This window comes from Pongo pygmaeus, chromosome 14, assembly GCF_028885625.2.
Source record: "Pongo pygmaeus isolate AG05252 chromosome 14, NHGRI_mPonPyg2-v2.0_pri, whole genome shotgun sequence".
Taxonomy (NCBI): Eukaryota; Metazoa; Chordata; class Mammalia; order Primates; family Hominidae; genus Pongo; species Pongo pygmaeus.
In genome coordinates, this window is record NC_072387.2 from 109,843,706 (window position 1) to 110,986,746 (window position 1,143,041).

A 1,143,041-nucleotide genomic window follows, 5' to 3' on the forward strand; every position below is an offset into this window, starting at 1 on the left:
GAAAGTAAGATAGTGGTTGCCAGGAGCTGGAGGAAGAATGAATGGGAGTTGCTGTTTAAAGGGAACAGAGCTTCAGTTTGGGATTATAAAAAACTTCTGGAAACAGATAGTGAGGATGGTTGCTCGACAGTGTGAATGTACGCAATGGCAATGAACTGTACTCTTAAAAATGGTTAAACTGGGTTTTGTTTGGGGTTTGTTTGTTTGTTTTGAAACAGAATCTCACTTTGTCACCCAGGCTGAACTGCAGTGGTATGATCTCAGCTCACTGCAGCCTCAACTTCCAGGCTCAGGTGATCCTCCTGCCTCAGCCTCCAAAGTAGCTAGGACTATAGGTACACACTATCATGCCTGGCTAATTTTTCTATTTTTTATAGAGATGGTGTTTCACTATGTTGCTCAGGCTGGTCTCAAACTCCCAGAGTAAAGCAAGTCACCTGCTTCGGCCTCCAAAGTACTGGGATTACAGGTATGAGCCACCACACCTGTCCTAAACTGGTGATTTTTATGTTATGCTTTTTTTTTTGAGTGGCTCACTGCAGCCTTGACCTCCTGGGCTCAGGTGATCCTCCCACCTCGGCCTCCCAAGTAGCTGAGACCACAGGCATGCACCACCATGCTCGGCTAATTTTTTAAATTTATTTTAGAGATAAGGTCTCACTATGTTGCCCAGGCTGATCTCGAACTCCTGGACTCAAGCGATCCTCCCACCTCAGTCTCTCAAAAGGCTAGGGTTACAGGTGTAAACCACCATGCCTGGCCTGTTACAAATATTTTATCACTGTAAAAAAATTTTTAAACATCAATACCCCTTCTTTGCAGCCCTAAACCCAATTTGACTGTCCATGCGCCCTCCCAGAGCAATCATCTGGGGCCTGACACCCCACCCACCCACCCACAGCCTTCCAGGTGCCCTGCCTGCCTCTAGCATGGAGTGGGCCTCTCTGCCCTGTGATTCTGGCCATCCCAGCTGGGGTTGTTGCCCATCTCTGGAGGGTAGAAACCTCAGCCTTCCCCAAGGACCTCGCAGTGGCCTGGGCTTCTGCTTCTGTGGCCTGTGCTCGTGCTCCAACTCCAGCCCCCAAAGCCCAGGAGTAGACCTTATGAGACACTCAAATACAATTTCCATTTTCATCCTCCGATAATGCCCTAGACATGTGTTCAGTGCTTATTATGTGTTAGGCACAGTACTGAACCTCGTTTAATTCTCACAACAATCCAACAAACTAGTTCTTATTGTTACCATCATCCCATTTTACAGATGAAAAACCTGAGGCTTGGGGACTCAGTAATTTGCCCAAGCTCCCAAAGCCAGGAAGGGGCCAGTTCAGGATATGAAACGAGCATTCTATTCATGGTCCATGTTCAGCTAGGGTCCCACACCATGAGAAATCATTCATAAACTTAAATCCTGATGGGATCATCTTGATGCTTGCCCCCACTGATGCTAACATGCATATTTAGGAGAAAAGAGAAAATGTTTGCTATACTCTGGCTAGTGCTCACTCCTGAAAAAGAGATTGCAGAAGACAAGATACAAACTAGAAGTCCCAATCTGTATAGAAAGAACAAGTCCCCACATGACCAGATCATAATAGCCCACTCTAGGAAATTCCAAGGCTACAGACTCAAAGCTGATTATTTCTGAGTTTTCAACAACAGCTTCATTGGCCTGTTAGCCTAAAACCCCAGCATCTAATTTGTGATCTTAGGAAAGCTTGTTAGGAAAGCTAGTTAGAGGAAAGCAGCAAGTACAATCCAACTCCAGTCTTTCCCAAACACAAATGAGTGTGACCCAGCTGCCTCACCAGCGAGCAGGCAGCACACAGGTTTATTTGGAATTTGATAGCTGCCTAAATTTCAAGGTCTCCCGTAGGTGCACAAAGAGTACTCAATGGCCACTGGCAGAAATTCTTAGAAAAACAACCCTCTCTGTTGTTGGAATCACAACCGCCACTTTCACTCCCCGCCTCCCTGTCAGTGAAGAGGCTGTTTCGACTTGAATTACGGGGCCCCGTGGGGACTACCTGAGGTACCAATGTGCCTGTGACAATGGATACCCTTTTGCTGGCCATCCGGTGTTATTTCAGACACTGTTGGACAGATGGGCTCTGTTCCGAGTGGGGAAGAGTGGAAATGTTTTATAGGGCTTGTCAGCTCACTGCACACAAAATGTGTTCTGCCGCGTTTCCAGGGTAGGGGCTGAATTGGGGCAGAAGGCTTCTGGATACTGAAAAATGGTTTCTTCCCTGGCGTCTTCTGTGTGGTCTCTGGGCCTGGGCATCACTGTGGGGGTCTGGTTTTCCGCTGGGTCCCTGCACAGCCCGCGTCTCTGCCGTGTGCAGGGCATGTGTTTGCAGCTTGGCGGCTGTTGGACACAGGACACCCATTCTCGTACTGACACAGCCAAGTGACTCACGCGGGCTGGGCGAGGAAGCACAGAGCATTTGACAAGCAGAAACAACTGAATTCCTTTTGGACCGGTGAGGAAATGATACCCCAATGGGCTTGATCTCACCATTTGGTTTGAACTGGGGAGCCCTCACGAGCTCACCATGGGACGCCACCCGGATATCATCCCAGCCAGCCACTATCATTAATTCTAAGCAGAAGAGAAGCCAGGCAGGTGTTCAGGGAGCGGCAGGAAGAGGTATAAGGAGATGATTGTTTTGAGACAATACTGGATGTGAAAAAAATAAATCATTCAAACCAAAGACTTGAAGGGAGAGGCAGTCTCATTTGCAGTCAGGAGCATGGGCTTTGGATTCAGACAGAACTGTGTTCAGATCCCAGCTCCGCCACTTATGCTATGGCCAAGCTATGTAACTAAGCCTCTGTTTCCATTTCTGCAAAATGGGGGCAAAAACAAGACTCCAAACTGATGAGGCTGTTTCAGGAATGAATGGACGATTGTATATATATATAGCATATGTATGTATAAAGGCTGGCATAAACAATTAATGATAGGTATTAATCATAATAGTATTTTTTTGTAGAGATGGAGTCTCACTCTGTCACCCAGACTGGAGTGCAGTGGCATGATTGTAGTTCACTGCAGCCTCCAACTCTTGAGCTCAAGCAATCCTCCCACCTCATCCTCCCAAAGTGCTGAGATTACAGGCATAAGCCACCATGTCTGGCCAATAATAGTACAGTTTGTTATTTTATTTTATTTTTGATAAAATAAAATAAAATGGGGTCTCAAAAAAAAAAGGGGTCTCACTCTGTCACCCAGGCTGGAGTGCAGTGGCATGACCATGGCTCACTGCAGCCTCAGCCTCCTAGGCTCAAGTGATCCTCCCACCCCAGCTACCCCAGCCTCCCAAGTAGCTGGTACCACAGGTGCATGTCACCATGCCCAGCTAATGTTTTGTATTTTTGGTAGAGATGGAGTTTCACTGTGTTGCCCAGGCTGGTTTTCAACTCCTAGGCTCAAGTAATCCTCCCGCCTCAGCCTCCCAAAGTGCTAGGATTACAGGCGTGAGCCACCACACCCAGCCCAATAAAAGTACATTTTATTAATTAATTTATTTATTTATTTATTTTTGAGACAGGATCTTGCTCTGTCACCCAAGCTGGAGTACAGTGGCGCCATCTCAGCTCACTGCAACCTCCACCTCCCAGATTCTCCTGCCTCAGCCTCCGAAGTAGGTGGGACTACAGGCACATGCGACCACACCCAGCTAATTTTTGTATTTTTAGTCAAGACGGCGTTTTGCCATGTCCTGCCATGCTGGTCTCGAACTCCTGACCTCAAGTGATCCACCCACCTCAGCCTCCCAAAGTGCTGAGATTACAGGTGTGAGCCACCATGCCCAGCCTAATAGTACATTTTAAATAGAAGGAAAAGAATTTTTCCTTTGTCCATTGTGCAGATAGGTAACACAGAATTCACACTGCAATGGCAAACCTAGCTCCTAAAACAGTGTAGAATCAAAACAAAGGACAGGAGGAATAAGTCCAAGTGCTGTGCTGAAGAGCACAGTGTCCATAGTCAACAGCAACCACTGCAGCCCTAAAAATCACTATGAGAGTAGATTTCGAGTGTTCTCACCGCAAAAACTGATGACTATGTATTAGCCGATTTAACCATTCCTCAGTGTATACAATGTATTTCAGAACATTGTGCTGTACGTGGTGAATATATATAATTTTTGTCAAAAATACGTTTTTAAAAAACAAAACTCGATGACACCTACTGCCTCAAAACATACTCTCACCAAGCCCCCCACGACTGTGACCACCTGCATCAGAATACAGGTACCTGTGACACCAGATGAGTTAGAGAACCATCTAGGGCTGCCAGGTGCCAGCACCTCACCAGACTTATTTTATCATTATTATTTTTTTGAGATAGCTCTCACACAGGCTGGAGCTAATTTTTTTTTTTTTTTTTAGAAACAGGGTCTCCCTATGTTGCCAGGCTGATCTCAAACTCCTGACCTCAAGGGATCCTCCTGCCTCAGCTTCCCAAATTGCTGGGATTCGAGGATTGAGCCACCGCACCCAGCCCCCACCAGATTTTGTGTTCTGAATCAGACCTTAGGGAACACTGCCCTACCTAATGCAGAACACTGTGGGGTTTTTTTTGTTTTTTTTTTTTGTTTTTTTTTTTTTGAGACAGAGTCTCACTCTGTCGCCCAGGCTGGAGTGCAGTGACTCAGTCTCAGCTCACTACAACCTCTGCCTCCCAGGTTCAAGCCATTCTTGTGCCTCAGCGTCCCAAGTAGCTGGGACTACAGGCACCCACCACTACAGTCAGTGGATTTTTGTATTTTCAGTAGAGACGGGATTTCACCATGTTGCCCAGGCTGGTCTCGAACTCCTGACCTCAGGTGATCCACCTGCCTCGTCCTCCCAAAGTGCTGGGATTACAGGTGTGAGCCACCACGCCTGGCCTTAATGTGGAACACTAGTAAGCCCATGTCCCCATGTCATTTGCCTGAACTATACAGCATCACCATGCACTATGCGTGCATCTTCAGCCACCATGTTTGGGATATTTCATCCCAAGAACCAACTGGACTGGATGTTGTGAAATATTCACTTGGAACAAATAACAGGTATCATATGCTACATCAAATACGAGGTGCACTCATCCCCCACAACAGTGAGCTCCACTTGTGAACTGCACCCACTGACGAGCTTCAGTTCCATTTGGACATCTAAAGTCTGCCTATCAAACCCCCACCTAGCCTCCTCCTTTCACAGGACAGGGAGAAATGGCTTGTTCACTCCAGCCATGTAAACCAGTACATCAGCCAGTGAGTCATGGATGGGGTACTTTATAAGCAACGTGATAACGAGACCCACTGGGTCTGGCCAGAAGGAGACCACAACTAACTTTTTATTTTATTTTTATTTTTTGAGATAGAGTCTTATTCTGTCGGCCAGGCTGGAGTGCAGTGGCATGATCTCGGCTCACTGCAACCTCCGTCTCCTGGGCTCAAACAATTCTCCTGCCTCAGCCTCCCGAGTAGCTGGGATTACAGCTGTGTGCCACCACGCCCAGCTAATTTTTGTATTTTTAGTAGAGACGAGGTTTCACCATGTTGGTCAGGCTTGTCTCGAACCCCTGACCTCAGGTAATCTGCTCACCTTGGCCTCCCAAAGTGCTGGGATTATAGGCGCGAGCCACCGTGCCCAGCCAACTTTTGTATTTTTTGTAGAGACAAGGTCTCGCTATGTTGCCCAGGCTGGTCTCGAACTCCTGGGCTCAAATGATCTGCCTGCCTCCACTCCTAAAGTGCTGGGATTACAGGCCTGGGCCACCACCCCCAGCCCGCATTTTTTTCTTAATGACAAAAAGAATGCAGACATGCAGCATGGCATTCTCCTTGCCAGAGTGTGCCAGCAAACCTCAGAGCTCGCCTTCTTTCCAGGGCCCTGGTCTGCACCAGCTCAGTCTCCACCGCTGCCACTCCTCACCTGCTCTGGCAGCCCTATACCCAGGGAGATTTCAAATCCTGCACTGCACCGGGGTAACTAGGAGCACACTAAACCCAGAGTCTCCAGCTTGCCCTTCAGCTTCCTCTTCCAATCCCCCCAACCCCATTGACTATTTATAGACACCAGTCAACATCAAGCTGTTTGAAGGCAACAGGCCAGAAGAAATTCTAAGGGCTGCTGTTTCCTCCTACCTTCCCGAGAGCTGCCTTCCAGAACTTCAAGCAAGAGAATTATTGAAACACATCTCACTGATTTATTATTGATTGTCTCTTGGGCGGGCACAGGAAGTACCAAGCAGAGAAGGCAGGCATCACTTTGTGGTCACTGGAAAACTTTCATGCATCTGCCCAGGTCCCAACTTTATGCCACAAACAGAGGAACCAAAATGAGAAAACAAAAGTTCTGAGGCTTAGAGGTGCACTGGAGGGAAAGGGCCCGCTGAGATAGGGGTGCGTGCAGGAGCTGCGGCAGGAATGGGAGCTAAACTGGAAGCTTGCTAGGAAGGCGGTGGCCCAGGGAAGGAGGAGGAGGCCTTCTCGGGAATAAAGCCAAGGTCTGCTGTCTGGGTGTGGGGTCCAGAAAAATCTCACCAGTCCACATGAATAAGAGCCCGCCAGCAGAAAGACGAACATGGCTCCCAGCCCAGGAAACAGTGACCGGGATGACCAAGACAAGCAGACTCTTATCCTTTGGGCAGAGGCCCAGCGACACACCTGGGCAAAAACATGTCACCAGAGAAGGGACCCTGGGCAGCCAGGATGTTGCCACTGCCAGCAAGGCCGTCAGAACTACCCATCCATGGGAGAAAACAAGACATCTTGGGGAAGAAAAATCAGCACACGCATCCACACACACACAGACACACACACACAGAGGCACACACAGACTCATACACATAAAACACAGAGACACACACATATACACACACAAAGACACACATATAAACACACAGATACACACACCTACACAAAGACACACACACAGACACACGCAGACATACACAGACACATACACATAAAACACAGACACAAAGACATACACATAGACACAAAGACACACACACATACACACACAGACACACACACACACCATGAGAAAAGAAAAATGGCAACTTGCCACCTGACAACCCCCAAATAAGGCAGAGACGATGCCTCTTTCAACTAGACCTAGGAGGCCTCTTCCCCAGCACCGTTTGTTGTGGGCTGATTTCTATTTCCTGGCGCAATTTATTTGGGAAAAGAGGCCTTTCATCGTCCCTAGTCTAGGAATTGGCCAGAATCATACAGACAATAATGAGCCATACCAGCCTGATTCTGCAGAATCTGGAAAACGCCCCTAGGCTGTCATTCAGTATTTCCTTCCTGCTCAGCCAGAATCCTCCATCTTTTGTTGATTAGCTTGGATGAGCCGCTTCTTAGGATGAGGAATTCAATCCAGCAGGAGATCCCGCATGCCTCTCATGCCCCGAGAATCGCACAGGTGTGTTTGGGCGGCTTGCTCTCCACGTGTACTGGGGGAGGGGCATTGTTTTTCTCTGTGGCAGACACGGTCCAGGTGCTTGTGTTTTTCTACTAACTCCTACTCTCCCATCCCCAGCAAGGCATCACTCATACTTTGCCTGACCTGTGTATGAAAGGCAGTAACACCCCTTTCAGGGAACTTGTCAAACCCAGGGCACTTTCAGACCACTGGATAGACATGAGATAAATCAAGTATTCAGGAATAAAAAAACATTTGCGGTGTCCATACTAAGTTAGCATCAATAGGGTGACCTCCTGGGAGACGAGGACCACCAGGTTGCCTAAGGAGGGGTGATGAACCGGCCAGGTGGAAATCGGAGCAAGTCCAAAATCCCACTCTGATCAGTAGTGGGATTGTGCTTGTGAATACACACTGCACTCCAGCCTGGACAACACAGTGAGACCCTGTCTCTTTTTTTTTTTTTTTTTTGAGACGGAGTTTCACTCTTGTTGTCCAGGCTGGAGTGCAATGGCGTGATCTCGGCTCACCGCAACCTCCGCCTCCCAGGTTCAAGCGATTCTCCTGCCTCAGCCTCCTGAGTAGCTGGGATTATAGGCATGCACCACCACGCCCGGCTAATTTTGTATTTTTTAGTAGAGACGGGGTTTCTCCATGTGCATCAGGCTGGTCTCAAACTCCCGACCACAGGTGATCCACCTGCCTCGGCCTCCCAAAGTGCTGGGATTACAGGTGTGAGCCACCGCGCCTGGCCTGACCCTGTCTCTTAAATTTAAAAATAATAATAATAAAAATAAAAGATTTGGATGTTCTGTGAGATATATGTCTTTGAGTAGTATTATCAATCTTCATCTCCCTTGAATACTATTTTTTTTTGAGACAGAGTCTCTCTCTGTCGCCCAGACTGGAGTGCAGTGGTGTGATCTCTGCTCACTGCAGCCTCTGCCTCCCGGGTTCAAGCGATTCTCCTGCCCCAGCCTCCTGAGTAGCTGGGATTACAGTCACCCACCACCAAGCCTGGCTAATTTTTGTATTTTTTTGTAGGGACAGGGTTTTGCCATGTTGGCTAGGCTGGTCTCGAACTCCTGACCTCTCAAGTGATCCACCCACCTCAGCCTCCCAAAGTGCTGGGATTGCAGGCGTAAGCCACCAGGCCCAGCCTGAATACTAATTTTTTTAAAAGACACAGAGTTCAGCCATAAAAGATCGTGCCATTTGCAACAACTTGGAGAACATTATGTGAAGTGAAACAAACCAGACACAGACAACGACTGTATGATCTTACTCACATATGGGAGCTAAAGAAGTTGAACTCATGGAAGCAAAGAGCAGAACAGTGGTTGCGAGGGGATAGGCGATGGGGAAATGTTGGTCAAAGGGTACAAACTTTCAGTTACAGAAGTTGCTGAGTAAGTTCTGAGGCTCTAATGTACAGCATGAGTGGCGATGCAAGTGTTCATTCATTTGGTTGTGGTCATCATTACACAATGTATACATATATCAAATTGTTACAATGTAAACCTTGAATATATGCAAACTTTATTTGACAAATAAATATTTTTATTTATTTATTTTGAGACAACAGTCTCACTCTGTCACCCAGGCTAGAGTGCAATGGCGTGATCCTGGCTCACTGGGCAACATGGCAAAACCCCACCTCTACAAAAAATAGAAAAATTAGCTGGACATGGTGGTGTGCACCTGTAGTCCCAGGTACTTGGGAGGCTAAGGTGGGAAGATCGCTTAAGCCCAGGAGGTAAAAGCTGTAGTGAGCTGAGATCATGCCACTACACTCCAGCCTGGGCAATGGAGTGAGACTCTGTCGCTAAAAAAGAAAAAAAAAGTTAATATTTTAAAAAATAATAAGATGGGCCAGGCACAGTGGCTCACACCTATAATCCCAGCAATTTGGAATGTCAAGGCGGGCAGATCACCTGAGCTCAGGAGTTGGAGACCAGCTTGGGCAACATGGCGAAACTCCATATCTACAAAAAAATACGCAAAAATTAACCAGGCGTAGTGGTGCATGCCTGTAGTTCCAGCTACTCAGAGGCTGAGGTAGGAGGATCACTTGAGCCTGGGAGGCAGAGGCTGCAGTAAGCCGCGATCACACCACTGCACTACAGCCTGGGCGACAGAGTGAGATCCTGTCTAAAAAAAAAAAAAAAAGATGACCATATGAGAACAAGCGTGGAAAGATGTAGAAATTGTTGGGGGCTGTATTAGTTTATTTTTATACTGTTATAAAGAAATACTTGAGACTGGGTAATTTATAAAGGAAAGAGGTTTCATTGACTCAGTTCCACATGACTGGGAGGCCTCAGGAAACTTACAATCATGGCAGAAGGTCAAGGGGAAGCAGGCACCTTCTTCACAAGGCAGCGGGAGAGAGAGAAGTGAGAATGCAGTAAAAAAAAATTACCACTTTTAAAACCATCAGATCTCGTGAGAACTCACTCACTATCACGAGAACAGCATGGAGGAAACCACCCCCATGATACATCACCTTTCTCCCTTGAAACCTGGGGATTACAGGTCCCTCTCTCGACATGTGGGAATTACAATTCGAGATGAGATTTGGGTGGGGACACAGAGCCAAACAGTATCAGGGACTATTTTGCTTGTTTGCTTCCATGGACAGTTTTCACAGCAAACTCAGGGGTACTTTAATAAAAAGGGAATTCTAAAGAAAGGGTGTTATCACCAGCAATGTCCTCATAAATAAAGTGGTTTTGCCAATAGATGGCTGTTGCCTGGTTCTCCCAAAACCACTGCCCTCTAGCACAGAATCGCTGATCAGAAATGTTCAGAGATAGAAGGAGGGAAGGAAGGAGAGCAAGAGGATGGCATTTACTGAAGGCTTACAGGTGGCACCAGCTGTTTTCCATGAATGTCTACATTTCATACAGGAGGTGGCTATTTATTATAGCCTTTTTTTTTATTTTTATTTTTTGAGTTTCACTCTGTTGCCCAGGCCGGAGTGCAGTGGTGCAATCTCAGCTCACTGAAACCTCCGCCTTCTGGGTTCAAGTGATTCTCCTGCCTCAGCCTCCCGAGCTGCTGGGATTACAGGTGCGCACCACCACACCCGGCTAATTTTTGTATTTTAGTAGAGATGGGGTTTCTCCATGTTGGCCAGGCTGGTCTCAAACTCCTGATCTCAAGTGATCCGCCTGCCTCAGCCTCCCAAAGTGCTGGGATTAAAAGTGTGAGCCACTGTGCCCGGTTATTAAATGATGAAGAAACTGAGTCTCACAGAGAGCAAATATTTTGTCCAAGGTCCTGTGATGAAGACCTGATTTGTCTGTCTCCAGAGTCCATGCTTTGTGCAAAATCATTTTGTCCCTCGACCTACAAAACCAGCCAATGTTCCAGAACGCTAAAGTAGGCAGAATTTTTCTACCCCCTTTCAAGTATTTGACTGCAATACAACCAGGTTGGAAAAGCGACCTCAAACATATTCCCAGAGCTGAGATCCACCTGCCGCCCTGGAATGCTGTGGAAATGGGCCATGGGTTGCCAAAACCCTGAGCATCCCCCAACCATTGGGGTGGCCAGGGTGCAGCCTGGGACACTGGAGTCTCTGGGCCCATCCATGCCCCTCAGAGCGTGAGCAGCTTTGTCATTTCCCTGTGGTGCCAGAAAGCATCACTTCTGTGGGTGTCTCAGATGACAAACGTTGGGGAGCAGTCTGCCTTGGGCTCCAAAGGCAACTGCCTAGATGAAAACGCCAATGCCAGCACTTCAGAGCCACACAAGCTCACTTTGTGCACCTCAGTTTCCTCATCTATAAAATGGGAAGGAAAATAGAACTTACCTCATGGGGTAGTTGTGAGAATTAAATAAGAAAAAAAATAAGACTGGGGACAATGGCTCACACCTGTCATCCCAGCACTTTGGGAGGCTAAAGCAGGAGGGTTGCTTGAGGCCAGGAATTAGAGGCTGTAGTGAGCTATGATTGTGCCACTGCACTCCAGCCTGGACGAAAGGGTGACGCCTCGTTTCTAAAAATACATAAATAAATTTTTAAGATAAAATTTAAAAATTACCCATACACGGTGGCGTGAACCTGTAGTCACACCTACTCAGGAGTGAGGCGGGAGGATCACTTGAGCCCAGGAGTTCAAGGCTGCAGTGAGTTATGATCACACCACTGCACTCCAGCCTCGGTTACAGAGTGAGACCCTACAGCTAAAAAAGGAAAAAGAAAAGATAAAAAACACAGGGCTCTCAGTATACTTTCCAGTAGCAATCACTCAACAATCATTAGCTGAGCCAATGGGTACGGCCACACAGCTATGCATGCTGCAACTCCAAGGCACCATTCATATATTTGACTATGCTGTGGCACCCCCTGGACCTTGACCATTAGCTTTGTGTTTTCACCAAGTGCCCCTCACAGGTAAGCTCCAATTTACTTATCTTGCCTCATTACCTGCTATTAGCTCCCCAATCCTCAGCCCAGTGAACCTGTCACCCTGCGCTCAAACATAAGGACCCATTCATTGACAAGCCCTTGATCTTCACAAGTGCTCCTTCTGCCTGGAACATTCCTCTGACTCCTGCCTAGTACCACTTTTATTCATCCTTTAAGGCTCCTCCTAAAAGTCACCAGGTCTCAGAAGTTTTCTCACAAGCAGGGCTGCTCTGTCCTCACTGTTCTGGAGCACTTTGTAAATATTAGAAACTGAGCACAGTTTTGTGCGGCTCACACAGTTCATCTACAAGCCTCCTTTGCTGAGCTAACTGTGAGCTCCTTGTGGTGGGATGGAATCTTATTCCTCTCAGCGTGAACTTGGGCTACTTGTGCTTGCTAGAAACACATATGCCAAAGACAGGTCTGAGTAGGACTCAATATCGTCAAAGACAGTTTGGAGCTGGGCATGGTGGCCCACACCTATAATCCCAGCACTTTGGGAGGCTGAGGCAGGAGGATCACTTGAGGCCAGAAGTTTGAGACCAGCTTGGGCAACATAGTGAGGTCCCCATCTCTACTATTTTAAAAAAAAGAAAGTTCAGAATACCAGCACCCAGACCAACTTCAGGATCCAGAAAATATCATTGCTCACATCTGAGTACATCTTAGTGCCCTGAGAATGGCACTAAGCACACCAAAATGTGACAAGGCCTCTGAAAGATTGGGGCGTTAACGTATGTTCCCTGACATAACCAAGACAACAGACTGTACAATTATCTACACTGGGCTTTGATATGTGAGAGTAAAAACCAGGAACTGTAGCCCAGTTTCTCTTTTGAAATTCCTCCCATCATTCAGTTTGAATCTCATGTCTCTATGCTTTGTTTCAAACTAAATATCAGAAGTCTTCCCTTCTGTTATCTCCCTGACAGTTCTTCAATACACTGTATTAAAAACTCTCTGAGGACCAAAAAAAAAATGCACTTTTTTTTTTTGAGATGGAGTCTTGCTGTCTCCCAGGCTGGAGTGCAGTGGCGCGATCTCGGCTCACTGCAAGCTCTGCCTCCCGGGATCGTGCCAGTCTCCTGCCTCAGCCTCCTGAGTAGCTGGGACTACAGGCATGTGCCACAACGGCCGGCTTTATTTATTATTTTTATTTTTATTTTTTTTAGTAGAGACAGGGTTTCACCGTGTTAGCCAGGATGGTCTTGATCTCCTGACCTCATGATACACCTGCCTTGGCCTCCCAAAGTGCTGGGATTACAGGCGTGAGCCACCGTGCCCGGCCAAAAAAAATGCACTTTCAAGTGATGTTTAGGAGCCCACCGCCCCTTGACGTTCTTCATTTCTGAATCTCTTGGATGCTTCATAAGACAAAGAAAAGTGCCGAGATGCGTTGCTTTTGTGCTAAGTACTTAGAATGGATTCCTCTGTCTTATGGAGAAAACAATACAGACCCAGATGTCTGACAATAGTCACATAATTCATACCTAATACCAATGGGCCACTCCATGTATCTGCACAAACTATCACACACAGCACATGTCATTTCCATGCATGGTAATTACAGAAAATTACAGTATTTCCCTTTGCCAAAATACCCTCTCCTTACCTGCCTATCTCACCACATTGGGTAGCGACAGGACACCAATCTAATAGAAACTGTTTCCCTTTGCTCTTCTTTGGGTTATATAAACAAGCTACAACTCAGGAGCAGGATTTCTGGGTTATTCAAATGCTTCTCTTGTAAACTTCATTCATTCATTCATTCACTTAGCTAATATTCATTGAGAATCTACTATGGATCCTACAAAGTCATTGATGAAAGAAATCCCTGCTTAGCCTCTGCATCAGGACTTCTCAACCTCAGCACTGTTGTTTGTTTGTTTGTTTGTTTTGAGATGGAGTTTCGCTCTTGTCGCCCAGGCTAGAGTGCAATGGCTCAATCTCGGCTCACCATAACCTCTGCCTCCCGGATTCAAGCGATTCTTCTGCCTCAGCCTCCTGAGTAGCTGGGATTAAAGGCATGTGCCACCACGCCCGGCTATTTTTGTATTTTTAGTAGAGTTTCTCCATGTTGGTCAGACTGGTCTCAAACTCCCGACCTCAGGTGATCTGCCTGCCTTGGCCTCCCAAAGTGCTGGGATTACAGGCGTGAGCCACGCGCCCGGCCAACCTCAGCAATGTTGATGTTTGGGGTCGGAGGTGCTCTGTAGGATGCTCAACAGCATCTCCGGCCTCTACCTGCTGGAGGTACCTCCACCCACTAGAGATGCCAGTAGCATCTCCACCCAGGTGTGACAATCAAAAATGTCTCCAGAAGACAGTAAAAAGATCAGCGGTTGTCCAGGCTCAGTGGCTTACACCTGTAATCCCAGCACTTTGGGAGGCCAAGGTGGGAGCACTGCCTGAATCCATGAATTCAAGACCAGCCTGGGCAACATGGCAAGACCCTGTCTATACAAAAAATAATTTTTAAGAATTAGCTAGACGTGTTGACATGTGCCTGTACCTACTTAGCTACTCAGGAGGCTGAAGTGGGAGGGTCACTTAAGCCCAGGAGTTCCAGGCTGCAGTGAGCCATGGTTGTGCCACTGCACTCCAGCCTGGGTGACAGAGTGAGACCTTATCTCAAAAAAAAAAAAAAAAAAAAAAAACAAAGATCAGTGGTTGCCAAGGGTTGGGGGGAGGAGGGATGAATAGGCAGAGCACAGAGGATTTCTAGAGCTTTGAAACTATTCTGAATGACGCTATACTGGTGGACATATGGGACATGTATATAACTGCCAAAACCCAGAGAAAGTACAACACCGAGAGTCAGCCTGAATGTAAACCATGCTCTGTGGGTGACAGCGACATGTCGGCGCAGCTTCACCAGTTGTAACAAATGCCCCACTCTGGTGGGGGATGTTGATAGTAGGAGGGGCTTGGGGCCAAGCAGGGAAGTATATGGGAACTCTCTGTACCTTCTGCTGCACTTTGCTGTGAACCTAAAACTGCTCTCCATAAATAAAGACTATTTTTTAAATGATTAATTTTAAGCGAGAGAAAGGTCTCTAGACAGTGCCAAATATCCCTGGGGGAAAGGGAGCAAATTATTTCTTACCCTGGTATAGACGTTATTCTGCTCATGACAACTACATTTTTTAAACTGTGGTAAAAGACACACCACATAAACTTACCATGTTGACCATTTCAGGTGTACATTTCCGTGGCATCAAGCACATTCACAATATTGTAGGGCCATCACCACCATTCATCCCTAGAACTTTTTTGTCACCCCAAACTGAAACTCTGAGTCCATTAAAACTCCCCCCATTCCTCAGACCCTGGCAACTCCATTCTACTTTCTGTTTCCATGAAGTTACCTACTCTAGGTACCTCATATAAGTGGAGTCATACAGGATTTATCTGTTTTATTGTGACTGGCTTATTTCGCTTAGCATGATGTCCTCAGGATTAACCCGTGTTGTAGCATGTGTAAGAACCAGAATCCTTTCTAAGGCTGAATAATAATACTCCGTTGCATGTGGATAGATCTCATTTTGCTTCTCCGTTCATCCACTGACAGACACGTGGGTTGCTTCCGTCCTTGGCTGTTGTGAATAGTGCCGCAACGAACATGAGTATGCAACTATCTGTTGGAGGCTCAGCTTTCTTTTTTTGAGACAGGGTCTCATTCTGTCACCCAGGCTGAAGTCCAGTCGTGCCATGACAGTTCACTGCAGCCTTGACCTCCCAGGTTTAAGCAATCCTCCCACCTCAGTCTCACGTGTAGCTGGGACTACAGATGCACACCACCATGCGCACCATTTTTTTTTTTTTTTGAGATGGAGTCTCACCCTGTCACCCAGGCTGGAGTGCAGTGGCGCAACCTCGGCTCACTGCAAGCTCCGCCTCCCGGGTCACGTCATTCTCCTGCTTCAGCCTCCCTAGTAGCTGGGACTGCAGGCACCCGCCACCATGCCCGGCTAATTTTTTTGTATTTTTAGTAGAGACGGGGTTTCACCGTGTTAGCCAGGATGGTCTTGATCTCCTGACCTTGTGATCTGCCCACCTCGGCCTCCCAAAGTGCTGGGATTCCAGGCGTGAGCCACCGCGCCCGGCCCCCAGCTGATTTTTTTTAAGTAGAGACGGGGTCTCGCCATGTTGCCAGGCTGGTCTTGAACTCCTAGACTCAAGCAATCCTCCCACCTCGGCCTCCCAAAGTGCTGGGATTACAGGCATAAGCCACCGCCCCCAGCTTGGAGTCCTAGCCTTCATGTCTTGTGAGTATGTACCCAGAAGTGGAATTGCTAAATACCTTGAAATGCGATCGTTTTCCCATCACTTTTTACAACAGAACGTGTGAGGTAGGGGTGAATTACTCGCTAGGCTAGCGGCAGACAGAGGGCAGTTGCCCTGTGGCTGCTCAACTCTGGGCCATAGCAGCAGACAACTGAGGGTTTCCATCTGCCCTCTGCCGCGCACTGCCTAGGGCAAATTACCAAATCTCCCGACCGACCATTCAGTTTCCCACTGTACACAAAGAGGACAATGAAAACGGCTGGTTGCTTCAAGGCAGGACATGTGGTGCTCAGAGCACAGCTCCAGCTCACAGTGAATCAGCACCAGCTCTCCTGAGTCCTAAAGCAGCCCTGGAACACTCCCAGGCCTGGCCACCTTCTCCTCAGGACACGTGATGCCACAGCAGACCCCGCGTGAAGCCAGCCCAGTGTCTAATCCTTCCTCCCCAGCTGCCCCATCCTCACCAAGTCTGCCCAGGAGAACACTCACCTCCCACTGTCCTTGCAACTCGGCCTGACCATGCCTCCCAATTCCAGCCAAGGAACCGAGAGAGAAAATGTCTAGGTGAGGCTGCTTTTCTTAAAACAATATTTATTTCAGGGGTTTTTTTTGTTTTGTTCTAGGACTGAATATCACTCTGTCGTCCAGGCTGGTGTGCAGTGGTGTGATCTCGGCTCACTGCAGCCTCTTCCTCCCAGGTTCAAGTCATTCTCCCACCTCAGCCTCCTGAGTAGCTGGGACTACAGGCATGTGTCACTACACCCAGCTGATTTTTTTTTTTTTTTTTTTTTTGTATTTTTAGTACAGATGGGGTTTCACCATGTTGGCCAGGCTGGTCTCAAACTCCTGGCCTTAAGTAATCCGCCCCACCTCCCAAAGTGCTGGGATTACAGGTGTGAGCCACTGCATCCTGACTTTTATTTCAGTTTTGGAATAGGAAAGCATACATTTCAAAGTCCCAAGTATGAAAGGAGGTACGTGCACAGTTGTCTCGTTTCCTATCCCCCATCCCTTCTACCTGTCTCCCTCCTCTTCCAGCTTCACTTAAAGGCAAATGTTTGCTTTTTTGTCTGCTTGTTTCCCTTGCAAATACAACCGAATGTGTGTGTGTCTATTTCCTTCCTTCTTTTCTTACCTATGAGGCTGCCTATCAATACAGCTATATACTCTAGATCTATACATGTTGTTATTGTTCTTTATTACTTAATATTCTTGACTCTTGGAGATCACTCCATACCTGTATGCACAGTGCTCCTCATTTCTTTTTTACTGCACGGTATTTGGGGTTTTTTAGTTTTTAGAGACAGGGTCTCACTCTTCGCCCGTTCCTAGTCCCACTGTGTTCCTCTGGCTGGTCTCGAAGAACTCCTGGGCTCAAGCAATCCTCCAGCCTCAGCCTCCCCAGGCACTGGGATTACAGGCGTGAACCACGCACCTGGCCTCACTACACAGTATCTGATTGTGCAGCTATATTATAGATGATCCAAACAGTCCCTTGTTGATGAATACTTGGGTTACTCCCAGTGTCTTATGATCATAAATAATGCCACAGTGAAGAATTTTGTGCATGAGTCATTTTGTATTTATGCCTATCTGATACCACTGCAGATAGATTTCTAGAAGTGGGATTGCCAGGTTGAAGGGTGATGATAAAATATGACTGGACTATATGTTGCCAAATTCTCTGCCATGAAATTGTACCATTTGCCTTTGGGAAGCCTTTTGTTTTCCCTTTGCTCTTTTTCCATCTCCTTTCTTCCTGCCTTCCTGCCAGAAGTTGATGCTGGAAAGTACAGCAGCCATCTCACAACTATCAGGCTGCAAGCCACTCCCATGAATATCAGAGCTGGAAACCAGAAGAGCTTCCCAAGGCCTCGCCAGGCCACCAGCTCAGCCCTCCACTAACTGCCACTGAGCTTCTCGCCGGGGGAGGAATACAAACCCTTCACCCGTACAGCCCTGGTTATTCAGCTGCCTATTACGTACAGCCAAAGGCAATATAATAATTTAAATATTGAGTAAGTTTAATTGAATTAAACTTTTTTTTTCTTTTTTTTGAGACAGAGTCTCGCTCTGTCGCCCAGGCTGGATGGAGTACAGTGGCACGATCTCAGCTCACTGCAAGCTCTGCCTCCCAGGTTCACGCCATTCTCCTGCCTCAGCCTCCTGAGTAGCTGGGACTACAGGCGCCCGCCACCACACCCGGCTAATTTTTTGTATTTTTAGTAGAGACGGGGTTTCACCGTGTTAATCAGAATGGTCTGAATCTCCTGACCTCGTGATCTGCCGGTCTCGGCCTCCCAAACTGCTGGGATTACAGGCGTGAGCCACCGTGCCCAGCAAATTAAACTTGTTAAACAATGCTAACAATGTTTAAATTAGAGAATATTAATTGGAAAGCCTGTAGCTCATTAGTGAGTTGGTACTTCCTACTGCAAGCTGAGCTGTCCAGTATGGTAGCCACTAGCCACATGTGACCGTTTAAATTCAAGTTAAATAAAATTTAAAATCCAGTGCCTCAGTGGCACTAGCTACATTTCAAGAGTTCAGTGGGCGAGGACTTTTGTGGTTGCCGTATTAGACAGTGCTTTATAGAACATCATCATCACAGCAGAAGGCTCTGCATTGCTGATATACAATTCAAGGTAGCACTGAGGGGTCACTCTAACTATTAATATTTAAGAGGCCAGGCACGGTGGCTCATGCCTATAATCCCAGAAATTTTGGGGGCTGAGGCGGGGGGATCACTTGAGTCCAGGAGAAAAAAGAAAAGAAAAAAAAAAAAACATTAAAAAAATCTCCATCTTGCTGGGCGCGATGGCTCACGCCTGTAATTCCAGCACTTTGGAAGGCCGAGGCGGGCGGATCACAAGGTCAGGAGATCGAGACCATCCTGGCTAACATGGTGAAACCCCGTCTCTACTAAAAATACAAAAAATTAGCCGGGCGCAGTGGTGGGCGCCTGTAGTCCCAGCTACTCAGGAGGCTGAGGCAGGAGAATGGCGTGAACCCAGGAGGCGGAGGTTGCAGTGAGCCGAGATTGTGCCACTGCACTCCAGCCTGGGCCACAGAGCAGGACTCTGTCTCAAAAAACAAACAAACAAAAAAGTCTCCATCTTGATGACCTCCTGTGTCTTCTGAAGTAACTCTTTGTGATATTAGGCTTATCTATCAATTGGTAAATCCAAGATGTGATCCACCTCGGCTTCTTCCTTTTTTTTTTTTTTTTTTTTTTTTTGAGATGGAGTTTCGCTCTTGTTGTCCAGGCTGGAGTACAATGGTGTGATTTCCGCTCACTGCAACCCTGCCTCCCAGGTTCAAGTGATTCTCCAGCCTCAGCCTCCCAAGTAGCTGGGATTACAGGTGCCCACCACCATGCCCAGCTAATTTTTGTATTTTTAGTAGAGACGGGGTTTTGCCATGTTGTCCAGGCTTGACTCTAAGTCCTGACCTCAGGTGATCTGCCCTCCTCGGCTTCCCAAAGTGCTGGAATTACAGGCGTGAGCCACCGCGCCAGGCCAGCTTCTTCCATTATTAAAAAAAAATAAATTCCCTGCAACTTGTTCCATCCTCATCAAGGGTATCTGTGCTGCAAAACCCAGCCCCACCAGCATTCTCTCAAAGGTGTGGCTGTAACACAGTGCGAGTGCATCTTTCAGAAACAGAACTTATAGGCCAAGAATATACATATATGTGTAGACAAAACCAGAAAACACAATCCCCAGAAAGAATAAGCAGTGTACTATAAAGAAGAGATGACTCCATCAATAAGGCAGAAAGCAGCTTGGGACTATGAAAATCACCAGAGGACATTTCAGGGTGGAGAGCTCACAGCAGTTGAGAGAGGGCTTCCCATATCCACTTCAGTTCTGCAGAGAAAGGCAAGAACTAAGATGCAGAAAGCAAGGAGGACGTTAGCAAGTTTCTGAAGCTTTGGGGGTTTTCACACAGTGAGGATGCCCATATTGTGTGATGAGATAAAGTGAAATCATCTGTCAGCCTGTCTGTTCGCATAGTTATGCTATTCATAGAAAACGTACCTCTTTCCCCATATAAAACACCATATGCCTCTTTTCTTACCTAATTAGGTGCAGAGTGTGTGGGTATCCTAGGGACCCATAACGTTTTCCAAGGTCTACGGCATGTAGTAGGAGGAAGTCATGCCGGTGACTCAAGTGGCCGTTTTGGGTCCTTCTGTAGAACATTCTTCAGAGATGTCAGAGCAATTGGAAACCATATTAATGAATAAATACAAAATGAGTTTTAATGCCTGCCATCTACAGCATCGTGAGAAAGGAAAGGAATGAAAATATCAACATTTTTTGGACTCCAAAGACACCATTGCACACCTCTTCCTGCCTCCACCTGCTTACAGAGCCCGAGTTCCATGATCCGCCCTTGTAATCACTACCTCACAACCACCCATAATGCCCTTGCTGCCCCCTCCCTTGACAACCCTGTGTAACTCAGCCGTCACCTACTCCGTGTCTGCACCTGAACACTGGTGGGAAAAACAACCTGTGGCTGCAAGGGGCTGCGGGAGGGAGAATTGATGCTATTGTCTAAGGAAGACAGAGTTTTGGTTTGGGAAGATGGACAAGTTCTGGAGCTGGATGGTGGTGATGGTGGCACAACAATGAGAATGTACTTGATGCCACTGAACTGTATGTTTGAAAATGGTTCAGGGCTGGTCACAGTGGCTCACACCTGTAATCCCAGCACTTTGGGAGGCCGAGGCAGGGGGATCACCTGAGGTCGGGAGTTCGAGACCAGCCTGTCCAACATAGTGAAACCCTGTCTGTACAAAAAAATACAAAAATTAGCCAAGTGTGGTGGCACACCCCTGTTATCTCAGCTACTCAGGAGGCTGAAGCAGGAGAATCTCTTGAAACCAGGAGGCGGAGGTTGCAGTGAGCCAAGATCAAGCCACTGCACTCCAACCTCTGGGTGACAGAGCGAGACTCTATCTCAAGAAAAAAAAAACAAGGTAAATTTTATGTTATGTATATTTCACCACAATTTGTAAACAGTTTTTAAAAAGACACTCGCTGGGCACAGTGGCTCACGCCTGTAATCCCAGCACTTTGGGAGGCCAAGGCAGGCAGATCACAAAGTCAGGAGTTCGATACCAGCCTGGCCAACATGGTGAAACCCCATCTCTACTAAAGATACAAAAACTTAGCTGGGCATGGTGGCGCACACCTGTAATCGCAGCTACTTGGGAGGCTGGGGCAGGAGAATCGCTTGAACCCTGGAGCTGGAGGTTGCAGTGAGCTGAGATCATGCCATTGCACTCCAGCCTGGGCAACAGGGCAAGACTCCGTCTCAAAATAAACAAATAAGATAAAATAAAATAAAATAAAAAATAAAAAGACATTCAACATTGTTGGCTGGTCTCATTTTAAATTCTGGTATATAAATAGGAAGTGGACCATCGACCCTGGCCATCAATACTAACATATTTCCTCAGTTTTTTTCACTTTCCCACTCTCCAGATGACTATTTTACCCTTTCTCCTGTCTCCCTCCTACACCCTTATCTCTTTCTTCCCCCAAGCCTTCAGTGAGAACATTGGAGCAATCCCACAGAAGCCCCCTTATCTTCCCATCCACAAAGCTACAAGCCCACCCTTACCTCCAGCCTTGGTCTATCCCTCCCTCTTGCTATTTGGGATGAAATGTCCTGCTCTTATTAAAAAAACCAGCCCGTCGAGGCCGGCCACAGTGGCTCACACCTATAATCCCAATACTGTGGGAGGCCAAGGTGGAAAGATCACTTGAGCCTAGGAGTCTGAGCTGTAGTGAGCTATGATTGTGCCACTGTGCTCCAGCTTGGGGAACAGAGCAAGACCCTGTCTCAAAAAAACAAAAAACAAAAAAACAAAAAACCCCGGCCTTCAAGGTGGTGGGGTAGGGGGTAGGGGGACAACTGCTTACTGGTTACAGAGTATTTGGGTTTGGGGTGATGAAAAAATGTTGCAACTAGCACAATATGGTCGTACTATATTGTGAATGCAATTAATGCCACTATTGTGTACACTTAAAAAGAGTCGAAATGTAGCCAGGCGGGGTGGCTTATGCCTGTAATCCCAGCACTTTGGGAGGCCGAGGCAGGTGGATCACCTGAGGTCAGGAGTTCGAGACCAGCCTGGCCAACATGGTGAAACCCCATCTCTACTAAAATTACAAAAATTAGCTGGGTGTGGTGGCAGGCGCCTGTAATCCCAGCTACTCGGGAGGCTGAGGCAGGAGAATCGCTTGAACCCCAGAGGTGGAGGCTGTAGTGAGCCGAGATTGAGCCATCACACTCCAGCCTGGGGACAAGAGAGACTTTGTCTCAAAAAAAAAAAAAAAAAAAAAAAGAGTCAAAATGCAAATTTCATGTTATATATATTTTACCACACACACAAAAAAATCTTTAACCCTAGCCCTTGACTTGGGCTCTGATCCCACCGTTCTCAAGGACTTGATTCCTACACGGTTCTCTTTTGTTCCAGCACTGTCAGCCTCTCCGTCTCTCTCTGCCTCCCCCTGCCCCTTCGAGGCCACTCGGACCAGGGCCAGCGTACAAGCACGCCCCGCACCTCTTGCCTGTAAAAAACTCCTGCAACCTGCTTCCCCACAGGCTCCCACTTGGGCTCTGCCCCTTCCCAGCCATCTGGGACAGTGTCCAGGTTTTACTGTCCCTGGCTTCACCCACCCACCCAATCAGCCTTCCACCGTCACCTGTCCACAAACCATGCATAGCAGTGTCATTGGAAAACTCTGTGTCCCCCCATCGAGAAAGCTGTCAGCCTTCCAGATACATTTTTGACTTCCATGGCCTCATCCTTCCCTAGTTTATCTCCTGCCTCACAGACAGCTCCTCTGGATCTTTCTCTGGTCCTTCCACTTCCTGCTAAAATGCCTCCAGGACTCTCTGCTGGGCTTCTTCTCTTGTGGACTCACACAATATCCCTAGGTAATGTGAGTTTAAATACTCATGGTTTTAAATATCAATAAAAACCAATATGCCCTAAAGCTTCCAAACCTCCACCTCCAGCCCTCACCTCTTCCTGGTCTCCAGAATTTTATATCCTCCCATCTAACTGGCACCTCCACATAAATAAATAACTTTCTGTCCCAAATTGGCTCCTGCCCCTACTCATGGCACGGCTCCCGCCACCAGGCGCTGGAGTCGGGTCGGGGTCCTTTCCTTCATCCTTCTCCACCGCACCTCTCCCTGTGTATTCAGCAAGTGCTGCCACCTGCTCATCTAAAACGTGGCCCAGACCTGTGCGCTGTTCTCCGTCCCCATTTCCCCATCATCTGGACCACCGCAATGGCTTGCTCCCAGGACATCCGGCCCCGACTCTCATCCCACACAACAGCCAGACCCCTCCTCCAAATATTAAATAACATTATTTCATGCCTCAGCTTAAACCCCTCCAATGGCTTTCCCTGGCCCTAAAATAACATCTCAACTCACAATATGGTCACAGTCCAGCCTCCATCTCTCGGCCTCATCTGGAACCACACTCTTGTTCCCTGTGGTCTGGCCACACAGGCCATCCCTCTGGCCCCCTTACTCAGTGGTTTTCAATCAGAGGTGATTTTGCCTCACAGAGGGCATCTGGCAATGTCTGGAGAAATGTTTTTTCTTTTCTTTTTTTTTTTTGAGACAGAATCTCATTCTGCCATCCAGGCTAGAGTGTAGTGGTGTGATCACAGCTCACTGCAGCCTCTACCTCCTGAGCTCAAGCCATCCTCCTGCCTCAGCCTCCCAAGTTGCTGAGACTATTTTTTTGTAGAGATGGGGTCTTGCAACGTTGCCCAGGCTGGTCTCAAACTACCAGGCTGAAGCCATCCTCCCACCTCAGCTTCCCAAGGAATTACAGGCATGAGCCACCATGCCCAGCCTGGAGACATTTTTGACTGTCACAGTTTGGAAGGGAGGAAGCTGTTGCTAGCATGTAGTCAGTAGGGGCCAGGGATGCTGCTAAACACCCTATAAGGCAGAGGAAAGCCCCCCCTTAAAGTGTTAGGTCAGTCTAACATCGATGTAACATATTATTATTATTACTATGATCATTTTTCTAAAAATCCCACCCAAGGCTTTACTCAGAAATATGATATTCCTTTTAATATAGATGAAAGGAATTAGAGAAGTTTGAAACTTATTTTTTACCTCCACGTTTCAGAGAAGAGAAGGCAGCAGTGTGGCTCAGCAAGGCTGAGTCCTGGCCCTGGGCAGAGCCAGCCACACATCTGTTTCTGCAGCAGGTCAGGGAAGAACAGACCTTTGCCTAGGCAACATAGTGAGACATCGTCTTTACAAAAACAATTTAAAAAATTAGCCAGACATGGTGGTGTGCACCTGTGGTCCCAGCTAATTGGGAGGCTGAGGCAGGAGGACCACTTGAGCCCGGGAGGTCAAGGCTACAGTGAGCCATGAGCACGCCACTGCACTTCAGCCTGGGCAACAGAGCTGTCTCAAAAACAAAAACAAAAAAAAAGTAAAAAAGGCAGAGCCAGAGGCAGGGTCCATCCCCAAAAGGAAATGCCAACAAAATAGCCTGTCCTCACTTATTGAATGGAAAAAATGATTTCCTTTTACTGTTTAGTCTAATAAGCAGGAATCTGGAAACCTCTGGCTCCATCCTCTGCATTGTGATGTTGGGAAAAATTCTGCAGGATTTTCAAGCCATCAAAAGCCAAGAAAAAAAAAATCCCAGAGAGGCAAAATTGGGGTGAGCTGTCACTAAGAATTTATTTAATTTGTGGCTATTTCAAGGTATGACATTCCATATTTTCTTAGCCTCATCCCAGCTTTCCTTTCTTTCCTCCCTGTTATAAGACTAAGCAGAAGAATGATACTCTCCTAGAAACAACAATTAAAGGGATTCTGAATGAACTGAGCAACTTTCACAGAAAAAGCACTGTCCTAACCATTGTGTGGTCCCCGAGGTGGAAATGAGGTAAGAGGCCCGTGTCCTGCCTGAGAAGTCAGCCCCTCTCACCTCCATGGGCTTTCACGCCCCTTACATGTATTGATTCATTATCCACACAGTGGAATATTACTCAGCCATAACAAGGAATGAAGTTCTGATGCATACGACAGCATGGATGAACCTTGAGGACATTATGCTGAGTGAAATAAGCCAGACACAAAGGAACAAATACTGTATAATCCCACTTAGATGAGATCCCTAGAGTAGTCACATTCAGAGAGACAGAAAGATGAACGGAGATTGCCAGGGGCTAGGGGAGAAGAAATGAGGAACTATCGTTTCATGGGTACAAAGATTCTGTTTGGGAAGAAGAAAACGTTGTGGAGATGGATGATGTGATGACTGCACAGGAATGTGAATGTACTCGATACCAGTGAATTGTACGCTTAAAAGTTTTACTCCTCGCAGGTGTCCCAGGAGAGAGTTCCTGTATAAAGGTCAAGGTCAACAATGGCTGAGCACCAACACCCAAAGCAGCCTTTGGTGTATAAGGAGACCACACTAAGGGGAGGAAGGGCAGAGCTAGAGCTGGGAAGGACTGAATTTGGAACCCAGGGTGGAATCAAGCTGAAGAAGGCCAAAGCTTCTGCTATATTCTGGTCAAGAACACGATTAAGAGCCCAGGAGAAAAAGAAAGAAGGCCCCAGTGTCTCAGCTCTGTGGGGTAAAGAAAGTGGAAGACAGAGTGGGTGAGAACTAGCCTGAGCTAGGGAAAGTGTTGGGAAAAAAGTAGAGTCCAGAGAGGACAAAAGAAAGAAACTGTGGTGCAGTGGTGAGTGGGGGCTGAAAAGCTCCTGCTGGGGAGGGGAGGAGGCTGGGAGAGAAGAAAACAAGGCTGTGGGCTGTAGCAAGCGCTGCTGTTGGCAGGAGGGGAGGAGGCTGGCTGTATGCTTGGCTGGCTACAGGCCAGATAACTTGAACTCAAAGGAGTCGTTTGAGTTTAATACTCCCCCAGGACTGCGGAAGAGGAAAAAAGGAAGGGAAAAAAAGTCAAAAGTCTCCAGAGGCAGGAGCATTTTGTTTTAAAGGACTACCTCTTGGGCCTGTCCCTAATTTTCTGGGTTTTGTTCTTGGTTTAAAAGGAGAAGTTTTATGTCACCCGTGAGAGTCTGCATTTTTGTGGGATTCAAATATTCTTTAATTAGGTGTTGTCTCTTTACAGAAAGAAAAGACGCCTTTTATTTCCTTTTACTTCGCTATTTTAATTTACTCCCTTTTGTGTCTAATAACTAGGTAGGGGAATGTGAAACAGCTGCTGTAAAATATGACAAACCCTGCTCCCTGGGAACATTGAGAAGGAACTATCTCCCATCCCAGGGAAGAGCGCCTGCCTCCCCGCCCAATCCCAGACCCGGCAAACCCTGTACAGCACAGTGGTCCCTCTCTCTGCTCTTATGGTTGGGGGGTGGGGGGATGTTTGAATGAGAAGGACAGTCACTGGGTTGCTGGGAATCATACATCCATCTTCCCCAAGTGGCCTGTCTGTCCCTTTCCTTAGGTGCCACCGTTCCCAGGAGGGTTGAGACTACTTTATCCAAAACTCGGGAATTTGCCCCCGTGAAACTCCAGAAAATCAGGGAAAAAGAAAAAAAATCGGAACAAAAAAAGCAGCAGAAGTGGCCAGGAAATGTTTGACCTTGGTCTTCTGAGTACTGACTGGTGTTCTTATTGTGTTCTCGGTTTGAGAAAAATGACAGAAAAGGGAAAGGGGGTGGATGTCGCTTTTCCACTGCCACAAATGTAAGGGTGGGCATACACCCTATCTAGTTCGGGGTCAACCCTCCAGCAAAGGGTCAGTAGTTGTCTGTGAATTGCAGAAGCTTCCCAAGGGAGTTGGAACACAAATTTGCAGGGCAGCCCAGGGCACCGGTTTCCGTCTCCTGAGCAGTGTATGATGCTTATGCGCTCATTTTGCTGGCAAAAGAGCCTGTCATAAAATGTAATACTGACTATAAAACAAATCAGTGCTTTGAAACAACTTGCTTCAGATGTTTTCATAAATCCCTAATGGCTCAGGCACTGACTGCTATTGATAATATCAATGTGTTAATAGTTCCTCTGAAGCAGGAGCACTGGGTAGGTCTGAACACACACACACACACACACACACACACACACAGATGGGACGGCCACGAAACTGGAAGACAATGGTTTGGCTCTCCCTTGAATTCTAGCTGCACTTTGCTGACCTCGGAAAGCCACAGCCAGGTGAGAAAGCTGATAGTCTAAATCCATGGCTGGAGCTCCCCTTTAAAGTGTTTTAAATTGGTTCATAAAAAGTATATTATATAGGTACACATGTACATATAAAAGCATGTAAGCACATCAGTGTTCACAGCACCATTACTCACAGTAGCCAAAAGGTGGAAACAACCTGTGTCCATCAACAGCAGAAGGAATCTACAAAGTGTGGTCTATCCACACAGTGGACTACTACTCAGCCATAACGAAGAATGAAGTTCTAATGCATGCTACAGCAGGGATGAACCTTGAGGACATTATGCTGAGTGAAATAAGCCAGGCACAGAAAGACAAGTACTGAATGATCCCAGTTAGATGAGATCCCTAGAGTCGTCACACTCAGAGACACAAAAAGTTGAATGGAGATTGCCAGAAGCTAGGGGAGAAGAAATGAGGAACTATTGTTTCATGTACAAAGATTCAGTTTGGGAAGACGGAAACATTCTAGAGACGAATGGTGTGATGACTGCATGGGAATGGGAATGTACTGGATACCACTGAATTGTATGCTTAAAAATAGTTGAAGCCAGGTGTGGTGGCTCACACCTGCAGTCCCAGCTACTCAGGAGGCTGAAGCAGGAGGATCACTTGAGCCCAGGAGTTTGAGGCCAGCCTGGGCAACACAGTGAGACCCCATCTCTTAAAAATGATTGAAATGGTAAATTTTATGTTATATACATTTTACCACATTTTTTTTTCTTTTTTGAGACAGAGTCTCACTCTGTTGCCCAGGCTGGAATGCAGTGGCACAATCTAAGCTCACTGCAACCTCCACCTCCCGGGTTCAAGTGATTCTTGTGCCTCAGCCTCCCGAGTAGCTGGGACTACAGGTGCAGACCACCACGCCCGGCTAATTTTTTGTATTTTTAGTAGAGACTGGTTTTCACCGTGTTGGCCAAGCTGGTCTCAAACTCCTGGCTTCAAGTGATCTGCCTGCCTCGGCCTCTGAATGTGCTGGGATTACAGGTGTAAGCCACCATGCCTGGCCTTATCACAGTTTTTTTTAAATGATGGGGAAAACATGCGAGCAATGGATATTAGGCTTCTCTACAACTTCCTGTGTCCTCTTCTACTGTGCCCCGAAATAGGGCCCACAGCTCTGCCTCTAGGGCCTCAGAGCACCCAGCTCCCAGGGAGGCTGTTACTCATTTGAGCCTAAGAAGTTTTGTGTCTGCCGTTCCGCAGACAGTCATGGGGCAAAGGAAACCTTCCTATTAAAACTTCATTCCAATCTCAAAAGAAACTTAAGGGCCAAGCAGGGTATTATACTTTTCATGATGCAATTTCTCTGCTTCTTTTTTTTTTTTTTTTTTGAAATCAAATCTAGTTCTGTCACCCAGGCTGGAGGGCAGTGGCACAATCTTGGCTCACGGCAGTCTCTGCTTCTTGAGTTCAAATGATTCTCGTGCCTCAGCCTCCCAAGTAGCTGGGACTACAGGCTTGCGCCACCACACCCAGCGAATTTTTGTATTTTTAGCAGAGATGCGGTTTTGCCATGTTGCCCAGGCTGGTCTTGAAATCCTGACAAAAAGCGATTTGCTGGCCTTGGTCTCCCAAAGTGCTGGGATTACAGGCGTGAGCCACCACACCCAGCTTCTGCTTCCTTCTTAACTGGCATCACTCCAATTGGAGGAGTCAGAGAAAAATAAATACTCCAATCTTGCCAGGGGCCAAAGACACTAAAGTTCTTGAAAGACACATTCCTGTCTCTGGACCACTCCAGCCCTCTGCTTTATGGAGTGGATATAAAGGATCTGGGCGTTGAAGGCTAGAAATCGCAGGAGGAGTGGCCAAGGAGGGGTGGCGCTGGCTAATGGGCAGTGGTTTTCCTGGACTTGCCTCTGTGTCTCTAGGTGTTCTTTCTCCCTGAGAAGAGACGCCTGGAATCACTTCATGATTCTGTCCCTCGCGGGTATGAACAGGGAACCAGCAGTGCTGCCGGTTGTGAGAACACAGAGCGGTGGCCCAGCAGCGGCCAGGACTCACCCAGAAGTTTCTGTCAGGAACACAACAGACTCTTGCCCTAGGCCACAGTTTGTTCTAATGCGTGCTCTTTCGGGTCAGTTTACTTAAGAAATGGCCAGAGCAGTCAAACCTTTGCCCTCGCCCCTAAAAGGGGACAAACATTGGCATAGTTCCTCCCATTCCAAGGGTCCCCTGGGCCCTCCCTGAAATGTCCCATACATGTCATTATCTGAAATCAGCCTGCTACAAACTCCAGGCTCCTGCTGCATGGGCTTTGATGTCAGTGCCAAATGTTCTTCTTTGCGCCAGGTCAGGAGGATGAAACTCATGACTGGTGACAAGACAAGCCCTCCCAGAGAGAGGAGGACAGTCTGTGGGCATGATCCTGTTAGTTTTCAGACTGATGAGTCCAGTGGCAAGGACCCTGGAAGGGTCCCATACGCCCTGCATGGGGAGTTCTCCTGAAAGGGCACAAGGAACACAGCACGGGGCTCCCATTGATCCAAGGAGGGCCTCAGGTGGGACTGCCAAGGAGCCTGCAGCCCAATAAAAGCAGAATCAGAACAGAGCCTGGTTAATAAACAGAACCTAGCCAGATAACGGCTTAAAAGCTGTTAGGACTTGGATTGGGAAGAAAGACGCATAATAGGAATATCACTAAGAAAACTTCGCAGTCAGTATCCAGATTTTCTAAATCAACCACTTCAACAAATTCTCTGCCAGCTCATAAAATGTCTCCTGACGTGCCTTCCTTTCTCTAAATGATGCTATTTTATTAAATGGTGTAGGAGGTGGGAGAGAGGGGAGGAGTAGAGAGAGAAGTCATGGGTGAATATTTCAATTTTATTTTCAATGTAGCTTTTCTCAGTCTTGCCTCCTTCAACGCTGTCCTAAATTTGGCTAGGTCTGATAATTTCCAACGTGGGATTTAGACATGCTATAACTGTGTGTGTGTGTGTGCACCTGTCTGATCAATATATATTTAACATGCACAAGTATTCTGTACACTGGAGCAGAAATGTGCACAACAGACTCAAAGGAGTATTTGTGTTTATCATGTTAGGCTCCCAGATATTTTTAAGAAAATCATATTTGGCTTTATGCTTTAAGATTTCCTTTTCCCGGTAATTCTTCCTGAAGCCTGACCATTGTAACTTCTTTAGCACAGACTCACTGGGGATAGGGGAAGAGGAGTATGCAAAGTTACAAACCACTTTTTATATTTTAAAAGGTGCTTCTCCCAGATTGTTGACCGGCTGGTTGATGGTCCTTATCTGGATCTATTTCCTGTTTTTCAGGCTGACCCAGACTCTCAGACCATGGCGGGGTGAGCAGCAGCTGGGCAGCTCAGGGAGCTCTGCCATGCTGGGGAGGGGGGCTGAAGGGAAACCTTTTTTTTTTAGACTGAGTCTTGCCCTATCGCCCAGGCTGGAGTGCAGTGGCACCATCTCCACTCACTGCAACCTCCGCCTCTCTGGCTCAAACGATTCTTCTGCCTCAGCCTCCCAAGTAGCTGGAATTACAGGCGCACACCACCAGGCCCAGCTAATTTTTATATAGTTTGTAGAGATGGGGTTTCACCATGTTGCCCAAGCTGGTGCTGACCTCAAGCGATCCTCCCACCTCAGCTTCCCAAAGTGCTGGGATTTCACAGGCGTGAGCCACCGCGCCAGGCCAAGAAAGCCTATTTTCAAACAGGATCCTAGCTGCACCTGCCTCTCTCATCCTTGTGTCCTGCAAGCAAAGGATACCTAGGACCCTGCGGTAGAGGCCAAATGACCTGGGAGTCAACTTGGCAGAAAAGGAGGCTAGGGAGAGGAACAGAATGGGTGTCTGATGGTGAGACCTGAGGAAAGGTGGAACAAGAAGACTGGGGGAGTGAGACAGCTGCAGCCTTAGGACACCCTCCTGAGAGCCCAAAGCACTGTGGCGGCGTTGGCTCCCCAGACTGGAGGCCTCAGGAGAGCTCGCGACAGGCTCCCCAGCAAGCTAAGCTCGCACTCCCGGGAGTACAACCGCCCTCGCGCACGTGTACGCCCAGACACAGCCATAGCCAGCGGCCTCCAGGTCTGGGGCTGTCCAGAGAGGCCTGGGGGCCACACCCCAGCCCTCTGCCTCCCCATCCCTGCTCCAGGACCGACCCTGTCTCACCACAGGGCCACAGAACCCTCTTCGGTCCCACCAGAGAACAAACACTCCAGACACTGATTCGATCTGTACTGAAACCACTGGTTAGAAAATCCACAAGGCAACCACCGCCTTCAAACATTCCCTGCCTGCAAGTATTAACCCCGATCAGCCAGGCCTGGCCGTCAGAACCAAGGTAGAAATTCAGGACCCGGTCCTCAAAAGCTTACAGCCCCAGGGAGTCTAAGAGACTGACCTCAAGGATCCCCAGAGGCCACTGTTTCTTCTGGAAGCCCTCTGGAGGAACGTTTTCCCCCACGGCCTTTCCTCACCTCACAGTTGTTCACACTCGCCTGCTCCTGGGGGAACCCAGGCCGGGTCATCAATGACCCCTCGCCTCCCCGCCCTCCTCCATTTCCTGAGCTGGGATAGCCCCAGAAGTTGAGCGTTTCCTATGCTGGAAGGACTTCCAGCCTGGAGCGGAAATCGGGGCCGGGGGAAGGACGCAGGGGCGTGTCGCCCACGTTTCTGGCCCGGCTAGCTGCAACTCCTTGGATGTAAACGAGATTTGGCCGGCGCTGCGGCGTGTGGGGAAAGATGATTACACGCGAAAGGAATCACGACTCCTTGCGGAGCCATTACTCGTGCCGCTCCGCACGCGCAGGTTCTGGCCCGGCTTTCAGCAACTCCCCCCTCCTCGCTAACCACTCGCTCGTAATTTGTGGGCCGCAGTGGAGCTGCGCCCGGGGCTGCAGCCCCCCAATTAAAGCACTTTTGCAGCTCGGACACCCAGCGAGCTGCCTCCGCGCACACCAGGCCGGCACCTCCTGCTCCCACTCCCCTCTCTCCGCCCAGCCCTGGGCAGCTGAAATGGATGTGATTTCACGCACTTCCTGCGCGCGCACACACACATGCACACATGGACATACACTTGCACACATGCACAACGCGCATTCCCCCTCCAATGCCGCCCGCACACGTGCGCGAGCCTGGACGTTTCCCTTTTGTGCTCGTTTTGCAGGCCCAGAGCTCCTGCTCCCGGTTTTCTCCTTTCTCTCCTTCATCGCCTCTTCCTTCGCCACTTTCCTTCTGGACCCCCCGGTCTGGCTCCTGCTCCTCTGCCCCGGTGGCGCTCTTGCCTATTCCTCCCGGGAGGAGCGGGGGCCGCAGAGGTGCGCCCTGCACGCCCAGCGAGGGCCGAGTTCTGGGGCGGCTGGGACCAAAGGGCTGGCCTCCGGCCTGCGCCCTGTTTGTTTTCCTTTCGCCCCCTGAATACTAGATTGAGACGTAAAGATTACCCGGGCCGAATAATGCCGGGAGTCAACACTCGAGCAAACAAAAGTGCTTGCACAACTAGTCAACCCCGCTGGGACCCGGGCCGCGGGCTGGGGGAGAGAACGCGCTCCTCGCTGCTAATTACAAATAAATGATGATGTGCTCACTAAGTAATTGATTTAATGAAGTTCCTATGAAACTATTAAACCCGGGTGGAGGTCAGGCTGGAGGCGCCCCAGAGCGCCCATTGTGGACTGTTTAACTCCACCAGGCTCCTCGGAAAGACATCGGGACTAATAGGTGAAGTCACAGCTGCTCGCGCTGACTTCTCGGAGCGCCCGGCTGGCCGCAGGCACCCTCGCGCCCTCTTCTTGTAGCGCCCTTGTGCCCCGCCGCCCGCGCCCCGCGCGGGCCAGCTTACCCACGCCACTCCCAGCCCCGTCGCCAGCTCCCGAGGGCCTCTCCAAAGGGATCCCGGATCTCGTTAAGAGCGGGAAGTTGAGCACTGAACTTGTGCTCACCGCCAGCAGTCGGCGGCGTGCACCGCCGCCCACCCCTCCCTCCTCACTCCACCCCCGCCACTTCGTGCAGGAACTCCAACCAGTGTGCCACGCAGGGTGCTCGCGAGCTCTTGGCAAGGTGCCTGGATCCCGAGCGTGTGCCCAGTGCACTGGCTGGGGCTGGGCTGGAGGGGGTTGAATTGCGCGTGAGTGTGTGTGTGGGGGGGGGGGGGTGGTAGGGAGGTGGGTGTATGCGCACGCGAGAGAGTGCGTTCCGGGCCAAAAGGCCATCTTTCTGCATCCGTTATCCTGGCCTGGGCCCTGTTCATGCAAAAAAGTAGAGGAGGTAGGGAGAGCAGAGAAGAGGAATGAGGAAAGATGTGCAAAACAGATCACTCAGGTAGGCGGTTGGGCCTGGGAACTCCAGTCCTAGGCTGTGCGGGAGTGGGCTGCTCTGGCGCGGCCCTCTCTCGCTGCCCCACCGCCCACCTCCGCCCGCGTCCTGACCCGCCCAGGCGTTCCTTGGCCCCAGAGCGACGCCTCCAGCTGCCAATGGGGCGTAGGGCCCCAGGCCCGCATCTCAGGGCTGTCTGAATGCGAGCTCTCCGGCCACCCATTGCGCTCAGATTCCAGCCTCTGCAGGAAGGGTAGGGACTAGTTCTCCTGCAGCATGGCTCTTGGTGGAAACATGACCCGCCCCTTATCCAAAAGGCCAGAGGGAGCCCTGAATGGACACATTTTAAGATGGAGAATCAGACATTGCAAATGGATCAAAAGCTAAGAGTGCTAACCACACACACACACACACACAGACACACACACACACACGGGGGTGGGGGTGGGGAGGGCATTTTACTGCATCTCCCCCCACCTACAAGGGGTCGTGTGGTAAAAGAGAAGGCCCACATCCAGGTGAAACGCCACATAGGGAGACGGGGGCTCCTGTTGGGCTTCTGGCTGCAGAAATCAATCTGCCGGGATGCCCTGTCCCCTCTGCCCAGCCAAATCTTGTCTCTCTTCATCAAGAACTGATAGTTAACAGAGTTTCTCAGAGCATGCATTTCATTTATGCCACAGTCAGTTGTCAGTAAGCTTCATTCCTTTTTTTATGTTAGGAATTTTCAACTGCTGAAACCAATTTCCATTTGACTTTGAATCAAACACTTGCAATGGGGGGCAGGGGAAAGGGACATTTTGGCGTGGTTGTTGGCGGCTTTAAAGAGAACTCCACTCCCGCCTGGATCTTTGGTCTCAAAGAGGGTCTCAACCTCTGACTTCGGGGAATATTGACAAAAATCAATTTGAGTCTTGCTTGAGGTCTCAGTTTCGCCATCTGTAAAATTGGATCTGGAGATCCTTGGCTGAGGTCCTTTGGGCTTTGTTTGTGATCTGTGAAGGGGACCGTAGGGGGAGGTGGAAGTCAGTCAAGACGCCTGTTTGCACCAAGCTTTTGTCTTTCTTTGTAGAAGCGAGTTCCTTTGTAAAATAACGCCCCGCCAGCCTGCCTAATGGATTTGTGCAGAGCTAGAGTTTTCATTTTCCCCACGCAGGAACGACGAAAGAGAGGGTGTCTTCCAACCCAGCGAGTCCCGCGTGGCCCCGGTTTGCCAGCGGCGCTCTCCAAAATGTGCCAAAAAAGGTGCGCGGGGCACACTCTCGACCCCGCCCCGGGCAGCTGTTCCCATTTTGTTCCCGCCTCCCCTCCCCTCACCCCAGTCCCTCGTATTCCTTTAACGCCTGCTGCTGACTGCATCCCTGCTGCCCTTAATGTAGGATGGGCACTTCTCTTCAGCCTCCAAATGAGAAGTGACATTTGCACTCGGCTCAGCCAACGCGTGAGCAGAGCGCGGGGGCACAGGCCCATTGACCGAGCGCGGCCGAGGGGCCGGCCGGCTCGGCAGCATCCGAAGCTGCCTTAATTAATACCATCTTAAATAGTCCAGCAGCCACCGAAGACAAAGTTGAAGAAAGACTTTAAGGCTGAGTGCCCCTCGACAAGCTCTTTTTCCCGTGTCATTCAATATTTAATGCGCCCGCTTGTAATGCTACTACTGGTGTTCCTTTCTCAGCGAGGACATTATTTTTTCACGGTGCCCATAGCCAGGGAAAGCCCTTTAGGCAAAGAAAATCAAAATGTTTGTTGTTTTGGATGACTTATAACTCTTGTTTAACACAAGCACTTTCAGGAAAGTATAACAGGCGCAGCCTCCAAAGCAAACAACACAATCCTTGTGACAGAGTCGGACACAAAAAGCACATTGTCTTGCGGACTACCCCTTTTCTCTGGTGCTAGATGGGGGCCTGTCTCCGAATGAACACCACGATGCCATTTCACTTTTGAACTATTGTTTTTGAGTTATGCCATGTGGTCAAAAGGAGCGAGAAGGGGGTTGTTTCCAGGCTCATAAGACAAACGAGTTGCTTTTTCAATGAAATCCCCCCGCGATCCTTGAAAACGGAGTTTAAATGTCACCTCCGCCTTTCTAATGGGCACAGGGCTGGAGGCGACCCTTCAAAGCGCCTTGGTGATGAACGACCCTTATTAAATATGGCCCGAGCTGCTGGGAAAGTCCCGCGCCCGGCCCGCGCGCCCTAGAGCGCCCCTCGCCGGTGGGCCCTGGAGGAGCCCAGCCTCCACTGCCACCGAGCGGAGTCCGGGCCCACAGAGCGCCAGCCCGGACTGGCGGGGGGGTGCAGAGGGAAGAAGAAGGAAGCCTGGACGAGGGGGGGCGTTGTAATACAACTTCTTATCTGCCGCCCCCAGCACGCCCGTGCACCCCCAGCCCCAGAGCCTCGGCGTGAAAGGTTGGTGCGTTTCCCCCCTGACTCTTTTTGTCCGCAGCCGAGTGGCGTCTGCGAGTCTGAGCTGCAAAGTTACTGATTTGCAGGCTGCATGTTAAGGCAGCCCATGTAAGTAATTTCTCCGGGAACCCCAGCAAAGGAGAACAAATCGCTGACAAAGGCGAGCGCTTTCGATTCAGCGGCGTCGTTAAGGCAACCCCAAAGTATTCCTCCTATAATAAGTTCCACTTCAAAGGGTTTCTCATTCAGCGGTGACTGCTTCGCACTTTTATTAAGTCCGGGCTTTTTCACTCGGAGGAATCATCTGTTTGGTTATTTTTCATCGTGTTTATTTTTCACCATTCACACAGTACTTGTATTAAATAAACAAAGAACAATCGCTCTGCAAATAAAAGTACTTAGGTGGGGAGGGAAGGAAGGGGAACTGGGGCTCTGGCTCCCCTGCCCTCTTCCCCACCCTTCGAACATCACCCACTCCCCACCCCGACTCTCCTCCGCTCCTATCCTCCTTTCTTCATTCTTTCTCTCCCCTTTCTCTCAAGCTAGGAGGTTCTATGGAAGAATCTTAAACGCTGAATGTATATATATATATATATATATATAAAATTTCTGATGAGGTGCAAGTGGACCGAAGTAACTTGTCATGAAAGTAAAAAGGTCACTGCAGCTGTGTCTCATCGACTGTCTCGAATCACAGTGGCCCCTCTGCCGGCGACTCCCCTGGCCCTGCCCACTGCCATAGCGATCCTGACGCTCCGCGTGGATGGACCATAGAAGCAGTAGTTTGAATTTCAAAAAAAAACCATGCCTTTGAACTTCTCCCTGCCTGATTAGGCACTTGCAGTGTATGTTAATGTGTGCTCGGGGAGTGCGTGGGTGTGGGGCTGAGTTTTTGTCCACAGAGGGGAAGTGTACTGGGGACTCCAGGGCAGTTTCACCTAGGTCTCCTGCCGGCCTGCTTGTGCCTCCAGACCTGGAAGGCTTCCGTGGCTGGGCGTCCTGTTTTGCTACACTGTGGGTGGACTGGCAGGCCAGGAGTGATGTGAGGGGATGAAAGTCCCATTAATAATAAGCGGCTGGGTTGTTTTGTTTGCCTTGTGATCAGCCTTCTTCTCTGCTGGCTTAAGGTGATCACTTGAGAAACCAGATGTCTCCCCTGCCCCCTCCCCAGGAGCTGGATTTCCTAACCCAACTGGGATTTAAAAATACTAGTGGCCAGCACCTCTTGTTTCATAGACAGATAGAGAGATGACAGATGATAGATTACTGGGTGGGTAAAACCACAGTGGTCTCCAAAACCTTCCCCAAAGTGGAAGAGATCACTTATGAGAGTGTAACATGTTTGCAGATAGTTGGGCCTCCTCTTTTCCTGTCCCCAGTGTTATGATGCTTGTGTGGCCATCTCCCACTCCTTAAGAGAATATAACTTCCACCCTCAAACTCTGTGGAGTTTAGATTTTAGGACCATTAGCTTTACCAAGAGCATCCTGAATGGGAAAAATATATATACATAAATTTCAAATAATTGTGCGTTTGAAGATTCTCCTAGCCTGCAAAACAAAGGTAGATGATTTAAACAGTATTTGCAAGGGCCACGTTTTGCCTAGGGAAGATGAAGTCTTTGATGATAGCCAACTTAGTGTCAATAAGTGGCTTTCTTTGAGACATATTCAGATGGGAACGTCTTGCTTGCCAATTGCCATAGAAATCTTAACACACCATGAAGATTGTCCGAGCGCCAAGCCTTCCGTTCTGGACTAAATTACTTTGAAGTGGCGCAGTACGAGCAGTGGTCAATTTTAACTCTATAGACTGGACAGAGAACGCTGGGAGTGGGAGATTGTGCGTTTTAAAGCAGAAAATAAGAAGGGGAAACTTGTTTTATACACTCTATACAAGGTTCTGCTCATTGTCAGATATCTTTTATCTTTTATATTTCCCATGAATGATTCATGTCTTGGTGGCTTTGTGTCACCCTTCTTTTCACAAGAAACTTCATTAGAGAGCTATAAGTTTTCCTATTGATTGGGGCCCTCATTTATGAGTGTTTTTCTCCTTCGTGTGCTGGTTATTGTCATCTGAGTTAAAACAACTCTTTGCAACCTGTTTCACCTTTACTACATTTAACAAACCTGACTTTTAAAAGCCACTATAACCTTTCAGAGAAATGCTTATTGACATTACTAGCAGTTGCTTTTAACTATTTGACTTTTATCAGTTTTGTATCTGCTAACAAAAACACAAGCAAACATCCAGCCTTGTAAATGTGCATAGCCAAATACCTGCATTTAAGCCACTTGAATATTTTGCTGCCATGCAAGAATCTAATTGTTCAACACACCTGCCCCAAAATGCTGAGCTTAAATTACCAATAGCCACTCAACTTCCAGAACAAACTACAGTAAAATTGCATCTTGATCTCCCATGCCATAAGAGGCATTTGATGCCCACTACTCAATTTCATTCAATACCTATCTCAGCCCCTGACCGATTTTGCTTTCACCTTCTTTGTGTCTAGAAGCCTCACTGTCCCTCCCTCCACATTTTCTTCATTCTTTTTTTTCCTTTTGGAGTCTAGGCACCAAAGAAATGCTAAAATTCACTTTTTGGCTTTTCACTGATTAGAATCAATCAGGATATTACTTATTTTAACAAATAAATGCAGTAACCCAAAAGATTTATGCTACTGTAAGTATAACCTGCAAGGCTTAGTCTTCATAAATATCTTGTGTTTCCTAGATAAGCTTGTAAGTTAAACCAGGCTGCAAAAATATTGTACCGCTTGGGGAGAGGCCAAGAAATCAAGAGACCAAGGAAAGACATTCACTCCATTAGCAACCTGTCCTATTTGTATGAGAGATATGCCATTAGGTAAAACATAAGCAATAATAAGAAGAATACCTTTATTAAATTTGTTACTTCATAATCATTCTTGCTTGCTCTCTATTGGAGGTACACATTTTTTTATTTTAGGTGTATCAAGAACCAATAAATCTGTGGCAAAGAGTTAACCTATGCATGGTAAAATACATAAAATACATATTCCTTTGTTTCATAATAAATAAACCTGTAGCATAATAAAGAATAGTGCAAACTACCATTGAAAAAGTTGTATAAATAAAACAACTCATTATACATCAGGAATATTTTGTTCTAATAAGTTTACGATACATAAATTATCCCCCCATACCTTTTCTATTTGAAAGGGCTTTGAAAGTGAATAATATGAAAATCAAATAAACTTTTAAAACGTAAAGTTATCTCATATTCAAGTTTTAAGGTCTTTTTCTTTATAAAGGAGGGTCTGCATGTTTCATATTCATCACAACAATCTGAAGACAACATTGAAAGGCTTTCCAAGTGACAGCACCATGCACTGTACTAGTAATATAATATATGTATAAACTATATATAATCTTATCAACACAATGCAAAAAAGACATGCAGGAAGAGTCTTGGTTTTCACATTACGTTGTTCATTCAAGTAAGCTTAAAAATATATTTTTCCATTTTCTTTCCTTTTTTTCTTAAATAAACCATGGATCATAAATGACAATCTTTCACCAAAATGTATAATATAATTCTTTGGTGTGCTTTGAACTCTTCCAGGAAAGAAAAAAAAAAAAAGGATGATGTCTGAAAATAAATTAATTCAACTGTACAAATAATAGTGTTCACATACAAGTTATTAACAATGACAAGACTACATCAACCACTCACAGCACACAAAACAAATTTCTACAAACCCTGGGGAGGGGGTGTCTTCAGGGTCTCTAAGGATAAATTAGTGCTCTTTAGTATATCTGTATGATGTTTCTGATGGACTACATTTTGCACAGGAGATGTGTTGTACCAACCGAAAATAAATTGACTAAGAGTTATTGTCCTAGGTCCTTGACCTTTTTTATCCTAGCTTGACAGCTCTGGCAAAGGTCACACATTCATCAGTGTTTGGTGGTAACTATAAACCTTTTAAAAATTTTAATATGTATGGCAACTCCCTCCCCTCTTTTAATGTAAATCATACACTTCACACACTGTCATTTTCAAATGGATTCCAGTTTGGTGTGCTCAGTGCTCAGGTGGAAGAAAATGCATTAAAATGCAGTTTCAAGCATTGAAAAATAGACTTTTTAAAAGGCTGATACAACAGTATAAAAGAGGTGTTAGCCTGTTTTAAAAACAACAGCTTTCCAAAAAAATAGGCATGATGCCATCATCACACCTCCTCAAGACTTGACTGTGAATGTTGGCATCCCAAAGAACTTAGGATCGAAAACAGAATCTCTTTATTACACAAGAAGTTTGGACACAGTTAGAAGGCAGTATCTGAGAATTCAGATTTTAAAAAAAACCATATATGAAAAAGAAAGCACTTGAATTTCTTCTATTTTATAAAATATCACAGTTTCACAGTTGTCTTATTGCAGCAGCTTTTCTTCTCTCCACTTTTGCTTGAACAATCACAGTAGCACAAGATATGGAGATATATTAAGGTTGCTGCATCTTTTTTTAAAATCACACAGTAGGATACTGAAGAAATAATCCTGTATAAAAATATTGTATTAAGGTAAGATCAGTAATAAGAGTGGAAATTAAAAATTACAAATATTAAACTCAAAGGGTTTTTACAAATGTTTTTGGACACAGGTACAGAACAGGATCTGTTGGCAATGCAGCAGGTGTGTGGTTTACAATCAAGAGGCCTTGGCAGAATTAGGGTCCAACAAGGAGGCTCAAAAGCAGCCCACGGTATGGTGTCAAAGGCATTTGAGAGGCACTCCGGGAAATGCAGAGGGCCTTGTTGCTGTGTTAAGTTCTGACTTAATGCTCTTTTTCTCCCCCTTTAAAAAAAATAATATATATATATGTGTATATATATATATACACATATATATATATATATTGCATCAGCAGTGTGTATCTCCATTAACTAATCTCTCCATTCATTTTGCTTGGTACAATTTGCCCCCAGCCCCGTCCTCCTGCAATGTACAAGTCCAGCTTGGTTGTTTTTTGTTTGTTTTTTAAGAAAAAAAAAAAAGCCCAAATATCTTAATTAAATTAATTAAATGTACAAACACCATAGGGTTTCATACTGAATAAATAGGGCTAATTAGACCCGGTGGCAAGTCTGAGTCACGGGTTTGTCTCAGGCTCGGCATTGTCTCAGGTTAGGATGTGGTCCAAGGACTCCCACTTATTATTTCACTTATTATTATTAATAATAAATTCTAATGTATCGTCCGCACAACTTTAGGGTTCCCGTAAATTTCCTCATCTTCAGACTCAGAGGTGGTTCCGTTGCTGGAAGGGGTGTGGAGATGGCTGGGGGCCCCACTGGCCTGGCAAACGTACCACTCATTGAGGTTGGTCACCTGAGGGGACAGAGTGCTGGAGTGACTCCTGGCTGGGTCCAGCACAGGGGACAAGGGGGCGCCCACTGGAGTCCCCACTGATGAGTAACCAAGGGGTCCTGGAGAAGGTGGCGGGGACTTGCAATGAATCTTCATGTGCTTCCTCAGGGAGCTTGGGTGAGTGTAGGATTTGTCACAGCCTCGAATCTTGCAGTAGTAGGGCTTGTCACTGGTGTGGACATGGGAATGTTTCTTCCGATCACTGCTATTGGCAAACTTCCTGTCGCAGCCATCAAATTCACATTTGAAAGGCTTTTCCCCTGCAAGGAAACACAGGAAAGGTCAACAATGGCTTTCCAAGACCCCTCACTTGACAGAAATCTTGAAGCAGAACCAAGGTTGTGTTTTTCCTATTCTCCCAAAGACCAACTCCCAGCCTAATTCTTCTTCCTAATTCACCAAAGGGAAGGGATACTTCAAGGATGGGCCTGGATTCTGCTGGCCTGGTGGCTTTGCCTGGACCTGGGCTCCTGAGAGGCTGTCAAGCCCTGCAGTCCCAGAGGGGTCAGGGTGAGATCCCTAGTGCTGAGCTAAGGGCCAGAATGTAACACTGAAACCCACCTGGGACCTGCAGACCCCCTCCCCTGACAGACACACTCCCCTCAGGGTCTGTACACTCAAAAATACAAGCAGGAGATCCTCCTGTCAAAATAAACACAAAATGATACTTCCAAAGCCACAGGCGGAAGTAAGCATATAAGAAAAAGAGAAAAAAGCAAACACATACACTAAATTAAAAGTAAACTGGGGGGTACAGTCAAATTATAATAATGGCATTTCCTTTCAGTGTTCTCCAGGATTTCACTAAAGGAGAGGGGCATCGGGAGAGAATGTGGAGATGGGAAAGGGAAGGAGGTAAAACAAAGCAATGTTTTTCTTTAGAAATAGAGGCACCTGTGAAACACACTCCCACCACTCGATTTTTACAGGGCTCGCTGGGCAGAGAATAGGCTGTTGACCTCTGCATTCTACAGCTTTCCTCACTACTTGCAGGGCGGTTAAGAGCACAGCAGATCGAGCTTTAACATACATTAATAAAGACCACAAGCCTTAGGAGAACCTACCTTTACTTTATGCCATAAGTATACTTACTCTCACAGCTCCCTACATTGCTTACTAGTCAAAAAGACTTTAAAAAAAATTAAAAAAAGCCAGGGTCTTTTGGCTGTCACCTCCTTAAGCTGGCCTAACCACCCCACAAACACGCCTTTAAACACAAGGCCTCTAGTCCAGGAAATGGAAATACTTAATAAGACAACTAGAGAAATTCAGCCACACTACATTTTGGTGTTAAATAGCAAGAAAAGGAAGACAGCAGGTAACAGTCTAACTGAATTTTCCCTCTCCCCTTGGTATCTCTGAACTTGATAGAGTTGAGTCCATAATTAAACAAGTCATTTCATACATATTACTGTATTAATATTTTCCTCTTTTAGGTAAATAATTTAAAAATAAAGTTGAATTTCTCAACATTTCAGCAGCTACTCTGGTGATACACTAGGTATGACATTTTCTTTTGTTTTGGATAACTTATTTTGAAAAACAAACTATTAAGCCTCAGCTTAGTGTACATACATTTCTGTGGTGAATTTTCTTACACCCTCTGCAGATATTTTACTGTAGTGAGTTTTTAAAAAATATTTCGCCAACAATAACTGCTTCAATGGCAGAGTATGCTAGCACATCTGAGAGTATTCAGGCAGATGCCTGGAATTTAACTTTCCCTACCTGGAAATACTGTTTAAAAATAGAATTAGACATTATTCAAATATGCCTCCTACAGTGATGTATAAAGAGAGAAAAAACAACCCCATGATAATCACAACCTCTAAAAATTCTCTGTAGATGAGCTTTAACAAAAACAAAGCTAATCCCTTTTTATCAAAACATCAGTGATTTGTCCTGATTTCTACATTACACTTTAAGTCGTAAATAAGAGCAAGTTAACATCATATTCTTTTTAAGAAATTAAAATCAGCCTTTCTTCAATATGGAGGCGTAATTACATGGGTTTACTCATCCACCCTACGCGAAAGTGCAATGCTGGTTTTGAGCACGGTCATGTTTCTGTTCAACCTACATATCCCGGGTTGTGAAGAAACACTTTGAACACTGCTAACTCCTCCACTGCACATGGAAAAGGGAAACAATTAGACTCAGGAAAGGGAGAGACGTCGCGGAAGGAAACGTAGAATATGAGAGGTAAATAAATAACGAGGTGCACGGAGAAAACAGAAGAAAACAAGGCAAGGGCGATGGAACGGCCTGTGTTGTTCAGGGGGCCTAAGGGGAATAAGCAAATTCTACCTAACTAGAAAGGCTGAGAGACCTCAGTGTTTACATTTAAGATTCTGATAGACGAGTCACGTCAAAATTTAACTATTTACAGAGTTTGAGAGCCTGGAGCCTGTGGGAAAAGTAAGGAACTACTTGCGGACCCCGCCGGCTCCCAGCAGCTCCGTCTCCGGAGAGAGCGAGAGTTGGGCCCGCGGGACGGTTATAAACGGAACTGGGGGCACGTGGGTCAGGAAAGGGGCCTTCGGGAGTGGCCCGGGGATTAGTCCCTTTGATCAATCCGTTCCGGGATCCCGGATAACCCCCAAAAGGGAGAGCGGCGTGGCAGGGAGGGAAGGAAGTCCGGATGGGCCCTCTCAGGACACAATGCCCAATAGCTGAGCGGCCCAGGGACCGCCAGAAACACCAAGCGCGGGTTGGAGTCTGAACCCGAGGCGCCTGCGTCCCTCCCGCAGGGACCCCCACGCTCCACCGGGTGGGGCCCACGCGGCCGCCGGGAGGGGGCAGGAAATGCAACCGTCCGCGAGACGCGGAGCCAAAAACCCAAATGACCGCGGGTCCCCTCGGCGCCGGGGGTCCCCCGCGCCCCCCCCCGACCCCACGCGCGCGCGCGTGCCCCGGGAAGCCACCGGGGACAGGGGGCAGGGAATGAGTGACCTGCCCGCCGGGGGCCCGGATCGGCTTCTGCGCCCGCAGCTCCCGGCAGCCGCGAAGGGAAGGCCGCTCCCCTCGCGAGGCCTGGGCAGGCGGGAAGGGCCCGAGGCCGCGCGAGGCACCACGCTTGGGGGTTCCCTTTGGGGGCCGGGCTGGGGAGCGGCTTCACGGTCCCTGGATCCTGCCCTGCCGAGAAGTGCTGGGCACAGGAGCGAGCAGCCTGCTTAGCGGGCCAGGGCGTTTTTACGAGAGCCTCCTGGGAAGTTTCTTTCTGGAAAAATCATTAAGGCGGACTGATCCCGATTAGAGAGAAACGGGGCTCCTGGGAAAATGTGCTCCCCACCGGCCATCAGGCGGCCCGCAGGAGCCAGGCCAAGGCTCCCGCCTCGGGCCACCCCGACGCTGCTGCCCCCGCAGAGCCCCGAGCGCCCCCGGCCCGAGCATGGGACCCGGCGGCTACCTCCTGGCCGCAGCAGCGCCGATAAATCTGCCAAGTGATTACTGAATGTAAACTTCAGTTACTTAAGTGTCCTCTGAGGGGTAATCGTGTCTGTCCCTATAAATCCCGACTGCGTTCGCGCTCATCAGCGCTTCCGCCCGACGCGCTCGTCCGCTCAAAGGGGGCACACGACCCACAGGAGCCATCCACCGCCCCGCGCCGCAGCCGCCCTCCTCAGCGCTGTGGGATCCCCAGAGGCAGGGCTTGAGGTGGGGTGGGAGGGTCCCCACGACGCCGGTAGCTCCCCACCAATTCCACGACAGGGTTGGCCTCACCGATGGCGGGAGGCTCGGTCCTCCTCCAACTAGAACCTTCTCTAGAAGGACAGATGTCAACTCCAGCACCCTCCAGGACGAGTGTGATACCGCGTGTGAGAGGGCGCGTGGGGCGTGTAAATGATGTGTGAGGACACACAGGTGTCGCAGGAATGGGGTGCACGCGCAGGAGGATATGAGTGTGTAAAGTTGTGGGAGACGCACGCAAACGAAGGTGTGCGTGAAGAGTGTGTCACGGTGGGCGAGTGCGAGTGGTCTCCGGGGTTCCGAAAGCGCATTCCTGTCTTCCCGGAGGGGTCCCTTCCCCTCCCGGAAGGCCTGCCTCGAGCGGCCCAAATCCGGCAGCAAATCCCACGCCCGGTCCTCGGAGCGCGGCGACCGCGCGGGGCCTACGACCCGGTGGGAAGAGAGGCGCTTGCCGGGGCGGCCCCGGCCTCTCTTTCCATCGCCCTCCCCGACTTCCCAGGGCCGGGCGGGTGGGGGCTGCCGACCGTCCTGGGCGCCTTCCTGCTCCAGCTGCTGCTGCGTCTGCTCCGAGGTGGCGGCGGCGGCGGCTGGCGCGCGTTGCGGGTCCCGGCCGACGGGCTGCGGGCGCGCTGGAGACTCCGCCGTGTGGGAACCCAACGCGGGGCCTGTGTGTGCTATCGAATTACTTATTCATAGAAAAAAAAAAGGGGGGGAGAGAAAAAAAAAGAAGTCACATGTCCGGGTTATACGTATGCGAAGAGAAGCAGCAGAAGGAGGAAAAAATTAAGGCGAGCAGGAGGAGAAGGAGAAGCAGCGGCGGAAGCGGCGGCGGCGCAGGAGCTGGTGGCGGCGGCGGCGCGGCCGGGGACAGACACCCACCTGTATGAGTACGCTTGTGGATCTTGAGGTTCTCGGAGCGCGCGAAGACCTTGCCGCAGCCCGGGAAAGGGCAGGGAAAGGGCTTCTCGCCGGTGTGCACGCGGATGTGGTTGATGAGCTTGTATTTGGCCTTGAAGGGCTTGCCCTCGCGCGGACAGTCCTCCCAGAAGCAGACGTGGCTGCTCTGCTCGGGGCCTCCCACGTGCTCCACCGTGACGTGATTCACCAGCTCGTGCATGGTGCCGAAAGTTTTGGAGCAGGGCTTGGCGCCGCCGGCCGGGGGCGGTGGCGGCGGCGGCGGCGGCGGCGGCGGCGGCGGCAGCCCGGCCAGCTCGTCGGGGTCGATCCACTTGCAGATGAGCTCCTGCTTGATTGGCTGCCGCATGTAGCGCAGGAAGGCCCCAGCCGCCCCTGGGAGGTGGGGGTGGTGCTGGTGCGGGTGCTGCGCGGGCGCCGGCGGCGGCGGCGCCGGGGGCGGCGCGTGGTGCTGCAGGTGGGGCCCGGGCCCGGCTGCTGCTGCGGCCGCTGCAGCCGCCAGGTTCAGGTTTAAGTTCACGGCTCCGTAGCCGTGCAAGGCGGCCGCCGCTGCGGCCGCAACCGCCCCGTAGTGCGCGTCCCCAGAGCGCGGCGCAAAGGGCGGTTCGGCGCGGCCGTACAGCTCAGCCGCCGCGGCTGCCGCTGCCGCCGCCAGCCCCAGGCGCATCTGGCCGTTGAGCGGGTGCGGGTGGCCGCCGGGGGCCCCCGGCGTGTCGTGCAGCGCGGGGAAGAGCGCCGGGCCGCCGCTGCCGTCCGGGCCCGCGTAGGTGCCGCTGGCGGAGATGAACATGCCGGCCGAGTGGGGAGGCGGGGCCGGGTGCTGGGGGGAGCCGGTGCCGGACCGCTGCTCCCCTCCGAGCGGGGCCCCGTGCATGGCCGCCGCGGGGGCCGTGGCGGAAAGGTCCCTCTGGAGGACGAAGTCCCTGCTGTGGCCTTTGCCGCTGCTGCCGCCGCCGCCACTGTTGGTGGTGGTGTAGCCCGAGAGGGCAGGAGGAGGAGGAGGCGGGGGAGGGGGAGGGGGTGAAGGGGTGGGAGGAAGAGGAGGGGCTGGGGGCGGGGGCGCGGAGGGCTGCGCGCCACTGCTGCCCCCGCCACAGGGGTAGTTGCCCGCGCCGGGGTGCGCGACCAAGGCTGCAGCACGGGCGGCGGCTGCCGAAGCCTCCGGGTGTGCCGGGAGCGCCTGGGAGGGAGGGCTGAGGCCCAGCGCGCTCGCCTGGGCCATGTGCTCGGGTCCCAGCGGAGTGGTGGCCACGCCGGGGTCAGCGCCCAGGTCCCGCAGGCGGAGGTGCGCGACGGCGGCCGGGAGTTGGGAGTGGGCGGGCGGGCCGGCCAGCGCCGGGAAGCCTGTCATATTCTGAAGCGGCTGGACCTGAGCCGTTGCCAAATCCGCTAATCTCAGCGCTGGCGAGTTCCTCTTGCTCAAAGGGGGCTCCATCAGAACTACACAATCAGGCCCATAGACCCTCACTGGGGGGACTTTATTCCCTCTGCCCGCCTTCAAAAACATGTATATATTAGGCGCTCTTTAACTTCTTTTGTCCTGGCCTCCTAACTCTGCTTATTCCTGTTCCCACTCTATCCTCCAGCGATTGGCAGAGCGAACACCACATTTGAGCTGCACAGTGGGACCGAGATTTTGGAAATGGCACGGGTGGGATTGGAGGGAGCCGCGTGATTGGCAGTAGCCTCGGCTGCCCGATTGGCTCCCGTTCAGGCCCTCGACCCAGCGGGGATCCGCCCCAGTGCTTGCGGCCGCCTGCGCTTTCGCTTCGCTCCCCCTCCTCCGCTGGAGCCCCACGTCCCCGCCTCCCCAGGGATGCCCAAGTTGCACTTGCAGAAAGTTTGAGCCTGGCCTGCGCGCGCAGCGCCCCGCTCTTTCTTGACGCACCTCGCGGAGCGCGCGCCGGCACGCGGGCAGAGGGCGCGGGGTGGTGAGGGGCTGACTACCCTCGAGGGGCAGTCCCAGTTTCAAAAACCTCGGCCTCACTTCTCTCTGTGTGCCTTCTGGCACCCAAGTACTTTCTACCTCCACCTCCCTTGGTGGGTGGAAGAGCCCTGAACTGCTGTTTGCGAGAGAAGGGTGAATAGCCCTCCCTACCTGTAGTGGTGATGCTAGAAACTTCTTGTTTGGACACCCAACCTGCCTAGCGCTCACCTAGGGCGCACAGACAGTAGACGGAGTGAAGAAGATAAAATCTATTGGTTTCAAGACAACTTGAGTGATTTGGCTCCGCGAAACACCAGGTGAAGTCAAAATAAGTCTTTCCCCCAAAGGAACCGTTTTACCTCGACTTTCTAGCTCATGGAGAGTCCTTTTCAACATGGTTCAAAGGAGTTGGATGGAAGCGTAATCTCACTACTCATCGGTTCTAGATCTGCCACTTCCAATTAGATCTACAGTAGGGGCGGGGGAGAGGAGATCGGGCAGCGATTCTAACTTTTGCCTTTCGGAGATACAGTGGCAGGGCAGGCGAAACGGCATCTCTTCAGAGAGAAGCCGCTAAATAAGCACCGTCCTTTAAGCAGAATTTCTCTTTCCGGTCCAGATCCCAGTCCACAGTCCACATGTATGCCTCAGTTTCTTTGACTGGTCCACAATTAGAACTGCTCCAATAAAATATTATTTTGAAATCAAGAAATATCTTTGTTTTTATTTACTGATAGAATAATCTTTCACCTTTTTATCGTTTTATAATAAACCAGTCTACCTCTAAGATGTCTTATTTGAAAACCACAAAAACTGACTTTTAAAAAAGCGAATCCCATCCCTTTCCAGAGGTTTGGTATCAAATCGATTTTTTAAAAATAGAAATTCCCTGCATCACTTTTTGGTGGGTGGAGAAATGTGGGACCCTCCCCCCAAATTAAGGATTTTACTGCCCCAAAGTGCCCTTTTCAGATTTTAAAAGAAAGCATTTTTGAAATTTGTGATGTTCCAAAATGCTCAAATATTAAAGTCAGGGTTTTAAAATTTGTATTTTGCTGTCATCCGTAACATTACTTGTAGAAAAAAAAAAGTGATATTATTAGAACGTGATCTTTTTCTTTGGGGATACAATAAAATATGTTTCCAACTTAATTCGTTTGCAGTCCAAGTAAAAGTAGACTGCACAAAGCCGTTATTGGGGAGATGGCCATGGGAAGAAATCAGAAATATTCTCAAGAGTTTATTCGATAGCGCCATTTACATTGGTTTTAACGATGTTTAACAGGGGGCTTCGGTATGAGACTTAGGAATGTCATTTCTTTTATAAAACTGACAAGCAAACAAAGACAATGCTACCATCAAATTTCAAATGGACTTTTTCTTTAAGCTTCAATGAAGTTCAAATATGGAGAATTAAAGGCATGTGTGGAAACACAACGAAAAAATTTTAATAAACAGCAGTAACAAAATCTTCATCTCACTTTGGAAACGACGAGTCCTTTCACAATTTTTATATCAAAGACTTAAAACATTTCAAGCCAACCAGGCAAAGGTTGATCGAGAGCTGTGCCATCTCTATGGATGGTTTATGAAGAAAGCATCATATTTGGAATTATCACTGTCATTGTTTCCTCTCCGAACATTTCCAATGAGTTTCCTTTATTTGAATTTCTTGGCAATAAGCATTAATTCTTGCAGTAATGGCAGCTTTGGGTTCAATCCTGCAGGTTATAAGTAAAAACAAAACAAAACAAAAAGAATGAAGAAAGAAGAAAATAAACACAAGCTAGCCTTTAATATGGACTGTTGAGCATTTTTATTGTGCAATAAAATGGGTACCTCCACCCACTTCAAAATAGCTTTTCCTCAAAATTATAACTGCTTTATTTTATTGAATTGCTGAAATTTAATGGTTTAATGGGTGAAGGCATGAAGGAAAGGCTGTAAAAATGTGAATAATGGTGTAGCAGAGCCGTGCGGAATCTGGAACCCGCCTCCTTGTACAATTCTTGTTAAACACAGCGTGATATGTATCTGTCATCGATTTAATATGTCTTAATTCAAATATAGCTCCCTGATCAATTTCTTTTTATGGAAGCCTTAAAAAAGAAAAGACTTTCTTAGGAAATAATAGAGATTTGGGTAGCGATAGGAAAGAGGGATATTTACAAAGTGAGTTTAATGAATATTTGCAAATTTATGACCAAACCTAGACCCTAAAAAGATAATTGACTCAGGTAAATCGACTTGAGATGCTAATTCTTAAAAGAAAAGACTGGGAGCAAAATTTCAATCAACACCAATAAGGCGCCAATAAACCGCCTGCCAATTAAACCTGAGAATAGGCCTAGCTAGATGGTCATCAGGAAGGCTTGCGGTGGATTTCCGGGATTGCCTTTCTTTATAAAAGAGCTTTTTATTTTGTAGAAGCGCTTTTTGTTATTGTGATGACCCGCCTGACCCCAGGTGCGCTGTTTCTTTTTCAAGCTATTTGGGAGCCAAATCAAACCCCCTTAACATCCCAAGTTTCTGAAGACCCAATAACTCTGTCACACTTCCTAAATAAACACCAACAATTTCCCGGGCGCTGAAGGGAATAATAATACTAGTTTTAAAAGCAGGGTGCTGTGGAAGGCGTTATGCCAATTCTTCTGGGGGTTTGGCCCGCATATTTCGACGGTGGTGCTGGTCCTCAGGGCCAGTCCTCAAACCCATGCCCCTTTCTGCCTTTTGCAGCAGAGGTGCCTGTGTGGAGGCAGCAAAGTGGCAAGCCATGGAAATGTCGTTTCTGGAGTTAGCAAGGGCTCTTGCAGGGCGTCTATTTCCAGATCTCTAGGTTGCACCCCGAACCCCAACCTCCTTCCAACCCCAGACAAAGGAGCGAGTAGGTTGGGGAGGTGAGAGGCCCAGTAAATGGCCAGCTAACTAGAACCCAGGTTAGCTGAGTTAACCGCGCTCAGCGGCCTGGAGGCCACGGGACCCGATCTCTGGGGATGCTCCAGCTGGCGCTTGCGGCTTCCCGCTGCGCGTAGTGGGCAGGGGGGGACTGAGGCTCCACCGCTCCCCGGTGCCCTCTGTATGTCACCGAACACAGCCAAGTTTCCTGCGATGGGTGTGGGCAATTAATAAACTCTAAGGGAAGTGAATTGGACATTTCCTGGCTTTTGAGCCTTTGTTTGATTGTTTCTGCAGGAGGAGGGAGGGGGGATCTCGGGGACGGTGGGGTGGACAAGAAAGGAGCTGGGGGACCCACCGAACCGCCTTTTATTGCCCCTGCAATTGCTTTACGACTCGCTGGTCCCGCTTGGTTTCTGTGAGAGCAGCCTCCCTGCAGAAGGACTGGGTGTCAGCGGGTTTGGAGCATCTAGTGTCATTTGGGCCGCGCCAGGGGCGGGTTCAAGGGCGAATGGGGCACCCAAATTACTAGAGGAATCGAAGGACCTTTGAACCCCAGCCCAAGGGCGCCAATGGGTGCTTAACAGGAGCGGAAGTGGGGGGTTGCTAGCAGACACTGGGAAGGGCCAGATGGTCCACTGAGATCTTTCCTAAAAGCTAGGGCGGGGTGGGCAAAGGCACCGGCACAGCTGCATTTTAGTAGAGCTTCGCCAGGGCGGTAAGTGATGGTGACTTTGGGTTCAAGGGTTTTCCCAAATCAGGTTGGCCAGGCGCTAGGCAGGGAGTTTCAGGGCAGCCTCTCCTGGCCGCCCGCCCCGTCTGCAGGAGGCAGGGACCGGATCCCCCATCCCCACCGTCCGGCCTTGGCAACTCGCAATCTGACTTGCGTGGGGGCTGCGACTGGCCCAAGGCCCTGGGGTGCTCAGAATCGCTCCGCAACTGGCAGCCCTCCCAGGGGCTCTCCGAGGGTTACCGCCTTCCTGAGGTGGCGCTGAGTCCTGAGGCTCCACGGATATGTGTGGAGCTAAGAGTATCCAGAAAGGTGCTTCTAATAGCCCTATCACACTCATGTAGACTTAATGAGGATGAAAAGGCAGAAGACTGGGGCTGTGTGGCCATGACTGATATGTTGGATTCCGTGGAGATTTGTTTTGTCTTGTTGTTTGTACGGTCATGAAGTGGACCTATCCCATGTCCACCTCACCTTTGTGGTTGAAAGCCATTGAAAAACTATCACTCCCTTTACTTCCTTACTACTAAAGAATAAGTTCAATACAATTTGACTGTTATCAAATACTCTCATTTGGTTTGCAGTCATTTCTACCCTCAGAGATGGAGGTTGTTGGAGAAAGACCTTTGACCTACAGTTGACCATTAGGATTGACAATTTCTTGGGAAATGCATTATTGTTCTAAAATATGTTCCAGAAGGTCAAAACAACCACAGAACTCTCTTACATGTTCACAGTTCATATAACCACCCAATATTTATTTGTGTTGGCCCCTCGATGTGCTTCTCCTCCCCTTCATCTCTTATCCTTTAGGATGTTTTTGGATGGGAAATGAAGGAGAAGTAGAGTTTGTGCAGTTAAAAATAAAATCTCAAATTTCTTGGGTAGTTCCTCCCACTGCACACCCCTTCTAATATCTATACTTCAATATTTGAAGAAGCTGTTGAGATAAATCAAATAGTGACACGTTGATGGATTTACTTGTGTAAGCAATATGGTTGACATATGGCATTGTTATTTATGAATGACAGCATAAATTGTATTACAAAGTCTATTGCAATAATACTGCAGTTTATTGGAAAGCTGCTCGCCTGTCATCTGTATTCAATCTCTCTGGATATAGTTCGCCTGGGAGCCCAAAGGATAGGTCTTCAGAATAATTAAACACATTCACTAAGCTAATGCCTCCTATTTTTTGTTGTTTGGTTTTGTTTGTTTTTCAGCAGTAGAATCACTCCCATCAGGAAAGAGAAGACAAGTAAGGACAATTAATTCTCTTCCTTTTGGAAAACCACAACCACTGACTATCACCATTGCAGGGGTAAAGGCCAGGGTGGTTGATGGCTTCTATTTTTTCTGAGTCCCTTTTGACAAATACACAAATATTTACATCCCTATCACTAAACTGCTGGTGAGCACATATTTTATATGGAGACTTTTTATAAGCCCAGTTACAGAACAGTAAATTTTAACTGTAGGAAGAAAAGACATTCTTTCAGCAAACTAGAGAGGGCCTTATCCTATCACAACCTCATTCAGCACCCCCACTTCTTAAAAATGGTATTTAAAAGTTACAACATTGGCTGAGATTTTCACAATTTCCCCTTCTTTTACATTACACTTCTCTAAAGCACTAACAAAGAACTTTTGTTCTAGGTGGGTTTTATAGGGGGGGCTCCCGCACCACACATGTGGTCCTTCATGGGTCAGGGGTCACCCAGCCCAGGAGTGGCTGAGAAGGCGGAATCAAAGGTGCCCTGCAACTTAATATCCTGTTGATGATCTTGTTGAATTTATGAGTCTGTGATACAGATGATGGTGCTGGAATCCTATGAAATCCACCCCCCCCCCCGCTTTTTTTTTTTTTTTTTTGGTCACTTGTTTCTCTCATTTCTTCTTTCAACTCTTTCCCACTACCCGTTTCCACCTTCTTCCTTAAGAAGAAAAGTAAAAGTTTGAGTGGTGTGGCAACCGAGAGCTTCTGCTTTTCAATGTAAAGGTCAATTCTGTTTGCTTGTTCTTTGACTTCTCCTGTCCAGCAATGTATACCTATTTGTGTGTGAGGGTATAGTGTGTGCATACACGCTATATTTCTGCATAGGTACACAAAACACACCCCATACCACAAAAGAACTCAGTCAACACTGTTCACAGAGGCCCACAAACCGCAACGAGGTGTTTTGGTTGATGGGCGCTCGGTATTTGGCGGGATTTTCTGATTTTTGAAGACAACCCCAATTCTCCATCGCGCTGCCATTCCCTCTACTTGCCGAGAAATGAACACCGGCCCCCGCGGCCTGGAGCCGGATCCGCTCAAGCCCCGGCCTGCCGCCCAGCTGCACGCAGCCTCCGTAAGATTTCGGAAGCATAGTTTTGGGAAACTTACAAAGAGGGGACTTGTTTGCCGGATGGAGACAGTTGTGGGTACCGCGGGCCTGACACTGCCACAGACGGGCCCTTCCAGAAACCTGTTGAAAAACTGAATTCACTCACACTGTGCATAACGCCGCTTGGCCGCTTTTTTCCTTCAGCCAAGGAACCCGAGTCCACTTTTGAGGCAGTAACTCTGAAAGCCTTTGCATGCTTTTTTTTTCCCCCTTGCTCTCTCTAGCTCTCTCTTCACTTTCCTTCCTTAAAAAAAATAAATAAATAAATAAAGTGTCATGAAGTAAAGGGGTTTTGCGGTTTGTAGAGAAATAAAGCACTTCTGAGAAGGGACGGCGACGTGACTTTGAACTTGGCTCAGCTCTTCTGTGCCCTGCAGAGAGAGGAGAACTAGAGCCGGGAAAGAATAGCCAGGAGGGCCCAACCCGCAGGGTCTCCGGCGGGAATTAAGGCGTCCGCCCCACCGCCCGGCCGCGCGCGGCCCCTGGAATCCGGCGCGAGCGAGCGCCCAGCCGCGCGATCCCCAAACGCGGGAGCAGCAAAGGCGAAATCAAAGCGAAAGAGAGAATGGGTCAAAGAGGAGAGGGAGGGAGGACTGGGGAGGGGGTAAGACAGTAGGAAAGGAGGAAGACTTGGAAGTCTGATGGCCTGAAAGAAGGAAGGGAAAGTGAGGTCTCTGCATGTGCAGGTCTGCTATTCTCATAACCAATCTCCAAGAAAACATTTTCCTTCGGAAATACTTTTGGAGTAAGCCTTTCCAAATACTCTCCTCTCGCGCTCGCCTCCCATCCCCATAAAAATTGATGAATAAAGCAAACAAGTGTGCAGTACAAAAATTGCACTAGGCAATTTTTAATGGATTCAACGTAGCAGGGCAGTCTTTCTGCCAAAGATGTTCTCTTTTCTCTCTGCGTCTATGTCTCAGGTCCCTTTAGGTCTAGGGGGCCAGTTTGGCTAGTGCCCTCCGCCCCCTTTTATGCACAGAGAGAGGGGTGTGGAAATGGGAACATTTCCTCCTTTCAGGGAAGGTGAGAATCTCCACTTTCCAGGCAAACTGCCTTGCTTTCAGACAGGATGCCACAGCCTCACTCCTTCTTGCACCCCCACCCCACCCCCAGGACAGGGAAGAGTGGGACGGAGGGAGGGCACAGGGCCCCTTATGCAAGGGGCTGCGGCCAGCGCCAACCTGCAGAGACTCGCTTAAGCCGGGAGAGGCTGCCTGAGCCGGCGCAAGAGAGCCCGGGTTCTGCCAGCCATAGTGAGCTAGAGGATTCTTCCCGCGTTTTTGTTGATTTCATTTCAGAACATAATTCTGAAAATTGATTATTTTTCTCTTCATTTAATTTTATTTCAACTCCTAGAGATTTATAAATAAAAGCAGTTCTCCAGGCCAGCCAGGAGAACACGCCCGAGGCGCTGGCCTCAGGCTGTCCCTTCACACCTCTGCGCCTCTGGGCCCTCCGTTCCCTTTCTGGTTACCTCGGGAGCGCGAGATTTGGGCGGCGGGACAGGAAATGTCCGCAGCGGTCAGCCTGGGGCCGCGGGGCTGGCCAGGCGCGGCGCCGGGAGCGGCCTCGCCGCTGGGCCACCGCCCGGGTGGCACTCCCTGCTCCTGGAGAAGGAGTGGATATATATGCTTTCTAGAAGGTTTAAGCCCTGCCGTGTCTGACGGCTTCTTCTCCCGAGACCCTGAGCCTGACCCGCAGCCAAACTCCGGCTTCATGAAGCCTCGCTTGGTCTCGGGCGTTCCCACACTTCTCAGCCCAAGGATGCGCGGCCCCGCTTCTGGGCATTTACGCTGAGGGTGACACTGTCTTTAAACGACTTCCAAACAACCCCTTCCACATAGGGGCCGCTGCCCAGTGTTTACTGCTGTAATCGGAGCAGGACGCAAGCGGCGGGTGGGAGCTCAGCGCGCCGAGGGGCGGACGGGGACGCCGCGGGGGGCGGGGAAGGCGGTATCTGGGTGGGCGTCCGGAGGGTGGGAAGAAGGGGCATGCCTTGCTTTCTCTGTGCCCACGGTCCTGCACCTGTGGTTTCAATGCCATAGAGCAAGTTTACAAAGGCGGGGTAAGAGTAGGGAGCGTGCCAAGCGGGCAGCAGACCAGCCCCCCGCCGCTCCTTGTGGCGCGCTCCCGGCGAGGCCCAGGGCCTGAAATGTCCCCGCGCGCAGAGCCTCCTGCCGGGCGACCCAGCTGTTAGCCACGTCTCGAGCGGCCAGGAGTGCTCGGGCCAGGCTTCCCCGGGGTTTTCGGTGTCCGCTGGGAGCTGCTCGGATCCCGGGGAAGTCGGTGGCCTACGCAGAAAGATTGGAGCGCTGGGCTGCGTCCCATTCCTGACCCGGCTGAGGGCGCCTTGACCCCGCGGCCCGGGCCCGCGTCCGAGCCACGCTGGATGCCCGGCTCCCGGTAGCGCCGCGGTCGGCCGGGACTAGAAGCCGCGGCGCCGAGGTCTCGGGAGAAGCGCGGCAGGATGGCAGGCCGGACCCGCGGGCACGTTCGGCGGCTGCCTGAGCCGGGAGCAGCTCAGGGAGCGCGGGGACGGAGGGGCGGGCCCGGCCGCGGGGCGGGGGCGCGGGATTGACTAGGCCGCGGCGACCAATAGCGGCGCCGGGAGGGCAAGCGGGGCGGGAGCCGCCGTTAAAGGGGCGGTTTGACCGGGGGGCCCGGCCTCGAGCTGGAGGGAGGGAGGGAGGCCGGGGCGGGAGACTAGGGGGTGAGGGGGGAGGGGAGAGGAAAAGGAGGAGACAAAAAATAAAAAATAAAAGGCTGCTGCTGCTGCGGTGTTGGCGGCGCCCATCGAAATCAGCAGAGGCGGTGGCGAACGCAGCCCACCGCAGCCGAGACCTGGGAGCCCGCCTGGGCCTCACACTCGCTCGGGCCGCGGACTGCGCTGGGTCCACGCGGCGCGGCCACTAGTTCCGGGCCCAGCGCCCAGGCCCGACCGGCGGGAGGGAGGACGCGAGCGAGAGATCACTTTTTTATTGTTGTTATTGTTTTTCAGCCCAGCCTCCCCCTCCTCCCCTCCCCCTGCTCGCCTTCTCCCCTCCCACATCCCCCTCCCCACTACTCCCCCGCCTCCTCCTCCGGCACAACTTAAAGAAAGGGGGAGCGGCGCGGCTGCTGCCTTCATCTGGGGAAATTCGTGGCCACTGCAAGTTTACTACGCGAGGCGCAGCCAATGCCAAGCGCCGAGGCCGAGGAGGGCTAAACACTGCGGCCGCGGCTCCGAACAATACCCGCGGCGCGCGGGGCGGCGCGAGTAGGGCCGCGGGGGAGGGAACTGTCGCCGCAGCGCGCCGCGGAGAGGACGCCTGGACTCCGCCTGCCGCCCCGGCGCCCCCGCCGCGGTCAGGTGGAGCCGCTGGTGCGCTGGCCCCGGGTGCCGAGCGCGGAGCTCGCCTCGGTCCTCTCCTCGCCCGTCTGCCTGGCGTGCGCACGGCCGCCGCGCTCGGGCACCGTGGCCCCGCCGCGGTTGTGACTGCATTCTACCGGCGCTGCTCGGCGCGGCCGGGCTCCGGGTCCGCTGGGCGTGCGAGCGAGTGAGTGTGTGCGTGCGCGCGCGGGTGCGCGCAGGGGTGGGGGCCGCGGCGCGGCGCTCGCCCCCCGGTAGCCCCCCTCTCCTCTCGGCTCCCCACACCTCCCTCCGGCTCCCTCCTCCCGCCCGCCCTCCCCTGCCCTGCCCGCCCGCCCCCGCCGCAGCTCCTTTAATACACTTTGGTTCTCCGCCTGGCTTTGGACTCTTCTCCTCCACCTCCTCCTCCTCCTCCTCCCGCGCCTCCACCGCCGCCGCCTCCTCCTCCTCTTCCTCTCCGCGCCTTCGCTACGCGCCCGGCCGCCCGAGGCAGATCCAGGCGGCGGCGGAGGCGGCGGGCGCAGGAGAGCGGCTCCCAGGGCTGAAGCGGCCGCCACCACCGCCGCCTGCGCCTGAAGCCCGGTGGCCGCCGAAGCACCGCGCGGATCGGGAGCGGGAGTCGAGGCGGCGCGGAGGCGCAGGGCTCGCAGGGGCGGGCGGGCGCGCTGGCCATGCTCCTGGACGCGGGTCCGCAGTTCCCGGCCATCGGGGTGGGCAGCTTCGCGCGCCACCACCACCACTCCGCCGCGGCGGCGGCGGCTGCTGCCGCCGAGATGCAGGACCGTGAACTGAGCCTGGCGGCGGCGCAGAACGGCTTCGTTGACTCCGCCGCCGCGCACATGGGAGCCTTCAAGCTCAACCCGGGCGCGCACGAGCTGTCCCCGGGCCAGAGCTCGGCGTTCACGTCGCAGGGCCCCGGCGCCTACCCCGGCTCCGCTGCGGCTGCCGCTGCGGCCGCAGCGCTCGGGCCCCACGCCGCGCACGTTGGCTCCTATTCCGGGCCGCCCTTCAACTCCACCCGGGACTTCCTGTTCCGCAGCCGCGGCTTCGGGGACTCGGCGCCGGGCGGCGGGCAGCACGGGCTGTTCGGGCCGGGCGCGGGCGGCCTGCACCATGCGCACTCGGACGCGCAGGGCCACCTCCTCTTCCCGGGCCTGCCAGAGCAGCACGGGCCGCACGGCTCGCAGAATGTGCTCAACGGGCAGATGCGCCTCGGGCTGCCGGGCGAGGTGTTCGGGCGCTCGGAGCAATACCGCCAGGTGGCCAGCCCGCGGACCGACCCCTACTCGGCGGCGCAACTCCACAACCAGTACGGCCCCATGAATATGAACATGGGTATGAACATGGCAGCAGCCGCGGCCCACCACCACCACCACCACCACCACCACCCCGGTGCCTTTTTCCGCTACATGCGGCAGCAGTGCATCAAGCAGGAGCTCATCTGCAAGTGGATCGACCCCGAGCAGCTGAGCAATCCCAAGAAGAGCTGCAACAAAACTTTCAGCACCATGCACGAGCTGGTGACACACGTCTCCGTGGAGCACGTCGGCGGCCCTGAGCAGAGCAACCACGTCTGCTTCTGGGAGGAGTGTCCGCGCGAGGGCAAGCCCTTCAAGGCCAAATACAAACTGGTCAACCACATCCGCGTGCACACAGGCGAGAAACCCTTCCCCTGCCCCTTCCCGGGCTGTGGCAAGGTCTTCGCGCGCTCCGAGAACCTCAAGATCCACAAAAGGACCCACACAGGTAACCGCGGGCTGGGACAGGAACCAGGCGCGGAGGGGAGACACGCACAGGCTGAGACTCAGGCTGTGGGTGCCGACTCTGGGCGCAGACCGCCAGCCGGGGACCTGGGATGGGAGGTGTTTTTGCGTGTACGAGAGAGCCAGCAGCTTGTTTCTGTTGGTGGATGACAGAATATTATTGGGCTGGGTTTTTCCATGTGCGGAAATCGAGTTTTAAATGATCAGCCTCACATCAAATGTATGCTTGGGTCATGCAATTGCTTCGTTTGCTCAGCCCCGGTTAATAATTTCCGTTCTAAGTAGAAAGCACAAAATAAAACTGCTCTCTAATTCGGTGCCCGGGAAGCGAGCCTAGAGAGGATTTTGCCAGCTTGTCTGAATGTGCTTTTCTGCTCGGAGTGTATGTCTGTTTGAGTGGTTTGTGTGTTTTCCCACTTCTTTTATTCGGGATCCAAACGCCCTTCCCGGGACTGTTTCCCATTAAATGAGTCTGGTGTGAGCCGAAGCTGTAATGCGTTTCTCATTTTTAAAGTGTTTTTAAAGCCCGTCTCGGGGTGGGTCGCGGGGGCTTTACTGTGGTTTCGCAGCAGTTTGTGAAATTCTCTAATGGGCACCAGAGTTTGCGATTCCCAACTTGGACCCAGGTCAGCTAGAGCCCCAGGTCAGCTAGAGCCCCAGGCAGCGCGGCCCCGCGGGGGGATCGCGTGAGAAGGGAGAGCCGCAAAAGAACGCGCCTCCCGCCTCATAGATTATTCATCTATGACCAGGTCTCAGCCAAAATCGTGCCAGACGATTTCCTAAAAGAAAGCCAAATGTTTTAGCAACTTCCCCCGTCAATATTTACTCCGAAGTGGGGATGCGCCAGCGGCCTATTGTTCTCTTCCGGGAAGGGAGGGAGCCGAGGTGCGAGACAAGCTTTTAACAAGGTTTAAAATTTGAGAAATTTATTTGCATGAAATGCTCGCTTTCGAGTCCTGTGTCTGAGCGGATGTCTTTAAGAAACAATTTAGGTGCTAATGGAATTTAACGTTAAACGGTCCCCTTTCCAAGTGGAACGACGTTTGAGTTCTCGCACCTCTAAATGACTCCAAGCATTTGGAATTCTGGCAACAGGATGCAGAGACCGCCAGAAAATTAAACGGGGAGGTTTTGAAAGGCTTTGCTGACTCCCCCAACCCTCGCCCACCAGCTTGTGTCTCTCCGCAGTCACTAGATGCTGCCTTATCTCTGATATTTACCTTTTCTTCAACTTATTTTTTAAAGACAGGAGATGAGATTAGAATTGTGATTAATTCAATTTGCAGAATTTTGGATGAAAAATACTGGCTCAGTCACTCTCCACAGCCTGGCCCCCAAACAACACGTAGCAACTCCAAATGTAATTGCTTACTGGCCCTGGCGAGAAACCGACAGCAGCCCAGCAGCCTGTGTGATTTTGATAATGCCCCAAATATTTTGTCATAATAACAGCTTCTCCGTGGCGAGAGCAACTTGTTAGAAGCTGCAAATCCAAGAAGCCCTCTAGAAAGGCAGGCAGGGCCAGGAGCTACCCCACATTCCTGAGAAATTTGAGGAGATGGACGTCAGCCTGGAAGAAAGTAAAATATGAAATAAATGAGCAGGACTGTCGGGCGGGAAGGGGGTTAATTTGATCTTAGTTCTGCCGCAGAGGGGATTGGACTGGTTTAAGGGACCCAGCCCCCTCAGGCCCTTCTCCCTCGCCGCGGCCCAACCCCCTCGCAGCCTGAGTGGGGGCTCTGCAGCCTCTGGATGTCTGCAGCCAGCGCCGGTGTTTGCCGTCCACAGGGGAGAAGCCGTTCCAGTGTGAGTTTGAGGGCTGCGACCGGCGCTTCGCCAACAGCAGCGACAGGAAGAAGCACATGCACGTCCACACCTCCGATAAGCCCTATCTCTGCAAGATGTGCGACAAGTCCTACACGCACCCCAGCTCGCTGCGGAAGCACATGAAGGTACCACCGCGGCGGCCGGGAGGAGGGCGAGGCAGGCCGAGGCGCCGGTGCAGCACTGGCCCGGACCACCTCAGCCGGCCTGGGAGGGTCCCCAGGGGCCAGGGCGGCGGGGGGAACATTTCTGGGGGTGCTCTCCCCCAGGGGCCCGGCCCCACAGCAGCTGCACTCACACCCAGTCCCCTCTGGTCCCCCCTCCCGGCTTTTGTCTTGCAGGTCCATGAGTCCTCCCCGCAGGGCTCTGAATCCTCCCCGGCCGCCAGCTCCGGCTATGAGTCGTCCACGCCCCCGGGGCTGGTGTCCCCCAGCGCCGAGCCCCAGAGCAGCTCCAACCTGTCGCCAGCGGCGGCGGCAGCAGCGGCGGCGGCTGCGGCGGCGGCGGCCGCGGTGTCCGCGGTGCACCGGGGTGGAGGCTCGGGCAGTGGCGGCGCGGGAGGCGGCTCAGGCGGCGGCAGTGGCGGGGGCGGCGGCGGGGCGGGCGGCGGGGGCGGCGGCAGCTCTGGCGGGGGCAGCGGGACAGCCGGGGGCCACAGCGGCCTCTCCTCCAACTTCAATGAATGGTACGTGTGACGGGTCGGGGCCTCTCCCTCTCCCTGTCCCCACCCCAGCGCAGCAGCCCTCCCCGCAGCTAGCAGCGAGGGCACCTTGTGATCATGTTGTTAAAATTATGAATCTGATTTTTATGATGATGAAAATTTTACCAGCAGAAGGATTTTTAAAAGTTTTTTTTTTTTTTTTTTAATAATAATCTAGGCATGAAGAACAAAAATATCCCTTCCGGAGTGTTTGAAGCTGAAAATATAAAACAAATAAAAAATAAAAAAATAAAAACCCACAAAAATGTTGAACCAAACCTCCCTGCTAATCTCCATGCCCACGTTCTTTCCCACCCTGTTCCCAGTCTTCTGACAAACTGTGTACATAGCGGACTCCTCCTTTCTCCTCCGAGGTGGTTTTAATGGCTTTTTGGTGTATAGAAGTTTGTCCATTTGTAAAACTCCGGATTGCGTTCCTCCCCGCCTTCTTCCCCTTCCCTTCCCTTCCCTAAAGTGATGGGCTTTCTCTTTTCTCCTTTTTTAGTTTACCCGGTTTCTTTTTAAGTAATGTGGAAGAAAATGGTTTATTTTGTATTGTGGTATTGAATATTGTGTTCCTTTTTATGAGGCAACCTGATTGTAAACTTCATGTAACTATAGACTGGAAAAAATGAGCCGTGCCAAAGTCTCCCTTCTGTTTCTTCAGCACATTGACCCATAGCACACACATACACACCACCACCAACAACGCTTGTGAATGTATTTTTCTGTTAGCTGGGTTTACATGTGATGTTTTAGTGCTTTTGCAAGTTCAATTTGTTAGTTCCTGTATGAAAGATTGTGGGGGAAAAATAAACGTCGTGCCGTTAGCTTTTTCCGTAATAACACCCTTCCTTCTGTAAATACCCGTTACCATATTTATCCATTTGTAATTAAATTATGGTATTAACTTGCTACAGAGGAAACAATATTTATAAAGAATGTTTCTTAACTATAAATATGTACAATTGTGGGCATAAACTGTTTCAGATTTTTTTATTTGAAGGTTTTAAGTGGTTTGATCATTTCTTGTGCTGTTTTGAGAGTAATGCATACAGAAATATAATAAAATGTGTTGAAACTGCATGAACATACTATTTTTTCTAGCAAAGTTATTAAAGAAAATGGGGAAAGAGGCAGCTGAGGATTGACCTGGGTACGCCTCAGCGAGCCTGAGTGGGCGGGAGGCACACGCGTTCTGGGGAGGAAGGTGTGTGTCTGCATAGAAACCAAGCCAAAGTGCCCGTTTGGCAGAAGGTCTCAAAATTATTTTCTTCGTCCTTTGTTTAATAGCTGAGAGTGAATTAAATTTTTGGAAAGCCCCTGTGAGGAATGGCGGCAGGAACCTTCAGAGCTTCTAATGGCTCCATTATCTGGGGGAATGCCTTTCTTTCTTTCAGCTATTTGGGCTGGATTTAAGAACACTAAACATTTCCTTATTCTTTGTTTTCCCGCTTTCCTGCCCCCTTTGCTCTCCCTCCTTCTGAAAAGCTGAGGTACAGTTATTTTTAATTACACATTTAAAACTGGGCAGAGTACTTTCTTTTTGAACTTGGCCTGATGATTATAGTTTTAAGGGCTCGTTTGTACCAAAAGTTGCTTGAAGTTTGAAGCAGAGAAATCCTGCTGAAGCAAAGCAGCTGTGTGCCAACAAGCAGGATGGCCAAGGGAGGGTGATAAATAGGCTATATTTTGATCTGCTAGGGGGAGGAGATTAGATAGGAAAGCGACAAACCGTTGACCCCAAAGGAAAGAGAATCTCTTGAAGAATTCAGTAAAAATAAAATAGAATAAGATATCAAGACTAAAATTGCCAGGTGGAAGTGAGAGATCCAGAGCCCCAGCCGCCAGCTTTTCTCCTACGTTTACAGCCTTCCTACCTCCCCTGCAGGAGCTGATCAGAGTTTTCAAACAAGATACTCTAAGGAAGAAGGTAAAAATAATTGTAATAACGAAAGGGTAGGGATGGGGAAGATTATTTTTAAATTTCTGAGCCATCAAAATATCTCCCTCTCCCAGTAGCTCCAAGAGGCCTTGGGCGGTGCTGGACCTCCCCCCTCCAGCTCCCCCAGCTGGAAAAAGACTTGGGTGGTGGCAGCGACACCTCCAGAGGATCTCCCAGCACCGCGGCGGAGACGCAGAGCGCGGGTGGCTGCGATGGCTGCGGCTGCCCTGCTCTCCTTTCCCTCCAGCCCTGGAATGAGCCTCTGGACCGGGCTGGCCAGGCCTGAGGGGCGCTTGGGGAGAGAGGGGCAGCCCTGACCTCCCGGAGGTCACACTACCTGTTCAGTGAGGAGAAAAGGCGTCCAGCCTTGGGTGGGGGGGGAGTGACCAGAGGGTGACAGAGGCCAGGCTCGCCTTCCTCAGCGGCCCTGCGAACTGCCCAAGCGCCAACTCCTGAAGCAATCAGATCCCCATTAAAATCAAATTTATAACCCCTAATAATATTAGGCGAAATTATTAAAATAATTGGCATATGTTACTGATCCTTGGGAGAGTTCATTGAACACGTTATAAGCTGTGAGGAAAATCGTTTAGAGTTTTCCAAAGCACCCCCACCCCCCATGAGGGGACGAAGGAGTCAAATGAAATATTTGTCATAACTTGTGCAAGAACAAAAAGACCTATTGGAAATGTTTCAACTTTTTAAAAAATTTATTTATTTTTTATTTTTTGGTGGAAATTGGTTTTGAGAGAAGTCCCAAATCTAAGGAGAAGGACAAGATGGGGGTGGGGAAGGCAACGTTACCATGGGGCTTGGGGCTTTTCTTCCCATCTGGGGAAGAAGGAAAACGGCCAGAAGAGGTGGCCGATCTCACAGCCTTGAGTTGGTTCGATTGCTTTCCTCATCTGAAAGTCGGAGAGCCATCCAAGGCCCCTTCAGGTCCGGGGGCGCTGATCCTAGTTTTCAGCAGGAAAATAAAATATGAACGAGGAAGATCACAGCCTGGGAGTGGTCTCCGAGTCCACCCTCAGATGTGCGGAGCGGGTGGGAGCCGCTTTTCCTCGAAAGGGCTCCCAGTCCCTGGTCCCTCGCTTCCCAAGGCTTTGTCCAAACAAGTCACGGACCCGACAAGCTGGTCCAGTCTCTGTCTCTCTGGCCTTTCTCTTCTGCCCTTCGAATCCGAAGGACTGGATGGAGGGGAGGGGAGATGGCAATAGTGTAGAAGTGTCAAGATGTGAAAATTGCTCAACTGAGAACGCACGTGGGGGCTCGCGGCCCAACAGCCTGCACCACACTCAGGTGCCTGGTCCTGGGCCTGGGGGTGGAGGTTGGGGGGGGGACATGCGTTCCACCCCCCCAACCCTCACCCCTATCCCTGCCTGGCTGTCTAAACGGACCTAAATGCTAACCTGCTGTTGCCTTGACTCCAGAGACACGAAACTGAAGCTAGCCCTCTCCCCTCTCTGGGATCCCCGGCTGCGCTGCGGGTAGCTGCCCGCAGGGAGGCCCAACCTGCCACGGCTGGAGCACGGTTTCTGGTCGCCGAACTTGAACTTCAGTGAGCCTAGGCCGGCTTCCTTCGCGCTCACCTCCATCCATCACCTAAGAAGTCCCCTCAGCGCGAGCGTCGCTTTATCCGGAGGCAGCTGGAGCCCCCTCGGGAGGCCCGTCATTATTATTATTAATTATCGTGATCCTCACTGCATTATTAATGCCCACGATGATAACTGGCATCGGTATCAGCTTTCCCCGGTTCAGTGATATCCCACGAAGTTCGGGACGGGGAGGAAGTCACTCCAGGATCAGAGGCCGCGTCGGTTCTGCTCGGGGCATGGGCAAGGGGAGGCTGCTGGGGCCAAGCCACGGCTGGACGCGAGGGAAGAAACTCGTCCCAGGATCCGCACGCCCATACCGAGCTGTCCCGGTGCTCTTCCCTAGGCCGGCACCTTCGCTCTTCCTCTTCCCCACCCCCTAGCCTCTTTGTCTCTTTTTCAGACGGATGTTTTCAGTCTCGAGTGGTTTTATTTTCCGCACAAAACCCTGAGATCAAGGGCAGATCACAGACTGTACCGGAGGATCGGGTTTCCCTGGACTCTGTGCTGTTCTGCATCCCAGGGTTGGCTAGGAAGGAAGGCCTGGGCCGGCGAGGTGACGGGTCTCCTGCCCAGGTCGGCAGGACAGGGGGAGTTGTGTCCCGGTAGGTCCCTGGTGAGCTCACCCGTGGCATCGGGGACCCGCGGGAACCCACCGGGCGCCCACTAGAGACTCGGGTCCTACCCTCCCCCACACTACTCCACCGAAATGATCGGAAGGGCGCGCTAGGCCTGCTTCCAAGGGCTGAGTGATAAAGGCCTCAAAATCACACTCCATCAAGACTTGGTTGAACCTTTGGGTGGGTTTTGTTTTTGTTGTTGTTGTTGTTGTTTTTTAGCAGACACATCCCGGAAAGAGGTCCTCAGAACCCAAAGCAAAGGTTCAATAATGATTTGTGGATGGATTGATTATAGTCTGATATCGCTCTGATTCCGCAGAAACTCGGAGCTCCTTGGCCCACTGTTACCCCCAGCAGACCGAAATGAACCGTTTCTATTTTTCACTGGCAGCTCAGAGCTGGACCGGAAGAAGTTCCCCTCCACTTCCCCCCTCCCGACACCAGATCGTTGCTGGGTTTTTATTTTCGGGGGGGAAAAAAAAAACAACACTAGGTCCTTCCAGACTGGATCAGGTGATCGGGCAAAACCTCTCAGGCTAGTCCGGCTGGGTGCCCGAGCACGAAAAGGCCTCCTTGGCCGTTTGAACAGGGTGTTGCAAATGAGAACTTTTGTAAGCCATAACCAGGGCATCCCGAGGGTCTGAGTTCACGGTCAAGGCTGTGGGCTACTAGGTCCAGCGAGTCCAGGCCTCGCCCCGCCCCCGAGCTGCCACAGCCAAGATCTTCGGCAGGGAATTCGAGTCCAGGGTCCTCCCACTCCTGCCCCGCCCCGACAGTCCGAGAACTCTCGGTGCTGGGGCCACCTCGTCGCCCTCCCACGTTTCTCTTTTGTTCCCAGGGGCCGACGAGCTTTTGAAGAGGTGACACCTCGCTTCGCCTTCTCCTGCTCTAGGCCCTGCCCTCGTCCAGCATCCCTCCTGCCCCAAGAAGCGAGAGGATGCTCAGCGCAGCTGCCAGGCAAAGAGTGTGTGGGGAGGTCCCCTGCCTTTGCGCGCGCGCACACACAGACACACACACACAACACACTCACTCACACCATATGCTCACACATCCTCACCTCATTCGGCTTCCGCACCTTCCAGCCACGGGCTCGCGTGAGTGGGAAGGACCTGAGGCCGCCGAAATGCGGGTGAGCGTGGGCAGCAGGAGATGCTCCCCGCACCCCTCCTCCCGTTCCTACCTCCCCCAGCCCTTTCTTAGCGCCGCTTGGAGGGGACCGGGCCTGCCCTGCGCTCTCAACCTAATTCGGCCTCGGAGGGTCCTCCGCCAGGGCGGCACTCCCCAGGCCCGCACTCGCGCCACTGGCGTGGGACTAGGGCTCCCCGCAGTTGGGTCTCCCAAGCTCACTCCCAGGGGCTGAGAGAGGCCAGGCTGCCTTGCCCGCCCGCGCGCCCTCCAGCCCTCGGGTGTAGGGAGGGGGGCGCCCCCTCACCTCTGAGGAAATCTGGAGTGAGGGAAGAGCTGCCTGGCCCCCGCGTCCCCTGAACCTGGCCTCAACCTCTGCCTTTCCCAGCCTCCCGGGCCAGGTTTATCTCTGTCCTAAAGGCCAAGCCGGTGGCCCTGGGGAGCAGAAAGGAGCTCAGAGCTGCTGGAGAAGGTGGGGGGTAGAAATAATAATAATGTTAGTAATGTCAGAGATAATCATCGCAGTTAACGCTCAGCGACTGGGCTGCTCCGCGGAGGCCGAAGGAGACCTACAGAGGCTCCTGACTGGCAGAACTGGAGGTGTGGATGTGGTTCCCTTTTCACCCGGGCTCTTATGTTGCCAGTCTCCCCCGCCCCCCACACCAGGCAAAGCCCCCCTAAACTTAGGGTCTGGAACAAGGCCGAGTCAGCGAGGGCCTGCCGGGAGCTGCGCTGGAGCCTCTCGCTGCATCCAGAGCTGGTTCTTGTTCTTTTCTCTCTCTTGGCCCACTGGGCCAACAGTGGTTAGGTGGCCGAGTGTGGTTTCCCGAAACTCTTTGGAGTCGGCTGGGTCTGCGTGCCCCTGGCCCCGTCCCCACCCCCGGGCTCGTCCCCCAGCCTCCGTCGGCCCGCCTGTGAATGGTGGATTTAATGAGAGCTTGTGTGGCGTTGGCCGGCGGTTCTGAAGATGCGCTGACCTGGAGGGAGGGCGCGAAAGGTCAGGCGCACGCCGGGCCCAACTTGGGCTCCTCCCAGGCCCACGCTGCTCCGATATTGATCCTGGGAGAAAGATAAACAGAAAAGCTGGACATTCAGTCATGAATACTAATGAGCCAGGGTAGGGGTTTTAATTGCTGTGGACTTCCTTTCTCCAGTTAATCCTTATTGCAAACTTCGCTGGAGTCAGCTTTCTCGGGCCTCCCGCCTCCTTGTATTTTCCTGTGAAATACCCAGGCGAAAGAGACTCGTGACAACTTGACTTTCTCCTCTTCGAGAGGCCCGTGTGAGCTCGACAGCCCACAGCCCGTGTTTCCAGTGTGGCTCTGTTTACTGATCACGGAAATATAGGGATCCTATAAAATAAATTGTTTCAATGTGGCTTTGGCGAGTCTGCTTCTTGACTTCTTCACCCTTATTGTTTCAAAGACTTCGTGTGTCCTTGGCCTTTAAACTTCCTCTTGACAATTTCATCTTTTCTCCCACCACGGAGCTCCTTTCTACTCCAAACGGTGCATTCTTTCCCCAAAGGTTCACGTTTCTCAAGTCTCCAGGACTTGGCACTGGCTTTGCCAACCGCAGTGTCTAAGTATTTCAACCTAGCAGTGAATTCTTAGGCAAGCTAATTTACCACGTTACACAAATTTTGTGGTTTCTTTGGTACCTACAAGCAACATTGTAATAGGAGACAGGAATCTAAAAGAATTGTCAGAAAGATTTCTGCCTCCATTCTTGATATGCATTTGATAACTTATGTATAATCACTTTTATAAAAATAAAGCCATTCTTGAATGAGCTTTTTCTTGAAACTGCGTTAAGTCGACTGTAAATTCTATAAAGCAGTTTTGGCTGTGTGATCAGGAGAGAAATATATAAGCCCATTTTTGTGACAGACTAGGTAGAAATGCGTTGAAACCCAAGCCAGAAAAAAAAAATCAGTTGTGCTAGAGAAATTTCCATTATTCTGATCCTTAAAGTTTTGAACAAAATAAGCCTGTATTTCACTTCATTGTCAATAGGTCCCAGCATTGAAGTCTCCTGAGGATTCTGTTTCACTTACACTTTTCAGTCCAAACTTTTTTTCTTTGCACAATGATTTATTATGTAGGTAATTTTAGGGGATACAGTTTACAGCTTGAATTATTAGACTGAACACCTCTGGCTGACACCACGACGCCTTTTTTTTTCTGCCTGCAGCTGTGAGTCACAACCCCATTTTCATACCCAACTGCTGCACATTCCTTCACAATGTATACTTCCTTCTTGCAAAGATCAAACATGCTTTGGTCAAAGTGTTTATTTTAAAATACAGGAAAATTAAAACTAAACACAGCTCTACTGAAAAATCCCCAAATGTATCATATTTTCCTCCTCCTGTGCCCACAAAAAAAGTAACAAATTGCACCACTTTCTGGGGTAAAAATTTGGATTGAAGGAGAACACACAGGCACATACAGACATAGTGTTCATTTTAGTATTGAAACACACCAGAAAACCTCCCACTTCCATTCATATTTGGAGTCCGTTTGGATGTCTTGTTTTTACTATAAAAATATCACAAACCAAACAACAACAACAACGTATCATTAAAAAGATGCTGACAGTTATCTATTTTATTCACCAACCTACACACTCCTCATTCCTACTTCATTTTTCCCCTCTTAGTGTTTTTCTTGTAATTATATCTTTCAGATTGTAACTTTCAGGGGAGAAGTATATTTTGAAATATTTTCTAAATAGAAAACAAAAGGTCTCAGTAACTCAGAAATAAGTTAAGAATTCCTAAGCATCTCTGTGGGTCTTTGGCACGTGTGTGTGTTTTCTTTTTCGTTTCAAATTAAGGTGAAAAATTATAAGGGAGAATCTCTCCATCTCAGCACCTAAATCCTGTAAAGTGGACTTTAACTGCAGATTTTGGTGGACAAGCTGCCCTTCCGCAGCACACTGTCCAACTGCATATTTCAGCTTCTCGCTGCTCCCACTTGAAAGAGATATAGACCTCAGCCACCTCCTCTCTGAGGCAATTTACTCAGCTTCTCCAATCACACAGTTCTTTAACGGGGCAGAAATTGTTGGGCTGTTTTTAATCAAGTTTGGAAGCTGAATCTCTTTCCCCTGATGACTGTGCCCAGGGGTGGATCCGGCTGAATGTCTGGCGCTGCGGGCAGCGGGCTCGGCCACCCGTTTTTCAGACACAACACCAGAGAATGGCACTGAAATAACCGCGTGGAGCAGAAATGTTTAAAAACATTAACCTCTCTTATTTTCTATACTTGTGAATTAAAAGGCAAAAGAAGCTGAAAGGAAATCTGAAATGATACTCATTTACCTACTGAAGGCAAACCAAGAAACTGTAAAGATGCTTGATGCTTTGAAAATGTACTCTGTAAAATCTTTCAAATTAGATGCTGCTTAAGATCAATGGCAGTAAAAATATTTTTATGATTTGATTGGTTAAAACATTTTTAGATATTCGTGATGATAAATTAACAGATCAGAAGTTTCTAGGAACAATTTGGGAGGTATATAGAAAGTAATCTAGTAATCTAATAATACTCTTCCTATTGTTTAAAGGGAGACAAATTATAGTACATACTTTGTGGACTTTTTTAAACTTTAGATCACTAAAAATATTTGGCTTTCATATACTATTGAAAATTCTTTGCGAAAGTGGAAAATCAAGGATTTTAAAGACCAAGAACAAAACAAAGAATCAGATTACAGTCTTCCTCTAAAATACACTTCTTCCTTTGCTGGGTTTTCAAATGATATCATTGGTGATTCTTTGTTTATTTGAACAATCTCTTGAAATTAAAATGCATTGAATATTTCTCTCTAGGTAGTTCAACTTCAGACACGCAAATATTTCTAAAAGTTCTAAATGTAAATCAAAGAATTTATAAAGCTTCAGCAACAACATTTCATATCATGGCAAAACCAATTTTATTGTGACATTCCTCTCATATCTGGTAGATTATCAGACACATCAAAAATTCTCACCTTGAAAATGCACTCTTCCAAAAATCTCATACATTTGAGAAACTAATTTTTATAATGTGTAATTTGTGGTTTATTATCTCATTTCTGTTTTTAAATTCAAGTGAATTAATTTAAAAAGTAAATTTGGACTAGAGGGGAGACATTAGTGAAAAAGTCTTAAGTATTAATCAAATTCTTCTCAACTACCTCCAGTATGCACACACATCATTCACACACACCCTTCTTGAAAAGAAAAAAAATGTTCCAGCTGAAGAGAACAGTCATATCAGCTATTTGGCTTCAAATGCCTTATACAAAAGTTTAAAATAGCTATTTTGTAATATGGCAAAACTATCGTTTAATGTTTCAGGGTAACATTTTTCTAAATCTTCATGTGATAATTTACTTATTCAAAAATGTAACAAATGATTGACTTTATTGGGCAATATATTGCTCTACCTATTTGTTAAAGTAGATATCTCACATAGGGTGCCATTGTGACTTATGTCTCTTTTTTGTGCAATTGTGTTCACTTGTAGGTAATCTACTACTCTCTTGTGCCCCCAACATTGTTACACTTGAAAGTTGAATGTTGAGGACTCAAGGTTGGAAACCAAATCGAGTGCCTTGTGTGGAAGCAAAAGATGTTTTCCTCTGACAGATGCTACTTTGGGTGTCTTTTCTGCTAAGCAGATCTCCGCGTTAAATTAGCCTAATCATTTGCCTCTCTGTTTTTTCTAAAGGTCTGTGGTCCAAGTGGCAGTCATTCCTGCAATAGACCATAGGTTCTGTTCGGTAGCGGGAATGTCCTGTTTCTTTGCTTCAAGTTTCACTTTGTGATTAAAATGTAATAAAATAAGTTCAGAAAATCATTTTTAAGAGAGCACTTTCAAGAAGCACTTCCCTTCCTAGTGCCAGACAACGGTGCTCCCCAACCTCTTGGCTGGAACGCTTGCTTTCGATTTGTTTGTTTCGCACATTTCCCTAAAGAGCCGGGCTCTTTGCGCTGTTTTAATTCTGCTTTAAAAATGCATCGCTTCTGCCCTGAATCCTTCTCTGAAACAAATTCCTATCGAAAGTGTATCAGATTCGTTCCAAATATGGGATATGGATCAATATTCCCATGCTACAAACATTTTTTAAATTGTTTTTGTCGTAGGAGTCCACACTTTTGCAATATATTTTTAATTGAAGTAGGGTTGCCTGTTATTTCTCATGATACACAAAAAAGTAGCAATTACCGTCTGCTTAGTCCTTCATTTATTATTATTTTTAGCCCGTGTATCATTACCTAACTGGTATGTGTTCTTCTGTCCAGCTCCTGATGATCTAGTTGAATTCTAGACATTGTGCCAAGAAGTGTATTTGAAGCAGATAAGTACGTATAATACAAATGCGTTTTGTTAGACCTGATGGATGCTATTTTTCTTTTAATAGGTTTGTAGCAAACTAACACAATAACACAATGTATTCCTTTTCAAGGTACATTGTTGAAACAGGTCTATTAAGAGCGCGTTGAGCTATTTCTCGCTTCTATTGAACAGTCTGTTGCTCAAACACAACAGCCAACAAACGCCAGCTGCCTCAACAAAAGTAGAAACCTAACCCTTTTATGTAATGTTTTAACAGAAAGGGTAGCTCTGTTTAATTAAAAACATTGATGATTCAGTGAAACAATAGAAACTCAAGTTCAAGTGGTGCTCTATTGATTTAAGATGATTTTTTACTAGCAATGGGTATAATTCATTTTTTTCCAGTTCTCTCTTGTGTAAAGGGGTTCCTTCTTGGGGCATTATTTGGGTGAATAGGAAAAGACAGAGATGGCTATTGCCTTAGAAACCTGATTAACGTATGTTGCTTTGAGGGTGAGGTGTTTAATTTATAAGTGCACCCCATATTTTTTGTCAGTTTATTCGCGGTGGGGAAGCTTTGAAAGTAGCTCCTCTCAGCAGGTTAAAAAGTGAAGTCTGCGTCCTGGCATTTAAATGTCTTTGTTATTGTGTCAGGCAAGTTGTTGAAAACTGCATGCCCGGAATATTAAGGTTGGGCGGCTAGAGAAGGCAAATTGTGTGTGTGTGTATGTGTGTGTGTGCACGCGCGCCCCTGGGCGCCGGGCTGTGTGTGCGAGGACAATTATTTTCATCAGTTGCTTGCTAGCCCGCGCCCGACTGCTCCTCTTTGCAGAACCGACGGGCTTTCAACTCTGGAAGTGAAGCAGGACGAATTCCTCCATGGAGACTCCCTCCTTGGGAACGTCTAACTCTCTCTGCCTTGGGGAGTGGGGCTCGATAAAGGGTACCTAGGTCGCCCCCTGGCAGGGGAGCACTCGAGGGCCGCGAGGTCCCGGGTTTCGCCATCCTGAGACCCCCGCGCGGATGGCCCAGGAGGGGCGCGGCGGCCCTGAGTCAAGGTGGGTGGGGGCAGGTGCTTCCCTCCACCGCGTTGTCCTACGCCGGCGCGGTCCCCGCCGCCCGACCTAGCCCGGCGCCGGCCGAGCACCGCGGCCGCGCTTCGCACTCCTTCCTGCCACCGGGCCCGCAGGGCCGGCTTCTCGATTCCCGGGCCCTCGGGCATGTGAGGGACTAGAGTGAATGCAGCTCCCTCAACTCACTCCCGCAAAATCACTGCCAGGAGAGCCTTAAGTCAGAGAACCCGGCCTAGGAGCCGCTCCTAGAGCCTCGGCGAGGGCCCCTTCCCTTCCCCACATCGGTCAGCCGAGGGAGCCTAGAGCCGGTGGGAGACGGGCAGCGGCCTCTCCTGATCCTTTCCTGCGGCCATACAAGTCCCCAGGGTGGGCCGAGGACAGAGCGCCTCAGGCATCGTCGGCTTCCCAGGGCTGCGGCCCAGGCCCAGCCTGCGGCCTTGGAGCCACTCGCTCCAAGCCCCGACAGGCCGCGACCGCCTAGCGGGCCGCACTTCCGCTTGCTCCCGACTTTCCGCGCACCCAGAGGTCAAAAGGCACGGCCCGCCTCGACCCACTTCCGGGTCCGGCCTCCCCAGGTCCGGCTGGCACCCACCCAGCCCAGGGCCCCTGTGGGTCCCGGAAGCCGGAGGACCGCTGAGACCGAGGCCTGGAGCCCGTCGCTCTCCGGGCCCACCTTGGCGGATGACAGTCGGGGAGGCCGAGGCCAGAAAGGGACCCGCGGGGGAAACGTCCACAGGGGCCCCTTAGGCCCACAGTGAATTATTTAAGCTGTTCCTGGTGTTTAAAGGGGTTTTTCAGTTTTTAAAGAATGTTGTAAAAAAATATCAGCCCTTGTTAACTCCCTCATTACATGCTTTTTTTCCCTCAGCTGAACAAGCCCTATTTCCTGAGTCGCAGGAGCAATGTTAAGTGTTTAAACGTGTGTCAAGTGTCTTATAAATAATACAAATTCATAAAGAAGAGGAAATTTAACTGATACCTGAAGGACTTGGCATAGCCACATTTGCTGTGAGGTTGTTTTTGGACTGGGACGTGTGGTCGGGAAACCGCCCTGACAGCGCCTGGTGGGGCTCTGTCCTCGGCTTAGCCCCGTGAGTCTGTCCCCACCCCTGTCTAGGAAAGCCTAGACCCTGTCTAGGAGTTTGACCAGTTCGTGAGAGACAGTCCAGTGGTCTGCAGTTTCTATACTAGAGCGTCTATACTCAACTCAGTATTTTGGAGTTCCTTTTCTTATTTTTTATTTTTATTTTTTGAGACGGAGGTCTCACTCTGTCGCCCAGGCTGGAGTATATATAGTGGCTCAATCTCGGCTCACTGCAACCTCTGCCTCCCTGGTTTAAATGATTCTCCTGCCTCAGCCTCCCGAGTTGTTGGAACTAAAGGCACCCGACACCACACCTGGCTAACTTTTGTATTTTTAGAAGAGACACGGTTTCACCATGTTGGCCAGGCTGGTCTAGAACTCCTGACCTCAGGTGATCCACCTGCCTCAGCCTCCCAAAATTCTGGGATTACTGGCGTGAGCCACTGTGCCCAGCCCTGGAGTTGTTTTTCTGTCTTTTCCTTTCAGCCTCCTATCCTTTCTCCATTTTTCCTTTCTGGTCTTTCTCCCTCAAAGTGTCTGCTGCTGTGACATTGCTATTATATCCCTCCCTCCTTGTTAGAATGAGGGTTAGTGCTGCTTCTGGCAAAAAAGACAGTAAGAGGGTTGAGGTCTGGGCTTTAATTTGAGATCTGGGCCACAAAACCATTTGTATTCATTCTCGTCCCTAGAAAGCTAAAATAATAATAAGGAGGTTTGGCCGTACACGGCTCACATCTGTAATCCCAGGACTTTGGGGTGCCGAGGCAAGCGGATTGCCTGAGGTTGGGAGTTCGAGACCAGCCTGAGCAACATGGAGAAACTCTGTCCCTAACTAAAAATACGAAATTAGCTGGGCCTGGTGGTGCTTGCCTGTAATCCCAGCTACTCGGGAGGCTGAGTCAGGAAAATCACTTGAACCTGGAAGGTGGAGGTTGCAGTGAGCCGAGATTGCACCATTGCACTCCAGCCTGGGCAATAAGGGCGAAACTCCGTCTCAAAAATAAGAAGAAGAGGAAGGAGGATGTTTTCTTCTGAGGAAGGTAAGTACAAAGTATTATTTTATAGTAAAATGGTGTATACTGTGTGGAAATTAGATTAAACTTCAGCAGTACTCCCCTGCTTTAGTTCATTGGATGATATTTTTCATATTGGTTGTCATTCTGAGAAAGATTTCTCTGGACATTCTATTTCTAGCTGTTTTAAAAGTCTAAACTAGAGGGAAATGTAGGAGTTTTCAATTATTAAAATAACCAAATGCTTTTATAAAGTCAGAGCTATCTTGATTTTAAAACATCATGCTCATAGTGAGTATAATTATCGTCAGTGCAGTAACAGAAATTGACTGGATTGTGGACTTGAGGAACAGGTTACAAATTCACTTCCTAAGTAGTATTCCCCCAGCAATTTTTTTTTTATTTTTTATTTTTTCATTTATTTATTTTGAGAAGGAGTCTCACTCCGTCCCTAAACTGGAGTACAGTGGCACAATCTCGACTCACTGAAACCTGTGACTCCCTCATTTAAGGGATTCTCCTGCCTCGGCCTCCCAAGTAGCTGGGATTACAAGCACGCGCCACCACACCCAGCTAACTTTTGTATTTTTAATAGAGACAGGTTTTCACCATATTGGCCAGAATGGTCTCGATCTCCTGACCTCATGTTCTGCCCGCCTCGGCTTCCCAAAGTGCTGGGATTACAGGTGTGAGCCACCGCACCCGGCCACAACATTCTTAATGTAAGGGTTTGAAGCCTCTCTCAATCCTTGACCAACTGTTAAATTAGGCCTGATTGTTTTGCTGTATGCGTTAGCGATGCTCTTGCCCTATTTCTTAAAATGATACCCCAGCCTTTAGTAAAATCCCATCTGGATATTTCTAAGGTGTTCAAGAGATGTCTTAGGTATTTTTTTTTTTTCTTTTTTGAGATGGAGCCTCACTCTCTTGCCCAGGCTAGAGTGCAGTGGCGCAGTCTCAGCTCACTGCAACCTCCACCTCCCAGGGTCATGCAATTTCCAGCTAATTTTTGTATTTTTAGTAGAGACGGGGTTTCACCGTGTTGGCCAGGCTGGTCTCAAACTCCTGACCTCAATTGATCCCTGCCTCGGCCTCCCAAAGTGCTGGTATTGCAGACGTGAATCACTGCGCCTGGCCATCTTAGGTATTTTCAATAGCAAGTCTGTTAGACTACTAGACTTAGTATATAATAGTATATTGCATTTTAAACCTCTTCTTGGCCCAGGCACGGTGGCTCACGCCTGTCATCCTAGCACTTTGGGAGGCTGAGGTGGGTAGATCATCTGAGGTCAGGAGTTCGGGACCAGCCTGACCAACGTGGTGAAACCCCATCTCTACTAAAAATACAAAATTAGCCGGGCATGGTGGCACATGCCTGTAATCTCAGCTATTTGGGAGGCTGAGGCAGGAGAATTGCTTGAACCCGGGAGGCGGAGGTTGCAGTGAGCCAAGATCGCGCCATTGCACTCCAGCCTGGTCAACAAGAGTGAAACTCTCTCAACAACAACAACAACAAAAACCTAAACCTCTTCTCCAACTATTTACCTTCTGGTGATTTTGCCTCACCCTGTGTTTGCATGCACTGTTGTTGTTGTTGTTTTTTCTTTTTTTTTTCTGGAGATAGATTCTCGCTCTGTCGCCCAGGTTGGAGTGCAGTGGCGCGATCTCAACTCACTGCAACCTCCGCCTCCCAGGCTCAAGCAATTCTCTTGCCTCAGCCTCCCTAGTAGCTGGGATTACAGGTGCACGCCACCACACCCGGCCAATTTTTGTATTTTAGTAGAGACGGGGTTTCACCATGTTGGCCAGGCTGGTCTCAAACTCCTGACCTCAGGTGATCCACTTCGGTCTCCCAAAGTGCCGGGGTTACAGGTGTGAGCCGCTGCGCCTGGCCTGCATGCACTGATGATAGGTCTGCTGGGTGTTGCCCCTCTTGTCAGGCATCTCTTCTGTGTGCATTGTTGCTGCTTTTCCTGGTTACAGCTGGTGTTGACTGTATGGGTAATATAGAGATGCTAAAGCTCTGAGGTATTTATTGTTAATTATCTGTGCTGTACTGTCTCAAAGGGTTTCAAAATGGTTTGTAATGTATTTTGTTACTGGTTTTAATATAAACAGATATTTTCATTTTTACTTATACCTCTCTCTTTTCTTAGAACCTAGATTTGAATCCAAAGTAGTTGTAGTAGAGATAATTTCCAGTATCAGGCACTATGGTACTTTCAAAATTAATTACTCCACTAAGCACCAAAGCTTTGTTTCTTTTTTTTTTTTTTTTTTTTGAGACAGAGTCTCGCTCTGTTGCCTGGGCTGGAGTACAGTGGTGCCATCTCCGCTCACTGCAAGCTCCGCCTCCCGGGTTCACACCATTCTCCTGCCTCAGCCTCCAGAGTAGCTGGGACTACAGGCACCTGCCACCACGCCTGGCTAATTAGTGGAGATGGGGGTTTCACCGTGTTAGCCAGGACGGTCTCAATCTCCTGACCTCGTGATCTGCCCACCTCGACCTCCCAAAGTGCTGTGATTACAGGCGTGAGCCACTGCGCCCGGCCCAAAGCTTTGTTTCTAAATGAAACTACTTGATCTTCTCTTTGCTTAAGATAAGTTTACACCCAGGAGGCTTTTCAGTCTGTCATAGGAATACATTTCAGGTGGTTTTCTTCTTATGCTTTCAGAATTGCTCTTATGTGTATGAACCCTAGTGATGGAAACAACTTAGATTTTATAGTTGGGGAGTAGTTGGGACTATTCCTCTTCCCAGTACACTCACGCAGACACAGATGTGTATACACACTGATAAACTCCTAAATTGGCAGATGAAAACTTTGCTGAGCTTAACAAATACCTTTTTGATATGTAAACAGTTCCTAAGAATGCCAGCCATCTGCTGAAAGCCAGACAATAAATTATGAACAGAATAGTCAATGCATACATAACTTATTTATTTGTTCTTAAACATTAGCCATATCTAGGCAGTCTTTGAGATGAGCCTCTGTTGCTAAACTCAGATTCAGCATTTTGATCTTTTTTCTTTTTTGAGACAGAGTTTTGCCCTTGTTGCCCAGGTTGGAGTGCAATGGCACGATCTCGGCTCACCGCGACCTCTGCCTCCTGGGTTAAAGCCATTCTCCTGCCTCAGCCTCTCAAGTAGCTGGAATTACAGGTACACACCACCATGCCCAGCTAATTTTTGTATTTTTAGTAGAGATGGGAGACGGAGTTTCTTTTCTTTTTTTTTTTTTTTTGAGACGGAGTTTCGCTCTTGTCACCTGGGCTGGAGTGCAATGATGTGATCTCAGCTCACTGCAACCTCCGCCTCCCGGGTTCAAGTGATTCTCCTGCCTCAGCCTCCCGAGTAGCTGGGATTACAGGCATGCACCACCACGCCCAGCTAATTTTTATATTTTTAGTAGAGACGGGGTTTCACCATGTTGGCCAGGATGGTCTCAATCTCTTGACCTCGTGATCTGCCTGCCTGGGCCTCCCAAAGTGCTAGGATTTCAGGCGTGAGCCACTGTGCCTTGCCAGAGATGGGGTTTCTCCATGTTGGTCAGACTGGTCTCAAACTCCCAATGTCAGGTGATCCACCCACCTTGGCCTCCCAAAGTGCTGGGATTACAGGTGTGAGCCACCGCTCCCATCCTTCTTTTTTCTTTATGTGCCACTCCCCAGTCCATGAAAGAAAATGGTGCCTCTTTATAGGAAAAGATGCATAGTGCTTCATATAGTGTCAGGTAGCTTGTTCTCTAATGGTGGGGTTAAGGCAAGTATGGAACACAACGAAATAATAATACAAGGCAAATAATGTTAAAGTATGGAAAGGGGCTAATACAAAATATAGTAAGTGCCTTAAAGAAATATCAGGCCAGGCACGGTAGTTCATGCCTGTAAACTCAACACTTTGAGAGACTGAGGTAGGAGGATTGCTTGAGCCCCGGCGTTTGAGACCAGTCTGGGCAATATCATGAGACCTCATCTCTACAAAAAATCTAAAAATTAGCTAGGCATGGTGGCATGCGCCTGTAGTCCCAGCTACTCAGGAGGTGCTTAAGCCCAGGAGGTCATGGCTGCAGTGAGCTGTGATCACGCCACTGCACTCAAGCCTAGGTGACAGAGAGAGTGAGACCTTATCTCAAAAGAGAGAGAAAAAGAGAAGAAATATCAGAAAATTTGTATTGGATAATTAAAGGTAGACAAGATAACATCAGAAACTATAAAAATATTACATACAAAGAAGCAACATTTAGGCTAGCGGTATACTTCTCAACATTAATAAGACAGGTCTGAAGACAAAGGAATAATATTTTGAAAGAGCTAAGAGAAAATAACTGTAACTTAGATGCCATACCCAGCTAAACTATTATTCAAAAATGAGAGCTAAACAAAAACCAGATTTCAGAAAGTGGGGATTTACCACTTACAGACTTTTAATAATTATTACAGATTTTACAGTAGTAAATTCCCACTTTTCCAGACTTCAAATGTGGGAATTTACCACTTAAAGACCTTTAATAATTATTACAGGAGGTGTAGGATGTATAGGAGGAAAAAGTATATTAAACCCAGCAGGAGAAAGTGGACTACAAGAAGGAATGGTATACAAAGAAGTTGATCACCAACATATGGGAATATTGAAATAATTATTGCATATATAAAATAATATTAATGACTAATTTGAGATATTTAAAACATGGAAGAAATACAATTTACCAAAACAGAAGATGATGTAGAAAGTTAATATGATAGAGAAAATGTATATATATTTGGCAGGGCGCAGTGGCTCACACCTGTAATCTTAGCACTTTGGGAGGCCAAGGCGGGTGGATTGCCTGTGCTCAGGAGTTGGAGACCAGCCTGGGCAATATGGTGAAACCCCATCTCTACTAAAATACAAAAAATTAGCCAGGCGTGGTCATGGGTGCCTATAGTCCCAGCTACTTGGGAGGCTGAGGCAGGAGAATTGCTTGAACCAGGGAGGTGGAAGTTGTAGTGAGCCGAGATCGCACCACTGCACTCCAGCCTGGGTGACTGAGCAAGACTCTGTCTCCAAAAAAAAAGAAAGAAAATCTGTATATATTTGGATGTATATCATATATATTATACATATATAATTAATATAAAATGAATACAACCCACCAAAACTCAACATCATCTCTCAGTTTTGGTATATATATATAAACTTTTTTTTTTTTTTTGAGCTGGAGTTCCACTCTTGTTGCCCAGGCTGGAGTGCAATGGTGTGATCTTGGCTTGGCTCACCGCAACCTCCGCCTCCCAGGTTCAAGTGACTCTCCTGCCTCAGCCTCCTGAGTAGCTGGGATTACAGGCATGCGCCAGCACACCCGGCTAATTTTGTATTTTTTGTAGAGATGAGGCTTCTCCATGTTGGTCAGGCTGGTGTCGAACTCCCGACCTCAGGTGATCTACCTGTCTTGGCCTCCCAAAGTGCTGGGATTCCAGGCGTGAGCCACCGCGCCTGGCCTCTATGTTATATTTTCTAGATCATCTCTCAGTTTTGGTAAGTTCTATTCATTTTGTATAATACATATATGTAATTGTTAACAAGTTATTGAACAATCACTCCTCTTTTGACCAAGCCAAAATAACTGATAACAGAGTGTAAACCACATACAACTGGACAAAATACATAAAACAACTGTTTTCAGATCTTGGACAACAGGCAGTACGGGACTGTATCTGTTGGAGAAGGAAAATGCACAAGTTGAGCCTCACAATTTGCCTTTCTGTGTGGAGGCACTTTGTGATCCATGGTGCAGGGAGGTGGAACCCTTGTAGAATATTGTGGTCTTCATGAGTTGAAGATATAGAGATTGGATTTTTGTGCTGTTGAGTTCTATAATGGCTAGGTCAGGTACCAGAGAGGGAGCTCCACAGAGAAGTAGCACTAAAAGTCTGCATAAGGGCCACTTAAGTCTTTGGCAAAATATAAGCTGTGTATTCACAGGGAGAAACTCTGCAAGACCTGGCAGAGAGTAGCTACAGTGTAGCTGAATGGAGACTCCAGAAATCATACTACACTGGAAGAGATGTTGGACTTTCAGTCAGCCACAAGAGAGACCTCACTAAACACACCAGTTAACAACATAGGAGTATGGCTATTCTGACCCTAAAGTGTCTACTGGACCCATGCAAACAAAATTTTAAAACAATTGAGTTGATATATCATTTTATTTTGTTTTATTTATTTTTTCTTGAGACGGAGTTTCGCTCTTGTTGCCCAGGCTAGAGTGCAATAGCGCGACCTCGGCTCACTGAAACCTCCGCCTCCTGGGTTCAAGGGATTCTCCTCCCTCAGCCTCCCAAGTAGCTGGGATTACAGGCACCCACCACCATGCCCGGCTAATTTTTGTATTTTTAATAGAGATAGGGTTTCACCATGTTGGCCAGGCTGGTCTCGAACTCCTGGCCTCAAGTGATCTGCCCACCTCGGCCTCCCAAAGTGCTGGGATTACAGGCGTGAGCCACCTGGCTGATATATCATTAAAAAAAAAAAAAAAAAAATCCAGCCAGGCACAGTGGCTCATGCCTGTAATCCCAGCACTTTGGGAGGCCAAGGCAGACGGATCATGAGGTCAGGAGTTTGAGACCAGCCTGGCCAACATGGTGAAACCTCATTTCTACTAAAAATACAAAAATTAGCCAGGTGTGGTGGCGGGTGCCTGTAATCCCAGCTACTCAGGAGGCTGAGGCAGGAGAATTGCTTGAACCTGGGAGGCGGAGGTTGCAGTGAGCCGAGATCGTGCCACTGCACTCCAGCCTGGGTGACAGAGCAAGACTCCGTCTCAGAAGGAAAAAAAAATCCATATAAGGCTGGGTGTGGTGACTCATGCCTATAATTCCAGCATTTCAAGATGCTGAAGTGGGAGGATTGCTTGAGACCAGGAGTTCAAGACTAGGCTGGGCAACATAGCAATACCCCATCTCTACAAAAAAATTTAAAAATTAGCTGTTGGGAGCGTGGTGGTGGCACATGCCTATAGTCCACCTACTTCAGAGGCTGAGATGGAAGGATCTTTTGAGCCTGAGAGGTTGAGGCTGCAGTGAGCCTAGATCGTATTCCAGCCTGAGCGACAGAGCGAGACTCCATCTCAAAACAAACAAACAAAAAAAATTAACCTGCCAGAACAAAATTCTTTGAAGAAAGATAAAATCCAGACCCCAAGTAATATTCACAATATTTAGCATAAATGTTAAATATTATTAGAAAAGGCCAGGTGCGGTGGCTCACACCTGTAATCCTAGCACTTTGGAAGACTGAGTTGGGTGAATCACTTGAGGTCAGGAGTTCAAGACCAGCCTGATCAACATGGTGAAGCCCCGTCTTTACCAAAAATACAAAATTAGCTGGGCGTGGTGGCGTGAGCCTGTAGTCTCAGCTACTTGGGAGGCTGAGGCAGGAGAATCGCTTGAACCCTCGAGGCAGATGTTGCAGTGAGCTGAGATTGCACCACTGCACTCAAGTCTGAGCAACAGAGTGAGACTCTGTCTCAAAAAAAAAAGAAAGGCAAAGAAGTAGGAAATTGATATGTGTAACTAGGAGAAAAACAGTCAATAGAGACAGACAAAGACTGAGAGTCGACAGAAGTATAAGAATAAGCAAAAAGGGCTTAATGTGAGTATTTTAAATGTTTAAGAATTAAAGGAGGCCAGGTGTGGTGGCTCATACCAGTAATCTCAGCCCTTTGGGAGGCTAAGGCAGGTGGATCACTTGAGGTCAGGAGTTCTAGACCAGCCTGGCCAACATGGTGAAACCCTGTCTCTATTAAAAAAAAAAAAAAAAAAAAAATTAGCCAGGCATGGTGGCGGGCACCTGTAATCCTAGCTACTTGGAAGGCTGAGGCAGGAGAATTGCTTGAACCTGGGAGGTGGAGGTTGCAGTGAGCCAAGATCATACCACTGCACTCCAGCCTGGGCTACAGAATGAGACTCCGTCTCAAAAAAAAAAAAAAAAAAAAAAAAAAAAATTAAAGGAAAAGAAGGACCTAGTGAATGAAAAGATAGGAAATATTAGTTGAAAAATGGAAACTATTTCAAAAGAACCAAATAGAAATTCAAGAACTGAAAAATATGATATCTAAAGGGAAAATTATACAGGATGGGCTTGACAGTGGATTTGGTGTGGCAGAAGGCAGAATCAGTGAACTTGAAGACAAGGCAAAAAAAAAAAAAAAAAGATCCAAACTGAAGCACACACAGCAAAATGCTAGGGGGGAAATTTTAATGGAAGATCAGTGACCTCTTGGACAAGAATTTTGAAACAGGAACCCCATAAGGATGGAAAAGAATAAGGAAGAAAAAAATTTTGAAGCAATAGTGGCTGAAAAATCTGACATATTGGAGAAAAACTATAAACCTACAGATTCAAGAAGTTTAACAAACCCCAAGTAAGATAAACAAATGAAAACACAACTAGGGGCCCGGGCACAGTGGCTAATACCTTGTAATCCCAGCACTTTGGGAAGCTGAGGCCGGCCAATTGTTTGACTCCGAGAGTTCAAGACCAGCCTGGGCAACATGGTGAAACCCTGTCTCTACCAAAACTACAAAAAAATTAGCTGGGTGTTGTGGCACATGCCTGTAATCCCACCTACTCAGGAGGCTGAGGCAGGAGGACCACTTGAGCCTAGGAGGTCGAGGGTGTAGTGAGCTTTGATCATGCTGCCGCACTCCAGCCTGGGTGACAGATCAAGACCCTGTCTCAAAAAAAAAAAAAAAAAAAAATGGCCAGGCGCAGTGGCTCACACCTGCACGCCTGTAATCCCAGCACTTTGGGAGGCTGAGATGGGTGGATCACCTGAGATCAGGAGTTCGAGACCAGCCTCAACATGGAGAAACCCCATCTCTACTGAAAATACAAAATTAGCCGGGCGTAGTGGTGCATGCCTGTAATCTCAGCTACTGAGGAGGCTGAGGCAGGAGAATCGCTTGAACCTGGGAGGTGGAGGTTGTGGTGAGCCAAGATTGCGCCATTGCACTCCAGCCTGGGCAACAAGAGTGAAACTCCGTCTCAAAAAAAAAAAAAGAAAAAAAAAAGAAAAGACACAACTAGGCACATTATAGTTGAATTTCTAAAAACCGAAGACAAAGATAAATAAAAGACAACTAACTAAATTTAGGAAACATAAAGAAGAATGACTTCTCATCAGAAACAACATAAGCCAAGGGGATAGCATCTTTAAAGTGCAGAAAGAAGAAGATGTCAACCTATATCCAATGAAAATATCCTTCTAAAATGAAGGGGAAATAAAGATATTTTCAGATAGGTTAGAGAATTAGTCACTAACAGGTCTGCACTATGAGAAATGTTAAAGGAAAGCTGAAGGAAAAAGATACCAGGTAGAAAAATCATGTCTACAAGAAGGAATGAAGAACACGTGAGCATTTGTGGGTAAATATAAGAGACTTTTTTCATTTTTAAATTCCTTTAAAACATAATCGACAATTTAAAGCAAAAACAAAATAAAATGGTGATTTATTGTGGGGCTTAAATTATGTAGAAGTGAACTGTAATGGCCATAATAGCACAATACACAGGAAGGGAAAAATGGAAGTCTATCATTTTAAGATTCCTTTGTTATATACAAAATGGTCCAATATGAATTCATGGTGAAGTGCGTAATAAAAATGCATATTATAACCCCTAGAACAACGGGTGAAAAACAAAGGGGTATAATAAAAAGCCAATAGAGGACACAAAGTGGAAAACAAAAATAATCCAAAATAATGCAGAGAAAGAGGGGGAAAAAAAAAACAGCAACAACAAAAACATCTTGTAGTATCTAGTACTAATAGAAAACAAAGAGTCAGATAGTGGCCTGAAACCCAACAATTTTTGAGACAGTTTTACTCTGTCGCTCAGGCTAGAACAGTGGCCCCCAACCTTTTTGGCACAAAGGACCTGTTTTGTGTAAGACAGTTTTCCATGGATGGGGGAGAGGGGATGGTTTCAGGATGATTCAAACACATTACATTTATTGTACACTTTATTTATATTATTACATTGTAATATATAATGAAATAGTTATACAACTCACCATCATGTAGAATCAGTGGGAGCCCTGAGCTTATTTTCCTGCAACTAGATGGTCCCATATGGGGGTGATGGGAGACAGTGACAGATCATCAGGCATTAGATTCTCATAAGGAGAATCTAGATCCCTCATAGATCCCTCACATACCCAAGTAGCTGGGACTTTAGGTGTGTGCCACCATGCCTGGCTAATTTGTGTGTGGATAGAAAAATATTATATACCATGTAAACACTAATCATGAGGAAATGGAGTGGCTTTTAATGTCAGAAAAGTATACTTCAAACAAAGAATATTATCAGAGGCTTGGTGTGGTGGCTCACACCTGTAATCCCAACACTTTGGGAGGTAAAGGCGGGCAGATCACCTGAGGTCAGGAGTTTGAGACCAGCCTGACCAACAAGGAGAAACCCCGTCTCTACTAAAACTACAAAATTAGCTGGGTGTGGTGGCGCATGCCTCTAATCCCAGCTACTCAGGAGGCTGAGGCAGGAGAATCGCTTGAACCCGGGAGGTGGAGGTTGCAGTGAGCCGAGATCTGGTCATTGCACTCCAGCCTGGGTGACAAGAGCAAAACTCCGTCTCAACAACAACAACAAAAAAGAATATTATCAGAGAAAAAAAGGACATTTCAGAACGTTTATAAAGACAGTCTTGTACAGCCTGTTGACCCTTGAACAACTGTGTAAGAGTGTGCTTGGGCCTGGAACATTTTCTTTTTCTTTTTCTTTTTTTTTTAAGACGGAGTCTCACTCTGTTGCCCAGGCTGGAGTGCAGTGGTGCTATCTCGCCTCCCTGCAAGCTCCGCCTCCGGGGTTCACACCATTCTCCTGCCTCAGCCTCCTGAATAGCTGGGACTACAGGCACCCACCACCACGCCTGGCTAATTTTTTGTATTTTTAGTAGAGACGGGGTTTCACCGTGTTAGCCAGGATGGTCTCGATCTCCTGACCTCGTGATCCGCCTGCCTTGGCCTCCCAAAGTGCTGGAATTACAGGCGTGAGCCACCGTGCCTGGCCGGAACATTTTCTTATATGGAGATAAAGAAACTTCACAACTTGTGCTTGGCGTATCACCTTGCTTGGGATTATCTTCCCCTGTTCTGGGCTAGATGTTTATTCCCTTGTTTTACTTAAAGTGTGTGCTTCATGTGTGCCTGCCAACCCCACTATGATATCTGTTCCCAGTAGGGAGCAGATGGTGTCCTTCACCTATAACACAAGATGGGTGCCTGCAGACCATCTCCCTGCATTGGCTATGTGGTCAGACCTGCTGGCCTTGGGGGAACGAGTGCTTGCTGTTGAAGCTGATCTCTTTCTGTGTCTGTTCTCTACATGAGTAAAGTATGGTTCCATCCAGTGCCTGTATGAGTTGTGTCTTTTAAACAATGGAGTGGTTTGACATCCATGGAATGGGCTGGCATCTTGGGACTGTTGCTTCTGATGGTGGCGAACAGGTGTCACTTACTCAAGAAATAATGATAAACTTTCATGGAGAAAATAGAATAGTGTGAAATGGGCAGAACTAAAGGGAAAAATGCAGAAATCTACACTTTTTTTTTTTTTGAGATGGAGCCTTGCTCTGTTGCGAGGCTGAAGTGCAGTGGCACGATCTTCTGCTCACTGCAACCTCTGCCTCCCGGGTTCATGTGATTCTCCTGCCTCAGCCTCCCAAGTAGCTGGGACTACAGGCATATGCCACCACACCTGGCTAATTTTTGTATTTTTAGTAGAGACAGGGTTTCGCCGTGTTAGCCAGGCTGGTCTGGAATTTCTGACTTCAAGTGATCCACCTGCCTCGGCCTCCCAAAGTGCTGGGATTACAAGCATGAGCCACAGTGCCTGGCCCCCAAAGCTACAATTACATTTGATGAGTTTAGTACCCTTCTCTTAGTTATTGATAAAACAGTGAAAAACTCAGTGGTGATAGATACTTTTAACAACTTTATTACCTGAGCCTAACTGAAATATATAAACACTACACCCAAGATTTGGTTTAAACAACATTATCAACCACTTTGAGATAACTGGCATTTATATAACACTACACACAATCATATATGTATTATTTTCTTTTCTTTTTTTTTTTTTTTTGAGACAGAGTCTTGCTCTGTCGCCCAGGCTGGAGTGCAGTGGCACAATCTCGGCTCACTGTAAGCTCCGCCTCCCGAGTTCACGCCATTCTCCTGCCTCAGCCTCCCAAGTAGCTGGGACTACAGGCACCTGCCACCGCGCCCAGCTAATTTTTTGTATTTTTAGTAGAGACGGGGTTTCACCGTGGTCTCGATCTCCTGACCTCATGATCCGCCTGCCTCGGCCTCCCAAAGTGCTGGGATTACAGGCGTGAGCCACCACGCCCAACATACGTATTCTTTTCAGTTGCAATCTGAACATTTGCCAAAATAGACAATACGCCATGTCATAAATCTAGTCTCAAAATTCAAAAGATTAAAATTATACAGATATGTGACCTAAATTAAGTTAAATTAGGAATTGAAAACAAAAAAGATATTTGGAAAATGCTGAAATATTTGGAAATTAAGTCACACAGTCTATGTAACTTATGGATCAAAGAAGAAATCACAAAGGAGGTTAGAAAATATGTTGAGCTGAATGATAATGAAAACACATAAAACCTGGGGACACAACTAAAGCAGTCCTTAGAGGGAAATTTGTAGCTTTAAATGCTCGTGTTAAAAAATAAGAAAGGTGGCCGAGCACTGTGGCTCACACCTGTAATCCTAGCACTTTGGGAGGCTGAGGTGGGTGGATCACCTGAGGTCAGGAGTTCGAGACCAGCCTGGCCAACATGGTAAAATCACGTCTCTATGAAAAATACAAAAAATTAGCCGGGCATGGTGGCACGTGCCTGTAATCCCAGCTACTCAGAGGCTAAGGGAGGAGAATCCCTTGAACCGGGGAGGTGGAGGTTGCAGTGAGCCGAGATCGCTCTGCTACACTGCAGCCTGGGCAACAAGAGCAAAACTCTGTCTCAAAAAAAAAGAGAAAGGTTAAAAATCAATTATTTGGCCGGGCGTGGCGGCTCACGCCTGTAATCCCAGCACTTTGGGAGGCCGAGGTGCGTGGATCACCTGAGGTCAGGAGTTTGAGACCAGCCTGGCCAACATGGTGAAACGCCATCTCTACTAAAGATACAAAAAATTAGCCAGGCATGGTGGCACGCACCTGTGGTCCCAGCTACTCACGAGGCTGAGGCAGGAGAATCGCTTGAACCCAGGAGGCGGAGGTTGCAGTGAGCCGAGATCATACTACTGCACTCCAGCCTGGACAACAGAGTGAGACTCCATTTAAAACAAAACAAAAATCAATTATTTACAATCCCATTGTAAGAAACTAGAGAAAGAGAGCAAATTTAACTCAGAAGGAAATAAATAATAAATAGTAGAAACTAATGCAATAGAAAATGGATAAATAATAGAGAAAAAGGTTTTTTTAGAAGATGTTATCACAAGGCTGGGCTCAGTGGCTCACGCCTGTAATCCCAGCACTTTGGAAGGCCAAGGCGGGCGGATCACCTGAGATCAGAAGTTCGAGACCAGCCTGGCCAACATGGTGAAACCCCATCTCTACTAAAAATACAAAAAAATATTAGCTAGGTGTGGTGGTAGGCCCCTGTAATCCCAGCTACTTGGGAGGCTGAGGCAGGAGAATCGCTTCAACCCACGAGGCAGAGGTTGTGGTGAGGCAAGATCACACCATTGCACTCCAGCCTGGGCAACAAGAGTGAAATTCCCTCGCAAAAAAAAAAAAAAAAAGAAAAAACTCTCTAACTAGAATAATTAAAGGAGAGAGAGTGTGTGTGTGCACACAAATTACCATAAAAGAAATGAAAGATATCAAAAAGATATCAGTTGCAGCCAAGTGTGGTGGTGCACACCTGTAGTACCAGCTATGTGGGAAGCTGAGGTGGGAGGATTGTTTGAGCCCAGAAGTTTGAGACCAGCCTGGGTAACACAGCAAGACCCAATCTCTTAAAAAAAAAACAAAAAAAAGGTAATCGGTTGTCAGTAAATTTGGCAACTTACATGACATGGACAAATTTCTTGAAAGACATAAATACCAAAACTGACAAAACAAGAAATTGAAAATTTAATGGTCATGTAGTATAGTTTGGATATGGTTTGTTTGTCCCCACCAAAGCTTGTGTTGGAATTTGGTCCATGATGTGTGGAGGTGGATGCTAGTGGGAGATGTTTAAAACATGGCATGGTGGATGTCTCATGAATAGCTTGGTGTAGTTCTCCCAGTAGTGCATGCTCACTCTGAGAAGCTGAATTAGTTCCCACGTGGATGAATTACTTCTTATAGAATGGATTGTTATAAAGCCCGGATGCACCTCAGATCTTGCTCTCTTCACTTGTATCTGCTTCTCCCTTGAAATTTCTCTACCATTTTAAAACACAGCCTTCACTAAAAGCCAAACGGATGCCAGTTTTGTGTTTCTTACACTTCCCAGTCTGCAGAACCATGAGCTAAATAAATCTCTTTTCTTTATAAATTACCCAGACACAAATATTCTGTTACAGCAACATGAAACAGACTAAGACACTCTATATCTAGTAAAGAATTTGAATTCATAAATATAAACCTTTTCATCTCAATAGAAACAAAAAAAAAGCATTTGACAAAATTTAACTGTTGTTCATGATAAAAACTCTTAGCAAACTAAGAATAGGGCATCTTCCCTATAAGATAAGGAGCATCTACAAAAAAAAACAAAACAAAAAAAACAAAAAACAAAACAAACAAAAAAAACCCCAGCTAACATAATACTCAATGGTAAAAGACTAAATAGTTTGTAAGATTGGGAATAAGATAAGGATGTCAGTTCTAACCACTTTTATTCAAGATTGTGCTGGAGATCCTAGCCTTGTAGACAGTGCAGTAAGTCAAGAAAAAAAGACAGAAAAAGCATAAGAATTAATAATTGGTAATGAATAAAAACATTTGCAAAGGTTATGACTGTATAGGTGGAAAATCTAAAGGAATCTATGAACTATCCAAAGTAATAAGTATAATTTAGCAAGATAACTAGATACAAGGTAAACATATGAAAACCAACTTTATTTTTGTTAATTTTTTTTAAGAGACAGGATCTCACTATGTTGCCCAGGCTGGATTCAAACTCGTGGGTTCAAGCAACCCTCCCATCCCATGCTCTTGAGTAGCTGGGATTACAGGCATGTTCCACCACACCTGGCTTCAAATGAAGGTTTTAAAATGCCATTAGCAATAACATAGAAAATGGCTTGGAAAAAAAAAAACTAACAAAGATGTGAAGAAGGAAGGAAATAACATTGAGCACAGAAAAGAATGACTAGAAATCAAAGAAACAATTGGAGGCTCAAAAAAACCAAAGGTGGAGGCTAGGCGTGGTGGCTCATGCCTGTAATCTCAGGACTTTGGGGACAAACTTTTGGCAAAAAATTTTAAAAGGCACAAAAGTACAATAGTTGGCATCTTTTAAAGGTGCAAAACTGTAGATATGGTAGGGATTCTTAAAAATTATAAGAGAAGCCGGGGGCAGTGGCTCATGCCTGTAATCCTAGCACTTTGGGAGGCCGAGGCGGGTGCCTGAGCTCAGGAGTTTGAGACCAGCCTGGGCAACGTGGTGAAACCCTGTCTCTACTAAAATACAAAAAATTAGCCGGGCATGGTGGCATGCGCCTGTAATCCCAGCTACTCGGAAGACTGAGACAGGAGAATCGCTTGAACCTGGGAGGCGGAGGTTGCAGTGAGCCGAGATCATGCCAACCTGGGCAACAGAACGAGACTCCATCTCAAAAAAAAAATATATATATATAAGAGAAGTTAGGACTTTAGGTGAAATGGACAATTTCCTGTAAGGATACAACAACCAAAGTGACTACAGCAGATGCAGCCAGTTGACAATTTAAAATCCGACCTTCTTCCTCCTTTACTATCAGAGCTCTGATTTTGTTTGGGGTAATAATGTGCCTAGATAAAAGTACTTTCCCAGATTCCTTTGATGCTAGGTGGGTCACAAAGCATGATTTTGGGTGATTGGATAAAAGCTTTGGCTTCCTCATATAGGTGCTACCTTTTTCTGTTTCATTTTCATTTAATATATATATATATTTTTTTATTTTTATTTTTATTTTTTTGAGACAGTCTGCTCTGTCACCCAGGTTGGAGGGCAGTGGCGTGATCTTGACTCACTGCAACCTCTGCCTCCCAGGTTCAAGCGATTCATTCCCCTACATCAGCCTCCCGAGTAGCTGGGACTCCAGGCGCATGTCACCATGCCCAGCTAATTTTTGTACTTTTAATAGAGACGAGGTTTTCGCCATATTGGCCATGCTGGTCTGGAACTCCTGATCTCAAGTGATCTACCTGCCTTGGCCTCCCAGAGTGTTGGGATTGCAGGTGTGAGCCACCACACCGGGCCCCATAATGCTTTTAAAACTTAAAGGCTTGGCAGAGCACGGTGGCTCACGCCTGTAATCCTGGCACTTTGGGAAGCCGAGGCGGGCGGATCACGAGGTCAGGAGATCGAGACCATCCTGGCTAACACGGTGAAACCCTGTCTCTACTAAAAATACAAAAAATTAGCCAGGCGTGGTGGCATGGGCCTGTAGTCCCAGCTACTCGCGAGGCTGAGGCAGGAGAATCGCTTGAACCCGGGAGGCGAAGGTTGGTTGCAGTGAGCCGAGATGCGGCCACTGCACTCCAGCCCGAGCAAGACTCCGTCACAAAAAACCAAAAACTTAAAGGCTCATAATGACTTTCAGCCTTCAAGGATTAACTATTGATGGCTGTTGTGATATCTCGGTTCTTGTCTTCTTGGTTTAAAAGAATGTAATATTAAACAAGAGACACACAGGAAAGGAGGTATAGCATAGAGAAATTTATTGCAAAAGAAAAAGAATATTTTGAAAGTTAGGTAGTTAGGTACAGAATAAACAGTACCCCCTGAGAAAGAGGATTTAGGACGGGCTGATCATAAGGGCAAGACAGTAAAGACTAGCACTAGGAGACTCCCTTTATGAAGTCTTACATGATTATTCATAAGGAGGTGGAAAGAAGCATTGCTAGTAAGCATGTTCTGGGTGGTTTTCTGGGTGCACATGTGCGGTAACTGTACACGCTTGTTCATACATCGCATGTCTCAGCATCTTAAATGTCCACTCAGAGGTGTGTTTTTTTACTATTAAAATGAGCAAAGGGTCAGTTCAAGGACAGGTAAAATCAAATTGTGCATGCTTGGATGGGCACGGTGGCTCACACCTGTAATCCCAGCACTTTGGGAGGCTGAGGCGGGTGGATCACCTGAAGTCAGGAGTTCAAGACCTGCCTGGCCAACATGGGAAAACCCCGTCTCTATTAAAAATACAAAAATTAGCTGGCTGTGGTGGTGGGTGCCTGTAATCCCAGCTACTGGGGAGGCTGAGGCAGGAGAATCACTTGCACCTGGGAGGCAGAGGTTGCAGTGAGCCGAGATTCTGCTATTGCACTCCAGCTTGGGCGACAAGAGCAAAACTCCGTCTCAGAAAAAAAAAAAAAAAAAAAAAAAAGGTGCATGCTCTCTAGAGGGGAAAGTCCCCACTGAAGATAGCTTTGCTTGAATGAGCTCAATTTCAATGTGAATGTAAAGGCTTGTTGTGTTAATTGTACAGTCACCATGGTTGCTGCGTCCCAAGAACATGGTCCCTTCCTTGACTACCTATCCTGCCTCATAACAGTATAAAACTCCTATTTTACATAAACAGTTCAATAGAATTTTTAAAAAGAAGGAAAGTTTTCCAATTTATTTGATGAGTGTGGTAAAATTTAATGAGGATAGTAAAAGAAAATCAAGAAAGAAATATAGCTTTGTTTTCCTTATTAACATAAATGCAAAATTCCTAAATAAAACATGAGCAAAGAATATGTGGCATGTATAAAAACACAATTTTGGCTAAGGAGGATTTATCCCAGTAATTCAAAGATGGTCTAACAATAGAACACTTACTGAAATAATTTACCACATTTATGGATTAAAGGAAGAAAATGATACAGTCACCTTAGAAGATTCAAAAAAAAAGTTTTCATAAAATTTAACACATATTTGTAGTACAAACTTGTATAGGAGAAATGATAAGATAATCCTTTTAACGTGATAATGGGTATCTCATAAAACTCAGAGTAAGCATCAGTCAGTATCCCCTTTTAAGTGAGGAATAAGATAAGTATGCCAGGCTGGGTGTGGTGGCTCACACCTGTAATCCCAGCACTTTGGGAGGCCAAGGCGGATGGATCACGAGGTCAGGAGATCGAGACCATCCTGGCTAACATGGTGAAACCCCGTCTCTACTAAAAATACAAAAAATTAGCTGGGCGTGGTGGTGGGCGCCTGTAGTCCCAGCTGCTCGGGAGGCTGAGCAAAAGAATGGCATGAACCCAGGAGGTGGAGGTTGCAGTGAGCTGAGATCGCGCCACTGCACTCCAGCCTGGGCGACAGAGCAAGACTCCATCTCAAAAAAAAAAAAAAAAAAAAAAAAAAAAAAAGATAAGTATGCCAGTCTTATGACTGCTGTTCCACATCTTATTAAAGTTCTATCAGGGCATTAAGAAAAGAAGTGAAATGCATAAGAATGAAAAAAGAAAGTCTAACTTTTTATCATTCATCATAATTACTTACATAGAAGATCTAAACCATTAAAATTAATAAAAGAATTCAGCAAAATTTAATTACAGGATCAGTATGCAAAAGACCAACAACATTCCTATATACCAACAACAAACAAGATAAAATACAATATAAAAAAATTATATCATATTCATATGGTTTCACTCTATGTCTGCACCCAAATCTCATGTTCAATTATGATCTTCAGTGTCAGAGGAAGGGCTGGGTGGGAGGTGATTGGATCATAGGGGCAGATTTCCCATTGCTGTTGTCATGATAGTGAGTAAATTCTCAGGAGATCTGGTTGTTTAAAAGTGTATAGCACTTCCCACTTCACTCTCTCTTGCCACCACGTCAAGATGTGCTTTTTTCCCCTTCACCCTTTTGTCATGATTGTACGTTTTCTGAGGCCTCCCCAATTATGCTTCCTATACAGCCTGCAGATCTGTGAGTCAATTAAACTTTTTTTTTCATAAATTACCTAGTCTCAGGTAGTTCTTTATAGCAACGTGAGAATGGGCTAATACAGAAAATACTAGAGAAGTGGGGCATGGCTATAAAGATACCTGAAAATGTGGAAGCGACTTTGGAACTGGGTAATGGGCAGAGGTTGGCTCAGAAGAAGCCAGGTAGATGAGGGAAAGTTTAGAACTTCCTAGAGACTTGTTGAATGGTGCCAAAATGCTGATAGGGATATGGACAGTGAAGTCTAGGCTGAGTTGGTCTCAGATGGAAACGAGGAATTTATTGGGAACTGGAGTAAAGGTCACTCTTGTTATGCTTTAGCAAAGAGACTGACAGCATTATGCCCCTGCTCTGGAGACCTGTGAAACTTTGAACTTGAGAGAGATGATTTAGGATATCTGGCAAAAGAAATTTCTAAGCAGCAAAGTGTTCAAGATTTGGCCTGGGCTGGGCGCAGTAGCTCACGCCTGTAATCCCAGCACTTTGGGCGGCCGAAGCGGGCAGATCCCGTGAGGTCAGGAGTTTGAGACCAGCCTGGCCAACATGGTGAAACCCCATCTCTACTAAAAATACAAAAATTAGCCGGGTGTGGTGGCAGGTGCCGGTAATCCCAGCTACTTGGGAGGCTGAGGCAGGAGAATCGCTTGAACCCAGGAGGCGGAGGTTGCAGTGAGCTGAGATCGCGCCATTGCACTCCAGCCTGGGGGACAAGAAGACTTCATTTCAGAAAAAAAAGAAAAAAAAAAAAATTGGCCTGGCTACTTCTAAAAGCCTATGCTCATAAACAAAGAAATGACCTGAAACTAGAACTTAAAAGGGAAGCAGAGCATAAAAGTTTGGAAAATTTGCAGCCTGACCATGTGGTAGATAAAGAAAACCCATTTTGTGGGGAGGAATTCAAGGCTGTAGAAATTTGCACAAGTAAAGAAGAGCTGAATGTTAGAAGCCAAGACAATGAGACCGCTGAAGGAGCTCATTCCATCACAGGCCTGGAGGCCTAGGAGGGGTAAATTGTTTTGTGGGCTGGCCCAGGGCCCTGCTGCTCTGTGCAGCCTCAGGACATGGCACCCTGCATCGCGCAGTGGCTCTAGCTCCAGCCATGGCTAAAAGGGGCGAAGCCATGGCTAAAAGGGGCCAAGGTACAGCTCGGGCTGTTGCTTCAAAGGGTGCAAGCCCCAAGCCTTGGTGGCTTCCACCAGGTGTTGGGCCTGCAGGTGTGCAGAAGGCAAGAGTTGGTCTGTGAGCCTCCACCTAAATTTCAGAGGATATATGAAAATGCCTGAATGTTCAGGCCAAAGCCTCATGGAGAGCCTCTACTAGGGCAGTGCAGAGGGGAAATGTGGCGTTGGAGTGCCCACATAGAGTCTTCACTGGGGCACTGCTGTGATCAGAGGGCCACCATCCTCCAGACCCCAGAATGGTAGATACACCAACAGCTTGTGTAGTGCACCTGGAAAAGCTGCAGGCACTCAACACCAGCCTGTGAAAGCAGCTGGACGGGCTGTACCCTGCAGAGCGACAGGAGTGGGGCTGCCTAAGGCCTTGGGATCCCACCCCCTTCATCAGCATGCCCTGGATGTGAGATATAGAGTCAAAGGAGATTATTTTGGAGCTTTAAGTTTTAATGACTGCCCTACTGGTTTTCAAACATGCATGGGGCCTGTATCCCCTTTGTTTTGACCAATTTCTCCCTTTTGGAATGGGAGCATTTATCCAATGCCTGTACTTGCATTGTGTTTTGGAAGTAACTAACTTGGTTTTCATTTTACAGGCTCATAGGTGGAAGGGACTTACCTTGCCTCAGATGAGGCTTTGGACTTGGACTTTCAGATAATGCTGAAATGAGTTAAGACTTTGGGGGACTGTTGGGAAGGCATGATTGTGTTTTGCAATGTAAGAAGGACGTGAGATTTGGGAGGGGCCGGGGCGGGATGATATGGTTTGTGGCCCCACCCAAATCTCATATTGAATTATGATCTTCAGTTTTGGAGGAGGGGCCTGGTAGGAGGTGATGGATCATTGGGGCAGATTTCCCCCTTGCTGTTGTTGTGATAGTGAGTGAGTTCTCACGAGATCTGGTTGTTTAATTGTGTAGTACTTCCCTCACCTTCACTCTCTCTCTCTCCTGCTGCCATGTCAAGACGTGCTTGCTTCCCCTTTGCCCTTCTGCCATGATTGTAAAGTTTCTGAGGCCTCTCCAACCATGCTTCCTGTACAGCCTGCAGAACTGTGAGTCAATTAAACCTCTTTTCTTTATGAATTACCCAGTCTCAGGTAGCTCTTTATAGCAATATGACAATAGACAAATACACATGTGAAAAAAAAACTATGAAGAATTTTGAAATATACCAAAAAAAGATGTTGGCTGGGTGCAGTGGCTCTCACCTCACAGCAGTTTGGGAGGCCAAGGTGGACAGATGCTTGAACAGGAGTTCAAGACCAGCCTGGGCAACATGGCACAACCCCATCTCAAAAAACACAAAAATTAGCCAGGTATGGTGATATGTGCCTGGGGACCCAGCTACTTGAGAGGCTGAGGTGGAAGGATGGATTGGGTCAGGGAGGTTGAGGCTGCAGGGAGCCATGATTGGTGACTGCATTTTAGCCTAAGCGACAGACTGAGATCCTGTTTCAAAAAAGAAAAAAATTGAAGATCTTTATGGAGAAAATTACAAAAATTTACTTAAGTACATAATATGGAGGCAACATGCTCATGAATGAGAACTCAGTTTTATAAAGATGTCATTTCTTTTTTTTTTTGAGACAAAGTCTCGCTCTTGTCCCCCAGTTTGGAATGCAATGGTGCGATCTCGGCTCACTGCAACCTCTGCCTCCCGGGTTCAAGTGATTCTCCTGCCTCAGCCTCCCGAGTAGCTGGGATTACAGGTGCCTGCCACCACGCCCAGCTAATTCTTGTATTTTTAGTAGAGACGGGGTTTCACCATGTTGGCCAGGCTGGTCTCGAACTCCTGACCTCAGGTGATCAGCCCGCCTTGGCCTCCCAAAGTGCTGGGATTATAGGTGTGAGCTGCCGTGCCTGGCCTAAAGATGTCATTTCTTCTTGTGTTAATCTATTCATACAGCGTAGTTCCACTATAAATGCTGGCAGGTATGTGTGTGTGTGGTTTGATACGTGAATGTTAAATTTTAAATGGAAAAGTAAATATCAATAATTTTCAAGACACATTTGAAAAATAATGAGAGATTGGTTCTACCAAACATCAGAATTTAGTGTGAGGTTTTAGTAATTATAGCAATGTGACATTGGCACAAGTTTATGAGCATAGGACAATAGAACAGAAGATAGTCATCTATGGTTGTTTGGTATATGACAGAGATGGCATTATAAATCAGTGGGATGGAATATTCAATAAATAGTGCTGAAAGAATTGGTTAACTACATTATAACTGTAAATCCTTACTTCAACTGTACACATACCACATGCCAGGATTAAAGCCTGGATTTGAGAAGCAAAGCTTAAAAGTTTTAGGAAAGAAAAATAGAGTATCTTTTTGATCTTAGGAGGGATTTCTTTTTATCTATTACTATTATTTTTTTTTGCCCCAAGTCTTTCTCTGTTGCCCAGGCTGGAGTGCAGTGGCACCATCTCGGCTCACTGCAACCTCCGCCTCCTGGGTTCAAGCGATTCTCTTGCCTCAGCCTCCCAAGTAGCTGGGACTACAGGGGCCTGCCACCACGCTCAGCTAATTTTTGTATTTTTAGTAGACGGGGTTTTGCCACGTTGGCCAGGCTGGTCTCAAACTTCTGACCTCAGGTGATCCGCCCACCTCGGCCTCCCAAAGTGCTAGAATTACAGGCATGAGCTACCGCGCCTGGCCGGGATTTCTTATATTAGACACAAAGAACAATCACCCTAAATAAAGTACAGTAGTCCTTTCTTATCTGTAGGCAATCCATTCCAAGACCTCTGGTGGATGCCTGAAACCAGAAATAGTACTGACCCTATATATACTATTTTTTTTTTTAATCTGATAACCAAGACAGCTACTAAGTGATTAACAGGTAGGTAGCATATACAGCATAGATCACTGGACAAAGGGATTATTCACTTCCTAGCAGGATGGGGCAAGATGTGAGACTTTAATCACGCTACTCAGAATGGCATGCAATTTACAACTTATGAGTTATTTATTTCTGGAATTTTCCATGTAATATTTTCAGCCTATAGGTAACTGAAACAGATAAAAAACCAAATTACAGATGAGGAGTGACAATTGTAATTACTATTTGTGTGTTATCTAAGAAATTTTTCTTAAGTGTATTTGGCAATATTTGGCCACGTCTCTCTCTCTTTTTTTTTTTTTCTTTTTTTTAAGAGATGGTGCCTCGCTCAGTCGCCCAGGCTGGAGTGCAGTGGCGCGATCTCGGCTCACTGCAAGCTCCACCTCCCGGGTTCATGCCATTCTCCTGCCTCAGCATCCCAAGTAGCTGGGACTACAGGTGCTCGCCATCACACCCGGCTAATTTTTTATATTTTTAGTAGAGACAGGATTTCACCGTGTTAGCCAGGATGGTCTCTATCTCCTGACCTTGTGATCTGCCCACCTCGGCCTCCCAAAGTGCTGGGATTATAGGTGTGAGCCACTGCACCCGGCAGCCATGTGTCTAAAAATTTTTTTTTTTTAGAGACAAGGTCTCACTCTGTCACGCAGGCTGGAGTGCAGTGGCATAATCATAGCCTGCTGCACATCAGCCTGCTGAGTAGTTGGGACTACAGGTGCGAGCAACTGCATCCTGCTAATTTTTAAATTGTTTGTAGAGGCCAGGCACGGTGGCTCATGCCTGTAATCCCACACTTTGAGGGGCCAAGGCGGGTGGATCACTTGAACTCAGGAGTTTGAGACCAGCCTGGCCAACATGGTGAAACCCCGTCTCCACAAAAAAATACAAAAATTAGCTGGGTGTGGTGGTGCATGCCTGTAATCCCAGCTACTCAGGAGGCTAAGGCCCAAGAATCACTTGAACCCAGGAGGCAGAGGTTGCAGTGAGCCAAGATCGTGCAACTGTACTCCAGCCTGGGTCACAAAGTGAGACCCCATCTTAATCAGTAAATAATTAAGTAATTTGTAGAGAACAGGTTTTGTTATATTGCTCAGGCTGGTCTGGAACTCCTGGCCTCAAGCAATCCTCCTGCCTTGGCCTCCCAAAGCGCTGGGATTACAGACATGAGCCACCATGCCCAGCTTACCAAATGTCTTTTTAAAAAGATATTAAAAATTCAGTGGCTAATATGATAGAATTTTGTTTCTCTTTTATGTAATAGTTCAGGGTAAGTAGATGAACTTTGCTCCATGAAGCCATCTTACAGACCCAGCCTGGTTGAGTAACTTTGTTATTCTTAACATATAGCTTGTAAGATTGCTCTCAATTATAACATTTAACATGCCAGTATGAAGGAAGGTGAAGAGACAGTGATGGAACACATGTTCAGTATTTTAAGGCACATACCAGGAAGTGGCACACTTTACCTCCAGGTACTCTCCATTGTTTGCAACTTTGAAACAGAATACTGTGTCTAACTCCAAATATTACTGTGGCAAAAGGGGAGAATAGAGTATAGTAGACAATTAGTAGTGTCTGCAATAATTATTTTAAAATTAAAAATTTCTTTATAATAAAAGATACCATGAAAACATTGAATGCTCAAACCAAAAACTGGGAGAAACTATTTTGAAGGTATATTGATATCAAGAATATATACACAGTTCTACAATCAAATAAACAGACAACCAAATAGAAAAATGATTAGTCATTTCAAAGAAGAGAATCTTGAATGGTTAATGATACTTACACTTGGCATCAAGGAAATGCAAATTAAGAAATCAGGAGATACTATTTCACATCCATCAGATTGGTAAAAATCAATATATTTGATAGCCTATTAGTGAATGTGGGAAAACTGAAACTTCTTTGGTGTTAATGGGAACACAAGTTGGAACAACCTCTAGAATTTTCAAAGAAATGAGGAAATACATAAAGTGGCATCAACTGCTAGCACCAGCATTTAAGGCAGGAAGTGACAGGCTAACTCTACTGCTTTGTGTAAATGTTTTTGTGCAACTGATTTATAATCAGGACTGCCCTTATCTATAAAGCTGCTAACCTCTGAACCTTAAAGGGAAAAGATAAACACCAGCTGCCAGTCTTTTGGTTGTACAATAAGAAGGCTTGGACAGTGAGAACCCTTTTTCTGGGTTGGTTTCATTGATGTTTTGCCCCTGAAGTCAGGAAGTAACTTGCCAGTAAGGGACTGCCTTTTATTTTTATTTTTATTTATTTATTTATTTTTTTGAGACAGAGTCTCACTCTGTCGCCCAGGCTGGAGTGCAGTGGTGCGATCTCGGCTCACTGCAAGCTCCGCCTCCTGGGTTCATGCCATTCTCCTGGCCTCAGCCTCCCGAGTAGCTGGGACTACAAGCGCTCACCACCACGCCCGACTAATTTTTTGTATTTTTAGTAGAGATGGGGTTTCACCGTGTTAGCCAGGATGGTCTCGATCTCCTGACCTCGTGATCCACCCACCTAAGCCTCCCAAAGTGCTGGGATTACAGGTGTGGGCCACCGCGCCCGGTCGGGATTGCCTTTTAAAGTTATTTTGATATTGGCCAATGGCCCTGGCCCTCAGAACACATCATCTCTAAGTTAGCCTCTAGATCAGAATCATAGGCTCATTACACACAGTACTCTATGGAAAGGATTGTCAATGCTGTGGAAGAGAATTGTGATAGAATATCATGAAAGTCTGAAAGGGCTGGCCACAGTGGCTCATGCCTATAATCCCAGGACTTTGGGAGGCCGAGGTGGGCAGATCACCTTGGGTCGGGAGTTCGACACCAGCCTGACCAACATGGAGAAACCCCGTCTCTACTAAAAATACAAAATTAGCTGGGCGTGGTGGCACATGCCTGTAATCCCAGCTACTCAGGAGGCTGAGGCAGGAGAATCACTTGAACCCCAGAGGTAGAGGTTGCGGTGAGCCAAGATCGCACCATTGCACTCCAGCCTGGGCAACAAGAGCGAAACTCCATCTCAAAAAAAAAAGAAAGAAAAGAAAAAGTCTGAAAGGTTTACACCATTGAAGATATCATCATTGTTATAGAAAAAGCTGTAAAAGCCATCAAACCCAAAACAAAAAATTCCTGCTGGAGAAAACTGTGTCCAGATGTTGTGCATGACTTCACAGGATTTACGACAGAGCCAATCAAGGAAATAATGAAAGAGATTGTGGATATGGCCAAAAAAGGTGGAGTGGGGGACGAAGGGTTTTAAGATATGGATCTTGGAGGAATTCAAGAGCTAATAGACACCACACCAGAGGAATTAACAGAAGACGACTTGATGCAGACGAGTGCTTCCGAACTGGTGCCATATGATGAGGTAGACGACATAGAAAAAGGTTCCAATTATTCAAGACTACTTTTGACTGATTTTACAATGTGGACTTTTCTATGATTTGGGTACCTAAAGGAAGCCAAATGGTGGAAGGAGGATTGGTGCCATATAGAAGCATTTTTAGAGAAATGAGAAAGCAAACAAGTCAGACAAAAATGGATGTATTTCTGTAAAGTTACACCAGGTGTGCATGCCCCTCCTGCTTCCCCTTCTAACTCCTCCACGTCTTCTGCCTCTGCCACCCCGAGAGAGCAATATCAACCCCTCCTCTTCCTCCTCCTAGGCCTACTCAATGTGATAACTATGGGGGTGAACACATTTATAATGATCCACTTCCACTTAATGAATAGTAAACATGTTTTCTCTTACTTATAATTGTCTTAACATTTTTTCTAGCTTACTTTATTGTAAGAATATAGTGTATAATACATATAACCTATGAAATATGTGTTTATGTTATCAGTAAGGCTTCTGATCAACGGTAGGGTATTAGAGTTTTTGGGGAGTCAAAAATTAGACTTTGATTTTTGACTGCATGGAGAGTTGATGCCATGCAAGTCCTGCATTGTTCAAGGGTCAACTGTATTTGTAAATAATTTATACTTAAAAGATTTCAAAGTATTATAGAAATACAATAAGCTGTTCAGCTCTTGAAATGCATTTCATAGGAAGGCTTATAAATTAATGCTTAACAGCTAACTTTTTTTATTAAAAAATTTTTTAATCATATGATTTTAATCAACTTATAATAACCAGTAAAAGTGTAATTACAGATGAGCGTGGTGGCTCATGCCTCTAATCCCAACACTTAGGGAAGCCGAGCTGGGTGTATCACCTGAGGTCAGGAACTCTAGCACAGCCTGACCAACATGGTGAAACCCCAGCTCTACTGAAAATACAAAAATTAGCCGGGCATGGTGGTGCACACCTGTAATCCTATCTACTCGGGAGGCTGAGGCAGGAGAATCACTTGAACCCAGGAGACGGAGGTTGCAGTGAGCTGAGGGTGTGCCACTGCACTCCAGCCTGGGCAACAGAGTGAGACTCCATCTCAAAAAAAAAAAAAAAAAAGTGTAATTACGTGAAAAGGCCCATATTTTACATGTTTAAATTGTTAATTAATGTTTTTATTTGTAAAGTGCTGAAGGTGGGACTCAGTTCTGTATCTTCTTTCTAGTAGTAGAATAAGGTAATACTGTTCTGGATTTTGAATTTATGGTTTGTCCAAATGAATTTAAGAGGAGTGTGTCATTTTGTTTTTGGAGAATCAGCGGTCATACAGTGAAACCACCTGTGCCATTTGGGAGGTACTGTGCTCTCATTCACATCCCAGATTGTGTTTTGCCATTAATTTCAGCAGCATCTATAAATCATTGGTGATAGCCAAAAAATTGATTGTTGTCTTCATGGTATTTATTTCCATATTTTTCTTTCCCCACCAGTGTACCAACCCTCATATAATTTGCCCTGAAGAAAATTCACAGATAGACATGTAGGCCACCATAGCCACTAACCTGCTGCAGCTCATACTTCAGGACTCCGTCTTTACTTGGTGCTCATCAGCTTATCTACCTTTTTTTGCAGTGCAGTGGTGCGATCTCAGCTCACTGCAAGCTCCACCTCCTGGGTTCACACCATTCTCCTGCCTCAGCCTCCTGAGTAGCTGGGACTACAGGCACCCGCCACCATGCCTGGCTAATTTTTTGTATTTTTAGTAGAGATGGGGTTTCACCGTGTTAGCCAGGATGGTCTTGATCTCCTAACCTCATGATCCGCCCGCCTCGGCCTCCCAGAGTGCTGGGATTACAGGTGTGAGCCACCGCGTCCAGCCTTTTTTTTTTTTTTTTTTTAAAGAGACAAAGTCTTACTACATTGCTCAGGCTGGAGTTCAGTGGCTATTCACAAGCGCGATCAACTCCTGAGCCCCAGCGATTCTCCTGCCTCAGCCTCCTGAGTAGTAATTTACCTTTATAGTATGAGTAAGTAGGACAAGGCAAGATGAAATTGATAAGACAAAAGATGAAAGGATGATCACTAATTGAAATAGAGAATTCAGAAGGAGCTGTGGATTTTGGAGGAGAAGATGCATTCAACTTTGAGTGTATTAAAATTCATATTGTAGTTCCTTTGGAATATCCTAATGGAGATATCAGGAAGGCAACTGGAAGTATAGCTCTGTTAAGGGGGCAGATCACAGCTAGAGAAAGAGACTTGAAAATCACCTATATGACCATTGACATCATAAAAGTGGATGGGATGCTTCCCATCTTACTGTGTTCTGGATCATGCTCCTCTTTTTTTTTTTGAGACAGAGTTTCGCTCTTGTTGCCCAGGCTGGAGTGCAATGGTGCGATCTCGGCTCACCGCAACCTCCGCCTCCCAGGTTCAAGCGATTCTCTTGCCTCATCCTCCCTAGTAGCTGGGATTACAGGCATGTGCCACCATGCCCAGGTAATTTTGTATTTTTAGTAGAGATGGGGTTTCTCCATGTTGGTCAGGCTGGTCTCAAACTCCCAACCTAAGGTAATCTTTCCATCTCGGCCTCCCAAAAGTGCTGGGATTACAGGCGTGAGCCACTCCGCCCGGCCCATGCTCCTCTTTTCTGGACTTAATGCCTGGTGGCCAACACTCAGTAGAATCTAAGTAGTAAAAATAGGCCCAATGCAAAGTCTAAGGTAGGTTAACTCCCAAGAACAATAAGAAGAACTTTTTTTTCCTTTCTTTGATATATAACTTTATCACCAAATAGCTTTAAAAAAATTTTTAAAGTCCCCACAACTATAGAAACATTCTTTGGAAAACGTAAAAGCAACGTAGTATAAAGTATAAACACAATATTTTCCCACTACCAATAATTTGTAAATTATAAGAAAACTTAAAATATTTTTGTAATTAATTTTAGCAAAATCCTGTTTTGCAACTTCCTTATTTTTATTTGCTTACATTTCTTTCTTAATTAGTTGTAACTCAGTTATATGTTATTGCCTCATTGTGATCCAGAAATGGTTCCTAATTCATATTAATTAGGAGGAACAATGTTTTTTCTATAGATCTAGGGATGGATTTCTCAAAAACACAATTTAAAGGAACACAAGTGGGGTTTAAAAAAACAACTGGCCAGGTGCAGTGGCTCATGCATATAATCCCAGTGCTTTGGGAAGCTGAGACAGGAGGATCCCTTGAGGCCAGGAGTTTGAGACCAGCCTGGGCAACATAGTGAGGCCCCGTCTATACAAAATTTTTTTAAAAAAATTAGCTGGGCTTGGTGGCATGCACCTGTGGTCCCAGCTACTCAAGAGGCTGAGGTAGAAGGATCACTAGAGCCCAGGAGTTTGAGGTTGCAGTGAGCTATCATCAAGCCACTGTACTCCAGGCTTGACAGAGTGAGACCTTGTCTCTAAACAACAAAACAAAACCATACTCTAATAGTAGTATTTTATGATGACCCAGCAAATTTTTGGATTATTTTTATAACATTTAATGAATTTAAGTAAAGCAGTAATTGCATGTTAAAAATTGTGTTAGCTTACTTGGAATATTTTTTGCCATCTTCTGACTATTTCTTACATGGTAATTTTCCTCCTTTTGAAGTATTTTTGCAGAAATAAAAAAGGAAAACAGGCCCAGTGCAGTGACTCATGCCTGTAATCCCAGCACTTTGGAAGGTCGAGGCAGGTGGATCACTTGAGGTCAGGAGTTTGAAACCAGCCTGACCAACATGGTAAAACCCCATCTCTACAAAAATACAAAAATTAGCCGGGCATAGTGGTGGGCGCCTGTAATCCCAGCTACTCAGGAGGCTGAGGCAGGAGAATTGCTTGAACCCAGGAGGCAGAGGTTGCAGTGAGCTGAGATCGCACCACGGAACTCCAGCCTGGGCAACAGAGCAGGACTGTCTCAAAAAAAAAAAAAAAAAAAGAAAAGAAAGAAAGAAAGAAAAAAAGAAGGGAAAACAAATCAGCCACTACACTTCACCTCAAAGATATTGCTTGAGATTAGGGAGCAGACTTATTGAATTATTGATCTACTAAAAAAGACTATACTAAAATCTTTTGAATGTGCTAAACCTGTATGAGGAAAATTTTTAAATTTAAGTTAAAAATAATAAAAACTTACTGCAATAAGTACCACAAGTAATATGAAGAGGCTAATGATTAAGTAGGAAAATATTTGCAACTCATATTACAAACAGGTAAGGTTCCTAAAATATAGAGAACCTTTATAAATAAGTCAAGAAGGCCAGGCGTGGTGGCTCACACCTGTAATCCCAACATTTTGGGAGGCAGAGGCAGATGGATAACCTGAAGCCAGGAGTTCAGGAACAGCCTAGCCAACATGGTGAAACCCTGTCTCTACTAAAAATACAAAAATTAATCGGCCTGGTGGTAGGCACCTGTAATCCCAGCTACTCAGGAGACTGAGGCAGGAGAATCACTTGAACCCGGGAGGCGGAGGTTGCAGTGAGCTGAGATCACGCCAGTACACTCCAGCCTGGGCAACAGAGTGAGACTCCATCTCAAAAAAAATAAAAAGAAAAAGAAATAAATCAAGAAGAAACAGAGTTAACAACTCAGTAGAAAAATGTAGAAAGTATTTTAACAGTTTCAGAAAAAGAAATCTTAAGTACGTGAAATGATGTTCAACCTCACTCATGAATTAAAACCCTTTTGAGATGAATCATTTATCACCTATCTTATGGGCAAAAATTCTAGAGTTTAATAACACACTTTGTTGGAGAGGTGAGAAAAGGGAAAACAGGTATATTGCTGGTTTAAGAACAAAAAGGTACAAACTTTATTAAGGAAATTTGGTTATATATATAGAAACTTTACAGTTACATTTACCTTTTATCTTAGTTGCCTACTGCCTAACAAATTGACACAGACTTAGTGGCTTAAAATAACACAAATCTATTATTTTACAGTTCTGGAGATCAGAAGTCTAAAATGGGTCTTCACAGATGTGTTCCTTCTGGAGACTGTAGGGAAGCATCTATTTTCTTGTCATTTCCAGTTGCTGGAGGCTGCCTGCGTTCCTTGGTTCACGGACCCTTCGTTCATTTTCAAAGGCAGTACTGTAGCATCTTCTCTCCTCTCTGACCTGCCTCCCTTTCTTTTTTTTTTTAAGGTTTGTTTTTTTTTTTTTAAATCAATGTTGACCAGGTTGGCCTCGAACATGTAGCCTCGCCTTCCCAAGTGCCAGGGCAACCAGCCTGAGCCACGGTGGCTCCCCTGCCTCCCTTTCATTAGCACCCTTGTGATTACACTCATATTCAGGGTGGAAGTAAGGAGGTCTTTAAATCAATCACTTCTTCAGAATTCCTTTTGAATACAAGGTAACATATTCACACTTTGTTGGGATTAGGACATGGACATCTTTTTGGGGAGCATTATTCTGTCTACCACATCCTTTGACTTAGCATATCCACTTCTAGGGCTCTATCATGCAGATATATCTGCATATACGAGGATATCTTAGTGGCATTACTTATAATAACAAAAGATTGGAAACAATTCAAGTGTCCAGCAATAGGGGACTTGTTAAATAAGCAGCGGTATATCCACAAAATACAGTGCTAAGCAGCTGTAAAAGAGAATGAGGATGATCTCAAGGTACTAATATATAGAGAGATCTCTGGGATGTACTGAAAGTGAACAAAGCATGGAGGTGACCAGTTTATATATTAAGCTATCTTTTGTATAAGAGGAAAATACCATTTGCTTGTGTTATATAAAGAAATACTGAGTTGGCCAGGTGCGTTGGCTCACGCCTGTAATCCCAGCACTTTGGGAGGCCGAGGCAGTCGGATCACCTGAGGTCAGGAGTTTGAGACCAGCCTGACCAACATAGTGAAATCTCGTCTCTACTAAAAATACAAAAATTAGCTGGGTGCAGTGGCATGTGCCTATAATCCCAGCTACTCAGGAGGCTGAGGCAGGAGAATCGCTTGAACCCAGCGGCAGAGGTTGCAGTGAGCTGAGATTGTGCCACTACACTCCAGTCTGGGCGACAAGAGCAAAACTCTGTCTCAAAAAAAAAAAAAAGAAAAGAAATACTGAATTTACAAAAAAATGAATAAAAATGCTTATCCCTACAGCTCAAGAGGCAGCTAAGGCTTGTTGGTGAATATCTTTTTATGTGATGTTATGTTATGTTATTTATTTATTTATTTATTTTGAGATGGAGTCTCACTCTGTCCCCCAGGCTGGAGTACAGTGGTGCGATCTTGGCTCACTGCAACCTCCACCTCCCAGGTTCAAGGGATTCTCGTGCCTCAGCCTCCCAAGTAGCTGGGATTATGGGCATGCACCACCACACCTGGCCAATATTTTGTATTTTTAGTAGAGACAGGGTTTCACCACGTTGGCCAGGCTGGTCTCGAACTCCCAACCTCAAGTGATCTGCCCACCTCGGCCTCCAAAAGTGCTGGAATTATGGGTGTGAGCCACCACGCCCTGCCTATGTTATTTAATTTTTTAATCATGAAAATATATTACACAGTAAAAATAAGACCTCATAGATAAATGCAAATTCTTGTTTAAAAAAAAAAAAAAGACTTCATGAAGCAGACAATTTTTTTTTTCTGTTTTTCAGACAGCTTTTTATAATTTGAAGGGAGCTCTGAGCCACTGACCTCCCACCAAAGTGCCTGGATTTTCTAATTTGTGTCCTTGACTTGAATTCAGGTGCTGTGTTCAGTGGGTCCCAGTTAAAATACAAATGTGTAACATGCTAACCTAGATCTTCATTCATAATTTGATGTGCTTTAGAATCTTAAGTTTAGATAATCAGTTTCATGGAATACTCAGGAAAGTTCTGATGGAAGGCAAGAGGTTGGGAAATATTACAATAATGGGCCACCATATGTTGTAGGGCTGGGCCTTTGACACCAAGAGGCTGCACAAAGGCACTTGAGTGCTGGGAGCTTTGTGGTAGGGGGAGGAGTCCCAAAGGTAACCCTCATCTAAGAGAAATTTAAACTTTTTTTTTTTTTTGAGACGGAGTCTTGCTCTGTCGCCCAGGCTAGAGTGCAGTGGTGTGATCTCGGCTCACTGCAACCTCTGCCTGCTGTGTTCAAGCGATACTTCTGCCTCAGCCTCCTGAGTAGCTGGGGCTACAGGCGAGTGCCACCACGCCTGGCTAATTTTTGTATTTTTAGTAGAGACGGGGTTTCACCATGTTGGTCAGGCTGGTCTTGAACTCCTAACCTCGTGATACACCCGCCTCAGCCTCCCAAAGTGCTGGCATTACAGGCGTGAGCCACTGCGCTCGGCTGAGAAGTTTAAACTTTTAACTATAATTGCTATGTAAACTTATCTTTAATTTAGTTTTTAATTTAGCCCTGTCTGGAAAACCATGCTTCCTGTCCCATGAAACATAGATTTCATTTCACCTTCTTAGGTTATATGTTTCAACAGAACTACTTGGATTTGAGTCCTAGTCCTGATGTTCACTAGCCAGGTAAAATTGCAAAAGTTACTAAAACTCTCTGTGCTTCAATTTTCTTATTTATGACATGGGTCCAAAAATACCAGGGTAGGTGTGAGTTAACTACCAAATTAAAATAAAATACAAGACCAGGTACGGTGGCTCACACCTGTAATCCTAGCAGTTTGGGAGGCTGAGTGGGCAGATCACGAGGTCAGGAGATCGAGACCATCCTGGCCAGCATGGTGAAACTAAAAATACAAAAATTAGCTGGATGTGGTGTGCCCCTGCATTCCAGCCTGGTGACAGAGCGAGACTCCATCTCAAAAAAAAGAAAGAAAGAACGAGAATTGACTCAGGATGAATTTTGAGAGCTCATGGCCCAGTCTAGTGGGCTATGGTTAGGCTGATGCAACATCCATACCGGACAGACATAAAAAGTTGTTGGCCGGGTGCGGTGGCTCACGCCTGTAGTCCCCCCAGCACTTTGGGAGGCTGAGGAGGGCAGATCACCTGAGGTCAGGAGTTTGAGACCAGCCTGGCCAACATGGTGAAATTCTGTCTCTACTAAAAAGGCAAAAATTGGCTGGTTGTGGTGGTGAGCACCTGCAATCCCAGCTACTCGGGAGGCTAAGGCAGGAGAATCGCTTGAACCCAGGAGGCAGAGGTTGCAGTCAGCCAAGATTGCACCACTGCACTCCAGCCTGGGCAACAGAGCAAGACTCCATCTCAAAAAAAAAAAAAAGGTGTTAAGATTTTTCTCAAGAATTGATATTTGGCCGGCCGCAATGGCTCACGCCTGTAATCCCAACACTTTGGGAGGCCAAGGCGGACAGATCACCTGAGGTCGGGAATTCAAGACCAGCCTGACCAACATGGAGAAATGCCATCTCTACTAAAAAGAAAGTATTAGCTGGGCATGGTGGTGCATGCCTGTAATCCCAGCTACTCGGGAGGCTGAGGGAGCAGAATCGCTTGAACCCAGGTGGCGGAGATTGCAGTGAGCCGAGATCATACCATTGCACTTCAGCCTGGGCAACAAAAGTGAATCTCCATCCCCCCCCCAAAAAAAAAAAAAGAATGATATTTATTCAGATCCAGTTCTAAGCTATGCAGTTGTTATGCTGTATTTTTCAGAGCTTTCTTTTCTTAGTTTTGATAGAAGAATTAAATTTTTTTTCTTCATGGGCAAGAATTGTGTACGATATATATTTTGAATTGCTCACAGTACTTTACATTCAATACACAATTATTATTGGCAATGATATAAATGCTAGTGATCCTTTCCATTAGATTATGCATTAAATAATTTTCTTTTTTATTATTCCCTAATTTTTTTATTTTGTAAATTTTCAAACATACTAAAAGCTTTAAAAAGTAGTAAAATGAACACCTCCAGCTAAATTCAACAGTTGTTAACATTTTGCCACGTTTGCTTTGTACTTCTCTTTCTCTCTCTCTCTCTCTATATATAGACCTCAGCACTATATATATATACACACACACACACACACACATACACACACACACACACAATTCATATATGTAACAAGTTTTTGAGACAGGCTGTCACTCTGTTGCCAAGCCTGAAGTGCAGTGGCATGATCATAGCTCACTGTAGCCTCAAACTCCTGGGCTCAAGTGATCCTCCTGCCTCAGCCTCCTGAGTAGCTGGAACTACAGGTATATGCTACCACGCCTACCTAGTTTAGTTTTATTTTTTGTAGAGACAGGGTCTCACTATGTTGCCCAGGCTGATCTTGAACTCCTGGTCTCAAGCAATCTTTCCACCTTGGCCTCTCAAAGTGTTGGGATTGCAGGCATGAGCCACTGCTCCTGGCCTATATAGCAATTTATAGATACACACACATACAGTAACTATGTGTTTGTATGTTTGTATACATGTATATATACAGCATATATATATGCATAGTCATGCATCATTTGACAGGGATGTGTTCTGAGGAATGTGTCATTAGGCAATTTCATTGTACAAACGTGGGAGAGTATACCTATAGAAACTGAGATGGTATAGCCTGATATACACCTAGTCTACAAACCTATACAGCATGTTAGTGTACTGAATACCTTAGGCAATTGTAACACAATAGTATTTGTGTATCTAAACATAGTTAAACATAGAAAAGGAGATGCGTTGCACTATGATGTTATGATGGCTAGAACATCACTAGGCAACATAAAATTTTCAGTTCCTTTATAATCTTATGGGACCACTATCATATATGTGGTCCATAATTGACTGAAACATCATTATGTAGAGGCTAATTAGTGTGTGTGTGTGTTTGTGTATGTGTGTGTATGATTGTGTGTGCATAAAAAAGCTTTTTGGGCTGGGCGTGGTGGCTCATTCCTGTAATTTTAGCATTTTGGGAGGTCGAGGCAGGTGAATCTAATTGTGTGTGTGTGTGTGTGTGTGTGTGTGTGTGTGTGTTTGCTCATAAAAAAGCTTTTTTGGGCTTGGCATGGTGGCTCATTCCTGTAATTTTAGCATTTTGGGAGGCCAAGGCAGGTGGATCTCCTGAGCTCAGGAGTTCGAGACCAGCCTGGGCAACATGGTAGACCCTGTTGCCCAGGCTGGAGTTTAGTGGCACGCTCTCAGCTCACTGCAACCTCTGCCTCCCAGGTTCAAGCAGTTTCCTGCCTCAGCCTCCTGAGTAGCTGGAACTACAGGCATGCGCCTCTCACCCAGCTAATTTTTTGTATTTTTAGTAAAGACAGGGTTTCGCCATGTTGGCCAGGCTGTTCTTGAACTCCCGACCTTGTGATCTGCTGGCCTTCCAGAGTGCTGGGATTACAGGTGTGAGCCACTGCGCCCAGCCAAAAAAGCTTTTTGATACCATAACAACACCTAAACTTTGAGCATGTACCTGCTAAAAATACATTCTCCAATATAACTATATCACCATTATGACAATTTTTTTTTTTTTTTTTGAGATGGACTTTCGATCTTGTTGCCCAGGGTGGAATGCAATGGCGATCTCAGCTCACCACAACCTCTGCCTCCCGGGTTAAAGCAATTCTTCTGCCTCAGGCTCCTGAGTAGCTGAGATTACAGGCATGCGCCACCACACCCAGCTAATTTTTTGTGTGTGTTTTTAGTAGAGACGGGGTTTCTCCATGTTGGTCAGGCTGGTCTTGAACTCCTGACCTCAGGTGATCCGCCCGTCTTGGCCTCCCAAAGGGCTGGGATTAGAGGCATGAGCCACCGGACCCAGCCCACAACTTCTAATATACAGTTAATATTCAAATTTCTCCAGTTTTTTTTTTTTTTTTTTGAGATGGAGTCTCGAGGCTGGGCACGGTGGCTCACGCCTATAATCCCAGCACTTTGAGAGGCTGAGACGGGCGGATCATGAGGTCAGGAGTTCAAGACCAGCCTGGACAACATGGTGAAACCCCATCTCTACTAAAGATACAAAAAATTAGCCAGGCGTGGTAGCACATACCTGTAATCCCAGCTACTTGGGAGGCTGAGGCAGGAGAATTGCCTGAACCTGGGAGGCGCAGGTTGCAGTGAGCCAAGATCGCACCATTGCACTCCAGCCTGGGCGACAGGGCGAGACTCCGTTTCAAAAAAAAAGGAGAGAGAGATAAAATCTCCCTCTGTCACCCAGGCTGGAGTGCAGTGGTACAATCTTGGCTCATTGCAACCTCTGCCTCACAGGTTCAAGCAATTATCCTGCCTCAGCCTCCCAAGTAGCTGGGATTACAGGCATCTGCCACCACATCTGGCTAATTTGTGTATTTTTAGTAGAGAAAGGTTTCACCATGTTGGCCAGGCTGGTCTCGAACTCCTGACCTCAAGTGATCTGCCCGCCTGGGCCTCCTAAAGTGCAGGATGACAGGCATGAGCCACCGTGCCCAGCCCAGTTGTTTCAACAAGTATCTTTTATAGCTTTTTAAAAAAAGATTGAAAGATCACTTGAGCCCAGGAGTTCAAGACGAGCCTGGGCAACATGGTGAGACCTCATCTCTAAAATAAAAATTAAAATAAATAAATAAAATAATAAGATATAATAAAAGTTTCCACATTGTTATATCTCTTTAATAATTTTTGATCCAGAATAGTCTCTCACCTTTTATTTTCTTTTTATTATATTAACTCTTTTTTTTTTAGATGGAGTCTTGCTCTGTCGCCCAGGCTGGAGTGCAGTGGTGCGATCTTGGCTCACTGCAACCTCCGCCTGCTGGGTATAAGTGATTCTCCTGCCTCAGCCTCCTGAGTAGCTGGGATTACAGATGCATGCCACCATGCCCAGCTAATTTTTGTATTTTTAGTAGAGACAGGGTTTCACTATGTTGGCCAGACTGGTCTTGAACTCTTGACCTTGTGATCTGCCCGCCTCGGCCTCCCAAAGTGCTGGGATTACAGGCATGAGCCACTGCGCCCGGCCCTACATTAACTCTTTTTTGAAGAGTTTAGACTGCTTTTCTTATAGTATGTCCTACATTCTGGGTTTGTCTGTTTCATTATGAAGTTATTTAACTTGCTCTATCCCTTCTCTTCTATAAATTCATTGTGAGTCTAGAGACTTGATTAAACACAGGTTAAATATATAAAGTCATTTTTTCCCATTATTAGTGATGCTATGTTTGGTCACTTAAGTGGTCGCCTGCAGTAAGGTAGTAATTGCAAATTCTATCAGAAAGGTACATTTTCCCTTTGTACTTACAGGTAAGCTATGGAGTGATACTTTGGCATTGCACAAATATTCCTTCACCCAATGATTAAACATGCATTTATTTATTTATTTATTTTTTTAATAGAGAAGGAGTCTTGCTATGTTGCCCAGGCTGGCCTTGAACTCTGGGTTCAAGTGATCCTCCTGCCTTAACCTCCCGAGTAGCTGGGACTAGAGGTGCATGCTGCTGCACCTGGCTCCTAAACATGCATTTAACTGTCTTATTTGGCTTGTCCTGGTGTGGAGTTGATTCATATTTATAGGCTCAAAATCAGAAGACACCTCCATTTAGATTAGTGCTTCTCAACTGGGGGAGGTTTTGCCCCTCAGTGATAATATTTCTCAACTGGGGGCAGTTTTGCCCCTCAGTGAACATTTGGCAATGTCTGGAGATATTTTTGGTTGTCACAACTTGGAGGTAGGGGTGCTACTGGCATCTAGTGGGTAGAGGCCAGGGATGCTACAACACATCCTCCAGTACACAGGGCAGCCCCCTACAGCAAAGAATTATCCTGCCCAGAATGTCAGTAGTTCCACTAGTGAGAAATCTTAATCTAGACATTGGATTAAGCTTCTTTCTCACACACAGTTCATTGGCCTTTTTGGATATGCTAGTAAAGTTTTAGAGATTATCTTCAGAAATAGGAACCAAGCAGATGTTAGAGTCCATCAAAATTTCCCCATGATTCAAACCAGGCAGATTTTTACTACCCACCTGTTCTGTCTTTCCATTTCCTTTATATATGTCCTCTCAATGTAAGGATTTAAATTGCTTTTCTCTACTGTCAATAAATAAAATACATCACAAAAGGATTAAAAAACAGAATTAACACATCTAAGCATTTTGGTCTGATTTTGTGTTTCCTAGAAGATTTTGGAATGTCATCTTAATAGCCCCAGAGCCAGAGAAGAGAAAATGGGGAAAAAGAAATACCAAGTTAAGAATTTACCGTTACAAAAATGGCCCAGAGAGAGTGACCAGAGTTCAGGAAGGGGCAGGAGAGTGCAGAGGGCATTTCCACTCTCACACCTGTAAGTTATTAATGACCTTTGAAGTGATTGTTGATGGAAGCACTTGTACATTTGAGCTGCTTCATATGTATACATAGTGTATTCAGAGAACTGCCTAGCTTCTGGAGCCCTGAAATATCTTTGAGCTGAATCAGAGATCAAACAGCAAAACCCATGACTTGGGAATATCATATAGCCATGTGACATGTGGAAGGACCAAGAGTGTGAGAACCAATGCCTAAATAATTACACTGCATATCTTTAAGAGACTTAGCATTGCTTTGATAACTTTTAAAATAGCAATCTCAGAAAATAATGTCCTAGAGTTTCAAGAAAATATAGTAAGAGATAACACTTTATACATTTATTTTGCATTTAAATGCCTAAGATTAGAAGATTAGAACCTAATTACCTTATTTTCATTCAAATTGTCACTAGATAGCTTGTACAGCACTTGCTCCTTTTATGTTTTGAATTCCCAGGACAAGGACATTGCCTTTCCTGTTGAGAGCTGAGTCAACAATTTTGTTTGCATTTAACAAAGACGGAATCACTTCAAGTCTAATTTTCTCTGTATACTAGGGAGTTAGCACATGAATGCATTCATCAACTACAGTTTAATTTTTAGAGGAAGCAGCAAAATACCCAGGTCTGTGACTTCAATTTTTATTTTTCTCTATTAATATTTTAAGAGTTATTTTTCATTTTTCACTAACATATCTTTCTAACTTGAAACAGCTGTTGACATGACATGGTATGAAGAGACCATTCCATTCAGTGGGAAATTATAGAACATGATTTATTTCCAAAGTATAATTTTTTTTTTTTTTAACATGGAATCTCGCTCTGTCACCCGGGCTAGAGTACAGTGGCACAATCTCAGCTCACTGCAACCTCTGCCTCCCGGGTTCAAGTGATTCTTGTGCCTGAGCCTTCTAAGTAGCTGGGATTACAGGCACCCACCACCACAGCCAGCCCAAAGTATAATTTTAGGAATTATAACTCAATAATTCTATTGATCATCATTTACATTATTTCCTGTATTGGCTCAATTTCTATAAAATATAAAAAATTGAAAAAAGAGATGTGGCATGGTATATATCATTTAAAAATATTATTCTCTATAAATGAGATGAGAGAATAAGGAAAGGAGAATCAGAAGACAGAATAATTATTCTAATATCTAGGGTCCTTTGTATTGTCACTGTCAGCAACTTTTCTTTATCTTTGAAATTCTCATTCTTTATGAACGAGACTCATTTAGAGCAACACCAAAAGCTAACGAAGATAGTAAAAGAAATGTATAGGGTCATCTCACTCATAAATCCTAAGTAAAATCTAAGCAAATTGAATCTAGTGATTAATAAGAATGATAAATACATCATTACCAAATTGGATTCAACCCACGAATGTAAGGTAAAGTGTAATATTCAAAAATAAATTCTATTGTCATTATTAATAATATATACCATTTACTAGATTAAGAGGATAAGGTATTGAAAACCATATGATCATCTTAATAAGTACAAAAAAAAAGCCCAATCTAAATAAGCTAGGAATATGAAGAAACTTCCATAACCTAGAGAAGGCTCATTCTCCTCAAGAGACAAGTGCAAGAATGTTAATACTATCATTGTTTAATAAGGACAGAAACACAGAAGCAACACAAATGTTCATCAATAGTAAGCTAGATAAATAAATTACAGTATAATCAGACCAAGCGCAGTGGCTCATGCCTGTAATCCCAGCACTTTGGGAGGCCGAGGCGGGCGGATCACCTGAGGTTGGGAGTTCGAGACCAGCCTGACCAACATGGAGAAATCCCATCTCTACTAAAAATATAAAACTAGCCGGGTGTGGTGGCACATGACTGTAATCCCAGCTACTTGGGAGACTGAGGCAGAAGAATCGCTTGAACCCGGGAGGCAAAGGTTGCCATGAGCTGAGATCGCACCATTGCACTCCAGCCTGGGCAACAAGAGTGAAACTCCGTCTCAAAAAAATAAATAAATAAAAATAAATAAATAAATAAATAACAGTATAGTCATACATTGATCTGTTTTATAGCAATGAAAATAAATGTGCCTTAGCTATTCTCATCAGTAAGAATGATCTAAAAAATGTAATATTGAGTGAAAAAAGTAAGTCACAGAAGAGTAAATAATATTTTGTTTGTATCAAATGTAAAACAGGCACATTTAAATTATACATTGTTAAGCTCAACATGTATATGTCATAAATCCCTGAAGAAAATGATTGAACAATTATTATAAAATTCAGGATCGTAATTACCTGGGATGGAATGATGAGGATGTGACTGGGAAAAAGCATGATGTGGGGGAAGGGTGTCAAAGTATTGATAATGTTCTCTCTATAAGCTACATCCTGGGTACACAGGTGTTCGTTATTTTCTAAGCTGTGTGTTCCTAATATACACTTTTTTATTTGTGTATAATTTTTTTCACATTGAAATGGTTAAATAGAAGACATTACATGACTCTTGGTCCCTTTACCTTTATCAGGGATACATATGAATCATATTCTTGAATAAGAGAGAGAGAGTAGACTTTTTTTTTAAATAAAAAACTTTTTATTTGGAAATGATTTCAAACTTACAGAAAAGTTGTAAGAATGATATCAGAAATACCTATTTACCTTTTTTGTTTGTTTGTTTTTTGTTTTTTGAGACAGAGTCTCGCTATGTGGCCCAGGCTAGAGTACAGTGGCACGATCTCAGCTCACTGTAAGCTCCACCTCCTGGGTTCACACCATTCTTCTGCCTCAGCCTCCTGAGTAGCTGGGACTAAAGGTGCTCGCCACCACACCCTGCTAATTTTTTGTATTTTTAGTAGAAGTGGGGTTTCACCGTGTTAGCCAGGATGGTCTCGATTTCCTGACCTCATGATCCGCTCGCCTTGGCCTCCCAAAGTGCTGGGATTACAGGCATGAGCCACCACACCCAGCCTTACCTATTTACCTTTTATCCAGATTTACTTACTGTTAACATTTTATTTTATTTGCTTATTATTGGGGATTTATTCTTTCTCTCTCAACATATACATATTTTTTTCTAAACTATTAGAATAAACTGCATACATCATGCCCCTTTGCCTCCAGATACTTCCTTGTATATTTCCTAAGAAAAAGGACATTCTGTTAGAAAGTCACAGTACAGTTATCAATGTCAGGAAATTTCCCATTGAAACGATATTTTTAAAAATAATCTACCATCCACATTCCAATTTGTCAACTGCCTAAATAATGTTCTTTATAGCATTTGTTTTGTCCTCCACTAGAGGTTGCAGTATCCATATCACATTTAGTTGTTATGTTTCTTTTTTCTTTTTCTTTTTTTTTTTTTTGAGATGGAGTTTCACTCTTGTTGCTCAGGCTGGAGTGCAATGGCGCGATCTTGGCTCATGGCAACCTCTGCCTCCCAGGTTCAAGCTATTCTCCTGCCTCAGCCTCCCAAGTAGCTGGGATTACAGACATGTGCCACCATGCCCGGCTAATTTTGTATTTTTAGTAGAGACGGGGTTTCTCCATGTTGGTCAGGCTGGTCTCCAACTCCTGACCTCAGGTGATCCGCCCACCTCGGCCTGCCAAAGTGCTGGGATTATAGGCCTGAGCCACTGTGCCTGGCCTAGTTGTTATGTTTCTTTAGTCTCTTGTCTGGAACAGTTCCTGAGCTTTTCTTTGTCCTTTATGACAATGATATCTGATTCTTTTTTAACAAGAATGATTCTCATTTTTAGTTTTCTCGTGATAATATTCAGGTTATGTGTTCTTAATTAAAATGCTACATAAATGATATATTCTCAGAGTATCACATTTTTAGGTGCACCAATATTTCTGTTTCTCATCGTTGATATTCATTTTGATAATCTGGCTAAGGTGTTATGCAATTTCTTCACTCTTAAGAGAGAGGAATTTTTTAAAAGGCTTTCTTTGGCACGAGCTGCTGATGGGCTTTGAAGCCTACTCTCCTCTAATGTAGAGAAGTAGACACTTTATTTCCCACTCATCTGAAGTTAAAAGACAGAGGCTTCAATGAGACCAATTGGAAAGCTTAATATGTGTTCTCTTAATTTATTTATCAGGTCACAGTTCACTAATGTCCGATTCCTCTTCAGGAATTTTTTTTTTTTTTTTTTTTTTTTGAGACAGAGTGTTGCTCTGTCGCCCAGGCTGGAGTGCAGTGGCGCGATTTCGGCTCACTACAACCTCTGCCTCCTGGGTTCACGCCATTCTCCTGCCTCAGCCTCTCCGAGTAGCTGGGACTACAGGCGCCCACCACCACGCCCAGCTAATTTTTTTTGTATTTGTAGTAGAGACGGGGTTTCACCGTGTTAGCCAGGATGGTCTTGATCTCCTGACCTTGTGATCCGCCCACCTCAGCCTCCCAAAGTGCTGGGATTACAAGCATGAGCCACCGCGCCCGGCCAGGAAATCTTTTTTTTTTTTTTTTTTTTTTTTTTTCCAGACGGAGTCTGGCTCTGTTTCCCAGGCTGGCGTGCAGTGGTGTGATCTCGGCTCACTGCAAGCTCCGCTTCCCAGGTTCATGCCATTCTGCTGCCTCAGCCTCCGAGTAGCTGGGACTACAGGCGCCCGCCACCATGCCTGGCTAATTTTTTGTATTTTTTTAGTAGAGACGGGGTTTCACCATGTTAGCCAGGATGGAGGAAATCTTGACATTAAGAGAAGGGCTGTAATCCCAGCACTTTGGGAGGCCAAGGTGGGTGGATCATGAGGTCAGGAGTTTGAGACCAGCCTGGCCAACATGGTGAAACCTCGTCTCTACTAAAAATACAAAAGTTAGCCAGGCATGGTAGCGGTTGCTTGTAATCCCAGCTACTCAGGAGGCTGAGGCAGGATAATGACTTGAACCCAGGAGGCAGAGGTTGCAGTGAGCTGAGGTCACTCCAGCCTGGGCAACAGAGCAAGACTCTGTCTTAAAAAAAGGAGAGAGAAGGGCTGCCTTGCAGCTTGGAGTGGAACACAGAAGAGTTACTAGTAGATTGGAATTAGCCTGTTATTCTAGAGTTTGTTAGGCAACGAGTGCTTAAGTGTTTCCCGTGAACCAGATGTCATGGGAATTCTTACTTAATTAAAAGTCTCATAGTTGGTTTGAATCACAAACATAGTCTCAATTTCATTTTAAATAAAAATGTCACCTAGGCTGGAGTGCAACATCTGTCCCATGAAAAGACAGCCTGTTTGGGGCCATTTCATAATCTGACTCAAAGGCCACTGAAAGGGTGAACAGGCCTAGCAGGGGAGAAGCTGGCAGAAACTCACTGAATTCCTAGTGGTTAGGAATGAATAAGGTCCTTGAAATAGAGTGCATTTTTTTCTGTTCAAGGGAACTGCAGGTGAGAATCTGACAATGATTTGTGGGAGACATCTCCTAAGAACCTATAAAGCAGTGGTCCCCAGCCTTTTTGGAGACGATTTTTCCATGGATGGGGTGGGTGAGGGGTGGGGGGATGATTTCAGGATGAAACTGTTCCACCTCAGATCATCAGGCATTAGATTCTCGTAGGTAGCACACAACCTAGATCACTCACATGCGCAGGTCACAATAGTGTTTGCGCTCCTATGAGAATCTAATGCTGCTGCTGATCTGACAGGAAGTGAAGCTCAGGAGGTAATGCTCTCCTGCTTTCTGCTCACCTCCTGCTGTGTGGCCCGGTTCCTAACGGGCCACTGACAGAGAGCAGTCTGCCACCCGGGGGTTGGGGACCTCTGCTATAAAGGACTCCAAAAGAGAAAGAGTCAGCTTTCAATTTCTGCAAGCCCAGAAAGCATGAAACCATCTCATGACCTTATGGGTAGAATAAGAACATTGCTGTCCTCCTCTGTGTGGAGAAGGCCAGGTCAGAAAGAGAGGTTAGTAAATTCACAGTAGGCAGGGTAGCAGCTTGAGGGGAGAAAGGACCATGTTCCCTTCTGGCACTAATGGGCTTACCCCACTGCAGACCCCATCCGTGGGAGAGGACAAGATCTACCTTCAATTAACTTTGCAGCGCATTATTTTATGGGATCAAAGATTTTTATTTAAAATGAAATTGAGACTACTTTTGTGAATCAAACTAACTATGAGACTTTTAATCAAGTAAGAATGATCTGAAAAGTCATGTCACTCCTTGAGTATTCATTGAGGGACAGAGTAAAAACACATATCTGGATGAATTGTATTTATTTACTTGTTTGAAAAATTTATTCATAGTGCATTACATGACCCAAAATAAAAATGATATGAACAGTAAGCATTGCAAGAAACCTTCTCATATCTGTGTCCATCCACCCAATTGTACTTCTCCTCTTACAGGTAAACCTTACATGTTTATTGTTTGTTGTTCTAATATTTCTTTAGGCAAATATAAGGAAATATGAATATATAGTTTTTTTGTTTTTAGACAGTTTCACTCTTGTTGTCCAGGCTGGAGTGCAGTGGTGTGATCTTGGCATACTGCAACCTCTGCCTTCCAGGTTCAAATGATTCTCCTGCCTCAGCCTCACAAAAAGCTGGGATTACAGGCATGTGCCACTACACTTGACTAATTTTGTATTTTTAGTAGAGACAGGGTTTCACCATGTTAGCCAGGCTGGTCTTGAACTCCTGACCTCAGGTGATCTACCCGCCTTGGCCTCCCAAAGTTCTGGGATTACAGGCGTGAGCCACTAAGCCCGGCCTGTAGTCTTATGTATCTGTTTCTAACACAAGAGGTAGAATACTGTTTAGAACTTTGCTTTTTTTTTTTGGCCGGGTGCAGTGGCTCACATTTATAATCCCAGCACTTTGGGAGGTGGAGGTGGGTGGATCACCTGAGGTGAAGAGTTTGAGACCAGTCTGGCCAGCATGGTGAAACCCTGTCTCTACTAAAAGATATGAGAATTAGCCAGGCATGGTGGTACATGCCTGTAATCCCAGCTACTCGGGAGGCTGAGGCAAGAGAATCACTTGAACCTGAGAGACGGAGGTCGCAGTAAGCAGAGATCGTGCCCACCGCACTCCAGCCTGGGTGACAGAGTGAGATTCTGTCTCAAAAAAAAAGAAAAAGAAATTTGCTTTTTTAAATTGTGGCAAAATATATATAACATTAAATTTACCATTTTATCCTAGATGTGGAATTTCTGGATGGTATGGTAATTATATTCTATTTACCTTTTTGAGGAACTTCTAAGCTCTTTTCTTACAGTGGCTGCACCATTTTACACTCCTACCAACAATGCATGAGGGTTCCAGTTTCTTCATATTCTTGCCAAAACTTCTTTTTTTTTTTTTTTTTTTTAGATAGGATTTTGCTCTGTCACTTAGGCTGGAGTGCAATGGCTTGATCTTGGCTGACTGCAACCTCTGCCCCCTGGGCTCAAATGACCCTCCCGCGCGTCTCCTAAGTGGCTGGGACTATAGGTGTGACCCACTGCGCCCAGCTAATTTTTGTAATTTTTGTAGAGACAGGGTTTTGCCATGTTGCCAAGGCTGGTCTCAAACTCCTAGACTCAAGCATTGCTCCCACCTCGGCCTCCCAAAGTGCTGGGATTACAGACACGAGCCACCATGCGCAGCCTGGCATTGTTTTTCCGTTCACCCCCGCGTGTAATTTGATTACCACAAATACACTGTGTATCTGTTTTTTTGTTTTTGTTTTTTGTTTTGAGACAGAGTTTTGCTGTTGTTGTCCAGGCTGGAGTGCAATGGTGGGATCTTGGCTCACCACAACCTCCGCCTCTCGGGTTTAAGCGATTCTCCTGCTTCAGCCTCCTGAGTAGCTGGGATTACAGGCATGCGCCACCACAGCCAGCTAATTTTGTATTTTTTATTAGAGATGGGGTTTCTCCATGTTGGTCAGGCTGGTCTCGAACTCCCGACCTCAGGTGATCCTCCTGCCTCAGCCTCCCAAAGTGCTGGGATTACAGGCATGAGCCACCCTGCCCGGCCTACTGTTTATCTGTTTATGTATTATATTTTTATTTGTGGTTTATACATAAAAAGAGTAAATGCTTTTTATACGTAAAAAAACTTAGGCCAGGCACAGTGGCTCATGCCTATAATCCCAACACTTTGGGAGGCTGAAGTGAGTGGATCACCTGAGGTCAGGAGTTTGAGACTAGCCTGGCCAACATGGTAAAACCCCGTCTCTACTAAAAATACAAAAAATTAACTGGGCCTAGTGTTGCACGCCTGTAATCCCAGCTACTCCACAGGCTGAGGCAGGAGAATCGCTTGAACTCGGGAAGCAGAGGTTGCAGTGAACCAAGATCGTGCCACTGCGTTCCTGGTTCCTGTCTGGGCGACGCAGCAAAACTCGGTCTCAAAAAAAAAAAAAAAAAACTTTATACACTTTTTGCTCCCCAAGGATCAATTATTGCCCCTGTTGAGAATGCATACTCTAAAGATTGAAAGTGTAAATTATTAGCAACAAAGTATTTGCTATAGTTGCTGACAAGTGAGTACATGGGACTGGGAAAAGGGACCCAAGGACATCTAAGTGGGGCACCAACAGTTTGGCCACACAATCAATTTAAGTATGATATGTAGTTCTTTTTTTTTTTTTTCTTTGAGACAGATTCTCACTCTGTTGCCCAGGCTGGAGTGCAGTGACATGATCTCAGCTCACTGCAACCTCTACCTGCTGGGTTATAGCAGTTCTCCTGCCTCAGCCTCCTGAGTAGCTGGGATTATAGGCACACACCACTACACCTGACTAATTTTTGTATTTTTTTAGTAGAGGCGGGGTTTCGCCATGTTGACTAGGCTGGTCTCAAACTCCTGACCGCAGTTGATCCGCCCACCTTGGCCTCCCAAGGTGCTGGGATTACAGGCATGAGCCACCGCGCCCGGCCTTTTGGGTAGTCTTTACAATTGTTCTGTGGGAGGTTAGTCCAATCCAAGCTATTTGATCATGGTCAGAAACAGAAGACCCCCATTTCCCTTTATTTCTAATAGTAGAATGAAAGATACTTGTGTTAGGTCATTCTTTCATTGCTGTGAAGAAATGCCTGGAACTGGGTAATTTATAAAGAAAAGGGGTTTAATTGGCTCATGGTCTGCAGGCTGTACAGGAACCACGGTGCCAGCCTTTGCCTGGCTTCTGGGGAGGTCTCAGGAAACTTTCACTCATGGAGGAAGGTGAAGTGGGAGCAGACATGTCACATGACCAGAGCAGAAGCAAGGGGAGGCAGGGAGGTGCCACACACTTTTAAATGACCAGATCTTGCAGTAACTCACTCACTATCACAAAGACAGCACCAAGCCACGAGGAATCCTCTGTCATGATCCAAACACCTCCCACCAGGCCCCACCTCCAGCACTGGGGGTTACAATTCAACATGAGATCCGGGTGGGGATGAATATCCAAACTATTTCAGTATCTCGTAAGTATTAATAAGCAGTTGAGGGAGATATGATATTTCCTTTAACCCTGAACTCTTATAATATCTCAAATTATCATGGATAATAAGCTTCTTTTAATCTCTTAAGGGAACCTGAGTTATAAGAGAAAATATCCATTTATTTGCTTATTCTAAGGGGAACATCAGATGAAATATTAGAAGAGTAAAGTGTGGGCCTGAGGGATGAGTGGAAAGTGTCTTAACATCACTGCCTTTCTAAAGCTTTATCACTGAGACCTGTAATTATAATGGTTAATGGTTCTAATTCCAGCCAGGCACGGTGGTTCACACCTGTAATCCCAGCACTTTGGGAGGTGGGCAGATCACCTGAGGTCAGGAATTCGAGACCAGCCTGGCCAACGTGGCGAAACCCCATCTCTACTAAAAATACAAAAATTAGCTGGGCATGGTGGCATGTGCCTCGAATCCCAGCTACTTGGGAGGCTAAGGCAGGAGATTCACTTGAATCTGGGAAGTGGAGGTTGCAGTGAGCCAGGATCACGCCATTGCACTCCAGCCTGGGCAAGAACAGTGAAACTCCATCTCAAAAAAAAAAAGTTATAATTCCACTCTTTACCGGATGTGTGATGCGGACAAGGTAATGAATTTGAGGTAGAGTCAAGGAAGGTCACACAATGGATTTTGTTTTTATATTAAATAGAGGACTGCATCCCATTAGAAAGTGGTTCAGATTGGTGTGTCTTATCCAGCTTTTATATTGTATTGGTGACAGAGTATGTATATCGTTAACGAAAAAAACCCAAACTCTGTAAAATATTCAAAGAGGATTATTCTGAGCCAAGACAAATGACCATGGCCTGGGGAATGGTCTCAAGAAGTCCTGTTGATAGAGGCAGGAGGCAGCCAAAGGCCTGGGCAGATAAGGAAGGGACCCAGAAAATCTCTGACGTGCCCCACAAGTGTTTTTTTGTTTGTTTTTTTGTTTTGTTTTGTTTTTTTGAGACAGGGTCTCTCTCTATCACCCAGGCTGGAGTGCAGTGGCATGATGTCGGCTCACTGCAACCTCCGCCTCCCAGGTTCACGCAATCCTCCTGCCTCAGCCTCCCCAGCAGCTGAGACAACAGGCGCATGCACCACAACCGGCTAATTTTTGTATTTTTTGATAGAGATGGGTTTTCGCCATGTTGCCCAGGGTGGTCTCAAACTCCTGGCCTCAAGTGATCCGCCCACCTCAGCCTCCCAAAATGCTGGGATTACAGGTGTGAACCATTGTGCCCGGCACCCCCCCCCCCGCAAGTGTTTACACCATATGTTTCGTGTAAATAAGGGAACCTGCACAGGGCGCTTGCTTGGGCATGCCCGCAGCCTACTGGAGGCCCACATGCACTGGGGGAATGGGGTGGAGCCACCAGGAATTCACACCTTATGCAGGGGAGGAGCCTGGCCTCTTCAGCTTGTGTGTGGTAGTCATGGTATTCAATTTGTGAGGTGGAAACCTGCTTGCAAGACCCCCTCTCTTTGCTGAGAGTTTTCCTTTCATTTAATAAATTCCACCCTCCTCACCCTTCCATGTGTCTGTGTACCTAATTCTCCCTGATCATAAGACAAGAACCTGGATTAGCTGAGCTAAGGAGCAAAAAATCCTGCATCACTGAGAAAGTGCACCCAAAGTGGTTGGGTTACAATTTAGTTTTATACATTTTAGGGAGAAAGAAGTTACAGGCAAAGACATAAATCAATATATGTAAGGGTATACATTAATTTGGCCCAGAATGGCAGGACATCTCAAAGTGGGGGGTTGGGGATGATGGGGGTTGGGAGAAAGGGTTCAGGGGACCTTAGAAGTCATAGGTGGATTCAAAGATTATCTAACTGGCAGTTGGTAGAAAGAATTAAGCTTTGTCTAAAGGCTTGAAGTCAGTAGAAAGAAATGCTTGAGTTAAGATAAAGTGGCTTGTTTTTATTTAGATGAAGCCTCCAGGCTCTTCCTTTGGCGAGAGTAAATGGTAAATGTTTCTTTTCACACCTTAAAAGGTGTCAGACTCTAATCTGTCTTAGATCTGGGAAAGGCCTGGCTGCATTAACGGAGATTCTCTACAGATGCAAATTTCCCCGATGAAAGATGGCTTTGCAGGGCCATTTCAAAATATGTCAAATAAATCTATTTTGAGGTAAAATATTTTGATTTTCTTCAGGATCTGCTATCTGTCATGTGATGCTATACCAGAGTCAGGTTGAAATTTGGTATCTTATTGCCACAAAGAGTCTGTTCTGTCTTATGATCTCTGTTTCAATGTTAATGCTGGTCAGTTGTACCTCACCTCCAAAAGGGAGAGGGGATAATGAGGTGTTTTGGACCCCCCTTCCCGTCATGGCCAGAAATTCAGTTTTTCAGGTTTCTTTGGGGTCCCATTGGCCCATAGGAGCTCCATTCAGTAGGTTGGGGAAGGTTAGGGTTTTCTTTTTGGTTTATAGTTTCTTTTACAACAGGGCAAAGCAGAGTGTGTTTATCAGAGATTTGAAGTGATTTCAAATCAGAGATTTGAAGCTGAGATTGCTCCTTGATGCCTTGAAAAACAAGATTACATATGTTGTATGATATGTGTATGTATGTATTATTTAGTCAAACTAAGAATTTAGTCATATATAGTAAGTCAAACTGCCATATTGTTACTTACATATAAGAGTAGGCCTTGTGGACTTACTATTGCTTGGGGCATTTCAATGTTTATTAGCCTCTCTGTGTGTATATATGTGTATATATCAATGCGTTTTACTACCTGTCAGATACTTTGGTGAAATACTGATCCATTCAAAAGAGGTAGGGCCAGGCGCAGTGGCTCACGCCTGTAATCCTAGCACTTTGGGAGGCTGAGGCGGGTGGATCACGAGGTCAGGAGAGGTCAGGAGATCGAGACCATCCTGACCAACATGGAGAAACCCCGTCTCTATTAAAAATACAAAAAAAATTAGCCAGGCGTGGTGGCGCATGCCTGTAATCCCAGCTACTCGGGAGGCTGAGGCACGATAATTGCTTGAACCTGGGAGGCGGAGGTTGCAGTGAGCCGAGATCGCGCCATGGCACTCCAGCCTGGGCAACAAGAGCAAAACTCCATCTCAACAAAACAAAACAAAACAAAAACACACACAAAAGGCTGAGGTAGACCAGGCACAGTGGCTCATGCCCATAATCCTAGCAATTTAGAAGGCTGAGGCGGGTGGATTGCTGGAGCCCAGGAGTTTGAGACCAGCCTGGGCAACAAAGTGAGACTTCATCTTTACAAATACACAAAAATTAGCTGGGTTTGGTGGCACACGCCTGTAGTTCCAGCTACTAGGGAGGCTGAGGCAGGAGGATTGTTAGAACCCAGGAGGTGGAGGTTGCAGTGAGCCGAAATTATGCTACTGCACTCCAGCCTGAGCGACACAGTGAGACCCTGTCTCAAAAAAAAAAAAAGAGAGAGAGTTAGGTACTGACTGAGTTTGCTTTCTGGGTTTTGGGTATTTGTTTCCTTGTTTCTATTAACAGAGTTGAGCATATTATTATTAGTAGAGCTGTCTTCCTAAAATATCCACTTACATTTGGTGTAGGAATAGCTATCATAGGATATGCAACCGTTTTTACTGTTTATTTACTTTTACTTTTTATTTTGCAAATCAAAACATCTTTAAAGTACAGGTTTTATATAAAAAAGGACTTAAATCATAAGTGTACAGTTTGATGAATTTTTACAAAGTAAAGATACTTACGTAACCAATACCTAGACCATAAAGAGTATTTCCCACGCAGCAGAAACCCCTTGACTCCTCTCAGTTGTTATTTCCCAAGGGTAACCCTTATTCTGATTTCTTTTTTTTTTGAAAAGGAGTTTCACCCTTGTTGCCCAGGCTGGAGTGTGATGGCATGATTTCAGCTCACTGCAACCTCCACCTCCTGGGTTCAAGTGATCCTCCTGCTTCAGCCTCCCAAGTAGCTGGGATTACAGGCACCTGCCACCATCCGCAGCTAATTTTTGTATCTTTAGTCAAGACAGGGTTTAACCATGTTGGCCAGGCTGGTCTCGAACTGCTGACCTCAGGTGATCCGCCCACCATGGCCTCCCAAGGTGGGAGGCCTTGCTGGGATTACAGGCATGAGCCACCACACCCAGCCACCATTATTCTGATTTCTAACATCATGGATTTGTTTTGCCTGTTTTAAACTTTGTATAAATGGAATCATACTGTATGCTTGCTTTTTTGGTCCAGCTTCTTTTGTTCGGCTTAATATTTGTGAGATTCATTCCCTGTTGTGTATAGTTCATTCATACTCCATGAAAAACTTCAAACATACACAAAAGCATACAGAACAGAATAGTGAACATTCATTTCCTATCATCCAGCATCAACAATTGTCAACTCATGGTCAATCTTGGTCCAGTTAGCCTCCACCCACTGTCCTCAACTCCAGATTTTATGAAGCAAGCCCCAGTCACGAAATAATGGTATCTATAAACATTTCAGTATATAACTGGAAGAGAAAGCCTTTATTTTTATTCTATTTTATTTTTTGTCTTCTGTACCATCTTTTATTAACATCATAGTCTTTGCATCAGGATACATAACAATGCTAGCAGGTTTTGTTTTAAAGCTTAGTATTAAATATTAAATATCTTTCCCAATTTTAATTTAAGAAATTAAAACTCAAGTTATTTGAAGCCTGGACACACTTCCATGATTCGCGGGGCTATGTAAAAGTTGGTGGCTTTATTTTTACTCCTGCATAGGCAGATCCAGGCGGCCCTAGAAAGATGGGACCAGATTATATAATTGTATTTTTGTTTTTTGTTTTTGAGATGGAGTTTCAAGTTGCCCAGGCTGGAGTGCAATGGCGTGGTCCCAGCTCACTGCAACCTCTGCCACCTGGGTTCAGCGATTCTCCTGCCTCAGCCCTACCCCCCAACAACAGGCATGCACCACCATGCCCATATAATTGTTTTAAAGTGTGCTACAAGGCTGGGTGTGGAGTGGCCTGGTGGCTCACGCCTGTAATCTCAGCACTGTGGGAGGCCAAAGTGGGTGGATCACTTGAGGTCAGGAGTTCAAGATCAGCCTGGCCAACATGGCGAAACCCTGTCTCTACTAAAAATACAAAAATTAGCCAGGTGTTGTGGCACGCGCCTCTATGAGGCAGGAGGATTGCTTGAGCACAGGAGGCAGAGGTTGCAGTGAGCTGAGGTTGTGCCAGTGCACTCTAGCCTGGGAAACAGAGTGAGAATCCATCTCAAAAAAAAAGTGCTACAAAAATGGATGGCCTGGCCAGGCATGGTGGCTCAGGCTGGGTGCAGTGCCTCACGCCTGTAATCCCAGCCCTTTGGGAGGCCGAGACGGGTGGATCACTTGAGGTCAGGAGTTCGAGACCAGCCTGGCCAACATGGTGAAACACTGTCTCTACTAAAAATACAAAAATTAGCCTGGTGTGGTAGCAGCAGGTGCCTGTAATCCCAGCTACTCGGGTGGCAGAGGCAGGAAAGTCACTTGAACCCTGGAAATGGAGGTTGCAGTGAGTCAAGATCATCCCACTGCACTCTAGCCTGGACGACAGAGCGAGATCCCATCTCAAAAAAAAAAAAAACAAACAAAACTGATGGCCTGTTATAAGCCAGGATACAAAGTAAGGATGTGGGTAAGGGAGGGATCGTTTTCTTCCAGTAAAAAGACAGAATTTTGAGCCTGGCATGATGGCTCATGCCTGAAATCCCAGCACTTTGGGAGGCAGAGGCGGGCAGATCGCGAGGTCAGGAGTTCAAGACCAGCCTGACCAACATGGTGAAACCCCGTCTCTACTAATAATACAAAAATTAGACCGGATGTGGTGGCTCACACCTGTAATCCCAGCCCTTTGGGAGGCCGAGACAGGTGGATCACCTAAGGTCAGGAGTTCAACACCAGCCTAGCCAACATGATGAAACCCCATCTCTACTAAAAATACAAAAAGTTAACCGGGCATGATGACAGGTGCCTGTAATCTCAGCTACTCAGGAGGCTGAGGCAGGAGAATCACCTGAACCCAGGAGGCAGAGGTTGCAGTGAGCTGAGATCATGCCATTGCACGCCAGCCTGGGCAACAAGAGCAAAACTCTGTCTCAAAAAAAAAAGAGGCCGGGAGCGGTGGCTTACACCTGTAATCCCAGCATTTTGGGAGGCCAAGGCGGGCGGATCACAAGGTCAGGAGATCGAGACCATCCTGGCTAACACAGTGAAACCCCGTCTCTACTAAAAATACAAAAAATTAGCCAGGCGTGGTGGCGGGCGCCTGTAGTCCCAGCTACTCTGGAGGCTGAGGCAGGAGAATGGCATGAATCCTGGAGGCGGAGCTTGCAGTGAGCCGAGATTGCACCACTGCACTCCAACCTGGGCGACAGAGCAAGACTCCGGCTCCAAAAAAAGACAGAATTGAAAACGTTGTAATCCATAACTTTTTCCAAAAATGGTTGGAGAAGAGGGCAAAATCTCAACATGAGTTTCAAAGTACTGTCTCTGTGAGGGGCCCATAGTTGCCTTGTTGAGGAGGAAGACTGTTGAGGAAAGAAATGGCTAGGTTTGACCATTCCCCCTCCCCAGCTAGGGAAGTGGAAATGGAAAGTTCAGGGCCTAGTGAATGTAGAAGTGAGCTGAAACTTGGTTGATGTTGAATTCTCTAAGAGGTTTCCTCCAGGCGACTTAGACTCTTTCCCTCACTTCAGCGAAGAAGAAATTTTAATTTTGAATTTTAATTTTTTATAAAGACAGGGTCTCTGTTGTTCAAGCTGGAATGCGGTGACATGATCATAGCTCGCTGTAGCCTCAAACTCCTGTGCTCAAGCACCCTCCCACTTTGGCCTCCCAAAGAACTGGGATTACAGGCGTGAGTCACTGTGCCTGCCAGAAGTTATTTTTAAAAGCACTTGAGAAATTCCTCCTCCACCCTTCAAGTGGGAAGGCTCAGAGAAGGAAGTCATCAGTATAGCTGCCTTCTAGGCCATAATGGAATTCCTGAAGGTTGGAGACCCCAGAGAAGTGGACAAAGGCTGCTGCCACCACCAGGACATGGGGAATCTGATGAGACTGGAAATGTGTCAAATTTTCCAGGAAAGAAGCATTCAGGAATTCGAGCAGCATAAAGGCCAGCTCCTGTGATGTGCAACACAGCTGTGAGGAAGGACCAGCCCATCCAGCCCATGGCGCTGGCCCTGACAAAGCTTCAGTGATAGGAAAATGCATGACAGGCACAGTAACACTCAAGCTAAGTCCCAGCAATGCTCCTGCTGTGTCTGCTGGTGCTTAGGAGTGGAAATTGGTCCCACTGTGCCACCATGATGGCAGAAATGCCCAGAACACAGACAAAGAAGAGGCAGATGAGCTGTGGTTGTGGGGAACAGTGGGAGTAACAGAGCAGGGGACAAAGCTCCCTGTAATCAGTAGAGCAATTGCTGTATAGTCTAGTTTGGAAAAAGCCTGAGAGACTTTCTCTGAATGACAATAGACAGTGTGGAATAGCCAGGAGGAGCTGAGGCAGAGCACTATAACCACAAAAGACGTCCCCAGACCACTTTCTCCTGTAGAGGGGCATGAAGTACATATTTAGTCTGAGCATGGTCAAGATCCCCAAAAGAGAAACAGCATGAAACCAAGCCGATGGGTCCAGATGTTGCCTGTTTCCACATGGGTGTGGAAGATGCTCTTGAAGCAAGCCCAAAAGGAAGGCATGGGTGGTCTATGGCCATGTAGCAGGTAGTCATTGTCCTTCAGCCAGTCAGGGACCACATCATATGGGATGACCCTCCAATGTCCCTCCCAGACCTTATACACAAACTCCTCCATCTTCTCCGTGGCATGGTGGAAGTGCAGTGCATTAGTAGCTTCGCCTTCTCCTCCTTTTCCTGGGGCATTGGACATGTTTGCACTTCTTCAGCTTTGGTTGGGTTGGTGATAAACCATCTCTCCTTCTCTTGTAGTAGGGGTCCAAGTTCAGCTAGTTCCACCATGTCAGTTTCCCTGTTACTGGCAGGAGCCCCACTGCCCCATGCCACCACAGATCCTTTGTGGGAAGACATCTGGCCAGTATCAATACCCTGCAGCTTTAGCATGGGGAAAGGTTGGGGTCTCTCAGCCCCATGGGCAGAGATGTCCCTGTAATGGTAGATGAGCCGGACAGGCAGGCTCTGCTGGGGCACTGGTCTCCTGCTACTTCCTGCTGCACAGGGAGCAGCCTGTGGCCCCAGATCTTCATTGTCCTTCCTGCAAAGCCTTTATTTTATATAATCACCTCAATACATTTATCATAGCTAAAATAATGGTAACTCCTTAATGTTATCAAATTCCAATCACTGTTCAAATTTCCAATTGTCTCATAAATGTGATAAATTTAAAAAATCAGAATGTTTCAATTAGGATCCAGGGAAGGTCTACACAGTATGATTGTCTTCTTAGTCTCTTTTCTAACGTGTGTGTGTGTGTGTGTGTGTGCATGCACGCACATGTGGGAACACCATTTAAATGACTGAGATGGCCGGGCACGGTGGCTCACACCTGTAATCCCAGCACTTTGGGAGGCCGAGGCGGGCGGATCACCAGAGGTCAGGAGTTCGATATCAGCCTGACTAACATGGTGAAACCCCATCTCTACTAAATACACAAAATTAGCTGGGTGTGGTGGCGCACACCTGTAATCCCAGCTACTGGGGAGGCTGAGGCAGGAGAATCGCTTGAACCCGGAGGTGGAGGTTTCAGTGAGCCAGAATCGAGCCACTGCACTCCAGCCTGGGTAACAGAGTGAAACTCCGTCTCCAAAAAAAAAAAAAAAAAGACTGAGATATATTTAACATGGACTGAAATGCTCAAATCTCGAGTACACCATTCCACCATTCCATCAGGTGGTGGTTTTGTTTTTGCTCTTTTATCACTCAGTCAGTCTTGATGAATACATTTCCAGATACAGGACATTTCTATCAGGCCACAAAGTTCCCTCATGCCTCTTCCCAGTCAGTCCTTCCACAAGCAACCACTGATGTGATTTCCATAGCTGGGTTTTCCCAGTTTTTAAAATACAGATGCCTAGAACATTCTTGTTTTTATTTCTGTTGGATAAACACCTAGAGGTGGATTTGCTGGGTCATAGGGTACATGTATACATGTATAGTCAACTTTTTTTTTTTTTTTTTTTTTTTAGAGATGGAGTCTTGCTCTGTTGCCCAGGGTGAAGTGCTGTGGTGTGATCGTAGCTCACTGCAGCCTGGAATTCTTGGGCTCAAGTGATCCTTCACCCTCAGCCTCTCAAGTAGGTGGGATTATAGGTGCAAGTGAGCCACCATGCCTAATTTATTTATTTATTTTTAAATTTATTTTTATTTTTATTTTTTGAGACATTCTGACTCTGTTGCCCAGGTGCAATCTCAGAGGTGCAATCTCAGGTCATTGCAACCTCCGCCTCCCAGGTTCAAGCGATTCTCCTACCTCTGCCTCCTGAGTAGCTGGGATTACAGGCACATGCCACCACACCCAGCTAATTTCTGTATTTCTAGTAGAGGCGGGTTTCCCCATGTTGGCCAGGCTGGTCTCGAACTCCTGACCTCAAGTGATTTGCGTGCCTTGGCCTCCCAAAGTGCTGGGGTTACAAGCATGAGGAAATGGCTGAATCCAGGTCTGGGTCAGAAAATGTACAAAATGAATTTGGAAAATTTTATCCCACCAGATAGCAAGTAGCCGTGCTTGGCCTCCTTGCCTGATTTATATTCAACTTTTTAAGAAGCTACCAAAGAGCTTTCAAAATAGTTGTATTATTTTACACTCTCATCAGCAGTGTATGAGTGTTCTCATTGCTCCACATCCTCTCCAACATTTGTATTGTCAGTTCTTTTTCTTTTTTTTCTTGAGACGGAGTTTCACTCTGTCCCCCAAGATGGAGTGCAATGGCTCAATCTCGGCTCACTGCAACCTCTGCCTCCCAGGTTCAAGCAATTCTCCTGCCTCAGCCTCCTGAGGAGCTGGGATTACAGGCAAGCACCACCATGCCAGGCTAATTTTTGTATTTTTAGTACAGACAGGATTTCACCATGCTGGTCAGGCTGGTCTTGAACTCCTGACCTTGTGATCTGCCCACCTTGGCCTCTCAAAGTGCTGGGATTACAGGCATGAGCCACTGCGCCCGGCCTCCATCTTTGTTTTATTCTTGCAATTTATGTATTGAAGAAAATGAGTTGTTCCTCCTGTAGTTTTCCATAATCTGGATTTTGCTATTGACTTCATGTGATGTCATTTAATGTTTCTCTCCTCCATATTTCTGGCATATTGGATCTAGAGGCTTGATGAGATTCAGGTTCAAATTTTTGGGGGGTTCAGGGGACGACTGCTTCATAGGCAGTGTTGTATTCTTCTATCAGGAGGCCCATGATATTTGGTTATCCCTCTCTTTGTGATGTTAGGAGTCATAAATGATATTTAATTCATTACCATTTGAAAAATAATTATATCAAATTCAGTTATTCCGTTTTCATGTGTTAGTTGGAATATATATAAAGAGAAACGTCCTATTCTCTAATATTTGTTTACTAATGATAGAGTACATACGGGAAAGACAGGATATATGCTTATTTCCCTTTATTTACCAGTTTTCAAAAGGATGAGTTGGTTCCCTAGCATCCTCCAACAATCACCAATATTTAAAGTCTCATTATTATTTCATGTATTTAAATATCATTAATATGCTTCAATCCATTGCAGTTATTATTCTTTTTGTTTGTTCGAGATGGAGTTGCACTCTTGTTGCCCAGGCTGGAGTGTAATGGTGCAGTGTCAGCTCACCACAACCTCCGCCTCCCAGGTTCAAGCGCTTCTCCCACCTCAGCCTCCCCAGTAGCTGGGATTACAGGCATGAGCCACCACACCTGGCTAATTTTTATTTTTAGTAGAGATGGAGTTTCTCCATGTTGGCCAGGCTGGTCTCGAACTCCCGACCTCAGGTGATCCGCCCACCTCAGCCTCCCAAAGTGTTGGGATTACAGGTGTGAGCCACCGTTCCTGGCCACAGTTACTATTCTTATTGATATTCCAATTGTTCCATATTTGGCCAGTGAGTGCCTCCTCAGTTTGGCTCCTAAATCCGTTTGACACATCCCTAGTAATCTCTGATAGCTTACTTGCTATCTGGTGGGATAAAATTTTCCAAATTCATTTTGTACATTTTCTGCCCCAGACCTGGATTCAGCCATTTCCTCAAAGCTCTCTGATTCTTTTTAATCGGAAATGATATTTAGAGACAACAATGGGTGCGTAGGGGAGGTAAAACATTACCTCTACTCTTTTGGGGTCTCTGGTTGGGCCTGATAATTAATTTGGCATTAGGTAGACTAACAAAATAGAAACATACAAATTTATTTAATGTAAGTTTTCTGTGACAGAGGAGCCCTCATAAGGATATTAAACCAAAAGAACTGGCAAAACCTCAATGCTTTAATACTACATTAAACCCTTGTGGAAAAGTAATGAAAATGTAGGCTGGGAGCAGTGGCTCACGCCTGTAATCCCAGCACTCTGGGAGGCCGAGACGGGCAGATCACGAGGTCAGGAGATCGAGACCATCCTGGCTAACACGGTGAAACCCTGTCTCTACCAAAAATACAAAAAATTAGCCAGGCATGGTGGGGGGCGCCTGTAGTCCCAGCTACTCGGGAGGCTGAGGCAGGAGAATGGTGTGAACCCGGGAGGCGGAGCTTGCAGTGAGCCGAGATCATGCCACTGCACTCCAGCCTGGGCGACAGAGTGAGACTCCATCTCAAAAAAAAAAAAAAAAAAAAAGGAAACATATGTGGAGGCTAAAGGAAGATAACAATTTTTTTTTTAATAAGGTCTGTTTGTACAGGATTCTCTCAGTCTCAACCTCCCAGATGATAAGAATGTTTCTTTTCTCCTGTTACAGGGAGAGCAGCTCTTACACGGTAATTTCATCTCTTGTTTTTAAGAAAAAGAAGGGAGATCAGGCCAGGCATGGTGGCTCATGCCTGTAATCCCAGCACTTTGGGAGACCAAGGCAGGTGGATCACTTGAGGTCAGGAGTTCGAGACCAGCCTGGCCAACATTGTGAAACTCTGTCTGTACTAAAAATACAAAAAATGAGCCGGGTGTGGTGGTGCACACCTGTAATCTTAGCTACTTGGGAGACTGAGGAAGGAGAATTGCTTGAGCCTGGGAGGTGGAGGTTGCAGTGAGCCAAGATTGTGACACTGCACTCCATCCTGTGTGACAGAGCGAGACTCCAACTCAAAAAAAAAAAAAAAAAAAAAGGAGATCAGAATGTCCTTGTATCTGCTGTTTATTGAGTGTTTTTAACTTAAAACAGTCAACATGCCAGCATGGCATATTTTGCAGTGGCATAATCTGAACTCCTTCAGGTGCCAGGAGTACTTATAGCTACTGAGGTATTTTTGTTTCTAGACACTTTAGGTGGACAGAGAAAAGAAATTTTTTTTTGTTTTAATAAAATATACTACAAGTTCATATTGGTATTATGGTAGTTTTGTTTTGTTTTGTTTTGTTTTTTAAGAAAATTCTGGCACGGTGGCTCATGCCTGTAATCCCAACACTTTGGGAGGCCAAGGCAGGCGGATCACGTGAGGTCGGGAGTTAGAGACCAACCTGACCAACATGGAGGAACCCTGCCTCTACTAAAAATATAAAAAATTAGCCAGGCGTGGTGTCACATGCCTGTAATCCCACCTACTCGGGAGGCTGAGGCAAGAGAATCTCTTGAACCCGGGAGGGGGAGGTTGCAGTGAGCCAAGATTGAGCCATTGCACTCCAGCCCAGGGAACAAGAGCGAAACTCTGTCTCGAAAAAAAAGAAAAAAAAAAAGAAAATAATTCTCTGTCCCCATTACCTCACTGAAAAAAGTATACCATCCCTTCCTATTGACATTAGGCTTTGCCATGAGACTTCTTCATCTCATTTATGACAACCATTGACTTGGGGCTTGAACATGTGACTTGCTTTGGCCAATGGTATATTAGCACATATGACTGAAAAGGTTGGTAATGTGCTCGTGCGTATGGGCTTGCCCTCTTCTACCTCTGCCATTGCCATGAGAAGAACATGCCACAAGTAGCCTATTGCTTTCAGAATAATGAAAGATACATCTTGTAGACCTGAACCAAACCTGCAATCTGGAGCTAAGCCCAGCTGAGCCCAGTCTAAATTGTTCAAATGCCAGTCAACCTGTAGAATGTAGCTTAAAGCAGAGGCACAGATATGTGAATGAGAAATAAATGCTTAGGGTTGTGAGTCATTGATGTTTAGAGTGGTTTGTTATGCAGCATAATTAGGTATATAGCGGACTAATACAAATATTTACAAGCTAAATTCAAGATCATAGGAATAATAGAATTGATATCTCACAAAATTATTCATTTGCATTCCAAAATGTGCACACAGCAGTCTCAGAATAATACCAATACTGCTGCTAATAATATGATTATTGAAATCAGCTTAAGCTTTTATTTTTTGCAATTTTTAATCTTTAGGATATTTCCCTTTATTGATGTACAGTGAAAATTTTCTGTTACGAAGTCATTTGGAATGGTTTTTATGTGTGGTTATGCCACAACTGGATATGCATTAAGTACTATTTGTTTGATTTTATTTTGGGGAATTTCCCCTTAAAATTCAATTTTACTTAATGATTATATAAAATGTGTACTTGCTTCCAAAGTCAAATCTCTGAAACAAGTTATTTCAGTGAAGTCTACCTTCTATTCTAGCCACCCTCACCTTATTCTTTCCCTCTCCCATAATTAACTACTTAAAAATATTTTATGATTTATTATTTGTTTTAATTGTACCTGGGTTTTAATTTATAGAGGTGACTGAGTGATGATACAGAAGGACAATGCCATTGAAAGAAGCCTTTTTTTTTTTTTTTTGAAACAGAGTCTCAAACTCCAGCCTAGAGTGCAGTGGCAGAGTCTCGGCTCACTGCAACCTGTGCCTCCCAGGTTCAAGCGATTCTCTTGCCTCAGCCTGCCGAATAGCTGGGACCAAGGCACGCGCCACCAGGCCCAGCTAATTTTTGTGTTTTTAGCAGAGACGGGGCTTCACCATGTTGGCCAGGATGGTCTCGATCTCCTGACCTTTTTTTTTTTTTTTTTTTTTTTGAGATGGAGGCTCGCTCTGCAGCCCAGGCTGGAGTGCAGTGGCATGATCTTGGCTCACTGCAACCTCCAGCTTCCGGGTTCAAGAGATTCTCCTGCCTTAGCTTCCCAAGTAGCTAGGACTACGGGCGTGTGCTACCACTCCTGGCTAATTTTTTGTATTTTTAGTAGAGACAGGGTTTCACCATGTTAGCTAAGATGGTCTTGATCTCCTGACCTCGTGATCCCCCTACCTTGGCCTCCCAAAGTGCTGGGATTACAGGCGTGAGCCACCGTGCCCTGCAAGAAGTCTTATTACTTAACAGTTCCTGAAAAGAAGGGGCCACATCATGACACATAGGGCCATATAGTGAAGTACCAGGATTGGTCAGGAGGCAGAAGGAGCAAAGGAGAGAAGTGTGGCCCAGAGCCTTTATTGTCATTTCTATGGAAAGGAAGGGATGAGGCAGGACATAGGCAAATTTGAGCAAATTTAGGATTATATAGCTTAAAATCATTTCAGTTGGCTCAGGGTCATAGAGGTGGCCTCTGATCGTCTGGCACCTGGCCCTGGGGTGATTTAGAGCAGGGGAAATGTTCACTTGGTGTCCGAGAGTAAGCTAAAGTGGTTGCAAATATGTGCTTTGGTTGGTTGGTTTGCATAAGAAAGGTGAGTCTACAGGGCGGGTGGTTGTAGCCGGTAATCCCAGCAATTTGGGAGGCCGAGGTGGATGGATCACCTGAGGTCAGGGGTTTGAGCCCAGCCTGACCAACGTAGTGAAACCCCATCTCTACTAAAAATACAAAATTAACCGGCCTGTAATCCCAGCTACTTAGGATGCTCAGGCAGGAGAAATCGCTTGAATCTAGGAGGCGGAAGTTGCAATGAGCTAATGTCGTGCCACTGCACTCTTAGGCAACAAGGGTGAACTCTGTCAGAAAGAGAGAAAGATAGAGAGGGAGAGAGAAAAGAGAAAGAGAGTGAGAGAGAGAGAAAGGAAAGAAAAAGGAAGGAAAAAGGAAGGGAGGGAGGAAGGAAGAGAGGAAGGGAGGAAGGAAGGGAGGAAGGAAGGGAGGAAGGAAGGAAGGGAGGAAGGAAGGAAGGGAGGAAGGAGGAGAAGAAGGAAAGAAGGAAGGGAGGAAGGAAGGGAGGGAGTTTACAGGGGAGCCATTTGCTACCTCTAGGAATTAACTAGCCCTGGGAGAGGTAGTCTCTCCCTGGCCAGCAAGGCCCTCAGGATGTCAAGGCATCACAAAATAAAGAAAATTAAAAATATGATTCAGGAGTTTCCAGACAGCTGAGCACAGGGAAGTTCCTGGAAGGTGGTGCATCCTGGAGAGGGCATGGAAGCCCCACGTCCCTTCCCACCTACCTTGCTCTATACGTCTCTTCATCTGTATCCTTTGTAATATCCTTCAAGATAAACTTCTAAATACAAACACTGACAAAAATGCTCTCCGATCACAAATGGAATATAAAAGGCCAGGTGCGGTGGCTCACACCTGTAATCCCAGCACTTTGGGAGGCCGAGGCAGGCAGATCACCTGAGGTCAGGAGTTTGAGACCAGCCTGGCCAACATGGTAAAACCCCGTCTCTACTAAAAATACAAAAAGTATCTGAGTGTGGTGGCAGACGCCTGTAATCCCAGCTACTCGGGAGGCTGAGGCAGGAGAATCGCTTGAATCCAGGAGGCGGAGGTTGCAGTGAGCCATTGCATTCCAGCCTGGGGACAAGAGAGAGACTTCGTCTCAAAAAAAAAAAAAAATTGGAATATGAAAATTTAAGCTATAAATATGGTCTTCACTCCTTATTCCAGGAATCTACTTGTTCTGAAAGCTGGACTGGCTTGAATAAGGCTTTATGGCAATTTCTTGGAGGACCTATCAAGATTCCTATAAAAATTCACTCAATAAAACTGACCAAAACAAGATGTTCAATAAAAGGATCTCACGGTTAAAAAAGTAAAATTAAACCAAACCAAAACAACAACAATAAAACATGATGCATTCATCCTTCTATAGAGATTACTTCATGATAATAGTGATAGTTGTAATTTCTTTCTTTTTCTCTCTTTCTCTCTTTTCCTTTCTTTTCTTTCTCCTTCCTTTCTTCCTTTCTCTCTTTCTCTCTTCCTTTCTCTTTCTGTCTTTTTTGACATGGGGTTGGTCTGGCTGTGTTGTCCAGGATGGAGTGCATTGTCTTTTCACAGGCACGATCATGGCACAGCAGAGTCTCCAATTCCTGGCTGGGTCTACAGGCCCACACCACCATCCCTGGCTTAATTTCTGCTTACAGTGGCACAGTACACCAACATGTGGCTTTATAATTATACAACCAGTTCCTTACTAAAGGACATTTGTATTGTTTCTGTGTATTTCCATACTTTTCTGATACAAACATCCTACAATAAATAACTGTGAGAATGTCTTTCTTTTTTAGGTGGGCTAATTTATTTATTTATTTTTGCCTTTAATCAATGCTTTATTTAAAAAAAAATTTTTTTTTTTTTATAGGTTTTTGGGGAGCAGTTGGTGTTTGGTTACATGAGTACGTTCTTTAGTGGTGATTTGTGAGATTTTGGTGCACCCATTACCCGAGCAGTATCTACAGAACCCAATTTGTAGTCTTTTATCCCTCATCCCCTCCCCATACTTTCCCCGAGTCTTCAAAGTTTATTGTATAATTCTTCTGCCTTTGCATCCTCATAGCTTAGCTCCCACTTATGAGTGAGAACATACGATGTTTGGTTTTCCAATCCTGAGTTACTTTACTTAGAATCATAGTCTCCAATCCCAACCAGGTTGCTGCAAATGCCATTAATTCATTCTTTTTTATGGCTGAATAGTATTCCATCATATATACATATGATGTGATATATATATCACAGTTTCTTTTCTTTCTTGAGACAGAGTTTCTGTCTTGTTGCCCAGGCTGGAGTGCAATGGCGTAATCTCGGCTCACTGCAACCTCCGCCTCCCGGGTTAAAGCGATTCTCCTGCCTCAGCCTCCTGAGTAGTTGGGATTACAGGCATGCACCACCATGCCTGGCTAATTTTTTGTATTTTTAGTAGAGATGGGGTTTCTTAATGTTGGTCAGTCTGGTCTCGAACTCCCATCCTCAGGTGATCCACCCGCCTTGGCCTCCCAAAGTGTTGGCATTACAGGTGTGAGCCACTGCACCCAGCCACATATCACAGTTTCTTTATCCACTTGTTGATTGATGGGTATTTGTTCTGGTTCCACATTTTTGCAATTGTGAATTGTGCTGCTATAAACATGTGTGTGCAAGTATCTTTTTTGTGTAATGACTTCTTTTCCTCAGTAATGGGATTGCTGGATCAAATGATAATTCTACTTTCAGTTCTTTAAGGAATCTCTACACTGTTTTTCATAGTGGTCGTACTAGTTTACATTCCCACCAGCAGTGTAGAAGTGTTCCCTTTTCACCACATCCATGCCAACATCTATTATTTTATGATTTTTTGATCATGGCCATTCTTGTGGGAATAAGGTGGTATCGCATTGTGGTGTTGATTTGCATTTCCCTGATCATTAGTGATGTTGAGCATTTTTTCATGTTTGTTGGCCATTTGTATATCCTCTTTTGAGAATTGTCTATTCATGTCCTTAGCCCACTTTTTGATGGGATTGTTTGTCTTTTTCTTGCTAATTTGTTTGAGTTCGTGTGGATTCTGGATATTATTCCTTTGTCGGATATATAGATTGTGAAGATTTTCTCCCACTCTATGGGTTGTCTGTTTACTTTGCAGACGGTTCCTTTTGCCGTGCAAAAGGTCTTTAGTTTAATTAAGTCCCACCTATTTTTCTTTGTTTTTACTGTATTTGCTTTTGGGTTATTGGTTATGAACTCCTTGCCCAAGCCAATGTCTAGAAGGGTTTTTCTGATGTTATCTTGTAGAATTTTTATAGTTTCAGGTCTTAGATTTAAGTCCTTGATCCATCTTGAGTTGATTTTTGTATGAAGTGAGAGATGAGAAACCAGTTTCATTCTCCTATGTATGGCTTGCCAATTCTCCCAGCACCATTTGTTGAATAGGGTGTCCCTTCTCCGCTTTATGTTTTTGTTTGCTTTGTCGAAGGTGAGTTGGCTCTAAGTATTTGGGTTTATTTCTGGATTCTCTATTCTGTTCCATTGGTCTATGTGCCTATATTTATACCAATACCATGCTGTTTTGGTGACTGTGGCATTATAGTATAGTTTGAAATCAGGTAATGTGATGCCTCCAGATTTGTTCTTTTTGCTTAGTCTTGCTTTAGCTATGCGAGCTCTTTTTTGGTTCCACATGAATTTTAGGGTTGTTTTTTCCTAGTTCTATGAAGAATGATAGTGGTATTTTGATGGGAATTGCATTGAATTTGTAGATTGCTGTAATAGCCTTATTTAGTTTTAAGAATACTGAAGGAAAATTTTTGTGTTGCAGTTGCCATCATTATATCATCAACCTGATGTTCAGTACGTTCCTGTAAAACCCTAAAACATAAATTCTTAACTAAGTTATCCCATCACTGAAGGCTTCTTTTGGCCAGAGAATTTCTTTAGGTATCAGGTATAGTACTCAAATATCTTTATCAGGAGATGTTTTCCTATCCCAGTCTTCAGAATTCTTATTTCTGGTGCCAGAGGCAATAAGAAGAAAACAGATGATCCAGGAATTAGACTCTCAGTTCAAGGTCACAGGCAGCAGCAGTTCAATCTGCACACTCTACACCAAACAAAGAGTCCTTCAGAAGCCCCTGACTCTGCTCCTTGGCTTTTTCCTGAGGAGGAGTCTTGTAAAAATATATGTAACCCTGTGTAATTTCATCCAAACCTTCTCTAGAGAAGATCACTATGATATCTGTGTTCTTCCAAATATACTGGGAAATTAAATACCTACCTACTGAAGTGTGAACTATTGTTATGTCTTAAATTTCCAAGGAAAATATTATTTCATCCAGGACCTGAATGCCTTCCTCAGAGTGGTGTTCACTTTCAATATGATTTTCCACCTTTCTAGCATCCAGTACATTGGGACTGTTTTCCATGCCAATCGCAAATGTCTAGAGAGTGTCTTACACTTGGGCCTCTTTCAGCTGCATCAACAGAGTGGCAGCAACGAAGCTGGAATCCAAGCCTTTTCTCTGTCGTCAGTCGTTTCTTAATAGCACTGTCAAAAGGAATCCAGAGGTTGCTCTTCACAGTTTCTATCTCAAAACTGTTTCTCCACACTGTTATAGAGGGCATGCAGAGGTTGATCTCTACAGTGACGACTCTCTAGGTAGGTGTCTCTGCCCAGGAATACTTTCTTATTGACAGTATTTAATACAATAAATGCAAACACTCAACCCAACATACACATTTTCTGCTCAGTCCCTCCTTTGTCATAAAGATGAAGGATTATCTCACCATCCACTCTGGCCTTGTAATCAAATTCAAAATGGTATTATACCTTCTTGTGGTTGTAAATTTCACCACTGCAACAGAGCCACAAATAAAGATATTTCCTCACTTGAATTGGCTGGATTCCAAACAGCTGGTCAACTATGACCAACTGGTGAAATCCAAAGCAGCAGCTGATGTATCCATTGACATTCTCAGGACGAAATGCATCTGGACCCCTGTGTGTGATCTTCCTAGCACTCGGATGCTGCCCAGAGAGGCTATCATTGCTGCCAAAGAGGGCCCAAATGCCACACATGGTACAGTGGAGCTGCGGGCTCTGTGGGTATGTGAGCAGAGGTCAGGGCTGTGGACTGTTTCCATTGTTTACTTTCAGTACAATTGTCTCTGTATATATCTCTATTCTTTTTTTCTTAGATAAATAGTAGCAACTGTACACATTTTTCTTTACCACAATTTTTTTTTCTCTGAACAATATATCCTGGAAATCACTGCATAGTTATATGCAGAGATTTTCTGCATTCGTTTTTACAGGTATTACAGTACCCTGTTGTGTGGACGTTCTGGTACATTTCAAGAGGGAACAACTGTACTAGGAAGTACAGATTCAAAGCATGAGAAACCTGCAAGAAGAAGTCTTTTATTTTAGCCAAGCTGTGGGTAACTTGAGGGTTGCAGAATAGGCTGAGGAGTCAACAGAGAAGATGGCTGAACAATTACACAAGATTGCTGCTGGCCCTATTTAATAAGCCTCATTGTTATCTAAGGTGAAGCGAAGCTGAAAGGATTTGAGGAAATAAATAGGCTGTTTCCTTTCGCCCATTCTTCCTTGTTTTTCCTACTATTATTCTAGTAGGTTTTAAAGTAAAGCCTGGAGTAAGCCTGAGCGCAGCTGTCTCATATGGGAAAGTGCTCTGATGGGTATCAGGGAAATCCTGCATTTGCCTTTGTGAGACTCTTCGCCTGATGGTCATTGTTTCTCCTCTGACTCCTAGAATCACCTCACTGGGGAGATGAGGGGTGCCCATCAGAAGTCTCTGAATTGAGTCAAAAAACAATTTAACTCCAGAATCCTATTGTACACTTTATCCCCAAATTCAGCCTCCAAGCTATTTCCCATTCTGCATTATGCTTCACCATATTGTACAATAAAGCTTCCTAAAGAGTGTTTCAATGAGTAGTACATAATATCATAGCCAGTAATATAAACATATGCAAAATCCTCAGTGAAGAGAACAAGAATCAGGGCAAATAGAATGTAGATGTTTGTGCTGGGCATGGTGGCTCACGCCTATAATCCCCAGTACTTTGGGAGGCTGAGGCGTGATCAGCCCCCTTCCTCACCTCTCCTCAAAGAGAAGAGTAGCTATGACTGGTGATATTCAGTTGACCTAGTTTCACAGAGGATAGGATCACTCACTGTAGTTTAAAAGACTACACATGAAGACTGTACGAGAAACATTTTGAAATAGTCCTGAAAAATCACATAAGTAGGATTGAACAAAAATAGAAACACATTCCTTGTTTTGAATAGAACCAATCAATGTAATAAAGTCTCTCCAGGTTCATGTATAAATTTAATGTAATCCCAATAAAAATGCCAGCAAATTTTTTTCCTGGCACGGGATCCTACACTTCATATGGAAAAATAAATAAGCAAGAATACTTATGAACATCTTCAAAAGCAAGAGCAATAAAAGGGGACTGGTCTTACCACATATTAAAACTTATTATAAAGATTTGATAATTAAAACAGTGTGGTGTTGGTTCCTGCCTAGACATTCAAACCAGTAGGAATAGTTATGAAGTACATAGGGAAATTTAGCATATGATAAAGGTGGGATCTTAAATTATTGGGGAAAAGATTAACTTTTTTATTTTTAAATTTTTTGAGACGGAGTCTCGCTCTGTTGCCCGGGCTGGAGTGCAATAGCACAATCTCGGCTCACTGCAACCTCCGCCTCCCGGGTTCAAGTGGTTCTCCCACCTCAGCCTCCCAAGCAGCTGGGAATACAGGTGCGTGCCACCATGCCTGGCAAATTTTTTGTATTTTTAGTAGAGACGGGTTTCACCATATTGGCCAGGCTGGTCTTGAACTTCTGACCTCAAGTGATTTGCCCGCCTTGGCTTCCCAGAGTGCTGAGATTACAGGCATGAGCCACCATGCCAGGCCAGAAAAGATTCACTTTTAAATAATGACATTAGCACAACTGGAGTGTTTATGTCCCTAATTTACATTAGGACCAGGCATGGGGGCTCATGCCTGTAATCCCAGCTACTTGGGAGGCTGAGGCAGGAGAATCACTTGAAGCCAGGAGGTGGAGGTTGCAGTGAGCCTAGCTCGCGCCATTGCACTCCAGCCGGGGCGACAATAGTGAAATTCTGTCTAAAAAAAAAATTTACATCAGAATGTACTTGAAACAGATCCCTTGTTTCAATGCACAAAAAAATGAAAACATAACAGGTTCAAGAAGAAAACATATATGAATTTCTTTGTAATCTGGACAAAGGAAAGCCTTCCTAATTATAACTAAAATTCCAGAAGCCATGGAGAAAGATTGATAAATTCAAATCTATCCATTTATATCTACAGCTGTATCTATCTATATATGCACAAACATATATATATATGCATAGACTTTTTTTTGAGATGGAGGCTGGAGTGCAGTGGTGCAATCTTGGCTCACTGCAACCTCTTCCTTCCAGGTTCAAGCGATTCTCCTGCCTCAACCTCTTGAATAGCTGGGATTACAGGTGCCCACCACCGTGCCAGCTAATTTTTGTATTTTTAGTAGAGACAGGGTTTCGTCATGTTGTCCAGGCTGGTCTTGAACTCCTGACCTCAGGTGATCTGTCCGCCTTGGCCTCCCAAAATGCTGGGATTACAGGCGTGAGCCACCGCACCCGGCTGATACGTGGATAGACTTTTGCTTGGCAAAAACATCATAAACAAAATCAAAAGAGATGAAAAACTGGGAGAAAATATTTGTAGTTTAAATTATACAAAATAGCTAATTTCCATCATAGATAAATAAGTAAAAGCAAAAAGAAGAGTATTGATGCATGATACATGGAAGAACCTCCAAAATATTATGCTAAGTGAAAGAGTCAGTCACAAAAGTCTACATATTGTATGATACCATTTATATGAAATGTCCAGAATAGACAAGTCTATAGAGATAGAGTAGACTGGTGTCACATAGGGCTGGGTAGGGTAGGGGCGAGGGGCAGGAATGGAGATGACTACTGAGAGGTAAGGGGTTTCTTTTTGGAATGTTGAAAATGTTCCAAAATTATACTATAGCAATGGTTGCATAGCTCCATAAATATACTAAAAACCATTGAATTGTATACTTTAAACGGATGAACTTAATGGTATGTATATCTCAATAAGCCGGGCACGGTGACTCACACCTGTAATCCCAGCACTTTGGGAGGCCGAGGCGGGCGGATCACGAGATCAGGAGTTCAAGACCAGCCTGACCAACATGGTGAAATCCTGTCTCTACTAAAAATACAAAAATTAGCCAGCCATGGTGGCGTGTGCCTGTAGTCCCACCTACTCAGGAGGCTGAGGCAGGATAACTGCTTGAACCCGGGAGGCAGAGGTTGCAGTGAGCTGAGATCATGCCACTGCACTCCAGCCTGGGCTACAGACTGAGACTCCATCTAAAAAAAAAAATCTATATCTGTATCTATATATATTTGTATGTATGTGTGTGTGTGTGTGTGTGTGTGTGTGTGTGTATATATATATATATATATATAATATATCTCAATAAAGCTGTTTAGGTATAAAAGATTTTACTGTTCAAGAAGCCGGGTGTGGTGGCTCACGCCTGTAATCCCTTCACTTTTGTAGGTCGAGGCAGGAGGTCAAGAGTTTGAGACCAGCCTGGCCAAAACAGTGAAACCCTGTCTCTACTAAAAATACAAAAATTATCTGGGCGTGGTGGTGGGTGCCTGTAGTCCCAGCTACTTGGGAGGCTGAGGCAGGAGAATCGCTTAAACCTCAGAGGCAGAGGTTGCAGTGAATGGAGATCACACCACTGCACTCCAGCCTGGGCAACAGAGACAGTCTCAAAAAAGAAAAAAAAAAAAAGGTTTTTGAAGTAAAATCCTAGTAGGAAAATGGCCCAAAGTGTTAAGAGACAGTTCACAGACGATTAAAGGCAAATGTCTGTGAAGTACTTGGAAAAATACTCAGCATCACTTCTTATAAAAGAAATGCAAATTAAAATATGGTCAGCCCTTGGCATCCATTGATTCCACATTTGTAAATTCAATCAACCATGGATAGAAATGACAGCCATGTATTGCTTAATGATGGGGATACATTCTCCAAAATGTGTTGTTAGGCGGCCAGGTGCAGTGGTTCATGCCTATAATCCCAGCACTTTGGGAGCCCAAGGCAGGCGGATCACCTGAGGTCAGGAGTTCTAGAACAGCCTGGCCAACATGGTGAAACACCATCTCTATTAAAAATACAAAAAAAATTAGCCAGGCGTAGTCGCAAACTCCTGTAATCCCAGCTATTCGGGAGGCTGAGGCAGGAGAATCGCTTGAACCCGGGAGGCGAAGGTTGCAGTGAGCTGAGATCACACCATTGCACTCCAGCCTGGGGGACAAGAGCAAGACTTCATCTCAAAAAAAAAAAAAAAAAGTGTTGTTAGGCGATTTCACCATTGTGCGAACATCATAGAGTGTACTTACACAAACCTAGATGGTATAGCTTACTACACACATTCGCTATATGGTATAGCCACCATTGTATATGTAGTCAGCTGTTGACTAAAACTTCCTTATGGGCGCAAGACTGTGTCTGAAAAAAAATTGTTTGTATTGAATATGTACAGACTTATTTTTCTTACCAGTAATCCCTAAATAATAGAGTATATAAATCATTTGCATAGCATTTATATTGTATTAGGTATTATAAGTAATCTAGAGATTATTTAAAGTATACTGGAGTATATGCATAGGTTATATGCAAATATTACCACATTTTACATAAAGGACCTGAGCATTCATGGATTTTGGTATTCACAGGAGGTACTGGACAGCGTATATTCAAATACTGTTTTTCCCTTATCAGATTGGCAGTGTTGGGAGACAATCCTTCATGGTGTTTCTCTACATCTTGTGACAGCTTCTGTTCTCAATGTCTTTTGTGCTGCAAACATTCTGTAAGGACAGAGGATAGATTCCTCTCCTGACCAAGACAATAAAAACAACATTTTCCTCCAGGTCAAAGGTTAGGTAGGTTTTTTAGCAGCTCCTTATAAGACTGAGGGTTTCCTAATTTCAGTGTTCTTTAGCTCTGACACAAGCCCACCAGGGCAAGGCATCCACCTTGCAAGGAGGGCAAAAATCTCAGACCCCTCACAGTTCTTAGGCAGAAGTACAAAAGCTTGACAACATACGCTGTTGGTAAGCCTGGGGAGAAACAGGTATTTCCACACATTGCTGTTGGGATTGCAAAATGGCACAATTCCCCTGGAAGGAAATCTGGCAATATTTAACAAAATTGCATGTTCATCTACCCTTTGATTCAGTGACTCTTCTAGAAATCTAGCTGATACACCTCCACAAATGCAAACTATGATGTACAGATATGATATGCAAATGGAAAATAAGATATGCTATACAGATATGCTATTTGCAATAGGAATGGCTTGAAAACCAGTACAACTACCCATGAATAGGAGACTGATTGAATAAACTAGGGCACATCTACACAAACACACATATTTATGCATATGTATTTATTTTTTTCAAAGAAATAATAAACAAGAAATTGTTGAAAATGGAAATGGCTACTTCTGAACGATGGGTGAGATGGGAATAGGGAACAGGGTGACAGCAAGAACTCTCTGAGTATCTTTCTTTATACAGTTTTTACTTTTCAATCATGTAAATGACTCACATATTCAAAAACCAAAATTAAGTCAAATGGGAAAAAATCAAATTAAACACAAACAGAAACAATTGAACACAAACAGAAACAAACGAACAGACCTGAATATAAAACCTAATCACACAGGGGAAATGATTACTTCAAATAACTTTGGAACATAGAACACTGGCAGTAACATTTTCCAGACACACATTGTAAGGACAAATAAAACTGTGTTTTCTGATTTCCATTGTGTGCGTGTTCCTGTAGACTGATTTCAAGTCACCAGTGGTTTCACAACCATCTGGCAAGATTCCTGACAATTTTAGCAATTGATTCTCATAAGCCGGTTCTATCTGGCTCTAAGAAATCATTGCTTATAGGTACTCTAGTCAAGGTAACAAGCTGTCAACAAAGCAAACCATAAACCAAAAAAGATGAAAGAAAATATCTAGAAAAATTATGAAAAGGCTCCATGCAGATTGAAGTGTGACAAACACATAGCTCCAGCTCCTTATCTTCCATGGTCCTCAGGTCTTGGGCTGTCTTCATGCAGTCATTAGCTTGTTCCTATGGTCTTCAGTGGAAGGTGTCCCCTTCCTGCAGTTTTCTGCTTCTGGATGATTCCTCAGTATTCTCCAGTTGAGGTCTCTGATAGCAATGTCTTCCTGATTCAAGAATGGCTTTCTCCTTCGTCAAGAAACAGGGATATAGCTGGGCACAGTGGCTCAGGACTGTAATCTCAGCACTTTGGGATGCTGAGGTGGGAGGATATCTTGAGGGCTTGAGGGCAGGTGTTTGAGACCAGCCTGGGCAACACGGCAAGACCCCATCTCTTAAAAAAAAAAAAAAATTAGCTGGGTGTGGTGGCGCATGCCTGTAGTCCCAGCTACTTGGAGGCTGAGGTGGATCATTTGAACCAGGGCGTTTGAGTTTACAGTGAGCTATGATTGCATCGCTGCACTCCAACCTGGGTGACAAAGACCCTGTCTTAAAAAAAGGAAGAAAGAAAGAAGGATGCAAGGATCAATACCCTAGAGTTCAATTGCTGTGTTATTTGTTAATTAGTGCCTACAAGGTCCTTTCCACTGAGGTAAAGGGCAGTGTTTTTCTGATGTGTCCTTCAGCAGATGAAGCCTCTACATTTTAAATTGTCAATGGTTTTTGTTTTTGTTTTTTTAGATGCAGTTTTGCTATGTTGCCCAGCCTGGAGTGCAGAGTGCAGTAGTAGGATCATAGCACTCTAGCAAGATCCAGTAGCAGGATTATAGCACACAAACTTCCAGCCTCAAGCGATCCTCCCATCTCAGCCTCCCGAGTTGCTGGGACTACAGGTGTGTGCCACCATGCCCTACTAATTTTTTGTTTTTTAAAAATTTTTTGTACACACCATGTCTTGCTATGTTGCCCAGGTTTGTCTCAAACTTCTGGCCTCAAGTGGTTCTCCTGCTTCAGTCTTCCAAAGTGTGGGGATTATAGGTGTGAGCTACTGTTTCTGGCCTGGGATTGTTTTGAGGGATGTTTTTGAAAAGGTATTCATATTTCTTGATAAAACAAATACTTGTTGATATGAGTGTATCAATTCCACTTATGTGAAGTACCTAGAGTAGCCAAATTCATAGTGAGAGAAAGTAGATGGTGGTTGCAAGAGGCTGGGAGAAGGAGGAAAATGAGGGGTTAATGTTTAATGGATAGAGTTTCAGTTTTGCAAGATGGAAAAAGTGTGGGATGGAGAGTGGTGATAATGGCACAACAGTGTGAATGTACTTAATGCCACTGGACCATACACTGAAAGATGGTTAAAATGCTAAATTTTGTTATGCCTGTTTTACCTCAGTTTTTACAAAACCAAGTGTATCACCCCAGTCATATGCAATATTGGCTATATCAGCTTGTAATAAGACAGTCTATAATGGGAGCAACATTCCCAGGCAGATAAGATGCCTAAGTATCAGTTAATAGGTTAAGAGTCAATGGGCTAGGCCAGGCACTGTGGCTCACACTTGTAATCCCAACACTTTGGAAGGCCAAGAGAGGAGGATCGCTTGAGGCCAGAATTTTGAGAGTTAATGGGCTACCTATGGAGTTGACTTCACTGTCATTAAGAGAAAAGGCAATAGTTTGGGTCAAGGAAGTTCAAGCGTTTCTGAAAGTTTAACTAGAGTTTGAGAATTCTATTTGTCCTTTCTATATTACTTGAGATTTGGGAAATTTTGAATAGTACAAAGAATGATTGCAACTCATTGAGCAAATAAAAAGCCAAGGCCACAGTGGGGTGTGTGTGTGTGTGTGTGTGTGTGTGTGTGTGTGTGTGTGTGTGTGTGTGTGTGTGTGTGTGACAGAGAGAGACAGATGGGAGAGTAAAAAAGAAAATTTCTTCTTTACAGGATGTTAGCTAACGAATATAGAAGAAATGACAGATTTAGGGCCAGCTGTGGTGGCTCATGCCTGTAATCCCAGCACTTTGGGAGGCCGAGGCGGATGGAGTTCAAGACCTGCCTGGCCAAAATGGCAAAACCCCGTCGACTAAAAATATAAAAATTAGCCAGGCATGGTGGCATGCATTGTAATCCTAGCTACTTGGGAGGCTGAGGCAGTAAAATTGCTTGAACCTGGAAGGCAGAGGTTGCAGTGAGCTGGGATCACGCCACTGCACTCCAGCCTGGGTGGCAAGAGTGAAACTCTGTCTCAAAAAATACAAAAAACAAAAAACAAAAAGAATGAACAGGGATAAAAAATACAAGTGTTGGCTGGCATGGTGGCTCACGCCTGTAATCCCAGCACTTTGGGAGGCCGAGAAGGGCAGATCACCTGAGGTCAGGAGTTCGAGACCAGCCTGGCCAACATGGTGAAACCCCATCTGTACTAAAAATACAAAAATTAGCTGGGCATGGTGGCATGTGCCTGTAATCCCAGCTACTTGAGAGGCTGAGGCAGGAGAATCACTTGAACCTGGGAGGCAGAGGTTGCAATGAGCCGCGATCGCGCCATTGCACTCCAGCCTGGGTGACAGAGAGAGACTCAGTCTCAAAAAACAAAACAAAACAAAACCAAAAACCAAAAAAAAAAAAAAAAAAAACCACAAATGTCTACATCAGAGTAAAGTACGGGACGTGGCAAAGTGAGCTGCCCTTACACAGTGTAAATGCTATCTAAATAGTTATTATACTGTATCCCTGTATTGTTGAGCATCCCTGTATTGTTAAATCTTTTGATTTCTCATGAGAAGTAGAAAACTTAAAATTTTATGTGAAAGCTGCCATATTTTGGATATATATGTAGTTAACTAATTCAAATTGCACACACATGTCCACACACACACACACACACACTGAACATAGCCTTATGCCACATGTGGCCCCCCTTTTGCCTCAGTGTGATCTCTGGCCTCTTAGATAAAAACTCCAAACTCTTTAGAACAGTATTCACTTTCTTTAGGACCTGGCCCTCGCCTATTCCTAGAGATTTGTCTCTGATATTTTGTCCACTCGCGTGGTACCATTTGTAACTTGGGAATGCATGTGGCTAGCTTCACGCCTTGCTATGTGGCATGTGGTATTCTCTTTTCACCCAGAATGTCCATTTACCTATGTTTGTTTTTTTTTGTTTGTTTGTTTGCTTGCTTTGAAACAAGGTCTTGCTCTGTTGCCTGGGCAGGAGTGCAGTGGTGTGATCATAGTTCACTGCAGCCCCTATCTACTGGGCTCAAGTGATCTTCCCATCTCAGCCTCTCAAGTCGCTGTGTACTTGGTACAGGTGCGTACCATCATGCTTGGCTACATTTTTTATTTTTTATTTGTAGAGACAAGGGGTCTCCTTTTGTTACCAAGTCTGGTCTTTGGGCTCACGAGATCCTCTCACCTCGTCCTCCCAAAGTACTGGGATTGCAGGTGTGAGCCACCTCACCTGGCCTATCTATCTTTTGACTACTTTTTAAGATCCAGCACAAGTGTCTCCTATTCTGTAAAAGTCTTCCCTGACTCACATGTACATACTGATTACTTTATTTTGCTGCTGCTAAACAGCATAATTTTTATTTTTACTTAAATTGTGTTAATATTGTGATTGAAATATACAAAGAAACATAGAATAATGTAATAACTGTGTACATACCAATGAGCTCCATTAATTCCTGACACTTTTCCATTCTAACCTCAAGTCTTTTTTTTTTTTTTGAGAAAAAAATACTGAAAGCTGCAATTGCAGCCACCTGAAGAGAGACGGTTTAGCATAGTGGAGTATATGTGCTCTGAACGCCCACTGCCTAGGTTCATCATCCCTGCCCTGTCACTTACTAGCTGTTCACCTTCAGAAAATTGTTTAACCAGCTCATCTGTAAGAGGGGATAATAATAGTATCCATCTTACAGAATTGTGAGGATTAAGAATACATTCAGGTCACTTAGAACGGCCAGTTTCTGGAATAGAGTAAGCATTCAATAAACATTAATAATTAGTATTTTGTCTACTCCTCCTTTATTTATTTATTTATTTATTTATTTATTTATTTATTTATTTATTTTTGAGACTGAGTCTCGCTCAGCCACCCAGGCTGGAGTGCAGTGGCGTGATCTCAGCTCACTGCAACCACCGTCTCCCGGGTTCAAGAGATTCTCCTGTCTCAGCCTCCTGAGTAGCTGGGATTACAGGCACCCGACATCATGCCTGGCTAATTTTTGTATTTTAGTAGAGACGGGGTTTCACCATGTTGGCCAGGCTGGTCTTGAACTCCTGACCTCAGGTGATCCACCTGCCATGGCCTCCCAAAGTGCTGGGATTACAGGCATAAGCCACCGAGACTGGCTTTTTTTTTTTTTTTTGAGACAAAAGTCTCACTCTGTCACCCAGGCTGGAGTACAGTGGCGTGATCTAGGCTCACTGCAACCTCTGCCTCCCAGGCTCCCAGGTTCAAGTGATTCTTGTGCCTCAGACTCCTGAGTAGCTGGGATTACAGGCATGTGCCACTACACCTGGCTAATTTTTGTATTTTTAGTAGAGATGGGTTTTCACCATGTTGGCCAGGCTGCTCTCAAACTCCTAACCTCAGGTGATCTGCCCACCTTGGACTTCCAAAGTGCTGGGATTTCAGGTGTTAGCCACCATGCCCAGCCTACTCCTCCTTTTCATCTGAGCCAGAAATAGACTATTTGTAGCTCTTTTAATCTTTCAGGATACAAACAATCAAGTTTATCCTTTTGCTTGCTTACTCTTTCTAATAAGTGTAAATTAAGGATAAACTTTCCTAAATAACAGTTTTTACAAATGTTACTTGTTCTTTCAATGCAGATATGAGTTAGGGGAATCTTGGCGTATTTTCTCAAGATCAGTGTTCATAAACTACTACCTGAATTGTTTCTGTGAGAAGAAATGTTACACAGAGATGCCAGGGGACTCAACCATATTCAAGAATTTCCCCAAGATCTTCCATGATTGTTGGGTTCAAATTCTTGGGCCAATAAATTGTTGCCAGGATGGGAAGGTTACTTGACACAAAGAATGGCTACTTAAAGCTTACGGAATCTCCTGTGGCTGCTATACTGAGAAAAAGTTATGGGCATTGCAGGCGTTCCATAGGCTGTTTAGAAGCGGGCTTACGTAGAGTGGTGCACAACTTGATGCTTAAAATTTGTTTTCAGGATGCTACTTCGGACTCTTAGGATAAATTTTAAACTCTTTGAGAAAAGGGACCACACCTTTGTATTTCTATTACACTAACTGCAACAAAAGAACTCAATAAATTCTGTTTTTTTTTTTTTTTTTTTGAGATAGAGTCTCGCTCTGTCGCCCAGGCTGGAGTGCAGTGGCGTGGTCTTGGCTCACTGCAAGGCACGCCTCCTGGGTTCACGCCATTCTCCTGCCTCAGCCTCCCGAGTAGCTGGGACTACAGGCGCCAGCTACCATGCCTGGCTAATTTTTTTGTATTCTTAGTAGAGATGGGGTTTCACTGTGTTAGCCAGGTTGGTCTCAATCTCCTGACCTCGTGATCCAACTGCCTCGGCCTCCCAAAGTGCTGGGATTACAGGCGTGAGCCACCGTGCCCGGTCTTTTTTTTTTTGAGATGGAGTTTCGCTTTTGTTGCCCAGGCTGGAGTGGTGCAATGGCGTGATCTTGGGTCACCACAACTTTTGCCTCCTGGGTTCAAGTGATTCTCCTGCTTCACCCTCCCGAGTAGCTGGGATTACAGGCATATGCCACCATGCCCTGCTAATTTTGTATTTTTAGTAGAGATGGGGTTTCACCATGTTGGTCAGGCTGGTCTTGAACTCCTGACCTCAGGTGATCCACCCACCTCGGCCTCCCAAGTGCTGGGATTATAGGTGTGAGCCACCGCGCCTGGCCTAATAAATTCTTATTGAATGAAGAGAGCTCTCTGGTAATTAGTAATAATAAATGTCTACCATTTATAATTTAGGGTAGCAAGCTAATATCATTCATTTGTAGGCATCTGTATCAGCAAACAAGAGGAATCTAGCTAGTTTAAATACGAATGGAATTTATTAAAGAACATTGACTCAGCTGGGTGTAGTGGCTCGTGCCTGTAATGCCAGTACTTTGGGAGGCTGAGGCCAGTGGATTGCTTGAGTCCAGGAGTTGGAGACCAGCCTGGCCAATATGGCAAAACCTGTCTCTACAAAAATTACAAAAATTAGTCAGGCGTGTTGGTGCACGCCTGTAGTCCCAGCTACTTGGGGGGCTGAGTTGGGAGGATCACTTGAGTCCGGGAGGCTGAGGGTGCGGTGAGCTGAGATCGTGCCACTGCACTCCAGCATGGGTGACAGAGCAAGACCCTGTCTCAAAAATAAATAAATTAAGAACATTAACGCACAAGATCTTCAAAGGGCCTAAGAATCAATCTGTAAGTTACACAGCCAGGAAAAAATACCCCACTGCTCCTCCAAGCCCAGAGCAAAGACCTCACTGTCATCAGGGCTTGGCATGGGCACTGCAGTGGGTACTTGATGCCAGAACCTCTGTCATTGGTGCTCCTAACATCTGGAAGCCTCTACTGCTACCCTCACCAGGAAATGGATTCTGTGTTGCAACTGCTTCACCACATTGCTCTCTTAAATCAAGGTCTCTTTCAGACACAGCTACGAGTGCAGCTAGGTCATCTGCCTGCACCCAAACTCCAAGTAAAGAGGACAAAGCAAATTTCTGGCCCTGTCTTTGGAAGAACTCATCACATGGGAGATTTCCCAACATGAGAAAGGTTTTCAGATGATGGTGGATGCCCATAAAACATGACACACGTCTTTGACGGCAGCATGATGCAAGTGTTTCTGCAGGCCAGTATCAGACCTCAAAGTGCTGGTTATGGGTCCTTGCTGGAATAACTACAGAAACTGAGGGTAGCATTTCTCTTATTATAGCCCTAAGAAATACTCAGAAGATAGACGTTCTTATTTAGTCACAGAATTATCACAGAGAGTTGGCAGATTGGCACTGTTTCCGGGATTACACTTAGCATAGTGTTACTCCAGAGCAGAGTAACCCTTGGCCAAATCTGGCCAGTCCTCTGTTTTTATAAGGCCTGCAAAACTACAGTTTTTTTTTTTTTTACATGATTAAAGAGTTGCTAAAGAACAAACAAAGGGCCGGGCGCAGTGGCTCACCCCTGTAATCCCAGCACTATGGGAGGCCGAGGTGGGTGGATCACAAGGTCAGGAGATCGAGACCATCCTGGCTAACACAGTGGAACCCCGTCTCTACTAAAAATACAAAAAATTAGCCAGGCGTGGTGGTGGGCACCTGTAGTCCCAGCTACTCGGGAGGCTGAGGCAGGAGAATGGTGTGAACCCGGGAGGCGGAGCTAGCAGTGAACCGAGATCGCGCCACTGTACTCCAGCCTGGGAGACAGCGAGACTCCGTCTCAAAAAAAAAAAAAAAAAGAACAAAACAAACATGCAACAGATGTCTGTGGTGCTCCAAGCCTGAAAATCTGTCCCTTTGGAGAAAGTTTGCCAGTCACTGCCCTGGTTGTCCTCCACTGCTAAATTCTTTGAGAAGGAATGCTTGCCACATACTATATGCCTAGGTTGTTATTCACTGGATAAATACTATTCTTTTTTTTTTTGAGACAGAGTCTCACTCTGTCATCCAGGCTGGGGTGCAGTGGCGTGATCTCAGCTTACTGCAACCTCTGCCTCCTGGGTTCAAGCTGTTAGAAATGCTTGTTCCTCAGTGCCATAAATATATAGCACTTGAACATAAATTTAATTTCCTCAGCAAGGCCATTTTTACTTTCTGCAGAAAGGGTACACTCGCCAGCAGTTTTGCCATGAGAGTACACCAAACAAAGGAGACAGGGTCATTCATAACCTGAGGCGTCCACCCTACTGCTGTGTCCGGTTTCCATTGGCTGGAATGGGACCTGACATTCTGTATTTGTCCTGATTGGCTAGCAACTTAGAACTTTTAAAAGAGGCAAAGGCAGAGGAGAACAAAGGAAGGAGGAAGTAACTTGTGGAATGCTGAGAAAAGTAAAAATGAGAGGTGACAGCGTGCTGACAGTCCTCATAGCCCTCACTCACTCTCGGCGCCTCCTCTGCCTGGGCTCCCACTTTGGCGGCACTTGAAGAGCCCTTCAGCCCACCGCTGCACTGTGGGAGCCCCTTTCTGGGCTGGCCAAGGCGGGAGCTGGCTCCCTCAGCTTGCAGGGAGGTGTGGAGGGAGAGCTGCAAGTGGCTGTGCACCATGCTTGCCGGCCAGCTGGAGTTCTGGGTGGGCGTGGGCTTGGCGGGCCCCGCACTCGGTGCAGACGGCTGGCCCTGCTGGCCCCAGGCAATGAGGGGCTTAGCACCCGGGCCAGCGGCTGCGGAGGGTGTACTGGGTCCCCCAGCAATGCCGGCCCACTGGTGCTGTGCTTGATTTCTCACCGGGCCTTAGCTGCCTTCCCGTGGGGCAGGGCTCGGGACCTGCAGCCCGCCATGCCTGAGCCTCTCACTCCCTCCATGGGCTCCTGTGCGGCCTGAGCCTCCCTGACGAGTGCCGCCCCCTGCTCCATGGCGCCCAGTCCCATCAACCACCCAAGGGCTGAGGAGTGCAGGCACATGGCGCAGGACTGGCAGGCAGCTCCACCTGCAGCCCTGGTGCAGGATCCACTGGGTGAAGCCAGGTGGGCTCCTGAGTCTGGTGGCGACATGGAGAACCTTTATGTCTAGCTCAGGGATTGTAAATACACCAGTCGGCACTCTGTATCTAGCTCAAGGTTTGTAAACACACCAATCAGCACCATGTGTCTAGCTCAGGGTTTGTGAATGCACCAATTGACACTCTGTAACTAGCTACTCTGGTGGGGACTTGGAGAACCTTTATGTCGACACTCTGTGTCTAGCTAATCTGGTGGGGAGGTGGAGAACCTTTGTGTCTAGCTCAGGGATTGTAAACGCACCAATCAGCACCCTGTCAAAACAGACCACTTGGCTCTACCAAACAGCAGGATGTGGGTGGGGCCAGATAAGAGAATAAAAGCAGGCTGCCCGAGCCAGCAGTGGCAACCCGCTCGGGTCCCCTTCCACACTGTGGAAGCTTTGTTCTTTCGCTCTTTGCAATAATTCTTGCTACTGCTCACTCTTTGGGTCCACACTGCCTTTATGAGCTATAACACTCACTGCGAATGTCTGCAGCTTCACTCCTGAAGCCAGCGAGACCATGAGCCCACTGGGAGGAACGAACAACTCCAGACGTGCCACCTTAAGAGCTGTAACACTCACTGCGAAGGTCCGCAGCTTCACTCCTGAGCCAGCGAGAACACGAACCCACCAGAAGGAAGAAACTCCGAACACATCTGAACATCAGAAGGAAAAAACTCTGGACATGCTGCCTTTAAGAACTGTAACACTCACCACGAGGTCTGTGGCTTCATTCTTGAAGTCAGTGAGACCAGAACCCACCAATTCTGGACACATTTTGGCGACCACGAAGGGACCTTCACCTATTGCCAAGTGGTGAGACAGTCACTGAGCGGTGAGACCTTCGCCTATCGCCGAGCGGTGAGACAATCGCCGAGTGGTGAGACCATCGCCTATCGCCGAATGGTGAGACCTTCGCCTATCACTGAGCGGTGAGACAACTGCTGACCGGTGAGACCATCGCCTATCGCCGAATGGTGAGACCGTCACCTATCGCCAAGCGGTGAGACCATCGGACCCCTTTTGCTTGCTATTCTGTCCTATCTTTCCTTAGAACTCGGGGGCTAAATACCGGGCACCTGTCAGCCAGTTAAAAGCGACTAGCGTGGCCGCCGGACTAAAGACACGGGTGTCAGTCTTTCTGGGAAAGGGCTAACAACCCCCGACTCTTTGGAGTTGGGACCGTTGGTTTGCCTAGAACCAGCTTCCACTTTTCCTGTACTTCTGGGCTGAGCCGAGGGTCGACAGAGAGGAAAGCCATGCAGCTCCAGGGGCCCGACCACATGTTAGTTGACCCTGCGGCCATGAGCGGAACTCTCAAAAGCATGTCGCCCAAGTGAGACTTGCCCATCTATCCTATCTATCCTGAACCTTGCCCCCGGGTCCTAATGCCTGCCAGACAAACTTCCTCTCACCTCTCTTCTCTGAGGTTAGACCCACCTCTAAAAATTGCTACCTGTCTCTGGTGCTTTTCTAGTTTCTCCTATAAGAATGATTTCTAGTATAAACTCCAGGACTCTGTTACCTTCTTTAGGCACTCGGGCTCACCAATCAGAAAGACATAATTTTTGCCCAAAGCCCCATCATAGTGGGGACTACTTGGAATTTTAAGATCCCGCCTCAGACTAATAGGCCTAACAAAAGCTATTCCTGAAGCTAGGATATGGGGAGCCTCAGAAATTGTATCCTTCCTATTCATATAAGTGAGGACAAAAGGTGTCACTCTTCCAACCCTGGAGATCCCTTTCCTCCCTCAGGCTATGGCCCTCCACTTCATTTTTGGGGCATAACATCTTTACAGGACAGGGATAAAGTCCCAATACTAACAGGAGAATGCTTAGGACTCTAACAGGTTTTTGAGAATGCGTTGGTAAGGGCCACTAAATCTGATTTTTCTCGGTCAGTCCTCCTTGTGGTCTAGGAGGACAGGCAAGGGTGCAGGTTTTTGAGAATGCGTCAGTAAGGACCATTAAATCCGACCTTCCTTGATCCTCCATGTGGTCTGTGAGGAAAACTAGTGTTTCTACTGCTGCGTTGGTGAGCGCAACTATTCCGATCAGCAGAGTCCAGGGACTCTTGCGGGTTCTTGGGCAGGGGTTGTTTCTGCTGCTGCATCGGTGGGCACAACTATTCCGATCACAGGGTCCAGGGACCGTTGTGGGTTCTTGGGCAGGGGGAGAAACAAAACAAACCAAATCCGCGGGCTGTTTTGTCTTTCAGATGGGAAACACTCAGGCATCAACAGGCTCACCCTTGAAATGCATCTTAAGCCATTGGGACCAATTTGACCCACAAACCCTGAAAAAGAGGCGGCTCATTTTTTCTGCACTATGGCTTGGCCCCAGTATTCTCTCTCTGATGGGGAAAAATGGCCACCTGAGGAAAGTACAAATTACAATACTATCCTGCAGCTTGACCTTTTCTGTAAGAGGGAAGGCAAATGGAGTGAAATACCTTATGTCCAAACTTTCTTTTCATTGAGGGAGAATACACAACTATGCAAAGCTTGCAATTTACATCCCATAGGAGGACCTCTCAGCTTACCCCCATATCCTAGCCTCCCTATAGCTCCCCTTCCTATTAATGATAATCCTCCTCTAATCTCCCCTGCCCAGAAGGGAATAAGCAAAGAAATCTCCAAAAGACCACAAAAACCCCCGGGGCTATCAGTTATGTCCCCTTCAAGCTGTAGGGGGAGGGGAATTTGGCTCAACCCAGGTACATGTCCCCTTCTTCCTCTCTGATTTAAAGCAGATCAAGGCACACCTGGGGAAGTTTTCAGATGATCCTGATAGGTACATAGATGTCCTACAGGGTCTAGGGCAAACCTTCGACCTCGCTTGGAGAGATGTCATGCTACTGTTAGATCAAACCCTGGCCTTTAATGAAAAGAATGCGGCTTTAGCTGCAGCCCGAGACTTTGGAGATACCTGGTATCTTAGTCAAGTAAATGACAGAATGACAGCCGAAGAAAGGGACAAATTCCCTACCAGTCAGCAAGCCATCCCCAGTATGGATCCCCATTGGGACCTTGACTCAGATCATGGGGACTGGAGTCATAAACATCTGTTGACCTGTGTTCTAGAAGGACTAAGGAGAATTAGAAAAAAGCCCGTGAATTATTCAATGATGTCCACCATAACTCAGGGAAAGGAAGAAAATCCTTCTGCCTTCCTCGAGTGGCTACAGGAGGCCTTAAGAAAATATATTCTCCTGTCACCCGAATCACTCGAGGGTCAATTGATTCTAAAAGATAAGTTTATTACCCAATCAGCCACAGATATCAGGAGAAAGCTCGAAAAGCTTTCTTCCCCAGGTCTGCCTTGATCTGCTTTAAATCAGGGCCCTGAACAAAATCTAGAGGCATTATTAAACCTGGCAACCTCGGTGTTCTATAATAGGGACCAAGAGGAACAGGCCCAAAAGGAAAAGCGAGATCAGAGAAAGGCTGCAGCCTTAGTCATGGGCCTCAGACAAACAAATCTTGGTGGTTCAGAGAGGACAGGAAATGGAGCAGGCCAATCACCTGGTAGGGCTTGTTATCAGTGTGGTTTACTAGGACACTTTAAAAAAGATTGTCCAATGAGAAACAAGCTTTCCCCTCGTCCATGTCCACTATGCCGAGGCAATCACTGGAAGGTGCACTGCCCCAGAGGACGAAGGTTCCCTGGGTCAGAAGCCCCCAACCAGATGATCCAACAACAGGACTGAGGGTGCCCAGGGCAAGTGCCAGCTCATGTCATCACCCTCACTGAGCCCCGGGTATGTTTAACTATTGAAGGCCAGGAAATTGACTTCCTCCTGGACACTGGCACGGCCTTCTCAGTGTTAATCTCCTGTCCTGGATGACTGTCCTCAACGTCCATTACCATCTGAGGAATCCTGGGATAGCCTGTAACCAGGAATTTCTCCCACCTTCTCAGTTGTAATTGGGAGACTTTGCTCTTTTCACATGCCTTTCTTGTTATGCCTGAAAGTCCCACACCCTTATTAGGGAGGGATATATTAGCCAAGGCTGGAGCTATTATCTACATGAATATGGGGAATAAGTTACCCATTTGTTGTTCCCTACTTGAGGAGGGAATCAACCCTGAAGTCTGGGCATTGGAAGGACAATTTGGAAGGGCAAAAAATGCCCTCCCAGTCTAAATCAGGTTAAAAGATCCCACCACTTTTCCTTATCAAAGGCAATATCCCTTAAGGCCTGAAGCTCATAAAGGATTACAGAATATTGTTAAACATTTGAAAGCTCAAGGCTTAGTGAGGAAATGGAAGAGTCCCTGCAACACCCCAATTCTAGGAGTACAAAAACCGAACGGTCAGTGGAGACTAGTGCAAGATCTTAGGCTCATTAATGAGGCAGTATTTCCACTATATCCAGTTGTACCCAACCCCTATACCCTGCTCTCTCAAATATCAGAGGAAGCAGAATGGTTCACGGTTCTGGACCTCAAGGATGCCTTCTTCTGTATTCCACTGCACTCTGATTCCCAGTTCCTCTTTGCCTTTGAGGATCCCACAGACCACACGTCCCAACTTATGCGGACGGTCTTGCCCCAAGGGTTTAGGGATAGCCCTCATCTGTTTGGTCAGGCCCTAGCCCAAGATCTAGGCCACTTATCAAGTCCAGGCACTCTGGTCCTTCAATATGTGGATGATTTACTTTTGGCTACCAGTTCGGAAGCCTCATGCCAGCAGGCTACTCTAGATCTCTTGAACTTTCTAGCTGATCAAGGGTACAAGGTGTCTAGGTCGAAGGCCCAGCTTTGCCTATAGCAGGTTAAATATCTAGGCCTAATCTTAGCCAAAGGGACGAGGGCCCTCATCAAGGAACGAATACAGCCTATACTGGCTTATCCTTGCCCTAAGACATTAAAAGAGTTGCGGGGGTTCCTTGGAATTACCGGCTTTTGCTGACTATGGATCCCTGGATATAGCGAGATAGCCAGGCCCCTCTATACTCTAATCAACGACACCCAGAGGGCAAATACTCATCTAGTAGAATGGGAATCAGAGGTAGAAACAGCCTTCAAAACCTTAAAGCAGGCCCTAGTATAAGCTCCAGGTTTAAGCCTTCCCACAGAACAAAACTTCTCTTTATACGTCACAGAGAGAGCCGGGATAGCTCTTGGAGTCCTTACTCAGACTCGTGGGACAACCCCACAACCAGTGGCATACCTAAGTAAGGAAATTGATGTAGTAGCAAAAGGCTGGCCTCACTGTTTAAGGGTAATTGCAACAGTGGCCGTCTTAGTGTCAGAGGCTATCAAAATAATACAAGGAAAGGATCTCACTGTCTGGACTACTCATGATGTAAACGGCATACTAGGGTCCAAAGGAAGTTTATGGCTATCAGACAACCGCCTACTTAGATACCAGGCACTCCTCCTTGAGGGACTGGTGCTTCAAATATGCACGTGTGTGGCCCTCAACCCTGCCACTTTTCTCCCAGAGGATGGGGAACCAATTGAGCATGACTGCCAACAAATTATAGTCCAGACTTATGCCGCCCGAGATGATCTCTTAGAAGTCCCCGTAACTAATCCTGACCTTAACGTATATACTGATGGAAGTTCATTTGTGGAGAATGGGATATGAAGGGCAGGTTATGCCATAGTTAGTGATGTAACCATACTTGAAAGCAAGCCTCTTCCCCCAGGGACCAGTGCCCAGTTAGCGGAACTAGTGGCACTTACCTGAGCCTTAGAACTAGGAAAGGGAAAAAGAATAAATGTGTATACAGATAGCAAGTATGCTTATCTAATCCTACATGCCCATGCTGCAATATGGAAAGACAGGGAGTTCCTAACCTCTTGGGGAACCCCCATCAAATACCACGAGGAAATACAGAGTTATTGCACACAGTGCAAAAACCCAAGGAGGTGGCATTCTTACACTGCCAAAGCCATCAAAATGAGAAGGAGAGGGGAGAACAGCAGCATAAGCGGCTGGCAGAGGTAAGGAAAGACCAGCAAGAAGGAAAGAGAGAAAGAGAAAGTCAGAAAGAGAGACAGAGAGACAGAAACAGAGACAAAGAGAAGGAGTCAGAAAGAAAGAGGGACAGACACAGAAAGAGTCAGAAAGACAGGAAGAGACAAAGAAGAAGTCAAAGAGAAAGAGAGATGGAAGTAGTAAAGAAAAAACAGTGTATCCCATTCCTTTAAAAGCCAGGGTAAAGTTCTGTCTACCCAGACAAGGCATATTCTTCTTACGTGGAACATCGACCTATATCTGCCTCCCCACTAACTGGACAGGCACCTGCACCTTACTCTTTCTAAGTCCCAACATTAATGTTGCCCCAGGAAATCAGACCTTTTCAGTACTCCTGAAAGCTCAAGTCCGTCAGCGCAGAGCCATACAACTAATACCCCTATTTATAGGGTTACGAATGGCTACTGCTACAGGAACTGGAATAGCCGGTTTATCTACTTCATTATCCTACTACCACACACTCTCAAAGGATTTCTCAGATAGTCTGCAAGAAATAACGAAATCTATTCTTACTTTACAATCCCAAATAGACTCTTTGGCAGCAGTGTCTCTCCAAAACTGCCAAGGCCTAGTCCTCCTCACTGCTGAAAAACGAGGACTCTGCACCTTCTTAGGGGAATAGTGTTGTTTTTACACTAACCAGTCGGGGATAGTACGAGATGCCGCCTGGCGTTACAGGAAAAGGCTTCTGAAATCAGATGCCTTTCAAATTCTTATACCAACCTCTGGAGTTGGGCAACATGGCTTCTCCCTTTTCTAGGTCCCATGGCAGCCATCTTGCTGTTACTCGCCTTGGGCCCTGTATTTTTAAACTTGTCAAATTTGTTTCCTCTAGAATCAAGGCCATCAAGCTACAGATGGTCTTATAAACGGAACCCCAAATGAGTTCAACTAACAACTTCTACCGAGGACCCCTGGAATGACCCATTGGCACTCTCCCTGGCCTAGAGACCTCCCCCCTGGAGGACACTACAACTGCAGGGCCCCTTCATTGACCCTATCCAGCAGGAAGTAGCTAGAGCAGTCATCGGCCAAATTCCCGACAGCAGTTAGGGTGTCCTGTTTAGAGAGGGGATTGAGAGGTGACAGCGTGCTGGCAGTCCTCACAGCCCTCGCTCGCTCTCAGTGCCTCCTCTGCCTGGGCTCCCACTTTGGCGGCACTTGAGGAGCCCTTCAGCCCACTGCTGAAACACCTTCAAATAAGGAAGAGGAACAGGCTATGACCTAATGCTTGCTTGGACAAGTATAAGCATGCCAGGGCAAATATTTACGCTAAATTGTGGGAGCTACGAACATAAAGTACATTGATTTTTTAAAGCTAGCAGATATTTAAGAATGTTAGCACGTCTTTGAATAAATTTTGCTTCTAAGATAAGTTACTATTTATTCCTAATTAGATGGGGAAGAAAGTCTTTGAAGAGGAAACTCTACTTTACTTTTTTTTTTTTGAGACGGAGTCTCCCTCAGTCGCCCAGGCTGGAGTGCAGCAGCGCCATCTTGGCTCACTGCAAGCTCCACCTCCCGGGTTCACGCCATTCTCCTGCCTCAGCCTCCTGAGTAGCTGGGATTACAGGTGCCCGCCATCGTGCCTGGCTAATTTTTTTTGTATTTTTAGTAGAGACGGGTTTCACCATGTTAGCCAGGACGGCCTCGATCTCCTGACCTTGTGATCCGCCCATTTCGGCCACCCAAAGTGCTGGGATTACAGGTGTGAGCCACCGCGCCTGGCCTCTACTTTACTTTTTACAAAGTGATTCTGTTGCCTCAGCCTCCTGAGTAACTGGGATTACAGACATGCACCACCACGCCCAGCTAATTTTTTTTTTTTTTGAGACAACGTCACCCAGCTCTGTCACCCAGGCTGAAGTGCAGTGGCACCATCTCAGCTCATTGCAACCTCCGCCACCCAGGTTCAAGCGATTCTCCTGCCTCAGCCTCCCGAGTAGCTGGGATAACAGGCGCCCGCCATGACGCCCAGCTAATTTTTGTATTTTTAGTAGAGACGGGGTTTCACCATGTTGGCCAGGCTGGTCTTGAACTCCTGACCTCAGGTGATCCACCCGCCTTGGCCTCCCAAAGTGCTGGGATTACAGGCGTAAGCCACTGCGCCCAGACTAATTTTTGTATTTTTAGTAGAGACAGGGTTTCCCCATGTTGGCCAGGCTGGTCTCAAACTCCTGCCCTAAGGTGATCCGCCCATCTGGGCCTCCCAAAGTGCTGGGGTTAGAGGTGTGAGCCACCATGCCCGGCCATTCTTGATATTGTTAACGTACGTTTTTATTCTGAAAAAGGTTTTTTGTTGTTTATTTATTTATTTTTGAGACAGAGTCTCACTCTGTCGCCCAGGCTGGAGTGCAGTGGTACAATCTTGGTTTACTGCAACCTCCGCCTCCTGGGTTGAAGATTTTCCTGCCTCAGCTTCCTGAGCAGCTGGGATTACAGGCATGTGCCACCATGTTTGGCTAATTTTTGTATTTTTTGTAGAGCTGGGGTTTCACCATGTTGGCCAGGCTGGTCTTGAACTCCTGACATCAGGTGATCTGCCCACCTCGGCCTTACAAAGTGCTGTGATTATAGGCATGAGCCACTGTGTCTGGCCTAATTGTCCTCTACTAATACTGTATTAGGCTGGGAAGACTAACTGCTCTAGCAATCCTCAAATCTCAATGGTGTAAGAAAATAAAAACTTTATTTTTTGCTCATGTCACAGTTCGGTGCAGGATAGTGAGAAGGATCTGCTCTCCTTCGCTACTGGAGACCCAGGCTGCTTCTGTGTAGTGCCTAGAAAAGTCTCAGCAGTTGAGAGGTGAAAAGGTGTGGAGGATCGCATGGAAGGTTTTATGAGCCAAGCCCAGGGGCTGTTGAATTTCATGTCCTCTCATATTTTATTGGCCAGAAATCAGGTATATTACCACATGGAACTGGAAACGAGGCCAGGATATGCTGCCCAATAGGATGCTCCGAGCAGTGCGCTCAGAAGAATGAACAGGTTTGGAGACAGTCCAACTCTGCTGTGTCCTCAACTTCCTTGGGGGTATTTTCCTTACAATCTATAACTTTTTTTTTTTTTTTTTTTTTTTTTGAGACGGAGTCTTGCTCTGTCGCCCAGGCTGGAGTGCAATGGTGCGGTCTCAGATCACTGACACCTCCGCCTCCTGGGTTCAAGCGATTCTCCTGCCTCAGCCTACGGAGTAGCTGGGATTACAGGGGCCCGCCACCATGAGTGGCTAATGTTTGTATTTTTAGTAGAGATGGGGCTTCACCATGTTGGACATGCTGGTCTGGAACTGCTGACCTCGTGATCCATCCGCCTCGGCCTCTCAAAGTGCTGGGATTACAGGCGTGAGCCACTGCGCCCGGCCACAATCTATAACTTTAAATGGAAAAGGCAAAGATAAATATTAGTCCTCTATCAGTGAGGACACACATGTAGCTGCTGTAACAAAGGCAAAACAAAAAAACACAATGCAATAACTTAAACAAGATACAGTATTTTTCTTGCTTGCATAAAAATCTGAACAAAGTGTTCCAGGGTTGACATGGCAGCTCCACAGAATCAGGCACCTAAAGGCTCCTGGTATATTGTTTTGCCTCCCCGATCACCTAACTTCCTTCTTATCATCTGAGATGACAACTTTACCTCCACTGTAGTGTCCACATTCTGGCAAACTGGAAACAGGAGAAGGGCAAGTGGAAGGCATGCCTTTCCCTTTAAAGGCATAACCGAAAAGTTGTCTATGTCACTTGTGCTTATGTCCCATTGGCCAAAACTTAGTAACCAAATCTTGGTAAGCACCCTTGCTGCAGTGGGAGTTGGGAAATGTAGATCTTTATTTAGGTAAGAAAGAAGAGGGCATGGAGGGCACAGTCCTTACATTCCAGACCTTAGTCATGGTGCTACACCTCGTTGTAAGGGAGGCTGGCTATTGCAGCCTTTTGCTGGGTGGCCATGTACCCAGCTAGATCTCAGGGGCACTCTTACTAAAGTAATGCATGGAGAATGGATAGCATGAGAAGCAGTTTCTGCTACAAGTGCCTTTCATAAAAAGAACTATAAGAAAAACAAATAGGGCCTAAGGAAAACTAATCCAAAGGGTAAAACATGGGGAAAAGACAAAAAACAAAAAAAGGAAAAAGCAAAGCAAGTTTCCCAGGTAGAAAATGAAGACAGAGGTACATAAGTGAGAAGTCCTGTGAAATTGATAATCCTTTTCATTTTGTCACAAAAGTCCCTACTTACATTCTAAAATTCCATTAAATGTCACCTTTCTGATATCCCCATTTTATTTATCTCTCTTTGGGCATTTACCATGCTGTAGCGTACTCTAGGCCATTCCTAGCTTTGAAACTCTCTCAAGGTGACTGCAGGAGATGCAAAGTAGTTAAGAGGAGAACCCCTAACACTGATGTGTTTATAGGTGAGGTGGCCTGATGCCTTAGATTTGCTTTAAAATATTCCTGCAAAAAATAAAAAGGGGAAGAGATGAAACAAGTTTGACAAAATGTTGATTCGTTGATGCGGTGTAATGGGTATCTGGGTGATCATAGTACTATTTTATCTGTTTTGTATATATTTTAAAATTTCCATAATATAGCAAAACATGAGCCCAGTCCAAGGCAGCCAGATTTGGGTTCAAACCCTAGTTTGACCTTTTACTCGCTGAGTGACTTTACCCTGCTACAGCTTCAGTTTCTCCAAATGGAAATAATATATACTCCATTAAGGTTCTTGCAAAGTCTAAAGCAAGAGGGAATCTGAGGCTCTAGCACACGGCCCGGCCCTTAATAGTTGTACTAATTTTTATTTTATTTTTCAAAACGGAGTTTGCTCTGTCACCCAGGCTGGAGTGTAGTGGCATGATCCGGCTCACTCCAACCTCCACCTCCCGGGTTCAAGCAATTCTGCTGCCTCAGCCTCCTCCCGAGTAACTGGGATTACAGGAATGCGCCACCACGCCCAGCTAATTTTTGTATTTTTAGTAGAGACGGAGTTTCGGCATGTTGTCCAGGCTGGTCTCCAACTCCTGACCTCAGGTTATCCTCCCGCCTCGGCCTCCCAGAGTGCTGGGATTACAGGCGTGAGCCACTGCGCCTGGCCAGTAGTTGTACTAACAAGGATTTCTGCTTGCAAGCAATAAAGACTGACTCTAGTTGTGGCTAATTTCTTTCACACGCACATATTAAGTGGCAGAGGTAGGACTTGAGCTCGGATCTCTGATTTCCAGACCTAGAACTTTTTATGTGTTATTACAGTCGTTCAAAACCTTACCTGGATTTGTGCTTTGCAATTTATGCTTTCGAACATGCAGGAATGCAGTTTGGGCATTTGTCTGGAACTTCGGATTCTCGGGACTCCACGGTGGCCAAGGCGCGGAGGTGACTCACTGACATTAACCGGCCTGTATGCACGTGGGTTGCTGAGCCGATGCTGGGAAGGTAAGGGGTTTGCCCGGTGCAGGCCGCCGGAACTCACGCGCGTCCCTGCCTCTCTCACTCCTGGGGTCGGCTCTGGAGAGCCGGTGGCCTGCAGCTCCGCTAGCGGCCGGACGCGCAGCCCGCCGACTAGCCCTCCTGGTCCTAGCGCGTCTCCCGGATCCCGGATCCGGCGGATCTGGCGGACCACTCACCCTCCCCTTTCCGCAAGTTAGGGGGCGGGGCATCGGGTTTCTGGCTCGTGATTTGCCGGAGCCCATGCGCTCCCCTTCTCCGCCCCCTGCGGCTGTGTGAGAGGTCAGCAGAGGGGCGGTCTGCGGGGACAACAATGGCGGGGCTCTGGGTCGGGACAGCATCGCTGGTCGCTGCCGGACGGCGTGGGCGGTGGCCGCCGCAGCAGCTGATGCTGAGCGCGGCGCTGCGGACCCTGAAGGTGAGGAGCAACGGGGCCTCGCGGGTCCGGGCTTCACTGGGCTTCCAGCCGTGCCTCCTCTGGGCGGCTGGCGCCGGGAGAGCGCTGGCTGGGTCCGGCTGCCCCCGCGCCCCGGTTGCACCTTAGCTACACCGCTTACTCTCCTCCCTCCCGGAGGTCGCGTGGCAGCGGTCTCAGGAGGCATCCCTCGTTGCAGCTGTTTCTCGCGGGGATCCTGCGGAGCAGAGAGGCCTAGGGCGGAGGCAGTTGGGTGCCCGCACGCCCTCCGAGGCGGCTGACGGCTTTGGGCGGGCATATTGCCCGAGGTCTGCTTCCAGGGCCCCGCGGCATTGGCTTTGTCTTAAGCTTTCCAGGGTGTGTTTTTAGGTGTCCTTATAGTTTCCGTGTTCTGTTGCCTCTTTCCAGCATTTTTGAAGGGACACTGTGAACTGTTGCTCAAGTAGAGTTAGGGTTGTGAGTTTGTCTTATCTTTTAAAGTATTATACCATGTCAGGACTGCTAATAGATTTTACGTTTCATTTGAAAGCCTGTTTTAATTGTATGACACCCCAGTCTACTGTGTACCAAATGCATCCCGTGAACTTACTTTCCTTTTCGGTGTAGTGGTGAGCCTGATTTTGGCACTGTTCTAAACACATTTCATGACTGTTCTGTATACCTACGCTGTCATGATGGCAGATTGACAAACAGGTTGGAGTGCTTGTGTGTGCTTCTGAGCTCTGTCTCCCGTCAACATCGAGTCTGTCCTTAATTCTGGGGCACAGACCACCTAACCTACTTTATAAGGTTTGTTGAGGCACTTGAACACATTCTTTAAAATGAAGGTCCCCTGAAAACCATCTGTCAGCTGGTTCAGTGTGCTTGTTAAACTTCCTTTTAAAAAATAATTATTAAAACATTGCCACATAACTTGTTTTATAGTCATTGAATTTTAGACGTTGAAGACACTTTAGAGACGACCTGCCCCATCCTACCTCCTCTTTAAAGAGGAGGGAACCGAGCCCCCGGGTGGGCAGTATGAGAGCTGGAGCTTATCGACATGGAAGTGAGTGGCACCTATGTTTGTTTTGTGTCCAGTTCAGCGTGCGGACTTTCACTGTTTTCTGTGTTCCCATTCAGTTTAGTGTTCTTTAATCTTTATCATTCTGTTCATCTTTGTTGGCCACTTCAATTGCAGCTGTAAGACTTATGCATTTACATAGGAGGCAACTTGGTATGGTGGAAAGTGTGGGCTTTGGGGTCAGGCACATGAGGCTTTGTATATTGGCTTTGTCTCTTCCTTGGGCGTCAGCTTCGTCCTTGTAGCTATTTTTTTCAACAAATATTTACTGAATATCTCCTGTCTTCCACTTCTGGGGAATGAATATGGTTTCTGCTTTCTTAGAAATTTTACTCTAGTAGGGAGAGTGTAATAAGTGTAAAATGGTATTAGGGGAGATGCCCGGGTGCTATAAGAAAATAAAATAGAGGGATGTGACCAAGCCAAGATTTTGAGTTCTGTGTCCTAGATACTGTTCTGTTGCTTTGCTTGAACTAATTTATTCAATCTCACAACAGTCGTATGTCCCCCATTTACAGAAGATGAAAGTGAGGCACTAAGTGTTAATGTGACTTGCTAGAAGCTATAGTGCCAATAAGTGGCAAACAGGATTTAGAACTCCAGAACCTGTGCTCTTAATCATACTGTACTACCTACGGTAGGGGAGTGTTTTCTTTTGGAACTGAAAATTGAGACAAGTTTTGAAGGATGAAGTGACCTTCTCTAATAAACAGAGGAGATGAATGTTATATGTGAGAGAGCAGTGTGTGCAAAGGTCCTGTGGCCAGAGGGAATGACAGGTTAGAAGAACTGAAAAAAGCCTACAGATTCCTCTCTAATGCAGAGAGTAGATGGTGTTGGAGAAGCTGGCAGGAGTCAGACCATGCTGGCTCTTATAGATCATATTATGAGGTTTGGTGTTTGTCTTAGAGCAGTGGGAAGACATTGATGTTGGAGGTGGGAGGGATGACACTGACATTTTAGATTGGAGAGGCTGAGAGGAAGGCTGTTACTGTACTTACTGTTGTACACTTGTTATACACTTACTGTGTAATACATAAGCTTTGATGATTCTTACCTGGTTTTTTCCTTTTAATGTGTTGGCAGAGACTGCATCTTGTCTATTTCTGTGTTCTTAGTACAATGTTTGACACAATAGGTGCTGAATGTGTAACAATAGAGTAGCATTATGTTTGTACCGGTAAAGAATTCCTCCTTGGGGTGGGAAGCATCTCTGAAGTTCACTATCACTCTAGGGGAACTTGAGCTGCTGCTTAGCTTCTCTCTGCGCTTCTCTTCTATGAACTTGAAATATGCTCTACTGAGTCTGTTTGAAGCTGAATCTTTTGAAGATTTTAACCCCTCCCATCCCTCCCTCCACCTCTGCAAACCTTTTGGTTGGTTGGAAAGCAGCCAGCTAACTCTAAGGTCTAGTCTAGAGAATTCTGACCATTCTTTTAGCCAGTCAACAGAGTTTATTTATTTTTGGGGTATATGTAGAGTTCACCTTTTAGTCTTATTTGTTTTGTGTATCAGCTTTTTAAACACATTCTGTTTTAATGCCTAGTTTTTTCTTCTGCGTAAATGTTTTCAGTGGCTCTAGGATGTTGGTTTTATGGTAATTGCTATAGTTTTTATTGAACTCTTATATGCCTTGCATGATGTTTCTTTGCTTTTCTTTTTTTTGAGATGGAGTCTCGCTCTGTTGCCAGGCTGGAGTGCAGTGGCACGATCTCAGCTCACTGCAACCTCCACCTCCTGGGTTCAAGCGATTCCCTTGCCTCAGCCTCCCAAGTGGCTGGGACTACAGGTGCATGCCACCACCCCCGGCTAATTTTTTTTTGTATTTTAGTAGAGATGGGGTTTCACCATGTTGGCCACCTCCATCTTCTGACCTCTTGATCCACCGCCTTGGCCTGCCAAAGTGCTTGGAATTACAGGCATGAGCCACCGAGCCTGACTGTGTGATTTTTCATATATCTTTTATCCTTATAACAACTAGGTAAAAAATCCCAATTTTACAGTAGAGGAAACAAAGCTCAGGGCAGTTAAGTAATTGCTTAAAAGCACAATTGGCTGAAGTAGTATTTGAACCTTAGATAATATGATTCTGAAGGCTTTCTTTTCTTTCTTCCTTTTTTTTTTTGAGATGGGGTCTGGCTCTGTTGACCAGGCTGGAGTGCGGTGGCATGATCTTGGCCTACTGCAGCCTCTGCCTCCTGGGCTCAAGCCATCCTCCCATCTCAGCCTCCCAAGTAGGTGGGACCACAGGCACGTACGACCACACCTGGCTATTTTTTAATTTTAATTTTAATTTTTTGTAGAGATGGGGTTTTGCTACGTTGCCCAGGCTGGTCTCAAACTCCTGAACTCAAGCAATCCACCCACCTCGGCTTGCTTTTCTAATTACAAATTGTCTCATTTGAATCATGGTCTCATTGTGTGATGCATTCATGAAATTTGAATGTTTAAGCCCTGTGTTACTTGAAAACCATTATTTTCTTTTGTAATCAGTAAATATGGAAAAGAATGTTTAGGCTTATCTGAATGCTTTAGAATTGCCTGGAGGTTAATCTTTCCAACATGCTGATAAATTTCTGACAAACCATTTGGGAAAAAAAATTTCTGAGGTTATTACAGAAACTAGTTTCTGGTGTAAAAAAATGTTTATAGACATTTATATATTTATACATCTACCATTTGGATTTTATTCTGTTCCTGAGAGGTTCAGAACAGGTAAAAACTGCCCTAGTCCTTTTCTAAGTAAAAGGAAAAGATGATGACATTTTTGATGAAGAGTGAGGGAAGAGGATTTGTTTAAATTATTCCAAACTTTAAAAAATGTAGGTGGGAGAACAAGGATGAAAAAGGAATTTGGGAAGAAACATTTTTTCGGTGGGGCTGGAAACATAGTGTTTCATTGTAGGTATCTGGAGTTAGATGCCCACAGGAGCCATGCTGAGGTGCTGGGAAGACAGAGGGTATCAGTGGGTGGCTTTTGGGCCAGGGATACAAGGCTAGAGTTAGAGTTAGAATCTGTGAACCCTGAAGGATATAGTGAGTCAGTTAATATTTAATTGAATAAATGCTTCGTCTTATAACCCTAAATTAGGATTTGGTAGAAGAGACAAGAGGAGTTAGAGGTATGGTTTGAGAGGAGCCAATGTAGTGTAGTGTTACCAAACCTAGGAAAGAAATTTCAAGAAGTAGTTAGCATTCATTCATTCATTTGTCTAGAGATCTAGCTCTTTACTCATAAAGTGTTTGTGGAGCATTTTCTAAGTTCCAGGTACTATGGCACGTACAGAGGAGAGAAAAAGAAATTAAAACATATTCCCTAACTATGTCCCAGGTGCAGAGAGGCTAAGGAATAAAAGATTGATGAGGCCAGGTGTGGTAGCTCGCGCCTGCAATCCCAACCCTTTGGGAGGCCAAAGTGGGAGGATTTCTTGAGCTCAGGAGTTTGAGACCAGCCTAGGCAACATAGTGATACCACCCCCTACCCCTGGCTATCTCTACAAAATAAAATAAAATAAAAATTAGCTGGGTGTGGTGGCACGTGCCTGTGGTTCTATGTACTTGGGAGGCTGAGGAGGGAGGATCACTTGAGCCCAGGAGGTCAAGGCTGCGGTGAGCTGTGATCACACCAATGTACTACAGCCTGGGTGACACAGCAAGACCCTGTCTCAAAAAAAAGTCTGGGCATGGTGGCTCATGCCTGTAATCCCAGCACTTTGGGAGGCCGAGGCAGGCAGATCACCTGAGGTCGGGAGTTCAAGACCAGCTTGACCAACATGGAGAAATCCCGTCTCTACTAAAAATACAAAATTAGCCAGGCATGGTGGCACATGCCTATAATCTCAGCTACTCGGGAGGCTGAGGCAGGAGAATCACTTGAACCCGGGAGGTGGAGGTTGCAGTGAGCCGAGACTGCGCCACTGCACTCCAGCCTGGGCAACAAGAACGAACTCTGTCTCAAAAAAAAAAAAGATTGGTGAAAGAATTTGATAAGATCTTTGATCTTTAATGAGAATAATTTTAGTAGCATGGTAAAGTGTTATATACAAAAAATACTACTATTGTTTTGACAACACTCTTAAACAGTTGAAGCAAAATTATATTTTTTGAAAGATAAGCATATTGCATAACTTTCAAAAATTAGTTTATTTTAAATGCCTACTGACATTTTCGTTAGAAAAAACCCCACAAATTGATGGGATCAACCTAATAAGATCAAAATAAAAGTGAATTTAAAGAATGTTGGAAGATACAGTTTTGTGATTTCATTCACAAAACCTAATACAGCATCCATGTGGCATACTCTCTTTGGTATTCTTTGTTTGTTTTTGAGATGGAGTCTCATGTTGCCCAGGCTGGAGTTCAGTGGTGTGATCTCGGCTCACGGCAACCTCTGCCTCCCGGGTTCAAGTGATTCTCCTGCCTCAGCCTCCTGAGTAGCTGGGATTACAGGCATGTGCCACCATGCCCAGCTAATTTTTGTATTTTTAGTAGAGATGGGGTTTCACCATGTCGGCCTGGCTGGTCTCGAACTCTTGACCTCAATTGATCCGCCTGCCTCGGCCTCCCAAAGTGCTGGGATTACAGATGTGAGCCACCGTGCCTGCCCTCTCTTTGGTATTATTTATTCAAGAAACCTTTGGTTTCCTAGAGCTGCTGTACAAATGACCATGAACCTGGTGGCTTAAAACAACAAATTCATTCTCCCACGATACTAAAGGCCTGAAGTCTGAAATCAAGGCATGAGCAGGGCCATGCTTCCTCTGACGGCTCTAGCGGAGAATCCTTTCTTGCCTCTTTGAGCTTCTGGTGGCTGCATCACTCCAGTCTCTGCCTCTGTCTCCACGTGGCTGCCTTCTCCTCCTCCTCCTTGTGCGTCTTTCCCTCTCATTCTTTTATAAAGACACTTTTCATTGGATTTAGGGCCATGACAAGATCTAGGATGATTTCATCTCGAGATCCTTCACTTTGTTGTATTAGCAAAGACCCTTTATCACAGGTTCCAGGACATGGACACATCATTTTAGGGGCTACCGTTCAATTCACCTACACGTAGTATGTGTCAGACGCTACTTAGAGCTGGGAATATAATCGTGAATGTTTCTGCTCCCATTGTGGTTACATTCGAGTAAGGAGACTGTGCTCGTATAAATAGAAAAGTTCAGAGAGTGAGAAGGGCTCTTGAAGGAAAAAGATAGGTTAATGGGATAGAGAGTGGTAGTGGTGCTGAGTTGGGGATGTTACCTAATGAGACCATGGGGGACATTTCTGAGCGTGTGGCATTTGGACAGGAAACTGAGCCAGCCAGCCATGTGACTGTATGGGGGCCTAGCACTGCACACCAAGGAGTGCCAGGGCAAAAGCTCTAAGGGGAGATTGCATTTGGCATAATTAAGGGATGAATGTGGCTGCTGTGGTTGGAGTGAACTGAATGAGGGGGTGATCTCAGGAGATGAGGGAGGAGGAGTGGGTAGGCGGGACAGAGTCATCAGGGGCTTTTATTTGGAATTTACTAATGAGAGTCCGGTTGGAGGCATTTAAGCACACTGAATTTATGTTTGGAAAAGGTGTTTGTGACTAGTATGTAGCGAATGTCTTAGTAGGGGTGGGAGTAGGACTGGGGACTGGGGTGGGAAGAGTGAAAACAGAGAGACCCATCAGGAAGCTGTTGTAGAAGACCAAGCTAGAGATGATGGTAACTTGCGCTAGGGCACTGGAGTTGGTGAACTGGTCAGACTTGGAATACATTTTGGAGCTAGAGCCAGTATCTTGCTGTGGGGTTTGAAGGCAGATACAGACATACCTCATATCTTGGCTTTATTGGCCCTGCAGATACTGCTTTTTTTTGTTGTTTTTACAGATTGAGGGTTTGTGGCAACCCTGCTTTGAGCAACTGTATTGGTGTCATCTTTCCAATAGTACATACTTACTTTGTGTCTCTGTGAAACATTTTGATAATTTTTTCATTATTACTATGTCTGTTATGGTGATCTGTGATCAGTGATCTTCGATATTCTTATTGTAAATATTTTGGGGTGCTGTGAACCACGCCCATATAAGTTGGAGAAACATAATTGATAAATGCTGTGTGTGTTTTGACTTCTCCAACCAGTTATTCCCCCATATCTCTCCCTCTCCTCAGGCCTCCCCCTATTCTCTGAGATACAACAATATTGAAATTAGGCCAATTAATAACCCTCTAAGAGTTCTAGTGAAAGGAAGAGTCACACATCTCTCACTTTGAATCAAAAACTAGAAATCATTAAGCTTAGTGAGGAAGGCCTGTCAAAAGCCAAGATAGACTGAAAGCTGGGCCTCTTGTGCCAAATTGTGAATGCAAAGGAAAAGTTCTGGAAGGAAATTAAAAGTGCTACTCCAGTGAGCACACAACTGATTTAAAAAAGTGAAACAGCTTTATTGCTGATATGGCAAAAGCTTTAGTGGTTTGGATAGAAGATCAAACCAGCCACAACATTTCCTTAAGCCATAGCCTAATCCAGCGCAAGGCCCTCTCTCCAGTTCTACGAAGGCTGAGAGAGGTGAGGATGCTGCAGAAGAAAACTTGGAAGCAGAGGTTGGTTCATGGGGTTTAAGAAAAGAAGTGAGGCTGGGCGCAGTGGCTCACACCTGTAATCCCAGTACTTTGGGAGGCCAAGGCGAGCGGATCCCAAGGTCAAGAGATTGAGACCATTCTGGCTAACATGGTGAAGGATCAGATGATTGTTAGCATTTTTGAGCAATAATTGTTTTGAACAATAATTAATTGGAGCTGAACCTACAGTATCTGTAAGGTATGTACAAACAGGGAAAGGAAGGAATTAAGAGTGACTTTTGAAGGGTAGACACACAAGGTCGCTATTGTATGATTGTGTTTATATGCAGTCTCCAGAATAGACTGATCCATGAAGACAGAAAGTAGATTAGTGGTTGCCCAGGGCCTGGAGGAGAGGGGATGGGAGTGACTGTGCATAGTTAAGGGGTGTCTTTTTGGGGTGATAAAAAATGTCCTGGAATCAGTGGCCATCATGGTTCCATGCCTTGTGAATATACTAAAAACCACTGAGTTGTATACTTTTTTAAAAGGGTAAATTTTATGGTATGTGAATTACATCTTAATTAAAAAATAAAAGAATGGTCCGGGCGCGGTGGCTCATACCTATAATCCCAGCACTTTGGGAGGCCGAGGCAGGTGGATCACCTGAGGTCGGGAGTTCGAGACCAGCCTGACCAACATGAAGAAACCCCATCTCTACTAAAAATACAAAATTAGCCGGGCATGGTGGCACATGCCTGTAATCCCAGCTACTCAGGAGTCTGAGACAGGAGAATTGCTTGAACCTGGGAGGCAGAGGTTGCAGTGAGCCGAGATGGCACCATTGCACTCCAGCCTGGCGACAGAGTGAGACTCCGTCTCAAAAAACAAACAAACAAAAATCTTCTAATACTTATGTTAACAAAGTAAAGCAAAGAGGCCAAGGTGGGAGGATCGCTTGAGGCCAGGAGTTCAAGACCAGCCTGGGGAAAATAGTGAGAACCGCGCCCCCCCCCCCCCCCCCCGCCCAGTCTCTACAAAAAATAAAAAAATTAGTGGGGCATGGTGGCATGCATCCATAGTCCCAGCTTTTCAGGAGGCTGAGGTGGGAGGATTGCTTGAATGCAGGAGTTCAAGGCTGCGGTGAGCTATGATCCTATCACTATACTTCAGTCTGGGCAACATAGTGAGATCCTGTCTCAAAAACAAAAAAGTAAAACGAAGCTAGGTGTGGTGGCAGGGACGTGTAGTCTCAGCTACTTAGGAGGCTGAGGTGGGAAGATCATTTGAGCCTAGGAGTTAGAGGCTGCCATGGGCTATAATTGTGCCTGTAAGTAGTCACTGCAGTCCAGCCTGGGCAAACATAGTGAGACCCCCATCTCTTAAAAAAAACAAAAAAAGTAAAATAAGGTGAAATTAATATATTTTACTTAATATATTCAAATATTCAAAGTATTATTTGAATATGTAAATGTAAAAATTCACTAATGAGGTCTTTTACATTTTCTGGGTACTAAGTTTTCAAAATCCAGTGTGTAGTTTACTCTTAGAGCACATCTGAATGTGGCTCGTGGCTGCCATATTGGATGGAACAGCTCTAGGGCACGGATTGTGCTCCTAATCAAACCCCACCGTGAGGTGCTGGGACTGGCCTTTTGAATGCAGTGTTAGTCAGCCCTTGGCCAGGCAGGGTGGGGGGAGCTCTCAGGCTTGATGGAGAACTGTATAGTTCAGGAACATGGTCGAGATGAGGGGGCAGGTGTGAGCCGTTAATTGTCAACACAGCAGTTAGAGAGGATCTGAGTGGCCACTGACAACATCTGCTACAGCGGGATGGGGAAGAATGGCCTGGCTGAAGAGTCAAGGGTGGGATGATGGAGCTCTAGAGTTGACATGTATAGTTTCTTGGTGCTTGAGCTTAGTACAGAGGCAGAGCCCGGAGAATCTTGAGTCTTGAACATCTCTCTGAAATATTAGGTGTTCAGCTTGGCTTTTGGCAGACACCGAAGATTGGAATAGTCTCTAAGATCCTGAAGACAAAATAGTCTATTTGAAAGAAAAGCTGTGCTTCCAGGAAAAAGCCAGACTTAATTAAGTGTCTTCAGAGAAGGGCATGGGCTCTGTTACAATGCACGATGAAATACTGTGTCGTAATACATGGATAAGACCTTCACCTGGAATTTTAGAGATGAAGCAAGATGAAGTAAACTAATGTTTACTTTGACCTTGGTGAGGTCGTTTTATAGCTCCATTAACCCAGTTTTGAGGATAGTTTCTTCTTCGAAGCAGAATGCATTCTGATAATGAATTTATCTGATAATGAGTTATTTAGTATTATTCACCTGAATGCTACTGTGGGTATGTTAACAACAGTAGTTTTGGTTTTGGCAGAAATAGTGTTCAGATTGTTCTTTAAGATGTTTGCTAGTGGATTTACCAGTTTTAACTGCCACGTGAGGCCACATCTTGCTTATGAAAGTAGGTGCTATCTAATTTTTTTTTTTTTTTTGAGGTGGAGTCTTGCTCTGTCACCCAGACTGGAGTGCAGTGGCGTGATCTCAGCTCACTACAACCTCTGCCTCCCGGGTTCACACCATTCTCCCGAGTAGCTGGGACTACAGGCGCCCGCCACCATGCCTGGCTAATTTTTTGTATTTTTAGTAGAGACAAGGTTTCACTGTGTTAACCAGGATGGTCTCAATCTCCTGACCTTGTGATCCACCTGCCTCGGCCTCTCAAAGTGCTGGGATTACAGGCGTGAGCCACTGTGCCCGGCTGGTGCTATCTAATCTTAAGAAAGGATTTTTTTCCAGCCACTGCAAACAGGATTTGTTTCCCTTTTTGCAGTGGCTGGAAGGCATGCATCCAGTTTGTCTAAAAGCCTACCATTTCCCCCACTTTTTGTTTAAGTTATTGTGTGCTGATGATAATATATGCAGGACTGTGCTAGCCATGTTAGACATTCTCATTTAATCCTCATAGCAGCATTGTGACCTAGATAAGTACTATTATTATCCCCAGTGTACAAATGAAGAAACTTTCTACATATCTAGGAAATGTCAGAGCCAAGATTCGAATCCAGGTCAGAATCTGAGTCTAGACCAGAACACTTATTGACTATATTATTCTCTAATGGTAATTCCCAAGTGGTTCTGGTATAATTTTAAGAAAGAAGGTGACAGTTTCGTATTTGGATTTAGTTTTCATGTAAAACCTTACATTTTTTGGCACTTTACTGTTTATAAAAACTCATTTGATCCTTTTAACAACTCCCTAGGAAATCAGGGAGGTGTCATCACCTACATTTGGTAAATGGAAACGGGGGCCCAGAGAAATGATTAGCTCAATGACTCACAGCTGAGAGTTGACCCAAGTCTTGTGACTCTGAGGGTCAATGACACTTCCTATGTGCCAAGCCATTTGCAGGCATTTCTTTTCTATGTGTGGAAAATATAGGAAATCATTATTCCTGTGGGAGAGAACCAATGGCAGTATGTTATTGGGGAGTCATTTTGCACACCCTGACCTTTCTCCTTTTGGCTGTGATTGGCTAGTCTTTATAAACAGAATTGATTAAAGTTCTTTCTCAGAATCTTTGTTGCTAGGAAATACCTTACAAAGAATTTTGGACTGGGCGTGTAGCCAGTTTGTTACATGCTTAACAAAACCAACAAACGTTAAAATTCTGTGTAGAGGTCCAAATTAGCAGACTTCTACAAAGGTTTTCCTGCACTTAGAAAATAAACTTTATGTTGTGGCTTTACACAAATGGTCTGAGTGTTGACCTGATTCTTCATTTTTGACCTTCCATGAATGTCTCCCAGGAGGAAACAGGAACAGAGCCTGTATTGGGCTGACTCCAAACCAGTTCACACTTGTTGTGGGAATGGTTCACATTGGTAGTTGTTCTGTTATAGTTGTGTTTGCTTGTACGAGTTCTACTTCTTCTTCTTTTTTTTTTTTTTTTTGTTGAGACAGTGTTTCGCTCTTTTTGCCCAGGCTGGAGTGTAACGGTACAATCTCGGCTCACCGCAACCTCCACCTCCCGGGTTCAAGCGATTCTCCTGCCTCAGCCATCTGAGTAGCTGGGATTATGGGCATGCACCACCACGTCCAGCTAATTTTGTATTTTTAGTAGAGATGGGGTTTCTCCATGTTGGTCAGGCTGGTCTCGAACTCCCGACCTCAAGTGATCTGCCCGCTTCGGCCTCCCAAAGTGTTGGGATTACAGGCATGAGTCACCGTGCCCGGCCCGAGTTCTACTTCTGGTTACTGGCTAACCGGGAGGCATCTATGCTTTTTACAGCTTTAGGCCACATTATTACAAGTTCACATGTGTGCAAGCTCTGTGGAACAACATCATATCTTTGAGTAGATATTAGTGTTTATGTGGGAATTGCCACTGTTTTTCTTATCTAGAAATAAAAAACTTCAGAAAGCTCTTGACCAATCTGTGCTTAAATCTTATAACCATTACAGCCTCAGCCTGTGACCTTTGAAAAGTTAAAGTCCTTGGGACTCAACTTTATCATAAAATTGGGGATAATACTCTTTTTAACTCACAGTTATGCTTGAAGGAATATATGGAATATATGAGAGATGGTCTTGATCTTTAATAGGGACACAGTAATAATTTCCCGTTCACAGTTCCTTCTTGTTCTTGGTCTTTTACTTGATAAAGGTTTTATTTTATAAACTATATCTTTTTGTATCTTTTGTCTCCACTTTTGTACAGAGATTACATTTTTAAATTAATTAATTAATTAATTAATTTTTTCTGAGGAGTTTCGCTCTTGTTGCCCAGGCTGGAGTGCAATGGCACGATCTAGGCTCACAGCAACCTCTGCCTCCTGGGTTCAAGCAATTCGTCTACCTCAGGCTCCTGAGTAGCTGGGACTACAGGTGTGTGCCACCATGCCTTGCTAATTTCTTTTTGTGTGTGTGTTTTTAGTAGAGACGGGGTTTCGACGTTTTGGCCAGTCTGGTTGCAAACTCCTGACCTCAGGTGATCCGCCTGCCTCGGCCTCCCAAAGTGCTAGAATTACAGGCGTGAGCCATGGTGCCCGACTCTTTAAAAAATAGTTGTACAAATTTTTCAGTTCATTTAAAAATGTTGCTATAAAAACATTTTGTTTCTTATTTGAGTCGCTATCATCTTAGAAAGTTCTAAGAGGTGGTACCTGTTGGTTGCCTTTTGCTGATTTTTTCCTCCATTTTTTCCATCTAGCTTTAACAGTGACTACTGGGAAGTTCTCTCTCTCTCTGTCTCTCTCTCTGTGTCTCTCTATCTCTTTTCTTTTTCTCCTTTCTTTTCGTTCTTTTCAGTGGGGTCTTGCTCTGTTGCCCAGGCTGGAGTACAGTGGTGTGATCTTGGCTCACTGCTGCCTCAAACTCTTGGGCTCAAGTAATATTCCCACCTCTGCCTCCTGAGTAGCTGGGATTCCAGGCTGTACCACTGTGCCTGGCTTAGTCACTTTTCTTAATGTTTTTAAGCATTAAGATATGCTTTCTTCACAAACAGTTCAATGAATGAGAAATATCCTTGATTACTGGTATTGCTTTTTCATATTTATCAGCCAAACCACTTTTGTACCAGAAAATGTGAAATAAGAAATCATGCTGAAGACATCAGCAAATATAAAAATAATATTTTATTATGTTCTGGCCACTGTTAAATTTGAAGCTCCTTGAGACCAAGACTCTCGTTTTGTGTTTTTAAAAGTTCTGTGTGGTCTGTGACATTTCTGACCCTGCTCTATCCTTTTGCATGATCAGAAAGGCTTTCTTCAGATTTGCTTGGCCCCTAGACAATTCTTGTTTTGCTTTTCTGGAGATTGTTTTGATGCTTTTGGTTTCTCTTACATGCCAACGGGCTGTGTCTGTAGATACGATTTCCCTTCTGTAATTATAATTATGGTATATTGCCTAGAACTACATTTATTGATCAAACACGTTCGCTAGAACCTAACTGGAAGAAATATCCTGAAAAAATGTTCTAAAGCCCATGAAGTATTTGCAACTTATTTTGCTTTCCTTTTTTTGTAGCATGTTCCATACTATTCAAGACAGTGCTTAATGGTGTCCCGTAATCTTGGTTCAGTGGGATATGATCCTAATGAAAAAGTAAGTATTTAAAAGATACTCTCAACAACTAACTTATCATGGTTTTACTTTCTTGTCTCCACACTGTGTTCAGTGGACAGATGAGATTTTGTTAAGGCTGTGCGGTCATTGATCACTCTAGCATTATATGTTTCTATAGGTGCTCAGTCTTTAGGTATTCTGTTTTTCATTGTGGGCCACAGTCTGAATCTTTTTAATTTTGTATTTATATCTTTAGCAAAAATTGAATGCATTTACAATATGTTTCCTTTGTTTTCAGCAGAATAACTGAGAAAACACTTGTTCTTAAAGACTGGGCAGTTGAGAGATTTAATTAAACTATTGAGTTTTTCTTTCATTTACTTAATACTTTTTTTTTTGAGATAGAGTCACGCTCTGTCACCCAGGCTGGAGTGCAGTGGTGTGATCTAGGCTCACTGCAACGTACGCCTCTGAGGTTCAAACAATTATCCCACCTCAGCCTCCTGAGTAGCTGGGATTACAGGCGCCCACCACTGCACCCGGCTAACATTTGTATTTTTAGTAGAGATGGGATTTTGCCATGTTGGCCAGGATGGTCTCGAACTCCTGACCTCAGGTGATCCACCTGCCTCAGCTTCCCAAAGTGCTGAGATTTCAGGCATGAGCCACAGTACACCTGGCCTCATTTACTTAATATTTATATTATTTATTTATTTATTTGTGAGACGGAGTCTTGCTCTTTTGCCCAGGCTGGAGTACAGTGGTGTGATCTTAGCTCACTGCAACCTCCACCTCCCGGCTTCAAGAGATTCTCCTGTCTCAGCCTCCTGAGTAGCTGGGATTACAGGTGTGCCCCACCACACCCGTCTAATTTTTGTGTTTGTTAGTAGAGACAGGGTTTCACCATGTTGGCCAGGCTGGTCTCAAACTCCTGACGTCAGGTCATCTGCCTGCCTCGGGCTCCCAAAGTGCTGGGATTACAGGCGTGAGCCACTGTGCCCGGCCTATATGATTGATTTAGATTGAAGGTAATTTTGTATATTATAAATTTCAGGACAAGGGGTTTCTAATTAAAATGCTATTACGATAATGTTTGAGCCTTGTAGGGACTAGGAGAAGTGATTGGAAATAAAATATGGTTTCATGCCTTCATGGCAATGAAGGCATCGAAGTGGGTGGGAGTTTTGGTTAAGAAGGGATTGTTCAAGGTGAATGTCATCAAAATACAACTGACAGGAATGATTATTTGAGAATGACATGTCTGAGGTATCTTCTGAATCATGTGCTGAAGTGCACAATACTGCTTTCCAGATTCTTTTGAATCTGGAGGCCTGGAGGAAGAAAGAGTCTACATATCTTCAGTTCAGTAGAAATACAATGTGAAACACAGTTGCAGGATGATATGCTTTGGCTCTGTCCCCATCCAAATCTCATCTCGACCTGTAATCCCCATGTGTTGAGGGAGGGAGGTGACTGGATCATGGGGGCAGTTTCTTCCATGTTTTTCTCATGATAGTGAGTTGGTTCTCACAGGATCTTAAGATCTTACAAGTGTTTGGAAGTTCCTCCTTTGCACTACTCTCCCCTGCTGCCTTGTGAAGAAGGTGCCTGCTTTCCTTCTGCCATGATTGTAAGTTTCCTGAAGACTCCCCAGCCGTGCGGAACTGGGAGTCAATTAAACCTTTGTTTATAAATTACCTAGTCTTGGGTAGTATCTTCATAGCAATGTAAAAACCAATTAATACACAGGGCAAATGTAATTTTCAATTTTCTTTTTTTTTTTTATTTTTGAGATGGAGTCTTGCTCTGTCACCCAGGCTGGAGTGCAGTGGCGTGATCTTGGCTCACTGCAACCTCCGCCTCCCAGGTTCAAGCAATTCTCCTGCCTCAGCCTCCCGAGTAGCTGGGATTACAGGTGTGCGTCACCATGCCCAGCTAATTTTTGTATTTTTAGTAGAGACAGGGTTTCACCATGTTGGGCAGGCTGGTCTCGAACTCCTGACCTCAAATGTCTTCCTGCCTCAGCCTCCCAAAGTGTTGGGATTACAGGCATGAGCCGCTGCGCTTGGCCAATTTTCAATTTTCTAATAGCCACATTAAAAAAAAGTAAACAGGTGAAATTAATAATATTTCAATATCTAAAATGTTATTTAAGTACATAATCAGTATAAAAAGTATTAACAAGACACCTTAGATTCTTTTTTTTGGGCCCTAAGTCTTCTAAATCCAGTGTATATTTTACACCTCTGGCATATCTCAGTTTGATTAGCCACATTTGAAGAGCCCAATAATCTCATGTGGCCAGTGGCTACTATATTGGATAGTGCAGGTCTGTTGAATTAGTTATGATAAACTCCCTGTTATGAAAGCTGTAGTTTAATTTAAAATCTTCATCATAGGTGATATGCTTTGGGGTTCATGTATCCATGTGTTGCATTCCAATCTCGAAGTAATCAGCTATCCTAAGTGGCTACACTCTTAAGAGTGGTTAACTAACATTTGTTGAAGAGGCCACATTCTAGAGGGGTGGAATACTACAAACGGTTCAGCCATCTTTCTCCTTATAAACACTGGTAGCCTTCCTCATTAGTGTAATAACTATTAGAAGTGGGCTATCAGCCAGGTGTGATGGCCCACGCCTGTAATCCCAGCACTTTGGGAGTTCGAGGCCAGTGGATTGCTTGAGACCAGCCTGGCGAAACCCTGTCTCTACCAAAAAAAAAAAAAAAAAAAACCCACAAAAATTAGCTGGATGTGGTGGCGTGCACCTGTAGTTCCAGCTACACAGGAAGCTAAGGTGGGAGGATCACTTGAGCCCAGGAAGTCAGGACTTCGGTGAGCCATGATTACACCACTGTACTCCAGACTGCTAGGCTACAGGGCGAGATCCTGTCTCAAAAAAAAAAAAAAGAAAGAAAAGAAAAAAAGAAATGGGCTGTCATTGAGGAAGTTTGTGATATTCGTCAATATATGTTATTGGCTATTTAGGGAAATTCTGTGCCTTTGTACTATTAGAATATAATAATGTAGTTGGCCTTTAATTCTTTACCTTTAAGGATAATACTCGGGCCCGATCCCTAAATGAATTGTTCTGTGTTCAGCCACTTGTCTGGTGGATTCTTGGTGGCTTAGTCTGACAGTATGGTTAGCCAAATCAGAATATTGTTTTTTTTTGCCTATGGTGAGCCTTTCTTGCGGTCTTTTGGAGCCTTACAAAGTACAGGAAGTTAGGATTTCACTGAACTTATCAAGCAGGTTTTATGATTCTTTTTATGTGTTAATAAATGTTTGTATGTGTGGACAGAGTTTGGTCTGGTACTTGCTTTCATTATAACCTCATAGTGAAGTTACAGAAATAGCTAACTGATCTCCCACATTGGTGACCACTGGTAATTACTAAAAATAAATAAATGTGTGTGACCGTCTGGGTTTAGCACATTTATTTATTTATTTTTGAGACAGAGTCTCGCTCTGTCACCCAGGCTGGAGTGCAGTGGCATGATCTTGGCTCACTGCAACCTCCACCTTCCGAGTTCAAGCGATTCTCCTGCCTCAGCCTCACGAGTAGCTGGGATTACAGGCACACACCACCACATCCGGCTAATTTTTTTTTTGTATTTTTAGTAGGGATGGAGTTTCACCATGTTGGCCAGGCTGGTCTTGAACTCCTGACCTCAGGTGATCCACCTGCCTCCACCTCCCAAAGTGCTGGCATTGTAGGTGTGAGCTACCGTGCCTGGCCCAGGTTTAGCACATTTAAAGAGATACGAGGGATAAAGGGTGTAGAAGTGGAATCTCCTTGGAATTCACTAAGCATGTTTCGTCATAAATTCTGAAATCAATTCTGCTCCCTGCTATCTTTGCCGTCTCCTTTGCTGTGCCCTTGCCTAAGGTGACTGTGGAGAAACTGTTTCCCTCAGTGAGTGATGAATATTCTTTGGCACCTATTCATAGTACAGGTACATGTTCAGACTAAGTTGGTCGCTTCACCCTTCACTTGAGGGCTGCACTTAATCAGACCTTTCTCCTTCCTGGATTCCTGCTGTCCTTGTAACCATTCATTAAATACTGACCTGGTTTGTTTATACCTACTGTCCCAAGTGCAAGTAGACTTGGTCTTTGGTGTAATACATATTTGTTAAATAAATTGATTCTCGTTTGAATCTGTTATTAACTCATTTCTTATTGCACATTTTATCAGTGACTTATATCATGTGCAAATTATCCAGGTGAAATTGAATCATTACTGAAAACGTTATTTTTTTAAACTTGAGTTTTAACAAGCTAACTTGTTGTCTTATGTATGTTCATGAGAATAAGGAAGATTTAACTTATGGTAGCTTGCTTGGATCAAGAACATTAAGTTTCAGTTGGCCTTAAGTTAGTGTGAGCCAGTGCAGTACTATGTTGTTCCTTTCACACTAATGTGAACTGGCTGGGCTCAGTGGCTTACGCCTACAGTCCCTGTGCTTTGGGAGGCCGAGACACGGGATTCCTTGAGACCAAGAGCTCCATATCAACCTGGGTAACAGAGCAAAACCCCGTCTCTTAAGAAAAAAAAAAGTGATCTTAGGTGTTATTAATAACATAGTGTTTAGAGCTTGCATTGTTATACTCTGATCACATTATATCATGATATTTCTGACATGAATACCTGGATGTGAACTCTCTGACTTTACCACTAGTGAACTTTGTAAGTGATTTAAGGCAAGTGATTTGGCCTCATCAAGCCTTAGTTTTCTTATTTGTAAAACGGAGATATTATCAGAACTGACTTCGTGGGATTATTATGCTAAATATTGTTGTCATAGCCATTACCTGATAGATGAGATAATGCACAGAAGGGATTCATCACAGTGCCTGCTGTATACAAAACATGTCCTAAATGTCGGCTGCTTAATGTCCTTAACTGAGTTTTGCACATTTGGAAAGCAAGACTCAAAGCCCATGGATAGTGAGTAGCTGGGTGTAAACTCATGCCTGTCCTTTTCCAGAGCTGGTGGACTTACCCATTGTGCTGTATCCTTTCTCAGAAGAGTTGGGCAAGTGACCCAGTGTCCAGAGTTCTGCCGTCATTTCAACAAGTACCCAGTGCAGGGCCAGCTCCGTCCTCTTGGTCTCTGAATGGAGTGTGGTGCTAGCTATGGAGTTAGAGCCTGGGAGAGAGCATCTAAACCTAGGGAAGGGAAAGGAAGAAGGAGGGGTAGAGAGAGAATGGGTTAAGAGAAAAATAACAACAACAAAAAAGATCCTTAGGAAATCTTTTACTTCAGATGACATTATTATTACAGTCATAGAGCAGCTACTGCCAAAGTTCTTCATTATCTCTTCTGGTACCTGAAATCTCATCTATCTTCAAGGATCCAGGATCCTAATTTATAGTTGTTTTTTCTTGAGTGTCTTCAGGGTGCCTTATGAGTGACTCTCCACATATAGGATCAAGTCCCGGTTCTTTGAATGGCATATGAGTCCTTCCATCATCTGGACTTTTTTTTATCCTAGCTTTATTTGCTACAACTCTCCTAAGCATACCATGCGCTTCAGTCATATTGAGAATTCCTTGTAGTTCTTTAGTGCTACCCTCTTCTTCCAGTGTCACGGCCTTTACACATGCTGTTCATGTGCTCCCTTCTCTGTGTGTAGCATCCTGCACAAAGCCTTATTAGAGCACTTAACACAATTTGTTGTGTTTGTGCCATATTTTACTTTGAAGTTGCCAAATGCACTTGATATTTACCTGTAATTGTTGATGCAGAGGGGCGGTTTTAAGGTTGGGTTTAATTGATTTGTATGCATATTCTTTTATAGGCATAGCCTACCTGGAAGAATATATAGGAGACCAGTAACAGTGGTTGCCTTTTGGGCAGGGACTTGGGTGTCTCTTCAGTGTATCCCCTTTTGTACTTTAAAAATTCTGAATTGTATGCATCTATGATTTATTTAAAAGAAAATTTTATGTATGGAAGATTAATTGATATGATTAGTTTTATTGGGTTTTATGCACTAATTGGTAATACATTAATAGCCCTTAACAGAGAAGATGTGTCAGGTGCAGGTATTTGTTTTGTTATAGCTTTTCCCCAGTTAGACAGATAGGGGCACACTCCTAAATTCGTAACAGTCTGGCATGTAGCCCAAAGGGGTGAAGAACAGTAGCCATAGCTAATGCTGAATGAGTATATATTACATGCTAGACATTATTCTAAACACTTTAAGAGTGTTAATTCAAATCATTCTCATAATCTCTTGTGGCAGGTGCTGTTTTTACCCTTATTTTACATACTAGGAAATGAGAGGCAAGAAGGGTGACTTGTTCATAGCAGGACACACAGGAGGAGAACATAGAATGTTGGGAGTTCAGCCTGGGTGGCTTGGCTGCAGACTGACTCCTAATGACCATTCTGCTGCTTGAACAGAAATTAGAATGGGGATTCTTACTTAATTCTTCCAGTGTTATCATGATTTGTTGTATTCGCTGTAACAATTGCTTAATATATAATTTCTAGGAGTGGTGTTTGTGGTGATTATCAGATGTGGTCTGTTTCACAGTTAATATTAACATCACATTTTAAAACCCATTTAAGAAAGTGTAAACATTATGTTCTCAGGATATGCTTACTGCTTAAGAGGGGTTTACTATAACCATTTAAATACAGAAAAGTAGATGATTTTGCATTCTCAGACCTGAGGTGTGAGCAAGGCTCTGAGTGGCTTCGAGTTTTATCACATTAGAAGTTTACCTATTTTTAAGGCAGGGGCTTGCCTTGGGTTGGTGGAGTTAAGACATATATGATGTAAAGGTTAAACCAAGACCTAGCAAGCTTTTTTCACTTCTGAGATTCTGAACTTTTTCCTGTATGTTAAAATACTGCTCTAGGCCGGGCGTGGTGGCTCAGGCTTGTAATCCCAGCACTTTGGGAGGCCGAGGCAGGCGTATCACCTGAAGTCAGGAGTTCGAGGCCAGCCATGACCAACATGGGGAAACCCCATCTCTATTAAAAATACAAAGAAATTAGCTGGGCTTGGTGGTGCGCACTTGTAATCCCAGCTATCAGGAGGCTGAGGCAGGAGAATATATTGAACCTGGGAGACGGAGGTTACAGTGAGCTGAGATCGTACCACTGCACTCCAGCCTGGGCGACAGAGTGAGACTCCATCTCAAAAAACAAACCAGCAAACAAACTGCTCTAGGTTATATAAGAGTACTTTTTAAAAGATCATATATAACTCTAACTCTTCTTTTAGAAATATAACTAACACTTTTTTTCTGTAGTTCCATTGAACTTAAAAATAATTCACAAATACAGAAATTACCGTGTGCTAATGTGTGTTACATCCAAATTACTTGGAATGGTGTGTTTTTAAAAACGATTAGCTTGTACAATTTTAGAGTAGGAAGAAAACCTTACTAAATAACTTTCCATTTGAGTGCTACCAGTTTATGTGGAAATCAAGGCCTACAGAGATTGATTTACTTAAATAGGTCATTAGTGGCAAAGCTGGACTTGGGTTTAGGTCTCTAGATAAACACAGGATATACAACTTCTCTACCGTTTGGTCTCAGCTGCTTCAAAATTTGGTGTTTATTCAAACTTAACATTGTATTCAAATGGTGTAATCTGCTTAGTCTGGGCATTTTTGGATATATGCACAATTGGTACCTATTCTGAGTTACTGAAAATATGCCCTGTCCCAACAGAGATGGCAGATAAATTATACTTACTTAGTATCAGACTTTCCTTTGAAAACAACTCATGACACTTAGAATTTCCCAGAATTTAGAAAATAAATTGTCAAGTAATTTTGGCCAAAGTGTTTTTTTTTTGTTTTGTAATTAAAAAAATTTTTTTTTGAGACGGAGTCTTGCTCTGTCACCCGGGCTGGAGTGCAGTAGCACGATTTTAGCTCACTGCATCCTCCGCCTCCCAGGTTCAAGTGATTCCTGCCTCAGCCTCCCAAGTAGCTAAGATTACTTGGGGTTACCAGCACTTGGGATTACAGGCATGCACCACCACCCCGGCTAATTTTTGTATTTTACTTATTTATTTATTTATTTATTTATTTAGAGATGGAGACTCGCTTTGTCGCCAGGCAGGAGTGCAGTGGCGCAATCTCAGCTCACTGCAGTCTCCGTCTCCCGAGTTCAAGCCATTCGCCTGCCTCAGCCTCCCGAGTAGCTGAGATTACAGGCACGTACCACTAGACCCAGCTCCTTTTTTTTTTTTTTTGTATTTTTAGTAGAGACAGGGTTTCACCATATTGGTCAGGATGGTCTCGATCTCCTGACCTCGTGATCCACCCACCTTGGCCTCCCAAAGTGCTGGGATTACAGGCGTGAGCCACCGTGCCCAGCCTTTTTGTATTTTTAGTAGAGATGGGGTTTTACCGTGTTGGTCAGGCTGGTCTCGAGCTCCTGACCTCGTGATCCACCTGCCTCGGCCTCCCAAAGTGCTGGGATTACAGGCATGAACCACTGCGCCCGGGCTTGACCAAAGTCTTTTAGTGTCTGAAATATCATTTGAAGATTTTCTTTTGGCTACAGAATATGTAAATACCCCCATTGTGAATACATTAACCTACTATGCTTTAACAAAGTAATTATAGAAGCCGATCATATCAGATGAATTTTGTAGTTCCCTGGTTGTAAACGATTATACTATTTAATAACCTACTTTAATATTACCCTAAGTATTTATAGTACATTTAATATTACTCTAAGTAATATAGTATTTAATGTTACTCTAGGAAGTAATGTTTATTAGGATTATATTCAGTGTTAATGTTGGAAAATCTTGATGTTTTTTGGTCTTAAACCATTGGTTTAAGAGTAAATTTCAAATGAATGTGTTTTTTCTCTCTTCAGACTTTTGATAAAATTCTTATTGCTAATAGAGGAGAAATTGCGTGTCGGGTGAGTAGAATTTTTGTCTTATTTTCCATTTTACTCTATGAAATTGTTTATTATTAAACCCTTTTAAGTGTGAATCACTATTAATAGACATTAATATATTTTAAAATAGGTTATTAGAACTTGCAAGAAGATGGGCATTAAGACAGTTGCCATCCACAGTGATGTTGATGCTAGTTCTGTAAGTATGTTTTTGCTTTGTTTAAATCAGGACTTAATTTTGGGTCAGGCAGAAAAAGTGAGACATACAGGCTTTTTTTCTTGGCCTGCACAAGATACATTCAAGTTTAAAAACTGTTTACTTGTTCACTGTTGTGTTAAGCAAAATGACAGTATCACAGTATCTTCTATATGTCTCTTAAGTATTTTCTTTTCATAGCTTTAAAAACTTAGACAGAAAAATTGCCAGGCTGATTGCTGGTCACCAAGTAGATTTAAGCAAAGCATGAGAAAGTTTGAGTCAAAGATTAATGAAATGTTTACACAATGCTCCCTTATGAGAGCACTTTCCCGCAGCGTAACTTCAGTATCACTAAGGGAATGCTACAATTGTTTAACCTTTCCTAAATGCTTCAACGTGTTCAGCTGAAAGTTTGACAAAAATGAAAGATAGGCTAATGCTAATTGGATACAAACAAAAGAAGGTTTAGCATAAAGCAGATATACTTTTATTTGGCACTTTTAACAACAGCAGGCCTTTTTTTTTTTTTTGAGACAGAGTCTTGCTTTGTTGTCCAGGCTGGAGTGCAGTGGCGTGATCTCACCTCACTACAACCTCTGCCTCCTGGGTTCAAGCGATTCTGCCGCCTCAGCCTCCTGAGTAGCTGGGATTACAGGCACCTGCCATCATGCCTGGCTGATTTTTGTATTTTTGTAGAGATGGGGTTTCACCATGTTGGCCAGGCTGGTGTTGAACTCCTGACCTTAGGTGATCTGTCTGCCCCGGCCTCCCAAAGTGCTGGGATTACAGGCGTGAGCCACCACGCCTGGCCCACAGCAGGGATTTTTTTAGTAGTAATGTTATGAATGAGTAGAAAAAAATCCCATGGGGAAAGAATGTAAATTATTAAATCTTTATGGCATGAAATATAAGTAGTTGAATACTAATGCAAGCATTGTTTCTCATTGTCTCATATTACTTTTGATAATGGGACCCTTTGGTAGGGTCCATCGATTAATGACAGGGATATGTTCTGAGAAATGCATCGTTAGGTGAGTTCAATATTGTGTGACCATCACAGAATGTACTTACACAAACCTTGATGATACAGCCTAGTACACACCTATATGGTATAGCCTATTCCTCCTGTGCTACAAACCTGTACAGCATGTGACTGTACTAAATACTGTAGGCAATTGTAACACAATGGTAAGTATTTGTGTATAAAAGTATATCTAAACACAGAAAAGGTACAGTAAAAATATAGTATAAAAGATAAAAAATGAATGGAGCTTGCAGGACTGGAAGCTGGTCTGGGTGAGTCAGGGAGTGATCGAAGGCCTAGGACATTACTGTCACTACTGTAGACTTCATAAACACTGTACACTTAGGCTACACTACATTTATAGAAAAATAGTTTTCTTTCTTCAATAATAAATTAACCTTAGCATATCATAACTTTTTTAAATTATAAACTTTTAAATTTTGTCTTTACTCTTTGACTCTTTCTTTTTTTTTTGAGACAGAGTCTTGCTCTGTTGGCCAAGCTAGAGTGCAGTGGCGCAATCTTGGCTCACTGCAACCTCTGTCTCCCAGGTTCCAGCCATTCTCCTGCCTCATCCTCTCCAGTAGCTAGGATTACAGGCATGTGTCACCATGCTCGGCTAATTTTTGTATTTTTAGTAGAGATGGGGTTTCACCGTGTTGGCTAGGCTGGTCTTGAACTCCTGACCTCAGGTAATCCACCTGCTTCGGCCTCCCAAAGTGCTGGGATCACAAGCGTGAGCCACCACGCCCGGGTTTACTCTTTGACTCTTTAATAATAAAACAGCATAAAATGCAAACACTGTATAACTGTACAAAAATGTTTTCTTTATATCCTTATTTTATAAGCTTTTTTCTGTTTTTAAAGTTTTTTATTTTTCATTTATTTTTGACTTTTTGAACTTTTTTGGTAAAAACAAAGACTCAAATGCACACATTAGCCTAGACCTGCAGACGATCAGGCACATCAAGACATCAATAGGCACGGGATCACATCAAGTTAGAAAGCTTCTACACAGCCAAGGAAACAACAAAATGAAGAGACAACCCACAGAATGGGAGAAAATATTTGCAAACTACCCATCTGATGAGGGATTAGTAACCAGAATGTATAAGGAGCTCAAACAACTCTATAGGAAAAGATCTAGTAATTTGATTAAAAAATGGGCAAAATGGCCAGGTGCTGTGGTTCACGCCTATAATCCCAGCACTTTGGGAGGCCAAGCAGGCAGATCACTTGAGGTCATGAGTTTGAGACCTAGAATAAATAAATGCATGTTTAACCAGCCTGGCCAAGATGGTGAAACCCTGTCTCTACTAAAAATACAAAAATTAGCCACGTGTGGTGGCACACATCTGTAGTCCCAGCTACTTGGAGACTGGGGCAGGAAGCTTGAACCTGGGAGGTGGAGGTTGCTGTGAGCCAAGATCGTGCCACTGCACTCTAGCCTGGGCGACCAGGCGAGACGATGTCCAAAGGCAAATAAAAAGGGGCAAAAGATCTGAATAGACATTTCTCAAAAGAAGACATACAAATCACAAACAGGTATATGTAAAGGTGCTCGACATTATTGATCATTACGGAAATGCAAATCAAAAGTACAATGAGATAAAATCTTACCCCGGTTAAAATGGCTTTTATCCAAAAGACATAACAACTACTGTCAAGGATGTACAGAAAGAACCCTCATACGCTGTTGGTGGGAATGTAAATTAATACAACCACTATAAAGAACAGTATGGAGGTTTCTCAAAAAACTAAAACTATCATATGATCCGGCTGCTAGATGTACATCTGCTGCTAGGTGTACACCTAGCACCTGGGAAATTGGTATATGGAGGAGATATCTGCACTCCCATGTCTATTGTAGCATTTTTCACAATAGCCAAGATTTAGAGGCAACTTAAGTGTCCATCAACAGATGAATGGATAAAGAAGATGTACATATGTACAGTACCATTCAGCCATAGAAAAGAATGAGATCTTGTCATTTGCAATAGCATGGATGGAACTGGTGGAGGACATGTTAAGTGAAATAAGCCAGGCACAGAAAGACAAGTTTTGCATGTACTCACTCATTTGTGGGAGCTAAAAATGAAAACAATTGGACGCATAGAGATAGAGAGTAGAAGGATGGTTACCAGAGGCTTGGCAGGGTGTATGGAGCGGAGGGGTGGGGATGATTAATGGGTACAAGAATATAGTTAGATGGAATAAATAAGATCTTGTATTTGATAGCACCACAGGGTGACTGCAGTCTGCAGTAATTTGTGGTACATTTTAGAATAATTTAGGGAATAGAATTGGGATGCTTGTAACACAAATAAATGAATGATTTAGATGATGGCTACCCCATTTATCCTGATGTGATTATTATATATTGTATGGTTGTATCAAAATATTTCGTGTACTCCATAAACATATACACCTCCTGTATACCCACAAAAATAAAAAAAGACATCACTAGGCAAATAGGAATTTTTCAGCTCCATTATTGGAGCTGAAATGTAGTTGCAGTACATTACTGACCAAGATGTCATATGGTGCACGATTGTATTCAGATCTACAGGTAGACTTTTCAGACTTTGCAAAAGTGGTTTCAAAAGAATTGTTGTTATGTTTTTCTCATTTGTACCTTCCCTGAAGCAGATGTGGTAGTTTTACGTTTTAGAGACTTTTCACCACTTCTGGCTGAAAGCAGTAGGGAATATACCAGAGATTATGATACATAATTTATAATAAAATTTACCAGACCCCGCAATGGAAGCAATTGCACACTCAGTCAAAACTTTCTCTTACTATGACCTACTTTAAGTCAATTTCTAGAAAGATACTATAAGTAAAAGCAGGATAATGATGGTGGGAATGTCAAAAGTTTCATTTAAACCTCAACAGTAGGGTCAAATCTGCTATGTGGTTTCTGTTTCAGTCTCAAGGAGGCTGAAAAGGTGAATTCCTATAACAGCATTTTTTGCTTCCTCAGCACGTGATCACAGAGGTTACTATCATAGCTAATCAGCTTTATAATATCAGTAATATGAAAAAGCCATGCTATTCAGATGTATTAATTTTTGTATGTTTGTTTTCAAGAGGTGAGCATTTTAAATGTAACTTGTAGTAAAAAACTGTATAGGCTTTGTATGTTAATTTCACATGTGGAAATGTAAATACTATTCCAGTAGGAAAATACTGCAACAATTGATTGCGAAAGCTATTCATTGTCTATTATAAACAATTAATTTTTAAGATAATTATGCAAGGAAAAAGATGAATGGATACTGCACATATTAACTGATAAGTCACACAAGGAAGGAAAGCCAGCTAACTTGCGAACAATTAATGTTTGATAGAAAAATGTTGGCTTTTAGAGATGATTATGCAGTTTACCTCTGTTGGTCCCTTCCCTCCAACATGTTCTTCAAAATTATCTTCAGTATTCTTGGTCCTTTGCTCTTCCATGTGAATTTTAGGATGAGCTGGTCAAATTACCCCCCTTCCCCAATTTTTAGCTACCATGAACAAGATTTTTGTAAGTATAACTTTTGCATGTCTTTTTGTGAACATAATTTTGATTTTTTTGCGGTAAATATCTAGGAGTGGAGTAGCTGGGTCTTAGGGTAGATAAGGAGTTGGCAACCTTTTTTTGTTGGAAAGTAAATACATTTTTGTCTGGATAGCAAATATATTTTAGATTTTGCAGGCCCCTGTGGTCTCTGTTACATATGCTTCTTTTTGTTTTGTTTTAACAACACTTTAAAAATGTGAAAACTATTGTTAGCTTGAGAGCTGTGCAGAAACAGCCCTTGGATCAGATTTGGCCAGTGGGTAGGCAGTATTTTGCTGATGCCTAGAATAAATACATGCATGTTTAAATTTAGAAGAAGCTGCTAAACAGTTCTCCTTCATGGTTGTATCATGTTTTACTCCCTCCAGAAATGTTTGAGGTCAGGGTGCTTTTGTGTCCTTGCCAACACTTGGTGTTTTCAGTCCATTTGATTTTGTGTTTTATTTTTAAGTGGTTGTGAAGCAGTATGTCATTGTGTTTTTAATTTTAGATTTTCCTGATGAATACTGATGTTGAGTACTTTTTTGTGTTATTGGTCATTCATTTATATTTTTTTCTGAAGCATTTGTTCAAACATAATGAAAAAAATTAGAAAAGTAGTACCAGTATATTGGTATCAGTTTACTGTTATATACCAGTATAAGGGTCTCTGTATACCCTTCACCTAGATTCACCAATTGTTAACATTTTGGCTTGTTTGCTTTATATCTGTATCCATATGTACATTGTGTGTGCACATTTTTTTTTTTTTTGGCTAAACAATTTGAAAGTAAGTTACAGGACAGGGATGAAGCTGGAAACCATCATTCTCAGCAAACTATCACAGGGACAGAAAACCAAACACCACATGTTCTCACTCATAGGTGGGAATTGAGCAATGAAGACACTTGGACACAGGGCAGGGAACATCACACACTGGGGCCTGTCGTGAGGTGGGGGGATGGGGGAGGGATAGCATTAGGAGAAATACCTAATGTAAATGACGAGTTGATGGGTGCAGCAAAACAACATGAGACATGTATACCTATGTAACAAACCTGCACATTGTGCACATGTACCCTAGAACTTAAAGTATAAAAAAAAAAAAAGCAGCATTAAAAAGAATCCCTTGGACAGGAAAAAATAAAAAAAAGAGGCCAGGCGCAGTGGCTCATGCCTGTAATCCCAGCACTTTGGGAGGCTGAGGCGGGCAGATCATGAGGGCAGGAGATCGATCCTGGCTAATACGGTGAAACCCCGTCTCTACTAAAAATACAAAAAATTAGCCAGGCGTGGTGGTGGGTGCCTGTGGTCCCAGCTACTTGGGAGGCTGAGGCAGGAGAATGGCGTGAACCCGGGAGGCAGAGCTTGCAGTGAGCCGAGGTCGTGCCTCTGCACTCCAGCCTGGGCGACAGAGCAAGACTCCATCTCAAAAAAAAAAAAAAGAAAAAAAGAAAATAAGTTACAGACATTGTGGCATTTTACCTGTAAATACTATTCATCTCGCAGTAATAAGTATGGTTTTCTACCTATCTATAATACCTTATGAAACCTAAGAAAATAACTCATTATTCTATAATATCATATAATATGCATACCACGTTCAGGTTTCTCCAGTTGACCCCAGTTGTCCTTTTTTAATATTTTTCTTTGATCCACAGTTCAATCAAGGTTCATGAGTTACATTTGGTTATTATACCTCTTTAGTCTCTTAATCTAAAATAGTGCCCCTATCCTCCCCCTTTATTGTTTGATTTTTATTATGTTGGCTTTTAGATGTTTTGGCTTTGTATGATTATTTTCTCATGAATAGATTCAAATTAAATATTTGACAAGACTACTTCATAAGTGATGTTCTTTCTTTTTTTTTTTTGAGACAGGGTCTCTCGGTTGCCCAGGCTGGTGTGCAGTGATGACATTATAACTCACTGCAGCCTGACTTCCTGGGCACAAGCGATCCTCCCACCTTAGTTTCCCAAGTAGTTGTGACTACAGGTGCATGCCACCACGCCTGGCTAATTTTTGTATTTTTTGTAGAGATGGGGGTTTCACCATCTTGCCCAGGCTGGTCTTGAACTCCTGGGCTCAAGAGATCCTCCTGCCTTGGCCTCTCAAAGTGCTAGGATTACAGGCGTGAGCCACGGTACTCCAGCCAGTAATGTTATTTTTTTTTAATAGTAATATCATAACAAGAGGTTCTTAATGTTGAATTGTTCTGTTGTTATGCTAAGTATGATTATTTGGTTTCACCAGGTCTTCCGATTATAATGGTACGTTTTCTTTTTTTTTATTAAATAATTTTTGGGGTGAGTTTTTGAATCCTTGTGAATATTTTGTCCCTCAACCACCTCTCATCTAATGTTTTTGCATCGATAATGAAAATTGCCTGAGCCTGATTACTTTGGTTGCATTTGTCTTTTTTGCTGTCTGTGGAGTAAGCTGTTGATTTTCTGCTCCTTTTTGAATCTGCCTGTTTTTATGTATTATCTTTTTTCTTATGTATTTGAGACCTTTAGTATATTTATTTTTAGCATATTTAATTTAAAGAATCTATCATATTGTTGTATTATTTCAAGTTTGTGGGTGTTTATTTCTATTACTGACTCTTCCTCATAACATATTGTTTCCTCGCATGTTTAAATTTTGGCGTGTGATTTTATGTTTGGTGCTTTTGTTGTTGAATTTCAAGATGGTTTGGGTTATGGATTTGGCCAGGTAGGATAGGTGTTATATTTGTTTCCATCACACCCTCCAGGGTATCACTCATCTGGGACTAATTTTTATATTAAATTTTTGGCATAAAGATTGTCAAATTTTGAAGATAATGGGAAGAACAAAATGAGATTGCACACACACAGATACACACCTGTTGAATAGGCTCATGGTTTCTAATATCTAGAGACATTTTCCTTTACTTTGAACCACAGAGATACGAACATAGGGTTTATCCTCTCTATTTAGTAGGTTCATTCCTCCCCCACAACCTTTCACTGAGAATGTAATCTTTGAGCCTCCTGGCTTTAGACAGAAGGGTTTCCTTCAAACCTCCAACTCACACGGGATCTGTTTTCTTTCTCTGATCGTTAAAACCCAATCTTTTAGATTATTGAGATTCCCACCTTCACTCTCCAAGACTGGCTCTTGTGGATACAGACTGATTTTCATTTTTATATTATTTATTTATTTATTTATTTATTTGAGCCGGAGTTTTGCTCTTGTTGTCCAGGCTGGAATGCAATGGCGCAATCTCAGCTCACTGCAACCTCCGTCTCTTGGGTTCAAGCGATTCTCCTGCCTCAGCCTCCCAAGTAGTGGGCTTACCCGCATGCATCACCAAACTACTGAATTTTCAGTAGAGACAGGGTTTCACCATGTTGGCCAGGCTGGTCTCGAACTCCTGACCTCAGGTGATCCACCCGCCTCAGCCTCCCAAAGTGCTGGGATTACAGGTTTGAGCCACTGTGCCCAGCCAGATTTTCAGATGACTTTTTTTTTTTTTTTTTTTTTGAGACAGAGCCTTGCTCTGTTGCCCAGGCTGGAGTGCAGTGGTGTGATCATATCAAACTATAGCCATGAACTCCTGGGTTCAAGTGATCGTCCTGCTTCAGCCTCCTGAGTAGCTGGGACTACATGCACATGCCGTTGTGCCCTGCTTCCTTTTTCTTTGTTTTTCATCCCTTGTAGTTTTTTTGTGAGCCAAGCTCTTCATTTGAAGGATGTTTGTTATATTTAATCTAGGTCTTTAGATGTTTCTAAGGAGGATTTGCAGGTTATTTAGTTGGCTTATTGTTGGTTTGTCTTAAAACAATCTGACATCCTATTCTCTGTTGAGGAAATTCGCTTAATTTCTTTGAGAAATAAAGACTGATCTAGAGCAGTCTTAAAGTCAGGCTTTCCCTAGGAAAACAGTTCATTTATAACGATGAGATTAATGTGCCTGAATCCAGGGGATGAGGCTACAGGGAAGCAGTATAAAATACTCCAATGGGAATTGGTCAGGGCGGGAGAAAGCAAAATGGGAGTTAAGCGTCTTATTAAGTCATGAATTTTTTTTTATGTTTCATTTTCCAGGCCCTAGGAAAGCACACTTATTATTCTCTGGGAAGATTTGTGGAGAATAGTTTATGAAGAGAAGACAATTCTAGTGCAAGAATGTAACCAGTTGGGATTTTGATTCATATTGCATTGTGTCTGTAGATCATTTTGGAGTGTATAGCTATCTCAACATTTTTAAGGCTTCCTATCCATGAACATGTGATATTCTTCCATATTTAGGTCACTTGGATTTCTTTCAGCAATGTTTTGTAGTTTCGTACTACTATAAGTGTAATTAGTTTTTTAATTTCAATTTTTTAAATTAGTTGCAAGTCTATAGAAATACAAATGATTTTCATATAATGATTTTGATTCCTGTAAACTTGCTGAACTCTTTTATTAGTTCTAATAGTTTTTTAGTGGATTTCTTAGGATTCTTTTTTTTTTTTTAGATGGAGTCTCTGTCACCCAGGCTGGAGTGTCGTGGCATGATCTTGGCCCGCTGCAACCTCCACCTCCCGGGGTCAAGTGATTCTCTTGCCTCAGCCTCCCGCGTAGCTGGGGTTACAGGCATGCGCCACCACGCCCAGCTAATTTTTTTGTATTTTTAGTAGAGATGGGGTTTCACCATGTTGGCCAGGCTGATCTCAAACTCCTGACCTCAAGTGATCCTCCCACCTTGGTCTCCCAAAGTGCTGGGATTACAGGTGTGAGCCACTGCGTCTGGGCCTTAGGATTCTTTTTTTTTTTTTTTTCCTCGAGACTGAGTCTCGTTCTGTTGCCCAGGCTGGAGTGCAATGGTATGATCTTGGCTCACTGTAACCTCCGCCTCCCAGGTTCAAGCAATTCTCCTGCTTCAGCCTCCTGAATAGCTGGGACTACAGGCACCTGCCACCACACCCGGCTAATTTTTTGTATTTTTAGTAGAGATGGAGTTTCACCATGTTGACCAGGCTGGGCTCAAACTCCTGACCTTGTGATCTGCCCACCTCAGCCTCCCAAAGTGCTGGGATTACAGGCATGAGCCACTGTGCCCAGCCAGGATTCTTTATATAAGATCATGTCATGTGTGAATAGAGATAGTTTTACTTCTTTTCATCTGGATGCTTTTTATTTCATATTCTTGCCTAATTTCTCTGGCTTTAACTTCCAGAACAATGTTGAAGAGGTGAGAGGAGGCATCCTTGTCTTGTTCTTCATCTTAGGGGGAAAGCATTCAGCATTTCACCCTTAAATTTGATTTAGGCTCTGGTATTTTCATAGACTTTCATTATCAGGTGGAAGAAGTTAATTGCTATTCCTAGTTTACTGAGGGATTTTTATCATGAACAGGTGTTGCATTTTTTCAAATGCTTTTTCTGTGTTTACTGAGATGATCAGGTGGTTTTTGTCCTTTATTGATATGGTGTATTGTTACATTAATTGATTTTTTTGGATGTTAAACCAACCTTGCATTCCTGCGATTAATCCCGCTTGGTCATGCTGTGTAATCCTTTGTATATATTGCTGGATTCAGTTTGTTAGTATTTTATTAATTTTGTGTTCATATTTACAAGAGATATTGTCTGTAGTTTTCTTATGATGTCTTTGCTTGGTTTTGGTGTTAGTGTGATCCTGGCCTCATGAATTGGAAAGCTTTCTCTCATCTTGTAGTTTTTTGGAAGAATTGGTATTAACTTTTCTTTAAATGTTTGGTAGAAATCACCAGTGAAGCCATCTGAATCTGGGCTTCTCTTTGGTTAGTTTTTGATTGTTAAATCCACCTTTTTACTTATTGTAGGTTTTTTCAGATATTCTATTTCTTTAATCAGTGTCTGTAGTTTATGTCTTTCTAAGAATGTGTCCATTTCATCAAAGTTTCTAGCTTATTGGTATAGTATTTTCTTATTTTTATTTTATAAGGTCAGTAGTAATGTCTCCTCTTTCATTCCTGAATTTAGACATTTGAGCCTTCCCTTTTTTCTTGGTCACTGGCCTAGTCTGTTCAGGCTTGTTACGGATTGTCATAGTCTGGGTGGCTTATAAACAACAGGAATTTATTTCTCATAGTTCTGGAGGCTGGTAAGTCAAGATCGAGGCACTGTTAAATGTTGTCCCTGGTGAGGGCTCCCTTCTTAGTTTTTTGATGGAGCCTTCTTGCTGTGTCCTCACATGGTGGAAGGAGCAAGGGAAGGATCTCATTCATGAGGTCTCTGCCACAAGTGTTCTAAAATAGCATTCCAGAAGTACAAGGTGATACAGTTAGTCAAGAGCTATAAATTGGTGGATAGGAAAGGCAAAAATAAGAAGATTGTATTGAGTTTCTAGTTATACAATGAACTGAATAACTCCTTTTTTTTTTTTGAGACAAATTCTCACTCTGTTGCCCAGGCTGGAGTGCAATGGCGCCATCTTTGTTCATTGCAACCTCCGCTTCACAGGTTCAAGCAATTCTCATGCCTCAGCCTCCCGAGTAGCTAGGATTACAGGTGCCTGCCACCACGCCTGGGTAGGTTTTGTATTTTAGTAGAGATGGGGTTTCACCATATTGGCCAGGCTGGTCTCAAACTACTGACCTCAGGTGATCCACCCTCCTCGGCTTCCCAAAGTGCTGGGATTACAGGCGTGAGCCACTGCACCTGGCCCTGAATAACTCTTTAGAAACAGAAAAAATCTCTGGTGGTTGGTTAAATAGTAAATATAAATAAATCTATAAACTTCATATATATCAATAAGGTAGAAAATACAACAAGAAATGTAACCTCGTAGAAGCAATGGAAATGATAAAACACTGTATGATGTGAATTTAAAATGAAATTTTTAGGACTTACATGAGGACTTCTTGTTTTTGTATAGGGAAACCGATTTTTAAAAATGCTCTTTTCTGTACATTTTCTATTAAATCCTAATATAACAACATAATTGGGGGGGAGATTGACAAAGAGTAAATATGCAAGAATAGTCTAGATAATTCTGAGGAAAATTGACGGGGAGTAGCCTAACATATTAAAATACATTTTAATACATTGTAAGTCAGCAAGAAGAGGTAGGTCTATGGAATAAATTTGTTAGATTTTAGGCAGTGGGATGATGTGGGAGGATTTTTGAGTTGTTAAAGAAGGTCTTATGAATATTACGTGGATTTAGAAGACGAGGTAATTCTAGGATTGCTTCCCTCTAATTTACTGAGATTTTTAGGTATCTCAGAGAAGATAAGAAATGTAAGGAATGAGAAATGTTTAATGGCTTTAGTGACTAGGAGTTTCTAAATGGGCACATGGGCCCATTTCATTAGTTTGGTGAATAGTGGGAGCAAAGAATTTGGGAATTTAAGATTGTTGTACTTCTCCAAATGAGTGTTTTAAGTATAAAGACTAGTATGTCTTTCCACAAAAATAGTAAAATATATTGTCACATTTATATCAAACCGCTAAAATTAGTTTTGATATTTTTTAAAAAATGAGATCTCATCAGGTTAAATGGAAAGAGTTGAGAATCTTCATTCCCAAAGAGGAAAATGATTCTGCACATCAACAGAATCATTCAACCTTTGACTGTATTTTCTATCTACGTTCCTGAATTGAACCTATCTATACATATTTTGTTGCTTTGTCTGTGTACAGTCATGTTGGATTTAAATGAGAAATACCTGATTTTACCACGTTGAAACAAGAACCTAAAATTAGGGAAGTATTCACTGTGACTCACATCTTACCCAGGCAGCCTGCTGTTGAAAGGATGATCCCTGGTGCGCACTGTAGTCTCAGCCTCAGGATTCTATAATGAGATTGAGTGGGGTTTCCTGTGAGCACTCTGGGGTGATTGACAGTAAGGTGAGGGCAATCATCACTTTTTATGCCTACCCTTGATAACGTGTCCCTGCTGTCTGGGGAGGGTCCGAGGACAAATAGGACTTGGTGATGTCTAAGTAATTAGTGTATGTTGGTTCCAGCTGAACAAACTGGAGGGTAATGATCAGGTAAATGGAAATGGAACACATTAATGCAGACTAAGGTATAAAGGACCTTAGGGTTAAACTTTTCAACATTTTATGGGATTATTGGAATATCTTTTTTCATTTTTTATATTTACATATGTCTCTGTATATACATACACTTATTTATATTTTTGTCAGTATATCTTCAGTTTTACCTTAGATGTATATAGAGATGAAAGCAACTTAAATGTGAAAACCTCAAACATTTTTTTTCTCCTTTACATGATTTCAGGATATTTTCAAACTTTTTCTGTTTGGAAAGGAGTTAAGGTTCTTAATTAAACATTTTTTTTTAATTTCACAAAAATTGTTAATGGACTTGTTTGGAGCTGATGCCTATCACTGATCCTCAAATAGGAACAAATGACTAAAGTCAGGCTTGGAAAACTTTTTTGGGGTGTTAACTGAAAAGTATCAGGTGACCTTTTATTTGTGTGTGTGTGTGTGTGTAGTTGAGAATGTTATATTTAAGTAACATTTTCTTAAACTGTGTTTTCTTAGTAAAGGATATTTTAAGATGATGGCTGTCCTGGTCCATGTTTCACAGTTGGTCTTAATTAGATCAGAAACATTTCCAAACATTTAGGTTGCAATAGGAAATCTATAGGATTCTTAATTTATTCTTACAAAAGGCATTTATAGTTGCCATTCTTCAATATTAACTTTCCTTATCAACAGCAAAAAGTCTTGCAGCAAAGCCTCTGAAGAGTGACTGCAGTACTGCATTTAATGGGAAGGGAGGAATCGTTTGCCTTAGTATATGGTTTTGAATCTGGGAGTCTGGTAATTAGGTAATCAAAGGGTTTAAAAAATGGCATAATGGCTTTAAAACTTGCTATTGCTCACTTTTCTTATAAAACTTAGCCTTCAGATCTTTTTAGATTAAGAATACAATGTATCTACTATGCAAATTTAAAACAATAGACTTTTCATTAAAGAGCTAACTGGGAGAAGAAAGCATTTAAGATGTGTAGACATTTCTTTTCCTTTTCTTTTTTGCTTTTATTGTCTTTGGAAAAATTATTTTGCAGAAACAGTATACTGTATCAATTTTAAATGTTTTGATTATCTTTGGCTTGGCTAAATTATTTTCTCTGCATTTTTGGGTAAAATGGAATAGGATGGGATTCCTGGTAGGTATTTGTTCACATTAATAGTATATTTAATTGGAGATCCTGCCGAATAGTAGCAGGAGGCTGAAGAGAATTATTTAGCATTAGCAATGGCTCGTCTGGGAGTTGTGGACTAATCAAGGCGCTGTAGTGTTAGTGGTGGGGATGATGGGAATTATGACGATTATGACATGTAAGCATGTCTGTGTACGAATTGGACAGGCAATGAGTTAATCAAGAAGTATGTTAAATGGCTCCCATGCTGATTCATTATTATCTACCATAGTGCCTGTCAGGTTGTGTATTTAAAAAACACAATCATTGCCAAATTCAATATGTATATGAGCTGAATTCAGCCATTGTTTGCTTTTCCATAAAATAACCTCAGATTAAATAGAAAATTGTGTCAACTGTGCTGTGATTTGTGTTTTAAAGTACAGTATCTTTTTTTTTAACAGAGTCATTTAAACCTGTGTTTGCTTTGCCCTTTCATATATTCGTGTAAATATTCTCTGGCTTGTTTTCTATGCATAAAGTGTTTGGGTTTGAAAGTGAAATTTATGTGTCTATACTTTTCAAGATGAAAAAATAATTCCAGTATTTCAGAGACAAATTAATATTTAACACATTAACTATGGACAAATCAAAGCATGAATCTTTTCCACCATCAAAATGCTCCAATTTAAATTGGGGGTGGGGGTGGAAACCTCCTTTCCTCTAGCGGGGGGTCTCTTTGTGCCAGGTAGACAGACCTATTCTGTACCCAGCATGGTTGGAGTTACCTGTCAGGAAACTATCTATTAGAAATGCTAGAAATGTGCGTATTTTGGGGGAATGGAACTAATAAATTGAATTCCTTTTAGAAAATAAATAGAAATGCAGCATAAATCCATGAGCAAACTGGATTATATCTCTAGGCAAATTTAAAGAGTTATTGTACAGATGAACACCATTTTTTTTATTATTGTGAGCACAGCCAAATTTAATAAAACTTTCTACTAAACTGTGACCTTCATGTATTAACTTAATTAAAGCAGTGTTATGGGTAATACTTAGTGTTAACCTGTGGATGACTGTTATTGAAATCCATTATCAATGGAGTCAGTATTAGTGGTCAGCAGCATCAGAAGTAAAACTTGCAACCAAGACCCTCCCATGGGTGCTGTGAGCTCAGCAGGTTCAATTGTCAAAAACCAGTAAAGCTTCTTAAAGGACTGATAGTTTAAGCCACCTGGAGTTAAAGGTAAACTAGTCATTCTAGTCAAGATGGACTATGACTTTATTTAGCAGTCAGGCAAAAATTATATTTGGGCAGGATTTATATCAGTATCTTCATGTATGACTTATTCATTTGTATGTTCATGTACCTTGCTATTTAAATTCAATAAAACCTTCCAGCTTTTTTTAATCTATGGGAAGTGACTTGTGGATATTTTATTTTATAAAACGTTAAGGAGATGTCTTAAGACTTTCTGAATTTTTTGCTAATAACTTATACTGAAGTTACTTTTTACTTATACTAAAATTTTAAATTAAGAAAAAAACAGTGAAATATTGTATTAATATATCTTTTTGGTTTTGTTTATTTTATAATTTCTGGTAAACTTAAACAACATGGTTTTAAAGGGAACTTATGTATTTCAATGTAATTAGTACCTGCTGGTATGAAAAAGTACCTAATCATGGATTTATTTTTCTCTAAGCAGCTATTTGGGAAGGATCAGAAGTCCTATCTTACTGAAAAAGCATACATTTAATAAAAGATCTGAGGGCTGGGCGCGGTGGCTCACGCCTGTAATCCCAGCACTTTGGGAGGCTGAGGCAGGCGGATCACGAGGTCAGGAGATCGAGACCATCCTGGCTAACACGGTGAAACCCCGTCTCTACTAAAAATAGAAAAAATTAGCCGGGCGTGGTGGCGGGTGCCTGTAGTCCCAGCTACTCGGGAGGCTGAGGCAGGAGAATGGCGTGAACCTGGGAAGCAGAGCTTGCAGTGAGCCGAGATCGTGCCACTGCACTCCAGCCTGGGCGACAGAGCTAGACTCCGTCTCAAAAAACAAAAAAACAAAGAAAAAGATTTTATATACAGTTTAACTTATTCTGATGTTCCAGTGTTTCTAAGGCCATGACTTAACTCATTTTTACAGCCTCACTCATTCAGACTCCTGAGTGGAGGGAAAGGACATGATTATTCCAAATAATGCCTCTCACTCATTCAAAATCTATGGTGTACTAGAAAAGCACATAATTACATAAGGATTGAATTATTGTTACCGTTTTAAATTGAGAAAATTGGGGCTTCAAGTATAAAGCCAATCTTCGGGTTGCCAAAGATCATTGGGCTAGTAAGTAGTGGAGCTGAGATTCGAATTATGTGTAACTTCTAAGTTGTACTCTTTCCACTGCGCATGTTGCTTCTCATACTAAGTATGAGGAAAAGTCCCCTCCCCCCACACAACGAAGTGAAGTTTATTACTTTGAAGGCAGAGTTTTTGTTAGTGCCTGTTGGAGGCTGGGTACTATGATAGGTACTGGAACTAGAAGAGTGACTGGAAGTGATAGGATTGCTGCTTTAGAGATGGGTATATAGAAATAAAACATACATAATTACAAATTGTGGTAAGTGTTATGAGGGAAACAAGTTGTTGAAGAGAATCATGGTTCCCTTCACTAATAGGGTGCTCAGGGAAAGTCTCGCTGAGGGGTAAAATGTAAGCTGAGACTGATGGATGAGCAGGAGTCAGCCAGCTAGGCAGACAAGACTGCGTGCGCAAAGGCCCTGAGCCGCTCCAGTCTGCTTCTGTCCTCAGTACTCTACTAAGAGTTCTTGCTAGTGTGACCACCAGTTTTCTCATGTTAAGTCAAGTGGACATTTTTCAGTCCTCTTCTGTTTGACTTCCCGGAAGCTTTTAACACTATTACCCTATTTCAGACACTCTCATTCTCTGGCTTTGGTGCCATTTTAATCTCCTGGTTTTCTTTCTACTTCTGTGTCCCTCCTCTGTGTCCGCTCTACAGGAATCACTCAAGGTTTGATTGGTGGGCTCTTCTTAAAATTGTTTTATTTTTTTACTTTCTCTACCCTTACCCTGAAAGATCGCATTCTCTTCCACTTCTATTTCTGGGGTTTTAATCAACCTTAGACTCCAACTCTGTTTTCTCTCTCTCTGTGACGTCTCTAGTTGAATGTTTTACAACTACCTCAAACCCAGCATTACCCAAACTGAACTTTGAACCTTCGGGCTTCTTGTATCTGAATCCTACTGCAGAAGCACAAGATGTAGGAATTTATGTTCACCATCATTCTTTCTTTCATTTCTCATTTCCAATTTATGAGCAAGTCCTTTTCATAAATAATTTTGGAATCTAGTCACCTCTCTTCACTTCGTTATTGCTTCTTAGGAAGATCTTTTAAAATCTTCTAGTGAATCTTTTAATCTTTTAGACTGATAAAATTAATTTCATCTGGGGCAGTTTATCTGATGTGAACTGTTTCAGTTTCTGAAGTTTTGTTTGATAGCGAATGCTTTCTTACTCTGTTTTGGAATTTTAGTTCATAGGCTCTTTTTTCTGGTGAAAGTTAAAAATGTTTGTTGCTCTTCATCCTTCGTCTTCTCCCTTCCCTTTTCTTCCTTGACCTTCCTCTTCCTCTCTCTTTCCTAGTTTCTCTCTCACCCCGGCCATTGCTGCCTCCCACCTTCTCCCGGACCAGTAGTTCTGTAGGTGCCCACCCCCTGGCATTTTGGATTCCTAATCTACATCCAGGTCTTATGGTGATAGTCTGGACACATGGCAGATTAGTCCCAGCAGCTCGTTCAGATTTTGACCCTGAAGCTGTGGTTCTGTCTCCCTAGGTCCACAGTCTCCAGGAGTTGTAGTGGGCTGTAGTTGCAGACAATACTTGGTGGCCTCCTCTTCAGGCCAAGGGCAGTTCCTCTTTGGCCTGGTTTTCACCGGTGGCTCTGGCTCTCTTCTTAGTCTTCTCAGAACATTTCTCGCCATCTGTACTTTGCATTTGGCACTTCCTGCTTCTGAGGAACCAGCCAGTGGTTAGCATTCTTATGCGTTTTTCTCCTGTTTTGAGTTTGTGAAATGTTTACCATTTATTTCTGCTTACCTGTTTTCTTAGTTTTCTTTTCTGGGTTTTATTGTCATTGTTGTACATTTGAAGTAGAGAGAGCTTTTGAAATATGAACTCACTGTGCCATCCTTTTTTTGTGCTAAATTTATTGAAGTCCACAAAAACCAGAGAAAAATGTCAGATCTCAAAATTGTGTTTTTGCTCAATTTCAAGCATCAATTTATCCAAGTTACCCACTTGATGCCTGACTTGCCCTACTTAGCAACTTGAGGCATTGTTTTGCTGGCTCTGGCACTCTGGCTATAGCCAGTCACTGACCCTACTTGGGATTGCTTCCTTTGCTGCTTGTTCCTGCTGCTGCTCAGTGGCAGCTGCCAAGTTGGAGTAGCAAAGGGAAAAGTTTAGTAGGCATCTTTTAGGAAGATAGAATGCTGTCTGGAGATGGCAATGGTGGATTTATATCTGAGTTATTCATCTGAATTGGAACGTGTACAAAGGAAAAGAGGTTCTAGCTCAGATAAATAGATATAAATTCATTGTTGCTATCTTCAGGCATTCATTTATTTAATTAGATGCACTGAAAAGCACTCTCGAGGTGTGGGGACAGGGTGTGGTGTATCCAATGGAGAGTTTGTAGAAAGTGTTAAGTTGAGGTACAACTGCTTATAAATAGTATTTGAAAATGTCTTATTTTGTAAACAACTGAGTGTTTAGTTGATTGCAAGTCTTCCTGTAAATCAATGATAGATTAGTTTAGTTTCCAGGTCTATAGTGTATTCCTCAAATGGATATTAGGTATTTTTGTAAAGGGGACTTTATAATTACATATAGCAAAGTGTCTTCCGTGGACTGTATTAATTAAATGTTATAGATCCCCAGACTGCACTGATGAAACTCAGCTGGGATGCTCTACATGTGATAGGGAAATTTGGTTTCAAAATTACACAACCTATTTGTGAAGGTTTCGTGTAATTTTTCTTTTCAGTAAGAGGTGTTTCCATGTACCAGTTTTTTTACATTTAAAAAAGTAATTTATTTTCAATTGTGGTAAAGTATACATAACATAAAAGTTTACCATTTTAACCATTTGTTAACAAAAGATGATGAGATCTGTGGAGGAAAAAATGGAGAGCTTTATTTTCTATAGAAAAAACCTGCAGATGGGGGGGCACAGTTTTCACTAGTGAAAATGTTGCTCTAAAGAGCAAAAAAAAGGGCTTGGCTTAAGTAGGGAAAGTTCTTGCCCTCATTCTCTGTGAGGTCTGTGCAAACGAAGGATTCAAGCTTGTTCGGTTCAGATTGAACCCTAATCTGGTGCCAGAAGTGTCTCTGTCAGATGTTCCTTCCAAAGGCTGGTGCAGGGGAGGTTTCTGCTGCATTTCTTCTTGGCCCCAGTCACAGGAACTGTTCTGGCTTAAGAACAGTTCTTAATCAAGAGCCGTGATTTCCAAGAACGAAGGGTAGTGACCATTCTTCTCTCACTCTGCTATGGCCGCTTGGACCCATTATCTAGATGTGGGTATATTAGCCACAGGGAGTGCATCTCATCTGGAGAGCTTGCAGTTTTACTTACAATTTTATTTCACACATTTTTAAGCACGCAGTTCAGTAACATTAAGCACATTCACATTGTTTTGCAGGATGAAAAGTTCTGGAAACGGGTGGTGGCGATGGTTTCGCATTATCAATTTTTACCTAGTATGCTTTTTTTATACAGTGTTTTAAAGTGTTGGAAACAACTTATGCCTTTACAGTATTTTATTATATTAGCTTATGTTCATTGTATGGGGTTGTAGGCAGTGACAGATACTCAACCTTTAACAAATACCGGTTGAGCACTTGTTATGTGAAGATGCTCCACATCTTTTGAACTAGGCAACTGTGGTTCCTCCACTCTTCTGGCTTCCAGTTCAGTTGAAGAAGCAGACATTTTATAATTACGCACATTTATGACATTAGCGTAATGAAAAATTTAGGGTGTTTTGTAAGTGTGGAACAGGAGGATCTGAACCAGCCTGGGGAGTCAGGAAAAGCTTTTTTGAGGAATTCACATTTTGGCAGAGACCTGAAGGGGGTGACAAGAGTTAGGTGAAGCTGGGAGAGGACAGTACTAGGGAAGAATAGAGCTTGGTAATTTCCAGAAAGTTAGATAGGGCTAATGTACTCTTAAACAGGAGGCCTGCATTGTTGTTCACAATGTTCACCTATATCTAGTTGTGTTTGTTTTTTAAATTTTTAAAAATTAACCTATAGTAATAGGATACCCATCTTTCATACCCTTCTGTGGATATCAGCACATGTGTAGATTATGTCACTATTAGCACAATCAGAATGCAGAGTAGTTCCATTACCCCTCAGACTCCCTTGTGTATCCCATTAGTGTCACATCCTTTTCCACCCTGACACTGGCAACCACTGATGTGTTTCCCATCACTATAGCATTGTCATTTCCACACTGCGTGTAACCTTTTGAGACTGGCTACTTTCACTCAGAATATGTTTTTGTGATTCATCCCAACTGTTGTGTGTATCAATAGATGGTTCCTTTTTTATTACCGAGTAGTATTGCATTGTGTGGATGCACAGGTTTTTGTAAATCCATTTACCTGTTGAAGGACATTTGGGTTGTTTCCAGCTTTTGACAATTATGAATAGAACTGTTTTAAACATTTGTGTACAGATTCTGTTTCTCTAGTATAAATATCTAGGAGTGGGACTGCTGGTCATATGGTAAGTATAAGAAACTGCTAGACCTTTCCGGAGTTGCTATACCAGAATACAATGAGAGTTGTAGTGGTTCTTCATCCTCTTCAGCAGTCTTGTCAATATTTTTTTTTTTTTTTTTTTTTTTGAGACAGAATCTCACTCTGTCACCTGGGCTAGAGTGTAGTGGCACGATCTCGGCTCACTGCAAACTCCACCTCCCGGGTTCAAGCGATTCTCCTGCCTCAGCGTCCTGAGCAGCTGTAGCTGGGATTACAGGCACCTGTCACTATGCCCAGCTAATTTTTTGTATTTTTAGTGGAGACAGGGTTTCACCATGTTGGCCAGGCTGTTCTTGAACTCCTGACCTCGTGATTCACCTGCCTCAGCCTCCCAAAGAGCTGGGATTATAGGCATGAGCCACCATGCCCGGCCTCATTTTAACCACTCTAATATGGTATGGAAGTAGTATCTCATTGTGGTTTTAATTTGCATTTACCTAGTGGTTAATGATGATGACCTTCTTCTCATGTGCTTATTTGCCATCCATGTATCCTTTTCAGTGAATAAGCTTTGCCTGTTTTTTAATTCATTTGTTTGTTTGTTTTCCTGTTGTTGAGTTTAGAGTGTTCTTTATGTATTCTGAATACAGGTCCTTTGTTGGATGTATGATTGGCAAATAGTTTCTTTCAGTTGGTAGGTTGTCTTTTTTTGTCCTCTTGACAGTGTCTACTGCAGATCACTTGTTTTTAATTTTGATAAAGTCAGCTGGTCACTTTTTTCATCTATAGGTTGTGTTTTACTGTCATGTCTAAGAACTCTTTACCTAACTTCAGGCCACGAAGATTTTCTTCAAGATTTTTGTAGTTTTGCCCTTTATCGTTAGATATGTGATCTATCTTGAGTTAATTCTCTGTAAGATTTGCAGTCGGTTTTTTGGTTTTTTGTTTTTTTTGCATATAGGTGTTGAATTATTTCAACACCATTCATTGAAAATAGTATTTCTCTATTGTGGTGGTTAATATTGAGTGTCAACTTGATTGGATTGAAGGATGCCAAGTATTGTGTGTCTGCAAGGGTGTTACCAAAGGAGGTTAACATTTGAGTCAGTGGACTGAGAGAGGCAGACCCACCCCCCAATCTGGGTGGGCACCATCTAATCAGCTGCCACCGTGGCTAGAATGAAGCAGGCAGAAGAGTGTGGAAGGACTTGATTTGTTGAGTCTTCCGGCCTTCATCTTTATCTTGTGTTGGATGCTTCCTGCCCTCGAACATCAGACTCCAAGTTCTTCAGCCTTTGGACTCTTGGACTTAAGTGGTTTGCCAGGGGCTCTGAGGCCTTCAGCCACAGACTGTAGGCTGTACTGTCGGCTTTCCTACTTTTGAGGTTTTGGGACTCAGACTGGCTTCCCTGCTCTTAGCTTGCAGATGGCCTATTGTGGTACTTCACCTTGTGATCATGTGAGTCAATACTCTTTAATAAACTCCCCTTCATATGTACATCCGTACTGTTAGTTCTGTCCGTTTAGAGAACCCTGACTAATACAATTACTTTTGCACTTCTGTCAAAAATCAAATGGGGTGATATTTGGATGGGTTTCTTGACTCTGTTCTTTTTCATTCATCTGTGTCTGTTCCCTTGTCAGTACTACATAGTGTTAAAATTGGATTCCTCCACACTTCTTTTTTTCCCCCCATTTTTCCAAAACTGCTTCAGCTATTCTGGTTCATTTGCCTTTTCATATACATTTTAGAGTCAGCTTATGTTTATGTACACACACAAAAAGAATCCTGCTGAGATTTTGATTAGAATTTTGTTGAATCTACATCAGTTTGGGAAGAATTGACATTTTTCACTGTGTTGAGTCTTCCAGTCCATGAACATGGCATGTCTCTTAATTTATTTAGGTTTTCTTTGTTGTTGGTGGTATTCTTAGACAGGGTCTTACTCTGTTGCCCAGGCTGGAGTGCAGTTGTGTGATCATAGCTCACTGCAGGCTTGACCACCTGGGCTCAAACCTCCCGCCTCAGCCTCCTGAGTAGCTGGGATTACAGGCATGTGCCACCATGCCCAGCTAGGTTTTTAATTTTTTTGTAGAGACAGGGTCTCTCTATATTGTCAAGGCTGGTCCTGAACTCCTGTGCTCAAGCAGTTCTCTTGCTTTGGGATTACAGGTGTGACCCACCATGCCTAGCCTGTTTAGGTCTGTTTTGATTTCTTTCATTAGTATTTCATACTTTTCAATATGCAGATCCTGCACATGCTTTGTTTTGTTTGTTTTTGTAGACAGGGTCTTACTGTGTTGCCCAGGCTGGCCTCAAACTCCTGGGCTCAAGTGATCCTCCCACCACAGCCTCCCAAATAGCTCCCAACTGTAGGTACATGCCACCATGCCCAGCTTGTACATATTTTGTTAGATTTTTAACCTAAGTATAATTTTTTTTTGGAGACTCTTAAAATTGTATTGTTTGCCCAGGCGTGGTGGCTCGCATCTGTAATCCTAGCACTTTGGGAGGCTGAGGTGGGAGGGTCATTTGAGCCAGGAGTTTGAGACCATCCTGGGCAACATAGCCAGACCCTGTCTCTACAAACAAACAAAAATATAGTAGGGTGTAGGGGCACATACCTGTAGTCCTAGCTACTCTGGAGGCTGAGGGGGAGAATTGCTTGAGCCCAGGAGTTTAAGGCTGCAATGAGTTAATGATCACAACACTACATTCCAGCCTGGGCGACAGAGTGAGACTCTGTCTCTTTAAAAAAATTATTGTTTAGGCCGGTGACAGAGTGAGACTCCGTTATTGTTTAAAAAATTTTGGTTTCCAGTTGTACATTGCTAGTAGTAGAAGTATGATTAATGTTTGAGTGTTGACCTTGCATCCTGTGATCTTGCTAAACTCATTAGTTCTAGGAGTATTTTCGTAGGTTCCTTGGGGTTGTCTATGTAGATAATCATGTTGTCTGTGAACAGAGACAGTTCGATTTTTTTTTCTTTATAATCTGTATGTCTTTTATTTTATTTTTTTCTGTTGCTCTAGTTAGGAATTCCAGTATGAAGTGGAAGAGGAGTAGTAATGGTGCACATTCTTGCCTTATTCCCAATCTTAGTGGAAAAGTGTTGAGTCATTCAGAATTAAGTATGTTATTAGCTGTGGGTTTTTTGTGCTTGCTTTTTATCAGGTTGAGGAAGATCCTGTCTACTCCTAATTTGCCAATGAATGTTGAATTTTGTCTTACGCTTTTCCTGAATCAATTGGTATGATCATGTGGGTTTGTTTTCCTTTTGATTGTAATATGCTATTTTACACTGAGCGATTGATTTTTTTTAGTATGAAGCTAGTTTTGCATTTTGGTTGTGGTGTATTCTTTTTTATGTGTTGCTGGATTGGACTTCTTAATTTTTTGTTAAGGATTTTTTACATCATTATTATGAGGGACATTGGTCTGCAGTTTTCTTTTTGTGTACTGTCTTTGGTATTAGCATAATGTTGTCCTTATAAAATGAATTGGGAAATGTTTCTTCTCTGAATGAGAGTGTATAAAATTTTTTTTTTTTTTGAGACAGAGTTTCACTCTTGTTGCCCATGCTGGAGTGCAGTGGTGTGATCTCGGCTCACTGCAACCTCCACCTCCTGGATTCAAGCGATTCTCCTGCCTCAGCCTCTCGAGTAGCTGGGGTTACAGACATGCACCACCATGCCCGGCTAATTTTTGTATTTTTAGTAGAGATGGGGTTTCTCTCTGTTGGTCAGGCTGGTCTCAAACTCCCAACCTCAGGTGATCCACCCGCCTCGGCCTCCCAAAGTGCTGGGATTACAGGTGTGAGCCACTGCGCCTGGCCTATAAAATTGTTTAGAATTCTCCAGTGAAACCAACTGGGCCTGGAGATTTCTTCTTCAGAAGGTTTTAAATGACGTATTCAAGTTCTTTAATAGTTATTGGAGTATTCAGATTATCTATCTTATTTTGAGTGTGTTTTGTTAGCTTTGTGTTTTGCCATTTTTGAGGAATTGGTTCATTTCATCTAAATTGTCCAATTTATGTGCATAGAATTATTCTTAGAAACCTTTTATTATCCTTTTAATATCTTCATAGTTCGTAGTGATAACCTCTTTCCTTTCTTATTTTGGATGTCATTTTTTTCTTCTTTTCTTAGTCTTTTTAGAGATTTATCAGTTTCATTGATGCTTTAGAATAACTAGCTTAGGTTGGACTGATGTCTTTTTTTCTCTATTTTCTCTTTTAAAAATTATTGATATCTCCTCTGTTGTGTTCTTCCTTCTACTTTAGGTTTATTTTGCTTTTCTTTTTCTGGTTTGTAAGGTAGGAGCTTAGATTATTGATTTGAGATATATCTGCTTATATAATATTTAATACTATAATTTTCTCTCTAGGCACTCTAAGTGCATCTAATAATTTTTTTTATATATCGTGTTTTCATTTTTGTTAAGAATGTTTTCTGAGACTTCCTTTTTTTGCCCATAGGTTATTTAAAATTGTTTAATTTCCAAGCATTTGGAGATTTTTCTACTGTCTTTCTGTTAATTTATTTCTAATACTAATTCTCTTTGTTCAGAGATCATATTTTGTATTATTATAGTTCTTTTCAGTGTGTTAAGTTCATTTTCTGATCCAGGTATGACCTGTTTTGGTGCATGTTTCATGTGCACTTGTAAAGATTGTGTCTTCTGTTGTTAGACTTCAGTACTGTATAAATGTCAATGAGATACAACTGGTTTGTGGTATTGTCCAGTTCCTCTATATCCATGCCGATTTTCTACTACTTATCTTTCTTTTGAGAGTCTTGATGTTTCCAACAATGACTGGGTTATTGTCTGTTTCTCCTCTCAGTTCTGCCAGTTTTTGCTTTATGAAGCACTGTTGTTAGGAACATACACATTAAGGATTATTGTATCTTTTTGGTGAATTGACCCTGTTACTATTAGGTAATGTTCTTCTCTATCCCTTGTAAATTTCTTTGCTCTGAGGCCTACTTTTTCTGATACTAACCTAGGCATTCCAGCCTTTATTTGCTTGATGTTTGCATCGTATTTTTTCCCATCATTTTACCTTTAAACTACATATATCATTATATTTGACGTGAATCTCTTGTACACAGCATATACTTGGGTCATATTTTGACAATCTCTTTTAATTTGTATGTTTAAGCCTTTTTTTTTTTAAATTTTTTTCGAGACAGGGTCTCACTCTGTCATCCAGGCTGGGGTGCAGTGGTGCGATTATGGCCCACTGCAGCCTCAGCCTCCTGGGCCCAAGTGATCCTTTCACCTCAGCCTCCTGAGTAACTGGGAACACCTCTAGCTAATTTTCTTTCATGGAGTCGTGGTCTGCCTATGTTGTCCAGGCTGGTCTTGAACTCCTGGGCTCAAGCATTCCTCTCATTTCGGCCTCCCAGAGTGTTGGGATTAAGGCGTGAACCAACACACCTGGCCACTTTTATGTTTAATGTAGTTATTGAAATGTTTGGGTTTTGGGCTACTATTTTATTATTTTGTTTTTCTATCTAGTTTTTTTCACTGTTTCACTCTTTGTGTCTTCTTTTGTGTTATTTGAACTTTTTAAAAGTATTCCTTTGAAATTTATTGTGTTTATGACTATCTCGTGTAGTTTTTCTTCAAATTAATACTTTATTGATTATAATATACATACTTGACTTCCTATAGTCTACTGAAAATTCGTATTTTACCACCTTAATTGGAATATGTCAGTCTTACCATCATGCGGGTATCTACATCCTCTTCTTATGTGATGGTTTGCTTACATGTTACATCTGCATGCATTGAAAACCCCAGCAGACAATGTGAAAATTTTTGCTTTCAAAGTTAAACATATTTCAAAGACAATGTTATCATTTCTGTTGCTCTTCCTTCATTCCTTATATTCCAAATTTCCTTCTAATGTTATTTTCCTTCTGTCTGAAGAACCTCCTTAAGTAGTTTTAGAGCTGATCTGCTAGCAACTAATGCTCTTAATTTTCCTTTATTTGAAAATGTCTTGGCTGGGCGCAGTGGCTCACGCCTGTAATCGCAGCACTTTGGGAGGCCGAAGCGGGTGGATCACGAGGTCAGGAGTTCAAGACCAGCCTGGCCAAGATGGTGAAACTCTGTCTCTACTAAAACTACAAAAAAATTAGCCAAGCGCAGTGGTAGGCACCTGTAATCCCAGCTACTTGGGAGGCTGAGGCAGGAGAATCGCTTGAACCGGGGCAGTAGAGGTTGCAGTGAGCCAAGATCACACCACTGCACTCCAGCCTGGGAGACAGAGCAAAACTCCATCTCAAAAAAAAAAAAAGAAAGAAAATGTCTTTATTTCACCTTCATTCTTAGAGGATATTTGCACTGAATATAGAGTATTGAGTTGACAGTTCTTTCTTTCCAGCACTTGAAAAACATTATGTCACTTCCTTCTGGTCTTTGTTGCTTCTGATGTGAAATCCATAGTTGTTTGAGTATCATTCCTTTATAGTTAATGTGTTGTTTTTCTTTGTTTACTTTCAGGAATTTTGTCTTTAATTTTCAGTGGTTTGATTATGTTTTCTGATTTCTTTTTGTTACCTTGTTTGAGATTCACTGACCTTGAATATATAGGTTTATGTCTTTTACCAAACTTGGGAAGTTTTCAGTCCTTATTAAAAAAAATATTTTCTCAGCATGGTGCTGAGAAAATTTTTTTTCTTCTTTTCTCTGATGGACATGTATGTTAGACCTTTAAGTATTGTTCCATAGTCTCTTGTTAATTTTTTCTAGTCTTTTTTTTCTCTCTTGTTTCAGATTGTATAATTTCTGTTGATCAGTCTTCAGATTTATTGACTCTTTCCTTTGTCATCTGTAGTCTACTCTTGAGCCCATCCAGTATGTTTTTTTAAATTTGATTATTGCATATTTTAGTTTAAAAATTTCCATTGGTTTCTTTTTATAAATTCTGTTTCTTTTCTGATACTTCAAATTTTCCATTTGTTTCAAGAATGTTCATAATTGCTTGTTGGAAAACTTTGATAATAACTTCCTTAAAATCTTTGTGAGATAATTTCAGCGTTTTTGTTACTTTGGTCTTGGTATTTGATTTTTCCTTCCCTGTAAGAGATTTACCTGGTTCTTGGGTTCATTTTAGATATTTTGAGTATGATGTTATGAGACATAATCCTCTGAATTTAGTTCATATCTTTTTAGGATGTTAATATTTTTGTTTCAGCAGCAATTAACTTGGTTAGCTTCAGAGTGTACATTCCAGTTTTCTTTTTTTTTTGGCTGTGGGCTGTGGGTCTTTTTACTGCTATACAGATCCGCCCCACATATGTGTCAACAACTCATCAGTCTGGGATCTGTGGTTAGTTCAGTGTTTAAATTCTTTGGTATACTTATTAGGATTACATCTATACATGCCCAACCTAGGGATGAGCTCAGAAGTTCATAAACAACTTTATTGTGTCACTTCTCCATGCTAGCTTCTCCCATTCTGGTTCTTTAGGCCTTCACTGTTCAGTCTTCTTACTTAGAAATCTGAGGTTTTAGTCACCTTGCTCTGCTGTTCAAATTTTGTGTTTGGTGTCCAGGACGTGTAAAGAGCACAGACAGAGTAGAAAAAACCTTGGGGTTTTACCTGCCCTCTTGAGACTGCAGTTTCACTGACTGGAGAAGAATGTTTCTTCTCTCGTTGTTTTGGCTCTTGCTGGCACCTGTGTCTGCCACTGGTACCACAGCCACAAAATTACTTGGGGGTTGGGGCAAAAAAGAATAGAGCAAAATAAAAAAAAAATATGGGAATTGAGATTTCCATAATGTTGTAAGTATCAGGAGCTCCCTTTTCTGCCTTTTGAGTGAGACGAATAGGGGCTCTCCTGGAGTTCTCTCCATCAGTGTCCCCATGCCTACTTTGCACTTCAGGCTCTTCCAAGGTCGGGCAGGGGGATCATGGGAGGAAAAGAAAATGATAAAACTCACCACTTGTTTATAGTAATTCGAATTCTTTTCTCCGTGATCTGCCTGCTACTGTCTGCTTTTCCAAGTCTGTAAATACTTGATTCATGCATTCTATTGAGGTTTCATAGTTGCATTCAGTGGGATAGTTGGGGTGGAGCATGCTTAGTCCATCTTACCTGCAGTTAGAATGGCCAGGGGTGTTTCTTGAAAGCTACTTAAAAAACAAATGTGGGAAGGAATTAGCAGAATGCATGTTTGCATCCTGTATACTATGTTGTGTATCCCATATTATGGTAAAAGTTTGGTTAGATAACAGAGGAAAATAAAGAGGTTTTCATTGTTGATAGCACTGTGTCCTAACCTTCATCTGAGGTTGCTGGGAGAGAAAGGAAAGTGTTACAGCTAATTGTTTGAATGACTCAACTGCAGTAATATATAGTAAGCTGCTATTAATGATGCAGTATAGCTTGCCTCCTGTGGATGTTATTTTCTTTCCATAGGAGATAAACATTGAGAATCACAGACTTCCCAAAATCCAAACACTTTACCGTGACATTCAAGATCCATTCAAGTTCCTACTGATTTTTCTTCTACCATCCTTTCCCATCAGTCCCTTTTCATACACTTTATTTTCAAGCCATCTCACAGGTTTCTAAATAGACTGGCACCTTTCACATTTCCATCATTTCGAATGTACTCTTTTAGTTCTCTCTCATTTTTTTTCATTTATTAGAAATCCAGTTTTATTGTTCAGTAGCCAATTCTTTGTGAAATCATTTGTACATATTATTTTTTATTACATTTATTTATTTATTTATGAGACGGAGTCTCACTCTGTCATCCAGGCTGGAGTGCAGTGGCGTGATCTCGGCTCACTGCAACCTCCGCCTCCCAGGTTCAAGTGATTATTATGCCTCAGCCTCCCGAGTAGCTGGGATTACAGGCATGCGCCACCATGTCCAGCTGATTTTTTTGTATTTTTAGTAGAGACAGTGTTTCACCATGTTGGCCAGGCTGGTTTCAAACTGCTGACCTCAAGTGATCCGCCCGCCTTGGCCTCCCAAAGTGCTAAGTTTACAGGCGTGAACCACCACACCCAACCTTTATTACTCTTAATTGCAGTTGGTGTATAAGTCTGTCTTTCATACCAGACCAAACTTCTGGAGGGGTAGAGGACTGTGATTTATCATCTTTTTATACCTTGCTGTAATAAAGTATACCTGCAATAAATTTTTGAGTGGATCAGGGAAAAGAAAGGAAGTGTTCATGATTTAGTTAATGTTAAAGGGATATGATGGGTGGAACATCAAATAGTTGAATTACAGAAGAGAGTGGAAAACAGAGGCAAGTACTGTTTAAATGGAAATAGGAGCTAATGTTTTGGGAAATATATTTTGATGACTTTGAGTGTTGGCAGTAATACTTAGAAATTCATTTTTTCTGATCTTTTTATTATATACAGTTTTTCTTCCAGTAGGGCGGATTTTTTTTTTCTCTAGTCTTTTCTCTTCAGAGAGCCAGCTGCCACCTCCTATAAGGTAGTGTTTTTCTACCTTGTGCTGTCCAGTTGTTTCTTTTTATTTGAATTTATTTATTTACTCTTTTACACAAAAGAGGCATGCCAACAGCTGCACTAAGTGTTCTTTCCTAAGCCAGCCAGATGTTTGGACTTGGAGAAAAGTTAGATTTTGAAATAAAAGACAGGTGGAATATAGCCCTTCATTCAACCATTCATTTTTTCCTTGCCTATTGCTGCTGCCAGGTAGGGTGTCTTTAACCCGTCTTTATAGTACCTCTTGTCACAAATTTATTTCCAAAAATTAAAGGACTAATTCTTCCTGAAATCTCTATGAGATGAAATGAGCCTTCTTTTTTCTTTTTTTTTTGAGATGGAGTCTTGCTCTGTCTCCCAGGCTGGAGTGCAGTGGCATGATCTCGGCTCATGCAACCTCTGCCTCCTGGGTTCAAGTGATTCTCCTACCTCAGCCTTCCGAGTAGCTAGGATTACAAGCGTGTGCTACCACACCCAGCTAATTTTTATATTTTTAGTAGAGATGGGGTTTTGCCATGTTGGCCAGGCTGTTCTCAAACTGCTGACCTCAGGTGATCCACCCGCCTCGGCCTCTCAAAGTGCTGGGATTACAGGCATGAGCCACCACACCCAGCTGAAATGAGCCTTCTTACATACTAGAGTCTATGTGGTTGTCCTAGTATGAGGCTGGTAAGCTTGCTGACATCATGCTTGGGCTTTCATCTGATATGGTTCAGCTGGTGGCCCAGCATAGCATATCAGGCTCCCTGTGTATGACAGTGCCGCTGGAGGTGGGTCATTCTTCGACTAGTAGGTAATTTGATCTCCCCGATACATTTATGTTTTTTCACATTTTGGGCTCTGATTCTCCCCCTTACATGGGCTTCAATTCCAAGGAAGGTAGGAGTTGAGATACAGGTACCCTTCTTTTTTTCAATCCTGCTACTCTTGCTGTGTTTATCTGAGTGTAGTTCTCTTATGCTCTGTAAACTAAGTCCCTAAAGAGGAACTTCTGTTCCTGGTAGCTGGGCCTACTTAAGGAGTTGCAGGTAAATTTAGTGAATGGCACAATCACTTTGGGTCTTTAACTATTGAGTTAAAATATTTTTGGCCAGGTGTGGTGGCTTATGCCTGTAATCCCAGCATTTTGGGATGCTGAGGTGGGTGGATCATTTGAGGGTCAGGAGTTTGAGACCAGCCTGACCAACATGGTGAAACCCCGTCTCTACTAAAAATACAAAAAAAGTTAGCTAGCTGTGGTAGTGCACACCTGTAGTCCCAGCCACTTGGGAGGCTGAGGCATGAGAATCGTTTGCACCTGGGAGGCAGAGATTGCAGTGAGCTGAGATTGTGCCACTGTACTCCAGCCTGGGTGACAGAGCGAGATGAGACTCTGCATCCACAAAAAAAAAAAAAATCTTTATTAATTATTAGTCTTGGATGAATAGGAAGAAATAATTGTTTCTTGAGCTCCTTCAAAGTACTCATTCTGTCTTCGGGTATAGAAGAATTTTCTTTTTTGGGAAATGGGGAGAAAGATATTTATTTTTGAATAGAAAATAAAGCACTTCTAGACATTTTTGTTTTCTTTTTGTTGTTGTTGTTTATTTGGTTTTGAGTCAGGGTCTTGCTCTGTCACCCAGGCTAAAGTGTAGTGGCACGACCATAGCTCACTGCAACTTCCAACTCATGGGCTCATGCAATCATTCTGTCTCAGCCTCCCAAGTAGCTGGGATTACAGGTGCCAGCCACCATGTCTGGCTAATTAAAAGAAATTTTTTTTTTGTAGAGATGGGGCCTCTGTGTTGCCCAAGCTGGTCTGGAACTCCTGGGCTCAAATGATCCTCCCATCTTGGCCTCCGAAAGTGTTGGGTTTACAGGCATGAGCCACCATGCCCGGCCCCAGATATTTCTGATGTCTTTAAATTTCATCTCACTGCTCAGTGAAAAATGACGTGCTAAGGAAAACTTCTTGAGCTCTGTAACTGCTTTTCATGATTACCTTCAATGTCTGGGAGCTAACTATACCAGGAAGCTTTTGAGTGGTTGATTTTGCTGCTATTTGTAATACTCATCTGAAAGTTTTTGGTGAGAAACTAAACAGCCATATACCATAAATCAAGAGTTGTCCTGTCTTTTGGGATCCCAGCAAAAATATTGGGTAATGTGGGAAATGGAATCTGAGCCCAGAAAGCCAGCTTTTAGAGTTTCTAGGAATGCCACGATGTCTGAATAGATACTGTGAGAAAGATACTCACCATTAAGGTACATAAATAGAGGAATGGCTGTAATAATTTAGGACTGGTATGATCACTTTCATCTACTCATTTTTATATCATAGTGGATGCTCACTAGATTAGTTGATGCTTTTCATGACAGTCTTAAAAATAAGTTTTAACTGATTAATTGTAGAAAACTATGTTCTTGTTTATAATCTTTGATTTTTAAATTAAAAATACATACACTATATATTTCCTGTGTTAAGAAATTAAAAAATTTAAAAGTCCTGACTTATAATTAAGGCTGTTGGGATGAGCTAGACTTCATCTTCCTGTCCCAAATTCCCAGGGATGAGAAAAAGTTGAAGAGAAAAGACCTAAAGGTAAACAACAAACCAGAATTTAGGTGGAAAATGGTAAAGAGTACTCGTGGGATCCTGGAAACGCTGGTCCTGGAAACAGTGAGGAATTTTGAAAGAGAGATGGCTGATGGGATCATGCAGCAGGAAACCGCAGTCTGAAACGCAGATAGGAGAGGATGGATGCAAAGATGGGAGCAGCTCCAGAGGAGACTGCCTTGAGCACAAGAAGTGACATCCAGCCAGGTGATTCTTCCACACTCAGTGTCCGTGAAGGAGCAGATAATTCATAAACAGGTAGAGCCATATCTTGGAATTCTTTAGTAGTTAAAAAGACTGAGGTGGATCTCTATATATCAACAGAGAACATCTCTAAGACATTAAAAATGGAAAGAGAACTTGTGTAAGGACAATATGGTCTTTTACCATTAATGGTAAAAGAATCCCAACCTGAAATATTTTTATAGTTACCTATGTAAAAGCATAGAGCATAGGTTCTCAACAGTGGCATTATTCATATTATGTATTAGAGAACTCTATCATGGGTGACTGTCCTGCACATTATAGGATTTTTAGCAGCATCCCTGGCATCTTACCCACTAGATACTAGTAGTGTCCCCCCAGGCCCCAGTAGTGACAGCCAAAACTATCTACAGACATTGCCAACTGTGTCCTGGGGGATAAAATTGCTCCAATTTGGGATCCCTTGGCATATATTGAAGTCTAATAATGCATATTCACCTGTTAAGTGATTACCGGAGAGAGACATTGTAATGAGGACAGGTGTGGTCAGTGGAGTTTTTAGCTTTATTTTGAATAAGAATGTTTAGGTATTATGATCGGGCGCGGTGGCTCACGCCTGTAATCCCAGCACTTTGGGAGGCCAGGACAGGCAGATCATGAGGTTAGGAGATGGAGACCATCCTGGCTAACATGGTGAAACCCCATCTCTACTAAAAATACAAAAAAATAGCTGGGCGTGGTGACATACACCTGTAGTCCCAGCAACTCAGGAGGCTGAGGCAGGAGAATCGCTTGAACCCAGGAGGTGGAGGTTGCAGTGAGCCGAGATTGCGCCACTGCACTCCAGCCTGAGCAGCAGAGTGAGGCTCCATCTCAAAAAAAAAAAAAAAAAAAGAGTTTAGATATTACATATATTTACATATATTACATACATGTATACATATATAAAAGATATTTTATCTTATATATATTTTATATATATTATTTTATATATATTTTATATATATTATTTTATATATATAAAAGATTACATATATAAAAGATAGTTTTGCTTTTTTTTTTTTTTGGGACAGAGTCTCACTCTGTCGCCCAGGCTGGAGTGCGCTGGTGCAATCTCGGCACCTCACTGCAATCTCTGCCTCCTGTGTTCAAGTGATTCTTGTGCCTCAGCCTCCCAAGCAGCTGGGACCATAGATGTGCGCCACCACACCCGGCTAATTTTTTTTATTTTTAGCAAATATGGGGTTTCGCCATGCTGGCCAGGCTGATCTCAAACTCCTGGCCTCAAGCGATCTGCCGGCCTCTACCTCCCAAAGTGCTGGGATTACAGGTGTGAGCCACCGCACCAGCCAGCTTTGCTTTTTTATAAGATATCTGTTGTATTAAATTTAAAAATGGTTAATGGTGGCTGGGCGCGGTGGCTCATGCCTATAATCCCAGCACTTTGGGAGGCTGAGGCAGATGGATCATGAGGTCAGGAGTTTGAGACCAGCCTGACCAACATGGTGAAACCCCGTCTCCACTAAAACTACAAAAATTAGTCGAGTGTTGTGGCACATGCCTGTAATCCCAGCTACTCAGGAGGCTGAGGCAGGAGAATCACTTGAACCCAGGAGGCAGAGGTTGCAGTGAGCCGAGATTGTGCCACTGCACTCCAGCCTAGGCGACAGAGTGAGACTCCATCTCAAAAAAAAAAAAAGGTTAATAGTTAGAAGAAATACAGATAGCTCACAAACATGCAAATATGCCCAAACTCACTAATAACCAGGAAAATGCAAATTAAAAAAATGAGGAATCATTTTTCTCCATTACATTAATAAAATTAGAAAGATAAATCATGTTCAATGATGGTGTAGTGTGGCGAAATTAATCTCTAATAGTAGTGTAAGTTGACCTAAGATTTTAAATGTGTAGTTTGTGGTATTTGTACTTTTAAATATTTTTCTTATAGAAATATACATATGTATGCAGATTGGCATGTTTAGGGAAGCTTATTGCGGCGCACTATACCTGCAAATTGAAACCATGTCCAATACTAGGAGAATGGTTAAATAAGTTATGGTTCATCTGGATTACTAGAAATACTGGGTAGCAGTTAAAAATTATGAGGTAGAATTCTAAAAAAAAAAAAACTGAGTGATAAAATTAGTTGTAGAATAAAATGTAGTGTGATTCAGTTTATACCAAGAAAAATCTTAAACATGAAATAAAACTCTGCACTTTTATGTCTGCATATCCATATGAAAATGCTTAGGTAAGTTTGGAAGGACACGTGCAAAACTGATCATGGCTGGATAATAGGAAATGGGACTAGGAGCCTTTAAAACGGGGCAGGGAATAATGGTTATCTGGTATCTATACTGTTTAAGCTTTTTTTCTTTTTAACCAAAGGAGTAACTCATACATTACTTGGGTAATTACAATAAAATTGAAAAATGTAAGAACATCTAAATGACTTGCTTTATATGCATATTGTCATCATTTAGTGGCCTGTGTTGAGCAGTGATAGCTGCTGCTGGGGCTCTGGTAGGGCTTTAAGATCCCATGACTTTTGGTGGCTCTCCATATTTTGTGGGATTGGCATTAGCTGTTCATATGGTTTGGAAACACTTTTTTAAAAGTACTGATTTCAGTGGAGATTATTTCCCAATCCTATTCCTAGAATTTCACTCTGTTATTGCTTCAGAAAGATGTATTCAGAAATATATGTCTGTGTATTTATGTCTTCATCACTAGACTTTGAATGCATGTGTGATAGCTTTCTCTTTAGTAAATGGAAAATAATCTTAAAGATTGCAAGCTAGAGCTGAGCCCACACTCTTACTGGTGTTTTCTTTTTTCCTCCCCTAACCTTACCTTGTCATAGTTTTTCTTAGGTAGTATTATTTATTTCTTTTTTACTATGTAGTGACATTCTTCAAATGTATACTTTCACTCTGGCTTGTCAGTAATTGGCTGGAAATTGTGATGGATCTATATAGTTTTTTTTGTGTTTTTTATAAAATTCTGTATAACATAAAGTTTACCATTTTGCTCATTTTATTTCATTTATTTAATTATTATTTTATATTTTTACAGATGGGGTCACACTATGTTGCCCAGGTTGGACTTGAACTCCTGGGCTTGAGTGATCCTCCTGCCTCAGCCTCCTAAGCCGCGGGGACTACAGGAGCTGTGCCACTGCACACGGCAGTTTTAGTCTTTTTATTTTTTGTTTTTTGAGACAGGATCTCACTCTGTTACCCAGGATGGAGTGCAGTGGTAGAATCACAGCTCACTGCCACCTTAGCCTCCACTTGTGAAGCCTCTTGGGTCTGCCACTGCTTGTCAGAAACTTTTTACTCTGAATTATTTCATATCTCAGGTGTTTTTACCTAGTTATTTTGCACATTACCCTTCTCAAAGGCATTTGTTCAAGTTTTTCCTAAGCTAATAAAGGAAAACAAACCTGAGTCATCTCTCGGCTGTCACTCTGCCTCTCCTGCTCTTTACATCCAACCATATGTACAGTCTTCACCCCACCCACCCCACCCCTACTCTACTTTTTCCTCTGCTTTATTCCACAGTCCTTTCCTTTGTGGTCTAGTACCCAGCAGCTACACTGACATGACTCTTGCTAAGGTTTTGCTTGAATACTTGATGTCTCCTTTCTCTCTGTCATTCTTCCCCTTCTCCCTTGATGCTTCTACTAAGGGGTCAGTGGTGTGAGAAGATAGTTCTCCTCTTGCTGGTTTTCATTATTTTGTTGTTTACTGTATCGTCAGGAATGCATGCTTGCAAGACAAAGACTAAAACAAAAAACAAAAAACCCAAACAACAAAAAAACCCCAGAACACCTTTGTTTTGGTTCCAAGATTGATTCAGTATTAGTTCCCTTTTGTGAAATGAAAACAGGATTGTAGAAAATGGTCTGGGAATTTTGCAACTGGCAAAAACGTATTCTCTTTTTTCCCTGTAGTTTAAAATTTTACCACTTTGAAAATCATGTAAGTCATCTTAGAAGAAAAATAGTAGTCACTAATTCTACCATCCAAAATAACCATGAATAAATATGTTTTGGTGCTACACATGTAGTTTTTCAAAATGGAATCAAAGCGAATCTTTAAAAAAAATCGTTTTGTTTTCTATGATCAAATTGCCTTTCTGGGAAAGGACATGCCAGAATGTTAGTTTTTTAAAAACTTGTATAAAGTATCTTTAGATACTTTGAATGAAATAGACAGAGTTCTATTCTTTTTTTTTGGAAATAGGATTTTATCTGGTTGTTTGATTTTTTTTTTTTTCAGTTATTCAAATGAAGATCGATGCAGTTGGCTTTCCTTTAACCTTTTAGTCTTTCAGGGTAATTTTCTCTTTTTTTTTGAGACTCTCAATAAGTTTATTATTTTTAAAATTGTGGTAAAATGCTTATAAGGAAATTTACCATCTTAACTATTTTTAAGTATACAGTTCAGTGGCATTAAGTACACTCACGTTGTTGTGCAGCCATCACTATAATCCATTTCCAGAACTCTTTTCATATTGCAAAACTGAAACTCTGTACCCATTAAATAGTAACTCCCCATTCCAGGCTCCCCACAGTCTCTGGCAACCACCATTCTACTTTCAGGATAATTTTCATTGGTTAGTAATGTTTGGACAATTTGATTAGATTTGGTGGATACTGAAGACTGGCCGGGTTATGTAACCTGTTGCTGCTTTCAGCCAAGAAGTGCATCTAGTCTGTATTACGTCATCCTTGGAGTGTTCTACCCAGTGTCTCGCATTGAAGGACATCACAAGGAAAACTGTATTCTCAGTGGTGGTAAATAGTGTCCACTTCATTACAGATCTCCTTGAGTGATAGGTTTCAAAATATGTCTAGGCATGAAGAAACATTTCCAAAGCTGCTTGTCTTCTCTACCTTTCTCAGTATATACTAGTTTAGAAGGTATTGAAAAGCTTTCACTGAGACCATTGAGTTTTATACTAAATATAACATCTGGCCTAGCACTGTTTATCACTCATATGCAATCTGTTTGATAAGGACAGGGACCAAATAGAATGTCTTTTTCAATGTATTTTAGGCATCTAATTGACTAATATGAAATTTTCTATTAATCCAAAGTTTTTAAATGCAGGCATAATTCCACCCCCCGCCCGCAAAGATTCAGTCTTGCTCTGTTGCACAGGCTGGAGTGCAGTGGCCTGATCGGCTCACTGCAACCTCTGCCTCCCAGGTTCAACAATTCTCCTGCCTCAGGCTCCTGAGTAGCTGGGATTATAGGCGTGCACCATTACGCCTAGGTAATTTTTTTTTTTGTATTTTTTGGTGGAGACAGGGTTTCACCATGTTGGTCAGGCTGGTCTTGAACCCCTGACCTTGTGATCCACCTGCCTCGGCCTTCCAAAGTGCTGGGATTGCAGGCATGAGCTACTGCACCTGGCCGCAGGCATAATTTTTAACCTATTTATATCCAAACATTTAAATTTATTTATTTATTATTTTTATTATTTTTTATATTATTTTTATTATTGTATATTTTTATTTATATTATTATTTCAAATTGTTGATTAGGTATGAATTTTACAAACTTTACTTATATTAACGGTAACGGTGGAGCTGGAGAGTATTGTGCCTTCTCCAAGCTGCCCGGCGAGAACCACCAATAGTGTGGTGGAACTTATGGCTGTTTCCAAGGGCCACGGCTCTTTTGGCCTGCAGATGTCAGCCCACGCATCTCCCTGTGCTGTGGACTGGTTTGGTGATCCATTAGGTGTCAGGATTTCTTCTGATAGCTTTATGGAATGGATCAATGAGGATAACCTCAAAAAATTTGTATGTGGAATCTTCACCAACCCAGTAAGAATTCAGGACTCTCAAAGCCCCACAGTGGCGTCCAGCTCATTCCTCTGCAACGGACTGAAGGCTTGGAGCAAACTTTAGCTGGTTGACACCATGATGGACAGGCTTGCCTTAAGTTGCACCCTTAGGAACTGGGCATTTTCGGCCACCACGGCGAACACGAATCCTATATATAACATAACCTTGCTTGGCCTCGTAGCCCAGTTGGTGCGCTTTATCAGGCTGGGTGGGGTGGGGAGCCCTGTGGAGAGCAGAGAGCTGGCGGTACTGCCAGCAATGGACCCTCAAAAGAAAGTGCATGACATCAGACTGCTGCTTTCTCCATAGCTCCTGGATGTACTCGTATGCACCCATCTTGGCTTACCTGATGGCTGCTGCCAGACGGAAGAAAAGAAGTTTAATTTATTTTTTAAAAGTTAATAAAGAAGATGATTTTTCTCAGTCCTGTAAGATGAAAAACGTATCTGTTGTTCTTCTACTTTGTTATTTGGAAATTAGGCTCATACGGGTAATAGCTGATACAAGTAATTTTTCTCTGAAGAATAAAATAATTCAAAATATAAAACTAAATGCTTGGCCGGGCGCGGTGGCTCACACCTGTAATCCCAGCACTTTGGGAGGCCGAGGTAGGCGGATCACTTGAGGTCGGGAGTTCGAGACCAGCCTGACCCACATGGAGAAACCCTATCTCTACTAAAAATACAAAATTAGCCGGGGTTGGTGGCGCATGCCCGTAATCCCCGCTACTTGGGAAGGCTGAGGCAGGAGAATCGCTTGAGCCTGGGAGGTGGAGGTTGCGGTGAGCCGAGATCGCGCCATTGCACTCCAGCCTGGGCAAGAGCAAAAACTCTGTCTCAAAAAAAAAAACAACAACAAAAAAACTAAATGCTTGATGGGAAAACTAATAATCTGCTTTAAAAATCTCTATTGGTTTTCTGAGAACGGAGAAGTTTATGAAGACAAACTATACTTAGTACTTAAAATGCTTTACTTTTCTTTTTGAAACATAGCCAGCAAATCCTGCTTAATTGATTAGTCTACCTCAGTTTAAACTTTCCATGGTTGTTATATATTTCCTTTGCCATTAAAATATATAAAAAGGAATTTATATTTTTCAAGATGTTGAAATTTTTGAAACATATATCTACTCAGCCTATGCAATATTAAGTCATTCTGCAGAATAGCATCTGCATTGTTTAAATATTGTTTGTTTTGTATTATTAAGCCAAGAAAACAACTCACACATTTCATACAACAATGACAACAAAATTGAAATAGAGTTTCAAAAGTTTGTTAGATTGTTCTTTCCAGGTTGACTCTTCAGTGTCTCTTTAACTAAGGCAGTAGAGAATTCTAATGTTTTCTTTTGCATGGCTTTTTGCTACTAGTGACCCTGGGCTAGACTGTGGGCTTGTTGAGATGTGAATGTACCCTGCCCCCTGAAGTAAGATTTGTTCCTGCAAATGGAAGAAAAGAAGCCAAGTAATCCTTTATAAACAACTTGTGTTCAGTCCTTCTTTGTAAAGTCCATAGCAGTTTTGACCTGCTTTTAATGCATGATTTATTCAATTGTTTATTGGAGCACTCTTTTTTTTTTTTTTAAACTGGAACAATCTTAATCACCCAGTAAAATATATTAGGCTCTGAGCTAGTTCTTGGTATGTTTATTTTATTTATTTATTTATTTATTTGAGACAAAGTCTCACTCTGTTGCCCAGGCTGGAGTGCAGTGGTGTGATCTCGGCTCACTGCAAGCTCCGCCTCCCGGGTTCACGCCATTCTCCTGCCTCAGCCTCCCAAGTAGCTGGGACTACAGGCGCCTGCCACCACGCCCGGCTAATTTTTTGTATTTTTAGTAGAGACGGGGTTTCACCATGTTAGCCAGGATGGTCTCAATCTCCTGACCTCGTGATCCGCCCACCTCGGCCTCCCAAAGTGCTGGGATTACAGGTGTGAGCCACTGCGCCCTGCCTAGTTCTTGGTATGTTTATAAAACGTTTGTGATAACATAGGAAAAATGTCTATTATGCTAGTTAAAAAACAAAAGGGTGTAAATTATATATGCAGTATCATTATGAAAGTGTATTTAGAGAAAAGACTAAGTAAAAATGTCAATACTATTAGGATGATCTCTCTCTCCTTTTTCCTTTTGAATGCATGTTCATTATAGAAATTTTGGACACATAAACACATGTGCTTATGTGTATCTTTTAATTTCTTTTCCTTGATAAACCACCAGTTGCCATACGTATTGCCAAGATTAAGAAGACTTTATGTAGGTGTAGATTTTTACCTCAAACATAATGAAAAAAAGATAATAAAAGTTGCAACTTTTTTGTACCTCGAAGACAATGGCTTTTAACATTTGATAATGAAAGTTACTAAGCAAGCTGCTATCCAAGTGTATCTATGAGTAAATAGCTTTAATCACATAACGTTGGGCTAGGGGAGATTAAAAAAAGAATTTAAGGCATAACCTTATGATCTGGTGGAGGAGAAATTGTAACAGTGTGCAAAGCAGTTAAAATGAGATTGTTGGGTAGATGAAATTATATGCTAAAATTTGCACTAACTACTCTCAGAGTTTAGATTAAAGGAGATTCATCCTAAATTGAAGTACTTGGGAAAGATCCAACGGTAGATGTGAAACTTGAAGTACATCTTCTATAATAGGTAGTATCTGAGGACAATAAAACAAGTGTGGATTTAAGTTTAAACAAAGACTTAAATGTATTCTTTTTAAAGGATTGTGAAGTACTTAATTTCTTTCTTACAGAAAAAAACTACAATCACAATTACAACAATAAAATTGACAGTAACAGGATCTGAAGTGGACAGAGGGCAATAGGGCAATAGAGGAGGGGGCATCCTGGTCTGAGGGCAGAAGAGCAACTTGAGGTTGGGGGCATACCAGGCAACGATAACCACGAGGAAGGCCTTACTTTGAACACAGGGATCTTTAGAAGCCCTTTGCAAGCAGGGCTGCTTTTCCCTACAATTGGTATTATTAAATAATTACCGAACGTATATATTTGGATATTTTATAGTAAGATATTGACCTGAAAATCCCTTGGGCATTTACCTGATCTTTTACCTTTCAATACTCAATATAATTTTTTACTAAAGTGGAAAATATGTATTGAATTGACAAAGAGAATTCTTAGCTTTCTAAAAGACTACTTTTTTAGTTTTTTAAGATCTCATTTAAAACAAAGTATTTAAAAATTATTTCATAACTGAAGACTAACAGAAATACTCAGGTATTTGCCACCTTTGACTTTTTTTTTTTTTTTTTTTGGTAGATTGTGGGTCATAAATGTTTAGGTATATGTTTGTGTTCCAGTTTTTATATCTGCCTTGCAAAATAATCGTAATCTGGAAGTTTCTGAAACTGGAAAACCATTAGGAAATTAGGAAAAGTCATTTAAAAAGATGGTAATCCTTTCATCAGTTAAAAAGAATAGACTCCTTTTAGAACTAAACTGTTTACTCTTTTTCATATTGAATGCTTAGCTTCTATTATGCAAAATAAATAGATTTAAACATTATAGAATGAGTAGTCTTAAAAATGGAGCATACATTCCTGAATTTTGAGTAGCTTTAGAACTTAATACACATATTTCTTTTAGGAATAAATGTAAAATGGATGAAGATTGAATGTGAGAGTATTTAAATGATTCTCAAGATTTTCTGGTTCATGTGTTGTGATATTGAACTCTTTCTTTCGTCTTAGGCTTTAATTTGTGCCTGGTGCTGACCTGATGCTGTGCAGGGACACTCACTGCATCCCTCCATTCAGTCCCTCTAATTATCCCAACTTCCTGGGGAGCTTGCTTAGAACTGGGCATGAGTGCTCGTTATTAAAATATTGGGCTACCCTGGCTACATGTAACAAGGTAGTTTTTGATATCAAATTTATGTATTGATGAACGGAATAGGAAGCTAAAATTGTTTGCTGTGATTTTACATAAAGAGGTAGGGGATACTATGGAAATTATTTGGTTAGACAATGAATTAGGCTGTAATAAATGAAATCATGGGTAATAGAGTTCCTGAGTTTATTTGTTGCATTGTTGCTTTTTAGTGCATACTCAAAAAGAAATATGACTCTATAAATGATATGCAGAAGAATCAGATTTGCAATTTTGTGTGTATTTGCAGATGATGGTAATTCTTTTTGCTGGGTGCATCTGTTAATGCAGAAATTTGTCTCCTCAGGTTCATGTGAAAATGGCGGATGAGGCCGTCTGTGTTGGCCCAGCTCCCACCAGTAAAAGCTACCTCAACATGGATGCCATCATGGAAGCCATTAAGAAAACCAGGGCCCAAGCTGTGAGTCTGAATGAATCTATCTACTGCAGCTGTTTCATATGTAGTGAGCAGAAAGCTAGAGTTTGTATTTAAAGAAAAAATAGGAAAGAATGATTGAAAATGCTGTTGCAGTTAGTTCATGTCACATGAGTTAAATGTGGTCGAATTTGCTACTGGAAATCAAAGGCTTTGTAGCATCTGGCAGTGTTGGTCGCTGATCCTGCAGGTGGCTGCTGGATTCAGCTTTCACACCAGGGAGCAGTTTCAGTTCATTTCCAAATTTGCTAGGAAAAAAGAAATCCCAATTAGTTTTGAGTATTAACCCTTTCAGTGTAATAAGAGCATTTAAAAAAATTCTATGTTATAAACAGGATCCAAAGACTCTGTTCAAATTCCATTTCAATGATTTAAAAATTACTTACACCTAGTACACTTCCAGAAATAAAAACAGCACATTTGGTAATTATTTTAGTTTGTTAATGTCAGTAGAATGCTCATAATTTACAAGGATAAATCATTCTCTCCAACCCCAGTTCTGTTTGAATAGAGTGGAATCCAAGGAAAAAAATGATTTCTGACATCAGAAACAGTGTTTTTTCTTTTATTTTCTTTTTTTAATTATCAGAACTAATTATATACAGTGTTAAAAACTATGCAAAGTTATCTCTAAAATTGGATGGAAACATCCAACACCAGCAATTAAGCCTGGAGCGCTTCAATTAGTGCTCACATTTCTTTTGAAAGAAATGTTTTAGTAAGATGCATGTTTAAATAAAAAACCTAGTTCGTGAACCTATATTATAGATGTTTACAGTTTATTAGCACAGTTAGTGAAGGTAAAACACTTTAACCTTTTAACTATAGCTTGCCAAAATAAATATGTAGTTGAGTGTTGATAAAATAAAGTTGGTGGAATGAAAACTCTTCTTCTCTGATACAGTAGTTTAAATTCTTCTGTACGATGTTCATAAAGCTTAGTTCAGCTTTTTTTTTTTTTTTTTTTGCTTTTTGAGATGGAGTTTCGCTCTTGTTGCCCAGGCCAGAGTGCGATGGTGTGATCTCGGCTCACTGTAACCTCTGTCCCTCCAGGTTCAGGTGATTCTCTTGCCTCAGCCTCCCAAGTAGCTGGGATTACAGGTGCCTGCCACCATGCCCGGCTAATTTTGTATTTTTAGTAGAGAAGGGGTTTCACCATGTTGGTCAGGCTAGTCTTGAACTCCTGACCTCGGATGATCTGCCTGCCTCAGCCTCCTAAACTGCTGGGATTACAGGCATGAGCCACTGTGTCCATCCCGAGTTCAGCATTTAAAAGTCGCTGATACATAGCTATTTCTGGATTATGATACTGGTTCCTTCAGAAATTTGATGTTCATTTTAGCAGAATTATTTTACTAGAAGTATGTTCAACACTGGCTGATACTGAAGTGGCTAAATTTATGTTTGGCCAGTGTGGGAGAGCCAAAAATTACTTGATTGGATCAGGCTGGTAGATTGTAGCAATGTGGCTTGTGGGTGAGGATAGTATAAAGTAGTTGTGAATGGCAAAGTTTGGGGTGAGGAAGGAAAGAAGAGTAGACATTAGAAGAAGAAAATTCAGAGCACAAAATAAAAGTAAAACCACACCTCCATTTTAGTTCAGTTTGATAGAAAGGGCTTGTTGGTAGTTGCGGAGTATTATTAATGCCATCAGGAATAAAATGTGTTAGCTGTCCTAGTAGTCTGGGTTTTGGAAATTACCAGTTTGTGAGTGCTGTAAAGAAAGGAGAATTTAGAGTTTTTCATCCATTTTGCCAGGGTTCCTTTTACATAATTCTTTGACGCACCAGCCATTGTGAAATTCTCCAGAATTGTGGACAAAGTTAGCCTCAGGAAAAGAAGAGAGAGTTTTGTTGAATATTGTAGAGAAATGCCAGTGGGCAGGAAGCTGTGTGGGCATATACTCCCCATTATGGTTAGGACAAAGGTAGTGTGTGGAAAATGAATCAATTAGGACAAAGGGAGTGTGGAGAAATTAAGTATGAGAGGCAGTTTCTTGGAATTTGATTCTGATCCTAGTAATGTGAGTTAGAACTGATCATTGTGTAAGAGAAGTGTACTTATTCAAGGGCTCTTGAACAGTAAATATTAATACATAAATGCACTGTACATTTTGCTTATAAAGCTTTTGCAATATGATAAAATTGAAAGTGCTTTTTGCTTTCATTTCTAAGGTACATCCAGGTTATGGATTCCTTTCAGAAAACAAAGAATTTGCCAGATGTTTGGTAAGTTGGTAATGAACCAGAAACTGTTCATTTCTATTTCAGAAAGCAGTGTGGTAGCATGGCTTTTGTAAATGTGAGTAGTGATGGATTATAGAATTTTAATTAACCCAGCAATTCTTTGAAAATTGTTTGTGAAAAGTGAAATGGCTTTATTCTGAAACTCAACTGTTTATTTGAAGAGTAATTATAAAAATAGAAAAGTTTAGAAAATCACCATTACACCGAATGAATGGTACCTGGTTTATTATATACTGCATGGTATTTGAATTAAAGTTAAAAACTTCAGATTTTTAACTGTAAATATGTTAGGGGGTTTAGTGAGTTATCACAGTGATTTAATTATTTTGTGGCATTTAATATCAAATCTTACCAGTGCCTCTATTTTGGGTGAAGTTGTTTTTAATGATCTAAATGTCCCCTTCCAGCTAGGTGAATTAATGTATGTTTGTTATTAAATTGATTTTTCCAGGTATATTTATAACTTCATTCAAGATGGTACTGAAACCTTATTTTTTAGGTACTAGAATATGATTTTGATTAATGTTTGTACATATGTTTGTTATTAGATCAATTATGCCAGGTACTATCTTAATTTATTCTAATATGTTATACTTGTTTCTGTGGCATACAGTCGTGTGTTGCTTAACAACGTGAATACATTCTGAGAAATGCATCATTAGGCAAGTTCATCCTTGTGCGAACATCACAGAGTCTACTTACACAAATCTACATGGTAGAGTCTCCTACACACTTAGGCTAAGTGTGTTATAGCCTATTGCTCCTAGGCTACCAACCTATACGTGTTGCTGTACTGGATCCTGTAGGCTGTTGTAATATAGTGGTAGATAATTTGTGTATCTAAACATGTAAACAGAGAAAATACAGTTAAAAATACAGTATTAGAATCTATGGAACCACTGTCATACATGTGGTGCCTCATTGAAATATTCTGTGGAGCATAACTGTACTTGTATTCTGTTCTTCCACGGATTGGAAATTATTTGTGAATATTATTCTTTTCTAGATGGAATTTCCACTTAAAATCTACAACTTTAACTTGAAACAATTATTAAGATCACAGAATTGTCTATTTTAACCACCTTGCTTTATGGGTCCAAAACTAAGGCCTAAAGAGATATCCCGAGAGGGCAAATTACATGGATGCATCCAGAGGTTCCAGTTTCCCAGGTTTTATGCAGCGTATCTACATTTTTTTGTTTATATCCCTTTTTATTTTTTATCTTCCTTGGAATTTTGACCAAGATTCTGTTATTATAAAAACTATTTGAATATAATACTTAAATTTAGATGTGTATGTGTGTATATATATAATGTAATGTATTACATTTAAGGCTGTATAGATGAGAGGTCGGCACACTACAGTCTACAGGACAAATGCAGCCTGCTGCCTGTTTTTGTAAATAAAATTTTATTGAAACACAGCCATGCTCTTTCATTTATGCATTGTCTATGCTGCTTTTGTTCTGTGACAGCAGAGTTGAGTGGTTGTGACAGAGACCATTTGGCCTATCAAGCCTAAAATACTTTTTCTATGGTCCTTTATAGAAAAAGTTTGGGAACTCCTGCTATAGATGAATATCCAAATCCAAATTATATGAGTAGGATAAGTGATGTGGTGCCAGTGTTATACATTTATTCCTATACAGTTAATACATTTATTTATTTTATATATTGTGTATAATATTATATACAGTTTATGCATTTTTTCAGTTATTAAAAAAATGCTGCTTTTTTTTTTTTTTTGGAGACATAGCCTTGCTCTGTCACCCAGGCTGGAGTGCAGTGACGTGATCTCGGCTCACTGCAACCTCTGTCTCCCGGGTTCAAGCTATTCTGCCTCAGCCTCCTGAGTAGCTGGGATTACAGGCACACACCACCACGCCTGGCTAATTTTTGTATTTTTAGTAGAGACAGGGTTTCACCATTTTAGTCAGGTTGGTCTCGAACTCCTGACCTCGTGATCCGCCCACCTCGGCTTCCCAAAGTGCTGGGATTACAGGCATGAGCCACTGTGCCTGGCCAAAAAATGCTTCTTCAGAGTCTGTTTAAGGCCTTTGAGAAGGATATATTAATAAAAATGGATCCAATCTGGTTCCTGCACACGGGGTGCTCATAGTCATGTTACGGAAAATAAGTTGATACACAGATCACTTCAGGGAAGAAAATACTGTGAGATAAGATCAATATCTTTGTAAATGAAAGTAAGAAGGATGATTTCCATCTGGGGTTCTACATTAGAGAAAAACCTGTAGAATATACAACCTCCTCCTTTCTTTCACACGAATTTTCTTTCCAAACCTGTTTCCCCATTTCCGTTTTATCAGTGCTGTGCCTCCACCCAGCCTGACTGTGCGCTGCTCCCGTGCGTGGCTGGCTCTGCCCTCAGTGCTTTCCTCACTCTCTCTGGGTGAGTGTGCCTGGCCTCCCACCCACCATGTCTAACTGCTGCCTGCCCTTGAAGGCACAGTTCACATGCAGCCACTGCGGGGAAAGGGTTCTAGATCCTTCTGTTGAGAAGTAATTTCTTTCCTTGGACTTTTTGTTTCAGTTTGATTGGAATGTTTTTGTTTTTGGAAAAATGATTTGTGCTTTATCTGATACGTTGTTTTTACTTAATATGCAAGACTAAAATGATTTTTTGATTTTTTTTTTGCATAACTGCGGTGTATTTGCTTTAGAAAGTGTACAATAGGCCAAATTCCCCCAATGTAAAAACACACCAAACTTTATAAGACTGATAATTTTTTTATGCTGAGTTTATGCGAAGCAGGATTGGATTTTATACAGTCCCTGCTGTCCATGACTTGAAAAAGATCATGTGGGCCGGGCGCGGTGGCTCATGCCTCTAATCCCTGCACTTTGGGAGGCTGAGGTGGGCAGATCACTTGAGGTCAGGAGTTCGAGACCAGCCTGGACAACATGGCGAAACCCCGTGTCTACTAAAAATACAAAAATTGGCCAGGTATGATGGCACGAGCCTGTGATCCCAGCTACTTGGGTGGCTGAGGCAGGAGAATCGTTTGAGCCCGGGAGGTGGAGGTTGCAGTGAGCTGAGATCACGTTACTGCACTCCAGCCTAGCCAACAGAGGGAGACTGTCTAAAAAAAAAAAAAAAAAAAAAGATCATGTCTTTTTGTTATTGCTTAAATAGTTCATAGAAAAAACAAAGCTACACATAATCCTCATAAAAATAGCGATTTTCAATAATTTTAATGTGCTGAGCCAACAGATTTTATTTCCAAGGTGTTTTCTATTCTGTATTTTCCGTGCAGACTTCTTTTATTATGAGCATTAAAGGACCATCCATGGGAGACTATGAGGATTGTTAGGATGAGGCAAAGACATCTTAACAGAGTTTACAAAGAGCTTTGAAACGTGAAACTACCTTCTCTGGAAAAATGGGATGTTGGCTTGAAGATATTTCCTAGTATTCTGTGTTTTCTTTCTGGTTTTTCCTATGTTGTTTTAATCATATTATCATACCTTGTCATTTCAGGTAACATAGCATTATAAGTTATAGTAATTAGTTTCAAGAGAAACATATGTTAGAATTTGTGTTTTGTGTTTGGATCCTATCTGTATACTTGAAAGATATACGTATATGTAGATGGATAGTGAGTTCCATCAGGATGCTCAGCGTTGAAAGCATAGGAGGGAACTGTGCTGAGCATGTGAGGTTTGGCGATTGTGCTCTTTTATCTTCTTTCTTTCTTGAGGTTTTAGCAAGATAAGAAATGTAACTACTGTAAAATGAGAGGTAGTTTTTAAAATAGCCACTGGGTTAACCAAAACCCTTTTAAATAGCCGTGGCATCCATTGTGGCCAAGGGTCACATAGTTTTGCTCCTGGAAGTGTAAATTTTTTCAGACCTCCCCCGGCCCCCAGAAATTTGCTAGTATTTATCAAAATTTAAAACATCTATATGTTCTTTAATTTAGCAGTTCCACCCTTAAGAATCTCACATACAAAGATATACTTGAGAAAATGTTCATGGTAAGGTGTTTCATAATAGCAAAATTTAGAAAGTGTTCAAAAGTAAAATGTGGAGAATGGTGGCTTCCCTGCAGGGTCATTGGTCCTCAGTTATAAGGCTGCAGTCTGTGGTGTGTTATAGTTTAAAGTGTGTTATAAGCACTTTGTAACTAATACTAAAATTCTAAAGTTAGCAAGTTTGCCAGTGACTTTGTTTAACAATTTTTTTGTTTATAAAATAGTTTAAAGTGGATTAAAAATGATCCATATGATACTCTACTCATTCATGTTTAAACTTTTTTTTTTATTTGAGTAGGAAAAAATAGGAGAGACTTAGACCTTGCAAGCCCAGAGTTGTTTATAACTCTTATTTTCACTATATGGGCTATAATCTGCATAGCTCATGGAAATGCATTACATATTGCAGCTTAAGAAGGGTTGAGAATTGTTACTGTAGTGTATTTTGTGTAGACATCATTTTAATGACATAAATTTTCTTATTAACATTATTATATTTTTCATTTTGGACACAGACCTTTGATTTTAGTATATTAAAATTTTTAATTTTTGAGAATGTAAAATCCTAAGAAATTTAAGCACATGGTAACATTGAAAATTAGGATTTCTTTCCATCTTTGAACCTTCGAAACAAGACCCCAATTTAAGTCTTTAGAGGTCACCATTGTTACCTTCTGGAGCATGTGTGTTTGTGTGTGTGTGTGTGTGTGTCTGTCTGTCTGCGTGTGCTAGAATTTTGCTATCGATTTGTTATGTAAGATAACTCTTAGTTGCTTAAGTAGGACTTACTTTTTTTATATGAAAAGAAGTGGCATAGAACTTTTCTTATATAAGAAAACAGTGGTCCCTAGGCTTTTAAAAATAAGTATGGAATACCTACTTGCAGATAAGTTATTTAATCTTTATGACAACCTATGATGTATTTTTATTTTTATTCTTGGTTTTATGGAAAAGAGAACAATCTCTGAAAGGTTAAATAAATGCCTTGCCCAGTGTCACATAGCTGGTAAATGAGAGTATGGATCCCTTGTTTAGTGTATGTTCCAGACTGACTCTCAGATGCATTGGAACTGGGCTGGGCTGTTAGTGGTATTTGTTTTTAATCGATAGCTTTGGCTGGCATCTGTTCCTGCTGTTGGTGGAGGCTTCTCTCTTTCTGCTCCCTTCCCCTCTTCCCCATTGGTGTATCATCATAGAGATCTAAAAAGTAGAGTTGTTTCTTTTGTTTTTCTCATCTTGTAACTTGGATGCCAGTGAAGGCAAATCCTCACTTGTATTTGCTAACTTACTAAGTAAGGTAACTGAGTGAGCTTTGCTCAGTTAACTGAGTGCCAGAGCTGCAGCATAGAGATATTGATGCCTTTTACCACTCGTTGATGTTCTTAAGTGGAACTAATGAAGTCTCCCTGGATTTGGAGGAGAAAGTTCTGTGACTCCTTTTTCCTTTTCACAATAATTTTATAATATTTTTCTAATTGTGACTTTTGTACATATGTGATGTTCAAAAGAATTGATAAGAACTAATGAATGCAACTTCATAAAACCCTTATTATGACAGAATATCTTTTGAAATGTTTGAGAACATTTCCTTTCCTATATGTTGGCTTAAGTTCAGCTTTTGGAATATTTGAAGATTTTGAATGCAGTGTGGAATACTAAATGCTCTAAAGTGAATGCCTGAAAAAGGAAAACTCTCCCTTTACAGTTAGGGAGTCTTCTAAGGATGTAGATAGGTCAGATACTTTTAGGGCTTGTGGGATTTGGGGAGTGGTTTCAATAGGAAAAGTCTGGGATTTGATGAGGCTGGGATTTTTTCCCCTTTGCTTGAGGTTAAAACAGGTTGAAACGTTACATTCTAGTTTTCCTATTACGCTCTCTCCTTACTGCCCTATGCATCTATTAGCTCATTCTGGAGTCAGAATGACAGGTAAATTCTTTCTCTGCCACTTAGTAGCTGTGTGATCTTGGACAGGTTGTTTAATGTCGACCTCTGAAGATTGTGTTTTATTCTTACTATTTGCATGGTATGTATTTCTCCATCTGTGATTTTATGTTGAAAATACTGTGTGTTTCTTGTAGCCAGGATATAGTTGTGTCATGCTTTTGAAATAATTCTGATGGTCTCTATTTTTAAATTGTAATATTTAGACTATTAAGTTTTTTCTTCTTTAGTTTGCCTTAGTGTATTTTCTTAATAGCAGCTTTATTGAGATTTAATTCATGTGTCATCATGCTCACCCTTTAAAAGTACACAATTGAGTGATTTTTAGTATAGTCACAGAGTTATGTAACCATCACTACTATGCAATGTCAGTAAAATCCATTAACATTTAATAAATGATCAAAGTGGTTGGATTTATGTCTAGCATTTTATTATTTGTTTTCTCTCAGTCTCCCCTTTTTTTCTTCTGTTTTCCTTTTCTGACTTGGATTATTTTAATAATTTTTGAAATTCCATTAAAATTTATCTGTTGGATCTATCTATTTTTCAGTGTTTTTTCTAGGATTGCAATATCCATCCTAACATTTCATAGTCTAGTTAGAGCTAATATGATACCATTTCAAGTAAAATGTAGAAATTTTGCAATCATATAGTCCATCCTCCTTCTCTTCCCATCACTATCCTCTGTGTTATAGTTGTCATATGTATTTCATCTGCATGTATTATAAATTCTATGGGAAAATAGAATTAATTTTGTTATAAACATGTTGAGGTGAGTTAGGACATTTCTTTAAAATGATCTGTCAAATATAAAATATAGAGACAAATCTCTAGATTAAATATTTTATTTGAGAATCACAGAATTGGAATTTGAGACATACACATGGGGTCTTCAGTATGTCCAAGGAACAAAGAAAAGGTTGAAGGTTTTATTAGATAGAAAAAAAATGTTACTGATTATTTTGAAAGAAAGTTCATTGGTACTTGAAAAGCGTTGGGAGCTGGCAGGCTCGGATAGGAGAGTGACAGTGGTAGGTTAAAAACTAGTCTTAGAGTGATAGCAGGTTGTTTCAGCAGTTACTAGGTAAAGTTGGTCTTAGGGTTACAGCAGGCTGTTTCAGCAGCTGGGCTTCTGGACAGTTCAGTTCTTGGAGCCTGTGCTATGTGCCCTGAGTGCTTTTTTCTCCTGACTCCTTGCCTCTTATGTAGTTGGGTATACAAGAATGACACAATTCATATAATCAACTTTCACAGATCCAAATATCATTCAGTTGAAATTAAGACTCATTTTATTTTGGTCCATTTAAAAAATGTTGTATTTTAAAATTACATATGTATTTTTATTGTGGTAAAGCAGACATAACATAAAATTTACCCTTTCACCAATTTTAAGAGTGTGGCTCAGTGGCTTTAATTTTATTCACAATGTTTTGCAATCATCAGCTCCAGAACTTTATAATCACCCCAAACTGAAACTGTACATATTAAACACTAATTCCCCATTTCCCACCTACTCCTAGCCCCTGTTAACCTTCCTTTTACTTGCTGTCTCTGTGAGTTTACCTATTCTAGGTACCTCACATAAGTGGAATTGTATAAGATTTGTTCTTTTATGTCTGGCTTATTTCACTCAGCATAATATTTTCAAGGTTCATCCAGTTCCTTCCTCTTTAAGACTGAATAATAGTCTACTCTGTGGATATACCACAGTTTGTTTCTTCATCACCTGTTGATGGGCATTTGGGTTGTTTGTACCTTTTGGCTGTTGTGAATAATGCTGCTATGAACACTGGTATATAAGTATCTGTTTGGGTCCCTGCTTTTGCTTCTTTTTAGCTTATAGCTAGGAGAGGAATTGCTGGGTCCTATGGTAATTCTATATTTAACTTTTTGATGATCTGCCATACTGTTTTCCATAGTGGCTGTACCATTTCTTATTCCCATTGTTTTATTGTTTTTAATAACCACCAAATCATGCCTTTCCTTAATGCAAGCTCTGAGTAATTAGTTGACTCATTAGATATTTGTAATGTAGCTTTACATAAGTTTAAGAGGTTTAATTTGACAGTATCTTCCTAACCAATATGTTTGTGCTTGTTAGTCTAGTGTTACTGCCAGAGACCTATTGCACAGACTTGTGGGAGTATTGGGACTATGGGCCATGGACATTTATTAATGTTTTTTCCCCTAACATTTCTTTAATGAAAAATTTAAGAAATACAGAAAAGTTTGAAGAATTGTACTACAAATGCCAGTAGATTCTATAATTAACATTTTATTTGTTTTTAACATATTTATTCATTTGTGTTTTCCTCTACTCATCTATCAGTCGACCTCATTTTCATTTTGCACGTCAACTTAAGTTGTAGATAATAGTACAATTCACTCCTATACACTTCAGCTTGCAATTTTTAAAGCAGAGTTCAGGCCGGGTGTGGTATCTTACACCTATAATCCCATCACTTTGGGAGGCTGAGATAGGAGGATCACTTGAGGCCAGAAGTTTGAGGCTGTGGCGAGCTATGAATCCAGCCTGGGTGACAGAGCAAGACCCTGTCTCAAAAAAATAAATAAGTAAATAAGTACAATAAAAAAATAAACCAGAGTTCATTATTCATTTATAGCTTTTCCAAGAAAGCCTTACTGAAATATAATTGCTATTCAATAAAGTGCACATATATAAGAAATTAACTGTACACTTATATGTGTACACTCATGAAATCATAATCACAATCAGAATAAAGAATGTATCCTTCAACTCCAAAGACTTGCCGGTGCTCCTTCGCTGGCTCTTTTGGCCACTTCCTAGCCTTCCTCCTCCCCTTTAGGCAACTACTGATCTGTTTTCTTATCATAGATTATTTTGCATTTACTAGAATTTTATATAGGTGGAATAACACAGGTTATGCTGTTTTTTGGATTTTTTTTCACCCAGCAAAATTATTTTGAAATTGATCCATGTAATTGTATCAGTACTTCATTCCCTGTTTTTTTTGTTTTGTTTTGTTTTGGAGGCAGAGTTTCCCCTCTGTTGCCCAGGCTGGAGTGCAGTGGCACAACCTCCGCCTCCTGGGCTTAAGTGATTCTCGTGCCTCAGCTTCCCAAGTAGCTGGAATTACAGGTGTGCACCACCATGCCCAGCTAATTTTTGTATTTTTAGTAGAGATGGGGTTTTGTCATGTTGGCCAGGCTAGTTACGAACTCCTGGCCTCAGGTGAGCCACCTGCCTCAGCCTCCCAAAGTGCTGGGATTACAGGTGTAAGCCACCGTGCCTAGCCTGCATTCCTTTTTATTGCTGAGTTAATTCCTTCTTATTCCATTGTATGGGTTTACCACCATATTTTTAGTAGCCATTCTTCTGTTGGTGGACATGTGAGTTGTTTCCAGTTTTTAACTACAACTAAAGGTGCTATGAACAAGTAGTTATGTGGGCATATGCTTTCCTTTTTTTTTTGGTAAATGCCTAGGAGTGGAATGGCTGGATCATTTGTATGTTTTATCTTCTTAGAATCTGCAAACTTGTTGGTACAATTTTACATTTCTGCCAACAGTGTATGAGTGTACTAGTTGCTCCACATTCTTACCACCCTTTAAATTTAACTGTTATACTATGTAGTGATGTCTTATTGTGGTTTTGATTTGCATTTGTCTGATGATTAATAATGTTGAGCTCATTTCCTTTATATCTTTGTCGATGTGTTTGTGAAGTCTTTTGTCCATTTTTAAATTGAGTTGCTTTTCTTATTTAGAAATATTAGGGTTCTTTATTCTAGGAAAAATCTTTTGTCTGGTACATATGATTGCAAATATTTTCTCCCATGATGTGGTTCTGTTTTCATTTACTCAGCAGTATCTTTTGAAGAGCAACAGCTTTTAGTCTTGTTAAAGTCCAGGTTATTGATTTTTTTTTCCTTTTGTAGTTTGAACCTTTTGAGTCTTAAAAATATGGGCCAGGTGCGGTGGCTCACACCTGTAATTCCAGCACTTTGGGAGACTGAGGTAGGTGGATCTCTTGAGTCCAGGAGTTCTAGACCAGCCTGGGCAACATGGTGAAACCCCATCTCTACAAAAAGTAACAAAAATTAGATGGGCTTGGTGGCATGCAGCTGTAGTCCTAGCTGCTTGGGAGGCTGAGGTGGGAGGATCACTTGAGCCTTGGGGTTTGAGGCTGCAGTGAGCTATGGAGTGTTACTGCAGTCCAGCCTGGGCGACAAAAGAAGAATGTGTCTCAAAATAATAAATTATTTAAAAAAATAGATATATGTAATTTCTTGCCAAACTCAAGGTCACTGAGACTTTCTTGTTTTTTGTTTTGTATTTTTAATGTTTTATAGTTTTAGATCTCTGATCAATTTTGAGTTAATTTTTATATGTGGTGTGAAGTAGGGTCTAAATTAATCTTTTTTGTATGTGGCTATTCAGTTTGCTATACAATCTCTTGAAGAGGTTGTCCCTTCGTCTTTGAATTGCCTTGGCACCCTTGTAGAAAAAGTAATGGGACATGCATGTGCAAGTATTTTTTCCAGACCGTCTATTCTGTTCTATTGAGCTAGTTTGTCTTTATCTCATTACCACACTGTCTTGATATTGTCTTGATTAACTTTCTAAGTTTAGATATCTAGAGTGTTAATTTCTCCAGCTTTGTTGCTCCCTTTTTTTTCTTTTTCTTTTTTTTTATTATACTTTAAGTTCTAGGGTACACGTACACAACGTGCAGGTTTGTTACCTATGCCATGTTGGTGTGCTGTACCCAGTAACTCGTCATTTACATTAGGTATATCTCCTAATGCTATCCTTCCCCCATCCCCCCACCGCATGACAGGCCCCGGTGTGTGCTGTTCCCCATCCTGTGTCCAAGTGTTCTCATTGTTCAGTTTCCACCTGTGAGTGAGAACATGCCATGTTTGGTTTTCTGTCCTTGCGATAGTTTGCTCTGAATGATGGTTTCCAGCTTCATCCATGTCCCTGCAAAGGACATGAACTCATCCTTTTTTATGGCTGCATAGTATTCCATGGTATATATGTGCCACATTTTCTTAATCCAGTCTATCACTGATGGACATTTGGGTTGGTTCCAAGTCTTTGCTATTGTGAATAGTGCTGCAATCAACATACGTGTGCATATGTCTTTATAGCAGCATGATTTATAATCCTTTGGGTATATACCCAGTAATGGGATGGCTGGGTCAAATGGTATTTCTAGTTCTAGATCCTTGAGGAATCACCACACTGTCTTCCACAATGGTTGAACTAGTTTACAGTCCCACCAACAGTGTAAAAGTGTTCCTATTTCTCCACATCCTCTCCAGCACCTGTTGTTTCCTGACTTTTTAATGATCACCGTTCTAACTGGTGTGAGATGGTATCTCATTGTGGTTTTGATTTGCATTTCTCTGATGGCCAGTGATGATGTGTTGCTGACTTTCAACATTGCTTTAGCTATTTCATGTTACATATAGATTTCATACACTTGCATACACTTCATGTACATATAGATTTTAGAATCAGCTTGTTAATTTCTCCAAAAGCCTGTTGGGATTTTGATTGTGATTGCGCTGAATATGTAGATCAGTTAGGAGAGTCTGGATGAGTTAATTGCCTCCCAAAGCAAACGAAAAACAAAAACACTCTTTTTTTTTTTTTTTTAAAGACAGATTTTTGCTCTGTGACCCTGGCTGGAGTGCAGTGGCACAATGTTGGCTCACTGCAACCTCCGTCTCCCTGGTTCAAGCGAAACAAATACTCTTGAGAGGAACATAACAGAATTTAGGTCTCTAACTGTAGGACCTCATTCATAATATATGACACATACTCAAGACAAAAGACAACAGGGATGGATGGTAACATGAATACCCAAATGAGCAAAGATTTTTTTCCCCCTTGGGATTTTCTTTTTTTCCAAGGGGGAAAAATATTACAGAGTATAAGATCCAGGCTGTCTGTTTATTAATAGCTTAGTCCATTAAATGTATTATACCTAGCCACCACTAATAAAACACAGCTGTAGATAACGAACTCTTTTTTTTTTTTTTTGAGATGGAATCTCAATCTGTTGCCCAGGCTGGAGTGCAGTGGTGCGATCTCGGCTCTCTGCAAGCTCTGCCTCCCAGGTTCACGCCATTCTCCTGCCTCAGCCTCCTGAGTAGCTGGGATTATGGGCGCCCGCCACCACAAACTGGCTAGATAATGAACTCTTAAAAATGCTTTGTCCACACCACCTTTCATTTACTTCCATGTATTACTAATCCTGCTGAGGCCATCTTGGTGTGACCTCCTCCCTCACCACTGACTCCCTCTTTTCTCTCTCAGAACTTCCTTACTTTAACAATCCAGTTGAACACATATGCCACCTTATTCAGCAGTTGAATCTCAACCTGAGAGATTCTAATGTTCATTTTTCAGTTCCACACATAACCATCGTGAGTAAGAGAGGCTCATTCCCATAGAAGGATGAGGTTTAAGATTGCTCCAGTCATTAACAGTATGCAAGATGTCAGATAGAGTTTTACTGGGTCTAAGATAAATTAGGCTGTAACCAAGAATATTTATCTATCAAACCAGCCTCTCCACACATCCCAATGATAAATTCTGGACAAAATAGGAAAAGCTACATAATACCTATGGGTACCAGAGAGCAGCCACAATTAGACGGAAATAGGAGGGCGACTACCTTTGGAAGGAGGAAATGGCATGGGGGCAATTTCCTTTTTTGGCCTTTTTTGAACAGCTCGTGGAGTGAATTCTGGAGTGTTCCATGTAGGCATGGGTCCGATTCCAAGCACTCCAGCTGAGGCTAAAAGAACCAAAGAGAATTATTAGCTGTTTCTTATGCTAGTATTGGGGGAAAATATTCAAGTTCTACCTAGGTGACTCTTGAACCCCCTTTTGAAATGTGACGATGTAGCAGATGCTGTTGATGCTGCTGTCCACCCTTTCTGCCCAGTTGTTAGCGTCACCTTAGGTGACCATCCCTTCCCTGTGAGTCTCAGTGGTAAATCCTGACTAGTGAGATCCTGACCAGGATTCATTCTCTTCCTTATCAATGACCAGTTTACGAGAGGCTCGTGGTCCAGTTTGATTCCTGGCAAGTGAGGGGACCTTTCAAGAAAAGATTTATTTTCATTGTGTGAAATAAGCCTTTTTAAAATTATTTTAAGTCATTGTAAACTGAGGGTTTTTATTGTTGTTGGGATTTTTGTTTTGTTATTTTAATTTTGGCCAAAACCAGCAGGTTGAAAGACCAGTGTTTTACAGGCTGACATTCTATTGAATCTTAAAATAGAATATAGCTTCTGATTCTTGTGTTAAGCTTTCTGAAGTAATTTAGAAACAAAACCCTTTATGGATTACATGGCAAAAAAGGCATGTTTCAACCATAAAGTAAATTGTTTTAAAAATTTCCCTTAATTTGGCCAGGCACAGTGGCTCATGCTTGTAATCTCAGCACTTTTGGAGGCCGAGGTGGGCGGATCACCTGAGGTTAGCAGTTTGAGACCAGCCTGGCCAACATGGTGAAACCCCGTCTCTACTAATAATACAAAAATTAGCCAGGTTGGTGGCGGGTGCCTGTAATCCCAGCTACTCAGGAGGCTGAGGTAGGAGAATCGCTTGAACCCAGGATGCAGAGGTTGCAGTGAGCTGAGATCGTGCCACTACACTCCAGCCTGGGCGACAGAGCGAGACTGTCTCAAAAAAAAAAAAAAAAAAAATCCCTTGATTTATGTAAGGATTAGTCTCTTTTGTATGCAAGTAGAAGGCTGAACTCATGCTTTTTATTTTTTATTTTATCATTATTTTTTGAGAAGGAGTCTTGCTCTGTTGCCCAGGCTAGGGTGCAGTGGCACGATCTTGGCTCACTGCAACCTCCGTCTCCCAGGTTCAGGTGATTCTCCTGCCTCAGCCTCCTGAGTAGCTGGAACTACAGGTGAATGCCACCATGCCTGGCTAATTTCTGTATTTTTTTTTTTTTTTTTTTTTTAGATGGAGTTTCGCTCTTGTTGCCCAGATGGAGTACAGTGGTGCGATTTCAGTTCACTACAGACTCTGCCTCCCAGGTTCAAGCGATTCTCCTGCCTCAGCCTCCTGAGTAGCTGGGATTACAGACGCCTACCACTTTGCCTGGCTAATTTTTGTATTTTTAGTAGAGGGAGTTTCACCTTGTTGGCCAGGCTGGTCTCAAACTGCTGACCTCAGGTGGTCCTCCCACCTCAGCCTCCCAAAGTGCTGGGATTATAGGCGTGAGCCACCACACCCAGCCTGAACTCATGCTTTTTGATTCTTTTGTATCACTCAGCCTTCTGGAGGTGCTTATTAACTCTTTGCTAGATTAGAGAAGTTGCTAAATTCAAATTTAGAATTCTGGAAATAAATGTAGAAGGGACGCTTTGAGAAGCATCCTTGTGCTTTCATTGTGTAATGCTGTTTTTAACTTATAGTAACTTCGTGATGTCTTAAAATTTATTTTCATTGATTTATTTGTATGTGACTCCTAAGCTTAGAATTCAGTTGGAAAGATTTTTGTTTTTGTTCTAGTGAAGGACATACATTGCTTGAGGATTTTGTTGGGTTAAATGAAGTAATGCTAGTTGTCTCTGTTACATATAGTTAATGATTCTTGTTGCCCCCAGATTTGTTCTGAAATTAAACTTTTAAATGCATGTTTTCTCAAACAGGCAAAGAAGCAGAAATAATGAAATGATCACTGGGGCTTTGTTTCTGTACTGGTCCTTATTTAAGGATATTACAAGGTTCCTAAGTTACCATTTTGACTCATAATATGTGATATGCTAATGTTCCAAGCACAGAGTATTCTTTTCTGTATGTTTCCACTTCCCAACCTACCTATGGTGTAGCGCCTGTCTGCACCACTACGTGTGTGCATGTGTACATGTTCCTAGCTTTTTATTCAGTCCTTTATGTGCTAGTTGATTGTTGAGTGCAGATAAAAATAACGTGTTGCATTTCTTAACCACAATATTTGATTTATAAGGAAATATTTTGATAACAGCATTTATAGTAATATATGCTCTTACTGATTAGAATGCCACAATTGATAGAAAATATATTGGATATAAAATTAGTTATATATTTACATAATCTATACACAAGTAACAACATATTTTACCAGCATAGTGTACAGTAGCCATAAAATAAGAGTGGGTGATACAATAGAGCATTGGTTCCCAGTATGTTCTGGGGTACCTGCGGACTCTTGAGACCCTTTCAGACACTCTGAAGTAAACAATTTTCCATAATAGTTTTTCCTGCTCTCATTCTCTGAGGATTGTGCAGTAGGGTTTTCCATGTAACAGCAGAGTTATATGATATATGTTATCACAACAGGTTGAATGCAGGAACCAGATTTGAGAATCCAGCTGTCTTAAGCCACATGTTAAAGAGATTTGTGAAGATGTAAAACATTTCTACTCTAATGAATTTGTTTTAAAAATGTTACTTTTAATTCTTAATGTTAAATTGGCTATTCTTTTGAAATACATTTTTAAAAATTTCTTAATTTTAACATGGTAAATATTGATATATACAACACGTATAAGCCAAAGCTCCTTGAGATTGTCAATATTTAAAACTATAAAGCCCAGAAAATTTGATAGGCACAGTCCTGAAAGGTGACTGGGTGGCCTCTTGAGATAGGGTGATGACAGTCTTCTTTGAGAGTGTGGCCTTTAAGCTGAGATTCTAGACAGAATGAGCATGCTTCCTCTGACTACTAGGCCCTACTCCACTTCCACATTCTTTTTTAGCCTTAGTATAATTACTTCCACGTCAAGTCAAGGACTTTTACTCATTCATTTCTGAATTCCTGTTGCTTACCACTTTACTTACTAGTCATTAATAATTCTTTATGGCCAGACGCAGTGGCTCACGCCTGTAATCTTAGCGGTTCGGGAGGCTGAAGCCAGAGGATCACTTGAGTCCAGGAGTTCAAGACCAGCCTGGGAACACAGGAAAACTCCATCTCTACAAATAATTTAAAAATTAGCTGAGTGTGGCCGGGCGCGATGGCTCACGCCTGTAATCCCAGCACTTTGGGAAGCCAAGGCGGGCAGATCACAAGGTCAGGAGATCGAGACCATCCTGGCTAACATGGTGAAACCCTGTCTCTACTACAAGTACAAAAAATTAGCCGGACGTGGTGGCGGGCACCTGTAGTCCCAGCTACTCGGGAGGCTGAGGCAGGAGAATGGCATGAACACGGGAGGCAGAGCTTGCAGTGAGTGGAGTTCTCGCCACTGCATTCCAGCTTCAGTGACAGAGCGAGACTCTGTCTCAAAAAAAAAAAAAAAAAAAAAAAAAAAAAATTAGCTGGGTGTGTTGGCATGCACCTCTGGTCCCAGCTGCTTGGGAAGCTGAGGTGGGAGGATTGCTTGAGCCCCGGAGATGGAGGCTGCAGTGAGCTGAGATTGCACCACTACACTCCAGCCTGGGTGACAGAGCAAAACCCTGTCTCAAAAAAAAAAAAAAAAAAAAAAAAAATTTACCTTTCAGTGGAATTATTTATATACATTTCTACACATGAGACAAACTTTTGAAGGAAGTTTAATGTCTTTGGTATTCACACCAAACTAATTTGAAATATATTTTTATTTAGTTTTTTTTTAAAAAACTGAAATATTTTTTAGGATCTGTTATTTCCTATTAAATTCCTTTTATATGAAAAATCATAAATTGATTTTTAAAAATGACTTAATGTTAATAGGGCTTTGTCTTTTAGACATATTTGTTAATGATAAATTTGTTTCTGTAATTTTTATGCTTTGTAGCTTTAATTTGGGCCCATACTTAAAGACTATGTAGTTTTATTATCATTCCTGCCGTCATCATCCTTGATCATACCATTTAAAAGCAATAGAAGTTTTAAATGGAGCAGTAGAGAAAGGCAATCAGGAATCAATGAGTTTAGATAAAATAAGAGTACAAGCAAACAAGGTTGATTGTGGCCATGTTATGAATGCGTGAGATTTCAACTTTTAGCAAATTAGTAACTTATTTTGGACACTTAGTGTGTGCCGGGCACTATTCCCACCCCTCTGCATGTACTAACTCATTTGCTCTTCCCAACAGCCCTATAGGCAGGTACTATTATTTCTGCTTTTCAGGTGAAGAAGCAGAAGTTGCTCAGGATCACGCAGCTGTTAGTGCCAGGGCAAGGATTTGAACCCTGTCATTACCATGCTCATAACTACTGGACTATGCTACCTCTGAAGAAGAGATTATACAGCTTGTTGTGGCGCAACACAAAACCTTAAAATGTTTTCAGCTCTTTTTTTTTACCCATCCTTATTTTTTCCCCATACGACTGTTATTTATTCAGCCTTTTGGTATCTAGCTTGCAGAATATTTCAGGGTCCCAAAGGGACTATATAAAGAGCTGTCTGTAAAAGTTCTGCTTTCCTCTCAAAAGCTAGCAGTGGGAAAAACAGGCAGGAGAGATAAGGTGCAAAGCACAGGGAGGAAGAAAGAGAATAGTGGAAGCAGCAGTGGTGATCTGTAGTGGTGTCTACAGTGTGCTGGTTCTGGTTGAGTCGGTACGGGCAGCCATGTCAGCAACCAAGTCTTCACTTGTTGGAGGACTCGCTTTTTACATGCTCTGGCTAGGATGGTTTTAGTTACTAGGATGTAGGGGACAGGAATAATGGCATTTGGTAGAGATTCAAAACAGCAACCAGGGATGACGAGCTGCAGACATTGATTGATATCAAGTAAATAATAAGAGATAGAAGATAAAACAGTTCTAAGGTGCCAGAAAGCAACTTGGTAATGGAGAAATACATATCCTAGAGAAAGGTAGACAAGTGTTTTTATCCTCTCGGGAAATTACCTGGATAAGTATACATTTCTGCAAAGCAAAATAGAGTCAAGCTCCTGAACTCCTGCTGCATAGGCTGGTAGGTGTTAATGGGTGTCTGATTAGAGAAGGATGAGGACTTCAGGTTTCTAGTAAACTTAAATGTGTTATGGTTTGGCTGTGTCCCCACCCAAATCTCATCTTGAATTGTAGCTCCTCTAATCCCCATGTGTTGTGGGAGGGACCTGGTGGGAGGTAATTGAATCACAGGGGCAGGTTTTTCCTGTGTTGTTCTTGTGATAGTGAATGAGTCTCATGAAATCTGATGGTTTTATAAACGGCAGTTCCCCTGCACACGCTCTCTTGCCTGCTGCCATGTAAGACATGCCTTTATTCCTCCTTCACTTGCCACCATGATTGTGGGGCCTCCCCAGCCATGTGGAGCTGTAAGTCAATTAAACCTTTTTCTTTATAAATTACCCAGTCATGGGTATTTCTTCATAGCAGTATGAAAATGGACTAACACATAATGATTCCCTTGTTTGGAGGATTGTCAGATACTATATGAAAAGTGGTTTCACATGTGCTTTAAAAAAACCTGTATATGTGCCTTATGGTGTCATTATTTCTAATTTATAGACGTAGAAATAATAATATTTAGAGAAATAAAATGCTTTTTCTAATCACATGCCAGTAGGAGATCAGCAAGCTGGGACTAGAACTCAGGTTATTTTGATTGAAATTGTTTTTACAAAGCCCTGAGGGTTCTAAAAAGCTCGAGTTTCACTGTGCACCATTATATGGAAAACTTAAATGTAGCCAGAAACCACATAGAGAAAATAACCAGGTTTTAAATGTTTTATAGTATAATATTTGTTGTGGTACTCTTTTATGGGCTTTAAGAATCTAGTATGCTGGCCGGCTGGGGTGGCTCACGCCTGTAATCCCAGCACTTTGGGAGGCCAAATCAGGCAGATCACTTGAGGTCAGGAGTTCAAGACCAGCCTGGCCAACATGGCGAAACCCCGTCTCTACTAAAAACACAAAAATTAGCCAGGCATGGTGGTGCATGCCTATAGTCTTAGCTACTCAGGAGGCTGAGGCAGGGGAATTGCTTGGACCTGGGAGGTGGAGGTTGCAGTGAGCCAAGATTGCACCATTGCACTCCAGCCTGGGCAACAAAGCAAGACCCCATCTCAAAAAAAAAAAAAAACAAGAAAAGAAAAGAAAAAGAGAGAATTTAGCATGCATTTAGGTAACCAGAGAGATAAAATCATATTCAAATGTGCTTATATTATGAGTATTACTCTTCTTTATGAGTATTCTTTGGAAAAACTATTGTCACACAATAACATATTAATTATATCTTTATTCATTTACCATATTTGAAATTCTCATTAAAGTTTTAAAATGTATTTTAATTATAAAAATAATAATTTACTTAAAAAGTTAATAAATACTAGATGTCTGTTCACACTTCATTTTTCCACTGTAAGTTGCAGATTAGATTATGATGAATAGACTATAATCTTCTAATATTCTCTGCCCTAGTAAATGAGTCCTTGCTTATGTAAGTCAGATATTTTGTTATTTTGATATCTAAGTAATTGGTTATTATGATTTATTTTTTTCTTGACAAGCTTCTGAGCTTTGTTCAGTCTTGTCAAGTGCCTGGTGAGTTTTAGATCTCTAAGTCTAGAGTTTGTTGACTGAATTAATGAATAAACCAATAGATTAGTACATTGTTGATTTTTTTCCCCCCCAAACCTTAGATCCTATTTGCTCTCTTAGGAAACTGTTTGAAAGTATTGCAACTTTTAGAGAAGTTTCGCAAATCTTAGCCACATGTCTACTAATATTTTGCACACTATTTTTAGTTGATGAAATGTAAGCAATTTATATTTGTCTTAACTTTCCATCTATAAGGTGGTGAGAGTGGTGACAGGCTGCTCTGTTTTGCAGCTAGCATCTTTAATTGATGTTGAATTGTGGCTTTCTGTGCACACAGGGTTAAGTGAAAAGGTTGCAGTCATCTAGTGAGCATTTTCCTTTAATGTGCTCATTAGTGGTGGCAAGTCCAGGTTTCAGCACATGTCAGTAATTTACATTTCATTGTGGAGAGGCTGCCCTTGTTCAAGAGTTGTTTCTAAGCCTGATGAATATATATTGGGAATAAACAGAATAGAAGAATTGAAAGCCAAATACCCTGCCAGGCCTTTCAGTTGGTTCTGAAGCTTCCAGTGGATCTCTGATTAGCAATGCATAAAGCAGGATGAAAATGCAAAGATGAGGCCTACAAAAGTTGTCTCAGGTAGCTTCTCCCCTTAAATCCTCTTTTTGTGACTGCTTTTCCATTTCATCTTCTCCAAATTCTTTTTTCATGGCAGACTTCGTTAAAGTGAAAATACTCTGTGTTAGACGTAAGATGTGAATACTACAGGATCAACCTGGTTCCTGTACCCCTTCTAACTATGAAGCCAAGTCTGATTGTTATGCAGTGAGTTTTCAGAAGCAAAGGGCTTGATAGGTCTCAGTTCTTAGGGATCAGATGATTGTGATTGGAATCTTTGTGATGATTCCTTCTGGGACTCATTTTTTCTGTCTTTGCCTGATTGGTAGGTACCAGCTTGTTCTGGCTTTTGAAAGCTTGCATGGATCAGTAAAGAATAACTGTGGAAGTGTTGTTGGGGATAGAGACAGGACTCTGAAATTGTGGTGTTTGGGAAAATCCAGAAGTTTTCTTTTTGTAGAAAAACTTCATATATTAAAATGAAGCATTTTTGGAACTTGGGATTTGATTACAAGTTACTGCATGCATAGATGGAGTAGCATTAGAAAACTCAGGCCTAGCTGTTTTTAGAAGAAAATGTTATAATTCTTTATACATTTTAAGTTTAATTATTTACATGTGTATAAAAATTTGGGTTTACTGCAAGATGGTAGGTTTTGATATTGCTGTTTCTGTGTGTTTGTATGATACATCTACCCATGTATCTGTCTGCTTATTTATCTTTGTGGTGCTAGTCAAAACTTGCAGCTTAAGAGGGTTTGTTCAGAATTTGTGGTTAGAATCAAAAGTGAGTGAATTTATGACATACATTATTGAAAAACATTGACAAATGTCAGGACTCAAGTCAGATTTTTATTATTTTACTGTAAATCCAGTTAGATGTGATTTAGCACTTGGATCATTTAAATATAAAGGCATGTTAGTCACAGTTTAAGTCTTTATATTAGTTTTTTAAATTAGGTAGAGTTTTAACAGAGGAGCAACATGGAAAATTTTTATGTGTATGAAGATAAAAATGCAAGTCTCGAGAATATTAGTTTAGTAATGTTCTGATTAGTGTTTGTAGCCTTTGTAAAAAATGTAAATTTACCTTCTAGATGACTCCTTGAAACTGTTGTTTTTGGATGCTTGCCAGATAAAAGCCCTGTGGGATTAAGTTCTGGTAAATCGCTTGCAAATTTGTGAGGGATATCAGTGACTTTGAATATTTAACTGTCCAAACTGTCATCTACATGCTTCCTATCACTGCATTGGGTGAAAAAATTAAGTTTCTCAGCCAGTTAGAATTAAAGGTGACATCTGCTTTTAATTGGTGTTTTATTTTCTTCCAAGTCAGTAAAAATTCAGTAAGACATGAATTATCAAATTTTGCAGTGCTAAGCAACTTGTCAAGTGACAGTAAGCACTACCTTGAGTGGTTGTACAGATGGGAAGTGTTAAAATGTTGATTAATCTTCCAGAGTTCTGATTATGAGAAGCCTAAAGCTTATATCACCATTGCCAGCTTTCTTGTGTCAGAGTAGTATTTATTTGCTAATTTTGTAGACCTTTTTCAATTACTGACAAATTGCCTCTTGCATAATGAAAATTTTACTAGTTTTAGTAAGACTTGGTCTATCAGACTAAGGGTCATAGATGGTAATGTAGAATTCATGTTTCTGTTGTCTATTATTCAGTAAACAGATTCTTTTTAGTAAAAAACAAAAAAATCTAAACGCGAGCTTTAAGTTTTATTCTGTTACACACATTCATCCTGTGTTGAAAAGGGAGTATCTGTTTGAATCTTGCCAAAGGAAGTCTTGCCTGGGCCCCCTGTTGAAAAAGAAAATGGATTATTTCTGTTTTTACCATTTATAAAACATTTTAAGATGTAAAACATAAGGACGAAAAAAACATCACCTTCAAGTAGTCCATGTAAAAATAACTCAAGTCTTCAAACATTCTCAGAACTAAAAAAGACCAAAGAAAATATTCCCATCATACTGATAATGTTTCAATTTTCTAGTTACTAAAAATTAGAACATGGCACTAAGTAGACTATATAAAGTATGTCTTTAAAAATTCAACTGTGAAAGAGATCTTTTTTTTGATAATCATTAATATGAAAGTGAAGTTTCTCTTTTCCCTGTTTTAACAGTTCTGTATAGTAGTAGAGGTAGAGTTCTGAATTGAAGGTGGTTAGGACTTGTAGCAACGTTTCTGGGATGAGTTTTTCAGTATTCCCAGACTTCAATTTAATTCAGGGTTTCCTTTTTGCTCTCCACTTATGAATACCTGATAAATATTTTATGTAGTCATGTACTTTTGCTACCAGAAAATCAGTGGATTATTTAATTTGATTCAGGAAATCTACCCTGTATGGTTATTTCGATGTTGGGTAGATTTTATTTCAACTTAAAAAGTAGAAAAGATGCTTAGGCAAATGGTTTAATAGTTTTAGATACATTTGGTAACTTGTATCTTAAACCCCAGGGCCAAGTTTAGCAGTCTTACACATTTTTAGAAAATAGTTGAAAAGCAGAAAATTTAGGTCTTTTTAGCTAAACTATACGAAACACTTTTATAGTCATTTTGATGCCTGATAACTTTAGGGTTCATTGCCCCTGTACATTTTTCAAATTATTTGCTTCTCAATACATAAGGCTTTAATTTACCCCCTACTGACAAATCCCAAATGGGTTTTTAAGAATTTTGAGAGTGGTCTGCTGTAGTTGCGCTTCAGCACTGGCTTCAATTGCTGACCCAGAATCTCTTAAGATGCACCAAATTTAGAAGGATAGGAGGTTCAGGCAGCATTTTCTCTGGCAAATACTAAGGTTTTTTTTGCGGAGGGAGGGGGTGGAGATACAGAATTACTGTTTTCTATAATATTTTTCTTTCTTTGATCCTGTTTTAATGCCTGTTTATTTAAAAAAATAATTTAGACACAAGACTTAGCCACATTTTTTAAATTAATTAAAATGTGTGGGCCAGGTGCGGTGGCTCATGCCTGTAATCCCAGCACTTGGGGAGGCTGAGGTGGGCGGATCACAAGGTCAGGAGATCAGGACCATCTTGGCTAACACCGTGAAACCCCATCTCTACTAAAAACATAAAATATTAGCTGGGCGTGGTGGCAGGCGCCTGTAGTCCCAGCTATTTGGGAGGCTGAGGCAGGAGAATGGCATGAACCCGGGAGGCGGAGCTTGCAGTGAGCCGAGATTGCGCCACTGCACTCCAGCCTAGGCGACAGAGTGAGACTCCTTCTCAAAAAAAAAAAAAAAAAAAAAAATTGTGCTTTTTTGGATGGGTTTTTTAAATCTGGAATTTTATAGAATAATAATAAAGTTAAGTATTTGTACCTTGACATACCGTAACACAATTAAGTATTGCTTCCATAAATAATTTTGATCTTATAATAAACATACCTTATATACTGATGAATAATATTAACACAAATGCATACTCTCTTAGAGGTGCTCAAAATGACTTTCATGCCACCCTTCATGCCTGCTGGGTTTTAAGGCATAAGATAAACAGACGATTTCTGCATTTTACTGGATAAAAAAGACTAAAACGTACAGCTAGTATTGAATTGGGGTAATAATCTGCCACTTTTTTGCCCTTCAATGCTGTCGTGATCTTTTAGGGAAGTGAGGTCATGGTAGACCCGCTTGTTAATCATTTCTGCGTTTTCAGCTCAGTTTGGTCATGAATACTTGACTTGCTACCTATAGTCTTGCTTCTATTTGCCTCTTTGCATGCAGTTCCTTAAATTGTTTAAATTACCAAGCTTTCTTTATCATGTGATCCTGTCACTCTATTGACAATTGATTGGATCAAGGATTAGTGCCTGACCCAAGGCAGACATCTATAGAAGGGTCATCAGCGTGTATGTGTGTGTGTGTGTTTGTGTGTGTGTGGTGGTCATGAATGGTGGTGGTGGTGCCAAGAAGGTTGTGACATTTGAACTAATAACTGATGATGAGAGAAGCAGCCAGCACTTGGAGATCTAGAGTAAGAGCTCTCCAGGCAGAGGGAATAGCAGGTTTAAATGTTCTGAGGCTGGAATGAGATTTGAGATATAGAATATAGACATTGGATATAGAGAAAGGAACTGGTGTGGCAGGAGAATCATGAATGAGAAAACACATGGTACGAGATGAGGTTGAAAGGATAGGTGGCTCAGGGTAGATCAGTTAGGGTCATTCTAAGAAGCTGGAATTTAGGTCTGAGTGCACTGGGGAGCTGCTAGAGGAGTTTTAAGCATGTGGTGCACTTCTGTATCACTTCTGGCCTAATGTGATGCACTTCTGTATCACTGTAACAATAGTGCATATCAGACTGAAGAATTATGTGATTAAGAGCACTTTGCTACATAGGAGCAGAAAAATTTAAAGAAGAAACAGTGCCCTAGAAGAAGTTAAATTCTCTTGGGCATCCACCTGTAGATGTCCTCACTCCTTAATTTGTCCTGCTGTTCTTAGCATCATAGCTCTCCTTGAAAACAAAGCTATCTTCTAATTTATACTTGGCAAATCATTTGCTTTTCCATAAACCCCATTCTTGCCTATTGGGGTTAATCTAATACCAAGATCCAAGATTCCTCTCCTACAATGGTTTATTTTCCTCAGGCTGGATTATTCAGTATTGAAAAACAGCCCCATAAGACAACCCATGGGAACCATTGACCATTCAGGTCCTATGAACAGTTAGAGTTAGGGGGTAGGTATGGATACAGAGGTTGTATGTATGTGGTATTCCAGTTTAAGGTGGCCACTCTCTTCTGATTTCTTTCTCCTCTGATTTTGTCTCCTCTGATTTCTTTCCCCTGGTATTAATTACTAATATGCTTCTTTGACTTTCTGCCTGGCTAGTAGGTGAGGTTACGTTGCACAAGTGCTTCAATGAATGCATGTATATTGGCATCCTTGTATATGGGCTTATGTTTGTACACAAATACTCAAATTCCAGTGAAGTTTGCTTTGCTAGCATCCTTTCCACCACAGGTGATTTGTGGAAGCCAGTCAGGATCATTTTATCTTCCCTGACAATTATTGATTCAGGGATTAATCAAGGCTTAAGCCATTGTGGGCCACTGAAACATGATGAAAGGCTTGCCTGGGATTCCTGGAAAAGGAGCCTCCTCATTCTTAAGAGAAAGACGTTAGAAGCCAGGTTCTCTTGCGTTCTCCCCCACCCACCACCTTGTGAATGAGAGGGCTTAGTTGCTGCTGGCAGCCATATTGTGGCCATGAGGGTAGCTAGCCTGAGGGTAAAGCTGCCTTACAGGATAAGGCAGATCTGAGAGAATGGCAGAGAAATCCAGAATTGGGAGATATATTTTTGAGAGAATTTCTGTCTAAAAATGTTGGTGGGGTTTGTGTTATGGCAAGAAGAGAGCTGGGATGTTTAATGGGTTAACAGCATTTTGTTCTTTATCATATATTTATTGAAAAATTTTCCAATCCCATTGTGCTAGGCACTGAGGAAATTACTTAAAAAATAAAGTAGGGCACAGAACTTGCCTTTCCAGGAAACTCATTTACAGGTATTGGGTTTTGATTCTTTCTTTCTTTCTTCTTTGGAGACAGGGTGTTGCTCTGCCGCCTAGCCGGCCAGGCTAGAGTGCGGTAGGGTGCTCATGGCTCACTGCAACTTCTGCCTCCTGGGCTCAAGCAATCCTCCCACCGTAGCCTCCTGAGTAACTGGGACTACAGGCGTGCACCACCATGCCTGGCTAATTTTTGTATTTTTTATAGAGATGGGGTCTTGCCATGTTGCTCAGGCTGGTCTCAAACTCCTGGGCTCAAGTGATCTGCTTATCTTGATTCCTTCTATAACTGCCCCTTGTATTGGATTTGGGGACTGAAAGAACACTTAGTTACTAATATTCTTGTTTTTCTTTTTCTTTCTCTTTTTTCTTTTCTTTTTTTTGAGATGGAGTCTCGCTCTGTTGCCCAGGCTGGAGTGCAGTAGCGCCATCTTGGCTTACTGCAACCTCCGCCTCCGTGTTCAAGTGATTCTCCTGCCTCAGCCTCCTGAATAGCTGGAATTACAGGCATGCACCACCACACCTGGCTAATTTTTGTATTTTTTGTAGAGATGGGGTCTTGCCATGTTTCTCAGGCTGGTCTTGAACTCTGGGGCTCAAGTGATCTGCTTGTCTTGATTCCTTCTATAACTGCCCCTTGTATTGGATTTGGGGACTACTTAGTTACTAATATTGTTTTTTTTCTTTTTCTTTTTTTTTTTTGAGATGGAGTCTTGCTCTGTTGCCCAGGCTGGAGTGCAGTTGCTTGATCTTGGCTTACTGCAACCTCCACCTCCCTGTTCAAGCGATTCTCCTGCGTCAGCCTCCTGAGTAGCTGGGATTACAGGCGTGCGCCACCACACCTGGCTCATTTATGTATTTTTAGTAGAGATGGGGTTTCACCATGTTGGCCAGGCTGGTCTCAAACTCCTGACCTCAGGTGATCCTCCTCGGCCTCCCAAAGTGCTGGGATTACAGCACTGTGCCTGGCCAGTTACTAATATTCAGTTTTGAATTTTAGAAACCTAGTACTTAAAGCACATTAACCTTTGCTTACTGTGGAACCAATGTCAGGGTTTTGAGTTGCCTTCAGTGATGTTGCTGGGTAGCCAGACTTATCTGTCCGTTATATATGGGTGCTTTGAGGAATCCAACAATGAGAAGATAGCTAGCCTTGAAGACAGCACTAGAAGCAGAGAGTAGCCAGCAGTCAGTCTTACTTCTCTCTGAGTTTAGGCTCCATTCTTTGAGCTGTTTCTGCAAGCCTCTCTGCTTTCCACCTCCGCTTGTCTGGCTTGTGGCCCTGTTGGAACATGCTGACTTCATCGCTCCTAAGCCTACATGATATAGGCCAGGGATCCTGAAAAGAGGAAAGCCTCTTTTTCTCTCTGTCCCCATGCCCCATTCCTAGGAAAGGGACCCTGGTAGGTCTAGTTTGGGCCAGCTGCCTTTTGCCACTCCCGTCTGTTCAGGGAGCAAGATTATGCCATTCACAAGGTCTACAAATGAAGAGGTCTTTTGCTGTGTTTGGGAAAAGGGCAGTTCAGGAAAATCAGACTAACTCTGCCACCAAATGTCTCTTAAACCACATAATTATGGGACAGTATGATAATTGCAGCAATCAAAGGCTGTTGAGTGTTGTGTGCAGGAAGGTAGTGGTTAACTCTGGTAGGTTGGGGGTTGGGTACAGCTGAAGAGAAGATTGTCAAACTTCACATAAAGGGTCTGTGTGTGTGCGTGTGGGTGTGTGCATGCGTGTGTACGAAGGATTCATGAGGGGGAGTATTTTATATTGGTATAGGTGTTGGTTTCCTCCCTAAGAATTTATTCCTATCATAAATACTCTCTGTGCCCCTATGACGCTAAGTTTCATAACTGTGGTATCATTAGAGTTACAAAGTACAGAAAATAGAAGAAAATCATGGACTTTTTGAGCTGGAAAGACCTTGGAACTTATCTAATTTGTTTGACATACATCTTTTGATGTGGCAGATTCTGGTAAATATAAAGACGAAGCAGGTTCCCTACCCTGAAGAAGTTTATAGGGGGACTACCGCAGGGAGGAGATACTGGGAGGAGTTTCTCTGATTCCCAGGAGAGGACAGCTGGCCATCGGGGGAAGTCAGATGATGAAGTCATCCATTTTGATGGAGGAGAGGTGCCCAGAAAGGCTTCATGAAGAAGGTGGCATTTGAAGTAGGCCTTGAAGATAGGTAGTATTTAGTTAGGGGAGATGATAGAGGAGAAGAATGGGGACACATAGGTGGAGGGGACATGATAGGTAGTATTTAGGCAGGGGAGATGATAGAGGAGAAGAATGGGGACACACAGGTGGAGGGGACATTCCAGGAAGGGGCTGTAGTATGGGGATGGCAGAAAAAGGGGTGCTGCATTGAGTCATGAGCTGTGACAGACCTTTGAGTGTAAGAGTAAGCCCAGAAGGCGAAGGGCCCTGGGTACTGGGCTTGAATTTGTTTATACCATTTAAGCTTTCCAGAAAACCCCTGTGAGCATTGAAATGCTTCAGGGGAGCATTCTATGTGAGGCTGGCTTTTTCTGCCCTTTTCCTCAATTCAGCAAATGGCAAGAAATTTGGTATCATCTTTGCCCGCCTTTGCTGTTAGGCCGTGTGTTAGTCTGTTCTTGCATTGCTATAAAGAAATGCCTGAGACTGGGTAATTTATAAGAAAAGAGGTTTAATTGGCTTACGATTCTACAGGCTGTACAAGAAGCATGGTGTCATCTGCTTCTGAGGAGGCCTCAGGAAATTTACAGTCATGGTGGAGGGCAAAGAGGAAGCAGGCACGTCTTACATGAACAGAGCAGGACTAAGAGAGAGAGGGGGAAGGTTATAACTATAGTAGTTATTGCTTCCTGATAGATATTTTTTTTTTGTTTCTCTTTCTCCTCTGCTGAAATACAGCCTACATAACCATAGGAATTCTTGTCTCTTGATTGTTGCTATTTCCTCAGTACCTAGGACAGTGTCTGGCTCATATATATTTGCTTAATGAACAAATGAATAAAAGATGGATTATTTAGCTTTAGGCCATTCATGGAAAGTTTAATACCATAAATTCTCTGTTAAGTAGGCAGATATTTATAAATACAGAAATGGCTTTTAAGGTGTCTCCGTAAGATAGCTATTCAACTGTTGCATGAGCTTATGATGACTGGAATCTTAAGCCCTATCATCATATAGACCAGCATTTGGCAGGCTTTTTTTCTGTAAAGGGCCAGATAATAAGTGTTTTAGGCTTTGTGGGCCATACTGTCACAACCATTCAACTCCATTCTAAATACTCAGCTCTGCTGTTGTAGTGTGAAAGCAGCCCTAGACTATAGGTAAATGAATGGGTATGGCTGTGTTTCAATACAACTTTCATTATGAATACTTAAATGGGAATTTCGTGTAATTTTAACATGTCACGAAATATTACTCTGCTTTTGATTTTTTTCAACTATTTAAAAACATAAAAAACCTTTCTTAGCTCTTAGACTACAAACATGTGGTGGGCTGGATTTGGCCTGTAGGCTGTAATTGGCCAGTACTTGTTAGGGAGCTTTCTGTCTTCCTCAGCTTTAATGGTTAGAAAATCCTTCATTGTATTAACTGAAATCTATCTGTTTAGAATATTTACCTATGTTTTCTGTGGTGAAATAGGACATATATGCTGAAAAATACACATAATATAAATGTAGAGCTTTACAAATTATTGTGAGCACCCACATAATATTACCTAGGTCAAAAAATAAGACAAATGTCTGCACCCTAGAAGCCCTTTGCATGTTCCCTTCAAATGATGCTCCTTCCTCCCATCCCAGGAACACTGTCCTAACTATTATGGGAATCATTTTCTTGCTTCTCTTTATACTTTCACCTCCTTAATATGCATCCTATGACTCTGGAGTTTAGTTTTGCCAACTTTTTTTTTTTTGAACTTTCTATAGATAGAATCATATAGTTAAAAAAATGTGCTTTCTGTCTTTGTTTCTTTCTCTCTTTTTATCTTTTCTTTCTTTCTAATATTTTCTTTTTTTCTTTCTTTCTTTTCTTTTCTTTCAACAGTTTTGCTCTGTCTCCCAGGCTGGAGTGCAGTGGTATGATCATGGCTCACTGCAGCCTCACCCTCTTGGGCTCAGGTGATTCTCCCACCTTGGCCTCCCGAGTAGCTGGGACCACAGGCACAAGGCACCATGCCTGGCTAATTTTGTTTATGTTTTGCAGAGACAAGGTCTCACCATGTTGCCCAGGCTGGTCTTGAACTCCTGGGCTCGAGTAATATGCCTGTCTTGGCCTCCCAAAGTGTTGGGATTACAGGTTTTCTTAAATTTCTTTTTCTTTTCTTTTTTTTTTTTTATGAGACGGAGTTTTGCTCTTGTTGCCCACGCTAGAGTGCAATGGTGCGATCTCGGCTCACCGCAGCCTCCACCTCCCAGGTTCAAGCGGTTCTCCTGCCTCAGCCTCTTGAGTAGCTGGGATTAAAGACATGTGCCACCACACCTAATTTTGTATTTTTAGTAGAGACGGGGTTTCTCCATGTTGGTGAGGCTCGTCTCGAACTCGCGACCTCGGGTGATCCACCTGCCTCGGCCTCCCAAAGTGCTGGAATTACAGGCGTGAGCCACTGTGCCTGGCTAAATTTCTTTCAATAACTTTTATTAGTTTCCTGCTTAGAAGTATTGTGCATTTTCACTGTATTTATTATTAGAAGTTTGAGTCTTAAAAGTTATTTATTTTTCTCTTTTATTTCAGTCTTATCATTCCATCTAGTTAAAATAGCTTTGAATTAATATTTTGTAATTCTTTTTCAGCATTGGTGCATCATTGAATTAGGCAGTCAGTGTCTTTGTGTGGCGTTATACAAGTATTTAGTAAAAATATCCGTTAGAGAAGGGCCAAAAGTAGAGTAGGGCTTTTTAGTTAGACAAAAATGGACTATTCAATGGTCTGGATATGACGTTTGAAACAGTTGTGTATCTGTACAAATATATTTAGTTTAATACACACTTGTCTGTGTTGTCCATAAGCACACATTTAGATATGGCCATGAGAAAGATTTTGGGTAACCATGTGGATAAAAAAATTATTTGGTACAGTTATTTCTGCTAATGGATGGGGAAGGTATAGTAATATGGAAAGTACAAAATAGGGGCCGGGCGTGGTGGCTCATGCCTGTAATCCCAGCACTCTCGGAGGCCGAGGTGGGTGGATCACTTGAGGCCAGGAGTTTGAGACCACCCTGGGCAAAATGGCGAAACTCTGTCTCTACTAAAAATACAAAAATGATTCAGGTGTGGTGGCACGTGCCTGTAATCCCAGTTACTCAGGAGGCTGAGGCAGGAGAATCACTTGAACAGGGAGGTGAGGTTGCAGTGAGCCAAGATCGCATCACTGCACTCCAGCCTGGGTGAGAGTGAGATTCCATCTCAAAAAAAAAAAAAAAAAACAAACAACAAAAAAAGAAAATACAAAATAGGGATAGTATAGAAGAAATCTGAGAATGTTTTCTACAATTTAATGTATATCGCCTAGTAACTATATTTAATAATACTAGATTTATATTCTCTTAAGTATATGCCAATTGAGAATTGTGCAGTGAGTTCAGGGATGCTGTGAAGGAATTATTTTCAGAATTCAAAATTTTCAATGGATAATTGAGAATTAATTGCAATGATGAAACATATGTAACATGTAGTAGCTTATGTAAACATTAGTGTTAGATTAGATTTGTAAAATTCCTAGTTTTCCCAAAATATTTGAATTATGCTCTAGAAAAGTCCAGGGACTCACTCCTGCAACCCTAAATGTAGCTATACTGATACAGGATTGGGCAGCCTATTAGACGTAGGGTTGGAGCACAAAGAAGTTTAAAAATACTCCATTCCATGGGTGTTTAATAGATTTATACCTGTTGATTATTAATTTTTGAGTTTGTGGATTAGGTATTATCCTCCATGATTAAAAAAATTGGAGAAAGAGGATAATCACTGTAAGAAAGAATCAAGATTATGACTTTGTATGTTCTGACCAACATGGGAAGAAGAAATTCTTGGTAATACGTCAATTGGGATCTGCGATAGGCTAGAGAGGTTTTTGGGCAGATATGGGAAATAATGCTATTTTTAGTCTGTTCACTTTCATCAAGCTGACCACAAGGTGGGGAATAATATATTATATGAGGTCTGGATGACCTGTGATATCATCCAGAGTTGTAATAGAGAATTATATTACTTTAAAGAATGTATTTTTAAAATTTGGATGTTTACACATGAGTTAGAGTCAAACAATGTTTTTACAGCTATATCCTGACTATTTAGTTATGCCAACAATAATTATTTTTTAAAATTGTTTCTCAGTACTGTAAGGTTCTTATTTTATTGTTGAAAAAAACTTATTTTAAGTTCAGGGGTACGTGTGCAGGTTCGTTACATAGGTAAATGTGTGTCATGGGGGTGGCACTGTTTTTATTTCAGTAAATTTTTGGGAAACAGGTGGTATTTGATTACATGAATAAGTTCTTTAGTGGTGATTTCTGAGATTTTGGTGCACCCATCACCCAAGCAGTGTACACTGTACCCAAGGTGTAGTCTTTTATCCCCCGCCCCCTTCCCACCCTTTCCCCCAAGTCCCCAAAGTCCATTGTATCATTCCTATACCTTTGCCTCCTCATAGCTTAGCTCCTACTTATGGGTGAGAACATACGATGTTTGGTTTTCCATTCCTGAGTTACTTCACTTAGAATAATGGTCACTTTGGGAGGCGGATCACAAGGTCAAGAGATCGAGACCACCCTGGCCAACATGGTGAAACCCCGTCTCTACTAAAAATACAAAAAGTAGCTGGATGTGGTGGCATGTGCCTGTAATCCCAGCTACTTGGGATGCTGAGGCAGCAGAATCGCTTGAAGCCGGGAGGTGGAGGTTGCAGTGAGCTGAGATAGTGCCTCTGCACTCCAGCCTGGTGACAGAGTGAGACTCTGTCTCAAAAAAAAAAAAAAAAGAAAGAAAGAAAGAATAATGAATTCCATCTGGGTTGCTGCAAATGCCATTTTTTCATTCCTTTTTATGGCTGAGTAGTAGTATTCCATGGTGTATATATACCACTATTTATCTACACGTCAATTGATGGGTATTTGGTCTGGTTCCATATTTTTGCAATTGCAAATTGTGCTGCTATAAACTTGCATATGCAAGTATCTTTTTTGTATAATGATTTATTTTCCTCTGGGTAGACACCCAGTAATGGGATTGCTGGATCACGTGGTAGTTCTACTTTTAGTTCTTTAAGGAATCTTCACACTATTTTCCATAGTGATTGTACTAGCTTACATTCCCAATAGCAGTGTAAAAGTGTTCCCTTTTCACCACATCCACACCAACATCTAATATTTTTTTATTTTTTGATTATGGCCATTCTTGCAGGAGTAAGATGGTATCTCTTGTATTGTGGTTTTGAATTGCATTTCCCTGATCTTTAGTGATGTTGAGCATATATTCAAGTTTGTTGGCCATCTGTATATCTTCTTTTGAGAATTGTCTGTACATGTCCTTAGCCCACTTTCTTTTTTTTTTTTTTTTTAATTATACTTTAAGTTCTGGGTTACATGTGCTGAATGTCCAGTTTTGTTACATAGGTATACATGTGCCATGGTGGTTTGCTGCACCCATCAACCCGTCACCTACATTAGGTATTTCTCGTAATCTTATCCATCTCCTAGCCCCCCACCCCCTGACAGGCCCCAGTGTGTGATGTTCCCCTCCCTGTGTCCATGTCTTCTCATTGTTCAGCTCCCACTTATGAGTGAAAACATGCGGTGTTTGGTTTTCTGATCTTGTGATAGTTTGCTGAGAATGATGGTTTCCAGCTTCATCCATGTCCCTGCAAAGGACATGAACTCGGCCGGGGGTGGTGGCTCACGCCTGTAATCCCAGCACTTTGGGAGGCCGAGGCGGGCAGATCACAAGGTCAGGAGATCGAGACCATCCTGGCTAACATGGTGAAACCCCGTCTCTACTAAACATACAAAAAAGTAGCCGGGCGTAGTGGCGGGTGCCTGTAGTCCCAGCTACTCGGGAGGCTGAGGCAGGAGAATGGCGTGAACCCGGGAGGCGGAGCTTGCAGTGAGCCGAGATTGTGCCACTGCACTCCAGCCTGGGTGACAGAGCCAGACTCCGTCTAAAAAAAAAATAAAAAAAAAAAGGACATGAACTCATCTTTCTTATGGTTGCATAGTATTCCATGGTATATGTATGAGCCACATTTTCTTAATCCATTCTATCATTGAGGGACATTTGGGTTGGTTCCATGTCTTTGCTAATGTGAATAGTGCCGTAGTAAACATACGTGTGCATGTGTGTTTATCGTAGAATGATTTATAATCCTTTGGGTATATGCCCAGTAATGGAATTGCTGCTTAGCCTACTTTTCGATGGGATTGTTCATATTTTTATTGCTGATTTGTTTGAGTTCATTGTACATTCTGGATATTAGTCCTTTGTTGGATGTTTAGATTGCGAAGATTCTCTCCCACTCTGTGGGTTGTCTGTTTACTCTGCTGATTGTTTATTTTGCTGTACAGAAGCTTTTTAGTTTAATTAAGTCCCATCTTTTATCTTTGTTTTTGTTGCATTTTCTTTTGGGTTCTTGGTCTTGAAGTCTTTGCTTAAGCTCTTTGCCTAAGACTTTGTCTCTGTATTTAAAAAAATATGTGTTGCCCAGGCTGCTCTCGAACTCCTGAACTCAAGCATTCCCCTCGCTTTGGCCTCCCAAAGTGCTGGGATTACAGGCATGAGGCACTGTGCCCGGCTGCATTATTATTTTAAATCCATAAAATCACACCTTTTTCAGCTTAAGATCATTTCTAGACTGTCCTCTCACTAAAAATACCCTGGAATCAATATACATGTTGTTAATTTGAAAATTCTTTGCTAGGTTGAACAGCCATATTGGAAAAGTAACAAATCCCTTTAGGGTTTTGTTATTGGTAATATAAAGAGGACAGAGAATGTATTTCAAATTAGTTGTCATTTCATGAAGTGTTGCCCTTCATTTCTTGGCAGATCTTAACTAGAATCTAGCCTCCTCTTATAATAGTTGAAAATGTCTCATGACTAATATGATACAATGAGAGCACTGTTTTCTGATTAATAAGGTGGGTGGACCTTATGAAATGTTATCTGAAGATCATGCACGTAATCTTTGATGGCTGTTATTGCATTATATTGACTGTGATTCCTGTGTGTTCAACTTCTAGTGTGAATAGTAAGGCCAAAAATTCAAAAGGGCTTTTGAAGTTGATTTGTAATTAAATAGCATTATTAAAATAAAGAGTCAAAGCATTGTCAAGTGTGATAAATTCAGTGTCAAAACTGAGCCTTTAAAACCAAAAAGCGTGGCCAGGCGTGGTGGCTCACCCATGTAATCCCAGCATTTTGGGAGGCCTGGGCAGGTGGATCATTTGAGGTCAGGAGTTCAAGACCAGCCTGGCCAACATGGTGAAACCCTGTCTCTACTAAAAATTAGCCAGATGTGGTGGCATATACCTGTAGTCCCAGCTACTTGGGAGGCTGAGGCGGGAGAACTGCTTGAACCTGGAAGGTGGAGGCTGCAGTGAGCCGAGATTGTGCCATTGCACTCCAGCCTGGGTGACAGAGTGAGACCCTGTCTCCAAAACAAGACTCCAAAAAGCTCATGCCTGTTATCCTAGCACTTTGGGAGGCCAAGGCATGAGGATTGCTTGAGCCTAGGAGTTTGGGACCAGCCTGGACAAAATAAGGAGACCCCATCACTACAAAAAGTAAAAAAAAAGAGGCTGGGCGTGGTGGCTCATGCCTGTAATCCCAGCACTTTGGGAAGCTGAGGCAGGTGGATCATGAGGTCAGGAATTCGAGAACAGTCTGGTTGCATGGTGAAACCCTGTCTCTACTAAAAATACAAAAAAATTAGCCAGGCATGGTGGTGCACGCCTGTAGTCCCAGCTATTTTGGAGGCTGATGTGGGAGGATGGTTTGAGCCCTTGTCAAGGCTGCAGTGATCACACTACTGTATTCTAGCCTGGGCAACAGAGAGAGAGATCCTACTTCCAATAAAACAAAACAAAACAAAACAAAACACCCTCCCCAAATCAGAAAGCATTCTCAACCGTAGTACTTCCAGGCAACCTATTTGTGTTAGAAGTGTTTAAGGCAATGATAAAGTCAGTAAACTATTTCAAAGCTGTCGGAAGTGCATCTCAGCACACGACAGTTGTGATTTCATAAGCTTCTTAAGGTTTCAAGTGCACAGCATTTTACTGCAGCGCTATTACTGTCTCAGGAATGAGGCCCGTGGAACACAGGAAAAGTCTCCACCCAGGGAGGAAGGCTGGGAGGCCTCGGCAGCCAATAGTGGTGTGACTGAGACTCTGGAGTCCCTTCACACTTGTGTAGCAGCTTCCTACGGGTCACCTCCGTCCTAAGTGTCTTACATTTATTAATTCATATATCCTCACAGATAGGGAAACTGAGGCACACAGCAGCCAAGGAACTCGTCCAAGGCCAACCAGGTAGTATATGGTGGAACTGGAGTGAAGGCAGGCTCTACAGTCCCTGTTCTTAACCTTTACACTCCACTACTTCTAATTCCTTACTTTCTTTTATACAAGAATATAATTTAAAATCCTGTCCAACACTTGTTTTGTAAGATTCTAGTGGCATGGGAAGTGAGGGGTTACAGTTGGTGTCAGTCATATTTCAAACGGCTGGGGATAGGGGTGATAACGTACACCTAAGGAAGTCACGCTGGCTGCTACAACATTGTGAGAATATCATTCTGCTGAGATTTTACGCTTGCTGGTAGTTGACATAAAAAGAAGCTTAGTCCATTATATACAATGCCAGCTTTTTCCTTCATCACTTACAAGGCTTGACTTTAATGAAAGGAGAAGATTGCATTTTCAAGTCTGATCTAGACGGCTATGAAGGCCGTGGTTGGAATTATTGAGAAAGACAAATCTCAGGTGATCTGAACATGTTAAATTGTAAGAGTACTTAATATGAATTGGAGGAAGAAATTCTCTGAAGCAAAGGGGGAGGAATTTGTATCTTGGAAAGAATTTCCTTTGTCTTTTATTATTTATGCAGTTGATAATTGCAATATTGACACTTCACGTATGAAAATATCATTGTAGTAAATTTATGTAGAGTTGGCTAACAAAGTTCCCATCCATCTTTGCTTTAGTTCAATTGCCATTAGTTTCCTGGAGTACTTTCTAATTCCTCTACCACAGTACTCATGCTTTATTTTGATTTTAATTGTGTTATATTTTCTCTTCTAGTTAGTCAAATAAGCGAGGTCCTGGTGCACCTCTGTCTTGTCCATCATTGAATTCCTAGGCTTAGCACAGTGCCTGACGTAGAGTTGGTGTTGGCAGCTATTTGTAGGATGAATGAATACATGACTGTGTTAAGCAGACATCAGAGACGTATAAAATTGAAATCTAGTTGTTGTAGGACTTAAGAGAGGAGATCCTTATAGATGAGCACTGGTTGTTTGCAGGATCATTATTATTCTCTGATGATCAAAAAACTATTTATGCATGTACCAGTCCCAGCTACTCAGGAGGCTGAGGCGGGAGGATCCCTTGAGCTTGGGAGGCAGAGGTTGCAGTGAGCTGAGATCACGCCACTGCACTCCAGTCCGGGCGACAGAGCCAGATCCTGTCTTAAAAAGAAAAGAACGGTTTACAGATCAGTGAGAGAGGTGTTTTCCTAAATATTTAAATGTTTGTTTGCCCATGCTACTTTTCCAAATCCTAATTGTCCTTTTCCCCCTCAAAGGCTCCTTCCTTTGTGAAGCCGTCCTTGATTCGCTTGTTGGACACTGTTCACCGTGTCTGATTTTTACCTCTTCTAGTGCACTGACTATTCTTACCGTGTATTGTTTTTCTTTTTTGGTACATGTGTTATTGTTTGTTCTACTAGACTATGAACTCTTGAGTGTGAAAACCATGTCTACTTAAACCAGCCTGCTTCTGAGAGTGAAAAGGGACACTAATCAGATAGCACACTGAGTAATAGATATGTTCAAGGTGGTGCAAGGCAAACCTGACGTCTGGTTACTTTCCAGTAATCTTTAGCTTATTGAGAAAGCACAGGCCACTTGCACCTGTTTACAAGCAGGTGAGATGGGCCTGAGAAGGTGATCGAGTTGCAGATTCAAAACGCTGGTTTGTGTCTTAGTCTTATCTCTGTCACTTCACTAGTCTAATGACTGTGGGTAATTTATTTCGTCTTGAAGATCCTCATTTTACTGACATGTTAAGTATTGATGACCATTTATTTCCTGCTGTTTCTTAGGCCACCTCCTTTTTGTGTTTTGAGGAGGAGAAGATATAAAAAAACGCCCTTGAGAGCTGTGAAATGTCATAGATACTACAATATCGTTTTAGAATCAATTGAAGACTTTCTAACTTTGTAAACAAATTTGAATCTGATGACTGAAATGCTAATCTATAAAATGGTTTTTAGTAATAAAGTGAGACTTAATACAGTGCTTTTAAATAGTATGAAATAAACAAGTAGATAAATATTGTAGTTTTTGTTAGTATTATTATATTCCTTGTTCTTTTAATTCATTTTTAAACTTAGAATTGTTTCCCACCTACAGATAAACAAATGTCAGCTTGGGTCCATCTACTACATCTTATTGTCACTTTTACTTCATTGCATCATTGCTCTTAATCAGAATAAAGGGTGAATTTAGCAGGTTGTAGGGTTTGAGTAGTGCTAAGTATTGTGAGGAATTGTGCTCAAGGTAATTAATTAGAAATCATAGGCCGGGTACGGTGGCTAACGCTTGTAATCCCAGCACTTTGGGAGGCCGAGGCAGGCAGATCATGAGGTCAGGAGATAGAGACCATCCTGGCTAATACGGTGAAACCCCGTCTCTACAAAAAAATTATCCGGGCGTGGTAGCGGGCTCATGTACTCCCAGCTACTCGGGAGGCTGAGGCAGGAAAACGGCGTGAACCTGGGAAGTGGAGCATGCAGTGAGCCGAGATTGTGCCACTGCACTCCAGCCTGGGCGACAGAGCAAGCCTCCGTCTCAAAAAAAAGAAAGAAATCATGATCTCTGCTATTTTAATATTCTGCTCAGTATTTGAAATAAGCTTTATAATGTAGGCTATAGTAAAACACAGCAATTAAGTGCTTAAAACAAGAATATCCCAGCTGTAGGTACAGCATACTTTACCTAAACTATATGACTCTTATTTCTATCCAGCAATGGGATCAAAAACTTGATGTGTTTCAGAAAACATGAAGTTAAGCAAGACATGTGGGAGGATTTTGACTTGTGGTAAATTTTGAAAGAAATTGTAAATATTTTCAAAGAAAATAGAAAAAGCACACAATTCAGAGAATATACAAAGCCAATTAAAAAGTTGTAAAATATTATTATTATTATTATTATTATTTTTGAGATGGAGTCTCCCTCTGTCACCCAGGCTGGAGTGCAGTGGCGCAATTTCAGCTCACTGCAACCTCCGCCTCCCGGGTTCAAGCAATTCTCCTGCCTCAGCCTCTCGAGTAGCTGGAATTACAGGCGTGTGCCACCATGCCCAGCCAATTTTTTTTGTATTTTTATTAGAGACGGGTTTCACCATATTGGCCAGGCTGGTCTTGAACTCCTGAGTTTGTGATCTGCCCGCCTTGGCCTCCCAAAGTGCTGGGATTACAGGCGTGAGCCACTGTGCCCGGCCGTAAAATTAAATTTAATATCTGATCTGATGGACTAAACAAAAGATCTCTTGCCTTTCACCAGTTTACCAGCTTTCTGTTCTTTTTCGCTTAGTTCACTAAGTGTGAGTGGACTGTGAGGCATGAGCAGGAAGCGGTGGCCGTGGCCATTTACAGCAAGAGACCCTCATGCTAAGTGAAGTGTTATCAAATCTTCATTTTTTTGCTTATACTGTAAAATTGCTAATTATATTCATAGTTATTGTAAGTTATATTCCAAAGTTTAACTGGAAAAATATTATTTTGCAACCAAAAAGGTACCAATTAATTTTCCTGTTCATGAAACAATAAAAAGAATTGAATCAGGGAGAAATGAAAACAGCTTATTTTAAATATTCAAATTGTAGGGATATAAAATAAAAGCATTTTATATGAGGTATAGAGAAAAGAAATTACAACTTCAAAACAAATTCCTCCTCATGGAAATGAGGAGGACCTTAGCAATGTATACCAAATTTAAATGTGAAGCTTCTTACCTTCTTCTTACCTCGTCTTCTTAAAAGATACATCTAAAAGAAAAACTAAAATTTGTATCGATATGTTTAATTAAAGCATTATTGCTATTATTATGTAAAGCAAAAATAAACTTCTGAAAAATAGCTGAGTGATACATTTAAGTATTTCACCTAAAGAAATTTAGTGTTATTTAAACTGATTAACAGTATTTGGCAATGTATTTTCATTAGCGTTCTAATATTAAAGCTAGCATTTCTTTAAAGGAGGGAGGCTAAAATTCATCCCAAAGCTTGTTTTTGTTAACTCGAATTTTCTCAGTGTTATTGCTAAACAAGTTATTGAATTTTCTCTGGGTATCTTCTATATTGCCTTTCTTTGATTCTTGTCAGTGCAACCAGTCTAAGGTTTTACATGATAAAGGAAATCTGTGGAGCTAATCCTAGAAACCTCTTTCTATTTTCTTACCTAACACCTCCAGGCACAGAGAAGACAAAATACTTCATTTGCATTCTTAAACATTAGGAACTCAGAATAAGTCTTTCAGCTGGAAATGTTATTGCATCTACATTTCCCGAAAAGGTTAACAGTCCACTCAGGTTTATGTTAACTCATCTCTTTTTAGTATCCTGATCTGCACAAAGAGTGAAGAATGTGAGGCTTACCCACCCAGGCTCTTTCTTCTTTACAATCAACAAGACTCTGGAAGTGGTATCGTGCTGATTACAGGGAAATAAAAAGAAGAAATGAAATATGCACAAAAGAAATGGAGAACACTAACATACTTTAATCTTAGTCTTCTAGGAATAGAAAGAACATTTCCAAAATTAATAACGAATATAGTAATTCAAATTTTTTAAAATAAAAAATTTCTTCCATAAATTTGAAAAGCTTACCAGGAAAGTACAAAGATATTGAGATTTATAGTTTGTTTGTTCAAATGGTTTTTATTAAAGTAATCAATAAAAAACTCTTGTTTGTTCTAAGTACCTTGGTCAGAAACCCGAAACATTTAATAAAAGAAATTGAACAATTTTTTGACTTAATGTTAGCTAAAAAGTAGAAATGGAAATCATTTAATTGCCAGATATTAAAAATAGAAAGTTTTCTATTGCTGTAATGCTCACTCCCCATCAGTGTAGGAGAAACAAGGTTTTATATTTAACTATAATATATTCCTTAAAATATACTTAAGTAGGAAACTTAACTTCTGCCAACAGTTACAGTGGGGAAAGTTACCACTGTTCTCTTTCCCTAACTAAATACCGTACGTAGCTATCATCTGGAAGTAATAGTATTACTTCAGTTAATTGTGCCAGTAGACACTTAATACAGAATATACTTTAGACTAAATGAAATCCAGATCCCAGTAATACTGAAACAGAAAGACACAGGTTCCTTTGGTTAAACTAAGTCACAGCATACAGTGTACCATAAATTAAATACAGTTTGTGAATATGTCATTAGATTTTAATTGAATTTGCAATTAGCATCCCAAACATTTAAAAATCGTGTGGGTTTATAAGTTTTTATTTTTGAATTTTAAAATAACAGAACCTTTACCCCCTTCCACTACCCATCTCCCATAGCAATCACATTCCTTTATGTTCTTATCCTAATGAATCAGCTAAATTGGGTTTTAATTTACAATAAGCTGATAAGAGTTAAAGAAAATGACTCCTATAAATGTAGTAGGTGAGAGGCTGAGGGCATCCTCTTCTAGGTTATTCTGCTCCTTCCTCCCTTTGTTGATGCCCCACAGTCAATGTTGGGGAAAATTAATTAGGATTTATATTCCAGTCTTCTCTAATGTGTTGTCACCATCGCACGGACTCAGGACTTCCAGTGCGTTGTTGACTAGTACCAGTGCACATCCTTACCCAGGGGACTGGAACTTACTCAGGATCACAAAAATGATACTAGGAATGTTTCTCCCCTCTCAGCATTCAAATGGTCTCCTTATCTTTCATTTGTATATATTTATTTTTGAGACAGGATTTTGCTCTGTTGCCCAGGCTGGAGTGCAGTGGTGTGAACACGGCTCACTGCAGCCTTGACTTCCTGGGCTCAAGCAGTCCTCCTGCCTTGGCCTCCTGTGTAGCTGGGACCATGCCTGGTTAATTTTTAAATTTTTTTTTTTGTAGAAACGGGGCCCCACTGTGTTGTCCAGGCTGATCTTGAACTCCTGGGCTTTACCTTTTATTATTTTAGTTTTAATTTAATTTTATTTTTTGAGACACAGTGTCACTTTGTCGCCCAGGGTGGAGCACAGTGGTGTGATCTTGGCTCACTACAACGTCTGTCTCCCAGGTTCAATAGATTCTCCTGCCTCAGCTCCTGAGTTGCTGGGATTACAGGAGCATGCCACCATGCCTAGCTAATTTTTGTAGTTTTAGTAGAGATGGTTTCACCATGTTGGTCAGGCTGGTCTCGAACTCTGGACCTCAAGTGATCCAGGCACGTTGGCCTCCCAAAGTGCTGAGATTACAGGCATGAGCCACTGTGCCCAGCCCTTATCTTTTATTTTTAATGATTATTGTTTAAAGTACACTGAGTTCAGGTTAAAAACCAACTGCCAAAGTAAATTTTAACACCTAAAAGCCGGGAGAAGGGGCCATTCTTCTTTTATGCAGTAACTCTTTGGAGTCCAGTTACTAACATGCCCCAGATTTCATCCTGGTGCTAAACTGACTTGTTTTCCAATAAAAAAAATAAAAGTCTGAGTAATATTGCGTAGGAGTACCAGAAATGGCCTTGTTGGAAATCAAAACTATTTACATTCGTTAAGAAATCTGTTTGCAGGTGTGTCTGCCACATTTACAGCACAGTGTACAGCTCCTGGCACTCAATACACAGTGTTGCACAGCTTGCCACAGGAGTATAAAGTGGAGGTAGTAAAAAGGTAAGGAAGAAAGAGGGAGGAGGATGAGTTGTTCTCTATTCATTTGCTTCTCATTTCATCACTGATTTGGTGGTACCCAGACCTTTACAGAGCCGGTCTCCATAATACTGGTGCAGGTGGCCTAATGCCTAGTTTCTGTTGCTCAGATAATGCAGTCTCATCTCATCTGTGATTTCAGCAGCACTCATGGCAATGGGAACATTCTTTTTCTTTGCAACCCAGGAGTAAGATTGAATCTCTGATTAAAGAGCACAGCTTGAGTGTTTTGGACATGGTAATGCTGCAGAGGTGAGTTCCTGTTCTGGCTGTCCATGTCCAAACAAGTGAAACAAATGTTTTCGTACTTTGCAGTTGCCACATTCATTCATTCATTCATTCATTCATTCATTCATTTATTTTTGAGATGAGTTTCACTCTTGTTGCCCAGGCTGGATATGCAATGGCATGATCTTGGCTCACTGCAACCTCTGCCTCCCGGCTCAAGTGATTCTCCTGCCTCAGCCTTCCGAGTAGCTGGGATAACAGGTGCACACCACCATGCCTGGCTATTTTTTATATTTTTAGTAGAGATGGGGTTTCACCATGTTGACCAGGCTGGTCTCAAACTCCTGACCTCAGGTGATCTGCCCGCCTCGGCCTCCCAAAGTGCTGGGATTACAGGCGTGAGCCACCACACCCAGCCTGCAGTTGCCACATTTAACCTTTAGTGCTAGTAAACATTTCACCATGGTTCACTTTGTACAAAATGAGAATCTTTACTGAAGCATCCCAGCCAGACATTTACAATTTTTTTTTTTTTTTTTTAAAAGCCTAAAGTCCCTGGAAGAGGCTGGCAAACTGGCTTGAGAAACACTTCACTGGGCATAGAGCTGCTGAAGCTGCTTCTAGTCCGTGTGTTGATTTCACTCCTGTAAGTTGGTGGCTACTCTGAAATAGTTTTCAAAATTTTTATTGTAAAATAAAAGGCAGTTACAGGAGAACTATACAAAAGAAACGTATGGCTTAATGAACTATTACAAGGCGAACAATTTTGAAATCATGAAATAGGTCCAGACGCAGATGTTTACCCTGAATCCTGGAAGGCCGTGTGACCCATCTCAGTGCTAACCTCCGGCCTCTCTCTAAACATGCCCATTCCTTTGGCTTTTATGGTAATCATTTTTTTTTTGCATTTAAAAATAATTTTATTGTCCAAATGTGCCACCTTGGACACAATATTTAAGTCTTGTCCATTTATTTTTAAATTTGGTAAGTCTTTAAAATCTTAGTCTGTAGGCTCCTCTTGCTTCCTTTTCTTCATGACTTATCTGTTGAAGAACTTGGGTGTTTGACTTACAGAGTTGACTTAGCTCACTGCACGGCGATGGTGTAGCTCAGTGGTTTCCCCCATTCTTGGTGTTTCCTACAAATTGGCACTTGAATTCAGAGATGGGATCAGACTTGGATTTGATGCCTTTGATGAAGACTATAGGAGGCACATAATGTCTTTTTAGCTCTTTTTAAGATATAAGCAGACTTTGATGCTTACTGCCCATATCTAGTAATTTATTGGATTATAAAATTTTGGTAGTTTAATGCTAACATTTTTTTCATTAGTTAATTGGAATATATTTAGAAAGAAACCCTTCTTCTCATTTACTGTTTTATTACCACTGGTACAATCCATATATGAAAAGCAAGATAAATGCTTAATTCTTTACCTTTATTTACCATTTCTGAAGTAATGATTGGTTCCTTATCATCCCTCGAAGTTAACCAATTCTTTTAAAAAAATCACTATGAAGTCATAGTGTTGAAATTGCTAGTGAAGTCAAGTTGTTCCTCTTTGGTCCGTGGGGCCTAAGTTGACTCACGGGTCTTTTCGACTTGACCTCAAAATCTTCTCTAGCTTCCTTGCTATCTGATCTGACAGGACATTCCAGGCTCATGTTTTACATTTTCTGTTCCAACTCTTTATTTTTATTTATTAATTTATTTTTGAGACAGAATCTCACTGTCACCCAGGCTGGAGTGCAGTGGTGCGATCTCGGCTCACTGCAAGCTCTGCCTCGTGGGTTCACACCATTCTCCCACCTCAGCCTCCTGAGTAGGACTACTGGAGCCTGCCACCATGCCTGGCTAATTTTGTTTTTGTATTTTTGATATAGACGGGGTTTCACCGTGTTAGCTAGAATGGTATCGATTTCCTGACCTCGTGATCCACCCGCCTGCGCCTCCCAAAGTGCTGGGATTACAGGCGTGAGCCACAGTGCCTGGCCTTCTGTTCAACTCTAATCAGCCATCTTTTCAAAATGCCTTGGCTTCTTCTAATGGTATTTGGAGATCACAGTTGGGGTACTAGGCATGGTCATTGCTACTGATTGGTCATTTTAAGCCTTTTTAGTTGCAGGCTAGGAAATAAAATATACATATATATTAACAGGTTTTTAACATATGTGTTTTATGTTATATATGTATATTGCTTATAATACAATATGTTATCTTAACTATATTATATTAATAAAATATATACCATATGGCAATATATTTACTATATAAATGTGTTTAAATATAATGCCAACCCTAACCCAAAATAGGGTATGTGTATAAAACAAATTTATATTATAATAATCATACTGTATTAATAAAATACGCATAACATTTTCTCATATATAATGTATATAACAATATAAAAGTATAATTAAATAAAGTCTACATTTTATGTGAGACAAAACAACTCCTGTGTTTGTAGCAATATTTTCCATTACAATTCAAAATTGCAGAACTTTAATCTCTTCTTTGTTGCCTCTGTGTATCTTCATTCTTCCGGATTCAGAATTCTGACTCTCAAGGATAGGGGAAATGACAGAATTAGAATATCTCACAATTGCTTATTTGTCTTGTCCGGTGCTATACACAGAGCAATCTCAGGATAACAATGTTAATACCACTACCAATATGTTTACTAAAGACATTAAAAATGTATTTGTACATAATCTTCCTTTAATATTAAAAAAAAAAAGTTGTACTATATCTATATTGCCAGAAACTGTGGCTGTTATCTATAAGGTTTTATATATATATCTCCTTAGCTTTCATTTAGTTTTAGCTCTACAAGTAACTCCCGGCTCTTTATGTTGATATCTCTTTTGTCATTTTAGTTTCCTGAAGCTCATTCTCTAGTACAGGAGTGGGCAAACTTTTTCCGTAAGGAGCCAGAGGGTAAATATTTTTGGCTTTGTAGGCCCTATGATCTCTGCTAGTACTCATTCTTATTCTTGTAGTGAGAAATCAATCACAGACAGTGTAAACTATGAGCATGGCTACGTTTCAGTTTCATATAATTTTCACATGTAATGATACAGTATTTAAAAAAAATTTTTGCCTGCCGCCCCACCCCCAATAATTAGTAAAATCTCTTCTTAGATCATGGACTGTACAAAAACAGGCAGTGAGGCTAGGTGCGGTGGCTGTCACCTGTAATCCCTGCATTTTGAGAGGCTGAGGTGGGCGGATCATCTGAAGTCAGGAGTTTGAGACCAGCCTGACCAACATGGCGAAACCCTGTCCCTACTAAAAATACAAAATTAGCTGGGTGTGGTGGTGCATGCCTGTAATCGCAGCTACTTGGGAGGCTGAGGCAGAGAATCGCTTGAACCTGGGAGCTGGAGGTTGCAGTGAGCTGAGATTGCACCATTGCATTCCAGCCTGGGCGACAAGAGCGAAACTGCGTCTCAAAAAAAAAAAAAAAAAACACAGACAACAACAACAACAAAACACCAAAAGCAGGCAGTGAATGGGCCAGATTTGGCCTACACACCAGTTTGCAAACCTCTGCTATATTGAACTTCTCAGAGGTTATGAGTTCTTGCATGTTGTTAAATTTTCTCTGCCTTTTATAGTTGCACTGACTTCTATGGATTTAAAATTCTTAGCTTGACTCAGCCTGGTGGCTCATGCCTGCAGTCCCAACACTTTGGGAGGCTGAGGCAGGAGGATCACTTGAGGCCAGGAGTTTGAGACCATCATAGGCAACATAGCAAGACTCCATCTCTACCCCCCACCAAAAAAAAAAAAAAAACAAAAAAACAAAAAAACCTGGGCACGGCAGTACACACCTGTAGTCCTAGCTACTTAGGAGGTCAAGATGGGAGGATCACTTGAGCCCAGGAGTTTGAGGCTGCAGTGAACTATAATGGCACTCCTGCACTCCAGGCTGGGTAACAGAGCAAGACCCTGTTCCCCAAAAAGAAAATAACATTATTAGCTCATACTTTCTTTCCTTGAGTTTCTTACTCAAAAGAGTTTATTATTCCATTTTCTTTTGGTATAAAACGTTGCTGTCAAACTCTGATGATTATTTAAATTTCTCTTTTGTATAAGTTACCTATTCCTGGTTTTTTTTTTCATTTTCTTTTACTTAAGTAATATTGCTAGAATTTTTCTTGGTATGTTGGTCATCCTGGAATGAATTTCTCCTGTAGTGTGGTCTTTTAATATGTATTTTTAGTTCAAGTAAATTTTCTTGAGTTGTATTTTTAATATTTGCTCTTTTTTTTTGCTTTGGTTCTCTTCAAGGATTCCTATTATTCATATGTTGGATGTTCTTTTTTATCTTCAATATTTGTCATCTTCCTCTGTATTGTTTATTCATTTTTTATATTTAAATTAAATATTTTTATTTTCACTTTGTCTTTCTCATAAGGCATTGTCTGTTTTCCTTATTCACTCTTACATTCTTTGTAGCTGTTTTCATTTCTGAAATGATTTTCTTTTTCATTTCTAATTGTATCCTGAGTTCTGTCATCTCATTTCTGAGCTTTTCTAAATCTGATTTATACTATTTTATGTTATGTGTTATTTAAAAATGTCTTTTAACTTGTTTTGAAATATTAGATGATGGGCCGGGTGCGGTGGCTCACGCTTGTAATCCCAGCACTTTGGGAGGCCAAGGTAGGCGGATCACGAGATCAGGAGTTCGATACCAGCTTGGCCAACATAATGAAACTCCATCTCTACTAAAAATACAAAAAAAATTAGACAGGCATGGTGGTGCGCGTCTGTAGTCCCAGCTACTTGGGAGGCTGAGGCAGGAGAATTGCTTGAACCCGGGAGATGGAGGTTGCAGTGAGCTGAGGTTGCGCCACTGCACTCCAGCCTGGGTGACAGAGTGAGACTCCGTCTCAAAAAAAAAAAAAAAGAAATTAGATGATAGTTTTGATCTGTTGTATTGGTATGTTTTTCTCCTGTGCTTTCCTGCCTTACATGTATGTTATTCTGGTCCCTTTTTTTTTGCCTTATAAAAACATTGTATTGGGGCCAGGCATGGTGGCTCACACCCGTAATGCCAGAATTTTGGCAGGCCGAGGTGGGTGGATCACTTGAGGTCAGGATTTCGAGACCAGCTTGGCCAACATGGTGAAACCCTGTCTCTACTAAAAATATAAAACCATATTAGCCAGGCATGGTGGGGGGCGCCTGTAGTCCCAACTACTTGGAGGCTGAGGCAGGAGAATTGCTTGAACCCCAGAGGCGGAGGTTGCAATGAGCCAGGATTGCGCTGCTGCACTCCGGAGTGAGACTTCGTATCAAGACAAAAAACAAAAAGAATTATGTTGGATTTTACCTTGATACTTTTATTTTGCTTAGTTTAATGTGTAAAATTAGTTTTTCTCTACATTTCTTTTTAAAGAGCCATGTATTTTAAAATCAGTGACTCATGTCCAAGAAGTTCAAACACTTGAATAGAGATAGCCGGAAGTGGTTTATTCTGAGGTCTTGAAAAGAATGAATTAACCCTGTAATCTCCCCAGTATTCTTTTTGATGTTCCTGTTGACGTCACTGTATTCAGTGAGTGCTCCTTTCTATCTGCTACATTAGTTTTTGAAAGCTTTCTTTCTGACTCAGTTTATCTCATGTGCTAACTTCCTGAACCAATCCTGGAACTGGCCCTTTCTACCAGAGACACTTTTTTCTTTTAGCATGGAATAGTATTAAAAACCACAATCTGGATCTTTTGGACAGTTCAGCTGTTTTTCCGTGGCTTTTTTTTTTTTTTTGAGACAGGGTCTTACTCTGTCATCCAGGCTAGAGTGGAGTGATGCAGTCTCGGCTCACTGCAGCCTCTACCTCCTAGGCTCAAGCAATCCTCCTACCTCAGCTTCCCGAGTAGCTGGGACCACATGGGACCACAGGTATATACCACCATGCCTGGCTAATTTTTATATTTTTTGTAGAGAAAAGTTTTTGCCATGTTGCTCAGCCTGGTTTCAAACTCCTGAGCTCGTGCAGCTCACCTGCCTCGCCCTCCCAAAGTGCTGAGATTACAGGTGTGACCCACTGCGCCCAGCCCCATGGCTGTCTTTTTCTTCTGACCCTGGTTTTGTAGTTATCCAAGTAGCAACTCTTGGTGAGCCTAAAATCTATACACTTTAAAATCTGAATTCATGATATAGCAATTTACTAACTTGTGGTATTTCTAAGAATGAAATAGGTATCATACATTTTAATTTTTACAATGATTCTTTCTGTCCTTCATTCCTGACATAAAGCCTGTGGTAAATTAAATCTCATTTCCTTAACATACTGCTCAAACCCAACCCTTTCCCCCATTCTTCTATTAAAATTTGTCCAGAACCATAAAATCACAGAATTTAGGAAATGAGTAGAATTTTGGAGCAGCGATTTCAGCTTTTCATAATTTCTTTCTCTTCTTTTGTCTTGCTGTGTTGCCCATGCTGAAGTGTAGTGGCTCGTCATAGATGCCATCATAGCGCACAACAGCTTTGAACAGTATCTGGGCTCAAGAGATACTCCTGGCTCAGCCTTCCAAGTACCTGGGACTACAGGCACACTTGGCTCATAATTTTTTTTTTAAATGAATCACTTTAATGATGAAAAATGCCCACTTTTTGTGATCATAAGACATTTATTTGCATTCAGATATTATATGTATCATGCAAGGTAAATTTAAAAGGACCTTAAAAAGCATATTTTTGGAAACAAATATGGTTGCTATTGCATAACAAAAAACTTACAGTGATTAAGGGAAACTGATAATTAGATGGATAACAAAAAATACCAGGTTAACAGAAGAGTATCGAAGGTTACTGGTGGATAAAATCTGGCCTTTTATTGTAAACCACACTGCTGCCTAGTCAAGAACTGAAAACGTTTGAAACATGCTCCATCACATTGCAGTTACCACACTCTCTTATCCTGACCTCATCCTTTTTGGTTACAGATTTATGGGAACCAAGAGCCTCTAATGTTGCTTTCTCATTTTGCTTTAATTACTTTTAAAGGCCAACCTAGGGAGCACTTCCAAAACACATTGATAAAAAGGAAGTTAAGTCATTGAAACATTTGTAGGTATCCAGCATACTACTGGCTATTTTTCTTTTGTATTGGGTGGGACAAAAAATAGTCACTAAATACTTGATGTGAGCTTTTTTTTTTTGACAATTTTACATTTTTGGTTGAGTAATTTTCCTCAAATTAGAATGCACAAGAAAAATCTGGTTAATCAGTGTTTCAGGTCATTGGGCTCCTGTTAATCAGAAGTTTTACTGTATAATCATAATGTATTTTGGATGCTCTCATTTATGTTATTTCTTCAGTTCTTTGTGTGGGTACTCTGATTGCTTGATTACATCTGCCTGGCATAGTCGTTTTTAAAGCAGCATTTATAATAAAATTTTCCATCTTTGCAAGTAAAATGAGAATACGGAAAGACAATTGATGGTTGAAGCCTGATTGTTTCCTCTTGTCTTTACTTAGTGTTTAGTGGGTTTCAGGTTTTGGGTAAAGAGAAATGAATATGATTATTGTCCTGGTCCGAAATGATTCATGTATCCACCTGGAGACGTAGAGTTGATAGAAGTGTAGGCTTACCACTATTATCTCCTCATACAGAGCAGCGCTACTTCCTACGTACGTGCTTTACATTTTTGGGGATTTGCATAAGATTTTTTTTTTTCCACGAAAATAAGGTTCTACTAAAACCAAATACAAAAACATTTGATAGAGAGATACTTTATAAGCACCTCTTATGGCTGAAGGGGTTTCTTATCTAGCATCCTGCCACTTGTAACACCAGCAAATTCTAGGCATTTGGGTTCCTATAATATTATTTTAGAGTCCTGTGGACCTAGCTGTCTTATTATTCTAGTGTCCTCTTTTTTTTCTGGAGACAGAGTCTCACTCTGTTGCCCAGGCTGGAGTGCAGTGGTGCAATCTTGGCTCACTGCAAACTCCACCTCCCAGGTTCAAGCAATTCTTCTGCCTCAACCTCCAGAGTAGTTGGGATTACAGGCGCGCACCACCATGCCCAGCTGATTTTTGTATTTTTAGTAGAGACAGGGTTTCACCATGTTGGCCAGGCTGGTCTCAAACTCCTGACCTCAGGTGATCCGCCCGCCTTGGCCTCCCAAAGTGCTGGGATTACAGATGTGAGCCACTGTGCCCGGCCATTCTAATGTCTTCTTTTTATCAAGACTTCTGGAAAGTGGACAAAAACTAACAGTTGTGGCACTCAACTTGGTGTTTTGTATTATTATTGATGGGGTTTAGGACATGCTACTCCCAAATTTGGCACCTTGGCATATAAGCTGAAGGATTTGGAGAAAACAGCAGAAGCACGAAGGTCTCTGACCTTCCCCTTCCTCTCTTCCCTGAAGCAGGTCCTAAGACCTAGGAGGGACTTTCTGACCTTCCCTGAACCAGGTCCTAAGACCTTCATGTGAGAGATGCCCTTCCTGTATCTGGAAGAGAGGAGCATCCTCATCCCCATAGAGAAAAGGACGCAGAGTAATCTGAGTAGTTTTCCCCAGTTTATGACACTTACCTCTTGCTCTCCATGCTATCATCTCTCCATAACTCACCAGTCCTCATCAACCCTGTATAAAAACACTGAAGTTTAACTGTTTCTTTGGATTTTCATTTCCTTATGCAGGTGCCAGTGTCATGTACAACTTACATTAAGTAAATGTGTATGCTTGTTTTTTTGGTTAATCTGTCTTTCGTAATAGGTGCCCTAGACATAAACTTAGAAGGGTAGAAGGAAAATAATAGTTTTCCTCCTGTACATTATTTTATTTAATTCTTTAATCAAACTTAAAAGTCAGATATTATCCACATTGTCACTCAAAGAAATGGGTGCTTTAGACTCAGGGTCTAAAATTTCCCTTTTCTTTTGTTTTGCTTTTGGATAGGAGAGAAGCATATCTCTTGAATTTAAAGACATTGGCTTTTCTACTTATTTTCTCTGAATAATTTCATTCACAACTTTTATTTTTATATTTTTTTTTTGTGATGCAGTCTTGCTCTGTCGCCAGGCTGGAGTGTAGTGGCTCCATCTCGGCTCACTGCAACCTCTGACTCCCGGGTTCAAGCAATTCTCCTGCCTCAGCCTCCCGAGTAGCTGGGATTACAGGCGCGTGCCACCACGCCCAGCTAATTTTTTGTAGTTTAAGTAGAGACAGGCCTTCACCATGTTGGTCAGGATGGTCTCGATCTCCCGACCTCAAGATCTGCCCTCCTCGGCCTCCCAAAGTGCTGGGAGTACAGGTGTGAGCCACTGCACCTGGACTGCCGTTCACAACTTTTCATTCTGTTGTGTATTTGATGCGTTTAAAAATCTGTATTTTGGCCAGGCGCGGTGGCTCATGCCTGTAATCCCAGCACTTTGGGAGGTGGAGGCCGGTGGATCATGAGGTCAAGAGGTCGAGATCATCCTGGCCAATATGGTGAAACCCCATCTCTACTAAAAATACAAAAATTAGCTGGGCGTGGTGGCGCACTCCTGTAGTCCCAGCTACTCGGGAGGCTGAGGCAGGAGAATCGCTTGAACCCAGGAGACGGAGGTTGCAGTGAGCCAAGATTGTGCCATTGCACTCTAGCCTGGTGACAGAGTGAGACTCTGTCTCAAAAAAGAAAAAATCTGTATTTCAGCCTGGACTTGTCTAATAACCTCTATACCTCTATATCTGCCTCCTGAACATGAATACTTGACTATTGCAGAGGCCTGTCAGCTCAGCGTGTGCAAAGTTGGAGTCATCATCTCGCCTCTTAAATATTTATCTCCTTTTATATTCCTTGTGTTTATTCCTTGTTCTACTTCTACTTCCTGCTCAGGGTGGGTTTAATCCTCCTGGTCATGATGGCCAGGAGAGCAGTCCAAGCAACAGGCTACTCAGCTGCCCTGGTCACCAGGAGAATGAACCTTTTTTCCCAAGTCAAGATTCTTTGCAGGCAGCAATGCTAACATGGAATGAACAGGTGATGTAAAAGTGATATACAAATATGCAGTTTATTGTTTATACCAACTCTCACAAGGTCGTAGGACAATCAGCAGTTAGGTGGCTTCCTCGAGGAAGGCCTGCATATAGGTCTAGTTTTTCCCATTTTATATTTACCTTCAGTTCTTTATGTAATGACTTCATCCTTTATCTCAGCAAATACCCCCATTACTTTTCTAGACTATGCCCTGTGGTGGAGCTAATGGCATCATATTTTGTTCTGTCTCTAGATCTATTTAAGTCATTAGCTTTTTTTTTTTTATTAGAGTGGCATAAACAGAGAGGTAGATCCATTGTCAGGGTATTCAGTGTGGTTTGCGCAGTGGTTTTGATTGCAACGGAACCCTACCCAGTTAAATTCCCACTGGATTTTTGACTCATCTTTTGTAGTCACAGGATGCAAACATGTACTTTCTTTTGTCTGTTTCTCTGAGGTGTCAGTGATCTGTTCACGTTTCCTGGAAATTGTTGATATCCTGTTGTCTTCATCCATGTTATCTCCTGTGTTTAGCTCAGAGCCTGGCACAGAATCGGTGTTCAGGAAATATGGATATTTGTGTTATACTAGGCACTATGCTGCAGGCTATTGGGAACACAGAGATTTATAAGGTGTTTACGAGTGACCTTACTGGCTAGATTAGGTGGCGTAGGACGTTATATACAAGTACAGTGTCATAGAGTGGCTTTTCCGAGGCACACTGTTTACCTAGCAGGAGTTCTTCAGTGCTTTCGGTAGTTCTCATTTGACTTTGTTGCGTGCATCTATCCACACATGTACTATATGCAGTATAGTATTTTAATGTGTTGGCTCAAAAACTGTTGTTTCTGCAATAAAAATAATTAGAAAACACACATATGGGCTTTTCTTTTATAAAATTGTGACTCCACATCATGCTCCATAATGTTCTTGTTATAAATTTTGACTTGTTTTTCTCCACAGGCAGCAGAAGATGTCATTTTCATTGGACCTGACACACATGCTATTCAAGCCATGGGCGACAAGATTGAAAGCAAATTATTAGCTAAGAAAGCGGAGGTTAATACAATCCCTGGCTTTGATGGAGTAGTCAAGGTAAGAAGCTACTTTAACTTTTATTGTATGTGTCTTCAAGTTAAACATTTTGTCAAAAGTATAAGATAAAATGTAACTATTGCTTTTTTGGGATATATATATATGTATATATGTACACATATATATGTACATATATAGACATATATGTGTATATATATATACACACACATATATACACGCACATACATACATGTATATATGTTTAAAAAATCAGTGTTTTTACATTTATTTATTTATTTATTTGAGATGGAGTCTTGCTCTTGTCGCCCAGGCTGGAGTGCAATGATGCAATCTCGGTTCACTGCAACCTCTGCCTCCTGGGTTCAAGCGATTCTCCTGCCTCAGCCTCCCGAGTAGCTGGGATTGCAGGCGCCTGCCACCATGCCCAGCTAATTTTTGTATTTTTAGCAGAGACAGGGTTTCACCATGTTGGTCAGGCTGGTCTCGAACTCCTGACCCCAGGTGATCTGCCTGCCTCGTCCTCCCAAGGTGCTGGGGTTACAGGCGTTAGCCACCGCATCCGGCCAGAAATCAGTGTTTTTGACTGGATTATTTTATTATTTTTAGAGATGGGGGTCTCACTCTGTTGCCCAGGCTGGAGTGCAGTGGTGCAATCATAGCTCACTGTAACCTTGAGCTCCTAGGCTCAAATGATCCTCTCGCCACGACTCAAGAATCCCTCCTTCTTTAGCCTCCCAAGTAGCTAGGACTACAGACACACACCACCACACCTGACTAATTATTTTTATTTTGTAGAGATGAGGGTCTCACCGTGTTGCCCAGGCTGGTCTCAAACTCCTGGGCTGAAGTGATTCTCCTGCCTTGGCCTTCCCAAGTGTTGGGATTACAGGTGTGAACCATTGCGCCTGGCCAACTTGGATTATATTAAATAGCATAAGTTAAAAAGAGTGAGAAATTGTTTGAGCATTGTATTTAATGAATCAGCAGTGACTCAGACTTTCATAGAAAAAATTTGGTTATTAAAAAATGTACTGTCAGATCTCTGGACTGCATTTAATAGTGGTATGTGTTTCATGTGTTAAACGTTATGAGTTTCTCTGTATATCTTTATCTTGAGCTTCTCTCCATGTGCGTAATATGTAAGTTAGGATCATGTTTCTCGTGAAAGTGGTATAGCTATAGGTAACTGTATATTGCAAACATTTAGCAAGGGCCTTCTGCAGCTGAAGGCTTCTGAGGGAGAAATGCAGAAATTGAAGTATGCAATTTCTCCTTTTCCCATGAAAAATTATTCTATTTTTTTCTAGTTAGAAGAGAGTCCTCAAGTAGAGTTTTAACCCTGTGATTTGAGTTAGCCTGCAGGAACTCTTCATTTCAGCATTTCTTATTGTTACTTTTGGCATTCTGTGTTGGGCTGTTCTTCATTATGCAAGATCATTTCATGCATTAGAGGACGATTAGAAAACTTGCCCCCTGGTTAATAAATATCCTCAGCTTCTTGCCCATATTTACCTGCATTTACTTTTATCTATGTGTATCCATGTTGTTTCTTCCCCCTTGTTACAAGGAAGAGGTGTTCCACATCCTCTGGAAAGCCAGTTCCTCCTCCTGTGCTCCAAATGTATTCTTTATAGCCTTCACAGGCTATGGTTTTACTGATTATCTTTTCTCTCTTCTGTATCTTAAAATTCTCCTCATCTTTTAGCTCCTTTCTGTTATCATTGCTGTTAAAAATGCTCAGTGAACAAATGTATTGGTCACTCAGTTATGTGAGAAGGATGTGGTGATGAGATACACATGATCTGCATATCATAGTACTCACAGTTTAGTGGGAAAGAAACAAACATTTCTTCCATTCATAAAGCACCTTCACCCCTATCACTCTGCAGCTAGTTGCCACCTTCTTTCTCTCATCCCCTTTCAGTGCCAAAGCTCTTAGAATTGTCCTTCCTCACTTTCATTTCTGTATCTTTCACTTAATCTTTTCTTGCCGTCTAGCTTCTTTCCTCATTCCTACTGAATTTCTCTTGCAAAGCTACCAGCAACCTCTTCCCTTTGTTAAATCCAATATATAATTTTGAATTCTGATCTTATTTCAATCTCTGAGCAGCATTTGAGTCTCTTGGTCAGTCCATACTTCTCTCATGAGATACTCACTTTTGGCACATTACTCAGTTCTAGTTTTTGTGTTTTTTGGCTTGTTTGAATGCCCTTCTTAGATTCCTTCCCCATTGTTCTTCCTATCTTTGTTCCTTAAATGGGGGTTTTATTCTGGGTCTTGAGTAGGACATTTCCTCTTTTTATTGTGCTAACTTGCCCTGGGCAATCTTACTTTTTTTTCATGGCATCAATTGCCACCTTTTCTTTTTTCTTTTACTATTATTATTCTTTCTTGAGACAAGGTCTTGTTCTGTCACCCAGGCTAGAGTGCAGTGGCACAATCATGGCTCACTGCAACCTCAACCTCCTGGGCTCAAGTGCTCCTCCCACGTCAGCTTCTTGAATAGGTGAGACTATAGGTGTGTGCCACCGCACCTGCCTACTTTTTTATATTTTGTAGAGACGGGGGGTCTCACTATTTTGCCCAGACTGGTCTCAAACTCCTGGGCTCAAGCAGTCCTTCCTCTTGGCCTCCCAAAGTGCTGGGATTACAGGCATGAGCCACCGCACTTGGCCTATTGCCACTTTTCTGACCAATCTCAAATGTATCTATCTGTTCTGAACTTCAGGATTACATATCCAGTTGCTTCTTATATAGCTCTTACTACTTGATGCCTCTGAGGCACCTTGAAACTAACAAGTTAAAAGCTGAACTCATCTTTCTCCTGAAACTAGAGATTGGTACTATAGCCCATGCACACCTATTTTTATAAATAAAGGTTTATTGGAGGGCAACCATGTTCATTCCTTTACATATTGTCTATGGTTGCTTTTCCACTACAGTGGTAGAGCTGAGTAGTAGACTCAACTACATGGGACACATAGTAGACTGTGTGACCCACAAAGCCTAAAATATTTACTTCCTGATCCATTAAGAAGAAGTTTTCCTATCCCTGCTCAAAAATTCTTGTCCCTCATTCTTTTCTGCCTAGGAAGGTGATGGCTAGAAACATAGAGTAATTCTTAACAAATGCGACTGTGGAGAATTCACTCAGATAGCTTTCTAATCCATTTACTTCTTTCTTTGCCCGTGCTAACCAACCCCAAATTCCAGCTACTATCATCTAGTCTGGATTACTTCATCTGCCTTCTAATTAGTCTCCTTGTAGTCATTCTTGCTTCCATCCAATTAATTTTTTAAAAATTCTTCACCTCAAGTATTTATAATGTCTTTGTGTTACAGTCTAATTATACTTTTAGTTATTTAAAAATGTACAATAAATTATTGTTGACTGTAATCACTTTGTTGTGCTGTCAAATACTGGATCTTACCCATTGTATCTAACTGGACCCATTTTTGTACCCATTACCCATCCCCACATCCCCCACCCCCACTCCTCCCCACTACCCTTCCCAGCCTCTGGCAATCATCATTCTACTCTCTATCACTGTGAGTTCAACTATTTTAATTTTTCGCTCCCACAGATGAGTGAGAGCATGTCAAGTTTGTCTTTCTATGTCTGACTTAGTTCATTTAACATAATGTCCTCCAGTTCCATCTATGTTGTTGCAAGTGACAGGACCTCATTCTTTTTGGTGGCTGAATAGTACTCCATTGTATATATGTACCACATTTTAAAAATCCATTCGTCTGTTGATGGACATTGAGGTTGCTTCCAAATGTTGGCTATTGTGAATAGTGTTGCAGTAAACATGGTAGTGTAGATATCTCTTTGATAGACTGCTTTCCTTTCTTTTGGGTATATACCTAGCAGTGGGATTGCTGGATCATATGGCAGCTCTATTTTTAGTGTTTTGAGGAACCTCTATACTGTTCTCCACAGTGGCTTTACTAATTTGCATTCCCCCCAACACTAAACAAGACTTCCCTTTTCTCTGTATCCTCGCCAGCATTTGTTATTGCCTGTCTTTTGGATAAAAGCCAATTTAACTGGGGTGAGATGATCTCTCATTGTATTGCATTTCTCTGATGATCAGTGATGTTGAGCACCTTTTCATATGCCTGTTTAACATTTGTATGTCTTCTTTTGAGAAATGTCTATTCAGATCTTTTGCCCATTTAAAAAATTGGATTATTAGATTTTTTTTTTCTTGTTGAGTTGTTTGAGCTCCTTATATATTCTGGTTATTAATCTCTTGTCAGATGGATAGTTTGCAAATATTTTGCTCCCATTCTGTGAGTTTCTCTTGACTGTTGATTGTTTTCCTTGACTGTGCAGAAGCTTTTTAACTTGATGTGACCCCATTTGTTTATTTTTGCTTTGCTTGCCTGGGCTTATGGGGAATTACTCAAGAAATCTTTGCCCAGACCAACATCTTAGAGAGTTTTTGCAATGTTTTCTTTTGGTAGTTTCATAATTTGAGGTTTTAGGTTTAAATTTTCAATCCATTTTGATTTGATTTTTGTATATGGCGAGAGATAAGCACCTAGTTTTGTTCTTCTGCATCTGGTTATCCAGTTCTCTGAGCACCATTTATTGAAGAGACTGTCCTTTCCCTAAGGTATATTCTTGGCACCTTTGTCAAGTGAATTCACTATAGATGTATGGATTTATTTCTGGGTTCTCTATTCTGTTCTATTGGTCTATGCCAGTACTATGCTGTTTTGATTACTATAGCTCTGTAGTGTAATTTTAAGTTAAGTAATGTGATTCCTCCAGTTTTGTTCTTTTTCCTCAGGAGAGCTTTGCCTATTCTGGGTCTTTTGTGGTTCTATATAAATTTTAGGATTTTTTTTTTCTATTTCTGTGAAGATTGTCATTGGTATTTTGATAAGGATTATATTGAATCGGTAGATTGCTTTAGGTAGTATGGACATGTTAACAATATTGATTCTTCCAACCCATGAACATAGAATCTCTTTCCATCTTTTGTGTCCTTTTCAATTTCTTGCATCAACATTTTATAGTTTTTTTTTTTTTTTTTTTTTTTTTGAGATGGAGTCTCGCTCTGTTGCCAGGCTGGAGTGCAGTGGTGCAATCTCGGCTCACTGCAACCTCTGCCTCCCGGGTTCAAGCAATTCTCCTGCCTCCAGCTCCTGGGTAGCTGGGACTATAGGCATGCACCACCAAGCCCAGCTAATTTTTTGCTTTGTTTTTAGTAGAGACGGGATTTTACCATGTTGGCCATGATGGTCTTGATCTCCTGACCTTGTGATCCACCCACCTCTGCCTCCCAAAGTGCTGGGATTACAGGCATGAGCCACTGAACCCGGCCTGTAGTTTTCATTGTAGAGACCTTTCACTTCTTTGGTTAAGTTTATTCCTAGGTATTTTATTTTATTTTATTCATAGCTATTGTAAATGGGATTATTTTCCTGATATCGTCTTCAGTTTGTTTACTGTTGGCGTATAGGAATTCTCATCCATTAATTCATGATACTTCAGTTTGAGTGACCAAAAATCCAGATTTGATCATATGCCTATCTATAATAACTTTTGAATGACTACTCATATAAATGTTTTAAATGGTTGGATTTTGCGTAGCTCTCCAAACTGATACTGTGCCAGTCTATCCTTTGCGTTGTATGTATCCGCCATACTTCACATCGTTCAGATTCTTGAAACTTATGTACTTAGTCATATCTGCTTCTGTCTTCATTCCTGATTGTCTCTTAGTCATTGTTTAGGTCTTGGTTTAAATGTAAATTACTCACATAGGCATTCCTTAACTGTCTTCATTAGATTAGGCTCTCTGCTGTATTTTTCCTTAGGACCCTACACTTAACTCATCACGTTTTAAATCATTTATTCATTCATCTATTCAGTAGATATTTACCAAGTGCACGCAATTTGTCTGACACTGTTTGAAGTGCTATTGATATGGCAGTGAACAGAAGAGACTGAACATATTTTTATGCCCTCAAGGAGCTTACACTATAGAAGGAAATAGATGATAAATAATAAAACATGTAATATGTTCTGTGTTGAAACATAAGAGAAAAAGACTGCTGGAAGGTGGGGCTATATTCACAATTTTATATACAGACATCTCTTGATATCTACAAGGGATTGATTCCAAGACCTACCCCCTCAGATACCAAAATTTGTTGATGCTTAAGTGCCTTATATGAAATGGGGTAGTGTTTGCATATATCCTACGCTCATCCTTCTGTATACTTTTTTTTTTAAATTTTTATATATTTATTTTTTTGAGGTGGAGTCTCACTTTATCGCCCAGGCTGGAGTGCAGTGTCATGATCTCGGCTCACTGTAACCTCTGTCCGCCCCGGGTTCAAGCAATTCTCCCACCTCAGCCTCTCAAGTAGCTGGGATTACAGGCATGCACCACCATGCCCAGCTGTTTTTTGTATTTTTAGTAGAGATGAAGTTTCACCATGTTGGCCAGGCTGGTCTTGAACTCCTGACCTCAAGTGATTCACCTGCCTTGGCCTCCCAAGTGCTGGGATTACCGGTGTGAGCCACTGTGCGCAGCCCTGCCGTATACTTTAAATCATCTCTAGATTACTTATAATACCCTAAAACAATGTAAATGCTATGTAAATAGTTGTCCCACTGTGTTTTAAAATTTGCAGTATTTTTATTTTCCTCCCTTCCCCTTCCCCTTCCCCTCCCCTTCCCCTTTCCCTTCCCCTTCCCTTGTTTTGGTTTAATCCATGGATACAGAACCCAAGGATATAGAGGGCCAAGTGCATGTTTAGCAGACCGTCTAAGGAAGTGGCAGGACAAGTCATGTTGCTATCCTGGAGAAGAGCAAAGCATATTAGGCAGAAAGAATAACAAGTGCAAGATTGTTGGTTGAGGTTGAAGTGTACCTGATACTGAATAAACACCGAGGAAGCATGTGATTGGAATCATCAAGAGACAATTTAGAGATAAGGTAAAAAAAGATAATGATGCAGTAGGGAGCTTAGGTTTTTAGGGCCTTACAGGCCATTTCAGTATTAGGTAAATGCCTCCTTCCTACACGGAGTATAAGCGTCTGATGGCAGGGATGCTGCTCTCTTTATTACTATATCACATGCACATGGTACCTAGTATATTGTCAGTGCTTAGTCAGTGCTCACTAGGTATTTGTTGAATGAATAATATTCTAGGAGATAAATTTTATACATATACCTATTTTATATACATTGTCTGCCATTTAGTACATATTGTTTAGTCACATTTATTAGAGACACCAAAAGAAACCAAAAACCAAGAGAAAAAATTAAAAGACAGTAGAAACAGATCCACATGTGCTTTAGATATTGGAATTGGCTGAGATAACTACGATTTATATGCTAAAGAAATCCAAGGAAAATATGGAGAAAATAGATAAGTATATAAAGAATTTCATCCGGGTATGGTGGCTCATGCCTCCCAATCCCAGCACTTTGGGAGGCCAAGGTGGGCGGATCACCTGAGGTCAGGAGTTCAAGATCAGTCTGATCAACAGGGTGAAACCCCATCTCTACTGAAAATAACAAAAAATATTTGAGTGTTGTGGCAGGTGCCTGTAATCCCAGCTACTTGGGAGGCTGAGGCCTGAGAATCCCTTGAACCTGGGAGGTGGAGGTTGCAGTGAGCCAAGATCACGCCATTGCACTCCAGCCTGGGCAACAAGAGCGGAACTCTGTCTAAAAAAAAAAAAAAAAAAAATTTCACAAGAGAATTTGAATCTATTTTAAAAATTAAATACAAGACCGGGCGCAGTGGCTTACGCTTGTAATCCCAGCAGTTTGGGAGGCCGAGATGGGTGGATCATGAGGTCAGGAGTTCGAGACCAGCCTGGCCAGCATGATGAAACCCCGTCTCTACTAAAAATAGAAAAATTAGCTGGGTGTGGTGGTGCGCACCTGTAATCCCAGCCACTTGGGAGGCTGGGTAGAATTGCTGGACCGCAGGAGGTGGAGGTTGCATGGAGCCGAGATCGTGCCACTGCACTCCAGCCTGGGTGACAGAGCGAGACTCCATCTTAAAAAAAAAAAAAAAAAAAATTAAATAGAAATTCTGTAACTGCAAATATATGAAAATAAGGACTTTAGATAGACTTAACATTGGACTCAATCAAGCAAAATATAGTATCCATGTTATAGCATCTATCAGTTTTTGTGTGTGTGTGTGTGTGGCTGAGTGATATTCAGTTGTATGAATATACCTCTTAAAAAAATCCACCTGAGGTCAGGAGTTCAAGACCAGCCTGGCCAACATGGTGAAACCCCGTCTCTACTAAAAATACAAAAAAATTAGTTGGGTGTGGTGGCAGGCACCTGTAATGTCAGCTACTTGGGAGGCTGAGGCAGGAGAATTGCTAGAACCCTGGGGACGGAGGTTTTTTTTGTGTGTGTGGCTCAGTAATATTCAATTGTATGAATATACCACTTAAAAAAATCCATCTGAGGTCAGGAGTTCAAGACCAGCCTGGCCAACATGGTGAAATCCCGACTCTACTAAAAACAGAAAAAAATAAGCTGGGCGTGGTGGCAGGCACCTGTGATGTCAGCTACTCGGGAGGCTGAGGCAGGAGAATCGCTAGAACCCTGGGGGCAGAGGTTGCAGTGAGCTGAGATGGCACCACTGCACTCCAGCCTGGGTGACAGAGTAAGACTCTGTCTAAAAAAAAAAAAAAAAAATCCATTCATTAGTTGAAAGACATTTGGGTTACATTTTGACCATTGCAATTAGTATTGCTACAAACATTTGTATGTAAGTATTTGCTTATATATTTGTTTGTTTATTTGTTTTGTTTGTTTTGAGATGGTGTTTCACTCTTGTTGCCCAGGCTGGAGTGCAGTGGCGTGATCTTGACTCACTGCAACCTCTGCCGAGTTCAAGTGATTCTCCTGCCTCAGTCTCCCAAGTAGCTGGGATTACAGGCACCCACCACCACGTCTGGCTAATGTTTGGTTTTTTTTTTTGTATTTAGTAGAGACGGGGTTTCACCATGTTAGACTGGTCTCGAACTCCTGACCTCAGGTTATCCACCCGCCTTGGCCTCCCAAAGTGCTGGGATTACAGGCGCGTGCCACTGCGCCCAGCCATATGTCTGTTTTTTAAGTTATTTGGGGGTATGTACCCAGGAGTGGAATTCCTGGGTCATGTGGTAATTCTTTGTTTAGCTTTTTGAGGAACTGTCAGGCATCCAAACCTTTATGTACTCCCTTCCTCTTGTATAATCCACTCCTCTTCAATTTGGGTAGAATCTGTGAATTGCTTCTCTAACTAATAGAATAAATATGGCAAAGGTGATGTCATATTACTCCCTTAATTAGGTTGCATTATATGGCAAAAGTGATGGGATGTCACTGCATTCAATTACATTATGTGGCAAAGTGGTTGGATGTCACTCTTGTGATTATGTTTCATTATATAGTACTCAATCTTAACAGACTAGAGAACAAGATTCTTTTTGCTGGCTGGATAAAGTAAGCAGCCATATTGAGGAAGCCTGCTTGGCAGTGAATGGTGGGCGGGCAGATTCTAAGGATCTATGTAAGGACAGTCTCTACCCAAGAGCCAGCAAAAGGCTGGGGTCCTTCATCATGCGGCTACAAGAACATAATTCTGCCAAATACCTGAATGAGCTTGGCAGCAAATTTCTCCCCATTTGAGTCTCCAGTGACAATGCAGCCTGGTTCACTCCCTGATTGCAGCCTTGCAAACCTCTGAGCAGTGTATGATGAAATTATTATTATTATTTCCTTATGAGGTCTTGTCCTCTTTACCTTTTTGTTTTAGACATTTGTGTGAATTTGGGTAGGGGTTTGGATGTGTCATTATGAACCTTGATCTGCTCAGCCTGAATATTTCTACCAGTATAATTATATATTTTTTTGATGAGGAATGTTGCCTTTTTGATATCTTCAATTTGGTCTTGATTTATTCACAAGAATACTGATGCGTCACTGTCCAAATTATTTCTGGCTTGATGATGAATGGTGGAGTCCTCAAGGGTTCAAGGAAGAGACCATCAGGAGAGCGTTTGATCTGGAAATTCTGTTTACACGGGAGATTTTTCCTTATGAAATTAATGAATGTAGTGTCTCATAGGAAGGGAATGTTTCTTGGCTAAAGGTCCAAAGGTGACCGTTGTGTGCTGGGACATGGGAAATGCGACGGGTATTATCCGTATCTGTCAACTGAGTAGTTTGTTGATTCCGAGGGAGAGCTTGTGGAACAATGGCAGGAATTAAGGTAAATATACTGCCACCCATATCAATAAAATTTTTACTTGTTTCTCCACTAATAATTAGTGAAAATTCTTCTTGTGAGGTGAAGAGTAAAAGGAGAAATGGGTACTTGATTTGCTGTTAGAACATTGCCTACTATCATTTTTTCCCAATTCTCTTGAATAAAACAGAACAATTATTTTTCCATTGTAATTTCTTCTTACAATCTCTGCAGGTTTCTTTATCAAAAGACTGGTGTTTAATTTTTGGAGTGGGAGCATCTAATTTTATCTTCAAGGGTATCAACTTATTCTGGGTCTTACACTGCCTTTGTTTTCAGGCTCTTTTGAAATGTGTAATATAGAGTTATGTTGTTTGACAATGTGGTGCCTTCCCAGCCAGTTTTTGCTTGTTTATAACATTTTCTTTTTCTGGCTTAAGGCTGTTCACAAGAAGTGAGGAAGGAGCTGGGGTCACAACTACTTGAGGGCTTACTCCTGAATGCTAACTGAAGGTAGTAAGAGCTCACCCTGGAAGTCTCCAAGGGGCTTATCCTTCGTCTGCTGGCACAACTGGATTAGAGTTACCTGTTTTCACAGGAAAGATTTTGGTAATAGCCTTCAAAAGACCTTGTCCAATATTTACAATTTCTTTTTTTGTTTTTTTTTTTGGTTTTTTTTTTTTGAGACAGAGTCTCTTTCTGTCACCCAGGCTGGAGTGCAGTGGCGCAATCTTGGCTAACTGCAACCTCCACTTCCTGGGATGAAGCGGTTCTCCTGACTCAGCCTCCCAAGTAGCTGGGACCACATGCCTGAGCCACCATGCCTGACTAATTTTTTTTTTTTTTTGTATTTCTAGTAGGGACTGGGTTTCACCATGTTGGCCAGGTCTTGAACTCCTGACCTCAAGTGATCCACCTGCCTCGGCCTCCCAAAGTGTTGGGATTACAGGCGTGAGCCACTGCGCCCAGTCATTCACAGTTTTTCTAAACCCCACTGGCTTTCTGTGCATTTGGGGTCTGAAGTCACTCTCAGGATATTTCTGTTTCCCCTTTCTAATAGGTCTTCCTATTTCCCTCTCCTTGTTCCCCACTTTGTAACTATCCTTGGTGAAATGATGCCATTTATAAAGAGAAGACCATGAATTTGCATTACATATTTAATGCATGTAAAGAAACAGAAGTCTGACTCTGAGAGACCACAGACTTAGTCTGAGACAAACTCATGGGAGTCTCCTAATGGCATATTGAATATGTTGTTTGTGCACCTCATGTCTTGGGCTCACAACCTAATAATGGTTGGCCATCTCTAACTGCAAACCTGACAGTGCCTTGTTGGTTTAAGATTTGGAGAGACTATCTTTCCTAGGCCTAGTCTTCCGTGGACAAAGCAAGTCAAGACAGAGGAAAATACTCAAGGTTCCCAGGTAAATTGTGTTCTATTTGGATGATGATCTGATGAAACCTTCTGAACTCACTGGCTTCTAGAGTCAGCATGAAGATGGGCTTATGAAACCTATGCCTGTCTTCTTTCAGGTGAACTTTGACTTATGGACTTAGAATAAAAAATGTTGAGGACATTATATTAGTAATATGGGAGGTTTCTTCCAATATTAAACATTTTCAAATGTGATAAGAAATTCAACGGGTCTTTATTCCTACAGTTCTTGAAAAGGAAATTGTACCTCTACCCAGTGTGACTCATCTCACCATTGTGGCTGGGGAGACCCCCAAGGGGGTCGCTCAGTGGGCCTCAGAGAAGCATGCAGATGCCAAATCTAGGATCTTGAACTGTGGCTTTTAGTGGGCCTCAAACATGTCTCTTTGGGTAATACACTTGGTTTTGCTTGTTCAACAGGTTATTTTGGTTATCTTCTTAGGAGGCTGCATTTTAGTAAATTTGGAAAATATGGAAAGGTAGAAAGGAGAAAAGAAATCTCATCTTTTCAGTTTTTTTCCTTGTATGCATTGGATGATTTGTAACATCCTATTACACTCTCAAATAATGATTGATTCTCATTATCTGCACTAATGACTTTCTGAATTTGTGACGCCACAACTGAACCTGCAGGTTATAGTTTTCAGATAAGCATTTAAAAATAATTTTTAAGGAATGTCCTTTTGTTTCCCTGGGAAATAATTTTTTTTTTTTTTTTGAGACGGAGTCTCACCCTGGAGTGCAGTGGTGCAATCTCAGCTCACTGCAACCTCTGCATCCCGGGTTCAAGCAATTCTCCTGCCTCAGCCTCCCGAGTAATTGGGATTACAGGCATGAACCACCATGTCCAGCTAATTTTGCATTTTTAGTAGAGACAGGGTTTCACCATATTGGCCAGGCTGGTCTCAAACTCCTGACCTCAAGTGATCCACCTGCCTTGGCTCCCCAAAGTGCTAGGATTATAGGTGTCCAGGTGTGAGCCACTGTGCCTGGTGGAAATAATTTTTTTTTGAGACAGAGTCTCACTCTGTTGCCCAGGCTGGAGTACAGTGACACAATCTGGACTCACTCCATCCCTGCCCCTGGGTTCAAGCAATTCTCCTGCCTCAGCCTCTGGAGTAGCTGGGATTACAGACATGTGCCACCATGCCCGGCTAATTTTTGTATTTTTAGTAATTAGTAATTTTTTAGTAATTTTTGTATTTTTAGTAGAGATGAGGTTTCACCATGTTGGCCAGGCTGGTTTTGAACTCCTGAGCTTGGGTGACCCGCCTTCCTCAGCCTCCCAAAGTGTTGGGATTAGAGGTGTGAACCACTGTGCCTGATTGGAAATAATTTTTAATACTAGTTTTAGTTTTAGTTTGTTTTTATTTCTGATACAAGAGGCTGTACATATTTTTCTTTTAAATTTGGCTATTCATTTAGGTTTCTGGTATAGTGACTCCACATTCACTTGGAGCTACACCATTCACATTTACTAGTTTAGATATATTGAGTATAAGATTACTTTTGAGGCTATCTATGCAGATAGAAGTTTGCTGATGGAAATTAATAGTACCGAATTTTGGAATATCTTGGGTTTTTAGCAACAGTTTTTCATTGGCAGAGTGCATATGCCAATTACAGGTAATTCTGTCTTTTAAAAAATGTTTAGTGTTCTTTAAAATTAGTCTACAGTATTTCTAAGACTAAATTCTTTTCCTTGGTAACTATATTCTACTTTTTTTCCCCAAGTAGTTTCCACCAGTTATGATGCAATTTTAGTTTGTTACATTTCTCTTTCAAACATTTGTTCCTTTCTTATTTGAATATTTAGGATGTTACATGGAGACAGTTTACCCATACTCCTTTAAAGCATTGTGTGCAGTACTTCAGTGGTCTTCTGTAACTCTTTTTTTATGGCTTATTAATCTGTCCTTGAATCATCCTTTTTCTTAGAAACTAATGTTTTAAAATGTAATTATCAAGTAACATTTGGTATCAAGTATTTGCCTTTAACAAATTTAATTTTATTCCACATTTCATTACCTTGATCTCAGGAACTGGAGAGCAGAGTGAAAGGCATGCACATTAAGATATTGGAGACAGGAATTGGGATCACAGCTTTTTTTTTTTTTTTTTTAAATCAATGAATAACATGCCACAGATCCTGATTTCAAAGAGCTTAAAGCCTTCTGTGTCCAGAATTGGTGGGTTCTTGGTCTCACTGACTTCAAGAATGAAGCCGCGGACCCTCGCAGTGAGTGTTATAGCTCTTAAGGTGGCAAGTCTGGAGTTTGTTCCTTCTGACGTTCGGATGTGTTCGGAGTTTGTTCCTTCTGGTGGGTTCGTGGTCTCGCTGGCTCAGGAGTGAAGCTGCAAACCTTCGCAGTGAGTGTTACAGCTCTTAAGGCGGTGCATCTGGGGTTGTTCGTTCCTTCCGGTGGGCTCATGGTCTCGCTGGCTTCAGGAGTGAAGCTGCAGACCTTCGCGGTGAGTGTTACAACTCATAAAGGCAGTGTGGACCCAAAGAGTGAGCAGTAGCAGGATTTATTGCAAAGAGCGAAAGAACAAAGCTTCCACAGTGTGGAAGGGGACCCGAGCAGGTTGCCACTGCGGGCTGGGCAGCCTGCTTTTATTCTCTTATCTGGCCCCACCCACATCCTGCTGATTGGTAGAGCCAAGTGGTCTGTTTTGACAGGGTGCTGATTGGTGCGTTTACAATCCCTGAGCTAGACACAAAGGTTCTCCACCTCCCCACCAGATTAGCTAGATACAGAGTGTCAACACAAAGGTTCTCCAAGGCCCCACCAGAGCAGCTAGATACAGAGTGTCGATTGGTGCATTCACAAACCCTGAGCTAGACACATGGTGCTGATTGGTGTGTTTATAAACCTTGAGCTAGATACAGAGTGCTGATTGGTGTATTTACAATCCCTGAGCTAGACATAAAGGTTCTCCAAGGCCCCACCAGAGTAGCTAGATACAGTGTCGATTGGTGTATTCACAAACCCTGAGCTAGACACGGTGCTGATTGGTGTATTTACAATCCCCGAGCTAGACATGAAGGTTCTTCACCTCCCTACCAGACTCAGGAGCCCAGCTGGCTTCACCCAGTGGATCCCAAACCGGGGCTGCAGGTGGAGCTGCCTGCCAGTCCCGCCCCCTATGCCCGCACTCCTCAGCCCTTGGGTGGTCGATGGGACTGGGCGACGTGGAGCAGGGGGCGGCGCTCATCGGGGAGCCTCGGTTGCACAGGAGCCCATGGAGGGGGTGGGAGGCTCAGGCATGGCAGGCTGCAGGTCCCCAGCTGTGCCCAGCGGGAAGGTCGCTAAGGCCCGGGGAGAAATCGAGCGCAGCCCCGGTGGGCCGGCACTGCTGGGGGACCCAGTATACCCTCTGCAGCCACTGGCCTGGATGCTAAGCCCCTCACTGCCAGGGGCCAGCAGGGCCGGCCGGCTGCTCCGAGTGTGGGCCCGCCAAGCCCACGCCCACCCGGAACTCCAGCTGGCCCGCAAGCCCGGCGCGCAGCCCTGGTTACCGCTCGCGCCTCTCCCTCCACATCTCCCTGGAAGCTGAGGGAGCCGGCTCTGGCCTTGGCCAGCCCAGAAAGGGGCTCCCACAGTGCAGCGGTGGGCTGAAGGGCTCCTCAAGTGCCGCCAAAGTGGGAGCCCAGGCAGAGGAGGCGCCGAGAGCGAGCGAGGGCTGTGAGGACTGCCAGCACGCTGTCACCTCTCACTTCTTCAGGAGGACTGCAAGTATTCAGACAATTGACTACATTTTGAAAATGCTAAGCTCAAGGCGCAGGGGCCTATGTATATAGGATGGGCATGTAACCTAGTTTTAGGGTATCATTGCAGATTTTCCAATGGAAATGATGGCTAAGTGAAACCTGAAGTCTGAGTGGTTAGTGAGTTAGCTGAAAAGTGAGATTGATGGTGGACACAGCTTTAATGTCAGTGAAAACGTCTTATTGCAAAATCCTGGAGGTGAGAGACAGTGAGAACTATGGAAAACTGCAGATTTGTAGTATTAGGGGCTGCGGTTAGAAAGGGAGCTAGAGAGAAAATTAGGATCCAGATATGTATGGGCTTGAATGTGATGTAACTTATTTTGAAGGCTATTCTTGTGGTTTTGGGAGCCTCTGAATAATTTCATGCAGAAGAGTTAACATGACAGAATTGTGGCATTAGAAAACTCATTTTGGTTTGTTGTGTGGAAGATAAATTGGAGCATGGCAAAACTTGAAGTTGGTAGACAAATTAGGATCCTCTTCTAATCCAGGATAGAAACGGCAGGCCCCTAAAATAAAGTATCGTATGCAACAAAGTAGATGGTGTTGAGAAAGATAGTGGAACTGGAATCCATGGGATTATGTGATCTGTTCAATGTCAGGTGTGAAGTGGAGGGAAGGATCATTGATGATTATTTTACTGCATTTGGTTGTAATACCTATTAGCACACCAGTTTCAGAAGAAATTCATTTAATGTCTTTTAGTTCTAATTGTTCGTTAAGAGGAAATAGTAATACCCGTTTACACCACAGAACAGAGTATGGCCGTGTATTTGAATGAGTTCTGTAAATTAGGCAGTATAGATTTAAAGTAGTAATTGTTTTTTATCACCTAATTAGCCAGATTTTAAAAACTGTACTTTTGCTTTAGCAGAAGGAGGCAAATAACTAAAAAAGGTAGTGTGAAGGAAATCATTTAAAAAAGACCCTAAAAACAAAAACTAAAATATTGGAGACAAGCTGTGTCTCAGCAGTTAGAAAGTATAACATTAAACATTAGTATATTTGTCCCTGCTAAACCAAGAATAATCAGTTTTCCTGATGAAGCCTCAAAGGTTTTATATTTTGGAAAAAAAGACTCAATTATTTTAACTATGCTGTTTTTACAATGATAGAAAAGTGTACTAAATTTTAGAAAGCTTTTTTTTTTTCTTTGAGACGAAGAGTGTCGTTCAGTCACCCAGGCTGGAGTGCAGTGGCGCGATCTTGGCTCACCGAAAAGCACCACCTTCCGGTTTCAAGTGATTCTTGTGCCTCAGCCTCTCAAGTAGCTGGGTTTACAGGTGTGGGCTGCCACACCTGGCTAATTTTTGTGTTTTTAGTAGTGATAGGGTTTTGCCATGTTGCCCAGGCTTGTCTGGAACTCCTGGCCTCAAGTGATCCTCCCCCACGGCCTCCCAAAGTGCTGGAATTGCAGGCATGAGCCACTGTGTCCGGCCGAAAGATTTGAAAGTATATTAAAACAGAAAGAATCTTCTGCCTGACTTTGAGTTAACTGGATTATGTGGAAGCTAGAAAGCCATTCCTGAGCCCAGGATTGTTTAAAAGTTTCTGCTTTACTTTATATATGAATGCAGAATAGTTTGAGGACAGCTTTTAGGGTACAGATATAGCTCTTACCTGTAGTGTCTTCAAACACATGATTTTTTTTTAAATAAACAGTCACTGATTCCCTTCTAGAACCAGCTGAGGAAAGTAAACTCCTAAGTGGCTTTCATATGAATGGATAGCAGGATTCTCATCCACAGAGTAGAAAATTAAGGATTGGTAAGTAGGCAGTAGCAAGTGAGAAAGATGTCTGAATCATGAATGGTGGTCGGTGTTGACACTAATACCGCTATAAAAATGTATGGGTGTTTAGCAACTGGGAAGAATGATTCGAATGTGCCTGTCTTTGTTGTAGTGTTTTCTGCGCTTCCCTGTGTTTTGCCCTGTTCACCAGCAGTACCGAGTTCGTACATTGTCTGATCCAGTGCATTATGAGAGAGGAAGTACATGTTTTTTCCAGTATTGTAGTGCCAGGGTTAGTTCTATGTTATCTGGGTTCAGAAGATGAGTAATGACACAGGATATAACAAGTAAGGCCAGGCAGGGAAGGTACCAACATGGTAGTTTGGGGTGGCGAGCTGCCCATTTTCTCACAATTACTAACCTTAATTGAATACCTGTTGTGGGCCAGGTACTGTTCTAATGTGTTTCAGCCTTGACTAATTTCATCTTCTTAATAACCCTATGTGATAGATACTGTTATTATGTCCATTTTACAGGTGAGGAAACCGAATACCAGAGAGGCACTCTAGTAACTCAGTCACAGTCACAGAAGCAGTATTGGAGCCCAAGCCTTCTGGCATAGTGCCTGTGTTCTTTTCTTCTTTGAGACGAAGTCTTGCTCTGTCGCCCATACTGGAGTGCAGTGGCACTGTCTTGGCTCACTACAACCTCCGCCTCCTGAGTAGCTGGGATTACAGGCATGCGCCACCACGCCCGGCTAATTTTTTTTTTTTTTTTTGGTAGAGACAGGGTTTCACCATATCGGCCAGGCTGGTCTTGAATTCCTGACCTCAGGTGATCCGCCTGCCTCTGCCTCCCAAAGTGCTGGGATTACAGGCAGGAGCCGTTGTGCCCGGCCCACACCTGAGCTCTTAACTGCAAGGCTTGGTTACCCAGCAGGCCATGTTCTAGGTATTAACAAATAAATGACACTTGCAGAAAAGGCACCAGATTTTTGTTAACCCTTTTCACGTTTTTTCTAGTTGGTTTTTACTACCCTTTAGTTAGTTTTTGTAGCATCATCCACCACTCCCATCATATTCACAGTTAAATGGTACTTTTTACTGTTATTATTCTTGGGTTGGATGATAGAGCCCACTTAATATGAGTTGTTTTGTAATAGAGGAATAAGAGGAATAAAAGAAATGGGTACTGGTTCGCTTGGTTTCTTTCCCTTGTCTCCTTTTCTTAAGCTGCTCTTTTGGCATTGTATTCTTAGTACTTTCCTGTAACTCTTCCCCATCGGTGCTCAAAAGAGTTAAATAGCTTCAGAACCTGAGTGTGCCTTCCCTCAGGACAAGCTAGGATTACAGAAAGAATGGACCATGGGGATGTTTATCACTTAGAAGAATAGAATAAAATTATATCATCGGACTCTTCTTTTTTCCTACCTCCTGATTGGAAACCATCAGGAATACGATCATCTGAGCATTTTTGCTGACACATTTTTAATTTTTTTGTGTACTTTTTGTTTTCTCAATTGTATTACTTGTGATATGAAAATAAAACTATTCTAAACACTTCAAATGAAAAATTTTTAAGGGAAAATGAATAGCATCAAATTTGTTTTATCAATTCTGCTGAAATTTTTATATTTGACTTTTTCTTTTTTTTTTTTTCCAGACAGCATCTTGCTCTGTCACCCAGGCTGGAGTGCAGTGGTGCCATCTCGTCTCACTGCAACTTCTGCCTCCCAGGTTCAATCAATTCCCCTGCCTTAGCCCCCAGAGTAGCTGGGATTAAAGGCGCGTGCCACCACGCCTGGGTAATTTTTGTATTTTTAGTAAATACGGGATTTCACCATGTTGGCCAGGCTGGTCTCAAACTCCTGACCTCAGATGATCCGCCTGCCTCAGCCTCCCAAAGTGCTGGGATTACAGGCATGAGCCACCACGCCTGGCATATTTGACTTTTCTTCCACTTTGGGGAGGATTATTGTGTAATGTGTCAGAAATTTTCTTTTAATAAATTATAGGATATTATTGAACATTATGTTAACAGAATCTATTGTTCTAAGCCGTTTCATATTTTCATGTTTTATGTGTCATGTAATCATAGATGTGAGAGCTGTCTTAAGAATATTTTAAAGAGTGTTAAGAATAATCAGCTCCACCTTTTCTTCAAATATTGCCAAGCTGTATTTGTGAAGAGATAATGTTGTTTTGTTTAAAATATATTTATTTTATATAAGTAAAGAACAAAGGCCGGGCATGGTGGCTCACTCCTGTAATCCTAGCACTTTGGGAGGCTGAGGTGGGAGGATCACTTGAGGTCAGGAGTTCGAAACTAGCCTGCCAAGATGGTGAAACCCCATCTCTACTAAAAATACAAAAAAAATTAGTCATACGTGGTGGTGTGTGCCTATAATTCCAGCTACTTGGGAGGCTTAGGCAGGAGAATCGTTTGAAACTGGGAGGTGGAGGTTGCAATGAGCGGGGATCGCTCCATTGCACTCCAGCCTGGGCAACACAGTGAGACTCTTTCTCAAAAAAAAAAAAAAAAAAAGCACAAAGTATATTTAGTAAAATAAAGTTTAACCTTTTACATTTTTATGAAATAAAGTTTGGTATCTATACATTGAAATGAGCTGCTTTCTATTGTTTTGTATTATAACTTAAACTTGTGGCTTTTCAATTTGAAAACTTACTGCCATGTAGAATTTGATTTTTTTTTCCTAATGCGACACTTTACTTAAAAATTATGGAGTAGAACTATATTTTTTAGAAGAGCAGGTTTTACAAAACCTAAAATTCAAACTCTGGAAGTTGCAAGATGTGGTGGAAGAAGTGCTGGACTGAGAATCCCGAAAATATCGAGCTTGGTTTTGCCCAATGCCAACAGTATTTCATTGAGTGCACCATGTTTTAAACTGAAGCAAAACTGAAGTGTAAAAAGTAAAGTAGAGGTTCCTCTTCAAAGACTTTCCTCCCCATCTAATTAGGAATAAATAGTAACTTCTCTTAGAAGCAAAATTTATTCTAAGACCTGTGCTAACATTCTTAAATATCTGCTAGCTGTAATAAAGAAATCAATGTACTTTGTGTTCTTAGCTCCCACAATTTAGCCTAAATATTTGCCCTGGCGTGCTTATACTGGTCCAAGCAAGCATTAAGTCATAGCCTGTTCCTCTTCCTTATTTGAAGGTGTTTTTACCTTTCTCAGTATTCCACAAGTTACTCCCTCCTTCCTTTGTGCTCCTCTGCCGTTGCCTCTTTTAAAAAGTTCTGCGTTGCTAGCCACTTGGGGCAAATACAAAATGTGAGGTCCTGTTCCAGCCAGTGGAAACCTGACACAGCAGTAGGGGGGGTGCCTCAGGTTATAAATGACCCTGTCTCCTTTGTTCGGTGTACTCTCATGGCAAAACTGCTGGCGAGTGTACCCTTTCTGCAGAAAGTAAACATGGCCTTGCTGAGGAAATTAAATTTATGTTCCAGTGCTATTTCTTTACGGCACTGGGGAACAAGCATTGCTAACAGAAGCCTGTCTGGTTCTTGAGTCCCTGCCCTGAACCCCTGCCTTTGGATGTCAGTTAGCTCACTTATAAAACTGCTGTTCTGGAGATGAATAGTTCTGTTGGCATTTGTGAGATTGTGTCTTATCCTAACAGACTTAATTTTTATGGAAGCTGATGCAGATAGTTGTTTATTCATGGAAGAAATAATGTGTTGATTGCATTAATTTGCTAAGCTCTGGGGATTTAGTAGAGAGTAAGACAGTTGTTGCCCTCATGAAGATTAAGTGTGAAAAGGGCTGCATAATTGCAGGGCGTGGTGTATGTGTTCATGTGGCAATGATACCTAGCCAGGTGTGGGAGGACTGGAAAGGCACTCTAAAGAAAGTGGCAGGCTGGGCGCGGTGGCTCATGCCTGTAATCCTAGCACTTTGGGAAGCCGAGGTGGGCGGATCACCTGAGGTCAGGAGTTAGAGATCAGCCTGGCCAAAAATGGTGAAACCCTGTCTCCACTTAAAATACAAAAATTAGCGGGGTGTGGTGGTGTTTGCCTGTAGTCCCAGCTACTCAGGAGGCTAAGGCAAGAGAATTACTTGAACCCAGGAGGCAAAGATTGCAGTGAGCCGAGATCGTGCCACTGCACTCCAGCCTGAGTGACAGAGACTCCATCTCAAAAAAAGAGAAAGAACATGGCATTAGCTGAAACTGGAAGCATGCCACCCTGGACTCTGGGAGGAAATGGTCATTTTCCTGTTACCCAGACTACTGCCTCCCAGCCTGACTCTTCAGATCCCTCTTGCCTCTCAAAGTGTTCATTTGTTTGTTCATTCATTCATTTATTCTTCGAACAACTGTTGATTGAATAACGACTGTGCCAGGCATGTGCTCGGGATTTGAAATACCTAACTTGAACCAGCTGGACAAGGGTTTCTGTCCTTAGGGAGCTTACATTTTAATGGGCTAGGGAGGTGCAGAGGGTGGACAGTGCACATGATAAGTAAGCAGATGCTATGCCAGAATTCTCGAGCCTGCAACCAGAGCGAGCCCTTCATTTCCTTGCTCTGAGGCTGCAGTTCAGTTTCTCTCATGTGGCTGTGAGGCCCAGCCTTCCCCTAGCCTCTCTCTTCAGGTCCCAGACACTGTTTTTCACTACGCTTCTATTTCTTAGGTGTCTTTTCAGTTACCACGCCTGAGAAAGTTTTCAGGAATCTATTTTTGGATTAGAGATCCCCTGTTGTCCCATGCCCTCTTTAAAACTTGTACATAACACGCACCACATAATCATTCCTTAGCTGCTGTGTGGCTGTATTTAAGGTTTGTCTTTTCCACCAGCCTGTAAATTACCTGTTGGCCAAGATGATGTCTTTCTTGTTCCGTCCTGTGTCTTCAGGGCCCAGAATTGGGCCTATTGTAATAAAGCTGGTTTGGTAAAAGGGGAGAGAGTTCCTGGCTGAGGCTGGCTGAACTGAGAAGGCTGCGCAAGGCTGGGGACTTGGGCTGCAGGGTGCAAGATGAACAGGGCTGGGGCTGAGACTCACGCTTAGGCAGACAGGATCAAGTATTGAAACCAGCCTAGGGAGTTCGAACTTGGTTTTGAGGCAGTGGGATGTCATGAAAAGCTTAAGTGGATTTTGGGGACTCCTAGTTTGTTTTGATAACATTTCATATTCTCAAAATCATTAATAATTTGATCAACAACTTCAGGCATGGCTGATTTAATTTTTAAACTATGAAAATATGAAGTATGGAATTATGATTCTTATGGTAAAAAAGTTCAATGTGTACCTAAGAGCATACAATTTTAATTTCCCTTTTCCTACAACTTTGAATCCTACCTTTTAAATTTATTTATTTATTTATTTTTAAATATAGACAAGGTCTTGCGACATTGCTTAAGTCGGTACAGAACTCCTGGGCTCAAGTGATCTTCCTGCCTGGGCCTCCTGAGTAGCTGGGATTATAGGCCTGAGTTACCATGCCCGGCTGTCTATCCTACTTTTGAGCAGTAAATTGGTTTCTGTAGCTGTCTAATGCGTAAACTTTGCTGTGCATTCAAATGTGTATTTCTGTCTTAATGTAGGTAAGGTCATACTCTATGTACTCCAACTTGCTACCCCCGCCCCCAGTATATACTTTATTTTGCTTATTTTTACAGCGTAAGAGTTACTCTCTTAAAGCTTAATTGTCATTCATCATTGCCTTGTATAGAACCAAGGCATCTTGGACCGTGTACCAAATCCCATAAGACCTGGCCAGAACAGGGCCACGCCGTCCATGCCTCCTTATCTTGTGCTTTGCTGCCACTTCCTTACTGTGTTTCAGCTTTAGCTGCCTGATAATCTTTCCCTATTAAATTGCTTCCTCATCTAGGATTTTTATATATGTGGTTCCCTCTGTCTAGTGTCCTTTCTCCCTGATCTTTCCATGGTAGCTAGCTGTTTATGTTTATGTGTGTGTGCATGTGTGTGTGTGTGTATGTGTGTGGTTTTAGAGACAGAGTCTCACTTTATTTCCCAGGCAGGAGTGCAGTGGCGCCATCATGGCTCACTGCAGCTCTGACCTGCTGGGCTCATGCGATCCTCCTGCCTCAGCCTCCCAAGTAGCTGGGACTACAGGTCCCACCGCCACACTCAGTAATTTTTGTATTTTTTGTAGAGATAGAGATCTTGCCATGTTGCCCAGGCTAGTGTCAAACTCCTACCCTCAAGTGATCCTCACATCTTGGCCTCCCAAAGTGCTGGGATTACCAGTGTGAGCCACTGTGCTTGGCCTGGCTAGATGTCTTTATCCTTAGGTTTAAAATTTTACTCCAGAAGGACCCTTTCTGAGCAGCCTGTCGGAAGCAAGTTCTCCCTAGTATTCTTGCCTGAGTACTCTGTTTCTATGTAACATTTATTTTAGTTATCAATTGATTTGTTTATTTTCTGTTTCTCTCACTAGTTTGTAATAAGCTCCATGAAGGCAGAAAATGTATTTCATGTAGTGTTGCTGGGCAGATAGTTACTGAATTAATGTATAAGTGGTTGAATAAGAACATATAGATCAACTGCATTCTTTTTAAAGGCTAATATTTCATTTTATGGATGTACCAGTCCTTTATTGAAGGCTTATTAAATTGTTTTTCAGAATTTTTTTCTTATTAAAACACCACCAACAAGTTCAAAATAATGAATTTCTTTGTATGTCTCTCTGTGTCCACTCATGTGGGTATATCTGTAGGATGACTTCCCAGGAGTAAAATTTCAGAACAAACGATAACGTGTCCTCAAACTTTTGATAGATACTGACAATTTCTTTTAAAAAAGTTTATACCATTTTCTGTGACACCAGTAATATGAGAAGTATTTAACTTTGTCATCCTGGCCATTATCAGATTTTAATTTGCTAGAGGAAAAGTGAGATCTCATTGTTTTAATTTGTATATCTGTAATTAGGAGCAAGGCTGAGCATAGATAGTATCCTTCTGGAACTGTTTTTCTGTGAGCTTTTAATTTAATCTTTTGTGATGATTGTTGGTCCTTTTTTTAGTTGATTCAGAGTTTGATTAAAATTTTAAACTTATGATGTTATAGACAACCTTTACAGTGTGATGTCACTTAGTGCCATTGAATTTGGAGCTATATAGGGCTTTTTATCTCTTCAAAAGTAATTTTGTAGAGCCTGATAATAAAACTTCATGTTCTCAAAGACCATATTGGAGCTGAGTGTATAATATTTAGTAGTTCATTATTGAAACAGTAATAAGAGCTTTTAATGTCCAGTGCATAATAGGTCCTCAGTAAAGTATTTTTGGATGAATGAGTGACAAGTGAAAAGTTAATTTTTAAGGCAGCTTGATTTTATTTGAAAGTTCATTTAGAAGAATTTGATTTTCGTAGTAAGAAAACGTAGCATGCTGTTAAGTTGAAAGATAAGCTTGCTTTGTGGCATGCTATAGAAGTGTTGGATTTGTGGCAGTGGAATTTTTAGTTTGCTGTGTCAGATATAGATGTGGTTTTATATATCCACACACACACAGCTATAACATGTATATACAAATAAGTGACAAAATATGTCTAATGAATTTTTGAATTACCTTTTAAAACTTGCCTGTTAGTTCTCTGAAGTGATGAACTTTTTAGATAGCAGTTTATTTTCTCTCATCACGTTGGAAAGAAATGTTAAAAGTTTTCTTCTAGGTTTATTATAATCCAGTCTTCATCAGCCATCACTCTTCCTGTATTTTGTTCAAGAGGCACTAATTGTTCGCATTTGGCAGGTTTAACACTTCCTGACAGAGAGGCTATTAAGGGGAAGTATTCTCCAATAACTGTCACTGGCTGGAACAAAGAACCTTCCAACTCAATGTGTGGAAACCACTAACATTCTTAAATGACCCTTTTCATGGATTTTCATCCCTTTAAGCTAAAATTTGGAGAATGTAGGGTCAGCAAAAACAGCAAGGTGTAATAAAGCAGTAAACCTTGATTTTGGAAGGCATAGAGGGGGAGATATAGATTTATCTCTGACTTGAAAACAATTGTTATTTGGAAAATCTCATTAGCAGATGTGACTGCTTGGAGTTAAAAAAAAAAAAAACAACTTAAAACTGATGTCGCTTTCAGGACCCCTTTGAACTTAACAAGCACCTATTTGTGGAGCAGACTGGCTAATGAAAGGAAATTAAATTTTTCTGACAACTTCCCCTGCCAACCTCCTTATTCAGGGGATGTTATTAGGTACTGAAGAACTTTAAGGAAGATTTTTTTTATTAGACATAAGTGAACCAGTTATAAACATCCCCCCTCTCCCCCCTTTCTCGGAGGATTCTGACATGGTTGCTCTACATTTTAAATGTATTAGCTTAAAAGCTTAAAAACACTGGGCTTCACTTCAGTATTTTAGTCGTTTTCTAAAAATTCAGTCACACTTACCAGCTGTGGTTTCAAAACAATATTGTCAGTCTTTGTGGTAGTTTAGTTTGTGTCACTGAATTACACACACACACACACACACACACACACACGAAGGAGGCTTAGATTTCAACATCATCTTTATTGTTATTTGGGGAAATGATTCAGCAGTGTCCTGTGTTGGATGTGTTAGGTGAGGGTTAATGATCAGTGAAATTACTTAGATTCAAGGGAAGTTTTTGTCTTTTCATCTTCTTAGAGGTAGAAGTGGCATTGGTTAATATTTAGCAATAACTAATCCTTAAATGGATAAACTTTTACCCCTTACTGTTTAGGAAGGCGTTTTCTTTCTTTTGCTTTTTGGAGTTTTTTTCTCCAGTAATTGGTTCATTGAAATTAAAGTTTTAATTATGTAACAAGATACAGTTGTAGAGATAAAATATGTACCTGAAAAAAAAAAAAAGAAAGAAACAGTAGAAAAGAAAAGGTAATGCAGATTACCAAAGGGATTTTTTGGAACAATTCGTAATTCCTGTAGGTACTGGAAATTAACTTTTATATTTCTGGAAAATCGATCAACTACTCCCAAACAATAGAGAATCAACTCCCCCTGCTGACAGAATCTAGGAAAACATGACACATAATATTGGACAGAAACAGGCTGGCTGCGGACAAGCTTTAATGACCTGATTTATGATTCAGTATTGATTGTAAACATCTAAATTCTGCCATTAAATTCCGGCAACGGCACCAAATCATTGGCAATTCTGGTGGTGCTTCCTGCCAGCTCATTTCAACTGCTTTGAGTTTCTTAATATAATAATGATGAGGTAGAATTTACATTCCACTTATGGTATTAATTTTACATTTCTCTGAATGAAAAGGGTTAGAAGGTAGTAAAATTGAACATTAAATGAATCGGAGGAGACAGTAGTGCAATATATGACTGCCCTAAAGACATTGTGCAATGCCTCATGGGATTAATGTTGAGTCTCATTTCCTGCTTTTACAGGATGCAGAAGAAGCTGTCAGAATTGCAAGGGAAATTGGTAAGTCCTTAAATTAACTTTGGTAGGATTTCTGTGTCTTTCAGCAGATACGGTTGAGTCAACAGGTAATAAGTAATTCCCATAGAGCAAATAATACTTTAATAGTTTTAGATTTTGATTACTTGTTGCTCTGGAAGAATGTATCAGTTGAATTACCAAATTCTATTATTAAAGGAGACTTTAAAGAGTAATTTGACCTTAACTATACATAGCTCTTTTGTAAGACAAAATCACAGGCTAATTCGAAGAAGGAATTGTCTTAAGAATTCTAGAGATTGGATATAAGTTTAATGTCAATTTATATGTACATAGTTGAATGTGGTTTGTTAAAATTAAGAACATTTGGATTAAAATGAAGTTACCATATGTGACATAGTTCTTTAAGTTTTTGCCTTTTTCTAAGATGTTAGGTATCAACTTAATCTTGTTAGATGGGAAAGATAAAATAGATGTGGGAAATTAGAACTGAATGATCTAAATTGGAATAAAAGGTAGACTGGAGGAGTTTTTAATGGCTGTTTTACATGTACTTGTATTTGGGCAGTGTTTCCCAACTTTTTAATTTCTTTTCTTTTTCTTTTTTTTTTTTTTTTTTAAGGTGGAGTTTTGCTCTCATTGCCCAGGCTGGAGTGCAATGGCACGATCTCGGCTCACTGCAACCTCCGCCTCCCGGGTTCAAGCAATTCTCCTGCCTCAGCCTCCCTAGTAGCTGGGATTACAGGTGCCTGCCATCACGCCCAGCTAATTTTTTGTATTTTTAATAGAGATGGAGTTTCACTGTGTTGACCAGGCTGGTCTCGAACTCCTGACCTCAGGTGATCCACCCGCCTCAGCCTCCCAAAGTGCTGGGATTACAGGCGTGAGCCACCGCCCACGGCTCGCAACTTTTTAATTTTAAAAATATTCTTGGCGGTCATGAGAACTATTTTTGGTATCTGCTAATTGAGAAAATGTGTAAGGGCATGCTATTATCATGGATTAACAATATTGTTAAATAACTTCGCAGGTTTAATAATCAAATCAGTAATTGTATACATTTGACAGAAATTTGTACAGAGATGAGAGAAATTAGGCAATGCTTGTAGTCAGGGATCCCAGCATTTTCTCAGCATTCCTGCACGCCTCAGTCCAAGCATCTCATCGTGCCACACGAACATTTCTGTAGGCCTGTTTTCTCATTAAGATTATTTAGATCAATTTTCTGCCTCTAGAGAGCATTTGATTTGGCAAAGTTCATATGGTTGTGATATGTAGAAATATCTTATTGGTCTGGAAGTGATCGCTTGTACTAGTAAGCGTGTTCTTTGGAAGTGGGACAGTCTAACTTAGCAGGTCTTTAGTGACCTGAAAAGCAGTTTGGCTTGTTGCATCCTTGTTTGTAGTTGGTTCTGTCTAAATTATTTGGGCTTTGCTCATCATTAAGTGTGTTTTGTTGTTCGCTTTGCAAAAATCTGTCTTATTGATATAGGTCCTGGATTTAAGACCAGACCATAGAAAATCTTATTTTATCTGACTACTTCATCTCTTCATTATTTTTTTTCAGAATCATTAACATTTCAAAAAGCATTTCAGTACTTCATAGGAACATTTGCTCAACAGCTAAATAAATTGGACTATATAGAACTGATTCTGTGGTTTCTTTATGGAGAAAAATCAAAAGTTTCTGTTCATGGTTTGAAATCACTGGTGTTCCTCATTGCCTAAGAGGCATGTAATATACCTACTGGCTTTTGAGGATAGTTTTCTAAAATAGTTTAATTCCATCCTGTCAGACATCTTTACATTTAAAAAGCTTTTTCTAGTTCTAGGTTAGATATTATCAACCTCACTGGATATAATAATACTACTATTATTATTATAGTATCTACATAAAAAAGGACAGTATTTAGAGAAATTTACGGAAATAAAGGGATTAGAAGAAAATTTACAGTTACACTGCAGTGCCACATTTTGAATGGTGAATTTTGGACTTGCGAGCATTCCCTTTGTGTAATGGCAGGCTGTGGATTGCTTTGCTTGCTTTCATGCCTTTTCTTCTTTCTTTTTTTTTTTTTTTTTTTTTTTTTTTGAGACAGAGTTTTCACTCTTGTTGCCCAGGTTGGAGTGCAGTGGCGCGATCTCTGCTCACTGCAACTTCTGCCTCCCGGGTTCAGGTGATTCCGCTGCCTTCGCCTCCTGAGTAGCTGGGATTGCAGGCACACACCACAATGCCAGCTAATTTTTTTGTATTTTTAGTAGAGACGGGGTTTCACCATACTGGCCAGGCTGGTCTCGAACTCCTGACCTTAGGTGATCTGCCCACCTCAGCCTCCCAAAGTGCCGGGATTACAGGCATAAGCCAATGCACCTGGCCATTTTCCACTTTTGTTATAACCTGTCACCTTTAAGATAACCAGTTCATCATGATGGGCCTCTGTCTAACTAGTTCTCATCACTTTGCTTTCCTCCCTCAATATTTTAATGCTGTGCTTTACCTCCTTTTCATTTTTTATTTTTTCCTACTGAGGTTACCTAATCTAATCTAAGTCTTTTTTCTTTGTACTTGGGCACATCCTTTATGACTCCTTTCTCTTTCCTATCTTTCTTCTAATTCTTCCCCAATTACTCTCTCTTGCTTGTGAAATAAATAATAGCAATCATGGCTATTAAGTATAAGAGTACTGGTGTTTTGCTTATACTGAAAGAAAGGGAAACCATAAAATCTGAGGTAAAATAGCCATAAAGAACTAGGGTCATCAGCTCTTACAAAGCTTTTAGAATGTCTCTGAAAATCTCTTCTGAATCACCTCAGAAGCCTTGCATAAAATCTTTTCCTTGAAGTGCTACTTTCTAAAATAAATTAAATTATGTTTTATTAAAGTCTGTTGTCTTTCTATGTTGTTTGATATTTTGTAAGTTTTTTTACTACTGATTTTATTGAGATATATCACATTTTAACTATGATTATGATTCCATGTGAAAATGTGTTCCTAGTTCTAAACAGCTGATTTATAATCAAACCTTTGAACCTATCCATTTGTAAGTTGTTGATTGTCCATGTGTTATACCTATTCATGGAGTTCTCTCTTAATTCTTTCTGTGTTATGTGATGAAAATGAAATTTATCCTGTTTTATGTGATTTCCTCCTCTCTCATGTCTTTGCTTTTCTTCTGGAAACATTAATCTATGCTGCCAAAGTAGGAAACTCACTGTATTGAGCATTGATGAATTAAGTGCCTTTTACATAATGGTAACTCCAGTTTATGGAGCATTTCTTCCCTAGGCCAGGCACTTTGGAAATGTTGTTTCTAATGCTAATTCTTGGGTTTAATTATTTTTGTTTACATTTAAGGAAACTGATGATTAGGAATGGTAAGTAATTTGCTCAAGGTCACAGAACTATTGAGTGGTGGACCCTGGTTTAAATTTAGGTTTATTTGGCTCCAAAGACCACAGACTTTTTATTATACTGTGTCTAAACTAATGGGATTAGAGGGTGGCAGCTAAAATTTGAGTGACTACTTTGTGTAAAATACTGTAAGGTACTCAAATGTGTTATACATGGAATTAAAGAAGCAGACAGTCTCCTATCCTTGATGAGGTGAGAGACAGTTAAGATTTAATATGTTACTTGTATGTATTTGTTTTTTGGACTACCTGGTTTCTCTCATTCTTGTTCCTGATTTTTTCCTTTGATCTATCTAAGTTGAGAGATACAGAGCTATTGATCCTCAGTTTGTCTTTAACCTCAATGATAGACAACAGTAATCAGTGGGCTTGATTTCCATTGAAGTTTGATCTTTTTACTGGGCCAAAGGTCCTTAATACAATCAAGTCAAAATTGATTCTTGAAAGGAAAATAAATTGTGAATCTAAAACCTGTCCTTTAACAACTTCCAGATTATTCAGATTCTTTTCCTTTGCTTGTCTTTCTTACAATCCCAAATCATGCCCAATTTAAATAAAAACTTTTTTTTTGATCCTCAGGTCTACCATACTACAAACCTACTTCTCCCAGAATTTCCAAATCTCAATAAATGTCACCCCTTTCAGTCAGGCCAAAACTGAGTCTCTCCTGGATGCCTCTTTTCCTCATCGTCCTGTTGTAAATACATCAGTAGGCATTGTCAGTTCATCTCATATACACTGTCTTCATTACTACCACTCTCCTCCAAACTACTTTTGTGTTTTGCAGGGACTGTGGCAATAGTTTCTTTACCTCATTTCTTAAACATTTCACATAGCTGACAGTGAGATATTTAAAATCTTTAAAGAACGAGGACATATTTCATCTCATCCCAGCCCATTTCTGCTTTAAATTCTGTAATGACTCCATTGAATTTAGATAAAAATCACAATTCTTTACTCTGACTACTATCCCTATGTAATTTGACACCTGCTTTTCTCTCCAGTCTTATTGTATACTATTCCCTTCTTTGCCTACCATACTTCAGTCACATTAGTTTACTTGAACACAGCAAATTTCAGGGCCTTAGGATAAGTTTTTTTTTTTTTTAAATCTTTTGCAGGGTGAAGGGGGATGGCAGGACCTAGCAGACTCTTGCTGATATCTTCACAAAAATAACTCCTTGCAGTCTTTCATATCTTAGCCTAAGTATCATGTCTTCAAGAGAAGATGCTCTAATACTGCCACCCAGTCATTCTCTGTCTTATAACTATTTTCTAAATTTCTGCATAGTATTCATGACTTGCAGATTTTTTTTATTCATTAACTTTTCCCCAAATATTTTATTTTGAAAAATTTCAATCATACAGCATTTTGAAATAATTGTTACAGTTTATACTCATATACCCAACACTGAGATCCCACTATTAACCTTTTTCTAGATTTGCTTTACCACTTATCTGTTCATATACTAATCCATTTTATTTTTGTTGCATTTCAGAGTAAATTGCACAACCAGTATATGTCCCATTAAATACTTCAACATGTGTTATTAATTGAATTCAGTATTTGTATAGTTTTGTTATTTTGATGACAAATTTGCACACAATATAATGTGAACAAATCTTAAGTCTGTATTTGTTGATTTTGACATATGCATATATATATAACTTAGAATCCCACCAAGGTGCTGAACATACTGTTTCCCTGGAGATTTCCCTCATGATCCTTCCAAGTCAGTTCTCCCCTACCCTCTGGCCTGGAGGTAACTTGTTCAGATTTTTATACTAAAGATTAGATTTTTAAAAATTAAGATAAATTTTTAATACTATACAATTCAGCCTTCTAAAGTGCGCAATTCGGTGATTTTTGATATATTTACAAGGTTGTGTAACTGTAATCACTATCTAATTTCAGAACATCTTCATTACTCCCCAAAGAAACTCTGTACTTATTAGTATCTACTTCTTATTTTCTTTCCATCTAGTCCCTGACAACCATTAATTTACATTGTGTCTCTGTGGATTTACTTATTCTGGGGATATTTCATATAAATAAATGGAATCACAACATATGAACTTTTGTGTCTGGTTTCTTTCACACAGAATAGTGTTTTTAAGGTTCATCCATGTTCTACCGTTAATCCCTTTTTATGGTTGGATAATTTTCTATTGTATGTACATGCCACATTTTGTCTATTTTTTATTTTTTTCCCGCTCTTTTACCCAGGGTAGAGTGCAGTGGTGTGATCCCAGCTCACTGCAGCTTTAATCTCCTGGGCTCTACTAATCCTCCTGCCTTACCCTCCTGAGTAGCTAGGACTACAGGTGTCTGCCACCATGCCTGACTAATTTTTGTATTTTTTTGTAGTGGGTTTTCACCATGTTGCCTCGGTTGATCTTGAATTCCTGGGCTCAAGTGATTCACCCACACTGGCCTCCCAGAGTGCTGGGATTATAGACATGAGCAACTGCACTTGGCCTTATCTATTTATTTATCTGTTGATGGACATTTGGGTTGTTTTTACCTCTTGCCTATTGTAAATGGTACTGCTATGAACATTTATGTCCATGTATTTATTTGTATACCTGTTTTCAATTATTTTGGGTATATTCTTAGAAGTGAAATTGCTGGGTTATATGGTACTTCTATGTGTAACTTTTGGAGATACTAGCAAATTATTTTCCATGCTGGCTGTCCCATTTTACATTTCTACCAAGAATGTATAAGGGTTTCAATCTCTTCATATCCTTGCCAACCCTTGTTATTTTCTTTCTTTTATAAGGAAAACTATTGCCATCCTAGTGTGTGTGTAGAGTAATATCTTATTGTGGCAGAGGGAAGAATAGATTTAAAAAAGTGACCCAACTATATGCTGTCTGTAAGAAACTCACTTTAGATGCAGAGACACAAATAGGTTGAAAGTGAAAGGATGGAAAAAGATATCCCATGCAAATAGTAATCAAAAGAGAGCCGGGGTGGCATACTAATGTCAGACAAGATAAAATTTAAGTCCAAAACTATTATAAGAGACAAAGAAGGACATTTTATATTGATTAACAATTATAAATATATATGTACCAGAAAACATGGCCCTAAAATACTTAAGATAAACATTGACGGAATTGAAGGGAGAAACAGACTAATTCTACAATAATAGTTGGAGACTTTAATAGCACACTATTAGTAATGGATGCAACATCTAGAGAGATCAGTAAGGGAGGGAATAGAGGACTTGAACAGCACTATATACTAATTAGACCTTGTGGATATATAATGACCATTCTACCCAATAACAATATAAGGCACATTTTTCTCAAGTAACTATTAAAAGAGGAAAGGAGTGATGATTGAGTTAAAATAGTTGTTAAAGAAAAAGAAAATATAATAACAAACAGGAGCAATATCTCATAAAGTGTTGCCCATGACTCGCAGTGTTCCCAAGACTTAGTTTGATATAGAAATATTTTTCCCCACATGTACTGATTTGTATTGATGGATTGCTCTTTTCTTAAAATAGTATAGGATTCTCTGCAATATATAAATTTTATTTTTCTTTGCAAATGATTGCTTTATATTAATTTGGTTACTATTTTATAGTAAAATTTTTGTTGTTGTGGTGGTTTTTTTTTGTGACAGAGTCTCATTCTGTTGCCCAGGCTGGAGGGCAGTGGCGTGATCTCAGCTCACTGCAACCTCTGCCTCCCGGGTTCAAGTAATTCATCTGCCTTAGCCCCCACTTAGCTGGGACTATAGGCATGCACCACCACGCCTGGCTAATTTTTGTGTTTTTAATAGATATGAGGTTTCACCATGTTGGCCAGACTAGTCTGAAACTCCTGACCTCAAGTGATCCCCCTGCCTTGGCCTCCCAAAGTGCTCTGATTACAGGTGTGAGCCACCACATCTGGCTGGTTACTGTTTTGTAGTAAAATTGACCATGAGTTAGTTTTCTTTGTATTTCTAATACTTAATGCTTGTTACAGAGTATATATTCAGCAAGTGGTTATTTGGTGAATGAATCAAAATGAAATATGTATATATATGTATAGAAATGAATTAAGCAATCACATATTTTAAAGTTCTTTTGTAATATTTATAGACCAGAATTTGACTATAATTTTCTCCCTTTTCCCCCTTAATCTTCAATTTTATAATAGAGATACCTGGGGAAAAAAAGGAATATTAAGCAAAACATGATAAACTTTCAGCAAATAGATAATTGAAACAAAATGATCTAGGATTATTCAAATAAATTCAGTATATACTTGTTAATGACTACGAGTCATCAATTCTTGTAGGCTGTCCTTGTGTTCATTAGGCTGGACTAATAGAAATTTATAGGAATCTAAGATTCAAATGCATGAAAGTCTTTTACTGAACCTTATTGCCTTTACACCAGCCTGTTCCCATGACATCTTATGTTCTTTGAAAGTCTGGCTCTCCCATTTGACTTATTTTACTATTAGTCTTCTGACGTAGTGTGTCTGCCCTGTCTCTGCGTAGTGTGTGGGGGCTATGGTAGTCCTTTCTTTTCTGCCCTGGCTGTTTGCCTTTGCCTATTCTTCTCATCTTCCTTTTGGCATAATACAACATTTTTTTAAAAAGTTACTTTTGTTGTTTATATACAACCAATAATTCATACTTAAGAGGGATAAAAATATGTGGCTAAGTCAGAAATCTTTTTATTTTGTCTATTTCATGCAGCTTAGAAAAATTTTCACATGTTATATATGACTCTGGGGTTAAGGTTATATGGAAGAAACCTTTGCAAAAACATTACAATTTATACCTTCTTCACAATCTTACATCTTGTTAATTTATTTGCCAATTTCGTCTTCAGGAAAAGACATTTAATATTTAAGGAGATTGAATAACGCCTAAGGAAAAGTTATGTTAAAGAAAATGGCATTAAAATAATGTATGTGAAATCCATTAAATAATGAGATGTTTATTTTGCTGTTTTCCTATTATTGAAGTGATGTGGTCATTTGAGATTAGAATGATATTCCCTGGGAGACAGGAACTTGTGTTCTGTGGCTTTTTATCTTCTTTCTTTTCCAGTGGGTGCTTACATTTTCTTTTATTATTCCAACATGCACATTTGGGTTTAAGCATAATTTCACAAGTTCTTTTTCTGTCTTTTACTGTTAAATTTGCTGTTTCTGTCTCCTTTTATTTCTCTCAGTCCTTCATCTTCTTTCTCTTGTTTTATTGTTAGTCATTCGTGTATACCATTTTTTTCCTTTTTCTATTACTCTGTTGGAAAAGGCTGTGCATAACATTCAGGCAGGAATGTGGAAACACATTGTAATGTGAAAAAAACGTTGCTTTTTTTGTTTGGAAACTTCCTGTGTGTGAAGCGTTTTGCTCTAATCTGTGCACTGAAATGCACTGATTTCCAATCCCTGGAGCAGAGTTAGGGATCTAGTATTTTTATTTGCCTAAGTAGAGAGAAATAATAGGCAGGCAAAATCAGTTTTGCCTTTCTCTGCCAAAGAAATAGTGTCATAAAATAGTGTCATGTATTGGTTTGTTTAGTGTATAATACATCTTGATTATATTTTTGTAGGTACTGAATATTGATTCAGTCTTATTTAAATATGTTTATATAGTTATTTGTATATATGTGTATGACACACCGAGGAAAGGGTGTGTGTGTGTGTGTGTGTGTGTGTGTGTGTGTGCAGTAGTAGTAGAGAAGTGGATAAATCATAGACTCCAACATATATATGTTTACTAGTTACTGGATAATTACAGACCCCAAATACTGTTGATGCAAATGTGCATCACCTCAGTCTGAGGTCTGCCAACTCGAATGATACTCCAAAACTAAACTGATAATGATGAAACTAAATATAACTATTTTGTGATTTAAAGAGAGCAATAAAATCAGTGGAAAATTATGATCAAATAAAAAATGAGTAATGCATTGATAGTAGAGTGTATTTCCCCAATTTGTTTGAATTTAAACTGTTTCCTTGTTTGTATCTACAGCAGAATTTTTCAGTGTAGTCACATGGTGCATGGCAGCCAAATTTCCCAGTAGATTCTGAACTAGATCCTTGGAAAACTCTAGTAATATGCTAAATTTAATTAGAATTTGTGAAGTTATCATTAGTTCACCAGACCTCAACTATACCACATTTTTACTGTCCCTTTCCTGTCACTTTAAACAACACAGATTTAGTTTTTCTTCATTCTGTGTGTTCAATTCTCATTCGTCAGGTTGTAGGGTGAGAAGGAGGCGTTTTGTTCTGTGCTATCCTTATTCAGTGGCTAAGGCTGATGGAGTTTCCACCATCTGCAGTGTCGTAGATTACAGAGGCAGGACATAGAAAAGCCTCAATTTTGATAATCATCAAGAAGACGTTCTTCATGACAAGGTGTTTACTATTATATCTCATTGTGTGGTTTTGAAATTTGCAGACTATCACCACCATCTCCTAAATATTTCTTGAATTTATCTACTTCTCTGCATTTCTGTTGCTATTCTCTTTGTTTAAGGTAGAGTCATCCCTTGCCTACATCACTGTAACAGCTTTCCAAATGTACTCCTCTTATCATAGCTTGTAATCCCTTGGAGGTAGACTCTGGAAGCTTATTGGGGGAAATACTTTTGGGACCAATACTTGAGGGGGAATGAAGGAAACTGAGCCAAGGGAAAAGTTGAGTTGATTCTCTCTCAACAAAGGCATTAGCTAATAATTTAGAGAGCTATGAATATTTGTTGGTCTTTTTTAGTTGTTCCAAGTTCGGGCAAGAGGATTCAGCCTTTGTACACCTGTATCAACTATCTAGTGGGTGTGGGCTGCCCCTAGGAAGGGGCATGACCTTAGGCAGAAAGCTGAGGACAAGTCAGCTTTTGGTTGACAATACTTACAACAGTTGGGACAATGTCCTGAACTAGGGTTCTGGGCAGAAAACTGTACTTAATAACTTTGAGATATATTTTTCATGATTGTTCATTTCTAAGTATTTTCAGATTTCTGCTATGATTTTGACTCATATGTTATTTGGTGATGTATTTTAATTCTTTAATTTTTTGAGATAGAGTCTTGCTCTATCATTGAGGCTGGAGTGCAGTGGTGTGATCACGGCTCACTGCAGCCTCGACCTCCTAGGCTCAAGTGATCCTCCCACCTCAGCCACTGGAGTAGCTGGGACTACAGGCACATGCCACCACTTCTGGCTAATTTTTGTTGTTGTTGTTGTTTTTGTATTTTTTGTAGAGACAGGTTTTGCCATGTTGCCCAGGCTGGTCTCAAATTCCTGGGCTCTAGTGATCCTCCTGCTTTGTCCTCCCAAAGTGCTAGAATTACAAGTGTGAGCCACCATGCCAAGCCTAGTGATATATTTCTAAATAACTGAAAAAAAAATAGTTTTTTTTATTATTATTGATTTCTAACTTAATTGCTTTGTGGTCAGAGAGTATCATCTTTTTCATTTAAAAATCTTTGAGATTTGATGAAAATTGCTTTATGGCTAAGGAATAAGTCACTCTGATATATATTCTGTATGTTCCTGAAAAGAATGTATATTCTCAAATTATTATATGCAATGTCTTATAGATAACTCAAGAGGTCAAACCTACCTGTTAGGATATTCAAAACTTCTAGTGAGTTTTTTTTTTGTTTTTTTTTTTTTAATTAAGACAATGGAGTCTCACTCTGTCACCCAGGCTAGAGTGCAATGGTGTGATCTCGGCTCAATGCAACCTCCGCCTCCCGGGTTCAAGTGATTCTCCTGTCTCAGCCTCCTGAGTAGCTGGGATTACAGGCACCCACCACCATGCCTGGCCAATTTTTATAGTTTAGTAGAGATGGGGTTTCACCATGTTGGCCAGGCTGGTCTTGAACTCCTGACCTCGGGTGATCTGCCCACCTTGGCCTCCCAAAGTGCTGAGATTACAGGCATAAGCCACTGCGCCCAGCCTGTGTTTTTTTTTTTTTTGAGACAGAGTCTCGCTCTGTCACCCAGACTGGAGTGCAGTGGCATGATCTCGGCTCACTGCAAGCTCCCGTCCCAGGTTCATGCCATTCTCTTGCCTCAGCCTCCCAAGTAGTTGGGACTACAGGTGCCTGCCTCCATGCCCGGCTAATTTTTTGTATTTTCAGTAGAGACGAGGTTTCACCATGTTAGCCAGGATGGTCTTGATCTCCTGACCTCGTGATCTGCCCACCTCTGCCTCCCAAAGTGCTGGGATTACAGGCGTGAGCCACCGTGCCCGGCTTTTTTTTTTTTTTTTTTTTTTGAGACAAAGTCTCGCTCTGTCACCTAGGCTGGAGTGCATTGGCACAATCTGGGCTCACTGCAACCTCTGCCTCCCGGGTTCAAGCAATTCTCCTGCCTCAGCCTCCCGAGTAGCTATGACTACAGGTGCCTGCCACCACAGCTGGCTAATTTTTTTGTATTTTTATTAGAGATGAGGTTTCACCATGTTGGCCAGGCTGGTCTCGAACTCCTAACCTTAAGTAATCTGCCCACCTCGGCCTCCCAAAGTGCTGGGATTATAGGCATGAGTCACCACATCCAGCCTTCTTGTGATGTTTTTGGATATTTGATGGACCTATATTTGAAAAAGTGATTTTCCAATTTTTCCTTGCTTGTTAGGTTTTGTCCCTGTTTAGATAATAGGTATATTACAGTGTATCATGTTTCCTTGGCTATCAAAACATAATGACCAATGTTTGTTTTCAAGTCTAATTATGATATTAATATTCCTAAACAAGCTTATTTTTGTTTTATCCTTGTATCATTCTTTGTCTTTTTCATCTGCCAGTGAACTGTTGTTTTAGGTGTGTCTCTTGAAGTGCACATCTAAATTTGGACTGGATTTTTATTTTATTGTTTTTCTATTCAGCCTGCTGGAGCTTGTCTTTTAGTTGGAGAGTTTAGTCCATTTATATTTATTGTATTTAAAATTATATTTTGATTTATTTATATAATCTACTTTTTGGGGGTTTTGTTTGTTCCATTGTTTGGATTCTGTTTTCTTTCTTGGCTTCTTTTTGATGATGACTTTAAAAAAAAGTCTCTTGTTCTTATTTTATGTACCCTTCCCATTCCTCCCTCCACTATGTTGGAAATTTTGTACTCTATTTCTGTTGTTTCAGTGTTTGCTATAGAAATTTCAGCTTGGAGACATTCCTTCAGGTGTCCTTCATCTTTGGCAACATTTATTGTTGTCAGTGTTTTGGATTTTAGCCATTCTAATAGGCGCATAGTAGTATCTCATAGTTTCAGTTTGCAATTCCCTCATGACATAATATTGAGCATCTTTTCATGCTATTATTTGCCATCTGTGTTTCTTTTTTATTGAGATGTCTCTTCAGATCTTTTGAACATTTTTCAATTGGGTGGTTTGTTTTCTTACTGAGTTTTAAGAGCTCTGTGTATTTTGGATACAAGTTCTTTCTTAGGTATGGGTTTTGTAAATATTTTCTCCCAGTCTATAACTTATGTCTTTATTCTTTTTTTTTGAGATGGAGTCTCACTCTTGTTGTCCAGGCTGGAGTGCAGTGGTGTGAGCTTGGCTCACTGCAACCTCTGCCTCTCGGGTTCAAGTGATCCTCCTGCCTCAGCCTCCTGAGGAGCTGGGATTATAGGCACCCGCCACGACGCCCTGCTAATTTTTTTTTTTTTTGTACTTGTAGTAGAGATGGGGTTTTGTCATGTTGGCCAGGCTAGTCTCGAACCCCTGACCTCAGGTGATCTGCCCACCTCGGCCTCCCAAAGTGCTGGGATTACAGGCATCAGCCGCCGTGCCCGGCTGTGTCTTTATTCTTTTAAGAATGTTATTTGGGCTGCAGAAATTTTCATTTTAATGAAGTTAAATGTGCCAGTTTTTAATGGTTTGTGCTTTTGGTGTTATATGTAAAAACTCATTGCTAAACCAAAGTCACCTAGATGTTCTATTTTTTCTCTAGAAATTTTATAGTTCTGCAATGTATATTTAGGTCTGAGATCCATTTTGAGTTAATTTTTGTGAAAGGTATAAGGATTGTGGCAAGATTAATTTTCTTACGTAATGAATATCCAGTTATTCCAGTACCCTTTGTTTGGAAAGACTATCTCCATTTAATTGCCATTGCTTCTTTGTCATAGTTCAGTTGACTGTATTTGTGTGGGTCTATTTCTGGGCTCTTGAGTAATTTGTCTGTCTTAGACAATACCATACTGTCTTGATGTCTGTAGCTTTATGGTAAGTCTTGAAGTTGGGTATTGTTAGTCTTTTGAATTTGTTCTTTTTCTTCAATATTGTGATGCCTATTCTGGGTCTTTTCCTTTCCATGTAAACTTTAGAATCAGTTTGTTGATATCTACAAAATAAATTGTTAGGACTTTGATTTTAATTGTGTTCAACCTATAGATCATGTTGAGGAGGATTGATATCTTAACAATATTGAATCTTCCTATGCATGTACATTGGTTATCTCTACATTTAGATTTTCATCCATTTCTTTCATCAGAGTTTTGTAGTTTTCCTCATAGATACGCTGTATGTGTTTTAAGATTCATGCCTATGTTATTTCTTTAGTACTAATGTAAATGGCATTATTTTAATGTCAAATTCCAGTTGTTCACTGCTGGTATATAGGAATGTGATAATCTTTTGTATATTAATTTGTATTCTGTAACCTTACTATAATTGCTTATTAGTTCCAAAAATTTTGTTGTTGTTGCTGATTTTTTTGGAATTCCTTCATAGACAGTGATCTTATTCACTAGTGAAGACAGTTCTATTTATTCCTTCCCAGTCTGTTTACTCTTTATTTCCTTTTCTTGACATACTTCATAAGCTGGAATCTGTAGTCAAATGTTGAATAAGAGTTGTAAGAGGGGACATTCTTGTATTGTTACTGATTTTCAGGAGAAGGCATCCAGTTTCTTGTCATTAAGTGTAATGTTAGCTGTAGGCTTTTTGTGTATATTCTTTATCAAGTACAAGAAATTTCTCTTTATTCCTAGTTTGCTGAACTCAGTGATTGTTGATTTTTGTTAAATGCTTTTTCTACATCTATTTATATGATTATAGGATTTTTCTTCTTTAGCCTGTTAATGTGATGGATTACATTAATTGATTTTTGGATGTTGAATCAGCTTTGCATACCAGGACTAAATCCCATTTGGTCATGGTATATAATTCTTTTTATATATTATTGGACTTTTTAGTCATTTTAATATCTAAAAACTTAAAATGTTTGTTTTTTTCTTGTTTATCTCATCATGTTTATTTTTTTCTCTAAATCACATTACCTGTTTGTAATAGCTGTAACTTATAATAGTATTTGTAACAACTGTTTTAAGAGTCTTCATTTCTGGGTTTATTTCTGTCAGCTATTTTCCTTCTGATATGAATCACGTTTTGCGTCTTTACCTATCTCTTAATTGTTGATTGGATTCTAGACATTGTAAATGTTACATTGTGTGTTTGGATTTTGTTACCTTTATTTAAAAGGTATAGATGTTTAGTCTGGCAGATACATTAATTTTGTTTAGGTTAAGGCCTTTTAGGCTTTAAAAAAGTTTTCTTAGGGCGAGTCTAGCATAGCCCTTTCTCGTGTTCTGATTAAACAAGCTTATATTATGCTGTCTCTCTACCCGTCACACCTCCTATCCTTTGGTTCATAATTTCTATTTCATTATATGTCTATGGTTTTTTCGTAGTATAATGTAAACCCATGAGAGATGTAGGCAGGAGAGAGATACAATAGTATATATACCTTAAGAAAATTTCACTGACCACTATGTGGCTTGGATGGGGGCAACTGTAGTAGTGGGGAGTTCTGCTAGTAGGCCAGTACAAGAGTCCTGGACTGCTGGTAGTTTGTGTAAGTATTATGATTAAGTATTATGATAACTGAGATAAAGAAAAGTGAATAGATTTGATCTTTTTAAATAAAGAATTTATAAGAGTTTCATACTATCCAGCAGTTGTGCTCTTACACATAGATCCAGGAAGCTCATATACAAAGTTCCAGACAACAAGTACAAAAATATTCAAAGGACCATTGTTATATAAATAGAACAGGATACAGTCTGAATGTCCATTCACAGTGGAATGGATAATGCTGCAGTATGTTTGTAGGTGACATAGATTACAGCAGTAAAAATAATGACTTACAGCTGCTCAGATTAACTAATACATTTACTTAGTAACTCTTACTTTGCATGTTATTCTTTAGGCAGTTTCAGCCACTGCAGAAACAACAAAGAAGACAGGCAAAGATCTTTGTCTGTATGTTTTTTTAATCATTGTGCAGTGAACAATGTAGATATTGATTAAAGCAAGAATCATTAATGTTCATTTTTAATAATGGGTGAAAATTGTTTGGATATAAGATCATCACAGTTTCAAAGTATCAATCTACAGATTATTTGCTAAGAAAAAAATGGCATACTTTCTGTGAGGAAATTTAATGGATGCCATCTTAAGTAATCAAGCTTTATCAGTTTGGGATAAATTGACTTTTTATTTTACTTTTGATGTGATGGAAGAACTCGAGGATACAATATCAACTATGTTGTATTTAAGATTTCTTAAAAATCTTGAATTTAATGAGTGAATAATCAGGTATATTCAAATTGTGGAATATTCTATCAAACAACCACCCCGGATTCTTAAAAAATATCATGATCATGAAGAACTCCCCCCGCCATCAGCACAAAACAACAAACACAAACCCACACTTTCCCTTCTGGGGAGGCTGAGGGGGTCCAAAAGGCAAGTGAACTACTTTACATTAGAGGAGCACAAAGAAATGAAACAAAGCAATGCGTACTATTTGATTTCTATGTAATTCTCATGAGCAACTTTCATCTGGGGATTTCCTTCCTTTCTGTCCTAGTTCTTTCTTGGAGTGGGGGATCTTTTCTCTTCTAAGGTCCTATTACCCATATCAGGGCCTATTCTTTCCATCTAGAGGACTGTTCAACTTCCTGAAATATCTTTTGTTTTCTTTTTACCTTGGACCTTTCCTTGAGGAAACAAAGGCCTTGCAGTTAATTATAGGTGTTTTGCAATTGGTTTTAAAAAAGACCCCCACTCCCCATCACATCTCCTTGATCCATGAGAGATTTCTGATTAGTACCACTGTATTAGGAATAAGACATTTCCTAAGAAATACTTTTCTTTTCCCTTCTTTTTATTTTTCCTTTCCCTTTAGTATATTCTATGAAATTTTAATTCAAGAAATTGTAGGTGAGAAAACCACATAAGATTCTTTATTATACAGCTTACCACTGTTGCATCAATAGGGTGTCATTTTATCAGCTTTTAAGTTACTAGGTTGTGCTACTATGTGTGGCATGGGTTTTGCTTGAAAAGTGAGGTTATTTATTGTGTCTTGAGTAGGTAAATGTGACATTATCAGTTGGTCAAAAAAGATAATTCTTTTTAACTTGGAATCCATAACTAAATGGAAAATCTCCTAAGCTCCTAGAATCTTCCTTCATTCATCCCCTTATCTTCCACATCCAAACTGTCGCTAACTCTAGTCTTTGTCTTTCTCTCTATCTCTGTTGCTAGCTGGACTGCTGCAAAGGCTTCCTCATCAGCTCCTTGTTTCTACCTTTGCCCTTTCACAATTCATTCATTGCACAGCAGCCGAAGTGATCTTTTAAAATGCTGTATTAGGTACTTCCCTTTCGTGTATCACACCTTCCAACTTGTTCCTTCTGTCTGGACTTACCCCCCCTCATTGATTTTCAGAGTGCTTGCTCTATCTTGTCATTAGGTTCTCAGTTTAAATACCAGTTTTCTCAGAGAAGCATTTTCAAGGAGTGTAACCCTATCACTCTCGGTTACATTTATTCCCTCCGTGTTGTTTTATTATAGCAGTCATCACTATCTTACATTGTATATAAGACATACATGCACTTATTTATTTATATTAATATATGTATATACATAAAGAAATACTGCAGCCTTGACCTCCTGGGCCCAAGCGGTCCCCCCAGCTCAGCCTCCCAAGTAGCCGGGATTAGAGGTGTGAGCCACTCCACCCGACTCACACATATATTTAGATGCATGTATGTTTGTATATCATTGTCTGATAGATAGCAGGGAGTTTTCTGAATCATTGGCCTTTGTAGCCTACAGAGAGCCAGATAAGGCTTATAGTGTATACTCAGTAAACATTTTTTAAACTGATGAATACAAATTTGATAGTAGAGTTAGAAAGAAGACTGCTTGCTTTGTGGTAGAAAGTAAGACGCACTGGTAGCTGGGAGGTGAGGGACCCAGAGAAGATGTCTTGTCCTGTACTTAAACCTGCCCTTGAAAACTGAGTCCAGAAAAGTAGCAGTGGAAACTTTGTAGTACTTTGCTAACCTAAGTTTCTGTATTTTCTTCGTATATTTTCTCATATGGTAGTACTTAGTAGATTTCTTTTCGGAAGCATTAGTGCCTCTTTTATTGTGCAGAAGAGAATAAGGAGTGGAGACTGTCTCTGTGTTGGAGCTGCAGTGTCAGTAGGGGAGTCACTTCTGCGTCTGGGGTGAGGTAAGGTAGTAGCAGTAAGCATCCAATGAGAGGGCCTGGAAGGTGAGGAAAAACTTGGGAAGAGCACTAGAGCCTGATTTTTATTTTTATTTTTTTAAGCAGTCTTTTCTACTAGGACATTCACCTCCTTTTACGAGTAGAATTTGTATTTTATTATGCTCTGTGTATTAGTCCATTCTCACACACTGCTAATAAATACATACCTGAGACTGGGTAGTGTATAAAGAAAAAGAGGTTTAATGGGCTCACAGTTCCACATGGCTGGGGAGGCCTCACAATCATGGTGGATGGTGAATTAAGAGCAAAGTCATGTCTTAACATGGCACCAGGCAAGAAGAGAATGAGTGCCAGCAGGGGAAATACCAGACACTTAAGAAACCATCAGATCTCATGAGAACTCACTCACTATCACGAGAACAGTATGGGGAAAACTGCCCTCATGATTCAGTCACCTCCCACCAGGTCCCTCCCACAGCACATGGGGATTATTACATTTCAAGATGAGATTTGGGTGGGGACACAGAGCCAACCCTTATCATTCTGTTTCAAACATATGTCAGCTGAAGAATACAAAATTAAACAAATGCAGTATAGACAAGAGCCAAGCACAGAAGTAAGTGCTCCAGTGGATGAGAAAATGTGAGAGAACATTAGTGGAAATTTCATGTCCAGATGAGGTAAGTGAGGGGTAACAAGCACCATCGACTTGATCATTTCTGATTTTTCCAGGAATGCCAACTTTTGACTAAATCTTTTTTTCCTTCCACTTCCCGTTTGCTTATCTTAATTAGAGTGGCAGGGACACAAGAAAGTAGGGATGAGGGACTGAACTGTTGGATATTATTTAACATTATCTGTGTGGATTATTCTTTTCCCTCCTCTTCAGATTGTAAGTATTGTTTCTCCATGGTGTGGTGACAGCATATGTACTGCCTGAAATCTATTTGGCATAAGAAGTTGAGTAGAAAACCTTACTGTTACATTATTTCAGAATATAGCTCAATGGTTAAATTAAGAGTTAGTATCAGCCAGGTTCAGTGGCTTATGCCTGTAATCCCAGCACTTTGGGAGGCCAAACAGGAGGATTTCTTAAGGCCAGGAGTTCCAGACCAATGTGGGCGATATAATGAGACCTCCATCTTTAAAAAAAAAAAGAAAGAAAATTAGCTGGGTGTGTTGGGGTGTACCTGTTGTCCCAGTTACTGAGGAGGCTGAGGTGGGAGGATTGCTTGAGTCTAAGAGGTCAAGGCTACAGTGAGCCAAGATCACACTCTGCACTCTAGCCTGGGTGACAGAGCGAGACCAAAAAAAAAAAAAGCTAGTCTAACTTGCATCAGTTTCTTCCTCCCTCCCAATCTTTTTCTGTTTGGCTTGTGAGATTTTGGTCAGGGAATCTTGCCTTCCTGGGTTACATGTATTCACAGGTCTAATGCTGTGATGCCAGCAGCACTGGGAGACCACAGTGCCTTATTATATATTGTCCTATTCTCTAATGACTTCCTGCCTTTTCTGAGCATCTGATAATTTTTTGTTGATAAATTGTTTTATGTATCTTGTTTCCCCAGCTTGTTCCTTGTGAGCAAGAATGATTTCCATGTCATATTTTGAAATTCACAAATCACTGTATAGTCCAGGGTCCTTAGTAAATGACTAAAATGAGATTAGTACTGGAACCAGAAAAACTGTAAATTTCCTAATCCTCAGAGGGATCTGAATGTAGTGGAGATGTGGGCTGTCTCTCAGCTCTTGTGGTTTCCAGTTACATGGATAAATGGTTTGTGATGATGCATTGATAAAATTTTTTTTTTGAGAGGATGGGGGTAAGGATCTATTAAGTTGTTGTAAACAGGGTTTTGCAGGTATACCAGTTTCAAATTTTTAGATTGGGCTTTTTCACTCCCCTAAAACAGGCTAATTCTTCTCTACTGATTTCATTCTGATTATTTTATGCTTGTTATTGTGAATGAGACAAATACCATTCTTGCCATTCTCATGCAGGATTAAAACTCGTGCATAATCTCTTGCAGAATCAAGAATCAAAGCGTGCACAATCTTCCATGCTTTGTCCCCATCTATGTTTTCTGTTGTGTTTTCCCCTACCATCCTGCAGATAACTCTGTACTTCAACTGAATTGTCTCAGTCATTCCTTAAACTTGTCCTATAATCTCCACCTCTGTTTTCCCCACTATTCCTGCCTGAAATGTTCAAGTCCTGCTCATTCTTCATAGCATCATTTAAATAGCCCTTTCTTTTTTTTCTTTTTTGGAAACGGAGTCTTGCTCTGTCGCCAGGCTGGAGTGCAGTGGCATAATCTTGGCTCACTGCAATCTCCGCCTCCCAGGTTCAAGCGATTCTCTTGCCTCAACCTCTGAGTGGCTGGGACTACAGACGCACACCACCACACCCAGCTAAGTTTTGTATTTTTAGTAGAGACGGGGTTTCACCATGTTGGCCAGGATGGTCTTAATCTCCTGACCTCGTGATTGGCCCACCTCAGCCTCCCAAAGTGCTGGGATTACAGACATGAGCCACTGTGACCAGCGTAAATGGCCCTTCTGATAATACACTTTTCTTAATTATTTTTCTCTCTACCTCCCTATGATCCTTTCTGTTTTGAATTGCCAGTGATAGAACTATTTGGGTCCTTTGCTTTTCTATTCTTGGATTTGAAGGCTCCCAGTGTAAGAGCATGTTCTTTATCTGTCTTCTCAGTGCACTGAGCATTGTTTCAAAAATACCAGCCCATATAAACATCATGAACAGAAAAAAAATTTAAATTGAATTAATTATAAAACACTTAGGAAGCAGGTGCCATTTTAACTAAGTTGAAGTTAAAGAGTGATGTTTTGTGGTTCGGGGTTCAAAAGGTCTGTGACATTTGGCCTTCTCCTCCCTTTTCCTCTAAGGATCCTATAGCTGAGTTGAGTGCCAGTAGAGTATCACAGGCCAGGAAGGATCCTGTAAGGGCTCGCTGAGCTCTTTTTTCTTCAGAAAAGATCATAAACAAATGGTCCCAAACATAGGAGTATCTCTACCTTGTTTTTAGAAAACATCTAAAGAAGGGGACTTGTACACTTTTCTTGATAAATCATTGTAAATGACTCTTGCTGTCAGAAATTTTACTGTATAATAACTACTTAATCATGTAACTGATGACAATTTTATGAGTTTAAAACTTTAGCTGGAAGTGTCCTTTGTTTTGACCTTACTTTGTATTTTCATAACACCCTGTTAATGGACGGAACAGTGGAATAGCTTCTCCGTTGATATCAGTGAGCCCTGGAGCTTCTGCTCCAGCCCATAGTATTGTAGCCGTGTTTGGATTTTCCCCAATACCATCATGTCAGTTCTTGCTAATAAAAGCTGTAGGGGTTCTCTGTGACTCTTCAGATGAAAATACCTTAAGTACCTGAAAATCACCATTTTTGAAAAAAGGGAATTTGTTATGCATGCAAACCTCAGTTTTGGAGATGTTTCTTGGTGCTGTTATAAGTTGTTTCTTATATCTTTGGTTACTTAATACTGGACTTCTGTTTTTGGAATCCACTGTTAATTTATGTATGTTTTCTTAGCTTTTATTACTGGGGAAAATGTTATTTTTATTGGTACAAGTGCCCTTTTTTCTTTTAAAATGGTCACACACTCATTTTTTAAATACATCATTACACTAGTGTTACTTTCCTGGTGTTATTTTCCTGACTCTAAAGAAAGGAACTTTTAAATAAATTAATTATTGTCTTCTGCGTTATTGAACATGTGGTCAGTTGTCATGTTCATACATCCCAATGATCAAAGTCTGAGCTTCTGTCTAATTCTTCCCTGCTGTTAGGCTACCCTGTCATGATCAAGGCCTCAGCAGGTGGTGGTGGGAAAGGCATGCGCATCGCTTGGGATGATGAAGAGACCAGGTGAGAGGCTGTCCAAAATATACTTTTGATGAAAATTGCAGTTACCAGAGTTTTATTAAACTGACAGGTAAACAGATACCAAAAGCATAATGGAGTAATTACAGTAACCATCTAATTTTTACACTTTTGAATGGGAAAAAGATTGAAATTATGTGGAAACCTTCCTTATTTATATTTTGATGATGATTATCTTGTTATAGAAAGGGTTTTACTATTTTAAACATTAACAAAGGATTTTCTTTTTGTTTTTACCGTATATTTTTAAAAATTACAGTCAGGATTCTATTTTCTGGGCACAAATTACTAACATTTGGCTATATAATTCTAAATGTCATCTAAAGATTTAAATCAACTATATTTAAAAGCAGTTATAATTTCATTGAGACTTAATGTATTACCTCAGTATGTAGTTGCTTTCCTTTGCTAGTGCATAAAAGTAGTGAATTACTTTGATAATTTTAGAGTGTGAAATATATTCTTTTTCCTTGAGTTTGAAATTACTGTGTCCTTTATATGGAATGCACTCTTATTATAATTTAGAATACTTTTTATGGCCCAATCTCAGAAGTTACACAGGTTTCCCTCCAGTGAACACAGCTTCTGCTCAAATTCAAGGGGAGGGGACTGAGTCTTCACTTCTTCATGAGAGAGTGGGCAAGATTCTTAGAAGAGCACGTGGAATGGGAGATACTGTTGCGGCCATCTTTGGAAAAGACAATCTGCCACAGCCCGTTTTGTGGGAAAGAATGGTATCATAAAGAAGTCGAGTACAACTTAATGGTTTTGCAAGAGATGTGTATTTTGTGGACTTCAATTTTTTTCTCATTCTTTTTCTGTTTTGCACAGTACTTACATAGCAATTTCACCGAACGCTTAGTGCTTATTTTTCATTATTCATCTTAGGATCTCAGGTTTCTTATCAGTCATTTCTCCAGGGCTACTGTTGGTAACTTACTCTTTTATGGTGCGGATTACTCTTTATAGTTTCTTGGAAGTGAGGTTTGCTGTACTGCTGTTGATTTATAAATTTTAATTTAGAGCTTAATATTTTGAGAAATCACTATATCCATTCATATATTAGGCATCATTTTGTAAATAATTTAGCCCTTTCTTGGCAAGTAAATAGCACATTGATTCAAAATATATTTATAAAATTAATAAAAATACATGAATAATTTTCTACTTAAAATATTACTCTCTTCAACTTGATAAATAAACCATCTCAGAAAACTTGTTGAGATCAACACAGGCGTGACTATTAGATTTAATAGTACAAGCTTCTCATTTTAAAAAGTTGCTCTATATCCCTTATTTATTTGGGAAAGTCAAAACTACCTAAAAAGGGAAAGAACAGTACTGCAAACATACCTATGCTTGTCTTTTGGAGCCACTAACCATGAACACCATGCCACAACTTATCCACCCCTTCTTTTCCTCTCTCCCTCTCGAGGAAGTAATTGGTTTTTACATAATCCACAAAGATTTCATTTTTCAGGTACAAAGGAAAATTTAGTAGCTTAATTGCTTTATTCCTTTATCATAAGGGGTGTCTTTTTCTTGTAACATCTTTCCTATGTTTTTTGGGGGGAAGTAGCATCTATGACTTGTCTTGGAATCTGTAGGACATCTGAAAGATTTTTTTAAAAAATGTAATTTTTTTTCTTTTTTTTTTGAGACAGAGTCTCGCTCTGTCGCCCAGGCTGGAGTGAAGCAGCATGATCTTGGCTCACTGCAATATCTGCCTCCTGGGTTCAAGCGATTCTCCTGCCTCAGCCTCCCGAGTAGCTGGGACTACAGGTGCACGCCACTACACCCAGCTAATTTTTGTATTTTTAGTAGAGACGGGGTTTCACCATGTTGGCCAGGATGGTCTCGATCTCTTGACCTCATGATCCGCCTGCCTCGGCCTCCCAAAGTGCTGGGATTACAGGCGTGCACCACTGTGCCCAACCTGTAATTATTATATAGTAAATTTGGGTGAGAATTATGAAGATTGTTGAAGGTTCACTTAGATATTTTCATAGTAATCTCTGGCTTTCTTTTCCCTATTCAAGTTTAAATGAAGCGTATGGCATGATTGGGAAACTGATTGTGTCTATATTTTTGAATATCCCCACTAAGACTTTTGGCATTGTGAGTGCAATTTCTGTTTTATTTTTGTATTCCTAGCATCTAAAATATATCCAGGCACAAAGTTCAGTAAATACTTATTGAATGAATGTATAATTGAATGTCACCAATGATATTCATAATAGAGTTTCCCATGAGTTCTAAAATAGGTTGTTGGCGATGCTTTCAAACTTGCTGCTTATTTTATTTTGGTGACTTTGACTTTTTACTTGTGGTGTTCTGGGTTTAAATGCAAAATGAAAGCTCTAAATCATTATAGTGGAGGCAAACTGTAAAGTGCTACATTTTTTCTTTCTGTTATTATATCCAATCTAATAAAAAGTTGATTATATGGTATTGAAAACTAATTCATTTTGCTTCCAGTTTCTTTGAAGTTTGCACCCTCCTGAGATCTAAACTTTATTCCCCTAAATCAACAATGTAATGGAGGACTGAGAAAACCTAATACCTTTTCTCTGAGACCTCTGAGAAATAAGTTTTTTTGCAATGTTTTGAAATTTGTCTTCTAGTCAGTTTTACCTGCAGTGTTGTACAAAAACAAGCAAATTAGTTGTGTGTGTGTGTGTGTTTTTTGAGATGGAGTCTCGCTCTGTTGCCCAGGCTGGAGTACAGTGGTGCGATCTCGGCTCACAGCAACCTCCTCCTTTTGGGTTCAAGCGATTCTCCTGCCTCAGCCTCCCAAGTAGCTGGGACTACAGGCGCACGCTGCCACGCCTGGCTGATTTTTTGTATTTTAGTCGAGACGGGGTTTCACCGTGTTGCCCAGTCTGCTCTCTAACTCCTGAGCTCAGGCAATCCACCCACCTCAGCCTCCCAAAGTGCTTGGATTACAGGTGTGAGCCACTGCACTTGGCCGCAAATTAGTTGTTTCCAATATTACTAGGTGGACTGTAGGATTAAATGATATTATTTTAAAGTTGTAATAATTAAAACGCATCTTAAATGTACCAACCTGGATTACTATATGACGAGGATTATCATTAAATTTTTCTATTAGTAGTCTGTCATCGCCAAAACTAGAAGCAGCTTTTGAGATGAAAAACCATCCTTTAAAAAAAAAAAAGGAAGAACAGTCAGACTAACAAAACAAATAGAGCAATAGAGCTGACATTATTAAAGAAAACACAAAACAAGCAAATCAGATAGTTGTTTCTTATATTACTAGACGGACCATTTGCAACTTAAAGGACTGGAAGAATTTGGTTTCAGTATTGTACATTAAATACAGACATTTAGTCTTCAGATTAAGAAACTTTATTAAATATAAAAGGAATTAAAGCACAAAAATAAGCAAATTGGATAGTTATTTCTAATATTACTAGAGGGACCATTTGCCACTTAAAGGATTGGAAGAATTGGCTTTAATGTTGTACATTAAATATAGGTATTTAATCTTTAGATTGAGAAACTTTATTAAATGTAAAGGAATTAAATTTTATATGCTGATTATATCAATGGATAGAAGGCAATATATGCTCAATTACTTTTAGGCAAGCAAGTTTGGTTTTTTTTTTAATTGTTTTTTCTTTTCTTTTCTTTTTTTTTTTGAGATGGAGTCTCACTCTCGCCCAGGCTGGAGTGCAGTGACATAATTTCTGCCCACTGTAGCCTCTGCTTTCCAGGTTCAAGCGGTTCTCCTGCTTCAGTCTCCTGAGTAGCTGGGACTACAGGCATGGGCCACCACACCCAGCTAATTTTTGTATTTTTAGTACAGATGGGATTTCATCATGTTGGCCAGGCTGGTCTCAAACTTCTGACCTCAGGGAAGCCACTGTGCCTGCCCAAGTTTGGGTTTTTATTGGATTGGTCAAATGAGCCCTAAATATTTGAATAATAGGCATATTTTATAGTAATGATTTAAATTATAGTTTGTGAACAAAATATATAAAGCAAGAATTATTTCCATATTTTTATTTTAAAAAACTGTACTTTTATAATTACTATTTTTGATCAATTTTATAGAAGATAAAATTGTAATGATCTGTGTGGGTGTATGTGGGAGGCAATTGCATTTCAAGATGTGGATTTAAAGTATTAAGCAGTGTTCTCATTGTTCAATTCCCATCTATGAGTGAGAACATGCGGTGTTTGGTTTTTTGTCCTTGCGATAGTTTACTGAGAATGATGATTTCCAATTTCATCCATGTCCCTACAAAGGACATGAACTCATCATTTTTTATGGCTGCATAATATTCCATGGTATATATGTGCCACATTTTCTTAATCCAGTCTATCATTGTTGGACATTTGGGTTGGTTCCAAGTCTTCGCTATTGTGAATAGTGCCGCAATAAACATACGTGTGCATATGTCTTTATAGCAGCATGATTTATAGTCCTTTGGGTATATACCCAGTAATGGGATGGCTGGGTCAAATGGTATTTCTAGTTCTAGATCCCTGGGGAATCACCACACTGACTTCCACAATGGTTGAATTAGTTTACAGTCCCACCAACAGTGTAAAAGTGTTCCTATTTCTCCACATCCTCTCCAGCACCTGTTGTTTCCTGACTTTTTAACGATTGCCATTCTAACTGGTGTGAGATGTTATCTCATTGTGGTTTTGATTTGCACTTCTCTGATGGCCAGTGATGATGAGCATTTTTTCATGTGTCTGTTGCCTGCATAAATGTCTTCTTTTGAGAAGTGTCTGTTTATATCCTTCGCCCACTTTTTGATGGGTTGTTTGATTTTTTCTTGTAAATTTGTTTGAGTTCTTTGTAGATTCTGGATATTAGCCCTTTGTCAGATGAGTAGATTGCAGAAATTTTCTCCCATTCTGTAGGTTGCCTGTTCACTCTGATGGTAGTTTCTTTTGCTGTGCAGAAGCTCTTTAGCTTAATTAGATCCCATTTGTCAATTTTGGCTTTTGTTGCCATTGCTTTTGGTGTTTTAGACATGAAGTCCTTGCCCATGCCTATGTCCTGAATGGTAATGCCTAACATCACACTCTGGGGACTGTTGTGGGGTGGGGGGAGGGGGGAGGGATAGCATTAGGAGATATACCTAATGCTAAATGGTGAGTTAATGGGTGCAGCACACCAGCATGGCACATGTATACATATGTAACTAACCTGCACATTGTGCACATGTACCCTAAAACTTAAAGTATAATAAAAAAAACTTAAAAAAAATATTAAGCAGTGTTCTTAAGAATCTTCCTATTGGGTGTTCAATCTCAATGAGTGTATTTGCTGTAGTTCCACTCCAGTCATGCAGGTGACTAGACCCTTTACATTTTTCTTTGCATCTTCTGACTTCTGAATCAAACAGATGTATTTTTATATTTTTGCTAGTGGAATTAAGGTATATTATGGTTGAAGAAATGGAATTAATTTTACTTGCTCTGTATGGTTGATTAAAATATATTTAGGCTGGGCACAGTAGCTCACACCTGTAATCCCAGCACTTTGGGAGGCTGAGGCAGGTGGATCACCTGAGGTGAAACCCTGTCTCTACCAAAAATATAAAAATTAGCTGGGCGTGGTGGCACTCACCTGTATTCCCAGCTACTCGGGAGGCTGAGGTGGGAGATTCACTTGAACCCGGCAGGCAGAGGTTGCAGTGAGCCGAGATCCCGCCACTGCACTCCAGCCTGAGACAGAGTGAGACTCTGCCTCAAAAAAAAAAAAAAAAAAAAAAAATTGATATTTAGCAGTTGGTAAAGTATCGGCATTCCTATTTCAATAGAAAATCTAGGATCTGAGAAGTTAAATAACTCATCCATGGTCACAGAGTTATTGAGTGGAAAAGTTGTAGGTCAACCAAAATTAAATTAGTTATTTGTATATTGAGTAAAGGTTTTTGCTTTTTTCAGAATAAGCCAAAATAAATATTTAATTGATTGTGTTTCCTTTTATAATGATAGCTCTATTTGTTTTGTTAGTCTGACTCTTCTTCTCCTTCTCCTTCCCCTTCCCCTTCCCCCTCCCCCTTCTTCTTCCTTCTTTTTTTCCACAGGGATGGTTTTAGATTGTCATCTCAAGAAGCTGCTTCTAGTTTTGGCGATGACAGACTACTAATAGAAAAATTTATTGATAATCCTCGTCATATAGAAATCCAGGTTGGTACATTTAAGGTGCTTTTTCATTATTATGACTTTAAAATAATATCATTTAATCCTATTGGAATTATCTTTTCTTCCATTTAGAATGATTGTGAGTTGTGCCTTTAGAATCTGTTGTACTTTCTGTTAAAGTGCTAGGATGTTGGTTGGAATTGGGAATGATACAAAAATCTACCTCCAAAAAAAGCATTCCCAAGATAGCCGACCAGGCTAATCTCCTTCCAAGACTGGACCATTATAGGGCATTTTTTAAGAAAGAAAAGTGCCTGACCTGGACTCCTGTGCTACTTCAGTTTACCAAATGTCCGTGTAGCTTGCCGTGACAGGTGTTCTGCTAGGAGCTTGTTGTATAGAGATTGGTAAATCATTTCTTCTATTCAGTTTAAGATATTAATCCTTAAAGTGGTTATGTAGGGGCATAGATTTTGGCCAAACAAAATGGGTTTTCTAAAATAAAACAGGGAAGAAGACAAGTCTGTTGAAGTTTTCATTTGCCTGTTGAAAATGCCTTCATGCTAATTTTATACATTATGACTATGAATTGATATGTAATAGCTAAAATTGATAAAAACAAATGTCAAATTAGAAATAATGAATTTTAAGTATTTTTTTAAATCTTAATTTGGTGTGGAGAGAGAACCAGATAAATAAAAGATTATTTGCTGACCTTATATTTTCTGACGGGGGCATGATATAAAAAGTCCTAGATTCTGTCAGTTTATTCTTTAAGTTTAATGGTCACTTTCATAGATATTATTTATGAGTGGAAAATCATCATTTAGATCCTCAAATTTTCTGAAGTAAGAAAAAATATCCAAACTTATATAATCAGTTGGATGTTTTACAACATTGATCACAGTTTCTGAGGCTAGCAGGCTTTGTTTTTTGCCTTTTTAAAAAGATTTTCTAAATTGAGATATTATATATATGATACCTGTATATCGTATATATGATACCTGTATATCATATATATGATACCTGTATATCATATATATATCTGTATATCATATATATATGATATCTGTATATCATATATATATACACACACACAGTGAAATCCATAAATCTTAAGTGTACAATTCAAGACAATTTCTATACACACACATCTAATTGTGTAACAACCATCCAGGTCTAGATAGAGAATGTCCCATCACACCTCTTCCTAGTCAGTCCCTACCTGTGGCTGCCAAAAGTAACTGCTGTTCGTATCTGATGTCAGAGATTAGTTCTTAAATTGCATAAATGAAATCCAGTGATGTACTCTGTCACGTCTTCTTTTTCATACATCATCATATCTTTGAGATTCTTCCCTGAGGCTCTGTTGTCCTTTACTTCTAAGAATTGCTCTGTGCTCTCCCATTGTTTGACTCACCTGCAGTTTATCCATTTTGTTATTGATGGATCTTTGGGTTTTTAGTTTCTTTATATTAGAAATAAATTGCTGTGTCTTTTTATGAACATATATACATCTCTAGGATAGACTGAAGAGAGGTATTGTTGGATTACGTAGTAAGGTTATTTTTAGTTTTAGTGGGTACTCTGGTTGTACTAATATATACTCCCATCAGAAATACATGAGAGTTTCCATTGATGCCACCCCTGCCAACATGTGATATTTTCAATTTTTGAAAACATTTAACCATATTAGTGGACTTACGATGGTCTGTCTGTTTAATTTGCATTTCCCGGATGAGTAATGATGTTAAGCATCTGTTTATAAGTTTATTGACCATTTGAATGGCTTATTTTGTGAAGTGACTTCTCAAACTTTCATCCTTGCCTTCCTTTTTCAAATTAGATTTTTTAAAATTACTAGAGTGTCTGAGTTCTGTATCTATTTTGTTTATGAGTCCTTTGTCAGATGTATGTATAGTGTATCCTTCTCCCTTCATGCGGCTTGCCTGTTCTGTTTGATAATAATGTCTTTCAAAGAACAGAAGTTCTGAATTATAGTGAAGTCAAGTTTAAGTCTACTTTGTGTACCCTAGTTAGGAGTTTTTTTTGTTTTAGGTGTGATATTTAAGTCTGTTACTCTCCTTTACTTATTATTATTTTGTTTGTTTGGTGTGAGGCAGGGTCAGAGTAATTTTTAAAATTCTGATATCCACTTTTTCCAGCATCATTTATTGCAGTGACCTTTTGTTGCAAATTAAGTGAGATTTAGTCATTTTCTTAACTATTTTGCTTTTATAATAAATCTAGAAACCTGATTCTGTAAGTGGTCTAAATGTATTGTTTTTCTGCGGATAGTTTTTATTCTCTTTAGGTTCTTTGAATTTCCGTGAAAAGTTTAGACTTCACCTGTCAACCTGTTCCCCCTACAGACACCTATGCCTACACCCACCCACTCCCACCTCCACCTCCACTCCCACACACCCCATCTGATGGGAGATTTGTATTTGGGTCATATTGAATCTAGAGATTATTCTGGGGAGAACTGACATCTTAACAATGTTGAATTTTCCTTCTTCCCTCCCTCCCTCCTCCTTTCTGACAGAATTTTACTCTCTCTCCCAGGCTAGGATTCTGGATATTTTGTGAAGGTAGACCAGATTTTCTAATAGATGGATGTTATGTACAAGAAAAAAAATAAGGTGATTTGAGGGTTTTGGCCTAAGAAATGAGAAGAATGGAATGGGCTTTTACTGAGATAGGAAAGACTGTGAGATGTGCTTGTTTTTGAGGGAGGAAATCAGGTTGTAAAGTTGGACAAATCAAGGTTGAAATGCCCATTAGATATCTAAGTGTAGATGTTGAGTAGACAGTTGGCTATTTAAATCTGTAATTTAAGGGAGATATTTAGATTGTCCTTCTTGTAAGATCCTAGGGGCAGAATTAATTTTGTCCTTCACTGTATTCCCCATCTAGCACTTGTTCACACTACTGGAAGACCACTTAGGTAGGCTGTTTTATCTTTAACTAGTTGAATTTCATAATAGGCCATGAGGTCCTTAAGGGTAGAGAGTAGGTCTTACTCATTTGCAGTCCCCAGCAACCAGACCATTGTCTTTCACATTACTAATACTCAATAAATGTTTGTTATTTTGTGTTAAATAATTACATACCTGGATCAGCTTTTTAGTTTATTTTATTTAGCCATGGCATACAGCCTGGGTGATATTTTTAAACATAAGTGAAAATGCCTCCCAGTTAATAGGCCACACAGATATTCTCATATCTGATCTATACTTAGAAGGGTTTTTAGTTTACTTTTCTTTAGTTTTCACTTATTTGTTTATATTAAGTAATTTCTGCACATGATAAAGGGTAATTAATAAAAAGTAAGCATCCCTTTTACTCTATTCTAAGTCCTCTAGTTTCTGTCCCTAAATGCAGGCACCGTTACTGTTTCTTGGCTATTCCTCCATACATAGTCTATGAAGTATATGTGTGTATGTCACCTATTATTTTTCATGTGAGCCATTATATACTATGTCCTTTCCACAATGAAACTGTACTGGTAGTGTGAATGGCACCTCTCTTTGTGGCATAAACCAGTATTTCTCAACCAGGGCACTACTGGCATTTCCTGGGTTGGGTCTAGGGATACCAACAGGCTTGCATTATGTGACATTGTCTATTATAATAAAGCTTTTTCAGGAAGCAGTATAGCTTAGAGATTTTTCTACATTCAGTACATGTAAACCTATAAACTTTTTAAAAAACTCATGATGCATTTAAGGATTAACTTCCCTTAAAAGCAGTATTTATTTATAATGTTTTCTGATTACATGGCTTTCTCATGTATTTAATGGAATAAATAATCAGCAAATCATTTCTGTTGAATGCCTAAGTGCACAGACTTTTAAAAAAATGAACTGGGAGACTATACAGAATTTAGAGAAGAACAAACTCTTGATTCTGTATATGAATCTGATATTTTATAGTTGGAAATATTTCTGAGAATTCTTGGTTATTTTGGCTTTATTTCTTGGAGACTGTCTACTTTTACTTTCTTGTTAACTAGAATTTAAAAAGAGGTTGAGAGTTATTTTAATGATTTCAAATATTTTTAGATTTACTTCATGCAGCCACCTTTGAGTCTTAGAAAATTCCAACTTATTGGCATTTTATTGCTGTTACGTTTTCCTTCATTGCTTGGACTCATTCTTGAGTTTCAGAAAGGGTTTGTTCCTAAAAATTAGCTTTACAGTCATATATTAACTATTTATTTTACATTTTACCAATTATAACCATGATCTTTATTTGATTTTTTTCAGAAGCCATATAAAATATTAAGATTGATATTATCTGCTATTTATAATGCACGAAGAAACAGAATGACTTGTCCAGAGAAGTTGCATAGCTGTTTGGAACTAAAATTAGTGCCTGGTCTTTTGGCTTCTAAAACAGATCTTACCTCTGTAAACCTAATATATGTATTCAGAAATATACATCAACTCCTTAAATCTGAAAATAGATTGATCCATTTCTGAAAATCAGATGTTCTAGGCAAAAACTTTAATGAAGACCTGCTTTTGAGTTTCCAGATTTAGCTGAAAAAGATACATGTTAAATCTGAATTTCAGATTAACAATGATTTTTTAAAATCATTGTTCCGTGTAGTACTTGGGACATAGCTAGAAAAAAATTATTCATTGTTTATCTGAAATTTAAATGTAGCTGGATATCTTGTATTTTATCTGGCAATCTCAGCTTATTTTCCATTACAGGTTGAATGTATCTCTTAACTGAAATGCTTGGGACCAGAAGTGTTTCAGATTTCAGATTTTTTTGGGTTTTGGAATATTTGTATTTATACCTGCTGGTTGGGTATCCCTAATCTGAAAATTCAAAATGCTCCAGTGACCATTGCCTTTGAGCGTCATGTCAAAAAATTTCAGCTTTTGGAGCATTTTGGATTTCAGATTTTCAGGTTAGAGATGTTCAATGAGTATCGCAAATGGGAAAAACTATTATGTTTGTATATTAACTCCAGACCTTTAGCAGTTTCCTAGAACAAAAATAAACCACAGTACAGACATCCATAGATAAATAACAGATTACATATTGGATGGAAATGCATACAATGTCATTTCCCAATCAACAGACATTTAATAATGTTAACATCGAGCAGATGTTTGTAATAAAGCTGCGGTGGCACTCCTCAGCAACATTGACATCCAGTGTTTATCCCCTTCACTAACACTCAGTGTCCTTCACAAAATTTGTACAACTGATTCTGGTGTTTTACTCATTGTATTTGAAAGGTGATATGAACACTTTTTCCTCAAATCTTTTTGATAAAAATGGTTTATTGAGCTTTGGAGTAATAAATATAGTTTTCCTTTGTTAACATGAATCAAAATAATGTTTTGAGAGGTATGTGTATACTATGAGGTTTGAGTATTAAAAACCAAGAGATGTTGCATGGGGAAAATATTAACCATCATCTACTTTGTGGGTGTGGTTATATGGTTTTTCAAATGGTATTGCTCTTTCAGGTTCTAGGTGATAAACATGGGAATGCTTTATGGCTTAATGAAAGAGAGTGCTCAATTCAGAGAAGAAATCAGAAGGTGGTGGAGGAAGCACCAAGGTAAGTCCCTCCTAAGAAACATTTATAAAGCGGCTGCTTTTATGCATTTCATTCATTCATTCATCATTCACTGACTCATGCATTCAGAGACAGGGTCTCACTCTGTTGCCCAGGCTGGAGTGCAGTGGTGCAATCACAGCTCACTGCAGCCTCCACTTCCCAAGCTCAAGTGATCCTCCAAATTCAGCCTCCCACGTAGCCGGGACTACAGGTGAGTGCCACCATGCCCAGCTAATTTTTGTATTTTGTAGAGATGGAGTTTTGCCATGTTGCTCAGGCTGGCCTTGAACTCCTGGCATCAAGAGATTAGCCCACCTCAGCCTCCCGAAGTGCTGGGATTATAGGTGTGGGCCACTGCACCCAGCCACATTTCTTTTTTTATTTGTTTGCTTTATTGGCTACAATTGCACTAATGTTCATGTAGACTCTATTACTGCATATTTTTATAATTAAGAATTTGTTACTTGATTTCCTCAGTGCTTTAATGTGTAAAAGGGAGAGAATACTTGAAAAAGAAGTGGGTTTTTATTAGAGGAGAAAGTTGGGTAGACAGCCAACTGTGACTTCTGCAGGCTTCTAGGAAGTATGGAACCTGATGGTACTTCACGGGATTTCTGAGATATATGCCTTCTAGACTTTCATGTTGGTGAAGGGCTCATAAAGTTGGTCCTGAATTTATCCTACCATGAAAGGCTTCCGGAGTGTGGTTCTTGGAAATTCCTTGAATTATCAGAGCCACTTTGGGTACTTCTCCAGGGCACCTTTCATGAGTTTGGTGTATGGGGCCTCATTTCTCATTTGATGCTAGGTTGCTGTTTGTATATACTCTGGTATTCTCTTTGTTCTTAAAAATCCTCAGGTGAGTGTTCCTAGTAATTTTTAATTACCAGACACTAAGAAGTATAGCTTATTGTAGCTTTAATCAGCAGAGCTAGCATATCTTGATATAATGCCTATATAGTTTCTGAAAATAGTAAGTGAGAATGTGAGTATATTTTTAATCCTAGAGTAATGGTAAAAATTAAACTGTATTTTAGTTACATTGGTTTTTAAAAATATGGCATGGTGTATTAGTTTTAAAACATGGACCCCAAATCCTTTGCCATTTTTCTCTTTGAGCAGTGAGGGGAAGGATCCCTTTTCTTGATTCTGTGCTCTGTGAATGCTTGACCTGTAGACTACTTAGAAGTGATGCTGTGCCAGTTTCCAGCCCAGGCCTTGGGAAACTGCCAGCTTCCGCTTCCTGTTCTCTTGGGATGCTTGTGCTTACACACCAGCCAGTATGCTGTGAAGAACTGTGTAGCTTACATAAGATGTGGCCATCTAGTTCTCAAGGCCCAGGAACAGGATGTAAGAAGGGAGGAGGAAGAAAAGCCAAAGGGAATCCTCTTCCTGTGTCTTTAGGAAGATCCTGGAAGGTGCTGAAGCTAATTACTTCGTGTTGATCTGAAGTTAGACACTTAGCTAGGGAGACTTGTTAATCTTTTTCTTAAGAAACCATGTGCTGAGCTAGAACTAGTACTGTAGTTCTATAGTATGGAGGAAGGGGAAAAAGGATACCTGTGGAACAGTAAGAGTCTTCAACACACATGTCTTGCAATTTTCTGTTTCCTTGACTGATTATCAATTCCAATTCAATTAACACTCTGTTTTCAGTAAAAACCTACTCAAGTCTTACCTGGGATAGAAATCTTTTCCAGACTGGGAACCTTGAATCATAAAATGTGTTTGTTTTTTCTCTTTGTCTAGAAATATAAACTTTTCATAATGAATACCTTATCTACTTATTTAGAGGAAAAAAGGAAAATATACAGCAGTAGGAATCAAAATGAAAAAGCTAGAACTCATCATTAATACTGACCTGATATGTATTTGTACACTGTGAAATGTTAAAATAAATGGAATGTGTAGTTTTCAGTTCCTGGAGTAAGAATCGGCTGGGCATGGTGGCTCACACCTGTAATCTTAGCACTTTGGGAGGCTGAGGTGGGAGGACTGCTTGAGCCTAAGAGTTTGAGACCAGCCTGGACAACATAGTGGGACCTCATCTTCACAAAAAAGTAAAAAATCAGCTGACTGGTGGCATATGCCTATAGTTCCAGCTACTTGGGAGGCTGAAGTGGGAGGATTGCTTAACCCCAGAGGCCAAGGTTGCAGTGAGCCAACATCATGCCACCAGATTCCAGCCTGGGTGACAGAGCAAGACCCTGTTCTCCCCACCCCCCCAAAAAAAAAGAATGTACTAATGTGCTTTGAGGGCAGTGCTAGCTAGGGTCACTCATATCTCTGGATATCTAGCAGGGCTTTTGAAAAGGGCAAGGGCAAGATCAAATAGGAGAAAGATAGTTTCACAGAGCTGCACTGAGATTCTCCAAATGTTATGCTATTAATTGTTAGTTGGGTTTTTTTTTTTTAGTTGCATTAATTTTGTCAGCCAGTTATTGTTGAAATGTCATCTATGTCTATACATTAGGTTAATGCAAACTATATTATAGATAATTCATAACACTTGAACCCATTGATTTATTCTAACTTCACCAAAAGGGAGACAGTAGGAAGTACACTTCCCACCTGTGAACTCTTCCCCCTCCCCCACCCCAATCCAACTTGAATATATTCAAGGCTCTGAGTCTAACTAGCAATCTATATGAAATAGAAATGTAATATGAATGTTAAAAGACACCGTGGGGTTGCATGCAGTTGAACCAAAAATGTGAGGAATAAGACAGTAAAATGACCAGATGCTTGGCCAGAAAATGGGGAAGAGGCATTACAGATTAAAAGAGTCTTAAGATACAAAAACCAATCAAATGCAGTTTTGGACCTTATTTGGATCTTGATTCAAAGAAATCAGCTGTATAAAGATATTTATGAGATAGAGAAATTTGAATACCAAGTGGATATTAAATGCTTTTAAGGAGTTCTTGTTTTTTATGTAGTTGTGTTACAAAAGGGTACTTTATCTCATAGAAACAGATATGTATGTTTTTACAAGTGAAGTGATACCTAATTTGGGATTTACTTTAAAAACAATAAAGGGTGAGTCCAGTAGAGAAGTGGGCAAGTAGCATAGATAAAGCCAGAGTGGCTATGTATTAATAATTGCTATATATTGGAGGCAGCTTCGTGCAAGTTTTTTATACTATTCCATAATAAAGCTTTTATAGCATGTCATGTCAATCCTGCTCATTTGAGAATAATTTTAATCCACAAATAGAAAAGTAGTTAATGTTTTGTTTCTCAGAGCCTTTCTTTCATAGAAGCAAAATCTGTGAAAATGCAAAGTGGTTTGATGATATTTTTTTCAGGGTTTGTTGAAGTCATTTTAGCTTAACTTGCATGCTGGAAGGTGGGTTTGGTATCTTGAAACCAAACGTGCAGGATTTAGTGGATGTATTGCTGATTCTTGTTATTTGTGGCAGTTATGTTCTCTAAAGTCACCTTGATTACTGAATTAGTGAACACTGAATAATTGCCCCTAGGGGAAATGCAGGGTTAGGTTCCTGCGAGTCTTTGCTTATAACATTTTCGTCAGTGGATTAATACATAATTTTGTTTTATGTGTATTTCTCATTTAATATCTGTGGTTGATTCATTAACAGTGAACTCACAATCCTGGCCAACGAGACTATAACACATGCCTGAGTAAAGCTTATCCCACACACATTTTCTCCAGACGGTACTTCATGGCCTTCTTGCACATGGGAACCCCAGACAGCACCTAAGGACCATGCTTGGTGGGCCGTTTCACACCGTGAAATGACACACACACACACACACACACACACACACAAATGCAAAAAAAGTGACACTAAATAGACCTTGAAAAGGATGCTTGTTATAGTATGAGCATTGAAACAAGAAGGGAGAGCATCACCTTGTTCAGCCTTAGCATGCTGGAGTCTCAAATTTTTCACCTCTCTGCACTTGTTCACAAACGACCATGAAAGCGCCTTAAGTATTGATTTTGGGGTTACAAATAAATTTCAGCAAGTAGGCAAATTTGTAAATATGGACTACATGAGCAATGAGGATTGATTGTGTATGTTAGATACTAAGAAGTTATTTTTCTCCCAGTTTTTGGCTCGAAACAATTCTGAATATATATGTTAAATATTAGAAGTTGAAGAGTAGTTATATATTTTGTAAATGGATTGAAGTTGCAGAGTAATATGAAAGATTCAAATGTTTTATACAGATCTAAAGTTGACTTATTTAAGCATGTTATGCTTAATAATATAGTCAACATATATTATAAAACATATAAAGCATAATATTTTGAATTCTTAAATTGGTATACATGATCTATATCTGAGTAAACTTTAAGAAAATGTTTATGTAATGCACATGAAAGATAACTTGATTTTTGTCCAAAATGTAGACAAACACTTTTTCTGTATATGTAGCATTTTTTTGGATGTGGAGACTCGAAGAGCAATGGGAGAACAAGCTGTAGCTCTTGCCAGAGCAGTAAAATATTCCTCTGCTGGGACTGTGGAGTTCCTTGTGGACTCTAAGAAGAATTTTTATTTCTTGGAAATGAATACAAGACTCCAGGTAACAACAACTGTTTTTTATTCCTCTCCATGCCTCTGTACTTTACCCTTCCTTCTCCACCTGTTTTTGTTGTATAAATGTTAAAAAATTAACTCCATAAAGTGTTAAATAAAGATTTAGTTTTTATGCTTGTGCTAAGACTTATCTGTTAGGAATGACGGATAAGTGTCCCTCTAAAGTTCAATATCTAGACCTCTGCTTTGTCACTGTTAATACTTTATGTTGGAAATACCACTTTGTTTTTTTCTTGAACCTTTCTAGATGAACTGTATTTGTCAGTGTGTATGTGCTGTTAAGAAAAATTACTCTAGATATGACAAATAGGAAGTGATTCAGTGATTGCAAAATCTTTGGAAGGATGGAGGAAGGAAGGGTACCCAGAATGAACTTCGGTAGTGACTCCCACTGCTGTACCACTCAGCCAGGCTCCCAGAAGAACCGGCACCTCTGCCACAGTGAGGAGGTTGGTAATCAAGTGGCTGCCCTTGGAACTGTTGGCTTTGGGGGACATACTTCCTTAGTTCTAACCAAATCTCAGGAAGCTACTGGCGTTATAACCGGTGGCTTTATTTCCTTCCTTCTTCTCTTTTTTCTTTTGTTTAAATTGTGAACTATACAGAAACATACATAGAACACAGGTGAATAATTGAGTGTATTATTATAAAGCAAAAATCGATGTAAACATCAACTGGGTCTAGAAGTATTTACAAAACAGCCAGCTCTTTTTACACCAGCCTCATTTTCTTCTCCTTCTCAGTGATTCTGATTCCCCCTCCATCTTCCCTAGAGCTGTCTCCTATCTGACTGACTTCTCAGAACCTTCAGTTTTCATATCATTCTTCCTTTGAATTACGCATACCTAAGCAGCATTATTACTTTTGTTTGTTTTTTAAAACTATATTAATGGGATCGTATAGTATTTGTTCTTTTGTGCCTGGCTTCTTTTTTCAGCGTGGCATTTTGTGAGATTTGTGCTATTTCGTGGAACTCCTGTATGATACATTTTCTAAGAAAATGCCACTATTTCTTTATCTGTTAGATTTCTGTAGATAGTTTATTTCCAGTTTTATGGAATTTGTGTTAGTTTGCTAGGACTACCGTAACAAATGATCATTAACTGTAGCTTAACACAACAGAAATTTGTTCTCTTACACTTCAGGAGGCCAGAGACTATCATGTAGGTTCCAGCCAAGTGGGTTCCTTCCTAGGGTGTTGGAGGGAGAATCCACTCCATGCCTCTTTCCTGGTTCTGGTGTTGCCGACAGTCCTTGGTGTTCCTTGGCTTTGGCAGCATAACTCTAATCCCTGCCTCAGTTGTCACGTTGCCTTCTCTCTGTGCATCTCTGTGTCCAGGGTTCCCGTTCTCTATGGGGACACTAGTCACGTTGGATTCAGGACCCTTCCCATTTAGTACGGCCTCATCATACGTGATTTCCTCTGCCAAGATCCTGTTTTCAAGTAAGGTCACGGTCACAGGTTGTGGGTGGATGTGAATTTTGACACGACACTCTTCAGTCCAGTACACCATTCAAAAAACACATATGGCCTACAGAGATAAATAGATTAGTACTTGCCTAGGACTGGGGTGGGTGAGTGGGGGGATTATGGGCTGATGGCTAAGGGGTGGAATAGGACAGGAAAGAGAGGAAGGCATACTTATGCCTGAAAACAGTGTCAACTCTTCTTCCATTAGGCCCTTGGGGGAGGGGGTGGATGGGAGGGGGTGCTGAGTCACTGCAGGCATGAGCTGGGTCGAGCTTAAGCCTTCCTGCAGTGGTTTTCTCACGTGCACCAAGGGGCTGCTTGTGGGATTTCTGCATGCCTGCTTCATCCTGAGCTTGAGGGTTTGCCTCTGACCCTGTGCTTCATGGGAGCCGTGTCTTCATGCCTGTGCCTCTTTCCCAGAGGGAGACTTCTGTGGGCCCTGGTTAGCCCTACCATGGGTGCAGGAGGGCTGTTTTCTGTTCGCTGTGCCTTGGCGGTAGACTGTCCTTGTGTCCTTGAACTTTGAGATGAGTTCAGTAGTGGCCCTGCCGCTCCCCAGCCATCGGGAAGCTGATGTTCTGGGCTCCAGGTGGATCTCTCCCTCTTTCCTGATGGTTATCTTCTGTGTGCTATGGCTTTCTTCGTGCTTTTACTCTCGACCTACCTGTTTGAAGACAGTTCACGTGTGCCTCTGTAAGCAGTGTATAATTTTTCAGCCCAGTTTGACATGTTTGTCTTGTATCTTGACCGTTTGCTCCTTAGAAAGTTAACAGAAATGCTGGTATATTTGAGTTTAAATTTCTAATTTTTAAAAATGTTTTCTTCTTATCCAATCTCTGGCCTTTTTCCTTTTTTTTCTTTCTTTTGCAGTATTTGTCATTTAATTTTTTTCCTGTACAAGTTTGGGGGTTATAAATACTACTGATCTTTTGGTAGAACCTCTACATTACAACATATATCCTTAATTTATCAAAAACTGATAACAGTGTCTTTTCACCTGAGCTGCCAGCCTGACAAGGGAGCTTAGAACATTTAAAGTCCGTTTACTGTCTCCTGACTTGGGTACAATTATCCCCCAAGGCCATTTCTCTTATTATTTTAGTCATCATTCATTCCATTCCTCCCACATATTTGCCTTTTCTTTGTCTTTGTTTCTGGTAGTTTCTTTTAGAGGTTTACTTGGGACAAACTCTTTTTGTTGACAGCCAATGACTTTATGTTGCCTTGTTCATGAAATGCGTTTTTACTTTTCTTAGATGTCTTGGCTGTGGGCCGTGGCTCACCCCTGTAATCCCAGTGCTTTGGGAGGCTGAGGTGGGAGGATCCCTTGAGCCTAGGAGTTCAAGATCAGTCTGGGTAACATAGTGAGAACCTGTCTGTACCAAAAAAAAAAAAAAAAAAAAAAAAAAAATTAGAAATCTTAGTTTTGCCAGTATTTTTTTCAATTGATTGAAAATATTATTTCACTGTTTCTGGTGAGACTTCCCCACTCATTCTGCATTCTGCTTGTTTGGACATAATTACTTTTTTCTTTTGGTAGCATTTATTCTGTTTTTGTTAGATTTCCTTTAACTTTTCGTGGATTCGCGTACATATATACATGGAATTCATTGAATATTTTGTCTGTAGATTAATGTCTTTTAATTTTTTTTGGAAATTCTCAACCATTATTACTTCTGGAACAATCTCACACACACAGATGAATAAACCTATAACTTTCATTTTAGACCTCCTTAATATATCTCTTACGTTTCTTATGCTTTCTTTGATATTTTTCATCTTTTTTGGATAATTTCTTCTTTCTTTCTTACCTTCCCTTATGCTGTAGTTAATTAATTAATCACCCATTGAGTTCCTGATTTCAATTGTTTATATTTCAGTTCTGAAATTTCTATTTGGTTCTTTTAAAAGTATGATTCATTGGTTTTTATCTTTTCTTGTCTCCTATTTGAATTTTCAATTTTGGCTTTTATTTTTTGAACATAATTAGCTTATTTGTTTTGTACTACATGTCTGATAATGTTGACATGTGAAGTCTTATGACTACTTGTATTAACTGCTTTTTATGCTGTTTCTTGGTTGTGCTGTTGAGTTCCTGTTGGGCCTTGTTATTATACTGTCATATACAGTTATTTTAAAAATTATTATTTTATTAATCAAAACCTAGGATGATGGATTCTTTCTCATAGAGATTTTTCAATTTTTTTTCTGCCACATGCCTGTGGACACTAGTATTTGTGACTACCGCAATCTAAGCTCAAAGTGGAAGGCTCCTTGAACTCCTGAGGGGATACACAGCCCGGTTGCAGTTCTAGAGAATGGTTGGTTTTATTCCAGTTCAGTCTTATCTTGAGGTTGCATTCCTTTATGGTGCCCACTAAAAGTGGGGGTAGTTTTTCAGGGTTCTTTGATAAACTGATACTTTGGTGGCCTCTTGTCTTCGTGGTTATGCTTTTGATTTCTTGATGCCACCAAAAGTATAGCTTATATTCATAGTCCTTTTTTCCTGGAATGGCAAATGACTTTAGGGCAAAAATGGTGTTGAGTGTTGGGTTTGCAAATCTGTGTTTTCATCTTGGTTTTGGCTGATCCCTTCCTATATTCTTACCCTGTGATGTTTTTAAGAAGACCTCCCCCATCTCCCATTCCCCACCAGTTGTTTTCTAGTCCCCAATAAGCCCAAGTTCCAAGCTGAGTGGCTTTAGAAGTACATTATGCCTATAGATTAAGTAAGTTTGTGTCCTGACTCTCAACACCCCCCAAAAGCAGTGAGCGGGCAGTGGAATGACAGTCTGTGCCTCACTGCTACCTCACTTTTCCTTTCCAAATCTCATGCATTTGCACATCCAGAACCTCATGCAGTCACATGGAAACCTCAGCTGTAAGGGAGTCTGGGAATAGGGTTTTTAACCATCTGTATTCTGCAGTGTAAGAGTATATCCTAGAAGGAGTTTGGAGGGAAAGTTCAGTGCCAGCCCACCATTTTCACATGAATATAATCACCAAAATTTTAATCTATAAGTTATATGTAAAAAGTTAAAAACATTGCTGTATTTTCATTGTAAAGTATAACTATCAAATAATAGGGCTGATTTTCCTTAAGTGTGGCAAAAGTGATCTATCTAGATGCATTTTGAGACCAATATTGTAAATACTTGTAGCATTTTATAGGTAGTAGCTCAGTAGTTGTTGCTTAAAACTCATACTTCCTTTGAAATCACCTTTGTAGCCTATATTTTATTTTGTGACTATCTTTAGAAGTGACAGAATTTTGCCTTTTGAAGGTTAATTTGATTCTGATTAAAATGTATCTTTATAACTTAGTATGTCTAATTAGATAATTAGCTGGGAAATCATGTTTTTGGTTAAAGTGGAGACTTTATTTTGTCATAATGAGAATAACAGCTTGTAATTTGATTCTGAAGACAATTTGAGACGACTGCAAAATATTTGTATTCTATTCCAGACCAAAGAGATATGAGATTTTTAAATTGAGGTACTTATTAGTATTTATGGAATGGACAAATGGGCAGTTTGTTACTCTGTTCTTGTGTTATCTTTTTTTCCATTTGTTTCTGGCTCATTTATCTCAGGTTATAAGTTTGTTCAAGTTTGTACCATGGTCGTTTCTGGTATAAGACCCGATAGTTGATTTTTTTTTTTTTTTTAAACGGAGTCTCACTCTGTCACCAGGCTGGGGTGCAGTGGCGTGATCTCGGTCTGCAAACCTCCGCCTCCCGGGTTCAGGCATTTCTCCTGCCTCAGCCTCCCGAGTAGTTGGGACTACAGGCGCGTGCCACCACGCCCAGCTAATTTTTGTATTTTTAGTAGAGACAGGGTTTCACCATGTTGACCAGGATGGTCTCAGTCTCTTGACCTTGTGATCCACCTGCCTGGGCCTCTCAAAGTGTTGGTATTACAGGCGTGAGCCTCCGTGCCCATCCTGTAGTTGATATTTTTATCAAATAATTCTGTGCAGTTGGTCAAGACTATCTAAGTACCTATGTTTTGTGTATTGGATAGCTTGCTAGGAAATTATGTTCTATACCCTCAAAAAATTATAAAAATATTTCAGGAAATAAATCAAATTCACAAAGATTTTGTCATATTACCAAATCTAATATGACAAAAATTGTGAATCATTGACTCATAATGATATGAATCAATGCTATAGAATGTCATGTCCATGTTCGGACTGAAATTGCCCCACTTCTCACAAGTGGGCTGGGCCCCACACTGTGGGAAAATATTTCACTAATGCCTGCACTTAGCAAACGTCCCAAGGTCTCTGATTGATTAGAGCTCTTGTTCACGAACAGAGCTCTGATAGTACCTAATGCTGTTAAGCATGCTATTTAAATAGCATTCTATGATATTTAACATCATACTTTGAGATATTTGTCTCCCATTTAGGGTTTAATCATATTTTTCTCTCTTGCGGTTTACTTCCAGTGACTGTAATCCTGTCAGTTACCAGAATAAATTAATTTTAATTTTTTAGAATGTATCTGTGTGATAGGGGGTATTTGATGTGGAGATACTATTGAATGGGAGCATGAACAAAGAATTTTGGACTTCATATGTGTTCAGAAAACTATTCTTACATATTCCAAAGATTTCTTTCTGATATTGTTTAAACAATCCAATTTGTTTTTTTTTTTTTGAGATGGAGTCTTGCTCTGTCACAAGGCTGGAGTGTAGTGGCACGATCTTGGCTCACTGCAACCTCCACCTCCCAGATTCAAACAGTTCTCCTGCCTCAGCCTCTGGAATAGCTGGGACTACAGGCACACACCACCACGCCCAGCTAATTTTTGTTTTTTTAGTAGAGACGGGGTTTTACCATGTTGGCCAGGATGGTCTCGATCTCTTGACCTCGTGATCCACCTGCCTCGACCTCCCAAAGTGCTAGGATTACAGGCGTGAGCCACCGCGCCTGGCCCAAGTGTTCTTTTAATAGTAGATATTTTCTTTCAAATTTCTTTACTAACCTTAAATTATAATACTTAAGGCACATTCACCAAATTCTTTATCTCCCAAGATATATGTTATCTCTAATTAGTGTTTCAGTTTGAGCTAGAGGGCTATAATTTTCTTTGTTCTTTTTTAATTTTCTTTGAAATTTCCTGATTGAACTTTCACTTTTTCCAGCTTCAGAACTGTGGTTTTTTTTGTTTGTTTGTTTTTTGGTAACAGAAATGCATCTTCACTTTCTAAATTTCCTTAAGAGTGAAATTTGAAATAACAATACAGTTTCTCCATAAAGAGATGCAACACTAAGAAAGTCACCACGTTTGGTGCATTAATAGTTGGTTCAGTTGACTGGTTTTGTTCTCAATCTGGTCACAGTTTATGTAACTGAATTACCTATGCTATCTTCACATATCTTTGCTTTATTTTTTTTAAGTCACTGGTTTTCCGTTGCTTAAAGATAAAGTTTAAATGCTTTTGTATCACAACACAAGCTTTTTTTTGTAGCCCTGATTTTTCACCCACAGTCCTGTTTCTTGCCAGTGCTGGTCTCTGTGTATGAATTATGAGAGACTACTTTCATTTCCCTGAAGGTGCCTTTCAGTTTGACTTCTTTGTGCCTTGTATCATGCCATTCCCATTGCTTGGAATGTTCTCTGTTCACCTCTCACAGTGAACACTGAGCTATGTATCTACCTGCACACCCACACAGACCTGTCTCCCCTCTCTGACCATACTTCTCCCTCATCTCACCTCTCTCCACATTTGAAAGATGGACAGCTAGATGGAGAAATACTCTACGGAAACTAGGATTTTGTTAAAATGCTATTTTATTGAAGTGTATTCTAGTAGTCCCCCTTATCCATAGTTTTCCTTTCCAGAGTTTCAGCTACACACAGGGTCTGCTTCATTCCAAATATATTAAATGGAAAACTTTAGAAATAAACAATTCATAAGTCTTAGATTGTGCACTATCTGAGTAGTGTGATGAAATCTCACACCCTCCTGCTCCATCCTGCCTGGGATGTGGATCCTCTCTTTGTCTGGCATCTCCATGCTGTAGACACTCCCTCTCCATGAGTCACTTAAAAGCCACCTCACTGCAGTGAGACATGATGGTGCCACTGCACTCCAGCCTGGACAGAGCGAGACCCTGTCTCTGAAAAACAAACAAACAAACCCCCCCCCCAAAAAAAAGGAAAAAAAAAAGCCGCCTCGGTGATCACATCAACTGTATGATACCTCAGTGCTTATGTTCAAGTCACCTCTACTTTATTTCATAATGGCCCCAGCACGCAAGAATAGTGTTGCTGGCTATTCACATATGCCAGAGAGAAGCCATAAAGTGCTTCCTTTAAGTGAAAAGGTGAAAGTTCTAGACTTAATAAGGAACGAAAAGAGTCGTGCTGAGGTTGCTAAGCTCTGCGGTAAGGATGAAGCTTCCGTCGGTGGCATTGTGAAGAAGGAAAAGAAATTTGTGCTACTTTTGCTGTCAAAAGTCAAACTTCAAAAGTTATGGCCACAGTGCATGATAAGTGCTTAAGATGGAAAAGACATTAAATGTGTGTGTATAAGACATGAATAGAAAAGTGTTCTAATTGACAGCAATCATGTTCTATACTATCCACAGTTTCAGGCATTTGCTGGGGACGTAGGAACATGTCCCCCGAGGATAAGGGGGGACTACTATATATGCAATTTGCTGGGATAATTTTAGTTTCTTATTTTATTGAGTGGTAATACTCAGAATTTATAATACTTCATTTAAAAAAATCTAGTGGTTCATAAGAGTCTACAATGGAAAAGTTACTCTCCATACCACACTTTTATCACAGCCATTTATTTTTCCTCTGTCGAAGCAACCTTTGTTTTTTTAACATACTAATTTGGGAGTATTCCATGCCTAATTTAAAGCATTATCTTTTTCATTTTGATGACTTTTAATAACCTGTCATAGGGATGTAACAGTCATATAATTTCACCAGATCTCTATTGATAATTTTTCCAGTATTTTGCTATCCCAAATAATGAAATTATGAGTGACCCTTTATATCCACTTTGCACGTGCAGAAGTAGAATTGCTGGGAATATATGTGCTTTGATAAATTAGTTAAGTATTATCAGTTTACCTCTTAAAGGAGAGCTTGTTTCTTCTCTCCCTGGCCAAAAGTGTGTTTTGCCTTTTGATCTTTGTGTGATAGTGAAAAATGGTATATTGTTTTCATTGTTTATCATGAGTAAGGTTGAATTTTTCTTTATAGATTCATTTATATTTCTGTGAATTGACTATTAGATCCTTTGCCCTTTGGGTTTTCTTATTGATGTGTAAGTATTTGCTTATTTTGGGGGGAAATTAGCCCTTCGTGATATTGTCAGAAAGGAGTGGCTTTGTGAATATTTTCATAGGGCTACAGGGCAGGTGCTTTCTGAGCAAAGACTCTGGCAGTTGTGAGAGGTAACAGCGTGCTGGCAGTCCTCAGAGCCCTTGCTCGCTCTCGGCACCTCCTCTGCCTGGGCTCCCACTTTGGCAGCACTTGAGGAGCCCTTCAGCCCACCGCTGCACAGTGGGAGCCCCTTTCTGGGCTGGCCAAGGCTGGAGCCGGCTCCTTCAGCTTACAGGGAGGTGTGGAGGGAGAGGCGCGAGCAGGAACCGGGGCTGTGCTCATTGCTTGCGGGCCAGCTGGAGTTCCGGGCGGGTGTGGGCTTGGCGGGCCCCACACTGTCCCCGGGCAATGAGGGGCTTAGCACCCAGGCCAGCAGCTGCGGAGGGTGTACTGGGTCCCCCAGCAGTGCCAACCCACTGGCACTGCACTCAATTTCTCACCGGGCCTTAGCTGCCTTCCCCTGGGGCAGGGCTCGGGACTTGCAGCCTTCCATGCCTGAGCCTCCCACCCCCTCCGTGGGCTCCTGTGCGGCCGAGGCTCCCCGATGAGCACCACCCCCTGCTCCACGGTGTCCCATCAACCACCCAAGGGCTGAGGAGTGCGGATGCAGGGCACAGGACTGGCAGGCAGCTCCACCTGCAGCCCCAGTGTGGGATCCACTGGGTGAAGCCAGCTGGGCTCCTGAGTCTGGTGGGGACGTGGAGAACCTTTATGTCTGGCTCAGGGATTGTAAATACGCCAATCGGCACTCTGTATCTAGCTCAAGGTTTGTAAACACACCAATCAGCACCCTGTGCCTAGCTCAGGGTTTGTGAATGCACCAATGGACACTCTGTATCTAGCTACTCTGGTGGGGACTTGGAGAACCTCTGTGTCCACACTCTGTATCTAGCTAATCTGTTGGGGAGGTGGAGAACCTTTGTGTCTAGCTCAGGGATTATAAACGCACCAATCAGCGCCCTGTCAAAACAGACCACTGGGCTCTACCAATCAGCAGGATGTGGGTGGGGCCAGATAAGAGAATAAAAGCAGGCTGCCCGAGCCAGCAGTGGCAATCCGCTCGGGTCCGCTTCCACACTGTGGAAGGTTTGTTCTTTCACTCTTCGCAAGAAACTGCTGCTCACTCTTTGGGTCCACACTGCCTTTATGAGCTGTAACACTCACTGCGAAGGTCTACAGCTTCACTCCTGAAGCCAGCGAGACCACAAGCCCACCGTGAGGAACGAACAACTCCAGACGCACCACCTTAAGAGCTGTAACACTCACCGCGAAGGTCCGCAGCTTCAATCCCGAGCCAGTGAGACCACGAACCCACCAGAAGAAAGAAACTCCAAACACATCCAAACGTCAGAAGGAACAAACTCCAGACGTGCCACCTTAAGAGCTGTAACACTCACTGCAAGGGCCCGCGGCTTCATTCTTGAAGTCAGTGAGACCAAGAACCCACCAATTCTGGACACGTTTTGGCGACCATGAAGGGACTTCCGCCTATCGCCAAGCAGTGAGTACCATTGGACCCATTTCACTTGCTATTCTGTCCTATCTTTCCTTAGAATTCGAGGGCTAAATACCGGGCATCTGTCGGCCAGTTAAAAGCAACTAGCGCAGCCGCCGGACTAAAGACACGGGTGTCAGGCTTTCTGGGAAAGGGCTCTCTAACAACCCCCGACTCTTCGGAGTTGGGACCGTTGGTTTGCCTAGAACCAACTTCCGCTTTTCCTGTACTTCTGGGCTGAGCCGAGGGTTGACAGAGAGGAAAGCCATGCAGCTCCGGGGTCCCGACAACAAGTTGGTTGACCCTGCGGCCATGAGCGGAACTCTCAAAGGCATGTCGCCCAAGCGAGACTCGCCCATCTATCCTATCTATCCTGACCCTTGCCCCCGGGGTCCTAATGCCTGCCAGACAAACTTCCTCTAGCCTCTGTTCTCTGAGGTAAGTCCCGCTTCTAAAAATTGCTACCTGTCTCTGGTGCTTTTCTAGTTTCTCCTATAAGAATGATTTCTAGTATAAACTCCAGGACTCTGTTACCTTCTTTAGGCACCCAGGCTCACCAATCAGAAAGACATAATTTTTGCCCAAAGCCCCGTTGTAGTGGGGACTACCTGGAATTTTAGGATCCTGCCTCAGACTAATAGGCCTAACAAAAGCTATTCCTGAAGCTAGGATACGGGGAGCCTCAGAAATTGTATCCTTCCTATTCATATAAGTGAGGACAAATGGTGTCACTCCTCCAAACCTGGAGATCCCTTCCCTCCCTCAGGGTATGGCCCTCCACTTCATTTTTGGGGCATAACATCTTTCTAGGACAGGGGTAAAGTCCCCATACTAACAGGTGAATGCTTAGGACTCTTAACAGTTTTCGAGAATGTGTCGGTAAGGGCCACTAAATCCAATTTTCGTCAGTCAGTCCTCCTTGTGGTCTAGGAGGACAGGCAAGGGTGCAGGTTTTCGAGAATGCTTCGGTAAGGGCCACTAAATCCGACCTTCCTCGGTCCTCCATGTGGTCTGTGAGGAAAACTAGTGTTTCTGCTGCTGCTTTGGTGAGCACAACTATTCTGATCAGCAGGGTCCAGGGACCATTGTGAGTTCTTGGGCAGGGGTTGTTTCTGCTGCTGCGTCGGTGAGCGCAACTATTCCGATCAGCAGGGTCCAGGGACTGTTGCGGGTTCTTGGGCAGGGGGAGAAACAAACCAAAACCGCGGGCGGTTTTGTCTTTCAAATGGGAAACACTCAGGCATCAACAGGCTCATCCTTGAAATGCATCCTAAGCCATTGGGACCAATTTGACCCACAAACCCTGAAAAAGAGGCAGCTCATTTTTTTCTGCACTATGGCTTGACCCGAATATTCTCCCTCTGATGGGGAAAAATGGCCACCTGAGGGAAGTACAAATTACAATACTATCCTGCAGCTTGACTTTTTCTGTAAGAGGGAAGGCAAATGGAGTGAAATACTTTATGTCCAAGCTTTCTTTTCATTGAGGGAGAATACACAAATATGCAAAGCTTGCAATTTATATCCCACAGGAGGACCTCTCAGCTTACCCCCATATCCTAGCCTCCCTATAGCTCCCCTTCCTATTAATGATAATCCTCCTCTAATCTCCCCTGCCCAGAAGGACATAAGCAAAGAAATCTCCAAAGGACCGCAAAAACCCCCGGGCTATCAGTTATGTCACCTTCAAGCTGTAGGGGGAGGGGAATTTGGCTCAACCCAGGTACATGTCCCCTTCTCCCTCTCTGATTTAAAGCAGATCAAGGCAGACCTGGGGAAGTTTTCAGATGATCCTGATAGGTACATAGATGTCCTACAGGGTCTAGGGCAAACCTTTGACCTCGCTTGGAGAGATGTCATGCTACTGTTAGATCAAACCCTAGCCTTTAATGAAAAGAACGGCTTTAGCTGCAGCCCAAGAGTTTGCAGATACCTGGTATCTTAGTCAAGTAAATGACAGAATGACAGCTGAAGAAAGGGACAAATTCCCTACCGGTCAGCAAGCCATCCCCAGTATGGATCCCCACTGGGACCTTGACTCGGATCATGGGGACTGGAGTCGTAAACATCTGTTGACCTGTGTTCTAGAAGAACTAAGAAGAATTAGCAAAAACCCCATGAATTATTCAATGATGTCCACCATAACTCAGGGAAAGGAAGAAAATCCTTCTGCCTTCCTCGAGCGGCTATGGGAGGCCTTAAGAAAATATACTCCCCTGTCACCCGAATCACTCAAGGGTCAATTGATTCTAAAAGATAAGTTTATTACCCAATCAGCCACAGATATCAGGAGAAAGCGCGAAAAGCAAGCCAGGGCCCTGAACAAAATCTAGAGGCATTATTAAACCTGGCAACCTCAGGGACCAAGAGGAACAGGCCCAAAAAGAAAAGCGAGATCAGAGAAAGGCCACAGCCTTAGTCATGGCCCTCAGACAAACAAACCTTGGTGGTTCAGAGAGGATAGGAGATGGAGCAGGCCAATCACCTGGTAGGGCTTGTTATGAGTGTGGTTTACTAGGACACTTTAAAAAAGATTGTCCAATAAGAAACAAGCTCCACCTCATCCATGTCCACTATGCCGAGGCAATCACTGGAAGGTGCACTGCCCCAGAGGACGAAGGTTCCCTGGGTGATAAGCCCCCAACCAGATGATCCAACAACAGGACTGAGGGTGCCCAGGGCAAGCGCCAGCTCATGTCATCACCCTCACTGAGCCTCGGGTATGTTTAACTATTGAAGGCTAGGAAATTGTCTTCCTTCTGGACACTGGTGTGGCCTTCTCAGTGTTAATCTCCTGTCCTGGGCGACTGTCCTCAAGGTCCATTACCGTCCGAGGAATCCTGGGACAGCCTGTAACCAGGTATTTCTCCCACCTTCTCAGTTGTAATTGGGAGACTTTGCTCTTTTCACATGCCTTTCTTGTTGTGCCTGAAAGTCCCACATCTTTATTAGGGAGGGATATGTTAGCCAAGGCTGGAGCTATTATCTACATGAATAAGGGGAAGAAGTTACCCATTTGTTGTCCCCTACTTGAGGAGGGAATCAACCCTGAAGTCTGGGCATTGGAAGGACAATTTGGAAGGGCAAAAAATGCCCTCCCAGTCTAAATCAGGTTAAAAGATCCCACCACTTTTCCTTATCAAAGGCAATATCCCTTAAGGCCTGAAGCTCATAAAGGATTACAGAATATTGTTAAACATTTGAAAGCTCAAGGCTTAGTGAGGAAATGGAAGAGTCCCTGCAACACCCCAATTCTAGGAGTACAAAAACCGAACGGTCAGTGGAGACTAGTGCAAGATCTTAGGCTCATTAATGAGGCAGTAATTCCACTATATCCAGTTGTACCCAACCCCTATACCCTGCTCTCTCAAATGTCAGAGGAAGCAAAATGGTTCACGGTTCTGGACCTCAAGGATGCCTTCTTCTGTATTCCCCTGCACCCTGATTCCCAGTTCCTCTTTGCCTTTGAGGATCCCACAGACCACACGTCCCAACTTACGTGGACGGTCTTGCCCCAAGGGTTTAGGGATAGCCCTCATCTGTTTGGTCAGGCCCTAGCCCAAGATCTAGGCCACTTATCAAGTCCAGGCACTCTTGTCCTTCAATATGTGGATGATTTACTTTTGGCTGCCAGTTCGGAAGCCTCATGCCAGCAGGCTACTCTAGATCTCTTGAACTTTCTAGTTAATCAAGGGTACAAGGTGTCTAGGTCAAATGCCCAGCTTTGCCTATAGCAGGTTAAATATCTAGGCCTAATCTTAGCCAAAGGGACGAGGGCCCTCATCAAGGAACGAATACAGCCTATACTGGCTTATCCTTGCCCTAAGACATTAAAAGAGTTGCGGGGGGTCCTTGGAATTACCGGCTTTTGCTGACTATGGATCCCTGGATACAGCGAGATAGCCAGGCCCCTCTATACTCTAATCAAGGACACCCAGAGGGCAGATACTCATCTAGTAGAATGGGAATCAGGCATAAACAGCCTTCAAAACCTTAAAGCAGGCCCTAGTACAGGCTCCAGGTTTAAGCCTTCCCACAGGACAAAACTTCTCTTTATACATCACAGAGATAGCCGGGATAGCTCTTGGAGTCCTTACTCAGACTTGTGGGACAACCTCACAACCAGTGGCATACCTAAGTAAGGAAATTGATGTAGTAGCAAAAGGCTGGCCTCACTGTTTAAGGGTAGTTGCAACAGTGGCCGTCTTAGTGTCAGAGGCTATCAAAATAATACAAGGAACGGATCTCACTGTCTGGACTACTCATGATATAAATGGCATACTAGGTACCAAAGGAAGTTTATGGCTATCAGACAACTGCCTACTTAGATACCATGTGCTCCTCCTTGAAGGACCGGTGTTTCAAATATGCACGTGTGTGGCCCTCAACCCTGCCACTTTTCTCCCAGAGGATGGAGAACCAATCGAGCATGACTGCCAACAAATTATAGTCCAGACTTATGCCACCTGAGATGGTCTCTTAGAAGTCCCCTTAACTAATCCTGGTGTTAACTTATATACTGATGGAAGTTCATTTGTGGAGAATGGGGTACGAAGGGCAGGGTACACCATAGTTAGTGATGTAACCATACTTGAAAGCAAGCCTCTTTCCCCACGGAGCAGTGCCCAGTTAGTGGAAATAGTGGCACTTACCCGAGCCTTAGAACTGGGAAAGGGAAAAAGAATAAATGTGTATACAGATAGCAAGTATGCTTATCTAATTCTACATGCCCATGCTGCAATATGGAAAGAGAGGGAGTTCCTAACCTCTGGGGGAACCCCCATCAAATACCACGAGGAAATATAGAGTTATTGCACGCAGTGCAAAAACCCAAGGAGATGGCAGTCTTACACTGCCAAAGCCATCAAAATGAGAAGGAGAGGGGAGAACAGCAGCATAAGCGGCTGGCAGAGGTAGGGAAATACCATCAAGAAGGAAAGAGAGAAAGAGAAAGTCAGAAAGAGAGACAGAGAGACAGAAACAGAGACAAAGAGACGGAGTCAGAGAGAAAGAGGGACAGACACAGAGTCAGAAAGAGAGGAAGAGACAAAGAAGAAGTCAAAGAGAAAGAGAGATGGAAGTAGTAAAGAAAAAACAGTGTATCCCATTCCTTTAAAAGCCAGGGTAAAGTTCTGTCTACCCAGACAAGGCATATTCTTCTTACATGGAACATCGACCTATATCTGCCTCCCCACTAACTGGACAGGCACCTGCACCTTACTCTTTCTAAGTCCCAACGTTAACGTTGCCCCAGGAAATCAGACCTTTTCAGTACCCCTCAAATCTCAAGTCTGTCAGCGCAGAGCCATACAACTAATACCCCTACTTATAGGGTTAGGAATGGCTACTGCTACAGGAACTGGAATAGCCGGTTTATCTACTTCATTATCCTACTACCACACACTCTCAAAGGATTTCTCAGATAGTCTGCAAGAAATAACAAAATCTATTCTTACTTTACAATCCCAAATAGAGTCTTTGGCAGCAGTGTCTCTCCAAAACTGCCGAGGCCTAGTCCTCCTCACTGCTGAAAAAAGAGGACTCTGCACCTTCTTAGGGGAAGAGTGTTGTTTTTACACTAACCAGTTGGACATAGTACGAGATGCTGCCTGGCGTTTACAGGAAGAGGCTTCTGAAATCAGACGCCTTTCAAATTCTTATACCAACCTCTGGAGTTGGGCAACATGGCTTCTGCCCTTTCTAGGTCCCATGGCAGCCATCTTGCTGTTACTCGCCTTGGGCCCTGTATTTTTAACCTTCTTGTCAAATTTGTTTCCTCTAGAATCGAGGCCATCAAGCTACAGAGGGTCTTACAAATGGAACCCCAAATGAGCTCAACTAACAACTTCTACCGAGGACCCCTGGACTGACCCATTGGCACTTTCCCTGGCCTAGAGTCCTCCCCTCTGGAGGACACTACAACTGCAGGGCCCCTTCATCGCTCCCTATCCAGCAGGAAGTAGCTAGAGCAGTCATCGGCCAAATTCCCAACAGCAGTTGGGGTGTCCTGTTTAGAGGGGAATTGAGAGGTGACAGCGTGCTGGCAGTCCTCACAGCCCTCGCTTGCTCTCGGTGCCTCCTTTGCCTGGGCTCCCACTTTGGCGGCACTTGAGGAGCCCTTCAGCCCACGGCTGCACTGTGGGAGCCCCTTTCTGGGCTGGCCAAGGCCGGAGCCGGCTCCCTCAGCTTGCAGGGAGGTGTGGAGGGAGAGGTGCAAGCAGGAACCGAGGCTGCACAGGGCACTTGCGGGCCAGCTGGAGTTCCGGGTGGGTGTGGGCTTGGCCGGCCCCACACTCGGAGCAGCTGGCCGGCCCTGCCGGCCCTGGGCAATGAGGGGCTTAGCACCCGGGCCAGCAGCTGCGGAGGGTGTACTGGGTCCCCCAGCAGTGCCGGCTCACCGACGCTGCGCTCGATTTCTCACCGGGCCTTAGCTGCCTTCCCACAGGGCAGGGCTCGGGACCTGCAGCCCGCCATGCCTGCGCCTCCTAACACCTCCATGGGCTCCTGTGCGGCCCGAGCCTCCCTGTCGAGCGCTGCCCCCTGCTCCACGGCGCCCAGTCCCATCAACCACCTAAGGGCTGAGGAGTGCGGTTGCATGGTGCGGGACTGGCAGGGAGCTCCACCTGCAGCCCCAGTGCGGGATCCACTGGGTGAAGCCAGCTGGGCTCCTGAGTCTGGTGGGGACATGGAGAACCTTTATGTCTGGCTCAGGGATTGTAAATACACCAATCGGCACTCTGTATCTAGCTCAAGGTTTGTAAACACACCAATCAGCACCCTGTGCCTAGCTCAGGGTTTGTGAATGCACCAATGGACACTCTGTATCTAGCTACTCTGGTGGGGACTTGGAGAACCTTTGTGTCCGATACTCTGTATCTAGCTAATCTGTTGGGGAGGTGGAGAACCTTTGTGTCTAGCTCAGGGATTGTAAACGCACCAATCAGCGCCCTGTCAAAACAGACCACTTGGCTCTACCAATCAGCAGGATGTGGGGGGTGGAGCCAGATAAGAGAATAAAAGCAGGCTGCCCGAGCCAGCAGTGGCAATCCGCTCGGGTCCCCTTCCACACTGTGGAAGGTTTGTTCTTTCGCTCTTTGCAATAAATCCTGCTACTGCTCACTCTTTGGGTCCACACTGCCTTTATGAGCTGTAACATTCACTGGGAAGGTCTGCAGCTTCACTCCTGAAGCCAGAGAGACCACGAGCCCACCGTGAGGAACGAACAACTCCAGACGCGCCACCTTAAGAGCTGTAACACTCACCGCGAAGGTCCGCAGCTTCACTCCTGAGCCAGCGAGACCACGAACCCACCAGAAGGAAGAAACTCCGAACACATACGAACATCAGAAGGAACAAACTCCAGACTTGCCACCTTAAGAGCTGCAACACTCACTGCGAGGGTCCGCGGCTTCATTCTTGAAGTCAGTGAGACCAAGAACCCACCAATTCCGGACACAGTTAGATTAAGCTGTAGCAACCCTAAAGGCAGAGCTGTTGAAGCCATTTGTTGACAGCCAAGGCTGGTAAAATAGAGACCTTCCCTGCTCCTCCCCAGCGAGCTGTGCTGCCTCTCTGCATCACCCTCTCACCCTCCCTCTCCCCACCACCGAAAGTTGAGAAGGGGCAGATATGCCAGCAACTCTTCTACAAGCTCTAAGTTTAATAGTCTGAGCTTTCCTTTCCAGATGTGCATACCCCTCGGCATGTGTGGGGGAAGCAGGCCATTAACTATGCTGCCCCATGGGGAAGTGGGCTATGAGGAAGGGGGCTAAGATGTTCTGTGAGTAAGCAATTGCACTGATCTATGATTCAGAAACCTTTTTATTTTTAATAAAATTTTCTTTTTAATTCTTAGCAAGGCAAGTTACTTCTATAGAAGGGTGTGCCCTTACAGATGGAGGAGTGTCGAGCGCACAGTTGTACAAGGGAGGGGAAGGGGTTCTTATCCCTGATGCACGTGGCCCCTGCTGCTGTGTCGTTCCCCTGTTGGCTAGGTTCAGGGCAGAACAGATAGCAGGTGATCGGAATGAGTTAGGGTGGAGCAGGTAACCGAAAAAGGTTGCTTTACGAGGAAGTTAAGTTTAAAAGTAGAAGGCAACGAATTGAATATATTGACATATTAATTCTTTGAAAAGAAATTTAGAACTCATATCTAACAACTCCTCCCCTTGTATTTCCTTACAGCTTTCTTTTCAAACTTTTTTTTAACGTGTCTTGGCTTAGTTGTTTTGCTTGATTTTCCAAAGAAGCTTCTGTGGATAAGGTGGAGGATAGTTAAGGGAGGAGAAACCTTTTTTTTTTTTTTTTTAAATGTCTCGGCGGGATTAACAAATACACGTATGAAAACATAACAGATATGATTTGTAGGTATTTTTCCTTATCTATTGCCTTTTAAACTTTGTATATATTTTTTCTTCTTATATAGAAAGTTTTTATTTGTATGCAGTTTAATTTTTAAATCTTTATGATTTCAGGTGTGACATACTTAGGCTTTCTGTGCTCTATGAGCAATCAAACTTTTCTTTCATGTTTTCGTCAAATATTTCATCTTTCTTGGTGAAATCTTCACTTCATTTGGAATTCATTTTATTTTATTTATTTTCCAATGGCTACCTGATTGTTCCAACAATTATTGAATAATCAGTCTTTTCTGTAATAATTCGAAGTGCTATCTACATTACATACTGAAATTGCAGATGTATGCAGACCTGTTACTTCACTCTTCTTTTTTTAATTTTTCTGCTTATTCATCTCCTGGCACCACACTGGTTTAGGTATTATAGCTATATATTATAGTACAGTATCTAGTAGAACTATTCCTTTCTCATTACTTTTATTTTTCCAAATGAAAAATTAGCCTATAGATTAACTTATTATATTTATATTTAACAGAAGAAAAATTAGAATGACAGAATCTCTGGACTATTAGATAAATGTTCATAACTTTCCATAGATATATTAATTCCTAAAATATGTTCTGTTTTTCCCTTCCAGTGACATGGAACTAAAATATGTTCTTAATAAGAAAAATGGTTATGAAAAACATTTATATTTTGTCATCATTTTCTTTCATATTTCAATCTGAAAGAGTATATTGTTTCTCTTTTATAAAAGTAATGGAAATTGGCATACTTATATTTAATCCTGCTGTCTTTACTTCCTAACTCTTCATGTTTGCTAGTTTTATTATTAGTTCTATGTGATTGTAGCATTTCCTTTCTTTTCTGTAGGCATGGCTCTCCTGGAGGTTTCATCTTACTTGTGTATTTTGTCACTTTATAGTCACTGTCAGCATCTTACCATAGCTTCATGATTAGTGAGTTCTTTATTTTGATTTGTTTTATATGAAGTTAGGGTTTTTTTTAATCAAGAATTTATTTTTTAGAGATACTTGTGGGTAGTGTATTTGAATTCTTAGATGGATAATAAGGTTATCCTTATATTTGAAATTTTAACTGAGATGCAAACCATTTGATACCTTCAGAATTGTAGGACTTTAAACATCTGTCTGTGGTAGACCTTCAGAATTTTATGAGAGAGTATCAAAATTTAAGATTATCGATTGTTTTATTCAATTCCTCTATATATCTTTTCTTCTTTTTCCATTTAAAAATTGAATCTGTTTGATTCAGAAAGAGATAGATGGAGTTTTTCATCATAATTTTAAAAACTAACTTTATTTGTTAGAGCAGTTTTGGGTTTATAGAAAATTTAAGTACACAGAATTCCCATATGCCCCTTCCTCATGCCACACCATTTCTCTGCTTAACATCTCATATTAGTTTGGTGCGTTTGTTACAACTGATTAGCCAATATCGATGCTTTGTGGGTTTTTTGTTTGTTTGTTTATTTTTAGAGAGAGGGGTCTTACTCCACCACCCAGGCTGGAGTGCAGTGGTGAGATCCTAGCTCATTGCAGCCTTGAACTCCTGGGCTCAGGCGATCCTGCCACCCTAGCCGCCCAGGTAGCTGGGACTACAGGCATGCGTCACCACGCCTGGCTAATTTTTGTATTTTTTGTAGAGATGAGGTTTCACCATGTTGCCCAGGCTAGTCTCTAACTCTTGGGGCCTCTGTCTCCTAAAGTGCTGGGATTATAGCCCCGTGCCAGGGCACCCGGCGATACATTGTTTTTAACTAAAGTCTGTAGTTTAGGGTTGCTCTTTGTGTTACACAGTCTATGAGTTTGGACAAGTGTATCTACCGTTATGATATCATAAGAATAGGTTCATTGCCCGAAAATTCTTTGTATCCAAGACACCTTTGCATTTCTTTCCTTCTTTCCTTGTTTGGTTCTTTCTGTCTCTCTTCTTTCCTTTCCTTTTTCCCTTCTTTTCTTTCCCTTCCTCCTTCCTTCTTTTCCTTTCTGCCTCTGTGTGTCTGTCTCACTTTCATTTCCTTATTGTAATTTTCACACATACAGAAGTACTTTAGAATAGCAACAGTAGTAGAGTAGAGCCCTAGGAATCTGCAACCAGCTTCTTATTTACTTCCTAGTGTTGTTTCACGTATGCCTTCTTTTCTTCAGTTGTTCCTCTCTTGGCTGTAGTATCAGACATTATATAAATTCACGTTATACTGAAGTATACGTCTTTAAGTTTTCCCTGCATTCCTAATAATGCATTTTAAAAAATATTTATATACAGTATAATTTGATGTATATGGGTTTATGACTCTTGTACATGAGTTATGTGCCTTTTTTCTTGCCTGAGTGTTTATCTTGTTTAAATGTTTAATCTCAAATCCTACTTTGACTCATGTCATACTGTATCGCCTCCTTTTAAAGACTTCTTTATTAGTTGTTTTGTTTTTTTAGTTTAGAAAAAATTATGTGTGTATGTGTATTTGTATAGATGGGGTCTCAACATATTGCCCAGGCTTGTCTAGAACTCTTGGGCTCAAGGGATCCTCCTCTCTTGGCCTCTGAAAGTGCTGGGATTACAGGAGCGAGCCGCTGGCACCTAGCCTGGAAAAATTTTCTAAGAACCTAATCCAACATTTTCTTTTAGTGTGAAAATTTAATTCTTCCCATTTTAAATACTTGATTTTATTTATTTTATCTTATATTTAAAAAAATTTTTTCTTGTTTTCCATTTGTTTTTCCTTTTCTGTTTGTTGCTTGAAATAATGGTTAATTATCCCTTTTGTTTCTCATTGATAATTTGGAAATTCTCTTGTCCTTTAAAATTTTATTTATGTTTATTTTTCTATTCAGACAGACGTTTTCTCTGTCATTTGTAAAGATGATGTAACTAGTCCCTTGACTTTCCAACACTGAAGATTTGCTAAGATAATTTAATACTTCTAAGCTATTTTTGACTTTCTTTTGTAGTTTATCTCTTCTTTTTTAGCTTTTTTTTAGCTCCTATGTATACAGCCCAGACACATCTTTCGTTATTTGCTATATCTTCATCTTTCTTTTTTGAGATTTGTGCCCTAGTTCATTTGTTTGTGTAGCACATTTTTTCATGAAATTTCTTCAGTAGAATGTGTGGAATATATGCTCTGAAATGTCACATCCTCAACTATGTTTCTTTAGCCCTGAACGGGGAATACTGTTTTGATTGAGTACAGGATTCTTGATTAGGATTGGGTTTCGGTTCTTGTCTTTCAGGAGCATATGAATTTCAGCTATGTTCTAGTTTCTAGTATTATGTCTGGTGTCATTCTGATTTCTTTCTCATTGTAGATAATGTAGTCTTGCTGTCTGAAAGTTTGCCCATTTTTTTTATTTCTCTCTCTCTCTTTTTTTTTTCTTGAGACAGGGCCTCATCCTGTCACCCAGGCTGAAGTGCAGTGGCATGAACCTGGTTCACTGCAGCCTCTACCTCCTGTGCTCAAGCAGTCCTCCTGCCTCGGCCTCCCAAGTAGCTGGGACCATAGGTGCATGCTGCCACACCTGGCTAATTTTTAAATTTTTTTGTAGAGACGAGGTCTCACTTTGTTGCCCAGCCTGGTCTCAAACTCCAGGTCTTAAGTGATCCTCCAGCTTGGCCTCCCAAAGTGCTGGGATTACAGGCATGAGCCATTGTGTCTGGCTCTAATTTTCTTTTGATCATTGGAATTCAGGGACTTTTTTTTTCCAACCAGGATATGCCTTGGTGTGTGTGTGTATACATTAACCCTGCCTTTTAGTCCATGCCCTTTTTCAGTGTTCAGGTTTAAGTATTGCTTCATTTCAGAGGAAGTTTCTTCTGTTATTTAACTGTTTCCTTCCATCAGCAATTTTCTCCTCCTTGTGGAACTTCTAGTTTTTGCAATTTAGGTCTACTGGATATGTTTCTCTTATGATAACTGTCATTTTATATTTATGCTGTGTCACTTGACATTATTTCTTTATTGATCTTCCAGGTTACTAATTCAGGTTGCAACAGTGGTTATCCTCTCCTTTAAGTAACTGACTAAATTGTGCAATTGTGAAATCACATTATTGTAGCTCAGAAATTCTAATTGTGCGTTATGGTTAGCCCTCCTTACCTACTAGTTCTGCATCTGTGGATTCAATTAACTGTGGCTTAAAAATTTAAAAATAAAATGAAAATATCAATTCAACAATTAAAAAATACCAATAAAAGCACAATATAGTATAACAACAGTTTACATAGCATTTACATTGTATTACTATAAGTAATCTAGAGATGATTTAAAGTATACTGGAAGGGCTGGGTGCTGTGTCTCATGCCTGTAATCCCAGCACTTTTGGAGGCTGAGGCAGGAGGATTGTTTGAGCCCAGGAGATCAGTGCTGTGATGAGCCATGATCATGCCACTGCACTGAAGCTGGGGTGACAGAGCAAAACCCATTTCTTAAAAAAAAGAAAAGTGTACGAGATGATATGCATAGGTTAGATGCAAATACCATGTTACTTTATATCAGGGACCTGAGCATCTGTAGAGTTTGGTATTCACAGGGGTCCTGGGACCAATCCCCTGGGGAGATGGAAGGAGGACTCGGGATGTGTGTGCACATGCACATATGTGCATTGCTACTTCTTAAGTTTTTAAGTGCCTTTACTGCTTTTTGGGCAAAGTTGTATTTTTCCCCTGTCCTTCAGCAGCTCTATTTCACTTGGTCTATGTAATCATTATTCTGAATGTTTTTTCTTTCTTGTGCTAGTAATCCCCCTGCTGTGGTTTTGCTGTGGTTGTTTGGGGGTTATCAGTACTAAGTTCTGCTTCTTGAAATAGAAATTCTAAGTGACAGCAGCCCTTCAAATGGTTGAAGACACAACCATATCTACTCCAGAGGCCTGGAAGAGCATATGTCTCCTAGCATTCTCATCTCAAGGACAGAATTGAGCTAATTTTTATTGACTACTTGGATTCCTGGGCAAAGAGACCACGGACCCATCTGGAGCCTTTATTGACTTCTTCCCTGAGGTCCATGGCTCTTTGCAGGCCAATCTGTCTCCATGATGTGTTCCTTTCACATTCTTCCCTAGAGTTCTCTGAAGCTAGTCTCCAGTTTTCGTTCAGCCACAGAGGGAGAAGAGCCTGTTCCCAGTTTTTGGCTCTCATCTTCTCCCTAGATCTTGGTGCTTCCCGTGTCCTCAGCTGCTTAGTAACTCTGAGGGAGATAGACAGCATGGAGTTTGGAGTGGAGAAGTGGGAGCCAGGCTGGTTCCAGGCTGGTTTTGACAGCTTCTCAGAGCAGGAATAGCTAACCTGGGTTATCTGGATCTCTCATGAGCTTTAGGGAAGTCTGTGAACCCTCTGAAGTCAGATACATAGTTTTTTAGTGAGAAATTCAGTGAGATTCAAAATTGTAAAATGTTTCAGAACAACTGCAGCTGACTAATGGAGGACTCATTTAATCATTGTTTTTGTTAATTGCAAACAGCTACTGTTTTCACTCAGAGCAAGTAAATTCTAGTTCTCTTCCTTCTTAGCTGTGTGACCATAAGCAAGTTCCTTAACTTCTATATGTTTTGATTTCCTCATTAGTAAAATGACATTAATTATAGCATTTGCTGTACAGGATTGTCAGCATTAAATGAGTTAATATAGTTTACAAATTCAAAATAGTACCTGGTTTATACTGAGCATACATTCTTTCTGCTAATTGTGAGTATCTTACCCATAACATTTGCATGCTGTTTATTATATATTGGTTGACATTTTTACTCTTACTGTTGTCATTATTATTAACATTATTGCTATTACTGTTGTCATTAATATAAAGCCTGTCTGACATCTGAAAAGATGGCAAGCCACATATTAAATAATAACTTTCTCTGATTCTTTTGTCAGTTAACTGCAAAATTATTGTTACATGTGAACAAACATATTTGAAATATTAACCACTTTTAAAGAGATCTCTTTTCTGTTATAAGGGTGTTTGTGTAAGAAGAGTCTGGGAGGAAGAATGGAAACTGAAATCTTCCAAAAATGAAGCTGATAGAGAAAAGTATTTACTACATGGCTTAGGCCTTTGTGTTAAGATTAACATTAGGACCCTGAATACACCTTTCCAAATTCGTGCGCGCGCGCGCGTGTGTGTGTGTGTGTGTCTGTTTGTGTGTGTAATTAATAATTTGCAGATGCTAGGGTTTTTTTAGATTTAAGTGTTTTGGAAAAGCATCCTCTGTATAGTCTACAAAGTCTATAGGAGTTAGAAAATTCCCAAATAGAGAGGAATAAAATCTTAATAAGTAAGTAATTAAAACCGCAAACATGGTCAGTCGGCTGTCCATATCTTTGAGAACAGACAGGTAAACTGTCCCACTTTTGTTAGACTTAGTCAGTTGCTTATATTGATTGGTACAGTGCAGGAGGAGTCTACTTTTACCATGGAAGGAAAGGTACAGTACAATTGCTGAAATTCTATGAAGGCTATACACTCTAATCTCGGGAGAATTCTGCGTCACAGGGAACCTTTATATTCCAGAAGGATTTTAGAAATTTTTTTGCAACTTGATTTTGCCCTTTGCCATTTGTTTAAAAATTAAGAATTATTACAACCTAAATTCTGGTTTATAACAATTGACTATAACTGAACAAATACCATATTCTAATTTCAGACTAGTCTTGGATTAAAAAAAAATTTCTAGACTTGCCAGATGTAAAGATTTTGGTCTTTTATGGAATTAGAGTGTTTGATAGAAAGAATGAGGAGAAATTATTGGGAAAAGGATTTCTAACTAATTGTAAAATTTCATTCTTGTCAGAAGGGGCATTTTGGATGTGAGCAAATGTTGACCTTTTTGATTGTATTTAAAATGATAGAGGCCAGGGCTCTCAGGCTGTTTAGAGTGAGCCAGAATTGGGATGTTTTGGCATATTTTGTGCTGGGAAACTGAGGATAGAAGGTAGGATGTGTTATACCCTCCCTTATTATTTGCTGAACCTTAGTAGAAAGTTGAAGGAAAGAAGTTTTTGGTATACAGATATGTATAGATAAGTTTTCAGGAACTTAGATTTGGGGTTTCGTCTTAAAGCATATTGTAAATGATCTTGCTGTCTGAGTTCTGGACTCTTTTTATCTATGTTTAACTTTTTAAAACTGGTCTTTGTATTAGTTTGCTAGGGCTGCCATAACAAAGTATCATACACTGGGGTGGCTGAAACAACAAAAATGTGTTTTCTCACAGTTCTGGAGGCTGGAAGTCCAAAATCCAGGGGCCAACAGGGTCGGTTTCTTTTGGAGGCCTTTCTCATTGCTTGTGGGTGGCCATCCTCTCCCTGTGTCTTCCTGTGGCCTCTCCTGTGTGCCTTGTGTTGTCTGGGTCCTGGTCTTCTCTTATGAGGATGCCAGTCATGCTGGATTAGGGCCCACTCTGATGATGTCATTTTAACCTGATCACTTCTTTAAAGACCATGTCTCCAAATACAGTCACATTCTGAGGTGGTGGGGCTAGGACTTCAACATAGGAATTTTGGGGGGTACACAATTCAGCCCAAACAGTTTCCTTATCATTTCTTCATGTGATTATTATTCTTGGGGTCACCAGGGGAACCCTATAATAGAATCTGTTCCATTTTCATGCTCACTCTTTTTTTTTTCCCATGTATACATAGCATATAAAAATTTTAAACAACTTACTAGAGTATGACTGGTTCTAAAAATCCTATCTCCCATCCGCCCAAAATGAAGACTTGACACCAGTTAGTCTATTCTAAACATTCTGATTTCAGCTTCAAAGTGAATTTTTAAGGACAAGTTCCAGAAATGAATTGGCAGTGGTGATACTCAATGCATATTTAGTTTTCCAAGACGAGCACTTTTTAGTGCTGCTGGACTATTTAGGAATAGCCAGTGCTCACTTTGATGTATAGTTCTGATGTTATTGGCAAAAATAAACAAATCAAAAGCACAAAACAAGCAACTGACAATGTCATGTCTCTGAAGAGCACATCTGTATATAATCCTACACAGGTATACACACCTTCATCCATCTATTCTAAACATGAAGAATGTATCAGAGAAAAGGGGAGAAAAATTGGTTTCTAAGCCTTGCAGTCCAACTCTTTTTTTTTTTTTTTTTTTTTTTTTGGTCTGAGGTAGAGTCTCACTCTGTCACCCAGGCTGTCACTTTTAAATATAACCATTATTTCCAAGGTGAGTTTATAGGAGTGATGTGTTGGGGCTTATTTCCCAACATGCTTTTCATCCTTGAGTGCTGTGGATCAAAATCTAATAACCTTAGATCTTTATTTTGAAATCCTGTATTCTCAGGAGGGTAGAGCTTCAGAATTTTAGTAGGTACATGCTAGATTCCGTTCCGTGAACAGAAAGAGCAGAATCTTTCTGAACAGACAGAGCAGAACCAAAAATAATGGCATTGACCATCCTTTCAGGCTGGAATAGCAACAAACTACAAAGACAGAGGCCTATTATGCCAAACACTTATGAAACTGAATTTTATGTAATGGGACAGTTTCCTCATGTTTCAGTGGGTAATCATACTAAACTACTTTGCTAAGTTGAATCCAACAAGTTCTGCTTACAAAAGATAGCTTTCAAAAAAACAAGTCTTTGTAATATCTGTCAGTTTAGACGGGATATATTGAATAAAAATGTCACTTAAAATTTTGTTAATTTAAAAGAACATATTTTGATAACAAAAAATTTCACCATTCTCTCACCACACCGTATTGTGAGAGCAATCTCCTATGCCTTCTCTATTAAATGACAGTGATGTATTGAAGAAGTTTGTGCATGTGTGGAAGGATTTTGTAAATTTCAAAGTGCCACACCGATGTTGGTTATACTTTTGTATGGTTGGCCTTACACTTTTAGGGGCAGTTTCTGCTTTGACTAAGCAACTGGGCCACCATTTACCAGCTGCCAAACAATTAGAGCTGCAGATATCCCACCGTTGAAGGAATTTTTAATACTTCTCATCAGCCTCCTCCTCATAATGGCCAAGTTAACACACACTGCTTCTTTCTGACTTCTTTTTACATGTTGTGACTTTTCCCCTTTTCCCTTAAAACTGATTTTCCTCAGTTTTAATTTTCATTTCAAGTCAACTCAGGTATATAATTAAAATTGCCTTGAATCTTGCTCCCCTTCAGGATGACTCGCCTGTTATTCAGTTACTGATCCTGAAAGTTTCAGGAATTATTAGGTAAATATCACAGTAAAATATTTAAAAGTTTAGGTCAGAGGAAACATTGCACAAACTATCTGCTATTGTATAACTATTTTTATTTAACATAGTGGGAGGATTCTGACAAGAATGTTGGTCAAGTCACATGTCTTTATTTTTAATAATGTTTTATAATATGAAAAACAAGTCTTTCTAGGGACACCATTTTTATTTTTATTAACTTTTTTATTTTTTATTTTTTTGAGGCAAGATCTCACTCCCATCTCCCAGACTGGAGTGCAGTGGCTCCATCTTGCCTCACTGCAGCCTCGACTTCCTGGGTTCAGGTGATTCTCCCACCTCAGCCTCCCAATTAGCAGGACTACAGGCATGCGTCACCATGCATGGCTGATTTTTTTGTATTATTATTATTATTTTTTAAATAGAGACAAGGTTTTGCCATGTTGCCCAGTCTGCTCTCAAACTCCTGGGCTCAAGATATCCATCTGAGTTTTCCTCCCAGAGTTCTGGGATTATAGGGGTGAGCCACCGTACCCTGACATATTTTTCTTAACTTTAAATTTTGAAATGATTTCAGACTCACAGAAAAGTTGTAAAAGTATTACAGGTAGTTTCTGAATACACTTCACTCATATTTACCACATTTACTTTATCTTTCTATCTATATCTGTATTTACTGGAAGCATTTCAGAGTAAGTTGCAGGCCTGGTGCCCCTTTACTCCTAAATATGTCTGTACTTCCTAAAAACAAGTAAATTTCCTTATGTAACTATAGCACCATAATCAAAATCAGGATTTGAACGTTAACGTATTACTGTCTTCCAATTTAGGGGCTATATTCAAATTTCCCCAGTTGCCTTGTTAATGCCTTTTGTGGTAAAAGAAAAAAAAAAATCTGGTTCAGCATCCTGCCTTGCATTTAGTTGTTATGTCTCTTTATTCTCTCTCAATCTGGAATAATCCTTAGTTTTGTGGTCAGTTGTGATCTTAACATTTTTTAAGAGCATAAACCATTTATTTTATAAACTGCCACTCATTTTAGGTTTGCCTCTTTTGTCATGTACTAGATTCAGTCTTTGCATTCTGGGCAGGAATAGAAATGACACTGTCCGTCTATAAGCACCATGTTGGTAGCACGAAGTACCTCTTTATCCCATTGTTGGTGGTGTTGGCTTTGTTAAGGAGGTGTCTCTGGCATTTCTACACTGTAGACTTTCTATTTTCCTTTTGTCCTTAATAAAGTATCTTATAGGGAGATACTTTGAGACTCTATAAATAGCCAGCATACTTTCACTCACTAGCTTTAGCTTACTTCCTAGTTTGTATTTAGTGAGGAATAGGCTAAAGATGACAATGACAGTGTCAGTTTATTATTATAATTTTTAGAATCATGAGGTAGGTAACAACACAGTGCCAAGGAGATTTAGTTTTCCTAAGCTTATTCTGCTACCAAAATGAGATACATTAAGCACTCAGAGATGAAGCACAGCCTAATTTACCTCACAGTTGCATTTGACAAGCTTAGTTATATTTTGGGAAATAAATTTGAAGCAACAGATGAGTAAGAGGGAGTGGTAAGAGGTATTAGACACAATGCTAATAGTGACAGCTTGGTGGTGATTAAGAAGACAAAACTAAATTAAAATAGCAAGTAGATCTATAAAAAGCTAGCCGATTGTTACCATCTAGCGTAGGTGTATGGAGCTAAACATATTCTAGTCCATGAGGATGATTATGGCATGAGATATTATAAGGCATGATTATGTCCTATAATATGGCATTTGATAATTTTTTGTATCTGTTTGAACAAAAGATTCATGGTGAGCTAGGGATATAACCAATACAAATAAATTTATCAACAACTGTTAGACTCTGCAGTGTGGCACTCCCTTGAGAAATTTGTTTTTGAGGATTCAGGTATTATAACTTGATAGGGCTTACTCCTTTTTTGTGAGTGTGAATTTTTTTTTTTTTTTTTGGGGTTCGGGCTTACTCTTGCTCACTAAATCCCGAGATTTATATATTCACATGCTAATATGTTAACAATGCAAAACAGTGCTCTCTGGTGGATCCCTGATTTGTGTGCTTTTTAGAAAGAGCACATTGCTGTTGGCTAGGAAAAACATATGAAGCCAGGTTCTCAAATATTTGTGTGGTAAGGATGGAGTAACAATAAGGGAATTCCATTTTGTATTTTGACTGTTTTTAAGGCATTGTTTCAAAAAGTGTGTTCCATGGACTTGGCAACTCATAAAGGTACTTTGCAAAAGGAGGAGGAAGTGCTGCACAAGGCCCTTCTCTAGGAGAGTCACAGGACATATGGGCATGCTAATGACAAGAGTCTTTCCTAAACAGTCTGTTGAACTGAGATTAACCCGGTGTTTCCCAAATAGAAGTGACACAGAAACCTTTTCCCCCCACATAATAGCCCTCACAACAGATGCTTATTAGCATCAGACTTCTGTAGTTACATTTTCTTCTAAGTGGGACAAGATGAACTTGTTGGTTTACCAGACACCAATTTTTGACTTTTTTGTTTTTTTGTTTTTATAACCTTTTGGTCAAGTTAACCATCTTTTCCCTGCCTGCCTGCCTCCCTCCCTCTCTCCCTCTCTCCCTCCCTCCCTCTCTCCCTTCCTTCCTCCCTTCCTCCCTTCCTCCCTTCCTCCCTTCCTTCCTTCCTTCCTTCCTTCCTTCCTTCCTTCCTTCCTTCCTTCCGTCCCTTTGTATAACCCTGTTCTATCACTTAAGTATTGAGCTTAGCTTGCAGAGAGAAACCATTGCTAAGCATTTGGGAATAGGGGGATATTTGTGATTATTTAAGCAATGTTGTGCTTATAAGATTTCTGGTAATAACACAGTCTAAAGGAAATGCTTCATATCCTGTGGAGTAGCTTTGGAATCCTATGTATTTAGAAGGATTTCTTTCGAAAATGTTTAAAATTATAAGTTTTACTTTAAAGAAGTTAATTTCTTTTACCTGGAAAATTGAAGCAAGTTAGACTATTTTGTGGACTTATGCAGTACTTGTCAAAAGGTAAATGTTTTTTAAAATTTCTGTTAGTAAGGATTTTACCTTTAGCAGCTTGTTATTTTAGTTATCTGCTTAGTTGCTTCTAATTTGAATTATTTGTAGCTCCCTAATTTAGATTGTAAAATGTTATGGCTCTGTTATAGGGCTAAGTTTAGAACACGGTGGGTCCACTTTTGGATCCCATTCAAAGTGGATCTGATGTACTTATTTTCCTACACAGTTAAAGATCCATCTTCAGAGGTGAAGCGGAGACTCAATAAATTTGGATCTTGAAACCTTCATAGTAATATGCTTTTTAAAAGACATGTATACATAATTGTGTAGCTATTGCATATACTTTTATACATACATTTCTTTCATATACATTTCTGTCAGGAAGATCAGGAAGATAATGTCATCTCTTCAGTGAGATAAATTCCAACTCCATCTCGACCACTTACTATAGATGTGACTCTGTATTTGCTGTTCATTCATTCAATATATATTTATTTGCCTTGTATATAGTATGTACTTATACGGGCACTGGTCATAGAAAGAGGAAACTGAATGGTTCACTTAACTTTTAAAATTGTCTTTTCACCTATCAGGGATGTGTGAATAGTATTGATGTAAAGCACTTGGCACATAGTAGGTTCACCTCTTTGTTTTTTTGTTTTTTTGTTTTTTGAGATGGAGTATTGCTGTCGCCCAGACTGGAGTACAGTGGTGCAATTTCGGCTCACTGCAACCTCCTCCTGGGTTCCAGCAATTCTCATGCCTCAGCCTCCTGAGTAGCTGGGACTACAGGCGTGTGCCACCACACCCGGCTAATTGTTTTTATTTTTAGTAGAGACAGGTTTTCATCATGTTGACCAGGCTGGTCTCAAACTCCTGACCTCAAGTGATTCGCCCATCTTGGCCTCCCAAAGTGCTGGGATTACAGGCGTGAAGCACCACACCCATCCAGGTTCACCACTTGAGTAGAGTACTGAGATGCTTTCTCACATGAAATTGGTTTCTAGTAATAATAGAGGGTTTTTTTGCTAGTTACTTTCTTATTATATTTATCTTTTAGAGTCTTGGTTCTTACAAAATCATAATTTGTTTTCAAAAATATATATTTTAAACTACTTAATAAGATCTTTATTTAGTGTGACATTTATTTTACGAAGGGTAGATGCTTATTTTAGTGATGATTTGTCATTAAAATTATGTCAAAATGTCTTAAAATGTTGATGAAACTGTAAACAAACTCATAACACACACAAAGCTAATTATGGGTGCCATCTGTTTATTTTTACAAAGCTTTTTTTTAAGACTATGGCATTGTCTGCTTATGATAAGCTTCAAGATTATTATAATGACTAAGTCCTGTCCTTCAATTAGTGTAGTTGAAGATGGGAAGATAATTCGTTTGTTCACTGACCTTTTCCTGTGTCAGTGTATGAAATATGACATGTCATGATAAAGAAACTGTTGTGAAGTGCATTTAGAAGATACTTAATTTTTATGAGAAAAAAATGACATCAAAGCAGCAGATGTGGCCAACGTTTTGTTTAAATTCTTAGAATGTATTCAAGGTTTTAGATGAACGGTAGATAATTCACTCTTTTCCGGTGACTTAAGTGGCTTCATTTTAACTCAAGGTTAAGAATTTCTAAGTGATTGACAGGTTTATGTTGACATGTATCCCTCTTTGTGTACCTGTATGTCAGCACATGTTTTTGTACATACATATCTCATGTGTTAGTGCAGAAGGCCAGGTACTTGCATGACAGCATCAGCCCAAGTAGTTATCAGCAATCTGCTGAGAGAGCAGAGCGATTGCACTGGCTCCGTTTTGCAATTGTGCGTGCTAAGCATTACCCAAGTCAGTGTGGAGGGAAAGCAACCTGAAGGATCCGTCTGCTCCCTTCTGCTACACTGCCTCGATGCAAGATTACGCTAATCTGGCTGCTTGTCAGGACAGGTTAGTGAAAGCATGCAAGTGGGTGAGACTTAGGGTGGACTAGTGCTTTGGAAAATCATAAGCTGCCCCTGTAGATGCCACATTAAGTGCAGCAGAATAGGTTGATTATCAGCCACATCGAAGATTGCAGTGAAATAAATATATAGTTTTTTGGTTAAGAATTAGTTTCAAAATTAAAATTCTTAAATATTGTCAGACCACAAATAAATCAAAATTGAGAAAAATAATACAGATAGTTTACAAATACTTTTAGGCATTAGTTTTTCTTATGATTTGTGTATTGTGTTTATTCTTTCATTTTATTCCCCTAGCTCAAGAGTTTTTTAGTCAAATATATTTAAATGTTACATTCGATTAACTTCATTTTACCTAAAAACTTTTGTGATTTGTCTTGTTTGTTTCTATTTATTTACCCTTTTCTACACCTACTGACTGGCAGACCTTGGCCTTGCAGGTTGAGCATCCTGTCACAGAATGCATTACTGGCCTGGACCTAGTCCAAGAAATGATCCGTGTTGCTAAGGGCTACCCTCTCAGGCACAAACAAGCTGATATTCGCATCAACGGCTGGGCAGTTGAATGTCGGGTTTATGCTGAGGTAAAATGAATGGTGTTGGGAGGAAGGATGGTGGTTGTGTCCAGAGTCATGAGACCTGGTATAGCCAAACAATGAGGTAAAGTTAGGGTTTTATAACGTTGTCAACTATTGGATTATGTAATCCATAATTAAATCAGAAAAAAATTAGATAATTTTGACCAATTCCAAATAATTTTAAAGAATTGGGCTTAGTTAATTGTCATGTATTTGTAGATGGGGAAATAGCTACCAATCCTTTAAGAGGCAACAAAGCATTGGTTAAATATTCTTGAGCTTGAATGGACCATGGTTTTTGTTTTGTTTGCATTTTCTTTGTTTATTTTCAAACAACACTAACAAGAAGTAGCATTTATTTCCATGGGTTTTTTAAAAAAATGCCCACCTTGGGTACACATTAGTTGTTGATCAGATATTTACTTAAAATTTTTCCCAACATTTTTTTCTGTATAATTTTCTCCTTTATTATTACATAAAAATAACAATCAAAATTTAAATTGTAAAGCTTTTAGTAAAACATGTACTCTTAATTTATAATTTTAATTTTGGGTTTTACTCATAAACTCTCAGTTCAGTACTTCTAAATGCTTTTTTCAAATGACTAAAACAAGAATGCAAGGTAACATTTGTACTATTTTTACTTTTCGACATCAAAAATGCCTGTCAAGATTAAAAATAAATCAGTGTCTGTGTTTAAGAATACTGAAAGCTGGTTTGAAATATTTTTCAAGGAGTTCAAAAATATGTTTTGGCATGACTGTGTTGCTCTTGCTTTTTTCATATTTTAAGTAGTATTACTTTAATTCTTATGACACTGAACCTGTTTATTCTGATGATCTAAGATATTTACAAATGAAGTACATATCTAGTAGCATGTGCAAAGTTTTTTTTTTTTCAGGTCTTTATTTGAAGAACCCAAATTCTCAAGTTTTACCATATGTGAGCTGTTTTGAGAAGTAAGAAAAACAAATATCTTTAGTGTACCACATTTGTTGTTCTAAACTTGAGTATGTTTTGATGTAGGGCCTAGGTTATTTTATTTTTTGCCCAAGGCATTCTAAGAAGTTTTATAAAATGTTGGAATTTTACCAATTTCAATAAAGTATGAACAAGGTCAGGCTAAATTCTGCTTACAGTTCTGTTTGATTTTTAAGTACATTCTAAGTTGTCTAGAGTAAAAGACAATAATATTCTGAAATCTGTGATTTGGTAAATACCATATGTTGAAAATAGACCTATAAATGGTTCTTCATTGTGTAAATATTTAACCTTACTTGTGCTGATTTATATTTCAAAGACTGTGCTTCCTTTTCTTTGAACTTTCAGGACCCCTACAAGTCTTTTGGTTTACCATCTATTGGGAGATTGTCTCAGTACCAAGAACCATTACATCTACCTGGTGTAAGTCATTAAGCTGTAATACCAGCTGAAGGGTTAAAATCATGATTTATGTCATACTTTTATGTTAAAGCGTGTCAACACCAAAGGGTGTAAATTGAAGGACAAGTGAAATTCATGGGAATCATGGTTTTTGTGTTGAAAACAAATTTTTTTCAGTATTTTGTGGTGTTCAAGAAAGTCAGGATCCACTGGACAGGGGAAGCCTGGGGACATCTGATGATATAAATGATAGCTTACAGTGTTCCCAATTCTTTCGAAAATTATAATAAAAAAGACTGTGAATCCTAAGAATGAGAAATGATGTTTTGTGTTACAATTTAATCTTTTCAATAAATCGAATCCAACCCTGCTATATAGTCACTTGTCAAGAAATTCAAGCACAAAATCAGCTCCTTAATTGAAATTTAAGGAGATTGAATTAAGGCAAACAAAGTGTGCCTCAGTCTATTAAACCTCATGGACTTGAAGGAGTACATAATATTTGTATCAGTTAAAGAAAAGTGACCACTGTCCATTTTATTCCATAGCTCTTCTATATTTAATAGCTATTTTAAAAATAGTTTTTGTTGCAAAAAAAGAGCAAGGACATACCCTTTTTCTTAAGGTAATAAGTGCATATATATATGACATTATGTTAGCTGGTAGATGACAAGGCTGTACCATCTGTGAATATTCAAATTATTCATTTTGATTACTGGCATGAAGATGGTGAAAAATTACAGGAAGAATTCTAAATCTGAAGATGTTATTGGATATATGATTTATTTCACTTTTTAAATTGTTTTTGCCCATGTGCTTTCTAAAGGGACTTGACCCTTTCTGGGCTTGGAGACTCCATGCTGTGTTCAAAGCCAAAAGACAGAAAAAAAATTGTAAAGATTTAACAGGCATTATGTGACGTTCAATAGCACGTGAGAAAACAAGTATCATAGGGACATATCTAAACACTTTTTTAATCAAACGAAAGAAGTATTAAATAAGAATTCATAATGATTACTCTAGTTGTTAGAAGTTTTCACCATGTTGTAATAGCTAACAGGATGTCAAACATTTTGCCCTCGCAAGTTTTTGCAATTTGCAATTTTCAAACGTGAGACCTGTTGAAAGTACAAGTGATAATGGACAAACTATACCCCCTACAGTCTTCGTCCCACCAAATCTTTCTTCAATTAATGCTGCAGCAGGAGTTTTATGTAATAACATTTGCAGTTGTGAGCCATCCATAGAAAGAAAAAACAATTAAAATGCCTTAAATGTTCTGCTTACTGCTGTTATTTGCTTGTGTGAGTGTTGCATGTCAGCTAAATGGACCAAGGAATAGATAAAGTGATTGGGTGGAGGAGAGTGCACACTAAGCTTTGTCTATCATTATTGCTGGGAGCAATCAAATTGATGTCAGCAGGACAGTAGATGCGTTGACAGCTGTAATTATGTATCTCCATGGTGATCACTTTTGGCCTGTCATGGAGGCCCATGAGTCCCCTCCCTTGGAAGCATTTAATCAGATTGGGCTGTCACTTGTCAGGTAGACATGGCAGGCTGGGAGTTGTGCTTAGGGGGAGAGGTGAATTGAGAATGAAGGATGGGAGACGTCTGATAGTTTCACAGGGTCCACTGTGGTACTGAAGACAGAAATTTTAATTATGCTAGAGGTTTCTGAGCAATGGTTTGAGAATCTCGTACAGAGGTGCTTGGGTGTTTTGTTGTGGTTGTTATTGTTTGTTTTTTTTCCTTGCCTTATTAAAACTAGAGCAGTCGGTTTACCTTAGAAAACAATTTTTGGCTCTTACCTTTTTTGGTCACAAGAATGCATACTTAGGAGTTAACGTATGGTTTGTACTTTTCACATGCTTCATTAAGCCTGAAATTTATTAATATGGCAGAGGTGAAGATTTCCTTTTTTATTTTTGATCATGTTTTGTAAATTTGTTATTTTCAGACCACAATTTTGTTCTGCTCAGAAATTTGGTTCTGATTTCATGTGAATTTTTTCTTAAAGCTTTTGGTGCAAATTTGTATAGCCTTTCATGAAGGAATGGAGACTTGATCTGACTTCAAATTGGTTGTTAAGAAATAAAAATATAGCTGATTATTACTTGGAAAAAGCAGCATAAATAGTAAATTATAAAGTAGAGTTTTCATACTGTGGTACAGTTTTTAATTGGGAATACTGATTTGCTTATACAAAGATACATGTTGATTATATATATCTTGATTTTATCGTATGTATTTTAAAGTTAAGATGACATAACTTCTGTGATCATAATATTAGTAAATAACAAAGACAGTTATATTTAATTAAGATCTGTAGGTAACACCTTATAGGATGATGTTATTCAAGGCAACTGAAGTTTTAAGTAAGGAACTGTAGAAGAATGTAATAAATATTCTTTATTGTCTATGTTATTTTATTTGTGGGTTGAACATCTGAGTTCTTCCTAGCTTTGTAGCAGTTTATGTAGCAAATGATAGGATGTAGTTAAAGTCAGAAGTTTTAGAACTTGTATCAGTCTTGTTTTTAAACACAGCATTAGCAAGCATGCTGTGGTTTTAAAGATGACATAGTGGTCAAATTAGCTCTTTCACTTTTTGGTACTAAAATTAAGAAAATGAAAACTCACAGATATATTTTCTGTTATGTAACCCGATTACTAGTTGCCATTTTGGGGCTTTTTAATGTGGGGAAAAGGTAGATTGTGATTTTATTGCTTTTAAAGCTGCTCCATTAATTTTTTTCTAGTTTTTGTCAACACTGTGAATTTCATAGAACATCAGTTTATGTCCTGAAATATGTTTTCAGAAAATAGAAAGCCAAGTATATTTCGTAAGTGTGCTGAATGATTTTTGTTTAAAATTAAGATTTTTGTATATGAATGTGAATACGGATACAGATACCTATATTTTTGTTTGTGCTTGCAAATACAGAAATAAAAGCCCCCCAGGTATGTTATAGTGTTCCTTTTACAACCTTACAAAGAGAATAATAGTAGTGTGAATTTTAAGAAAATGAAACTATAGCTTGTCTTCTGATGTCACCGTATAATAAAGCCATCATTATACCCTCATGTGGATATCCTAGACAAGAGGTTCTACATGTGGTCCCTTGATAATTGCCTAAATTAAAATATTAAAGGCCTAACAGCCGCTGTGTTGACCTTTTTCTGCCTTGCTGCAGACAGATGAGCTGCTGTTTATTACGAAGGCTTCTTCCCACAGGTGGAAGGCTATGTGAGCTTCCGCTCTTCTCTTCCCACCCCTTTACAATGTTGGGCATCAAAGTCCTGCTGTTCCAGCAGCTTTGATTCAGTTCCTCCATCCTCAAGACCCCTAGGATGTGCCTGACAGTCTGAAGTATTTTGATTAGCTTTTAAATACTTCAGATTCCAAAACTTCTTTCTAATAATTTAATAAATATTCTGTCCTCAGTAACTGCTCATTTTTAAAGTTTTGCATGGCTAACCTCCGTGCCTTGCTGCTGGTATCAAACTGGGAAATGAAAACAAGAATCAGTGATGTACTAACTCACTCGTTGGCTGGTTAACAGCAATCAGCCTCTTCAAAAGAATATTTTGAACTTGTGCTATCCCCCTACCCCCCACCCCATGAAAATCACAAAATCAGAACTCTAATTGGGGCTTTACAAAGCAAAGCCATAGGAAAAGCTGTGTAAACATTAAAGCCTCAGGGGACCAACAGTAACAGAAAAATAGTGTTTTACAGTTGAGAGAGTGAGGCAAAAAAGAAAGTGTTACAGACATGAAAGGCCCAGGCCCATGTTCCTATGGAGCTGAGGAGCAGGCTTGACTAGGGGCCTCACTGGTGGGCTCAGAAGGGTCTGGCAGGGAGTGCAGTTAGCAAGGGCATCGTCCATGCCATGCTTCAGCTGGAAGACATCATCAGAGAGCCACAGCATCCTGGCATAGTGATGTGGGAAGTCTTCATTTTTTATTTTTTATTTTTGCTGTGTCTTAGTTTCTTCATTCAGTGGCAGAACAAAAAATGTGTTGCATTGCATATTAGATCAAGATTTTAGGTTGTTTTCCTATTTTCCAGAAGTTGAAATGTTATTCGAGATTGAAATTCTCTATCCATTTTCTCCATGGAAATGAAATTTGTGGTTACAAAAAATATCTACACAATATGAATTACTTTTATGTTTTTCTTTTTTTCCTCCCAGGTCCGAGTTGACAGTGGCATCCAACCAGGAAGTGATATTAGCATTTATTATGATCCTATGATTTCAAAAGTTAGTTTAATTTCTTAATGGATTATTTGATTTCTTCTGAAAAATCAATGATATTTAAAGAGTCTGAAACTGGGCCTTTATCTGAATCATAAGCTATAATTAAACAACTAATTATGCACTGATGTAAATGTGAAAGCAGAGCAGGTTTTTTCTCTTGAGAGAAAATTCAGCGTTATGTTAGTTTGCAGTACTCCTCCTCCCCAACTAAATCATGCCACCGCCATCACACATGCATGAACAATAATAATAATAAACATCTAACCAGCGGTGTCAACCTAACTCATTGCCATGAGAAGGAATTAAGTTTGTTTTTGGCCATTGGCAGAAATTACCTGAGATGAAAGTATGAATGAATGGCAAGAGTTGGGCTGATAGGCAGTGTTTGTTAGGGTAACTTTTTGATCTTTTCTCTTCAATTTTTTACAAATTATCAATTATTTAAGTAGATTTGATGTAAGAGTACAAGATTTGTTTTGCCCACCTGTCTTTTTGAAGTTTGACTTTCCAGAATAAATGAATTGAATTTTGGATCTTTAACCTTGAATTTTTGGATCTTTAAACCCTTAAAACCTTATAAAGTGTAAAATGCTGTAATAATTAAGATTGTGGATTTTATTTTTATTTTATTATTTTTTTTTTGAGATGGAGTCTCACTTTGTCCCCCAGGGTGGAGTGCAGTGGCGCGATCTTGGCTCACTGCAACCTCCACCTCCCATGTTCAAGTGATTCTCCTGCCTCAGCCTTCCGAGTAGCTGGGACTACAGGCTCGTGCCACCAAGCCCAGCCAATTTTTTTTGTTTTTAGTAGAGGTGGGGTTTCACCTTGTTAGCCAGGATGGTCTCCATCTCCTGACCTCATGATCTGCCCGCCTTGGCCTCCCAAAGTTCTGGGATTACAGGCGTGAGCCACCGTGCCTGGCCAGATTGTGGATTTTATTTTGAAACTTCTGTGTTCTCTGAAATGATACATCTGTATTGAGGAATGATTTGTTTTTTAAGCCTTATTTCTTTTCCCCAAGTGTCCTTTTTAATGTTATAGTTGCAGTAAACAAACCGTTTTTTATCTCTCTTTCTTCAGTTAAGGTTTTAGTGCTTTTTTTTTTTTGGATAGGGTCTCCCTTTTTCACCCAGGCTGGAGTGCAGTATCACGATCTCGGCTCAGTGCAGCCTCAACCTCCCAGGCTCAAGCGATCCACCTGCCTTAGCCACCCAAGTAGTTGGGACTACAGGCGTTTACTACCATGCAGGGTTATTTTTTTATATCTTTTGTAGAAATGGGGTTTCCTCATGTTACCCAGGCTGATCTTGAATACCTGAGTTCAAGCAATCCACCCGCCTCGGCCTCTCAAAGTGCTGGGATTACAAACGTGAGCCACCGTGGTTGGTCTAAGTTAGTAGTAGTATTAAAATAAAATTTAGGTCTTTTGTTTATTAGAGAACCACCATTTAATTTAAAAATAAAACTATGTAAAAATATTATACATTGATTTTTAAATATTCCATTTTTAGATGCATGTTTTTCTCTTCAGAAAAATGGCCTACAAATTAATTTTCAAATTTGCTTGATATTGAAGAGCTAGTAAAACCTACTAAAATAATCACAATCTATAGATTGGCTAATATAACTGCCAGAAAAATCTTTAATGAATAGTTAAGGTCTTATTTCATTGCCAAATTATAGAGATACATATAAGTAGGCACTAAATCATGTAGAATAGTAAGACTTTTCTGTTTTTTTGATTTCTGAAAAAGTACCATTTGCTTCTGTGTATATTATGTGTTAAACTGCAAATGATTTCTAAGATAGTCATCTTCTTTCTTTATACTTTTATTTTTGAAACTTTACTTTTTTTGTTAGTTATGAAAGTGTTACGGGCTGGATGCAGTGGCTCATACCTGTAATCCCAGCACTTTGGGAGGCTGAGGCAGGTGGATCACCTAAGGTCAGGAGTGTGAGACCAGCCAGGCCAACATGGCAAAACCCTGTCTCTACTAAAAATACAAAAAAATTAGCTGGGCATGGTGACACAGGCCTGATCCCAGCTTCTCAAGAGGCTGAGGTGAGAGGATCACTTGAACCTGGGAGGCGGGGGTTGCAGTGAGCCGAGATTGCACCACTGCCCTCCAACCTGGGCAACAGAGCGAGACTCCATCTCAAAAATAAGAAATAAAAAGAAAAGAAAGAAAGTGTTAGCTATTCAGGGTATCAAACTTGGAAACCACAGAAAAATAGGGAAAAATGTCTTATCTAATCCTCACCACTACCCTAGATGTTCAAATCCTATCTAAATATTCAAATATTTAGCTGTATCTCCTTTTAAATTTTTTCTGTACTTACTTTTGTTACATTTTTGTTTTAGTAAAATCACTCTTTACTATGATAATGAAATGTAGGAGAAAAGTCTGAAATAGCTTGATTCTAATATCTGTATACTTAAAAAATCATAATTGACATGTATTGAAAACTGAACTATCATAAAATTTCAAGATACATTTAGAAATCTGTTATGAAATATTTTAATTTTTACTAAAATGAATAATTTAACATAGTTCTAAATATATATATATTGGGTTTTTTGTTTGCTCGTTTTTAGCTAATCACATATGGCTCTGATAGAACTGAGGCACTGAAGAGGATGGCAGATGCACTGGATAACTATGTTATTCGAGGTAAAAACAAAGGTTTGCACTCGTTGGTTATTGTATACGGTGTCCAGTTCCAGAGAACAGCCTGGGGGTTTACCAATGAGAATATGGCACAGCACATTTGCTCACTATGTGCTTAAAGAGAAATAAGAAAGCTCAAATCCATCAAACCACCATGCTAAGTATAGCTGTTTCCACTGTTTTAAGCAAATGCATATTTTCTCTATATACCTAACATATATATTACTCTATATAACCAGTACACGTTGGTTACATAGGCCCTGAGGAGGGTGTCTTTTTTCTTACAGAAGTAATATTGCTGTGGAGAGGTCTTTAGTGCGTATTTGGGACACATGTTCAGTTTATGTGAGTTTATCTATGTTTATCTATATATGTGAGTTTAGATAGACATAAATAAGTTACTTGGGAAGATTATTCCTGGAAGACATTAAAGTATTTGTAAGCACATTCTATGGGGATTTTCTCCCTTTTTATCTCTGCATTTTTATTGTGGTAATTGAAATATTAGATTTTGGTTAATTTAAGTTTTACTCTAATGTGCTTGAGCAGTAAATCCATGAATTTGAGAGTCTGAATAAGAATATTTTGTCAAAACTCATCTCTGTTAAACTGTGATATAATACGACATAGGGGCATGGCATCTGGGCAGTTTGTCAAAATATTATATTAGTTTTGGTCCCAACTAGAAGTTATTTATCTACTCCATCTGGCTTCTGAAAGGAGTAGTCTTTCGTATTTACATGAATACCGTTTCGTGTTTTATACTTAAATGAACATTTTCCCACTAATTTGCTTACTCTATATATGTATATATAGGTTCACCAGTTACTGCAGTTTTTAAGTGACTAAAATACAAAGTAGGCTTGCCATTATTCTCCTAACTTTATATGTGTTACATGTAAAAAATATATTTTGTTGTGTAGGTAGATTTTTCCAGGCTTAGTCTGAAATTTTGCCTTTGAATTACTGTGATGTAGTAGACAGAAACCAGACAAAGCTGGGTTCATAGCCCCTGTCCTGACGCCATTTAATAATTATGTGATTTTTGGCCAAGCGCGGTGGCCCACACCCGTAATCCTAGCACTTTGGGAGGCTGAGGCGGGTGGATGCTGAGGTCAGGAGTTCAAGACCAGCTGGGCAAAGATGGTGAAACCCAGTCTCTACTAAAAATACAAAAATTAGTCAGGCGTGGTGGTGAGCGTCTATAATCCCAGCTACTTGGGAGGCTGAGGCAGAAAATTGTTTGAACCTGGGAGGCGGAGGTTGCAGTGAGCTGAGATCATGCCACTGCACGCCAGCCTAGGCGACAGAGCGAGAGTCTGTCTCAACGAAAAAAAATAAATTTTTTTTAAAATAAATAATTACGTGATTTTTGTCAAATGACTTTGTCTCTCTGAATCTCATACTCCACGTTTGAAAAATGGAGTGATAGTCTCTGCCTTATAAATTACTGGTGAGGATTAACTGAGGTTAAGTATATAAAGGGCTTGGCACCACACTGGCTTATGTTGTTCAATAACTTTAGTTCTCATCCTTTCTTCCTCTCTCCTCACACTTATAAAACCATATATTTAAAAATCAAGGCCAGGCGTGGTGGCTCATGCCTGTAATCCCAGCACTTTGGGAGGCTGAGGAGGGCAGATCACTTGAGGTCAGGAGCTCAAGACCAGCCTGGCCAACTTGGCAGAACCCCGTCTCTAGTAAAAATATAAAAATTAGCCAGGCGTGGTGATGGGTGCCCATAGTCCCAGCTACTGAGGAGGCTGAGGCAGGAGAATCGCTTGAACCCAGGAGGTAGAGGTTGCAGTGAGCTGAGATCGCGCCATCGCACTCCAGCCTGGTTGACAGTGTAAGACTCTGTCTCCAAAAAAATAAAAATAAACATCATGTGTTATAAATCACATTATCAATCCATTAGTCATATGAAATTTACTAAACCATAGATAAACAATATTGAAAGACCGTTTTAGGTAATTTCTAATACTGTGTGCTGAGGTTATATGCTTTCATTGCACCCTGTTCAAATACTTCTCCAGAGAATTTACCATCACTGTAAAATTAAAGTATTAATTGTGTAATTAACTGTGAAATGTTGGGTTATCCTATAAGAATATTAGGCACATGAGGACACTGATGATCTTTATCTTGTTTGTATGCATATTACTGGTGCTTAGCAGTGTCTGACACATGCTAGATGATTAATAAATGTTTGTTGGATGAATGAGTGAGTGAGTGATACTATCCCTGATTTCAAGGAGTTACTAATATACTTGGTGTGAAAAACATATGAAAAGATAAGTATAATATTAATATAGCTTCATAGGTGCCACAATAGGGGATTGAAAAAGTGTAGTGGGAGTTTAAGGAAGAGGCTAGCATATCTTTCTTTTCTCGCCTCTCTTGGTCCTTTGAGAGTAACTAGTACTGCTTTAGGACTCATGGTGTCTCTGTGTCTCTGTCGAGAGTACCTCACTTTGTTCTGCTTTCAAATGATCCTCAGAGTGGCAGGATTTTTAAAAAGACTGGTAATGTCCCGTGTAGGTGAACTAAAGGGGATGGGCACACTCAAGCATCTTTGCAGTGTCACTTGTTATAGTATTTTGGGAAAATAATCTGGTGTTAGATGTTAAAATAAAAGTGCATACCCTCTGACCCAGCTGTTCATCTTTTGTGAATCTTTCCCATAGAGTTAAAAAACTGAATTATGAGCATGTTCACCATGACATTTATAACAGCATTGTTTGTAGTAGCCAAAATGCTGACCAACCACAGTGTCCACTAAATGGATGAATGACTGAATGAATTACAATGCATTATTACTATAAAATACTATGCAGCTGTGACTTAAAGACCTGTTTGTATGGATTGTTAAAGTAGAAAAGCAATTTGTAGTCATGTGTAGTATATTCTCATATCACTTGAACCATCTTCTCATCCTAAAATATTTTAAATTGTGTTGGATGAGCACAGAGAAAGGTGTGGACATCTACATATCACAATGATTTTTTTTAAGCTCAAAGGATTTGTTAGAGAGGGGTTTTTCTTGACATATTTCTCTTAGACTTTTTAATTTTAGGTATTTTCAAATCTATTGAAAAGTTGAATGAATAGTACTGTGCATGCCTGTATACTCTTCACCTAGATTAATTATTATTTAATAAACTTTTTTTTGATATTTGCTTTCTCTATTTCTCCCTTTCTTTGCCTTTTCCTCCTCCTTTCTCACCCTTCCTCTTTCCTTTCCTCCCTCCATTCTCTCCTCTGTTTTTCTCCTGATCCATTTGAAAGAAGGTTGCAAACATCATGGCACGTCACTCCTGAATACTTCACCAGGCTTCTTAAGGGGAAGACCATGTTCCTGTAACTGGATTTTTCTTGCCTGCTGCACAGATAGAGTCAATTTATTGAGACAGCGTTATTGCAATAGAGAAAGAGTTTAATAAACACAGGGCTGGCTAAATGGGAGACTGAAGTTTTATTACTCAAATAAATTTCTCCCAAAATTTGGAGGCTAGGGTTTTTAAAAAACAATTTGGTGGGCAGGGGGCCAGGGAGTGGGGAATGCTGACTGGTTGGTTTGGGGATGAAATTATAGGTGCTTGAGGCAGGGTCTTCTTGCTACCTTCAGTTACTGGGTAAGATCACAGAACTAGTTGAGCCAGTTTGCTGGTCTGGCTGTATGACTCCTGAGCCGTAATTTCTAATGTTAGTTTTACAAATGCAGTCTGTTCCTCAGACAAGGAGGGGGTTTGTTTTGGGAAGGGGCTGTTTTCATTGTTTTACAGTTAAAGTATAAGTTAAATTCCTCTTATAGTTAGCATGGCCTATACCCAGGAATGAACAGGGGCAGCTTGGAGGTTAAAAGCAAGATAAAGTTGGTTAGGTAAGATTTTTCTCAGTGTCATAATTTTTGGAATGGCCATTTCATTCCTGCAAAAAAGCACAATACCATCATTACACCCCAAGGAAAATTGACAGCAACCTAACAGTTTCATCTCATGTATTGTCCATATTTAAGCTTGTCCTTCAGAGTCTTTTTTTATTGTTTTTTAATCCCATCTGTGGCCCAAAGTTACACAGTGTCTTTGATTATGTCTCTTTGTTATCTTGCCATCTTTCATATTTCATTTCATTAATTTTCAGGAGAGTCCACGGCCGTTGATTTGTAGAATGTGGCACATTCTAGATAGAAAGTGTTAACGTTGGTTCAGTAAAGGCACTTGTGAAGTGATTCCAAGAATGAGGGTTGTAGGTGATAATTTGCAGTATCACTCACAGAACTTGCGGAAACTCTTTGCTTACTATTATCAGTTTATTATAAAGGATACAGCTTGAGAGTAACCCAGTGGAGGAGATGCACAGGGCAAGGTGTTAGGAAGGGGTGCAGAGCTTCCATGCCCTCTCCAGGTGCACCACCCTCCATCACTTCCATGTGTTCAGCAACCCACAAGTCCTCTGATCGTTGTCCTTGGGTTTTTATGAAGGCCTGACTAGGTAGGCATGATTGATCCTATCAATCTGCCATTAGTGATTAAGTCATTCTTCAGTCCCTCTCCCCTTTGGAGGGTGGGGGTGGGGCTGAAAGTTCCAACCCCTTAATCACATGGTTGGATCCTCTGGCCACCTGCTCCCATCCTCTAAGAGTCATCTCATTAGCATAAACTCAGGTATGATTGAAAGGAGCTTGTTATGAATAACAAAAGACGTTCCTCTCGCAAAAGTCATTTCTATGATATTCTTGCCAAAAGTGTACAACCTGAATATAATCATGAGGAAACATCAGACAAACCAAATTGAAAGACAGTCTACAAAATAAATGGCTTCTTCTTTTCAAACATGTCAAGGTCAGGAAACACAAAGAAGAGTTGAGCAACTTATGTAGATCAAAGGAAACTAAAGACACATGACAACTAAATGCAATGTGTGATCCTGGTTTAGATCCTGGACCAGAAGAAAAATGTTTTTCTTTTGTAGTAAGGGTCATAAGTGGGACAATTGGTGAGATTTGAATAAGGTCTGGAGATTAGGTGATAGCAATGTTAGCAGTGTTAGGCTTGTCTGATTTTGATCCTTGTACTGTGATTATAGAAGAGATATACCTTGCTTTTAGGAGATGTTCACTGACATATTTAGAAGTAAAATGACATCTTGTCTGCAACTTACCTTCATAAGTTTAAGAAAGAAAATTATGTATCTGTGTATAAATAGAAAAAATTAGTGACAAAGCAAATAAATGTGATAAGATGTTATCATTTGTAGAACCTCCATATATAGTAATTCTGTTTACTATTTTTTTAAATTTTGAATTTTGAAATTATTTCAAAATAATTTTGAATTTTTTAATTTTGAAATAATTTCAAAATTTAAAAAATTTAAAATTTAATTTCAAAATAAAAAGTTAAAAAAATAGGGAAGAGCAAGTACCCCCACTCTCCACTAATATTTAAAGAATAAAAGCAGAGATGCATTTGGGATTTTGAACTTACATATTACTTATCTGGCTAGTTCTGAAGGATAGGCAGGTTTAAAAACTTGCCTTATGAAAGGCAGAAAAGGGAAGACAATCTACTGTCTTGTTTGGTAACTGCTTAATTATTCAAATATGAATATTTTTTTCCTGTGCTCATTGTGAACTTTTGTTAAGATAGAGAAACTTTGAAGCAAAAATGTAATTCGGTTAAAGTGAATTTCAAAATCCTCATGAAATAAGAGTGCTTTTGGCCTCTGTTTGATCCTGGCAGCATGTCTAGCTGATGTCTGGGCAGTGTTTTGGAACCAGCAGGCAGTCAGGGGAAGGCCACTCCTAGGGGCCTCTTCTCTGTGTCCTGGTGGTGATTTCCCATACAGATGGGACCTGGTGAACTCTGCCAGAGGTCATCCTTGACTCCCAGTCCACACCTCCCAGTCATAATTTTTATGAGTATGTGATTAATAATATCCTCGAAGTTGTAAACTAACTCTCAAAGAATACCTCTACTGTCCCCATACCATTTAAACAAGGATCTGTTCAAATAGTGTTGTCTTTCCTGGGATGTGAAAAGAAAGAAACTAAATGCAAAATGGTAACTTTCAAATCTGTATGATACCGTTTAGTGCTTCAATGATTCTTCCCATCTATCTGATCTTTTGAGCTCTTAGGTATAAAATAATTTTCTGATTATTACCCTCTTTTGGCTTTAGGATTAATGAATGGACAGTAGTTTTGGGAACAGTTAGTTGAGGCATAGATGTTTGTTGTCTGCCATGAGCCATTATCTCACCATATTGGCCTTAAGAAAGAAAAAAAGATAACGATTTAGTTTCGCATAGTCATATATAATATTTTATTTAGAAAACATTAAAGAGAAAATGGTTTTGTGTTTTAATTTTATTTTTAAAACATCATTTAGTGAGATAAAAGTCTGTATTTTTATGCTGTATTTACTATTCAAGTAGAAAGATTTTTAAAATTCCATGCTTCATTTATGTGCTTGATGGCTCTGTTCTTTGATATCCAAAATGTAAATTAATATTTGCTTTCAATTCCTTTGAGTTACATTTTTCTAAAATCAACACCTATTTTTCAGCTTTGGATATAGAGGACAAATACAACATATCATTTATCCTGTGAAACTGCAAGCATATTAACTTTCTGAATATTATCAGTCACAAATTTTGGGCATCAGAAAATAATCTCTTTTTTTGTTCAAATTATCATTAAGTATTTTTGAAAGTTATATTGTATTTTACTGATGACAGAGTTTGGTTCCAACTATTTTAACATTGGCCAGATAGGGAGTTAAAAAATTTATACTAGCAATAGCCTGTAACACGAAAGCCAGTAAAGTTAAATATGAAATATTAAATACATATGTTAATAGTATTGTCTTTTTTTTTTTTTTTTTGGAGATAGTCTCACTCTGTCACCCAGGCTGGAGTGAAGTGGCATGATCTCGGCTCACTGCAGCCTCTGCCTCCCAGGTTTAAGCAATTCTTCTGCCTCAGCCTCCCAAGTAGCTGGGACTACAGGGGTGCGCCACCACACCTAGCTACTTTTTGTATTTTTAGTAGAGACACGGGGTTTCACCATGTTGGTCAGGCTGGTCTCAACTCCTGACCTCAGGTGACCCGCCTGCCTTGGCTTCCCAAAATGAACAATACTATTTCTATTTAACCAGGGGAGGGAAGTTCAAAAATCCTGAGACTGCCTGCTAACTTACCTACTGTTTTGCAAAAACACTTGTAAATTGAAATATTCTGAATTATTAATTTGTACATAAGATCAATTTTTTTTGTAAATTAAATTGTTGATGTACCTTGGTCTAATAACTTTCATCTCTTCCAGTCCCTCCCTTAGAGTCTTATTTTTTCTAGAACTTTATTTATTGTAATATGTGAGTGATTTGCATATTGCTGGTTTTATTTCACATTTCTCTGTCTCACCCTGTTTTGGATTCCTTCACATGTGGGGGATGTTCCCCCCATAAGTAGGAACGTCTGTTTTCTGATGTATACCATCGAATCTGCCTGCTTTTCTGAACCTTAATCATTCAGACATCATCTCACAGGCATCTCAAATTTAACTTGTCCATGAATCTGCTATTTTCCTCTCAACCTGTTTCTTCTCTGCAAATGGCAACTTCTCGCACGTTGCAGAGCCAGAACTTTGGGTGTTGTGCTCATCTCCCCATTCTTTGTAATTATGGTTGTTGTTTTGAGACAGGGTCTCACTCTGTCACTCAGGCTGGAGTGCAGTGGTGGGCCCAGGGCTCACTGCAGCCTTGACCTCCAGGGTTCAGCTGATCCTCTGACCTCAACCTCCCTGGTAGCTGGGACTATAGGCACAAGCCAGCACACCCAGCTAATTTTTTGTATTTATTGTAGAGATGGGATTTTGCCATGTTGCCTAGGCTGGTCTTGAACTCCTGACCTCAAGTGACCCACCCGCATCGGTTTCCCAAAATGTTGCAATAACAGGCATGAGCCACTTCACCTGGCCCTCATCTCCCCATTCTTGACATCAGTCCCTGCCTGCCTCCTGAATATCCCTCAAGTCCAGCTACTTCTCCCGTCTGTATTGTCAGTGTCCTAGCCGTGGACCCCAGCCTTGCCATTTTTCAGCACATCTCCGCAATTGTCCTCTAAGGAATTTTTCCGTCTTCCCTCTTGCCCTTCCTCCGTCCATTTTCTGTATAGCAGCCTAGGTGATTCTGGATTGCATAAATCTAGTCATGCCTGCCCTGCCTCCCATTCTAGTTGCTCTCGTGGGAATGTGCAATCTGTGCATGGCCGATCACACCCTGAATGCCTATTGGCCTTTTCACTGCACCCAGCACCATTCTCTCCTTTGCTCATATCAGACCATGGTGTTTTCCTTTCATTCCTCTCCATAGGAATACCTGCTGGTAATCATTTGCTTTTTACAACAGTGAAATCTCTGTCTGTCTCTCTTTCCTTTTTTAATTATACTTTAAGTTCTAGGGTACATATGTACAATGTGCAGGTTTGTTACATAGGTATACATGTGCCATGCTGGTGTGCTGCACCCATGAACTCGTCATTTACATTAGGTATATCTCCTAATGCTATCCCTCCTCCCTCCCCCCACCCCACGACAGGCCCTGGTGTGTGATGTTCCCCTTCCTGTGTCCATGTGTTCTCATTGTTCAATTCCCACCTATGAGTGGAACATGCGGTGTTTGGTTTTTTGTCCTTTCGATAGTTTGCTGAGAAAGATGGTTTCCAGCTTCATCCATGTCCCTACAAAGGACATGAACTCATCCTTTTTTATGGCTGCATAGTATTCCATGGTGTATATGTGCCACATTTTCTTAATCCAGTCTATCATTGATGGACATTTGGGTTGATTCCAACTCTTTGCTATTGTGAATAGTGCCGCAATAAACATAGGTGTGCATGTGTCTTTATAGCAGCATGATTTATAATCCTTTGGGTATATATACCCAGTAATGAGATGGCTGAGTCAAATGGTATTTCTAGTTCTAGATCCTTGAGGAATCGCCACACTGTCTTCCACAATGGTTGAATTAGTTTACAGTCCCACCAACAGTGTAAAAGTGTTCCTATTTCTCCACATCCTCTCCAGCACCTGTTGTTTCCTGACTTTTTAACGATTGCCATTCTAACTGGTGTGAGATGTTATCTCACTGTGGTTTTGATTTGCACTTCTCTGATGGCCAGTGATGATGAGCATTTTTTCATGTGTCTGTTGCCTGCATAAATGTCTTCTTTTGAGAAGTGTCTGTTTATATCCTTCGCCCACTTTTTGATGGGTTGTTTGATTTTTTCTTGTAAATTTGTTTGAGTTCTTTGTAGATTCTGGATATTAGCCCTTTGTCAGATGAGTAGATTGCAGAAATTTTCTCCCATTCTGTAGGTTGCCTGTTCACTCTGATGGTAGTTTCTTTTGCTGTGCAGAAGCTCTTTAGCTTAATTAGATCCCATTTGTCAATTTTGGCTTTTGTTGTCCTTGCTTTTGGTGTTTTAGACATGAAGTCCTTGCCCATGCCTATGTCCTGAATGATATTGCCTAGGTTTTCTTCTAGGGTTTTTATGGCTTTAGGCCTAACATTTAAGTCTTTAATCCATCTTGAATTAATTTTTGTATAAGGCGTAAGGAAGGGATCCATATGCTTTCTGCATATGGCTAGCCAGTTTTCCCAGCACCATTTATTAAATAGGGAATCCTTTCCCCATTTCTTGTTTTTTTCAGGTTTGTCAAAGATCAGATGGTTGTAGATGTGTGGTATTATTTCTGAGGGCTCTGTTCTGTTCCCTTGGTCTATGTCTCTGTTTTGGTACCAGTACCATGCTGTTTTGGTTACTGTAGCCTTGTAGTAGAGTTTGAAGTCAGGTAGCGTGATGCCTCCAGCTTTGTTCTTTTGGCTTAGGATTGACTTGGCAATGCAGGTTCTTTTTTGGTTCCATATGAACTTTAAGGTAGTTCTTTCCAATTCTGTGAAGAAAGTCATTGGTAGCTTGATGGGGATGGCATTGAATCTATAAATTACCTTGGGCAGTATGGCCATTTTCATGATGTTGATTCTTCCTATCTATGAGCATGGAATGTTCTTCCATTTGTTTGTGTTTTCTTTTATTTTGTTGAGCAGTGTTTTGTAGTTCTCTTTGAAGAGATGCTTCACATCTCTTGTAAGTTGGATTCCTAGGTATTTTATTCTCTTTGAAACAATTGTGAATGGGAGTTCACTCATGATTCGGCTTTCTGTTTGTCTGTTATTGGTGTATAAGAATGCTTGTGACTTTTGCACATTGATTTTGTATCCTGAGACTTTGCTGAAGTTGCTTATCAGCTTAAGGAGATTTTGAGCTGAAACGATGGGGTTTTCTAAATATACAATCATGTCATCTGCAAACAGGGACAATTTGACTTCCTCTTTTCCTGATTGAATACCCTTTATTTCTTTCTCCTGCCTGATTGCCCTGGCCAGTACTTTCAATACCATGTTGAATACGAGTGGTGAGAGAGGGCATCCCTGTCTCGTGCCAGTTTTCAAAGGAAAGCTTCCAGTTTTTGCCCATTCAGTATGATATTGGCTGTGGGTTTGTCATAAATAGCTCTTATTATTTTGAGATACATCCCATCAATACTGAATTTATTGAGAGTTTTTAGTATGAAGGGCTGTTGAATTTTGTCAAAGGCCTTTTCTGCATCTATTGAGATAATCATGTGGTTTTTGTCTTTGGTTCTGTTTATATGCTGGATTTCGTTTATTGATTTGCGTGTGTTGAACCAGCCTTGCATCCCAGGGATGAAGCCCACTTGATCATGGTGGATAAGCTTTTTGATGTGCTGCTGGATTTGGTTTGCCAGTATTTTATTGAGGACTTTTGCATCGATGTTCATCAGGAATATTTTAGGGCCTCTGTGTGTTGCCTAGGCTGGAGTGCAGTGGCACGATAATAGCTTACTGCAGCCTCGAATTCCTGGATTCAAGTGATCCCCCTGCCTCTGGCTCCTGAGTAGCTGGGACTACAGATATGCCACCCTACCCAGCTAATTTTTAAATTTTTTGTAGAGATAGGGTCTATGTTTTCCAGGCTGGTCACAAACTCCTGGCCTCAAGCAGTCCTCCTGCCTCAGCCTCCCAAAGGGCTGGGATTACAGGTGTGAGCTAAATTCCTCCCTAATGTTACCATAGCCTTAGCTACTTATCTTTGGGTCCTTCTCATCTTTCTGTTTTCCTTCCCAGCCAGGAAAATCTGTGTAAGTCTCAAATACTTTCCTCTTCCTGGAACACCAAAGCTGTCATTTCCTATGCAGGTGAACGTTTCTGGCAAGTGATACCTCTTTTCTTTTTCAAAAGCACTCTAGTTTGTCTCTTTGTGAAACATGATCAAGGGATTAATTTCCCATGTTTTATTTAGCCTGATCTCTTTCAAGGAGCTTTTTACATTTTTGCCTATCTAATTGATCTTTCTAAGCATCCTAGCATATTGCCTTCAATTGCTGTTCATTTTCATCTAAACAAAAGCAACACCACATTTTTTCAATGATTTCTTAGGTATATTGATGTCATTAGAAATTTCATATGCCTTCTACTATGTTTCTCATTTAAAAAAACTTACTAAAGCCCTCCGAAACATAGTTATTGTATATGGGCCAAGTAAATCATTACCCACAGAACAAGCATGAAATAGCTCTGTATATCTCATGGGCATGTGCTATAGAAGATCTGCGTGTGTGTGTGTGTGTGTGTGTGTGTACATAAAGCGATCTATAAGATATATATATGTATATAGTGAACAATATGATCGATTCTGATATATAGAACTTTTTCCATGGAATTTTTGTGTAGCTAAAGGAATAGCATTAATTTGAATTTGTGAACGTTTTCTAAATGTTTTGAGGCAGTTTTGATAAATTGAGAATTGGCCTTTATAAAATTTAGATACATAGCATCTGTTGAGTCAGGAACAGAAATGCTCAGGATTTTCCATATGGTTGTGGATATGGTCTAGTATAAAAGAGATGCATAGGAAAATGCCTGGGAGGGTATATATGTTAAGCTGTTAACATTGGCTAGCTTACAGATGGAAAGTCATATTGAAAAGGTGTGCCCTGCTCGCTTAGACACATGCACTAGGGTACAGGGTAACCTGCTGTAACAAAGATTTCTAAATTCAGTGGGATAAATAAGAGAGACGTTTATTTACCTCTCATGTAACTGTCTGGTCCATGCTGCTAGGAGTGCAAGTCAGCCTCATGAGGTCATTCAAAGATACACACACCCATCCTGATGCGGCACTCCATTTGAATTGCCAAAGCTGAGTTTCTGCCATATCAGGAAACCCATAGTAAGACAAGAAGAAAGGAAGCCCAAGCAAGCAATGAGAGAGTCGGAAGTTGCGTACATCACTTTAGCTTACCTTCTTTTGTCTAGGAATTAGTTTGTCATGCCTAGCTACAAGCTAGATGGGAAAGTGGAGTCTGTGTCTGGGTGTCTTTTGCTCAGCCAAAATTCTATTACTGTGGAAAAATGAAAAGCAGGTTTTAGGAGAAACTATCAGTCTGTCATAATAAACTGCATCTTAAAAATTGTTTATATATAATTATATATGTAACTATTGTGATATATAATGTACTAATCATTAGGTAAACTATTCAGTCTCTCTGGATTGCAATTTTCTTCTTTTTCTGTTTTTTTTTTTTAAATTTTTTTTTTCTTTTAGAGATAGGGTCTCTCTCTGTCACCAAGATTTGGGTACAGTGATGCAGTCATAGCTCACTACAACCTCGAACTCCTGGGCTCAAGTGATCTTCCTGCCTCAGCCTCCCAAGTACCTGGGACTATAGGCACATGCCACCATTCCCAGCTAATTTTCTGTTTTTATTTTTTGTAGATACAGGGTCTTGCTACATTGCCCAGGCTGGTCTTGAACTCCTGGCCTCAAGTCATCTCCCACCTTGACTTCCCAAAGTGCTGAAATTAAAGGTGTGAGCCACTGCACCCAGCACAATTTTCTCATTTTTAAAGTCCCATTTTTCTTTGTAGTTTACTTATTGTATAACTAGTTGCGCAGTTTCCCAAGAGCAGGTACCATATTGTGTGCTCTCATTTTCCTTCCCATGATATCTAATGGCTGCATGAGTAATAGTGTAGAATACATGTTGATGGATATAGATAGGTTTGCTCAGATTAAAGGGCTAGATAGTAAATGTTTTAGACTTTGTGGGACACAAGGTTTCTGTTACAACTGCTTGACTCTGCTGTTACAACATGAAAACAGTCACATGTAAACAAACCAGGCTGGCTGTGTTCTAATAAAACTTTATTTACAAAATAGGTAGGAGGGTAGATTTGGCCTTCAGGCCATAGTTTGCCAACCATTGTCTTATAGGAAAGTTACACTTTCCAAATAGATATAGGTGTAAACTTAGATTTCAGGAGCTCCATTCTCTTTTTTTTTTTTTTTGAGACAGAGTCTCACTCTGTCACCCAGGCTGGCGTACAATGGTGCGGTCTCGGCTCACTACAACCTTCGCCTCCCGGGTTCAAGCGGGAGGCCTCAGCCTCACGAGTAGCTGGGATTACAGGTGCTTGCCACCACGCCTGGCTAATTATTGTATTTTTAGTAGAGACAGGGTTTCACCGTGTTGGCCAGGCTGGTCTCAAATTGCTGACCTTGTGATCCTCCTGCCTCAGCCTCCCAAAGTGCTGGGATTATAGGTGTGAGCCACTGTGCCTGGCCAGGAGCTCCATTCTTAACAGAAAACAAAACTGGAAGTTAGGTAGGTCAGTGCTGAAGCTTAGGATGCAGGAAAACTTCTGTCTGATGTTTTATTAATTACATTTTGTCTCATGCTCTTTGTTTATTCCCATATAACAGGATAGTAATGTTCTTTTTTGAGAGCCCAGCATTGCATTAAGCATTATATCATTTATACCTGATAACAATCATGCATAATAGGTTCTATTATTGTTAGTTTATAAATGAGGAAACTAAAGCTTTGAGAGGTTAACTAACTTACCTAAGGTAAGAGGCAGACCTGGTATTTGAACTTGACTATCTGATTCTTTGCTTACTTTATGGTTATTTTGCAAAAGTGGGGATTCTGTGAGACTTGAATAGTAAAATCAGAATCATACTTTGTAGGTTTCTTATGCAGCATAATGGTACAGATTAGAACCATACAAAAGTGGACTAAAGTAATAGGAAGGAATGAACAAACCTCTGTTTACTTTGACTTCAGCTGTCATGCTGTAGTCACCTGCTCTTCTTGTGGAAGCTTGATGTAATTTCTGCCTTCCCTGGATGTGACATGCTTCTTCCCATTTCCTTTCATTCCTGTGTAACATCTTTGTAATCTGGATGACCAAGATTAGATACTTCATTCTTCACAAAACCTTCCTGCATCCTAGAACTCTCCCAACACTATTAGTATCCTCTTGTGGCAGTTACCTATTTTGATATTACAGTTGAACTTTGAACAACACTGGTTTGAACTGTGCACAACACTGGTTTGAACTGTGCAGGTCCATTTATCTTGGATTTTTTTTCAATAAATATATCCTAAAATTATTTGAAGATTTGTGACAATTTGAAAAAGCTTTCAGGCAAACTCTATAGCCTCGAAGTACCAAAGAAAGAAAAAGGTATGTCATGAATACATAAAATATATAGAGATACTAGTCTGTTTCATCATTTGCTATTCTAAAATATACACAAATATATTATAAAAGTTAACATTTATCAAAACTTACACAAACAGAGACCATACCTGATGCCATTCAAAGCAGAGAGAAATGTACACAAACAGTAAAGACGCAGCATGAAATCATAACCACATTAAGATTCACTGTAGTACATACTGTACTACTGTATAGTTTCATAGCCACCTTCTGTTGGTATTGGAGTGAGCTCAAGTGTTGCAAGTATCTGCTTAAAACACCATGTGATGCTGATCACCGCTGTGTGATCAGTTCTCTCTCCAATAAATTGCATATGGCAGTAAAAAGTCATCATTTATGGTTCTGGCATATTTTTCATCATGTTTAGTGCAAACCATAAACTTTGAATAACAAGACAGAATCCATACAAAGTGCTACTAGTAATGCTGGAGGTCCTCCCAAGAAGCAGAGAAAAGTCATGACATTACGAGAAAAAGTTAAATTACTTGATAATGTATGGTAGATTGAGGTCTGCAGATGTAGTTTCCTGTCATTTCAAGATAAATGAATCCCATGTAAGGACCATTGTAAAAGAAAATAAAATGAAATTCATGAAGCAGTTGCTGCAGCTACACCAGCAGGTGTGAAAATCTTGCACTTTTTGTGAAACGCCTTTCATTTCCTATTGAAGATGCAGCTTTTATGTGGGTACAGGATTGCTATAAGAAAGGCATTCCCATAGACTCGAATATGACTGTTTATGGGAAAAGTGAAGTTGTTATATGGCAACTTAAAGCAAAAGGAAGGTGGAAGGATATAAAGCTGGAGAATGTATTGCCAACCAAGGGTGGTTTGATAATTTTAGAAAGAGATTTGACTTTAAAATGTGAAGACAAAATATGAAGGGGAAGCTGTTTCTGCCAACCAAGAGGCAGCATTAAGACACCATTAAGAAAATCATTGAAGAGAAAGGTTATCTGCTGATCAGGTTTTTAATGCAGACACAAGTGCCTTATTCTGAGGGGAAAAACAAAAGCCACAAGGAACATTTCTTAGTAAGGAGAAGAAGCAAGCATGAGGAGTTAAGACAGGGAGGAATAGGCTAACTCTGTTGTTCTGTGCAAATGCAGTCAGGTTTATGATCTGCACTTATCTGTGAAGCTACTCATCTCCTAACCTTGAAGAAAAATGATAAGCACCGGCTGCCAGTCTCTTGGTTGTACAACAAGAAAGCTTGGACAATGAGAACCCTTTTTGTGGATTGATTCCATTGATGCTTTGTCCCTAAAGTCTGGAAGTACTTTGCCAGTAAGGGGCTGTCTTCTCAAGTTCTTTTGATATGGACAGAGCCCCAGCCACCCAGAACATATGTGTTTAACATCGAAGGTGTCGAAGTGGCCTGCTTCTCCCCAAACCCAACAAGTCTAATTCAGTCTCTAGCTCAGAGTATTGTAAGGACCTTTCAGGCTCATTATACACAGAGCTGTATGGAAACAATCGTTGACACTGTGGAAGAGAAAAAGTCTGGAAAGATTACACCACTGAAGATGCATTGTTGTCATATAAAAAGCTGTGACAGCCATCAAGCCCAAAATTTTTGCTGGAGAAAACTTTGTCTGGATGTTGTGCATGACTTCACAGGATTTATGAAAGAGGCAACCAAGGAAATCATGAAAGAGATTGTGGATTTGACATAAAAGGTGGAGTGGGGGTTGAAGGGTTTTAAGGTATGGATCTTAGAGGAATCCAAGAGTGGATAGACACCACACACGAGGAATTAACAGAGGATGACTTGATGCAGATAAATGCTTCTGAATTGGTGCCAGAGGATGAGGGAGAAGACATAGAAGAAGCAGTGCCAGAAAACAGGATCACATCAGACAATGTGGCAGAAGGATTCTGATTATTCAAGACTGCTATTGACTTATTTTATGACATGGACCCTTCTGTGATACTGGCAGTAAAACTAAAACAGTGGAAGAAGGATTGAACTCATATAGAAACATTTTTAGAGAAATGAAAAAGCAAAAAAGGCAGACAAAAAATTACAAAGCATATTCATAGTTATACAGAGTGTGCCACCTCTCCTGCCTCCGCTTCCACCTCCTCCACCTCTCCTGCCTCTGCAACCCCTGAGACAACAAGACCAGCCCCTCCTCTTCCTCCTTTTCCTCAGTCTACTCAACCTGAAGAGGAGGAGGAAGACTGTTATGATGATCCACTTCCACTTGATGAATAGTAAATGTATTTTCTCTTATGATTTGCTTCACAACATTTTCTTTAGCTTTATTGCAAGACTGCAGTATTTAATATATATAATATATAAAACGTGTAATTGACTATGTTTTCAGCAAGGGTTTCAGTCAACAGTATGTTATTAGTATTTACTTTTTTGGAGCATCAAAAGTTATATATGGATTTTTGTCTGTGCAGGAGGCACCCCTAACTCTCCTGTTATTCAGTCATCACCTGTACTTTGAAATTGTCATTGTGTACTAGGCTCAATTTTTTTCTACTAGATTACATGCGTCTTTAAAAAATGACTTATTGAGGTATACTTGACATAATAAATTTCTGATATTTAAAGTATTCAATTTTATGAGTTTTGACATACATATACACCTGTGAAACCATTACCACAGCCATGGTGTTGAACACTTCTTTCACCTCCAGAAATTTCCTTATGGTCTTTGCCATTTACCCTCCCTCTACCCCTTTCCCAGTGTAACCGCATGATCTGCTTTCTGTCACTGTAGGCTCGTTTGCGTGTCCTAAAATTTTATATTAATGGAACTATACATTATTATGCATTATTTTTGGTCTTGCCTTTTTAACTCAGCATAATTATTTTTAGATTCATCCTTGTTATTTCATGTGTTATTGACTCTTTTTGTGTGTATGTGGAATAGAATTCCATTGTATGGACAAGCCCAGTTTTTTTCATTCATTTGCCTGTTGATGGAGATTTAAATTGTTTCCAGGTTTTGATTATAGTCAATAAAGCTGCTATTAACCTTTGTATATAATTCCTTGTATAGACATATGTTTTTATTTAACTTAACTTAATACGTAGGAGTGAGTTGTCTGAATCAGTGAGTATATGTTTAACTTTTCCAGAAACTGCCAAACTGTTCCAAAGTGTGTGTATCATTTTATATTGCCACCACAGTGTGACAATTCTCCTTGTTCCATATCCTGACTAGCACTATTATCTGTCTTTTCACTTTGGCCATGTAAATTGGTACATTGGTGGCATCTCATCGTATTTCTTTAACAATAATGATGTTGAACAATTTTTCTTATGCTTAGTGGACATTTTGACTGTGTTTTTTTTACTTGGTTTGTTTTTTGTCTTATAATTGTGTTGTAAGTGTTCCTTATATATTTGTAGATGCAACTCCCTTGTTCAATATATGTATTGTGGGCCAGACACGGTGGCTTATGCCTATAATCCTAGTACTTTGAGAGGCCAAGGTGGGCGGATCACTTGAGCCCAGGAGTTCAAGACCAGCCTGGGCAACATAGCAAAAATGTGTCTCTACAAAAAATATAAAAATTAGCTGGGCAGCCAGGTGCAGTGGCTCACGCCTGTAATCCTAGCACTTCGGGAGGCTGAGGCGGGTGGATCACGAGGTCAGGAGATCGAGACCAACCTGGCCAACATGGTGAAACCCCGCGTCTAGTAAAAATACAAAAATTAACTGGGTGTGGTGGCATGTTCCTGTAATCCCAGCTACTTAGGAGGCTGAGGCAGGATAATCGCTTGAACCTAGGAGGCAGAGGTTGCAGTGAGCCGAGATTGTGCCATTGCACTCTAGCCTGGCAACAGAGCGAGACTCCGTCTCAAAGAAAAAAAAAAAATTAGCCGGGCATGGTGGCATGCACCTGTGGTCCCAGCTATTTGGGAGGCTGAGACAGGAGGATCCCTGAGCCTGGGAGGTTGAAGCTTCAGTGAGCCGAGATTGCACCACTGCACTCTGACCTGGGCGACAGAGTGAGACCCTGTCTCAAAAAATATAATAATAATAATAATAATAATATATTTAATGTGAATATTTTCTCTCAGGCTGTAGTTTGCTATTTTATTTTCTTAGTTGCCTCTTTTGAGGAGCAGACTTAAATTTTGATGAAGTACAATTTGTCAATATTTTTATAGTGCATGGTTTCTGTGTACTAAGAATCTGTTGCCTACCTTAAGGTAACAGATTTTTTCCTCCATATTTTCTACTATAGTTATGAAAATAGGTTTGTGATTCATTTGGAGTTAATTTTTTGTCTATGTTGTTAGGTGTTAGGGTTGAGGTTAATTTTTTTTTTTTTTTTTGAGATGGTGTCTAGCTCCGTCGCTGAGGCGGGAGTGCAGTGGTGCGATCTCGGCTCACTGCAACCTCCACCTCCCAGGTTCAAGCAATTTTCTTGCCTCAGCCTCCCAAGTAGCAGGGATTACAGGCGCCTGCCACCACCACGCCCAGCTAGTTTTTGTATTTTTAGTAGAGATGGGGTTTCACAGTGTTGGCCAGGCTGGTCTCGAACTCCTTACCTCATGATCTGCCTGCCTCGGCCTCCCAAAGTGCTGGAATTACACGTGTGAGCCACCGTGCCTGGACTTTTTTTTTTTTTTTTGGTCCAAATGGTTAGCTGGTTGTTCTAGTACCATTTATTGAAACAACATTTATTAGGTTGGTGTAAACATAACTGCGGTTTTTGCATTGCTGAAATTTGCTGTTTGATATTGGAATATGTTCTTAAATAAATGTGGTTATCTTATACATCATTTTAATGTACATTTCTTGCTTTTTTTTTTGCTAATGACTTACTACTTGCTGTTTATTTTATATTTAGAGTATGGAAATGATGTTAGACAAAAAGCAAATCTGAGCAATTTTCTTATTTGAGTTTAAAATGGGACGTAAAGCAGCAGAGACAACTTGCAACATCAGCAACGCATTTGGCCTAGGAACTGCTGATGAATGTACAGTGCAGTGATGGTTCAAGAAGTTTTGCAAAGGAGATGAGAACCTTGAAGATGAGGAGCTTAGTGGCCGGCCTTTGGAAGTTGATAACAACCAATTGAGAGCAGTCATCGAAGCTCATCCTTTTAAAGCTACATGAGAAGTTGCTGAAGAACTCAGTGTCAACCATTCTACGGTCGTTTGGCATTTGAAACAAATTGGAAAGATGAAAAAGCTCCATGAGTGGGTGCCTCATGAGCTGACTGAAAATAAAAAATATTGTCATTTTGAAGTGTTGTCTTTTCCTGTTCTACAAGACAATGAACCATTTCTTGGATTGTGATGTGTGATGAAAAGTGGATTTTATATGACAACCAGCGATGATCAGCTCAATGGCTGGACCAAGAAGAAGCTCCAAAGCACTTCCCAAAGCCAAACTTGCACCAAAAAAAGGTCATGGTCACTGTTTAGTGGTCTGTTGCTTGTCTGATCCACTCCAGCTTTCTGAATCCTGGTGAAACCATTACATCTGAGAAGTATGCTCAGCAAATGGATGGGTTACACCAAAAACTGCAATGCTTGTAGCTGGCGTTGGTCGACGAGAAGGGTCCAATTTTTCTCCATGACAACACCCAACTGCATGTCACACAACCAATGCTTAAAATTTGAATGAGTTGGGCTATGAAGTTTTTTCTCATCCAGCATATTCACCTGACCTCTCACCAACCAACCACCACTTCAAGCATCTCAACCTTTTGCAGGGAAAACGCTTCCACAACCAGCAGGATGCAAAAAATGCTCTCCAAGAGTTCGTCAAATCCCAAAGCATGGATTTTTATGCTACAGGAATAAACAAACTTATTTCTCATTGAGAAAAAGGAGCTGATGTAATGGTTCCTATTTTGATGAATAAAGATATGTTTGAGCCTAGTTTTAATGATTTAAACTTCACGGCCCAAAACCACAATTACTTTTGCACCACCCTAATACGGCCAGTTGACTTCACTTGGCAATACCAAGCTTCTTAAGTTTATATTTAGTGTTTTATTGATACCACAAGTTCAGATATTTATTGTTGTTAATAGAATTCAAGGAAATAAGTAATCTTGAATGGTTTCTGCTAGGTCATAAAACAATGATGATAAATTTCTCCAGATTATCAGAATTCAATTTTTCACTGATTCATTGTTCTTCAATTTGATGTCATTTTACTTTTAGGTGTTACACATAATATTGCATTACTTCGAGAGGTGATAATCAACTCACACTTTGTAAAAGGAGACATCAGCACTAAATTTCTCTCTGATGTGTATCCTGATGGCTTCAAAGGTTTGTATGTATTAAAATATTTTAGTGTTTTAAAGTTGTTGTTTTTATACTTTATTGTAATACATAATTTCATTCTATTTTGAAATTAAGGCCTTTTGGCTTATATTATACTTAATTAGCATTTTTAGAACATGCAAGACTGTTTACATTCATGATTTTGAGTATTTATGGGTGACTCATGAGTGTGATAATCTGCAGTCTGTGGAGTGCAGAGTTCAACCATGTGAATTGTTCTGAGTCCAGTGTTTTGGAGCAAAACATGTAGATAGATCATTAGCCTACCTGACTTTCTGGTTTCTGAAAATCAAATCAGATTTGTATTTTCTACTGAGGTGAGTATATAAGGAACTCTTCTAAAGTGATTTTTAAGAGACATGTTAATGAAAATAGCACTGAAAATTTCAGAAAACCAGATTCTAGTCCTATTAATGAAAATCTAGGAAGATGATGATTTTATTCTGAAAAATGAAGTTTTCAATAAAGTAATGAGTGGAATGTGAAATTTAACACTGCAAAGTTATCAGCGAGCATTTCCAGGTAGTAGAAAAATTACTCATCAAGAGGGAGATAGAGAAAACCCTTTAGTGAACATTCAAAACATAGTTAACATAAGATATTGAGAGATAAGATTTAGATGAGACTTAATAGAAATGTTATTCAGGTGAAAGCCTCTACCTACATTTTTAATGAGCTAGTGAGGTATGAAGGTTAGATAGTCTGTCCCATATTTCAAGTGTTCTTTATATTCATTAAAGTGTTTTAATGTAAAATGACTCACATTCATATTAGGAGCTATATATAGATTCAAGTCAAGTTGATGTCATTGAGTTGTTGGGTGCATTTATAAAGCAGTTTTCAATTCAGAATTTACAATACAGAGTTTTCATAAGACTCAACAGACTCAACAGAGATAACTGATTTGAATATTGTTTTAAAACTTTAGTGTTATAGAGTTTTATCATTAGTATTAAGGCAAATGAAGAATGGCTCTAATTTGGGATCTTAAAACCAAAACTAATGATTTATTAGGTTGTTTTTCCTAAACTTTTGAATTTTTAAAAATACAAAATAAAATACAACCAGGATAGTAGTTTTATACTTTTGTGACTGTTCTTTTAATGTTTGTTGGTTTAATGAGGCTAAGAACCCCTTACATCATTGCTTTTCATTTTATCCCTAGCACAAAACATAGTAGATACTAAGTATTTGTTGAATTAATGAAAAAAAAAATCTTACCCATAGTACTGATGAGAAAGGATTACTTTGGATTTTTTTTTTTTTTTTTTTTTTTTGAGACGGTGTTTTGCTCTTTCGCCCAGGCTGGAGTGTAGTGGCACGATCTTGGCTTACTGCAACTCCGCCTTCCGGTTTCAAGAGATTCTCCTGCGGCAGCCTTCCAAGTAGTTGGGATTACAGGCATGTGCCACTACACCTGGCTAATTTTTATATTTTTAGTAGAGATGGGGTTTCACCATGTTGGCCAGGCTTGAACTCGAACTCTTGACCTCGTGATCCGCCCACCTCGGCCTCCCAAAGCGCTGGGATTACAGGTGTGAGCTACTGTACCTGGCCGCTACTTTGGATATTTTTAATCATTTATACATGTATCCAGATAACAAGTTCATTCTATTTTGATCCTAACATTTGGTTTCTTGTCCTTCCTAAAATTTTAATTAAAAGTTGTAGTACGTTTTGAAGTGGACTTAGGACTTCCATGTTTTTATGTCTCCCTGGCAATTCAGTGATGGTGATAAGATAAGAAACAGTGGGCAGAAGGAGAAAACGGAAAAACTACAGAGAACCTTTAAAACAAACATTATATACATGTATGGATATTTTTATATATATATATACACACACATACACACATTTATATATAAGTCTGTCTATATGTATGTATGGTAAAGTATCCCAGAGAAGAAGAAAATGGGGTATTTAAATTTTCTAATCAGAGTTGATTAGTATGTGCTGGACGTTTTGCAACAATAGAGAATATCCCAAATTCTCTAGAGAAGGGATCCCCTTCAAACTCAGAAATGTACTTAAACCTAAATATTGCAGTTTTCTGTGATGCATATAATATATTACATTTATTTTTTGGTAAGGAATTAACAGCTTGGACACCACAATTTTTTTTTTATGCTTAGACCAATTTTTAAAATTGGCATACATTGCTTTTAGCAATTATTTAATTGCAGCCTTCATTTTACATGTGAGGAAACTAGAGCTCAGAGATATCAGTAAAGCTAAATGACCAGTAAGATAATAATGCCAGGAATTGAACATAGGCTTATTCAACTCCTATTTGAGTAGTCTTTGAGTTATGCTGGGGTTCAAATTCATAAATCACAAATGTTTTCAATCAGGGTACGCTACATGTTGTTATATTGCCTCTAAATACTTTAGAAACACACTCCTATATTTGCCATTCTTAATGTCTCCCTCTTGTTTTATTTTCTTGTTATTTTCATGTCAGTTCGTTCTTCTTTGAATGGTTACTGTCTCTCATTCTTCTTCAGATTGATGTATTTCTCATTCTCCATTTTCCCCCCAAATCAGGTCTTAGATATTTTAAACTGTATCGTCTTTGACTGTTTGATATATGTGCCCAAGAGACCGCAGGAAGTGGTAACTACAGTTAATCCAGGATCCTCTCCATATGTTTGGGGCCAGGTCATTTTGCCCCTTTGGGGTTCCCCATCTGCTTCCCATCTGTCCAGCTATCCTAGGCACTATTCACAGGCAAGCACCTATTTTTATGACTGCATTAAAATTTTCTATTGTATATGTTTATTATCCCACATTTATTTGTATGTAGACTAAGCCAGTTTTACTAGAGATTCTTAGAGTTAAACTTTGAAATGACTGCTTCTAAAATTAAATAATAGGTTACACGAGAAATTATTCTTGTCATCTCTTTAGATGTGGATGTTGAAAAGCGGTTTCCCTTGATTCTGAAAAATAAATGGAACATGAGTAAGAAGATATTTTAAGAACTATAATTTCATTTGGCCTATAATGAACATTTTGGGCTTATTTCTCTGATACCTTCCTATACTTCAACCCCAAGCCCCATTGAAAGAAATTGTCAGAATTATCTCTTTCTTTTAAGAAGTTACAGATCTTCTGGTAAAAATTTCACTCAACACAAAAAGTATATAATTAATTATACTTCTCTTTTTTCCACTGAATTTAGTCAAGTATATCTATAGTTTTAAAAATACTACTATGATATTTGGACTGAATTCAATCATTAAAGTCATTCAACAAATAATTGGTATAGGCTCTAGAAGAAAATCAAAGATGTGTATATTTTACCTGCTCTTAGTGAGCTGACATCATGAGAGAAATAATAATGTAAAGTACCCACTATACTACAGGACAGGATAAAGTAAGTGCCTGTTAAAGGTGTAAGCAAAGTATCTTGATAGAAGAGAAAAAAACAAAACAACAACAACAACAACAAAGAAACACCGGAAACCCAGTTCCATTTGAGGGAATAAAGAATGGCTTTAAGGATGAGGTAGCATTTAGACTATTGGAATACCTCTCCGGGGACTCTCTCCATGGGAGCTGGGCTGCGCTTGTGAGAGCCATGTGTGCACATCTTCATAAGCCATCCTCTTTGAAGTTGGTAGTTTGAAATCAGCCATGAAGAAAGTTTTTACTATAAGGAAATTCGTTGTACCCTGTGGCTTTTCTCCTTCCCCCACACCCCAGTTGTTTGTTAAGCATTTACCAGCAAACCACTGCCTAACTCTTTGGCCTGCATATTGAGCAGAGTCCCTGATGTAAAAAGGAAAAGAATTACTCATCTAGGGAGGAAGACCTAGAAGACTTACTAAGGACAGGTGGTGCTCAGTTTTAGAGCTGCTGTTGTAGGAGGCAGATGACTGTGCTTACTGAAAAATAGGAAGAACACTTAAAAATACTGAATTAGAGAAGAAAGACTTAATGAACTAAAAAACTGTGATTTTTCTAAATAAAACAATTCAGCAGTCAATGTGGAAGGTAGGATGGTCACTACTAAGATCCAAATTAGTGACTCAAAGGAATAAATGGAAGTATCTCAAAATACGTAGCAAAAAGGTAAAGAGAATGAAATCATAAGAGATATGGAGGGAAGATCCAAAAGATTTTAGACATAAATGCATACTAGGAGTTTCATGAAAAGAAAAATGGAAATGAAGGATAATTTTTAAAAAGATTATAGAGATTTTTTTCTCACTGTTCTTAAGAAAGCCTTAGGTATTCTTGGAAACACTCACTGAGATTCAGACAGGATTAATTTAAAAAGTACCTCCACTAGGCATATAAAAAACAAATACTTTTTTAAAGCTTCTAGAAGAAAAGAAAGAAGATGCAAGGAATGTACAGTGAGATTATGTTCATGCTCTATAAACTGGAAGTTAGAAATCTTAGAATAGTGTCTGCTACATAGGAAAGAATTTGACTCAAGAGTACTATACCCAGCTAAGATATCATCATCAATATAAACAAATTTGTTTTCAGTTAAATAAGGATTCAGAACTATTTTACCATATATACTCCTTTTGAGGAAATTGCTAAAGAAAGTACTTTAACCAGCTTTGAGGTAGGATGATAGCTTAAAATATACACATTTTCTTTCCCCTACCCCCAAATCCACTAACGAGTTTTTTAAAGACACAAGCCCACTAGGAAGAAGAAAGGAAATAGCATTTGGTAAAATGAACAGCTGAAAGATGATTCTTAACTGACTTAGTAACCTAAGAAAGTTGAATCCTAAGCTGACAATGTGAGAAACTGAGAAGTAGCTCATTACCACTGCAGAACCCTTCAGAAGTCTCAATAATTATTAGCTCCAGGTACCCTGGGAAATTCCTAAAGATAGCACTATTGGCCTAAAATCTCTGTAAAATTTTTTCCATATCACTTCCCTCACTCTTCAGAGTAAGGCGACTCTCTTTCCCTCATCCTGGTGAAAGCTTTCAGATTCTTCTCTGCAGAGGATAAAAACCAGGGGACACCAGGCACAGTTGGACAAAGGATCGAGGGAACATGGACATACTAAACGTGGTGACACTCCCTGCCCCAGCTTTGTCCCTCAGTTGGTTCCCAGGGTACTGGCAGGCAGACAGGTACTCACAGACATGAAAGTAGAAGATCCTTGAAAAATCTAACCCCCTGGTGAGATTACCTAAAGATTCCCCAACAAAATAGTCCAGCCAGATGACCCTACAGACAAAGCTGCAAGTGGTCAACAAAGCCATAGCCCACAAAGAGACAATGGGCCTGGCTTAGAATCAAGACCTCTATCTGCATTATTTAATACAACACTATGGCCGGGCGTGGTGGCTCATGCCTGTAATCCCAGCACTTTGGGAGGCCGAGTGGGGCGGATCACCTGAAGTCAGGAGTTTGAGACTAGCTTGACTAATGTGGAGAAACCCCGTCTCTACTAAAAATACAAAATTAGCTGGGCGTGGTGGCATGTGCATGTAATCCCAGCTATTTGGGAGGCTGAGGCAGGAGAATCACTTGAACCCAGGAGGTAAAGGTTGTGGTGAGCCGAGATCGCGCCACTGCCCTCCAGCCTGGGCAGCAAGAACAAAACTCAAAAAACAAAAAAACAAAAAAACAGCTCCCCTCATGGCAGCCAGGCAGGGTTTACACATTAGAAGCTGCTCAGAAAAGGGAATGAGGTACATTCACCTTAGCTTACTAGCCCAGAATGCAGTGTCAGTGTGTCTGACTCAACACCAAGCTGGTCTACCGCCCCCAGAGGGCAAACAGTGGAGACCATTCAAAGGGAGCTCAAGGTCAGAGCCAGGGAAGACATGCCTTACTTAGTATCAGGCCGCAGGGGAACTTGCAGAAGTCAAGGCCACTCTGGCCCATGATCAGGAGTAGCATTATGCTAGAATCGTTACAAGAATAGGTCAGTTATGATCAGACTTCTTATACAGAGCCTGTTGGAACTGAGTGCCCCCCTTTTGAAGTGGAATATCAGTAAAATGCTTGAAGTTGATATGCATCATATCAGTTTGCCTGGGAGATGTGATGAATGATGGTCCATTTTATTTGGGAGACCTCTCTCAATATTGCCTGAGTCCGTGCACTAATAGTTGGTTAGACCAGATGAAATACTGATTGAGCATCTTGCAGTGAATGAGTTCCCCTAATGCACTGCCTCTTCCCTTGCTGATGGTATATACTGTGCATAGGTGTCTAAAGAACTGACTTGTAAAGGACTTTGATTGTGAACCACCATGAGAAATGCATTTTACATCCTGACATAGTATGCACACATATAAACACACACAACATTTTCATGTAAAATACTGTGTTGAAAGTGCTCTGATAATTTGTCTTCCTGGACATGACACATTAAACTGGCTTCATGAACTACTAAACAGTTTCTTTACACAGTTTGATAAATATCAGTCCAGAACAGTTGTATTCAAAGTGAGATCTGCTGACTGGCAGCATCAGCATCACCCTGGAGCTTGTTAGAAATGCAGATTATTACCCCTTTCCCTCATACTTTCTACTAGTCAGTCGGCTGGTGAAGCACACACAGCATCGTTAATCCAGGTGATTCTGATGTTTGGTGAAGTTTGAGAAGCACTGGTTCTTTTTACACTCCAGAGAGCTTTTGTGATTATATCTGTTGATATTTGCCACATTATAAATTAAAAGGAACTTGAAAATATTTATTCATTCATTCTGAAAGTAATGGTAATAAATCCATTATGTGTTGACATGAGAGCAATGATGTCATCACACAATATGTGTCCTTTGGATCTGGGAACCTCTGCAGTATACTCTTGAGAAAATGAAAGTTAAAAAAGCAAATACATTTTAGTAGTATTATGAAAATCATTTGACCTTGCAAGGACTCCTGGGGACTCCCAGTTGTTGGCAGGTCATGCTATGAGAACTGTTCTTCTCAACTGTATGTTATGACAAGACTGAGACCAAATTTTTGTAATACTTCTTATATAGAGTAATTAATTATGTAATCATATGGGATGTTTTCATCACTGCTTAGGTGTCAGGGGAAAATGAGGAACTTTCCAATGCCCATAAGAGTATGGTTTATTAGGCCATCGTGAGGATCTAGTATGGAATTCCCAGAACCAGTTGGTAGATCCTGTACTTGTATTATGTTTTATGTAATGTCTAGGTTTGTCTCAAAGAGGGTGGATTACTTGTGCTCTCCCTGCCCTTCAGGGAGAAGATAGATTACTTCCTTGTGGAAAATTGTGCTGTAGATATTGAAAGTATTTGTATCTTAATTTTGAATATTTTTAGTCTTATTTGTATTTTGAGTGATTTTTTAGACATAATGTTTAAGTTACTTCATTTCTTCCAAGTAAGTTTAGGCAACTAGTTTTTTTTCTTTTTTTGAATTTGACATTTGTTTCTTGGTATCTGTGGGTGATTGGTTCTAGGGCCCTTTCAGATACAAAAATCCACAGAAGCTCAAGTCCCCGGTGTTGTATTTACAGATAACCTAGACATATCCTCCCTGTACTTTAAATCCTCTCTAGATTACTTATAATGCTTAGTACAATGTAAATGCTATATAAATCATTGTTATACTGCATTGCTTTGGAGAAAATGACAAGAAAAAAAAGCCTGTACCTGTTCAGTACAGACAACAATACATTTTTTTTTCTCAAATATTTTCAACCTGCAGTTGTTTGAATCCACGGAGGGTCAACTGTAAAAGTAGCACTTTATGGCTGATGAGCCAGCATTCAAGTTGCTCATACTGTCCCATTTAATACTCTACTATCTGTATGTAGTACTCTGGTAAATAAATAGTTTTAGATTTGTGGTGAAGTTACAGAGCTGTCAAGGGATGTGTTAACCTATAGACCCTGGAGTATTTGAATCCTACCTTGACTCACAACCTTCTTGAAGAATTATGCAAATTCTTCAATCACTCACTCACCCCAGGCCTTCGCGGCCAGCCGACTATCCCAGGTCCAGCTGTGTAATGGTAGGAAGATAGTGTGAGCGAGAGGAGGAGAGAGATTGGTTGGTTGATTGGGATTCATGCAGAGAGGCAGAAGAATCACGGTGTGATATTCTTTGGATCTTTGCACTAGAAAGCATGGCCTCATCTGTGTCCTTGACCAGCCGCTCTCCTTTTCTCCAGGGACGGGGGCTTCTTGCACGTTATCCTCACTTCCCTCAGCAGGGAAGCTGGGCTGGGAAAGGACAGAGAGAAGCAGATGTGAGGAGCTTATGCTTTTCCTGGAGATCTCTGTGTGGATGGTTTTTTCTTTTTAATTGTTTTGTTCTGTGCATCTGTTGAATATCTTCTTTCCCAAATTAAACTTCTTTCCCAATATAAACTTCCCGTGAGCAGGATTTTGTTGTCTTATTTGAATGGTCTTGTTTCCTCAATGTCTGCCTAGTACAATCTGCCCTATAAAATACTTGTTTGAATGACTAGTAATTCTATAGGAGAGAAGCACAGATGTTAACATAAATGATTGATTGATTGATTGATTGATTTCCCTCAGGACACATGCTAACCAAGAGTGAGAAGAACCAGTTATTGGCAATAGCATCATCGTTGTTTGTGGCATTCCAGTTAAGAGCACAACATTTTCAAGAAAATTCAAGGTATGGTAGATCATTTAAAACAGAATAAATGAGCAGAACAATATTGATAATCCAGTCTACATAGGAAATAACTAATAAAAGATGTGGCTGATTGCAGTTCTAGAGATCTTACGGGTCTTTGGAGAAGTATAATAAAGTCACACTGTATAAATATGATATTGCTTGCATTTTGTTTAAACAAGTTTCTTAAGTTCAGAAAGGATGAAAGAATCTTGGCCCTTTTAATTTGGACATAAGAAGATATTCTGAAATCCGATGGGAAATCCATTCAAGTAGTTTGTGTTTATGATTTCCGTTTTATTTATTTATCTTGAAAAACGTTTGGAGAAGTATATTAAAATGTAGGAATGAATCTGGGCAGTTAAGAAATACATATCAGAAACTAGTGAACACACAAGAAGGAATTAACACCAGGTTGAGTTAGTCATTTGTGAGGCACAAGTGTGCCTTTTAGCTTCCTAGTGACCCAGGTAAAAGGGGAACATGCTTTATATCAGGATAAGTAGAAACAAAACCTCAATGCCATTGGTGCTTCTAGAGAGAGGATTGTTTATTATGAATGTGTGTTTCCTTGCTGGAGCAATCCCTTTAAAGGAATCATGCTGTTGATAAATTGTTACTTCAGTTTCTTTTCCTTTTTACTTTTTCACAAAAGGAAGAACAAAGATTAAAAAAAAGAAAAAAAAAGATGGAAGGTGATGAACTAGCTTTGAAAAGCACAAATCAGAAACTGAAATTACTTCTGAAGAATTAGGTAGAGGAGAAACTAAATTGGATTTAGGCTGTATCTTAGTGGCTAATGCGGTTTTATTCAGAAAATCTCAGTGTAGTTGGTACTCTTCACTTGTTCTCTTTACCTAGAAAGAATGGGAAGCTTACAGTGCATCCTTTTAAAAGTTATGATTTGGTAGCTACCAGGGAGAGATGAGAGGATATAGAATATCAGTAAATGACTGAATGACTGGACGGAGGAGGAAAATGGCCAGTACAACCATGAATCTGCTTGTGCATCTGTTGAATATCTTCTTTCACAAATTAAACTTCTTCCCCAATATAAACTTCCTGCGAGCAGGATTTTGTTGTCTTATTTGAATGGTCTTTGCTCCCCTGATGTCCGTACACCTCAGTGCTTGTTGTTTGGTTGTTTCCGCCCCCCATAGTTGTGCTGTCTAGTATGGGAGGCACTAGCCATGTATGGCAATTAAGATTAAAGTGAATAGAAGAACCCTTTTCAAAGTTACCTGAAACGTGGCTACATTTCAACTGTTCCATAGCCACACGTGGTTAGCAGCTCCTGCATTGGGCAACTCAAAGAGCCTTTCCACCATGGCAGGTGTATTTCCATCAAGTTCTGTTGGACAGCATTTGTCTGGAGGGATATGTGTGTAGGGGAGAATGTTGCTTTTGTTTTAAAACCTGAATTTCATATTTTTTACTATTCTTTTGATAAATGCAGTATTCATATCCTAATTCCTTTACCTTCAGATGTTATTTGGACCTTGATTATTTCAAAAGTTCTGAGTGTAGCTAAATATGACTGGTTTGATTTTTAAGAAATGTATGCAAGTTATTTTCAGAGAGTGCTGCCTTACTGTGTGGAAGAATCTGAAAAGGGCTTAAAAAGATGGAGAATAAAAATTACCTGTAATCCCATAATTATTCAATAATTACTTTTAATGTTTTGGTAGAGTCCCTTCAAAGTATATATATATATATGTATATATGTGTGTGCATATATATGTATTTTTATATATATACATGTAGCATTTATACTTTGCATAATTAGAGTCATAAACCTGGGAATATGGTTTGAATTACTTGTGCAAGATAAACAGCAGTATATTGAACACCCATACACACATTATCTAGCTTTAACAACCGTAAAAAATCTGCCTTCCTTGTTTCATTTTTACCTCTACCCACTCCACACTTTCCCCATTTGTTAATTTTTTAAGATAAAATGTACACACACACATATACACTTCTTACCTGTACAGTTTTTGTTTTTGCTTTTTGAGACAGAGTCTTGCTCTGTCCCTCAGGCTGGAGTGCAGTGGTGCGATCTCGGCTCACTGCAGCCTTCATCTCCTGGGTTCAAGTGATTCTCCTGCCTCAGCCTCCCGAGTAGTTGGGACTACAGGCATACACTACCACACCTGGCTAATTTTTTTTTGTATTCTTAGTAGAGATGGGGTTTCACCATGTTGGCTAGGCTGGTCTTGAACTCCTGAACTCAGGTGATCCACCCACCTGGGCCTCCCAAAGTGCTGGGATTATAGGCATGAGCCACTGCACCCAGCCTTACCTGTACAGTTTTAACAAAGGGATGCTTATGTGTAACTCAGACGACTCTTATCTTTACATTGTCTCTTCCAGTGCACTCCCTGCCGCCTTTTGCTTGTGGTGCTACCTGTGGTGCGATTTCTTCGATTGCTTTTTTGGTTTTTGGTAAACTTTTTTTTTTCTTTTCTTTTTTTTTCTTTTTTTTTTTTTTTGGAGAGATGAAGTCTTGCTTTTGTCGCCCAGGCTGAAGTGCGGTGGCACAGTCATAACTCACTGCAGCCTTGAATTCCTGGGCTACAGTGATCCTCCTGCCTCAGTGTCCCTGGTAGCCAGGATTACAGGCACATACCACCACGCCTGGCTAATTTCTGTATTTTTTGTAAAGATGGGGTTTCACCATGTTGTCCAGGCTAGTCTCGAACTCCTGGGCTCAAGTGATCCAGTCCACCAGCCTTGACCTCCCAAAGTGCTGGAATTATAGACTTGAGCGAGGCGAAACCTCATCTGTACTAAGTACAAAAATTAGCGGGGGCGTGGTGGTGGGAGCCTGTAATCCCAGCTACTCGGGAGGCTGAGGCAGGAGAATTGCTTGAACCCAGGAGATGGAGGTTGTAGTGAGCCAAGAATGCGCCACTGCACTCCAGCCTAGGCGAGAAGAGCATGACTCCATCTCAAACAAACAAACAAACAAAAAAATAAGCTAAACAATTTAATAAAAAACGAGCAGTAGGTTTGATGTAGACTTTTTATCAGAGAACATAAATGAATGGCACATAAGCTCATGATAAGATGCTCAGCATCATCGGTCAGTGGAGAAACAAAATCACAAATCTATACCACTACACACCCACTAGAATACTATGCATCAAGTAATGAGTGGATAAATAAAAAGGGGCATATCCATACTATGAGCTTATTCAGCAGTAACAGAGAATAAACAGCTACATTCACTAATGTGTGTAAATCTCAGAAATAACATGTGAAGAGACAAACCAGATAAAGAAGACTATGTAATGTATGACTTCATTTATTTGAAATTTCTAGGAAAGGCAAAAAGTATAAAGAACAAAAGAAAGATCAGTGGTTGTCTGGGTCTGGGTATGGGAGCAAGATTGACTGCACATGAGTTTTATTGTCCTAAAACTGGATTGTGGTGATGGATGTACAGCTATATAAATGTATTACAATATCACTTGATCTTAGCCAAAAGGCCGAGAAGTGATATAAATGTATTACAATCTCATCAGACTATACAATTAAAATGTATAGATGTTATTGGCCAGGTGCAGTGGCTCACGCCTGTAGTCCCACACTTTGGGACTACAGTCCGCCAAGGCAGACTGATCACAAGAGGCCAGGAGTTCGAGACCAACCTGGCCAACATGGCGAAACCCTGTCTGTACTAAAAATACAAAAATTAGCCAGGCTTGGTGGCGCATGCCTGTAGTCCCAGCTACTCGGGAGGCTGAGGCACGAGAATTGCTTGAGCCTGGGAGGTATAGGTTGCAGTGAGCCAAGATCACGCCACTGCACTCCAGCCGGGTAACAGAGCGAGACCCTGTCTCAAAGTAATAAAATAAAAAGTAAAATGTATAGATGTTATACATGTAAATTATATCTTAATGCAACTTAAAAAAACTGTAAATGTGGTACCAACAAAGGGCTTGAAAGAGGTGGGAAGTATTATGAGAAGTGTTAAGATGATGGAAGATACATGTAAAAATAAATTGTATTTGAAACTTGAGTAGAAGCAGATATTAAGGAGTCAGGTTACTGACTTGGAAGACCTGGTGGATGGTGGTAATAACAAAAGTGCAAGAGCAGCTTTGAAAGGAATATATGAGAAGTTCCATTTAGGCAGTTGAGTTTGAGATCCTTGACAGCCATAATTGTAGCTCCTAAAGACTTAGCAATATGATATATTCCTATCCCTTTGACTGTTTCTTCTTTAATACTAATATATATGCCCCTTTGAGCCCATTAGGAAATACTTGGGGCATGCTTTTGTACTCATTAATTCCATGATTTTTTTGTAATAATCAAATGCACACAGTTTTAGACTTCAACAGTGTTCATTAATGTGTGCTCCATAGAGTGCTAGTTTGGGGGAGTATTAAAATGCATTACTTAAGAAAATGTTTCTGTGTTTAAATAAATGTGGAAAATCCCTTGTTAAGTTAGAAACCTCTTAGAGACTGTCATACAGGCACGCTTCATTTCATTGTCCTTTGCTTTATTGCACTTCTCAGATATTGCATTTTTTACAGATTGAAGGCTTACGGCAACCCTGCATTGAGCAAGTCTTTTTGTGCTGCTTTTCCAACAGCATGTGTTCACTGTCTCTGTGTCACATTTTGTTAATTCTCATTACATTTCAGACTTCATCCTTATTATCATATCTGTTTTGGTGATCTGGGATTAGTGACCTTTGATGTTCCTATTGTAATTGTTTTGGGGTGCCACAAACCATGCACACGTGTAAGATGGTGAACTTAATTGACAAATATGTGTGTTCTGATTCACTGACCTGGCCATTCCCAGTGTCTCTCAGTCTTCTTGGGTCTCCCTATTCCCTGAGATGCAGTAATATTGAAGTTAGACTAATTAATAACAAAGCAGTGGCCTCTAAGTGTTCAAGTGAAAGGAATAAGTAGCACATCTTTCACTTTAAATCAAAAGGTAGAAATGATTAAGCTTAGTGAAGAAGGCATGTTGAAAGCCGAGGCAGGCTAGGCTTCTTGTGCCAAATGGTTAGCCAAGTTGTGAATGCAAAGGAAAAGTTCTTGAAGGAAATTAAAAGTGCTATTCCAGTGAAATGATAAGAAAGTGAAACAGCCTTATTGCTGATATGGGGAAAGTTTTATAGGTCTGGATAGAAGATCAAACCAGCCACAACATTCACTTAAGTGAAAGCCTAATCTAGAGCAAGGCCCTAACTCTCTTCAATTCTGTGAAGGCTGAGAGAGGTGAGGAAGCTGCAGAAGAAAAGCTTAAAGCTATCAGAGCTTGGTTCATGAGATTTAAGGAAAGAAGCTGTCTCCATAACATAAAAGTGGAGGGGAAGCTGCAAGTGCTGATGTAGAAGCTGCAGCAAGTTATCCAGAAGATCTCACTAGCATCATCAATGAAGGTGGCTACACTGAACAGCAGATTTTCAATGTAGATAAGACAGCCTTCTATTGAAAGAAGATGCCATCTTGGACTTTCATAGCTAGAGGGGAAAAGTCAGTTCCTGGCTTCAGAGCTTCAAAGGACCGGCTGACTCTCTTGGTAGGGGCTGATGCAACTGATGACTTGAAGTAGAAGCCAGTGCTCATTTACCATTCCATAAACCCTAGGGTCTTTAAGAATTATACTAAATCTGTTCTCCCTGTGCTCTAGAAATGGAACAACAAAGCCTGGATGACAAAATGTACATTTACAGCATTATTACTGATTATTTTGACCCCACTGTTGAGACCTACTTCTCAAAACAAAAAATATTTTTTTTCAAGTGATTGCTGCTCATTGACAGTGCACCTGATCACCCAAGAGTTCTGATGGAGAAGCACAAGGAGATTAATGTTGTTTTCACGCCTGCTAACACAGCGTTCATTCTGTAGCTCATGGATCAGAGAGTCATTTTGATTTTCAAGTCTTATTATTTAAGAAATACATTTCACAAGGCGATAGCTGCCATAAATAGTGATTCCTGTGATGGATCTGGACAAAGCAAATTGAAAACTTTCTGGGAAGGATTCACCATTCTAGATCCCCTTAAGAACATTTGTGCTTCAATGGGCAAAATAAAAGATCAACATTAACAGGAGTTTGGAAGAACTGGCTTTGAGGTGTTCAAGATGTCATTGAAGGAAATAGCTACAGATGGGGTGGAAATAGCAAGAAAACTAGAAGTGGAACCTGAAGATGTGACTCAATTGCTGCAATCTTGTGACAGAACTTGAATGGATGAGAGTTGCTTCTTATGGATGAGCAAAGAAATGTTGCTTAAAAAGCAAAGTTTTTAAGATGGACTCTACTTTTGGTGAAGATGCTGTGAACATTGTTGAAAAGGATTTTAGAATATTACATTAACTTAGTTGATAAAGCAGTGGCAAGTTTTGAGAGGACTGACTAATTTTGAAAGAAGTTCTACTGTGGGAAAAATGGTATCAAACAGCATCACATGCTACAGGGAAACCTTTCATGAGAGGAACAATCAATTGGTTTAGCAAACTTTATTGTTGTCTTATTTTAAGAAACTGATGTAGCCTCCCCAGCCTTCAGCATCCATCAGCCTGATCAGTCAGCAGCCACCCTCTACCAGCAAAAAGATTATGACTCACTAAAGGCTCAGATAATGGTTAGCGTTTTTTAGTAATAAAGTTTTTTTATTTCTTTGGAGACGGAGTCTCTCGCTCTGTCGCCCAGGCTGGAGGGCAGTGGTGCGATCTTGGTTCACTGCAACCTCTGCCTCCTGGGTTCAAGCAATTCTCCTGCCTCAGCCTCCCAAGTAGCTGGGACTACAGGCGTGTGCCACCACGTCAGGCTAATTTTTTTGTATTTTTTAGTAGAGACGGGGTTTCACCATGTTAGCCAGGATGGTCTTGATCTCCTGACCTTGTGATCCACCTGCTTCGGCCATCCAAAGTGCTGGGTTTACAGGTGTGAGCCACCAAGCCCAGACTAAACTACTTTTTAATTAAGGTTTGTACATTGTTTTTAAGAGCTATCGCACACTTAATAGACTACAATACAGTGTAAACATAACTTTAATACACATTGGAAAAATAACAGATTCATGTGACTTGCTTTATTGAAATACTTGCTTCATTGCAGTGGTCTGGAACTGATCTCACAGTATCTCCAAGGTATTCGTATATACTAAAATGCATTCTGAAACTCTAAGAGCAAGATATAGTTGGACTCTTACCTGTACTCTTTTTTTCTTGTGAAAACCTTTTTCCTAAAAGCTCTTTGAAAAATTAATATTCCAATGAATGCTTTTGGGAAACACAGAGTACGTTATATTGTGATTTATAGTGTTTTAGATAGTTCAAACACTAACATTCCTTAGAGATTGTTGAAATATTTAGGGCGATTGCTTTATAAAGTGGAGGTTAAGAAGCAGTCTTACTTTATAGTCTTCTGCTAATTTCTAACTAAAATTGTACATGTGATCATTGCTACATTAAAAAATTTAAGTATCTTATTTTTGAACTCATTATCTCTTAGAAATTAGAAACAAAATATGTATTTATGAAATATGTAGACTGCAAGTTCACTTATCCAGATAATTGCACATTTATTTTCTATACAACAAGCAATTGTTCATTTTTGGTGAGTTTATTTTCTGTTGAAAAAAAGGTACTGTCACTTATTTAGTATTATCAGTTTATTATAAAATTGCTACAACCTATAACAGTGGAGAGCTGTAACATTTAGCAAATATACTGTTCTTCTTCCCAAAGCATAATCTTGTTTAGCTAAGTGAAGCTATGTTTCTAGCTTGCTTACTGAGGAGGTCCCTGACACCTACATCATGAAAGCTGATGTAGGGTGTTTGAACCTTCACATTTTGGCTTTAGAGTCATGTTTTCACAATCGGCTTGGGAATGGAGTCTAAGAGTCACCCTCCAGGTGTGGCTCTGTATTGCTTTGTCATGGGTGTGTTCGTGAAATGTTTTTCCTTCCAAACCAGTAGCCCACAGCCCTTCCTTTGTGTTGCTTGTTTTGGCTGCTGATCTTATTTTCCCAATTTCTCTATGGGCTTCACTCTTTCATCATTTATGACTTGGAAAAACACATTAATAATACATATCTCTAGTATTTGGATAGTAAAACGATAGTGGTACATTTTAGAAAAAAAGAAAAGTTAATGTCAGAAACAATAGCCATTTTTTGGGGGATGACTATAAAATAAATTTAATGAACTCAATCTTTTACTGACTTACCATGAAGATTTCTTTTTAATAATTATTCTTAAACACTTATATTGACAGAAATGAATCATTAAAAGCTAGTTATATTAAACAGTCACTTTTTTAAAAAGCTAAAATGATTTTGTTGACATTGTAGTTTGATATAATAATTTGTTTCACTAACTGGTAATGATTGGAAGAAAAAATAGTAAAGGTAACATTTTAATCATTTTTAGTAATCTTTATTTTTGCTCAAAATGTCTGTTTTCCTTAGATCCAAATGTTGTTTTTGGATCTGGATTCAGCTTTCTTGAGAATCAGGATAACTTACCCTGGCTCGAGTACCGCCCGTCATCCCAGGCATTTCAGACAGTAGTGAAGATACTGTTCTGCCCTCTCTCAATTTCTTTACTTCCTCCTTTCTCCAGTGTTATTTCTTCATCCATTCCTTTCTTTTGTTAGGTTTTTGTAGCTGGACAGATTGTCCTTTATGCTTCCTTCTATCATTCAGTCTTCCTAACTTCATAGTTATTATCTTTCTGCTGAGTTGCCTTATCATTGTAATGATCACCATTTCCAGGGCTGAGCCAGCCAACTTTCTTGGTAGTAGAATGTCTGGTGACTAAATTGTCCTTCCCTAGTAGAGGGCTGCTTTGCATTCCTGTTACTTTGCAGGTTTGAAGAATCAGGCAGGGGTTGTGGCTTAGAGTAAGCCTTGACTCCCTTTTAGAGGTCAGTTCTCAGGATTGAGCCCTGCTGAGGTGAGTGTGGACAGCATTATCTCTTTTCATAGTTAAATATAGTTTAAGATGTTTGAAAAGAAATATTGACCCTATGGGTCTTATAAAATCATCTTTTGTTGCAGATATACAGTAAATTCATTACATTTTGTTGACTTGTTTTTGTTTTCTTCTTTCTTCCTTCACCCATTTTGCCATTCCATAGAGGTTATGGAGGATATGTTTAGAATCCTCATCACTTATTTTTAAGCAAACAATTAGACAAAGACCTACAATGATGATCTCTTTAATCCACTTGGAATTCACTTATATGGACATTATGACGTGGGTTTCTTCTTTGTGATTTGGAAAGTTGCTGTGTTTATAAAACATTCTAGCCTACTCCCCCAAAATTAGTATTTGTTTATAATTCCAAGGTTGGCAAGACAGAAATACACACAAATTATATATATTCTCTCTCCCTCTCCCCACTGCCTTCCTCATTCACATGGGTGCGCTTGCACACATGAACACGCACCCCTGCATCTATGTATAGGTATGTTGTATTAGTCCATTCTTACATACCTATAAAGGCATACCTGAGACCGGGTAGTTTATAAAGAAAAGAGGTTTAATTGACTCATGGTCCTGCATGGCTGGGGAGGCCTCAGGAAACTTAGAATCTTGACAGAAGGTGAAGGAAAAGCAGGCACATCTTCACATGGGTGGCAGGAGAGAGAGAGCACAAAGTGGGAGGTGCTACCCACTTTCAAACAACTAGATCTTTTTGTGAGAACTCACTCACCATCACGAGAACAGCAAGTGGGAAATCTGCTCCCATGATCCAATCACTTCCCACCAGTTTCCTCCCCCAACACTGGGACTTACAATTCAGCATGAGATTTGGGCGGGGACATAGAACCAAACCATATAATATGTATAAACATGTAAATACATTTTGTGATATGGTGGCAAAACTAGAATTAGAGTTATAAATCTAGATTTTAGTCATAACTCTACCACTTATTAGTAATGTGACTTTAGGTATGTATTTTACTTTAAGCTTACCTATAAAATGAGAGTAATCTATATTCTGTCTTTTTCATATGAGAATCATTGTTATTGTATAATTATGTTGCAACACCCAGATTCTTTACCTCATTTGTTATAAAGAAATAAAAAAGAATCTATAATATATTGTAGTACACAACTAAGTAAATGTATTATGAATAAACCAAAAGGAAACCATCAAGAATAAGAAGTCGTATTTTTTACTTCTTTATACCAATAGCTATACATAAATATGACAAGAAAGAAAAAATGGGGGTCTAGTTATTTTCAGTGAAGTAAATAATGAGATGTTTTATGTTATATTCCAGCAAATAGGACACCATTACAGTTTGTTTTAATGTTATTTAATAAATTTATTTCTTTGTGGGTTTTTATTTTGCTTTTATGCTTATAAAGCAATATTTTCTACCTAAGATTTTGTAAAATATTTAGTTATATTTTTATTTCTGGTCTTTTAGAAGTTTCCTTTATTACACTGGTATTTCATATTTCAAATTTATTATGTGTGATGATATGAGATTGAGGTCTGATTTTATTTTTTCGTATGGGTAACCAGTAGAATCAGTTCCATTTATTGACTTGCATATCCCTGCTTTTTTTTTTTTTTTTTTTTAATTAGAGACAGAGTCTTATTATGTTGCCCAGGCGTGAACATAGCTGATTGCAGCCCCAAACTCCTGGGCTCAAGCAATCCTCCCACCTCAGCCTTCTGAGTAGCTGGGACTATAGGCATGCCCCATTATAGTAACTTTTCTCTTGTTTCTAGAGTGGCAGTTGTATTACCTCCTGAGTCACTTGGGATGTTTGGGTATGGGTAACAGAAACCCTGATTGAAACCGATACAGTTTTCATCTCATATAGAATTAAGAGGTTCAGAAGATATGAAGGATGAGGCTCAGTATGTTAGTCTGCTGAATGCAGTTGGAGAGGAGTAAGCAAGCTGTAGAATAGTAGGAAATGGAGTTGTGTCAGATGGGCTACTGTCAGGATTCCTGCTTTTACTGTGAGTGAAGTGGGGAGCCATTGCAAGGTTTTGAGCAATGAAGAGCTTGAGCAACATGTGTATTCACAAGATCTTCCTAGCTGCAGTGTTGCAGTTGACTATAAGGGAGTAAAAGGGGAAGCTGATGCCAGAGAGGGTGGGGCCCTAGGCCTGAGCCCTGAGACTCTTCAATATGAGAAAGCTGGAAAGATGAGGAGGATTCGACAAAGGAGGCTTGAGAAGGAGATAGGTGGAAAACTAGGCCTGGGTGGAGTTCAGGGAGCCAAATGAAGAAAGGGTAGCAGGGAGAAAGGAGTGTTCCACTGCAGTGTGTCAAATGGGATGGAGAATGACCACTGACCTTTGAACAATGTGGATGTCACAGGAGACCTGACTAGAGCAGTTTTAGGGGATGCACATGGAAAGTGGGGCTTAAATTCGGATTGGTGGGGGTTCAAGAAAGAATGGAAGGGAGAAACTGGAGATTACAAATCCCAGCATCCCTTTTGAGGACTGACCTTTTTCTGTGCATACACATAATCTACTCTTACTTTGATTTTACCAGAAAATGGACCATTCTACTTAAAAGGATGTCTTTTTAAAAAATGCATTATTACGCTGTCATCAGTTTCCCCTATTAAATATTCTTTGAAAAAGTGGTTTTCAAAGACTATACAATGTTAATATCTTTTAATAATTTAACATATGATAGAAAATTTTCTCTGATAGAACCGACAAATCCAGACAATGAATTTACATTAGGTCATGTTATACTAGTGGTCACTGGCATTGCAGGGTAAGATGTGTACTCCACATCCCTTAAATATTGAAAATGCATACGCTGAATTCTATATGGCCTTTATGGCATTTCCTCTTTTCAGTGATTCAGGTTGGGAAAATTAGAGTCACCTTTGGTTCTTTTGGCTCCCTCATATGGCATTGAATTGTCAGAGCAGTTGGCGCAGTGGATGGGACAAGCGCTGAGCGAGGTGTCAGGAGTCAGAATCTGGACCCAGCCGCACTGCCGTGTTTCCAGGTTCTACAGGCCTTTGTGCAAAGTGATTCAGCTTTTAACTCAGTTTTCTCTTCTGAAAAATGGCAGTGTCGAGTTGGATGATTACTGAAGCCTTTTTCAGCTCTGATGCTGTTTGAATTGCATGAAGTCACAGCTTTTACTTTCTGGTTTTTTCTTTCTTTTCTTTTTTTTTTTTTTGATAGTCTTGCTCTGTCATCCAGGCTGGAGTACAGTGGTATGATCTTGGCTCACTACAGCCTCTGCCCGCTGGGCTCAAGCAATTCTCCTGCCTCAGCCTCCCAAGTAGCTGGCATTACAGGCATACACCACCAGGCCCGGCTAATTTTTGTTTTTTTTTTTTTGTTTTTTTTTTTTTTGAGACGGAGTTTTGCTCTTGTTGCCCAGGCTGGAGTGCAATGGCGCAATCTCAGCTCACTGCAACCTCCACCTCCCAAGTTCAAGCAATTCTCCTGCCTCAGCCTCCCAAGTAGCTGGGATTACAGGCATGCACCACCATGCCTGGCTAAATTTTTTTGTAGTTTTAGCAGAGACTGGGTTTCTCCATGTTGGTCAGGCTGGTCTCGAGCTCCTGACCTCAGATGATCCGCCCACCTCGGCCTCCCAAAGTGCTGGGATTGCAGGCGTGAGCCACCGTGCCCGGCCTAATTTTTGTATTTTTAGTAGAGACCGGGTTTTGCGCTGTTGGCCAGGCTGGTCTCAAAATCCCAACCTCAGGTCATCCACCTGCTTTGGCCTCCGAAAGTGCTGGGATTACAGGCATGAGCCACCACGCCTGGCCACTTTCTGGTTTCTACTTTATCCTCATAATTTCTCTCTTGGTATTTGAGCAGGGGTTAAAGACTCAGAAAAAGAAACAACTTCACTATGGCCTATAATATTAATGGAAATACTTCAGCCTGAAAGGTTAAAATAAAGCACTCCCTTTGGTGGAGGATGACTTTGGCTGCATGGAATCAGTGTACTTTGTGCTCAGGCTTAGGAGAACATATCAAGTATCGCGGCTGGCTACGCAGCCTGGTGTCAGTTTAACTCTTTCAGCCACAGTAGCATAACGGGAAATTACTTTCTCTTGGGTTCTCTGTATGTGCATTCATTGTGTCTGCATTTGTATTGTATTATCTTTCCTCATCTGGCTTCCTGATAAAATGGAGAATCGATTTTTTAGTGATTTCTGCCTAGCAGAGACAATTATCTGTTTATTTTTCTTTGCCTTTCCTGATTTCAGATATAGAATTTATTCACCTGTTATTAAATTTTCAATTAGATGGTAAAAGTTTAAGGTTTTTGAAATATGATCTTAACCACTGAAAGATGAGTGGGGTGAGAAACATAGAAAAAAGGTAACAATGTGAAAATAATTCCCAAGGAAAAGCCAGTATTGTTGAACGGGTACATACTGGCTCTTTTACTAAGATGTCTTCTGAATTAAAAGAGCGTGTGAAATTATAACACATTTATACGTCAATGAAAATAAAGCAACTTATCATAACTCGTTTCATACTCTCAGATAAGCCACTTCACTGTGACAATGAAGGTGATGTGATACCTGACTATACAATAAAAAAACAGCACTTTAAGTATATGTTTACAAACGTATGTATATACTCTTTGTCTTTGGAAATATTTACCTTCATTTGAGCAAATAAATCCCCTGAAAGCAACAAGATGGGAGAAAACATTAACTCAATCATTACCACTTAAGCTTGCCTCACTTTTTACTGTCTCTGTTATGATATTTTCAGTTACTTAATATGACGGTGTTTAAGATGGCTTAGAAATCTATGTGAGATTAAGTACAAGATACTAAGTGGATAAGAAAGCATATTTACATATTTTTGCTTACTATTACATTGTAAAATATTTTTATTTTGATCCTACTATAAGAGCTGAGTGGAAGACAGAATAGCCTGATTATTGCTGGAGAATTTCTCTGTTCCCTACCATGATTCCAGAAGCTCTTGCACACTTCATCAGTATTATTGTAATTCTTTGGCTGCAGGATATTTGGCAGCTGTTGCACCCCACTGGCAAACCCTATTCATACTTCTTTCCCATTCACCATTGCCATTGGAGAATTGATTTCTCTCTCCTCTACTCTAACCTTTCCCAATTCATTTTGGATTGTTCAATGTGAAACATTTTAATTTCATATCATACAGCTATTCAGCTTACAATCCCTTTTTTAACCTGTCACCAGGGTAACAGCATAGCATGCTTTCTTTAGGCAATCAAGTTTTTATTTCACATGCTTAATGTTGCATTAAATGTTTGCATTTTGTTTAACCCCCCTTAAATAGTTTGAACTCTGGATATGTTTTATAGGGTAATGAAATGCTTGATTTTTGAATTGAAACTAAATCAACACCATCAGTGCATTTATAATAAAATGTCAAAAGATTAATTTCCATAATACAAAGATTATTATTAAAAACCCAAGTTAGCTGATCTGTGTAAGGCAATTTTCTGTAGGTAATGGAGGAATATTTGTATATATTATATTTGTGTTCAGCCTTGTTCCAAAAAAAGATTTAAAAGTGGTTTAGAGATTGTCAGTGGGATAAGTAAAAAACTTAAAAGAGGAATAGGTTTGGTGCAAATGGGAAAATATATCTTTTGAACCCATTATTTGATTTTTCAGTATAATGCTTTTTTCTCTGTTCATATATATGAAGATTTGATTACTTGATTTTTCGGTATAATGCTTTTTTCTCTGTTTGTATATATGAAGATTTGATTACTTGATTTTTCAGTATAATGCTTTTTTCTATATTTGTATATATGAAGACCATAATGATTTATGCATGTGGAGATGGGTGAAGTAACGAGATGTACTAGAATGAGATTAGACATCTTTTCTAGGAGACCAGTGTGGGCATTGTGTGCTTTAACATCTCTTCATCAGTTTACTTTAGAACTACTTTTTCCTTAAAATAAGTAATTTAATAATAATAGATTAGTGAAGATAAAAATGCATATGTTTAGATATTGATTATTTGACTTGAATTGGATAGACCTCAGTTTCCCTTTACAGAGCTACCCACTCATCTTTTCAGCCTTATCCCCAATAATATGTTCAATGAAATTTGTTCTGTGAATAAATCCTGTGATATTTGGAAAATACTAAGAAATGTGTAAGACAAGGTAGAGCAGAGACTAGCAAACCATGTTGCTTGGAAGCATTGTTCAAATTGTAATGCCCGGGGTAACCACTAAGAAAATAACTTTTAAAAATAGTAATATTAGTGAAAGAAAAGTCAAGGGAATTAAAATAAGACAATAGAAAACGTTGATTTAAAACAAGGCAATAATAAAGGAATAGAGGGAGAAAAAGGGTATGACATATAGAAAGTAAAAAGCAAAATGGTAGATGTAAATCCTACCTGACCCTGACGGATAATTAATTATATTAAATGCAAATGGCTTAAGCCTATCAAGAGCAGATACTGACAGAATAGATTTAAAAATATGATCAAACCATATGCTTTACAAGAGACACACTTTAGAGTCAAAGGCATAAATAGGTCAATTGTAAAAGGATGGAAAAAAGTATCAGACAGACATTGTATTCATAATATTATTATCAGTATTTTATTACTAATAATGCTGATGGCAGACAAAATAGCCTTCTTTTTTTTTTTTGAGATAGGGTCTTGCTCTGTCACCCAGTCTGGAGTGCAGTGGCATCATAGGTCACTGCAAGTTTGAACTCCTGGGCTCAGGTGATTCTCCTGCCTCAGCCTCCTGAGTAGCTGGTACTAGAGTGTATGCCCTAACATTTGGCTATTTTTTTTTTTTAAATAGAGATGAGGTCTTGATATGAGGCTAGTCTCGAACTCCTGGGCTCAAGTGATCCTCCCACCTCAGCCTCCTGAAGTGCTTGGATTATAGGCATGAGTCAACACACCCAGCCTTTTTTTGTATTTTTTTTTTCTTCAAGAGACAGGGTCTTGCTCTGTCACTCAGGCTAGAATGCAGTGGTGTGATTATAGCTCATTGCTGCCTCTCATTCCTGAGCTCATGTGATCCTCCTTCCTTAGCCTCCCAAGGAACTAGGACTACAGATGTACCCCACCATGCCCAGCTAATTTTAAAAAATCTTTTTAGAGGTAGGTTTTTCCTATATTGCCCAGGCTGTTCTTGAACACCTGACCTCAAATGCCTGGACTCAAGTAATCCTTCCGCCTCAGCCTTCCGAGTAGCTGGTATTACAGGCATGAGCTGCCAAGACAAAATATTGTTCAAGACAAAATTATTGCTAGAGACAGAGGGATATTTTATAATGATAAAAGGGTCAATCCATCAGAAAGCTATAACAAGTACAAATACATATGTACCTAATAACACAGTTCCCAAGTATGTGAAGCAAAACTGAGACAAAGAGAGAAATAGGCAATTCCACAATATATCACTTTGAAAAATGGATAGAACAACTAGACAGAATATCAGCAAGGAAGTAAAAGTGTCGGACAGCCCTATAGATCAAATAGACCTAACAGACATCTCTAGAATAATCTCTCCAACAACAGCAGAATATACCAGTCTCAAGTGCATGTATAACATTCTCCAGGCTAGACCATATTTACCATACCATAGCATAACCATATACTAGGCCATAAAACAAGCCTCAATAAATTTACTAGAATTGAAATCATCCAAAGTATGTTTCTGACAAATTAAATGAAATTAGAAAGCAACAAGGAAAATTTGGGAAGTTCATACATATGTGGAATTAAGCAGTGTACTACCAAATAGCCAATAGATTTAAAAAATTACAGAGGAAACTAGGAAATATTTTGTGGTTAATATAAACAACACAACATCTAAAAACGTGTGGGCTGCACATAAGCAGTGCTTAGAGGGAAATGAGAGCTGTAAGCACGTGTATTAAAAAAAGAGGCCAGGCAAAGTGGTGGCTCACATTTGTAATCCTAGCACTTTGGGAGGCTGAGGCGAGCAGATTGTTTGAGCCCACTAGTTCGAGACCAGCCTGGGCAACATGGTGAAACCCTATCTCTACAAAAAATACAAGAATATGCTGGGCATGGTGGCACGTGCCTATAGTCCTTGTTACTTGGGAGGCTGAAGTTGGGGAATTGTTTGAGCCCGGGAGGCGGAAGTTGCAGTGAGCCAAGATCGTACTACTGTACTCCTGCCTGGGTGGCAGAGTGAGACCCTATCTCAAAATAAAAGAAGAAATAAAGCTGGGTGTGGGTTTGGTGGCTAACACCTGTAATCCCAATTCTTTGGGAGATTGAGACTGGAGGATCACTTCAGCCCAGAAGTTTGAGATCCCATCTCTACAAATAATAAGAATGATAATAATAATAATAATAATAATAATAATAAAATTCGCTGGGTGTGGTGGCACACACCTGTAATCCCAGCTACTCAGAAGGCTGAGGTGGGAGGATCTGTTGAGCCCAGGAAATCAGGGCTGTAGCAGTGAGCCAATATCATGCCACTGCACTCCAGCCTGGCTGACGGAGTGAGACCCTGTGGAAAGAAAGAAAGAGAGAGAGAGGAAGAAAGGGAGAAAGAAAGAAAGAGAGGGGATGGTGGGAGGAGGGAGGGAGGGAGGGAAGGAAGGCAGTCAGGCAGGCAAGGAAGGGAGGGAGGGAGGGAGAGAAGGAAAGGAAGGATCAATTACCTTATCTTCCACTTCAGGAAACATGGAAAAATAGAGTAAACAAAAGCAGAGGGACTAAAATACTGAAAACTAGAGTACAAATAAATGAAATAGATACTAGAAAGCAATAGAGGAAATCAATAAAAGCAAAATGTGTTTGTTGGAAAGATCACAGAAATGACAAACCTATAGACAGGCTGACCAAAAGAAAAAAAACTCAAATTGTAAAATCAGGAATAATGGGGTATGCCTACTGACCTTACAGAAATTAAAATGATCATAAGGGAATATTGTGAACAATTGTTTACCAATAAACAAGATAACCTAGATAAAATGGAGAAATTCATAGAAAGATACAGACTGCCAACACTTTCTCAAGAGAAAGTAGGAAATCCAGATAGACTTATCATAAGTAAAGAGATGGGACTAATTGTTGCAAAACTTCTTAGAAAGAACTCAGGACCAGATGACTTCATTGGTTAAAACAGTTAAAGGAAAATTACTTAATACTAATCCTCACAAACTCTTCCAAAATCCCAGTTTACAAGACCAGTATTATCATGATTCCAAAACCAGATAAAGTCATTGCAAGATAAAAACTAAAGGCTGATATCCTTCTTAAGTATTAATGCAAAAATTCCCAACCAAATGGTGGCAAACTGAATCCAAGAATATATACAGTGATATACATCATAACCAAATGAGGTTTCTCCTAGGGATACAAGGTTGGTTTAACATACGAAAGTCAATCAATGCGATACATCGTATTAATAGAATAAGAGACAAAACCCACAGGATTATCTCAAATGCAAAAAAAAATCTGACAAAATCCAACAGCTTTTCATTATGAAAAACACTCAGCCTACTCGGAATAGAAGGCAACTTCCTCAGACTGATGAGGAGCATCTATAATAAACCCACACCTGAAAATAAGGGCATCTAGATTGGAGAGAAGTCAACTTACCTCTTTTTGCAGATGACATGATTTTAGATGTAGAAAATCTTGAGGAATTCACAAACAAATCTGCTAGAACTAATGAGTCCTGGAAAGATACAGGATACAAGAATGATATGCAAATATCAATTTTTGTTTTTATACAGTGGCATTGTACAAGCCAAAAATGAAATTAACAAAACAACTCTATATAGCACCAAAAAGTATACAATACTTAAATATAAATTTTAAACAAGAAATGTAATACTTGAACACTGAAAACTATAAAATGTTGTTGAAATAAAGATGACCTAAATGAAAAACACCCTATGTTTTGAATCAGAAGACCTAATATTGATCACCAAACTGATCTACAGATTCAGCACAATCCTTACTAGAATCCCAGCTGCATTATTTTTGGAAAAATAGACATCTGATTCCAAAATTCATATGAAAATGCCTTTGCACTGTAAAAGAGGAATAAGAGGAATAAAGTTCGGAGGCTTCTACTTCCCGATTTCAAAACACTACAAAGCTACAATAATCAAGACAAAGTGGTACTGGCATAAGCATAGACATGTTGATCAATGGAATAGAATCGAGACTCCAGAAATAAATTGTTATGGTCAGTTGAGTTCAGTAAGGGTAGGACGAAAATTCAATGAGTTAAGATTAATCTTTTTAGTAAATTCTGCTTGGGCAATTGGATATGCACATGTAAAAGAATGAAGTTGGTCTCCTTCCTCACACCATACATAAAAATGAACTTTAAGAATCACAGACCTAAATGTAACAGCTCATACAACAAAATTCTTAGAGAAAAACATAGGAGTTAATCTTTGTTACGTTTGGTTGGGTAATGATTTCTTACATAAGATGTCAAAAGTACACGCAACAAAAGAAAAATTAGATAATTGGACTTCAGAATTTAAAACTTGTGCTTCAAAGGAAATGATGAAGAAAGTGAAAGGACATCCCTCAAAATGGGAGACAATATTTGCAAATCATATATATTTAATAGGGTCTTTTGTCTAGTATAGGGAATTCTTACAACTTAATAATAGGACAAATGATCCAGTTAAAAGGCAAAGGACATGAATAAAAAATTTTTCAAAAAAGATATAGAAATGGCCAATAAACCCATAAAAGATGCTCTGTATCATTAGTTGATAGGAAAATGTAAGTCATAACCACAATGAGATACCACTTCACACCCATGAAGTGGTGAAGATGTGAAAACATGGGAACCATTACATGTTCCTGGTGGGAATTTATGACTACAGTGATATGAACTTGGGAATAATTTGACAGATTCTTAAAATATTAGACGATTACCACATGACCTAGCTATTCCACTTCTTGGTATATAACCAAGGGAAATGAAACCATGTGTCCACAGAAATGTTGTACACAAATGTTTATAGTGGCATTTTTCATAATAGCCAGTGGAAACAACCCTAATGTCCTTCAAATGATGAATGAGTGTATAATAGTAAATAAAATGTGATACGTTCATAGAATGGATTATTTTTCAGCAATAAAAATAAATGAGGTATTGATATTTTCTGCAACATGGATGAATTTTGCAAAAATGCTAAATGAAATAATTCAGTCAAAGTAGATCACAAAGTTTCCCAGAATAAGCAAAGCTATAGAAATCGAAAGTACGTAACAGTTGCTTAGGGCTGAGGAGGGGAATGTAGAGTAACTGCTCTCGTATCTAATGTTTCCCTTATGAGGCAATGAAAACGTTTTAAAGTTGCTTGTGGGGATGGTTGCATAACTCTGTGAATATACTAAAAACCTTGTACACTTCAGATGGGTTAAATGTATGATATGTGAATTTCATCTCAAACTGTTTAAAATGTTTATAGTCTGTTACGCATTTTATATTTAAGAATTTGTTTTCCTATTGGTATAATAGATGTTCAAATTTTAGGAATTAAATGAGGCATTTCTTCCTTCTAGTTTGATGGAGCCTTTAAGAATATTTCTTTTCAAATTGTCAAATATGTTTCTATGTCTGCTCTCAATTTAGTGCAAGAGTAGCTTTTGGGGGTAGCAATGTCAAGTGTTCCTGGGCTACCACCTGGAAGGCGGAAGTAGTAAATGTATGTGAACCCGCGTTCTTCCATCTTTTCTTTCCTCTTCTGCCTTGAAATGCAAGTGACATAAAATTAAAACAACACGGAAAAGTTTCAGTTCCTACAATGGCAGTGTAGTGTATTTTCAATGAATTCCTTTCCAGATAAATAATTATAAACTCTGGACAAAATATAAAGCACAACTATTTGAAGGCTGTCGATGTACAACCAAATACGACCCCTAAAAGAAGAAAACTACACCAGTGAGATGCACGTTTATGTGGCTTTTCCTCTGAAAGCAGTCACTATTGCATGCATTAAGGCATGGCTGTAACTCAGTTATTGGTTTTAGGTCTCAGAGAATGATGTTCAGTGTTGTCAGAACTGCTGGAAATTCAGCAGGGTTATCATGGCAAAAAGGGAGCAACAGAGTGAAGAGTTCCATATGTGAATTCAGATTCTCTCAAATTGTTGGTTGACCCTAGAAATGTGCGTAACAAAGACCCCAGGGATCCCAGAAGATCCCAGAACTGCTGGAATGCTGAATGAACTGAGCTAAAATTTCAGTTGCCTACCATGGTTATGATAATGTTGGAATCTGAATCTCATCAATTTGAGGTACTTGTAAACACCTTGAGCTTTCCATTAAAACCCTGGAAGGACCATGCCTTGGGAGAAAAGACTGTTTCTGGAATAAATGGTTTGGACTTTTTATTTATTGAGAGCAAAACCAAATAGTTCCTAGCACAACATAAAAGTGAGCCTCCACAACTTCAGGACTGGTAACTAGTAATTTAACTGCCTGCTGTAATAAAAATCAGTACTTTTCAGAGGGAGATAACATGATGAGTGAAGTCTGACAACATCCCCACAATACAATTTACAATAAACATTTACTTGGCATGCAATCTAAGAATAAAGACAACTATAATCAAGAGGAAAAGCAGTCAACAGAAATCAACCGTGAGATTACTAAAATGTTTGTTTCATGGGTAAGAACTTTAAAGTAGCTATTAAAATCATTTTCAAGTATTAAAGATGAAAATGAGGGAAAAATGGGAAATATCAGCATAGAAATGGAAATTAAAACACATTACTAAGTGGAAATTCCAGATCTAAAATGTCCTATATCTGCAATGGATAATTTGCTGGATAGGCTGAAAAGCATACTGGTGATGGCAGAAGAAGGAATAGGTAACCTTGAAGATAGAAGAATAGAGATTATGCAATCTGAAAAAAGAGAAAGAAAAATGCGTTTTAAAAAATTGAAGAGACACAAAAGGACAAAGGAAACTTTTGGAGGTAAAACATGTTTATTATCTTGATTGTGGTGATAGTGTAATGACCGTATGCATATGTCCAAACTAATCAATTTGTGTGCATTAAACATGCTGTTTTTTAAAATGTCAAATACACCTCACTAAAGCTGTTTAGCCGAGGTGGGCGGATCACCTGAGGTCAGGAGTTTGAGACCAGCCTGGCCAACATGGTGAAACCCTGTCTCTACTAAAAATACAAAAAATTAGCCAGGTGTGGTGGTGCACGCCTGTAATCCCAGCTACTAGGGAGGCTGAGGCAGGAGAATCACTTGAACCTGGGAGCTGGAGGAGCTTGCAGTGAGCTGAGATCGTGCCATTGCACTCCAGCCTGGGCAACAGAGCAAGACTCCTCAAAAAAAAAAAAAAAAAAAAAGAAAAGAAAAAAGCTGTTTAAAAAAAAAAGGAAGACAACCTCAGTGACTTGTGGGCACTGTAAGTTATCAGGAAGCATGTATTAGGAAGGACAAAAGGAAAGGCAAGACAGTGAAGAAATTTCAGAAAAAATATTTAATGTTGTCTTCTTAAGATTGGGAACAAGATAAAGTTGTCTGTTTTTATCATGTTTATACAGTATTATCCTGGAGATCCTATCCAGTGCAGTTGGAAAGAAAAGAATAAAAGGCATAGAAATCAGAAAGGAAGAAGTAAAGTCATTTCTATTTACAGAGGACATAATTGTTTGCATAGAAAGCCTTATAGGAATCTATAAAACAATTGCTGGAACTAACAAATTTAGCAAGATTACAGGATAAAAAGGCAATCAAATGCAAGTTGTATTTGAATAAACTAGCAACAATGGGAAAATGAAAATTAAAGTTCCACTTAATATAGCATAAAAATAGGCAAAGCAAACACCGTCACTAGTTAGAGTATGAAGGCATGCAAGAAATAACGGAGCCTAATGATTACAAAGGAAGCTTTACACACCTTAATTGGTTACCTGAGAAAACTCTAAGGAGTCTGCCATACAATGAATGAAACTAAGACAAAAATAGGGATAAAGTTAACAAAAGAGATTCATGACTACCACATTTTATGAAATAAATTAAAAATCAGAAGTAAGAGTTTTATCCTGCTCATGGACTGGGAAAGAAAATATTAAGATGTCACTTCTCTCTACAGTAATATAGATTCAATGCAGGCCCAATAGTAATTCTATTGGGATTGTATCTCAGGGAGGATGTGGAAGAAATTGGCACATTGATTTTGAAATTTCTATGGAAATGCGAAGGGACTTGTATTAGTCCATTTTCACCCTGCTGATAAAGACGTACCTGAGACTGGACAGTTTACAAAAGAAAGAGGTTTAATTGAACTTACAGTTCCATATGGCTGAGGAGGCCTCAGAATCATGGACGAGGAGGGGCAAGTCACATCTGAAGTGGATGGCGGCAGCAGGCAAAAAGAGTTTTGTGCAGGGAAACCCCCGTTTTTTTTGTTTTTTTTTTTCTTCTTTAACCATCAGATCTCGTGAGACTCCTTCACTATCATGAGAACAGCATAGGAAAGACCTGCCCCCATAATTCAGTCACCTCCCACTGCGTCCCTCCCACAGCACGTGGGAATTCAAGATGAGATTTAGGTGGGGACACAGCCAAACCATATCAGACCTAGAATAGCTAACAGGAACAAAGTTGCAGTACTTGGTCTACAAATTTTCCTGAAATGGCCTCACCCCGTCTCCTACCACACAGGAAAGTTAGAGATGCATCATAGATAGATCTACATGTAAAACATCTAAAACATGTGAGTATATCTTCTGAAACTTTGTATATAGGCAAAAAACTTCTTAGCAAGGACACAAAGCACTAAACATAAAAGGAAAAATTAGTGAGTTAGATTTTGTTAATATTAAAAACTTCCATTAAAACTGCAAAAAGATACCACTACATACGTATTAGAATGTCTAAAATCCAGAACAACGAACACCACGTGCTGCTGAGGATGTGGAGCAACAGGAGCTCTCATGCATTGCTAGTGGGAGTGCAAAATGGTAAGCCACTTTAGAAGACAGTTTGGCAGTTTCTTACACAACATAATCTTACCATGTAATCAAGGAGTTGTGCTCCTTGGTATTTACCAAAATGAGCTGGAAACAGGCACACACTAAAACCTGCACGTGAATGCTTATAGCAGCTTTATTCATAATTGCCAAAACTGAGAAGCAATGTCCTTCAGTAGGCGAGTGGATAAACTGGTACGTCCGTACAATGGAATATTATTTAGCAATAAAAAGAAATGAGCTACTAAGGCATGAAAAGACAGAGTGGAAACAAATACATATTGGTACGGGGAAAAAGCTAATCTGAAAAGGCAGCATTCTATATGATTCCAGCGCTAAGTGACATTCTGGAAAAGGCAAACCTATGGAGATGGTAGAGATCAGTGATTGCCAAGCATTCGGGGGAGGGAGGGGGGAATAAATAGGTGGAACAGGGGACTTGCAGGCAGTGAAACTACTCTGTATGATACTGTAATTCTGGACACATTTCATTAGATGTTTGTCACAACCCACAGAATGTATAACACAGAGTGAACCTTAATGTATGGACTTTAGTTAACAGTAACGTATTGATATTTGCTTATCAATTGTAACAAATACAACACACAAATGCAAGATGTTCATAATAGAGGAATTCATGTGGGGGAGGATGTGTGGGAAATTGAAATTCTGTTGAGTTTTTGTCAACCTAACACTGCTTTAAAAAATAATGTCTTTTTTTTTTTAATCTGCTGAAGGAAGGACATTGTTAAGAAAATTCATAAGCAAACCACAGAAGAGAATACTTGCAACACATAAATCTGACAAAGGCCTTGTATCCAAAATAAAGAACTTTCACAAATCAATAAAAATAAGGCCAATGACTTAATAAAAATGGGCAAAAACTTGAATATAAATGGCCACTGAGCACCATGAGGTCCTCAGCATTACTAGTCATGGGGGAAATATACATGAAACTATGATAAGATGCAGTTTCCCAGCCTCTAGCCTGGCTAGAATTAGAAAGACTGACAATGCCAAATGGTGGCAAGGATGTAGAGTAACTCATTGCAGTGGGAACATAGAAATGTTGTAATCTTTTGGAAAACAATTTAGCAACTCATATAAAATTAAACCTACATTTAGCCTACGACTTCTACTCCCGAGATTTTTTACCCCACAAGAAATGAAGACATACCTCTTTAAGTGGGAAAAAAAACAACCATGTACAAAGAACATCTACAGTGGCTTTGTTTATAACAGCCCCAAACTGGAAACCACCAAAATGTCTATCCACAGAAGGATGAACCCATTTTGGTGTGTTGGTGCAATAAAATACTTCTCAGCAAGAAAAAAAGGATGAACTATTCAACAACATGGATGCACCTCAAAAACATTATTTTGGTCAAAAAAGCCACAGTTTTTTTGGAGTCTGTTCATGTGAAGTTCAGAACAGGCAAGAATAATCTCTGGTTGTTAGTGGCAGGCAGAGCCAAGTGACTGGAAGGGTGAATGACGAACTTAAGAGCTTGGAATTTGACTGTATGTTAGTTGTATAAGAGTAAAATTAAAAAAAAAAAAAACAGTTGCTGAAACAAAAGAGAGGGATTTCAGATATTTCTGCACCAAATTATGATAACAATAATAACTAATTGAGCATTTATGTGCCAAACACTACTCTAAGCATTTTATACCTTTTATCTCATGTAAGCATCATATGGGTTAGGCATTCTTATTATCTTTGTCTTGCTGATGAGGAAACTGAGGCACAAGGAGGCTAAGTGAGTTGTGGATGGAGGTCACACAGCTTTTGTAGGTCTGCACTTTGTCAGTGAGACATGGGGTCTGCTGGAGTGACAGCTGTGCCACAGTGCCTTTCCTGGCTAATCATGCCCAATGTCTAAATTGAGAACCTTAAGCCCTTATCGGTGGAAGAAGGAAAGGGAGTGTGCATAATATTTAAATATATGAGATTATGAGTAACATTACGTATTCTATCCTAGATTCAGATGTCATTTGTGTAATTATTTGTAATGCTAATAACACCAAACTTGGGGGTGTTCCCTGTTTCTCAGCATGATTATGTGATACAGACTCTTCCACACAGTCTCATGTATTTGAACATACACATTTTCAATTGCATGTAGGCAGAATTCTAATCCTCCTCTATGCCAGTTCCTAGCTTTGAAGAGGTCCTCTGAAAATGCTGCTTTTATCTTTCTTCTGCAGTGATGAACTTTAATGTTGGAGTGTTGTAAGTTCTCACATAATAATAGATTTTGTTTGGTTTGGCAGTAGACTTCTGTTTAAAATTCCTTTAATCTGTTCATTCTATGCTTTTTATATTCATTTTAATAACTGATGGCTCTGAAGAATTTTTTTTGAATTTATTGCACTAGTAAAAAAACTACTAAAACTTGTACTTAACTCTTCCTCCATCTCAACGTGCTAAAAGTGAGTTTTCCAGTGAATTGCTGAATTTTTATCTTCCCTGGGAGTTGTTCCTCCCATTCCCCAACCCTGGGGAAATAAGAAACAATTCATATACTAGATCTAAAGTTTCATTAAAATTGCTTATGCCCTGTCTCAGGCATTTTAAGTGGGCCATCTGTCTAAACATCTCTCTCTCCTTTTTTTTTTCTGATCATTTCCTCGACTTATTCATGAGCCATGGGAGGGCTCCTTTGTAGTCTCCATGTAGCTGGTTCTGTCTGCCCCCACTGAATACATCTATGTGCTTGCATAACATATCTTTTCACCGTGCTGGAAATTCTCTGAACTTGGTTCAGATGAATGGCCCACTTTCTGAAGGCCTTTTTCTTCCTGCAAAGATTTGTATGCAGAAACTGACCTCAGTGGCCTTGGAATGCAGCATATTATTCTCGATCATTTTACAGCCCACCCACTGTGAAAGTTATGATGAAGCATTTCTTAATGATTCCTTGACCATTAGCATTGTTTTAACTGAGTATTTTACTTCTAAAGACGTGATGGCACAATCAAAAACCAGCTTTTTTGAGTGTCTGATAATTATGGTTTAAAATGCTTATAATCCTAACTGAAGATGCTGAGAGTTTTTATGTTTATACAGTCTTCTTTTAGCAAATGACTTGTAATAGCAAAGTATTTACTCAAAAGCACCCTTTTGAGTAAAATATTCTAGTAAGTTAAATGTATTAGTATTAATAGTGACTATCAGCTGACAGTTTTTCACCATCAAATATAAAAAATTTATTTTTGTTGAGCATATTCATCCTGGCTGGCTGATGATAAAGTGGACAGACCTGGGTTAGAGCTATTATTTTATTTGCTTTGTGAGTCACTGTTTATGTGAATTCTTTTTTACTGGGGTTTTTGGTTTTTTGTTTGTTGAAGAAATAACTTAATTGGTATCAGCTTTGCAGGTGACTAATAAGTTGCACAGATTAAATTTTTGGTCAGATGACAGCATCTTTCACTAGAAATGTACTTCGTTAAGGGAAACTGTATCATTACTATGGTGAGTTGAATGAAGTTCTAAGATCTTTTCCCTATTGTCAGAGAGTTGTTCATAAAAATCTTCTTTGAGACTATTTTGAATTTAATGAATCTGTATAATTCTTTTCTAAACATTTAACACATAATTATAGGTAATTGTTACTATCATAAATCTGTCTGTGCTGGTTAAATTAATAAGAATGTTTCAAAGTAAGTATTATAAATGTATTTTCAATGATTTTTCAGAAATAGAGCATGCATTCTTTCAGGTTTGTATTTTTTTAAATTTATAGTTTATTTCTATTGCAGAGCATATTTATATCTGCCAGTTACTGGCATATATGCCCAACCCATCCATTTTATTTAAAAACCCGAACAAAACTAGTTTCAAACTTATGTCAAGCCAGAAGGAATCTTTGCAAATTTTGTTTGTAGAAGAGTGAACTTACAAATAGATTCCGCAGTTTTGACTCTTTTTTGGTATTTAGAGGTCTTTCACAGTGAAGCCTTTTTCCTATATTCTGTTAACATATCACCCTGAAAGAAATTGTTAGAAAAAGGCTGGGTACTGTGACTCACACCTGTAATCCCAGTACTTTGGGAGGACAAAGCAGGAGGATCCCTTGAGGCCAGGAATTCAAGACCAGTCTGGGCATCATAGAGAGACCCACCCCATCTCTTAAAAAAAAAAAAGCCAGATCTGGTGGTGGCACACACCTGTAATCCCAGCCACTCAGGAGGCTGATGCAGAAGGATCATTTGAGCCCAGGAGTTCCAGACTGCAGTGAGCTATGATTGGGCCACTGCACTCCAGCCATTGTGACAGAGTGAGATCATGTTTCTTAAAAGAAAAACAAAAAATTGTTAGAAAAGTGCCACTGCAGGAGTTAAGTTTGTAGAAGAAGCAGTAGCTTCCTATCACTTGCCTAGCTCTGATCCACTTTTACAGGTGTAGAAATGTTGGTTCAAACAGATTGAATAAGTTCTCAGGTACATTGCTAGTAGAACAGGCTGAGATTTAGACCTGGATGTTTTAACTCAAAACCCTGTACTCTTTCCATAAGGCCCCTCCTGGGACAAATTATAATATATATGAAACAGATGTGAATCAAAATAAAACAATGGAAAAATAAATAGTACTTAGGTTTTGGAGAGTGGCAACTATCTCATCACCATCTATAAGGTCCCTTTCTGTGGGAAAGTGGGTTCTGGGTTGGAACAGGATGTCAGGATCAACAATGTTCCAATGCCTCTGGAAGCAGAGACTTGTTATATAACAGAAGGAATTCTCAATCCCTACTCCATCAGGCTGCTACAGTTTGAAAAATATTACAGCATATGACATAGATTAAATGGAAGAAAGATCTCTTGAGTTTATGCTATAATTAAGGAACAATTCGTGAAGGAGGCAATATTTTCCTTGAAAGATCTGTTAGTGTGAGAAGCAGAGAGATGAGATGAGGATCCAAAGTTTCTATAAAGAAAGAGGTTTCAGTTAAAGGGGAAAGTAAGGATATAGGCCGAGAGCCGGGACTACTACTCATAGTAAAAGCTGTAGCATGTATACACCTAATTTAATCAACACTTCCCTATCAATGCAGATATTATTACAATCTTTTATACATAAGGAAACTGAGACAGACAGTTTGCTCCGGGTTTTGTGCCAGCTTCTGTGACTCATCAAGGCCTGAGTTCAAAACCACTGTCTTGCTCTGTGCCTCATGGTAGCTTGGTTTAAGAGTCTGTCCTAACCAGATAGACGAATCAGAGAATAAGCAGAAATAAAATTGAATGCAAAAGGTGGATTCTTACTTTTAAGGCATTGAATGGTAGTTAGGTTAATAAAGATTTAACTTGGTGTGAGGTAGAAAACCATTAAATGAACATAAGCAAGGTAGTGACATAATTCTTGAGGAAAGCACAGACTTAAGAAAGCTAAGTTGCATGGTCATCTAGATGTGAGGCTGTTTCTGCAATCACAACACCCCTGTGAAATTGGAGTATTGATCCCATTCGAAGTGAGCAAAATGAAGTCTTAGCGAGATGATAGGTGTAGTCCAGGGACACCCAGGGAGTATCCAGGAGCTTGGGGCATACGCTCCTCCTGTCACACCTGTGCTCTGTCCCCTGGGCAAGTCAGCCTCCTCTTCTACACATGGTTGGTGCATAGTAGACACTCCTCACAGTCTTTTCTACTTATCCCTCATCTCTTTGTCTCCATCCTGTGCTAGGAGCTGGGGATACAAAAATAAGGAATGATTTTGGTCTTTTAGGAGCCCCCAGGACACTGGGAGACAAACATATAAACAAATAAATGCCCTGTAGAATAAAGGTGCTAAGAAAAAAAAGAGGCAATACTGGCACAGAAGCCCTCTCTTCCCTTCTTCCTTTCTGCTCAGACCTCCTTTTCTTTCCCTCTCCTCCTCCCCTCCCCACTGTGTGTTGTCTCCCTCAACTCCCCTGCACCCCCATTCATTCATACTCTTCTGTGTGAGGCTCTATCCCCTGAAACAGTTCTTTTCACACTGCCAGAAAGAATCGTCAAGGCCTGTCTGTACAGTGTGCATTATTGTTGATGCATTTTTTTACTTTTATTTTTACTTCCATGGTATTTAAAACATATCCTTATCTTCAGAATAATGCAGATCAAGAAGTGGTAGGTCAAATACAAATATGTACTTAAATTAATAATATTAATGATCAGATATTGAATCTAGAGGTGATTTGATTAGAAGCATAGTTTTTGTGACTCTGACTTTTTTAATGCTGAATACACAGAGACTTCTTTTGAAATTTGGTGGGTTTAAATGAAAACATAACTTGGAACATTTTTTCAGAACTGTGGTTTAAGCTGGAGCCCAGATACTACAAAATGCTGATGTTTAGTACTTGGTAAATATTACTTCACAAGTGTAAATATGCAATACTTAAATTAGGTTAATTCTGAAATCATTAAATTTTGTTACTTTAAAAAGTCGTGGGAAACATTTATATTCTAAAAACATTTTTGTCTTTGGCTGCTTGATACAGATTTTCTGAACCATGTAATACTGATAATATGCAAGAAAAGACCCGTATGATAAGACTAACATTGTTCATAGATATGGAGTCCTTTCTGGGGGGTTTTAGGTGATGGGGAAAACCAGGGCTAGAAAAGAAATAGTGTGTAAGTTTCCAAGATGAGGACTGTGTTTTATTTCTCTGTGGTGCCCCAAAACTTAGAGCCAAGTACTTAGTGTTTGTTGAACTCATAAGTCATTTAGGGTTTTGTGTGTGTGTGTGTGTGTGTGTGTGGCTGTGCTTTATTTTAGCAAAATTTTGATGTTGTCCTATTATATAATAACATAATAAGTGGGTATCTGAGTAATGTTTAAATTCGTTTTTTAAATTTCGTGAATTTTTAGTAATATTATAAAATAAGTATAGTTTTTTTTTTTTTTGCAAAAAATAATTATATTGGCCGGGTGCAGTGGCTCATGCCTATAATCCCAGCACTTTGGGAAGCCGAGGCGGGTGGATCATGAGGTCAGGAGTTCCAGATCAGTCTGACCAAAATAGTGAAACCCCATCTCTACTAAAAATACAAAAAATTAGCCGGGCGTGGTGGTGGGCGCCTGTAATCCCAGCCACTCGGGAGGCTGAGGCAGAAGAATCACTTGAACCTGGGAGGCGGCAGAGGTTGCAGTGAGCGGAAATCGCACCATTGCACTCCAGCCTGGGCGACAGTGCGAGATTCCGTCTCTAAAAAATAATAATAATTAAAAAAATTGTATCCTAGCTAATGTACTAAGATATTTCTCTTCTAATTGACATCATGAAGAAACATTCTGTATTATCTTATAAGTAGAATAATGTAGAGAGGTTCATTGTTTAATACATTTTTAGTCTCATCACCTATAAAGAACAAAATGATTCTCCAGGCCCCATCATGCTAACTCAGTAATTCATTTTATGTCTCTGAAGTTTAAGGCATGGCATACTTATTTATTTCATTGTAATTTTTTTTTAAAAAAACCATTTTGAATAGTAACCAAATATTGAAAAAAACTAATACTGCTTCAGGCAGATGAATTTGTGAATGACTGTAACAATTAAGCAATTCAGATTCATAGACTACATGATGATTCTTAGAATAGGTGTTTAAAATGTTCGCAAATACATTCAATGGCAGTTTTAGCCTGCGCATTTTATATCAAAGGGAAATTAGTTTATTGAGAAATAATAATATAAAATTATTAACTCTTTTTCTTTTCATTCTACTTCAGAATGCCTGTTATTAAACCAGACATAGCCAACTGGGAGCTCTCAATAAAATTGCATGATAAAGTTCATACTGTAGTAGCATCAAACAATGGGTCAGTGTTCTCGGTGAGTTTTCTTTCTTTATTTTCTTGGTAATCATGATATTATCTATGAATATTTAAAGCCATTTTTAAGCTGTTCAGTGACTCTCATCTTTTGAATTTATAGCACCTCTATGTATTTTTCATCTTCTTTAGGAAGCTGAATGGAAATGGAAATTTTTGTTCTCTTATGTTTATTAGGAAATACATTTCTAGATTTAGCCACATCCTAAACTCACTTTCTGATACTTGATTCATTTTTCTTTTATGCTATGAGAAGTAATACTTTCGCCTTTGTTACAGAGAAGAGCATTTTGAATTACAATTCCAAATGTATGATAGTGGTGGTAGGTAACCATCTTTTTAAAACAAATAATCTGAAGCCTCACATAACATTATCTTTAAATCTCATGCTGCAAGACATTCTTGAGGCTAAACTTACCTTGTGGTGACATTCTTTTTGTTTTAAAGAACTTAAACCCCTTGGATATAGGGTCCAAGATAGAACTGCCATAGTTGGAATTGTAGTCTATAGTGAACAATATTACAGTAAGATTTCAGTGTTTATACTGTAGTATGAGTGATATGTTTAAAACTGTGATCGGAGTGTGCCAGAAAAATACCATTGAGAGTTGCTGTTTTAAGTCGTATGCCTTTGTATTTTCAGCCTGGACTCAACGAGGTTGCTATTAATATATAGTTAGTATAATGAATATTCTGTTTATCTACATTTCTCTTCTTATGGCTAAGTTGCATTGAAATGTCATTTTGTTTTGGGGGAAACAAGTGAATTTTTATCAGAATATTGAAATAGGATATGAACATCAAAACAATATAATTTCACACAAATAAGACCTGGTGTGGCTTGAGAGGGGTACGGCAGTTTCTTGATCTCAGTGAGAAAATATCACAAGTTGAAGATTCATGAGAATTCATTCATTCCGCAAATAATTGTTGCATGCCTACTGTGCGCCAGATCAGTTCCAAGCTGTTGCCCTGGAGAAGCTGACATTCTTGTGTGGTGTCAGACTCACAAATCAATGATGTCAGTCCATGAACTAAGAGTAGTCTCCTTGGTTTTCTTTAAATGTTGTGATTCACTGTATACGCCAAAATTGCTAAAATGTTAGATACTGAAAGATACTTCACTCAGCTCTCTTAAAATGAAAGCTATGATGGAGTTAAACAGCTGTCTCATGAGATCTTGTGTGACTCTCTGCATTCCACCTATTGACATGGTCATTTCAGAAAAACAGCTTTTTAAGTGGACATTTAACCAGAGATCAGGTTGAGTAGCAAATTATAGGAAGTGAATAGTAAAGAGTATCAATATTACAATGTAGCATTTTTTTTTTCTGGGGGAAGATTAACTTTACAAAAATGTAGACTTTAGCATAATTTTCAGTTCTGTATTGAGTCACCACTGAAGCCTTACTGTAATCTGATATTCTGATACGATGTTCTTTTAAGTAATGCCTTACCTTAATAGAGAAAAGTGTCTAGATTACTTTTTAGAGCGGTTACTTCTTTTCTTTTTTTTTTTTTGAGATGGAGTCTTGCTCTGTTGCCCAGGTGGAGTGCAGTGGTGTGATCTCGGCTCACTGTAGCCTCTGCCTCCCAGGTTCAAGTGATTTATCCTGCCTCAGCCTCCTGAGTAGCTGGGACTACAGGTGCACGCCACCACACCCAACTAATTTTTGTATTTTTAGTAGAGATGGGGTTTCACCATGTTGGCCAGGCTGGTCTCGAACACCTGAGCTCAAGTGAACCTCCTGTCTCAGCCTCCCAAAGTGCTGGGATCACAGGCGAGCGTTGCTTCTTTATGCTTGTTTTAGATTCCATGTTGAAAACTAGAGACCTCTGGCCTGACTGCCTACGTGGTATCTTTTAAATTTTTTTCTGTAGAATTATCTCCAGCTTCACTTTTTAGCTTATGAGGAAAACAGGGCTGTTTTTAAAACACATCAAAATTAGTGCATTAAAAATTTCCCTGGAAAATATCCACCTTAGTATATAATATCAGAAATGATTTCCTATATTTATTGGCTCAGCTACTGTCAGAGCATCAGTAGCCCAATGAAAGGCATATGCACATGATAGTGTAGCCCCTTTTTTCCTAGGCATATTTAAATTGAGCTACTTTCATTTGACATCAGTATTATGAAAGGAGGCAGGTTGAACAGCATGGTGAAGTAAAGGCTCATTGGTAGAAAGATTTCAGTAGTATGGCTCTATTGTCTGCTTTTAGGGTCATAGACGGGAGAGCTGTGATTGTTAACTTAGTTTCCCAGATCACCCACTGTCACATCAAGAAAAAAATTAGCCTACAGGTGACAAGCTGGTCTGGGTTAATGACTCTGGAGATAGTGCAGGCAAAGGCTTTATTGAGCACACAGTAAAGCTTTAGGCGCCCTACATTTCCGGAGTTCTTCTGTTTAATTTTTAGAAGTTTAAATTATAAGATATTTCTCATAAGGAAAGTACAGCAGATGTTGCAGATTTTCCATACAGGTCTCCTACTTAAAAAGAAAAATACATAGATTAAACGAAGTCCTTTCTTTACATCATCCTGTTCTACTTTCTCCCAAGTGGTGGCAGCTAACCTGATAATGCTGTGTGTCCTTCCTGTACGTGTTGTTAAGACTTTTGGTACAGATGTATATACCACAATAATGGTAAAAAGGAAAGTTGCAACAATATACATAATGGCACCATTTATGTAAATTCCAGGCAAAACAATTTCATTTACAATAGAATCAAAAAGACTAAAATACTTAGAAATATATTTAACCAAGGAGGCCAAAGGCTTGCACACTGAAAACTATAAAATGTTGCTGAAAGAGCTTAAAAAAGACACAAATATATGGAAGGATATCTTGTGTCAGGGACTAGAAGACCTAATATGGTTAAAATATCAGTACCTCTCAGCTACTTGGGAGGCTGAGACAGTAGGTTCACTTGAGCCCAGGAGTTTGTGCCCAGCCTGTGCAACACAGCAAGACTCCATCTCTGGTGAACAAAAGAAAAATGAAAGAAGGAAATGTCAGTACTACCTGAAGTGATCTACAGATACAATGCCATCCCTATCAAAATCCCCAAATACATTTTGTTGCAGATATAGATAAATTTATTCTAAAATTCATGCAATTTCAAGGGGGTCCCAAATAGTCAAAACAATCCTGAAATAGAAGAAGAAAGTTGAAAGCCTTATACCTCCTCATCTCAAAACTTATTACAAAACCACAGTTTTCAAAACAGTGTGGTACTGCACATATATAGACCAATGGACTAGGATAGAGAGCCCATAAATAAACCCTTGTATTTATGGTCAAATGGCTTTTGACAAGAGTTTCTAAAATATTCAGTGGAGAAAAGACAGCCTTTTCAACATGAATGAATTTGGGTCCTTTTCTTACTCTATATACAAAACTAACTCAAAATGGATCAAAGACCTAAATGTAAGAGCTAATGCTATAAAATTCTTAGAAGAAAACACAGGGGAAGGCTGGGCACAGTGGCTCACGCCTGTAATCTCAGCACTTTGGGAGGCCAAGGTGGGTGGATCACTTGAGCTCAGGAGTTCAAGAACAGCCTGGGCAATATGGTGAAACCCCATCTCTACTAAAAATACAAACATTAGCTGGGCTTGGTGGTGTGTGGCACACACCTGTAATCCCAGCTACTCAGGATGCTGAGGCAGGAGAATCTCTTCAACTCAGTAGGCAAAGGTTGCAGTAAGCTGAGATCGTGCCACTGCACTCCATTCTAGGTGACAGAGTGAGACCCTGTCTCAAAAACAAAACAAAACAAAAAAACCAGAAGAAAACATAGGGGAAAACCTTCATGGTATTGGATTTGGCAATGGTTTCTTAGACATGACACTAAAAGCACAGGCAACAAAAGATAAATTGGACTATGTGAGAGTTAAACACTTCTATACATGAAACGAGAATATTTTCTCAGAATTTTCATCCCTCCTTTAAAATTTTTCATTATAAACACTATAAATATATAAATGTTTCATGCAAATGTTTTCCCCCATTCTGTGGGTTGCCTTCTTACTCCATTGATTGTCTGTACTTTGACAATCAACAGAGTAAGATGCAAATATTTTCTCCCATTCTGTGGGTTGCCTTCTTACTCTGTTTTTTTCCAAAGTAACCACTCTGTCAGAGTACAATCAACAGAGTGAGAAGGCAACCCACAGAATGGGAGAAAATATTTACAAATCACATAGATGATAAGAGGTTTTTTTTTTTTTTTTTTTTTTGAGAGAGAGAGAGTCTCGCTCTGTCACCCAGGCTGGAGTGCAGTGGCACAATCTTGGCTCTCTGTAGCCTCTGCCTCCCAGGTTCAAGTGATTCTTCTGCCTCAGCCTCCCAAGTAGCTAGGATTACAGGCACATGCCACCACACTTGGCTAATTTTTTTTGTATTTTTAGTAGAGATAGTGTTTCACCATGTTGGCCAGGCTGGTCTCGAACTCCTGACCTCAGGTGATCCGCCCACTTCGGCCTCCCAAAGTGCTGGGATTACGGGTGTGAGTCACCACGCCCAGCCCTGATAAGAGTTTACTATCTGGAATATATAAAGAAATTTTTCAACTCAATAGCAAAAAACAATTAAAAATGGGCAAAGGACTTTCATAGACACTTCTCCAAAGAAGATATATGCATGGCCAAGTAAGCACATGACAAGATGCTCAATATCACTAATCATTAAACCTACAATGACATACTACCTCCCACCCGTTAGAATGGCTACTATCAAATAAACAGAAAATAAATACCAGTGAGGGTGTGGAGAAGCTGGACCCCTTGTGCACAGTTGGTAGGAATATAAAATGATGTGGTTACTTTCGAAAAAAAAGTATAATGGTTCCTCAAAAACTTAAAAGTAGAATTATATAGTAACCTTAGAAAGCTGGTAATTCTGACATGTGCTATATAACACAGATGAATCTTGAGGACATTATGCTAGGTTATAAGCCAGGCACAAAAGGACAAATACTGTACGATTCCACTTATATGAGGTACCTGGAGTAGTCAGACTGATAGAGACAGAAACTAGAATGGTGGTTGCCAGGGGCAGAGAGGAAGGGGAATGAGGAGTTATTGCTTAAAGAATACAAAGTTTCACTTTTTAAGATGAAAGGTTTTCTGGAGGTAGATGGTGGTGATGGTAGCAGGAAAATGCAAATGTATTTAATACCACTGAACTGTACACTTAAAAATGGTTAAGATGGTAAATTTTATATGTATTTTACCACAAGTAAAACATACACAAAACAATTCAAATCAGTATTTATAATGAAAAACTTAAAAGGAGGGTTGTGGCCAGGTGCAGTGGCTCACACCTGTAATCCCAGCACTTTGGGATGCTGAGGTGGGTGGATCACCTGAGGTCAGGAGTTCGAGACCAGCCTGGCCAACATAGTCAAACCCTGTCTCTACTAAAAATACAAAAATTAGCCAAGTGTGGTAGCACGCGCCTGTAATCCCAGCTACTTGAGAGGCTGAGGCAGGAGAATCACTTGAACACAGGAGGTGGAGGTTGCAGTGAGCTGAGATCACGCCACTGCACTCTAGCCTGCATGACAGAGTGAGACTGTCTCTCAAAAAAAAAAGAAAAGAAAAGAAAAGAAAAAAGGAGGTATGAAAATTCTTGGAAATGAATGCATGGTAGAAATGAAAGTTAAGTGAAGTGTTAATCGTAGGAGAAGTGAAGTATTTTATGTGTTTTAGGTCTTTATTCTGATTTCTGAATACAGCTGTCTGAATGAATGACAGAATTAATTAATAGTATAAAACCTGCTAGACACAAAGTAGAAATATTATTCAGCTTGTCATGGTGATAAGCCCAAATAACAAACTGATTTTTATTATAATTATTTTCATGATTCCCTTCTGGATTCCCAGGATGTTTTCCATTTCTCTCTTGCTCAGTATAACACAAAACTGGTCAAAATAGTTTTTGGCCAGGTGCAGTGGTGCGCACCTATGGTCCATCCACTCAGGAGAAAGAAAATAAGTTCATGATGAATTAAAATATTAACACAGTTAATATCTTAAAGATGGTGAAAAACTAAATTCACATTGAATGTGATTCACTTGAAAGAGTTGAAAGAAGAATGTCAGAGTAGTCCTGATGTTTAAGAAAATTAGTTAGAAATTTGGGCTTCCTAGCGATGGAAAAATGAGCACTATACATGCACTTTTTGAAAAATTTTGCCTGATGTTTCATGTTTACTACTAATAAACTAGAAAGCAATTATAGATGATCCTGTATACTGAATTGTTACAGTGGGCCAATGATAAAAATTTTTGTAAGGACCTAAGGGTTTTTCGTGTCTCTATCTCCTTCAGTTCTGCTCTGATCTTAGTTATTTCTTGTCTTCTGCTAGCTTTTGAATTTGTTTGCTCTTGCTTCTCTGGTTCTTTTAATTGTGATGTTAGGGTGTCGATTTTAGATCTTTCCTGCTTTCTCCTGTGGGCATTTAGTGCTATAAATTTCCCTCTAAACACTACTTTAGCTGTATCCCAGAGATTCTGGTACATTGTGTCTTTGTTCTCATTGGTTTCAAAGAACTTATTTATTTGTGCCTTAATTTTGATATTTACCCAGCAGTCATTCAGGAGCAGGTTGTTCAGTTTCCATGTAGTTGTGTGGTTTTGAGTGAGTTTCTTAATCCTGAGTTCTAATTTGATTGCATTGTGGTCTGAGAGACTGTTTGTTATGATTTCCATTCTTTTGCATTTGCTGAGGAGTGTTTTACTTCCAATTATGTGGTTGATTTTTGAATAAGTGCGATGTGGTGCTGAGAAGAATGTATATTCTGTTGATTTGGGGTGTAGAGTTCTGTAGATGTCTATTAGGTCCGCTTGGTCCAGAGCTGAGTTCAAGTCCTGAATATCCTTGTTAATTTTCTGTCTCATTGATCTAATATTGACAGTGGGGTTGTTAAAATCTCCCACTATTATTGTATGGGAGTCTAAGTCTCTTTTTAGTCTCTAAGAACTTGCTTTATGAATCTGTGTGCTCCTGTATTGGGTTCATATATATTTAGGATAGTTAGCCCTTCTTGTTGCATTGATCCTTTTACCACCAGGCCTGCCTTACAAGAGCTCCTGAAGGAAGCACTAAATATGGAAAGGAAAAACCGGTACCAGCCACTGCAAAAACATACCAAATTGTAAAGTCCATTGACACTATGAAGAAACTGCATCAACTAATGGGCAAAATAACCAGCTAGCATTATAATGACAGGATCAAATTCACACATTACAATATTAACCTTAAATGTAAACGGGCTAAATGCCCCAATTAAAAGACACAGACTGGCAAATTGGATAGAGTCAAGAGCCAACAGTGTGCTGTATTCAGGAGACCCATCTCACATGCAAAGACACACATAGGCTAAAAATAAAGGGATAGAGGAAGATGCACTGGTTTTTCCTCATCTTTGTGGATTTATCTACCTTTTGTCTTTGATGTTGTTGACCTTCAGATGGGGTTTTTGTGTGGACCTCCTTTTTGTTGATGTTGATGCTGATGCTGTTCCTTTCTGTTTGTTAGTTTTCCTTCCAACAGGCCCGTCTGCTGTAGGTCTGCTGGAGTCTGGTGGAGGTCCACTCCAGACCCTGTTTGCCTGGGTATCACTAGCAGAGGCTGCAGAACAGCAAAGATTGCTGCCTGTTCCTTCCTCTGAAAGCTTCATCCCAGAGGGGCACCTGCCAGATGCCAGCTGGAGCTCTCCTGTGTGAGGTGTCTGTCAACCCCTGCGGGGAGGTGTCTCCCAGTCAGGAGGCATTGGGGTAAGGGACCCACTTGAGGAGGCAGTCTATCCCTTAACAGAGCTGGAGTGCTGTGCTAGGAGATCTGCTGCTCTCTTCAGAGCCGGCAGGCAGGAACGCTTAAGTCTGCTGAAGCTGCGCCCACAGCCGCCCCTTCCCCTAGGTGCTCTCTCCCAGGGAGATAGGAGTTTTATCTATAAGCCCCTGACTGGGGCTGCCTTTCTTTCAGAGATGCCCTGCCTAGAGAGGAGGAATCTAGAGAGACAGTCTGGTGACAGCAGCTTTGCCAAGCTGCCATGGCTTTGTTTATTCTCTGAGGGGAAAACCACCTACTCAAGCCTCAATAATGGTGGATGACCCTCCCTGCCAGGTTGACTTCAGACTGCTGTGCTGGCAGTGAGAATTTCAAGCCAGTGGATCTTAGCTTGCTGGGCTCCATGGGGGTGGGATCTGCTGAGCAAGACCACTTGGCTCCTTGGCTTCAGCCCCGTTTCCAGGGGAGTGAATGGTTCTGTTTCGCTGGTTGTTCCAGGCACCACTGGGGTATGAAAAAAAACTCCTACGGCTAGCTTGCACAAACAGCCGCCCAGTTTTGTGATTGAAACCCAGGGCCCTGGTGGTGTAGGCATCAGAGGGAATCTCCTGGTCTGCGGGGTTGTGAAGACCGTGGGAAAAGCATAGTATCTGGGCTGAATAGCACCGCCCGTCCCTCATGGCACAGTCCCTCACGGCTTCCCTTGACTAGGGGAGGGAGTTCCCCGACCCCTTGTGCTGCCTGGGTGAGGCAATGCCCCACCACGCTTCAGCTTGCCCTTTGTGGGCTGCACCCACTGTCTAACCAGTCCCAGTGAGATGAGCTGGGTACCTCAGTTGGAAATGCAGAAATCACCCGCCTTCTGTGTTGATCTCGTGGGGAGCCGCAGACCGGAGCTGTTCCTGTTCAGCCATCTTGCCAGCCACTTGATAAAAATGTCTTTTTACTGTTTTTGACTTAAAGCTGTTTTATGTGATAACAGTATAGCTATTCCTGCTTGTTTTTGGTTTCCATTTGGATGGAACAATTTTTTCCATCCCTTTACTTTCAGACTATTTGTGTCTTTAAGGGTGAAGTGTGTTTCTTGCAGGCATCATATATTTGGGTCATATGTTTATTCAGTCAGCCAGCCTCCATCTTTTTTTTTTTTTTTTTTTTGAGACAGGGTCTCGCTCTGTCACCCAGGCTGGAGTGCAGTGGCATGATCTCAGCTCACTGCAAGCTCTACCTCCCAGGTTCATGCCATTCTCCTGCCTCAGCCTCCCGAGTATCTGGGACTACAGGCACCTGCTACCACCCCCGGCTAATTTTTTGTATTTTTAGTAGAGACAGGGTTTCACCGTGTTAGCCAGGATGGTCTTGATCTCCTGACCTCGTGATCCACCCGCCTCGGCCTCCCAAAGTGTTGGGATTACAGGCGTGAGCCACTGTGCCTGGCCGCCAGCCTCCATCTTTTAAGTGGAGCATTTAATCCATCTACATTCAGGGTTATTATTGATATATGAGGTTTTGTTCCTGTCATATCATTAATTGCTTTCTGGTTGTTTTATATGTTCCTTGTTCCTTCCTATTTTATATTGTTTATCTTTGTAGTTGGTGTTTTCCTTCAGTGGCAACATTTGAGTCTTTTCTGTTCCTCATTTGTGTGTTTGCCTTATCAGTAGGTTTTATACTTGCACATGTTTTCATGATGGTGTATGTTGTCCTTTTGCTTCCAGGTTTAGGACTCCCTTGAACATTTCTTATAGGGCGGATATAGTGGTAATGCATTCCACTGGTCAATTTCAGCATTTGCTTGTCTGGGAAAGACTTTATTTCTCCTTCATTAATGAAGGATATTATTACTGGGTATAGTACCACTGAGTGGCAGTGTTTTTCTTTCAGCCCTTTGAAAATACGATTCCATTCTCCCCTGGTATGTGAGGTTTCTGCTAAGATGTCCACTGTTAGTCTGATGGGACTTCCTTTATAGATGACTAGATACTTTTCTCTTACAGTTTTTAAAACTCTGTATTTGGCTTTAGATAGTTTGACTATAATGTATCATGGAAGAGATACTGTTTTGCATTGAATCTGGTTGAGGATTTCTGGACCTTCTGTATCTGGATATCTGTATCTCTCACTAGACTTGGGGAGTTTTCAGTTATTATTTCATTAAATAGAGTTTCAAATCCTTTCATTATTTCTTTGCCTTTTGGGATACTGATAATCTTGATATTTGGTTACTTTATTGTGTCCCATATATCATGAAAGCTTTCTCTATGTTTTAAAATTACTTAAAAAATTTTTTGTCTGACTGCATTATTTCAAAAGACTTCTCTTCATGCTTTGAGATCCTTTTTTCTGCTTGATCTAGTCTGTTGAAGCTTTTGAATGCATTTTGCATTTCATTCAGTGAATTCTTCATTCCAGAATATGTCTGATTCTTTTTTATGATACCCATCTTTTTGGTAAATTTCTCATTTATATCCTTAATTGTCTTTCTGATTTTTTTGTGTTGTTTTTCACATTACTCTTGTGTCTCACTGAGTATTTTTAATATCAAAATTTTTAATTATTTTTCTGAAATGTTGTGAATTTCTTTTGGATGGGATCTGTTGCTGCAGAATTATTGTATTCCTTTGGAGGTATCATATTCCCTTGCTTTTTCATGTTTCCTGTGTCCTTACGTTGATATCTGAACATCTAGGGTAATATTCGCTTCTTCCAATTTTAGAATTTGCTTTCATAGGGGAAGACTTTTTCCTGAAGATGTATCCATGCTGTTGGCTGAGTAGGACCCTTTGGCTTTGATTCTGGGTGCATGTGATAGTGTAGTGGTCACTGTATGATTTCTTTGGCTGTAAACAGTATTGGTGGTATCTGTGATTTCTTTAGTGGCTTAGGGTACTGTTATTGGTAGAGGCTGTAATGAGGTTTTCTGGGGACAAGGATGCCACATGGGCCAGTCTTTGGGCCCTAATGGTGGCAGTGGTGGGCTGAGTATGTCTGTCCTTGGGCCCTGGGGTTGCGTGTGCTGACACTGATGTTAGTAAATTTAACAAAAGAAGTATAAAACTTGTATTGTGAAACAAACCACTGAAAAAAGAAATTAAGGAAAATCCAGATAAATGGAAAGTTTCTTATATTTGTGAATTGAAAAACTTAAGATGGCACTGCTTCCCTGTATTAGTCTGTTCTCACACTGCTAATGAAGACATATCCAAGACTGAGTAGTTTATAAATGAAAGAGCTTTAATGAACTCACAGTTCCATATGGCTGGGGAGGCCTCATAATCATGGCAGAAGATGAAGGAAGAGCAGAGGGACATCTTACATGGCAGCAGGCAAGAGAGAGCTCTTGCAGGGGAACTCCCCTTTATAAAACCATCAGACCTCCTGAGACTTATTCACTATCACAGGAACCACATGGGAAAGACCCGCCCCCATGATTCAGTTTCCTCCCACTGGGTCCCTCCCACACACGTGGGAATTATGGGAGCTACAATTCAACATGCAATTTGGGTGGGGACACACCCAAATCATGTAATTCCCAAATTAGTCTAAAGATGCAACACAATTCCTGCCGAAGTCCAAGCTGTATTTTTATCAGAAATTGACAAGCTGATCCTAAAATTTGGAAAATATGGAAACTTAAGGGACCCAGAATAGCCAAAGTAATCTAAACACACAGACACATCCCCACCCCCACACACACACACGAAAAAAACAAACAAAAAAAACACACCAGTCACATTGGCTCAGACCTGTAATCCCAACACTTTGGGAGGCCAAGGCAGGAGGATGACTTGAGCCCAAGAGTTCAAGACCAGCCTGAGAAATATAGTGAGGCCCCCATCTCTACAAAAAAGTTTTTTTTAGCTGATGGTAGCATGTGCCTCTAGTCCCAGGTACCTAGAAGGCTGGGGTTAGAGGATAGCTTGAGCCCAGGAGGTGGAGGTTGCAGTGAGCTCTGATCACACCACTGCACTCCAGCCTGGGATACAGAGCAAAACTCTGTCTCAAAACCAACCAACCAAACAAACCCACAAAAATCCAGAATTGGATCTCATATTTCCATCTTTCAGAACTTATTACAAACAGACTTGTAATCAAATACAGTGTAGTACTTGCAAAACAATTGTCATATAAATCAACAGAATAGAATTGAGAATCCGGAAATAAGCCCAAAAATGTATGGTCAATTGATCTTTGACAAAGGTGCCAAAATAATTCAATGGTAGAAAGAATAATCTCTTCAACAAATGGTGTCGAAACACCGGGGTTCACATGTAAAGGAATGAAGTAGAACCCCTACCTCATATTGAGTTAGTATACAAAAATTAATCCAAAATGGATTGAAGACCTAAATATAAGAGGCAAAACATCTTTAAAAATAGATGAATTGTTCAACATCAAGATTAAAACGTTTGCTTCAAAGGACACTAACAGGAAATTGAAGACAAACCACAGAATGGGAAAAAATATTTGCAAATGAAATTTTCAGTAAAGCACTTGTGTTTAAAATACATAAAGAACACTTACAACTTAACAATAAAAACAGCCCACTCTAAAAATAGGCAAAAGATCTGAATAGACGTTTCTCCAAAGAATATATGCAATTGCCAGGAAGCACATATAGAGATGTTCTGCATCATAAGGCATGGAGGGATCCAGATGCAAATCAAAACCACAGTGAGATTGTCCTTTGCACCCACTACATAGCTCTACTTTTAAAAGTCAGGTAATAACAAGTGTTGGCAGGCCAGGTGCAGTGGCTCATGCCTGTAATCCCAGCACTTTGGGAGGCTGAGGCAGGTGGATCACGAGGTCAGGAGTTGGAGACCTTCTTGGCTAACACAGTGAAACCCCGTCTCTACTAAAAATACAAAAACAAAATTAGCCAGGTGTGGTGTCGGGCGGCTGTAGTCCCAGCGCCTTGGGAGGCTAAGGCAGGAGAATGGCATGAACCCGGGAGGTGGAGCTTGCAGTGAGCCGAGATCGCACTCCAGCCTGGGTGACAGAGCAGGACTCCGTCTCAAAAAAAAAAAAAAAAAAACACAAAAGTGTTGGCAAAAAGGTGGAGAAATTGAAACCTTCAAATGCTATTGGTGGGAATGTAAGAGGGTACAGCTGCTTTGGAAAACAGTATGGCATTTCCTCAAATGGTTAAATACCTGGGTTATTCAGAACCTTGGCTCTGTTGTATCAGAAGTATTTAGTCTTGAATATTTATATAAGTATTTAGGTATTTCTTTATTACTATGGTGAATATATCTTACCTTTCAAATGATATTGAAGCAAGATATTTCCCTGACCCCTTTGCAGGACCCCTTTGCGACGAGCTGCCTTGTTTAATCAGCCTATAGCTCTCAACTCCTTGTGGGAGGGAGCACACGAGCGAAGGAGGTGGGAACTGTAGTGCAGGAGCACTGGAACTGACCAGCCGTTATGGCGCCAGTGGGATCAAACTCCACTCATTTGGGCCTGTTGCCTTCCACACCTCGTAGGAGGGCGTGCACAGGTGAATGGGTGCAGGAGCCAGAGCAAGTGCTTTTGGGCGCCAGCAGGAACGAACTCTGTGCAGGCCCCATGGCAGCATCCAGGAGGGGTGCCTGTGACTCCCAAAGCCCCAGAGGGCATGTTACAGTGCTCTTTTAGCTCTGCTCTCCACAGGCGGCTTAAGTGTTAACAGCTCAGTGGGCCTGCGGCTGCCCTCCACCAGCGAGGGCAAAGGGCCAGTGTAACAGCCTTTTGTATCCACACACATGGCTCCTGAGCTTTTGTCTGGTGTCCAGGAAAAATGAGGTCACATGAACTAATTGAAGGATAGTAAATGCAGGGATGATTTTATTGCCGATGAAAGTGGCTCTCAGTGGGAAGAGAGGAGAGCTGAAAAGGGGACAGAGGAGGGGTAGATGATCTTCCCCTGAAGTCGGGCTGGATTTTCTCCGAAGTTACTCCATCAAGCTGTCCCTCTGAAGTCAAGTCACTTCTCTCTAACATTCAGCTGCTTCTCCTCTCTGCTGATTGAGTCTGGGGTCTTTATAGGCACAGGATGAGGCGGGGTGGGGCCATGGGTAGTTTAGGAAAAGGCAACATCTGAGCTGGAAAACAGGCAGAGAAGTTCTCACTTTGGGCCACGGTCTCAGGCTTTTCAGCTTGAGGGTGGAACTTCACCAGGGACCCACACCTGTCTGCCTAGAATTTCTCTGCCTCCTGTCTCTATCGTTGTATCAATATCAAACAGTAGTTGTTGGCCTAAATGTCAGTAATTTAAAGATGAATTAAATGGGTATATATGATAACATTTATCAGAGACCTTTAGAAACATTCATATTCTTTGGTCTACTATTTTTACTTCTAGAACATATTCCAAGCAAGCAATGAAAAATAGCTAATTCTACATATAATATTTTGTCAGGGAAAAAAATAAAGGCAGCTGGCCTTGGAGATATCCATGTAAACAATCTGTACTTATAAAGGAAGGGAGAGTTGGAAGTAATTAAAATAATGTAATAAATGCATTAATAGAGGTGCCATCAACCAGTTAAATCTATGAGAAAGAAAGAAAGGCATTCAACTGCTTGGGGGAAGGGAAGGATCTGGGGGAAGATGAAAGAAGTTCCTCTTGGGGGAGATGACTGATGAGTCACAGCTTAGAACATATATTTTACTATATATAAGCCAGAACTTGCCTCAAAATTATTGTATAAATAAATGAGGAAAAACATTAGAATGTGGTAACATGGGGGAGAGCACCTCAGCCCCCCAAGTAGTTGAGACTGTAGGGGCATGCTACCATGTCTGGCTAATTTTTATATTTTTTGTAGTGACAGGGTTTTCGCCATGTTGCCTAGGCTGGTCTTGAACTCCTGGGTTCAAGCCATCAGCCCATCTTGGCCTCTCAAAGTGCTGGGATTACAGGCATGAGCCACCGTGCCCAGCCTATGATTTCAAGTTTTATCCAAGCAATATTTTTTGAGAGCAATATAAGATTTGAGACTGGGTGCGGTGGCTCACACCTGTAATCCCAGCACATTGAGAGGCTAAGGCGGGAGGATAACTTGAGCCTAGGAGGTCTAGACCAGCCCTGGCAACAAAAAAAATTTTATATGATTAGCCGGTCGTGGTGATACATGCCTGTAGTCTCAGCTACTCAGGAGGCCCAAGGGGGAAGATGCTTTGAGCCTGGGAGATTGAGGCTGCAGTGAGCCATGATTGCACCACTGCACTCTAGCCTGGGTGAGAGTGAAATCCTGGACCCCGTGTCAAAAAAGAAAGAATAAAGTTTTGAGATAGGTAAGCTTTTGTGTACAAGAGAGTTTGTGCTTTCATTTTGTTTTCTTTATAATGTTTGTTTTGGTTTATGCAAAATTGTTTCATCTTAGATGCCTGAGGTGGAGGGAGGGAATTGTTTTGTAGTATTCATATCATTGAAATTACCACCCTATATTTTTCTCCTCAAAGAAAGAATATGGTGATGAACTAGGAATAAAAAATAATAACTACATATGGATGCGTAATAAGAAATAATTATATATGCATTGTTTGACATTTTCCTTCTCTGCTATAACTCACCCTTTTTCCTTTGTTCTACCACCATATGTTTTGTTCTGGATTTCTTGACTAAGAAAACATTCCACCATAGTTTATTTTAATATTTAAAGAGCACTTTGAAATTTTGATTTTTTTTTTTTTTTTTTTTTTTTTTTTGAGAGAGAGAGAGCTCACTCTGTTGCCCAGGAAGGAGTGCAGAGGCACAATCTTGGCTCACTGCAACCTCCACCTCCCAAGTTCAAGTTATTCTCATGGCTCAGCTTCCCGAGTAGCTGGGATTACAGGCACGTGCCACCACGCCTGGTTAATTTTTGTAGTTTAAGTAGAGACGGGGTTTCACCCCGTTGGCCAGGCTTATCTCAAACTCCTCACCTCAGGTCATCTGCCCGCTTCAGCCTCCCAAAGTTTTGGGATTACAGGTGTGAGCCACTGTGCCTGGCCGAAAAGTCAATTTTAAGTAAATCTGTTTAAATGTTTTTGTGTAACGTTTTCATAAAAATGAAAAATTTGATGAACTTAGAATATACCAAGAATCTTCTGCACAAAATAATAACTTTGTGTTCTCAAATAGTAATATAAAGAATCTGTAATGTGTCTTCATTAAGAATTTATACATGCATTTTACATCAAAATCTCTTTTACTTTTATTCTATGAATAGAGCATAATACTAAATTATGAAGTTACTGGAATTTTTATAGGAACATGATAAGAATCATGTGGTTCTTTTAAAGAATTAATTTTGGAACATCCTTTGTTCAAAAAATAGAATATTATTATATCTATTCTTTTGCTTCTATTGTCAGTTTTTTAGGATAGGCTTTTAATCTTGAACATGAAAAGGACATCAGTAAACAAGGTCAGTTAACTATTACATTTATACCTATTATAGGCTTTTAGTTTAAAAATTACCTATGGCTTAAATACAGAGAAGGCAGACAGAAAAAGAACCTTTTTTCCCTGAGCATTTTAAAGAGAATACTACAGTACCATTAGGGGTTTATAATAAAGGACTATAATTCTATTTAGAAAACTGACTTACAGTACATGACAAATGATAGAAAATTGAGCTAAGTTTTTTGAAGTCATATTTTATATTTTTTATTTTTTATTTTTCATTAATTTGTCTGTTGCCAGAATTAAATGTTATGATCATTAAACTACTTCTCTTCTTAGGTAATTTTTTCACTTAGTCTTTCTACCCCTCAACCTTTAAAAAGTATACTGAACAAAGCAGCAAAAGATATTCTATTTGAGGAAAATACCTTATTTTCTGTCAATAGTTTTTTAAAATTAAAACAATGCATAAACATGGAAATTCTTTTACATTGGCAATAACTTTTTCCTTGATAAAATTATTTTTCCATTTGAAAAATTATTAGGATAATAAGTCAAGATAGTGCTTAAAAATGTAAAAATTTTCTGCAAAGAATGTAAAACTGTCATAAGTGAAGCCAACAGGTAAGCCAAAAAACCAGAGAGAAAATTTGCAATTCATTTTAGTCACAAAATAAGGGATGCCCTTCATATATACAGAACTCTTACAAATCAATATGAAAATGAACAAAAGCCCTGGTAAAAAAATATTCAGAGACAGTTTACAGCAAAGGACATATGGCTCCTGCACATATGATAAAAAGTGCTAAAAGCCACACACAAATTCAAGCTAAAATTACAATGAGATACCATTTTCCATGTACATTTTGGCAAAAATGAAAAATTTGTTGATTCCATTTTGTTTTGATTTTATTTATTTATTTATTTTTGAGACCAGGTCTTGCTCTGTTGCCCAGGCTGGAGTGCAGTGGCATGATCATGGCTGACTGCAACGTCAGCCTCCTAGGCTCCAGTGATCCTCCCACCTCAGGCTCCTGAATAGCTGAATAGCCTGAATAGTCAGCATGCCCAGCTCCTTTTTGTATTTTTTGTAGAGACAGGGTTTCACTAGGTTGCCCAGGCTGGTCTTGAACTCCTGGGCTGAAACAATCCACCTGCCTTGGCCTTCCAAAGTGCTGCAATTATAGGCATGAGCCACTGCACCTGGCCTCTTCCTAAGACTGTAGAAACGTAAGCTCTCAAACACTGGTGGGAGTATAAATTGATATAACAACTTCCATGGAGAGCAGTTTGACAAAATGAATTTATACTGTGTGTTATGTCCACATGTAGGAGATGTGCAAGAATAGTCATGTTAGTAGCAAAAGGTAGTGAAAAGGTAGCTCACTCCAAAAGTTTTGCTTAGGGTTCCAGAGTTCGTAGTAATTTCATTTGTCCTAAAACATCACAGGACTATTTTAGAGAATAGTATGTTTCTCCCTACTATTGGTTTAAGGAAGAATGTCCAAAAGTAACTTACTGTACCAGTGTAACATGGTATCAAACTGTCTGTCAGACTGGAATAGTTAAATAAATAAGATACATTCATGACATTGAAATACTGTGCAGCCTTTTAAAAGTTGAGAGTGTCTTCTATGTGCTGCTTTCTTTTTTTTTTTAAGGCGGAATCTCGCTCTGTAGCCCAGGTTGGGGTGCTGGGGTGCAGTGGCGCGATCTCAGCTCACTGCAAGCTCCACCTCCCAGGTTCACACCATTCTCCTGCCTCAGCCTCCTGAGTAGCTGGGACTACAGACGCCCGCCACCACGCCCAGCTAATTTTTTCTATTTTTAGTACAGATGTGGTTTCACTGTGTTAGCCAGGATGGTCTCAATCTCCTGACCTCGTGATCCACCCGCCTCGGCCTCCCAAGGTGCTGGGATTACAGGTGTGAGCCACTGCGCGCAGCCCTATGTGCTGCTTTATCAAGTGACAGAGGCAAATGACATTCATTGGCATAAAAAAGAATGTGTGTGTTTGTGCTTGTGATATGCACAGAATATCTTTGGAAGGAGCCACAGGAAACTGGACCCATGGTTGGTTGCCTTTGAGTTGGGGCGTTGGAGGGCTGACTCCATAACAAGTGAGAAGGATACATCTCTTAGATCATATCTTTTTAGTATTTTTTGAATTTTGAACCCTACATGTATTACCTATTTTTTAAAAAACAAATTTCAAAATTGTGCAGTGGAAGGGTCTGTAAGATGGAGAAGTGTTGAAATAATGAAGGCTTAATTACCTTTCAAGAAACTTCTGCAGTGACTTGGCCATCCAGGGAAGCAATCAGACAAGCAGCTGGCTCATTAAATAGAGAGCGCTGGTCCCACAGGTGTAAGTACACAAAACGCAATCACTGAAATTCTTTGGCTAGCACTTCCAACTTGGAGACAGTTGCTGGAGATCACTTAATAGGCTCCGGTTACAGGTTGATCTAATCTGAATTAAGAAATTGGAAAAAGCAAAGAAAGAGCAGTAACATAGGTCAGAGTAAGGAAGCTGAGTCAGAGCAGTTCCTCCACAGCCTCCTATTTCCCCTTCTGTAGGTGTATGAACTACCCAGAGAGATTACTGTGAATGTAGAATAGTTGGAGAGATGTGTGTTTCCTAATAGCAAAAGGCAGTGTAAAGGTAGTTCACTCCAAAAGTTTTGCTTAGGGTTCCAGAGCTCGTAGTAATTTCACTCGTCCTAAGACATCACAAGGCTATTTTAGAGAACAGTATGTTTTTCCTTACTCTTGGTTTAAGCAAGAACATCCAAAAGTAACCTGATGTACCAATGTGACTCCTTATCCCAAGCTAAAGAATATCCTTTCAAGGCAAAGTCATCCAAATCAGCTTGACATCTGATGGGAGGGGGTTGGATAAACAAGGTTGTAGAGAAATCAAGTCTGAAGAGTAACCTTGCACAGCTTGATCTGTTTACTTTTTAAATGCAGGCTTTTTCAGTGGGTATCGCAGTCTACTTTTGAAACATAGGACTAAATTTTCACAAAAATGTGAAGATCCTGCCCATGTACTCTGGAAAATTGCTTGTCTAATTGGGTGCATAGCTGCACCTGTACCCTCTTGAATGACTCAGTCATGTTGTGCTCAAGGGCCAAGTAACTTGTTATGGTGCTAAGTGAACAACAAAAATATATAAAATTCACTTACTTTGGCAATGAAAAACAATGAATGGTATTGGTTGTTATATTACAGTCGGCAAATACTGTAATTAAGACTTCAAGTGATTTTTAGTATTAGCCCTGGATTCACTTTCTGAAGAATTTTATTTAGAATAAAACTTTCAGCGTTGATACCAGATATTTACCTTTAGTTCAGTTCAGTTTTATAAATCTTTATAAAATATTTATAGTAGTCAAGGAGCCTGTTACGGGTGCTGGTCAGTTTTATGCAACAACAAAAAGTAAGTTAAAGTTGGCTGGGTGCAGTGGCTCACGCCTATAAGCCCAACAGTTTAAGAGGCTGAGGCAGGAGGATCACTTGAGCTCGGGAGTTGGAGACCAGCCTGGGAAACATAGTGAGACCCTGTCTCTACAAAAAAAAAAATTAGCCAGGCATGGTGGCACATGTCTGTGGTCCCAGCTACTCAGGAGGCTAAGGTGGGAGGATCAAGTGAGCCTAGGAGGTCAAAGCTGCAGTGAGCTGTAATCGTGCCACCGCACTTTAGCCTGGGCAACACAGTGAGACCCCATCTCAAAACAAACAAAAAATGTAAAACTCACAAATTTAAAAAAGTTTTAAGGCCAGGCGCAATGGCTCACGCCTGTAATCCCAGCACTTTGGGAGGTCGAGGTGGGTGGATCACCTGAGATCAGGAGTTGGAGGCCAACCTGGCCAACATGGTGAAACCCCGTCTCTACTAAAGATACAAAAATTAACCAGGTGTGGTGGTGGTCACCTGTAGTCCCAGCTACTTGGGAGTTTGGGAGGCTGAGGCAGAGAATCACTTGAACCTGGGAGGTGGAGGTTGCAGTGAGCCGAGATTGCAACATTGGACTCCAGCCTGGGTGACAAGAGTGAAACTCCACCTCAAAAATAAAAAATAAAAATAAAAAGTTTTAAAATTCACTTTGGTATGATATTTTGACCCCTGAAACTTGTTTATAAATAGAATGAACAGTGGAGCCATCTGTTAAAATGCCTTGGCTGAGTGACTCAGCTAGTAGATGAATTTTGACATATTTATAGTACCATGCATTGATCATTTTAGTTGTAATATAACAGCTGTTTATTGAGTACCTTTTATGACATAGGTCCTGGAGAACCAGTGGTAATCAAAAGAGATGATACATCTGACTTCTCACAGTGTCATCTGTTGAGGGGGACAAGGACGAAGGCTGTGTCAGTGAAGGAGGAAAACTGAGTGGTAACGGGGAGGGCGGGTGCTGTGGTGAGCATATAGGGGAGGCCCCTAACTGAACATGGAGGTGGTTAGGGGAGGCTTAGGAAGGAAATACTGGCCAGGCTGAGACCTACAGAGGAGGTCTGGGGGAGGGTAGGGGAAGAAGTCAGAGTTTGAAGGCCTACATAAAAAGTAGATACAGCTATAAAGAACGAGATCATATCCTTTGTAGGGACATGGATGGAGCTGGAAGTCATTATCCTTAGGAAACTAATGCAGGAACAGAAAACCAAATGCCGCATGTTCACACTTATAAGTGGGTGCTAAATAACAAGAACACATGGACACAAGGGAAAAACACACTGGTGCCTACCAAACGGTGGAGGGAGAGCATCAGGAAAAATAATGGATACTAGGCTTAATACCTGGGTGATGAAATAATCTGTACAAGAAACCCTCATGACACAAGTGTACCTATGTAACAAACCTGCACATGTATCCCTGAATGTAAAATAGAAGTTAAAGAAAAGAAAAACACACACACACCAAAAAAAAGTAGAAAGAGAACTAAGAAAGTTATTTGTGTCTGAAGCAAGAAAGAAGTTGTGTATGACTGCAGCACAGAAAGCTTGAAGTGTGGGACCTGGTGGCAGGCAGGGAGGGGGAGATGAGTGGTGAGATGGGAGGGGCAGGCCCCAGGGGAAGCATTCAGGACCTGGCCATGTGGAAGTGCCAGCCCTGAAGCTGGTCTGGATGTGTCTGGAGTGCAGTGGAGAGCCACAGAAGGCCTGCCTGCAGGGAGTCGGACAGAGTTGCCTGTTTGGGAAATCACTCTGCCTTCATGATGGAGAATAGGTTTGGAGAGGCAAGACTGGAGGAAGAGGGCCTGCTAGAAGCAGTCATGCAGGTGGGCGCTGTGAGCCTCAGCTGCAAGTATTTTGGAGAAAAATGGATCAACATGGAAGAGATTTAAGATGTAGAATTAACCATGCATTTATTGAGCAGTAATAATATTAGCTAATGTATATTGCATATTTAATATGTGTCAAGCACTGTTTTAAGCGATCCATGTGCAATATGTTATTTAACAACAATTGTCAACATGTACAATCTACTTTCATTTCTATTCCAGTCCTATAAGGCATAAGTACTATTATTAGTCCTATTTTTAAGTATAAGGAAATTGAAGTATAGAGAGGTTAAGTCTAGAGAAATAGGAAGACAATTTCAGACATAATTTTGAAGGGATCTGTGAGATACACAAGTGGAGATGTTTCCTGGGTCACTGCATATGAGGTTCTGTGGCCCAGGAGAGTTTGGGGGAGATTTGGTTTCCAGTAGTATAAATGGCAGTTGAACACGGGGTTGAATTGAGGAGAAAGTAGGAAAGGGGAGAGGGCCAAGAAAGATGAAACCTTGAGGTACACTAAAGATTTAAAGGATGGGCAGAGGAAGAAGAATCAGCAAAGGATACTGAAGAGGAGCAATGAAAGAGACTGTGTCAAAAAACCCAAGAAGTTGTGTTGTTTCAGAATTTAAAGGAAGAGGCTGTTTTAAGAAGATGAGGTCAATGATGCCAGTGAATATAAGAAGTCATGTTAAAACAAAAAAACAACTAAGGCTGAGATTTATCCATTGGATTTAGTGAAAATAATTGAGAACAATTTCAGTGTTGTAATGGGGTCAGAAATGAAATTGTGGGGAGTTCAGACATTGAGATATGCGGACAAGGGGAGGGAATGACTCTTCTTCGAAAGGCATGGTCGTTGGAGTGGGCCATAGTGTTGAGGGGATTGACTTTTTAAAGGTTTAATAAATTCTTAAGTGTTGATAACAGGTGCCAGAAGAAGGGAATTTTTGATGATTAAAGAATAAGGAGAAAAAGAAGAACTAGGAGAAGGGCCTCTGTTTTTTTGTTGTTGTTGTTGTTTTTTGAGATGGAGTCTTGCCTCTGTTGCCCAGGCTGGAGTGCAGTGGCATGATCTTGGCTCACTGCAACCTCCACCTCCTGAGTTCAAGTGATTCTCCTGCCTCAGCCTCCCAAGTAGCTGGGACTACAGGCGTACGCCACCACGCCCAACTACTTTCTGTATTTTTAGTAGAGACGGAGTTTCACCATGTTGGCCAGGATAGTCTCGATCTCTTGACCTTATGAGCCACCACGCCCTGCCTCTGTTCCATTTTTATATGAAAGGACAAAGGAACAGATGGAGATGAAGGGAGAGTTGGTGACTTACCCACCTGTGATGGCTGCTGTGGGGGAAGAGGTAAGGTGAGACTGGGAGGAGTTGATTATGGCATTAGAAATTGGAAGTACATGGAATGTTGTTGAGGCTGGGAGCAAGAATTGACTTAAACACAGCAGAAGGGCTAGGCTAACCAAGCTTCCATTTGAAGTCATGGAGCAGGAATTGATGGGGTATGAATCCATGTGGTCAGATAGTGCAAGGCAGCTCTGCATGCCTAGGAGGCCAGGATACAGGGAGGCCAGGCGGAGAGGTGCCAGTGAGGGAGGTGGAGATGGGCAGATCCTGAAGGGCCTTTAAACTATGGGTTTTGATTTTATTGTGAGGTTATTCATTATCTAGCCAGCTTTTATAGAAGCAGTTTAGAAAGTATGTTCTAGGGAATACTATTGATCAACAGGTTTTTCAAAAGTCTAAATTGTGTTCAAATTGGTATCTTGTGAGAATTAATAGAATACATATTTAGATCACTTTCATAAATAAGTACATTAACATCATATTTTCAATAAACTCATGTTTGATATCTAATCAAATTCTTTTAGTCATGAATTAGAATGAGAGGTTTTTTGGGTTATTGTTACTGTTTGTTTTGTCTTCTGTGTTTTTATATTTGGAAGCAGAATTAGCTTTTGGTGTCTTAAGTGACCCCTTAGTCACTTGCTGTTGTATCATGGTGTTCATTTCCATCATTGTGCTTATCATGCGCTTGAGTTCTCGTGTTTATTTCTTTGTCCACTTGTTTAATTTCAGCCTCTTCACACTAAAATAGGAGCTTTGTAAAGGCAAGGACCTAGTCTTATTCACTGTCACGCTTCTTGTACTTCTCAGGAAATATTCGTTGGGGGCAGGGTAGAGGAGTTGGGGAAGGAAGGAAGAGAGAGAACAGTGAAGTGGGGAGGAAGGAGTTCAAAAAACTGCTTCCCTAGTGGTTGTGGAAAGTCTTTAATAAATTAGAATGTTGTCTCCAAAAAATACAGGCAAGTATGCGTTGACAATTGCCTTTCATACACCTTAGCAAACTAGTTACATAATGGGATATCAAAATTCAGTCAATGTATTTGCTAGTTTAATTTGTTGTGATTAAAGAAAACAATGATTTTACTTATAAATTTAGCACCTAGGAAATGTGATTTCAAATATCAAAGCATAGGCATTTTTTACTCTTTTTAAAATTAAAGGGTCAACAAAATCTGCCTTATTCTTCACCACAGTTTTTTTCTCTGTCAGTAATGTGGCAGTGTGTTAATTTCCAGAAATTATTATCTTCTATAAAATTTCCTGTGACCTGAAAACTTTTGAATTGGAGTTAATTTACCAAACTGTCATGGAATGCCTGAAATTTCCTTGGGGCAGAGGAGGTAGCAGAGAGGTGGTAAGTTACCATGTTTCCATTGTGTGTATAACTGATAAGAGTGGGATTCCAAACAGAATCCATGTAGTGTTTTAATGAATTCACATTTGGAGAAAAAAGTCACAGACTTTCAAAACTTACAAGAATTTGGCTGTCCTAGGGCAACTCCTCACTTAACAGCAAGAGGGGACGAGAAGGTTAAGTGACTCACCCAGGGAAGAGTGACTCACCCAGGGAAGGTCGAGTGACTCACCCAAGGTTACTTGGTAAGTAAAGAGAGAAGCCAGAAGCCTGGGGCCTCCTGACGGCTCCTGCTTCTCTTTTTACTAAGGTCTTCTGCCATGGGAAGAAACTCTGAATGTTAGCAACCATCTGGATGGTGTTAGTTGTACGTCTCTCTATGTATGTTGAAAACAAAATGTTGAAGAATTGAATTTCTCCTGCTTATGGATTGTGTCACATTTAATAGTGTTCTTTAAGAAAAAAACACGATTGCTCATATGATTATATGAGCTCACCATAACCAATGACAGGCAGAAAATCCTGGGAGGATAGACACTAAAACCACATTATCCTGTTGGGATAATATCCCAAATTCTGAATATAACTTTCTTCTACCACTTTAAAGGCCAAAAAATGGCTGTTAAATGGAGTATTTTTGTCAAACCAAGTTTTTAAAGTTTTCAGCAGCTTCTTCTGCTGGCTTTTATTAACTACTGAAGAGTCTTTTTTTTTTTTTTTTGAGATGGAGTCACGCTCTGTCACCCAGGCTGGATTGCAATGGCGCGATCTCAGCTCACTGCAACCTCTGCCTCCTGGGTTCAAGCGATTCTCCTGCCTCAGCCTCCCTAGTAGCTGGGATTACAGGCGCCCGCCACCATGCCTGGCTAATTTTTGTATTTTTAGAAGAGACAAGACCATGTTGATCAGGCTGGTCTTGAACTCTTGATCTCATAATCTGTACACCTCGGGCTCCCAAAGTGCTGGGATTACAGGCATGAGTCACCGCACCCTGCCTACTCAAGAGTCTTAATTGAACATCAAAATCCTGGTTTTGTTTGTAAGGAAAAAAAGTTAATGGTGCAACTAGGACTAATTCTTTGATTAATTTTTTAACCATTTCTACTTAGCAAGTATATGAAACACATTAAAGACTGATGCATCTGTTTTGTTTTTGTTTTGAGATCAGGTAGAAGATCTACAAAGCTAGTTAGAGGCTGGAAAGAAATTTCAGATAGTGATGCGTAGAAATGTTCTGCCTTAACTCTGAATTTTTAGTCATGAAATAGTGCAAACTCTTAACATTACTTTTGTGGAGCTTTGTAGGCCATAAAAATAACATTGTTGTAGAGCCTGTATGTGCGTCAGCTGTGACTGAGTGTTTTGATGTCTTAGCAAAAGGCAGAGGAGTGCTTTCCTTTGAAATGTGTGAGGCAGTTTGAGATGCAGCTTCTCAGATGGATTTAATTAGTCCTTCGTAGAACTGGATGTCCGTTTGTTGCAACTGAATTCTCATTTCATTCACCCATAACTAGAAACACCTCGCTTCAAACGGGTTTCTTCAAAGAAAGAGGGGTTTAGGGTTCTATGTTGTACTCCTTTTTGATGTTGGTTTCCCTTTAACTGAGAAGACCTTATGTTTATACAACTGTTATTATTAAGAAAACACAGCTTTCTTCACCGAGGTTCCTTTTGTATCAGCACTGGTTCTTGGTGGCAGTCAGAGGTCTGTGGAATAGATCTCTGTCAGACTATCACAGCAGCTGTGTGTTTGCAGATTTTGCTTACGAGAGGCATGAACTGAAAATAGGCATAAACTTGAGTAATTCCCTAAACCCAAAAGTATAAGATAAAAACCAGTAACTGAATCTGGTAACAGGGTAGTTGTTTGTTTCAGAAGCTTATATTAACCACTAAAACAAAGTGAATCAACTAACAAGGGTTACCATGACCCAAATACTAATTGTATTTTGATTCACTTTGCCTACAGTGCACAGGTCAGGTCTGCTTCTCAATAAATATGTTGAAAGATGAAATATATCGTTCATAGTAAAATTATGTTTTTAAAAAATATGTCCTACTACTAATATTTTTTAAATTATCCCTAAACCTTCACATTTCATTAGAATAGCTACTTCAATTTACTCTGAAAATACTGCTTTCTTCTCTTTCCAGTTTGTGTGTCCAGGGTCTGGCATGCTCCATCATCAAGGCAGCTTTTATCTTCTGTGTCCGTGACTCTAATTACATTTCAGGGGGTTGTGATCTCTCCCAGAATTCCGTTCATGCATTGTGTTTAGGATGAAATGCTTGAGGGGTTTTGGGGGCTGTCCACTCATGGGCACAGGTTTGCATATCTAAAACTTTCTTTGCTCTAACATCCTGATTTGTATAAAAATCCTAAAAGCAAATTTCAGACTTCTAATTATCCTTTGCCTTTAAGGAAAGACAAAATTAATTTAGACTATTCAAGCTTAAAATTATCCCAAAGCCACAGATCACACTGAAAACACATAGTAATATAGGCCACAAATTATTTTGGTGTCTTGTTTCCATATTCCATCCAAGAGTCTGTAGAATCTGTAGGCTTATATTTCTGTCTTGTTTCTTAGCCATAACTGATCTTTTCCATCTTATTCACCAGACTCAGCACTGCATAACTGTGGCAATTTCTGAAACTCAGTGGCCAGGGATATACCACCATTGAAGAGATTAAAAATAATCAACAAAGGCTTAAAAAGTTTAAAAAATGTATTTGGAGCAATAATAGCAATAGGTCAGAAAAAGATTTCACGGAAAGGGCCAATATACAATTAGGTTTCCATCGCTGTATTCTTGATTGTGTGTTTTATGTCTTGTGAATATCTTGTGGAGTTCCTGATTTTAAAAGAATTATGGGTGTGGCTCAGGAATATTTTATTATATTTGTGTAAATTAAATAATTTTTTAAAATTATGGATGTGATTTAAATATTCTTTTAGTGGTTCTGCCTTTGGTACAGTGTTCCATGATTTTGTAATGTTTTTATTTGTTGAAAAAGCTCTAAAAATCTTGGTAGAAATATAGAATCTCAGAAGGCAGAACATTTGGTAATTATCTTTTATATCAATTTGCAAGATAACTTGTTAGGGAGCCCTATTTCTAGTAGTTGAAGTTAATAAGTAACAAATCACAGTGATCACGTTTTTTATCATGCAGAGTGGGCAGTCTTATAAAAAAGAAACATCAGTCTTTTTGGATATAGGGACACAAGCAATCATATTTTTCCTCTATTATCTTTAGTTTGTAAAAATCAACCTATCTACTATCAGCATTTACCCACAAGGTTTAGTTTGGAGTTACCTAAGGGGATGGTAGAGAAGCAATAATGTAACATTACGCTGAAAACAATAGTCTCTGAAGATAGAGAAACCTCTGTCACTTACCAGTTGTGTAAAGTTGGAAAAGTTGCTTAGCCTCCCTGAACCACTGCAGCAGTGGTGTTTATCTGAATGTTGGCATAGAGGAAAACCCAAGGGTCACGAGGCAGGTAGACTTGAGTTTAAATACCAATCGTGAACCTGCTGGCTGTGGAATCCAGTAGAAGTTAGTTATCTTTTCTTAGCCTTAGTTTTCCTTATCTGTAGAATAGGGATAGTATTCTCCAGGGTTTTTGTAAAAATTAAATGAGATTTTATATAAAGGCTCTAGTACAATGGCTGATGTAATAAGCACCCCAGAAATGATTTCTCTTCACTCTAAAACATGGATATTTTGCTTTTTAAAAGAAGCTAAAGTAGCTTTTACTTTGCAAGCAGTTCTTTCCCATTGTATGAAAAATTCTTGGAAAGTTTTAAAAATAAGACAAAAGGGAGCCACAGTGGCTCAGGCCTGTGGTCCTGGCACATAAGGAGCCGAGGCTAGGCGTTCAAGGCCAGCCTGGGCAATATAGAAACCTCTCATCTATATAATAAAAATAAGACAAAAAATAAAATGTGCCAAATATATTAGCAAGATTTGTCAGTACTGATTAATATTTTTACATTCTAATATTTGTTAGAATTGTATTTATTTTATGAAGCCCCTTTTGAATCTACAGCAGACTACCTGGGAAGTAGTTATAGAGGTCATCATCGTGTCTTGGTGATTCACTTTGGGAAATTTCGTTGAGTGAGGCTGATGAACCTAGAAAGCTGCTCCTTCTGCCTCCCCATTTCTGTCCCCAAGGCCCTGCTGTGGTTCAAAAGTCCATATAAACCTGCAGTTTCCCTTTCTTCCACGATAGGGCGCACCTACACTGTTAGGGTATGGGGCTGACTGGCTCTTGCCCTGTGGGAGGTTTGACCCTTGTCCATTTAGAGGCCCTTCCTTATTCATGGACACTCTACTGAGTGTCTGTTGCAAACTCTCTGGTATAAACCCCAGATGTCATGGATTTACCACACTAATTATTAGAGTGGCCATTATTTGCAATAAAATAGTGACCGTTGCCATTGTGTTTTCCTTCCAAATAAACTTACTGACAAGTATCTGCATTAGCTGGGTTGAGGTGTCATCAAATCAGCCTAGGTTTGGATGTGCTGTTTTGCTAGCTGTAGACCCTTGAGCAATTATTTAACTTCTCTGAGTGTCAGATTTGTCATCTATAAAATGTGGTTAGTAACGTCTCCATTGTAGGATCGTTCCTAGGATTCTATGAGTGTATTGTATATTAAAATACCTGATTGATATTAGGGCCTCAGTCATGTTCCTTTCTTTGCTTTAGACTCATTTCTCTGAAAAAGTAATACGATGTTTATAGTTGGGGAAAAAAAACCCAAAGAGCATTCATAATCTGGATATTACCACTATTGAAATTTCTATTTTGATTCAGTGTTTTTTTTTTAAGGTATTCTTATTTTTAAGAGAGGAAATTATAAAATATGCCATTTTCTAACTCAGTGTTTAAACCTTAAAAAAAGAGACATTTCTTGAAATGTTAAAATAAACCTATGGCTTTGAGCATGGCTATGTGTGGCTGTATTTGCTCTTGGCCATATTTATTGTGGCAGCGTGGTAATGGGTTTATGCTTGTTTTATCGCTTGTGGTTTTTATAAAATAAAAACTGTGTTTGACTGTGTGACTATTGTTCAGAACAAGATTAAGGAAACTAGATGGAGATTAAACATAGCACAATCCTCTGTTGTAAATAACCATAGACAAACTTGTGAGCAGCTACCAAATTCCCCAGTTGGACAAAAAGTGCTTCTGTTTAGCTTTGAAAACCTAGTGATGATGATTTGAGAACTGGCTTAAGTCTCTTTAATCATTCAGGTTCAGCATGATTAGAAGAAGAGTTGTTTTAAATGTTTTTGTGATTAGATTTGAAACAAGGCTTAGAAGGATTTATGATTTTGTTTACAACCAGCTACTAAAACCAACAAGGAAATGTGAAAGCTGGTAGTAATTGGTGAGCTTGCTGGGAGTGGATGTTGTTTCCAGTAGTGTAACTTAACAAAGATTGAAGGAATCTCTGTGCCGTTTTATTTCATGCCACTGGTTTAGGTGCATTAATTGATATTTTAACCAAAATTTTAATCTAAATCAAGTCTTTTAGGTTCAACCTATTCCACTGGGTTTTAAATGATCATATATGCATACCACAGCACATCTCACATTGAGAACGTTACCTCAGTGGGAAGGTTGTTTCATTCTTGGTTGAGTATAGCATTCCAGCTTGTAATTAAGCTGCAAAACAAAAAATATACGCACTTACTAGAAGGTTATTCTTGCTAGCATTCTGTATGTATCATTTGCTTATTCAAGCATGTAAAACTTCAACAAGAGGAGGTAATTTTGCTTAGATTTCTTGATTTGAATTGTTCCGCTATTTGGCACTGGGTGGAAAAGGGAAAAAAATCATATTGAAAGCATTGTTCTGTTAATGAAGTTGCTTGTCCTTTTTTGTGCCAAATTTGGCAGGTAAAATTACCATTTATTCTACTTGCTAGAGCTGGAGAATAGACTGTTGAGGAAAAGTAGCAATTTAAGTAATGACACTAGATAGAATGTGCTACGTTATATACATCTCCCATACTTTTAGATATTGACATGCAATTTTTATTTCTCTTTAGTAATGCACTTTGTCTTTAACCACTATAATACTTAACAGTAAGCTTCATCAACTACATGCAATTTGCTTCAATTGTGAAATTTAAAAATATACTCTTACTATTAATTATAATAAATCAAAGTGGAGCATTTTGATTCAAGAAGAAATTAAAGATTGCTGTATTTTGTCCTGGATATTTCAGAAGTATTGTATTCTTTTTAATCCTGAATATTTAACATAAAAAAGATGAAATAGACACATTAGTTAATTTGAAGAAATACAATCAAATTTGAGATATTCATGGTTTTTTCCATGTTAAATATGCTTTGCCTATTTATATTTGCCTTAGTTTTTGTTTTGTAGAGTATAAAAGAGAAACTTTAAACTCTTATACAAAAATGGGAAAATATGTAAAAATATGAATAGGTAGTTTTAAAAATTACTCACGTATTTAAATGAAATGCATAAATTTAGCATTTGCTAAATTTGAGATATTTTATTTCAAATTATTTGTAAATATATTTTTGACGTGAATTTCTAATTCACTAAGTTTCTTATAGATTAAATTTTCCTTAGTTGTAAAACTTCAGGCTTAAAAAAAGTATTATTATTGTTACAATTTACACTATAATGGCTAAACTTGCCCCTCCTCCTTAAAAGAAAGAGAAACTAATTTGCAAAAATATATTTTTTGAAAAGCCAATTGGTGAATTTGTAGACTTGAAAATGTTAATTCAGGAACAGAGTTGAATATTGCTGGACCTTCTACCATCATTCATTTCTTTCTGCCCACTAAACTAACTGGTAGACAGGTGCAGATGTTACAAAATCTAACATCGCAATTGACACTAATTGGCATAGTTGTTGGCAGTCTTATCAGAAAGCAAAGGGCTGAATGGTTGAATGGGTTTAGAGAACTTGAATGGTAATAAGCATTTTTATATGCATCTTGAATTACTTTTGTGACCCAGACTAACAGGAACACTTTATTCTGACCTCATTCTTCAATGAATAGAAATTGTAGAATGCATAATATGCAGTGTATGTGATGACTGATTGTTTTTCAGGTAACCTTTTATAGCTATCTGCTCTGTTGCCTACTTCCTCCCCCCACTACCTCCCTTCCCAGTGCTCAGAGAAACCAAAGTACTGTAAATGTGTGGAATAAAAAGGAAATAACAATCACTAATGAATATTAAATTAATTTATTTGAGTGGTTTGTTGCCAAAAGCTTGAGGATGTCATAAGAGTTTAGGCTAAACTTAAGAAAAAGTATTCATTGAATTTATGGATGAAACAAAAGGAAGACTGGGACTTGCTTCTTAATAGTCTTGGAGCAGTTGGGTGAATCAGTGGGGATATGGATGAAACAGGATTGGCTTTGAGTGGATAAGTTTTGAACTTGGGTGATGGATATATAGAGGTTTATTAAACCATTCTTTCTGTTTCTATATATGTTTGCAATTTTCCAGAACAGAAAGGTTGTTTGTTTAGTATGCAGGGTGACTTCACCCTCTGCTGTTGTCAGGTTTTTTCAATACCTGCCAGTTCCTTTCCAGGATCTGCCTTTTCTCCCCCAGTCCCTTTTATCAAAAAGTACCCATCTAAAGTGAGAACTACATCACCTGACAAGCTATTCTGTGCGCTTATGTATAAATGAGTTATTTTCTAGGCAGTGTGGATTTTAATAGGAGCTTTCTAAAGACACTGCCTTAATTAAAGGAATGGCTCTTGGGTTGGGAATTATAGTGTTGGGGTGGGTCTTTGTGTCTATATGTGACTATATGTAGACCACTCTTCACACTTACAGAAGTGTTAGGTGATAATTTTAGGTGTAATATGATGATTGATCTTAGTTCTTTTTTTTTTTTTTTTTGAGAGTTTCGCTCTTTTGCCCAGTCTGGAGTGAAGTGGCGTAATCTCAGCTCACTGCAACCTCCACCTCCTGGGTTCAAGCGATTCTCCTTCCTTAGCCCCCTGAGTAGCTGGGATTATAGGTGCCCGCCACCATGCTTGGCTAATTTGTGTATTTTTAGTAGAGACGGGGTTTCACCATGTTGGCCAGGATGGTTTCGAACTCCTGATCTCAGGTGATCCACCTGCCTTGGACTCCCAAAGTGCTAGGATTACAGGCGTGAGCCATCGGCATGGCCTGATCTTAGTTCTCCATGTTAGAGGTAATGATGTCTTTTTCTTCTGTAGAAAGACTTTCCAAAAAGAAAGTGTTTTTCTTTAGGACTTTTTAGAATACGTTCAAAATACTGATCTTTGACTAAGGAGAGGAAGAGAAACCAAGATCATATTTCAGAACATTGTTTCTTTTCCCATGGTTTTGGCTTATCCCGAGAATTGACTTGACTTGTTCCCTTTTTATTTCAAAGTAGCATTGCTTGAAATATTTTAGATTTTTTTATAGCCTTCTAAGGAATTAAACTCTAAAAACACTTTAACTGTTTTTTTTGTTGTTGTTGTTGTTGCTTGTTTGTTTGTTTGTTTTGATACAGAGTCTCACTCTGTTGCCCAGGCTAGAGTGAAGTGGCATGATCTTGACTCACCACAACCTCTGCCTCCTGGGTTCAAGCGATTCTCCTGCTTCAGCCTCCCGAGTAGCTGGGACTACAGGCATGCACCACCATGCCTGGCTAATTTTTGTATTTTTAGTAGAGATGGGGTTTCACTATGTTGGCCAGGCTGGTTTCGAACTCGTGACCTCGTGATCCACCCGCCTTGGCCTCCCAAAGTGCTGGGATTACAGGCGTGAGCCACCGTGCCCGGCCAACTGTTTTTTTTTTTTTTTTTTTTTTTTTTTTAAATTGTATCTTGGGAGGCCTTCAGGAGTGAATGTAGCTTGCTCATTATTTTTTGTACCATTCCCAGTCATTTTCTACTCATTCCTTTCCTTATTAGTTTTCAGTTTGGCCATGTTCTGTGTACAATTTCTGGTAAGTGCTACCAAAACTGATATATATTAGACATGCTGTTTTTCAAGACTCCTGGAAAAGTGCCAGTCTTATTCTCCTTTCAGTTTGGGAGCACAGTTTCACAAAAAATAGAATAGTCTTACTTTGTTTGCAGAATTAGAAGGATTTATCTAACAACTTGAATAGATAATTTTATTTTTGTAGATGTGAAAGTGAAACCTTAGTATTGGGATAGAATTTTAAGTAGCATTTTAAATTTGTTTCAAAATTCTTTCTTATTGCCTGCCTTTCATTAAATGAGCTATGGTAAGTATGCTTGGGTGTATACGTGTGGGTGGTGATGAGATATTTACCTCTGTGTGGCTCCCTTGTAGATTTTGTATTGTAAAAGTGCATAATAGAGTCCTTTATATAGCTGGAATAACTGTAATCTGCTATTGTAAGCATATACGGATTTTTAAATACAACCATTATAATACTTTATAGGACTTTACAACTGAAAATATTTTGACTTAAAAGTTGCTTTATTAGTCTTACAAAAGCTATGTTGAAGAGTTTGTTTTTTTTTTTTAAAAAAAACGGACCATGTTGTCAGTGGTCAACAATCAAATGTAAAAAACACTTAGCTGGAAAACATCCATTAAGAGAATGAAAGTGAGCCACAATGCTTGTGTCAGTTTTGATATTTTTGTTTAAAACATAGTTTTTCAGCAATCCTATAATTATAAATATAAGTTAGATTTTCCCTCTAATTTAATTAGATAATTTTTATTTTAATACAATAGATACTTATCAGGGATCTGTCGTTCTTCAAGATCAGGGCACTGTGCTGAGTTCTTCATGAGGGCCACGAAGGAATACTGCCCACCCTCATGAACTTTCAGCCTAGTTTGGAGGTGTCGAGATGAATACAGTAATGATTGTAATATAAGGCTTACTCTGATAAGTACATTGAGATATAAAGTGTTACAGAAATTCAGAGCAAGGAAAGACCCAGCCCTATTTAGCAGTGGGCAAGGGGTGGTATGGGTGGGTGGTATTGTTAGGGGCAGGGGGGATGAGGCAGAAAATCAAGAGGAAACTGAACAAAATGAATAGAATAGGTGCCAGGTCATGGAAGATGGACGGTAGAATTCTGTTAGGCTGAATTGGCTAGTCCAAGTTTAAAAAATAGTAGGACTAAAGTTTAGGAAATAGTGCCTGTGCACATTTGCTGAATGTAAGAGAAAGTGGGAAGAAAAATGGAAATGATAGTTAGATTGTGACCATTAGTACAGAAGACCCAGAGGACCATGTGGAGAACTTAATTTTTTTTTTTTTTTTTTTTTTTTTTTTTTAAATTAAGCAACCAGAAGCCAAGAAGGATTTTGAACTGAGAAAACTTGTAAGACACAGTAAAGCCACATTTGTAACTGGTCTATGGCAGTGAATACAACTGTAGCAGGTTGGAGATAGGGCTTTGGGAAGGTTTTCTTGTTTGATGGGATTGTCAGTAGTAAAAGAAATGGGAGGGAGAAGAGTTCACATTCAGCTTAGAAGTTGAGAACAAAATTTGGGGATATAGATGAGAGAGATGTCAGGTAATAGTCGGGGGTTGGGAAGGGCCAAACAAACAACACTCAGTTATTGGCATGTGTGTTAGGCCATTTCTGACACTGCTGTAAAGACATACCTGAGACTGGGTAATTTATAAGAAAGGAGGTTTTAGTTGGCACATGGTTCTGCAGGCTGTGTAGGAAGCATAGCAGCATCTGCTTCTGGGGAGGTCTCAGGGAGCTTCCAATCATGGTGGAAGGCCAAAGAGGAGCAGGCACATCACATGGTGAGAACCACAGCGAGCGGGGATGGGGTTGTGCCACACACTTTTAAATGACCAGATTTCACAGGAACTCAGAACAGGAGCTCACTAAGGAGATGGCCCAAGTCATTCATGAGGAATCCACCCCCTTTTTGTTGGCTTAGGTAAGGATGGGACTTTTTCTTGGTTTAGCTAAGGATGGGGTTCTTTGTCCCATGGCCATGAAAATTCAGGCCCACAGACAATTTGAATGGTGAGTAAGACAAGGTTTTATTGGGTGAAAAGGAAAAAAAAGGGGGAACAGGGACTCTTCAAGGCCAGAGTCCTGCTAGAGTGCTTCCTGCCTGCAGCTTGAATGTTTGGTTCCACACAGGAAGAGGAGGGGCCAGGTTCCTCCCTGCTGCAAACACTGCGAACTTCCTGAGGCCCCACCCCGGGGCGCAGGCTGGTCGGAATTTTTCCAAGAACCCCCTCCCTCCCACCTGGCTGTCTGATTCTCCCCTCTAAAGAAGTACATCTAACTGCCGTTAGAATCAGGATAAGGACAAAGACCCATCTTAACTGCTTCCTGCTGACAGGGGATGCCGTTTTCTAGAAACAGCAGTCAGAGATCCCTCAAAGGCCTATCTAAGGGTTCCCGGCAGAAGGGGGCCATCGTCAGAGTCTCCGGTTGCATGACCATTTGGAGTTTGATGGCCTGAAGACAAGAACAGACAAACCGGGTTGTTAGAAAACATGTATCAAAACAAAACAAGAGGAAGGGTAAAGATAACTTAAAAATTAGGCCTTTTACCAGTTTGCACAGGGAGAAGGAGGCCAAAAGCCCGACTGGTCAAGAAAACTTCACCCTTCTGCTGGCATGTTGAGCTTCTGGGTTCCCTTCCCCTGAGCCTAGTCCTAAGCCAACTCGTTTCAGGTTTGGGAAATTAACTCTTTCCAGCTTGGAGGCTGCATCTGAGGTGAGTGTATCGTAGTATAGAGACACAATTACCTATTTGTGAAGAGAGAACTGAGGAGGAGAAAGAAGAAAAGAAGGTGTTTTTTTTTCAAAGGAGTCCTGGGGGTTCTGGATGCATTCAAAAGGGGTACAAACTGAAGATGAATGGCTACCTATCTAGAAAGAGGGGAGCAGGTGTCCCTGGTTCCCTTCTCTTCCTAGCAGATACTCAGGGTTAGTGAGGGAGAGAAGGGAGAGCATCCTCTTTCCCTTCTTCTTTCCTTGCATCCCTGAATCCCAGCAACCTTGACAGGTGCTGCCATGGCTGTCAAATCAACTTGCACCCGTGAAGCAGGGGGCCTAGGGGGGCGAGAATCATCCACTCTTACCCACATACACCCTATCTCCCTTGCTGTCAGTAGCTTTGGATTCTCTATGCCATGGATACTAACGTGGCCTTTATCCATGAGACAGGAAGCTTTGGGTTGGCTTAATCAGCAGGAATCAGCCACTCTCACCTGTGCTGTGCCTTTTAACCTCAGTGTTGTCATCTGCCTCTGGATCCCTTACGTCCAGTTTTCTTTCTAGGGCTTTGACCCGAAGCTTGGAATTGAGTCTGGAACACAAATGTGTTTCGAGGGGAGTTGCGTGGACTCCTTATCATAAGCTGAATACTAAGGTGAAACTGCGGAACTGAGTCCTCCTCCAACAAGGGAGAGGAAAGCATGTCTTGTGACACACCCGGATAACTGGTGACTGTAGTTATGTTTGCTAGGATTTGGGTGCATGGTGCTTGGCTTTGGTTCACTCCCTTGGTCTTACTTTACCTAAAGGAAACCTCGGAGTGATGGGCATCCTATTTATTCCCATCCCCTGGCAGGATTTACAGGATAATTGCTCAGAACTAGAATATTGATCCAGACTTTTACATTACCCATCCCTCTTGTTCTTTCTGAGCTGCAGCCAGAGATTGCTGGTTGGTTCACAGGAGCAAGCAGGGTTAGTCTAAAATGTAGGTGAAAACTTAAAAACAACTAGTGAGTTTAGAATTTAATGACAAATGTATGATAAGTTTTGGAGCATAATTTCTCTCCAGTCCTCATTTTTGTTAAACAAAATAAAATTATCATAGGACTGAGTGGTTTGCAAAGTAGACTTTAGTCTTATACTTGGCCTGAATATTTGCATAAAGTGCAACAAGAATAATTATTTCTACATAGGCCTTTTTGGATTGGCTTTGATGGAAGTCTATTCCACAAGGAATCTCAGATAAGACCTTTTAAGCCGAGCCCAGCCATGGGTTTCTATCCTCAAATACTTGCGAGTTGGGTGGTCTTCTCCTTTTAAGATCCCAAGATAAGCTTGGAGCTCCTGGACCTGTTAGGAAGTGACATTCTTTTTTTTTTTTTTTTTTTTTGGAGATAGAGTCTTGCTCTGTTGCCAGGCAGGAGTGCAGTAAATCTTGGCTCACTGCAACCTCCGACTCCCGGGTTCAAGTGATTCTCCTGCCTCAGCCTCCTGAGTAGCTGGAATTAAAGGTGTGCACCACCACGCCCAGCTAATTTTTGTACTTTTAGTAGAGACGAGATTTCACCATGTTGGCCAGGATGGTCTCGATCTCTTGACCTCGTGATCCACCCGCCTCAGCCTCCCAAAGTGCTGGGATTACAGGCGTGAGCCACTGCGCCCCACCAGAAAGTGACATTTACTGACCACAGGTCAGTAACCCTTTACAGGGACTGCATAGACAGGGGTATGAGGCCATTTTCCCCACTGGGCTCTTATTGGCTCTGCAAGTCAAGATTCACTCCTTTCACAGTGAAAGCCTTGGTAAAATAACCACTTTCTCCAGTTGTGTCCTGTTGCAAAAGAAAAATGGATTCTTACTGCACTGATGCAGACAACTATATTGTCATAAGTTAAGAACACTCACAGATAGTTTCCAAATTCTAGAGGAAGCAGGAAGAGAGAAACAAACATGCTCCAAACCTTCATCACAGTAGTGTATACCTTACTTAATTATTAAAGTCCATAAACAGTTCAAAATTGGCCGGGTGCGGCAGCTCATGCCTGTAATCCCAGCACTTTGGGAGGCCAAGGTGGGTAGATCATCTGAGGTCAGGAGTTCGAGACCAGCCTGACCAACATGGAGAAACCCCATCTCTACTAAAAATACAAAATTAGCTGGGTGTGGTGGCACATGCCTATAATCCCAGCTACTCAGGAGACTGAGGCAGGAGAATTGCTTGAACCGGGAAGGTGGAGGTTGCAGTGAGCCGAGATCATGCCATTGCACTCCAGCCTGGCTGGGCAACAAGAGTGAAACTCTTGTCTCCCCACCCAAAAAAAAAAAGAAAAATAGTTCAAAATAAGTTTCCTTGACTCTGAAAAACTAAACAAGGATCAGCAATATTCCAAGCAAAAGTCAAAAAGGTTTCTTCAGGTTTCTGAGTTCACTCCATTAAGTTCTCTTGTTTTGTTTGATATTTGTGAACACTTCAGCTCTTTGTAAGTCCTGTACTTTTTCCTTTGTTTTAATGTTACAATCTCCAAAGTTATCAGAAGCCTGTATTTGAGAGGACCTGTTAAAATTCTATAGCTTATTATAAACCATCTTTTGAAAAGGATTAAAACAAGACAACAATTGTCTGTGAATAGCTAAATATCCAGGGTAGTTACAGTTAGAAACACAACTGACAAAGAAGTTTGGTTATCTTCATGGTTTACAATAACTTAACAAAACAACCTTAATTATGATTGATAGTATATACTTGGACATTAGAATTTTAGAAATCCCATACAATTTGGGAACACATATTAGCATTATTCACAAAAATATAACCTAAAGAAGATTGAACATCATTTTGGCAATCCATTGTAACTAAACTTGTTAAATAATCCTGTTTACCTCTCTTTTCTGGACATTCTGGGGGCTCTCTGGACTATCCGAAAAGCCAGGTGTCAGGAAAGACAATTTTGAAACTGACGTTTGATTTTGAGAAGGCTGTTAAACGTTCAAGGTTTAAAATACTTTGTGTTATAAAATAGAATTCCAGATTACCATAAATTATTTACTTTGCCAAAGTAATAACTCAGAAATTTTAAATAAGTAAAAACCTTTTATAACCCTTTACTAATTTTGCCAAAGAGCAGATTAGCACCTTACAAAAACCTTGTTGTGTTTTTATTTCAATGTTCAATCTACAGAAAAACCATATAATACCTTTTGGAATTTAGTCAGTATGTTCACATAGAGAACCTCTTCTGCAAGACTCATTTCCAAAATTCTTCCACCACTTGTTTGAACCTTCAGCTTTTTCCTAATTTAAAACTGTCCTTTAACCTAGACAAAAATTTATATTTCCATGCTTCCTTATAACCTTTTGCTAAAAAACACATTTTACCGTTCTTACATACCTTGCATGTAAATCTATTTCCAGTAGTCTTAATTACATGTTATAATGGTAACTCCTAGCAATTTTTAACTTTAATTTAAAACTTGAGGCTGGGCACGGTGGTTCATGCCTGTAATTCCAGCACTTTGGGAGGCCGAGGTGGGTGGATTACCTGCGGTCAGTATTCGAGACCATCCTGACCCACATGGTGAAACCCTGTCTGTACTAAAAATACAAAAAATTAGCTGGGCATGGTGGCAGGTGCCTGTTATCCCAGCTACTCTGGAGGCTGAGGCAGGAGAATTGCTTGAACCCAGGAGATGGAGCTTGCAGTGAGCCAAGATTGCACAACTGCACTCCAGCCTGGGTGACAGAGTGACACTCCGTCTCAAAAAAAACAAACAAGCAAACTTGGTAAATTGTTTTAATTGTTTAATTGTGTGCTAAGTGCTGCCAAGGTTTGCCTTCTTAATTAAAAGCATGGTTATACGTCCCCAGGCCTTACCAGTTGTGAAACCAGCAAGTCAAATGGTTCTCAAAACTCAAAAAGCAGCTTGTAACCCCAAAGCACTTACCAAACTTTATATCTGATCTGCATTGTTTAGTCCACCTATTTACATTTTGACAACATCTGCTCTTTACCAATAATCCTTAAGGCTGTTTTTGTTTCTCAATGATTAAAGTCACATGAACTGAAAGGTACCACAGTTTTTATCTTCCCTTTAAAAAATATTAGATCCAAGTGCTTGTCTTCCTTTAGGCCAAATTAATTAGAGCTCTTTTTACAGATACCACACACAGTATATATACAGACAGGCAAAAGAAAACCCAGTCGCTGGGTGGGGCCCTTTAAGAGACAGGGCTAGGAAAACATGCAGATATGGAACCAGAGAGGGCTCATCCCCTAAGGCAGGATTGCTAAACAAAGCCTTGCCACTGGAGTTAGAAGCCATGCCCTCAGGATGTAAAACAAGATGGAGGCCTGATTTCACAACCAACACCTTGCAGAGAATACAAACAATGATAGTTCCAGGGTGGGGGTCTGGCCTAGTAAAGTGTTTTCTAAAAGAGAAAAAACTTTAAAGTTAACTGCTGACAGGGTAGAGTAGGAAAAAAAAAAAAACAAAAACAGTTTAAAAATGCCTGGGAAAGAACCTCTTATTCTCATGCAAGTGGTTCTTCCACCGAGGAGAGAAGCTTAAGCTTAATTACTGTCCGATGGAGTTGAAACCCTTGGCTGGGGAAGGGGAAGGCTCCAGTGGCTCGTGGCAGAAAACACCAGCCAGCCACCCCGGGTGCCCTTGGACCATGTGTCCAAGCCTCAGCAGTGAAGGAGGGAGGTAGGGAGCTACTGCTCGCTGGTCCCTCCCGAAAAAGGAAGAAAAGGGCTATGGAAAGGTTGGGTTGGTTCTCAACTCCTGGGAGCAGCAGGCGGTGGGGGCACAGTTTCCTCCACCCTCAGAAATCTCAGGATGAAAAGGCTTAGGAGCCACAGTGAGAGGTTTTGAGTCCCCGTTTCACTCACTGCTTCTTGAGCCCCACATTGGGCGCCAAAAATGGTTCCTAGACTTTTCCTTAGTTCAGCTAAAGTTGGGGTTCTCTGTCCCATGGCCAGAAAAATTCAGGCTCGCAGTTTGAATGGGAGTAAGGCAGGGTTTTATAGGGTGAAAGGGAAAAAAAGGGGGAACAGGGACTCGGCGAGGCCAGAGTTCCTGCTAGAGTGCTTCTCGCCCACAGCTTAAATTCCTAGTTCCACATAGGAAGAGGAGGGGCCAAACGGTGCAGATGGTGAGGACTTCCTGAGGCTCCACCCCAGTGCACAGGCCAGTTGGAGTTTTTCCAGGGACCCCCTCCCGCCTGGCTGTCTCACCATGATCCAAACACCTCCCACTGGTCCCTACCTCCAGCAGTGGAGATTACAGTTCAACATGAGATTTGAACAGGGACAACTATCCAAACTATATCAGTGTGTCTTTTAGAGTTGGCCATTTTTGTCACCCCCACTCGTTTATATATTTTTTTGAGGTGAAGTCTCATTCTGTCTCCCAGGGTGGAGTGCAATGACATGATCTCAGCTCACTGCAACCTCTGCCTCCTAGGTTCAAGCAACTAAACCTATTGAGTAGCTGTTGGGATTACAGGCATGCCACCATGCCCAGCTAATTTTTGTATTTATAGTAGATACGGGGTTTCACCATGTTGGCCAGGCTGGTCTTGAACTCCTGACCTCAAGTGATCCACCCACCTCAGCCTCCCAAAGTGCTGGGATTACAGGCATGAGCAACCATGCCTGGCCTGTCACCCCTACTTGTGATATGATGCAACAAACCCATTTCTATGGCCAAATTGATTTGCTAATTAATGTACTATATGGACTGGAATTCTTTGGTACAAAACATGACTGTCCAAATAGCCTGACCTAATTATCTATTTTCCTTAACTTTTTGACAGGGAAATTTTTTGTTTTTGTTTTGAGACGGAATCTTGCTCTGTCCCCAGGCTGGAGTGCATTGGCATGATCTGAGCTCACTGCAACCTCCACCTCCTGGGTTCAAGCGATTCTCCTGCCTTAGCCCTCTGAGTAGCTGCGACTACAGGTGCATGCCATGATGCCCAGCTAATTTCTGTATTTTTATTAGAGACAGGGTGTCACTGTGTTGGCCAGGATAGTCTTGATCTCTTGACCTCGTGATCCACCTGCCTTGGCCTCCCAAAGTGCTGGGATTACAGGCATGAGCCACCATGCCCAGCCTGCCAGGGAAATTGTAAAGTCTACACACAATGGAGCTACTAGTGTAGTGAGCACCATGTGCAGTTCTTGCGGACCTCTCCTTGCACACCACTGTTTTTATTCTGAAGTATTTTATAGCACATATTGCAGTCCTATAAATTGATGCTCTTTTTTTTAAAGTTTGTTGAATTGCAGTATCCTAAATTCCCAAACCCATGTCCACCAACCACCTAGCACACTTTTTTTTCCCCAAGAGAAACCTCTTTCTTATTAAATTTTGCATTAGTGTCAAATCGGTTGACTGTTTTTTTGTTAAAGCACTGTCATATTTTTTCTATAATATATACTCTTTGACTTACTGTGAAATATATTTAAAGTAGAAGATTTATGTATATGTCAGCCAAACTGAGAAAGAAAATAGTAGCAAACTTGTTAGTTAGCCAGATAATGTGAGGCAGTTTCTCACTGTCTTTGAAGGGAGTTGCAAATATAGAACAGGGGAAAGTTAAAATAAATCCTACATTGTTGAAATGTTTGGAATCAGAGGTATCAATGTGAAGTCATTTTTTTTTTTTTTTAAATCAGTAGACACAGAAACAGATTTAGATGTATTTGCTTAGGGCTTAACTTTACAAACTTGGCAGAAACCATCTTAACCAGTAATAAAGTAACCTTACTGGTAATGGGCCAGGTGTGCCTCTTGATTTTTTTTCTTTTTTTTTTTTTTGAGACATGGTATTGCTCTGTTGCCCAGGCTGGAGTGCAGTGGCACGATCTTGACTCACTGTTACCTCCGCCTCCCAGGTTCAAGTGATTCTCATGCCTCAGCCTCCCAAGTAGCTGGGATTACAGGTGTGCAAACCATGCTAATTTTTTGTATTTTTAATAGAGACAGGGTTTTGCTATGTTGACCAGGCTGTGCCTCCTGATTTGATGCTGAAAAAAGCACAACATTACTTCTGTGGTATTCCTAATACAAATACATTAATCAAGAGGAAACATTTTCCCAAATTAACTGGTCTATGCCCTGCAAGTCTGGAAAGTGTCTTAGTCAATTTGGACTGCTATAATAAATATACCATAGAATGGGTGGCTTAAACAACAGTCATTTATTTCTCCAGTTCTGTAGGCTGACAAGTCCAAAATCAAGGTGCTGGCAGATCCAGTGTTTGGTGAGGACCCACTTCCAGGTTTTCAGATGGCCGTCTTTCTTGGTGTGTTCATTCATGGCTGAGAGCAGAGGGAGAGGAAGCAGCTCTTGTGTCTCTTCTTATAAGGGCACTGATGCCATCAGGAGGGCTCCACCCCCACCACCTCATTACCTCCCAAAGGTCCTGTCTCCTCATACTGTCATATTAAGAGTTAGCCTCTTATCATATGAATTTTGAGGGGACACAACCATTCAGTCCATAGCACAAAGAAAATCATGAAGGACAAGCAAAGTTAAGGAACTATTCAGGTTGAGAGAGACACCAAAGAGACATGAAAACTAAATGTATGAGCCTAAATTAGATCTTAGACATACCATAAAGGACATTATTGGGGCTATTAGAATTTGAATAGAGTTTGTGGATTAGATGGTAATGTTGGGTTAATAGTAAATTCCTGTTTTGTTGACTGCACTGTGCTGTTGACAAAATGTTAGTGACATCAAAATGTTGTTGATAGCACAGTGCAGTCAACAAAATCAGGAAGTTACTATTACTCCAGTGTGGCCATCCAGTTCACAAGACTCTGTTCACATTCACTAAGGAGAGGGTCCTTGTACTTGGGAATAAATGCTGAAGTATTAAAGGGTAATGGGACATCATAAAATGTTAGCATCAGAAATGTTAGCAGCTAGGGAATCTGGGTGAAGGGTATAAGGGAACTCCATGTACTATTGCTATAACTTTTATGTATATCTGAAATTGTTTTACAAGAAACAAACAAGATACAAAGAAATACCTCCCCAGGATGTTTATTAGAATAGAGGCTAACTGTACCATTTTTCTATTTCTTATTAGGTGCAATAAAAGGACACTGGTAACTATAAATTTAACAGTTAAAAGTAAAGTCATGGCAGTGGCTTACAGCTGATAAGTGCCCTGTATACTCTCTACAAGTGCATGCTTTATTGTGATTAACCTAATGGATAGTTAGTTTTGTTTTTTTTTTTAAACCAGGGTCTTCCTTGAGATGTAATGGGCACAGAGTAAATGGCTGATTGTTAGCTTATTCCCTGGATGGATGTGATGAGTGGGTCTGGGGCATCAGTTTCTATATCTCACCTTTACCTATCAAAGAAATTGGGACAAACCATGATAGCAAACAAATGAAAAGAAAAAGGAGTTTTATTGTTTATGCTTACAAAAGAATCCTGTTAATCAATTTGTAATCCACCAATTATTTTGGGAATAAAATTGTAGTGGCAAATAAATTTAAGATACAAACATAAAACTATTAAATATGTTATTTGTATTATAATGTAAAATATAATTAATATTTTAATATGTACATATTAGGAATAATGTCACTGGTGGCCACAGAGGCTAAAAAACAGAATGCAAACCTGCTGGAAAATCCTTGGTAGATAGGAGCATAGAAAACAGAATATCAAATACATTTATTGTTGGCCAGGAGAAATGGACTACTAGGGGAAATTCTAAGTGTCTAAGGATAGTACTAGAATGCTAAACAGTCACAGATAATAATATAAAGTAGGTAGGATTAACAAGAAACAGCTCATCACAGTCACAATCTATGGGAATTAGGCAAAGGAAATACGTAGACATTTTTATGGACGTCTTATAGTCCACTTAGATAATAGATGTGTTCTGTGGTGGTAAACCACCAGCTTAGGTAATGGGATTTATTGGAGGACATCAGTGGTAGCAAAATACATATGAAAAGCAAAAGCAATACTAATAGGAATCTGATGAAATTAGGAGAATAAATAATGGAGGAGATATTAGTGAAGAACAAGAAAAATTGAAGAACAGTAAAAGTAGGCATGCTTGGAAAAGGAGAAAAATAGATCTCTAATAATCATTTTTGGGGAGGAGTATAGAGCGTCACTAAGTTGAACTACCACCAACAGCCAGCATTCATTGAGGGCTTATTATGTACTAGGTGCTGTTCTAAGGGCTTGACTTCATTCCTCACAACCACTCCTTGAGTATGCATTTTACATATGAGAAAATGGAGACACGAACAATTAGGTAACTTATGGAACTGAGGTTCAAACACAAGCATTGTGACCATTGACGGCAATACTGCACAGAAACACAGGATTCCACCATAATCAGGTAGGGAAGCGAAAGGCAGTTTCAGTTGTTCTTTATGTAAGGAACTCATCTACCTGGAGTTATTCATTAAGCTGATATAATTTACAGTGTGATCTGCAGAGAATGACCTTATCACACCAATCCAAAAGAAACTACTACTATAATTAAACTGTGGGCAAAATAATGTAGGATATTTTTGTAGACCGTAAAACTGAAATTAAAGTTGTTACTGATCAATTAATGAGGTGATAATTAAACAGAAACTAGCCAACCTGACTGATTGTAGGCCAATACCTAAAATTTGTTTTTGCAATTCACATCCTTTGAGATATATTTAATTACATTTATAACACATGCATATTTAATATAATCTTTTGTGACAGATTGAGAGATCTTCACTATCATTATGTGTAATTTCTCTTGATGTTTTTGTCATTATTACATATATATTTGGGAGAGAAATAAAAGGCTGTTTCCAAGGTGATGGTGATAAAGAGCAAACTTATAAAAATGGTTGCCTCCTTTTGTTTGTATGAAACAACCATCTCATTTCCCTCTGGGAGGTCACTAGAGGTATGACAGCTCTATTTTGAAATAATATTTTAGTAAATAGGAAAGCAGGGTAAAGAAAGCCTCCCCTTTTTGTGTTATGTTAAGGTTTAAAACTGTTACAGTTTATACGAAAACATTAAGAATCAATTATTATAACAGCATCAAATTGTTTGAGTTTTGTCATGCTTTGCCTAGAAATAAGCACTGAAGCGAGTGACTTAGCAATGTTATTAGATCTGTTAAATAATTGGAAATTTATTGCTTATTGTCAGCATCTTGGCTTTTTAGAATTTTAAAGTGTGTTTGTGCTTCACATCTCTAGTTGCAGTTTATGTAGAATTTAGTGAACTATAATAACGTTGGATGGTGGTAATATCACAATTTAATTAACTGCATAGCATACAAAGTTCTTTGTTAATGGGGAATGGGATATACCTCATCTATTTGATATATAATTTAATAATCATACTTTTTGTTAGCAGTAGTTAAGTGATAAGAACTAAAAAGAAGCAATAAACATCTCCATCTCTAAAACAGTCTTACAAATATGCAGTGAGCATCTACTATATACAAGCACTATATCTTCATATTTAGATTACATTTGCTATTTTACTTTTCACATGTGAACTTAAGTGAAATACTCTAAGGAGTATTGCAAGGTAATTGCCCCTATAAATTACATAATTTATATGGCTCTTTAATTTTTTTAGATGTAAAATGGGAGGAGGAGAGCGTTGAGTTGGAGTGTATTATTTCTAGGATTCTTTCTAGCCCACAAGTCGAATCAGAAAACAGTGGCTCATGCCTGTAATCTCAGCACTTTGGAAGGCTCAAGTGAGAGGATTGCTTGAGGCCCGGAGATCGAGACCAGCCTGGGCACATAGTGGGAACACACCTCTACAAAAAAAAAAAAAAAAAAATTAGCCAGGCGTGGTGGCAAACATCTGTAATCCCAGCTACTCAACCCGCTGATGTGGGCAAACTGCTTGAGCCCAGGGGGTTGAGGCTGCAGTGAGCTGGATCCCACCACTGCTTTCCAGCCTGGGTGACAGAGTGAGACCCTGTCTCCAAAACAAAACAAAGCAATCAGAAATGTACAGATCTTTTTCCACAGTTTGTGCAGAAGAGTCACTTTTAAGATATACTATGAAAGCCTATTAAAGGAGCAGGAACTAGTTATTCATTTCTGAGAATTAGTTATAACTTGACCAACAAATTGGTTTTTTATCCTTCATATCATCTTCAGAAGTAGAAGCAATATATATGATCAAAGTCTTTTTAAAAATAGCGGAATACCTGGGCTTTTATATTTTCACTCTGCACAATGCTAATCTCCTTAACATTTGATGACAAAGAAAAAACTTGGAATTTGTGTATGACAAAAAGAATGACTTATGAGGTGAATCAGAAACACTTTTTACAGCCTCTGTCTTCCTAAAGTTTATTATTTTTGGAAATGGTTTTTTGGCAAATATTTTGTTTTGTAAGTTTTACATTTCTAAAGTTGAATAAAATTAAATGTTTAGCAGGTGCTTGTTGTAATAGAAGCTATAATATTTTAACTATGTCATGAGGTATCTCTGAGGAAATGTTTCTTTTTTGTTTTTTAATGGTAAGGGATGTCAGTAATATCTCTCAAATGTCAAATTAATTTAGGGTGTGTACTTTCTTTTTCCCTATGATGACGTAGATGGGAAAATTGAATGTTCCAAACAACTCATGGAAAATGTTCCACTTCAGCGTTATTTGTACCACAAATGCAGTGAAATGCTTTTAATGGAATCCAGAGTGATAGGTGGATTATGACATGTGAGGAGATGCCTTCTTGAAATAGGACATAAGTCATGTTTTTTTTTTTTTTTCCTTTTTCTGAGACAGAGTCTCGCTCTGTCGCCCAGGCTGGAGTGCAGTGGCATGATCTCAGCTCACTACAACCTCCACCTCCCGGGTTCAAGCAGTTCTCAACCTCTTGAGTAGCTGGGATTACAGGTGCCCGCCACCATGCCCAGCTAATTTTTATATTTTTAGTAGAGACAAAGTTTCACCATGTTGGCCAGGCTAGTCTCGAACTCTTGACCTCAAGTACTCCGCCCGCCTCGGCCTCCCAAAGTTCTGGGATTAGAGGCATGAGCCACCGTGCCCAGCCAAATCATGTTTTTGAACTTGTTTTAAATATCTGTGTGGGTGTGTGTGTGTGTGTGTGTGTGTGTGTGTGTGTGTGTATATATATTTTATGGAGTCTTGCTCTGTTGCCCAGGCTACAGTACAATGGCATGATCTCAGCTCACTGCAACCTCCACCTCCCGGGTTCCAGTGACACCAGCCTCCTGAGTAGCTGGGATTACAGACATCTGCCACCACGCCCAACTAATTTTTGTATTTTTAGTAGAGATGGGGTTTCACCATCTTGGCCAGGCTGGTCTCGAACTCCTGGCCCCATAATCTACCCACCTTGGCCTTCCAAAGTGCTAGGATTACAGGTATGTGAGCCACCGCGCCCGACCAGTATTATGTATATACTTTTTGTTTGTTTGGTTTTTTTTTTTTGAGATGGAGTTTTGCTCTTGTTGTCCAGGCTGGAGTGCAATGGTGCGATCTTGGCTTACTGCAACCTCTGCCTCCCAGGTTCAAGCAATTCTCCTGCCTCAGCCTCCCGAGTAGCTGGGATTACAGGCATGTGCCACCACGCACGGCTAATTTTGTATTTTTACTAGAGACGGGGTTTCTCCATTTTGGGCAGGCTAGTCTCGAACTCCTAACCTCAGGTGATCCTCCTGCCTTGGCATCCCAAAGTGCTGGGATTACAGGCGTGAGCCACCATGGCCAGCCTGTCATGTATATTCTCATTATAAATAATTTTCAACCAAACTGATCTGTTTGGTTAAGCTGGGGAAAGTTTTCAGAAAATAGAGTACACTGAGATGAATTTCATGAACTGTACCCACCAAAGTCTTGTCCTGGTTGATTCACATTTATAATGCCAATAGTTTAAATTAGCATTTAGCCTTTAAGTGATGGTGGAATGGTGAGACATACGATGTTTTTATACCAAACACTGCTTGCTCCGTGTCTTTTTTGGAGTTTACACTTTTCAAAAACAGGCGGCACTTCCATGCATTTATTTCCCCTTTATCTCTGTTTAGTGAATGATTGGTTTCATCTTTACAAAGATTATTCTGGCTGTAGTGGGGAGAAGCAGTTGGAGATATGGAAGATGTATGTGGGGAGGCCAGAGTATCACGGCAATCTGCCTGAGAGATGCAGTGGCCGGGGTTTGGGCTAAGGTGTTATTGGTGGAGATGGAGAGAATTCGTGGTATTTGAGAGCCACTCCAGCCTCCATTATTTCTAATTCTATGTCCTCTACCCTTCTCTGTCATCTCTCCACTGCCTCCCAGCCCCTTCCACTGTGTCCCCTGTATTGCCCACTTTCAGACCAACAGCCTTTTCCGGAATGTTCCACTAATTACTTACCCTAACTAAAACCTCAGGGTAGTTTTGTTCTCATACCACACGCACCTCCAAGACAGGAGGTGGGATTACTTTCCTCCTCATGTCATTCAGGACGACTGTTCCACTCTTTCTTGTAAGCCCTTTCTTTTTTGAAATCACATCATCAGTCTTCACTACCTCATCTTCCTCTTGGCAACCTTCAGCTCCCCTTCCCTGTATCCCTCTCCCTGCACGTGAAGACCAGCGGCCAGTTCCTGGTCTATCTGTCTGTCTCCATACAATCATTATTCCCTGTATTTTCTCTCCATCCACAGACACCACTCCTGTTTTTACATCCTTTATCCAATCCCTGGCCTGGCATTTATAGTCACTCACTCATGAATACCCTTAACTGCTCACTCCTTCATTCTTCCATCAGTCTCAAACTTAGAGGAACTCTGCCTCCACTTTCTCTATGCCTGCGCATGAGCACCTTACCGTTGCTGGTGAACATCACATACCAAGGGCACAGTCCCATCGTTACATGCGTCTGCTGGCCAGGGCCAGCTGAGCATCCTACACTGAGCAGCAGGGTTGCTGTTTCTCTGATAACTTCTCCTCCCTTATCCTCAGTGACTCCTTCCTGTCTTCACCACTGTATCCACATGTCCCACGTTCCTGCTGCAGCTGACACTACTTCTGAATGTCCCTCTTCTCTATACCACCAGGGCTCTAGATCTGATCACCATGACTTTTAGTTTTATTTCCTCTAATTCATTGTCCAAGCTATAACCTGAATGATCTTTCAGAAATGGACAGTGTGGCTCACACCTGTAATCCCAGCACTTTGGGAGGCTGAGGTGGGCGGAGGTCAGGAGTTCGAGACCAGCCTGGCCAACATGGTGAAACCCCGTCTATACTAAAAATACAAAATATTAGCCGGGCCTGGTGGTGTAGACCTGTAATCCTAGCTACTCAGGAGGCTGAGGTGGGAGAATCGTTGGAACCCACACAGTGGAGGTTGTGGTGAGCCAAGATCATGCCATTGTACTCCAGCCTGGGCAAGAGAGTGAGACTCCACCTCCAAAAACAAAACAAAAAAAAGGACAGCAGACAATGGCACTCTGCAGGTGGAACCCATTCATGTTTCCCACTCCTGTCCCTATTCTTCAAGAGCCAGCCTCCCCTTCTCTCTGCTCCATCCACACGAGTTTCAAACCAGCTCAGCTCTTTCTCACCTCAGGGTTTTGTTTTTTTTTTTTAAATATGACATTCCTTCTAGAATATTCCCATACACCCATCACTAGCATACATAACTAATTCCTACTCACCCTTCCAGTCTTTGCTCAAGATCACCTCCTCAGAGAGGTCCTTCTTCCTGCTGACAAGTAAAGAATAATGAAAATTCAGAAGAGGCTGTAGAAATTGGCTGGGCGTGATGGCTCACGCCTGTAATCCCAGCACTTTGGGAGGCCGAGGTAGGCGGATCACTTGAGGTCAGAAGTTTGAGACCAGCCTGGCCAACATGGTGAAACCCTATCTCTACTAAAAATACAAAAATTAGCCAGGTGTGGTGGTGGGCGCCTGTAATCCCAGCTACTCGGGAGGCTGAGGTAGAAGAACTGTGTGAACCTGGGAGGCGGAGGCTGCAGTGGGCCAAGATTGTACCACTGTACTCTAGCCTGGGCAACAGAGCGAGACTTTGTCTCAAAAAAAAAAAAAAAAAAAGAAAAGAAATTGCTGAAGATTTGTGACTTTTCACAATACAGTTTTAGTAGTCAGATTATAGAAGGTTATGGGGAAAGGTCTACGGTAAGAAAATAGCTACAGAGAACTTGTTCTAGAACCTGTCAGAGAAAGGAAGAGACACGATTAGGGAGCTATGGAGTTGTGCATGCGTTTGAAAGCAGAGGCGAGATGCCAGTGTAGACTGAACGCTGGAGAACAGTGAAGTTAAAAGGATTAACTAAGAAGCAGAGAGGGCATGAGATGTGACTACAGGAAAGAGCATGGCTGGTGAGGCAAGAAAATAAGGACTTGGGCCTATGGCTTCGATTCGGTAAAGAGAAGAAGTCATCTGCTGAGAGTAGGGGGCAGGGTTGTAATTAATGTAAGTTTGGTGCACTTGAGTCCTTGGTCAATTTCAGGGCAAATTATAAAATCTTTGTTTACATTAGCATTGCTGCTAAACACCTCTAGCATTGTGTCTTTGAATAGTTTATGAAATACAGAGTTTTTTGCATAATTTAAAATACTCCAGTGTTTTCACAGTGCTAAGACATTTTGATAATATTGTCTGCTTTGAAAGGAGCAGATTTTACTTGTGCCCCAGGATATTATGTGATTTATCGCTTCACTTTTGGCCTATTTTTCTTTTTATCCTCACACTGAATTTGATTTAATTTGTTAGCTTTTATTGTCAATTAAAGGAAAAATGTTAAAAAGTTCTAACCTCAAACAGAGGTATGTGAGCAAAACACTCACTTTATAATATTGGAAATAGCCGTATTAGAAATTAAATGTCTAAATGTGGTGGCTCACGCCTGTAATCTCAGCACTTTGGGAGGCCAAGGTGGGAGGATTGCTTGAGCCCAGGAATTCGGAACCAGCCCTGGCAACATAGTGAGAACCTGTCTCTCCAAAATCAATCAATCAATCAATCAATCAATCAATCAATCTAGAGGTGGTAGCTTGTGCCTGTAGTCCCAGCTACACGGGAGGCTGAGGTGGGAGGATCACTTGAGCCTGGGAGGTCAAGGCTTAGTGAGCCATGATCATGCCACTGCACTCCAGCCTGGGTGACAGTGAGGCCCTGTCTCAAAAAAACAAAGACATTAACCATCTAAATACATCTGAAATAAAAGGGCTTTGTAACCACAGAATTATAGATGTAGCATAGATATTTGATCTTGTTAGTTCAGGTCTCTTCTTTTTCAGATGAGGAAGAGAGATTATCTGAAACACATTGTAAAATTTGGTGTCGTAGTTGAAGTCTGTAAATCTACAACCAGAGAAATAGAAATTAGTATCCACCTGTTAACTCAAATGCAGTTAAAAAAAAAACAGCTACTATTTATTGTGTGCCTACTAGTGAAAGGTCTGAAGTGGTTGTTGATTGCATATTGTAATGACAGAGAAAATGAGCACACTTCACTTGAAAAAAAAACTTTAGAGCAGATGTAGTGGCTCATGCCTGTAATCCCAGTACTTTGGGAGGCCGTGGCGGGCCAATCATCTGAAGTCAGGAGTTTGTGACCAGCCTGGCCAACATAGTGAAACACCGTCTCTACTAACAATGCAAAAATCAGCTGTGCCTGGTGGCAGGCGCCTGTAATTCCAGCTACTCAGGAGGCTGACACACGAGAATCGCTTGAACCCAGGAGGTGGACAGAGGTTGCAGTGAGCTGAGATCGCGACACTGTGCTCCAGCGTGGTCCACAGAGTGAGGCTCAGTCTCTAAACAAACAAACAAACAAACAAAAAAATTAATGTACTGTATGTATATACGGTACAAAATTCAAAAAGTCCAAATGGATTTGTGGTGAAAAACAAGCCTCCCTTTCATCCCTGTTCCTCAGCTATTCTGTTCCTCTTAAGCATTTGTCCAGAGATACTCTTTGCATTTAAAAACACACATGTATAGTTATTTTTTTCTTAAAAAATGATAGCACACTGTATATACTATTCTGTATTTTCTTGAAAATGGTTTCAAATCAGTATGTATAGAGATGACTCATTTTTTTAAAGAAGGGGCACTAAGTTTTTACATTCTACAGAATATATATTTATTTGATATACTTTAAGGAAACCTTTGCTGGGTGTAAAATTGGGGGACAACATTTCCTTTTTTTAGTACTTAGACCATATTGCTGTGTGGTCTTCTGTATCTGTGTTGCTTTTGAGAAATTAGGCTGACCAGAGTTTTTTTTCCTTTCTCATACATGATTTCTTATTTCTTTTTTTTTTTTTTTTTTTTTTTGAGATGGAGTCGCACTCTGTCGTGCAGGCTGGAGTGTGATGGCGTGATCTCAGCTCACGCAACCTCCGCCTCCCAGGTTCAAGCGATTCTCCTGCCTCAGTCTCCCAAGTAGCTGGGACTACAGGCACCTGCCACCATGCCCAGCTAATTTTTGTATTTTTAGTTGAGACGGTTTCACCATGTTGGTCAGGCTGGTCTCAATCTCCTGACCTTAGGTGATCCGCCCGCCTTGGCCTCCCAAAGTGCTGGAATTATAGGCATGAGCCACCGCACCTGGCCCGTGATTTTTTATTTCTAACTTAATACCTCCGTACTTCCTTTTTGTTCTTTTCTTTTCTTTTCTTTTTTCTTTTTCTTTTTCCTTTCCTTTTCTCTTCTCTTCTCTTTCTTTCTTTTCTTTTCTTTTTTTTTTTTTTGACAGCATTTTGCTCTGTCGTCCAGCCTGGAGTGCAGTGGCAAAATCATGGTTCAGTGTAGCTTGGAAGGCCTGGGCTCAAGCAATCTCCTCTGCCTCAGACTCCTGAGTAGCTGAGACTATGGGCACTGGCCATCATGCCCGGCTAATTAAAACAATTTTTTTTGTGGAGATGGGGTCTCACTTTGTTGCCCAGGCTGGTTTCAAACTCCTGGCTTCAAGCAGTCTTCCTGCCTGGACCTCCCAAAGTGCTGGGCTTACGGGCGTGAGCCATCATGCCTGGCCATAATTCTTCCTCTAGCCTTAAAGTTCTATAAACATAATCAATCCACAAATTCCAGGTTTTATTTATTTTGACAAGTTTTATCCTATTATATATCTTTGAATGTACATTTGTTCTTTTTGCTTTGTGAGCCTCTTTGGACAGTTACATATTCTTTCTGCCCCCCTCCCTCCTCCATATCTGTTGTCTTCTCAGTAAATTGGTTTTATGTTGTTAGCCTTATCTATTTCATTGTATGTGATTTCTCCAGTCCTTATCTTTCTTTTTAGTCACATTTATTCTATTTTTGGTTGCTTCTTAATGTGGCTTTTATCTCAATAATGTTATTTTTCTCTCCATTTTTTTCTGAGTTCTATCAGCTTGACTTTCATTTCCTTCTGTTGTTGTATAATCTCTTCTTTGAACCTTTGTTTTTCTTCTTTGAGCTCTTTTTTTATTTTATTTTTTTTAAGAGGGGTCACGTTTCCTATGGTTTGCCTTTGAGACTTTGGAGAACTATTTATCTGAACTCTTCCTGTGTTTCTTTGAGTAGTTCTTGTGTTATATGCTACTAATTTACCTTTTTCTCTTTCTGAGTTTTTTTTTTTTCCCCAAATTGTATGCAGACATCCAGTATTGGTTGTTTTCTGAGTGTTGTTTATGTTGAAATAGGGCGGGAGGGTAGGTGAAGCAGGCTACAGCCTTTTTTCTGGACATGTTACTTAGTCATTTCTCACCAAATCTGTTATTTAGTTTGAAAGGGTAGGCTGGTTCTTCGTGTCAGAGTCTATCACGAAATGCCACCTCCACTCTACATCTGCCCCTTCAGTCACCCTTGACTGAAGAGTTGCATGTACGCAGTGGATCTGGCATAGTAACAAGGATTCTTTGGTTCAGCCAGCCCACCTTTCTCTGGTATTAACCCGTGGTTCAAAGAGACGTTCTCTACTTCTCGTATGGCCTATACTTCCTTCTAGATTCCCTCCTTGGATGCTAGCATCAGTAGAATCACTGTCTCTCTTATTCAGCATTATGTATCTGTGTATTGCTGGAAGCCTGAGAAGGCCTGTGATGGCTTTCCACACATCCCTTTCCCCACTTAGTTCTGGCAGATAGGTTTCAGTTTATGATTTGGAGTCATGATAGCTTCCCTGTTTCAGTTGTGTAGTGAAGTTGCAAATTTCTACTCATGACTCATTGTGTAGATGATGAAATGTAGTGTATTTGCTATCACCTGTCATCTTCGTCAGAGGCCTTCTACCTTTAGTAGTGGATGGTGGGAAGAAAAATTTGTGAGTAAACAGGATCTTGGCCTCTGTTGGTTTAAACAGTCTCTTTGGGGTAATGTGTTTCAGTTTTCTTCTGTCCCCAGCTTCTGCTGAGGTGAGGTCTGGGAGCAGTGAGAGGGGCCTTTGGGAATGATGGTGAGATCTGCCTCGCGGCACTGGCATGGGGAGAACGTATACTCACACGTAGTCCTCCTGAGGCTTTGCTACAAGGGCCTGGGTTGGTAACCACTGAGTAACGACTCTCGCTGTTTAGGCTTTGAAAGCCTTGAGGAGGCTTCTGCTGTCCTTAGACCCACTACAGTCGGCCCTCTGTATCCATGGGCTCCGCATCTGTGGATCCAACCAACTGCAGATATTTGGGGGGGTGGGGAGGAAAAGATTTGGATCTGTACTGAATGGATACAGCCTTTTTTCCCCCCGTCTTTATTCCCTAAACAATAGAGGATAACAACTATTTAGATAGCATTTACATTGTATTAGGTATTATAATTCAACGGTATTATAGGTAATCTAGAGATGATTCAAAGTATATGGAAGAATGTGCATGGGTTAAATGCAAATACTACACCATTTTATATCAGGGACTTGAGCATCCCCGGATTTTGGTATCTGCAGGGCAGAGCGGGGGTGGTGCTCCTGGAACCCATCTCCCATGGATTCCAAGGATCAACTGTATTTGCCTGCAGTCATCATGGAGTTCCCCATACTGTGTTGTCTTCATCCTGACCCAGACCTTCACTGGTCAGAACTTCTGGATTCCTATCACAATGTTCTTGGGTTATTTGCCCAGCCCCTCCCTCCAGCCATGCTATGCTGTTGCTGCCATGCCATATTCAGAATGCCACAAAACTGAGCCCTGGGCTTCACTGCAAGCCTGCAGCCTCCCCTACGCTGTGTCGCAGAAGCAGACCTCTCGCCTGGATATTTTTAGGGCACCTGATACTTGTCAGAATATTTTCAGCAATCTTTGTCCACTGCCACCCCCTGCCCTGTCCCCAAGGGTCCAGCAGAAGAGGAAATAGTGAGGTCTCTGATAATCTGATTTTAATGAGTATCTTTTAAGAGAAATAAGTGATAGTGGGGGAATTGTTAGGGATCATATGTCATAGTTCTGCTGCAGGTTTATTTGGAAACTTGAGCAATCTTAAGTATCACCTTGTTAGGTTGTCTACCATATAATAATAATGTCATCTGTAAGCCTCTCATATTAAAGAGTTAGGGAATAAGCATCAGTGAGTGAAAGGAAGAAAACCAATGTACTTTCATTTTAAATTAGCTATGATTTTTAAATTTCCATTACTTTTATATTTATTTGGAATTTTTTTTTTCTTTTATGAGTATCCCTGTTTTGAAAGATTATGGGTCTTTTTTTGCATATTCATGAAGGATGACTGGATGAAATCAGTCATTTGTGATTGACAGAAATATGACAGAACTTTGCAAAGTTTGAATGGACTTTTGATATTCAACACCAAATAATTTTGTCTAATTAAAGCTTCTGTTTAATTAAGATAACAATGCATAGTCCTTCATTAAAATTAACACAGAAAAAGTTCTTCCTTGGTCCTTGGAGAGGATATTATATGCAAGCCCTGTTGTGTGGGTTGCAAGATGTCACTGGAATTTATATGCATTACTTGTCTAATTGCAGTAAATGTAGCATGTCCAGATAGGTTTCGAGTTAGAAGGCTGTTTGTTACTTACGGAAATCACTTGAAGCCTCAGTACCCAGAGGCAGCTGTTCACAGGTCTTTCACCTCTCCCCAGAGATGACTGGGAAGACGCTGTTGTTGGACCCTGTCTTTCATGGCTGGAGCAGTAAACATGACAGGTTGTTTGGGAGCCATCTGTTTAAAATGGCTGCTGCTTTGTATGCAGCAATGAACTTGAGATCAGTTTTCTGTCTTTCTTCATGGTAATCGTCTTATTTGATGTCACAACAGGTGGAAGTTGATGGGTCGAAACTAAATGTGACCAGCACGTGGAACCTGGCTTCGCCCTTATTGACTGTCAGCATTGATGGCACTCAGAGGACTGTCCAGGTGAGTGTTGTAAGGATTTCCTTAGAAGGCCTCCTCAAGTCCAGAATCCTTGTCAGCACCTGTGTGGCTAATACTTAGAGCTATAGCAGGGAAAAGCTGTATTTTATTCACCTTATACTTTTTACAGTCGAAAACTTTTTCTTTTCTTATTTTAGAGGATCTTAAGTGTTAACCTGAGCAATTAATGTTTTCTTTTTTCAGACAATCCAAGAAGGTTCATGTATTGTACTTTGTTGTAAACAAGGAGTTCTGCAAGCTTTTCTAAAAATACTAGATTACCTGTTTTTTTTTTTTTCCCTCTGTGTGTTTTTAGTTGTAAAATACAACTTACTTTGTTACCTTTCTTTTCTGTGCAGTTGAAATTACGTAGTGTTAGGCTAGCAAAACTTGTGTTATTCAGGTTGACTTTCCACGGCTCACTGATGTCCTTTAAAAATTTAGTAATCTTAACTTATTAATCTTTCTTTTCCCCTCAATATAAAATGTCCTGCCTTGAGGAGATGCCTTGGAACCCAGAGTCGATAGAATGTTTTTTGTAACCTGTGACTTCCATTTTAAAGTAGAAAGTTATGAAGAGAGATTCTGCCAAAATTCTTCACCTTGCCTCATATTTGAGGTTTAGCGTTTTAGGAAAAAAAAAAAAAAAAAAAAAAATCATGGAACATGTGGCTATCACAGGCTAATAAAAATCTAGCCCCACGCATAGCATTAAATGCTCATTCTTTGTTCTTTTTTATGAAAATCATCTTAACTTGATTTTACATAGGAAACTGGTTTTAAAAACCTTGAGAAATCAGGATAATCACAGATTAAAACTACCTACTCCATACCTGATTCTTATCTACCTCTATGAGAGACTGGGGCAGTGGACTTCAGAATGCACAAAAAATATTTGATGACTGAACTGATTTCTAAGTCAGTTTCAATTGATATATTATCTCTATGGTTCCAAGTAACCTTGAACTCTTGGTAACGAGCCCTATATTTTGACTTTAGTTTTGTGACTTGTCCCGGTATATTTTTTCTCATTTTTTTTATTTTCTAACTCCTGTCTTTTCTCATATTTTATAATTTAACTCATATTATTTAACTTTATATAATATTATGTCAGTATAAATTATGAGGTGAAATATTTTAAGACTCTTGAAAAAAATATCACTACATAATTTCACATTACTTAGATCCATGTATTATTATATCTTTAAAAACTGTGGTGCCCGGGTGCGGTGGCTCACGCCTGTAATCCCAGCACTTTGGGAGGCCAAGGCAGGCAGATCACCTGAGGTGAAGAGTTCCAGACCAGCCTGGCCAAAGACGGTGAAACCCTGTCTCCACTACAAATACAAAAATTAGCCGGGTGTGGTGGCGGGCGCCTGTATTCCTAGCTACTCGGGAGGCTAGGGCAGGAGAATCGCTTGAATCTGGGAGGCGGAGGTTGCAATGAGTCAGGATCACGCCATTGCACTGCAGCTTGGGCAACAGAACAAGATTCTGTCTCCAAAACAAACAAAACAAAACAAAAACAAACAAACAAAAAACTGTGGTTTTGTTATACTGGTTTATGTTCGATAGACTATAAAGTGCATTGAATATGTTATGGCTCAGGTATTTGTCAGAGGGACATAGTGTTAACTCTCAGTAGTCAGAAGAAAGGTACAAACTCCTCTTATGCAGATTTTTTGTATTGTGTTACTTTCATCATCCTTTTCAGTGAGTGTGCAGATAGTTGTCTTGATGGCACTTTTACATGTAGAGTTTATAGCTAGATTAATATGGATATATATGTAGAATAATAAAAAATATTTTCCCTAGTGTAGGGATCGTGTTCGGTAAATCCCTTTTTAATCCCGTGAGTACTTTGTTACTAAAAGAATTAATGTGTCTGAAATAAGTGACCCCTTAAAGGCAGATCCCTTGACTCTTAGAAGAGGTCGTTGCATCAAGTTAAGTACTCTCTAATTGGAAGGAAATAAACTCAGAGAGGTAAATGGTGTACTAGGAAAAACAGTCGTTTACCTAAAAAAAAAAAAGTAAGGAGAGTTTTTCCTTGTGAAAGGGGATGGATTTTATTTACTTTCTGTAGGCATTAGCATTATATCGACTCTTTCCAAAAATGTAATGTGGCCCCTATGAAAATAATAACAATTTTAGTAATAATAAATAACACACAGTGCTTACTGTGTGTCAGGTGTAGTTTTAAGCATAGTACAGATATGAACTTCTTTGATCTTCACAATTGTATGAAGTAGGTGCTATTTATAATTTTATAAATGAGACAACTGAGGCTCAGAGAAAAGTAAGTGACTCACTCAAGGTCATCAGCTAATAAGAGGTAAAGCCATGATTTTTTTTTTTCTTTTTAAATGAGACAGGATCTCGCTCTGTCACCCAGGCTAGAGTGCAGTGGCACAATCTGGGCTCACCGCAGCTTTGACCTCCCAGGCTCCAGTGATCCTCCCACCTCAGCCCCCCAGGTAGCTGGGACTACCGGTGTGCCTGCCACCACACCCAGCTAATTTTGTTTATTTTGTAGAGATGAGGCCTCACTATGTTGCCCAGGCTGGTTTGGAACTCCTGGGCTCAAGCAACCGTCCCCCCAACCCCTGACCTCAGCCTAGAGCCATGATTTAAATCCGAGCAGTCTTGCTGTAGGTAGGATCTTTGCAATCAAGCATTGCAGAATGCTGAGGCAAGCTATGTAACTTCCTGGGCATCACAAAGCTAGGAAGAAGCAGAGCAGAAACTTGGTCCGTGGCAGTCATGTGTGCTTTCCCCCACTATGCTATAGTACTTTGCGATTTTTCCTATCACATTCTTCTTCAAATTATAATTACCTGTCATTCATGCTTCAAACCAGAGATGCTTAAACTTTAATGTGCTTCAGAATCAACTAGAAGCCTTGTGGAAACTCAAGTTGTTGGACCCACCCGTAGCTTACTCTGATTTAGCAGGTCTGGGCTAGGTCTGCATTTCTGGCAAGCCCCCAGGCAATGCTAATGCTGCTGGTCTGGGCCATAGTTGGACACCCTCTGCTTTAAACCTTTGCAGTCGGAGAATGAGCTGAGGAGTGGTGTGCCCCAGCAAGGTGGGTAGGAGCCGAGTCACACGAGCCTTATTAAGGACCTAGGACAGGCTCTACTTTATCCCTAGGTCAGTAGGGACCCGTGGAAGAGCTTTCAGTAAGGAAGTGATGATTGAACAGAATTGTAGCTTACAAGGTTTTTTTTGGTTTTTGGCTGCTTTGTGGAGAGTGGTTTGAAGAAGCATGAGGTGAAGATTGGAGGCAGAGAGAGAAGTCAGCAGGTGTTAGGGATTTGGAGGTGAGAAGGCTCAGCAGCTGTGGGGATGAGGGCACTGTGTGCAGAAGGGATCTGCAAGCGTGACAGGGGAAAGAAGAGGTGGCTTTACAGTCATCTGCTGATTTCTCTTCTGGCCACCGTTAGCATGGGCAAATCTCCACATTCTATTCCTGACTCCCCCTTTTCTCTCTCTGCTTGCTTCCTGGGCTGCATTGCTCCAAGAGTTCCAGCTTAACATCTCCAAGCGGATAGCTATGAAATGCAATTATGAGTGTTTGTGTATCTCTTTGCAATTGTTTATGGTAAATTCTGAGAAATAAGGGATGAATATTACCAAAGGTATTTTTCAAGTGATTTTACAGTAATCACTTGAAATTGATTACTGTAGTAATTGATTACTATAGTAATTGTAGCTATTTTAAAGTAATAACTACAATTCTTTTTTCTCTGGATTTTTGAGCATATGTATAAACTTTATATTCTTAAATATTATTAAATATTACTGTTTATCATTAACTTGTATCATTAAATTTTATTATTAAACTTCATTCAATATAAAATAATATGTATTATTTTTATTTTTATTTTCTTTTGAGACATAGCCTCCCTCTGTTGTCCAGGCTGGAGTGCAATGGTGCGATCTTAGCTCACTGCAACCTCTGCCTTTCGGGTTCAAGCGATTCTCTTGCCTCAGCCTCTGGAGTAGCTGGGATTACAGACATGCACTACCACGCCTCGCTAATTTTTGTATTTTTAGTAGAGACGGGGTTTCACCATGTTGGCCAGGCTGGTCTCGAGCTCCTGACCTCAGGTGATCCACCTGCCTCAGCCTCCTAAAGTGCTGGGATTACAGGTGTGAGCTATCGCGCCCAGCCAAAAATATGTATTATGTGTATATAAAAGCTAAAGAATGACCCAATGAAAACCTGTTTACCCACTCTCTAGATTTAAAAAAAGAAAACAGGCTGGGCACAGTGGCTAACGCCTGTATTCCCAGCCTTTGGGAGGCCGAAGCAGGCAGATCACGTGAGGTTCAGAGTTCAAGACCAGTCTGACCCACGTGGAGAAATGCCGTCTCTACTAAAAATGCAAAATTAGCCAGGCATGGTGGCACATGCCTGTAGTCCCAGCTACTCAAGAGGCTGAGGCAGGAGAATCCCTTGAACCTGGGTTGTGGTGAGCCGAGATCGCGCCATTGTACTCCAGCCTGGGCAACAAGAGCGAAACTCCGTCTCAAAACAAACAAACAAACAAAAAAACCCAAAACATTATCAGTGCTATTTGTATCATTCTTCCTTGATTAAATCCTCCTTTCCAGTGCCCCTGAAGAACACCATTATGAGTTTTAAATTGATCACTACGTTGCTTTTCTTTAGAGATATTTATGAATACAACAACACTGTGAGCAGTATCTTGTTGAGCTGCTCTTGTTTTTGAACTTTGTAATTGCCCCCATCCTCTCTGTGTTCCTCCAGGAGTTGCCTTCTCCCCACCAGTATGATGTTTGCAAGCCTGGCCCATGTTGCTGCCTATAGCTGCAGTTTATCTACTTCCATACATCATATTAATATACCACAAATTATTTATTCTCCTCTAAATAGACATCTGTGTTATTTTCCTTATTTTGTTGTCACAGTGATGCTTATATGAACATTCTACTTCCTGTTTCCTCTTGACATAGGAGGTTCTCCAGGTCATGTGCCGGTAGAACAGCCACGCTGTGGGGCCTGTGCTTTCTCATTCCTGCATGGCAAGGCCAGATGGGTTTCCCTGTGTGGCTGTACCAGCTTATGTGCCCACCAGTAGTGAAGATGATAGTCATAATGAGAACAGTGAGCTAACCTTATTCTGTACTTACTATGCCTGGCACTGACTGTTCTAAGCACTTTGTATGTATGAACTTGCCCAATGCCCACAAAAACCCAATAAAGTACGTACCAGTGTTATCACATACCAGTGTTATCACGTACCAGTGTTATCCCTCATTTTGTATTTGGGAAAACAGACGCTTGTAGAGGCTGAATTGCTTTCCCATCTGGTAGTAAATGGAAATGCCAGAATTTGAACCAAGGAATCTGTGCCCTTAACATTTTTTTTCACATCCTGGTGAACCCTTGGCATTCCCAGACTACTTAGGTTTTTCCTGACTGGTGGGTTTAGATGGCATCTCATTATGGTTTTAGTGTGTACTTCCCTGATTAGTATGACAATGAACATTGAAAATATATATTTATTTGCTGTCTTGTTTTCTCTTCTGTAAAATACCTGCTCATGACTTTTGCCCACTTTTTAAATTGGATTGTCTTTTTCTTATTGACTCATAAAAGTTCTTCCTGTGTTATGGCTCCTTTTTGTCATATGTGTTGATAAAGTAGCTTGTGTTTTTATTGTTTTAAGTTATCCAACTGAAGTTTTAAGGCGAGATTTAATGTCAGAATTTTCAATATTTTCCTTTATGGTTTGTGTGTTTTGCATTTGTGTGGATAATCCTCTTCTACTCCTAAGCTCACAAAGATACCTATATTTTCTTTTAAACCTTTTTAAATTGTGCTTTTCAAAGTTAACTCCTTAATCCTCATGGGATTGATTTTTGTACATAGTGTGAGTGGCTCCTGCCTGTAATCCCAGCACTTTGGGAGGCCGAGGTGGGTGGATCACGAGGTCAGGAGATTGAGACCATCCTGGCTAACATGGTGAAACCCTGTCTCTACTAAAAATACAAAAAATTAGCTGGGTGTGGTGGCAGGCACCTGTAGTCTCAGCTACTCGGGAGGCTGAGGCAGGAGAATGGTGTGAACCCGGAAGGCAGAGCTTGCAGTGAGCCAAGATTGCGCCACTGTACTCCAGCCTGGGTGACAGAGTAAGACTCCGTCTCAAAAAAATAATAATAATAAATAAAATAAAATAAAATACAGATACCAGGCCGGGTGTGGTGGCTTAAGCCTGTAATCCCAGCACTTTGGGAGGCCAAGGCAGGTGGATCACCTGAGGTCAGGAGTTTGATACCAGACCAGTCTGGCCAACATGGTGAAACCCTGTCTCTACTGAAAATACAGAATGTTAACCAGGGATGGTGGTGCACACCTGCAGTCCCAGCTGGTCAAGAGGCTCGGCCCCTGCACTCCAGCCTGGGCGACAAAGCAAGACTCCATCTCAAAAATAAATAAATAAATAGAAATACAGATAACTCGTTATGCCAGCACAATTTAATCACAGTCCTGCTTCTCTTCCCTTACTACCTTGCCACCACCTCACCTTTCCAACCCCGAAATTCTTTAAAAGCTTACTGTTTCTGTGATTCTCAATTAATTGTAAATAAAAAGATGATTTTTCGCTTAATACGATCCTCAGTAGATTTGCTTCTGTGAGCTCTCAGTCAGTTGCACTCTTTCATTTTTTGTTAATCTTTCGGAAACCCTTAGCCAAGGGCATCAGATGATATTCGAGATACACCTTAGAAAAACATGTTTGTGAATCAAGAGGCAAATTGGGAAGTATTCATTTAGGGAAGTAATGAGAGCTAAATATGGAAAAATAGGTTGGAGGAGCCAGATAGTGAATGAGAGCCTAAAGAATCTATGCTTTTCAGTCAGCAGTGGAGATATTAAAACTTTTTGCAGAGTAAAGTAACGCCCATCAAAATGCCGTTATAGAATATTAATGTGTCCTCATCATAGAGGAGGGGTTAAGGGATTGAAGGGTGAAGTGGAGATGGAGTTCATTTAGAAGACAATCCTATTACTGCCTTCATCCTCCACTAGGGTGCAAGCAGTGTAGAGAAAAAGGGGGTTGAGTTTGAGAGAAACCTACGTTTCCATGCATAGAAACCACTTTCTGTTTCTATGAATTTGACTACTGTGGGTATGGGTACCGCCTATAAATGAAATCATATAGTATTTGTCTTTTGTGACTGGCTTATTTCACTTAGCATACCGTCTTCAAGGTTCATCCAGGTTATAGCATGTGACAGGATGTCTTTCCTTTTTATGGCTGAATAATATTCCATTGTGTGAATATACTACATGTTGTTTATCCATTCCTCTGTCAATGGACATTTGAGTTGTTTCTACCTTTTGGCTGCTGTGAATTATGCTTCCATGAGCATGGGTGTACAAATATCTGTTTGAATACCCCATTCTTTTGGGTATATGCCCAGAAGTGGAATTGCTGGATCACGTGGTAATTGTATGTTTAATTTTTTGAGGAACCTCCATAGTTGCTGCACCATGTTACATTCCCATTAGCAGTGCACAGTAATTTCAGTTTCGTGCCATCTTTGTTAACACTTGTTATTTTCTGTTTTGTTTTGTTTTTTAATAATAGCCACCCTATTGGGGGTGAAGTGGTATCTCATTGTGGAGCAGGACTTATCTAGATAGTAATTGAAGAAAAAGCATTCTGAATATTTCTAGGATGTGTCCTTCCTATATTGGTGTTACTCTGTAACCAGTTCACTGCACAAGTGGCACTTTTTTCAGTCCAAGTAGAAGCAAGTTTCTTAGAGCTGTTTTTTTTTTTTAAACCCTTTATCTCAACTTCTTTCCTTCCCATATATAAAACCAGTCTGTAATGTTCCTTCCCATATATAAAACCAGTCTAACAGTCTGTAATGTTGCTACCAGGTAATAAACAAGCCATACTGTATTTGGGAGAGGAGGGTGTGTTTCAAAGTCTAGTTCATTGTAATATCAAAACTGGTAAAACCTCTCCTCTCTAAACTCAGTTTGACCTCACACTGAGAAACCTTTACTAGTGCAGAGGAGAATGTTGCTTTCTTCTTACTTGCTTTATATTGGAGGGGCAAAAGGGTGTGATCCTGCTCCTCCCCATCATAAGGGTGTCAATGGCAGACACTCCTATAACAAAAGACAGGTTAACAAGAGAAAAGTATAAATGATTTATTTAATCAAAGTTTTATGTGACATGAGAGTCTTCAGAACAGAGATCCAAAGATACAAGGAAAGCTGTCCATTTTAATGCTTAGGTTTAATGAAGAATGGGCAGCCGTGTAAAACTGATGGGAAAAAGAATGTAAGTGAATGCTAGTAGGCTGAGAGGAACCCAGCAAGGCCTCTGTTCAGATCTTCCTGGCCTCTCTTGCACCATTTCTTCCTCCCAGGTATGGGGCAAGGCCCATCTGGGATGACGGTCTTCGGACCTGCTACTGTTGTAGAGAAGGGTAGGCCAGAGAATTTCTTTATGGGCAGCTCTTAGAAAGGCAGCGAGGGTTAGAGTCCTGTTTCTAGTTTCATAGTTGTCTTTGCGGGAGAGGAATTCTGATGTCTGTGACTTGTCTCAGGAGAGAATGAGGGGTGAGAGACAGGAGGGCAGAAGGTCAGAGAGACCTTAGTTCTGAGGTTACTTCTGAGGCCTTCACTTTGGGGTATCATTTTCTGAGCCTCAACAATACCCTTTTCTACTTCAGAGCTGCTATATTGGGTCTCTCAGAATTTGCAGTATGGGGTAAAGATGAGAAGAGCATGGCAGGAAGAACCAGGTTTTCTGGGGCAGAGGCAACCTGGCATTCAATCTCTTGGGGCATGGCAGATGTCCAAGGCTGGCAGGTAGCCCTGGGATACTTTAATGTGGATTTGGGGGAACTTCTCACCTGCAGAACACTTAATGCCTCCTGTCTTTTCCAGTTGCCTTTGGTCTCCTGAGCAACTACTGTGTTGACTCTGAATGTTCTCATTGGGCATGATCCCTCATAATGACCCCGCCTGCTTTTCTCCCGCACAATCCAACGTCTGGCCGCAAGAAATAGTAACAAGTCCTTGCCTCACCAAACCAACAAAGTACAAGCTTGTCTTCTTGGTCTGTCTCTAAGAATTCGCATGAATAAGTGATTCTCATGAAGTTGCTTTCACATAGCTTAAGGAGTTCAGCCTTAAATTCTAAGCTTAAGAATTCGACCTCCTCAAATTAATTTTCCTCTTTTATTCTTTTGAGGTGGGAGATGGACAGTCACTGGTCCCACAGCTTCCTAGCACGTTCTACCAGGTAGCCTTGGCTAGCATCTGACTTAAAGATGTATGGGTACTTGGCATCTACTTCATTTTGTTGCTGAACCCTTGTGATTCCACGAAAAGTAGTGCGTTCATCTGTTCTTATATTGCTATAAAGAAAAACCTGAGACTGCATAATTTATAAAGAAAACGGGTTTAAATGGCTCACGGTTCTGCCAGCTGTACGGAAAGTGTGGTGCCAGCATCTACTCGGCTTCTGGGGAGGGCGGCCTCAGGGAGCTTTCAATCATGGTGGAGGCAAAGCAGGAGGAGGAGCATCACATGGCAAGAGCAGGAATGAGGGAGAGAGAGAACGGGGAGGTGCCCCACTCTTTTAAACAACCAAGATTACCTTCATGACCCAAACACCTCCCACCAGGCCCTACCTGCCATGTTGAGAATCACATTTCAGCAAGAGATTTGGAGGGGACACACATCCAAACCATATTAAGGAGCATTTAACTTCTTTATCTGATTAGATGAGTAAGTAGTTGGGAAGGCAACTTACCTTTGCCTCAGGAATTAGCTCCCGATTCATCCAGTCCAATCACGTGTATTCATGTTTCTGGTTTTCATTGGTAAACTTCATAAGCTTAATATTACCCATTAAATTCCTTTAAAAGTAAGTTGTATTTTGGTGTATACTGTCACTGGTAGAGGGTCGTGACTGCAAGTTATCCAGGTTCTTGGCGTTTTGAACAAAGAATTGGACACATGTCCAGCAAAGCAAACAATGAAGCAACAACAGAACAAAAATGGGGATTTATTGAAAACAAAAGTACAGGCGGCCAGGTGTGGTGGCTCATGCCTGTAATCCCAGCACTTTGGGAGGCCGAGGTGGGTGGATCACCTGAGGTCAGGAGTTTGAAACCAGCTTGGTCAACATCGTGAAACCCCGTCTCTACTAAAAATACAAAATTAGCCTGGTGTGGTGGTGGATGCCTGTAATCCCAGCTGCTCGGGAGGCAGAGACAGGAGAATTGCTTGAACCCAGGAGGTGGAGGTCGCAGTGAGCCAAGATTGAGCCATTGCACTCCAGCTTGGGCAACAAGAGTGAAACTCTGTCTCAAATACAAAAAAAAAAAGAGAGAGAGAGAAAGAAAATGAAACTACACTCCACAGTGTGGGAGCGGGCCTGAGCAGCGGCTCAAGGGCCCGGATACAGAATCTTCTTGGTTCCAAATACTCGCTAGAAGTTTTCCATTGATTACTTTATACTCACCTCATGTAAATGAAGTGGTAGCCCGTATTCAGTCTGATTGGTTGCAGAAAGCAGCCAACCAGAGGCTGAAGTGAAGTTACAAACGTCACACTCCTATGCAAACATGTTGCAAGTTATACTCTTATGCAAATGAAGACTTGGCTGGCAATCAGTCTGATTGGTTGTGGACAGCAACCATTCAGAGACTGGAGTGAGGTTACAAAGTTGCAAAGACTGGACCCACAGTCAATCTGATTTTCTGATTTGTTATTGGATGGGAAATTGACTGTCCAGTTTCCCATCTGCCACACACAAAAGGTGGGGGGTTCGCAAAGGGAGTAGCCTCTGGTCCTTTTATTACTTAGGTGTGGAAAGCTAGGATTTTCCTTTCAATTTAGTTCTATGAAGTCTGGGTGAAACAGCCTTAGGTTCCCTGCCTCCAGACCCTATTCTCCTGCCTCAATACTATCATTGGAATAAAAAATTTCATAGGTTATTAACCTCTTTTAATTGATCTAAATCACCTGTTTCCTTTTGGATTTGACTTTTAATTCCCACTGCCCTGCTGACTTCTCGGCGCTTATAAATGCACAATAATTGGATGAATAGGTGTGGGTGGGTGAATGGGTAAGTGGACAGTCATTTTACATTATAGAATGTTTTACTGATTCTTTTCAGTTCCTGACCTCCCAACATTTGCGAAATCCATACTCCATTAGTGTGGCCGGTGGACCTCTCTTGATACAAAATAACCATGGTTTCTGTGAGAGCAAAAAGAAACAAGAGGGCTCCCAAGGACTTGCCCATAAAGGCACCTTGCTTACCAAGCATGGTTCTTTCCTGTTGGCCTCTGTTTGCTCTGGGTAGCACCTCGGCTGTTTTAGGCCCACAGTATCACCTACTGACAGGTGTAATAGCTATTGATAGTATCCATAGGTGTAGGAAAGGGTCTGCCTCCCACTATTCCTGGTTTTCTCTTTCTCAAAGGCTTGTGCATGCCCTGGGCTTTCTCACTGTCCGTTGCTGGGTGAGGTCATATCAGCTCTTACTCCCATAGAACCACCCACCTGCTTTAAGTACGCTGCCTTTCTGACTTCAAGAAAATCACACTCTCGGAAAAAGTCTAATCATTGTGGATAACTTTGAAGATGGAGCTAGTGATGTATTACCTGAGGGAGGAGGAAATCACATATTTTGAAATGATAAAGAACCAGGGGCATAAACATTGAAAACTCTTGAAAATAATTAAAAGTTCTCTTCAGAATTTTAAAGTCTTTTTCTATTAATTTCTCTAATAATTTAGCCAACTTTTCTTCAAATATCATCATTTAAGGAAAATGAAATAACTATTTTATATTTATTTGTTTGTTTTTTACCAGTGTTTCTATTTTCATTGTGTATTTTCACTGCAGAAGTAGTCAGTTGGTAATGACGTTTATTAAATAGCCTTATCTAATAGAAGCCTAACACAAGCCATATTTAAAATTTCTTTGTTTTAATTAATTAGCTTTTTGTTTTGTTTTGTGTTTGAGACGGAGTCTGTTGCCCAGGCTGGAGTTCAGTGGCACAATCTCAGTTCACTGCAACCTCCGCCTCCCAGGCTCAAGCAATTCTTCTGCCGCAGCCTCCCAAGTAGCTGCGACTACAGGCACCTGCCACCATGCCCAGTTAATTTTTTGTATTTTTAATAGAGAGGAGGTTTTACCATGTTCGCCAGGCTGGTATTGAACTCCTGACTTCAAGTTATCTGCCCGCCTCAGCCTCCCAAAGTGCTGCGATTACAGGCGTGAACCATTGTTCCCAACTGTCATTTAAAATTTCTTAGTAGTCATAGTAAAAAAGATGAAACAAGTGGAATTAATTTTACTAATACATTTTATTTAACCCAGTGTACCTGTGGAGACAAAAGTGATTCCATCTTAATTGCTAATCCACCATGTTGGTTTTTTTTCTCTTGAAGGCAAACCTTGTTGTTTTAATTTAATTTATTTTTTATTTTACTTTTTTTTTTTTTTTTAATGATAGGGTCTTGTTCTGTTGCCCAGGCTAGAGTGCAGTGGTGCAGTCATGGCTCACTGCAGCCTCAACCTCACATACTCAACTGATCCTCCTGCCTCTGCCTTCCGAGTAGGTGGGACTGCAGGCCTGTGCCACCACATGCAATTAATTTTGTTGATTTTTTGTAGAGATGAGGGCACACTATGTTGCCCAGAACTCCTGGACTCCAGTGATCATCCCGCCTCTGCCTCCCAAAGTGCTGGGATTATAGGCCTGAGCCACCACTCCCAGCAAAGCCATGTTGATTTCTCATTAGCCTCAGTCTCCTGAATGCCTCCTGATTCCGATTTTATTTACTGTTTTTAGTGTAAGAACAAAGCAGCCTTGATCTTACCACACAAATTATAGGCAGTGATGCACATAGCATTCTCACCTGTTCTGGAGGATGCCTTTAATTGCCTCTATAGAGCACGTACACCCTTTCCCTGTGGCATATAAGCTCTGGGTCTGGCCAGTAACAGTGCGGGATATACCTGTCTTGCAGCCGTCCGAGACCACGCTTCTGTCTGTAAGTTCCCCCAAGAAAACACCCTTTACCAACAAATTGGGTTTCTTTGCCTTATTCTTTGGTTTCTTGGCTCCTTCCGCATTTGGGGGCTGCTTTGCATTTATGGCCCTTTCACAGAATAATACCCAAAATGTTGTCATTTCAACATGAAAGACTTTTAAAAATTACTAATGTGATACCAGAAACAACATACACGTTGGCATTAATACAACAGTATCTCAAACAATGGAGCGGTCAGAGTGGAATGTAGTCCTACTGAAACAATGGAGTAGGGTTTAACAGAAAATTACACTGCTTCAGTTTTAAAATTAACATTAAATACAATTGAAAATTTAACTCCTCAGTCACACCAGTCATATTTCAAGTTCTCAGTAGCTACGTGTAGCTAGTGGTTACTGGGTTAGACCACTCACAGGCAAAAATTTTTGTAAACCAGAGTGTTTACAGATAGAGAAAACTCTACATAATGGTTTTTAAGGTATTCCCCCTTAATAACCACAGTTTTGGTTTTTATCTCTTAAAATTCGGAATAGATGAGTTGAATTTATTTTTAAACAGAAGTTGAATTTATCATCTAGCTGACAAACTTTTTAAATTTCCCATTAGAGGATTAAAAAAATTACAACTATTTTTAAAACGTGGAATGATTTCCTGCCTGTGGCATATAATTAAAGTGATGAAACAAACAGAAGATTCGCTGTGTCCTGGCCATGGTGAGCTCACTCTGTTTTCCTCACAAACCCCAGAACCTTTGTAGTGTGGAACCTGCTGGATGAATAGAAGTTTTTTATTTTATTTTATTTTTTTACTATGTCTGTATTCCTGTGAAGTAATTTTTTTGACCTTGAAAGAAGTTCTTCAATTTTGCTGTTCTCTATTTCTTACAGTGTAATTTGTGTACCGGGATTTAATGTATTGTTTGTCGTTAGCGTTTTACATACTAGATTTTCATTTTGCATAGTCACGTTGTTTGAACATTTGCAAGCAGAGCCGACTAACTGCTGTTGGCCTGTTTCTTTGTATGGCGTGATTTCTTCTATCCACCTGCTCACAGCAGGTTGCCTTCAGGCCTGAGGAGTAGCTAAATACTTTTGAAAATATCTTGAGATCCTGCTAAGGTCTAACAATTTCTGCATTTGTGTGATGTGAAGCTATTCATGCTGTACCTTTGAAGACTTTTTTCTTTCTATTTCTCATATTCTTGCTCAAATATTTTCAAGAGAAGATAAATTTATTATAAATAACAGTGCAGAGCTGATTGTAGCACCACTGCATTCTGTATTGAATAGGTCTTTGATATTCAGCTAAGTGGAACTAATTTTCTATGTTAAAGCAGACAAATTTGGAATAGTGTCACATGAATCTCATGTTATTTACTGAAGAATACCAGATTAAATGGATTACTTGTGAAATGACTAGAGTATTAAATTTTATATATATATATATATGAAAAACATGATAACTTAAAATGCCCAGTGGGCCTATGTAATATAAAATATTACACAAGCACATGAATATGATGAACGAGATGTTATTCTGTTTGCAGATTGTGAAACTATCTGTAGTATATATACAAATGCTTGTCCACACAGAATTTGAATCAATTTTAAAATTGTAACCTTAAATTTTGGTTTTGAAGAAAATAAATTGTTGATTTTCATATCTACTTGAGAGGAAGTTAAAATGTTATTTTCTTTTCAGTTTTTTTTTAGATTAAAATAGCTCCCACACCCTCCAAGAATAAACTTTAGTTTTAATCCTAATAACTGTTTATAGATAGTAAAATTAATATTTTAATTAGAAAAATAAAGCGGCAAACATTTTTGCCTGTACTTTGCTGGTACACAAATGAATTGGGAAGTAATTGTCTTATGTTTTTAGGCCTAAAATGTTTTACAGGTTTTAAAAATGTTCCCCCCACCCCCATCTCTTTGAAGTCATTATTACTTTGTACTTTACACATGTGATTTCTCTAGAATCATTGCATGTGACATGAAACTCTCAGGATATATAGGATATATAAATATATAACTTAGAATAAGTAGAGGTTGATACTTAGAATAAGTAGAGTAGGAAATGAAAGAGTAATTATTAACCATATCCTTTTTACATTCCTGACATATCAATACAGCTACACATCTTAGAAACAAGCTCACCAGTAGAACAGAAATAACTCTGTTGACGCTGCTTTAAAATATTTCAAGGCAGTTTAACAGCTGGGATGTATTTACAGCTATGGTATAAAATATTAATTTTGATGCAAGGCTACCTGCTTTTGTAATGTAGTCCTAGAAGCTTAGCAGTTTTCTTGGTTTTATAATTTGGAGTTGCTTTGAAAATTTAACCGAATGGGAAAATGTCTTTCTGAACTTCCCCTTCCCACACCCCCACACATACAAGCTTTTCTCCTCTTCTGTTAACTAGAAAATTATATTTTCGTTGCTGCCTGAGGAAGAGAATTTTGAATAGTATAAACACTGATTGTAGTAAATGTGGAAAATAATACAAACAGCTGCACTGGAGACCGATAAGACAAATCCCACAGTAATGGCCTTTAAAACATATTATCAAGTTGGAAATCAGTGAGGGGAAAAAGAAAACTATTACTATTTCTTCCTCTTACTGTTCAGTGACATTATTTTTAAAGGTGAAATTGCCTCTGATTTTATTATCCTAGGAAGGTATTTTTGGAACATTTGATTTATTGTTTTGCAAATGTTTTTGCCTTTGTGTGAATAACTTTGCTAATTTTGTATGAATTTGATTCTAACAAATGTTGAAATCATTTTGTTAACAAAATCTTCTGAAGTATTTTTTAAAGAAATAAAAAGGAATATATTTTGTAAACGTTGGAGCAGACTATCAAAATAAGAAAAGGAGAACATTTTTATCTGGCTTTGGAGTGCCATTTAAAATAGGAAAAGGGATGAAATATTTGGAGAAAATATTTTAATAAGCATCGATATGTTTCATCAAATAAAAGTCTTAATTTTTATGAAGAATTTTGCTATTAGCTTATCAAGTGGTCAGTTCATATTTGTTTTGGCATGCATTAGACTCATGATAGGCATTGAATACTTTTTTTGTGGATTCTAAAACTGAATTATCTTAATCCTAGGCTCTAGGAACAGTGTATCTTCCTCTTAGGGAAGATTGAAATAAATTCCAGTTTTGAGTGAAATTTTATTTCTGTTTTTCTTTACATCAATCTTTTTCTTTTTTTTTTGAGACGGAGTCTTTGCTCTGTCACTCAGGCTGTAGTGCAATGGCACTATCTTGGCTCACTGCCACCTCCGCCTCCCAGGTTCAAGCGATTCTCCTGCCTTAGCCTCCTGAGTGGCTGGGATTACAGGCACATGCCACCATGCCCGGCCAATTTTTGTATTTTTAGTAGAGGCAGGATTTCACCATGTTGGCCAGGCTGGTCTCAAACTCCTGGGCTCAAGTGATCTGCCTTCCTTGACCTCCCAAAGTGTTGGGATTACAGGCGTGAGCCACCACGCCCAGCCTGTCCTTCCTTCCTTCCTTCCTTCCTTTACAGACTGTGGGAGTGTGGTGAAAAAAAGGTGACAGTCATTATATATGTAATTGTGACCTGCTTTAAACTGAATGCAATGTTAAAGACAGCTTATTGGTACTTACACCTATGGTCACACATTCATTGATACAATTTGTTTTTAATGTGAAAATTTGTTTCCATTTTACATATTGCAAAATTACTTCTATTGGCCTGGGAATGAATCTAACCTTTGTAGTGTCAGCCAAAGGAATGATGATATTGTTTTGTTGTCTCCTACATAGAAGGGAACGCCCAGTATGGCCTAGGCAGTGTTCTAGACACTGCAGATAGAACAAGGAACAAGACTTATATTCCAGCAGGGGGAAGTAGATACTAAACATGTAAATACCTAAATAAGGTGATTTTAGTACTAAGAAGTTGGATGAAGACTATAAAATTGATAGAAAGTGACTAGAGAAGGCAGCTTTAGCAAGGACGGCTAGGAAGTCCTCTCCGAATAGCTAACACTGAGCCGAGACCTACGAAGAGGAGGGGGCAAACGTGCAGAAGTCTGGGGGAAGGAAGTCCCAGGTAGCAGAAGGGGCAAAGCAGAGGCTCTGAAACGGGACAAGCTTGTTTTGCGTGAAGGCCAGTTGGGGAGAGTGGAACGAGGAAGACAGAACCAGATCATCTAGGGGCCAAAGAACTGTTTTGTTTTGTGTTGTTTCTTTCTGTTCACGTTGTGGAGCGTTTGGAGGGTTTGGGTAGGAGAGTGATGTGATGTGATTTTTAAAATCACTGCAGACCCTGGGGTAGAGACAGAGAAATCATTGATTTGACCATTGCAGACCTCAGGTGAGAGGTACTGGTGGCTTAGACCAGGAGGCACTGCCTGTTTTTATGGGGCTCACAGCCTGAGTGGTTATTACATTTTTAAATAGTTGGGGGAAAAATTTAAGAATGTTTCATCCAGCCTGGGCAACATAATGAGACCTTGTCTCTACAAATAATTTTTTTAAAAATTGGCCGGGTACGTTGGCATGTGCCTGTGGGTCCAGCTGCTTGGGAGGTTGAGGTGGGAGAATCGCTGGCGTCCAGGTAGTTGCTGTGGAGAGCTGTGACCGTACCACTGCACTCCAGCCTGGGTGACAGCATGAGACACTGTCAAAAAAAAAAAAAAAAAAATCAGTAATGTTTCATGACCCATGAGAAGTATGATGTCACATTCAGATCTTATTGATGATAAGCAGTTAACTAGAACATAGCCACATTCATTCATTTTTGTCTACCGTCTATAGCTGCTTTTGCAGTTTTTGTCATATGAAGCTGAATGCACAGACTTTCTTGCCACGCAGCAGTTCAATGGATTATTGTGATTTTTTTTTTTTTTTAAATCTCAGGACCAAGAGTAAAATTTTTCATGCACAGTTGCAGGTAGCCAAAATACTTTTTATATTCCTGTGCCTTAGATTCCTCATCTGTAGAGCAAAATTGAGATCGTCTTTCAGGTCTGTTTGCTCTCTCCATCCTAAGGTCCTAGGTCTGAATCAGACTTAGTTCTTCTGTTGTGGCTGCTTAGCACATCAGGCTCCTACCTGGATGATTGTAGCGGTGTTTTACTCGGCCTCCTAGCTTCGTCCTTCCCCATTCTGTGTATCTTCAGCATGACCCAGACCACCGTCTTTCTAAAACATGAGCATGTCACACTCCAGTTCTTAAGTGTAAGAACTTTGTCAGGTATGAGCTCTCTCTGTACAAGATCTGACCTGGGTTTATAATTCCTTTCTGGTTTCCTTTCTTGCCACTTCCACCTTCATCCAACCCTATCTGGCCACACTGAACTGCTTAACATTCCCTAAACTTGCCATGCCATCATGCCATCTCTTAATCTGAAATTTTTGTTAACTGTCTCATCAGCCCACAATTTTTTTTTTTTTTTTTTTTTTTGAGACGGAGTCTCACTCTGTCTCCCAGGCTGGAGTGCAGTGGTGCAATCTTGGCTTACTGCAACCTCCGCCTCCCGGGTTCAAGCGATTCTCCTGCCTCAGCCTCTTGAGTAGCTCGGATTACAGGTTCCACCACCACGCCCAGCTAATTTTTGTATTTTTAGAAGAGACAGGATTTCACCATGTTGGCCAGGTTTTGAACAACTTTTTTTTTTTTTTTTTTTGAGACGGAGTCTCGCCCTATCACCCAGGCTGGAGTGCAGTGATGCAATCTTGGCTCACTGCAAGTTCCGCCTCCCGGGTACACGCCATTCTCCTGCCTCAGCCTCCCGAGTAGCTGGGACTACAGGCGCCCGCCACCATGCCCAGCTAATTTTTGTATTTTTAGTAGAAATGGGGTTTCACCATGTTAGCCAGGATGGTGTCCATCTCCTGATCTGGTGATCCACCCACCTTGGCCTCCCAAAGTGCTGGGATTACAGGCATGAGCCACTGCACCCGGTGGTTTTGAACTTCTGACCTCAAGCAATCTGCCCACCTCGGTCTCCCAAAGTGCTGGGATTATAGGTGTGAGCCACTGTTCCCAGCTGTTTCTCAGTTTTCTTTTGGAGAATTCCTGCTCATTTTTAAAATTTGTAATTTGGTTTTTAATTGATAAATTAAAGTTGCATATATTTGTCATGCTGTCTTAGTAGTGTCTTTTGTGTTGCTACAAAGGAATACCCGAGACGGGATAATTTATAAAGAGAAAAAGTTTATTTGGCTCGTGATTCTGATGTCTGGAAAAGTTCAGGATTAGGCATCTGATGAGGACCTCAGGCTGCTTTTATTCATGGTAGAAGGCAAAGGGGAGCTGATGTGTGTGGAGCTCACAGAGTGAGAGAGAAGGGAGGGAGGTGCCAGGCTCTTTTTAACAACCAACTTTGTCAGGAACTAAGAGCGAGAACTCGCCCTCAAAGAGGGCATTAATCTATTCATGAGGGATCCTTCGCAATGATCCACACACCCCCATTAGGCCCCACCTCCAACACTGGGAATCACATTTCAACATGAGGTTTGGAGGAGACAAACTTTCAAACTTTAGCACATGTACAACATGTTTTGAAGTACACACTTCAAACAGTGAATACACTGTGGAATGGCTAAATTGAGCTAATTAACATATATGTATTACCTCACATACTTATTCTATATGTGAGGTACACTTAAATATACTCAGAAAATTTCAGGAATATATTAATAATACGTCATCATTAACTGTAGTTACTATATTGTATAATAGCTTTCTTGTACCTATTTCTCCTTTATAACTGAAATTTTGTGGGTTTTGATTAATATTTCCCCAACTCCCCCTCCCCAACCCCCATTCTGTTTTCTACTCTATGAGTTTGATGTTTTTAGACTCTTCATGTAAGTGAGGTCATATGATATGTCTTTCTGTATGTACCTGGCTTATTTTACTTAACATAATGTCTTCCGGGTTCACCCATGTTGTTGCAAATGGCAGGATTTTCTTTTTTAAGTCTAAATAATATTCCATTGTGCATATGTATCACATTCTCTGTATCTGTTGGTCCATGGATGGACACTTAGGTTGATTCCCTATCTTGGCCATCATGAATAGTGCTGCAATAAACATGGGGATGCTGATATCTCCTTGACGTAACTGATTTCTTTCCTTTGGATATATATATGCAGTAGTGGGATTGTTGGATCATATGGTAGTTCTATTTTTAATGTTTTGAGAAACCTCCATACTGTTTTCCATAATGGCTGACTCTTGTTCGTGTTTTGTTTTTTTTTCTTTTCTTTTCCTTGTTTTTTTGAAACAGAGTTGCGCCGTGGCACCCAGGCTGGAGTGCGTTGGCACGGTCGGCTCACTGCAACCTCCAACTCCCAGGTTCAAGTGATTCTCCTGCCTTGGGCTCCCAAGTAGCTGGAACTACAGGCACCCGCCACCATGCCCTGCTAATTTTTATATTTTTAGTAGAGCCACCGTGTTGGTCAGGCTGGTCTCAAACTCCTGACCTCAAATGATCCACCCACCTTAGTGTCCCGAAGTGCTGGGATTACAGGCATGAGCCACCGCACCCTGCCCCTGTTTGTTTTTAAATATCCAGCTTTAATGTCTGTCTTAACCTATCTAATGTCTTCCTTATTAACCTTTCTGCTCATTTAGTCGGTCCATCCTCTTATCCCATAATACTTTGTACATTTTGTACTATGCGTTTATCGTATTGAATTATACTTATTTTTCCAATAATTCTGCTGTCTTTTCCTTAGTCTCCTGGAAGGTAGGTCTTAATTCAGCCAGCAGTGCCCAACACAGTTGAGAGATAGATGGATGACCAACGTAGAAGTGCCCGTGTCAAAACCTAGGAATCAACCCTCCGTTCTTAATTGAGTCTCCCTAAGACACAGGAAAGGAGTCTATTTTATTCCATTTTGTTTTCTGTCTTTTTTTGCCTTTTTTAAGTTCAACATGTGCATATAAAAGAATAGGAAAAACCGATAAGTGAAAACGAGAGTCAACTAATATTTTTGCCTAGAAATAAGTTTTATGTGCACTAATTCTAGAATTTTTCTATAATATAATTTTTACAAGGCTTATTCTGAACATATTGTTTTGTTCTTGCCCTTAGAAATGTCTTTAAACTTTTTAAATGGCAGGCTGGATATATACCACAATTTACTTAGCCGGTGTCTTTCCCAGTCATTTACATTGCTTGCCATTGTTCAGTGCTATAAACTACACTGTGATATTTGTTCAGCTTTATTTTTCTGCCTATCCTTATATTTTTTCCTCAGGATAAATTCTTAGAAGTAAAATGGGTTGACTGGGCGCGGTGGCTCACACCTGTAATCCCAGCGCTTTGGGAGGCTGAGGGGGGTGGGTTACGAGGTCAGGAGTTCGAGACCAGCCTGGCCAACATGGCAAAACCCCATCTCTACTAAAAATACAAAAAATTAGCCTGGCATGGTGGGAGATGCCTATAGTCCCAGCTACTTGGGAGGCTGAGACCGGAGAAACGCTTGAACCCAGGAGGCAGAGGTTGCAGTGAGCCGAGATCGTGCCACTGCACTCCAGCCTGGGCAACAGACTGAGACATTGTCTCAAAAAAAAAAAAAAAAAAAAAAGATGTGAAATGGGTTGGTTGGGCATGGTGGCTCATACCTGTAATCCCAGCAGTTTTGGGAGCTGAGGCCAGGAGTTCGAGACCAGCCTGGACAAAATGGTGAAACCCCGTCTCTACTAAAAATACAAAAATCAGGCAGATGTGGTGGCAGGTGCCTGTAATCCCAGCTACTCAGGAAGCTGAGGCAGGAGAAACACTTGAACCTTGGAGGCAGAGGTTGCTGTGAGCCGACATTGTGCCATTGCACTCCAGCCTGGGTGACAAGAACGAAACTCTGTCTCCAAAAAAAAAAAAAAAAAAAAAAAAAGTGACATGGGTCAAAATGCTCCCATACTGATTTCTTTTCTACTCTATACCACACTGCCTTGAGTATGCTATCTAGATGACCGTTGTGTCAATTCACTTGGCAATATTTGCAGGTAGGGGAAAACATTTTGCATTAAACCACTGTCTTTCTTATTGATCTAACCTCCCTCCGTCAAGGAACTGAGGACTCAGCTTGATTTCTAGAGGTTCACTCTGGGTTCTGTTACTTCTGTGATCATAGAGATCAGAGTTGGTAAACCTCCAGTTGTGTAAAAAGGAATGAAATTAGGATACATCTGTATCCTAATGCTCATGGCATGTAGTTGAGTGAAAGCCACTAATACTGTACATCTGGGAACTTAAAAAAATGGTGTTGGCTTAGTTAGAAGTGCTTTATTTGTGTGTGTAGTCTTTGAAGTCACTGAGCCCTCTCTGATTAGCCAGAAGAGGAAGAATTCTGAGGAATACGTTAGGATCAAATAGAGCAAGTTTTTTTGTTTTTGTTTTTGTTTTTGTTTTTTGAGATGGAGTCTCGCTGTGTCACCCAGGCTGGAGTGCAGTGGCACGATCTTGGCTCACCACAACCTCATCTCCGCCCCCTGGGTCCAAGCAATTCTTCTGCCTCGGCCTCCCGAGTAGCTGGGACTACAGGCATGCACCACCACGCCTGGCTAATTTTCATGTTTTTAGTAAAGACGGGGTTTCACCATATTGGCCAGGCTGGTCTCGAGTTCCTGACCTCGTGATCCGCCTGCCTCAGCCTCCTAGAGTGCTGGAATTACAGGCATGAGCCACCGTGCCTGGCCCAATAGACCAGTTTTGTAGGTGAGAATTATCTCACAGTGTAGTCAGCTTTCAGTGTACTAGTCACCCATTTTTAGTAACAGTAGTATTTACTTTTAACTAAAATTTTAACAGTCATAGTATTTACTTTTAATTAAAATTCAAACAAGATATATGCAAGTGATATATTTGCTGTAAACAAATTTTATTTATAAATAAATGAATGATAAAGAGGTTCTTTCTTTCACTACTCTCTGGACATAGAATTGCATTGTTTTAAACAAATGCTAATTCATTTTCTGTAACTATTTTATTGAGATATAATTCACACACCATACAATTCACCCATTTAAAGTTACCGTTTAGTGGTTTGTAGTCAATTCACAGGGTTGTTCCACCATCACCACAGTCAATTTTAGACCATGTTTATACCCTTGAGAAACCCCACACCAATTAGCAGTCATCTCCATGTCCTCCCAGCCTTCCTCTTGGAGGCATCTACCAATCTACCTTCCATCTCCATGGATTTTACTATTCTGGACATCTCTTATTAAGTGGAATCATATAATGCATGATCCTTTGTGACCGACTTCTATTGTAGCGTGTATCAATACTTCATTCCTTTTTATGGCCAAATAATATTCCACTGTATGGCTATACTATATTTTGTTTACCCATCCATCAGTTGATGGACATTTGGGTTTTTTGGCTATCGTGAACATTACGTACAAGCTGTGTGGATATGAGTTCATTTTATATCTCTTGTTTGTTTTTTAGTGTCTTTCTCGAGAAGCAGGTGGAAACATGAGCATTCAGTTTCTCGGTACAGTGGTAAGTATGAAATCATTCTTTACTCTGTTAATTTACAGAGAAAAAACGTGTTCAACTAGTTGTAGCTCATGTGTTTGAACTTGGCTTCATTACTGCTGGATATTTAAATTACCTCTACTTTTTTGCCTTTACAAATGATATTCTAGGGAACAACTTCATATATTTCACTTTATTTTAGTGTTTGGAATTATTATCTTTTTTGAGACAGAGTCTCACTGTGTTGCCCAGGCTGGAGTATAGTGGCGCAATCTCAGCTCACTGCAACCTCCGCCTCCCGGGTTCAAGCGATTGTCGTGCCTCAGCCACCCAAAGAGCTGGGATGACAGGTGCCTGCCACCATGCTCGGCTAATTTTTGTGTGTTTTTTTCTAAAGATGAGGTTTCACCGTGTTGGCCAGGCTGGCCTTGAACTCCTGGCCTCAAGTGATCCATCCACCTCGGCCTGCCAAAGTGTGGGATTATAGGTGTGAGCCACCATGCCCGGCCTGGAATTATTTTCAAATGGGGATAAGATATTTTTAAACATGTATGATACATTTCCTCCCAAATAGAATCAAAGTCATAGATAGTTTTATGGCTTATTACACATGTTGCCAATTACTTTATGTCTCTTTAGAACACCACCCATCATATATTAGAACACAACTTCGTACTGTCACCTAGTGTGAGTTATAATTTTCAAGATTAGTAAACTTGATCTGCTGAAGAGGTTCAATTTATTATTACTATTTTACTTATAAGTTTATAATTAGTATTAGTTACTATTATTTTCAAACTAATTTGTTTAAAAAGGTACCTTATTTGCCTTATTTGGCCTGGCGCGGTGGCTCACGCCTGTAATCCCAGCACTTTGGGAGGCTGAGGCAGGTGGATTACAAGGTCAGGAGTTTGAGACCAGTCTGACCAACATGGTGAAACCCCGTCTCTACTAAAAATACAAAAATTAGCCAGGCGTGATGGTGGGCGCCTATAATCCCAGCTAATCAGGAGGCTGAGGCAGGAGAATTGCCTGAACTGAGGAGGCAGAGGTTGCAGTGAGCCAAGATCGTACCACTGCACTCCAGCCTGTGTGACAGAGTGAGACCCCATCTCAAAAAAAAAAAAAGTACCTTTTTTAAATTTTCATTTTTCTGTTTATTGCTATTGTATTTGAATATTTCTCCATGTATTCATTCACCAGATATCATTTCTAATCTGTGAAATGTCTGTTCATGTCCTTTGGATACCTCGTTCAGGATATGGATTCATATTGGCATTTCAGATAACTCTGGAGTTTATTGAGAATATCAGAGGTATTCTGCAGGAATATCAAGAGGTATTTCATGCAAGAGAGCTTGCGTGGAAAAGGGTTTTGCAGCCATTGAGATAGGAAGGATGTTAATAAAATGTGTGTTTACTGAATGCTTTATTGTTTATAGAGATGTATATATAATTTATGTATATAAAGTATATGTATAGGTACTTGGTCAATGTAACCTAAATTTTAAGTATTGGAACGAAGTTTTGTGATTATTCTTGTTTTTCTGATTAGTAAGGTAATACATGCTTATTGTAAAAAATTTTAAATGCAATTCAAATGTATGTCATAAGATGTTGCATTAGTCAAGATTCCCCAGAGAAACGGAATCAACAAGGTGTGTGCGTATGTGTAGGGAGAAAGAGAAAGATAGATCTAAGGAATTGGCTCAAGCAATTGTGGAGGCTTGACAAGACTAAAATCTGCAAGGTAGATGAGATGAGCAGGCTGGAGACCCAGGGGAGCGTTGCAGTTCAAGTCCAAAGACAGTCCACTGGCTGAAGCCCTCCTTGCTTGGGGAGGTCTGTCTTTTTCTCTTAAGGCCTTTGATGGGTTGGATGAGGCCCACCCACTATGGAGGGTGATCTGCTAAACTCTAAGTCTACTGATTTCAGTGTTCATCTCATCTAAAAATATCTTCAATGGTTCATCTCAGTGTTTGACCTAACATCTGGGTACCATGGCCTCATCAGGCTGACATAAAATTAACCATCACAGAAGTATATATCCTGTCCCTAGAGGTTTTTTAAGTTATTAGCAATAGATAATTCTTCCAGAAAGTTATGCATCTTTTTATGCAATAATAGATCTTGGACACCTTTCTGTGTCAGTCCATAAGATCGACCTCAGTCCTCTTAAGGGCCACACAGAGCTGCATTACGTGGATGGAGAGGACTGCTTTCACTCCTCGGTGCTTGTGCTGGGAAGTCCACTCATGCTGTCTCTCCTACTTAGCATCTCTACTGGGTTTCTAATCATTTTCTCAAACTTCACATATCGAAAACTGAGCTCGAAAAGTTTCTCCCTCAGTTTTTCCTCTCTCAGAAAATGGCAACTTGAACTAATCCTTAATTACTTTCTCTCCTCTTCCTCTCTCTCCTCTTCCTCTCCTCTCTCTCTCCTCTTCCTCTCCTCTCTCTCTCCTCTTCCTCTCCTCTCTCTCTCCTCTTCCTCTCCTCTCTCTCTCCTCTTCCTCTCCTCTCTCTCTCCTCTTCCTCTCCTCTCTCTCCCCCCTCTTCCTCTCCCCCCTCTTCCTCTCCCCCCTCTTCCTCTCCCCCCTCTTCCTCTCCCCCCCCTTCCTCTCCCCCCCTTCCTCTCCCCCCCCTTCCTCTCCCCCCCTTCCTCTCCCCCCCTTCCTCTCCCCCCCCTTCCTCTCCCCCCCCTTCCTCTCCCCCCCCTCTTCCTCTCCCCCCCCTCTTCCTCTCCCCCCCCTCTTCCTCTCCCCCCCCTCTTCCTCTCCCCCCCTCTTCCTCTCCCCCCCTCTTCCTCTCCCCCCCTCTTCCTCTCCCCCCCTCTTCCTCTCCCCCCCTCTTCCTCTCCCCCCCTCTTCCTCTCCCCCCCCTTCCTCTCCCCCCCCTTCCTCTCCCCCCCTTCCTCTCCCCCCCCTTCCTCTCCCCCCCTTCCTCTCCCCCCCTTCCTCTCCCCCCCCTTCCTCTCCCCCCCCTTCCTCTCCCCCCCCTTCCTCTCCCCCCTCTCTTCCTCTCCCCCCTCTCTTCCTCTCCCCCCTCTCTTCCTCTCCCCCCTCTCTTCCTCTCCCCCCTCTCTTCCTCTCCCCCCTCTCTTCCTCTCCCCCCTCTCTTCCTCTCCCCCCTCTCTTCCTCTCCCCCCCCTCTTCCTCTCCCCCCCCTCTTCCTCTCCCCCCCCTCTTCCTCTCCCCCCCTCTTCCTCTCCCCCCCCTCTTCCTCTCCCCCCCCTCTTCCTCTCCCCCCCTCTTCCTCTCCCCCCCCTCTTCCTCTCCCCCCCCCTTCCTCTCCCCCCCCTTCCTCTCCCCCCCCTTCCTCTCCCCCCCCTTCCTCTCCCCCCCCTTCCTCTCCCCCCCCTTCCTCTCCCCCCCCCTTCCTCTCCCCCCCTTCCTCTCCCCCCCTTCCTCTCCCCCCCCCTTCCTCTCCCCCCCCTTCCTCTCCCCCCCCTTCCTCTCCCCCCCCTTCCTCTCCCCCCCTCTTCCTCTCCCCCCCTCTTCCTCTCCCCCCCTCTTCCTCTCCCCCCCTCTTCCTCTCCCCCCCCTTCCTCTCCCCCCCCTTCCTCTCCCCCCCCTTCCTCTCCCCCCCCTTCCTCTCCCCTCTCTCTCTCCTCTCCCCTCTCTCTCTCCTCTCCCCTCTCTCTCTCCTCTTCCCCTCTCTCTCTCCTCTTCCCCTCTCTCTCTCCTCTTCCCCTCTCTCTCTCCTCTTCCCCTCTCTCTCACTTCCCCCCTCTCTCTCTCACTTCCCCCCTCTCTCTCCCACTTCCCCCCTCTCTCTCCCACTTCCCCCCTCTCTCTCCCACTTCCCCCCTCTCTCTCCCACTTCCCCCCTCTCTCTCCCACTTCCCCCCTCTCTCTCCCACTTCCCCCCTCTCTCTCCCCCTTCCCCCCTCTCTCTCCCCCTTCCCCCCTCTCTCTCCCCCTTCCCCCCTCTCTCTCCCCCTTCCCCCCTCTCTCTCCCCCTTCCCCCCTCTCTCTCCCCCTTCCCCCCTCTCTCTCCCCCTTCCCCCCTCTCTCTCCCCCTTCCCCCCTCTCTCTCCCCCTTCCCCCCTCTCTCTCCCCCTTCCCCCCTCTCTCTCCCCCTTCCCCCCTCTCTCTCCCCCTTCCCCCCTCTCTCTCCCCCTTCCCCCCTCTCTCTCCCCCTTCCCCCCTCTCTCTCCCCCTTCCCCCCTCTCTCTCCCCCTTCCCCCCTCTCTCTCCCCCTTCCCCCCTCTCTCTCCCCCTTCCCCCCTCTCTCTCCCCCTTCCCCCCTCTCTCTCCCCCTTCCCCTCTCTCTCTCCCCCTTCCCCTCTCTCTCTCCCCCTTCCCCTCTCTCTCTCCCCCTTCCCCTCTCTCTCTCCCCCTTCCCCTCTCTCTCTCCCCCTTTCCCTCTCTCTCTCCCCCTTCCTCTCTCTCCTCTTTTCCTCTCTCTCTCCCCTCTCTCTCTCTCTCTCCTCTTCCCCTCTTTCTCTCCTCTTCCCCTCCCTCCTCTTCCTCTCTCTCTCTCCTCTTCCTCTCTCTGTCCTCTTCCTGTCTCTCTCTCTCCTCTTCATCTCTCTCTCTCCTCTTCTCTCTGTCTCCTCTTCCTCTCTGTCTCCTCTTCCTCTCTGTCTCCTCTTCCTCTCTCTCTCACTTCCCCTCTCTCTCTCACTTCCCCTCTCTCTCTCACTTCCCCTCTCTCTCTCACTTCCCCTCTCTCTCTCACTTCCCCTCTCTCTCTCACTTCCCCTCTCTCTCTCACTTCCCCTCTCTCTCTCACTTCCCCTCTCTCTCTCACTTCCCCTCTCTCTCTCACTTCCCCTCTCTCTCCCTTCCCCTCTCTCTCTCCCTTCCCCTCTCTCTCTCCCTTCCCCTCTCTCTCTCCCTTCCCCTCTCTCTCTCCCTTCCCCTCTCTCTCTCCCTTCCCCTCTCTCTCTCCCTTCCCCTCTCTCTCCCTTCCCCTCTCTCTCCCTTCCCCTCTCTCTCTCCCTTCCCCTCTCTCTCTCCCTTCCCCTCTCTCTCCCTTCCCCTCTCTCTCCCTTCCCCTCTCTCTCCTCTGCCTCCCTCTCTCTCCTCTGCCTCCCTCTCTCTCCTCTGCCTCCCTCTCTCTCCTCTGCCTCCCTCTCTCTCCTCTGCCTCCCTCTCTCTCCTCTGCCTCCCTCTCTCTCCTCTGCCTCCCTCTCTCTCCTCTGCCTCCCTCTCTCTCCTCTGCCTCCCTCTCTCTCCTCTGCCTCCCTCTCTCTCCTCTGCCTCCCTCTCTCTCCTCTGCCTCCCTCTCTCTCCTCTGCCTCCCTCTCTCTCCTCTGCCTCCCTCTCTCTCCTCTGCCTCCCTCTCTCTCCTCTGCCTCCCTCTCTCTCCTCTGCCTCCCTCTCTCTCCTCTGCCTCCCTCTCTCTCCTCTGCCTCCCTCTCTCTCCTCTGCCTCCCTCTCTCTCCCCTCTTCCTGTCTGTCTCTCCCCTCTTCCTGTCTGTCTCTCTCCTCTTCCTGTCTGTCTCTCTCCTCTTCCTGTCTGTCTCTCTCCTCTTCCTGTCTGTCTCTCTCCTCTTCCTGTCTGTCTCTCTCCTCTTCCTGTCTGTCTCTCTCCTCTTCCTGTCTGTCTCTCTCCTCTTCCTCTCTCTCTCTCCTCTTCCTCTCTCTCTCCTCTTCCTCTCTCTCTCTCCTCTTCCTCTCTCTCTCCTCTTCCTCTCTCTCTCTCCTCCTCCTGCCCCTCTCTCCTCCTCTCTCTCTGTCTTCTTCCTCTCTCTCTCCTCTCCCTCTCTTTCCTCTCCCTCTCTCCTCTTCCTCCTCTTCCTCTCACTCTCTCCTCTTCCTCTTCTTCCTCTCCCTCTCCTCCTCCTCTTCTTCCTCTGCATTTCTCCCCTTTCTTCCTCTCTCTCCTTCTCTTTTTTCTTTCTCCGCTTTTTCTTTTCTCTCTCTCTCTCTCTCCTTTTCTCTTTTCCCCATCTGTCTCTCCCTGTCTCCCTCTCCCCTGTCTCTGTCTGTGTGTCCCCACACCCCCCACTCCTGGCCCTGTCTTTTGCCATCTCTTGTCTGGAGGATGGCAGTAGCTGGCGTCCACCTCATTCCCATGCTACTCCCTAGTCCATCACTAATAGAAGCAGGAAAAGGAGTCCTTTGAAAACATCCCTCGGTTGGCCTTGTTTCTCTTCTTCAGACCTGCTGGGCACATGCCTTAGGGTCTCTGCCCTTGTTTTTCTTCTGCTAAGAACATCTGCCCCTAGATGTCTGCTCAGGGGTTTCCTCACTTTCTTCTGGTCTATACTCAGTAGACTCCTTCTCAAGGAAGCCTTCCCTGGTCACACCACTTAAAATTTTGGTCACTGTTTCCAACATTTTATTCCCCCTTGCCTACTTTTTTTTTCTTTTTTTCATTAGCAGTTACCACTGCTTGACATACTGCAATTTTCCTTTTTTGATGTATTTGTTGTCTGTCTTCCTCACCTGAAAGTAATAAGCTCCTTGAGTGCAGGGTGATTTGTCTGTTCTGCTCAGCGTGCTCTGCCCAGTGCCCTGAACAAGGCCTGGCTTCGAGGAGGTATTCAGTCAGGGTTGGGCAAATGAATGACCAAAATTGGCCAGTGTAGGACCTGAGTGTTAGATTTGAGAAGAAAGCTAAAGAAAGGAAATACAAGCCTGGCTCGGTGGCTCATGCCTATAAACTCAGCCCTTTGGGAGGCTGAGGTGGGAGGATCACTTGAGCCCAGGAGTTCAAGACCAGCCAGGGAAACAAAGGGAGGACCCCATCCTTACAAAAAATTAGCTGGGTGTGGTGGTGCATGTCTGTGGTCCCAGCTACTCAGGAACATCACTTGAGCCCAGGGAGGTTGAGGCTACAGCGAGCCATGATCACACCACTGCACTCCAGCCTGGGTGAGAGTGAGACCCTGTACCCTGTCTCAAAGAAAAAAGCAAATATGAAAACAAATGGAGGCCAGGCATGGTGGCTCACACCTGTAATCCCAGTGCTTTGGGAGGCTGAGGTGGGAGGATCACCTGGGTCAGGAGTTCAAGACTAGCCTGGCCAACATGGTGAAACCCTGTCTACTAAAAATACAAAAATTAGCCAGGCATGGTGGCAGGAGCCTGCGATCCCAGCTACTCCAGGAGGCTGAGGCAGGAGAATCGCTTGAATCTGGGAGGTGGAGGTTGTAGTGAGCTGACGTTGCAACCACTGCACTCTAGTTTTTTTTTTTTTTTTTTTTTAAAAGAAGAAACAAATGGAGAAAAAGAAAGTGCAGGGAGCTTTTTGGGACTGTGGAGCTGAACTAAGCTGTCTTCCATGGATAAGGAAACTGTATCTTAGAAAAGGTCACTTGACTTCCCCAAGGTTTCACGTCTGGCTGGTGTGTAGAGCACTGAAGGGTATACAGATTTCCTGGCTGTCAGTTCAGGGCCTGTTCCATCAGCAGGTGCCCTTCAATTTCACTCCCTTTCATCCACTTCAGGCACCCAAAACATGCTAGCATAAAAAAACACAAGAAACAAAAACACACCACATGTACGCACCGCTACCTAAATGGACAACAAAAGTCACCGGAAAAAAGGAAAAAAAGAATGTCTTTTTGTTTTGTTTTGTTTTGTTTTTGTTTTTGGAGACAGAGTCTCACTCAGTCGCCCAGGCTGGAGTGCAGTGGCGTGATCTCAATCTTGGTTCACTGCAAGCTCCGCCTCCTGGGTTCACGCCATTCTCCTGCCTCAGCCTCCTGCGTAGCTGGGACCACAGGTGCCAGCCACTACACCCGGCTAATTTTTTTGTATTTTTAGTAGGGACGGGGTTTCACTGTGTTAGCCGGGATGGTCTCGATCTCCTGACCTCATGATCCACCAGCCTCAGCTTCCCAAAGTGCTGGGATTACAGGCGTGAGCCACCGCACTCAGCCAAAAAAAAGAATTTCATGTAGCTGACACTTTCCTCTGCCCCTAATAAATCATAGATTCCTTGCCAGTGAGTTCTAAAGAGGCTGTGTCCACTCTGTTTATACAGTTTATACCTAGGAGGAATGTCAGTTTCAGGTACAATTTCTAGAGTAATTTCTAATTACTGTAAAATTCACAGTACAGCACAGCAGTTTGGATGGCCAATGTGTTTTGTTTTAGTGAATTTTTCTGTGTGTGTTATTAGCAATAGTAGATCAGTCTGAAAGAGGGAAAGAAATAGTTTGAAGATAGTAGTGGTCCTGTTACAACAAATACAGATTGATTCCTAGCTAGCATATGTTGCTTCAGTCAAAGATGTCTAAAGCAAATATAGTTTCCAAGTCACACAGGTCAGGAATAGCAGCATGTCCCATGGCAAAGGTGATGCTTTCCAGGTATAGATTTGTCTTTGTGAGAATCCTTGTAGAATTTTCTATATAAGTTTGTTTTTGTCAATATTGATAAACATGATCTTCAATGTTCAAAGGAGAGTTCAATTTTAGACTAAGAGAAGTACTTCTATTGTGTAAATAAGGTTCAAAAATAAGGTTACTGTTTCAACTTAGAGAAAATACAAACTTAAAAATAATTCATTTCATTTTTTACTCACTCTGAACTTTAAAAAAAAAAGCCAGTTTGTGATTTTCATTTTCAATAAAACAAATCTCATTACTTAAAAAAAAAAGCTTGTATTAGATATTATATATATGAAATATACTTTACGTTCTTATACAAGTATGTAAAATAACATTTATAAAACATTTATAAAGAATGATGATACAGCAGATTTGCATACCTAAATGTTAGACTTGAAAAGAAAACTAAAGACAGGAAATATAGGCCTGGCTTGGTGACTCATGCCTATAAACCCAGCACTTTGGGAGGCTGAGGTGGGAGGATCAAATACATCAAATACATCAAAAAAGTAAAATATGCAGTATGTCAAGCAGTGGTAACTGCTAATGAAAAAAAGTAAATAAAGTGGGGAAGGGGTGGAATAAAATGTTGGAAAGAGTGACCAAAATTGTAAGTGGTGTGACCAGGGAAGCCTTCTTTGAGAAGGAGGCTACTAGCCTGAAGAGTTTTTAAAAACGTAACCATTAGTTTGGAAGGTCTCTGTGTTACTCCCATTCTGTCACTCATTCTCTCCCTGCACAAGGAACTAACATCTTCCCGACTTGTATTTATCATTCTTTGCTTTTCTTTATAATTTTCCCACATTTATATCCCTAAGTGATATACATTTTTGTTTTACATGTTTTTAAACTTGATATACATAGAATTATATTCTGGAATCATCTGTGACTTGGTTATTTTGCTCTGTGTTTGTGAGACTCGTGTGTTGCGTGGAGGTGTAATTCATTTATGCTCAGCAATGTAGGATGCTGTGGTGTTGATAAACTAGCCTGCTACTCATGGATAATTGGGTAGTTTCCAGTGTTTTGTGCTGTAATTCTCACTGCTACCCGAAGCAGTTTGGTACATGGGTATATGTGTACTGATGGCACATATGCAATCGTTTATTTCTTTTTTTTTTTTTTTTTTTTTGAGACAGAGTCTCCCTCCGTCACCCAGGCTGGTGTGCAGTAGTGCAATCTTGGCTCACTCCAACCTCCACCTCCTGGGTTCAAGCAAGTCTCCTGTCTCAGCCTCCCAAGTAGCTGGGACTACAGGTGCATACCACCACACTCAGCTAGTTTTTCTATTTTTAGTAGAGATGGGGTTTCACTGTGTTGGCCAGGCTGGTCTCGAACTCCTGACCTCAGATGATCCACCCACCTCAGCCTCCCAAAGTGCTGGGATTACAGATGTGAGCCACCATGCCCGGCCATATGCAATAGTTTCTTTAGGGTTTTGTGCATTGAGTATGCAGTGAATGAGTTCACTTTGTTCCACATCTTCACTAGGATCTTCTTAATTTTTGCCAGTGTGAATAGTGCCCTCGTTGTTTTAATTTGCTTTATCCTGATATTAATGAAGTAGAACATCTTTTCTTATTTATTGGCTATTTCTCTTCGTCAGCCATTTAGTTTCCACTTCTGAGAAGTACCTCTTATAGCTTTTTGTGTGTTTCTCTATGACATGGGACTGCAAAAATACATGAATTTAGTATGTGAATGATACAAATTAAGTATATGTCATTTGGCTTTTCAATAAGGCAAGGAGGGTTAGGTGTGGACTTTTATGACTCGTTCTTGTAGGGCCTAGGCCTTTGGGACTTAGCAGGTGTTCTCCCGGTGTGCAGAGACCAGAGATTGTAATAAATAAAGACACAAGACAAAGAGATAAAGAGAAAGCAGCTGGGCCCGGGGGACCACTACCATCAAGATGCGGAGACCGGTAGTGGCCCCCGAATGGCTGGGCGCGCTGATATTTATTGCATACAAGACCAGGGGGGCAGGGTAAGGAGGGTGAATCTTCCAAGTGATTGACAAGGTCAAGCAAGTCACGTGATCATAGAACAGGGGGCCCTTCCTCTTAGGTAGCCGAAGCGGAGAGAGAAGGCAGCATACGTCAGCATTTTCTTCTATGCACTTATAAGAAAGATCAAAGACTTTCAGACTTACTATTTCTTCTACCGCTATCTACTACAAGCTTCAAAGAGGAACCAGGAGTACGGGAGGAACATGAAAGTGGACAAGGAGCGTGACCGTTGAAGCACAGCATCACAGGGAGGGGTTTAGGACTCCAGATGACTGCGGGCAGGCCTGGATAATATCCAGCCTCCCACAAGAAGCTGGTGGAGCAGAGTGTTCCCTGACTCCTCCAAGGAAAAGAGACTCCCTTTCGCGGTCTGCTAAGTAATGGGTGTCTTCGCAGACACTGGCATTACCGCTTGATCAAGGAGCCCTCAAGTGGCCCTTATGCGGGCGTGACAGAGGGCTCACCTCTTGCCTTCTAGGTCACTTCTCACAATGTCCCTTCAGCACCTGACCCTATGCCCGCCGGTTATTCCTAGGTTATATTAGTAATGCAACAAAGAGTAATATTAAAACCTAATGATTCATAATGTTTATAATGATTGATAATGTCCATGATCATCTCTATATCTAATTTGTATTATGACTATTCTTATTCTAACTATTTATTATACTGAAACAGTTTGTGCCTTCAGTCTCTTGCCTCAGCACCTGGGTAATCTTTTGCCCACACGTTCTGACTATGAGCTATGAATGGAAGTGACTGTCAACGACTCTGAAGGTTCTGAGATTTATGCTACTTGCTGGCTGACAAATCAGCCTGTGACATTTCATAGATGCTGATAGAAAACATGAGACTCCAGGATCAGAGATGAAGGACAGTTTATTACAGCAGCACCAGTGGTCAGGGTACCATTGTCTTTGTACCATTTCCCTGAACCCAGATTCCCCTAGGGCAATGCAAAGAGACATGATACCTGCACACATAATGGGTTGCATTATAGGAGAGGAGCTCTGAGTTTAGAGAACCTGAGTCTTTTTATACTTTGCAGTAATCGCACCTGCCCTTTGATCTGGAGGGAGACACTCTACCAAGGCCATTTACTGTACAAGCATCTTTGAAAAGGTAGTTCAGAGCAAAGAACAATCAGTGTCTTGCTCACAAGAGGTGGAAAAATGCAAGAGACCTGGGGGTGAATTGTCTTCTGGTAGTGATGTGTGTCACTTTTGGTCAGAGATAGCTAAGAGCAAGTGTGAGCCCTCTAGTCCCTGCCATGCCCCGCTTGGAGGTTGTGTGTGACGCTGATGCTCCTGTCAGCATGAGTTCCTGCTGAAGAGTGGCAGTGAGCACTGCTACCTGCAAGCTGTAGTAGACTGAGATCTCAGTGTTGACTTATTCCTGATGCATAGCCCAGCTTATCCTGATACGTAGTCTGTGAACATGAAGGACCACCTTCTGTTCATAGAACCCCATGTCCACTTATATAGATTTCAGATTTTATAGAGATTCATTAGGTTTATTCTGTCTACTTTCAGTCCTTTTGCTCATGAACTTTCAATCCAAGCATAAGGTCTTTTTCCTGTTAGTCTGTTTGAACTTTATTTAAAAATTGTGGCCAAGCATGGTGGCTCATGCCTGTAATCCCAGCTACTCAGGAGGATTGCTGGAGCCCAAGAATTCAAGACCAGCCTGGGCAACAGTGGGACCCCATCTCTACACACACACACACACACACACACACACACACACACCAGCCTGGGCAACAGTGGGACCCCATCTCTACACACACACACACACACACACACACACACACACACACACACACACACACACCAGCCTGGGCAACAGTGGGACCCCATCTCTACACACACACACACACACACACACACACACACACACACACACACACACACACACACACACGGAGTATGGTGACGCCCACCTATAGACCCAGGTACTCAGAAGGCTAAGGAGTAAAGATGGCTTGAGCCCAAGAGTTCAAGGCTATAGTGAGGTATGATTACCCCACTTCACTCCAGCCTGGGCAACAGAGTGAGGCCCCACCTCAAAAAAATCAGAAAAGCGAAGATTTAAAAATTAAAATAAAATTGTTAGCCAGTTTTTTGTTTAATGAAGGGAAAGTTTTCTAAATTAACAGAATGGGACATTCAGATAAAATTTGTGCCTTTATGACCCAGGAGGGCACATTTGGCCTGGGTGTACATACATGTACTCAGGACACCACATTTTCACCTTTGGTATCTATCTGTTTCATTACTCTGCCACTCCCAAACTGTAACACATAGGATTCCGTGTTAGTTTCCTAGGGCTGATGCAACAAATTAGCACAAACCGGGTGGCTTAAAATAACAGAAATGTATTCCCTCACAGTTCTGCGAGCCAGGAATCTAAAATCAAGGTATGGGCAGGGTTGGCGCCTCTCTAGAGGCTCTTAGGGAGGGTCTGTTCTGTGCCTCTCTCCTGGCTTCTAGTAGCTCCTGGCAGTCCTCGCCTTCCTTGGCTTGTAGCTATGTAATTCCAGGCTCTTCTGCTGCTGTCACATGGCCTTCTTCCCTATGACTGTGTATGTTCATTCACATAAATCCAGCACCACCAGTCATCAGATTTAGGGCTCACCCTAATCCAGTGAAACCTCATTTAACTCATTATGTCTGCAAAGACCCTATTTCCAAATAAGGTCACATTCTGAGGTTCTGAGTAGATATGAATTTTGGGATGACACTGTTCAACCCAGTATGCTATATAGATCTGAAAGCATACTTGACACATATGTAAAGCTAAAAAGTGACTGAGGCGACTTACCTGAAAATATATTTTACAAACAGAGCATTACTTCTTAGGTCTCATTTGAGTACTACCATTTATTTCCCTAGTATTTTCATACATCACCTGTATGACTGCAGTTCGTGCCCCATACCCAAAAATGCAGGAACACAGATGATGGGTATGCTTAATTTTCAGAAGACAAAAGTGAGCATAGAAAGGTTAAATAACTATCCTATGGTAATAATTGGTAGAAACAGGATGCAAAACCAGCCCTCGCTGACTTTAAAGTCAGGCTGTTGAACATCAGAGTACCTTAAGAACAAATTGCTTGACTGTGGAATCCAGGGAGCTCTCTGCAGTAACTGCTAAGTACAACTGCTCAGGCTGCCATAATGAAACACCATTGACCGGGTGGCTTAAACAACAGATATTTATTTCTCACAGTTCTAGAGCCTGGGAAGTCTAAGGTGCCAGCAGATTCAGTTCCTGGTGAGGGCCCTCTTCCTAGGTTGCAGGCAGATGCCTATTCTCCCATAGCAGAGAGAGAGTGCAAACTCTGATCTTCCTTCCTCTTAAGGGTGCTAATCCCATCATGGGGCCCCACCCTCATGACCTGCTCTAATGAACTCTGAAGGCTGCATCTCCAAATACTGTCACATTGAGGGTTAGGCATTCAGCATATGAATTTGGACGTTGAGTCCCTAACATACATTTAGTTGGTAAGCTGCAGATCCCAGAATTTTTCTAGGATATCTGTGCCCATTTCAAATTGCAAATTGTCTGGGTTTTGTTTGTTTTGTCTGCATGTTTTTGGTGAAGCTGTGAGTCTGTGTACATCAGATAGTATAAGCTCACAAAGAAATCGAAGAGAGCTGGTGTTTTACTTAACCAGAATTCCTTACTTGAACTGTGCTTCACAATAAGAATACATATTTTGTTATTAAAGAATGCAGAAATTACCATTTTATTGCAAATTTTTATTATAATTATGTTTTAAAGTACTATAATAAGGCAAACATATCTCAGTGAGATTGACTTTTTTCCCCTTATAAAAACAATGTATGAAAGGGAAAATAAGCTTAGACTCCATTGAACAGCTTCTTTGTGGCTGCAGTATTGGCATTCACCCAAGGACTCTTGAGAAACGATCAAATTTTCAGTATCTTTGAAGCTTAGCCAGAGATCTAATGAAACCAAATGATGCTAAAGTTCTTAAAGCTAATTTAAATCTCAAATTATACATTTTAAATTAAGTTTTTATTGATAATAAATATACTTTATTTCATATTACCCCTGAAAGCTTGAGTGATAATATTAGTAGAATAAACATGTTTTACAAAGATTTACCATTAAGAATGCTATTAATATGACCCTTGATACACCAGCACAATTAGATTTCAAAGTAAGCACTTATGAAGTAACAGCGATTAATGACAACCATCGAAAACAATTTTGAACTCCATCAGTTTAACTCAGGAGGGTAAACTTAATATGATAATTCATCTAGTTGAATTGTATCAGCTTAGCAGGAAGGTATGTAAATATGTGACCCTTACCTAGCTTCTAAATGGATGCTGTGCTGATAGATTTATCAGTTCCATTAAAGAACTTTGGGGAACTTTGGAGTTTCAGCAATTGTTCCCTTGGAGGCTGAAAACCCAACCTGATCTCATACTGGGACCATTCTGGTCTGCATATTTCCATAATTTGCCTTTGCTACTAATATGACAGCAAGACACAAATAACTGTTTCTAATAATATCAGATGGAGTTGTGGAGGACAGCATTTTAATGTAGTAAAAGACCTCCCCGTGGGGTTGTTATTGCTACTATAGAACAGCAGCTACACAGTTGCAACTGTAGTCTCTTAATTGATTCGTTTAATTAGCAAGAGCTGAAGCTTGGGCTGTATCTTGTCATCTGATATCATAGGACTTGAAATTTGCATCATTCATATTTATAGATATGTAAACGTCATCAAAAAGGTCTTCTGCTTCTGAAAATTCACTTACAGATATCAAAATTTAATAAAGCAGACTCCCATTTGTTTGAAATTTAATTGGAAAATGAAAAGAATTAAGTTTGTTACTGTTTTTCTTTATCTATACTCTTGAGAAATAAGTGATGTCAGGCATTTTTGGTTGTGTATCATCTCCTAAACATAAACTTCCAGAGAACTTCTTCAGTCTTCTGTATCTCATAATTCCATAAGCAGTCCCTCAACTGACATGTCTGACTTAAGTTGATCTCTCCTCTCTGTCCCATCCCTTTCTCTGTGTCAGTGTGGTTTCAGGAACGACATGATGGCTTACTGGGGTTTCTTTGCACACGTGTGCTGTAACTTTCCACCTGTCCCTGCCTGCCTTTGCAGCTGCTCCAAGTCCTGCTAGGGTAGGCTCTCTGCTTGTGCTCTGGTTTGGTGGGTCATCTGGCTGAGTTGCCCCTTGGATCTTACCTGCCTACCCAAGCTGCATTGGTCCCCACTTTCTCTGGATGGGGAAAAGAGAAAGGGATAGAAAGTATCCGGCATAGAAACCAGAGCCTTTATAGTCTGTTTACCCTCAACTCCACAGGGCTTCCTTCCCGCTAGGTCACACTCTGTATTCCTGACCCTTTTCTAGTCCAACGATAGGAAGCAGGTGGTGGTCACAGGGCGGACACTTTGTGGAGGGGTGATGAAGTTTTCTGATGTTCAGATATATTTTACAGTGCTAAGAAAATCTATAGCATTCCTTCCTGCATTTGCCCCTAAATATACAAAGTTTCAGGCAAAATATGGGTAGAATAAGATTTTATGAAATGAAATATAAATGTAGTCTTAATCTTGAACATTGTTTTTGTGGTAATGTGTGTTCTGTGTGCCGTGTAACCAATCTAAGAATGAACTTTTGGAATATAACTAAGTTTTTATTCTTTTGAAATTGGCATGCTCTATATAATATAAAAGTTTGGTTATTAGTATTGCAGTGTGATGCATTCTGAACAAAAATTTAAAAGAAATCATTGCCTGCCTGCTATACTATGTGCTAGGAAGTGGGTTACATGAACATGACTTGGTCCCTACCCTTAAGTAGCACACTGGCTGGTGAAGACAGACAAACTGATACCATGCAAACATGGTAAGTGCTGAGATGGGTAATGCATAGGCTCATATAGTAGCATAGAGAATTGTAGATCTGTTAGCTTTATTATTTGTTTCTTTTATTGATAAATAGTACAGTCCATAGGGTGTAGGTCTCTGGTTAAGAATTTGCATTTCATTCGTCAAGTACACCTCAATAAACACAGGGAAAAGAAGAACTGTATTTCATATCTTATTAGACATTATTTTTTGAAAATGAGCATAAAACCTAGCATTTAATGGTAGTCATGAGAGTCCGTCAGTCATCTTACACTGGTGACAGACACTGAATTCTAGCAATTCAAAGGAAACAAATATCCCTGCAGTCATTGAGCCCATTGTCACCTAAGGTTGGAGAAATGTAAATGACTGATTACAGTGATAAGAACGCTAACAAAGGTTTATATGAAGTAGAGGGATTCTGGGGCTGAGGTGAAGAAAGTGGAGAAATTGTGAACAGTTTTTCAGTGTTTATAGCTCGTGCTGTGACTTTAAGGATGAATTGAGTTTGCACGCAGGAGAAGGCATTTCAGATAGAGGGGAACAGTGGGCCTAGAGACAGCAGGTTGTAGAAACTGTACTCTGTACTGGTGATGGAGAAAGAGGATGGAATGAAATTAATAAAGGCACAGAGGTGTGAAGATGTCCCAAGTGTTTAGGGAAGAGCAGATTGGCTTGTGAGGATGATGGGCAGGGCAACCAAGGTCCCTTTGGAAGATGAAGTTAGTCTGTTGGGGGCAAGATGACACAAGACCATTCCAAGGAGGTTGGGTGGCATTCCCTAGATTCTGAGATTCATTGAAGGAGTTGAAAGAAGAATCAGAATCTCATCAGAGGTGGTTGGTTTTATTGGTGTTTTTTTTTTTTTGACAACTTATGGGAGTAGGCAAAGAAAGAAGAGGGTACATTTGAGAGCCACTTCTTTAGAATCCAGTGTACAATTCTATGTATTGGGCAGAATTGAAGATAATTCTGAGATTTCTAGAGGTGATAACTGATGCAGTTAACTGAGGGAGGAAAAACAGGAAGAAGAGAAGAATTGTACCAGAGAAAAGGTGGACTCGATTAAAAAGATGGATTTAACCAATTTAAGTTTGAAATGCCAAGAGACACCTATGATATAAGGGAAATTTCTGGTCTGGAGAGCAAGAATAAGATTAAGAGTGAGCATGTAAGTTGATGCCCCAGCAGAGGTGAGGTCCTAAGCTGTGCAGTAGATGAACCTGCCAAAGGGACAATGGCAAAGCAGAGGCCAGGCCCAGAATGGAGCTCCAGGAAATGCCCACAGCTAAGGGGGAGGCCTGTCCTCTCTAATGGAGTCACTTACAAGATGATGACATGTTTATTATTGAAATCATTTATATATACTATTAGAAGCCAGTTCAGTGTCACCTCAGTTATGATTTCACAGTATCCTAGGGTATCACTAAGTTATTTCAAAGTATCTCAGAATCTGTTGCCACCTGCCAAATATCCTCAAAGTAAAATTAATATTTATAAATAATGCCTTACGTGTGTATGATGCTTTAGGGCCTTAGAATGCTTCTACATATGTCAGCTTACTTGATTCCATTCAATTGCTAAGATGAATAAGCCATAGCACACCTTAGAGTGAGTCGTAAAAATCAGACATGGAATACTCCTTGCAGTGTTTTCCATTTAAAATATTTGAGATTACAAGTTACGTGTTCACAGGAAATTACCATGAACCACTACTAGGTTGTTAGTGAACAGGAGCGGGCAGGGGTGGGGGAGGAATAAGTAGAGTTTGTCTTCCTGCATTTGAATCTCAGATCACCTATCTCTTAGCTTTGTGAATTTGAACAGGTTGCCTAACCTCCCTGGTCCTCAATTTTTTCATCAGCAGAATAGATATTACCTGCTTTTATGGAGATGGCAAGGGCTGAAAAAGAAAATGTTTGTAAAATGCCTGAAAATAGCAGGCACTTGGCAAAGAATAGCTCGGTTTTTATTGTAGCTCCCTGCTATCCCTTTGCTTCATTTTCCCTTTCATTTGTCTTGCTTGGAGACTTCCTGTCATCTGAAGTGATAGTCTCCACCGAGTCTTCAATTTGGTGCTTGGCCTACAGAAAAATCCAGAAGGAAAATATTCTTCCCTTTTATTTGAAAAACCCAATTTGTGTTAATCCCCTGGTTATGACCCCTTAACGTAGTTAATGTTTTGTAAGTGAATATGGAATAGAAAGCACATATTTAAATGTGTACCTTGTGGTGGCAGGGTGCTTAAAAACATCTATTTCCTTGAAGAATCTTGCGAATCACCAACACCAAACTTGACCAGGGAAGAATTTGGTGCCTTGTGTTTAAACAGTGCTGCTTAAAATATATTCAAATGGAAAGAATGGCAAAGCCATTCTGATACAGGACATTTTCTGACAGCGCCTATGAGATGTTCTTTCTTCTACTGGCCTCACTTTTAAAGGGATATCATTTTAGGTAGGCTGTTTCAGGGCACTGTCATATGTTACTGTGGACTATTGATCTCTTGTACCTATGAATTAATTTGATTGTCACTCTTTAATTTATAGTGAGAAGGAAGTGGGAATGGCAGCTCTTTCCTTATAGAAGCAAAGTCTGAGTCAGTGGTTCTCAAGTTTTATCATGTTTGAGGATGACCAGGAAATCTTGGTGAAAATACAGATTCCCAGATCTGTTCCTAGAAAAGCTGACCCCCATGTCTGATGTCGAAATCGGCTTAAAATGCACCAGGACTAGAATTTGCAATATATTTTGAACATTAATGTAGAATTACTATCTAGTTTGGAAAGTCAATACCAAAAGACACATGATATTCCTGGCCCCATGAGCCAAGCTTAGGAGCAGTGTTCTGGATCCTTTTCAGAATGAGAAGATAGGACAAACGTTTGATTATTTGTGCTAATTAACATGTACTTTCATAATACATACTTTTTTAAAATCAGGGAGTGACATGATAGGACCTAAAGTATAATTAGGTCCATAGTGTCATCAACTGTATCTTTTAAGTTTACTTATCACCTGTATAATTCTTTAGATTCAGTCAGTTATTTCAAGTCTTATGGACAGTGATAATTTTTATTTTTGCCCTAGAGCAGGGCAGTGTTATCTGTTTGGGCAGTATTAACATTTTGGACAATTCTCTGTTGTAGGAGACTACCCTATGTGTAATAGGATGTTTAGCAGCATCCTTGGCATCCACCAACTAGATGTCAGAACATGTCTCCAGATATAACAACCAAAATTGTCTCCAAACATTGCCAAATGGCTGCAGACAGCTTGATTGGGGAGAGACTTCAGAACAGATGTGCAACTTAGTGGCTGGAAGCTTACCAAGTACACACGTCATGACCTACTTGAGTAGCTTATGCAAAGAAAGTAAACTTTACCCGTCCTGATACTGGATTTGCTTTAGGAACATGTTTAGCGAATAGCTGTTTGGAAGTGTGTAAGGGGTACTTTTTCTTTATCTTCCTCATATTGGATCATGAACCAGGTCTACCATGGACAGCCATTCATGGAATTTAGGGCAAAGTCTAGTTTGTGTGATTGCATTGTGTTCATTTGGGTTCTTTTTACCATGTGAGTAGATGTACTGTTACTGCTTACCAAAGACACATTTTGGGTATACAGTGAGTGTGCAGCTCAATACCTTATTCTAGAAGCTGTTGCTCTTCATTTGGTCTTCAGTTTTGTAAAAGCCCCGTAATCCTGCTGGTGAGACATATTAGAGTGTGTTATAAGCATCACCTCACAGTGACATCATTGCTTGGCTATTTAATATTTTGTGGCACTCCCCCCCTTGTGCGGGGAAGTATATGGCAGGCTGCCTGACAAGACACATAGGAAGCCACACAGTAGTCAGCATCTCAAGTGTGTGTTCCTGGGAAATAGCCTTCCCAAGCCGGCATATGTTTTGTATGGTGTAAATTATCAAGATTGTGGGAGGAACAGCTAAGGTAATTCCTAAGGTAGCCGTGTTAATTACCTAAGGTAATTACCAAGCATCAGGGAACACAGCAACACTGCAAAGTCAAAATACCCTCATTTGAAATAGAATCCCTACCTGATTTACGGGTTAGGGAAAGAATTAGTGGATAGGTTCTAACAATTACCCTTCTGAGGTCAAGAGTTTGAGACCAGCCTGGCCAACATGGTGAAACACCATCTCTACTAAAAATACAAAAATTAGCTGGGTGTGGTGGTTCGTGCCTTTAGTTCCAGCTACTTGGGAGGCTGAGGCAGGAGAATTGCTTAAATCCAGGAGACGGGGGTTGCAGTGAGCCGAGATTGCGCCACTGTACTCCAGCCAGGGCGATAGAGGGAGAGTCTGTCTCAAAAAAACAAAACAAAACAAAAAAACACAGTTACCTTTACAGTTCACCATGGCCAAAAGATTGTACCACTCCTTTCCTGTCTCAGCCACTTATTGAGTGGCTTTAAAGTAGATTGGCGGGGGGACGATCGTTGCTTGCTGAGTGCCTGTAGGTACCTAGCACCGTATGTTTGTCATTCTCATTGAAGTCTCCCCTTTGAGATCACCAGTAGAACCCCCATGTTTCAGATGCAGTAACACGGACAGTAAGTAAGGGATTTGCTCAGGGTGGTTTATATCAGAAGAGCAGCTGTAGGACCAAACCCAGATCTAGTAACAAAACGTGGCTTCCTTCACATGAGCATCTGGGTGGTTGGGAGTTAGTTATTCCTGACTGTCGGGTGGAGAGCAATTTGAGGGGACAAAACCAGTTCTTCTGTGTTGAAGCTTAGACACCAGCCACTTAACAGGCCAGAGGGCTGAGGTCCGGATTTCTCTGCTTCCTGAGCCAGTTACTCTTGTATGTGGGGGAGGAGTGGCCACATTCTTTTTTTGAGATGGAGTCTCGCTCTGTTGCCCAGGCTGGAGTGCAGTGGCACAATCTCCCCTCACTGCAAGCTCCGCCTCCCGGGTTCAAGCTATTCTCGTGCCTCAGCCTCTTGAGTAGCTGGGACTACAGGTGCCCGCCACCATTCCAAACTAATTTTTTGTATTTTTAGTAGACACGGGGTTTCACCCTGTTAGCCAGGATGGTCTCGATCTCCTGACCTTGCGATCCACCCGCCTCGACCTCCCAAAGTGCTGGGATTACAGGCCTGAGCCACCATGCCTGGCATCAAGTTTGATTGTGAGAGTGAAGCAATTTAGTCACATGTCCAGGCTCCACTCCTAGTTCTTTTGCTGTTTTCCCTACATCTGCAGTTACTTCTTGAACCCCTCAAAGTCACCCATGAGGGTTAGAATCCAGTTCTTCAAACTCCTGTTCATGTTGATAATTTGGCCTCTTCCCATGTGAATTCAACACAAATGTTCTTAACAGCATCTAGAATGAAGACGGTTTTCAATTTACATTGCCCAGATCCATCAGAGGAAACACTATGGCAGCTGTAGTCTTCCAAATGTATTTCTGAAATAATAAGACTTAAAAGCTGAAATGACTGCTTGATCCATGGGCTGCAGAATGGATGTCGTGTTAGCAGACACAAAAACCACATTCATCTCCTTGTATATCTCTGTCAGAGCTCCCAGGTAACAAGGTGCATTGTCAATGAGTAATAATATTTTTAAGGAAATGTTTTTTTCTGAGCAGTAGGTCTCCACAGCAGGTTTTAAATATTCAGTAAACCATGCCCCAAACAGATGTGCTGTAATCCAGGCTTTGTTGTTGCGTTCTAGAGTACAGGTAGGGTAGACTTAGCATCATTCCTAAGGGCCCTGGCATTTTCAGAATGGTAAATGAGCATTGGCTTCAACTAAAAGTCAGCAGTTGCATTAGCCCTTAGCAAGAGAGTTGGCCTGTCCTTTGAAGCCAGAGGTTTACTTCTCCTCTCTAGTTGTGAAAGTTAGATGACATCTTCTTCCAACAGAAGGCTGTTTTGTCTACACTGAAAATCTGTAGTTTAGTGTGGTCACCTTCATCAGTGATCTTAACTAGACCTTCTGCGTGACTTGCTGCAGCTTCTTCATCAGCACTTGCTACTTTGCCTTGCACTTTTATGTTATGGAGATAGTTTCTTTCTTTAAACTTCATGAACCAACTTCTGCTAGCTTCACACTTTTCTTTTGCAGCTTCCTCGCCTCTCTCATCCTGTGTAGAATTGAAGAGAGCTAGGGCCTTGCTCTGGATTAGGCTTTGGCTTAAGGGAATGTTGTAGCTGGTTTGATTGTCTATGGAGACCACTAAAATTTAGGCTGAGCACAGTGGTTCACACCTATAATCCCAGCACTTTGGGAGGCCGAGAGGGGTGGATCACTTGAGGTCAGGAGTTCGAGACCAGCCTGGCCAACCTGGTGAAACTCCATCTCTACTAAAAATACAAAAATTGAGCTGCAACACTAGAAAGATGGCGGAGCAAGAACAAAGAAATTATCCCTTACAGGCAGTGGCTCATGTCTGTAATCCCAGCACTTTGGGAGGCTGAGGCGGGGTGGATCACCTGAGGTCGGGAGTTCGAGACCAGCCTGACCAACATGGAGAAACCCTGTCTCTACTAAAAATAGAAAACTAGCCGGGCGTGGTGGCACATGCCTGTAATCCCAGCTACTAGGGAGGCTGAGGCAGGAGAATCGCTTGAACCCGGGAGGCGGAGGTTGCAGTGAGCGAAGATTGCGCCATTGCACTCCAGCCTGGGCAACAAGAGTGAAACTCCGTCTCAAAAAAAAAAAAAAAAGAATCCCTTTGGTTCCAGAAAATCTCCTGGAAAAAGAGGAAGGCTTATTAAGCCCTCAAAGCTACCCAGGCAAAGCAGCCACTTTTGGCAATGAGGAGCAAAGGAAAGGAAAAGGGCTCAGGTTTAAGGGACTGGAATCCTACATGATTCCTGGTGGCAGAAACATGACAAGGTGCATCTCAGACGACTAGAAGTGAAACCTCATGCTTTGGAATTGCCAGATAAACATTCCTTGGCCTTTTTTGTACGTATTGAAAGGATTGATGGTGTGGCCGGGCACGGTGGCTCATGCTTCTAATATCAGCATTGTGGGAGGCTGAGGCGGGCGGATCACAAGGTGAAGAGTTCAAGACCAGCCTGGCCAACACAGTGAAACCCATCTCTACTAAAAATACAATATTAGCTGGGCGTGGTGTGGCAGGCGCCTGTAGTCTCAGCTACTCGGGAGGTTGAGGCAGGAGAATCGCTTGAACCCGGGAGGCGGAGGTTGCAGTGAGCCGAGATCGCGCCACTGTACTCCAGCCTGGGCAACAGAGTTGGCTCTGTCTCAAAAAAAAAAAAAAAAAAAAAAAAGTTTGATGGCATGTGAGTTTACTGGTGCAGAAAACCATTGCAATATTTTGCCTAAAGAAAATTTTTAGTGGTGTCTTTGTAAAAGTCACCCCCTGCTGCATGTAGTGGAACCTTATGTGACCTGGGGATTTCCAAATCTGAATTTTCTCTGGGAACTCATTTTGAAACATGGTCAAGGTCAAGAATAAGACCATCCCTCTGACAGACAACACAGTGATTGCGGAGCACCTGGGGAAGCATTTCCAGGAGATTTCATGATTCTTGCATCCTTTCCACCTCTCAGTGGCCCATCATGCTACCAAAAATAGAGTGGGCTTCCTCGAGATGGGCACACCTTGCTATCGGGGTGAACACATCCATCAGCTCATCCGCCCGCTGAACTAGACCCAGGTGTCAAACTGCAGTTAATTTTTATCAGTGAAGTGGAAGCGTGTGTTTTGGGTTTTTTTGGGGAATTTTTATCAAGTATCTTCAGAGAAGATTATTTCCTGCTAAATCTTCAAAAACTGGAAAGGAAGGGTCAAAGAAAAGACAGTAGCTTATGTTCATGGCAGACACCTCTCATCACAGTCAGTCCCAAGGAAAAATTCCAGCGTTTTCTACATTGGCTGCTGCCTCCTCTGAAATCAACACATTCCATGTGCATCTTCTATCCTTGGGTTTAATGTTGCTAAATGAGTAACTCTAGCATTTGTACAAGGCTCCCTAAGACTCTGGCAGCAGTCGACCAAGCCCAGGGACATAATTGAATCTGGAGATTCCTGGGGCCTTGTTTTGAAAAAGACTTGAAATACACATAGGAAGAAAGGCCCAAAAATAAATGTTCACTTGTCTCTGCAAAAAAATAAAAATAAAAAATAAAATAAAATTAAAAAATAAAAATACGAAAACTAGCTGGGCATGGTGGTTACGCTTGTAGTCCCAGCTACTCTACTTGGAAGGCTGAGGTGGGAGAATCGCTTGAACCCGGGAGGCGGAGGTTGCAGTGAGCCAAGATCGCACCACTGCACTCCAGCCTGGGCGACAGAGTGAGACTCTGTCTCAAAAAATAAAAAAAACTTTTCCTATCAGCAACAAGGCTATTTCACTTTCCTGTCATCCATGTGTTCACTGGAGTAGCACTTTTAATTTTCTTCAAGACATTTTCCTTTGCATTTACAACTTGAGTAACTGACACAAGAGACCTAGCTTTTGGCCTGTTTCAGCTTTCCACATGGTTTCTCAGTAAGCTTAATCATTTCTAGCTTTTTGATTTAAAGTGAGAGACATGTGACTCTTCCTTTCACTTGAACAGTTAGAGGCCACTGTAGGGTTATTAATTGGCCTAATTTCAATATTGTTGTGTCTTGGGGAATAGGGAGGCCCAAGGAGAGGGAGAGAGATGGGGGAATGGCCAGATGGTGGAGCACTCGGGACACACACAACGTTTATTATAGTTTACCTTCTTACATGGGCACAGTTTGTGGTTCCCCAAAACAATTTCAATGGTAACATCAAAGATCACCAATGACAGATCACCACAACAGATAATGATGAAAATGGGTTTCCTAATAATGCAGAGGTTTGAAATACTGCAAGAATTACCAAAATGTGACACACAGATGTGAAGTAAGCACATGCTGTTGGAAAAATGGTGGCAATAGATAAAGGGTTGCCACAAACCTTTAAATTGTAAAAAGTGCATTGTCCTTGAAACACAGTAGGGTGAAGCCCAATAAAATGAGGTAGGCCTGTATTTTTTGGATACTTGATAGTATCTAAGTTTCTTCTCAAACAGAGCAAATGTTTTACAGTTCAAATTTGCCCATCAGTAGAGTTTTCTCTGTGGATCTTCTCTGTTAATGCTACATCCTGTCTAGAGTAAAAGTTCAATTCAATATTGTGCTATCAACTTATCAACTTGTTGAAGATGAACTAACATAAGTACATGCTGTGTTTGTGTTCTGTGTGCAGACACAACACAGGTGAGCTTTCCGTAAGCCTGGATCTTCCCAATGGCGGTGCTTCTCGTGTGCAGGCCAGCTAGGGACAAGGGGACACTGGGGCCCACCCGGAGCTCTGTGGGCCTTGTCTCTTGTGACAAGGATATTTTGTTCCTTAGCTCAGCAAAGTCCAGGTTCTTGTCTCATGACCGGGAAGAAGTAGGCAGGCGGACACTTGGAGAGTGAGTGGAGTAGAATGCACTAAGCAAAAGGAAAACTTAAAGGAAGGGTCCTGAAAGCAGATTGCAGTTCTCCCTTCACAGTTGAATACAAGGACTTTTATATACCTGCTGATGGGGCTGGGTTCCCTATTTCTATAAGCGTGAATTCCTGGCGGCTCCACCCCGTCCTTCCAGTGCAGACGCGGGCCCTTAGTCTGAGCCACTCTACATTGATTTATTTCCCTTACTGCGCGTGTGTTAAGGGACAGAACTTTTCCACCACAGGCATGATTGGGCGAGCCCCCTGGGCACAACGACCTTGGCGGGTCAGAGGTTCTTGGGGACCCTCCCCTGTCTGCCGGGGAGAGTTCTCCGCCTCCTGCCTCCATCTACTCCCCAGTCTGCAGTCTGGCCCTCGGTGGTCCTGCAGATCTGGTGTTGATTTTGCAGGGTGTTTGGAAAGGTACCTGCGGATTTTCATTTATGGAAGTGACTGAGTGCCGACGAGAAGAGGTTAATGCCCTCGAAAGGAGAATTTATTACTTACATCACCTATGAGAAGGGGTTACACCCCGCCATGCAGGGCACAGAGGAACCACCAGTGTGGGTCAGGAGGCAGAAAGGAGTCAGAGAAAATTGTGGGCGGGAACCTTATTGGGGCTTCCTCAGGAAGCGCAGTGCGTGGCTGGTTTGAATAATGATGGTGGGCTTTGGGGTGGTCTCTATTTGCCTGGTACCTGGCCCTGGGATGTTTTAAGGCAGGGAAAATATTGGCTTGGTGTGTGTTAGATAAAATGGGCAGCTGGCTTACTTCCAAGTTCTTTACTAAATTGAGGAATTAGCTGGTCTTGGGAGGGGCAGTGTCTTTCTGGGTCTGTAAGTCCCTGGAAAATGTTAAAGTATCATAAGATACAAAAAACAAAAATTTTAAACATGATTAATACACTGTGAACCTAGAAGTAACCAGATTTTAGGAAACTGACCTATATTAAGTAAACTCACAGGGATTGATAGCTAAGTCAGAATATGCATTTATTAGCTTGAGGGGAGGAATGTTTCTTCCAGTGACCAAATCTTTAAGTCTGCCCTCCAAAATATTGACTAAATATTCTGCCTTCTAGAATGGAATAATTAGGAAACTCATTAGTCACCTTAATTTCAAACTAGTTTGGTTTATGTGGTAATCAGAGCAAACGGTGACGTGGTGTACCTGTGCTACACAGGAACTTGGTGAATTAATCTCTTCTCCCAGAACACCCCCCAAGGGCCACCTCCGTGCCTTCCCTTTTCTTTGCCTCTGCGCTGCTGTTATCTTCCCACAGCAAGGCCCCCTGCAGGCGATTAGGCTTCAGCTACCTAAACAATAGGCACAGACCCAAACGAAGTCAAACTACAGTTCTCCTGCCCTTAGGGTGGCACTCAGGCCACTTTGATTGGAATTTTGAGTGTCCCCAAACTCTGGTTGTACACTTTCACGGATGGTCATTTACAGTACTGCTCTGTGGAGTTTTACCAGTGTAGCTCTCAGAAATTCCTAAGAATTTTCTATTTCTTAGGTTACACTCTCTATAGTACATATACTCAGACAGAAAAATATATTTCACAAAGAGAGCCCTGAAAAATCTCATCTCTAGTCCCAGTGATGCCTTAAACTGGTTGTGTGACCTTTGTAAACCTCAGTTTTCTTTGTTGTGAAATGAAAGGTTGGGGTCAGTGACCTCTAGAGTCTATCCCACCCCAGCCTGCTCTGAGAGTGATTGCATTTGGCACAATATGCAGTTTGCTTCGTAACAGTAGCAAAATCACACATGCAACTTATTATCATCATTGTCTATCTTTTGATTTCCTTGAGTTTTCCAGTCTCATTAGGGGAGACATCTCTGGCTTATCGCATAATGACATCGTGTCTCGTAACTTAATTTCTGGGGACAACACATTGTGCTGCTACAGGCACAATGCTAATAATCAAGATTGTATGTTCTGCTTACTGTGACTTTTTTGTGGTTTCTGGGGAAAAAATGCAGATGCTTTTCAATTATTCTAAGGGAATTTTGATTAACCCCCTGGGTAGAGTTCTCTGTGCCACCTGCCATGAGAAGTGAGTTTTATTGAACAGAAGGTAGGGAATTGAATTGCTCATATTTGTTTTCTTTCTGGTACCTATAGTATTATTTCATGCTCAAGCATTTTAATAAATATTTAATAAATACCTGTCTAAAATAGGCCAAAACTGTCTTCTTCAATTTTAAATGCAAATGAGTTAATTTGACTTTTAGTGGAATTTCCAAGATAAAGGCTCATGTTTTCCTTTATGTATCTGAAAGTTATTTTTGATGGTATAGTGAATGTCCTGCTTACTACACATTTTAAGTATTAGCCTTTGGAAGCAAATTCCTTAAATTTATCACAACGTTGCTGCTTTTGTTGCCTATTCTTATAATTTTACATATTTACTGTTTCTCTCTCTCTCTGTCTCTCTGTCTCTTTCTCTGTCTCTCTCTTTCTCTCTGTCTCTGTCTCTCTCATATTGAGACAGGATCTCACTCTGTGGCCCAGGCTGGAGTGCAGTGGTATAGTCATGGCTCCCTGCAGCCTCAACCTCCTGGGCTCAAGTGATCCTCCCACCTCAGCTTCCCAGGTAGCTGGGACTGCAGGAATGCGCCACCATGCCTGGTTAATTTTTTAGGTATTTTTTATAGAGAAGGGATTTTACCACGTTGCCCAGGCTGGTCTCGAACTCCCAGTCTCAAGCGATGCTCCCACCTTGGCCACCCAAAGTGCTAGGTGTGAGCCACTGTGCCTGGCCATATGTGTCCATTTTGCAGACCAGAATTCTTTGACTGTTTGATTTACAGAGAATTTTCAAATATCTGCCTCTAAGGACTTTTGTAGCAATTTTATTGAGATACAGTTAACGTATAATTCACCCACTTAAAATGTAGGATCCAGTGGGTTTTGTTTCTTGTTTTTGTTGTTTCTTTTGTCAAGAGATAAGCAACAAATACATTTTTAGTATAATTATGTTTCATTCAATATTTGGGACATACACTAACACTTGTTATTATTATCATTATTATTAACATTATTATTCGAGCTGAGGTCTCATTCTGTTGCCCAGGCTGGAGTGCAGTGGCTTGGTCACAGCTCACTGCAGCCTTGAACTCTTGGGCTCAAGTGGTCCTCCTGCTTCAGCCTCCCAAGTAAGTGGGATTACAGGTGCAAGCCACAGCACCCAGCGATTCACTGGTTTTTACACTGTTCACAGAGCTGTGCTGCCATCACTATAATATTTTAGAACATTTTCATCACCCCAAAAAGAAGCCCCCTACCCATTAGCATTCACTCCTCACCCCTTCCACCCCTCCAGCCTGTGGTAGCCACTGATCTACTTTCTGTCTGTGTGTAGCTTATTCTGGACATTTCTTAGAAAAGGAATCATACAATATGTCGTCTTTTGTGGCTTTCACTTAGCATACTGGTATCCACGTTGTAGCATGTGCCAGTACGTCATTCCTGTGTATGGCCAAATAACATCCCATTGTATGGATATACCACATTTTATTTACCTGTCAGTTGGTGGGTATTTGTTCCTGTCTTTTCGGCTACTATGAATAATGCTGTTATGAACATTCATGTACGAGTTTTTGGGGCGACAAGGTTTTAATTTTTCTTGGGTGTATACCTAGAAGTGGAATTTCCAGGTGGTGTGGGAACTCTATGTTTAACTTTATGAGGAATTCTCACACTGTTCTCCAAGGTGGCTGCACCATTTTACCCTCCCACCAGCAATGGGAGCGATCCAGTTCTTCCCACATCCTCACTGACACTCGCTATTGTCTTTTTTATTAGGGTCATCATAGTGGCTATGAAGACAGGCTTTTTTTTTTTAAATATTCTCTATGTAGTATTCTGCTTTCTTCCCTAGAAATTATAATGAATGGAGAAGTAGCCCAAATTGTGTATGTTAATTTGTTTTATTTTTTTAAAACAAACTTGACCCCCCAAAAGCAACAAAGCACATACATTTCAGTTAATATATATTTTCTAGGACGTTATTGTCTCATCTCAAATGAGATGATTTTGATATTAAGCACAGAGTTCCTTTCATTTTCCTATGCTCCTTCTCTCTCTCTCTTTTTAATGGTATCTATCACATACTGTGTAGGAAGATCATTATATAAAGAGAGGAAAAAAGAGTAATCAGCATACAAGAGAAAATTAACGCTGTTTGTGTAATTTTTAATAGGAATGTGTAAAATTTTGAGATTTAAACCAACTAATATTTTTTGTACATTACTGGGCAGTTTCCTCTTGTTGCCTGTGAACTGATACTTTGCCTTGGAAACTCAGATAGTAAAAATATTTGTCAAAGCTTCAAATACCAGTGTTTTAATTCCTTAGTCATTTAGATATTAATCCTGTTCTGGAGACCACCTACATGTGTTTGTAAGGGATGTAATAACTGACAGTCTATTTAATTAGCACTAATATTGTGAAAAAAGAAAAACATATTAAGTATCTTTCCAAGTCACTAGTTTGAAATTAGCAGAAGTAGGGAAGAGAAAGTCCTGTCTACCCCCCACCCTTAGTTTGCATACCCATGGAAGTTTGTAATCCATTTACCCATTCATTTATCCAAGTATTTGATAGGTACATATTTTGTGGTGGACAATGTTCTAGGTATTGTGGAAATGGACCAATTTCAATAGGACAGAAATCTGAATCACAAATAAGCATCCTGTGGCAACAGCTGGTGTACACACTGCACCTAAATACAAATTCATATGTATCAAAATCACCTTCATGTGTCACACAGTCACCTTTCTTAGTTCTTCATAGCAAAACTGGGGGACTCTGAGGTCAGTCCCCAGAGTACCTGGTTGAGGGGTGGGGCAGGGCAGTTGAATAAGGGAGTAGAATGAATGAAGACTTTAGACTCTGAAGCTCGTCACTTTATTCTGCCATAGTTTAGTTTTGTGGTATTAAATCTCTACAGAAATTAATTATCTTGCTTCCTTTCTTGAATTCCTTTTCAAATGTTATAGTTACTACTTCAATAATTCTATCCCATCTGTTTATATACAAAAGGTAATTTACCGGGTAATGACCGAGGGCACCTGCTTTAAAGTCAAGTGCATACTAATTTACTGGCTATTTGCTTGGCCTCATTTACTCTCTCTCGGCACAGTTTCTGGGTCTGTAAAATGAGAGTGATTGTACCATCTACCTCATTGGTGATAGTGAGAATTAAATGAGTTGGTGCATGCATAACACTTAGTATAGTTCCTGGCACAATGTTATCACTCAATAACTAGCAGTGTGGAAATATTTCACACCCAAGAGTAAAGTTTTATTTACCTTTAGGAGACAAGATCCTGGGAACTTTCTGGTTGCCATAGCTGCTTCCTAAAGGCAACTAAGTTAGATGTGGAGTTCCTAATTCCTGTTGGAAATTCAGTGAATAAGAAAATACTACTGAAAGTTATACTATTTTCTGCATGTTAATGATTTGATATTATACAGCTTTAAGTTCTCAGTGCTCATTCGGGTGGTGCAGGTGAGAGACGGCGGCTTTGGGGGCAAGGCAGTGACCCTGCTGATGACGGGAAGAGAGTTGTTAAGCAAATAATTGTTTAAATCATCCAGAGAGTACTGTGGCAAGGATTGTTCCTAAAAAGAACTGTGGTATTCCTTGTTGAATAGCAAGTTTGGACAGTATACAGTAGGGAAGTCTCAGGAATACTATAAACAAAAGAAAATGATTGGGCGAGCCCTATGAAGTGTGTGTTCTCCTGTAGGCAGTCACAGAGTTGCCTGTCACCCCTGAGTCCTGATTTCTCAGCCTCTTCATGTGACTGTCTCCTTGGTTCCTGGGAAAGAAAGAAGCCTCTGCCTTCCTTGGATTGAATGCAGCCCTTCTTGTACCGTCCGCAGAACATGAGGAACAGCTGGCCACCTGCACCTGACAAGGCCTGTGGCCGTGGGTGGTACCCAGCCCTGCGCTGACGGCCGTTCCAGGTTGTTGCTGGACGTGGCGAGCTCGAGCTAATCGGGCCTTTTAGGCTTTTGCTTCTTAGCAGATGATCAGCTGTGAACTGCCCTTGGCCTAACTTGGCCTTGTTAGCTCAGAAGCCCTCAATTCATTGCATTTTACCCTGAAGAGGAAGGGGAGGTCTGAGGACGTATTTATTTTTTCTGTGGATTTTTTTTTTTCCCCTTGAGCCAGGAAATTGTCTTCAACAACCTAGTCTTGTCTCCTCCAGAGAAAAGTTTTGAATCCTCCGAGGAGCGGTCTGTCACCACTGTGGCCTGCAGTCAGTGGGTCAGACCAGAGCCTTGACAACTGTCTCCCTTCCTGGGCCCAAGCGGACACCAGAGGAGTTTGGAGCTCTGGGATCGGCCTGCTCTGGCGAGGGTCCTTTCCCTCCCACTCTGGAACTGTAGCTTCTCAGCCCTCTTCTTGATGCTGGGCAGGTGCCTGGGAGGTCCCACCCCTTCCCTGGGGGCCCTGAGGAGGTCCCCGACTGAGAGGTGGGAAGACCTGCGTCCCTTCCCCCAGCAAACTCTCAGCCTCTGACTTAGTTCTCACAGGAGGAGGGAACAGCTTCCAGGAGCTGCTGCTGTTACCCTCGACGCCTTGATGAGGAGGAAATTGCCTGGTCAGGAGGGCTTGCCTGCCTCTTCACAGCCAGGCGCACTGTGGCGGCCTCATGAGCGGTCACCCTGGGAGTGACTCCTCACCTCCTAAGCAGCCCTGGGGCATGAACACTCGTCCTGGAAATCCTGCTAGGCTGGCTTAAGGGAGTGGCTTCTAGAATGCCTTTCTGGATAAACCTAGTCGAGTTGCTTTTTCTACTATAAAAAGGAAAGAATGGGGCTCCTCATATTATAGTAGCAGAATTCTTGGTACTAGAACTGGTAAGCCAAGAGAAATGGAAGCTGACCAACTTTTCTCTTTGCACAGGGTTCAGAGGGATAGAAACACACATACAATTTGACTCTGCATGCACCAGAACCTTCTCACTCAGGGTAAGGGACAGCCACAGTTTCTGGGACGTTACCTGAAAACACAGTAATCGTACTTGCTCTCTGACAGATAATCATCAGTCATAGCCCCACTACTCACTTTTATTAAAGAAATAGCTGGGCCCTTTTAGGTAAAGCTCTTTATATACTGGGAAAAAAGGCCATGTTATCCATTCCTCAAATCCCAGGTAAACTGCTGGTTACTCAAAAATAAAAACCAAAATGAAAGCCCATTCATCACAGGGATGCCTAATGTTGTAATGAAGGAATCACTGAGTATGGCACAGGGAAGACTCCTGAGAGATTCTGATGGGATACAAGTGTGCTGAGCAATGTCCTAGATACAATGGGCCCTTGAACAATATGGGGGCTAGGGATACCAAGCTTGTGCAGTCAGAAATCTACGGATACCTTCTGACTCTCCCACAATGTAACTCCTAGTAGCCTACTGCTGACCAGAAGTCCTACCAATAACATAAAGAGTCACTTAGCACGTATTTGGTATGTTACATGATTATATACTGTATTCCTGCAATAAAGTAAGCTAGAGAAAGTGTTAGGAAAATCATAAAGAAGACAAAATATATTTATTATTCATTAAGTGGAAGTGGATCATCATAAAGGTCTTAATCTTCATTGTCTTCATGTTGAGTTGGCTGAGGAGGAGGGGGGTTGATCTTGCTGTCTCAAGGGCAGCAGAGTCATAAGAAAATCCACATTTAAGTGACCCCATGCAGTTCAAATCCATGTTGCTCAAGGCACAACTGTACACCAAACTGAAAAATGATTCCATTTTAGTAAGAAATCGCCACTCTAAGCCCTACTGCTTCCCTTTGCACTTTGATGGCAAGGGTCTTTAACTGTGTCAGTGGAAGCTGGTTTGGCTCCACTGATAGAGGCTCCCTGACCATCTGATAGGCCACTTTTGTTAGAGGAGAAGGTACCCCCTCGCCTACCTGTTCTTTTCTTACTTCATGGGTCTTGATTCCTGACTCAGGAGCACCTGTTACAGAAAAGCCCTTGGACTAGATCTAATTTTATTTAATGAAAAACCTATGGAGCATTTACTCTTGCGTCTAATAAATTAACAAGTCAGGGCTTTCTTCTGAATAGAAGGGTCTCTTGACTCTTTGATATTTGACTTTTGAACCAGACTAGATGAGGCAGAGCTTCAGCACATATTATTTTTTCCAGTGTCTTCAGCAAATGCCTTTCTCTTTGCAAAGCTCCATATTACTACCAAAAATTAACCCAACTAAATTGTAATTTCTACTCACCCACATTCATTGAGTACTGTGTTTCCTTGAAAGATCTCAAACAAGGCACCTTCTTGCAAGATCTTCACCACCAGACCTTCATGATAGTCACCTCCTCATTAGGGTGAGACGCATACACTGATTACGTTCAGACACGGAGACTCCTGTGTCTTAAGACCTTGTGTGACCCTTGTAATTAAAACATTACACTTTGCAGAGGCTGACAGTGGTATAGGGGCTGTCTGAAACTATTCAGCCATAGCCTGGTCTCTGCTTTCTTTTTACAAATGGGAGGTTGGCTAAGGCAGACACAGGGATGGCTAAGAGGGATAAAGGACGTGACTTCCATAGAACCTTTTGTTCCTAGAGGAACCTCTCCATGAAACACACAGTGAAACTAGATTAAACCAAAAAACACCCTCAGCTCCAGCAGATCCTGAGATACAAAGCACCTGTTCCCTACCGAGGCTTCTCACCCATGCGGACTGAGTTTCTGAGTATCAGAAAGTCAGGTTTCTGAATCCCTAGAGAAAGTAGAAATTTCCTTGGACACAATGGGTTTTCTTTGCTACCTGCATGACAGTCACGAAGGGGAATCTGAAATAAAGAACTTGAATATGCGGCTTGCTGAAGGGAAGTACTGTACAGTAGCCCCCCTTCTCCATGGGGGATCCATGTCAAAATCCCCAGGGGATGCCTGAGACTGCGGATGGGACTGAACCCTGTATACGCTTGCCTTTAATGCCTTTTCCATTTCAGCTCGGCGCTTAGCCCACACTGCGGCTGTAACTTTTGTAGTTTTAGGTACAGCAGCAAAACTAGCACAAATTTCATTGTCCTTTTTCATAATTTCGTGGATAGAAGATTCATTCTTACTGTAGATCTTAGCAATCTCAGCATACTTTCTTTTTTTCTTGAGAACTTTCACCTTTTCACTAAAGGAAGGACTTCATGGCTGGTTTTTGGCATATCCAGATTGCCAGCATCATACTCTTGGCACTTTGAGCCCATTGTGAAGTCAAATAATAGTTCCTGCCAGGCACAGTGGCTCACGCCTGTAATCCCAGCAGTTTGGGAGTCCGAGGCAGGTGGATCACTTGAGCTCGGGAGTTTGAGACCAGCCTGGGCAACATGGTAAAACTCTGCCTCTACGAAAAACACAAAAATTCGCCGGTCATGGCGGCACATACCTGTAGTCCCAGCTACTCTGCAGGCTGAGGTGGGAGCATGGCTTAAGCCCAGGAGGTGGAGGTTACAGCGAGCCAAGATCATGCCACTGCACTCCAGCCTGGGTGACAGAGCCAGCCTCTGTCTCAAAAATAAAAAATAAAAAAGGAACCTAAGCATTGAGACCCCCTGACAGTAGATCTGGTAACCGAGATGGCTACTAAGTGACTGGCTGGTGGTGGGGGTGTCTACAGCGTGGAGATGCTGGACCCTGAGAGAGAGGGTTTATGACCCAGGCAGGATGGAGCAGGACAGCACAAGATCTCACACTACTCAGAATGACTCACAATTTAAAACTTATACATTGTTTATTTCTGGAATTTTCCATATAATGTTTTTGGACCGTGGTTGACCACAGGTGACTGAAACCTTGGAAAGCTAAAACCTTGGATAATGGGGGACTACTGTAATATAAATTTTACAATTCCTGGGGTGAAAGCTCAGGCAGACCCTATCTGTGCATTATTACAACGTACCATCAATTCAAAACCATAAATTTGTAGAAACATAGTTGCTTTAATTCGTAAAATATTGAATATGAGTAATAAAAATGATTTATGCTTTGTCTTAGAAGTACCTTTTTAATATGATTGATGTGTATTGATCTGTTTCTTCTTTCTAATGTGAACATTTCTGTAACAGTCATTTCCCCTGAAATATCTAACCTGTGGGTACCTGAGACAGCTTGTCAGTTAGGAAGAACAGTGGTGGTGATAGCCACTTGGGGCTGGTTTGGTCGTGAGTGCAAGTGTGATTGCAGCAGCTAGAACAGAGGACTGTGTGGAGAACACGGGTTGGGTCAGAAGGCAGCAACCACGAGGGATGCAGAGTCGAGAGAGAATTTGTTGATTGGAATGACTCAGGTTGACTTTCAGGATGAAGAGGAGGGGCCAATAGAGAGGGAAGAGACGACAGTTGATGAGGCAGGCTCCCCGGGAGGAGGGCAAAGCAAGATCAGGGGCTCAAGTGAAATGCCTGAGTGTGATGAGAAGAGCGCTGTCTTGTGAGGCTGGAGAGGGAACCAAGGATGGGTGGGCCTGGGAAGGCTGGAGAGGTAGCCTGTCAGGGAGCTGCTAACCCACTTAGAAATACTCTATTGACATAACAAGGTTTTTTGTTTTGATTTTTTGTTTGTTTTTTTTGAGACGGCGTTCGCTTGTTGCCCAAGCTGAAATGCAATGGCGCAGTCTCAGCTCACTGCAACCTCCACCTCCTGGGTTCAAGCGATTCTCCTGCCTCAGCCTCCCGAGTTGCTGGGATTACAGGTGCATGCCACGGGTGCAGTGGCTCACGCCTGTAATCCCAGCACTTTTGGGAGGCCGGGGCGGGCGGATCATTTCAGGTCAGGAGTTCGAGACCAGCCTGGCTAACATGGATATAACAAAATTTTCTGTTTCAAAAGTTCAGTCCTGGGCACAAGTTGATTTTGCCTTACAGTCTTGATAGTGAAGGTGCATACTATTTTTAAAGCTGTATTCCTTAGATACTACCATATTATCTAATGTTTCTAATAATGGAATTAGCAAAAAATGACTACATCATCCAAATTTGACTTTGTACTAACATACTTGGCGTACTCCATATCCCTGAAGGTTAACAAGAGATAAATTTGGCCTAGACTGGTCTTTTCCTGAATTCATCACTTAAAAAAGGAAAAAAAGAATGGGGAGGAAAAGCCACGTTTTACTTTTATAATTTTTATTCCATCATTAAAAGTACAACTTGCTTTATGATCTGAAGAAATACCATCTAAGTCTTTCTATTAGGAACAAAAGTGAGCCTTTCAGGGGGGAAAAAAAAAGGAGCTGGGCTTAATCTGCATTAGCCCTTTGATGTATTCCCAGATTTTAAAAAGCTTCCTACTGTTCTCAGCCACGTTGAAACAGACCCAGCCATGTGTCCGGCGCTGTCCTTTTCTCCTCTCAGCACACACTTAGCCGGAGACACCTTTTGGCCAATGGGCCAGGATTCTTCCATTGCATCTTCAGCGTGTGACCATTTGTGCTGGCTCATTGGGAGTTCCGCTGCTCAGTACTCCTTCCCCAGGCAAAGACTCTTAAGTTAATAATTGGTTCAGAAGAATAAACTATACCGCCCTCTTGGTCTTCTTTTGGACATTTCTTTAAGATGAAGGTCTTATTGGTATATCTAGGGTACTTGATTGAGAAATAGAAAATGCTAGCTGCAACAAGGCATATCAGTCTAGAGTTAGGAAATGAGAAATGCAATCGGTAAATTTTGCTTTTAAATAAAAATGGAAGCCCCATTTTAATTGTTGCCATTTTTAGTCATTTTGTCATTTTTTAATAGCTTAGTTTTCTATTTTAGAGAAGTTGCTGACCAATATTTAGAGAGCACCTCCTTAATCTACACATCCTCTTGTGTGTGGTGGTGAAGTGGTGGGTTGGAATTGTTTTTAATGCTGTTTCCATTGATGGGACATTATTACCAGAAGGAGTGCTTTGTGCCAGCTGGTTTCATGGATGGAGGAAAACAATCTGGGTTTCAGTTTCACAAATAGAAAAACAAAACCTAAGAGGAAAAGGAAGTAATTCGTTAGCAGTGGCCACTGTGCAGAGTAGGATAACCTGCCTTCAAAGATTTTTGTTTCATGCACTATAATATAATGTTTAATAAATACTTTACTTCAAAGAACCTCACTACAAGAAAACTGGCCGCTTTCCTGCTATTCTTGTTCACCGGCTCAGTATGACTATAAGTAGCTCATATCCGGTCCTCTGTGGTCTCAGGTGGTCATTTGTGTTTATGATCCTTAAGCTGAAACTGTAAGGACTGTGTCCCTATTTTAAGTCTTTAGCAGATCCCAGTGTTCTGCAGGAATTGACCGAGACTCTCGTGAAACCCTTGACACTTTGACCCATCTTGAGGAAAATGCTTAGATGCTAAAAGCAGTGTGCATAGGGATTACATCCTCCAAAAATAGAAAACTCTAAATTTACTAAGCAGGGAGTAGAGAAACTCATCAGACTGCACCTCAAGTTTTTGATGTGTTGTGGTCGCCTCTGCACTCCCATTCTAGACTTCTAAACAACACGTTCAGGATCTCTGAGATAAAAGCTGGACTGAAGTTACAGAAAGAGCATTAGTGATGTTTGAATTTTTCTTCCTCCCTCCCCGTAGATATATTTGGCATATGTAGAATTTGAGAGCCCACTATTGATACCAGTTTCTTCCAGATATTAACACATATCAAATAGACAGCTAGAACTCAGAAGAAACTAATGGAATGCTGAAAGAAACTATTGTTTTTTCACTATAAATCTTAACTCAACAGCATATTGGGTCTGGGTGGAGCCAGTCACCCGGGCAGCTGCTTCACACCCATTTTGAATTAGCTGCCCAGTGATTCCGGTGAGCACCTTGGTAGGAGCCACTGCTGTGAACTCTTTTGCGAGGTCCAGTGGTGACTGGTTTGGTTTCTGTTGCTCCGTATTTGATGCACTGATAGGACCTAGGGCTGTTCTTAGAAATATAGGCCTGAGACGACTTAAATTTCACACTGGTTTTCTGTCTTCTGTTTCCACATTCCTCTCACTCACTCTCTCTCCCTTCCTCCCCTCTGTCTGTCTCTCATATGAAATGAGTTTAAAATCAAAGGGAAAGTATTGCTTTAATATTTAGCAGTCTAAACAGAGGGGGACAGGGCTGAAGAGGAAGAAGGGAGTGAATGGGTGTAGAAGAGAAAAGCTGTTCCCACCCCATTGCTTTTAATGACAGTGGAAGGATGCGTGGATTGGGCGTGTGTTTCTCTATCAGCTACTTTGCTCTTTAAAGCACTGGCTAGCTAAGCCATCTCTTTCTCTCCCATATTTTGCCTCCTTGAGTGTTTGCCTAGAACCACTTAGCTGTGGCAGCCCTGCTGATGGGGCAAGGTGCCCTGCAAGTTTCTAGGCAAGGTTTCTGGATCCGTGTTGAACTTGAATGCAGATAGCACAACCATATTATAACAGCTACTTACAAACCAGTCAGCACATGTGTGGTGAGCATTTCTAGAGTTGAGTTATTGCTCAGGTCAATTGTAAGAGGAGTTTCTCTGAAAGAGTTCTGCTCTTCGAACTGGCAACCCCAACTCTAGAACTTAAAGAATTGTTTTTGTTAATTTTGCTGGCAAGAGATTCATCCAAGTTTCCTAAACTTACTACAAGGATATATATATACAGAGGCCTTAAGGAATGGCCAGCCATGGAAACCCTAGGGAACATCTTATCTGACAGTTCTTGGGATCCACAGTGGCTTGGGTCACGATGATAACACTGTAACTGGGAGAGCTGATGTATGTGGAGCACTCAGTATGTGTGAGGCACCGTAGATTCTCTCTTCATTTAATCTTCTCATAAGATAAATACAGATGTTAAATAATTTTCCCAGGGTCACATAAGCTGGCACTAGGAACGAGGCTTAAACCAGGGCTCTCTAAGAACAAAAGCTGTGGTGCCTTAGTGTCATCGACAGCAGCTCCCAGGTCTTACTCATCCTAGTGCAGTCCCGTTAGCCTACCTGGGCTCCCCCTAACACAGGAGTCGGCCTCTGCCCACCGGGGCTTTCATTCCCACTACCATCCACAGTTTCTGCATATGGCAGGTCGGAGCCCATCGTAGTGTCATGAGCCATTCTCTAAACCACCGTCTGCCTGAAAGCTGCCTCATTCTCTGTCATTCCTGAAGGAAGGACTCTGGCTGGCCCATCTCGTCTTTTCTCACCTAGGTGTTCAATGGATCACTGGGTAATCTGAGGGTTGATGTTCTTTAGTCTATCAGCCAATCCCAGAGATGGGAGGCAGGGCTTATATGGCACTGTAAATACTGCCACCTGGGATGACTTCTGCAAGAGGAGTACTGAGAGCCAAGTCCACCATGGGAACTAACTGGATAAGTTTCCAAAGATTCATGTCAGTGACATTCACCACCATGTCCTTTGTATTCACAAAATAATTAGAAACTACCTGACTGTCCATCAATAGGAGTTTGGTTAAAGAAGTTTTGTTGTTCCGTATGGCAGAATATTCATATGCAGCCATTAAAATAGTGATCAGGTAAATGTTTACAAACATGGAAAGATGCAATCTGAACTATATTGTAACATGAAAAAATAAAATGGCCCGTGTAGGATATTGTTTTATTTTACAAACACAAAGTTGAGGCTGGGTGCAGTGGCTTATGCCTATAATCCCAGCACTTTGGGAGGCCGAGGCAGGAGGATCACTTGAGCCCAGGAGTTTGAGACTAGACTGGGCAACCTAGTGAGACCTCATCTCTGCAAAAAATTCAAAAAATACACTAAGCCAGGTGTGATGATACATGTCCATGACCCCAGCTACTCAAGAGGCCGTGGCGGCAGGATCGCTTGAGCCTGGGAAGTCAAGGCTGCAGTGAGCTGTGATCGTGCTACTGCATTCCAGCTTGGGTGACAGAGCAGAGAGACTCTGTTTCAAAAACAAAAAGCCCCCACAAACATAAAAGGCTTAATCCAGGACTATTAATAGTTGCTGAACTTGAGCGGAATTGTCTTCATGCTCTTCTGTTAGCATCTGATATTTTATAATGAGCATATCCCTTATATATTCAGCAATATATCTGAAAAATACATCAATGTAAAGGAGTTGTGCTAATTAAAAGTAGCTGAAATGAAAAATATTGATTATTGAGGAAGAAAAACAATGAAAGTAAGACATAGAGGCCTCAGCAGTATTACTAATAACTCAATCAACTCAATCATTGTTACCTGTATAATAGAACAAATTAAGGGCAGAGGTTCTGAACTTAAGCAGTGTTATTACTAAGGTGCTTGAAGGGGGGAACCCACATTTCTTTAATAGCAACACTCCAGGTTTCTAACATCTGGAAGTATCACACCATGAATTTTTTTTTAACCCAGAAAAACTGGGAAAAACTTCAAATCACTGAATGATGTGTTAACCAAGTTTCTGACTTTAAGACTTTAAGATTATTGACTCTGAATTTACATAGAATTCTAAGAATTTCAGTTAGTTGATTGTGTGTGTGGTGTGATGTTTAAAATAAGTTAGGGAAATGCTGGGTTAAATTAATGTTTTTTATTTCAGGACGTCTCAAAGTCTTTACTAAGTGGATGTCTGTTTTGAATCTCCAAGATGGAATATAGAATGCAGCATTTCTCAAATGGAATTTGACCACTGAGTCCTTGTTTTCTTTGGGCATGTACTAAGTAGCCTTTCACAGAGCTCATTTTGTGGGATACCATAGGAAATGCTGCTTTGGGACCTTTTAATTAATTTATTTTTTGAGATAGGATCTCCCTCTGTCACCCAGGCTGGAGTGCAGTGGCAGGATCATAGCTCACTATAGCCTCAGAACTCCTGGGCTCAAGCAGTCCTCCTATCTCAGCTCACAAAGCAGCTGGGACTACTGATGCACACCACCACACCCTGCTAATTAAAATTTTTTAAAAATGTAGAAACAAGGTGCCACTATGTTGCCTGGGCTGGTCTTGAACTCCTAGGCTCAAGTGATCCTCCTGTCTCTGTCTCCCAAAGTGCTGGGATTACAGTTATGAGCCACTGTGCCCAGCCATATCTCTATCTATCTATCTATCTATCTATCTGTCGGTCTGTCTGTCTGTCTGGTCTGTCTGTCTGGTCTGTCTATCTATCTATCTATCTTTTAATGAAGCCACAAGCATTCTGCCTCTGTGCTTTTTATTTATTTATTTATTTTTGAGACGGAGTTTCACTCTGGTTGCCCAGGCAGGAGTGCAATGGTGCGATCTCAGCTCACCGCAACCTCTGCCCCCCAGGTTCAAGCGATTCTCATGTCTCAGCCTCCCGAGTAGCTGGGATTACAGGCATGCGCCACCATGTGTGGCTAATTTTGCATTTTTAGTAGAGACAGGGTTTCTCCATGTTGGTCGGGCTGGTCTCGAAGTCCCGAGCTCAGGTGATCCACCCGCCTTGGCTTCCCAAAGTGCTGGGATTTACAAAGTGCTTTTAAGAAACACAGTAATCTGTGAGTTGAGATTTTGAAAAAAAATGCAAAAATATTACACATTAGCATTTTAAAGTTAGTGGAGGCTGGGCACAGTGGCTCACGCCTGTAATCCCAATACCTTGGAGGCTGAGGCTGGAGGATTGCATGAGCTCAGGAGTTTGAGACCAGCCTGGGCAACATAGTGGGATGTCGTATCTACAAGTTTTTTTTTTTGTTGTTTTGTTTTTTAAATTAGCTGGTGTGGTGGTGCATACCTATAATCCAGCTACTCGGGAGGCTAAGGCAGGAGGATCACTTGAGCCCAGGAGTTTGAGCCTGCAGTGAGCTAGGATCGCATCACTGCACTTCAATCTGGGCAGCAGAGTGAGACCCTGCCTCACAAATAAAGTTAGTGGAAAGTGCTATAGTAAACTTTTCCCAATTTTCCCCTAATCTGTTTTACCATGGGCCACTCCCTTACCCCCACTTTTATTTTTTTTCACACTAGCTATTAACATGCCCTGAAAGTAATGTTCCTTAGAATTCCCTCAGGAAACACTACTCTAGATCAGATCTGCAAACTACACCTCACCAACTGTTTTTGAAAATAAAGTTTCAGCCAGGCGTGGTGGCTCACGCCTGTAATCCCAGCACTTTGGGAGGCCGAGGTGGGCGGATCACCAGTTCAGGAGATCGAGACCATCCTGGCTAACACAGTGAAACCCCATCTCTACTAAAAATACAAAAAAGAATTTGTCGGGCATGGTGGCGAGCACCTGTAGTCCCAGCTACTTGGGAGGCTGAGGCAGGAGTATGGCGTGAACCCAGGAGGCGGAGCTTGCAGTGAGCCGAGATCGCACCACTGCACTCCAGCCTGGGCGACAGAGCGAGACTCTGTCTCAAAAAAAAAAAAAAAAAAAAAAAAGTTTTATTGGAACACAGCCATGCTCATTCCTGTATGTACTGTCAGTGGCTGCAGTCATGTGACTGAAGCGAACCTGACAGTGTAACATGCAAAACAGGTAAGAAAAGATTGACCACCTAGCCCATTGCAGAAGAAAGTTTGCCCACCTCTGACCTAGATGATTCGTCATAGGTAGTTGCATGTGCAAATTGACTTTAATTTTCTTTTTATACTCCAGCATGAATACATGCAATTGAACAGCTAATATAGGTGTGTGTATGTGTGTGCACATAGGTATATTAAAGTATTGTAAAATGTCAAGTGTTGCAAATAACATTGTTAACTGAAAGTGATGGAATGGCCGGCCAAACTTATATTTATTGTGTCAAAAACAAAATGTACCAGACAATTAAGATAATTTTACCCAGGCTACTGCAGTAGGGTAATGTTTATTAATGAGATATGTCTCAGAGAAGAGGAAGAACTAGGGTTTTTAAATGCAGGTGAACGAGGGAGGGGTCCAAGAATTACGGGGTTCATGAAGAAGAGTGGAAGTCTATGGGGAAGGTGGCTTTGCCTCCAGCCATTTCCTGGGTTAAGAAAGAGGAGGAAGATTCTGTAACTGTTTCTGTGTTCTAGGAGCACAGGGCTCAGGGAAAGTTCAGCATTGTCAGTTGTCAACAAAATCAGTAAGTGTCATTAAATACCCCATGGTGTGTGGTTCTGGCACTGAAATGGGGCTGTTTCCTAAGGCTCTGTCCATGGCCACCTCTGTGTGTTTCCGCATTCTGTCTTCCGTTGCTTCTGTTGCCTATATCCTGTGGTCAGCACAGTTTATGGTGAATCATTGCTTATTGAAATAGAGATGGCAATCATGAAGCCAGCTATTATAAATTAGAGCAAATATACACATCCAATATGTTTTAAACACATGTGATCTCTGGAGTAGTATCACCGGGTAGATTCTATTTCAGTTCGCCTTTGGTATATTACTGTACTCCAGAGAATATCATTTTTCTCTCTGTAAAATCTTCCTCATGAAACTGGTCACCATAGGTCTGATTTACTTTTTGGATCAGTAACAGGTCACAGCATAAATCCCATTCCTACATCAAGGTGGAACAAGACCCTCACACTTTGGAGGGAGATTAGTTCCTTTTTAGAAGAACATGCACAATTAGATAAATCTGTTCAAACGGCTTAGATGATCAGAGCCAACATCTGATTACTATGAGCAAGGCACTTTTCTAAACATTTTTAGTATTTTGTGAACAGTTTTGTTGAGGTATACTTTACAGATAACATTCACCTCTTGAGCTACAGTTCAATGAGTTCTCACAAACTGAGTTGTGCAGCCATCACCACATTCCAGTTTTAGCGCATTTCCATCACCCCAAAAGCTCCTTTCGGCCTGTTTGCAGCCAATCCCTGCTCCCTGGCAAGCCACAGGCAAGCACTGTCAATGTTTGGACAGTGTTGGATTACCTAATGGACTCTTCAAGACAGTCCTATGGAGTGTTACTGTCATTCTCTGTTTTACACGGTGAAGAAGTGAGGCACTGAGGGCACTCAGGGTGGTTTCAAATGACCGAGGCCAGGTGCTCAGGGCCCAGAACCCTCTTACCCGCTCCAACTTCAGTGAGCTTCAGAATCACCTGCTGAGGTTGTTTGACCACAGACTTCTGGGCTCCACCCTTGAATTGCTGACGCCCTAGGTCTGGGATGGGGCCTGACAATTTGCATTTGTAAAAAGTTCCTGAATGCTGCTGCTGCTGCTGGTCAGGGAACCCTGCTTTAAGACCTCCTGGTCTATGCAATTTCAAACATTGTAAGAAATAGTCACTCATGTGATTGGTTTGGGTGGTTGGTGCAGACCGTACGAGGATTTTTTAAAAGTAAGTATTGTTCATTCTAAAGGAAGGAAATGTATGTTATGAGATGGAATTATATAATAAACAGAACTATTAAATGCCATCTGAAAAGTGGTGTTTTCGGTGGCGGGAAGTACCATTGCTGTGTATTTTGTGTGTGTGCGCGCCTCAGCTTTGTGTCATTGTGTAACCTTAATTTGAAAGAACATCACGTGACTGCTGTTTTCATTTCTGCCTTTTAAAAAGCAGACAGCTATTCAGAACAGCAAGAAGCAGACCCAAACTTTGTTTCTATGCCCCAGTCACAGGCAAAAATGGAAAGGGTAATTTACCAAAAAAGAAAAAAATAGATAAAAAGGAAAAGAATGGAAAGAAAGTACTGACTCACTGCAAACAGCTGCAAAATGTTGCCCTTGGGATAGAGGTTAACTCGGTTGTGAAATAATAGCCAAAGTGGTGCACTCTTAATAACTTTTTCGTAGCCCTGGAGAAAGCTTCTGGATTGACTGTGAGAAGCTTGGCAGAAGGTGCTGCAGCCCGGTGGCTGGCTCAGCAGGAGGCCTGGGATTTAAAGCTCTCGGTTTGTACAAGCTCTTTTGGATTTGTAACGCTTATATTTTAAATCTCCAATAAATGTAAATATTTTGGTCCCTTTTTTTTCTCTATTTTTAAAAATAAAAATATTTTAGTGAATATGAGTTAAATGAGAATCAAGTGGCTTCTGGGCCTCCCTGAAAGATCAAGTGGAAGCACTGGATGACTCTAATGATGCCTAATTATAATCCATAAAGCACCTGGGCAAAATTCAATCAGAGGTCCCATTTCAGAAGTTTTTTGGAATGTAGGGAAAGAATTACTTAGAAAAGGTTCATCTACTTGGAGAGGAGATGGTTCAATATGACTTTTAGAAGAAGCCGCAGCCCCTGCCCCACAGGGGCTGCTTAGATTGCTTAGATGGACTGTCATCTCTCTCTCTTTTTTTTTTTTTTTTTTGAGACGGAGTCTCACTTTGTCGCCCAGGCTGGAGTGCAGTGGCGCGATCTCGGCTCACTGCAAGCTCCGCCTCCCGGGTTCATGCCGTTCTCCTGCCCCTGCCTCCCAAGTAGCTGGGACTACAGGCGCCCGCCACCATGCCTGGCTAATTTTTTGTATTTTTAGTAGAGACAGGGTTTCACTGTGTTAGCCAGGATGGTTTCAATCTCCTGACCTTGTGATCCACCTGCCTCAGCCTCCCAAAGTGCTGGGATTTTAGGCGTGAGCCACCGAGCCCGGCAGACTGTCATCTCTCTAAGCAGCAAGAGACAGTGGGAACTGCAGAAGGGTGTTTGCAGCCTCATGCAGTTGACTGAATGAATTGGCCCCAGAGTCACCCCTGGCACCTTCTTGATATGGACAGGAGGCAGGGAAATACTGGGTAGAAGAGGGTGGTTCCCCAGCAAAGGCCCCACCCTCAAGCCTGGAAACCCGTAGCCCTAAATGGGAATAGGCATTCCCGTTTTTGTGCCCAAATGTTGCCTTTTGGGCCACCATGCCCCCCTCTCCTGTATCCATATAAACCCCAAACCCCAGGCTCCACAAGCAGAAGAGTGGCAGAGCAGTGCAGCAGAGAAGGAGAAAAGAAAAGGTGCTTCTGAACATTGAGAGAAGTTCGGCTGGGGAAGGTAGGAGAGATCAGCTGTGGGATGGCCAAACTCCAGGGGAAAGATCATCTTCCCACTCCATCCCCTTTCCAGCTCCCCATCTGTCTCACTGAGAGCCATCTCCATCACTCAGTAAAATCCTCACATTCACCATCCTTCAAGTCTGGGTGACCTGATTCTTCCTGAATGCTGGACAAAGACTTGGGTACCAAGAGGGCAGGGCTTACAAGGCTGTCACCCTTATTCTCCGCTGAGCTGGTTTAACATGTAGCCATCCGCGGATGGCAGCTTCTAAAAGAGCATTAATTGTAACACACCCCCAGACACTACCATGGGGCCAGAGCCCAAAAGTGCTAACCCCAGCTCCTATACCTCCCCCTGCCCATCTATGTGCTCTCCCTCCCATAAGGGGTTTGAGCATGTGTTGGCCAAGCAAATGAGCTTCACCCCTGTCACAAGTCCTGTGAGGAGTTCAGGGAACTCTCCCATTTCATTCTGATGCAGGTGGGACTCAGCATTCTCAGACCTTCAAAGGCCTGTTGGGTGGATGTGGGGGTGTGAGTTGCCCCACCAAGCTGATGCCTGATCAGGGGAGGCCACTAGAAGAGTCTCTTGTACAGCAACAGAGCCTCTTACTACAGTGAGCTTCTCCTGGGGCTTTCAGAGTACGTCCGAGCCCCACACCAAGAAGAGAGCCAACTCACATGGACGCAGCTCAGTTCTTAGGGCTGACTTGAAACTTGATAAGACTGCCTCAAGCGTGTGCCGCAACCCCAGTTCTTGCAAACCCCCCAGAGTCTTGAGAAGTCCCTCTTGTGGTCCAAATTGGGAAAATATAGAATTAGTCAAAAGAAAGACTGAAGTCTTGGTCATCTACACACTTGCAAATTCCAGCCTTCCTGGCCTGTGAGTGTTGCATGAATATAGCAGGAAGTCAGCACTCTACCATCTTTCACAAAACGTGATGTGTTTTAGTCCATGCCCGGTGAACACTATTCTCCACCTCCCTCCCTCCCAACTTGCTTGCTTTCAGCTTCTCTTTAAAGTACACCTTAAAATTCGATCTGTATCATTCAGACATAGAGAGCAGTGGCATATGAGAAGCAAACATTTGGCCAGGCACGGTGGCTCACGCCTGTAATCTCAGCACTTTGGGAGGCCGAGGTGGGCAGATTATGAGGTCAGGAGATGGTGACCATCCTGGCCAACATGGTGAAACCCCATCTCTACTAAAAATACAAAAATCAGCTGGGTGTGGTGGTGCATGCCTGTGATCCCAGCTACTCGGGAGGCTGAGGCGGGAGAAGGGCTTGAAACCAGGAGGTGGAGATTGCGGTGAGCCAAGATCAGGCCACTGTACTCCAGCCTGGTGACAGAGTGAGACTCTGTCTCAAAAAATACATACATAAATAAATAAATAAATAAAGGGCAAACATTTACCAAGTTCTCATCTCTTAAGCCATTGTTTGTTTGATGGAGTAGTAGATGATGTGGGTTGTTGTCTAACAAGAACATTGTCCCTTGTGGGACTGCACTTAGCATTCACCTTTGGATGCCATGGCTAGGTCAGGATGCCAGCCTAAGCAGTCTTGGCTTTAGATTTGAAATTCCGGCCGGGTACGTTGGCTAACGCCTGTAATCCCAGCACTTTGGGAGGCTGAGGCAGGCGGATCACCTGAGGTCGGGAGTTCGAGACCAGCCTGACCAACATGGAGAAACCCCGCCTCTACTAAAAATATAAAATTAGGCCGGGGGTGGCTCATGCCTGTAATCCCAGCACTTTGGGAGGCCAAGGCGGGTGGATCACGAGGTCAGGAGATCTAGACCATCCTGCCTAACACGGTGAAACCCTGTCTCTACTAAAAAATACAAAACATTAGCCGGGCGTGGTGGCATGCACTTGTAGTCCCAGCTACTCGGGAGGCTGAGGCAGGAGAATGGCGTGAACCCGGGAGGCGGAGCTTGCAGTGAGCCGAGATCGTGCCACTGCACTCCAGCCTGGGCGACAGAGTGAGACTCTGTCTCAAAAAAAAATTAAAAAAATAAAAATAAAAAATTAGCCGGGCATGGTGGTGCATGCCTGTAAGCCCAGCTACTTGGGAGGCCGAGGCAGGAGAATGGGTTGAACTCGGGAGGCGGAGGTTGCGGTGAGCCGAGATCACGCCATTACACTCCAGCCTGGGCGACAAGAGCAAAACTCCTCAAAAAAAAAAAAAAAATTGTAATTCCTTCAACACATTACAACATGACAAGTGCTTCTCGCCTTACCTACGAGTGAAGACTGCCCGGCCTGCTGGCTTCCTAACAGTCCTGTGGCGGTCTGTTCTTTCCTATGTACACTCCTTAAATTGTGACATCCCTACTTCTGGAAAGCTCACCATTTCCTCTACCCCTATTTGACTTATTTTATCCCAAGACTGATCTCAAATCCTCCCTGCTCCCAAAATCCTCCTCTGACTGCCTTAGTTCTCCCTCTGAAATTCCATAACATTTCATTGTCTCAACACAGTCTCAGAGAAATTTGCTGCTAGGAGGGACCTTAGAGCTGCGATTCTCAACCGGGGCAGTTTTGCGCCCCAGGGGATATTCGGCAATGTCTGGAAACATACTTGGTTGTCACAGCTGGGAGGGAGTGCTATGGCATCTAGTGTGTGGAAGCCCGAGACCCCGCTAACCATCCCACCCAACACAGGACAACTCCAAAACAAAGATTAATCCAGGCTTTCGGCTGCTGTTGGGAAACTTGTCCACATAACCACCACATACCTGGTTCCACGATTTACCTCTACATGTGCATGTTCCCGAGTAATTGCACACTTTGTCATGTCTCGTAGCCCCTATAGCTAGTCTAGTTAATTTCTGGTCATCATGGAAAATGCCACCTCTGAAATGGCCAGCACTGGAGAGATGCTACTGCTGCTGATGGTGAATGTCGGGGGACTACTGAGTGTCCCTTCTATTTTTGTTAACTTGTAGTTATTTGTAGGATGATTGCCTTTAGTGCAGAAAATTTTTTTTAAGTTTATAAAGCTTGTGAGAAAAATCCTTATTTGTAAAGAAGCTCAGCATTATTTGGAATGTTCTTGCTTCTCATTTATGACTACCCAATAAAGAAAATACCTTTTCCTGCTCTGCTGTCCAGTTTGTTGGGTTAATTTGGGAGATAGTGTCAGCACCCTGGAATTGTGCCAACTTCCAATTAGCACTCTGTGTAACCACTGACTTCACTTTCAAAGTAATTACTGCAGATTTTTCTCACTACCCTGAACATAGCTACATGCTTTTAATCCTACACTTATTTTTTTTCTCATCTAAAAGGAAAACTTATTTTAGATTTTGATACTTTTTAATTTTTTAAAACTTATTTTGAAATAACTTCAGACTTGGGGAAAAGTTGCAAAACAATAATACAAAGAATGTCCAGATAATTTCACCCAGAGTCCCCAAATGTTAACATTTTATCAAGGCTGATTTATTGTGTATTCCCCTCTCTCTCTCTCTCTCTCTCTCTCTCTCTCCCCACCTCCACCTTCTATATATGTAAATAATTGGTATCTTCTGAACCATTTCAGCAAATCGCTAACAATACTTAAGTGTGTATTTCATCGACACAGGACAACATTCCCTTATGGAACTGCAATGCAGTACTGTTACCACAATTAGGAAACCGACATTGAAACAGCACCATTGTCTAATCTACAAACCTTTCAAATTTTGCCAGTTTTCCTACTCTTTAAAATGCTTTCAAACTGTTGCCAGTTTACTCACTATAAAAAATACTGGCTTTAAAGCAAAAGCAAAAGAAGCGTTATTTTCTGGCCCAGGATCCGCTCAGAGTCACACCTCGCGTTGACTTTTCCTGTCCTGTTGGTCTCCTGAATCTCGAATCGTTCCTCCGTCATTCTTTGGCTTCCGTGATCTTGACATTTTTGAAGACAGGCCATTTATTTTGTCAAATGGCTCTCAATTTGGATTCATTTGGTGTTTCCTCACAGTCAGGTTGTTACTCATTTTTGGCAGGAACGTAACGGTGGTGCTGCTGCGTTGTCCTCGTTGTCTCCTCTCGGGAGGCGCATGTTCACGTTTCTCTTTTTCCCACTGTTAATGGCATCACTTTGTTCATTTGGTTCAGGTGGTGTTTGTCCCTTTCTCCACTCTAAAGTTACTACTTTCCTTTTTCCATTTATCTGGTAAAGGAAATAGTTAAGCTGATAATTTCAACATAATATGGTGAGTGTTAAACAGACAGCCAGGGTGCCTTGGGAGCCAGTAAGTAGATGTCACCCAACCAGAAGCTCAGGGAAGGCTTCTGGAGTTGATGACACCTCAACTGTGACTTAAGGAATGATTATGAGTCAGCCAAGCCAAGGAAAATGGGGAGGATATTGTAGAAGGACGTGATACCATGAACACGGCCATGGAGCCACGAAACTGCACGGCGTGTTCAGGTCGCTGTAGTGGCTGGCAGCTTGAGTTCTAGGATGGAGTTCGGAAGATGTCACGGAATCCCAGTATGGCAGTACAAGTGCACTTGTTCTCACAGGACGCTGGAAGCAAAGGCTGTGCTCCTTGTTCCTCAAAAGCTCTAGGGTCTCTTTTGTCTCTTAATTCCATAGTTCTCTCTCCCCTAATTAACACACAGCTAAAAATAGCAGAGAAATGGGGAGCTGGGGGGAAGATTATAGTCAAAGGAGTTTCATCACAGGACGCACAGTTAATCTGGTTGCACTGGAAATTGGTTTCCTTCTCTTAGAAAATAAAAATCATCTTTGCAAAAAATTGTCACTTCTTTTTCTCTCACTTTTTTGAGGGTGAAAATTAGTGAAAAATGAAAATATGAACAAGTTGTGCAAATAAAACTAAAAAGTCACCGAATTTGGCTTTGAAGTATACATCTGAGAAGCCTACTATTCTTTGGCTTGAATGAGAAGTGTAAATTGTGGAATGGTAAAGCAGTGTAGCCTCTTTGACACCCAGCCAATTTGATTTTTTTTTTTTTTTTTGTTAATTTTAGTGGCAGTAAGTACTGACTTACCAAGGCTTGGGGTAGCAGATACTATCAGAGCTGCCAGAACTTTTCCAGGCTCCTGTCAAGAAACTGCTGCAATTCTGCAAGAGTTTTCAAATTAAATTCATGCCAAGTCATTTCCTCTGTTCTTCTACCAGTGAGGTCATCTTTGCAGCTGACCATTAGTGATGCTGTCAGCAAGAAAAGGATTATGAACTGAGGTCTAAATTTCAGTGATGTCTAGGCAAAAATAAATGTTCAAAAGAATTTAGTGAGGTTTCTAAGACCTGGTAAATTTCTCCCTAAGAGAAATTGCCAGATTTGTGGGCTCTTGATTTTAGCCTGAAGAATCACATTCTTCAGCATTGGAAGTTTTTCCTTCTTTTTTTACTTTTCTTTTTTTTAGATACAGGGTCTCACTCTGTCACCCAGGCTGGAGTGCAGTGGCAGGATCATAACTCACTGTAAACTTCGAACTAGCGGGCTCAATTGATCCTCCTGCCTCAGCCTCATGAGTAGCTAGGATTGTAGATATGTGTCACTACACCTGGCTAACCGTTTTTTTTGGTAGAGACAAGGTCTTGCTATATTGCCCAGGCTGGTCTCGAACTTCTGGCCTCAAAGTAATCCTCTCACCTCAGCCTCCCAAAGTGCTGAGATTATAGGCGTGAGCCACCACACCCAGCCCAACATTGGAAGTTGTCATAGTTATCACCAGTTGCCTCTCTTTTTGTCTGGAGATGTGTAGGTTAGCCAAAAAAAAAAAAAAAAAAATTATCGATTTTTTTTCTTTTTTCATTCACAAATATTGAATGTCTTCTCTATGTACCAGATACTATTACGCTGTCTCATGGAGGTTAGTACTGTCTACTGGAGAAGACATACCAAAAACAGAGAGAAAGAGGAAAGCCACAAATCAGTTGGAAACACACCCATGTTAGTGAGTGAAGAGCCTGTAAATGAAAGCTTTACAAATTCATATGGCCAAATAGATTTCCTTGTTCCTCGAGTTAAAATTCACATAACACAATTAACCATTAGCTAGGTTAAAACATACAATTCAGTGCATTTATTAACATTCACGCTGTACAACCATCATCTCTCTCCAGTTCCAAGACGATTCATCACCCCAAAAGGAAACCCCATTTCCATTAAGTGATCACTCCCTATTCCCCCACCTTCCCCTGGCAACCCCTAGCCTACTGTTTGTGTGTGACTTCTTCCATCAGTGTAACACTTCTGAGGTTCATCCACACTGGAGCATGTGTCTGGTCTTCGTAGGTTTATTCCACTACCAACCATGTTCTTTATGCTTAAAATAACTCCTCCCTATTGAACTGTTTGGAGTGATATTTCCTGGGGTGGGGGTAGTTTAATGATTCATCTCTGTCATGTTAGCATACTTGTTTATAGTAGAGAGAAATTTTGTATTCTGCCGCCATACCTTGTCAAAACCTTTTAACGAGGCATTGATTCAGTTCTCTGGTTCTGAGAACTTGGCAGTGGAAGACAAGACTTCCACCAGCATTGCAAGCAAAATCATTGATGTCAATTCATGTTATTGTAGAAAACCGTGAATTGTGACAAGTGAAAGCTTTTCACCAAGCCACAGAACTGTGGGCGTGCAGTCAATACACGGAACACGAGGAGTTTGCTTCCATTGCTCAGCATAGCACTCTCTCACTATTCATAGCCTTTGCTGTTCCCAAAAGACGCTTGAAAAATAAGATTTCTCCTTTGTCAGCATCCGTGTTCACAAAACTGGTGAAACCAGGAGATAGTTTTGTATTCCGGAAGATAATCATTGTTTCATTCAGGTGTTTGGCAGAGAGAAATGGCTTATCTGCACATTTGCGGGATGTAACAGATTAGTGAAATATTTGTGATTCTGATGTTGATGACTTTCAATGTTTGACAGAGAAACTCTTGCAATTATTTTCTTCTGGTCCAGGCCTCACTCCTTCTAGCCTACATGGCTCTAGTCAACCTCCTTTAATCAGCAGAGTAATAGGCAAGACTGTGGTAGGGTGCCTCAAGACAGACTTTTATGTTGGGACAAGTAATATCTTATTAAGGCGGTTGCAGCCTTTCATATCCTGCCTCCTTGGGATAAAGAGTGTTTGTTTCCAGAGCTTCTAGGATAGACTGCTGCATGCTGCATCCGTACCTCTGTTGCAGAAGCACATCTGTCCCGTTATGTCTGGTGACAAAAATAAGACCAACGCCTCAGTGAACTTTTTCATACATCTGAATGTAAACAAGACAAGTATATTTGACATTTTAAAAAGGTTTTTTCTTTCAAAGTTTTCAAAATAACAGAGGAGAAGCAAAGGAAAAAATATTTATTGTGTTTCTAATTCACAGGTTGCTTGAGACTTTTTTGAGGTGTTAGTATTTTATTGGCAATGGAGAGTTTTGAAGGAAAATGCAGTTAAATCATGCTTCTGTCATTTGGGGAGAAGGAATAACAGATTCTTTTTTTTTTTTAAAGATGACAGAGATAGTATTTGGAATCTATCTTTAGATTATTCTACCTCTGAATCTAATTGAAGTAAGAAATTGGGCAAGAATGGAATCTCACCACCCAGGAAAAAAGCTAAACAATTCTGGCTCAGTCCATTTTCTCCTGAGACTATCTTCAGGCTGAGGCGATCAGTGTTAAAATGGATGGAGTCACCAGGCTCTCCACGTTCTAGTAGGATTGTAGTACAGTTGAAAGTCAAATGAAAGTCCAGCTCTTCAGTGTGTTATTTCCTCTTGCAGACACCAGACCAAGGGCACAGTAGTGATCTGGCGCTTATATTTTGTTATTATTTGTTGAGACCAGAACTCTCCTTAAGGATATATTTATATATGTTTTAATACTAAAGTTTCTTTTCAAGGAATTTATACTTAATTAGTTCATGTAATAACATGTGCATTCCATTTAAAGTTACCTTGCTAAATTTTCTCAGACTTTTTAGTTTCCCCATAGTTTTTAATAAACCAAAAGATCAAAGGAACAGTCCCCAGTTGCCCAAATATTGAGCAGTTAAGGCTGGTTTCAGCTCATCTGAAATCTGTAAACATTTAAAGAGAACCTCTCTCCCAAAAGATAGAGGTATTCTCCAGTCTCAGAATATTAAGGTTACTTACAGACTAGAGAGGCCTTCAGTCTATATTAACGAGTTCCTTTCCTAATCTCACCCTTCTAAGAATATATTCGATCCAATTTAGGGACAGCAACATTGAGGCCAGAAAAAAATTAATGGGGTAGTAACTGTAGACACCAAAACACTCCCCAAACCTTGAGACATCAAATAAGACTGAATATATGCAAAAGATACTTTAAAGATGTATCTTTAGCTGGTCACAGTGGCTAACGCCTATATTCCCAGCACTTTGGCAGGCTGAGGCAGGTGGATCACAAGGTCAGGAGTTTGAGACCAGCCTGGCCAATATGGTGAAACCCCATTTCTACTAAAAATACAAAAATTAGCGCGTGTGGTGGTGGGTGCCTGTAGTCCCAGCTACTTGGGAGGCTGAGGCAGGACAATTGCTTGAACCTGGGAGGCGGAGGTTGCAGTGAGCCAAGATCGCCAAGATCGTGCCACTGCATTCCAACCTGAGCAACAGAGTGAGACTCTTAAAAAAAAAAAAATGTGTCACTCAGAGATTTTTCTACCTAGAACAAGAGTCAAACATACTTTTTGAAATTATTTTATCTATATAAACTTACGAGGTACAAGTGTAAATTTGTGACATGCATAGATTGAATAGAGAGGAAGTCAAGGCTTTTAGATATTCATCACCTGACTAATGTACATGGTACCCATTAAGTAATTTCTCATCATCCACCCTCCTCCCACCCCCTCACCCTTCTGAGTCTCCATTGTCCACTCTCAGGAAAGGCTTCTCTAGCAGTGCATTGTCAGCTGAGTCTAGGAGAAGAAAGGCTTCTCATGGACATGAGCTAAATTCCCTGGGAAAGGCCATTCCATAGTGGAGAAGGCCTTCTGCTCACCCACAATGTGGTCCTCAGACCAGCAGCTGCAGCGTCTCCTGGGAACTCAGAAATGCAGACCCCAGGCCCGGTGTGGCAGCTCACTCCTGTAATCCCAGCACTTTGGGAGGCCAAGGCGGGTGGATCACGAGGTCAGGAGTTTGAGGCCAGCCTGGCCAACATAGTGAAACCCCATCTGTACTAAAAATACAAAAAAATTAGCTGGGCATGGTGGCGCACACCTGTAATCCCAGCTACTTGGGAGGCTGAGGCAGGAGAATCACTTGAACCGGGTGGCGGAGGTTGTGCTGAGCTGAGATCGTGCCACTTCACTCCAGCCTGGGCAACAGAGGGAGACTCCTTCTCAAAAAATGAATAAATAAATAAATAAAATGCAGACCCCACCCCAAACCTGAATTGGAAACTCAAGTGGGGGGCCCAGCAGTCTGTGTTTTTACTAGCCCTCCAGGCAAATTTTGATGCTTCGGTGGTTGAGAACTGCTGCTTATGCTGTCTTGGTGGAGAGTACTTCAGCCAGTGCTTCTTCTGCTGATTCTGTATTTATCAAAGAACCATTGACTATAATTTAGTACTCACACTACAGTTAGGAGGTGTGTGAGTTCCCTTTACAAACCTATTTCGGATTGTAAATTCCTAAGATGGTTTACACGTCAATATCTTGTGAGCTTGATAAAAGTGAATCCATCTCGTTCAGAATGATGCATTATGAGTGTATAGTGGAAGTCTAGCTTCTAAGCCTATGAAACAGAGGCCCAGCCCCTGATCCAGGCAGATTTCACTAAGGTAGAAGCCAGGGTAGATGTCCCTGCTGAACAGGGACCCTCTCATCCCACCTCGCCCTGGCTGTGTGTACTGTGTATTTTCAACCAAGAGGACAGCAGAGCGGCACAGAACGGCTGGTACTCAGTATTCCTGGTTTCTGGATTATACAGATGCAAGGGAAATGTCTCCTAGTCTTACTTCATGGGCTACTGTGTAGCATTATTGAATTGCAATGGTAAGAGGGTTAGGGAGGCATTTTTCATTTTGATTAGCTATCATTTATAAATTAGACCACAGGGAATCGACCTTAACTTCTGTGACTCAAGCTTTTGGCAGTTACTTTTGGCATTTCTGGCCCTCTAGACTTGAAAATGACTGAGTGGTTACAATTTACAAGGTTAAGAGAGCTTTCTGTTGATTGGTGTGAATGGTAGGATATGAGATAGACTCTTAGGAGTAAAGGACAGGGATTTAGGGAAAATCCTAGTGGAGTTACTGCAGCTAGGCAGAGTTGTCTGTTACATGCAGATAACGAGTCACACTGTTGGGGATAATTAGAAAAAGAGGAAACGAAGTTGAGAAAAGAAGAGGGAGGGAGGCAGAGCAGATGGCAGAGGACAGGAATTTTCAGTGCAGCATTGGGAAAGGTTGTAGAAGCTGAGGCCGACGCAGACCTAGGGCGTTAAAGCTGTATTTACAGCTGGACCTTCTGATTCCTGGGGAGGAGGGGAGGTTGTATCGTGGGTAAGAGAGACTGGCAGGGCCAGTGGAGGATACTCTGCCACATTCTGGAGTTGTCCTGGGCAGAGGCTGCCTGTTGACAGAGGCTCAGAACAGCCATGCTTAAGACAAGCTAGCTAAGCAGGTACGAGGAAAAATAATTTACCTGAAGTTCTTTCTGGCTGGGCACAGTGGCTCATGCCTGTAATCCCAACACTTTCGGAGGCCGAGGCGGGCGGATCACCTGAGGTCGGGAGTTTGAGACCAGCCTGACCAACATGGAGAAACCCTGTCTCTACTGAAAATACAAAATTAGCTGGGTGTGGTGGCGCATGCCTATAATCCCAGCTACTTGGGAGGCTGAGGCAGGAGAATCACTTGAACCCAGGAGGTGGAAGTTGCAGTGAGCCGAGGTCGCGCCATTGCACTCCAGCCTAGGCAACAAGAGCGAAACTCCATCCCCCCGAAAAAAAGAAATAATAATAAAATAGTTTTTTCTGTATTAAACATCTTGTGTTTAAAAGTCTACAGTGAGTCAAGGATGTTGAATGGCAAAAGATCATAAATCTCTTCCTCTTTAAATGAGCTGTGGGCTGGGCCCAGTGGCTCATGCCTGTAATCCCAACACTTTGGGAGGCCGAGGTGGGTGGATCACTTGAGCCTAGTAGTTCGAGACCAGCCTGGGCAACATGGCAAAACTCTGTCTCTACAAAAAATTTTTTAAAAAATTAGCCTGGCATGGTGGCATGTGCCTATGGTCTCAGCTACTTGGGAGGCTGAGGTGGGAGGATCACTTGGGCCCAGGAGGTTGAGGCTGCAGTGAGCTGGGATCACACTACTGCACTCCAGCCTGAGCAACAGAGTGAGATCCTCAAAAATAATAAGCAGTCTTCCGTGTTTCATTTTACCCAGGCTAAATGTATTTGTAGTTTATATATATGTTTATATTTTGATAGATTCATGTGAGTAAAAGATATACAATAAAAATTGACATTACTGAAGGGGAGTGGGATTAGATGTGAGAGGGTGGATTAGTAAGTTGTTTCATACACCTCTTTACCACTGGACCTGTTATAATAAGCCTATAACTATTTTAAACTCCATAAAATACGTTGTTTTATAACAGCTGTCAAATTTCACTTACTCAGTCCCCTGATTTTCATTTTCTTATAAAATCTCAGGTTCCTCAAATATGAATTCTTCTGCCATGAGAAATTAGAAACATAGTCTTAAAGTCTGGGGAAGATTATAGTCAGATCCACATAGATAGGACAAAGTTCCAAGTCGGGAGAATGTTCATACGAGAATTGAATAGAAGGCCAAATTTTTAGGCTAAGAATATGATCAGAGGACACTTCCAGTGAAGAGACTCAGCATGAAGAGTTGAGGTACTTGGCTGTTGTGCACCTGCGAGCATGTACGCGGGCATGAGAGCGATTTGTGTTGAATTCTAGGCCCACCCAGGCAGCCTCCAGTGTCTTCTTAGTGACTGTGCCCAAGATTTCTGTCCATCTGTGGACATGTTTTAATGACAGCAATTAGTAGTAATGGTGGCTATTAAATACTTAATGACATTTCTGTGAGGCTTCTTCATACAAGAATTCACTTACTGGCCGGGTGCGGTGGCTCACGCCTGTAATCCCAGCACCTTGGGAGGCTGAGGCGGGCAGATCAAGAGGTCAAGAGATCGAGACCATCCTGGCCAACATGGTGAAACCCCATCTCTACTAAAAATACAAAAAATAGCTGGGCGTGGTGGCACGCGCCTGTAGTCCCAACTACTCGGGAGGCTGAGGCAGGAGAATCACTTGAACCCGGGAGGCAGAGGCTGCAGTGAGCCAAGATCATGCCACTGCACTCCAGCCTGGGTGGCAGAGAGAGACTCTGTCTCAAAAAAAAAAAAAAAAAAAAAAAAAAAAAAAAAAAAAAAAGGAATTCACTTACTTTCCACAGAAGTAGGCATTATTATGATCCACAGTTCATAAAGAAGGAATCTGAGACATGGAAAGTCGAACTTTCCCAAGCTTCTAAGTGGAAGAGTATTCTGACTCCAGATCCTAAACAGTAAACCACTACTCTCTACTGCCTTGCAGCCTGGAGATTTTCTGTAAGAGAGGGGCTAAAATAAAAAAGCCCACCTCATATTGATCGCATTCTTAGTAATCCTTGAATACGTTTATATTGTGTCATTCATGAATGTCTTTCCCCTCTGGCCAGATTATGGTATTTAGGTCAGGAGCCATTTTTTCTTGTTTGTTTTGTATTCTTAAATTGCCCAGGTATGTTTGATAAATGGTTTTTGAAGGAATGAACCAAACTGTTTCTCTAATTCGCTATGCTTCTAACTGTCTGAGGAAAAGACAACCGTGGGGTCTCTCGCTGCGTGCCCGGGAACCTCTCTGAACACGGAATCAACTTCCTTTCTTTGATTTTAGAGCCAGATGTGAGGTTTGAAGAACGTAATCTATTTGCTCTCAAACGTGGAGAGCATAGAGCTAGAACTCTAACAATTAGAAGTTAATCTGAGATGTCCTACAATACATGATTTTAAAATAAAATCCACCAGTGTCAGTCTGGTGCAGTGGCTCATGCCTGTAATCCCAGCACTCTGGGAACCTGGGGCTGGCAGATCCCTTGAGCTCAGGAGTTCAAGACCAGCCTGGGCAATGTGGCAAAACCCCATCTCTACAAAACATACTCAAGCACTAAGCAGGCCTGGTGGCGTCTGCCTGTAGTCCTAGGTACTTGGGAGGCTGAGGTGGGAGGATCACTTGTGCCCAGGAGGTCGAGGCTGCAGTAAGCCATGGTCACACCACTGTACTCCAACCTGGGTGCCAGAGCGGTACCCTGTTCTCTGCCCACCCACCCTCCCCCACCCCCCCCCCCCAAAAAAAAAAGCCATCAGTCTTTCATTCTAGACAACCAGAGATGTTTGAAAAGGAGACAGGAAATCATACCTGGTAAATAGTTACTGTCGAGCACTTGCTAGGTGCACTGCAGATCTTCGTAAATTTAATCCTCAAAACAGTTATTCAAGACCTGTATTAGCTTGATTTTAGAGATGACATTTGTCTGAGAAGGAGGTAACTTGGTCAAAAGGTGCCATCTTGTTGGGATGTCACACTCAGGCCAGTTGGCTTCAGAGACTTGGGCTTTCATGCTCTGCTGCTGCCAGGACGGGGGCTACATTGCCCTGTCTCCCAATTTCTCCCATCTTGGCTACCTTCAGCATCGTGTGTTCTGTATACAGCACAGCATGAGGGTGCCAGCAGTCCTCCTTGGCTCAGCGTCTAGGATATGTCAGAACTGTAAACCCCAAGATTCTTAGGCAACCCCCCTACCAGCACTCATTTCTGCTACTTCAGACCAGAACCCTTTGTGGGCGGAGGTTGGGGGCTGGGGCAGCGGGGGTTTCAGTTGCTTTCTGCTTCAATTTTCTTGGCCGACAGTCTACCTCACAGCATCATAGTCATCTCTACTTTTGTTTACTCTGCCTTTCTGTGTTTTAGTTTCTGAATTTCTGTCCCATAAAGCCAGGATTTAGGCATTTTGAATTTTGAGTTTCTTCAGTGAATTCATAATAGTAAAAATATTTAAGAAAACCTGTAAAGGCAAGATTGTTGTTGAAGCTCCCCATCTCTTTTCCCCAAAGATCATTCATTCTGACAGCTTGACTTCAACTTGATATGAGCAAAGAACATTCCAGATAGGAGGAGGAGAAAGAAGAGGGTTGGGCACCACCGTGAAGTGGCACATACACTTCCTCACCTCGGTGCTTATTTACATACTTGTGTTTTTATAACATTTCCTGTACTTTTCTGTAAGCTGATGCTGCCCTAATTATAGATTTTTAAGAGAACACTTCATTGTACCCCAAATTATACAGTGCTTTAAAAAGGTACTTTCTTACCGGTTTACCAAATACCTTATAAACTCGTAATTACATAAAACAATTCGAGATACAGAATAGAAACAGCCTGTACTGTTAACAGATGTTGGTATTGTTATATAATTGAGTACATGGCTTTCAAAGATCTATAATATTTTTCTTGAGTAAAAAGAAAAAAATGACTCATTATAGTTGTCATGTGTCATGGAGACTCCTGATCAAACAGAATGCACATGTTCTATTTTGTGCATTCTGTACAGTTCATTGTCAATGGACTTGCCTTTGTGGATGTGAAAGTGCCACTTATTCCAGCAAATTGCCTTTGTGGCATATGTACCTACTTGTTAGACAGCTTGGGGGCACTTGGGCCAGGCAGAGGCTGGGCCCCCTTTATCATCAGCACACCTGCACACATGGCACTATGGCGCCACGCTCCAGGGAGGCTGCTGTCGTTAACAGATTGCTCCTTGGGAAACCCACTGAGGACTTCTCAGTGCCCTCCTGCCCATCAGAGACCACCTCGGAATTCTTAGAAGACTAGGAATGGGGCAGCCTCCCAGACGCTAGCTCTTTTCCCGCCACATCAGTTTTAGGCCTCTCTTATGATACAAGTGATTCAGATTACAAGGTAACCTCAGTGCAACACAAGGGAAGAAATAAATCCTCTCCGTTATTGAGTGCTGGGTCTAGTGTTTAATTTTCTTTTCTTCTTCCTTTTTTTTTTTTTTTTTTTGTTTTGAGACAGAGTCTCACTGTGGCCTGGGCTGGAGTGCAGTGGCGCAATCTCGGCTCCCTGCAACCTCCACCTCCCAGGTTCAAGCGATTCTTCTGCCTTAGCCTCCTGAGTGGCTAGGATTACAAGTGCCCGCCACCACGCCCGGCTAATTTCTTGGATTTTTAGTGGAGACGGGGTTTCACTGTGTAGGCCAGGCTGTTCTTGAACTCCTGACCTCATGATCCTCCAGCCTTGGCCTCCCAAAGTGCTGGGATTATAGGTGTGAGCCACTGCACCCAGCCTAGTGTTTAATTTTCAATTTAATTTTCAGCACTATTTTTTTTTTAAGTTGCTCATCTTAGGACAGTATAACTGGAATGAGCCTTGTGTTTCCAATTACAAAAACAAGACGGAACAAAGGATGAGGCTAGATTTTTGTATTATTGACAACCCCATATTCTTCCCTCCAGGGGAGATCGTCTTTCAGAAGCAAGCCCGAGATACACACAGACTTACCCATTCCTTCAATGCTGTTGATGATTAGCCTTAAGATGGTTTTCTCTAAGGAAACTCTCCCCAGTTTTGCAGGATGTTCGAAAAATGAGTTGCTGAATGGGCGTCAGATATTTTTATTCTTCAGTTTTGTTGGGATTTTCTTCCCACTCCTATTTGTGTTAATTTTTCCCTCGAAAAATGAGATTGCTGTTCACTGCCGTTAGCCTTCTTGTGGCACATTCATTGGTCCGGTAAAAGACTTAACTCCAAAAACCACCTACCAGTAACACAATAAAACCTTGAGTACAGATTGATTCATAAATAGCAGCAGATGAGTGTTGAAAGTGACGCATTATGTCGCTGCAATGTATTGACATTATCAATTGTGTGTCACTAAACAGCCAGGCTAACTGGATGATTTACTTTGTGTTTAACTGCCTTTTTCAGTTGGAGCAAATGTTGAGGAACTGGGACGTAATATCAGAAACCATATATTTTCTTCTGTTAACACCAGCTTCACTGAGGCATGTTGGTTTTGGCTGCAGGCTGTAAGGCTCTAGTTTAAATGGTCTAAACAAGTGATTAATGACCAGGACTCAGGGCTTTACACTGTTTCCACATCTTCTCTCCTTTCTATTTATGTTGCCTTGATGCTTGGGGGGTGGGGGTTGTTGCAGAGTAGTTCACGCTATTTATTGTGCTGACGTTGGTTTCCATCCTGAGAGTCCTTGATGTTTCTTTGTGGATTTTGTTTGTTTTTAATATTATTTAGCATAATAACCTAAACCATAAACGCTTGCAGTTGCGATCCAGGTGTCCTTAGTTCAGCAGTCAGATGTATAATAAGAGCCACTCTGTACAGTGAAAGGTGACAGCTGTGGCCCCCAAAAAAGCAGCTCTGGACTTTCCCCTCCCAAGTTTCAGTCCTGGTAACTTGAACTAGACTTTCTAGTTTCTTGAAACATTGTTTTATTTTCTTGCAAGTTAGTGTGGTGTTCATATTTCACAATGCTGAATGATAACAGTGTTTCTCAAATGTACACTTGCCAGTAGATGGATATGTTAACTGTTACCGTGAGGCTGAGAACTGGAGCTGCTAACTGACCCTATGAGTTTGTTCTCTGCATAAAATGTTGTAACAGTGCTAATTACTAAGCAGCTGAATTTGTGAGAAGGTCCACAGCACTAATCTGCACCTCAGTGTTGCCTTGCTAGTAAAAAAACGTGAGCATGTACTCAGGACACATGCACTTGATTTATGAACTTCCCAGGGGCACGTTTATCTGTGGATCACGGACGGTTTGACTTGTGGGATGAAACATTTGATTTCTATATGTGCGCTTTTGAGACACTCGTTTTTACCCTATTAAGAGTTGTTGAGTGCAGAACAAGACATTTTAAAAGGGAAGAGTAACATTCAGAGATTTTAAAACGGAAGCTTTTAAATTACTACTTGCTTCTGTTTATTTTTTTGCTAGTTTTAGAAAAACAAGGAAGAATACCTCAAGTTGGAATAGTCAGATTTCAGTGTTTGGTGATGGTGTTAAAATCGTTGTTTTAATGGTAGATAAAAATGATTCTGTTCTGTTGGATTCACATCCTGAATAAATGTTTCTACACAATTAGAGTCTATAACAGACTAAGCCAGCATAGTGGTGGTGTGGGTTTTTTGTTTTGTGGGTTTTTTTTTTTTTTGTCTAAAAGAACAACTTCAAGCCTTGGGAAAGAATTTGTTTTTGCCCTGTGGATGGGTCAGAAACATCTGCTTCAGGTATAGTTTACAAGTGTTACTTATTAACCCATGAGCCAAAAACCCAGATGAGGAGCTCTGACTATTGAAAACTATACATTCCATGTTTTTATAAATGTATATTAAGATGAATTCCACATACCTATTATTTGGATTTCTGGCAGCCAGAACTTCTACAAGGAATTTGTGTTTTTAAAAAGGAATGTAAAATTAATTTTTCTTGTACCAGAGTTTTGCTGTATATGATGAAATCCTGCTCATGGGCAGAAAGCAAAGGTTTCAAAGGAACCTCATCTCCATATGGTTTTACTCGATAATCCTTTATCCACCATCTTCAGCTCTCATTCCTTTGCTTTCTCGCCTGTGGCTACATTTCTATCTCTGCATCAATTAGCACAGTGATTTATACAACAAGCAAGCAGTTTAGAGGTAATGGTACACAATTAACATCTCATTCCACCATAAAGGGTATGCTAAATACCCCAGTCATTGCTTTCTCTGCCTGGAATTGAAATAAGTGTTTGTCCTAATTCATATGCTATCTGATGTGAAGTGGGCCTGCTTTGTACCGCACTACACCATTAATCTAATTATAGATAGCTGCAAATGAAGTGCTGTCTGAGCTGGGAGATTGAAGAAAATAGCCTTTTGTCATTTAGCATGACTCTGTGAAGCAAGATCACACTTTACAGGGCAATACTACAAAATGGAAATCTCAATAATATTGCTGCCTGTTGCATCTTTTCTAATTACAACAACACTGTAAACACAACTGGGCGCTGATATAAATAGAGCTGTAGATATGCTGTCATGTGGGTTGTAGGAGAAAGTCCTCCGAGTGCTGTTGGATTAAATGATGCATCCTGATTGACAGCTACCTTGAGACTGCACTGATGGAGTTGTCACAGCATTATGCTAACAGGCTGCTCCAGTGACTGCAGCTGTAGGAGGCTGTGGTTTGCCCTGCGCCTTAGCTGCTGCCTGTTCACGTCCGCTCCTTTGCCTGGGCTGCACCTCCAAAGGAAGGACAGCCGTAGGCTTCAATTCTGTGTATTGTCACTGTTGTGTCTTGGAGATTTGTGGTGGTGGTGTAGCTCAGATATCAGGCGATTGGGCCCTGTGCAGAACTAGAGGGAAATTATTTTGTATGGCTCCGAACCTTGCTATGTTTTTCCTCAAGTGATAATTGTGTACCCTACAAAGAATTTAGGAGAATAGAATGTGGTTGAATTATAAGTCTCATTCCACTGAACTGTTTCAATTTATATCTAGTTTTTCTCTGCTTTTCCGACAGCCAGTGTTTTTAAAGATGCATCATTTTTGCATTTCGCCCTTTCCATCACTTTAAAAACACTGACACTATTTCCCCAGCTCTGAGTTAGGACAGTAGACCTTTAGGGGAATATTTGAGTGTTGCTCTCACTGCCACGCTGCGGAAATGAAGACAGAGCTTAATGTTGAAGACCTTTGGGGCCAGAAGGTGTAAAACCTTGACTAGGAAGAGAGCCTAATCTTTGAAGAAGTGTCTGTCCCCTTACTTAGTGAGGGGTGCATGGACAGTATTTGGCCAGTGCTTCAAGATTTCTGATGCACAGTGATTTACAGTCAAAGATAGCACCTGCCCTTGAGTTGGTATTGACTGAGATGGCCAACAGTTGAGGACATGAAAGAACATTAACAGTCAGTCAACTGTACGTGTCCTAATTGTTACTGGAAGAATGACTCATAAATGGAAACTGGAAGTGAGCCCACTTGAAGAGGAATGGAGGTTGACAGTGGCACTGGAGGCTCTGAAATCACAGCTGAAAACTGTACAGCAAACTGCAAGTGCTCACCTCGGGAGCAGTCACAGACCTCGGATCATTGCAACATTTAGCACATGGGGTCTGCAGAATTAAATTACTGGTACTTCTACAGGCTGTGGAAACAGGTGGGTGGATTTAACGCTGTAAGGAGGTGCATGTACTGTACAAATACAGAAGCCTCCAGGGTGGTATTCTGTGTATCCGTCAAAGTGGAGTGTGTCTCAAAGTGGGTGATTCTTTGCTGTCTTTGGGGTGCTGAGTTCTGGGGTGCTGGGGTGCAGGCACACATGCCCAGTTGCAGGATGCTTTTCTTAATGAGGTCCAGTGATAACATCCCTCTCTCACCCAGACTGTGACTAGCCTCCTCCTCCTGCTGCAGCAACCACTCTCAGCCCCCAGCCTTTAATCAGGTCCATGGAAGAGCTGCGTGTCAGTTTTAAAAACAATCCCACTGGCGTTTCTTGTCATTGTCCAGCTCTTGTGGCTTTCCTCCTGACCCTTTCATGTCAGCTGCGATTCCTTTTCTTTCTTTCTTTTAAACTTTTGGGAGAAATTTTCTTGTTAGACATGGTTTCACACTGCAGAGGCCATAAAATTAATTTGCTTAGAGATCCGGGCTGGGGCCGCTTCTCTGTCATTGGGTCATTAGATAACACCTCATTCCCTCCCATTACTCTCGTGTGTGGGTTGAGGAGTCCCACCAGGTCAAGCCCAGAGAGCAACTGTTCTGTTCTCACTTACGTGGTGAGCTGTTTTTCGAGAACATTTTTTTTTCATTTGGCTATGTGGTCTGGAGAACACCTTCCTAAGCCAGCGGAGTGAAGTTCCACACACTGACCAGCCCCGAGCTCACTGGAGCGAATCATCTTCTGGCTCCCTGGCAGCCCAGCCCCACCCACAGGCAGCTGCCTGTCACCCATGCTGGCATGTTCCCTCATCCTACCCAGGCAGCGGGAAAACCTGGCTGCTTCTGGGATCCTGCTACTCTGTCCTGTCCACAAGCCTTCAGAGTCTTGGATTCCTACCCTCAAACATCAACCTTGTGATTTATCTTCTTAAAAACAACCACAAAAACTTAAAATCAAAACTCTAAGGGAGTTTCGCACAACCCATGAGGAATAGTTAAATGCCCACGGTGAAACTGAGCTTGTACCCCACGGTCCAGGTAGGGGCACATTCCTGAAGTCTCACAAAGCATTGGCTGGCTGTGCCCCCAAAGAATCCAGAGATGCCAGTAAATAGCAGTTTTGATCAGAAGCTTGGAAAGCCCTGGTGTACATTCTTAAATGACTTCTTTTCTGGGGCATCAAAAAGCTTTTACGGTTCTCACCAGGCAGTTCATTCTGATGGGCCCATATGCTGCACCCCGCTTGGGCCCCATCCCGGCACGCGCCCTGTGCAGCACAGCACAGGCCAGCTGAGAGGTTGTTTTAAGAAGGCGTGTTTGTGTGGTACACTCACGGGGTCAGGACAACATCAAAGGTAATCTTAAAAAGAGAATCTCTCTCTGCCTTCTCTTTTTATATTCAGAAAGGTCATTTCTAAACCAACTATTTGCACCAAGGCCTCTCTGGAGGAGTTTACCCTGTTGTTATTTTTTACTTGCTATTACAATAAGTCACTTATCCCCCAAACAGATTTAAGAACAATAAACAAATACAAAAGGAAAAGGAACATCTCATCAGTAACAAAGACTGCATCTAAAGGCATTGAGTTTGTGACTCTTTTACATCTCTTTCCAAGCAAAGCAGGAGTCCTACAGAGACAGGAATCTGAAAGATGAAAATTATAAAAATAGTAAAAGGATCCAGTGTTCGTCAGAATCTTGTAATTTCTGGGGAGAAATGAAGCTTTGTTCTTAGCACTTTGTTCATATGCAGGCTGATCTGTGATATAACTAAACTTAGTTTTGGAGTATATCCACTGTGGTGAAATGTGGTAAATCATATTCTCAACGTATGAAGATACTTTTCCTGAATTTAGGCTTCACATTTTGAAGTCGAATTCTGCAAAACAAGAAAAAAATAGATCTGTGTGCTACACTGAAAACTGAACAAGGCACATCGTAAGTCAGTCACACAGAAGGCGCAGCTCAGGGCGATACCAACTAGAAAAGTAACTTTTTTTTTGACTCTGATGCCTCTAGTGATGTTGGATTTTTCCCCCATGGCAGACAGCACAGATATGAAAACTGTGCAATTTGGTCCAATTATAGTCCTCTCTGTCCCTCCACACCCTCCCCCATTGATTTAATGAAGGACTTGGAGGTACAATTCATCACTGATAAATAGTCCCCCTGCCCAGAATGTTTATTAGACTGACAGCAGCGCGCACTCTCCTCGCTTTTTCCCTCACCACTTATGACTCAGATGAATTTTAATAGGAGCAAAAAGCTTTTATTTGCACTGTAATTTCACTTAAGGATCATATCCTTCAGAAACTGGCAGACGCTTCTATGTCTTGATTGCAAAACACACGCTCAGGAGTAAAGAAACATGCAAAAGATGTTATTATTCAACCTGTCACAGTGTCGCAAATCCACTTGGAACTTAGGCCATCAAAGCTCTCCCCCCACCCTTTTCAGTAGGCCCTGTGAAGAGGCACTTAGAGATTCCTGCCGTCCCCATGCAGAATTAAAGGGGGAATTATATTTTGTTTTTGCATCCCTGCCATCATGATGCCCACAGGAGGCTTTGAGTTACAGCAGGGTTTTTTTGAACAAAATGGAGCTGTCTCACTGCTGCTGCTTTCTTACCCAAGAGAAATCAGACCTGGTAGGGATCCAGAACCTTTGGGTGGTGGTTCCAATTTCACCGAGAGACACTTTCTCAAACCATTTTATCTTTTTTCTGTTTGGATAGACCAAATTGTGGCTCATAGATTTATTCACGGAGAGGATAGGAATTCTCTTTTTTGAAATGTTCTGCTTCACTGAACTGCCCTGAATATGCCCGATTGTTTGAGAGCCACCTACAGAAGGTGCCATGAATATACTTGTCTGTGCGTATTTTCCATCCGTGTTTATAACATCTTGATGTTATTGTCTCTCAGTGCAGAAGGCATTCTCATTATCGTGCATCTTTTCCTAACCATCTTGTTACATCAGAAAGACTATGTAGTGCCTTTAAGAAAAGCCAACTTTTTCAGTCATGAATATAACATTTTCTGTCACTGAAAATATGGAATTTTAAATAGTATTTTGCCCAAAATGAACACTGAACCCCATTGTCTTAACTTACTGATACGTAGTACAGCCGCTCTTGGAGGGCTGTGGGAAGCTGCGACAGCCATCTGCTGCCATCTACTGGCGCCTGTCCACATGTCACCTCCTCCATCCCCTGGGCCTGCCCAGCTCACGGGATTTTCCTTGATAGGGGTAAGTTTGTAGGTGGTGAAGGGAATACAAGTAAAATTCTCAGTTTTCTTTATAACGTTTTGAGATGTTTTTCTTAAAGATATAGGATGATATTTATCAATGATTAATTTTAATAACTGGAATAGCCCTTATTTCAAGAAATTTCTGAAATAGCTCAATATATGACAGAAACAAATATATTTTGATGTGTGCAGCAATTGAGAACCATTTGAATTTAAGGCTGTTACTGTAATTTGAATTTAAAAGCTAAAAACTGATTTAGAATGAATGCTACTTTTGAGGAAAAGTTCATTTAAACTCATTTATGGTTTTGTTTTGTTTTTCCCTTAAGTACAAGGTGAATATCTTAACCAAACTTGCCGCAGAATTGAACAAATTTATGCTGGAAAAAGCGACTGAGGACACAAGCAGTGTTCTGCGTTCCCCGATGCCCGGCGTGGTGGTGGCCGTCTCTGTCAAGCCTGGAGACGCGGTAAGGGCTGTGTGTGTCTCTGCAGGACATGCTGGTCTCAGACTTCTCCTTCCAAAATGATGGCTAATGGCACAGCACGATTCGGCTCTTTGCAGTTCTTTCTTAACTGACCCCCACCAAACAGCAAAATCGATTTCGTGTGTTGTTGACCTGTTTCACGTTTGCATTAGGTTGGTGCCAAGACCCTCAGCACTTCTCCCAAATGATCTGGGAGTGGAGCAGAAAGAAGGCCAGATTCATTCCATCATTTTGCAAATGCAGTGTTTTGGGAAGTACTTTCCTTAAAAGCGTTGCTTACTCTCTAGTATGCTGTGCACAAAGCATCCATGAAGTCATGCCAGGGAATAAGACTCCGATGAGGAACTTTTTGCATGATTCCTGGAACAAATGTCTAATTGGGAAGAAGAGTTGAGGAAAGGTTAATTCTGCAATCTGTACAGTACCAGAGCGCTTCCATTACTTGGTAAATAAAATGTAGCATCACAGTTTGAAGTTTTTCATCTTGATCTTGTGACATTCAAGCACAAATCAAAGCTATATTATTTCCTCGAGATAATTTACTATGGATGAATTGGTAGGATGCACACATTTTCTTGGAACATGGATAGAAATCTCTACTGATGAGCGGCAAAAGTGAAAAGAAAACAATTTAAGAGGCAACCAGATTTCCGGGTACACTTAAATACTTGCATTTTTATTCACATGCAGGAAAATAGCATCCAGACATGACTGTCTCTCATGGATGAGGTGGTGATTCCATTTTGTATCTCAGGTCACTGGGACTTACATTTTAGTGCCTCCTGATTTCTCAATTAGTATAGATAAAATATCCACTTAACATTGAGGAAAAAATCAGGTAGTTGGCATTGGCTTCTAGAAAAGTATTTGCAATAAATGTGAATATTAAGAAAACATGATCAGTTTTAGTTGTTTGAATGACCAGCCCTGAAACTAATATGCGAAGTTAGAAAACCGACTTAACAGTTGCTTTGCCTGGTGATACAGTAATAGAACCATCCACTGTTTCAGAAAGGCGTAAAAGAGGCTACATGGCTGTGAATTGTTGTTTGCTTTGAAAGCATTGATACATCTGGAAGAAAGCCCTCTTTAAGACTGTCTAATGCGCACGTGTTAAGGATTTGGGAGAGGCCATAAGAAAAATTACGTGTGTGTGTGTGTGTTTAAAATTCAGGGGAGGACATCTTCCTTCTCCAGAATTAGGGTCGTAAGAGGATAGTCTCTTGGCCTTGACATTAAGAGTCGTTCACTTGCACATGACATTATCAGAGCTGTCAGTGGAATCTTCTAGTGACTAGATATGTAGGTTGGTAAATAATGTAAGGGTTTTGTTTTGTTTTGTTTTTTTCATTTTTCTTAAGTTTTTTTTCTGGAAGGCATCTAGTCTGTATACTGCCAGCTTGAGCTTGTCACTCCTAATTGTGTGGCTTTAATTATAAAATCGTGTGTGTGTGTGTGTGTGTGTGTGTGTGTGTGTGTGTGTGTGTATGTTTCAAGTAAGTGTTTTCCTTAAATCCTTTTCTAACCCCTGAATCCAAACCAGAGTGGAGGGAGGGATGGCAGGGAGGAGGGAGACCACTCCTGCCTCAAGCCTGGAGGGCAAGAGGGTGAGACTGCAGCCTTGGCCCCTCACACGGCCCTCAAGGAGGCTGCTCAGAGGCAGTAAACGGGGCGCTCCCAAGGCCAGATCAGCGCAGCCTTCTGGTTTCTTAACAGCTGCTGGCTCCTGATCTGACTTTCCCACATACCGAAAGGGTTTGGCCTTTGTACGTTCCATTTCCTGGTTAATAATTGAATGTAGAAAGCAAGGCATTTTGTAAATGGGAACAATGTGATATCAGTCCTCGGTTCATTGATGTAGCTCAGATATTAAAAACACCCACCAATAATTAAATGTGTGTACTCATTAAGAATGGTTTGAGAACTGTTAAAAATATGTTACGGCAGAGCAATGGGGCCTATATTTTATGCATTCCTTTAAAGTCAGAGTACCGGGGGGCATGCCTAGTGAACAGGCTCAGGACCTCGGGATCTGTCAGCCCACTCCTAAGTTCTTTTTGCGGGAGCTGCTCAGGTGGGGCGTATACTTGCTTTTATTTGTCTTTTTTGGTACTTGCAGAACTTCCTTTCATATTCTGTGCCATTGTGTTTTGATGAAATAGTCTTTTCTCTTGAATTACTGCTTGTGAAAAATGTCCTAAACCACTAATACCAAAACCCAATGCAGCCTGAGAAGTTTCATCGTCGGCTGTTAGAGCAACTTCTATAGTTAAATTCTGCTTAGTGTAATTAAAACACAGGAAGCTTCCTTGGGCCAGAGGCACAGTCACTTACTTGAGGCCATTGTGAGGAAACACTACTTGTCACGTTGAAGTTTTGCGGTTTTAAGTGATTTTAACACCGAGGGGCGTGTTGTGTTTTCCTCCGCACTAACAATAGCCAAGCGAGGTCCCCCTTTTATGGGTGGGAAGATAATGGAGTCAGTCTCCTTGGTGTATTTTCAAGGAAAATAAGGACCCCAGAACAACTAAGGGCCTTACAAGTATTCTTTCTTTGAAATGTTACTTTTTATCGTTTAAATTCCAGTAATCTATCATGTTTCTATTTAGCTGAAGTACAACTTGACCAGTCTTAGAATGGTGGGCCTGGCAATAAGTTCTAAAAAAGTGTCACATAAATCGTAATGAACAAATGTGTTTTGTGAAGTAAACAATTTGAACACAGTTTAAAAACCTCAGGAAGAAGAGATGTGGGGTGGCCGTTGAGAAGTAATGAATCCACTCGGGGCGCTTGGTGTGCCAAGGCCTCTGAACTGATTCATTTGAAACACTCAGCCTGCCCTAAACACAGAAGCTGTGTTTTATTTGAAGGGCTTCTGTAGGGTTCACAGAGCAAAAGTTCCTAATAACTTTTTTGGTGTCTATTATATACTATTTAACATTAAATGTGGCAGGTCACATTTTAAATGATTGTGTAATAGTTTTTCTGAACACGTGGAGAGAGGATGTTAATACACAGTTAAAATGCAGGTAAGCAAAGAATAAGAAAGTACAGTGGATTATTAAGGTCCAGAATCACTAATATAATTTAGGAAACAACTGATAGAATAAATTTTATGTGCCTTTTTATATGCCTTCTGAAAATGTTTCTGCAGTAACTCATTTCAGTTTGAAAACAAACCCGTTTTCTTAGACACGTAACACTATTGTAAACTGGGAACACTATTGTAAACTGGGAGCACTATTGTAAACTGGGAGCACTATTGTAAACTGGGAGCACTTCTGTAATCAAAGTTAGCGTGACTCAACTGTTTCAAACTTCTACCTTTATGAACTCTTGAACAGAAATGTTAAAAATATATATATTTTCAGAATAACGGTAGAATACGTTTTTCCACATGTTAAATTAGACTTATAGCTGCTGAATTTATTGCATAATTTTCACTTTGACTTTGAAGTCAAATAAAGTCCTGATGAGCACGTTCGCTTTGTTAGCCTTTTGATATCAGAAACAAAACAACCCCATAAGATAGTCACCCAAGGAGGCATTTTAATGTTGCATTTAGTTAAGATTCTTTCAAGTAATGTTTGTATTCTGCAGTCATCGCAGATTTGCATCAGAAATACTCATTTAATATACCAAACAATTAAATGAGAAACGAACCATAAGCTGGCTATATACTCATCTGCATTTCTTTCTTTCTTAACGATTAGTGAAACCAGGTGAAAGAATAGATTGAAATTAAGTACCTGTTGCTGCTTTTTCTTGTGAATTAGCCCATTTAATATTAGATAGACTTCGGGATATTTTGGTGGGGCTAAGATGAAAAGATCCACCTTGTGATGGAATTGACCTTTAGCAGGGGACAGTGAGGTGTTTGTGGTTGTTCCTCTTGTGAACAACGCCTTAAAGGCAAGAAACAGCCTACTGTATAGTGTGCCAGTGAAAGCATCACATTGGTGAGCGTCGGTAGCAACACCTCTTACACTTCACCCTGATTTTGTTTCCTCCTTGCACCTGCTCCTTTGACAGGGCAGGCTCCGAAGTAGGTGCGCAGTCAGGGCCACAAGACACAGGCACCCCATCCCATCTCAGAGTATGACATCCCCACCTCCCCTTTGTCTCTAAGCCTCATGTAACTGAGCTTATAGCTGACCATAGAGAACTGGCAAACTTGGTGAGATACCTTTTTTTTTTATTTCTTAAACAAGATTTTAAAATTTCATAAGCTCTCAAGTATCCTAACGAGGAGGCAGGGCTGGGCCCTCCCGACAGGTGTTTACCTGGCATCGCGCTTGTGTGCCTCATGCAGCCCAGGCTTGCTCACTGCATCTTTCCCTGGCAGAGGGGCTAGCCTGGCTGCTTCACAGACTTTCCAGTTTCTGGATACCTTGATTTACAATCACAAAATAATTGCAATAATTAAATTTATACGTTTTATAGCAATAGTTATTCAAGCAGTTTATTTGACAAGATGCCAGTTTTCACCCAAACCTCAGATTGTATCTCACAGCATGTACATAGAGATCCATGCATTTGTTAACATTTTAAAACTTTAAAATTATGAAATACTACAAACATGCAGAAAGTTAGAGAAGAATCCAACAAGCACTCCTGTGCCCTCTGTTCACCATTTCCATATGTGTTTCAAATTTTATTTAACCATGAAACATTACATATAACATGAACTTCCCCTGTGGCAAGCTCCTCCATCTCATTCCTGTCCTGTCTTCTTCAGAGGTAACGACTCCCCCTGGATTTGGCCTTTTAATCTTTTCCAGATAACATTTATTTTTAAATGTTAAGAGTTGGTTTTTGTTGGAGGTAACAATCTGGGAATTTTTACAGTTCAATATACTCAATGATAATTATCAACATAAAATAAAAAATATTTATGTGGATCAGTATATTAAATATTATAGGAGAGTCTTCTCCAAGCTTGGCGTTTGATTTGATTTTTCAGGAGTGATCTGCTTGGGAGCAGGTGTTTTCTTTGTTTTCAACATTTTTGTAAGTGACCATTCTCAGCCTTACCAAGATGTAAACTATCTTTTTCTCTTTTAATAAAAATAAAAGTTTACAAAAAATCATCCTTTCACAGAGCGCTTTCAAGCAGCATGCTTTACAAAGGTAGAGGGTCCAGGCTAATTTCCAAAGGTATTGTGAGTGACATCAGTTTTCACTAGTTCTCTTTGTAACTGTAGGCTTTGGCTCTGATTTTGAGCTAACTTAGAGGGCAGTAGGGAGTCATATTTTTCTTCATTTTAAGGAATTTTAAAAGAAACTGGATTTGTTTTATATTGGCCACAAGTCTGTACTCTTGCCCTTAGCCGCTTGAGTGCTGCCCAGTTCTGGGGAGCCCCACTCGAGAGACAAGGGGAGCACCAGGCAGACGGCATGTGTGCCTGAAGTCCTGAGCCAGCAGCGGGGCTGGATGGGTGGCCCCTGGGTTCCCGCGCCCTCCAGAGTGAGGCCGCTCGTGCATGGGCCATTAAAGGCGCCTTCAGCCGGAGAAAGGGCTGGGCGGCGTCTCCTGCCCGCCTGGTCTTTCTTTGTAATTTGATGATGGTTCCATCCTTGTTCAAATACTGCAGTCTCCCGTGGCCCCCTCCCCGTCTCGCTTTACATGAAGATGTTGGGATGTGAATACACGTTTCTTCTTCAGGAAATATCAGGGGATATTTACCAGCCTATCTTATCGGCTCAGAGGAAGTTGCTATTAATATAATCAGATGCGAGCAGTGCCTTTTCACTCAATCTGAGATGCCTTTTTTTGTGACTGTCAACTGAACCTTTCTTCAGATCTAAGGGCCTTAAAATGTGTGGCATTCAGGCACCTGTGTTCCAAGCAGACCAGCCTTTAACAATGAAATGGAGGGATTTTCACTTTTGTGGCGCAGTCAGCAGGGCTGATACTGGTCCGTTTCCGGTGGCCCGGCGTTGCAGAAGTGGGAACTGCAGCGGGCTGGTGAGCCCTCCGAGCCTTCTGTCTAATTTGGCAGAAAAGCACAGAATGTAGGACAACAAAAGCCGCCTCCTTTTTCCATAAAAATTCTTCCTCCCACCCAACCCTTCTTCCCCAAAAAGGGGACTTAATTTTTCAGCTGCACACAGTGATTTGGTGCTCACTCTCGCATCGAAACAGTTGCTGTCTGAAGAGGCAGGAAACAGTTTTCTTTTAATTGCCGAAATCATTCGGAAGTGCTTCGTGCCCTGCTTCTGTACAGCAGATGCTGTGCATTAATTGGCCTGCGTAGAAGTGACCCAGGGTTCCTTGCAGCGGGCCCAATTTTAGGCAGAGGGTTTAAATAGCTTATTTATTATTTTGTATAATCTGGCGTACATTGTGTGCTCCTGCACGTGTCGTATTTCATGGTCTGCAGTTTCTAATGTCATGTGGGTTTCAAAACCTGTGTTTCTCTGGTAATGTACTAGCAGCAGGTAAGCTCAAAATACCATCCATCAGGAGCTAATTTTTTATCCAGATACTCCAATGACTGATGAACCTGTCTTTTGTATGAATGTTTAGCACAGTGGAAAGCCATATGCCACTGGCACCGTTTCCTCTGCATTCCTTACAGTTGCTAGAGAGTGGGCTTCCTGGGGGGCGGGGGGATCGATGCTGTGAACGTCCCGTGGCCTCTATTTCAACGATAACACCTTTAAAACAGCCCTGGGTTTGGGTAACAAAAAGACGATGGGGCTGTCTTAAAGGAGACCTGACTCCCTCATCATTTTCTTTATCAGAAATACGACTGCACGCTCTTAATAGGGAACCTTGTTTTGTTACTCCCCGTCTGTTCCACACAGACCTCAGCCCATTAGAAGGGCCTCCCTTGTGTGGGAGACCACAGCTGTTACTGTAAATCTCATCCACTCACGGTGTCACCCCCATTTTGTGGCTCTGAAGGATGAAATTGAGAAATGGAATACTGTGCAGTCATCCTTTACATCTCCAATGTTAGGCCTTTGCCATCATTTTCATGCTTTTATTCCAAATCAAATAACATTAGTGAGCTACACCACCTTCTGATGAATATCTGGTATTGAGCACCGCTTTCAAGTCTGTGCTTGTGGGGGCTTCCTTTTATGTTTGGTGGTCTTTTTTCCCCCGTTCTCTTCTCTTTTTCTTCCTGCACTTTCTTTGAGCGTTCTTCGTGGTCATGGCAGTTTGCAGTTTGAATGATCGGCATTGCCAAATGTGTCCCTGTCTTAGCATGTTTTCTGAGAGGGGGCATGTGCGGGAGAAGGTTCTCTGTCTTTTAATCTTTGTGGAAGGAGTGAAGAGAACTTGGTAGAAGGATATTGGGGGCTTTAATCAGAAATAAGAAGTGGTTTAAATCATTAGCACAACAAAGCATACTATAAGCTTGAAGATAAAAGTCTCTGGGGAAAGAGTCCTCTGAAAATAAATGGAACTTGATAGATTTCCATATCATTTATAACTTCCCTTAATTACACTTGGAAGACTTGCCAGTAAAACTGGAAAATTGGCAGCCTATATCCATTAGAGTCATTTTGCCGACCATGGCAAGCAGCTGGCTTTACGGGATTTGATTCCCATCACTCACAATTCATCATCAGCTGGAGGTGTCTGCAGCTCTTCAGCACAGAGCAATGCTGGGTGACACTCGGGCCCCCACGACATGCAAAAATCTGCTGAGTAAATGGGCCGAGGTTTTTCTCAAGCCTTGTTTGGGGCAAGGCCGACTCCCGCTTAATGAGTGCCGCTCTGATAATCGGATGCGAATGTGAACCTTGACCTCGTGTCAAAGGAGAGGACGCAATAAGCTGGATGAAAGATACAGGATTCAGGCCTCCAAACTTTACACCAATTAGACAGGGAGCGGGGAAATACATCAGGCCCACTAGGTTCATCAAAAAGACTTGCGAGGCTTGTGACCATTTTGTAAGCCCAACATTGGAGACATCCTGTCACAATCATTAAGTCTTTATCAGATGATTCACAAAAGTGTTGGAGAAGCGTGCGCGCACATCCTGCAGGAACGGGCCCCGCACATGGGGGCGTCTGATGGAGACGGAATGTTGGAGGGCCCTCTCTGTGCACCCAATTAATGCTTGGCTTCCCAGCTACCCTGGGCAATCCAGAAGGTGTTGCTTCTATTGGGCCCACTGCCCAGCTCCCTGGTGTACCCTACGTGTACCTCTACGGTGTGCGACACATTCTGCAAGAGTCAGCGCTGCTGGGAGCAAGGCTCCAAAGTCCTAAGGTGAGAGCCCCTGCTTCCAAGGGCCGAGTGCTGGCATTTTGCTATTGTTGGAAAGAGCCCAGCTCAATGCCCACCCATCCCTGGAGCACGCCCTCGAGTGTCAGCCTTTTCCCACAGACTGGGGCAGGTGTAGTTTGTGTTTCCATTGCATTGTTTGACATTTGGTTTGTACATTTGGTTCTCCAGCTCAATTTTTTCCAAAAGATGAAACAAGTTGAAATTCAATTAAGCTCGTGTGTGTGTGTGTGTGTGTGTGTGTGTATGTGTGTGTGTTGGGGTAGAACATGTTTCTGTTGAACAAGATGTATCTCACTATTTTGTAAGGCATCAACGAAGTTTTTAAACACCATCTCTTAGGGATGAATTAGGGAAAATGGTCTACAAAACAGATGGTGCAAAATTAATAGAGAAGTGTGTTACTTAGTTTTTCATTTACAGCTAAATAATCTAGGCTGGGCACAGTGGTGCACATCTGTAACCCCAGCACTTTGGGAGGCCAAGGTGGGTGGATCACTTGAGGTCAGGAGTTTGAGACCAGCCTGGCCAATGTGGTGATACCCTATCTGTACTAAAAATACAAAAATTAGCTGGGCGTGGTGGGGCACGCCTGTATTCCCAGCTACTCAGGAGGCTGAGGCAGAAGAATTGCTTGAACCTGGGAGGTAGAGGTTGCAGTGAGCTGAGATTGTGCCGCTGCACTCCAGCCTGGACAACAGACCGAGATTCTGTCTCTAAGATAGATAGATTAGATAGACAGACAGACAGACAGACAGATAGATTGATTAGATAGGATAGATAGATAGATAGACCGAGATTCTGTCTCTAAGGTAGATTGATTAGATAGATTAGATAGATAGACAGACAGATAGATTGATTAGATAGGATAGATAGATAGATAGACCGAGATTCTGTCTCTAAGGTAGATTGATTAGATAGATTAGATAGATAGACAGACAGATAGATTGATTAGATAGGATAGATAGATAGACAGACAGACAGATAGATTGATTAGATAGGATAGATAGACAGACAGACAGACAGATAGATTGATTAGATAGGATAGATAGACAGACAGACAGATAGATTGATTAGATAGGATAGATAGATAGATAGACAGATAGACAGATAAGATAGATAGGATAGAGCTAAATAAGTAGACTAGTAGACACCACGAGAGGAACTAGGGAGGGGAAATAGGAGTGAAAGGCAGATGGAGCAGGGAGGATCTAATTCTATGATTCAGTGCTGTGCCTGGATGGGGCAGAAGATGGGATCGCTTCAGTGGGGACACGCCTGCTTTAAAGTCCTTTGAATTGAATTGCCGGACTCTCACAATCAGACGGAAGGACTATTTGAATTTCAGGCCGCCCCACTTTTCCTGATTGTCTTGGGCTAAATCTGAGGTTTTGTTCTGATGAACAACTGGGGACCCAGCACTTGCAGTTACCTGTGCAAATCGCCCACATTAGAAGCACAGAGCCAGCCAGAAAGATGGTCAGTGGCAGCCACAGCAGAGCCCCTTAAGCTCCTGTCCACCACTCGCTTGCTCCCAGGCCCTGACGGGGCCCAGAGTAGAGCTGTAGCCAGGTCAGGCTGGCCTTTGCCCCTGGCGTGACCTTGGGAAATCCCCAGGCCGCATTTCTTCATATTTGCAGTTTAGTTGCTAACGCGCTCACTTGAAGATCCTGTAAAACAGAAGCAAGAGCTGTCTGCCTGTCTGGCCCGCAGGTTCTGAGCAAGGGGATGGGAGGGGACATGTGGTGGAAGGGCACACCTACTGGCAGAGAGGGCAGGGGCTGTGCCACCCATGTGAAGCCAATGTGCATGGCGGGGGGACGGGGCTCTGGCCAGTCCTGGGCCCTCAGATGCCTGCAGAGGAAGAGCTGGGTGGGTGTGTGGGAGGCCGGCATGCAGTCCCCAGGAAGCTCCACCACCTGGAGAGAGAACAGTGCCCAGAGCGGGAGGGTGGATTCCTCATTTTTGGACGGCATTTCTACTATGTTGAGTCTCGGATCCATTTCCCAGAGAGTCCCCGGTCCTGTTTGCCTGAGTGCTCAGTCCTAGGTCAGAGTCGGTCACAGTGAGTCCAGCTTCTAAGAGGACACGGCCAGGCTTCCAGGGTCCCCTGTGTGGAGCTGGCTGGCAGGTGTGCTGCAGTGAACTGGACCTGCTCCTGGCTTCCCTGGTCTCTGCCTGCCTTTGAAGAGAGAAAAAAGGCTCTAAAATGCCAACTGGAGGGAGTGACTGTTCTGACACCGCTGATGGGGGCCTCTGCATTGTCTATGGGCTGCCCCTCCCATCCCCCTGCAAACAGCCCTCGAGGCCAATTCTTCGCTCTCCCTGGAATGCAGATGCCAGGTGAAAATGAATCAAAAAGGGCAGCGCGGGCAGCGCTTCCAGGCCCAGCTCCTCAGCGCGGTGTCTCTCCTCCATGCCAGCGCCGAAGCCTTGGCATCGTCTCTCTTCCTATATTTCTGTGCCAGGAAAAAGCAGCCCACCACCTGAACAGCAGAGGAAAAGAGTACATCGGCTCAGGCGCTCCAGAGTGCCAGCAAGACAGCTTGCGCCACACGGGGGGCCCAGAGGGGGACTTGGAGATCATCTGGGGATTTCAGGAAAGAACATTCTCTAGGCACTTCTGCGGCATTGAACGAATATGGCCACAATGGTGTGAAGGACCAGGAGCCCCACGCTAGGACACCCACCCACACGACATAGCCATTGCCCTAGGAACCTGGACTTGCCCGTTTCAGACTGGGAGGCAAAAGAAAAACTTGGCCGGCTCAGGATGCTGACCCATCGAGGCAGAGCGATGTGAGTGCGCAGCATGGTTTTCAGCTGCAGCTAACTCCTGCAGGGAAGCCTCGGGCTTAACCCCAGTGGGCTTACACCCAGCTCAGCCTGGCTTCCCCTCAGAATGAAAGGCAAGTTCTGAACGCAGTCTGAGCAAAGGCCCGTGGGCGTTCCCAGTTTCCTAGCATGGAATGCATGTAGCTCTGGAAGTCATTCCTGCGTCTGGACGGGTTTTCCGGAAGCTGCCTTGTGCCTCGTTGTGGGTACTTGCTGTATCCTGCAGAGGATGGGACAGTGGTCCTTGTGGCGCCAGGGCCGAGCCGTTCCCAGCTCCCCGGGACTATAGACAGAAATATGTATATTTGGTGGTGGGTTGTTTTTTTTTTTTTTTAACAGCTATACTGGGATGTAATTCACATACAATTTAGCCCTTTAAAGTGTACGATTCAGTGGTTTCAGTCCATTCAGAGTTGTGTAGTTGTCACCACAATCAATTTTGGAACATTTTTATCACTCTCAAAAGAAACCCTGTACCCTTCAGCAGTGACTCCCCTTCCCTCTTCAACCCCAGGCAACCTCGAGTCTGTCTGTAGAGATTTGCCTATTCTGGACATTTCAGGTAAGTGGAAAACATTCCAATTTCCCAACACCTCTGTTAGTGGCAGAGGCAGACTCAGAGATCCCCAGGGTAGGCCCTGCCGCCAGGGTCCCCAGTTCTCCAGGGTCAGGGATTTTTTTTTTTTCCAACGAGGACTTTATGAGAGAGAGAATGGCTTTTTTCTACTGTTCCTAAAGATGAGCTTGGAATAGGAAACTTTAGGGATTGTTGCTGCTGTTCATAGACACATATTTTGGGGCATTTGACAAAGAATTTCTTAATGGCTTCATTCCTAAGTGTTATTGCAAAATTTGAATGCTTTTAAAACTTCTGCCCGTGTTTGTTTTCCAGGTAGCAGAAGGTCAAGAAATTTGTGTGATTGAAGCCATGAAAATGCAGAATAGTATGACAGCTGGGAAAACTGGCACGGTGAGTCCCTAAGGCTCCATCAGCCCAGGCTGGCCGTGGGATGGAGGAACGCCCACCTTTGAATCGTGGGTGGTTTGGCTGGAAAGGGCCACAGAGGCGCCCTCTCCCCCTCGCTTCTACAGAGGAGGACGTTAGGATTGGGAGCTTTTGCCATTCTGCTCTGATGTGTCCCTGTCGCGTAGAGAGCATGCCTTCCAGAAAGTCTGTGCTCTATGTTCAGGTAGTCAAAGAACAATTGTTCTTCACCTTAATGTCTCAAATTAAGGGGTCTTTAATTTTTAATGTTTACATCTGTCTTGAAGGCAGTTAGTTATCTGAGACTTAGGTGACACAGCAGGAAATGGTTTTACAGATTGCAAAAATTAATGTAACTCTTCAAGACAATTTCTCTACAAAGAGAACAATTCAGTTGCAGATCAAGAGGAGCCGAAACCCCATGTATATGTGGGACTTAATTATTTAGGCAGAAAAAAATATCTATTAGTACTGAAATTCATTAGTAGTGAAACTTAAGTGTATTTTTTTCTTGAAGAAGATAGGAAAGTCCTTTTAAGCAGTAACTTCATTATTCTTCCTGTGACTAAAAAGACTAAAAAGATGCCATTAGTAGGTAAATGATCCTTTTCTGAGGGCCGTTTTGGTTTGGAAGTGTCTGCATGGGAGAGCATGATTGGAAGCGCAAGGCTGGCCGGGTTCTGCATGTGGCCATGCCTTGGGGACATCAGGTGCAAAGAGAGATCCATCAGTTCATACCCAGGTTTGCATCGGAGAGACACACAACCTCTGTCTCATGCTCTGTCACTGCAGAAGGCAATGAAATGGATTCTTAGACAAGGGGCAGCAGGGATGTCATGCCTGGTCCCGGCTGGGAGAACAGAGGCCCAGGTGTATGCCAGGGACTCCTGAGCCCGGCCAGCTGGTCTGGAGGGGTGTGGACAGTTGCACTGTGGTGTTGGGGTATGGAGAGTAGAATGGCATGATTTGCGGTGTTTTTAAGGAATTCTTTCTAAATTACTTTTTTTAAAAAGTGAACAAGAAAATGTTGGTTTCTGTTCATGTAAATATTTGTATCTGTTCTTTGGGATTTAACATTTGTGCTGCCCTAGTGTCACGACATCCATCCATGATGAGAACTTGGCCTAAGTTGTGGGGGACCGAGAACGTGTGTCCGCCGCATGCCAAGGGCCCTGTGCTGCAGTTCTGAGGTGCTAATGCAGAAATGAACTTGGCCTCAGTTCCCTGAAGGGGCATGGTGCCATGTGGTAGTGGGTTTCCTGTCCTCGTGGCCTGGGTCTCCCTCGGCCCTCCCGGTTGGAGTCTTCCTGTGCATTCTGTTCACCTCTCCCCATCCCCAGGCCTCTCAGTTCCAACCCAACCAGGAAAAGCAGAAGTGGCCCGAAGCCCCCGTGCAGAGTAGCAGGCCCTGGTTCCTACCTGTGAGACCACAGAGAAAAAAAGTTCACAAAGGAAACAGATCCTCTACTCTGGTCATCGCTGCATCACTAACACTGCGTCCCCTAGTAGGGCTGCTAAATGGAGGCAGGAGCATTGTGGAAAGCAGCCTCTTCAGTCCAAGCAGCATCTGCAGTGGCTGATTAGTTCTAACCCATTTTTCATTTTCAGGCCCAAGCAAGAGCCTCTAAGAAGTCAAATGACTGTCTCTTCCCAACCTCAACCCCCTCCTTGCTAATTTTAAGTCAGAACACAAATTTGGGAAAGCAAAACTTGATAAAGATTGACTGAAACGGGCAGGACAAAAAGGCACAGTTCCATACACCCATGGTGCTGGAAAGGGCGACCGCACAGCCCCACCTGCCAAGGACTCCATTTCCCTTCAGAAGGAAGGTGCCGCCCAGGCTAGGGAGGTCCTCCTCTTACTCAGCAGCTGATCTGACTGTTGTGTGTTTTGTTCCTTTTTTTCTTTTACACTAAGTATTCCATTAATTCTCGGAGAACATTTCCACAACCTAAAAACCACAGAGAAGGAGGCTAGGGGTTAGAACTCACCTGGCAGTGAAGAGCCCGCCTAGACCTGAGGGTGCCAGAGCGCAGGCCACAGCGCAAGTGCTCCGGAGAGCAGCCCTCAGGCCAGCCACTGTGAGGGTGCCGAGGACAGAGGGGAGGGGTGAGCCACGGCCACCATGGCGCCTCCCTGTTCACCAGGGTCCCTTCGATGGGCTCCGGTGGGGTGGCTTGTCCCTGTGCTGCTGAGCCTGCAGGACTGTGCATTTCTAGAAATGGATTAGGAGCCTGCCGCCTCTTGGTTCTGGTTACTAATTCTTACTCTCCCCTCCCCCTGCATTTCTGAAAATTCAAGGTGAAATCTGTGCACTGTCGAGCTGGAGACACAGTTGGAGAAGGGGATCTGCTCGTGGAGCTGGAATGAAGGATTTATAACCTTTCAGTCATCACCCAATTTAATTAGCCATTTGGATGATGCTTTCACACACAATTGATTCAAGCATTTTACAGGAACACCCCTGTGCAGCTACATTTACGTCGTCATTTATTCCAGAGTCAAGACCAATATTCTGCCAAAAAATCACCAATGGAAATTTTCACTGATATAAATACTTGTACATATGATTTGTACTTCTGCTGTGAGATTTCCTAGTGTCAAAATTAAATCAATAAAACTGAGCATTTGTCTAAATATTAGTTTGCCCTTTGTTTGAATGAAGACAATGTACACATAGGTGACAGGCTCTGCCAGTAGACTACCAGCATTTCTTTGTGATCCTTTTAAGAGATTGATACAAATGTCAGTTCTCTGCCTTGCTTTATTAAATTAGCACTTGCCATTTTTTCATCTGATTGCCTTACTACTTCTGGAAGTGAGGCCCTCACTCCTGGTGCTGATTTTCATAACTTCCTAAGGACCAGAGACTGCAAATGCAGATTTTGGCAATCCCTTTCCTGCTGTGTCTCTATGTGGGTGTAGTGTTGGTGGCTGACCCCCCTGGAGGTCATCTTGAAGCCTCCTGGTTGGCCGGGGGTGCTGTCTCCACTGTTTTGAGGATGAGCGCGTTGCCTGGTCCCTTCCCCATTGCACAAGCTGGGGCAGTCACAAGGAGCTTGGGCTGCCTCACCCACCCCATCAAGCACAGGGCCACCAGGAGCTCATCAGCTGAGACCCATCCTAGCCTTTTTGTGTTTTTTGTGAAGCAAGTTTCCAATTAAGCAAAAGAAGCTAAAAATAATGATCATGTTTTTGTGCCAGATGCAGTTAGCGATCACAGTCTGCTATTAAGTTGAAGAGTAAGTGAGCTCTCCCAACAGAGAACGAGGTTACTAAGGATCACAGCAGCTGCATTTTCATTTGGTTCTGAAATTCTTGGAATACATTTTAGACTTTCCTGGGAAGCAGAAGCAAAGAGCCGTGCACCGAATTGAATCGATGCTGACAATTATCAGATGGAGGTGGGTAGTAATTGGTACTTTGTGCCTTGCTAAAATTATTTTAAGTGCTGTTTGTATTTGGAAGCTAAGCTTCTGTCAGGCCTGAAGAACAAATTACTAATGCGTTGGCTCTTCTTTGAAAGGACCCACCCCCAAATGCTCTCCCTTCAGGGGGCAGGGACGGGGTCTGGCTACTGAGATCTGGGCTCAGATAAACTTCCACTTGAAGTCCGGGCACTCAGCTGTGTCTACCAGCAAGTGGGTGTTCATTATTTTGCTAGATCAGAATGTAAAGAACCTTCTACCAAATAAGTATACCAAAAAACGTGGGGGTCAAACACAGTACCAACACTTTTATATCTGATTTCCCAAAACATCGACTTCAAATTTAAATAACCTTTAATATTTGCTGTGAAGTTTGATCTAAAAATTAGGAAGAATGGTGCTATACGCACTCTGATATACAGCATGCTTGCCCTGTGGATTTTTTTTACAAATTCTACTCAGCTGTGTAAAATCGGCCTTCTCAGGGGCTACAGGCCAGAATCAGTATAGTAGGGCTGCTAAAATCTAGCAGCAACACCAAGTCTTTACACTGATCTTAAATATTATCTTGAGCTCAAAGCAGAGCCAACAGCAGAAACAACAGGAGGAGGAAGAGGAGCAGAAGAAGAATTAGGCATAACACGAGTTCTCTAAATGTCATTTAGGGGAATTAAAATCCTAAATTTTTCTTACCAGGTAGAAAGATGGGAGGGAAGCACCTTGCTATTCGTATCTCAACATTATTTGTAAAATCAGCTGCCACTGAAAGATTGGTTCCTTTTCCCGCAGATTAGTTGGAAAGGGCCCTGTTCTGCTTCCGCCTTCACCCAGCATGGGCTGGGCGCATCTTGGAGCCCCAAGGCTCTCAAACCTAGGCCCACCCTGCCCGTCCCCCTTATCTGTTTTCCCGGGGGTTGTAGCGCAGCCCGTGCGGCCCCTCGGAGTCGTAGCTGTCATAGTGCGGAAGCTGGGCCCACTCGGGCGGGAAGGTGGCCCTGCTGTACACGAAGCACTGCACCGCGGAGGGCGCCGGCGGCTCCTCTGCGTCCGGGGCCCGGTCCTCCAGCAGCTGTACCCGCAGCGCCGTGCGCTGGTACAGGGCCGGGCAACTCTCGAAGTCGTCCAGAAAGCGCAGCATCCGCTCGTCTACCGCGTAGACCTCGCCCTCCACGCGGCGCCCCGAGCCGGGCAGGTGCAGCAGCCACGGGATGTTGTGCTCCCCCGCGATCACCAGCGGGTAGGGTTCCAGCGTGCGGCCGCGCGCCCGAAAGGCTGCGGAGCCGTGGGCGCCGTCCCGCAGGACCCTGTGGTTGGGCTGACCCCGCTTCAGGGTGCCGTACACGAAGACGAGGGCCATCCGGGCAGAGCTGCGGGGAGAGGGGAAGCCACAGGTCAGCCCGCGGTGGGAGCTCTGTGTCTGCACCTGGGACCCGGCTCCCGGCCCACAGAGCCTCCACTGGGGCCGCACCACCTGAATGCGCCTGGCTGTGCTCAGATAAGGCGTTACTTACTGACGCAGATGAGAATGGCCTACAGTTTTCACACATCATGTGATATTTTGACTTGCAGCCATTTAAACATGTGAAAGCCATTCCTAGCTTGTGAGCCGTTCACAAACGGGCACCAGGTCGGCTGTAACCTGTGGGCATGGTGTTTTTGGGTTTGCCAATCCCTAGGCTAGAGAAAGGGGCACACACTGGTGACTTCCTTGATGTGTCTGTAGCAGACAGGACACCTGCGTTCTGGGCAGGAGGACCGTGCCCTCAGCCTCCCCACACCACGTGGATGGACTAATGCTCCTCAGCCCTGCAGGGGCAGCCCTGCCTCGCCTGCACAGGCCACCCTTCTCTGAGGAACACAGTCCTGACCTGCTGACTGCGCAGCCTCCCCGACTCCCTGAGGGTACCAGCCTTCCACCCTTCCCAACTCCTACCCCCATCGTAGCAGCTCAAGGCCAGAAGACGCCCTGTCCAGGCCCTAGTACGGCCCTCCCAGACATACCCTGTCCAGGTGAGCAACTACTCCTGCTCCTGAGCCCAGCACAGCCCACACCTCACTGTTCTCAGCCCTTGTGTGGTGGGCACGGAGGTTGCGGAGGTTCCAGGCAAGGCCACCACCCTCTAGAGCTGCTGATCTGGGAAGAGGCGCTGCTTGTATTAGGACAGTCTGTCAAACCTGTCCCAACAGCCTGCCCTGCTACCTGAGCCCTGCAGAACTGCCATTTTCTTGAGCAGTTTTCAATGTTTCTTAAAGGACTTTGAAAATTGCCAATAACTATTACAGAAAAATTAGAAATAACCCTAAAAATACATATAATTTTGTAACCACCTGCTATCCAGCTGCAGTGAGAACCCAGATTTCAGCACTGAGTTCCACTCGGGTCCTGGCAGTCTGACATAGTGGAGCTCAGCACCCACACCTTCTAGTGTTTCCCTTTCCAAGGTCTTAGAGGGCAGTGATGCTTCACGGGACTCCCCACAGCGATCTTGGCTCCAGCGTGAAGGTAAATATTTACCACTTGCTTGGGTCTGGGCCACAGACTGTTACGTACATGAGGACAGAAGTGATTTGCGTGAAAGTGACTCAAACAAAAATGGAAACGAACATTAAAGGGGTGGGGGCCGCTCTCCCCGGCCCCTCGCTCCGCTGCCCTGTGTGCCCCTGCCACAAGGTGACAGCCTGTGGGGCGACTCCTTGAGATGGGCTTTGCAGACGGGACTGCAGGTGCAGGAAAACAAATGCGGCTATCCGGGTACCAGCAGCAGCTCGTGACCCGCCAGAAATGGCCCCGGACACCGGCACTTGCCACCAATCATGTGGACAGTGGACCCTGAAGAAACTGAAGTCACACTGAACTCATGGGACTTCTGTTTTCTTCTCAGCAAACAAGAGCTGCTCTGGGGGGCTCTAGGCCTCATTTTGCTCAAGAGGCACGTCTGCTGCCTCTTGGTTCTGTCACCAGCCTGTGCAACATCAGTATTTCCCAGATTTCAGGCACATTTCCCTAGGAAAGGTGTGGCCGTGGGAAAAACACAAGGCTAGCCAGATATGTGAGCCCTGTGGGCCTGGCCATGTGATAGCCCTGGGACGCCCTAGCCAGTGTGGGGACACAGATTAGACCTGGGGGGCATGCTGGGATAGGAAAGTTGAGATGTGAATTAAGGAGAACCTGGGGTAGGACGGTACTGAGGGAAGAGAAGAGGCAAGTGCTCAGGCCTAAAATTGCCAGGACTAGGCTGCTGGGGAAAACGAGCGGGGGTGTACGAGAAAATGACAAAAGGCACCGGCTGAGAGCAGCGCTGGTGTCTGGAGAGGGCACTGGATGGAAGCGGCTGTCTACAACGGCGGGCAAGGAGCCATCCCAAAAGACGAGCACCCGGGGGGCGATGATGGTCTGGATCCTGCTGTGTAGCTGCCTTGGGGACTTAGCATTTGGAAGGACTCATGTCCCTCCCCACACCTGCATTCCAGCCCCCAGCGAGACCCATCAGCGCTTCCCCTGCCACGTCTCCCACCCTGCTCTCCTCCTCCAATGCCTGCCTGCATCCCCGTCATCTTTGTTCCCCTGGAGCCTGTCCCCAGTGCACCACCCAGAGGGTCCTTGTCAATCTCCTGCTGCAGACTCAACTCTCCCACCTCATCTCCTGCACCCTCTCCCCCCTCATCCAGGTGGCTCCTGCCCCCGCCAGCTCCTGACCTGGAGGGGGCAGGAGTAGCAGGCAGGGCCTACTCAGTCTGTCACATCACTCTGTCTAGCTGTCGTTATAGCACACGTGCTCTCTAAATCACTGGTCTTGTTTGTTGCTGGAACATGAAGAGCCAGAAGAGAACTTGGAAACCGTTTGGTCCAGCACCTGCAGGTGAGGAAGCCGAGTCCCAGGCTGGTGGCGATCTAGGACCAGCCAGCCGGGAAGGGCCGTAGTCACACTGCAGACCAGCTCTCCACAGCCAGGTGCCTGCCTGGCTTTCCCTGATGCAGTTTTTTAAAATGACATGTGTCCATAATGTCAATAGATTGCTTTATAAGAAAAATGAAGTTTCCTACCCCTTTCCACTCCCTGGAGACAACACTTTTAAGGCCTTTAACTGTTGTGTTCGGCATTTATCTCCATATTGTTACTTACACTGCTACTTCTTGATGTCTTCAATCATATCTTGCCCTTCTGCTCAAAAAGTGGGTGAGCACAGTGGTTCTAAAGCACAGACTTTAACTGTGTGACTTTAGGCAGATCATATAACCTCTGTGCCTCAGCTTCCTCAACTGTAAACTGAAGTCACAGTAGCAGCCTGCCTCGGAGACCGCGGTGGGTACCAACACACGTGGTCCCGTGTGATCTGTTGACATGTAGCATGTGCCACTGCTGTCATCACTGTAGAAGCCTGACCCTTGGCTCTCCTACCACATCCCGCCATCCTCCCAACAGACTCATCATAGTTTTGGGTGAGACCCTGATCTGTTTCGGCATTAGAACCATGCAAACACGGCTCTTGGCTAAGACACTGAGCATACTATGATTACATTTCCTTTCTTGGACAACTTTATGTTTTTCTTGAAATTAAAAATTGCTTCAAGTTTGTTTTTTTTTGTTTTGCATTTTGCTTAGTTTCTAGGATTGTAATTCAGCCTCACATTTTCTGAGAGCATGGCCAGAACCCGGGTCCTGACCATCCGCTGGGAAGTCCTCCCTGCCAGCTCTAGTCTGGGCTCTCTGTGTCGCTGCCATCCAGGCCACCCTCATTCCTGTCCCGTCCTCTGGCTGGGATGTCGGCCACATTTTGCTGAAGTGTATTCTCTCCCACTTTTGGTTAATAACGTGGCTGGTTAGAGGATTCTAGAAATCATTTCCCTCAGAACTTTAAAGACATTTCTTCATTGTCTTCTAACTTTCGGAGTTCTTGTGGAGAAGTCAGTGTGCTGTGATCCAGGTCCCCTGTGTGTGACTCGAGGTCTTCCCTGGAGGCTCTTAAGGGCTTCCTTTTATCCCTCAGATTCTAGAATTTTCTGATGATGTAGACTCTGTTTTCATTGATTGTGCTGGAATTTTCATCTGAATGCTCCTTATCCTGGATCACAGGGGCATTTTCTTCCCCCTCCTTCCTCTTTGTTCTTTCTGGCTCTCCCAGTATTCTGGCAATGGAGGTTCTGACTTCAGCCTCCAATGCTCTTATATTTTCTCCTTTCCTCCACGTCTATATTATATTCTGCTTTATCTTGCATTTCTTCTATTAAAAATTTTTTTGCCATGATATTTATTTCCAATATATTTTTCTTGTTGTGTGTGTTTTTTTCAACTTCTTGTTCATTCACAGGCTCAATACTTTTTTTTTTTTAAGTTTTCTTCATTCCCTTCATTGCCTCCATTTCTCCTAACTCCCTCTTTTCTCCGTTTTGGTATCTGTGTTTCAAGAGATTTTCTTCACATGTGATCTCGGCTGGAAAAGCTGAGCCACTCTTTGGAAGTGAGGCTGAGCTCTGCCAGGTGGCAGGCCTCACACGGGGCTCTGGGGAGAGGCGCTGGGAGCTCTGCAGACTTTCCCCCAATGCTTGTTTTCAGGGTGCCACCTCACCACCACTCAGCTAGGCCTGTGTCCCCAGCACGGAGGTGTTCTTGTCAAGCTCTCCAGAAAGGAACCTGCCGTCCTCTGCCAGGTGTGAGGGGAGGCAGTGGGGTCTCCCTGCACCTTGTGCACACTCCCAGCCTTTCCATGTCTTGGCCCGTCCTTGCCTCTGTGGCCTGCGGTTCTGGAGTCCTCCAGCGTTGCAGACACTGCTCAGCTGACTACTTGTCAGCCTCTCACTGTGCAGGAGCTTAAGTTTTGGGTGTCTCTAGCTTAAGTCAGCTGTCACTCACTTCTGTTTTCCATCTTCCAGAAGCATGTCGCCCGCTTTCCTCCACTGTCCTTGTGGGTCGTTTGAGTAGCATTTAGGAGGAAGCTGGACACAGGGCCTGTCCTCCCTGTCTTCTCCCTTGCTGCACCCGCCAGCCCTAGCCCCCTCCTCTGAGAGACTTGATGTGAGCCAGAAAGGAAGCGACAAGACAGAAACTGCTTGCTTAGAAGGATGGCAAGGAGGTTTTCTTCAGGTACAGGAGACTCAAGGGTATGTCAGGTCCCCGTGAAGATGCCAGGAAAGTAGCAACTGTGGCACCAGAGTGAGGGCTGGGTAGAGGGGATGGCTGGTGACAGCTGAAGGAGCCAGGCAGCGGGGAGGCAGAGAAAGGACTTGCTCTTCCTGCTGCTGAGACGAGGCAGCACTTGCAGGAAAAGGAAAGCCTAACGCAGCCATGCAGAGAACAACACAGCCATGCAGGGACGCCCTGTGCTAAGTGCTGGGCATGCAATGAGACTCCATGAAGCCAGTGTCATTGACGGGAGACAGAAGACAGACTTGTCAAAGGGCGCCTCGCGGGAGACAGCTGCACAGCACAGGCGCTCTCCCTCAGAAACCGCTCCTTCAGTAAGAGGTGGTGGCACTATCCACTTGGGCAGGGAGACTGCTGCCAGGCTGAGAACTTGCAAAATGGAAAGAAGTGGAAGCAGCACAGACTTTGGAATAGAGTTGTAAGATGCCAGGACAGAGCAGGTACTCGACACACAATGGTCATTGTTTTCACTATTCCGGGGATTCAACTGCAAAGGAAGAAAAATATTTCATCCAGGAGTGGACAAGCAGGCTTAGGACAGAGGTAGGAGGAGAAGAGAGTTGGAAGAAGGTGTTTCGGAAGAAGGCTAATTCCCAGCGAGGACTTCTGGGACCTTGCTTTCCGACGACCGAGGTTCACTGGGTGTGCTGGGCCCCGCACTAAGTAGCCTGTGTCATCTCAGTTTATTGAATGCTGTCAACTCTGTAAAGCAGGTGGTATTATCTTCATGTAACAAATGAAGAAACTAAGATGAGGACTCTGGCCCAAAGCTGGTGAGAGGCAGCAGCAGGAACTGAACCTGGGCCTGCTGGACTCCAAAAGCCTCTCTGGCTCTGTCACTTGCACTGACCCCAAGGCCCAAGGGAGGTGACCCTGTCAAGTATGGTGTAGGACTCAGGCTCTGCAATGGCAGAGATGGTTTGCAAAGCACCCTACACTTCCCTATGCTTTTTGTTCCTTACTTGTTTTAAATTTTATCTGATAAACCAAATCCTTCTCTGTATTTCCTGTTTTTTAATTTGTGGAGTTTTAAAAATTGTGATAAAATACACATAAAATTTATCATAACTATTTTTAAGTGTTCAGTTCAGTAGTGTTAAGTATATTTGAGTTGTGAAAAAGGTCTCCAGAACCTTTTCATCTTGCAAAACTGAAACTTTGTATCCATTAAACAATAACCATGGAAAGCAAAACCACAGATAAGGAGGAATTCCTGTTCTATGCTATTTTGATTACTGTAACTTTATGGTAAGTTTTGAAGTCAGGAAGTATGAGACCTCCAACATTGTTCTTTTCCAAGATGACATTGTCTATTTAAGGTCCTTTGATATGTCCATATAAATTTTTGGATTGGGTTTTCCTCTTTCTGCATTAAAGGATTGCATTAATCTGTAGATCACTTTAGGAAGTATTGACATGTGAACAATATTGTCTTCTAGTCCATGAACATGGGATGTCTTTCCATTTATTTGTGTCCTCTTTAATTGCTTTCAGCAATGTGTTGTACTTTTCAGTGTACACATCTTGCCTGCTTGGTTAAGTTTATTCCCAAGTATTTTATTCTTTTTGATGCTATCATAAATGGAATAGTTTAATTGTCTTTTCAGATTGCTTATTGTTAGTGTATAAAAATGCAATAATTATTTGTGTGAATTTTGTCTCCTGCAACTTCACTGAATTTGCTTATTAGTTCTAAAAGTTTTAAGGTGGAATTTTTACATTTTCTATACAGGACCATATTGTTTACAAATAGAGTTAGTTTTACTTCTTACCTCTGACTTGGATGCCTTTTAAATTTCTTTTTCTTGCCTGATTGCTCCAGCTAGGACTCCCAGAACTATGTTCAATAGAACTGATGAAAGCAGCATCCTTTTCTTGTTCCTGATCTTAGAAGAAAAGCTTTCATTCTGGCATCACTGAGTATCATGTTAGCTGTGGGCTTTTCATATACTGCCTTTATGATGTTGAGGTAATTTCCTTCTGTTCCTTTGTTGAGTGTTTTTAAATCATGAAGTTGTGTTGAATCTTGTCCAATGCTTTTTCTGTATCAATTGAAGTGATTGTGTGTTTTTTCCTTCATTCTGTTAATGTAGTGTATTACATTGATTGATTTTCTTATATTGAAACATTCTTGCATTCCAGGAATAAATCCCACTTGGCCATTGCATAATCCTTTTAATGTGTTGTTGAATTCTGTTTGCTAGTGTGTTGTTTAGGATTTTGGCATCAATCTTCATCAAGAATATTAGTCTGTAGTTTTCTTTCTTGGAGTGTCTTTGGCCTTAGTATCAGGGTGATGCTCAACACTGAAATGTTCCTTTTTCTTCATTCTTTAGAAGAATTTCAGGAGGACTGGTGTGAATTCTGTAAATGTTTGGTAGAATTTACCAGTGAAGCCATCTGGTCCTGGGCTTTTCTTTTGGGGGAGATTTTTGACTGCTGCTTCAGTCTCTTTACTAGTTGTAGGTCTGTTCAGTCTTGGTAGGTTGTGTCTTTCTAGGAATTTGTCCATTTCATCTAGGTTAGACAACTTGTTGGCATAATTGTTCATAATATTCTCTTGGCCTTTTTATTTCTGCAAGATGTGTTGTTTTGTAGGACATAATGTTTTCTCATCCATTTCTGGTTTTAGTTATTTAGATCTTTTCTTTTTATTTAATTAAAGGTCTGTCAATTTTGTTAGTCTTTTCAAACAGCCAACTCTCGGTTTGACTGATTTTCTCTGTTTAAAATTCTCTATTTTGTTTATCTCTGCTCTAATCGTTACTGTTCCTTTCCTTCTGCTAGCTTTGGGTTTTGTTTGTTGTTTTTTCAGCTTCTATCTCCTTGTACTCTTGTTCCTTGTCTCTCATGTTCAGCCCATCTCCAAGGGCTGCTGTGAGGATCACAACCAATAGGACACATGAAAAGTCTATGACACTGGCCAGATGCCTCTCAGAACTGCAGCAGAACGTGCCTGTGATTCATTCTGGCTGGGAGAATGTCAGCCTCCTCTTTGGGTGCACCAGGCCCCTGGGCCGGGCTGGGAGGGGTGACACTGCCACTGCAGAAGGGGATGCCACCTTCTGAGAGCCACATGTTACTGTGTCTTCAACCCTGCCCCATCTCACCATGCTAGTTTTTGTTTGTTTGTTTTTCCATGGCACAGGGTTAGAGTCAGAGTCTTAGATAAAATGTAAGGGCTTGGTTTAATGAGTAATGGTTAAGAAACGGCTGTAGGCAAGCCATCTGAGTTTTCCAGATTAAAACAAGTATTTCTCTTGGTCTCTACCTAATGTGAAGTAATTGCCCCCAAGTAAGCCCTGCTGCATCAGACACAGTGTGAGCCCAGCCCTTGCAGGGCCAGCATCAGGAAAGGCAACCTCAGAATTCCGTAGATGGGCATTTAGGGACAGAGTGCATGGCAAGTATCAAACAATCCACTGTGCCATAACAGGCCTGACTTGAGTTCCTGCCTCCACCCCTGAGCACCTGTGGGACTTTGGGGAAGTGATTTCAAGTCCTTGAGCTGCTATTTCCTCCTATTTACCCCAAAGGGTTACCCTCCACTGACTGCCGACTGTGCAGGCATGAGCACCTGATGAACGTGAATTCCCTCTTTCCCTTGGCCCTTCCTTATCCCTGCTCCCTCCTCAGGTCTCCACCTAACTCCATCCTTTATCAAGATCTTCTAGAAATATCTACTAGCTATAGTCTTCTCAATGAAGCCCCGTAAAAAATAAAAATGAACACATTGTAAGTGGGAGAGGGCATCAGGCATATCGAGTAGTGGTTGTGGCCTTAATGATTTTCCAAAACCAAGAAAAATGCTTGGGAGGGTGATATTCCACAGGAATGAAGGTGATTAGGCCACAGAAGGTTAATTCCAACTCTGGAAAATCAGTTCAGTAACTGTCTTCTGCAGAAGATAATAGCTTATTTCTGTAAAATAAAACCAGGCAATACAAGTTAACCTTCATTTCTAGGAAATAATCCAGCCTGCTAGAATGACCAACTAAAATTTTCTACATTTTATGTATTGAGTTCAATAGCATACTTCATAACATAAAGTTTGAGAACACTACTTATGCAATAGAAAAGAAAATAGCCTGCATTTCTGGCTTCTGTCATAAGAAAAACTTCATTACCTTTCTGATTGTGTTTTGAACAACACACACAGATCCTAACAGGAAGAAACTTGTCCCCATGGGGACTGAGCCAGGATCAGAGTTAAGCACTGAAACAAGCAATTAATTCCCCTTAGAGGATTAAGGCACTCAGGTTCACTTTGAATCAGAAAAGTGAATCAAGAATAAAATGGCATACAACCAAGAGGCTGCCAGTCCAACTTACTAAGTTAGAGAACTGAAGAGCAAGCCTGGGTGCACAGGAGAAGCAGAGCAGCCGCTGACCCCCCAGCAAGAAGACGGGTAGGGTTTGTTTCATGGGACAAAAGCGTCCTTCATGACGCTGCGGAAACGTTGGGGAGAGCATGGTTTGCGCCCTAGGTTGCTGGCCTTACTCTTAACAGATCCAGTCCACGAAAGTAAATCTAAAAAGCGTGTTCCAGCCTGCCACGCCATCATCCCTCGTGCATGGATTTCCTCAGAGCATCTTACTGTTAATACACAGAATCAAAGAAAGACATGCATGAGACCTTAACATCAGTTTGGAGAATTTTACTTTGGGTTCCTAGAGCCAATTCTGAGGGCACTGAACATCTCTGCAGATGTCGTTCCCTGATGCTGATGTGTTAAGGATAAGGGCGGCCTGCTGCTGTGGTCAGGATTCAGGCATCCTCCACTCTGGAAATCCAAGAGGCCAAAGCTGAACCTCTGTCCCAAATCTAACTGGTCCAGACAATAACGACATCCAGGGGACAGCACGGAGGTGGAACAGGCTGAGAGAGTCTCCAAAAGCTTTAGATCAGTAAAATCTGGTTTCTCATTGCCAATATTTGAGAAAATAAGAACACTCATGAGCTGTCCATCTGGCCAGGCGCTGCCTGAAATGCCTGTCACTTATTCAGCAGTTCTCCTTGAAACGCAGTCCGTCTATAGTTTCATATTTCAGTGCTTTCACCACTGAAGCAGAACTTGAAAGTGATTACGAGTCCTTTGCATAACTGTTAGATTTTTTTCTTGATTTCTTTTTTCTTAGCCACCTGGTGGCAAGAGTGTAAAAGGCACGATTTAAAGAGTTTATGATGATAGTTTACAAATCACAACCACTTCATATGCCTGGTACACATTTAAAAGCATGCATACACAGACCAGGTGAACTGAACAAGGAAAGGGCTAGTGTTTAACTCTTCTTAAACTAATTTACAAAAGGATTTTTAAAAGACACCAGCTTTTTTTTCTTTTTTTTTTTTTTTTTTGAGACAGAGTCTTGCTCTGTCACCCAGGCTGGAGTGCAGTGGTGCGATCTCGGCTCACTGCAACCTCCGCCTCCCGGGTTCAAGCGGTTCTCCTGCCTTAGCCTCCTGAGTAGCTGGGACTATAGGTGCCTGCCACCACGCCTGGCTAATTTTTGTATTTTTAGTAGAGATGGGGTTTCACCATATTGGCCAGGCTGGTCTCGAACTCTTGACCTTGTGATCCGCCCGCCTCGGCCTCCCAAAGTGCTGGGATTGCAGGCATGAGCCACCATGCCTGGCCAACACCAGCTTCTAACATAAAAACCACCTTTATAAATGGTGCCTCAAGAAAATATTCATCTTTATATGAAAATTTCATGATAGGAGGAAATGTTAGTAAAATCTGTATGTCATCATGTCAAAGCATCTGTTTTCTCCACATGATAAATCAAGCCAGTAACAATGCATACTGCCAGTTGGCAAGTTAAGACTTTGTTAGAAAAAAGTAAAATGATTTGGACTTGGGTAGCATGAAGCTCAGGCCCCTGCCAGAGGGGCTCTGCCACTGGCCAGGGAGAAATAGTTTCAGAATCATAAACTCCTGGTCCAGAAGATGGCCTGGCAAAGAGCTTATCTCTGTCTTTACATTTGCTGCATTAATTTGCTTTTGTCATTCAACACCTCATGTCAAAATTGGCCCCAGCAGATCCTGGGCCCACCAGACTCACGAAGGGCATGGCGATCACGGCTGTACACTGGTTTCAAGGACACCAACTGCTGCTCTAGTCCTTCTGTGACCACCAGCAGCCCCACACTGTGCCAGCCCTGAGCAAACTCAGCCATTCTACATGGTGGAGACGAAGTAAGAGGCACATGCGATGTTGTGCACGTTTCCCCTAGAGAGGGTTTTTCTTACTTTATGGAAACCTTCTTGTGTCTCATCAAGTAGCCACTTCCCCTCCCTCCCTCACTGTAACATTTTTTTCCCTGGAGAAAACGCCGAGTGTCTGATATAGTTACACATTAATTCTTCAGAAGTTTCTTAGAACTGTAGGAAACAGGTGAAAAAACAAAATGCCTTGAACTTTCAACCTGTGCCTGGACTGTGTGTGCGAGGCGGGCCCTAAGGTCACTCTTCCCCGCGCGGCTCGCGGCGACGTGCCAGGGAGGGCTCGGGCCGCATCCTGTTGGCTCTTTGATGCTTTCATTTTGTCACTTGCTAGTTTCTTTACAGCAAAGGCAAGGGCTTCCTGCTAAGGCAGACCCCTCACCAGCCCCACTGCATACCCCGGAAAAGTCCCTGGCAAAACACCTTTCTTCCATTATCTGCACAGGCCCCGGTAAAACGCTAGCGCCTTTGAAATCAGAGGCCAGGGTCTCCTCTTCACAGTTCGCTCAAGACACTGAACACTCACAGGTCTGTGAAATCAAACGGACACTTGGTCCCTGATGCCACCCCAGGCCTCCTGAACACTCCTCAGCAACCATCCCTTGAGTTTTTACTCTTTGGCCATGCCAAATATAAATAACGATTTTTTTCATGCCATATCACTTTAAAGGGCAGTGAACATTTAAAAATGCTCAGTGACCAACCACACAGACATGACCATGCCCTGCATCCCATGTCTGCTTCAGGGATGGAAAGGAATCACTGGAAAATCCCAAGATGCCAGGCCAGGGAACGAGCTCTATGCAAACAGGCAGGATGGAGAACCGGCCAGGGCCATGGCCCCAAATTCCAGGCGGCAGCAGGAGCGGAGGTGCTGCCAGCCCCTGCTGCCTCCTGGTGTGACACTCAGAAGGCGCAGCGGAGGCGGCAGCGGGAGCCAGAGCCAGGAACACATGCTGGGCAGGCAGCCAGCGGCCTAACACCGGAGATGCTGTCAGCCTCGTCACACAGGGCCCTCAACCTGCGGGCACGGCCTCAGGAACTTGGCTCCACTTGCTGGACCTACCTGTGGCTCACGGGGGATCAACGCCACCCCCAAGGGAGAGCCCTGACTCCATGCCCACCCCATGCCAAGTGCTTTACTTACATTCTTCACCTGGTGCTCCAAACCACATGGTGAGGCCGCTTCACTCCCAGCTTCTCCCCCCTTTTGCAGATGGGGAAGCTGGGGCAGAGATGAAGTGACTCACACACAAGGCGACCCAGGCAAGGGCAGCAGAGCCTTCACACCTCCTTCCTGACCTCCACGTCCCAGGGCCCCTGGAGGAGGGCACCCCCTCACTGCCCCCAACCACTCCAGGACCCCAGGCAGCCAGTGGTCTGGGCTGCCCTCATACCAGGCTCCAGTCACATCTGCCGTGGCCTCCTGAATCTAGAAGGTACCCTCAGGGTTTATTAAGCACGCCCCGGGCTGCCTGCCTGCCTGCCTGGCATGTGCCATGGAACTGGCACTCAGAAGCTGCCACTATCCTGAAATTCCCGATTTTGTCTTTGTATTTTGTAAGCGAAGCGAAGTGAAGCTTGCTGGAATAACACAGCACTCCTGTGAGTGGAGAGCCCAGGAGTGTGGGATCGTGGTGGACCCAGGGTGAGGCCTGGGTGAGCCGCTGCACTTCCCACTGCAAGCAGAACCTCTTCCCCTGCAGAAGGAAGTAAGGGTTCGGAGAATTCAGACACCAAAGGCCCCATCCTGTCCCTTCCTACACACGCGTCAGCCAACCACATACTCAGAAAATGACACAGAAAGCCAGGGCAACCTGCTGGGCCACCCAGAGTGCCTTTCCCCCTCTTTTCCTCCATCATCAGTAGGTGAAGGCCGACAGTGTTGATAGAATATGTGTACCTCAAGAGGTGAAAAACAGCTCAGTTAACTTTCTGTTAAGAATGAAATAGATGGCCGGGCACGGTGGCTCACGCCTGTAATCCCAGCACTTTGGGAGGCCAAGGCGGGTGGATCACGAGGACAGGAGATCGGGACCATCCTAGCTAACACGGTGAAACCGCATCTCTACTAAAAATACAAAAAAAAATTGGCTGGGCGTGGTGGCGGGCGCCTATAGTCCCAGCTACTTGGGAGGCTGAGACAGGAGAATGGCGTGAACCCAGGAGGCGGAGCTTGCAGTGAGCCAAGATGGCGCCACTGCACTCCAGCCTGGGCGACAGGGCAAGACTCTGTCTCAAAAAAAAAAAAAAAAGAAATATGCATGTGTAAGTTGTGAAAACTGTCATTTCTGTGATTCCACGAGTTAAATGCACTGAAACTCAATAAAGATGAATGAAAAACTGCTTGCTGAGAATTTTGTAATAAGGAAATAGACTGGGTGCGGTGGCTCATACCTGTAATCTCAGCATTTTGGGAGGCTGAGGTGGGGGGATCGCTTGAGCCCAGGAAGTCAAGGCCACAGTAAGCCATGATCTCACCACTGCAGCATGGGCCTCAGAGTGAGACCCTGTCTCTGAATAAATAATAACAAATATGGAATATGTAATAAAATAATGTTTAGTTTTTAACAACTAAAACCCTCCATGCCAAGTTGCGAGGCTGAGCTGCAAGTCAGCAGAGGAAAGGGCTGCCGCCTCTTCCAGGTCTCTTGACTGCACCTTTTCTTGCTTTTCGAGCAAGGGCGTTGCATGGCCCATCCTCATGCCTCTAAACCACAGCTCCTCGAGGGTGAGGTCTCGCCTTCTCTTCCTTTCACCCCCCTACATCATCTGGCACGGCCCAGTGCATGCAGTAGGCACTATCATAAATACTGCAGGAAGCCAAGGGGCCATCCCACTCAGCCCAGATTCCCAAAGAGGCACCATGGGCCTTCGGTCTGTTGGGAATCCTTCAAGTTCTCCTTGTCTCTCAAACCCCACAGGTTCAAACATAGCCCTGGGGGCACATTCATAGGCCCTGGATTCAGTGCTGGCTCTGCCACCTCTTCCTTCCCACAACAGAACCAGGTCTCCAGACCCTCAGACCAGGCCCAGGAGCAGGGCAGAAGCGGGACATGCAGAGTAGCCAGGCGGGATGTAATCAGCCCCCATTACAGCCACTGACAATGAACCTGCAAAACTCACCTCCAGGGACAGCACCCAGACCAGAGGGGGTGGGGTACTCGCTGCCGCAGACACAGGGCCCTCTGGGGAGATGGAAATGCTCTTTATACTGATTGGGCAGTGGTTCCATGGGGGATACATTTGTCAAAATCATTGCCCTATCTATGCACTTAATCTGTGGATTTTGTTGTATGTAAATTATACCTCAAAAAAGGTGATCTAAAAACAAGACAGAATGAGCTCACGGGAGGCAGGCAGGCCCCGCGCAGGCCTGGTCTGTGCTTACTGTCACTCGTGTGCGTTCTTGTCGGAGCTCAGCAGGCTTCATAGCCCCGAATCAGAAGCTGAAGCTCCTCATCTTTTCTTTAGGGTTTCCACAAGTACCCAAGTCTGTCCAAAGCATTTCTACAGATTTGTGCTGGCTTCCCTTACACTCACTTGCTTTCTGGAGACATTCAATAAAACAGGACAAGAACGAGACGTCTCTGGCAGCAGGGTCAAGGTCGAGCAGGCCCGGAGGCATGAGGTGGCCGTAATCCCTGCAGGCCTGGGCACTGGGGTGGAGACCAGGGCTTTCTCTGCCCACCCAGGGCCCCATGCACACCAGCTGCTGACTAAGCAGTCAGTTCCCACGAAGAAACACAGCAAACGGTTTGCCTTTTAGAGTATTTTTCCAGGCCTGCTGGAAGACGGTGCAGCAATCACATGCTGGCAGTTGCTCAAAATATGTTTATTCTGCCTGGGGCAGCAAAACCCCGGGCAGCCGGGAAAAGCCAAGAATCTGTGGCTTGTCCCAGCCCGCTTTCCACTTGTTAAATAGGACACCCAGGTCTGGCTGATGGCAGGCAACTTCTCGTCTACCTTGTGTGCTCCCAAAGGTCTGGATTGTTTCAACTCCGGCAGAAGGCAAGGGAGGCCTGGGAATGCCACCTGTGCCTTTCTGCTGTTCATTTTTCTAGAGCATGGCTGCTTTTCATTTGGAACCTTTAGGCTAGAAATACTTTGAGTTTGAAACAGGAATAAAATATATATTAGTGTTTTGTTTTTTAGAAACATCTTAAGGTTGTATTGATGAACATAGTTTTATATTACTGTTTTGCCTTCTTAAATGAGAAATAGAGAATCCAACTTTAAGTTAGAAGCAGCACAAAACAATTACAAAATATCACAGTCATTCTCTTCTCTAGGTGGTTTGCTGACAGAATATTCTAGAAGGATAAGAATATGTAAGAATAAGAAGTTAAACCTACTTAAAAGTGAAGAAATACAAATTAAAGATACAGGTGAGGCCCCTGGCGAGGCTTGGGCCAGTGCACCCTGTATTTAGCAGCTTAGCCATCTGGTTGCTTTGGGAGGATCAAGTCCCCTGGAGAGGGACTGGACACAGTGGGTACAAAAATAGTGAGATCCCCATAAACAGGAACAATTATCTTGTGCCCTTAAAATTTTAAATTAAAAAAATTTAAGAACCGAGAGCTGATAAACAGAGGTCAAAGCCACACTCCTGTCAAACATCTGGGAAGAGGCCTGCCTGACCCAGGCCAAGCAAGGCAAAGCCACAACAGGGTGGGATAGACTGCAGGCACATCCAGGGGACACAGGGTCCACAGGAGAGCCAACCAGGGAGGCCACCACCCAACATCGTGGAGCAGAATAAATGCATCAGCATGAATTAGTCAAAGTATTTCAGAGAATACTTTCAAAGATAACCACCAAATACAACTGCAAGACGTCAAATTTAAAATCCCTAGGAATGCCACCTCCACTATGCGTGGAGCCTGAGCACAGCTTAGAAACCACCACCCATGGACTAGGAGCAAGGGCTCGCGGCTGTAATCCCAGCACTTTGGCAGGCTGAGGCGGGTGGATCACCTGAGGTCAGGAGTTCGAGATCAGCCAAACATGGTGAAGCCCCATCTCTACTAAAAACAAAATTAGCCAGATGTGGTTGGTGCCTGTAATCCTAGTTACACCAGGAGGCTGAGGCAGGAGAATCACTTGAACCTGGGAGGCAGAGGTTGCAGTGAGCCGAGATTGTGCCATTGCACTCCAGCCTGGGCAAGAAGAGTGAAACTCCATCTCAATAAATAAATAAATAAATAAATAAACAAACAAACAGCCACCCATGTGGCCCTCATGTGGCCCTACCTGCTCATCTGTCCACTTCAAACCAGCACAGCGTCATTCTAATCCAGGGCTTGCTGCTGGTTGGCACTGCCAGCCAGGGTCCCACATCCCACTGCCCAGAAACATGAAGTCAGGAGCTAAAAGGAACCCAACTGGCCACTGAAAACTGGGCAACAAGTTGTATCATAGCTACCTGGTCTCCTGTGCCAGTGGCAGGGAGCTGGGTCAGGGCCCAGCCAGACTCTGCCTCCAGTGGGCTCTGTAAGGCAGGACTCCTTTTGGTAGTAATAACAGGTTTGCTTTCAGCATCACCTTTCGCTAAGAATATTATTAAAACCAGTTTAAACCCTCCAAAAAGATGCTAACTACCTGGAGATCATATAGCCAGAGGTGGCAGATAAAAGAAAGGAAAGCAACTCTAGAAAAGTCCATTGCTTACGTCAGTGCACCCAAGGAGATGAGACCTCATCCCCAACACACATGAGCACACATACACGATGCCATTTTCACACATTTGAAAAAAATAAACATTTTTAAAGATAAAAGCATAGAATTCAAAATTAAGCCTGATTAAGTTTTTTTGTATGAATTATCTTGTTCCCAAAGCATTCAAATCCTTTTAGTGCTTGTATAATTACCCCAAGTTAAATTCAATTAAAATGGCTGAGAGCGAAGTTAAGACTGAACCACAAGGAAGAAGGAAGCGGGAGAGGCAATTCAGCACGTGTCCCTGAGCGAGCTTCTACACCCCCTGCACAGAGTGGGTCCATCTGCCACATTCCAGTGAGTCCTAAACGCACGGCCGGCCACTGTGTGCTGGCCGGACAGCCTGAATTCTGAGGCCAAAACTTCCAGAAAAAGGCATTGAGCTGGAGGGACTGGCCCTGCTAAGGAAACTGGATGCGCTGAATGAATTAACTCTGAGCCGATTTTCACACACACACACACACACACACACACACGACTGGCCCTGCTAAGGAAACTGGATGCGCTGAATGAATTAAATCTGAGCCGATTATAACACACACACACACACACACACACACACACACACACACACACACACACACACACACACACACACACACACACGCCCCACTTTTAAAAGCTCCATTATAGCCAGAAACCGCTGACGAAAGCTAGGCCAGGCTGCAGCCAAACACGCCAGTCTTTGGATTTACAACTCCTTGGCCTCCTCAGTGTTGGGGGTGGATCCCAGGACCCTAGATATTATTTAAAAGCACATTTGGGTATATACTTGGCTTCTGAAAAAGCACTTAAAGGCCCACGCACAGGCCACTCCCGAGACACTGTTGCTGTGTGGTTATCAGGGAGAGAGGCGGTTCCTCCGACTGAGGCGCTTTCTCCAATTCACTTGCTTCAGAAACAGAACAGCTGCTTTGTTTTTCATTATGGAGTTTTTTCTTCTCCCCAAATTTAGTGTTCTCTTTCAGTCATGAAGTTAAAATCATGTTTACTCAGCCATTTTCTGAATTGAACAGCTCACACATGTGAGGCATTTAACTTTTTTGGGAGGAGTATATAAAAGTTTTATCATTTCTCTCATCCAAACTACTTTCTTAATTAAAAAACAACAAGGCCAGGCGCAGTGGCTCACACCTGTAATCCCAATCCCAGCACTTTGGGAGGCCAAGGCCGGTGGATCATGAGGTCAGGAGTTTGAGACCATCCTGGCTAACATGGTGAAACCCCGTCTCTACTAAAAATAGAAAAAATTAGCCGGGTGTGGTGGCGGACGCCTGTGGTCCCAGCTACTCGGGAGGCTGAGGCAGGAGAATGGTGTGAACCCGGGAGGCGGAGCTTGCAGTGAGCCAAGATGGCGCCACTGGACTCCAGCCTGGGCAACAGAGCGAGACTCCATCTCAAAAAAAAAACAAAAACCCATAATGTATATATAAACAGGATAAAACCAAGGACGCTCTCCTCTCTGCCCCTAAGCTGTCCAAGCCAAGAAAACCTTTTCCCCAGGGAGGGACCAGCGCCCGTGGCAAGGTGAGGAGGCCACTAGCCTCTTCCCACCTGCCAGAACTGGTATTAACAGACTTCCCCTCGGCTCCCAGGAACTTCCCAGAAAAGAAGGAAAAAGGGATTTCTCCTGGGGGCCATGCTTCAGTAACCACAAAATAGCTAAGGGGTAACTAAATTCCTAGTTGAAGCAGCTTAAAAATGTTCAACTCTTTACTGGCCCTTTGAATGTGTCCCCTAAAATCCAGGACCCCGAGGCTATGCTGTCCCGAGGCTGTGCTGTCCAGGGAGCACCTGTGCCCAGGCAGAGGAGAGCTGAGGAGCGGGCCACAGTTGCCCAAAGAAGGTGCTCCCATCCCTTGGATGTTCAGGGTTTTTCTTTAAAATTCATGCAAACTTGGCGTTGTTTTAATATAACAATGATTATACTTATTTTCAGGTTAAGGAATTTCTCTCCCTTCCATTTGCCCCCATCTAAAGGCAATTCCCTAGGGAGCAGGTCTCTGTCTCTCAGAGGGGGCAAGACCAGTACAGAGAGGTAGGCTATACCGCCTCCCCTGGCCTAGCACTCCGGAAGGAAAGGAGGGGCTTCCTGGCCAGGGTAGCTCCCTGTGGGCACACTCCCTCCAGACCATGCTGCCTCTACAGCCACCCGCACCTGAGGGCCCTTGACCCTTCTCCCAGCCACGTGCAGGGCAAGCTTCGAGTGTGGTCCAGGCCAGATGTCTCAGGAAGGCAAAGCCTGGTGGAAACTTGCCCTATGAATTTCTAATTTCCCCAGGAGAGAAGAAGAAAATTCATTGGATGGGGGCTGTCAGGGGCTCTCCAGGAACTGATTTTGTTCTCTCCTGGGGAAATGAGGAATTCATAAACTGGGCCTCCAACAGCCCCGTGACGAGGCAGGTGTTACTGTCCCATCCCACACATGGGAAACTGAGGCTCAGAAGAGTTATTTAACTGACACAGCAAAGCTGTTATGGGCTGGATTTAAGCCAGGGCTTGATCCAAAATCCACACGCCATCCCCCAACATACTCTGTGGTCAACTAGGAGAAACAGACGGGGAAGTTCTCTGTTGAAGAAGAGACTGAAGCTCTAGTTGGTTCTCCCAGCAAACACTACCATTCTGAGATGTAAAGACGGTGACCTGTCATGAGTCTTGTTATCAATCCCCACCTATTGTTCCTGTGCAAGGGGCTGTGTTTTGAGTCCTTTTCTTTCCAACTTTAAAAACCAAAGCTAGATGTAAAGGCTTTCTAAGGCAAGGAGTGCCTGCCAGCCACTTAACGTTTCTGTTAAGATCATCTGCCCAGTGCTCAGGACGTCCATTCGTTCATTCACTCATTCAGGAGGCACTGAGCATCTACGACGGGCCAGGCATCCAAAGACAGAAAAAGCAACAGTCCTTGTTTGTAAAAAGCTGCAGCCTGGTGGGGTGGCAGAGATGCTGAGTGCCGATGAGAGGACACTCCAGAATGGGGACAATGAGTCCCGCATCAGGACCAGGTATCAAGTGTCCTGCAGGAGAGGGAGACCCAGGCAAGCAGTAGAGCCTCTGGGGATACCCAGGAGCAGGCAGGCCAGGTGGCGGGTGGCTGGGGAGGGGAGGGGGACCTGAGCAGAGGGGATGGTGGGCTGTTGGGGGAACAGAAAGCATGCCAGCAGGCAGGGCGAGGCAGGGCCCGGGCCTCCAAGGGCCTTCCATGGTATCTTATGGAGCCAGATTTCGGCGTCTGTGTGATGAGAACCATGCGAGGGTATTAAGCCTCGGAGGTGTATGGTAAGATCTGGGTTTTAAAATATTGTGCAGTGAATCCCCGGGGAAAACTGTGTGGCAGTTCTAGGAAAGCTGAGCCTGTGTGTCCCCAAGGACCAGCAATTCCACTCCCAGGCAGATGCACAGCAAAAATGTGAACGCAGGTACACCAAAATGGCACGAATGGGAATGTGCTGGTCAGCACCAGGTGTCATATCCCCAAACCAGACACAACTGAAATGTCCACCAACAGTCAAATGGGCCAGTCAACTGTGGTATACCTGGGATACTCTATGGCAACAAGAATGAATAGGGGCAGCAACACGATGGCATTCACCACGAGCAGCACCACCTGAGAGCGGCCAGACAAGGGCACACACTGCAGGACAAGTTTACCTGAAGGTAAAGAAGTAGCAGGCCGGGCGTGGTGGCTCACGCCTGTAATCCCGGCACTTTGGGAGGCTGAGCCAGCCGGATCACGAGGTCAGGAGTTCGAGACCAGCCTGGCCAATAATGTGAAACCTCATCTCTACTAAAAATACAAAAATTAGCCGGGCGTGGTGGTGTGCACCTGTAGTCCCAGCTATTCGGGAAGTTGAGGCAGAAGAATCGCTTGCACCCGTGAGGCGGAGGTTGCAGTGAGCCAAGATCGCCCCACTGCACTCCAGCGGGGGTGACAGAGCAAGACTCCATCTCAAAAAAAAAAAAAAAAAAAGTAGTAACAGCAAAAACGAACCTCTGTGCCAGGGGCCAGGTACACAGTGTGTCCACAGGAATCCTGCACTCTTCTAATGTATGGTATACTTTCATAAAATGTACACTAAGCCTTAAAAACACAGAGTAACAGTAGAGGACGGATTTTTCAAGGGCCAGAGCTACACAAAGGAAACACAATGAACAAAGATACATAATTAATTACTACATATAGTTAGTACTACACATAATTAAGTGGAATTCAGAGGTGATGGAGATCAAAGGCTTCATGGACATTGCCTGGCCTGAACTGGACACAGAAACCAGATATTTCCCAGGTCTTGAGATGGACAGTTGCCCTCCCTTCCTTTATGTTCCCCCAGGCGATGAAAGCCAAGGTACATTTCTCAGGGGTTCAGAAAGTTCCAAGTCATCATTTAGTTCTCTCAGACTGAAGAAACTCCTATTGCAGAAAAGTTAAATGATACCAACTAGAAGCAGACAGATCCAGAATGTGAGGCATTTTAGGGGAGAAATGATTATAAGACAGTTTATTGCATTAGAAAAGGTGAGGGTGATTTCCCTTACATTAACGATTTCAGGTACAGCCATGGGTAAATGTACAGACCTTGTTTGGATTCTGATTTGAAGATATGACCTATACACAATGACATTTTTGAGACACTTAGGAAAATCTTATAGGTAAATCTAGGTAATAAAAGAGTCTACCAAGGAATCACGATTAATGTTTTAAGGTATGATAATGGCATTGTGGTCTTGTAAGAAAACATCCTTATTTTTTTAAGAGATGCATATGGAAGTATCTAGCATTTGAGAAATATCATGTCTGGAACATACTTCAAAATACGTTAGCATATCGAAGAAAAGAGGGAATTGATAAGGCATGTGTGCAAAGGCTTGATAGTTATTGAAACTGGGTGATGGATATATGAGAATCATTGTACTGCTCTATTACTTTTATAGGTAAATGAGAGAGAGAGAAAAGAAATCATCAGTATAAGAAATCAAGGAGGGAATATCACTATAAAACAAACGTTAAAAGGATAATAAGGGAACATAATGAAAAATATTATACCAATAAATTCTACAACTTAACTGAAATGGAAAAATTCCTCAAAAGGTCTAAAGTATCAAAGCTCACTCAAGAAGAAGTAGATAACCTGCAAAGCCTTGTATCTACTCACAGTTAAAAACCCTTGCCCAGAGGCAGATGGCTTCATTGGTGAAATCTATTGAACACTTAAGGAAGAAATAATACCAATGTTTTCCAATAAATACCAAACAATTTTCCAGGAAATCAAAGAGGAAGGAGCACTTCTCAACTCCTTTTATGAAGCCAGTAGTACCTGATACCAAATCAAAGACATAGGTAGAAAAGAAAATTATGGCCAGGCATGGTAACTCATGCCTGTAATCCCAGGACTTTGGGAGGCCAAAGCCGGTGGACTGCTGGAGTCCAGGAGTTTCAGACCAGCCTGGGCAACATGGCAAAACCCTGTCTGTACAAAAAATACAAAAAATTAGGTGGACATGGTGGTGTGTGCCTGTAGTCAGTCCCAGCTTTGGGAGGCTGAGGTGGGAGGATCACCTGAGCCCAGGAGGTCGAGGCTGAAGTGAGCTGTGATTGTGCCATTGTACTCCAGCCTGCATGACAAAGTGAGACCCCCATCTCAGATTTTTTTTAAAAAGAAAAAAATCTGGGTATGGTGGCTCACACCTGTAATCCTAGCACTTTGGGAGACAGAGGCAGGAGGATCATCTGCCAGCAGTTAAAGACCAGCCTGGGCAACAGAGAGAGACCCTGTCTCAAAAAATAAAAAAAAAAAAGAAAAGAAAAAATTACAGGCCACTGTTCATCATTAACATAAATGTAAGAGTCTTGAACAAATACTAACAAAATTCAATAATATGTTAAAAGGATAATACATCATTACTAATGTTTCATCCTAGGAATGCAATGTAGTTTAATATTTAAAAATCAGTCAATGAATTGCCGTGCCATAGAAACAGATTAAAATGGAAAAACCACATGATGATCTCAATAAATACAGGATAAGCACTTGACAAAATTCAGCAAATTTGAGATAAAAATTCTTAGCAAACTGGAAATCAAAGAGACATCCTCGATCTACTAAAAAGGCTAAGTCTCTGAAAAACCTACAGCTAACATCCTTCTCTTTGTAGTGAATAATCAAGTACTTTCCCTTGAGACTGGATGCAAGGCAAGGACGTCCACTCTTCCTACTTCTAAATCCTGGAGGTTCTAGCCAGGCTAATAAAGGAAGAAAAAGAAATAAAAGGCATACACTTCAGAAAGAAAGAAAACTATCTTTTTTGCAGTTAATATAACTGTCAGTATAGAAAATCCTAAGAAAATCTACCAAAAGGTTACTAGAACTAATGAGGTTAGCAAGGTTTTAGGATATAAGGCCAATATAAAAAAATCAATTGTATTTGTATATTCTAGCAGGGGAAAACTGGAACTTGAAATTTAAAAATCCAGTATCATTTATAGTATCACCAAAAAATCTGAAATACTTAGGGTCCAACTGAACAAAATATGTGCAAGACCTGTGCACTGAAAATTCCAAACACTGATGAGAGAATCTTAGTATCTAAATAAATGGAGAGATATACCATGTTTTGATGGATAATTTTCACAGTAAAAATGTTAATTCTCCCCAAACTGAGTTAGTCATTCAACATAATCTTAATGAAAATCCCAGGGGTTTTTTTTGTAGAAATTGATGAGCTAATTCTAAAATTTATATAAAAGATAACTTAAAGAGTGTAACTGGATTGTTTATAACTCAAAGGATAAATGCTTGAGGGGATGGATACCCCATTCTTCATGATGTGCATATTTCATATTGCATGCTTGTATCATAACATCTCATGTAACCCATAAATATACACACCTAATATGTACCCACAAAAATTAAAAATAAAACTTATATAAACATTTGAAGGATCTAGAATAGCCAAAACAACACTGAAAAAGCTAAACAAAGTTTCTCTTTTTTTTTTTGAGGTGGAGTCTTGCTCTGTTGCCCAGGCTGGAGTGCAGTGGTGCAATCTTGGCTCACTGCAACCTCCACCTCCCAGGTTCAAGCGATTCTCATGCCTCAGCCTCCCAAGCAGTTGGGACTACAGGCATACACCACCATGCCTGGTAATGTTTTCTATTTTTAGTAGAGATGGGGTTTTGCCATGTTGGCCAGACTGGTCTCAAACTCCTAGCCTTAAGTCATCTGCCAGCCTTGGCCTCCTAAAGTGCTGGGATTACAGGCTTTAGCCACCATGCCCAGCCCGAAGTTTCTATTTCAATACTTACTACAAAGTTACAATAAACAAGACAGAGTGGAATTAGAGAAAAGATATGCACTAAGGTTGATGGAACATTCTTTTTGAGATAACGTGATATGGAATTAGTGGTGCAGGCTGCACAACTTTGTGAATATACTAAGACCCACTTACTTGTATACTTTAAAGTGGTGACTTTTATGTTGTGTGAATTACTTCAATTAAAAAACAAAAACTAGTTAAAAAAATCAATGGTACAGAACAGAGTCCAGAAGTCGACCCCTACTTGTAGGGTCAACTGTTTTCAATAAAGATGCCAAAGTAATTCAATGGGGAATCTATAGACTTTTAAACGAATGGTGCTGGAACAACTGCATATCCATATGCAAAAAAAATAGATTTTTAAAAACCTCTTATCTCATTCCCTACACACTAATTAACTCAAAATGTATCCAAATATAAGAGTTAAACTTTCTAGAAATCTTTTGATAGGACATAAAAAGCACAAATAATAAAAAGAAAACATGAATAAGTTTTGACTTCAGAATTTAAAACACCTACTCTCAAAAGACTCAGGTGAGTAAATGAAAAGGCAAATGTAGACAGAGAAAATATCTACAAAATAGCTATCTGATAAAGGACTGTGTCTGTTATCCAGAATATACAAAGAACTCTCACACCTCAAGAAGAAAAACAATCCAATTAAAAGTGGGCAAAACAAAGGCTGGGCGCAGTGACTCACACCTGTAATCCCAGCACTTTGGGAGGCCGAGGCGGGCGGATCACCTGTCGGGAGTTTGAGATCAGCCTGACCAACATGGAGAAACCTAGTCTCTACTAAAAATACAAAATTAGCCAGATGTGGTGGCACATGCCTGTAATCCCAGCTACTCTCGAGGCTGAGGCAGGAGAATCGCTTGAACCCAGGAGGCGGAGGTTGCAGTGAGCCGAGATCGTGCCATTGCGCTCCAGCCTGGGCAAGAGGAGTGAAAAACTCCATCTCAAGAAAAAAAAAAAAGGTGGGCAAAACAGCCAGGTGCTGTAGTCCTAGCTATTTGGGAGGCTGAGGCAGGAGGACTGCTTGAGCCCAGGAGTTAGAGACCAGCCTGGGAAACACAGCAAGACTACCTCTCCAAAAAAAACAAAACCAAACAAACAAAATGTGCAAAAGATTTAAACTGGCACTTTACCAAAGACCTATGAATCTCATGTAAGCACATGAACAGATGGATGCTCACTATCATTAGTTATTAGGGAAATGCAAATAAAAACCACAAAGAGATACCATTAGAGTGGCTAACACTGAAAAGACTATTAATACCAAGTGTTGGCAAGATGTAGAGTAACTGAAATTCTCATACATTGCTTCTGGGAATTCAAAATGGTACAGCAACTCTGGAAAGCAGTTTGACAGTGTCTTTAAAGTTAAACATACATTTACCATACAACCCACAATTTTACTTTGGGGAACAGACCCAAGATAAATGAACTCATATATCCACATAAAGACCTATACATGACTGGAGGATGCTATGTGAAGTGAAATAAGCCAGGCGTAGAAAGAGTGATACTGCATGTTCCTGCTCACATGTGGAATCTGAAAAACCTGACCTCCTAGGAGCAGAATGGTGGTTACCAGAGGCTGAGGTAGCTAGGGGGAGAGGAGATGGAGAGAGGTTGGTCAGAGAGCACACATTCACAGTTAGATGAGAGGAGTTAAAAAAATAAAAGAAAAATGTCCAGAATAGGCAAACATACAGAAACAAAAACAAGTAATTGCCTGGAGTTGGGGTGTAGGGGTAGTGGGTGTGGAGGATGGAAGAGGAGAGAAATAGGGAATGACCACTAATGGTTATGGAGTTTCTTTAATGGATGATGAAAGTGTTCTAAACCCATCATGGTGATCCATTTTATGAGTCAGAGCACAGCTCTGATGATGGTAAATGCAGCTCTGCACAACATCCCAAAAAACCATTGGACTGTACATTTTATTTTACTTTTTATTTATTTATTCATTCATTAATTCATTTTTGAGACGGAGTCTCACTCTGTTGCCCAGGCTGGAGCACAATGACACAACCTTGGCTCACTGCAACCTCCGCCTCCCTGGCTCAAGCGATTCTCCTGCCTCAGCCTCTCGAGTAGCTGGGATTACAGGCATGTGCCACCGTGCCCAGCTAATTTTTGTATTTTTAGTAGAATGGGGTTTCACCATGTTGCCCAGGCTGGTCTTGATCTCCTGACCTTAGGTGATCTACCCCCCGCGGCCTCCCAATGTGCTGGGATTACAGGCGTGAGCCACCATGCCCGACCTGTACATTTTATTTTTATTTATTTTTGAGATGGAGTCTTGCTCTGTCGCCGAGGATGGAGTGCAGTGGCAACATCTCGGCTCACTGCAACCTCTGCCTCCCGGATTTAAGCAATTCTCCTGCCTCAGCCTCCTGAGTAGCTGGAATTACAGGTGTGTGCCACCACACCTGGCTAATTTTTGTATTTTTAGTAGAGATGGGGTTTCACCATGTTGGCCAGGCTGGTTTCCAACTCCTGACTTCAAGTGATCCACCTGCCTTGGCCTCCCAAACTGCTGGGATTACAGGCATGAGCCACCACAGCCGGCCGATATGAAAGTCTTAAAAAAAGAAATCTAGCTGTTAAAAAGATTTTGTGTTACATGTAATTCAGTTATGTATACCAGTTTAACAGCCAATAACTAGAAAGAACCCAAATGTCCATCAACTTGAGAATGCTTAAACAAACCGAGGTGTACAGATACAATAACATGCATAAATCTAAAACACATGAGCTGAGTCAAAGAAGCCAGACACCAAAGACTATATCCCATATGATTCCATTAGATTCGGGAAAAGCCAAGCCATGGGGGCAGAGCAGAGGCTGCAAGGGGCTATTGCTGGGGAAGGAGACTGACTGCAAGAAGGTCTCAGGAAGCTTTTGGGGAGATGGACAGGGCCTGTATCTTGAATGTGGTGGTGATTACATGAGTATATGTATTTATCAAGATTCGTTGACCCTTTAAAAAAATGCACTGAACTTTAAACAGTGAGTAAATTTTGTCTGTAAATCAAAAAAGTGGAATTATTTTGGGGAGAAGCCCTTCCTAAACAGCAGCATCTGAACAAAGTCCTTTGATCCCCCAGGATCTGACTCGCTTTTCGGCAGCGTGTTGCTGCTCCATAAACATTAAGCCTTTTCTTCTTTGCCACACAGGCCCGTCTGTTCCTCTCTCCTATTTGAGTGAATATGGCTAGAAGTCTTTTCATATTCTCCTTTCTTAGCTCTTTACCCAGGAGCTTAACTCAAGTCTACTTCCAGGGCCAACAGGGAATGGACAGGGAGTGAGTAGCCGTGGGAGCTGTGTGGCTCTCCCAGGCCCTGAGGGCTGCGCTGGGAACGTGCCCTGTGGGTTTGTATCCATTGCTTTCACTGGGGCCGCTCCTGGCTGAGGAGGGTTGCAGCTTTGCAGCTCTGCTGTCACTGAGCTCCATGTGATCCGTTTAGTCTCCCCAGGTTTTATTCTGGACATTTCCATTCCCTCACATAATCTAGCTTTGTTTTTCTGACTCTTGGCCAAGGTTTTTGGTGTCAGTGTGTTCCTAGGACATGGTGTCCTAAAGTACAATGGAGTGATTTTCTAAAGAACCAGGACACGTGCTCTAGCAAGACGGATGTGTGGGGGAAAATATGGGTCAGAATCTTTGCAATTGCGAACATCTCTGACAGCCCAGGCTGCGCACCCCGCATCTCCTCCAGGGCCTGGGATAGTGGGTTGGTGGGCTGTCATTTCATCACAAGCACGCCTCCTAGACCACTCATCCACACAGCCCAGGAACACGTGCCTCTTCCCCTGGCTCCTGACTGCATTCATGGTGAAGCTTGTGGCTATGCCCTCCTAAGTCTCATCAAGCAGCAATACCCCCCGGGCATTTTAACTTCTCTATTTCAGTATTTCCAGCTCCATTGCTATTATTTTACCAATGATTATCTACAAGCTTTCCTTGAAGGTTGTGTTGTATTTCATTTTGGTTATCATTTTCTGGTATAAGCAACATTTCCATATTAGGAACAGCCCCAGAGAGCTGCTTACATCTGACTTGGTAATGGTGGTGAACTGTACGGTATGTGAATTATTTCTCAATAAAGCATTAAAATAATGCAATTCTGTATAGATCCATAGCAAATATAAAAATAACACTGAAATGGTTTCTATCATAAAGGTAATAGTTGATAAGCTCTGCCTCCTGCCTCCTCACCCGGATTTTGAGCTATCTTAATGCTGTGTCTTCCCACAGAAGGCTTTCCTGTACACGTGGCCTTGTCTTACCTGGGGCTATTAACACCAGGATGAGATTCTGAAATGTGCAGCGCAGGCTAAACACCCAGCAAGTGGTACAGGTTCCCTTCTCAGATCAAGAGAATGCTGTCTTCAGAAGATGTGTGCAGCAGAGATTCCTGTACCTAGAAGAACCCAGCAGTGGGAGGGCCTGGGATGCCCTTCACACCTCCAACCCAGGACCCTGGAGGGGCAAAGGTGCTGCTCAGTGGGGGGCTGGGGCTCACGACCTTGGCAAATGACTGAACCTCTCATCCTGGATCTCCTTCTCGGTCCAGTGAGATCCTGGCACTGGGGGAGTGGGATCCCCTGGGAGTACACAAGTGCCCAGCATGGGTGGGTTCAAGCAATGACAGTTGTTTTGAATGAAATAAAACAAATAGGAAATCATTAACTCTGCTCAAAGGTCATGCTGCAGAGTCTGCATGCCCCGGAGGAGGCTGTGTCCAACAGTGGGTTCGAAAGGACCAGATTCCAGGCAGCTCCTGGGTGACTCACTTTGCCTCACTGGGGTTTACGTACCTCTAAATGGTGACAGAAGCTCTTACCTTGCCTACCTCGCAAGCTTCACCCTAAAGCTCAAATTACTGGAAGTACACAGAAGTTGTGAAATTTCATTCTTCTATAAAACGGCAAGCCCCTGTCTGCTGCCTGTGCGGACCCTGACAGAAACTACCCTAGATATTCTCTACCACTAAGCTCGGTGGAGGGCTAAGACTTGATTTCCATTTTCATAAATACACCTTAGTTTTGCACAGAAAAAAAAATTTTTCCTTGCACAAACACCATTTTCTCCAAACCTGGCACCAGCAAGGATCATGCCTGGCCCCTCACGCAGTACCTGTGATTCACCAAATATACTTCACCCACCTTCACAGCACTCAGAGGACGCTGGGACAGACAGCACACGCAACTCACCCAAAGTCACACCACTGGTAAGAGAGGCAAAGGAGGCCAGGTGTGGTGGCTCATGCCTGTAATCCCAACACTTTGGGAGGACAAGGCAGGCAGATCACCTGAGGTCCCGAGTTTGAGACCAGCCCAGCCAACATAGTGAAACCCCATCTCTACTAAAAATACAAAAATTAGCCAGGCATGGTGGTGCGTGCCTGTAATCCCAGCTACCTGGGAGGCTGAGGCACGAGAATCACTTGAATCCAGGAGGCGGAGGTTGCAGTGAGCTGAGATCGCGCCACTGCACTCCAGCCTGGGCAACAGAGCGAAACTCTGTCTCAAGAAAAAAAAAAAAAAAAAAGCACAGCCTTAAACTTGGGTGGTTTCTTGACTCCAGAGTTCAAGCTCCTAACAACTCCAAAAAAAGAGCTCCCGTTCCCCTGCCTGGGCCCCCACTGCCATGTGCTGAAAAAGAAAGCAAGTCAAAGCATTACTTGCCTCGAATTGCAAACAGACTCCACACAATCTTACTTATATAAATCAAGCCAAGCAGAGGCTTCCAGAGAAACCAACCCTGCCAGCCCCTGATCTTGGACTTCTGAACCTCTAGAACTGTGAGAAAGTTCTGTTGTTGAAGCCACCCGGTCTGTGGCACTTGGTTGTGGCAACCCTAGTGAATGAATGCACTGATGGACACTGCCCCACGATGAATCTGCAAATATTATCCTCACTCAGAGGGGCCAGACACATGGGGCACATGTGACATACGTCCACTGATCCAGAACACCCAGCACGGGTAAAGCCACAGTGACAGGAAGGGGGATGGGGGCTGCCAGGGGCTCTGGATGGAAGAATGGGAGGGATGCTTAGTGTGGATGAGGTTTCTTTCTTTTGGGGTGAGGAAAATGTTCTGGAACTAGACAGAAGTTGTAATCGCATAACATTATGTACTAAATAATCATGGAATCCTTCACTTTTAAATGGTTTTCTGTTCTGTGAATTTTATCTCAATAAAAAAACCTCTAAATTAAAAGTAAATAAATCTTTTAAAATGGTCCAAGCTGGGCATGGTGGCACATGCCTGTAGTCCTGGCTACTCGGGAGGCCAAGGTAGGAGGATCACTTGAGCCTAGGAGTTTGAGTCCAGCCTGAGCAACACAGTAAGACCCTGTCTTTACATTAATTAATTAAACTTTAAAAGATGATACAGATAAAATCTACTATTAGAATATGATGTGTGGAATGCCACAGTGAGGGGTTTGTTCAGCATGTCATAAGGAACAGGAAAGAGAAGAATGAATTTTGCTGTGGGTGACTTGGATGCAGCCCCCAACAGGGTGGGGCACTGCCCCTGCTGGGGAGGAGGGTAAAAACCATGCTGGAAAGAGGGGAAAGGAGGAGGTGGGTGCCTTCCAGGCAACGAGCGTGAGCCCAGGCGTGTATAGGGAACACGGATTTGGACCCCCTGAGGACCTGTGGGCTACTGGGAACCAAAAGACAGGGACTGGGTGGAGGGAAGCCTGGGGCAGTCTGGGTGCCTGTGGCCACCCTGGGCTGGACCTGCGGCTGGGGCTCCCCACGCCTGTTGAGTTCCCAAAATGCATGTGAAGCTTCAACGCTGATGTTCTAGGTCCCTTGCAAGAGAGTTGGATTTAGTAATTTAGGAGCTGGGAGCAGGAATCTACATTTCAAATAAAATACAGTATTTTTCAAAGCTCTCCAGGTGATTCTGGTGATTACCCTTTGGGAAAATCATTGATTGTGGGAAGGGTCTTTCCGTTTTACAGTGATGCTCTCCAACTACTAACTTTTAGATTAAAGAGGATTCATGATGCTCTGTATACTGTAAAAACAGAGAAGGGGCACTCCTTCATTTTCACAGGTTTTCCTAAAAAAGACTTATATTCAACCTTCACCTACATGGCAAGTTCAAAGAACCAGAAAAGCTAATTTTCCAATTATTAAAGATTGAAGATTTGTATAAACATATCTTTTTTTAAAAAATTATCCAAGTTATACAAAAAGGAAAACAAAATATGTAAAAATGAAGATAATACAAAAAGCCTTAGAATAACTAACAGGTGGCTACTTCCAAGTTTAGTACACATTCACCCTTTAAATTTCCTATCATTCTATGTAACTATGAGACTGTTGCCTAAATAATGCTGAGTACACATTTTCTAAGAGCATTATGTTTTCACTCTCATGATTCAAGGTCGACCGAAGTACAAATATTAAGCCACAGGAATGGCCATTTGAAAAGTGTGGAAATAAATTACATTTTTTACTTTCAACACCTGGTGTCACCAGCATCATGCAGTACCCGGCTCTGAGTGCTCTATGCCCGGGGCAGGGGGTGGGGGGCTGGGCCTGAACCCAGCAGAAGCCAGGCCTTTATGGGGGAGGGAAGCCCGAGGCCCAGGTCACCCTTCCAGAAGCAGCATTTTAACCACACTCCAGACCGCTACTATTCCCAGGGAACATACAGGTTTAAAGGGAGGTTGTGATGTTTGTTTTTAACTTCAAGCACAATGATGCAAGGAAAAGCCTGTTGTGATACAGACCTGGTATGCTCTCTCTGTAGTATTTCACAGGGAATGGCCGCCTCCTCCTTCCCAATCTTTGACCTTGTTCCCACTGCATATGTAGCTCTACCCCAAGAGCTCACAGTTCATCTTGTTTAGACTGGCTTGGTGAAATTAAAAATCTAAAATCTCAGGGAAAACTTCATTCTTTAAAATAATTTGTGCTCAGATCAGACTTTAAAAAACTGGGAGATTTCAAAAGGAAAGACACAATCCTTTAACCATCATGCTGAAAGATCAGAGTGTCAAAAGGGATTAGTTGCTATTTTAAAGCCTGGTCCAGTCAACCTACCTGACAATGTTAACAGCTTTCATTTGCACATCTGACTCCTGACAGTCAAGGCAAAGTAGTGCTTACGAAACATAACTGAAAAAATAACAGCCCTGATATTTCACAACTTTAAAACATGGTGCTGGTGACACCAGGTGTTTGAAACGAGGTCGCTGCCTTGTAGCTTTCACAGCAAAGGGATCCTGCAAAAGCATCTCTGCAGAAGCTGGTTTCTAATCACTCAGGTTAACCCCCCTTCCCTCCCCAACTGCTTGAGCAGTGTTTTACATTGATGATGATGCCCCTTTCTTCTTCCCCACTCAATTCTATCCTCTGTGAGCCTCTCCCAAATAGTTTCACTGCTGCTCCCCCTCAAAGCTAGAGTGATACCTCCAACATGCATGCCTGGTTGTGCCCCTGCCTGTCCAGCTGTGGGGACTTCTATGTGGCAAGCAGACTCTCACATGGCACCCACCAAGCCCATGCCTGGCATCCCTGTCCCTGTGTGATTCCTGCCCCCCTGAGCATGGGTTTAGTGACTGACTGCCAAGAAACACAATCCAGAGGAAGTGATGGGATTCAGTTATAAAAAGACTGCGGCTTCTGTCCTGGGGGCTCTCCTCCGCTCTCAGATGCCCCACTGTGAAGGAAGCCAGCTGCCATGCTATGAGCATTTCCATGGAGATGCCACGTAGAGAAGAAGTGAGGTCTCCACCAACAGCCAGAAAGGACCAAGGCATGCCAGCTGTCAGGTAAGCGAGCTCCAGGTCTCCCCAAGGATCAAGCCTGGAGAAGGCCACAGTACAGCCAGCACCTGAGTGCAGCCTGTGACAGACCCAAGTCAGAATCACACAGCTAAGCCACTCTTAGATCATGAGCCACAGAAACTGTGGGATAATTTTTGTTGTTTTCAGTCACTAATTTTGGGGGTGATTTGTTCCTCTGCAGTGGATAAGTCCAGAGGGCCAATCCAAATGTCTTCACGTGCTCACAAAGGCCAGTTGCCACTCAGCCATGACTCACACTGCCTGTGGTACTTTCTTTGCTTTCTAGGTTGCTACTGCCTTTCAGGCCCTTCACTCTTCACTCTTCAGCACTCTGCCTGGCAAAATCTTCCTTATGCTTCCAGGTTACTTCAAACACCATCATTCTGGTACCATGCCTCTGACCCTGAGCCCTAGAGGCAGAGCTGACACTGGGACACTGCAGCCCTTTGCCCCTCCTTGCCAGATTGCTGGGGGCCCGGGCACCAGCAACTCATGCTCCTCAGCTCTCAGCCCTGGTAACTGGGTGTGGTAGGTATTTAAGACATGTCTGCTCAGGGAGTAAACCACTGGTTAGTTGCCAACCTGATGCCCTTCATCCCTGAACATGGTCATGTCTGTTTCCCACAAGGACATCTGATCTCACTACACTACAACCTGTGACATCAGGGCATCAGCATTCGTGACTCAGTTTAGCACCTTCTCGCAGACAGTTTGAACTTTTTCCAACTGTCCTGATAACGTGCTTTACAGCAAAAGGGCCCAGTGCACAATCCCAATTGCATGTAGCTATGTCCTTTAGCCTCCTTCCATCTGGAACAATTCCTGCCCGTCTTTGGCATTCACGATCTTTTAAAGATTGCAGGCCATTGATTTGGTTGAATGTCCCTGAATTTGGTTTTGTCTGATGCTGTCTCCTGATTAGATTTGGATGGTATATCTTGAGCAGGAATCTTTCAGAAATGATGCTATGTTCTTCTCACTGCCTCCTATCAGACACATGATTTCAACTTGCTCCATTATTGATGACATTCACTCTGTTCACTTCAGATAGTGACTGCCAGGGTTCTCCACAGAGAAGTTACTCTTTTGCCCTTTATAGTTAAGTATTTTATGAAGAGCGATTTTGAAACCATGCAACATCTCATTCACCATCAAACCTGCCACTTGTTCATTTATTTATTTGTATCTACATGGACTTATGGTTTCCTATTATATCCAATGCTATCATTATTTCTTTTGATGCTTACATTGTCCCCTTTTGGACAGATGGGGTGAATTCCAGCAAGCTTCTCTGTCCCCTTGGCCCATCTTCCTCATTATTCCATTGCTTTCTGGTTCAAGATGTTCCAGGCTCATCTTAGACTTTCCCAGTCCCAGCCCTGGCATCAGCCCTCTCTCCAAAGAACTCTTGTTCTCTTGTAGCAAATGGTATTTAGATGCCAAGATCTGGGTGCAGGGTGTGCTGTCTTTGGGCTGCATCTGTCCACAACCCCAGTGCCAGCAGAATATATGCCTGTATCCACATATAAACATACATACATGCACACTTACATTCACTTCTTTACACCTTTACATCTATGTTCACTTCTATATCTGTCTACACTTATTGAAAACCATGAATTCACACAAACACACTCAACCCAAAGCATATCACAGGATTCATTCCAGTTTTCTGCATTTCTGTATTAATAACTCTCTTCTTTGACACTGGGAAACCTGGCTCCCACTAGCCTGAATGCAGTTATGTATCTGACTGATCCTTCTATGTGTTAACTAATTTCTAATCTCAGGTACCACCATCTCCCCTCAACAAGAGAAAAAAGGCTGGTGGAGCTCTAGCCATAATGTCACATTCAAAGGAGGTGGCATGAGGCAGGGCAGGTAAAGAACCAGGGCCCTACTTCCAATTGAATCGGGTTCCTTTTCAAAACCTCCCTGGAAGCCCCACACATTTCTGCTTACCTCTCATTCACCATAACTAGGCACATGGGTCACTGAATAAAACAGGACCAGTAATTAAGAAAGAAGAGAATGGATATTTGGTTGCAATCAGCAATTTCTACCAATCCCACTTTTTATATTTATTGGCCAACATCCTGCTGTGAGGGGTTACTGAAGACCTTGTATTAGTCTGTGCTCATGCTGCTAATAAAGACACCCAAGACTGCGTAATTTATAAAAGAAAGGTTTAATTGACTTACGTTCAGCATAGCTGAGGAGGCCTCAGGAAACTTACAATCATGGCAAAAGGGGAAGCAAACATGTCCTTCTTCACAAGGCAGTGGCATCAAGGAGAAGAATGAGTGCCCAGTGAAGGGGCAAGCCCCTTATAAAACCATCAGATTTCTTGAGAACTAACTCACTGTCATGAGACCAGGATAGGAGAAACCGTCCCCCATGATTCAATTAACTCCACCAGGTGCCTCCTGTGACACGTCAGGATTATGGGAACTACAATTCAAGATGAGATTTGGAACTACAATTTAAGATGAGGCAAACCATAACATCCCACTGCTGGCCCCTCCCAAATCATATGTCTTCACAATTCAAAACACAATCATGCCCTCCCAACAGTCCCTCAGTCTTAACTCATTCCAGCTTTAACTCAAAAGTGAAGTCCAAAGTCTCATCTGACACAAAGCAAGTCCCCTCTGCCCATGAGCCCACACAATCAAAATCAAGTTAGTTACTTCTTACATACAATGAAGGTACAGCCATTGGATAAATAAACCCATTCCAAATGGGATAAATTGGCCAAAACAAAGGGGCTACAGGCCCCATGGCAAGTCTGAAATCCAATAGGGCAATCATTAAATTTTAAAATTCCAAAATTATCTCCTTTGACTCCACGTTTCACATCCAGGGCATGCTGATTCAAGAGGTGGGCTCTCATGGCCTTGGGCAGCTCCACCCCTGTGGCTTTGCAGGGTACAGCCTCCCTCCCAGCTGCCTTCACAGACTGGCATTGAGTGTCTGCTGCTTTTCCAGGTGCACGGTGCAAGCCATTGGTGGTTCCACCACTCTGGAGTCTGAAGGACCCTTTTCCCAGAGCTCTACTAGGCAGTGCCCCAGTGGGGACTCTGTGTGGGGGCTCCAACCCCAAATTTCCCTTCTGCACTGCTCTAGCAGAGGTTCTCCATGAGGGCTCTGCCCCTGCAGCAAAGTTCTGCCTGGACATCCAGGTGCCTCTGTACATCCTCTGAAATCTAGGCAGAGGTTCCCAAACCTCAATTCTTGACTGCTATGTACCCACAGGCCCAACACCACGTGTAAGCTGCCAAGGCTTGGGGCTTGTACTCTCTGAAGCAATGGCCTGACCTTTACATTGGCCCCTTTTAGCCACAGGTGGAGCTGAAGCAACTGGGAGGCAGGGGAGCACCATGTCCCGAAGCTGCATAGCGCATGTGGGCCCTGGGCCCAGCCCACAGAAGCATTTTTCCCTCGTAGGCCTCCAGGCCTGTGATGGGAGGGGCTGCTGAGAATGTCTCTGATACGCCCTGGAGACATTTTCGCCACTGTCTTGGTGATTAACATTTGGCTTCTTGTTACTTATGCAAATTTCTGCAGTGGGCTTGAATTTCTCCCCAGAAAATAGGTTTTTCTTTTCCATCACATTGTCAGGCTGCACATTTTCCAAACTTTTATGGTCTGCTTCCTGTTGAATGCTTTGCTGCTTAGAAACTTCTACCACCAGATGCCCTAAATCACCTCTCTCAAGTTCAAAGTTCCATAGATCTCTAGGGCAGGGGCAAAATGCCACCAGTCTCTTTGATAAAGCATAACAAGAGTCACTTGTGCTCCAGTTCCCAACAAGTTCCTCATTTCCATCTGAGACCACCTCAGCCTGGACTTTATTGTCCATGTTGCTATCAGCATTTTGGACAGAGTCATTCAACAAGTCCCTAGGAAGTTCCACACTTTCCCACACCTTCCTGTCTTCTGAGCCCTCCAAGTCTCTAGGAAGTTCCAAACTTTCCCACATTTTCCTGTCTTCTTCTGAGCCCTCCAAATTGCTCCAATCTCTGCCTGTTACCCAGTTCCAAAGTGGTTTCCACATTTTTGGGTATCCTTATAGCAGCACCCCACTCTCTATGGTACAAATTTACTGTATTAGTCCATTCTCATACTGCTAATAAAGACATACCTGAGACTGGGTAATTTATAAAAGGAAGAGTTTTAATCGACTCATGTTCAGCATGGCTGAGGAGGCCTCAGGAGACTTACAATCATGGCAGAAGGGGAAGCAAACATGTCCTTCTTCACATGGTGGCATCAAGGGAAATGAGTGTCCCATGAAGGGGGAGGCCCCTTATAAAACCATCAGATCTCACGAGAACTAACTCACTATCACAAGAACAGGACTGGGGGAGCCGCTGCCATGATTCAGTTATCTCCACCTGCCCTCCCACGGCATGTGGGGATTATGGGAACTACAATTCAAGATGAGATTTGGGTGGAGACACAGCCAAATTATATCAGACCTCAAATTAATCTCTGGAAGCGGTCTGGGTCCTTTACCCATCCTCTAGGTTTATAAAACCCCAAGGAATGTCCCCTTCCGCCATGATTATAAGCTTCCTGAGGTCTCATCATCCATGCTGAACATGAGTCAATTAAACCTCTTTCCTTTATAAATTACCCAGTCTCAGGTATGTCTTTTTTAGCAGTATGAGAATAGACATACAGTAAATTTGTACCGCAGAGACTGGGGTGCTGCTATAAGGATACCCAAAAATGTGGAATCTTAGGCTTAAATGCCTGCTCAGATGATGTATTGCTACTTATTTGTTCATCTAATAATTCCATATGTAAGAAAATGTTGCAATTGGCCTCCCCGAGAGATTGCTGAGTCTCCAAGAAAACGACTCCCTATGAGGACAATTTATAGCCCTTGAGCTGCGTGAAAACACGGTGCCAGAACGGATCAAAGCTCCAGCCCAAAACACCATGGTATTAAAGAGATGGGGAAGCAGAGAGCAGTGACAACAGTCCTAGCTCTCTGCCAACCCAAAGCAAAGAAGGGAAAAAAGGGAAGATAACAGTGTCAAGGAGGATAACCTCAGATACATGGGAACTGGCACGTGAGAAGCACCCTTTTGTAAATAGGGAGATTTATTTTGCAAAATCCCCCAGCAGGCAAGCCTTGGCAATACATTTCAGATGAACTCATCCAAACTGATGCTGTGTCTTTGCAAGGAAAATTGAAAAGACTGTATTTAATGCAAAGATATTACAGTTTTTCTAGTGATCATATAGAAGTGCCATTCTTTGACATCGCTCTAATATCCTTCAGAACACAGATGTATATGCTGTGCAGCAGAAGAAAGTGTGGTGTGGACAGAGAACATACTTTCTTTTTTTAGTTTTAATTTTTGTAGAGATGGGGTCTCATTTGGCCAGGCTGGTTTCAAACTTCTAGCCTCAAGCAATCCTGCCACTTCAGCCTCCCAAAGTGCTAGGATTATAGGCACAAGCCACCGCACCCAGCCCAGAGGACACACTTTAGAACTAGATGTACTTCATTTCAAAGTCATGTAAAACCCTGCCATCTTTTAGCTGTGTGACCTTGTTCAGGGTGTTTCATCTCTCTGAACCTCAGTTCCAATTCCCAACAAATGGGGATAATAATGCCCACTTCAAACATTGATGTATGGAGATAATGTATGTATATATACATTCTGGCCCACACATGATTTCAATAACTCTTAGTCCCTCTGAGAGAAGGATAAATCACAGAACTACAAGGACTAAATAGAATATATCACAGATATAATAATGCATGGCATATATCTTGTATCCAATAAGTCTTATCCTTTTTTAACTTACTCGAACATACAAAAAGCCACACACTAGTTATCTGGTATGGTTGACTGGTGTTCTTTATTATGAAATTTAACCTTTTATGTACAGGAAAAACCTGTATAAGCCCTTCTCTGCATTAGTCTGCACAGTATACTAAAAATGACAAAGCTCATGCACGTTCCCAGCATCACCCAAGGGGTGGACGCAACCCAAGTGTCCACTGACAGAGGAAGCAATCAACAAAATGTGGCGTATACACACAATGGAATATTACGGAGCCTTGAAAAGACTAAAAGGAAGGAAATTCTGACCCATCCTACAACAAGGATAAGCCTTGAGAACACTATGTGAAGCAAAATAAGCCAGTCCACAAAAAGACAAATACTATAAGATTCCACTTTTATGACATACCTAGAGTAGTCAAATTCATACAGACAGGAAACAGAATGGTGATTAGCAGGAGCCGGGGGACGGGGAAAATGGGGAGTTGTTTAATGGATATAGAATTTTAGTTTTAAAAGATGAAAATGTTCTCAAGGTTGGTTGCACAACAATGTGAATATACCTAATACTACTGAACTGTACACTTAAAAATGGTTAAGATGGTAAAATTTATGTGTTAATGTTTAAAACATTTATTTTTGTAGACAGGGTCTTGCTATGTTGCCCAGGCTGGGGTGCAGTGGCTATTCACAGGTGTGATCATAGTGCACTGCGGCCTCAAACTCCTTGCCTCAAGGCATCCTCCTGCCTCAGCCTCCAGAGTAGCTGGGACTACAGGTGTGCACCACACCAGGATAAAAAACACTTTTCAGATGATGTAAGCTTTTCATAAGAACGCAGAGTACTCATACTGATTAACGATGAACTGTGCTGCAGGTACATTTACGCATTTTGCTGCCCAGAGCTGAATCTGTATCCAGCTTCAGGGTGTACTCTAGAACTTGCTTTCCTGAACAAATATCTGGGGTTTCTTAGGATATAGCTGCTAAAGGAAAAAAACAGAACTTGACATCTTTTGCTATATAATGGCATCTTTTATTAATACCCTTGGAGAAGCATAGGGTATTAAGGCTGGAAAAAGTTTAGAAAGTACATTTTAAAGTTGAATATGAAATCTACACTTCAATCCAACTAAAAGATTTTTCTAAGACCATATAAGTAGCAATCACAAGAAGAGTGGGAGAGAAGCGGCATCTTCCCAGTTTCCTCTACAATCCTCTTGACACCCACAGTCCACTGGACTTAGCTCTCCACAAGTCCTTACCTTTGAACTTCACTGTTTACTACGCTGCCACCAGGGGGCAGCAGCTATATTAGTCTGGTATTCTAAACACCCTGGACTAAGGCCCAATACTCTTCCATTACCCCTTCCCCCATCCCATGAAATATGTGCATATATGTGACTTCACTGAAACAATCTCAATGAGCCAGAAGTTTAAAAGAGACCCATACATAACTTTTTAATCAAAACAAAGACTTGAGTCCAATGGATGTAACATCCTTACTAATCCTTTACTATTTCTGATTTATTCCAATCCCAACAGATGTAATGGTAAATTAATATGTTAGGTTTTTTATTTGTTTGTTTTGAGAGACGGAGTCTCACTATGTTTCCCAGGCTGGTCTCAAACTCCTGGGCTCAAGCAATCCACATGCCTTAGCCTCCTAAAATGCTAGGATTACAGGTGAGGGCCACTGTGCTTGGCCTAATGTGTTAGTTTTAAAACAAAAACTACTCGACCACAGGATCAACAAGCAAAAAAACAAATAAACCCATTAAAAATGGGCAAAGGACATGAACAGACACTTCTGAAAAGAAGACACACAAGTGGCCAACAAACATACCCAAAAAAGCTTATCTTCACTAATCAGAGAAATGAAAATCAAAACCACAATGAGATACCATCTCACACCTGTCAAGATGGCATTATCAAAAAGTCAAAAAAAACAAAAAACAAAAAACAAACATGCTGGCGAGGCTGTGGAGAAAAGGGAATGATTGTACACTGTGGAAATGTCAATTAGTTCAGCTACTGTGGAAAGCAGTTTGGAGTTTTCAGAGAACTTAAAACAGACCTACCTAGCAATCCCATTACTGGGTACATATCCAAAGGAAAATAGATCATTCTACCAAAAAGACACATGCACTCTTATGTTCATTGCTGTACTATTCACAACAGCAAACACATGGAACCAACATAGGTGCCCATCAACAGTGGATTAGACAAAAAATGTGGCACATATACACCATGGACTACTACACAGCCGTAAAACAGAAAGAAATCATGTCCTTTGCAGCAACATGGATGCAGCCGGAGGCCATAAGCTTAACTGAATTAACACGGGAGCAGAAAACCTGGCCGGGCGTGGTGGCTCGTGCCTGTAATCCCAGCACTTTTTGGGAGGCTGAGGCGGGTGGAATCACTTGAGGTCAGGAGTTTGAGACCAGCCTGGCCAACATGGCAAAACCCCATCTCTACTAAAAATACAAAAATTAGCTGGGCGTGGTGGTGTGCACCTGTAGTTCTAGCTACTCAAGAGGCTGAGGCAGGAGAATCGATTGAACCTGGGAGGCAGAGGTTGAAGTGAGCTGAGATCGCACCACTGCACTCCAGCATGGGTGACAGAGCGAGACCCCATCTCAAAAAAGAAAGAAAACCAAATACCATGTTCTCACTTATAAGTGGGAGCTAAACACTGAGCACACATGGACATAAACCTGGGAGCAAGAGCCAATGAAGATACTAGAGCAGAGAAGGAAGGGAGGCAGGGGTTGAAAATGACCCACTGAGTACTATGTTCACTACCTGGGTACAATATGCTCTGTAAAAAACCTGCACAGGTACCTCCTGTATCTAAAATAAAAGCTGAAATAATAAAAAGAAATTAACAAAACTGCTTTCTCCAGAGTATCATATAATATATAAATCATACTTATGTATATTAAAAAAAGAGAAAGAAATCTATCCCATTTCTTTAACACTTGAAACCAAATCTTCCCTACACTTGGCCTCTGAGGTTTCAGCCACAGCAACCTCAAGAGCCCATCTGATGTCTGTCCTCAGTCTTCCTTTGTCAGCTCAGTTTTTCCTTTGTGATGTCCCTATATTAGAAAGGAAGGTCTGCCAATAGGTCGAACCCTCCAGCAACTTTTCAGAAGGAAAAACAGGGAGATTCAAGTCACGAAGTAAAACCTATATGCTACCGTTCTTCCAAGTAGACCACAGGAATCTCCATTCTGTGTCTTTTAAATACTACCACCAACTGAGAGCCTAAACCATAGCAGTTAACGGGTGAGGTCTGAATTTACAAAAGGACCTCCATTAGCAATGACCTGTGTACCCACAGACTTTCCCAGTTTCATCGCAGGGGAGGAGTGAGAGATGACAAACATTAACAGTGGCATTTTAGTAACTAATCTAGGAGTCAACTCCAGACTTTCAACCAATAGTGACCAGAAACTACTGTTCCTAAATCAGACAAACAGATAGAGGCATGATTTTTGTTTCACAAATTTCGAATCATTTTCTTCTTTGAGCTCACCATGTTTTAATAAGGAAAAAGGTATTCAAATGCAAGCTTTGACTACTGCTTCAGACACACTGGAGCAGCCCATTAAAAAAAACTATGATGGGATCAGCCCAGGCAACATAGCAAGGCTCCATCTCTACAAAAAATTTAAGTTAGCAGGATGTAGGTGGTGCACACCTGTGGTCCCAGCTACTTGGGAGGCTGAGACAAGAGGATCACTTGAGCCCAGGAGGTCGAGGCTGCAGTGAGCTGTGATTGTGCCATTGCACTCCAGCCTGGGTGACATAGTGAGACCCTGTCTAAAAAACAAACAAACAAACACTACAATGGTGTTTGCTACAGTTAAAGGGCATTCAAACAAATTACTCTCTGCTGACATCCAGTTTGTTCTCATGTAATCAACTATTCATCGACCAATCCAATCTAGCATAAAACTGATGGCAAAAGCAAACATGGCACTACTGTAACTAATGGTCAAATAGGAATGAGATGCTCAGGAATGAAATGCATATAATGAATGGATGTTGCATTGCAAAGTGCATTGTGAATTCAGATATTATTTTATAATACTTTGCCAAATATAATCTCTCAATTAGTGAGATTTAAGAATGACTCTCATCTATATAATATCCTGGCTTTATTTTTCAGTATACTTACCATATTTCAATGTAAAAAATCAGAAAACCAATATTTATTTTGAAAACAGGTATATAAATTTAACCCAATAACTTAGAATTATTAAAAACAAATTTTTATAATCTCAAAAACCTAATAAAAATAAAAATAACACATCTATTAGGATGGCTCAAATAAAGAAACACCAAATTGATAACATGAGATGCTGAGAAGGATGTGAAAGAATTGGAACTCTACCATTGCGGGTGGGAATGCAAAGCAGTACAGGCATGGTGGAAAGTTTCTTATAAAATTAAATCTAGAACTTTCTTACAAAATTATGACCCAGCAATTGCACTCCTAGGAATCTACCCTAGAAAGATGAAAACTTTTCTTCAGCTAAAAACCTGTATATAAGTGCTTACAGCAGCTGTATTCAAAATCACCAAAACTGTAAATAATCCAAAGGGCCCTCCACTGTGAACGGATACACACACTGCAATACGTCCAGATGATGGCGATAAGAAAGGACATACACACAGACAAATCTCAAAGGCGTTGTCGAAGTGAAAAGTCAGCCTCAAAGGTTGCATATTATATCATTTCATTTATATGACATTCTGGAAAAGGCAAAACATACGAAGATGAACAAATCAAAGCTGTCAGGGTTTGAGGAGTGGGTGGGTTGGACTACAAAGGGGCAGAAGGAGGGAGGGTTTGTTTTGTTTCCTGGCTTTTTGGCGATGGGACTGCTCTGTATACCGTTGGTGATGGCCAGTACAAGAATCCACACATTTTAAAGCTATTCACGTTGTACAAACAAGTTGGTTTTACTGTAAACTTAATAATAGTGAATGAAAGCATGAGAGCATACAACTACTCTAAAACAGTTTAAAAATGAAAGGTAAAAGAATAAGAACACTCTGAATGAAATTAATGCCTGGCATACAAAATTATTTTTAAAAGAGACAAGAGATACATAAACCAAATAAAATAGATGGGATTTAAAAATTGACTCGAATAAACCAACCGTACAGACTTTGTTTTAGAAAAATAGGCTGGGCAGTGGCTCACACCTGTAATCCCAGCACTTTGGGAGGCCGAGGACGGCGGATCACTTGAGACCAGGAGTTCAAGGCCAGCCTGGCCAACATGGTGAAACCCCATCTCTACTATAGATACAAAAATTAGCAGGGCGTGGTGGTGGGTGCCTGTAATCCCATCTACTCAGGAAGCTAAGGCAGGAGAATCATTTGAACCCAAGAGGCAGAGGTTGCAGTGAGCTGGGATCACGCCATTGCATCCCAGCCTGGGCGACAAGAGCGAGACTCCATCTCAAAAAAAAAATAAATAAATAAATAAAAAGAAAAAGAAAGGAAATTGGGATACAATATTAAAAGATATTAAGGAATATTTTTTCATTGTTGGATAGAATTATATTTATGTAAAAAACCCTCAAAATTCATAATAAAATATTTGGGGGTGAAATGACATGATTTCTGGCATTTGCTTCAAAACTCTAGAAACAAGCCAATAAAACTCCAAAACACAAAGGGAGGAGGGCACGTACAACAAGCATGGCAAAGCCAGTATGGTGCAGTGATCTCTGATCCCGGGTGGGTGGCACATGAGGGTTACTATACTCTGCTTTTGAGTATGTCTGGAAATGTTCACAGTAAAATGCTGAAAAGGGAAAAAAAAGAGAAGGGGAGAAGGAAAGTAGGGAGGGATGAAGGGGAGAAGGAAAGGAGGGAGGGTGGCAGGGAGGGAAGAAGGGTTCATCAACTGGGATGTCTCTATCGCTGCAGGAACCAAATTCAAGGCCAATTTGTACCTAATTGTTATGAATAAAGGGTGGGAATGATATTTTCACTTGCCTTTCTTCACCAGGGGTTCGTTATTTACTCAGGCACAACTAAAATATCAGAAGGGAAGGATAGGAAAGGGAAATGGATGTTTTCTAAGAGAACCCTGATCACAAAGTTGACTCTGAAAACCATTCATTTGATAAGGAGATACTGGCATCTGCGCGTCCACAGGGAAATGTCCCAACACCAAGTGCACTCCTCTTTTCCTCGCACGGTAGCGACTACCTTCACCTCTACAGCTCTAATCCCAAACACTGCCAATGGAGAGAGCGCCTCCCTGGACACAAGTTTGTTCGAGATGTCTTTGTTATAGATATTGTTTTTATTCTGCATAATGAAAACATCCACTTATGCCACCACTACACCGAAACCTGAGAGTCCAGAATGTGTCGCATTTGCGAAAGATATCTGCCAGTTAGCCCAGATGGAAAGTGACACAGAGGCTCGAGAAACCCAGTGAGAGGCAGGTAACCGAGCTTCTGGCAAGCTCCCATAGTCAGTACATTCATTTATATCCCAGCTGATCTTAAGCCCCGGAACCCTGGTTCTGCTGGCTTACCTGTGAGTCTACTTGACTTCTGTTGTAAAAGATCTTGCTGTTCACAATTCTTCCTAAAATTACCATGTTAACCAGGACTTAGACTTCGTAAATGTTCCCTGCAATGCCGTCAAACCATTTCTTTGTTCATTTATGAGATATACTAATCTCCTCTTATAAGTTTTTATTAGGCTTTTATAATCTGGATCTAACTTTGCAGAAAACCAAATCAAGGGAGGAAGAGTAATTCAAAGCAGGCAGTTATGATTATTTTCAATAATGGCTCAAAGAGCACTTTTCAAACCTCATTTCATGCTGGTAAGTTAATAAAACCATCATGAGATGTAAAAATATTAATTTTCTTTAACTTGCCTACTTCATACTCCCAAGTACACATGACAACAGCAGGAAGAGGTAATTAACACTCAAAAGCTTGAAAAGTAAATGTGGTCGTTTGAAAAACGGACAGGAACACAGCATAATATGGGGAGTATTCCCGCATATATTCTTCCTTACTCTAATTTACTCTGGCCTGACTCAGAACATCAGTTCTGTAAAAACACTCTCGACTAACTGGAAGTGAGTTCTTTCTTACTGGGTGCCCACTATGTGGAAGGCATGATGGTGGACTCCGAATGAGGAAGGCATGGTTCTCACCCAATCAGAGCTCACAGCCCTGCAGTGTTTAGGCTAGTATGCAAAAACAATTATGCAAGACAAAATAACATGAAATTCAAATAAAAGAGCAACTGCAGCAAAACCACCCCCAGGGTGCGGAGGCAGGAGTGCCCGCAGCTGTGGGGATAGGAGGGCCTAGGAGTTGTGAGGCTCAGCAGCTCAGTCTCTCCGACTTTCTCTTGCGTGTGTCTTGCCCCTCTCATCCTCCCCCAAGGCAAACCATAGGATCCAGAATTTCTCTTCCCCAGTGCGGGTGACAGGAACCAGAACCCCTTTCCCCAAAGCCAGCCATAAAACCTAAAAATACTACTCTAGCCTTCCCCATGCCTTTCTGTGTAACAGCTGGCCATAAAGACCTTGAACAATGAGACCTCATCCCAGAGGGTCTTGCCCCATTCCTGGAAGGAAGAAATGCTAAAACAGAGAGGCCAACAAGAACATGAGGAGACAGGCCTTGCTGGGCTTCCCCATTCGGTCTATTTCCATCAGCTCACACCCTTTTTTCCAATTGTATTTCCATATGGCGGTCTGTGCTTCTTCAAATCTAAGCAAAATCTGGAGAGTACACCCTGGGTCTCTGGGTCTTCATTCTGAAAGCTCCTATGTCATGTAAAACTATGACTGAACACGTGTTTTGCTTTTCTATTGTTAATCTTTGTCATAGGGGTATCAGCCATGACCCTTATGACGGGGTGGAGAGGGATCACCCCCTTTCCACCCCTACAGAGTGAATCAAAGAAGGTTCTGAGCACCGTTCTGCTGATGGAATTCACGTGTGGAACCTATGTCTCCTGTCAGCCCAAAGCCCCCTCCCTCCCTTCAGCGCTGAGGAAAGAGGGGCCTGCTGGGTCTAGACCTGATGGGTCTGCCTCGGTGTATAAGAGCAGCAGAAACACACCTCGGGGATTGGCACCTGGTCTTACTCTGCCAAAAATGCCTGGGGATCTGCTCTGATCCTGCGATGGCTGCTGCATCACAAAGTGAGGCTGACAGAACAAAGGTCCCCGGCAAACATGTCCATGCCCTAATCCCTGGAACCTTTGACTATGGCACCTCACACGGCAAAGGGACTTTGCACATGTGATTATTAGGGAAGCTGAGATGAGATCATCTTGGGCAATCTACATGGGCCCTGAATCCAATGGCAAATATCCTTATGAGAGACAGAAGAGAAGACAGACACCGAGGAGGGGGCCATGTGAAGACAGAGCAGAGCCGGGAGGTGTGCGGCCACTTGCTGAGGAATGCCTGGAGCCGCCAGAAGCTGAAAAAGGTAGGGAAGGACTTTCCATACAGCCTTTTGAGGGAGGGCAGCCCTGACAGCACCTTGATTTCTGGTTTTGGATTCTGTGAGCAGAGAATAAATTTTTGTTGCCTTAAGCTTCGGAGTTTGTGGTAATTTGCTATAGAAGCCCTAGCAAATGAACACAGTTACTAAGAACTCTTTTGTGTCAAGTCTGATAGCAAAGGTTGCCTTGGCTTAGGCAGAATAAAACAGCCAGGGCTCACAAGTGACGGAAGAACTGCCAGGGAGAAGCTATGAAATCTGCACCCTGTAGATCTGACTGGTAAGACGTTCTCAAGGTAGTAGGATCTCATTTCAGCCTGCCCAAAGAAACTGTTTCACCTGTTGGCCCAGTCCACAGTTACAAGACTAAAGGCAAAAGGAACTGTGTATATTAATAAAAACTGGGCTCTCGTTGATTCAGTGGTTCCCATAGGGCGAGACGGCAATTCCAACACTGTGATACACACGTATGTACTGAACAAGTAGGCAGATGAGCCACAGGCAACGGGAGCCACGTTTCTCACTGTTGGAGTGGGAGGTGAGAGACAGTAGGGAAAAGGCGAGAGTGATCCATGGGGTAAAGGATTAGGGCTGGAGACACCAGTGTGGACCCACAGAAACAAATGGTTCCATACAGAAGTATTTAGTGATATGTGTATATACACAGGTCAGTACACACAGACATTTCCTTGCTCCATCAGCTGAGAGGACCTAAAAGCAATGCCACCGCAGTCGAAATGAGCACACCAGCATCCAGCTTGTGGTTTCTAACACCATCTCCAACAGAGGGGACCAGGGTTCCCTAGAGAAACGGCCGAACCTAAGACTGGAGCAGGAAATACACAAGATGAATCTAGGGCATCTAGCAATATTGGAAAGCAGGAAGTGCTCAAAAATAAACAAACCCGCCAGCCCACAATGATGGGACAAGTTGAAGGGACACAAGAGACAATGGAACAGGCTCCCAATAGCCAAAGCAGGAACAATTGGAGAACAAAATATGGAGTACTGGATTAGAACCTAAAGTATAAAATAAGTATCTGTGAGTCCATAATGATATAAATGGCTGAGTAAATAAATGCAAGAAAACAGATAAACCTCTTGCACGGAAGAATTCCAAATAACATATGTAGACGCTTTCCCCTTAAGGAGATGAAGCCTAAATAACTCCTCCCTTCAGAAGTGCAGGCTGCTCACTGTGACTTCCTTTCAGAGCACAGTATGAAGGGAGGGGGAAAGTGTGACTTTACAGTGGAGAAACCTGCCAATCACTATTTCAGTCAGGTAATCAAGGTCAACAGCAAAAGAGAGAAGTCATGTAGATGGTATGTACACTTGATACAATGTAACAAAAATGACACTTTACCTCCATGGTCTTCCTCCCAATCCCCACACCCCTGTGTCAGTGACTCTGCGGGGTGAGGGCTAAAGCAAATAATAAATTATGCTGGGTTGTTGTGAACTGAGATTTCCGGAGTGGAAGAAAGGGGTATGGAGATAAGTTCTATGACATTAAGCAAAAACTTTGTAGTCCAGAAAAGACTTGGATGTTACCAGTATGCGCTCATGAAATATTTTATCTTGAACAATGGTTTTCCCTGTCTCTGTCCGTTGAAATGGCTTAAAAACAACTGCCACTCCAACAGCAACGAGCACCCTATTAGGGCCAGATTATGGTCTTTAAGTACCATTTTTCACTTAAAACAGCTAACCAGGGCTCCCTGAAGAAACAGCTGATTCCAGATTTGGGGCAATAAATCTGACCATAACTCCCTCTTACTGTTGGGAGGAACTTCAAAACTTGTGATGACCTACAGAATCCTCTCTGCCTGGCTCCCTCTCCAGTCCCATCTCCTCCCTGCCAAGGACTCAGCCACATTCACCTTCTTTTGTCTCCTCAAATCTGTGGTTGGCAGAATAACGGCTACCCAAAGATGTTTACATCCTAATCCCTGGAACCTATGAATATGTTACCTCCTATGCCAAAAGGGACTTTACAGATGTGAGGACCTTGAGGTGCAGAGATTAATCTGGATTATCCAAGTGGGCCCAATCTAATCAAATGAGGAATCCTTACAACTAGAAAACCTGTCCTGGATCAGATCAGACAGATGTGATGACAAAAGCAGGGTCAGAGAAGGGTAATTTGTTAGCTTTGAATATGGAGGAAAGGGCCAATAAGCCAAGGAATGCAGATGGCCTCTAGCAGCTGCAAAAAGGAAGAAAACAGATTCTCCCTAGAGCCTCCAGACAGCTGTTATTACACACATCTTTTTAATTAAAAAGTGCAAAATCACCCAGCTAGTAAGTGGCAGTGCCAGGATGAGAAGCCAGGCGGTCTGACACAGAAGTTGGTGCCCTTAACCATGATGCTAATATTTGTCTCCCACATAATAGAAATTCCAACACCTTTTTCATTTATTAACATGATACCCTCCAGTGTTCAGAATAGCTTAATAAATAGCTGCTGAACATGAATGAATGGGACAAAGATATAATTTCCCCCTGCTATTTTTTTTCTTAGTAAAAAAAACTGTTATGGAAAGTAAAATATGTACAAACTAGGGTAATGATAGAAGGAACTCTCAAATACTCATCTCCCAACTTCAACACTTAGCAACGTATGGCCAATCTTAATGCCAACATTAGTTTGGTATTATATTGTCTGGAAATACGCCCCCTTCAATAGTCTTTTTCAGAATCACATGTTCCCAGCTCTCATTACATTTTCATTTATCTGTGTTAACATGAATTTTAAAAAGAAACCTTAAAATGGGCAGGTCTTTCTAAGCAAAACACAAAACAAAGACACTGTAAAGGGGACATCGATATTTTTAACTACGTAAAATTAAAATTTTTTGCAAAGCCTAGAGATTGTATTACACAAAGTACAAAAAATAGGGTGGAAATAGTTATAGTATGTATGACAAAAGATTAGTATTCTCAATGTATAAATAATTCTTATAAATCAAAAGACAACCCCAGAGAAAAACAGATGCAGAAATGAACATACAGTTTCTCTACTATTCTTTCCTTCCCTTTCCCTCCTCCTTTAATTTTTTGAGACAGGGTCTCACTCTGTTGCCCAGGCTGGAGCACAGTGGCATAATCAGTGTAATCACAGCTCAATGCAGCCTCAATCTCCTGGGATCAAACAATCCTCCTGCCTCAGCCTCCTAAAGTGCTGGAATTATAGTACAAGCCACTGTACCTGGCCCCCCACCCTACTATTCTTAAATGACAGAGACAAGGGCTTCCAACTGGCACTATTTGTCAGCATACTTCTTGTGGTGCTCTAGAATTTGAGCAATGAACACTCTAGAACAGAGGCTAACAGTTCTCACCTGTAAGCTTGTTTCTTCAAGGAAGTGTTGCCTTAGAATCCAGATCCACAGTAAGCCTGAGAGTCTTAAAAACTTCTGACTTCAGAGTCTTCCACATGACTCAAGAAAAAGTAAGTCCACCTCACAAGGTGACCAGAAAGTCCATGGGGACCAAATATCCAGTTTTCAGTCCTGTTGGGAGGCGAGATAAGAGGAAGTCAACTGAAGAAAGTTAAACATTTAAGCAATAAGGGGCTTAAAAACAAACATAAATGACCTAACTCCCATTAGAAGGCAATCTCAGACCCTGGGCACATACCCAAGGAAGGAATATATTTATATTCAGTGCAAAAATGCAGTCCATATGCTTGAGGGGCCAAAGAATACCTTGAATAGAGGAACCTTCCCAGTGACCTAGAGAAAGGGTTCAAAGTTGTCAAGACCTCCTTGACAAAATGTGGTACATATACATAATGGAGTACTATTCAGCCATTAAAAAGGAGATCCTGTCATTTGCAACAATATGGTGGAGCTGGAGGTCATTATGTGACGTGAAATAACCCAGGCACAGAAAGACAAACTTTGCCTGTTCTTACTCATTTGTGGGAGACAAAAATTAAAACAACTGAACTCACTGAGATAGAGATCAGAATGATGGTTAACAGAGGCTAGGAAGGGTAGTAGGGGGGTTGGGGGAAAGCAGAGATGGATAATGGGTACAAAAACACAGAAAGCAGGAATAAGATCTAGTATTTGTAGCACAACAGGATGACTATAGTCAGTAATAATGTAACTGTACATTTAAAAATAACTAAGAGTATCATTAGATTGTAACACAAAAGATAAATGCTTGAGGTGATGGATACCCCATTTACCCTGATGTGATTATGACACATTGTATCTCATATACCCTGTAATGAGGGTTTATTATTATGCACTGTATCTCATATACACCTACTACTAGGTACCCACAAAAATTAACTATCAAAAAAGAACTATTTGAGAAATAACAGCTCTATATACTCTCCTACAAATAAGAAAAGTAAAAAGAAAAAGAAAAAAATGTCTTCTCAGCCATCAGGCAAAGCCGATTTTAGTAATGCTGAGCTCCTATTTTAGTAATGTTGAGCTTCTTTGATGAGGGTTTCCAAGTCTTTAAAGTCAGATAAATTTAGATTTAAAAAAAGTCAAACCACTTCTGAAGTAGACTTGCCAAAAATGGCGAGCATGAACCTAATTAAGCCTCTAGATCTAACTTCTAGTTTACAGGAAATACAGGGGATAGAGAAGCAAGCCAAACCATACTCCACGAAAAGCAGCCCAACAGATCCAGAATGTCAGGCACCCTACAGACAATCAACCAAGTAACATCGACAGTCATTGGTATTGAGGAAACCTGCCAAGGCTGCTCTAGACCTGGGTCAGCAAACCACAGCCTGCAGGTAAGTTCAGCCTGTGGGTGGATTTTAGAACACAAAAGCTTTGGAAATTAAGTATTATTGGAACACAGCCATGCTTATCCATTTACTATCACCCCTGGCTACTTCTGCATGACGATGGCAGAGCTGAGCAGTTGTGGCAGAGACCATAGGACCTGCAAAGCCTGAAAGAGCTGGTATCTGGCCCTTCACAGAGAAATTTGCCACCCCTGCCCTAGATTGAAAGAGCCAACAGCTGAGCACGGTGGCTCACGGCTGTAATCGCAGCACTTTGGGAGGCAGAGACAGGTGGATCACTTGAGTTCAGGAGTTCGAGACCAGTGTGACCAACATGGTGAAACCCCGTCTCTACTAAAAATACTAAAAACTTAGCTGGGCGTGGTGGCGTGCACCTGTAATCCCAGCTACTTGGGAGGCTGAGGCATGAGAATCACTTGAACCCAGGAGGCGGAGGTTACAGTGAGCCAAGATTGTGCCACTGCACTCCAGCCTGGGTGACAAGAGTGAGTGAGACTCTGTCTCGGGAAGAAAAAAAAAAAAAAAGACCAGCCTGGGCAACACCTGTCTCTACCAAAGGAAAAAAAAAAAAAAATACCTGGGCGTTGTGGCACATGCCTGTAATCCCAACTACTCAGGAGGCTGAGGTGGGAGGATGGCTTGAATCCAGGAGTTTGAGGTTACAATGAGCCATGATCTCAACAGAGCTGGATCCTGCCTCAAAAAATAAAATAAAAAGATAACAGATAGTCAACAAATTCTTGTTGGGATTTGGATTCAAACAAACCAACAGTAAAAATAAGTTCATTTTTGAGGTGATCAGGGAAATCTGATCATGGACTAGGTTTTAGAAAATGTTAAGGAATTATTGTCAATTTCATCAGGAGGTGATAATTGTATCATGATTACACAAGCAAATGCCCTTTCTCTGGAGAAGCATACCGGACAATTTAGGGGTGAAATGTTATGTTGTCTGGAATAAACTGCTTTAAACTGCTTCAGCCACAACCAAAAAAAAAGAAAAAAAAAAGATGAAGTGGATATGGCCAAATGAGACTTGTGAAGTCCATTTAATGGATATATGGAAATTCATTCTACTACTTTGCTGTGCTTTTATGTTTGCTTACAATTTTCCCAATAAGCAAAAAAAAAAAAAAAAAAAAAAATCAGAACCTTGATCAAAAAGTAGAGGTTATCACTGGAGAGCCTTGCTTTCCAGGCACCCCTACCCCCAACCCCACCCCTCCTCACACGGAGTCCAGCCTCAGCATGCCAGTTGTTCACCTTTCTCTGAACACACTGTCATTTTCAGCTTCTTATTTTTGCTCGTGGTGTCGGCCACCCTTTCCATTCCTCTGCCTATAAAAATCTGTTCTCTGCTTAAGGTCTCCCCTTCTCCGGGCCTTTTCCGGGCCCTCCAGTGAGTACTCGTCTCTCAGTTCCAACAGCACACTGCCTCTGGTTTCATTCTTCTCTACGTTCTAGCTATTTACCAGGTCTGTTACCTCATGATGCCATACAATCCCAAAGATTTCCAATAGCTGAGTCTTTTCTGTAAATCCATTTGAGGGGGTATCACGACGCCTTTTACGGAGCAAGCTCCGCAGTCCAGGGGCAGGTCCTCATGGCCTAAACACGGCTGCCTTATCCTGAGTAGTTTTACTGACAATAGAGCTTCAACTGAAGAATGAATTCCTGTTCAGCAGGACACTGGGCACTCATGTTTAATTGAGGCCTCTTAAAATTCCTAATAGATTTTGCCTAGATGGAGGATGTTCTAAAGAGGGCTGCGAATATTTCGTGTTTTTGTCCTCTTACTGTCACCTTTCCTTGGGTCCTGTCCTCTCTTCAAGCATGGCTGCACTACACTTCCACACCAGCCTGCCGGTGCCCTAATCCCTGGTAAGGGCCCTGGCTCGAGGTGGATACAAAGCCTCCCAATGACTTCACTTCAAGAATGGACACAGATTGGAAATCTTACTAGCAAAGAGAAAAATGAACAGATCATTTTAAAATCCCTCTTCTATTCTGCTTACTGCTACCTACTATCCAGATCACCACAAACAACCACCCTTTCCTAACTAGTAGTAGTTAGGGCCTGGTTAGTAAAGTCAACTAGCCCAAAGTATTTCCATACAAAAATCCACCAATTAGAAATTAATTTAACTTTGCAAACTCAGCTTTTACAATACGAATCTCTGCTAGAGCACAGTGGTCTGCTTATTCAGGAAGTCTGGCTTCTAAAAATAGTTTCAGGAAAACAAGGCATTTTGGGAATATATGGGCAAACTGCAGGTGCTCCTCATCTGAGCATTTCAATAAATTGAATGAGGCCAGGGAAAAGTCTTCATTTACAGGTAAATGTACATAAGGACACCTACATGTGTGTAAGACCTACACTTTAAATAGGTTACCTTTAGTTTTTCATTAATCATTTCTCCTGGGACATTTAGCAAAATGAATAATAACTTGCTATTAAAAAAGGCCACAAATCCCGGGTGCAGTGGCTCACGCCTGTAATCCCAACATTTTGGGAGGCCAAGGCAGGCGGATCACGGGGTCAGGAGTTCGAGACCAGCCTGGCCAACATGGTGAAACCCCATCTCTACTAAAAACACAAAAATAAGCTGGGCGTGATAGCAGGCGCCTGTAATCCCAGCTACTCGGGAGACTGAGGCAGAAAAATCGCTTGAACCCGGGAGGCAGAGGTTGCAGTGAGCAGAGATCGCACCACTGCACTCCAGCCTGGGCAACAGGGCAAGACTCCATCCCAAACAATAAAAAGGGCCAGAAATCGACTGCATTTTCTTATCACTTAAATATTAAATCAGCTAAGCGTGGAGTTAAGAAGCTGTGTTCAAAAAACACTTAAGTCTGCTTTTGAGCTTGTGGCGTTGTCCTTGACCCACACAGTAAAATAGCAATGACAACCATAATTAATAATCAAGGCAGCAAATTTCTTCAAAATTTCAGAAGTTTCACTAATGGCTCCAAAGAAACCTTAGATCAGAAATTCACAAGTGCCAGGAGACGTTTTTAGATTTCTTTTGCAGCTTCTAGTCTCCTTACAAACAGGCAATCTTTAAAATTAAAAACAATTTCTGAGAAGTGTTAGCCTGGTTCGGCTGAGGTCGTCTGAAAGCCAGCGTGTGGGCTGTCACGTTTCCTTTACAGGGAAGCAGCACCCGTGCGTGAGGCGGTTCCTGGCTTTTGCCGCCCTCTGCCCGTTCTGGCAATCGCGCCCGTGGCCCCCAAGCGGGGCAATGGAAGACGCGTTTCGGGGTCCACCGTCCCCTCCCTCCGGCTGGCCTCGCCGGCGGCGCCCCAGGCCTCCTCCCTCGCCCGCGGGGACAGCGGGTGCTGCGGCCTCGACCCGGACGCCGCGCAGGGAGCGACGCCCCGACTTCCCGCGGGCGCCAGGACACCCCGCATGGGCGGAGCAGATGCAGCCCCGACCCCGGCCCGCGCTCAGCGCCTCACCTGCCGGCACCCGGGGCCGTCGGGGAGGGCCGAGCCGGGGCGGAAATGCAGGGCCGGGCCAGCGCCTCTGCTCCCAGGCCGCCCCCGGCGGCGCCCCCTGCAGGCGGAACGCGAGGCCCGGCCGCCCGCCCCTGCGGCGCCCTCACACACACCTGGCCGCTCGCACAACGGGCTGCCTAACAGCCAGACCCACCCACGACGATGCCCGCCGGAGACGCCCCGCCGCAGACACAGCGCAACCAGCTTCACACACTTGGGGACGCCCCACAGAAGTCACATCCACCCTAACGCACCTGGGCACTCAGGCTCAAGCCCCGACTGCATGGTGGACCCAGACACACCTGGGCCACACCCCACGAAACACAGACTCACAGACGACTCCACAAGCTTGGGGACACGTCACATCAAATGGACACACAAGCACACACAAATGAACCCAAGCTCAGACACACCTGGGGATGCCAACCATGTGTGTATCTATCACATCACGCACCACCAAGGCCCCCCCAGCTGAACATGCACACAGCCCTGATACCGAGTCCAGACCGTCATCTAGTCACACTGCTCTCTTATTTACCAATAGTCTTAAAATGAAACTGGTCAGAGACATTGGAAGGATGACATCACCTCTTCCCTAGCTCCAGGACTAATTTAAGCCCCAGAAATTATAGGACTGAGAACCAAAATCGGAAGAGAAAATTTTCCCTAGAGACATTGGGTTGAAGCAATGCCACTTGGTAGGAATGGTACAGATATGGAGAGAGTGACACTTCTGTCTCTCCAAAAGACACAAATCTGTGTTTATCAGATTAGCAATAATTCCCCTTAATCATTTCCTGCCCCTTCTACTTTCTCATGGATGTGGACTGATTGAAACCTTTATATAAACTGGTTTTTATCCAAACATTTCCAACAATGCAGATGTGATTGTATTTTGGACAGATGTACAATTCCAAAAGAAATCTAAACCATCAGGTACATAAGTCTTTGGCTTTCACAGAGTTTTTTCTTGTCTTGGACACTTCATGATTAAATTGAAATGTATTAAAAAAAACTTGTCTAGCTCATATTAATATTTTTAAAGAGAGCAGTAATCATAACTTTTTGAAGCGAAAGAATGATTCTACTTTCATTTCTTTTTTGAGGGAGGAAAATCATGTCAGCAAAGGAAAATGAGGCAAACAGATAAATAATTCTTCTGATAAAGGAAAATTAAAGATGACAGACAACACACATTTTTTGTTTGTTTTGAGATGGGTTCTCACTCTGTCACCTAGGCTGGAATACAGTAGCATGTTATCGGCTTATTGCAACCTCTGTTTCCCAGGCTTGAGTGATCCTCCCACCTCAGCCTCCTGAGTAGCTGGGACCTCAGGCACCCACCACCACGCCCGGCTAGTTTCTTGTATTTTTGGTAGAGACAGGATTTCACCACGTTGCCCAGGCTGGTCTTGAACTCCTGAGCTCAGTCAATCCACCCGCCTTGGCCTCCCAAAGCAATGGAATTACAGGTATGAGCCACAGCGCCCGGTCAAGACAAGTATTAAGTTGCATCCCAGGTAAGGCTGGGATAGCCCAATCTAACATAGAATAGGCTCTGTGGGATGAAGCCTTCAGTTTAACTTCTTGGAAAACAACTCACAGTTTGAAGAGCAGTTTTTGAAATGCGGTCCCAGTCCAACAGCATCGGCAGCACCTGGCTATTTAGGAATGCACAATCTCCAGCCACACCGGAGGTGTCCTGACTCTGGGGGTCAACTCAGTGTCAGCGAGTCTGGGGGTGGGGCCCAGAGATGGACATTTTAATGAGTGATGCCAGTTCAAGTTTGAGAACCATCGTCTTTTGAGGATGTACCTCGGTGCTTCTCAAACTTTAACGTGCATGTGAATCAACCCAGGATCTTGTTTAAAAATGTAGATTCTGGTTCAGCTAGCCAGGATTAGGGTCTAAGATTCTGCAGGTGGACAGAGGGTGCTAAGTGAGGATTTTCTTGTGCATGGACACACTCCAGGGTGCTGTCACTGTGAAGACAGCTCCACAGCAAAGCGAGGGTCTCATAGAGATAAAACTCACAAAGTGTCTCAAGGAAACAGACTGGTCAGTCTAGGCAGGTCCTGGGCTTGTCAGTTTAGGGTTGGTCAGTTACTCAGGATCCCTTGGCAAGCCAACTGCCCTGGTGGCTTTTAGGAACTGGGTTGACTCACCAAGTCTGTTTGGTTGCGTCCAAATGGTACAATTGAGTCTTTCACTGCAAAAGGTTCAGCTCTGTTCATTCTGGCCCCTTTGCTCTGCCTTTTTACAAACTCCCACATCCTCTAGGCTTAGGGTCATGCAGTCAGCAAGTCACTATGTACCTGTATTAGTCTGTTCTTGCATTGCTATAAAGAGCTACCTGAGACTTGGTAATTTTTAAAGAAAAGAGGTTTAATTGACTCACAGTTCCACAGGCTGTACAGGAAGCATGGCTGGGGAAGCCTCAGGAAACTTAGGATTATGGCAGAAGGTGAAGAAGAACGAGTCACATCTTAAATTCTTAAACGGCCAGAGAAGGAGAAAGAGAGAGTAAAGGAGGAAGTGCCACACAGTTTTAAACAGCCAGATCTTGTGAGAACTCACTCACTATCAGGAGAACAGCCGGGGGAAATCCGCCCCCATGATTCAATCACTTCCCACCAGGCCCTTCCCTGACACCCGGGATTACAATTCAGCATGAGATTCAGGTGGGGACACAGACCCAAATCATATCAGCACCTGTTCAAAGCTCAGCAAACATTTTCCTTATCAACTCCAAGGATTTAAACCAGCAAATTGTCTTGAACCAGAATTAACCAGTTTGGCATTTGTATTGCCTAAATCGGAGCAGGTAATTGCTGAGCTCTGTTTTCCAGACCCGGGTGTAATAGATGTCTAATTTATATTCCTATTTAACTAAATACATTGCTACTTAATATTATGCAAACGAGGCCAGCCTCCTCTGGGTGTTTTGTCCTGCATGCCTCCAGCATTGCAAGTACCGTCCAATAGAGGGGAAGATATCCCCTGCGTCTCTTGAAACTCTAGTTATAACGTGAAGTAAACAACCGAAAGGAGAGCTGTATAAGGAGCTCGAAGTCCAACTGAATAACACCACAAAAGCTACTGAAATATTACCAAATTATTCCAGTAAACCATTCAATAATCAGCTTTGGGTCTAAATAGCCTGCAGACTAAATCCAACCCGGTTGTCTATGGCCTTCAAACTAATAATGAGTTTTACATTTTTAAATACTTGGAAAAAAGAAGAATCATAATAGTTCATGAGATTTAAGTTTCAGTGTCTGTATATAAAATTTTGTTTGTTGACACTGTCTGTGACTGCTTTCACAGGACAGCGGCAGCATTGAGTAGCTGCCACTGAGACCATATGGCCTGTAAAAACCTAAAATACTTAACATCTTCTCTTTTACAAAAAGTTCGCCCACCCTGCAAACTGTGTTTCTTGCTCTTGCCTCTGTTTCAACACCTTCCTCTCCTTTCTGTAACTGTCTCCCTACTGAACCCAGTTTCATGAGCACAGACCTTCATGCTTTGTGTGTATGTTTCAAGCACCTCATGCCGTGAGGTTTACTTTCTGATCATTTCCCTATGTAAATCAGTATGAACTTAACAAGAAGACTTTCAAATTTCAGCATAGGATTGTTAGGGTAATTTAGAAAATGTGTGTGCGAGCCATAAAAAATGATGAGTTCATGTCCTTTGTAGGGACATGGATGAAATTGGAAATCATCATTCTCAGTAAACTATTGCAAGGACAAAAAACCAAACACCGCGTGTTCTCACTCATAGGTGGGAATTGAACAATGAGAACACATGGACACAGGAAGGGGAACATCACACTTTGGGGACTGTTGTGGGGTGGGGGGAGGGGGAGGGATAGCATTAGGAGATATACCTAATGCTAAATGACGAGTTAATGGGTGCAGCACACCAGCATGGCACATGTATACATATGTAACTAACCTGAACATTGTGCACATGTACCCTAAAACTTAAAGTATAATAATAAAATTAAAAAATTAAAAAAAGAAAAGAAAATGTGTGTGCAAAAGACAGCAAATAGTGTATATTCTGCAAACCATTGGATTCCTTACTTCCACTTCTAAACCCGGCTCTAAAAAGTTGTTAAATTTGAAAACAGCAGGATTATTATTTCTTTCTGTGTGATTATTTTACTTGTTACAACAGGTCTCACTGCTAAACAATTTCCATGACAAATTAACGAGCAGAGAAGACCAACCTCATGAAGCTAAGTTCGCTCACTTTAAATTCAATCCCAGTATTTCTAGAATTAATGTTTTAAAGATGATGTGGGTTGCTGGCAGGTTTTTGTGAATAAGGCATTGACCTTTTCTCCACAAAAGATATGCAGCATCTTTTTAAAAAAGTGTATGAAATTTTCCAAGCAATTGCAGTTGAGATAGTTTATGCTATTCTTGCCATCTTCTGTAATTTCAGGAACAACAAGCAAAGACCGGAACAAAGCACTATATGAGATTATTTCCTTAGCTTTGTTGAATAAATCCCCAATCATGAATAGGAGAATAAGAATTCTCAGAAATAATCTGACCAGCCAAATATACTATCCACCATGCTCAAAGCTAATGACATTGAAAGAGCTGTAGGCAGGCCACAGCCATCTCTAACCCTATCACCTTGCTGCCAATCAAGTCACTGGGCCCTGCTATTCAAACAGTAACTTTTAAAAGGAAATAATGCTAATCTGGTGTCTAGAAATGTAGACATTACAAAATGAAATGTAGCTTGGTTCCCTTTGAGTGGTCAATGTGGGGAATGAATGCATGTTGAGTGGGCCTCATATGCCAGGCACAACATGACTCTTCTCTTGTCATCCTTTGAACAATAGTATGAACCAGATATTAGTATCCCCGTTCTACCTGTGAAAGGGCTCCGAGAGGTAAAATAACTCATTCAAAGGTACACTGTAAATAACCGTGCAACGGCTTGAACTCACACGCAGCTGAGCCGAAAACCCATGCTCTTACCATGAGGTTTAAACAGGGAAGCTGGGTAATATACCCTGAAATGTATATTATCAGGACTTATCATTTGTATTTGAAACTCTTTGTTAAAATTATTAGTTCCAGTAAATAATCCTATACATGTGGTTCTCTCAATGAAGTACTTTCACACACATGATCCATTTGATCCTTATTCTTGCATGAAATAGTAAAGACCAGGGAGAATTTCTTCTGCTTTGATTGGCACGTGGCCTGTCTGAGCCCAGTCAAAGACCGCCAGGTGCAAAACTGTAGTCGGATAAACTCAGATTTATTGGCTCGTTGCAAGGAGAGAAGACTGAGGCCAGAGGAATCCTGGGATGCCTCAGCAAAGGTAAAGTTTGAAGACTTAGGGGAGGGGTGGCGTGTAGGTGAAATTTAAAGGAAAGAGTGTTTTGACAGGTTCCAGGCAGACAGAGCTGTGAGTACAGGTCAACATCAGGTCTGGAGTCTGGGGGTCTATGTCCTTGGAAACTACAGAGTTAATATAGATGCAGACTGGCACACCCAGAAACCCTTTAAGGGAAGTTCTGCACCCAGGTTGGAAATAGAGGTTGCTTGTTTGTTTCAAGGAGACTTGGATCCCCCAAGCAAGTTGAGATGGTTCCGTCCTGATGATTTCAAACAGCAAAGCTTCTGATAGTCAATGCTTTTCCAGAAGGAGGCCTCTCAGTGAGTAAGAAAGCAGCAAGCACTCAAGGACGGGGGTGATTTGACCTGATATGACATCCGTGTGTCCTTGGAGGACGTGTTTCCCGCTCCCTCTGCTGCTGTCTTTATCTGTACTATCTCAGCCTGATGGATGGCAGGGGGCAGAAGTTTCCTTTTTCAGTCTGAGATACTTTTTTTCACTTATCAGGCCATATCAGGACTGGAAACCTTCAAAATACTTTATTTCCATGCGGGTGTTGGCATTTCAAACATTATGACGTTTCACAATAGATTTTGATGAGGATTTGCATAAGCATGCAAAGCAGCTCATCTTTATAACTTCTTCCAGTGGACTTCTCTATAAGAGTTCATGTTTTTTTAAAAAAGGATTAAGCATCTAGGTATTTTTGAAGGCTCCTGGGTTAGTCCAATCTTATTTCATAGAGGAGAAATTAACCAAAGCAAGGACAACTACAGATAGTGACAGGAGGCAGCCAAATGCCTAGGCAGATAGGGCAGGTCCCCAGTGAAACGCCACCTTCAGGCCAAAAACAGCCTGAAAGCTGAAAGACCGGATTGCTGGTCCGGGATGAAGTCTGCAACCCAGAGTGAGAACTTCTGTTCCTGTTTGCCCACCCTTTCCCAATTGATTCTTTCTGAATTATGCCTTTTAACTAATCAAATGTTGCCTTTTCCAATACTACCTACAGCCTGCCCCTTCTCCATTCTGAGCCCATAAAAAGCCCCAGACTCAGCCATATTAGGGGAACTTTCCCACCTTTGGGTAGGGGGACCACCCCGGTGTCCCCACTCCGTGAAAGCTGTTTCATCACTCAGTAACCCCGCCTTGCTCACGCTTTGTCAGTGCATCCTCATTCTTCTTGGGTGTAAGACAAGAACTGGGGAATCAGTGCGTAAGCTTGACTGGGCCTGGGCAGGCTGAGTGGGCCGGCTGTGTCCTGCAGCAGGTAGTGTGGTTGAGTGAGGCCTGGGTGGGGTGTTGCATCTTGCAAAATGACTGAGAAGAAAATCCCGTGTCGCTACCGTTATTTTTATCAGAAGCAACTGACGCATGGAGTGATTAACAGATTCATCCCAGGTTCCAAGTAACTAACGGAAGGATTGGAGTTATTTGTATCTAATTGGATTGCTGGAACTTAAAAATAAAAGACACATGCCAGTGAAGTTAACCCTAGCACAGCTCTCACACACCTCTTCCCATGCTTTTTCTACCCTGTCACCTTGTTTGCCGAGGTCTGCAGTTTCCTAGGCCAGTACTGTGAAAGCTATCATCTGTATGTTTTATCAGAAAGTTCTAGAAATGAGCAGTTTTGATATTCTTTGAGACAAATCTCAAGTCTAGCCATCATAATTAATGCTATCAAAATTTAACTGCTGAGACAAAATTGTTTTTACAAGATGGATAAAAGTAGAATTTAAATCAAGAGAGAAAACATTTTCTCAAACACATCACAAGTGGGAAGAAGAAAGCTTTATCGGTCTTTGGGAAATGCCACATATTTAAAAATAAATGATTAGAAATGTAGGACACTCAGGCAGTTGTGATAAACAATGTAACTGATTAAAAGTACTTGAACTAGTCAGAAAATAAGTGATTGCCCAGGTGTGGTGATTCACGCCTATAATCGCAGCACTTTGAGAGGAGGCTGAAGCAGGAGTTCAAGACCAGCCTGGGCAACATAGGGAGAACTTGTCTCTACTAAAAAAAAAAAAAAAAAAATTAACCCAGCATGGTGGCACATGCCTGTGGTCCCAGCTACTCAGGAGGCTGAGGCAAGAAGATTGCTTGAACCCAGGAGTTTGAGGCTGTAGTGGGCTGAGATCGCACCACTGCACTCCAGCCTGAGTGACAGAGCGAGATCCTGTCTACCACCCCCCCCCCAAAAAAATCAACATATAAATCTGAAATTATTTCTGGGTCATTTAATTATAGGAAAAGTGAAGGGTTTTCCCCCCTTCAGTTATTTATCAAATATTTTGATATACCAAGCTCAGGTCCAGGACTCTATATGTCTTTTTCTCATGTAAACATCTCAATAATTGTGAAAAAGTTATGTTCCCCATTTTACAGACAAGGAAGCCAAGGTGCTGAAAGATTAAGTGACTTGCTCTATTAGTTCCCTAGGGTTGTCATAACAGGGCCCCACAGACTGGGTGGCTTCAAACAACAGAAATGCATTCTCTTGCAGTTCTGGAGGCTGGACATCTGAGATCAAGGTATTGGCAGGGGCCACGCTACCCTGGAAGCCTCTAAGGGAGAATTCTTCCTTGTCTCTTCCAGCTTTTGTGGCCCCTGGTGTTCTTGGCTTGTAGAAGCATCACGCTAATCTCTGCCTCTGGTGTCATCAACCCAGAACGTGGTAGGATGTGAGTCGGGATGGACTTTGGCTTCGAAAAGCTATACCCTGTTTTAAAGAGACTGCTGAGGGAGGGAGGCTCACTAATCCAAAAGATAGGCACCTGTGTGGAAGTGTATGACCCTAAAGGTGGAAGCCAACTAGAAGAGGATGAAGAGAGAAATGGAGATCTGTGATACTGCAGGAGGTCAGTAGTGTCTGCGTGGTTGAGTGGGGGAAATGAGTGATGTGTCTCAAAATACAAATCCCCAAATTGGCACCAGTGCAACATAGAGTGCCTGGAGGGATGCTCCAGTGATGTGAATACCTGCTGGATGTCGTCTTTGGCAGAACCTCTGTTAAGACTCTGACTCGCCATGCTGATGTTTTAATTTCCCAAGAATAGTCTAGAAGAGGAAGGTAAACGCTATGTAGGTCTATGGGGGAAATTGGGTTTCTAAGATGCCATCACAAAATTTCCCATTCCATGTGCTCTTTTTACAACATGATGTTGACATGCCTCCCATGGAGAAGTGAGGTCTGCGTTCCCTCCTCTTGAATCTGAATGGACCTATGATGATGGCAGGAGACACTTTGTGACTGCCAAAGCTAGGTCAGAAAAGGTGACATAGCTTCTGCTTGACTCTCTTGGAACTCAGCCACCATGCTGTGAGGAAGCCTAAGCAGCCACATGGAGAGGCCACGTGCTGGCATTCCAGGTCTCGGCTCCAGATGAGCTCACAGCCAATAGCACAAACTGCCAGACATGGGTGACCAAGACCACAGGTGATTCCAGGCCCCAGTCTTTGTGCCACCCCAGCTCATGTGGCATGGAGCAAGAGAGGACCTATTGGGGATGAATCCAGCCCAACTTGCAGATGCATGAGTGTATTAATCAGGATAATGACGGTTGACCAAATATCTGGGCACCCCACGACCTACCTAGTCAAGTTGACATATAAAATGAACCATCACAGGCCAGGTGAAGTGGCTCATGCCTGTACTCCCAGCACTTTGGGAGGCCAAGGTGGGTGGATCACCTGAGGTCAGGAGTTTGAGACCAGCCTGGTCAATGTGGCAAAACCCCACCTGTACTAAAAATACAAAAATTAGCTAGGCGTGGTGGCATGCTCCTGTAATCCCAGCTACTTGGGAGGCTGAGGCAGGAGAATCGCTTGAACTCGGGAGGCAGAGGTTGCAGTGAGCCAAGATCACGCCACTGCATTCCAGCCTCGGCCAAAAAGTGAGACTCTGTCTCAAAAAACAAAACAAAACCATCACAATAAGCAAATTAAACTGTTATTTTAAGCTACTAAGTTTTGGGGGTAATAACTGGAACAAACTTTTTTTTTTGAGACGGAGTCTCACTCTGTGGTCCAGGCTGGAATGGAGTGGCATGAACTCCGCTCACTGCAACCTCTGCCTCCCGGGTTCAAGCAATTCTCCTGCCTCAGCCTCCCGAGTAGCTGGGATTACAGGCTTGAGCCACCAGGACCGGCTAATTTTTGTATTTTTAGTAGAGACGGGCTTTTGCCATGTAGGCCAGGCTGGTCTCTATCTCCTGACCTCAGGTTATCCACCTGCCTCGGCCTCCCAAAGTGCTGGGATTACAGGTGTGAGCCACTGCACAAACTATTTCTAATCAACAATTGGAAGTGTGTTGGTAAAGTGAAAATAATAGCAATTGTGGGAGAAAGTGGCTATACAGTCAATTTGTGAAAGCCGAAGCAGAAACGGCTGTGCAGGTGCAATTAACTTGAATCAAAAGCTTCAGGAAGGCACGTTTCCAGAAGACGTTCACCATTAAACAAAGATATTTAAAAGATTTACCCAAAAGACAAAAATATGACTTGCCCCAGGACAATATGAAAGGGACCATTTGCAAGAATGGTGTCAGGAAAGATAAGCAGAGATCCATCCATTCTTCCTTCTTTCCCTCCCTCCTTTCCCTTCCTTTTTCCTTTAATTATTGCAAATCCCAGACCTCCTATCATTTTACCTCTACAGACTTAGTGTGTATTTCTATCTTAAAAATACACATATTCTATGTAATCATAATAGCATTATCATGACAAATTTACTACTTATGGTCTCAAAAATGTCATTTTGCAGTTTTTTTTTTCTTAACATTAGGAATCAAAAAAGGCAGATTTTGGTTAGATTCAGGTGGAACTGCCTTTTTTGTTTTTGTTTTTGGCAAGGATACATCCTGGGAGGCTCAATGTACTGTATGCAGCATCACAGTGGGAGACACATATCTGGGTGTCCCACTCTTAATGATTGTGAAATTGGTCAGTGGGGCTGGGCACAGTGGCTCACACCTGTAATCCCAGCGCTTTGGGAACCGAGGTGGTCAGATCACTTGAGGTCAGGAGTTCAAGATCAGCCTGGCCAACATGGTGAAACCCTGTCTCTACTAAAAATACAAAAATTAGCCGGGCATGGTGGTGTGTGCCTGTAATCCTAGCTATTTAGGAGGCTGAGGCAGGAGAATCGTTTGAACCCAGGAGGCAGAGGTTGCAGTGAGCAGAGATTGCGTCATTGCACTCCAGCCTGTGGGACAGAGCAAGACTCTGTCATAAAATAAAAAAAAAAAAAGAAAAAAGAAATTGGTCAGTGGGTTCGGCTGGTGACAGCCTGGTCCCTCCAGTGCAGTTTCCCATCAATGATTTTATTTATTGCTGATCTCTGTTTGAATCAATCGGTTCCTTGGGGACCAGAAAAAAAAGGATGATTTCCTAATTCCCATTCTTTCAACATGTATTAGCTATTATTAGTCTATAAGGAAGAGTCTCCCTCATCAGCTATGGCTGTTTGCTAATCACATAATCACGATAGGCCTGCAGAATCCAGTCTTCCAAAGGGCATCGGACTGGTCCACTTAGGAAAGCTTTAGGGACAAAGATGAGAAATATACACCTTGTAGGAATCCAAGAATGAAAACATTAATTAGATTGCAATAATTAGATGCAATAAATATTCTTTTTATTAGATCAGTTAGATTGTATACCCAGCTCCTATTATACTCTAGGTCAGTGCTACCCATTGGAAATATCAAGTGGGCTCCAAAGCAAGCCACAGATGTAATTTTAAATTTGGTAGCCATATTAAAAAGTTAAAAAAGGGAAAATATTTAACCCAATATATCTAAATATTTCAACATGTAATCAATATAAACATTATTGAGATCTCACATTAATCTTTCATGCCAGGTCTTCAAAATCCAGCATGTATTTTACATTTATAGTACATCTTGACGTGAACTGGCCATGTTTGTAGTGCTCACTAGCCACGTGTGGTGAGTGGCTACCTTACTGGACAGGACAGCTGTAGACATTTTATTATATTAACTTGAACCTTCACAACAACCTTGCAAATTAGACATTACCTACTTTTTTTTTTTTAATTTTTTTTTTTTTGAGACAGAGTCTTTCTCTGTCACCCAGACTGGAGTGCAGTGGCGCGATCTCGGCTCACTGCAACCTCCGCCTCCTGGGTTCAAGCAGTTCTCCCGTCTGAGCCTCTCGAGTAACGAACTACAAGCGCACGCCACACCAGGCCTGGCTAATTTTTGTATTTTTATCATATTGGTCAGGCTGGTCTGGAACTCCTGACTTCAGGTTATCCACCCGCTTTGGCCTCACAACGTGTTGGGATTACAGGCATGAGCTACTGCACCGGCCTTTTTTTTTTAATATGAAGAAGTTGAGTCAGGTGGAACTTCTTGTAATATGACCACTGAATGCTGCAACTGGGGCTTAGCCAACTGTATGAATGTGCAGAGGTGCCTACATCTGTTTCCATCTGGACCTCTTAACATGCATACAGGAGCCTTATTTCCTCTTTTGTAGGGCCACACTGCACCTGATTTGGGGCCCTATCTCATTTCTTCTCAAGAACCTTCTCTCTCCAGTTTAAGGCCAGCTTCTCCCTCAGTGGCTTCTGCGCCGAATTGTATTGAGCACCTCTCATTCCCCCACCACCCACCTCCTGCCCATGACTAGTTGATTGACTCCTTATTACTCTCAACTGTCCACATTTCCCCAGCCCCACTGCCACCTGGCTGCACAGAGCCACCTTCGTTTTGACGCTGACACCTGGGATGGTCTCTTGGCTTCTCTCCTCATGTCCTTAGCCTCTCTCCAATTCTCTTCTCACCAGCAGCCAAGTGACCTTGTCAAAACCTCACTAACTTGGATCATGTCACTGACCTGCTTTGGATTCTCCCCCAGTTTAAGGTAAGCACCACGTGGTCTGTGAACCCTGTATGAGCTGGCTCATCACCAAGGCCAGCCTTCTCAAGCACCCTCCCCTGGCCTCCTCGGACTTCAGCTTTCCCACAGCAGCGCCTTTGCAGATGCTGTCGCTTCTTTGTGGTCCACGTTTTCTCAGCCATGGGACTACTGATGTTTTAGGCCAGGTGATTTGTGTGGGGGGTTGTCCTGTGCATACTGCATGTACAGCAGCAGCCTCTCTCTCCCCTATCACTTTCCCATCAGTTTTAACAATCAAAAATATCCCCAGGCCTTGCCAAATGCCCCCCAAGGGCGAGATCTCCCCTGGTTGAGAACAGCCAGCCTGGAGTGACCTTCCTCCCCTCTGCCTATCAATCTCCATCTGGAAGCCACCTTCCCAGGGAGCCCTTTCTTGACTCTCCAGGTTAGAGCAGGTCTCTCTCCTCAGCTACTATTCATGCGACTCTTTGATCGTTTTCTCACTGGACTGTCCACTGCTGAAGGCAAGAGACTGTGCCCTCTTCCACCCACCTTAGTATTCAGACAGCCTAAGAAAGTATCTGGTACATAGCACTTAGTATGTGTTGAGTGAATGGGGAATAAAGGTATCTAAGGCCAGATCTGTGTACTCCCAACACAGCCCCCCTCTTTTTTTTTTTTTTTTTTTTGAGACAGAGTCTCGCTCTGTCACCCAGACTGGAGTGCAGTGGCGCCATCTCGGCTCACTGCAAGCTCCACCTCCCAGGTTCCCGCCATTCTCCTGCCTCAGCCTCCCGAGTAGCTGGGACTACAAGCGCCCGCCACCACGCCTGGCTAACTTTTTGTATTTTTAGTACAGACGGGGTTTCACCGTGCTAGCCAGGATGGTCTCAATCTCCTGACCTCGTGATCTGCCTGCCTCAGCCTCCCAAAGTGCTGGGATTACAGGCGTGAGCCACCGCGCCCGGCCCAGAGCCCCCCTCTTTCAAAAGTCCAAGCTATCACCTATGGAGGGTCTACTGGGCTGTCTACTTTATGGCTATGAGGGATCTTCTTATCACCACCATATAGATGGGAAACTGGTGCCTCAGCAATGCTCAATGCCTTACCTATGATACTGCAGTGGGAGAGCCCCAGGTCCAAGTCTGGGTTTTCTCACCCCAAAGTCCAGGCTGGTTGGGTGTGAATATGGACATAGATGTTCAGTGCTTTGGTGGAGGGCTCAGTCTTCTGTTCCAATATTTTGTCAATAATTTCAAATAAAATGTGAAGAATGGCCTGGCACAGTGGCTCACACCTGTAATCCCAGCACTTTGTGAGACCAGGGCAGGTGGGTCAGTTGAGCCCAGGAGTTCCAGACCAGCCTGAGCAATGTGGCAAAACCCTGTCTCTACAAAAAATATAAAAATTATCCAGGCATGGTGGTGCGTGCCTGTAGTCCCAGCTACTCAGGAGGCTGAGTTGGGAGAATCAGTTGAACCCGGGAGGCAGAGGTTGCAGTGAGCCAAGATCACACCACTGCACTCCAGCCTGGGTGACAGAGTGAGGCCCTGTCTCAAAAAGAAAAAAAAAAAAAGAAAAAAAAAAAAAGGAGAAAGAACATCTGTAAGCAATGTGACAGAATGAGAACCTCAAGGGGTCCTGTCAAGGCCTGTAGGCTACGTCTGACAGGATGAACTTGGAGAGAAACAAATGTAAGCCTGCATTGAAATTTGTAAAAATCCAAACAAGAACAGGGAAGAAGTGCTGCATTTTCACATGTGCTACATATGTTAAACCACCCAACAAACCAACACCCAGCTCCAAGCCTCTTTCCAGATTTGTTGATGTTCGCTATCAAGGAAGAGAAGGATGATGAGATTTCTCAAACTTGTGACTTCCCTATGTTTGTTTTGACACCTGCCTCCCAACTGTCATTAGCAATAAAAACATTAAAATAGCAAAAGACTCCAAAAAAGAGAAGAACTGCCAGGCGGCCTTCTACTTCAGTCTTGTTTGAAAGGAAACCGAAGAAACAAAGAGGGTGGCTGCCTTAAGACGGAAAAAGAAGAAAAGGGAGCCAGTGTGGTATGCTTCCAAAATCTGCAGATCAAAGCCTTCCTGAAATATCAATCAAATTAATCACTGTGTTCTCTGGAAAGAAAACAGCTACGATGGAAATGCTGGAAGATGAAGCAGTGAAGGCTAAGGGAATTTGTCGGTAGGCGGGGGTCCAGATTTGCACAACTTGATTTGGCACTAGTTTTAGAATCGGTAGGAAAAAAAAGGATCCTGAAGGGGCTTTAGTAAGAAACATCATTTTTTCATTACTCTCAATAGACAAGTACTGTTTCAAAAAAAGAAGTTTGCTTTAAAAAAAATCAACAAAGCATATAATGCATCTATTGTATGACAAGTGAAGCACTATAGGAACATAAATAAGAGGAAGACAGTCTTAGCCACTAAAGAGAGCTATAAATTATTACTGTTGTTTTGGGACCATTTAAGAAATATTTGAAGGCTGGGTATGGTGGCTTATACCTGTAATCCCAGCACTTTAGGAAGACGAGGTGGGTGAATCACTTGAGGTCAGGAGTTCGAGACCAGCCTGGCCAACATGGTCAAACCCCATCTCTACTAAAAATACAAAAATTAGCCAGGCATGTTGGTGCACGCCTGTAATCCCAGCTACTCGGGAGGCTGAGGCAGGAGGATCGCTTGAACCTGGGAAGCGGAGGTTGCAGTGAGCTGAGATGGTGCCATTGCACTCCAGCCTGGGAGGCAGAGCAAGACTCCATCTCAAAAAAAAAAAAAAAAATATATATATATATATATTTTAAACACAGCATTTTATTTCTTGATATACTTCAAACACCAGAAGTTACAATTACTGACTTAAACACTACACAGATCTACCCCCAAAAAGTGAGTCCAGAGAATCAAATTCCTCTCAGTGTGGATCTATTCACTCTGTTCTCTGAACTTGGAAAACACTGTAGTGCAATTCCATGAAATGGTCCCTAAGTCAAATAGAAGCCACGTAAAAGATGATTTGGTCACTTTGATTTCATTTTAAGGTAAAGGAGGATACAAAGTTCACTACTTGAAAATAATCGATTAAGAAGGCAATATGACATTTTCATGCTAGTTTGTGTAATAATTTTACTGCATAAGAAATTACAGAGATTGCATAAATCATTAGGTCAACAGCATACAGAGAACAAAACAAAACATTGTTTGGATCAAATAAAAAACAGCAGGAACAACTCAATTCTTAAAAATAGCACAAATTCCCCGAATGTGGCTCCAATTGAGAGAAAATTTTACATTTTCTGGATAATGTCTGTAGTTCCATTAAGCAAAATGGAAAACGGCTTTTCAGTTAAAAACACTAAAAAGCAACTTACACAGACGTGTTGCCCTCTTCACCTTGGATGTAACAAAAATAAAGATGTGAGGCTGCCTGCTCTTGCCTAAAGCATGGCTTGAACTTTCAATTGATAGTAACCGTTTATGTAAAATATTACATTACATAATCTCCTATGTATTGAAATTGCACAAGTCGGAGCATCCAAAAACTGCAAGAGTCAATTTCTTCCTATGGGGAAAAGCATGTAGATATACTACGTTAAAACTTCCATTCCTCATTCGATTATTTGCCCTATTCAAAACATAAAAATACAAATAAATATTTCCTTACAAAGTTCACAGTATATTGTTTTAAAAAAAGAGATAAAAAACTTAATTTGCTTTGTCATTAAATAAAAATGCTAATATATAGACACATTCAATATTTTTACAAATTGTAGGGGTCAGTCTATCCTTTCTTGGTCATAATTGAAGTTTAATAGTGCTAGTCCAAACACGACAAGGCTCAGATCCCAAATGTAAGTTCAATTCTACTAAAAGTTGCTCAAGATAATTTTTTATCTTTTTCTGTTTAATTAAAAAAGACAATTTTGGAATTTTAGAATTACATTTGAGTTGTCTGAAAAAATACAATTTCAATGAAAAATCATATCAAGCATTCAAGAGTATATTGCTGGTGCTATAATCTTTTTGCATGTCTTTGTTTTCATAGAAAAAAATCAGTAACATAACATGTCTAAGACTTTTAAATGGTTAAATGTAACCACATACTATTAATGATATGCCTCATGCACACACACACTCAAACTCAAAACAGGAAGGAAAAAGGATCAGACGTCTTTCTTTTGCATTAGTTCTAGCTTTCTTCTTAGCAGACCATAATTCTCCTTAGTTCCTGATGCCATGGGGTCAAGCTGCAAGGAGATTTCATAGTGTTTCTTGGCCAAGTCTAGATGTCCCCAGCGATGATAAAGCACAGCTGAAATAGCAGGAGATAAATTTCACTGGGAATGCTTCTGAGTAACGTGCTGTCTTCCTACCCTCTTGGACAAAGAAATATTACAGATCCTATGCAAACAGTTTTCAAAAGTCAATTGTATGAAACAATATTGTTTGTACTGAAAACTCTATTTATTGTAATCACACTCCCTGATGATTATCCATTTACTGCCAGTTACTCCTAGGGCTCTTCATAGCACTAGATAAGATACATCTGCCTATAGTAACATTATTACATAAAGAAGTAAAAAGAAGAGTACATGCAATGTCTTAGTGCTGCCATGAAATTTCCAGGAAGCAAGGCTGGGTATGGGAGGTGGGGGTGATGGATGCTAGGCACTGCCTAGAGCCCTGACTATGCAGAAGTTCAGCTGTTTATTTTAAATAGATATTTCCTTACACCATTTGGGGAAATAACAGCTTGTTTGGGGCCATTTGGAAATAAGGCCTCTAATATCAAGAGCTGACCCTAAAATGATAGTTACAGTAAACCTAATCATTAGGATGATTAGCCTCTGATCATGACAGTGATTTTGTTAGTAAAATTAACTTTCTATATGGGTAGAAGAGCACCTGTGGATGCTTTTTGGCTTTTGTGAAGAGAAGCTTCAGAGTTGGTAGAGAACAGCTTTGGTGAAAAAACATTTCTGTGAGCATTCTAAACATCAACATGCTATGCTCTAAACATCTTAACTATGGAGACATACAAATGCAAGAAATGAATTCTAGGGAATAAATGATTATAAATGCATTTTAGCCAAGGCATAAGCGGATATAAAGCAGAAGACCAGGCTGGAAGAGGAAGGTCTACTCTGTAAGAAGGAAGGACAAGGAGGTAAGTTCAATGGCAAGCTTCTGAAGTACCTACGATTAATTTACTAGGAGAACTCTTTGCAACCATAGCCTCATTCTCTTGATCCGATATCACCCTTCTCAGCTTAACACAAAGGACAATCTGAGTTTCACCATGAGAAGGTGATAAACAGAGTGGGCAAACTTTGGGGCTGTTCTGGTCATGCAATTAAGATTTGTAAGTGTAGCTATCACTTTGCTATCTTTTTAATGTAATAAAAGAACCATATTTTAAAGCCAGGCTAGCTTTGAAAAAACTACTCTCCCAACATTAATTTTTATAGACATGCACCCACTTCATTAAAGTAATGGAATTTCAACACGATTCAAGTTGAACATTTTTCTTACCCAAATTACCATGGTAACTTGCAGCATTTGGATTTGCTTTAATTGCCTTGAGGAATAAAGCTTCAGATTCCTAAAAAATGAGAAACATAAAAAGGAAGATATTTATTGTACACGAAGCAAAAGCAGTTCCCAGTTTTATCACCTACGGTTTTCAAACTTTTAACCTCCTCCTTTTGTATCACTGCATTCGTCCAGAAACACTCAGAAGGCCCAGCGGGGCCACGCTCTGCCAAGGAGAGGCTGACAAGGGGCAGCGGGAGGGAGTGATGGCCGCAGAGAGGGGATGAACATGTTCGTGAGTGCCACCACCTGCCTCCCTGCAGTGGTTGGACTTCTGCAATGTTATGCAAGTTGCCCAGGTCAGGGTGTGTGATGACAACAGGAGGCCCAGGGAAAAGGAGAGGGCTGAGCCGTGGAGCACACCCATGCCAATGCCATTTCCAGAGCTCTCAGGGTAGGAGTTGAGGCCCATTTCCTCTCCCCCAAGAAACTACAACACTCTGGGCAGCCCAGAAGCAGCCCCATCCATCTGGAAAGAATGAGCAGAAAAGAGGAAGGAATGGCCACCTGTCAACTACATTGTCACAGTACTGGACATGACCATCACCAAATGCCCCGATGGGTGTGAACTGATTCTTGTACAGCCTTGCATTTCTTCCAAGTCATACTCACTTCCAACCTGGCCACTAAGAGGCAGGGCAAAGTGTCTTCCTACCCTGATCACTGCTAAAAACTGATGGCTGGCTGGTCCCTTCTACCACAATGCTGAGAAATAAAGACGCCTAACCTGTTTTTATTGACATGTGCCCTGGGGGCGCTGTTCACTCCATCCACCTTCACATTCCTTAAGGCATGCTTTCATCAGTATCACATGCTGGGCATGGTGGCTCATGCCTGTAATCTCAACATTTTGGGAAGCCAAGGTGGGCAGATCACTTGAAGTCAGGAGTTCGAGACCAGCCTGGCCAACATGGTGAAAACCTGTCTCTACTAAAAATACAAAAATTAGCCGGGTGTGGTGGTACGTGCCTGTAATCCCACCTACTCAGGAGGCTGAGGCAGAAGAATTGCTCCAATCCAAGAGGTGGAGGTTGTGGTGAGCCCAGACTGTGCCACTGCACTCCAGCCTGGGCAAGAGAGCAAGACTCTGTCTCAAAAAAAAAAAAAAAAAAAAAAAAATCGGTATCACACATTGAGCTTAACCAAACAAATTTGTTGGTGTGGGGATAGTTTTTGTGCCTTCTACCTGGGTCATACATGAATTTTTTCCAGGTGGGCTTCCCACATCTGGGACTGTGCATCTTATAATGTGCAAGACCACCAGTTCCTTTGCCCTGTATGGCCTGTGGTACCCCTGAGAAATTGGCTGAGAATGTGGGGGACCATCTCCAAAACCATGACCTTTCGGACAGAGCTGGCAAAGAAACATTTATATTTTAGAAATGTCATCCAAGAAGGACTTAAGGAAGACATCAGGACAACATATGGGATGTCAGTTCAAAGTCAGTGTAGTGTCTACATTCCAAGTTTCAGGGGCTGAAACTCCTTCCAAGAGGGTCAAGACTCCGGCTGTATCAGGAAGGCTGCAGAAGAGAAGTCAAATGTGTTGTGTAGTTTTGTAGTGGTTTCTGAGTCTCTGGGCTGTTTCTGATGATTTTCAAACATTTCCATTTAAAACCTAAAACTTGAGATATAGGAAGGCCAGGGAACCACATCGACTTAAAAATGCTTCCCAACCTGTAAATGAAGTAGTGTTAACTAGAGAGAAATGGCTTAGGGATAAACAGGTAGGAGTTTTCTAGTGTTGCTAAATTCATTTATTCATTCAGCTAAGTTCTCAGATGCCTGTGAGGACGAACATCATTCAGGACATTGAGGAGTCAGCAATTTGGGGGACACAGTGGTGCTGAAGACAGGGAAGGGCTCAGATCTGACACCTTGTTAGAGGGCCACTGCTCTCAGCAGGGCTGGACCCAAACTCTGCAGGGTGAGGAGGAGGCCGGTGTGAAGGAACAGGGATGAGGAATAACAGGCAGAGAGCACTGGGCCAGGGCGACAAGGGAGGAAAAATGAATCAAGATTTCCAAGCCAGGGCAACAAAAACATGACAGCATGTGGACAAAAGAAGGGGTATCAGGAGGAAGAGATGGTTTGAGAGGAGGTGCGGGTGGGTCGGCCTGGCTCTATCCAAGTCATGGGGGTGGCCCCCGGGCCTGTACCTGGGCCTGGGAGTGGGGTTGGAGGGGCCTCTTTAGAACGCAGCATCTGTGAGTATTCAAAGCCCATGGAATGTTCATCTATTAAATCAGCCTTCTAATGGCCTCATTCAGGAAAGCCGTGAACTGTTTATAAATTTATCTTCTGTGGAGATGTCTGGATGACTAAAGACCCAGGCAATGAGCTGATTTAATGCCAATGAACCAATAAACTCACATTTAGAGTTGGGGATATTTTTTTTCTCAAGAGAAAGGGGAAAAATAAGGTATTATGTTCTGAAGCATATTGGACAAAATGTATTTAACAAAGGTGTAGGACTAAGAAAGCCTTGCAAATTATGTCTCTAGGCAGGAACAAGCGCTAGTCTCTATGTCTAGGCAAGGAAGCCTGGGTGGGCGGAGGTCATTTCAGCCACAGCAGCCACCCAAGAGTGCTCTGGGGCACAGGGGCCACTGTGCCTCCGCTAGAATAGGAAGGACAACATGGGTGATCTGATGTGAAGTTGAAACCGTGCATCACACAGGAAGAGAGTTATTCTCTATTCTCCCTCCTTCCTTCTGATTGCATTGGGGCTGAAGTCTGCACTTGGTGGTGGTGTGTGGGCCCCACCCTCTAACACACCGGCCAGTCTCTCCTTGAAGCTAAGAGAGCTCAGAGCCTTGGCCAGCAATAGTATCTAGCTGGGATTTAGTATGATTATTTCACTTTCAGTTACCCTGCATTTATAGTAATGATGCGTTGTTTCTCCTTTAAATATATTCGTGTTAAAAATCTATTTAAATAAAAATGTCAAGTAAATAAGGTAATATCTAGATGTGGCAAAAAAAAATATCATAAAGGTGTGACATAAATGTCTGGAGCTTAGGAAACTGACTCTATCAACACAACCTGCACTTAAGCTACAGGGCCATTGGAATTAGCACTATAGAAAAAGAAATCAGCACGGGAAGCAACGATTTAAGCACTGAAAAACATTACTTTTGTATTTTTACTTTACCACATTAGCTTGAAACTGGAAATTAAATGGCAAGAAGTAATATAAATTTTAATACATTTTAATTATCCCTAGAGATTCACTGAATGATTGAATGCTCACTAAAACATATATATATACACACACACATATATATACATATACACATTAGCCATTTGATACTTGCAGATTCTGTTGTTGTGCATTTTTTTTGTGTCACCTTGTCAAGAGGTTGGGCAGATCATTATCTCCATTTTATAGATGAACAAACTGAGGCCCAGAGAGGCTAAGTGACTGCTGTTAGGTTTTAAGAAGGGCTGCTCAGATAGGATAAAAAGGTGCTTAGAGCCATGCAGATATAACGAGAACACTCACTCTGCACATCAACATCTCAAAATAGGTTCTGGAAGCCTGAACGTTTCAGGGCCAAATAAGAGATGCATTTGATCATTTTACAACTACTTAACTGGGTGCTTCGTAACTGCCCGACAGCAATGGAGATACAAAACGGGGACCAAAGGCTCGGCTCCAACCTCAAGAAGCCTCCAGGCTCTCTGAGGAGATTTACCAAGTGCATGATAAATAAAACAGCAAGCGCTTGGGTAAAAAGTGAGTTGTCAGGCAGCAGACACCTGCCCTGCCATCAAGATAGCTGGGCTGGAGGGTCTGTTCACCCAGCCCTGCAACTCACCACATCCCCTCTTCTCTGGAACATCCTGCCCAGTGCTCTGCGAGGAAATAGGCCCTTTCACTACATCCTGAAACAAGCAGTGCCAGGGATGCAGCTGACCATTAGCAACTGGTATCATTTTTGCATTAGAAGAGGAAAACCTAAACAGTTGCTTAAAATTCAAACCCTTAACTAAAAAAATACATGGAATGCTTGCTCGGTGGCTGATGCCATGGCGCAGGAAGTCACATCATGTCCCCCCACTTGGTAGCTTCTGAAGGTCTCATCGTGAGTTCTGTGTTTCAGATTTCACCTTCTGTTTCCTTATGTTAGGCCCAGCGCTTTGGCCTTGATAATTAAAATGCAAAATGTGTAGAGAAAGAGGAAGCTGATTTCTCCATTCTGCTTTACAGAGTATTTTCTACTTTATTTGGGGGTGGTGGGGGAGGAAGAACAATGTGAACTGGAAGCCAAACGAACTCTGGGTTCTGTCCCCTTAATAGAAATTCCAGCAGTTTACAGACTGTGGGATGATAGAACCCAGTGCTTTGGCCTTGATAATTAAAATGCAAAATGTGTAGAGAAAGAGGAAGCTGATTTCTCCATTCTGCTTTACAGAGTATTTTCTACTTTATTTGGGGGTGGGGGAGGAAGAACAATGTGAACTGGAAGCCAAACGAACTCTGGGTTCTGTCCCCTTAATAGAAATTCCAGCAGTTTATAGACTGTGGGATGATAGAAAAATCAATACAACGATTATATAAGCCAAGTCTTCAAGAAGACTCGCTGTAGCTGGGTCACTGGAGGAGAACTGAGACTTGGGACCTGTCCCAGGCGGACAGATGGCTGGAAAGGTCATTAGAAGGGAAACCTGTAAACCTCACCTCCTTCCCCTGCTACACAAGCAGAGTCACAAAAAATAAAACTAAACCCTCTTCAAAAAGCTATTTCTGGAGTAAAATCTAGAAATTTAAAAAATGTATAGTGAAGCTATTCAACTCCCCAACATTATAAAACTAGAGATATGCATGAAATTATCTTACCATTGTTATTGAAAATTATACTGATAATGACATGTAATAAACAGAAAAAGAGAAGTGAATAACACTGGACAGATATTAGCTAGTTGCTGCCTTTAGGTCTTATACATAGGCTGAGTGATTGAAATAAGATATAGCCCCTGATTCTGAAATAAAGGTATTTCTCTTAAGAAACGACTAAGGCACTGCTTCTGTGATATCTGTGTTTAACACCCAGGATGCCAGCTAAAAATGCATATTCCAGCTGGGCGCGGTGGCTCACGCCTGTAATCTCAGCACTTTGGGAGGCCGAGGTGGGTGGATCACAAGGTCAGAGATCAAGACCATCCTGGCTAACACGGTGAAACCCCGTCTCTACTAAAAATACAAAACATTTGCCGGGCATGGTGGCGGGCGCCTATAGTCCCAGCTACTCGGGAGGCTGAGGCAGGAGAATGGCGTGAACCTGGGAGGCGGAGCTTGCAGTGAGCCGAGATGGCGCCACTGCACTCCAGCCTGGGCGAAAGGGCGAGACTCTGTCTCAAAAAAAACCAAAAAAACCCCCCCAAAAAAAACAACAAAAAAATGCATATTCCCTGACCTGACCTAACCCATGAAGCCAATCCCTTCTGGGGAGAATCTGGGCATCTCTGCTTTAACAAGCTCCCTCAGTGATTCTGATAGACAAAATTAAAGTTTACAACCAGTCCCCTTCAACACACAGGGAGTTATGCATAGCCTATTCCTGCTCCACCCTGGCTGCCAACTGGAGCAAAGATTTGGTATCTTGTGGTTTTTGTTGGTCAGAAAACTCTGGGCCTTGCTGGTGGCCTACATAACTCAGATAAAGAAAAACCTGGAAGCAGCAAGAACCAGTCATGCATCCTCCATGGGCTGGTTATTCTTTTGTGCAGAAGATGGAACCTGCAGATAAAACCTAGCGCTCCGGCCCATGTGCAAGTGACAGAGTCAAACCCTGTTGTGCCAGGGCGGGGCCAGGGCAGGGGTACCTCTGGGGATGCACTGTGGCTGTTCCGAGTCCTCCTCCTGCACCAGCCTGCCCGGCCTCTGAGGCCAACCATTCCACAACTCCCTGCCTGCTCCCATCCCTTCCTTGGGCTTCTCTTCCTCTCTCCACGTGTGAACAACGGTGGTTAATTCTGATGAGAAAGGACACTGGGTTTGGCCCCCCACCGCTGTCTTTGAAGCAACTTTTCCAGGAAACAAACTGGCCAAGCCACATTGCTGCACCACTGCCACTGTTTTGGCCTGATTCCTAATTTAACTGGGCAGAAGTAACATTTACGTCTTCTGTCAGATGCTGGCATTAACTACAAGAACTCACAGCCTGCGGTTTACGCACCTTGTATTTCTGGGATTTCCCCAGCACGTTTGCCAACGAGAACATGAGAGAGTGATCATTAGGTATTAATTCCAGCGCCTCTCTTCCAACTGCTTCAGCTTGGGCTAAATTACCTGGGAGTGAAAAATGGAAAAATAAAAGACATGTTAATGTTGTACTCGCATTTTAGCTTCTCTCTAAAACTAACAGGGTTTATGTGCACAGCACATGACAACTATGAATAAACTACTTAAGAAAATCTGTGTAGATCATGTAATACACACACACACACACACACACACACATACACGACGTTATCAGTGGCAAAGCCACTGCAATTCAGCACATTTCTGACATAACACATAAACAGCTTTTGATTAACTTCTGTAAAACCATCTAAAACCTAGTTTTAATTTTTCCCCAGATACGTTATACCCAAACAAATCTGCAAAATAAGAGGATGACAGTAACACTTTCATCACTGAGAATTTATCACATTGAAGTATACATTCCTTATTTTCCTAGAAACAAGCATATATCTCTGCTCTACACCATGATCAAATTAACACCATCATTAACATATTTTTACTGATACATAACTGTACATATTGATGGGGTGCATGTGATATTTTGATACATGCATACAATGTGTAGTGATCAAATTAGGGTATTTAAGACAACCATCACCTCAAATATTGATCATTTCTTTATGTTAGGAACATTTCAAATCTTCTAGTTCTTGTGAAATATATCATAAAGTGTTAACTACAGTCACCTTACTGTGCAACAGAACACTAGAACTGACTCCTTCTCTCTGTGTTTGTACCCATTAACCAACCTATGTTTATCCCCGCCCCCTTCCCAGCCCCTAGTAACTACTGTTCTGCTCTCTAGCTCCACGAGGTCCATTTTTTCAGATCCCCCATGAGCGAGAGAGCATGTGATATTTGCCCTTCTGTGCCTAACACCATCATTTCTTAAAAGACGTTTGGATTTTTAAAGTGAAGGAGGCAGAGTAACTCCTAATTGATTCAATCTGGTCTGCTCAGGGATAGGAAACCAGATCTTCAAGTCGATTAGCATCATATAAAAAGTAAGAATCCATGGCTCTAAGTGTAGACTGAGGGGACTCCTTTGAGTGAAGTCCCTGAACTTGGGGCATGGACCTAGCACTATCCATGTTATTAGCCCCAAGGCCATTCTTGCTCACTTCTGAGTGCTCCCAACACCCTAGAGGATGGCCAATGGTGGATAACAGGCTTCAGAAGAAACAAGATACTGTCACACCTCTCCCCCATTACTCAACACCAGTTCTAGGTGAAGTGTGATTTTCCCAGATGTTCACATTCCAGTATGTCTAAAGAAATTCCTTCCTTCCTTCCTTCTTTCCTTCTTTCCCTCCCTCCCTCCCTCTCTTTTTTTTTTTTTTTTTTTTTCAGACGGAGTTTCGCTCTTGTTGCCCAGGCTGGAGTGCAATGGCGCGATCTTGGCTCACTGCAACCTCCACCTCCTGGGTTCAAGCGATTCTCCTGCCTCAGCCTCCTGAGTAGCTGGGATTACAGGCATGCGCCACCACACCCGGCTAATTTTGTATTTTTAGTAGAGACAGGGTTTCTCCATGTTGGTCAGGCTGGTCTTGAACTCCTGACCTCAGATGATCTGCCCACCTCGGCCTCCCAAAGCGCTGGGATTACAGGTGTGAGCAACCGCGCCCGGCCTAGAAATTCCATTTTCTAGAAGAATAGACATTTTTGTAATAGAAAATAATTAACTTCATATTAATTTTTTTTTAAACTCAGTAGGAAAAAAGCACAATAATCTCTATTTCCTAAATCTTCGGTGGCACTTTACTGTAGAGCCGTTTCTGTGATTTGTTCCAACCACCTTTCTGTACCTGTATTGTCAAGGAGTATAATCATGTTGTTCCAGGCCAGGCTGTGCTCTGGTTTCAGCACGGTGGCATTTCTCCACGCATTCAAGGCATCCACGTGGCGATTGAGATCTGCATACTGAAAATAAAACCCACCAAAAAATCAGTATTCCAAGTTTCCTGCTTCCTCTTTCCAAGGCATTATTAAAAAAAGAGAAAGAAAGAAAAAGCCCAACAAACAACAATAAAAAACCAAAACCTAACTTTAATTATGGAGCTTGTAGTTTTTCATATCAACTCATTTAATCCTCAAAACAATACCAATGAAGTAAATACTATTGTTATCCCCATTTTACAGAGGAAGTAACTAAGGCACGAGGAAATGAACTTGCCCGAAGTTATAGACTAGAAATGGTAAAGCAGGAATAAGAACAAGGTCCGAACCTGTAATGTCCTATTTCCTGTTATTTAGTGATTTTAGGAATCAAATCATATTTCAGACTGCTGAAATACTGAAGAAAGCCTCATCATTAGTCTTTTTCACTAAAGACTTTATAAGTTCATTGTTGATAAAGTATTACTTAGAATAGTAAACAAAGTATTTCTCATGATCAAAAGCTATGTGTCCAATTCACCTTGTGAAGGGTGGTCTCGGGGCCTCTTCCTGCCTGTGTCTAAAGTAAATATAAAAACAGGAGCATATCAGACATACTTTGTAAACTCCCTGGAAAAGTCTCCTATGGTAAGGTAAAACCTCTTGGCAATTTCAAGTTTGTTTGCTTCATTTAGGAAGGAGAAAAATACCTGTTGCTTTCTTATTTTTTGCAATTTCAACTTTTATTATTATTATTATTTTTATTTTTGAGAGAGTCTCGCACTGTTGCCCGGGCTGGAGTGATGGCACGATCTCGGCTCACTGCAACCTCCACCTCCCAGGTACATGTGATTCTCCTGCCTCAGCCTTCTGAGTAGCTGGGATTACAGGTGCCCACCACCACGCCCGGCAAATTTTTTCTATTTTGAGTAGGGACGGGGTTTCACTATATTGGCCAGACTGGTCTTGAACTCCTGACCTTGTGATCTGCCTGCCTCAGCCTCCCAAAGTGCTGGGATTACAGGCGGGAGCCACCGCGCCAGGCGTATGTATGTATTTAGAAACAGTCTCGCTCTGTTGCCCAGGCTGGAGTGCAGTGGCATGATCTTGGCTCACTGCAACCTCTGCTCACTGCAACGTCTGCCTCCCAAGTTCAAACAATTCTCGTGCCTCAGCCTCCTGAGCAGCTGGGATCACAGACGTGTGTCACCACGCCTGGCTGATTTTTGTATTTTCAGTAGAGATGGGGTTTCACGATGTTGCCCAGGCTGGTCTCAAATTCCTGGCCTCAACTGATCCGCCCACCTTGGCCTCCTACAGTGCTGGGATTACAGGTGTGGGCCACCACACTTGGCCTTCAACTTTTATTTTAGATTCAGAATATACATGTGCAGGTTTGTTACATGGGTAAATTGTGTGATGCTGAGGTTTGTGATATGAATGATCCTGTCATCCAGGTAGTGAGCATAGTACCCAATAGTTAGTGTTTCAACCCTTGTTTGCCTCCCTGCCTCCCCGCCTCCCCAGTCTAGTAGTCTCAAGTGTCTATGGTTGCCATCTTTATGTATTAGCGCTCACTTATGAGAATATGCGGCATTTGGTTTTCTGTTCCTGGATTTATTTCCTTAGGATAGTGGCCTCCAGTGGCACCCATGTTGCTGCAAAGGACATGATTTTTTTTTTCGTATGGTTGTGTGGTATTCCATGGGTATATGTACCACATTTTCTTTTTCCAGTCTACAGCGGATGGGCACCTAGGTTGATTCCATGTCTTTGCTATTGTGAATAGTGCTCGATGAACATATGAATGCATGTTTTTGGGTTTTTTTTTGAGACGCAGTCTTGCTCTGTCACCCAGGCTGGAGTGCAGTGGCATGATCTCGGCTCACTGCAACCTCCACCTCCGAGGTTCAAGCAATTCTCTGCCTCAGCCTCCCAAGTAGCTGGGATTACAGGCGCCTGCCACCATGCCTGGCTAATTTTTTTATTTTTAGTAGAGATGGGCTTTCACCATCTTGGCCAGGCTGGTCTTGAACTCCTGACCTCATGATCCACCTGCCTCGGGCTCCCAAAGTGCTGGGATTACAGGTGTGAGCCACTGTGCCCGGCCGCATGTGTCTTTTTGGTGGAATGATTTCTTTTGGGTATATAACCAGTCATGAGATTGCTGGGTCAAATGGCAGTTCTAAGTTCTTTGAGAAATCTCTCTAAACTGCTTTTCACAGTGGATGAACTAATTTATATACAGTGTCTAAGCATTCCTTTTTCTCCCACAGCCTTGCCAGTGACTGTTGTTTTTTCACTTTTTGATAATAGCCACTCTGACTGGTGTGAGATGGTATCTCAATTGTGGTTTTGCTTTGCATTTCTCTAATGATTAGTGATGATGAACATTTTCTCATATCTTTGTTAGCTGCTTGTATGTCTTCTTTTGAGAAGTGTCTGGTCATGCCTTTTGCCCACTTTTTAATGGGGCTGTTTTTTTGCTTGTTGATTTGTTACTTATAGCTCTCAATATTAGACCTTTGTTGGATGCATAGTTTATGAATATTTTCTCCCATTCTGTAGGTCGTCTGTTTACTCTCTTGATAGTTTCTACTGCTGTGCAGAAACCCTTTAGTTTAATTAGGTCCCACTTGCCAATTTTTGTTTTTGTTGCAATTGCTTTTGAGGACTTTGTCATCAATTCTTTCCCAGGGCTGATGTCTAGAATAGTGTTTCCTAGGTTTTCTTCTTTTTTTTTTTTTTTTTTTTTTTTAAAGACAGGGTCTTACTCTGTCGTCCAGGCGGGAGCGCAGTGGTGTGATGTGTGACCAGTGGCTCACTACAGCCTTGACCTCCTGGGATCAAGCGATCCTCCCACCTTGGTCTCCCAGGTAGCTGGGACTACAGGCACATACCACCATGCCCAGCTAATTTTTTTGGATTTTTTGTAGAGATGAAGTTTTGCCATGTTGCCCAGGCTGGTTTCAAACTCCTGGGCTCAAGCCATTTGCCTGCCTTGGCTCCCAAAGTGCTGGGAATACAGGTGTGAGCCACTGAGCTCAGCCTCTTCTAGGATTCTTGTAGTTTGAGGTCTTGCATTTAAATTTGTAATCTATCAAGTTAATTTTTGTGTTTTGTGAAAGGTAGGGGTCCAGTTTCACTCTTTTGTGTATGGCTAGCCAGCTATCCCAGCATGATTTATTGCCTAGGGAGCCCTTTCCCCATTGCTTTAAAAAAAAATTTTTGTTAAATTGGTTGAAGACCACATGGCTGCAGGTGTGTGGCTTTATTTCTGGGTTCTCTATTCTGTTCCACTCATCTGTGTTTCTGTTTTTGCACCAGTACCATACTGTTTTGGTTACTGTAGCCTTATAGTATAGTTTGAAGTCAGGTAATGTGATGCCTCTGGCTTTGTTCTTTATGCTTAGGATTGCTTTGGCTATTCAGGTTCTTTTTTAGTTCAATATGAAGTTAAGAATAGCTTTTTCTAATTCTGTGAAAAATGACATTGGCAGTTTGATAGGAAAAGTGTTGAATCTGTAGATTGCTTTGGGCAGTATGGCTATTTTAACAATATTGATTCTTCCAATCCATGGTCAGGAAATGTTTTTCCACTCGTTTGTGTCACCTCTGATTTCTTTCAGCAGTGTTTTGTAGTTCTCCTTGCAGAGATCCTTCACCTCCTTGATTAGCTGAATTCCCAGGTATTTTATCCTTTTTATGGCTCTTGTAAATGGGACTGCATTCTTGATTTGGCTCTCAGCTTGAATGTTATTGGAATACAGACATGTTTCTTACTTTTGTACACTGACTTTGTATCCTGAAACTTTACTGAAGTTGTTTATGAGTTCCAGGAGCCTTCTGGTAAAGTCTGCAGGGTTTTCTAGGTGTAGAATCACACCGTCCATGAAGAGAGATAGCTTGACTTCTTCTTTTCCTATTTACATGCCTTTTATTTATTTTTCTTGCCCGATTGCTCTGGCTAGGACTTCCAGTACCACGTTGAATAAGAGTGGTGAGAGTGGGCATCCTTGCCCGGTTCCATTTCTCAAGGGGAATGCTTCCAGATTTTTGTTGCTTCTTTTGAGAGGGAAAGTTAACATTGGTAACAGAATATAAAATGGCTAGCTCTCAATTTGCAAAGTTAATAAAAGCACACACACACACACAGACAGAGAGAGAGTGATGGATTTTTTTAGCAGGTGACCCTGTTGCCCTCTTATCTCAGTTCAAATGCACATTTTATTTGAGTGTACTTGATCCCTTTAACTCTGCAAAAAGTACAAATGATCACAATTTATCAGAGTTTAAGGCTGTTTCCTTACTTACTGGCAAGTCTGTCTTTTCTTTAGACAACAAAAACATTTTGACTTGTCCTATGCTACACAGCAAACAGATAGCATATTATGCAAGAAAAAGAAAGCTTTAATGAATTATGGAAACATTTATGAACATCCATTTGCTAAAGATGTTGTGGGAATTTCTCATGAGACTCAGAAACTCAAGTTACAATATTTTTACCCTTTAATGAGGAAATGATAGGAAAAGTTCAGAAAATTAAAATAATGGGATGCTTAATTATTCTAACACTTAATTATCTCTATTGGATGTTCCAGTGATTCCTCAGATCAATTCACTCCACCAAGTGATATGCATTTGAGTCACATGGACAAAATCCATGGTGACATTTGAACACACCCAGAACAACCCAGAACAACCAACATAACTTCCTTTATCCAACATGACAAAATTCTTTACTACTTTACTGTTACTACTACAATTATTATTACTATTTATCGAAGACTAGACTGAATCAGATAAAATCAGATAAACTGAATCAGATAAAATTCAGTTTCATTTTGTCTCAAATTCTACTCACCTTATAGCATCTACACGAAGGGAACAAACTTTCAGGGAAGCAGAAAAAGTGGTGATTTAACCAGAACTGCTCATCCAGGAAGCAGATGGGTAACATTAGTCACCCAGCAGTCCTACGCTCACCCTTCTGTACTCTGCTCTGAGAAGCAGGGGCTGGGAGTCTGCAACTACATTTCCCAGGCTTCTTCACCCTTTTGTTCCGTTCTGTCAACAGGCACTGGATGGTGGGCAGAGGGGAGCAGTCCTTTCCTCTCACTCTCACTCTCTCCTTCCTTCCCCTGGCAGTGTCTCTGAAGTGACTATGTCCCCTCCTCCACCGTCCCAGGGTGGCGTCCCAGGGTGGAAGCAGTGGTCCATCTCCCATGATTACCGCTCTTGAGGCTGTGGTAGCTCCAGAGATTATAACCTCTTGTGAGTTTTTAAATTCTGGTAGTGCCACTTCCTCCTGTCTGTTCCCCCAAAACCTATAGGATTCCCTTTAACCTCTGAGTTCATGTTACCATCCCATTTTTGCTCATCCAGCCTTCCAATGACAGTCTAACCAATTCCTTATATTAAGTCTTCTCTATCTAAAACACTTAGAATGGTTTCTGATTTCCTGGACACATCCAGCCCTTCCATCATGCATTGTCTTCGGCAATCCCTCTAGCCATTATTACTTAGAATATAACTTTCTAAGATTAGTAATATGTCCCAGTAATTGCGCTCTTCCTGATTTCCTATTCCACAAGAGAACTGCCTTATATTCTCTCCATATTGGCGTCTAGAAATCAAAACAAATCTCTGTCTCCTGTTACTAGAGAGTGATTTCTTAAAACAAACAAACAAACAAACAAACAAAACTCTCTTAAGCAATTAAGTTCTTATTTGCCAATATATAAATGGGTTGGTTGAGTTGTTAAAGATTAAGCTCTTAATGCTTTTAAGCTGTCAAACAGGAAAAAGCTGGATAATTAAACCACAAGGGAGAGCAAAAGCCTTAAATAAGCAGGAACAGTTGGCGGAAAGGAATACAGGAAGACCATTTCACGGTAGCGTAATTAGTAAACAATACAAACAAAAAGCAGTACAAGGTCTCAATCTGTTCAATGCTACAGATGATCTTCCAAGTGAAAGTGTAATGAATCCCAAGGACTACAGCACATGATAAAAGCTGGTACTTTATATTCTACGTTCCTCCCTTTGGACATCACTCTTACAGAAGGAGCATTTATTATAAATCCTCTATTTTCCAAATCCCAAGGAACTGCAGTGATGGGCAGCTACTAGGAGAGGGGAGAAGACTAAGCTGTAGAGCTTAGAGGATAACCTGGGAGGCTGTGGGCAGACCCACTCACTTTGTGAGCAATAAAGCAACAGAAGAGCAATCTCCAGAAAAGGAAAAAAAGGGATGAAAGAATAATTTTTTTTTTTTTTTTTGAGACGGAGTCTTGCTCTGTTGCCCAGGCTGGAGTGCAGTGGCGCCATCTCGGCTCACTGCAAGCTCCGCCTCCCAGGTTCACGCCATTCTCCTGCCTCAGCCTCCTGAGTAGCTGGGACTACAGGCGCCTGCCACCATACCTGGCCAATTTTTTGTATTTTTAGTAGAGATGGGGTTTCACCGTGTTAGCCAGGATGGTCTCGATCTCCTGACCTTGTGATCCACCCACCTCAGCCTTCCAAATTGCTGGGATTACAGGCGTTTGCCACCGCGCCTGACCGAAAGAAGAATTCTTATGAATACGAAGTCTCATATTTGGTCACTGAGTACTAGTTTAACAGATACAGTGAACAGAAATGGTAATCCCTACACCCATATATTCATAACCACCCAAATGCATGAATTCAGGTAAGACCTCATGTGCTCCCATCCTCCGCCCCACCCCTATTCTCACTTCAGTAACTTTGTGAGGATCGCCCCTGCTTTGTATGTGATTGAATTTTGAAGTTACCACTTGTAACATTATGTTAAGGTTTCACAGCCTCCCTTTCCCCCTGGGAACAGCCAATCATTATAATAATTTCAGCTCTCCTGGAATCTTCAGGTCTCACAGAGAAAGTGGTTTCAACATCAAAGCAGGTAACTAGGTCATAAAGCACAGAATTTTAAAATGTAAAAGAACAAAAATGCATGCAAGGTCAGTGGTTCTGGAGAAAGTTAATGTGAGACAAAGGAATATCTTGCCATTAATCTTCCTTGTTCAAGCATCATGCCATTTCATGGGTTCAGCCACATTCCTGCCACCCTTGCCTCTGTGCCCAGGAAGAAATAATTCCTCCTTTCCACACTGGAGTCAGCACATAGAGGTGGTATCTTCCTGTGGCATATCATAACTGAAACATGTTTTGCATTTTTGAGTAATAAAAATGCAATGATATGGTTTGGCTGTGTCCCCACCCAAATCTCATCTTGAATTGTAGCTCCCATCATTCCCATGTGTTGTGGGAGGGACCTGGTGAAAAATAACTGAATCATGGGGGTGGTTTCCTCCATACTGTTCTCGTGGTAGTGACTAAGTCTCATGAGATCTGATGGTTTTATAAGGGGAAACCTCTTTTGCTTGGCTCTTATTCTCTCTTGTCTGCTGCCACGTAAGATGTACCTTTCACCTTCCACCCTGATTGTGAGGCCTCCCTAGCCACATGGAACTGTGAGTCCATTAAACCTCTTTTTCTTTATAAATCACCCAGTGTTGGGTATATCTTTATCAGCATTATGAAAATGGACTAATACATGCAACCACTTCACTTTAATATTTCTAACACAAGCATTACTCATCCACGTAAAGGGACTTCTGCAGAGGGGGAAGGTCACATTTTACCATCAGTTAGCCAGACGTTCCTGCTATCTTGTTTTCTCATTCATAAGATTCTATCTCCACAACTCACAAAATCATGGCTACCCACTCCAGAAACAAAGACAGTTTATGGTAAAAACCAAAGCCTGGTTTTCCAATAAATGTAAAGCAGTCAGTGTTTTCTAGGATCGTTCCCCACAAACCATGGCTTCTGCTCTGACGTGATTACCCTGTCATCCAAGTTCAGACAGAGCTGCTTCCTAGGTGCAGGGCCAATGACAGGGTACTGGAATCACCTGGGTGATTCATTATTGTTATTTTACTTACTTAACTTTTTTGAGGCAGAATCTCGCTCTGTTGCCCAGGCTGGAGTACAGTGTCGCAATCTCAGCTCACTGCAACCTCTGCTTCCCAGGTTCAAGTGATTCTCCTGCCTCAGCCTCCCAAGTAGCTGGGATTACAGGCACGCAACACCATGTCTGGCTATTTTTTGTATTTTTAGTAGAGACGCGGTTTCGCCATGTTGGCCAGGCTGGTCTTGAACTCCTGACCTCAAGTGATCCGCCTGCCTTGGCCTCCCAAAGTGCCAGGATTACAAGTGTAAGCCACTGTGCCCAGTTTATTATTGTTATTTTAAAACAGATTCTCTATAGAACCTCTGACTCCCTAAATGTGAGATGGGGTGGGACCGTCTGGATGCATATCAGTTTTGGAAACTACTAGTTGGGTGTTCTGTTTTTTTTTTTTTTTTTTTGCAGAGGGAGAAGGAGCCAATGCAATGGCTGGTCTTTATCGGAAAGATGAAACTTTATAGCACATTTTGAGTAACTTGGTGCAGGTGCTCGATGCACCAGCTGATGGGCACCAGCTTGTAATGGGTTCCACAGCTGGGGCATTGCTGGGTCTTGCCTTTGTGCAGCCAAAACCAGATGGCAGCACTGTTTTCCTCTTCACAGATGCACCCACTATTCTCTTGTTGGTGATGGAAGGGACTAAATTAGGGTCTTCCTTGGTGCTAAAGCTGTCTTTGGGGGTAGTACATTGTATGGGTCCAGTCTCTTCCTTGCAGTCATCATGACCTCCATCTCTAGGCCAGTCATCTACTTGTTATCAGTAGTAACACCACCTCCAGGCTGGGCGTGGTGGCTCACGCCTGTAACCCCAGCACTTTGGGAGGCCGAGGCGGGCGGATCACAAGGTCAGGAGATCTAGACCATCCTGGCTAACATGGTGAAACCCAGTCTCTACCAGAAATACAAAACATTAGCCGGGTGTGGTGGCAGGCGCCTGTAGTTCCAGCTACTCGGGAGGCTGAGGCAGGAGAATGGCGTGAACCCGGGGGGCGGAGCTTGCAGTGAGCCGAGATCCCGCTGAGCCGAGATCCCGCCACTGCACTCCAGCCTGGGTGACAGAGTGAGACTCTGTCTCAAAAATAAAAATAAAATAAAAAATAAAAAAAGAAAGAAACACCACCTCCAGAAGCCATGGCACGCACCGTGGCCATGCCATTGGGACCGCCAGCCCTCAGGGCCTGCGCAGCCAAGCGCTCCAGCTCCATGAAGTAACCTTGAAAGCAATCACGCCTGCGACAAGCAGCTACGGGAACTACCAGTTTTGACAACGTAAGAACTCTTTAAAGCGAAACTCTGTCTCCAAAAACAAAACAAAACAAAACAAACAAACAAAAAACAAAACCAAGAAGCTTCAGGCCTTTAAAACGAGGGTAAGCAGGCATCTCTTTAGAACATGAGGATGCTTTCCTACCTGTAAGGCTAAGCTGGATAAAATCTGGAAATCTACATATAAACTTCTGTTAAAGTCACATCACTATGGATGTATTCCAGTTTGGTTAGAATGAACAAAAATTTTTTTAATTAACAATGTTTATTGAATACATCTAAATATATTAGGAACATATGTATTTGTCTTCTTGAAACCAAATTAAATGGTTGATTATAGGGAGAATACAACCATTCATGTTTAAAGAATTTTTCTATGTGTGTGTCTCATTTTATTTTTGTCAAGAAAATCAAGAGCAATCAGATCTTCACAAACATCCTGTCAATAACCAACAATACAAAGCTACTACAGAACACATTATTTTCTATTTCCATCAAATAATGTCAAAGCCCTTTCAAATAAATCCCGTGCCCACCAAAGCTGCCTTTTTTGGGGGAAATGCTCCCTGCAGATGAAGAGCTCTGCTCCCTTGAAGAAGGAGAACAAGGGAGCTCAGAAATCATACTATGGATTTGTTTCTTTAATCTCTGTTCTTATTCAATTCTTGTTTTAAAAACAGAGAAACTGATGTTTATCAGGAAGTTACCCGTTGGAGCACTGTTTTACAGGGTGGACAGGATTTTAACATGTTAATTTATTCCTTGGTTTAACCTTTTGCGTGGGTGACCTCTTAAACTTGACTGATTCACACTGTACTGCTCTCTAATGAGAGTTTTAAAAAATTACTCAAAAGGAAATCAAATAGCTACCTTCAAATGAGATAGAAACATGTGAAAGAACTTTATAAAATGTATGGGCTAGGTGGGTGTCACTATGTCATTTTATTATAAATAAGAAAAATAACCCATCTTTCCTTCCACAGGCACAGGGCACCCCGAGCTTACCAGACGCCCAAGGTTGTAGTAACAATCTGGGTATTTCCTTCTGTGTTTAATTGCCATCCGGTAACTTTGCTCTGCCGCTTCAAACCGTTTCAGGCTGTTCTGCACTATGCCTAGATTCATCCACGCAGCAGCAAAGTCTGGCCTAGAGGAACAGTTTTAACAAAGATAAACAAGAAGATGAAAGGCTTAGATGCCGGAATGCAGGAGCTCCTTTCTTTGTCACTAGCCTAATTATAAAAACAATGCTTACTGTATTTGAACAGCCAAAGACAGCAGCTCCTCAGCTTCCTGTAGCTCATTCCTTTCTTTTAAGATATTCCCAAGATTATTCATGGCATGAACATACTTGGGATTTAATCTGGAAGTTGAGAAAAAACCAAGCTGACCATTAAATGCTCAGTAGTAAGTTTTTACTAAACTCTCAGGAATCGACAAAGATATTGTAAAGTTGGGGTCTTTAAAGGAACAGGTGTTTCATACTAGAAAGTGAAAACAATCTGTGTACATAATTCTTCTGTAAGACATACTCGCCATACCTTACAGCTTCCCGGTAGTATCTGATGGCGGCTGTCTGGTTGCCTTTATCAGCCAAGTTTTTGCCAATGTTGTAGTGAACCTGCAGACAGAGAATAATTGGGCCATCAGCAGACAGACTTCTTATTCAGAGCCTGGACCCCATCATATCTTCTAACTGAAGACAAAAAGTAAAGGGATGAGGAAAAAAATCACCCACCAGAACTTTCGCTAAAACCCTACAGGGGTTAGAAGTTGCTTGTACTTTAATCTCCAACCCTGTAAGAGGATCAGAAGAAAGGGGGTACAGGCATGGTACATCTCTAAAGCACCACAGAAGGGAAATAACTAAAGACCTCACCAGAGAAAACCAGAAAACTACAAAGCTGGGCTTTTTAAAATTTTACTTTTGATTTTTAGAGATGGCGTCTCGCTATGTTGCCCAGGCTGGAGTGCAGTAGCTATTCACAGGTGCCATTATAGCGTACTGCAGCCTTGAACTCCTGGGATTCAGTGATTCTCTTGCCTCAGCCTCTCAAGTAGCTGGGACTACAGGTATACACCACCACACCTGGCTTGTTTTTATCATCAAAACCTCAAATTCCCCTCACCTACACACTCCACTACAGTTGAGATAACAAAGTCCAGTCACATGTGGACATGAGTAGAAGACAGCATGATTCTGTCCACCCATTTAAGCAAATATGGCCCTTTCTTGGATGGCACCTTTCTTCTATAGCTAGTATCACAAGCATTTTACTGTGTAGCTGTAATAAGCAGAATGTTTATGGACTCCCAAAATTCAGATGTCGAAATCCTGACTCCTAATGTGATGGTATTGGGAAGTAGGGCCTCTGGGAAGTGATTGGGTCATGAGGGTGGAGGCCCAAGAATGGATCAGTGCCTTCATCAAAGAGGCCCTGGAGAGCTCCCATGCCCCTTTCTGCCACGTGAGGACACAGTGAGAAGACGACCGTCTGTGAAGAAGGAGGCAGGCCCTCACCACACAACCAACCTGCCTGCACCTTCATGGTGGGCTTTCCAGCTTCTGGCACTGTGAGAAGTGAGTGTCTGCCACCCTGTCTCTGGTATTATTCTCACAGGGTCTGAGCAAGGGCCTCAGTGTGGCCGGAGCACAGAGAGCAGGGATGCAGGTTGGAGAGCCCAGGAGGAGCAGCTGCGCTCGCAGGGAACCCTGAGCAAGGGCAAGCTAGGATCAGTCGTTGTCCTCAGAGCCACGAGGCTGGCACGGGGCAGGGTCTGTAAGTGTGTGAGTGCCCCAGGGTTGCAGCAATAAAGCACCACAAACTGAGGGGCTTAACACAACACACTTCTCTCACAGTCCTGGAGGCTGAGATCACGGTGTGGGCAGGGCTGGTCCCATCACCGGCTGAGGGAAGAGACTGCTCCCTGCCTCTCTCCTGTCTCACGGTGCTGGCCCATAATCTCCAGCTTGCAGATGCCTTGCTCCCACCTCTGTCCCTGTCTTCATGATCATCTCACCTCTTGTCTGTCTCCCTGTCTCTTCTGTCTTAAAAGGACACCGGTCACACTGGATTAAGGGCCCACCATCCTCCTGTATGACCTCATCTTAACTGACATGTTAATTACATCTGCAACAACCCTATTCCCGAAAAAGGTTATACATTATACTCCCAGGTCCCAGGGGTTACGATTTGAGCGTAGCTTTTGGGAGGCAGAATTCAACCCATAGCAGGAAGCCAGGGGCGGCAGGGTGGCAGAGATCATCACCATGTTTATGTTCATATGAAACAAATCCCGTGGTGGGAAAGAGATGTGAGTGGGGGAGAAGCAGATGTCAGGGGCTCCAGGGAGGCTGTGGCTGCAGTCCTAGGAGGGAGGTCAGCAGACTCTCTGCTGGCGGTGGTGAATCTGCGGAGGGGTTTGAAGAACAGTGAGGAAGCAAAAAGCATAGGAATTGGTGGCCAGCTGATAGGAGAGAGGGAAGAGCGTCAAGAACAAATGGTAGGTTCCCCACATTCAGGACAGAATGGGTGTGATGACTTTCAAGAGACGTGATGGGTGATCACGCTTGTTCAGGGGGACAGCAGAGGGTGATGTGGAAGTCCATGGTCACCATCCATCTCCAGCGTTCTTTTCATTTTGCAAATCTGAAACTCTGTACCCATTCTCACATTCTCACCTCCACCGGACCCTGGCAAAGCATCATTCATTTTCCGTCTCTATGCATCTGACGCCCACATACCTCGTGTAAGTGGAATTGTACAGGATTTGTCCATTTGTGTCACATGTGTCAGAATTTCCTTTTGTGGCTGAATAATATTCCCTTGCATGAGTATACCACATTCTGTTTGTCCATTTGTCCCTGGATGGACACCTGGGTAGCTTCTACTTTTCAGCTATTGTGAATAACGCTGCTGTGAACACGGGTGTACAAATATCTCTCTGACTCTCTGCTTTCAGTCCTTTTGGATATTTGCCTGGAAATGGAATTGCTGGATAAGAGAATTCTGTTTTTAATTTTTTGAGGTACTAACATGGATAGTTTTATGTTATAGGAATTGTACCTCCATTTAAAAAAAAGAGAGAGAATGAGGAAAGGATTTTCAATGACTGAAGAGGGGGTGAAGTAGGCTGGATAGAATGGGGCTCCCAGCTGCCAATCTACTAGGAATTCTCAGGTCACCTTGGAACGAGGGCATCAGGGAAGCCAACGTCTGGTAGTTTCTCAACTATACATGGGCTTAGAATAAATGACAAAGAAAAAAGTGGGGACCTGAACCAAGCCTAAGGCAGCAAGACTACACAAGCTCATGAAGACTACAATGAAAAGAATTTGTTGGCCAGGCGCAATGCCTCATGCCTGTAATCCTAGTACTGCAGGAGGCCAAGATGGGTAGATCACCTGAGGTCAGGAGTTCGAGACCAGCGTGTCCAACATGGTGAAACCCCATCTCTACTAAAAATACAAAAATTAGCTGGGCATGGTGGTGCACGCCTGTAGTCTCAGCTACTCAGGAGGGTGAGACAGGAGAATCGCTTGAACCCAGGAGGTGGAGGTTGCAGTGAGGCGAGCACGCCACTGCACTTCAGCCAGGGCGACAGAGCAAGACTCTGTCTCACAAAAAGAAAAAGAAAAAGAAAAAGAAAAAGAAAAAGTGAAAGAAAAAGAGAAGTATTTGTTGATGACCAAAAGCTGCTTTTGGGACTTTACAATACAAAGTGAGTAGCAAGCCCAGAGGAGACGATGCTACAGAAACTCACTCAATCAGAAGCATGAAGTGTGGGTGCTGCTAACAACAGTCATGGTGAATGGTAAGATGGTGTGTAGCTGGCATGCCTCGAGTGGCACCCACCAGCTGGGCGCAGTGTTGCGTGCCGTGTGATCGCAGTCTCTCCTCACGGTGGCTCGAGGCCGTGGCTGCTGTGACCCTCTCTTCTGAGTTGATAAACTGCTTCGGGGCCATTCAGCATCTCATCTAGGGCTGTGAAGTTGGATTAGAACTAGGCTCTGAAGCCTGTGTTTCTTCCCACTAGATAATACACATTGATTACAGTGCTGGGGGAAGATGAGGGTGACTGCTCGAGGCACTTTCTAGATCCACTCATTCATACCACTGGCCTTTTTCCTAAGTAAAATCACATTTCTTTTTATATGTTATTGTCCCCCAAAGTTCACATTAAACCCTCAGCACCCCAGAATGAAAATGTATTTGGAGATGGGGTCTTTAAAGAGGTAAGTAAGGTCAAATGAGGTCATATGGTTGGGCACCCATCCATATGACCCCAATCCAGTCTGAATGGCGTCCTTACAGAAAGAGGAACTATGGACACAGACACTAGAGATGTGTGTGCACAGAAGACAGACCACGTGAGGACACAGGGGGAAGGTGCCGTCTGCAAGCCAAGGAGAGAGGCCTCACAAGAAACCAACCCTGCTGACACCTTGATCTGACAATTCCAGCATTTACAACAGTGAGAAAATAAACTGTGGTTTAAGCCACCCAATCTGTGTGTGTGTGTGTGTGTGTGTGTGTGTATGTGTGTGTGTGTGTGTGTGTTTATAGCAGCCTCAGAAGACTAATAAAATCTCGAAATACAGAAGTGGTTTAAACACATTCAAATAACATTATGTCTGAACACTGCTTCCAAATGACCCCTGAAAACACAACCACATCCTGCCTTATCCATCTTAACCTACAGTTACAGCACTTCATTAAACATATGATTTCTGGAAGAGTATGCAGCAGTGCATATTAACAGGTTTTCTTAACTGCCAATTTAAAAGCATATAGATTTATGTTTACCCACTCTGATGAAAGGACTCGCAAGCAGAGAAATCACAGGTAATAAAATTGTGTGTACTACTGTGCACACACTACAGTAGAATTTAAGCTTTCTGCATCAAATTATTGTCCATTCATAGGTATTTTTGTCCTCAAATTGTAGCTTGGAGGAGGCTCAGTTAATGCTATCGCTGAAGTGTGTGTTGAGAAAAGTGCTCTAAATGATTAGAATTTGAGCTTCCCCCAACCCAGCTTGGACATGACTTCACCTCCTCTCGTATGCACAAAACAACCTAGGGCCGGAGAATCCAATCTGCCAGTGATGTCCTTGTGGTCCTCAGAATACAAATACAGCTTCTACTCAGACATCAACACGACGCCCGCCTCTTCTGCCCCAAGCTCCTGCTGTTTTCCTTTGTTCCAGGCAAATTCTGTTTTCTCAATAAAAAGCCCAGACAAAGAGTTCAACCGCTCTCTGCAGCATAGACAGTGTTCTGTTAGACACTCAGAATGCCAGAGACCAGAAGATCAAAGGAGAAGGACGTGGGACTCTGGAACAGGAACTAGTTAAAAATCTGATACAGCCTTAGAAGGCAGGCCATCATTAAGAATTGGTAAACAGGTTTACCTAGAGGCCAGCTTTATCCTGTGGGTTAGGTGGAGGGAATTCTTTGAATAAAAAATAGCTGCCTAGATTGCAAAACAAAACAAAACAGAACAAAAATCTCACAACCAGGTCACTTAAAATAGTGTTTAGAGAATGAGTGACTTTTGTTTCCCTGAAATATAAATGACTGAAAAAGCTTGTTTATTCTTCAACTTTCCCCCTAGCATTTGTGATGCACATGCTGAGGCAATGAACTAGCACAGAAGTCAAAGATAAAACAACCATTACAACCCAGTAACATGTAAATGCAAGAAAGTAAGAGTATCGGTTATGAAAGGCACCTTTAATACCAGGGCTAAACTAATTTGTTATAAATATTCTGGCAACATCTAATGTTAAACTTAAAATGTTTTGAAAACATAAAAATCCTATAGCATCCTGGGTCACTTACTCCTTAAGAAAATACCTCATTGTGGCATATGATCTGTTTCGTTGTTAAAAGAATTTATCATAGAATTGTATCACAGAGTTGATGGTGTGACATACTTTTAAGCCTTAAAAACTAAAAGTGATTATAAGTATACTTGGTATCTCATCCACAGTAGTCTCAGTGAATTCAATTTCCATTTGGCTGAATTCAATAATTAATACTGAGTGTCTACCATATGCAAGGCACTGCGCCTCGACATGCAGACCAGGCACCAGCACCACCTACACTGACATTGCAATCTCTCAAAAAAGATGAGTCTTAGCTCACACATCTGGCCCTAAACTAGAGCCAGTTGCCAATTTCTTACTTTATATTCAATAGATATCAAATGAAACCAGTATAGAAAATGTGTCCCCTGAAATAATGGGACTGAAGGAAACCAGTGTCTTCCTAAGTGAGATTACTTTCCTAAAATTAACTTACATTTTTTCAAAAAAAAAAAAAGAAAAAAGGAAGTAAAGATAATTTTATGACACTTCAATTTAAAAAGAAACTCCCCAAAATCTCGATCTTGCTTATATTGAATAGAATCATTGAAAAATGTTCTTGAGAAAGGACTATTACTGCTGGGTCCATTTTGAAGATGAGGTCTTATATGTATTCCTTAAATTAAGAAGAGGAAACCACACACACACACACACACACACACACACACACACACACACTCTCTCTCTCTCTCTCTCTCTCTCACTGTCTTTCTCCTAATACTTACGTGCATTCCCACAAGCGCACACCCTGTGTTTTCCAGCCTGTAAAATATGAAATCACTTCCTGGGCAGATTTTTGGGTTCAGACATCACCTATGTTCCATCCCCCTTATTTACTAGAGGCACCTGGACACATCACCATACCAGGTCTCTCTGTAGCCACCTACATTACTAACCTAGATAATGTCAGTTTAACCTTGCTATGCTTCAGTTTCTCCCATCTGGAAAAATAGAGAAAATAATACACTGTCTCTCTAAAAAGCTGAGTGAGAGGATAATAGAGATGAATTATAGAGCCTCTATAAAGAAATCTGAACTCCTTGTGGTGAGGAACTCCACAAATAGAAGGGGCAATTACTGCGATTCAAACAGTAAAGGAAAAATAAAGCAGATCTATTAACGTTTATGAAATTAAATCACAGGCAATTTATTTTTGGTAGCATAAAATAAATTGTTAAGTCAGCAAATCAAACTAAAGATAAAAGCTGAAAGTAATTCACTATTTTAAGTCTCTTAACTAAAATATGAACGAGAGGTTTTAATCCAAGAAAAAGATCAGTAGCCAGCATCTCTTATATATTATTCTTTACTTAAGGTTCATAATAAGATGTCAACTATTCATTAGTTTTGTTTACATAATTTTGTCTGAAATCATTGCTTTCCCTTAAATATGGAACGTAGACATGAAACAGATCCAGAGAGCTCCCCGTCTCCACCCAGGAGGATTACATTTAAGCAATCTAGGCAGCTCTTATGCTGAGGACCTAAGAGAGAATGAATCATTATTTAATGATAATAATCTATACTAAAAGAAAATTCTTCTAACCTAACCCTTTGACCCCCATTTTGAGCAAACAGCATTCTCTTCCCAACATAATGCAAAACCCAAACTGAAATGAACCTACAAAAGCTAACACTTGGCTGGGCGCGGTGGCTCATGCCTGTAATCCCAGCACTTTGGGAGGCCGAGGCTGGGCGAATCACAAGATCAGGAGTTTGAGACCAGCCTGGCTAACACAGTGAAACCCCGTCTCTACTAAAAATACAAAAATTAGCCGGGCATGGTGGCGCATGCCTGTAGTCCTAGCTACTCGGGAAGCTGAGGCAGGAGAATCGCTTGAACCTGGGAGGCGGAGGTTGCAGTGAGCCGAGATCAGGCCACTGCACTCCAGCCTGGGCAACAGAGCAAGACTCCGTCTCGGGGAAAAAAAAAAAAAAAAAAAAGCTAACACTTTCTGAGCACCTACTATGTGCTGGCCACCGTGTGAGGGCATTTTAGTTCATTTAGCCCTAACAACAAATCCAGCAGACGGGTATTATCCACTTCTGATAGAAAAGGGCACTGCAAGTTTTAAAAAGTGTAGTTTTGCCCAAAGAGGCACAGCTAATCAAGTGAAGAGCTTGGATTCATCAAGAATACAAGTGAAAAAATTCCTACCAATTGCTTCAACCAAAAACACTGCCAATTTTAGAGTACAGTCATGCATTACTTAATGACAACAAGGATACATTCTGAGAAATGCATTGTTAGCTGATTTTGTCATTGTTTGAACATCATAGAGTGTACTTACACAATCCTAGATGGTAGAGCCTACTATACACCTAGGCTATGTGTGGTCTAGCCCGCAGCTCCTAGGCCAGAAACCTGTGTAGCGTGTGACTGTACTGAATGCTGGAGGCAATGGTAACGCAATGGTAAGGATTTGTGTATCTAAACATAGAAAAGAGGCAGTAAAAATATTGGTCGGGTGCAGTGGCTCACACCTGTAATCCCAGCATCTGGGAGGCTGAAGCAGGCGGATCACTTGAGGTCAGGAGTTCAAGACCAGCTTGGCCAACATGGTGAATCTCTGTCTCTACTAAAAATACAAAAATTAGCTGGGCGTGGTAGCAGGCGCCTGTAATCTAGCTACTCAGGAGGCTGAGGCAGGAGAATCCCTTGAACCCAGGAGGTGGAGGCTGCAGTGAGCCGAGGTCACACCACTGCACTCCAGCCTGGGTGACAAGAGTAAGACCCAGTCTCAAAAAAAAGGTACAATTTTATGGGACCACGGTCATATATATGCTATATGTGGTTTACTGACTGAAACATTGTTACATGGCACATGACTGTACGTACCTTTATGTTTACCTAATCTGACCCCCAAAAAATCACTAGCAAGGGACCCAAAGGTGACATAAGTGTGTACTATTGTGCAGCACATAGCATAAACTTCCTGAACTACATTATTGCCAATTTGTAGGTATTACTACCCCTTTAAATTCCAGCTTGGAGGAGGCTAGTTAATGCTATCACTAGAGAGTGGGTTTTGAAAAGTATGCTCTAGACGTCAGAATCTGTGCCGTGCCCACCCTCAGTCTGAATACGCAATGTCACCTCCCCTGAAGCTACTTCAAAGGGTGAGGAGATCATCTGGAAGATGATTAAGACCTCATTAGAGTCGTCTGTTTCATTGATATTGTCTGCTTTTAAATGATTTCTTTTCAATTTTGGCTGAGTGGAATTTTAATGAATCTTATCAAAATCATTAAAAAAAACACACACAACAAAGAAAAACCCAAGTACTCGGTCATGGTCTTACACTAAATACTGCATGACAGGAAATGCTCTTATTCAGCCCAAGAACTTAACAGATATCCTAGTAAGGTCTCTTTAAAAGAAATCTGGCAGCTAGGTACCTTAGCATTGAGGGGACACACAGACAGAGCACTTCTGAAAAGCTGTTCCTCACTTCGCCACTCGCCGCTGCGCACCACACATCTCAGCATGTTGATGAATAAGATCCCCAACACAACAGCGGCAATGAGTTTCTTAAGAACAGAAAGACATGGTAAATGTCACCGGTGAGATGCGTCCGGTCATTTTGTTCATCAACTGGCACCACTCTCGGTTGATACCTTTTTCTTGGTATGTTTGCTCAGGGCTCCGAATCCAAAAGTCAGCAGCACACAGTACCCAACGCTGGGGAGGTAGAGGACACGCTCCGCGACCACGAAGCCCACTCGGAAGAACAGGTTACTTGCGGGGAGAAATGGGATAACGAGAAATCCCAGGCCCAGAGTAAGGATCCTGGACGATGAAAAGTATTTAAATAAATGGCTATTTCCAGACTTCTCAAGAAAAACATCCTACTCCACACTAAATTAATGCTAAAGACCTTTTCTTTTCCATGGCATCAACTGAGAAAAGATATTGTTGTCAGCCAAAGGATATCATCAGTAGAGAGAGTTTAGCTTGGTAGCATTTGGATAAGGCATAAAAATATTCCTCCGGCACTTCACAGCGAGTCTAAGGGTAAAACTTAAAAGCCATACAATTCGTATGGAGAAAGTTAGAATGATCACATTTCTGAGGCCTTATTAATTCACCTAGTCCTTACAATGCCTCAAACCATTTAGGTACTGAACAGTTCAGTGGATATTGTTGGTCTCAATTAATTCAAAAACCGTCCCAATCAGTTTTCATGGGGAAAAAAAAATTCCTCCAAAATGTAATGAGAATAATAACACTTAAGTAAGTTTAAAGTTTATGAAATTTGAAATAAACAAATACCATTTTTCGGTTGCTACATCACCACCATAAATTTCAGTCAGGGAGATACGAAGCTGAGCATTGAAACACTTCTAGAACCACTCGATCATTCCCAATGTCCCCTATGATGCAAGAGGATGAATTAAGACTCTAGCTCAATTTTGGTGGCTCCTTCTTGGGCCCTGTGGCTACAGAATTTCTTTAAAAATCCCATTTTCTGTGGATAAGGGAACTGGGACTAAAGTTTGTGGCTCTTTAGAATTACCAACCAATTTAAGACACAGGTAAACTTAAAACTTAATTTATTTTGAGACATTACTAATCTAATTTCATAAACACTTAGGTTTAAAGGAAATCACCTTAAACAGTTTTCTTTTTCATGAAACACATTTGTTTTCCCCAATTATTTTCTCAATAACTTTTTTTTTTTTCCATCAAGAAAGAACAGTCTCTTTGGGGCAATGGCTTATTTTGTACCCAGCTACAACAGAAGAAATCATGGCAGCGTTCACCAGGGTGTTTTGAGGAAGAATTGTGCAATAATGGGCACAACACACATCAATTACACTCTCTGTTCTGACCGTAAATTACTCTTTACCACCTATGGTGAAAAGGATCGCAAAATGCTACTTCCTAGGGAAAGGGGGAGGGAGGGATGAAGCAGTCATCCGTAGCCCCTCTTCCAGCCTCGCTCCCCACCCGCGGAAGCCAGCCATGGATTCCAAATGGATGGAACTCATCCTAGCCATAAATATGCATTTGAGACAAATGTCCTTAGACGTGACTTCCACAAAATCGTTAAAATGATCAGCGCAGGATTTCACAAAACGCTTCTGACTCAACCACCGTGGAACTTAAGATTCAGTGCTGCCTCTTACCTTCTCTTGTGGCTGTCTTCAGAGCACAGGGCTTGGCATATTAGGCCAATTAGGCAGAACCAGAGTGCTGCAAGTGCAATTACCCTCCAGTCGCTGACGGACTTAATGAGGGGGATGCAGCCCATTGACCAATCAAAACACAGCCACCAGGGACACAGCAGCAGCCAGGCATTCAGTGAATAGTAGTAATTGTAGTTTATGGCCTGTCAGTCAAAAGGAAAACAAACATCTATTTGATACTGAACTTAAAAAACACATATATATGCACTAACTTCACTTTGGAGGCACTCATATGCTTCTGTTCAATGAAAGCAGTTGTATCAAATAAAATGTTGCCAACTTGTATTGGGTATCTGACTGTAGTCTGTAATGTATTAAATGTATTCAGATTTTGGTATATAAAAATATGGCAAAGCCACCAGACTCTGCAATACATTAGTTATATTTCTGGCCAAGTTATGACCTATTTGCTGCCTGAAGCCGGTGACCTCTAAATCTGAGGCCCCAGGGTGGGTCACCCATGTACCCAATAACATAACAGGCTTCGATGGCTGTTCTCTTGATTTTGGTGTCTATGAAATGCACAGCTAAGAATCTGTGGCTTGATACCCTTGCCTTTAGAAAAAAGGCAAATCTAAAAGAATAGTCTTGACACCGCTAGTCTTCTAAAGATACCATCAAGTAGGTTACATTTAGCCTTAACCCAGCCACAGGGTTAGGGAGCCCTTTCACGGGACTGGCAAGGACCCTGATGTGAGAAGGAACCACCCTCTTTACTCCTTGTTAGAACGGAAATGCCAAGAGCTTCCACATGCCCTTTCAACCCCCTCAGGAAGACCTGCTTTCATCCCAGAACATCTTTAGTGATCGCAAACAAACATGGAGGCGGCCCATGTATTGGGGATTTCGTTGGCATGGAGAGGAGTGAGACGAGGAGGAGGGGTGAAGGATCTGGGAATCTGGTGGGGGAAGAAAACGGTCCAGGGGGCAGCAGGCTCAGAACTCACCCTCACCAGCATGCTGTCAGCAAAGGAGGCCGGGTTGTCCACCTCGGTGAAGGCCGGCGGGCCCGTGCCCATGATCCTCCAGCGCACGTAGAGCATCCCGGCCCCTCCAGAGGTGAGCAGGGTCATCCTGAAGAGGAGGCCCCCGTTCCTGAGCATGCCGAGATTCTGCAAGGACACCGCAAAGCCCCAGAGGTGGCTGATTTTCAAATAAAAGTGTGGCTGAGCCAGGTACAGATGTGCAGCAATTCTGCCTGAACTACTTCAATACTGTGCTTTAAAAGGCTGGTTATTGTAGAATTCAAAATCACAAGGAATATTTGAGAATGGCATTTTAAATCGGCTAGTACTTGACATTTTCCATGTCTGGGCTGGAGATAAAAGTACAGACTCACCTCTAATGACTTGTCCTTATGTAGTACCTTCTGGACAATTTCCAGAACATTGAATTTGCCTATCACCAAGATGTCAAATACCGCATTTAAACCCTAAGAAAGCAAAGCAAGACAATCAGCCACGGGAGAGCTTGGCTGTGTTAGGCAGCAATTACACTTCACAATTTCATTACTCAATCTAGACAAGGAACACATGGACTAGAGAATCACAGAAGACCTCTGCAGCTCTTTACAAAAACACAAAACAGCCCCACGTTTCTATGAAATTAGCTCAAGGTAATAGATCATATTTATTATTTAGTAAGCCCCTGATAGTAATGATTTCACAGTCTGCGTGTAGGAGTTCTACAAGATTCAGGATAGCTAGAAATTTGGGATTCCTTGGAAAAGCCCTCAAGAGATCCCCCCCTCCCGACTTTTTTTGGTCACTATAAAACAGTCCTTTAGTTCATGCAATAGAGTGTTTTCCTGGGCAGTAATCATACTGGAAGATAAAGGCAGCCCTCAACCTCAAAAACCCAGCCATGTAAGTGAACCTTAAGTGCCAGTGGACTTTGGCATCTTTAGAAATGGGATGAACACACATGATAATCTCTAATGGAGCTCTGGAGATCTCTTGTGCAGAAATCTAGTTGTCCGGTAGTTTTCTCGCTGCGTTACAGCTAGATGACATCTCCCAGCTTCCCCTGCAGTTAAGCTAGGTCGCAGGGCAGAGTTCTAGCCTTACGGAATGTGGGAGAAGTGTCACGTACCACTTTGGATGTGTGATTGTAAAACTTGGGCACACATTCCCACTTGGTTTCCCCTTCCAGCTGGCTGGAATGGAGATGCCCAGGGTGACTCTGGAAACCACACATTGGTGAGCAGGCCTTTGCCAGGTGGGGCCGTGGTGTGGAGGGCGGCCACCTCTATCAATTTACAGCTCTGCCCATGACCCATGAGGGGAACAACAAATAACTTCAATTAGCAGTCCACCTATGTTAACAGTTTCCAATAGCACCATGATCGTTACTTTCTAGCAGGTAAAATTAAACCTGTAGTTACAGGCAAAAGGAGAGATGGGCCATGGATTATATTCTCTCTCCTGCCATGGACTTTCTATAAATGTCACTGCTGTAGGCAGTGTCATCGACAGAACTCCCTGCCCAATCTGGATAAAGTGGTCTGCACATACTCAGTGGATACTGTTAAAGCTGCCCCTGAATGACTTGGGTCTCTTTAATATGATCTTCTTTGCAGTAAAGGAGATCACACATCATAAGTCAGTGGTAATTTGTGGTTTTCAGAGCAAGGATGACATCCCTACTTAACCCTCTCCCAGAAATGCTGGGAGCCACTAATTATCCAATACATGGGCCAGTGCTGGGTTAATCAGTTCAAAGAATTCTGATTTTATTCACCCATGTGAGACATGATCTTAGTGGGTCACAGAAGACCGTTTCCGCCTGGTTGAAAACCACTTTCTAGAAGGCAGATGCTCCCTGCGTAGCAGCCATTGTCTTCTCACAGTTTTCCTGCGAGCTGCAGGACAGTCACCAAGGGGTGGCAGGGTCATGTGGCGAAGAGGCCTGAGCCAAACACAAGACCGCCCCCTTCCCTCTTAAATGCATCATCAAAATGGCCCCATTGTAATCCAGTTTTTGAGAATAGCTACCTTTCACTGTATCTTTATTCATGTAAATTCAACTGAACTCTCTCCTGCTCCTGAAAAACGGCACAGAGGAGGCCTGGTGCGGTGGCTCACGCCTGTAATCTCAGCACTTTGGGAGGCTGAGCTAGGTGGATCACCTGAGGTCAAGAGTTCGAGACCAGCCTGGCCAACATGGTAAAACCCTGTCTCTACTAAAAATACAAAAATTAGCTGGACGTGGTGGCATATGCCTGTAATCCCAGCTACTCGGGAGGCTGAGACAGAAGAATTGCTTGAACCTGGGAGGCGGAGGTTGTAGTGAGCTGAGATTGCACCATTGCACTCCAGCCAGAGTGACAAGAGAGAAACCATCTCGAATGAAAATAAAAATAAAATAAAATAAAATAAATAAAGTACTGCACAGAGGAGCCTCCTGAGGACCTTGTGGACGGAAATTCCGGCTCAGCAGGCCTGGGGAGTGGGTGGGGCCTGGGATCCTGAATTCCTAACACTCTCCCAGATATTGCTGATGCTCCTGGTCCTCAAACCACATTTCATATTAGGGAAAGGTTCTAAAACCAGCGGTTCTCAGGGACAATTTTGCCCCCCAGGGGGTGTTTGGCACTGTCTGGAGACATTTTAGGTTGTCACAACTGAGAGGTCCCATTGGCATCTAGTAGGTAGAGGCCAGGGATGCCGCTAAACATCCCACAAACCCAGAACAGCCCCCACAAGAAAGAACTGTCTGCTGTAAAACATTGATAGTGCCAAGGTTGAGAAACACTGTTTTAGAGCAAATTAAAAAAAAATTAACTCATGAAATTCAAGTATCTTTCCATGGTAATTCTCCCTATACCATCTCCTTGCTAGCTTAATCTTAATAGATACAACCTAATAAAACCACTAATTTTTGCCTTGACTTGTATCAAGCCCCAAACAGCTTTAATTGTTCTTTCCTTTCCAAGCTATTTCTATATGATCATTCTAATCCCACAACTTGGCCAGGCGTGATGGCTCATGCCTGTAATCCCAAGGCTAGGAGTTTGAGACCAGCCTGGCCAACACAGGGAGACCCCATCTCCACAAAAAATTGTAGAAAATTAGCCGGAGTGGTGGCACACACCTACAGTATGCCAGCTACTTGGGAGGCTGAGGTGGGAGGATCGTTGAGGCTGCAGTGAGCTATAAACATGCCACTGCCCTCCAGCCAGGGTGACAGAGCAAGACTCTGTCTCAAAAAAAAACAAAAAAAGGAAAAAAATTCCACATCTTTCCATTTCTCTACCTCTGTTCACAACCTTAATTTCTATATTTTCTTCTAATAATATAAAGCAGCAAACTGGTTAGGATGGAGAAAAAGAAAAATGGATTTCAACACCTCTCCTTTCCTTTCCTGGGTCTTTAATCCTAGCATCTACTCAGATCAGACTGAAAAGGTAGATGTCTTTCAGCTTCAGACAGCCCTCCCCCCACCCCCCTGACACTGCCGGTGGAAGCCGAGGTATAGGTTCTTTCCAGGAAAACAATGTATCCCAAGAGAATACAGTGTATGCACCATATTACACACACAGAGACTTCAAGGGCTGGAAGTTAAAACACGTGATTACCCGGCACATCTGGCATAAAAAGAGTCCTCTGAGAACAAAGTCCCACTAGAAACATTAGTACCATTCCAGATTCTCCTTTAAATACTAGACTAGTTAGTAATCTTGTAATTTCAGGTCAAACATTTGTGACCGTGGAACACTTTGGTTCCAGCATTGCTTGAAGTTGCACTTGCGTTGTGATTAACTATAACCATAGGTAACTGCTGGGGGTGGGGGAATGACGAGAAGAGGGACAGAATGTGTGTGTGAATGAGGCTTTGAGTGGCTGCAGAACTCCTGTTCCTTCATCTTTTCTTTCTTTCTTTCTTTTTTCTTTTTTTGAGATGTAGTTTCGCTGTTGTTGTCTAGGCTAGAGTGCAATGGCGCGATCTCAGGTTACTGCCACCTCCGCCTCCTGGGTTCAAGCGATTCTCCTGCCTCAACCTCCTGAGTAGCTGGGATTATAGGCATGCGCCACCGTGCCTGGCTAATTTCATATTTGTAGTAGAGAAGGGGTTTCTCCATGTTGGTCAGGCTGGTCTCGAACTCCCGACCTCAGGTGATTTGCCCGCCTTGGCCTCCCAAAGTGCTGGGATTACAAGTGTGACCCATGGCGCCCAGCCCTGTTCCTTCATTTCTAAACTATCCACCAGCCTTTCTAGATCCAGGATCAAAACCATTGATGGGGTCAGTCCTAGGTGATCTAGGACTGCTGAAATATATACAAGCATCCCAGAAAACTCTAACCATTCTTTTATCTTTTTCTACAGGGCCTCTCAAGAGCACTCATCACGGCTCCCTAAGAACTTCTCATTCATCATTTCTCCCCAGATGCACATGACTGTCAAGGAAGTCAGTCAACTCTCCATCTGCAATGCCAGAATTGTGACAGCAAAAGTCATTTGTCCAGAAAGGTCTATCACCTCAGGCCAGCAATGGGAGGCAGGGGTGGAGAACGCCACAGAGGCAGGGCCAGCCCCAGATGTCTTTATAGGAGGGAAAAGGACACACAGAAAAAGCAGGCCCCGGCCATGTTGCGGCTCTCACCAGCACGGTGATCCCTTGCTCTTTGCACAGCATGGCCACTGCTCCCAGAAAGATACTCAGCAGCACCCAGAAGGTGGAAGAATGCGCTCCCTCCTTGTTACCTGCCAATTAAGAGAAATGATCAGTGCAAAAGTCATGGAATGCAGCTCAGTTTTTTAGCATCAGGAACTAAAATTTTAAGCAAATACCTTAAACAACCATAACTTAAAAACAGAGTTTGGGCTTCAGACAGCACTTCTCTGTGGGCAAGTGTGCATTAGACAATACCTTTTAAATGGTACATATGTCTCCTCTCAAGGCTCTCCTGAGAAAGTGCCCAGGGCCTTTGGGAGACACTGTCATGAAGCCCTGGCCACAAAGATGCCTCATGCCAGAGTCCCCACGCAGCAGGTACCTTCTTCCCAACCTACCAATCACCTGCTAGACCATTCTGATGAGTCTTTTTGAGAACTCCCACTGAGACTGCAAACAGTCCATCTAGTTTCAAGATGACCCCAATGGTCACTGCTGCTGCCATGATGGAGCTGCTGGGAATGCCTCTGAGAATCTCCACTACTCCTGGAATAGCAGTTTGGGCCCTCTGGACACCAGGTGGCTTAGGATGGGTCTGCTCTGCTCCCTGTGTAGAACAGCTCCAACCCCTACCAAAGGATACACGGCTACTGACAGAGCAGGCACCTACCTAGCACCTGGGGCAGGTAAAGACATGGACCAGGCTGGGCTGCCAATCTGCACGGGGGCTTGAGCACCAACAAGAAGCCAAAACATCCCCAGATGTGTGAACACTGTAAGAAGCTCGGGTGGGCAGCAGCTCCAGTAACCACCACTGGTCCCTAAGTGGCCTTCTGCGAGTAGGGTCTGGCTGTACACTATCTCGTCGGTGGTGTGTGCAATTTGGGGGCCAGAACTAAACTGCTAGGGAGGAGAGGGAAGCTGCATGGATACTCCTCTCCATTGTGAAGTCCTCACTCTTCATCTAAATGGATAAGCCAACATATAAAAAAGAGGTCAGTATCAAGTGGGACAAAAGCGAACCTTCTTGGAGAATCCAATTGTTAGCTCGCCTGGCATTACTCGGTTCAATTCCACTCACAACTGGAACTCCCGGTCTGAGTGCCTACAGCTCTATGTAAGCATCTGAATGCCAGCTCTGCCACTCACTGAGTGACACTGAGCAAGTGACTTTCACAGTCTCAAGGAACTCACCTATAACGTGGGGGCAACGTTACCGACCTCAGGATATATTCGAAAGGAAAAAATTACATAGGAACACCTGGCCATTTGTGTTAAAAACTCATAAAGAATGCTTGCAAATGCAAAATATATCTCTATGACAACACGTAAGAAATTGACTAGTTTCTGAGAAGTTCTAAAATGAAGAATTGGGGTAGGGGAGGGAGGAAGTCTTACTTTTAGTCTTACTTTTCATTATATAACCTTCAGCACTCTTTACATTATTTTAACCATGTGCGTGTATTAAAAAACTACGTTAAAAACTAAGCATGTTAAAAATCACTTGGTATAATGCTGGGACTACAGAAATCATTTAATTAATGTTTGTGGCACTTGGGTCAGCCAAACCTGGTCAGCTTAGAGAGAGATGGAATTTCCAATGGGGCTTTGATGCAGTAGTCAAGGGGGTGGCTGATCAGCCACTGTGCCACAAAATGTGCCAGACAACTGGATAGTGTAACAAATACACCGTGACTCTCATTAAACTGCCTGCTGGGGAAATTAACAAGTGTTTGTGTGTGTCCTACAGACCCTGCACGGAGGGACAGAAAAACACTTGTGAATACTTGAGATAGAACCAGCAACACCCCAGGATGGAAGGCCTTCCTATCCTGAAAACAGCCAGTGCGTTCTGGCCTGGGGGTGGGAAGTGCCCTTTTTTTTTTTTTTTTTGAGACGGAGGCTTGCTCTGTCGCCCAGGCTGGAGTGCAGTGGCACGATCTCGGGTCACTGCAAGCTCCGCCTCCTGGGTTCACCATTCTCCTGCCTCAGGCTCCCGAGTAGCTGGTGCTACAGGCGCCCGCCACCATGCCCAGCTAATTTTTTGTATTTTTAGTAGAGATGGGGTTTCACCGTGTTAGCCAGGATGGTCTCAATCTCCTGACCTCGTGATCCGCCTACCTTGGCCTCCCAAAGTGCTGGGATTACAGGTGTTAGTTATCGCGCCCGGCCAGGAGGCGCTCTTAACCTCAAATGCTCTACACTGGGGTTGAGACCCTGTCAAGATGAGAAGGCCTGTCCCCAGCTGGGCCCCCGGCTCTCAATGAACCATGAGCAGGACTAACTCCTGATGTGCCCAACACTCGCAGCTTGCAGGACCAGCTATACAGCTGGGCTGCTAGGACAGCCTCCTCACTCCCACACAGGCTCCAGCGGCAGCAGAAAGTCTGGCCCTTTCAGCTTTTTGGGGAGAGAATCTCTGTGTATCAAATTTCTATATTTAAAATACAAACAAATGGAATAGCTATCATACAAAAAGTTGACTTGGCTATTATAGCTGAGGCACTTTAAAGCTTTTCACAAGGCCAACTGATGGACAGGAAAGCCTCGTTAACTGAGATCCCATTGTCTCATAAAACACAACGAACATACTTTTTTTTTTTGAGATGGAATATTGCTCTGTCACCCAGGCTAGAGTGCAATGGTGCGATCTCGGCTCACTGCAACCTCCGCCTCCTGGATTCAAGAAACTTTCCTGCCTCAGTCTCCTGAGTAGCTGGGACTACAGGTGTATGCTACCATGCCCAGCTAATTTTTGTATTTTTAGTAGAGATGGGGTTTCACCATGTTGGCCAGTCTAGTCCTGAACTCCTGACCTTGTGATCCACCCGCCTCGGCCTCCCAAAGTGCTGGGATTACAGGTGTGAGCCACTGCGCCAGGCCTGAACATTCTTGTTTTACGCCTTCCAATTATCTCTTTTGCCTTCAGGATAATGGTTCCTCTTCTGACCGTGGCTTTAAAGGCCTTGCTGAAGTGGCTACCGCGGGCCCTCTCCAGCCCCTCCCAGCATACACACTCACTCCAGGCCCATTGCCCACTTGCAGGTTCTCACCTGGGTGTGCTTACTGAGTTCCGTTGGGGCAGAACAGTCCTGGCAGAGTCCTACCCAATCAATAAAGCTGTTAAATATCACTTATGCTGTGAAAAGCCAAACCCCGCCCTCTCAGGCAGGTCTCTCTGCAATTCACTTGTTTCCTTCCACAGTTAAAAGAGCAAACACCCCTGCTGTATGCACACCTGACTGCCCCTGTGAGCAGGTGAGCCCCCTGTGAGCAGGTAAGCCCGGTTCACCTCTCCATGTCCCTGACTGCCCCTGTGAGCAGGTGAGCCCCCTGTGAGCAGGTAAGCCCGGTTCACCTCTCCAAGTCCCTGACTGCCCCTGTGAGCAGGTAAGCCCCCTTCACCTCTCCAAGTCCCTGACTGCCCCAGTGAGGTGAGCCCCGTTCACCTCTCCATGTCCCTGACTGCCCCTGTAGATTTCAGGTTAGGCCCAGCTGTAGTGCTCTAAACTGCCCTGATCACAGTCTATCACAACATTCCTCACAGAGTTTATCACAAGCACTTGATTTTCTGTCATTCCCAAGTTGAGGGTCTGTCCACCTAGGCACTAATCACATGTGGACTGCTTACTTTTTTTGGATGGGGGTTGCCCTGTGAATCACAGGATGTTTAGCAGTACCCTCAGCTTCTACTCATCAGAGGCCAGTAGCACCACCCCCCACCGCTCCCCTCAGTGGTGACAATAAAAAATGTCACAGATATTGCCAGATGTCAGTAGGGGCGTGGGGAGGGTAGGAAATCACTCCCAGTTAAGAACCATTGCCCTAAACCAGTGCTACTCACAGGTGTGTGGTCCATGAACCTGCACCTAGATCTTACTAGACTCAGGCCCCACTGAGATCTGATGAATCAGAAATTGAGGATGGGAACCAGTAATCGGCCTTTAACAAGCTTTCCAGGTGGCTCTGATGCTCCCTAAAAGCAGGGTACACCCCCCTGAGAGTAAGCCTGCTCACAGCTGGACGGCTGGCACCATGCCTGGCTCGTAGGAGCAACTAAAAATTGTTTTGACTGAATCAGCAGGCACAACTGACGCTGGAAGGGCAGTACATGTTCAGTGAGTGAAGTGACTATCTACTGTCTATCAAAAGGGATGCAATAAGCTTTGTGCTCCCGACAAATCATGGAACCACAGGTGTCAACACTGCTTCTTAAAGGCTGTGCATCATCTCTCCTGCAAGGATGGAAATGCTGGAATCCCTTCCAAGATGCTTCCAGCAGGGGGCCACCTGGCCTTGACTTGAGTAACTTCACTGGTGGGGATTAATTTTCAAACCACAACCCGTTTCATTTTTAAACTCTGGGTTGTTAGATTATTCTAAATGCTGAGCCCAAGCCTGTCTCCCTAAACTTCAGGTCTTAGCTATGCCCTTGGGCAGCGCTCCTCCAAGTTGTTCAGGAGGCATGGAGCCCAGAAGTCAGGCTCCCTCTACTGAAAACCATTACACATCAGTATACTTAGACCCATCAAGCAAACTAAGGATCATTTTACTTGCAGAAATTAATTACTTTCTATGTATCTAATACCAAAAGATCACAATAAGGAGCCACCACCACAACAAAACCCTGTCAAATTACACGTAATTCCAATTTGAGCACTTAACGTATTTATTGTTTCATGTGGGCATTTGCTAGCACTCATCAGCAGGTAAGTACTGGCAGGCACTAAAGCTTTAAAAAAAATTACGGCTGAAATAACCCGAAAACTAACAGATTGATGAATTCTTTTAGGCTATGATTTGGGGAAAGGGCCACAAGCTTTAGGGAGAGAGCAGAGCGTCCAGCTTACAAGTCCATGCCAGAGCCTCGGAGAAGTCCGGGCCTTCCGCCACGTCATGAGAGATGGGTGGCTTTGTACACTCAGTCTCAGGGTACAGCCTCTCTTCCCATGACAACATTTTCCTGAGTCTGGGTCAAACTACCTTTAGGATTTTCTCCTATTAGCAGTTTATTTGTAAACAAAACCTTTAATTATAAACGACCTGATTAATTGATCTCATCCAGAGATAAACAGAGCAAGAGATCTCTGGCCCCTGCCAGCCACTCTAGACCCAGCATGAGGAGATGGTGCCATGGCCGGGCTCCATCCATTGTTTTCAAGTTGACTAGGTGCTCAGCTCCATAGCTCACTAGAAACCAAATGGACACCCTCCACCCCACCCCATCCCACCAAACTGTTAACTGAATTTGGTTTTTGTAGGCTTCTTTCACTCTCAGAATTTGTGTTGGTACTTCTCAACTAAACATAATACACTCCCCAATGTAATAGTCTCTGTTCTTAATTTCAAAAGCAAGCTCCTTGATTTTACATTTCTGCCTAGAAAAAAGGAATTATCTTGTATTTTACTTGACTGTAACATAGATTAATTTTTCCCCATGGACTTTGAAAAGAAAAATATTCCCAGTTCCTTCATTAAAAATGCCCAAAAGACAGCTCTTCAAAGCACTCTATTAACACAAAGCTAAATTATGACACATACACGAAAGTGATGGGCTCCTCTAGAATTCCTCCAGATAAGAATTCTAGGTAGTCCTCTTACCTAGAATTTAAAATGGCTTTCTCCTTACAAGGTTAAACCAGAGACTTAGTTGAAAACAGAAAAATAACAACTAGAAAACACAGCCTTCAGGTTTACTGATAACCTTCTCCCTAATTTCACCTCATAATTTCACCACATTCTCAAACTCTAAACTCCACTTCTCCCATCCTCTATCGCAATTCTGACAGAAGAGTCCTACTCTTTTTCCTTAGACTTCCGATTTTGCTTCAAACACACCCAGCATGAAAAGATATGAAAGATGAAGGCAATGTTTCTTTGCTGAAGAAGTGTCTTCAGTCTCAGCAATTATTAAATATTAAGTATCACTTCTCAAAACTGTGGCAATTTCAGATCAAAGGCAAAAGCTCAATGGTCAGAGATAAACCTAGTGAGCACTATATTCTAGACCCACCACTATCCAAGAAAGTAATCATTATAGCTAACGAGTGCTTGAAATGTATCTAGCCCCAGGTGGGATGTATTGTTAGTGTGGAATACACACCCGATTTTGGAAGCTTAGCATGAAAAAAAAATGTGAACATTTTCATATTTTTATATTGATTACATATTGGAATTATAATTTTGATATATCAAGGCAAATAAAATATATTATTAAAATCCATCTCACCTGTTTCTTTTTATAACGTGGCTACCTCAAAGTTTTCAATGCCATATATGGCTCCTGTTGTATTTCGATTGCATGGCAGTGTCTAGACCATGTGATCAAAGATCCAGCTCACAGATGACATAATGTGCACATTGCTATGTTTGTATCCAGCTCTGTCCTTGAAAACTCAGAAAATAGGAAATGAGTTTGCCTATTTAAAGCCAACTCTTTCTCCAATCCCTACCAGATTAGTCACTCAACAATTTTTGGTATATTTTTGTTTTGAGACAAGGTCTCATTCTTTTGCCCAGGCTGGAGTACAGCAGCGTGATCACGACTTACTGGAGCCTTGACCTCCCAGGCTCAAGCAATCCTCCGGCCTCTGCCTCCTGAGTAGCTGGGACCACAGGCACATGCCACCAGGCCTGGCTGATTTTTAAAAATTTTTATTTTTGTCGAGAAAGGGGGTCTCACTATATTGCCCAAGCTGGTCTCAAACTCTTGTGCTCAAGTGATCCTCCCGCCTTGACCTCCCAAGTGCTGGGATTACAGGTATGAGCCACTGTGCCCGGCTGCCACTCAATATTTTATCCAGAGTCATAAGACTAAGCATGCACACACACTTTGAGTTTCCCAGAATCTAAATTGGAAAGCTTAATTTAATATTTTAAAACCATTTCATATAAATGAAAGGGGTCCTCTTTATATATATGCACTATATATGTGCAGGAATGATAAACCAAGGCCAGCCCATACAGCGTTGACAAAATGTTTCCAGTTCTGGAGGTGAACAAAAAAGGCCTTACAAAAATTCAAGTGAAAAACTAGCTCTAAGTGTTTAGATGGCCCAGACTAGTGGACTTCTGGAAATATGACCTGCTCCATCAAACTTTTGCCCACATAATTCCCCAAATTAAGATTTATTTCAAGCCTTAGTTTGTGAAGGTGACTAATGCTAATAATTATCAACATACATTCTAGAGGAATTTAGACTCTGCTTTTGTGGCTATGTTCTTACACAGTAACAAATGCAAACCATTATTTTATTTCCAAGTGTGAGCATTTTAATAAGACAATTGAGACAGGTAATAGTAGGCCACCTTGCATATAGTGGGCACTTGATAAACATCTGTTGAATCAATAAATAGTTTCATTTATTTCTATGTCTATCAGAGTCTTACTATATTACATTTTTCTTGCAATTATGAGATGTAATTTAATACCCAAGAGTTAATCATTTGCTCAGTGTGGACAAATACTGCCAGAATTCAGGTCTTTTTCACTTTTAATTTAGTCTTTCAACCCCTTCACACTGGAAGAATCGCCATCATTAAGATATTCTTCTTCAAAATAAATAAATAAATAAATAAATAAATAAACAAATAAATAAAATTACTTGAGAAATATTTAAAAACCATGGAGAAAAGCAATTATTTTCATTTTAAATTTAGAAGTAACTGTTAAAAACAGTACAAATAAATTCTGAGTGGCAGATGTCACCTCCAGCACAGCTGCACTTATAAATATTTTTATTCAGAAAAATCTTCCCCAGATTTAAAATTCTAACTTGTGCATGGCTCTATGTAAGCATCTGAGGACATCACCCTTCCCCAGCATTCTCCGTCTCCTCTCCATCAAGACTGTTACATTTTAAACACCAATGACCCAGGAGAGGATGGGAAAAAAAACACAAAAACCATTTGGACACCACGCTGCCTCTCTCATCTTTTAAGAAGACAACTTGCTCTAGGATAATTATGCAACATTAGCAAACATCAATAGTTTATGATCCAGAATTGACTAGAGACGTGCCTAGGCAATGTTCTTCTCGTTTCAGTATATTGTCTCTAGCATCTAAGAGAATTCATTCACTTAGGTAAATGGAGGCAAAGGCTAATGGAGTGAAGGGAGCACAGGGAAAAAAATGCAATGACAGAAAGACACTTGTCAGTGCTAACACCCACAAGTGCCAGCAGATGTGATCCATTTAATGAAGCATGTGCCTCGGATTTGGCACTCCTTTCCAGTGGGAAGATCTCCTTTCAGAAAAAGCATCACATTATACAAGTTACCCCTCTTCACCACTCTATGCCTGGCATCTCCACTGCTCGAAACTGGCACGTCATGTTGTGTGTGGGAACCACGCCACCCCGACAGGTGGCCGCGACTCTCTCTCTGCCAGAGCAACACAATGAGCATCAGATTCGCGTTCCAAAAGCTGGAACGACCAGGCCGTGCTTCTATGCACAGAATGAAAGAAGTCAGGCTTGCTGCTCTAAAACACGGGTCCATTTGGGGGAAAATCAAGCAATGAAGCAACCAAAGAAATGGGGAAAAGAGAATCTGCATGACTCCCACAGTCAGAATGCAGTCAGCAATGGCCCCAAATTGAAAACCAAGCGTCCTATCGGACATGAGTTAGCCAACTGCCCTATTTTATAAGCAGTGTGATTCTAAGTCAAAGAAAAACAGGTGTCTTTAATCAGAATGAAAATACGAGGCAATGATATCCCAAGAATAAGAGTTATCCCATTTTAGTGCCTGAACTATACAGCTTAAGGTGAACTATACAGCTATAGAACTACACAGCTTAAGGGGAGCTATACAGCTTAAGAACAATGGAGATTTGAGATCCTGCCTTTGATACTATGAATAAGAATTTAGAACTTAAAATGGTTGTTCTAGGTATATAGAAAATCCATCCCCCTCTGGAAAAGACTCTCTTCTCCCCACGATAAATGAGACTAAATTTCTTCTTTTGGTCTTAACTCCCATGAGACAAGTATTTTAAGGTATCAGTTTAGAAACGAAATTGTTTTGGCTATTCTGGCGAGTTTAATGTGCAGAGATGATCTGTTTCCAATCTGAAATACCAGGCTTTAAGAGAGATGTAAATACAAGATGCCTCATTTTAAGAATAACACTTTTTGTTTTGGGCATTCAGAAGTAATACCCAGTGTGCCATTGATTTCATCTCACTAGTGTTTTTCGTTTGTTTGTTTTTTTAAAGAAAATGTATGCTTCCTTTATAAGGACATCTACTTTTAAAAAATTCTGTTGCAAAGATCTTGCTAGACATTCTATTTATGCACCAAAAAAAAAAAAAAAAAAAAAAGGCAGAGCCCCAGAAATGTTATGTGAATACGTTTTTCATTTTCTGAAAATACTAGGATTCCAGAGGTTAGAACAGAATAAACTCAAGCAGTTAAAAATCGTCCAGAGCTTTATAATAAAGACGTCTCATCCATAAAAAAAGTTAATGATGTTACCAAAAAAAGTATTCTCTGAAAGAACTTATTAACTAGTTGAATCATTAATTTCAGAGTACTTAATTTTTTGTTCCCTTATAATATTAAATTGGTTCCTCTGATATTAGGCCTTTCTTTGAATTTATGTTCAGATCCCAAAAGTACAAAGACCAGGGTTACTTTAAACCTGAAATTTAAACATTAAATAGCATTATTATTTGTATCTCAATAAAAAATGACTTGTCTACCACCAAAGAGTTAGTTTTTATTCTCTGCTGAACATTTATAGACATGGGCACTTGGAACAAGAAATCACCACTGCAATGACAATAAATACATGTGTTTACCACTCGGCTTTTTGTACAATTTGTACTGACTAGATAGGGTAAAATAAAAACATGGCTGGAGGCTGAGACAGGAGAATTGCTTGAACCTGGGAGGTGGAGGTTGCAGTGAGCCAAGATCGTGCCACCGCATTCCAGTCTGGGTGACAAGAGCAAAACTCCATCTCAAACAACAACAACAACAACAAAAACAAACAAACAAAAAAACCAGTGCTGGGCACGGTGGCTCAGCCTGTAATCCCAGCACTTTGGGAGGCCGAGGTGGAGGGATCACTTGAGGTCAGGAGTTCAAGACCAGCCTGGCCAATGTGGCGAAACCCTGTCTCTACTAAAAACACAAAAATTAGCTGGGCGTGGTGGCGGGTGACTGTAGTCCCAGCTACTTGGGAGGCTGAGGCAGGAGAATCACTTGAACCTGGGAGGCAGAGGTTGCAGTGACCTGAGATTGTACCACTGCACTCCAGCCTGGGCAACAAAGCGAGACTTGGTCTCGAAATAAATAAATAAATAAACATGCGACTGTTTAAGATATCTCAAACTCCAAGTGAACAGAGCTCTTGATCCAAATGAAAATATATATACACCTGAATTTTCATTAGGATCAAGAGCTCTGCTTTGCTGTATTGAAGGAAATTTAATAGAAGATGAAGGAAGTAAGTAGAACAAAGGCCACGGCCTCCCATTCTGCATAAACACACATGAGAAGAAAGGATCCTTACTGAGTGCCTGCTATGAGGGGTACAGGAAGGAAAAAGTCAACAGGAAAGGAAGGAGAACCAGAATATTCTGCTCTGTAGGCATTCTGAATCGTGGAAGCTTTATTTTAATCAAAAGAAACTGGAGTTACGGTAAGCCCCTCAGGGGCATGAACTTTGTTGTTCTAGTCTTTGTATCCCCAGCACCGGAAACCTGACCTGGTACAAGAAATGCCCTTAAAATTTGATTAACTATTGGTGATGGAATGAATGACTAAAATCAATAAACCTTTATACTATTTTAGAACAGAATCAGAAACCCATGGCTTTTCATGAACACCTTAACCAGAATTATTTTTGCATATGGGGCTCTTACTGCTTCTTCTCTGTAAAGGTATTATTAATTTGCAGCAAGTTTTCTCCTCCTAAAAAAGACTCTTAAGCACCCTACGAACTGAACTGATCATTAACATGATATTCAAGGATTATTCCAAAGAGTTGTAATCTATCAACAAAGAAGCACATTCTATTCTTTGCATGTTTAAAAAGGAGTATGGAAAATCAGAAACAGAAAAGTTGCTAAAAACAGTGCTTCTGCTAAGAGACTAGGAGAGGCTCCACCAGACTTCATTAGCCCCGGTTCTGGGGTTGCTCAGACAAAGGGAATTTTGGGAGTTGTGAGGAGGAGGGGAGAGATGGGCGGGCAGCGTGAGGGGCTGTTCTGATGTCGCCGGGCCAGGGAACGAGGTGGACGGGGATAGGCATCCAGTCCTGAGGTCCTGAAGTGACAGAGGGTAGGTCTCAGGGCACAGCACCTTGTTGGGGAGGGGTCAGAGACCTGTTCACATGTGGGACACAGGGGACTCCCCCAGGTAAGCTGGTCACAGTGTGTCTAAGGCCCTCTCTCAAGAATCCACGTGGCTCTGCGCCTCCAGGCCTGCGATGGAATTGAGGCAGAATCCAATCATTCTGTCGGAAATCTGGAAGCGATGAGTGGGAATGGAAAATAGCAGTGAAAGCCAATTCCAAATGATGGGAACTGCAGCTCGAGGATGGGTGTTTTAAACCCTCCACTTTACACTGCCGAGAAAAACTGTGATGATCCGTAACTCAAAGCCTGCCAGGGCAGGTGGACACCATGAGGGGACAGGAAGGACACAAAAGCCATGACCAACAATCAGTTTCAGGGTCAAGACACCAAAGTCTGGATGAGCATAAGATGCAAACTACTGTAGTTGTGTACTTTCCAAAGACTAAAGAAGCTGTTGGTGCCTGCAAAGGCCCAGAGACCGCTCTGGAGGTGACTCCATCGGCTCCATTTAAATTAACGCTTTCCTTTTCCTCAAGAGAATTCATGTTAACAAGAGAACAGATCCCATGAAGACGGGGCAGCTTGTAGAAAAGAGGTCAACAGAAAGCATTCTTCAAAGGCTTCCCAGTCCACCTATCTGTCTTTTAACTGCCCCAAGTAACTTCAACCAAGTCAAAATCTAGTCATCTTAAAAAGGTTTCTATGGAAGCCACATCTACCACTGCTATTGGTTTGCAAATGCAAAAATGCCCAGGTTAACATTCTCAAAAACATCTACAAACTTAACATTAAAGACCTCATAATTTCTTTCCAATTTTAAAATAAACATTATAAATGCTAAAAGAATGTTACTGGACAAAAAAGAAAGGTCACACTGGTACTTACAGTTAATATATTTATGTCAGTATTGAAATATACTTTGCCTATTTCTCATAAGTCAAAGTGTTAACTAATGGAACACCCATCACACATTTAAGTACCTTTAACTTCGGTGTTGGTTTCTTGCCAAAAGCTTTATTAAAAAAGTATCTTTTGTATGGATATTTGGAAATAATTTTATAATTTACAAATGTATCAAAAATATATATGTAATATATATTAATATACAAATTTGTGAATTAAAACAGAGAAAAGGTTAGTAAAAGGTTCCAGAAAAAGAATATAAAATGTCTAGCCTTTTCACTTTTCTGTGAGAATACGCCATTAAAGGAGGCCAATACATGTACCTGTTCATCTGATGGAAGAGTGTTTAATATCATAATAGCTTTTTCATTATTTCACAAGAGCAATCTTTAGAAGTAGTGACAGGTTCTATCATATCTCCTAAATGATGTCCCCCACACGTTAAATCTATCACGGTTTAGTACTTTCCTCAAAAATCACTCTGATGTCTTTGAAATCCATTCAGAACAGGGAGTAGTGACTTTAAGGGAGGATATGTTAAAATTATGTTAAAATCAATAAAATGGCACTTTCAGAAACTTTAGAGTTGTCTTTGAGAAAAGCCACAACTCCTTTTTTTTTTTTTGAGACGGAGTCTCACTCTGTCACCCAGGCTGGAGTGCAGTGGCGCAATCTCAGCTCACTGCAACCTCTGTCTCCCGGGTTCAAGCGATTCTCCTGCCTCAGCCTCCCGAGTAGCTGGAACTACAGGCACACGCCACCATGCCTGGCTAATTTTTGTACTTTTAGTAGAGATGGGGTTTCACTACGTTGGCTATGCTGGTCTCAAACTCCTGACCTCAAGTGATCTGCTCACCTTGGCCTCCCAAAGTGCTGGGATTACAGGTGTGAGCTACCGCACTGGGCCCACAACTCCTAATTTTAAATTTTCTTCAGGAAAAATATGATTTCTGATAAACTGTTATCTGTATCTGTAAATTCAGATTTAATTGCCAACTTTTGGAAAGGAAGAACCATTATCTGTAGTGAACGTTAACAGTGAGGTAGTGAAGGGACCCCTCCCTCCCAGTCCCGTTACTGATTCACTGTCTCATGAAGAGTCACACGATGGTGCTGAATTCATTATGGGGCCGGCTGATGCAACCTCGCCAGGTCTCTGGCGGCTGTGTGTCTCTTGGGAGATTTATAATCATCATAGGTGGGGAGACCCCTACCCCAGGAAGAGACTGAAGTGCATTATTGCTAAGTTACAGGAAGAAAAGTTACCACCACTATTCTCAATACTTGAAGGTGTTCTGCTCAGCTGTCCCCAAACTCTCTAATGTATCAGAAAACCGATGAGCGATGGGAAGAAGTGGTGGTTTTATCCAGGCATAATAAGGTAATAATAATAAAAGGGGGTGGGCGTGGTTGGGTGTAATCATGCCCCGAGTGGGCACTGGCACAGGCTAGGGCCACTGGGGTCATCTTTCTGCTGTGCCTTAGGGCAGTCGCAGGTGCTCCAAGACAGGGCCTGAGCCTGGGTTCAGTCTGGACAGGATGGGATGAAGGAGGGACAGTGTATGAAAAATCTCTCTGGCTCTTTCCAAGCCACCTTTGGAAGCTATGAAAGGATAGCTGGGCAATAAATACCTAGAACATCAAAACACGGCAGCGTGTCCTGGAATCGTTCGCAATCCTATAATTTTGCAGGAAATAAAATAGCAAAACTCAATCCTGCTGCTGCTTCTGCTCTTGGTCTCAATACCTAACAGGATACGCCACAGTGTGAACACCAATGTCAGAGCTTTGCATTATAGAAAAAGCAATGGCGCAAATAGACATACATATCTAAAGAGAGTTTATACATCCTCTGGCCCACATCCCCTCAGAGTGACACACTCACATAGATGGATTCTTTCCCATGTGTTACGACACTGCTCAACAGGACAAAAACATGAAGAAGGTGGAAAATTAAGAAGGCAAACTGAATGCTTACTTTCTCTAAATGCTTTACAGTAGCCAAGGAAAGATAACAAGAAGAACAGGGCACACAGGAGGTCTGCACGGCCGACAACACCAGCAACCTTAAAAAAGGGGGAAGAAAACAAAGAATTACATAAAACACATTTAAGGAAATCCTAAACTTAGGAGACGTAACTTTTTTTTTTTTTTTTTTTGTGACAGGGTCTCACTCTGCCACCCAGGCTGGAGTGCAGCAGTGTGATCTTGGCTCACTGTAGCCTCAACCCCCCTGGGCTCAAGCAATTCTCCCATCTCAGCCTCCTGAGTAGCTGGGAGCAGAGGCGCACACCACCACAGCTGGTTAATGTTTGTATTTTTGGTAGAGACGGGGTTTCACCATGTTGCCCAGGCTGGTCTTGAACTCCTGGGCTCAAGTGATCCACCCACCTCTGCTTCTCAAAGTGGTGGGATTACAGGTGTGAGCCACCGTGCCTAGCCAAAACCAAATTCTTTAGACATATAAAACAAGAAACGTCCTAGACTCTGCCACCTATTAAAATAAATACATGATGTAGCTGTGCAATAGCGCTTGGTGTTGTCTTACAATCAGCTCTCTCCTCCCTTTTGGATGTAGGACTTGACTTAACTGCTTCAAGAGAACACTGGATTGGTTTGAACCTGCTGCTAGCTATTCTGCTGGACACAGACGGTGATATGCACGTGCCGTAAAAGCTGTGTTCTTTAACACACGATATCCAAGAGCTCCAAAGACTTAGTCTTCTGAGGTCACAAAGTGGGTTTTCAATTGGGAAATGTTATCAGCCCAAAGGACATGATATTTAAAAAATAAAATGTGATTGGAAACATGAAGGACAGAAAGGTGTGAGAGAAGTGTGAAAAGCCATCCTTCCGATAGAAAAAGACACAGGAGTAATCCTTCAAAGCTGCCTCTGCTCCTTTTTCTTCCCTTCAGATCAAACTGATTAAGTGGGTTAACCTGGAAAGCCGAATGCTTCAAGAGTGATTAACAATTAGGATGAGAACAGAATACAATTTCTGCCATTTATTTCCCACATTTTCCACATGGTGACTCTGCCCTTCCTTTCCTCAGTGAGAATGAAGCAATATCAACTATGTGTTTCTTTCTTCAGGCTGATTATTCCAGTAATTGTTCTCCCAATGTTGTACGGGGATGAAAGACACAGAATTTCCCCCAAGGGTACTGGACTAGTTTAGGTGGGATTCTTTACTAACTGGCACCTGAATGTGACATGAACCAAAGCTTCTGCTGTGATTGTCCAGGTATCACTTTAAAGGCTGGTAGGTTAATCCCTTCCCAGAGGATGGGAATGTGATATATGAGCTGAAGAATAAAGGACTCTTCTATAAATCAAGATAAGAAAATATACACTGACTATGAAATTACCATATTTACATATGATTCTCAAGTTCATGTGCAGTCAATAGCTGAAACAGGATGTCTTTTAGGAGCAGATTCCCCTACACCGGTTATACATGAAATACCGAGGACCATTCGTCACTGCAACTGTGACCTCCTGATGGTGGGTACGTGGCAGCCTGTGGTGTCAGGTGATGGATGGGAAAATTGAATAAGCTGATAAATCCACCCAACGAACACCACACACACACAAACACTACCGAGAAGGAAGCCAGGGACAAAACAAAGGCTTAACAGATCTGGAACAAGTATGCCAGTATGCTGGAGGGGAACAATCCAATTGCTTTATGAATGAAATGAATATGCAATGAGCGCTCTGGAATACTCAGGGCTGGAAACTCACTCCATCAGGGACACAGTAAAATAGTCAGAGATGCAGCCACACAGAACAGAGCCTGGTACAGGGTGGGTGCAGCTCACTGTGAGTTCCCCAGTGGGTCCTATGGGGTGTGTCTATGAACAGGAGTAGCAGAAAGGCAAAGGACAAAGGACGCAGAAGCTCAGGTATCATCTCTGCAGCCCTGGGTGAGTGAGGAGGCAGCTGGTGCATCCTGGCTCTGTGGTCCTCACGCCAGGAGGACATGAGAGGAGATGAGCGTCTCAGACCTGTGACTATCTACAGCACCTCAGGATGGACTGGAATCCCAACCCTTTAGAGAAGAGAAAGCGATAAACGCCAATCCAGACAAGCCTGTCCGAAGGGGACCACAGAGAACAGGGTCATAGGAAACAGGGGGAGCAGGTGTCAGAGACCAAGGGGAAGTGAGGTGAGTGAGGGGGAAGCAAGTGGTTTGGAAAAATACTAGGGCTAGGGGCCAGGAGGGCCAGGCTGCCTAAACCACTTGCTATCTGGGTGGCTAGGGTAGATTTGAAGAATCACCAAAAATGAAATTTAAACATCAAAAGCTTATTTTTACAGAAATGTTTCTTTCTGCTAATTGTTGAAGACCATCCCACGACTTTAAGCAATGTACATTATTTTCCTTGACATAAAGAAAAACAAAATTTTTAAAGTATGGGAAGTGTTTTAAAGCAAGAGAGCATTTAGTATTTACAATGAATTTTTTGGCATAGTAATTAAGAGAGATTTCACTAAAAGAATGTTAAAAAACTACCCAAGGAGGGACTGTATCCAATCACTGTTTGAGAATGTACATAAACAAGAAAACATTTTCTTTTCCTTTTCTGATATTTGCATAATATGTATTTTTATGCAAACTTTTCCACAAAGGCTATTTTTTTTCTCACAAATACTGTGAAACACTCAGAGTCTTCTGGAGAAATCACTGCAATCCCTCTGAATCCAAAAAGCAGGCGGCACCATTGTTTCTCCAGTAGGTACAATTTGTATGGGGGCCATGAAAAGGAATTAGGGGGATGGGGAAGGTTTCCCCTCCTGATTCCTTCTGGATTAAAGTCTGGGGTCATTAGACAGACAGAACTCTTTTTAAACATTTTGCTTAATTTTTTACTTCTAGAGACAGGGTCTCACTCTGTTTTCCAGGCTGGAGAGCACTGGCGTGATCATAGCTCACTGTGGCCTCAAACTCCTGGGCTTGAGCAGTCCTCCTGCCTCAGCTTCCCAAGTAGCTGGGACTCCAGGCGCACACCACCACACCTGGCCACAGGCAGAACTCTTAAGGGGGCCCGAGCTTCTCTCCTTGATGTTGGAATTCAGACAAAGTGAAATCTTCCCCAACACTTTGAGGAAAACAAAAAGCAAAGCCCACACAAGCCACTTCTGTCCTCAGGGAAGCGCTGGGGTCCTCCTGCTAATGGCCACACAGAGCTGAAGAGCCACCAGCAGACCACAGGCTGTGCGGCCCTCCCAGGCTCACCTCCCTGCAGTGGTGACTGGCCTGTCAGAGGGTTTGGGTGTCTACAAACCACTTGGAGCAATGTGCGGTGGCTCATTAGAAAAAGAGAGACATTCCCATAAGTTGAGGAGCACAAAACACCGACTGCAATTACAGCATCACCAAGCAGAGGCCAGGAGCGGGCAAGACTGTGGGGTGCCCAAGTCATTCCCATTTGCCTGGCTGTCATTGCTTTAAAATGGAAAGTCCCCAGTCCCAGAACCCTCTCAATCTCAGGCACACTAGATGTTGATCACCCTAGAAGACTGGAAAATTCAGGTGCTTATTTGCAGTGGGCAAAATCATTTTCAGTGTGAAATGCTGGAGAGTGGTAAAGACCTAAAACATATTAATATAAATGTCAATATAAAGAAATTCATGTTAGGCCAGGGGCAGTGGCTCACACCTGTAATCCCGGCACTTTGGGAGGCTGAGGCAGGTGGATCACTTGGGGCCAAGAGTTCGACACCAGCCTGTCCATCATGGTGAAACCCATCTCTACTAAAAATACAAAAATTAACCGGGTGTGGTGGTGCACGCCCATAGTCCTAGCTACTTGGGAGGCAGAGGTAGGAGAATCACTTGAACCTGGGAGGTGGGGGTTGCAGTGAGCCAAGATTGTACCACCGCACTCCAGCCCAGGTGACAGAGTGAGACTGTGTATCAAAAAAAAAAAAAAAAAAAAGGAATTCATGGCACTAAAAACTGCAGGGGCCTATACTGCTATTGCTGTCTCTTCATAAATGTACACTGAGACAAATGGGGTAAACTGAGGCAGTTTACTAACCAAATCCCCATTGTCCTCATCCCACAGGGATCAATGTGGCTGGGGCTGCTGTGCCCAAGGCCATCATTCAGGCTGCTGGCCCAGCCAGCTAGAAAGTGGGGCTGGCTCCTCGGTGTTGGTCAACACCTGGGAGGAGCTCGCCTGCCACCCGTTTCCTTGGGTGTTCCACTCTTTGCATGTTTTTAAAGCTGGATTTTGTTTTTTTTTTTAGACAGAGTCTTGCTCTGTCGCTCAGGCTGGAGTGCAGTGGCATGGTCTTGGTTCACTGCAGCCTCTGCCTCCTGGTTTCGAGTGATTCTCCTGCCTCACCCTCCCGAGTAGCTGGGACTACAGGTGTGTACCACCATGCCTGGCTCATCTTTGTATTTTTAGTAAAGACGGGGTTTCACCATGTTGGCCAGGCTGGTTTGGAACTCCTGACCTCAAGTGATCCACCTGCTTCGGCCTCCCAAAGTGCTGGGATTACGGGTGTGAGCCACCGCGCCCGGCCTAAAGCTGGAATTTTCAACTGCACGGTAGGAGATAACAGGGGAACGCAGACAGAAGGAAACTGAATACTATCTGCGGAAACGCTGAAAGGTAAACATAATACAAAATATCCGTCTTACAATGCTAACTCGTAATTATCTACAAGTATTTCTTGAAATCAGAGTTTGAATGGATGTCATGGTGGGGAGGGGAAGAGATAAAGAGGTTTTTCAAATGCTCCCTTTTCTCCTAGAGCTAGTCTGCCTCAGTTTCCTTTTAACCATCTGGAATGTGGACTTTCAAGATTACCATGTTCCCAGGTTGCATTTACCTGGAGTGTGAGTGTGTGTGAGAGAGAATGTGTGTGTGTGAGTGTGTACGTGTGTAAGCACATTCAGTTAGACTTGTTGGCACTTGAAACCTTTTTATAAATCAACTTCTGAGTATTTAAAATGAGAATTTTAGAAAACTTTCCTTGGCTAATAATTCAAGTATTTCATTTTGCTTTTAAGATCACGCTAAATTAGACGAGAAGGAAGACAGAATCAGTACTTCTCCAGTGAATCCCTCTCTTCCAGCCCCTTATTCAGGATCAATGGCTGCACTATATCTGGGTCCCAGAGAGAACTCAGATTGAAACAAAGTCTAATTCAGTCACAGTTATGTATAAACAGCTTATAACTAAATTTTTACACAGCAGTCCCCAGCCTATCCACCCCTTAACGTTCTCTGAATTTGCTGCGGTAAAAAATAAAGATTTAAAAAGATATCAGGAGGAGGGTGAGATAACAACTCCACAACACTCTTGATACTGAAGAATAGACAATTTAATAAAGTCAGATGCTAAAAACAGGACTTCTGCTCAGCATCTTGAAACTTCAAGCAACATGCAATTGGTTAAATGTAGATATTTCAATCCCTAAGAAACGAGAAGTCTACTGTGAGGGAAGTAATAAAATGTATGTGATTATTTTAGGCACTTTGTGCTCACAGAATGAATGACTTGAGTCAAATCTTGTCCCTCAGCAAACATGCTGCCTTTTGCATTTTTAAAGGGTCCACATGGTGGTGCAGGGGGCGGTTCCTGAAAACTTCACAAATGTCTAGTGAAATCCCAGCACAGCCTATTCCAAATACAGAGGCAGCTCGATGGGATGGAGACGCAGCCTCCAGGCCTCCACTGAGGAGATGCTGATGTACTTGGTGTTGAACTGGAAAGCGGTGCCTGCACCCTGCTGCGGAGCTGCTGGGGAAGTCTCTCCACCCTCCTCCACCTCACCCTGTGTGATCCTCTCCCCCAGGTGATCAGGGTGAGGTGGAGGAGGGTGGAGAGACTTCACGAGCAGCTCCCCAGCAGGGTGCAGGCACCGCTTTCCAGTTCAATACCAAGTACGTCAGCATCTCCTCAGTGGAGGCCTGGGAAGCCCAGAATTTAAGTCCTGCCCGACATCCACTTGCTTCTCGCCCTGGACAAATTTTATCCTGCCAGGCCGTTCCCTTATCCCCAAAGTGGAAACTGTTGTACTAGCCCAGCTGATGTCACAGCGTTTTCATAACAATCATGTTAAGTCTAAGAAAGGATTTTATAAATCATAAAGCTGTCAGCGAACACAGAAACACTGCATCAGACCCTCCACTGAAGAACAGTTCTTAGCCTCTGAACCTCAGACCCCAAAGTCCAGCAATATTTAACATCCGTGCCTTCACAGCTGGTGTTATCCTAGAAGCTAAACAGAAAGTATCACCAGAGATCACACCATACCTTATTACACAGTCTCCACCAATATGGTGCTTTGCATTTTTTTTCACAAGAGAGATGTCTCTGCCCCAGACAGAATTGTTTCAAATGTCAGGCAGGGTATTTATGTAGTGTCCTTTCTATTTCTAGAGTATATTGTGGAGTAGACGTTCTCCAGCTCTGGAACCAAGATGGGTACATAAAGGGAACCTGTTTTAGGAAACCAGGCGACATGGGAGTGTCATATCGCTTCTCACGTGCATACAGATGCCTCCGGCAGACGACACTTACACACTCGGTGTGCACAGGATGGACAGCAAACAGCAGCGCGGCCAGCAGGGATGACCTGGGGGCGAGGTGCAGCCTCCGGCCTTTACTGGTGTACTGCAGGCCGCCAAACAGAACCGAGAAGACGTCCACCATGAGGACAGAGATGCCACTGTGCAGGAGGATGTTGACCACGTGAAAGCCCATGGGGTGGAAGCCTCCCGAGAGGTAGTAGTTAATCCTGCAGAAACACAGGGTGTTCAGGGTACACGCACAGCGGCATGCAGCAAGAAATGGCAAAGCTCTGGAGGAGAAGGCTTGTGTGTGGAAATATTAAAAGGAGAAGCGGAAGACTTTGTGCCAGCTTGATAAAAATAGCATCAAGATAAATAATGCCTGTCGAGCTAAAAAGGTTGTGGAAAAGGTGGGAATGTAATTAACTACAGGGAAAAAGGGATGAAACAGATGTGTCCAAGGGGAGTGGCGCTGAAGCAACTTGCAGAAGAAAATCAAAAGGAAAGCTAGACAATGTTTTAAGTGCAGAAGGGGCAAGGCTGCATTCCAAGAAGATATAATATTCCACACACTACTCATGGTTACCCGCTAGGGACCTGGATTTAAGATGGTCTTATAACTTGCTTATCCTCCAAAAAAGGGCTCCTTATCAGTATGCCCACCAGCCTTCCCCCAACGAAACACCCTCCGCTGGCAGAGATTCCTATTCTGACTGCTTCTCAGCTGCTGGTGGTTCCAATTCCTCACTCCCATGCTCCTGTGGGACGTCTACACACAAGTGTTTAAATGCACCCGAGAAGCAGGTATGGACGAGAACCTTTGTGAGGTGAATACATCTATTCAGTGCAAGCGGCTCCCTGATTAACGGAGGGAGGATTGTTTTTAAGCAGCATATTGCTTTTGTATATTGACTTGGTAACAGTAGGAAGATTTATACCTTATTTATTTCTGTAGTGAAAAAAATCAGTTTCATCAGAGGCCCCATGTTGCTTTCACTCATAGTATTCCATTGGTGTTAACCAGCGAAGGGTCAAACCTCCAAGAACTGAGAAAAATATGACATACCACCAATGTGCACGTCATCCTTCACAGGGGCCACGCTGGTCTTCTCTGCACCTAGAGACCCATGTATATGAGCAGCTCAGACCCCACCTGGAGCCAATGACTAGACTCCTGAATGCTGAGAACCTGGTGACACACACCTGTATCCAATGTCACACACAAGCTGGGAGTGACCTTCCCAGGCCCTTCGATGTCACGGCTTACCTGAAAGTCAGGACGGTGAGAGGCCGGTAGGACTTGTGGCTGGTGTTGCTGCTCAGTCTACTGCCCCAGAAGTCATGGTGCCACAGGTCCCCAAGAGGCGTTTCTGCTTGGAGGTCCTGCAGGGTCACAAAGGGGATGTTCTGGACAAGGGTCTTCCATCAGCCCTAAGCCAAGCTCCTCCATCTCTCACCCGGGATACAGTCAGGCCTCCTAGTGGGGCTGCTGTGCCCAACATGTTCTCTATGTTGATATCTCAAAATATACATGGGCTCACCCCACTAGGCTTCAAACACCAATAAGCTTTCACCCTCCTGGGACATGGCTGATATGCTGAAGGGGCTGTTGCAGACCCTGGCTTCCCCCGAACTCTGCAGGCCCATGGCTCTGGCGCTGTGCTTCTGCCAGCTCCCAACCCAGAGGCTCTGCACGTGCGGGTCACCCCGGACAGTCACCCTCAACTCTTCACGGCTCAACTCCTCCCGCCATTCATCTCCCAGCTGCCTGGCTCTGCCCTTCCTGAGCTGATCCCATCCCTCTTCCGTGGGCCTCTGGGCATCTCACCCTGTCAAGCAATGCCTGGCACCCTGGCGACTTACAGTCACATGACTATTTGTCTGTGCCACTAGACTGGGCTCCATGAGGACTGGGCCACATCTGGGTTTGCTGGCTGTATACAGAAGGTGCTTAATACTTGTCAAATAAGTGGACCACACAGCTAAATAAGATCACTATTAACCTCTCATATCTATTAAATAAGGTAACTTACCAAAACGTCCCAGTTAAAACATAAGTATGGATAAACATATTTTTTTAAGTTTCCATTTTTGATCATGAGCTAAGCAGACTATGAAATCAGAAAAAAACCTTAATTTTTCCAGATAAAAATCACTAAATATTAAAAAAATACTGTACCGCTCTTATTGCTGAGATAATTTAATTTAGTAATATACTACAGATGCTTAAAAATGCATTTTTTAACATTTAACAGATGAAAGTAGATGGCTTAAATTGTGTCTAATGAGAAGAGAGGCAAACAAGGCGCTGTGGTGGAATAAGTAAGAAAAATGACAGATTAACTTTCTCTTTAAAGCATAATTAAACAGGAATGTTTTAGGGACTAGAAATTACAACATGCTGATCATTTCCCTGGGTTGTCAGTCAAGATTCTTCACCGCAATAACCAAACTCTGATTAATTTAAACAAAAAGGGAATTCTTCAAAGGGGAGTGTGCAGCTCACAGACCCTCCTGTGGCCTGGAAAGCCAGGGCAGGGCCACGTGGCAGGAGCAAAACCACAAATCATGCTCCGGGCACCTCGCAGAGACTGCCTGGCTGCCTCTGGGCCCCCACCTTGCGTGACCAGTTCCTGACTCCAACAGGTGGGCGCACCTGACGGGACAGCCTGTCTGTACCAGCTCCCTAATCAAATCATCTTCTGAGCCCCTAAGAATGCCCCAAACAGAAATGGGTCAAATGATGGGTGGCCCCAAAGAGCAACAAAGGTCCACACCCACCGTGCGACTCAGCACTTGCGACTTAAGTGCTTGCTGACTCAAAGGGAAAGGCTTGAAAAGAGGTGACAGATGCAAAGCTGGTCACTGATGACCACTGTTAAGGGTGACATTTGCTTCCATGGGGATCGGCTTCAGACGCCGGGAGCACACTGACCACTCCCCAAGAGCAGGTTAGAGATTCTGTGAAGACCATGTGAGGCACCTGCTCCCTTCGTTGACTCAGTGACAAGCCTGGACGCCTACCTTCTTCTACACTCTTACAGAAGTAGCCGGTCAGCTGTGAAGGGCTTCGGCAGAGGATCTTTTCCTCCCTTTGAACAGGAAATGAACACCAACGAGGCTCTAAATATTTGATTAAGTGGAGCCTCCACAGCAGGGTGTGCTACAGAAAGAAAGGTCAATTCTTCCTCATAATGATTTATGGAAAAGATGTATTGTGTCTAAAATTCCCCCTAACTCCACTGTCTCAAAGAAGATCATCATCTCAAGGAACAAAAAAGGCAACTCCACACTGCAAGGAAGCATCTGGAAAACAGTCTCTAACATCACTAAAATCCAGTAACAGCCTGTTTCACATTACTGTAGGCACAGTGCCAATGAACGGAGGAGTGCCTTTCATTAACCAGGAAAAGAAAAAGGGAGGGCTAGCAAGTTAACAAAAGGGGCACAGTGTGATGCTCCCGAAAACACTGCCAAGACCATGCTCAGCAGAACCACGAAATGGCTTCATCTGCCTCACCTCACAGAAGGAACGAGAATTACACCCAGACACCAGGGCCTCCACATACAACACGGCTCGTGTTTTTCTTCTTCCTGGCTGACCAACATTTTTCAACATGGTTTCTGAATTAACACTTTATATGTCTTCTGCTTTACACAAGTGGAAGAGTCAAGATATTCTCACCAAAACGAATAATGGAATTTAAATAATAAAACTGTATCTTTGTGAGAAAAGCAGTTCTGTGGCCATTAAGCCACCAATCTGTGCTGGGCACGGTGGCTTGCGCTTGTTATCCCAGCACTTTGGGAGGCCAAGGCGGGAGCATCGCTTCAGGCCAGGTGAGATCAACCAGGCAACACAGTGGGACTCTGTCTCTACAAAAAAATTTTAAAAATCAGCTGGGCGTGGTGGCGCATGACTGTAATCTTAGCCACTCGGGAGGCTAAGATGGGAGGATGGCTTGAACCCAGGCATTGGAGGCTGCAGTGAACTATGACTGCACCACTGCACTCCAGCCTGGGCAACAGAGTAAGACCTTGTCCCCACCTCATGAAAAAGCCACCAGTTTGACACAGTTGTGTACAGTTACTTAGTTCTTTTAAGCATGGTTTAAAAAAGAACTGAAACAGAATCATCTACAGTAACTGCTGAGTGAATTTGAGGAAAATTACAAATGAAGAACTTGAATTAAAAATAAATATTGGCCGGGTGTGGTGGCTCACACTTGTAATCCAGTACTTTGGGAGGCCAAAGTAGGCAGATCATCTGAGGTCAGGAGTTCGAGACCAGCCTGGCCAACATGGTGAAACCCCATCTCTACTAAAAAATACAAAAATTAGCCAGGCGTGGGATGCCTGTAGTCCCAGCTACTTAGGAGGCTGAGGCAGGAGAATTGCTTGAACCCCGGAGGTGGAGGTTGTAGTGAGCCAAGATCGTGACACTGCACTCCAGCCTGGGCAACAGAATGAGACTCTGTCTCAACAACAACAGCAACAACAAAAACCCATTAAAACATTAAAAATGATCTAGCGTGTGCCCTCAAAATGGAGATCAATTGCAATATTATGTCACAAATAAAATACATGCAAATCAGTCATGTTCCCCCCATACAATACACGCTTGTCATATAGAGAGTTCTTCTCAAAATTTTCAGCATGAAAATGACTTTATACTTATTTGGTAGAATCCATAACTTCAAATTTTTAAGAGCATTCAACAGTGTTACAAAGAGTTGCTCTAACTATATCTAGTAGGGAGCTAAATGTGTATATTCCTCTAAGTCTTCTTCACTGGCTAAGGAACACACATAAAATATCTTCTGAATAATAGATTGTCGAGAGGCTCTAACTTGTGCCATTTCCGAGTTCTTTCTCCTCTGGACCTTGCCTGCCTCTGCATTTCTTGCTCTGGTTTTTAGCCTGCTTGAATCTTTTTCATCTTTTCCCACAAACCTCTTTCTTCTGCCCTAACTCCGGGTAGGGAATGGAAAAAGATTACCATTTTTCCTGCACTGATACATAGCAACCACTGGTAAGCAAAATTGACTGGGATTCTGCAAGTTCAGCAACACTGAATCTCCAAACACGAAACAAGCAGGAACTGCAGCGCCCATGGGCAGCACATTCCTCCTGCCCCAGCAGCTGTCAGCAGGCTGTCCCGACAGTCTCGGAGAAGGACAAAGCGGCAGCCAGCTCCCTGCCTCCTGCTGAAGATGCACCTTTTGGCAGGTGATCACACCCGTCCATCACTGCAGCAAATGCGTGATGGGGTTTTTTTTTTTTTTTGAACAACTGTGGAAATGTTTCACAAAATCTGGAATACTAAGTCTGCAACGCCCTGCAATACCCTTGCCTTGTAATCTCAGAATAACGGCCTCTTTGATCCATATGTGGACTGGAGTTCTTGAGGGGAGTGCCTGAGCTGAGGCAGGGGTTCGGAACCTTGGTGCCAGCAATAAGAAAGGCACTAAATCAAGAAGGCGATGTTGAAAAGAGAGAAAAATCGAGAGCACCACCGGGGCCCAGGCCAATGCTTAACCTACATTCCACAGAGAACAATGCAACACAAACTTAGATGATTACTGAGACACAGGTGGGCAGTTAAGTTTACCAGAAAAGAGTTGAGTTACAAACCTTATTGTTAACAATAGCTTCTGAGTCATCAAAGACAAAGTCTCCATCATAGCTGCGTGCAAAACACACAATGGCAACCAATCCCACTACTAACTTAGCCCAGAATGGAGGAAGAACAGAAGATGGAAGAATGTGATCCAAATCAGTGTCCAACACGGCCATTCTGAAAACTGCAGGCTGGTGGCTCCCGGCTCCAGCATTATGCTGGTTAGGAATCTGCAGGAAAAACAACACCGTATAAATATTCATCAACACTGGTAGGACCGTTTCTGCAGCGGGCACCGTGAGTAAGAGCTAGATAGTCATTTATGCTATGTTTTTATAGGATGTGATCATTAACAATTTGAAGCTATGCTTCCCAAACTTTAGTGGGCAGAAAAGTCACATGGGACACATGCAGATTCCTGGGCCCGACCACAGGATCTATCAAATCAGATGCCCTTTGGTTTCTGATGCTGGAATATCGTTTACAAACAGGAATGTAATGGTATCCTCATCAACCCCACAAGGCAAATCATTTTTAATTGTCCTTGAACCAGTTTACAAAGCTTAAAAAAAAAGTTACCATCTTACCTCATCCAATCAAGAAAAATCAATAAATAGTCATTGTTGGGTTTTAGCACACTGTGTGTGTGGCAGGGGAGAGGGTCGTGTGTTAAAACACAATCCTGCTTCTGAAAGAGCTTATGGTCTATTTGTAGCATTCAGGCACACAGGCCAGGGAGCTGAGACTCTGACACAGAGACAGGGGAGTCGAACAGAGAAATCCTAAGGCGGGGCACAGGATGGAATGCTGGGTTCCTAGGCTACTGGCTCAACACAGAGGACAGATAGAGGAAATGACTGGTGGGGACAATATCTTGTCCCAGAAAAGGCTGAGCCATACAAAGGAAAGGAAGGGAGGCTATTCTATGTGAGGACATGACCTTCAATCCTGGTGAAAGAGTCAAGATAAAAATATATACTATTTTGAACTTTTCTTTCAAATGGGCATAATGTTTCTCGCCGGGGATGCCTGTGCCTCATCCTTGCCATGTGTTAGTTGTGCGGTCCTGTGCACAGCCCCTTTCCTCTCTGCGCCCACCCCCTGCAGCCCTCTGCAAAGCATCTTAACGCCCAGTGGTGAGCGGTGCCTAACAGCTTCCCGCCTTGGAATTCGCCAAAACAAATCTCAACCTACCCCCAAACTCACACTTTTATCTGTCCCCATTCCCACCACATCCTGGACAGGTGCTTTCTTTGGATTTACCAGGATCAGGTTTGGGTAAGACTGCTCAGTTCTGACCTGGGGTACCTCTGGGCAACTTACTTGACCTCTCTGGGCCTGTTTCCTCAACACTAAAATGGGGATGGTAAGAGTGCCTACCTTCTAGAGTTGTCATGAGGGTTAAATAGGATTCCCAGCACTGCCTGGCTGTAATGAAGGCTCAGGGGAGGCCAGCTATTATTACTAATACTTTCTTCCAGAAGGCTGAAAGCAGAGGCACAGAATGATTTTCTGTGGGAAATCCCTTTTAGTATCCGGTTGATTGGTACCGAGGCTCCTGTCTTTACTGAGGGACCTGGACCCTGTTCTTTTCCTGCTGAGATGAAAGAGAATCCCAGCCCCGTGATTGGGAAGGCACTTTGGATGTATTTGTTTCTGGATCTCTAAGTGGATACCCCAGATTATGGAATCAATAAGAAGCCAGCCAAATAGGCCACCTGAAGTCACAGGCATCTTTCTATAGCCTTCTGTCTGAGTGAAGATGGAGACAGATCCAACAGGCAACGGGACACACTATTCCATGGTGATGCTGTCCCCTTCCAGGGGCCAGAAGGAGGCTCAGATTTACAATGCAGAGATGAAACAGGCCGCAACTCTTCCACTGCTTGTCTCTCGAGCCTCACAGCCTGGCATAAGGCATGCTCTCAGCAAGTGCTGGGGGAATACTGCAGCTACTTTTCTTTTCCAGTCAAAGGATAAACCACTTCTCAAATCTAAATTACAACTGCAAACACAACACAGGTTAGCACACAGGTCCCAACCTCTATGCTTACATTTCAGCTAAAGAAATTACTCCTGCTACTTAAAAAACAATAAATCAAGGCTGGTTGCAATGGCTCACGCCTATAATCCCAGCACTTTGGGAGGCCGAGGCCGGTGGATGGCTTGAGCCCAGAGGTTCGAGACCAGCCTGGGCAACAAGGTGAAACCCCGTGTCTACAAAAAAAATACAAAAATTAGCTGAGTGTGGAGGCGCATGCCTGCAGTCCCAGCTACTCAGGAGACTGAGAGGTGGGAGTACTGCTTGAGCCCAGGAGTTCCAGGCTGCAGTGAGCTGAGATCACACCTCGGCTCTACAGCATGGGCAACAGAGTGAGACCCTCTCTCAAACAACAACAAACCCCAACAAAGCCAAATACTGAATAGTTAGGAAGATACTATGATTTAACATGGGGAGAATAAGAAAATTTAGAAAATTAAATGTGAAGGAAAACGAATAATTTATAGCAATTTTAAATGCACAATAGAGTCATGAGCTGACAAAAGGTCATGTAACTGGGATTGACGTTATCTGTTTTATTGTTTCAATAGTGAATTTATTGGCTCATGCAATATATTTTTGGAGATGGTGTCTTGCTATGTTGCCCAGACTAGATTCAACTTTTGGGCACAAGTAATCCTCCTGCCTCAGTCTCCCAAGTAGCTGGGACTATAGGAGTGTGCCACTGAGCCTGGATATTATCTGCTTCAGTCCCAAATATTTGAAAATTATTTCACAAACGTTTGCCAAGGTTCAAATGGCCTTCTAAGTAGAATACTAAATCAGGAAATACTTTGTGCTCCTAAATTAGCGACCGTACCTCAGATTGCTTAGAACATAAACGTGTTCTAAGCAATATGTTCTAAGCATAATCATATTCCAAGCCACAGCCCCAGGATATATAAGGCAGATTGTGGACCACACCATCAACGAGGTGCCCTGGTAGGAGGCCAGGTCCAGACTCTTGGGAAGTCAACTGGATGGGTGACTCACTGGATCTCAGATGATCTCCTCCTCTGCTCTTGCAGGGACAGCAGGAAACCAGGCCTACCTCCAATGCCCCTGCCCCCACATCATTTCCCAGTTCTGGCTGGCTGCCCCCTCCTTGCTGTGACTCCCCTGCTTCTCTATCTCATGGGGCTCCTTCTCCTTTCTCCGAGGCCTCCCACTTCTTTGCTGCCACTGAAAACACTCACAAATGCTCTTTTCTTTGAAGGGATTTACTGTTAATTTACATAGTGGAATAGTTCGGAACATGCCTTTCACTAGCAAACGCAAAAAAAAAAAAAAAAAAAAAGCTACAATTTGTTAGAAAGCCAGGCAAAGTGATCAGTCTAGTCCAGTGGTTGAGACCAAAGGCTCTGGTGACGGACAAACCTGGACTTGCCGGCTGCACGACCTTGAACTGCTTAGTCTTTCTAAGAATCAGTTTCCTCACTGGCACAACATAGTACCACCACTACTTTCTTCAGAGGGTGGTGGTAAGGATTAAAGGAGAAAATGTATGCAAACAACTAGTTCTCATTACTGTTAGATTTTGGAGAAATCAGCCGCTGCTTCCTAGTCCCTGACCGCCTGTGTCGGGCACACCCATGTTGCCAGTGTTTATTCCTGCAGATGGGCTGAGCACTAGGACCAGCAGTAGCCCATCGGGTGACCTGGTGCGATTGAGAAAGGTGGATCCTTCTTTTGGGCAGACCCAGGGCACACGGCTTCCTTGGTCAGGTGTCTGGCACAAACTGTACAACCATACACACTGACCCTGTTCCCAACTCTCCTTCCTCCAACACTAAATGACTTCTGTTCCTCAACGACCTGAGCCAGGCTTGGCACTCAGGTAGAAGAAGCCCTGTCTGAGTAAGGTGGTAGAGACAGGGGACCACCCGCTCTACATCCCTTCCCCCTTTTTTTTTGAGACAGGGTTTCACTCTGCCACCCAGGCTGGAGTGCAGTGGTATGATCATAGCTCACCACAGCCTCATCTTACTGGGCTCAAGGGACCCTTCCACCTCAGCCTCCCAAGTAGCTGGGACTATAGGCATATGCCACCATGCCTGGCTATTTTAAATATTTTTTTGTAGAGACAGGGTCTCACTATGTTGCCCAGGCTGGAATCAAACTCCTGGCTTCAAGCAATCCTCCTGCCTCGGCCTTCCAAAGCACGGGGATTACAGGTGTGAACCACCGTGCCCGGCCTCCACCGTTTTTTACAGTCAGGCCATGAAACAGGAAGGGATGCTCTGTTTTCTTCCAGATGGGCCCTAGGTTGAACTTTCTGGTCCCTCTTCTCCACATGATGTCCTGCCAGGGCTCCCTGGCTCCTCTGCCATAGCTGGATCGTTAGTTCACCTTATGAAGCAACAAGAAGAGAGACCCACTGTGGCCTCAGCTACAGGCCAAGCAGACGGCACAACCCAGGAGGAATGAAGTCAGTGTTCTGCTCGCTACCTGACTCCTGAAACAGAATCCACTGGCCCCTCAACAGGGGCTGAACCTGAAACAAAGCAGAGGTCCCTTTATCCTACAATTTCTCAAACTTCTCACATCGAGCCTCTGTTTTCAGGAGGTTAAAACAAATTAATCATCAGTGAGAAGGTCAAAAAGACCCCACACAGGGACCCCAGAAAAACAAATGTCATCCAGCTGTGAACCATGAGGACCCAACGACAGCTGACACGGCAGCCTGGACTGCAGTAAACAGAATGGCGAGACCAAACCAAAATGTTTCCCCTTGGAAAAATTAGCAGCAGCCACCTACAGAAGAATATTCCCCTCCATGCATCCAGGGGCCTGCTGACCTCTGCCCAGCCTTTCCACCTCATCTGTAACATTCAATCACATAGCCAGCCATCCTCTGCCACGCTGAGAGGTGACAGAGCCTCTGGGAATCAGATTAGAGAACACAATCGTTTGTGACCCTGCATCCCCGGGCCTGGCAGTTTCCTGACTGATGCGATCCTGGGCCCCTCAAGGCAGGGGCGCGAGCCACCACCACCGCCGCCCTCCTCCGTGCAGTGCTGAATACATGCTACTGAAGGCTAAGGTATCGTCTTGCTGTGACGGCCTTCCCATTTTATAATTCAGTAGCGCACGAGGGCCATGGCTGCCTATAGCAAGGATGTGTGTGGTTTGATATTCACAGTTCCACTGTCCCAGAAAGTTTCCAGTTTGCTAGCTTGTAGCCATTTCCCCTATCTAGGTGCGCTGGCGGTCATTTTACTCCACCTCCAGCTGGGACGCGCCCGGCGCAGACAGGACTGCAGAGAAAGGGGTCAGGGAGGGGACCTAGTCAGTCCCTACTATAACTGTTTCTCAAGACATTCTCCCCATGCATTTGCTCTCCCGGGGAAAGAGCGAAGTGTGGGATGACTCATAGTGGCTCGATCGTTTCTCTAACTCCTCCCTTCTTTTGTGTGTGGTTTTTAAAAAAAAGAAAAACACACACGCAGCCCATAGCCACAACATCAACAAGACCAGAAGCCCCGCAGAGTTAGCAGGAGGTGGGCAGTGGCTGCGCCACCTGCTCGGCTTCCCCAAACTCCGAGCCCACGCCGGGAAGTGGCGGCTCGGTGGCCCCTGGCGCCCGGGCCGGTGGCCCCGCGCTCGCGCCGCTCCGCTCCGCAGCCGTGCGTGGAATAGCAGGCGCTCGCGGCGCGGCGGGGGAGCCGCCGCGGAACCCAGGGCAGGCGGCCAAGCGGCCCGGCTGTGTCCAGCCATCGCCTGCGCCGCGGCCAGCTGGCGGCCAGGCGCGGGGCCCCGCGGCCAGATGGCCGCTCCGGGGACGCGCCGCAGGCGCCGGGTCCGCCCGGGCCGAGGGAGCGCCAGCGCGGCTGTGCAGGCAGGGGCTGGGAGCGGCGACCTCTGCCCGGGCGGAGGAGCGCAGGGGCCCGAGCGCGGCGCGGGCAGGCGGGGCGCGCAGCCTCCACGCCGCGCCCTTTGTCCCATGTGCGGCTCACACAGGGGCCCGCGTCCCCCGTGACCCCGGCCCGGGCCGCAGCTCAGGTCCCGGAACCAACTCCTCCAGCAGCGCCGCTCCGGCCCGAGCCGCCGTGCGGGGCTCCGGACACGGCGGCAGCGGGGGAACCTGCGCCCGCTCCGCGTCCAACTCCGCTCGCCCCACGGCGCGCTCGGCCCTGCAGGGGCCGCCCCGCGCGTTACCTGCAAGGAGCCTGAGCCCCGGCCGCATCTCCCTCCCGGGTGCGGAAACTCCGGCGGCTCCAGGCGCCCGCCCGGACCTGGCAGGGGGAGGGGCCGCCCGCGCACCGCCCCGCCGACCCCTCCCGCCGCGCACCCGACCCCCCCGCGCCGCGCCGCGCCGCCAGCAGCTCCCCACGCGCGCGGGCGCCCCCCCGCAGCATCGGCCTCGGCCCGCCCCCTCCGCCCGACCATTGGCTGCTGCTCCCGTCACTTTCAGGCCGCAGCCAAGTCCCTCCTCAGCTCATTGGTGGACGCGCCGGTGACGTCAGGCCAGGGGGCGCTAGTCGGCGGCGAAGGAGGTGCAGGGACAGACGGACCCGGCGGGAGAGGAGGAAGCCGGTTGTGGGCGCGGAGCTGAGGCGGGGCCGGGGCGGGAAGGGGCGGCCCCAGCTGGGTCGGGCAAGGCTGGCTGCGGGAAACCGAGCAAGCCCTCGCTCTTCCTCCGGGGTACGCGCGCGGGACCCTATTTCTGGCCTGTCTCGCGCTTCGCCTGCGCGGTGGTCTCCGCGCTGGGACTGCGGCGTCCTCGCAGAACAGCCAGAACTCCACTTCTTCCTGTCCGGGAGAAGTTGTTTAAAACGTGCGTGTCTCCACCTTCTGCTTCTCAGAACAGAACTGACTGAAGCCGTGTTCTTCCTGCCGAGACCATGCTGCCCCATCGACCCTGCTGCGGCCAAAGCCACCCAGGGCGGGCCCACTCACCGCAGGCTCGGGCCACTTGGTTCCAAACCTCCACTCCCATCCGGGGGCCCGGCACACCCCCCACACTCCCACTCTCAGAGGTCTTTGCCGCCTGCTTCAGGAAAAAAGAGAAACTTCTTCCACTTTCCACTGGCAAAACTGCACACCTGCTCCCTCCATCACCAAGCCCCCCCACCTTCTGTTTTTCCAGTATCGCAGAATCCGATCCGTTGCTTCCTCTGGACTGGAATCCGTATCCTCGGCATTTCATCATTCCAAGATTCTCTACTCCACGTACCCTTGCTGCCACCCTCTTCTACTTTCCATCGCTGAAGTTGGTGAAAGAGGCGCCTGCCCCCAGTTTTGTGGTCTCTCAACTCCACGTGTTCGTTTTCACACTCGGTGAAATTGCCTTTTTAATTGTCGCAAGTAGCATCCACATCACTAAAGTCAAAGGACACTCTCCTTTCTCGTGTTACCTGATCTGAGCAAAATTCCTTCTTTCTCCTTAAAACACGTCTTCCTGTGGCGGGGGTGCTCCACTTTCCTGTCTGTCCGCAGTCTTGGCGTGCTTGTCTACTCTGGGTGACCACCAAATAACAGAGTTTTCGAGGTCTCAGACCTTTCCTCTTACTCCACAATTTTTCCCTGAATGATTTAACCTGCTGTCAACATTTAAATCAATATATCCCAAATTTACAACTCTAATCTTTGCTCCTCTGAGCTCCAAATCCGTTTATCTAGCTTCCTATTCAGCTACTCCTGGTAACAAGCACCTCAAATGGAGCCCATCCAAAGCTGAATGCGTCCTTTCCCTGTTTGCTTTCAACTCCCTGTCTCCCTGTGATAGTGAAGACACCACCATCCAGTGTTTCCCAAACTCTGCCTTCACCTCGGTATCTAACAAATCGCCAAGATTCTACTTCTTAAATATCTCTGAAGTCTATCCACTTCCTACCATTTCCAGTATTACATATCATAATGTGCCTACTGCACATGCGTTTTCCTGGCCCATACTCAGTGATGTCTCGTTGGTAGACTGTAATGGGCCATGGTCGAAGTATTTACACCATGGAAATTAGCCAACATTGTGAATCATGAATCAGGGATCGATTTGTTTTGCTGATTGTCTCTAGACTTAAGAAAGTGATGGGGAAAATGCTAATAATGTAGATTAAACTTAAAAATGTGTTTAGTGCTGAAACAAAAAGATTGCAGTTTAATGAGTTTATACAAGGGTAAGAAGTAGTTTAACAGATCACATATATATCAGATTTAAGGACAATAAATTTGTTGGCAAAAAGTGGATCGGTATGTAATTTCACTAGTCACATCATGGTTGAGTTACAAGCATTGGATGGATTCAGATACAAGCCTTTGGCAAAAAAGAACCAAAGCTTTCTGTGAGAATCAGTCAAGTAGATAGAACTGACAATAAAGAGTGTCTGCCTTTTACTTGTGTATTGTTTATTACACATCCTTTATATCAGAAACATTTATAACACACATGGTTGTATATATAGGCACACATTTCTGTTTTCCCCAGAGAGTCAGTTATTGAACATTTACCAGCACACTGCTGACTGGCATAGAATCACCAGTGCCTGGTGGAAATAAAAAGCAGATGAGATTTTAGTCAGTTTTTTTTTTTTTATACTTTAAGTTCTAGGGTACATGTACAGAATGTGCAGGTTTGTTACATAGGTGTGCATGTGCCATGTTGGTTTGCTGCACCCATCAACTTGTCATTTACGTTAGGTATTTCTCCTAATGCTATCCCTCCCCCAGCATCCCACCCTGTGACAGGCCCTGGGGTGTGTGAGGTTCCCCACCCTGTGTCCATGTGTTCTCATTGTTCAACTCCCACCTATGAGTGAGAACATGCAGTGTTTGGTTTTCCGTCCTTGTGATGCTTTGCTCAGAATGATGGTTTGCAGCTTCATCCATGTCCCTGCAAAGGACATGAACTTATCCTTTTTGATGGCTGCATAGTATTCCATGGTGTATATGTGCCACAGTTTCTTAATCCAATCTGTCACCGATGGACATTTGGGTTGGTTCCAAGTCTTTGCTATTTTAAATAGTGCTGCAGTAAACATACCTGTGCATGTGCCTTTATAGTAGTGTGCGTTATAATCCTTTGGGTATATACCCAGTAATGGGATCGCTGGGTCAAATGGTATTTCTAGTTCTAGATGCTTGAGGAGTAGCCACACTGTCTTCCACAATGGTGGAAAACAGTATAAAAGCGTTCCTGTTTCTCCACATCCTCTCCACATCCTCTCCAGCATCTGTTGTTTCCTGAATTTTTAATGATCGCCATTCTAACTGGCATGAGATGGTATCTTGTTGTGGTTTTGATTTGCATTTCTCTGATGGCCAGTGATGATGAGCGTTTTTTCATGTGTCTGTTGGCTGCATAAATGTCTTCTTTTGAGAAGTGTCTGTTTGTATCCTTTGCCCACTTTTGGATGGGGTTGTTTTTTTCTTGTAAATTTGTTTAAGTTCTTTGAAGATTCTGGATATTAGCCCTTTGTCAGATGGGTAGATTACAAACATTTTCTCCCATTCTGTAGGTTGCCTGTTCACTCTGATGATAGGTTCTTTTGCTGTGCAGAAGCTCTTTAGTTTAATTAGATCCAATTTGTCAATTTTGGCTTTTGTTGCCATTGCCTTTGGTGTTTTAGTCATGAAGTCTTTGCCCATGCCTATGTCCTGAATGGTATTGCTAGATTTTCTTCTAGGGTTTTTATGGTTTTAGGTGTAACGTTTAAGTCTTTAATCCATCTTGAGTTAATTTTTGTATAAGGTGTAAGGAAGGGATCCAGTTTCAGCTTTCTGCATGTGGCTAGCCAGTTTTCCCAGTACCATTTATTAAATAGGGAATCCTTTCCACATTGCTTGTTTTTGTCAGGTTTGTTAAAGAGATGGAGACTCGCTCTGTTGCCCAGGCTGGAGTGCAATGGTGCAATCTCAGCTCACTGCAACCTCCACCTCCTGGGTTCAAGTGATTCTCCTGCCTCAGCCTCCTGAGTAGTTGGGATTACAGGCATCCGCCACCACGCCCAGCTAATTTTTGTATTTTTAGTAGAGACGGGGTTTCACCAGGTTGGCGAGGCTGGTCTCGAACTCCTGACCTCAGGTGATCCACCCGCCTCGACCTCGTAAAATGGCGGGATTACAGGTGCAAGCCACCACGCCTGGCCTAGTCAGTTTTATTATTGTCAACTCTCTATAGACAATGCACCCCTTATTTCCTGCCTTCAGGATGGCTTGCCCCCACACGGCCCTTCTTGGTGGGCCCCTGCTTCCCAGTACTCTTAGATTGAAGGCCTCAATCTTTCATGAACTGCAATGCCACAGCATGATCAGGCTGCTTGCCTGCTGCTCCTGAGGCATGCCTCTCTCTCCTGCATTCCCTAGGCCCCAGCCATGTTGGCCTTCTTGCATCTTCTGGTGTGTTCTGAGCTCATTTCTGTCCTGGGCTGTGCACGTGCACCTGCAGCGCTCCCTCCTATCCTCCTCCATCACACCTGGCTACCTCCAATTTAGAGGTCTCCAACTCCCCAGGGCCGCGGATGGGTAGCTGTCTATGGCTTGTTAGGAACCCGGGCAGCACAGCAGGAAGTGAGCCTGCCAAGCGAGCAGTACCATCTGAGCTCCACCTCCTATCAGATCAGCAATGGCGTTAGATTTTTATAGGAGTGGGAACCCTACTGTTAACTGTGCATGTGAAGGATCTGGGTTGCAAGCTCCTTCTGAGAATCTAACTAATGCCTGATGATCTGAGGTGAAACAGTTTCATCCCGAAACCATCGCCCCAACTCCGTCCATGGAAAAATTGTCTTCCATGAAACTGGTCCCTAGTGCCAAAAAGGTTGGGGAGCAACCTTTTGCTTCCCTAATTCATTCTTCAGGTCACTACTCAAGTGTCACCCCCTCTGAAAACCCTTCCCTGAATTATCTCCCCAAACACATGTAGGTCCATCTGTATATACTCTCATAGCTTTTATTAAAACTGTGATTAACTGACAGTGTGGCCATTTGTATAAAGTCTATCTCCAATTATCTCACTAGACTGTAAGTGCCATGAAGGCAAGAACCATGTCTGTGTAGTTAACTCCTGCACCCCTGCAGCTACCGTGCCTACCACACAGCGGGCATTTAACAAGGTATCTTCCAGAGAAGCACAACTCTTAAAGTTGCATTACATGTTATTGGCAATACTGGAGTTAGAATCAGAGTCTCCTGACTTTATCCAATGTTCTTTTGTTCTGTAAATTGCGAAGCCAGCCATGACCAAAATGATATAACACTATGTGCCAAGCACAGGGGCAGGCTCTGTGGAGAAGATAAAGGTAAGCATGACACTGATTCCACCTCTTACAATCTTATGGTTTAGTAAGAAGGATAAGACGCAGAGAAAATTTCCCTGTTCCTGTTCCCCTATACTGACCACAATCCCTTGCCCCGATCATGCCTTCTGCATGTGACAGCAACCCCCAGCCCCTTGGACAGGAGCTCTGGGGTTGCTGTCATACATGGAAGGCATGACGGTGGTGGACCACTCAATGTGCTCCAGGCACTGTGCTTGTGTTATTTAATTCTCACAAAAGTTCTGGCCAGGCACGGTGGCTCACGCCTGTAATCCCAGCACTTTGGGAGGCCGAGGTGGGCAGATCACTTGAGGTCAGGAGTTCAAGACCAGCCTGGCCAACATGGTGAAACCCCATCTCTACTAAAAATCCAAAAAAAAAAAAAAAAAAAAATTAGCTGGGCGTGGTGGCGGGCACATGTTATCCCAGCTACTTGGGAGGCTGAGGCAGGAGAATCGTTCAAACGTGGGAGGCAGAGGTTGAAGTTAGCCAAGATCACACCACTGCACTCCAGCCTAGGTGACACAGCAAGACTCTGTCTCAAAAAACCTGAAACCAAAACAAAACATAACTTCTGCCAAGTGCATATCATTATCCTCATCCTACAGATGAGGAAGGAAGCACAGAGGTCCGGGGTTAAGCAGTCACTACTTTACTCAATGAAGCCAAGAGTGGGCACACAACCAAGGGATGTAGTCAGAGAGTTAAAGAACCCCCACCTGCCTAATAAGATTATGTTGGACTGGAAAGAACTGGAACAAATAAGAGAGTACATATTGTCTTGTCTCCCCATACCTTCTCCCTTGTGAAGAGCAGATGTCAAAAGTGACATGTCAAAAGGGAGATGAGCCATTTGAGCCTTTGGGGATAACTACTTTCAGTTAGTTTGGTTGTAGATTTGGAGGTGGTTGAAATGTTTTGGTGTCTAGGAAGTCTTTGGGCTCTGAAATGTGCACACAGGTGCACTGTAATTTGCATGAATAGAGCCCTCTGGAGTTGGGCAGGGCACAGCTCTCCCAGGTGTACACAGCTTCCCTGGACTTGGAGGACTCCTTTCATGAGATCCCCTCAGCCCTAGGAGAATGTAAGGGGACTCTCAAGTTTCCTTCTTGCTTGCCACCCCTGTTCACCAGATAGAAATTCCATCAAGAAACAGCATGTGCACTGACAGCAGCAACAACCCACACCGTATACTAGCAGGGACTAAAATGTGGTTGCTGGGCAAGGAACACCTCAACACTTGTCCTCAAAAAATGTACAATCTAGAGAGAAAGAGAGAACACATAAACAACCTTAATGACATAAGGCTAAATGATAAATACTGTAAACGGAGCACTAGAGAAAAATGCTCAGATGACAGAGTGGTCATTTTCTACAGGAGTGACATAAGAAGGTATAAAATTTGAGCAAAGTCTCGAGGTATGATGTGCCATCAGAGTAGTTCAACTGCTATTATGAACAATGCTAACTCTCCGTGACTTAGCCTGATCAAGTTTTCTCATGTCCTAGCCATGCACAGTCTGCTCCATACAGTCATTCTGGGACCCAGACTCCACCCATGTTGTGGCTCCAGGCTTTCATCTTTAACTGGCTTCACAGTTGCTTGGCATTATTCCTTGGGAGGAGGGGAGAAAGGAGTGAATAGATTGAAAAGACACATGTGCTATTAACTGCCTTGGCCTGGAAGTTACACACATTACTTCCACTCTCTTTCTATTGGCGAAAAGCAGTCATGCTGTCTAGATGCAAGAGGGCTGGGCAATGTAGTTTAATTATAGGCCCAGAAAGAGCAAATCAGCTTGGTTTCACTTGTGTATGATTTTAATAGGAGAGGATTGGTGAGGGACAGCATTCCAGCCACGAACGGGCATGAGATTTTGGAAAGCTATGGCTATATTTATAGAAATCCAGACCACCTAGACATGGAATCTATGTGGAGGAATCAGGCTGGAAAGGGTTGAACTTTCCAGATTGAAGAGGGTATGCAATGTCATGATAAGAAACTTGGACTTTTTTCTATAAGCAGTAGGAGATCTCTGAAGTTTCTCATGAGAGAATGAATTAACCAAGCCATGTTAAAGGAGATTAATCAGCAGAGATTGTACATAGTGAGATGGGATAAGGCTAGGGCTGGAGCAACCCTGTTTTTCTCCAGCAGCAGGGGGTTTGCTGGAAAAAACAAGGATGAATCAGATGTTTAGAGAGACATGGTGCCCAGAGACCATGCAGCGCTGGAGGCCAAGAGAGGTGCCTTAGGTCCAAAGTCTCTTGTTTGTGAGGCCTCCTAGATCTTCTTGCCCCATAATTCTGGGAGATGCTTTTGTTTCCTTCCAGTGTATTCCATCTTTTTTTCATAAGATATCTTGAGTAGCTTTTCTTCCTTTTAGATGAAGGAACCTTGATTAAGATGAAGGTTGTTGGTAAGAAGATTTGAGAATTTATCTGCATCAGACAAGGAACCAAATCTTGAACAAGGTGAATTTAACCTCCATCCACCATCCCTTGCCCTGTCTGCTTTCAATCTTAGCTGTCTGAGCAGAATTAGAGAGAACGAGTGGTCCGCATGAGCCAGGCGTGAGAATGGACACCTTGGTCTCTGCCGTGACTTGTGGGTCATGGGGTTGATAGCCCAGGAGAGCAGGGAGGATCCCAAGGCCTAGAAGGTCATGTAGAGGCAAAATGTGCACATGAAGTAAAAGATTCTAAGAGCTTGATTGTAAGAGCCCCTCCCTGGGTCTTGTTCTCTTCCAAATGCAGCTTCCTCACTTTAAATTGCTATTTTAAATAAATGAGAAAATAATAATAAGATTTATTCTGCACTGATAACTTAGCATGTGCCAGGCATATGATACACACTTTCATTATGTGTATGAACCTGATTATGTTATAGGAACCTAATAATCCCTTGAAGTTTGCTATAATGACCTTTTTTTTTTTTTTGAGATGGAGTCTCCCTCTGTTGCTCAGGCTGGAGTGCAGTGGTGTGATCTTGGCTCACTGCAAGCTCTGCCTCCTGGGTTCACACCGTTCTCCTGCCTCAGCTTCCAGAGTAGCTGGGACTACAGGCGCCCGCCACCACGCCCGGCTATTTTTTTGTATTTTTAGTAGTGACAGGGTTTCACCATGTTAGCCAGGATGGTCTTTATCTCCTGACTTTGTGATCTGCCTGCCTTGGCCTCCCAAAGTGCTGGGATTACAGGCATGAGCCACCGTGCCCAGCCTATCATGACCCATTTTACAGATAGGGAAGTTGAATCTTGGTAATAATAAGTAGCTTGCTCCAGGTCATGTGGAGAGCAAGAATCAGAGCTGGGATGTGCACTAGGCAAACTGACACCAGATCCCGTTGTAAAATCGGCACACAAAATTTCCTCCTATTTGATTACTCTTTCTTCAAATTTTTGCTTTTCTCCTCCAAATTGATAAATCTTCCCAATATGCTCCCTTTTCCTTGGATTGGGATGAGTGAACATTGACAGATCTCGCTCTTTAGCTCAAGTTCTATGGTCTTTGTTCAGACCACCACCCTCATGCCTACATTTTTAGGGACAGGCTTTATTTCCATAATTATTATTTTCCCCACTAATCACATTTATATCTTTGTAGCTCTCATGGAACTTGGGGGGTGCTCTAATGCCTTGTGATTATTTTTTTTTTTTTTTTTTTTTTTGGTCATACGTTCATACGTCTTTCTACCTTTGCCTGGGATGTCCTTCACACCTGGATACTTCCCACCCACCTTCAGGACTTAGTGCAAGGAGAACTTTCTTTGTAAACCAGCCTTGCTTAAATCCTCAGGTAGAATTAATCATGCCCTCCCTTGGGTCCTCAGTGGATCCCATAAAGCTACTGAGTCTTTCCAATCTGTTAATTGCTCTTGCAAAGATTGCTTTATAAGTGTAGTGTTTTCTCATCTGATTCCTTTTCTACTACTGAGTAGAGTACTGAACACAGTAGAAGCTCAAACAAAAGAAGGGGGGTTGATGAATTTAATTCAGTTCCCAAATTCAATAGGATGATAAAATATGTAAGGAACACTCTAGTGCCCACAGGTATCTAAGGATACTTAGCCTGGAGGAGAAAAAACCAAGAAGAGTATAATATCAAATATCCTAAGGGCTGTCAGATTCTGTGCTGCTCTCGAAAGCATAATTCAAACTAGTGGGTAGAAGTTGGAAGGAGATTTTGCCTTAGTTTGAGAAATAATTTTCTAATTATAAATGTCTAGCAATAGAACAGCTTACCATAAAAACAACCATGAATTCCCCAAACAAATCAGCAAGAACAAAACAAATAATCCCACCAAAAAGTGGGCTAAGGACATGAATTGACAGTTCTCAAAAGAAGATATACGAATGGCCAACAAACATATGAAAAAATGCTCAATGTCACTAATGATTAGGGAAATGCAAATCAAAACCACAGTGCAACCACCTTACTCCTGCAAGAATGGCCATAATAAAAAAAATCAGATGTTGGTGTGGGTGTGGTGAAAAGGGAACACTTTTACACTGTTGGCGGGAATGTAAACTAGTTAAACCACTATGGAAAACAGTGTGGAGATTCCTTAAAGAACTAAAAGTAGATCTACCATTTGATCCAGCCATCCCACTCCTGGGTATCTGTCCAGACAAAAGAAGTCATTATATGAAAAAGATACTTGCACATGCATGTTTATAGCAGCAGAATTTGCAGTTGCAAAAATATGGAACCAGCCCTAATAACCATCCATCAAGGAGTAGACAAAGAAAAATGTGGTATATATATACCATGGAATACTACTCAGCCATAAAAAGCAATGAAATAATGGCATTCGGCTGGGCATGGTGGCTCATGCCTATAATCCCAGCACTTTGGGAGACCCAGGCGAGCGAATCACCTGAGGTCGGGAGTTTGAGATCAGCCTGAGCAACATGGTGAAACCCCATCTCTACTAAAAATACAAAATTAGTCGGGCATGGCTGTGTGTGCCTGTAATCCCAGATACTCAGGAGGCCGAGGCAGGAGAATCGCTTGAACCCAGGAGCCAGAGGTTGCGGTGAGCCAAGATCGCACCATTGCAACCCAGCCTGGGCAAAAAGAGCAAAACTCCATCTCAAAAAGAAGAAAAAGAAAAAAAGAAAAAGAAATAATGGCATTCGCAGCAACCTGGATGGAATTGGAGACCATTATTCTAAGTGAAGTAACTCAGGAATGGAAAACCAAACATGATATGTTCTCACTCATAAATGGGAGCTAAGCTATGAGGATACAAAGACATAAGAATGATACAATGGGCCGGGCATGGTGGCTCATGGCAGTAATCTCATCACTTTGGGAGGCCGAGGCAGGTGGATCACTTGAGGTCAGGAGTTTGAGACCAGCCTGACCAACATGGTGAAACCCCATCTCTGCCAAAAATACAAAAAATTAGCAGGGTTTGGTGGTGGGTGCCTGTAATCCCAGCTACTTGGGAGGCTGAGGCTGGAGAATCGCTTGAACCCGGGAGGTGGAGGTTGCCGTGAGCCGAGATTGTACCACTGCACTCCAGCCTGGGTGACAGAGTGAAACTCTGTCTCAAATAAAATAAAATAAAATAAGAGGTACAATGGACTTTGTGTAATTTGGGGAAAGGCTGGGAGGGGGGCATGAGGGATAAAAGACTGCACTTTGGGTGTACACTACAGCGTACACTGCTCAGGTGATGGATGCACCAAAATCTCAAAATCTCCGCTGAAGAACTTATTCATGTAACCAAACACCACTTGTTCCCCAAAAACCTATTGAAAAAAAAAAAAAAAAAAAAAACCGAATCACAAGTTCCCCATCAAGTAGACTCTTCAAGCACAGACTGACCAAGTCTACTGATAAATGCACTGAGGAAAGAATGCATTCCTCCATTCAGAGGGACATTGAACCAGATCGTCTCAGAAAGATGTCTGGTCCGTGAAGATTCTGGGTTGTCAAAGTATAATTTCAAAAAAGTTAAAAACATGACTAATCTGTATGTAGAATGAAGAAGCATCAAGAATTTTATTTCACTTTCTAATGAGGGAACAGGTGGTAAAACCAATTCAAATGAAAATTAGAAGGATCAGAACTGTCTCCACCAGAAAACACATTCTGGTACGTCTGCTGAGTTTGAAGCAAAACTGGTTAACGCTCTACAGGATATTAAAATAATAACCTTTAGGGTTATCTTTTTCACTAGACAAAAATTATTTGCATCTCCACTGGACAAGGTCTACAAATTAACATGTAACTTTACAGAGACTGTACCCTTACCTACTGTAATAAGTAGAAAAAACAAAGTCACAGTCCCCTAAAAATTTTAATAATACTTGGGTGAGCCTGTTAAACAATAGCCCAGGGTATTAGTTTCCTAGAGCTGTTACAACAAATTATAACTGACTGAGTAGCTTAAAACAACAGAAATTTATTCTCTCAAGAGGCCAGAAATCTGAAATCAAGGTGCAGGCAGGGTTGGATCCTTCTGGAGTTTCTGAGGGACAATCTGTCCCAAGCCCTTCTCCCAGCTTCTGGTAGTTGCTGGCCATCTGATATGGTTTGGATCTGTGTCTCTGGCCAAATCTCATGTCGAATTGTAATCCCCAATGTTGGAAGAGGGGCCTTGTGGGAGGTGATTGGATCATGAGGGTGGATTTCCCCCTTGCTGTTCTCATAATAATGAGTGAGTTCTCATGAGACCTGATTGTCTATAATAGTGTGTGGCACCTCCCCCTTCGCTCTCTTCCTCCTGCCCCAGCCATGTAGGATATGCCTGCTTCTCCTTCACCTTCTGCCATGATTGTAAGTTTCCTGAGGCCTCCCCAGCCATGTTTCCTATACAGCCTGTGGAACTGTGAGCCAATTAAACCTCTTTTCTTTGTAAATTACCCAGTCTCAGGTAATTCTTTATAGCAATGCGAGAACAGACTAACACATCATCCTTGGCATTCTTTGCCCTGTAGACATGTCACCCTCTACCTCTGTCATCACACGGTGTTCTTCAGGACACCAGTCATATTGGATTTAGGGCCCAACCTACTCCAGTATGACTTAGTCTTACCTAATTACATCTGCAAAACCGTACTTCCAAATAAGGTCACATTCTGAGGTTCTGGGAGGAACATGAATTTTTTTTTTTTTGAGGGAGTGATTATTCAACTCAGTATACTCCATAAGACAGAGAAAGGGACATCCTACCTACTCTTTTGCCTTATTTTCAAGTTTTAAGTACTTTTCTTACCACGGGTAGTTGCTTACTTTCCCAGTCTCTCCACTGTCATCTCACACGTCATTAGCCATTCAGCTGGAGCTAGCTCTACATTTAATGATGCCACACAAAGGAAAGCTATCACATACGTTTCTAATAAAAAACGTAGAAACGGATCAAATAAAAATGTTTGAATGTAAAGATACAAAAGACTTAATTTCCAGGGCGGGTGTCTAGCTGTTCAGTTACTATTTTGGGAAAAATCATTTTCATGAGCTGTTTTGGTGTGTGACATGTCCCTGTAATTATTAAGGCAGACTCAGGAGAGTCAGTCTTGGCACATATTAAGAACAGGGGAGGGAATTTTAAGTTATATAGGCAGCTCTCCACCTCCTCCCATTTTATGTTTAAATAAAAGCTTTTTCGTAGGAAGTCCAGTTGGGCGGAATTCAGGGTTTTTTTTTTTGTTTTTTTTTCAGAGAAGTTACCAGCATTTATCAAGGTTAGCTTCTGCAGCAAGTCTCTGCAGAATTTTTTGGGGGAAGTGGGGTCCCTTCTTTTCTTTTTTTTTTTTTCTGAGGCAGAGTCTTTCTCTGTTGCCCAGGCTGGAGTGCAATGGTGTGATCCCGGCCCACTGCCATCTCCGCCTCCTGGGTTCAAGCAATTCTGCCTCTGCCTACTGAGTAGCTGGGATTACAGGCATGCACTACCATGCCCAGCTAATTTGTGTATTTTTAGTAGAGATGGGGTTTCACTATGTTGGCCAGGCTGGTCTTGGACTCCTGACCTCATGATCTGCCTGCCTTTGCCTCCTAAAGTGCTGGGATTACAGGCGTGAGCCACCGCACCCAGCTGGGGTCCTTCTTAAAACTACAAATGTTAGGTGAGTAGGGATTCATTACACTGCTCCATTTCCCTACCACAGGGAAGATTCTATATTAATTTAATAGGAACTTTTTTGGCTAGACTTTCTTCCAAAAATCCTGGTTGGCAGAGATGATTACTAAATTAGGAGAGGGGTAAATTGGAGAGGAAGAAGATGGAGACTCATCTCCTACCTTTCACTGATGAGATATTACCTTATCAAGATCTTTCTGATGAATTAAGATGGCCCCAACCCAGATGAAGTCTGCTGATGGTAAAGGCCATTCAGAACCCAAATGGGAGAAAGATTGATTTGGAATCTCTTCATTCATCCTTCCATCCATCCATCCATCCATTTATCCATCCATCCATCTATCCATCCATCCATCTGATGCAGGACAGGTGAGCCCCCAAACTGGGGCTTAGCTCAGGAAAGTTCTTGGCTTTGCCCAGGAAATAATTCAAGGGTGAGCTGGTGGTGTTAGCTAATCTTTTATTGAAGGGTACTGCTCCTTGCAGAGCAGGGCTAACTCACAGGCAGTTTGCCCAGAGTCAGCAACATATGGATTCTTAGCAGCTGTGTTTATTCTCACTTTTGCCCACTTTCAAGCACATGCAAATTTAGGGGCAGATTAATGCACATTGGGGTGGGTTATTTAGAATTTTTAAGGAAAGGGGGAGCAACTTCCCGGTTCTTGCCATGGAAAAAGATGGTAACTTCTGGGTCATTGTCATGGCATTTGTAAGCTGTCATGGAGCTGGTGGGAGTATCTTATGCTAATGAGCAATGAGGGCAGGTAGGGATCACTTTCTTTGCCATCTGCTGGTTTCTGCTAGTTTCTTCATTTCACCCCATCTGGACCAGGTCTTGTTGTGGTCGGCAGGGTTGTGACCAGAAAGCAAGTCTTGCCAGTATCCTACTGCATTCCCTATTCAGAGATTAGATACCCCTTCTTAATCTTAAGGGGGGCACAGAAAGGTGGAGGTCCATCTTCTGTAGCTGCTTCTTGCTGAGTTTCTGGGTATAGGCCCTGCCCGGCATTGGAAGAGTAAAAATTTCTGGATACCTAATCTAAGGGACCCAACGGCCGATTGTTTTCATTCTCTGCATCAGAAAACAGGACGGATTGGAAGCATTGTGCAAGCATCATCTTCAGGTGGAATTGTTGTAGTCTAGAAGACATAAGCTTAATTAAGAGAATAAACAAGCAAGGGGCAAAAATTAGTAACAATAAAATAGCTATCATAGGTCTTAGGAAAGGTAAAAACTAGGTAAGAATATTAAGTGTGGTGTATTATGGCACATACTCCTACTTGTCATGTTATTTATTTGTGCATTTGTGAAACAACAGCTTTAAGTCTTCTACAGGTTGACCAGTGTAGGTCATGCAGTCCTCTTATGCCTGCAAGGACTCATAAGAAACAGGTTTAATATTAGACAGGTGTGCCCAGCTACTGATTCTCTGAAGTTTAACAGCAATGGGGGTACTCAATAATACCTGATAAAGGTCCTTTTATTTTGGTTATGCTTGATCCTTAAATTGTTACCAGAAGTGGGGTGCTACTGTAAAGATACATGAAAATGGGGAAGTGACTTTGGAGTTGGGTAACAGGCAGAGGTTGGAACAATTTGGAGGGCTCAGAAAAAGGCAGGAAGATGTAGGAAAGTTTGGAACTTCCCAGAGATTTGTTGAATGGCTTTGACCAAAATGCTGATAGTGAGTGACACGGACAATGAAGTTCAGGCTGAGGTCGTCTCAGATGGAGATGAGGAACTTCTTGGGAACTGGAAAAAAGTCACAGTTGTTATGTTTTAGCAAAGAGACTGCCGGCATTTTGTCCTTGGGCTAGAGCTCTGTGGAACTTTGAACTTGAGAGAGATGATTTAGGGTATCTGGTGGAAGAAAATACTAAGCAGCAAAGTGTTTAAGAGGTGACTTGGGTGCTATTAAAGAGCATTTGGTTTTATGTAGTCACAAAGATATGGTTTAGAATTGGAACATATGTTTAAAAGAAAAGCAGAGCATGAAAGTTTGGAAAATTTGCAGGCTAACAATGTAATAGAAAAGAAAAACTCTTTTTTATAGTCCTTTACAAAATTATACTTTAAGTTCTGGGATACATGTGTAGAATGTGCATGTTTGTTACAGAGGTATACATGTGCTATAGTGCTTTGCTGCACCCATCAACCCATCATCTACATTAGGTATTTCTCCTAATGCTATCTCTTATTTTCTGAGAAAAAGTTCAAGCCAGCTGCAGAAATTTGCATATGTAACAAGAAGCCAAATGTTAATCACTAAGACAGTGGGAAAAATGTCCTCAGTGCATGTCAGAGACCTTCCTGGCAGCCCTCTCATCACAGACCCAGAGGCCTAGGAGGAAAAAATGGTTTCATGGGCCAGGCCCAGGGCCTTCCTGCTTTGTGCAGTCTCAGGTCTTGATGCCCTATGTCCCAGCCATGGCTAAAAGGGGCCAAGGTACAGCTCAGGCCATTGCTTCAAGGGTGCAAGCCCCAAGCCTTGATGGCTTACACGTGGTGTTGGGCCTGTGGGTACACAAAAGTCAAGAATAGAGGTTCGGGAACCTCCACCTAGATTTCAGAGGATGTATGGAAATGCCTGAATGTCCAGGCAGAAGTTTGGTGCAGGGATTGAGCCCTCATAGAGAACTGCTAGGGCAGTGTAGAAGGGAAATGTGGGGTGGGAGCCCCCATACAGAATCCCCACTGGGGGTACTGCCTAGTGAAGCTGTGAGAAGAGGGCCACCATCCTCTGGACCTCAGAATGGTATATCTGCTGACAGCTTGCACCATGCGCCTGGAAAACACACAGACACTCAATGCCAGCCTGTGAAAACAGCTGGGAAGGCGGCTGCACTCTGTAAAGCCACAGGGGCAGAGCTGCCCAAGGCAATGGGAGCCCACCTCTTACATCAGTGTGACCTGGGTCAAAGTGAGACATGGAGTCAAAGGAGATTATTTCAGGGCTTTAAGATTTGACTGCCCTGCTGGATTTCAGACTTGCTTGGGGCCTCTAGCCCCTTCATTTTGGCCAATTTTTCCCATTTGCAAATAGTTTATTTACCCAATGCCTATACCCACATTGTATCTAGGAAATAACTAACTTGCTTTTGATTTTACAGACTCATGGGAGGAAGGGACTTGCCTTGTCTCAGATGAGAGTTTCGACTTGGACTTTTGGGTCAGTGCTGGAATGAGTTAAGACTTCAGGGGACTGTTGGGAGGACATGATTGTATTTTGAAATATGAGGACATGAGATCTGGGAGGGGCCAGGGGCAGAAGGATATGGTTTGGCTCTGTGTCCCCACCCAATTCTCACTTTGGGTTGTAATAATCCCCATGTGTCAAGGGTGGAACCAGGTAGAGAGAATTTAATCACGGGGGCAGTTTCCCCCATCATGACAGTTTCCCCCATGCTGTTGAGTGAGTTCTTACAAGCTCAAGTGGTTTTTATAAGGGTCTTTACCCTTTGTTTGACACTCATTCTCTCTCCTGCTGCCCTCTGAAAAGGCACCTTCCACCATGATTGAAAGTTCCTGAGGCCTCCCCAGCCATGTGAAACTGTTAGTCAATGGGCATTTCTTCATAGCAGTGTGAGAATAAACTAATACAATCCTTGAAGGATTAATTTTTTTTGTCCTTATGAGACTAAGTCTTCTGGTTGAACAGAGAAGCTGTTCTTTTTTGTGGGTGGGGGAGAAGGGCAATACTTTATTTTGTAATTTTGAAAGGCCTTTTGAACCTGGCCTAAAATTTAAGAAAGGGCATAGTGAGGCATGTCTGATACTCTATTTTCAATCATGGCCTGAATTCATTTTTCAGGTTTGTTTTTTCCCCCCCTTTGGTTAAGGGACTTACAGTCAAAAGACTTACAACCAATTAAATATTTCAGGTGAGATGTGAATGAAAGTGGGCACTCATTAGCCCTTGAAATTTTTTTAAGCAATATAAGAGTCAAAAACAAAAAGCCACAAATAAGGTTATATATCAAGAAAAACCAAGTACTATAGTTTGGCTGTGTCCCCACCCAAATTTCATCTTGAACTGCAGCTCCCATATTCCCCTCATGTCATGGGAAGGGCCAGGCGGAGATAAATGAATCATGGGGGTGGGTCTCTTTCCCATGCTGCTCTCATGATAGTGAATAAGTCTCATGAGATCTGATTTTTTTTTTTTTTTTTTTGAGATGGAGTCTTGCTCTGTCACCAGGCTGGAATGCAGTGGCACAATCTCAGGTCACTGCAACCTCCTCCTTCCAGGTTCAAGTGATTCTCCTGCCTCAGCCTCCTGAGTAGCTGGGACTACAGGCACATGCCAACGCGCCCAGCTAATTTTTTGCATTTTTAGTAGAGATGGGGTTTCACCATATTAGCCAGGATGGTCTCGATCTCCTGACCTGGTACTCCACCTGCCTTGGCCTCCCAAAGTGCTGGGATTACGGGCGTGAGATCTGATGTTTTCAGAAAAGGAAAGTTCTCCTGCACATGCTCTCTTGCCTGCCACCGTGTAAGACATGACTTTGCTCCTCCTTTGCCTCCTACCATGATTGTGAAGTGTCTCCAGCCATGTGGAACTGTGAGTCCCTTAAACCTCTTTCCTTTATAAATTACCCAGTCTTGGATATGTCTTTATTAGCAGCATGAGAACAGACTAAGACACCAAGAGCATAGAATCAAGCTATATTGGGGGAAAACACTGCTCCCCCAGACCTCTAAGTCACAACAATAGTCAGAAACAGAGGAGAAAAAGTCACAGGAGCCGATGGAAAAGCTAAAGGAAAGAGTTATTTCAGGCCTTCTAACAGGGAGAAAAAGCTGAAAGCAGCAAGACACAATAACAACTGAATGTTCAAGACACAAATTTGAAAAGCTATTAAAAGAAATCTATCACGGAATTGAAAAGCAACATTTCTGATAATTTGGCAAATTAACATTTTAAGGAAACCCAGGTCCAACACATAGACCATTTTTCTAGAAAGTCTACCACAAACAATCTCCCTTTAATCACAGCCAGCTTAATCACACACAAAATTCCTGTGGCAAATTCCCTTTCACAAACCCTATTATCACCCACAAAGACCATTCAATGACATGACATGGCTGGACCCTCCAACCTGTCCCGTACCACCTACCTCCCAAACAACCAGTCACTTTATTTTAAAACAAGAATCTACCACACAAGATCTGTCTTCATATAAAATCATGTTTTTCCTCATCTCTCCCTGCAAAAAATATATCTTCCACCTATAACTTTCCTCACATCTCTCTTTTCTACTGACTGCTTTTCTCCTATTTTGATCCTTCCTTTTAGTAACTTCTGAATTAGACAAAAATTATTTTTTCCAACAAAAATTTTTTCACCATAAAAAATACACCTTCCCTAGCATATTCTATATAAACCTAGGAAGCAAGAAATCCTGAAATGCCTATTGGTATTTTATAGAGGAGAACCATTCAACAATTTTAAGATTTTAAGCCACACAAAGAACTTTCTACTCAGAGCCATTTTAACCATTCTAAAGCCTATGAATCCTCAGTGGTTTACCTAGGTAAAATTCTTAAATTCTAGAAGACACATATTTTTCAAACTAATAAGCTTAGACTAGTTTTATTTGTTTAGTTTATGAGCACTCTTCTATTTATAAGCCAATTGGATAGCATGCTGGACACAACACACATCACACAAATGAGGTGACCTATACAAGACTGGATCTAAGTTATTTATAAAATTGGGACTTGTCTGCTGGCCAAATTTTGTTTGCCCCAGTAGACATAGAAGACAGGATAACACAGGGAAGGGAATCCTGTAGCATCAAATAAGGAATGGAAGGGGTGAACTGCATTGCTCAAGGAAGACCTCAGAGTCCCTGAGCTGCTGGAGAACTCACTCAGTGGAGACACCAAAGAAAAATGTTTGGGGCCGGGTATGGTGGCTCATGACTGTAATCCCAGCACTTTGGGGGCTGAGGCAGGCAAATCACCTGAGGTCAGGAGTTTGAGACCAGCCTGGCCCACGTGGTGAAACCCCATCTCTACTAAAAATACAAAAATTAGCTGGGCATGGTGGCGGGCACCTGTAATCCCAGCTACTCGGGAGGCTGAGGCAGGAGAATTGCTTGAACCCGGGAGGTGAAGGTTGCAAAGAGCTGAGATTGCGCCACTGCACTCCAGCCTGGGAGACAAGAGCAAAAGTCTGTCTCAAAAACCAAAAAAGGAGAAAAGCAAAATGTTTGGGAGGCGAGTCAGGGGATCTCATCCGGGGATTCCAGACACTGACCTCAGGACACTTTCTTGGCATAGGTAACCATGAAGTGGCAGGGAGCTTAAAGCAGCCACAAATAATTGTGTTTTTTGATTATTTTTGGTTGGTTTTTTCACTTCTTTTGCCCTGTCTTTGATGTTGTAAACTTTAAAGGCCATATTTAAGAGTTGGCTCATGGCCGGGTGCAGTCGCTCATGCCTGTAATCCCAGCACTTTGGGAAGTTGAGGTGGACGGATCACGAGGTCAGGCGATCAAGACCACCGTGGCCAACATGGTGAAACCCCATCTCTACTAAAAATACAAAAATTAGCTGGGTGTGGTAGCGCACACCTGTAGTCCCAGCTACTTGGGAGGCCGAGGCAGAAGAATGCTTGAACCCGGGAGGCGGAGGTTGCAGTGAGCCGAGATCATGCCACTGCACTCTAGCCTGGCGACAGAGTGAGACTCCATCTCAAAAAAAAAAAAAAAAAAAAAAGAGTTGGCTCATAGGGGTTCGAGGTCCCACTCCTGCATCTTGTAGTTTTCTCCTAATGTCAGGGGCAGATTGAGTAATAAAATGCATACCCAGAGCTTGCCCTGCTGGGGAGTCTGGGTCTGTATTAGCATATTTCCTGAGTGCCTCAACCAAACGACCCTGAAACAGAGCAGGACTTTCGTCTTTTCCCTGAGTTACTTCTCTAACTTTGTCATAATTGACTGGCTTAACCACACACCATTCCCTCTGCTTCTTCTCTGTGGCACAGCAAGCAGATGATAACATTTGCAAGTCATGCCAAGTTAAAGGATGTGGTCAAATGAACAAACTCCTCTATCAACCTCCTTGAATTTTCTGAAAACTAGCCAAATTTCTCCTTGTATAAAGCCAAATTCGAGATAGAAAATGGCGCATGTACTCTGGGTGTTTCCTCATTTCCTTCAGCTACTTCCCACAATGGACACAGTTTTGATTTTAGGGGCTGAGATAAGGCCCCACTCCTGGGGTACTGGTTGGACTTACTCTCTTGGGCAGCAGGAGACATAGGCTGGGGCTAGTCGGATAAAGGAGAGGAGTGCCTGATGACCTTGGAGTGGAATCCTGTGTTAGAGAAGAGGCGGGATCGACTCAGAATTGCCGGGCAGAGGAGGCTCTGAGGACGGCGTAGGCTTCTAGGGGGAGCCGCTAGGAGGGGATCCCTTAGACATTGCGTCCTGGTGCCTGGAAGTAACATGAGCCAGGAAAGGGCCACAAAAGCCTGTACATAATAAGGGACCTCCTCCCATATTCCTTCTTTTTTTACAGAATCAGACCAATTGTAAAATAGCATTATAATGTATAGAACCATATTTAGGCCAAATATCTTGGTTTTCTAATTTGTATTGGACTCAAACGGTGTTGCAAAAGAAAATGAGTTTCTTTTGCTTTAAGCTGGATTTGAATTTGCTCTAATAGCCTAAAAGACACCCTAGTGGCGAGTCCTCTGAGATGCTCATCATTGTCCCATGTCTAACAAGAATTTCTACTAGACACAGAAATTTTTCTAAGTCTAGTGAGAGGGAAAGCAACTGGGCTCGTTAGGGTTCCCTTTTAGATTCCTGGTTCCTGCAGAGAAAGTGTAAATATAGGTAGCAAGACATTACAAAAGTGGATTATAAGTGTTTGCCGGTGAACAAAATATGACAAAAGAAGTATATTTATTAATAAAAGTATAGAAGGAAAAGTAAATAAAGTGACAATAAGAAAAGAAAATGCTTTTATGGAAAATGATAACTTTAGGACAGAAAACAAGAAAGGTAGACCAAGATTCCCTTGGATGGGTCTCCAACCCACAATCCTAGAGGAAATGCCAACACCAAACACCCTAGAGAATCCTGGGGGTGGCCAACAATACCAAACGCTGAAAACCCAGATTACCCAAGTATTAGCCAATGAGGGTCCCCACACCAAATGCTGAAAACCCTGGAACATCCAGAGGTGGCCAATAGTGAACACCAAAGGCCTCACTGGGGTGACAGAACAATATGACTCTGTCATCCCAGGGTGAACACAACAGGGGACCTCTTACAGCCAAGTGTCCTGCCTTAAACAATTGCTCAAGTATAGTTAACAGGGAGTGACAGCAAAAACTGCAAATGAAACATACATTTCAGAGTAGAAACAAAGAAAATGGCCAGTGAAGCAAATTATAATGGCATGACAGGACAAACAACCGAGAGAAGTTGCAACAAGGATTTAGTTGATCAGGCCTGCTCTAGGGGACTTTGAATCGACTATTTAGCTAGAAGCCGTATTTTCTGGCTCACCTGATATTGAGGCGGGTGGTAGAGGGGACATCCTTTCAGCAGAGCCAAAATGGAGCTGACCAGTCTCCAACATGGGACCTAGGTAAAGGTCTCTTCAGGTTTTCCCAGTTGGATGGGTTCAGTTGATGCGAGGGGACCAGTGCTGCCACTTGTCAGGAAAGATAACGGCCCTTAAAAGAGTCTATGGTTAGTACTGTAGCTCTGCTGGTTTGATTGCTATAGCGCTGATCGGTGCGTCTTGCCATCTCTTGCCAATTGCTGTCTCTTGCTGTCTCACCAATCACTGATTGCTGCTTGCTGATCGCCACCAGCCACCTTTCTCTGATTGCCACCTCTTGGTGTCTTCTTGCCCTGCTGAGCACCACCTCTCACCATCTTTCTGGTTGACGTCTTACCATCTCATCATCTCTCACTGTCTCTTGTCATCTGGCCTCTCTGCCAATCACCACCATCTCTGCTGTCTCACTGCCTGTCCACTGATTGCCAATTGCCACCATCTTTGTCTCTTCATGATCGCCAGATGATGCAGGACAGGTGAGCCCCAAAATTGGGGCTTTGCCCAGGAAAGAATTCAAGGGTGAGCTGGTGGTGTTAAACAGCAATCTTTTATTGAATGGCACTGCTCCTTGCAGAGCAGGGTTAACTCGTAGGCAGTGATCACAGAGTCAGCAACATATGGACTCTGAGCAACTGTGTTTATACTCACATATACCCACTTTCAATTACATGCAAATTAAGAAGTGGGTTAATGCAAATTTGGGGAGTTATTTAGCACGTTTTAAGGGGTGGTAACTTCTGGGTTGTTATCATGGAAAGGGGCAGTAACTTCCAAGTAGTTGCCATGGCATTTGTGAACTGTCATGGTGCTGGTGGGAGTGTCTTATACTAATGAGCAATGAGAGTAGCTAGGGATCACTTTTTTCACCATCTGCTAGTTGCTGGTTCCTTCACTTCATCCCATGTGGACTAGATTCTGTTTAGGTCAGCAGGGTTGTGACCAGAAATCAAGTCCCACTTCACATTTATGTATCTGTGTGGGTGGAGGAGGTGTCTGGGCTGGTGAACCAGGCTCAGCACAAGCCATAGCTGTTTGTGGCCTTTCTAAATCCAGCTGTTCTGGCAGAGTATCATGCAGGGGAAAGCAGCTGTGCAAATGGCTGCACTAAATGTGATATTGCCTCAAGGTCCTGCTAAGGGGCACTGCTGTGTCTGAGACCAGAAAGCTCTGGGCATCTACTGGGCATGGTGGCCTCCAATCAATGGTGCTGGGTTCTGTCTGCCCAGCTGAGCTTTTCCTCTGCCTGCTCCTTTGGGGCTGAGCAATTGAACTTTGAATTCTTGGCACAGAGATGGCAGGTATAACGAAGCTTTCAAGGGGAAGATAATGAAATTTTTGATAAATAGCACAGGCAGGGGCTCAAACAAGAAGTTAGAAAAATGATCTGACCTTGGTTGTTTCCCAGGCTGATACAATGGCTCAACCGGTTATAATGTTCAGTAATATTTTCTTTTGCCTGTTTTTCTCTCACTATAAGTCACCCCCGAGGTAAGTGACTCTTTCTTTTTCTTTTCTTGATGTGACAACTCTGGCTTTCTGCCTAGAATGGTGTTGTTCTTATTTCTGCAAAACCATTTAAGAAAATTGGGTAGAATGACCTCATTCAGAAGAGAGGAGGCCACAATTTCTGTTTGTTTGGTTTGTTTTGTTTTTGACAATTGCCAGAGTACGCTTTGTATTATTCTTTATGGTCTTTGTTTTATAAAATACAGAGATATTTTCATCTTTTCTGAGTAGTTGATATACAAAAAGCCTAGGTTTAATCTCGAGTTGTTGCAAATACTGTTTTTGTTGTTTTCGTAGCTATGTTTAAACTTAGCTTTATATTTGAAAATGCTACCTATTGGAAAATACTTAAATAAAGCAGAAAATAAAGAAAGAAAACACTAGAAATTCTACTTCACACTGATAACTATGTTGGTGCATTCAGGCACATTGAGTATATGTGCACAGTTTTCTCTAAATGTATACTATACATGTTCTGTAATCAGCATCATTACTCAATCTATCATGGACATCTTTTCATTTTGATAAATCTAAATCTAAAAATCACTTATGATGTTTGGAGACTATCACATTGTCCGTAACATAATTTACTTAATTAGCTCTCTATCAAGGGGCATTTAGGCTCCTTCTGATTTTTCATCATTATAAACAGTGCTGAACATTTTTATGCTCATATTTTCCAGTTTTTAAAATTATCATCTTAAGGTAAATTGATGATGTAGGATTGCTAAGAATATACAAACATTTTACAAAACATTTCTAGAAAGGTTATACCCATTTATATTTCCTTCAATAATACATAAAATCTCATTTCTCAATGTTTTGCCCAAACAGGTTTTATCACCATATATGATTTTTCTAATAGGCAAGAAAAGCTTAATTTTGTTTTCAAAAATATTTCAAATAAAACATTGAAAATTTTTAAATTCATATGTCATCTGTACCAGCCTGATATCCAGTTCCACTCCCTAGGATCCCCTATTTTAAATACTTCTACTTATATTATTTATAATGACTTTCTGTAAGTTAAGAAAATACTATTTTATTTATATTTATTTATCAATGTTAGAGAACAGATTGACTTCCACTGAATTATCAGGGATACATGATCTTACAGCCGTCTTTTTCTGCATCTAATGTTTTTATTTTATCCCACATTAATCCAGAAGAGAAGGTCAATATTTGGATTAAAAAAATCCTTTATGCAAAGCTTCTATAAACAATGTGTACTCCCGAAGAAGGCTGGAGAGGTTTATTTTGAAACAAAGCAAACAATTTTAATGGTCACAGAAGACATTCTCATTTTTAAAAGCTCCATCAGCTGCTTGCTGTTAAAGATGGCAAACAATTTTTTTGTCATTATCCTCATTAGAAGATAGAGTTTATTTCCCCTTCTTTTGAGTCTGGGCTGGCCTCACACTGCTTAGCCAATACAATGTACAATTGATCGATATCAGTTTATTTGAGGACTGGCGGCTTCTGCTTCCTCTTTCTCAGAATGCTGTCCTGGGGGTGCTCCCTCTTGAAATCCAGCCACCAAGATTGAGGCGCTCAAGACAACACATATCCACTCGAGCTCCCAGCCAACTGCCAGCATCCACCGCCAACCCTGTGAGTGAGCCTTCTTGGACATTCTAGTCTAGCTGAGTACCCAGATGTCACAACTCCAGCTGCTTATGATAATATGGGAAATAGGAAATGTAGCCAATGAATTTGTGGATTTGGCTAAGGAGAGTTCAACTGAGCTCCTAGATGTCTTCAGACCTAGCTCACATCCTGTGGGGCAAAAGAAACACCCAGGTGACTCCAGATTTAGGGTGGATTGTCTTATAGACAATAGTACATAACTGAAGTAGCTGTTCCACCACTGAGTTTAACCTTCATCTCTCCCCGCATCTCCCACTTTTGCTAGGTCCCCACCCATCCTCTCCGCATCTCCACCCCTGCTCCTGTCAACACGATCACTTCTCTTCAAGAGTCAAACTGGCCAAATTTCTCCTCTGTCCTCACTTAAAATGTCTTTCCCCACCCTGAGGACTTTATGCCTGCTGACCCAGGTTCTCAGTGGGCAGAAACTTAGGAAGGCATCCTGCCGAACAAAGTCTCTTCTTTAAGAGAATTGTGATGAGTGACATTTTCTCTACCCATGAATGACACGTGAGCTGCACTCACCACTTCTCCTACATTCAGAGCGAAAACAACTTCCCTTCCTTCTTTTCTTTCCTTTCCCCTTCTCTTTCTTCTTCTCTTTCTGCTTCCTTGTCCTTCCCCTCATTCCTTTGCAAACCATGAAGAGATAAAACTGTCCATGATGAGATGCTCAGTTTTTTCAAGAAGAATTGCTGTTCCACCTCTTAGAAAAAGATCTCACTGCAGAACTGTGCACCCGTGTTTATAAATGTTAGATAATGGAAATGATTATGGAAATGATTTAATCAGTTCATCAACACATTTGTTAAGCACCTGTTTTCTGTAAGGCACTGAGCAGCCAATGAGGGAAAAAGACATATGATATGACATCGGTTTGCACTTTATTTCCTCTCTCACGTCTGTCATCAGAGCCTTATGTACGAGTCACCTAGTCTATTAATCCACACTTCCTTACTGAGTACCACCGTGTTCCAGGCAGCATGAGAAGCACACAGCCTTCGGGAAGCTTCCCTCTTCTCCACGCATTCTCTCCTTGTTAGTTTGCTCAGGCTCCATAAACAAGTACCATAGACTGGGAGTCGTAAAACCACAGAAACTTACTGTCTCTAGTCCTGGAGGCTAGAGTCTGAAATCAAGGCGTTGGCAGGGCTGCTGTCCTTCCAAGCTCTAGGGGAGGGTCCTTCTTTGCCTCTTCCAGCTTGTGGTGGCCCCCAGCACTCCCCGGCTTGTAGCAGTGTCACTCCAACCTCTGCCTCCGTCTTTACATGAACTTCCCTCTGTGTGTGTCTGTGTCCAAATTTTTCTCTTCTTAGAAGGACAGCAGTCGTGTTGGATGAGGGCCTGCCCTCATCCAGTATAGCCTCATTTTAACTTGATTCCATCTGCAAAGACCCTATCTCCAAATGAGGGCGCATTCACAGGTTCTGGGGGTTAAGACTTCAACATGTCTTCAATCCACCCACAGAGCTCTTCTTTCCTCCTCTTACCCTCTGATGAAACCTTCTCTTCTACTCCATTCTTTACCGTTCCCTTTTCTCTTTACACAGCTGTATCTTACTGTCTCATTCACCTTCACCCCAGACCAGCCTCTCCTTCATTTCCAGCTTCATGTGAGTCCCCATGTCTCTCCCAGTGGTGATGCTGTCTCCCTTGGGGGTGGGGCACAGTAGCCCAGAGGGGTATGAAGGCGAGTGAGAGTGCAGGTGAATGTCTTTAATGACACTCATCTCAGCAATTGCTCCCTCTCCCATTCACTCAGTGTCCTGCAATCTTGAATATACCACCCATAGGGAAACATGCGGGAAGGAAAGAGCTGAGAAAGGAGAACGAAGGTAAGGATGAAATTCTCTAGATCATCACAGCAAGCAATTAATCTAATTAAGCTAATATTATTCAACTACTTTTATAATACCTGCCAGAATGTTATCAGATTTCACTGAAGTGCAGCAGCATATTTCAAAATAAGTAGAAAGGGATTACAGATCCTAACTTTGGCAATAAGACTTTGAATCCATGGACTCTGTCTCACAGTGGGGTTATTGGCTAGTATATCATTGGTGCCTGCAGAATACTTGAGGGATTCCAGTTAGATCCATCAGTTGTATAAGCTGCCACATGTAACTGCTGATGAAGAGGCTTTATTGAGCTGAGCCAGCTTCTGATAGCTGAGCCTCAAAACCTCAGGTGTCTCTCTCTTCCATCATTCACGCAAGAGTGAGAGGTTAGGTCAGACCCTCATTGGCACAATTGTTTTTGCTCAGTGGTTGATGAGCTGATCTCCAGTTTCTCTCTCCCACAAACCTGCGACTCACCCACAAAGGAACATTAGTGGGCTTTGCGGCCCTGATTTCTGGCATCCTAGGTGGGAAAATGAAGAGAGTTATATCAAGATGACACATTGCACACCAGCTCCGCAGGCTGTGAGCCAACTGTGAGGCAGGCACGGAGAGCTGGTGATATGGTTGGGGTCTGTGTCCCCACCCAAATCTCTGTCAAATTGTAATCCCCAGTGTTGGAGGAGTGGCCTGGTGGGAGGGGATGGAATCATGGAGGCGGACTTCCTCCTGGCTGTTCCTGTGATTTTGAGTGAGTTCTCGCAAGACCTGGTTGTTTAAAAGTGGGCGGCACCTTACCCTTCGCTCTTCCTCCTGCTTCTGCCCTGGTAAGAACTGCTGCTTCCCCTTTGCTTTCTGCCATGATTGTACCTTTCCTGAGGCCTTCCCAGCCATGCTTCCTGTGTGTCCTGTGGAACGGTGAGTCAATTAAACCTCTTTTTGTTATAAATTACCCAGTCTCAGGTAGTTCTTTATAGCAGTGTGAGAACTGACTCGTTTCAGCTGGTGTATTAGTTTTCTATGGCTGCTGTAGCAAAATTCCACAGACAGGGGAGCGTAAACAACGGAAACGTATTCTTTCAAGGTGTCAGCAGGTCTGGTTTCTTCTGAGGCCTCTCTGCTTGGCTTGCAGATGGCCGCCTTCTCACGGTGTCCTCATGTGGTCTTTCCTCTGTGTGCACACATCCCTGGTATCTCTCTTTGTGTCCAAATTTCCTTTTCTTATAAGGACACCAGTCAGACTGTGTTAGGGCTCACTCTCATGGTTTCATTTTAAGTTAATCACCTCTTTAAAGGCCCTGTCTCCAAATACAGTCGCATTCTGAGGTACTGGGCGTAAGGGCTTCAATATAGGAATTTGGGGGCTGGGGAAGACACAGTTCAGCCCATAACAACTGGTTAGCCAAGAGGAACTGGTTTTGGAAGGAGCATATGACTTTCTTTTCTTCCTTTTTCTTCACCCCCACCATCCAGAGCCTCGATTGGGCACTTCTAGCTAGTACCTCTGGAGATTGTATTAAAAATAAAGTATCTCTAAGATAAGGTTTTCCAAATAGTTTCATATTTCCTAGAGTACTTGCTAAAATGCAGATTCTTGGGCTACCTGAAATGCTATAAATAGGAAGCTCTTAGGGTTGTAGCCTAGGAGTCTGTACGTTCCCAAGAATTACTTCTCCAGGTAATTCTAAAGAACACTAAACTTAGGAGTTGTGTCACTATCAGTTGGAGACAATTGACTTGACAAAACTAATGATTGGTCACTACTTTTTTAATATGCTGACATGCTTTTTGAATAAAAGTTGCAGAGAAAGAGCAGGCTGCTGTGGGTGAACTGTGCGTAACTCTATTTTATTGATGTTTCAACCAGTAAGGACAGACTATTACTGAAGCATTAACAAATAGCTGTGGTGATTATAAATTATTGTCATCTAAATGCAGGGAATCTCACAAGTGTGTGTTGAACATGAGCATTCTATGCATCATGCAATTCTCCAGAGGAAAATCAAAGAGCAAAATTGCCTTAGACATTCTTTCTAAAACCAGTAAGATTGTATATAGAGAGATGTTGCTTGACTTTGGTGGAGTTGCATCCCAATAAACCACCATAATTTGAAGATATTGTAAGTTGAAAATGCATTTAATACACCTAAACTACCAAACATTATAGCTTAGCCTAGCCTACCTTAAATGTGCTCAAAACACTTACATTAGCCTATAGGTGGGCAAAAATCATGTAACACAAAGCCTATTTTATAATAAAGTACTTAATATGTCATGTAATTTATTGAAAAACAGAATGGTTGTATGAGTACTCAAAGTACAGTTTCTACTGAATGCATTTCACTTTTGCACCGCTGTAAAGTCAAAAAATCCTAAGTCAAACCATCATAAGTTGGGGACCATGTGCATATACAATCTTTTATATATATATATATATATATATATATAGTATATAGTCATGTGTTGCTTACTGATGGGGATATGTTGAGAAATGCATCGTTAGGCAATTTCTTCATGTGCAAACATCATACACTTACACAAACCTAGGTGGTATAGCCTATTACACACCTAGGCTCTATGGTATAGCCTATATATACCTATATATGGTATAGCCTATGCTCCTAGGCCACAAAGCTCTAGAGCATGTGACTGTATTGAATCCTGGAGGCAATTATAACACAATGGTAAGTATTTATGTATCGAGACATAGAAAAAGTACAGCAAAAATACCATATAAAAGATTAAACATGGTCCATCTGCACAGTGCACTTGCCATGAATGGAGCTTGCAGGATGGGCAGTTGTTGTGGGTGAGTCAGTGAGTCAGTAGAGCGTGAATGTGAAGGCCTAGGACATTACTGTCACTACTTAGACTTTATAAACACTCGACACCTAGGCTACACTTAGGAAAAATATTTCTTGTTCAATAATACATTAACCCCACCTTACTGTAATGTTTTTACTTTATGAACTTTACATTTTTAAAACATTTTGACTCTTTTGTAATAACACTTAGCTTAAAGCACAAACACATTACACAGTTGTATAATAACTTTATATTCTTATACATTTTTCTATTTTTTAATTTTTTTTTACCTTTTAAACATTTTTGTTAAAAACTAAGATACACACATACACATTAGCCTAGGCCTACACAGGTCAGGATCATCAATATCACTGTCTTGTCCCATGACAGGGTCTTCAGGGGCAATAACTTGCATGGAGCTGTCGTCTTCGATGGTAACAATGTCCCTTTTTGGGACACCTCCTGAGGAACCTGCCTGAGGCTCTTTTACAGTTACCTTTTTTTAAATAAGTAGAAGGAGCATATTCTAAAGATAAAAAGTGTAGTATAGTAAACGCATTAACTAGTAATATAGTCATTTATTATCAAGTATTATGTACCATGAATAATTGTATGTGCTATACTTTTATGTGACTGTCAGCACAGAGGGTTTGTTTATACCAGCATCACCATGAACATGTGAGTAATATGTTGTGCTATGACGTTAGGACAGCTATGATTTCACTAGGGGACAGAAATTTTTCAGCTCTAATATAATCTTATTAGACCACTGTGTATATGCGGTTTGTTGTTGACCAAAATGTTATTTGATGCATGACTGTATATATCTGTGTGTATATATACACACACACACACACACATACACATATATTAGTATAGATATCCATATGTGTATATGCACGTGTGTATATATAGAGAGAGTCAGGGTCTTTCTCTGTTGCCCAGGCTGGAGTGCAGTGGTGCAATCATGGCTCACCACAACCTCAATCTCCTGGGCTCGAGTGATCCTCCTGCCTCAGCCTCCCAAGTAGCTGGTATCACAGGTGTGAGCCACTTCACTTCGCATCCTTTGGTATTCTGGATGTTTCCAGGTCCTACAGACTCCTGGGGCCACCTTTTCCTCTAACACAAAAGCAACATGGCACGTGTCCCACTGTGCATAGAATAGGGCATTGAGCATCTTTCCTACATGCTTCTGGGAATTTCCTTGGAGTTTATAATCCCATGCTCATCCCAGCTCCATATTCTAAACATCTCCATCTGGAAACTCTGTGGCCAATCTGAGCACAAGAATTCTTCACCTGCCAGCCCACGTTCTTCCTAAATTTAGCTTTCCACATGATTCCTGTTATGTGTGCTTTCTTGTTCTCTCTCTCTCTCCCTCTTCCTCCTCCTCTTTCTCAAATCACCTCCCATACTTCCTTCCTCCATTCTAACATCCACCCCCAAACTTTTTTTCTCCAACTACCAATGCAAGACTTAAAAAAAAGTTACTGAATTATAAAAAGCAATTTAGCTCTCCATCGTCATCTCTAACTGGACTCTGGGCCTTCTTTTTGAGTTAAAAACAAATCATTTGGGCTGGGCGCGGTGGCTCATGCCTGTAATCCCAGCACTTTGGGAGGCCGAGGCGGGCTGATTACAAGGTCAAGAGATCGAGACCAGCCTGGCTAACACGGTGAAACCCTGTCTCTACTAAAAATACAAAAAATTAGTCAGGTGTGGTGGTGCATGCCTGTAGTCCCAGTTACTTGAGAGGCTGAGGCAAGAGAATCACATGAACCCGGGAGGCGGAGTTTGCAGTGAGCCGAGATCACACCACTGCACTCTAGCCTGGGCGACAGAGTGAGACTCCATCTCAAAACAAAAAAATAACCCAAGTCATTCAACGCTGATTTCCTGAACACCTGCCAGGAGATAGGCCCTGTTTTAGTGACCTGAGGTGCCCTCTAAGGTGTTCTGCTTAAGGGACCATTCCACCTTCAGAACAAAGAACAGGTTGAAAGTTTGTATTTGAGACTTTCTTATACTTGGGTGAGATCAAATTCTTAGGCAGAACCCTCTCCCCCAAATACGTATTAGAAGTTTTTTTTTTTTTTTTTTTTTTTTGAGACAGGGTCTCGCTCCATTGCCCAGGCTGGAGTGCAGTGGTGCGATCTCGGCTCACTGCAGCCTCTGCCTCCTGGGTTCACACAATCCTCCCACCTCAGCCTCCTGAGTAGCTGGGATCACAGGGGTGTGCCACCACACCCAGCTAATTTTTGCATTTTCGGTAGTGACAGGATTTCACCATGTTGGCCAGGCTGGTCTTGAACTCCTGACCTCAGGTGATCCATGTGCCTCAGCCTCCCAAAGTGCTGGGATTACAGGCGTGAGCAGCTGGGCCCTGCCAGAAGCATTTTTTTTTTTTTTTTGAGACAGAGTCTCGCTCTGTCACCCAGGCTGGAGTGCAGTGGCGCAATCTCGGCTCACTGCAAGCTCCGCATCCCGGGTTCCCGCCATTCTCCTGCCTCAGCCTCCCGAGTAGCTGGGACTACAGGCACCCGCCACCATGCCCGGCTAATTTTTTGTATTTTTTTAGTAGAGACAGGGTTTCACTGTGTTAGCTAGGATGGTCTCAATCTCCTGACCTCGTGATCCGCCCGCCTCGGCCTCCCAAAATGCTGAGATTACAGGCATGAGCCACCACGCCTGGCCAGCCAGAAGTATTTTTTTAAAGTTCTTGTTATAGTTCCTTTTTTGTGTGTGGCAAAATATATATAGTATAAAATTGGCCATTTAAACCATATTTTGAGCGAACAATTCAGTGGTATTAGGTATAATTGTGATGTTGTACAACCATCTGCACTATCCATTTCTGGAACTTTTTCATCATCCTAAACAGAAACTCTGTTCTTGTTAAACTGCTCCTAACTAAGCTACTAACTCCCATTCCCCCTCCTCTCAGCTCCTGGTACCCTCTATTCTGCTGTCTGTCTCTGTGTGTTTGCCTTCTGGCTATCTCAAATAAATGGAATCTGACATTTGTCCTTTTGGGTCTTGCTTATTTCACTTGACATGTTTTCAGGTTCATATGTGTTGTAGCAGGTATCAGAAATGCCTTCCTTTTGAGGGTGGAATAGTATTCCACTGTAGGTATATACCACAGTTTGCTTCTCCATTCATCAGTTGAGGGACATTTGGATGGTTTCTGCTTTTTGGCTACTGTGAATAAGGCTGCTATGTACATGGGTATACAGGTAATTGTTTGAGTCTTTATTTTCAGTTATTTTGGGTATGTAGCCAAAAGATGCTGGATCATAACCACTGTTGCATTTCTTTTTATCAAACATGATATATGGTGGGTGTCAGGACCAGTCTGGGTTTCAATTCTGGCTGAGTCACTTATAATTTGAGCAAGTAACCTCACCCTCTCACCTCCTTTCTTCCTCTTAAACAGGGGCCTGGACTAAGATCCCTTCCAGTCCTAAGATTTATGAAATGAATATTGAATCATATTTCACATTATACCTTATTTCAAAAATGCTTAAATTACCAAAAGTGAAATCTTCAGTTTTACATGTCTCCAAAGTTATTATGTCTTTGTGTAGAAAATTGTAGCTGCTAATGTCTGACATTGTAGCAGTCACTCTGACAGTCTTATCCATCTATCCATTATCCATTTTTAAGTTTTACGTGTTGGAAATAAAAACATGAGTCACACAAATTCTGTTCTTAATCCATTGGCAGAAGCAGAGGTAGATCAATTCTTTTCCTCTTTTCCTTTATTCCCCCTCTCCCAATTTGAGCAGGGGGAGCATTTTGGCCCAGGCCTCACATCCATGAAAAACTTCAAACATTAGACTTCACTTCTCTTGTTGAAGTTAAACACACAGTGACAGAAATCATTGACAGGATAGGAAAAAATGATGCCATATAAATTGAACCTTGTGTCTTATTACTAACCACACCTCTGTAGCATTACAAATTAATATTTTCAGTACATGCTATAATTATCTTGTGATTAACAATCTTGCATTCGTTGTAGGAATGTTAAAAGGATTAATTTTATGCATGTAAATATTTGAACTGTACCACGATGTCTGTTATCCTGGGTTTATACTTGGCTGAGAATAGCAAACAATATCTTAAAGAAGATATATATCTTCCTTCCAGCCTTCTGCCACTAGAAGGCAAGAGGGAGGCAGTCTGGGGTTTGTGTGGCCACAGGAGAGTGTTATGACAGATGCCAAATTATTTTCCCTTCCTCCTGGGCTGGACTATGTTTCCTAGACTTCTTTGCAGTTGGTGTGGCAGGATGACTGAATTCTGGCCAAAGGAAAGCAGTTGGAAGTGATAATATGCTGCTTTTGGTTCTGGTTCATAAAACTTTACTGCAGGATTGGTTCATTCCCTCTTTTCCTCTCTGCTGGCTGGATGTTCACACCCAGGGTGATCTGAGAAAGCACGTGTTGAAGATGGAAGCACCTCCATCAGCCTGGGTCCCTGAATCATGACATGGAGCAGAGCAATTCTTTCCATCCCCTGCTAGTTGAACTTTACATACGTCATAAATGATTGTTGTGTGAGAATTCAGAGTTTGCTTGTTGCTGCAGTTACTGTTAACTTTCAAAGACTACATCAGGAGACTAGTCTCTTTATATGTTGTCTACCTTGGACATGTAGCTTTCATCCTTATGGTCATAAGATGACTGCCACATCACCAGCCACCAATAGCTGCATCCCAGCCAGAAAAGAAAGGAGACCAGGAAAGAGCAGAGAGGAACCCTTTCTGAGGACTTTTACCTATTTTTTAGTGGCCAGGCTTGTGTCATGTGACTACCTCCAGCTGCAAAGGAGGCAGGGAATTTGAATATTTTGTTTGCCAGTCTCTACTGTAGATAGAGGGACATAGTATTGAAAATGAGCAAGTAGGCACTAGTCTCTTTTTTGGCATTTCATCTCAAGAACTTTAAAAGCAGCCTCTTTGATCCCTGAGAGGGCATTTCAGCAGCTTCGTCCTCCTGCCTTTGAGTTTCAGCAGCTTCGTCCTCCTGCCTGTGGGTGGAGGTCAATATCTGGCCCCGTGCTCAGCCAGGCTGACCTGGGCTGTGGTACCTCGGTTGGGCCTGGTCACCTCCCAAGTTACAGCTTTCTTTCTCTTGTCCTTCTGTCTCCACGGTTGGTTCCAGTTCATATAATTTTACTTCTGTTTTTGGCTTCTGTTTCTGATTTTATTCCTGCCTCCCACAGCTACACCGCCCTCCAGGAAGACTGGTAGGAATTGCTCCCCGCTTGGTACAGGAGCTGGAATCCCACCACCCACGAAGAGGCCTGGCCCTGTTCTTCTAATCACCTGGACTCCCAGGTGCTACCCACCCTTGGTGACCCAGGGTCGCTGGGCTCAGTGCCCTGCTGGGGTGCCCACTCTCCCTTCTTCCTCCCATGCCCCCATCTCTCAGGGCCAGGCCTGAGAATACTCTGTTCATCAGGACCTTGTCCATTTGGTAGCTGGGCAGTGTTGACTGGGCCTAATTCTGTGTGTGTATATGTGTGTGTGCACGCGTGTGTGTCTGGTGGTTAGGGAAGGCTTGTGGATGCTGGGCTATGAAAGATGGTCTAGATCTGGGCAAGTGGAGATGAGGGTATGGCCTCCTCTATGGTCACCCATAAAACACCAGGTAGGAAGCAGGTGTGACCGACATGTGACTCTACCCAAAGTCCTTAGGCCCCTTTTCCATTCTTCTTGTTCTACCCCCACCCACTCATCCCCCTACACAAACTTCTGTGTGTTTTGCTTCCCACAGCTCTGTACCTGGGACTCAGCTACTGTTGCCTCCTCTTACGGAGTCCCAGGAGTGCCTGGGTTTACAGCCCAGCTTCCCTCCCACCCCCGCCTGGCCCTTCTCCAGTGTCAGGCAGGGCCTGGGGGGTGTAGGGAGTCTGAAGGCCCAGTGCCCTCGCCCTGGATAAAGACAAACTCCAGAGCTCCCCTCTGTTCCCTCCAAGGTCTGTGTCTGAAGTCACCACCGCCCCCCGCCCCCCAGGCTTTTCCCTGTCATCTGTCCAGCTTCCTCGGTAAGTCACCTGCACATGAATCCTCATCTCAGGGCCTCTGCAGAACCCTGCCTGAGACAGCAGGAAAGTGTCTGGGGAGCAGAAATAGCTCATTTGAACTGTGGTACAGAAAGAGCAGTCGGCTTCAAGTGCCAGGCAAGGTTGGGTCGCACTCTGTTCTGTAGGAAGGGGATGTTAGCAGCAGCTCCTGAACTGCGAATCAGCCTACAGGAGGGGGGTTAATCTATACATTAGCATGGGGGAAACTTGGAGGCAATAAGGTGGCTGGAAGGCTATTTTAATAATCCTGAGTTCTCAAGAGCTTAAAATCAGTTTTTAGGGTGTTGCAGCAGGAGGGTGAGGAATGGGGTGCACAGGAGGGGGACTTCGGAGGCTGTATTGGCCAGGGAGCATGAGAGAAGGCACCCACACTGATGCCCTGGAGTGGGGAGAGAGGGGGTGGCATCTGAAACAGAGAGAAGGGCTGGTCTAGGAGAGGGGGCATTCCATCTCTCATCCCTGTCTGCCACTCTGAAATCACACCCTTTCACTCTGCATTAATATTTCTTTCCCTCGCATTCTTCTTGATTTATCTTCCAGGAGCAGACCCTCCTTTCCAAGTTATCATCTGGCATAATTCTTAGATCACTATGGCTTAATTGGTGTTTGATCATTTTTAGTCTCGGCTCTTCAACATCAAGGGAGAATTTACAGGGGAACGAAAAAGATCTCATTGCGATGACACCCAGTGTCACAGAGCTGGGTGTGTTAAGTCTTCTTTTACAGCTTTTTGAATGCCATGGCCTTGCATTTAGATAACACCTAATGCCAACAAAGCAGTGAGCTGTGAGGATTGAGCTGGGTAATGGTAGCATTTAACAGTAGGGCTGAGTTTATTGTACATTTTTAAAATTAACTCTGTCCTTCATGATCCTAAGATGTACTGGTGCTTCTATAGAAGCAGAATGGGTGAACTCTCAGTCCTAGAAATTCTGAATGATGAAGACACAATATAACCTGTGAATCACTTAGATCATTTTTCTTACAGACACGATACTTAGCTTTATTTGACAGTGTTTTTGGAGATTGTATTTTGCTGTAGATAATGAGCCATTGTACTAAGAATGGAGAAATGCTCCAAGGCGCTCACTTTTAATTTAAACACAAGTTCAATGTACCATCCCAGAGTGGAGATTACTATCATTGTTAGCGCATCTCAGGCTTTATTGCTTTCCAAATTTACATGTTCTTTGTGTTAGATGATGATGCTGTACCCTTTCAGCTCTCAGTGGGTATCCCAAGGAAAAGTATGTTCTTATTAAACAAGGACCAAACCACTAAGGGAATGCTGCCTTAATTAGTTCATTTACAAATTGATTGAGACCTCACCCACAGTTTTGAATGCCTACTATGTGCTAGGCACAGTGCTAACTGCTAAACACTGGGGACACACAGAGGCACCTATAAAATGTGTCCCCTGCTGCAGAGGGACTTGTAGGTTAGTTGGCATTACAGATGTAGGAAACGGATTATTACGGTGCAGTCTTGTATGGTACACAGGGCTCAGCAGGCTTCAGGGAGGGGGTGAACATCCCTGGAGCATCTGCAGAGCCATTCCAGTTCTCCCTAGCTCCCCTGCATGTTTCAATTGGATTCAGCACTCCTTACATCTGCTGCTTTAAAACAAGAGAAGATTCCTCAAAAAGTTGAATGCAAAATTACTACGTGACCCTGCCATTCCACTTCCAGGTATATACCCAAGAGAACTGAAAACATATGTCTACACAAAAGCATTTATACCCACGTACATAATAGCAGAATTCACAACAGACAAAGGGTGGAAACCAACAAAATGTCCCTCTGTTACAGGAAAGAGTCCTGATCCAGACCACTAGAGAAGGTTCGTGGATCTTGTGCAAGAAATAATTCAGGGCGAGTCCATAGAGTAAAGTGAAAGCAAGTTTATTAAGAAAGAAGAATGAAAGAATAGCTACTCCATAGACAGAACAGCCCTGAGGGCTGCTGGTTGCCCATTTTTATGGTTATTTCTTGATGATATGCTAAACAAGGGGTGGATTATTCATGCCTCCCCTTTTTAGACCATATAGGGTAACTTCCTGATGCTGCCGTGGCATTTATAAACTGTCATGGCGCTGATGGGAGTGTAGCAGTGAGGACGACCAGAGGTCACTCTCATGGCCATCTCAGTTTTGGTGGGTTTTGGCCGGCTTCTTTATTGCAGCCTGTTTTATCAGCAAGGTCTTTATGACCTGTATCTTGTGCTGACCTCCTATCTCACCTGGAGACTTAGAATGCCTTAACCATCTGGGAATGCAGCCCGGTAGGTTTCAGCGTTATTTTACCCAGCTCCTATTCAAGATGAGGTTGCTCTGTTGCCTCTGACACATCAACAGATAACATAAACAAAATACTGATACATGCTACAACATGGATGAACTTTGACACCATTATGTCAAGTGAAATTAGCCAAATACAAAAGGTCACATACTGTATAATCCATTTACATAAAAAATCCAGAATAGGTAAATACATAGAGACAGCAGATTAGTTTTGTCAGGGGCTAGTGGGAAGAGGGAATGGAGATTAACTGCTTAATGGGTATGGCATTTCCTTCTGGGATGATGGCAAATGCATTGGAATTAGATAGAAGTGACCATTGGATAACATTGTGTATGTACTAAATGCCACTGAATTGTATACTTCCAAATGGTGAATGTTACATATGAGAATTTTACCTCAATTAGAGAGGAGAGGACTACTTATCTGGGTGTTCGGACCAAAGCTGAAGGGATACCAATGATAATATATTCTTAATTCTCTTACCTGGGAGAGAAGGCCCTCTTCAAATCTCTTCGGTCTGTAGTATGTCTTAAGCCAAAATATACTAGGAAAATATTGGTTCGATACAAATGCATCTTGTTTTTAAGCCAACTTGGGAAAGGTAGACACAGCTCAATTTCATAACAACAATAAAAAATACAGATTGACAAACCCCATCAGGTGGTATTCAACAGCTCATGGGCTGTTGCCTTAATTTAGACAGAAGGCAGGCAAGGGAAGTTGCAGGAAAATAACAAAATTAAGGACAAATTATTCATACATGGATGATATGGTTTGGCTCTGTGTCCCCACCCAAATCTCATCTTGAATTGTAATCCCCACATGTCCAGAGAAGGACCTGGTGGGAGGTGATTGGGTCATGGGGCCAGTTTCCCCTATACTGTTCTTGTGATAGTGAGTTCTCACGAGATCTGATGGTTTAAAAGTGTCAGTTTCCCCTTTTTCTCTGTCTCTCTCCTGCTGCCATGTAAGACGTGCCTTGCTTCCCCTTCACCTTCTGTCATGATCGTAAGTTTCCTGAGGCCTCCCCAGCCATGTAGAACTGTGAGTCAATGAAATCTCTTTCTTTCTAAATTACCCAGTCTCAGGTTATAGTAATGTGAGAGTGGACTAATACAGTGGAGTTAGCAGTATTGTTAGCAGTGGGGGCAAGCCTTGCTCAAAATGGAAGACAGTACAGTGCTACCTGTTAGTATTTTGTGCTAAAGGGAAAAACAAGCCTAGTGACTGTACTAGGGAAAATGAAACGTATTCAGTTTACCTCCACAAACATGTATGTGAAATTGATTCAGCTCAATTTTCAAAATATGTTTGTCTTAGACCCTGTACGTTGGCAATACAAATACAAAGATCTGGCTCCTGTCCTCAAGGATCTTACAGCCTTCAGTATAAATAGCCAACTGTAGTAGATGAGAGACTGAATATACACATAGACAGTGGCCAGACCATATATAAAAATACAACTCTGACCCCAAATCTGCAGCAACTACCTCAGAAAATCAACCCATTATATACAGTAACCAGCCCAGGAAGCCATCTGCTGCCTTTAAAAGCCAGACTTACAGGAAGTCAGGCTACTATCTCTAGCAACTGGTCTAAGAAGCCAAACAATAACCCTTCTAGTAGTCAGCCCCAAATGAACAGGACTTGATTAATAACTGACAGCTTCCCTAATTTTTGTGCCTGCTTCCAATTTAAGACCAACCAGAGAAAGCCAACTATGGCCCTAACCAATCAGATAGGCTTCAATGCTCCTAGCTGGCCACCCTGGGCTTCCCCAGGCCAACAGCCGCTGATCAGGGCACACCTGAAGCCGTCCCTTGTGTGCTCTGTAAAGTTCTCCCACTCCCCTGCCTGCCTTTGAGTCCCTGCCAAACAAAAGTGATGGTGGCCAACTCCCTTGATGGAGCAAGCTCTGAATAAATAGCCTTTGCCTTTCTTGTGTGGGTGGTGTTCATTTATTTCTACATAGAGAAGGCAGAATAAAAGAAGTGCTAAAAATACCTACAAATTTCATACTGTGTGGGAACAAAGGAAAGAGTAATTTCTTCTGTCCTAGGAGGCTGGGAAGTCAACCTTGCAGCAAGTTGCTGAAAAACACCATGGTGCATTCCTAAAGAGCCTCCTTTTAAATTCTGATACAGTAGTGCTAAAATAACTTGTGGACTGTTTTTGAGAAGGGAAACATGTTGTCCCACCTCCAAAGGGAGAAATTAGTCCTCTGAGGCCGCCGATGCTAAGGCTGCTGGTGGCTAAGGTGAGCCTCCCGCCAGCTCAGGGTTCTAAGAAAGACTTGCATCACTGACGCTGGCAGGGCTCACGTATACTTCAGGATTTCTCTGGTGGACGTGAGCATAATTGTCCATAAATGCATGAGAAAGGCTATGTATTTTCATTGCTATTGGCTAAATAGGCTGTTGAGATATTTATGGGCTTTCAGCCCAATTTTCTCCCTTTATCCACCTCCTTCAAGCAGATAGACCCTGAGATTCTTTGTGCCCGGGAAGGCTTGAGGCTGCCTGACTTGATTCTAAACCCACTGAGGAGATACAGCTGTAGGTCCCTGAGAGGCACTTCAATGATGAGGTGTCCTGCTTGGAGATCTGATACCACAGAGGGGCAGGAGGGAGAGGTACGTGAATCAAGAGCAAGAAGTCTGAGGGTTTTGGAGGAGAGAGAGTCTTGGTCATGACTTCCTGGAAGCACATGGAGATGCTGACGGACCCAGGGGAGAATCCAAGAACCCAAAGGCCGTCCAGCTCATTTAGGGAGATGGAGTCTCATGGCAGCAATGGGGCCCAGCTGGGGCCATGCAGGGGCAAGAGGATGTCGCAGCAATTAGCAAACTGACGCTAGTCCAGGGGGCCTGTCACAGACCTGCAGCAGTGCACACAGACCTCCATAACCGTGCAATAGCTTCAGGGAGCCATCTGGAAACTCTGAAAGTCATTGAGGTTAAATTTTTTACCAGCCTGGTATTATTAGCATTGGGATCAGAAATCAAATTAATTTATATAAATAAAGAGATGCGCTGTTTCCTGAGTTTGTGAACTATGATTCATGTATGAACTTGATGCTTATGAAGTTAACAAAAAAGGGTCATAGAATAAGTTAATACAAATGATCTCACGTGTGTATGCATAATTGCAGGGTGGGCTGTATGTACGGAAACACTCATGGTGTAGGGGGGCTGGAAGACCAAGTAGGGGAGATAGATGAATTATCTGGCCGCCCACTAGATGGCGTCAAGGAGCATGTTGTTTTACCTCTGTGGGCAGATTTCTTTGCCCTTCCTCTCTTTTCCTTACTACAGATTTTGCAGCGATTCTTTATGTCGGTATTCTATGTTTGTGAATTAGGTAACAACTTAGACTCCCTTAGGAAAATGCATTGAGTAGGAGTTGAAAGCTGAGTAGAAATGATGAGGAGGTTGGGAAATATTAAATCTTTCTTATATAAATTCTTGGTGCTGTTTATATTTCTGGCTTTACAGAAAAGAGGGCTAGAACATATTTCTTTTCAGGGAGAAACGTTTTTAAACAAGCAATATTTGGGAGAACACATCACCAACATCTACAAATTACAAAAATGTGACTTGATCAGAAATATTTACAGGATTTCCAACAGAAAAACTAACTGGTCTTGATTTGTGGCTTAAAGAGGCAGCCTGCAGCTTCATAGCCTCCTATGGAGGCTTCCTGCTCTCCTGCCGCTAGCTTTGTCAAAGAGAGTCTCTTTGGTGGCAGCAGTCGGGGGAGAATGGAGGAGGGGGGATGATTCTGGCCATTGTTGGTACTGGATTCTGGGAGCAGGGCATGGCAGAGGCCAGTACTCTTGGATGGAGGATATTGACGGATGGCAGTCAGTTCCTAGAGCGCTGTGCAATTACAGTGTAACACCAGCCTGTGGCAGGCTCCTGGAGAGGAAGCCAACTGCCTCCCTTCTGGCCAAAAACCAGCTTCTGAGATATGGGTGCTCAGGTGGGAAGGAGACCTGGGCCCTTGGCAGAACGATGCTTCACAGTAAGGAACGAAGGCTGGAGGCTGATTCCGTGGTTTAGTTCCGGCATAAGGTGTACCTAGGTGCAGAGGGCTTGCCCCAGCCCAGGCACCAGAGATGACAGATCTGCTTGGCAACAAGGGAATCCTGGGAGGGAGGCGGAGTAGACAGAATTGTCCCCCAAAGATGTCCGCATTCTAATTCCTGGAGCCTGTGGATATGTTTCATTACATGGCAAAAGGGATTTTACAGATGCGATTGACATTACTGTTAATAGTCAGGTGACATGAAGATAGTGAGATTGTCCTGGGTCGTGGGGGGTTGGAGGATACCAGTGTGGTCACATGAGCCCTTCAAGCAGAGAATCCTAGGAGAGGGCAATAGGATACTCAAGTGTGAGGCGGATACCACGTGCCAGTGCTGGTTTAAAGACAGAGGGGGTAATGTGCCCAGGAATGCAGGTGACCTTAGGCAGCTGAGAGAAGCTCCTGGAAATGGGCACCTCAGTCCTACAGTTGGGAGACACTGAATTCTGCCAACAACCTCAATAAGCTTAGAAGCAGGTTCTCCCAGAGTCTCCAGAGAAGAGCCCATGCAGGCCAACACTTTAATTTTGGCCTTGCGAGACCCAGAGCAGAGAAATAGCTGAGCCCACCCAGAATTCTGACCTACAGAGCTGAGAACTAATATCTTTCTGTTATTTTAAGCCACTGAGATTGTTGTTGTTTGTTCTAGCAGCAGTAGGAGAGGAATACAGGACTAGAGGCTGGGGATGGGAAGGGACTGGGGCCAGGGCCTGAGGTCATACCTAATTCCTGGTTGTTCTTCATGGTGGGGGAGAGGGTGAGGGTGACATTGAGAGGGGGAGGGTAGAGACATCAGTAGGCTCAGTGCCAGAGGGGAGACACCAGAAAAGAGCAGGAGAGGACAGTAACTCAAGATGGTGGAACTCTTTGCTGGCTTAGAACTTCCTGTAGCTCACTGCCCCGATCCTGGTAGGTGGCAGGATCATAATGGTAGCATTTTATGGAAATAGCATTTGCTATAGTTTGGATGTTTGGATCAAACCTCATGTTGAAGTTTGATCCCCAGTGTTGGAGGTGGGGCCTTGTGAGACGTGTCTGGTCATGGAGGTGGATCCCTTATGAATCAATGAATGCCTTCCTTTAAGGGTGAGTGAGCGTTCCCTTTTAGGCCCATGATAATCAGTTTTTAAAATGGGCCTGACACCTCCCTCTGCTGTGCTTGCTTCCTCTCTCACCCTGTGATTTCTGCACACTTGGCCTCCCCTTCACCTTCCATTATAAGTGGAAGCAGCCTGAGGCCCTTGCCGGAAGCAGACGCTGGTGCCATGCTTCCTGTACAGCCTGCAGAGCCATGAGCCAAACCTCTTTTCTTTGTAAGTTACTTAGCCTCAGATATTACTTTATAACAACACAGACTAAGACAGCATTTGTCCTTGATGGCAAAGCAATCAGCTCCACTTTTGGTTTTTCTTCATTCTTCGGCTTAATTGTTCCAGGTGTAAATCTCTTAAAATTAGCTAACACTCTTCCAGGAAACCACATTGTGAAACAGACATCAGGTTGAGAAGAAGGGTTCATTTGGCCAACGTATACTTTCTTTGATATAGCATTTTGGAAAATGAGAGATGTCTCTTCTACATTGCTTGCAAAAACCGTGCTGGGAAACCATCAGAAAAATAAATTTTCCCAAGAACAGAGCATTAAGGTTTATATTGTTTTTTACCTGAAAGCCTAAAACCAACTTCCACTTATTTCTTGTGAAATTTCTTGTGAATATGTCACTTTGAAATATTTAAGATCGAAAGGTTGGGCGTGTTTTTGTAGTGGCTGCTTGATGGAAAACCAACTAAAGCATGTTAAGAATGACTGGGGATGCAATGCGCCAAATTGCAAATACAGCTATCTCCACCTTCTGAGTGACTGTTTATAATACAAGTGGAATTGCAGCTTCTTCTACCTCAAAGGTTAAATAAATGACTGTATTCCCCAAGCAACTCTTGTGTCTTTTTTTCAGCCATTTCTGCACGGAATGACGGTTGTGACCTCCCAAGAGCTAACATATTAATTGCTACAGGAAATTGCTGTGGGGTCCCCAACAGGGTTGTCTGTAGAATATTAAACTCTCAGTTTTCCAGAAGAGGCGTTTCTTCCTTTGCAGTTTTGAACCATCTTCAAGACAGGAGATAACCGTGTTCAAGGTTTTCTCAGTGTTCAATCTGTATTGTTTCTGAATGGAGGAAATTTCTTGTACAGAGTGGTCGGGGAGATGGTCACTTTACAATACATCAAGAGCTTAACTGCCAAAAAATATCACCTTTGACGATCTCCAGCCTATCCTGAAAATTTCACCCTTTAAGTTTTATTTGTTTGTATGTGTATGTTTTATATTTATACTGTATCTATTTCCAAAGATGATTTGAGGAGCTACATACCATCAAGCCAGTTAAACAAGAGCCAAAAGCCAAAGCCTTACAATAGAACAAAAAAGAGATTTTTTCATCAGAAAATTTAGGCTGACGAAAATTATGAAGTCCAAGAACAAAATGAACTAAGATCTTTCTGGAGGCAACTAAAAAGGAGTTCAAAACCAAAAGAAAGGAGGGGTTACAGACATCGAGTGTGTAACAATAAGACAGCACTAATTCGTCATAGAAGGACAGGAATTTCCACCAGCAGAGCCCCTTAAGAAGGTTATCTGGGAACGTGCTGAGTGCCCAAGCAATTTGCTGCAGCCCTGCCTCTTGGGTGCCTTTGCCTGCTAGTTACACTGGCTGGGGGAGGTGGGGAGAGCCCTGGCCACAGGGAGGTGCTCTCAGTGGAGGGGGTATGGCAAGCGTGGCAGCTGGGTGTCAACACGGGGAGACCCAGGGGAACCCCACAGGCACATGAGAAGTGTAAGAAATGTTAGTTTCTTTTTTTCTCTCTATGTTGATGTCCTCTTTAAATCAAGGCTATGTAGATGTGTGTTTAAACATTTCCAGGCAAAAATATGTTGGGTCTAAAACAATTATTTTGTGGGGAGTGATTGGGACAGTATGATATCAATTTTTTGAACTATTTTGAGCTTTGTGTGGCCTGTAATAGGGCTATTTTTTCAAAATATGCAGTGGGTATTTGAAAAAAATGCATATCCTCTGCTTTGGGAAACAGAAAGCATTAGTTGCTTAGTCTTGTTAATTGTGTAAATAAAATCCTATGGGTTTTTGCTTGCTTATTTTTGGTCTGCTTGAAGAATATATTTCAAAAGAGGCATGTTAAGACTGCTTTCTTCAAAAGTTTTTGCTCTAAAAGATTTTTTCAAAAATTTACACCCCCTCCCCATTGTACATTTTTAAGTTGGCATTTAAAAATATTCACTGTAAGGCTGAGCGCAGTGGCCCAAGCCTATAATCCCAGCACTTTGGGAGGCCAAGGTAGGCGCATCACCTGAGGTCAGGAGTTTGAGACCAGCCTGGTGAACATGGTGAAACCCCACCTCTATTAAAAACACAAAAAATTAGCCAGGTGTGGTGGCAGGTGCCTGTAGTCCCAGCTACTCAAGAGGCTGATGCAGGAGAATCGCTTGAACCCAGGAGGCTGCAGTGAGCTTAGATTGCACCTCTGCACTCCAGCCTGGGTGGCAGAGTGAAACTTCATCTCAAAAAAAAAAAAAATTGACTGTAAGTTTAAATGGTTCAAAAGAATATAATGTTTGAATAATATTAATAGTAAATATAATATATTTCAATTTCTAAATTTTGGATGCTGTGTAGTGAGAGTTCAGATAGTGAGGGATTTACCCAAACTCTGAGTCTATTTGGTTGCTGAATTCACAAAGTATGAATTTGGATGGAGGTGGGGGTATCTATATTGAGATTAAAAAAATTATTAGGGTTTATTTTCTTCTCTAGAGATTTGCAGATAGATGGTTGGTTACCTAAATTCAGCTGCTCAAGAATGTCAGAAGGCTCCCAAGCTGCCTGATATGGTTTGGCTGTGTCTCCACCCAAATCTCATCTTGAATTGTAGTTCCCATAATTCTCTTGTGTTGTGGGAGGGACCTGGTGGGAGATAATTGAATCATGGGAGTGGTTTCCCTCTACTGTTCTCATGGTAGTGAATAAGTCTCATGAGATCTGATGGTTTTATAAGGGGAAGCCCCTTTTGCTTGGCTCTGATTCTCTTCTCTTGTCTGCTGTCGTGTGAGATGCGCCTTTTGCCTTCAGCCATGATTGTGAGGCCTCCCCAGCCACGTGGAACTCCATTAAACAGCTTTTTCCTTATAAATTACCCAGTCTCAGGTATGTCTTTATCATCAGCATGAAAATGGACTAATACCCTGCCTTTCAGCAATTCTGTACTATTTTATACCCCGACCAAAATCATATGCATGCCTCTTTCCCTATTCTCATTGTCAACAGTGTATGTTACAAACCTTCAGAAAGTTTTCCAATTTGAGTGAAAGAGTTATATGTTGTATTCATTTGCATTTCCCTGGTTAGCAGTGAAACTGCATGTCGTTTCATGTTTGTTTGACTGTTTAATGTATGGCACCCTCTTTGAATTGCCTCCTTGTCAATTTTGTCCAGTTTTCTATAAAGCAGTTAAAGTACAACTGTCAGAGCGAGAAAAATATCTGAAAGATAAATAACAGTGTACAAATATCCATAATGCATAAAAGCTATATTGACATCTTAAATAATGATGTTATTTTACAACTCACATACAGAAAAGTGAATAAAACATATGGTTCATGAATTTCTACAAAGTGAGCACACCTGTATAACCAGCACCCGGATTAAGGAACAAAGCATTACCAGACTCCCAGAAGCCTCCTGTCCCCTTTCCAGTCATTCCCTGCTCCGTTCCAAGGATAACCACCATCCTGACCCTTTTTTTTTTTTTTTTTTTTTGAGACACAGTCTCATTCTGTTGCCCAGGCAGGAGTGCAGTGGTGAAATCTCGGCTCATTGCAACTTCCACCTCATGAGTTCAAGCGATTCTTGTACATCAGCCTTCCAAGTAGCTGGGACGACAGGCATACACCACCATGCCAGGCTAATCTTTATAGTTTTAGCAGAGACAGGGTTTTGCCTTGTTCACCAGGCTGGTCTTGAACTCCTGGCCTTAGGTGATCCACCCGCCTTAGCCTCCCAGAGTGCTGGGATTACAAGTATGAACCACCATGCCTGGCCCATCCTGACTTCTAATACTATTGACTAGTTTGCTTATTTTTGAATTTTATCTTGTGAAATAAGTTCACAGTGCCCTAGTTACCAACTTTTCTGAGTCTGGTGAGACAGAACACCCCGACACACAACAAATTACATAGAGCAGGTTCATTACTCACAGATAGGCAGCAAGGGACGACAGAAGCCTAGGATCCACCATAAGCCATTCCCCCCAAGCTCTGGAAAGCTGCCTAGGACAGATGGAATCTTGACTGTGCATGACCTATTTCTATTACAGCTGAGGGACCCTGAAAAAGCAGCCTGCCCTGGGCTTTGTGTCTAGGGTTTTATGCCCTGGGGAAATGTGAATTGCTGGGCTAAAGTGTTGAAGGACATCTTGTTTCTAGGGTAGGGGCTAGAATAGAGTCTGGGCTGTTCTGGCCAGCTCCCCCATCCCAGCACATTCTACAGTTATTCTTGAGAACTACAAGTGAGAATGGGGTTAGGGGTGAGGGGTAGGGGAGAACTGGGTCGATCCAAGATCACAGGGAGGACTGTCCTGAGTATATAAATGAATCATATCATTTGACTTCTTTTGCTCAGCAATAGTTGGTGAGATTTGATGGTATCAACATTTTAAAGCAAATCTGTCAATTATACTTTTAAATATATCCAATGGAACCTAAATGCCATAGTGATTTGTTATACACTGTCATCTTTTACAAATGTATACACAAAAAACCTTTCCTAAACATTGGGAAAATGTATATTTCATCCTTCTCCTTGGCTTGAATTTCTATTCTACTTCTCCCATAGAATTTTATCCAATAAATATAATGGAATTTTTTGCTTGAAAGTCTTTAGTACTCACTCCATTAAATTTGTTTGCAGTAAAATTATGTCTATCGATTAAAAATCTTGCTTTATTTCTTATGAATATCAGGCTTTTCGTGACAAGAAGTTTATTTTATATTTAGTTATAACTTAAATTAGAATATAATTGATCAAAATAATATATTAATGTATTAGTATGGAATAATATATTACAAACTTTGATAAATAATAAACCTAAAACTACATTTTGTTAGAATTGTTTCTTAATAGTTGTGATAGGCAAAATGCCAGCTACCCAGTGATGTTTGTATCTTAGTATCTGGGACCTGTGAATATGTTCAGTTATATGGCACAGGGGAATTAGGTTTTAGAAGGAATCAAAGTTGCCAGTCAAGTGACCTTGAGATGAGTCTGGGTTGTCTGGGTGGGCCCAGTGTAATGACAAGGATCCTGATAAGTGGAAGAGGAAGAAAGAAGAGAGAGAACCAGAAAGACGGCAGCATGAGAAGGACAGCCTCACGTTGCAGGCTTTGAAGGTGGAGGAATTAGGCCATGAGTCAAGGAACATGGGCAGCGCCTACGCACAGGAAAAGGCAAGAAAAGGGAGTCTCCCCTAGAATCTCCAGAAGGAAGGCAGCTCTGCAGACACTGACATTGTGGCCTTCTGAAACTCATTTCAGACTGGCCCCCAGAAATGCAAGATGATCAATTTGCATTGTTTTAAGGCACTTAGTTTGTAATAATTTGTTATTACAGCAATAGGAAGTGAATCTGATAGTTCAATATGGTCTGTTACTAAAATGAGATAGGGCACAGCATCCATTTTATTTTTAATTCCTTTCATAGGAATTAATAAAATATTTTATGCGATAAACTGGCATGAGAAGAGACTATAGTTGGAAAAATTTTATTATTTAAGTGTCTTGTTGATCTACAAGAAATCATATTAATGGTTTATCAGTGAGTTTTGTAAGGAATATGTCAAAAATTTATTCCCAGAAAAATTCTGTTTATATTATTTTATTTATTTTTATAGACAGGGTCTTGCTTCATTGCCCAGGTTGGTCTGCAGTGCTGTGATCACGGCTCACTGCAGCCTCGAGCTCCTGGGCTCAAGCAATCCTCCCACCTCAGCCTTCCAAGTAGTTGGGACTACAGTCATGTGCCACCATGCCTGGCTAATCTTCAAAAAAAAATTTGTAGAGATGAGATCTTACATTACCCAGGCTGGTCTCAAACTCATGGCCTCAAGCAATCCTCCTATCACAGCCTCCCAAATTGCTGGGATTACAGGCGTGTGCTCCTGCAACTAGCCTTTGGTCACACTAAAAACAATAACAACCAAAACCAAAACCAAAACCAAATCAAAACAAAAACATCACTGACTCTTACTGCTTTTGCTATTTGAATGTTTTTTCTTTCTGGCTGTTAAAATATCCTAGGCATGAGTATTGAGAGCAGCTGAAAATAATTGCTTATGTTTAAAAATATTATAATGAAAAAAGATACTTCTTGCATTCAATGTTTCTTGTAAATGCTCTCTTCACTTTGCTCTTCTGAGGACTATTCTTCGAGATTGGAATATCCTTTCACAATGGTTCAGAATGATGTGGCAATGGAGATAAAAGTTTTTACTTCACCATTTCACTCCACTCTAAACTGAAATCAGGACATCCCAACAGGGCTCAACATTTCTACTTTCTTACAAGATAATAGTTAATAGAAATGTGTGTAATGCAGGAAAGAAATTGGATCCTATCAGGGTGTCCTATGACATGATTAATCATTAAAGACAGCTCCTCTTTTGCCACCTGGAGGGCTTTTGGTTGGGTAACCACCCTGGTGGGGCAGCTGCAGTCAGCAGTTCTCTAGAGAAGGCGGGCAGCCCATGAGACTTAAAGAACCAATAGCCACAGCAGCTGGGGGTGGCTTCACTGGCTGAAAAGGGGTCCGGGTGGAGTCCCAATTGTCTACTATAGTCTGTGTCTTATAAACTGGATATAAGTAGTTGATTTTGTATTTGTGTGTGTATGTGTTTTAATATGAAATTGAATATTCCTTTTAATATGCTGTAGGGAAGGAAAAACTTTTCCTCTACCCTCTTAAGTTTAGTGATGGGGACCCGTGAATTAAAGAAACAAAAGACACAATTTGTATTAATATTTATGTGTGGGAGTTGAGAGAAGAGAAGTAAAACTCAAAGAAGGGGTTAGACACTAGATCTGAATATCATTTTGATAAAAGAAAGGGGCTTTGGGCTTAAAGGGATAACAAATTGTGGGGAAATGACAAGGAAATATATGGGGGGAAACAAATGGAAGAAAAGGGTTATTTTAATAAGTTGTGTTTATGCGACTCATCTTGGTGCCACCTCTCCATCTCAGGGGAGAAGAGTCACTCTCCTCTTCCTGGGACAGGAGAGAGGGACACCTTTACAAAGGGAAACATGCCACCTTCACAAAGGCAAATGTATGCCCTATTTTTAGGTGGATGGGGGACGACAGAGAACTCCCTGCACCTGTTCATTCTCAATTGCTTTCAGCTCAAAATAATTTTTATGCCAAAATGGCATGTTTTGGGGTGGCAAGTCCTGATCCCCTTCACCAATTTAACCTAACTTCCCCCCAACCTCTCATAGATTCCATCAGCAAATCCTGTCATCTTTTTCAAAATATCTTGCCAGTTCTGTAAGTTGTCACTGCTTCTACAAATACCACCCTAATCCAAGTCCCCATCACATATTGCCTGGACTAAGACAATAGCCTCCAAGTTGACCAATCTATATTGCTCTCCAGCCCCTAACTGCCTTTTCTCTCTCTAAAATAGCACCTATATTCGAGATTATATAACATACCTATTGGTTGATGGTCTGTTTCCTTACTAAAGTGTAAGCTTCATGACAGCCATCAATAGTGGTGTCTCTAGTGCCTATAATAATGCCAGCCACAAAGTATACACATCATCAACACAAGGTTGAACTGATATAGTTTGGCTGTGTCCCCACCCAAATCTCATCTTGAATTTAACTCCCACCATTCCCACATGTTGCGGGAGGAACCTGGTGGGAAGTAATTGAATCATGGGGGCGGGTCTTTCCCTTGCTATTCTTTTGATAGTAAGTCTCACGAGATCTGATGGTTTTAAAAATGAGAGTTTCCCTGCACAAGTTCTCTTCCCTTGCCGCCATGTGAGACATGCCTTTCACCTTCCACCATGATTGTGAGGCCTCCCCAGCCACATGGAACTGTAAGTCCATTATACCTCTTTCTTTTATAAATTGCCCAGTCTTGGGTATGTGTGAAAATGGACTAACACATGAACTAAGTCCCTTAGTTATATTTATGGAATTCACTGGTATGTTTGGATTTATTCTTATTTTCTTAATTTGTGTTCTCCTACTGGGCTTTCTAGTTGCCTTTAATTAGTGGTTCATTTTTCTACTTTTACCTTCTGTAAGTTGGAAATGTACATATTTTATATCAAATACTTAAATACTTAACATGGTCTAGAATTAATAATTACCTAGAAATTATCTAGAATTAATAAGTTTTGTCTGCAATTATCTTTTTCCTCTGCTTTCCTCAGTCCCACTGAGAAGAAAATCTTTACTGACCTTTTAGTTTTCCCTACTTAAAATCTCACCTACTTCCATTGCATTTAACATTGCATGGGATGTTAAAACATAAAGCTTAAACATTTACTACTTATTTTAATGTAAAAATAAATTTTACTATTGTGTTTATAACTCATTGCATTATACCTCTCATCTCTTCCTTCTGGAACCTTCCCCCCGACTCTCCCATAATTTTCAGTAATTCTTCCAAGGAGGATCATTGGATAGTAAATTTTATGAGATTTTACATATCTGAAAATGTCTTTATCTTAATTTTAGAAAATTTTATAATTTCAACCTTTATTTTAGATAAAGGAGTACATGTGCAGGTTTGTTACATGAGTAAATTTAGTGATGCTGAAGTTTTGGGGACAAATGATCCTGTTACCCAAGTAGTGAACATCGTACCTAATAGGTAGTTTTTCAGCCCTTGGCCCCCTTCATCTCTCCCTCCTCTAGTAGTCCCCAGTGTTTATTGTTCCCATCTTTATGTCTGTGTACCCAATGCTTAGCTCCCACTTATAAATGAGAACACACGGTATTTGGTTTTCTGTTCCTGCGTTTACTTAGGATAATGAAAGTTGCTGCAAAAGACACGATTTCATTCTTTTTTATGGCTGCAAGGTATTCCATGGTGTATATGTACCACATTTTCTTTATCCAGTCCACCGTTGATGAGCATCCAGGTTGATTCCATGTCTTTGCTATTGTGAATAGTGCTGCAATGAACGTAGGTGCGCATGTGTCTTTTTGGTAAAACAAGTTATTTTTCCTTTGGGCATATACCCAGTAGTGGGATTGCTGAGTATAACCGTAGCTCTGTTTTAAGTTATTTGAGAAATCTCCAAACTGCTTTCTACAGTGGCTGAACTAATTTACATTCCCACCATTGGTGTATAAGCATTCCCTTTTCTCCGCAGCCTCGCCAGCATCTGTTAGTTTTTGAATGTCTTTATTTTAAATCAGGTGTCAGCAAGCCCTTTTAAATGGTCCAAATAGTAAGTATTTTAGACTTGTGGCCATATGGTCTCAGTTGCAATTATTCAGCTCTGCCAAGGTAGTGCAAAAGCAGCCACAAATGATACCTACATAAATGAATGGGTGTGGCTGTATTCCAAAAAAATTTGTAAAAATGGGGCTGGTCCATTGGCTATAGTTTGCTGACTTCAGTTTTAAAGGATAGCTTGTCTGGCTAGAAAATTTTAGGTTCAAAATTATTTTCCTTTAGATATTGAAGATAATCGCTGCAAGGTCTCCCTGTGCCCATGGTTATTGTCAAGAAGGCTGAGGTCAATCAGATTTTTTAGTTTTTTTTTTGAGATGGAGTCTCACTCTTGTCACCCAAGCTGCGGTGTAATGGCTCACTGCACCTCTACCTTCTGGGTTTAAGTGATTCTCATACCTCAGCCTCTCAAGTAGCTGGGATTACAGGTGCCCGCCACCACATCCGGCTAATTTTTGTATTTTTAGTAGAGACAGGGTTTCACCATGTTGGCCAGGCTGTTCTCGAACTCCTGATCTCAGGTGATCCACCTATCTCAGCCTCCCAAAGTGCTGGGATTACAGGCATGAACCACGCCGCCTGGCCATATTATTTTTCTTTTGTTGATAACCAGTTTATTCTTCCCCAGAAGATTTTAAGGATTTTCTTTTTATTTTAATGATGAAGTTTCTTCATGGATTTTCAACTATCAACTCCCCAAAATATCTATCAAAATAACCTTTTGATAAAGCAAAGCTAAGTTTATTAAACTTACTGTAGTAAGGGAGACCATCACTTTGAGATCTTAGCAATGGCTCAAAGGGAGAAGTCAGGAGAGGATATTTATAGCGTTTTGGGGTCTGAACTCATGAGATTTGAGGCAGTTCTTTCAAGCTGGAGAATTGATCAGGATGAGCAAAGTTTGTAACTAATAGTTTAGGATTGTGGCCACAGTGAAGCTAGGGGCTCAAAGCAAATATTGATAAGTAAACTGTTTGATAAAAGAGCTCTTTGCCCAGATGAAAACATGGTTGTCCTGTGAGGAAAACTGGCCAGATGCACAAACTATTTGCCTAGACAAAGTGGTTTTCAGGAATTTCCTAAAGTAAATAGCAATTATTTATTGGTTTACAGCTTTATCTTTCTGGGCAAGGATTTCCTGGAGCAAATAATTAAGTCATGTTGAAACAGGTGGTCTTTGTCCTTGGCCCTAATATTTAAGCCATGTGGATGCAAATGTTCTCTCTTCTCAACTGTGTCTGGATAATTTTAAAAATGTTTATCCTGCTGGGTATTGATGGCTTCTTTCAGAGACCTCATGTCTTACTTCAATTCTGTACATTTCTAATCAATTATTTCTTAAAATTTTATTTACTTTTAATTTCTCTAGGCTCTTCTTTTGTAACTCCTATTACATGGATGCTGGAACTAGATTTATTCTACAAATCTCTTAATTTTTGTGTCATTTTGAGCAAATTTCATGGTTCCATTTTCCAATATATTTTCCTCTCAGCTGTGCTTATTTTGTTTTTCACCCACGTACTAGGTTTTTAAATTTCAACAGTTAAAATGTTCACCCAATAATTTTGATTGGTTCTTTTTTCTTTGAGATGGAGTCTTGCTCTGTTGCCCATACTGGTCTCGAACTCCTGGGTTCAAATGATCCTCCCGCCTTGGCCTACCAAAGTGCTGAGATTACAGGCATGAGCCACCATGCCTAGCCTCTTTCTATTCTTGTGATCGCACACATTATGTCCTTAAATATTTAAAGATTTTTATATGTGCACTTGCACACACACACACACAAACACACACACACACTGCTTTTATTCACCAACCTGCTTCTTTAATGAAAGTTTTTCCTTTTTCACTTATTTCTATCTTCTGATGCTGGATCTGCTGGAATATTTGATTCTGCTTATGTAAATCAATGCCAAGGTTCCCTGTTAGAAGATCTGCTATAATAATTCATGCAGATGCTTGAGATGGGGTGGGAACTGCCATTGTCGCTGCTGCTTTACACTGACTTTAGTGAGCCTGGCGGAGGCTCCTGTGGTGTGTAAGGAGATGACATCTCACGGTGGGTCTTTAAGGCATACCCGGGGCATTCCGCTGCGTCTCTTGCTCCCAGAGTTCCTGTACCTACTGCTCTGGGGAAGGCACGCATTTGCATCCATGGGCATGGGTGCCCTGCCCAGAGGCTGCCCTACCATGCTGCTCTCACCTTCGCCACTCTGAGTTCCTCCTCCTCTTTCTGGATCCCCTCTTCTTGGTCGGGTGCACCCCTTGAGGCTCATAGCAGAATTCTCCCACTCCCAGCTGGGCTGCAGTTTTTGCTCTTTATGCCTGCCTACTTTCCAATTTCAAGAGATTCTGGGCTGGGCGCAGTGGCTCACGCCTGTAATCTCAGTACTTTGGGAGGCCGACATGGGCGGATCACAGGGTTAGGAGTTTGAGACCAGTCTGGACAACATAGTGAAACCCCGTCTCTACTAAAAATACAAAATGTAGCAGCCAGGCATGGTAGCATGTGCCTGTAGTCCCAGCTACTCGCGAGGTGGAGGCAGGAGAATTGCTTGAACCTGGGAGGTGGAGGTTTCAGTGAGCCGAGATGGTGCCACTGCACTCTAGCTTGGGCAACAAAGCTAGACTTCATCTCAAAAAGAAAAAAAGAGGTTCTGTATGGTTCTGGTTCATCCAGGGTTTCTGTTCTTCTTTCCAATCATGACTATGCCCTTACGTGTTTACTTTTTTATATCTTTTTAATGATTTCTATGAATGTCATGTAGGAGGGATTGGTAATCTGTTTTGGAACATTTTTTAAAAATGTCAAATGAAAGTAAACCCCAAGCCACCATCTTACATCACTGGCAAAAAATTCAGTCATTTGGGGGCACCCCATTATATAGAAAGGTCCTGGGGTATCATAAGCAGGAATAGTTATCCTGGAAGCTGACCTCTAGTCTGACCTGGTTACCTGCGAGAAACCCATCACCGAGGCCCATTGCTACTTTTGCGGCTTCTTCACCATCATGGATCCAGAAATCTCTACCAAAGCAGTGCCCTGGGCTGGGAGTCCAGTCTCTGTCTATACAACAAGCAGTCATTTCCCCTGAGGTCTGGCCACCATCTTTGGCCATTTTGAGGGACTTGGTGGGTTGGAAGTTCCTGTACTTATCCCTGTTCTAGTTTTCTAGTATAGGGGACTCTCCCTTATATATGGTCATTCCTTTTATGCCCCCTCTCCCTTTTCCAAACACCAATTGTTCTCCTTTCTGTCCTCAGGATGTAATCTCCAAAAGAGTGATAGGATTCGAGAACTGCCTACTTCTGATTCTATTCATGGGGGAAGAAAACACAAAGGCTTTCTTGGAGTGGGCAAGGAAAAATCCAGAGAATAAACCACAAGTGGCTTTCATTATCAGCTGAGTTATCAGCCTAAACACCTAGAGGTGTCCTTTCCGTGGGCCATCTCCACATGGGCTGGATTGGGCTTCCTCACTGTGGCTGGGTTCCAAGCACTGGCTTCCCAAGATAGCAAGGCAGGAGTGTGTGGCATTTTTAAGAACTAGCCTTGGAAGTTCATAGTCGCTTCACTTATTATATTGGTGACAGCAGCCCAAGTTTTGTCCAGATTTGAGAAGAGAGGACTGAGACTACCACAAGAAAAGTGTCAAGGTGATGTTGCCAGAAGGGCAAGTGGGATGGGGCAGGTTGTGGTGGTGATGTTTGGAAGACACAATGTGACACAATCTGCCCTTTGGCCACCACAGTTCACATTCTTCTACATGGAAAATATATTCTCTCCCTTCCCCAAGAACCCTCATATTAGTTCTTTTACAGCATTTTCAAGGGGTGCCTTGAGCAGGGGAGCTTTCATCTGCCACATAAATCATCACCTTCTTCCTGAACCTTACCAAAATAAACGAGCAGGCCTCTCTGCACGTGGCAGCTTCAAGATAAAGCCTTTTGTCTCCATTGGCAGCTCCAGATAGGTCCCCAAATAAACACGCAATCCAATTAAAACCAGTGTGCCTGCTCTGTAAGTGTGATGTCAGGACTCACGTCTAGTCCTTTCTTTCAGCCGCTTTGTTCCTTCTGTAGACATTCTGGAGCTGCCATTGCACAGCGGTGAAAACAGGCCCAACTTCATATGTCAATATCATCTTGCAACACGTTATACACTGGAAACAGAAATGTTAACTTGGGTATCTGTGGGTGATGAGATTGTTGGTAATTTTTTTATTTTCTTTTTTCTAATGTCCTAAACATTCTTCGAATTTTCTTTTCTTTCTTACCTTCTTTTTCTTTCCTTTTGGTTTTTTCTGTTTTTTTTTTTTTGTTGTTGTTTGTTTTTTGAGACAGGGTCTTGCTCTTTCACTCAGGCTGAAGTGCAGTGGTGCGATCACAGCTCACTGCAGCCTCAACTCCCCATGCTCAGGCAATCCTCCCATCTCAGCCTCCTGATTAACTGGGACCACAGGCATGTGCCATCACACCCAGCTAATTTTTGTATTTTTTGTAGAGACACGAGTCTCACCATGTTAGCCAGGCTGGTCTTGAACTCCTGGGCTCAAACTATCTGCCAGCCTCAGCTTCCCACAATGCTGGGAGTACAGGCATGAGCCACCATGCCTGGCCCTAAACGTTCTAAATTTTTAGTTTTCTTTGACAAACACTGAGTGTAGAAAACCACCTACAGACACTCTCTGCGTCAGACACCCCGGGTTGTCCATCCAACACCATCCTGCCTCCTTTCTCTTTCCTCTTCACCTATTTCTGCTCTCTTCTGGGACCCAGGGACTTAACCGTCTATGCTGTCTGTTCCCCTGCCCTCTGTCTTTGGGTTGGTTTAGCCAGGCAGGAGATCAATGGCCGGAAGGAGAGAGCAATCGGGGTATTTCTTTACCTACTTCTTCTGTGCTGTGGCTCTGGTGGCGACCACATCCTCCAAGGACAGCTCCTGCTGAGCAACCCACCCTCAAGGCGCTAGGTTTCCTTGGGTTCAATTATGCCGTTTTCTCTCTTTTCCTCTTTAGGCCAAAGGGTGGTAAGTGTTTCTCACTGTTGCTCTTCCTGAGTATCTTTATATCCCTAATTGGCACCCTGCAGTGCTGCCCATCCTCTGTAAGCAATTCTGATATTAAATTCTCTCCATAACTGTAGCTGAGTGGTCTGTTTCCTGGCAAGCCCCTGGCTGACTCACCACTGAGGAGCTGTGGGATATTGCACAAGTCCCTCCCCTCTTGAGCTTCTACTTCTCCATTTTAAAAGGGTGGATTTGGACTAGACTGGTGTTTATTAAGTTTTATGTTAATTAAAGTGTCCTTTAAAAAAGGAGTTCCCAAGGATCTAGAACTAGAAATACTATTTGACTCAGCCATCTCATTACTGGGTCTATACCCAAAGGATTATAAATCATGCTGCTATAAAGACACATGCACACGTATGTTTATTGTGGCACTACTCACTATAGCAAAGACATGGAACCAACCCAAATGTCCAACAATGATAGACTGGATTAAGAAAATGTGGCACATATACACCATGGAATACTATGCAGCCATAAAAAAGGATGAGTTCATGTCCTTTGTAGGGACATGGATGAAGCTGGAAACCATCAGTCTGAGCAAACTATCGCAAGGACAGAAAACCAAACACTGCATGTTCTCACTTATAGGTGGGGATTGAACAATGAGAACACTTGGACACAGGAAGGGGAACATCACACACCGGGGCCTGTTGTGGGGTGGGGAAGAGGGGAGGGATAGCATTAGGAGATATACGTAATGTAAATGACGAGTTAATGGGTGCAGCACACCAACATGGCACATGTATACATATGTAACAAACCTGCACGTTATGCACATGTACCCTAGAACTTAAAGTATAATAAAAAAATACATAAAAAATAAAAAAGGAGTTCCTCTCTTGTGCACTGTTGGTGGGGATGTAAAATGGTGCAGCTATGGAAAAAAATGTGGTTGTTCCTCAAAAATTAAACATAGCATTACCATAGGATCCAGAATTTCCACTTCTGAGTATATATCCAAAAGAATCGAGAGCAAGATCTCGCAGAGATATTTGTGCACCTGTGTTTGTAGCAGCATTATTCATAATAGCCAAGAGGTGGCAGCAAGTCAAATGTCCATCAGTGAATGAATGGATAAAAAAAATGTAGTATATTCATACAATGGAATATTACTCAGCCTTAAAAAGGAAGGAAATTCTGACAAACGCTATAACATGAATGAAACTTGAGGACGTTATGCTAAATAAAATAAACCAGTCACAAAAAGATAAATACTCTATGATTCCATGTGTACGAGGTACCTAGTAGAATTCATAGAAACAAAGTAGAATGGTAGTTGCCGGGGGTAGGGGAAGAAATGGGGAGTTTTTGTTTAACAGATATAGAGTTTAAGTTTTGCAAGATGAAAAATTTCTGGAGATTGGTTGCACAACAATATAAATATGCTTATCACAACTATACACTTAAAAATGGTTAAGATGGTAAATTTCATGTTATACATATTTTCCCACAAAAACAAAAAAATTAAAGTATTCCAGTCAAAAAAAGGTTCTATAGTTACATCAGGTTTGGAAAAGGTAGTTGTACACATACATTTTAAAGACTCATAGTATACAAGCCCCCTGAGAAGTGGTTGGTTGGTTTTTTTTGTTTGTTTGTTTTTTTTTTTGAGACAGAGTCTCATTCTGCTGCCCAGACTGGAGTACAGTGGCATGATCTCAGCTCACTTCAACCTCCACCTCCCGGGTTCAAGTGATTTCCAGCTATTTTTGTATCTTTAGTAGAGACAGGGTTTCACCATGTTGGCCAGGCTGGTCTTGAACTCCTGACCTCAAGCGATCTGCCTACCTCGGCCTCCCAAAGTGCTAGTGCTAGAATTACAGGTGTGAGCCACCACGCCCGGCCCCCTGAGAAGTTTTGAGTTAAAAAAAAAAAAAAATCTGATATCTTCTGTATAAAGTCATTTCCCAGAAAGAACTGACAATGGAGAACACAGTTTTGGATAAAAGTGAGGAAAACCATCTCTAGAATCCCTTGTGGTTCTAAGTCCTATGCCTCTTTTCTTATTTGAAAAGAGCATCAATCCTGGTCGCTGTGATTTCTGGCGTGTTTTTGCTGCCTTTTCCTGAACTCAGGGATTCTCTCTGCCACAGATGTGTCTGGATGGTGACAGATGGGAATCTTCTCCAGTGACCAGAATCCATGCCAAAGGGAGCCCAAGGTAAGCTGCATTTATTTCCTTGGGCGCTTTCTGAGTATTGGGTAGAAAGGGGCTTTTTGAAATATTTGAAGGTTACTTGTGTATAAACGTTTCATGTTTGGATGGCTTTCAATTGCTCTCTTTGTTAATCACAACATATATGGTACTCAAAACCCAGGAAAATATACTCCTAAAGATGTTCAAATTCCTTTATTGTAACTCATCTAAATGTTTTATGGACTTGGAAATTTTTATAAGGGATTTAAAGAATACAATTATATTTATTAAGAATTTGACTGCAATAATTTGTAATCTGATATAGACCACATTCAGTCAAGTTGTACATAAACACTTAAGAGGTAATTAAGGTAGAAAGAAGATTTGTTTCTAAGGGTAATTACTTGGTAATTAGAAAGAGTCATTGCAGATTTTATTTTCAAAATACTTCAAGGAGAATGGAAAGTTCCAGAATAATGATGATGCATTAGTCAGAAAAAGATATTTGAACCGAAATAAATATTTGTATTACTTGATTCCTTGCATTGAATTGGCCTAGTAGGAAACCAGGGAAATTATTTGACTGTCATAGGAACACCAACCTTCTTTTTTTTGCCCATCTCCCATCAGAGGGTCTAGAAAAGAGTTGCTGGGGATTCTGTTCTAGTTACTTGAGAAAACAGGAAAATGGCAAGGAGACATCAGTCATCAATCTGGTTGTTCCCTGTTTCCTTTCTTAGAAATTTTGCTGTGAGAATTTGGTGTTTAGGGCTATGGTGGCCACCTTTCAGCTAAAGTGAAAAGGCCAAGAACCTCACAGAGTGGTTGACCCAGAGTCCTGGAGGGATCAGCTCTAGAATCACCTGTGCCTAGACTTCTCACAATGTGTGATTACTAAATGCCTCTATTTTAATAAACTTAATTCAACAGATATTTATTGACATCTATTATCTGTTAGTCACTGTTCTAAGTACTTTACAAATATGAACAAAAATCACTGGGTTCCATAAGACGATATTCTAGACACTTTAGTCATATACCCTGTTACAGCTTAGAGCATTCCCAAAAGTCCATGGTATAACCTAACCTATTATGGGTTGGATGGCATAGCATGCTGGAGCTGACTTCTAATAGCTTGCAAGAACTGATTGTTAAATTTTCCAGAGTTTTTAGCACTTGTTAAACACAGCAGGTTTATTAAATTGTCTAAACTTGTAATTAAATTGTATTAAAAATATAGTACTCAAACCCTCAGTACTTTCTACTTATTTTAATATCATCTGACCTTTTGAATTACTTACATTTATTGCACTTATATCATGCAAATAGTATGTCATGGGGCACTACTGGGCATCTCTTCCCAAATCCATGTTCAAGGACATCACCTTGGTAGCTTAAAGTCAGCCATAGTGGGGATATTTGTGCCATGGAAATTGACAGCTGCTATAAATCGAAGCTTGATTTATTGTTCTGATGACTCTTAATGTTATCCATATTAAATTTAAAGATCGTCATGTCTGTAGCCATTACATTGTCAATAGCACAAAAATTTGAGGAAATATTCTTTTAGCATTAGAAAACTGTTACCTGAATCAGCAAAGAAGTTGCTCTAATCATTGATGATCAAGTAGTGTTTCTGTGTATATCTTCATTATTTCACCTTCACCATACTTATTAATGCAAGCAAAAATGTCAACATTCTAATCAAAACTGCACTCATATATCAGCTGCAACCATAGGTTGGCTATGAAAACAAGAGCTTGGCAAAAATCAAGAAAAGCATTGAGAATCAATGAGAATCAATTGGCTATATGGAATTTACAATGAATTGTAGACTTTATTATCATATGTAAATTGTGTGATACACATTCTATATATCAGTAAAATCAGTAATCACCTCATGTATGTACATATTTCCACGCATTATTTGGAGAGCCGGTTGTTGAACATTTACTAGCACACCACTGGTTGGGTGGGATCAAAGAGGAAACAGGATAAGAAAGTGAGTAACAGCAATGGACATTGCCGGACTGTTCAACCCAAATCATTTTGCAGGATTGCTCTGGAATCCCTATTCTTAGAGGCCCACACATGTTGCCAGGCTTTGAATCTAGCACTGGAAACAAGTGTCCAAGCTGGTCAGAGACATTCATCTAATCCTACTAGTTACTGAGCCCACCCAAATAGTCACCTACCGGAAGAACTATATAAAGTACACACCAGATGACTTTGATACAGTGCATGTGATTTGGGCTATAAAACTGTCCACAGAGCCTGTGACACCAATCATTCAGGCCCTCAAAGTGTAACGTGTCTTCATAACACACACCACCATGTACTGTATTAGGCCATACCTGTGGGGCAATGAGTATGTTGAGAACAAAAAGTAAAACACACACACAAAAACACATATAGATATAAAAAGGTGTTCTGGGACACCCTTAGTCAGATTGCCCCTTATGAAACAAGGACTTCACTGACAGTTTCTATGCATGTGATTATTTTTCCTTCCTGGGGAAAAAGATGCAATATACGAATGCTGATTATTAAACAAGTTACCACATGGCTGTGTATGTCCTTCCTCAAAAAACAAATATCTCAGCGTGAGAAGAATGTGTAATGTTTGCAAAATTCCTTAGAATTTTTAGAATTTCCTCTTTGTTTAATAGTGTTGATGACTGATGGTTGATGTAGCCACTGGAGAAAGACTGCCCGTTAGGCTTTATTAAATAGGTATGATTGGATTCATCATGGAACAGGCTTCTACTGTGGGAGAAACAGAGAGACATCTTCCATTTGGGAAGCAGCTGTCTGATAGAGTCTGTGGAGTTGGGCTGTGACTTACTGCAGAAGCTTCTTGTCCATTACAAGAAAAGCCCAGGTCTATCTGAATGTCTACACAAAGAGAAATTTATCTCAGAGGCCGAGGGCTGAAACCAGTGTGTATAATTTGTGAATCACTTGTTTTGGATTAAGAATTAACAAAAGAGGAGAACAACTGTTGACTGTTTTCCATTTCTTGGTGTATTGAAACTTACATCTCATTTCCCTTTGCCTACCCGCCCCCAATCCTCATGCTTTTTTTCTTTTGAATTCCATGTCTTTATTACAATTACTATGAACAGAACATAACTTCCTGGGCTTGAGTTCTTGTCTATTAACAAAAAAATCTATCTAATTCATATGTAAGGTCTAAAATGGAGTGGAGAAAGGCAGAAACATATTTTATGGAGACAGATAGTGAATGATACCTTCTGAATGGTAAACATGTACTTGTTGGAGATGAGCTCAGCTCACTCAGAGATCTCATGGGAATGAATGCTTCTCCTGATTTAAGAGCATGCGTATCTTATTTCCACATTGAGGGAGAAAAGAATCATAGTATAGTGGAAAGAAGAATTGGACAGATTCAGGACCCCACATTTTCCTTCTGCTGCTTGCTGCATCAGCTTGGGCAAGCTACTTGACCCCTGTGAGCCCTGTTTCCCCATCTGTGGAATGGGGATTATTATACTTACCACATGGGATATTGTGTTTATTACATGAGAAAATGTTTTTATGGCCTGAGCCATACTGCAACTCAAAGCTGGGTAAGCAATGACAGCTGGGTGTGGTGGCTCATGCCTGTAATCCCAGCACTTTGGGAGACCAAGGTGGGCGGATCACAAGGTCAAGAGATCGAAACCATCCTGGCCAACATGGTGAAACCTCGTCTCTACAAAAAATACAAAAATTAGCTGGGTGTGGTGGCATGTGACCTGTATTCACAGCTACTCGGGAGGCTGAGGCAGGAGAATTGCTTGAATCCGGGAGGCAGAGGTTGCAGTGAGCTGAGATTGTGCCACTACAGTCCAGTCTGGCGACAGAGTGACTCCGTCTCAAAAAAAAAAAAAAAAAAAAAAAAGAAAAAAAAGAAATGACACTTACCTTCAAGAAATCTACAGTCTAGCAGACATTTGAAAATGAACTTTGGCTTAATCATAATATAGTGATTTCTTGTTTACCTCTGATGACTATTACTGCACTACCTATTGGAAGATAGATAGTACGGTTGGGTTTCTGTGGGGAAAAGATGGAGATATTTCCTTTGGGACAGTGACTGTGCTTAGAACTGATTACATGAAACATTCCAAGACTAAAATCCCAATAACCTTTACCTTTCTTGTTCTATTGACACCTTCACCACCCCCAAAATGAATAATAAAACACACATTCAACATCAAAACTTATGATTACAACCCAATTTTTAAAATGGGCAAAGCTGGCATGGTGGCTCATGCCTGTAATCCCAGCACTTTGAGAGGCTGAGGCAGGCAGAATCACTTGAGCTGAGGAGTTTGAGAACAGCCTGGGCAACGTGGCAAAATCCCATCTCTACAAAAAAATACAAAAATTAGCGGGGTGTGTTGCTGCATGCCTGTAGTCCCAGCTACTCAGGGGGCTGAGGTGGGAGGATCACTTGAGTTGTGAGGTCAGAGCTGCAGTGAGCTGAAATCATGCCACTATACTCTGAGCCTGAGCAACAGACTGAGACTTTGTCTCAAAAAAGAGGGGGTGGGAGGCAAAAAGAACTTGAACTGACCTTTGTTATGGGCTGAATGTGTCCCCAAAAATTTATATGTTGAAGTCCTAGCCCCTGTACTCAGAATGTGACTGTATTTGGATACACGGTCTCTGAAGAGGTAATTAAGGTTAAATGAGATCACTGGGGTGAGCCCTAGTCCTCATAAGAAAAGGAGATTAGAGCATAAACATAGAAGAAAGCACATAAACAATCACAGAAGAGAGACTATGTGAAGATACAGGAGAGGACTGCCATTTATAAGCCAAGGGAGAGGCCTTAGCAGAAATTAGTCCTGTTGACACCTTGGTCTGGGGCTTTTAGCCTCCAGAACTGAGAGAAAATAAACTTCTGTTGTTTAACCCAGCTTGTGGTACTTTGTTATGGCAGCCCTACCAAACTAATACAACTTTCCCCAAGAAGACATACAGATGTCCAATAAGCACATGAAAAGATGCTCAACATCATTAGTCATCGGGGAAGTGCAAACCAAAATCACAAGGAGATACCACTTCATACCTACTAGGGTGACTATAAACACACACACACAAAACAAAACAAAAAATGGAAAATATAAGAGGTATTGGTGAGGATGTAGAGAAATTGGAACCCTCCTACAAAATGGTACAACTACTATGGAAAATGGTTTGACAGTTCCTCAAAAGCCAAACAGAATTGGCATATGATCCAGCAATTCCACTCCTGTGTATATATCCAAAAGAACTAAACAGAGGACCTCAAGCAGATGCTTATAGGCCAATTGATGTGGTTTGGCTGTGTCCCCACCCAAATCTCGAATTGTAGCTCCCATAATTCCCACGTGTCATGGGAGGGACCTTGTGGAAGGTAATTAAATCATGGGGTGGGTCTTTCCTGTGCTGTTCTTGTGATAGTGAATAAGTCACATGAGATCCAATGGTTTAATAAATGGGAGTTCCCCTGCACAAGTTCTCTTTCCTGCTGCCATGTAAGACGTGACTTTGCTTCTCCTTTGCTTTCCACCATGATTATGAGGCCTCCTCAGCCATGTGGAACTGTGAGTTCAATAAACCCCTTTCCTTTATAAATTACAGTCTTGGGTATGTCTTTAATAGCAGTGTGAGAACAGACTAATACCAACATTTATAGCATTATTCACAATAGCCAAAAGGTAGAAACAACTCCAGTGTCCATCAACGGATGGAATGGATAAAATGTGGAATATGTATATAGTGGAATATTATTCGGCCATAAAAAGGAATGAAATTCTAATATGTGCTACAACATGGATGAACTTTGAAGATTTTATGCTAAGTGAAATAAACCACACAAAAGACAACTATATAATTCCCTGATATGAAATATCTAGAATGGACACATTCATAGAGGCAAAGTAGATTAGATGTTACCAGAAGCTGGGAGGAGGAGAGAATGGACAGTTATTGTTTAATGAGTAGGGAGTTTGTTTGGGGTGATGAAAACGTTCTAGAGATGGATGGTGGTGATGGCTGCACAACAGTGTGACTGTATGTAATGCACAGAACTGTATACTTAAACATGGTGAAAATGGTATATTTTGTTATGTATATTTCACCATAATTTTGCAAATAATGTAATAGATGCCAAACCATTTAATTAATGGGTGAATTGTATGGTAGCTGAATCATATCTCAATATTGCTGTTGGAAAAAAACCCTGCAATAGATTGTAGTGGGTGAGAAAAGGCAGGTGATGGAGATCAAAAGGCTTACATTGAGGAGTCTGCCAGAATTTTCCCCACTTTTCCTTGTTCTAACCCAATGATGAGGCCCTATTATCAGGAGATGAGCTGAAACCATTAAACGGGCTTGGCTTCTCCAGCAGCTTGTCTTTCCTGAGTCTGAGCAATTTTGAGTATAGAAGGTGGTGCGTCCATGATGCTTCCAGGCTGACCGTCCTCTGCCCAGCCAGAACTCAGCTGTCTGTTCTCAGCTTGAGCTCATCTCCCGTGTCTCAATCAGCTTCCCATATGGTCAGGTGGCACCTGCTTTCTGTTACCACCTGCACTCCTTCTAGACTCTATAAATATGGACAGAACATAAATAAAAAGCCCAGCTTTGGGGCCTCTGAGCAGGATTCTTATTTACTGTTATGTAGTGTGATTCTGCACCCCCAGGGCTGTAGGCTAGTATTTGCTTTGGGGGCCTGATTGAAAGGTAGTTCTTCATGATCATAAAAAGTCAAAATCATCTCCTGTGATCCAGCCTGCTGCTACCAGCTGCAATCTATGCTTTTACATTATGCATGATTCTTGACTGCTCATGGTGCGGGAAAAAGATACACAATTCCATTAGCGACTCCCAGTGTTATGCTAACCACTTCCAGGCTATTGCTGCTAATTAATGTTAATATAGAACTGCTTACATATTTATGTCTTAGTCCATGCATCACGAAGATGGCATGGTGATCCTCTTGTTTAGGTTTGATTAAGCCAATCTAAAACTGATTGAGAGCCACAAGTGATGGCTTTGGAGTGGATGGCTTTGGCAATGCAGCCTCACATTATTAAATGGAGGGGACCTGTGGAGGTGCCTGCTCTGCCGGGGCTGCTGCTCACACACGCGTGCCCAGGCGAGTTTGGACTCTCCGTCTTTCCTGTCCTTCCTGCTGTATTTATAGTGTTTGATAACCAGCATGGGTCTGGTACCTGCACTGATTTGTCCTGTAGACTGTGACCCTTTTAGCGTACAAGCCCCACCGTGAACCACCCAGCTGGCTGCAGCAAGCGGCCTCTCTCATCCTTTTCTCTTTCTAGGCTCCTTGCTTCTTTGTCTCTCTTCTGCTTTTCTTTATGCTTAGAATGTTGCTTTCTTCTCTCTGTCCACCTAAATGTACTTATTTTTCAGAGCCTAAATAGTACATGTGAGGGGACAGGGAGAGAGAGAGATGGAAGGAGGAAAACTCAGTATAAGGGATGGTTACAGGACGGGCCACTGTTGTCAGCAAGGGGACTCCATCCTGCCCAACCCTTCTGTCCACCCGAGAGTGGTCTTGCAGAGGTGTCTCTCCTCTGTTGCTCCAGGAGCTGTGGCTTCTCCCAGAACTCTCAAGCAACACGTGGAGATGTATGGAGTGGGCTCTTTCCCAGGTCTCCCACTGCAGGATCAGAGCAGTGTGGGTGAAGGCAGATTTACTGGGCAGAGCCTAGAGCAAGAGAAAGCGACACACAACTGCTGTCCACAGCTGCAGCAGGGGCCACCAGAGGTGCCTGCTAAGCCAGCTGACACACTATCTGGAAGAAGGCTCCATCACAGCCCTCCCATGGAGGCCACACTGCCCCATGACATCTAGGTGGCTACAGGTGGACTTGTGCCTGCTCTCCTTCTATACCTTTTTGCATTTCCACCATCAGCCTCCCCAGGAGGTTCTCCCATTCAGTGCTGAATGCCAGTTCCAACATGGCTCTTCATTTATTCACTCCAGCATTCATTGAGTCCATACAGTGGATCAGGCTCCTTGCAGGTTCTGGAGATAAAAAGAAAAAAGTGCCTGTAATCCCAGCACTTTGGGAGGCTGAGGTGGGTGGATCACAAGGTCAGGAAATCGAGACCATCCTGGCTAACATGGGGAAACCCCGTCTCTACTAAAAAATACAAAAAAATTTAGCCAGACGTGGTGGCGGGTGCCTGTAGTCCCAGCTACTCGGGAGGCTGAGGCAGGAGAATGGCGTGAACCCAGGAGGCGGAGCTTGCAGTGAGCCGAGATCTCGCCACTGCACTCCAGCCTGGGTGACAGAGCGAGACTCCATCTCAAAAAAAAAAAAAAAAAGGAACAGTCTGTGTCTATCTTAGAATCAAGGCATGAAGACGCAGTCCTTGAAACAGACCGCAAGAGGAGGCAGGGACTGTAAGGTAACGATGACTCGTGGGGCTCACTCATTCCCCTACTTCACAGATAGTTACCAAGCACTCACTCTGGGCCAGGTCATCTTTCAGACCCTAGGCACTCAGTGCTGTGCAGAACCCACACAGTGCTTGCCTCTCTGGGCTTGGAATAGGGGATGCCAATGGTCAGGATCACAAGTGCAGCAGTAATTTATAGCAGAGGAAGATCACGTAGGCGGAATGATTCAGAGGATTTCCTCCTTCTGCCTCTCACTCTCGCTGTTCCCTCATATATACTCTTTAGGCTTTGGAAAATAAGTATATTTATGTAGACAGAAGAGAGCAGCATTCCAAGCATCAAGAAGAGCAGAGGAGGAGGCAAAGCGGGAAGGGGCCTAGGAAGACAAAAGGAAGTGAGAGGGTCTTGTCTGCTAAGGCTGAACAAAGCTAACCAGGGCAGCAAGGGCAGAGGTGAACTCCCCTCCCTCCTCATCCTTTCTTGGCTTCTGATACTGGGTGTGTAGGGCTTATATGTCACTTACCCATGCCTGCTAAAATGGTTCAACATCCTTCCCAAAGTCTCATCTCTACCCAGGAGCCTGGAGAGGTTGTAGAGATGCACTATGCTTTGTTCACGGGAGAAAATCCATGAGTCCCGGGAAGCCAGAGATAAACTTGTGTCCTGAACTGAATAACGAAAGGATTTTGACTCATGGTAAGAACATGGCATGTCCGACTTCAAAGAAAAAGGACAACCTCTGTTTTGATCTCTCTGACACCTAGATTTCACAGGGCGGTGACATGCCAGGCACTTTTTTGATTGGGCATTTTGCATGGGCGATAGTATATTCTTAGTTGGAATGGGATAAGGAGCCCTGAATGCTTTCTAAAATTCCGTGCTAAAACTGTGAATTGGGCCTAATGGAAGCCCCTAGAATGTTACTCTCAAGGATCAGAGTTTTATGTCAGTTGGGACTTTGCAGAGACTCTTCTGTGCAAGCCCCTCACTGTCAGATGAGGAGACTGAGGCCAAGGGAAGGGAAATGACTCGCCCAGTTTTCCAAGGCTGGTAAGCAGTAGGTCGGCAGCAGCAGAGCCTGGTCATGGTGAGGCCATGACCAAACATAGCCAAGTGAGCAAGACCAGGTACTGGGCAGGGCAGGGCAGCCCACTCCACGGGTGGCCTGTTCTGCTCATATGGGAAGGAAGGCAGGAATTAGAGTTCTCCAACCCAGGGCCATTAGGCACAAGCCCTGGATTATGTGCCATTAGGCACAGCTGAATCACCTGGGAGAGTTGTTAATGCAAATGACAGACGCCCGGACTCCACCTACAGACTGGGTGTCCCCTTCCCCCTTTATATGTTGAAGCCCTAACCCCCCTGTGTTTGGAGATAGGGCCTATGGGGAGGTGTGATATTGTGATGGAATAAGCATCTTTTACAGAAGTATAAATTAGGCTAGGTTGTTTCCTAAGCCTTTTTATATGTGTTGCTCAGAATAGTGTTGGGGACTGGAGAGATTGGGGTGGGAGCCCAGGAGAGGCAGCATCCCTCCTAGGTCATGTCAGATGAGGTATAGTCAAATGTGTGGGGTCTGGGTAGCACACTGCCGGTATTCCACAAGTATGAAAGCGAGAAAACCACCCAAATATGAAACAAAGATTCTCTCCTACTCCCGTGACGAATATGTGAAAATCATCTTATTTAACACAAATACTATCTTGTTCCCCACTTACCTCCAGTCTCCTGCCAGCAGACATCTGCACACAGGCAACCACAACCACATACACGTACACACATAAGCACACACACTGTTGCACTCAGCTGCTGCAGTCAGCCATCACAGTGGCTCGCTTAGACAGCAATGTGTTCCTAATTCCCTGCCTCAGGCTTTTTGCTTTAACCAGAGGTTTAAAAAAGTTTTTTTTTTTTGTTTTGCTTTTAAAAAAAGGAAATTTCTTTCTTCTGCTAGCTTTTCAGCTATGAACTGAAATGTCCCTCCTGGGTTTTGAGGTGGAGGAACAAGTCTGTAGCTTTCTGTGAGCCTCTTGGCTGCTACCAGGTGGAACTTGGACAAAATAAATGACAGTAATCATATTTTCTCGTTCTCCTTTAGTTTCCCATAATCCTGCATGTCCCCGACACCTCACACATGGAAAGAAATTTGTTTGTGGCCTGGGTGAAGGTCTAGAATGGTGAGTGTTCCGTCTGGGCCGCCTGACTGCCATCCCTGTGTTCTCCTGTCCCTCCCTGGCAGTTCATCCATCACCCTCCAACCTCCCTGTACCCCCACCCCTCTGTGCCCCCCTCCTGCTCCATGGGGCCTGGGGGCTTTGAGGAGAGAAAGACTTTGATGAACTTCTGAAACATGCAGAGCACGTTTGGGTTCTGCCAGAGCTTCCTCTGGAGCCTGAAATCTTGGAACTTCTCTAAGACAATGGACAAGGGCTGGGCTAAGCTCAGGGAAACATTGTTTCTCATTTTCCTTGGCGGGGCTCTCCATCAGTGCTGTGCCCTGTGTCTGCAGGCTGGCTGTTCATCTCTCAGCTGCTTCTGCTGGTGGTCTCAAGCTCAAGAGGTCTCCAAACCTTTCATGGGGGCCAGGGGGGCATTGAGATCTGCTGCCCACTGCTACTCTGGGTTGCCAGGGCATCTGGGCTGTCCTGTGATTGGACGGCAGCTGTTTAGAAAGCCAGGCAAAGCCACGTAAGGTGAGAATACATGTGTTCCTCCGCCCTGGAGACTTAGGGAACCCCAGAGGTCGTCTGGTTTCTTCATTTAGCAGGATGATGTGCCCCGAAGTGAAAGATGCGAGTGTGCAGAATCCCATCATCCAAAACCCTGCCGCAAGGACAGCACTAGCAAAGACCCCTCCACAGACACATCCACGTGCCAGCCGGTACTGGGGTGAACGGCAAGTCCCCAAAGCTAGGGGCATGGGGGACGTGCATTACACAGAGAAGCAGAAGCTGTTGGAGCATCCGTGACAGCTGCTGGCTGTTTTCCAGTACTGCAGGGCTCCCTGAAGCAGCAGACGAGACCGTAATGCAGAATTTGCAGTTGATTTTACATTGCCAATATACTTGAAGCTCTCATTAATTCACACATTGCTAACTGGATGGCATCGACAGGGTCCAAATGTGTAGAGAATTGAGGAAATTACCTACATTATTTAACTCACAGGAAACACTGTTGCTCAACCAGCAGGATATTTCTTTCTGGTTGAAATAATTGGGAACCTTGAATTATATGGTGCTATGAACTAAACTATGTCCTCCCGGAATTCATATGTTGAAGCCTTAACCCGCAGTGTGACTGTATTTGTTTTTTGTTTTTTTGAGACAGAGTCTCACTTAATCACCCAGGTTGGAGTGCAGTGGCATGATCATGGCTCAGTGTAGCCTTGACCTCTTGGGCTCAAGTGGTCCTCTTCCTTCAGCCTCCCAAGTAGCTGGGAGCGCACCACCACACCTGGCTAATATTTGCATTTTTTTGAAGAGATGAGATCTCACTATGTTGTCCAGGATGGTCTCAAACTCTTGGGCTCAAGTGATCCTCCAGCCTTGACCTCCCAAAGTGCTGGGATTACAGGTGTAAGCCACCACACCCCCAATGTATTAGAAATAAGGAAGGAATTAAGGGTAAATGAGGTCATTTAGGGTGGAGCCCCAATCCAGTAGGATTTGTGTCTTTATAAGGAGAGATACCAGAGAGCTCATGCACTCTCTCTGTGCCAAATGAGGACCTAGGCAAGGAAGGCATCTGCAAGCCAGGAACAGAGCCCTCACCAGAAACTGAGTCAGCTGGCACCTTGGTCTTGGGCTTCCCCAACTCCAAAACAAAGAGAAATAAATTTCTGTTGTTTAACTTACCCAGTCTATGGCATTTTGTTATGGCAGCCTGAGCTGACTAAGATACATGACTATTTAACTCACTTTAGTTGGCATTTGGAGACAGGGCCCATGTTTCCAGAAGAAAACAGTTTCCAGAGGCATTTCCCCAGAAAGATATGGCTTTAGCTTGTCTCTTACTCTATCCACTTTATTTCCACTCTATCATGTGCTAGAAATCTGGAAGCATGCAAGGTGTTTGTATTCTATCAAAAACTAAATTGTGCTTTACATGTGTTCTCGCAGCATTTGGGAACTGGGAAAGTGGGATTTATAAAGCCTTGTTGCTGGCCTCTGGTATTGGATAGTAGACAATGTAAATATCATCTTTAGAAGATAAAACATTTTATCTAAACAGAGCCTTGTGATTGTGTCATTGGGTTGGAAACAGTTGCTTTCAATCTGCAGTCACACACAAGAGGGAGAGAGGCAGAATTCTTGCCTGATTCCCCCAATTCCCCAGGGATGAGAGCAGCAATCACAGATTTTCTCTCCATCCCTCTGGCAGCCCTTAGGACGTCCCTAGACCACCACGCAGGTCCTCAAGCTGCCTGCCTTCTGTGTGCATGTGTTTCACAATTTCACATCTGCTGTTAGCACCAGAAATATGATTTTGTGGCTAGCGTGAATGTAAGCGCTTCTGGGAGTGTGGCAGCAGGACAGTTTTCTCTGTGGTGATGTGCCAGGAACACCGTAAACCCTCAATAGATGTGTTGCATTGGCTTGAACACAAATATACACCCTGGATGCTTACATTTGCACAAAACGTTTATTTTCCAAGGATGTTCTCATTTACAGCACCTTTGACTGGTATGATTTGGGCCTGTTCTTTTGAGAATGAAAGAACGCATCTAACAGAACCGACGGATTTTATCGTGAGAACCACTAACCATGGGAATTAATGGAAGAGGGGAAAATTCCCTTTACACAGGGAGACAGCTATTGTGCTCATCTCTCAAAAGGACAAAGGATGAGTTTAATAATTACAGAGCAGCTCGCTTTACCTGATGTAGCTGGAAGTGACTAGAATGCCTCACCCCAAAATCAGTTTGTAATCACCCAGAAAAGCAAAAGAGGGTGTAGAACAATTAGAGCTGGCTTTGTGTGAAGTAGCACATATCAGAGCAGATGAATTTATTTCTGTGAGGGAGAGAGGGACTGAGTAACACAAGGCATGTATAAAGGATATATGGGCTTCTGGAGCCTTTCTACGTGATGTTTTCATCATCAGGCTGGGAAGCTTTGGGCTGAGCCATGCTACTGTTAAGTACAGAGTGAATTTTTGATAATTCTGCACCAGGCTGGGCACAGTGTCTCACGCCTGTAATCCCAGCACTTTGGGAGGCTGAGGCGCGCAGATCACCTGAGGTCAGGAGTTCCAGACCACCCTGGGCAAGATGGTGAAATGCCGTCTCTATTAAAAATACAAAAATTAGCTGGGCTTGGTGGCACGCACCTGTAATCCCAGCTACTCAGTAGGCTGAGGCAGGATAATTTCTTGAACCCAGGAAGTGGAGGTTGCAGTGAGCCGCGATCATGCCACTGCATTCCAGCCTGAGCGACAGAACAAAACTCAGACTCAAAAACCAAACCGAAACAAACAAACAAAAACAACAACAATAATTCTGCACCAGTCTAGAGAGGAATACATTTGAATATTTGATTCAGACCTCACAGAGGCCTGCCCTACCCAGGTTAATTTTGCACTGCATCACAATCATTCCTGGAAGACAAGTTGACAACTCTCCTCTCAAGACACACATAGTCTCCTCACTGCTGTGCTGGGTTACTCTTGGAATCAGCAAATCAGTGGTCCTGGTAGCCAGGACTTCTACCCCTGTCTCTAAAAACAGTGGAAAGGGGCAGGTAACCAGATTTTTCTCTTCGCAGGCATAGGGGTGACTCTTGGAGTTTGTATTCCTGGAAACAGACGTATTCTGTCTGATGGCAACCCTCCTTCATCAATCGCTTTTAAAACTGTGGAAAAATCCCAAATTTTGTCTTCAGATCTTTGTGACATAGTTTGGAAATTTGCAAGTTACTAGAACCATCCAGGACACTTTAGAAAGCCTTCAAGCCACGTGAAATGTGCATAATATGAACTCCAGGATAGCAGCTCACATTTAGAAAACTGAGCCAGGGTGACACACAGACATTCAGTTTTTATTGCTACAAAAAGTACATTGGGAGATGAAGGAAATCCTAGTTCTGTGTGTATATATATAAATATATACACAAATATATAATATATATTATATAATCATCACAATAGTTATATGATTATATGTTATGTATATGCACACATACAGAATTATAGTCATATAACAACATGTATATATGATCATATATTATATATTATGTATTATATGTATAATATGCACATATATAATATAACATATTGTATATATAATAAATCATATATATATAAAATCTTTTTTTAGGAATAATTCCAAATGGGTTATGAAGAAAATGTATTCATTGAATTTGATGTTTTCCGAAAACTCTTAAGATATGTTCACCCAATAAACAATAAACAATAAAACATCAGCAGAACTATCATATACTGAGCAAAAATCAGGCTGATACCACAAGCAACATGCAACATAAAAAAGATACAATATAAAGGAAGACAATCGGTTGAGTTGTAAAAACCATCCGAATATGGCCAGGCATGGTGGCTCAGGCATGTAATCCCAGCACTTTGGGAGGCCAAGGCGGGTGGATCACCTGAGGTCAGGAGCTTGAGACCAGCCTGACCAATATGGTGAAACCCCCCCGTCTCTATTGAATATGCAAAAATTAGCTGGGTGTGGTGGCGTGCGCCCATAGTCCCAGCTACTCAGGAGGCTGAGGCAGGAGAATTGCTTGAATCTGGGAGGCGGAAGTTGCAGTAAGCTGAGATCGCACCACTCTATTCCATCCTGGGCGACAGAGTGAGACTCTGTCTCAACAAACAAACAAAAAAACCCTTCTGAATGAATGAACTCTTTGCCACCAGTACAGAACTAATTAGCTATCAAATCTAAACCACACCAAGGTAAGTTTGTCTGATATAGGCCAGGAGTCAATATTGGGAAGAAAATAAGTTCCTCAGTGCAAGAGAGCTGAATAGTGTTTTGGAGCATTTCCCTGGCTGCTGCAGCAGTATTAGAAAATCTTTTTGGCAAGGGAAGGAAATAAATACAAATGGAATGCTACATTTAAAAATCAGCAAACGTCTCAGGAATAAGTGTATCAGTAAAGTAGGAAGGGGATGACTTTAAAACATTATTTGTTTTGGGCTCAACAAACATTCAAAATGGATTTATTTAAAGGTTTTGCTATAGCTATGTCTGGGCATTTAGGCTTATGGGAAGTAAAATTAAAAAAGGACTCTTTTTTTCCCCAAGGAGCATTTCTTTAAAACCAAGCACATTGTTAAATAGCAACATTATACTTGGTAAACAATAATTGGCAATAAAATAAGTTTAATGTTCTTAACCAGTCCCAGATATTGTTTAATAACCAGGATACAAACTAATTTTATTGTAAGTCCAAGATCAAGCCTAGATCAATTTTATCAAAATGCCCTTGGTTAGATATCTAGTTTCATTTAACATTTTGAAAGCTCCTTTGACAGCTGGCCAAGTCTCTCATACAGACCAGTTCCTTGTGTTATGCATGTGGCTTGAACAGATCATGTCCTGTTAGGAAGAGATCGAAGAGCATTTGGCAAATCCTGTGATTCTCAAAAAGCAGCAGCCCTGCCTCTCTCAACTCATCTACCAGAAGCAATTTCTGCAGCTTACCTGCTACCTCCTTAATTCTTTCACAAGTATTGCTATCTACCACAAATCTAAGATGTTGGGTATTTGGGAAGTGATACTTCCGGAGAGGCCTAATTCTATATTGACCATCAGCATCCCATACTGTGAAACGAATGTTTTTACAGTCTACTGCTTCCACGTTGCAGCCAATGGTAGGAATGGTGGTGACTGTCTCCCCTAACTTCAGTTCATACGGAATGGTCGTCTTGCCAGTGGCATCCAATCCAACCATCAAAATGTGCATCTGCTTCTTGTCAAAGAGGTGGGAGAAGAAAGAGGAGATGGTGAGGCCCATGGCGGTAGTGGTACTGGCATGGCAGAAGCAGAAGGGGCTTGGAGTGTCTCTGTGATTTCTCCTTTCATACCCCCAGGTGAACTGAATGAGAGGGAAGAGAAAGCTCATTCTTTAAACTTCAATTCTCTCAATTGTCATCCTCTTGAAATAAACAACATTAATGACCTGGTTTACAACCTTCCACAGTTCTCTCAATGCTTGAACAACATATATACACATATGTAGAGTTTACAGGTTTTGTCCACTCTGAAATAACACCTGCGTACTTATCTGAAACTCAAGATTATATTAAAAAAATTTTCCATCTTTTTCTAAGGTCTAGAGGAGGCTAAAAATAAGTTTCTCATATTCAAAAGTTTGAGAGGGGAAATAAAACCAAATGAGCCAAGCGTCTTTTAAAATAGTAGCTCTTGGGCTGGGTGCAGTGGTTTGTGCCTGTAATCCCAGCACTTTGGGAGGCCGAGGTGGGCGGATCACTTGAGGTCAGGAGTTTGAGACCAGCTTGGCCAACATGGTGAAAGAAACAACAAAAATATAGCTGAGCTTGGTGGCAGGTGCCTATAATCCCAGCTACTTTGGAGGCTGAGGCAGGAGAATTGCTTGAACTTGGGCGGCAGAGGTTGCACTGAGATCACACCACTGCACTCCAGCCTGGGTGACAGAGTGAGACTCTGTCTAAAAAATAATAATAAAAAAGGTCTTTAATGGTTTTTTCTCACATATTCTTCTTAGATTGATTTTTTGTAATCCTAATTTGCTTTTAGTTACTCCAATTTACTATTAGAAAGTGCCCCTAACATTTTCTGATATTTTAGTCTATTTCATACCTGTAGTAAAATCTACTCATTCATTCCTAAGGATTATATATTAGCTTCTTTCTTATACTTTTTAGGAATTTTCTATTGTAGAAGTCTTTAACAGGTTTTAGTTTTTTATCATTCCTTTCATAATTTCTTTTTTATTTAGCCAGCTTTAGCTTTTACCTTTTCAAATCAATCGTCCTACTTTATTTTGCATGATTTTTATTCTCATTTCTTAATTTGAAAAACTTAGGGACAAGCTAATGCAGTGATTATGTTCATAGACGGTGAACACGAACTGCTTTGGCTCAAAGCCTTGTTTTGTCATTTACAAGCTATGTGACTTTGGGCAAGTTGCCTACACTCTCTGTGTCTAAGTTTCCTCACCTGTAAAATGGGTTGTGAAGATTAAATGAGTAAACATATGTAAGCCCTTAGAGCAATGCCTGGCACATAGTATCTACTAGATAAATAGTTTTAGAAAGAAAACAAATGAACTCCTTTAAACAGTAAGCTCTAAGGATAGAACAATTTTGAATACATTTTTAGCTATGGTTTTGGTATGAAACCTTCCTTTCAATAGCTTGTAGATGTTTGTTTATTTCAGTTTTTGATATATTTCTTCCAATATTTTATTATAAAAAGTTTTCAAACCTGTAAAAACATTGAAAGAATCATACAGGGAACACCACCACTAAATTCTACAAGGAACATTTTGCTGTACTTATCGAATCACCTATGCATCTAACTATCCAGCTCTCTCATCCCGCACTCCAGCTTGGTTTTTGGATGCATTTCCAGGTAAATTACGAACAAGTTTGGACGTATTTTAAATAAGGGGGCCAACCAAGGGAGTGTTTCTTAATTCTAATAATGTAATTTATTGTTCTAATAATGAAATGTTCTGTTCATTTCCCTTTATTAGAGTATGAACCAAGAACATGGCTTCTAAAATTTCTGCTTTGGGGAAGTTTTCTTTATGGCCAAGCACATGTTACAATTTTTGTAACATGGATACAAAAGATGTATTTTCTGCTTGTGGGAAACAGCTCTCTCTCCATGCGTATTGTTCTTGTCAACTACATAATTCAAATCTTCTATATAATTATTGATTTTTCTCTGCTTGGTTTGTCAATATCTGAAAGATGCATATTGAAATTTCCTTTTATAATGTTAAAAAAGTTTTTCTTGCAATTCCATAAGTATATGTCTTCTATTTGAAGTATTCTTCTCCACTATTCCATTATAGATCCCCTGACACACTGCTGTGGTCCATCTGGTGTAGCTATAGATTGAAAGATTCATTGTTCACCCCCATTTGCTTTCCCCTGATCTTTTCCTGTCTTCAGGTGTCTGATCTGAGTCAATTGACATTTGGTTAACTGTTTTCTATTTTCATTGGCTAGGAACACTGATATTAAGATATCCTGAATCCCTGCATATAGGCAGCGAGTAAGAGATATCATGGCCTGATAGCACGGATAAACTTCCTTTAAACCTCTGATCTTTTCCCTTAGGATTTTCATCTTACTGTGTTTTTGCTTTTGGTTGTCAGCTCTTGGTCTTTTGGGTCATTAACTTGGTTCTCAGCCATGATCACCTTGTTTTTCAACTCACAACAAATTTTAAAATAAAGATATTGAATATCTTAGTCATATGAGCTGCCATATCAAAATACCAGAGACTGCATGGCTTAAACAACAGAAATTTGTTTTCTCACAGCTCTGAAGGCTGGAAGTCCAAGATCAAGGTGGCAGCGTAGCCATTTATGGTGATGACCCTCTTTTCTGGAAAGACACAGAGAGAGAGACAGATGGGGGAGGAGGGAGAGAAAGACAGCAAGATCTCTGATGTCTCTTCTTCTAAGGGGGTTAATTCCATTATGAGGACTTTATCTTAATCTAATGATCTCCCAAGACCCCATTTCCAAACACTATCACATTGGGGATTAGGGCTTCAACACATGAATTTTGAGGGGACACAATTCAGTCCCTAGCATCAAGTTTTTTGTTTTTGTTTCTCCTAAACTTCCAGAACATATCTTGGGTGCTCTACTTAAATCTCCTTGGGGCTTCTCATTAGTTCTCTATTACAAGTTATCATCTGGGTCTTTCCTGATTTGTCCCTCAAAGGGAGCCTCCTTATTCAACTGTTCCATATCCTGCTCTTCCTCCTTGTCTCTCTCTCTCTCTCTTTCTCAGGGCACTGAGTCCTCTTAAACAGTTACAAGTGTGTATTTTTTTAAACTGCTCACTTGCTTGTGCCTTTAGTCCCCACACTGGCCAGGATGTTGAGGCCTCCTGAGCAGTAGCAAGTTGGTGAGCCCACAGTGAGAAAACTGGAATGCTGTTAATTCCCCTTGAGTGTAGTGGGGATGATGGTCCTCCGCTGCCACAGACCTGCACAATTTAACTCAGTCCTCCTGGGATCGACAGGAATGGGCAGGCCGGTCCAGAGCCACTGGGTCACAGGTACGCAGAGGAAGAGTTTTCCTGAAAACAATCACAGGCTCTGACGCCTGAGGTCCTCAGCAATCCAGGTATGCCCAGGGCCTTAAGTTGCTGCACACCCTTGATTGTAGCCACAGGCTCCTTAGCTTTCCCCAGATGCCAACCAGAAGAGAGTCTACATCTGCCCTCTCCTCCAGGGATGCTGTGAGACCTGTGGCCTCAAATGAACCCTCCAGACCCTTCCAGCTTGATTGGCGTTGGGTTTTAAGTCAGAGAGGGGATCTGAGACATGGTCTCACCATCTTCTCCCAATTTTCTCAAGCCCATGCTCTTAGCACAAGGGGCATTCTGTGGCAAATAGGCTAAGTCCATGCTGAGTGTGTTTTGCGTTACTCTTCTGTCATGTTTGGGGATGGGATGCTCTACCTTCTATCAATAGAGTTGGGAGAAGTATAGGATTGGGGTGAGGGAGATATCAAGCTGCATAAAGAATCAAGGTCATTGACATTCTTTTTCTTTTTGAGACAGCATCTCACTCTGTTGCCCAGGCTGGAGTGCAGTGGTATGATCCCAGCTCACTGCAACCTCCGCCTCCTGGGTTCAAGCGATTCTCCTGCCTTAGCCTCCCGAGTAGCTGGGATTACAGGTGCTCACCACTACGCCCGGCTAATTTTTGTATTTTTAGTAGAGACAGGGTTTCACCATGTTGGTCAGTCTGGTCTCGAATTCCTGACCTCGTGATCCACCTCCCTTAGCCTCCCAAAGTGCTGGGATTAGAGGCGTGAGCCAACACGCCCAGCCTGGCATTCTTAAAACTCAAGGCATTTTGGGGATCCAGAGGTTCTCTGAACTAGGAATAGAAGAATAGTGAAGAGAACACTTGAGAATAATTGTAAGAATCAACCAAGATGCTTTTTAGAAAATACCTGGGGTGCCAGGAATATTTCTGGACCAAGGAAGAAAGGGATGTGGCAGCCACAGGCAGTCCAGTGATTGGCTCAGCCAATGTGGGTGTGAATAGGCCAGTCAGGATAGTACCAGTTCCCAGAGACATGGGTGATGCAGGAAATGACTTCTTCCAGGGGAGGTGGCCCAGGCCTGGGACAGTAGGTGACACTGGGAGGGATCAGCATTCCTCCCTGGGTGGTGTGCAGACAGCACATGCTCAAAGGCAACTGGTGGAGGGGGCAGGTGGGGCTAAAATCCTGAGAATGGGATGGCTTTTCTAATTTGTTCACTCAGAGAGTACCATTTAGTAATTGTCACAAATGTGGCATAATGCTGGCAGTGACCCACTTCAGCAGTCTTGGATAAAATGAGATAATAAAACTAAAATTTATTTTGTGGCATCAAAAATAAGTACATGGGAGGTAGGAGGTGGGACTCGACTCCCGACCAAATTGAAGACTGGCTGACATGCTCACCAGTGTCATGACAGTTTACCCTGGTAACAACATGAAGGTTATCACCCTTTTTCTAGAAATTTCTGAATAACCTTCCCATTAATTTGCATGTAATTATAAGTGGGTATGGATGTGACCGCAGACCTGCCCCTGAGCTGCTACTCTCGATGCACGGCCTATGGGGTAGCCCTGCTCTGCAGGAGCAGTCATGGAGCTGTGACACTGCCGCCCCAGCAAAGCTGTTTTCCTCTACCACTGGCTCACCCTCGAATTCCTTACTGGGGGAAACCAAGAACCTTCTAGGGTGGAGCTCCAATTCTGGGGGGTCCCTTGCCCTGTGACACTCAGGCAGAATTATATAATGAGATTTATTACCTGTTGTGTGGTCTTGGACAAAGAATGGTGAAAGATTTAAGAAAGTGCCTCATAAATCACTTTAGTGTCTTAGAAAAAGAAAGAAAGTACCTCCCACTTTACGCCATGCACGTAAGACTTCAGTGACACAGGCAGTTCTGGTCCATGTACAGATGACAATGACAGTAGGTGCTCAACAAATACTTACTGAACAAACTCATGCAGGAAGACATAAACCGTGAGCTCTTTTTTTTTTTTTTTTGGTCAGGCAGAGTCTTTGTCTGTCAACCAGGCTAGAATGCAGTAGCTCGACTGTGGCTCACTGTAACCTCTGCCTCCCGCATTCAAGCAATTCTCCTGCCTCAGCCTCCTGAGTAGCTGGGATTACAGGCATGTGCCACCATACCCAGCAAATTTTTGTATTTTTAGTAGAGACAGGGTTTCACCATGTTGGCCAGGCTGGTCTCAAACTCCTGACCTCAGGCGATCCGCCTGCCTTGGCCTCCCAAAGTGCTGGGATTACCGGTGTGAGCCAATGTGCCCGGCCCCTGAGCTCTTTCTGTTTGGATTGTTCAGTGTGCTGGTGCCTCTGTCACTTCTGCTCACCTAATCTCCGTGCCAAAGTACAATTCTAGTCTCACTGTTCCCACTGTGGAAGAAGGATCCTCATGGTAGGTGTCTGAGTAGCTTCAAAGGCAAAAGCTTTGGCAAGGGAGCTATGTTACAGCAATGGGCCATGTGGTGTTCAAGGCTGGGGGCATTTTATTAATGGGAAGGGAAACGTAAAATGTTCACTTTTTGTTAGCAATGTATACCCTAAATAGCTAAAAAAAAAAAAAAAAAAAAGATAAATTGTGATTCAAATATTGCCTTGCATATCTCTGCAGTTTCCAAATGTGTTATAATTGAATTGGAGGAATTACTGAGAACAGATGCTAACAGAGACACTGCACATACCCTACAGTGAGAAAAATGACACACTTCACTCTACTTGCCCAAAATCCATTTAAATTTTAACTTGTTTTAATTGCTGCATATTTCTAGTGCAGTATAATGGAGGTTTACAGAAAGATCCGATGGAAAACAGTAGGTTTTGTAAAGGGCTTCAGGGTTTTTGCATGTGATCAACAGTAGCCACGCCCACTGCCAGTGACTATCCAACAGGGATGTGCTTTTCATTGCGTTTCTTTTAATAGAAAAATGTTATCGCCTACATATCTCATCATTATTTACATTCTAATCACCCTCCAGTGATGAATTCAGAATGCAAGCGTTTTTCATCAGTCGGTTTGCCATGGCAACTCGAGTTGGGGAAGGCACTTCTGCCGGCGCCGCCACTGGGCCTGGAGCGGGCCTCTTTCTTCCTCTGTCATTGATCTCCTGCTAGGAGACTCATCTTCTGATGTGCACTTGGCGGCAAATGGGACCAGAAAACCCCTACAAATTCTCATTTGGAAAGAAGAAAAGATAGTTTGTCTCCAATCGTTGGAAGTACAATTAGATGTTGATAGACACAGACAAGTCTAGAAAAGCAGGGCGTTAGTAAAAAGCCGTAAAATCTTGTTTCATCCAGTCCAAGAAGGCTAAGTGGAGTCTATCACTGTTGACCCCGACTGAGCTTCCATTAGCATGGCAGTTCTTAAGTTGCCACATCTTTTGATCTTTTAAAAAGGGTCCTGGGTTTTTAACCAGTTGTCAGGAATGACTGAAATTATTGGTAAAAAAAAAAAAAAAAAAAAAAAAATCTGGCTTTCATAACTTTGTTGGTAGCTGCAGATAAAGAAAAGGTTTTCAGGAATTCATGGGGGCAGTATAACTTAATACATTTTATATACGTTTTGGATACGTTTTGGAGAAAATATACAACTACTGAAGAACAAGTGAGTAGTAAAGCAGATTTTACGACAGTCCAACGGCTAATGTGACTCATTCATGACTAGATTCGCTCTTAGTTATTCAATGAAGAGTGTTTACTGGTTGTGGACAGTCATGTCTAATATCTGATGTAAAACTTACCTTAAGGAGATTTTTAATATGAGGGAGGAGAGAGGGCCATACAAATGGCAAAAAAATGAGAAACATCTATAACATATGCAGATACATATATGCGCACATAGAAATTGTAGTAAAAATATCCAGCTGTTACAAGCATTATACAAGGAATGGGAGTGAGTGGAGTTTGAAAGGAGTAATCTGATAAAATGTCATAGAGAAGGTAGTCCTAGAATAATTGCTCATTATTTTAATGATGACAGATATACACATAAATACAAAGTTTAAATATCATAAACATATGAAAGATAAAATGACAGTCTTCCATATTACCATCCTCTAAAATAGTGATGTGCAGAGAGCCCCACCTTTTTAATACATATCTAATTATGTTACCAGAAAGGGGTCCTGATCCAGACCCTAAGAGAAGGTTCTTGGATCTCATGCAAGAAAGAATTCGAGGTGAATCTATAAAGTGAGAGCAAGCTTATTAAGAAAGTAAAGGAATAAAAGAACGGCTACTTCATAGGCAGAGCAGTGGCTGCTCAACTGAGTATACTTAAAGTTATTTCTCGATTATATGCTAAACAAGGGGTGGATTATTTGTGAGTTTTCTTGGAAAGGGGTGGACAATTCCTGGAACTGAGGGTTCTTCCCTCTTTTAGACCATATAGGATAACTTCCTGATGTTGCCACGGCATTTGTAAACTGTCATGGCACTAGTGGGAGTGTCTTTTAGCATGCTAATACATTATAATTAGCATATAATGAGCAGTGAGGATGACCAGAGGTCACTTCGTCACCATCTTGGTTTTGGTGGGTTTTGGCCAGCTTCTTTACTGCATCCTGTTTTATCAGCAAGGTCTTTGACCTGTATCTTGTGCTGACCTCCTATCTCATCCTGTGTCTAAGAACGCCTAACTTCCTGGGAACGCAGCTTAGTAGGTCTCAGCCTTATTGTACCCAGCCCCTATTCAAGATGGAATAACACTAATTCAAATGCCTCTGACAATTATATACTTCTTCCAATTTTTAAAAATGAAAATGGGATTGGTTGGATGCGGTGGCTCATGCCTGTCATCCCAGCACTTTGGGAGGCTGAGGCAGGAGGATTGCATGAGCCCAGGAGTTCGAGACCAGTGTGGGCAACATAGGGAGACTTTATCTCTACAAAAGCAAGAGAAAACGAGAAAAATAATTAACGGGGCGTGGTATCACATACCTGTAGTCCCAGCTACTCCAGAGGCTGAAGCAGGAGGATCGCTTGAGCCCAGACTGAGTTGAGGCTGCAGTGAGCTGTGATCACACCACTGCCCTCTAGCCTGGGTGACAGAGAAAGACCCTGTCGAAAAGAAAGAAAGAGAGAGAGAGAGAAAGAAAATAAGATCAGAAAGAAGGAAAGAAAGAAAGAAAATGGGATCATATTATACATATTGTTCTGCATCCTGCTTTTCAGTTAAAAAAAAAATATTGTTAAGTCATAGGTGGATGTCATCAGTCATTCTGAAGGGGGAGATATGAGCAAATGGGTATGAGGTGAAGGCAGGTGAGGGAAACCAAGCTTAAGGGCAAACCAAGTCTTGTCCGGATTATAGTTCTTTCTCCTGGCAAACCAAGTCCTGAACCTGTCACCAGGCTGTTGTTTAGGCTCAGGGCTTGGATGGCCAGTAGAAAGAACTGTAACCTGGGCAAGACTTCACATTCATTAATATGATCATATGTATTAAGAGGAAATCTAAATTGATTTACATTTCAATTTCATTCAGAAGGCCAGTGGGAAGTAGTGTAGTCTAGGAGATAAGCAGTTCTTGGTGAAGTTGATTCTGTTTATAAACTGAATTACAGGAGAAAGAAGCAGAGGGCAGGGCAGCTAGGAGGATACACAGGATTCACCACACCACCCCAATGTGAACATGAAAAAGGAATAAGTACCTTGTGTAAGGGAATTCAAATCCAGTCACCTTCTTTTTTTAAAAAAATAAAACTAGTTACCCTCTGCTGCTGCTTTTTCTTTTTGTAAGTCTAATTGGTGTGTCCTTCCAAATTCAGCTAAGATGACTCCTCACCCAGAGAAATGGTTCATCTCCTCTGGCTTTTTCTGTTCCCTCTATTTTCACACCAGTTTTGGAAAAGGCAGGGCCCTCATTTGGAGGTAGTAGAAAAAACAGCAGTGCAGGTTTGTGCATTCTTTCAAAAATTCTTGATTTTTGGCTGGGTGCTGTGGCTCATGCCTGTAATCCTAGCACTTTGGGGGGCCAAGGCGGGTGGATCACCTGAGATCAGGGGTTCGAGACTGCCCAACATGGTGAAACCACGTCTCTACCAACAATACAAAAATTAGTCAGGCATGGTGGCGTGTGCCTGTAATCCTAGCTACTTGGGAGATTGGGGCAGGAGAACCACTTGAACCCGGGGGCTGGAGGTTGCAGTGAGCCGAAATCACACCACTTCACTCCAGCCTGGGCGAAAGAGCGAAACTCCATCTCAAAAAAAAAAAAAAAAAAAAAAAATTCTTGATTTTCCTTTGAATGTGTCCTGTTGGCTTTGTGGTACGGAAATGGCGTGAGAAAATGGCTCCACCATGCTGCTCATGGGAACAGCATGTGTAGAAACCTTCCTGTTTTATGCTTAGAGCCTGATTCCAGAGTCTGTTTCTCTATTTGTCCTGATTGCAGCAAAAACATGCAGTCTACATATAATCGGAGGATCCTGCTAAACAGTTGTCAGAAAAACAACAGAAATCCTGGTTGCTTGTGATTTCGTTACACTGGCCTTGTAGTTGAGTTAGTGAAAGATGCATTTATTGAGCACATCTAGAACAGAGGAGGCACTTGCGGTGGCCTAAGGACAGGTGATGTAGAGTACACTTCGTACCAGTCATTTGTGGGACATGCGATTGAGTATTTGCTGTTGCAGATATTCTGTTTATCGTATTTCACACAGGATTAATTCACGGTTTTATTATACTTTCAAAGCAAAAGCTATATAATACAAAATGTACGTACTAGATTTCCATGTCATAAGTAAAGAAACTTTTTTTTACAATTATAATTTTCAAAAACCTAATGAACCTATAATAAAATATTGAGAAAAATAATCTTCAGTCCTATTAGGCATGGGAGAACCTGGGGGAAATTTTATTTTTCCTTCTGTCAGATTTGTTTGATTATACTGTAACTCAGTAACAGAATGGTTCCTGTGTGTCAGCTGCTGAGCTAAGTGGTCACTGCACATCATTTTTCGTCTTCACATCAAACTTTTTGGGATGGGTACTATTATCCCAACTTTACAGTCTGTGTTATGTGAACCAATGGACTCCACTAAAGAAAAATAGAACATGAAGAATTGAAAAGTTTTACCGTCAGTTCAGTTTTTCATGGAGCCTCTGTTTTCTCCCTGAACAACTCTGTCCCTTGACCACAGTTTCTTTGAAAACTGGCTGGGTGTGGTGGCTCACGCCTGTAATCCCAGCACTTTGGGAGGCCAAGGCAGGCAGATCACCCGAGGTCAGGAGTTCAAGACCAGCCTGGCCAACATGGTGAAACCCTGTCTCTATTAAAAATACAAAAATTAGCTGGGTGTGGTGGTGCATGCCTGTAATCCCAGCTACCTGGCAGGCTGAGGCAGGAGAAACACCGGAACCCTGGAGGCAGAGGCTGCGGTGGACTGAGATCGCACCACTGCACTCCAGCCTGGGCGACAGGGTGAGACTCTGTCTCAAAAACAACAACAACAACAACAAAAAACAGGGGTTTTGTGCTGTGACCTCTGCTAGTTTCACCCTAGCTCACTTCCCAAGCATGTGGTTTCAGTTATGGCCTAGGTAGATTATTTTGCTCATTCACAGCTAGCTCATACCTTTCTTCTGAGCTCCAAACACACATAGCTAGTAGCTCCTCAGTTTCTCCATAGATGTCTAATGGCACCGCCAACCAACTGAACATTCTTTAAACTGAATTGATGGTAGCCCCTCTGGAATCTGCCTTTCTAGGACTCCCAGCATCAACAAACACATTGCATTCCGCCAAATTCCACAAGCAGAAACCTGGTTAGTCGTAACTCCTTCATCTTTGTTACTTTCCATTTTCAATCAATTACCAATTTCTATCAATTTTCCCTCTAAAGATAGTTAAGAATCTTACAGCTTCTCTCTATGCGTACTGCTATCACCCCTGACCAGGCCTCCATCATCTTGTCTGTGATTCCTGCCATAATCTTATCTCAAAATCTTTGAGGTTATGAGTTATATGTATTTCAGTCTTCTGTTTGCTCCATTAACTATGCTTCTTTGGAATTATGCTCTTCAGTAAGTTTAGCTCCACTTTCTCACAGGTTTTGTTTTCCCCACATGTCTGCTGCTTCTTGGATTTCCACTACTCTTTTTTTGAGATTCTCTGTTCTGCTGCCTGCTTGGTTCACTTCAGCTCAGCCCAGGTGGTGATGGTGCATTATTTGGAGGGTCTGTTATTTGCTTTTGGGGGCTCCCTCTTCCTTCTGGGAGTCCTGCCTGCCTCTCTGCTCTCATGCACATACTCATTCATTCCTACTCAGCAAGCAACAACTCTTTGCCAGACACTCTTCTAGGCTGGGGGATCCAGCAAGGTATTGGATGACTGCGATAGCCACCCAAGGTTGAGCATAGAGATGAGAGTGGCCACAGATCTGTCAATATTTCCCTGAAGCTGGCCCAGACCCTTGGACTGTTTGGATCCTTGTCTCCAGCTTTGAAGTTTCTTCAGTTTCTTTTGTACTCTGATTTTCCCTATAAAATTTATCCTACTTACATCCATCTTTCAGGAATTTATTGTCAGTATTATTTTAACATTTCTTCTTTAGGGCTTGGCTAATGGGTACAAAAATACAGTTAGATGGAAGGAATAAAATCTAGTGTTCAGTAGCACAATGGTGTGACTATAGTTAACAATAATTTATCATATATATTTCACAATAGCTAGAAGATTTGTAATGTCCCCAACACAAAGGAATGACAAATATTTGGGGTGATGGATTTCCCAGTTACCCAGATTTGATCATTGCACATTGTATGCATATATTAAAATATCACATGTACCCTATAAATATGTACAGCTATTATATATCCATTACATATGAAAAACAAAACAAAAATAAATTCCTTTATTTAAAAAATAAAATTTCTTCTTAAAGTAGGTGCTCAGTCATCCTTTTTGAGCTAACCCTCTGAAATAGCCTTCAAGAATCCATTCCTGTCCCTCTACCAGGTATCGTTCTATCAAGACCACTCATCATCCTCAAGTTGATTCTATCATTTGCCTGCTTTAAACCCTTCAGAAATATGCTAGTTCCCTTAGAACTAGGTCCAAAGTTCTTAACATGGGTCTACAAAAACCCAGATGACTATGGCCTCTGCATACCTCATCTAGTACTATTTTCCACCACATCTAGCATTCACCTATCCTGAGTTTTCTTAATTTCTGAAATATGCTACTGTTTCAGCCACTACGTGTTGACAATGTTTCAACTCCCTGGAAAAGTCTTCCTTCCTTCCTTTTTTTTTTTTTTTTTTTTTTGTGTACACATTTAGTTTTATTGTAACAAAGCAACTTGTACACTTTCAACGTTTAAAACTGAGCATCATCTTTCCTTTCCAGTGAAACAAAAAGAAAATTTAAAAATAAACAGGAACAAAATTACAATAAAGAATGTCAATTCCAAATAAGATCCTACAGGTTCTGCTGATTCTCCCATTGAGTGGCAGGGCTCAAGTCATCATTAGGAGAGAATTTATTTTAAAAGTGTCATCTTAAACTGCAAGGATGTCTGTCAAATATCACAATTAAACATGCCAAAGGAGAAGCCATGTTGTCAAAATGCCCACTTAACCCACCCAAACATCTCAAACCCACCCTTTGCTGACCTTCTATAACCCCATTTTTTTAAGTTTTTTTTTTCTTTTTTTAAACAAGAGAAAGTAGACAGATACATGTTGGTAAATGCTAACTGTCCATATTCACATAGAGACACAGTGTACTCTCTGAGCCCAATATACAGAGAAAGGAGGAAAAAAGCTAGAATTCTATGCACTACTACACAGGTGCCTGGCACCCTCCAGCTTCCAGCAGAGCGAAGGGAGCAGGTTTTTCTTTTTTCCCACAGAGCTCGGTGGTGTTGATTCCATACAGTTTTTGTTCAGACAGGAAGGGATAAAAATGAACTTCGAACAGAAAAGGGTAGAGACTCTTTTCCCATTGGATTCTGCTCAAGGTATTTCCCCCCAAAGAAGTTGAGAACCATGGAGTAGAGAAAAGAGACTTCAAGAACTGGGTGACTGAGCACAAGAGTTAAAAAAAAAAAAAAAGACAAAAAAAAAAAAAAAAAGACTGCAATTTGCTCCCAGGGACTGGAGAAAATTTAAAAAAAGGAAGGTTGGAATCCATCAGTGTTCTATTTAGTCATCTTCTCCTTCATCCTCCTCTCCTTCCTCCCCTTCATCATCATCTTCATCTTCTTCACCTTCATCCTCATCCCCTTCTTCATCAATATCTTCTAATCCTTCCTCCTCTTCATCATCATCATCATCTTCTTCTCCTTCTCCTTCATCATCCATATCGGGAACCAAGTAGTACTGTAATGGGTTTGGCCAAATATCACCTTTGATGACCTCTCCTAACTCATCAGCACCTGCATCAGAATGGTCAGTAAACCAGGTAAAGAAGCTCTCTGGTTCCTCATGCCGCCTCTTCCTGCTGGCTTTATTCTGTGTTTGACTTGAACGTTTCGTCAAATCCTTTCCAGATTTCCATTTGATTTCGGTGGACTTTGAAGATGGATCACCACTCTCATTCAGATGAAATTCTTTGGTGAGAACTTTATTTTCAAAGTAAGGATTTTCATCAAAATAAAAATCTATTCTGTAACCTGATTTAATATCTTCAAATTCTGTCACTTCAACTCTGGTCAAATAATGCAGTTCCTCTTCGTCTTCCTCCCCAAGCAGTGCAGACACTTGTGGATGGTTGACAAATGTTGTTACCCCAAAATTTGGGATTTTGGCGATCAATTCTGACCTCTTCTGAGAAAATGGTTGGCGGAGTTTGTTATATTTCTGTTTTACTTTCAAAATCTCCTCACTGGCTTCTTCATTAAGTCTGTCTATTTCATTTTGTACTTCATCAATGTGTTCAATCGCTTCTTGCTGTTCTTTTTCTCCCTTCTTCGGCAAGCCTGCAGAGGCCGATGTCTCCTCCGGTCCCAGAGCAGGAGGTGGTCTTGGTTTCTTCTTTTGAGGCGGGAGTGGAGACTGGCGTTAGGGGCCATACTGTTAGGGAAGTCCCAGAACCAGACCACTAGTCTCCTCGCTCGTCCAGAAGCAGGCTGAACACCCTTCCTTCCTTTATATATTTTTTTAACCTAACTAAAGTCTGAGCTTAAATATCTCTTATTCCAGGAAACTTATTCCAGATCTTCCATACTAAGTCCGGTCTCCTTTAATTGCAATAACTTGTTTAACTATTGTATTTATTTATTATTTTAATAAGCTCTGTCTTCCTTGCTTTACTGTAGACTTTAAGACTATAGGGAACAAAGTCAATATAACATTTTTTCCCCTGGCATATGGAAGAATTAAATAAACATGGTTGGATAACCGAATTGTGTCTATATTTCCATTTTTGTGGCTGACTGACTGAATTATATTTAGGGCTATCCAGAATAACTTTTTGTGATGGTAGAAATGTTCCATATCTGTGCTGTCCAATGTGGTATCCAATAACCACATGTGGCTACTGGGTACTTGAAATATGGCTAATGCAATGGAAACATCTTAAATGTTTCTAATTTTAATTAATTTACATTTAATTGGCTAGAGGCTACCATATTAAAGTGCACAGGAAAGATATTTCCACCTTCTAAGTCATATTTCCTTTTTTCTTTTTTCTTTTTTTTTGAGCCAGAGTTTTGCTCTGTCACCCAGGCTGGAGTGCAGTGGTGTGATCTCAGCTTACTGTAACCTCTGCCTCCCGGGTTCAAGAGATTCTCCTGCCTCAGCCTCTCAAGTAGCTGGGATTACAGGCACCTACTACCATGCCCAGATAATTTTTGTATTTTTAGTAGAGACGGGGTTTCATCACGTTGGCGAGGCTGGTCTTGAACTCCTGACCTCAGGTGATCCGCCCACCTCAGCCTCCCAAAGTGCTGGGATTACAGGCGTGAGCCACCGCGCCTGGCCTGCTCTTTGTTTCTGATTATCTTTTTCAAGGATGTTTGTATGGTGAACAGTCTTGGAAAAGAGAGATGGTGTCTCCCTGTGGAACAGAGGGAAGGCATGCTTATTGCCCATTCGGATTCCCTAAACTCAGCATTCTTCTCAAGAAACATAACCCACTACATGTGCAAGTGGCATCTGGCCCTCTTCACATCACCCTGTGGGATTTGGAGCTTGGGGAGCTGACTTAAAATGCCAATATTCCAATTCCTGCTCCTGCTTTGAGTAAAAACTCTCCTTTGTTGCTGACCCGGAGATTTTGTGTCTTCTACCAGCCTCCATGAAATGGTGGCAGACTAACTTGTTAGCTTTCAAACAGGGTCAAATCTCATACCCTTCACAGTTCTTGACACACAGACAAAACTTAAGCTCTTAAGTATTTTGCTTAGGATGGTTTTCAAGTTTATTTGTTTCCTCAGTATTCTTTTTCTCCTCTTTCTTAAACTACCGAGGAACATTTTGCTTCTGTTAATGTTGTAAACTCAACTTTTTTGATTTATAAATAGCAAATGACAAGAGAATTCCATTCTAAAGCAACAGAATGACTTTAAAATGTGTCTAATGCGTGGGAGATGTTATTTTTCACACTATCTCCAATTCTCACATAGTTAGGCATCTGAATAGAGAACCACTGGAAGTCCTGTTGAAAAGTCATGTTTTGCCTTTTTATCTTTACCAACACAAATAAAGTTCTTGGGATTTATTTGTTTTTATGATATGTATAATGTTACCTGGTAAATCACAGTGGTTATGATATTTTCCCAGACAACAAAGGGAGATTTTCCTTTTTAATATTTCATAATGCCTGAAAGAAATGTTTTCCCCAAACACAAGATTTTCAATTCAAATGAATTCAGCAAATATTTATCAAGGCCATTACTCTAGTGATCATTGCTTTGTAATAGAACATCTAAGGAAATGATGACTTTTTAAAAACAATATAGTCAGTAAAAAAAATTTTTTTTTTTTTTTGAGACAGAGTCTCGCTCTGTTGCCCAGGCTGGAGTGCAGTGGTGCGATCTCGGCTCACTGCAAGCTCCACCTCCCGGGTTCCCGCCATTCTCCTGCCTCAGCCTCGGACTAGCTGGGACTACAGGCGCCTGCCACCGCGCCCGGCTGATTTTTTATATTTTTAGTAGAGATGGGGTTTCACCGTGTTAGCCATGATGGTCTCGATCTCCTGACCTTGTGATCCGCCCGCCTTGGCCTCCCAAAGTGCTGGGATTACAGGCATGAGCCACTGCGCCCGTCCTATAAGTCAGTAAAAATTTTACTAAGACAAGGCTGTGGAAAATTCTAAGATTTTGTGGATATTTGTCTTGACATGTTGCTCTTTTGGATCCTGGAATCAATTTAGCTATTGTACTTGTCAAACAAGTCAGATTCCTTAGAGTTGCTTTATTGCAAGGTGTGGCAGATTGTATTCTCCAAAAGTAGCCACAGTAATATTTTTGGGGCGCATTGACAGCTGCAGCCTTTTTCCCTTCCCCTTGAAGCTGGGCAGGATTTTGTGACCTCCACAAATAGAATATGGGAGAAAAGACACCGGACAGGACAGGACTAGGGTAAGATGAGTGAAACATTCTCTCTCCTTGGATGCCATACATAGGGGAGACTAAAAAACTCAGTCATAGAAATTGTGAACCCAGAGCATCTGAGACAGGTCTATTTAGAAAGTTTATTTTGCCAAGGTTGAGGCATGCTGTGACACAGCCTCAGGAAGACACGTGCCCAAGGTGGTCAGGGCACAGTTTGGTTTTATACATTTTAGGGAGGACACGGACATCAGTCAATATACATAAGAAGCACATTAGTTCTGTCTGGAAAGGTGGGATGTGTTGAAGCAAGGGCAGGAAGCTGGGAGGGAGCCTGTAAGTCACAGACAGGTGAGACACAAAAGGTTGCATTCTTTTGTTTCTGATGAGCCTTTCCAAAGGAGGCAATCAGATATGCATCTATCTCAGTGAGCAGAGAAATAACTTTGAATAGCATGGGAGGCAGGTTTGCCCTAAGCAGTTTCCAGCTTGAGTTTTCCTTAGTGACTTTGGGGGCCCAAGAGATTTTCCTTTCACAAAAGAAATAATATTTTAACATAATATTAAAAAAATCAAAGTTAATGCAAAAACTCCATGATAAACAAAATATCAAAATGTTAAATACAGACAGACTCTATCACTGCATGGCTTCTGAGTTTAGGTTATAAAAGGGCAATATGACATTACATAGTCGCTCTCTTGTTTGTCTGTCTCTCTCTCTCACTTTCTCAGCATGCTCATCCCTGGAGCCCAGGCACCATTTATAAGGGAGTGTAGGTCATGTGGAGGAGCAATGTATTGTTCCTGCTGACAGTCTGAGCATCAGCTACAAGACCTGTGAGTGAATAAGCCTTCAGGTGATTCATTCCCAACCTCTTAGTCTTTCAGCTGAAGCCCCAAGCATAGTGAGCAAAGATAAACTGTCCCCAATGTGACTGTCCAAATTAATGACCATAGAATGTGTAGCATAATTGTAGTATTTTCTAGCATGAAGTTTTGGGATCATCTGTTATATAGCCATGTGTAGGCGTATACAATATGCAATGTACAGCCTTGTATATTGCAGCCATGGCAACTGCAACACAAGAATACACAAAATTGGGTTGGCTTGTGAGTTGCCTTGTCTACCTCTTGGATGCACTGGGTCCTGGCTCTTTGGATACTAAAATGTACTCTAGGTTAGAGACACCTGGACATGCAGTTCAGCGTGACTCAGGGAGTAAACTCTGGGTTCATGTACCACTTACACTGCTCCTAGAAGAAGGTTTGGCTATTGGTTTGTTGCAACCTGGTATGTACCCTGGTTATGGGCTGAATTTTGTCTCATCGGCAAAAGATGTATTGAAGTCTTAGCCCCCAGTGCTTCAGAATGTGACCTTATTTGAAAATAGGGCAGTTGCAGATGTAATTTAAGATGGGGTTCTACTGGAGTAGAGTGGGTCCTAATCCAATGTGACTCGTGTCATATTGGAAGATGGCTGTGTGAAGACACACAGGGAGAAGATGGTGTGAACCCAGAACATCTGAGACAGATCTCAGTTAACTTAGAGAGTTTATTTCGCCAAGCTTGAGGACGCGCCTGTGACACAGCCTCAGAAAGTCCTGATGACATGTGCCCAAGGTTTTATGCATTTTATGGACACATGAGACATCCATCAATATATGTAAGAACTATATTGGTTTGGCCTGGAAAGGTGGGACAACTTGAAGCAAAGGCAGGAGGCTGGGAGGGAGCTTCCAGGTCACAGGTAAGTGAGACACAAACACTTGCGTTCTTCGGAGTTTCTGATGAGCCTTTCTTAGGAGGCAATCAGATAGGCATCTATCTCAGTGAGCAGAGGAATAACTTTTAATAGCATGAAAGGTAGGTTTGTCCTAAATGGTTTCCAGCTTGAGTTTTACTTAGCGATTTTGGGGGCCCAAGAGATTTTCCTTTCACAACGGCCATGTGCTTGGAGTGGCATCTACAAGCCAAAGAATGTCAGACATTGTGGGCAAACAGCAGAAGCTGCAGCAGGCACGGCCAGCTCCCTCCTAGCACCACCAGAGAGAGAGTGGCCCTGCTGACACCTGATTCCAGAATGGTGAGACAATACATTTCTGTTGTTTTAAGTCCCCCAGTGTGTCGTACTTTGTTATAGCAGCCTGAGCAAATGAATCTAACCCTTACGAGAGGAGTCTGCCCCAAGCTACTTCAGAGGCAGCTGGTCCCTTGTGTACATCTTATAGACAAGATGGTTTTTGCTGTATTTATGGTAACAAGTTTGACTCAGCTTGACACCCTAGCTGTGTAGATGATGAACACTTGAGGCTTCATAGATTCGGTCTGCAGCCTGATCATTTTGGAAAAGCAAAACTGCTCTTCTCTTCTGCTTTCTTTTTCCTTTTTCACTTGAAGTTCTCTAATAACAGTGTCTGACATAGAGTAAGCCCTCAATAAATGACGATTCCTTTATCCAGCCACCTACTCCTAATTTCCTTCATCAGCGGGTTGGGACCTCCATCTTCTTGGTTTCCAGATACATTTGGTTTTTATCTTTAAAAACCAACTTTGCTTGAGCCTTTGGCTTAATTTCCTCTCTTCAGTCATTACTACTTCCTGTATTTCATTTCCTTTCTCTCTTTTGCTTTCTTCACTTTTTTTTTTTTTTTTTTTTTTGAGATGGAGACTCGCTCTGTCGCCCAGGCTGGAGTGCAGTGCACCATCTCAGCTCACTGCAACCTCTGTCTCCTGGTTCAAGTGATTCTCGTGCCTCAGCCTCCCAAGTAGCTGGGATTACATGCACACACCACCACACCTCCCTAATCTTTGTATTTTTAGTAGAGACAGTGTTTCACTATGTTGGGCAGACTGGTCTCAAACTCCCAACCTCAGGTGATCCACCCGCCTCGGCCTCCCAAAGTGCTGAGATTCCAGGCGTGAACCACTGTGCCGGCCTCTTCCTTTACTTTCTAATGTTGGCTCTTGACTTCATTCTCCAAGTCACACTGATTCCCGGTGGCCTTGCCTCTGTCCTTATCTCTCTCTTCGTCTTTGTTTGTCCCCCACTCACTTCCTGTTTATAATGTGTGTCTACTTATGCCATAGCTATTTGCTTTTTTTTTTTTTTTTTGAGATGGAGTCTCACTCTGTTGCCCAGGCTTGAGTGCGGTGACACAATCTCGGCTCACTGCAAGCTCCGCCTCCCGGATTCATGCCATTCTCCTGCCTCAGCCTCCCAAGTAGCTGGGACTACAGGCGCCCACCACCATGCCCGGCTAATTTTTTGTGTTTTTTTTTGTGTTTTTAGTACAGACGGGGTTTCTCCATGTTGGTCAGGCTGTTCTCGAACTCCTGACCTCAGGTGATCCACCCGCCTCGGCCTCCTAAAGTGCTGGGATTACAGGCGTGAGCCACTGTGCCCAGTCTTCTTTTTGTTTTTAATAAACCTTCTCCTGAAGAATAACATAGCTATCAAAAAGTGCTCAAATTATTAGTGTATAGCTTGGAGAAGTGTCACAAATTTAAAATTTCACCTGTTTCAGGAAAAAACTCTCACAACATGTTTTTCCTCTGTTTCTCACACTATCAAAATCAACACACAAGACTTCTGTGACCAAATGTGTGGGGGTTGCCCCATCACCATGCAGTGAACAGGAGGTGGGTGTCCTCCAATTCAATTCCAACACTGTTTACCTGGAGGTTGCATCAGATCCCACACGTTGATCCCACAGGCCCCCAAGACTCCCTCTGACCACCCCTTCAGACACCAGCTGCAAATCTAGGCCTCTGGAACTTCTGACTGACAGGCTTCAAGTTGAGGTTCCCATGACCCCTTCTTTGGATTTGCCGAATTTGCAAGAATGGCTCACAGGACACTGAGAAACACTTACTTAGGTTTACCAGTTTATTATAAAGGATGTTACAAAAGATACAGATGAAGAGATGTGCAGGGCGAGGTATGGGCAAAGGGGCATGGAGCTTCCATGCCCTCCCTGGATGCACCACCCTCCAGATGAAACCACCTTTGCAAAATTGTGACTGAGACAGTGAAAGAGATCTAACCAACTCCATTTTGCTTCTAACCTTTAAGTTGTCCTTGTTCATTCCTGGGCATAGGCTGAACTAACTTGGGGAGGAACTTTATAGTTTATAGTTTAAAATAAAGATGATAATAGCCCTTTCCTAAAACAGACCTCCTTGCCTGGGGACTAGATTGCCTTTGTATGACTAACAAATTAGCCACAAGATTAGAAATTATGGCTTAGGAGTCATGCAGCTGGAGACCACAAGATTCTGACCCTCCCTAACTGCTCCTAAGATCAGTGCTTGAGATATTTTGCAGACCCTGCACTTGATGGATTAGCTGGCACCACCCAGATTGATTAACTGGCTCATCTGCCCCCCATCCAGGAACTGACTCAGCACAAGAAGACAGCTTCAATTCCCTATGATTTCATCTCCTACTTAACCCATCAGCACTCCTGGCTCACTGGCTTCCCCCCACCCACCAAGTTGTCCTTAAAAACTCTGATCCCCAAATGCCCGGGGAGGCTGATTTGAGTAATAAAACTCCGGTCTGCCACACAGCCGGCTCTGTGTGTATTACTCTTTCTCTATTGCAATTCTCCTGTCTTGATAAATCAGTTCTGTCTAGGCAACAGGCAAGGTGAATCCAGTAGGCAGTTACACAGGAACCTGCAAGTATTCAGCTACCCAGAAGCTGTCTGAACCCAGTCCTCTTGGGTTTTTAAGGAAGCTTCTAGGCGTCAGCTTTCCTTTTCCCATGGTATTGGGTGGGACCCTCTCTAGGCTGGGTCTCATGACTCACAATCAGATAGTAAAGGAAGATTAGAGTCCTGATTGGGCCAGGTGAAAGAAGAGCAGGAGAAGGTTGGAGAGATTGTTTCCTGAGGCCTGACACACCCAACATTATAACAAAAGACTGCTAACAAGGGCTATATGAGTTATGAGCCAGGAACTGGATGAAAACTAATATATATATGTGTATAGATCATAACACCACCTTACCCAAATCAAGAAACAGAAACTTCCTAGTACCCTAGAAGCCCTCTCCTAGTCTACCTTCATCTTCTTCTCTAAAAGTAACCAAAATCCTGGTTTCAATGCCACAAATTTTTTTTTTCTGGCTTGTTTTTGAACTTTGCATGAATAAAATGATATACTATTAAATTATATTATTGGTTTTTGTTCAAGATTGTTTATGAGCTTGTTATGTTGTATGTAGTTCATTCATTTTCATAGCTGTATAATAGTCCATTGAACTAATATACCAAAATTTACTTCCAAATTCTACTGTTGGCAGACACTTGGGTGGTTTCCAGTTTTGGCTCTGAGTATTCAAATCTGAGTGTTTTGAGTGTATGTACCTAACATTCTTGTATATGTCTTTTGTAGTTCTTTAGTATTTCTATGGGACAGATCTTAGAAGTGGAATTGTTGTGTCATATGCAAAGGTTCACCATTGCTAGACATTAACATTTTCTTTATATATATATATATATATATATATATATATATATATATATCTTTATTATACTTTAAGTTCTAGGGTACATGTGCATAACGTGCAGGTTTGTTACATATGTATACATGTGCCATGTTGGTGTGCTGCACCCATTAACTCGTCATTTACATTACGTATATCTCCTAATGCTATCCCTCCCCCCTTCCCCACCCCACAACAGGCCCCGGTGTGTGATGTTCCCCTTCCTGTGTCCAAGTGTTCTCATTGTTCAATCCCCACCTATAAGTGAGAATATGCAGTGTTTTGTTTTCTGTCCTTGTGATAGTTTGCTCAGAATGATGGTTTCCAGTTTCATACATGTCCCTACAAAGGACATGAACTCATCCTTTTTTATGGCTGCATAGTATTCCATGGTATACATGTGCCACATTTTCTTAATCCAGTCTATCATTGTTGGACATTTGGGTTGGTTCCAAGTCTTTGCTATAGCGAGTAGTGCCGCAATAAACATACATGTGCATGTGTCTTTATAGCAGCATGATTTATAGTCCTTTGGGTATATACCCAGTAATGGGATGGCTGGGTCAAATGGTATTTCTAGTTCTAGATCCCTGAGGAATCGCCACACTGACTTCCACGATGGTTGAACTAGTTTACAGTCCCACCAACAGTGTAGAAGTGTTCCTATTCCTCCACATCCTCTCCAGCACCTGTTGTTTCCTGACTTTTTAATGATTGCCATTCTAACTGTGTGAGATGGTATCTCATTGTGGTTTTGATTTGCATTTCTCTGATGGCCAGTGATGATGAGCATTTTTTCATGTGTCTTTTGGCTGCATAAATGTCTTCTTTTGAGAAGTGTCTGTTCATATCCTTCACCCACTTTTTGATGGGGTTGTTTGTTTTTTTCTTGTAAATTTGTTTGAGTTCTTTGTAGATTCTGGATATTAGCCCTTTGTCAGATGAGTAGATTGCAAAAATTTTCTCCCATTCTGTAGGTTGCCTGTTCACTCTGTTGGTGGTTTCTTTTGCTGTGCAGAAGCTCTTTAGTTTAATTAGATCCCATTTGTCAATTTTGGCTTTTGTTGCCATTGCTTTTGGCGTTTTAGACATGAAGTCTTTGCCCATGCCTTTGTCCTAAATGGTATTGCCTAGGTTTACTTCTAGGGTTTTTATGGTTTTAGGTGTAACGTTTAAGTCTTTAATCCATCTTGAATTAATTTTTGTATAAGGTGTAAGGAAGGGATCCAGTTTCAGCTTTCTGCATATGGCTAGCCAGTTTTCCCTGCACCATTTGTTAAATAGGGAATCCTTTCCCTATTTCTTGTTTTTGTCAGGTTTGTCAAAGATCAGATAGTTGTAGATGTGAGGTATTATTTCTGAGGGCTCTGTTCTGTTCCATTGGTCTATATCTCTGTTTTGGTACCAGTACCATGCTGTTTTGGTTACTATAGCCTTGTAGTATAGTTTGAAGTCAGGTAGCATGATGCCTCCAACTTTGTTCTTTTGGCTTAGGATTGACTTGGCAATGTGGGCTCTTTTTGGTTCCATATGAACTTTAAAGTAGTTTTTTCCAATTCTGTGAAGAAAGTCATTGGTAGCTTGATGGGGATGGCATTGAATCTATAAATTACCTTGGGCACTATGGCCATTTTCACAATATTGATTCTTCCTATCCATGAGCATGGAATGTTCTTCCATTTGTTTGTGTCCTCTTTTATTTCCTTGAGCAGTGGTTTGTAGTTCTCCTTGAAGAGGTCCTTCACATCCCTTGTAAGTTGGATTCCTAGGTATTTTATTCTCTTTGAAGCAATTGTGAATGGGAGTTCACTCTTGATTTGGCGCTCTGTCTGTTATTGGTGTGTAAGAATGCTTGTGATTTTTGCACATTGATTTTGTATCCTGAGACTTTGCTGAAGTTGCTTATTAGCTTAAGGAGATTTTGGGCTGAGACAACGGGGTTTTCTAGATATACAATCATGTCATCTGCAAACAGGGACAATTTGATGTCCTGTTGTCCTAATTGAATACCCTTTATTTCTTTCTCCTGCCTAATTGCCCTGGCCAGAACTTCCAACATTATGTTGAATAGGAGTGGTGAGGGAGGGCATCCCTGTCTTGTGCCAGTTTTCAAAGGGAATGCTTCCAGTTTTTGCCCATTCAGTATGATATTAGCTGTGGGTTTGTCATAGATAGCTCTTATTATTTTGAGATACATCCCATCAATACCTAATTTATTGAGAGTTTTTAGCATGAAGTGTTGTTGAATTTTGTCAAAGGCCTTTTCTGCATCTATTGAGATAATCATGTGGTTTTTGTCTTTGGTTCTGTTTATATGCTGGATTATGTTTATTGATTTGTGTATATTGAACCGGCCTTGCATCCCAGGGATGAAGCCCACTTGATCATGGTGGATAAGCTTTTTGATGTGCTGCTGGATTTGGTTTGCCAGTATTTTATTTATTTATGCTACGATTAAGAAATTTAAACTTCGTTTGATATATTTATTGACCACTTAAATATCCTGTTGTGAAAAGCCTATTCAACTCATTTAAGAATTTGTGTTTTGCAATGTCTTATTAATTCTTATTAATTGATTAATAAAAATGGGTCAGAATTAATTGAGATTTATTAATTCTCTTAATCAAATACAATTCTTTTATTTTAGTTAGAACATTTTGTGTCCTGTTTAAAAAAAAGTTTTCCTACCTCAAAGCAATAAGTATACTCTTCTATGTTATCTTTTACAAATGTAATGTTTTGCTTTTCACATTTAGATCCACATGTGAAGGTTTTTTCTATATGAGGCGAGGTAGAAGAACAGATTCACTTTTCCCCATCTGGCTGTGCAACTGACCTGCCACCATTTATTGCCCCACTATTGTTGCTGCTCAGTGGTGCTTTGTCATAAAGTAAATTTCATTCTATGTTAGATCCCCCAAGTTTTGAATGGCTGTATTATAGATGTGTCACCAATTAAATATCCTAAAAATTATATATCCTAAACAATCAAACATACACAAGAAGCCAATAAGCCTCACCTGGTTTGGCTAGGTGGTATTCTAACCATAAAACTTCCAAACAAAAGGGATATGGAGGAAAAAGTATGGATTTAGGCCACTTATCCCAATCTTAGCTCATGCTCTTACTCATCAATATTAGTTATTTATCCCCAGTTTTCTCCTCTATAAAATAAGAATGATAATAACTATCTCAGCCAGTTGTTAGGAGGATTAGAAATATCATAGCTTAGAAGGCTTGGCACAGAGCCGGCACCCCAAAAGTCATAGTGGTTATTAATACAGCCAAAGGTTCAGGAAGACCTCATCTCAGTTTCAGAAAGATCCTTGTTAACTTTGGAATAAGGAAAATGCTTTCATGTGTCCACTTTGGAGAGTTGGAGGTGGCTGAGCACAGGTGGGGACTATGAGTTTTGGCTCCCAATGGCCTTTGGCTTAAAGAACCTAATAGGACCCAAAGATAGCATCAGTTTGAGAAAACACATGAGAATCTTCATTGCTGCCCTCATGGACTTTCATGCCAATACCAAAAACCTAGTGTTTTGTGTTTCATAGTCCTTTTTTTTTTTTTTTTCTGGAGAGACACAAAGAATATTTAGATAATGTTTCTGTAATTATTTACCTAGTCTTGGTTTCTAATTTTCCTCAGAGAAAGGAAAGCATTATTTGAAAATAAAACTAAAGTAGCATTTAAAAATCCCTAGGTGAGGACTTTTTTCCAGTGGAAGTTTAGCCTCCAGATTCCCATGTCACTATTTTTATATTTTTCAATAGCTTTGGCCCTTCCCAGCAGACTGGGAAGGCCTGGAACATACCATAATGCTCATATTTAAGCAACAAATAAAAAAAAAACCCTATTGCTGTCAAGATTGTTGGTATTATATTAATCTTTATGTTAGAAATCTTGGAAACCTAGAGGGGAATAAAGGTTCTTTACAATGGGATAGGAAACTTTAGATCTATGATGTTTCACCAAACCATCTTTGCTTTGGGCTTTTTCACTGAGTAAATATCAAAGTTAGTAGTAAGGGCAGAAACTTGGTCCTTTTTGGACTCATTATATTGGAAATTGAATAAAATTACTGAAACAGAGACAGTTAAAAGGTGTCAGTTGGATTTCTTTTTCTTTTTCTTTTTTTTTTTTTTGTAGACAGAGTCTCACTGTCACGCAGGCCGGAGTGCAATGGCATGATCTCGGCTCACTGCAGCCTCCGCCTCCTGGGTTCAAGCGATTTCCTGCCTCAGCCTCCCGAGTAGCCAGAATTACAGGCGTGTGCCATCATGCCCAGCTGATTTTTGTATTTTGAGTAGAGACGAGGTTTCACCATGTTGGCTGGGCTGGTCTTGAACTCCTGACCTCAGGTGATCCACCTGCCTCGGCATCAGTTGAGTTTCTAATCTTCATCTTTATTAATTTTATCCTGAATACAACGGCATTATGGATCAGAGACAAGATTTCTTATTACAGCTCAGTAAATAATAAACATGTCACCCCCTTGCCCCAGTGCTTACCCCTGGGTGACACATAAGTGACAATGGGAATTTTCCCCACGGAAGTAGTGGACATTCCCTAGGTGAGGGGGTAGGAAAAACTATTTGCTCTGCTTACAAAGGGAAGGAGGCAGCCACTCCTCTTGCCTTCTGAAAGGCTCTCTTTGGAAACATAAAGGGCAGAAATCCTAACTCCAGCCTTTGCCATGTAAATAAAATCTCCTCAGGTGCCTGGTAGCCCCAACTGACTTGGCTTTTACACCTTACATCTAAGAAGATAAATCTCCAGTATCCCAGGCAACTTTGGAGTTAACCTAGGTGTCTATACCAGGATTTAATCTTTTGGCCTTTGGAGAGACAAGAGATGTTTTATTTTCCTTTCAGTTCAGAGCACTTAAGTAGACAAATGGCTGTAGAGCTAACTGTCATGGTGTTTGGAGAATCCCAAGAGGCCAGGGATTTTACCAAAGCATAGAGTGTTCCTTCCATCTGAGACATCTGCTTGCAGAAAAGGAAACAGTCAGGTGACAAGGGGCTGTTTTCTCAAGTGGCCACAGGATTGCTACAACTAGGATGAGGGAGGAATATGATGTCTCTTGGTGGGGTGTGGTGGGGGAGATTCCCCTCCCCTCTATAACATCTTTTTATGTGCAATTTACCAACTGTCAATATGACACAGATTGTCAATAGCTAATGACTATTACATATACCTATCTCCCGGTAGTCCTTTTATCCCATCTGTTTAGGTGAGTTGATACAATTTTTCACTTTGGAAATATGAGTGGCATCAACTTTATCTGTAGCAGAGGGAATTTGGGTTGCACCTTTATTCTATGACACTCTAGTTTAGGGGTTGACAGTCTTCCTCTGTAAAGAGCCAGATAGCAGATATTGTAGGCTTGGCTGTCCCTAGACCGTCTCTGTGGTATATTATTTGTTCATTTATGATGGTTAAACATGTCAAAACCTGTACAGAAGCAGGCTGTGGGCAGGCTTTGGCTGTCCGAGTTGTGCTTTGTTGATCTCTGTTCTAGTTACCTTCTCCTATTCTGTCCGTATTTCCCATGTTCCAAAGCTCCAACTCGGGGAAGGTGAAACAATCTTTATACTCATGATATTCCCTGGTTTTCAGATCAGAAAAGACAGGCAAACTACGAGGTCTGATACTTGGACTTTGTCATGGTTCTACATCAATATCAAGTTACCTAGTCTATGCAGCTTGATACAAAGCTGAATTGTTTGTACTTCATGGCAGTCAGGTGGAATTTGGAAAGATATAAATATTCATAAAGATGCCATCGCATTGGTGATCCAAAGACAAAGAATGAATATAGTATCTGCTTTCTATCTTCTGAGAATTACATCATTGTAAGTTAGGATGGAGTGACATAAAATATGCATTAAAATTATATGCTCCAAAAACATTTCATTGTAACATTTCCTTTCAATATGACCATTTAGCCATAGTGAGAAGAGATTTTAGGCCAACTTATTAACCAGCATACAATTAAGAGTTCCCCAAAGATTACATTTCCAAAGCACTTATTTTTGGTTCTGTATTTGCTTTGAGGCTGGCCAGCAACTTTGAGAGACTCTCACCTGAAAGTCCAGGGCTAACGTCCATGGTGAAGCCTCCTGGGTAGCTGAGATTACAGGCATGCACCACCATGCCACGCCTGGCTAATTTTTGTATTTTTAGTAGAGATGGAGTTTCACCATGTTGTCCAGGATGGTCTTGAACTCCTGACCTCAAGCAATCTGCATGCTCGGCTTCCCAAAGTGCTGGGGTTACAGGCGTGAGTCACCTCACCTGGGCTTACGTGGTGTTTTGTGTCTTTGATTTTGAGGTTCACCCATGTTGTAGCCTGTATCAGTACTTCATTCTTTTCATGGCTGGGTAATATTCCATTGTACAGATCTACCCATTTGATTTATCCGTTCATCAGGTAATGGACATTTGGCTTGTTTCTGCTTACTGTGATGGTGCTCTGGACATTTGCACACTGCTTTTGTGTGGACGTACATTCTCCATTCTCTTGGGTACATACCTACATACCTAGGAGTGGTATTCCTGGGCCATATGGTAACTCTGTGCTTATCTATCTGAAGAACTGCTAATTTTCCAAGCAGCCACACAAATTCTTCAATTTCCCCACATCCTTTCTAACACTTTGGTATTGTCCATCTTTTTTATTATAACCTTCCCAGTGACTGTGAAGTGGTTTCTCAATGTGTTTTGTTTTGTTTTGAGATGGGGTCTTGCTCTGTCACCCATGTTGGAGTACAGTGGTGTGATCTCAGCTCACTGCAACCTCTGCTTCTTGGGGCTCAAGTGGTCCTCCCACCTCAGCCTCCCAAGTAGCTAGGACCACAGGTGCACGCCACCATGTCTGGCTAAATTTTTGTATTTTTGGTAGAGATGAGGTTTCACCATGATGCCCAGGCTGGTCTCAAACTCCTGGGCTCAGGCGATCTGTCTACCTCAATCTCTCAAAGTGCTGGGATTACAGGCGTGAGCCACTGTGCCTGGCTTCTCAGTGTGGTTTTGATTTTCATTTTTATTATGGCGAATGATGTTGAGCATCTCTTCATGTACTTACTGGCCATTTATTATCTTTTTTGGAAAAATGTCTAATCAAATTATTTGTTGTTTTAAAATTAGGTTATTTTTCTTTTTATTGATGAGTTATTTATAAGAGTGCTTTATGTTTTTGGAATACAAATTCCTTATCTGATACATGATTTTCAAATATTTTCTTTTCTTTTCTTTAAGACAGGTTCTCACTCTGTCACCCAGGCTGGAGTTCATTGGTGTGATCATGGTTCACTGTAGCCTCAGTCTCCCTGGGCTTGGGTGATCCTCCCACCTCAGCCTCCTGAGTAGCTGGGACTACAGGCCTGCACTACCACACCTGGCTAATTTTTGCATTAATTTTGTTTGCTCAAGCAATCTGCCTACCTAGACTTCCCAAAGTGCTGGGATTATAGCTGTAAGCCACCATGCCCAGCTTGCCGATATTTTCTCCTACTCTGTGGGTTGAATTTTCACTTTCTTGGTGGTGTCTTTTGAAGCATAAAAGTTTTACATTTTGATCAACTCCAATGTACTCTTTTTTTCTTTTGTCACTTGTGCTTTTGGTGTCATATCTAAGAAACCATTGTCTAATCTAAGTTCATGAAGATTTCTTCTAAGGGTTTTATAGTTTTAGCTTACATTTAGATCTGCGATACATAGGACATCCTCATAACCATTGTAAGTTTATCAATTTGAGGAAATTTAACATTGACATGATACTTGTATGTAATCCCCCATTCATATTTTGATTTTCTCAGTTGACCTAATAAATTCTATAGAATTTTCTTATTTATTTCAGTACCTGTCAGTCCAGAATTATATATACATTTAGTTATCTTGTCATTAATCTCCTTTAATGTGAAGCTGTTCTCTTTCATGATATTGATATTTTTAAAGACACCCCCTCACTTTTTTTCATTAGAATGTTCCTCATTTTGTGTCTGTCTGATGTTTCCTCATGATTAGATTCACGTTATGCCTCCCAGATCAGCCTGAAAGTGATGTTGCATTATTTTGTACTTGTGTTTAAAGCAAAGAATTCTTTTACAGAGTGAATAACTAGATCCCTACATTGTTTATGTTAAATACAGTTCAGATACCTGGTTTGGGACCAGGTGCAGTGGCTCATGTCTGTAATCCCAGCACTTTGAGAGGCTGAGGCAGGTGAATCGCTTGAATCTAGGAGTTCGAGACCAACCTGGGCAATGTAGTGAGACCCTGTCTCTATTAAAAAAATTTAAATTTTAAAAACAAAAACAAAGAAAATCCACATACCTGGTTTGGTTACAGCCAGGGATAATTCTAATTTGATTCTGAGCACCTACAGTTATTGAGCATAGAAATAAATGGGAAGTTGAGGGTCTTATGATGGCTGTTCTGGTCTCTTGGCTGAATCCTCATGCCTGGGCCTAGCACAGAAGTCTCTTTTCTGCCCTTTGTGCTGTTCTCTGTGGACTAGCTGTGTTCTTTTCTTCCTAGGTAGTAGTATTCTCTCGTCTGCATCTGATTTGATGTTTTGGTGATTGAACAATATGAAATTAAGTGACTCTATAACATGACTTGGACTATTCAGGTTTCCTTAAAACTTTTTCCATCCATTGGGAAGAGTATATAAATATATATTCAGTATATATATTCAATGTGTGTGTGTATATATATATATTCAGTATGTATATGTATTTTTTCAGTATATATATTCAAATGAAACACTCAGCAGACTCCAATAATCCAGGCAGATAAAAACATAACTGCTTAGTTGAATCAGACCTGACCCTACCTTCTAAAGAGGAACCTGCACTTATCTCCTGCTTAAAACTGTGAATATTTCCTGCTTGTCTCTGGGATTTTCTGAGTCTCTTTTGGCCTTTCCATCTTTAGAGGAAGTTTTATTCTTGTGGTTCAGCCTTCAGAGACAGAAATCTGGTAGAAATGAGGGGAACATTCAAAGACAATTGTTAAGAGAGAAAATTTCTTGTTGCATGTTGGCTGAAATACATCGAGAAATATGTCAATAATGTTAAAGCAAAAAGTTGAAACTGTATCTAATTTTGGGTTTGCACTTATCTTTCCAGGAAGGAGATGAGTCTTAAAAAACAACAACCTCTACATTAACAAAAACAACAACAACAACAAGTAGCATTAAGCAACAGCTGTTTAGGGTGAGGTATGAATGTAGGACTTAAACTGCGTGATGTCTGAACTCCGTTCCATGGCCATGAGCCTATGATGCCTGCGTTGTCTATAACCTGTCAATATTTTTCTCTCAACAATTTCCAGCTCAATAAGTGGGCGAGACAAGGTTATCAATAACAAGTTGGGTATTAAAGGTTACCATCTATACACGTGATAGCTCTCCATTTCCATCATTGAATTAAGGTCTCAGTTTTTATTTAGTTTTTTAGTTTTGATTGAAAGGGGTTTGTGTTTATGTGACTTATTTGGTTAGTGGGTTATTTTGGGGGAAAAGAGGACCTCATTCTCTTGCTGACTTAGATAAAAAATTCTTGCCTTATGAAGGCTCTGGCTGCGCTGTTGGACTTGCTAACCTGTGTGGAGAGCTTGGCTATTTAATTGTAAAAAGTTGTCCTGAGGAAAAGCCTGTATTCTCCTCACCCAGTGACTAGAAAGGATGCTGTACCATCAGTAGGCTGCAGAGAGAAAACCACTCTTTTGTGTTTTCCTTTCTTTCTACCAGGTGTGAATGTGTCAGGAAGTCCAGGATAGGGCTCCTAGGTTCAGCATTATTATGGGTTGAAGTGTGTCTCTTCTAAATTCATGTGCTAAAGTCTGCTATAGTTTGAGTGTATCCTTCAGAATTCATGTGTTGTAAATTTGGCCCCTGGTGTGGTGTTGGGAGATGGGGCCTTTTCGGGGTGATTAGGTTGAAAGATGGATTAATACCACTCTTGTGGGACTGGGTTAATGCTTGTGGGAGTGAGTGTGTTCTTGCTCTTGAAGGACAGGATTAGTTACTGTGAGAGTGGGTTGTTATAAAGTGAAGCTGCCCCTCATGTTTTGCCCTTTTGGGTGTGTGCCTGATTCCTGTTCTGCTTCTGTGCCACATTTCTGGTGAACACAAGGCCCTCACCAGAAGCCAACCAGAGGCAGCTGCCTGATCTTGGACTTACCAGCCTCCAGGGCCTTTAGCCAAAATAAACCTCTTTTCTTTTTAAATGACACAGTTTCAGGTATTCTGTTACAGCAATGGAGAACGGGCTAAGACAAAGTCTTAACCCTCTTTCAGAATGTGACTGTCTCTGGAGATAGAGCCTTTACAGAGATAATTAAGTTAAAACGAGGTCATTAGAGTAGACCCTAACCTAATATGACTGGTGTCTTTATAAAAAGAGGAAATTTGGATGCAGACATGTACAGAGGGAAGATGATGTCAAAACACAGGGAGAAGATGGCATCTACAAGCCAAGACCTGGAACAGATTCTTTTCTCATGGTTTTCAGAAGGAACCACCCCTGATGATATCTTGATCTCAGATTTCCAGTCTCCAAAACTATGAAACAAACATTTCAATTTTCAAGCCACTCAGTCTGTGGTACTTTTTTATTCGAGCCCTAACAAACTAATAAGCATCATGGGCAGATACACACCCGGCAGGGGAGGGGAATATCTAGGGGAGCCCAAAGCTGTTCACTTCATGGCTATTCTGGTGAAAGCTTACTTAGTAGGTAGACTAGAAAAGGACTTGCTAGACCTAGGGGAGATTAAATGTGGTAGAATCAGAAACCTGCACTTGGTAAACTGGGCAGGTCCCATATCATCTGTGTTCTCTTTGAATGATCTAGCTCATCTCAGCTTGTAGAAGGTAACCATGGCAAGCTAACCCAGCAAGTAGTGGGGAAACATCCCTCTAGGGAGCAATCTGCTCCTGCCAGTGGCTAAGGTCATGGAGGAAGAGCACTCAGAAATTAGGATCAATCCCATAGGTCAGTTACCCCTCTCCATTTTGAGTTTTAATTTTTTTCCTAAATGCTAACTTTGAAGGTTTGGATTTTGTTTTAATAAGGCTTCTTCCCTTAGGAGCATAGAGAGGAAAAGATGCTGTTTCTCTAGGAATCCCTGTAAGACAGAAAGAAGGACTTAAAACTTTTCTCTCTTCAAGGGTTTGCACGTACACAGGTGCCATCTCTTCTGTCCTGTCTTGCTTCAAGTTCTGCTAATACCACTGCAGGAATCTGGGCACTCCATTGTTGAGTGGTTGCTCATTTTTCTGGTGACAGGAAGTCCTGTGTCTCTCAAGACAGAGTCCTTCCTCTGTTGGACACCTCTGAAGTTACAAGGTGCTTCTGTCTCATTTACCTTTACTTATTGGTCTAAATTAAATTCCTATGAGGAATTTCAAATAACTTATTCCCAAAGTTTGAGAACTCAATCCATGTAAGTTGGGGATTGCCTACACCTTGAAAATGCCTACTGCTATGGTTTAAAGAATATATGCCAGAAATTAGAAATTATTGTAATTAAAGGAAAATGCCTCTTAAATAATTGTCTAGCAGAGAGAAATCTACATTTGCTGTGAATAGAGGCTGTCCTCAGCCTGAAATCTCAGCAAGGCTGGGCTGCCAAGGGAGGAGGCAGAATAGAGTGTTTGTCAGAGCTCTGGCAAGTGGTTAGAAGTGGGGAGACCACACACAACCTCCCACTTCTGAGCACACAACAACCAACCCCTTTGATCTGGGAACAATTCCAGATCTTAGTCCTAGACCAGCAGGATGAACGTGGAGAGGAGACATTCTCCTTCCGGAAGGTAAAGGAAAGAGGCATGAATTGCTCTTGAGTGTCTGGCTGTATGTCAACAAGTGGCCTCTCTGTTCCTTGGTTTCCAGGCACTGGGCATGTGGTTTGTCCAGGAAGGAGAGTGTGAATGTGATAATATTGCCTGCTACACAAGAAGCATCAGCCCTAGGAAAAAACCCTTCATCATAGGAAGGAAGAAAGATCTAGGGAACTCTCCCAGTATCAAGGAACCTGGGGAAGGAAATTAGCCACAAGAGAGTCACTTGCTGAGCATGGAATCAGTGCATGTTTTGGTGGAGGATTCTGTTGGCTGCCTGAGGTTTTTTTTCTCTACATTATGGTAGCACCACCTACCTAATGACCATCAGGCACAAAGTTTTCCTTTCTGAAACTGTGCAGCTTAATGCTGGCAAATTCTAAGCCCCAACTCTCCTTTTTGTGATAACATTTCTTACAACTTAGAGAAACCTTTGCTTTCTATGTGTCATAGTAAAGGGTCCTTTACTTCCTATGTGTCATAGTTATGATGACAGCTAAATTTACTTTAGTTACATTTCACATTGGCTACTTCTGGACACCCCAAGTCATCAGTCAAGTTTCTCTGCATCACACTGTAGAATGGCTTGTTTCTGGGGAGATTCCTGGACATGGCTAATTCCCCTCCTTTTTTTTCCCTAATAACCCGTTTGCACTCCTAAAAGATGGCTAATTGTAGCCATTATTTGCTGCTTCTAGTAATCTCTCGCTCCATTCTGAAAGAACAATTTAGCTTCCCAGCTCGTAGCATCTAACAATGGCTTGCAGAATTTCTTATTTTGACTTGTGTATGGGGTGTGTTTATGTATGTGTTTGTTTAGGAGAGAAGAATTATGGCTAGTTTTTTATTCATGACATTTATCATCTTTATTTCTCCATACTGATTCTAAAGATTGAAAATGCTTTTAATTTTAATGTTAACTTTTTTGTACATAGTATTTATGTCTTTAATATAACACGTGTTTATTTATTACTGTATGCAAGTGACTTAAATATTGAACCTTTCAAAATAAGAAATTTCTTCAATTTTTATCATTTGAGAAAAATATACTCTTTCTGGGGAATGATTTCTATTATAGATATGGTTTATTTTAATTGTGGTGATAAACCATGCGTTCAGTAGAGACCTCTGAGAGTAACAATAACAGCTAATTTATTTTTAGCTGTTATTTGCAGAGAAGTGAAGTTTATAAGTTATACATGATCTTATTTGATATTCACAGAAGCCTAATAAGGCAGGATGCATTCATTCCTTCATTATTTTATTTATTTAACAAATTCCTACTAATTGCTAGTGGTGTGCTGGGCACATCCAGAGGTGCTGTTGACACAGTGGTGAGCAAGGTGGACCTGGTCTTATTCTCAGGGACTTTACAGTTTAGTAGGAGCTGGTATAATTAACATTCCTGGGCTGGGTGCGGTGGCTCATGCCTGTAATCCCAGCACTTTGGGAGGCCAAGGCGGGTGGATCGCTGAAGGTCGGGAGTTCGAGGCCAGCCTGGTAAACATGGTAAAACCCCGTTTCTATTAAAAATAAAAAAAAAAGTTAGCTGGGCGTGGTAGTGGGTGCCTGTGATCTCAGCTACTTGGGAGGCAAGGCAGGAGAATCACTTGAATCCAGCAGTTGGAGGTTGCAGTGAGCTGAGATGGCACCACTGCACTCCACCCTGGGCAACAGAGTGAGACTCCATGTCAAAATAAATTAAAATATATATATAATTAACATTCCTATTTATCAGTCCAACCAGAGTTCAGATTGATTTGTATCTATCTGTGGTTCAGGGTCTCTGAGACCTCATTTATATTTAGCTGCCTGATCTTGCTGAGGAAAGGCACCCTGTGAGGAGGTCTAACTCCAGGAAGCTTCCACGGGGCATTTGTGCAGACAGAAACTTGGAAGGTGCTAGACATTGTGTAAAGGCAGCTGGTGAACAATGCCCTTCCGAATGTGAGATTATTTTTGGGAGGGCCTAAGGGATAAGACTTTATCATTCTGATTTTCTTGCTTGAGGATATTGTCCTTCTCTGGGCTGGAGACTTTCAAGAACCAGAGTTGGAGTTTTGTGTCTGTATCAGCCCTGGATCTAATTTCCTTCTAACTGGCACCTGCACAGAGGTTTGTACTTACCACACCTTGACAAGGAGAGGTGTGCTCAGTTTCACTGTCATAAACCAAGTGGTTATTGAAAGAATTGAGAGACTGCTAGGGTCTTGATATCGTTTGGCTGTGTCCCCACCTGGATTAGTTTGTTTTCACAATGCTGATATAGACATACCTGAAACTGGGAAGAAAAAGAGGTTTAATTGGAATTACAGTTCCACATGGCTGAGGAGGCCTCAGAATCATAGCAGGAGGTGAAAGGCACTTCTTACATGGCAGAGGCAAGAGAAAATGAAGAAGATGCAAAAGTAGAAACCCCTGATAAAACCATCAGATTTTGTGAGACTTATTCACTGCCATGAGAACAGTATGGGAAACCACCCCCACAATTAAATTCTCTCCCGCTGGGTCCCTCCCACAACATGTGGGAATTATGGGCGTACAATTCAAGATGAGATTTGGATGGGAACATAGCCAAGCCATGTCACCACCCAAATCTCACCTTGAATTGTTGCTCCCACAATTCCCATGTGTTGTGGGAGGGACCCAGTGAGAGGTAATTGAATCATAGGGGGCAGGTCTTTCCTGTGCTATTCTCATGATAGTGAATAAATCTCATGTGATCTGATGGTTTTATAAAGGAGAGTTTTCCTGCACAAGCTCTCTTCTCTTGTCTGCCACCACAAGAGATGTGCCTTTCACCTTCCACCGTGATTGTGAGGCCTCCCCAGCCACATGGCACTGTGAGTCCATTAAACCTTTTTCTTTTGTAAATTGCTCAGTCTCAGGTATGTCTTTATCAGCAGCATAAAAATGGACTAATACAGGTCTACTGGGATAGAGGTCAGCCTACCCCCCAGGACAAGGAAGGATGCAGATGCCTCTCTGAGGAGCTCCCAGTGGTGTTGGCAGTGAAACAGGTGGCTGGCCATGAAGATAAGCACATCTAGATTTTAAAGTGCCCCATCAAGCTACCAATGACTTTCTTCACAGAATTGGAAAAAACTACTTTAAAGTTCATATGGAACCAAAAAAGAGCCCGCATCGCCAAGTCAATCCTAAGCCAAAAGAACAAAGCTGGAGGCATCACGCTACCTGACTTCAAACTATACTACAAGGCTACAGTAACCAAAACAGCATGGTACTGGTACCAAATCAGAGATATAGATCAATGGAACAGAATAGAGCCCTCAGAAATAACGCCGCATATCTACAACTATCTGATCTTTGACAAACCTGAGAAAAACAAGCAATGGGGAAAGGATTCCCTATTTAATAAATGGTGCTGGAAAAACTGTCTAGCCATATGTAGAAAGCTTCTTTACACCTTATACAAAAATTAATTCAAGATGGATTAAAGACTTAAACGTTACACCTAAAACCATAAAAACCCTAGAAGAAAACCTAGGCATTACCATTCAGGACATAGGCATGGGCAAGGACTTAATGTCTAAAACACCAAAAGCAATGGCAACAAAAGCCAAAATTGACAAATGGGATCTAATTAAACTAAAGAGTTTCTGCACAGCAAAAGAAACTACCATCAGAGTGAATAGGCAACCTACAGAATGGGAGAAAATTTTCGCAACCTACTCATCTGATGAAGGGCTAATATCCAGAATCTACAATGAACTCCAACAAATTTACAAGAAAAAAACAAACAACCCCATCAAAAAGTGGGTGAAGGACGTGAACAGACACTTCTTAAAAGAAGACATTTATGCAGCCAAAAGACACATGAAAAAATGCTCATCATCACTGGCCATCAGAGAAATGCAAATCAAAACCACAATGAGATACCATCTCACACCAGTTAGAATGGCAATCATTAAAAAGTCAGGAAACAACAGGTGCTGGAGAGGATGTGGAGAAATAGGAACACTTTTACACTGTTGGTGGGACTGTAAACTAGTTCAACCATTGTGGAAGTCAGTGTGGCGATTCCTCAGGGATCTAGAACTAGAAATACTATTTGACCCAGCCATCCCATTACTGGGTATATACCCAAAGGACTATAAATCATGCTGCTATAAAGACACATGCACACGTATGTTTATTGCGGCACTATTCACAATAGCAAAGACTTGGAACCAACCCAAATGTCCAACAATGATAGACTGGATTAAGAAAATGTGGCACATATACACCATGGAATACTATGCAGCCATAAAAAAGGATGAGTTCATGTCCTTTGTAGGGACATGGATGAAATTGGAAATCATCATTCTCAGTAAACTATTGCAAGGACAAAAAACCAAACACCGCATGTTCTCAGTCATAGATAGGAATTGAACAATGAGAACATATGGACACAGGAAGGGGGACCATCACACTCTGGGGACTGTTGTGGGGTGGGGGGGAGGGGGGAAGGATAGCATTAGGAGATATACCTAATGCTAAATGGTGAGTTAATGGGTGCAGCACACCAACATGGCACATGTATGCATATGTAACTAACCTGCACATAGTGCACATGTACCCTAAAACTTAAAGTATAATAATAATAATAAAAAGAAAAAAAATAATGCTGAAATGAATGTTCATAAGTCATTTTCTATTTTTTGTCAATTTAACTTTGAATAGATTCCCAGGATTCTGAAATAGGTTTGCTGGTTCAAAGGATAAAGGAATGTACAATTTTGATAAACACTGCCAAATCTCCCCTAAAGAGTGATATGCCAGTTTGCATTTCCATAGTAATATATAAATGTCCTTGTGATCTACAACTTCGACCTTTAGATTTGTAAAAGCTTGAGAGATAATGAATGATATTTAAATGAAGTTTTATTTGCTTTTCTCTTATTATTATTGAAGTTGAACATATTGTCATATGTGTAAGAGCCACTGACATTTCTTTTTCTGGCATTTAATATTCATATTATTTGCTCTTTTATTATGATACATTGTTGTTTTTTCCTGATTAATTTTAGAAGCCTTTATAAATTTGACAGTCATTTTGTTTTAAAGAAGTTGCAATTTTATTTTTCAGTTTGTCATTTGTCATTCTTATCTATGGTGTTTTTGAGATGAAATGTTTAGTATAATCAAATTTATGTTTTCCATTATTGTGCTGAATTTTGAATACTTATTAAATTTTACTACTTGTGCATTTCTAAAAAAAATAAAATAAAATAAAATGCCATCAAGAGTATAGAAGTCAGCAGCTGACACCACATGGTTGGGACATTCACTGGCTGGGTACACAGTCCTTTACAGGGTGGACTTGGCAGGGAAGGGTTGTTTAGCCCCCTCCTACCTCCCTGGAGAAGCTCACGAGAAAGGCATATAGATTTAAAATGACATATAGATTTAAAAGGCATATAGATTTAAAAGGACAGCAAAAATATTATTTGCATGACACCAGTTATCAAAGGACTCAGTGAGATTAAGTGAGGTGGGAGATGGATTTATAGATTACAGCCCTCCCAACACCTATTCACAAATTTATCCCCCAAACATGTGTTGAACATTACACAGAGAATGGGGTTAAAGAAAAGGTCCAGCTCCCCCACATTACATTAAAATATATTTCTGATTATTTCTGTTTTGGGTAATAAGAGTCTACATGAATTTTACCACCTGTGTGACTCTGAAAAAATTGCTTGTGTCAGTCTTAAATAATCAGATTCAGAAAATAGGATTAAGTAGAGAGCTTATTTGAGAGCAAAGCTTGAGCATAGCTACCCGTGTAACATAGACTGCAAAAGAATGGAATCAGTGCAGGAAAGTTAACTTCCCAAAGCAAAGAAGTTAAGTTTTAACTTACACAGCCAGAAGCAGAGAAACTTAAGAGTTGAAACATATTTCTGCCCAAGGCCAATACATATGTTACAGTAATTTGATTGGTTACAGTTTGCTGCATCCCAAGAAAGATTGCTTTAACATTCCCTACTGAGGAGGAAAGGACTTCAGGGGGTCTTATCTCTGGTGTCTTTCAGTCTTTCCTAATCATCTACAGCAGGGGTCCCCAACCCCCACCCCCAGGCCACAGACCTTTACCAGTTTTTGGCCTGTTAGGAACTGGGCTGCACAGTAGAAGGTGAGCCAGAGAAGCTTCATCTGTATTTGTAGCCACTCCCCATCACTTGCATTACCACCTGAGCTCCGCCTCCTGCCAGATCAGTGATGGCATTAGATTCTCATAGGAGTACAAACCCTATTGTGAACTGTACATGCCAGGGATCTAGGTTGCATGCTCCTTCTGATAACCTAAGGCCTGATGATCTGTCACTGTCACCTAAAAACCCCAGGTGGGACTGTATAGTTGCAAGAAAACAAGCCCAGGGCTTGCACTGATTCTGCATTATGGTGAGTTGTATTAGTATAATTTTTCATTATATATTACAATCTAATAATAGAAATAAAGTACACACTAAATGTAATGTGGTTGAATCATCCTGAAACCACCCTCCCACACTGGCCCCATCTGTGGAAAGATTGTCTTCCATGAAACCGGTCCCTGGTCCCAAAAATGCTGGGGACCACTGATCTACAAGAATAAGAAAGAGAGTTAATCTGTAACTGGGGAAGCAGAGGTTGTGGCTGCATGCTGCATGACCCAGGCTATATAGCCACATTCCTCTCAAGGCTCAAAATAATTCAAAGCAGTTTTAAGTTTGAATTATTTAATGTCACACTTAACGATTCAGTCTTTTTTTCCTCTGCAAAGATGGGGAAAATGATAGCACCTTCTTCATGGGAATTTTAACCCATGCTTGCCACTTAGTAAACCCTGGCAAGGCACTCACAGTTGCTCATTTCTTGCCCTCTGCTTTGTCTTGACCCTGTTGTGTTCCCAGTCAGTTTCTCCTGGGAATCAGCTGAGTACAGTGAGCCCAACGTTTCCAGTCAAACTCCATGGATCATTTCCCCTGTCTTGTCCAGTTTTCCCTAAAGATTCTGCTAATCTGTACTTACCACCTCCTTCATCCTATTAAACAAAACCTTTTCAGCTTGATTTTGAGACACTTCCAAACCTTATGATGAAGGCATTCTTTCTATTGCAATAGTCCCATTCCCTCCCTTGCAAGAATCCTTTTGAATAAAAGTCTCTCATTACTAAGTCCTGATCTGTTTCTTTGATAGCACTTAATAAATATTAGCTGGTAACTACCAATACTCAGTTTTAACCAATATCCAGATTCAGCAGGAAAGCCAGGCAGCCTGGGGCTGACCAACTTCTACTTGAGAGTATCCACTGCACTCAGAAATTGCTAAAGGTTACATCTGTAGGTCTGTGTATCTTTCCAAAATGCCTTGCCTTTGGTTGCTAGCTTTTGTTTTCCAAACAACAGAAGATGGTGTATTGATACGGTTTGGCTGTGTCCCCACCCAAATCTTATCTTGAATTCCCATGTATTGTGGGAGGGACCCAGTGGGAGGTGATTGAATCCTGGGGGCAGGTCTTTCCTATGCTGTTCTTGTGATAGTGAATAAGTATCATGAGATTTAATTGTTTTAAAAAGGGGAGTGTTCCCGCATAAGCTCTTTTCTCTTGTCTGCCACCACATAAGACGTGCCTTTCACCTTCCACCATGATTGTGAGGCCTTCCCAGCCATGTAGAACTGTAACTCCATTAAACTTCTTTCTTTTGTAAATTGCCTAGTCTCAGGTATGTCTTTATAAGCAGTGTGAAATTTGGCTAATACATCTATATTGCTTCATTCTTTCATATCTGAACATTCAGGTCCCCACTTGGTTCAAGAAGAAAATTATTTCTCTTAAGAGTTCTCATTTAGGAGTGTGTGTGGCACCTGCTGTCCAGGCTGGATTCATTGGGTTTCTGCAGAGCAGAGAGGGTCAGTTGCCTCAGGGCAGAGGTGGGGACAAGCTACACCAAAAGTCTACCCCTTGAGAGCTGTCAAAACTCAGAGGAGTGGGTAGGCAGGGTGTTAGTCTGTGTTTTCAGCCTCCTGGGATGTTCCTCCCCCTGGAATTGTTTTGCTGAGTTAGGAGGAGAGGGGAATTCTGCTTTGAAAGCTGCCCTGCAGAAGGCAGTTTTTCAGGTTTGAGGGTCCCCTGGGATCAGTTTTCATAACAGAGAAGGTGACTGAGTTGTCAACACCCAACAGGCTCCTGTTGTTCCTGCTGACAGCTTAGTGTTCTGCTTGCGGGTCCTCCCAGCTCTCCCTCCTGGTTCCTTTTCTTTCTATCCTGTTCTTGGTTCTCCCTGACTGGAAAATGTCACCTCTTGACTGAGTCTACCTGTCTACACTGCAGAACCACAGGGAGATGGGAACAATCATACATCTCTATATGACCTTTTCCATTCCAGATGGCAGAAATTCCCAAGTGTGGGAGATTTTGTTGTTGGATTAACTGGTATTGGCTGTCCATGCCTTGAGGGCAATCACCAACTCTGCTGGGTGCCTACTGACAGAGACCCTGATTGGCCAAACTCTGGACGTGGTCCTCTGAGCCCTTCATTGATGAAGCCCCATCCTCAGGTCTTGTCCTCAAGAATCTGGTTGTAACAAGAAACCTAGGCGCAGCACAGTGGCTCATACCTGTATTCCCAGCACTTCCGGAGGCCAAGGTGGGAGGATGGCTTCAGTCCAGGAGTTTGAGACCAGCCTGGGCAACATAGTGAGACCTCATCTCTACAAAAAATAAAATGTACCTGAGTGTGGTGGTTCATGCCTGTGGTCCCCACTACCCAAGAGCTGAGGTGGGAGGACTGCTTGAGCCTGGGAGGTTGAGGCTGTAGTGAGCCAGGATCATGCCACCGCAGTCCAGGCTGGGTGACAGAGCAAGATTTTTTTTTTTTTAAAGAGTCCTGCTAAGTTAGGAGATGGCTGTCTAATCACTCTTGATATCTGATTGTGTTCCTTATCCCACACCATTGCCCAGGGGATGTCTTGTCATCCTGGCCTGCCTTCAGCAAGAATCCTGTTAGGTCTGTTTAACCAGAATCTTCCCAACCCCCAATACCCCCATGTTTCCTCTTATTAATTTTCCATCCACTGACCCTGACTCTACTCTTTGGCTGTAAAGCTCCGCCTGCCCATGCTGAATCTGGAATGGAGCCCATTTCTGCACTGATATCATTGCCCCCTCTTGTAGTAGTTCCTGAATAAAATCTGTCTTTACTGCTTTAATGCTGGTGCAGCTCTGGTTTTCTTTACACTATAATAAAAGCTCTATGAGTTTTTATTAGTTGTTGATGATGATGGCTGGGCCGTTCCCTTTCTTTTAATTGTTTTTACTCCTCCTAACTCAATTTTTATTGTTTCTTTTTAAAAGAAATCTATCCTCTTCTCCCCAGTAAAAATCCCACTCAGACAATTTGTGATCTAGTTGAAGTTTGCTTGCTTAAAGCAAGCTTTCAGAACAACTGGGCTCCCAGAATAATGAGAGAAGGTTGTATTTATAGTTCAAGTTATTATATAGCAGTTGACAGTTTCATTTTGATTTAAAGTCCTGTCTCTGATAATAGGAAAAAGGATCACAGCTTATCTCTGGCTGTAAGGCTTTAGAATGGCCTGTAATTCAAGGCTTATCTCTGGGAATGCATGGCTTTTAAAAATGTAAATCTTTCCTGGGCTCTGGTAGTTGCTATCTTCTTGTATCAGACAGGGCTAAGCTAAGGATGAGAATGTCAGTTTTATTTTTTCAGGTTGTCTTATGAGCAAATTCTACCTTGAAGGCATGAATTTGACCAAATATGCCTGTTCTAGATTTTCTGATCTAGTATAATTAACTTGATGTTCTTTTTTATTTGGTTGGTTTTACTTACATAGGCACAGAAAGAAGTAGTGGTTATTACATAAAGACCTCCTTGTATGCTTGGTCATAAGATATTAAGATTAAGGAGTGAATTTGTGTCTGCGACTCCATTACAAAGCCCCTGGATTCATATTTTTGATCATTTTTATTATGCCAGAAATATTCTCTGTTGCCTTTAGTAGTTCATCTGTTTCCATTTCAGGAACATGTATTCAGTTTCCCCTTGGAGTGCCTTTAACTGTAAGGTTTATCTTCTTTCTCTGAAATCTTCATATTTACTTGTCCTGGCTGGCCAAGAAGTACAAGTCTTGACATCCTGTAAGGCCGGGACTCTGTAAGCCCCAGGGAAGGCTGTAGAGCAGCCTTCCAGGAGGATTCTGTAGGCATCATTTCCACATGAAGTATATAGTCCTTGTTCCTTAATGTCACAGTCTTACCAATGCCCCAAAATTCAGCAGTGTCTTGTTGTGAGGTATGACCTGGAGTTCTTTGTCTCATGACCAAGAGAATTAAGGAGCATGGACACAAAGGGAGCGGTTGGAACAAAAGTTTAATAAGTAAGAGAAGAAAGCTCTCTGCTGTGGAGAGAGGCCAATTTTTACAATTGAATGCAAAGGCTTTGGTAGGAAATCAATGAGGGCTGGGCATCTCATTTGCATAAGGTGCGAATTTCTGGTATTTCCACTCTGTCCTAGTAATCATGTGAGCCCTTAGCTTCAGTTACTTCATATTGCTTTGTTCCCCTTACTGTGCATGTGTCAGGGCATGGAATTTTCCATTGCGGGCATGTCTGGACAAGTCACCTGTGTAGCCTTTATTTTAATTTTATTTTTTGAGACAGAGTCTTGCTCTGTCACCCAGGCTGGAGTGCAGTGGTACTATCTCTGCTCACTGCAACCTCCGCCTTCCAGGTTCAAGTGATTCTCCTGCCTCAGCCTCCCGAGTAGCTGGAATTATAGGCACATGCCACCATGCTCAGCTAATTTGTGTATTCTTAGTAGAGATGGGGTTTCACCATGTTGGCCAGGCTAGTTTCGAACTCCTGACCTCAGGTGATCCATCCACCTAGGCCTCCCAAAGTGCTGGGATTACAGGCATGAGCCACCACTCCTGGCCCCTGTGTAGCCTTTTTTATCTGTGCGGCTGTGGGCATGCCTTAGGTAAGCCCCTCTGTGTAAATCCCCTTATCTGTGCCTGGAGGCTGTTCTTTTGTTTGAAAGAAATCAACTGAGGACCCACCCTAACTGCCTGTCGGACTGTGTTCTTTCCCTTCTCCTCTCTCATTAATAATGGGCTGGTCAAACTCAATTAAATGAGATTTAAATGAGACGTTTCTGGAATGGTTACAAGTTTGGTTTATCTAATTATATCATTAAAAAGACAGATTTTTTTTTCTTTTAAATTTAACTTAAAAAGTTTTTTTTTTTTTTTTTTTTTTTTTAATAGTGATGGAGTCTCATTATGTTGCCCAGGGTGGTCTTGAACTCCTGGCCTCAAGTGATCCTCCCACCTCAGCTTCCCAAAGTGCAGGGATTACAGGTGTGAGCCACTGTGCCTGGCCCAAAGGCAGAATCTTATTGAACCCATGCAAATAACTACATTGCCGTGAAAAGTAAAAGGGTTTAATGAAGGCACTTTGATTGTTTGGATCAGTTTTGCAGACAAAGGCAATCAATACCAGTGTTTTCTATACACCCATCATCCTTAAGTTCTTGCTGATTCATTAGCTTATAATTTATATCCAGATATTCTACAGGGTATCTCCCCTGAATTCTGAAGTAAGATTTGGAGCAACATACCATCCAATGAGTGTGTTCTTGCAATTTGCATAGGATTAGTCTGCTAAATTATAGAAAGAAGAGATAGATCAACATGTAAGAAAAATTGTTTCCTCTGCCTCCTGTAAGGAAAAGGACACTAACCACAGTTAAATTACCCTTTTCAGTTCACTTTAGTCCTACACAATTAATTCCTGTTCTGCAGGAGCTTGGGTCAGCAGGTGGCTGTAAAGAGTCACCTGCTTCTGGGCCATAGGGTCCCTGGGAGTCCTGCCTCAGTCCTCCGGCACAGGCTGACGGGGTGTGATGTTACTTCACAGTATTCAAGAGTTGTGAATACTGTGGGAGCCAAGGGAAAACATCCCTGTGCCCTCTGAAGGTTTGCTGAAAAATCAATGTACAAAGGGCAGACTAACTGGAGAAAAAGCATGCAAACTTATTAATGTGTACACAGGGGAGAATCACAGAGTAATCACCCCAATGCCCCAAGGCAGTGCAGAAGCTTATATACCATCTCGAGGTTACAGAAAGAATGGAGGTTCAAAGCCTTAAAAGAAAAACATCAGCCGAATTAAAATGTAAAGGAGTTCAGCTGAGCAATGAGCGATTCGCAAATCGGGCAGCCCCCAGAATCACAGCAGAAGTGAGAGTCTTCAGGTATGTGTTGTGATCAGAACAAATTTATAGACAAAAAAAGGGAAGAGATGTACAGACATTGGAAGTGAGGTACAGAAACAGCTCGATTGGTTACAGCTCAGCGTTTGCCTTTTCTGAACGTGGTTTGAATGCTTAGCAGTCTATGAGTGGTTGAAGTATGGCCACTGGGATTGACCAAGACTCAGCTATTGTTACAGGTGCATAACCCTAACTTAGCTTTTTAATCTTGTCTGCCTATTAAGCTATGTTACAGTTTGTCCACAAGGACTCAAATATAGAAGTACGGAGTCCTCTTCAGGCCATATTTAGCTTCTCAGGCTATGTTTAGTTTGCTTTAACAAGAGCATGGCCCAAACCATGCCGTGGTTTTGTTATGGTGGTAACCATATTATGGTGGTAAATCAGGTTATAGTGGCAAGACAGGTCATGGGAGGGGGAGACGAAGAGGCCTGGCCAGCAAAGGTGGTCTTGTTGTATAGATGAAACCTCACAGGTAGCAGCCCTCAGAGAGAATAGATGGTAAATATTTCTTTCAGTTGTTTCAAGGTATCAGACTCTGAGTTAATCTTTCCTAGACGCGGACAAGGGAAGACCTGGCTGCATTAATGCAGATTCTCTGCAGATGCAAGTCTCTCCTGCAAAACACAGCTCTGCAAGATGACTTCTGCCTGCTGCCTCTCTGAACAGCCATCTCACAATATGTCAAAGAAATATATTTTGGGGTAAAACATTCTGATTTCCTTCCGTATCTAAAACTGTACTCTACTGAGGCTAACGTTCTTTTGATATTTCTTCCAGAAGGCTAAATTCCTGATCTGTAGCTTGTAGCAAGGGTCTTTAGGCAAGAATAAGGGAAAAAGGGAAGATGCCTTTTGGTGTTAAGACTGAATGGTTTTGGTTAATTTACTATAGTAATGTCAAAGAAAAATAGCACGGGACACTTGTGACAGGGGGCAAGGCAGATTTTACTCAGACTACTGCAGTAGGGGAGACAGACTCCAGGAGCAGCTGAGTTGAGCTGCAGCTAAAATAAAGGTGACTGAGATTTTTAAAGGGAGAACAGAAAGGGAACGAAAGGGGGCTCTAGAGAAATTAAGGGCAGAACAAAAAAGAGACCTGGGGGCGCTATGAGGAAATGGAAAATTTCAGAAAGGGTAAGTGGAGAATTATTGAAAGTGGTTTGGCAATGTGGATTGGGATTACGTGCATTTTATGGTTTGGCAGCATTTTGTTTGCTTGAGCAAAAAATTCAGCATAGAAGGCTGGGGTCAGCTTTAGGGACACAACTTGGTACAGGTGGAGGCCAGCCTAAAATGTAGTCAGGTCTCTTAGCACGGTGTTCTGGTAAGTTCTTCGGGCCACATGGGAGGTCACACTAACCAGTGGTAAGGGAGTGGAGGAGAGTGGAGCTCCCTGTAGGAGTACAGGAACAGTGTTTGAGGTTTTTGAAATGACTGATTATCCTGAGGGTAAAAACATTCATCTCCTGTCCATGTCAAGGATATGGACTATTATCCAGGGCTTTCTAATCCAACCAATAAAAATATTTTAAATACAAAGGTATTTAAAATTGAGGAACAAGCTGGGCGCGGTGGCTCCTGCCTATAACCCCAGAATTTTGAGAGTCCAGGGCAGGTGGATCGCTTGAGGTTAGGAGTTCGAGACCAACCTGACCAACATGGTGAAACCCCGTCTCTACAAAAAAATATAAAAATTAGCTGGGCATGGTGGCATGCATCTGTAATCCCAGCTACTCGGGAGGCTGAGGCACAAGAATTGATTGAACCCTGGAGGTGGAGGCTTCAGTTAGCCAAGATCGTGCCACTGCACTCTAGCTTAGACAGTAGAGTGAAACTCTGTCTCAATAAATAAATAATAAAAAATAAAATTGAGGAACCAGCAGGGTGTGGTGGCTTACACCTGTAACCCCAGCACTTTAGGAGGCAGAGGCAGGAGGATCATTTGAGCCCAGGAGTTTGAGACCAGCCTATGTAACATAGTGAGACCCTGCTTCTACAAGGAAATTTAAAAATTAGTTGGGCATGGTGGCACAGGCCTGTGATCCCAGCCACTCAGGAGGCTGAGGTGGAAGGATCATTAGTGCCCAGGCAGTCGAGGCTGGAGTGAGCCCAGATCATGCCACTGCACTCCAGCCTGAGTGACGGAGACTTTGTCTCACAAAAGAAAAATAAGTAAAACTGAGGAAGCAAAGTCTTTAAAAACCAACTTCTTAATCATTAATGAACCAATCTTTACATTTCATTATGTGATTGCTCTCATCCGTCCCGGAGGGCCTACGATGGTGAAAATGTTCATATTAATACCATTTTACTTGTACTGAGTGATATGGGGGATGCAGCTTCTCTTTTGACTTGAGAGTTCTCAGATGGTTGCCTTGGTAATCAGGTCACCCCTCAGCATAGTGCTGAGTCATTTAACAAATTGGAGGGTGTCAACCCTGATTGTTTCCCAGGCTTCCCTATTCCCAAGGGCACTGGGATGGGTTCTGTCACCCAGACCCAGATTCCCACAAGATTTCCTGCCCTGCCCTGCACACCTTTGCTCCTACACAGGCTCTGCTCTTCCCCATCCCCGGAGTGTTTTCAGGATGAGGTTGAGGGATCCAGCTTCCAAAGACTCAGGGCCTTCTACCTTTCCTGACTGGCTTCTCACTGCTCCCCTTGGGGCCTCCCACTTTGTTTTCGGGTTGGCCAAGTGGTTGATGCCTGAGGGCCCATCAGGAAGTCTAGATGGTTATATTAACCGTGCCTTTTTCTTTTATGTATTCTTGAAGTTTTGACATCTTGGGGGCCTTGCTAACCTTAGAGATGTCAGAGGCTTGTAAACCAGAGCAACTCCATCTTGAGTAGGGGCTGGGTAAAATGCGGCTGAGACCTACTGGGCTGCATTCTGAAAAGGTTAAGGCATTCTAAGTCACAGGATGAGATAGGAGGTCGTCACAAGATACAGGTCATAAAGACCTTGCTGATAAAACAGCTTGCAGTGAAGAAGCCGGCCAAAACCAAAACCAAGATGGCAACAAGAGTGACCTCTGGTTGCGCGACCCGTATTGTTACACTCCCACCAGTGCCATGACAGTTTACAAAAGCCGGCAACGTCAGGAAGTTACCCTGTATGGTCTATAAAATGAGAGGCATGAATAAGCCACCCCTTGTTTAGCTTATCAGCAAGAAATAACCATAAAGATGGGCAACCAGTAGCCCTCGGGGCTGCTCTGTCTAAGGAGCAGCCATTCTTCTATTCCTTTACTTTCTTTCTTCTCCCCCCTCCCTCAGACGGAGTCTTGTTCTGTCGCCCAGGCTGGAGTGCAGTGGCGTGATCTCTGCTTACTGCAACCTGGGTTCAAGCAATTCTCCTGCCTCAGCCTCCTGAGTAGCTGGGATTACAGGCATACGCCACCAGCCTGGCTACTTTTTGTATTTTTAATAGAGACAGGTTTAACCATGTTGGCCAGGCTGGTCTTGAACTGACCTCGTGATCCCCCCACCTCGGCCTCCCAAAGTGCTGGGATTATAGGCATAAGCCACCGCGTCTGGCCTTATTCCTTTACTTTCTTAATAAACTTGCTTTCACTTCACTCTACAGACTGGCTGTGAATTCTTTCTTGCGTGAGATTCAAGAACCCTCTCTTGGGGTCTGTATCGGGACCCCTTTCCTATAACAGACACTGACACTGCCTCTCCTAGGGTGAGCCAATTCCTAGAGATGGTAAATGACTCACCTGTGAATGTACCTTCCATAGGCCAACCAACCAATCCAGAGCCCACACCCCCACACCTGAGCTCTCACACTGCAGGTCACTGTGCCCTCATCACCCAGGGCCAGGTAGTGGACTAACCCCTGGGACCCACAGCCTGCTGAAAACAATTCAAACTAGTCAACCCTATGGCAGCTTACTCTGCCTTGCATGGTCCTTCCCTCAGGAAACACAATAAAGGCTCTTGCTCACGTTTTCCTCTCGCTCCCTCCATCTCCTAACCCAGGAGCTTTCTCATGGGATCCCACATGGCACGATGAGTCCCCAGCTCTTGGAAACTGGGAGAATAACAATCTTTTCAATGATAATCTCCTAGTCTGTTGATTTCACCATATCTGAATAATAAAGATTAAACTAAAATATACACATACACACATTAGAAACACAAGGTGTTACTACTTCCCCTGAAAATATGGTGAGACTCACTCCCCTATTCCAAAGGAAACAAAATACTTCTCACTTCTTCCTCCTGAGTTGTTTCACCTCCATCCCTCCAGGGATCCAGGGAGAGTGAGGAAGGACTTCTTATTAAAGGGACTTCTTGTTAGAGCAAGGAAATTCTGTAAGTTTTGTCCCACCCTGAGATAAAGCCTAGTGGTCTACCCTCATGCATTTCTATTTTCAAATCCTCTTTTTGTTTATTAAGAATAGCGTTGAACTTGGAGTTGGAGGCTGACCTGCCCTGTGTCCATCTGGCTTGGTGAATTTTTTGAGACCCAACTCCTCAGGGTCTTATTCTATGTCACTATTATATGTAAGACTTTTAGATAGAATTTCCTAATCCCTGTGATTCTATTTCTTTTGGTTTTAAAATTTTATCAGAATCTCATGCGTTGAGGGACATGATTATGTTTCCTTCGGGAACAGCAGCTAAGCAAATGCAGTATGTATTTATCTTTGCAGATAGAGAGCAGTTGACAGAGGCTCTCCAGTCTGAATTCCAGGGGATTCTTAACTCAAGTGCTTGCTCCTGTCAGTTTCTATTAAAGATGAGATTTTCCTTAATGATTTAATGGGAAGAAATCCTCTTAGTCAACAGGTCATCTGCTTTCACTGCCCACAACCACCCTGGCCCAGAGCTGGGGGCCTCTTAGTCTGGAACTACCAAAGACAAAAGCCTGTAAACCAATTTATCTGCCTCCAACCTCTCTGGGTCACCCTGTGTGTTGGTTTCTAGCAGTTGCTGGAGCACAGTACCACAAACTTGATGGCTTAAAACCACAGACATTTCTTTGTCACAGTTCTGGGGGATGGAAGTGTGAAGTCAGTGCTGGCGGGGTCTTGCTCCCTTTGAAACCTGCAGAGGAGGGTCCCTCCTTGCCTCTTCCAGTTCCTGGTGGCTCCAGGTGTTCCTCAGCTGGTGGCTGCATAACTTCAGCCTCTGCCTCTCTCTTCCCTCGGTCATCCTCTCCCGTTGTGTCTCTGAGGTCTTCCCACGGCATTTTCCTCTTCTTATAAGGACACAGTCATTTTGGATTGTGGACCCACCCTGTTCCAGTATGACCTCAGCTTAACGAATTATATCTGCAATGACCCTGTTTCCAAATAAGCTCACATTCACACTTGCGGGGGGTGAGGACATCAACATATCTTTTTGAGGGACACAGTTCAATCTGTAGTAGCTTGCTTATAGTAATCTTTCTGCTTACTGTTGTTTTTCTCTGTGTCATTACTATAGAGAACACAAGGAAAGGACCTCGAGGTATTTATAGCAAGAACTTACAAATAGAGGGGAGGGAAGTGTCCTCTGACCACTAAACTATACCTAATGGCTTAGTGCCGGGCAGTGTGAAGTCCACCAGAGAGCCGAGGCAGATCCTAATCTAAGACTCACCCGATGCAACCTGCTGCACATGGTGTCTGTGGAAGTGCTGTGGTGGGTTAGTCAGCCAAGGAAGCTGAGAAAAGGGAGAGCAGAGAGGACAGCAAAGGGGCACATCTTTTAGGCATCCGCAGGTCCGCAGACTGGGTCCTGGGAAGCTGGGTAGCCGAATAGTGAAGGGCTGGATGATCCTGGGTTTATATCCTTACTCCCTTCATAAGTTGTATAACTTTGAACAACTTACTTAACCTCTTTAAGCCTCAGATTCCTCGTGGGAATGGTTAGACCTCTCTCCCTCCCTCTCTCCCTCCCTCTCTCCCTCTCTCTCTCTCCCTCCCTCCCTCTCTCTCCCTCTCTCTCTCTTTCTCTCTTTCTTTCTTTTTTGAGACAGGATCTTACTATATTGCCCAGGCTGGAGTGTAGTGGTGCAATCTTGGCTCACTGCAACCTCTGCCTCCTGGGCTCAAGTGATCCTCCCACCTCAGCTTCTGGAGTAGCTGGATCTACAGGCACATGCCACCACACCCAACTAATTTTTATATTTTTTTGTAGAGAGGGGGTTTTGTCATGATGCCCAGGCTGGGCTCAAACTCCTGTGCTCAAGAAGTCTGCCTGCCTTGGCCTTCCAAAATGCTGGGATGACAGGTGTGAGCCACCACGCCTGGCCTAGACCTCCCTTTGATTGGTTGTGTATGTAAAGCACTTAGTAGAGTGCCTGGTACCTACTAAGTGCTAGTAGATGGTGGTCATTATAATAATGATCATGCAGCAAGTATGCGTTAGGACTCTTGGGCATGCATAAGTGGTAGAATGAGTTTATCCAAAAGGTGGAATGTAATGGAGGAGAAATACACATATATCTAGTGTATATGTTATTGCTAAACCCAGCAATAGAGTTTATGTGACCATAATCTGGACAGGGGACCAGCTAGAATCAGAGTCTCCAACGTCACCAGGACTTTGCACTTCTGTAGGTTATTTGGCATCTTATTTATAAAATTTTGTTGCCTGATTGGGTAAAACTAGGTACTTTCCAAATCTTGAGAAAGATCAAAGAATTTTATCCTTTTCTCTGCAAGTAACTACTTATTCCTTCAGCAAAAGGAGAGAGGAGAAAATGAATATTACTGTCATCACTAAAATGGCTACAGTAACAAGAAGTTTAATGATTGAGAAGAAGTTAAAGTAAAATGGTCTCAAGGAGTGCCTGTTTTCTCAGCATCACACAAGAAAAGTTTCTTTACTTAGATATTTGATTCTCATTTACTGTTGCCTTGTTGTGCTCTCTGTGGCCAATTTGTCACTAGATGCTGAAGCTCTCAGTCATGTCTCCTTTGCTATTCTCATGGGTCCTGAAAATGGAACCCAGTGTTTTTTTCCCTTTGTTTCTTTGACCACACAGGATTTTGTTTGGGTTATTAAACTGGGATATGTGGTAGAACATTTCCACTGGAAAGATGAGAAAAGATAAACTACACCAAGACTTCTCTGTTTTCAATTTTGCTGTGACTTATTTCATCTTTGCTCAATATCATTTCTTGCTCTTGGTGAGAAATGGAGCTCGTAATAAATATAGTTTTGTGGGAAAATGATATAACATTACCAAGCCCAAACCAGGGGGCACAGTCATCATCCAAGTCACTGTATGAAAAGCATTCTTAGCTTTGGTTTTCATTCCCTTTAGGCTGTTTCTGGAGGAGATAGACTATTCCATTCTAGAATTATGTGCCTAATACTGTCATTTTATTTCTTGAGAAGATTTTTATGTATATTTGTATAATATGTAAAAATACAATATAATAAACACAAACATAATGTATAAATGTAATAGGCATGAATGCAGACATGAATGCAAGTTTAGTAACTCACACTTTAATAGGAAGACCTAGGACCCTAAAGAAATGATAGCTTTTGTCAACATCATTGTTCCCCCAGCTGCTTTGGGGCTTTGTCATATTTTTATACAAAGCCCTATTGTGCCTACTGCCCTTCTGACCGTTCAAGATTCATTGTTACCCTGACAGGAGCTGTGGAGGGGACGGGCGCATTCATTCCTTTCTTTGTTTGGACCAGACCCTGTCCAATTGTGAGTGGAGACTGAATGGCTCAGGTGCAATTAGTTGGCTTCTGTGTTTGCTGACCAAGAAAATGCTAAGCTTTTAGCTCTGATGGTACCCAAAGAAAATCCTGTTGTTGGTACCAATTTCTAGTAGCCTCACTTCTGGGGTTGAGTTCTCTTAATTCATATGGGATATAATAAGATGTCTTTGCATAGATTTTGATAGTGCTTGGAGCTGCAGCACTTAGACACCACCGGCTGTCGACGGTGTCAAATGAAAAAACAAATCCATATTTCAAAAGGATTACTGCAAAGTGGGAAGAAGAAAGGATAATTGCAATCGGGAGAAAGCTATGACCATAAGGTTGGCAGGCGGCTCAAGAGAGAGGCAGAACGGGCTTTCTTTTACAGAGAGGAGTAAACAAGGCTGGAAGGAACTGGGTGTGGGAAGTGGTAGGCTAGTGGATGAGAGAACGTTCTACTCTGAGGTCAGCCTGTTCTTAGGGGTGGCTCTGTGCTGCTCAGGCTGAGGGTGGGTCAAAGTTGCTGTGGAAGGCGAGCAGCTTGACCCAAGCTTGGTTAAAAAGCATTTTGTTCCACTTGATTCATGAGGACAAGCAGTTCAGCTAATCTTTTGTGAGGCCAAGAATGGGACCTGGTGTGTCTGTGTCATCTCATCCTAGGTAAAACAAAGGGAACATTCATGAGTCTTCTTTAAGTCCTGTGGGGACAGGGAGTTCTTTGCAGGTAGCTGTTTTCTGGAACACAAGAGAGTGAGGGGATTTCTTAACCATCCCTGTTTTGCAGGATCAGTGGGCTCAGGTAAAATTCAACATTGTCAATGGTTATGCTTAGAAGTTGTCAAACTAAATAACAGAGCGTGGTTCTCCAAAAGAAAAGATGTTTATTTGGGAAGAGAGCATTGCAATGGGAATATGAATGCCATAATACACTATGTGTGTATTCAGGGAGGTAGAAGAAGAAAAAGGCTTTGAAAGGAAAAAATGAAGAGGGTTACATCATCGTTTTGAAATAATTATTCTTGGCTATAAGGATCAACAGGGGTGACGCCAGTGCGGGGTTAGACAAGCAGCTACTGGGCAGATGTCCTTCCAGTAGTATTTTTGTGGGTATGGTTGTGATGGTCTTTGTGTAAGGTTGTGGTTTTTGTAGTCTTTCTTTTTTTTAAATTTCAACTTTAAAATTTTAGATTCAGGGGGTACACACACCGGTTTGTTTCATGGGTATATTGCGTGATGCCGAGGATTGGAGTGTGACTGATCCTGTCATCCAGGTAGTAAGCATAATACCCAGGTCTTTTTCATTATCAGGCCTGCTAGCAGGAGAACCCTTTCTTTATGGCCTTGCCTGGCTCTATTTGTCAGGATTTATTTTAGCATTAGTGGCTCCATCTTGATTCAGGCACCTTTCACAAAGTGAACTGGTGTCTTTATACATGGCAGAGTGCCAAGTCATGCTCCAGTTTCCCTGGGAGAAGGTGGGTTCCCATCAGCAGTGGCAGACTGATGATGCATAGCACAGAGACACCAAGAGAGAGAATCTGTTTCCAAAGGAGGAACCACAGTTTATTTAGGGAGAAAAATTGCTTTGGAAAGAGAAAAACTCTCTCTCCTGAAACCCAAGAAAGGAACATACCAAAACCTTCTGTTCTTTGCTAAATAAGAGCAAAGTTGTGTGTAGTAAGACAATTTTAATAGAGAATTATCAGCAGGACATAAATGGGCAGTGAGTGGGGTTTCCAATGGGTATCATGGAAGACAGATTTTCTTTGCATTAAAATTTGGTCTTGTTTTGTATTGTTTAATTATGATCATTTCAGATCCACATTCACTTGAGTTCTTGTAAATAAATCCAGGCTCTTTTGTGTATACTCTAACAGTGGTGGTTCGTTGCTCTATCCTGCGCTGCCGTGGCTTTGTTATATCACAAAACCCAGCAAGAATTTATCTTGCTGCTAATAAAATCAGAAGATGGCCCAGAAGAAGAAGACAAGGATTTCATCTTTTTTGAGGTTGCCCCATCTCTAACCAGTGACAGAAATGGCAGACCCAATTTAGGTCAGCTTCTACCATGTCTCTTAGGATTTGTGCCTGCAGCATCATAAACAAAAGTGGCATATGGAAATGACAAAGACAGCCTGACACAGTTCTTTGATATACTTGTATTGTTTGGGCTCTATGTTCATGCAATTACATAAGATATTTATTTCATAAGGAGGACTTTTGAAACTCTAGTGTAGATGTTTATTACTAAGCCTTGACTATCTGTACTTGAAAATAAACTTAATATAAATTTTAATCTATCTTTTGTGTTTACATGCATCATAGAGTGATTTTTACATGCAAGATTTTGGTAAAATTGGATGGGATCTTTATTCTGGAGTCTCTGTGTGGCTATAAAAGACATTTTCTCTTTTCCTTTTTTATTTTTTTGCCTGGTATGTTGAATCTTTCATATCCCTAAGCTTCAGTATACATGAATTGATGATTGAATAAATTAAGGATAAGCACACTGTTCTGTTCTTCTAAAACCTTTATTTATTGCTGTGATTTATCTGACAATTTACATAAAGTGCTAGTTAGTACAGCTGAAATTATTAATTCTTCAGAGAATGAGATGTTCAACTGTTTCCACAGCTCCAGGCAATTTTTCCACATTGATATGCAGGAATTACACAGACCACAACTTGTTTTTTGAATTAAAATGCATCATTGATGCTAATTTTAAGGAAGTCTCTATATTGTACTCCTATTTAACCAAACATCACATTTCCTCATTAAAATATCAGCATCCATAATGAAGCACTTTGCATTATAATTTAAAATGTCCCACTATGTTGAATGCACATTTGAACATTTAAATGTAATTCTGCTAATGTACTGATTAATTTATGTTATTCTCTTCCACTCACGTGGCAGATTTTAATTGCAATTAGTTAGCTGCTGTCAGGTCTCAGCATGCCGAAGGCTGGGGGAAGTCCTGATCGGGGTGGAACAATTACCAGGACTTTTGAGCAGGGCTGGTATTAGAGGGAGCGAGCGAGAGGACCCATCAAAGTTGTGAATCTTAATTCTCCTGGTAATAGCTATGCTTGGGGGGCCAGCATTTGCTCTGAGGAAAAAGCCAAATAAATGGGAATTATCCGAGCACTATAATACAATTAAGCTGTCACAACAACTTTGGGGACTGATCTTTTGTACTCTTTCCACGTTCGTCCCGGCGGCTTGGGGGCTGATGTAGCCGGGAACGTGCTCTCTCCGGCATCCTGGGCTTTTGATGTGTGTGATGTACAGCTGTAACAAGGCATGGGGTACAACACCCGCCTTTCACTCAATGTTGTTGAGCTACAAATTCATGTAATTAATTTTAAAAAGCCATTACTTTGATCTTCATAAATATGCCCAGGATTCAAATGGAAAACCTCAAGGGGAATTTTCTCAGGAGGATGATATGGCCAAAATGCAATTTCATTAGGGTCTACTACTTGTCCCTAAATGAGGCTGCCCCCACCGGCCCCAGCTTTTATTTCAGTGGCTGCTATTACCAGCTGCACTGCTATATTATGCAGAAAATCTGCTTGCTTACTCTGCAAACAAACTGCCTTGGTTCAATGAGCTATTCGTAATGTTATGCTAAGCTTTGTGATATATTGCTATAATTTGGTGTAAAGCACTTTTAGTTCTTACACTGGTTTTATTATGTTAAGTATAGGGCACTGGTGTTTAGAAATGAGATGAAAACATAATCCTTGAGGTATTCACTATTAGTGAGGCACAGAGGAGGGGGCTCTGGGCCCCTTGAACTTGGGTTCTAGTCCTACTTCTATCACTTCATGGTCTCTCTGAACCGCTGTGCTCTTAGCTCTCAGATGAGGACAGAATGAACAATTCCTACCTCAGGTTTATTTTGTGGGTCACATTACAAACATGGGGAAAAGAGGTCTGTAAACATTACAGCAGAATGTGCACTTAAGGCTTGATATTATAGTAGCACCTTACTTTTGTTTTTTATTGTCATGACTTAAAATTCTGACAAAAATACTGTTGAGAGAGATGGAGCTCCAAACTGCCAGCCTCCTTCTTAAGTAAGTAATTTCTAAAAACCCTGGTAAGTAGTAGAATTAAGCAGTGACAGTATTAACTGTGGTTAAATAGTAGAATTTTTGGAAGAGATTACGAAAGCTGACTCTACCCTCATTCAATAAAATGCATCAAGATTGCAGACAATCCCCAAATTTCAGTGGCTTAACACAGTAGAAGGATACTTCTAGCTCATGCTGCATGTTCCAGGGTCCACAGGGACCCAGGCAAATGGAGACCTAATTTTTTTTTTTAATTGTAGTAACACATGTGTGTTTCTGAGGCCTCCAAGGTGGGGGTAAAAAGGGATTCCAGGGGGCTGGAAGGTGTCGCCAAACACCAGCAGGGCCTCAACCCCAGCTGGTGTCCAGGCTCTTGACAGCATCTTGAGAAGGAATTCAAGGATGAGTTGTAAAGTAGTGAAAGTATGGAGATTTATTGCAAAGTGAAAAGTATACACTCAAGAAAGGGGAGTGCAGGAGTATTCAAGAGAGAGCCATGCTCAAGGGGGTTTGGGGCTGCTGCCTTTATGTGTTTGTTTAAACAAAGGAATATTCAGGACAATTCCTGGAAAAAGGTGGAGACTTCTCGGAACTGTGGTGCCACCCATTTTTACACCAAATACCGGTTTTCCCAGAATGGTCACAACGCTGGCTGTGTTTAATATATTAATATATTTAGTATATTAATGAGTGTATCACAAACTCCTAGGAGAAACCTAGGTCAAATCCAGTGCCATGTTGGGTCTGGTTGGTCTTAGTCTTAGCTTGGCCCACACCCTGGTTGTTCAGAGTATTATCAGCCCCAAACTTCTGCAGCTATTTCAACAGTTTTCCTTTTGCTAATCAGGTTAAACTGCTGCTGGGAATTTTCCATTCTCCTGCAACCACCCTGAATGACCCCTGTCTCAGGGGGACACAGGCACAGGCCCTTACATGCTTACTCCTGGACAGGATGCAAGAAACCTCTGCTCACATCTCATAGCCCAAGGGACATGCAAGGTATGTAACATGTTAGCAGACCCATCATCGTCTCACGTGCCACCTGCTCTGAGTTGCTGACAGAGCCTGAGGTTAGTTGCTGGAAGCCCAGTCTCCTGTATTTGGATGTTGGGGTGACAGAGGAGTGGTCTTGAGGGGACAGGCTCTTCCCTTAGAGGCATTTCCTAGTGGCCTGATGCATTCGCAGAATTTCCTAGGAAGTTGCACAGACAAAATCAAGTGATGCTCCTAGAGCTTTGCAGATATCATCCGTAGTCCCTGCCCTGAAATGGCTTATAGTGTATCCTAGTATACTTCTGAAGAAGCATGACTCTGGCACGCAGGACAACTAACAGCATAGCATCCTTAACTCCTCCAGACTGTGTTAATTTCTTATGGCTGCTGGGAAAATTACCAAAAACGTGGTGGCTTAAACAATACAAATGTATTATCTTGTAGTTCTGCAGGTCGGCAGTCTGACATGGCTTAGAATTAGTGATGGCAGCCTCCTTGCTGGAGGCTCTAGGGAATCCGTTGTCTTTCCTTTTCCAGCGTCCAGAGACTCCCTGCCTTCCTTTGCTCATGGCTGCCTCTTCCATCTTCAAAGCCAGCAGCATGGTCTCTGTCATCTCTCACTTACCTTTTTTTTTCTTTTTTCATTTTTATATCTTTCTCTCTAATTCTCTTCTTTTTCCTCCTCCTTCTACTTTTTGTTTGTTTCTTTTGTTTTGAGACAGGGCCTCACTGTTGCCCAGACTGGAGTGCAGTGGTGCAGTCCTAACTCACTGCATCCTCGACCTCCTGGGCTCAAGGGATCCTCCTGCCTCAGCCTCCTGAGTAGCTGGGCTTTTTTTTTTTTTTTTTTTTTTTGAGACAGAGTCGTGCTCTGTTGCCCAGGTTTCAGTGCAGTGACATGATCTTGGCACACTGCAACCTCTTCCCGGGTTCAAGCAATTCTTCTGCCTTAGCCGCCTGAGTAGCTGGGACTACATGTATGCACCAGCATACCTGCTAATTTTTGTATTTTTAGTAGATGCAGTTTCACCATGTTGGCTGGGCTGGTCTTGAACTCCTGGGCCCAAGTGGTCTGACAGCCTTGGCCTCCCAAAATGCTAGGATTACAGGCATGAGCCACGGTTCCTGGCCTCCTCCTTCTACTTTTAAGAACTCCTGTGATCCTCTTGGGCCTACCCAGATAATCCAGGCTCCTCCAGATCTGTCACAAGATCTACAATGTAGAACACATCTGCCAAGTTCCTTTTGCCATACAACCTAACATATCCGCAGGTTCTGGGGATTAGGATGTGGGGCCCTTGGGGGCCATCACTCTGCCCACCATGCAGACAAACAGTAGTGAGGACACCTGCTCTGTGCCAGAGGCTGCACCCCACTCTCTGCATGCATCTCCTCACTCAGCTTGCACAGCAGCCCTGTTAGTGAGGCCTTGTGGTGTCCTTGTTGAGTAGATGAGGAAATTGAGACTGAGAATATGACCACTAAGAAGCCAAGGCAAGCTTTGAATCCGCCTTTCATGGTGGAAAGAACACAGTTTTAGAGCATGACAGGCGGTGTGGTGAATTCAGCTTCACATCCTGATTAGCCGTGTAATACCTGGCACCTCTGTGGTTCAATCTCCTTGTACACATACCACGTCCGTCACATGGCATGAGGCATGTGGCCCTCATGAAGAGAGCTGTGCTGTTGGAACAAAGCTGAGACACATTCTCAGTGAAAAAAACCAAACGGAAAAAAAAAACTACCCCAAGTTCCCCTAGCGCCTTGGATGTCATGGTGGAAAGAACATAGGATTTGGAACAAGACTAATTTGGGCTTGAATCCTAACTCTTACTATGCAGCAGGCTCACTTTGCCAGACTGATACGTTTTCATTTGCTAATATATGTGTATATGTTTAAAGGTTTCTTTTCTTCTGTTCATTCATTAAACACGTATTCAGCCACAAGCTGGGACCTGTCAGATGAGAAGACAGGGCATGGTTTTTGTCTTCATTGTCTAGAGGAGTGGAATCCTTTATTTCCTGCTAAGTCTCTGCTCCCTTACTTTTAAAGCTTGCCTCTCTGAACTAGAAAAGGCTGCATCCCAGTTAACTTAATTTTTTTCTCCGCTACACTCCTCAGGAAGTTTCCCTGCTGCTTCTCATGCATACTCCCTTTATTCTCATTTGCAAGATCATTACTCTCCTCCTGCTCCTGGCATCTGGCCTATTTTACTATACCCTGGCCAGTCTACCTCCTAAATGTCTCTCCTCCCCTCCTTTCCATCCTCACTGTCTTAGGTCATTGTCATTTCCTAACTAGGCATGGATCCTCTTAACAGAGTTTCCTGCTTCCAGTCTCCTCCCCTGTGGTCCCTGGCCCACACTATATTTGAGGACCCCTGGGTTCTCTTAATAACATGACATCCCAGTCTACCTAAAAGATGGTGGAGAAGATGCTTTGGGGGTGGGAGGGTCAGCTGGACCGCATGTTCCCTGCTCCCGTCCTTGAGATAGAGCCTGTCTTTGGGGATGCCATTACTCATGGCTGCTGCCTCTGCCGACATTTATAGCTCTATTTTCCCATGGCTACTTCAGGACATAGACCCTTTTCTTTAATTTCCTACCTCACAGCAGACACCAGATCTGGCATGTAAGCACTTAAAAAAGGCTTTTTCTCTCCATGAGAAAAACAGCGAATGACAATACAAGGAGCTGTTTTGTACTTGTTACCAGAGATGCTCAGAGATGCTGGGGGAGGTGTTTGTGCTCCCTGCTCAGTTTTTTCTCTGCTGCACCATGGCAGAGACCATGTGTCCTCTTCATGCAGGGAGCTCCTCTAGGCATTTGTAGAGATCTCCCTGCCCTTTGGCAAAAAACCTCTAAGCCCTCCATTTCTGTCCTAGAATCTCCAGTCTTCCCAAGGGGACTGATAGTGGTACTCTATTTTCTTCAGGGGCAACCACACTCCTTACCTAGAAGGGTGTGGCCTAGCCCTGTGGTCTCCATGCACATCCAAAAGCCACACTTGAAAATGATAGTCCAGCCTCTTTATGACAGCAACATGAACAGTAGTGGGGTTGTTGTTTCCTTACCTGTTACTAAAATGCAAATCTAACCAAGTAATTAGTGTTTATGATCCATCAATACCCCTTCATTGCCTTCTGAAAAAAGTCTGAGCTCCTGGCTCAGGCTTTTCCTATCTTTCTAAGAGGCTTTTGACACTGCCTGTTCTCTAGCTGTATTGAAATGCCTGAGGCATTCCACTCTCTTGTGCCTGTGTGCCTTGCCTCTGCTGTTCCGTCTGCCTGGAATTATTCCCACCTGGCAAATTCTTATTTTTTATTTTAAAAATTATTTTTAGAGACAGGGTATCACCCTGTCACCCAGGGTGGAGTATGCCTTGGCCTCCTGTATAGCTGGGACTACAGATGTATGCCATCATGCTTGGCTAATTATTTATTTATTTATATACATATATACATATACATATATATATATACACGTTATATGTATATACACATTATATATATACACATTATATATACACATTATATATATACACATTATATGTATATACACATTATATATATACACATTATATATATACACATATACACATTATATGTACACACATTATATATATACACATTATATATACACATTATATATATATACACATTATATGTATATATACACATTATATATATATACACATTATATATATACACACATTATATATATATATGTATATATACACACATTATATATATATATAGAGAGAGAGAGAATAGAGGCAGGTCTGGCTTTGTTGCCCACATGGGTCTCAAACTTCTGGCCTCAAGTGATCCTCCCACCTTAGCCTCTCAAAGTTTTGGGATTATAGGCATGAGCCACTGCATTTAACACAAATTTCTATTTAATCTTCAACACAGCACAGGCATCCCCTCCCTTTTCTGTGAATTTGTCCCTGAAATTCTGCCCCCCAGCCCCCAACTCTTCATAGCGATAAGGATGTGATGGTGAATTCACCACACCACATGTCCTGCTCCAAAACTGTGTTCTCTCTGCTCCTAATACATACACACATATCTGGGGTGAGGCAGAAAGGTGTTTCCTCTACTCAGACTCAGTAACTGGGGACTGTGAATTAACTGGCAAAAGACAGGTTAACGGGAGAAAAGGTATGTTTCCTTATTGATGTTAATTTTTTTTGTGCACAGGAGCTTCACAAGAAAGAGAAAACCCCAAGAAGCAGTTAGATTGGAAGCTTATATACCATTTTAACAAAGGGTAATACATTGTGGAGAAGTGACTAGACAAAGAAAAGGGAGGTTTAGGCTTCTGGGATGGTGGTAAATTGTGGGAAGGTGAACGTGTGTGCAGAAACTCATGGAAGATAAGGGTTATTTTAGCAAGGTTTCCCTCTGCAGACTCATCTTGGTGACTTTTCATCTTCTTCATGGCTATAAAACTGCTGGAGAGAGGATTTATGGCAGTCTTCATTTCTCAGAAGTTTCTGCTTTTAGTCAGATAAGAAAATCTCTGAGAAGTCTTCTTTCTGTATCTGTTGATACTCAGTTGCCTTCAGCTCATAATAATACATATGCCAAAGTGGCGTATCTTGGGGTGGTGTATTCTGATCCACTTCAGCTCTTTAATGTGGCCTGTGTCACATTGTTTTGATAGTCTGCTTATCTGTTTCCTCCTGTGTCTGTGAGCTTATCCAGGACAGAGATCACGAATTATTTATCTTTGCATCCCTATACTGATGCTTGGGTTCCACACCCACAGATTCTGATATATTGATCTTGGGTGCTGCCTGGATACTGGGATATTTAAAAACTCCTCAAGTGATTCTAATCTGCAGGCTGGGATGAGAACAAACTGCCTATTACCAACGTTTTAGATCCTAGCATTCTCCTAGCATTCTCCAAAGCTCTTGGGGAACTTTCTCTCAAAGCATGTCAGTGATGGAGGGGAGAATACTGAAACTAACCTCTGGCTTGAGCAGTAAGCTAGCAGGAGGAAAAGAGTTATCTTGGGAGCAGATGCCAACAGCAGCATCTTGATGTGGAAGTTGGTACTAAACTGAGATGTGGCATCAACTCATGGAGATGAGATAGTGTTTATTGGATAAAATGCACTGAGTTAGGCTGGTACAGAGGCAGACATCAGAGTCCACAGGAGGACCCTAACCTTGGGCTGTGGGGCTTTTAGATTGCATTGGTTGGGAAGAGATACAATAGCAATACGATATGGCAGAACTTTGGCTCCAGCGCTGGTCTGCCAACTCAGTGTTCATCGATGAGGAAGTGCAGCATATCCCCAGGCATGGCCAGAGGGCTGCAGGCCAACCTTTGAGGTTGACTAGGATTGATTGCCTTAAGCACAGAGCTGTGGCTGGTTTCCATGGAGCTTTGCAAGAGGCCAAGTTCTTTTCGGGGAGGCCAACCTTCGGGGTGTCTATCTTAGAAAGTTAACCCTTACCACTCATAGGGGATGAACTCCCAGACATGAGCCAGCAACAGGAGACAGGATGATCCAAAACAATTCAGAAAAGAACAAAAGAGAGCTTCTGAAAATAAAAACTATAATTGTTGAAAAAAATCCTTGGTGGGATAATGAGACAGTGAATTAGACACATCTAAAAAGAGAATTACAAGAAGACATATTTGAAGAAACTATCTAGAGTACATGCAGAGAAGAGAGATGAGAAATACAAAATTTAAGAGGGAGCACAGAATGAAAAGGTATACCAAAAATCTAAGAGTTTCTAGAAAGAGAAAATAGGGTGAATCAAGCCAGACAACACTTGAAGAAATCACTGCTGGGAAATTGCAAGACTGTTGAAAGAGGTGAATATATTGATCCCATACCAAGACACAGCTTAGTGAAACTTTACAATACTGAAGCCAAAGAGAAGACTTTTAAGTTGTCAGAGAAAATGATCGCCTATGAAGGATATCAATTAGTCAGTGGACTTCTCAATAGTCACATGGAAGACAGAAAATAGTGGAATAATATATTCATGAGAGAAAAGAAATGTTATCTTAGAATTCCATATCTAGAAAAATTGTCTTTTAAAAGTGAGAGAGAAATAGAGACCTTTTGTTTTTAGATAAAGGTGTGTAGGATTTACCACTTCCAAATCAGCATAAAACAATCATCTGAAGGGTGTATTTCAGAAAGAAAAAACAATGATCACAGATGGAAAGTCTCAGAGGCAAAAAGGAATGCAGAGCCAATAAAATGGCAAATACATACATTGAAGCAAAGAGTTTGTAGATTAGAGAATAATGATTCATTTTTGTCTTTAAAAAAGTCCCAGAATGGAAGCACTTGTCAACTGTGTTTGTCAGTTGTATCAGGGAAAGAATAGTGGTTATATAAAAGTTCTTTGAAGTCCTTGTCTCCTTGGAAAAGAGATATAATCTATTACTAAACTTTAAGTTAAAGATGCATAGCACAATTTCAAAGGCAGTAAAATATCAGATTTAGGGTGCTTTAATTTCCAAGCCAGTAAAGGGAATACATGAAAAATATGATAAAACAAGTAAAAATTTTCAGTCCATCCCAAAAGACCAAGAAAAAAGAAAAAAGAAGCATTAAAATTTGAGAAAGGGAAATAAAAGAGGCATAGAAAAGGAGAGACAAATACAAATTTAACAATAAGATATTAGAAACAAATTTTGGTATATTATTTATCTCAAAAATAGTAAATAAGCTGAATTTACATACCTTAAAAGAGATTGTCAGAAAAACAGATTTTGGGGGAAAACACAAAGAGATCTAGTGAAATGACATTTCTAAGAAATATTTCTTATAAGAACAGAAAGGTTGAAAGAGGATGGAAAAATGTATACCTGTCAAATACAATTAAAAAGAAAGTTGTGACAGTCATATTACTGTCAAACAAAAGTAGATATTAAGGCAAGAAGCATTATTGAGGAATGAGAGGATCACTTTTTAATAATAAAGATTCAATTTACTGGGAAGATTTAATATTTCAAATGTGTATGCCCCTAATAAAATATCTTCAAAATATATAAAACAAAAATTGATAGATCTAAATTGAAGAAATATCTGACAAACCCACCACCAGTGTGGGACATTCCAACACATCTCTGTCAGTTATTGATATGTCAAACAGACTGAAAAATGGTAAAGAAAATTTGCATAACACAATTACCATCCTTTATTTATTGAACATATGTAGAATTCTGCCCCAATGTGCATTCTTCACAGACACACATGGAACATTTACTGAAATTGACCATATAGTAGGCCATAAGCAACTATCAATTACTTTCAAAGAACTGGTAATATTCAGACCACATTCTCTTGCCACAACGCAATTAGGTTAGAAATCAATAGCAAGAAGATTAAATTGAAAAACTCCCCATATATTTAGAAATTAAACCACATGTCTAAATAGCCCAATGGATCAAAGACGAAATCATAATGCAAATGAAAAAGATGATCCATAGTTGGAAATCATCCAATCCAGTGTTGTATGCCCTTGACCCAGAGGGCCAGGTGGGAGGGGCCATGGTGAGGGCCTGACAAGGGCTCTGGGAAGATTCGTAGAAAGATTGATCCTCAAGCAATTAAGACAAAAGCATCCAAATCCCTGACCTGTGGAGATTTCATTTTTCTTTATTGATCTGTCAAATGGTCTTAATTCTCTCACTCAGGTTGCTTCTTGTATAATTAAGGATAAAAATATTCTTGTGTTGCATTGCAGAGTGTCAGGAAAATAGTCCCTCGAGCAGACCTTGCAAATGTTGGCTGGACGCCCTCACCTGCCTTTAGGGATGCCTCCGGGGGTATATAATTCCCAAGTAGACACCCATGGTTTCGTATATGGCTACTAACATGTAGGCAGGGCCTCTGGATACCCCAGGGGAAGGCCTTTGATGCCTGAAGGCAGCTGGCTGCAGTTTAATCGCCAGGTAGTTCGTCTCGGCCATACACTGAACTGTGGGCTTACACCTGGGATGTCTTTGAATTGGAGAGCTACAGGAAGTGACTGTGCCCTGGGCTTCTCTTATTCCCTTTCCGAGCTTCCATTCATCCACTTTCAACCCACATTCATTTTCCTGCCTTAACGGCAAGTTGCAAGGAATGAGAGGCATATCTGTGCCAAGCACCATGCAAACCTGCAAGTCCAGTGTGCACCTGTCATTTTTCACCCTCATTTTTTAGCACATCAACCTGGAGAAACTCAATGCGGCTTTCTGCATTCTAAGGCCCATAATGCCAAGGTAGGACCCATCACTCCAAATTATTTTTTAACTTATTAAAATTAGAACCTAAGTCTAGGTGATAATCTAATTCCTTCCTCCTAATTAATATCATTAATTGAACTGATTAATCCTAAATGATTAATCCTGAAATGATAATGGAAACAAAGTCAAACCTCCTATTTCCTAAATACAAATGACTAAATGCAGCACAATGCTGTGTGAGCCAAAATTCGGATTATTTCAGTCTCTTCTGGAGAATGTCTCATTACAAACTCTTAAACTTAGAGTTGGACCTGCTCATGTTGTCACAACTAAAAAGCCCTGCCTGGCTTTCTCATTTGAAGTTTGAAGTACAACTTAATTTCCTAGAAACTTACACAGCATCGTGTGCCTGTGACAAGCAGTTACTAGCCGGTATTTACTCCTCAATAGGGAATAAATTTAACAGCAAACAAATTACATCTAAAACCAAATCTTTTAACTGAATAAAGGTAAATATGCTCTTTCTATTCAACTAATATAAAGTTTAAATAGGCAGAGAAAAGCGGCATCTTTACTTCTTAAAAGGCAATTTTCAAAAATGAATTGAAGAGTAATACATCTGAATAATAATATCAAGAAAAAGAACAACTATCCCAGCACTTTGGGAGTCCAAGGCTGGTGGATCAAATGAGCCAGGAGTTCGAGAGCAGCCTGGCCACAAAGGTAAAACCCTGTCTCTACTAAAAATACAAAAATTAGCTGAATGTGGTAGCTCATGCCTGTAATCTCAGCTACTTGGAAGGCTGAGGCATGATAATAGCTTGAACCTGGGAGGCGGAGGTTGTAGTGAGCCAAAATCACGCCGCTGCACTCCAGCCTGAGTGACAGAGCTAGACTGTGTCTCAAAAAAAAAAAAAAAACAAAAAAAAACAGCTATAGCACCCTCCATGAGCAAATGGAGACGTAACGTTGCTGTGTCTCATCCAAGCAATATCTAGGTTCTAGAACAGGGAGGAGGAAGAACAGAGATACATTACTTGAGGCAAGAAAATTATCCAAATGGTGACTCTTCTTTCCTACCCAGACAAAACTGGTATTATTTCCCTATCTATTTTTCCACTTGCTACCGGCCAATACTATAATTAAAAGACCTCCCTCCAAGGATTTCAAAGTACTTTAGAGACATGGTCTAATTAATCCTCAGTATATCCTGGTAATGTCCGCAAGCTCCAGGCCCTGCCTCTGCCCGACAGAACCCATCGAGGTGTGTGTGGCCACTCTTCTTGAGTGGCTTATGGGAAGTGACAGCAGCTGTCTTACCCAGCCTCTCTTTCCAGAAGCCGTGAAAATAACCTCTTTTTCCAGAAGCTGTGAAATGGCCTCTCTTGGGTGCCAGGGTCAGCGTTTGCCAGCTGAAGGGCCAAAAAGCCATCAATCAGCTCTGATATGCATAATCTGCATATTCATTCTTCTGAATATTCATTCTTCTGCATAATGCTCTGTTGCCTCAATTAGGGCTGGAGCCTGCAGATAGGTAGAGGCATGTTTTGGAGTCTTTCAGCCAATTTATCTTTTTAAATGAATCTTTTTTGGCCTTAGATGTTGATCCGTTCCTATGATCACTTAGTTGCCCTTCTTGGCCTCTTTTCTGGGTTTATTTTTTTGTGAGGTGGTACACAGCCTTTCTGCACTGGCTGTATTGTTGATTACACGCCCTTTTCCAGGGTTCCATTTTCTATGCAACCCTGATCCAGAGAGCGTAAAATGTCTCTTTTAGTCATTTCAACCCCAACAACACGTTGAGTTAATGGCTTTCAGCAGCACTGTTTACTACAACTCTAGATTTGCTTTCTATATAGAAAAGCTGGAGTTCACCCTAGAACCTCCAGAGTGCTGTCTGCTTGTAATTTCTCCTAAATACTCTTTATTTTCCCATCTGCCACTTTTTCCTCCCCCATATGATTGTGTGAGGTTTGTGAAGGTGATAAAACACTGGGATATTCCTGAAGCATTGCAGAGCCAGGGCTTCTCAAAACCCTAAAGAATATTTTAAAATGTATTATTTATTATACCATCTGAGAGTCATACAGCACTTTGATATACTCAATATGATCTTAAAATAATGTTGTGAAGAAGGAAGCTCAGAGCGCCTCAATATTGTTTCAAGATCACAGAGGACAAATGCAGATTTTCTTTGTACCTTATCAATTTTCTTTTCACTCTTTTTTGTCAATATCCATTCTCTTTCCATCACCACTTGTGATTCATTTGACGATTATTTACTGTATGTCTTTTTTTTTTTGGTGCCAGACACTGTGCCAGGGCCTAGTATTTGCAGAAAAATATGTATTTTTGGCCCCCACCACAGAAAATATTTTTGTATGGGAAAGGGTCATCATGCAAAGGATTAATGCAATACTGTGTGATGGAGACCTGAATTAGATGTTATATACGGGTTGAGGGAATTCTTGGATTGGAAATAGAATGATAAAGAGAGAAAGAAAGAGTGTATGCAAACACGTAGAAATATGAATGTAGATGCAGAGTCTGAGGAATTCTAAGTTGTTCAGTTTTCCAGGGCTGGATTGGAAAGCAGCAGAGACAAAGGTGGGGAGACCACTGGGGTTGACATCCTAGAAAGTCTTGTGCATCATCCCAGGGAGTTTGGACTTTGGTCCTCAAGGCAGCAGGATGTCATTGAAATCCTGTATACAGCAAAGTCACATGATCAGATCCGTTGATTTTTATCAAGCTCCCTCTGGGTCTTCTTTGAACCTCTCAAATTGGCACAGATGAAGGGAGATGAATATGCTTCATGTTGGGAAAGAGTGCACCGATGTGGAAATTCTCACAGAATGGTAGCAGAAAAATAAAGTGAAAAATCCTTGCTGGAAAGAAATTTGGCAATGTGTGTTAAGAGACTTGAAAGTATTTATTCTATTTAACTCAATAGTTCTGTTACTGCAAATATATTTTAAGAAAATGATCTTAAATAAAAAGAATATTCCAGGGCAAAGTTATTGTTTGGGCAACTACTTTTTAATAATAAGCCACTAGAAACAATCTAAAATGTCCAACAATGAAGTAATAGTTAAGAATATAATGCACTCATAAGTTTATAATGAAGCTGGTGAAAAGTTTTAAATACAGTGATGTCCAGCAATTGCACAATATTTTTGCTACCCAAGATCCGTTCACACTTATCTTGGTGAAAGAGCTGTGCTTTCTGTCTGGATCCAGGATTGGAACATGATGCCCAGGTTAAGCCATCTACCCTGCTCTCAGGTACTGGTTCAGGGGGGATCGTGCAACTGGAGCCAATTTAATCATAATGAATCTCAATAATTATTCTGGAAAGGCTGGGACAATGATGCACCCATTTTCCTGCTGGATGTGGACAAGTTTGTGGTAATTTGTGATATTGACAACAGAAACCTCATATAAATAGAAATGTTAAAGTGGTATTTAACCAGACCTTGGGAAGAGCAACACTTGATTATTGCCAAAGAACATTTTGGGAAATGTGAAGAGACGGCTGCCCCCTTCACATTATTTATCTTTGGAAGAAATGTCAACTCAGCACCTGATTTATGAATTGAATGAGTAAGTAGAAAAGATATTATTTATTTTGGAAAATCCTCTTCCTATCTTGAATAATACCTGTGCTATGTAATGTACAACAATGAGATGCTGGAGCAAAATATTAAGAAAGTCCCCAAAGATTCAGAGTTAATCCTCCTGTCACACTCCAGAGTAACCTTTGTTAACTGAAATGGAAAAAGTCATTTTCCCTCTAGACCTGCTGAACTTCTGTGATCAAAGCTCCAGGATTGTAGAATATGAAATTTAGGCAGCAAAAAGCGACCTCAGAGTATGAATTTGCTGATTTGACTCATGTGACTTCAAGCCAAGTCTCTTAAAGTTACTTCTAAAAGTGCAGGCTGATTTCCAAACCTGAGTCACTTTAGGCTTCCAGTAAGATGAAGATCAGACAGATCTGACACAATATGGAAATGAATGTGGTAGAACAATTTTTATCCTGGGTGTGCATTTTAGCCTGTATTTGTCTCAGGAATATTTCAAGATGCCTTTGGCTTTTTGGGGGTATTAGGGTTGTAGGTGACCGGCGTTCCTCGAGGTCAATGATATTCTCTGCAAAACACAATGAAAGCTTGCAGGAGGTCGAGGGCTGTATGAGAAAATTAAGTATTGATTGAGGAGTAGATATGATGTTGTGAAATGTAGTTATTAGACTCAATTCAGTGCTGTTAATTTGAGGTCTTGCACTTTCTCAGAAGATTACGCCAGTTAACAATACATTATTGAAGTCTGAGGAGTGCTCTTACCCCGCCTCATGCTCACTGCATCCTATCTCTCAGCTTTGGAAGACTGCTTTGCCCAATCGATATGCTTTTATTGAACACAGGTTTATACAACCACTCAGCTCAAATATGATCACTTTCAGGAGTCTGCGACGCGTGGCAAAGTCAACTTTCCTTCCAAATAATCTTCTATCAAGAAATCAGAAATCCTGAATTTAATCATCCCCCTTTTCACGTCCCATGAATTATAATAGGACCTCGGAAATGAAGAAGAAAAGAAATTCATTCTTTTGCTTTCAGTAGTCCTCTCTGCCCTGCTGCTTCCAGTGGAGTTGAAATAAACAAGATCCCTGAACACGGGAAGGGATCGGAAGTATCTGTAACTAAGAACAACAGATGGAAAAAAAAAAGTCCTTCATAAAATCTTAGAACTGGAAAGGGCATTAGAAACACCTAGTCCAGTTCTTTCATTTTCTAGATGACTCAATTCATATCTAAAGTGGCTGTGACGTACTCAGACTTCATAGCTAGTCAGTGGCAGAGCTGGGAAAGTAATTCAGGTGTCCTGACTATGTATTCTGCCTGCACAACTGCCTCGACTGTGTACAGGGCAAGAATCTGAGTGAACAGTCTCTTTATGAACAGTTGCATTAAAAAAAAATTAAATTTACATTAGATAATTTTCTTCCAACCCTTAAATGTCATACAAAGCTAATATGCAGACTTCTAAGAACCTTGCACATGGTTTCACAGCATTTTTTTCTAACTTTGTTTTGTGGAGAGGAAAGTTTTAAATTATCTTCACTTTACTGATGACAAAATTAAGACCCAGAAAATCCAAATGGCTTATTTCAAGTGGTATAGCCATTTTGGATAGACAGGTAGATACTCAAACCTAGGTCCTTGTACTCTTAGTTCCGTGTTCCCTTTAATGTTCTCTGCAGCTTCCATTGCTTACTCTAAAATTTGTCTTCTGGCTGGTGTGGTGGCCACAACTGTAACTCCAGTGCTCAATCTGGAGATCGAGGCAGGAGAATTGCTTGAAGGCATGCACTTAAGACCAGCCTATGCAACATAGTGAGACCCTGTCTCTACAAAATATAGGTTTTTAAAAATTTGCCAACTTTGGTGGTATGTGTTTGTAGTCCCAACTACTCTGGAGACTGGGGAGGGAGGATCACTTGAGCCCAGGAGGCCAAGGCTGCAGTGAGCTATGATGGCACCACTGCACTGCAGCCTGGGCGACAGGTTGTTTCTAAAATTTTTTTTTGAAAGATTGTCTTCCTATAAGACTGAAGCACTTAACACTTCTTTAGTTTTGCTACTCTCTTACCTAAGCCATATGCCCTGGAATGGGGCAAATGTGTGCTTAATATTTTAGCCTGTACTCTTAACACCCGAGCTTAAAATCAAAGAGAGAACTCTAATAGTATTTCTGGCTTCTCTGGGCATGGCAAATATTGTGTCAATCACTTTACCTGGTGTTTGCAATCTGTTTCATTGTTGCTAATATGAACATGACATACAATATATGAGTCATTTATTAGTCTTGTTAAATTCACATTTGGCAATGTTCCTTCCAGCCTGTGCAAGTGAGCACGTACAGCCTCACTTGTGATCAGAACCATGATACCTTAGAAACTGTTTCTTCCTCTGCTGTCTTCTGTGACCAGCTCTTTATTCTCCAACTAAAATCACTCTGGTTGACAAGAGCTTCCAGTGTTAAGCTTCCTTCCGAAGTGATTGCAATTTATCTTTTCCAATCAAAATGGGAACAATTTGTGCTTTCTTATGATTCCAGAGCTGCCGTAAATCGGGGTAATAGATTTTTCAGTGCCTAGTAAGATAATTGTGCTGGGGAGAAGATTAAAGTGCATGCTGGGAGCCGTGAATGCTGTGTGCCTCCATCCTTCTGTTCTTGTTGCTTCCAGGACGACCTAGAAAACAAGGCTGGAGAAAGACAGCTTTAAATTCCTCATGCTAAATTAGTTCTGAGATGCTTCTGGGCAAAGACTGCCAACTGAACTCTGTTTTGACAGTAGAAATATTTATAATGAAACATAATGAAGTAAAATTTAAGTCCCAGATTGCCTCAACACAGAAGCACTAAAATTGCAATTCTGGTTATAGTGACACCTCCAATTACCAAAATGCGAAATAATTCTCTTTAGAAAATGACTTCATTTTGAGGAAATGAATCCTAGCTAAGGATCATGGCACACACACCAGGGGCTTCAAATCCTGTGTTACTGCTGACCCTAGAGAAGCAGATGAGATTCACCATGTCTGTTTCCCCCTCTAGAGGCAACAGTCGATACCAACAAGCCATGTCTAAGGCTTATGGGATGCCCGTGAAGCCTTGTCGAACAGCTCTAGAAATGAAAGCACTGAGTACAGACTGGGGATTTTTGCAGCAGTAGTTATAATTGGTAGGATATAATTAAAAACCCCCAGGGTTATCACCCTTATGCAGTGATGCTCATGCTTTTTAGAAAGACTCTCATTGCCATTGACTCTCAAGAGCAAAGAGAATTTCTGACCCAGGCTGCTGGTTGTTTTGATTCTTAATGAGTGAATTCCTTTGTTTATTCCTCTGTTCAACAAATATTTATTGCATACTTACTGTGTACCAGGTGCTATGTTTGACACTGAAGATACAGCACCGAATATGATTGATGGGGTCATTCCCCAACAAGATATTAAAGTATTATATAGTCGATTCTTGGTGTTCAAGGTAGTTCTGTTTGATGAAGTCACCAAAAACACTGAATTAGCAAATACTAAGCCATTGCTCCTAGGGGAAATACAAGGTTATGTTCCTATAAGCCTCTGGTCATAATAGTTTCATCAATTGATCAATCCATAACTTTGCTTTATGTGTGTTTCTGTTTAAAGGCACCTTTTTAATAGACATTTTTGATTCATTAACATTGAACTCACGGCTAACAGGACTGTAACTCATGCTTGAATGAAGCTTATCTGACATGCATCTTTTCTCCATAAGACACATCATGGCCCTCCCGTGATTAGGAACACTAGCTAGCACTTTAGCACTATGTTTGGGGAGCATTTTAAACAGTGAAATCACCAAGAAAAAGCACAAAATAAGAAAAAGGTGGCACTGGATAGACTGTGAAAAGGACACATTTACAGTATGAGAACTGAAGCAAGAAGGCAAAGAGTTGAACTTGTTCACCTTGTTGGGAACATGCACATTGGGTGACTCAAATTTTCTGTGCACTTCTGCAAATGACCGAGGAAAGAGCCACAGGTATTGATCCTGTGGTTACAAATACATTTTAGTAAGTAGGCAAATTTGCAAATACAGAATCTGTGAATCATGTGGATCAACTGTACCTCCTTGACTTGCAATTTCTTAAGCTCTTTGACCTTGAAGTTAGGGCCACTCAGCCTTCACTGGATGTTACCCCACCCTGACCCTAGACACATCTTGCACATCATAAAAAGGTAGGAGGAGTTCTTGGTCGGAAGGTCCCTGGCACTAGGTTCTACAGTTTTTCTTTTTCTTTTTTTTTTGAGACAGGGTCTCATTCTGTCTCTCAGGCTGAAGTGCAGTGGTGCTATCTCAGCTCACTGCAGCCTCGACCTCCTGGGCTCAGTTGATCTTTCCTCCCACCCACCAGAGGCGCATACCACCACACCCAGCTAATTTTTGTATTTTTTGTAGAGGCGAGGTTTCACCATGTTGCCCAGGCTGGTCTCAGACTCCTGGGCTTGAACCATCTGCCGTCCTCAGCCTCCCAAAGTGCTAGTATTACAAGTGTGAGCCACCATGCTTGGCCTAGGTTCTGCAGTTTTAACTGGGGATTTGGGTTGTAAGAAACAGATTCCCTTGAGTTACCTTATGAAAAGGGATGTTTATTATAAGGACATATTTGAAACTGAAGGCAGCTTGCAGGACCAACTGTGCTATGACTCTCACAGACCACACAGCTTCTCTTTCTCCAGGCATTTCTGCTCCCTTGTCTGTACCTTTCATTCTTCTTTTCACCATGTGGCTTTTTGCCATTTAGATATAACTCTTGTTTTCTCTTAATTCCAGCTTGAGTGTTGCCCTTTGTGGTTGCCCTGGCCCCTCTCTTGCTCCCGTAGCTTTAGCTCCCTCTGAACTGGCCCCAGTTCTCCATGTTTCCTAAGATACACTGAGGGAGAATTCGAGGGGGTCAGCTCATTATTTCACTTTAGACCGTGTTGTTGGTCCTTGCCCAGTCTCTGGACTGCCTGCCCTTAGGTCAGGTGCTTACTTACGTCTGAGTCAATCAACACAGCTGGGGCAAGTGAAATCACGTGGTACAAAACATGGTGACCAAGATCTAGCCTTGCTTCAGTGTGACTGATGCCTGCTTTGTACTTCAGATCTCTCATAACTGTTTCTTCTGCCCCTTTTCTTAAATAAGGGAATTGCTTTTGTATAGAACTCAGCCCCACCCAGTGGTTAGACATCCTGGCGTCTAAATGCCAGCTGACTGGGCCTCCACTGGTTGCTTGCCATGTGGGCCTCTCCAACTGCCTACTATCTCTGCACTGGTTTAGAGTTTTGCATCCCATTTCTTTTTCTTTTCTTCCTTCTTTTCTTTCTTTCTTTCTTTTTTTTTTTTGAGACAGAGTCTCGCTCTGTTGCCCAGGCTGGAGTGCAATGACCTGATCTTGGCTCACTGCAACCTCTGCCTCCTGGGTTAGAGCGATTGTCCTGCCTCAGCCTCCTGAGTAGCCTGGGATTACAGGTGTCTGCCACCATGCCCAGCAAATTTTTGTATTTTTAGTAGAGACAGGGTTTCACCATGTTGACCAGGCTGGTCTTGAACCCCTGACCTCAGGTGATCCTCCCACCTCAGCCTCCCAAACTGCTGGGATTACAGGGGTGAGCCACCGCACCTGGCAAATTTTGCATTCCATTTCTCCTTGCCTCATGGACTGATCCTCAGTGTCGGACCTGCATTTGAATCTTATTCTTGTCTACTTATCCTTAAAAGGAACCAATCATGGTCACGTTTCATGCTCATTTTTTCTAACTCCTTGACCACCAACATTCCTTTTTTTTTGAGATGGAGTCTCACTCTGTCTCCCAGGCCGGAGTGCAGTGGCACGATCTCGGCTCACTGTAAGCTCTGCCTCCCGGGTTCACACCATTCTCCTGCCTCAGTCCCTGAGTAGCTGAGACTACAGGCACCCGCCACCACACCTGGCTAATTTTTTTTGTTTGTATTTTTAGTAGAGACAGGGTTTCACCATGTTAGCCAGGATGGCTTGACCACCAACATTCTATCAAAGTCCACAGATCTATCTAGACTCTTGCACTGTGTGCTGTGTTTTTTGACATTGTCTCATGCCTCTTGAGTCTCATGTTGAGTCCTAAAGCCTGTGAGGTCACTATCCCTATCAATATCAGTGCTCCCAAGGATATTTAAGCCATACTTCCCAGGGGGTCATGTTCCTGGCACCTTATCAGGCATTCCACGCCTAGCCTCTTCTCTGGAAGCTCTTCTATGTGTGTTGGGCTAAAGCCCTCTACCAGAACATTCTCATGCTTGTTCTCATACCAGAACTGAAACTTGATATTTTTTTACCACATGTCATCCTCATCCTGAAAAGTCTTTCAAGCTCCAGTACTTCTGTCTGGAGTCACTAGCAAGTCAAGGGCACCATGTACGTGCTTCCACATCCTTGGCTCTGCTACATCCCTTCCTGAGATGCCATCTCTAGGTTCTCGTTGGACTTGAAGTCTCCAGAGCAGTAGTTCTCGTGGCAGTGGCTTAATTCTAACATTCATCTACAATCAAACAATCTTGTGCTTGCAGTTTCCTCTGGTGCTTAGAGCCTCTTCCCATCTCAGCAGCCTGAGAACCTGGCTCTCTTCCTTGGTAATGAGCTCAGGAAGACCTGTTTCTGTACTGAACCTCAGCCTACTGTCCCTGGCTTGTCATATTCCAACTACAGAAGGGTAGTCACCCTGAGGAAATGGAGTGTTTGACTGTGTGCAGTCAACACCAATGACCTCAAAGAAGGCATACCTTCTGTATTAGTCCATTTTCATACTGCTGTGAAGAAATACCCAAGACTGGGTAATTTATACAGAAAAAGAGGTTTAATGGACTCACAGTTCAACGTGGCTGGGGAGGCCTCACAATCATGGTAGAAGGCGAAGGAAGAGCAAAGGCACATCTTACATGGTGGCAGGCAAGACAGTGTGTGCAGGGGAACTGCCCTTTATAAAACCATCAGATCTCATGAGACTTATTCACTATCATGAGAACAGCATGGGAAAACCCACCCCCATGATTGAATTATCTCCCCCTGGGTCCCTCCTACAACAAGTGAGGACTATGGGAGCTACAGTTCAAGATGAGATCTGGGTGGGGACATAGCCAAATGATATCACCTCCTAATTGGAAAAGAGATCCTTTATATTTTTATATACCCCACTTAGACTGGTTAATGTTCCCTATAAAAAATACCAGAACATCCAGCATTTTCAGAAATGTCTTTTTCTAGAGTGTAGGGCTATAAGAGAACTTCATGATGTAGATTTTATCATCTTATTCTATTGAGGAAACAACTGAGCTACCAAGAAATGAGGTCATTCTTTCAATGCTCCACAGTGTTGGTGCTGGGAGTAAGACTAAAATAAGCTTGGTATAGGGGAGGGACTTAATGAATCAGATGAATGAAGAAATTAATAAATGAGGGCATGAGTAAATGACTCTGATTCCCACCATACCAGGGTCCTGCCTCCTGGTCTTAAGTTTGGACATTTACCTAGGGTGGTGAGTTCAGTTCTTAGATTTCAAAGTCAGATGGTCAGCCCTCCCATCTAGCATAAGCCGGAAGTACTGATGAGAAAGTATTTCAGAAAGTAAACATCACTATAACAATTCAAGGTGGTATTTTGCTTTGAAAGCTCAGATGGATCTGTTAATTGGGACAGTGTAATGTACATTCATTCTTCTTTCAGCTATATAGCAATTGAATCCTTTTTTATGTTTAAGGAATCTCCTACAGGTCAAATTTTGTTGGTAGGCAAGGCCCATGTCTCTCTATAAAATCAAAAAATTGTGTGAGGTCATCAGGGTGGGCCCTGATCCCATACAACTGGGGATTTGGAGGCACACATGCACACAGGGACAGCCACGTGAAGATGAAGGCAGAGATTGGGGTGATGCTTCTATACCAACGAGTGCCAAAAGATTGCTGGCAAACTACCAGAAGCCAGGGGAGAGGCATGGGACAGATTCTCCTTCCCAAACCTCAGAAGGAACCAGACCCAGTGATACCTCGATCTCAGACTTCCAGCCTCCAGAACTGTGAAACAATAGATTTCTGTTGTTTAAGCCACCCTGTATGTGGTACTTTGATCTGGCAGCCCTCAGGAAACCAATACATAGTGGACTCCCAAGAGCTGGGAGGCTAAAGGACCTGCTTTGTGTCTAGCAGGCAGCCTCTTTCCGCAGCAACTCTGGTGCTTGGTCAAAATACTCATGACAAAATGCCCTTGATGGAAAAGGTGAGTCATGACTTGGCTACCCCTATTGCCAAGTGTCCACTTTGCTAATAGCAGTGTCCAGCCCTGAGTCTCTGATGTATCCTGGGGGCTGAGAAGTGGGGTGGGGGACCAGCGTCTTTGTGGATGGTTGCCTACATTGTGGAGATGGCAGTGATTTGTCTTCAGTGGAATGGATTCTTATTCTATATTTGGGTTTGCTCTGCAACTAAGCTGCCTGAGTGCAAATCCTGGCTCTGCCACTTACCTTGACAGGTTCCATCATCTTTCCTTCCATGCTTTAGTTTCCCCAGTGCAAAATTAGGACAGAAATATTATCTACCTGTATTCGTTTCTTGGGGCTGCTAAAATAAATTACCATAATTTAGTGGCTTAAAGCAATAGGAAGTGATTCTCTCACAGTTGTGAAGACCTGAAATCTGAAATTACAGTGTTGGCAGGGCCATGCCCCCTCCAGAGGCCCAAGGGAAGAGTCCTCCATTGTCTCTCCAGCTTCTGGTGCTGCTGGCATGCCTGGGTGTGCATCCACATCACTCGAATCTCTGCCTTGTCTTCTTCTGTGGATTTCAAATCTCCCTCTCCCTCTCTCTTATGAAGACATTTTTGATTAGATTTAGTTTGATCCTTGATGACCTTCCCCAGCCAAAGTTCTTAATCACATCTGCAAAGACATTTTTTCCTCATAAGGTGACATTTACAGGTTCTGGGGATTAGGAGTAATATTCTTGAGTGGAATATTTTGCGTGGCCTTTATTCAGCCTACTATATTGCCTCATAGGATTGTTGTGAGAATTACATTAATTAGTTCTTGTAAACCTTTTAGAACAATATGACACATGATAAGCCTCAACAAATGTCGTAAGTGAAGAAGAGTATGACAATGGTCTTAGACAACTGTAAGTGTGACTAATTCTGCAGCCTTCTGGTAATTTTGTGAGATGCTCAATATTCTTTCAGAAATGCTGTTGTTACTTAAATGAGACAGAGATCATTCTGCAACAGATATTTGATGCAACAAATAATCCTGACTGATACCAACAATATGGGCATTATCAGCAAATGTTACTACAACTTCCCTTTGGGGTAGGAGTCTCCTTCTTTAGAGAATGTGGCCAGTGTACTCTCAGAGTTGAAATCACAGTGGGGTGCCCACTCCTGAGAAAGGGTCAAATTGTTTCAAGATTGATCTTGCTCCAGGGACCTGAATATACATATCTGAATTGGGAAAAAAAATGCTCTCAATAAACTCAGATTAAGGTAAGCTATTCATTGATTAGCAAAAGGCTGCCGTGTCTATGCCATTTAGCATTGCAGTAAAGTGTTTTGAATTAATTACTTGGAAAATCTATGATACTTTGAAAACATTTTATAATCAGTTTAATTAATCACTTTTTATATCCTTCTTCCTGACATTTAATAAAGTTAACCCTAATAGGACAATATTTTAACACATATTGCAAATAAGAAAATGATGTTAAGCATGGTGATAAAATTAAAACTAAAGGAGAGAATATACAACGTTGTGGATTCCTGAAAAGACAGCATATACCAGTATGTCCTGCTTTTATCTTTAATAATCTTAATAGCCTTTTTTTTTTTTTTTTTTTTTTTTTCCGGAGAAAGAGTCTCGCTCTGTCACCCAGGCTGGAGTGCTGGAGTGCAGTGGTGCGATCTCGGCTCACTGCAAGCTCCGCTTCCCGGGTTCACGCCGTTCTTCCGCCTCAGCCTCCTGAGTAGCTGGGACTACAGGCACCCGCCACCACGCCTGGCTAATTTTTTTGTATTTTTAGTAGAGATGGGGTTTCACTGTGTTAGCCAGGATAGTCTCGATCTCCTGACCTCGTGATCCACCTGCCTTGACCTCCCAAAGTGCTGGGATTACAGGCGTGAACCACCGTGCCTGGCCTAATAATCTTTTTTTTTTTTTTTTTTTTTTTTAAATCACTGAGGCCCAGTGATTTGTCTTATACAACTATCCAATATCTTCAGGACATTAATCTTGCTTTGCAAGAAATTCAGTACTGAGTAGAATTTTTATTTTTTTATAGTATTTTAAGCATGATTTCAGTTATACTTTTTCTTGATAGCTTGCTCGAAAATTTTTTAAAAGAATGAAATCTAAGTTTGTCTTACCATTTGCAAGTATCGTTTTCACATATATTGAGAATTGAGTCCTGTGTTGTGATGACTCACAGCATGAGCCCATATTTTACATATAAGGTACAAAGGAATATAGTGTTCTCTTGTACAGGAAATTCCTTTATCATGGTTCAATACACTTTGGAAATAGAACTCAAACTGAAATTTAAAAGCCATATGGAATTTTACTTCCAGTTTTCACCAGGAAGCTACACGTGCATGTTTATTGTTGTACATGGGTTTTTGCCAATAAAATATAAGATGGAACAATTTAGAAATATGTATATCACCAACACTTCTCTTTATATAATATTGTGTATATATATTACATGACAATATACATTATATACATGCATTACATTATATACATTATATTTAATATCTACAATATTGTATATAATATAGTGGTATTGTTGATATACATATATCTAAATTGTTTCATCTGGCCAGGTGCAGTGGCTCACGCCTGTAATCCCAGCACTTTGGGAGGCAGAGGGGCGTGGATCACCTGAGGTCAGGAGTTCAAGACCAGCCTGATCAACATGGTGAAACCCCGTCTCTACTAAAAATACAAAAAATTAGCTGGGTGTGGTGGCGGGTGCCTGTAATCCCAGCTACTCGGGAGGCTGAGGCAGGAGAATCGTTTGAACCCAGGAGGCGGAGGTTGCAGTGAGCTGAGATAGCGCCATTGCACTCCAGCCTGGGTGACCAGAGCAAAAAACTCCATCTCAAAAAAAATAAAAAATAAAATAAATTGTTTCATCTTAGATTTTATTGGCAAAGAACATGTACAGCAATATGTGTGTGCATATATATTATATAAATATGTAAAAATAAATAAATAAAAATCCTGATGATGATGGCAAGGGTTTGGTGGGGGGTGTGGTCACTGCAAATATTACTGAGAGCTGAATTCTAGCATCTTAGTGATGGTCCTTGTTGCTAAATTAGGTGTGAAGGGAGTGCATATTCTAGGAAAAAACAGCCAAGCTACACACCCTCCAGCAAGCTCCACCCTCCAGCAAGCTCCACCCTCCAGCAAGCTCCACCTTCCAGCAAGCTCCACCCTTCAGCAGATTTCCCTGGGGGGCACGACTAACTCCACCAGACTCCCGCCACATCTCAGGAAATCTCCTCCCTCCAACCAACCCCCTCACAAAATGATTAAGCCTGGATTTTCATCCAACTGTAGCAGGTTGCGATTGAGTCATTTCTATTTTGTTTGCCAAGCAAAAGAAAGATATCCTCTCCTATATTTTGAATGTTGCAAAGCAAATTCATATGGCTTCCTAGTGAATTAAATAGCCATCTTAGTTTTATTTCTTTAGATGATTTTTTTTTGCTAATTGTGGCATGTATAGTGTTTATTGTATTTTATTATTTTTTTTTAGCAAGGAAATTATCAGATTTTAATTGTCCTTAGAAGCTTATTAGTTACCTTAAGAGGAAATTTCAGTTTGGTGAAAAAAATTGTGGTAAAAATACATAACATAAAATTTACCATTTTAACCATTTATAAGTGTATAATTCAGTTGCATTAAGTACACTCACGATATTGTACAGTCATTACCACTATCCATTTCCAGAACTTTAAAAACTCTTCCTAAATGGAAATTCTGTGCCCCTGAAATAATAACCTCCCATTCTCCTTCCCCCAGGCCCTGGTAACTTCTACTTTCTGGCTTTATGAATTTGCTTATTCTAGGTACCTTATAGAAGAGGAATCACACAATATTTGCCCTTTTGTGTCTGGTTAATTTCCCTTAGCATTTCCCTTAGCATAAAGTTTTAAAGGTTCATTCTTGTTATATCATGTTCCTGAGTTTCATTCCTTTTTAAAACTGAGTAATATTCCGTTGTAGATATATACCACATTTTGTTTATCCATTCACATTACATTGTATTTTTGTTCAATTCCCTTCAACACTGTGAGTTTCCGGAGCACAGAGATAATGTGTAGTATATCTCTGTATTCCCAGCACCTACCACAGTTGAAAGAAAGAAACGACAAATGGTGTCTATTGATCATTCAATGGTAGGCATGGAGTTATAGTTCATTCATCACTCAGAGGCACTTTAACTTGACAGTAGGCCTGGATCTATAGTCCTGAAAGATGAAGCTGTCATTTTCAGCTGTGACCTAACAGGACAACCCTCAGAAGACCCATTGCTTAACCCTATCCCTGCCTCTTGAGGAAAGACCACAGCACAGTGACCATTCCTTAGTCTGGGGCCTTTACTCATGCACAGAGAGAAGAGGCTGAGCTAGGCAGAACTCAGGCAGGGCAGCCTCTGACTCTGCTTCGCAGTGTTAGACAAAATGTAAGTGCAGAAATATATGCTGAGGGCAAATTTAATTTTTTGCCTTATCTTGCGTTTTCCAATACCCTCCTTTAGTTTGGATAATCAAATCCGAAGCTTTGGAGCAGATCTAATATCAAATGGAATTAAATAAAAGTTGGCCCTGTCAATTTAGTCAAAGGTGGCCTAGTAAACGATATGCCTCAGACTTTAAAAACAACTTAGGAAATCTCTGTAAATACAGAAATAGCTAAGCTCCTGTGCCGCGTGACAGCAGAAAATATTCCCTTCTGTCCTACAGATTGGTTGTGCATTTCATCTTTTCCTGCTTGAGCTCACAGGTACATTTATTTCAAGTTTCAAATATGACTTTATTAATGCCAGAGAAAGAGAACTGTGGCACCGAGAATGCAAATGTGTGGACAGCGAAACCACGGAAACTTTGTGAAGGGGCAGAGGCCTGGTTCCCTGTGTGAGAGCCCTGGACCCCATGGACATGGCTGGGAGTGGAGTGGGGGAGGGGGATGACTTTGGCATCTGCTGGCAGACAGACCTAGATTTGCATTTTCAGTCTGCATTTCAGTGGCTAGGTGACCACAGGCAAGTTACTCTCTGAGACTGAGTTTCTTCCTTGCAGGGCTATTCGGAGGATTATAATATATATAAGTGGAAATAACACATGAAAAGTGATGGCTTTACAGTGGCTTTAAAAATTACTGGTAACAATTATTAGGGTTTGCAGATCTCTATGAAGTGTTCTCTGCCAGGCTAGGGAACAGTGGACCTTGGAAAGATGTCTGGCCTTTGGACGGGAGAAATACAGAGCTGCTTGTATAGTGTAATTTGAGTGGGTTCAGGTAGATAGGGGTGTCAGATTTATCTAATAACAATACACCCAGTAAATATCAATTTCAGATGAGCAACAAATAAATTTTTAGTATAAGTATATTTCATTCAGTATTTGGGACTAAAAAATTATTATTATTATTTTGAGTTGCAGTCTTGCACTGTCAACCAGGCTGGAGTGCAGTGGTGTGATCATAGCTCACTGTAGCCTCGAACTAATGGGCTCAAGTAATCCTCCCACCTCAGCCTCTTGAGTAGCTGGGACTACAGGTGCACACCACTGCACCCGGCTAACTTTGTGTAGATGGGGTCTCATTATGTTGCCCAGGCTGGTCTCAAACTCCTGGGCACAAGTGATCCTCTCACCTCAGCCCCCTAAAGTGCTGGGATTACAGGTGTGGGCCACTGTGCCTGGCCTAGAAAATTATTTCTTTTTTTGTCCAAGATTCAAATTTGACTGGACATCCTATATTTTATGTTGCAACCATACACACAGGGAACTTTATCCTTTATCTAAAATATCTACTTTAAATTCATTCCTGTGGTTCTTCAGGGATTTTTTTAGTTTTTTAGATCAGTTATTAACATACTGTTTTAAGCTTCCATTATGTATAGGGAAATAGTAGCTTTGATGGGTCCTAGTTTAGAGCAAGGCATTGTGGGAATGAGGCCTCAACACTGTATTGGGGGCTGTTCAGCATATTCTGGAAAAGGAGAAGCACAAGAATGGGCCATCTGAACTGTATCACTTCCAGTTCCCATACCGAGTCTTCTTCTTAAAGCATTGTGAACCTTTCATTTTCTCCCATCACGGGGCGCAGGCAAACCTCGGGGACAGGTCGTGAGGAAGGTGGCAGCTTAACTGCAATATACAAATGTACAAGTAATTTTTTAGTGTAAATATGTCCCAAATATTAAATGGGACATGCTTATACTAAAACAATTATGTGTTGCTCATGTGAAATTGATATTTAACTGGGTAGGACTGGTCTGGCAGCAGCTATTTCCACAGCTAATCTTGTGCTGTCCAAACCACTTGGTGAAAGTGGCACAGAGACTGTATTTGAAGGATGCAGGGGACTGTGGGGGCAGCCATGGCCCTCCCTTCATCCTCCCTGGAACCTGCTACATGCCAAATTCAAGTTGCAGGTGGAATTAAGTTTGCTAATCAGCTGACCTTAAAATAGAGAGGCCAGGCATGGTGGCCCACATCTGTATTCACAGCACTTTGGGGAGGCAGGGGGACCACTTGAAGCCTAGGAGTTTGAGACCAGCCTGGGCAACGTAGTGAGACCCCATCCCTACAAAAAATAAATACAAATATTAGCCAGGTGTGGTGACACACACCTGTAGTCCCAGCTACTTGGGAGGCTGAGGCAGGAGGATCACTTGGGCTTAGGAGTTTGAGACTGCAGTGAGCTATAATCATAGCACTGCATTCCAGCCTGAGTGATGGAGTGAGACCCTGACTCTAAAAAAAAAAAAAGGGAGATGATTCTGGATGATTCAGGTGGTGGTCAGTGTAATCCAAGGAGGCTACACAAGGAGAAGAGGGAGGCAGAGGACAACCAGGGCGATGGCAGTGAGGAAAACTTGACCTGCTGTTGCTGCTTTGAAGACAGAGGAGGAAGGCCAGGAACCAAGGCATGTGAGCACCTTCTAGAAGCTGGAAAAGGCAAGGGCATGGATTCCCTTCTAGAGCCTGCAGAGAGGAAGACAGCTCTGTAGACAGCTTAGTGTTAGTCCAGTGAGACCATTTCAATATTTGACCACAGTACTGTGGATGATGATGCATGGTGTTTGTAGCCCTCAGGGATTGTGGTAATTCATTACGGCAGCAGTGGGAAACCTACCGAGGAACCAAAGTGAGAAAAGATGAAATAGCCAATGAAATGGCTCATAGAGTAACTGCAGAGGGAGTGTGCCCAGGTGTCTTAGGAGGAAAGCTAGTGAAGAGAATTGTCCGGACTCAGAGGCCTAGTAGACTCAACGCACATCCTGACCACAGAGAACCACGAGTTAGAGGCCAGACAATGTCAGAGCTGGGAGGAATCCTATGACCATCTAGTCCAGCCTCTCATTTCTTGGGTGAGGCATCCAATGCCCAAAGATGTAATGGAATTGCTAGAATTCACAGAGCTAATCAGGGAATGGTCTAGGACAAGAATCCTGTTCTCCTGACCCTTTGGCCAGCCCTCTGGGTACCACATCACGCTCACAAAAACAATACTTTACCGATGGAGGGATTGTCTATTTAAACTTCAAAGAAACTCTTTTGGAATGTTTTTGAGCCCTCCAATGCTAATTAGTGAATTGACTCAGAGTAAGACAGTGGCTCTGCCTCCCGACTCCCCAGGGCTGTGTCTCTGCCATGGGGTCCCCCACCCTGTATTATTTGGACCCACAGCTGTGCTTGCCCAGAGTCACCTGCTCGAGGAAGTAGAGTATGGCATGAAGACAGCATGGGTGGGCCCTGGGTCTAGACAGGCCTGAGTTCTAGCTTTGGTGTTGTCCCTGGTGTGGTCTGGTGTGTCCCGTGGAGTGACTTAGGTAATCTCTTGAAGGCTCAGGGTCCTGGTCTATAAAATGAAGATAAGAATATAATTTAATAGGATTCAATAAGATAATCCATATAAAGCATTCAGCACGGGGTCTGGAGGCAGTCAGCGTTCAGTAAAATAGCAGCTATTGTACTTGTTTTTAGAGAGACCTTCTTTGGCCCTGCCTATGGCTTCCATATCTGTCTGCCTTGGGCACGTTGCTGTGCACTCCCATCAGCCCTGTGCCTGCCTCTGTTGTTCCATTTATCACATGGGGCTGCCGTATGTAATTTACTTGAATATCTCCCTGCTCTAGACTTTAAGCGACTTGGAGTCAGGAATCAGGGCTTTTTTGTGTTGGTATTTCCCAGCATCATAGATTGTACCTGACTCAAAATTTGACCAGAGGAGTGGGAGTGTGCATAGGTGTCTTAGTAGGAAACCTAGAGAAGAGAATTATCCCGACTCAGAGGCGTAGTGGCATGGGACATCCGAGATGTAAAAAGTAATAGTCCCATTTTATAGGTGGGGAAACTGAGAGTCTCATTTCTCCAGCCTTTTCATTGATTTCCCCCCTCTACATTTCAACCCCTTGGCAAGTTGTCTTTCGCTCTTGGACAGATCATTTTCTTCTGCTATGGAGGTTCTCTGGAGAAACATGGGGAGGCGACTGCTGAGGCTGGAAGAGCCAATGACAAATGACCAGGGGCTTATATCCAGGTGGACAGCGGATTTTCTTCATTGCCTGGTGATTCAAAAAATGTCTGTTGAATGAATTAATAAATGAACAGCTTATATGCTGGATGAAAGCAAAACAATCAAGAAGCAAATGAAAACAATGAATAAAGGAAGCTACTGTAGCTTCCTCTAACACTCTGAAAATAGCTCAATCTTTAATGGGGCCTCATTTGAAAATAAAGTACCAGTGTATGAAATCTCCTGGTGTTTATTGTCTAAATTCTGGTTGGTTTTTCAAGCATGGCAGACAGGTAATGACTACTAATTCCTTAGCTATTGGTTTTTTTGGGCTTTGCTTTCCCAGGGTAGGTAAATGAACCCCTCAGTGAGGATGGGAAGAGGAGATGCTCTGATTTCCTTAAGCTCTTTGACAGCATCTTTCAGGAGTCAACCTTTTTATATTATAGGTAGGTGTAATTGGAAATTTGCTTTCTTGCTACTACTTCGGTTCTAGCCAAGATTAGATATTTAGGGTGCAAACATTCCTGCGAAACATGACACCCGAGGGCTGTAACTGACAGTTCCCAGTAGAGTCTGGGAATTGTTATTGCTGCTGAATTCCCTATCAGACATGCACCATAGTCATTCAAGTAGGCTAGAGAGTCACATACTGTAATTTGATGTGGAAATTTGTTTTCAAATGAACTCTGAGATTTGGAGAATGCACTGATCCTTCACTAGGCAGAGAGAATAAAATCTTCATACTTTTAGACATTGCAGAAGATTCTGGAAAGAGTCACCCTCATTCCCGAGGGTAAAAATTAGCTGATAGTAATGAGACTTCTTTGAGTTTTCTTGTGGCTAAAATTTCTAAGGGGAATGGCACTTCATCTTCATAGTAGGAGAAGTGGTTTGTTGAAGTTGCTGGAGCTGCTTTCAGATGGGAAATGCAGTGAAGTAGCCTCACCCTGCTCTTGCTGCATGGTTTTATGCCTCTAGTTCCACAAACTGAGCCCAGGCAGTGCGTCCAGCCATGGGCCCGCATTGAGCATGGGAGGAGAGGCCTGACCTGCCTGAGAAAGTCCGCCATGAGGAGGAATACTTAACATGATGGAAATGGTTTTTAAAACATCTGTCTATAGACCTATGGATGGAGAAAGAGTGCTGGAAAGGATTCAGATAACAATCACAAAGTGATTAAAATCTTGGAAAGGAGGGTTTATGAGTAAAGGTCTGTAATTATTCACAAGGCAAGGTCAAGGAGATGAATTAACACCCTAAAGTAGAGAGAAAGGTGTTTTGCACACCACGGAAGACAAATGCACCAGGGATGAGCACAGGTTTTTCTCCAAAGAACTAATGGTTGCTCTACCTGATTAAAAGATGGTCAATGTCAGGAATCGGGAAAAATGAAAATTAAAGGGAAAATGTGAAATAGTTTTTCATGTATAACATTGGCAAAGACTAGAAAGATCTGCTATTACCCTGTAGGCTAATGGGAGGGGGAAGGGAATACCCTCACTCCAGATACTGCAGAGGCTGATGAGAGCCTACATTGGCCAACTTTTTGGAGAATGATGAGGTAGTTATGTTTCCAAACCTTAACAAAGAGGCTACTTTGCTCCAGCAATTCCAGTAATAGGACTTTATCCTAAGGGAAACTTTGGTCCAGCGATAAAAGCCATACATAGGTTGTTCACTGCATTGGTGTTTATCCCAGATAAATCTTATAAATGCCAACGTTTCCATCAATGTGGGATGAATTAAGCAAATTATGATACATCTATAACAGGGGTCAGCCCTTTTTCTTAAAGGACGAGATCAAAATATTTGGGGTCAGGAGGCAAAATTGAAGATATATGTAGGCACGAATATAACAATTTAAAAGTAAGGATTTAAACATGTGAAAACCATGTTTAGCTTGTGGGTTATACAAAAACAGGCAGTGGGCTGGATTTGGCCCCTGGGACTAGTTTGCCAAGTAGTTTGTCAATCTCTGGTCTCTACCATGGAATACTATAAAGCTGTTGAAAATGATGACATAGATCTATATTTATTGGCATGAAAGATATCTACAGTAAGTTACTAAGGGTAGAAAAGCAGGTTACAAAACAGCATGCAGTTGTGACTCTATTTTTGTAAAAATCAATTTTTGTATATGAAGGTTACAGACTGAAATATCGACTGCAGTTAATACTCTAGGTTGTGGATTGGGGTGATCTTTATTCCTTCTTTAAATATTTCTGTATTTTGGGAAGGTAATAAGTGTGTGTTACTTACAAAATTTTAAAATAACATGAAGTAATTAAAAACTGCAATGCCTCCAAAAAAGAAACACAAATAAATTAGAAAACAAAGCACTATTATACAGAATGTTGCTAACTTCTCAATATTGTACCTCAATTTGGTGGTAGGAAATAAAGTGAACTTAAATTATTTTTCAGATAATAGATTAGGATAATACCTGACACTGAAGGGGTTAGCAGGATTCCCCCCACAACTTCTCCACATCTTAAGAAGTTGTAAGTATAGGTTGGGTGTGGTGGCTCATGCCTGTAATCCCAGCACTTTGGGAGGCTGAGGTGGGAGGATCATTTGAGCCCAGGAGGTTAAGAGCAGCCTGGGCAACATGATAAGACTTCGTCTCCACAAAAAAATTTAAAAAATTAGCTGGGCATGGTGGCATGCACCTGTAGTCCCAGCACGCAGGAGGCTGAGATGGGAGGATTGCTTGAGCCCAAGGTCAGTGCTGCAGTGAGCCATGTTCATGATATTGCACACCATCCTAGGTGACAGAGAAAGACCTTGTCTCTAAAAAAAAAAGAGAAAAAAAAGAAGGAGGAGAGAAAAGTCATAAGCACAAATTTGAAGGTAGGGAACAGTTGACTAAACCCTTATTACTCTTTCCAAACATTCAATTATTGCCATTACCTGTGTTAAATACAAGTTTTAGATTCACACTGTTATAAAGTCTTGTTAGACAACCTTGGTGGGAGTGGAAGGTGTGCTGATATTGTCTGCCATAAAGGAAATGGAAAAATTTAAATTTAATCCCAGCATTCGGTTTTAACATAAGAACATTGCAAGCCAGGGAGATACCGTCGTGCAGCCTGAATCAGACTGTGAACAGGGAACCAACAACTCAGAAATAAAAAGACAAAGCTATCTAGCTAAAGTCAATAAACAACTCATTTTAAATTTCAAATGAATTAATTACCCAATACTTCTAAAATGTCCCTCTTGGATGCATTCCATAAAATTAGCTTTTTCATTAGCAAAGTTTTCACTGCTACCATCAGAAGAAATTCTCTCTGTGAGTGAGTTGTCTGCATAATTGGTTATCTCCAGTGATGATAGCAGCTTGTTTTCTGTGGACAGTGCAGGAGTGTGAGTGTGTCCAGTAAAAATTCTCTCACCAATAAAAATGTACTGAATGAGTAATAATCCCTAACATTGAGGAGGTTTTAGTTTGGTAGGAAAATGGACATTAAATGTATTGAGCTAAGTAATTCTGTTTATGTAGCAAGCCAAATAATGATAGCAGTGATAATAACAAAACCTTCGATTTATTAAGTGCCTACTAAGCCCCAAGTACAATACCAGATAACATGACTGCTAGGACATGGGCATTACTATGCTCATTTAAGATGTGGAATTAAATCTCAGAGAGGTGAAATAACTTTTTTGAGGTCACACAGCTAGTAAGTGATAGGAGACCTGTTTTAATTTTGTATACTTTCCACTATGCCAAACTGCCTGCCAACTATAAACTATAAACTACTATTGTATTATCTATTAGTCTGTTCTCTTCGATCATCAGCACACATAATTGTGAGTTCATTACTGCTACAAAACCATTTCCAGGAGGATTACTATGGAGCTTATGAAACCATTTTGAGACTATTGAACTAAGAGGGACTCAGTCTTGATTTTTTTTTTTTTTTTTTTTGAGACTCGGTCTCATTCTGTCTCCCAGGCTGGAGTGCAGTGGCACAGTCTCAGCTCACTGCAACCTCCAGCTCCCGGGTTCAAGTGATTCTTGTGCCTCAGCCTCCTGAATAGTTGGGACTACAGGCATGTGCCACCATGCCTGGCTAATTTTTGTATTTTTAGTAGAGACAGGGTTTTGCCATGTTGGCTAGCCTGGTCTTGAACTCCTAAGATCAGGTGATCTGCCCGTCTGGGCCTCCCAAAGTGTTGGGATTACAGGCGTGAGGCACTGCGCCCAGCCAGTCTTGATTTTTAAAAGACAACAGTCATATGCATGGCCTCAGTGAACATTCACTGTCATCAATTCATTTTCCCTTCTCACAGAAATACGCTCTTGACATCCTGTAGCGCCTGGTTGATGGAGAGTGCCTTAGACTCCTTTATGATGTGTGCTACAGACCAAGGTCTCAGGGGGGTCATGAGCTTGCATTTCATGGACTTTTGCTCCTGTTGCTGCCTGATAAATGGTTAATTGCTCCTTAGGTAGTATTGGACTAAAGAAAAACAGATTTGGACGTGCAATTTCATGGTAAGAGAGGGGAAAACCCAAAAAACAAACAACCCCCCCCATTATTCTTTGCACATAGACAGTAAAACATATTCCAAGTTTTACCCTTGAATTTCCTTCAAAACCATTCATCTGTCATGTTTCCTCCATTTTTTTCAAGGCTAGGAGCAGCATCCATTTACTTGTGTACACCCTTAGTCCTCACTCATTCGTTCATTCCACCATCATTCACTGAGTACCTGGTCTGTGATAGGCATCATTCCAGACAAAGGGGCACAAAGCCAAATGAAAGATGGTCCTTGCCTTCCAGGAACTTTTGGCTTTGTGTTGTATAAACAAAACATTTGTATTGTAACTACAAGGACCATAATGTGGATGAAGAGTGGAAATTCATGTAATGGTTAGCTGTCGCCACAATGAAACTGGGTAACATACCATTCCAAAACTCAATGGCTGCAACAATAATCATCTACACTTTTTCATTACACTGTGGTTGGATGGTGTACTCGTTTGGTAGGGCTGTCAAGACAAAATACCAAGACTGGGCAGCTTAAATAAAAAAATTATTTTCTCATCGTTCTGGAAGTTAGAAGCCCAAGATCAAGGTGTCGGAGGCTTGGTTTCTTTTGAGGCCTTCCTCCTTGGCTTGCAGATGGTGGCCCCTTGATGTGTCTTCAGATAGTCTGTGCACAGACATGTCTGTGTCCTAATTTCCTCTTCTTGTGAGGACACCAGTCCCATTGCACCAAGGTCCACACATATGACATTGTTTTATTTTAATTGCCCCTTTAAAGGTTCTGTCTCCAAATAGTCACGTTCTGAGGTACTGGGGCTTAAGGCTTCAACATATAAATTTTGGTAGGGGAAATAATTCATCCCATAACAGATGGGGTTTGGTTGATTTAAACTGGGTTCTGGTGGGCTTGGCAGGTCTCACATTTCTCAGTCTCCTGGAGAAGTGGGCTAGCTGGGGCATGTTCCTTTCATGGCAGAAGTTGGAAGCTTCCAGAAGAGTTAGTGGAAGCATGCAATGTCTCTCAAGGCCTTGGCTCAGAACTTACACATCATCACTGTCACCCACATTCCACTGGCCAACATGAATCCTATGGTCAAACTTGAGTTTCATGGGACAGGGAATAAACTCCCCCTCCAGTAGAAGGAGGTGCAGAGTCACAAGACAAAGCTTGTGGCCACAGGGAGGCGTGAAGAATTGGGAACAGTAACGCCGTCTATCCCAAGAGTGGGGTGCATGAATTCAGGCTGGAGTTTCTTCGACATGAAGTGAACTGAATATTTATTTTGCCTCTGAGTATTTAGCATTGAGTAGTTTTGTTCAGGTGCTGAAATGCGCAACAGTATACTTGTCCAAGAGGCCAAAAAGTTATTTTCTGAAACAACTGCATGAGCAGTCACATTCGTTGCGTGCAAATGATCACAATCTAGTACGAGTTGTACCCAGTATTGGGAGACAGAACTTACTGCACTGAGGCTGAGGCCCCAGGTCCACTGCACCCGTTGCTGCTGCTTTATGGCTATAGATTCTCTCAGGAGATATTCCAGGTTATGCAGCAGGTAAGGAAAGACCAGCAGATGTTCACTGACATGAGAGTGACATGAGAACATGTCAAAGTAGATGTCCCTCGACAAGGAGTCAGTATATTTAGATCAACATAATTAGGCAATAATGTGGTGCAAGTCATTCAAAGGCCCTGGAAGCAATGGAAATGGAGTGGAGGTAGCACCGTGAAAAAAGGAAATAGCATCAGTGCTTTTGCTGAGCGAGAAAATGAGAATGGCACCTCCCGGAGGCAGCTCTTGGCTTATTAAACGCATCCACTCATCCCGGTGGCCTGGGCTCCACTAGAGAAAAGGAGGAAAGGATTCCTAGATGGGAGATTAGCAGCTGTGGGATTTGCTATCAGACAAGAGAGAGGGAAGTAAAACAGATCGGACCACCTTAGGGAAGAAAAGGAAATTTATGGAAACAAATTAATTATAGTGACTGAAGTAGAGGAAAAAAAGGGTAGAGAAATCAGCAAAGGCTAGACTCAAATTTCCCAGATTGGCTTTTCTTGTCTCTCTGGGCTATGGTTAAATTCTCTAGGGCCCATGAGTTTTATGAGACTTCACCATTTTCATCTGATGGCAAGCTAAAGAAAAATTTGCTGAAGAATATGCTGGGTGACAGATGAATATCTCTTAACTGTGTGCTGCTGGGCAATTTCAGGTCTGCATTTGCGCTTCTATTTACTTTCATATTTGTGATAACTGGAAGCAAAAAAAAAAAACATTCTAGGACACTGGATGAAAAAGTAATTCATAGCAGTTGAATTGTGGAGAAAGTGGAGGCCGAATGAAGTAACATATGGGATGTGGCTGCTCAACACAGAAGAACCAACACATGAAAGTATTGATTGATATTATTCTGAACCTGAATGTGTACATAAGTTTTTGTAATTATTAGTAGCAATTGTAGTGTTAAATATGAAATTATGATTTTTTTCTTTAAACGAACACGTGGAAGATATTTTGTTCTGGGATATACTATTACATTGCATGGCCTATCGATAAAATGGTTCAGGGCTCAATTTTAGTTTAGTGTTAGAAAGGAAAAATAGCAGAGATAACAGTGAGAGCTTCAGTGATAATCTGTCTTGCTTAAAGTCACAAGAAGCAAGTCAATAATCAGCAAAATCAAAAGGGATGTATATATATATCTTTCTTCTATGAACCACAGTGTTAGTGATTTGCTCTCAGTAAATACCATCCATCACAGTAATGATTTTTGAAAAATTGTATTGGGGCTGTAGTTTTATTTGCATTTATGTTGTGACGTTATTTTGGTGGTAGAGCTGTGTAAGAGCTATATGCACAGGAATTTTTACTCGTTCAATGTTTGTACATGCTTTAAAAATTATAACAAAAACTTACTTAAAAAGATGTTTGAGAATTCCTTTTCCCTATAGAAGTAATTTGTTCATGAGGTTGATGAAAGAAGGAGGTGAGAGGAGGTAGGTGATGAAGAAAAGGTTTTCTAGGAAAAAGGTAATGCATAGTCAAAGGGTTTCCTATTGCTGCTGTAACAATCACTACAAAACTAGTGTTGTAAAACAACACAGATTTATCCTTATACAGTTTTGGAGGCCAGAAGTCTAAGCCCAGATCACTGGGCTAAAGTCAAGGTGTCAGTCAGCTGGTTCCCTCTGGAGGCTTTAGAAGAACATCTGTTTCCTTGCTTTTTCCCACTTCTGGATGCCACCTACATTTCTTGGCTTGTGGCCCCTTCCTCAAATCACTCTGACCTCATGTTCTGCTGTCATATCTCTGATGTCTCCTTTGACCTAGCTCCCTTTTACATTTAGGGCTCACTTGGCTAATTCAGGATAATCTCCTCACCCAAGGTCCTTAACTTAATCATGCCTGCAAAGTCTCTTTTGTCATATAAGGTAATATTCAAAGGTTTCAGGAATTGGGATGTGAGCACTTTTGGGGACTGTTTTTCAGCTTACCTCAGGGGGACAGAGTTACATTAAGACCCAGGTTAGAAGAAGGATAGGAAAAAGGACTGTGGCAAGGCAGGGGCCCTGCATGGAATTATAGATCCAGTTCGAGTCTGAATCGCTTGATAAATGAAGCAATACTTGCAAGTAGACTCTTTAGAAAGAAACATTGAACACAGGGAAAAACTTGGAAAATAAAGTCTTAGAATAAGAAAATATAAGGGTATTGTAATTTTTCTGAAATGTAGAAAGACCTATAAATGTTGATAATTAGCCATTCTTCTTATAACAACTGCTGGATGTCAGTAACCACCTATTGTTCACATAATCCCAACAACATTGATTTATATTTTAGAGAAAGCTCCTCTGGTTTATTTATTCTTCTTTTTATGTTTTATTTTTCAGTTGTTTTTAGAGATGAGGTCTCACTATGTTGCCCAGCCTGGTCTCAAAATACCTGGGCTCAAGCGTTCCTTCTGCCTCAGTCTTCCAAATAGCTGGGACTACAAGTGTGTGCCACGGTACTGGTCCCCTCTGATTTCTTGACTGAATGGAAGTTATTAGCAATTATAGGAAAATTGCTATAGACTGAATGTTTGAGTCCCATTAAAATTCGTACTGAAATCTTAATCCCCACGGTTATGGAGTAGGAAGTGGAGTACTTAGATCATGAAGGTGGAGCCCCCATGAATGGCATTAGTGGCCTCATAAGGGATGAAAGAGTTGTCCCCTGCCATCATGTGAGGTTACAGTGAGAAAATGGGCTCCCATCAGACACCGAATCTGCCAGTGTTTTGATCTAGGACTTTTCAGCCTTCAGAACTGTGAGAAATAAATTTTTGTTGTTTATAAACTACCCAGTCTATGGGAGTTTGTTGTAGCAGCCTGAACAGACTGAAACAAATAGATTTCTAAAACTATTTTGGAACCTTCTGGAAAATTTTAGGACTCACAACACTGTACCATTGAAAGTAGTAGGAGACTGTCAGGAGAGGCATAGTTCAGGGTGACTTTAGAAGTTTTCAAATGCCATTAAGTCAGAGGTGGCCTTTTTTTTTTTTTGTAGTTCTCATCTCCCCACCTCCCGATGAGTTTGTTCTTAGCCTTTCTGGTTGTTCAGCTGACTTGGAAGAACTTTCTGCCCAACAATGAGTGGGTATGTGTTCTAGGAGGCCAAGTTACAGGATTCTGCCAAGAGCCAGTTGAGGCTTGGATAGTCACGTCCACATTCACATTAACATAATGGGCTCAGTGGCTCATGCCTGTAATCTCAGCACTTTGGGAGGCCAAGGCGGGTGGATCACCTGAGGTCAGGAGTTCAAGACCAGTGTGGCCAATGTGGTGAAACCCCATCTCTACTAAAAGTACAAAAATTAGCCAGGTGTGGTGGCACATGCCTGTAATCCCAGCTGCTTGGGAGGCTGAGGTAGGAGGATTGCTTGAACCCAGGAGGCGGAGGTTGCAGTGAGCCGAGGTCATGTCATTGCATTCCAGCCTGGGTGATAGAGTGAGACTCCGTTTCAATAATAGTAGTAATAATAATAATAATAATAATAATAGGGTAGAATCACTGAGCTCCTCCTTCACTGTGGATAGCAGCCTCCCAGAGTAAGAAGCCCATCAGAGCTGCTGCATTCCCCAGAGCTGACTGCATACAGCTTCTACACAGGGCCAGCTTCATGCATGTGTGACCTGTGCAATCCCACAGGGCCCCTGTGCTTAGGTTTCATGCTGTGCTGGTGATGTCTTGAAAATCTTAATAACTTTGAACAAGAAGACCTGCATCTTCATTCTGCACTGGGCCCTGCAAATTCTGTAACTGGTCCTGCCTGCACAATCTCACTCAGCATCCCTGCTAGTGGCCTCTGTAGGGTCAAGTCTCTCCAAATTGAAATAGAATGAATCCACCTGCAAATCATATAACGCTGGTAGCAGAAGCAGCAATGACAACCATCAGTATGTGCTCAATCACAATCGTCACCTTGTGCTAAATTATTACATCAAGAGCTACTAGGCAATAGTTTCCTTTTTCCCTCACAGCAACCCAGCAAAGTCCATGTTACTACTATTTTGTAGAACAGAAAATAGCTCTGACTACAAGAAAACTTGCCCAATCTGTTACAGAGCAGGTACACGGGAGAGCCAAAAATCAGGCAGAAATATGTGGCTCCAAATTTCATGTTTCACCAAAATTAACTATCTTCTCTGACATTTCCCTGACAGGCACTGTATTTTAGGAAGGGCAATTGCCTTGGCAATTTTCATCAGAGGACTCACTTTACTTTGGGACATATCCAACTGCCAGAAAGTTCTTACTCATTCTGAAATATAGAGAAAGCTTTGCACAGTGATACTCATCACAGCAGTTTAAATATTTAAAACATTTGGAAGCAGCATAAATAGTCAACAATACATTGTCAGCTAAGGGAACCAAGTTACATAGACAAAGTCAACTGTTACATAGTTATATAAATTTCATTTATAAAGATTTTAATAGTATAGAAAATAATTTTTTATAATGTAAATATATTCACCGTGTGAAAAGTGCATAGAGAAAAGACTTGGAAATATGCTAAGATATTAATGTAGACCATTTCAGGATTAAGGGTAACTGCTTTTCTGCACTTTCCAAATTTCTACAATCCATGCAAATTTCGTTTATAACTAAAAAAGTTGGATGGAAAATATGTTCTGCTATTGATACAATAAATATTCCTTGAGTGCCTAGGATGTATTAGGTACTGTGGTTGGCACCAGCAGCAAATAAGACAAAATCCTTGCCTTCATTTTGCTTATATTCTAGAATTGTTATTTTGATGAAACCTGTTATCATCAGGTAGGCATCCATATCAAGCTAATGGGCAGTATTGGACTCACAGGCAACTAAAACTTACTTCTAAAAATAAACTGTTAAGTTGATCCTGTCCTTGGAAAGTGGATTTTTTTTCATCAGATAGGCTCAGTATCTTGAGATGTCTGTATTTCAGGAGTTTTAATTCTGACAAAAAGTATACTAGTTGTCCTTTCTAGCTTTCAGAACCTTGTGAATTATTCAAGCATATTTTCTCTGGCTTTATTCAGGCTAACACTAGAGGTATTGACAGAATAGCACCAAGTTTGGGGCTCTAGAGAATACCTCAAAGTCCCACATTCAAGTCCTGATGCTTGAATACACTGCAGGTGTGTCTGCTCCAAAAGTGGATTCATCTACTGTATACATCTACTAGGGAGTTGTGAAAGATTTTTCCAAAAGCTTTACTTATAGTAGGAGAAGTTGTACTTATGGGATCCTCCTATGAACCAGTTTAGCAACTCTATCAAAGAAGGAAATGAGGTCTGATCAGCCGATCTCATTCTTTCCCATACTGTTTCTTAGAGTCCACTGCCTGTGTGCAAAATGTTTTCTAAATACCCAGAAACCATCTGTTAAGTAATTCGTTATAGCATTTCCCTGGTGAATAATATTAAGTACATCTGTCTACGATTGGGAATTTGCTTTTTTGTAAATCAGAACAATATTTTCCCATAACAAAGTCCTTGATGGGCTGAGTGGAGAATCACAAATACCTTGATAGGTGGTCCTTGAGATGGAAAATCGTCTCTAATCCTGACTAGCCCGAAGACCATAGAAGTGTCTTGGCCTCTCTGTTGTCCTGAAGGCCCTCAGAGAGAGGTGAACTCTGTTAATTAAACACTCTTCATCTAAAACAAAGCATGCCAGCACAGGGAGATTACAGAAGGACCATAAATGTGAATTTTATTTTGCATTTAAAAAGCCATGCTTTATCCAATTGACATGTTGGAAAAAAGATTGATAGGGGGAACTTCTTAAGAACACGAGAGGGGCTGGTAATTTGCATATTAATTTATGTACCCAAAATGAATGCAGACGGCCATAAAATGCACTTGTAATAATTATACTACCATTGAACTGTGGGCTTTTAATTAAATGGAATGTTTTTATCTTGTGTTTTTCACGTTAACCATGTTGCTATGGATGTCAAGCTGTTCTTGCAAATCAAAGCGGTGGAGATGCCTGATCCTGGGCTTTCATCACTCCCAGCCGAAGTGGCTTGCATTCCAGGGCTGTGGTAGCTGGGTCTGGTGCTCAGGGACAGCTCTGGGCACTTCTGCTTTATGCATACTTTAAAGGAGGGCAGTGGAGACCCAACTCGGTCACACTGGCCCTGAACAGGCATGACAAACCTAGGCTTTGTAAATGAGAAAGGAACGATGTTTGCAACCTGTGAGCCTTTTAAGTAAGTCAGAAAATGAAACCCTGGGTGTGCTTCTTGAGACACGTTTACACTGTTTGTCGGTGCCGTTATTTTGATCTCCACTTTCATTGTGGGCGTATTAGTGTTTAAGACAGAAGCTACGTTATCCAAATGATCATTTTCATGCTTTTCAATACGGTAGCAAGAATGCTTTCCCTACTTCCCTCCATTTTTTTTTCTCCAACAAAGCTGTTAAGTGGAGCCGCTTGTGACTGATATAAATAAGTGCCATTGTGTTTTGATGATCTGGGCTGGACACACTTAACCTCTTGTTTTCTAATCTGAGTTGCATGGTACCGGTCCATTATTTTCATGGCTATTGCAGAGATTGGGCACATCCAAGCATTGTCAACCAGCTCTGTCTCCCAGAAGGGGTTCAGGGCTCTAGATTAGGGGTTGGAGAATGTCTTTGTTGACAGAAAATGAGTAGTGTACAGGCACTATTCATATGTCCAAGGGAATTAACAAGGGAGAGTGACATCAGATATATGCAAGGCGTTATTGTTCACTGTGACTTTTGCTACAACTTGGGCACCCAGCGACTTTTTACAGTGGCTGTGCATCATATCCACCTCTTTTGGTTATAAGTAACAAAAATAAGTTAATTATCAGGGACACAGGTAGGTGTGTTTCATGCAACTTAAGGGCAGGGATGGCACTGGGATTCAGAAATGATCACTAAAGAAACTGGGAATTTGATAAAAACCCAAAGAATATTCTGCTCGTCTCTTGGCTCCTCTTTCCCTCTGTGGTGAGTGCTTTGTTCTTTTCTATTGGCAGAATGGCTTTCCCCACTGCTCTGCCCTCAGGGCAGGCAGAGCAGAGATGACCAAGGCCTCCCAAGTGCTGATCCAGCCTCACAGTGTGTCACTGTCCCAGTCACTCTTTCACTTCCTCAATTCCAAGTTCTAGAGAAGGGACCCTGGCCCAGCCTCGATCTATTGCCTAGCCTCTGGTTCAGTCAACTGCGGTCTTAGGGGGCCAGGGTGGCAGAGTAGTCTTTGTGTATGTGCCTATGTGTGTTGTGTGTGCGCGCGTGCATGTGTGCATGCATCTGCGTGTGGAGCAGGGTGGGCTGGCAAATATGACTGTGAATAGGTGAGGATGGTTAATGACACACCAGGTGTCCTTGTCTGCATGTCTCTACTGCTTTTTAATTCGACACATTCAACTGACTTCATCAAGGAATTTTCCTAATACTTTAGATGATCATGAAAACCAGGATCATCATGGTGAGGTCTTGGCAATTCATATTTTTTTAGAGCTAAGAGAGCGCTAAGTACATTCATATGTTCTTCAAATGAGTCACTTGGAAGAGCATTAATGTGACCACAGTCTGGTACCCAGAGTTGACAAGTGAGGAGGGAACACAAAGGGGTAGTGACCTCTCAGGCAGAGTCCAAGATGCTTCCGAGAGCTAGATCAATGCCAACACACCATTTCTCCCAATGTAAAAGAGATTTGGTCAGAGAGCACTCTGAAATTATACCCATCATATACTGAGCAGTCCGCTAAAGAGTTTGATTATAGCTATAGTAAAAACATTGGAAGCAGGGTCACAGATTTTATCTGTGATTCTGCAATCTCCTAAATTTTAGTTTCTGCTTTGCTCTACTGTTTCAACCTCTCCTCTCCCTCTTTTTCAGCATCCCAAATTGTTGTGAGATGAGGACCATATTTTATGGTTTTTGTACCATATTTGCCTGAAATCCCCATAAGATGCAAACTTTTTTTAAGCTGTGAAATTAAAAGCTGAAGAAGGGAATAGCTGTAACTGTGAAGTTTTAATTATTGCTATTATGGAATGAATTATCAGGGAATAATCAAAACATAAATTTCTATCTAACCCAAGACACAAGATAAATAAGAAGCTACAATGGTGCCAGGATTCATCAAAGAACTTAGAGTTATTCTTTCACTTTCATCATTATAAATCCTGAGTGACATTATCATGGAAGGTGCAGAGGCCTTGCCAGGGGAGCTCACACCCAATGGGTGGATGGGGGAATGGGAGAGGGGCGGGGCAGATGGTCTTCTCTATTCAGACTGTGTGCGTACATGCACATGTTGGGAGATACCAACATCCTCTTCTCCATGTGTTTTTGATTGGCTGGAAAATAAGATAAAAAGAGGCACCAGTGAGAAAATGGAAGGATCACCCTTGTCACTGGTGATCATTAAAAAAAGCTGGGAATTTGGTAAAAACCCAAGAACTGTTCTGCCTATCTCTTGGCTTCTTTTTCCCTCTGTGGTGAGTGCTTCATTCTTTTCTCTTGGCAGAATGGCTTTCCCTGCTGCTCTGCCCTCAAGGCAGGCAGAGTGGAGACCACCAAGACCTCTCAAGTGCTGATCCAGCCTCACAGTGTGTCTCTGTCCCAGTCACTCTTTCACTGCCTGTGGGCAGGGGGACTGGAAGGTATTGGACATGTGTGAGCCCACATGGGTAGGGTGCCTTTTTCCTCGTCAGTACACTTTGGAAGAGGCTTCTGGGAGCAGGCGGAGTCTGCAGGTGCCCATACTTAGGTAGATGTCTGTTTCCATGAGTCCAGTGGAGAAGAAGAGAAAGGGGGCAGATCCTGCCCTCCTCTAATGAGAATCTTTTTTGTTACCCAGGCTGGAGTGTAATGGCACAATCTCGACTCACTGTAGCCTCCGCCTCCCCAGTTCAAGTGATTCTTCTGCCTCAGCCTCCCAAGTAGCTGGGACTACAGGCATGCACCACCATGCCTGGCTAATTTTTGTATTTTTAATAGAGATGGAGTTTTGCCATATTGGCCAGGCTGGTCTCGAACTCCTGACCTCAGGTGATCCACCCACCTCAGCCTCCCAAAGTGCTGGGATTACAGGCGTGAGCTACTGTGCTTGGCTTGATGACAATCTTTAATAGCTTAGCTTCACACGGTGGAGAATTTGAACCAAATCAATCAGGTAAGTCATTCTGACTGCATGAGGAGAAGCTAGTGGTGGGCTGGAGGCCAGGAGTGTTTGGGTATTTTCCTCACAAAAATCAGTAGCAGGAAAAGAGTACAACAGCCGTGGCTTTGATCCTCCACTTTATGCCCGGTGCAGATCACAGTGCCTGGCACTCAGAAAGGATGAATGGAGAAACTTACAAGTGCCTGTCCCTGAAAAATAACAGGCACCCCATAAACACTCATTGAGTCCATAAATGCTTAAATGCGTTATGCAACAAATTGACCCTGGAAATAATTGTAAAATATTATAGTAATAATTTGATTCTGACCACATGCTACGTCCTTTTGGGACTCTCAAGAAAGGCAACGCACAGAGCCCTGCCTCAGTACCAGGGACATGGATTTTGGTCTCTTGAGATTCTGATTTTTGGGACTATGGCAGGCAAGCACCAGCTAGTTGTCTATGCAGGTCCTGAGACTGACCCATCTGCATCAGAGGGGCCAAGTGCTGCTGGAACGGGGTTGTGCGTGAGGCAGTCACCATTCAACCACTGGGTGGATGCAACTGTTCTTTTCTCTATTCCCTAAATCCTAACTAACCACATGTAGAGTCACCATCCAATGGCCAATACCATGGCTGCTGATGTTTGGGCTCCAAGCACCCAAAGTGGATTCTGTAGTTATCTTGAATAGAAGGGGGATTGGATACAAATAATTGGCATTAATTTGGTGACTGAAGGTGTGATTAAATATCATTCTAGTTTTTAATGCAGCTTATTGCAAAGACAAAGACTTCTCTTTCATGCATTTCAGTATATGAGTTTAGGTTTCCTCGTTTCTTAAAACTCTTTAAGCGTATATATAGGAACAGTATTTCTAGGAGTGTAAATTTTGGCAGATCACACCATTTTCCTTCCTCAGCCTCTGGGCAAAAATTTCTGATAGTTAAATGAGACATACATTTAGCAATTATAATTATTTAGTGCAGATCACTTATAAAACCACCTTTTGAAGTGGGTCTAGTTAGCTTTTTGTTTCAACGCAGGTACTTTGCATTAGATGGGCAGTGCCAACTGCTCTCCTGGCCATGCTGGGCCATGTGGCCCAGTCACTCCTGAAGTGGAGCCACTTCCTTTGCCCAAGAGAGTCACTCCAAACTCAGGGTGAAGTGAAATTACCCTGGTTATAGTCTCATCATGGAAGGCAAATGGAGAGCAACTCAATGCGACATGGGTTCCAAGTCTGTGAAGCCTCAGGGGACGCTGAAGCATTTTCTCATTTGCCTGTGACTTCTGTCGTGTCTTTGAGAGTCAGGAAAACTCGGGCCTAAGGTGACTGTCCTGCTGATGGGGCAGTTTCTCTTTCTACCTCAGCTCACTGGGTATGTTTACAATAAGCTGATATGGGTTGAATTGTGTCCCCCTAAAAGATATGCTAAAGCCCTAACCCCAGTACCTCAGAATGTGACTTCATCTGGAAATAGGGGAGATGCAGATATAATGAGTTATGATGAAGTCATACTCATCGTAGGGTGGACCCTGATTTAATACAACTAGTGTCCTTATAAGAAGATAGCCCCATAAAGACAGAGACACACAGGGAGAAGGCAAGGGGATGACGAAGGTAGGGATTGGAGTGATGCAGCTGCAAGCCAAGGATTGCTAAGAGTTGCCGGCCATCCTCAGAAGCTGGGAGAGTCAAGAATGCATCCTATTCAGTCTCAGAGGAGGCATCGCCCTGGCGACACCTGGATCTTTGACTTCCAGCACCCTGAGTAAGAGAATGAGTTTCCATTGCTGTAAGCCACCTAATTTGTGGTGCTTTGTTATAGTGCCAGAGCAAAGGAATGCAGAAACGTTCAGTCCTATAAAGTGACTTCTGCAGCCTCTTCCTTGAGATCTGCAGAGGTCACTTCACAGGACTGAGTGCATCTGTATCAGTTTGCTAAGTATGTTATAACAAAGTACCTGAAACTGGGGGGCTTCAACAATAGAAATTTATTTTCTCATAATTCTGGAGGCCAGAAGTCCAAGATCCAGGTATTAGCAGGGTTGGTTTCTTCTTGGCTTGTGGATGGCCATCTTCTCCTGTGTGTTCACGTGGTCTTCCCGCTGTGTGTTTCTGTGTCGTAATCTCTTCTTAGAAGGATATCAGTCCTGTTGGATTAGGATCTACCCCAGTGACCTCATTTTACCTCAGTTCTCTCTCTAAGGACCCTGTCTCCAAACATAGTGATGTTCTGAGTTACTGTAATTAAGGACTTCAACATGCAAATTTTGGGGGTGACACATTTCAGCTCTAGCAGTCCTCTGACTAGTATGTATTCATTGAGGGAATGAACTGTGTTTCATGCACTTGGGTACCTGCAGAACCTCAGTAGAACCAAAGTCAGTGCTTAAAACCTTTGATTCTTAAGGGAAAAACAAAAAGAAGGGCAGATCTGGTTTCTGCTTCTGTGCTCACTGTACATAGGCCCTCAGTCCCACAGTGAAATCTAGGGTCCGTGGTGAAAATGTGCATATGGGAAGATGAGGATAACGGGGGGACAAGACAGACACACCAGACAGGAATAGGTATGCTGGCGCATAGCAATAATAGTCATGACATATGGCTTTTTGTTGTTGTTTGTGTAATGCTCATAACTATTAGAGTTGTGAAATGGAAATTTGTCCACATATGTATTATGTTTTGTAATCAAGACCACGATGTGATAGAAAGCAAAGGGAGAAGAGATGGCATCCTCCTGGGAGTTCCTGTCTTTCTCTGCTGTTTCCAAACAGCCCCAGCTGCCCGTGCTGTGCTGAGCTGGGCTTCAGCTTATCTCTGTTGCTTTCTTCTGCCCCTCCTGTTGCTGGATGTCCCCGTCCAGCCAGATGCACAGAGGTGCTGGGCCAGCCTGTGGCTATTTTACTCTTAGAATTTGTAAGTAACTACTTACAAATATGAATTCATTTTCCCCAAAATAGATAAGTAGGAGCAGATGTAGTTGACCTGTGAAAATATGTTGGTGCCGACATGAAAGAAGTGGATCTTTTATTCTTTTTCTTTTATTTAAAAAAATAAATTTCATCATGTATATTTAAGGTCTACAGCATACTGTAGGATACATATAGATAGTAAAACAGTTACTATCATGAAGCAAATTAGTATTCCATCCTCTTACATAGTTACCCTATGTTTTTTGTGTGGCAAAAACAGCTAAAATCCACTCATTTAGCATGAGTCCCATCTCCAACACAATTTTGTTACCTAAAGTCCTTGTGTTGTACGTTGGATCCTTAGACTTGCTCGTCTGACATATCTGCTGTTTTGAATCCTCTGATGTAACATCTCCCCATTTCCTCCCCTGCCCCTGCTAGCCACTATTTTGTCCTCTATCTCTGAATATTTGAATTTTTTTTTTTTTTTACTCTAAGTGATATCATACAATATTTTCTTTCTCAGTCTGGCTTATTTCACTTAGAGTAATGTTCTTCAGCCTCATCCATGTGTGGCAAATGGCAAGACCTTGTTCTTTTTTAGGGATGAATAACATTCCATCGTATGTAGGTAGCACAGGTTCTTCATCCATTTTCCATTGCTGGATGCTTATGTTGTTTCCGTATCTTGGCTGTTGTGAAGAACGCTACAGTAAAGGTGGGAGTGCACATGATGTCTTTATGAGGTGGCGATTTCGTTTCCCTTGGGTATATTCCCAGAAGAGGAATCTCTGGGCCATATGGTAGTTTTATTTTTAATTTGTTTAGAAACCCTCATATTGTTTTCCATAATAACTATACCAACCTGCATTCCCACCAGTAGTGTACAAGAGCTCTCTTTTGCCCACACCTTTGCCAACACTTGTTTTTTTTTTGTCTTTTTGAAAATAGCCATCCAGCGTTGTATCTCATAGAGGTTTTGATTTGCATTTTCTTGATGATTAATAATAGTGAGGGCCGGGTGTGGTGGCTCATGCCTGTAATCCCAGCACTTTGGGAGGCTGAGGCAGGTGGATAACCTGAGGTCAGGAGTTCAAGACCAGCCTGGCCAACATGGTGAAACACCATTTCTCTTAAAAATACAAAATTAGCCGGGCGTGGTGGTGGGCGCCTGTAATCCCAGCTACTCAGGAGGCTGAGGCAGGAGAATCACTTGAACCTGGGAGGCGGAGGTTGCAGTGAGCCAAGATCATGCCATAGCGCTTAGCCTGGGCAACAAGAGCAAAACTCCATCTCAAAATAAATACATACAAAATAATAGTGAGGACCATTTCATATACCTATTGATAATTTTTCTGTCTTCTTCGAAGAAATGTCCATTCTGGTCTGTTGCCTATTTTTTAATTCAGTTATTTGTTTTCCCATTATTGAGTTGTATGAGTTCTTTATGAATTTTGGATATTAACTTCTTGTACATATCTTTTACACATATTTTTACCCCAATTTGTAGGCTGCTGTTTAATTTTGTTGATTATTTCCTTTGCTGTGTGGAAGCTTGTTAGTTTGATGTAGTCCCATTGATTGATTGATTGATTGATTGATTGATTGATTTTTGCTTGTGTGGCCTAAGCTTTTGGTGCGATATCCAAAAAATCACTGTCAAGGCCAATATCTAGAAAACTTTCTCCTATTTCTCTTCCATAATTTCTGGTTTTATATTTAGGTCTTTTATCTATTTCAGCTTGATTTATGTGTATGATATAAGGGTTCAGTTTCATTCTTTTGCATTTGGAAATCCAGTTTTCCCGGCACCATTTATCGAAGAGATTATTCTTTCCTCATTGTGTCCTCTTGGTGTCTTTGCCATAAATTGATTGACTGTATATATTTCAATGTATTTCTGCACTCTCTATTCTATTCTATTCTAGTAGACTGTGTGTCAGTACTATACTATTTTGATAACTATAGCTTTGCTATATTATTTTATTTTATTTTATTTTTGAGACAGGGTCTCACACTGTCACCCAGACTGGAGTGCAGTGGCATAATCTTGGCTTGCTACAGCCTTGACCTCCTGGTCTCAAGTGATCCTCCCACCTCAGTCTCCTGAGTAGTTGGGACTACAGACATGCACCGCCATGCCCAACTAGTTTTTTTTAAAATTTATTTTTATTTTATTTTATTTTTCTTTTTGAGATGGAGTCTTGTTCTGTCGCCAGGCTGGAGTGCAGTGGTGTGATCTTGGCTCACTGCAACCTCTGACTCCCTGGTTCAAGCAATTCTCCTGCCTCAGCCTCCGAGTTGCTGGAATTTCAGGCACGCGCCCCCACACCCAGCTAATTTTTGTATTTTTGGTAGAGATGGTGTTTCACCATGTTGGCCTGGATGGTCTCGATCTCCTGACCTCGTGATCCACCTGCCTCAGCCTCCCAAAGTGCTGGAATTACAGGTGTGAGCCACTGAGGCCAGCCTTTTTGTTTTAATTTTTGTAGAGACAAGTTCTCATTATGGTGGAAATATTTTTCCTATTTCTATGAAGAATGCCATTGGTATATTGATAGGGATTGTGTTGAATCTGTGTATTGCTTTGGGTGGTATGGACATTTTAACAATATTAACTCTTCCAATTCATGAACATGAGCTGTCTCTCTATTTATTTGTATCTTTTTCAATTTCTTTCATTAATGTTTCATAGTTTTCAATGTACAGATTTTTTGCCTCCTTGGCAAGATCTATTTCTAGATTTTTAAAAATGCTATCATAAATGTGATTGTTTTCTTGATTTATTTTTCAGTTAGATTGTTATTTGTATATAAAAATGCTACTGATTTTTGTATGTTGTCTTTGTAACCTGAAACTTTACTGAATTCATTTATTATTTCTAACCTTTTTTTGTGTGTGGATACTTCGTTTTTTTCTTACAGGTAGGATCATGTCATCTGCAAATAGAGATCATTTTACTTTTATTTCTTTTTCCTGTTTGATTGATCTTGCTAGTACTTCTAGTACTATGTTGAATGGAAGTGACGAGAATGGGCATCCTTGTCTTGTCCTGTATCACAGTGAAAAAGCCTTCAGTTTTCTCCTATTGCTTATAATGTTAGCTATGGGTTTTTCATAAATGGCCTTTGTTATGTTGAGGAACTTTCCTTCTATACCTAAAGTGTTGAGAGCTTTTATCAAGAAAGACTGCTGGGCTTTGTCAAATGTATTTTCAACATCATACCATTTTGTTGCCATGTATTTGTTCATAACAGTCCCTTATTATCTTTTTTAATTTGTGAGGTGTCTGTTGAAATTTCTTCACTTTTATCTTTGATTTTATTTATTTGAGTTGATAATCAGTTGAGATGATCATGTGGTTTTAACTTTCATTCTGTTAATGTAATGTATTGTGTTGATTGCTTTGTGTATGTTAAACCAGTCTTGCATACCAAGGATAAATCTCATTTTATGCTGTATAATCTTTTTGATCTGTTGTTGGATTGGTTTGCTGGTATTTTATTGAGGATTTTTGCATCAATGGCCCTCAGAGAAATTGGCCTGTAGTTTTCTTTTCTTGTGATATCTTTGTGTGGCTTAGATATCAGGTGATGCTGGCAGTATTCCCTTTAGCTCTATTTTGTAGAAGAGTATAAGAATTATTGTTATTTTTTTTTTGAATATTTAGTAGAGTTCAGCTGTGAAGCCATCTGGGCCTGGGATATTTTTTGTTAGGAGTTTTTTTTTTATTATTACTTATTCAATCTTATTATTTGTTATTGACCTATTCAGGCTTTTTGTTTCTTCCTGACTGAATCTTGGTAGGTTGTATTTTTCTATGAATTTATCTGTTTCCTCTCGGTTATCTAATTCATTGGCATATATTTGTTCATGACAGTCCCTTATTATCTTTTTTAAAATTTCTGGGATGTCTTGAAATTTCTTCATTTTGGATTTTTGATTTACTTATTTGAGTCTTTTCTCTTTTTTACTTAGACTAGCTAAGGGTTTGTCAATTTTGTTTATTTTTTCCAAAAATTATCTCTTAGTTTTTTTATGTTCTCTATTGATTTACTGATTTACTTCTGTTATTTTATTTATTTTTTTTTTTTTGAAACGGGGTCTCCTCTCTTTTTTGTCCTCCAGGCTGGAGTGCAGTAGTGTAATCTCGGGTCACTGCAACCTTCGCCTCCTGGGTTCAAGTGATTCTCCCACCTCAGCCTCTCAGGTGGCTTGTTCTGATTTTTATTATTTTCTTTCTCCTGCTAATTTTGGGTTTAGTGTGTTCTTTTTCTAGTTCCTTGAGGCATAATATTAGATATTTTTCTTGGGATCTCTCTTCTTTTTTTTCTTTCTTCTTTTTTAATGTACACATTTATTGCTATAAACTTTCTTCTTGGAACTGCTTTTGTTGCATCCCATAGGTTTTGGTATTTTGTATTTCCATTTTTATTTGTCTCAAGATGTTTGTAAATTTCCCTTTTAATATTTTCATTGACCCATTACATACTTGTGAATTTTCCAAGATTCCTTCTATTACTGATTTCTAGTTTCAAACCACCGTGGTTTGAAATGATACTTGAGATGATTTCAGTCTTCTTCAATTTGTTAAGACTTGTTTTGTGGCTTAACATATAGTCTGTCCTGTAGAATGTTCCCACACACACTGAAGAAAAATGTGTATTCTGCTGCCGTTGAATGGAATGTTCTATATGTGTCTGTTACACCAGTTGGTCAAAAGTGAAATTCTAAGTCCAGTATTTCCTTATTAATTTTCTGTCTGATTGATTGATACATTGTTGAAAGTGGGTTTTATTGATTATTTCTATGGTTTTTATATTCTTTATTTGATTTATTTCTGTTTTGATTTTTATTATTTCCTTTCTTTTGCTAATTTTGGGTTTAGCATGTTCTTCTTTTTCTAGTTCCTTGAGGCACAAAACGTTAGACTTTTTACTTGGAATCTTTCTTCTTTTTTTTTTTTTTTTTGGGACGGAGTCTCCCTCTGTCGCCCAGGCTGGAGTGCAGTGGCGCCATTTCGGCTCACTGCAAGCTCCGCCTCCCGGGTTCATGCCATTCTCCTGCCTCAGCCTCCGGAGTAGCTGGAACTACAGGTGCCCGCCACCACGCCCAGCTAATTTTTTTGTATTTTTAGTAGAGATGGGGTTTCACCATGTTAGCCAGGATGGTCTCAATCTCCTGACCTCGTGATCCACCCGCCTTGGCCTCCCAAAGTGCTGGGATTACAGGCGTGAGCCACCGCGCCTGGCCTCTTATTTTTAATGTAGGCATTTATTGCTATCCTGGGTTATTGAAGCCCCCAATAACAATTGCTGTATTGCTATCTATTTCTCCCTTCATGTCCATTAATATATGTATTTTTTAAGACAGTGTCTTGCTCTGTCACCCAGGCTGGAGTGCAGTGGCACGATCTCAGCTCACTACAATCTCTGGCTCCCAGGTTCAAGCAATTCTCCCTGCCTCAGCCTCCCGAGTAGCTGGGATTACAGGTGCCCGCCACCACGCCCAGCTAATTTTTGTATTTTTAATAGAGGCTAGGTTTTGCCATGTTGGCCAGGCTGGTCTCAAACTCCTGACCTCAGGTGAACTGCCCACCTCGGCCTCCCAAAGTGCTGGGGTTACAGGGATGAGGCACTACACCCAGTCTCCGTTAACATTTGCTTTATGTTTTAGGTGCTCCAGTTTTGGATACGTATATTTCCAATGGTTATGTCCTCTAATGAATTGACCCCTTTATCATCGAATAATGATTTTCTTTGTCTCTTGCAACATTTTTTCACTTGAAGTCGATTTTATCAGGTATAAGTATAGCTACCCCTACTGTCTTTTAATTACTATTTGCATGGAATATCTTCTTCCACTGTTTCACTTTCAGCCTATGTATGTCCTTAAAGCTTAAGTGTATCTCTTATAAGGAGGTAGCATATAGTTAGGCCTTGTTTTTAATTTTTAAAATCCATTCAGCCACTCTATGTCTTTTGATTAAAGATTTTAATTTATTTACATTCAAGGTTATTATTGATATGTAGGGACTTACTGCTGCCATTTTGTTATTTGTTTTCTGGTTGTTTTGTAGCTCCTTTGTTCCTTTCTTTCTCTCTTCTCTATTTTTGTGATGTGATAATTTTCTGTAAGCTTTGATTTCTTTCTTTTTATCATTTATATATCTACTGTAGCTTTTTGTTTTGTGGTTACCATTAGACTTTCATAAAACATCTTAGAGTTGTAATCTACTATTTTAAGCTGATAACAACTTACATCATGTAAAAAACTCTATATTTTACCCTGCCCTCCCACAATTTACGTTTTTGATGTCACAATTTACATCTTTTATATTGTGTATTGCTTAACAACTTATTATAGTTTTAGTTATTTTTGACCATTTTTTTATCCTTCATACTAGAGATATGTGTAATTTATATACAACCATTATAGTATTGGAGTTTTCTGGATTTGATTATGTACTTACTTCTAACAGTAGTTTTATACTTTCATATGTATTCATGATAGTAAATATTCTCCTTTTTTTTGTTTTTGCTTGAAGAGCTTCATTAAGCATTTGTTTTAAAGCAGGCCTATGGTAATGAATTCCTTTGTATTTTGCTTGTCTGTGAAAGACTTTATTTGTCTTTCATTTCTGAAGGATAGCTTTGCTTGGTATAGTATTCTTGGCTAAGAGTATTTTTTTCCTTTCAGAATTTTGAGTATATTATCCTATTCTCCTTTGGCCTGCAAGGCGTCTGCTGAGAAATCCACTGATAGTCTGACAGATATTTCCTTATATTTGATTTGGCACTTTTCTCTTGCTGCTTTAAAAGTTTTCTCATTTCTTTGACTATTGACAGTTTGATTATAATGTATCTCAGAGAAGATCTCTTTGGGTCGAATCTATTTAGGAACCTTTGAGCTTCAAGGATCTGGATGTCCATATCTCTTCCAAGACTTGGGAGCTTTTCAGGAATTATTTCATTACATAAGCTTTCTATTGCTTTCTCTATTTCCTCTCCTTCTGAAAATTCTATAATGTGAATATTTGTTCACTTAATGGTGTCCCATATGTTCTGTAGTCTGTCTCCACTCTTTCTCATTCTTTTTTTTTTGTTTTTCCTCTGACTGAGTCATTTCAAAAGACCTATCTTCCAGTTCACAAATTCTTTCTTCTACTTGATCCAGTCTGCTGTTGAAGCTATCAAATGAATTTTTTATTTCATTGATTGAATTCTTCACATCCAAGATTTCTGTTTGGTTCTTTTTTGATATCTATCTCTTTTTTGAATTTCTCATTCAGATTATTAATTGTTTTCCTAATTTCATTGAGTTGTCTATTTGCATTCTCTTATATCTCAGTGAGTTTTCTTAAGATTATTATTTTCAATTATTTTTTAGGTAACTCATAAATTTCCAATTCTTTGGGGTCAGTTACCAAATAATTATTATGTTCCTTTGTGGTGTCATGTTTTCTTGCTTTTTCATATTTCTTGTATTTCTGCATTTATGTCTGTGCACCTGGTGGTGTACCTCTTCCAAACTTTACAGAGTGGCTTTTGTAGGGGAAGACTTTCACCTGCAGATGGGCCTGAGAGTACTGGTCGAGCAGAATGTTCACTGTTCACTAGTTCACTGTGAGTGTAATGCTATAGTCTCCATGCAGATTCTTCAGCTGTGATCAATGTTAGCAATGACAGCAGGTGCCTTGGTGGCCTAGGCTGCAGGAGTTTGTGGCAATAATGGTGGCTGCATAGGTTATCAGGGCAAGGGCTTTAGGGAATCCTTTGTTATTGCCTTTCTCAAAGACAATATCAATATCCTCTGTTACTGTCTTACTCAAAGTGGGGAGGCTTAGCTGAGGGTATCTCTCTTAGTATTGGGTCTGACACAGCTCACAGGCAGCCACAGTGGCCCTGGGATCCAAGACACAGGTGCTCAGGGGGGCTGTGGAGCTGGGTTCTTGGGCTGAGGGTCTTGAAAAACTATTATAGCACCTGGGATGTGAGGCACAGATTCACTCTTCAAGGCACAAGTGAATGCAGTTCTTTCACTAAGCCAGGATCTGTTGCTCTGAGGCACACCCCAGCATCTCAGGCCCGGGGGGATAGAATTGTGCTTCTAACCCTTAAGAGCAGGGTATATATAGTACTGACATGGCTCCAGGAAATAAGGGATTCTCTGAAGGCTTGGGCCCTGAGGAACAGGGCACAGCTGCAATTCACGACCCACAGCCAACAGACATGACAATTTGTGTTCTGGGGTATAAGATATCATGCGCTGATACCTCTGGACCCTGACACAGCAGTATCCCAGGCTCTGTGAGGCCAGGTATAGCAGAAGGAATGAACTAGCAATGGCAAGATGCCACCGTGGCTTGAGTCCTAGGAGGCAGGGAACAGCACAGTGATGGCTCCACTCCTCAGAGAGGCAGAGAGCCTCAGCAACTTGGACTACAGGGGGGTAGTCCTGTTCTAGGTAGGTGGAGCTCTGTGGGTATTTGGAGGATAGGGTGGCACAACTCAGCCAAGGCTCTGATTCCCTGGGACATGAGGCATTGTGTCTACTTGGCCTTAAAAAGTGCAGCTCCATGGGTCAGTGGAGCCTCTGGGATCCCTGTGGGTAGGTGCGGCATCAGCTGTGGTTCTATGAGGTGCAGCTGCTCTGGTGTGCTGGAGACTTAGAACCCCTGGAGGTAGAATGCCACTTCACCTGTGGCATAGGGTGGGGGTGCAAGACAGCTCCAGTGTGTGGAAGGCCTGAGGTCCCTCGGGGGTGGGGTGCTGCCTCAACTGTGGTGCCAGGGCATATGACTGCTCTGGTAGTTCGAGGCTCCGAGTCCCCAGTGGTGGAACACCACTTCCACTTAGCCCTAAGGGGAGGGTGCACCACTGACTAGGATGTGGAGGATGTAGCAGTTCAATAGCTTGATTTTAGGGAATAAAGTGTAGCAGCAGCTCTGCTTGGGATGGCAACAAGTGGGTATGGCACACTGGTGGCTGAGCCTGAGGGATGCAAGAATTCAGTGGCTATCCACCCCCAGAGCAGGGCGCACTGTAGCGTGTCTCCAGTTCCAAGGTGGCACAGTGTAGTAGCAGCATGGGCCATGGTGGAAAGGCAGGGAAGAGTGTCAGCTCCTTCTCTGTGGGTAGCTCAGTGTGTGGACTCCAGAGAGCTTTCTCAGTGGGGCTCTGAGCCTGTGAGGACTGCAGGAGTCTCCAGTAGTGAAAATTGCAGGTGTCTGCATTGGTGATGGGGGCTGCTGGGGTCCTCTTGCTGACCTTTCCCCTGCAGGAAGGGGTCCCTCTTGGTTTCAGGCTGATCCCCACTTGTGGGCTGGGGTGGTGGAGGAGAGGTGCCTCCTTTCTTTTGCTATGTGGCCACCATGTGATTCTGTGCTCTGCAGGATTTTTGCTGCTGCTTTGCTCTTCTCTTGTGCTCTTCTTTAGTTATTTGTTGAAATGGAGTTGTTCATTTATTGTTTTGGATTTTTTTTTGGCTGGAGGGGCTGGTGGTGGAGAGTAATAGGAGCTAGTCAGCTATCTTGGTGACATTCTATCCTGAATCCTTTATTCTTTTGAAGTTTTTCATTCATGCATCTAGTATTCAACATATTGAGACCCCACTATGTGCCAGATCCACAGTCAGGCACCATATATCTAGATGGTTTTTCCTTTTTATAATGTAGTACCAACTCTTCCCTTTACTTGTTTTTACAGGTCTTTGTAAACTCTAAGTGAATGCTTCTCAAACTTCTCTGTGAATGTGATTTCTCCAGGTTGCTTATTAAAGATGTAGATTGCTTGTTCTTTATTCCTAGAGATTCTGAGTCAATGAGTCTTGTGTGGAGCCTAGGAATTTAAATTTTTAGCAAATACTCCAGGAGATCCACATACAAGTGGTCCATGGACAAATACCCTTCGAGAATACTACTGTGGGGTTGGAAGTACAGGTGAGGCAGTGGTCCTTACCTTAGCCATATTAGCACATTGCTCTTAACACTGAAGTTGAGCAGCCCATAGAAAATAAGTGTGTTTGGGGCAGGACCTATAGGGTATGTCCATAGGAATGGAGTATGTGTGCATGGGTTGGAGAGAGGGGGCTGTGGGGAAAATGAAAGGGACGTCTTTCAGCTGGGATCTGCCTTCCCTGCCTCTCTTTTCCCTGAGGAGTCCTGGGTTCCAATGGCTAGGCTTCACATTCTTCCTTTCCTGGCTTTGCTCGATGCAGCTCACCAGAGATCAGAATTAAGTGGTTTCCTTTCTTAATGGACTTTGATTTTCAGCTTGTGAAAATATAATCAAGTGGGCTGGCCCGTTGACTTTGGACTACAGCAGCTTCTTACCTGTTTAGACGACCTTGTCAGTGATATGATTCGAGCTGTACTTGGAATTCCCAGGAAGAGTTTTTCTTCGCTTTTCTCAGAAGCAATAGTTTTCACACCCATTATTTCCAGCTTAATTTAAAATGTTTGTTGCTGGGGGAAATGGCCTGTGCTTGTGCTGGGAGGTCTTTTGCTGAGATCTGAGACTTCTGTGTTTACAGAATGAATATTGTAGCTTGGATGGACAGTGATTTGTATCCCACTCGTATGTTGAAAACCAAATGGGAAATAAACCCATGAAGACTAATAGGGGACCACGCCACCTATGGCAGCTCATTTCAGCACATAAATTTGTTTTCTTTTACCTTCAACATAAAAATCCTTTGTAAATCTCCCTTGGTAGTATCCAAAATTGCATGTCTGATCTTTTATGTACCAATCACTCCTGAAAATATCCCTGCAATTTCAGCGCTATCTGGAGCAGTTACTGTCCATATTCTACGTAAAGGACTAATGGAGGAAGAGGAATAAATATTATGGCAATTATTACTATGAGCTTTTATTTTAAGCTGCAAAGCCCAAGATTTCTATGGCGATATAAGTACATCAAACTGTATTTTTTATGGTCACATCTAAAGTGGGCAATAATAGCATATCAATAAACTTCAATTACACTCAAGAAAATACTAAAAGTGAATCTCTAGTGATGCCCAATAAAGTCTACAGGCGCATTAGAGTTATATAGAGCAGTGACATCCATCTGGTATTTTTCAGTGACTTCTAGTCAATTACTACATTTCATCCTGTGTAATCCTCTTTTATCTTCAGTTCCTGCTGGTGCGGTAATTCTCACTCTGCTACATCTGTAGCTTTATTGTGAATTTTTATCGCCTAGGAGTCAGTGCGTCCCTTCCTGCCCCAGGATGTTGTTGAACTGTATCTGTTGAAGATTTAATTGCAATGTAGAGACACATAGGAAATATATAAAGTGACTGGCAACATCATTAAAAAATGGGCATGCTTTGAAATAAAATGTTGCCGTTCAGTCAAGTATGGATTCCATGAACCTTTGGACCTAGAGTTAGCCATGTTGTTTTTAGCAGTGTTGTTTTTAAAGGTTAAAAAATAAACAAAAGAAAACAAAAAGAAGCAAAATCAACCCTGTCTGATGGTGATCTTTCGGAAAGGAGATTTTGTACACATTTTATATACAGGCCACATTTGTGTAAGTGTTTTATGTGTATATGAAAATGTACATGTGTATAAGTGGTATATATTGTAATTTGTATTAGTGTTATAAAATATATTTTATATTTTGGAAAGTCGAATGTATTTTTTAAAAATCCAGGCTTTACTTTTTGGAGCAGTTGTAGGTTCACTGCAAAATTGAGAGGAAGATACAGAGATTTCCCATGTACCCCCTGCCAATTATCTCCCACTGCCAACACCCGCCACCAAATATTCTATTTGTTGTAATCAATGAGCCTACATTGACACATCATTATCACCCAAATCCATAGTTTACATTAGGGCTCACTCTTGGAGTTGTACATTTTCTGGGTTTTGACAGCTGTGTAATGGCATGCATCCACCTTAACCTACCTTTCTGGTAGCATATAGAACAGTTTCTCTGCTCTAAGGTCCTCTGTGCTTCACCTGTTTGTCTCTCCATCCTTGCACTTCTGACAACCACTGATCTTTTTCTGTCTCCATATTTTTGGAGGACATGATATAGTTGGAATCACAGCGTGTGTGGCTTTTACAGATTGGCTTCTTTTACTCAGTAATATGCATTTAAGATTCTTCCATGTTTTTTCACGGCTTGATAATAGCTGTATTTTTTTTTTTTTTTTTTTTTTTGAGTCGGAGTCTTGCTCTATCGCCCAGGCTAGAGTGCAGTGGCGTGATCTCGGCTCACTGCAAGCTGATAATAGCTGTATTTTTAAAAGAATTAATGAGTAATAAAACGGAATGTACTCATTGTTTAGTTTTTGAGAAAACTTATTTTGTTTGGTTTTGTTTTTAAGACAGAGTCTCACTCCGTTGCCCATGCTGGAGTGCAATGGTGCAATCTCGGCTCACTGCAACCTCCACCTCCGGGGCTCAAACCATCCTCCCGCCACAGCATCCCAAATAGCTGAGACTACTGGTGTGTGCCACCATGCCTGGCTAATATTTGTATTTTTTGTAGAAATGGGGCTTTACCATGTTGCCCATGCTGGTCTTGAAATCCTGTGCTCAAGTGATTCTCCCCCCTTAGCCTCTGAAAGTGCTGGGATAATAGGCATGAGCCACTGTGCCCTGCCAAGAGAAAACTTATTTTAATAAAATAGAGAGTGAGAAATGGCAGAAAATTGTGAGGCAGTCTTTATGTGCCTGTATCCTTCTTATTCCTTTACCTTCAACATAAAAATAATTTGTAAGTTTACTTTTCCTCTCTCGTTTCCTTTAATTTGCACCATTTTTGTTCTCTACTCTCATGCTACTTCTCCTCAACCCCCATGAAAGCCGCTTCTAATTGTACCTGGAAGATGTTTATTAATTCATTCATTTGGTCAGTCAGGCAAGGTGGACTGCTAGAAAGTAGGGAGGGAGAGTGAAGAAGTTTCAGAGGGACCGTCTCACCACCCACTGTTTTCTGTCCTCACCATGTGTAAACATTCTTTTGATGTAAACACCACACAGCAGGCTTGGCTTGATTTGCCTTATTGCTAAATCTTCCTGGGCCCCTGAAGTTCCAGCTGCCAGATGTTTACTCATAAAACCTTAAATCCCAAGAAGGGTGATGAGATTGGCCACCTCTCCTATAATGACAAGAATAAAGAGAAATTGTTTTGGTTCCATCGATGGCTCCCGTTGCTCAAGCTACAGTAAATAAGGGAATGTGCTGCTCCTCCCAGGCTGCTGAGTGGGAGAGCACCCCAGGGCTGATTGGGAGAGCTCCTGGGTGCTCCTGTCCCCCAAGGCGGGGGTGCAGGCCCTGAATTATGGGCCTCTGCTGCCTCTTCTACAGACTTGGCTCTGGCTGCTGCCGCCTGGGGAAGTAGTTGCTCTGAAGCACTTTCCCTGATGGCACCAAGATTTTCACATCCTCAGGGTTCATGCCATGGCTTCCTCTTCTCCTTCCTGCATGAGACAGCATTATGCCACCTTCTATGTCTGAGCAGTCCAGCTGCTGTAATAAACAGCTCCAGAGTCTCAGGGTCTTAACACCTTGCGCATGCCAGGGTCCAATGCAGGGTGGCAGTGAAACTCTGCTCCACACAGAACTTCAGGGATCCAGGTTCCTTAGATTTAGTGGCTCTGCCATGTCTTAGGCCCTTGGACCCCTTTGGCCAATCACTGTACTCACCTGATGAGGGAAGTGGGAGTATAGAGGATTCTGTGGGAGGTTTTATAGGCTGGGCTAGAAGTGGCAAACATCCCTTCCACCTAGGGTGACCAACTTTTAGAAAAGTGTGTGGTCTTTTTTCTCTATGAGTTTTTGTTACAACTTACACATTGCATCAAACAACTCAGGGACGGTTAGTTCATCTCTTTCTAAGCTCTTATGGCCTCTTCAAAGGTCATCACACAATTTTGGAGAAATAGCACATAAATGTCTGTATTATTATAATCTTTTTTTCTATTCTTATCCTTGATGTATTTCCAAATTAGACAAGGGCGTTTTTCTTGTTCCACTCTTTGAAAGTATGATTTTACAGAAAGCCAACATTTTAACATCTTTTTTATGGTGGACCACAATTACAGTTATCTTGTAGGACATGTTTTAGGAAGTAATCTCTTTTCACTTTTCCATAAAGCAAAAAGTCTCATAAAGTGTTTTTGCACATTTTGAGTAAATTGTAAAGTGGCCAAAAACTTTGATTAGGAAAGCCTCAGTATCCCAGGTAAGCAAATCACACCTCTTTCCAGCAGTGTCATGGACAAAGGATGTAGGACATTTAGAAGTCAGATCTTTTTATTTTCTTTGGTAAGAAGTTTACAAACTGGATGGAATTCTCCCAAATTTACATTTGCATTGTCTCCTGAACATGCAGACAGATGAGCAAAGCCTAGTTTGTATTTGGACACGATATATCAACAATCTTCTGTTTTGTATTTCCTGTGGTTTCCTTAACATCTTCAAAGAAATCAAGAAGTTGATTTGAAACTCCATTTTTTCACATCAAAGTATCTAAGATCCAAGAGGACATTTTTGTGTTGCTGTGATTCTATACATCACTTGGTTTACTGTAGAAAATATGATCACTGGTAAGATCTGACAGAATCAGCTCCATACTCAGAGAGGCTAACACATCTGTTATCAAAATTCTCCTCTTTGTTCATCCGTGAAACAGTCTAGTTGCAACTCGGAATCAGAAAGTTTGGCTTTATTCAGTTCCATAAAGCAATCAAGGGAACCATGCAATGGTGTGTGTTCATTCCTGTGTTATGCCCTAATTTAGAGCATTAGCACTAATTAGCACACTAGCTAATTTAGCAGCTACAGTTTTTGATAGGGCATTGGTGTCTTTTGGCGAGAAAAGACAACTTTTGATTGATTTAGAAATACCTGCCTGTGTCCTTCTGAACTTGTGAGATTCCATCTCCAAATACGCTTTCATGTTCTCTTCTCCACCAGGTCCGATCCCAAATCCTTTTCTACAGATTGTGCATTGTTATCTCTTTTGATTATTTACCTGCTAATTCAGTTCTATGTGTCCTTCCAACTGGAATTAAAATAACAGTCATTTAGCCTTGTTTTCAGTGATGTCTGGGTCATGTTGGTGTTGGTATTGTATTCATTCTCATTTTCATTATCTGAACTCTTAGAAAACATGCACAACAATGGGACTAGTTAATTCTAGTCCTAATCACAACATTCACACTGTTAAATAGTAAAATAGCACCATCTTGACACAAGGCACAATAGGTAATTCACAGGCAAAGTAGGTCTGTGAAGGTTCACAATTACAATGCACTTAAATTGCAAACTTCAGTCATGTCACTCAAAATGATGTAAAGATGAATGACTCATTACTGTGAACGAAAAATGACGTCATCAGATCAGTGGTTGGGGGAAAAAACAGTGATGACAGCTATGGACGGCTGATAATCTTTGCCATATCTTTTTGCCACTAAAAACAGGGTTGCTTTCAGCCTCTATTTTTTGAAGAACTCCACATATAGTCACCACCCTGGTTTGCCCAGGAAGTTCAAACCCTGTCCATTGGGGGTTTGTACTTCTCATCCCAAACTTCTGCATTCATTGCCAAAAATCTGGACTCTTTGTGTCATGAAGAAGGGTTTTCTGGAAATCAGACTTTCAGCACTAAAAAGGGAAATTCCTGGGCAAACCAAAGTGGTGACTCACTCTACTAGCCACTTATATTGTGATAGCCAAATTTGGTCACATGAATCCAACCACAACTGTGTTTATGACTAGTCGAGTGCTCAGGAAAAGAGCAAATGTGTTTACTAAGTATCTCATAAGACGGCTTTATCTGCCTTTTTGCTTAGCTAATTCCTATTTATTTTTCAAATCTTATTTCATATGTAACCTCTACTGAGAATCCAAACTTGCACAGTCAAATCCTCCTCATCCCATGACAGTTTTTCTATCATAATGCAAATCCTTCCCTTTCCTCGTCTTTTCCTCCCATATCTCTCATCTCCTGCCTTCCTCCTCTCCTTCCCTCTCCCTTCCTCCTTTTTCCTTTCTTTCTTCCCTCATTCTTTCCTTCCTCCTTTCTTTCCAAAATGATTTATTATACTTCAATTGTGGGCCAGATTCACTCCTAGGTAAGTCTATGTTTACCTTCATAAGAAACTGACAAATGGTCTTCCCAAGTGTCTGTGCCATTTTGAATTTCCACTAGCAATGAGTGAGAGTTCCTGTTGCTCCACATCCTCTCCAGCATTTGATGCTGTCAGATTTTCAGATGTTAGCCTTTCTACTAGATGTATACTAATATCTTCAAAGTTCTAGTCTAGCATAGGGCATGCTATTGTTGGAATAAATCAATGAATAATGAAATGGGACAAAAAAGGGTATTTACTACTCATGTCTTCGAGGTTCCCCTGTTACTGAAGCAGGCTGCATTTGGACAGGAATTACAATTGGAAAGGGATTGCAAGCTCAAATGCTTACAAAGGGAAACAGAGTGAGTGTAAGGGCAGGAGGGAATGGTAGGAACTATGGCAATTTGGAGACCCCAAGATAATCAGTGAACCCAGTTTTGCCAGATTTTCCAAATTTTGAGGTTGAGCCATAAAAGCAGATTTATAGGAAATCTCCCAATTTGTCAATGTTAGTAATCAACTAAAAATTTTGAAACACCGTGTGGGATAGACAATATCTGTTTGTAGCTAGATTGGAATGGTGAGTTATTGGTTTTTAATCTGTATGTTTTTTAATCTCTTATGCCATAGCATTCAAGCAATGCATCCTCTATAGCTTAAGAGTTTAGTTATTATTTGGCTATTATTTCTTATTGGAGATTATTCTGATTATTTAAGATAATAAAAATGAGTTTGGGATATTGGGGTTAGAACTGATGAGAAGAGGAAAATCAATGTGAAGATTTCTGTGTTAGAGGAGAAGCTAGAAAATGTGGCTTTATGGCCCTTTAAAAGCTTACTTCAGGGAGCTACAGTAGTTAATGGTTGATTATTGGAAACTTTGTAAGTGTGAGAATCCTGAGTTAGGAAGTGACCTGGATCAATCAGCTTCATCTTGGACTGTGGATGTTTAATTTAAGCCACTGCCTTAGGAATTTTGAGAATCTGTCTTTTTCCATAGTGGGGTTTTATGAGGAAAAAGAATTGGACAGGCCACCAAAGTGGGACCGGCAATTTTAATGACCATTTTTGTTTGTTGTCTTCCTAAACTTTTTTCCTCCTCACGATGTATCAAATGTGTTCATAATTTATGGGGAGAGAAGAAATTATGTATCACATGCAATTATCTGGTAAATATTTATGAATTCTCTGCATTTTAATATGAGGGTGTGAAAATAACTTAAGTCCTGATTGCAAATTAGCAGTTACATAAGCCTGGAGAAGACAGCAAGAAACTCACAGTTCTAAAAAAACAGGTCTTTGTTTCTACACAGAAATGTTCCTGTTAAATTGTCTCTCCTTTTTTGACATGTTTGATTCCCTTGTTTCATTACTTTTCTAATAAACCCCAAAGCTGTGCTGCAGCAGAACCAAGATATGCTCTAACTGGGAACAACATGATACATGTTACAACACGATACAAAATGCATAGTAAATAAATAAATAGTAAATAAATAAATAGTTCTGTGTACCACATGGAATGGACAACCAGTGAGAAAAACACCCCTTTCTAATATTACTTGAATTAGAAGGCTTCCCAGGCTGGTGAGCTGAGTTAGTGAGGGCCCCCTGAAGAGGCCATATTCTGACTTTCCCAAGGGCCAGTTAATTTGGCTGAGTTCAGTAATCACTGCTTGTGTCTCTGGCTCTGCAAAGTCATTTGGAGAACATGTCTTCTTCATCATTAAAGAAACCAAATATCTGAACACTTGGGCATTGCTACTTCTGGCCAATCCACTTAAGAGTGCAAGCCCTATTGATGTCTTTGGTCAATACTGTTATCTCCATACCCAAAGAAAACAGTCTATGGAGAGAACCCCACTTATCTGTGTGATAATGGCCTCCCTTGACCTTTCGAGCCTCAGCTTCCTTCTCAGGTGGTTAGCAGTTAGAATTTAGGGATGTCATGTCTGTCTGTGAAAAGCTCTTGAAATGTAAAGGGCTGTACAAATCCCAGACATTGTTGCCTGCGGTTTTCACTTTATGGAAGATAATCTTTTGTCATGACAATAGCTTTAAATGGAAAATCTGCATTCTAGCTATTTCAAGAAGTGAGATTTTGGTCTCATTTGGGCTCAAGGCTATAAACAAGTGGAGGTGTTCAAAAGCTCCCTTTTAACAGAAATCCATGTTTCTCTACTAATTATCCATTCCATAGTTGTTCAGATACAAGGCCCCAAGACAGCCGTGGTGGAGCCCCTGGCTCACTTTTGGGACTGTCCAGTTGGCCCCACTCCAACACGCAAGCTGCACCTCCTGAGGCTTTTTCTACTGTGCTTCCAGATAAAATTTGATTTAAAGAAAAAGCTTTGTTATTACAAAGTTGTGTTTAGAAACCATTGAGAACATTCCAAACTATACCATGAAAATGCAGTGAGCAACAACCAGACTTCAGGAAACTCTACAGGATAAGTGGTCTGGTCACTTTAGCAGATATATTCCAAGGGGAAAAAGGAATGTCCCCATGTATTCTACCTGCTCTCCATCAATGCTTTCCTCTCTCTTCTGCAGAAATCAGTTATTTCTTCTCAAATGAATCTGTGCCGTAACATACGAACATGTTACTATTTTTCCTATCTTAAAAAAAATGTTTCACCTGACTTGACTGAGTCTACCGAGGGCATCTCTTCTTTGCAACAAAACTCTTTCAAAGTATCATCTGTAATTGCTACCAATTCCTCTCCTCTCCTTCTTTCTAGAAAATACTCCAAACAGGTTTTTGCCTCCATTGAAACTGTTCCTAGAAAAATCTAGTGGTTAATCTCCGAGCTCATTGTACTTGACCTATCAACAGAAATTGACATTCTCTCCTGGAAACACTGTTTGTCCCTGGCTTCCTGAACACATCTCAGCTGATTTTCCTGCAATCGTTCTCACTTTTTTTCTCTCTCATTCTTTTAATTTTTTTCCTGGTTTCTCTTCCTCTTCTTGGCCTCTTACATGGTCTCTGCCCCAAGACTCAATTCTTGGAACTCTTCTCTTTGCCATCTACTCTGCCTGCCTAGGAGAGTTCATCAAAGTTCCTGTTTAAATATTATCCCTATGTCGGGGACTCTGCCTCCCATCGATTGCAGTCCCTTCTCTATAACTGCACACCCTGTCTCACTGGGATGTGTAGTAGATATCTCAAATTTGAACAGGACCTGCATGTGGCCCCCACATTTCCCACCCTGTCCTGCAGGAACCAGTTTCTGCTCTCGTGAATGGCACATCTGGTCCTCCGTGTTGCAGATTAAACACCTGCTGTTAACTTCATCTCCTCTCTTATGCTAACACCAATAATCTGGTTTTTAGCAAACCTTACTTTTGGCTCTACCTCCAAAATATATGCAGAATGTGGCCACTTCCCCACTCCTTGCAGCCACTCTGATCCAAGCCACTGTTGGATTTGACTGGATTTTTCTAACAGCCTTTGCTTCTGCCGGTGCTTTCTATCGTTGGATTCTCACCTCCACAGCCAGACTGAACCTGCTTAAACCAGGTCAGGTTGGTTCTCTCCCCAGTCAAAATCCTCCAGTGATTCCCAACTTAGTGCAAAACTAAGCTTCTTGGCTGGGTGTGGTGGCTCACGCCTGTCGTCCCAGCATTGCCGAGGCGGGCAGATCAGAAGGTCAAAAGATTGAGACCAGCGTGGCCAACATGGCGAAACCCCGTCTCTACTAAAAATACAAAAATTAGTTGGGTGTGGTGGCACGTGGCTGTAATCCCAGCTACTCAGGAGGCTAAGGCAGGAGAATTGCTTGAACCAGGGAGTCAGAGGTTGCAGTGAGCCGAGATTGCACCACTGCACTCCAGCCTGGCGACAGAGTGAGACTCTGTCTCAAAAACAAAATAAAACAACAACAACAACAACAACAGCAAGCTAAGCTTCTCACTTTGACCCACACAGCCCTGGCAACATTCTTTACTTCCCTGATGTCATCTCCCATGACATTCCATCTTGCTTGGTGGTTCCAGACTTTTGCCTCCTGGCTCTTCTGCAAATATCTGCAGGTGAGCTTTACTTTCCTTAGTGCCTTGCTTCTCCTACCAGCATGTAAATTCCATGAGCTTATTGTTCCTACTCTGTGGAACCCCTGCTCCCAGGACAATGCTTCACACAGGGTGTGCAGGCATTGAATATTTGTTGAATGAACAAAGAATTTTCAGTGTTGGAAAATATGTTTAAATATGCATGTTAAAAATTTTAAGGTAATTATTTAGAGAATAGAAGTAATAGAGGAATAGCCAAGTAATCAGAGGAGAAAAATGGAATAAAGAAAACTTTACTAACAAGAAACAGGGAAAACAATAAAAAGGGTGCACAATAAACAGAAAACCAAAACAGAATTGCAAAATGGTAAAACATGTCAGGAATCACAATCTATGCGAGTAACACGGCTTTCTCAGATTGAATAAAAAATCCGGTTATGAGCTGTTTACAGGAGGCAAATATAAAACCAAATGATGCAGAAAGGTTGAAAATAAAAAGAAAGAAAAATACAAACCAGGCAAACAATAATAAAAAGAAAACTGAAGTAATAATGCTAAAATGACAAAATGTAACTCAAGGGTAAAAGCATTAAGAAGGAAAAAGAAAAGGTGTTTTATATTAATCAAAAACACACCATGAAGATAAAAGAATCATAAAGCAATTTACAGTGCCCATCATAGTTTTGACATATAAATAAAGCAAACAATTGAAAATCTACATTCATAGTGAGAGATTTTAATACTCTTAGAAACTAACAGATCTAGTAGACAGAAAATGAAGATACAGAGTATTTGAAAACCATAACAGGTTTTTTGGGGGCATTGAGTGAAAATTGTACTCCAAATATATATCTAGAGGATCACGAGGATTTAAGAAACAAGAAGACATATGTGGAGAAAATAAAAATTATCACACATTGTATAGACACGGAACAGAAAGAGTCAATTAAGAATCCCAATCCATTTTCTGATCTTTTGAAACATCTGGTCCTAACATTGCGTAGAGCAGCGGTTCTTGCAGTGAAAGCCCTGGATCAGTTGCATCAGCACCACGTGGGAATTTGTTAGAAATGCAGACTGATGGGCCCTAGCCCCAGCCCTACTGAGTCAGCAGCTCTGGGGATGGGCCCAGCTGTAACAAGCCCTCTGGGGGCTCTCATGCCAGCTCAAGAGTGAGAACCGCTGGTACAGAGCAAAACTCAGAAGCCCACCTGCCTTCCTGGGTTCGAATGTCCTCGAAGCAATAGAGAAATGAATGTGCACACATTGTTCAAATATCAATTTCACAATATCCATGAGAGTCTGCTTCATGGGAAAGGCCTGGGACTCATCTTAGATCATCCTGACACTTCCCTGGGAAATTATGGCATGAGTCTTTATAATTAACTTTTCTTTAAGTGAAAAGAGGTAAAATAATCAGTGGCCCTCATGCTGAAAATATTTAAAGTGTAAAAAAATTGAAATAGATGGAGTAAAATAAATCAGTTATGATTTCTTATGCCTGAGTTATATGCCTGGATTATGGACAACGTTTTCCCCTGTATCCATCTCTGGGTTTCCATTGGTTGCGTCTACACTTTCAGCATCTCTAGGAGGTCTTTGGATGAGCCTTCCCCCAGGGAAGACACTAAGGACCAGGCATAACTTGGTAGAGAGGGAAATTAATGCCCCTTTCTTGAGACTTTTCTCCATGCCTGAGTGCCAGCCTTTCTCTGCTTCCCTTCAGGGACATGCTGCCCCGTTGAAATGCCTAAAACTGCTTCCTGGGAGCATTTGCAGTAGTAAGTGAAACACCTTTGGAGAGCATTTGTTTTTAAAAATAGAACAGTATCATACATGCAAATTAAAATTCGTGTGTATCTGTACAACTATTCAAAGATGCATATCCAGCACATCACAGTGGAAACCTGTGGAGAGGAGACAGATAGGAATGAGGGTTGTGGGGAAAAATGAAAGAAAACAAGAGTAGGTCCTTGTACAAAATGATTATTATAATATGTTCTAAATCCAGAGGTATGATGTGATGGTTAATACTGAGTGTCAGCTTGATTGGATTGAAGGATGCAATATTGATCCTGGGTGTATCTGTGAGTGTGTTGCCAGAGGAGATTAACATTTGAGTCAGTGGGCTGGGAAAGGCAGACCCACCCTTAATCTGGTAGGCCCCATCTAATCAGCCACCAGTGAATATAAAGCAGGCAGAAAAACGTGAAGAAATGAGACAGACCTAGCCTCCCAGCCTACATCTTTCTCCCATGCTGGATGTTTCCTGCCCTCAAACGCTGGACTCCAGGTTCTTCCGTTTTGGGACTCAGACTGGCTCTCCTTGCTCCTCAGCTTGCAGACAGCCTATTGTAGGACCTTGTGATCATGGAAATTAATACCTAATAAACTCCCTTTTATATATATGCATATATATATATCCTATTAGTTCTGTCCCCCTAAGAGAACCCTGACTAATACATATGATTAATTCAAATCTCTGTTCCTGAGGTCCTAAAGGCAAAAAAAAAAAAAAAAAAAAAAAAAAAAAAAAAAAAAAAAAGGTGGAGTTGAGCTATTCCTTACCTTTTAAAAAATCCTAAATCTACAAACTGATGCAATGTGGGACAGGCAGTTTCTTTTAGAAATAACGCTAGCTTTCAAATGGAACATAATAAATTTGTAAACTAATTACAAGTTGACTTAAGCTAAAGGCCTGGTATAATTTCAGGCTTGAAAACAAAGAAATAGTTCAGGGTTGCAATAGGGGGCCATGACTCTGAATCTTAGCTGAGCCGCTTACTAGCTGTATTACCACATACTTGGTACTTAATCACGATCAAATTCCGTTTTCTCATCTAAAAAAGGGGCAATTCTATCCACTTGAAAGATTTGTGCAATAATTGAATGTGATACCATACACGAAGAAACTAGTAGTGTGTTAGGTACAGAATAGGTGCTGTATAAAAGCTTTGGTGGAGGGAAGTAAGACAGTTAGGATGGGAGCCATACCACCTCAACAGGTTTTTCAGAAGGTAATAGTATTGATTACAAGGAAAGGTTTGGATAGGAATGGTAAAGTCTTTGTGAACTGATTAATTCTTTTGGAACCTCATTAGCCCTACAACTCTCCCGAATGATTCTTGATGTCGTGTACCGTGCTTTTTGTGGAATTCAGTTACACAGATATGTGAGAAATAAACCATCTCCCTCTCTCTTCTCTTCCTTCCCTCTTTTCCTTCTTCTCTGTCATAGTGAACACGCTTTTCTACTGCATAGGGCTTGAGATATGTGTTATTGCGGCTGTCAAAAGGAAGCCAGACCCGGAAACTGCCACCACACTGTGGTGTAACTGTGAGTGTGTCCCTTCAGTGCTCATAACAATGGAAGAATTTATTCTTGATAATGTCTTAGGTGCTATGTCACTCTAATATTTTAGAACTCTGCATTTAAAGAATAATACCCTCTATCAATTCCAAGCCTAAGGAGGAGTCTTTGATCATGGAGAATTCATGTGTTACTTAGCTTTGCTATCCCAAGTGTGGTCTGTGGACCAGCAGATCACCATCATTTGGGAGCTGATTAGAAGCACAGAATTTTAGACTTTACCGAGGTCTCCTGAATAAGAATTTTCACAGGATCCCGACGTGATGGATATCTCATTAAAGTTTGAGAAGCACTGCTTTAAAAACCACAAGTCTTCTTTGTTCATTTAAAATTCGCTGCCTTCAGCTTCAAAGTGTGTCTCCAGAAACCACATAAAATTTCATCAAATTCTTGTGAGGAGGCTCACATTTTGACCATTTTTATAAAGAAAAACCGAGTTGGAGAATAAAAAGGGCTTGCTAAGGACTGGGGAGAACTGTCGCATAGAGAATGTGACCACAATCGTGCTCAGGCAGCCGTTGCCATATGTAATGTTGGGATTCCCATTGCAGCCACATCTGCCTTTTGATACCTGAGCTAATTAAACAGTTATAATATAGTGTGTCGTTTGCACAAAATGACGCCCTTTGAAAGTTGTCGAAGTTTCTTTGACATGAGAGAGGCTGATTTGTACACTGGCATCTTAAAGACTTGATTAATGTTGTTCTATTTATTTTGACCACCCTGATCTTTAATTATGAAATTATACAGTTTAAAATGTGGCTGTCGGCCCCTGTCTGTGCCAAGTTTAACTGAACACATTTCTGTCTGGTCTCTTGTCACACTGTGGGCTTCAAAATCAATAAGCAAACTGCCTTGTTCTCAGACTCTCCATCCTCTCTTCTGCAGTCAACGGTCATAATTTTTTGAGGACAAATGTTTATTGCTGCTGCTGGGGGCAGCTGCTCTTGTATCCACTTTCAAATGGACTGTGGAAGAGACAAAGCTCATCTGGCTGCTGGTGAGTAGATGAATGTGAGCCGCTTCTCTCAGGCCACTGGTTTTTTTTTTTTTTTTTTCTTCCACCAGCTTTCTTGGAATGTGAATTCTCCCTCTATACAGAGGGAATTGCAGGTAGGCAATAAATAGTGTGTCTACCTAAACCACCAAGAAATGCATGGGGAAAATGAAACCTTATGCAAATCCGATAACAAGTTGGAAATGCTATGGTGCAATTTTTCTCTTAAAGTTCTTCCTTTTATTCTTCATATCCTGCTTAGTTTTGCATCATTCGGCAACCTTTCTAGTGCTTGATTTTAAAAAGAAAGTGTCTCTGTCCCATCTTGTGTCCATATTTGACTCCTATGCTCTAAGGAAACCAGAACAAGCTTCGGGATAGAAGTGTGGCCTTATCATGGGAAGTAGTAATTGGACAAAGTCTCTTTCAAATACCGCTGAAAGCAGGTGGTAGTTTTAAATGATACATTCCCTAGACACAGTTTTGCTGGATATCTTTCTCTCTTACCTGTTTTTTTCCTTCCTCATCATTTTTGGATGTATTTAAAATGATTGTATTTTGGATTTCCGTTTTATAAGATGTTTCAAAAAATAAATGGAGGCCAGCCCCATAATTTTTATTGTATAGATAGTTTTGGCTTTCCATTCTTAACTCTTCTAAATAAAATTTCCACCATGCTTTTTAACACCTCATCTCTGGTGAAAATTAAAATGTTGTTTAAAATCACACCATGGCAATTTTGTGGAAAATATGAAACTTTCACACTACTTGATGCTGTTATAAATCATTCATATTGAGTAAGTGTCAAAAATGACTAGGATTTAGTAGCTTAGGGAATGAAATGTTTTTTTCCCATTCTTTTCCGAAGAATTTTAATGTAGTTTGAAGATCTTGAGAGTTAAGTTTTGCTGTTCTGTGATGATGGAAATGTTCTTTGTGCTGTCTGAAATGGTAGCTGCTAGACACATGTGGTCACTGGACACTTGAAATGTAGTTAGTGCAACTGAGGAACTGAACTTTAAATTGTGTTTAGTTTTACTGCATTTAAATTTAAATAGCCACATGTGGCTGTGGCTGCTTTTAAACTGCAACAGCAGAGTTGTATAGTTACAACAGAGACTAGTCTGCAAAGCTTAAAATATTTATCATCTAGCCCTTTCCAGAAAAAGCTTGTCAACCCTGGTCTAGATCAATGTTCAGTGGAGTAGGACCCATGGAGAATAAGCAAAAGCAGTGATGCCAATCTAGAGATACTTCATATTGGGTACATATGGAAAATGTTAATCTTGAAAATTACATTAAGAGATTGGTAATTTTTTAGCTAGTTTTTTTTTTTTTTTTTTTTTTAAGATGAAGTCTTACTCTGTTGCCCAGGCTGGAGTGCAGTGGTGCAACGTCGACTCACTGCAACCTCTGCCCTCTGAGTTCAAGCGATTCTCCTGCCTCAACCTCCCAAGTAGCTGGGATTACAGGCGCCTGCCACTGCACCTGGCTAATTTTTGTATTTTTAGTAGAGACAGGGTTTCACCATCTTGGCCAGGCTGGTCTTGAACTCCTGACCTTGTGATCCACCTGCCTCGGCCTCCCAAAGTGCTGGGATTACAGGTGTGAGCCACGGTGCCTGGCCTTAGCTAGTATTTTTTTCTGTAAAATGTGGTTAATGAGTATGGTAAAATTTCAGGAAAAAAAAGTGAAAAGTAAAAGTAAATTTCCACACATCTATATGCTATATGAATACATATGTGTGTTTTTGTATTTGTTATAGAACAAATTATGTTATTCCATATGTGGTGTCCTACATATTCCATGTTGCTCCCGTTTAACACTTTATTTGAATATTTTAGAGACCTCAAACATTAATCCATCCAAGGTAAAATCTCATTTCAATGATCATTTCCTTCTTTTAGAAGAGCAGTCTTACTTGCTGAGTAATTTTTGTAGAGTTTGTGCTACAAATGCAGAAATGGGAGTTTCAAACACTTAGCTATGCTTGAAATCTCAAGCAAAGGTTTAATTTAAATTTGGAGTACACATATCCACATGTTCACATGTGTATGTAAACATGTATGTATTTATATGTGTACTCCAAATATATGTATACATATAGTATACACACATAGTATATGTGTGTATATGTATCTATGTATACTCCAAATTTCAAAGATGAAATTTTAGTGATATGTATTATTAGAGTTAAATTGAGAGAACATTTAAACTTACTATTTACTCTTCTATCTGAGAAACTTGACATGTAGGACAAGAGATTTTTTTTGAATCTTCGAAACAATAAATGCAGGTTTATTTTTTAAATACTGGGACCTGGGCATGCTGTATAAGAAAGACATTGATTCAACCAAATTCTTTGGGCACTGATACGGTGAGGGCTAACAGGGCTAATATAAATGGAAGATATGGTAGTGTCTTGGTTTATGGTCTCTCCGGACGTACAAATCATATAAGGATAAAAAGGTAAAATGCAAGACAATACATAATTAGGAATCACCTGAGTAATATAGTAAATGTCAAGGAATATCTCTTGCCGATGCTCAATTTTCACTGTGCTATGCCCCATATATTTCAACTAGACACTTTGGTGTGAAGCGCAAGGACAAGAAATGAGTTGTCAACATCAGTTTGGTTTATGGGAAAGATGAAAGACTTGGTGAATACAGTGGAGGGTAATGTGCAAGGGAAAGAAAGCAACACAAAAAGCTGAGTGGTAGGAAACAAGAGGGAGGTTCCAATAATAAAAGGTAGACAGAGACTGCACTGATGTGATGGAAGTCCTGCAAAATTTTCAGTTTTCTGTCCATAGTCAAACTTTGCCAAAAGTGCACAATATAGATTTAAATTACGTTGGAAGAACAAACCTCTGAGGCTGTATAAATGCAGCCCATGGGGCTAAAGAACCTGATCGTGTCCAGAGTAGAGAGATAGGAAAACTTAGGGGAGGCAATTAGCAGCCCATATATACTTAATGAGCTGTTTTAAAGGGTACAGGTGACAATTAGCCTGGTACTTACCCTGTGCCAGAAGGAAGTCATTTCAGTTACTACCAAGGTTGGTCTGTGCAGATGGCTATAAATTATACTTGCCTTTGGCTGGAAATGACTCAGCAATGTCCTTTCTCAACCCCATTGTGTCATTAAGAGGCTGTGAAGGAAACTCATTCCAGATTCCCTTGGGACAAGGTGAGCATGCAATGAAGGCAGAGAATGCCTTTCCTTGGGGTCAGGAGGGCCCCAGGAGCAAGATATGGGCTGGTAATGTGATGACAGCAGTGTCCTGCATTCCTGAATGGGATGACAGCAGTGTCCTGCATTCCTGAATGGGATGACAGCAGTGTCCTGCATTCCTGAATGGGATGACAGCAGTGTCCTGCATTCCTGAATGGGATGACAGCAGTGTCCTGCATTCCTGAATGGGATGACAGCAGTGTCCTGCATTCCTGAATGGGATGACAGCAGTGTCCTGTGTATCCTGTTTTGGGACAACACAGAGCCATGTTGGGAGACTGAGGCCATGGTCATGTGACCTCAAGCAAGTCATGCAATCTCTCTGTAGATCAGTCTCCCCACCTAGCTCGTACTCCATAAGAGGATATGATCATAAATAATACTTTGAAAAGAGAAAAAAAGCCCTATACATGGTTAAGAAATCGCCAATACATGCTTTAGAGCTAGATCCAAAAGTGAAGATCAGAATTAAATATGACCTGGACTGGGGAAGGGAGGTGTCACTGAAGATATTCATCCCAGATCCAGTTGAATCCTCAGTCTGGAAGCCATGTTGGGATGAGAATCTATTCCATGGCTCTATCTTTCGCTTTGACTCACATATTGGTAGAGTCTATAGATATTTCTCTGGGAAAAACTCTACCCTGGGCTAACTTGAAAAGGCATCATCCTATCGGTGTATCTGTATGAAGGTATATGTAGTATTTAGCAATAAGTAGCGGTGTTCCTTGCTTTTGAAACCATGAAGGGTGAGCCCATAATGTTAGTTGTGGAAACAAACATACAACTCAAATAAGAAAAGCAGAGGCGATTTATTCAGAGTTTAATGTAGCAAGAGAGTCAGCCACCATCACTTGCATTTGGCAGAGACTCAAATGTAGGCAGGGGAGTGGGAGAGCTTTACAGTGGGCAAAAAGGGACAACTTCAAGTGTGTCCTGATTGGAGGCTATTGACATAGGGAAGCTGGCTGAAGCCAACTTCCCAGATTACAACCAACAACCCAGATTACTGGAGTCAACCCCTAGAGTTTCTGCTCCTATAGGTCTGAGGTGGGAAGTGGATACCTGCAGACTGGAAAAGTCTACATAAGGGGTTGGTGGCATATTTGGCTTTCTCTCTGGTCCTAAGCTGGAAGTGGTGACAAAAATTAGAGAAACTGTCATTCATTAATCAAATCCTCAACACTTTTTTTTTTCGTTGAAGAAGTGATTGTTTAGCCTCCTGGATTGTTACTAGAGATAGCAGTCTGGCTTCCCATAAGTCTAGCTTGAGTAGGCTGGCTTCCTTTGTTGTTTATTATAGATAAGGGGTTGGTTTACTGGGCAGGCTGCTGCATTTGCAAGTCAGAGTTCTGTTTTTTAGATGGTCTAGCCATTCTCCATGTTGTATTAGTGTCCCGTAGTTAAGACCAAACATTAATGGAGATCTTCATTTAAATTATTATTTTACTAAGACTTGTGTGACCCTGAGCAAGTCACTTCACCCTTCATCTAAGAATAGGAATGTATTACCTGCCTGGCATAGCTCACAGGGTTGTATGTATATCAAATGAGAAAAATTGTATGTAATATGGTAGCTTGTCTCTAGGGTAGGGAATAAATTTTAATGATGACAATGACAGAGACCAGTATGGAATAACAGCTGTCCTTCCTTTACCCCATCTACTCTAAGACATATGAAACCATATTGTACTTGATTGAAAAAGGTTAATTCATATTTATTTAGCATCTTTGGCATACATTAATATTTGAACCACTTTCTTCATGAAGTGTCCCAGTTACAAAATAAATAAGAGAAAATGCATGCTCTCTCTTAAGTCTTCATATTATTAACTATTTTTGGAATAACAGACCCATTTGAGAATTTGATAAAAGTTATGGGTTCTCTCCCAGAAAAATACACATATACATATACACCCAATTTTACACACTGTTTCAAGGGGTTCATAAATGAGGAATCCATTTATATAGACTTTTAAAGGCAGAGATTCTCAACCTGGATTGCATATTAAAAACATCTGGGTAGTTTATAAAACTCCTATTAGGTAGGCTGTACTCTTGGGGGGTGAGACCCGGACATGGTCCTATTGAATGTCTCTCAGGTTTAAACTATTTCTTTAAGGCAGTGGTTCTCAAACTTTAATGAACTCCAGAAGCACTTGGAGGGCTTGTTAAACCCTGATTACTGGGCTCAACCCCCAGAGTTTCTGCTCCAATAGGTCTGGGGTGGGAAGTGTATACCTGCAAACTGGAAAAGCTCCTTGGGTGATTCTGGTGCTGACCTCTGATTGAGACTCACAGCCCTAGAGGAGTGAAATCAGAATTACATCTGAGATGTGGCATTGCATATACATAGAGGTCAAACTAAAGCATCCACATGCCATGCTTAGCTCTTCCCCATACAAGGCCACATCTGGGTGTGTGCTCTTGGAAGGAGTAATAACTGAATCTTTGTTTCTCTAGGGTTCACCAGCCTGGAAGTGTGTTTGGAAAACAGAAGGCACCCCTCAGAGTTCAGGCATTGAAACTGATGGATTTCTAGTCCTATGCTGTCTGCTAAGTTGCATCCCACATGGCCCACTATCTCTCAGGCTGTAGACAGCGTGCCCAATTCTGTACTCACAGTTCACAGAAGGGCTGTGTTCAATACTCCTGCCCCATCCCACACCCTTTGTGGAAGCTTTTCAATTTAGCTCCTCATGGCATCAATGCCTATCATTGCTGGGCTGTTGGCCAAGCAGTGGCCAGGCCAGATTAACCCTTTGGAACAGTGCCCCCTTGTCTTTTACATCACTGCCTCCTCCTTAGGGGATAGCAGGCTTTCCCTATCTTTTCTTTTCCTCATCATCCAAGGATATAAAAGGCTTTGAGGGGACTCAGGGTAGGGTTTATCAGAGCACATCCCTGGGGAGTTTTGAGGGTTCTTTTTGCTTCAGTCTTTCCCATTTGAGCATCCTGCGATAATTCATTCAAGTGCATTGTACTACAGAGTCACTTCCATCCACCCTGCTCTTTAACCTGATACCCAGTCTCCCCGGATTAAGGAGTCAGCCACCATCACTTGCGTTTGGCAGAGACTCAAAGGTAGGCAGGGGAGTGGGAGAGCTTTACAGTGGACAAAAAGGGAGGATTAAGGGGGAGGTCAAATAGGTAATTTCTTCGAGTCTAAATTTTCAGTGGAAACTGCCTGTCTGACTTCCCCCTTATCCATACTTCTCCAGGGACCAGAAGATTGGAAAAAGCTTGGGCCAATTAGCTTGAACAACCTTAACCCAGAAATATTAGTGTGATTACAGACTGCATTAAGGTACTTCCCTCTTTGGCAGATGTAAGTGAGCACATTCAAGACAAGGTGAAGGCGGGGCATGGTGGCCCATGCCTGTAATCCCAGCACTTTGGGAGGCCAAAGCAGGAGAATCACCTGAGGTCAGGAGTTTGAGACCAGCCTGACCAACATGGCAAAACCCTGTCTCTACTAAAAATAAAATATTAGCCAGGCATGGTGGTGCATCCCTGTAGTCCCAGCTGCTCAGGAGCCGGAGGCAGGAGAATCGTCTGAACCCAGGAGGCAGAGGTTGCAGTGAGCCAAGATGATACCACTGCACTCCAGCCTGGGCAACAAGAGCGAAACTCTCTCTCTCTCAAAAACAAAACAAAACAACAACCAAAAACCAAAAAAAAAAAAAAAAAAAAAGTGAAGAACACCAGAACACTGTCCCCTGACCATTGATGCTCTTACCAGAAGAATATTTGTGCCCTGACATTTCCTTTTCCTGTCACATTTACTCATGTTTTTTGATTTTCTGGTTTGCTGGATTGCACTGTGTAGAGTGGTAAAAAGAGAGCAGTGTCAGAAAATCCATAAAGTAAGGAAAAAACCTTCAGCCAGAACTTCTCCTTTGATAGGCGAAAGAATCCTCCATTTTTGGTTGAGGAAGCTAAAAAGAAATCTGGAAATCTGGCTTCATCCAATAAACCGTGAGCCATGATCTAATAAGGCACAGTGGCTGGATTAGATGCTAGAGGTGTAGGACCTAAATAGTTTTGCAATGAAAGGTTATCTCTCAATTTTCCACACTCTTTGGAAAAATTGTAAAGATTTATTTACTCTGTAGCGTCAATTCATTCTCAAAAGTATCATATTTAACATATGAGTCTGTCAACAGAACCATTCATAATTTATTCAAGTTTCCTTCAATCCATGATGACTGGTGATTCTCTTGATATCGAGCTGCTTGTAAACTACAAAGATTGATATTTCCAGCATCCCGAGAGATTATTTTCTTAGTGTCATTGCTGTTTATATCCATGTTCTATCAAAGTCAAGGACTTCTGAAGTCATCAGTGCTTTGTCACTTTCCAAGCACTTTGCATGTGCCAGGAAGTGGCCAGCATTTCATGTGCATTGTTTCATTTAGTCCTCATAAGAGATTCACAGATGAAGACACTGATCTTGGAAAGGTGAAGTTCACACGGTGAGGAACATGGCTGCCTGTGCATTCAGTGTGCAAATAAATAAATGCATAAATGCAAAAAATATGTAATTGCAAATATGTATATTATGGATAAGTAAATACAAAAAAAGATGATATTTTCATTTTATTGACTATTTAGGTCACTGCTTTCTGCTGGCTTGAAGAAATATTAGAGATTAATTGAATCAAAATTATAAAATGATTGGGTGGTTGGGAATTGAAGGCAGTGATCCCTATGCTTCAAGGTGCCTTGTGTAAGTAAGACATGAAGGCCGACACACTGATGCTTTTGTGTAGTTAGCTATGGTGAGGGCACATTTACTTTTGGTTGGGTTAGAGTTGAGAGAGCCAAGGGTCTGTAACAGGCTTTGGGGCTTGTGTGTGAGAGTGTGTGTCTGTGTGTGTGTGTGTGTGTGTGTGTGTGTGTGGTGGGTGAATGTGTTTGAGATGGGCAAGTAGAGAATACAGAGGTAATGAATAGACCAAGAGGAACAGCAAGCTTTAGTTGGGGGAGAGGGCCACACATTATGGAACACCAAAGACCCTCTTTGTTGGCCCTGCCAACCTTTCCAGACATAGAAATTGAGTGTGATATTGCAGTGTCAGGCTCTCGGGGGACTAAGGTTTCAAGTTGGCTTCTTTCCTTTCATTTTCTTAAGGTTGGAACTTTGGAATATCTGAGCCTTGGATTTTGTTCTACCACTGCCTCTGTTCAATATCAGATTCTGCAAAATGTTGTTTGAGATAGGTAGTTTACCCATATATGCTTTAGAAATGGACAAGCAACTTCATGGCGGTGTCTCAGCCTTGCTCTGCCAACTGGACATGAGTTCTAGAAGGAGTTAGGGCTAAGGGTCACCCAACTTGCTTAGTCACCCTTTGTGTTCTCATAAAACACAAGTACATTGTGTCTCATAAAGGTCACACAGTTGTCACCATTCTTTGTTGAGGACAAAGCTGCCTTAGTTATCCCAGGAGAATGCAGTGCAAATGGAGGAAAACTCTTGTTGTATAGCATTTTTAGAGTAGCTATGTTCTCACTCTTGTTGACTCTCAATGACTCTCAGTGACTTTGTGTCTGGGCCTTGCTTGGGATATGGAACTTGATCTAGTATTTAGAATTGTGATCATTAGGTAAAAGACATCATTTCCCAAAAAGAAACTCTTATTCTGCTTCTTTGTAATTCTGCTCTTACATGTGAGTATAAAAAGCTCTCCCCCTTGCACTGGCATAAAGAAAGCTCTGTTTTCTCACCTCTAACTAAGTAGGCTGAGTTCAGGGTGAGATGAGATTTCAGCTTTTCCCTTTGTTGTAGTCGGGCTTTTCAGACAGAATAATGCATTAATGGATGCACAAACACTTTTATACGATTGGCGAATTGTTCTTGTAGGAGGATAAGTTGTAATGTTCGTAGAAGTCAGTCTGATCTGCAGCATGAAACCCACCAACACTAAAGTTCCACATCGTGTAAACACCTACACCTTCTGACTTACACTCTTCCTGGGGGGTTGTCTTTGCAGTTCATGCTTGGCTCCTTGTCATGTATAACTTGGGGTTTATTTTTTAAAGAGCATGAATTCCTGAGTGGAAACAATGGTATCTTTAGTTGGTTTTATATTTACCAAAGTATCTTAGAAATGTACAAGCTTCTCAACTTCATGAAAATACATTTTAAAAAGCTGCTGGGAATTGACTCTGAAACTCTGTGGATTCATCTTGCAAGATAATTACCTATCCTTCTGCCTTAGAAATGCTAAGAAGAACAGAGAAGATGGCTTTAAGATCTGATACTTTATAAGAGTAACATAGGGATGAAGAGAACCCTAAGAGGTTCAGATACTTGCTACAAGGTTCTACTGGCCCTGGAGGCTTGAGTCTGTAAGAAATGGGGGTAGGATGTGGGATGCAGTCAGTAGTCTTTTGTGCAATGGATGCTTCCTTGGTCATCTTCAGTCTTTTTATTTTTTATTTGTGTGTGTGTGTGTGTGTGTGTGTGTGTGTGTGTGTGTGTGTAGAGATGAGGTTTCACCATGTTTCCCAGGCTGGTCTTGAACTCTTGGGCTCAAGCGATCCACCTGCCTTGGCCTCCCAAAGTGCTGGGATTACAGGTGTGAGCCACTGTGCCTGGCCCATCTTCAGTCTTTCTGAAGGACTGTGTAGTACTGGGACTGCTTGTCAAGGTTGGTTTACTAGCCCCCATTCTAGCCTGAGAGCTAGAATTAGGTCAGGGCTGGTATGTGAGATGCCTGTATCTGGTATGGGGCAAGACAAGGATGTGTGTATCAGTAATCTATTATTGCATAAAAAGTTACCCTAAGATTTAGTGCTTTAAAACAACAAACATTTATTTTCTCACAATATCTGTGGGTCAGGAATTTGGATGCAGTTTAGCTGGGTGTCTCTGCTTCTCCCCAAGAGCTGCAATCTGGTTGTCAGCTGGGAGTGTGTTCTCATCTGTGGGCTTGACTGAAGGTTGAACTTGCTTCCAAGCTCATTCATGGAACTGTTGGTAGATTCAATTTCTTTTAGCCTGTGAATGGAGGCCTATTTCTTGCTTGCTCTTGGCTGAAGAGCTCCCTCAGTTTCCTGCCACATAGACTTCTCCATATGGCAGCTGGCTTCCCTCAGAATAAGCAAATGAGAGCAAGAGAGGGCACTCAAGATGGAAAGAGGTCTTTTTGTAATCTGATCTCTCAAATTACCTTATGGAAGAAATGACAATTTACCCTGAGCATTCATAGAAGAGATCTAAGTCTTTATCTTGTAATCAATACCTTTTGGCAATCGATCATTCAAAGCTGTGGGGTTGCTTTTCAGGCTAAGGTCCATGTCTGCTGCCAGAACTACCCTTGATGAAGCAAAAGTATCGTGTACTTAATCCTTCATAACTGAAATATGGGTAGCTGTAGTCTTGAATGTGCATTGAGGACAAACTACTTTCAGCTGCCATCAAGAGTAGGTCTTTGAACCATTTGATTTTCATTGATGAGTAGGTCCTAAAATTTCCTGGGACCTCTGAGATTGAATGTGACTGTATATTTTATAAACCAGTGGTCTCTTTCTCTCACCCTGGGCCAAACCACCTTAATGGGAAGGGAAATATCTTCATGTCCCTATCTTAGCCATTTTCCTTATCCAAAGGTATTAAATTATGAATTATGCTACTGATAGGATTGTTAATATTCCTTTAAAAAGTCTATCTTATTTATAAAGTAGGAAGGAAAGATGTAAACCATGAAAAAAGACAATAGATTTTATGGTGTCGTCGAGGCAAAAATGACAAATTTTGCAATTTGTCACACGTGATGGAAAGAAACTCTTGAAGAGAGAATCTTGAATAGAGTAATTTCTTTTACACCCAAATTATGCAGATAGATAAATGTTGCATCTCTAATGAACACAAGTAAAAGTAACCATTACCCCACACTGTTGTGTTCATTGCAGACATGGAGGTGAAAACAGTGGGCTGAAAAACGCAAAGCTTCCCCTGGAAGAAGTCCTGCTGGATTTGGCCAATTTCCCTTGACATACTTTAGCTGTCATATTTCCATGGCAGGCTCAGAATTTCACAGCTTTTGTGGTTTGTGACATTGTGATTTACATGGAAGTTAAAAAGGAATGACACACCAGACCAGAGGAGTGTGATCTATGAATGAATGTGTCACTATTAAAATAAAGTATGCTTCTTTTTGAGCCTGAACAGAAATTTCGATAGCTTACACGTCGTGTTTAGGTCTTAACTAAGCCATAGGGCTTTATTAGTCTTTTCTTGAAGGACTTTCAAAAACAAGGTTGTTCAGTTGTACCAAAGTTGGAGGGTGGTGGTGGTGGCTTAATGCCAAGCAAAGAGCCACATCTTGAAGAGTAGGCTTGCAGTGGACACGGTAACCTGACCTCTATTTCTTTGGAAGAGAGATTCTTGAAGTGTAGAGGTAGTGTAGTGTGATGGGAAGGGACACAGTATGAGCTGTAGAGTCAGAGAACTGGGACTTATACACTCAGCCTTGACCTTCCTGGTTGCATGACCTTGGGCAAGTCAGTCATTACCTCTGGAGACAGTTTTTCTTTTCTGTTAGGAGGAAACAATAATTAAACTCACCCCCATGATGTTATGGATAAATAAAAGATTATTCATAAACTGTGGTAATTATGCACAACGCAGTTATCAGTAGTTGTGATTTTCAGAGCATTCAAGGCAGCGTCCTCCAGATGGTCTTTTGAAGTATTAATATTTACAACATGATAATATTTGTATTTTTGTTCCCAGACTTAGAATTTATATCACATCAAAATTAGAAAAATTATTTTCATTAATAGATCTGAAGTGTTTGGAGGGTGGCAGGTGGAGTTGGGAAAGATTATGGGAGTTGACGGAGACTTTTACTTCATGGACATTTCTGCAGCTGAAAAATAATTCTGAAAGTGATTGCTTGCTTTGGAATTTATGTAATAGTCTCCTGAAACCAGCTCTGTAGACTGCAGAGGCTTGGGATTGGGTTGGAAGAGGTCTTCATTACTTCCTATGCTTGGGAGAGAGGAGGTGAAAGTCTTCTCAAGTCCTAGCTCATTGCCTTTTGAGGTTTGAGGTGTTTTCTTGATGCACTAGGTTTCAAAACCTTTTCTCCTCCAAGATGTTAAACAACAAAAGAATTGCCCCATCCACCCCCACCAAAGGTCAATTGCTGGCCTTCCTCACCTTCCAGGCTCAAGTCGTGTGTGTCTTTTACCTGTGGCTTTAGTCCTGCCTACTTCCTGAACCAGTTCTGACCAGAGGAAGTGAGCAGCACCCTCAGTACACCAGCTGGAGTCAGAGCCCCTTGAGAGCTTCTTGCTGGCAAGATCCATTCACAACACCAGATCCTTCACTTACCCTGTTAATTCCTCAGCTTCTTATTGGTGCCCCTACAGGGTTGCTTCTTACCTCCCATGCCCTTCAGCTGCTGTGAGGCCCTAGAGCCCCTGTGCTGCCATCTGACTTGAAGTATTGTGTGCTGCTCCCCCAAAGTGGCTGTTTTTGTTAAGATTCTCCAGGAAAACAGAACCAATAAGGGAGAGAGAAAGAGAGAGAGAGAGAGATTTATGATGAGTTGGCTCATGTTATCCTGGAGTCTGGCAAGTCAAAAGCTTGTTCAGTGGAATGCCAGGCTTAAGACCTGGGAAGAGCTGATGTTGCAGTTCAAGTCTGAAGGCCATTAGGCAGGAAAATTCTCTTTTACTTGGAGTAGGTCAGCTTTTTGCTCTTTTTAAGCCTTCAGGATGAGGCCTACTCACATTATGGAGGGCAATCTGCTTTGCTTAGTCCACTGATTAAAATGTTAATCTCCCCAAAAATCACCCTCACAGAAATATCCAGAATAATGTTTGACCACATCTTTGGGCAGCCAGGCCCAGCCAGGTGGACATAAAATTAGCCATCACAGTGGTCCTTTTGGATTTCCTTGACTGAAACCTATCTGTTTATCTTCCCCTTTCATCCTCTGTATTAGATACTGAACACTGGAAAAGAATTGTCTTCCTTGTACTAGGGTGGTTGTTCACTCTCCATCAGCTCAATCCTGGTTTCCTTGCCTTTCTAACTCATAATTCAGAAGTCCTCCTAGCATGCTCATGTTTGGGAATGTCCTAATGACTGGTAAGAATAAAAAATGAAAATGGAGTCTTGTTTCTACATAGGGAGGCAGAGGCTTAGCTATCAGTTAATTACCCTCTTAATTAACTGCACCATTGGTGCAGGAGGCTGAGTATATTGGAATGTAGGCAAACTTTGGATCAGACAGACTTGGGACCAAATACTGACTCAGCTTTGTGCCCTTAGCAAGTCACCCAGCCTCTCTTAGCTACCATTTCCTTACCCTCAGATGTGGATAAGGATACTAAATCTGCAGGATTTTTTCAAGATTAAATGAGACAATGAAGGTATGCAAGCTAGCTGGCACATAGGAAATTCATAGCAAGTATATTTATACATCATTATTATTATTGCCATACCAATAATTACTTACTACTGAAAAGAACAAAGATATATAGTATCACTTGCTAAATAGGATTTTTAATAGGGTTTCTAAATAACTCCAGCTGGACAGCAGGAAACCATGGAAGATTTTTATAAGGAATCAAAATGTTAAAAAACTTAGTCAAATTTATAATTCTTCCTGGAAGGAAAATAGCTTTTTTATTTTATGGGAGAAAAAACCCTTGAAATTTACTTATTGAAACAGGTCATCAAGTTCTGAGGAGAACATGAAGAAAGATTACAAAATATAGGACATATACTGGGACATCAAATGATTAATTCTGACCAAACTCAACAGATGTTCAGCAAATCAGTGATTCATTTAAAAGATGGCCCTGTTGTGTTGTCACTAGTGCTCACATAGGCTCAATAAACCAGTAATAGGAAAAACACTTAATGTGCCTAATTTGTCTTTGAGACACCATTATGTCTAATAAGTACACAATGTCTGGGCTCTTAATGATAGGAATTTTTTTTTCCAGAAAGTAGACAGGTTGGTGTAATGACTACTAAAGAAATATGAGACACAAAGAGGGATGGAAGCCTTATCAATCTGGCAGAAACATCTGGCAAGGATATGATGGAAGGAATGAGGTGATAGGGCCAAGTTCCCACAGCCTCATCACCTGCTTCAGGAGGAGAGAAACCACCCACTTGAGGATATTGTCATCCTTGCAGCTGAACTGAACAGTGTGATTTGGCCACTCGCAGTCAGATTATGTCAGCAAAGGAAGAAGGCACTGCTCTTTGGGAGTGTCAGACATTCCATGAATTAAGAATGACATAGGAAATCATTAGAAAATCTTGATATGTCATAATATAATCGAAAACTTAATTTAGAGAGATGCTCATTTTAATTTTGACTTCTCTTAGTAATTAAAGATAACATAGTTTACTGATATAACCAATGTACCTCAATGTCAGAGTGCAATAAAATATCTATGTATAAAGAATAACAATAAAATGAACACCTGTGGACCAGTACTTTAGAATTTTCTCTGTGTGACCTCTAGTCTAACAAAACCAGATTTGCTGGCCCATTGCAATGAGGAAAACCACACGCTGAGAATCATAAGATGTCTCACCAAACAAAGGAAAAGATGGAAGTATTATAGGATTTGGGGAAAGGGTGGAGTTTAGGCTCAAAGCAGCATCAGGTAACCCAAGGTCCTGTTTCCTTGGAATCTACAAAGTTAAGATAGACATGGAAGGCTGAGTCCAGAAATCCTTTATCTGGTGCTCTGTAGCTGAGTTGTGAATCAAGAATGCTGCTCTCTGTCAAAGTGACTTAGATCCTCAGTCAAGAGCAGAATGTCTCATATTGATTTAATTTCAAACAGCAAAGCTTTTGATAGTCTATGATCTTAGAGAACAAAGTTTCTCTAAACTATGTAGTAAGTTCATTGGTGACAAAGAAAAATTAACCAAGGAAGAGGGATAGTGAATCCTGGTGAAGGGGTTTCATTTTAAATAGGGTAGTCAGGGAGTGTTTCATATATAAGTAAACCAAGGAATGACTCATGCAGATGCCATGGAGAAGAGCATTCTGGGCAGACAGAAGTGTGAAGGTTGAGGTGAGAGTGGGTCTTGAATGTTAGATGTTAGAGGCCCGAGGGTGTGGAATGGAGGGAAGGTGAGAAAACACGGTAGGATACAAGGTTATTGCAGTAACTAGGGGCCAGTTAATGCAGGATCTTGCAAATCATTGTGGTAATTTTGGCTTTTACTTTGAATGAAAAGTGAAGTCATTGCAGGACTTGGAGCAGAGAAACACCAAGATCTAGCTTATGTTCTGATAGGACCACTCTAGTTTCTGTGTTGACAGTAGACTCAATAAGGGTAGGGTAAAAGCAGGGAGACCAGTTAGGAGGTTGCAGCACTCACCCAGGTGAGAGAATTCAATGCCTTGGACCTGAGTAGGTGGCAGAAGAGGTGAAGACAAATGGTCAGATTCTGGATAAATGGTGAAGAACTGATAGGATTATGATGCTCTATGTCTATTCTCTTAGTGCTCACAGTAACTATTTTAATGTGCTTACTCAACTTATCAAAGTCTAAAGTTTATCACATGCTCACTGTATTCTATAATAATTAAAGATGTTAGAATACTTTAACTTCTTTTAAACTCTTTTAAGTCATATGTTATGACCATCTACATTTTTATGGTCTATTCTATTCTCATATATGTTAGATATTTTATTGAATACAATTGATGTTTGTTTATATTTATCTACATTTTCTTCATGATTATTTCTTCCATCTCAGATATTTAATCTAGTGTTACTTTTTCTCTGCCTAAAGTATATTCTTTATATTCTAAATATATCCCAAGTCATTTTGTTATTTCTTTCAATTTTAACAAATTTCAAAATAGTTTTAGATTCATAAAACAGTTACAGAGAGTACAGAGAATTCCCATATACACTACATGGTGTCCTCTGTTATTAACATCTTATATTACTATGGTACATTTGTAACAATGAGTCACTATCAATACATTATTATTAACTAAAGTTCGTACATCCTTCAAATTTCTTTAGTTTACCTTTAGTGGCCTTTTTCTGTTAACGGATTTCATCTAGAATGCAATATTACTTTCAGCTGTCATATCTTTGTAGGCTCCTCTGGACTGACAGTTTCTTATACTTTCCTTGTGCTTTAAGACCTTGACAGGTTTCAGGAATTTTGGTCAGATATTTTATAAAATATCCTTCAGTGGGAATTTGTCTGATATTTTTCTTACGATTAAACTGGGATTTTGGAAGGAAGACCACAGAGATAAAGTACATATTAGTGCATTTTATCAGCATATATTACCACTATCGATGTTAATCTTGATCACCTGGCTTAAGCAGTATTTGTCAGGTTTCTCTGCTATAAAGTAACTCTTTTTCTTCCTTTCCCTATTGTGCCAGAGTGAGGAGTTATACTCCACCTCCTAGAAATGAGGATATGTACATAAATTATTTGAAATTAATCTCTATGGAAGATTTGTCTCTTTTACCCCATCTATATAAGTCTGGACTCATGGAGATTTATTTGATACTTTGGTTTTAGAATCCAATACTACATTATTTTGTTACTTACGTTGTTCAGCTGTAGCTATTGATAGTTCTTTCAGGCTGGCTCTGATGTCCCTTTGACATGCCTCCGCACCGCACCCCCGCAACATCATTTTGGTTTCTTGAGCCCTTTCTTACCTTCTGGCACCATGAGATGCTCCAGGCTCCTCCTGTATGTTGTCCTGCCCCAGCCCTAGAATCAGTTATTTCTCTAAGGAACCATGGCTCCTTTTATTGGAGAACGGAATTAGAAACCAAGACCTGGGAACTAGATGTGCTCATTGCTACTGGGATGTTAACGCTTCTAGGCCCTCTGAGCTGAGAGAGCAAGAAAATATATGTGGGTATGCTAACTCATGTATACAGTATACACATATCTATAAATATTTCTATATGTATCCATCTGTGTGTACATTAAGCTAAACATGAATCACATGGATTACTATGTGGATCATTCTAGCCTTCTTCTTTTGCTTATCTGTAACCTCCCACTCCAACAGAAAGAAACCTGTTTCCCCCCATTAGGCATCCACTTACCTAATTCCATTATACATATATCATGGTTTCAGGATTGTTAACCTGTGACTTGTGGAAAAACTTTATCTAGGAGAGTACCATGCTTATATACCATTCCTTTGGTCTTCAGTCTTGTAATCTACACTCACTTCCAAAGTTATTTAGGTCATCCACTCCCCCTTCCCACAACCTTTTTCTGTGAGGTTTTCTCAAACATTTGTAACACAGCTAGATTCTTTTGTCTCCATCCCACCCTGACATACCTTGACCTTCAAAATAATATTTTTTAAATTTGCATAACTTAAGGTTCCTTCTTTGTACTGTCAAATACTATGCACTTGATGAAATTGTCTTCTGAAGTGGTTATATCATTTTGTATTCCCAACACCAATGAATGACAGTTCCTGCTGCTTTGAATTCTTGGCAGCAATTATCATTGTCAGTTTTTTGGATATTAACTACTATAGTAGGTGTGTAGTAGCGTTATTCATGTTATGTGTCCTTTTGTGTCTGGCTTATTCCATTGAGCTCAGTGTTTTCAAGTTTCATCCATGTTGCAATATGCATCAGGATTTTATTCGCTTTTAAGACTGAATAATATTTTATTGTATGGACAGTTTATATTTTGTTTATCCTTTCATCTCCTGAAGGCCACTTGGGTTATTTCTACCTTTTGGCTATTGTGAATAATGCTAGTGTAATCACTGTATACAAGTATTTTTTGAGACCTTGCTTTCAATTCCTTTGGGTATGTACCTAAAAGTAGAACTGCTGGGATATATGGTAATTCTATATTTAACTCTTTGGGAAACTGCCAAACCATTTTCCACGGTGCTACACCATTTTAAATTTCCACTATTAATGCATTTTTCTTCACTTTTATAGGTTAATTTCGTTGTATAGAGCATTCTAGGTTAGTGTTTTCTTTTTCTAAACAATTTAAATATTTCATTCTACCCTTTTCTTGCTTGCATGTAATTCTTATCCTTGTTTATCTATAGGTAACTTTTTTTTTCTTCTGCCTTCTTTCAGTATTATTTGTTTTGACTTTCTGCAGTTTGAATATAAGCCTAGGTGTAGGCATTGCTATTTTTTTTTTTTGTATTTATTCTGTTTGATGTTCTTGGAGCTTCCTGAATCCATGCTTTGGGTCTCATGAATTTTGGAAAGTTCTCAGCCATTTTTACTTCAAAAATTTCTTTTGCTTTGTTTTCTCTTGCTTGTCCCTCTGGCATTCCAATTATGTATATATTGCAGATCTATCTATGTATCTATGTACCTATCTGTGTATCATTTCCTTTGGATATTGTCACACAGTTTTGAATGTTCTGCTCTGTTTTTTCTTTCTTTTTTTTGTCTTTACATTTCAGTTTAGGAAGTTTATATTGACTATCTTCAAGTTCACTGAATCTTACCTTGGCCTTGTCAATCTACCAATGAGCTCACTGGAGGCATTTTTCCTTTTTGTGACTGGGTTTTTGATTTGTAGCATCCTTCCTTAGAGTTTCCATCTCTCTGCTTACCTTCCCATCTCTTCCAAGTGATCTACTTTTTAAATTTCAATGCTTAACATATTAATAATCATTTTTAAAAATTCCCTGTCTAACCATTCCAAGATCTGAATAAAATCTGAGTATGTTTCTCATAACTGCATTCTCTCTGGAGACCGTTTTACCTACCTTTTGGCATGCCTTGCAATATGCTGTTGAAAGCCATATGTGTTGTATTGGGTAGAAATTGAGGTAAATAAGCTATTTGAGGATTACTATGTTGAACTGGCTGAGTGGGCTGTGCTTAATGTCTGCTGCAGCTGTGTGCACCATAGGCATCAAGTACCTCCAAGTCCTTGTTGTGTCTCTCCTCTTGACTTTGGGTTTCCTTATGTGCTTCTCCTCAAAGAGTCTGTGTCTTATAGCTCTTTTGGTTATAATCCACTGTTATTATACTGGAGCCTTGTTGGTGTGGTGGTAGAAGGTGGGAGAGGGAGATTGTTTCATAATTTTCCAATTACTCATCAGTGTTTCGATGGGCCTTTGTCTTGGAGCTGCGACCTTCATAAGTATTCGTCCCACGGTGTAGGTGTAGCTTTTTGCCCTCTTTCCCCTTCCCCTACTCCATCTCATGGCTGCAGCACCCTGAACAATTTCTCTGAAGCCTTGACCCTTGTTGACTGCTCTCTGCCTTAACCCTCAGTAGGTGAGACAGGAAGGCTAGTGTGGGCTGATATGGGGAGTATCTCCCTCCTCCATCTGGGATAAGGTATCGGAATTGGGCTCTGGCCAAGTCCTTTCACCTGGAGGGTAGGCATTTTGTTGTAGGACTTTCTCCTTAGTTCAGCTAAAAGTCGGGTTCTTGTCATACGGTCATGAAAGATTAGGCTCGCAGACACTTTGAAGGGTGAGAAAAATGGAATTTATTGGGTGAAAAGGAAAAAAAAAGGGGAACAGGGACTCTCAGCAAAGCGAGAATCCTGCTAACCAGTTTCTCGCCTCACAGATTGAATTCCAGGTTACCACCCAGACCAGGAGAGGCCAGTCTCCTCCCTCCTGCAAACGACGACTTGAACTTCCCAAGGCTCCACCCCGGTGTGCACTCCTCCCAGTGCACAGGCCAGTGGGAAGTTCTGCCAGGGAGCCCTTTTTACCTGGCTGTCTCAATTTGTTATGGAGAAGGCTCTGGGCATATTTCACGATGATTACTCTTCCCCTCCCCTTGACAGAGCCTTGAAAAGATCTTTGTTGGGTCCTCACTGTGAGAAAAGCCTTGTAGCGTTCTTGGAGGTAAAGCCCACAAATGCCTGCAGGTCCTCCTAGAGCTGCAGGGTATCCAGGAGATTCTCACTCTTGTGCTAGTTCACACCCAACCTCCAGAAGTTTGTCACAATTGCCATTTAAGTATTCCTACCAGTTCTTGGCTCTAGTTGCTTCTCCTCCAGCTCAGAAGATCTCTGTTGCTTTCCCCTGGATGTGCCTATCTCTCCTAATTTGGGGTTGTTGATTTGGCCAATGAGCTCAGTTCTGTTAGGCCAAAAAGCAGTATTGATTTCTAGTTTGGCCAGCTTCTCGCTGTAAGGATGGGAGTGGTAACTTACAAGATCTTTACAAGTGAGAGCTGAAACTGGAAGTCTCTGGTTTAGTTAAATTTTTAGTCTTTTGTTTTGAGGACTAGGCTCTGATTTGTTTTATCTTGCCCACATTTCTATCTAAGGGGTCTGGGGAGTCATGCCCTACAAACCATAAGTTCTCATCAGATTTTTTTTTTTTTTTTAAATCCTGTATATTATGACTTACTTTCCAATCTGACTCTGACTCTGGCATAGCAAGGAAGAAAATAAAAACATTTTACCCCAAAACATGTTTCTCTGCCATATCTTGAAATGGCCCTGCAAAGCTGTCCTTTGTGGGGGAAAATCTGCATCTGTAAAGAATCTCTATTAACATAGCTAGATTGTTTTTTTCCAGGCCCTCCCAGTCCTGAAGAGATTAACTAAAAGCACCTTTTAAAGATCTGAATAGGAAACATTTGCCATCTATTGTCTCTCAGAGCAGCCACTATAAGACTTCAAAAGAACTTTGGTCTCCACAATCTTTTATCTTAACCTGAACATTTCCTTTCTGTAGATCCCAGGTCTTCTGACCAGTTGTCAACCAGAAAATATTTACTTTTACCTATATCCTGGAAGCGACAGCCACCCGCCGCCCGCGTCCCCCTCCCCACTCCCCTTTGAGTTGTCCCGCCTTTCTGAACCAAACCAATGTACTTCTTAAATGTATTTGGTTGATGTCTCATGCCTCCCTGAAACACATCAAACCAAGCTGTACCCCAACCACCTTGGGTACATGTTCTCGGGACCTCCTGAGGGCTGTGTACCTCATATTTGGGTCAGAATAAATCTCTTAAAATATTTAAAATCTCTGTGTATCACTCATATTTGGGTCAGAATAAATCTCTTAAAATATTTTACAGTTTGACTCTTTTTGTCAACAGATTCTTATATTTTCAAACTTTTTTCTTTTTTCAAAACACATTTTTTTACGAAAATCAATTGTATCACTACACACTACCAATAAACAATCTGAAAATGAAATTAAGAAAATAATTCCACTTATAAAAGCACCAAAGAACAAAATACTTAGGAATAAATATAACCAAGTAAGTGCAAGATTTGTACACTGAAAACTACAAAATAGGGTTGAAAGAAATTAAAGAAGACCAAAAGTAGCAAAGACTATGTGTTCATGTATTGGAAGACTTCATATTGTTAAAATGGCAATATTCTCCAAATTGATCTACATATTCAAAGCAATCTCTATCAAAATCCCAATTTTTTTTTTTTTTTTTTTGCAGAAATAGATAAACTAATTTTCAGTTCATTGGAAATACAACAGACCATTGAATAGCCAAAACAATCTTGAAAAAGTACAAACTGGAAGACTTACATATCCTGATTTGAAGACTTATTACAAATCTACAGTAGTTAAAATAGTGTTGTACTAGTATAAGGATAGACATATAGATCAATAGTATAGGATTAAGAGTTTAGAAATAAGCCCAAACATCTATAATCAGTTGGTTTTTGGTAAGAGTGCCAAGAACATTCAGTGGGTGAAAAAATAGTCTCTTTAATAAATGATGCTGGGATAACTGGAAAACCACATGTAAAAGAATGAAATCGGACTTCTTCCTCACTCTATATACAAAAATTAACTCCAAATAAATCAAAGACTGAAATGTAAGAGATAAAACCATAAAACTCTTAGAAAGAAATGTAGGTGTAAATTTTTACGACCTTTGGTTAAGCAATGGTTTCTTAAATATAGCACCAAAAGCACAAACAGCAAAAGAAAAAGACTTTATACTTTGTCAAAAATTTAAACTTTCACTTATCAAATGATGCCATCAAGAAAGTGAAAAGACAACTTGCAGACTTGGAGAAAATATCTGCAAATAGTTTAGCTGATAGGAGTCTACTATCCAGAATATATAGAGAACTCTTACAACTCAACAACAAAAAGACAATCAAATACAATTGATTTTTGTAAAAATATTCATGTATAAAAATGGGCAAAGAATTTCAATAAACATGTCTCCAAAGATGATATGCAGGTGGCCAACAAGCATATGAAGAGATGCTCAGCATCATTAGTCATTTGGGAAATGCAAATCAAAACATCCAGGAGACACCACCTCACACCAACTAGGATGGCTAAATAATAAACAAAATCAAAACCCAGAAAACAAGTATCGATGAGCATCTGGAGAAATTGGAACCTTCATATGTTGATGGTGGGAACATAAAATGGTGCAGCCTCTATGGAAAACAGTTTGGTGCTTCCTCAAAAAGTTAAACATAGAATTACCATATGACTCAGCATTTCCACTACTAAGTATATGCCCCCCACAACTGAAAACATCTTCCAACAACAATCTGCACACAAATGTTCACATCAGCATTATTAATAATGTCCAAAAAGTGGAAACAACCCAAATGTTCATCAACCAATGAAGAGAGAAACAAAATGTATATATCCCTACAATAGAGCATCATTCAACCATAAAGAGGAATGAAATATGGATACAAATTATGACTTGAAAATATTATGTTCAGTGAAAGAAGCTAGTAAGAAAAAAATCACATATTGATTCAATGTAGATAAAATGTTCAAATGGGCAAATCCATTGAGACAAAAAGACTAGTGGCTGTCAGTAAATGGGGAGGGGAGCATTGGGATATATGAGTTTTCTTTTTGGGGTGATGGAAATATTTTGAAATTAGACAGCACTGATGGTTCCACAATACTGTAAACATGCCAAAAACCATTGAAATGTTTGATAGTGTTCAACCCTTTAATATGGTTAAAACGGTGAATTTTGTTATGTGAATTTTATCTCAACAACAATTTTTTAAAAACATTCATAATAGTTATTTTATATTCTGCATCTGTTAATTCAAAATTCTGAAGTCTTTGTTGATCTGATTCTGCTATTTTTGTCTTTGCTTCACTGATGGTGTTATTTTCATGTGTGTTTTCTAAGTTTTGACTGCGAGCTGGTCTTTTTCCTTGGAATGTCATTTGTGGAATTAATTTGAAAATTTGATTGAAATTGTGTTTTTTTTCAGAGTAATTTCACATTTATTTCTTGCAGATACAGACAACCTGGGATGAATTGAAAATAAGTTTGAGTTTGTTTTTGTACTCTCAGTTATTGTGGATTAGATCACAGGCCCATGAGAGCTTATTTTTTGGTTATGCATTCTCAGGAGAAATTTCTTCTCTCTTTTACCTAGCACCAAAGTCAAGATAAGTTTCCTTGAGGTCTTCTTCTCAATGGCCAGTTTATTTCTCTCCATCTTTACCATCAGGCACAGTTCTTCCATGTCTCATGTGGCGATTCTTCTTTTAGACTCCTGATGTTTGGTGAGTCCTAGGCTTCATCTCTTCTTCTCTCCAATCTTGCCATCATCAGAGTGTAAATTCAGTATATTCAGGGTTCAGCAGAAACCTTCACAAAGAAAGAGCTAGCTTTGGTGTTTTCTTGTCTTCAGGGTTCCTGCTTTTATTTTATTTTTGGTCATTGTGGATTGTTTCCCTTCTGCCAACTCATTTAAAAGGACATTTAGCAAGCCTTAACCTTTATTGTAGTGGTTTCAGTGGGAGAGTCGTTCAGTCTAACTACTTAACCATTTCACCAAAAATAAAAGTAGAGGTTCATATTTTCACCTTGTTATTGGTTAGAAGAGGGTCCCTGTTGTTGGTTTCCTAGGAGTCAACTGCATACATGGGTCAGAAGCACCGACACAATACTCAGGTGCTTCTTGCCTTCTACTTAGCCAGTGTCATCGGCCTAGGCTAAGGGATGGGGAAGAAGAGTGCAAGGCACATGCTCAATGATCCTGGACAAACTCCGGCCTTTGTAGTGCTCTGGTGATGGGCTGCTGTTGAACTCGGGGCCACGCAAAAAAGGCTTCACCTGAAAGCTGTGCAGACTTCTTTTCCATGGGTAGAAAGGTCTGAAATAAGCACTCTGACCTGTTTAACTCCAAATCATTGTCTCTTTATCCAGAGGATGTCCACACCAGGATGGTAGTACATGGGGTTGGACAGCAGGTAGCTGGGAAGTTTTTTCTTCCGGACACATTATCTGTCTCTGCTGCTCTTGCCATCCACGCTATTTGGTAGATCAGTCTCTATTTGAAATCCTCCTCATCACCCGTTCAGTTTCCAATCCAACTCCACCTGGCTTCTATCCCATTCCACTCCAGAGAAACACCTTTCACCATTTTCATTAATTATCTTTTAGTTTATTCAAAATTTACTTCGGATTCTCATCTCACTCGGCCTCTCATCACTGGATGCTGTTGAACACCTCCTCCTTCCTGAAACTTTTACATGCCTTGGCTTCCTGTTTTTCCTCCTATCTCTATAGCCATTTCCTCTCAGGGAAATAGTTTCTTTCTCTCCAAATGACTCCTTCCTTCCTTCCTTCCTTCCTTTCTTTCTCTCTCTCTCTCTCTTTCTTTCTTTCTTTTTGTTTTTCCGAGGACAGGGTCTCACTCTGTCACTTGGGCTGGAGTGCAGTGGTATGATCACAGCTCACTGTAACCCTGAACACGTAGGCTCAAGGGAGCCTCCTGCCTCAGCCTTCCAAGTAGCTGGGACTACAGGCTTGTGCCACAATGCCTGGGTAATTTTTAAATGTTTTGTTGACACAGGGTCTTGCTATGTTTCCTTGGCTGGTCTTTAACTCCTGGCCTCAAGTGATCCTCCTGCCTTAGCCTTACAAAGTGTTGGAATTAGAGGATTAGAGGCATAAGCCACTGTACCCAACCCACCAAATAACATTTTTCTTATTCTCCAGCCATCCTCCCATTCTTCCGTCTCTATCTTTTTAACAAATACTTAACAAGCTCTATGTTTGAGATGGAATTGACAAGTGAATAAGATAGGCATGGTCCCTGCTTCAAAGCGTTTGCAATCTAGTGTGGTAGAAACAAATTTTAAAGTGAGTTATGGGAATATATCACCAGGGACCCTAGTCAATTCTGGGAGGTTGACCTCAACACTCATATCTAAAAGATAAGTCATAGCCAGTTGGCCATTGTGAGTAGTCAGGTATGGGAAGCAGCACATTCAAAGACCCAAAGGCAAGAGAGAATGTGTGTCTGAGGGGTTGAAAGCAGCCTGGCATGGACACAGCAAAGGGAGGAGTGGTGAGAGAGGAAGCGGGAGAGGTAGGCAGGAGTCATGTTTATAGTCTTGTGTGCAGGTTTAGGAATGAATTGAAAGCTGGCCAGAAGGAAAGTGGCGAGAGTAGTTTGGAGCCCATTGTGGAACCTCAGAAGAGATAAGGATGATTTGGCCAAGGGTGGTGCAGTGTGCCAAATAAAAACAAATCCAAGTTAGGTAAGGGGGGAACTTTATTGAAAAGGATGATTGCAGTGGGGGGTAAGGAGAACTATTGCAAGAGGGAGAATGCTCTGACCATGAGATTTTTAAGTGGATCCCAGGAAAAAGGCTTTTCTTTTGTAGGGAGGAGTGAATAAGGCTGGAAAGAACTGGGTGTGGGGAAGTGGGATGAACTGGGGCAGGTGGAGGGATCAGACATTAAATCTGAGAATGCTTTATCCTGGGGTCAGCCTGTTCTCAGGAGGGACCTTCAAGCCGGAGCCACACTCCTCAGGCTGAGGGTGGGTCAATGTTAGGGACTGAAGAAAAGAAAGAAACTTAACTAAAGTTTGGTCAAATCAGATTAATGGGCATCTTATTTTGATTGATCAGTGGGGGCACACAGTTCATCTGATGGTTTATGAAGCAAAGAGTGGAATTGGAGGGTCTGAGCCTGACTTTGCCATAGTAAACAAAGTTGGGTGGGGGGTATCCAAGGGTCTTATCTAAGTTACAGGAGAAGAGGATACTTTGCAATAAGTCATTTTCTAGAGCACAAAAGAGTAGGAAATCTCTTAATCACCACTGTTATCTAGAAGCACAGGACTCAAGTAAAAGTCAACATTGTAAAGTGGTTTGGAGGGAGTAAACCTATTTAAGAAATAATCAGCAGTAGGTCGGTTCACAGGTTGTGCTGATTGAATGTCAGAATGAAGAAAAGAGAAGAATTAAGGATGTCTTGAAGTCTCTGACTTGGGGACTGGGCGAGCGACAGTGTGCAAATGAAGACAGTGACATAGAAATAAAAAGTAATTTGGTATGATGGCAAGATGGAGGAGATACCCATAGATATTGTCAGTTTCTCTTCTACTCATACCCTCTTGGTCATCAAATTATTTCCGTCTTATCTCTTAAATGTGTCTTGAAGCCAACTGCTCTGCTCCTGCCTTAGTTCACACTTCCATCCTCTGTTGCCTGCACTATTAAATTCACTTTCCAACCAGGCTCTTTGCACCCAGGTATGTTCTCACAATCCCACATGCATCTTCCACATTCTGCTGGGATAATATATCTAGATGGATTACAGCATGCCACTCATGCTTTCAAAAGCTTCCCAGTTGCACATGTGTGTGGGCCTCCAATAGACTTTCTTCCTTAGTTTCCTTAAACTTAAGGAGAGTTTGGAATGATAAATAAAGGTTTTAAGACATACCTCGCCCTGTCCCCTCCCTAAATAAGTTACTGTTCCTCTTTAGAAATTTATCTTTACCTTTTATTTCCTTTAATAATTTTTGTTCCTTTGTAATTTCTTTCATTGGATTTTGAGTTCCTTTAAGGAAGGTCCAGCGTCCTTAACTTTTGTCTCCCCACTGCGAACAGAGTGGCTTGCATCTAGTAGGTGCTCAATAAATCTTTGTTGAACTTTTGATTAAACTCTAGGTGCACAGAGATCTTCTTGAGGTTGTTTTATACCAGCTTCGTCAGCTCCACTTTACCGGTAAGTAAGGAACTCTCTCCCCTATTGTGATTTGAGAGGAATTGTGAATTTCCACACTCTGTGATATTTTCAGTCTCTCCATAAACCCTTCCTTTACTTCTTTTAAGATTTTTTCTCTTTCCTCTTGCCTCTCTAGAAGTGACATTTGAGAGGGGAGCCACAATAGCCCCAGACCTCTGAGTGTCAAGTAGTCGATCTGATAGCTTTTCTCGTTGGCGGGAGGGAATATTTTGTGTTTGGGGAGTGGGCAAACGGGCAGAAGGAGGGAGTGGAGGATGCTAAAAACAAACTGGATTTGAATCTCTGTAAATGGTCCTTTTAGAAGCATTATTTTTTTACTGGTAATTCACGACACCCATTACTATTACTACAGGCATTAGCATTGAATGGCGGATTTCAATCTGTGTTCTGTGGAGCCTTAGGTTTCAGTGAGGGTGCTTCTGAGACTTCTACCCCTGGTGGGTGGGGGTGGTGCCCAGGGAATAGGATCCCAGGGAATAGGGTCCCAGGCCTCTCACCTTTGGCCCCATTCAGCCAGGGCGCCTCACTGGATTCAAACCTGGAACACACCTGCCCCATCTTAGCTGGTAATCTATGGATACCTATTTGATTTTTATTTGTTTTTTAATGTTCACATCCTCCCTGGGAATGACAGGTTCTGTTTTTCCCTTCAACTATTTTAGCACATGGAGTTCACAACTCGTTCCAGCTACCATGGGAAATGTTTAGTCCCGACTCCCCTTGCACAGTCTTTCCCACTAGGCTCCTGGTTCTGAAGACTGGCAGGAGGGGCCTGATTCTATTTCCCAAGATGTATAAGGTGTCAAAAGAGGCTCTAGAAATCTCAGAAACAGACCAGATAAAGAGTTTTTAAACCAGGCTCTTTTGAGATCTAGGGTATTGAAAAGGCACTTAGGGTCTCCCCGGGGTGCTGTGAACATCACCCACATCTGTGCTTTAGCCAAGCGGTGCTCCTTTTATCTCTTTTAATTACTGGGACTTTATGGAATATTACACCTGAAAACAGGAGAAATACTGCTAATGGGAGTTTAAGGTCTAGAAGATCATTAAAGCCTTTTTCAGCTAAGATATGTCCATGTTCTTTCTTATGAAGCAATAATGAGGGGGACAGTGTTATCGTCTTTTCGTTGTACAGAACATAAATGATCACTCATGAGGCACGGGGGGTTGAGCCCTGGATGGCTTTGCCTCAGAACAGCAGATCTGAGTCTCTCACACACAAGACAGGAAATAGAATCTTAGTTATTAGGAATGCATGGTGCACTCGACTTCACGAATGTGCGTTTTAATGCCAGTGTCAGGGCAAACTTCTACCAGCTGTCTAAACATTTATAGAACCAAATAATAGCATGCAAGATATGTGGGTTTCAGATATTTGTCATCTTAAAACAGCACTTAGTCATTAACTTAATCACAGCTGCTATATGCCAGCCAGTGTACTTTGTTTGTAAACAACACATCTGCTACAGGCAGGAATTGGGAACTCGGCTGTGGTCGTGCGTAGCAGCCTGGTTAATGCTGGGATGTGCATCTTGAGTGTCTGAAACACACAGGGGCCATGCCTCAGACCAAACCTGCTGACTCTAGTGAGGAACAATTTAGGGTTTATTTCCTCCCAGGTGCTGCTTTTGTGGGTTTTCTCTTGACAGACTTAGATGCTTAATTTGGAGAGACGTCCTGATGTCCACAGTCATGGGTTCATTTGAAATGAGACATAGCCTCCCAAATAGTTGCTTGCTCTTTGTTATGGACTATTTACCACCCTTTCAAATTCATATGTTGAAGCCCTCACCTGCACTGTGACTATATTTGGAGGCAGGGCCTGTGAGAAGGTGATGAAGGTTACCTGAATCACAGGAGTTGGGCCCTAATGTGATGGGCCATTGTCCATATGAGAAGAGGAAGAGACCCCACAGCTTGCTCTTTCTGCCATGTGAGGACGTGGTGAGGGTGGTCACCTGCAAGCGAGGAAGAGAACTCTCACCAAGAACCAGATTGGCTGGCACCTTGATCTTGGACTTCCCAGCCTCCAGAACTGTGAGAAATAAATTTCTGATGTTTAAGCCACCCAATCTGTGGTATTTTGTTTTGGCAACCAAAGCTAATAATTCTTATTTTCCTTCTCTAAATTCCTGGATCTAACTTTTTCTTAATGCCAGTAGCGTTGGGACTTCCAACATCTTAATCTTTGCTTCTCATTTCTCGGCAGCTATTTCAACACATCTTATTGGGCCATGCCACTTGTTTTCTTCCTTTGGTATTAAGTGAAGTTCTTAGTCTCTGCTTGGGAGAAAGTACCTCGACTTCTTGTGGGTTCCTGTAACATGGCTTAAGCCATTTGTGCTCATTGTTTCTGTGTGTTCAGGCCCAAAGGATTTAGAATGACTTGTTTAGACTTTAAGTTGTGTGGCTGACACTGTTAGTTGTCTATGTGATAACCATCCCTCCTGTCTTGCTGAAAAAAAAAACAAAAACCGATTTTGCTCTGGGCAGCAATATATCCCAGCCCTAAGACGAAAAATCAAAATTGGTCTAAATCAAGATTGAAATTCTTGATTCTGGCTTTCATTGAGATTGCTATGTGACCTAGTTCTGGCAAAAAATATTGAAGTGCAAGTCTGACAAGAAGTAGGCAGATGGAACTGGTACTTCCCTTGCCCTCTTTCTCCTGCCTTTGACATGGATATGTTGTGTGGGGCTGTGTTTTTGTGACCATGAGGCTGCAAGTCAGGATGATAAGGGTGGTGAAACAAAAAAGAAAGAGACCAGCTATGAGCATCATTGAACTGTTAAACAGTATCAGTAACTGCCTACTCTAGAGTTCTTTTTCTAAGCATAATATCTTTGATATTCTTCTATATTGTACAGGGATTTGTTCCTTTCTATCCTGTGCATTCTATTAGGCAGATATATCACCACTATCCAATCTCCTATTGATGGAAATTTGAGTTGTTCCAGTTCTGGGGGATTATTAGTAAGTAATAAACATTCATATACAAGACTAATAATAAACATTCATGTACAAGATTTTTCTGGACATGTTCTCTTCCTTTATTGGGAGAAAATTTCCAGGGGTAGAATATCTGGGTTGCAAAATAAGTGTATATTTAATTTTTATAAAAGAAATAGCTAAACTTTTTTTCCAAAGCGATTTTTCTATTTTTTCGTTCCCATCAGCAATGTATGAGAATTCCAATTGCTTCACAAAAGTCGTCAACACTTGGTATTGTCAATCGATTCATTTTAGCCATGGTATGGGTGCCTAGTGGCATATCATTGTCATTTATATTTGCAATTCCCTAATGATGTTGAGCACTTTTAATGTGACCATTGGCTGTGTGTGTGTGTATGTATATTTTTGGTGTGATGTGCTAGTTAGTCTTTTGCCCATCAAAATTAATTGGATTGTTTTTCTTTTTGTGATTGAGCTATAGGAGTTCATTATATGTTTGGGATGGAAGTCTTTTATCTGCTGTAGGTATGGAAACAGTGGTTTGCTTATTGCCCCGCTCAGATAATTCCCGCCATGCCCCAGAGTCTGTGGACAGAAGTATCAACTCTCAGTCCTCGGGCTGGCTGTGTCGTTGCCCCCGCCCCTGCAGCATCTCTTGCTCTCAGCAAGTTGGTTTCCTCATCAGCTTCCTGAAGTGCTGTGTTCTTTCCTGACTCCTGACAAAGACTGTTTTCTTCATTACACTCTACCCAGGCTCCTCTGAGCCCCTTTCCTCCATTAATCCCTGAATTCTGTGGTCAGTGTCCAATTTTGTCAAGAATTTTGCTAAGTCAGTTTAGCAAGAATCCTCCATCCTCGATATCTGAGCACCCCTGATACCTGGTAGGGTTCTTCGTCCACCGCCATCCCTCAGGTTGTGTGTGATCACCCTGGTCTGTCTTCAGTAAGAATCACGCTGGGTGAGTTTAGCCAGAATCTTCCCTTCCCCGTGATGTTTCCTCTTAGTAATTTCCATCCACTGACCCCCACCCTTCTCCTGGGCTATACATTTCCACTTTTTCTTGTATTCAGAGTTGAGCTCAATCTTTATCCCACCACAAAATCCCATTGCAGGGATCCTTATACCTATCATGATGGTCCTGAATAAAGTCTGCATTACATTTCTTTAAAAAATATCACAAAATAAACCAGGCACAGAAAGATCAACATTGTATGTTCTCACTTATCTGTGGGATCTAAGAATCAAAACAATTGAACTCATGGACATAGAGGGCAGAAGAATGGTTACCAGAGCCTGGAAAGGGTAGTGAGGGGTTGAGAAGGAGGTGGGGATGATTAATGGGTTAAAAAATAGAAAGAATGAATAAGACCTACTGTGTGATAGCACAATAGGGTGACTGTAATCAATAATAACTTAATAATTAAATTGTATTTTAAAATAATTTAAAGAGTGTAATTGGGTTGTTTGTAATTCAAAGGATAAATGCTTGAGGGGATGGACACCCCATTCTTCATGATGTGCTTTTTTTTAATTATTATTATACTTTAAGTTCTAGGGTACATGTGTACAACGTGCAGGTTTGTTATATATGTATACATGTGCCATGTTGATGTGCTGCACCCATTAACTCGACATTAACATTAGGTATTTCTCCTAATGCTATTCCTCCCCCCTCCTCCCACCCCACGACAGGCCCTCATGATGTGCTTTTTTACATTGCTTGCCTTTATCAAAACATCTCATGTACCCCATAAATGTGTATACATATAGTACTATATAGGTATATATACTTGTAGAACAATGTTTATAGTAGTATTCATAATACTCAGATGGTTGAAACAACCCAAGTGTTTAGCAACAGATGAATGGTGTATCCTTGACATGGAATATTATTTGGTTTTTAAAATAAATGAAATTCTGATAGTGCTGTAACATGAATGATCCTTGAAGACATTATGCTAAATGAAATAAGCTAGTCACGAAAAGACAAATATTGTATGATTCCACTCCTGTGAGGAACCTTTTATAATCAAATGTACAGAGATAAAAAGTAGATTAGAGGTTACCAGGGTCCTAAGGGTGGGAGAATGGGGAAGTATTGTTTAATGGGCACGGAGTTTCTGTTTTGGATGATGAAAATGTCTGGGAATGGACAATGATGAGGGTTGTACAACATTTTGAATGGACTTAATGCTACAGAATTTTATACTTAAAAATGATTAAAACAGTACATTTTATGTTAGGTATATTTTATCATGGGAACTCCCCCCAGTATATCTAAACTGAAAGCAAGAAAGGGAAATCTGTAAGCATCAAAATTAAAGACAGAATTAGGAGCAGCACGAAGAGGGTGGGTGAAAAGCCTTATAAGGTTGTGAGGCAGGTGGAGGCTGCTCTATGCTGTAGGAAGTGGTTTCAGCCTCAGCTGCACATTAAAATCACCTGGAGAGCTTCCAAAAGCCCTGGTGTCTGGACCTCAATCCCAGAAATTCTGATTTAATTGGGTTGGGGGTGACTTGAGCTTCCTGTATGACTAGCTTCTGGGAATTCCCATGGATTTGAAAGCTCTCTGAATATGAGTTTGCAGCCAACATGACAAATCGTATGAGGAAGGCAGGGAGGGTTGGGCCCAAGCAAAAGAAAACAGGACAGTATAAAAGATAACTTAAAAGTAAGTATGTTTTAAGCATTCAAAGATTTAAATGAAGGAATAGGAACCAGAGTAGGAACGTGACACTGTGACAAGATTTGAAAGATAACTGAATAAAAACTCTGCAAAGTAAATTAGAGGGACCAAAAGACGGAAAATTTGAGAGCATTTATAGGGCTTGGGACAGAGTAAGCCAGTTCCAAGATATGTCTAATAGACATTCCTGGATGACAGAACAGAGACGATGGAGGAGAGATGCAATGGGGGAATATTCCATATCAAGGAAAGATGCAAATTCTCAGATTGAAGGAACACACTGTCCTAAAAGATTAAACAAAGTAATCCCAGATGCATTAAAGTTAAACTGTAAAAAAATCAAAGACAAAGAGAACATCCTCCACTCTGCCTGAGAAAGAAGACTGATGACTTAGAAAGATGTCTGTGGGGACAGCTGCTGTCCCCAGCTGCAAGAGGGGGTGAAAACGGTCTTTAAGAGGTTGAGGAAAAACACACATTGTTCTTATAATTCAAGGGTTAAGGCAAAATTAGATACTTTCATATCTACAAAGAGAAAGAAAATGTCCAGTCTCCTCTGAAGGAACTAACAAAGGCTGTATGTTTGTAGAACAGACATTGTACAATTTTTTAAATTAAATTCAAGCATTACATGTTAATGCTTGTGAGATGAGATGAACCATCTAGTTAGAGAGAAATGTGTAGCCTTACATGCATGAGTTAGAAAACAACCAATAAAATAAACAAGTATCCAAATCAAGAAAATGGACAAAAAAATCAAACTAAAACAAAACAGAGTAAACCCAAGCAGAAGGGAAAATACAATAAGGATAAAATCAGAAATTAATGAACTATGCTGGTCAAATGATTATTACACAGAATATCTAGGTATCTATGCATGTATGTATCTATGTATCTCTCCCCTTTAGAAATCAATAAAAAAAGCAAAAAATAATATAAAAGAGAGTAAAAGTTATGAGCAAGCATTTCACATGAACAGAAACTTTAATGGTTAATGAGCATGAAAATATGCTCAGCCTCACTCTGCTCATTGAAAAAATGTCAAGTAAGAAAACATTGAGATACCATTTCACACCCATCAAATTATCAAACATTAAAAAGGAAAATTTGTCAGTGCAAATAAGGACGTGGGGAAGCAGGAACTCAGGTCTGCTGCTGGCAGGAATGTTGATTACTATCGTGACTTAAGAGAGCAATTGGGCAGCTTCCTGGTAAAGCAAAGGATGTACACACCCAGCATTTCTACTTCAGCTGAGTGCCTCTGATGCTCACTGCAAAATGGATTTTGTTATAGCAAAAAATTGGAACTTAGATGTCCACCAATAGAGTTAAGGATAACCTGAATATTATACAATATTTAAGATGAATGACCCATATCAGTATGTACCAATATGGGTTGATATTAAAAACAATGTTGATATGCTAAGTGAAATAAGCCAGACACCAAAGGACAGAAATTGTGTGATTATTACATTTATGTGAGGTACCTAGAATAATCAAATTCATAGAGACAGAAAGTGGAATGGTGATTGCCAGGGACTAGGGACAGGGAAGAAATAGGGGAGTATTGTTTGATGGGTACAGAGTTTCTATTTAGAATGATGAAAAAGTTCTAGAAATGGATGTGATGGCTACAGAACATTGTGGATATACTTGATGTTACTAAATTGGATGCATAAAAAAATAGTTGAAATAGACCTCTTGTGTATATTTACAATAAAAATGTTAAAAATCCATAACATGGAGTGGAGAAAGCAATTTGTAGAAAGGTATATATATTTCAAGATAACTAAGATTGTTTATGATGCATGCATATGTATTGAAAGTATAACTCATGAATGGCCAGGGTGTACACAGTTGCAAGACAGTGGTTTTATTGGAGAGGGAAAGAGCGAAGTGGGAAGCCTCAACTGCGTGTGATATTTCTTAAAAAGTCAAAGTTCTGAAGGAAACATCACAAAATATCGATACATAATTCTTAGCGGTGGTACACGCACCTTTGAAATATTTACATTAAAGAAATCACCAGGACCATAGTTTGGGGAAATTTTCTGAAAATTTAGTCGACCATGTCCAACATTTACAGGATCACCTGGTGATGGGTTGGAGGTGGAGAGGGAGGTACTGCACATCTCTCAAACATCTGTTGACATCTTTCTTACTCCAAGGAATTTAATCACCAGACATTTCCTTGTATTGTGGTGGACCAGGTGTGAGAAGAGCGGTCCTCATATTTTGCCAAATGAAGGTGAGCCAGTTTTCATGGAAGACCTTCCACACAAGGTCCTCCAGGAAAGGGAATCATCTGGGGCCTTCTGGCTGGCTGAATTGTACATGGATTCTAGCTAACTGTAAATAACCATGAACAAAGAATATCTCAGTAGCCAATATTTTTCTCTGCTGGTATCAAATGAAATTCATTTGGTATCAGCTGGAGTTTTTATAGTGCTAATGGAAGTTATTTTCAGTTATCACGTCAGTCCATAAGTATACAAAGGCAGCAATTTCACTGGAAATCTGGAGATCAGTTTGTATGTAGGGGGTATGCTTTAGACTGTTTCTGCAGTGTAAGCTTTTATCTTAAGAAATGTGGGGAATCATAAATAAAAAGGGAATGATGAAACAGAACATCCAACAAGGGCGAAGGGCGGGCTTGGAAACGTTTCATAGCATGAACATCTGAACTCCAAGATGTGGTGATGTCCAGGAAGCCCTGGGCACGATAGGGAGCTCACACATCTGAGAGCTCATTCCCCTGAATGTTAGTTAGCTCCCCTCCCCATTCCAACGATAGCTCTTTAAATACTGACAGTGTTCGCTTCTGTGCAGCCTCTATTTGATCTCATTCCATGGGGTAGAGGAACAGAGCCGGAACCATCAATTTTTGTTTTTTAATAAACTCGTGTAATTTGACCATACCCCCACCAGGTACAAGAATGACAACGGAGCCCTGTAAATAAAAATCTGCTCCCTGCAGGATTTTAATTATTTATATTCTTTCAGCAAACAGAACCCCTATCTGTTGTTGATGATAGCATGTGCATAGATTTAAAGATCAAAATGCAGTGCCAAGCTTGTTTAGCCCAGGGAGGGGCAATTTAATTTTTTCCCCCTATGAACATGGAAATGCTGAATGCCTGAGATGGTTGTGCCAAATATCATAGCTTGTAGCATTGCAGAAAGCTTGTTTTGTAGTAAGGACTCAGAGCTTAAGGGATTTTTTTTCTCCCCATAAAGGCCAAAGGTAGGGTCACCTGACTCCCTTACTATGTTACATGTCCAACCCTTGATAGAACACTGCTTTTAGAAGGAATAAGCAAGAACTGTACCCTAAAATGGTTAAAATAATAAATTTTTATGTTATGTATGTTTCATCACAATGTGTTTACCATGGTACAAATGGATTAAAAAAAATCAGTAAGCAAGTGAACAAGGTTAGTTCACACATGTTAGTTAGGCACGGAACACTATGCCAGGTACTGGGTGGGGGATGGTAAAGATTGCTTGGGATAGCAATGCTGTCTTTATTCCTTAAAAAAATTAAACTAACACATAATAATTGTACATATTTATGGGTACATAGTGATGTTGTGATACATATAATGTGTAATGATTAGATCAAGGTAATTAGCTACCCATTATCTAAAACATTTATCATTTCTTTGTGTTGGAAACGTTCAATATCCCCCTTCTAGCTATTTGAAACTGTAATTAACATATTATTTTAACTACCATCATCCTACATCCATGCTATAGAACACTAGAACTTATTCTCCCTATATAGCTGTAACTTTATATCCTTTAAAACTCTCTCCTGATTTTCCCCTTCTCTGTACCCTTCTCAGCAGGCATTCTCTCTTCTACGAGTCATTCCTTTTTATAGCTGCTTTCTCTTATGATCCTTTCCTAGCTCTGAGTAGAGTCCCCGGCTAACAGTGGGCGGACAGATGTTTATTGAATAAAATAAAAGATATGCTCCCTGCTCTTCGAGAGCAGGGCAGAAACAGCATTGTTTTCCAAAAAAATCTAAGGGGGATTATTTATTTGCATGTATCCATCATTTGTTTGAGTGCATCTGAGCCCAGATCATGGGTGTGCAGTGGGGGCAGTCACGGCCCCACCCAGATCCAGTCACTGAGCCAGTTCACCTGCCCCAGCTGCTGGGAGCCTTGGTGTCCACAGCTCACAGATACCCTTAGCCAAACAAGAGCCACTCTTTACCAGCTTCAGATGGCTGCATCCTTGCTTTCTTTATTCTTCAGTCCTATCCCACGATTCTCCTGCTCCTCCTGTGACCTGTCACCCAATAAATCACTCCAGTGAGTCCTCTTCTGAGACTTTGCTTCTAGGAGAGCTGACCAAAGACAGCGTTTAAAAGGCGTTCCCTACATACTGAATGAATGAATGAGCACTCCTTTGGTCATCTCTGATGGAAATCAATGCGTCCAGGGCCACAAGTTGGTACAAAATCCAGGGGTTATAAGAGTGGGATGATCAAGCACAGAATTTGAGGGCTTAGTAGGGGTTGAGGGAATGTGTGCAGGGAAGAAAACATTAGGGCATTTTATTTTTCTTGGCTTCACTCCTGAACTTGAAGATATAGCACAAATCCACATCACTCCCAGCCTCTCAAAATATTGTTACTTCTTCCACTTCCCTTATCATGCAATAAGATAAGGTTTTTGGAAACAAATTGTTTTGAGACAATTTTGTGGTCCAGGAGACACAGGAACACTTATCCTTCCAATCATTGCATGTCTTACACTGCATTCTATTTTGTAGTTGCTACTTTATACAAACAATTCAGAAGGGTCATGCACCTTCAAATCACTAGCATGAATGCCAAATGTATAGTATGATGTTAAATTTTTTTGATTGTTAAAAACCATTTATCACTTGTGATTTAGTTGTTACGTCATTCAAAGCACCCAATTTATTGTCCTCTGCAGCTGACGTGATGCAACCGGCATCACAGGTGCAGAGGTATGGTCTCCTTTGCATTTCCTTCACAATTCCCCTGAGTATCTTCAAAGCAGGACCGATGCTTCTGCCCCTCACCTGTTGTGTTGCAGACAGGTCTCGTGAAAGAAGGGGGCATTCTGGGCTGGACATTTCTTTTGTTTGGGGGGTGTCTTTTAATGAAGTTCTTTCTGACACTTTGCCAGAGGGCTCAGAGTTTCAACTTCATCTAGTGTTTCAGAGTCTCAATCTTTGTAAACTGGCACTCATCAACATTAACAAATATCACTGAAAACACCATTGCACACTTGGCTTTCCACAGTTTTTTTTTGTTTTTTTTTTTCCAAAGACCAGGTCTCTCTCTGTTGCCCAGGTTGGAGTGCAGTCATGTAATCATACCTCACTGCAGCTTTATACAAATGAATGACGTAACAACTAAATCACAAGCAATAAATGATTTTCAACAATCAAAAAATTTAACATCATACTATACATCTGGCATTCATGCTGGTGATTTGAAGGTGCATGACCCTTCTGAATTGTTTGTATAAAGTAGGCTCCTGGGCTCCCACAATCCTCCAATCCTCCTGCCTCAGCCTCTCCAGTAGCTGAAACTACAGGCATATGACACCATGCCTGGCTAATGTTTTTTAGATTTTTTTTTTTTTTTTGTAGAGACCTAGTTTCACTGTGTTGCCCAGACTGGTCTTAAACTCCTGGGCTCAAGCAACCCTTTTGCCTTGGCCTCCCAAATTATCAATATTTTAAATAAAGACCAAACCAAAGCCTTTTGTGAAAAAAGAATTTGTATCTCCTCTTCATTACGGCATGGATAGGATGCAGATATCAGCAGAGATGCTGTCTTTGCCTCAATCTGCTGAATAGCTACCATTTCTGATTGTTTAAGTCATCCTGGTTATATTGGCTTTTTATTTTTTGTGGGGGACCTAGGGTTAGGGTTATCGTAAAATCATACCCAGATGCTGCACTTAAAATGCAAGCACTCAGTTTTTAACTATGATGAGATTAGAAACTGTACATAATAAATAGAATTTCGAGAAAAATGTTGAAAAAATACTCTGAGGAGGTCATTCTCTGGTGTGTGGCTTGTTTAGTCTAAACTCTGGAGCTCTGAAAATCCCCTGTATGGTTTCGTAGTTCTTTTCTTTTCTTTTCTTTTCTCTTCTCTCCTCTCCTCTCCTCTCCTCTCCCCTCCCCTCCCCTCCCCTCCCCTCCCCTCCCCTCCCCTCCCCTCCCCTCCCCTCCTCTCCTCTCCTCTCCTCCTCCTCCTCTCCTCCCCCTCTCCTCCCCTCCCCTCCCCTCCCCTCCCCTCCCCTCCCCTCCTCTCCTCTCCTCTCCTCTCCTCTCTTTTCTTTTCTCTTTTCAGATGGAGTCTCACTCCGTCACCCAAGCTGGAGTGCAGTGGCGCGATCTTGGCTCACTGCAACCTACGCCTCTGAGTTTAAGTGATTCTCATGCCTCGCCCTCTGGAGTCGCTGGGGTTACAGGTGCCACCATGCCCAGCTAATTTTTGTACTTTTAGTAGAGACAGGGCTTCCCCATGTTGGCCAGGCTGGTCTCAAACTCCTGGCCTCAAGTGATCCGCCCACCTTGGCCTCCTAGGGTGCTGCGATTGCGGGCGTGAGCCACTGTGCCTGACCATTGTCTTATTTCCTTATACACCACATTTGACCCTACCCCAATTCCTCATTCCCAACATTTTTTCCAATTGTAAATTTCTTGCTTTATGTTTCCTTTAAAATTATTTATTCATTTTATTTTACATATATAAAAATTTTACATATATTTTACATAAATAATACATATATGTACATATATAATTAATATAATAATTATAATATATATTTTACATATATATATCTCCATCCCCTCAAAGATTTATCCTTTGTGTTACAAACAGTTCAATTATAATCTTTTAGTTACTTTAAAAGGTACAATTATTATATTATTGACTATAGTCACCTTGTGCTATTTATTTATTTTAAATCAAACAATGCATAAATATACTTTTGTGGCAAAAACAATAATATGAATCCCCTCCTCCCAATTCTTTCTACCACAGTGATCTTTCTTTGGCATGCATCCTTCTAGGCTCTTCTTTGCATTTATAACATATACCTAGTTCTGGGAAACAGTTGAAACTGCACCCCAAGAGGATGGAGGCCATATGAAAATGAGAAGGAGCTTCACCTTGGGGGAAGCTCAAGGTGGCTTATGGCAATGGTCTCCACTGGAATATGCTTCATAGGGGGTATAAGAACATGGAGAGTTTTAAAGAAATCAGTGTCTAGCTCCCTAAATTCTATAGGTCCTCTTTCCTAAAGCTCATTCCTGGAGCGCTTGCCTGAATTCACAATAGTTCTTCTTCCAATTGGTAAACAAAAAGGCAACCTCCCACCCATCTCAAATCTTATCTACAGATAAGAAGTATGAAAATCTCTTCAGCCTCCTTTAAATGTTAGTAAAGACCCGTTGAACACATAGAGATTCCCTGTATTTCTCTGTCTCGATCACTATGCAATTAAGGGTGAAAATTGGTGTTCCAGCTCTGGGTTAGATGTTCTGGTTCAGATATAGGAATAGTGGGAGTTAAGACATTTTTAATAATGACTTTATCTCTTCCATCCCCCTCCTTTTGCCAAAAAATGTAAAATTCTGTGAGAGCGAAGCAAAGTGCACTTTAAGAAATATTGAGTGCTAAAAATGACCTTTTTCATGTATTTAGCTATAAACAATTCTTTTCAGCTATTCTTAGGGATCATTTTTAGTCTGTTTTATTAGCTGGAAAGAAGAGACTGTTGAAGAAGCTAACAGTAGTTAGTATTGCAGAATCTTTTAAATGTCACTGGAAGGCATCTAAAACTACAAAAAAATTTTAGGATACGTTATATAAAACCCTTGGCTAAATCTTTACGTGATTTTTTTTCAGATTTAGGATATGTTATCCAGTTAGGTAGTTAAAAATTATTTTGTCACATTATATATATATAGTATTTAAGTATAATTAGTTTTAATCTTACTTCATGTTATAAAATGTTTAATATTTTCAACTTCTTATTTACATGAAATATATATGCTAGCTTCTGAATGGATTTGCTTTTTAGCAGTTTTGCTTTAAGAGATGACTGATTTCCAATAATTAAATTTCTTTTAATATTTATTCACATTTTTAATATATTTACATTTTTGATCTGTTTTTTACTAATAATAATTTTAATGATTACACAATATGGAAAGAAATTTTAATGCTTGAAACGTGATCATAGAAAATAAAACATAAAAAAGGTTGATTGCTGTAAACATGTTTTTATTGAATAAACTGTGGTAGTGGCATCAGTAGAAGACTTCCAAGCATTGAAGATACAAGTCTGAATGAAGAGTAATGAAAATACAAATAAAAGAAAGGAAAGGAAATGTAAACATTTCTGAGGTCAAGAAAGGGCTAGTTCATGTACTGTTAAATTGATAATAGTATTACCAAGAACCGTGAAGAGGCTGAGATTTTACCCTCATTGCAACCTAGTAGGTTAGCCTGTAACAGGTTCATGGATGCTGGTAGAAGACGTGTGACTCCTGGGTCAGAGACATAAGACTTCATTATTTAGGATACAGAAGATGGCATGAGCTTCATGTTTGGGCTGATGTCCCCCATGCCTGGCAAGGTCCATGGTGCCATGGCTTTGTGTCTGTTTGCCTAGGCTAAACTGTTCCAGAATTCCCTTTATTGTGTATTTCTGGTTGATGTGGAAGATGTGCAGGACTGAAGGGAAGTCGCAGCCATTTGTAGATGACCCTCACTGTTCCTGATCTACTGATTCACCTTGTTGATGTGAGGTAGTAACTGAGCCTGTAGGTATTGTATCCCTTCTCCCTCTAGATCCTCTTTTAGCTTCTCTGACTCCAGGGCCAGATGTGTGTGTTCACCTCTGGGATGAAGCACTCTGGCTTCTGCAGGATACTGTCATCATCAGAGGCAGAAGCAACAAGAAAAGGCAACTGTTTTCCAACAGATGGCTTTCAGACCATTATGCAATTTAGATTCCATTGCATATATTTAGAAGGATGTTGTAACTTTCATTTTTAAATTTCAACATTTACAATATGCTAAATATCACATTCTTTACAACTATTTAAGCTTATAAAGAAAATGTTTAGATGTCAATTTAAAAGTGTTCACAGGGGTACATAATTTTTCAAAATAATTAAAGAGGTATGTGAGCAATGAAGTTTGAAGGCTTTTGGTTTATAGGATGGTTGTGGTTTTAGGATGGTTTTATAGGATGGTCAAATATAAGCACGTGGACCTTTGTTTTTTTTCTGGTGCCTTTTTGTGACATCTAGCATTACTGTAGGGCTGGAGGCTGCTAAAACTCCAATTTCCCTCTTCTAGAAACAGTTCTGTGAGAGTGACTCTGATGGTTAATTTTATGTGTCAATTTGACAGGGTCATGGGATATGGGTGGGTATCCCCCCCTCTGTTGAGGGCCTGAATAGAACAAAAAGATGAGGAATGTTGAAATCATTCTTGGCCTGACTGCTTGAGCTGGAACATCAATCTCCAGGCCCTGGTGTTCCTGGTTTTCAGGTTGGCTGACGGGCTAGAATCTACACCATCAGCTGTCTGGCTCTCAGGACTTCAAACTATACCACCAGCTTTCCTGGCTCTCCAGCTTGTATATGGCAAATCGTGGAAATTTTTAGCCTTCGTAATTGCATGAGCCAATATCTTATAATAATTTCTCTTTCTCTCCCTGTGTGTGTGTGTGTGTGTGTGTGTGTGTGTGTGTGTGTGTGTATGCTTCATATTTGTGCTGGTTCCCCATATATATCTCCATTCTATTGGTTATTGGTTCTGTTTCTCTGGAGAACCGTGACTAATACAGTTGCAATGGACTGAATGTTTTTGTGCACCCAAAATTTATATGTCAAAATCCTAATCTTCAAAGTGATGGTATTAGGAGGTGGGGCTTTTGGGAGGTGATTAGGTTATGTGAGGGGATTCCTTATGAATAAGATTAGCGCTCTTATAAAAAAGACCACAGAGAAATCCCTCATCCCTTCTGCCATGTGAAGATCTGGGGAGAAGACAGCTGAGTATAAACAAGAAAGAGGGCCTTCCCCAGACAGGGAATCTGCTGGTGCCTTCATCTTGGACTTCTCAGCCTCCAGGACTGTGAGAAATAAATTCTGCTGTTCATGAGCCACCCAGTCTGTGGCCTTTTATTAAGGCAGCTGAACAAATGAAGACAACAGTGGTACCTAGAACATTACTTTGAGAAGAAAACAATTCGGTAGAAAAAGTAGTCATTGGGGCAGGAAAAAATACTGTTTGTTGATGATGTTGATGTTGAAAAAAAAATTTCCTGCGAAGGATGTGACCAGAAATGGTGTTTCAGTAACAGTGCTATATAACAGTTCTGAGAAGGACAGGTATCTCAGTCTGTTTGTGCATCTATAACAAAATACCTTAGACTGGGTAATTTGTAAACAATAGAAATTTACTGCTCACCAGTCTGAAGGCTGGGAAGTCCAAGATTAAGGCACATGCTGATTCAGTGCCTGGTGAGGGCTGTCTGCTTCCTAGATGGCACCTTCTTGCTGGTTCCTCACATGGTAGAAGGGGCAAAGAAGCTCTCTCAGGCCTCTTTTGTAAGGACACTGATATCGCTCATGAGGTCTCTGTCCTTATGGTGTAATCACCTCCTAAAAGCCCCACCTCCTAATATGATTGCACTGGGGATTATGTGTCAACATATAAATTTTGGGGGGACAGATCTCCAGATCATAGCAGCAAGTGAGCTGGCGGTGAGTATGCTCCAGGCTAGACCATGCTCCAGGCAATGGACCAGGGGTAGACACTTGATCCACTGAGCCAGTGAGAATTTCTCTCCAGGGAATTTGTAACAGGAGATATGAAGTCAGAAGAAATGGCTTCAGTTGTACTTTCTTTGTGACCAGGTGAAGTCACTTAACTTTTCTGACTATCTACCTGTCTAAAATTAACAGGGCCGCAAGAGAACTAGACGCAGAAATGTTTGTTAAAGTGCATTGTAGAATGAAAAGTGCTAGAGAACCTAAACTGTGATTCATACCACGTTCTGCCCAAAGCCTCTGTTGATCTGCATCCTGGTTGTGTTAGAATATAGATGTGTGCATTCAGCCTCTCTTTGTACCTACTGTACAACATTTATTAACAAAATATTGGAAGGTAAGAGGTGCTGATGACCGGTCGAGTAATCAGCATGTTGATCGATCTGCACATAGTAATCAAAAACACAACTTGTGTGGTTCTTTTGGATTCGTGTTCCAGATCACAGTCTAGTTTGCATTAATATCTGTGAATGGATACTCACGTTAAAGATTTTATTTTCTTTGTTCTCTTTGCCAACTCACAAGACAATTTCCCTCAGACTTGATGTGGGAGCCTGAAAAGGTAGCCAAACACCTAGGTATGTATGTCTGTACAGCGTCATGTGCTTATGTTGCTGTTGAGGGGCTGCACCTTCTGGCCCTTGTTGTAAGGGAGATGGGGCAGCGAACACAGGTTTCACTGCTGCCTCCAATACCATATCCTGGCTCCCGTGGCTCAGACCTAGAGACCTTGCTGGCAAGTACTGTTAGTGATCTTAGCACTGGAGAATAAATTCTGCAAGAAGGACATTTTTCTCTCACCTGTTTCTTTGAGAACGAAGGAAAGAAAAGAATTCTAAGCTTGAATTCTAAGCAAGAAGCTTCAGTTTCATAAAACATCAAGACATTGGTTCACACAGCTTGTAGCATGTGGATACAAGTTGAAATTCTGGAAAGATAATCTTCCAAGTTCCGCAGACATCTGTATTAGTTTCTGAGAGCTGTCATAACACAGTACAGCAAATTGGGTACATCAAAACAACAGAAATTTGTTCTTTTACAGTTTTGAAGGCTAGGCATCTGAAATTAAGGTACTGGCAGGGCTGTCACACTCCCTCTAAAAGCTCTAGGAAGGGGTCCTTCCTTCCTTCTTTTTTTTTTTTTTTTTTTTCTTTTTGAGGTGGAGTCTCGATCTGTCACCAGGCTGGAGTGCAGTGGTGTGATCTTGGCTCACTGCAGCCTCCGCCTCCCGGGTTCAAGTGATTCTCCTGCCTCAGCCTCCTGAGTAGATGGGACTACAGGTGTGTGCCACCACACTTAGCTAATTTTTTGTATTTTTAGTAGAGATGGGGTTTCACCATGTTGGCCAGGATGGTCTCAATCTCTTCACCTATGATCCGCCCACCTTGGCCTCCCAAAGTACTGGGATTACAGGCATGAGACACTGTGCCCGGCCCCTCACCTCTTATTCTAGCTTCTGATTTTACTGATGTTGACTTAAAATCATGAGATCCATACATTTGGAGAAGAGAGCTTTGTTTTTTAATAAAGGTTGCAACCTGCAGGCTGGCCATGCTGCAGGCTGAGAGGCATAGCCCCTGGCAGAGACTGAAAGCAGGCACTTTGAAGGAGGAAGGATGAGACAGGAACTGATGCTGAATGGTTTAGCTAAGTAGACATATTCAACAGGTTATAGGAGGAACTATGAATATTCACAAAGAGGGGGCATGCATGCTTAATAAGCAAAAATGTATGTTGCATACATCCCATGTTCACTTAGGGGTGGAGACAACATTTAAATGCATTAAAAGCAGGCTTTATATGTCAGAAGATGAAATGGAGGACACAGGGCATCCATGTGCAGCTTCTGTAGACTGGCTAGAACCAGTCCATGGTCTGTGGAGGAATGTGATGTTGTCCTTGTCACCTGCTGTGTTGAAACCACAGGAAAGCAGAGAGTCTGGGTATGGCGTCTAGTGATTGGTTAAAATCAGTGGTGGAGCAAGTCTTTTGAAAGGCAATTTGGGGGGAGAGGGTATAAAGAGGTGCATCTGACCTCCCATCTCATTGTGGCCAGGAACTCAGTTTTCAAGGTTTCTCTGGGGTCCCCTTGGCCAAGAGAGGTCTGTTAAGTTGCTTGTAGGGGGTTACAACATTTTTTTTTTCTTTTGAGACACGATTTCTCTCTGTCACACAGGCTGGAGTGCAGTGGCTGATCATGGCTCACTGCAGCCTTGAACTCCTAGGCTCAAGTGATCCTCCTACCTCAACCTCCTCAGTAGCTGGAACTACAGGCATGCACCACCACACCTGGCTACTTACAAATTTTTTATTTTTTATTTTTATTTTTATTTTTTTGTAGAGATGTAGTCTTGCTATGTTGCCCAGGCATAGGACTTCATTCTTATTTCACACCAGTGATCCTTAGCGCTCCTTGTCCTGTAGGCTCATCATTCCAGTCTCTGCATCCATCCTCACGTGGTGTTCTCCCTCTGTCTCTGTGCCCAAATTTCCCTCTTCTTATCAGGAGACTGGTTACATTGGATTCAGTATCCACGTACTGCAGTATGGCTTCCATTTAATCTAACTAATTACATTTTTAATGACTGTGATACTGTGATTTATAACAAGAAATACACAGAAGCTCCCTGACTTACTATGGGATTACATCAATTGACAAACCCATCGTAAGTTGAAAATATTATAAATTAAAAATGCATTCAATACACCACACCTATTGAACACCACAGCTTAGCCAAGCCTACCTTAAACGTGCTCAGAATGCTTACATTAGCCCATGGTTGGGCAGAAACATCTAACACAAAGCCCATTTTAAAATAAGGTATTGAATTTATGTTGACCTGAAGGAAGAAATTGAGACACAAAATATAATTTTAAAGCATTTACTTGAGCCAAGGTGAGAACAACTGCCTGGGAACTACTTCTAAGTTGCCTTGAGAAGTTCACCTTTTGGCCTTTGCTACAAGGAGGTTTTTAAGGGCAAAGGTGGACAAGGAGTGGGCTGATACAATTCATATTGATTTACAGAAATAACATTGATGAGTGATTGGCTATACATGGTTGAACTGTAGGTTATGAGCTGTGGTGTCCAGTGTGTGGCATTGTCGGGGTAATTTATAGTTACTTGGCATCAGTCAGTCTAGAGTCAACGTGGCAAGCACCTTGAGATCAAGTCAGAATGGGGTGGGACGTGACTGCTGTTCCATTCCAGTGCTTCTCTGGGCCCAATCATTTAAGGGGGGCTTGCATTCTTCCGCTACAATGTGTCTTTTCTTTCTCATATCTCAGGTAATTTATTGACTATTGTACTAAAAGTGAAAAACAGAATGATTGCATGGGTACTCAGAGTGCAGTTTCCACTGCATCATGTCATTTCACACTGTCAAAATGTCAAAAAAGTGTAAGTCAACCCATCGTGAGGGACTGTGTACATATTTGGTCTTGTTCCCATTTCCTGAAACACAGCACCTAAAATCTTTGGGATCTCCAAAGTGTGATGATATGTGTCTGTGTATGCTAGGCATATGACTGATGGCTGGGGGCTCCTGGATAGCCTCGGGTTTCGGGGAGCTGGTTGCCAGAGGAACCAACTATGTGATTAGAGAGTTGGAACTCTCAGTCCCACCTGATCTCTGGGGAGTGGTGAGGGGTTGAAGTTTGAGTTGATCAGCAATGGCCAATACTTAATCAATCACGCCTGTGTAACAACCTACAAAGACAGCATTTGGAGTGCTTTCAGGTTGTTGAATTTGAGGAGGTGCCAGTAGGTGCCGGAAGCTCCACATCCTTCCCTCATTCCTTGCCTATGCGTCTCTTCCATCTGGCTGTTCATTTGTATCATTGGTGATATTCTTAATAATAAATGAGTAAATGTAAGTAAAGCATTTCCCTGAGTGTCCTAGCAAATAAATCAAACCCAAAGAGCGGGTCTTGGGAACTCTAGTTTATAGTCAGTTGGTCAGAAGTACAGATCACAACTGGGGCTTGTGACTGGCATCTGAAGTCGGGGGCAGTCGTGTGAGACTGAGCCCTTCACCTTAGGTCCTGATATCATCTCTAGGTAGATAGCATCAGAATTGAATTGAATTGTAGGATACCCAGTTGGTGTCTGCTTGGAGAATTGCTTGGAGTGCAGAGAAAATCCCCCATACATTTTGGTTACAGCAGGTTCTGTGTTGTGTTGAGTGTGAGAATAGTACAAACAGTTTGGTGTTTCCTATCTCTTACAATGACCCTTTTTCCAAATAAGGTCACATTCTGAGATTCCCATGGGCTAGGGCTCAACACTGTGGGGGAACACAATTCAACTCATAGCAAATATCTAAGCACTAAATGTTTGTTCAGGAGATCTTGAACCTGAAATGTTCCAACAGCCAAGACAGAGACCCAGAGTCATGTGTTTCTATTTCCAACATAAACTTTTATAATCTACTGTGCTTTTGTTTTTGTGATTCCCTCATTGGGAAAAGTTGGGAAAGAGTTTCTCAGTAAAGAATGAATAATGGGTGTTTGATTTAGTCACCATTTTTACATTCAGAAGTGAAAGCTCTGATCTTGCAGCACACAGTTTTTTTTTTCTTCTTTTTTTTAATGGAAATATTTGGGGATTTAAAGTACAGTGATTATAGCCTGAGGAGATATGATTGTCTCCTGCTAATTCATTGAAGTTAGTCAGGTATCTTCTATAAGACCTTAATCAGACCTTCTACAATTCATTCTGTTTTTTTCCTCTATAGATTATTCTTTAAAGCAGTTTGGGTTTGTGCTTTGCAAGCATCAGGATTTTTGGATCTCACACTTGAAGCTATGCCTATTGATCTCAAAGATATTTTATTTTCAGGACACATGGTCATTGAATTTTGTATCTGGAGATAGAATTTCTGGTAAGAAACAAGTTAAAGAAATGTTCTTGTTTTTTGTTGTTTTTCAGCATGGAAGAGATGAACATTAACATAACCATTTAGCCATAATTATAAATCCATCAAATGTGATGCAGTTTTAATTATACAAGGCCAATTGAAAATGCAAAACATGAATATGCAATTTTAATTTAGATACATGCGTAATTACAATGATACTTCTCACAGGAAAAAGCAGGAAAACTTCATTTTACTCCTCTTTACCCCTCTTCCCTTAAATGTGATCCTTATTCATTAAATCCTCTAATATCCTTGGAAATCGTCCTGCTGTGGGTTTTTTTAATTGCTCATAGACAACTGGAGTTAAAACCCAAATCCACCTAAAATCCAGTGTGAGAGCCTGTTTTAAAGCTCCACTTTGTGTTTTCAGGGGAAGGGCAGAATGGTCCGCACTGTTCTCATTTGTATTGACGTCAACCAAGTATCTCAGTGGAAGTGGATTTCAGACCCACCAATCGCTTACGGAAGAGATACGACATAAACATTGAAATAGTAGGAGCTATATTATACTATAAATGTATAAGAGCTTTGTACTTGGTTTAAAGATTGAAGGCTGTTGTCTTCAACATATAGCTCTTCCCGTTTTTGTGTGGATCTCCATGTCTACATCCTCAAATAAATAACTTTGCAGGTAGGTAGTGAAGAATATGAAGACTCCATAAATACTTATATGCCAATAATATTTCAGTTAGATTCACCTCTATTCTAAATTCGTATGCTTAATGATCTGTTTATTCTGTTATTAAATAAAATGAAGAGATGAATTTCTTATTATCAGATATAACTATCAATTAAATGATTAAAGTTTAACAAATATATTAGAATTTACAAACCATTCAATTGGTTAATTCTACTAATATATGAATATGCTACTAATATATTATTTCTACTAATATATTAATATTCTACTAATCTATTACTTAGTAATATTCTACTAATAAATTAATATTAATATTCTACTAATCTATTACTTAGTAATCTTCTACTAATAATATTAATATTCTACTAATACATTAATATTCTACTTAGTCTCCTTGGGAGATGTCGGCCAAGAACGATGCCATTTCTCAAGTCAGGGAAATTCAACAGCTGGTGACTTGGACGTGAATGTAGGTGTTTCTGGAGGGAGTTCAGAGCAGCTTCTTCCTATTCCTTCTCCTCCGTGCTGATCTCAAAGCTGCTTTTATCTGCAATGTCAACATAATGCTAAATGCAATCACCGCTCGGGCTTTATATCACTTATATCTGATTCCCATGTGTTATAACAATAATTATGCATATCATTAAATATTATCATTGGGGCAAGATTTATTTATTGCTATAAAAATTCTATTCCCATGTGATCAGTTCACATATTTTGTTGCTCAACCAAAAACTGTGTTCTAGTAAAAAAAAAAAAACAAGGGGGGTAACACTTTGATCAATCTGGTTAAAACCTGATTTGGGATGATTCATGGAATTGCCTAGCAACAAAGCACTTTGATTTTACAATACTGGGTGCAATTTGACTACTCAAAACACAATAAGAAGAAAATTTTCATTGGTCTGCTTAAAGATTTTCCACTGTTATTGCAAATGTTTAAGTGGATCTCTCAGAAGCATGTTGGAATTAAAAACAACCACCACCACCTTCTTTTGAATTAGTACCTTATCTTTTAGAGCCTTTTTGAAGGAGGTTTTATTATTCAACACCATAACCAATAACACAATGATCATTATAAAGACTATTATCAGAAGCATTTATTAAAACCATTTTCCTGGATTATAGAGTAGGTCTGTTGCTGTGGGAAAGAAGTATTTCATTAAAGAGTGTCTTCACAATACAAAAGCATTTACTCAGCCTTCCATGTTGTTTTCCCGGGAGTTTCAGGAGTCATTTTAATAAGCAATCAACAGGGATTGAGCTAGTGAAAAGTATTTCAGAGTTAAGTACCACCAAAGTTAAATTCCCAACATTATCACTCTCCTTAATTATAAGCCACTAAGACAACTATTCATTGTCAATGTGCTATACAGTAGTTTCCTGGTGCCCAATTACATGTGTGTATCCTGTTTAGAGAAGAGTAAAAAGGGGCAATTGTTTCAGTGCCTTCGGTGTGGAGGGACTTCTGGGCTGTGTCAGAAACACTGTTTTACCATTTAGTGCTGTAACTCGGAGATGTTCCCTGTGCACTTGCTCTGAGAACTGAGTGTAAGATCCCAGTAGACAAACGTTTTTAGCCCACATGTAATGCATGCCTATTTAAATGGGATGGATGGGGAATGAGCATTGTTTAATTCACTTTCTTATTAACAGAACATTACTAAAACACAAATCTTGCATTACTACTTTTCAATCAATGATTTTCAAACAATTGGAAAAGTCTATTTAGTATTAAAACGAGAGTCAACAGAATCAGGATCTGGTCTCAAACATCAGCTTGGGAAGAAGCCTTCCTTGACCCTTCTGTCTAAAGGCACATCCTGCTCCCATTCCAATCACTATTCTCAGACTCCCCTGAAGCCATCAGGTGCATTCACTCTGTCATATGCTAGAAAGTGCGCTCCACAGGGACCTGGGGCTGTGCTCATCTTGTTCACCACAGTATCCCCGGCAGCTAGACCAGTTCCTGGGCGATGTTGAAGCTCAACATCTATTGGTGGAACACAGCAGTCAATTTCGGAGTGTCTCAGGGTCATAGAGAGTTAGACTGTCCAAATTGTGTGCCTGGAAGGCTATTTCTGTGGAATTTTAACCAATGTTACATGATAAAGGGGCTCTGAGGTCAAATAAATGTGAGAAATAACGGGATGAACAAGGCTAAACAGATGTTTTCAATGTAAGATTTCTGAGAATCTTCAAGATACAAATTATCCAATCATAGTCTCTCCTCCCCTCTTTTTTGAGGAACATCTTCACCAATATTCAGAGAAAAAGACTTGGGGAAATGTTGCTGAATAGCAAATGAGGATGATTCTGATTGCTTGGGATTTTTGGTGATTTGGAGTCCATATAAACAGGCAGATATTGCAGAATGTTAGATATGCCCCCATAAAAGAGATAATCCATTTTAAATGGCCAATAATATTGTGAGGTGCGCATAGAAGAAAGGTGTAATAGTAATATGAGAGCCTTGGGTGTTGTTGAATCCTAATCTTATCACTGTGTTTATTTTAGAGAAACGTAATTTCCTGAGAACAACTTAGGGCTAAGTTGCAAAACCTGGAGAAGAAGGAAGTCCAGCGACATTTGTTGCTGTTTTTACATTTTGGTCTTATGTGACCTTCAGGTTTCAGAAGTTTATCCATCCAGTGATAAAAGATGCTTTTTTTTTTTTTTTTCCTGTGACAGCCTCTTTTACTTTGCCTATTAATAACAAATGATTTTTAATTAAGAACCTCTTTTTGATCCTGATTTTGGGTGTACATTTATCAATAAGTTTAAAAGAAAGGTCTTTTGACTTACGGGATTTGTGTTTTTTACTTTTTTCAGCTATACATTTGATCGTACTTCCCTAACCATTTCCCAAAATGGAATAATCATATGAATTTTCTTTCCCTGGTCTTGTCTCTTCAGATATTATCATGTTAAGTTTAATCATATTCAGAGAAAATCTTACAAATATTGCAAAATTGTTCTACCTCAGCTATTCTCTGCATCCTGTTTTTATTGCTCCAAATCTTGTCTAATTTATTTCTTTTCCTTAGGCATGCTAAAATTACTTATTCTATAAAATGGTAACTTATAAGAAAACACCACACATTTTTGCATTTGGTCCTGGTGACTTATTTTGCCTCTACAAAGAAATTTAAAATGCCCTTTACGACTAAAGAGTCTAATTTTGCCTCTTCTTCATGTTGAAAAATTTCCTTCTAGTCTTACTACTAGTTAGATGGTCTATGTCTGTGGTTCCTGACATGCAGACCATGTGCGTCATGAGTTTCTTCTTGAGTTCATGTGCCCAGTAAGCAGTATCTGTAGGTTGACTAAATAATTTCTTGCACATGTATGGGTTAGTATTTTAAAAATGTAAGTGGACACTTAAGGTTAATATTATTCAAATTAATTAAAGGCATCATCAGATTCATAGAGGTATGTTTTTATTAATACAAAGAAAATAAATATAAATGCTACCTATATTATAGGGGTCTAAGAAATGTTTTGTTTAACTTTTAAGTTCAGGGGTACGTGTGCAGGTTTTTTACACAGGTCAACTTGTGTGATGGGGGTTTGTTGTACAGAGTATTTAATCGCCCAGGTATTAAGCCTAGTACCCATTGGTTATTTTTCCTGATCCTCTTCCTTTTCCCACCCTCCACCTTCTAATAGGCCCCAGTGTGTGTTGTTCCCATCTATGTGTCCATGTGTTCTCATCATTTAATTCCCACTTAAAAGTGAGAACATGCAGTGTTTGGTTTTCTGTTACTGCATTAGTTTTCGAAGAATAGTTGCCTCTAGCTCTATCCGTGTCCCTGCAAATGACACGACCTCATTCTTTTTTTTGTGGCTGCATAGGATTCCATGGAACATGGAAAACATGTACCATGTTTTCTTTATCCAGTCTATCATTGATGGGCATTTAGGTTGATTCCATGTCTTTGCTGTTGTGAATAGTGCTGCAATGAACATACACATGCATGTGTCTTTATAATAGAATCATTTATATTCCTTTCGGTATATAGCTGGTAATGGGATTGCTGGGTCAAATGATATTTCTGTCTTTAGGTCTTTGGGAATCACCACACTGTCTTCCACAATGGTTGAACTAATTTACACCCCTGCCTCCAACAGCATATAAGTATTACTTTTTCTCCATAACCTTGCTAGCATCTGTTTTTTTTTTTTTGACTGTTTAATAATGGCCAAAAAATGTTATTTTAAACTTTTATTTTAGGTGTTAAAAAAGGTCCTCATGTTCACCCTAAGAGATTCCATGTTCCTTCCCTCTTCTAGTAAGATTTTTATCCTATTATAGTATGTATTGCCCCTACACATAATGTTAATCCGACGCTTCCTTCTATCCCTTTCTTGCTTTAGAATTTATACCCATAAGGGTGCCACATGGTTTTAAAAAGTATAGTATGCACTTACTTTAATAATACTAGTTCACTCTTTTCTGTTTGTTTGTTTTTAGAGCTAGGATCTCACTCTGTCACCCAGGCTGGAGTGCAGTGGCAAGATCATAGCTCACTGCAGCCTAGAACTCCTGGGCTCAAGCAATCTTCTCACATTGGCCCTCCAAAGTTCTCGGATTACAGGTGTGAACCACCATACATTGAGAAATATGCATAAAGCTCACACTGAGTGGTTCTTGTCACTGGCTGTGTATAAGAGTCACCTGGCCAGGGGTGGTGGCTCACACCTGTAATCCCAGCACTTTGGGAGGCTGAGGTGGGCGGATCATGAAGTCAAGAGATCGAGACCATCCTGGCCAACATGGTGAAACCCCGTCTCTCCTAAAAATACAAAAATTAGCTGGGCATGGTGGCGTGCACCTGTAGTCCCAGCTACTTGGGAGGCTGAGGGAGGAGAATCACTTGAACCTGGGAGGCAGAGGTTTCAGTGAGCCAAGATCATGCCACTGCACTCCAACCTGGTGACAGAGTGAGACTCCATCTCAAAAAAACAAAAAAAAGAATCACCCATGGAGAAATACAAACAAATCTCATCATGGTTCTGTCTCCACCAACAGGATGAGCATCTTCTGGGAAGGAGGGGGTGCTTGATACCTCTATTTTAAAGGAGTTCTCTAAGAGAGTCAAATGCATGGCACATAGGAAGAACCCACTGCCTGCAATGGACCAGGCACCATGTTTGGTGCCTGGCATTCCAAGAGTGAACAAGTTAGACTTGGGCACTGTCTCCTCTAAGACTCTGGTCTTGCAGAAATCCCACAGCAACTTCTCTTTGAGTCCAGTCAGCTTGTCACCAAATGCATTGTATTCTGAGACCCTGAAATTATTGCATAAAAATGGTTTAATTAATTACAACATGCCAGACATAAACACTTGATTCTTGGCCTTTAAAGCTCAGATACCAGACTGTCTGGCTGTAAACTGCATGCCTGGCACGTGGAGTGCACAATGCCTGGCACCTAGATGGGAATCAATAGATGTTTGTCTTTCATGAACAATTGAATAAAAGAGCAGTGTTTGCTGTAAAGGAATTGTTTGGTAACTTTGCATTTTCAATTATTAGTTGTGGTGGAAAAACTGCCCAGAGGCAAATTTCCTGATTCCTGTTTATTAGAAAATAAACACTTGCAAAAAAAGACTGTTCTTATTACATCTCCCAAGTCTATTAAATTTCAAACATATTACAGTCTTTACTGCTAAATTTTGCAAATTGTCCTTAATTCCAAGTGAGATAAATTAGATTTAGGTTTCTTCCTCTTGCAGTGCCTCCAGATTCTCTCTGTCTCCCTCACTCTTTTTTATTATTCTTATTGTTCCACTTTTATTTATGTTTTCTTTCTTTTTTTTTGGCAAGGATAAGAAGATTTTGATTCTGGTACTTCTTGCTGGATGACTTTGGGAGTGTCGGGAAAGTTTTGTGGCCTACATTTTCTCATCTGTGTAATGGAAATAACATTTTCCACATTGTGCTTTAGGACAAGGATAATACTAATATATCAAAACACATTTGGCTGGGCGTGGTGGCTCATGCCTGTAATCCCAGCACTTTGAGGGGCTGAGGCGGGTGGGTCACTTGAGGTCAGGAGTTCAAGACCAGCCTGGCCAACATGGTGAAACCTAGTCTCTACTAAAATACAAAAATTAGCCAGGTGTGGTGGTGCGTGCCTGTAATCTCAGCTATTTGCGAGGCTGAGGCAGAAGAATTGCTTAAACCCAGGAGGTGGAGGCTGAAGTGAGCTGAGATCGTGCCACTGCACTCCAGCCTAGGCGAGAGAGTGAGATCTCTCTCAAAAAAAAAAAAAAAAAAAAAAACACCACACACAAAAAAACCAAAAACCAACCAAACAAAAAAAACCCACAAACCCACATTTAACTTGATATGTAGGAAGTACTAAAAAATGTCAATTGTACCTAAATATATTCTACTATTTTCATATTACAGATGGGGAAAACGAGACTTGGAGAGTTTCACCGATACACTCAAGGTCTTATAGCTCTCTAGGACTGGACATATGCTTAGAATGTGAATGCAGTGGGAGATGCCATGGGGAGGGGTGTACCTTGGTTCTAGGAAACACAGAGATAATAGGAAAGTAGCATGGGCAGGACTCTATATCAAATGTGTATAAATCTATAACAAAATTCAGGCCCGAGGGTACACGTGAGGCTGCTGATACAATAATAGCAGGAGAGATCTCTGATTCCACCCTTCGGGAGGCTCTGGCATGTTGGCTTTCAGCCGGTTCCTAAATCTTTCAGCCTGTCTTCTCTGCAGTGAACCATCCGAGGGCCTCTGTCCTTTCCTTGTATTTCCAGTCCTCTTGAATCATCCTCTTCCTCACATTTGTTTCCTCTCAGGTTCCTCATCTCTTTAGCTGATGTGGCTGAATCCCAGGTGGTATCCTGGCTAAGGCTCAGCCAATCCTGGCTTATGGGAACAAGAATGAGAACCTCGGGATTCTACACTTCATCCTAGTTCCTTGGATTTTTAAGCTGTGTTTATGCTGAGCTGAGTGCATGCTGTGTTTCTGTAGTCGATTTTTCCTCATCAGGGAGTCTCTTGCATACATCTTTCCCGAACCTGGTACTGACTGATTCCCCTGATTTTGAGTGTATTTTCCTAACAAAGGCAAGCAGTGCACTTTGGCACAGCCGCTTGGTATTTTTCCTAGAATGCTAGAAGGAAGCAGACATTCATTTGGTTTTCGCCAGTCTCTCTTTGTCTAAATTGTCCCATTTGGCTCAGCCTGTTGGCTTTAGTCATTAGAAGGGGGATGTAGGAAACTGTTCCTCTTGGTTTATGAGCTTAAGCCCAAGTACATCAACTTGTGCCTTACCAGGACAGAGATTTACATAAATATTCCTGGGCTATCAGATTTCTGTGAAGAGTGTTTCTGCATTCCAGATGTAGGGCACCCATGTCCAAATCCCACGTGGAGGTCACAGTTCACTAACTCTGGAGGGCCACCTAGAGAAAAGAAGTGTTTCAGGATAATCACTCTGCAAATTGTAGACAAGAGACCCAGAAACCACCATTCTTTTGGCGCTGTTTAGAATTTGGGCAAGGAGCCACAGACACATTTTTGAGGTGAGGAGAACTGCATTTTCCTTTTCATAATTTTAAAAAACCCATCTTTAGCATTTTTGGAATAAGCAATATTCATCTCTCAATTAGTGTTAACAGCTAATCAGGGTGCAGCCGGATAGTAGAGCTTTCCTCGAACAGCAGGCAGCTTGTTTTATTTTTTCAATGCCGCTTAAAGATTATTTGAAAAATCTCCTTCAGAGACCAGTATGCGGGGAGCCACCTACCCCAGTCAGAATTTAAAATGATCCATAATACAATATTAATGATTGATGCAGAAGCTCACAGTTTGGTGCTGGGGTTTAATTAGATGAGCATTGCAGCTGTTTTCGGGTGGAAGCAACTTGATAGGACGTGGAGCTGTTATGTGACTTCCCATCTACAGGGTGTCTGTTGAAGCGGAAACAGAAGCAAGCTACTAGGAATTATGACGATTACATTTTTTTTTTTTTCAGTGCTGAAATGAGTAGAAGTCTGATTGTGGGGGAGGAAAAAGCATTTTGTAATTAAAAAGGTAGGTTTGGATCCTCTATTCATTTGCCCATGAACTTAACATTCATAAAAAAATCAGCTAGTTGCAGCCAAGCAAAGATCTGGCAAGCTGTATGTAAAGAAGTTACATGTGTGGCTCTTTTGGCCTGTACCACTTTGCACATACAAAATCCTTTGGCCTCAAACCCATCGTTCCCTTTGCAAACATCAAAGTCATGTCAGGCTGCCTAATGTCTTATGCATGCAGACAAATACCTCTAATGGGCTGCTTTGGAATTGCTTTCTCACCTTGAAAACTTGAGAAGAATTTAAACTGGGATCCATTTCACTGTATGTCACTTTCTAAGTCAAAGGGACTTGTCAGCATTTGATTACGATAAGAGGAGTTTCCTGTGTCTCAAGCTGGAAATGGCTAGAACGCACTGTGTAGTCTGTTTACAATTAAGCTTCAGCCTGTATGCATGACCTCTAGTCATGAGAGCCATCTCATGAGGGCAGTTTATTGAGGCTTATTGTAAATTAAATGCCCAAAATTTCCAGGATTTATCCCACCACAATGAGGCTTGGAACTCTGTACATTTAAAGTGGTATTGTTAAATTGATTTTTCAATTATCTCTACCTAATAAAAAGGAAGCCTGTCTAGGTGTTTTGTGTTGTAAAATGATTATACTAGCCATCTGGTTATCTATGAGATAAATTTTTAATTGTTGATTGTCAATAACTACAAAATGTGAAGTTACATGAGAATGCTAAGTATATTATTTTTATTGTGTAGATGAAGCTTACTGAGTCTTCTCCTGGTTGTTCTAAATCAATTTCTGCCTGACTCTTTGTGAATAGGGGAGAAATGAATCTTTTGGAAGGTGCATTAACTCTCTCGGGTTATTGTCATTCTTTGCACTGAAAAGGGACTTAAGCACTGCTTTCTCCCTTCCGGTTAGAGGTGTTGGAAGGTGAAGAACTAGGGATTAGAAAGCTTGAAAAATGGAGCCCTGGTTTGTCCATTTTCTAGCTGTGTGATCTTATTCAGTTTGCTAAACTTTGAGTCTCTCCTCATTTGCAAAATCAAAACAATAGCACCTGCCCTGCCTATCTCACAGAGTAATTCTGAAGATCTAGTTGGATGAAACATATCTTCAGGTTGAGACCTGAAGCTAGGCATATCTAATATTCTGCACACAAACTGTAATGAATTAATGTTATAAATCAATAGGGGCTTCAGTGAGGCAATTCCCTGCAGTCCATGCTACTGAGAATAGATGATTCTGTCTCTCTTAAACTTTCCATTGATCAAGGACGATGGTGAAATATTTGGATTTCTAAAGCTTCTTCTAATAAGTAATAACTCTTACCACCTGCCTATTTTGAGAGGTGTGGAGAGAGTGTAGGGTTATTCAGGCAGATATATAGATGAATAAAATTAGATTTGTGCATGACCCAATGAATTACAAGTCAGACCTTGGACCCAGGACTTCTGATTCCAAGGTGAGTATTACCTCCTTTACAGCGGATTATCTCTGCAGACAGTACGTAAAATTAATGGAAATGAGGAGATGGGCTATGAGGGAAATGTGTGATCAATTCTGGAATTGCAGAGTGCAGATGTCAACAAAGCAGTTAATTCATTAAAGAAGATCAATAGGCTGAACAGCATGGTTGCCATGAGATGGGCTGCAGATCACTATTTTGTGTATACAAGAGATTTGGCTATATTGTGGATTAAAAAAAAAATAAAACAGGCCAGGTGCAGTGCCTCACACCTGTAATCCCAGCAATTTGGGAGGCCGGGGCAGGTGGATCTCTTGAGGTCAGGAGTTCGAGGCCAGCCTGGCCAACATGGTGAAACTCCGTCTCTACAATAAAAAAATTAGCCGGACGTTGTGGTGTACACCTGTAATCCCAGCTACTTGGGAGGCTGAGGCAGGAGAATCTCTTGAACCCAGGAGGTGAAGGTTGAAGTGAGCCGAGATCACGCCACTATACTCCAACCTGGGCAACAGAGTGAGACTCTGCCTCAAAAAAATAAATAAATAAAACATACTCGTTTTAGTTGCATGCAATAATGATTGTTGATCATTTGCAAGTGATGCTTCCATACTTGTTCCCTCGATAAAGTAATTGATCAACATATGGTCCCTTCATGCCTTTTCTAATTGATGCTGATGGAAAAGCTGACAACAATAAGTGATAGGGTTATTGTAATACTCCATCAAGATCTTTGAGGATAGAGATGGATTATAGTGCTTTAAACATCACTATAGATCCTGAAGGCAATCAATAAATGCTACTGAGGATGGGAAAGCCTGGTGGACTGCTGAGTAAGAGGTAGGCATGAATATTTTGGATAAAGGGAATGGACAGAATGTAGGAAATGCTAATACATAGTTAATGCATAGGCAATAGACACAGGGCTTATAATGTATAGACAAGCACTTACCTTGTAGAATAATGGTAATTTTGATGAAGGATAAACAGCAATTACTTTTAATTTATTGGTATCTATTGGTCTTCCAATCCAGTGAATAGTCTTTCAGAGTTCAAATTTGGGCTGCATTATCCATCCCAAGGTTACATTTTCCACTGAATAGCAGTGACCCCAAATCAAGCTACTTTTCACATGCCATAGTCATGCACTCGGCTGAACACTCCTGCAGCACTTTTTACATGCCTCTGTTATATTAAGCAGTCGAGGCCACAGCTCTGATTGAGATGCCTCAGAGAAAGGTTATTAAGTGAGAAGAGTAGATGGCCTACCATCAAGCATTAAGGCACCCTAACACTTATAGGCTGTGTAAGTGAGGATTTGAGAGGTAGAGCCAATGAGTAGCTGGGGACAGGAAGACAATTAGGAGAGGGTGACATCACTATAGAAATCCAGAGGAAGAAAGTGTTTCACAAAGAAGGGTGTGGCCAACAGGGCTGAGTTGTCTGGAAAGATGAGGGCTGAAAAAGGTCAGTTGGCTCAAGTAATATGGAGACCACTGGAGACTTTGGCAAGGGCTGTTTTAGTGAAATGGAGTGAGCAGAAATCATATCTCTGTGGGTTGAGAAGTGAGTGAGGATTGTGTAAAGGAAACAGAAAGTACATACAATGATCTCACTTGCAGTTATTTTAGAATCCATGATGCCATTTTTCCATGTATTCCCCTGGAGTCACCGTTAAGACAAGCTGTGAAGGATTCCATCCAGAAAGGCCTCCCATCCATCTGGAGCTAATATTATTTCCAGCACTCAGGGTAGCTCCTGAGAACCAACTAATCCTGTTGCCAGCCCACCTGGTGTAGGATTTCCAGGAGGAGCCGGCTTCTTCCAGAGAGGTCTGAGTCCTCCAATCCATCAGAGACTTCAGAGTCCAGATCTGTGGACATTTCTAGGTCATTTCTTTCCCCCATGACTCATACACATCTTTCACACAAACTGAACAAGGTCCTCTGGTCACTGTGCTCTTCACGTGGCCATGTGCTTCCTTCTCCCTGGACCTGATGTAATTGCTCTTCTTCTAAACTTTCCCACTGTGCTCTGTGGAACCTCTATTAGTCGCAAACAATTTCATGCATGCTCTTCACCTAGTTACAGAAAGTTTCACCATTTCTTTGCTCTCACTGAAACCTTTGCTCTCAAGTGGATGCTCTCATTTGGATTGGGGTCCTCCTTGCTCTCAGAGTCCGTTGCAGATCTTCACTCATTCACCATGTCTCCTGGTCACTTCCCTTCTTTCAGGGAGCTCCTGGACCTGCTGCCGTTCTCTTTGTTTCAAGCGTGTGTGACTCACCCTCCACCCTGGGATCTTACCTTCTTTTTTACCTCAACAGACCAGGACATGGCAGGACCCACCATCCCAATCTGTCCCCCATCTGACCATTTCTTCTGCCTTCCTGCTTCCAGGCCCGACAGTCCTCAACCTGGGCTGCTGCAGCCTTGGGAATCAGCCTCCTGTTTCTGCTCTTGCCCTATATGGCATCTTCCATCTTCCATGACACCCAGAAGAATGTCTTAAAAATGTGTCACATTGGCCAGGCACAGTAGCTCACGCCTGTAATCCCAGCACTTTGGGAGGCCGAGGTGGGCGGATCACAAAGTCAGGAGATCGAGACCATCCTGACTAACACAGTAAAACCCCATCTCTACTAAAAATACAAAAAATCAGCCGGGCGTGGTGGCAGGCACCTGTAGTCCCAGCTACTCGGGAGATTGAGGCAGGAGAATGGCATGAACCCGGGAGGCGGAGCTTGCAGTGAGCCGAGATTGCGCCACTGCACTCCATCCTAGGTGACAGAGTGAGACTCCGTCTCAAAAAAAAAAAAAAAAAAAATTGTCACATTGTGTCACACCTCCTCTTAAAACCCTCTAGGAACTTTTCTTCACACCAAGACTGATCTCCAAAGCCTTACCATGTCTGGAAAGGCCTCCAGGGTAGGCCCCTCTCTGCCCTCATCTACTACCACATCCATCTTGCTCAGGCTACTCCAGCCACCCCCAATTCTACCAAGCTAATTCCTTCCCCACAGCATCCTCTTCCAGAGAGAGCTCCTCTTTCAGTCATCCACAGAGCTCACCCCTTCCTCCATCCAGTTCCCCACTCAAATGCCAACTCTCCCTGGTCACTTTAACTACAAGAGTTCCTTCTTCTCCTTGTCCCCAATACCACTCTCAACCCTGATGCTGGGCACACATCAGAAGCAGAATTATTGTATCCTTGGGTGTGTTAGCGTCTCTCTCCTCCATTAAGTGCCTGGAAGGTGAGGATCTGTGCGCTGTGCCCACCATTGTCTCCTCAGCGCCTGCTGTGGAGCTGAGTACATCCTATGTGCCAAATAAACCCTTGTTGGATGATGAAGGAACAAGGTAGCCAATTCACTCTTCTCCAGACACTTTGTCTTAAAGCCATAAGACAAGTTCTTGTGGCATCCAGATGTGTTGGGCTAGAGACCTAAAATAGCAGTTCTTCTCCCAAAGTGCTACCACTGAAGAGTGGACCTCCTCTGCCCCTTCTCGGCATGACTCTCATAACTGTGCAGTCACTCTCGGGTCTCAGGTTGGGCTCATTCCAGTCCTATCTCTTCTAAACTTTTGTCTGCCATCTAAAGGACTCCTTGGTACCTGGCACAGGCCAGCCCATGAGGCTGGTCCCCATTTAGAATGGAGGAGAGTTGTGGTTCTTTCTCCTGAGTCTTCTCTCCCCTCTATGGGGCAGGGATGAGTGGAACTAAATGAAGGTGACAAGGCAGATGTCTTCTGCCGCATAGCCAGCAGCTGTCAAAGTTGTTGGGCTCTCTGTGCTGTTATCCTCCTCTTGGCAAGGACGTGTCTCAGCAAGCCTGTGCAATAACTGAAAGTTCTTCTGAACTTAAAATGTTGAGTTCTTAGGACTTCTGGGCTTAGCTTTGGGCCTTAGTTGCAATTCTGAGAAAAGCAGAGAAAACATACCAAGCCCCAGTGTCATCCTTTCAACCAAAGGTCCAGGAACAGCTCAACTGCTGAGACTGTGCAATGAATGCACCACTCTGGCCTCAGCTTCCTGGCTTTCCAGTGTCCCCACTCTCCTGGGCCCCTGAAAGACTGTCAGCCTCCTTACCTATCAGCCTCGAGGGACTTCCCCTTGTTCCCCACCCTGTCTATACCTTAGGGGTGATCACTTCAGCCTCCCTAGAGAGGTCTTCCTGGATGACCCCAAACACAGCAGGCTCTTCCTTGTCGCACCATGTCTGTCACGGCCCCTACCCACCGTCTGAAATTCTGATTTCCTTGTTTATCTTCTTGTTTCTTGTTTGCCTCCACTGCACAGCACTGGAACAATCCTTGCCTGTGTTGCTCACCACCGTGTCTCCAATGCTCAGGCTAAAGCTTGGCATGCATCAGGTGCTCAGTAAACATATGTTGAATGAGTGAAGACATTTCAACAATTCCCTTGCCAATGTCTTCAGCGCTCTTGCCCTCTAATGCCTTCCCCACTCATCCACCTAAAAGCCAATCTTGGTCAACGTGCATCTCCTTTTCCTGCCCCTACCCTGGCCTGCTGAGCATGGCTGGAGGAAATCATGTGATGTTTGGGTTGCAGTTGCTACCAGTCCATGATCCCCAACCTCAGCTGAGGGCCACCATTCTTCTGTGAGTCTCAGTCATCTCTCTTCCACTTGCCACCATATTTACTTCAAGGCTTCCTCAGTTTCCCTGTGCCCCCTGACCCACCTGGGAAAGTGGAAGATATCAGATGGGAATTGGCTCAACTGTCCAGTCTCCCCGACACTTGTCTTCATCCATCCTCACATGCTTCAGTCATTGCAATGTGGCATGGACTTCTCTTCCCTTCTGCTCCATAAGCACACACCTTCCACTGTGCTCTCCCACCTTCTCATGGGTTCCCTTCACCCAGCAGCCTTGCTCCTGGGGCTTCCACACTTCCACAGCTTCTTTCTTACTGATTCTTTGCTGTCAGTATTTAAACATGATCAAATCTCTCCAGTTGTGGGGAAAAAAAAAAAAAAAAAAAGGAAAACAAACCCCCAAGCCCACCCTCTCACCCATGTTTCTTTTAGATTCTTTCTTCTCTCATTCATTTCCTTTTTTTACATGTTTTTTATTGAATGCCTTCACTCCTGTTCATACTGAAATCCTCTACAATCTCATTCCGCCCCCACCACACTAAAGACCCCTGCTTTTCTGGAACCTTATACACTTAGGCTGATGAATAATTTTAGGCTGCAGTGCATGCAGGCCATTGTCTCGGCTCCACTCTGGGGAATTAAAGAAGCAAAGGCTTTTCATCTATTTATTGGGTTTCTCCTAAGAACCAAGTGGTACAAAGACCCAGAATTCTCAGGGAAACCAGCCCAGTAGCCACGCATTTGCTCTTACCTTCCCTATAGCTTCAGGACCAGTATCATTCTCAGGAGGTGGTGCCTTTCTATTTCTACACACCTGCCCCACCTTCCTCTGTTTGCTGTTTTCATCTGGAGCACATGGTGTGGTTTGCCTCACTACGACAATTCCTGCTTCTTCTGTGGGAATGATCTCGACCTTGGCAAAGGTCTGGAAAAGAGTGCAGTTGGGTGCCTTCCTCCCACAAGATCCCCCCTAAGTCGTGACCTGAGGATGGAAGTTTTCTCTTGTGCCTGGATCCATATGTTCTATGTAACTGTAAAGCTGACGCCCAGTCTTATCTCTGGAGTAGACTTCACAAGTTGTCTGGGCCCCATGTGTGTCTCATGGAAAGAGCAGAAGGTCACAATGTCCCAGGGCTCCTCCAGGAGTTTGGAAGTACCTGCTGCAGATGGCTACAGACAGATGGTTTTGAGTGGCTTGACAACAAAAAAATGCTGTGCAAGTTCAACTGAATTCTTTTTTATTTTTTTACTTTATTTATTTATTTTTTGAGGTGGAGTCTCTCTCTGTCACCCAGGCTGGAATGCAGTTGCGTGATCTCGGCTCACTGCAACCTCCGCCTCCCAGGTTCAAGCAATTATCTTGCCTCAGCCTCCCAAGTAGCTGGGACTACAGGTGCCTGCCACCACGCCCGGCTAGTTTTTGTAATTTTAGTAGACACAGGGTTTCACCATGTTGGCCAGGCTGGTCTCAAACTCCTGACCTCAAGTGATCTGCCCCCCTCGGCCTCCAAAAGTGCTGGGATTACAGGCGTGAACCACTGCGCCTGGCCTGAATTCTTTTTTAAAGACTTCTGATTTTTCACACATTCATTAAATTGCTTGGAATAGGGAGAAAGGATGAGAGGTAAACATTTTGGCAAGAGGAAGATGGGAACTAGTGGTAAACAGCTAGAGGAGAGTCCATGGTGAAGGAGGGCTGGAGGACGGACGTGCTTGCCTGGTTGCTATGCAGAAAACACCATCACTGGTATGCTATGCGTTTTGCAGGCAATGTCGTTTTGCTAATTTCTTGCTCCATCTCTCCAGATTCCCTGCATTTCAAGAACATACCATATTAACTGCTAGCTCACTAACCTCACACCCTTCTGGGTTCCTTGGCCTGAAATTCTCTTTCTCATGAATTTTCGATTGAACTCTTATTCCTTCAAGGCCCAGCTCCAACGCCGCCTCCTCCATGAAGCCCTCTCTGCTACCTATACCGGCAACCTCAATAAAATGGATTTCTCCTTCTTGCTTAGTCGCCTCAGCATTTTGTGTTACCATAATACTTTTTCTGAGAAGTAACTGGTTCAGTTAAGAGAAAGACTATGGACTCTATAGAGTCAGACAGACTCAGGCTCATGCACAATTGATGATTTAGTCTGTGTGACCTTGGCTGAGTCACTTAACTTCTCTAGGCCTCTGTTCTCCCACCTTTGGAGGTGCAATAATACCCAAATCAGAGGACTTTGGTGAGGATGGGGAGGAGGAATATGAAGTTCTCTGCATGAGCTCCATGTTCTCTAAGTTCACCCTGATCCATTGCATCTGCTGGGTACTAGGGCTACTGGCTTCCTCATCCTCATTAGACGGAAAGTTCTGTGAGTGCAGGGTTAACACCCCTATCAATATGACATGCTCCTAGAGGGCCTAGCACCATGCTCAGTAAGTGTACATCAAATGTTTGACATATTAATTCCAATTTCCTTAGACTGTTAATTCCCAAATTTGTTCACCTCTTGGTGCTCCTAGAAAGTGATAATATTTGTATGGATAACCTGGTGGGGCTGTGAGGGCATCGGTGTGGTGCTTGGTGAGAAGATCAAACCCATTTTCTTTATCCTATATAATTATGGTAAAGAAAATAAGGTATTAAGAAATATATTAAATATTTTATTTGTACAATACTTTAAAGCATGACCTCTTTAAATTAGTGGCCCGAGGAAGTTATAAGAATAGAATTCCAATATAAGTTCAAGTGATTCTGAAAACATTGCGTTTTACATTTTGTATTCACTATGAAATATTTATAAATATCGATAACTCTCAGGACACTGGGAATCTGTTCTAGGGAACACTGATGAGGAGGAAGAGCTTTAGTCAACGTTTGTGTAAAGTTGCAGACTGTTTTCTAAGTGAGGAAGCGGACTGGCCTACAAGTGATGCCCTGGTGGGGGTCAGAAGTCGGTCAATGCAGCAGCAGGAGTTAGTACAGCACGGCCAATCTGAGCCCAGTCACCTGGCAGGTAATCAGCAGGTAATATTGCCTAAATACCTCTTGACTTTCAACGGAGCCCAATTTCTCCTGTTTTCACTCAAAAGGCACCTTGATCTTCAACAAATGTCCTTTGTTAAATTGCAAGGGACGTCCTAATAAGGTCACTGACTTCTTTTGGGCATGGCTCACGTTTGTAACTTGGAGTTTCTGATTCTGCATCGCATGTAGGTTGGCCTTGTTTGCTGTAAGATTCTGGAATGACTTTGAATAATGCTGTTGATTCCAAGGGACCCACTGCCTGCCAAAACTGTGTTCCAGGAGAAGAGATGGAAAGGAAGCAGAGAGGTACAACCTCAGGGATTGGAAAATTAGACAGACGTAGCCATCTGTTACCGTTTCCACCTCGCTCATGGGCGGCTGTTATTACAAGGCTATTTTTACAGGTGCATATTTTTTGTTACGTTTGTCCTCCACTTGTCTTTCTGGGCTCATTTTGAAGCACTTGAGGCAATCCAGGGAGCCCTTTGGCTCTGTAAAGACTGCAGGATGGCTCAGAGCCTGGCATGGTAGGAGAAGATCTGTCCTGACATTCTGGTGTATTTCTACATCCAAGGATGGGAAGGGCATTTGATGGCAATGGTGGGAGAGAGGGCTCAATGGGGCACCAGTTTGAACAGACGAAAGACGTTGAGCAGACATATTGGGTTACTTGCACGATGACTTCAATTTCCCCACACATGCCAAACTGAAATACTTGCGGGGCACACTAACCTCAATAACACAGAGAATGGTGAGACCAAATTGAACTCAAATATATGTGGGCACATAAGTGTTTCCACCTTTATAATCTGACCCTAAAAGTGGTGATATACAATATGCCAAATCACCTGGGCCTCAGTGAAACTTCTTTTCATGTTGTGCTTTATTTTACTTCTAGAAATTACCATTTAGAGGGAAGCTCAGATGATAAAACCCAAGCATTCCAAGCTTTCTTTCTGCCTGGCACAAGTATTTATCATTTGTTTACATTATTCATACATTAAATACAAAGCAGTTATTAAACATCCACCATGAATCAAGCACCCTGATAGATGCTGAGGACACCGGGATGGATAAAACAGTCCTTGCTGTCAGGAAGCTCCTAGTCTAGTCTACAGGTTCGCCTAGTGTGATACGTGCTGTTGTGAAGGTCACAGGGTGCACCGCGGAGAGAGAGAAGAGGGGAACTTACATCAGCCTGAGCCGTCAGAGGCACTTCATGTAAGAGGCAGTGTATGTGCCTGGATTCCTTTCTTCAGGTGGAAGGAAATACTCATTGGGTGAATCAAGACAATGGAGGGAATAGGACATTGGTCTGAAAACAACAGCACATGCAAAAGGTCCTGAGGTGGGAGCAACCTGGCCCATTCTTGGTACAAGGGACAGCAGGGAGTTTGATAAAGCCAGAGGACAAGGTGTCTGGGGGACAGGGAGAATGGTTGATGAGACAGGAGAGATAGGTGAGTACTAGATCATGAAGGGGCTCCCATGACAAGCTGGGACTTTCTTATGGGGACTTTCTTATGAAAGACATAGGGAGCTGATGAAATAGTGCGAATAGATGGCAGCAGCATGGCTATTTTTGAATTTGAGAGCAACCAGCTTGGTGGCAGGAGATGGACAATGCAGAGAATACACTGAGTGACATTGAAGTTAGAGGCAAATTGACCAAGAAGGGGTGAGGGCCTGAATGGTTGTAGTAGCAGCAGGGTTGGAGAAGAGGAGAGGATGCTGAGAGCTGTTTAGAGAAATTGGTGTAGATAAGGATGAATGTCTGCATGGATGTAGGGGACTCAGGACAAGGAGCAGTGAAGGATGACTCCCGAGTTTCTATGTAGGGAAACGGGTGGGTGGTGGTATCATAAGGGGAGACAGGGATTCAGGAAGCAGAAGTGCATATGGAATGGGGGAGGGACAAGAAGAATTCCACTGCAGCATCTTGAGTTGCAGTTGCCAAATGAATAATCCTGTGTTCATTTTCTGTGTGGCAGGAACAATCCCATTGTCTACAGAGTGGGCCTGACATTCTGTATCTTTGAGAACTGTCTCCTGACCTGCTCTTCTGTTCCCTCTCCACCTCCTCCTCCACATGAACCCCCAGCAGTCTTCCTTCTGCCTTCTCTATTCATCCCCCTCATCTGTGAGTATCTTTCCTTTGATGCCTCTTTCGAGACTCTCCATCCTCATGTGATTTTCCATGCCATCTCATTGAATGTCACTGTTCCCCGAGCAGCACCACGTGGCATTCTGTGTTGCTCGATGTCTGCCTTCCCTGATGTTCTGCCCTCCCTCACAGAGGTGGGGGCATCCAACGTGACGGGAGTGAGCTCGACAGGGGTGAGCTCGTGCAGCTGCAGAACATGAAAATGGCTGGCTGAATGCAACACGGTCCATGAGAGAGGTCCCTGGAGGTTGCTGAATATCTGTTTGAAAAAGGAGATCAAAATGACTGTGTTGTGGGCCATGGGGATGGAGAGACTCACTCATTCTTCACAACTATCTTCTCTTTTGGTAGCAGCACCCTCAGGCCTCTGGCTCTTTGCTGTGGCCGGGAACTCCCTGTGGATTTGGAATGTGGTGGTGCTGCCAAGAGAGACCCAGCTTATGGCCTTCCTCTCTGGGTCAGCTGGCCACCCCTCCTGCATCTGAGGACTCACTTCTTCACATTGCTCCTCTTCTTTTCCACTTTCTGAAGCGTGGTAGCTGAGCAATCTGAGCGGGTCCATTTCTGATTCTGTGGGAATTTAGGCCCCAGGGTCTTCAAGCCCTCCTTCCGGTAGGGGAAGCACTGCACATCACAGGGTGACTGTGACCTTGGCCTGGGCCTTTGGCGGATGGTGACCAGAGTCCTCCCATCTTCCATCAGCTGAGGTTCTCATCTGTACACCTGACCGTCTTGGTATCCACATAGGAGGCTCTGAAGAGTACATATACTGGTACATCAGGGTACATTCTAAGCTCGTTAAAGGCAGAGATGTGGTATATCCCTTCAGCACCTAACAATTGCCATATAATAGATGCTCAGTAAATGCATGTTGTTGAAAAGGTATGTGACTAGGTAAATTTCCTTGAAATGATCAATAGTAGTTTATATATACACACAGAAGTAATACCACACTATTTTCATCATAGCTACTGTTTTTTGTTTGTTTGTTTCAGCACCTACTATGTCAGGCACTATTCCAGGCACTCTATGTACATTATTTCTAATCATCTCAACTAAGTGCATTCATCTGGTTTTAGACATATATTTATTGAGACTTCATGAGGTTAAGTTGCCTGTCCAAGGCACATCAAAAGTGTCCTTAACTGAGGTTTAAATATAAGTTATTTTTAGCAATATCCATGCTCTTTCATGAGCTCATTCTCCCCAGCAAATATCTTTGGCAATCAGGTCTATATGTGAGTCAGCACCATCGCACCATCCTTTGGTCTGGGGCTCTACCCTGTACTTTCCACCATATGCAGCCACCAGCCCTGTAGCACTCTAGCATGTGTGTGACATGCCCATACATACACACACTTTTCCCTGCCTCTCCCTCACTCATACCCCATGCTCCACTAGGAATGGGACCCTTACTCTTCCATAAAATATTTGATGCTTTCTTTCTTCTGTGCTTCTTTTTAATGCACGATTCTCTCTTATTACAGTTTTTGCTTATTCAACAATCTTAAGAAGAAATACTCATCAATGTGTGATATGTTAGTATATTGTCTTGGCTAGTGTTACATGGTTCAGCTATTTTTGGGGAAAAAAAAGAGGATTTCTAGTTTGCCGATGGAAATTGGTTTTGCAATATATTTCCCTATATGTTAGTCTTTGTATTTCTCCTCCATTTTCCTCCCTCTTCTAAGGTTCCCTTTCTTCAATATTTTCCTTTTGCATCTGTTGGGACTTTAATATTGGGGTTTCCTTGGAGACTTGTTACTGTAAAATACTGAGCCATTTTATTGTAGGATTGGGTAAATACTGTGACTTATTGTGGTCAGATCAATTTAATGGCAAGGAAATGCTTATGTTCCAAGACCAATAATTACAATCCATTCCTCACTGGCTTTCCTGCTTTTGGCATGGCTCCCTGCAGTCAATCCTTCATGCAGCTGCCAACTTCATTTTTCTCACCCGCTGCTCTGACAGCATCACCTCTCTCATCCAACCCCTACGGTTGCTATTACCCCTCATGTCCATCCACACCCAAAGCTGTCCCCTTAGCTTCAAGACCCTCACTCCCTCAACAGCCTTTTCCCCTCCAGTCCTAGCCAGCATTCTGCTGACAGTACATTCACACAAGGACGTCCCTAGCCCTTAGAGATGCTCACTCCATCAAGAATCGATTGGGAACATGCCAGTGGATTCCAGATGGATTTCTCAGTGTTGCTCCCTTTGCCTCTGAATCCCTTCCCAATACTTCTGTTCTCCCAGCCACACTCTTTGCCAAGCATACCTGCTGAAATTTCACCTCTTTCCTATAGTCTTTTTCATTTAACAGAATGATAGATTGTATGATACATTTTATTTTATTTATTTATTATTATTTTTTTAAGACAGAGTCTTGCTCTTGTTGTCCAGGCTGGAGTGCAATGGCATGATCTTGGCTCACTGCAACCTCCGCCTCCCTGGTTCAAGTGATTCTCCTGCCTCAGCCTCCCAAGTAGCTGGGATTACAGGCATGTGCCACCACGCCCGGCTAATTTTTGTATTTTTAGTAGAGACGGGGTTTCACCATGTTGGCCAGGATGGTCTCAAACTCCTGATCTTGTGATCCACCCACCTCGGCCTCCCAAAGTGCTGGGATTACAGGCATGAGTCACCAAGCCCGGCCCAATACATTTTATTTTTACTTTTATTTATTTTTTGAGACGAGGTCTTGCTGTGTCACCCAGGCTGGAGTGTGGTGACACAGTCATGGCTCACTGCAGCCTCGACTACCCGGGCTCAAGCAATTCTCCCACCTCAGCCTCCCAAGTAGCTGGGACTACAGGTGTAAGCCACTGCACCTGGCCCTGTACTATACATTTTAAATTAAAAAAATTTAATTGTGGTAAAACACATATAACATAAAATTTACCATCTTAACCATTTTTGAGCGTACAGTTTCGTAGTGTTAAGTACCTTCACATTGTTGTGCAATGAATCTCCAGCACTCTTTTCATCTTGCAAAACTGAAACTCTGCACCCATTATACAAAACTTCTGATTCCCCCTTACCCCTAGGCCCTGGCAACCACCATTCTGCTTGCTGTCTGGGTGAATGGGATTACTCTAGGTACCTCATCCAAGTGGACTCATACAGTGTTTGTCTTTTTTTGTGACTGGATTTTTTTTACTTAGCATAATGTCCTCAAGGTTCATCCATGTTGTAGCATGTGTCAGAATCTCTTTCCTTTCAAAAGTTGAAAAATTCTCATTGTGTGCATATATCACATTTTGTTTACTGGGTCATCTGTCATCAGGCACTTGTGTTGCTTCCACCTTTGGCTATTGTGAACAATGCTTCTGTGAACATGGGTGTACAACTGTCTCCCTTGGGAACACTGTTTTCAATTGTTTTGGGTATATACCCATCAGTGCATTTTTAAACTCACAAAATAATTTTTGGCGTTTGCTTTAAGAGGGTTTAAATAGGATGAAACAAAAGCAACTATGTAATGCTTTTCAATGGATCCATAGTAAGGGATGTGCTAATGTGAAGATAGGTTGTACCTGCTTCAGAACCCAGTGGTAATAAATGAATATTTCACAGTGAACAGTGAGCAGCGTTTGTTCATTGAACAGTTGAAGTCTCAGAAACAGTGGGAGAGGTGATAATTCAAAAAATTGTTGAGTGTGGTTAGCTGAGTAAGTCAGTATACCTTAGGGTTTAAGTGTTTTAGGTGCTCATCTTCATTTTATAACACTTGTGGTTCTGTGATATCAAAATAATATGTTTGTAGTAGAAAAATATGGAAAGTACGAAAACGCACACACACGTGTGTGTGTGTGTGTGTGTGTGTGTGTGTGCATGCAGCTAGTTTGCTAAGTGAAAAGTATACATTCCCCTCCTTGCCAAGAGAAGTCCCCCTGATTCTCTCCCATGCCCCTTATGGGGCATTGCTCCATGTGTGTAGGGAGTCCTGTGTGGCTGGTCTGGGACACGTGAGTCACAGGGATTACCCTTGTCTCTCTGGCATGGGACTCAGGCTGTATATGACTTCTTTTCCTTCAATTCACACCTGATCTTACTTTTGAATCTTAACTCTCTGATGACAAAAGAGTCAGGAAAAGATGAAACCAAGGAAAAGTGTACCAGTGACAAAGAGTATTGTCCTTTAAGGCCCACAGCAAAGTTGGCCTAAGTGCTTCCTTCCCTCTCCCAGGCAGGAGGCAGCTTGAGGCCATGCTCCATGGCAGAGACCTTACTGCATAGAGCCCAGGTTTTGAACACCTTCTCTGGTCACGGATTAAGCTGGAGCCCCTAGCACCACAGACCTGTATCCTTGACCTCGATCCTATTGCAGCACATCTCTCCATGGTGTCCCTGCTTGTGGCTTTGAGCTGTCCCTCTGCTCAGCGCATGCCATTGCATAGGTCAAAGTGGAGGTCCTCCTTGTCATACAGGATGTGTCCCATCTTTCCCAAGGAGGTTCCCCGTATGTAGGTAGATCAGAATTTTCAAATGAAAGCACTTCATACTCAGCAACTATGCTGCAGTCTCACATTTTGGGTTTCTTTCTTCAATTCCCCCAAAACAGATGCTGTTTCTTGAGATGATTTTGTTATGCAAGAGAAGACTGGTGCAAAAAAAAATTGAGGAAGAGTTGAGCAATGACTTTCCTCCCCTCACTTGTTATTGTTTATTTCTTCATCTGGCTTGATGGCAGATTCAATGGAGAAGGTGCCAATCTATCCACTCTTGCTTCTAGCAGAGTCACAGAATTTCTCACGTTAGAGTCACTCTGAAAAACCCAATCAATATTTGCTTAAAGAGCAAATCAGAGGCACCATTCTCATTTGAAAGTTAAGGACCCCTTGGGATGGGATTGGCAAGCCAACTTCCTTTGTTTTTGGCTTTCCTCCTCTCTCTCTCTCCAGGGTTTTGATTCTCACTACCCTCTCACCTTCCTGCTTAATCCGCAGCCTCCATATGCCATCCATTTTTCTGGACTTTCTGCTGTGATCCAGGATTTGGAATTGGTCCTCATCCTTCCTGTTTTCACAGCAGGCCAAAAAAAAAAAAAAGTAACAAAGGAATTAAAATCCCTTATGAATCAGCAGTTTGCAGAGCAGACTTCTCTTATGGATGCTTCTCATTAATACCAGGCAAGGTGTTTATTGATAGAAAACTGCAGAGGAATTTTTACAAAGTTTTTTTTTTATGTCTTCGACTCCCCCAAATAATCAGGAAATCTTTTCACTGATATACCTTATACATTTTAAATCAGAATTTCTTTTGGTGGCTTTTAACTACGAGGCCATAGGTTTTGAGATACACTCAACTAAAATGAATGAGGAGACCACAGGAGAGAGCTCCAACGTGGCTGACATGTATAGTGGACAGAAAACAGAGACCTGTGTTGGGCTTTGTTTATTCTTTCAAGTCTCTAAGCTGTTGAATGACAATACCCTGTATGGCATCTTAGCAGAAATGACCTGCATTTTTCATTTTTTCTTTGGTCCTCTAAACCGTGGTGTATAACTTCTGTGTGGTTCAGATGTCTTCCATGTTGTATTGGAGCCTTACTAACATGCCATTTGTAATACATTGAGATTAGAAATAAGTCAAGCACATTGTGTGTGTGTGTGTGTGAGAGAGAGAGTATGCAAATAAAACCTAGTTCAATTCTCACAGCTACCTAGAAAGCATCTATTGTTACCCTCCTTTCGCAGATGTAAAAGTCAAGGGTCAGATAAGTGACATAATTTGTCTGACATCTCACAATAAGAGAAAGAGCTGGGATTTGCACGAGGGGTCTGCATTTACAAAACCAGTGTTCTTTTCATCTCTATGCTGCTATTCCTTTGGTGGTGAAAATAATGATTATCTATCAGTCCCCTTGCCCTACCATTTTCTCTCAAGCATTGCCTGGCTGAGAATAGTTGCCCAACAGTTGTGAATTTCCTTCCTTCCGTTTCCTCCTTCTCCGATCTGGCCAAGTTTCTTGGCTGCAGGCATTTACAGACTATCAAAATTCTCAAAACAGTTCAAACCAGTTCTGTGTATGAGCAGAATATAGAATCTGTCATAATGTTGGCCCCCTGAAATTATGTTTTTATACAGTATGCTTTTCAAATTGGGGCCAATCAACTCGTCATTCACTGAAATGTTTTCAGCAGAGATTACGCTGACACATGGGGATGCATATGTCACATTTATAGGGGAAGTTTTAAAATATGATCATTCCACTGGCATCGATTCCTTGTTAACCAAAGACGAGGTTATTTAGATGCATTGAGTGTGGCTCTTTTGGATCAACTCAGCTACTTTTGATCTTACCCAGACTTTTACAATTTTGTCTTACAAGGATACAAAAAACAAAATTTCATCTTCCTGATAGAGTAGGAAAATGATTAAATATACTATAGATATTGGAGAAATGGTACCATATTCAATTACAGTGCCAGCGTATTAAGTTCCATTTCTCACTGTCTTTAGTTCTGCAATTGGGTTTCTGCCATACTAAGGTGGGCGGGAGTCTCCTTGATTAAAGGTCTTCTTAGGTGAAATGCGGTATGACTAGTTATTTTTCTCGGAAATAAGGCCAGTGCAGATTTGAGACCAGCACAATTTAGCTTCACCACTGTGCTTCTCATTCTGGAGAAATCCAAGGTATGGCTGTGGAGAAGTACAGCAAGCTTAGTTGAGCACTGTACCAGGAATTAGCATTTCAGCCAGAGAGTGCCTGCAGAAGCCCAGACTTGTACATCCAGCAGTATCCTGGACATCTCTCAGGCGGCATCTTAACCTTAACTCGTCTAAAACTGACCTCCTGTTCCTCCTTCCCTAACCTGCCCACTCAGTTTATCCCCCTCAGTGCTTGGCAGTGCCATGCTTCTAGTTGCTCAGGCCAAAAACGTTATGGCTATCCCTGATTGTTCTCTTTCTCTCACATCCAACCCATCAGCACATTCTGTTGCCTTTGTCTCCATAATACACAATACGTCTGAATTCTGACCACTTCTCATCACCCCCATTGCCAACATGTTGGTCCAAGTCGCCATCATCTCAAGCTTGGATTGCTGTAGCAGCCTCCCACTGGATTTCCTTTTCCATGTTTGTCCTTGACAGACTGACATCAACTTAGCAGCCTGGTGAACACCAGGAGCAGACCATGCATCTCTCTGTCAGAACTCTCTACTGGCCCCTCATTTCCCTTAGAATAAAAGCCACAGATCTTCTAGTGGCTTACAAGGCTCTGCAGTCTTAGCTCCTGTTCCTTCTTTGGCCTCCCCTGTTAAGACTCTCTCCCTCTCTCTTTCTACTCAGCAAAGCCTTCCTTCCTTTTCTCAGCCACCAAACAGCTCAATGTTGGCCTGAGATGGATTCATTAGTGATGTTTCATCAGGTGTCTCCGTCTAGTGCCTTGAACCTGTTTCAAAAATCACCTCTATACCTTCTGGAGAAAGTGCAAACCACCAGTCCAGTTAATCGGCCAGACAAGTCAGCTCTACTTCCAAAATATGTGTCTAGCAGGTTCTTTTTCCGCCAACTTCACTGTCAGTAATCCTCATTCCCACCTCTCAGTTATTATGTCTGAACTAGGGCCTTACGGCTCTGCTTGGGTGGGCCTCCAGAGACCTTCTCAGGGCAATTCTAGCACCTCTTTACTCAAATGTCTTCTTCTCATGGAGGCCTATCTTGACCTCCCTATTTAAAATTTAAAAAGTATTCTATTGCACTTCTCCATCATAAATTGAAAATCTAGGATTTCTAGAATCTAAAAATTGAAAATTTATTAAGATAATTTTACTTATTAACCATGGAATTCTGTGTTCAAATAAAATTCAAAATAATTTGATATGTCAAAAAATAAAATTACAACCTGCATATTTTTCTGCTAGAACATAAACTCTATGAAAGCAAAAATAGTTGTCTTTAAAACAAACAAACAAAAAAAAACTGATGTGTTCCTGAGAACTTAGAATAGTGCCTGGAAATAGTAGGCACCCATTACATATTGGCTTAATAAATGAATAAGCTGAAGGTCCTAGTTCCAGAACTGGATTTGATATTGTGGACAAGACACTTCAACCTTCTGAAAATTGGTTTCTTCACATATGGAGAGGTGAGGGTCTGCAACTCCTAATTCCTGATTTTGGGGAGAAATAAAAACATTCCAAAATGCACACGATGCAAAATATAACATGGTTCAGGGGCACACGTGGCAGAAGGTGTGAGTGACACAGTGGGCTTGTGCCCCATCCTAGAGCTGCCCTGGCTGCACACCCAGGGCTCAGTATTTCTCCTCTGGAAAGTTAGCATCACAAATTCTTGTCAAATTCTAATTTAAGGCTAATACGTAGCTGCAGTCTGACTGAATCAGGAAGAATTCAGACCATGAAAAGATGAGGGAGCCATAACGGTAAACGCTTCTGGTAAACAGTCATTGCTATGGGAACTTTCCACTTTGCTTTACATGTGTAGCATTCTGAGTGACCAACCAGAATAATACAGCAGCCCCTTGAATTATTTAAAATCACGCTGCAACTCACTGCGGGCTTTGTGACCTAACCTTGCATTAATGACGTGACTGTGCTCTGAAGTTCAGAAGTATTGTTACCTTGGGTTTTAACATTTTTGAACAAGTTCTTTATTAAAAATACTTGCATCAGAATTACTTGTCACTTTCTCAAACTGGTGATTTGTAATTGGAACAGATGCACTGGTGCATACAATTGTAAGAGTCCTATTTTAAAGCGTTCTTCCTCATTTTTAATGAGTTTTCTACCTTTAGGCATTGCGATATATGCCTTTATTCATCCTGGTTAAGATTTGTAAGCAGCTTATACATAAAAATTTTAATTTAACTTGTAAATGTAGTAGACATTCAACCACAAATGTCTTTTTCCTTAAGACGGAGAAATAATCTTTACTCATTTATTCATGCATTCATTCATTCAACTGCATCTCTGATGCATCTACTATGTGCCAAACCCTGTGTTAAGGGGTGAAGAACAGTAGTTCGCAAATGGCCTCAGTCCTTACCCTTATTCATGGAGTGTATAGTCTAGTGAAAGAGAGAGAAATCAGACTAATAATTAAATACGATCTAATTAATATCAGGCTGTTACTAAGGAAAAGCAGTAGATTGAGCAGCAGGAAACCTGAGCTGGTTGGGGTGGGGGCTAGCATCTCCCCAGCATGTGCCTTTCCATCTAGGACATGAAGGAGTCAGCTAGGGGAGAACAGGGCGGGTGTTTGTGGGATGCACCTGCATCCTGGAGGGTTGAAGAGCGTGTGTGATGGTCCTGGGGTGAGTAGGAGAAAAAGAGAAGGCCAAGAAAGAGAGAGACAATAAACTGGAGAGGGCCAAATAATGTGGGGCCTTGTCAGCTACGGGTAGAATTTGGGAATATTTGAAGAGTAAGAGGAATCCATTGAAAGGTTTCAAGCAAGAGTGTGACATAACAATTTTATTAAAGCGTCACTGTGGTTGGTGAGTGGAGGCTGAGCTGGAGGTAAGTGTGGATGGAGGGGCAGCGCTTGGGGGCTTCTGCACTTGTCCCAGTATAAACAATTTGGTTTTGTGGTGGCAGTGGTGGTAAGAATTGATAGTGAAGATGGTGAAAACAGAGCTCGCTGGACGTATATTCTAGAAGTAAAACTGGCAAGTCTTGCTGATGGATTGGATGTGTAGTTTATTATCCAGAAAGTGTTGAGATGAGTTTTGGAACAGGCTCAAAAGACACTACAAGAGGACACCTAATGGAACATCAGGAAGGAATCCAGACTCAAAGTGAGGATGATGACATGATGAATTCAGCAGCTGGAGCTGGGTGGTCACCATAGGACAAAGCCTCGGGGATCTCATTTCATCAACCTCTTGAATTCCAGCTCACAATCTGGCATTTACATTCCCCCGCCTGCCAAATGCCAACCTTGGATTTGACTTCTGCAGAGATTTCTGGAGAGTGGTTATTCTACGTGTGTCAAAAAAGGGCTCATTCTCAGGTGTTTCCTGAGGATCCACAGATAACTGCCAGTACTTCCAGCATCCTGGAACACTTGTCTTTTAAAAATAATTAAAACTTCTTTTATTGAAGTAATATATGCACAGAGTTAAAATAAAAATATGGAAATATGGAAATCAATCAATAAATATATGCAAAGAATTAAAATAGGAAGTGATAGTTCCCTACTGGGAATCTCTCCCCCACTCCAACTCCTAGTTTCTAGAAGCAACCACTGTTTACCAGCTATCTTCATCTCTGTAATGATATGACCATATTTATTGAGGTGAAATTCCCACAACATACAGTTTACCATTTTAAAGTGAGCAATTCATAATCCTTTCCAGATTCATCCAACTTGCAGCATGTAGCAGTATTTTGTTCATTTTTATGGCTGAATAATATTCTGTTGTATGTATATGGCACAATTTGTTTATCCATTCATCCAATGATGAACATTTGGGTAGTTCCTACCTTTCGGCTGTTATGAAAAATGCTGCTATAAACATTCATGTTTGGTATTCATGTTTTCATTTCTTTTAGATATATACCTAGAACTAGAATTGCTGTATCATAAGATAATTCTGTGTTTAACATTTTGAGGAGTTGCCAAGCTGTTTTCTGTAGTGGCTGCACCGTTTCACATTACCACCAGCAATGCATGAAGGTGCCTGTTTCTCTACATCTTCGGCAGAACTTGTTATTTCCTTTATTTATTTATTTATTTGTTTGTCTATTATAGCTATTCCAATGTGGGTGAAGTGGTATCTCATTATGTTTTGATTTGCATTTCCTTAATGACCAATTAAGTTGATTAACCTTTTGTGGGAGTTTTGGTTATTTGTACATGAAATGTATGTTCATGTCCATTGCCCATTTTTTAAATTATTATACTTTAAGTTCTGGGATACATGTACAGAGCGTGCAGATTTGTTATATAGGTATACATGTGCCATGGTGGTTTGCTGCACCCATGAACCCATCATCTACAATAGGTATTTCTCCTAATGCTATCCTTCCCCTTGCCCCCCATGCCCTGACAGGCCCTGGTGTGTGATGTTCCCCTCCCTGTGTCTGTGTGTTCTCATTGTTCAACTCCCACTTATGAGTGAGAACATGTGATGTTTGGTTTTCTGTTCCTGTGTTAGTTTGCTGAGAATGATGGTTTCCAGCTTCATCCATGTCCCTGCAAAGGACATGAACTCATTCTTTTTTATGGCTGCATAGTATTCCATGGTATATATGTGCCACATTTTCTTTTTTTTTTTTTTTAATTATACTTTAAATTCTAGGGTACATGTGCACAACATGCAGGTTTGTTACATATGTATATATGTGCCATGTTGGTGTGCTGTGCCCATTAACTCGTCATTTACATTAGGTATATCTCCTAATGCTATTCCTCCCCCCTCCCCCTCCCCCACGACAGGCCCCGGTATGTGATGTTCCCCTTCCTGTGTCCAAGTGTTCTCATTGTTCAATTCCCACCTATGAGTGAGAACACACGGTATTTGGTTTTTTGTCCTTGTGATAGTTTGCTGAGAAAGATGGTTTCCAGCTTCATCCATGTCCCTACAAAGGACATGAACTCATCCTTTTTTATGGCTGCATAGTATTCCATGGTGTATATGTGCCACATTTTCTTAATCCAGTATATCACTGATGGACATTTGGGTTGGTTCCAAGTCTTTGCTGTTGTGAATAGTGCTGCAATGAACATACGTGTGCATGTCTTTATAGCAGCATGATTTATAATCCTTTGGGTATATACCCAGTAATGGGATGGCTGGGTCAAATGGTATTTCTAGTTCTAGATCCTTGAGGAATCGCCACAGTGTCTTCCACAATGGTTGAACTAGTTTACAGTCCCACCAACAGTGTAAAAGTGTTCCTCTTTCTCCACATCCTCTCCAGCACCTGTTGTTTCCTGACTTTTTAATGATCACCATTCTAACTGGTGTGAGATGGTATCTTGGTATCTTATTGTGGTTTTGATTTGCATTTGTCTGATGGCCAGTGATGATGAGCATTTTTTCATGTGTCTGTTGGCTGCATAAATGTCTTCTTTTGAGAAGTGTCTGTTCCTATCCTTTGCCCACTTTTTGATGGGGTTGTTTGTTTTTTTCTTGTAAATTTGTTTGAGTTCTTTGTAGATTCCAGATATTAGCCCTTTGTCAGATGAGTAGATTGCAAAAATTTTCTCCCATTCTGTAGGTTGCCTGTTGACTCTGATGGTAGTTTCTTTTGCTGTGCAGAAGCTCTTTAGTTTAATTAGGTCCCGTTTGTCAATTTTGGCTTTTGTTGCCATTGCTTTTGGTGTTTTAGACATGAAGTCCTTGCCCATGTCCTTGCCTATGTCCTGTATGGTATTGCCTCGGTTTTCTTCTAGGGTTTTCATGGTTTTAGGTCTAACATGTAAGTCTTTAATCCATCTTGAATTAATTTTTGTGTAAGGTGTAAGGAAGGGATCCAGTTTCAGCTTTCTACATATGGCTAGCCAGTTTTCCCAGCACCATTTGTTAAATATTCCCCATTTCTTGTTTTCGTCAGGTTTGTCAAAGATCAGATGGTTGTAGATGTGTGGTATTATTTCTGAGGGCTCTGTTCTGTTCCATTGGTCTGTATCTCTGTTTTGGTACCAGTACCATGCTGTTTTGGTTACTGTAGCCTTGTAGTATAGTTTGAAGTCAGGTAGCGTGATGCCTCCAGCTTTGTTCTTTTGGCTTAGGATTGTCTTGGCAATGCGGGCTCTTTTTTGGTTCCATATGAACTTTAAAGTAGTTTTTTTCCAATTCTGTGAAGAAAGTCATTGGTAGCTTGATGGGGATGTCATTGAATCTATAAATTACCTTGGGCACTATGGCCATTTTCACAATGTTGATTCTTCCTATCCATGAGCACGGAATGTTCTTCCATTTGTTTGTGTCCTCTTTTATTTCCTTGAGCAGTGGTTTGTAGCTCTTGAAGAGGTCCTTCACATCCCTTGTAAGTTGGATTCCTAGGTATTTTATTCTCTTTGAAGCAATTGTGAATGGGAGTTCACTCATGATTTGGCTCTCTGTTTGTCTGTTATTGGTGTATAAGAATACTTGTGATTTTTGCACATTGATTTTGTATCCTGAGACTGCTGAAGTGGCTTATCAGCTTAAGGAGATTTTGGGCTGAGACAATGGGGTTTTCTAAATATACAATCATGTCATCTGCAAACAGGGACAATTTGATGTCCTCTTGTCCTAATTGAATACCCTTTATTTCTTTCTCCTGCCTGATTGCCCTGGCCAGAACTTCCAACACTATGTTGAGTAGGAGTAGTGAGAGAGGGCATCCCTGTCTTGTGCCAGTTTTCAAAGTGAATGCTTCTAGTTTTTGCCCATTCAGTATGATATTGGCTGTGAGTTTGTCATAAATAGCTCTTATTATTTTGAGATATGTCTCATCAATACCTAATTTATTGAGAGTTATTAGCATGAAGGGCTGTTGAATTTTGTGAAAGGCCTTTTCTGCATCTATTGAGATAATCATGTGGTTTTTGTCTTTGGTTCTGTTTATATGCTGGATTACGTTTATTGATTTTTGTATGTTGAACCAGCCTTGCATCTCAGGGATGAAGCCCACTTGTTCATGGTGGATAAGCTTTTTGATGTGCTGCTGGATTTGGCTTGCCAGTATTTTATTGAGGATTTTTGCATCGATGTTCATCAGGGATATTGGTCTAAAATTCTCTTTTTTTGTTGTGTCTCTGCCTGGCTTTGGTATCAGGATGATGCTGGCCTCATAAAATGAGTTAGGGAGGATTCCCTCTTTTTCTGTTGATTGGAATAGTTTCAGAAGGAATGGTACCAGCTCCTCCTTGTACCTCTGGTAGAATTCGGCTGTGAGTCTGTCTGGTCCTGGACTTTTTTTGGTTGGCAGGCTATTAATTATTACCTCAATTTCAGAGCCTGTTATTGGTCTATTCAGGGATTCAACTTCTTCCTGGTTTAGTCTAGTGAGGGTGTATGTGTCCAGGAATTTATCCGTTTCTTCTAGATTCTCTAGTTTATTTGCGTAGAGGTGTTTATAGTATTATCTGATGGTAGTTTGTATTTCAGTGGGATTGGTGGTGATATCCCCTTTATCATGTTTTATTGGGTTTATTTGATTCTTCTCTCTTTTCTTCTTTATTATTCTTGCTAGCGGTCTATCAATTTTGTTGATCTTTTCAAAAATCCAGCTCCTGGATTCATTGATTTTTTGAAAAGTTTTTTGTGTCTCTATCTCCTTCACTTCTGCTCTAATCTTAGTTATTTCTTGCCTTCTACTGGCTTTTGAATGTGTTTGCTCTTGCTTCTCTAGTTCTTTTAATTGTGATGTTAGGGTGTCAATTTTAGATCTTTCCTGCTTTCTCTTGTGGGCATTTAGTGCTATAAATTTCCCTCTACACACTGCTTTAAATGTGTCCCAGAGATTCTGGTATGTTGTGTCTTTGTTCTCATTGGTTTAAAAGAACATCTTTATTTCTGCCTTCATTTCTTTATGCACCCCGTAATCATTCATGAGCAGGTTGCTCAGTTTCCATGCAGTTGAGTGGTTTTGAGTGAATTTCTTAATCCTGAGTTCTAGTTTGATTGCACTGTGGTCTGAGAGACAGTTTGTTATAATTTCTGTTCTTTTACATTTGCTGAGGAGTGCTTTACTTCCAACTATGTCGTCAATTCTCGAATAAGTATGATGTGGTACTGAGAAGAATGTATATTCTGTTAATTTGGGGTGGAGAGTTCTGTAGATGTCTATTAGGTCCACTTGGTGCAGAGCTGAATTCAATTCCTGGATATCCTTGTTAACTTTCTGTCTCATTGATCTGTCTAATGTTGACGTGGGGTGTTAAAGTCTCCCATTATAAATTGTGTGGGAGTCTAAGTCTCTTTGTAGGTCTCTAAAGACTTGCTTTATGAATCTGGGTGCTCCTGTATTGGGTGCATATATATTTAGGATAGTTAGCTCTTCTTGTTGAATTGATCCCTTTACCATTATGTAATGGCCTTCGTTGTCTCTTTTGATCTTTGTTGGTTTAAAGTCTGTTTTATCAGAGACTAGGATTGCAACCCCTGCCTTTTTTTGTTTTCCATTTGCTTGGTAGATCTTCTTCCATCCCTTTATTTTGAGCCTGTGTGTGTCTCTGCATGTGAAATGGGTCTCCTGAATACAGCACACTGATGGTTCTTGACTCTTTATCCAATTTGCCAGTCTGTGTCTTTTAACTGGAGCATTTAGCCCATTTACATTTAAGGTTAATATGTTATGTGTGAATTTGATCCTGTCATTGTGATATTAGCTGGTTATTTTGCTCATTAGTTGATGCAGTTTCTTCCTAGCATTGATGGTCTTTACAATTTGGCATGTTTTTGCAGTGGTTGGTACTGGTTGTTCCTTTCCATGTTTAGTGCTTCCTTCAGGAGCTCTTGAGGTCAGGCCTGGTGGTGACAAAATCTCTCAACATTTGCTTGTCTGTAAAGGATTTTATTTCTCCTTTACTTATGAAGCTTAGTTTGGCTGGATATGAAATTCTGGGTTGAAAATTCTTTTCTTTAAGAATGTTGAATATTGGCTCCCACTCTCTTCTGGCTTGTAGAGTTTCTGCTGAGAGATCCACTGTTAGTCTGGTGGGCTTCCCTTTGGAAGTTTCTGATGGGTAACTCGATGTTTCTCTCTGGCTGCCCTTAGCATTTTTTCCGTCGTTTCAACTTTGGTGAATTTGGCAATTATGTGTCTTGCAGTTGCTCTTCTCAAGGAGTATCTTTGTGATGTTCTCTGTATTTCCTGAATTTGAATGTTGGCCTGCTTTGCTAGGTTGGGGAAGTTCTTCTGGATAATATCCTGCAGAGTGTTTTCCAACTTGGTTCCATTCTCCCCGTCACTTTCAGGTACACCAATCAGACGTAGATTTGGTCTTTTCACATAGTCCCATATTTCTTGGAGGATTTGTTTGTTTCTTTTTACTCTTTTTTCTCTAAACTTCTCTTCTCACTTCATTTCATTAATTTGATCTTCAATCACTGATACCCTTTTTTCCACTTGATCGAATCAGCTACTGAAGCTTGTGCCTTTGTCACGTAGTTCTCGTGCCATGGTTTTCAGCTCCATGAAGTCATTTAAGGCCTTCTCTTCATTGGTTATTCCAGTTAGCCATTCATCTAATCTTTTTTCAAGGTTTTTAGCTTCTTTGTGATGGGTTTGAAATTCCTCCTTTAGCTCAGAGTAATTTGATCATCTGAAGCCTTTCCTCAACTCGTTAAAGTCATTCTCTATCCAGCTTTGTTTTGTTGCTGGAGAGGAGCTGCATTCCTTTGGAGGGGGGAGAGGAACTAAAAATCAGGAAGCTGATTTTTAGAATTTTCAGCTTTTCTGCTGTTTTTTCCCTGTCTTGGTGGTTTTATCTACCTTTGGTCTTTGATGATGGTGACGTACAGATGGGGTTTTGGTGTGGATGTCCTTTCTGTTTGTTAGTTTTCCTTCTAACAGTCAGGACCCTCAGCTGCAGGTCTGTTGGAATTTGCTGGAGGTCCACTCCAGACGCTGTTTGCCTGGGTATCAGCAGCAGAGGTTGCAGAACAGCGAATATTGCTGAGCAGCAAATGTTGCTGCCTGATCGTTCCTCTGGAAGCTTCATCTCAGAGGGGTACCTGGCCATGTGAGGTGTCAGTCTGCCCCTACTGGGGGGTGCCTCCCAGTTAGGCTGCTTGGGGGTCATGGACCCACTTGAGGAAGCAATCTGACTGTTCTCAGATCTCAAACTCTGTGCTGGGAGAACCACTACTGTCTTCCAAGCTGTCAGACAGGGACATTTAAGTCTGCAGAGGTTTCTGCTGCCTTTTGTTTGGCTATGCCCTGCCCCCAGAGGTGGAGTCTACAGAGGCAGGCAGGCCTCCTTGAGCTGTGGTGGGCTCCACCCAATTCGAGCTTCCCAGCTGCTTTGTTTACCTACTCAAGCCTCAGCAATGGTGGGTGCCCCTCCCCCAGCCACACTGCTGCCTTGCAGTTTGATCTCAGACTGCTGGGCTAGCAATGAGCGAGTCTCCATGGGCGTGGGACCCTCCAAGCCAGGTGTGGGATATAATCTCCTGGTGTGCCATTTGCTAAGACCGTTGGACAAGCGCAGTATTAGGGTGGGAGTGACCTGATTTTCCAGGTGCCATCTGTCACAGCTTCCCTTGGCTAGGAATGGGAATTCTCTGACCCCTTGCGATTCCCGGGTGAGGTGATGCCTCGCCGTGCTTCGGCTCACACCCAGTGGGCTGCACTGACTGTCCTGCACCCACTCTCCGAGAAGTCCCAGTGAGATGAACCTGGTATCTCAGTTGGAAATGCAGAAATCACCCTCTTCTGTGTTGCTCATGCTGGGAGCTGTAGACTGGAGCTGTTCCTATTCAGCCGTCTTGGAACTCACATTTTCTTTATTCAGTCTATCATTGATGGGCATTTGGGTTGGTTGCAAGTCTTTGCTATTGTAAATAGTGCTGCAATAAACATATGTGTACTTGTGTCTTTATAGTAGAATGATTTACAATCATTTGCATATATACCCAGTAATGCACTGCCCATTTTTTAATTGGAATTTTTGTCTTTTGTTGAAAGTGTTCTTTCAATATTTTGGATACTAGGTCCTAATCAGGTATATGATTTGCACATGTTTTATCTCATTTTGTAGGTTGTCTATCATTTTCTTGAAAGTGTCAATTTTAATTTTTTTTAATGTAGATAAAGTCCCATTTATCTATTTTTTCCTTTTGTTGTTTTTAGTGTCATATCCAAGAATCTATTGCCAAATTGTGAAGATTTACTCTACATTTTCTCCTGAAAGTTTTATAGTTTTAGCTCTTATATTTGGGTTTCTGATCCATTTGGAATTAATATTTATGTATGAGGTAGGGGTTCAACTTTATTCTTTTGCAAGTGGTTATCCAGTTGCCAAAGCACCATTTATTGAAGAGACTATTCTTTCCCCATTGAATGGTCTTGGAAGCATTGTCAAAAATCAATTGGCCATAGATATTGGTTTTATTTCTGGACTGCAGTTCTGTTGGTTTATATGTCTGTCCTCATGAAAGTACCATACTATTTTGATTACTGTAAATTTTGCAGTAAATTTTGAAATTGAGATGTATGAGTCCTTCATCTTTATTCTTCTTTTTGAGGATTATTTTGGCTATTCAGGGTGCCTTACAATTTCATGTGAATTTGAGGATTATGTTTTCTATTTCTGCAATAAAAGCCATTAGAATTTTGAGTGGGATTATATTGAATCTGTCGATCCTTTTGGGGAGTATTTTCATCTTAACAATATTAAAGCTTTCAATCCGTTAACATGGGCTGTCTTCTCTTAATATCGTCTTTGATTTCTTTCAACAATATCCTGTAGGTCTCACTGGTCAAGCCTTTCACTTCCTTAGTTATATTTATTTCCAGATGTTTTATTGTTTGGATGTTAATGTAAATGGAATTGTTCACCTAATATTTTTTTCAGATTGTTTATTACTGGTGTACAAAAAGATAGCTGATTTTATATGTTGTTCTTGTACCCTGCCACTTTGCTTATTTTTATCTATCTATCTATTTTCTGAGATGGAGTCTTACTCTGTCATTGAGGCTGGAGTGCAGTGGCATTGTGTCAGCTCACTGTAACCTCCATCTCCTGGGTTCAAGTGATTCTCCTGCCTCAGCCTCCCAAGTAGCTGGGATTGCAGGTGCCCACCACCACACCCAGCTAGTTTTTATATTTTTAGTAGAGATAGGGTTTCACCATGTTGGCCAGGCTGGTCTCGAACTCCTGACCTCAGGTGATCCAACCGCCTCAGCCTCCCAAAGTGCTGAGATTACAGGCGTGAGCCACCCTGCCGAGCCCATTTATTAGCATTAGTAGTTTGTGTGTTGTGTGTGTGTATTTGTAATTTTCTATATATAGAATATGTCATTTGCAAATATAGATAGCTTTATTTCTTTATTTCCAACTTGGATGACTTTTATTTCTTTTTCTTGCCTAAATGCTTGGCTAAGATTTCCAGTACAATGTTTAATAGCAGTGGTAAAAGTGGGTATTCTTTTCTTTTTCCTAATCCTAATCTTTCATTTTTTTCACCTTTGAGTATAATGGTAGTGTGGGTTTTTCATATATACCATTTATCACATTAAGGAAGCTCTCTTCTAGTCCTAATTTGGTGAGTGCTTCTATCATAAAAAGGTGCTGCATTTTGTAAAGTGTATATTCTGTATCTGTTAAGGTCACCATGTGGTTTTTTCACTTTGTTTGAAGCTATATTAATATAGTGTATTGATTTTTTTAAATGTTGAACCATCTTTGCATTCCTGAGATAAATCCCACTTGGTCATGGTGTGTAATTCTTTTACTGTTATGTTGGATTTTGTTTGCTAGTATTTTGTTGAGGATTTCACATCTATATTAATAAGACACAGTGGTCTATAGTTTTCTAGTGGTTTCTCTGTATGGCTTTGGTATCAGGGAATGTTGGCCTCATAAAATGTTTTAAGAAGTATTCCTTCCTTGTCATTTTTTTGGAAGAGCTTGACTAGTACTGGTGTTCATTCCTTTTTAAATATTTGGTAGCCTTCACTAGTGAAATTATCTGGTCCTGGATTTGCTTTTCTCTGAAGGTTTTTGATTACTGATTCGATCTGTTCTTTGTTATAGGTCTATTGAGGGTTCCTATTTCTTTTTGAGTCTATTTTGGTAATTTGTGTTTCTAAGAATTTGCCCACTTCGTCTAGATTTAATTTGTTGGCATATATTTGGAAAAAACTCAAACTGCTTTTCCTCTGCTCTCATACCACAATAATCATCAACACAGAATAATACTTCTGTGATAAAATGTAGGGAGTGGGGTTCTCCCCACAACCAAGTGAGCAATTGATTCTGCAGCAGACATCAACTGGGTGTCCTCCAATTCAATTTCATCACTATCTACCTGGAGATATTGTCAGGTCTCTCACAGGTTGAGGGCTCAGTCCCCAAAACCTCAGGCCCCATCAGACACCAGTTGCAAGTCTAAGTCTCCAGAACTTCTGACTGACTGAATTCAAGTTTGGATTCCTATGATCTCCTTTTTGGAGTAGATTAATTTGCTGGGGCAGCTCACAGAACTCAGGGAAACACTTATGTTTACCCTTTTATTATAAAGGCTGTTACAAAGGATGCAGATAAAGAGATGCATACAATGAGGTAAGAGAGAATGGGTGGAGAGCTTCTATGCCCTCTCTGGGTGCATCACCCTCTAGGAACCTCCATGTGTTCAGCTATTCAGAAACTCTCTGAACCCAGTCCTTTTGAATTTTTATAGAAGCTTCATTACGTAGGCATGATTGAAGCATGGGCAACCATGTCAAAATGTGATCGGACAAAAAAGGCATGCTCTAAACCTAGCAAGACCTGTCCAGATTCGTTTTGGCCTCTCTGTGTAGCATTCCTTCCTTTGGGGTATGCGGCAAGACCCTTTCTGCTAGAAGGTAAGGGAAAGAGATTCTATTTATTATAACAAGGGCTATGAGAGTTACGAGCCAGGAACCATGGGTGAAACATATATATACATATGCACATATATATGTATTATACACACACATATATACACACATATGTATATACACACATATACATGCACATATGTGTGTATATACATATATGTGTGTATATGTGTGTACAATATATATGTGCATGTGTATATATGTGTGTGTATGTGTGTATATGTGTGTATATATGTGCGTGTGTGTGTATATATGTGTGCATGTATGTGTGTATATGTGTGCATATTCACATACACATATGTATATACACACATATACACAAACATACACACATACACACATACACATATGTGTATATACAAATATACACATATGTCCACACATATATACACACATATACACATAAACACATACACACATAAACACACATATATGTATTTACACACATATACATGCACACATATATACACATACATATCACAGCATATAATTGTTCATATTATTCTCTTATTTTAATTTCTATAAAGTTGGTAGTAATGTTCTTGCCTTAATTTATGGTTTTAGTTAGTTTCATCTTCTCTCCTTAGTCAGTCTAGCTAAAAGTTTGTCAATTTTGTTGATCTTTTCAAATAACCAATTTTTGGTTTTCTTGATTCTTTCTATTGTTTCCAGTAACACTGTGTAACAACTGCACTATCTCTCAGTGACTTAAAACAACAAACAGTGATTTTTCTTACTTATGGGTCTACTTGTCAGTTGTGAAAGTTCTTGAAGCTATGTTCCAATTATTTTATTCCTGTAATGTACTTCAATGTATTATCTTTCAATTGTTTCTCCTTTTGCAATCATAGGTGGATTTGTGGGAAATCCACCTAAAACTCACTCTAAACAAATTTGCTGAAGTGCATTTATGTTGCCATTTAGTGACCTTTTTTTTTTCGAGCCAGATGTAGCAGAATAACTGGATGCAATAACATCTGTGGCCGCTACTGTAGAATTGCCGTTTCCAGTCAATCTGCAAAACATCTAATAATATGTCACAATAGAAAAAAGGCAAATCACTGTGTTCATCCTACTCACAACTAAGGTTATTGGCAGCACTTTGCTGTGCAAATAAGAGGACTTTAGCTTTCTAAAAACATTGACTTATTTTCACAGAAGGCCTAAGGATTGAAGAATGTCAGCTCAAACAGGGCAAAGGTATCTCTGAGCTTACTCCAGGCAAAATTGAGAACTGGCTCTTTCCTGTCTCTAAATTGAGTCACTTGATGTCTCATGCCCATTTCTGCCTGCTGTGTTCTGAGAGATTGAATGTCATCATCATCAAGTTCTCAATGACAGATAGAACTTTGTTAGCCCTCCCAGGACTATTTTTATTTTAGAAGGGATCAGGGTCTTAAGCAGAAAAAATGAGATGATATCATTTTTGTCACCAGCCAAGTAAGAAGATGGATAAGGCAGATGGCCCTTCTAGATACTGTCATATTCAGGGGACAGAATCTGAGAGCTATTTCCAGTCTTTTCAGACTTTGTATATATATTTCACTTCTCAAGTTTCTCCTTTTTAAAAATCTCATTCTTAGGTATCTCATAGGAGCCCTACATGCTATTTTGGATAGAAAATAGGTGCCATATCGTTTTCCATAAATAACATAGCTTGTGGCAGTACATATTAGGCATTTAACTGACAATTGTTTCCATAGGTTGTATTTTCATGTAAGTGCATTTGATGTCCAGGCCTAGTTCATCAATTGCCTACCTGTGTTTTCTATCTTTGATTTGTCTTGGAAACATTTATTTATAATTGATATCATTTTCACTTCCTAAAAGGAATTGAGCAGCACAGAGTAAAAGATGAAATAATAACTCTTTAAAAATAGAAGTCAGAAATTAAAAGCTATGTAGTAGAGGTAATATAAACAACAGGATTTGAAGTCAGGGACCTCTAGGAAAATTAACCTCTCTTAGTCCCTGTCTCTTACATGTAAACTAAAACATGTAAACAATTGTACCTATATCCTCGGGTTGTTGTGAAAATTAAAGTATTTAGTTTGATGCTGGCATATAAGCAAAACTTTTAAAAACTGAAAGTATTATCATGTAGTTAGAAGGAAAATAAATGGACCAAAACCCCAAGCTTCTTTATTTCCTATTGAGAGGTGACAGCGTGCTGGCAGTCCTCACAGCCCTCACTCGCTCTCGGCCTCCTCTGCCTGGGCTCCCACTTTGGCGGCACTTGAGGAGCCCTTCAGCCCACCGCTGCACTGTGGGAGCCCCTTTCTGGGCTGGCCAAGGCCGGAGCCGGCTCCCTCAGCTTGCAGGGAGGTGTGGAGAGAGAGGCGCGAGCGGGAACCGGGGCTGCGCGTGGCGCTTGCCGGCCAGCTGGTGTTACGGGTGGGCGTGGGCTTGGCGGGCCCCGCACTGGGAGCAGCCGGCCGGCCCTGCCGGCCCCAGGCAATGAGGGGCTTAGCACCCGGGCCAGCGGCTGCCTCGGAGGGTGTACTGGGTCCCCCAGCAGTGCCGGCCCACCGGGGCTGTGCTCGATTTCTCACCGGGCCTTAGCTGCCTTCCCGCGGGGCAGGGCTCGGGACCTGCAGCCCGCTATGCCTGAGCCTCCCACCCCCTCCATGGGCTCCTGTGTGGCCCGAGCCTCCCCGATGAGTACCGCCCCCTGCTCCACGGAGCCCAGTCCCATCGACCACCCAAGGACTGAGGAGTGCGTAAGGCGCGGGACTGGCAGGCAGCTCCACCTGCAGCCCTGGTGCGAGATCCACTGGGTGAAGCCAGCTGGGCTCCTGTGTCTGGTGGGGACGTGGAGAACCTTTATGTCTAGCTCAGGGATTGTAAATACACCAGTCGGCACTCTGTATCTAGCTCAAGGTTTGTAAACACACCAATCAGCACCCTGTGTCTAGCTCAGGGTTTGTGAATGCACCAATCGGCACTCTGTATCTAGCTACTCTGGTGGGGCCTTGGAGAACCTTTGTGTCCACACCCTGTATCTAGCTAATCTGGTGGGGACGTGGAGAACCTTCCTGTCCAGCTCAGGGATTGTAAACACACCAATCAGCGCCCTGTCAGAACAGAACACTTGGCTCTACCAATCAGCAGGATGTGGGTGGGGCCAGATAAGAGAATAAAAGCAGGCTGCCCAAGCCCGCAGTGGCAACCTGCTCGGGTCCCCTTCCACACTGTGGAAGCTTTGTTCTTTCGCTCTTTGCAATAAATCTTGCTACTGCTCACTCTTTGGGTCCACACTGCTTTTATGAGCTGTAACATTCACTGGGAAGGTCTGCAGCTTCACTCCTGAAGCCAGCAAGACCACGAGCCCACCGGGAGGAACGAACAACTCCAGACGTGCCGTCTTAAGAGCTGTAACACTCACTGTGAAGGTTTGCAGCTTCACTCCTGAGCCAGCGAGACCATGAATCCCCCAGAAGGAAGAAACTCCGAACACATCCAAACGTCAGAAGGAACAAACTCCAGATGCGCCACCTTAAGAGCTGTAACACTCACCGCGAGGGTCCGCGTCTTCATTCTTGAAGTCAGTGAGACCAAGAACCCATCAATTCCGCACACAGTATGACATTACTTTTAGCTCAGCATTTCTTGGATGCCCAGGCAAAAGTATGGATGCATAAAATTAGATAATCCCTACAGTCTTATGGAATGTGGCTTTTGCTGGCCAAGCCTCTCTCGCTTACCACAGTGCAACTTCAAGAATTAATATATTCAAAAAAGACCTGGAATTTCCAAACAACATTCTTATTAAGGGTAAGTAGAAGTCGGAGTAGAAAGAATGACTGGAATTTAATGGGCGTGTACTTTGTTCTGATACCTGTTTTTAAAAATGAGCACATTTGATTTCATTTAATATTCTTAATAATTCTATAAAATAGGTGTTATTTATCTTCCATTTCTGAATGACTAAATTAAGAAACGTAACCAAATTCACAATCATTCAAATATTTATGTCCAGGATTGGAATCCAGGTCCATCTGATGCCAAAGCCCATGGTTCTTCCATTCCAACATCCACCTACCTTGCTTACCCCAGAACACCAAGTAAACAAGTGATCAGATAGACCAAAAAATGTCTAAGCAAGTCTAAGTCACTATTTAAAAAAGTGTGTTTGACTTCATTCACTTTGCCTTCGTGAGGAGCTCTTCTGGGCTGTTTTCTTGTTGACTACTGGTTTTGTCTCTCATCTCCCTGAGATTTTCATCTTGGATATTTTTTCCCTAGCTTTTTGAGAATTCAAAGGAAGCATGTGTATCTTAATATGCAGAATACTGAAATTCTCTGTAGGACATGCATTATTTCAGCAGAAATAAAGAAAGCAGCAGATTGCAGTTTATTTCTCTTTGTATCTTTACTCCCCATCTTCGTGTGTGTGTGTGTGTGTGTGTGTGTGTGTGTGTTAGGAGGCTAGACAACCTTACCCAGTTGTGGCTTTTTTGGTGGTTATTTTGTTTCCTTTCTTTCTGGGTGCAGGTGAATTTCTAGCCTATTTGCCTTTTGAAGAGTCTCGCATAAAACCATCAACACACCTTCACCTTCCACCCATCACAGTTACCTCCTCACAGGGTTCCCCACACAGTGACAACAGCTGAGTCAAAACCATCTGCTAGATCTTTCATGTCTACCCACACGTTCAATAGCATAATATTACCTCTGCTATCTGATAAAAAGTGGTATTATCATAGCCTAATGGAAAACGATGTTCTTTCCAACAGCACTCTACCAAAGCTCCAGAAAGTGTATGTTGATCTGTAAAAGTACTGGAAATGCTGTCTAGACTGAAAACCATTCAGGGCTACCTGCAAGTTTGGTAAAAGGCTCTATGCTCTCTTTGCATTATTCCAGTAATTATTGTGACTAAATATTCACCTACTTGAATGACTCAAGATAGCAGGGCAAAGATTTACTGAGCCCAGTGTCAATGATGAAGCTATGGCCTGGGATAAAATATTTGCAACACATACATCAAACAAAAGACTTGCATGTAGAATACAAAAACAAAACAAAACAAAACAAAACAACAACCCCTTAAACTGAAAAATAAGAAAACAACTCAACAACAAGCAAAATGGGAAAAAGATTTGAAGAGACACTTCACAGGAGAAGACGTAGAAATGACTGGTAAGCAGGAAAGATGATGCTCAACATTGTTAACCATCAGGGACATCCCAGTGGAAACTGTGATGAAGTACCTCTGTATACTCAATAAGATGGCTGTTAGGAAAAAGACCCAGTGTTGGTGAGGATGTAGGAACTGGAATGTTCCTACAGTGTTGTGGGAATGTACAAGGGAACAGCCAAGCTGAAAAGAGTTTAGCGGTTTCTTAAAAAGTTAAACCTACACAAATAGATAATTCAAGCCTATTCCACTCCTTGGTATTTACCCAGGAGAAATGAAAACCATGTTTACACAAAGACTCTTATATTCTCATAGCAGCATGTCTCATTGCAAGGGACATACAACCTGTATGTTCATTGACAGTAAATGGGAAAACAAAATACGTCTATCTATACAAGGGGATATCATTGAGCAACAAAATGATGTAAAAATCAATACATGCAGCAACATGGATACATCTTAAAATCATTACGTTGAGTACATATTATGGGGTCCCATTTAGATAAAATTGCAGAAGGTGGAAACTTATGTATAGTGAAAGAAAGCAGGTCATTGGTTGCCTGGAGATCATGGGATCAGAAAGGGAAGAACTGATTGCAGAGGACACATTATGAAAATTTCCAGGGCAGGGTGATGGAACTGTTCAATGTCTTGATTGAGTTATCTCTTGGGTGGATATGTCAAAATTTATCAAATGATACATTTAAAATATGTTCAGTTCTTGTTATGTAACGTGTGCCTTCATAAATTAGTAAAAGAAAGTAAAAACTTACTAAAAAGTTTGCAACAAAGTAGTAAAGAAAAAAAAGTAGCTATTGGAGTAACCAGAAGTAATGTATGAAGAGATCAAAATTGGGAGTGATACTTGGGAATAAGAAAAGAGCTACATTCGAGAACCACTTTGAAAGGGTATTGGCAGGACTTGTTGAAAAAGTAAACTATAAAGTTTTTAACAACCGTCATTGAGGAAGTGGTAGAAACATTGACAAAAATGGGAAAGTCAGTAGAATTGATAGAATTTGCTAAAAGAAATGGCAGAGGTTTGAAGGGGAACTTCATGGAATGGACATACAGGTTGTATGTCTGTTGCTATGAGACATGCTGCTATGAGAATGTAAAAGTCTAACCTACTCATAGCTGCTTTGAATATTGTTTATGCCTTTCTTCTATCTTGCTGCTTCCTCTTGTTCTACAATTATCCTATGAATTTTCATTCCATGAAAAAGGAGTTTTCTCTGTCTTATGTCTCAGTGAGTGACTTCTTTTTATCTTCCTGCTAATGTTTAAACCTGGAACCACTTGAAGCTTAATCTTAAGTTTAGGCATGACTAACTTTCCTTTATTTCCTATTTCCCATTTGTTTCAGAATCTTTAAAAATCTGTCTTCTCATTCTGAAAATCTGCTCTCATAGGTATTATCATATATTCACTAAACCTGTTCGCCTTTCCCCAGGTCTCTTTCTCCTGTACTTGTGTACAAGATTTAATATATAAGTATGTAATGTATTTTATAAAGAATTATTTAAAAATTGTTTTTAAAAAGAAAACCTTATTAGGCTGAACTTATTTAGAATGGCTCCTTGCCAAATGCTTCTAGACAAGAATAAATAAAGCCAAGAACAGCAACAATCTTGATAAAGATGTAGGGCTGGGGAGAGAAGAAGAATGTCAAGGGATTGGCAAGAGAGAGGTGCTGGGGCCACTGCAGGAGAGGGAGCTGCAAATGGGGGCAGGAACTTTAAGAAGTGTTGCTGTTGGGGGTTGTGAATTGGAACTGCTAATTGTTCATAGGTAAACCTAAAATTTGGAATTCCTCTTAAATTCCTTTTGATTGAATTGGGTTTCCTGGCATTTGACTTCCAGCAGGGACTGAGTCATGTGAAGCCCTTAAATGTATGAGAGCTAGGTCTGAATTTGTCAAAGTAACTACAGTTTCTTACATTATAGTAGCCAAGTCCATAATACTTCAGTAAATGAAAAGAAGAAACAAAATCACTCAATTAGAAGCAAGATAACAAGCCTATAACAATTTTTCCTTAGGCATTTAGGCTACAGCCTGTTAATAAAGTAAATGTAGCTATGGGAAGAATATTTTCATTGCCTGTAGCACAGGCTTTTAGCTCTTGTTTTAATTGGAGCTGTGCATTTGAATATTTATAAGTGTGATTTGCAAGCCTACAGATCAAATTATTTTCTGTATAGGATACCAACCAGAAAAAATGGTACTATTTTTTGGAAAAACAATGTGGTGTGTGGGATGGAATGAGGTTATGGTAACAAAATTTTCCTGACCCTAAGTTGGGCTGTGTTCTGACACATGGTTTGATAAGGCAAAATATTTTAAATCAGTGGAGTCAAGGAAAAGCCAGGACATATGGCTGTCTTAGTTTGGGTACTAAAATAGAATCTTATATTCAGACACGATCTCTTTAGTAAATTAGACAGCACTACCCCAATACGTTCATGGATTTCTTGATTTATTGTTTCAGTTGCTTCTCAGCAAGATATAGAAGCCCTTCAATACACGTTTCTAGCCTCATGATTCTATTCTCTCCCACAGCCTAGCCTCATCCATTCTAAACTACTTAGTTTCACTGTATATGATGAGCAGGAAGCCCAGAATTCTGGTAATTTTCTGTTTCTTGGTCTGGGTGCTGGTTCAAAGACATGTTCAGTTTGTGCACATTCATTGCAGGTTTCACTTATGCATATTGCTTTTCAGTACAAATTTTAAAAAGCGATCAAAATTCAGTAAGTAATGATGTTCAGTAAGATATAATATTCTGATAATCTGACCTTGAAAAAGTTTTAAAAATTGTTGATGTTTGACAGATAATTTCTGCAGAGAAGAAAACTATAAATTTTTTTGGTGGGATGGGGGAGGACATATGAGAGTTTGTGTCTAGCTCAGTAGGAGGAATTTTTAAAAAAGGAACTTAAGCATAGGTGGGCCAGGGAAAGAGGTTTTAGCTCATTTCACTTTGTTCCTTTTGATTTAATGCGAGGAATTACTCAAGAGCAGAAAGGGATCAAGGCGGGAGAAGTTCGAAGTATGGGCGAGGAGGAATGGTGCAGCCAAGTCCCAGAGAAGGTGTGAGGATGGGATCAGCGCAAAGGTAGAAAGTGTGGGGCATTAGAAGAGGATAAATTATCTCCTTAGAAATGGCAGGGATGGGAGGAAAGATACTGAGGCTCTTATATGTGTCTAAGTCCATTTGGGATATTAAAGTGTAGGAGGTGAGTGTGGAAGTGGGAGTTGAGAAGCATGAGGGATTAACAGAAATGTTCTCAGAGGACTTATCTGTGCGATAAGATAGGAATGAAAGTTTTGCCTGAATGGCTAGGGGGCTCCATTAGGAATGCCATTGTGGTTTTATGGTGCAGTGCTTTGGAGTTCAGGGTAAAACCGAAGGAAAGTAATCAGGAGGGATGCCCAGACAATGCTGGGCATAAGTAGAGCTCTAAGGGGTGAGGCATCAGGGTGTTGTGAAGGACCTGCACATGATAACCCCGCACAGTCTCCAAAGCTGTTTGGCAGGAATTCACTGAAGTACAGTGGGACATGTAAAATTGGAGACTTAGAGAGGGCCCAAGGGATTAAGGGTTGAGGTCAGTGGGTACCATGTTCTGTCTCTGCAGGGGAGGGGAGAGATGCCACCTGGTGTAGACTTCAGGTCTTTTCTAAATTTTAATTGTCTCACTCCCTCTATCCTAGAGTGAGCATGTCATCATGGCCATAATTTCTCTACAAAAAGTGCCTTAGGAAACAAAAGCTTGGGGCAATTTTTTTTTCAGTACAGAGATGAGCCCCTCATGTTCCATAGCAGCTGCATGGCAGTCCTCAAGGTTATATAGATATGGAGTTACATCTGGACATCCCATTAGCTCCAAGAGGTTCAAGACAGCAGGCCTAATATTCCAGCATCAAAAAAGAGGTTCTACAAGTACAAGATTCCTGTGCCACCAGAGACCTGTGAATAGAATGTTTTTCTTAAACTAGGTGCCAGGTCCCTCATTTCTAAATACACTGTCAGATATGCTCTTTTTATTTTGTAAAAGGTAAGCTTCAAACATATTCTTTTTACTAATGGAAGCACTGAATCAAGATTCAGCTTAGCTCTTGGGTTATTTGCCCTGACCAGCCTTTCATGCAGAGCTGGTTTTTTATCCAAACATAACCCTTCTGTCAACATCATCATCATCATCAGCTGTTTGCTTATACTCCAAATTCTTATATTACACACTTTCAGCATCATTACCCCAAATTGGAGAATTTCAGGCAGAATCATCTGTGAAAATATTAGAGGTAAAAATAAGCTATTATAGGGTGTTGATGTCACCCTGAGACCTTGTTTGCTACTTTTCTGCTCATTTTACTGCATTTAACTCACGAGAAAAGGAACTAAACTATAATCAACTGCAATTTATCAGTGTTAATGGAGGAGAGACGAGGCATTGCCAATACAAGATAGCAAATAATAAGAGATGAATGCAAGAAAAAGATAACATATGCATACTTTAAAAAAGATTATAAATATGTAAATATCTGCCCTAACAATGTTGCAATTCAACTGGATGTTCTGTGGTCTGGGAAGGGGAAAGAGGTAGAGCAAGATTACCTAGGGTTGCTGTGCATTTTGGTCATTGGCAGACGCAGGGGAAGCTGTGTTAGAAAGCACAATAAGCGGAAAATTGAGAGCTGATTTGCCGCCAACTACAATTGAAAACAGATGGGTATATCTGAGCCATGTTCACGTATCTTGTTCATTTTCTCATTAAAAAAATTGCTGCACTATTTTTAGTCTATGACTCATTTTTTGGCAAGAATCACCTGCAAGTAGATCTTACTTTTCTGCTGAACTTCAGGGAAAATTCAAGTTCAGCATGGCCTTCAACAGCTTTGACTCCTACGGAAATGGACAAAAAGGTTGGCAGGTGTCAGTCTGATGAAGGGGCTGAGATCTTGACTGCCCTTGAGGGACGCCAGTATGAGATGGCTGTGGGGCGGGCTGTGGCTGCTTGTTGGAGGGAGGCAGCATTGTTTGCATCTTGACATCTCATTTCTGTAGGAAGGCATGGATCATTTTACTAGACCCTGTGAAGAAGTCAAAATAAATCAAGATCTGCATTAGAACCAAAATCTCGGTTACTTTTTTTGTCAGTTTTGCTTAGGCTGTATATATATAAATGGGAAAAAAGGGCAGACACAGAATGTCAAAGAAACCAGCTCTTTATATTTTAATTGCAGCCAAAAAAATTAGCTATATAGGTGCTTATGGTTTTAATACTCTCAATGTGAGACAAACCTAAGCATTCCCACTGAGTTTGTCCCTTTCTAAGATGTCATTTCCTCCCCGTCCTTAACTGTCATGTGTTGTATCATGTTGACCCATGATATACCCTTCACCCTTGAAAGCTCATACTCCAGAGAATCATAGTTTCTTAATATTTGTTTTGTTAAGTGCCACCTTCCAAGATACAGTCCTTGCTGTAGCCAATTAGCTAGTTCACTGGCTCATGAAAAGCTGCAATGCTTCTAGAAGCAATAAAATTAAAGCACAGTGCTCTCTTAAAAAGGCAGGGCTTTCTGTTGTTGCTGTTGTCCTTGTGAGCTGTCCTTCATGTTTGAGAAGCAGGGGCTGTCAGGAGCTTTACTGTACCCTTTGATATATGAAGAATCCAATTTAGAGCTTAGCCTGTGCACATTTTCCAGCGACTAAGCCAGTCATTTGGGTTAGGGGAGTGGTATTTGTAAGGAGGTCTTTACAGCAGAGATTTTTTTTTTGCCTTGATAAGTGTGAAAGAAACTGGTTAGCTCTTAACCAAAGCCATTTTCTCTTCCCTCTGAGCCCAGAGTTAGATCATTTTCCAGCCCTATTGTGGTGAGGTGTGGCCACGTGACTGAGATCTGACTGATGGAATGTGCTAAGAGTCATATTCACACCTCTTGGCTTGGCTCATAAAAACTGCACAATATGGCCCCCCATGGTCTTTCCCCTCTGGCTTGATGCAGACAAGTGTAGTAACCTGAGGAACCTGGCATTGGAGATGATGAAGCTGTGAGCCAGAAGGAGCCTGGGTCCCTGAGTCACTGGAGATCTGCCCTCTGATAGGGACTAACCTGTTTGTGAACACAATACACATCTATTCTCTGAAGCCACTAAGATTTAGCATTTTATGTGTTATAACTTTAGCTAGTCCTTCCTTACCTAAAACATTGAACAAGTATATGCCCATATTTAATGTGTACTGAAATTATATTTGATTAATAGTGGCAAGCAATTTTAGATTCACCTTTGTTAAAACAAAGGTCTATGTATTAACGTTTGCAAGAGTCATTTATTTCAAATCTTTGTAAGACAGGTGATTTCTAAAAGTCAGTTAACTTTAGTGACCAGAAGGCTTCTGTGTGTGAAGCGCTTTTAAGGGTATTGGATAGGGATAAAAGTTGATGAGGTCTCTAACTGGAGAGGAAAAATAAACCTACAAGAATTTACTAAAGAAACACATGAAAACAAGGATAAATGAATAAAGTACATATACCATGTAAATTAATGTTCGGAGCTCAAAACGAATTGTTACGAGATGGGCTAAGGAGTTTTGAGACTTGCCAAAGATACCTGAAAAGCTTGAGACTAACTCGAGGTGAGGAATCAGCATTTGAACTCATGGAGCTAAATTGATTTTCGTTTCCTTCTGAGGCTGACTCAGGCTTGGGGGACACAGAAAAGGATGGATTACAATGACAGTGAGAGTGACATTGTTTTCTACTCAAGGTCTCACCCTGGAGGTTGTCTTCCTGGAGATTTTAAAAACTAGACTCCTGAAATATACCTTAGTCCTTTTAGGTTGCCTGTGTAGAAAAAATTGAATGCCACTCATATGAGAAAAGCAAAGGTGATTTATTCACCTTGCCATAGCAAGGGAGTTGGCCACCATCACTTTCATTTGGCAGAGACTCAAAGGTAGGCAGAGGAGTGAGAGAGCTTTACAGTGGGCAAAAGGGATGGCTTCAGGTGTGCCCCTTATTGGAAGCTGTTGGCCAGGGGAAGCCCAGGGTGGCCAATTTGGAGCATGGAAGCCTGTCTAATTGGTTGGGGCCATAGTTGGCTTTCTCTGGTTGGTCCTAAATTAGAAGCAGGCACAAAAATTAGGGAGGCTGTCAGTTACTGTGATGGTTAATTTTATATGTCAACTTGACTGGGCTAAGAGGTGCCCAGATAGCTTGTAATTGATTATTTCTGGGTGTGTCTGTGAGGGTTTTTCTGGAAGAGATTAGCATTTGAATGAGATGTCTGAGTAAAGAAGATCACCCTCACCCACGTGGGCATCATCTGATTCCTTGACGGCCCAAATAGAACAAAAGGGCACAGGAAGTTCTCTCTTCTGGGACATCCATCTTCTCCTGCCCTTAAACATCAGAGCTTGTGGTTCTCAGGCCTTTGGACTCCAGGACTTACTCCAGCAGTTGGCAGGTGGGGCAGCCTTCCCTAGTTCTTAGGCCTTCAGCTTTGGACTGAATTATACAACCACCATGACCGGCTCTCCTGGTTCCCCAGGTTGCAGATGGCATATCATGGGACTACTCAGCCTGCATAATGGCATGAGTCAATTTCCATAATAAATTTCCACATATATATGTATGTATGTATGTACAGGGATACACGTATATGTAATGTATATGTAATATATATGTGTGTATATATATACGTATACACACACATCTTATTGGTCCTGTTTCTTTGGAGAATCCCAATACAATTATTAATTAAGTCCTGAACATTTTGGGTCTTTTGTTACAGAAGTTATTGTTTAGCTTCCTGGGTTATCATTAGAGATAGCAGACTGGCCTCCTGCAAGTCTGGCTTTAGCAGACTGTCTTCCTGGGCTGTTTATCATACATAATGGGCTTGGTTTCCCAAGCAGGCTGCTACAGATTTAGGGTGATAGTTCTATTCTTATTATACGTTCCAGGCATTGTACATTTGTACATCCAGTCTTTCATTTGTTTCTTCATTTTTATGATGATTTTATTTTAAATAGACCCTTTCCTTCCTTCCTTGCAGAGGACAGCTGGCTGGCTTCCTTCACTTTCATATTAATAAGCCTCCATCCTTGCTGATCATAAACCCGTACCTGAGGATGAGTGCCAGGAAATTCAATGCCTTCTGCCCTCCCGGGTTGCCTCTTTCAAAGATTTGGGGGTAAAACTTGTGTCTGCATTATTGCCCTGTGGAAAGTCTTAATCCCATCAGTCCTCAAAATCTTTTTCATTGTTTCTGTTTTTCCCAGGGGCAGTGGCATCCTCATGCAAGCTGGTCTACTGGTGGCTGCCCCTGTGACCTGCTTCTGAATGGCCAGGCAGGAAAGGTCTCCCACTGTATTGCATTTAAAGAAAAGAAAAAGATGAATTAAGTAAAAAGCTCTGCAAACAACTGAGTGTAATTACTGGGTATGTATAAACTTATGCATATTTTCCTTTTTTTATTATACTTTAAGTTCTAGGATACATGTGCACAACGTGCAGGTTAGTTACATATGTATACATGTGCCATGTTGGTGTGCTGCACCCGTTAACTCGTCATTTAACATTAGGTATATCTCCTAATGCTATCCCTCCCCCCTCCCCCACCCCACAACAGGCCCTGGTGTGTGATGTTCCCCTTCCTGTGTCCATGTGTTCTCATTGTTCAATTCCCACCTATGAGTGAGAACATGCAGTGTTTGGTTTTTTGTCCTTGCGATAGTTTGCTGAGAATGATGGTTTCCAGCTTCATCCATGTCCCTACAAAGGACATGAACTCATCATTTTTTATTTGAATCTGTTGATTTGTTGCTTTTTAAATAAAAAATGGATCTGTCCAAAAGGTGAAAATAAAGTATTTTATATTTCTTTCTTATTTCAGCTGGTTTAGCCTAAGGACAGAAAACCCCCAGCCCGTTTAGTATTCTAGGCATTTAAAAGACCCTCAAGTATCAGCTCTTTGGAAGCCCAGTGTTTTTACATTTGCAAAATAGACAGGGCAAGATGCCATGTTTCTAACTCCCTGGGACTCATTTCAGGAGTTTGATTAACTCTTTGGTTTGTCTCAGCAAAGGGAGGCTGAAGTGTCCGCTTAGAACAAGAGGTAGGGGGCATTCAGATGCACGCTGTTGTCTGCCAAGATCAAAGCAGCACTGCACATGCTAAAGGGTCTAATTCACAGACCCTCGGTGCTTAGTTGTAGCACCAACTTGAAGCCTATTTGGTCAGAAGTGGCCACTCGAGCCGTCTTAGGGCTAGGCAAGGGCTTCTTTGTTTCAGACAGCACTTCCCACTGGGAGAAGAGAATGTGAAGTGAGGGAGCCCTCTTTTGGAGGAGGAAGGCTAAGGAGGAAAGTGAGGGAGAGTGGGAAAGACCGCAGGACAAGATGTAAGTCAAGGGAGCCTTGTTTGCCTTTACTGGCAGGTAGGTACTCACAAGCAAGCCAGCCTGCATTTCTGAACTCACATCGTGGGAAAAGCAACAAACACTTTTAAGACAAAAGATAAAGGGTAAACTACTTACGGGGAACACTTTTCCAAAAATACCTAGATTCTAGGTGACAGGGTTAGAATTGTTCTCTTGGTGTTTGGCTAACATAAGGGACTCCCAAGACGAGAGCAGAGAGGGTGGAGATGGTTATGTGTCAGTTGGAGCGAGGTGGGAGCAGGAACCTCCTTCTATTTAGGGCACAAATCTTTACACAGGGATGACATTTGAAAGATTTGGTCATGGGCCTGGGTCTACTTCCTTTGCTTTTCAGAAAAGGTCCCAAGATTAGCAGCAAAAGTAATCCAGGTGAAAATAATCCATGAATTTGAACACTTGGATGGGTGTAGTAGGGAGCTTCTGACAGGTGCCTGATGACCCTATGTCCTGGTACCCACACCTTTGCTTAATCTCCTCCCTTCAAGTGGGGATTCACTTTTAATGTGACTCACTTTTAATGAACAGAATACAGCAGAAGTGCTGGGATGTCATTTCTGGATGATGTTGTACAAGACTGTGACTTCTATCTGGGACACACTCCTTTTTGTATCCTCACTTGCCCACTCTGGTGAAGCCACTGCCACATCGCCAGCTGCTCTACAGAGAGGCCATATGGCAAGGTGCTGAGGGCAGCCTCGGGCTGATAGCTGTAAGGAACAGAGAGTCTCAGCCCAACAGCTTGCAAAGAACTGAATTCTGGCAACAACCTTGTGAGTGAGTGTGGAAGTGGCTCCTATTGAGCCTTGAGATGGCTACAATCTACTATCACTGTGATTCAGTAAATGCAAGTCCTAAACCATGCCCAGCTTCCTGAATTACAGGATATGTGAGATGAAAGTGTTGTTGCTTACGAGTATTTGTTCCACAGCAATAAATAAGTAATACACTAAGGTATTATTATTTTACTGTACCTTCTCTGCTTTGTGCACCTATTTGTCTGCTGAGTCCTATAAAGCTTCATTCTTCAAAGTTTTCATTTCTTCCCTCCTCTCCAGTTTTATAGACACAGTCTATTCCAAGAAAAGCTTTAAAGTTCCTGGGAAATTATAGGGAAATAAATTAGATGTCCTGACATCTGCAGAATGTCCTCTAGACAGTGTCCTCATTACGCTGCCCTTGGTTCTTCCAGTTCATCAAATCTCATTTAGCTGTGCACCAATTAGACTGCCTTTGGCTGGAAGTGACATAAAGCTGAAAAATAGTGGATTATATAAGCAAATAGCTTATTTTTCTCACACAACAAAAAGTCTGGAGTTGAGTCGTCAAGGATGTTATTCTGTCTGAGTTGATAAACTTTGTTAAAGGTCAGAGAGTATTTTAGGCTTTGTGGGCTGTACCATCTTTGCTGCAATTACTAAATTCTGCCTTTAGAGCACAAAAGCAGCACAGATCGTATGTAAACAAATGACTGTGTACCAATAAAACTTTATTTATGGACAATGAAATACAAATTTCATGTTATTTTTATGTCATAAAATATTACATATTTTAAAAATTTCCTGTAACCATTAAAACATGTAAAAGCTATTCTTTTTGTAGGCTGTATAAAAAAGGCAAGCTGGATTTGATGGCCTTTGTATTAGCTTCCTTCCACCTTCCTACACTCTCATTTTCAGTGCATGGCTTGGTCTTCATGGGCACATCGTGACTGCTGCTGCTCCATTCACTGTGTTGGCATTTCAGGCAAAGAGAAAGGGGAGGGCGAAAGAAAAAGAAGTGTCGCCTAGATCAGATCAACAAAAGCCTTCCAGAAAACTTCAGCTTATGTCTCAATAGGCAGAACTATGTTAACATTTTTAGCTGGGCATATAGCAAACCTGATCAAATTTGGGGTTCTATTAGTAAGAATAGAAAGAATGGATATTGGATAACATCATTCGGATTGTAAGTGGTGAAAATGGAATTTGAACCTCTAGACCAGTGATTCTCAATGGGATAATCAACCCTTACCCTTCCCAGGGGGCATTTGGCCACATCTGGAGATACGTTTGGTCATCACAACTGGTGTGTGTCGGTGCTACTGGCATCTCATGAGTAGATGCCAGGGATACTGCCAAACATCTGCAATACAGAATTAACCAGCACAAAAGTCAATAGTGCTGAGCTTTGGGCAACATAGGAGACTCTGTCTAAAATAAATAAATAAATAAATAAGGGCCAAGCTTGAAGAACGTTTCTTAGTCACTCTGCTATTCTCAACTATTTCTTTATCCAGCTCTCAGCTCTTTCTTCCCATATATTTTCTACACATCTGACAAAGATAATTTAAAGACAAACTGATACTTTTCCAGGTTTCCTCAGGTCTTCTATGCCATTCTGTAATAACTTTAGGAGTAAGAAAAGAATCTAAGAATCAATTACTTGGTTATTCTTGGCTGAGAATTAATTACTTGATTTTTTAAAGAAGTTAGTTGTGGAATGAATACTGTTTAAAACATAAATGTAATATAATACTAAGAAAACCCCAGAATCTCTCCCCACTTTGATCCAGAGAAAGCAAATTTCTGGGAATGCATGGTGATCCAGAGAAAGCAAATTTCTGGGAATGCATGGTGATCCAGAGAAAGCAAATTTCTGTGAATGCATGGTGAAGTTGAAAAGGAATGTTAATGTGCCAATTCAGTGAAAATACCAACATCTCTGAGAGGTGGCCTCTATGGGTTGTGACAGTACTAAGGAAGAGAGAAGACAGTGCAGATGCTGACTGGTTTTTCTTAAAGCCTAAAGAACTGGCATTATGTGAAAGAATTAGCAATAACCCTGGAAAAGACCGGGTGGATCTGGAGGTATAAGCCCAGAAGAGTATTCTTGAATTTCTTTGGCTAGAAATATACCTCCAAATACACCTGCCACATACTATAAAAAATCTGATCATCACCAAGGAATATAGTCACCAGATTGTCTAAAGTCAGTGCTAAAGAAAAGGTCTTAAAGGCAGCTAGAGAAAAAGGTCAGATTATGTACAAAGGGAACCCCATCGGGCTAACAGCAGACTTCTCAGCAGAAACCCTATAAGCCAAAAGAGACTGAGGACCTATTTTCAGCATCTTTAAAGAAACAAAAAAAGAAACTCCAAACAAGAATTTCATACCCAACCAAACTAAGTTTCATAAGCAAAAGAGAAATAAAATCTTTCTCAGAAAAACAATTACTAAGGGAATTTACTACCATTAGACCAGCCTTGCAAGAGAGCCTTAAGGCAATTCTAAACATGGAGATAAAGGAACAACATAATCCACAGACCCTTTGAAGCAACACACAAAAGAAACTACAAAACAACCAACTAGCAACTTCATGATAAGATCAAAGCCTCACATATCAATATTAACCTTGAATGTAAATGGTCTTAATGCCCCACTTAAAATGCAGAGTGGCAAGTTGTATTAAAAAAACACCACCACCACCACCAGCCATTCATCTGCTGTATTTAAGAAACCCATCTCACACATAATAACACTCATAGACTCAAGGCTGGAGAAAGATCTATCATGCAAACAGAAAACAAAAAAGAGCAGGGGTTGTTATTCTTATATCAGCCAAAATAGACTTTAAACTAACAACAGTTAGAAGGAGGACAAATAATGGCACTACAGAATGATAAAGGGTTCAATCCAACAAGATGACATAAGTATCCTAAATATATACACATCCAACGTTGGAGCACCCAAGTTCATAAAACAAATACTTCTAGATCTATAAAAAGACTTAGCCACACAATAATAGTGAGGGATTTGAACCCCCTCTGACAGTGTTAGATCATTGAGGCAAAAAACTAACAAAGAAATTCTGGACTTAAATTTGACACTTGACCAATTGAACCTAATAGACATCTACAGAACACTCTATCCATCAACCGCAGAATACATATTATCCTTGTCTGCACAGGGAACATACTCTAAGATTGACCACATTCTCAGTCATAAAGCAAGTCTCAATAAATTCAAAAAATTGAAATCGTATCAACCATACATTCAGACCACGGTGGAATAAAAATACAAATAAGTCTGGGAGCGGTGGCTCATGCCTGTAATCCCAGCACTTTGGGAGGCCAAGGCAGGTGGATCATGAGGTCAGGAGATTGAGACCATCCTGGCTAACACGGTGAAACCCCGTCTCTACTAAAAATACAAAAAAATTAGCTGGGCGTGATGGCGGACACCTGTAGTCCCAGCTACTCGGGAGGCTGAGACAGGAGAATGGCGTGAACCCGGGAGGCAGAGCTTGCAGTGAGCCGAGATCGCATCACTGCAATCCAGCCTGGGCGACAGAGCAAGACTCCATCTCAAATAAATAAATAAATAAATAAATAACAAGAAGATCTCTCAAAACCACACAATCACATAGAAATTAAACAACTTGCTCTTGAATGACTTTTGGGTAAACAGTAAAATTAAGACAGAAATTTAAGAACTCTTTGAAATAAATGAAAACAGAGACACAACATACCAAAATCTCTGGGATGCAGCTAAAGCAGTGTTAAGAGGAAAGTTTATAGCGATAAACACCTACATCAAGAAGTTAGAAAGATCTCAAATTAACAATGTAACATTGCACCTGAAGGAACTAGAAAAACAAGAACAAACTAACTGCAAAGCTAGCAGAAGAAAAGAAAAACTAAAATCAGGGCAGAACTGACCAAAATTGAGATACAAAAATCAATACAAAGAATCGACAAAAACAAAAGCTGGCTTTTTTGAAAGGATAAGTAAGATTGATAGATTGCTATCTAGATTTACAAAGAAAAAAAGGGAGGAGATCCAAATAAGCACAATCAGAAACAACAAAGGTTAAATTAGAACTGATCCTACAGAAATATAAAAGATTCTCAGATTATTATGAACACCTCTAACAAACTAGAAAATCTAGAAGAAATGGGCAAATTCCTGAAAACATACAACCTGCCAAGTCTCAGTCAGGAGATAAAACCCGGAACAGACCCAACTTCAGTAAAGATCCAGGATATAAAAATAAATGTACAAAAATCAGTAACATTTCTACACCCCAATAATGTTCAACCTGAGACCCAAATTCAGAATGCAATCCCATTTATAATAGCCACAAACACACACACACAAACCTGGAAATATATCTAACCAAGGATGTAAGAGATCTCCACAAGGAGAACTACAAAATGCTGCTGAAAGAAATAATAGATGATACAAACAAATAGAAAATGTCCCATGCTCATGGATTGCAAGAATCATCATTAAATGGCCATACTGCCCAAAGCAATCTAAAGATTCAGCACTATTCCTATCAAACTAGTAATGTCATTTTTCACAGAGTTAGAAAAAACTATTCTATAATTCATATGTCACCAAGAAAGAGCCCAAATAGACAAAGCAATTCCAAGTGAAAAGAACAAAGCTGGAGGTATCACACTACCTAAGTTTAAACTGTGCTACAAGCCTACTGTAATCAAAACAGCATTGCACTGGTACAAAACAGGCACATAGACCAATGGAACAGGATGGAGAACCCAGAAATAAAGCTGCACGTCTACAACCATCTGATCTTTGACAAAGTTGACTATGGGGTTTTCTAGGTGCTGGGATAACTGGCTGGCCATATGCAGAAGAATGAAACTGAACTCCTATTTCTCACTATATACAAAAATTAACTCAAGATAAATTAAGACTTAAATGTACAACTACTCCGTGTTTTTGGCCTGAGCAATTAGGAAGTTGGAGTTGCCATTTAATGAGAGAAGAAAGACTGTGGGAGGAGCCAGGGTGTATAGGGAAGTTCAAGAGTTTATTTCTGGACATAAAAGTTTGATATGCTAATTACATGTCCAAGTAGAGATGTCGGGTTAATTGCTGGTTATGGGAGATTCAAGTTCAGAAGCAATGTCTGACTTCAGTGACAATTGTCTGATAAGTAATTTTAGGACTCATTAGTATTTAAGGCCAATTAGGTAGACAATTCGTGAACTGGAAGATTGGTTTGAAGGAATGCAAAATGTGGCAAAGAGTGATAAAATGATAGGAAATAAGAAACAGATGAATAGGCCTGGAGGAAAGGAACAGGATGCTCCAAAATATGTCAAGAGGAGAGAGGAGAAAGAGAAGATAGTAAGAGTGGGAGAAGAAATGATACTTGGAAAAAATATGGCTAATAGTTTTCCAGAACTGATGAGAGATATGAATGTGTACATTAGAAAATCTAGAGAATATCAAGCAGAGTGAATAAAAGTGAAAGTATACTTTGATATATCAGAGTGAAATTGAAGATTAGAACAAATATACCCCCCAAATCTTAAAAAGCAGAGAAAAGAACAGATGAGGCGGGGCACAGTGGCTCATGACTGTAATCCTAACACTTTGAGGTGAGTAGATCACCTGAGGTCAGGAGTTTGAGACCAGCCTGGCCAAAATGGTGAAACCTGGTCGCTACTAAAAATACAAAAATTAACCAGGCATGGTGGCATGTGTCTGTAATCCCAGCTACCGGAGAGGCTGAGGCGAGAGTATCGCTGGAACCCAGGAGGTGGAGGCTGCAGTGAGCCGAGATCACACAACTGCACTCCAACCTGGGTGATGGAGACCTTGTCTCAGAGGAAAAAAAAAAAAACAGATTAATCTAATTGTCAACTAGATTGATGGTTCACTTCTCAATAGCAAAAATAAAAACTGAAAGCACTAGAATTGCCAAGGTATTGAGAGAAAATAACTGTCATGCTGCATAGCTAACCTATCATTCAAGAACAAAGGAAAAATAAAGCTATTTTCAGGCAGACTTAAAATAATCTTCTGAAGAATATATTTCAGGAAGAAGGAAGTTAAGTGAGCTGCAAAAACCAATAGTGAGGCACGGGGAAAAGACAAGTGTATGGGAAATCTAACCAAATAATAAATGCACAGAACAACAAAAATAAGAATAACAGATCCAGATTATGGGGAAAAGACAGAGGTAAATTGCTGGCAGTAATAATATGTAAGATCAGAGACAGATAATCAAAGTGGAAAGTTTCTTGCAGCAATTGTGACTAGAATTGAGCTACTGATTAGATTTTGTTTTCTTTTTTCATCTTCAACTTTTAAGTTCAGGGGTATATGCGCAGGATGTGCAGGTTTGTTACATAGGTAAATGTGTGCCATGGTGTTCTGCTGCATAGATCATCCCATCACCTAGGTATTAAGCCTAGCATCCATTAGCTATTCTTTCTGATGCTCTCTGTCTCCTAACCCCCACCAAAAGGCCCCAGTGCGTGTTTTTCCCCACTGTGTGTCCATGTGTTCTCATCATTCAGCTCCCACTTACAAGTGAGAACACATGGTGTTTGGTTTTCTGTTCAGGTATTAGTTTGCTGAGGATAATGGCTTCTAACTCCATATATGTCCCTGCAAAGGACATTATCTCGTTCTGTTTTATGGCTGCATAGTATTCCATGTTGTATATGTACCACATTTTCTTTATCCAGTCTATCACTGATGCGCATTTAGGTTGATAGCTATTGTGAATAGTGCTGTAATGAACATATGCATGCATGTATCTTTATAATAGAATGATTTATATTTCTTTGGGTATATGCCCAGTAATGGGATTGCTGGGTCGAATGGTATTTCTGCTTCTAGATCTTTGAGAAACTGCCACACTGTCTTCCACAATGGTTGAACTAATTTACACTCCCACCAACAGTGTAAAAGCATTCTTTTTCTCCTCAACCTTGCCAGCATCTGTTATTTTTTGACTTTTTAATAATAGCCATTCTGACTGGTATGTGATGACATCTCATTGTGGTTTTGATTTGCATTTCTCTGGTGATCAGAGATATTTGTTAGTGAGGTGTGTGGGTTGTTAAATGTAACCCTAAAAAATAAAACTTCCAGATCATTGGAGGTGAAAAAAAGAAACAAAACTTGGCCAATGTAATATAGAGAAGAGAAAATGAAAGGGGCAGATAAAAGCATAATAAACAGAAATAACAAAATATAGAAATTAAAATTTCAATACTTATGATCTTTGTAAACAAACTCACTATTTTTAAAAGAGAGAATAAGATTGGCTAAACAAAATCTGTAAATATGTTGCACTTGGGTGTGTGATGGTCATTTCAAACTTAGGAAACAAAACTTATTTCCCGGTTCTTCATCTGTCCATGTCAAGAGGCCTACTGCAGTAATGTTCCTGGCCTCTGGCCCTAGTGCTTATGGCTTCTTCCCATAACCAATGGCCCAGGATTTTCTAGAGTGAGTCAAATGAATCTAGTAAAACGTTGCAAAGCCTGGAAATCCACTTCTTTTCTTCCCTCTCTGCCTTGGATCTGTACAAGGCAGCAATACTAGGGAAGTGTGTCTTCCCTTAGATTTAGACTTTTCCTTGGGTGTGCTCTTCTAAGGTCTGGACTGGAAGGTAGAGGCAGAGAGACAGACAGACAGACAGACAGACAGACACACACACAGAGAGAGAGAGAGAGAGAGAGAGAGAACCAGCCCAACTGGCTTTCACAACGAAGCCATATTCTCCAAACATCTTTAGTAAGAAAGGTGATGGTAGATCTCTCTGCTTGACCCTAGAAGCCTTTGGTTTCAAACCAGAAATTGGAATTGAGGTGTTGGTTTTTAAGCCTCCTCCCAACCCAACAAGATTTCCAAACCGTACTCCGGGTTTTCTTCTTAAACTTGCTCCTCCTGCAGTCTTGCATCTCAGAAAATGGCTATTCAATTCTTCTAATCACCTTGGAGTCATTCTTGATGTGCCCTTTCCATTACATCTTACATCCAACCCAACAGCAAATAATCTTGGTTCTGCCTTCAAGATACATTTAGAATCTGACCATGGCTCCCTACTTTCAGTGCTGCCCCCTGACCCCGCTCAGCCATCCATGGAAGTTTCACACCTGGAATATTGTCATAATCTGTTCTTCAATGCAAATCAGATCTGGTCACTCGTCCACTCCATTTCACTCAGAGGAAAGTCCAGCATCCTTATCGTCACCTCAAGACCTTTTGGGAGCTGTCCCTCCATCTCGCTGGCTCACCCCAGACTGACCTCCTCTCCTGTGCTCTCCCTGTGACCCTTCACTCTACTTCCAGAAGTGGGATTGGCCACCTGCTATCTCCAAGTGTGCCCAAGCCTACTGTTGACTGTGGGCTTGTTCCCCAGCTCTTCCTTAAGCCTGGGGTCTGTTTTCCTAGGTATTTCCCTGGCTTGCTCCCTGATTTCCCTGGCTTCTCAAATACCACTGTACCTGCAAATTCTTCACTGACTACCCTCCACAAAACAGTACCCCCTCCTACTCCCCCATACCCTCTTACTCTAATTTGTTTTTCTTCATACCTCTTGTATTACCTTGTTAGTTATTGTCTTTCTTCCTCTCCTGCCCCACCTTGTAGACTGTAAACTCCTTGATTGCAGGGACTTTGTTTAGTTCTGTTCTCCCTTTGCCTAGAACTGTACCTGGCACAGAATAACCAGTGAATAATAGTTTTGTTTTGAGTTACCTGTGAATGCTATTTGTGAGAATTAATCTGAAAATATGGAATAGAAAAAGGTTGAGTTGAAACTGAAAACATTATTCCAGGAAAATATTAACCGGAGTGGCTGGCAGTGTTAATGCCAGGCCACACAGACTTTAATGACAAAACAAAATTTAGGATAGAAACAATCACTGTACGAAGAGAAAAAAAGAAAAATCTCTAGTAAGATACTAGAATTCTAAGCCTGTGTCCACCCATGTTACCACTTGGATCTATATGATGCAAACATTTTAAATTACATTTGGAAATGGACAGATCTACAGTCATGATGAGGGATTTGACATGCCGTGTTCAGTAATTCATAGTATAAACAAAAATATTAGACAAGATATGGGAGATTAAAATTTGAAAGCTTGATATACTGGATACACATCCTTGTTCCCAACATGTAAAGAATTCTTGAACTTTCATGACACATGAAACAATTTCCTACATAGTGACACTAGAGCAAATTTTAATAAATGCCAAAAACTAATATCAAACATACCATGTTCCCTGAGTGCAATCATACCACAGTGCAATCAGATTAGAAAGCCATATGAAATATTAATCCCTATCCATAATTTAAAATTTTAAAACACAATTTTAAGTATCCCATGGGTCAAAGAAGAGTCCATTATGAAAATCTAAAAATATCTGGAAGTGAATGATAGCACCAGTGTTAACAGAATACAACTCATGGGATGCAGTTAAAACTGGAAAGATGGCTGTATCCTAAATGCTTCCATTAGAAAGGAAGAGGACCACAAAATCAGAACTAAATGTCCAAATGAAGACTCTTGAAAAAACTCAAACTTCATTTTTTTCTTCTCATTTTAAAAGAAATGAAAACTTGTTCTGGCCCCTAAAAGTATTGCTGGCTGTCATCCCTGGTTCTATGATGCATGTGTAGTGCGGAGATTCAGCTAAATGGAGCATCTATGGCAAGAGGCTTCAAGGAAAGCATGAAGAAAATCCAGTAAGTTCTCATGTCCCACTCATGCGTTTCTTATCCAGCCTTCCAGCTGGAGTGCAGCAGGCAGTCGCTGAGTTGATCCTGATGGTATGTCCTCTCAAGGACCAAGATTGTTGGTGACTTTTTCTGTATGTGATGAATCATGAGGTGACTTGGCAGAAGTGAGAAGATGCAAATAGGCAATTAGCTTCTGAAAGTTAAAAATTGATGCAGTAGAAGAAAAATAATAATTATTTTTGCTTATACTCTATTTTCCATATCAAAATAAGATACACATAAGTGACAGAAACTTTGCTTTTAAAGACAAGTAAGGAGGCAAGATAGATGTCTGCTCTGAATTCATCATTCACATGGCTAACTTTCTCCTGTCCTTTTGGTCTTTACTGAAATGTCATTTTATCCCAGAAGACATCTCTGACCACCATGTGTAAAATGACAACATCCCCTAACATGAAACACCCCAAAGCCCCTTGCTCTCCTTTATTGATCTCTACGCCCCATCAGGAATGGGAACCGACTTGGCAATTACTTGGTGTCGGTGTCTTGTTCATTGTTGTTCCTACAACCTATGGTCATGGTTGACATAAATATTTACATCTCAATTGGTGTTTGATGAATAAAACATAAATATATTTGCTAGAGTATTTATTAAAATGGGGCTCTTGGACTTGAACCCTTGGCAGTTCCAAATGCTGACCACATTAGAAGCTTCAACTATCATCCGGTTTAGTGGTCAGAGTTGATGTGGCTAATTTGAATGATTCAGCAAGAGTCTTTTGAACCTATTCATTATGCTAATTACATCCTTCCCAATCTGCATGGTCCAGGGGAGTAGATTTTCTTGCCTGCAGATTGTTCTTCAGACTAGAATAGACAAGAAGATTTATCCTCTTCTTAGAATCTCTGCAAATGTTTTGAAGATGTATTTGAGGAGAAAAAAAATTCTCCATTCTTCCTTCACTCATATGTAAATCTGGACTTGGACATTTAGAGCAATTCCTGCTGATCAACCTGAAAAGAGAAAATTTAAGAAAAGAGATACAGGAAGATACTGGAAGTAAAGTCCCTATAGGACTTTATAACTTGAAGTATCCCAGGACACTTCAGTTCTCTGGTAGTGATAGAAAGTAATATTTCTTAAAGCAATTTGACAAATAAAATGGCATTGCCCTGAGTGAAAAATGGGGTTGTAATGACCCCGAATGACTGTGGTTAGTATATGGGTAATGATGAGACTCTTTATCCTCTATCTTTGTTGATAGGTCATTCTTGCCATCAGTAACTGGAACAAGAGTTAAAATGCATGTGGCATTTCCAAAATGGCATTTCTTGTTGAAAGGTTAGCACCGTGATAAAGTTTTAGGGAACATACGAGGCCTGCTTTCTTGTTTATTGTAGGATGTGTAGTTAAAAGGCTTGTTGTCAGCCATGCCAAAGATGATATGATTGCAAGCTAGTTACAACTTGGTTTCTAAACATTCAGTGACCTGATATTATGAACGATTAGGGTGTTGGAAGGAGCAATTATTCTTTTCACACATGTATTTTAATTCTAGGGAGCCTCTTATATGAGATGTATGCAGAGACATTTCATGGTGAGTGAAATAATTTCCTTTAAATTTCAAATAGATGTCAAAACACCATGTGATAAACTCTAGCATGCAAGTTATATGATCAAAGTAAAGTCATTTTCATAAGACCAATTTTGCATAGGATAAGAGTAAAGTTCTTTAAAATATTTTCTTTGACTCAGAAGAATTCATTATAGAAATTATGTTGATCTAAAACTGGAAGATGAAGAAATTAGATTTGAAGTATCAAAGTGATTTATGGGACCAGCCACCTGTCACATCTGAATCAAAGTTCAGGGTAGTTGCTGTTTTACTTAATAGCACACCTTCACTAACAATTATTATAAGGAATGAAGACAAAGTAAAATGTGTAGAATTTATGGAGCACTGTGCAAAGCATTAATGATTAATGATTATGAAATATCAACTATATAAACCTAAAAATATTTAGCACCTTTAATTTTACAAAGTGTTCCACATCTATTAGCTTATTAAGCACTCAAAACAACCCTCAGTTTCAACCCTTATCTTGGGCCAGTTTTACCAGTTCTCAGGGATATTCAGTAAGTTGCTCAGGAATATCCATTCTGAGACACATCCTTCTTAAGTGGTAGAGCCTGGAATCTTCTGCATTTTTTCCTACCATTCCCCATGCTGAATACTTAAATCCAGCAACCTCCTTGTCTTGCACCATAATGTTGGCTGTTTAATACTGGGTGCTGCAGATGTGTAAATGAAGATGGCAGAAAGTGTTCATATGACTGAAAGAGATGATAACATAGATGTTTTAAAATAATTTAGAAAGCCGCCATGAGGGAATAAGTTGTGCCCCAAATGCCAACAAGCAGCAATTTGAATATAAGTGATACGGTATTTATCTTGACTACTTTCTAGAATGAAATTGGCATATTTAACCTACAATTTAAAAATTGGTTATCCATATATGTAGTTTAAAAACTGGAGAGCATAAAAGAGCTTATAATGAAAGGCAGTGTCTTTTAAAGGCACCAACTGATCCCAGTCTTCTCCTCCCCATCGTGAGCTCCCACCTTTATGAGTTCTGCATTGACTTTAATATTGCCAGGCTGCTAATGTTGACAATCTGAGTTTTAACATGGATTAAGCCTCCTGTGCTTTGGATATAGAATGACTAAAAAACAATAAACTGCAGCAGCCTCCTGACAGGTCTCTCTGCTTCCACCTTTGCCCCTTCTAACTTGTTCTCATTGCAGCAGCCTGAATGATGTTGTTAGAGATCACATCGCTCATCTGGCCCCATTCCCTGCAATGTCCATCATTCACTCAAAGTGAAAGCCGAAGTCCTTCTAAGGACCTATAAAGCCCTACACAACCCACCTACCTCCTCCCACTCAACTTCCCTCCCACCTTCCCACTCTCTCTCTCACTCATTTGCTCTGGGACAGCCACCTTTACCTTTTTGGTTGGCAAATAGCCTTCTTGTCAAAAGGCTGTTCGTGACCTTCAGATGGCTACCTCCTCGCCACATTCAAATCTTCCTTGGATGGCATCTTTTCACCTAATTTCATTGGCCACTATGCAACTTGCTTCACAACTCACACCCTATCCCTCTTTGCCTGTTCTAGCATTTCCGCAATGTATTTAACCCTACAAAACTTACCTAATGATTATCTATAATATATTATGGCTCTCCTCTAGAATGTAGCTTACAATGGTGAGGCTTGTTTGTTTACTGTCTTGTTCACTGATGTACTCCATGTGCCTACACAAGCCTGGCACATAGTAGGGAGTCAATAAACGTGTTGAATGAACATGCAGAATTTCTGTTAAGATGATTATACAAACATTGTTTACTGAAAATTGAGAATTGAGTAGCTTCTTTTGATTCCACTTCCTTCTCTGTGGTTCCAGTGTCACGAGCCCCATGCAACTTAAGGAAAAACGTTCAAATTGATTCAGCTTTCTTATTCTCCACTAAAGCAAACAAAACAGAAGTAGGCATGGTCCAGCTAGAAGGCAATTAATATAAGAATTAAAAAGTGGCATGATTTTGAAGTAATTGTTCTTTTATCATGAGACATCCTTCTCTCTTCCTATCCTTCTCCTTCCTCTTTTGCTCCTCTTCTCCTCTTGCTTCTCTGGATGTAATACATCATTATATCAACTTTCATATTAATATGAATTCTCATATTAGCCATTTTTTCAAGTCCCCTCCTTTCCCTCTGGGATTAGCTTTTCTGCATAATTTGTCATGGTTATTGTCATGCTGCAGGCTTTCTTCAGATTTCTGGTGGCTCTTGCTTTCCCAGTCATATGAGTTTTCCCTGGTGGCATATGTAAAGTAGCAGGATTTTTTTTTAGAGGACCTAGTGATTAAACTGAGGATTACCCTAATGCTGGAATGTGGGGGGCTTTGCTCCAGGATGTCAAAACCCTACATTAATGGTTATAATTATCACTTGATAGTTTGTCTATTTCTTTAGAGAAAAAAACTTGCTGCTTTCTTCATGATTAAACATTTGTCTTGCAGGACAATCTGTACATGGAGTTGCGGGCTTCAGGCATTTCAGATGTAGACTATTAATTAACATCCCTCCCACTCTGCCCTCTGCCACCTCTGCCATCCTGATGACAGAGCTGTACTGAGGTCCCACCAGAGTCTGGCTTCCTCCTTAGCTGCAGCCTTCTCTGCACCTATTTCTGTCTTCTAGAAATTTGTTTCATCTCTTGTTTCAGGCTGCCTCCCTCTCCCATATTTAATTAATTTGTGAGTGTATAGTTAATAAAAACCACATTGCTTTATTAACACCTTAACGAAGTCTTGGGAAGAAGTGGACATACATGTTTGCACTCAGTCTGCCATCTTGAACAGGATCATATGGGCTGGTTGTAAATTCTGTAGTTTATCCGGCTGTAATTAAGTATGGATTATGGCTATTTGATAAAAACAGTATAAAGTTGGTGCCATAGAAGCTTGCTTCTCTTCACTCTATTCTCATTGCATTGCAATTAATTTACACTAAGTATGATACACGTGCCCTTAGGCTTCCTGTGCAACAATAAAGTCTATGTGTCTGCTCTCCCTTCTTCCCCCACTGTCTTGTTAATCTCTGAAGGATGGAGATTACACCTCATTCATTTTGGAGTCCTTATGCTTACCCCAAGCACAAAGATTTCTAGGAAATACTTGTCGAACGAACCAGAGCAAAATCTAAGTAAGAGTCCAATACCTCTTTATTTTAATCTTTATTATTATGGATTACTACTTGTGCTATCATTATTTCTATCCCAAATTTGGAACCATTCAAACAAAAATGCACTCTTAATACTTAGAGTCAAATTCTTCCTTTGATTTCTGTATCTTCAGGGATGTAGGCCAACTTGGTGCAATCCCAGAACAAATTCCTATGGGTGAGAACCTGTCAGAAGTTTCTCTCTCTCTCTCTCTCTCGCTCGCTCGCTCAGATCTAGACTGTTCTAGCAAATAAAAGGAACGTTTTTAGTTTGCCTTTCTAAACTCTGGATTTGCTTGAAGGTCTGTGTGTAATTTCTTGTGTGTAATAAAGGCCACAGTACAGAATGATGATGATAATAGCTGCTATTCACAATATTTATAATAGAAATATGGAAACAAAAATTATCTCAGGAGACAAATTAGAAATTGCAATAATAAGTACTATTGTAATAATGAGTCAGTGAGGGATTTATATAGGCTGATTATTAAAAAACATGTTACCAATGAATCTTTTAGAAGTATTTTAAAAGGCACTCTGACAAATCACTGCTAAGTAAGAATTTCAAGAGACTGGCTTACCCCAAGTAATTTGTTCACAGAAAACATGATGCAGGATTCCATGAGCTATAGTGGACCTTTGATTAAGGAAGCAGTGACATAAATCATGAGTGTGGAAAACAGGGCTTCCAAGAAGTTTAATGAAGGAGATGTTGATTTGACATGAAGCATTTCAGTAGGCAGGCAGTGTAACACCTCCATGTATGGAAAGAAGGGCCCCGCATGTGCCTAAGGATACATGTTGGAGCCTGCACTACAGACATGGGCATCTTGTGTAGCTCAGCATGTCACTGACCTTTGCAGCAGATCAGACCTCACTGCACACTCATCACCTGTGCCACTAATGGAGTAGTGCACCCCACTCCAACATGAGGCTTTTGGTGGTGCCAGATGGCACAGGGAACTCTTGAAAAGACACAAACTCAAGCCACATCAATAAATTTTTTGCTTGGGTTGGTTTTACGCATCCACATTGCTCTCATGGATCAGGTAAAAAAAGATGAAAATAGAGCTCACCCTTAATGCTGATATTTCTCACTTTGATGGTACCTCCAGTCAGCTCCTCTAGACTTACTCATTTGCCCCATCCTCAATGTTTTAAGCATTCATTCTATGCTTTCCAGTTATAAGTGTGTCAGCCTCATCTAGCCACATTTACTAGCTTTGCCCTTCCATCAAGTTGGACAGTAATCTCTTGCTATAATTTGAATATACCCCCCAAAATGCGTGTGTTGGAAACTTTATTCCTAATGCAACAATGTTGGGAGGTGTGTCCTAATGAGAAGTGATTAGCCGTGAAGGCTGTGACCTCCTGAGTGAATTAATGCTGTTATCATAGGAGTGGGTTCCTTATACAAGGATGAGTTTGGCCCCCTTTTCATTCTCTCATTCTGTTGCCTTCTGCCATGAATGATGCAGCAGGAAGACCCTCACCAGATGCTCACTCCTTGATCTTGGACTTCCCAGCTTCCAGAAACATGAGCCAATAAATTTTTGTTTGTTATAAATTACCTGGTCTCAGGTATTCTATTATAGCAGCACAAAATGGACTAAGACACCTCTCATTGTCTCAGCTGTCCTGTAGAGCTCGTCTAAGTACAGCTGAGTGCAGCTCACCAGAATTGTTCCTCAAGTACTCTCCACTCATTTTGTGCATCCTATATAGAGCTTACCTCTTAAGCACCATGTAGTATATTGTATGTATTTTTACTCATCTTGTGCCCATGGCCTTCTGTTGCTTAATGTACCTATTTTACTCCATAACACTGAATAATATGCCATATGTAAAATATGGTATTTATGTCTGCACGGATGAAATTTTATACTTTAGTAAATCTATTAAAAGCTTGATTTTTTTTTTTTTGAGATGAAGTTTTGCTCTTGTTGCCCAGGCTGGAGTGCAGTGGCACGATCTTGGCTCACCGCAAACTCCGCCTCGTGGGTTCAAGCAATTCTCCTGCCTCAGCCTCCCGAGTAGCTAGGATTATAGGCATGCGTGAACATACCTGGCTAATTTTGTATTTTTAGTAGAAACAGGATTTCTCCATGTTGGTCAGGCTGGTCTCAAACTCCCGACCTAAGGTGATCTGCCTGCCTCAGCCTCCCAAACTGCTGGAATTATTGGTGTGAGCCACTGTGCCCGGCCTAAAAGCTTGAATTTTATGCCCTTTGGTAACACATCTTAAATTTTTTTTCCTGACAGTTTCGCATTGCAAAAGATATCACGTATTTCATTTGACACTTGCATCCCTCCTATGTAGGGAAAATGAACATGAAAGAAAATTCATTGAGCAGAATCTATAATGACATGCAATTTTCCACAACCCTGACTATTTGTAGGTGAATCTTCTGAAATTCTTCCCAGTCTCTATCTGCATTTTCTTTATTGACAAAATCTTCCAAACTTTTCTTAGAAATCATTACTTTTGCACTAATGTCTTATTTTTCAAAGAGTGACTTTCCTTAGTTGTGATATCATAATTTCCATATTGCAGGGTACCTCAAATTCAAGTTATTTTTCTGATAGAGATTGTGTATGTTCCTATAGACCAGTGGTCCTCAACCTTTTTGGCACCAGGGACTGATTTCCTGGAAGACAATTTTTCCACGGACAGGGGTGGTGGGGAGATGGATTAGATTCTCATAAGGAGGGCACAGGATAGATCCTTCACGTGTGCAGTTCATGATAGGGCTGGCACTCCTATGAGGATCAAATGCTGCCACTCATCTCACAGGAGGTGGCGCTTGGATGGTAACATTTGCTCACCCACCACTCACCTGCTGTATGGACCAGTTCCTAACTGGCCATAGGCTGTTCGATTTTCAATAGTATTGTAGAGGCTTTCCTGATGTTTTTGTAGCATGAACTAGATGATAATAATAATAGCTACCTATTTTGGGGTAACTACTGTGTGCAAGATTCTTTCCATATGTAGACCCCACCTCTCTAAATGCTTCTGTTTACTATGTGGAGAGTCAAATGTGAGCTCTGTCCCATATGGTGGGTAGATTAGTCAGAGTTCTCTAGAGGGACAGAACTAATAGGATAGATACAGATATACAAAGGGGAGTTTATTAAGTGTTAAGTTTATTAAGTATTAACACAATTACAAGGTCCCACAATAGGCCACCTGCAGGCTGCAGAGCAAGGAGACTCAGTCCAAGTTCCAAAACTGAAGAACTTGAAGTCTGATGTTCCAGGGCAGGAAGCATCCAGCATGGGACAAAGATGTAGGCTGGGAGGCTAGGCCAGTCTCGCCTTTTCATGTTTTTCTGCCTGCTTTATGTTTGCTGACAGCTGATTAGATGGTGCCCACCCAGATTAAGGGTGGGTCTGCCTTCCCCAGCCCACTGACTCAAATGTTAAGCTCCTTTGGCAACACCCTCATAGACAGACCCAGGATTAATACTTTGTATCCTTCAATCCAATCAAGTTGACACTCAGTATTAACCATCACAGTGGGGAAGCCACCCTTTCTCCCCCTACAGTCTGCTGAAGGGCCTCAGGACTGGCTTGCATTCTACAGCTGCAAATGTCTAACTGGCTCAATTCCTGTTAAACTGCTTCTTCTGGTTGTCTCCACTCTCTAGCAGCTTTGTCACTACCTTACTTTCCCAGTGGAGACTTGAGGAAGGTATAAGGAAATTAGAAACGCAAAAAAGAAAGGTGTCAACATTATATATCATCTAAAGTCCATAGGCTACATTCCTATGTGCAGTTTCCTTCACTGGCCCTGGTCTAACCCCTTGCCAAGTCCCACTGCTTCTTAATGACCCTCTCCTGGGAACGTTGAATACTGCAGCCATTACACTTCTACCATGTCTTTTGTGAAGTCGTATTTAAGTCTCCCATCCAATATTCTATTGGTTATCTGTCTTTTTCTTAATAAGAAAGAGAAGGGTGAGGCTATGGTGTTCCCTTATCTCCAATCTAAGACAATCAACTATCCTGAGTAATGTGTCTTAAATTTTCCTTCCTGAAAATTTTACATCACAAAAGGTGTGAGATGTCTCATTTGACAACTGCATCTTTTTTTTTTTTTTTTTTTTTTTTTTTTTTACTAGTTATCCTGCAACTAATAAAAGAAAGAAACATGAAGAAAATGGAGCAGATATTCAAAGTAACTGTATTTGACTTTGGTTAGCAATGATACAGACTTGGCAGGCATAAAACTGACTGTGCCATTCTGACACCCTCACTCTCAGCAGGTCTGGTTTACTCCTGATGTTCACTTCTGGTGAGTTAATATATTATAGCAGTTTAGAATTAATTGCACCCTGTTGTATAAACTAATTCTCATTTAATTCTTTTTCTTAATCTTACTAGCCTTTGGCTTCATAATTCTATTAAAATGGGGCAGTATATAGAAACATACACAAGCTGCATCAGAAAAATAGCCTAACTAGTTTAATTTGTTTTCTTAAAATTAGCTGGTTTTTGCATTATAGTGTCATTCAAAATGGGATGGTCTATAGAAACATATACAAGCTCTATTAGAAAATAGCTGGGCTTAAAGGCATTTTATGATATAGAAGTGATTTCCACCTGATTTACTGTTTTTCCCCTGAAATCAAATATCAATATAATTAGTCTGCAATTGTGAGAATCAACCTTCTTCATTTTAAATATGAGCATGGTGATGTATTCCTGTAGTCCCAGCTACTGAGGAAGCTGAGGTGGGAGGATTGACAACCCAGGAGGGCTCATAGTTGCCATGCCATTCTTAATTTTTTTAATAAAAGATTTTTTTTTGAAGTATAGTGTATATATAGAAAAGTATCCAGGCTTTAAGAGCCCAGTTTGATGAATTTTCATAAAGTGAATACATCCATGTGCCTACAACTTGTGTAAAAAAGCAGAATGTTGGCAACCAGACCCATCCTCATACTTCTTTTTATTTTATTTTTAGTTACTATTATTATTTTTTTTTTTGTAGAGACGAGGTCCCACTATGTTGCCTAGGCTGGTCTTGAACTCCTGGGCTCAAGTGATTCTCCCATCTTGGCCTCCCAAAGTGTTGGGATTATAGGCGTGAGCCACCATGCCCCACCTCATACTCCCTTTTAGTTACTATTCTCCCAAGGTAACCACAATCCTGATTTCTAATGCCACAGGTAACTTTGCTTGTCTTTGCAATTGATTAGTATGTAATTTTGTGTGTACATCTACTTTTGTTTTTGAGATCATCAACATAGTTGAATGTAGCATGTTTTCATTGTTGTATTCTATTGTATGAATATACAACAATTTTATAATTTATTCTAATGTTGATGGACATGTCATTTATTGCACATGTATATACATTCCCAGAGGTGGAATTGCTAGATCCTAGAGCTATACATGGCATATACTATATAACAGTTTTCGAAAGAAGCTGTATTATAGACTCCCACCAACATTACGTGATAGTTCCAGTTACTCAATGTTCTTGTCAACATTTGGTATTCTCAGTCTTTTGGAATTTTACTCGTTCTAACAAGTGTGGAGTGGCATCTCACTGAAATTTTAATTTTCATTTTCCTGATGACTAATGAGGTTGAACACCTTTTCAGGTTTCTTGGTGATTTGGATACCCTCTTTTGTGAGATATCTATTTAAGCCTTTGGTCCAACTTTCTACTACTTATGTTTTTCCCTTTTTATTGATACTTTAAATAGGCAGGATTTAAGTCCTTTGGCAGTTACATGTATTGAAAATATCTTCTCCTACTTATATTTTTAAATTTACTTCATGTTGAATTTTCATATACAGAAGTATCTAATTTTAATATAGTTAAGTATGAATATTTTTCTTTACAGTTAGTGGTTTTAGCACCTATTTAAGAAATCTGGTCTATTTCAACATCATATATATATTTTCTTATGATGTCTTCTAGAACTTTAAATTTTACCTCTCACATTTGGATCTACAATCTAACAGGAATTGATTTTTACTTATACTGTGAGACAGGGGTGAAAATTAATGTTTTCTTCCATTTGATCCAGTATATAGCATCATTTGCTTGCCTGATAACAGAAGATAGATAGTAACAATAATGAAAACAGAGAATGTATAGAATGATGCTCAGGAAATATAACACAACAAAGACAAACAAAGCTAAAATAAAACCCAACAGAGAGCAAAGATTGGGTGATTGGCTATGTCTGGAGGCAATCTTGGGGTATGTATTAACACTCCTTCCAAAACTAATTTCCCATATGGCTGGGAAAGGAACTCATCACCTCCTTTTGAAAAATCACATGACTGTTTACTCATCACATTTGGTACCCCTGTGAGCATGACACTACACAAGTATTCAGATTTCGTAACCATATACAGTCCCATTTCTTCTCTACAATATGCTCTTTTACATTATATGTTATATTTTACATCAACCTAAGATTAATACTCTATTTCCAAGCTTTATGCAGAATCAAACAATTTTTCATTCTTTGCACTGTATTGTGGGAGATGAAGAAAAGAAAAACCAACTCTTGTTTTGTACAAAAATGGCACTAAAAATTTTAAATTCTGTTTTGCTTATTAGTTCAAGACAATGTATCTATTTTTCTTTTTTATTGGATTTGGAATTGTTATTGTGTAATGCATTTAAATTCCCCAGTGTTTTATTAGAACAGCCTGTTAAATTATGTGTTTGGAAGAGATGCATTCATCTTTTTGCATATGAATGTTATGTAAAACTGTGGTCATGCATTTCATTTGCTTACCACAGTGTGACTTGCAGAGGTACAGTACATCTAGGAGCATTTAGAAACCAGTTATAGGCTGGTAGATCAACTCAGAAAACAAAACAGTTGATAACTTGTTGCTTTTTATTAAGGATAATAAATATAAATGTATGTTTCTAAAGCATTAAAGACGTATATCTTCATAGCTACTATATATCAAGGGACTGCAGTAAGCTTACATAGAATTTGAAATGACAAATATGGGCTGTGCATAGAATTTGAAATGAGAAATATTGGCTGTTTTGGGGGTTGTCCCTCAGGAAGGGAGGCCGAGAGGCGGGTGTGTGGTGCTTCATCATAGAGTGAGAGGAGTTCAGGAAGCCCCAGTGTGGAGTTATGGCATTTTAGCCTTGCTTTAAGTTAAGCTGAGCTAAACATCATACGATAAAATGATCTGCAGCTTTTCTCATCAAGGCGATTCTTCAGTGATCTCAGGAAACTGGCTCACCTGGACAGAATCTGGGCATAAATTACTATAACAGAAAGGCCAAAAAAAAGAAGCTTGCAAAGGAGCAGGGGAAGTAAGAAAGAGGGAGATACTCATTTCTCAACAGAATTGAGGAGCCATATCTCTGGTGAGTGGCATATATTGAATTTAATAATGTTTGTCTGCTGGAGCAGACATCAACATAGAGTGTAAAATTTGGTGTGACATAGATCTTGGACTTGGTGTATATATATGTATATATATATACGTATATATGATATATATATACACATATATATGACATATATACATATATATACCATATATATATGTGTATATATATATATCAATCACAAACTCCACCCTTCACCACAGACACCTTCCAAACTAAACCCAAACCCAAAGTTGATTCTATTCAGCAAGTCTTCTCTAAAATCTGCGGCCTCTAGTTTGATCTGGCCAAAGAAATATTCAACTGTTTGATTCTTTTAAAGTCCTATTGTGTCTGAAGTTTCTTTTACCTTCTTAAAATTCTTATCGTGATCACACTTCTCTTTGCATCTGTGTCTCTTTCCACAGTTGACTTTCCAATTTATTAAAAAACACAAAAAAGCAAAAAACAAACAAACCACCACTAGCAATAGCGCCCCCAAAAATCCCCCCAAACCCTGAGGTCTGTATATTTCCCAAATGTGCCTTGGCTTTTCTTTCTGCTTAATTTAAATTTGTCTTATGTCTCAACATGATGTACAACTCTATGTGTGTGTGGCTACTTTTATACAGAATTTTCATCTGGCAGATTTTTTTTTTTTTTCACAGTGTTAAGTTTTGGAATTGCTTTTTCAACTGCTTCTCTGCTCTGTAGTCTCTTGACTTGAAGTCCTGAATTCTTCTGCTGGCATTTCACATGTAGTGATGTTTGTTGTCTCTGAAATATTATGTCTGGAGTGAGCATCCCTTCAAAAATATATATAAATATATTTTTTAAGGTCCATGCCTAATAAAACTGCAGCTGTCAATCTGCTGAGGGAAGCAAGGAACTGCAGCTGTTGCACAGGAATAAAGTACTAGAAATATAATTACCCAGAAATACATGAGCTACAGGTGCAGAATATACCAAAATAATTTCTGTTACCTGCATTCAAAATGTGGTTATGCTGACAAAGGGTTCAGTCAATGTGTATATGGCAAAGAATCTCTCTTCCTGAGAACCAGAGACAAAAATCAGGAACCTTGGGGCTGTACGCACATCTAAATTCATGAAAATATTTTGGAATGACATTAACTCTGCTTGTGAGTTTCACTGGAGAACCACTGCATCAACCTCCAAAAGGAATGTATTAATATTTAGTCATAATGATGAATCTAACAAAGAAGCAATCATGTAATTGAACAATAACAGCAGTGTTTCCCAGAGAAGATTCAAATCAGAGAAGAACAGAGCTTCTGTAATTTTCTCTATGCTCTTCTCTAAAGAAAAAAGGATGTTAACGTTGTATTGTTTCTTTCTTGCTTTTTTGTTTTTTTTGAGATGAAGTCTCGCTCTATTACCCGGGCTGGAGTGCAGTGGCATGATCTCGGCTCACTGCAAGCTCTGCCTACCGGGTTCATGCCATTCTCCTGCCTCGGCCTCCTGAGTAGCTGGTAATACAGATGCCCGCCACCACACCTGGCTAATTTTTTGTATTTTTAGTAGAGACAGGGTTTCACTGTGTTAGCCAGGATGGTCTCGATCTCCTGATCTCGTGATCCGCCCGCCTTGGCCTCCCAAAGTGCTGGGATTACAGTATTGTTTCTTTCTTTAAGTTCTTTGATATTGAGGTCAAGACTATGCTTCCACATTGGTTGACCCTCCTATCTGTTAACAATATAAGATCTGGCTGTATCCAAAACACATGCCATTTCCAAAGCGGATTTCATATTGTCTCTTCAGGACCAGCTAGGTGGCAGGAAGCTAGGTTCCTCATGATGTCTTGGAACATTCAAAGTCCTGTTTCTCAGTGGGTGGAAGATAATTAGTGAAACAACCACCACAAAAGGCTGCTGACCTTTGTTTTCCCTTTGCAAGCTAACTTCTCAAGCTCTGGGGATGCCTCGGTGATCTCTGATGTGGAATTAGTGGAGGCTGGCCGTTGCTAACCTCTACACAGCCTGCTGGTCATTAGCGAGCAGGGGTTCCGATGTTCCTCTCATCTTGACTGGTAAGAAATTTATGAAAATGCTAAGTCCTGAGGATTAAAAGAGGAAATGAGGACTAAATATACAAAATAGTCCAGAAGGCAGCAGGTGGAACAGAGCAATAATATATGATGTTCGTCATCAGTCATTAGTGCCACGGGGATCCTAGGCGATGGCTGGGAAATGGCTTTTGCAGGCTGAGATGGTGGTAGCGCTTCACCCTCTAAGGCAGGTACCTATGATTCAATGGGTGAACTCACTGCCACCCCAGCAGGGTGGGGTTGGGGTCGGCTTGGAGAGAAGGGAGATGTCATCTTACCCAAGGAGCACTATCCCTTGTGAAAGTCTGGAACAACACACAAAATACCAGGAGGGGCTGTTTTGGAGGGCTGTCTTGAATGCAAGACAACCTCTATTTAGATCTCACTGATTCTTCTAGGATATTACAAAGCACTTTCTTGCCCCAAATCCTTCAGTGCCACCCTGTCACCAAATACAAAGAAGAAGCTCTGCTTCCCACTGTGCAGAGGGGCCACGGGGATTGCGTGGTTTCCATGACTTCCTCTTTGGCCCAGGGAAAGGGCCCAATCAGACAGCACCCCAGATCTTAAAAGAAGAACTTCCAATCAAAACAAAAGGGCACCCCCGTGTGCTGGAAGGTCCAACTCTCTCCAGTCCCAAGAGTATTAAGCATCTGGCTAAGGCTTTGCTAAATTTCCCATAAGAGCTGCATTGTTTTCTTCTGGCTGTTAGACCTAGGAAGTTTTCTGGGTGTGGACATAGGGCTTTTGCAAGTTTCAAAGCTTCCAGGGGATTAAATACCATCATTCCCAAGCATTTACAAGAAAACCTTTTGTCCCCACTGCTTGATATGGAAAAACAAGGGTCACTCTTCTTTTTCCCTAAGGAGGGAAATGGGAACACCATGCTGACCATCTCCTTCTGCCTCAGGCACTTTCGTGGAGACGGTTGAGGGCTTTGGGGCCTGTCCTACCTGGTACTCTAGTCAGTAGAGTCATCGGCCTGGAAAAGGAGACCTCTGTTAAGGTAACTGGTGATCCCATGTAAAAGCTTTAACTAAACCACAGGAGCTGGAACCACTTTCTCAGTAAAGCACGCCAGGAAGCACAAATAAAGTCATGTGCTGCATAAGCACATTTTGGTCAATGAGGGACTGCATAAATGATGGCGTTCTCATAAAATTATAATATCATACTTTCACTGTCCCTTTTCTATGTTTAGATAAACAAATATTACCATTGCGTTACAACTGCTCACAGTATTTCAGCAGGAAAGGGCCCTTCGGGAGGGGCTCCTGCTTGCCTCTCCAGGTCTAGGTCTTATCGTTCTTCCCCTTGAAGTTGACCCTACAACCTTATTAAATCTTCTGCAGTTACCAAAAGTGATAATGTGCTTGGCCTTTGTTTAAACTGTGCTCTCTGCCTTGAGGTTGCCTCCTTCCCTGTGGTCAAGTCCCATTTTTCTGGTCCCCTGGAAACAAGCTCAGGTGTCATCAGGGAATTCAGGTAGATGCCCCTCTTATCTATCCCCAGAGCATGTTGCACTTATCCCAATCACAGCACTTCTCATAGCTGAACTTAGTAGAACTAAGTTCAACTTAAACATAGTTGAAATAGGAGAAAAAAAAAAAAGGAAAAATCAGAAGTTATGTCTTAGAAGGGTGTTTATGTGGATTGGTTTACCAAGGTTGCTGTAATGAAGCAGCATGGCCTGGGTGGCTTGAACAACAGAGGTTTATTTTCTCACAGTTCTGGAGGCTGGAAGTCTGAGATCAAGCTGTCAGTGGGTTTGCATCCTCCTCAGGCCTCTCTCCGGGCATGTAGGTGGCTGTCATCTCCGTGCGTCCTCACAGGGTCTTTCCTGTGTGGGTGTCTGTGTCCTCATCTCTTCTTCTAAGGACACAAGGTTTTTTGGATTGGGATCCACCCTAATTACTTCACTTAACTTTAATCACCTCTTTAAAGACCTACCTCCAAATAGGGTCACAGTGTGAGATACTGGGAGGTTAGGACTTCAATATATGCATTTTGGTGGCAGGAGGCGCACAATTCAGCCCGCAACCTGAGGCATGAGCAAAAATATAAATTTAGACAATGTTGGCAAAAACAGATTCAAAAGCAAAATGCAACGCCAAAGCATGAGGAAAGGGAAGAAGTTTTGGATAGTAGGCATGGACGAGGTGGTCCCGGGGGAGAGAAGAGGCTGGGGCACCACGTGGAGGGGTTTGGCAGACCCTAAGTGGTTTCTCTCATTGTAGAGGGTCAGGAACAATTTGAACACAGAACAACTGAAGAGCCAGGCTTGATGGCTCTGTTAAGGAAAAGACACTTTTAGGACGTGCAGTTGGACATTTTCAAGAAGCTGTTGGAGGTCAGAGTCTGAGTTGAGAAAGGAGGTTGGTCCTGTAAGTCATCGACACTCAGTTGCTTCTGGATCCCATCCTTACCCCCTGCACCATGGGGTCCTTCTCAGGGAATGGGCCACTTCCAGACGCTCCCTGGGCTGCCATCAGCTGCCATGAACACTCTGCTTAGTGGAAGCTCCATGGCCTGTGAATTAGCATTACCCTGAAATAACAAGCAGGGGCTTCCTGTGAGTCAGCCATAGTCCATTCAGAGATGCTGCCTAAAGGGTCTAAATCCAAATGCATTAATTAATTTGTTCCCAGGGTCCACAGCATGGGGAGCTCAAGCCCTTCCATTTCCTCTCATTGATACTGGCTGGGTAATATTATGTGGGTTCCATTTTTAATGTAGTAATGCCTTATTTGACAAGCATCCAGACAGCACCGCCAACTTTGTTTTCTTGAGCAGAAGAGAGAAAGCAAGAGATGAAGGCATTGATGCATCAGCCCTGCAGAAAAATGGCAAAGGTTACAACGTGTTATATTTAGATCCACAATTTGCCTAAGGAAGATAATTGGGAAATTAAGTTGCCTGGTTGGGAAATCAGCTGTCCTTTTGTTTTTGTCTGGTTGTGTAGTCTCATAAATGTTCAGGGCTTCAATATCTTCAGGCACTTACAATTAATTTTTTAAAAATTGGAAGATTCAATATATAAACTGCCTGATTTAATGAGATAAGTCAAAAGGAGAAAAAAGAAGGGAGTTTCTTGCGGTAATTGGTTGTTACATTTTTCCACATTGCCTTTCTAATTCATTCCTTTGAAAAGAGTTCATTTTTCAGATTATATAAGTACCCATGGCAATAAGTGCTATTTATAATAAAGAGACATAATGAGTCTCAGCTGCACCCAGGGAGGTTGCAGCAGGTCAGGAGCCTCTCTGTCTGCTCCACTGCTGCTGGGAGAGAGGGTCTTGTTCCAAGGGCTGGGTGGGAAACAGGAGTTCCCCACACTGTCCCTGAAATTGTGGAGTGGTGAACTAAGGAAGGAAGTCTTAACTGGAATTTTTCAATATTAGATTTTCCAGAGACTTCATTCAGCCCGCTCTTCAGTAGGGAAATAAATCCTTTATGTAGAAAAAAATCAAACTATTTCCTTTTGAATAAGGTAATCTCTGAATCTGAGGAACCCTGAGATAAGATGATGTATTAGCCTGCTCAGGCTGTCCTAACAGTGTATCGCAGACTGGGTGGCTTCAACGTCGGAGATTTATTTCCTTGCAGTTCCGGAGGCTGAGAGTTCTAGAATACATCAAGGCATCCACAGGGTTGGTGTATTCTGAGTCCTCTCTCCCGGGCGTGCAAGTGGCTGTCATCTCCCTGTGTCCTCACGTGGTCTTCACCCTGTGTATGTGTGTCTTACTCTCTGCTTAAAAGGACATCAGTCATATTGGGTTAGGGTAGAGCCTCATTTTACATTCACTACCGTAACACAGTCACATTCTGAGGTACTGGCGCTGCATATAAATTTGGGCGGACACATTTCAGCTCATAACAGATGTGTATCTTATTTTTGAAAATAAAAATTACAGAGGTCTTTCCTCTTATTCCATTTTCCTCTTTCACCATTCCTGCCTTTCCTATATTAGCTGAGACAGTAATTCAAATTGTCAGAGCATGCTCTCTCTCTCTCTCTCACACACACAAACCCACACACCTCCACACACTTCGTCTTTCCTGCCTCCAAATTATTTTCTTGTTATTGAAAGCAAAAATGCATTTTTCCTTCATAGGCACCTTCTTACCCAGTCCTCAATGGGTGCTGTGATCAAAGGAGGCCACCACAGCTCTATTAGCTCATGCCTGAATAAAGCCAAATCTCACACCTTCCATGAGTGACCTGTGTTGCTCCCTTCTTGAGGCTGTTTCACAGAGGAGAGACCCGAGGTAAGGCTGGCTATTGGCCTCCATCAGTGATAGTGATGGCTGGGTCACAGGTTGCCGAAGGAGTCGAGGGACTCATTCAATACTGGATGCTTCTGTTCCTCTTTCCTCTGGGGCTGGACTAATTAAGGAAAAATGTTTCCTGGCTGTTCAGGTTTCCTCCATGCTAGTTCAGGCCTTTTCTTGCAGATACACACAGTTATGACTTCATTATGCTTGTTGGTATGGAAATAGAGATAAGATCAGGTGCCCAGTGGTCTGAAAAATGTTGACATGCATTTTTGAGCCTGTCCACAGGTTGTCGTTGAAGCACAAGCATACATGTCAGACTTCCCTGGGAGGACATTTAGAGTGAGAAAAAAGAGAACCTAGGAAAGATTCCTGGGAAACATCAGCATTTCCAACTCAGCTGCATGCTTGCAAATGCGAAAAAGTCAGGGAAGTGGAAGCCGGGACGGTGAGAGGAAAAGCAGGGATGGGAGGAACTGTGGAGATCAAGGGTGGAGCAAGAGTTTCATCGGGGAGGGGCAGCAGTCTGCAGTGGCCAGGGCTGTGGATACATGAAGCATGTGATTCCTGACTAAGTGAGGATTTCTGGAGTGCGTCATCTAATTTTCTCTGAACTCATTTTGCAAGAATTTCCTAGGGATTCCACTGGGGTGGGGGAGGTTCCCCTTGATGCTGTCATGTAGTAGTTGGCTCAGGGGGAATAGTGGAGGTAGGAGGCATATAGCTCCTCTTCAAGTGCCACTTCAAATCCACTAGCTGTTATCTCTCATTTTGGCTACTGAGCTACATGTTGTGCCCCCGTTCCAGCACCTTCCAGCAGGTGTAACTGACAGTACTCACCCTAGGCTCACACACGTAGCCTTTGCTTTGTGCTGCTGTCTTCTCCATTGGCATGGCATGGAGCATGGCCATTAGCACCTGCTCGGTGCTCATGAGTGCACCAGAGTTATTTCCCTGTGGGCAGCTTGTGACCAGAGTAGGTCAGAAGCTAATGGAGAAATGCTTCCTCCTTTCCTCCTCCGGGAAAAAGGTCTGCAGAATTGAGCAACTGGTTGCCTGTGGTGATGGCCAACTCTCTGAACACATCATTAGAGTGTTAGGGTGACTCTCTCCCCCTCTGCTTTACTTTCTTTCACTCTTGCTCCATGGACCTCCCTCCCTACTGAAGTACTTGCAACTCAACTTTGGGGGAAACTGTGGATAAGAGAATTAGTCTGGGAAGAGTTGGATTACTTAAAAGTCAAAGAGGAATACGGACCCCATTGCTGGTGATAAGAGGAGTGGTGATAATCCTTGGTATGCAACAGCTTCCTGTTACTATGGCTCTTGCCTGTGATAGAGTGATGTGTGGCACAGGGGGAAGGTAATGCATTAACTTAGGGCAGCAGCTGGCAAGCCATAGTCCATCGCCTATTTTTGTATGGCCTGTGAGTATAAAATGGCTTTTACATTTTTAAAGGATTGGAACACACACACACATACACACACAGAATATGCAACAGAGACTGTGTGTAGCCTACAAAGCCTAAAATATTTGCTGTCTTCCATTTACTGACAAAGTTCACTGAACTCTGGTGTAAGTGATAGGGTACCAAGTGAACAATGAGAACATGAAGAATGGGCATGGCAACTGAGAGCTAACAGCTAGATGGTACTAGTGAACATGAGTAACACTCACAGAATATAAGCAATAATTAGACAAGGCCACTGTGTCACCACCATGGAACAAGACAGACAAGACCACTTCATGACTGTGAATGAAACAAGATAGAGACAAGGACACCCTGCAACTCCCCCTCCGAATAACTAAACATGCCACTCTTCTAACAAGAATAAGAGACTATCACTTCGTACTGATTGCAACTCTATCTGTGATTCAATCCTCCTGCCTCCTAATTAAAAATTACTAAGGAACCAAATCACTGAATTGTTCACACACCCTAACAGCATTCAGTCTAGAACTGTCTTTGTTTCCTTCAACTCTCCCTCCAATGACCTGGCACAAGGTCAAATTCTACAAAAATCCTATCTTAATTCCCAGTTTCCAAGATATCCCACAGCCCTACAGAAATAAAGACCACCCAACTGAGAACAAGGATGATGATTTATTCAGAGCTTCCTGTAGCAAAAGAGTTGGCCACCATCACTGGTGTTTGGCAGAGACTCAAAGGCAGGCAGGGGGATGGGAGAGATTTACAGTGGGCAAAAAGGACGTCTTCAGGTGTGCCCCAATTGGAGGCTGTTGGCCTAGAGAAGCTGGAGGTGGCCAAGTAGGAGCAGGGCAGGCTATGTGATTGGTTGGGGGCATATTTGACCTTCTCTGGTTTGTCCTGAATTGGAAGTGGGGACAAAAATCAAGAAATATGTCAGCTATGAATCATGTGCTGGACATTTTGGGCTGATTGCTACAGAGGTTGTGGCTCAGAGTCTTATTGCCACCTCTGGTCCAGCCACTGGCCATGGGTGTGTTCAGTTTTCAGTTCTCTGGAGTGCCTTCTTTTCTCTGTAGTAAGTTCAATGAACCTGGAAGCAGATTCTCCCCCACAGCTTCTAGGGAAGAGCCCAGCTCTGCCAATGCTGATTTGGGCCTGTGAGACCCTAAGTTGAGAACACAGTTAAGACCCCCCAGACTTCTGATCTCCAGAGTTAGAAATAAATGAGCACTCTTTCAAGCTGCTGAGTTTATCCTAATTTGTTTGACCACAGGTGATTCCTGATGGTCATTGGTTACTGGACTTGGAAAACTGTGTGAGTGCAAGCATAATTATTAGGATCACAGTGTATGTTGGGTTTTGTTAACTGCATTGACAGCCTTAAAGAAAATGGTACCGTCAGATCAGCCAGCTGTCAACTCAAGGTGTGCTGTGAAAGCTCGAGGCCTCTAGGAAGAGTTTAAAGAACCATGACCTCCTTTAGCCAGAGGAAGACTGGATATCTACAAAGACCTCACTTGAGGCTGATCCTTCCTCACAAGATGGTGTTCATCCTCCTGAGGGTCTTGGCTGTGACCCCTTACCATCTCCAGACCAATGACCAGGATCAGGCCTCATAGCCCTGCCTGCCCTGAAAACACAGGGATAAAACAGATCCCAATGACTATTTAGCTGAATGTTCTGCATCCTTTATGTCTGCATCAGTTACTACCTCAAAACAGCTGGCATTTTGCCTTTTTTCCCCACTAATTTAAAGCGTATTCTGAGAGCAGGGGTCAGCAAACTCATTCTTTAAGTGTCAGATTGTAAACATTTTCATTTCTGCAAACCATTTGGTCTTTGTTGTTACTCCTCCACTTTGCCACTAGTAAACATAGATAATACATAAGCGAATGGGCATGGCTTTTGTTCCAATATAACTTTGTTTACAAAAACAGAAACTGGCCAGATTTGGCCCACAGGCTATAGTGTTCCAGCTTCAGTCTTAGAAAATCATTTAATCTCTCTGGGTTTCATTTCTACACCTGTAAAATTAGAGTATTGTTCTAAGACAATGCCTCTCACGCTCCAGCTAGCATTAGAATCATGTGGAGAGCTACTGAAAGCACAGATTCTTGCACCTTACTCCCAGTGATTCCAATTGAATAGGTCTGGAGTGGGATCTGCATTTTTAACATGCTCCCAGGTAAAACTAGTGCTGCTGGTCCGGGGACCATGCTTTGAGTAGCAGAAGTCTTGGGCAATACTTCTCATCCCTGGCTTCAGAGGAGACTCAGGCTAAGAACTTTTAAAAAGATACTGATCCCTCTGTTCCACCTAAGACCAATTAAATTACAAGCAGAATTCAGGCTTCTGAGCATTTTAAAATTTCCCCCAAGAGATTCTCATGTACAATCAGGTACACCAGATCTGCTGGTGGAGGTGAGCTCCACAGCCCTGCCCTCCAAGTATGATTCTTGATGAGTGGCCTTGGCATCAGCACAACATGGGAACTTCCCAGTAACACACAGTCTCAGGCTCCACCTTGACCTACTGAATCAGAATCCACATTATAACAAGATCCCTTGGTGATTCATGAACACATTACAGTTGGGGAAATGGGGTTCTACAAGAAGGAATGGATGAATATTTTCACAGGTTCCTCTTCTACTACACACCAGGCACTGGGTGGGCTATACTTAAGTCACTTAAACTTGCCCGTGTAGGTTTTCTACGGTTGTCCTGACAGATTAACATAAACTTAGTAACTTAAAGCAACACTCATTTATTTTCTCACAGTTCTGTGGATTGGCAGTCTGGGGAGGCTCAAGTGGGTTCTCTGCTCAGGATCTCACAGGCCCAGAGCAGGGTATTGCTGTGCTAGGCTCTTAACTCAGGCTTGGGGAAGGAATCCACTTCTAAGCTCAATTATGTTTTTGGCAGAATCAAGCTTCTTGCAGTTGTAGGACTGAGGTTGCTGTTTTCTTGTGAGCTGTTGGCCAGGGGTTGCCTTCTGCTTCTAGATGTCTCTTTGAGTTCCTTTTAACTTTTACATTATGTTCAAAGATAGCAACCATTCATCATATCCTCCTCATGCTTCCAATCTCTCTGACTCCTCCTTCCGCTACTAGCTAGTGAAAACTTGCTTTTAAAGAGCTCGTGTGATTATATTAAACTCACCTCCATAATTGCCAATTTTACTAATTCAAGGTTGATGGATTAGTAACCTTAATAACATCTGTAAAATTCCTTTTTCCATAGATGTGTTATCTCATATATTCCCAATCATGGCATTAGGGCTGAAGGTCTTGGGAGAAATTTAAGAATTCTGTCTACCTCAATGTACCATGCCACTTACACGTCAGTCTTAGAGTCAGATTTTGAATCTAGGTGTGTCTGATCCTAAGGCTTATACGAACATTATTTTACCAATTTGTTTCTCTGTGGTAAGAACAAAGGTATTCTTTGTTCAGAGAAATTTATAGTTATCAAAGATAACTATAAATTTGGTCTCATAAAAGACCTTTATTAGGTATTATTATTCTTTTTATGGGGGATTGAGAATGTTTAATTATTTGTTCAAGGGCCTATAAGCAGAATATAGAAAATTCAGGACTGAAGAATGGGTCTCCTGATTCCAAATTTCATACTTTTCCCTTTATATTACCACAATTTTATAATTTCTTGTTTAGATCATTCTTGTTGTCTAATTAGGAAACAAATTTACCAGGATAGAATAAAAGAAACTAGCAGAGAACTTGTAGATAGGATGCAAATGTCTGAATCCTGCAGTGGGCCCTGTACAGAAAAATAGACGCACCTGTTACGCTAATTGAAGGAAAAATTCTCCTGAAATTCAGAGAAGTACTCCACTCAGGTCTTAAAAATTATTGTTCTTAAAGAAGACAGTCATTCAATTTTTAAATGTAATTTAGAAAACAACCAATTCACAAAACAAACACTTTTTACTGAATTACAAGTCAATCATGAACTTAGTTTGGAGAAATGACAGGAAATATTGGCAAATCATGTGGATGCAACTCACATTTGTGATAAGAAAGTTAGCCTGCTCCCATGGATGAAGCTTAAGGAGAATCATAAAACCATCCTCCTTCTAGTGACTATCTTTCAGTTCATTCTCTTTTTGTTTCAAAAGCAAAGAAACCAATGTGACCTGAATGAACTATAATTACAAAGCTAAGATCCTTTCAGAGGGCAGGATGATGTCTACTGGTTGGGGTTTTCTTGGCATGGCCAGCTAGGATTCTGGTATATAGGGCATGTCTCACATGAGTCCCCTAATAATTTAATCATTTTTTCTTCTCCATATGGTGCAAAAGTCATACCTAGTGAGGAAAGTATCCTTACATTGCCAGTTTAGAAGTTATTTTATGCTTAAAAAATGGCCCAGTCAGTTGTTCAAATAAAAAACAGCTGGAAATTCAATATCTTGGGTTGTTTCCTTGTCATCATTTATAGATGTAAGGGGTTTTATTACAATCTGAGAGGCAGTCTATGATTTAAAGAAATTATTAAAAAAATTAGGCCTTGGTCAGCTCAATTTTATTAAAAGCCTTCAGATCTTAAAGGATCAATGACTGCAAGAGAAAGGTTAACCCCCAGGGCTCCTGGTTGGTGAACAAACACATCAAAGTGAAATCAGAGTTAAAAGCTATTGTTCCCTTGGCTAACTTTTGCCTCTGTCATATTCAGTTGATTTGAAGAGATGAGGAATGATAAACAGGACCAGGTTACAAACACAGAACTGTTACATTTTATTCATTTAGCCAGGAGCTTTATTCTTTTGTTTTTCATGAGATGGGTCATTTTAATAGTCAATGCTGTTGACGACAGTCACCATTCAATCTGTCATTTCTAATACAGTCTTTCCTAGGAGAATATTTCTCACATGTTTGACAGAAAACACTACCTGTCCATCATTTCCATGGATTCCTGGGTCTCACGGGCAGAAGGACAAGGCAGATATGAGGAGGATCTGGTAAAGTAAGTCATTGTGTACTCTTTATATTTGTTTGAAGATATTTGGTCTTTTTCAGTCATATATGTGATGGAGAACCAGTTGTTAGAACAATGTGTATATTGATGGAGAAACAGGTGGGCCAGAGTGGTCAGTTGTCTATGTGACAAACAGTGATGCCACTTTCACTATCTGAAAATGAACGAATATATTCATAGTAGTGGGCATGCAAAGGTAATTAAGACCTGACCCCCAACATCAATAATATAATAATGATGAATTCATATTCTAGATCTGATCATTTAAGGAAGGCCATCCATATCTCCATCACAATCACTTAAACAAATGCAAAAATGGATATTCTTTCTAGAATGTTTCTGATGAAATTGCTTCTGAAGGCTGCAAATTAGTGCTCAAGACCCCATTGAAAAGCAGTTTCCTGTATTCACTTGTGAAGTCAAATGCAGAAATTATATTTATTTGGATTTTACTCATAGCAGAGAGAATAATTTAAAAACTGACATAGCATTCTTTTCAAATCTGAACTCAATGTCTGATTTTTGGAAGATTCATATCAGCTCTACTCTTATAAATCAGAAAACAAAAACAAAACAAACAAACAAACAAAAAGAAAAACTGGCCCAGACACCAGCAGTGGCCCAGTCAACCAGTGGCCAGTCAATACGAGAGCCAGCTGGTTCTTCTAGTGAAACCTTCACCTTTCTAATCAGAGGGTTTTAGGTTTTGCTCTCTATTGAGTCAATTGCTTGAGGGTAGAAAAAGAAAGTCTTCGAATTGCATTACATACCATTCCTTTCCCTTTCTATAGATTTTCCCCTCTCTCCTTTCCAGGAACATTGATTTTCTTCCCTGGGTTTCTGAAAAAGCTTTGCTCCCCAGGCATCTTTATTTGGTTTGCTGACCAAAGCATTATTCACACTTCTGCGGCCACGCCAATGCCACACCCGCTGCAAGGTGCTCCTGGTCTCCTACCTCTGAACAACAGTGGTCTGAATCTCTGACTTGAGCCGTGCAGCCCTTGAAAGAAAAGTGATTTAGGAGCTCAGCTCTCTGAGGATGTAAAGCCCCTCGCAGGTGCTTGTTTTGTCTGTCTCCGTGTGTGGAGGATGCCTTCTGTGAGGTCCTGCGCCTCTGCGTGAGCAGCTGAGTAGCTCCTTGGGCTGACAAAATACTTTGCTGTGGCTCCATTACATGCCCAGGGCAACCTCTTTAGCTGGATTTTGCAGACTGGGAAATGGGCTCTGAGGGGAAGTCACGCCTCATCTCAAGGTTTACTGAGGAGCCACGAGGAGGCCCCACCGCTGTCACAGCTAACTCATGGCCTCTGGCCAGGAAGTCTGGAGATTTTAAGACAATAATGTCAGCCAGGGTGACCTCTGGAACCTGTTCACCCCTTCACCCGTTGTGAACAAGAGAGCTGAATAGCCACTATCAGAGATAATAACAACAGCTGACATTATTAATAGGATGCCTTACAGGCTGTAAAATACTTTCACAAACAGGATCTCATTTGATCCTCATAATCTCAACATGAGGTGCGTAAAGCAAGCTATTATTACTAATCTCCTTTTACAGAAGAGAAAGGGAAGCCCTGAGAGATGAATCCACTTCTGGGAGGTCTGACAACGTTCAGCTTTACCTAAGCCATGGTCAGGAAACTTCTCTGCGTTCCAGGAAATGGCCGACCACAACGACTGGCCCTTCCCTATAAAAACTTACAAAACCCTCACAGGTGACCTCCTTGTTTACCTATGACAGAACCAGACACAGTGCCAGAGCCTCCAAACTCCCATTCTTTGCCTTATATGTAATCAGTTGAACTGTTTGTATCTACTGACTAATCTAGACAAGGTACTTGCTAACTTGACCTATTTAAAAGTTTGAAATGCCAAACTTTCTTTCTTTTTTTTTTTTTTCCACCCCACCCCACCCCACCCAGATGGAGTTTCACTCTTGTCGCCCAGGCTGGAGTGAGTGCAGTGGTACCATCTTGGCTCAGGGCAACCTCTGCCTCCCGGGTTCAAACAATTCTCCTGCCTCAGCCTCCAGAATAGCTGGGATTACAGGCATGTGCCACCACACCCGGCTAATTTTGTTTGTTTAGTAGAGGCAGGGTTTCATCATGTTGGCCAGGCTTGTTACAAACTCCTGACCTCAGGTGATCTGCTGCCTCAGCCTCCCACAGTGCTGGGATTACAAGTGTGAGCCACAGTACCTGGCCCGAAATGCTAAACTTTCATCAAGATATTGCAATAGTCTTTTCTAAGAAAGCTCTTCCTTACTTAACTTGGGATTTGTTTTATCTGACACAGGGCACAGGGTAAGGATCAGAGGTGGCTTCCTGTCACTCATCCAGCCAGCCACCCAGCTATGGTTACCCACAGGGCCTGATAGCCATCCCTGCCAGCGGTCAGGGTTGCACTGTGGCCCCCACTCCAGGCCTTGCTTATTGCAGGCTTGGTTCCCATGGCTGCTCTCTGTGTTCTTGCAACCTTGCGCCCTGCCAGAGTCTCTGGAAGAAAGCTCTTTGGCAAGAAATGAAGAACAATCCCAAAGGTGCTCCAGGAAAGTTCGTTACTTTGTGTACTCTGGTGTCTTACCTTAATCAGAGAACAGTTGTCTGTGATCCTCAAAGAGGGAATTAAAGGGAGGAATGGAACCAGAATTCAGTGACAACTGGAATGAGTGACTGAGGTGTAGCGTCAATCATCAAGGTTTATTAAACTACTTAGGGTGCATCTGGGAAAAACATGAGCAAGCCACAGATACATCTGGGGTTGTTTTTCCAAAGAGGTTTTTAGGAGATTTAGTATTTATACATTTCCTTAGAGGGAAAAGGCATGTGGAAAGAGGGGCAGGTGGGCAGTTGGCAAATACTACATTTTATATAAGATAAGGCTAACGAAGAGAGAAAGAGAGTAAAGGAATAGTCCATTTTACTTAGGTCTTTGTTCTGCACCTTCGAGGAAGTTCATCATGACATCAGTGTGGAATCAACAAACTTTAGTTTTAGGAGCTAGGCTTAGTTTGTAGACCTACAGTTGTAACTGGTGGTTCTGTTTATGGGAAGCCAGTGAAGAATGTACTTAGGAATGATCTGTGGGGACTGTCCTTTCCTGATACCTGAGTCCTTTTTCTTGGGGTGAGCGGGGGGTACAAAATAGGAGCATATATTTATGAAGTACATGAGATGTTTTGATACAGACACGCAATGTGTAATAATCATGTCATGGAGAATGAGGTATCCATCCCCTCAAGCTTTTATCCTTTCTTTTATGAACAATCTGATTACACTCTTTTACTTATTTTAAAATGAACAATTAAGTTATTATTGACTATAATCACCTTATTGTCAATGTTTGTCATTCTGTGCCTGGCTTATTTCACTTGATATAATGTTCTCCAGTTCCATCCATGTTGCTGCAAATGACAGGATCTCATTCTCTTTTAAGACTGACTAGTGCTCCATTGTGTATATGTAGCACATTTTCTTTATCCATTCATGTGTTGATGGACACAGGTTGCTTCCAAATCTTAGCTATTGTGAGCAGGGCCGCAACAAACATGAGAGATCTCTTGCATATACTGATTTCCTTTCTTTTGGATGTATACCCAACAGTGGGATTGCTGGACCATATGGTAGCTCTATTTTTAGTTTTTTGAGGAACCTTCAAACTGTTCTCCATTGTGGTTGTATATTCCAGCTAACAGTGTAGGAGTGTTCCCTTTCCTCCACATCCTCACCAGCATTTGTTACTGCCTGTCTTTTGGATATAAGCCATTTTAACTGGGGTGAGGTGATATCTCATGGTAGTTTTGATTTGCATTTCTCTGATGATCAATGATGTTGAGCACTTTTTTGTATGTCTGTTTGCCATTTGCATTTCTTCTGAGAAATGTCTATTCAAATCTTTTGCCCAGTTTTTTGATCAGATTATTAGACTTTTTCCTATAGAGTTGTTTGAGTTCTTTATATATTGTGGTTATTAATCCCTTGTCAGATCGGTAGTTTGCAAATATTTTCTCCCATTATGTAGGTTGCCTCCTCACTTTGTTGATTGTTTCCTTTGCTGTGCAGAAGGTTTTTACCTTAATGTAATCCCATTTGTTCACTTCTGCTTTGGTTGCCTTGCTTGCTGGGTATTACTCAAGAAATTTTTACCCAAACCAATGTCCTGGAGAGTTTTATGTATGTTTTCTTGTAGTAATTTCATAGTTTGAGGTCTTAGATTTAAGTCTTTAATTCATTTTGATTTAATTTTTGTATATGACCAGAGATAGGGGTCTAGTTTGATCCTGCATATGAATATCCAGTTTCCCCAGAACCATTTATTGAAGAAACTGTCTTTTCCCCAGTGTATGTTCTTGGCACCTTTATTGAAAATTCACATATTGTAGGTGTGTGGATTTATTTCTGTGTTCTCTCTTCTGTTCCACTGGTCTATGTGTCTGTTTTAATGCCAGTACCATGCTATTTTGGTTACTATGGTTCTGCAGTATAATTTGAAGTCAGGTAATATGATTCTTCCAGTTTTGTTCTATTTGCTTAGGACAGCTTTGGCTATTCTGGGCCTTTTGTGGTTCCATATAAATTTTAGGATGGTTTTTTCTATTTCTGTGAAGAAGTTCAGTGGTATTTTGATAGGGATTGCATTGAATCTGTAGATTGATTTGGGTAGTATGGACAGTTTAATAATATTGATTCTTCCAATTTATGAACATGGAATATCTTTCCGTTTTTTTTGGTGTTGTCTTCAGTTTCTTTCATCAGTGTTTTGTTGTTTTATTATAGAGATCTGTTGCTTCTTTGGGTTAATTCCTAGGTTTTTAATTTTACTTTTGGCTTTTGTAAATGGGATTTACAAAAATTTCTTTTTCAGGTTGTTCACTGGTGGTATACAGAAATGCTAATGATTTCTGTATGTTGATTTTATATCCTGCAACTTTACTAAATTTGTTTATCAGTTTTAATAGTTTTTTGGTGGAGTCTTTAGGTTTTTCCAAATATAAGATCATATCATTTGCAAACAAGGATAATTTCACTTCTTTCTTTCCAATTTGGATGCCATTTATTTCTTTCTTCTGATTGCTTTAGCTAGGAATTCCAGTAGTATGTTGGATAATACTAGTGAAAGTCGGCATCCTTGTCATGGTCATGTTCCATATCTTAGAAAAAAGCTTTCAGTTTTTCCCCATTCAATATGATACAAGCTGTGGGTCTGTCATGTATGGCTTTTATTATGTTGAGGTGTGTTTCTTCTATACCCAGTTTTTTTAGGGTTTTTTTTTAATCATGAAATGATGTTGAATTTTATTGAATGCTTTTTTGGCATCAATTCGAAAGATCCTTATATCCTTTATTCTGTTTTATCCTTTATCCTTTATTCTGTTTTATCCTTTATCTGTGATTCTGTTGACATGATGTATCATGTTGATTAATATACATATGTTGAAAAATTCTTGCCTCCCAGGGATAAATCCCACTTGGTTATAATGAATGATCTTTCTAATGTGTTGTTGAATTCAGTTTGCTAGTATTTTGTTGAGGACTTAAAGGCCAGAGATTTTGGCCTGTGGTTTTCTTTTTTTGAGTGTCTTTGTCTGGTTTTGCATTATAGAATGAATTTGGAAGTATTCACTTCTCCTCTATTTTTTGAAATGGTTTGATTAGGATTATTATTAGTTCTTCCTTAAATGTTTGGTAGAATTCAGCAGTAAAGCCATTGGGTCCTGGGCTTTTCTTTACTGAGAGAATTTTTATTTGATCTCATTACTTGTTATTGGTTTGTTTAGGTTTTGAATTTCTTCCTGGCTCAAGCTTGGTAGGTTTTTTGTGTCTAGAAGTTTGTCCATTTCTTGGAGAAATTCCAATTTATTGGCCTATAGTTGCTTATAGTAGCCACTAATGATCCTTTGAATTTTTGCAGTATCAGTTGTGAAGTCTCCTATTTCATTTCTGATTTTATGTTTTTGTATCTTCTATTTTTTAAATTAGTTTGACTAAAAGGTTTGTCAGTTGTGTTTAACTGTAAAATAACCTTTTTGTTTTATTGATCCTTTTTATTATTTTTTTCATTTCAATTTCACTTATTTCTGCTCTGATTTTTATTACTTTTCTTTTACTAATTTTGAGTTTGGTGTGCTCTTGTTTTTCTATTTCTTTAAGAGGCACCATTAGATCATTTATTCGAAGGATTTCCCCTTTTTTGATGTAAGCATTTGTAGATATAAACTTCATCTTAGTACTGCTTTTGCTGTATCCCATAGGTTTTGGTATGTTGTTTCCATTATCATCTGTTTCAAGAAATTTTTCAGTTTCCCTCTTAATTTCTCCATTGATCCACTAGTCATTCAGGAGCATATTGTTTAATTTCCATGTGTTTCTGTACTTCCCAAAATTCCTCATGTTATTGATTTCTAGTTTTATTCCATTGTGGTCAGAGAAGATGCTTGGAATTATTTTAATTTTTTGAATGTTTTAAGATTTGTTTTTCACCTGATGGATGGTCTATGCTTGAGAATGATCCTTGCACTGAGGAAAAGAATGTATATTCTGCAGCCATTGGATGAAATGTTCTATACATATCTATTAGATCCATTTGGCCTATAGTGAAGATTAAGTCCGATGATTCTTGGTTGATTTTCTGTCTAAAAGATCTGTCCAATGCTGAAAGTGGGGTGTTGAAGTCTCCAGCTATTCTTGTATTAGAGTCTATCTCTCTCTTTAGCTCTGATATTTGCTTTATATATCTGGATGCTCCAGTGTTGGGGACATATATATCTAAAATTGTTATTCATATATTACCTTGCTGAATTGACCCTTTTATCATTATATAGTGACCTTCTTTGTCATTTCTTATAGATTTTGTCTCAAAAATCTATCTTGTCTGAAAATATAGTGACTCCTGCTTATATCAGACAAATTTGATATTTTTCCATCCCTTTATTTTCAGTCTGTGTGTGTCTTTATAGGTGAAGTGTGTTTCCTATAGGCAAGATATCAGCAGGTCTTGCTTTTTTCATTCATTTAGCCAGGCTATGACTTTTAATTTGGGAGTTTAGTCCATTTATATTCAATGTTATTATTGATAAGTAAAGACTTCCTCCTGCCATTTTGTTATTGTTTTCTGGTTGTTTTGTGGTCTTCTCTTCCTTCTCTCTTTTTCTTCCTGTATTCAATTAACTGAAGGTGATTTTCTCTGGTGATATGATTTAGTTTCTTGCTTTTCCTTTTTTGTGTATCCATTGTATGTTTTTTGGTTTGAAGTTACCATGAAGCCTGCAAATACTAGCTTATAACCCATGATTGTAACCCGATAGCAACTTAACTACTGTTTGCATAAATAAACAAGCAAATGATAACTAATAAACACTCTACACATTTTTTTTTTTGTTTGGAGACAGTGTCTTTGCTCTGTTGCCCAGGCTGGAGTGCAGTGGTGCAATCTCAGCTCACTGCTCCTTCTGCCTCCATGTTCAAGTGATTCTCATACTTCAGTCTCCCAAGTAGTGGAGATTATAGTCATGTGCCAGCATGCCCAGCTGATTTTTGTGTTTTTAGTAGAGATAGGGTTTCACCATGTTGGCCAGGCTGGTCTCGAACTCCTGACCTCAAGTAATCCGCCTGTCTCAGCCTCCCAAAGTGCCGGGTTTATAGGCATGAGCCACAATGCCTGGCCAACATTCTATATCTTAACTTCATTCCCCCAGTTTTTAACTTTTTGTTTTATCTATTTACATTTTCTTGTACTGTCTATGTCTTGAAAAGTTGTTCTAGTTACTATTTTTGACTGGTTCATCATTTAGTCTTTCTACTTAGATTAAAAGTAGTTTATACACCACAGTTACAGTGTTGTAATAGTCTGTGTTTGTATACTTACCATTAACAGTGAGTTTTGTATCTTCAGGTGATTACTTATTGTTCATTAACACCCTTTTCTTTCTGATTGAAGTACTCCCTTTAGCATTTCTTGTAGGACAGGTCTAGTGTTGATGAAATCCTCAGCTTTTGTTTGTCTGGGAAAGTCTTTATTTCTCTTTCATGTTTGAAGGGTATTTTTTGCCAGATATACTATTCTGGGGTGTACATTTTCTTCTTTCAGCACTTTAAATATGTCATGCTACTCTCTCCCGGCCTGTAATATTTCCACTGAAAAGTCTGCTGCCAGAAGTATTGGTGCTTCATTGTATGTTAATTGTTCCTTTTCTCTTGTTGCTTTTAGGATCCTTTATCCTTGATCTTTATCCTGAATTTGATTATTAAGTGCCTTGAAGTGGTCTTCTTTGGGTTAAATCTGCTTGGTGTTCTATAACTTTCTTGTACTTGGATATTGATATCTCTCTCTAGGTTTGGGAAATTCTCTGATATCCCATTAAATAAACTTTCTGCCCCTATGTCTTTCTCTGCCTCCTCTTTAAGGTCAATAACTCTCAGATTTTCCCTTTTGAGGCTATTTTATAAATCCTGTAAGTGTGCTTAGTTGTATTTTATTCTTTTTTCTTTTGTCTCCTCTGGCTGTGTATTTTCAAACAGCCTATCTTCAGGCTCACTAATTCTTTCTTCTGCTTGATCAGTTCTGTTATTAAAAGACTCTGATGCATTCTTCAGTATGCCAGTTGCATTTTTCAGCTCCAGAATTTCTGCTTGATTCTTTTTAATTACTTCAGTCTCTTTGTTAAATTTACCCGATAGAATTCTGAATTCCTTCTCTGTGTTACCTTGAATTTCTTTGAGTTTCCTCAACATAGCTATTTTGAATTCTCTGTCTAAAAGGTCACATATCTCTGTTTCATCAGGATTGGTCCCTGGTGCCTTATTTAGTTCATTTGGTAAGGTCATGATTTCCTGGATGGTGCTGATGCTAGATGGTCTTCGGTGTCTGGGCATTGAAGAGTTAGGTATTTATTGTTGTCTTCACTGTCTGGGCTTGTTTGTACCCATCCTTCTTGGGAAGGCTCCAGATATTTAAAGAACTAGGGTGTTGTGATATAAGCTGTATCTGCTTTAGGGGGCACCCAAGCCCAGTAACACTGTGGTTCTTGCAGTCTAGCAGAGATACATCATCTGGTATCTCTTGGTATTGATTGTCTTGGACAATATCGAGGAGAATTCTCTAGATTACCAGGCAGAGACTCTTGTTCTCTGCCCTTACTTCCTCCAAAACAAACAGGATCTCTCTATCTCTGTTTTGAGCCACCTAAAGCTGGGGGTGAAGTGACACAAGCACCCCTGTGGCTACCATCATTATGACGGCACTTGGTCAAACCTGAAGCCAGCACAGCACTGGGTCTCACCCAAGGTCTGCTGTAACTTCTCTCTGGCCACTGCCTATGTTCACTCAAGGCCCTTGGGCTTTAGAGTAAGCAGATGGCAAAGCCAACCAGGCCTTTGTCTTTTCCTTCAGGGCAGCAAGTTTGCCCAGGCCCCTGGTGGGTCTAGAGGTGCCATCTGGGAGTCAGGGACTAGAGTCAAAAACCTTAGAAGTCTACTTGATGTTCTACTGTATTGCAGCTGACCTGGCACTCAAACCACAAGACACAGTCCTTCCTGCTCTTCCTTCCCCTTTCCAAAGGCAAAGGAGCCTCACCCTGAAGTCCCTGCCACCACAGGTCACAGGGAGTACTGCCAGACTACTGCCGATGATCCCTTAAGGCCCAAGAGCTCTTCAGTCAGCTTGTGGTGAATGCTGCCTGGCCTGGGACTCACCTTTCAGGGTAGTGGGCTCCCTTCTGGACACAGGCAGGTCCAGAAATGCCATCCAAGAGTCAAGTTCTGGAATAAGTGACCCCAGGAGCCCACTTGGTGCTCTACCTTTCTGTGGCCAAACCAGTACCTAAGGTGAAGGACAAAGTCCCCTTTACTTTTCCTTCTGCTTTTCTCAAGCAGAAGGGGTCTCTTCCTAGAGCTACCATAGCTGGGAATGTGCCGAGTCTCACCTGAAGCCAGCAAGTCTCAGAGGCTCACCAAGGCCCTCAACATAGTACCTGGGTATTGCTGCTGTTTATTCAGGGCCTACGGGCTCTTCAGTTAGAAGGTGTTGAGTGCTGGCAGGACTGAGTTTTTCCCTTCAAGGCAGCAGGTTCCCTTCTAGCCCAGGATGTGTCTAGAAATGTCATCCAGGAGCCAGGTCCTGGATCAAAGCCCTCACAACTGTGACTGGTATCCTATCCTGCTGTGGCTTAGCTGGTATCCAAGATACAAGACAAAGTCCTCCCCACCCTTCCCTCTCCTCTCCTCAAGCAGAAGGAAGGGGTCTCTTTTGGAGCCACAAGCTGTGCAGCCTGGGGTTAGGGGAGGGGCGATGTCAGTACTCCCTTGTCTTCCCTAGTTTGTGTCTCAGTATGTCGCACGTCCCCAGTCCACTGTCTCTGGGCCTGGTTCATCAGTAGGTCTTGCCTAAGAGTTGCACTTCCTGTGACCTAGACTGCTTTTCAAGTTTACTTGGAGACACAGAGCACTGTAGCCCTCGGTGGTGAGGTTTGCAGAAACTCAAGTTTGCACGGCGGGATCTGTGATCCTTTCTGGCTAGGGCTGGTTTAAATGTTCCCTCTGTGGGTGAGAGTGAGCTGAGTTAGGTCCTTTCGGTTTTCCTTTCTGCTCTAACAGGACAGCACTGAGTTCAGTGCTTCACAATTGCTGTGCTCTCCCTCCTCTAGTGCCTAGAGATGCTCTCCACACCACATCACAACGGTTTTTCCTGCCTCTGAAGTTAAAACCAGGTACTATGAGGGCTCACCTGATTTTTGGTTCTGATGAAGGTTGTGTGTGTGTATGTGTGTGTGTGTGTGTGTGTGTGTGCGTGTGTAGTTAAATTGGTGTCCTTGAAGGGGGGATGATGGGTGGAGTCTTCTATTTTGCCATCTTGCTCCACCTCCGCCTCACCTGAGGCCTTTTACCTTTCTCTGGGGACCTGCCTAATGCATAATGCTGGTAACAGGTATTCATTTGGGAGAAGGTGTTGCAGTGATCTTCCCTTTTGCATAAGAATTTTGGAGGGGTCCTGAGATACTTTAATTAATTGAAGAATAATCCCAAATGTTCTCCAGGAAAGTTTATGTTGTTTTGTTTATGCTGGTGGTTTACCTTAACCCAAGAAAATTTGCTGTGATCCAAAAAGAAGCAAGTTAAAGGGAGGAATGAAACAGGAATTCAGGATGAAAAAATGAGAAATCTTTCCAATGGTTGTTGTTTTGTTTATGATGAATGCCAGGGATATCAGACATTCTTATTCAGAAGTGAGTTTAAAAGATCCAAAGCATTTCCACTGTTTTCTGTTTAAAGAGTAGCATCGAGAATCACACATGTTCCAACATGCAGTTTAGAGAGGCTAGAGGCACAGATGTGGACAGACGTCCTGCCCCTAACAGCTGTCTAAGGTCTGGTGGAGGATTCAGACACATGACCTGGCCTGGAGGATTGAGCTTCTGGATTGTCTGTAAGCTAGGCAATCCACTATTTAGTCTTTAGTACTGTAATAGAGGTCTCAGTAAGTGTGTACCTTGTTTGCCTACTTTATATATTTTTATTTTGTGCAATACCAAATATTGTGGAAGGATTTCAGGTAGGAATTTTGAGTGTTGTTTTTGCATCAATTTATAAAGATGACGGTCTCTGAGCTTTGCAGGCAGTATGTCTATACCTTGTTGATTCATGTGCCTGGCTACAGGTCACCACACACTATACACTCTTGAGTTTGCTCTGGAGAAATCTCAATGAGCCACCTGCAACATAACCTGCTTTGTGGCTGGGTTCCTTAAAATCCAATATGTTCTGAAGGATGTGATCAATAAGCAGATGGCTCAAGCCCATACACATGCCAAGAAATGAGGCATCTAATTAACAGTTAGACAAGGGTGTGAGGCAATTGCAGAGGGGAGTGGACGCCCTGCCTGGGCTGGGAGACCTCAGGATGGGAGAATCAGGGCTGGCTGTGTGACGTGTCGACACATAGTGGCTGTTGGAAGTGTGAACACAGTCAGGACCTTCAGGCTGTGCTCATTAGGGCTTTGCAAAATTCCCAATTATCTCTTGACCTGGCCCTAAGCAAGGCCCCTTCCCATTGCCCTGGAAAAAAAGAGTGAGTGAGTCAAAAAGAACACCTGATTTGACATGCTACATGGGTTTGGTTCTGAGGCTAGGCTAGTAGAACACAGAAATGAGGCATTCTTCTGCAACCAGTGATGACTACAGGAAGGATAAGTACCAGGAGTATCCGGTGTCACAGAGGCAAGGGCGGGCTTTTCGAGATGGCTGTATGGTGCCCCAAACAAAGGCCAGAAAGAGATGATTTGTGAGAAGAGACCAACGCACCCCTTGCAAAGAATTCATAAGCAATGTTTCAGTTTAACTGCAAATCTCACGGATGGTGTCAAAAGAGTGAGGACTCCTTTCCGTACACATCTCTCGGCTCAAACAGGAACAGAAAGAGGCTTTCTCTCTGTGTCTTGGAGAACCCACCACTAAGTGCTCCCTGGTGTCAGAGAAGGGAATTGGGCTCAGTGTGACAGCTTTCCCTGCTATATGTGAAATACATTATCAACCTGTTGTCAGCCTGATGCTCCCTAGCTGACTGTTTTGTTGTTGTACTTCCAGTGTTACCCTGGGTTGGTCCCTACGTGATGTTTCTAATATAAAATATGCAGACTGTGAAAGAGAAGACAATGCTTCAAGTCTGATCTATCCTAAGATGAATGTGCTAATGCTCCCAAGACCTATAAGACAGAGGAGGTCAAGAAGGTGCCTTGTGATAGGTGATGCATCTTCAAGTTCGTTGACACAGGCTCATGAATTCGGATTAGCACTTGACCACAAATACACATGTTAAAACAAAGTCACATTAAACATCTCTCTTCCTCAATCTCCTTTCCCAGCTTCCTTGCAGAGAAGAAATGCAAGAAGGTGAGTGAATAAAATCAGAATTATTTGCTTTTTATTCTGAAGACAAAAGACAACTGGTTGGATTCCATGGGCAAACAGTGACCTAAGGTTATAGTAACCAACAACTATGACTAAGAAAGTGACAGTCATTGTGATAGTTAATTTTATATGTCCACTTGGCTAGGCTATGGTACCCAATTGTTTTATCAAATGCTAGCTGGATGTTGCTGTGAAGGTGATTAACATTTAAATCCATAAGCTTTGAGTAAAGTTGATTACCGTCCATAATGTGAGTGGACCTCATCCAGTTAGTTGAAGGACTTATGAGAATGATTGAGGTTTCTGGAAGAAGAAATTCTGCCTCAAGACTTTTAACATAGAGACTCTCAGCCTGCACATTTTGGGCTCAAGACTACAACATCATCTTGTGCCTGAAATTCCAGTAGGCTGCCTTTCCGTACAGATTTTGGACTTGTCATCATCCCCCATAATGACATGAATCAATTCCTTAACATAAATCTCTCCTATATATCCTATCCTACCGGCTCTGTTTTTTGGATAACCCTGATTAACACAATCATTCTGTCTATTGTAGATGATCTATCCTCCTTGACCACACTCATTGGCCAACACTAGCCTTATTACCTGCAAACATGAGATAGCATAATCTATTGCCCAGAAAGGAGGATAGAATAGAGGCTATTTTTATCCTCCCATCTCCCTGTTCCCCTGTCCTCTATCCTTATCTTAATCTTTCCAACCTACTGTTATGCTCCAAGAGTGTTACCTACTTTTATTATTTTCTGTCTTCAAAGTTAAAGAGTATCTGAAAGTATGCAGATAATTCAAACCAAAAAGCAACATTTCCCTGTGTAATTTATGCACTCAATTCTTTTCCTTGGTGTAATTTATGTGCTCAACACTTTTCCTTGGAATCTTGGCTAAAGAAGACTTTTCTGGGGACTGGGCACAGTGGCTGACGCCTATAATCCCAGCACTTTGGGAGGCCGAGGTGGGTGGATCATGAGGTCAGGAGATCAAGACCATCCTGGCTAACACGGTGAAACCCCGTCTGTACTAAAAATACAAAAAAATTAGCCAGGTGTGGTGGTGGACACCTGTAGTCTCAGCTATTCGGAGGCTGAGGCAGGAGAATGGTGTGAACCTAGGAGGCAGAGCTTGCAGTGAGCCAAGATTGCACCATTGCACTCCAGTTTGGGCGACAGAGTGAGACTCCGTCTCAAAAAAAAAAAAAACAAAAACCACTTCTGGAAATCGTTTTTCCTGGCAGTCCTTAGTCAAGTTGCTAATTTAATATTTTAGATGGTTTTGACATGGTTTAGAATGCAAAAGTATCATTTTTTAATATGTATTTGTTTGCAGAGAACCCATGGGCCTTAGTTCATTTCTGCACCCACAGAGAGGTTTAATCTCATTTAAATGCTAAACATCTCAGTGGCTGGTCAGGCATTAGGAACACTGCTAGGAAGGATGCAACAAAACAAGTGTTTCCACTTAGTGTTATTTGGGGGTCACCATCCACATCATAGAGGAAATGGAGTGACAAATACCAATTTGAGAAAGGAACACAATGAAACCACATAATTCCTCTTGTAGGTTAGTTGATCTGTAACCAAGCTTAAAAATTGACATTGACATTGAACCACTGCCCGTGAAGGGAGAATGAGAAATAACCTCAAATCTGCCTCTAAATAAACCATCCATAGCTTAATTCAAGAGTTGGGATACCAGCTCTCTAGCATTCAAATGGAATTTAGATATTTGCTAGGCATCCTGTGGGGGATTTTTAAGTTGAATGGGTAACATACAGCATTGGGGCAAAATAATAAAATACTGTTGCTGGTTTCAATGACAGCAAGGGTCTTTTCCACCAAGAGACTACAGTACAAAATTTAAATCAGGTAAACTGGTCCAATGTAGAAAGCAGGCAGTCAGGGAAGCATAATTTAAGGGTGGCATTGAAATGGTTTTGCCACTTCAATTTGGTCACTAGCTTTTGGGATCAGAGTATAGTGTCAGTGAAGAGAGTCAAATTCTGTAAAATATTTGAAGAGATTTATTCTGAGCCAAATATGAGTGACCATGGCTCATGACACAGCCCTCAGGAGACCCTGAGAACATGTGCCCAAGGTGGTTGGGGCACAGCTTGGTTTTACACACTTAAGGGAGACACAAGACATCAATCAAATACATTTAAGATATACACTGGTTCGATTCAGAAAGGTGGTACAACCTGAAGTGGCAGGGGGGTGGTGGCGGGTCAGCTTCCAAGTTATAGGTAGATTTAAACATTTTCTGATTGGCAATTGGTTGAAAGACTTATTATCAATAGAAAGAAATGTCTGAGTTATGATAAAATGTTGCTGAGACCAAAGTTTTATCATGCAGGTGAAGCCTCCAGGTAGCAGGCTCCAGAGAGAATAGATTGTAAATGTTTCTTATCAGACTTAAGGTCTGTGTTGATGTTACATGCTGGTCAGCTCTTCCTGAATTCCAAAAGGGAGGTGGTATAATGAGGTATGTCTAACCCCTCTAAGAGCTCCCTCTTAGAAACAAACAAACAAAACACACAACAAAAACCACACTTGTAAACCCATCCTCCCGTCTCTCCACAGCCTGACTTCTTTTCATAATCCAGATTTGGCTTAGGGATCCAAGAGTCTTGAAAATATTTCCCATGCATTTATTCTGAAATTTGCCAAGGGTGATTTGACTCCTGCCTTTGGGTTTTGTGTTTGTGGTGCCTTACTGAGATTTCAAATTTGACATTGTTAATTTTGTCCCCCACCTCCAATCAGCCTTGCCCACCTCAACAAATGTCCACTTCATTCTTTCAGTGGGGGGTCACTCTGGACTTTGTTCTTTCTCTCAAATTGTCAGTCAACAACTCTGTCGGCCCTGCCTTTGAAATAAATTCATCTAGGATCCTGCCCCTCTTCACCACTGCCACCACCACGCTGGCTAAAGCCACTGTTATTTCTCATAGGTTAGGACAACACCTTCTGTCTGGTGTTGCCTCTACTGTCTAGTCTCCACACATAGCCAGAATACTCTTAAAACATGCATCAGATACCATCATTTCTTAGCTTGCCATTCTCTAATGACGTCCCACAATTCTTAGAGTAACATCTCAAAATGTGACCATGCCCTGTGTATTAGTTGTTGTCATCCTCCTCCTCCTCCTCCTCCTCCCCTTCTTCTTCTTCTTCTTCATCATCATTAAACTTTAAGTTCTGGGATAGATGTGCAGAATATGCAGGTTTGTTACATAGGTATACACGTGCCATGGTGGTTTTCTGCACTCATCAACCCGTTGTCTAGGATTTGAGTGCTGCATGCATTAGGTATTTGTCCTAATGCTCTCCCTCTGCTTGTCCCCCATCCCCTAACAGGCCCCAGTGTGTGATGTTCCCCTCCCTGTGTCCATGTATTCTCATTGTTCAACTCCCACTTATGAGAGAAAACATGTGGTGGTTGGTTTTCTGTTCCTGTGTTAGTTTGCTGAGAATAGTGGTTTCCAGATTCATCCATGTCCCTGCAAAGGACATGAATTCATTCTTTTTTATGGTTGCATAGTATTCCATGGTGTGTATGTGCCATATTTTCTTTATCCAGTCTATCATTGATGGGCATTTGGGTTGGTTCCAAGCCTTTGCTATTGTGAATAGCACTGCAATAAACATACATGTGCATGTATCTTTATAGTAGAATGATTTATAATCCTAATGGGATTGTTGGGTCAAATGGTATTTCTGGTTCTAGATCTTGAGGAATTGCCATACTGTCTTCCACAATGGCTGAACTAATTTACGCTGACACAAACAGTGTAAAAGCTTTCCTATTTTTCAACATCCTCTCCAGCATCTGTAGTTTCCTGACTTTTTAATGTTTGCCATTCTAACTGGCGTGAGATGGTATCTCACTGCGGTTTTGATTTGCATTTGTCTAATGACCAGTGATTAGCTTTTTTTTCATATGTTTGTTGGCTGATAAATGTCTTCTTTAGAGAAGTGTCTGTTCATATCCTTCACCCACTTTTTGATGGGGTTGTTTTTTTCTTGTAAATTTGCTTAAGTTCCTTGTAGATTCTGGATGTTAGATCTTTGTCAGATGGAGAGATTGCAAAAAATTTCTCCCATTCTGTAGGTTGCCTGTTCACTCTGATGATAGTTTCTTTTACTATGCAGAAGCTCCTTAGTTTAATTAGATCCCATTTGTCAATTTTGGCTTTTGTTGCCATTGCTTTTGGTGCTTTTTTTCACGAAGTCTTTGCCCATGCCTATGTCCTGAGGGGTATTGCCTAGGTTTTCTTCTAGGGTTTTTATGGTTTTAGGTTTTATGTTTAAGTCTTTAATCAATCTTGTGTTAATTTTTGTGTAAGGTGTAAGGAAGGGGTCCAGTTTCAGTTTTCTGCATATGCTTAGCCAGTGTTCCCAGCACCATTTATTAAATAGGAAATCCTCTCCCCATTACTTATTTTTGTCAGGTTTGTTGAAGATCAGATGGTTGTAGATGTGTGGTGTTATTTCTGCGGCCTCTGTTCTGTTCCATTGGTCTATATATCTGTTTTGGTACCAGTACCATGCTGTTTTGGTTACTGTAGTCTTGTAGTATAGTTTGAAGCCAGGTAGTGTGATGCCTCCAGCTTTGTTCTTTTTGCTTAGGATTGTCATGGGTATACAGGCTCTTTTCTGGTTCCACATAAAATTTAAAGTAGTTTTTTCTAGTTCTGTGAAGAAAATCAAGGGTAGCTTGAAGGGAATATCACTGAATCTATAAATTACTTTGGGCAGTATGGCCATTTTCACAATATTGATTCTTCCTATCCATGAGGATGGAATGTTTTTCCATTTGTTTGTGTCCTCTCTTATTTCCTTGAGCAGTGGTTTGTAGTTCTTCTTGAAGAGGTTCTTCGCATCCCTTGTAAGTTGTTTTCCTAGGTATTTTATTTTCTTTGTAGCAATTGTGAATGGGAATTCACTCATGATTTGGCTCTCTGTTCATCTATTATTGGTGTTTAGGAATGCTTGTGGGTTTTGCACATTGATTTTGTATCCTGAGACTTTGCTGAAGGTTCTTATCAGCTTAAGGAGATTTTGGGCAGAGATGATGGGGTTTTCTAAATATATAATCATGTCATCTGGAAATAGACAATTTGACTTCCCCTCTTCCTATTTGAATACTCTTTCTTTCTCTTGCCTGATTGCCCGAGCCAGAACTTCCAATACTATGTTGAATAGGAGTGGTGAGAGAGGGCATCCTTGTCTTGTGCCAGTTTTCAAAGGGAATGCTTCCAGCTTTTGCCCATTCAGTATGATATTGGCTGTGGGTTTGTCATAAATAGGTCTTGTTATTTTGACATATGTTCCATAAATCCCTAGTTTATTGAGTGTTTTTAGCATGAAGCGATGTTGAATTTTATTGAAGGCCTTTTCTGCATCTATTGAGATAATCATGTGGTTTTTGTCATTGGTTCTGTTTATGTGATGGATTATGTTTATTGATTTGCATATGTTTGAACCAGCCTTGCATCCCAGGGATGAAGCTGACTTGATTGTGGTGGATAAGCCTTTTGATGTGCTCTTGGATTCAGTTTGCCAGTATTTTATTGAGGATTTTCGCAGTGATGTTCATCAGGGATATTGGCTTGAAATTTTATTTTTTTGTGGTGTCTCTGCTAGGTTTTGGTATCAGGATGATGCTGGCCTTATAAAATTAAGGAGGATTCCCTCCTTTCTTATTGTTTGGAATAGCTTCAGGAGGAATGGGACCAACTCCTCTTTGTACCTCTGGTAGAATTTGGCTGTGAATCCATCTGGTCCTGGGCTTTTTTTGGTTAGTAGGCTATTAATTACTGCCTCAATTTCAGAACTTGTCATTAGTGTATATGGGGATTTGACGTCTTCCTGGGTTAGTCTTGGGAGGGTGTATGTATCCAAGAATTTATCCATTTCTTCTAGATTTTCTAGTTTACTTGCATAGAGGTTTTCATAGCAGTCTCTGATGGTAGTTTGTATTTCTGTGGGATCAGTGGTGATATTCCCTTTATCTTTTTTTTTATTGTGTCTATTTGATTCTTCTCTCTTTTCTTCTTTATTAGTCTGGCTAGCAGTCTATCTATTTTGTTAATCTTTTCAAAAAACCAGTTTGGATTCACTGATTTTTTTGAAGGGTTTTTTGTGTCTCTATCTCCTTCAGTTCTGCTGTTAGTGTGTTGGTTTTAGATCCTTCCTGCTTTCTGATGTGGGCATTATAGTGCTATAAATTTCCCTCTTAACACTGCTTTAGCTGTGTCCCACAGATTCTGGCATGTCGTGTCTTTATTCTCATTGGTTTCAAAGAACTTATTTATTTCTGCCTCAATTTTGTTATTTACCCAGTAGTCATTCAGGAGCAGGTTGTTCAGTTTCCATGTAGTTGTGTGGTTTTGAGTGAGTTTCTTAATCCTGAGTTCTAATTTGATTGCACTGTGGTCTGAGAGACTGTTTGTTATGATTTCCATTGTTTTGCATTTGCTGAGGAGTGTTTTACTTCCAATTATGTGGTCAATTTTAGAATAACTGCTATGTGGTGATGAGAAGAATGTATATGCTATTGATTTGGGGTGGAGAGTTCTGTAGATGTCTATTAGGTCTGCTTGGTCCAGAGCTGAGTTTAAGTCCTGAATATCCTTGTTAATTTTCTGTCTCATTGTTCTGCCTAATATTGACAGTGGGGTGTTAAAGTCTCCTACTATTATTGTGTTGGAGTCTAAGTCTCTTTGTAGGTCTCTAAGAACTTGCTTTATGAATCTGGGTGCTCCTGTATTGGGTACATATATATTTAGGATAGTTAGCTCTTCTTGTTGCTTTGATCCCTTTACCGTTATGTCATGCCCTTCTTTGCCTTTTTTTCATCTTTGTTGGTTTAAAGTCTGTTTTATCAGAGACTAGGATTGCAACACCTGCTGGTATTTTTTCATTTTTTTATTTATTTTTATTTTTATTTTTTTAGCTTTCCATTTGCTTGGTAACTATTCCTCCATCTCTTTATTTTGAGCGTATGTGTGTCTTTGCATGTGAGTTGGGTCTTCTAAATACAGCACACCAATGGGTCTTGACTCTATCCAATTTGCCAGTCTGTGTCTTTTAATTGGGGCATGTAGTCCATTTACTGAAAGGTTAATATCATTATGTGTGAATTTGATCCTGTCATCATGACGCTAGCTGTTTATTTTGCACATTAGTTGATGCAGTTTCTTCATAGTGTCAATGGTCTTCACATTTTGGTTTGTTTTTGCAGTGGCTGGTACTGGTTTTTTCTTCCCATATTTTGTGCTTCCTTCAGGAACTCTTGTAAGGCAGGCCTGGTGTTGACAAAATCCCTCAGCATTTGCTTGTCTACAAAGGATTTTTTTCTCCTTCACTTATGAAGCTTAGTTTGGCTGGATATAAAATTATGGGTCGAAAATTCTTTTCTTTAAGAATGTTGAATATTGGCCCCCACTCTCTTCTGGCTTGTAGGGTTTCTGCAGAGAGATCCACTGTTAGTCTGATGGGCTTCCCTTTGTAGGTAACCTGACCTTTCTCTCTGGCTGCGCTTAACACTTTTTCCTTCTTTTCAACCTTGGAAAATATGATGATTATGTGTCTTGGGGTTGCTCTTCTCGAGGAGTATCTTTATGGTGTTCTCTATATTTCCCGAATTTGAATGTTGACCTGTCTTGTTAGGCTGTGGAAGTTCTCTTGGAAAATATCCTGAAGTATGTTTTCTTGGAAAATACCCTGAAGTATGTTTGGAAAATACCCTGAGGTATATTTTCCAACTTGGTTCCATTCTCCCCATCACTTTCAGGTACACTAATCAATCATAGGTCTTTTCACATAGTCCCATATTTCTTGGAGGCTTTGTTTGTTCCTTTTCATTCTTTTTTCTCTAATCTTGTCTTCACACTTTATTTCATTAAGCTGACCTTCAATCTCTGATATCCTTTCTTCTGCTTGATCGATTTGGCTATTGATACTTGTGTATGCCTCACGAAGTTCTCATGCTGTGTTTTTCAGCTGCATGAGATCATTTATGTTCTTCTCTAAACTGCTTATTCTAGTTAGCAATTCCTCTAACCTTTTTTCAAGGTTCTTAGCTTCCTTGCATTGGGTTAGAACATGCTTCTTTAGCTCAGAGGAGTTTGTTATTACCCACCTTCTGAAGCCTACTTCTGTCAATTTGTCAAACTCATTCTCCATCCAGTTTTGTGCCCTTGCTGGAGAGGAGTTGCAATCATTTGGAGGAGAAGAGGCATTCTGTTTTTTGGAATTTTCAATATTTTTGCACTGTTTTGTCCTCATCTTCTTGGATTTATCTACCTTTGATCTTTGATACTAATGACCTTTGTATGGGGTTTTTCTGTGGGCATCTTTTTTGTTGATGTTGATGTTATTGCTTTCTGTTCATTAGTTTTCCTTCAAACAGTCAGGCCCCTCTTCTGCAGGTCTGCTGGAGTTTGCTGGAGGTCCACTCCAGACCCTGTTTGCCTGGGTATCACCAGTGGAGGCTGCAGAACAGCAAAGATTGCTGCCTGCTCCTTCCTTTGGTAGCTTCATCCCAGAGTGGCACCTGCCAGATGTCAGCTGGAGCTCTTCTGTATGAGGTGTCTGTTGAACCCTGCTGGAAGGTGTCTCCCTGTCAGGAGGCACGAGGGTCAGGGACACCCTTAAGGAGGCAGTCTGTCTCTTAGCAGAGCTTGGACACTGTGCTGGGAGATCTGCTGCTCTCTTCAGAGCTGGCAGGCAGAACATTTAAGTCTGCTGAAACTGGATCCACAGCTGCCCCTTCCCCCCAGGTGCTCTGTCCCAGGCAGATGGGAATTTTACCTATCAGCCCCAACTGGGGCTGCTGCCTTTCTTTCAGAGATGCCCTGCCCAGAGAGGAGGAATCTATAGAGGCAGTCTGGCCCCAGGTACTTTGCCATGCTGTGGTGAGTTCTGCAGTTAACACTGTAAGGGGAAAACCACCCACTCAAGCCTCAGTAATGGTGGACGCCCCTCCCTCAACAAGGTCAATTGTCCCAGGTTGACTTCAGACTGCTGTGCTGGCAGCGAGAATTTCAAGCCAGTGCATTTTAGCTTGCTGGACTTTGTGCGAATGGGACCCGCTGGGCGAGACCACTTGGCTTCCTGGCTTCAGCCCCCTTTCCAGGGGAGTGAATAGTTCTGTCTCACTGGGGTTCCAGGCACTGCTGGTGTATGAAAAAAAACTCCTGCAGCTGTTTATCTGCCCAGAGAGTTGCCTAGTTTTGTGCTTGAAACCCAGGGCCCTGGTGGTATAGGCACACGAGGGAATCTCCTGGTCTGTGGGTGGCAAAAACCATGGAAAAAGCATAGTATCTGGGCTGGATAGCACAGTCCCTCACAGTAGAGTCCCTCAGGGCTTCCCTTGGCTAGGAGAGGGAGGTCCACAACCCCTTGCACTTCCTGGGTGAGGCGATACCCCGCCCTGCTTCTGTTCCCCCTCCATGGGCGGCACCCACTGTCTAACCAGTCCCGATGAGATAAACCGGGCACCTCAGTTGGAAATGCAATAATCACCCACCTTCTGCGTTGGTCTTGCTGGGAGCTGCAGACTAAAGCTGTTCCTATTCAGCCATCTTGCCAACTCTCTTGTATTAGTTTTCTATTGCTGCCATAACGAATTGTCTCCATCTTAGCAGCTGAAAACAACACCCATTTATCAACTCACAGTTCTGCAGGTCAGAGTCTCGTAGACTTGGCTAGTTTCTCTGCCCTGAGTCTCATCAGGTTGACAGCAAGGGGCTAACAAGGCTGTATTCCCTTTTGAAAATTTTGGAGATGGATGTGTGTCTTTGTTCATTCAGGTTATTCACTGAATTCAGTTCCTGTGGTTGTAGCAATGAGATCTCCGTTTCCTTTCTGGCAGTCAGCCCAGGGTGGCCTTTGCTCCTAGATGCTGCTTGCATCCCTCAATCTTTCCAGGTGGCCCCTCCACCCACAGTAGGTAGGGTCCAGGTCCCTCTCTTGCTTTACATCTTTCCTCCTTACTCTTCTCACTCCAGCCACATTTCTCTCACTCCAGCCAGAGACATTTCTCTAATTTTAGATGGGTTCCACTGCCTGGTTTAAGGTCTGCTATCTTAATTGCATCTGCCAAATCTCATCACAGCAGTACCCAGGTTAATATTTGATTGAATTACTGGGAGATAGGAATAGTGAGGGACTACCACAGCCTAGGAAGTCTTGAATGATATTATTCCTGTGACATCTCTGACTTCATGTCATCCCTCTTTCCCTTTTAATATCTAGACTCCAAGTCAGTATGGCCTCCTTGCTATTTTCTCCAACTGACCACACCTATATCCACTTGAGGGCCTTGACACCTCACATTTCCTCTGCCAGAACACCCTGGCCCGAGGCCTTTCCATGGCCCACTCTCTCACTAAGTTGGATGAGTCCTCTGGGAAGCAGACTCCAAGGCAGTATTAGGAGAGCTCAAGATTTATTGGGGGTAAGGCCTGTGAAAGATAAAGGAGAGAAGGGACAGGAGTGGGAAGGGTGGGCCTTCAGACCACAGTGCAGGTCTGACATCCTTGCAGGGATAGGAGGGGATAGGAGGATTGGATGAAGAGCCTCAGATTTCCATGCATACTGCACTGAGAAAGTGTCAGCCAGCCCAGCAGGGAGCTTTTGCCGCAGAGATTGCCTGTGGAAGGGTCCCACGCTGCCCGGGAGATGGCAGGCCTTTGTATCATTGTGCTCCGTCATTGGCTGAGGATTATCCAGGAAGCATGTGACCTCCACTCAAAAGCTGAGGGAGAAACAACCAAATGTCCATCAACAGATGAGTGGATGGACAAAATGTAGTATGCACATTCAGTGGAATATTACCCAGCCACTAAAAGGAATGAAGTATTGACACACGCTACCACATGGATGAACATTGAGAACACTGTGCTCAGTGAAATAAAACAGTCACAGAAGGACAAATATTGTATGCTTCTACTTATGGTAAATATTTAGAACAGGTAAGTCCATGGAGACAGAATGTAGATTAGAAGGTCCAAGGCTTGCAGAGGGAAGGAATGGGGAGTTATCATTTAATGGGTACAGTTTCTGTTTGAAGTGTTAACAATTTTTGAAACTGGATAGTGGTGGTGATAGTTGCACAGAATTGTGAATATAATTAACAACACTTTAAAAATCTTAAAAATGGTTGAAGTGGCAAATTTTATGCTAAATACATTTTGCTACAGTAAAAAACAAAACAAAACAAAAAAACAGACCGAGGCGGATCCTGAAAGCACCAGCAGCTAGAAGCTGTCAGCAAATAGCACCTTTTGTGGGAAGCACATCCCCATGGCTGCCATGCTTACTGCCTCGGGTCTCTGCTGAAATGGCAGCTGAGCAGTGAGTCCTTTAGTGACTAAATTACATCCAAGAGGAAGGCCTATCCTTCTCAGTCAAGTTAATTTTTCTCCATTACACTTAAAGCCTTCTGACATACATTTACCTGTTTATTTTCTGCTTCCCCAACAGACCGTGAACACCATGAGATTAGAGCATCCATCTGTAGACTCACAGAGCAAGAAGCGTGAGTGCCCCAATCTTGAATGGATGAATAAGTAAGTGAACTACCTGATGATTCATTCATCGGACAATAGTCGATCTCAGGCAATTACAGTGTGTCTTGTGTTATTTAGACTTTCCATTGATAAATTACTATAGGCAGAGTTCAGACAGTTCTTCCTAATTAGAGAATAACCTGTCTTTTGGAAAGCTACTTTGTTTTTTTTCCCCCCTATGAACTGAATTCTCAGAGGATCATCACAGGAAAGGAGATCTCTCTGGTGTAACTTTTGTACTGAATCTGCATTGGACGTTGCTGAGCTCTGTCCCGATGGAAGAAGAATGTCCTGAGAATCAGGAAGCGTGCAGCACGTTCAAGCTGGGTGGGACTTCTGTTCAGGAATGTACGGGGTGCAATAAGAAGATAGTGTGTCAGAAACAAGAGTTGGCACAGATGAAAGGTCTGTTGGAAAGGGTTGGAAGAGACAGAGCATCTGTGTTTGAGGCCAAGGAGGAAGGAGGCCAGATAGAATGGTTCACGTTGGAGAGAAAGAGAGACTGAAAGCACTTTTCTGCCTACAGAATTTTGTTTTAATAGGAAGCCATGACCTTGAGCATGGTTGGGGAGAAGTCTGGGGACTATTGAGGTGCTTAGATGATATGGAAAAGATATTGTGAGACCTGGAACCAGCTAGGTCAGAGATAGGGAGTGAAGAGGTGTCAGTGGTGATGGACCACAATTCTATCCAGGAAAAATTAATTGTCGTTATTTATGATAAATCCTCATTCCAGACCACTGTGGTCAGTAGATAAAGGGAGAATGTGTGTCCTTCTAGGGAACTTTTGTTTCTTTTTGCCTTAGTTTTCTTCTTCCAACACCTGTATTCTTCTTCTTCATCCCATCCCCGCAATAATATCTGAGCAGTTTGATGCCCACATCTCAAAATGCAACCCTAAAGTCAAAGAGAGAAGGAGTGTTCCACAGGGGGATGGCTGTTAAGAGCAGGTGAGTCTGGAGGGGCCATCCCTCTCCCATCAACTGCAAAACTCTACCTAGTAAACTCCCAACTTGTAAATTCCATTCAGCTTGCAAGATCCAGGAGTAGTACCCCCAAGCAATTATAATGTAAAAGATTAACAAGTGATCCAGGGAACTGAGAATCAAACAAAAAAGGTAAGTTAAATAAAATTTATAATTATAAGGCCTGTGGGAGGAAGCTAGGAGAGAAAGCATATTCTGGAATTAGGTCCAGAAAATGGTCAGTGTATTTCTGTAGGTCCTGGTTCAAGAAAAGATTAACAAAGTGCAGTGTTGTTTGGAAGAGCAAGTCATTGGTGCAAGAGGAATGAGCCCAGTGTGGTGGGGTCCTGCAGCCCCTTTCATCTCAGTAAGTCCCTGTCACATCTCCACCCTCCTTCCATGTCCCGTGCTGCTACAGAAGTTCAACTTTGAGGTTGGAGAACTAGAACCACAATTTTCTTGGAAAGCTGGGGTATTGTAAACATTCACCCTGCATCTGTCTCTCCCTCCTCAATTCCATTTTGCATATTGCTCCCGGCGTGCTCCTCCTAAAGCCTGGTCTTGTATTATTACCATAATCTCCCTCCCTCCCCACCTCCACGGACTCCCCTTTTCTACTGATCACCGTCCACATGAAGTGTGGGGCATTCAAGGTTCTTTGTGCACTTGACCAAGTCTCCAGTCTTGCCTTTGCACACTATTCAGAAGACTTGGAATTCATTGAATAGAGTCAACTGATGCTCTCCTTGATAATTTTCCTTTTATTATTCCAGGCATCATTCTGTTTGCTGCTTCCCCATCTATGACAATTTAAATCCAAGTATTCTTTCTTTAACACTTAATTCAAATGACACTACCACCCCAAAAGCCTCCTCTGATCACCACTCCACCTTTCTATGGCAGATTTAACAATTACCTTATATCATGGGGACCCACGCATCTGTCTTTTCTCTCCTACTACAGTTTAAGCAAAAGATCATGTTGGTATGCTCGGCTCTGGCTTCTTCACAAGGCACAGCACAGTATATAGAAGATGCTGAGAAAGTTTTGATGGAAATAAAGAGATCTATGGCTCAGGTGGAGAAGTAAGAGTTGGAGAAGAAGCGAGGTTCTTTATAAGACAGAAAAGAAGAGGGAGGGGATGAATGAACATGTACAAAAACACTGAGATAAAAAAGAAGGAAGGTGGGGAAGTGCACATGAGAGAGCTGTTATCTTGCTGAGTTGCTAGTTCCCTGGGAGATAGAAACAAGAGCTTGGGAAGCATCATAGAAGAACTACTCAAGGCAGAGGTCAGAAGTGCATACAAATGTATTTCTAGAGGTGTGAAAGGAGATCTTGTGGGCTGGGGGGGATATGGGGTGGACAAGATCAAGCCTGTGGTGTACCTATGGTTATGTGGGATGAATAAGAAATGGAGGAAGAAGGAGGTGCAATGTTAGAGAGTCCTAAAGTAGAATTGGAAAGGGAGTTAGTAGAAGACAGAGACTAAACTAAAAAACTAAAATGATAAAATGATAAAAAAAAAAAAAAAAAAGCAGACAGACTGGGCAGCTTAAAACAACAGAAATGTAAGTTCTCACAGTTCTTCTGGCTAGAAGTCCAGAATCCAGGTGTTGACAGGGGGCCATTCTCCCTCAGAAGCCTCTGGGAGGCGCCTTCCTTGCCTCTTGCAGCTTCTGGTAGCCCAGGTGTCCCTTGGCTCTGGGCAGCATAGCTCCGATGCCTCTGCCTTCACTGTCTCATGGCCATCCTGCCTGCATTCCTGTGTCTTCACGTGACATTCTCCTCCCGGTGTGTCTCCTTTTCGTCAGAGGATACCAGGTGTGTTGGAGTAAGGGATTACCCTCCTCTAGTATGACCTCCTCATAAGTAATTATATCTGCAAAGACCCTATTTCCTAATAAGGTCATATTCACAGGTACTAAGGGTTAGGACTTCAATCTAGCCTTCTGGGGGTCACACTTCAACCCATAATAGTGGGTGAGAAGAGACCATATGAGTGGCGTTTTCATCTTCACTTCGACTTCAACCAGGGCTGCCTGGCTTTTGACTGGTTAAAATTTTGGGATCTGTTGAAGGACTTAGAAACAGTTCCACTGCTTACCGATATACTGAAAACCACCCAGGTATAGAATGCCACTTCCTACAAAGAAACAGGCAAACACATCACTCCACTGGCTTAAAGCTGCTTTCCTGTAAGGCTTTATAACACTGGTTTTTCTTCTATGTACCCTTATCTCATTCAGCTTGGCCAAGGCACAGCCAGCCAGACACTGCTGATGTATGTTGGTCTGGAAGTACCATTAAGAATAGAGTGGGCCGGGCACGGTGGCTCACGCTTGTAATCCCAGCACTTTGGGAGGCCAAGGCGGGCGGATCACGAGGTCAGGAGATCGAGACCATCCTGGCTAACATGGTGAAACCCCGTCTCTACTAAAAATACAAAAAAATTAGCCAGGCGTGGTGGCAGGCGCCTGTAGTCCCAGCTACTTGGGAGGCTGAGGCAGGAGAATGGCGTGAACCCGGTAGGTGGAGCTTGCAGTGAGCCGAGATCATGCCACTGCACTCCAGCCTGGGTGACAGAGCAAGACCCCGTCTCAAAAAAAAAAAAAAAAAAAAAAATAGAGTGAATAGCATTGGCCCTTCCATTCTGTCCATCCTTGTTCCCTTTGAGTCCCCTTGAAGTGCCATAGGGTCACACATGTGTGGCCTGCTCTCTCAGGGACTCTGAGTCAAGTATTCCACCCCATATGCTTTCTGGTGCCTTTGGAACCGACAGCGCTTTCTAATTAAAGGCAGTGGGTGGCGGGATGACAGGCTTAGTATCAGTGTCTGGCTTCCCTAAGGAGCAGGGAACACTGTGACCCAAGTTTTCCCATCTGTGTAATGGGATTGTTCATATGTTTACGTATCTAGGGGTAAAATCTAAAAGGGGGTGGTGCTTAATTTCTCTGGCTTGCATCTGCTCTACCTGTTTCGGGAAAATTGTAGAGAGGAGTCCTACAGGAAGTGTGTGACTATTTCACTTCATTGAAAATATAGGGTGCTATGGCTTTAAATACATTGGTATTCTGCCCCTGGCTTCACTGCAGAATGAACAACAATGACGTTCTGCTGAAAATCAATTCCAGACGTTTTAGAAAGGGCTCAGCAGTTTCATGAGAATGAAGCTGTATTACTCAAGTGTAATGAGCCAAAAACATCTTGTTTTTATGCAGCACTAGTACAGACCCATGCCCTGGACCTGTAAGTGGCTTTTC

At 42.0% G+C, this 1,143,041-nt stretch overlaps 7 protein-coding genes, 1 long non-coding RNA gene and 4 pseudogenes across 19 annotated transcripts; 2 read left to right on the forward strand and 10 right to left on the reverse strand.

The window, feature by feature from the left end:
• Positions 1 to 38,858: 38,858 nt before the first annotated feature.
• On the reverse strand, positions 38,859 to 47,651 carry ZIC5 (Zic family member 5). Its single transcript, XM_054447019.2, has 2 exons — positions 46,018 to 47,651; positions 38,859 to 41,708 (listed from the first exon to the last, which is right to left on the reverse strand). Exons 1-2 carry the CDS (start codon positions 47,558 to 47,560, stop codon positions 41,266 to 41,268), a joined length of 1,986 nt encoding a protein of 661 aa, XP_054302994.2. The 5' UTR covers positions 47,561 to 47,651; the 3' UTR covers positions 38,859 to 41,265.
• Positions 47,652 to 57,725: 10,074 nt separating this feature from the next.
• On the forward strand, positions 57,726 to 62,717 carry ZIC2 (Zic family member 2). Of its 3 annotated transcripts, XM_063651074.1 has the most exons (4): positions 57,747 to 59,090; positions 60,896 to 61,059; positions 61,273 to 61,616; positions 61,810 to 62,692. In XM_063651074.1, the coding sequence occupies exons 1-4, from the start codon at positions 58,016 to 58,018 to the stop codon at positions 61,844 to 61,846; spliced, it is 1,620 nt and encodes a 539-aa protein (XP_063507144.1). In that variant the 5' UTR covers positions 57,747 to 58,015; the 3' UTR covers positions 61,847 to 62,692. The 3 variants fall into 3 exon arrangements, with proteins under 3 accessions (XP_054303142.2, XP_063507144.1, XP_063507145.1); XM_054447167.2 differs by having other exon boundaries at positions 57,726 to 59,090; positions 61,273 to 62,717; XM_063651075.1 differs by lacking the exon at positions 61,810 to 62,692 and having other exon boundaries at positions 57,749 to 59,090; positions 61,236 to 61,413.
• A 68,735-nt stretch (positions 62,718 to 131,452) lies between these two features.
• On the reverse strand, positions 131,453 to 132,564 carry LOC129011692 (adiponectin receptor protein 1-like; annotated as a pseudogene).
• A 6,378-nt stretch (positions 132,565 to 138,942) lies between these two features.
• Positions 138,943 to 144,328, reverse strand: LOC129011365 (asparagine synthetase [glutamine-hydrolyzing]-like; annotated as a pseudogene).
• Positions 144,329 to 167,719: 23,391 nt separating this feature from the next.
• Positions 167,720 to 170,740, reverse strand: LOC129011366 (uncharacterized). Its single transcript, XM_054446197.2, has 3 exons — positions 170,731 to 170,740; positions 170,317 to 170,669; positions 167,720 to 168,420 (listed from the first exon to the last, which is right to left on the reverse strand). The coding sequence occupies exons 1-3, from the start codon at positions 170,738 to 170,740 to the stop codon at positions 168,415 to 168,417; spliced, it is 369 nt and encodes a 122-aa protein (XP_054302172.2). The 3' UTR covers positions 167,720 to 168,414.
• Positions 170,741 to 170,753: 13 nt separating this feature from the next.
• PCCA (propionyl-CoA carboxylase subunit alpha) lies at positions 170,754 to 625,662 on the forward strand. Of its 2 annotated transcripts, XM_054445844.2 has the most exons (24): positions 170,754 to 170,913; positions 184,548 to 184,625; positions 193,450 to 193,497; positions 193,607 to 193,675; positions 236,504 to 236,617; positions 238,807 to 238,860; positions 292,774 to 292,905; positions 319,431 to 319,467; positions 341,190 to 341,268; positions 347,358 to 347,460; positions 352,908 to 353,002; positions 357,409 to 357,559; positions 390,882 to 391,025; positions 392,349 to 392,423; positions 396,601 to 396,669; positions 399,263 to 399,338; positions 420,136 to 420,246; positions 428,766 to 428,868; positions 460,546 to 460,648; positions 517,793 to 517,891; positions 541,411 to 541,464; positions 610,800 to 610,940; positions 622,932 to 623,009; positions 625,327 to 625,662. In XM_054445844.2, exons 1-24 carry the CDS (start codon positions 170,809 to 170,811, stop codon positions 625,393 to 625,395), a joined length of 2,187 nt encoding a protein of 728 aa, XP_054301819.1. In that variant the 5' UTR covers positions 170,754 to 170,808; the 3' UTR covers positions 625,396 to 625,662. The 2 variants fall into 2 exon arrangements, with proteins under 2 accessions (XP_054301819.1, XP_054301821.1); XM_054445846.2 differs by lacking the exon at positions 610,800 to 610,940 and having other exon boundaries at positions 170,777 to 170,913.
• Positions 232,025 to 232,657, reverse strand: LOC129011167 (large ribosomal subunit protein eL15-like; annotated as a pseudogene).
• GGACT (gamma-glutamylamine cyclotransferase) lies at positions 603,465 to 683,325 on the reverse strand. Of its 7 annotated transcripts, XR_008493259.2 has the most exons (5): positions 683,244 to 683,267; positions 680,362 to 680,477; positions 678,349 to 678,519; positions 627,147 to 627,820; positions 603,465 to 609,098 (listed from the first exon to the last, which is right to left on the reverse strand). XR_008493259.2 is itself a non-coding variant. In XM_054445848.2 (4 exons), exon 4 carries the CDS (start codon positions 627,808 to 627,810, stop codon positions 627,349 to 627,351), a length of 462 nt encoding a protein of 153 aa, XP_054301823.1. In that variant the 5' UTR covers positions 627,811 to 627,820; positions 678,349 to 678,519; positions 680,362 to 680,477; positions 683,244 to 683,312; the 3' UTR covers positions 625,501 to 627,348. The 7 variants fall into 7 exon arrangements, 2 of the variants coding, with proteins under 2 accessions (XP_054301823.1, XP_054301822.1); XR_008493258.2 differs by lacking the exon at positions 680,362 to 680,477 and having other exon boundaries at positions 683,244 to 683,325; XR_010123614.1 differs by lacking the exon at positions 680,362 to 680,477 and having other exon boundaries at positions 603,465 to 611,331; positions 683,244 to 683,325.
• Positions 683,326 to 698,644: 15,319 nt separating this feature from the next.
• Positions 698,645 to 769,690, reverse strand: TMTC4 (transmembrane O-mannosyltransferase targeting cadherins 4). Of its 3 annotated transcripts, none has more exons than XM_063651084.1 (18): positions 769,666 to 769,690; positions 762,565 to 762,780; positions 758,198 to 758,313; positions 756,941 to 757,157; positions 750,376 to 750,463; positions 736,177 to 736,277; positions 731,914 to 732,006; positions 731,522 to 731,686; positions 730,515 to 730,717; positions 729,003 to 729,174; positions 728,784 to 728,915; positions 720,056 to 720,135; positions 719,770 to 719,877; positions 719,520 to 719,661; positions 709,186 to 709,300; positions 707,313 to 707,425; positions 701,071 to 701,140; positions 698,645 to 699,850 (listed from the first exon to the last, which is right to left on the reverse strand). In XM_063651084.1, exons 2-18 carry the CDS (start codon positions 762,724 to 762,726, stop codon positions 699,702 to 699,704), a joined length of 2,226 nt encoding a protein of 741 aa, XP_063507154.1. In that variant the 5' UTR covers positions 762,727 to 762,780; positions 769,666 to 769,690; the 3' UTR covers positions 698,645 to 699,701. The 3 variants fall into 3 exon arrangements, with proteins under 3 accessions (XP_063507154.1, XP_054301826.1, XP_063507155.1); XM_054445851.2 differs by lacking the exon at positions 769,666 to 769,690 and adding an exon at positions 768,750 to 768,886; XM_063651085.1 differs by lacking the exon at positions 769,666 to 769,690 and adding an exon at positions 764,269 to 765,883.
• A 74,749-nt stretch (positions 769,691 to 844,439) lies between these two features.
• On the reverse strand, positions 844,440 to 844,948 carry LOC129011367 (ADP-ribosylation factor 4-like; annotated as a pseudogene).
• Positions 844,949 to 858,274: 13,326 nt separating this feature from the next.
• Positions 858,275 to 904,696, reverse strand: LOC129011368 (protein SET-like). Its single transcript, XM_054446198.2, has 5 exons — positions 904,509 to 904,696; positions 902,209 to 902,301; positions 902,010 to 902,119; positions 885,583 to 885,656; positions 858,275 to 859,226 (listed from the first exon to the last, which is right to left on the reverse strand). Exons 1-5 carry the CDS (start codon positions 904,694 to 904,696, stop codon positions 858,375 to 858,377), a joined length of 1,317 nt encoding a protein of 438 aa, XP_054302173.2. The 3' UTR covers positions 858,275 to 858,374.
• A 125,602-nt stretch (positions 904,697 to 1,030,298) lies between these two features.
• On the reverse strand, positions 1,030,299 to 1,035,157 carry LOC129011184 (uncharacterized). Its single transcript, XR_008493266.2, has 3 exons — positions 1,034,968 to 1,035,157; positions 1,031,790 to 1,031,920; positions 1,030,299 to 1,030,388 (listed from the first exon to the last, which is right to left on the reverse strand). It is a non-coding gene; the product is annotated as an uncharacterized LOC129011184 (long non-coding RNA).
• Positions 1,035,158 to 1,143,041: the final 107,884 nt, after the last annotated feature.

Excerpts from the sequence above, each read along its gene's own strand:
- ZIC5 (XM_054447019.2), bottom strand. The coding sequence starts at position 47,560 with ATGTTTTTGAAGGCGGGCAGAGGGAATAAAGTCCCCCCAGTGAGGGTC. Across the intron at positions 41,709-46,017 it reads CCACAAGCGTACTCATACAG|GGGAAAAGCCTTTCAAATGT; the intron begins GTGGGTGTCTGT and ends GTTTCCTTGCAG.
- ZIC2 (XM_063651074.1), top strand. The coding sequence starts at position 58,016 with ATGCTCCTGGACGCGGGTCCGCAGTTCCCGGCCATCGGGGTGGGCAGC. Across the intron at positions 59,091-60,895 it reads CCACAAAAGGACCCACACAG|GGGAGAAGCCGTTCCAGTGT; the intron begins GTAACCGCGGGC and ends TGCCGTCCACAG. Across the intron at positions 61,060-61,272 it reads CGCTGCGGAAGCACATGAAG|GTCCATGAGTCCTCCCCGCA; the intron begins GTACCACCGCGG and ends TTTGTCTTGCAG.
- PCCA (XM_054445844.2), top strand. The coding sequence starts at position 170,809 with ATGGCGGGGCTCTGGGTCGGGACAGCATCGCTGGTCGCTGCCGGACGG. Across the intron at positions 193,498-193,606 it reads GAGGAGAAATTGCGTGTCGG|GTTATTAGAACTTGCAAGAA; the intron begins GTGAGTAGAATT and ends ATTTTAAAATAG. Across the intron at positions 347,461-352,907 it reads CTCGTCATATAGAAATCCAG|GTTCTAGGTGATAAACATGG; the intron begins GTTGGTACATTT and ends TTGCTCTTTCAG.
- GGACT (XM_054445847.2), bottom strand. The coding sequence starts at position 627,810 with ATGGCCCTCGTCTTCGTGTACGGCACCCTGAAGCGGGGTCAGCCCAAC.
- TMTC4 (XM_063651084.1), bottom strand. The coding sequence starts at position 762,726 with ATGGCCGTGTTGGACACTGATTTGGATCACATTCTTCCATCTTCTGTT. Across the intron at positions 758,314-762,564 it reads AAGCTATTGTTAACAATAAG|GACCTCCAAGCAGAAACGCC; the intron begins GTTTGTAACTCA and ends GTGACCCTGCAG. Across the intron at positions 731,687-731,913 it reads ATAAGGACAAGTCATTAGAG|AATCTCGGCATGCTCAGGAA; the intron begins GTGAGTCTGTAC and ends GTGTCCTTGCAG.
- LOC129011368 (XM_054446198.2), bottom strand. The coding sequence starts at position 904,696 with ATGACAGAGACCATGCTGCTGGCTTTGAAGATGGAAGAGGCAGCCATG. Across the intron at positions 902,120-902,208 it reads CCGGGACGAACGTGGAAAGA|AGCAAATGCTGGCCCCCCAA; the intron begins GTACAAAAGATC and ends CTTTTTCCTCAG. Across the intron at positions 859,227-885,582 it reads TTTCCACAGATGGGGCCAGT|TCTCCACTCCCGCCTCAAAA; the intron begins GTGGGAGGGTGG and ends CCCTAACGCCAG.